Raw genomic sequence first — 1,153,433 nt, 5'->3', positions numbered from 1 at the left:
TCCCCCTCCTCTTTTTAAACTTCAAAAACTTGCTGCCAGGACTCAATGTTGTGTGATTGCAACATTGTTGCGGGCAGGGCCAGATTTGGATTTTTGGTGGAGTTGGAGTTTTAAATGTGAATAACTTGTAAAATATACCATCTATCTGAACGAAACAAAACACCACATGACAATGGTGAGTAAGGTGGTCCAAAAATTGTAGTGCTATCGTGTACCATTTTGGCAGAATTCAGGTCATGAATCGCACGCACGCACACACACAAGCTGAGAGTTTTAGTAAAATACTAGACTAAGTATGACCCGTTGGGTCCCATGTTCACACGGGAGGGCTGGTCCCCCGACGCAATATTCCACCTCTCCACCAATTCCAGTATTGGTGACCAGTGGGGGAGGGGGGGGAGGGGGGGGGGCTTTCTGGAGCGCTGGTATGGGTGTTGTTGGCTGCAGTGACTACTGGTCTCCAGAGGGCTAGTGTGAACATTGTGGGCCAAATGGATTCTTGGGGTGGCAGCTCAGTCCAAGCCTGATGTGCTGGCAGCTCACTCACAGCTGGTGGGCTGGCAGTTGACTCACAGCTATTCCTTGAAATTCCATTTCAAGCAGAGTGCTAGGCCACCAAATTCAAATCCATTTTCCTACCATTTCAAGCAGGGTGCAAGGCCACCAAACTCAAGTGCAGTTTCTTACCTCTTCGAGCAGGGTGCAAGGCCACAAAATTCAAGTGCAGTTTCATACCACTTCAAGCAGGGTGCGGCAGTGCCTTTTCACTTCAACCCAAATCCCCAAACAACCATTTGCAGGCAGTGCCTTTTCACTTCAACCCAAACCTCCCAAACAACCATTTGCAGGCAGTGCCTTTCTACTTCAACCCAAACCCCCCAAACAACCATTTGCAGGCAGTGCCTTTTAACTTCAAACCTACAATATTTTCATTTTCAAACCACATTAAGGGCACTCACAGTTGAGTAGACATGTGTTCAGTGTTATTCAGAGCTCAGAGAGATGGCTTCTTCCATCTTGCAGAGACTGAGTGAGGCACACCACTTCCTGTTTTTATAGTCCCTTCCCCTCCCTCCAGCAGGGGCAGCAGAGAGAATGGCAATTTAAAAAAAAACATTAATATCTCTCTGATTTTTCATCGATGGGAAAAATCCTCTGGTCCAGGAAGGCAGAGGGAGGCTCTGAGCGAGGTGGCAAAAATTATGGCCGTAGGTGGCGGCGTTCTCTCGGAAATCGCAGCACAGTGGGCCAAAAGCGGTCAAGATCAGACTTTTAGTAATATAGATATAGATGAGAAGCATAGAAAGGGTAGTCAGTCTTTTTCTCCAGAGGAGATTTACGGTGCAAATGTGTTTCTACGTATAGGGTTAGATGCCTGGAAAATGCTGCCAGAGGAAATGGAGGAAGCAAATATGATGGCAATATTTAACAGGAATTTAGACAAACAAATGAACAGATGGGGAACAAAAGGATGTAGACAATGTGCAGGTAGATGTGCCGTTTGAAATGGTATCATTGGGTTACCGTCGGCATCGTGGGCTGAAGGACCTGTTCCTATGCCCTGCTGTTCTGTAGTGAATGTTCCATGTGAATCAAGATGTGAAGGATCTGAAAGGGTTAACATTTCAGATGGGGGTCCATCAGCACCACCAGCTCCAAACTGTACAATGTTATCACTAATCCGTAGAACATGCCTTCCTGAAAATAACTTGCAGTTTTATGCAGGCAATCGATCATATAGGTATTTTAACATTTTTTAACTTGACATTTAAGATCACGCTAAACAACAATTTTATGTGCTGGTATGGAGCCACACCTATCTCTGTATTTATTGACGAGATTAGTCCTATTAAAGTAAATATCTATTGCCTTCTAAAAATGGGTTAGGGCAGGAACATAATTAATGACCGTCTACGTTTCAAGTGATTGTTTCACAACAAAGGAACTGCATAGAAGCACATAGTGAGGTAACGCCTCTGAACCTAAAGAACAAGTCCGATTAAAATGATCAAGCAGCAGAAATCTCCACAGGAAGCTAAATGTCTCAATGCACTGTAGCACTTCCTCTTGGTAGCAGAGATCGTTGCTCTTTCACCTTTGAGTAGAGATGAGGTAAATGCCAGATTCCATCTCTGTCTACCTACACAAATCCCAGGATTTACAATCTACAAGAAACAGTGGCAATTTGCAGCAGTCAGTAACTTGCCGTGGAGAAAACACGTTGCAAAGCTTCCGACTAAACTATAGTCCAACAAATAAGTTTCGTTTAGAGAAACTGCCCTTCGGCACACCCAGTCCACGCCAAACAGCGACCCCAGTATACTAACGCTATCCTAAACACTAGGGACAATTTACAATTTTACCAAAGGCAATTAACCTACAAACCTGTACGTCTTTGGAATGTGGGAGGACTTGGAGAAAATCCGCGCGGTCACAGGGAGAAAGTACAAACTCCGTACAGACAACACCCATAGTCAGGATCGAACCCGGGTCCCTGGCACGGTAAGGCAGCAACTCTACCTCTGCGCCACTGTGCCACCCAGGAATCCTGGCATTGTTAGACATGGGTAAAGTGTCAGAAGATTGGAGGGTGGCTAATGTGCCTATATTTAAGAAAAGCTGCAAAGGAAAACCTGAGAACTACAGGCCAGTAAGCCTGACATCTATGATAGTAAAGTTACTGGAGGGGATTCTGAGGGATAACATGTACATGCATTTGGAAAGACATGGGTTGATTAGGGATAGTTAGAATGGTTTTGTGCATGGGAGATCATGTCTCACAAATGTGATTAAATTTTTTGAAGTAACCAAGAAGGTTGATGAGAGCAGGGCAGTAGAGGCAGTTGATATGGATTTCAGCAAGGCCTTTGATAAGGTTTTGCATATTAGGATGCTCTAAAAAGTTAGATCGCATGGGATCCAGGAACAGTTAGCTAAATGGATAAATAATTGGCTTGAAGGTGATGGTGGGAAAGAGTGTTTTATGATGGTGTTTTATGATAGTGTTTAATGATGGTGGAAATTAGTTTTTCGGACTAGAGGTCCGTGACTCTCAGGGATTGTTATGGGCCCATGTTTATTTGTCATCTATATCAATGACTTAATGAGAATGTACATGTATGATTAGTAAATTTGCAGATAACTCCAAAACAGGCGGTATCATAAACAGTGAAGATTGTTATCAAGAATTAAAAGATGAACTTTATCAGCTGGGTAAGTCAGATGGGAAATGGCAAATGGAGCGTAATGCAGATACGTATGAGATGTTGCAATTTCGACAGTCAAATCAGGGTAGGGTTTTCACAGTGAACAGTAGGAATCTGGGGACGTATTGTAGAACAGTGACCAATGAATACATAATTTCCCTGAAAATTGGGTCACAGGCAGACAATGCGATGAAGAAAGCTTTTGGCAAGCTGGCCTTCACCAGGTCTTTGGGTAGAGAAGTCGGGATATTATGTTGCAGTCATATAAAACATTAGTTCGGCCCGAAACGTTGGCTTTTTCCTTCGTTCCATAGATGCTGTGGCACCCGCTAAGTTTCTCCAGCTTTTTTGTGTACCATACTTAAGTATTGTTTAGTTTAGTTTAAAGATGCAGTGCGGAAACAGGCCCACCGAGTGCGCGCCGACCAGCCATCCCCCGCATATTAGCACTATCCTACAAACACTAGGGTCAAGTTACTTTTTATACAAAGCCATTTAACCTACAAACCTGTACGTTTTTGGAGTGTGTGAATAAACCGAAGTTCTCAGAGAAAACCCGCGTGGTCACAGGGAGAAAGTTCAAACTCCGTACAGACAGCATCTGTAGTTGGGATCGAACCCGGGTCGCTGACACTGAATGTGTAGGAAAGAACTGCAGATGCTGGTTTAAATCGAAGGTGGACACAAAATGTTGGAGTAACTCAGCGGGACAGGCAGCATCTCCGGAGAGAAGGAATGCGTGATGTTTCGGTCTCGACCCGAAATGTCACCCATTCCTTCTCTCCAGAGATGCCGCCTGTTCCAGTGAGTTACTCCAACATAAGGCAGCAACTACCGCTGCGCCACTGTGCCACCCATATTGTGTGCTATGTTGTGTTCAGTTTTGATCACCCAGATGCAATTAAGCTGTAAAGACTGCAGAAAAAATTGATGAGTGTTGTCAGCACTCAACAGACTGAATAATGGGAAAGGTTGGGTAGGCTAGGACTTTGGTCCTTGGAGCAAAGGAGTTGAGGGGGTGTATAAAATCATGATGGGCATAGATGGAGTGAATGCACTGTCTTTTTCCCCAGGGTTGTGAGAAGGTAACCCCAGTCCATCACACAATCAACTTCACCCCACGACTCCATCCACACTTCACGCTGCCTTGGAAAAGGAGCTAACGTAATCAGTCACCCAGATCATTCCCTCTTCTCCCCTTTCGGGCAGAAGCTGCAAAACTTTGACAGCACACACCACCAGTTTTTTTTTGCACAACCCGTTCCATTTGTATATGATTTGATTCTACTTCTGTATGATAAGATCTGCCTGTCAAAATGCCAAACATTTGATTTCACTGTACCTCGGGTCACATAGCAAAAATGAATAATGAACTGATACTTTTGAAAAATATAAAAGTGGATATGTCTCCAGGTCTTGACAGTATATTCCCTAGGACATTGAGGGAAGTTAGTGTAGAAATAGCAGGGGCTATGACAGAAATATTTCAAATGTCATTAGAAACAGGAATGGTGCCGGAGGATTGGCGTACTGCGCATGTTGTTCCATTGTTTAAAAAGGGTTCTAAGAGTAAACCTGGCAATTATAGACCTGTTAGTTTGACGTCAGTGGTGTGCAAATTATACCAATACCAAACAACTGTAATCAGGCAAGACTTAGTTCCATTTATCTATCAACATTTCCAGGCAACACCCTTTCCCTTAACCTTTTCCAATGTCCTTGGGAAGTCCATGATAAACATGACCGGGGAAGTGTTGTAGAGCAGAGGGATCTAGGAGTGCAAGTACATAGTTCTTTGAAAATGGCCTCCCAGGTAAATAGGGTGGTCAAGAAGGCTTTCATCAGTCAGAATATTATATAGAAGTTGAGAGGTTATGTTACAGTTGTACAAGGTATTAGTGAGACCACTGTTGGAGTGTTGTGTTCAGTTTCGGACACCCTATTATAAGAAAGATGTTGTTAAGCTGGAAAGAGTGCAGTGAAGATTTACAAGGATGTTGCCAGGACTCGAGGGCCTCAGCTTTAGGGAGAGGTTGACCAGGCTAGGACTTCATTCCTTGGAGCATAGGACAATGATTTGATAGTGTAGAAGATCATGAGAGGAATAGATAAGGTAAACGCACAGTCTTTTACCCAGAGTAGGAGAATCAAGAACCATGGGCCATAGGTTTGTGAGGGGGGAAAAGATTTAATAGGGACCAGAGGGGCAAATATTTTCCACAAAGGGGGAACAAGCTGTCTGTGGAGGTAGTTGTGGCAGGTATCATCACAATGGTTAAAAAATACTTAGACAGGTACATGTATAGGATAAGTTTAGAAAGATATGGGCCCAATGCAGGGAGGTGCGACGTGTAGATGGGGCATGTTGGTTGGTGTGGGCAAGTTGGGCCAAAGGGCCTGTTTCCACACTGTATGACTCCATGACTAAATGGTTGAAACAGCACAATCTGTTGCTGCAAAATTGCCAACATGTAAAACAAGAACTTGCTTTTTTCTCATTCATTTTTCAAAATCTGGGTGTTACCAGTAAGTAAACCAGTAGGTGTATGTACTTGAACTTATCAAAGGCCTTTGATAATTTGTCTCATGAGAGACTATTGAACAAAATTAGAGCACACAGTATTTGGGTAATAGGCTGGCATGCTTTGATGATTGGCCAAAGGTCAGAAAATGGAGAACTGGAATAAACGGATAATTTTCAGCTTGTGAGTTAGATTAATGGGATGATACAGAGTTTAACATTGGGACCCCACCCTATTCATGGTTATATCAATGATTTGGACAAAGAGATCAAGCATAATGTATCCGTTTGTTAATGACACAAAGCTAGATTTTAGTAGCAAGGTAAGTAACACTTTGGTTTCGCAGTTCATATTTCGGAAGTGTGATTAACCTGTTGGTGAATGACCAACACCCTGCCCGGTAGGAAAGCACCCTGCCTTCTAGGATCTCACTGCCCTCCGTTTAAACGTTGCCCCTCTCACCTCAAAGTTATAGGTAGCACAATGGCACGGTAGAGTTGCTGCCTTACAGCACCAGAGACCCAGGTTCGATCCTGACTACAGGGATGCTGTCTGTATTGAGCTTGTACGATGTCCCTGTGACCAAGTGGGTTTTCTTCAGGTGCTCCAGTGTTCTGCATTTCCAATGTACAGGTTTCTAGGTTAATTGGCTTAGGTAAAAATTGTAAATTGTCCCTATTGTGTAGGATAGTGCTAGTGTACGGGAATCGCTGGTCGGTGTTTTCTCAGTTGACCGGAGGGCATGTTTTCACACTGCATCTCCAGGTCTAAAGTCTGAAGATTTAAACATTCGTTATTTCTTTCCTTCCAGATGTTTACCAGACTTCAGTATTTTTGACATTTTCTCTTTATATCTCCTGTTTAGTTTGTTTTGAACTTCTGCCTAATTGCTTGAATTTGGCTATCAGAATTATCATTTGAGCTGGCGAGGTGGTGTGATGAGCATCATGAGTAGTGTCCACCTAATGATTACGTAAATACATTGATTAGGACAGGTGAGAGAGGTAGTGGGGAGAAGGCAGGAGAATGGGGTTAGGAGGGAGAGATGAATCAGCCATGATTGATTGGTGGAGTACACTTGATGGGCTGAATGGCCTAATTCTACTCCTATCACTTATGACCTTATCATCAGGCTCTGCTAAATTGCTTGCCTTTGTCGTTACCTTGAATCATTGATTCATCTGTTCCATGGCAAATCACTGCATTGCCAGCAAAATTAATTCAATAGAAAGCCTTTTATTGAGAATCAGGGCATGGTTTTAATGGTAGTGCCCGCTTCTTATTTGTTTTCTGTGCATTCGTTCTCCTTCCCTGAGGATCCTTGTTTGATTGTTGATTAACCCGTGTTATTACAAAACACTAGATGCAAATTAAAACGTTTGAAATTTGGTTCATTGGCATGTTGTCTTGAAAACTATCATGAATGTTTATTCACGGACCTCTAGTCCGAAAAACTATTTTCCACCATCATTAAACACTATCATAAAACACCATCATAAAACACTATTTTCCACCATCACCTTCTGCTTCCCACCATCAAGCCAATTGTTTATCCATTTAGCTAACTCTTCCTGGATCTCATGCGATCTAACTTTTTAGAGCATCCTAGTATGCAAAACCTTATCAAAGACCTTGCTGAAATCCATATCAACTGCCTCTACTTCTTCAAAAAATTTAATCACATTCGTGAGACATGAGATTGTGCTGTTTCAACCAATTAGTCATGGAGTCATACAGTGTGGAATCAGACCCTTTGGCCCAACTTGCCCACACCAACCAACATGCCCCATCTACACATCGTACCTCCCTGCATTGGGCCCATATCTTTCTAAACTTATCCTATACATGTACCTGTCTAAATATTTTTTAACCATTGTGATGATACCTGCCACCACTACCTCCACAGGCAGCTTGTTCCCCCTTTGTGGAAAATATTTGCCCCTCTGGTTCCTATTAAATCTTTTCCCCCCTCACAAACCTATGGCCCATGGTTCTTGATTCTCCTACTCTGGGTAAAAAAATGTGCATTTACCTTATCTATTCCTCTCATGATCTTCTACACTATCAAATCATTGTCCTACGCTCCAAGGAATGAAGTCCTAGCCTGGTCAACCTCTCCCTACAGCTGAGGCCCTAGAGTCCTGGCAGCATCCTTGTAAATCTTCACTGCACTCTTTCCAGCTTAACAACATCTTTCTTATAATAGGGTGTCCGAAACTGAACATAACACTCCAACAGTGGTCTCACTAATACCTTGTACAACTGTAACATAACCTCTCAACTTCTATACAATATTCTGACTGATGAAAGCCTTCTTGACCACCCTATCTACCTGGGAGGCCACTTTCAAAGAACTATGTACTTGCACTCCTAGATCCCTCTGGTCTACAACACTTCCCCGGTCATTCACTGTATATGTCCAGCCCAGGTTAGACTTCCCAAAATGCAACAGCTCACACTTCTCTGTATTAAACTCCATCAAGCATTCCTCAGGCCACCTGGCCAACCGATCAAGATCCTGATGCAATTTTTGACAACCATCCTCGCTATCTACAAAACTACCCACTTTAGTGTCATCTGTAAATTTATTCATCATTACTAATATTATTATTTGCTGAATATTTAGTGAGGCTGGAAGGACACCAGGCTTTATATAATATTTGTATAACACTAAAGTTTCTCTAGGAGGGAGGAACCTCCTCAAAACAATTTGTTACTATTAATGCATCACAATATGTATGACTCACTGATCATCCTATATTAAAGTTAAATTTACACATGAAACACAAAATCCCTGTGCATCTGGCCTCACCCAAAAATATTTTTTATCAGACGTCAGCAGTGCCTGGAAAATTCCAGGATATTGATACCTTGATAGTTAACGATGAGTGATATAGTTCCAGGCCAGTTTTAATTTCACTTGAAGAAATTGGTACAGGAGTTGTTGTTTACAGGACATTGCAAAGCTTTTCTTGTGGGAGTAGAGTTTGCAAGATTGGAAGATATTGTAGATGAGGCCTTGATGATTTGTTGTAGTGCGTCTCACCGACACACTGTAATCATTGTGTGCTGGTGATAGCTGACATGAATAATTAGGGTGATGAGTAAGATGCCTATCAAGTGGGCTGCTGAGCCCTGGAAGATGTTGATCAGTATGAAGAAGCATTCTGACCCAAAAGGTCCCATCTATGTCCTCCAGAGGTGCTGCCTGACCCGCTGAGTTACTCCAGCACATTGTTTTTTTTTAAGCATAATTGAATGTGGATGCGCTTCTTGACACCAGTGAATCCAAAAACAATGTGCAGCATCATCTACTCACCAATGCATATGGATGCCAAACATTTACTGACTCTGCCTGTGTTTGCAAATAATTCAAATTAATACAGAATTACAGCTCACACCTCACATGTTACCATAGGTTGGACAATGAGTTACCCCGCCAACCAGTGCCACGCAGATTCATGGTGTATGCTATTGTCAATTTATTAAGATGAGGAAATTAAAGTCTGATTCCATGAAAAATCAATGCAGTCTCTACTACTTTAAGCTAACCAAACATAAGCCACTTTGTACCAGGCAGATGAAGTCATGGTGCCAATGTCACACTTACTTTTCAATCATCAGTGCAAAACATTAGCATTTCTCAAATACTAGATTTTGCGGTAGAGTTGCTGCCTTACAGCACCAGAGACCCAGGTTCGATCCTGACTACAGGGATGCTGTCTGTATTGAGCTTGTACGATGTCCCTGTGACCAAGTGGGTTTTCTTCAGGTGCTCCAGTGTTCTGCATTTCCAATGTACAGGTTTCTAGGTTAATTTGCTTAGGTAAAAATTGTAAATTGTCCCTATTGTGTAGGATAGTGCTAGTGTATGGGAATCGCTGGTCGGTGTTTTCTCAGTTGACCGGAGGGCCTGTTTTCACACTGCATCTCCAGGTCTAAAGTCTGAAGATTTAAACATTCGTTATTTCTTTCCTTCCAGATGTTTACCAGACTTCAGTATTTTTGACATTTTCTCTTTATATCTCCTGTTTAGTTTGTTTTGAACTTCTGCCTAATTGCTTGAATTTGGCTATCAGAATTATCATTTGAGCTGGCGAGGTGGTGTGATGAGCATCATGAGTAGTGTCCACCTAATGATTACGTAAATACATTGATTAGGACAGGTGAGAGAGGTTGTGGGGAGAAGGCAGGAGAATGGGGTTAGGAGGGAGAGATGAATCAGCCATGATTGATTGGTGGAGTACACTTGATGGGCCGAATGGCCTAATTCTACTCCTATCACTTATGACCTTATCATCAGGCTCTGCTGAATTGCTTGCCTTTGTTGTTACCTTGAATCATTGATTCATCTGTTCCATGGCAAATCACTGCATTGCCAGCAAAATTAATTCAATAGAAAGCCTTTTATTGAGAATCAGGGAATGGTTTTAATGGCAGTGCCCGCTTCTTATCTGTTTTCTGTGCATTCGTTCTCCTTCCCTGAGGATCCTTGTTTGATTGTTGATTAACCCGTGTTATTACAAAACACTAGATGCAAATTAAAACGTTTGAAATTTGGTTCATTGACATGTTGTCTTGAAAACTATCATGAATGTTTATTCACGGACCTCTAGTCCGAAAAACTATTTTCCACCATCATTAAACACTATCATAAAACACCATCATAAAACACTATTTTCCACCATCACCTTCTGCTTCCCACCATCAAGCCAATTGTTTATCCATTTAGCTAACTCTTCCTGGATCTCATGCGATCTAACACTTTTAGAGCATCCTAGTATGCAAAACCTTATCAAAGACCTTGCTGAAATCCATATCAACTGCCTCTACTGCCCTGCTCTCATCAACCTTCTTGGTTACCTCTTCAAAAAATTTAATCACATTCATGAGACATGAGATTGTGCTGTTTCAACCAATTAGTCATGGAGTCATACAGTGTGGAAACAGACCCTTTGGCCCAACTTGCCCACACCTACCAACATGCCCCATCTACACATCGTACCTCCCTGCATTGGGCCCATATCTTTCTAAACTTATCCTATACATGTACCTGTCTAAATATTTTTTAACCATTGTGATGATACCTGCCACAACTACCTCCACAGGCAGCTTGTTCCCCCTTTGTGGAAAATATTTGCCCCTCTGGTTCATATTAAATCTTTTCCCCCCTCACAAACCTATGGCCCATGGTTCTTGATTCTCCTACTCTGGGTAAAAAAATGTGCATTTACCTTATCTATTCCTCTCATGATCTTCTACACTATCAAATCATTGTCCTACGCTCCAAGGAATGAAGTCCTAGCCTGGTCAACCTCTCCATAAAGCTGAGGCCCTAGAGTCCTGGCAGCATCCTTGTAAATCTTCACTGCACTCTTTCCAGCTTAACAACATCTTTCTTATAATAGGGTGTCCGAAACTGAACATAACACTCCAACAGTGGTCTCGCTAATACCTTGTACAACTGTAACATAACCTCTCAACTTCTATACAATATTCTGACTGATGAAAGCCTTCTTGACCACCCTATCTACCTGGGAGGCCACTTTCAAAGAACTATGTACTTGCACTCCTAGATCCCTCTGGTCTACAACACTTCCCCGGTCATTCGCTGTATATGTCCAGCCCAGGTTAGACTTCCCAAAATGCAACAGCTCACACTTCTCTGTATTAAACTCCATCAAGCATTCCTCAGGCCACCTGGCCAACCGATCAAGATCCTGATGCAATTTTTGACAACCATCCTCGCTATCTACAAAACCACCCACTTTAGTGTCATCTGTAAATTTATTCATCATTACTAATATTATTATTTGCTGAATATTTAGTGAGGCTGGAAGGACACCAGGCTTTATATAATATTTGTATAACACTAAAGTTTCTCTAGGAGGGAGGAACCTCCTCAAAACAATTTGTTACTATTAATGCATCACAATATGTATGACTCACTGATCATCCTATATTAAAGTTAAATTTACACATGAAACACAAAATCCCTGTGCATCTGGCCTCACCCAAAATATTTTTTATCAGACGTCAGCAGTGCCTGGAAAATTCCAGGATATTGATACCTTGATAGTTAACGATGAGTGATATAGTTCCCGGCCAGTTTTAATTTCACTTGAAGAAATTGGTACAGGAGTTGTTGTTTACAGGACATTGCAAAGCTTTTTTTGTGGGAGTAGAGTTTGCAAGATTGGAAGATATTGTAGATGAGGCCTTGATGATTTGTTGTAGTGCGTCTCACCGACACACTGTAATCATTGTGTGCTGGTGATAGCTGACATGAATAATTAGGGTGATGAGTAAGATGCCTACCAAGTGGGCTGCTGAGTCCTGGAAGATGTTGATCAGTATGAAGAAGCATTCTGACCCAAAAGGTCCCATCTATGTCCTCCAGAGGTGCTGCCTGACCCGCTGAGTTACTCCAGCACATTGGGGTTTTTTAAGCATAATTGAATGTGGATACGCTTCTTGACACCAGTGAATCCAAAAACAATGTGCAGCATCACCTACTCACCAATGCATATGGATGCCAAACATTTACTGACTTTGCCTGTGTTTGCAAATAATTCAAATTAATACAGAATTACAGCTCACACCTCACATGTTGCCATAGGTTGGACAATGAGTTACCCCGCCAACCAGTGCCACGCAGATTCATGGTGTATGCTATTGTCAATTTATTAAGATGAGGAAATTAAAGTCTGATTCCATGAAAAATCAATGCAGTCTCTACTACTTTAAGCTAACCAAACATAAGCCACTTTGTACCAGGCAGATGAAGTCATGGTGCCAATGTCACACTTATTTTTCAATCATCAGTGCAAAACATTAGCATTTCTCCAATACTAGATTTATGACAAAGCCTGGCTGTGTTTGACAAGACACTTCAAATCAGGCCGTATGGATCGGTAGAAAAAGTGAGCAATTACTTTGCTGGGGCATGCTCCAAGCCTCGTGACAGTCAGCGTGAAATAGAGGAGCAGATAGCAGAGAGGCAAGAACAACAGTTATGGTGGCAGGACATTTCTACTGCCTAGATTTGAACTGGGATCATTTAAGCATGAAATACAAAGAGGAGTGGAGTGGATGAAGGAGCATTTTTGAAATAGTACATTAGGCAGCTCATCTGGTGCATCTCCTAATAGAAATATAAAGTGAGCCATAAGGTGCCATACACAAACCAAAACTATTCCCTCTGAGATCTTATTATAATCAATGCGAGAATGCGGGGTTGCACGGTGGCGCAGCTGCAGAGTTGTTGCCTTACAGCGCTTGCAGCGCTGGGGTTTCGGGTTCAATCCCGACTACGGTTGATGTCTGTACGGAGTTTGGATGTTCTCCCCGTGACCGCGTGAGTGTTCTCCGAGATCTTCAGTTTCCTCCCACCGTCCAAAGACGTACAGGTATGTAAGTTAATTGGCTTGGTGTATGTGTGAATTGTCCCCAGTGTGTGTAGGATAGTATTAATGTGCGAGGATCGTGGTCGGCGCGGACTCGGTGGGCCGAAGACCCTCTGTATCTCTAAAGTAAACTAAACAAAACATTGTTGAAAACAACAATCAAAACCAAGTAGTTCCTAATTAATAGTTATGTTCTACAGATTTTTCATATGAACAAAACATAGATCATTATGTCAAAAGCTTGTAATTTTAAAATTAAATATTAATACGTGATTTGTATGCTAAGCATCAAGGAGTTGGGAGCAGCTATCTAACAGACAACTGTAAACTCAAATAAATGTTGAATGTAATTGCCACACAGGGGAGTAAAGCAAACCTGAAAAAAACTGTAATCTATTCTCAAGGTACAGTAAGTTATAAACTGCTCATGTTTCAACTTATTTATTTCTACAGGTATTCAAATTACATAATTACACTTAATTCACTCTTAGATCAGTGTTAATGTTTCTGTGCATTCTTTATTCCAAAACAACAATGGTGGCACATTATAATGCTTAAGTTCTTTGGAACATAAGTTTATTATGAAAAAAATATTTACAATCAAAAATCATTCTATCTCACTTACCCATTTGATTGTTACATGGCTAGGGAAATGGTGGAAGCAGATGCAATAGTAATGTTCAAGAGGAATTTAGACACAGGAACACAGGAAAGATTTGAAAGGTACACAAAAAAGCTGGAGAAACTCAGCGGGTGCAGCAGCATCTATGGAGCGAAGGAAAAAGGCAACGTTTCGGGCCGAAACCCTTCTTCAGACTTAACAAAGATTTGAAAGGGATCTGCGGGGCAATGTTTTTCACACAGAAGAAGGTGTGTATGAGGAATGAGCTGCTAGATTAAGTCGTGGAGGGCCATTACAACTACAAGACATTTGGACAGGTACATGGGATAGGAACGTTTTAGAGGGAAAGAGAACAAATTCAGGCATATGGGTCTGGCTCAGGTAGTCGACATGGACAAGTTCAGTCAAAAGGTCTGTTTCCATCCTGTATAACTTAATGACGCTATATCAGGCAGGGAATATAGTAATATGGATCAGATGCTGGCAGATGGGATTTGTTTAATTTGGCAATGTGGTCGGCACAGTCCTGACCACAAGGGCCTGTTCTTGTTCTATGTTCTGTTTCTAATCTCATAATTACACACATGCCATTCCAAGAATTGGTCCCGTGAATCTTTCCTAAATTATTCATTAAACAAGGATCCCTATTTATGAACAGGAAATATATACAATAATTTAGGTATGCACTCACCTAGATCTGGTATAACTTTGGTAAGGCTAGTCAAATCAATTCAAGTGTATTGTCATATGCACAAGTACAGTGAGGTACATGTAAATGAAAAACGATGCAAAATAAAGACATTCGCACAAAAATACACAGGCGTGCAAGAGGTGTTTAGTTTAGTTTAGAGATACAATGCGGAAACAGGCCCCTCGGCCCACCGAGTCTGCGCCGACCAGCGCATATTAACACTATTCTACACACAAATTTTACATTTACCAAGCCAACTTACCTACAAACCTATACGTCCTTGGAACGTGGGGAGAAACCCGAAGTTCTCGGAGAAAACCCACGCGGAGAATGTACAAACTCCGTACAGACAGCACCCGTAGTCGGGATTGAACCTGGGTCGGACCTGGGTCTGCAGTGCTGCAAGGCAGCAACTCTACCGCTGCGCCACTGTGCCTCCCAGGTGGTCTGTAGTGTTCCATCACCGTAGGTAGTATCAAGATTTTTCATTTTGTTTCATTTACCTAATAATTGTAGGAAAATAGCTGTTCCTGAACCTGGTGGTAATTTTGCATTCAAGTCTTCCAACAATAAAGACAGCATACAATAAATAAGCTAACAAATAGATAATTGTTAGCTTGGGGAAGGTGACAATGAAGCATACAAAGACAACATTTTTGTGTGCTGTCTGAGTCTATAAACTTGGCTTCATGATAGCTCCTTCAATAACAATTCCAACTTGCAACAAGGGTGCACCTGGGAATGGTGAGGGATAGTCCACCTAATGCAGATAAGATTTGCCCCTGGTAGATAGGACTTTAGAACCTCTCCCTCAAAGTATGGTAGAAACAGACACTTTGAGTGTGTTTTTAAGGCAGAGGTAGATGGGTTCTTGATAAGGGAAGGGGGAATGATTCCCATCAAAAGATAGGAAAGCAGAGTTGAAGTTGTAATCCGTTCTGCCATGATCTGACTAAATGAGAGGGCAGGCTGGAGAGTCATGGCCCTTCACTCCGCCCTGGCCTGCTCTACTCTGCTCACCCCCTGCTCCCACTTTCCCTTGCCATCTTCTTGTCCTCCTCTGTCCCCTCTCCTCCTGCCTCTTCTCAAGACAGGTGCGGTGGGGCTGGGAGGATTGAGGGGAAAGTGTGGTTAAGGATGAAGAGGCAGTGGTCTGTGGAGGGGAGAAGGGGAGATGTTGTGTAGAAATGGGAGAGGATCAACAGAAGGTAGTAGGAGGAGAGAGGAAGCGAAGGGATGAATCAGCAGGAGGTGAGGGACAGAAGAGGGTGAGAACCTCTTCTGTCCCCCTCTCCCCTGCTGATTTACTCTTTCTTTTCCTCCTTCTATCCCAAACCTCTTTCCCCTCCACATCTGAACCCTCTATCCATCACCCCACTTCTCATTTATTCCTCACCCACTCCCCCCCCTCCCAACTCCTCTTTCTCCCTCTCCCTCCCTCTTCTTTGACCTGGTGTGTAACCCCTCAACTCCATCCCCTTTCACTTCCCCATTCCGAATACATTTCCCATCTCCCTCGTGTCTGTGACCGGTTTAGTCCCCCGGGGTGAAGTTTGGTATACACGCTAAGAGTTTGGCATCCCAACTATTTCCAAAGTGGCTCTGCGTCCTATTCATGAATGAATCGGTGACGGGACTCCGCCCTCTTCCACGTCACCCAGTTTTCTTTAAAGTCCCCCCGTGGTTCGCCGGTTCCCGGTGCAGTTGCCGTCCTGTCTGCAGGGGGGGAAAGGTGAGCGCCAGTCGCAGTCCTACAACTGTCCCCTCTCTGACTCGCCCAGATGTCGGTGGCCGCCAGTTCCAAGCTGAACAAGGCTCTGAGAGAGCATTACCTGAACCTGCCCCAGGGCAGCAATGTACAGGCGACCTATATCTGGATCGATGGCACGGGAGAACATCTTCGCTCGAAAACCAAGACCCTGGACTGTGAACCGCATGCTTTGAAAGGTGCAGTATAATCCGTACATCTCTCAGCGCCGCCGTTTCCAACCGAACTCAAATAACTTGTTTTGTCCTCGTCTTCAGACATCCCCGTGTGGAATTTCGATGGCTCCAGCACCGCCCAGGCGGAGGGCTCCAACAGCGATATGTTTCTGATTCCAGTCCGTATCTTCCGAGATCCCTTCGCACTGAATCCGAACAAACTTGTACTCTGCGAAGTTCTCAAGTACAATCAAAAGCCGGCAGGTAGACCAATCTCTCTGATTATGCACCGACCCCTATCTAAATCCCTCGTGGCGTTTTCAATTAAAACTTGTCCTTTTACTTCCACGTTATGTTTTGTACTAACACGTTATTTATTTAACCCCCCGCCTAACCATTGCTTTATCTGTGCAAATCCTGGAGTTTAATTTTGGACTATCTCTGCTGTGTTGTAGATTCCAACCTGAGGCATACATGTTTTCAGGCGATGGAACAGGCGAGAGACACTCACCCCTGGTTCGGCTTGGAACAGGAGTACTCACTCTTAGGAATCGATGGACATCCGTATAGTTGGCCGCAAAACGGATTTCCGGGACCGCAAGGTAAGGAAGACAAATAATTTTATTTAAAAAAAAGATAATATTCTTCTACTGTAAGTCCTCAACGCTTTGGTGACCCAACCTGAATGATTTGAAGTGCATGCTTAATCTTTGAGCGAGAAGGAACTGCAGATGCTGGTTTAAACTGCATGTTTAATGCTGTGGTGGATGTTTGTGTAAAATTTTTATTGTGGTTGTGTTCTTTATTACTGTACCGCTGCTGGCAACCCAAATTCCACCGACCTTGGTTGTGTGGCAATTAAATTATATATATATATATTTAAAAAAAACTAAAAAAAACGAAGATAGATTGACACAAAGCTGGAGTAACTCAGCGGGACAAGCAGCATCTCTGGAGAGAAGGAATGGGTGACGTTTCGGGACTTTGAAACAGGAAGTGAAATTGATGAAGACGCGGGATACTGCAGAATCCGGAATCAGAGGGGTGGAAAAAAAACAAAGTGCTGGAGGAACTGGGCGGATCGAGCAGCAGAACGGATGCAGTGTCCCGACCCGAAACCCTCCGTCTTCACAGGTGCTGCCTGATCCGCTGAGTTCATTCGGCAGTTTTTTTGGAAGTAGATTTTCACCCATGAGCGAATCTAACATTGAATCATTCGCGGTTGTGTTACTTAACTGAATTGCATTCGTACAATTAGATAATTGCAGGGCGATGGACGTGTTCTTTGGTAAACACGTTTGACAAAATCCTGCGTGACAGGCTGGTCCAGAAGGTTAAGGCATGTGGAATCCAAGTGTAAACTAGATCCAAAACTGGTAGAAACAAATAACTGCAGATGCTGGTTTATACCAAAGATAGATTCAAAGTACTGGAGTAACAGCGGGTCAGGCAGCATCTTTGGAGTACATGGAAAAGTGATGTTTAGGGTCAGGACCCTTCTTCAAACTGGTGGATCTGTTTTGACTGGACACTGTCACCAGTCGGGATTGGTTCTGGAACTTTTGTTTGTGATCTATATTAGACGCGTGAATGTTGATCTAGGAGATATTTTAGTGGTCTGAGAAACGACTACTGGAGTTTTCAAGATATTTATTTGAAAGTTCAAGTTGCAGCATACAGGCTTATCAGACACGTCTGCCCACAACGGTGGTCAGCGCTGAACTAACGCGTGCAAGGGGAAAACCGTGCGAAGACAGTCCCTCCCGAGTCACGTGACCGCGGCTTCCGAACGCAGGGTTCGATATCTGCGTGCGCTAGCAGGTGCCGCTACATGCCCCCCCCCCCCCCCCCCCCCCCCCCCCCCCAGAATCCGCCGTTCGGAAACGGACGGTACGACCGGAATGCATAGACCGAGGTCGCTGGGCGAGTGTAACATTTTGGACCGGTAAAACAGTACCGGAGGGACGCGAAAAACGCGAACGAGGGACGGGCGTAACAAAGGGGACCGGAAAAACTCGACCGGAGGTAACGGGTGCAGAGGGCGGCAAACAGCAGGTGGATGTCCTCTACGCCGTGGAGTAGCCACTGTCACTGGGCTATCCTCGTCAACGTGTGCAGGCCTAAGGCGGCTCACGGAGACGAACTTCCTTACCACCCATGTCCAACGTGAACGTCGAGACACCAGTACTGAGCACCCTGTACGGACCCTCGTACACCCGCTGTAACGGCGAGCGATTAGCGTCTCTACGGAGCACAATCATAACATCATCAAAAACATAAGCACAATCCCGTAACATAGTAGGCACATGTACCGAAGACGAACCATGCCGGGAAGTGGGAACCGGGACCAAAGCGCGCGCCCGCTCGCGAAGGTCCGCCAACAACTGTGAGGTGGAATCTGGTCCGGAGGGACAGGCAAGAAATCCCCGGGAACCTGCAAAACCGAGCCATAAACCAACTCGGCCGAGGTGGCTTTGAGGTCCTCCTTTGGCGTTGTTCTGATGCCCAGGAGGACCCAAGGTAACTGGTCGACCCAATCAGGGCCGGTGAGTCGGGCTTTTAACGTCGACTTTTTTTTTTTTTTTTTTTATTTCAAAATATACTTTATTCAATTGGTAAATATATACAATTTCTGAACCATTCAAAACAAATTTCATCCGACATTTTCGGAGACTATACAAACTTTTTCCAGTACAATTTTTTTTACATTTGTCAAATTTCACCAAACAGTCCCCCACCAGTGCCACTCTGTGGCCCCTGTTCAAGTAATAAATATATACAATGTGTACAAAGTGCGAAAATTTCCATCTGACATTTCAAGTTCCACAAAAAATGTCCCCCACCCGTGCCACTCATGTGGCCCTCTGGTGTGGGATACCTTCCCTTAATTTAATTTAATTTGAGGGGCGTCTCCACCATACTGTGCCCCCCATGTCCAGCAGCGGAAGGACCCTAGACTGTGGCCCTCCCCCACCGAGCCTTGGCGTTGGCTGCACCAAGCTTCAGCGAGTCCCTTAGCACGTACTCCTGCAGTCTGCAGTGGGCCAGTCGGCAACATTCCCTGACGGACATCTCGCTCTGCTGGGTGGTGAGCAACGCTCGGGCAGACCAAAGAGCGTCTTTCACCGAGTTGATGACCCTCCAGCAGCACTCGATGTCAGTCTCTGAATGTGTCCCTGGGAACAGTCCGTAAATCACAGAGTCCTCTGTGACGGAGCTGTTCGGGATAAATCGTTCCAGGGACCCTTTCATACCTCTCCAGACTCGTTTTGCAAATCCACACTCTGCAAAGAGGTGGGCAACCGTCTCCTCTCCATAGCAACCGTCCCGGGGGCAGCGTGCGCTGGTAGTGAGGTTCCGACGGTGCAGGAAGGATCTAACTGAGAGGGCTCCCCTCACCGCCAGCCAAGCCAGGTCTTGGTGCTTGTTGGTCAGTTCTGGCGATGAGGCATTTTGCCAGACAAGCTGGGCAGTCTGCTCTGGGAACCACGCCACCGGATCCATCGAGTCCTTTCCCTGCAGTGCCTGCAGGACATTACGTGCTGACCACTGCCCGATGGACTTGTGGTCAAAGGTGTTGGTCCGGAAGAACCTGTCAACAGACGTCAGATGGGGCGGCAATGTCCAGCTGACTGGTACATTGCGTGGCATCTGCGCCAGGCCCATCCTTCGCAACACCGGGGACAGGTAGAACCTCAGCAGGTAGTGGCACTTAGTGCCCACGTGCCTTGGCTCTACACTCCGCCTGATGCAGCCACACACAAAGGTGGCCATCAGGATGAGGGCGACGTTGGGCACGCTTTTGCCCCCGTTGTCTGCCGACTTGTACATGGTGACCCGTCGTACCCGGTCCATCCTCGACCCCCAGATGAACTGGAAGACGGCCCGGGTGATCCCCGTGGCGTAGGAGGGAGGGACAGGCCACACCTGTGCCAAGTACAGCAGACCCGAGAGCACCTCACACCTGATGACCAAATTTTTCCCGGTTATGGAGAGGGAGCGTTGCTTCCACAGCTCCAGCTTCCTCCCCACCCTGGCTATCCGCTCCAGCCAATTCTTGTTACTCGACTCAGCCCCCCCGAACCAGATTCCCAGCACCTTCAAGAAGTCAGGCTTGATGGTGAAGGGGATGGAAGATCGGTCGGGCCAGTTGCCAAAGAGCATGGCCTCGCTCTTCCTGCGGTTCACCCTGGCTCCCGTGGCCGACTCAAACTGGTCACAGATGCTGATCAATCTGCGGACCGACCTTGGATCCGAGCAGAAGACGGCGACATCGTCCATGTACAGGGAGGTCTTGACCTGAATGCCCCCACTGCCTGGCAATGTCACTCCTCTTATGCTCGCATCCTTCCTGATGGACTCGGCAAAAGGTTCAATACAGCAGACAAACAAGACAGGAGAGAGAGGGCAACCCTGCCTGACTCCAGACCTTACAGGGAAACTGTCTGATTCCCACCCATTGATTTGGACTGCACTACGGATGTCGGTGTAGAGCAGTTTGATCGTCGACTTGCGGTGCCAATGGAACCGCTCAACCAACCCGTTAGACTCCGGGTGATAAGCGGTAGTAGTCTGGTGCAGCTTCACGCCGTACAGCTGCGCCAAACCACACCACAATGAAAACGTGAACTGGGCCCCCCTATCGGTGGTAATATGTGAGGGGACCCTGAAACGAGCGATCCAATGGGATACCATGGCCCTCGCACATGCATCAGCAGAGGTATCCGCCAACGGGATTGCCTCCGCCCACCTGGTAAACCTGTCTACGATAGTCAGTAAGTGGGTAGCCCCACGCGAACAAGGCAAGGGACCTACCAGGTCTACATGGATGTGCAGGAACCTGCCGTCCGGGACGGCAAAATCCTGGACCGGCGGGTGTACATGTCTCTGCACTTTGGAGGTCTGGCATGGGATGTAGGATCGAGCCCATGCTGCGACTCTTTCCTTAAACCATGCCAGATGAACTCGACCAGCTTCAGTCCTGATTCAGCATTGCGATAAATCTCCATACCGGCGTCTGCCCATTGGGCGGCTGCTAGCTCCTGGTAATCAATGCCAAGGCTAAACGCTGAAACATTGGGCAGCGCAGGACGGGACAACGCGTTGGTCACAACATTCAGCTTCCCTGCTACATGCCGAATGTCAGACGTGAATTCGGAAATGTAGGCGAGGTGCCGTTGTTGTCGGGCAGACCAAGGGTCAAAGCGAATGTTAGTGGCTTGTGGTCGGTAAACGCGTTGAACGCGCTCCCTTCCAGGAAATAACGAAAATGGCGGATTGCTAGGTAAAGTGCAAGGAGCTCCCTGTCAAAAGCGCTGTATTTAACTTTGGGGGCTCACAGTTGCCTGCTGAAGAATGCCAGCGGTTCCCAGCGATTACCTACGTGCTGCTCGACGAAGGAGCGTCTGAAGCGTCCACGGTGAGGGCCATTTGGGCTGACGCCCTAGGGTGTTCCAGCATAGTGGCGTTGGCCAATGCGGCCTTTGCACCCTCGAACGCCTTCTGTGCCTCCTTGGACCAGACCACGTCCTTAGGCTTACCGGCCAGGCATTGAAACAACGGCCGCATAATGGCAGCTGCAAACGGGACGAATCGGTGGTACAAGTTAACCATCCCGATAAACTCTTGCAGACCCTTGACCAATAGAGGCTTGGGGAAGCGACGGTTAGCATCTACTTTCTCGGGCAGTGGCTGCGCTCCATGAGAGGTGATGCAATGACCCAAGAAAGAAATGGAGCGCAATCCGAACTGGCACTTCTCAGGGTTGATCACCAACCCGTGTTTGCGCAGCTGTTCGAAAAGTAGGCGGAGGTGCTTGACATGCTCCGCCTGCGAGTTGCTGGCTACCAGGATATCATCCAGGTAGATGAAGATAAACGGCAAACCCCGGCCAACCTGATCCATTAGCCTTTGGAACGCCTGAGCAGCGTTCCTCAAGCCAAAAGGCATTCTGAGCCATTCGAACAGGCCGTTTTAGGGACGTCGTCGGGGTGGACCGGGATTTGATTATACCCGCGGATAATGTCGACCTTCGAGAAGATAATCGCACCTTCCAGATGGGCCGAGAAATCCTGGATGTTCGGGGCTGGATACCGATCGGCTGTAGTTACTGCGTTCAAATGCCTGTAATCTCTGCAAGGTCTCCAGCCCCCGGCCGCTTTGGGCATCATGTGTAACGGGGAAGCCCAAGGGCTATCCGACCGCTGGACAATCCCCATGTCCTCCATAAGTTGGAACCCGTCTCATGCGATGCGCAGTTAATCGGGCGGGAGATGGCGCGCGCGGGCGTGTACCGGCGGTCCCTCCGTGGGAATGTGGTGGACCACGCCATGACGGGGCATGGCCCCGTCAAACCGGGGCATGAGCAACCCTGGAAAGTCGGCGAACAGGGCTGTGAAAGGTTGCTGGATCTCAGCTACCTCAACGAGTTGCTGTAGGGGCGTTGAATGGTTGTGCTGCTTGGCGGGGCATGGGTCCGACACAGTGACCATGCGACCACCTCGCACATCGACTAACGGGGAGAACACGCGCAAGAAATCGGCCCCCAGGATCGGTTGGGCGACGTCGGCAATGATAAACTTCCACCTGTACTGGTGGGAGTCGAAATTTAGATTTGCGTACCATAGGTGCGAATATCGCTCCTGTTAATGGCCGAGAGGACGGGTTCCACTTTACCAGCACGAACGTCTCGGGCGCTTGTAGGCAGGATACTAGCATGGGCACCGGAGTCCACCAGGAAACGGTGACCGGAAAGGCGATCGCGGACAAAGAGGCGTAAGTTGGGGCCGATCGCGTTCGCCTCTATGAACAATCGGCCGGGGCGTTTCCTGGAAACGAACAGGGGCTCCGACATCTTCAGGTCTGTATCGTTGGTGGTAGTAGCACCATCTACGTTGACTGTAGACCACTGGCCACGGTGATTCCTCTTCGACGCTGGGCTGGGTCTCTTCTTCCTCCCGATGTCGGTTCGGCTGCACCCGTTGTGTGACCAGGCGGCGGGCGACGGCGTAAACGTCCTGCCGTCTGTGCGCCCACAGTTCGTCGGCTCTTTCCGCGGGTCGCTGAAATCAGCTCCCGCTAGCATTAGCTGTACTTCGTCGGGCATCTGCTCTAAGAACGCCTGTTCAACAAGCAGGCAGGGGCGATGCCAATAAAGGAATCTAATCTAATGCCCATCCATCAGGGCCAACATCTTTGCCATGATCGTCCGATGGCCTTTGTTCGCCGATGCTGTCCATATGTAGCAGTCTTGCCGCCCTGTCTCTACGGATAAGACCGTAAGCGTGAAAAACAGGGTCTTCAACCCTTCGTACTTGCCGCAGGACAGAGGGTCTCTGATATAGGGCAACAGCCTCGAGGCACAGTCCTGTGGCAATGCTCCTACCACATGAAAATACGTGGTGCCGTCATGGTCGATGCGGTGTAGATGAAACTGTGCCTCCACATGGGCGAACCACACCTGAGGTTGATCAGGCCAAAAGGCTGGCAGTTTGAAGGCCGGTGCGTCCTGCCTCGTGCTGGCCGATTCTGCGGGAAGACCTTCTTCCTGCATAATTCTTCTTGTCTAACGACGGTTAGACAGGTCGGGGTCACCAATTTAGTGGTCTGAGAAACGACCAATGGAGTTTTCAATAGATCTTTATTCAAAAGTTCAAGTTGCAGCATACATGCTTATCAGACACGTCTGCCCACAACAGTGGTCAGCGCTGAACTAACGCGCGCAAGGGAAAAAACGCGCAAAAACAGCCCCTCCCGAGTCACGTGACCGCGGCTTCCGAACGCCGGGTTCGATAACTGCGTGCACTAGCAGGTGCCGCTACAATATCAATAAGCTTGTCGATGACTTAAAAGTTGCTAATGTTGGGGATAGCAAGGAATGGTGCTCAAGGCAGGATATAGGTTAGATGGACTGTTGACAAGTGGAATTTAATCCCGTGCCTGGTGAGGTTGAATAAGAGTCGAATAAGTCTGGTTCTCTAAACTTCAGGTTGCAGCACTGGATGAATCCTTCTCTGCCTCGGAAAATCCCGCCCATACCTTTGTCACCTCCATGCCCGACCATTCCACCACTCCTCTTGTCAAACTCTTGTTCAGTACAGTGTGAACTTGAAGCCATTTGAAATGTCACCCATGCGCCAACTCCAAAACCACACACTATCTTCCCCCTTCCAGCGATTGCAGGAAAAAGTGCTTGCAGGGCGGATGGGGAGGGATGTGCAAATCGAAGAATTGTAGGGAGAGTGGCCTCTGTGGTAAGGGGTGGGGTCAGGAAGATGTGACTAGTGGTGGGATCACATTTGAAGGTGGTAAAATGATGTGTTGGATGCCAAGACTGCTGAGGTGAATGATGAGGACCAGGGGTACTCTACCCTTGTTATGGCTGGGTGGGGGGAGAAAGAGGAGCTTCCCAGGCTGCAGGACTCGGGAGACACAGGTGAGGGATTCATCCACAACAGCAGGGAGGAAATTGCGTTTACTGACGGAGGACATCTCCGAAAATGGAAAGTCTACTGGGATGCAGCAGAGACGGCGAAATTGAGAGTAAGGGATGGTGTCTTTCCAATGAACAGAATGGGAGGCCCCGATAACTGTGATAGTCAGTGGGTTTGTGGTGGATATCAATAGATGGTCTGTCCCCTGTGATGAAGACAGATTAAGAAAGAGGAGTGAGGTGTCAGACATAGTCCAGGTAAATTTGAGAGCAGATTTGAAGTTAGTAGTAAAGTTGATGAAATCAATGAGTTCTGCATGGGTGCAGGAAGCAGCCCTGATGCAGTCATTGATGTAGAGGAGAGTTGAGGATTGGTCCCAGGGTATGTTTGGAACAAGGAATGTTCAGCATAACCAACAAATAGCTGGTCCTCTCCAATGCTGAATGGACTGTGCTCTGCAGAGTCTAAACTTTGTACCCTTGTGCTCACACCTCAAGAGTTTGGATCCTGCTATGATGTTGAGCTCCTCTGCCTCTAGCCCTCTGGCAAGGAATCCTTGCTCCCCGGTGACTCCACCATTCCTTCTCTGGACTCTCCCTGCTGTCCTCCCTCCTTCTCAAGATCTCAATTTCCAACTGCTGCTGTGGCATTGACCTCCACTTCCCTTTACCATCCCAATCTCTCTCCCTCTGAACATGCAGCCCTCTGCTCACAGTAACAACCCCAATATTGTCATCAAACTCACTGACTAGGGAGGTGCCATTGTAGTCTGGCAGGCTGACCTCAGCTGTGCTTAGACCAGGCATCAGCTCTTGGACACTCCTTGACCATGACCCCACAGGCTGTGTGGTGTTTGGGGAATTAAGGTTGTTGGCGGTGGAGGGGAGTTTTCCAGAAGTGAAGATTCATAACGGTCTCCCAAGACCATTACTGATCTTGCCATCTTTGGTGATCTCCATTCCATAGCCAATAACCTTAGTCCCCCAATCCTGCACTACCTATTTCTAGCTCCTTGCCAAAATCCAGTCAGGGCTATCCTAGCAGACCCACTGTATCCACTATACCTGCTTCTGTCCCACCGAACTACTTTCCAAATACCTTGATTCCATCTTGTCTCCTTGTCTTGTCTCTGCTGACCTACATTCAAGACGCCTTGCCTTCTCTTCAATACTTGAAGTCTGAAGGGTTCCAACCTAAAGATTCCAGCATCTGCAGTTTTGTGTGTATCCAAAGAAAATGGGTATGGCTGTCCACATGGGAGTGTCATGGCTGCACCTTTGACTTGAACAAAGTGAAAAGGAATCCAAGGAGAAGTTAAGGAGGACTAGTTCCACCTGGTGGAGGGGAGTGTTAGATGTGGGGAACTGGGTCTCCGTTCAAGGAAGAACCAGAGGGCCCAGAGGTCATTCCTGATGAGAAATGGAAGTGTAAAGCGCCAATATTTGTGCATATTCCAACCTTATTCCCTTTTCTTTCCATCTTTATAACATCTTATCCAAGGTTTTAGTCATTTACCCAAACACTTCTTTGTGTAACTCAATGCCAAGTTTTCCAAGATAATGAATGTACTTGTGACTTGCCTTGGGAGTTTTTTTTAACTATAATTAAAGATACTTGGAAAGTTTTTATTTAAATGTCCAAAAAAATGAACATTTGTAGTCAATGCCTACTATGTTCTGTTGTGCTGAAGCAAAGCAAGAATTTCATTGTCCTATCACGGACACATGACAATAAACTCTCTTGACTTGACTTGACTCTTGAAATGGGGAGAAACATTGTGCTCACATCTGTACATTTCATCTTTAGAATCACCCTGCTGCTGTTGAGCTATGATTTGCATTCCGCAAGAGGCAATATATTAAATTGCCAAATTACTCATTTGCATTTATATTCCTTTTGAAATAGACAGGTGAGGTTGCAAATTACATGGGAGCTTGCGTGCCAGAACAAATATCCTTTAGAGTCACGGTGACAGTGTGCAAACAAGCCCTTCGGCCCAACTTGCCCACACCGGCCAACATGCCCCAGCTACACTAGTCCCACCTGCCTGCGTTTGATTCATATCCCTCCAAACCTGTCCTATCCATGTAGGTTTTGTAGCCATTGGTTTGTAAAGTCACTTATTGAGGTTGAGGTGAAAGGGCAGGAAAGTGTATTGTATTTTTTAAATAACATAATTAGTATTGTCATAATTCCTATTGACTTGCATTGTCTTCAATTTTTTTTCTCCAAGGACCATACTATTGTGGTGTTGGAGCAGATAAGGTCTATGGTAGAGATATAGTAGAAGCTCACTATAAAGCCTGCTTCTACGCTGGAGTGAAGATTGCAGGCACCAATGCTGAAGTCATGCCATCGCAGGTACCAAGTTGTTCAGAGGTTACACAAACCCCATTTCCCTTTCTCTTTGAGAACCTGATTAAACCAGAACTTGTTTCTCCTTTCTTCCAGTGGGAATTTCAGGTGGGGCCATGTGAGGGGATTGAAATGGGAGATCACTTGTGGATGGCCAGATACATCCTTCATCGCATCTGTGAAGACTTTGGAGTTGTAGCCACACTTGATCCAAAGCCAATAACTGGAAACTGGAATGGAGCTGGATGCCATGCCAACTTCAGCACTGAGGACATGCGCAATCCAGGTGGACTCAAGTAAGCTGGTTTGAATTCTTTAACTTTGTGCACTCTCAGGCACTGTGCCAACCATGTTGGCAATTTTAATCTGTACATTTACCTGCACATATTTCATATCCCTCAATTCCCATTCTGTCCATGTGTCCATCTAACATTTTTAACCTTATACTATGCCCACTAGCCTTTGACATTTCCACCTATGATAAGTGTTTACCCATCTATGCCTTTATAAACTTATTTTATAAACTTCTATCGGGTCACCCCTCGGTCTCCAAAACTCCAGAGAAAACAATCCAAGTTTCTTCAACCTTTCCTTGAAACTAATGTTCTCTAATCCAGGCAGCACTCAGATAAACCTCTTCTGCACCCTCTCAAGCCCCCACATCCTTCAGAGTACAAACAAAATACTCCAAATGTGGCCTAACCAAAGTTTTAAAAGTTGCAACGTGACTTCATAACTTTTCTACTCTATACCGTAACTTGTTAGCAAGCATGCCAGAAGCTTTCTTTATCACCATATCTATTTTGTGTTGCTGTTTTCAGAGAGCTATGGACTTCCACCCCAAGCTTCTTCTGTACATCAATGTTCCTAAGGGTCTTGCCACTTCCTGCATGCTTTCCTCTTTATTTGACTTCCTATACTGCAACACTTCGCACTCATTTGGATTAAACTCCATCTGCCATGCCTCATTTCCAACTAATCTAAATCATGCTGAATCCTTTGACAACTTGCCACAACATCTTGAACAAACATCTGGAGGATCCTGACCCAAAATGTTTGTCATCTGAAAACTTGTAATGAGCCACTTCCATTTTTGTCTACAGCAGAGGTACCAGCAGATTCTTGCTGAACACAATTGGTGTTGAGTTAGACAAATCTCCAGTCAGATTGGAACCCCCCCCCCCCACCCCCCACCGCCACTGCTATACTCAATTTATTGGAGACATTAATTTACCCAATAACTTCCCAACCACTTGTGTGGAGTTACCTGCTGTATCTATTTTCTTGAATAAAAGGCAGCAAGCACTCCAGGCCCTGGCTCTGACTGGAAGCCTACCCATGGTCACAATTTCAGCTCTGGTCTTGCATCCAGCCCACAATCTAGACCCTTGACTTTGGCTGAACACCACTTGCTTGTGCTCCAAACTAATATTCAAGCCAGATGCTGAACCATCAGGATTTCTGAGGTTTTAAAAAAAAACTTGAGTTGGGATGAGAAAAGCAATGTCTTTAAATGGCAACCTTTTTATATTTGCTATACAAGGGTAATATTGAAGACAATTTGACTGAATCACTTGAAATAAAAGGGCAGGTGACTAGTTTTCAGAACATACCTGCTTCAATGGTCTTAAAGAAAGAAATGGAGGCAGGACGTTGGTGCACGGACTTCCAAAGCTTAGGGCCTCTGTATCTAAAGAAATGGTCAGCATCTTCATCATGAAATGCAGCAAGTCAGAATTTTGCTTCCAAATCTAATATGATACCAATGTTTCAAATGGCTCTGCTGCCGGGAAGAGGGATAAAATAAGTGTTTGGGGAATGCATGGGGCCAATTGGTCACAGTCCAGGGTCTGTTTCCTGTCAACTGGCTTTTCAAATTGGGAATGTTAAAGGCTTAGCATGATTGAGTATCAATTTCTGCTGCCCTTCATGGAAAGTCTCACCATAGAAGGGTCAGAGTGCATGTCTAATGCTTGCTCAGGTCAAGTTGAGTTTATTGTGTACAAGTAGGGGAGGTAGGGTCAAAGTGAATCTTGCTTGCAGCAGCATCACAAGCATGGACTCTGGTGAACACAGGCAGTCCAAAAGAGAGAAAGCCAGTCCAAAAACACACCAGAAAACCTGTCCATTCTGACTATTGGAAAATAAGTGGTCTCTGCCTCATTTTGTAGTAGATTGAAATAATGCAGAATGAAAGACTAAACATACTTGCATTTAACATGTTTGGTTTAGGTACATTGAAGAAGCAATTGAAAAGCTGAGCAAGAGGCACCAATATCACATCCGCAAATACGATCCAAGAGGAGGCAAGGATAATTGTCGGAGACTGACTGGCCAACACGAAACTTCAAATATCAATGACTTCTCGGCTGGAGTAGCAAACCGTGGTGCCAGCATTAGAATCCCACGCGAGGTTGGGCAAATTCAATGCGGATACTTTGAGGATAGAAGACCAGCTGCAAATTGTGACCCTTATGCAGTAACTGAAGCTCTGATCAGGACCTGTATCTTGAATGAAACTGGGAATTGAACTGAAAATTAGATAAAGAATAGAACTAAGTAATGGGCTTTGGAGCTAAGGGGATCTTGGGTACCCATGGGCTGAGCAATATTTTTGAACCTATCAATAAAGGTTTTCCTTGTCTTTTAAAAATAAATGGCACTATTTCTATGTAAATTGTTGTTTACTACTCTTTGGAGCAGTACATCCAAATAGGTTGTATTTAATCTTTCCACTTATCAATTTTGATAGGAATTAATTTGTAGGGTCCCTCTGCACTACTATAACAAGGAGTGACATCTGTCATATTTGCTGGAGGAAAATGTATATCTCTGGAATAGTGCTTGAGTTTGAAACTGCTCTTTTCAGTCTGTACAAAGTCTTGCCTTGAGTTTGTGCTTTGAGTTAGAACCTTCAAAGTAGTTCATTCTAATACGTAATTTAATGAAATAAAATACGTTGGACAGACATTTGTGTGTAATTTATTTTAAATAAAAGGAATTTTGCAACTTAGATTTTTTTTAAATATACTTCCTTAACAATGATTGTATTTTCACATGAATGAGGTACCAGAAGACAGGAGGATGGATAAGGGGATGGTGTCCCCATTTTCTAAAAGGGCAACCGGAATAAACCTGGACCCTAAAGGCTAGTGAGCCTTGTTTCTGTGGTTGGGAACTTAATGACTCTGGGTCAAGATTTGGAATGGCTGCAACATGAGTTTGTGACTCTTCTACTCAATGACCTGACCGATAAAAGCAAGCATACCATGTGCCTCCTTTACCACTCTATCTACCTGCATTGCCATTTTCTGACAGCTGTGGATATAGACCACGAGATCCCTCTATACATCAAGCACATGGAACTCAAACACAGCCAACGTCCAGGGTGACCAGGCCACTATACCTGGCTTTCCTATCACCTGATGTACCTCTCAGTTAGTCAATTGGCTCAGCTCCACACAAAAACCTTCCCCACTGCTGCTCAGCTCCACCTCATGGCTGCATACGTACTAGCTCAGCTATCTGATGGCTTTTAAAATCTTCTACTCTGCCTTGTCTCCTGCCTGCAAATTAGCCAGTTGGGTTGAAGAGCCTGTCTCTAAAGACCTCCTGTTCAGGTTAATCTCTTCTGCAAGTAAATTGCTGAAAGGTGTAAGAACAATAAGGTTAAAGTAGTAATTTTCACAACTTTCACAATGTTGATTGGGATTGCCTCAGTACATGGATTGTAATTTGATGAGTGCACCCAATAATTTTTTTGATAACAGTATGTAGAGAGTCCTATTGTTTTAAAAGGATTTTTTCTTTGGAAATGAGACTGGGCAGGTGGGGGAACATTTTGGGAACAGTGACCATAATTCTGTAAGTTTCAAGGTGTTCATACAAAACATTAAGGTTGATCCTCAAGTTAAGATCTTGTCTGGGAGGTAGGGGAAAGGTTAATTTCAATATTGCAAGAGAAAGCTGCAACAAATATAACATGGGAAGACTGGGAGCAATGGTTGCATTTGAAATTACATCTGACAAGTGGGAGTCGTTCAAAATAAATTTAGTAGTTCAAGTACAGCAGGTTATGACGAGTGAATGGAAAAGATGGCAAGATTAGGGAACCTGGATGACAAAGGTTGTTGAATGTTTGAGCATGAAAACAAATGAAACATATGGCAAGAAAAGGCAACTGGGATTGAGATACAACTCAGATACAATGGCTAAGTTTAAGGGGAATTTATATACTTAAATATAGACAAGGAAACAGCCCCTCACACTCACCCCCTACGACGTGTACGTGGCACTGAGTAGGACCAATGCACGTAAGGCTGCTGGCCCTGACGGCATCCCCGGGCGCGTCCTTAGGGCCTGTGCTGCGCAGCTGACAGACGTCTGGACTGACATCTTCAACCTGTCACTTGCCCAAGCAGTTGTGCCCACGTGCCTTAAAACCACCTCCATCGTGCCGGTGCCAAAACACTCCACTGCGGCGAGCCTCAACGACTTCCGCCCAGTTGCACTTACTCCCATCATCACCAAGTGCTTCGAGAGGCTGGTCCTGGCACACCTCAAAGGCTGCCTACCCCCCACATTGGATCCCTATCAGTTTGCCTACCGCAAGAACAGGAGTCCGGAGGATGCCATCTCAATGGCACTTCACTCCGCCCTCTCCCACCTCGACAACAGACACTTACGTAAGAATGCTGTTCATCGATTACAGCTCAGCATTCAACACCATCATACCCTCTAAACTGATCACCAAACTCGGTGACCTGGGCATCGACCCCTCCCTCTGCAACTGGATACTGGACTTTCTAACCAACAGACCCCAGCCTGTTAGGTTAGACAAGCACACCTCTTCAACCCTCACCCTGAACACTGGCGTTCCACAGGGCTGTGTGCTGAGCCCCCTCCTTTACTCCCTCTTCACCTACGACTGCACACCTGTACATGGTACTAACACCATGATCAAGTATGCAGATGATACAACGGTGATTGGCCTCATCAGCAACAACGATGAGTCGGCCTATAGGGAGGAGGTCCAGCTCCTAGCAGCATGGTGCGCTGACAACAAGGAGCTCATTGTAGACTTCAGGAAGTCTAGGGGCGGCACGCACACCCTCATCCACATTAACGGGACGGAGGTGGAACATGTTTCCAGCTTCAGGTTCCTGGGGGTCAACATCTCCGATGACCTCTCTTGGACCCACAATACCTCAACTCTGGTCAAGAAGGCTCACCAGCGTCTCTTCTTCCTGAGAAGACTAAAGAAGGTCCATCTGTCTCCTCAGATTCTGGTGAACATCTACCGCTGCACCATCGAGAGCATCCTTACCAACTGTATCACAGTATGGTATGGCAACTGCTCTGTCTCCGACCGGAAAGCACTGCAGAGGGTGGTGAAAATTGTCCAACGCATCACCGGTTCCTCGCCCCAACCACAGACTGTTTACCCTCCTACCATCCGAGAGGCGCTACAGGTCTCTCCGTTGCCGGAGCAGCAGGTCCAGGAACAGCTTCTTCCCTGAGGCTGTTACACTACTCAACACTGTACCTCGGTGATTGCCAATCACCCCCCCCCCCCCGGACACTCCTCCCACCAGGAAAAAAATACTATGACTGTATGCACGTAAATAGATTTATTTATTGCTCATATTTATGTCGCTCTTCTAGGGAGATGCTAACTGCATTTCGTTGTCTCTGTACTGTACACTGCACAATGACAATAAAGTTGAATCTGAATCTGAATCTGAATTAATTCATGCAAATGGGATTGGAGTAGGGCAAAATATTGTTATGGACTAGGTGGGCCGAAGGGCCCTTTTCAGTGCTGGATGACTTATTATTTGGATGTGAATGTAGGAAGTATGATTAGTAAGTTTGCAAAATTATGCAATAGTTGGTGGAGTTATGGATTGTGAGTAAGTTTGTAGATCAGATGGAAAGTTGGGAAGAGCTTTGCATAGTGGAATTTAATGTCAACAAGTGCAATGTGATGCATTTGGGGAAGTCTAATAGTGATAGGACAAATACAGTAAATTTTGAGGCACTAAGGAATGTTGATGAACAGAGATGACCTCGGGTTTGAGTCCATAGTTCGCGGAGTAGCAGATATGATAGGTGATAATGACTTACAGCATCCTTGCTTTCATATTTGGAGCATTGAACATAGGAATCGAGTTTTGTATTATATCTTAATAAAACACTGCTGAGAATACATTTGGAGTATTGTGCACGGTTCTGGTTATAATGCTGTGGAAAGAATGTTATTGCAATGGAGAGCGCAGAGGAAATTCACCAGGATGTTGTCTGGGGTGGAAGACTTTAGTTAAGGGGAGATGTTTGGATCGACTGGATCTGTTTTCCCTGGAGTGAAAATGGCATGATAGAGGTATGTAAAATTATGAGAGGCATACCTAGGGTAGATAACCAGAGTCTGTCTTCCTTCGTAGGAGTATTGAAAGCTAGAGGGCATATGTTTAACGTGAGAGAGAAGTGTAAAGGGGATCTGAGGGAATAATTTATTCACAACAGTAGTTGGTATCTGGAATTAGCTGTCAGAGGAGATGGTGGAGACAGGAATTATCAGGACATTTATGAGGCATCGGGATAGGTGTACTTGAACAAACAAGGTATAGAGGGATATGAAATTTATATAGGCAAGTGGGATTAGTATAGATGGGGATGATGGTTGGCAAAGATGCAGTGGACTACAGGGCCAGTTTTAATCTATTAATCTACTACAGGTACTCCATTTCTACTATCTTTATACGTTGAATGTAACGATAAAGCTGTGGCCACGCAACATGGACAAGATTAAATCAATCGCTTGTCAAACTGCTGACTACACTGTCGTGCACAGCTGCAATTGATTTCATGCACATAATTTGTGCTATCTTCCATTAATGGGAATTATTTTGTTTTTACTACAAAAAATTGCTTTAGTCTGTTATATAACTTTTAAAAATAGACTTTTCATCCTTGAGATCTATAATCCTCAATCCCCAAGATCTATAATCAAATGGAAATGAAACTCCTGTGATTGCAGGGCATTTTAATCAACAGTTGCCCATACTTAGCACAGGCAGGGCTTTCCTCTACTTTGAGCCAGAACTCATAGCCATGTAATTTTGGCACCGGGTAAGACTTTGTACATTTGATTGGTACCAATCATACCCACTGGTGTTCTTTATGTTTCATTTTCCTTGTCTAATTTGTACCAGCCCATCAAAGTAAAACTGGCCTCAGATTCCAAATCAACTAACCATGTTTATTTTCTGAAATTGAGCTGCTAAATGTGTTCATGATTCATAGATGTATACTGAGACCAAGAAAATGATCTAAAGTGTAAAATTATATTATAATATTGAATCCAATGAGTCCTTTTATTACCTCTTCCAAAATCACCCCTTTTGCCCTGCTCTTGCAAAGGAGTTGAAATTGGAATCAGGATATCTGACATTTATTTATTTTGTTTGATATTCATAGATGCATTCAAATTATTTAAGTTTTTCATTCACATACACTACAATCCTCTTCTGGCATACATACCAACAATGGAATAATTTTGTTCATTGTTTACAGATTTTTACTTGCATTTTGTTACATAACATAGCATAATTTGTGAAGTGCGCTATTTTCAGACTGGCTTCAACAAATGAGAGCTGAAACATTGTCTTATGTCCTTTGGGTTCTGCTGTACATATATTAGAATGTAGAGCAATGTACTGATGCAGTTCATAGCACTGCTGCTTTACAGCTCTTGTGATCAGGGTTCGTTCCTGAGTTTGGACCCGTCTGTGTGGACTTTGCATGCTCTCCCTCTGACTGCGTAGATAGGGTGGTAAAGGCAATTGACATGCTGGCCTTCATCAGTCAGAGAAATGAGTATAGAAGTTGGGACGTCATGTTACAGTTGTACAAGCCAGTGGTGAGGCCCCACGTGGGGTATTATGATCAGTTTAGGTCGTCCTGCAATAGGAATTGTGCCATTAAGCTGGAAAAAATGCAAAGACTTATGAGGATGTTGCTAGGTTATTCCTTGGAGTGAGAGAGGCTGACTGGTGATTTCAGGGATGTGTACAACATCATGAGGGGACTGGATAGGGTGAATGTACAGATACTTTTTCCTAGGGCAGGGGAATGAACTAGAGGACCTAGGTGTAAGATGAGGGGAAAGATTTAATAGGAACCCGAGCGGCAACCTTTTCACGCAAAGGGTGATGGGTATCCAACAGGAATGCCAGATGAAGAAGTTAAGGCGGATACAATAACAAGATTTAAAAGAGATGTGGGAAGGTGCTTGAAAATAAAGATTAGAGGGTTATAGGCCAGGCATACGGTTCTCACGGATGTTTTTATTGATCGACATGGACAAGTTGGGCTGAAGATCCCGTTTCTGTGCTGAATGACTTTGACTTCACCATTCTCATCTCTGTTGTCTTCATTATCTCTACCATCCTCTAAGGTAATAGAATTCCTCAATTTTGGCCATCCCTAATTTAATCACTGCACCACAGGGATACAGTGGGATTTCTGCCCAAACCACTCCGTCCCTCAAACACGTTTACCTCGAATGGACACTCCTTGAGTCTGGGCACTATGACTTAACCTTTGGCAAATATCTTCTCCCCTGAGTTGGTGTCAAACATCATTCACTACTATATTTGGTAAGTGCAATGGTATATTTTGCTGTATTGAAAGTCCTCTTTAAATAAAATTGTTCTTGTTGCTTCTGAAAATGTGTAAAGCACCTGTCTAGGTGCACATAAATTATTTCGAGCAGGTCTTTGTGTGGAAAATACACTCACTTCTAATACTGATGTTAAATATGCCAAAGAATACATCAACCTACTATTTTACTAACTTTCACAGAGACCTTTACCATAAATATGACCATTGGTAATGGCTTAATGGAAGGAAGTAGAGGGTGATGGTGGAAGGTTGCTTTCCAGACAGGAGGCCTGTGACTAATGGTATGCCTCAGGGTTCAGTGTTGGATCTTTTAATTTTGTGGTTTCTGAGGCAGCCAATGAGCCCAGTGTGGGAACCACAAACAAATCAGGTGGCGGGAGCTGAGGTAGGTTTGTGGATAGATTCTTAACTCAGCACCCATTAAGAATGAGAATAAAATTTCATTAAATTTAGAGATTAGTTCCGTTTTGTTTACTTTAGAGATACAGCGCAGAAACAGGCCCTTTGGTCGATCGAGTCACCATTGACCAGCGATCGCCCGTACACTAGCACTATGCTACACATGAGGGCCAACTTTACCGAAGCAAATTAATCTACAAACCTGTACTTCTTTGGAATGTGGGAGGAAACGGGAACACCCGGAGAAAACCCGCGCGGTCGCAGAGAGGAACATACAAACTCCTTATAGTTTACTCAACTAGAAATGTTGTTATTTCAGCAATGATACTCAAAAAGACTCAACCAATTAGTTTGCCTGCTTAACCATTCATCAGCTTATGTTTGAGCTACACCCGACAACCGATCATTTAGATGCTTTTAGTGAACAAACATGTAATAAAAATGTCAGCTCGTCATTTACCTTATTTTCCTATAAATTGTTGTACAAAGTATAATCTGAAATGACGTATCCAAAACCATAAATCATATATTTTATTCACATGACACATCGCAGATTACCTGATGCTTACATCAATATTCTGTCCACTCACAGCTTCCAATTGAAGCTGGGTTTTACATTGGCAACACAAAAATGTTTAGTAATTCGTCAAATTATAATAGCACATCAATTTTTCATCAATTTGATAGATAGCCAGATGGGGAGTGGGTGAAAGAAAATGGTGGCAGGGAACTGTGGTGCACCCGATGCACAACTGACGAACAGCTGCAGAGCCAACAAACTGTAAAGCGACCTGAATTTGATCAAGCACACAAAATAACATAGTGCAACTGCTTAACAACAGGGGGAAAATAGAAAGGCTCAGGATGGCTCACTGCATTTGAAAGCCAACAAAGTACTTTTGAAGTAGTCAACATTCTAAACAAAAAAAAGTCAACAACTAATTTATGCTTAGCAACGCCACACAAACAGCAATGCTGCAGCGACCAAACCAGATTGGCCGATCTTTTCGCTGAACACCTTGCTCAGCCTGCCTAGGCCTACGCGATCACCTGGTTGTCAACTGGGCCTCGTCAACTGTCAGAGTGAGGCCAAACTCAAATTGGAGGAACAGCACCTCATATTTCCCTTGGGCAGCTTACAATCCAGTAGTATGAATATTGATTTTTCTAACCCTCTCTCCGTCTCTCCCCCACCCTAGTCATCATAATAGTTTCACTATCGTTCTGCTGAGTTTCACTGTTTGCATCACTCGTTATCACCTTCCCCACAGCTAAACACTGGACCATTGTGGACTCTACTTTTCCTTGATTGTCATTGCTGACTTTGATTTGTTTTACATATCTAACATTCATTTGTTCTATGTACCTTTTCATATTTCTCTTTCCCACTCCCCTGACTCTGTCTGAAGAAAGGTCTCGATCCGAAATGTTACCTATTCCTTTTCTCCAGTTGTACTTCCGGTGGCGCTGGTGCCAGCTGCCTCCACCTTCAGCCTGGTATCTTTTTGTTTTTTCGTTTTTTTTGTTATGTTGAAGTGTGTTTTTTATTTTATTTTTATGTTTTGATGTGGGGGAAGAGGGTACGGTAAGGGGGATACCGTCCTTCAGTCGCTTCCTGGAGAGGACGCGACTATTATTCGAGTCGCGTCCTCGCTCTCGCCCCCCCCAGCGGCCTACCTACTGGATTGGCACGGCCTTTCCTGCCTGGACCGACCAGAGCTCCAGCAGCGGCAGGACAGCGCTGATACATCGCGGGGCTGGCGATGCCTTACCAGGGATCGCCGTCTGGAGCCCGGAGTGCTGGGCCTGCGGCACCGACATCCTGGAGCTGTGGTTCGCGGAGCTCCCAACGCAGGCGGCGCTGACAAACATCGTGGGGTCCTGCGACTCTGCCCGGCTTGGCCTGCAGACTCGGGAGCTGCGGACTCCGGTGGGAGGCGGCTGATCGGGAGGACCGGGCCGCTGAGGAGGATTTTCACCGTCGGGGTTCGGCGTCGGCGTTCCATCAGCCCGGCGAGAGGGCCTGAGCATCGGGCCGCCCGGGGTGGCGACTGCGGGTGCTCGGAAGGCCCCGACCACGGGTGAACATCTGGGAAGATCGGAGGAGGCTGGCTGGACTATGGTGCCTTCCTCACCTTGGTGCCATTGTGTTATGTTGTGTCATGGACTTTCTGTGCTTGTGCTTTTTTTTAAATTCTATTTTATTTTTAATATGTTTTATTATTTATTATTTATTTATTTTTATGATACTGACTGTAAAGGGAAATTAATTTTGTTGTCTCTAATTGAGACAATGACAATAAATTTGAATATAATACAATACAAGATGCTGCCTGACCTTCTGAGTTACTCCAGCTTATTGTGTCTGTTTAAATAACATTGATTGAGGGATGAATCTTGGCCAGAGGCAACTACAGCAGATGATGGAAATCTGAAATTAAACAGAAATATTCATTAGCTGAGGCAGTTTTGTTGTAAGATTAATTAATTTGATGCTTCAAAGTGATGACCTGCAAGACTAAACTATATCCAAATCTGTCATGGAGCAGAGTGATACAGTGCAAATAGGCCTTTCAGCCCACTTGCCCACACTAGCCAACATGGCCCAGCTGCACTAGTCCCACTTGCCCACATTTGGTCCATATCCCTCCAAACCTGTCCTATCCATGTAACTGTCTTAAATGTTGGGATAGTTCCTACCTCAACTATCTCCTCTGGCAGCTTGTTCCATACACCCACCACTCTTTGTGTGAAAAAGTTACCAAGATTCCTATTAAATCTTTTCCACTTCGCCTTAAACTTATGTCTTCAGGTCCTCGATTCACCTACTCTGGGCAAGAGACTCTTTGTATTATACCTGATGTATTCTTTCATGATTTTATACAGATCACCGTAAGATCACCCCTCAACCTCCTGCTCTCCAAGCAATAGAGTTTCCAGCCGACTCAACCTCTCCCTAAAGCTCAGACCCTCTAGTCCTGGCAACATCTTTGAAAATGTTCTCTAAACCCTTTCCAGCTTGACAACATAATTCCAATAACAAGGTGCCCACATCTGAACACAATACTCTAAATGCGGCCTCTCCAACATCTTATACAACCGCAACATGACCTCCCAACTTCTATACACAATACTGACTGATGGAAGCCTAATGTGCCGAAAGCCTTTTTGAACATTTACACGCAACTCCACCGTCAAGGAACCATGCACCTGCACTCCTAGATCCCTCTGTTCTACAACACTTCCCAGAGCCCTAACATTCACTGTGTAAGTCCTGCCCATGTTAAGCTTCACAAAATGTAACACCTCACATTTCTCTGTATTAAATTCCATCAACCATTCCTCAGCCCACTTGGCTAATCAATTAAGATCCTGCTGCAATTTTTCACAATGTCTGAGGGATCTGAAGAAGGGCAGTGGGCGGACAGGGTCTAAAAATATTGGTTGCCAGGAGACAAAGGTGGCCCACTTCATCAGGGGCCCACTTGATATAGGGGGCCCACTTCATCAGGGGCCCACTTGCCATCGGGCAAGCTGACACCCTGGCCAGTCCGCCAGTGAAGAAGGGTCTCAACCCGAGAGATCACCCATTGCCTCTATCAAGAGATGCTGCCTGTCCCGGAGTTACTCCAACATTTTGTGTCTAACCTGGCTGAGGTACCAGGTCACTGCTGGTCTGGCCCCCCACTAGGCCCAGGCTCCCTGTCACCTTCCTGGGGTCAAACTCCACTACAAACATGACCTGGTCTCGGTCACCACCCCCGGCCCGGGCTCCCCTAACGGACACAACCTGGTTTCAGTCACTGCCCTGGGGTCAGACTCCACTATCTGGTCTGAGGTACCCAGTCACCGCCCGGTGTCTGGACTCTACTAACGGAGTAATGGAGACTACCTGGTCTCAGTCATCGCCCCGGGTCAGACTCCGCGAACAGACACTACCTGTTCTGAGGCACCGGGACATCGCCACTAACGGAGGCTGCCTGGTCTCGGTGTGTAAGAAGGAACTGCAGATGCTGGTTTAAACCAAAGATAGATACAAAATGCTGGAGTATTCATTGCGATTCATTCAGCGGAACAGGCAGCATCTCTGGAAAGGAGGAATGGGTGACGAGTCGAGACCTTTCCACAGACTCGGTATTCATTCAGCGGAACAGGCAGCATCTCTGGAGAGAAGGAATGGGTGACGGGTCGAGACCGTTCCACAGACTCGGTCTCGGTCGCCACCCGGGGCCCAGACTCCACTAACAGACATTACCTGGTCTGGGTCACCATCACTAGCGGACACTACCAGGTCTGGGTCACCATCACTAATAGACACTACCTAGTCTAGATCACCTTAACTATGGACACTACCTGGTCTGGGTCACCATCACTAACAGACACTGCCTGGTCTGGATCACCATCACTAACGGACACAACCTGGTCTGGGTTACCAGATCACCGTCACTAATGGACACTACCTGGTTTGAGACGGCGGGTCACCGTCACTAACGGACACTACCTGGCCTGGGTCACCATCACTAATGGGCATTACCTGGTCTAAGGCAGTGGGTCACTGTCACTAACGGACATTGCCTGGTCTGGGTCACCAGATATAGGGAGCAGACAGGCACGCATTACTGATTGTGGATGATCAGCCATGATCACAATGAATGGCGGTGCTGGCTCGAAGGGCCAAATGGCCTCCTCCTGCACCTATGTTCTATGTTTCTATGTCTGGGTCACTGTCTTAACAGACACTACCTGGTCTGAGGCAGTGGGTCGCAGTCACCCATGGACACTACCTGGTCTGAGGCAGTGGGTCACCGTCACTAACACTGGATACTGACTGGTCTGGGTCACTGTCACTAATGGACACTACCTGGTCTGGGGCAGCGGGTCACTGTCACTAACGGACACTGCCTGGTCTGGATCACCGTCACTAACGGACACTACCTGATCTGGGGCAGCGGGTCACCGTCACTAACGGACACTACCTGGTCTGGATCACTGGGTCACCGTCACTAACGGACACTACCTGGTCTGGGGCAGCGGGTCACCATCACTAATGGACACTACCTGATCTGAGGCAGCGGGTCACCATCACTAATGGACACTACCTGATCTGAGGCAGCGGGTCACTGTCAATAACGGACACTGCCTGGTCTGGATCACTGTCACTAATGGACACTACCTGGTCTGGGGCAGCGGGTCACCGTCACTAATGGACACTACCTGGTCTGGGGCAGCGGGTCACCGTCACTAACGGACACTACCTGGTCTGGGGCAGCGGGTCACCGTTAGGCCGAGGCTCCGCCAACTGTCACTGGCGGAGCCTCGTGCGGGATTGTTGGCGCGCTGACGTCAGGCGGCGGGCGGAAGGACGGACGGACGGGCGCGCGCCGCGGGTGACGGCAGAGTCCGGCGGCGGGCGGGCGGCCATGGGGAAAGTTCAGGAGTTGCTGTTGACGCTGAGGAACAACAAAGTGGTGTATGGCCCCGGCGAGCTCATCTCCGGCGAAGTGAGGATCAAGCTGGCCGCGCATCTCAACTTCAAAGGTCAGTCAGTGAGCGGCAGCGTGCCCCACCGGTGGTGGTCGTGGTGTCCCCGCCGCCGGGATCAACTTGCGGCCGGGAGAGGGGACGGGGAACTGGGAAGGGGGTGTCCTGGCCTAGTGGGGTGTCCAGCCCCGGGGAGACGCGGGATCGCTGGCCATCAGAGGGAAGGACGGTAGCCCTCAGGACTGGGAGCTGCCTGGGCTGGGGCGAGTTGAGGGACGAGGGCTGACCAGAGCCTGGTGCAAAGAGCTCCTGGAGGGAGGGGGAGTGAGAGAGCCGGTGGATGCGGGGGTAGTGGGCGGGACAACGATAACCTGTTGAGGGGAGAAGGGCGGGGGAGTTTGCAGGTTTAATTCCGTCAACTTGTATTTAAAGCGGCGGATTGTGTTGCCTCTATCGTTTTGTTTATCGCACCGATTAAACAGTCATAAAAATCACAAACTCGTAATTGAGTAATCGCTATTTGTTTCACAAACTGAATGAACTATGTTCAGAAACATCACAAGTGCCTCACGAGTAGGTGTCGAGCAAATAGGCACCTGACCCGAGACCTAATTCCTTCACCTCGCCTAAAACCCACTCAGTGTAATCTCCACCTACTCTGTATTTGAGGCAGTGTTTAAAAATGAAAGTCAACTATACATTATGGTGAAGGCTATTATAAGAGGCGATAAAGGGTCACAAAAACCTATGGACCAGAGTCAGCTTCCAGAAGGACATAACACATTATAAGAACTTGAAGTTATTCACAAAAAGCTGGAGCAACTCAGTGGGACAGGCAGCATCTTTGGAGAGAGGTTCATTTCTTCAGACATGAACATGAAAGCCGGATAAGTACTTTTATTTTTCTGCATAGTCACTGTGACATCTCACTGAGTCAACAAGTATAATAATACAAAAAGCAAAGTGCTGGAGGAACTCAGCAGGTCATGCAACAACTAGCGAGGGAGACGGATAGACAATGTTTTGGGTTTAGACCTTCAATCTGAAAAGATCCTAACCCAATACATCTGTTCATCTCCCTACAGCTGCCTAGCCTGCTAGGTTTTTCCAGGCCTCTTGTTTTTTGGTTCTCCCACACTCCAAAGACGTACAGGTTTGTAGGTTAATTGGCTTGGTACAACTAAAAAATGTTCCTGGTGTGTGTAGGATAGTGTGCATTTGCAGTCTCTTCTGCCTCCAGTATAGTAATACAGATGTGTCTAAATGATAGATTAAACATTTTATATGGTAGAAATTTAAGTTATGCATATGAATTTATTAGCAACAGCATTTCAAACACATCTACTTCTATTTTTGCTTTCTTCAGAACAGAGGAATTTGAGGCCAGAACCTGCCAAACTTGTTTGGCAAGGGGATGTTAGTGGGGAATTCGGCAAGGGGATGTTAGTGGGGAATTGTTAGCATTTTGCTCTTTTTTTTCCCTTACCTATTTACAATACATTATATGGAGAATGAAGATTAATGTCTGAAAGTTGACCCTGTTAACATATTGCCTAGTATAGATATTTCCTTCACTCTAAATACCTCTCCCACTTTAGATTAATTTTATGTCTCTTTTTCCCAATTGCAATGAAGGATTCCAGATCTGAAATGTTAACTGTTTCTATTTCCCCAGTTTCTGCCAAACCTGTTGAGTGTTTCCAGCATTTTTATATTTATTCCGGAAAAATAAAACAAGAAGTGGGGAAGTTAGAAAAATAGTAACAAGATAAATGGAGACACAAGAAACTGTAGGTGCTGGAATCCTGAGCAAAACAAAATGTGCTGGAGGACTTCAGCAGGTCAGGCAGCACCTGGAGGGAATGGACAGACACTGTTTCGGGTTGGGACCCTCCTTCAGACTGAACAAAATAAGTAGCAGAAATAAAAGGAACCAGTAAATATGGTCTGGAAATACAAAAAAATGATGAAATTAAAAGTGTTTTATCTGACTCCTTGCAGCATTCACACCAATTTAGATGAATTAATGGAATTGATGAAATGGGTTTAGATGCATATGGTCTAATTACAATTATGGAGAAATAACCACATTGGGCTGAATAAGAGTATTCAGCAGTTGGTAAGCATAGGGAAAAATGAAAAGGAAGTTGGATAAAGGTATTAATAATGGATGAGATCACTACAGATGTGAGATACAATCTTGGGTCAGTAGATCATGACGTAGAATTGGAATTGCTCCAAAAGGTTGGAGCCCTTTGGAACCAAGTCAATTTGGGAAATAGTATCCAATTTGCCAAATTGCCTTAGATCAAAGTTGGCTTGCCAATAGGTGACAGGGATAGTGGATGTTTGCTATTGTGAGGATTGCCATTGGTTTATTATTGTCTAATATTTGAGATAGTGAAAATTGTTTTGTATGGAATCCAGCGTGTTATAAGTAGTGTGAAAGAGAAAACTAAACAGTGTGCATAATTTAGTGTTGCAGGTACAGTAAAAGTGCAACGAGTTAGGTTGCAAGATCCTGAAATTCATCCCTAGCATGTAAAGAGTTCAAGGGTCTGATAACAGTGTGGAAGAAGTTGTTGCAGAATTTGGTTACATGTTTTAAATCTTTTGTATCTTCAATCCAATGGGAAAGGAGGGAAGGGAAAATGACCGGGGTGTGAATGGTCCTTGATTATGTCGGCTGCCTTATTGAGGGAACGTAAAATATAAATGGTGTCGATAGCAGGGAGGCTGGTTTCTGTGATGGATTAGGCTGTGCTCACAACTCTTAATTTCTTGTGATTTTGGGCAGAGCAGTTGCCATACTGATCAGCAATGCATCTGGATAGGATGTTGTTGTGCTTGTACATTAAATAATTAAATATCAATGTATAATTTGCAGATTATGTGAAAATTGATGGTGGTGTTTATAGTGAAGTCTTAGCTACAAAATGATATTGATCAAATTGTATATTGGCCAGGGCAATGACTGGTAGAAGTTAATCTCTCGAAGTGTGAAGTGATGCATTTTGGGATGTAGGGCTCTATTGAAGTTGAAGCAAACTAAAAGCATCAACAGATATGTAAAAAAGAGAAAGGTTCGTGAGGGAAAATGCGTGTCCCTTCACATAAAAATAGGGCCAAAAGTAGACATTAGGTTCTCAAACATGCTCCCCGTTCCCTGTGATCATAACTAATTTCTGCTGGCCTCAACTCGTGTACCAGACAGCTATAACCCTTCATTCCTTACTTTCTACCTGTGCCTTGAATGTATCTAATGATCTGGCCTAGGCCAACCACAGAGGCAGAGAATACCAGAGAATCAATATCCTCTGACAGAAGACATTTCAAAGTGCCTCAATTTTAAATAACCAACCCCATATCTTTTAACTATATCTCCTGGTTAAAAGATCTCAACACTTACCCGTCAAGTCCGCTTAGGGTGTTGTATGTTTGAATAAAATCACTCTTCATTCTTGAAGCATTTTAAACTGAAACGTTTGTCCATTTCCTCCATGATGCATTTTGTCTTTTGCTCAAGATTCTACAGTCTTGTGTTCCCGCCCCTCTTCTCATTAACTTCAGGGAATACCGACCCATCCTGACTAACCTCTCATAATAGGAGAACCCTCTTGATCAAGGAGATAGCCTGGTGAATCTCCTTTAGCTGCCTCTAATGCTACATTTTTGGGCGAGGAGACCTAAACTGCATAGTATTCCAGGTGTGGCCTCATCAACACCCTATATAACGGAAAGAAAACATCCCTGTTCTTAAACTCCAACTCCTTCACAATAAAAGGCAATGTTCCAGACAAGAGAATTCATAATGGAAAATAAGGAAACAGCAAATTAATTAAACAACTGCTTTGTTCTCTGTCTGCATGCCAGAAATACCAGTGAGCTAAAAATCTAGCGAAAACAAGGAACTGAATGAAGGAAATAAATTGTTGTGGTGAAAAAAATACAAGATAAATTGATGAGATTATAAGGTTATTAGAAATGGGTTGGGAAATTTCTTCTTTCAGTACTGTAAGTCTTTGTGAAAATTTCCACCTTTTGATGTGGTTGCACAAGTTGTTGAATGTAATCAGGGCTGAGCTTGATAGATGTTTTGGATATTATGGAATTGTTAGTTTAAGGATCAGCAGGTACCGAGACATGGTAGGGGAATGCCTTTATGTTGTTGAATCTTGAAGAGTATGCTCTGAACGGCAAAGCTTCCTTTTGTGTTTTTCATACCCTTCTTTTAAACTCTATTGACCTTATTAAACTTCAAGCCTCAATAGCTTTCCGGAGCAATTGGTGCTAGAATTATCCAGGTTTTCTTGGAGTATTGCCTTGCTCCAAATGTCATGTGATTTCATCCTTTTTGTCGCCTTTCATGAAGGGAGGTATTTCCCTGTTTATCCCATCAAATTGTCTAATTATCTCGGACAGCCAGATTTGGGCAAACAGAAAATCAGCTGTCAGTGCTATCTGGCTTTGTGAGGCAAACTTGGATAACCCACCCTTTGCCTCTACTCCAGGCCATTGATATAACAGTGAGCTGTTGAGGGTTAGGAATTGAACCTGGGCCACTCCACGATTCACATATTACCAGCTTGAAAATGACCATTCATTCTGACTCTTTGTTTTCTATGTGATACTGGTCCTCAGTCCATGCTAATAAACTTTGCTTAAAGTACTTGAGTCTTGATGGTTCTGCAACACGAGGGTTGGAATTAAGATGCATTTGGATGGAGGAGCCATTCAAGATTGAATAACACTCCATTGTAAATAACTGAAATTGTGGCGATGTGATTGATCCCTGGCAAGAATGCAGAGACGGAGGTAGGGACAGATTTTGGCTGCTTGTTGATTATGTTTACCATGGTTTAGGTGGTATTTAACTTGATAAGTGAGTTCCTCCAAGATCTAGATGAAATGAGCAGTCTGCCAAGAGGGAAACAAATAATGAGACAAAAGTTGGAATCAGATAGGACTCAAAAGAATAACACTTGGGTATTGGACTATCTATGGCAGGGGTGTCAAACTCATTTTAGGTCACGGGCCGGATTGGGCAAAATGCGACTTCATGCGGGCCGAATAAGTTGTGCACGCGCGAACGTCAGTCAGCCAGCCCGAGGCTAAGGGGAGCTCAGCGCCGCCATCTTGTCTGTTTGACAGCGGTTGCCGAGGGCAACCATCCCCATGGCAACTGTGGGCCAATCACGGGGCGGAGGATGGGAGCGCCCCTGCCACGCAGCAGGTAGCACAGGCGAGTGGGAGAGAGAGTGGCGAGAGAGAGAGAGTGACGAGAGAGAGCAGCTGCCGTACAGATACATAATAAATGGGCGTGAATACACTTTTTTTCCCCCAAATCATCCCGCGGGGCGGATTGGACCCCTTCGGCCCACGGGCCGGTAATTTGACACCCCTGATCTATGGGATAGTCTATCGGTATTGGACTATCTGGTATAACATGCGAGAGGTAGGATCCACAGAGACTTTCAAGCTGAAACATCATCCTGTCTATGAGGTGTTAAATCAAAGCACAAACAAAATCATACCATTAGTCTTTTCCAGGACACTCAGATCACCGTGTGTAACACTATCCCTGGGAACCCTGTTTACTGGACCAAAAATCATTGAAGCTAGTTAATTAAGCAATTTCGTCGTCTGACTGATTGGTTACGCATTCAAGCAAAATGGAACGATTTGACTGCCAGCCAACTTTGTTTCAACAGGGTGCTCAATTAACTTCTCTAATTTACCTTCTACAAGGGTTATTAAATATTCTGTGTAGCCAATATGAATGGAAATTGGTCATGGGACATGATAGATTTTTAGTTGGTCTAATTTGTATTACACTCAGAATAACCAACGGCCAGTACATGCTAGCTTGAGTTGCAGTTTGGTATGTGTATATTGAATGTTTGTCGGTCTGCTACTTTACCTGATTTTTGTTCATCGAGTAGCATATGTGTATGTGGTTTTTATGCAAATCAGTACATTTTTTAAAAGTAGTTTCTACAAAAGGGTTGTTAGATCTGCCTCTGTTCTATTTGTGAAGTACACAGACACCACTCTGTTTTTCTTGACAAACTTAATTCAGGGCCCTCATCTTTGTCTGTGGATCTTCACAATAATCCCTTACTCTGACTGTACAATCTTCTTCAGCCTTCAATGCATTCCCTGATCTCTTGTGTCTTGCATCGTCCCAACATATAGCAATTTTCTAACAGCTATGATAATAGTTTTGTTTATTGAGCCAGAAAGTTGTGCTCAGAGACTTGAACACATGATCAAGCTGAACTCCAAATCTGAGTTACTGGCTTGGATGAGACATTAAAACAAGGCACCACCTATGTCCTTTGTTGGGTGTATAAGATGCAATACATTTTGTAAGAATTTGCTCCATATTCTGGCTAATTATTTATCATCCAAGAGTTAAACGCAGATAATCTGATCGATGATCTGATTGTTTGAGGTTCTTATTGCTACAAGAATGAAGCTTCAAGAATTGGTTCACATTGCAAATGCTGAATAGAATAGAATAGAATATAGAATAGAATAGTTTCTTTATTGTCATTGTAACATGAACCATGTACAACGAAATTATAAAATGTCAGCCAGTCAGTGCACCATTCAAACATTTCTAAAAGCTAACGATACATACAAGGTAAAATATTTTAAAAGATAAACAACTAAAATAAATATCATAAAAATAGCACTCATAAACACCCAGCCCTACATCCTTCTGTCGATTTCACAGTCTCTTCGTATGTATCGCCCCTGCGTTCCTTGGCGGCTACATTTAGTGCCTTTATAGCAGTGGGGTAAAAACTGTTTTTAAGTCTGTTTGTCCTTGTCCTTGTAGATCTGTACCGTCTGCCTGACGGTAACAGTTCAAACAGGGAGTGTCCGGGGTGGGAAATGTCCTTTATAATACTCTGGGATTTTTTGATGCAGCGGGAACTGTGTAAGTCCTCCAAGGTAAGGAGAGGGCATCCGACAATCCTCTGGGCGTTGTCAATGGCCCTCTGGAGCGCTTTCCTCTGAGCCGCTGTGCAGCTGGTGTACCATACGCATACACAGTATGTTAGGAGGCTCTCAATGGAGCACCGATAAAAGGACAGCAGCAGTCTCTGAGTGATGTTGTTCTTCCTGAGCACCCTCAGGAAGTGCAGTCTCTGCTGGACCTTTTTCAGCAGCGCAGAGGTGTTCACGCTCCACGTCAGGTCCTCCTCAATATGGATTCCCAGGAAGCGGAAATCCGCCACCCTCTCCACCCTCTCCATACAACAAATAAGTTACCCTCCAGCCTTTTCTCTGAGAACCTGCACAATGCTCAAGTTGTGGTTCCTTCAATCAGCTTCTAAATTGTCTTTGCTTTGATGTTTTGAATAAGTTTTATCTGATTATTGCCTGAGCCGTCTTTTTACAGGAAGACATCCATTACAATAGGCTTCAGAAGCCAATGGTTGCATAGAGTGCAACCTACCAGGAAATTGAATGAACATTTTCACAGTCATCAGTCACCTATACATTTTAGTTTATTGCCTAGTGTAGTCTTTATCCTAATTAATGGGAGGTAGAACTGCCTCTTTTTTTTGTTTTTTATTTTTTTTGTTTATTTTATTAGAAGTTAATACAATACAAAACAATACAGTGGCACCTAATTTTAGGTGCCAACTATGTCATACCGTAATCCATTCCATGTACAACCTCTGGTTTTATGTTATGAGAAGGAAGTAAGCAAGACAAGAAAAAGAAAACAATAGAAAGGGGAAAGAGTGGAAAAATAGATGGTAGAAAGTAGAAAAACGTGAAAAAATAAAAATAAAAAAATAAAATAAAAAAGAAAAGGTGGAAAGTAGAAATAGAAGAGAAGGCCCCTTAAAAGAGAATTTTTCAAATCTATATTCGGAGATGTAGATCTATCCACGTCATGAACTGAAATCAGCAATCCTTATGGTACCGCTGAATCACATGATTCCAAAAAGTCGATGAAAGGAGACCAACTCCTTAAGAATTGGTCATATTTATCTATTAGTCGGAGTCTCACTTCTTCAAGGCGTGCTATGTCCATCATATTCCTAATCCACATTTTAACAGTTGGTATAGCTGTATTTTTCCAAAATTTAAGTATCAATTTCTTTCCAATTATTAACCCATAATTAAAAAAAACATTTTGGTCTTTATTTAAATTGGTATCTTCTCCTATTATTCCAAATATAATCCATTCCATTTTGGGTTCTATTCTTGACTTGAAGAGCTTTGTAAATATATCAAATATATCACTCCAAAATTTATTCAACTTTGTACATCCTACAAATGAATGTGTTATATTAGCGTTTTGAAACAAACATTTATCGCATCTGGGAGAGACGTTTGGATAAAATTTATTCAACCTCGTTTTTGAATAATATAGTCTATGTAATAATTTGAATTGAATTAAATTATGTCTTGTATTAATAGAACAGTTATGTGTATTCATCAAATACTTTTCCCATCTATCCTTCGAGATCTTTATCATTAGCTCATGTTCCCAATCTTCCCTTAGTGCTTCTGTTGAGGGTGATTCTCTATATAATATATTATTATAAAAGTATGATATTAATTTTTGTGAATCAGCCTTAATATTCATTGCTTCTTCTAAAGGGTCTAAACATATAGTTTGAAATCTATGTGTATATTTCTTCATAAAGTCACATACCTGTATATATTTAAAATATTGATTATCCTTCAATTTAAATTTTAATTTTAATTGTTGAAATGATAACAGTTTACCCAATTCATACATATCCCCTACTTTCCTAATCCCCAGTCTATCCCATTGTTGATATGTGTTGTCGATGAGAGAAGGTTTGAATGCGGGGTTGTTCAATAGTGGGGTTAGTACTGATAAATTATTTAATTTCAAGGATACTTTTATTTGTTTCCAAATTCTTATTATATTGTGAATAATTGGGTTCTTCTTATATATTATACTATTCAATTTTATCGGTGAGAGCAGGATCGTTCCTATATCGTGCGGATAGCACTCCTCTTTCTCCATTCTTATCCACTCCAACTGCTGAGTGGAACTATCCAGCCAGTACATATGTTCTTAATATGCACTGCCCAGTAGTAATACATAAAGTTAGGTAATGATAAACCCCCAACTTCTTTAGATTTGCACAAATGCTTTCGTTGAATTCTATGTGTTCTGTAATCCCATATAAAATTAGTGATAGTGGAATCTAGTTTTTTGAAAAAATATTTTGGAATATATATTGGGATCGCTTGAAACAAATATATTAATTGTGGTAAGAAAGTCATTTTTATAGCGTTAATTCTACCTATCAATGAGAGCGGAAGTGTTTTCCAAAATTTAATCATATCATTCAGTTTATTTAATAGTGGTATAAAATTGGCACTAAATAATGATTTGTGTCTTCTCGTAATTTGAATACCCAGATACTTGAATTTTTCTGTTGCAATTTTGAAGGGGAATTTTAGTAAATGTCTCGAATCCTGTGGTTTTAAAGACATAATTTCGCTTTTATTCCAATTTATTCTATATCCTGAAAAAGAGCCGAATTCCTCAATTAGTGTTAATAAGGTGGGTATACTCGTTTGTGTATTAGTAATATATAAAAGAATATCATCAGCATATAGTGAAATTTTATTCTTTGAATCCTTAGTGTTATATCCGTGAATATTCGGGTGATTTCTAATCCTTTCGGCCAACGGTTCTATCATAAGGGCAAATAGCAATGGTGATAAGGCACACCCTTGCCTATTACCCCTTAGTGAAATAGCTCTATAAGAACCCGGTTCATCTAAATCTTTATCTTTTTTTGGTATAAGTGTTATTGTTGCTTCTGCTAGGGTTTCTGGTAGTTTATTTTCGGTATAAGCCTGCGTGTATAAATTGAATAATCTTGGTATAATTGACTCCTGAAATCTTTTATAAAATTCATTACTAAAACCGTCTGGTCCTGGGGTCTTCCCATTTTTCAGTGAGTTAATTATTTGTTTTATTTCTTCACTAGTAATCCGTGCTCCTAATTGCTCTTGTTCTAAACTATCCAATTTTGGGAGCTTGCAATTATCTAAAAAATTTGTAATTTTACTTACATCTGTATTTATTTTAGATGTATATAAATTGTGATAAAATTGGGCAAACCTCTTATTAATATCCTTAGGCAGTGTTAAAAACTCACCCTTATCCGATTTAATTTTAGTAATAGTTTTTTCCTTTACTCGTTGCCTCAGTTGCCTCGCAAGTAGTTTATGTGGCTTGTCCCCAAATTCGAAGTGTGCTTGTTTTGTAATTTGGAATAATCTTATTACTCTAGCCGATAGTATTCTATTAACTTTATATTTCAATAAAGTTATCTTATTATGTTTATTTATGGTTGGGTCAGTTGCATTGTCCAGTTCTAGTAGTTTTATTTTCTGTTCTATCCGCTGAAGTTCTCTTTTATTTTCCTTATTTTGAAAACTTTGGTAAGAAATTATGACGCCGCGAATATATGCCTTGAAGGTTTCCCATAATAGCGGTGCAGAAATACCCGGCGTGTCATTTATATCTAAAAAAAGTTTTATTTGTTCTTTTATATACTCATAACCCTGCGGGTTATTTAATATATGTACATTGAATCTCCAAAAAGGTTTTATACTCGGCATTCCCTCAATTTTAAGTATAAAAGTCAATGGTGAATGATCAGAAATAATACTATTATGATATGATGGTTTATTCGTATACGGGATTAATTTTGTGTCCAATAAAAAATAGTCAATTCGCGAATAAGTTTTGTGAACTGATGAATAAAATGAGTATTCCCTACCGCTTGGATTTGCTATTCTCCAAATATCAGCGATGTTATTATTTTTTATATAAGTATTTAAAAATTCACAGGTCTTAGTTTTAACAAGACGCTTCCCTAGCTTTATTGATTTATCTAAGTATGGATCTATAACACAGTTAAAATCTCCCCCCATTATTATATTTTGATAATTATGCTCTGCGATTAAATCTATTATTTTCCTAAAAAATTGTGGGTTATCAAAATTAGGCGCGTAAATATTTATCATAGTTAATGGTGTATTGTAAATTTCTCCCGTGACTATAACATATCTTCCCTCTTTATCAGATATAGATTTCTTTAATTTAAAAGGTATACCCTTCCGAATTATAATAGCCGTGCCTCTTGCTTTAGAGGTGAATGAGGAGTAATAGGTTTGACCTATCCAATTTGCCCTTAATCTGATCTGAGTTTGTTGTTTCAGATGTGTCTCTTGTAGGAAAGCAATATCCATATTTAATGATTTTAATTGTGCCAGAATTTTACCCCTCTTAATTGGCTCATTCGCACCTCTGATGTTCCAACTACAGAAGGTGAGACCTCCGATATTTATTCGACTATTATCTTGCATTGGCTATTATTACCAGACTGTATGATTCATGTGATGCAGCCAAGTACCTCGGAATCCCGAATCCAGAGTTGTCCTTCATAGTTTCTACAGTAGTTCTACATCTCCTGACACTGTTAAACATAATTAAGGGAAAGAGAAAAACATAAAATAAAGTGTACATAAAAATTGTTAAGTCGTACAACACATAATTGTGAATAAACAAAAAAAGTAAACAAAAAAGCCACCTAAGTTAGCTAGATTTGTTTTTAAATTGACCTCCGGCGATGAGATTATGCACTGGGCCTTATCCCCCTATTAGAGTTTGACCCAACGTTAGTCGGTTCCCTCTAATTGTTACCAAAATTATCATATCAGGTCAATTAATCGCTGAACAGTTTAAAATAGAATAAAATAAAAGGGAAGGTAGAAGATTTGGATTAAAATTAAAGAAATTATGGGTTAAAGTACCTCGTCAATAATGACACTTTTCATTTACCTGTATGTTAATTAATTCATAATTAGTATTTAGTATTTAAAATATATGTCTAACCTCCCCCATCCTTCCTGCTATATAGTTAGTCGTGTTAGTATAGTACATTGCGCCTTTAACGTTAGTTGAGTTTATTACGCGTAAGTTGTTAATTAGTTAGTTCATTATATATATAAATAATAGGTCGTATAGTGTGGAACAGATGCCTCATAATGGCCATTTCGAAAGGAGACGGTCTCATAGTTCTCCGTGCTGAGGGATTTGTTGACGAGCTTGCGACCTTGAGCTTCCATCTGTGCTTTCAGTTCAGAAGTTTAATTCGGCCTCTGTTATTAAACAACACATTCTTGCCAGATAAGCCTGTCTGGTAACCGTCTGAAGCGTTCCAGTGTCTTAATTGAAACAGAAAAAACAAAGTTCCACGGATAAAATGTCTATTATTCTGTTCCTCCTTGAATTTTGTTTAAAATCTCCTGGGCGTATTTGCAAGCAGAGTCCGGGTCCGTAAATGAGCGTTGCTTGTCCTTAAACGTAATTAGCATTTTCGCTGGATAGATCACGCCATAACGAACTTCAGAATGTCCATATAAAATACTGCTTGCCCTTTTAAACTCGCGTCTTTTTGCCAAAATTTCCCGAGGATAATCCCTGTAGAATCTTACGATATTATCAGCAAATGTAAGATTTTCTCCATAGGTTATCTTCTTTAATAGAGTTTCCAAAGTTGAAATATCCAGGAACTTTACAATGATTTGCCTTGGTTTAGCATTATCATGTTTTTGGAAGCGACCCACTCGATGAGCCAGATCTATCTTTGGTTTTTCTGGAAGTTTGAAAACATCTTTAAGTGGATTTGTAATAAAATCACGCATTTGAAGGCCGTGTTCAGCACCCTCTTTAACTCCTACTATTCTCAGATTTTGCCTCCTTGACCTGGCCTCTAAATCTTGACATTTCTCATTCAGTTTATTCGTTAGCTCCCAATTAGTATCGTGTTGTTTTTTCAGACCTTGTATTTCTTGGCTCATCTGTTCCATTTCACCATCCATCTCTACCATCAATTTTTCCGAGTCTGTTAATTGCTTCAGCAGGGTGTCATGTTTATTGTTATAATCTTTCTGGATACTTTCCAATTCCTTCGCCGTCCTGGACTCCAAATCTTTAAACTGCTGGTTCAGGGCTACATAAAGCTCTTTTACTTCGCCGCAGCTATTATCAATTTTCTTAGAAAGATTGCCCTCCATAGTGGAGAAGTTGTTCTGAATTGTAGAATTCATTTTGGCAAATTGCTTCTGAAGATCTTTAGTAATATCTTTAAGAATATTAGCTCTTACCGTTTCTTCCCAGCTTTTCATTTCTTTCTCCTTTGTATCACTTCTCGCAGCCATATCGCTTGTAGGTTGTTGAGGTTCCAGCTCCTCTTCCAAACTTTCAAAAGTGAGTTCCGGGGTGGTTTCAAGCTCATCCAGAGCTTTTTGGAGCTGGAAACTGATTGTAGTCTTCTTGGGTCCTCTCTGACCTCTTCTCTTTCTCATCCAGTTTTTACGATAAGATCGTTTTAAATCCCAAATCCACCGGTACCGTTTGATAGAGTCAGTACCCTCGACGTTCAGCAAACCTGATAAGATTTTTTAACTCGATCCTGGCATGGGATTCGACTTTAAACACGATTTGTTGGAGGAGAGCTCAGTGCAGCTGCCTTCACTGCTTCATAGCAGCCACCGGAAGTGAACTGCCTCTTTTTAAAGACAGGAAAACAAAATTAATTATTGCACTGTGCTCTGACCAACTCCTCAATTTTGACGTGGTATAGAGTTTTATTTCATAAAAATATTTGGATTTCTTTCGAGATGCTAATTGCTTATTTATTGAAAATGTCTGTTCAACAACAAACATTTATGATATTTTGTTTTCTATATTAGTTAACCTGTTGGCTGCCTTGAATATTGCTGCCATTTTACTCATTAATTATGCACTAAACTTTACATCTGGACCAGATTGTCCAAACTCATTTCATTTGAATCACAGGGAGGAAGGCAAAATACTTTGCATTGTGCCAATCAAAAAGGGACTTACAGCTAGATTTGAGAAGCAAAGGGATAGGGTAAAGCAATGTACTTCACCTTTTTGGAAATGAGTAAGATCTGAATGGTAGATATTTTTACTCCGTGTGCAGCTTACACCTTAAAAAGCTGTCCTGCCAAATGACAATTGGCGGCACGGTGGCGCAGCGGCAGAGTTGCAGCCTTACAGCTCTAGAGACCCGGGTTCGATCCCGACTACAGGTGCTGTCTGTACAGAGTTTGTACGTTCTCCCCGTGACCTGTGGGTTTTCTCCAAGATCTTCGGTTTCCTCCCACACTCCAAAGACGTACAGGTTTGTAGGTTAATTGACTTGGTTAAAGTGTAAATTGTCCCTAGTGTGTAGGTTAGTGTTGGGGATCGCTGGGCGGCGTGGACCCGGTGGGCCGAAGGGCCTGTTTCCGCGCTGTATCTCTAAACTAAACATTATACTCCCTTCAGGAATATGCTGTACAGAAATGGGAATAGTTTCTGTAGTTCATCTACAGTATTATCTACAAGACTTCCCAGGAACGGGTATGTTTAATGTTGCAGCATGTATTGAGCTCTGGCAAGCCTTTCAGGGGAGTAAAACTACTGTCATTGTCATACAGCAAGGAAACTGGCCCTTTAGGCCAACTTGTCCATGCCGACCAAGATGTCTATCTGAGCTAGACACATTTGCCTGTATTTAGCTTGTACTCCATTGATAAATTTCTATCCATGTTCTCTTCCAAATGTCTTTTAAATGTTGATATTGTCTCTACCTTTATGGCTTTTTCTGGCAGCTTATTCCATATACCCACCACCCTTGGTGTGAAAAGATTGCCCGTTGAATACCTTTTAAATGTCTGAAGAAGGGTCTCGACCCGAAACGTCACCCATTCCTTCTCTCCAGAGATGCTGCCTTTCGTGCTGAGTTACTCCAGCATTTTGTGTCTACCTCCGAATCTCCTGGAACCCCCAGGCAAACTTAGTCTGCCCAAAACCTGTTGCTCCAGTTCAAGGAGATGTTCTGAACAGAATATTGCAGACAGGTATTTCTCAGGTTGCAGGGTTATGTGCTGAGGAATGCACTGAAACTAGGTGCAGACTTAGCAAAAGCTGTATGGGCAGAGGCCACTCAGCGACTCGGCCCAGAGTTTAATTTGGAGATAGTGGGAGGAGCCAAATGGAGAAGTCGTTGAGGGTGAGGAAAAGTTCCACTAGGCGGAAGAGAGTGTTAGTAGCAAAGATCCTATAGGATATTTGGTTAGTAGAGGGAAATTGGTTGAGTCTTTGTTCGAGGAAAAATCGGTGAGTCTTACGGCCCTCCTGGTGGATGGAGGCGTAGAGGAACTGAACATCCTCGATAAAGATGAATGAACAGCGGCCTGGAAACTTATTAAAGAGTTAAATGTTTTGTGAGGTATCTTGGACGTAGGTGGAAAGGGATTGGACAGTGGGGGTGATAGGATAGAATCAGGAATGTGGAGATGCAACATTTATTTGGAGACGGGCCAACAGATGTTTCCACTTCCCAAAATATTCGGATGTATTCTCTAATATTCAAAAACCTCCAGGCAAATATTTTCATGAGGTGTGTGACTTGTTTGGATTTAGTATTATGAAAAGGTTCAGTTCCTCTTCTTTTCTTAAGCTGCGTATAACTTGATTCGAGATAAATGACTTGTTCCAGACTTCTAGAATATATTGGAAGCTTTGGAAAAGTATAGTAATAACCTTGAATTTTGTTTCCAATTGTTTCCCACTCTCCTGTAATTGAAGAGAAATTGACAATTCAATAAACACTTGTTTTAACAGACACCTTTATAGCGGATTTTGGTTATAGTGGACAGACCTGCCGAAGCCACCCTGGCTCACAAGGTGCGCCAGCGAAGCCCTTCACCCACCACACGGTCTGGTTGACATGGCTATTGTTGTGGCTCACGTTGTAGTCCATTGTTCTGGCACCATGGAATCAGACAATCGATCTCCCTCCCATATAACTCGTACTACATCCAACAACAATGGGTCTTCAGCATATTTAAAGATAGTGCTGGAATTGTGTCTGGCAGCACAGTCGTGGGTAGAGCAGGGGGCTGAGCACACAGGCTTGAGGTGACCCTGTGCTGATGGTTATCGAGGTATTACTATCAATTTGTACCGATTGTGCTCTATTGACGAGGAAGTTGAGGATCCAGTTGCAAAGGGATGCGGAGAGCCCGAAATCCCTGAGCTTGGTAACACGTTTGGAGGGGAAGATGGTGACGATCATTGAGCTGCAGTCTACGATCAACAGCCTGACTTTTTGTCTTTTTATGTCTTTTTTATTGTCCAAGTGGTCTAGTGCATTGTGGAGAACCAGTGAGATTGGATCCGCTGTTGATCTATTGTGACGGCAGGCAAATTATGCTGGATCCAGGTTCTTACTGAGATGTTGATATGTGCCATAATCAACCAAAAGAATTTCAGCACCACATGCCCTTTTAAATCAAGTGGGAACCTCAGTAACAAGAGGTTTAAGATGCCCACAAAATCTGCAGCCAGTTAGGTCAGTGCAGGGTTTGGGAATGCAATCAGGTATAACATCAGATCTGAGGGTTCACCCTCATGAAGGATCTTCTGACGTCGGCCTCGGTGACTGAGATGGGGGCTATAGGCTCAAGAAGGCACATCTGTGCTCTCCCTTTCGAAGTGTGTGTAGAACGCATTGAGCTCGTCCGAGAATGATGCCTCGCTGTCATTTGAGTTGCCACTTGATTTTGCCTTGTAGGAAGTGATGGTGTACTGCCCTGAAGTAGAGAATACTTTCTATCCATAAAGAAATGTATCTTTATTTAATTATTTATCCTGTTTTCTTAAGAATGTCCAGGAAACAACCTGTAACAATTACCCTGTAAAGTCTTCTCTGAATCTTGTATATCTTAATGAGGTCACCTTTCATTTATAAAAAATCTAAAGGGTTTAGCCCATTTGATATGAGAATAACTTCCCTATTCCATAAATGAATGTGGGAAATTTTTATGACTGTACTGTATCTCCAAGGCAAAAATGTACTTCCTTATGTAAGAAGGGCCATAATAATAATATATTTTATTGTCATTGTACATAAGTGCAACGAGATTTGGTATGCAGCTTCCATCCGATGTCATAACTTAAATAACTAATAAAATTTAGATTTAGATACCCCGAGAACATGGTTTGTAAAAAGAACATTACAACAGTAAAATAGTCAAAACAGTTCAAACAGACTAAAGTGCAGATGTGTCAGTGCGACGTGACCATCCGAGGGAGACAGTCCATGGGGGGTGGGGGGCACTCAGCAGGGCCGGTTCAGAGCCGCTATAGCTCTGGGAATGAAGCTGTTCCTGAGTCTGGAAGTTCGGGCGTAGAAGGCCTTGTAACGTCTGACAGGGAAGTAGTTCGAACACTCCATTACAAGGGTGTGAGGAGTCTTTATGGATGCTGATGGCCTTCCTGCGGCACCGTGTGCGGTAGAAGCCCTCCAAGGCTGGTAGCTGTGTCCCAATAATCTTCTGCGCTCTGTGGATGACGCGCTGAAGAACTCTCCTCTCCGCCTCCGTGCAGCTGAGATACCACACAGAGATGCCATACGTTAATATGCTCTCTGTTGTACACAATACTTCAGATGTGGGCTCATTTACAACACCGTATATTTGTAGCAAGACTTTTGTTCTTCCTGACCACACCGTTTCTTAAAGGAACAGATCATTGATGAAAGAAATTGCTTTTCCAATATGTAGCTTTCTACAGAATGCATATAAAATCTATGGACCAAAAATGAATATTTATAGTCGATGGTAATTTTAAGCCTCCAAGACAAGTAATGCTCCTTTGGGGAGGGAAGGGATGGAAGGGATGGAATTTAAACAAAACAAAACAACATTCTATTATCTTTGCCAAGCAGCACTGCGCTTTATTCAAGAAATGTGGATTTTGAGATTGAACTTTTTTCAGGGTCACCCAATAGTGAAGTAAATGAAACTTTAGGATAACAATACCATATAACTTTCATGAAATACTGAAGTTTCACTCTGAAGTTTGAAAAGTATTTGATAAAAACAAATTGAAGAGATTTACATTGCTTTATTTGGGAACAATTTATTACAAATAGGGCTCTACTTATTAGCTGAAAACATTAAATGAGAGGATGAATGGATGTTCAAAATATTTTCAGCATTTTGTTAACGATATTTAAACAATGATATCAAGCCATAGATGCTGCCTCACCTGCTGAGTTTCTCCAGCATTTTTGTCTATATCAAGGCAAAACTGTATATTCTTTCATAAAATACTAGTATTTTTGGGTGTTGATTCCATGTATATTGAAAGATATGAAAAAAAGATAAATGGAGTTCTTTCAGCATTCTTTAGTCAATATCTCAAAGATCATTTTGAAAATAGAATGAGGCCCATTTTCTGTTGTTTAAAAATATAGGTTTTTATTCAGTGTTAATTGGGGCAGCAGAAAGATTGAAGTTAATTTATGGTTAAGACCAGATTTGAATTAAATATATTACTACAAGTAATTATAGAGGAGAGGATAGAGAATTGGAAGATCTTTACATTGATTGTGCAAGAACATTTGGCATATGCATGTATATTTGCAAAGAAGGTGATGCAGGGGTTCTCTGGTGTTTATTGAATTCCACCTTGTCAATGTCAATATACACTAACATTTTTGGCCCAATCTTGCAACTTTACGGAACTTTGAACTTATGATGGAATTACCAATGATTTCTTTGTGTGAAGATTAATGTTCCTTTGAACTATTTTACCTCTGCTCATGTACTGCTTACTAAACCGTGCTTCAAACATTTATTTACTTATGTCCATTTTTCACTCTTTGACAGCTGTGAGAGTCAACTGCATTGGATCATGTGGGGTTGCCAACAAAGCAAATGACACAGCCTGGCAGGTGGAGGAACAGTACTTCAGCAGCACACTTGTTGTTGCGGAAAAGGGTAAGAGTTGCGTTTCTGGTTCATTCATTTAACGGACTCGAGACAGTTTATTTGACATTTACATTGATTTGCATGTTCATTATCTTGATTGTCTATGTGTCTTTTTACAATACTGGAGAGATTTTGAGGAACAAGATTATTATTCAGGTTTTTACACCATTACACTGCTCTTAACAAAAAATCTACCAATCATGTGAAACCTTACAAATAACAGATATAAATTAGATAACTTCAAGACCGAAAGTCTTTTGCATAACAGACAAATTTTCATAATTTTACCCCCATTTTGGACACCAAAAATGTGACACTAAGAACTCTGCCACATTTAGTCATGAATATTTAATTCACAAATAAACTTCATATGACCCCTCATATATATACGTTTTGATAATGATCTAGGGAAATATTTTCATCAATACCTGGAGAAAAATTACAGTAACATGTCTGGTATTCCACCTAGCAAAGATCCCGTAACGGTCGTTGTGCTTGGTGTCCATTGTCACAACGACCGTTATCGGGGTCGGTACCTCTCTGTAAGTTAAACCACGGAGGCTCCAAACCTCTAATGCTTTTCAAAAACCCAACGAGGTATCCTATGGTAGTAGCGATTTTTGGGTGAGTTAATTATTTTTTCTTATTTTCCAATTTAATATATCAAAAACATCGTGGTGTCAACTACGCAATGACCGTTTACGATATATTTTCCGACTTTTTTAAATCAATTTTTTTTTAAATGTGGACATAAATTGGTCATCAAAACTAAGAAACTGAGCCAATCTTCAATTTGGCAACACACTCTCTCTTGTTTACCTTTCGTACGGACCAAGTCGCTAACTTCATTCCTTCGTGTCAACTTCCGTAAGCTCCACAACTACCGTTACGGAGAAATTTTTCTTACTAAAATATCATCCCAAGTCAAACCTTCTGACGAATCATAGGCCATCGATATAGCTCAAATCCATAAGGTAATGTATCGTTTCGATCACATTGGTAAAAATGTTTGGTTTTCGCTACTAATGTAACGTTCGTTTTCTGGGACACCAAACCTTTGAGTGTCCACCGCAACATAGGTTTGTGTGTATGATGTGTAACGCGCATTGCGGTGTCCACTCAGATGGATGCAGTATTCTAATACATGATCAGGTGAATGAAGTGGAAACGGTGTTTGCGATTTTATTGTCCCATGTGGTATTCATAAACATAGAAAGGAATAAGAAATACGTGCACTTACTGTGCCAACCAGGTCACTGGTGGACATCCCGCGACAACCATTACACAAAATGTACGTGTATTCTGATGCAATTTTCGGAAACTTGCCATCAACATAGAAACATAGAAACATAGAAAGTAGGTGCGAGAGTAGACCACCAGGTCCGTCGAGCCCGCACCGCCATTCGCTCATGGCTGAACACTAAACAGACACACTTACCCACAAACAGTAGACACAAGACACAGAGCACAAGACACTACCCTCCCCTTCATACCGCTATCACCCCTCTCCACCCCAAGAACCGCGTGATCTCCTGGGGGAGGCAAAAAAACGGATAAAAACCCAGGTCCAATTCGGGAAAAAAAAAAACGGGAAATTCCTCTCCGACCCCAATCCAGGCGATCGACACTTGTCCAGGAGATCACTCAGGTCTTACTATACTAACCATACCTAGGTCCATATCCCTGCCCTCTCCCCGTAGCCCCTTATCCCCTCGGCAGCTAAAAAACCATCTATTCTAGACTTAAACATATTTAACGTTTCTGCTTCCACTGCTCCCTGGGGCAGTGAATTCCATAAATTAACCACCCTCTTGGTGAAGAAGTTCTTCCTCATCTCAGTTTTAAAAGAGCCCCCCCTTATTCTGCAACTATGTCCCCTAGTTCTAGTTTCCCCGATCATTGGGAACATCCTCGGTGCATCCACCCGATCAAGGCCCCTCACGATCTTATATGTTTCAATGAGATCGCCTCTCATTCTCCTAAACTCCAAAGAGTAGAGCTCCAGCTTACTTAACCTTTCCTCATATGTCAATCCCCTCATTGCAGGAATTAATCATGTAAACATGCTATCTTTTCTTATATTTTTTGTTGATACTATGTTAGTATTCTCTGGAGCGCAGAAGGTTAAGGGGGGACTTGATAGAGGTCTTTAAAATGATGAGAGGGATAGACAGAGTTGATGTGGACAAGCTTTTCCCTTTGAGAATAGGGAAGATTCAAACAAGAGGACATGACTTCAGAATTAAGGGACAGAAGTTTAGGGGTAACATGAGGGGGAACTTCTTTACTCAGAGAGTGGTAGCGGTGTGGAATGAGCTTCCAGTGGAAGTGGTGGAGGCAGGTTCGTTGGTATCATTTAAAAATAAATTGGATAGGCATATGGATGAGAAGGGAATGGAGGGTTATGGTATGAGTGCAGGCAGGTGGGACTAAGGGAAAAAAGTTGTTCGGCACGGACTTGTAGGGCCGAGATGGCCTGTTTCCGTGCTGTAATTGTTATATGGTTATATGTTATATGGTTATGTTAGTCACGAACCCAATAAACTGCTTGTTAACTTTTTTGAAGGAATTTGAAATTTGACCCCTTTGTTACATTATTGTGTGCAGTATTCTAAAAAGACACGCCTATACTTTAATTTCAGAGACTTTGTTAATAACTTCCTAATGCCATTGCATCCATGTGTTTTCATATCATTATTTAAACAGGATAAATGAAATCTTGTAATATTAAAATACTTTTTGGTTTGAGTATGTGATGCTGTGTATTTTACTTTTGAGCACATTGTTTAATATCTTTTATAAGGTGAAGACAAATGTGAAATAATTCTTAAAAGACAGTCATATTCTAATGGTTTTTACCAGATTTGCAATGAAGGAACCAAGTTGACTAAGAAATAATTTTGTTTTTCACATATAATTTCTTAATATGCAAAAGTAAAATACTCTGGATTCTGGAAATATAAAGAAAATACCAGGAGTTGTGACCACTTCTGCAACAATAAAGTTCAAGTTTGAGGTCTACTATCGCCATTCACAAGATTGTCAGTCCTATACATTAACTCTTTCTCTCCTTACGGATGTACCCTGATCAGAGTAATATTGGCATTTTTGATTTTTCTCCTATTGAGTGTGTTTTGGATAATAGTTTGAATTTGAATTGTCAGGTTGCGATGAGCATCATAACTGGGGCTCTATAGTTGACTCCATACGTGGTAAAACATATGTTTCATAAGATTCTGGTGAAATTCTGCTTTGAGAGTCATCAGTGATTCACCAGTTCCTTGATAAATCACTCACTGGATTACATGTGCGCAGTCTTTTGAGGAATGAGAAAATGGGTGGGTGTAAACTTTTTGCAATTAGTATTGTACTAATTCCTGCTACTGAGATAATAAGATTGTAAACCAACATGATAAAATTGATATCCTTCTGTAAATTGGACTTTCTAAAGTTATATTTTATTTGAAAATAGTAACCTCTAGCACATTTTCTTGGAGCATTGTAAGGCTAACTTTTTTGTTTTGGATATTTGTATGAGTAATGCCATGGTTTATAGAACAAACTCAGAATGTAGTAATATTGTGCCACAAAAATCATGGTCATTTCATCAACCAGCTCCCAAGGTCATTTCTTAGACTATTTTGGGCAGTCTAATCAAAGTCCCAATTTTCCTTTAACCGAGAAACTAGTGTTTCATTAAGATGATTACAGAAGCTTATTGGAATTGCATCTGCATGTAGACATAATTGTGGTTAGTCGTGATAAAGCAAGGGTTTGGTAACCTAAGCAGATATTGCTGGAGAAATGGCAAATGGAGTTTAATCCGAGCAAGTGTGAGGTATTGCACTTTGGGAGGTTGAATGTAAGAGGAGAGTATACAATTAATGGCAAGACCTTTAACAGCATTGATATGTAGAGGGATCTTGCTGTCCAAGTTCATAGCTCACTGATAAGATGGTAAAGGAGGCATATGTCTTTGAGTGGAGGTAGAACAAAGCACATACTTCCAAGCTCATCAGAGGAAGGAAGGTAAGGAGTGTGTGTGGGATTTGGTTGAACAATTAGATTGGAAGATTGGTAAATTGGACAATTAGGCAATTTAGCATCTGATATAAGCAAGACTTACTCAAGGGGTGCGGCCCTGTCGAGGGAAATACCCTGTGAGAAAAAGTGCGAGTCTTTGGCTGCGAGTCTACGGCGAGGAGGCTGAGGGAGGACGCCACACCAAACGCTGGAGATGGAGGGACGAAAGAAGGAAATATCAAGCAAACTGATTCAGTGTGATGCTTGCGGGATGTGGGAGGTCAAGGACACCATTGGTGCCTCTGGCTGCTACAAATGTGAGAAGTGCATCCAGGTACAGCCCCTGAAGGACCGTGTTGGGGAACTTGAGAAGCAAGTGGATGACCTCAGGTTCGTCCGAGAAACTGAGTCGTTCCTCGACAAGTCCTACAGTAAGATTGTTACACCGAAGGTACTGGAAGAGAGAAGGTGGGTGACGGTGAGAAAGGGAGGGAAACATGGAATGCAAAGGTCCCCGGGTGTTGTACCTCTTGAGAACAGGTTCACCCACTTAGAAGCTGTCAGGACAGAAGACGTTAACACACTGAGCGGCGGACTGGCTTGCGAAGCAAAAAGTGCCGTTGAGCCAAAACCAAAGAGGCCGACGTCAGGCAACACCGTGGTAGTTGGAGACTCCATTGTGATGGGTACGGACAGGGGATTCTTCGGCAACAGACGGGATTCGAGGATGGTGTGCTGCCAGGATCAAGGATGTAACGGACAGAGTGCAGAAAATCCTTAAGGGCGAAAATGAACAGTCGGAAGTGGTAGTGCATGTCGGAATAAACACTGTCGAAAAGAAGGGGATGAATATTCTGCAACGTGACTTTAGAGAGTTCGGAAAAATGCTGAAAAGCAGGACCTCCAGGATGGTTATCTCGGTTTGCTTCCAGTTTCTCGTCCTGGCGAGAGGAGGAACAGGGAGATACAGGACCTCAATGTGTGGCTGAGGAACTGGTGCAGGGGGCAGGGTTTTGGATTCTTAGACCACTGGGATCTGTTTTGGAGTAAGGGGGAACTGTACAAAAGGGACGGATTGCACCTTAACAGGTGGAGGACCAGCATTCTGGCAGGCAGATTTGCCACTGCTACATGGGTGGTTTTAAACTGAATAAGGGGGGTGGGGTGTCATATGGGATAGTCATGGACGGAGTTAAAGGGAAAGAGAGTAAAGGGATAGTTAATGATCCCAGAATTGACGGGAAAGAAAGCTCACAAAGGGATAGGAGAGTATGGCCAAGTGTAATAGGGATCGATGCGAAAGGTGAGACGCGTAAGGAATTAAAAGTATTGTATATGAATGTGCGAAGTATAAGAAATAAGGTAGCTTGAGGCTCAGTTAGAGGTTGGTAGATATGACATTGTGGGGATTACTGAGACGTGGCTGCAGCAGGATCGGGCCTTGGAACTTAATATTCAGCGTTATACATCCTATAGAAAGGACAGGCAGGTGGGCAGAGGAGGGGGTAGCTCTGCTGGTGAGGGATGGAATTCAGTCCCTTGCGAGGGAAGACATAGGGACTGACGAGGTAGAGTCACTGTGGATTAAGTTGAGGAATTGTAAAGGCAAGAAGACACTAATTGGTGTTATCTACAGACCCCCAAATAGTAGCCCGGATGCCGGGTGTAAGTTGCATCAGGAGTTGGTTTAAGACACACTTTGCCAATGTTAATTAAAGAATACAGTGCCCTCCATAATGTTTGGGACAAAGACCCATCATTTATTTATTTGCCGCTACTCCACGATTTGTAAAAGAAAAAAAATCGAATGTGGTTAAAGTGCACATTGTCAGATTTAATAAAGGCCATTTTTATACATTTTAGTTCCATCATATAGAAATTACAGCAGTGTTTACACATAGTCCCCCCATTTCAAAGCACCATAATGTTTGTGACACAGTAATGTCATGTAAATGAAAGTAGTCATGTTCAGTATTTTGTTGCATATCCTTTGCATGCAATGACTGCTTGAAGTCTGCAATTCATGGACATCACCAGTTGCTGAGTGTCTTCCCTGGTGATGCTCTGCCAGGCCTGTATTGCAGCCATCTTTAGCTTATGCTTGTTTTGGGGGCTAGTCCCCTTCAGTTTTCTCTTCAGCATATAAAAGGCATGCTCAATTGGGTTCAGATCGGGTGATTGACTTGGCCACTCAAGAATTCACGCTTTTTTAGTTTGAAAAACTCCTTTGTTGCTTTAGCAGTATGTTTGGGATCATTGTCTTGCTGTAGAATGTGCTTTGAGGCATTTGTTTGAACTTGAGCAGATAGGATGTGTCTATACACTTCAAAATTCATCATGCTACTACCATCAGCAGTTGTATCATCAATGAAGATGTGAGCCAGTTGCTTCAGCAGCCATACATGCCCAGGCCATAATATCCCCACCAACGTGTTTCACAGATGAGGTCGTATGCTTTGGATCTTGGGCAGTTCCTTCTCTCCTCCGTACATTGCTCTTGCCATCACTCTGATATAAGTTAATCTTCGTCTCATCTGTCCAAAAGACCTTTTTTCCAGAACTGTGGGTGCTCTTTTAAATACTTATTGGCAAACTGTAACCCAGCCATCCTATTTTTGCAGCAAACCAGTGGTTTGCATCTTGCAGTGTACCTCCGTATTTCTGTTCATAAAGTCTTCTGCGGACAGTGGTCATTGACAAATCCACTCCTGAAGAGTGTTTCTGATCTGTCGGACAGGTGTTTGGGGTTTTTGTTCTTTATTATAGAGAGAATTGTTCTGTTATCAGCTGTGTTGGTCTTCCTTGGCCTGCCAGTCCCTTTGTGATTAGTCAGCTCACCAGTGCTCCCTTTCTTCATAATGATGCTCCAAACAGTTGATTTTGGTAAGCCTAAGGTTTGGCTGATGTCTCTAACAGTTTTATTCTTGTTTCTCAGTCTCATAATGACTTCTTTAACTTTGGCACAACTTTGGTCCTCATGTTGATAAACAGCAATAAAAGTTTCCAAAGGTGATGGAAAGACTGGAGGAAAGACTAGGTGCTGTGAGCTCTCTTATACCTGCATTGAGGAGGCATTTAAACACACCTGAGCAATTACAAACACATGTGAAGCCTTGTGTCCCAAACATTATGGTGCTCTGAAATGGGGGGGGGGGGGGGGGGGGGGGGGGACTATGTATAAACACAGCTGTAATTTCTACATGGTGAAACCAAAATGTATTAAAATGGTTTTTAATAAAATCTATCAATGTGCACCACATGTGATTTTTTTTTTTCTATTACAAATCTCAAATTGTGGAGCACAGAGGCAAATAAATAAATGATGGGTCTTTGTCCCAAACATTATGGAGGGCACTGTATATGCAGGTTTCTGTGTTTCATCAGCTACGTAATTAATATGAGGTAGTAATTATGACAAATGCCGATACCTACAAATCTGCATCTGTAACTGTTTCAGAAAGTGATCCAGCAAGTAGTGTCCACTTTATTTGTTCCACTGCCCATTAATTCTTTCCATTATGTTTAATCCTTTTTGCAGCATTGCTTTAGTTTGGTTTCCTGAGGCTGCTGGAAAATGGCCTCCAGGTTGGTTGTTCCAGAGGTGCCTGAAAATAGTTTTTCCAGCAGTGTGGGTTTATTTTGCTTCAATTTCCAACATCTGCAGTCTCTTGCCTATTTCTTGTCACCCTTTTTCTAGAGTTTGTTCCCTTTAATCTTAGCATCTGGTTTTATGACGAGTTGTTATCACAAGAATGGGCTTTATTTGAATAGTGTCATAAGATAAGAATGCACAGTTTGTGCAACATCAGCTACAATGCACAGCGCGACATTGAAAAGAGTGCTCCACAAGTAGCTGCCTGTGAGCAGAGCGTGGGAGTCCAATATGCCCAAATAAAACTTTATCTCTTCTATCTTGGATAATAAACAATAGCTCCATTTAAGCTTCTTTGTGCGAATGGTCAAATAATAATGTTACTGCATTGTTAGTAATTTGTAGATTGTGATATTTTACATTTCCCTTTAAGTACCCTTTGGAAAGCTCTACTTCAAAACTCAAACAATAAATTTCTGTTTGATCATGTTTAAAATCTTGTAATAGCATGCAACTGCTGCCACTTGTGACATAAATAATTTCTTGCTTGTATATCAATTGATTTCTACCAATGGAATTAACCTTTCCTCCACTGATGGTAGATTTGGATGGTGTAGTGAGTAGTAAGCATTAGTAGAATTATTGGAAAATCTGCACGTTCAGTTGGGTGATCTTGTTCAATTTTTCTTTTATTACCCATTGTTCCCTCATGGATCATATCTTCATGATACTTTCTCTTGACAATTCTTCACATTTCAGGGAAATAAATGGCCAGACCCTTAGGAACATTGATGTACATTGAGATCTAGGGGGTGCGCCAGAACTCCCTGAAAGTGGCAACATAAGTATCTGGTGGGGCATTGAGTGTAAAGGTTGGGAAGTCATTTGCAGCTGTATAAAACTTTGGTTAGGCCACATTTGGACTATTGCGTGTAATTTTGGTCACCACACTATAGGGAGGTTGCACGACAGTCGGGTCACGTGACTCTGGGTGGGCGGAGGGGCCAGACTGTCCCCGACTCTGCTGCAGCTGATGGGGACATTACCGGGTGTTCATGGGGGGGGGCGGTCGGTAGGTAGGTAGTGGGGGGTGGCCGGTGGGGGGGGGGGGGTCAGTGACTGTGTGGGTGGAGGGACCAGACTGTCCCCAACTCTGCTGCAGCTGACGGGGACGTTGCCGGGTGGTCAGGGGTGGTCGTTGGGGGGTGGGGTCGGTATGGGGGGGGTAGTCGTGGGGGGGGGGGGGATCTGTGACTGGGTGGGTGGAGGGACCAGACTGTCCCCAACTCTGCTGCAGCTGACGGGGACGTTGCCATGTTTTCGTCCCCGTGTGTCCGCTGCCTGGAGCCACGGTCCCGCTCCACCCGGCCCCGTGCGTGGGCGCTGCCGACCCACAGCCCGTGACTGCGTCCCATAGGGGGAGGATGGGCAGAGGGTGGCCGTGGCTGGACAACGCTGACCCCGGGGGAAGAGTGGTGGTTGTCCCGAGGGATGCGCTCCTTCAGCCGCTTACACCTTGGTGCTCAGGTTTAGAGCAAAGATATTAGAGCATTTGGTTCCGAGCGCTCAGTCACCCTCCACAATTATTTACAGTGCAAACATTGACCATTTTGGTGGTTTTTAACAGGTAAGAAAGTAGGTGTTTCGTGTGTGAACAGTGTATGTCGGAGGCTGCCATGTCCTCCAGATGGATTGAGCTGCTCCGTGCGTCACGCCCTTTGACCCAATGACCTTACGTGCAACCCCCCCCCCCCTATAGAAAAGGTGTGAAAGATACGGAGAGGAAATAGAAGAAGTTTACCAAAATGTTGCCTGGTAGGAGTGTATAAGTTACAAGAAGAGATTGGGCAAACTTGGATTGTTTTCACGGCAGCGTCACAGGCCGAGGGGCGACGTGATTGAGATATATACTATTATGCAATGCATTAATCGGAGTGCAGAACTAACTTCCTCTCTAAAAGATGCTGTTTCACAATGCACTAAAGGCCACGTCCTGCTGGCAGAAATGGTTTAATTTTGGATGTGCTCAGCATGAGCTTGGAACCTGCAGAAAGCTTGAAATGTAAAATTGCATCTTTTAAAAGTTGCTATTATGGGCTCTACTTGTATTTGTCTATAAAGCTACAGATGTTAGTATTTGAGGAGCTGATTTGATCGTTAGCATGTTGCGTAATTGAATGAAAGCTTTTATTATTAAAATACAATGCACCACTGACTTAATTTTTATAGGAAATGTTACTGAAACTTCTACTGACAGTCTTGTTTTTTTTAATTGAAAATTCTTACATGAATGGAAGGGTTAAGATTGTGGAGATCATCTTACATGTAAGAAAGAATTTTAAACATGAAGTAGCTGGACAAAAAGTCGGTGTCAGTCATCCAGCTAAGATGAAGGGGACTTGATACATTTTATTTGGCAAAACACAAGTGCAGGAGTGATTCAGCGGGTCAGGCAACATCCGTGGAAGGAATGGATAGGTGATGTTTCGGGCCGTGACGCTTCTTCACGCTAATAGTAGTAAGGGGGGGGAGCAAGCTGGAAAAGAGGAGGGGGCAGGACAAGGCTTGACACATGATAGCTGGATACAGGTGAGAGTGGCTTGTTAGGCAAATGGGCGGACAAAGGCTTCTACAGCTTCTCTGCCAGGTCAATCCAGATACTGACGACTGAGTGGAAAAAGTTGCCACTTTTAAAATCTATGCGCACTCGTTTTAGAATCATTTATCCTCGGAGAAAAAAGACTGAGCATTCAGTCATACAGCATGGAAACAGGCCTTTTGGCCCAACTTGTCCATGTCGATGAAGATGGCCCATCCGCATTAGTCCCATCTGGACACGTTTGACCCATATTCCCCTAAACCTTTCTTATCCATGCACATGTCCAAATTACTTTAAAATATTGTTATAGTACCTGCTTCATCTACCTCCTCTGCCAGCTCATCCCATACACCCACCTTGTGTGAAAATGTTGCTAGTTCTGATTAAATCTTTCCCATTTCACCTTAAACCAAAGTCTTCTGGTTCTTGATTCCCCTATTCTGGGTAAAATAATCTGTACATCTACCCTATCTATTCTCCTCATGATCGTATACCCCTCTATAAGATCACCCCCTCATCCTCCTGTACTCCAAAGAATAAAGTCCTAGCCTTCCCAACCTTTCCTATGGTTCAGGCCCTCAAGTCCTGACAGCATCCTCATAAATCTTCTCTGCACTCTTTTCAGGTTAACAACATAAAACTGAACAAAATACTCCAAATGTGGCTTTACCAACATCCCAACTTCTATACTCAGTACCCTGAAGGACAATGTGCCAAATCACCCTATCTTGGTCACCCTATCTAGCTGTGACACCACAATCAAGGAACTATGCACCTCCACTCTTCAATCCCTCTGCTGCACAACACTCCCCAGACTCCTGCCATTCACTGTGAAGGTCCTGCCCTGGTTTGACTTCCCACAACCCAACATCTCGCACATATCTGCATTGAACTCCATTAACCATTCCTCTGCCCACTTGCCCAACTAATCAAGATACTGCTATAAATTTTTATAACCATCTTTGCTATCGATGATACCACCCACTTTAGTGTCATCTGCAGACTTTCTAAATATGCCTTGTACATCGTCATACGTTGGAAACAGGCCCTTCGACCCAACTTTCCCATGCCGACCAACACGCCCCATCTATACTAGTCCCACCTGCCTGTGTTCAGCCCATATCCTACTAAACTTATCCTATCCATGTACCTGTCCAAATCATTGACATAAACAACAAACAGCAGTGGGCCCGACACCGATACTTGAGGTACACCACTAGTCACCGGCCCCCTGTCTGAAAAACAACTTTCCACCATCATGCTTCCATCCATGAAGCCAATTTTCTATCCAATGGGCTAGCTTTCCCTGAATCCCTTTTCTATGTCCCTCATTTTCTTGTACAACTCAATAAGGTCACCCTCAGCATCTACTCTCCAAAGCAAAAAGGCCTGGCCTATCCAACCTCTCCCTATAATTCAAGCCCGTAGTTCAAGGATCTCTACAAGGAACTCCATAGTTTCCTCACCAGCTTCCCACAAGGTCCGAGGAAGTACTTGGTCCGGCCCCAGGGATATATCCATCATAATGCACTTTAAAATCACCAATACTTCCGCTTTGATAATCCATAAACAATCTAAGACATCATAACGACTATGCCTCAGTTCCTTGGCTTCCAGAATCTTTTTGGTGTAGTTGGATGAGAAGTATTTGTTTAATATGTCCCCCATCTCTTCTTTGCAGCCATGATTTGTAAGGGGTTCTTTCCCTGGCCATCCCTTTTACTATTAATATACCTGTACAATGTCTTGGGGTTTTACTTTATCTTGCCTGCCAGCTCCATTTCATGTCTTTTATTGCCTTTCTGGTTGCCTTCTTAAGAGTTCTCCTACACTTGTTATACTCCACGAAGGATTCTGCTGATCACTCTTGAACCTGCCCTACTATTTTTGCAAAGTGTTGTCTGTTAACACCCTTGTATAGCACGTTATAAAACTCTATTATTTAACTTTGTACACATACCACCAATAAAGATCTTGCAGTGTTGTACCATTCCCAATGAAGTTTCTAATAGATCCTATTACATTAAATATAAATAAAGTAAAACATATATTCATTTAATAAAATCCCTATCTCTACAGGAGCCCTGGCAGCTGGAGAATATACTTACCCATTCCAATTTCTTCTACCAGGTAAGCATATATTTGTGTATATTCCAAATAGTTTTAATATTGCTATTAGAGTAACTATTGCATGGTGTGAAATCTTTTATTACAGAAGACTCCAGTGAGATAAGCCTTTAGCCACATTCTATCTCTAATTAAAATACATTTGTGATAGAATAACACTTAAATCTTATTGCCCTATTCCTGCATCAGCCATTTTTTTCTTAACCTTGGGTGAGGTCAGGTGAGCTACTGTTGCTTCTGAGTGTTTCATACACTTTCTTACTACCTTCAAATTATGAAACACTAGTTTCATATTCTCTGGATCTTTTCAGGTCACCTATCTATCTCTGTCTGCGCTTCATCACATTCTGCAATTCTGGCATTGGAAAGGATTAAATATCACTGAAATTTGTTCCAAAAAAAATTATGTCTTTGAATAAACAAAGCTAACTGTCCCCTCTTCACAAAGCGATCTCAGTTACCTTGTTCGGCCTGGACTAATCCCAAACCATTGTCCATGAACAAGATCACTATCAAGTACTAACTCAACAGGTTTTGGTTATTCCTTCAAGAAAAGAGAGGGGAATGATCTATGCTTAGCAGTTCCAGAACATTTGCACAGAGCAAATAGGAGGAACTTAAGGAACTTCAGCTGACTATCATGTCAGTATCTCTGTCCCCCATGTGTCTGTCAAAATGCCTCTTAAACATTGCTATCATATCTGCTTCAACCACCTGGCCAGGCAGTGTGTTCTCGGCACCTACCACTCTGTATAAAAGAAAGAACAAAAAACCTGCCTCGCACATTTTTTAACATCTCACTTTCAGTTTAAATCAATGTCCCCTAGTATTTGATATTTGTACCTGGGGGAGAGCGATGTTGGCTACCTGCCTCTCAAAGTTTTATATACTTCTATCAGATCGTTCTTCCACTGCAACATGACTTCGCAAATTTTGTCCTTAATGCCCCAACTAATGAAGGCAAATATGCCATGGTTTTTTCTAACCACCGTATCCACTTGTTTTGCTGCTTTTAGGGAACTATGGTCCTGCACCCCAAGATCCCTCTGTACATCATTGCTCTTAAGACACCTACCATTTACTATGTACTATATCTCTTGCATTTAACTTCCCAAAATACAACATCTCACACCCTTTAAGCCAATTGATAAATGTTGATGTTGCATATGCAATTTTTTTTAATCTTCACTCTCAACTGACATTTGGAATGTTTGTCTATCAGTGGTGTCACCATCGACAAAGAACAAAGTGATATTACGTTTTTTTTCATTACGAAACAAGTGGTCAGGGTCTGGAAGACACTGCCAATTTAAGTAGTGGGGGCAGGTTCAATCATAGTATTGGAAGTGAAAGCGATAAAAGGGGGAAAATTTACAAAGCTATTGGCGGGTGAGGGGGAAAAGGGATTCAAGGACTACCTGGATTCCTTTTGCATAGAGCCAGCATTGGATCAATTGACTGAATGGTCTCCTTCTGTGCTGTAACCTTTGTGATTCTACAAAAACCTGCTGGAATGAGGTGCATTGTTATGCAAGTATTTAAATATATCGGCATGATTTACAGCGCCACAAGAGCAGATCAAATTCAAGCAGAGATCAACTAAGATCTCGGGCTGTGATATTAAATTGGGGTAGATTTAAGGGTTCTGTAACAGCATGCTTTGAAATGTTTAACTTGACATCCATGCTTTTGAATTTTTTTTCCAGTCCAATATTCACTTACATTTTTGCACAGTGAGCACCTGAGTTCCTGACCTTCAATGTTGTTTTTTGAAGATAATTACAGAATGGTTGCTGGTCAATAAATGCTCCAGATAGTCACTGTGACAAAATTGTGTGGAGGTGATTCACATGCACTGATTTAATGAGTCTCCCAAGTTCCTGCTTGGTCACCCAAAATTCATTCTAAGCCTTGTAGGGTGCAGCAGTTTGGAGGAAAGTATTTGCCGAAATTATTATTATTTTTTTGTTAGGCAAAATTTCTCCTCTTTATTTCCATCTGCCCACCTGCCTCCCTTATTTGGTTGCATGCATATCTTCCTTTCCTATCAGATTCCATTATCTGCAGCCCTCTTTTGCCTCCACCTATCTCCTCCCAGCCTCTGCTGATATCTCCACCTTTCCCTGCTTCACCTGACTCCATCTGCCAATGACATTCAGACCTGTATCCACCTATCACTTGCCAATTCTTCCTTCAACCCTCCCTCTCACCACTTTATACTTGCTATCTTCCCTCTACTCTTTCAATAAGGAGAGACCTGACCCAAAATGCCGACTGTTCATTTCCCTCCACAAATGCTGCCTGACCCATTTAGTTCCTCCAGTAGAATGTTTGTCACTTTAAAAACAATTTTCTAATTTCATATAACCTTGAATTATATTTTGAAAAAGGATTAATAATTATGTTCACTAAAAGGCTGAATTACGCCCATTTAATTTCTGTACCTTTTCTTCCAAAGCAACAATTCCTACTTCGTTTGAAGGTTTATTTGGGAAGATAAGTTACCGCATCAGGGCCACAATAGAAACTACACGATTCTCCAAAGATTATAAAACTGAGAAGGTGTTTTACATTCTTAACCTGCTCAATCTGAATGAGATCAATGATATTGAGGTAAATGGATTGTCAGCATGTTCGCAATTGTGTCAATTCCTCTTAATTTATATACTGATAAATGGAAATGTATTCCTGTAACCTTTATTGTTCCAGAGAGAGCAAGTTTTTTCATGCAAGTTGTCAGTAAACTATATCGATATGGCCATTGAGAACCATTGATTTTAAAGTAAACTGAAAAGATCCAAAGCCTATATGATAACTATACAAACTACAAAAAAAAGTATTATTTTCATGGGTTAATTTCAAACGTTATTGCACCTTCACTGTGTATTTTAGGTTGTTTAGGAGTTAATTGGATTAGAAATACAAATTTTGTAGGATTTAGTTGGATTAAAACTACAATTTCTCAAGTTTTATGACAGTTATCTGTGTTGTTATTGTCTCAGCACTACTTCCAAAAAAGTTTGAATGTTTTGTTGGTGTAATTTACACTTCACACATCCAAATAGTAGCACCATATAAAGCCATAAAACATATGAGCAGAATTAGGCCATTCGGCCCATCAGAATATAGAAATGATACCAAGATCTTATTGTTGCTTTCTCTGACCAGAAGAATTGGGGATTGGCACACATTGGGTTGTGTAGAGATCAAGCCCTATGTATATCTTAACATCTTCTGGACCACTGTTGCCTCTCCATTTCTTTGCCACTGTTATTATGACAGTTATGATGTGCCTGCAAAGAGTTTTAATCCCAGATCCTCATTTGGTGTGATGGTTCAAGCTTGAAAGGAAGGAATCTGGAGCTGACTATCTCTATCAGTAACCTGATTCAAAGCTTCATAGTTTGGCTTGATTCTCTGTGCAACCTATGAAAGTTATATCTGCTGGCAGGGGATATGGGGAGAAGGCAGGAATGGGGATGATCGGCCATGATCACATTGAATGGCGATGCTGGCTCGAAGGGCCGAATGGCCTACTCCTGCACCTATTGTTTATTGTCTATTGTCTATTAACTCATTACGTAAAAATACAAATTTGTTGAACATTTTTTTTCTTACCAGCAACCAAATATTGCAATGTTGACCAAGAAGTTTAGCTACTTGATTGTGAAAAGTGGGGTTATCATCTTAACAGTGAGCACTGATCTGAAAGGATACACCTCAGGACAGATCATTCAGCTTACTACAGCAATCCAAAACAAATCTGGGAAGGATATAAGTAATATTGTCGCCAGTCTCATCCAGGTAATCTCTACTGAATTCTAAGCTCCACAGACTGTCTTTACTGAAGTGACTATTCTGCCTCAAATATTAAAAATGTTAATAAATGCAATTTCCATTTACGGGAGCATTGTCAAACGAAAAATAAATGTCAAACCACGTAAGAAGCTACTTTGGGCAGATGGCCAAAGAGATGGAAGTATTTTGGAAGAGGATTCAAGTTCCTGGCCTTCAGGCTGAGGCATACCTGCCACCAACCCAGGGTTCTTCTGCATATCCGGGGAGTTTATCGGTCTGTGAGATGTAACAACTACAGGAAATAAGTGGGGCAATGAGTCTGGTGGGAATGCTCTAAAAACTGGCATAGACACAATAGTTTAAATTAACTTCTGTGTCATGAGAACATTTGAGAACTAGAACAATAAATAGGAATGGGGTAGATCGTACAACCCTTCATGCCTGATATGACATCCAAGTAGATCAGGTTGTTATGATCCTGGCTTTGGATCCACTTGTTTGTCTGTTCTCCATATAGCGAATTTGTTTATCTCCAATAATCTTTGACTCCAATACAGACCAAAGAGCTGCCTCTGTCAGCCTTCAATGAATTTGTGGAATCGCGGATAGAGAATTCCAAAGGCCCATGGTCTTGGGAGCAAAAAAAAAACATTCCTCGCCTTAAAGAGCTAATGACTTATTCAGAAGCTATGGCTCAAAGTTCCAGTTCTCCCCGCAAGTATCTATCCTGTTAAATCCCCTTTGGTAGCTTGTGTTTCACTCGAGCATATCTTCTGAAGACCCATCAGAAGTTACTTTGGTAAATGCCAGTACCAGCAGGCTTTTCTCCTCCAAATACATGCATACAGGTCAGTGTGCCGTTTGCCTGAATTCCAATGTAGCCGTATCCTCTTCAGCAGTAATGAGCTTTCTGTTGTCCATTACAAGGTGACAAGGCTTCCAGGCAAATAATGACACCAAATGGAGGGTCATTTTCTGAACGACTCCATTAATCCTTGCATATACTGATTACTTGACATGCATCATCACATTTAACTTAAATTACTCAACGGGAATATTATCTGCACATTTCTAAACTGGCCAGGTCTTCAATCCTTCTTTTATACAATTACTTTCAAAACTTTTGTGTTCTTCTATCCAGTCAAGTTATTGTGGTTCCTCTATAAGTACATTAATAGTCTTATTTTATCGATTGTTTCACCTTTCCACTGATGATGACTCTCATACACGAATCAATCAGGCAGACACCACATCTATTTCTTTACCTTGAGAGTTGCGGAGCAAGCTGACAGCATATTATCTTTACATAGCCTCTGATTGCTCAGCCACTTCTACAATCCAGATACAACAATTACATATCCTCTCCATTGTTCATGTCCTCGGCCCCAAGTCTTGGTCTTGGGGAAAGCTATCCCCAAACCAAGCTGTCAACAGTATACTTTTTAACGTATGGTGAAGTTTGAGTCTGGACACATGCCAAATTTCCTTTTCCTCAGTCTCCTCAGGAAATATAGGCGTTGGTCAGCCTTCTTGGCTGACACATCAGTGTAGTTGATCCATGACAGATTGTTGGTAACAGACAGTTGGGGAGATCTCTGCAGAACAGGACCTTGCGAGTCATCTGGGGGCTGCCAACCATTGTGAGGCATCTGCTACTCCCAATGACATGTAACCATATAACCATATAACAATTACAGCACGGAAACAGGCCATCTCGGCCCTACAAGTCCATGCCGAACACTTATTTTCCCCTAGTCCCATCTACCTCCACTCAGACCATAACCCTCCATTCCTTTCCCATCCATATACCTATCCAATTTATTTTTAAATGATAAAATCGAACCTGCCTCCACCACTTCCACTGGAAGCTCATTCCACACAGCTACCACTCTCTGAGTAAAGAAGTTCCCCCTCATGTTACCCCTAAACTTCTGTCCCTTAATTCTGAAGTCATGTCCTCTTGTTTGAATCTTCCCTACTCTCAATGGGAAAAGCTTATCCACGTCAACTCTGTCTATCCCTCTCATCATTTTAAAGACCTCTATCAAGTGTCCCCCCCTTAACCTTCTGTGCTCCAAAGAATAAAGACCTAACTTATTCAACCTTTCTCTGTAACTTAGTTGTTGAAACCCAGGCAACATTCTAGTAAATCTCCTCTGTACTCTCTCTATTTTGTTGACATCCTTCCTATAATTGGGCGACCAAAATTGTACACCATACTCCAGAATTGGTCTCACCAATGCCTTGTACAATTTTAACATTACATCCCAACTTCTATACTCAATGCTCTGATTTATTGAGTGACCAGTGATCTCTGGAAACTCACTCATTAAGATCGCCTCTCATTCCTCGTCGATCCAACTTAAATACTCTAACGCCTCTACTTCCTTGGAAGGCTTAGGAAGTTTGGCATGTCCCCTACAACTCTCACCAACGTCTACAGAAGCACCATAGAAATAATTTTATCAAGAGGCATCACAGTTTGGTTTGGGAACAGGTCCATCCAAGACTGCAAGAAATTGCAGCAAATTGTGGACGCAACCCAACCATCATTCAAACCAAACTCCCTTCTATTGACTCAATTTTTTCCTCACGCTGACTCAGCAAGACCAGCAACATAATTAAGGAAGAGATAATTAAGCCACTCCCTCTTCTCCCCCTCTCACATCACCAGATTTGGGGAGAGTTTCTTCCCAGCTGTTATCAGGCAACTGAATCATCCTGCCACAATCGGAGAGCAGTGCTGAACTGCTATCTACCTTTTTGGTGACCCTCGGACTACCCTTTACCTTGCACTAAACGTTATTCCCTTATGTATCTATACGCTGTAAATGGATCGATTGTAATCATGTCTTTCTGCTGATTAGATAGCACGTAACAAAAAAGCTTTTCACTGTACCTCGGTACACATGACAATAAACTAAACTGAACTGAAACTGGTCTTTGTGAGGCAATAACCTCATTGACAGTTTCCCTAAACAGCATCGGTTAATCCTGTTAAACCAAAACAGGAAATGGGGCTCCCATTAGTTGAGCAACATCTATATTACTTTCAAACTTCCTCGCCCTGCAATAAAAGGCCAACAATCTATTTTTTTCCCTCATTACTTAGTATAGTGACAAGCTAACTTTGTATTTGATTGTAATCGTAATCAGATAACTTGATTATTCTCTCTGTTTGCAGCCAATATTCAGGTTTTGGTCCTCATAATAGTGCACACTTTTATCCAGAATCTTGGACAGTGGTTAAGCAAGGTTAGTTAAAGGTATAGGGAGAGCAGAACCACAGAGGGCAATAATTTTAAAGTAATTTAATCTGGAGTAAGTGCAGACCAAAGATTCACCGTATGATAAAGGAACAAGCATTGCAGCAGAGTTTTGGATGACGTCTTGATTTCAGAGATCTGAATGAGGGAGGCCAACTAGGAATGAATTGGAATAATCAAGGGTGGAGGTAATAAAGCCAATAATAAGTCTTTCATTGCCAGAGGAGCTGAGGCTGGAGTCTGGTGTTATGACAAGTGCTCTTGAAAATGTATGAGGACCAAGGCAGGAGGGATCATATTGATGCTAAAGCATTGAACAGACAGGTTCAGTTTCATTCATTAGCTAGCTGGGGAGAAGAAAGGAGTCGTCAAGGGAACTGAGTTTTGATACCAAGAACAATTGTATCATTTTGTGCAATATTTACTTTGGGAAAGATTTTTGTTCATTCAGTGTAGAGTTTCAACCAAACAGTCTGACAATCTAATAACGAGATCATTAGATATGCTGAAAGCAAACTGAGACCTTGTAACCTCAGACTTTCCTTCAATGCTTAGTGTTTAAACATTTGCAAACATTCAGAAACCATTAAACAATAGAAACAATTAAAAGCTTTTTAATACTTAAACTTTATAAAATTGTGAAATAATAACTCAATGAAGTGATTTAAAAATTCTGCCGAATCGTCAAGCCTTTTAAAATAGGTTGATTGATAAAAGTAAGATGCATGGGATCCACAGTGACTCGTTCGTTTGGATTCAAACTGACTCAGCCATAGAATACAGACGGCAGAGGTGGAAGGGTGTTATTCTAACTAGAAATCCATGATCAGTGATCGCCGCAGGGATCTGTCCTTAGACCTCTTGTTTACGATGTATATAAATGATTGGGACGTAAATATAAATGTGTTATTTAGTAAGTTTGCAGACCATACCAAAATTGGTGGAGTTGCAGATAGTGAAGAAGGCTGTCAAATATACACCAGAATTTAGATTGGTTACAGATATGTGGAGAAACGGCAGATGGAGATTAATTCGACCAAGTATGAGGCATGCCCTTTGAAAGGACAACTATATGAGGAAAGTACACTGTTAATGGCAAGATTTGTAACAGCATTGATGTACAGTGGGATCTTGTGGTCCAAGTCCATTGCTCCTGAAATTTTGCAACACAAGTTTACAGAGTGTAAAGAAAGCATATGATATGCTTGAGTTAATCTGTTCCCATATATTCCCAATAATTAGTTTACACATTTGGCTTCATTTATGTGAACCTTTTGGGGTCATTGCCATTGCAGCCCAAATTAATAAATTACTGCATAAGCAGGTTCCTTTTCAGCATTTTACTGTAACAAACAAAAACATCATCTCATTTTTCTTTCATAGCTTTCGGAGTTATTCTATGATTTAACGTTATTGCTTGTGTGTTGTTGGAATTGTATTCTGTATCATAGGAACTCCAGTTTTTGAAGGAGTATATTGGAGTATATTGGAACATACTGTCTAATTAAATGTCTTGCCATTTTGTTTCAGAAAGTTACCTATAAATCAAAGCGAATAATCTATGACCTACGGACAATTGCAGAGGTTGAAGGATCAGGGGTAAAGTCTTGGAAACAAGCAGAATGGAAGGAGCAGATCATTGTGCCGCCATTACCTCAGTCGTCTCTGCATGGCTGTAATTTAATACAAGTAGATTATTTCATTCAGGTGAGGACAATGTTATTGTTTAATATCTAATATCCATATGGAACCACTTTTCATCTTGCCCTCTTCTATGAAACAAAAACAAATGAATACATATGAGATTGCCAACCGCAGCACTAGCTATATAAATACATGAAGCTTCAGCGTACAGCAAGAATGACTGGGAGTTACAGAGCATACTTAAAAAATAAAGCAGAAAACAGAGGCCAGCATAGCAGATATTAGGAGCAATGCTTGACTGCAGAAGTAGGTTTAAGTGTCTTAAAAGAGGACAAAGGTAGCAAGCTGAAGTGGATTGAGAAGGGAATTCCAAAGCTTAAGATCTCGATGGCTGAGGGGTATGCGTTGGTGAGGCCAGTGTTGGAGAGATGTAGAGGTTTTTATGGTGTGTGTGATGTGAGGAGGTGATGAGCAGGTCAGGCTGTGATTCAGAACACAGTTCTAGGGTCTTAATGTCTGGCTTTGTGGTGAACTGTATTTGGTGAATATAAAGATGCATGCACCAGATTTCGAGAGGAAGGCACTCGGAGAAGCAGCCAGCAGGCGTTTTAGATAGTGTTACAATGATCACACCTAAAATAATCAGCAGAATGGATGAATATCCCAGAACCCCATGTGAGGTAGAGGCAATAGGTTTCCACTTAGTTGGATAACAGAAACAACACATTGAAGGATGTTGGCAAGGTCAAATGTATGATGTAATGCAGGTCAAGAACGAGGTTGGTTAGAATTGGTTATTATCATTGACTGTTATCTGCAGTGCATTGTCCAAAATATCAGTCCTATGTATTCAATTAGATATGAATTGTAAAGTTATAAATAGCTTTAAAAATGTTGATTTAAAATAATGCAATTCTTTGTACTGTGATAGGATTTATAGTGAGGAAATCACTAAATATTGTCTTTGTTCAATGTGTAATTGCAAAGTTTCCAATATGAGTAGCCCAACCGTGCAAGCTGTTTTGAGTTACTTTGCCATTTTGATTACCTAATTTTTCCTTGGTTTAATAACGTTGTTAATTTTAACTCGCTTTTAATTTTGTTCAGTTTATTCTTAGTCAAGCCTTTCGTCTCTACATACGCTGCTGTATTTTGTAGAAATTGGAAAGATGAACAATCAGCAGTCATTGTATTTCATGAGTCGATGTAATGAATGACTTTTATTATGAAAAGCTCTACTTTTTGGATAAATTATTTCAAATTGCCACTCTTACTTCCAGCCTCCACTCTCCAAAACCTTGCTCTGATCACTTCCTACTATTATCAACCTATTGCCCGCCTCCCAATTACACCCACTAATGTTGCAGTCTGTACAATCTTACTGAGTCTAACATTCATTTTCCACACGACTTAGAACATGACAACAAACTTGCCTTGAATATCACTCAATTAGCTGCCTCCCTACTGGTGTTTCTGATCATGTACAAGTCAATTATCATCTACCTTGATCATTTATTTGACCATTCTCCTCAAAAACTGTAATATTTCTTCCCATCTGCTATACAAATTTTCATCGATAGCTTTACACCTGGTCCATTAGATATAATACTAAAGTCTACTGACTTTCATTTTTTTTTAAAGGTTGATCATAGAGGGCATAACTTTGCAATTTTCCCTGCCCAAGACAACTTTGCTAGTACCTGTATTAGGGAATTGAATTGAAACAGAGCTTCCAAACCCATGCTCCCAGCAGCTTTTTCTAACCACGAAAATCCAATCGGTACACAATTATACTAATATGCTTTGGTCGGTCACACCAGTATGTTGTTTCATAACTAAATGCCTAATGTCAATCGTACTTATAGGATTAGCCAATTGTAAGAGCCGGTTTATAACAATTTTGGAGATGACTGGTAATTACTAGCAGGATTGAACAATCCAGTGGTAGAGTGATTGGGCTGAGTACTGAAGGCACAGTAGCCAGAATGGGACCCTGTTCCCAACAGGCAGTCTCTCTGGCACTGTTCACTGCAGCAAAACTGTGACGCACTCGGCTTTGTTGCCGGGCTGGCAAATTTTCAAGATTATTGAATGTTATTCTTATTTGTACCGCATCACACATTGCTTTCACTTTTCCAATGTTGTGCTATTATAATATAAGGAAATTGGGATGAGGATAGGTGATTGTGAGTGGGATATTTGTTATACTGTTTGTATTGGGAAGGGTGATTATAGGGTGATGGGTTGTATATATGACTAAGATACTGTATAGTATATGAGGGTTTTTTTCTTTTCTTTTTTATTTTTTTCTCTCTTTTTTGTATGGCTTTGTAAATATTTGATTAGTGTATAAATGTAAATAATTTGGTGTACATATAGCTGCTAAATTTTTATAAGATAATTATAAGCAGTTGAACAAGGGTGGGAATTAATAAGCTTTGACTTCCTGTTCCTTTTCGGACACATCCGATTTCATTTACTTATAGATATTGTTTATGACACTTTATAAATATTCTTGTTTTGTTTTTTTGTATGCTGTTTCACACTTGCTTTTTATTCTTTTATTCTGTTCGAAATAAAGAATTAAATAAAAAATAAAATAAATAATAAATTATTATAATATTATATAATCTAGTGAATCCAGTGCGTTTAGGTTTATTATATTACATGTACAGAGGTATGGTGAAAAGCTTTCTTTTGTATGCTATCCAAACAGATCAGATATACCGTAAATAGATACAATCAAGTCAAACTGAAGTACAATAGATAGAGCAAAGGGGAAGTCTAAAAGGAATGTGGAAAATTTAAAAGCAGGGTAAACATCACCCGATGATGCTGAGCATTCTGGATTTCCAACTAGGCAGAGAGTGGATTTTTAAAAATCCTACTGTAGTTAATGAACAGGAGTGGAATTGCTTCCGTTTATGTCATTGTGTCCAGCCTCGGAATCTTGTCTGAATTCCTGACTGAATTTAGCCAGTTTAGCACAAACCAGGAATGAAGGCTTTTTCTTTCATTTCCACTGTAGAACTGGGGTGGGGGATTGCAACCCTCACGTGGTCCACCCTGTTTCTACTACTGCAATCAACCCGACGTGCACAAACAAGATCAAATAGAACTAGTTGACCTGCAACTTTAGGCTGTGCACGCCATATGCAAGAAGAAGACTGTAGAACTCTGCTTGAATATGATACTGCTTAAAGGAATGTGGTAAAACTGAAGTTAAAACAAGACCGTTTTTGGTGTTTTGCAGGTTTCTATCCGATCGCCAGAAGTTTTGGTCAGCCTGCCCATCTATATTGGCAATATTGCAGTCAACAGTCCACCGCTGACTCCATCAGGGCAACCACAGCCTACTGCAGGGACAGTGCTACCCACAGCTCCTCCAGCCGAGGATGTTGGGGCAACAGGTTACCGGCCCATGGATAGAGTCATTCTCCCAACCAAAAGCCACTCTCAGCAGCAGACTTTGTCGCCTCATGCGTTTAGCTACACGTCGGGCTTTGAAAGCGATGCCAGTGGACAGATTCCTGGTCCCAGGCTGTGTATTTCAACTGGTGCTACTGTCCCATACTATGCAGATGGACCTGTTGTTGCAGATCTCACCGAAAATCCTCTCATTTTACCTCCTGAGTACAGTATGTGGGCCCAGCCGTACGGTGAGTTGTCTGCCGCTTATTATTAATCCAAAGTATGTGCTGCTATCTATAGGTGTCTATTTTAAAATTTTGCTGAATAAATGGTGCCTTAATAAATATGGGCCGAGTTATAAATTTGTTACTTCAGATATTAGCATTTTGTGTTTTTTTCTGAATGTTTGAAAGCCTCAAATATTTGAATTTGCTGCTTTTCAAATCTGAAAGCAGCAGGCTACTTGCAGATTTGAAGGATATATAATTTGATTGTTATCTTTTTAACAGAGCCTCCCCCAACATATGAAGAGAGTTGCAGCAGTGCTAATTCCAGCATGAGTGCAGGAAACTAATTGGCAACAGACTTCATAGATGTACTACTGTTTGTGCACAGAAATGCCTTTTAGTGATGTTTTACTGAAAAGCACAGCCTGACTTTACTGAAGCACCACTGCAAATGCATTCTGAAGTTTGAAGAAGTTGATATTTTGTTATTACGATGTACTATCAACACTTGCAGATATTTCTCCAGCTTTGAATGCTATGTGCAATGTCTGCCTATTTACTGCTCATTTGCTGGGGGCAGGAACTATTGTTGCTGTTAACAATCTGTTCACTTTTCTTACGAGTATTTTTGGGATGAAGAGCATCGAAGGGTGAAAGTATAAATATAACAGGCCTCCCTCCAGTTTCATGTATATAAATATAGTTTTCTGTTGAATAGCTCCACCCTATTATAGACTGTTAATTATTCAGTCTAGTTGTATAGAGCTAGTTGAAAATATAAGACAACTCTGAGCCTTAAGAACCATGAAGTGATGATGCTTGCGCCTTGATTTTGCTTGTTCGGGTGAAGGGATAGCTGCGATTGTAGATGGTTTAAATGCAATAGAAATTCAATCCCAATTCTGTTCAAGTTTGAGCAGTTTATATTTAACTATGTAGTAGGTTATGTACATCGCAGGCTATTGTAACGAAGCTTATGTATGCTGGTCTTTGGAAGGACCAATACTAACCAAAATGCATTAAGGATCCTTTCACCTTGAAGTGTTATGTTGCACCTTTTCTATAGATTATTTCCTGAAAGAGAGAGATCCATATTTGCTGTATTTATGTTGTATGTTTGCTAAAGTTGTAGCATCATTTTTAAACTAGCACGTAAAAATGGCAAGTTCAAAATCCTGTATGAGTTACTTCATTTTATAACTTAGGCCTTATTGAAGTCAGAGGAAAGCCAAACCACTCACTGGAATGTTTACTTAATGCATCTTTTTTAACTACTGTATTTGTAACCTTCAGGATTTTTTAATGTGCACATGATGAAGTGCTATATAACATTTAACCTCAAGCACAGGTTTAGTACTGAAATATATTTTCATGGTTAAATCAAGAACGCTGCAGTCTGTTGCAAGTCACTTCTTGTCTGTAAATGTTTTCTCTGAGTTAATTTCCCTTTTTATTAATGTCTATAAAGTGAGACTGTGCATTTAGATACAGGAAACCTGCGAGCATGTCAACCTAATTTTTCATATGATGCATAGAGTTTGAATATACGTAATGTTGCTATTTTGAACACGTCCCTATGCAAGCTCTTGATTAGCTCGTGCTGCAATTCCACTATGAGTACTTTCCTGCTGGAGGGAAGAGTTTCCAGCAGTACTTTAGGGAACATTTGCAGAAGGACATAGATTTTGGAAAGGGATGGATTGGGAGGAAGCTCGACATTGGCACAACTGGCAGGAATTGCCCTTAAAGAGGATACGATGAATGGAACAGGGACATGGCTGAACCGGAAAACAATTATTTTTACTTGCCGAACACCACTTCGTCCTGTTATTGAACGTAGTTCAAGATACACTTATTGCTAAATTCTTATACAAAATATAATAATGTTGTGAAACTGGTGATAATAGTGGTCAAGCTCACTCTCACTTTTGCTGCTATTCATGTGTAACAGATCGATTCTGAATTTCTTCTCGTAACAATTTTGTTAAGACAGATGTGTTCACTGAAGAGTATTTTCCTTTCGAAGGCTGGAACTAATTTTAATCTTTGTATGTATTTTACAACTTAATTTGCTTACATTTTGTAAGAAAAAAATGAAGGGAACTATGACTTTTTATCAACTATTTGTTACTGTTGGCCCATGATTTCCAACTTTCATGACCTAGTTTCAGATATTTTACTCTATTGTATATATCTATTGTCCTGTCTATATATATAGGCACAAATTATAAATATTTTTAACTAATTCCAAAGTCATTTCAGTACATGCATCATGTGGAGATTTGTAGTTCATATTATTGAATTCCATGGATATTAACAGAAATATGTGAAACATTGTTCATGATTTTTTTTTCTACCCTTATCCCTCCACCTCTCGCAGGCATCGTATCTAATTATCATAATAAATAAGCAAAGCTTGCAAATGTTTACATTTTTCAATGTCGTAGAAATTGTCCAAGCTATGGGAAAGGGACAGTATTACATAAAATCCATCTTGCTGCCGAATTATTCCACCTATTTTGTCGATTGCACTAATGTGAGCACCACCCCCTGATTTAAAGATGTACTCTGGGAATTTGGGGGGAGGGAGGGGGAATGAAAAGGGCAGTCCTGTGCACTGTTCCAATGGAGTAACTGGATAGAAATTTGAGTTCTGCAGTAAAGCCGACCAACTTGTTGATTGGAATCAAGTCACCGATCTGAAGTCCACAAAGAAGGTAGGAGAATTGGTTAGTTGACGTACATAATGATGGAGTGTGCAGCAACATCCTGTACTCTTCAGCAGTGGGTAATCAAGCATCCTAGGCTGACATGTTAGTACACATCAAACCACTTGTACTTGACTACAGAAGGTGTACAGATAGAACAAACCAAGAGCAAAGAGATGGAGGAAACTATTTGGCACATCTTGCAGGCCTCTGTGTATTTTCAAAGTGTGCTCTGCAAAAGTGAAATAATCACTTAATAGCCATTCTAATTATCTATAATAACTGGAAAACATGGTTTATCATTTGAAGCAGATTTTATGAGGGAAAACTCAGGACATGCAGATCTCACAAGAAACTAGTAAAAATTGCAGAATCCCTCAGGTTTGCCCTTGATTGTCCAAAGGAGCCGACCTGCCATGTACTTGGTGTGAGCTGTGATATGCAAACTATTCCTGACATAAGCTTGAATATTGATTTAAAGGGTTGAAATTGAAGGTGGCCTGGTTAAACGGAGCTAACTTAGGAGAAGACTTCCTTATTTTGAATCGTAATAATGTGGTTCCTAATAAAGACCAAAAGTGTCCAATGTGCTCATTATTTTTTCTTGCATTTGACCACTTCTTTCTTCAGTATCTAGTCTTGGGAGATGTGAGCTAATCTATAGCTGTAGTCACAGTGTCACAGAGCTGTACAGCACAGAAATATGCCCTTTGTTTCAATACATCTATATAGATTTTTTTATTGTCTATCTTCACTGATCGCATGAATATGCATTAGACCGTATCCATCTATACCTCGCTTATTTGAAGTGCCTGTTTAAATGTATCTTGAGCATAGCGATTGTATCAGACGCCAGGTCCTCTGGTGGTATGTTCCAGATACCAGCTACTTTGTGTTTTTTTTTTTAAAAACCTCCCCTTAAATCTCCTTTTACAATTTCTTTCTCTCACTATAAATCTCTACCCTCTTGTTTATGATACCTCAACCATGGGAAAACTAACTATTTATGCCTCTTATTATTCTATATACCTCAAACAGGTCAGCCCTTCCTCATTTGCTCCAGAGAAAACAAGCCCAGCCTATCCATAACTCTCCATAGATAAAACCCCTCCAATCCAGGCAACTTCCTGGTGAATCTTCTCAGTGCTCTCGCCATTGCAATCATATCCTTTGGTAAGACAATTAGAACTACACACAGCACTCTGCCCATCATCATGCAGTATACAAACAGGAGCTTTGACCCATCATGTCTATGGCAATGATTGAGCACTCATCCATCGTAACCTTACCTGGCAAGACTTGGTAATTCAAGTGTCAGTTTAGATGCTTCTTAAATGTTAACAACACACGACAGGGCTTTCCACATTTTCAGTTCTCGATGCTTTTATCTTTACCAAACCTTTGATTATCCTTGCCATCCAGTGTTCCCTGGACTTGTGGTCCTTTTTACCCTTTAGCATGTCACATCAGTTTGAATTCCCTCTATTTTGCTTCTCAAAGACTGCCACTTCTCACATGTAGTTTTTCCTGTATGTAGCTTCTCCCAGTCTATATTTGCCCAGGTCCTGGTCGTTGCTGCTTGCCCCAGGAGGCCAACACTCCCAAAACTGCAATAGTATCCCATGCAGTATATCTGTTTGAGAGGGGAATGACCACAGGATACATTTGCACTAACTCCCTATGTCTATTGCGCTTCCTGATGGTCACCCATCAGTTTTCTGCCTCTGCAGCAATTTGTTCTCATTGAATGGCCTGTTCACACTGTACTACGTATTGTTGATGATCCACAGTGAGTCCACTTCCTGCACTCATCACTGGGGGCACACGATGTATCTGAATTCCTAGATAATGCAGGTTCAAGTTCTACCACCTCATCCTTTAGATTCAGCACTTGGTTATTTCCCCTTTCCTTTTAATTCCAAGTAATAATTCTGCTGGAGACCACCAGTTTTAAACAGCAGCTCTGCAATCTAAAAAATCCCTGAATGGAACTGCAGGTAGAAAATGTCCACCTGGTCAGCTGCCTTTGCTGCCTCAAGTATCTTTACTTTTACTTCAATGAATAAAAGTGTTTCTAAAATTGTAGAATTACCCACTGTTGCTCACCAGTCGCCTTCCTCCCCAAAGCCCCTTCACTCACCAAAGTGCGTAGACTACTGTGCAAATTAGGAAATAGTTTTCTGAAACCACCAATCTAAGGAAATGCATTCAATTACAGTTTAAAATGTTACTCAATATTTGGGTTACTTCAGAGTGGCAGAGAAGTTGCTTTTGAATCTTATCATTCGGTGTCAAACAAAAGAACTTGGTAAGATAGGGACACTGCCAAACAATTGACCAATAGCTTCTTATTAGTCCTGCAATAATTACATAAAAATCAGAAGTTTGTGGGAAATGTTGTGTTGCACCTTGCCAAGATAATGTGTGCTGCGCTGGAGGATCATCGATCCCTTCGCATCAAGTCATCTTGCAGAACAGTGTGTGCAATCAGGCCTCTTTAACTTTCCATTCATGTTTAACAATGAAAACGTTTACGTGGGTGAGGAAGGAGATGCAGTAGATCTCTGGATGACGCATTCCACAGTCAGAAGGATTGGCTGCTAAAGAATGGTTGAAATTTACACCAGTCATATTAAAAAGGAAATAACTCAGCCCTCTAACTGTTTTGCTGCACTCTTTAACATCTGTCATGGGGATTGTAGTTAAAAACGTAATCTGGTGGTGTGTGCCTTTATTCGCTCTTTGGGATGGCGATAGAAGCATTTGTTCTGCGTTTATGCTGCCTCAATAGGAGTGAAAACTCCAGTAATTTAGATCTTATCTAAACATGCACATTATTCTGTACTTTCTCTCAATCTCACAACTTGGGAAAGGTATTCTGTTCCTACTGTCTTCACGTTATGGGAATTTTAACCACATTTTATTGAGTCACTAATTTTTGTGTTACGCACTGGAGTAAATTATTGCCTTAGCAACATAATGTTATCAGATCCATCCACTAAATTAATAAAGTAGATTATGCAAGTATTTTTACTTCAAAAAACATTTAAAGGAGAGACGGCCGCGAAGCAAGCCAACCACATTTCAAACAAATGAATTTCACAGAATTATTGATTTGTGCTAAGTGTATGCGTTGGAAATAGAATATGATAAGTATCCTTGATTTTATCATCCTTTAATTGAAATTATTTCCATCATCGTTGATTTAATATTCTTGTCAATAATAACCATATTTTTAAATTCCTTTAGCATGCATTTCCTGAGGTTCTATTTAAGTTTGATGTGATTTTTTTTTTAAATTAAAAGTACCTTGATTTTGGTTGTGTCCAATTTTATAATGAAAAATTACTGTGATTATAATCTGTACTTTGCACAAGCAGTTTTCTGAGGGTAGCATGAATTGTGCCTGTTGCTTTCCAGGCACAGTGACATATTCCAATCCATAACACAACCAACTCCTGTGGATCAGTTTGTCCTAATAATTTCTTTATGGATAACTGTGTCCAAAAATCTTCAGTTCCTGCCAAGGTTTGCATGACAATTCCAGAAGGTTAAGTTTTCACGAAATCTAGTATTGAAATATCTTCAATATTCCCCGATGTTTTGTATTTTTTTTCCTAAAAATTGATCTGGGTTTTAACAGGATTCATTCCAATACAACAATGTTTTTATATGCTGTTCAAAAGGGAAATGGCTTTAAATAATGCTGAATCACACTTTCAGCTCATAGCTTTATTAACGTGTTTTTCATCTGGTGATTCTCATTTTTGAACTCTGCATTGATGTATATTTTCCCCTGCGATGTTTTTGTAATAAACTGGTATATTGATGCACTTTAGTGTTTTAGATTTTCATGTAATTGTTTGGAAATGTAAATTTAGCAATCAAACAACATACTAATAAAACAAATTTCAGTAATCATGCTGTGACTCTTGGTGAAATCTTATAGAAGATAGAAAGCGCTTTAATCCTAAAATTGCCCTCTTGGAGAATGATGTTTTGGAGTTAATGATGAGCCAACCTGCTAAAGATTGTTTGTTTTTTGTATCAATACCTAAACAAAAGCAGTCCCTCGCGATCGAGGATGACTTGTTTCCGCTTACGTTTTATGGTTCTGAGTAGGAAAATGAGGTCAATGTGCAACCCATCCAAAGATGGGGAATGTGGGTACTAGTTGTGAAATGGTACACTTCTTCCATGACTTATTCCAGGTTTCTATGTGCTCCTGACTTGCTGATACTTGTTTATTGTTGAGTGCAAAGTTCAATCCATGAAGACAGCACTCCTCCAGTTTAGAGGATGTATCTCACTGAGTGCAATGATATCAATGTCAAAAGCACTGGGTACCAAGAGATGACAGCGGAGTTGAGTTCGGATCTGTCATTGTCCATGAGGGTTCTGACTTCCAGGTCCTGGACTTCATGAGTGCAAGTTGCTGAGTAGAGGGAGCTATTGCACTATAAGCACTGCAGAGGGTGGTGAAAATTGCCCAACGCATCACCGGTACCTCACTCCCCTCCATTGAGTCTGTCCAAAGCAAGCGTTGTCTGTGAAGGGCGCTCAGCATCGCCAAGGACTGCTCTCACCACAACCATGGATTGTTTACCCTCCTACCATCCGGGAGGCGTTACAGGTCTCTCCGTTGCCGGACCAGCAGGTCCAGGAACAGCTTCTTCCCTGCGGCTGTCGCACTACTCAACAATGTACCTCAGTGACTGCCAATCACCCCTCCTCCCACAGGAAAAACACTGACTGTATGCATGTAAATAGATTTATTTATTGAAATCATATTCTATGTCGCTCTTCCAGGGAGATGCTAACTGCATTTCGTTGTCTCTGTACTGTACACTGACAATGACAATTAAAGTTGAATCTGAATATTGCACATCAGCCACCAAATGAGCTTCACACAGCATGGTCTTTATCCAGTGGCAAGGGGAACCAAGATGCCTGGAGAGCCAGGAACTGCTGAATGGGTATTAATGTGTACTCCTACAGATGGCACAATTGCCACCCAAAATGTCATCATTGTCCTTTCAAGAAAACCCTTTCATATTTCAGGATACACCTCCCATTAAAAGCAGACATCAGTGATGATGAAATTCACCACTTCCCTCATTGTGCCAGCACAGCCTTGGCTGCTTGAGGACGGGAGGATTTGAAGACCTGGCAAAAAAATGGAACTATGGTATGGTGGACAGCAGAGTTTACTGCTTTCCTACATGTTTCTGTGACTTGGACTTCCTACAGAGGGCATCACATAGCATTAAAGAACTACCACAAAGCTCAGAATTCATTTGAAAGATTTGTGAACCAATGTTAGTGCCCTCCATGGACATTGCCCCAAATAACGTTACTCTCTGTTGATCATGTAGGGCAGACTACGCCATTCCCATGTGCAACATCAGACTTCAAAACACCCCATTCTGACCTCTGCAGTGGCTGCTGATTACGGGGCAATGAGGGAAGCTTCCCACTGATTCCTGACCCATGACTGATGTTATAGGGAATCTCGAGTCTGCACCAAGGATGCACGTCCTTTGTGGATATTGCAGAAGGAGCGCAACGCTTCTCAAACTGGTGAAGAGTGAAATGTTAAGCCAGAGGGACGTTTATAGATGGAAAGATGTGTGGGGCTAGGAGTTTGGGATAGTGGGATAAATAAGTGCATGCCTGTTTGGAAGGGGTGAGATCGGTGGAGAGAGGTGAGGTGGGTGGGTGTTGCTATTCAAAATTGGAAAATTCAATGTTCAATGTTCATATCTCTGGCTTCACCTTTCACACCGCTTCTCTTCTTATTCGCACCCTTTTGTCTCCTTGCCTTTTTTTTATCCCCTTTCCATCTCTAGCATTTGCCCATTCATTTGTCAATCAAAAAGAAAACACACCCGTATCCACCTATCGCGTGCCAGGCATTGTCCTGCTTCCACCTCTTTTTGAGCTTCCCCCCCCATTACAATCAGTCTGATCTAGGGTGTAAGAAAGAACTGCAGATGTAACCGAGATGGACACAAAAAGCTGGAGTAACTCAGCTGGTCAGGCAGTTTCTCTGGAGAGAAAGTAGCCTATCCGTGTCCTCCAGTGATGCTTGACCTGCTGAGTTACTTCAGCACTTTGTGCTTTATATAGAACAGCGGGCTCTTCGGCTCACAATGTCTGTGTGAACAAAATGCCAAATTAAACTAATCTCCACTGCCCGCACATGATCCATATCCCTCCGTTCCCCGCATATCCATGTGTTTATCCAAAGGCCACTTAAACACCACTAACATATCTGCCTCCACCACCACCTCTGGCCGTGCATTCCAGGCATCCACCATCCTTTGTATAAAAACATACCCTGCACATCTCTTTAAACATTGCCCTCTCACCTTAAAGCTATGTCCTTTAGTCTTTGACCTTTCCATCCTGGGATGAAGATTCTGCTGTCTAACCTATAATTATATACACTTCTATCAGGTTCCCCTGAGCTTACCAAACACCTTTACTACTCTTTCCATTTTCACGGAGCTCTGAACTCATGATCCCTCTGTGCATCAATTCTGTCAGTGGACTTGCCTTTAATTTCTCAGCCACTTCAGATCTCATAAAACCAGTGTGAAAGCAAACCGTTCTCAACCCAGCACCTTAGACATCGATGCTTTGGTTTTGGTCACAATGCTACACTGGTTACTTTGAAAAGCATTATCTATCCAATGAGTGATTGAAACTTGATGTCCAACTATATCGAGAGTGACACATGTCTGATTCTGTGACCCACTTACTAGGAAATATTTAGAAGGATATGAGCGAATGTGGGCAAATGGGATGAGCTTAGATGGGAGATCTTCGTTGGCATGGAGGAGTTGGGCTGAAGGGGCTGTTTCAGTGCTATGTACATAGTGTGACACTGACTCTATTAGTTTTGAACCTTTATTACATTTCTGCCGTTCATGTTCTATGTTTTATACACCGCCCTGATCATACCAACTTGCAGTGAATGGGTGATTGATGGTCGACATGGAATTGGTGGGCAGATGGGCCTGTTTCCACACTGTAACTCTGAAAAAGGCTTTTCCAATGGCAGAGGTGTCTAAGACCCGAGGCCAGGTTCAAGGTGAGGAGTAAGAGGTTTCGACAGGATACAAGGAAGACTTATTCACCCACACGGTGGTTGGTGCACTGTCTGAGAGGGAGGAGGAGGCAGGGCCAAACTACCTAGACGAGCATGTAAATTACATGGGACTGCATGGACATGGTGGGCCGAAGGGCCTCTTTTTTTTTTTGCATTGTGTGACTCAATGAGAACTCATTCTGATGACTATGCCATTTAGTTCTTTCTATTGAGTAAAAACTAAATAGAATAATGGCTGGCATTGAGCAGTCTAAAGTACATTACAGCCAAATAGTCATCTTATATAAGCTCTCAGTTCAAATGTCTTAATAAATGGGAAGTTGTCATTTAATACCGGAGTTTGAGTTACAGCTTTGTACCACAGAATAAGTTCGACATTCCATCTGCACAATAGCAAATTATATCCAAGGCCACGGGAACAATGGCCACGCATATGACCTCCTGAACATTACACTAGTTTTCAGTTTGACTCGGAAAATCTGGAAAGGAACAGATTGCGGCCCTGAGATCTGGGAATTAAAGGTTGGGACTGTTGGATTCTATGATCCGCTGAATAATGCTCCAAGACAAAACCATATAAATAGCCCTGTCATTTTTTGGCAGCAGAGAGAATTCTTAAACCCATCAATTTGTACTGAATTTTAATGCTACCTTCAGATAATTAAATGGTAGTTTCTAACAACTTGTGATATTGAATTTGTCGTGTTAAATCTATGCCACAGTTAGATAATGTTTATTCAGATCCTTGCATTTTAGTTTACTTCTAACACTGTTAAAAATATTTTGTTGTGATGAATCCAAAGGAGCATGAAATTACTGAACTCGAATTTATATGCCACAGCTCATGAATTTGATTAACTTTTTTTTAACCAAATCTAATTTAATGCATAATTCTGGAAATGTGATAATGTTCAGTTTAGGGACAGGATTTTGGGCACATTTATCTTGCAGCATTATTTATACAACGCGGTGATCACCCTTTCAACCACCTCATTCATGCTGACTGTAGTATCCGTTTCATTTGGATACATTTGGCCACTATCCCTCTACACATTTCCCATCCACGTACCTCTTCAAATGCCTTTTAAATTGCACTACCTCCTTACGCATATAGTCATAGATAGAGTCATAGAGTGATACAATGTGGAAACAAGCCCTTCGGTTCAACTTGCCCACACCGGCTAACATGTCCCAGCCTCCCTAGTTCCCACCTCCCCGCATTTGGCCCATATCCCTACAAACATTGACAGGACATAGAAAATAGGTGCAGGAGTAGGCCATTCGGCCCTTCGAGCCAGCAATTCAATATGATCATGGCTGATCATCCAAAATCAGTACCCCGTTCCTGCTTTTTTCCCCATATCCCTTGATTCCATTAGCCCTAAGAGCTAAATCTAACTCTCTCTTGAAAACATCCAGTGAATTGGCCTCCACTGCCTACTGTGGCAGAGAATTCCACAGATTCACAACTGGGTGGAAAAGTTTTTCCTCATCTCAGTCCAAAATGGTGTGCCCCTTATTCCTAAACTGACCCCTGGATCTGGACTCGCCCATCATCGGGAACATTTTTTCTGCATCTAGCCTGTCCAATCCCTTCATTTTTTTATGTTTCTACAAGATTCCCTCTCATCCTTCTAAATTCCAGTGAATATAGGCCCAGTCGATCCATTCTTTCATCATATGTCAGTCCCGCCATCCTGGGAATTAACCTGGTGAACCTACGCTGCACTCCCTCAATAGCAAGAATGTCCTTCCTCAAATTAGGAGACCATAACTGCACACACTACTCCAGGTGTGGTCCCACCAGTAGGACCTCCTTGCTCCTAAACTCAAATCCTCTTGCTATGAAGGCCAGCATGGCATTTGCTTTCCTCACTGCCTGCTGTACCTGCATGCTTACTTTCAGCTGCCTGTTGTACCTGCATGCTTACTTTCACCTGTCCTATCCATGTACATGTCTAACCTGTTCTAACTACCTCCTCTGACAGCTCGTTCCATACACCCACCACCCTTTGTGTGTAAAGGTTACCCTTCAGATTCCTATTAAATCATTTCTCCTTCACAATAGATAATAGACAATAGGTGCAGGAGTAGGCCATTCGGCCCGTCGAGCCAGCACCGCCATTCAATGTGATCATGGCTGATCATCCCCAATCAGTACCCCGTTCCTGCCTTCTCCCCATATCCCCTGACTCCGCTATTTTTAAGAGCCCTATCTCGCTCTCTCTTGAAAGCATCCAGAGAGCCTGCCTCCACCGCCCTCTGAGGCAGAGAATTCCACAGACACCTTCACCTTAAACCTATGTCCTCTGGTCTTCGATTCCCCAACTATATCCTTCAATGTAACCACCATCCTTCTGTGAGGAAGACCTATTGCTCAGATCTTTAAATTTCTCCCCTTTAGTCTTAAACTGGTGCCCTCTAGTTATAGACCCTCCTGCCTTGGGAAGGGGGGATACTGTCCTATCTATGGCCCTCGTAATAACTTTATAAACCCCTCAGCCTCCTACATTCCAGTTGGAAGAAAACCGTTCAATCCATTCTCATCATATGACTGCAGCTCTCCCATTCCAGGCAACATCCTGGTGAATCTCCAGTGCATGCTCTCTTGTTACCACATCCTTCTGTAATGATATACATGCAGGATTCAAGGATTCGGATCAATGAATGGAGAAAGCACATCCTGAAGAGCACAAATAACTATTTATTGAAACAAAATACAAGTAAAATGCAGCAAAACTGTTAATAAAGTAGCAATGCAAAATGTGCGGGAAGGAACTGCAGATGCTGGTTTAAACCGAAGATAGACACAAAAAGCTGGAGTAACTCAGCGGGACAGGCCGCATCTCTGGAGAGAAGGAATAGGTGACGTTTGGGGTCGAGACCCTTCTTCAGACAGGCCCTTCTTCTTCGTCTGAAGAAGGGTCTCGACCCGAAACGTTACCCACTCCTGTCCAACAATGCAAAATAACAGGCCTTGCGCCCATCTGCGTATTTGAGTCTCCTGACTGCCCTAGCTGGCACCATCATTAACACACCACAGTCCAAGCTCTCTCTCTCCCCTCCCCTCTGGGTGAGGTTTTCTCTCCCCAAAGGTGAACCTCTCTCTCTCCCTCTCTCTCCGAAGGTGAAGCCTCCCTCTAACAGTGAAAGCATACACATATATCATAACTTTATCTCCAAGCACAACAAGTAACTACATGTCATAACAAGCTGTCCCTTGGTACCATAATGGCATGGGTTATGTGGTCTATCAGGCACCAAACTAGTATTCGATGACTCTAGGAAGTCAGCGCTTATCTCAATGACCTCGCTGGTGGCTTCATGAATTACTGGGCCCTTCAAGTTAGCCTAAGCATTCTTCGAAAACATCGACTTGTTTTCCTCAGCAGGCTGGTGCTACTAATTTAGCTGACAAAACAAAATTGTAGCTGACATCGTCTGTTTAACCCTTACATTTACACCCTCCTGTAGTGTGGTGAGCAGAACTGTTCACAATACTCTTGGGTCTAATCTAACCAATGCAGATTGATTTACAGATTTTTAAAATTTTAACAAAATACTACAAAGTCTGAAACAAAATTAAAAAAAAAAAATACCTGAAGCATAAAAATGCTTCAGGTATTTTTTTTTTTTAATTTTGTTTCAGACTTTGTAGTATTTTGTTAAAATTTTAAAAATCTGTAAATCAATCTGAGTTTACATAGGAAGCAGTGAATTAAAGAGCACAGTAGTGGCAATTTGTGCCAATTGAATCGAGCTTGACTTGGACGATACCTGACAGTGCAACTTCCAAGTCATTTCTGATTTTGATAGCTAAACATATTACTTTAAGTCTCCATTTTCAGAGCATTTTCCTTGAGCATGTTTTTTTATGTGGGGAGAATAATTCCCTTCACCCCATTAAAATGTAGAAAATAAAATAAAATTCAAAGGCAGGCAAATGGACAAAGTTGGCATGTTAGTCCACATGGACAAAATGGGACAAAGGGGGTTGTTTCCATGCAAAAGATGTAGGTAAGGAAAAAAAGGGGCAAAGGGGTCATTTGGAGAAGGTAAAGGTGGAGAGAGAGACCGAAGGGTGATAAGCGGGGGCACAAAGGCTGGAATCTGATAAGTTGCGAAGGTGAGAATTAGAATCGCTCACGAGAGAGATGGGTGCGGGAGGGGTTGCACTGGGTGGATAGAACTGGGATGGAGAGGGGCGAGATGGTGTGACAGAGGTTGGCTTCTGGGTTCCAGCCATTTATGTTCCCCATTACCACACCAATCCATCTATCCACGGCCTTCTCCACAGTACAAACCAGCGGACCATCATTTTGAATTCCCGTCTGGTATGAAGACTGAATTTTCCGATTTCAGGTAACCCCCACCTCCTGTGTTCTCACTCTCTCTCTCTCTCTCTCTCTCTCTCTCTTTTCTGTTAACTTTTCGATATCTCTCCAGCTGCCCATCATCCATTTCACTGTTTGCATCCTTGTATTCCTCTCATTAGCACATAAGTAGCTGAACCGGTTTCTCCTTGACCTGACTACCAAAGGTCCTATAGCGATAGGATCTTTGCTGACTACCTTCCGTGAGCTGACTACCTACTGTATCAGGTTTCAGGTTGCTGTATTGGGTCCATTGGTCTTTCTTCATACCTCACTGATTTTAGAGCAAGTCACCATTTAATGAACTGACTGCTTCAGGTTTGAAAATACCTATCTGGCTCTTGGCTAATAATATCGCAGTGCTGATGCAACTTGGGGATTTTAGAAGTTGCTTTTCAAAAACTACACTTCGTTGATTGGAACTATAACTCTTTGCCTGATGAATTTTTGGGACTCATTTCTTTATAAAGAACATACCTTTAGAAAGGAGATGAGGAGGAATGTCTTTAGCCAGAGGGTGGTGAATCTGTGGGATTCAATGCTACAGGCGCTGTGGAGCCCAAGATTGGGTATTTTTAAAGCGGAGATTGAAAGGTCCTCGATTAGTAAGGGTGTCAAAGGTTATGGGGAGAAGACAGGAGAATGGGGTTGAGGAAAAGATAGATCAGCCATGATGGAATGGTGGAGTAGACACAATGGGCCAAATGGCCTAATTTTGCTCTTATGACTGATGAACAACATCTCTGGAGAGCATGGATAGGTGACGGTAGACACAAAATGCTGGAGTAACTCAGCGGGACAGGCAGCATCTCTGGAGAGAAGGAATGGGCGACGTTTCGGGTTGAGACCCATCTTCAGACTGATCCACACATCGTATACATGGATAGGTAACGTTTCCGTTCAGGGCTCGGGAAGCAAAAACAGAAAACGTTGGAAACACTCAGCACGTCAGGCAGCATCTGTGGAAAGAGAAGCAGATTGAAAACTTTGTGTCAGCACAGTGGCAAAGCAGTAGAGTTACTACCTTACAGCGCCAGAGATCCCGGTTCAATCCTGACTGTGTGCACGGTATTTGTACGTTCTCCCTATGACCACGTGGGTTTTCTCCGGGTGCTCCGGTTTCCCCCCACGCCAGAAAGACATACAGGTTTGTAGGTTCATTGGCTTCAGTAAGTTGTAAAATTGTCCCTAGTGTCTTGGATACTGCTCACGTACGGGTTGATCACTGCTCGGCGCAGACCTGGTGGGCCGAAGGGCCTGTTTCTGCACTGTATCTCTAAATTATAAAGTAACGGGTCTCCAACATGAAACATAACTTTGTTTCCCCTCCACCTGCTGTCTGACCCACTGAGTTTTTGTTTCAGATCTGCATAATTTTTCAGGATGAATGGTACTTTATTGGTATTTTATTGTCACATGTTCCTAGGCACAGTGAAATTCTGTTTTTGCATACAAATCAGTAAAATCTTACTCTGCATAAGCACAATCCTACCTATGCACTAGTGTGTAAGAATAGTGGATGACACTGAGGCCATCCACAAGAGTTGCCATGCTTCCAGCGCCACTTGTGTCCTTCAAGTTCTTAATGTGTTGGAAAGAACTGCAGGTGCTGATTTAAACCGAAAATACAAACAAAAAGCTGGAGTAACTCAGCGGGTCAGGCACCATCTCTGGGGAAAAGGAATAGGTGACATTTCAGGTCGAGACCCTTCTTCAGACTGTCTCTGCCTCAGACTGCTTCAGTCTGAAGAATGAAATGTCACCTATTCTTGTTCGCCAGAGATACTGCCTGACCCGCTGAGTTACTCCAGCTTTTTGTATCTATCAATGAATCTTAACTTGACCTTAAAGACCCGTTGTCCTGACGGTGGCCCTGATATATATTTCAGGTCCTTTCATTCTGTGACCATTTCCACCCACTGCCCCACCCTCTCCTCCACTGTTGGTGAGTCTCCCTCATCAAGATACTTAATGAAAAACAACGCACAGTTCTTGGCAGTCGGGCCGACCTTGCCGTCAGCTGTTTCACCGAAGTGAAAAAGGACCCCGCATTTTGTTTTTAAATACCTTTATGGATTTCCTCTGATTTGTTTGCTACAGTGTCCTGGGGATTAGATTTCTATGGCCTTGCAAATGCTTATCCAGTTGGAGTAAATTCAATACTGGACATTCAGTAGTGTGGAACCGGAACAATTTTGAGACAAGGATAGAATTGAATTTGAATGCGGTAAAGATTCCTCAACTGGTTGAAGGAATGGCAGGAGATTAGGGAGACTGGGACTATATTCTCTGGAGTTTAGACTATAGAGATCTTCATGAAATTTACAAAAGGGGTTGACAGGCTGGATATACGGGGGGCTGTTCCCCCTAAATCTGGGATATGGCAGCATGGTGGCACAGCGGTAGAATGGCTGCCTTACAGCACCAGAGTTCGATCCTGAATATGGAGGCTGCCTGTATGGAGTTTGTATGATCTCTCCGTGACCATGTGGGTTTCCCCCAGGTGTTCCCGTTTCCTCCTACACTCCAAAGACGTAGAGGTTTTTGAGGTTAATTGGCTTTGGTAAAATAACATTGTAAATTGTCCCTAGTGTGTAGGATAGTGCTAGTGTGCGGGGATCGCTGGTTGGCGTGGACTCGGTGGTCCGAAGGGGCTGTTTCCATGCCGTATATCTAAACTAAAATAAACGAATAAACTAATTATGGGGCAGGCATTCGATATGGCGATGAGGAAAGGTTTATTTACTCAGAGGGCAGTGAACATCTGGGACACTCAACTCCAACATCCGGGGAGGCTTGGAAATTGAGTTAATTCAAAACGTGGATCAATAGATTTCTGACATTGAGCTGATGGTGCAGGTATATTGGCAGTGATCCTGATAAACAGTGAGCTTGCTCAACGAGTCGAATCCTCTCCACTGCCTTAAGCTCTTGAAACATGACCAGAAATATTGATATTGGCACGATCAATGATTGTACGAGACAGGCTGTGACTTGAGATGTTTGGGCAAGTTGGAGACATGTATGTGCTGGACTTCTCGAGGGTGTCGAATATCTACAGCAAAAAACTACCATGAAGTACAAGCTTACTGCAATTATGCAAATATGCAATTTCCATTAAATATTTTTGTTTTAAAAAAGGACACAAATTGTTGGAGTAACTCAACGGGTAAGGGAGCATCTCTGGAGAATATGGATAGGTGACGAGTCGGGACCATTCTTCAGATTCCCGTGTTCTTGTTCTGCAGAGATGCTGCCTGACCCGCTGAGTTACTGCAGAACTTTGTGTCCTTTTGTGTAAATGGGCAGGGTTTTTTTGTTCTTTAACATTTTAAACATTTTTTATTAGTTGCTCAACTGGAAAAACCAGCAAAATATTTAGTGGGAATACTATGTGGGTGTACTACGCCCAATATTCTGAAACCTCAAAAAGCAGAAAGGCTAAACTGTGATCTGTGAGATCTGATGGCAGATGTTGAAATGTCTTCTGAACATGGCAACAAAGTTACACGACAAGAGGGTGGTCATTTAAATCTTAGGTGCGTAGGATTATTTCTCTCAGAAGGTGGTGAAACTCCAGCAGTCTGCCCCTGAAGCTGGTGGTGATCATAACGAATAAATATATTATTACCGTAATAAATATATCTATCAGATGTATTTAAGATGGATAAAAATAAAAATGTGGAAGATTAGAGAATTGAGGGTGATGAGGAACTAGCACAGGAGAGGAGTTGAGGACAATATAGATCAGCCATGTTCTTATTGAACAGCAGGACAGGCATGAGGGGCCGAGTGGCCTATTCCTGCCGTATTTTCTCATGTTCTTTGGGACTCCAAGTTGGATTAAAGGAGTTGCAGAGACATTGTCTTGAGCTGCTGGGAAAAGGTAGCTCAGGCCTCAGAAGTGTATAAAAGTCAGGTTATAGATGCCCAGTAGATCATGAGTTTTGTGTCAGACCTGAGGTGTTGATCTTCTTTGACCCATTTCCTCATCCAAAGGACACCTCTCTGATTCATATACTGGCTGATTGGAAAAGTTGGATAAGCATCAGCTAACGAGATGTCCCCTCATCCTCTGGGGTTTAACGAGTGCATTTTGGAGCAGTGTGTATTAACATGGATTATTCGGCCCTTCGAGCGGTGCTGGCTCAAAGGGCCGAATGGCCTCCTTCTGCACGTATTTTCTATGTTTCTACATGGATAGGAGGGATATGGACCAAACACGGGCAGGTGGGACTAGAGTAGTTGGAACATGTTGGCCGGTGTGGGCGTTGGGCCAAAGGGCCTGTTTCCACACTGTATCACTCTATGACTCTATGATCTAACTGCAGTGGGTCAGTGTAGAGATCCTGGGCTAATGACGCCTGGAGAACCGTCCTGGTGAAGAACACGCACCAGCTGGATGCAGAAGCTGCCTGAGCCAAAATGACAACTACTATCCAAAAATAATCTTCAAGAGAGTCTGAGGTACCAGAATAATCCAACTAACTTCAAATCAGCTGGGCAGTTTCCCTGACTGGAGTGTTGCTACTTCAACTCTCTTGGTTTGGTGATGGAGGTTGGGGAAACCACCAGCCTGTCTGTCTACAGTCACTCTTTCATTCAGGCACTGTGGAACCTTGTTGCCAATGGTTCAGGAACCCATTGCACTTGCCTTGGTTGGCATTGAATTGGTTGTGGTGTCGTTGGAGTTAGCAGTGTTCACTGTTCATTGCCCTTTGATTAGGCCAGAGTTAGAGAGAGTGACCACTGTTCATAGCTGCCTCACCCTGCTGGAAGTGACCATTACTGGATAATGAGGAAGGGGTTACCATCGCTGCAGGGAGTTGATTTTTAGTTTAGTTTAGTTGAGAGATACAGCGTGAAAAGATGGCCTTTAACCAATTGAGCCCATGCCGACCAGCGATCCCTATACACCGATGTAGTGGCAGATTATTATATCCTTCAAGGAATATTTCCTCTTGCCACTATGATTGAAGACGGGGGTTAGGAGATTGTATTGATACACATCCACGAGCTCTCCAGAGACATTCAATGCCGTCGAAAAATAAATCTTTAAAACACAGTCTCTTGATTAATAGTTTCTTAATTGTCGTAGTAAAAACAGTAAGATATTCATCCAAATTTCTTCCTGTTTAAGTACATTTTGATCTTACTCGTGGTCAAACTCATGCATGGTCGAAAGCTGTGACCTCTCCCCCGTGCTTCTTCCTCAAACTAAAACTAAAAACTACTAGCGTCTGCGCGAGAATCCCAGCCGCAAACACGCCTCCGAATATGTAATCAATCCCACCCACATAATTACAGGCAGATGAAATTTAAAGGTAACTGGTTATACTTATATAATAATACTGAGTTAAGCTAAATGGCTACTGCATAAGGGACAATTTTACTGAAGCCAATTAGCCTACAAACCTGTATGTCTTTGGAGTGTGGGAGGAAACCGGAGAGAACCTATGGGGAGAATGTACAAACTCCGTACAGATGGATCAAACCCAGGTCTCAGGCACTGTAAGGCAGCAACTCTACCGCTGCGCCACTGTGCCACCCTAAATGATGCATCTGAAGCAGATGATTGAGTCTGAACCAAAACGTCACCTATCCATGTTCTCCATAGATGCTGCCGGACACGCTGAGTTACTCCAGCACTTTGTGTCTTTTCTAATGCAGCACATCCTGCTCAGCCCTCGGCTCATTGCCCTCGCTCCCCATCTACACCATACAGAACTGTGAACTTATGCCTCTGTCCCACTTAGGAAACCTGAACGGAAACCTCTGGAGACTTTGCGCCCCACCGTGCGGTTTCCGTGCGGTTTACCGGAGGTTTTTGTCAGTCTCCCTACCTGCTTCCACTACCTGCAACCTCCGGGAACCGCAGGGAAACCTTGGGTGGGGCGCAAAGTCTCCAGAGGTTTCCGTTCAGGTTTCCTAAGTGGGACAGGGGCATTACACACGCTGACAGCGTGCGTTAAGTTCAGTTCAAAGAAGCACAGCCAATGTTCTTTTCCCAGGGGTGAGCCCATTATTCACCAGGACAAAGGGAACTGCCTCATTGTTTTACCACTTTGTGCTTGTGGCTTTCAATCGGTGCCACAGTAAACCTTCCTAGAAACACCCCTTCCTTCTGTGGAGTCTTTCAAATACGTGCATCTCAATGGGCCGTGAAAGCACTTTGCAAGTTTCCAGGAAACTTGGCTCTGGCATTCACAATGAAACCCAGTCCCCAGTCGCTGCATGTTTATTCAGTGCTCTGCTGAAGTCGGTGTATGAAATCACCGTCTTGGCTCCTTATGACACTGCACTAGGCACTTGGCCCTTGATAAAAGCTCCAGCCTCACGGAAACAAAAGGCCGTAAGGAACCCGCCCATTCCCACCAACAAAACACGACGTAGGCTGCTGAGATAGCTCACTGTTGCTATGTAGTCGTTGGTTTGTTTTGACACAGAAAGGTATGATTGCAAATAAAAGTCAGACCGTGAAGAATTCCCAAAACCCCACCAAGCATTGTGTTCAAAGCAACTTCACTTTAGTAGCAGGTGACTGCTTATAGTTTAAACTGTGAGCAATGGTCTGTTGCTAAAATACAATTTACACCAGAAATTAGAAGTTTGTTTGGAGAAGGAATGCAGATCAGTTGCAACTCTTCAAATAGTCCATGCATTTTGTATCGTGCAACGAGGATCCTGTTTTATTGCCCTTTTCCTAAGGATAGAATCTCTGGAGGTGTGTGTATTGGTTTCTTAGATGAATATTGCAATCTATCGAACTCTGGGCTTGGAGTGAGGCCTGAATGTAACATTTTCTGACTCTCGGGAGCAAAACTTTCAAATAAGTTACGACACAATTGTAGTGATTGCCTTACTTGCATAGAGTCAAAGAGTTATCCTGACCTTGAGCTAGTCCCATTTGCCTGTGTTTTGCCTGCACCTCTCCAAACTTTTCCTCTCCACTTATCTGTCCAAATGTCTGTTAAAAAATTGCGTTTGAACTCACTTCTACCACTTCCTCTGATAGCTCCTTCCATCGTTAGTTAGAGACGTCACTGAGTAAATGGTCTGTTGCTTTGCGGACAGTGAGGAAGGCTGTCAAAGGATCTATCAGTCCTATCAATTAATCCTATCAAGTGTGAGGTATTCCACTTCAGGAGGCTGAATAGAAGAGAAAGACGTACATTTAGTGGCAAGACCCTCAAAAACATTGCTTTTAGAGAGAGAGAGTAAAGAAGTGGTAATACATAAAGTGCTAGAGGACCTCAACTGTTGGAAGGGTCCTGACCTGAAACATCATTGTTCATTGCCTCTACAGATGCTGCCTGATCCATCCAGCACTTTGTTTTTTACTCTTGTTTCCACCAGCATCTGCAATTCCTTGTGTCTCCTGAACTCAGTGCCCTGACTTTATAGTTTAGAGCAGTGATTCCCAACCTGTGGCCTTATGGGGCTATGGCAAATTTCAGGGGGGGCCACAGACATTTTTGGGGATTTAGGGGGCCACATGTTCAATGAAGGGGTCACTTTTTTCCGCTAATAATGTCAGGGGGTGCACAGAAAAATTAAAGATCCCAAGGGGGCCATGAACTAAAAAAGGTTGTGAACCACTGGTTTAGAGTAACAGTCCCTTCGGCCCACCGAGTCCACACCGACCAACAATCCCTGCACATTAACACGATCCAACACACGCAAGCGACAATTTACCATTTTCCCAAGCCAATTAGCCTACAAACATGTACGTCTTTGGAGTGTGGGAAGAAACCGGGGGCTCCCGGGGAAAGCCCACGCAGGTCACGGGGTGAAAGTACAAACTCCGTGCAGACTGCACCCGTAGTGAGGATCAAACCCGGGCCTCTGGTGCTGCAAGGCAGCAACTCTACTACTGCGCCAGTGCGCAGACTGGTGACGGCAAGCATGTCAAACATCATCTTCGCCACCTTATCAACTTGTTTTGCAACTTTCAGAAAACTATGTACCTATGGAAATAAGAATCAAGAAATATGATAGTCACTGATAAATCCAGTCGGGTTGGGAACGTGGAACCTGCAACTCCCAGGCTTGGCATCAGGTGCACGGATACATCAACAGGAAGTAAAATGAGAAAATCGTGGCATTTTAGCAACCACAACAGCACCATCTTGTGGAACCCTGCTCTCTTCACAGTGAGCTGATTTTATACTCTCCGATTCCATCATGGTGGATTTACTATTTAGTTTGATGCAGAATTAATTTTGAAGGACCATACCAACTCTCACTCATTGAGCGTGAGACTCACGCATTTCACGCAATTCGTCTTCAGTTGTCGCCGACAGGGTCGTAGCTTGTCGCATCTAGTCGCGGGTGGACGTAAATTGACTTTGATCGTCGTAGGTGTGGTAGGTGGACGTCCCAATTCACGAGGAATTGTGTCGCTGGTCGATGTAGCTTGTCGTAGCGACGTCGACTAGGTGGTAGCGTGCCGTAGACATTGTCGTAGGGTGGGTCCAGATTTCTTACTCTCAACTCAATGTTGGCAGCCCTGCCATGCACACTTTACGTTAACCTGGAGTACTCCCATCGCCCCTGTACTTTTTGACCTGCGCTTAAACCTGGTTAAGACGCACCTTGCTAGCAAGATTTTCACCCCAGTTTTCAGATACCTTTCGGGCTTTGCCCGTCCCTGCCCCTGTAATCTTCTTCAGCTTGGAAACCAGATCCAAGTTCTTGTCAAGCTGAACTCTTGATAATCACCAAGTTTAATGGGTCCTCCATTGGCAGCTGTGATTACAGTTGCCAAGTTCTGATGGTCTGGACTCCCTCCCTTAACATGGGGTAGTCTTTGAAACCTTTCTTTTTAACGAGGTTCTTGGTCATAATATCTCCTTATGTGGCTTGGTATCGAAGGATGTAGATGCATTGGAGAAGGCGGCGAGAGCTGCACAATTCTAACTCTCAACATACAAAGAATGACTTGGAGCCCTGGAGCTAATCAGCATGGAGACAGGCCCTTCGGCCCACCTTGCCCATGCCAACCATGCTCGAATTCTGCGTGAGTAATATTTTTCCCGCATTTGCCCGATATTGCTCTAAACCTTTCCTATCCATATATCTGTCCAAATGTTTAGCTTAGAGATACAGGAAGAGGGAAACAGGCCCTTTGGCCCAGCAAGTCCATGCCGACCAGGGGTCCCCATGCACGAGTTCTAATCCTACCGGGACAAATTACAGAAGCCAATTAACCAACAAACGCACGTCTTTGGAATGTGGGAGGAAACTGGAGCTCCCAGAGAAAACCCATGCGGTCACATGGAAAACGTGCAAACTCCATACAGACAGCACGCACAGTCAGGTCTCTGGTGCTGTAAAGCAGCAAATCTACTGCTGCGCCATCATGCCGCCCCTAATGTATTTTCTATTTTTAAACTTTATAATTTTATCAGCTTCTACAGTTACCGCTGGCAACTCTTTCCAGATACAATCGGCAGTGACATCTTGCAGTGATTATGGCAGAGCTGTCACCCACACCCCCACTCACGTCAGCTTCTCCACTCCCAGTCCTGCTGAACCAGAGAGACTCCACACTCTCCCGAACTCACAGCTGGGCCCAGGAAAAATCTAAAACTGCCAGTCAGGCAGATCTTGTGATGGGACCGGGGATGTGGCCTGAACTTTGATAGCAACAAGTAGGGTTTTGCCCAGTCATGGATGCCCCAGAATTCAGTCAACCGTTTGCAGCCTCCACCAAGGTATTGCAATGTTTTGCTCGTTTTCCAGCAAGGTATTGGGTTGAACAACTCATGTCACATTAGGTAGACAAAAATGCTGGAGAAACTCAGCGGGTGCAGCAGCATCTATGGAGCGAAGGAAATAGGCAACGTTTCGGGCCGAAACCCTTCTTCAGACCAGGCCAGGTGTGAAAACTGATTTCAACAAAGAAAGTAAGTTTTGGCTTTTAATATTTAATAGGGGGAGGAGGCAGGAGAATGGGGTTGAGAGGGAAAGATAGATCGGCCATGATTGAATGACGGAGTAGACTCGATGGGCCGAATGGCCTAAATCTGTTCCTATGACATCTGAACATGAAATTAATTAGTTAATTTCACATTTTTTACTTTTTTAAATGACTTGTGGTTTATAAAGATGCATAGAGACTGTATTTAAACAGAGCTTGCAGCATTCCCAGTGCACACTGAACATCGCTCACCCTCCCCACCTGATCATGCCACCATAATCCCATTCTTTTCTCCTCACACTCTGATCAACTCTCTCCAGATTCTGCCACATATCCACTTATCAGGGGCAATTATAGTGGGCGATTAACTTAAAAAACTGCACTGAGCTGGTCCGACAGGGTGTTGTGGCTCTGTATGCCAGTGTTTTTGTAAATGAGGTTGTTCTGTACTGTCCTGACCACTGGCGTCCCCCAAAGGCCACCCAATGGGAGAGGCTGTCAGTGAGCCGGCTCCAGCCACAACAGTCAGAGCCTAATTACTTTGCAACCACCTGTCGGGGAAGACGCAGGTAAATGGGATCTGTTAATAAGATTAGCGGGCCACCCAATATGGCTGCTCACCTAACCACGGGCTGACAGCTCTGGGCCATTTTCACATATAAGGCCCTCAAGGTGGAATTATATTATTTTATATTCCAGCTGGCAATCTATATTGTGATTCTCAACTTATGCAATTGATATTTTTTCATTTTCCAGGTGAGACCACACCTGGAGTATTGCATACAGTTTTGGTCTCCAAATCTGAGGAAATACATTCTTGCCATAGAGGCAGTACAGAGAAGGTTCACCAGACTGATTCCTGGGATGTCAGGACTTTCATATGAAGAAAGGCTGGATAGACTCGGCTTGTACTCGCTAGAATTTAGAAGATTGAGGGGGGATCTTATAGAAACTTACAAAATTCTTAAGGGGTTGGACAGGCTAGATGCAGGAAGATTGTTCCCGATGTTGGGGAAGTCCAGGTCAAGGGGTCACAGTTTAAGGATAAAGGGGAAATCTTTTAGGACAGTGTTCTATACTTTCGCCAAAAAAATCAAACTTATCGCCGGTTACTTCCATTCTTGAAGCCCTCTCCTCCAGAATGAGAATCAGCCCCCCTCTCTCTCACTGCCATACACAGATACCACCAAAGGCATGAGAACAATTTGTCATTTAGAGCAGTGGTTCCCAACCTTTTTTAGCTCATGGCCCCCTTGGGATCTTTTAATTTTTCTGTGGCCCCCCCTGACATTATTAGCGGAAAAAAAGTACTTCAATATTATAATACCTTCCATAAAAATATCAGTATCTATTAATTGCACATATATTCTCTTTTATTCTATTCCACAAACATCAAAAATATTTAAACTACATAGATTTAAATTTATTAGAACTGAAATTTTGGAGGCAACATGGTGGCAGCTCTGTGGTCCCCTTCTTTGAACCTGTGGCCCCCTAAATCTCAATTTTTTTCTGTGGCCCCCCTGCAATTTGCCATGGAAGGGGCCATATGGCCCCAGGTTGGGAATCACTGATTTAGGGAACGATACACATCTCAGAGGAACCATGAGTGTGAGATTTAGCCAATGCACCCATTTTCTGTTTTCAATTAGTACATTTATCCAGTTGGGGTTTAGTGGTCATGTCAAATATTAATGCCTCAGTTTTAAATCATGTCTGCAATCGACATCTTGGCTATTACAGGAAATATTAAATAACTGATATGAATATGAAAAGTACTCAGAGTTAGTATAACAATTAATCACATTTAGAGAATGGAACCCAACTAATATCTGTAACATTCTAATTAATTTAAAGTTGCTTTTTGCTTTAAAAAATGGACTACAGTTTTCTGAGAAAGACATTTTAATGTAACGGTAAAAGGCATTACTTCAAATAACTTCAAATGCCAAAGAATTTGAATGGAATTATTTTGAATGTAATTTAGAAAATATAGGCCCAGTACAGAACTTAGATGTGCAATGGCATTCAATATCATGATTGCATATTACAGCATTTTTAGATGAAGTTTATAGACATAATTATGTCAATTTCAGAATGGTTTGACAACATTAGAGTCATCGAGTGATACAGCGTGGAAACAGGCCCTTCGGCCCAACTTGCTAGCACGGCCAACGTGCCCCAGCTACACTGGTCCCACCTGCCTGCGTTTTGCCCATATCCCTCCAAACCTGTCATAGCCACATACCTTCATAACAGTTTCTTAACTGTTGGGATATTCCCTGCCACAACAGGCTCCTGCGGTCGGAGCTCCCAAAGTCGATCCACGGCAAAGGGACCGCCAGCTCCACAATGTTAGGCCGCAGGGATACGATACGGAAAAGTCACATCTCCGTCGAGGAAAGAGATAAAAAATAGTTTCCTCCACCCCCCCCCCCCCCCACCCCCACACATAATACAAAACTAAAGATGGACTAAAACACACATTTAACAACAAACTAAAAAACAACAAAAGAAGAAAAGAACGAGACAGACTATTAGTGAGGTTACCATCATATGGCGCCACCCGGTGGCGTTCCTTGGTCTTACTGATGTTGAGAGCAAGGTTGTTGTTCCAGCTGTGGAGTAGTCTATGGCCCACAGTTCCTGCTGGTTGATGAATTCAAATGTGCTACAGAGGTTGAGAAAGCCCACGGTCGGTACAGCTCCCTGAAATTCTCTTGAAGTCATCACGTGGTGAAGATGATCTCAACTGTGCTTCCACAGTATGGGGCAAGTCTATGGGAAGAGCCATCAAGGAGCACCTGGAGATGAAACTCCCAGTGGGGACAGTAAGGACATTGTCTGTGGTTACTGGTACAATGGTATCGGTACTCTGGTGCAATATCTACTTTCATTAAATTATTTTAGGGTGGTAAAGAAGGTGTATGATATGCTGTCGGCATTTCTAGGGCCATTGAATATAAGAGTCAGGAAATCATGATGCAGATCTATTGGTGTTTGGTTAAGCCACATTTGGAGTGCGGTTGTGGTCGTCCCATTACAAGAATGATGTGGATGTTTTGGCAAAGGTGCAGAAGAGGTTTACCAGAATGCGGGTCAGCATGGATGTGGTGAGCTGAAGGGCTGGTTCCTGTTCTGTACAATTCTGTGACTCCATAAATATGCAGTAGAATATCTCCATGAAAATGAATGTAAGACTTTTTAGCAAAAAGCATTTGCCATGGTTGTTGATTAATAGCATTTATGTTTTGCTTCCCCTGGTTAACACATTGATCTAAAATATTGCTAAATGATACTGCATTGTTGTTGCCCTGTTCATTTTAAACAGGTTAACAAATGGACCAACATGCTACACGAAGGGTTTTTATTTACTGTATTAGCCAGTGCACTGACAAAGAAAATTAAACTCATCTATCTTTCAGTACGTCTCGCTGAAGCGAATGTAAACAGATAAAAATGAAGATTGCACACAAGCTCATAGCAGTGTTGAATTAGGGAGTGAGATTCCACCCACTTATGCTGCACATACTCGGTGGGACAGCTCCGCCTTGTTTTGTTATCCATGAGTGATCCAATATTTTACTGTTTTTGAATTGAAATGGAAAAGATTCACGTTGTGACTAAAAGCATCCATCAACAAGAAGGACTGCATTGTAAAGTGACAATAATGCAGCCACGTTTTATACTGGCACAGAGCAGTCCTGCATTGTGAAGTGGCAACAAAACAGCCATCTTTTATACTGGCATGGAGAAGGGTCAATAAATCTTATATAAGATTTTTTTGTCAAGACTGGTTCTGAATCGATTCAAGAATTGAAACCTATGCTGTAGACTTATCAATATTCGTGTTAATTCAGGAATTTCTGGAAAAAAATCTAATCAATTAATTTAATATATGTCATTAATTAAACAGTTTTTCATTATAGAAACAAGGAACTGTAGATGCTGGCTTACACAAAGTGCTGGAGTAACTCAGCGGGACATGCAGCATCCCTGGAGAACATGGAGAGGTGACGTTTTGGGTTGGGATTCCTCTTCAGACTATCACTTGGTACGCGGGAAAATAATAAACCAAGCTAAACTAAATTAGTTGTAATGAAATTTAAATAGAACAATAATTCCTATGTATTTCGGGCCAAGAACACAGAAGTGCTACCGATAGTGATTGGGGCAAAAAAATTAACTGTAGTAATCTCAAGAAGAGATGAAAATTTAAGATTTGTGTCTCAGAACTACATAAAATGTGAACAAAACCATGTAAAGGTTTCAAGATTTAGATAAAATGACAGCATTTGATGCTTGAGGTGAAAATTATTGTGGCGCGTAATTCTCTGCAGAACTGTGTTTGCTATTTGGATGTGACAGTGTTTCCAATATTGAAAACAAATTAGTACAATTTAACAAATGGATGGTTTGAGTAATGGGGCTAAATGGGAGGGATCTGTGGTCAGTGGAATTGCACCACCAGACCTTTCCTGTTTCTGTGGCTTCCTTTCTTCTCTTATGTGTTTGGTGCGTGAGGCAAGTGTTGTATATAGATGCTTCTTTAAACCTTTTTTAATCTTTGTAACTCCTTTATAGTGTTACCTTACTTCCAATGCAAAATATTCACTTTCAAGCTGCTTTATTCAATATATCTCACAATTTCTAATTTCTATGAATTTTAGTTTTAGGCCTCCCCCTCTCTCTCTCTCTCTCTCTCTCTCTCTCTAAGATGTTCATTTTTCTTTTTTTCCTGAGCACCCCGTTTGATATTTTGCCCGACAATATCATCCACTGTGAAATAAAATTCACTCCACCTGAGTTTTTGAGCTCAATTGCAATTTTTTAATGTTCCTCTTCCTGCTCTTGTTGTCTCTTCCTTGGCAGGCTTTACTTTTTTAACTACAGTTCTCTTTGTTGATGTGGCGATGTTTGGAGGAGATGTGTAGTTACTGTCTTAGAAACATAGAAAATAGGTGCAGGAGTAGGCCATTCGGCCCTTCGAGCCTGCACCGCCATTCAATATGATCGTGGCTGATCATCCAACTCAGTATCCTGTACCTGCCTTCTCTCCATACCCCCTGATCCCTTTAGCCACAAGGGCCACATCTAACTCCCTCTTAAATATAGCCAATGAACTGGCCTCAACTACCTTCTGTGGCAGAGAATTCCAGAGATTCACCACTCTCTGTGTGAAAAATGTTTTTCTCATCTCGGTCCTAAAAGATTTCCCCCTTATCCTTAAACTGTGACCCCTTGTTCTGGACTTCCCCAACATCGGGAACAATCTTCCTGCATCTAGCCTGTCCAACCCCTTAAGAATTTTGTAAGTTTCTATAAGATCCCCCCTCAATCTTCTAAATTCTAGCGAGTACAAGCCGAGTCTATCCAGTCTTTCTTCATATGAAAGTCCTGCTATCCCAGGAATCAGTCTGGTGAACCTTCTCTGTACTCCCTCTATGGCAAGAATGTCTTTCCTCAGATTAGGAGATCAAAACTGTACGCAATATTCCAGGTGTGGTCTCACCAAGACCCTGTACAACTGCAGTAGAACCTCGCTGCTCCTATACTCAAATCCTTTTGCTATGAATGCTAACATACCATTAATGTACATTAATGTAAGTCCTGTCTTCATGTTATCAACTGTAAGTGTTAAATAAAATCACCCTAAATGTTATGCCTTCCAGACTGGAGGGATGTAACAATGGAGTGCACTGGAGAACCGTTCTTAGCCTTCGATAGGCACAAAATGCTGGAGTAACTCAGTGGGACAGGCAGTAACTCGCTGGCACGGCAAATACTCCAGCATTTTGTGTCTCTCTTCAGTTTGAACCAGCATCTGCTGTTCCTTCCTACACGTACTTGGCCCTCAGTTGCTTACTGTTTACATTAGTGACCGCAAAGAGGGAACAAGATGAAAGTTTTCCAAATTTGCCAATAATCCGGAAGTAGACGGAAGGGCACGTTCCAATGAGAACATTGTGATTGAGCATCGGGATGTAGGATGATTGAATAAATGGGTGAAGACATGGGAAATGGAGTTCAACTTGGGGAAGTGTGAGGTCGTGCACTTTGATGGAAGAATCAAAAGGTGAATTATTGTCTGAATGGAAACAGATGAATACATTTGGAAGGACCAGGGTGTTTTGGTGCATTGACCACAGTGAGATTGACCACAGGTTCAACAAATATTAAGATGAAAAACGGCATGTTGGCCTTTGTTGCAAAGGAATTGGAGCTGTAGAACAGCTATAGTTTGTTATAGTTATACAGAGTGTTGAGGATGTCACACCTGCAAAATTGTGCACGGTTTTGATCCCTTTTCCTTAAAATGGTATAATGACATTGGAAGCAGTCCAGACCAGATTCACCAGGCTAAATCCTGGGGTGAGAGGGTTGTCCAAGCAAGAGATGCTCAATAGTTGGGGTCTGTATTGCTTGGCGTTTGACAGTAGATGCTGAATGTGGGGCAGGCTTGAAGGGCCTGTTGACCAACTGCTGTTCATGTTTTCCCATGACCTTGTGTTCATTTTACTGCAACATTGGATGCAAGATTAATTTTGGCAGCATTTTTAAACAAATTGAAACATGGCAAAGTTATCACTATGGGATTTTATCATCAATGTTTATATCACTACACTAGCAAAGATTTAGGGGGAATAACGCACGAATATACACAGGCCTACATCATCAATTAGTGAACATTAGAAGATCAAAAATAGGAAAATTGCCATGCGTCACCCTCTCCAAGTTACTCCAACCTCGCAAAGTCAAGGTGTTGGCCTCAACATTTCCAGCAGTGAACTATTTAACTGCAACACACAAGGGAAGAGCTGAATGTTTAACGGAGACCAAAATATTTACTTATTATCACTTCCCCTGTGAATGGAGCTCGTCTTCAGAACTAATGGAAAGCTGGTGACACTCTAACCACACGCCTTAACCCAGACCCCTCAGACTTCAGCAATGACATTGGTGCCCTTAATGACATACACAATTTTAAAATAACTATTATTGTGGAAATCACTCCTAGAAGGTGTAGATATCACAGTGCCTGCACCTTATTCCAATCCAGCCTAATGAGTAAATTGGCAGCTGTGTTTCGTGTGGTGGCAGAGTTGCAGAGTTCAGAAGGTGGGTTTAGTAATTTCCATACAGGGAGAACATTGTGTTTGCTTTACAGCTGGTGTAACAGGCAAGATCCTGCCACTGGCAAGAATTAAGTTATGTCCAGGCACATATTACTGATTTAAGGTTATTGGCAAGTACTCTGTGAGTGTGCAGACTCTAGATCAATAGCAAGGAAACATATTATGATATCATCCAGAGCTATGTCCAGAGGGCAGAGGTTCAAGGTGAAGGGGAATGATTTAATAGGAATCTGAGGAGTATCTTTTTCACACAAAGGGTGGTGGGTGTATGGAACAAGCTGCCGGAGGAGGTAGTTGAGGCAGGGACTATCCCAACATTTAAGAAACAGTTAGACAGGTGCATGGAGGGATATGGACCAAATGTGGACAGGTGGGACTAGTGTAGCTGGGACATGTTGGCCAAGATGGGCCGAAGGGCCTGTTTCTACACTCTATGACTCTTGATAGATTTTTAAATATTTGCAAAAGTTTGTTTTGTTTTTGCAACATTTGAAAATTCATTGAAACTCCCACTGATTTGAAAATAGTTAATTGGAACAATGTCATTAAAGTGACATTGTTTTTTAAACTAATCGAAACGTAGCAAACTAATCAATATGGAATTTCTGTTGCACTTTGCCAGTGTTCATATAAATACTATAAAAAAACAGGAATAGGGGTTATTCGTTACACTCTCCAACGTTCTTCACCATCACTAAGTTTTGTTGTTGGCTTCAACTTTTCCAGCAAAGAAGTAGTTCACTGAAAAACAAAGGATGAGCTTAATGTTTATCAGAGACAGAAGATATTGACTGAACTTACAAACATGGGAAGGCTATTACTGACTCTGAACAGTCCAGTTGTTCCCCTGTGGCCTTGCAACCTATACCCTCCAGGAACAGAAGGGAGACATCTGGTTACTAAATCCTGCTGCATCCTTTAGTAAGGACGTAGTTAATGTCATCTATGCTCTCAATACCATTTTCCCTGCCCAACTTTCAACACTATTTTCCTGCCCATCTCTTCCAACCCTCGATTCCCCTTTGGCCCAAAGATCAACCTGTCTCCGCCTTGCTTATAATTGACGACTCAGCATCCACGGCACTCTACGGTCGAGAATTCCAAAGATTCACAACGATATGAGAGGTTGAAATTGCTCCCTAACTTAGTCAGAAGTTTCAGATCCCTTATCCTGAGAACATCCTACTCAGATCTAGACTTCCCCACCATCTTAAACATTGACCTTGTCGGATCCCCATTGGAATCTTGAAACTTTAATTGTTCTTAGGTCCATAGCCTAGATAGCGTGGATGTGGAAATGATGTTTCCAGTTGTAGGAGAATCTCGGCCCAGATGGCACAGCATCAGATTAAAAAGATGTACCTTTAGAATGAATGAATGAATGAATGAATGAATACGTTTATTGTCATTGCACAAACTGTGCAACGAAATTCCATTTCATCTCCTCCGCTTAAAAAAATACAAACACGACAACCATTAACACATATGTACACTTATTAGTAAAATAATAAATAAGTATTTTAAAAGAGTTTAAAAGAATTTGGTGGCATTTCTTGGAATTATATTTTGCTTCCCCAGTGTTCTCTGTTGGAATTTAGCTCTTTTATCGCTCATGGGTAGAAACTATGTTTTAGTCTATGTTTAGCCTTCAGAGACCTGAATCGCTTCCCAGAGGGTAGCAGAGTAAAAGGTGGTTGGCTGGGTGGGATGTGTCCTGCTTGATATTTGTGGCCCAGCGCAAGCATCGGGCCCTATATATATCATCCAAGGAGGGCAGTTGCAAAGGTGCTCCTCTATGATCTTTGGGCAGTTGGGTGTTTGTAATGCTCTGCGCAGTTTTTATAATTCCCTGCAGCACCCTCTCTCAGCCACAGTACAGCTAGCAAACCACACCAGGATTCCATAGGAGAGGATACTTTCCACGGCGCATCGGTAGAAGGACAGCAGCAGCGGCTGTGAGACGTTAGCTCTCCGCAGAGACCTCAGGAAATACAGCCGCTGATGTGACTTCTTCACGAGAGTGACGGTGTTCATTTGCCATTTGAGGTCCTGGGAGATGTTTATTCCCAGGAACTTAAAGCCGGTGACTCTCTCCACCATTTGATTTGATTTGATTCAATTTATTGTCATTGCACTTTTCAGTGCAACAAAATGGTTTAGCCTGCAGCCATAACATAGAATAAATAACAAACACTCAGCACAGTTTAAAGTCCCAAAGTCATTGTCTCTTCCCTCCTTGCTCTCCCTCTGCGCTGAGGTAATCCAAGCCTCCGATGTTGTGATCCCACCGGGTGATGGTAGGTAAGTCTCGCGGCTGAATCCGAGCTCCGCAAACAGGCCGGTACAAACTCCGCGGCCCGAGGCGGTCGAAGCTGCCGAAGCTGCCGTCCTCCAGTCCAGCGGACGCAGCTGTAGTTGCGGGAGCTCCGGAAAACAGAACTCGAGCTCCCGATGTTGTTGTCCACTGGCCCGCGGCCGAGCCTCCGAGGCTCCAAAGTCGGGTCGGAAGTTGGGTCGCACCGCAACCACAGCCCCGAAGTCGACCAGCCTCGCGTTGGTAAGTCCTGGCTCTGCCTTCGCAGCCTTGAGGTCGGTCGCAGTTGGAGGCCGCCAGCTCCGCGATAGGCCTCAGCGCAGACGGACATGGAGACGGGGATACCGCAGGAAAGGTCGCATCCCCCCCGAAGGAAGAGTCAAAAAACATGTTACACCCACCCCCCCCACACATACACAACTAAATAAACCGAAATAAATTGTAAAAACGGGACAAAAGAAAACAAAAAACAGAAAAGACAAACGGACTGCAGGAGAGCAGTCACTTCCGCCATGTCTCCTTTGATGTACAAGGGAGCAGGTTCCTCTCTCCTCTTCCTCCTGAAGTCAACGACCAGTTCTTTTGTCTTTGATGGGTTGAGTACCAGGTTGTTTTTGGTGCACCAGACAGTCAGTTTTTGGACTTCATCCCTGTAGGCAGACTCATCGTTGTTGTTTATCAGTCCCACTACAGTTGTGTCGTCCGCAAACTTGATGATCCTGTTTGTACTGTGTGTTGGTATACAGTCATAAGTGTATGGAGATGAGGAGGAATTTCTTCAGCCAGGCAGTGGTGAATCTGTGGAATTTATTGCCACAGACAGCTGTGGAGGCCATCATTAAGGTTTTTTTTTAAGGCAGAGATTGAAAGGTTCTTGATTAGTAAGGGGTTAAATGTTATGGGTTGAAAGCAGGAGAATGGGGTTGAGAGGGAAAATAGATCACCCATGATCAAATGGCGGTGCAGACTCGATAGGTCGAATGGCCTAACTCTGCTCCTATGTCATATGGTCAAAAGAGAGCCTATACTGCTCACTCTTTCTCATTTGATAACCCCCTCATTAGAAACATAGAAAATAGGTGCATGAGTAGGCCATTCGGCCCTTCGAGCCTGCACCGCCATTCAATATGATCATGGCTGATCATCCAACTCGGTATGCTGTACCTGCCTTCTCTCCATACCCCCTGATCCCTTTAGCCACAAGGGCCACATCTAACTCCCTCTTAAATATAGCCAACGAACTGGCCTCAACTACCTTCTGTGGCAGAGAATTCCAGAGATTCACCACTCTCTGTGTGAAAAATGCTTTCCTCATCTCGGTCCTAAAAGATTTCCCCCTTATCCTTAAACTGTGACCCCTTGTTCTGGACTTCCCCAACATCGGAAACAATCTTCCTGCATCTAGCCTGTCCAACCCCTTAAGAATGTTGTAAGTTTCTATAAGATCCCCCCTCAATCTTCTAAATTCTAGCGAGTACAAACCGAGTCTATCCAGTCTTTCTTCATATGAAAGTCCTGACATCCCAGGAATCAGTCTGGTGAACCTTCTCTGTACTCCCTCTATGGCAAGAATGTCTTTCCTCAGATTAGGAGACCAAAACTGTACGCAATACTCCAGGTGTGGTCTCACCAAGACCCTGTACAACTGCAGTAGAACCTCCCTGCTCCTATACTCATTATAGCTATCAATCCTGTAAATAATTGCGGCACCAAATCTGAGAGAAATTAATTGTTCCTCAAGTATGGAGACCAAAACTGCAAGGAATAATCAAGGTGAGATCTCACTAAAGTCCAGTATAATTGTCTCAAGGTTCTCATCTTTTACCTTAGAATGAAACCCAGAAATTCCATTTGCTTTCTTATTTACATATTATCCTGAATAATTTGTTTTTCTTCTATCAGGTCACAGAACATCTCTCAACACTCTGGCATAAATAATCTTCTGTTTAGGAAGGAACTGCAGAAGCTGGTTTAATACCAAAGATAGACACAAAAAGCTGGAGTAGCTCAGTGGGACATGTAGCATCTCTGGAGAGAAGGAATGGGTGACATTTCGGGTCGAGACCCTTCTTCAGACTAGTTAGGGATAAGGGAAGCTAGAGTTATGGACGATGTTGTAGAGAGATAAAGAACAACGAATGAGAGATATGCAAAAAAGTAGCTATGATAAAGGAAACAGGCCATTGTCAGCTGTTTGTTGGGTGCAAACGAGAAGCTGGTGTGACTTGGGGGAGGGATAGAGAGGGAATGCCAGGGTTTCTTGTAGTTAGAGAAATCAATATTCATACCACTGGGCTGGAAGCTGCCCAGGCGAAATATGAGATGCTGTTCCTCCAATATGCATTTAGCCTCACTCTGACAATGGAGGAGACCAAGAACAGAAAAGCGAAGGTTCTAGTCTCAATCAAAGTGGAAGGCTTGCACTTCCATGTGTTTACAGTAGATGGAGTTTAGAGATACAGCATGGAAACAGGCACTTCAGCCCACTGAGTCCATGCTGACCATCGATTACCCGCTCAGACTTTCCATCCACTCCCTACATAGTAGGGGCAATTTTACAGAGGCCAATTAACCTACGAATCATTACTTTATTTTTCCCTATAACTTAAACCAGCTACATTCCATTTCAGCATTCTCCCTACTCAACTTTCCCAGATCCTTAGTGTAACTTAAAAAATATCTCAAGTAGGCCTTTCTGTTCAGGTTCTACAACTTTGATGAAACACCTGAACCAACTTTAGACATGGAGAACATTCGGTTAAGTGTTTAAAGATATTGGGCGTTTGAGATTTAATATTTAGGTCCTATTTTGAACAGTTTGAGGTCCACACCTGTTTTAATGACAATCCTGGCAAGAAGCCAACTGGCTCCTTCCTCAAAGTGTCTGGCTTCTCAAAAGGAGTCGTACTTTTAGCAAAGGTCGTTTCAGGCGATGACTCTTTTATTTTCACCAGGTAGCAATTATGTATTGTGTCAAGATTGTGTAACAGACTGAAACTAAAATTAAGTGGAAAGATCATTTTGAATAGATATGGCAAAGTGACACTTGGTAGGTGACAAACATAGTGAGAAAAAAACTGTGGATACCCAGTTTGTCGGGCAGAGTTTGTGAAAAGATAAATGTTTCAGGTCAATGACTTTTCATTTAGAACACCAAGTCACCAATCTGAAATTTCTCTCTTCACAGATGCTGTCTGACTTGCTGAGTAATTTCCATTTTTTTTTCCAAATTTCCAGCATTTGCAGTTTTTGAAGAATTAGAATGGTCTTCATCAAAAATGCAGGGAATTTAGTTTGATATTCCTTCAATATTTTAGTTTTCCTTGGATAGTGCCATGAGATGGTGTCCATCCAAATAAACGGGCAACCTGGCAGGCTTAAGTATTTAACCGATCTGAATGATAGCAGTTCAAACTAAACAGAACACCCTCACTCGGGTATTTATAGAAACATAGAAAATAGGTGCAGGAGTAGGCCATTCAGCCCTTCGAGCCAGCACTGCCATTCAATACGATCATGGTTGATTGATCATCCAAAATCAGTACCATGTTCCTGCTTTCTCCCCATATCCCTTGATTCCGTTAGCCCTAAGAGCATTTAAGTGAGTGAGAGATGTTTGGAAGTCTTCTATCTTGAGACAAGAATGAGACAGTGAGAAAATAAAATAATTTGGTGACACAGGCGACTGCAAATGCTGGAATCTTGAATAGACAAACAAACTGCTGAAGGAACTCTGTGGGTCAGGCAGTGTCTGTGGAGGGAAATGGACAGTCTTTTTGTGTTGAAACACTTTATCGGGACTGAAAGAGTAGCAGCGAGATATGAAGAGGCGATGGAGAGGGGAGGAGGGTGGAGCAAGTGATAGGTGATATTATTAACTACAATAATAATCAACATCACGACTTTGCTAATGGTACAGACTTTAACCTCTTCACATTCCTTTCATTCGGTTACTGAGACACAGGATCTATTCCATTTTATTCTTTGAAGCATTTAGCTGACTATGTGCCTCTGCCATTACTACCAGTTCTTTTAGTCCTGCTGCCTTTATGAATGATATTGCACATGTGCCTTTGCATCACTTTGTATGAGAACATAAGAGATAGGGGCAGGAGGAGGCCATCTGGCCTTTGAAGCTGCTCCGACATTCATCCTGATCCTGGCTGATTTAATGCTTCAGCACCATTGTCCCTAACTATACCCTGATCCCGTTAATGGTTTTTTTCCCCCCCAGGAAGTGCACTACAATTTAATCCCTTTGCCGATCAATGGTTCAACTAATTAGTGCACATTTTAATATAACCTAATGGTTGCGGCTTAAACGCTTTATCTTTGATAACTTGGCCCATTTTATCATCGTGGTTTCATCTTTGTAAATCTATGACGGCCATGTCTGTTAATTCATAATCACTTAATGGAGTCAACTCTGATTTGCTTAAGTGACACTGGGATAATCATACGGCACACCTGATATAAATGCATGGCGAACACTACTTTTAAATCATTGTGCTTCCTGCACATGTGATTCCATTATTGTGGTCAGAAAGTCGATGATAAAATAAAAAAATGTTTTTTCTTCATTTTTGCCCTGCATTGAATTTCAATAAAGCACTTGACTGAGTCTTATTGGACTGAGTCTTGACAGCGTTTAATATGGCAGCCACATGAATGAGGACAGGATTGTGATTTGGTGTTTCGCTACATTTGCACCAACCTAAAAATAATGAGTCAGATGCAAAATAGAATTAGAAATACAATCAGAATTATTTGAATCGTATTTCATCTATGTCATTGAAATCTTGCAAATCTTGCATCTTCAAATAGCAATTAAAAATGAACATCGGAAAGCAATAAGTTTTACTTTACTCAGTCCAGCATTTTCACGATCTCTAATGTTTCCCTGCAAGTGGCACTGCCCAGAGAAACACCATGATGCCTCTCTCAAATATTACATACTGGGACAATAGAATATTTGGAAAGCAATCATTGTTGTACATGAAGCATTGGAAAGGATCAGCTTTAATTAATTTCCATAGTTGAATCTATGAAATAATTCCTTTCATCCTGCCCATGATTAAACAAGTGTGATGGAATGAGGCATTGAGATTGGAAAAGCAGCTGAAAGTACGTCGTCCATTTTGTTAGCAGTTAGATGGCCTGTGATTTGCTGCTCAACGGCACCAAGCTAGTCAGGCCCTGTAGTTCCAGCAGCTGAACAGGAAACCAATTTGTTATAACGACGTCTTGCTCAGAATAAGGATACGTTTGTGTTCAGAGAGAATGGAAGCATTACTGGGGGAGGCTGGAAAGTGCATCAAAATATTGGAAACACATTGAGCAATTCAGCTTGTATTTGAATTTATAAAAGGAGACTTTTATGCTGAAGTGGCTTCACGACTGCGCAGTCAGTATTAGTGTGCATAACTGGCCCTTGAGGTGGCAGTCATCAGTCTCTCTCCAGCTGTCAGGCAGGACGGCCCAGTACTTTGGTCAGTGGAACACACGGTGGTGAATTGATGCAACAAAACTCATTAAAGTTTGAAGTTTCAAGCAATGATATTTGAAATGTGAATTTTGATATATCCACAAATTGTCAAATAATTATCTAGATATTAATACAGAGGGTGGGGGGAAGCAGGGAGAGTGATAGAGAGTGTGTGTGTGTGTTTGTGTGTGAGAGGGAGAGAGAGTGTGTGTGTGTGTGTGTAAGAGGGAGAGAGAGTGTGTGAGTGTGTGTGTGTGAGAGAGAGAGAGAGAGAAGGAAAGCGAGAGCACCTGCAGGAATCACATGACTAGCCATCAGATGAGTCCCAATTTTTGACGGCTCAGGACATGCAAGCCGTCTTTATCAAGGGCGGAGAGAAGGGGGAAGGAATGAAGTGAATGTACAAGAGATATTCAGAGGCGTGTCCACTTTCAGAGTTGATCAAATATCAGAAAGATCAGGTTTCAGTTTTAAGATCTGTAAACGAACAAAGCCAGCCTGAAGAAGGGTCGCGACCCGAAACGTCATAGATGCCGCCTGTCCCGCTGAGTTACTCCAGCTTTTTGTGTCTATCTTCGGTTTAAACCGGCATCTGCAGTTCCTTTCGAAACAAAGCCAGATTTGGTGTCTGAGCCAAGTTACTGACAAGATAGAACATTGGGCACTACAATGCAGGAACATGCCCTTCAGCCCACAATGTCTGTGCCAAACATGATATCAAGTTAAATCAATCTCCTCTGCCAACATGTGATCCATATGTCTCCATTCCCTGCATATCCATGTGCCTATCTGAAAGTCTCTTAACTGCCAATATTGTACCTGCCTCCACCAACACCCCTGGCAATGCAGTCCCAGCACCCACCACCCTATGGTTAAAGAATAAATTGACCCACACATCTCCTTTAAAATTTGCGCCTTAATCTTCTGGCTCAGCCTACCATGAGGTACTTTGTCAAATGCTTTACTAAGAGCTATGTAGACAACATCCACTACCCTACTCTCATCGGTCACTTTTGCCACCTCCTCTAAAAAGTTGCCATCTCGTCAATAAAGTTTGATAGACATGACCTGCCCTGGACAAAGCTGTGCTGACCATTCACCTATTCTCCCCCAGTTGAGAGGAAATCCCATCCTTAAGAATCCTTTCCAATAGCTTTCCTGTCACTGACGTGAGGCTCACTGGCCTATAATTTCCAGGGTTAGAAGGCTTCCCTTCTTAAATATGGGAATAATGTTGACTACTCACCATTACCCTGGGTCCTTAACTATGGATGGGAAGGATACAATGATCTTCAACAGCCCCAGCAATTTCTCTTGTCTCTCAATCTCCTGGGATACTAAGCCCCATGACCTACCAATGCAAAGTACTTGTTTTGTACTTCATCTACATCCTCTAACTTCAAGCGCCAGTCCAGTCCTTTATCCTTAGGTGGTCACGCCCTCATGTTAGTTAACCTCTAGATTTTAATGCATGTATAATATGCATGTATAATAATTCCAACATGCCATTTCAATCTTCCTCTTCTCTCCTTATCTGACACCCTTTTGTCTCCTTTTCACCTCTAGCCTTTGTCACTTACTCCACCCCCTACACTTGCCAGGCTTTGTCCTGCCCTCACCTCTTTTCCAGCTTTCTTCCCCCTACTACAATGAATCTGAAGAAGTGTCCTGAACCGAAACTTCGCCGATCGATTCCCTCCACAGTTGCTGCCTGGCCCGCTGAGTAACTCCAGCACTGTGTATTCTGCCTAAGATTCCAGCATCTGTGTTTCCTTGTGTCTCCAATCAAGCTTTTAAAATTGTCTCTCTATCTTTAGAACCACGTGTGTAATGAATGAATTCACCAACAACATAACTTGAGGAAAGTATGCAATACCAGAAATTACAGGTAAATAACATGATTACCACATCATCCACTGAGGTTTAAAGCATTATTATGTGCAGAAAGATTTGGCGACTGACTTTCTCTGCACAAATTCTATTGTAACTGTACATACACAATGTGCAATTCTATTGTGCGTTTTTTTTCCATGTCAGTAGACTGTAAAATTATAACTCTCAAGAGTGAATTGAAGGCAGGTGCTCTGGTTGGGAATGAGGCAACAGTATGGCCATTCTGATCAAATATTTTAAGTGATGAAATATGAATGCAAATCTCAGTAAATACAAAAATAAAACATTTTGTACAAATATAATCTTGTATGTTATTAATCCAATGGAAATATGGAAAAAAAGATACAGTGAAAAACTGTGTGTGTGTGTGTGCGCTATCCAAGCAAATCATACATGAGTACATTCAAGCAATTCACAAGTACAGCAGACAGTGCAAAGAATAATGCCAAAATATGAATATAGTATTACAGTGTTACAGCACTAGAGTTACAGAGAAAGGGCTGAAAAAAAGAACATGTAGAGGCTGCAATTAGTTTTGGAGATCAGGACTGCACCCTTAGCTTTTGAGAGGACTACTCAGTAGTCTGATAATGGTGGGGAAGAAACTGTTCCTGAATCCAGTAGTACATGCTTGATTATATGCATTGGACCTTGATTCTGTTGGCTGTTTTCCCAACACTGCAGAGTGTGCGTGGAGTTGGTGGGGTGGGTATGGGGAGACTGGATTGTGCGATGGACTGGGTTACATATACAAATTCCTGTAATTTCATGTAATCTTGGGCAGAGCAGTTGGCAAAACAAGCTGTGATGCATCCTGATAGGATGCTCTCCACGATGAACATGCCAGACTCCCTTGGTCTTCTGAGGAAGGAAAGGCATTGGTGTGCATTTGCTGCTACAGCTTCAATATAGTTGGTTGAGAATAAATTGTTGATGATATTTTCGCCGAAGAAATTGAAGCTCTCAACATTCTCCACTTCGGCACCATCGATGCTCTTTGGGGTGTGCACTTCACCTCATCTCCTGGAGTCAATAACCAGCTCCTTCATCTTGCTGACATTGAGAGAGAGGTTGCCTGATGGGGGAGGGCGGAAGGGGGAATGATTGGAATGAGGTTTAGATGGAGTTGGTTTGGGGGAGGAGCGGGCAGGATGGTTTGCGGGATGGACGAGCGGGAAGGATGGTTTGTTTGTAGATACATCTACAACTTCCAGCAATGTCTTGCAGCCTTGGGCAGAGCAGTTGCCAAACCAAGCATCATGTTTTCTAGGGTGCATCAGTGGAAGTTGATAAATGTTGTTGTACACATGCCAAACCCCCTTAGTCTTCTGAGGAAGTAGAAGCATTGATGTGCTTTCTTGGCCACAGCGGCAATGTGGTTGGAAGAGACAAGTTGTAGGTGATATTTATGCCTAGGAGCTTGAAGCTCTCGACCATCTCCGTTTCAGCACCACTGATGCAAACTGGGGCACGTACTCCCCTCTGCACGTCTTTAATTTGATGACTATCTCTTTTGTTTTGCTGACATTGGGGAAGAGGTGCTTGTCTTGACACCGTGGTACTAAGCTCTTTGTGTCCTTCTTGTACACCGTCTCATTGTTGTTTGAGATCTGGTCCACGATGGTGATATCATTTTCCAACTTGCAAATGGAGTTGAAATGTTGTGCTGATGTTCTGTTGTGCTGCTGCAAGCACAAATTTAATTGTTCCATTTCGGGACACGTGACAATAAGACACTATTGATTCTTGACTCTTTTGAGCAGAATTTTGTTGCACAATCGTGAGTTTATAGGGAGTACAGTAAGGGGTTGAGAGTGCATCCTCGCAGGGCACAGGTGTTGAGTCCCTGAGCACGGGTGCTACGAGAGTTTGTACCTTCTCCCCGTGACCTGCGTAGGTTTTCTCCGAGAACTCCCACACTCCAAAGCCTTGCAGGTATGTAGGTTAATTGACTTGGTATAAATGTAAAATTATCCAGTGTGTGTGTAGGATAGTGTTAATGTGCGGAGTGCACTGGTCGGTGCGGACTCGGTGGGCTGAAGGGCCTGTTTCCCCGCTGTGTCTCTAAATTAAACGCAACAAAATGAGGTGTGTATATTGCTGGAAAAGTGCTTAAGCTCCAGTGTTAACTCTTCTCAATGCTAACGATGGGCAAAGGTTCACAAGTCTGAAGTCCCACATCACCAGCTTCAGAAACAGTTATTTTCCTCCAAACATGGGGGGGGGGCATGATGGCAGTGTGGAAAAGTTGCTGCCTTACAGCGCCAGAGACCCTGGTTCGATCCTGACTGCGGGTGCTGCCTGTATGGAGTTTGCACATTCTCCATGTGATCACGTGGGTTTTCCACGGGTGTTCTGGTTTCCTCACACACTCCAAAGACGTGCAGGCTTGTAGGATAACGGGCCTCGGTAAAGATAGTAAATTGTCCCGAGTGTGTAGTATAGCGTTTGTGTACAACAATCGCTGGTCAGTGCGGACTCGGTGGGCCGAAGAGCCTGTCAACACACTGCATCACTAAACTAAAAAAACGAAAACATTAGATTCTTGGACTAACCTGCACATTCCTAATCCCACCATGGCAACAGAACACTGCGGATCGCCTCTTGCAATACTGTGGACGTGTGTTTTCTGTGTTGTCTGTGACTATTTGCCAGTGATGCTACTGCAGCTGATCTTTTCATTTCGCCTGTACTTGTGTACCCAGTGCTTGTGCCTATGACAATAAACTCGACTTGACTCTGTTTTCCAACATGTCATAATCCATACCTAGACATTCAAGCACTGGACCAAGCTTCCAATAAAATAGATTGAATGCTGCGTACTTCAAATTCTGTTCTCACTCTACGCAGGCAACATTTTAACAAATGTAAATATGCATAGTAAATATGGAATAACTAATCAGGCTTACGTCATCAATAATTCATTGCAGATTACTTGGTTTTCTCAATTTTAGTCAATGTCTTATTCTGTTTCATTTCTCTGTAATAATTACACTGAATTTGTTTGAATATTTTCATCCCACAAGTGCAGTCCTTAACTTAGTTAATGCAACTAAATGCAAATTAAAATTATTTTATTTTGCATAGTAACCATAGCAAGATATCTTGGAAAGAGGTTGACAGTAGTTGAAATATCAAGGCTGCTGAATTGTATTTATTTATTTTGTCAGTACTATGCCCTTGTTGTACTGCAGTTCTTGCCAAGAATAAAGACCCTCGAGAAATTGGGCCAATTCACACATCTTGGAGGCCAGCTGACTATCTTTAAACGGACTTTTTTTTTTTTTTTTTTTTTTTTTTTTTAAATTTATTTATTAGAAGTAGACATATTATACAATGTAATTACATATTATAGTAGAAAAAAAAACTTTTCATATACATCAGTCATACATTATTAAAATTTTCCATTATCAATTACTTCTGCGGACTTTAATAGACTTTAAACGGATTTTATCTTGCACCAAATGTTATTCCCTTTATCATATATCTGTACGCTGTGGATGGCTCAAATGTAATTATTTATAATCTTTCTGCTGACTGGTTAGCAAGCAACAGAAAGCTTTCAACTGTACACCTGGTGAACTAAACTAAGGCAGCCATTATAGTAATCATCAGGCAGTCATCATTGCTTTCAGCTTACCAGCAAGACTTTTGATCAGTTGGAAGAAAAGGAGAACTCAGATCTGGCATACAGCTCACAATCTACTCCAGCAGTGTTCCCTGCCCTTCTGCATGCTTCTGAGGCCTGAACAATCCACAGCAAGCACCATAAGGTAATTGAAACACGCTACAAACACTGTCCTTGCAAAGTCTTCCAAATTCATTTAGATGGATAAGAAAAATAAAATCAATATCCTCACTCAGGCTAGCATCTCTCGTACTGAATCCTTAGTTACCAATTTTGCATCCAATTACATAATTCCACTTGGCAAGCTTTGTCATTTACAAGCTCCAATGCCAGACTCCAGAAATGGACACTCTATTCTCTTTCACAAGAAGACAATATTTCTATGACTCTATGAAAATATTAGCGAGATTGAAGAAAAGATGTATGTGTGCTCAAGTTCTCTCTGAAAAACAGCAACCTTTCTAACGCTGGCTCAAGGTGGAGAAGAAGCATTCAGGATGGTTCTGAGAATCTCGAGGTCACGTTCTGGAAGCACGTTGATGCCCTGCATAAACAGCAGAGACTGGCCACTAACAGAAAGAGAAGAGATCTCACAGACTATCCAACTGCTGGCCCATTGGACACTTCCTGCCCTGTCTTTGGAAGACACTGCATTGCTCCATTGCTCTCATCAGTCACCCCAGAACCCACAAACCAGAGGGTAAGTCATCCTCATTACAAGTATGAGGTGTTCACAAAATAACACAAATACTTTTGTTGTGAACTTACACATTCCAATTAAATATATATTCTATTACACCAACTTATATATATATATTTTTATTTTTTTATTTTATTAGAAGTAAGTACAGTCATATGGCACCAAAGTGCCTAATGTATATTTTCATAATACATTTTATGTACAACTTCTTTTTTTTTTTTTGTTACATTGAAAAAAGATTAGAATAAGAAAAAGAAGTTAGATAGTAAAGGATAGAAAGATGTGAAATATATAGTGTGTGAAGAAAGAAAACGAGTAAATGAAGAAAGTTGAGAGAGAAAATAGAGAAAATAAAATAAAATAAAAAAGAAAAGGAGATCATTATTTATAATCTTGACCAACCCTCGTCCAGTCCTGAAACAGTTCTTTTACAATTGTGTTGCACCATATGATTCCAAAAAAAGACGAATGGAGACCAACTCGTTATGAATTGGTCTGATTTATCCATTAGGAGGAATCGCATTTCCTCAAGATGAGCTGTGTCCAACATACTTGCAATCCACATTTTAAGCGTTGGTATTGATGTACCCTTCCAAAATTTAAGTATTAATTTCTTTGCTATTATTAAACCATAGTTAAGGAATAGATTTTGAGATGTGTTCAATTTATTCCCATCTTCCATTACACCAAATATAATCATTTCAGTATTAGGTTCCATTCTTGTCTTGAATAATTTTGTAAATATTTCAAAAATATCATTCCAAAATCTATAAAGTTTTATGCAGGAAACTAAGGAGTGTGTTATAGTTGGCTTTTGGGCTAGACATTTATCACAAGTGGCGGATATATTTGGATAAAATTTGTTCGATCTTGTTTTTGAATAATATAATCTATGTACAATTTTAAATTGAATTAGATTATGTCTTACATTAATTGAACATTTGTGAATATATATCAAGTATTTTTCCCATTTAACCTTCGTAATTTTTATCATTAGTTCCCGTTCCCACTCTTCTCTAAGTACCTCTGTCGATGGTAGGTCTATATTTAGAATACTATTATATAAATATGATATTAATTTTTGTGAGTCAGCTTCAATATTCATTGCTTCTTCCAATAAGTCAGGAGTTACTTTTTGATATCCTTGTATATATTTTTTCATGAAATCGCAGATCTGAAGATATTTAAAATATTGGTTGTTTTTCAATTTAAATTTTAATTGTAATTGTTGGAATGATAGTAGGTTTCCCATTTCGTACATATCCCCGATCCTTCTAATTCCGAGACTTTCCCATTGGTTATATGTCTTATCAATAAGAGATGGGTTAAATAAAGGGTTATTCGCTATTGGCATTAACAGTGATAGATTTCTTAATTTTAAAGATAATTTTATTTGTTTCCAAATTCTTATTGTACCATATATAATTGGGTTCTTCTTATATATTGTGTTATTCAGTTTTTTTGGGGAGAAGAGGATCGTTCCTATATTACAAGGATGGCAATCCTCCTCCATTTTTATGCATTCTGTCTGTTGGGTAGAACTATCCAACCAATAAATCATATTCTTAATATGCACTGCCCAGTAATCTATTAATATATAAAACTCTCGCCCAAAATTCCGAAACGGAACTCCGTCCGGCTGTCACATTTCTTCCATTGATTCCCTGCAACTCCGAAACTGGACGCAGAATCGCCGACATCTTTTCCATTTCGGTAGAGATTTCACTTTTCTTTCTAAGTATCCGCTCCTCATTACATTCCGTCGTGTTTAAGTACACGTTTTTAATCAAATCCTTCCCCCCCCCCCCCCCAATATTTCAAAACTAAACTGGCTTCACACCCACAGAACCTTCACCAGCCCCAGCCCCTGCTGAACGTTCCATCGTGTGATGTCACAATGCCCAATCTTCACATATGTCCAATCGGAATGGATCCATTTACATATGCCTATGCAGGAGCCCAAGCCAATGGTGAACGTTCCATCGTGTGATGTCACAATGCCCAATGCTCAAAGACATCGTTGCCATAGAGAGGAGTACAGAGAAGGTTCACCAGGCTGATTCCTGTTATGTCAGAACTTTCATATGAAGAAAGACTGGATAGACTCGCCTTGTAATCGCTAGATTTTAGAAGATTGAGGGGGTATCTTATAGAGACGTTTAAAATTCTTAAGGGGTTGGACAGGCTAGATGCAGGAAGATTGTTCCGGATGTTGGGGAAGACCAGAACAAGGGTCAAAGTTTAAGGATAAGGGGGAACGCTGAATCGCCGACATCTTTTCCATTTTGGTAGAGATTTCTCTTTTCTTTCTAAGTATCCGTTCCTCATTACATTTCGACGTGTTTAAGTGTACGTTTTTAATCAAATCCTAACCCCCCCCCCCCCCCAATATTTCAAAACTAAACTGGCTTCACACCCACAGAACCTTCACCAGCACCAGCCCCTGCTGAGCGTTCCATCGTGTGATGTCACAATGCCCAATCTTCACATATGTCCAATCGGAATGGATTCATTTACATATGCCTATGCAGGAGCCCCAGCCAATGGTGAACGTTCCATCGTGTGATGTCACAATGCCCAGTGCTCATAGACATCGTTGCCATAGTGACAGTACAGAGAGTCAGATGTGGGCCGAGGAGCCTTCAAGACAACATGAGATGTTCCCATATTGTGTGAAAATATTACGTCATTCACCCCTGAACCTCGATAAGAACACCACCTGCACATCTTAATTAAATTAGAGAAAAACGGAAAAGAGGTCGGGCATTTACACTTTTAAGGCTCTGTGTGTGTCGAAGCTTCGTGTGTGTGATGCCGCACCGCTAACCCCCCACCACCCCCCCCCACGCGTTGCCGAGACGGACCCGACTTCGACGACTTCAAGATACGATATTTTAAGACGGCAGGGACCCGACTTCGACGACCAAATCTCCCCTGGGGGCTACAGGTAGGGAACGGTCTTTATGCACTTTTCCAACTCTGTGTGTGGGGTGGTTAGTGTGTGTGAGGCGCCCGCCCCCCCCCCCCCCCCCAGTGGGGCTACGGGTAGGGAACGGCTGCGTTGGGGGATCAGGCCCAACGGGTTTGCCATTGGTCGTCGTGTTTAAGTGCACTTTTTTAATCAAATCCTAACCCACCCCCCCCCCCCAATATTTCACAACTAAACTGGCTTCTCACCCATAGAAGCAGCACCAGCCCCAGCCCCTGGTGAACGTTCCATCGTGTGATGTCACAATGCCCAATGTTCAAATACATCGTTGCCATAGAGGGAGTACAGAGAAGGTTCACCAGACTGATTCCTGGGATGTCAGGACTTTCATATGACGAAAGACTGGATAGACTCGGCTTGTACATGCTAGAATTTAAAAGATTGAGGGGGTATCTTATAGAAACTTACAAAATTCTTAAGGGTTGGACAGGCTAGATGCTGGAAGATTGTTCCAGATGTTGGGAAGTCCAGAACAAGGGGTCACAGTTTAAGGATAAGGGGTAAATCTTTTAGGACCGAGATGAGAAAAACATTTTTAACACAGAGAGTGGTGAATCTCTGGAATTCACTGGCACAGAAGGTAGTTGAGGCCTGTTCATTGGCTGTATTTAAGAGGGAGTTAGATGTGGTCCTTGTGGCTAAAGGGATCAGGGCATGGAGAGAAGGCAGGTACAGGATACTGGTTGGATGATCAGCCACGATCATATTGAATGGTGGTGCAGGCTCGAAGGGCCGAATGGCCTACTCCTGCACTTAATTTCAATGGTTCTATGTTTCCCTCTCCGAACCCCTCTCCACCCATCCCTCTCCTCCCACCCCCCTTCCCTCTCTACGCCACCCCCCCTGACTTTGTAATATATAAAAGTATATCGTCTGCATATAATGAGATTTTATTCTTTGAGTCCCTGGTATTATAGCCCTGAATATTCGGATGAATTCTTATATTTTCAGCCAGGGGTTCTATCATAAGGGCAAATAGCAGGGGTGATAGTGCACATCCCTGCCTATTACCCCTTGATAGTTGAAATTTTTGAGATAACATGTTATTAGTTAAAATTCTTGCCATCGGTTTACAAAATAATGGTCACAAAATAACACAAATACTTTTGTTGTGAACTTACACATTCCAATTAAATATATCTTCTATTACACCAACTTATATTTTAAATGAATTAATTAACATTGCATTACATTTATCATGGAGATTTAGTGTAAATTCATTCGTATTTAGGAAATTGAAAAGAATGTAAATAATTTTATTGACAGCTTACTGAAAATACTTCAGTGTTCCCAGGGATTGTCAAAATTGTTAGGTGTGAATTTCATGCGTCAAAACATGAATAACAGCACTGATTAAAAATACAGCTTCCGTCATCCTGGAAGAACATGGAGGCAATCTTAGCAAGAGTTACAATCAATGAATGTTACCTCTTGTTTTTAATCATGTGTATGTAGCTTCCAGAGCTAATCTTTGACACTATTCACACAAAGGGTGGTGGGCGTATGGAACAAGCTGCCAGAGGAGGTAGTTGAGGCTGGGACTATCCCAACGTTTAAGAGACAGTTAGGACAGGCTTGGAGGGATCTGGACCAAACGCGGGCTGGTGGGACTAGTGTAGCTGGTGAAATGTGTAGGAAGGAACTGCAGATGCTGGTTTAATCCGAAGATAGACACAAGAAGCTGGAGTAAATCAGCAGGACAGGCAGCATCTCTGGAGAGAAGGAATGGGTGAAGTTTGGTGAGCTGGGACATGTTGGCCGGTGTGGGCAAGTTGGGCCGAACGGCCTTTTTCCACACTGTATCACTCTGTGACTCCTAAAATCTATATTCCTTACCATTCTCAGCTATATCTGATTTGTGGATTGTACTTGTGTTTAAGAAGGAACTGCAGATGCTGGAATCTCCCAGGTACACAAAAATGCTGGAGAAACTCAGCAGGTGCTTACCGAAACATTGCCTATTTTCTTCGCTCCATAGATGCTGCTGCACCCTCTGAGTTTCTCCAGCATTTTTGTGTACTTGTGGATTGTACTTTTTGGCTTTCTCCTGAATTCCCTGCCATTACAGAAGTTCGTCTTCAGACAATTTGATTCAGTCTTCATGATATTGAGAAATGGCTGAGGCCTCTGGATACAATAAGAACAATGGAATCAGGCAAAAATCTGGTGATAGTGCTCCACTACTGTACATATTACTCATCAAGCTACAACTGAGAATCTACTATATTCTGTACTTTTTCTGGTGTTTTTCCTCTTCACACTACCTTTTGTTGTTGTTTGATTGTACGCATGTATAGTGTGGTTTGATTTGAATGGGTAACATGCAAGCAACAGCTTTTCACTGTATCATGACAATAATATACCCATACCAAAGTGATGGAAGGTGTCTTAAATTATATAGGGCCAGTTAAAACTTTTGTTCTGGACTTGTTTCTCTATCTGGGGTTGATCCACATGCATTGGAGGGAATGCAGCAAATGTTTCACCAGAATGCATCCCTGAATGGAAGAATTGCCCTCCTATTAATTATACTGGTCGATGCATCTGGGAGTTTAGAATGCAATGTAATCTCAATGAAACATACAAAATTCTGATGGGCCATGAAGCATTGATCCGAGGGCGATTTTTTCTGTGACTGAGGTGTCCAGAGCGAATAGTACCGTTCAGATATAGGAGGTTGATTAACCATTCAGGACTGAGCTCCAAAAAAATCTTCATCCCGAAGAGAGTGAATCTGTACTCAAGAGGGGTGTGGAAATTCAGCCACAGATGATGTTAAATTAATTTAGTAATGTACTGTTATTATCTTTGATCTTTAAAGTAACACTGACATTTTTAAATTACTTCAGATAATGCCCATTAATCAAGCAGCTTCAGTGCCTGCACTCAATTTATATTTGGATTCCTGACTGGTTTGTGATTGCAATTCGAGGTGAACAATTGGATTCATTATTTCAAACTGTTTTAACAATAGTAATCCAGAATTGTTAATTCACACAACTTTGAATGCAATAAATCTATCGTGGACAATTGCAATCCAGGATTAATGCACTGAAATGCTAACTACATGTATTATTGCAAATCTGACAGATGCACTTTATGAATATAGACATGGCGGTCCTGCTTTTTCATACAATGCACCTTTCCAAACACTGAAGAGGCGTGACTTTCCTTGATCGTTCCAAAAGCTAATCTGGTTACAGGTGAACATTTTGCAAAGCCTTGATCATTTTTCCAAGATTACACTTCTCAGTGTTGCAGGGCTGCATGCCGCTCCTACGGGGATGGGGAGGGGGAAGAGAGGGAGGAGATAGTGAGAAAGGATGGTGAGGGGGGAGTTAGTGTTACAAAGCTACATGTAGCTCCCACAGGAGAATGGGGAGAGGGAGGTGGGTAGAGGGGGTGGGGATGGTGGAGGGGAGTAATATGCTGTCCCTACAGAGGGAGAGGGGGGGGGGGGGGTTGGAGAGATGGGGAGAGGGGTGGACTGGGGGAGGGAGAGGGGGAGTGGGGGTTACACGGCTACACGCTGCCCCTACATGGGAGGAGGGGGGGACCAGGAGTGGGGTCATGGAGTGGGGGTTACACAACTACAATCCCCCCCCCTACAGGGGAGGGAGGGAGACTAGGAGTGAGGGCATGATAGAGTGAGTGAGGGGGGTGGAGTGGGGATTACACAGCTTCACGCCGCTCCTACAGGGAGGGAGGAAGGTACTAGGAGTTGGGGCATGGAATGAGGGGGGGAAGTGGAGTGGGGGTTACACAGCTACATTCCTCTCCCCCCACCCCCCCTACGGGGGAGGGAGGGAGACTAGGAGTGAGGGCATGATGGAGTGAGTGAGGGGGGGGGGGGGGGTGGCATGATGGAGTGAGTGAGGGGGGGGGGGGGGGGGTGGCGTGGCGTGGGGATTACACAGCAACACGCCACCCCTACAGGGGAGGGAGGGAGAATAGGAGTGAGGGCATGATGATGGAGTGAGTGAGGGGGGGATGGGGGGTATGATGGAGTGAGTGAGGGGGGTGGAGTGGGGATTACACAGCTACACGCCACCCCTACAGGGAGACTAGGAGTGAGGGTATGATGGAGTGAGTGAGGGGGGGGGGGGGGAATGGGGGGTATGATGGAGTGAGTGAGGGGGGGTGGAGTGGGGATTACACAGCTACACGCCGCCTCTACAGGGAGAGGGAGGGAGGGAGGGAGACTAGGAGTGTGGGCATGATGGAGTGAGTGGAGTGGGGATTACACAGCTACACGCCGCCCCTACAGGGAGAAGGAGGGAGGGAGGGAGAGAGGACCACCGTGCCTGTGACGTCAGGCGGCGGTCGCTGCGTCAGCCGCGCTGAGCTGAGCCATGGCTTCACCGGAGCCTGAGGTGAGGAGCAACTTTTCCCTCGCACCCTTCCCCCACCCCGCCCCCGAATCACCGCTGGCTATTTTCCCCTGGGCGGAGGCTCCGGCCTGTTTGAGCGCCGCCTACAGCTGGAAAATACCAGCCGGCGGGTTGTTGTTTTTTTAAATTAAAAGTTGGTGCTTTGTGCATGTGTGTATGTGTGTGTATGTGTGATCGAGAGAGAGAGCGAGTGTGCGCGTAAAAAAAAAACACGGCCGAGGGGGGGTGGGGGTGGCCTGCTGGCCAGCGTACCCGCCAGCTGGCGGCCCCGCACCCTGCATAACGTATACGCGGCTGGCGATGCGGATGGAAGCGCAGCTGTCAGGCGGCTTCCCGGGTGGCGGGGAACAGACGGGGAACGCAAGCCTCACTCCAGCGCCGAGGCGCCTGAGGAGATTTTTGTTTGGGAAGCGTGTGTGTGTGGATGTGTGGGTGTGTGGGTGTGTGGGTGTGTGTGTGGGAGGGGTGTGTGTGTTGGGGGGAAGAAAGCATTTGTTGGGTTGGTAAAAACAAACCCTTCAAGATCCCAGGAACACCTCACTTGTGAATGAGCATAGATAGCGTGGTCTCTCTCGCCGTTTACGTGCCAGTCTGCACCCGCGATAGTTGCCATCACAATCAAAAGAAAGGTGATTATTATTATTTTTTTTCCTGTGGGGCGGGTGGTTGGTGGCGAAGCGGAACATGGAGGATGGATGGACACCTCTCCCAATGGTCAACACGAAGTCTCTTCGAAACTGAACCATTTACAAGACAACGTCGTGGTCTTTCACACGGCTGTGCATTACTACACTTTTTTGCATGTTTGTAGTATATTTTGTTTACACTATGTCCATTGATATCTTATGTAGAAAATGTTTCTTCAGTTTTGAAAAGTCTGCTTCTTGTGATGTTTTTGTTGGGCTGTGCCATCCTGGAGTAGATTAGTCTTCTTTTGAGGTGTCTCAGTTTGGTTGTTCTAATCTAGTGGTACATTAAATTGGTTTAGGATATATTATGATCAGCACTGTTGAGTTCTCAAGTCTGCTTGAACAGTTAGTACTGGTCATTGTGCTGCTGTTGAATGTCAAATTTTACCTGCAGTTGAACATGACATGTTATCGGTGTTTGTGCATGCTTGATGGAAATGGATGATCATCAGTGCTGAATTTCCTCTGAGATGTCGATAATTTGACAATAGTTGCAAGAATGGACACAGGAAGGGCTTGAGCTATCTGATTCTAGGCATTTCGCATCCTTGCCTCTTAATCCTTTTATTCGCCAATTTATACTCTTGTCCATGTCAAAATGCAATTCACTTTCTTTTCATTAGTTAGCCTAAAATATAGGCCTTTTCAGTATTGCATTGTATTCTGGTCCTGAAAGAAATTCCAGTTTCGATGGTGGCCAATCTATTATTTTGTTAAAGCCATTCATGATTGTTTTTGTGAGAGTTTACTTTCCTTTTGACTGCTCTACCTAATGTGTTAAGGTTTGGGTTTTTAATATATGTCATGTATGCGAAAGTGTTACTTTTTATCCATTTTTTCCTGTTGTGAATCACTAGGAATATAAGTTGTAGCTGCTTGAAAAAAAAGTGTGTTTTACCGTTACAAAATATTATCTTTGATATTAACATAGGGTACAGATCATACCAAGGGAAATTTGCTGATGTACTGGTTTTGGACTGAGACCTACAACTGGCAAAATAGATTCACCAATATATCAATTATTTTTGTAACGATAATTGGGTTTGCTTATGAAAACTGGTCGTAGATGGCAGCATGTTAATATCAATCAGTTGACATAATTTGGACGTTAATTTATCTTTGCATTTTTATCTATCTATTGTTCCTCATTAAACAGAGTAATGCAATTTTCAGTACTGAAAAATAAGGATGTTTTGCTCCTGTGCATGTAACAATGTACTTCTGGTAAACAGTGTGCAATTCCTGAATATTGTCAATGATTTGGTAAATGTTATCTTAGTTAAGTATTCATAAGTAAATTGGAATTGGCTTTCCATCAGTCTATGGGACATATCAATGGCCATACATTGACACAGTGACATTTATAATTATTTTTGGGATTACTTGAGCCTAGAATTTAAGATCAGAGATCTGTTGAAGGCCAGAACTATGCCTTTTAACTTGGTAACTCAATCCAGTGGACAGAATTTAGCTGCTGATGAGAGATTTGAGATTGCTCTGTACCTATTGTACAGAATTACAATTGTTTTGAATGATTTAGTTGACATTTAAACATTTCAACTAGTTTCTTCAACCAAACAAAGAATGGTGTGACCATTATTTAAGGCAACTTTGTAATTATTTTCACTTGAATCTGTAGAGTAGACTATGCCAAAACATGTAGAGAACAAAGTATTTCTATTTCTCAGTATTGGACCCAACCCCCCCCCCCCCCCCCCTCCCCAAAATAGACAAATTATGCAATGTGGATGAATGCAAAATAGACATTGTGTTAATGCCCAGATCAACATTTCCTTAACAGTTTTTAGTTTTTTCCTAAAATATTATATTGAAGTAAACTTTGTGGTATTTATGTCTGGCTTGACCATCATGGTGAGGTTAATCTTTATCGACAGATGAAGTAAAATTGTGAAGGAATGCCTGGAAATGCTTCATTGTATTTACTTTGTTTTGTTTAAATGATATTTAATCTATTGCACCACGTCTGTTGACGGTGTCCAACTTGCAATCACACTGAATCCAGTTACTGTTCTGTCTTCAAACACTGAAGTAGGACATTTTATGTCAACATTTGGATCAGATGATTTTGACACGGATTGTTTATCTTGGTAGGACTAAAGATCAGTTAAGATGTTGGATTTTGTGTGTGAAGTGATGCAGTGAAAATATACAGAGTGGAATAAATTATGTTGTTCATTTACAAACTAGATTTTCAATGGTTGTTAAAGTAACTGAAATATTTTGAGGTTACAATATTGTATTAATTATTATAAAATCAATTGAAGAGGCTTGTTTTTAAGATTCAAAATAGTGCACTGCGTTAGTTTCCAAATGGCAGGCCTTCATGTCTGCCAGCAGCTTGGACCATGAAATGGCTGAATCTGCAGTGAATTTATATCCAATGAGCATGCTCAGAATGGTGTAACTGAACCAATAGGGGGGGTAGAAGAGTTGGCTTATATACTGTATTGAGGTATAGCTGATCAAATCACAACTATAAAAGTATTCTTTATTAGTTGAATAATTTGAACTTTATTTCTTTCTGATATCTTCACCTACAGTTGTTAAAATGTTCTAGTGAGTTTGAGGTGTCTTCTCCTAATGACTCAATGAATTGGTGTCGAGAGACCATATCAGCATTTAAGTCTACAGCATTCTTTTTAAGGCCAACATGGTACTTTGTTGTGCCATTTTATGTGTAAAACTGTTGAGAACTTTGTGAGAATTTGTTTGATGGCTGTTGCAATTTGTTAGATGGCTGTTGCAATTTCTCAGGCTTCCATTGCAGAGCTGATTGTAGCAAGGGAATAAAATTGGTGAAATAAACTTTCGATCAAGTTGCTGTTATTTAAGATGAAGTTCAAGTATCCATCCTTGCTGAAGCTCATTTGTCAAAGTTCTGAGATGGCATTGAAATGTAACCAAAAAAATAAATTGTACTTATTATTGGCAAAATGGACAAAGAAAGTGATCCAAAATGACACTTTGGCCAGTAGCTTGATAAACACTGTGCAATGAAGCAGTTCTTGTAAAAGTGTGTAAAATATGCCTTGAATGTGTTTTGGTCAAAGATTGGAGCCGTATTGGATGATAAGGAAACAACATGCAACTGTTTTAGCCATACGTTGAATAATAATTTGCTTTACTGAACGTAGATATATTAGCTATTTTAAATATTGGACCATGAATACAATTTTATCGATAAGTACAACAACTGCTGAAGGACAATGAAATTCAGCATTTTAAGATTATAAATTCACAAGATACACCAAAATTATCAGAATTATAGCTTTTTAAAAAACAATTTATTATTTAAATCTATCAACTTATACTAATATTCAGGATTCGTGTTATTATTGCTACATGCTACATTGCTATTGAAAAGCTGTGTTTTGCAGGCTAACCAAACAGATCAGGCAATCCATACATAAATACAATCAAGTCAAACTCAAGTACAATAGGTCATTGAGAGTCAGGAAGTCTTGATGCAGCTTTATAGGACTTTGGTTAGGCTACATTTGGGGTATTGTGCACAGCTCTAGTCTTCTCAGGAAAGATGTGGAGGCTTTGGATAGGGTGTTGACGAGGTTCACTAGAATGATTAGGGGGTATTTGCTGCAGGGAGAGGTTGGAAAGACCTGGATGGTTTTCTCTGGATTGCCGGAGGTTGTGGGGAGACCTGACAAAAGTATATAAAATTGTGAGATAGGGTAGGCAGTCAGAATCTTTTTTGTCAAGGTGGAAATATCAAATACAAGAGGGCATTGTTTTAAGGTAGGACGGGCAAAGTTTAAAGATGTGCAGGGCAAGTTTTGTTTTAAACAGAGCGGCTGGTGAGTGCATGTAATGCTCTGCCAAGGGTGGTGATGGAGGAAGATATGATAACGGCATTTAAAAGACTTGGATAGGCATTTGGATATGCAGCGAATGGAGATAGATGGATTATGTGCAGGTAGATAAGAGTTGATTTTGCCATCATGTTCGACGCAGACATTGTGGGCCGAACATGCTGCCAGGATCAATTCTTATCTGCCTGAGCATTTCTAGTATTTTAAATGGCAGATATGTTTAAATCCAAAAAAACATGTCGAATGCCTTTGAATAAGGAACCGTCTGTATTGTTAAAAGCTGTGCTTAAAATATTTACTTTGGTTTCAAATATTTTATTTGAATAGGGAATGTGCTTCAGGTGATTTGATAACAACGCAAAGCATTAGTGATACTCTTTACATTTAGTCATAGGATGATCGAGATATATAGTACGGAAACAGAATCTAAACTATCCATATAACACTCCAAATGTCTTTTGAAAGTCATAATTATGTCTTCTGCAATTTCCACTGGCAGCTCATTCCAGATACACTGTCCTCTGAGTGAACAAAGCCACTGAGGCCCTTTCACCTTAAGCCCATGCCCTTTAATTTTAGAATCTGCTGCACTGAATGTTCACCTTATCCATGCCCTCCTGATCATGTACGCCTCAATAAGGTCACTCTTCAACCTCTGACTCGCCAAAGAAAAATGTTGCAGCCTATCCAACCTCTCCCTATAACTCAAGCCCGAAGGTCCATGTAAAATCCTGACAAATCTCTTCTCCATCCTTTCCAAGTTAATTACATCCTTCCTAGTTGTACACATTACTCCAAGTATGGTCTCACCAACAACTTGATGTCCTATGTTTTGTACTCAATACCTTTCCCAAAAAAGGCACACTTGCACCTCCTCCAACCTCATCTACTGTATCCGCTGTTCCAGGTGTCAACTTCTCTACATGGGCGAGACCAAGCGCAGGCTCGGCAATCATTTCGCTGGACACCTCCGCTCGGTCCGTCTTAACCTTCCTGATCTCCTGGTGGCTCAGCACTTCAACTCCTCCTCCCATTCCCAATCTGGCCTTTCTGTCCTGGGCCTCCTCCATTGTCAGAGTGAGGCCCAGCGCAAATTGGAGGAACAGCACCTCATATTTTGCTTGGGTAGTTTACACCCCAGCGATATGAACATTGACTTCTCTAACTTCAGATAGCCCTTGCTTTCTCTCTCAATCCCCTTCCCAGTTCTCCCACTGGTCTCACTGTCTCCGCCTACATTCTATCTTTTTCCCGCCCCCTCAACTGACATCAGTCTGAAGAAGGGTCTCGACCCGAAACGTCGCCCATTCCTTCTCTCCAGAGATGCTGCCTCACCTGCTGAGTTACTCCAGCATTCTGTGTATGCCTTGTGTCTTCTTCATTGCCTTGTCGACCTGAAATGCCACTTTCAGGGAACCATGCACCTGTATTGCTAGATATCTCTGTTGTGCAACACTCCAGGGGTGTACCGTTAACTGTGTAAGTCATGCAATGGTTTAACATACAAAGTGCAAAACTTCACACTTGTCATAGAGTTAAATTCCATTTGCCATTCCTTGGCCCACCTTCCCAACTGATCTAGATCCTGTGGTAAACCTAGATATCCTTTCCCATTGTTTACCACACCACCAATTGTGTTGTCATTTGCAGATTTACTAACAATGTTAACTACATTATCATCCAATTCGTTCATGTAGATAATAAACATCAGTGAACCCAACAGTACTCCTACGACTCTCCACAGGTCACTGGTCTCCAATCAGAAAATTAACACTTCACAAGTACTCTTTAGCTCCTTCCTCCAAGTGAATATTGAGTCCAATTGGCTAATTCACTTTGCATTCCATGTGATCCAACCTTTCAGACTGTTCTAGCTGCCGTGTGGGACCTTGTCAAGGGCGTCCTTGAACTCCATACAGAGAACATCTGCTAGCTTGTTCTCATCAATCCTCTTGGTAATCTCTTTGAAAAGCTATCAGATTAATAAGAAACTATTTACCACGTACAAAACCATGCTGGCTATTCCTTTATCACTGTGCATATGCAAATGCTGGTAGATCTTGCGCCTAAGAATTCTCCCCTACAAAGTTCCCACCTTGGATATCGGGTTCATTGCCCTGAAGCTTCCTGGCTTATCTTAAATAATGATACGATATTAGCAGCACTCCAGTCTTTGGAACTCCACCTGTGGCTATAGACAGATGGAAATAACCCTGTAAGTGTCTCTGAAATGAATTGCCTAGCTTGTTACAAAGTCCAAGTATACACTTGGTCAGGCCCTAGGTATGTATTCACCTTGATGCACCTGAAAACAACTAATATCTTTACTTTGGTAAAAGCTTTCAGTTTTGTTTTCATTACCTATTTTGAATGTGGAAGATAGCTTGCCCGAAGAGTGTTTAAGACATTTAGGTTTAGATTTAGTGTGACAAATTTATATATTTTATTAGTAGGATAGATGGCTTAATTTATTCATTTAAAGATCAAGTCTGAAACGTATTCTGTGGTGCAGGGTTGAGTTGTGCAACAATTGGGAGGTTGCACGGCAATCGAGGTCACAACCCGTGACCCGTACTGTTGACACGCAACGCCGTCTGGAGTACACGCAGTGAATGTCAGTTGAGCATTTACTATGGCTGCCAGTACAGCTGGCCCTTCTTCTGTCCCAGCATCTGGACTCCACACTCTGGTTACACACTCGCGGACTCCGGGCCGTCTGTCCCCACGGTGGGGGGGGGGGGGGGGGTTTGAGGTCGGTTCGGGGGGGCGGTTCGGTGCATTTTACAATTAATTTCCTACTTATTGCTAGAAGTTAGCTGCAATTATTTCATATCTTGCATATAGTGCTTTTGGATGTAATAACACAGGAATGTTTGCAGCAGCTTTGACTACAAAATGGCAGTATCTACAATGAAATAATCTCCAACAGGTATGCTTGTAAACACCATCTGAACCTATAGAGGGAGTTACAGTGGAGCTGCATACTACATACACAAAGATCAAAAATGCCCTACTTAACAGAAATTCCATTTACATTTAGCTCTGAAATAATAAATCACATTGCAAGTTATTTTCTGAATTTAGTGTGGAATATTATCCTATGCAATTGCTTTAACCACAGTAGAAAGTAACCTTGCCCATTTATTCTGGAGAGACGACATTTAGGATTTTTAAGAAAAAGACAAAGTAATAGTGCAGGTTAACGAAATGATAATGACAGCCTGTGTCTTGTTGAGAGAGGATGGTGCATGCAAACATGTGTGGAATTGGATTTTGATCAATAAACATTTGAAAATGGACAACATTGAAGGCTGTTTGGTTGAATCCTTGCACTGTTTATATCAAGATGGGTGAATTTGCTGAAATAGAAGCAAATACCTAAAATCAAATGGTCGTTACAGTGATATGTTAACGTTGTGACAAAGGTTGGAAATTAATTATTTTAGGATATGAAAATATTCATAGGCAAAATTGAATATTGGTGGGGGTGGCCCAGTATTAAAGAATGCGATGAATGCAGTTGAGATGAGTGATGTTAATTTGGGGGAAAAAAAATCTAATTACTGATGGAACTAAATCACAGTAAAGGGCAGAGAACATTGGGAGTTGTGTATAGCTTGCCCCCAAATTTGTCACCTAAAGAATTCGTGTATGGTATACATCGGAAAATAGGAGGTATATGTAACAGGGTTAATACGATTATCATGAGAACTTTAGGGATCGATTGGTCCAACCAAATTGGCCAAAAAATTTTTATACCAGTATGTTGAAGAATGCAAGGAAAGACTACTTGAGATCAGTTGTGTGTAAGAAGTAATTGTTAATACAAGATCCAATTGTTAAGGAGATTTTAGGGAATAATGATTTATAGTAGAAGTTTAGATCGAATCTGAAAGCGATTTGGTTCAATCTGAAACCAGAGGTTATCATCTGAATAAAGTAAATTACGAAGGCATGACAAATAAATAAGCTATGGTAGGGCGGGAATCTTCATGAAATGAAAGAATTGAACAGGCATTCAAAGAATGAACATTTAAATTTATAATATATTTGTTTTTTTATGGAAACAACAAAACAATAATTCTATTGCCTTTGCTATTGGGAAAGTTAAAATAGTATTTCATCAAAATAAAAGTCTTACTATCCCAAAAAAAGTGAGCCTGAGAATCAGGAAAATTTCAACATTTATCCAAGGACCAACGATTAAGAGAACAGAACGTAAGCTACCAGTCTAGTTATAAAGTCGAATATGGAAGCCACTGTAGTATTGTCTGAACCAACTGATTAATTAAATTTGAGAGGGGGAATGGGACTTTGCTGGGAGATGATATGGATCTGAAGGACCGAATCATTCCTTCTGTGTAATTGTAAGTGTTCCTTATAGAGTGACAGGGGAAAAATTATATTGGCAAATGAAAAAATGGCAGGGAAGTGAAATGTTTTATGTTTGTATTCAACAAAGTTTCCTGGAAGTGGTGGAATGACCTTCTTTACTTCATGGAAGTAACAATGAAGTAATATTAACCTCAATTGAGTATTGACTTTTATGTATACATAATTTCCTCTTGGTGTAAGAGGGAGGCAAGAATAAGTTGAGATAAAATATGGAAAAGTAAAATGGAACGAAAGGCCCAGCCAAAGATTAATTTATGTTCTCAATGACTTAAATCGGTCATCCACATTTCTCAAAATTCTTTATAGTTGTTTTGAATATCATAAACTCAATTTTGAAGTTATCCAGGGAAATAATGAACGTTATTTATGGTCTTCATTCAGAGCGTTGTAGTTTACTTGGAACACTTTGCATTTTACAACATTGAATATGAATATACAGGTGCACAACCTTTTATCCGACAGCCTTGGGACCAGACACTTGTCGGATTTCGGAATTTTTCGGATTTCCGAATGGAAGATTTTTAGCGTAGATTAGGTGGGTAGCGCGGGCGGCTTGAAAAGTCTGGAGCGGCTGCCTCCTCCCCGGAGACCGGGGAATCATTGTAAATCATTGCTTAAATGTTAGTCAGGATTTTATGTGGGGAGGGGAGGTGAAGGGGGAAACTTTAATTCTTAGTCCCCTACGTGGTCGGAGAGGCGGGGAGCGGGCAATGTCTTACCGGGTCGCCGTGCAGTAAGCTCCGGAGCGCTGTGGCCGCCGACTCCCAACATCGCGGCGCTGGGGGCTGCAGGTGTCCAGCCACGGGTGGCGCCGGTTGGAGCTCCGACCCCGGCAACTCTACCCCTGGCTGCATGGCGCTCCAAATCCAGCGCCGCCCGTGGCCGGACGCCCGCAGCCCCAGCTCCGCGATGTTAGGAGTCGGCGGCGTTGCAGCGCTGGGATACCAGCGGGGAGCGGGCAATGCCTTACCGGGTCGCCTTGCGGTAAGCTCCGGAGCGCTGTGGCTGCCGACACACAACATGTTGGCGGCCACAGTGCTGCTGGGTCTGCGGGTGTCCGGCCGCGGGCCACGATGGATTTGGAGCGCCGCGCAGCCAGGGGTAAAGTTGCCGGGGTCGGAGCTACAACCGGCGACGCCCGCAGCCCCAGCTGGGAGTCGGCGGCCGCAGCGCTCCGGAGCTTACTGCACGGCGACCCGGTAAGGCATTGACCGCTCCCCGCCTCTCCGACCAGGTAGGGGACTAAGAATTAAAGTTTCCCCCTTCACCCCCCCTCTTCACATAAAAGCCCTCCAAACTAACTGACTAACATTTAAGCAATGATTTACAGATGTTTAAGTGTCTCCCCGGTCTCCGGGGAGGAGGCAGCCGCTACAGTAGTACAGACTTGGGTTGACCGTGGGTCGTTTCGGGTCAAGTTTGGCGCCAAACGCGAGCTTTGGTGTGCAGACGACATCCTGGAAAAAATGGCCGGTTTTCTGAGTTTTTCGGTTTCCGGAACTCCGGATAAAAGGTTGTGCACCTGTACAACCAAAAAACAAAATGGTTTAATAATAAAAAGTGCCAGAAACACTCAATAGGTCAGACAGCATTTGTGGAAAGAGGGTTTCACGTTAGAAGACCCTTCCACCATGCGCCCCATTTGCCTGCGTATCCCTCTAGACATGCTTTATCCATGTACCAGTCCAAATGTCTTTTACTAGTTGGAATCGTGTGGGGAATCAAAATAATGCAAGGATTTAGTTTAAAAAAAAAATTAGAGTGAAGGAAATAACCAAGGCAAATTGTGCTGAAGCAAGAGTAGAGAATTTAATGAAAAATGGGGCAACTGGAGAAAAGGAAATGTACAGAGATGGTGAGAAAGTGTAGCAAAGTGTATACTTTTACATACACACACTTCATCTGCTTAAAAAGATCACTCACATTGGACTAGAATGATAGTTTTTCTTTTTTTAATACCTGCCAAAAATTGTGTTATTAGTCATTTAAACAATGCAGACACAAAATGCTGGAGTAACTCAGCGGGACAGGCAGCATTTCTGGAGAGAAGGAATGGGTGACATTTTGGAACAAGAAGAAGTCTGAAGAAGGGTTTCGACCCGGACGTCATCAATTCCTTCTCTCCAGAGATGCTGCCTATCCCGCTGAGTTACTCCAGCATTTAGTGGTCAGGTTAGGGGGAGTTCCCCCCGCCACGGGTACTATGTAATCCCGTGCTACCTGCTCCATGGTCGGATAGTCTGCGACTAAACCGTGTCCCCCACCTGGTTTGCCAGGTGAGGAGGGGGCTATGGACCCCCAGCGGGATCAAAAACAAGACCTGTCAAAGGGCAGATGAGCTTCTAGCGAGCCAACGGCCATCCACACTTCAGTAGAAGTTGCGATCACTGTTGTACATAGCATTATAAGGAATGATGATAAAGCACACACACCAAAATCCTATACTTCCAGCGGCGGAAGTCCGCAGGAACTGGAAGACAGAGATGTGCGGTGCGTCCGTCACCGTTCCCGTTGGAAACCAGCATCACTGCGTCGCTAATGTTTTCAACGATGATGAATGAATGAATGAATTGTGATTTAAACTATCTGCAGTTCTTTCCTACACATTTAAACAATGCATCTGTTTTATAAAAACTTTATTTTAGTAATTAGAATATTGAAGATTCTGGTATATATTTTTCTGCGCTGAATTACGTATCGATTATTGTGAGAAAGCAAGAAAATAGGATAGGACAAACAGCTCCTCAAGTCTGCATTGAATAATCATGGCTAATCTGCTCCAGGCCTTATCTCCTTGTCTGTGCCAGTTACGTGTAGTCTTCCATTCCCCATTCTTTTGAACATTTATCTACTTTCTCTTTAAATATCCCCAATGATCTCGCCTCCACAATTCCGCCTCATTGACAATTCCAAAGGTTCATTAACCTCTGCGAATAGTTCTTCAATTCACCTGCGTTTTCAATAAATGCCCCCTTTAACGTAGTTATGTGAACTTATTCGAGGTGCGCTCAAGATGAAACATCTGGACATCTACCTTCCCATGCCCCAGTAAGAATCTTATGTTTCAATATGATCATCCCTCATTCTTCTAAATTTTAAAGAATGTAGATTTAATTTTTTTCGGCGCATGTGATGGATAAACCTCTGAATCCAGGAATTAGCTTCCTATGAACTGCCTCTTAGGCCAGTTTATTTTCTCTGACATAACTGTTCACAGCACTTGGGTATGGGTTCACCAGCACACGGTACAACTGTAATAGTAAATCTGTCTGAAGAAGGATCCCGACCTGAAATGTCACCAAGGATGCTGCCTAACCCGCTGAGCTACTCCAGCACTTTGTGTCTCTTATTTTTTTAGTTTTTCATTTGGTTTTCTAAACTACTTGCTGCACCTGCCTGCTAACCTTCTATTGACTTTGCCTTTTACATCCTCAAGTAACTTGAGCAAAATTTTCATGCATGAGCTACTGTTCATAAAGCTATTTTTGACCTGAGAATTGTAAAATATTACAGTTGAGAAAAAATATGTCACTAAATTAAAGTTACCAAGACCTCTAAAATGTACCCATCCATTAATCTTTAATGAGAAGATGAGTTATTGTTTGAAATTTCCTGAGTAACCAATTTCTGCTTTCCTATTTGGATTTTAGTCACTCAAGTAATTCCACTAAACATTGAAGGCATCTGGAAATTTTTAAAATTACTTTACTATTGCACAAATTTTATTTTTTAATGGAATATCGTGAACTATTTGGAAAACCATAATATTTTTGCCACCATGATCATACTTAAGCTGCTCCACTTTAATGTTATTCATTTAATTGACTGAAAAATCTATTAGCGATATCAAAACAAGATGGGGAAAAAACATTTGGACTTAGAAATGGGAAAGAGCAGAAGTGGGAAGGAAAAGGAAGTTTGCTGAAATCAGATGATCTATTCTCAGAATTTATTGTGATGACATTTGTATTCAAGGAATGGTGGCATTTTGTATAGTTGTTCGTGGAAATATAGTCGACAATGTTAAAGTGTGAAAGGGTTATTGTCATCTATATTTTTGCACTTTAATTCATTCTTCACTTACTATCAAAAACTGATTATCATATAAATATTCTACAGTTTAATTTCCCCCCCATTAATCAATGAAACATATATTAGAGTAATTTTCAAATAGTATGCAGTGGCCATTTTGGATTTGAGATTAAGATTCTCATTGTTATCTTAGAAAATGGCTGCCATAGCAGTGGGCAAAGGTAAGTGAAAAGTGTAGCTGTGAGAAATACGTCCTCGCAAACAGAATGTTTTCAAAGTTATTTTAAATCAAAAATTTATTACACAAAACATCTAATGCAGCATACAGAACTATATGGGAAGGTGTGTGATTAATTTGGTTTTTAAAGTTAAGTATGAAAGTTATCAATAGTCTGTTTTCTGTTGGTTTAGGAAATTTCTAGTTTGTAAACAATTTGAAACTAATTAGTTTATAGCAGTTATGGAGAACATAATCCAGCAGGATTCTTAAAGATTTTTTTCTGCAATATTTATGGATCCTTGGCCAGCTAGTTTCCCAGAATGTTTTATTCTTATTTTAACTACTCTTATTGAGTTATAAACTAAGTGTCGGTGGAATTCAGTGGGTCAAGCACCATCTATGGAGGGAATGGACAGATGAGATTTCTGGGGAGTGGGAAAGATCCCTTCTTCAGAAGGAAGTCTGAAGCAGACCTAATTGCTCCAAATTTAGTGGTTGTTCAAGATTCCAGCATCTGCAGTCTTTTGTGTTTCAGTCTTATTGAGTTAATGTTTATATTTGGAAATTGCATGGGAATGTATTTGTCAAATGAATTAAATCTTTAAGATTCTGCCATTAGAATTGTATAATACTACCAAACTAGATTGATTGACATTGGAGCTCAAGTCTTTTCTTATGTGAACAATTGCAGATGTTCTTTATTGGCCCTTGACTTAATCATGTTTTATGTACTAAAAGCAGAAGATGCTGGAAATAATCAGTAGGTCAGGCAGCGCCTGTGGAAAGAAAAAGTGTTAACGTTTCATGTAAAAGGCTTATCATCAGAACTGGGGAAAAACATACCAGAAAAACAATTGTTTTATCTTGAGTGAACATATTCTGAACACTTCTTTCTTCGAAAATGGATTTGGTCCACATTCCATTGGCCTTGTATATTTTCTCAGAACATTTCTTGGTGGTTAATCTTGGAGGAAATAAAAATCTGAAAACAATATTTCAATGAAAGTCCTCAAAAAATATGTTCACTTGCTAATTGGTATATTTCATGCAAGATATGATTATTTAAAAAATAAAATCCAAGCTTAGAAATTGTAAATTAACAATTTGATTTTCAGGAAAGGGACACGTGCTCGAAATCTTAAAGAAAAGATTTTTGAAATGCACACAAAGATAACAAGAGGAACTGTGATAGACATTTTGATATGGATTTTTCTCGGAAGCTCAATATATGGGGGGGGGGGGGAGTAGTGCATATTCAAAATAATTATTATCACTTGCACTATTATAGGACTTTTGTATATCCTAAATTATATGCTTTATCACTTGCTTAATGAAATGTCATGTTTTCAGAATAAAAGTGATATTTCTTAAAAGCTCTCACTGTTCAATTGTATAAATGGCAGAGCAATGTAAGAGGCAAGGACAAAATTAAATATCAACATTCATATCGCAGAAACAACTTTGCCTAAAAATGGAATACCAACATTCAATTAATGGATTTGGATGATCTGAGTTGGATGATCATATTGAATGGCGGTGCAGGCTCGAAGGGCCGAATGGTCTACTCCTGCACCTATTTTCTATGTTTCTATGGAGATAACCTTGCCTAAAAAATGATCCTTAACACTGAAGGAGCACAATGCTATGCAGCTGATAATAGGGTTAGCCTAAGGGAGAATACAAAATTCTACTTGTTGTCAGGCAGGCCTCTTAGCATCTGGTTCAAATTTCAATCTGAATTTCCTGGAGTATTTAAATAGCACAAAAATATGGTTCCAATGTAAAAATTATAGAATATGTATATCTATATAAAGATCTATAACAAAGGATGTAATTACACACCTTGAAAAGAGTAATAGGATTGAGCAGAGGAAGCATGAATTTATGAAAGGATTTTCTGCCTATTTTTAGTGTAATCTACAAACTTACTAATCATGCCTTATACATTCCCATTGAAATAGTTGATGTAGATGACAAACAGCAATGGGCCCAGTAGGAATGAGGAAACCATTAGCCTCAGACCTCCAGTCTGAAAGACAACCTTCGAACGCCATTCTCTGCTTCTGACCATTAAGCCAATCCAGTTAACTAGCTCTTCCTGGATCTCATGACATCTAATCATCTAGATCAGCAACCAACCTTGTTCACATAGACTACATCTAAAGGACTGTCCTCATCAACCTTCTTGGTTACTATTTCCAAAAAACTCATTAAAATTGATGAGATATGATCTCCCATGCACAAAACCATGCTGACTATCCTTAACCAACCCGTCTTTCCAAATGTACACTTATCTAATCCCTCATAATCCTCTCCAGTAACTTTCCCATCAGAATTACTGGTCTAAAATTCACTGTTTTTTTTTGCAGCACTTCTTAAATAGAGGCATAATATTGGCCTCACAGTCTTCTGGCACCTCACACCTGTCTAACGACAATTCAGATATCTCAGTCAAGACTCGCACACTTTTTTCTCTAGCTTCCCATAGTGTTCTTGGATATATCTGATCAGGCCCAGGAGATTTATACAAAAAGCTGGAGTAATTCAGCGGGTCAGACAGCATCTCTGGAGAAAAGGAATAGGTGACGTTTAGGTCGTGACCCTTCTTGAGAATGAGAATCGGGCCTGGTTGAACTGCAGGAAGAAGACTGAGATCTCCACGCCTCCTCCTTTGAAGACCAAGACTGAGCTGCTGGGACAACCCTCAGATCGCCGGTGCCATCGCACATGTGTGAGGGACAGCACTCCTCGACTTTCTTACCACTGAATAAAATATATCGCGTGCGTTTGCCCTACGAGTCCGCCCGCGAGTGACGGTGTAGTCACTGCCGAACCCGGTGTCATCCCCGGCGCCACAGTTGATATGATTCAGTTCAACTTACTTTAGAAATTTATATTAATTGAGCTTTGAATTGGAGCTATGTGACTTCAGTGCATTGTTTCAACTTGCCATTTTCTGTTACATTGGTTAGATTTTTGTTTTTTATAAATTGTAATTATAAATTATAAGTTTATAAATTGAAACAGATATTTAATGGTAATTGTCTATGATTTAAACTTTTCCATGTTCATAACTTTTTAAATGTTCAAAGTAAAACAAATAAACACAAGTGTTCACTTATTAATATTATTATACGGTTGTGAAACCCTGCAGTACAGTATTTTATTTAGCTTCCAAATAACAAGCCATTTTTGGTGTCCCAGTGCTTAAACATGAAATGGCTGACTATGCATGTATCTCAACTGAGCATGCTCACAGCAACACAACTGATCCTATGAAGAAGCAGATTTGAACAGGACTCAAACTAGGATTATGATGTAGAAGACTCTTAAAGTTTTAGCAAGACTGTTGATCTCTAGATTCAGGGTTTGTTTACTTCACAAATGGTAAATTTTGTTTCTGAAGGTTTGATGATGGTAAATATCCTCCTAGGTCGACACAAAATGCTGGAATAATTCAGCGGGACAGGAAGCATCCTCCTAACTGATTGGAACACTGGAACTTCAGAAATGCCAATGGAAAGTTTCAAACGTTTCTCAATTTTATCATATATTTGCTCAAGCTAAATATTTGATAAAGATTTCAAATATGTTACCTTCTGAGGGGCCAAATAATTCTGCAGTATTGCTATATGTGAAATCATCAATTTAGGCACTTTTTGAGATCTTTGAGGCCTAAGGTGTGAGCTGTAGCACAATAAAAATATTCATCGATATTTTACAGAATAGCAGAAATTGTGTGAAGATTTGTATGCCAGTTAAGGCTTGATTTAATGGAATTATGTTTTTTAAACTGATACATGATTGCATTTGAAAATGATATCATGATGCCTGGCCCTTGATGTCAATGGTGTATTTTGTTTGGGAGTATGATTTTGTAAATGTTCATATTTGAGTTAATCTACGGTGTTTGTGTTGTGATAAATTACAAGATAACTGGATGTAGAAACTATTCCAGCTATGTTTGTTATTCATTCCAGTATATTTGAAAGACTTTTTAAAACAAACATGTAACTTTAATTTCAGCAAATACTTTGAGAGCTTCTGATGTCATTGAGTGTTATTTTGGTTTCTATGTTCTGTAAAACAATGGTAAAGGACAAGGGAAAACTGAATTTTGCATGGTGTTTCAAAAGTGCCACACGTGATACTTTTATAGAATTATTCCAAGTCATATTTCTGAGTTTCTGTTGACCAGATTTTTAAACCAGTTTTAATCTAGTTTTGGAGCTTCCTTGTTGTTAATATTTTATTCTTCAGTTCCCATTTATTTTTGTATTAATCTTTATTTAGTAAATAAAGTGAATTGTGAATTGTGAATTTGAGCTGTTATATAGTCAGAAAAGCAAACATGAATTTTTGTTCGTGTCATGCAAGAGCAAGTCATTGAACAAATACTTGGAGGAACATTGCAGCTGTTCTCCAAGATTCTTCAAGATAATTTCTCCAATATAAGCGATGATGAACAAAGAGTAAGCAATCTGAATTTGATGGTACCTTCTTTAAGTAAAAGCACTTCAGAAAAAAATAAGGTAAACAGTTATGTAAAAGTCGAGGAATTTCTGTGTTCAGTTTTTTTGGCTTTATGTAATCTGGTCGAGGTTCGTTTTTTAATATGAATCTTGACAATAAGAGCATATCCAGATTAGCCATATAAGAACATATCCAGTATAGCCATATGTCACCAAATTTAGTTTAATCATATTTAGCTGCACTAAGATTTTTGCCACATACAAAACAGGCTGGTTATTCTATTTATCTCCTAACACCACAAACTGTTTCCATTTATTATGAGGAATGTTAAAATTTTAGTGGAATGCTTTTTGGTTTAATGGATGCAGTTATCACAACATTTAAATATCTTTACACCAACCAGGACTATACAATCTGTTCGATCCATGTACCAAATGCAGTCCAATCAGCACACTTCTGCAACTCGTGACATCATACAATACACAAATTTTAAATGGATACATGGCTTTCGTGGTTGCAGTTCACTTAACAATGTCAAATGATTTAAGAACCACTGGCATGAAAAATCACTCCCTCCACCACTAGTGCCACATGTCTATATATTGACCCATTTCCAAAATCTACTGCAGCAACATAGAGTTTGAGTGAAAGACCTGCTTCAATCGTTGACCTCCATACCAAGAAGGATGCCAGGCAAGTAGAATGAGAGCAGAAGGCTGAGACCAATTTGACTTGATTCCTTTGTTGTTGATGTGTCTGAATTCCCGAGCTCTCCGCGCAAAACCATTTTGGGAGTTCCTTTTCCTGACAGACTATAATAATTTAAAAAAAGTGGACAATAATTCCCTTCTCAAAGGTATTATGACTGGATATTTAATGCAGGTGAAATCCTGAAATTATGGCAAAACGGTATTTTTGGCCCACCTTAATATTGTCCTGGTGTGCGGTGTATCAAGTTTCGTTCAGATTGATAGTATATTTACAAGTTGTTCACATTTAAGACTTTACAAAACCCCAGTTTGACAAAAATCTTTCATCTGCACTGGCTGTTAGCAGCGTTTGACGTCACAATGGGATCTCATTTACATAAACTACCCGGCAGCAGTGTTCCACCCCACAATGACATCACAATGGGATCTCATTTACATAATAAAAGTCTGTTTTCAAAAACACAGAAGCATCCACCATGACATCACAATGGGATCTCATTGACATAAAAAAAAAAAAAACAGCAACTTCCACCTCACAATGATGTCAAGGGGGGTAGGGAGGGGAGAGGGGTTATGAAGGGAGGGAGTGACTGATGGTAGGGGAAAGGAGAGGAAGGGGTGAAGGAGGGAGTGGGGGAGGGGAGGAGGAGAGGGGAAAGAAGAGGGAAGGTAAAGAGGAGGGAGCGAGTGCTGGGGATGAGGGGAAATGAGCTGCGCCTGCAGAGTTGGGGGCTATAGGTGAGTGGTGGAATATTGCGTTGGGGGAACGGGTAGCGTTGGGGGCACATTTTAAACTTTACAAAATCCCACTTTGACAAATTCACTTGCATGCACTGACAGCTGCTTATGTCACAATGGGATCACGAATCTCAATTACATAAAAGATTGCTCTTTTGGGGGAGAGGACGAGGAGAGGATTGTTTAATGTTATTTAAACAGATAGAGGGAGGGGAGGGGTGAGCGGTTGTGGAGGGAGAGGGAGTGACAGAGTAGGGGAAAGAAGAGGGAGGGGGAGGTGAGGGAGGAAGTGGGGGAGGGGAGGAGGAGAGGGGAAAGAAGAGGGATGGTGAAGAGGAGGGGGAGGGAGTGCTGGGGGATGAGGGGAAACAGCAGCGCCTGTGCAGTTGGGGGCAGTTTTTGACAAAATCACTTGAACTTGCAGTGGCAGTTACCAGCATATGACTAAGTCACAATGGGATCTCATTTACATAAACTGCCCGTCAGCAGTGTACCACCCCACAAAGACAAACTCCTGTTAAGAAACACACCAGCATTCTACCATTACATCACAATGGAATCTCATTTAAGCAGCGTATGACTTCACAATGGGATCGCGAATCTCATTTATATAAAAGATTGCTCTTTTCAAAAAAATTCCATGACAATGTTAACATCGACAGGACTCTCAGTGCAATGAGAGATTTGTTACATTGTTGTAAGGAGAGGGACGAGGGGACGAGAAGAGGATTGTTTACTGTTATTTAAACAGATAGAGGGAAAGGAGGGGGGTAGGGAGGGGAGAGAGTGACTGAGGGTAATAATAATAATAATACATTTTATTTATGGGCGCCTTTCAAGAGTCTCAAGGACACCTTACAAAAATTTAGCAGGTAGAGGAAAAACATGTAAGGGGAATGAAATAAATAGTAGAGACATGACTAGTACACAAAGTAAAGACAGAATTCAATACAAAACACAATATGAGGCAATTAATGCACAGATGAAAAGGGAGGGGGACGTGGGGCTAAGGATAGGCAGAGGTGAAGAGATGGGTCTTGAGGCGGGACTGGAAGATGGTGAGGGACACGGAATTGCGGATCAGTTGGGGGAGGGAGTTCCAGAGCCTGGGAGCTGCCCTGGAGAAGGCTCTGTCCCCAAAACTGCGGAGGTTGGACTTGTGGATGGAGAGGAGACCGGCTGATGTGGATCTGAGGGACCGTGAGGGTTGGTAGGGGGAGAGGAGGTCAGTGAGATATGGGGGGGCCAGATGGTGGAGGGCTTTGTAAGTGAGGATCAGGATTTTGTAGTTGATCCGGTGGGAGATGGGAAGCCAGTGAAGTTGTTTGAGGACTGGAGTGATGTGATGCCAGGATTTGGTGTGGGTGATGAGTCGGGCGGCTGCGTTCTGGACCAGTTGGAGTCGGTTGATGTAGGTGGAGCTGATGCCAAGGAGAAGTGAGTTGCAGTAGTCCAGTCGGGAGGAGATGAAGGCATGGATGAGTCTTTCAGCAGCGGGAGGTGTGAGAGAGGGAGTGGGGGAGGAGGAGAGGGGAAAGAAGAGGATGGGTGAAGAGGAAGGGGAATGAGCCGTGCCTGCGCTGTTGGGGGCTATGGGTGAGTGGGGGAATGTTGTGTTGGGGAATGGGTGAGTGGTGGAATATTGCATTGGGGGAAAGGGGCCCAACAGGTCCCACTTGTTCTAGTGCTTTTAAAAATCTTTACTCTGTATCCCTACCATCCCAGGAGGGGAGAGGGTCGGGGGTGGGGACGGGGATGGGGGGGGGGGGGGGAATGGGGTTTGGGTAAAGTACGTGCGTTTGTGGGTTAAGCCTTAACTTAAGTGTGGTTAGTCTGGAAAATTGTTGAAGACAATTTCAGAACATTTCTGCATTAATTTCTCAAGCCTAGTTATTTCAGTGGTTTCATTAATGATGTTCTCTATCATGCGATTGATAATTATAGAATTCACAATATTTGCAACAATATCTGGAATTGTTTAGGCTTGGACTAATTTGTGGAGTAATATTCATGTCTAATGCCTGTCAGCAGCAGTCTCCAGCAAGAGATCTCAAATCAATTATCCCAGCGATTTAAAAGTCATTACCATTGCTAAATCAGCTAATATCAGCCTGCATATCGATGGAAAAATCGATACTTGGATTGGCTTGCCTTAGTCCTCACATCTCTCCTCAAAGGAGGCATTGGGAATGTAATAGAATATTGCCTACTTCCCTCAATGCAGTTGTGTCACTCATCAGGACATTTGAGACTCTGAAAGACAAAGAAGTCTTCTTTGATATTTTGTTTCAGTAAAGATGGCATTGTAGATACTAATTTCGGTCTTGATGTTGGGAAAATTGTATCATGCATTTGGAGATGTTACATAAATGGAACAAAATTTGTACTGCTGCAGTTCTGATAGATTTTGTAAAATAACATGTAGAGTAATATAAAATGGCACCTTATTTTTAAATTAGGATTATTTTTGGACCTAAAAAAAAGAGCTGTGACCAAGGCCAAAAATCAGCCATTTTTTACACAGTACATTTTAGAGCATATCTTATTGACATCTTATGTGGAAGATGGAAGATGGAACCGTATGATGCACAGAAGGACATTCATGGTGTGATATTCTTCGCCTTGGCCTGGCTATGCCATTACTGTGTGGCAGATGATCCCATATAGAGCCTGGTACATTGGAAACCATTCAATATTCTTTCGAAATTCTTTTAGCCAGTCTTAATAGTTTCTTAGAAACTCTCTTCCATGTTTAAAGTACTCAACAAGCTCCATTTCTGCATGCCTCCAAAATTCAACATATTCACCCCTAAAGTGCTGATGGTACTGGTAAGGTGTGTGCTGTTGCTATTCATAAATACATTTCTCGAAAGCCAAAAAAAAATATATATTGATCGTGTCACCCATTCACATGTATCTGGTAATTATTTTCTGATTGAATAACACATATTTAAGTTAATTCCATTTCTTTCTCAAGAACGAGAGCCTAGAAAAGTAATTTCCCATTACCCTTAAAATAATAACTGCCGAATTTCCACCATGTTTCCTGGATTAATTTCAGTAGTGAACATATAACGAGGAACATCAAACTGAAAGATAATTAACTATACATGTAACTGGTTGTAATTCTGTACTGTTTATGAATGTTTCTATAATCCTCCCAAGGTGTGAGATATATTTCTATAATCCTCCCAAGTGTTCGGGATGCCAAGAGATTGAAACCTCAAAATGTTTTCTGATTGTATGCTTGATTTTGTTTCCAGAGATTTTAACTCAATAAAAATTATTGGTAGCATTAGGTAGTGCAATATGCACAAATATATTTTTGTCTTTTTTCTTAATTTAATTTTACTGATCTAATTTGACTGATCCAATTTAAAAAAAAAAAAAAGGTTACATGGAATGGTGTAATATCATATTCTGATCCAGATTCTTATGTCATAACCGAATGATACAAAAATCATAGCAGTGTCATTAGGTGAGTGGAGTAGATTGCAATGTCATTTGGAATAAAATAGCATTCTGTACTAGAACATTCTGAATTGTTTTACTATGGCTGAACCATTGTTGTATCTGCAACTGTTGTATTAAATGACATAATTTGTCTCCTGACAGTTTGTATTCTAATAAGTTGTTTTTAAAACTATTTTCGTGCAAATCCATGTACACATTAAAATAATAATCTCCAGTTTAGAATTTGTATAAAGTAAAGAAGAATAATAGCAATTTTATGACACAGGAAGAAATCATTTGGTCCATTGTCAGTTGATTGAAATAGAGCTACTGCAGTTAATGTCACTGTACAGCCCTGCAGTTTTGTTTCTTTTTCATATTTTCACAAATAGAAATTCTACACATCCAGGTTAATGAGGTTCTTTAACAGACATTTGAAATGCATGCATTTGAAAAAAAAATGTTTCTGGTCTTTTCCTGTTTTTCATGTTTATGTAGTACATTTATTATTTTGCATGTCTCGTAATTCCAAAATGTCGTCTTGCTGCTGGTATGGAACAGGAATTGAGTATTATGCAAAGATATATTCATTAAACCAGTTTGAGTAATTTGAATAGATGATTACATTTAGAAATTCTTGCACACGATTATTTTACTGAGTCATATGTATAATTTTATTTATTGGGAGTAATTTTGTAGCAACTAATTTCTTGATTTATTTAAACTGCAACTTGTGTAAAATGAAGTGAATTCCTAGTTTATTGTCCCAACTGATTTGTTGGAAATGTATTGAGCATATGTCTGCATGCAAATAGTATCCATAAAGGTTCACATTTCAGAGTATTGAGCATTGAGTGCCATTTGAGCATGCTCACTACAGTGAATTAAACCCTAATATGATGCTGTAGCATTTGATCACAATTCTTTGAAAATGAGGTAAACATTGATGATTTTGTGAAAGGGAAGGACTTGAATATTAATATTGTAGTCATGTATTATTTTTATCATTCTTGATAATTATGCTGTTCAATAGCCCACTGGCATTCATGTCTTTCATCATGAAGGAAATTTTCTTTGTGTATGGATTTTTGTACAGGTCTACATAGACTGACATTTAAAGGAGTCCATTTTATGTAGATAATCACCATTGAGCATTTGACTGTTTAGATGCTGTATTTATGAAAGGCAGTGAATGATTATGAATGTTGTGGAGCAAATGAACAAAATTTCTTTTAACACATTTTTATGAATGAGGATTGATCACGTCTAAGGAATTTCATACATTGACATATTCGATAATTGGTTTATTACCACTGTAGTTCAGTGAGATGCTAACAAAATCTTGGCAGGTGGATTTTTTTAATCAAAGGCAAAGAATGTTAGATTTTAAAGTATTTCAATGTTTTTAATAAGTGATAATGAAATGGCTGTGATTGTGATGTAACTGCAATGTCTGGCCTGCAGAGCTTTCAACGTTGTACATTAGGGCGTGTTGGCATTTTAGAATGGAGAACATTTTCCTTTTGTTCATTTATTTGTCTTAATTTACAAATGCATGATAGTGCAGTATTTTAATATCCTATATATATGTGACCGTAAGATTAAATCAATTTTCATCATTTTATTATTTTGAATTGCTCTTGTGCATTCAAAATGATTTGAGGTGATATTTGTTTGATTTTTTTAATATATTTTTTCTTTGTGATCATTATTCATGACAACTTTTTGAAATTAAATGCTGTAGTAATGCTGATATGTTATAAGGTTTTTGAAATTTGGGAAAGCTGTAGGGAAACCACTTGGAAGACAAAGGGTTGAATTTTCTTTCATGAATTGAAAATTTGCTTGTTACACAAATGGAGAAAAACACTCAATTTTACTAATTTAAAGCAGTCTTTTCAAAGCAGAAGAATATGTGTTGTTCTTCAGTTTAAATAGGAGTAAGCTATTGCCCTCGTTCCAAGTATTGTAGTGGATTGGAAACTCTTGTTTCATACCTGGGATTTGGTTAAGCCAGAAATGTTTTTTGTATTTTTGATGTTTTCTTTATACATGCAATACATTTGTACTATCCTTTCAGAAATTGATAACTCACTAAAATAATGCAATTCCAATTTATTATTGGGCTAATGGCAGCGTATTTTGGGGAAAATTGAATGGAAGTGTTTTTAATTGTTTATAGGTTACCCATTAATAATGTGGTCCGTATGTTATGATTTAAATCCTTGTTAGCTTTTAGTGCTAGTCAAGCCATCTTTTCAAAAATCTTTAGCCACTCTAATTTAATAACATTTAAAAAAAATCTGTTTTCTTTAAAAGGCAGTGACTGTTGCTATTAACACCATTGCCTTTGCACATATTCTTGGACAGTGAGTGCTGAGTGTGTGAATGTCACAATTGACCTAGATTCTGTCTTATTGACATCCACATGAAAGCTAGGAACCTCGGGTGATTTGTCTTTCCTTCTTTCTTTCTTGCCCAAGGGTAGTGAAGCCATTTCTATCAATCAGCTATTGCCATTGGCTCCAAATAACAACTCAGGTGCTCTGTTAAAAAGTAATTGAGGATAATTGGCTTTTCTCATAATTGCATAAATTAATTGTATATTGAATGACTTTTGTCTAATTATTTTGTAGTAACATTTATGAGAAGATAGTGATATTCAGACTGCATTTACTAAGGGTTGCCCTACGAGACACAAAATGGCTGAAGATTCAGACTATTGTATTAAAATATATCATGTATAGCTTAAATGGGAAGTGGCCTCCAAGTTCATCTTTCATGAGTGGCTCTTTCATTGTCAAAGAAACCAGAAAGTATTACAAAACCTTGGTCATATTGTGCTGCTAACAACCTTTGTCAGGCGAAACACTCTTTTCAGGTAACAATGTATTCACTTTTTTCTTGCTTATAAACCATACTTTGTTTGAAAACAACAAATTTATTTTCAAATGAATCTTGCTCTTTGTGGAGATTATGGTTTTGCCTCAACGATTTATGTTTAATCTACTCTGTTGTGTTGGAAAAAGGTTGTAAAAAAGTCTGTCAACAGCTGAGATGCTGCCATTTTTTGTATTGTATATGAATGCTTTTAAAGAAAATGGTGCATTTTATTAATACGCTGCATTTGATTTGGGGAAAAGTATATATAAAATAATTCTATTAAAGTTTGGTAGTACAGTATCCAGCTAACATCTTAGAATTTAATGCATCTATATTTTGCTTTAAACTTCGTAAGCAGTGGTTTAAACATTTAGAAGTTGTGAATGGTGAAAGTCTTTCAGTTGGTTCATTTTATATGCAATTTCTATTTGGCTTAACTGAGGTGAAGCTTAATAAAATACCATTGTAGTTCCTTCATTTGAATTGTACTTTGGTCATTTAGCTTTATGAAATTATAATGAGTGGTGAACATTATTTCAATGTGTGAATTACTTTTTCCATTTTCAAATCACCCTTTTATTATATTAATTAAAACCTATAAATAAAGATGAATGAATCAAATAAGATTCCAGATAATAAGTGCATCTAAATGGTATTTCATCCAATCTTGACCAATTGACGTTTAGAGGCTGGGTGTATGTATTTATTTTCATACTGAATTATTTGAGATATTACCATCAATCTGGGATTAAGCATTCATCACACAAATGTCTTTGTTTCTCTCTACCTGGAGAAATTATCGTATGTCTTCTTTGAAATTTGGGATATTATGAAATGTTTAAACTTGCCAAGAGAAAATGTATTTTGTTTGTAGGATCCTGCTTTTGCAGTTCTGAAACATAAATCAAAATATGCATGTTGTTTACCTTAATTTGACCAGTTTCATGAAATTTCACGTGAAGATTGTGAAGAGCTGTAGCCCAGGGACTGTTGTGGTAGTCGGCTACAAAATGGCAGATAATTGTGTTGCAAGGGAACGTGTTATGAAATGGTTGAATCTGCAGTGAAGTGCCTCCGTTAAGCATGCTCAGGTTATTGAATTATAGCCTATAGGGGGAGATGAAGAGTTGAAACAGAAAACTGCCTTCAGCAACAACTAGGGTTTACAATTGCTTGAGATTCTTTGTCCAAAGCGAGGTATCAAAACGACCTGCAGAACTTCTATACAGGTAATTTACCATCTGCTGCTTGTTCTGTTTACGCCTCAACCTTTCAAATCTGACAATGATATGCACAAGTAGTTTGTCACCAAAAACCTGTATTTTATAACTCCTGAATTTAAAGATGAAAAATGATTTAGTAGTTTAGAGTACTTTGAACTCAGATTGGTCAAATAACTCAAATAACTGGTCAGTGAAGAAACTTTATACGTCTACCTTTTAATAATTAAACACATTTCTCCATATTAAATTGGGAAATATGTGGCATTGAAATTAGTTCTCTTTTAAGAAGTTGAGAATGGACTCCTTTTGTTTGAGACAACAGAAGATACTTATGATAGACATAAAATGCTGGAGTAACTCAGTGGGTCAGGTAGCATCTCTGGAGAAAATAGGTGACGTTTTGGGTTGGGATCCTTCTTCAGACTGATTGTGTGTGTGTGTGTGGGGGGGGGGGGGGGGGGGAATTGGATGCAAAATCAGGGCTGGCAACGGTTGACCTGAAAGGGAGGTTCTCTGAAAGACTGGTCGTTGGCTGAGGACAGTGATCATAAGAGGGACACAGTTGTGAAGTGTGGAACTGGTGAACCGGCCTTTAGTGGAGTGGGGGGAGGGGTGTTTGTAGAAGTTACCTAAAATTTAGAGAAGTCAACATTCATACGCTAGGTTGTAAACATCCCAAGCGAAATATAAGGTGCTGCTATTCCTTCAATTTGCGCGTGACCTCATTGAGTCGAAACTCGTGGTTTTCCAGGATAAACAATTCTGAAGCTATATGCAGAGCACTACAGGGGTATAGGAAGTCCCCTATTTAAAAAAAAAACCCCAGCAAATATGCTGCTATCGCCTGTTTTCCTAACTGGTGCAAAAGTTGCTATTTCAATAAATTTATCTAAATATGTATCTGATATAATATTTGTATCTTGATCTTGTATGTATCTTGATCTAGTGATAGGTATTTCCCAAATCCTGACGTAAACATTATTGATGTTAACTGGTCTGTGGTATTCTGCATCTTCGTGGTTGAAATTGCACGACTACAATATCTAGCTCATGATATATAATTTTATGTTGGCAATCCAGTGACATCACTGTTCAATTAAAAATTAAAAATTAATCTTATTACATTATTGAAGATTGTAGATGGGAGTGTGGATTTATGTTTTACGTCTTAAAAGACATATGCTGTGTGCAGTGTGGACCTAAAGTTTTTCTGTGGAATTTTCTTAGTTAAACCAGTCAAAATATGTAAACTTGCAAAATACGGGTCTTTTTTTTAAGGTGTATCAAGCACTTGTATTTATTTATGCTTCTAGATCTTTTCTATAAAACATATGGTATTGTCTTGTGAAAACTGCAGATAGATTTGGTGGAATGAGGAAAGTAATTGACATGGTTGTCAGCTGTCTACATCGGTGAGACCAAGCGTAGGCTTGGCGATCGCTTCACCGAACACCTCCGCTCGGTTCGCAATAACCAACCTGATCTCCCGGTGGCTCAGCACTTCAACTCCCTCGACCATTCCGGATCCGACCTTTCTGTCCTGGGCCTCCTCCATGGCCAGAGTGAGGACCACTGTAAATTGGAGGAGCAGCACCTCGTATTTCATGTGGGCAGTTTGCACCCCAGTGGTATGAACATTGACTTCTCTAATTTTAAGTAGTCCTCACTTTCTCCTTCCCTTCTCCGCTCTCCCTCAGCCCACTGGCTCCACCTCTTCCTTTCTTCTTCCCGCCCCCACCCCCCCTCACATCAGTCTGAAGAAAGGTTTTGGCCCAAAACGTTGCCTATTTCCTTCACTCCATAGATGCTGCCTCACCCGCTGACTTTCTCCAGCATTTTTGTCTACCTCTGGTAGTTATCATGTTGGGAACCCATTTTGGATGTCATGCTAAATTCACCATACGTTTCCCTTTTCTAACAGAAATGTCACGGGAGCATTTTTTCAGTAGTGTTCTATTGAGTGGATGTGAGCACATTTGATATCAGAAATTGAGTTTAAAAAAAACTAACATCCAAGGCACTTTATAATTAATTGTGTTCATTTCAAGTCACACAAAAAATAAGCCTGTTCAACCCTTATGTTTTCAAGATGCCACATTAACTTGTACATCAGGTTGTAAAGCTGTCTATGGGTTAATTTTGATGCTTGATTCTTAATTAAATGTTGGGCATAGAATAATCCGCTGTTCTTCATAAACAACGTTCCTTATGATTTCTATTCTGGAATATAGTGCAATGTAATGGGCACTTGGGCATACTTATTGGGTCAGTTACAAATATTTTGAGTGGTTTGGCAACTTGGCTGGAGTTACAGTATCCAGTTGACTTTAAGCATGTCAGTGTGGTAGCCATTATTACCTTCACCTAGTTTGATTGCAGTGTGCATTGTTGAGAACTACATATACCAGTTTTCTCTAGTGCTAACGATAGATTGTGACGTAACTGCAATGGTTTTATTGCATGATAGTCTGTATAGTGTGTATACCACAGCTTGAGGCACTCATAAAAGGCTGATGAAGGAAATGTTTTAAGATGAAATGCCGTCACATAACCGTCTCACGGTTTTATTTGACGAGCAGTCTAAGCAATGTGGTTTTTAAGGGTTCATTACTGGTCGGAAGGAAATAATTAGAAGTATGTGGAGCTAACACAGCCTGAAAGTACTTGAGGGATTCTTTCATGGTGTTAATCTTTGATTTGCTGCTTTGATATTCTAGGGATTGTACTTTGCTAATTAGGAAAGTTATCTTGGTTAAAATAGTTATTATTAGATTAAATAACTAGGTTAAAAATGTTTGTCACGTTGGATTCAAAGTTGAATTTGATTCATGTAACTGTTTTTGTACTGTCAGTTTATAGAATAATACTTGTGCATTGGATTTAATTACGTTGCTACATTTTTTATTGTGCTCAAGGATAAATAACTGGGTTTTCTTCCTTCATTGTGTGCATTGAAGAATGATCATTGACATTTTAATGGGAACAACTGTGAAGTGAGAAACCTTTGTCAAGAGTTTCTAGTCCCCATGCAATATGGACGGACCCTTCTTCAAAGATGCCATGCAAACATTTACCCACAATTTCTTTTGAGTTGCTCCTTAGAATATTACATTATGAAATGTATTTTTTTCACTGATGTAATGTTACAGATTCCTAGCTTAAAATTTTTAATATACATTTTTGGAGCAGGGCTGAAAATTGCTTACATTGAGCTGATTATTCAGTAATTCCCATAATGGATATGTTTAATATCTTTTAAAACATTTTGAATAACTGAAGCAGGGCATGAAAATTACAAAGGTTAATTCTTCCAAACCTGTTGAAATTTTAATTCGCATGATTCTGCTTTCTAAATTGAAGAAAAATAATTACTTAACGGAATTTAAAAAAAAAACTTGACTTGCTGTGATTAATACCAATTAGGTAATGTTTTGCAGTCATAATTAGTATGATTCTAACCTTTATATGTAGAGAATGTTTTCTCTGCCTGAGTAGAAATAGGATATTTAAGATGAAATGGGATGACATTGTTCACTTAGATGGTTTGGATCTTTGGAAAACTCTACTCTAATGGGCTCTTCTCAAAACAGAGATCAAAGGTTCCTGTGTATTGGAGGAATCCAGGGATGTGGATATGATTGGAAAATGATCTGTAAGATTGAAGAGAGCAGGATATACTCAATGAATGCTCTGAGAAACAAAGGATGAGATTGGTGAAGATAGACACAAAAAGCTGTGTAACTCAGTGGGTAAGACAGCATCTCTGGAGAAAGGAATGGGTGATGTTTCGGGTCGGGACCCTTTTGACCCACTGAATTACTCCAGCTTTTTGTGTCTATCTTTGGTTTGAACCAGCATCCGCCGTTGCTTCCTACACGATGAGATTGCTGATGAAGATTTTTGCATGGTAGCCAAAACAAAATCATGCTCATTCTTCCTAATCGGTCTCTGTCTTTTCAAATGAACATATATCTTCTCCCTTAGAATTTTCTCCAAAATTGGTCCAGCTATTAATGTAAGGCACACGAGCCTGCAATTACTTGGCTTATCCATGCTACCCTTAAGTAAAGGAACAGCATTGACTATCGTCTGGTGTTTTGGTGCCATGCCTGTTAATGAAGATGCAATAATCTTCATCTGGACATCAGCAATCTCATCCCTCATATCGCAGAGCATTCTGGCATAGATCTTGTCCTGGTGGAGTACTACCCTCATCTCTTGTAGGACGCTATATTTTGTCTCCAAAAACGTTGTTCAATGCACTTAACAAATCTAAGCCACTTGCACAAAGGCCATCCCAGTTTATATTCAGAAAGCTTAAACTCCTCACACTCATGCTCGGGTAATTTAACTACAAAGTCTGTTCCTCTAATTCCTGCATATTATTGCGAGGCCTATTGTATAACAGCAGCAAAATGATTGACCCTCTCATTCCTGAGTTTAATACATTTATAACCCCTCTGTCTGAGGGCGGTGAAGAGGGTGCTTGTGGCCTGATTGAAGTCCTCCTCCCTAGTACATATACGGCGGAAGCGGGTCAGTTGTGACTTAACGATACCCCTGAAGGTGTGTTTTGGGTGGTGGCTCGTGGTGTGTAGGAGGGTGTGAGTGTCTGTGGGTTTGAAAAATACTTTGGTAGGTATGCCCCTGTCCCACTTAGGAAACCTGAACGGAAACCTCTGGAGACTTTGCGCCCCACCCAAGGTTTCCGTGCGGTTCCCGGAGGTTGCAGGTGTTTGCCGGAGGTTGCAGATAGTGGAAGCAGGTAGGGAGACTGACAAAAACCTCCGGGAACCTCATGGAAACCTTGGGTGGGGCGCAAAGTCTCCAGAGGTTTCCGTTCAGGTTTCCTAAGTGGGACAGGGGCATTATAGCCTTCTTGGACAATCCCTTCATGATGTCCTCTCTATTTCTGTTGTGATGCTCTCCTGTGTAACCCATTCACCTAGCTAAAGTTTAGTGGAAAGTATTTGTAATTTGGGGAGGTGTAAACAGCAATGCAACTTCCCCTCTTTTGCATCCTCCTCAATCCTGAAGCTTCTACGGGTGATCGATGGTCGGCACTGGGCCAAAAGGGCCTGCTTCCATGCTGTATCAGTCAATCAATCAATCAATTATGCAGTTCAACAATGCTGATCTGCAGAAAATATGTATTTCATGGATATAGAGATATGTTCGTAACGCATCCATGTACTCCAGGTGTTATGATTTCCTGCCAATTTTTTTCCCTTATTTATGATTTAATTTGTTAAAGACACTCACCGAGACAAAGTATTTGAAGTCTGGGAAAGTGTAAACAGTAGATGGTATTTTCTTCTGTCTGCATGCCTGATAATTGAAAGAAATGATATCATAAGCAAGTTGAATAGCTGATACGAAACTCATTTGGCAAAACTTCAAGAAACGCACGTAGAAACAAGTCTGAAGTCTGAGGGAAGGTCTTGACCCGAAATATCACATATCCATGTTCTCCAGAGATGCTGGCTGACCTGCTGATTTACACCAGCACTTTGTGTCTTTTTTTGTTCAAGAAATACATGTTAGTTTCTACAAATTGGAAGTATGTACTTGATCTAAATATAATAATATTACATAGAATAAAAAATCTGTCACTTCAATCTATTTAAAAACTGAGTCTACAATCTGCAAGTAAATTTATACACTCTTCCATTTCCATTTGTATTTCAGTCTGTAGGCATGACTGGGGCAGACACAGCCATAGAAGACGGGAAACGGGAAGTAGCAAAGGAATCATCCACTACGGAAGACAAAGGTGAACAAAAGTGCAAGCTCAGCTGTGTGGCTTTGCTTATTTTTAAATGTTTTGTATGAGCACTCTGATAGTTAACAAATGTAATGCAGTTTAAAAAAAATGAAACAAGTTTTAGATTTCTAACTATAGATTTACATTTATAGAATCTACATATGTACTTTACATTTTTTGTGAATTTGACAGTCTTCAAAAGTTATTGTGTGATAACCTTTTTTCTCTTAATAGGGTTACATATTGTACATGGTGAATATATTAAAAATGTGGTTGTACAAATACTGTCTTGTTGCCAATCAGTGGGTTTTACTGTCTTGAGGGGTCTGTGAAATTATTTGTCACATATTATTGTAGAACACTCTTTGTACATTCCCAAACTCATTGTGACGTAATAAGCATAATAAATTACATAGGATATACGACAGAGAAAGCGACTATTCGGCCCAGTTAGTCTAAACTGGCACCTTCTTTCCTCTGGGTTCTCCCATCCTTTCTTTTCTCAATCTATTCGCAGAATGCTCTGTTCCCTCTTTCTCTCGTGCTTGTTTAGTGTAAAAAAAATCTTTGTTCAGGATAGAGTGGTTTTCATGCCAAAGTACAATTAATTTAATAATAGTCGAGTTTATTATTGTCATATGCATAAGTATGGTGAGATAAAGACACAATGAGAATCTTGTAGCATGCATACTCAGTCAACATACTTCAGATTTCCTTTATTTTTTGTTGATGATCATTTACTTTTATTATGTACTTGGGAAATATTGACGCTGTTGTGATGTTTTCTACAGGAAGTGACCTCACAGCTGCTAATTTGAGTGTCACAGAGACCCCACGGGAAACTTGTGAGATGTTTGCAGATGGTGAAACCAATGGTTCTTGTGGAGAGAGTGAAGAAGCATCTTCAACAATGAATCATCAAATGTCAATTAAAAACACTCAGGACATTGTGAAAACAGCATTGCAGGATTTAAACGAACTGAAACAGATAAATGAAAATGGAATACTAGGAGAAGACAATAAGACAGTTAAAGCAAGTAATCATATGAATTCAGATGATTTGACACGAACATCTGTGACCGGAAGTAATGGATTTGTTTTAAATAGTAAACCCTTATCGCAAGTACAGACTGGGCCTCCTCCCGTATTCAGTCATGCTGCCAAAACACTTCCTTCATCTCCCAGCAAAGCTAGAGGAATTAACATGGTAAAAAACATAAGTACAGCATTAGCTGCCGAAGTTCTGCAAAATCAAGCCATGAAATCGCTTACTCTGGCATCAGCCAAATCAGGAGAAGAAAACCTCGAAGAAAACACATCTCAGGCTAAAAAACTTTCACAGGGCCTCAATACTGAGGTCAAGGTTCATCGAGCAAGGAAGACTCTGCCTAAACTCAACCCGAATCAGGTAAGAAGCTTAATCTTCAAAAGGTATTTGTACTGGTTATAATTTTTTGCACAAATTATCTCATTTGAAATAGGCTGCTTGAATTACTCGGATAAGGATCGATGAGGAATGTAAGGAATTATTTATTTTTATAGAAAATAATTAACAATTGGTTTTGCAATGGAAGATGCATAATGTATTAAATATGCATTATGTATATACATTGTCAAAAGCCACAGAATCTTCAGTTAGATTCACCTTGATATAATTCTAATAATTTTTTAACTCCTGCTATGAGCCTTCATAAATTGGCTGCCCTTGTAATCTAAATCAAATGCTGACAGAGCTGGTGTGTGAAGAATGTTGATAGGTTATTTGGATTAGTACTGTTTGGGGTGGAAAAAAGTGAACATGTTTGAGATGCTTAGAGTCAAAATTGTTCTGCCCAGAAATGGGTCTTTTTGCCCAAAACATCCATACTAAACCTCCTGCAATTCATTCTAATCCTATGTACGTACATTAGATCTGTAACTTTCTATGCCAGTTTAAATATTTCCTAAACATAATGATTGTGTTTGACAACACCACTTCCTCTGACAGCAAGTTCCAGATAAGTGGGTAAAATAATAGTGTCTTGGATCCCCTTTATAGTCATAGCATCATACAGCGTGGACACAGGACCTTTGGTCCAACTTGCTCACACTGACCAACATGCCCCATCTACATTAGTCCCACCTTTTTGTTTTTGGCCCATATCCTTCTAAACCTCTCCAGTGCACGTACCTGAGAGTTCCAGGATTTTGGTGTTTCAGACAAGATAAAGAGGAAGGTAAAAGAGGTGGAGGAGTTGCTTTGTTAATCAGGAAAAATGTCACGGCGGCACTCAGAGGACTCACTCGAGGGTTTGTCCACTGAGCAATATGGGTAGAGTTAAAAAATACACAATGTGCAATCAGTCTAATGGGATTATACTATATCACTCTCATTAGCCAGTGGGAGAAATAGGAACAGATATGTAGATATTATGAAAAGATGCAAAAGCAAGAGAATTGTCGTTGTGGACGACTTCAGGTTATCCAATATTAATTGGTACTTGCTCAGCACAAAAGACTTGTATGTGGCAGAACTTGTTAGGTGTATTCAAGAGTGACCTGTGACCATTTGAAAATGGCGGGGCAGGCTGAGAAACTGGTTGAAAAAAACAGATCTTGTACTTCATAAATGGAGACCTAGAGTGCAAAAGTAAGGAAGTCACAATTAACCTTTATGGAAACATTAGTTTGGCCACAATTGGGGTTGTTTCCAATTTGGGGTACAACACTCCAGGAAAGAATTAAAAGCTTTAGAAAGTCTCAAATGGTGCCAGTGATGAAGGATTTTAATGAAACGTATAGACTGGAGAAGCTGGAGATTTCCTCCTTGGCACAGGGATGGTTGTTACGGCATCTGATAGAGGTACTATAGTTGTGGAGTTATCAATAAACAAAACTGTTCCATTGGCAGAATAGTCAGGAACTAGGGGACATGGAATGCAGGTAAAAGGCAAAAGAACCAGAACTGAAACAAGGAGAAATTTACATGATTGGATTAGGGTCTGGAATGCATTGCTGGAGGTATGATAAAGACAGTTTCAACTGCTGCATTCCAAAGTGAATAGGGTAAAGAATTTGCAGAGCTGTGCAGATAGAGCAGGTCAGTAGAAAGATTCTGACTGGATTGTTTGCATATTAATCTGGTCGGATTTACAAGAGGGTATGGCTTCCTTGCATGCTGTAACAATTCCATGAAATGAGATTTAAGACCTTTATTTGGACATTCCTGTTTTCTACTTTTTCCAGAAAAACGGCATGTTCCTCTTTTTGGTTATAATTATTCATTCTATAGTACTTTTATAAATTACTCTTCACATCCATTCTCTTATATCAATATCCTTTCTGTAATCTTCAAAAATACAAAAAGACCAACCCCCATTCTCAGCCAGAAATAAAATGAGATCTGCAATGAAGATCGGTTCATTGCTGATGGAAAGATAGTGCTGTTTCCTGACTTTATATTAATGTGAATGGCGTGGTGTGGAACGAATTTGCAACCCGGATTGCATTCACAAACAGAATGGAAGTGAATATCAAATAATCATTTAATCCTTTTTTGATTTTCCCATTGTGGTGAAGATTACACAGTAATTCAGGTTGGAGGACATGCAAATAAATTGCTGCCTTGCACGAGAGGGTTTAAATTCCCATATAACTTCACACACAAACTACTGAAATCACTGGTGAATCTGTGTGCAGTCCGCTATCTGAATGTGAGTTTGCAAATGTTTGGGAAGATGCTGATCAGCAGCTTGTGCTGAGAAAGAAAACAGCTTGATTGCAAATTCATGTAATTTCGATGTCAAACAAGACATTTTCCAGAGTTTGGTAAATATATGAGAACTGAATTCAAGTTGTATTCGGCCCTAAACTGGGGTTATGTGGAGAGATCTGTGAAAAAAATATTTATTTTAAATGTTTCCCATTAATTGGTGCACCAAGAATAGGTTGGTGGTAAACACTTCCAAGGTGTCTCTGTAAAAGGAGCAGGGGAGTTTATTTATCATGCAACAGCACCAAAATTTATCATTTGGGAATTTCTCACTCTCTGCAATGTTGCTTGCTCTGTTTCCAAACATTAAATACTTGATGTTTAAGAACGAACTGCAGATGCCGGAAAATCGAAGATAGACAAAAATGCTGCAGAAACTGGTTTGAAAAGAGGTCTACATTAAATACTTGATGTTTATCGTATTGCCTTTAAAGTGCTCAGGAACAACTTGAGGCAATGAGAGGTGCTGTATAATTTCAAATTGAACTAAGACTGGGAATTTTTAAATCATGCTGCTAATAATGATAGGAAGAACATGTGAAGTAAATTAAGTGAAAGAAAGCTTAAGGTAGGTTTTAATATAAATGAACACTGTCTCTATTGCACTACATTGAGCTCTGAATCACTTTGACAATAAGAACAGCTATGTCATTGACTACAGTTCAGCAGACAACACCTTGATAACAAATAAGCTCATCTTTAAATTCCTCAACCTTGGCCCTGGGCTTCCATCTGCAACTTCTTGAGTTCCTGACCAATGGACCTCAGTCGGTTAGAATTGATCATAACATTTCCTCCATCCTAAGCCTCATCACTGATGTTCCTCATGGTTGTTTGCTCCGTCCACTACTCTACTCCCTGTAGACCCATGTTGCTGTGGCCAAGAACTTGATGTTTACATTCAGCGTTAATACCATTGTTATCAGCCAGATCAACAGAAAAGATGAGGGGGAATACAGAAAAGTGATCAGTAACCTTATGTCAGTGTCAGAAAAACAGCCTAGCCCTTAATGCCAGAAAGACATAACAGTAGGTTATTGACTTAAGGAAGTAGAAGTTAGATCGCAGCTGTAGAGATGGTCAACATCTTCTCGGCATCTATATCACGAACAATCTAACCTGGTCTCCCCACATTGATGCGTAAATCAGCGTATTTACACTCTTAGGCATCTGAGAAGATTTGGCATATCCACAAGGATTCTAAAGACTCACTGTACGAGGTATTTTGATGAGATGGATCTTGGGACAGATAGCAACTGCTTTGCTCTAGACTGCCTGAACCTTCAGAGAGTGGCGAACACAACCCAATCCATCAAAGGCTCGTTATTTCCTTCCATCCAGTCCATTTTCATGATGTGTTGCTTCCCTGCCCATTTACAGGAGCTTGAAAACCGAAACGTCCAGACGAGAACAGCTCCTTTTCCCACTGCTATCAGATGCCTAAACCAATCACTTCTTTCACACCCGCTTCTCGAAGGTGCTGCCACAACTCTTCCTATTAACAACGTGCTTTGTATTTTTTGCACTATTTCAGATTGTACTACAATCTTTGTACCATCCTGTGGTTTTGCACTCATTGTATTTAGTTTTGTTTTTAATTATTACCATGCATTCTGTTTATTCTCTGGGCTTCATGCAAACAAAGAATGTTACATACTGCAGGTGCAATGAAAATTAATCTGAATCTGGTAAATCTTTCCCCCTGTATATTAAACCTTTGCCCTCTAGTTTTAGACTACCCTACTCTGGGGGAAAAGACTAAACGTGGGAATGCTCAGCATGCCAGGTAGTATTTAAAGAGAGAACCGGGTTAGCATTTCAATTGGTGACTCCTAAACATGGTGCAATGAATAGTAGATACTAATATAGTTGATTTAACTAACATTAAACCAAATTTTCCATTTTTATTGTCATTTTAAGTGGTCCTGTTGTAAAATGTGACTGGAATGAAAATATTTCCCACAATAATGCTTAAATAATTTATTTAATAAATATGGAAATAAGAATTTCTTTACAAAAGTAATAAGACAAAACATTTTCTTGTTGCTATGAATTTGTGTTGCCATTACTAGAACACTTTCTTGTGTTTTTCTATTGATGTTGATGTTTTCAGGGAAAATGTTAATACTACTTGGGCATGACTTCTGAGTCGACAATATAAACTTTTTAAATGTATATATGCACGCGCACACACACACACACACACACACACACACACACACGCACACGCACACACACGTGTGTTAAGGGTTTTGTATCTATTATTATTTCTTCCCAAACTAAACTGTGGCAGATGCTGGTTGGGATGTTTTATGTGGGATTTGTGTGATGTTCCAGTACTAATTTAGATCCTATCATCATACATTTGCCAAATGTAATTTACAAATGATTATCTATATTTGTGCATTAGTGGAAATTGTCTTTCAGGTGTATAGTATGTCTGTGTCTCGTATGTGTGAGTGAGATAGTATTTGTATTCATCAAGAAAAACAAAGAGAATGATCGATAATGAAATATTTTTGGTTTGGATGTCCTGTGTCAACAGCGGGGTATCTGAGATCAGCATGCAATGTAATTCAATCCAGGTACTAGTGAATCTTAAATCTAATGAATGTTCAAGTAGGGCCTTCAAATACATAAGACTTTTAGTTTATCCCTCTGGGCTGGATTTAAACCTAATTCATTTATGTGAGCAAAGAGTTTAGTTCACTGTCTTGCATTGTTGTAATTGTTTAACTAATGTGCTTTGTGTCGATAGTTTCATGATATCACAAAGGGCATTCATGTCTGTCACAAAATGTCAGTTTCTGCAATTTTACAAAAATCATTGTTGTATTAGCTTGTGCTAAAGATGAGTTGCAATGCATTTTGATATGAATGAAGGGGTCTCATTGGAGATATTTGAGCAAATAATTTAGTTTCCTGAAAGAAACAAGCTTGACCATTAAGTTGGAAATATATAAAATTGCAATTTGATCTAATAATTAGGCTGTCATTATCATAATCCTGTTCTAAATTGTAATAAAATTGCATTTGTCGAAAATGAGATTAAAAGTGGACCCTCTATGAATGGTGGAGACGTCAATTCAATAACATGCATTTGGATAATTTCCAGTCACTAAATCATTCTGTTAACTGAAAAATGCAACTACACAGGTAATTCTCTGGGAAAATACCTTTGTTGTCAGTGCCAACAAGTGGCATGGTGGCTGCTGCCAGTGATCTGGCCTCAATCCTGACCTCGGTTTCTGTCAGTATGGGAGTTCTGTCACTTTCTCCCTTGGACTCCATTATTTCCTCCTGGTGCTCTGATTTTCTTCCATATCCCAAAGACATGTGGGTCGTCTTCTTCTTGCGTATGGCGTGCACAGCCTAAAGTTGGAGGAAAACTTGTTCTATTTGATCTTATTTGATTGTGCACGCCGGGTTGATTGCATCCGTCAAAACAGTGAAGGTTACAATCTTCCACCCCGACATGTTGGTTGTTAAATTAATTGACCTCTGTAAATTGCCTCTATTGTGTAATTGAATGGTAGAATCTAGGGGCTTTGATGAGAATGTTGGAGAATAACATGGGATTAGTATAAGATTATTATAAATGGATGCTTGCTGTCTGGCACAGATTTGGCAGAAGACCCTGATTCTGTTGGAATAACTTTGACTTGTAAGATCAGCTGGTTCCATATCATTGAGCTCCAGTGCATTCATTGTGTGCTCTGTTACCAAACTTACTAAAAATCCAATTTGACATGACAGAATTGCTGCTTCTTGCTGGCCACAATACCATAGCCACATTGACAATTTCTCAGAATAAAATTGACCAACTGATTTAATTGATAACTGTTTTGAAACATTGTCTTGAAAGATTGTGTCTGCTTCACTGGAGTTTGATGCCTTTCCTATATTGATGCCTTTCCTATATTGCACAACTCTGTAGCTTGGAGACAAATGCACTTTGAAACAGCTCTGTGATTATAATTGAAATCACAAGTGCCTGTCTGATAATTGAAGTTATTAATTGATGGGGGATATCATGATGAAATCAAAATGATGTGGCATAGAGGAATCTTGCCCAATCTTCTTTAGTAGTCAGTACACCACCCTAAAGGATAAAGGAGGGAATTTGTGCTAGGTGCCAGAGTATGTAGGCAAGGCACTAAACAAGGACTTTGCGTCTGCATTCACCAATGAGAATGACATGGAGAACAGTGAGATAAGTGGAGAATACTATTATGCAAGGGCAGTTTGAGATTAAGAATGAGGTGGTGTTGTGGACATTTGAAGGGCCATAAGGTGAAAAAAATCACCAATGCCTGATGGGATCTATCTTGGGTTATTAAGAGAAGAGAGGTTTTGCCTTGATGAAGATCTTCATCTTCTCTAGCCACTGCCATGGTCCCAGAGGATTGGAGAGTCGCTAATGTTGTTCCTTTGTTTAAGAAGGAAAGTACAATCCAGGGAATGATAGGCTGGTGAGCCTCATGTCAGTGGTAGGGAAGCTTTTGGAGATGATTCTTCAGAATAGGATTTGGAAGAGAATGGACTAATTGGGAGAGTCATGGCTTTGTATGTGACAGGGCATATCTAACTAACGTGATCAAATTTTTTGAAGAGATGACGAAAGTGATCGATGAGGGTAGGGTGATGGATGTTGTCTACATGGATTTTAGTAAGGCATTTGATAAAGTCCCTCATGGTAGCCTGATCCAAAAGGTTAATATACACAGGATTAACAATGACTTAATTCTATTGATTCAAAAGTGGCATACTGATAAAAGACAGAGGGTTGTGGTGGAAGATTGGAGGTCCAGAAATATATAAATTACTTAGATGTAAATATAGGTGGGTTATTGCAGACAACACAGATTGCTAGAGTTTTGGACTGTGAGGAAGGCTGTCAAGGTATACAGCAGGATATCGATCAGCTACAGAAATGGCAGATGGACTTTAATCTGAGCAAGCGTGAGGTGTTGGGTGGGTGGGGCATGGAGTATAAGAATCATAAAGTCATGATGCAACTTTATAGGACCCTGGTTAGGCAAATTTGAGTATTGCATGCAATTCTGGTTGCCCGTTATAGGAATGGTGTGGAGGCTTTAGAGAGGGTGCAGAAGAGATTTGCCAGAATGACTGGATTAGAGGGTATTAGATATAAGGAGAGATTGGAAGGACTTGGATTGTTTTCTATGGAATGCTGAAGGTTGAGGGGAGATCTGATAGAAGTATATCAAATTATGAGTCATAGACTAAGTAGACAATCAGCATCAGCCAGGGTGAAAATATCAAACACTACTGGGCTTTGCTTTCAGGTGAGAGAGGCAAGTTTTAAGGAGATGTGCTGGGCAAGTTTATTTTTACACATAGGGTGATGAGTGCTTGGAGCGAGTTGCTGGGGGTGATGATGGAGGCAAATATTTTAGTGGCATTCAGATAGGCACATGGGTATGCAGGGAATTGAGGGATATGGATCATGTGCAGCAGATGAGATTAGTTTATTTTAGCATCATGTTCGGCATAGACATTGTGGGCCAAAGGGCTGTGCTGTACTGTACCTGCCCAAAAACTCCTCAGATTTTCCCTGGGGAATTGGAGGTCTGGAACTTGCTGGTGAAAAATGGAAACTTGCATTTAAAGGATTATCTGCATGAGCATGTGACATTCTGGGAGACCATATGCACCCACATAGACTGAATGTTGGAAAGTGTAATCAGTTTGAATAGCTCTTAGGTGGCCTGTGCTGCAGGTTTTAGATTTTGTGATTTCCTGCATAAGCTGTTTAATCAATTCATGTGACAAGTGATGGTTGTGGGTTGAAATAAACGATTGATTCCCTTTGGACGATCAACTTTAAAGAAAGTTAGATTGTTTTACTTGGAAATTGTCAGAAGGTAACAACCATTTCAATCCAATGTACCCATTTTGAATATACTGTTGACACTCGAAATTAGTAATAAAAATCGAAAATGGACTTAACATCAGAACTATCTCTCCCAGACGTTTCTCTCCACAGATTTTGTCTGATCTGCTCAACATTTACATATTTTTCCACTTCAGATTTCAGTTTCTACAGTGTTTTACTTTTGCTTTATTGTTTAATTTACATTGGTATCAGTGCTCTACACTACTTTTAGGATATACAGGTGCACAACATTTTATCCGAAAGCCTTGGGACCAGACACTTCTCGGATTTCGGAATTTTTCGGATTTCCGAATGGAAGATTTTTAGCGTAGATTAGGTAGGTAGCGCGGGCGGCTTGAAAAGTCTGGAGCGGCTGCCTCCCCCCCCGGAGACCGGGGAATCATTGTAAATCATTGCTTAAATGTTAGTCAGTTAGTTTGGAGGGATTTTATGTGGTGGGGGGGGGGTGAAGGGGGAAACTTTAATTCTTAGTCCCCTACCTGGTCGGAGAGGCGGGGAGCGTGCAATGCCTTACCGGGTCGCCGTGCAGTAAGCTCCGGAGCGCTGTGGCCGCCGACCCCCAACATTGCGGAGCTGGGGGCTGCGGGCGTCCGGCCGCGGGCGGCGCCGGTTGGAGCTCCGACCCCGGCAACTCTACCCCTGGCTGCGCGGCGCTCCAAATCCAGCGCCGCCCGCGGCCGGACGCCCGCAGCCCCAGCTCCGCGATGTTGGGAGTCGGCAGCGAAGCAGCACTCGGATACCAGCGGGGAGCGGGCAATGCCTTACCGGGTCGCCGTGCGGTAAGCTCCGGAGCGCTGTGGCCGCCGACACACAACATCGCGGAGCTAGGGCTGTGGGCGTCCGGCCGCGGGCCATGGGCCGCGCTGTTGGGAGTTGGGAGTCGGCGGCCACAGCGCTCCGGAGCTTACTGCACGGCGACCCGGTAAGGCATTGCCCCATCTCCAACCAGGTAGGGGACCCCCCCTTCACATAAAAGCCCTCCAAACTAACTGACTAACATTTAAGCAATGATTTACAGATGTTTAAGTGTCTCCCCGGTCTCCGGGGAGGAGGCAGCCGCTACAGTAGTACAGACCTGGGTTGACCGTGAGTCGTTTCGGGTCAAGTTTGGCGCCAAACGCGAGCTTTGGTGTGCAGACGACATCCTGGAAAAAATGTCCGGTTTTCGGAGCTTTTCAGTTTCCGGAACTCCGGATAAAAGGTTGTGCACCTGTACTAGACTAAGTGGGACCCGTTGGGTCCCAGCTTCACACGGGAGGGCTAGTCCCCCAACACAATATTCCACCTCTCCACCAATTCTGGTGGCCAGTGGGTGGGCGGGGGGGGGGGGGGGGGGGGGGGGGGGGCTTTCTGGAGCGCTAGTATGGGTGTTGTGGGCTGAAGGGACTGGTTTCCAGAGGGCTAGTATGGACATTGTGGGCCGAATGGATTCTTGGGCTGGCGGCTCAGTCACCCAAGCCTGGTGTGCTGGCAGCTCACTCACTCACGGCTGGTGGGCTGGCAGTTGACTCACGGCTATTCCTTGAAATTCCATTTTAAGCAGGGTGCAAGGCCGCCAAATTCAAGTGCAGTTTCATACCGCTTCAAGCAGGGTGCAAGTCCACCAAATTCAAGTGCAGTTTCCTGCCACTTCAAGCAGGGTGCAAGGCCACCAAATTAAAGTGCCGTTTCGTGCCACTTCAAGCAGGGTGCAAAGCCACCAAATTAAAGTGCAGTTTAGTGCCACTTCAAGCAGGGTGCAAGGCCACCAAATTCAAGTGCAGTTTCGTGCCACTTCAAGCAGGGTGCAAGGCCACCAAATTCAAGTGCAGTTTCATGCCACTTCAAGCAGGGTGCAATGCCACCGAATTCAAGTGCAGCTTCATGCTACTTCAAGCAGGGTGCAAGGCCACCAAATTCAAGTGCAGTTTCATGCCACTTCAAGCAGGGTGCAAGGCCACCAAATTTAAATGCAGTTTCATACCATTTCAAGCAGGGTGCAAGGCCACCAAAGACAGAGTCATGATCTCTCCCTCCCCCATCTTGCAGAGACTCAGCTACACCCACTCTTCCGGGTTTTAAAGTCCCCCCCCCCCCCTCAGCAGGCAGCAACCAACACTTTAGCATTTTCAACACAACCAACACTTTTGCATTTTCAAACTGCGTTTTCAAACTGCATTTTCAAACTACATTTTCAAACTACATTTTCAAAGTACATTTTCAAACTACATTTTCAAACTACATTATCAAACCACATTAAGGACACTCACAGTTTAGTAGACATGTGTTCAGTGTTATTCACAGCTCAGACTGAGAGACATGACCCTCTCGCTCCCCCATCTTGCAGAGACTGACTGAGGCACATCAACACTTCCGGGTTTTATAGTCCCCCCCCCCCTCACTGGAAGGGGCATGGCCTTCATGGCGTGATTGACAGGAGAGAGAATCTCAACATTTTTTATACATTAATAAGTCTTTTATTTTTCATTGATGGGAAAAATCCTCTTGTCCTGCACAGCAGATGAGATGGCCAAAAATCACAGCCATAAGTGGCAGCGTTTTTTTCTAAAATCAGTATGCAGTGCAAACAGGAAGTGGTCAAGATGAGACTTTTAGTAATATAGATTCAGGGTATTTTAGAATATTAGTATACTTTTAGTTTCAATAGACTTCACCCTTATCGGAAAACTACTGTTCAGACATAATATTGTTAATTTCAATACCAATAAATTGCTCATACTTACAATCTTTTCCATCATCGCAAGTCTATCACACCCTTAAGGGGCTGTCCCACTGTAGCGACCTAATCCGCGAGTTCAGAAGAGTGTCTTCGACCTTTAAGCTCGAGGGCACTCGCCTGAAAAACCTCGAGCTGGATCGACCGTCAGCGATGGTCGCACACACGCACACAAGCGCACACACCTGCAATGGCGGGGGCCAGGGAAAGCGGGGGAGCGCTGTATGAAATTCACACCTGCGATGAAGAGGAAGGTAAAAGACGGCTGCACAGTATACGGTACGTCCTTTGGGGAGCGCGGGGAAGAAGGAATGGAGACACTTTTAAGAAGTCAGACAGCGTTTAAAAAAGTTTAGCGGGCATTTAACCTCCCGGTCGGTTTTCCTTGGTCCTGAAAACTCCAATGAGCCAATTAAAATGCCCGGTCAGCGAAGGAGATTGCCTATGGTTGCCCTCGACTACCTGTAACTACATAGCGACCCCACTCCACTGCACTACGAGTTAAAAAGAACCATGCCGACCAATTTGTACTCGTGGAAAAAATTTCCACATGCTGAAAAATTTTCCACAGCCGCGATTATGCGGGAACTTCCCTCGAGCATGGAGTAGAGTTCCAGTGACCTCATAGGACTTCCTAGGACCGTGTCGACCATGCTGCGAGTTTGAGTCGAGGGCAAACTCTTCTAAACTCGCAGATTAGGTCGCCATAGTGGGACATCCCCTTAAGGTAGCTTTTTATTAGTGGGCTACCACAAACGAGGATATCATAATATTTTTGCATTACTTCAGTTTTAGCAGCTGAAACTTGTCCTATTTCAAAACCTTGTGAGTAAACTGTAGTGCAAGCTTTGAGAGAATCATTTTTGATCAAGCACTAATTTTAAATTTTCTTGATGGGAGTGAGTTTTGATTCAGTTTATATTTCATACAATGTGCAACAGATTGAGCTGAGGATCATTCTATTTATTATTGTATGTGGAATGGTACATTGCAAACCACAGTGTTAGAAGGCATTAATTTTGTACCTCTACCTTTTTAAAGCCACCAAACAAAGACCCAAAGGAAGAAGGTGTAAATAGTCTAGAATGTGGGAAAAAACCACCACCTCCTTCATCACCATCATCACCATCACCACAACCTACATCACCACAGAAACAGATACTACCTCAGAATCAGAACAATGCAGCCACTAGTAAACCACAGTCAGGTAATAAGAGAAACTGAACTGGAATACAGTAAGTTTTATTCAAATATGCATTCATTGTAGCATTCAAGTAATGCAGATATTATAATTTAACAAAATAATTAACAGTAAATATTTTAAAGCTGTAGTTTTGAGGTAGATATCCTGTAGAAATTTTTTTTAAATCCTGACAATACTACATTAAAATGTTATGCAATGGCAGAAATGTTTTAAATAGATATAGTATCTTATTTTAGCTTATATTTTGATTTAAAACCTAAATACTGAAAATTGATGTGTGTATTCAGAGAGTGCAGAGATTTCCAGTTTAAGTATATGTCTCAATGTATAATTATAATAGAGATAAATGGCACATAAACATGAATGGAAAGCCATACCCATGCAGAGCATACATTTCTTATTAAATATTCAAAATAATTAAAACTTTGACAGTGGCTAGGAAGAAGAAAAGAAAAATGGGAACATATAGCCTGGCTCCTAAGAAGAAGACCAAACTGCTAAAACAGCGCACCGTACTTGAAATGTTTCAGAACATGTCACAGTCTGCATCCGACATGCAGGTGGGTCGTGAAAAGTGTAAACCTTCCACACAGAATTTGTTTTCCATTTCCACTTCAGAAAAACATGTTACAGAGTAGTTAAGGATAGGGTTATATTTTCAAATTCTGTCTTTTGCTTTGTTTAGATTTTTTAAATTTGTTGTCCATTTTAGAACAAATTCCAATGTCCAATGAGTGTATTGGTAATGGTTGGGCAAAGTTCCACCAAGATCATCCTTTGTTCTTCTTAAAATGGTTGTGGGGTTCAATTTTGCTTGACAAAACTGCACTCTGCAACTTCACTTAAAACACAGCACCATTTATTTTTGTTAATGTTAATTTGTCTTAAATTGAGGAAGAAGTTGCTTTCAGTATAATGGAAGATCTTGTTAGATCTGAAGAGTTTATGTTGCAATAAAAAAAAAAACCATCTGATTGGTAGGTCTTTAAAAAACATGTTGGTTTTTACAATATACTGTTCGCAAATTCAGAGTAAATTTTTTTTCACCCATTCTTAATTATAAATGATTTATGGTATTAGTATTTTTCATATAATTTACTTATGGGGCAAATGCCTCATTTGATTCAAGATGTTCAGATTGTACCATTGAAGGTAAAACTTCAACTTAAGACACATGACCACATAGAAGAGATATTTCCTTAACTTAACCCATCTTTGTATCTTTGAAGCAAATTTGGAATTTCTCAAATTAAAAAAAAAGTAAATATTTGATGCAGTTGTCAGGTCATACCCGTCTGAAGGCAGAGGTAATTTTTAGTCCAATAAACACGTTATACAAGTTATGAGCAAACAGGCTTCAGGGGAAGTGATGTAATTGGATAAACTGTAGGAGAATTTTGATGGCAAAGGGGTGATACAGCAAAGTAGGTTTTCTGTCTTTCAGAAGCCTTCCCTTTTATCCTTTCCCTCACTATAGATGGAAAGCAATTGACAACAGTTACTTTTGCTTTTCTCTGCTGAAGCGACGATCATTTCCAATGACCTGTTTTTATTTGGCTTTACCAACATTTGCAGTATTTTTTGCTTTTTAAAAAATGTTTGGTTTTATTAAATCCCCAGCATAATTGATACTTTATTTCCCATTATTTAATTTGTTTTGAATTTTGCATTACGGAGCATGAGAGGCAGTTCGTAAAATTGTTGATTTACCCTTCCCGTTCCTCTCCCATCTCAATGAGTAAGGACCATTTTCCACAATCATTTCTTAAAATAAAAATATAACACCTATTCATCTCCCTCTTTTATGTAAAACCTGCAGATCTCTCTGAAAGAAGTAATCTAGAATGATGTAAACAAAAAAGAAAAGTATTTCTCCCCCCCCCCCCCCCCCAATGTTTGCTATAATAAGCCAGATTGAATCTGATCAATTTACTCCTGGCCTTCATTTTGATCATGAATGCCATAATATTGTTTTAATTGCAATCCCTGGCTTGGAATCACTTCTAGAATTTGGAATCTTTACAGGTAAAAAGTTATTCATTGATCAGACTTGAAATTCTTTCAAAGATTTGTAGTGAGGCATTCGCTGCACCAGAGGGTGCTGTGCTATGTTGGAAGGTTGCATATCAACGTGATTAATTGGATGCTTTTGAAATAAAATGAAAAGTATATGACAGCTGGAACAAAAATAATATAGTTTTCTTTGAAGCAGGTTATCTGAAGTGGAAAACAATGTCTAGAAATCACTGTTGCAATTTTTGGATGTAGTTTAAACTGGTCACTGAATGTATTACCAAAATATGATTTTTAAATGAAATGTGTAACAAGGTGCAAGCTAGTAATGATATTGACTGAAGGCTAAAGGTACAGGCCATGTTCATTCAAGAAAATGAGAAGCGAATGTGATGAATCGGAGTGCTTTAATTGGGTACTTGGGCTTTAAAAGGTTTACTATTCCAGATCAATGCAATGTGTTTGTCTGTTTTTATATATTTGAATTGGGGTTGTGATCCATCTTTTTCTTATGTATTAAAGGAACGAAATGACTCCTCCAATGGTGTCAATCAGAATGTAAATGGAGAAAATATTGATCCAACTCAAAGTGTGGAATCTGAGGAAGATGAAGAGGAGGAGGACGAGGAGGAGGAGGAGGAGGAGGAGGAAGAAAAGTACAATATTACAGATCAACCAGATTCAGAGTTATCCATGGACTTTGGAAGGCTTGATCACATTCGCAAGATGGAGCTTCCAAAGAAAGTGTGTACTTTGTGTGGTTTACCAGTTAATTTCCACATTTTTAGAGCCTGGTTAAGTCCTGGTTAAGTGAATACTTGACGATTTCTTTGTGCAATATCAAATTTAGAATGTTTGAATTGTGGAACATTTGCAGTTTAGGAATAAGAAATGCTGTTGATTTTTAACTTCTGGGTTTGATGTCCATAATTGAATAACTAACAACCAAAGGCCAGAATAGAAAACTACCTGTAGTAGGTGACACAGCAATCAGAATACTGCATAAAACAAAACAAAACAAAAACACCCTTTTAGTAGTTTTTGACATCAGTCTGAGGAAGGGTTTCGGCCCGAAACGTTGCCTATTTCCTTCGCTCCTTAGATGCTGCCTCACGCGCTGAGTTTCTCCAGCACTTTTGTCTACCTTTGATTTTCCAGCATCTGCAGTTCCTTCTTAAACACCCTTTTAGTAATTCCTGTTTTCTTATTTAGAAATCCATATGCTTATCGGAAGTCCCTTTTACAAATCTTAGTTCCACTAGCATGTTCTACCTTGTGCTAAAATTTGACAAATTAATTTGTGATTTGTGAATGTATCTGTCCTATTTGTCTGTTTGCTTTCCTTTAAAACCCAAAAATAATGTTATCATTGTTTATCTGGATTCTTTTTTTTTGGGGGTGGCTCAAGATACTTAAATTTACTGACATAAAATTAAAGGTTCCTGTAGAAATTGTATTTCTCTTTGCACAGGCTAACTTTCAGCAAGAAGAATATGATCCTGAAGAGGATCAAGATTCTGATGACCTGGAGGACGATGATGATGACTTTGAATCTGATGTGGTGAGTCATTTGTTCTGGAGGTGTATGCACAATAGATATATGACTTGGAGGATATTTTGTACCTGGGTGTCTTTATCTAGATATCATTTTGAATTATTTGTCACTACCAAGAGATCCTAAAATCTATTCCTATATTTTGTAATTCTCCTTGTCTCTCAGTCTTTTGGGTTTCCAGATGCCTGCGGGATACACATGGGCACCTGTTAGGTGGAACGTTCTCGGAAGTAAGCTTGCTGCATATTCCCAGTTGGGTCAGATAAGAGTATTGCATCATGAAGTGGGTAGGTTGAGTTAGCTTTAAAAATTTACATCTTATCTGACCACATCCCACTAATTTGTGGGAACTAAAATTAGTTGTGATTATGCATCCATTCTGTAAGAACAAATTGGGACATTTGCTGAGTGTGATTCTTGTTCTTAGATTCGAAATGTTCGATAGAATAAAGAATTCAGCGGCAAAAAAAGATTTTGTTACCTTTCAACCGATGTTTAATTAATAACCGTACTCATTTCAAGACCTTCTCAGAGTCTTGTATGTCTCAGTGTTACTGAGGAGTGGTAGTCTTTTTGATTGGCAAGACAATTAAGCTCAGTATGGTGGGCAAGGCCAGTGGTCAAGTGAATCTCGACCCGAAACATTCCTTCTCTCCAGAGATGATGCCTGTCCCGCTGAGTAACTCCATCATTTTGTGTCTACCTTTGAATCTATGCCTATTCCCTTAAGAAATGTGGAACAAAAAGATGTCTGGTTTGGTATATTTGTGTTTGATTTTGCAGGCAAACCAGGATTAGGTAGTGAGTGAACTGCTTTTAGTAGTGTGACTAGTTGGGGGAAATCTCTGGAGAGTATGTTTAGCTCCTTTGCAATGTAACAAACATAAGGTTGATAGTTCTTGTACAGAACTGAACGTCAGTATTTTTGTTCATGGGTGTTCATAGTCTGTACGTTCTCCCTATGACCTGCGTGGGTTTTCACAGAGGTCTTCAATTTCCTCACACACTCCAAAGGTGTACAGGTTTCTACGTTAATTGGCTTGATATAAATGTAACCTTGTCCCTAGTGCGTGTAAGGTAGTGTTAGTGTATGGGGATCGATGGTCGGTGCGGCACGGTGAGCCAAAGGGCCTGTTTCCGCGATGTGTCTCTGAACTACACTAAAAAACTAAACTAAATTGAAATGGCTGCACATAGAAGGGTGGATTAGAACTACTTAATTTGTTGCAGTAAATAATTTTAAACCGTATATGTTGACTATTCAGAGTTCAGAATCAAGTTTGAAAAGGAAGTGGAAGAAAACAGGAAAGAATGACAGCCCATGGATTACACCAACCAGGAAACGAAGACGGAAGAACCGACCAAAAACAAGCAATAAAAATGGTAATGATAATAAAAAACAAAACACCTTGCTGGAGGAATTCAGTGGGTCAGGCCTCTGTGGAGGTATTGGACAGATGACATTTCGGGTCGGGACTGATGGGAGTAAAGGGCCTGTCCCATTGTACGAGGTAATTCAAGAGTTCTCCCGAGTTCTCCCCTGATTCGAGCTAGTGTAATGTACGTAGCGGGTACGTAGGGGCTCGTACGGGTAAAAAGTAACAATTTTTTTCATCACGAGTATTTTTTACTTGTGGACATTTTTCACAGTGTTGAAAGAACGTCACGAATTTACTGGATTTCCTGAGTACCTACCGTTATTCATAAAAGCCGCTACGTGACATCCACGAGCTCCTACGTACCCGCTACGTACATTACACAAGCTCGAAACGGGGGAGAACTCTTGAATTACCTCGCACAGTAGGACAGGCCCTTAAGGGGGAGAAACCTGGAAAGAGAGATGGGGGTGTTACAGAGCCTGGCAATTGATAGATAGATAAAGGCGAAGTGGGAAGGGGTGGGTTTGATTGCCATATGGAAGAAGTAAATGACAAAGGCTAGAGGTGAAAAGGAGACACAAATGGAGCCCAGTCCATCACACAGTCCAGGCTTCCCACTATTGACTCCATCTACATTTCTTGCTGTGTCAGAAAAACATCCAACATAATTAAAGATTTATCTCATCCTGGTTATTCTCCTCCGTGCTCCTGTCGAGAAGAAGGTACAGAAGCTTGAAATTGCCAGATTCATGAACAGTAACTCAATTAAAAGGCTCTTGAATGGTCCTTCCATAAACTAGGGTACTGTTTGATCCACCTCTACCCCTTTGAGGATATTGGCCTTTGGCTGAGGACCAGGTGCGCTACAATGCTGAGAACCAAGTTCTGCACTGTTCATCTTCTTCAGTACTCTTCCTATTGTACTTGAGTTCATACTGATTGTATCAATGTATGGTATATCTGATCTTTTAGAATAGCATGCAAGATTAAGTTTTTCACTGTACCTTTGGTACATGTGACATTAATAAACCTAAACCTAACTCTTGAAATAATATCCTCTGAACATTTTATGAAATGGCTTAATATTTTTTGAAATTTTTGCTGGTTGCATGAGAATTCTGGATGCATTATAATTGGATAACACAGAACTGGACGATATAGAGTGCACAATATAGTTCTCAGCATCCAGGTGATCAAATATTTAGTGGCTTATAATTCTCACAAAGCAAGGATTCTGTCTGAATTAGCTGACATGTGTGAGCAATTGTTCGGTTACCTTGCTTCAATAATCTTTTCATTGTAGATTTAATTATTTACAGGTGCTGACACAGAGACCCTAACGTTGACAGATAATAATGAGTATACCGAGATCCCCTGTGACGCATTGGATCTGCCTGCAGGCAGTCTGTTTTCATCACAATTTACAGGTAAAGGTGTTAAGACACATGTAAGAATATTTGTGTACTAGAATTTATTTCTGAATATGCAGCTCAGATGTAAGAATTAATTTAGTGTTAGGTGAAAACATTTGGAACTTCTATTCACCCTGAACTTTGCAGGATCCGTCTGAGCACTTTTGCTAATGTCTTAGTTGAAGTTAAGTTTGCTTAACTAATGTGGCTATTTCACTATTTGTTTCTCAATGCAGGTATTTCCCAAAGCTCTGACTCAGTGGAACTAGATAAGCTCCAGGAGGTGCCTCTTTGTAGCTGTCGGATGGAAACATCAAAAGGCCGAGAAATGGTTAAGCTGGCTACCAATAAGTGTATGGCCACTGAGAATATAGATGAAGAGGTAAGGATCTTGGTAAAGTTTCGTTCGGCAGGTTCCTTGATTAGTGCAGGTGTCCGAGGTTATGAGGAGAAGGCAGGAGAATGGTGTTGGAGGGAGAGATAGATCAGCCATGATTGAATGGCGGAGTAGACTTGATGGGCCAAATGGCCTAATTCTACTTGTATTCCGAATGGCCTTAAGTGGTTTAAATTAGCAGATAGATTGTTATGAGTGTATTGCATGACTAATGATGGTAGATAAATTATCTTCAGTAAAATTACAATGAAAATGTCATTATTGACATGTGTGAGATAGTGCCATAGATTTAACATTAATATATCCATCTTCTAGAAATATGCAGTTCATGGGCACCCGGTGGCAACTTTAGTTCAGCTTAAAGAAATTCTGAATGATCTAGTGAGATATGTTACTTGAAAATAAATGTGTTTCTTCTGTAGACTTGCACACGTGGAAGACACAGTTCTATTGACATTTTTAAAACATCATTTAACTCTGCATAAAAACATAAGATGAATCTTTTGTATACACAAGGCCACAATTAACACCTATACTTAAAACCATTTTCATTTGAAAATGGCTTGCTAAATGTTCCCTGCATTGGGTACTACTTATAAATAATAAGGTGAACAATGCACAGAGCAAATGGAGACACTCAGAGTTTACCCGATTATATACCTGTATTTAGCTCACCCCAAAGACTCAATTTAAATGATTGGGATATGAAATAAATGTTGTGTCATTCTCTGTCCAGAGAGTTGATGACGAAAGATCTTTGGGGGCTTTTAAAGAAGATACATTTTTACTCCACCCTTTAATTTGAATTCACAAACACCTACCATAAAACTTAGAATTTGAGCTTATGAGCGTTACATTTTTGAGCTCATATACAAATTCCTCAAATGGTGTCATTGTGATGGTTAGCTGAGGTAAATATTGGCCAGGAGATTGTGGAGCTGGATGGTGATTAGGATGGCAGTGTGCTGCGGCTGGTAGAGCTGCTGTTACAGACAGCAGGGTTCAGTGCAGAGTAGAATTGACATGCTCTCCTTCTGACCATGGGAATTTCCTCTACGGGCTCTGGTTTCAACCCACATCCGAAATACTTGTTGGTTGGCTAATTGGCCGCTGTAAATTGTTCCTACTGTGAGTGGTCAAATGTGGGAATAGTTGATGGGAACATGGGAAAGATAAGAATGGGATTAGTATAAATGGGTGTATGAAGGTTGGCTCAGACTGGGGTGGGCCGAAGGGCCTGGATTCATGCTGTATCTTTGGGCAACGCTAAAGCTCTTATTCAGAATAATGCCTTGATCTTTTACTCCTGCCTAACAAGGCAGAAGGTGCCTTGGTCAAACGTTTCACCTGAAAGTTGGCACCTCTCGTAATACCCAATCTGTTTATTTGCATGTAATGCAATGCTGCAGGTTCATTGGTAATCAATTTAAAGTTCACTTTGCAAATCAACATCTGACTGAATAAATGTTTCTTCCAGTTAAATAGCTGCATTAATACAGTCATCAAGCAAGAAATGATGCGACCTTCCAACAAGGTGCAGTTAATGGTATTATGTGAAGACCATAGATCCCGAATGGTGAAACATCAGTGTTGCCCGGGATGTGGATATTTTTGCACAGCTGTGAGTATAAGAAGCCTCAAAGCAGATAGGTACAGATAGCATGACTAAAACACGTCTGATTTTGTTTTGTATATGGCTTTAAAACCAAAAAATATGTTTTTAATATTGGATTTGCAGAATTAACTTGTGGTGGGTGGAACAGCTTGTTTTTTTTTCAAGTGGTGAGCTAATTTTTTTTCAGTGGTGAGCTAATTTTAAAGCCATACAATAAATAACCTGAATGCTTGGAATCATTTGGCTGAAAGTATATGTTTTGTTTATTTTCAAATTACTGAAAGAGTTCTTTGGAAATATTGTGATGTTAAAATTTGCTCCTTGTTTCATTTCCTCAGGCCAGCACTATATATACATGTCAATTTAGTAGTAAGATGGGAGCTCGATTGTATGCAGTTGAGTGTTTGTAACCGGGGGATGACTTGCAACCTGGGTCCTGTTTCTTTGTGACATAGAGGAGTCAATAAGCAGCTTAGACACTTTATGCATGTGGGAAATTTGTATTGCCCACCAGATGGCATATGAGAGTTCAAACTAAATGGCTGCCTTGATCACTGTAGTAGTGAAAGAGATCCTTGGACTTAACTTGCTGTTTAGTTGACAGATCCTTTTACGCATTGCATTTATTCTGGGATGTTGTGCTCCATTTTTGGGAGGAATTTACTTTCTTCACAAATAGAGGAACACAATCTTTCAAACGTGAGGGTGTGCTACTTGGATGTACTAAAAGTAACTAGAGTTATTGTTGAAGAATGAGATCAAGTGGTCACAATTTTGATACATTTTGCTCATTATTTGCATTTTAACTGAAAATGGATTTGACATTAGGTTGCATTCTCAGCTGTAGTAAGAAGGCAATCCTGCATGTGTAATGGTCTGGTGAATTCCTTTATTGATACTCCTGTGATGGTTCACTTGTTTTTGCTACTCCTGTCTCTAATTTAAGGAGCACATGAATTATTTCAAATGGGGCAATTTGCTAGTAATTCAGCAGAATCGTAAAACTTACTTTAAATGGCACTGAATTACTTAAATTGGAATTGAATTGGAAAAAGAATTCCTGTCAATAATTTTCTGTTTCAATGAGGGTTAGTTAGGTACATATATATCTCTTCTGAATGAGAAACTATGAGTATTTGGAATAGATGGGTAGTACCATCATTAACTTTATTTATATACGAGCTTGGGAAGATGCTGGCAGCAGCCTCCCCACTGATTTATTACGATTGGAGATTAAAAATAACACTACATTTATGCTTAATTTCTTGGTCTTTTAGAAAAGGCACGTATTAAATTAACATGCTTTTTCCAGGGTACGTTCATGGAATGCCAGCCGGATAGTAGCATTTCGCACCGTTTTCACAAGAAATGTGCATCACATATGAATGGGCTATCTTACTGCCCACATTGTGGTGAGGATACTGCTCAAGCAAAAGAAGTTACAATCGCAAAAGCAGACACTACCTCTATGGTACCTCTTCCAACACAGGAAAACATTGTTGCTGTGAATGGAAAAGCAGACACTACATCAGCAAGGTGAGCCATCTTTAGTAGTTTGAGAACATTCTTGTTGAGAATAATTGTCAGCAATTGTTTATTTCCATGCATGGCCGATTATGAACATCATGTAGTTTAAAAAAATGTCAGTTTCAATCTAAACTTTAGAGTAGAATCTTGATTTAAAAGACTTGATAACATTCAAGATATGATTTTGGTCTTCACTTGGTTAAATTCAGCTCAGTATTTTTGTTACGAGAGAGAGACAGAGAGAGAGACAGAGACAGAGAGAGAAAAACTAATCAGGTGGAATATAAGGTGATCTTCTTTCTGAAATTTAAGAAAATTATGTCATTAAATGGATTGTGAACCTCTTGAATTGTTAGTAAAATCAGTCTGATTTAACTGTTATCCTTTCAGTAAGGAGACATGCCATTATTGCTTTGTCTTGCTGGCCTATGTAACCTCGTCCTTGGCCATGGGATTTCCTCAGATTTCCCTTTTGAAATTGCCTGGCAAGCCTTTCCAGAATATCAGCGGTGGGCCATAAATGCTGACCAAGCCAGTGATGTCCATATCTAATCAAAGAATAATTCAAATAAACTAAATATTTGAAGAAATAACTTGGAAATTATTATTCCGACCCAAAATGACTGCAAATGCTGGAGAAATAGAATAAAATAAAAGCAAACAATACACATATATAATGTTTCAGGTCAATGGTACCTTCCATTAGTTTTGATGGAAGGTTGAACCTGAAGTATTTCTTTTCAATGCATCCTGCTTCCAGTATTCCAGCTGTTCAGCCTTTATTGCAGGATTCTAGCATCTGCAGTATTTTGCCTTGAATAATAATTTCCAAGTGTACCACTGATTAAAAATCCTTTTCAATTAAAATTTACAAGTTAATCATAGATATAATGCTTAAATATATTACAATCATTTCAACTGCAGTCTGTTTATTTGCCAATAGATTTGATATGAATGGTATATTTTTATAGGAGTCTTTTATCTGAGAAACTGACTGTCTCTCAAGACCAGAAGCATTGAAATGCAGCAAGGATAAAACTACTGTTTTATTATCATTGTTTAATGATCTTTGGAGATAAATTATTTGGTATAATTTAATTTTAGCAATGAATTTTCGTTTTATGTGCTTTTATTTTGTTCCTGAGATGTTCTGAATGTGAATTTGCTATTATTTTGTCTTTGAATTCATACATTTCTCTCAGTAATTCGTTTTAATAATTTAAAACTTGCTGCAGCTTACTTGGATTGTTAATTGAAGTTTGAATGATGGCCTGCTGTTTCACTTCACATGTTGATTTTTCTGTAACCATGTTACTGTTTGGAAACAGAGGGGCTGAAATCAAAATGGTAAATGCGTAAAAATTCCAGAATTTTATTTGTAAATAATATTTTCCTAAATGTAATTAATTTTACATGTTAAGTTGATATCTACTTAATATGAAGTGCTTCAGAACTTATAGTCTGGTCATTTGTAAATGGTGGTTCCCATAAAGATTTTATTTGTAATTGCCAGTGTAGCCAGTTCTATCGTTAGTGTGGTACAGTATATAATATAAAATTTTATAAAATTAATATCAATTTTAACCTTTTGCAGCAATGCTCGGATGAGAATGTCAATGGAAAATAAGCCTGAAAACACTATGTCCAAGGTGGCTGATAGTTCGGATATCTATGGCCCCTCCACTACTTTGAATTCTGGAGCAAACATACCAGTTGCAAATCTGCAAGCTGGGCCAGGGAAAGAGACAATGGAAAGTATTCTTATTGCTCTCGATACTGAGAGGTAAGCATTTGAAAGGGATGGGTTATGCTACAACAGAAATTAAAAGCATGTCAATGTTAAAGAAACTAATTACTGACTTGTTATTAAAGAAATAGAGACTCTAAAATGTTTTAAGTGAAGTAAATATTCATTGACTTTTGAAGACTTGCTTTGAGATTATGCAGATAGAGCTGTGGCATTGACATTCTGTAACCCTGTGTCTGTAGGTGCACAGAGGTAACACTAGGCAGTTATTTTCCTCAATTCCTGAGCAATGTGAGGAACTGGGATGTCCATCATAAACCTCTGAATGCACTCTGGGAATTTGCAATTTGAGAATCAGAGAATTCCTTGCACAACTCAATTTATAGCATGCTGTGCCTTTCTTTTCTCAGCAAGATGGATTAACATTCAGGGTCAAAGATCTTTGTTTATTTTCCACAGATGGAGCCCTTTACACCAGCAAGTGGATAGGATAGTAAAGAGGGCACATTGCCAGGGGCATTGAGTGCAAGAGTCAAGAAGTCGTGATGCAGGTCTTTAGGACTTTGGTTAGGCCACATTTGGAATATATTGCATGCAGTCCTGGTCGACCCCATTACAGGAAAGATGTGGAAGGTTTGGAGAGGGTGCAGAGGCGGTTTACCAGAATGCTGCCTGAATTAGAGGGTTTCAGCACCAGAAAGAGGTTGGATAGACTTGGATTATTTTCTCCGGAATGTCGGAAGTTGAGGGGAGACTTGATATAAATGTAAGAATTTATGGGAGGCATAGATTGGGTAGATCAGAACCAATAAAGTGAGAGAGGGAAATTTTAATGGAGATATATGCGATGCAAGTGTTTTTAACCAGAGGGTGATGGGGGGGCCTGGAAAGCATTGCCGGGGGTGGTGTTGGAGCTAGATACAATAGTGGTGTTCAAGAAGCTTCTGGATAGGTACAAGGAAACGCAGAGAATAGAAAGATGTGGATCATGTACAGGCAGATGAAATCAGTTTAACGAGGCATCATGTTCGGCACAATCATTGTGGGCTGAAGGGCCCATTTCTGTGCTGTACTGTTCTATGTTCAAAGTTCAAATATGAGCAAATAGTAAAATATCAGTTTTTCTTTAACAAAGCATTCTTTCTTTAATCTGGAGAGCACTGTTTGAACTGGAACATGCTGCCTCTGAAGGTGGTGGAGGCTGGTATTCTTTCAATATTTAGCATCTTGCCAAGCACTTGAATTCCCAAGGCATCGCAGGCTAGGGATGAAGTCCTATTAAATAGGATCAGTATATATCGGGTTGGCAACCTACGGCCCCCGGGCCGAATGCGGCTCTTAACCCGAAATCATCCGGCCCGCAGGCGTAATTTTTTTCCCGTATTCATCCGGCCTGCAGACTTCCGTCATCTCCGGTACCTCCTGAGGCCCCGCGGAGCCCAGGAGCGGTGACGCAAGGAGGCCCGTGCTGTCAGCCGCAATGGCGGAGCGGCCGAGCCCTGAGCACGGCCGAGCGCTGGCTGTACCGTATCCTGCGCAAAGACGCCGGCACGGCCGCGTACCTTCTGTAAACACGTGATTTAATGCCTGACATCCGGGGGCGGGATCCATGTGTACACGTGATAGATGTGGCCCGCCATCTGCTCACAGACATGCGTCCTGGCCCCTATGCAGAACAAGGTTCCCGACCCCTGGTATAGATACTCGATGATTAGCATTAATAGAGCTTTTGAATTTGTATGGCTCAATGATTCTTAGATTCAAATTCTTTGGTTCAAACAGACCCAAGAAGTTACGGTTTCATCCAAAGCAGTTATATATCTCTGCAAAGCAGGGGGAGATGCAGAAAGTTCTTCTAATGCTGGGTAAGTTTTCCTATGCACCTAAATGTAGAATGTACAGCAAAACACCTATAACGGATGGGAGGATCTTGTACCAATGATGACATGATGGAGAGGGTTTGAGGAATAAATAACTAAAGCTGTTTTTCAATATAGTTGCCACACAATACTGTTTTAATCTGTTTTTGAATTGAAAAGTTTCAAAGATAAAACGCTGAGATGCAAATTTTGAAGGTGTAAATCAGAAAGAATGACTCCAATTCAAATTGGTGAATGCCCTTTTAAAATAATTTGGTTTGTTCATGCCACAAATAAAGAATGCTTTAATGGCAATGCAGACTTTGAGGAAGATGCAGAAAGCTTCCAAGAGATAGAGACATGCGAGGTGAATGGGCAAAGACATTGTGGATGGAATGTAAAGTGGAATGTAAAATGAGGCCATTCACTTTGGTATAAAATGTGGAAAGCTGGAGTATTTTTTACCAGTGAGGTTTAAAAGGTATTAGTGAGCCCTGCATGTTCTGGTCTGGTCTAACAAGTCAGCAAAAGTTAACATGCATTTTGCCTTTCGAGCTGTTTGCAGAAACTGTATATTTTTTTATTGTAAGTGGATTTGAGGACAAAAGCACAGACTTTGCTTGGTTGAGATGGTTAGAAACCAATCACTTTCTCAAAATAGAATTGGGGATTTCGGACCGAATTGCGGAAAAAAAAATAATCTGTGTACCGAGACAGTGTGAATCTTTGGGATTCACTGGCCCAGGTGTACTGTGAATGCTGAGTCACTAATACATTCAAGACAGCAGAATGTTCTTATATTAATGGAATGGTGTTGGTGCATGTGAGCAGTGCTGAGGTATAGATTAGCCATGATCTCATTGAATATATCAGGCATGAGTTACCAAATGGCCTATTCCTGTTCGTTATGTTTCGTTGAGATGCAAGCAACTCCAACGATCCTCAGTTGCTTGCAAGAAAAAAGATTGCATCTTAGTCCGAAAATAATACCTTCCTGTAGCTATCCCCCTTAAATTGTAGTTCCTATCCCAATGAAGGGAACCTCTTCCCAGTTCCTGTCAAGCCCTGAGATAATCTACCTGTTTAAAACTTATTTTTCCAAACTTTACAAAACTTGGCTCATCTTTCTCGAATCTCTCATCCAAGGTCAGCTGTGTGTGTCAGGTCAGCTCTCTTATCTTGGGAATCAATCTTGTGAACCTTATTGCATCAACACTGAATCAAGTATAACCTCGGAGACAGAGACCAAAACTGCACAACATGTCTCTCCTGAGATCTTGATGGAATAAATTGTATGAGAAGTTACTCTTATATTCCATTTGTCCTTCTAAGATCTTGCAGTATTTGCTTATTAACTTGCTCTGTATGACATTTAATAGTTCCCCATGTTATATACAGAGAAAGATTTTTCTTGTCTCTGTGTAGGTCATTTTTGAGGCCCTGTTTGGAACAGTTTAATATTGCACACCCTTTCTTAAGAACAGGATATTAAAACAGTGGCATGGTTTACAGAAGACAGTCGGAAGGATGATTTTGGACCTGAGTGTATATTTTTGTGTATAAATTGAGGGTCTCCTAAAATATGAAAAGCAAAAAGGTTAGTGTCATCGGAAAAAATTGTGAAGAATAGTGATTGCAGTGTTTGAAGTACAGAATCACATGGTTTGTGGATGTAAGCAAACCATCTAACAGGCACAGTGTAGAACAAGTAGGCATGTTAGATTGGGAGAATTGTGGCAAGCTCCACCACAAGACAACTTAAAACATCCCTTAATCGTGACTGGGATCCAAAATGTCTAGGATGAATGCGGCTTCAGGCACCTGATGGAATTGATATGTTTGCGGCTTTTGTGACAAGAAAAAGTCTTTTATGAAAACTAACATCAGGAATTTTAATCTTTCATCAGGAACAGGTATTTTAGGAGACAAGCAACAGCTGGCACTTGACCACAGTAAAATTTTCAAAGGCACATTACAGAAGTTCTGTATAAGGAAGGGACATTAGGGCTGAAAGTTTTTTAATTTTCTTCATCTTTCATGTTATGTACTATTATTTGATCTACTGGCATGTGTGCAGATAAAAATTAAAATATAAAACCTCAAATTTTCTCAAAACTTAATGTTTTTCAATCCTTTTTTCTCTAGTTGATGGGATTGATCCTAACTTTAGAGCTGAGCACCAGAATAAGCGGACACCTCTCCATGCAGCTGCTGAGATAGGCCATGTGGAAATTTGTCATATGCTCGTACAGGTTAAAATGCTTTTTTTGTTCATAACTTTTAAAGCTTTTAAATCTACTTTTATTCTATAATAAACAGGAGGGTCTGTGATATAATAGGTCACAATGTTTAACACTTTGAATCAGAATATCTTTAAATCTCAGGATATGTAATTAATTGAAATTACGATATTTGCTACTTTTGAGAAAAATAGTGACGGATCCTCATTTGAGTTTGCAGTCCGAAATATTGTAACAACTTTCATGTTTTCATTGTTTAATATAAATATTGTTGGTAAATTTTAATCTCATTTTTTGAATTAAATGGCTGTCCTTTTGATTAAGGGGAATTAGACTGTTACTTTTACCTAGACTTTCAGATAACTTGATGAAAAACAAAGTGCTGGAGGAACTCGACAGGCCAGGAGGCAGCTGAGGAGGGAAAAGGATTTTAATCACAGGAACGTTGTCTGTTCTTTTCCCACCATTGTACAGTCTGACTGGCCGAGTTCGTCCAGCACTTAGTTTTTTTTCAAGATTTCAGCATTTGCAGTTTCCTGTATCCAGATAACTGGGCGGCACGTTGGCGCAGCGGTAGTTGCTGCCTCGCAGCGCCTGTGATCCGGGTTTGATCCTGACTACGGGTGCTATCTGTACGGAGTTTGTACATTCTCCCCGTGCCCGCGTGGAATTTCTCCGAGATCTTCGGTTTCCTCCCACACTCCAAAGACAATGCAGGTTTGTAGGTTAATTGGCTTGGTATAAGTGTAAATTGTCCCCAGTGTATGTAGGACGATGTTGGTGTGCGGGGATCACTGGCCGGTGCAGAATCGGTGGGGCCGAAGGGCCCGTTTCCGAGCTGTATCTCTAAACTAAACTAAACGGAGCAGATTGTTTTGCTGAAAAAGTAATTGAATATTATGTATCATAAAGACTGCTGACCTCTTTTGCAGGCTGGTGCTAACCTAGATACCTGTGATGATGATCAGAGAACGCCACTGATGGAAGCAGCTGAGCACAACCAGCTTGACGCAGTAAAGTACCTCTTGAAGGCTGGTGCACTGGGAGATCATAAGGTTAGAGTGACATGTAGCAAGTCAACCGTTTGAAGCATCTATTCCCATGTAGATTATATTTTGTTTCTTTCCTCAAGGTGGGAATTTCATCATTGCACTTTTGCCCTGTACTGTAGGATGAAGTGTTAAAAGATAGGATGGAAATATTATATATATTATATATATTAATATAAAAATGCCTCATTTTAATTTAATCTTTAATTGCCTGGCAATATTTCTTTCAAGCAAAATGTACAAATCATAAAAATAAAGTATGTTTGATGTGCTAGTTGTGTGGAGTTTATAGCCTAGAGCTGGTCCTATCGTTCTGGCCATGGTTTTGTGTTGGAAAACATTTCTTAAATATGAACATTCTAATTTGATTTGAATTTCAGTAATAATTAACTGCTTCTATTGATGCTGCTGCACCCGCTGAGTTCCTCCAGCAATTTTGTGTACCTGCTTCTATTGATTATTGTGTAACATCTAATAAATATGTCAGATTTATATGGAACTCTGCAATTCAAAGTTTCACTCCAGAAAGATCTTGTTCTCTCCTGATCGTATATTAGATCAGAATTAGGACATTGAAACTCCAGTCCTATGTATTTTAGTGCATATCTTTGCTTAACATCAATAATATCGGTTACATTCCTTTTTTTCCCATAGGATGTTGAAGGTTCAATTTGCCTTCATCTGGCAGCTAAGAAGGGACATTATGATGTCGTTGCACACCTTCTGTCCACAGGATTAATAGATGTAAACTGTCAGGTGAGTCAAACATCTATCGAAGTTACAAAAGTAAATATCTTTGACTTAACTATCCACTCTTGAGTGTACCAGGGTTATTAATCTAATTGGGTGCACTTGTGGTTTTGCACATCACCAGTCACTTAAAAACATCATGCCTCTCTCCCACCATTGCTCCAACCTTCAGATGCGTTACCTTTCTGTGCCAAATGTAATAGGGGAACAGGATCTGTCATCTAATTTGATTTACCTAGACTGACAATTGAGGCTATTTTCCCTGCATCTTGAATGCTTAATTTAACAGTTCAGAGAAGTGGGATGAAACATTAAGAATTTGCCTTAACGTCTCTGATTTTGTGAGTCCATGACAAGTCTAATGAGTTTTCCCATGCAGCAAATTATGTTTTAATTTCTCGGCTGAAGGAGATAAAAATATTATGAATAAGTTATTGATTTCAATCCAGTGACCCCATCCAGGAAATACTGTTGATTAGTGAGTGAATGACAGGTGTAAAAGTCCAGGAAGTTTTTATTTTTGTAAAGTTTAGGTACTAATGTTTAATCTGTTACTGTGTTATTTTGGCTAAATGTGATGATAATTTTAGCTAAATTGTGTTAATATAACTGCCACGTGAAATAAAAACAGGAAATGCTGGATATACTCATCAGGTCATGGAATTCTTTCCTCATTCTTTTTCCTATGTTCTTGTTTCATTTGTGAGTTTTCTTATACCATTTGTATCCTTTGAACAGGATGATGGTGGTTGGACGTCCATGATTTGGGCCACAGAGTATAAGCATATAGATATTGTAAAGCTGCTACTGTCAAAAGGAGCTGATATTAACATTAGGGACAATGTAAGTTACTTAATATCTTAAGCATAAAGAAACTTATTGGTATGAATTTGGAAAATTACTGGTTTAACAATGGAAACTTATGAATGAAAGATTTTCTAATGTGTTGTTTTCTAGTTACATATTTGTCCTTATTTGCTAGTTAAAAGTTGCACAAGAGAAGAAAACGAAATTAAAATATATGATTGGCATCCTGATCTCTGCTCACAGTGATGACTTTTGCTGGGACCGAAAGCAGTTAACAGAGATCTTTAAACAAATAGACACGTATAGATTTGATTACCACAATAGATTTGTTACATTTTGGCACGGGTTGAGAGAATGTAGCCTGTCTTTCTTTTTTTTCGGTTGTAATGCATCCATTAGAATTGCCTATCAATGCAAAGTTTGTAGATGTGGATGATTACTATATATTGTTGCTAAATTGACACAAAAATAAATAAGGCTAGAGATTTTGGGTGCCTTAACTGTTGTTCTTGAGGCATATTGGATTAAATGAGGACAGATTTATTATGTATTGGTTCATTTTGTTTGGTCATATACTCCGCTGATGGGAATTGTATTGTTGTAGTAGGATCACTTTCCTTGTTGCTGGTTGTCAATATAAAGCAGTTTGCATGTAAATGATTTAGTCTAAGTAGCAATAACGTCATTTTGAACATTTTTCATCATTAGCATTTAGGCACAGAGGGTGAAACAAATCGCAATGGCTTTTAAAAATCTAGAGCTATACGAATTGAGGCTGAAATGCATCGTAATAGTTTTTTTTTCAAATGTTGGAATGTGATTCCTAATCAAATACTTCACACTCAAAATACTCGAGCCTGTAATGAATTATTTAATTTACATCAAGTTCAACTATGTTTGTAGCTATGAGTCTCCTTCATTTAGAAATCTATCGCCTGCAATTGTTGCTTAACGATAACTTCACTTGATTTATTTAACTTCAGAGATGGGTCTCATTACTTTGAATAAAACAAGCGTCTAATTGGCCTTTCACTCATGACCATGCTATTATGAACGTTGACATTGCAGTCCTTAATTACAATTTTCAATTTGGTAGCTGTAGGAACACTTCAGGACTTTTTGCCAAAAGTTGCAAAATAATTAAATCTGTGATGTTTCTGAAAAATTGACTGAAATTGGACAGAATTTAAAGTGTTTTCTTCCTATTTTCATTGCTCAGGAAGAGAATATTTGTTTGCATTGGGCAGCTTTCTCAGGGTGTGTGGATATTGCTGAGATATTCTTGAATGCAAGAAGTGATCTCACTGCAGTGAATATGCACGGCGACTCTCCTCTACATATCGCATCCAGGGAAAATCATTATGAATGTGTAGTGTAAGTACGGTGTTAAATGCTATTATATGTCACTGCTCGTTATGTTATGTCCTTGCAAAGTCCAAACTTGATCATTTTGACAAATTCTCAAACTAAATGACCATATTAGAAAAATGCTATGTTATGTTGCTTCCCACAGATAACAGGCCTATCTAGCAACACGCCCCTCCTGAGCAAGCGCTAAGCTGCTCACACTCATAACATATATAGCTGCAGTATTCTGAATGGGAGAGAACCCAACAGAGTTGTCACTGGTTGGCATGAACCTTTATGATAGACAAAAAATAATTTCCCATATTTTGTTAGTATTTTTCATTATCAATAGATCGGCCCTACAATAACATTATGCAGGTAGACACAAAATGCTGGAGTAACTCAGCGGGACAGGCAGCATCTCTGGAGAGAAGGAATGGGTGATGTTTCGGGTTGAGACCCTTTACGTCACCCATTCCTTCTCTCCACAGATGCTGCCTGTCCCGGTGAATTATTCCAACATTTTGTGTCTACCTTCGATTTAAACCAGCATCTGCAGTTTTTTCTTACAATAGTATTATGCATCATTACTTTGATTACAGTCAGATAAGCTGCAGGCTTCTGGCTAATAATATGTGATCACAATTGTTTTTTTGAAATGAAACCGATCTTTATACACAGCTAGTGGTATTTCATTTCCTTCATTAACTCTTGTCCAGATATGTTTAATTATTTACATTATTTTGGAGTTAATGTTTCTTTTTTAAATTTTCTTCATCTTGTAACTAATGCCTTTTGGAAAAAACAAAATCAATCAAATAATAACATGACTTCTACAAACTTAAGACCAGATTGATTTTCATCTTTAATCTACTATTTGTCAACAGTAATTTCATGTAGCCTTGATGGAGCCTCTATCGTGAGGCCTTTGTTGGAAAAATTCATTACAACTTCAAATTTTCTGCTTTTAGTTTAGAGATACAGAGCGAAAAACAGGCCCTTCGGCCCACCAGGTCCGCACCTACCAGTGATCCCCATACACTAGCACTATCCAACACACTAGGGACAATTTACAATCTGTACCGAAGCCAATTAACCTATAAACCTGTACGTCTTTGGAGTGTGGGAGGAAACCGGAGCAGCCAGGGAAAACCCACACGGTCACGTGGAGAACATACAAACTCCGTACAGACAGCACCCGTAGTCAGGGTCAAACCTGGGTCTCTGGTGCTGTAAGGCAGCAACTTTATCGCTGCGCCATCAAATTATTTGTTTTATTTTCCTTTTTCCTTCCAGCAGAAGTTTTTCTGGTATCTCTGCTATAATATCCCAATGGCTAGCTGATGTGCTTAATCCTCTGTGTGCGCTCACTCTTGTTGATTGTTGTCTGTTACACGGTGCAAGGTTATCTCTTTTCAATGGTCTTTTGAAAACATAAGCAGTTTTCTTAAAATAATCTCTGATGGCTGTAGGGAAAAATAGAAGTTGTTATGTAAGAATAACACCAAGCCCCGTTCATCACCCAAATGACTGTTTTAAACTTTTATGGTGCCTGGTGCAGACAAAACTCCAGTTTGCAAGCCTACTAAATATCATGGAGAGCTTTGTCAGTTTTACTAAACTGATAAAATGGCTCAATTTTGTTCAACACAACAGCTGATGTGGGTAACTAAATTCAGAGTTGTACCGTTTATAAACTGATTCATAGTCAGATTTTGTGGGAGCTCTTGCAGATCAACACAGATTATAAAAGAAATGGCCATGAAAATGAAAATATATGATAACAATTGCAATGGAAATGTATTTCAAGGGTATAGTGACACTGAATCTGCTTGTAATTGTACACATTTAGGCTTTTTCTTTCACGTGGTGCTGATGTTAACATTAAAAACAAGGAAGGTGAGACTCCACTTGAATGTTCAAGCTTGAATTCGCAAGTCTGGGTTGCACTGCAGATGAACAAAAAACTGAAACAAGCATCAGCTAACAAGATTGCCCAGGCTGAGAAGCTGGTTAGTAGGTATGGCATAAAACATTTCCCTTGCTTTCTGCTTTTCCTAAAATGTTTTAACTTAAATGTATTTGATTTTCCTATTTGAAACACCACCATTTTTACAAAGTACTGGAGTAACTCAACAGGTTAGACAGCATGTTGTTTAAGATGTGGTTGTAGAGTTGGAGGGAAGGGGGAATATGTGGTCGTAGAGTTGGGAAGGGGGAAGCATCTCTGGATGACATTCCAAGTCACATTTCAAGTCACACTTCTTCGGATTGATTGTTGTTGGGAGGGGGGGGGGGGGGAGTGATGTTTGGATGGGGCAAAACCAGTCAAGTGCAGTTGCTTAGCTGTGGGAAGGATTAAGTTGGAATTAAACTAGAAAGGGTGCAAAAAAGATTTGTGAGGATGTTACTAGAACTGGGGGATTTAAGTTGTAAGTAGATGCTGGATAAGTTGGGACATTTTTCACTGGAGCCTTAGAGAGGTATATAAAATCTTGAGAGGCGTAGATAAGGTAAAGTATCATAGTCTTTTATCCAGGATACGGGAATTTAAAACTAGAGGGCAGAGATTTGGGTGAGAGGAGCAATATTTAATAAGAATTTGAGGGACAACTTCATACAGATGGCAGTGGGTATAGGGAGCATGCTGCAGAATAAGCTAAAGAGTCAGGTACAAATACAACATTAAAAAAACATTTGAATGGGATCATGGATAGAAAAAGTTTAGAGGGATATTGACTTGCTTAGATAGACATTTTGATCAGCATGATCGAGGTGGGCTGGACAGCCTGTTTCCATGCTGCATAACTCTGACTAATTAAAATTATGGAAGAAAAACATTTTGTAGCAGAAAATTAAAATAGTGTAAAGCAAAAATTAAAACAAAATGGTGATAATGTTCAGCAGATCAGGCTGCATCTGTGGTAGGAAAAACAGCTAATATTTCAGGTCGTGGGCCTACCTTCAGGCATGTTTTGAAGCGCGCACTCATCTATTTTCCTCTCTTATAAATGTATTTAAAGCTTACATCATTTTCCCCGCATTTTCAGAGCACTGAAAATAACAATAGCTCTAGGAGTTGCTATTATAATTAGGTGCTGTTTAACGGCATGACTTTCTGTATTATTGAGTATTTCTAATTTATTGAGTATTTTAATGGCACACAAAGTAGATAGAGCTGCTCGTGTAGAGCTTTTAATGATTTTCTTAGTGTGAAGAAATTTCCACCATATTTACAAGATTCGTCTTCCTATCTGTGTACACCAAGTTCTCACATTCCAAAACTGCACTGTAGTACTTTTTATAATATTTGCACCTTTTTGTGGTTGTTTAATACTATCCCAGTTTGTGTTTTTTTCATCCTCCTGACAGAGATATAGGTAGAGGGTATGAACATGTACCAATTCCGTGTGTCAATGGAGTGGATGACGAACCTTGTCCAACTGACTATAAATATGTTTCCCAAAATTGTGTGACTTCTCCGATGAACATTGACCGGAACATCACACATCTGCAGGTATGTCCAAAGGATGATGAATTACTGCAATGTTGATTATAAATTCAATGTTGATTGTAATATTCCTGATTCATGGTAAACAATTGCGGGGATACATACGAGTCCAGATGAAGGATCCTGACCCAAAATGTTCGCCGTCCATTTCCTTCCACAGATGCTGCTCGACCCCCTGAGTTCCTCGAGCATATTATTTGTTGTTGGGTTATATAACCTCAGTAAAGTGGTCCTGGAATGCCAACCAAGAATTTGAATTCATGGCAAATTATGAAATTAAATTCAATAGAAATCTGGGTTAGCTGCAGAATATAACAATCTATCTAAGTTTAATTTCTCGATTGGGAAACTAATCTGTCATTTCCTTGACTGGTATACATGTGACCTCTGCCACAACATGCAGTTTGTGCAATGTCCGGAGGGTACCTGAAGATGGGCAATAGAATTTGACCATTGAATATTCCACACATCCAATATTTATTTGTTTTTTAAATACAAAATGAACATGAAAGGTCATAAATCAATCTTGGATTCTTGTAGCAAAATCCAAACTGCTAGAGTATCTCAGTATCTGTGCAAGCAAAGTGATAATCAATGTTTTGGGTCAAGAACCTGCATGAGGACTTGAGTAAAAGTTAATTTGCTTCAACAGATGCTGCCTAATCACTGGATTTCCTCAGCAATTTATTTGCTCCCCAATACAGCACCTGCAGTCTCTTGTGTCTCCTTGACTTATTGTAAGCTGACAGGAATAAATTTCTGCCCAGTTATTGAGCTTGATATAGGACTTCCTCAACTCCGTGTTGTAGTCCCAATGACCAGTTTCTATCATAAGGCTGGAAGTGAGAATATTTTCTGTCAATTGCACTCCATTCAGTTCCATTTGCATCTCCTCAGACAATGAAGCAGTCCCTGCGTCAAGAACTGGTTTTTCGCTGAAAAGTGAGAATGTAGGACACAATTTAATGTTCTGCACATAGTCTCAACAGATAAAATTTGACCACCTCCCAACATTGAAGAGCAGTACTGAATCTGCGCAGGAACTTGAAGCTGTGACTCTCCACTGCCGATGCAGACAGGCTCATGCTCTCCATTCCTCAAATCAATAATTGACTTCTTGACTTTGTTGACATTAAAAGCAAGATTGTTCTTTCTCTCACCATTCAATAAGATTATTGATCTCCCTCCTGTACTCTGACTCATCGTTACCGGTTATTCGTTCAACAAAGATGCTTCATCAGTGAAATAAATGGTGGCACTGGAGCTGTGTCTGACTACTCGGTCATGGGTACAGAGAGAGTATAGCAGGGGACTGAGCACGCAGTCTTGAGATAGTCAGTGAGGAGGCTGCGTTGTGGCCAATTCATATTGGTTGACATCTGCTGATGAGGAAGTTGAGGATCCAATGCACAGGGACAAGCAGCGACCCAGGTGCTTGCATTTGACAATAATGAAAGAGGGGTCTTTTCCAATGGTCTCCTCATAAGGGGGTAATCCTGATCTCCCAACCTACCTTATTGCAGCCCTTGCCCTTTTTAAAAAATTCAAAAGTTGTGTTCACATCCCTACCTACTTGGGTCCACAACCAACTCTTTCATTTTGCTTGTTTGTTCAGAAAACGACTAATATTACAACATGTTTACTGCTGTTATTATTTGCTAACGGAAATAATGGCAGAAATGAATCAAACGTCAGCATTTGATTTAGTGTACCTTCTTACTGGAGCTCGTTAGCTCAAATGGTGCCCTGGAGTTCCCAAAAAACAGTTAATATATCCATAACTAAAACTCTGATCTTATTATCTTCCGGTTTGTGCGGTCTTTCTATTTGCGCAAAAACGGTTCGCGATAGCACTACGATTTTTCGGCAGTTCACTCACCGTTCTCCTTTGCTGCGATTGCACCAAGTTTCATTCCGATCGGTTGAATATCATAAACGTTAGCGAGTTTAAAAAAAAAATCTTTAAAATCGCACGTGCGCAGATCGATCTCTTCTGCCGTTCAGCGATGCGTGGATTAGTCTCTTCCCCTGTCACTCACCGGGACGGTCCGCCCCTTCCTGCGCTATCGCGTCTTTACTGGAGCGGAGGATGGCCGACGGAGGTTTCCAACAATTTTCGGAGGGAACCGAAGCAGCCCAGCGTCGGAGACCCTGCCCAGCCCAGCGTGGGAGACTCAGTCCAGCCCAGAGTCTGAGACCCAGCCCAGCGTCGGAGACCCAGCCCAGAGTCGGAGATGTCGCCGATGTTGCCAAACGGAAAGCGGAGACTCTGATCCCGGCGGAGGAGAACGACCAGCGACCAGAGCCCGCTGTGAGTCCCCATCGCACCGCCAATTCCAGCCACTACCCCTCTGGTCCCCCTCGCTGGCTCCTCCCTCCCTCCACCGTGATACCCCCCTCTCTCCCATGGCTCTTCCCCGTCTTCTCCGAGCTCACTCCCCCTTGCCCACACACCCCTCTCCCCCCACAATTCCCACCCCCCGCCCACACACCCCTCTCCCCCCACAACTACCCCCCCCCCGTGCACACCCCATGCCCACACCCCCCCCGCCCCGCCCCCCCCCCCAGCGCCCGCCCACACACAATTCCCCCTGCCTACACATCCGACCCCACACATCCCTCCTCCCTCCCTTCCACACCCCTCTCACCCTCATATACACCTCCTCCTTCGCCACCACCCCCCCCCCACCACACACCCCCTCCCCCACACTCCTCCACCCCTCCCACCCCACGCCCCTCCCGCCACACTCCTCACTTCCCTCCTCCCCTCCCACACATGAGGAGGAGGGGGAGGGAGTGCTGGGGGAATATTGCGTTGGGGAACGGGTTGCATTGGGGGAATGGGTGAGTGGTGGAATATTGCGTTGGGGAACGGGTTGCGTTGGGGGACCAGGCCTTCCGTGTGACTGGGACCCAACGGATCCCACTTAGTTTAGTGGCAAGTAAAAGTATCTACTTTAATGGTCTAAGTTGAAGTTTCATGTCAGAATACTATCATAAACTTCCTGAAGCTGCTGCATGAAATGCAAATGTTAGGATGACTTTTTTAAGATCACATCATTAGGAGCACGATTGAAGGTCATTATTATATGTTGTACCAGCCACTTAACGTGATTAACCTTTGCAACATATTGAATTTTCTAAAGCTTATCAGATCAGTGATTTTTATTCCCCACAGTGATTTCAAAGGTGTCGAACTGTTCTGCCAGAATAAGAATAAAATAATTTCTCAATTCGTTATATTAAAGCAGAATTGGAGAATTGCACAGAACTGTCTCATTTAATCACAACGTTCTTGGCATTGAGCAATGACCATAGTTGGGTTGAAACTAAATCTTTAAATAATCTTTCATGCAATATAAGTAACTTGCTTTATTTGTTACTTCGCATCTGGAATGAGCTATTCGAAGTTAGAGAAGCAATTATGAGTTTTAAAATGCATTTGGACATATATATGAATAAGGAGGTTTTAGAGGGGTATGGACCGCTCTAAACAGGTAAATAGGACTAGCATAGAATTCTAACTTGGTTTGGCTGGACAAATGGGACTGAAGGTCCTGTCTCTATGCTATATAAATCTGATAATTTCTATGATAATGAGGTTTCAAGCTGAATTTTTCTTATTTATTGTCTCCATGGCAGACTAAATAAGGTTTAGTTCCATGCTTTTAAAACAATTTACTGACTATAGTTTGATTTGGATGTTAATAGATTTTTCATTCAAGATAGGTAGAATTTTGTACTAATTTGTTGTTCAGAGACATCACCAGCTTGCATTATTATGCCATTTCTTTGAAGATTGTTTAATTTTGTGATGATTTTGTTAACTAATGGGTCCAAAACAATACCACTGTTTAATTAAAAAGTGATGTCGAAGGTATGGATCAGGATCCTGGCCCTGATCAGATACATCCAAGGACAGTGTTGGAAGCTAGATAAATAAATGCAGGTACCCCAGCTGAGATATATAAATCATTAGACATGGGCGATGTACAGGAAGACTGGAGGGTGGCTAATGTTGCCTCTATTTAAGAAAGGCTGCAAGGAAAAGACTTGGAATGATTGACCAGTGGGTATAACATCTGTGTAGGAAAGCTAATGAAGAGGATTTTGAGGGACAAGATATAGAAGCATTTGGATAGATGGGCTGAATAGGAATAGTCAACATGGTTTTGAACATCAGAGACAGTTTCTTACGAATTTGTTTTTTGAAGAAGTAACCAAAAAGGTTGAGGGCAAAGCCATACATGTTGTCCGTATAGACTTCAGGAAGGCATTTGATAAAGGTTCCTCATGGTAGGCTGTTTTGGAAGGTTAGATTGCATGAGATCCAGGAGAGCCAGCTGACTTGATAGAGAATTGAATCTGAAGAAGGGTGTCACTCATTCCTTCTCTCGAGAGCTGCTGCCTGTCCCGCTGAGTTTTGTGTCTATCTGGAGAATTGACTTAATGGAAGGAAGCAGAAGGTGATGGTGGAATGTTGGTTTTTAGACGAGGCATACGAGTACGGTGTGCCTCGGGGATCAGTGCTGGACCCATTGCTGGCTTATGTCGGCCATTTGGATGAGAATGTGGATATGCATGGTTAGTTTGTTTGCAGATGACACTAAAGTGGTGGCATCATAGATAGCATAGATGGTTATCAAAAATTATAGCAGGATCTTGGTCAGTTGGGCAAGTGGGCTGAGGAATGGTTAATGACGTTTAATGCAGATATGTGCGTGGTGTTGCATTTTGGGAATTCAAACCTACACAGTGAATGGCAGGGCCCTGGGGAGTGTTGTTGTGCTGAGGGAACTAAGTGTGCAGGTACATCGTAACTCGACAGTGCCATCACAGGTAGATAGAAAGGTCAAGAGACATTTGGTACATTAGCCTTCATCAGTCAGGGTATTGAGTATAGAAGTTGGGATAGACACCCAATCTATCTTTGGTTTAAACCAGCATCTACACAGAAGTTGGGATGTTATATTACAGTTGTACAAGATATTCACAAGGTCGCATTTGGAGCATCTGTTCAATTTCTACACCATGCTGTAGGAAGGATATTGTTAAGCTGGGAAAAAATGCGGAGAAGGTTTACGAGGATGTTGCCAGACCCGAGCTAAAGGAGAGACTGGGTAGGCTAGGACTTTTAATCATCGGAGTGCAGGAGGCTGGGGGATAATCTTATAGAGGTGTATAAGGCATGAGGGGAACAGTTAGCGTGAATGGACTGACTCTTTTACCCAGGATGGGGGAAATCACGAACCAGGTGGTTAAGGTGAGAGGGGAAAGGCAAAATAGGAACCTGAGGGGCATGTTTTCCCACACAGAGGGTGGTGGGTATATGGAATGAGCATCAAGAGGAGGTAGTTGAGGCAGGTATTATAACAACATTTAAAAGACATTTAGTCAAGTACATGGATAGGAAAGGTTTAAAGGGATACTTGGGCCCCGAGACCAAACACGGGCAGGAGGGACTAGTGTAGATGGGGTATCTTGGTTGGCAGGGGTAAGTTAGACCGAAGGACCTTTTCTATGCTGTATGACTCAAACAATATCCAAGCAAGCTATTATGAAAATCGGTTGTTGGGTTTCCAGTCCATTGATTGATGTTACATTTAGTGGTGTTGTAGCCCTAGAAGTCTATAAAAACACCTTGATGATAAGGTGAACCTCTCACTTGTAACTTTATTGCACTAATATACGTTACAGGATGTACTTTTTTGCGTCGTGTAATGCTCTGCAGTTTGCTTAACGATTTTCCAAGACAAAATTGTACTATGTTATTTTCTTTTGGAAGTATTTTGCAAACAGACAGGATAGCGTAGTTTATGGTAAAATATATTTTGTGGCATGTATTGAGGTCTATGATATTTGAGCTCTAATGCAAAATCTTTGGATAGAGTAGGAATCAGAAATTGAGATTTAAAAATATTTTCAGAAGTAGGTCATAATAGTATCAAGAAAGTGAGTCTTATATTTTGGCTGCGGCCACCCAAGGAAAAGGTTCTCAAACAATGCAATGCTTTTGGAAATATAATTCAAAAGAAGTAAGATTACCATGAACAAGTTTAGTTATTTATAAAATGTATGGATATTTAAAGCTATTGCTGCACGTTCCCACCAATTTAGTCTTAAAGTATCCTGTTTATAGGTTGTGAGGAAGTAATTGTTTGTGCTGCTCATTTTTACAATTAAAGATTTAGGAATGCAATTAAATGAATTGGCTAAAGATTTGCTTCTGCAATGGCGTGGATCTCAGGAATTTAACGAATAGGTTTACAAAATTGTAAATATTCAAATCCAAAGTTCTTTCTTTTCCGATAGCTGATACCAATAGCATTTTACCGGATGCATGGTATCTTCTTAATGTATAATGAAATGCCATTGAGAAAAGTTTAAGTGAGTTTATTTTTCGATTTGAAAGACATTTTAATTCTATTTCAATCTCATTGAATAATTTCTTAAGTAAAGATTTTAATCTTTATTGGATTACTTTTCATTGTTATCTTAACAATGATGTCTCATTTAATTGTACAGTACTGTTTTTGTGATGATGACTGCTCTTCCAACGCCTGCATGTGTGGCCAACTAAGTATACGTTGCTGGTATAGCCAGGTAAGAAAGATAGCTCCAGCTTAGATTACTGATTTTCTCATGTCCCTTTATGAAGATTTGATTTCGCCTTTTATATTTCAATTAATTTTAATTTCTCTTTTTTCCCCCATTTTATATCGAACATTTGTGCTGTTTTTGTTTGTATTTGCAAAAATCCCTCCGAGCCTATTATGGTTTCTCAAACTAATAAATTAGAGATAGTATCATTCTCATTACTGCATGGCAAGTTAATTAACTTTAATTTTCATGATGCCGATGTTACTTTTGCTGAATGACTTGGCTTGGAGCATTCTATTAAGCATCCAAACATCTGAGAGTCATGTAGTTGGCTCATTTGCAGTAATGTTTGTATATATTTGCGTTAGAAAATTTGGACATCTATAAGATCTTGCATGCTCTTGGCAATTTTTGAAGTAAACATGAATTCTAATCATTTTGCAAAATAATCTGCTTATAATGGAGTTTGGTGATTAATTAGAATGACTGCAAGTTTAAATCAAAAACATGAGTTTTCAAGATGCTTTTGAAGGAAGTATTGGGAAGGAGATGGCAAGAGAATGCAAAGGGGAGCAAAGTAAGGTTTACAAAACTCAGTGTGATTGGCAAGGAGCTAGGCAGGGTGTTCAAAAGGAAGCAGTTTCTGCACGATCAGCCGTGTGTGAAGGCTGTCAAAATAGAGGTAGGCATAGTGGGATTGGACATTTTGAGAACAGCGTTTGAGGTGAAGTGCTGTGGTTTAGGTTGAATCACAGTCAGTGTCAAATACAAGACTAAGTAAGGTGGTTGTGTTTCATTTACATTAGTAGTTAGAAGGATTAACAGTGGAGTGACATGTTCCTCCTGTGCGATGTGGGAGATCAGGGAGATATCACATGATGTCACTGCTGACTGCAGAAAGATTGCTGACTGCAGAGAGAGCTGCAGCTCCTCACACAATGCAGAGATTGATTGGAGTTGCTGTTAACTTGCAGATAAGATCTTGGGAAGGTGCCACACAGCTCTTCAATCAGATAGATGGGTGATTTCCGGAAGGGCGGGCAGGCAGACAGTGCTGTTCTCATGGAGGATATCCTGGAGGGATTGGCTAATGAGGCTAAATGGGCACAATTTAGGAATAAGAAAGAAGAACTTTGGTGGGATTATACTATAAGCCGCCAATGTTCAGCGGGAATTACAGATATGTAGGCAGTTTTTAACTTTCCCAATATTGACTGGGAATCCCCTAGTGGGAGAAGCTTAGAGGTGGTAGAATTCATAATGTGCATCTAAGATGGGTTTTTGAAACTATACTTGTATTGGTTTTTGTCAAACCTTCCCCACTAGCTATTTGGTCTTATCATAGGGAACGATGTTTGGCAAGTGATGAAATGTCTGTGGAAGAATCCTTTGGGGGCAGTGAGCCTAGTTTGATAAGTTTCATAGAAGTCATGGAGAATATAAGATTGGTTTCTTGAGATCGAGCCCTAAACTTAGGGAAGGCAGTTTTCAATAATGTAAGACAGGACCAAGTAGAAGTAGATTAGGAGCAGCTGCAGGAGGGAAAAACAACATCCAGTAAAGTGTTTAAAATTAAAATAATATAAGTTTAGAGTCAGCAGGCCCCTGTAACCGTTAAAAGTTAAAATGGCAAGTTTCAGGGAACATTAATGAACAGAGGAAATTGAAAGTTCGATCAAGGAAAAGAAGGAAGCCTATATCAGGTATATTTATTGAGTGAATCGTTTCAGAGTTGCAAGGGAACTTAATAAATTAGGAGAGCACAGTGGGTGCCTTGAAATGACATGGGCAAGTAGGATTAAATCCTATTAAATAGTTTAGAAGTAAGAGGTAGGTAAGGAAAGATTAGACCTCGTCAGGGACCAAAGGGATAATTCATGAGTGGGGCCATGGGCTATGAACAAGGTCGTGAATGAATACTTCTCATTGGCAAATTCACCAGGAAACATAGAAACATAGAAATTAGCTGCAGGAGTAGGCCATTCGGCCCTTCGAGCCTGCACCGCCATTCAATATGATCATGGCTGATCATCCAACTCAGTATCCCGTACCTGCCTTCTCTCCATACCCTCTGATCCTCTTAGCCACAAGGGCCACATCTAACTCCCTCTTAAATATAGCCAATGAACTGGCCTCGACTACCCTCTGTGGCAGAGAGTTCCAGAGATTCACCACTCTCTGTGTGAAAAAAGTTCTTCTCATCTCGGTTTTAAAGGATTTCCCCCTTATCCTTAAGCTGTGACCCCTTGTCCTGGACTTCCCCAACATCGGGAGCAATCTTCCTGCATCTAGCCTGTCCATCCCCTTAAGAATTTTGTAAGTTTCTATAAGATCCCCTCTCAATCTCCTAAATTCTAGAGAGTATAAACCAAGTCTATCCAGTCTTTCTTCATAAGACAGTCCTGACATCCCAGGAATCAGTCTGGTGAACCTTCTCTGCACTCCCCCTATGGCAATAATGTCCTTCCCAGATTTGGAGACCAAAACTGTACGCAATACTCCAGGTGTGGTCTCACCAAGACCCTGTACAACTGCAGTAGAACCTCCCTGCTCCTATACTCAAATCCTTTTGCTATGAAAGCTAACATACCATTCGCTTTCTTCACTGCCTGCTGCACCTGCATGCCCACTTTCAATGACTGGTGTACCATGGCACCCAGGTCTCGCTGCATCTCCCCTTTTCCTAGTCGGCCACCATTTAGATAATAGTCTGCTTTCCTGTTTTTGCCACCAAAGAAGGTGGCAAAGGATGTGGAGGCTGGAGAGAGGGGCACGTAGATGTTTTTCCTCTATAAAAGGAATGGGAAGTACACAGTACGGTGGATCAACCCCCCAGTACCTGATTGGATCTATCCTCCAATGTTAAGGGAAGGGGGAGGAGATTGCTGGGAATTTGAGGGGCCAAGAGCAATGATGCAAACAATCTGAAGAAGTGTTTCGGCCCGAAACGTCGCCTATTTCCTTCACTCCATAGATGCTGCTGCACCCGCTGAGTTTCCCCAGCAATTGTGTGTACCATGCAAACAAACAGTTAGGTATCATCAGTGTACATGTTTAAGACTGCATTGATATTTATGAACCCAGCCACTTTTTATCAGGGTCATCTGCAGTAGGTCCAGACAAGTTAGATTCATTTTACAGTTGTTAGAGATGTTTACAAAAACAATTAATTTTTTTAGTGTTGATTTTAGCAGTGATCTGAACAATATGCAGCATTTTGAGAAACTATAAATGTGCAAGGTAGGAAAAGTAGATGGATAGTGGAAATGAAAAATTGAAAAGTTAGTGCATAGGTATATGGATAGGAAAGGTTGAGAAGGATATGGGCCAAACATAGGCAGGTGGCACTAGTGTGCATGGGACATCTTGGTTGGTGTGGGCAAGTTGGGCAGATTAGCATATTTCTATAAATGGCGTCTTTGCTCGAATGCCTTCACTTTTACTTTTAAAGAAATGCTTATTATTCCTTGTAAATCAAACTTAACAGGCACTCTAGAAATGCTGATAGGATTTCTCATCTAATATCTGAAACAAGATGCAGGATAGTTGACAAATCTAGAGAGACTGAAAATCAAGATGGGTTAATAATTGGTAACGTGAAAATAGTTATTTTATTATGTGTTATTTCCCAAAACTGTGTTCCAGTCTTTATTGCATAGAAAATGCTCTCAGCAGTTAATGCTCTGATCAGTCTTGCAGAGCTTAAGCTCAACAGAGTGAAACTAACAATTGTCATTTGGACTTTAAGGACGGGCGGCTTCTCCCAGAATTCAACATGCTGGAACCACCACTCATCTTCGAGTGTAACCATGCCTGTGGGTGTTGGCGGACGTGTAAAAATCGTGTGGTACAAAATGGAATCAGGTAAGGTGACATACACTCTTTTAATGTAAGGCCTGGTGCTGGACTTTAGCATATTGAATGGAATATTAAAAATTACAAATGCAGCCTAATATTTGGAACAAAATGCAGTTTTGGGATGCTTGTGAGTTCACAATGTAATTGGGTGCAAACATTATTTACCTTTATCTTGAATAACATTGCAGTCCAGTAGCTGAGCATTAGTTTTGAAGTTGTGAACTCAAGTTTGAATTCTGTTTAACTTATTTTTATTTTTATACCTTGTATCAAATTGATGGGTTTTATCATTTTCATCTTAACTTTCAGAGAAAGTAATGTTCTTTGAAGGCAATGTTTCCCATAATCATCAACACATATCAAACCATTCTTTTAATACTTGCTGTTCCAGACATGCAGTGTGAGGCAGTTGTTTATAGTTTAGTAGAATCTGCAAAGCAGCAAGAAACCATTTACGCATTCAAATCATTGGTCCAACTCTTCACTGCAGCTATTTTTCTAAAGGTGTTTTCCTACTTGTATCCCATTGCTCATATACTTGCTTTTTGTTCTGTTTTAATTTTTAGATTTCTTTTGAAATGTAAAAATTGGAAAATTGTTAAAGTTATGATTTTGGTGGGGTGGTGGGGGGTGCGGGGGGGGAAGGATGAGGTAAGGGAATTGTTTCAATTTATTTTTTCTAGCAAAGAGCTGACACAGTTATGAAAATTAAACGATTGGGAGAAACACTACACAAAGCTGAGCTTTCCCCAGATGTACATATTAGTTGGACTTAACCATTCACGATGTTCACAGGAGTTATGTAACTAACAACACTGAAAATAATATTTAAACACCCGTTCTTATGTCGTACCTTGTTGGCTAAATCAGCTGCTGACCTCAACCTGAAAACCGAAACCGAGAAATCAAGAGTGCATTTGGTTCGGTGGTATTCACCTTCAGGCATTGTGTGCTGGGGATGGTGAGATTGATGGATGCTAATCAATGAGCAGCTTTTTCTTGGATGGTTTTAGCTTCTTGAGAGTTATCGGCACTGTACTTGACCAAGTAACCGAAGAATATTCCATTTGACCCAGGAGAACTTTTGTAGATAGTGGAAAGGCTTTGGTTTGGTTGACACCACTGAGTAAGCTGGTCAATGGTGAGCCCCAGGATATTGATGATGGGGTGTCAGAAAAGATAATACCATTGAATGTCAAACCGAGGTGGTTAGATACTCTTTTGTTGAAGTTGGTCATTGTCGAGCATATTTCTGGTGTTAACGTTGTGTTCCACTCATCAGTCCATGCCTATATTGATTAGGTCATGCTACATGCAGGGCTGGGCTGCTTTATGTGCAGAAGATTTGGAATTGGTGCAATTAGTAGTGAACATGCCCACTTCTGACCACATTGATGAAGATGGTTGGGCCCAGAACGCTGGTCTGAGTAAAATTGTGCAGTGATGTCCTGTGACCGAAATGGTTGACCTCCACGTATCACAACCATCTTGCGTTGTGTGTGATGTGATTTCAACTACTGGAGCGTTTTCTTTCTGTTCATTGGGGTTCTTGTTAGGTTTTATTAGAAAACTAGACCAAGAGGAGGGAGGGGGGGGAAGAGGAGAGGGGGGGGGAAGAGGAGAGGGGGGGGGAAGAGGAGAGGGGGGGGGGAGAGGAGGGGGGGAGAGGAGGAGAGGAGGGGGGGAGAGGAGAGGAGGAGGGGGGAGAGGAGAGGAGGGGGGGAGAGGAGAGGAGGGGGGAGAGGAGAGGAGGGGGGGGGAGAGGAGAGGAGGGGGGGAGAGGAGAGGAGGGGGGGGAGAGGAGAGGAGGGGGGGAGAGGAGAGGAGGAGGGAGGGGAGAGGGAGGGGGGGAGAGGAGAGGGAGGGGGGGAGAGGAGAGGGAGGGGGGGAGAGGAGAGGGAGGGGGGGGAGAGGAGAGGGAGGAGGGGGGGGGAGAGAGATTGCCTTTTTACTTCAACCCAAACAACCATTTGCACGCAGTGCTTTTTTACCTCTAACCATATTTTCATTTTCAAACCAAATTAAGGGTACTCACAGTGCTGTAGACATTTGTCAGTGCATTCAGAGCTCTGATTGTGGCACACCACTTGCAGAGACTGATGGAGGCACACCACTTCCTGGTTTTATAGTCCATCCCCCCCTGCCACCAGCGGGGGCAGCAGAGAAAATGGGGAATTTTGTAAAATCATTAATATCTCTGTCATTTTTCATCGACTGGAAAAATCCTCGGCACACGTGCGGCGGAGGGGGGCTCTGAGCGAGGTGGCCAAAAATGACGGCTGTAGGTGGCGGCGTTCTCTCGGAAATCGCCGCACAGATTGCCAAAACCGGTCAAGAACAGACTTTTAGTAATATAGACAAGGATATCACATTCATTCATATGTTGCCTTGTAAACGAGAGCAGACACTCTTACCACATCTCTGGAATTCAACTCTTTTGTCCTTTAGAAGAAGGCTATGATGTGCCTGGTGCTCAATATTCCTGAATCCAAACTAAGCACATGCGAAGGTTATTGGAGAGCAGATGCTGAGTAATTGCTGTGTTAATGATCGCATACATCACTTTGCTGATGATTTGTTACAGACTTGGATCTAGAGCTGTTGCTTTTAATCTAATTAATAAATTATGTAACAATTTTGAAATGAATAACTTGTGCTTTATGGATTTGAATTCTCAATCAAATGCAGTTATTGCATGTCAATATTTGTTAAGTAGAATATTTTTTCATTTGTAGGTTAACAGCAATTAACCATTCAACAAAATCTTGTAATACAAAAAAAGAACTTCTGTTATGGCATAAAAAATTGATTCTCCTCTAATATTAACCCCATTAATAATATTTATAAACTAAGATAAGAAGATTTGCATATGTAACTCATTGTCTTCACATGTATTTAATTTCTTTGAAATGTACCACTCATGTCATGTGGGCAAATGTTCTGATTAATTTGCATGCAAATTAAAGTGAAGCTAATCACTGGCTTCAGTAAAAACCATGGTGTAGTTATAATTTTCTGGTTGTTTATTCTGTTTTGTAATTATTGCAGGGTTCGACTACAGGCATATCGTACACAAAAGATGGGCTGGGGCGTTCGGTCATTGCAGGACATTCCCAAGGGTAATTTTATCTGCGAGTAAGTGTTAGCCCTCCCGACAATGATGCTATATATATATATGGCTGGTTTAATTGATTTTACCATTGCTTTAGTCTCTCCTGTCCATAGATTGGTCTTCAATTATTACTTAGAGTTTTCTGTGGCGCTAACTGCCCAAAATAATTTACTTTATGCACTTGAAATACCTAAAATCCTCCCCCCATGCCACCAAACTAATGATGTTATGTTGTCGTTTGGTACATTGTGCATGGTGGAACTATTTCTTAATTCATTTACGTTTCCTAACCAAGCTTTGCTCCATACAGTGCTCTCCATAATGTTTGGGACAAAGACCATAATTTACAGTGCATTCAGAAAGTATTCAGACCCTTCACTTTTTCCACATTTTGTTACGTTACAGCCGTATTCTAAAATGGATTAAATTATTTTTTTTTAATCATCAATCTACCATAATGAAAAAGCGAAAACAGGTGTTTAGAAATTTTTGCAAAGTAATTAAAAAGAAATAATTGAAATATTACATTTACATAAGTCTATGTACGTATGATCTAAAGCCCAAACCACATCTTTGGATTCTGGGGTGTGCAGGATCTGCAAAGCAGGCCCCCCACATCCAACCTGTCAAGTGTGGGCAAAGACTGGTCTTGAGAAGTGGGGATTTGGCTGTCACAATTAGACCACTATTGTTGGCTCAGTTTGCATCAGTACTTTGACTTTCAAAGCGCAGGGATCAGTGTTGGATTGTTGATGTGTGCTAATTTATGTTAGAGTTTATCCTGTAATGTGAGCCTGTTCTTCACACAATCACCGTTGCCACATTATCTGCATCTTACTTGATTAGAATTAATGCTTACGGCTCATATTTTGAAAGAAAACCTTTTCCTACTGTGCTCATCACTGATCATCTTTTAAAATCTGTAGCTGACAAGACTGCTTTTGAGATTCCTGAGATAAAAGTCCAAATATTGTGACACATCATATTTGTTCCATCCGTCGACTAGCCTGACGAGTATTTTAGTAACACTAACATCAGTTTGAACAACCTTTGAAACAATTTTTTTTTCCTCATGCAAGGTATGTGGGGGAACTTATAACGGATGCAGAAGCAGATGTTCGAGAAGATGACTCTTATCTTTTTGACCTCGACAATAAGGTACCCATTATTTTGGTGTGTTGCCTTTTGCGTCATGTTAACTGTGTTTCCAGTGTTATTGTAAATTATGCTAGCTTTTAATCTGGGAGAAGTAAAAACAAGAAACTGCAGAGGCTGATTTGCAAAAGACGACACCAACTGTTGGAGGAAATCAGCGGGTCAGGCTGCATTTTTGGAGCACGTGGATTGGTAACGTTTTGACTCGGGACCCTTCTTTAAAATCGGGTAATGTTTCGGGTTGGAACCCTTCTTCAGAATGGGTTCTAATTACATTTTTGCAGTAATGTCTTGCTTTTTGTGTAATTTATTTATAATTTATGTATCATTTGTGCATTTATCTATGTGCCTATGATGCTGCTGAATGCAGATTTTTCATAATAATAATAATATCTTTTATTGTCATTGCACATAAGTGCAACGAGATTTGGTATGCATCTTCCATCCGATGTCATAACTTAAATAACTAATAAAATTTAGATTTAGATACCCCGAGAACATGGTTTGTAAAAAGAACATTAAAACAGTAAAACAGTCAAAACAGACTAAAGTGCAGATGTGTCTGTGTGACATGACTTCTCCCAGATTCATTGTACCTTTACTCATCCATAGTCAATGTAGAACTTGAACCTGCCTGCTTCCTCTTATCTGCTTATGGAAACTGGCAGTTAGAAACATTGCTACTGACTAATCTGATTATATACTTAAATAATAAGCCTTTCAACAACTTTGAGAATTGAATTAGCACGAGCAAAAGCTTTGTTGCTCGTGTTTTGCTTGTCACAGGTCACGGGGAGAACGTACAAACAAGCACATGTAGCCAGGATCAGACCCAGATCTCTGGTGCTGTAAGGCAGCAACTCTACCGTGCCGCCCTTTATAGCAGAGTATAACATTTGTACAGAATATCTTGAAAACATTTTGGATACAATAAGTGCCATAGTAAAAATCCTGAGGAATAACTGAGAAACTGGCCCAGTAACAAAGTATTTCAAGGAGCAAAAATGGAGTGTAAGATTAACATATTTTAAACTATCATTCTGTTCATTTTTATGTGAATTCATGTTAAATGTTGCACTGTGTAGAGTTATAGAATCAGACAGCACAGAAACAGGGTTTTGGTCCAGCTTGTTCATGTTGACCAAGTTGTCGACCGAACATAGTCCCATTCAGTTGCATTTAGCCCATACTCCTCAACCTGTCAAACCGTTGGTTTACAAAGTTGTAATTGTACCTGCCTGTAGCATTTCCACTGGCAGCTTGCTCCACATACATACCTACCTCCCTCTGGAAATATTTGCCCCCTCTCCCCTGGGTTCTCATTAAATTCTTTCCATCGCACTTGAAACTTTTGCTCTTTAGTGTTGGACTCCTGTACCTTGGGAAACAGATTATGACAATCCACCTGGTCCCACCCCGCGGCCTCCTTCAATTAATGGAAAACAGTCATTCTATCCTGTCGCTCCTCACAACTCTAGCCTTCAAGATCCGGCAACATTCTTGTGAATCTTTTTCTGCACCCTCTATCTTAATTACATCCATCCCTTAATTAGGCAACCAAATCTGCACACACTCCAGGTGCAATCTCACCAATGTATTGTACAGTTGTTATATTCCATCCAAACTCCTGTTCTCAATACCCTGACCATTGAGGGCAAGTGGCATACAACTCCTTCAACACACTGTCTACCTGTGTTGCTACTTTCAGGGAACTTGTTTGCTTCCCTTGGTCTCTCAGTTCACCATCAGTCTCCAGGGTGCTACCATGTACTGTGTGTGGGCTGCCCTGGTTCAACTTCCCAGAATGTCTCACTTCACACTTACTCTGGAAAGTCTGTTTTTATTGGAACTTATTAGCTTTAAATAACAAAGTTAACAAACACAATGTAGGATATAAGAAAGGCTACTAATATCACTGTCAAAATTGGTCAGAATCACTTCAGCTAACATTTTCTCATCAGCATAGTACAACCATCACCTGATGCATAATGTTGTTTCATTGAACCATGGTATACATAGATTGCTAGTGGTGTTATTGTTTCAGGTTTTTGTTTTAAGTGGCAAACATATAATAGGAAAGGGTGTGAATATTCTTGCTATTTACTTAAGAAAACAGTACACATTGTTTTATTGGTCATCTGGAACTCAGGAGTCCATTATTGATTTAAAAAATATATTAATTTTGAGACTAGAACCAAAGCTTTGAAATTATTTGTTTGAGCTGAAAACATTGAAAGAAGTCTAATGCATGCTGTTGACTAGCATACTTTTAAAACAAAGCAGATAAAAATTGTAAATTACAATTAAAACACAAAGTACTCATAATTGAGTAACTAGCCAGTGAGTTTTAAGAGTTAAGATTATTAATTGTTAGAGACAGACCAGCTATTTTGTTTAATACAGAAAATTTAATTTTTGCTGATGATTTGTTACATGTAAAATCTTCGCAAGTTTATTTGCACTTTAATAAAGATAGCAGTTGCAAGTTGTTCTCTTGAGACTCTGAAGTAAACGTCTTGGATTATTGCACCTATCCATCATGTTTAGTGTTATAAAATCTTCAATCCAGTGTTCGCCTTGGTAATTTACCCAAATAAATTAATCGAAGTTGATGTAGGTAAATTATCTGTTTTACTATATATTTCGCAAAATGTTAGTGGATAGTTGAACAATACCATCGGTTTATGGCTTTGGTTAACTGCTGCTTTAAAACTTTTACATACGTCAATAAAGCAAAGAAATATAGTGCAAATGTAAATTGATTACCTGGGGTACCTTAAAATGTCCATTCAGTACAAACATCTAAATGCCATTTTAATAGTATTCTCAACTATTTTTAACTGGGGAAAGACGTAATTAATTCCATATTTTGTTTCTAAATTCAGGAAGGGGAGGTATACTGTATCGATGCTCGCTACTATGGAAACATCAGTCGCTTTGTCAACCATCTGTGCGAACCAAACCTCATTCCTGTACGAGTGTTCATGTCACACCAGGATCTTCGTTTCCCAAGAATTGCATTCTTCAGCAGTAGAGATATCAAGTGTGGCGAAGAACTAGGGTAAGTGCCTAATATTTTTGGAATTTCCTTCAAACAATTACATTTTTAGAAATAGTATCTTATTAACCTTGAGGGGCTAAACCAGATGCCAGTGTAGAAATGGCCTAAACAGGGGCCTGCTTTCAAAAAGGTTACACAATATGACCATTGGCATATTTATCTATCTTCAATCCTCCGTGAAATGACAATTCATAAAGAACTTTGAATAACTATTCCAATAAATGACTCATAACTAAGTAAATATTAATCAACATTGAAGGCAATGTCTCTGCCTGACCAACTATCTTGATTTTTGTTTTCAATCCTGAGACATGAGGCAAACACAGGACATGAGAAAATGCACGAAGCTGAGTCCAACTTTCAGCGGTTTAAATTATAACAAGTGGCTTGGCTGTGAAAGAGAGATTTAATAGAGCACATGGGGCTATTTAAAATGAATAATCAATGTTCTGGGAAGAAAGTACATCAAGAAAACTTGAAATGCAGCATGGATTGCCCTTGTTGCACTGAAGCCATTTGATAAGTGAACAAACACACCTTAAGGGCAACAATAGAACCACTAAAAATGCCAGATTTTGGTTTGATTAGCATAGGTCATGCGTAACCTTATTTAAATCAGTCAGAGTCGTCTATGGACCGTACTTCCCATAAAACAAAAATTTTATTTGTTCAGCATTTGTGGTCTGTGCACACCCATGAAAATTTAAAAATCTTTTTAATTTTCTCTCCATGACAATGGATAATATTTGTATTACAAGACTGTAGATCAACTCACATTGAACCACAGGTACACAAAAATGCTGGAGAAACTCAGCGGGTGCAGCACCATCTATGGAACGAAGGAGATAGGCAACGTTTCGGGCCAAAACCCTTCTATCTCCTTCGCTCCATAGATGCTGCTGCACCCACTGAGTTTCTCCAGCATTTTTGTGTACCTTCGATTTTCCCGCATCTGCAGTTCCTTCTTAAACTCTTAATCACATTGAACCACTATGGGTGAACTGTGAGTTGAGACAATGCTCAGCAAATGAATCCCTTTTCAGACCAGCTCCTCGGTAATGACTTTGTGGCCCATCTTTTCCATCGTCTCCAGTATAGAAGCTGGGCAATTGACCAACGGAGAAACCAAAACTAGTAAATGACAAGACAATAGTCTAATTGCTCATTTTAATATTTCAACAAAGTCAGTACTTTGAATACTGCAGGTTGTCATTTTTATATTGACTTACTCCACAAGATAGAGGATCGGTTTTGTATTAATCCACTTAAAAAAAAGATAATCTCCATTGTAGGACAGGTGCTGTACACAGTTTTGAAGTTTGTGTCATCGGCTAAAGACCACCCTGGCATAGTTCAGGTTTTTTCCATCAATAATAATGAAAATCACACATCAAAGTTGCATTCAAAGTATGTGTTTTTAATTTATTTAAAAATAACCACTTTTAACATGTTGCTGTACTTGTTTCCCAGTTTTGACTATGGTGACAGGTTCTGGGACATCAAGAACAATTATTTTACTTGCCTGTGCGGTTCAGAGAAGTGCAAGCATTCAGCTGCTGCCATTGCGCAGCGACAAGCCACAGTATCTCAAATGGAAGCACAACAAAATGGACTTCCAGACACCAGTTCAAGCACATCTGCCAATGTTTCTTGACAAGCTCGTTACCTGGACCACATTGAGCGGTATTGAATGGAATGGCTCCACTTGTGTGAAAGACTTCTCGAAGCACCAGCTCAGCTGTACTGACAAATTCTTCCTACAATTGTCTGTCTAGATATTGATGATAGGACATTTAATAAATTGAACTTTTGTTATAGTGAGGGCCAACAGTTATGGTGCTGATTATTGTGTGATTTTACTGCAAAGTAAAAGTCACTTCAAGATTGTATAAAGGAACAACCTGTTTTTAACATGAATCCAAGTAAATCTTTTTTTACATGTAGTATTATCAGTAATAGTAAAAGTAGTAATAGTTTGTCTTTATGAATTTGCCATCTGCTGTTGACGCGTGATGGTTGGACGTTAAAAACGCCATTTTGCATAGATTTTTTAAAGGTTCCTTAGTGCAGGTCAGGTTTTTTTGTGCAAGTCCAAGAACTTTACAGAGACATCACTGTTAGCATTCATTATAATTTTCACCGGTTTTAAGGGCATTTATGCTTGATCCATTAGTGTTCTGAATTTGTATGCAAATCTTGCTGAAATGTTATAAATAAAAGCAGTTCGTAATAGATTTGTAAAGTGTGAAAATGCTTATTTTAAACTGATGTGAGCATGTGCTTCAGGAAATATATAAGCATGATAAACGCTATAATTCACAACTCAATGAGATTTCCCAGGGAGGATGCAGCAGACATATTGTTATGGGTGGCACAGCAGAGCAGCTAGTGGAGTTCCTGCCGCTCACTGCCAGGGGCCCGGGTTCAGTCCTTACCTCACTCACACGGCCAGGGGCCAGTCCTTACCTCAGCGGAGTGGGATGCTCGTCCTATGAGATCTAAATCAGGGAGTAGTCGTGACCTTGATTACTGTAGGAAGCGTGTCCAATTGTAGCGCCCCTCACATCACAGATTGGAGCTGCTGCTGACTCACAGGTACATACACATGGCAGAAATTGTCAGAGACCGGATCTTGGGAAGCTGCCACGTGACATGTTCAGTCAGATAGAAGGGTGACTGTTCGGAAGGGAAAGCAGGCAGTGCAGGACTTACCTCTGGCTTTCCTCTCTCTAATAGGTATACCGCTTTGAATATTAATTGGAGGAATGGCCTTTCAGAGGAAAACAGTAGCAGCCAAATCAGTGGCACCACAACTAGCCTAGTTATACAGCAAGGCCGAACAATATCTTGCCCAGCATTAAGAGGCTCGACAGTCGGGGGACTGATAGGCATTTCTCTGGCAGCCTGCGAGACTTCAGGATATAACCTCACTTGCCCCTGAGGTTGTCAGAGCCAGGGATGTATCTGAGTGATTACAGAACAATCCCAAAGGGGAGAGTAACCAACCAGAGCTTGTAGTCCATAATGGTACTTAATGATGTGGGGAAGAGAGCTGTGGTCCTGTATAGAGAATTTAGGGAGCTGCGAGAAAGTTGAAAAGCAAGATTACAAAGGTTGTAATCTCAGGGTTATGCAAAATGCCTCATGCTATCAGGTATGGAAATAGTGACAGGACGGATGATTGTACAATTAAAGAGAAGGGAGAGGATTCTAGGTTTTTGGATCATTGTAATCTGGAGCAGGCGTGACGTGTACTCGTAGGACTGGTTGTACCTCCACTGGAGGGAGGTTTGCTGGTGTTATTTGGGGGGATTTAAACAAGCAAAGGAGGGGGAGGGGGAAATGTGACAGTGCAACAGGTGGGGAGGCTGACTTAGGAAACAGAACAGGCAAGTCCAGGAAGGAGGACAGATGGAGACAGGAGAGGTTGAGAAGCACGAGAAGGTTGATAGGTTTAACTACATTTACTTTCCTTGAATTATGCTGCTGGCCTTAAGGGCCCACCTCATCTATATTGACTGGTGGCTGTTTATACTTATCACACTTTCCTTGCATTGTCCATAAACCTCTGCCTTTCATATCCAAGTACCCCTGATCAGTCTAAAGAAAGGTCCCGACTTGAAAAGTCACCTCCATATTCAAGGATGATGCCTGACCAGCTGAGTTACACCGGCACTTTGTGTCTTTTTTTGTAATCTAGCATCAGCAGTTCCTTGTTTCGACCTGATCAAATGCATTTTATAATTTGTAATTGTATCTGCTTCCACCTCACCTCAGGCAACTCATTCCAGACACACTTCACCCTACGAAAACCTCCCTTCTGGTTCCCTTTTAATGATATCCCCATTCATCTCAAACCTGTGCCCTCAAGTTCTGGACTTCCTTGTCCTGGGGAAAAAAATATTCTGACTATTCCAAATCTTTCAAACTCAATGTCTTTTCATTACCCTATCCGGCTTGATCACCACTTTCAGAGAGCTATGGACTTGCACCCCAGGGCCTCTGCCATTAACACGATATACTTCATTGCTAGGAGCTGCGCAGGTAAGACAGAAGAGCTGAGGGAATGGTATGGAAGAACAGAAACTGCAGCTCAATGTGGTGTAGAAGTTTCAGATGCGACAGAAGGAGATGCAAAAGGGTGTTGCACGGCTGCCTGTGGAGAGGATTACAACAATGCAGGGAGGATATTCTGCAGTAGTCAGCCACTGTGACTACATTGAACATAGGAATAGGAAGGGGGCAATCGCTTTGATGGGATTATACTTTATGCCTCCCAGCAGGAATTGGAAGAACAGATATATTGGTAGATCAATGGCAGCAAAAGCAATAGAGTATTAATGGGGAATTTTAACCATCCCAATATTGACTGGGATTGAATTAGTACAAGATGTTAAGATGGGGAGGAATTCCTAATGTCCATGCAAGAGTATTTCTTGAAGTAGTATGCCGAGAGTTCTAGGGATGGGCCGTGCTTGACCTTATTATGGGGAATGATGTTGGGCAAATGTTAGAAAAGTGGCCGTGGAGGATTCCTTTGATGACAATGACCATAGCTTGATAAGTTTCAGGGTGGTCATGGAAAAAGGGAAGATGGATCCTTGACATGGAGCCCTAAACTACAGGAAGGCTGATTTCAATGGTGTAAGACAGGACGTGGCGTAAGTAGATGGGACGCAGCTGCTGGGCAGGACAACAACATCCAGTGAAATATTAGAAGTTCAGAAGATAGACCCAAAATGCTGGAGTAACACAGCGGGTCAGGCAACATCTCTGGAGAACATGGATTGGTGACATTTCATAAGAGTGCAGGAGTAACACAGCGGGTCAGGTAGCATCTCTGGACCTAATCCGTTTCTCCAGAGATGCCTGATCCGCTGAGTAACTCCAAAATCTTTGGAGTAACTCAGCTTTGGTGTAAACCAGCAGCTGCAGTTCCTTCCTACACATAAGAGTTCAGAGCCATCAGGACCCTGTAAGCAGAAGAAGGAAAGATGGTACATTTTGGAGAATACTAACTAACAGAGCACTGACATTGAAGGTTTGAGCATGGAAAAGAAGGAGGTGTATATCAGATAGAGGAAACTTATCAAATGCCTCCTTTGAGAGTTATAAGGGGTGTAGACGAGATCTTACGAAATTTGGAGGGCACAAAGTTGCCATGAAATTACCTTGGGCAAGTAAGGTTGTGGAAAATCCTAAACAATTTTTCTGCATAATAGAAACAAGAGTGTATATTAGAAGCAATCGGTCTAATATACCCAGAGCGTGCCAACCAGGAAAGTTGCCTGTGCATTCCCTCCACTGATCCGCTGAGTTCCACCAACACTTTGTGTTTTGCCAGCAGACTTTCAACCTATTAAACCCAGCAAAGGTTTGGTGAAATAAATGATTTTTTGACAGTCACAACTTAATGCAGCCTTTGTAGCAGAGGAGGAGGGCACAGATGAAGCAAAGCAGTTCAGAAATCCAAATCTGGATACAAATAGAGGTAATATTTCAGTCATCTTTAATGGTAGAAATATTTGATAAAATAAAATGCAGTGTGCAGTCACAGGTTTGTAAGAAATATTTTCCTAACCATCCAACATAGAAGATAGAACAGTGAAACACACTGTAGTGTCATAGAGTCATACAGCATGGAAACAGACCCTTCGGCCCAACTTGTCCACGCCAACCAACATGTCCCATCTACACTAGTCCCACCTGCCTGCGTTTGGCCCATATCCCTCTAAACCTTTTCTATCCATGTACTTGTCTAAATGGTTCTTAAACATTGCGATGATACCTACCTCAACTACCTCCCCGGCAGTTCGTTCCATTAACACCCACCGTCGTTTGTGTACGGAAAATTACCCCTGAGATTCCTATGAAGTCTTTCCCCCTTAAAACTATGTTCACCGGTTCTCTCAGTGGTGAGGATGCCTCAGCGTTTCACGCTGTGCTCTGGTGTGCTTGCTAACCATGCACTGGCTTTCTTTGTGGTCCAAGATTACTTTCATTCCGTGGATCTCAAAAGCAGTCGTTAAACAGCTGATGGAAGTCAAAAGCTAGTGTGCGATGAGCTTAAGTTTAGAAAAGTGAGAGTGCTGACTGTATAACCAGATAACCATATATAACCATATAACAATTACAGCACGGAAACAGGCCATCTCGGCCCTACAAGACCGTGCCGAACAATTATTTTCCCCTAGTCCCATCTGCCTGCACTCAGACCATAACCCTCCATTCCTTTCCCATCCATATACCTATCCAATTTATTTTTAAATTATAAAATCGAACCTGCCTCCACCACTTCCACTGGGAGCTCATTCTACACAGCTACCACTCTATGAGTAAAGAAGTTCCCCCTCATGTTACCCCTAAACTTCTGTCCCTTAATTCTGAAGTCATGTCCTCTTGTTTGAATCTTCCCTACTCTCAATGGGAAAAGCTTGTCAACTCTGTCTATCCCTCTCATCATTTTAAAGACCTCTATCAAGTCCCCCCTTAACCTTCTGCGCTCCAGAGAATAAAGACCTAACATGGGCGCGATACAGTCTATGTAATGTAGAAAGGAACTGCAGATACCGGTTTACACCAAAGACAGACACAAAGTGCCGGAGTAACTCTGCAGGTCAGACAGCATCTCTGGAGAAAAGAAGAGTGGGTGGCGTTTTGTGTCGGAACCCTTCTTCTGACTTAAAAGTAGAGGAGAGGGTAGAGGGGCTGGAGGCCAGAACCAGAACCAGTTCAAGCACATCTGCCAATGTTTCTTGACAAGCTCGTTACCTGGACCACATTGAGCGGTATGGAATGGAAAGGCCAGAACAAATCTGGGCTGGCAACAGATGGCAAGGAAGGGTGAAGCCCATTACGGCCCATTGTTGGCTGGGGAAGAGGTGATAACAAATGATACGAACAGTGGGACTAGCAGGATAACCAGGGAGGGAGGGGAGAGAGGGAATGCAGGGGTTACTTGAACATGGAGAAATCAACGTTTATGCCACTGGATTGTAAGATACCCAAGCGCAATATGAGGAGCAGCAACTGATGACAGCGAGGTGTTGGGGTGAGACCGATAATGGAATCACATCTTGGTCAAAGATCTAAATCAATAAAAGTAGACACGAGGAACAGCTGATGCTGAAATTAGGAGCAAAAAAACCCCACAAGAGACAGTGCTGGAGGAACTCAGTGGGTCGGGACCCTTCTACAGAGAGCTCTCTCTAGTCCAGCTTTCTCCCCTTCAGTTTGAAGAAGGGACCTGACCCTTGTGGGCCACTCGGTGCTCTCCCCGGTAAGGCATTTGCTCCGGCCGGCGGTTTCCGGCCCCGCCTTCCCTCGGGGGCACAACTCCTCTCCGGCCACTTCACTCGGGCTGAATCCTCCAGCAGCGGCGCGGATGGCAGAGGGACGAGGTGGCGGCGACTGGGTGTCGTCCGCGGTTGAAGGTGAGCGGTGCCATCCCGGGACGGGGCAAAGTGTCTGGAGAAACGAGTCCAGTTTGCAAACTCCTTATTGAATCAATGGGCGAACAGGTTTACGTATTGTCCTGGTCGCTAGTTCTCGCTATGAGAACAGAACAGCATCAGTGGGAGGAGAAACTGGCAACGCTTTAACGCAAAGTGCTGAAGTAACTCCAGAGATGCTGCCTGACCCGCTAGGTTTTTAAGCACTTTTAAACACTCTGAGTCTGACCAGTTAAATACGTTGTGTTCTCCGACTCATACGTTGTGTTCTCCGCAATATTCCAACATCTTGTGTCTGAAATTGAGTGATTGGGTCACCCCTGCCCCGCGGTTTCCGTTTATAGTCCCAACATCTATATAGTGTTCACCTGTGCAATTTCTTACTTTCTACCCGCGGCTGTTACTATAAACGACAAAGGTTCCCTTTACTGTCCATCCGACTCGATGCTGAGTTATCCAATCTGTCCATACCTTGGTGTTGGCTTTATTGTGTTCAATGTTTCTTTCATTTCTCGCATCTGCTCTCCCTTCAACACACACACACATGTACGCCAAACCCCGCCTTGTATTCCTGGCATAACTGCGACAAGAGATTGTAACTTTTAATGAACGTGTCTTTGAGGATATCCACCCATTTCCTGTTTCTGTAATATCAGTGCTGAACAGACAGGACGTTGCTAATGGATGCCGACACAGGGCGGCTAGTGCATGCAGTAAGTTGTTGCTTTTAATTTGTTTTTGGAGTAAATCAACAGCAGAGATCTGAAGTAAGAACAAAACATGCTGGAGAAATGTTCCTCAGGTCGGGCAGCGTCTGTGTTGAAAGAAGCGGGTGGCACAGTGGTAGAGTTGCAGCCTTGTAGCGCCAGATACCCAGGTTCAGTCCTGACTATGGGTGTTGTCTGTGCGGAGTTTGTATGTTCTACCTGTGACCGTGTGGGTTTTCTCCTGGTGCTTCAGTTTCCCACCACATTCCAAAAATGCACAGGTTTGTAGGTTAATTGGTTTTGGTGAGGATTGTTAATTGTCTCTGGTATGTTGGATAGTGCAAGTGTACAGGGTGATCGCTGGATGGCGTGGACTTGGTGGGCCGCGCTGTATCTCTAAACTAAGCAGTTGGAGGCAACTCCAGAGACCGGACTGAGAGTCCTTTCAGGCTCTGATTCCACTTGACCCATGTCTTACCCCTCCACCCACTGTTGAGTGTGCTCATGAGGTTGGGCATGAGGAGAAGTGGTGGCCCAGAGTTGCACCACAGTCCCCCCAGGACTCAGAAATTGCTAGCGTTCCAAGATCGACATGAAAAACCAAGTCGGATCTTGCAGCATCTGGGCAGGTACCTGGAATGATCACTATGTCAGCACCGGATGGGGAGGACCAAGCTCACTTGGTGGTCTACATGCTGGAGATAGATACAAAAAGCTGGAGTTACTCAGAGGGTCAGACAGCATCTTTGGAGAAAAGGAATAGGTGACATTTTGTGTCGAGACACTTCTTCAGTCTGAAGGAGGGTCTTGACCCGAAATATCAACTATGTCATCTTCTCTCCAGCAGAGGGTGATGGTGGAAGGTTGGTTCTCAGACTGCAGGCCTGTGACTAGTGGTGTGCCTCGGGGTTTGGTGCTGGGCCCGTTACTGTTTGTCATCTACATCAAGGATTTGAATGAGAACATGCAGGGCAAGATTATCAAGTTTGCTGGTGATATAAAAGTGAGTAGTTTTACAGATAGTGAAGGTGGTTATGAAAGATTGCAGCAGGATCTGGATCGATTGGCCAGGTGGGCGGAGGAATAGTTGATGGAATTTAATACCGAGAAGTGTGAGGTGTTGCATTTTGGGATGTCGAACAAGAGCTGGACCTGCACAGTAAATGGTAGACTTCTGGGTAGTGTTGTAGAGCAGAGGGATCTAGGAGTACAGGTGCATGGTTCCTTGAAAGTCGAGTCTCAGGTAGATAAGGTGGTCAAAAAGGCTTTTGGCACTTTGGCCTTCATAAGTCAGAGTATTGAGTATAGAAGTTGGAAGGTCATGTTGCAGTTGTACAAGACGTTGGTGAGACCACATTTGGAATATTATGTTCAGTTCTGGGCACCATATTATAGGAAAGATATTGTCAAGCTTGAAAGGGTTCAAAAAAGATTTACGAGGGTGTTGCCAGGACTAGGGGGGTTGAGTAGGCTGGGTCTCTATTCCATGGAGCGCAGGAGGATGAGGGGGGGGGGGAGGGGGATCTTATAGAGGTGCACAAAATCATGAGAGGAATAGATCGGGTAGATGCACAGAGTCTCTTGTCCAGAGTAGGGGGATCGAGGACCAGAGGACATAGGAAGGGGAAATGATTTAATAGGAATCCGAGAGGTAATTTTTTCCACCCAAAGCGTGGTAGGTGTATGGAACAAGCTGCCAGAGGAGGTAGTTGAGGCTGGGACTATCCCATCAAAGTCCAATGATCTGTGACCAGCAACTTTATATATTCTGTTGTGTTCAAATGCCAGACCCATTTGGATATTATTTGATGTTTAATTTCAGAAGGATGGGCGGCCTATGTTTTAATAATAATAATAATAATGGATGGGATTTATATAGCGCCTTTCTAATACTCAAGGCGCTTTACATCGCATCGTTTTAAGACAGTCTTTGGGCTGCTTGTTCCTCACCCGTTGAGCCTTCCCCCCCCCCACACACACTGCCTTTCCTCTCATGTTTAGTGTCTTTCCCCTCCCTACACTGCCTTTTCTCGCCAGATAAGTGCCCCTCCTCTCCTCATGCTTCCTCTGTCTCCACATATTGCCATTCCCCACGCTACCTTTCCACTCCCATTTAATTGTTCATTGTGCAGCTTCCAGCAGGGGGAGATGTTTGTCTGCTGATTGAACAACAATGCAATTCTGATTTGAAATAGCCCACGACAAGAGCTGGGGTCCTATGTCCAACAGCACTGCTATCAGTTACTCCATGAGGTTGATTAATGCCAGCTATACAGAGCGTCAAAACACAAGTGCAAAATTATACAGTTGCTGGAAACCTGAATTAAAAACAGAAAATGCTGTAAAAGAAGCTATAAAAAAAAATACTGCAGGAATCGGGCTGAATCTGAGAAACGTAGTTAGCATTTCAGCTCAAAGGTCTTTCAACAATACTGGGAGTGGTGACATTTTAAGATGCTGAGAAAGGGAGAGGGGAGGAGGTAACAAAAGGGGCGAAGGTCTGTGGAATGTTGGCACAAGAGATAAAACAACACGAGATGAAAATGCAGCACAAAAGAAGGTAGTGATAGAGATTGAAAGATAATTCTGGGAAGTTTCAGTGATTAATCTGGTGAAACTAGCAGGGGAATGGAGAGAATGCTGAAAATCTGCACTAAAAACGCTGTAATGACAGTGACTAGGTCAGGGAGCATCTGTGGAAAGACCATCAGGATCAATGCAGGCTCTGTCAGAACTATTGTTGAATTCAGTATTGAGTCTGGTAAGGTAAATGACGAAGAAAGACACAAAGTACTGGAGTAACTCAGCGGGTCAAGCAGCATTTCTGGAGAAAAAGGACGAGCGATGTTTTGTGTCGGGCCAGAACCCTTCTCCAGTCCCTTGACTGAAGGTGAATTGTCAAATTGGATGTATTGTGTCTCAAGGTGACATTGGGTTTCAGTAGAACAGTCCAGGAAGTCGACAACAGAGATCAGGGTGAGAGGGGGATGAAGAATAAAAGTGACTGATTAAAGGTTTTATCCAAAGTGAGCGCTTTGAAACAGGAAGACCACATTGTGAGCCACGAATAGAGAAATATTTAGAAAGAAGCAGTTGCTGCTTCACATGGAGAAACATTTTAGGGTCCTGAATGGTGGGAATAGCAGCATCAAGTCAGATCTATACAGCAAGGAAACATGCCCCTAGACCACGTTTCCATGCTGACAAGTTGGCATTCAGACTAATTCCATTTGCCCACGTTTGGTCTCTAACCCTCTAAACCCTGCTTATCCATATGTCTATCCAAATAAACTACCCTCTGAGTGAAAAGGTTGTCCCAAAGGTCCCCCTTAAAACTCTCCTTCCACGTGTTGTTTAGATTCTTCAAGACTGAGAAAAAGGCCGTGTGCGTTCAGTTTATCTTCACCCCTAAATTATCTTGTGCAACTGAATAAGGTCATTCCTCAGCCACCTACGCTCCAAAAAAGAAGTTCCAGCCTCATACTGTGACTCGGGTCTGCAAGTCCACGTGACATACTGGTAAATCTCTTGTGCATCATTTCTAGCTTGATGACATCCTTTCTTTGGCTGGCTGGCCGGACCAGCGCACAGTTCTCCAAGTGTGGTCTCAAAAGCAACTTGTGCAGCTGCATCATAATGTCCCAATTGTTATATTTAATAGCTTTTCCAATGAAGGAAAGCATGCCAATTGCCTTCGTCCCCCCCCCCCCCCCCCCATTGTCCACCTGACTCGCAACTTTCAATGTGCCGTGCACCTGTACTCCCAGATCTCTGTTCTACAACACTCTGCAGGACTCAGCAATTTACCGTGCAAACCCTGCCCTGGTTTGACAAACCAAAGACCACACATGTCAGAGTAACATTTATCTCAGAGAGCCATCATTGGGTCCACCTTCCCTATTGATCTAGATTTTACAAACGAAGATATCCATCCTCGTATCCAGCTTTGTTAACAGCAGTACAACATTAGCCATCCTCCAATCTTCTGGAACTTCACCAGTAATTAAATATCTTTGCAAGTGCCTACATAAAGTCCAACAAGGTCCAAGGATGCACAAGGTCATGTGGGTGGAAAACAAACAGTCACAGAGAAAATATGCAAACTCCACACAGACAACCTCTCAAAGATTCCTCATAATGGACGTGTTAGTGCTTCAGTTTTCACCTGGTGGGTAGGTTATTGGAACAATTTGCAACACTTGGGTATCAGAAGAACTAAAATATAGACACATTTTTTTCATGCTAATTTGGGATATTTGCGAATATTCTTTAATTGTGATCAGTTAAGGTGAAAAAATGAAATGATCTTTTTGGTCAGAAAAGGTGGTGTCAATCATTCAGCAAAGGTCTTCTGCTGACCACTTTGTTCTGTGGCCCTCAGTGAGGTGTGACCCTTGCATCCCCCCTCTCATCATCCCTCCCCCACCCGTTGCATCAGCCTCAGTCGCCTTGTTGAGTCTCATTGTCTGTTATTCGTTTTCACCTTGCCCATAGGTAACAGTGGCCTGTTCCCTTTATCATCATTACTTGTATCTCTCTCGTTTTCCTTTCCCCGACTCTCAGTCTGAAGAAGGGTCTCGACCTGAAACGTCACCTATTCCAGTTCTCCAGAGAATCTGTCTGACACGCTGAGTTACTCCAGCCTTTTGCGCCCAGCTTCAGTGAGATGTGGCATGGCTTGTGGACACCAAAGATGCTCCGCTATAGGATCTTTGGTGCGAACCGCTGTCCCTGATCTCAGATGCAAGCCCTTGGCTCCTAACGTCCAATGAGAAGATGGATGGTTTACCTTGTGATTGCTATAGGGATTTAGGAATCTTTTTATACCTGAAGATTTTCTCAGATTGAAAGTTTTTTTTTAGGTTTAGGTTCATTATTGTCACATGCACTGATGTACAGTGAAAAGCTTGATCTTACATGCTATCCAAGCCCAAAAGTTAGCTATCACAGTGTGCTGCAACACTGAATTAATCAAACAGTCAACATCACAGCCATAGACTCCGAATGGCCTGGTGCCATTAGATTACCCTTTTGCAATCTCATGCAATTAATGTTAATAAAGATATTTATGATATTTGTATGTGTCCATATGTCCCTCACTGCCTTACCTGAGCCTCTCTTCCCCATCTTCCCCATGTGTATATGTGTGTGACACTCCTTTTCCTCACCCCTATCACTGGGTCGAATTAGTACTGAGGCACACTGATTACCACATGGTAAAAAGTAGCTGATAACAGAAAAAGGAACAAAGTGATGGAGTAACTCAGTGGGTCAGACAGCATCTCTAGAGAAGCTGATGCATCAATAGGCGATGTTTCAGGTCAAAATGTTGGCCTATCCTGCCTGAGTTTCCGAGTTACTCCAGCACCTTCAGGGCCGTAGTTGGCTATTTAGCTATTTGAACACATTGGGTATGGAGGCAAAATTTCACCGTGCCCTGTCACATGTGACAATAAAGTAAAGTATTCCATTCCGTTCCACTTTGTGTCTTTTTTTGTAAAGCAGCATCTGCAGTTCCTTGTGTCTCTCTATTCGACATCAGCCTCCGTGTGGTGTGGAGCAGTGTCACACTAGTGAACAAACTGTACGATGAAGTAGCTTAACAAATGCTTCTGTTGTCACTGTCTAGCTGTGCGCTACTTTGGGCTGAATAACTGGAACAAGCTGCAATGGGGCCGCGAGTCGGGGAGAGCCTGGTCTCGTCCTGCGTCCACTCGGCCCAAGAGACCAAAAGTCGACCTGGAAGTGACTTCTCCTCCGGATGGAAAGGACAGACGCACTCCTCCTGAGCCCACAACATATTACAATGCCATTTATGAGCTTCAGAAGAGGGTGGAGAATAAAGGTCCAAATCCATCATTGTATTCAGAAGACGACTGCAGCGTCAGATGCTGTGAGCCGGTTAGTAAAGATCAGCAGGACGTGGACGGGGCCCTGGGGAACGCACAATTGACTGAGCGGCAGGGCAGCATAATCAGAACCCATGAAATATACAAGCAGGAGCTGTGGTGGAAGAGTTCCCAACAACCTGCCCACCAGCCTGCGTCACCAGCAGCAACTCCACAGCACAAAACACACAACAACCACAAAACCAAGGCACAGGACCCAGCACTGGGGTAAGGAACAAAAGCAACGTTTATGTGTCAGTGGGTTTGATAACTGAATCTATTCTTGCCTGTTGGTCTCTTTCACCGGTGGCCTGGCTTTGTGCTTATAACCTGATATAGACTGTAGCGATCAAGTGACCATGCTGATTTGTTGCCACAGGCCCATTTTATCTGTGTAATATTAGCCATAGGATCATAGAATCTTTCTTTTTGCTGGGTCTGTGGGAAGCTTCAGAAAGCTTTAAGATATGGTCTTTTGAAATCCAGGTGAAGATTCAGTGCCCTCAAAACTGCATTTTGGGGATTTTGGATTGTAATATCCATTAATTGTGGGCATAGAATCATGGAATTAGATATATTATCAAATAACAATGGTCCACTTGTACAGACCGGTGGGCTGATGGCCATGTTTCCCCGCTGTATAGTTCTGATTTGTACATCACTTGTACAGACTTCCAGTCGATATATTTTCATCCACCTTTACCCTTTGCTCTCTATGACCAAGCCAATTTTGGATCCCATTCTTGCCTTGGATTATTTGTGGCTGAACCCTCTGGACAATCCCACCATTCTGAACCTTAGTCAAAGACTTACTAAAGTCCATGTAATCCAGACAACATCTACTGCTCTGCCTTCATTAATTTCCTAGTTACCACTTCAAAAATAAAACTCCATCAGATATGTTGTTTTCAAGGGCAGGACAGATGACAATTAAAAAAATATATTATTATCGTTGAAAACATTAGCGACGCAGTGGTGCTGGTTTCCGACTGGCACGGTGACGGACGCACCGCACATCTCTGTCCTCCATGCAGCTGGCAAGCTCCTCTTTTGTCTCCACACACGCGTCTTCCATCAACGTCTTCCGCCATCCCGGGTCACGTCTTCCATGGGTGGGTTCCCACAGCACAACCTTGTTTGCCCGCATTTTTGGGTGGTGGTGGCAGTGACCAGCATCCTTCTTGACCTCATCTTCTCGGTCAGAGGTGGATTCTCCCCATAGAGCTAGGCTTTGTTGACGTGGTCCCCCCAAACTGACATTTTGAACTTTTCTGAGCATTCAGGTGTGGGTACCATCAAGAGACTTGGACAGTGCTCGAGTGAGAGTCCATGCCTCACACCCGTAATAATAATAATGGATGGGATTTATATAGCGCCTTTCTAATACTCAAGGCGCTTTACATTGCATTATTCATTCACTCCTCAGTCACACTCGGTGATGGTAAGCTACTTCTGTAGTCACAGCTGCCCTGGGGCAGACTGACGGAAGCGTGGCTGCCAATCTGCGCCTATGGCCCCTCTGACCACCACCAATCACTCACACACATTCACACACAGGCAAAGGTGGGTGAAGCGTCTTGCCCAAGGACACAACGACAGTATGCACTCCAAGCGGGATTCGAACCGGCTACCTTCCGGTTACCAGCCGAACACTTAGCCCATTGTGCCATTATCTGTCGTCCCGTACAATAATATGGTCTCGACTGTTGCATGGAAGAATCTCAGCTTCAGACCCTTAGACATCCAAGACATCCACAAGTCAAACACAGATTGAAAGAACGCTATTATAGAATAGGGTTAAGTATAGGGAACCCTATTATAGAATAACCATATTAAAGAATGAACCTCATTAAGCCAGTCTGAACCAGGAAGCATAAATGAGTTAAATTGGAAAGAAGGATTGAGAGAGAGCGAGAGAAAGAAGAAATATCGTCTTTACTAAACATCCATGGAAGATTTGTAAAATTAAACTCTGTTAAGAATTCCCAAATTCCTTAGTGCACCTGGTCTAGCTTTTGGGAAAGTATTGTAGAGCACACCTTTACACAGCTTATGATGCTGAGACTCTGGATACAACGGTGTCACAGTGCACTAGGAGGGGTAGGAGGTAGCATCCTGCCTGTGGAAATTGCTGCCAGTTTGGTGTCAACTGTCAGCAATGCCAATCAACTTCATTGTTGGTATCAGCCCAGATTCTGGGCCCTTATTCTGATCTTAGTTGAAATACTTGAGGTCTAAAGACCCATCAAATGTTGATGTGATGATCCATTTTAACACCTGGTCCTGATTATTTTAGTTGAGCGGAAGAGAAAAGTGTTTGGCAGGAGCTATAGTTTGTCACATCATCTAAAAAACACAGTCAACTCATTCCATGCAGTGTGACCTTCCCAGGATCTATTTGCAGTCAGAGTAACTCATAAATATTTGAATTTCTCTTTCGTCCATTGCATTGGAGAAGGCTGTAACAGTTTAGGACATAGCACATGGCACATAGAACATAGCACAGAGTCTCTTGCCCAGAGTAGGGGGATCAAGGAGCAGAGGACATAGGTTCAAGATGAAGGGGAAAAGATTTAATAGGAATCTGAGGGGTAATGTTTTCACACAAAGGGTGGTGGGTGTATGGAACAAGTTGCCAGAGGAGGTAGTTGATGTTGGGACTATCCCAACGTTTAAGAAACAGTTAGACAGGTACGTGGATAAGACAGGTTTGGAGGGATATGGACCAAACACAAGCAGATGGGAGCAAGTGTTGGGACCTATTGGCCTGGGACCTGTTGGCCTGTGTGGGCAAGTTGGGCCAAAGGGCCTGTTTCCACGCTGTATCATTCTGTGACTCTTTGACATGACACATAGTACATAGCACATAGGTCAGAAAATGCTACAGCTCAGGAAAAGGCCATTCAGCCCACAATGCCCATGCTGAGCATGATGCCAAGTTAAACCAATCTCCTCTGCCTGCACATAATCAACATACCTCCATCCCTGCATATCCATGGGCATATCTAAAGTCTCTTAAATGGTATTATTATAATCTGCCTCCACTATCACCCCCAGCAGCATGTTCCAGGCACCCACCATTTCCACTGTTTACCTTGCATACCATTGACTGCATGAGAACATGAGAGTAGGAGTAGGCCATTCGATCCCTCTAGTCTGTGCTACCATTCAATATGATCATGACTGACCTGCCCCAGTCTTCACTTTCTCTTCTGTGCCAGCTCCATATCACCCCATCTTGTAAAACATATCCACCTCTTCTTTACACACCTGCAGTCATTTAGCCCCCACAATCCTTTCACCAAACACTTGCACGCTGTCTGCCAACGCCTGCTGGATCTCCTGGTTGCGAACCATTTTAACTCCCCTTCAATCGACTGTGGGAGAAAGGAGCAGGCGGTAATGGGGAATACTGCAAATCTCAGTGAATGAGATACGTTTGGATTAGTCAGGAAGCAGAACAATGGTGCTGGATATGAGACAGGAATTCCTTCTCATGACTGATATGTTTAGTTAAACCCTCCAATTAACGATAATCACCCTACCTGCTACTCAGAACTGAGAGCTTGCAGATATTCTGTGCTGAAATGATTGGATTCCTGGTCTATAGCAGAATTGCACAAGTTTAAACAAATATACTCCAGATATGGATGTTTTTAACAATGCTCATTGTGTACATTCTACAGAAGTATGATTATGGAATGAATATATTTATTTTTAGAATCAGTCAGTTTCCATAATAATAATAATAATGAAAAAGGGCCCCGATCCGAAACATTCCCTCCACAGATGCTGCCTGAGGAAGGTACTGAGGAAATACATTTAGAAAGGTACATGGAGGGAAAGGTTTAGAGGGATATGAGCCAAACATGGGTAGGTGAGACTAGTGCAGATGGGGCATCTTGGTCGGCATGGGTAAGTTGGGCCGAATGGCCTATTTCTGTGCTATATGAATCAATGATAGGTAACAAAATTAAATACCATCCGTGATGAAGAAGGGACTTTGGAGACGACATTTAATTTTTACTGAGAAGGTGATATCTGACACGGATGCTGCTGATGTTTGCTTTAACGTGCTGAGAGGCAAAGGAAAGATAAATCTGAGCTGGTTACTCATATTGGACTGTGAGCAGAAGTTGAACATGTTTATGCAAAATCAACAAGCCTCAGGCAAGATGGGAGATGAGAATTTTTTTTTTCACATCGCAGTGGCTCCATTTCAGAAACTTCTGAAATTTGGAAGCATCGTACGGAGAGTTGCATCCATGCCACAGCTGTGTCACTGTCGTACAGAGAACAAACTGCATTGTCGCCTTTGATCTGTGTTTTCACACCTTACCCTTCCAAATCTCTGTCTCCATCTCCCCAGACTCTCAGGCTGTCCCGAAACGTCACCTGTTCCTTCTATCCAGAGATGCTGCCTATCCTGCTGAGTTACTCCAGCATTTTGTGATTATCTTTGGTGTTAACCGGCATCTGCAGTTCCTTCCTACACATGAATATTCACTTCCTGGTTTTTCTCTCTGACTTCCTCAGCGTCAGCAAATGACACATTTTTGCTTGATGTCCTACAGATAGCACCAGACTTCAACCCACTTTAACACACAGAAAATCCATGCCAGCATCACATCTTTGTGGACAGATTTCTGCAATGAAAGGGCACCAATCTAAATTGCAATGATGTGCCCACCTCATCTTGACCATGGGGTGGGAGATTGCATCCTTCACGTGGTCCGCCCCTTTTTTGACAAATGCAATCAACCTGGCGTGCACCATCAAATAGAACAAGTTTTCCTACAACTTTAGGCTGTGCACGCCTTATGCAAGAAGAAGATCTTGACCATTCCTGAGCTGAGAGAGGTTTTATAACACAAAGTAGTCCTTGACCTGGAAGAACAAATATTAAAAACAATAATAATAAATAATAATAATAATAATAAAAATAATAAAAACAATTAGAAGAATACAATAAAGAAACAACTTTGTAAATCCAAATTATGATTTTTAACTAATGAATTAATAGAGAACTCAGAATTAAAATGTCATCATGTTTGATGACCTGAATGGAGCAGTTCAATGACGTTTTGATGCTTTTCATATGATCATATTGAATGGCGGTGCAGGCTCGAAGGGCCGAATGGCCTACTCCTGCACCTAGTTTCTATGTTTTTAAGTTCCAGCATTTACACTGTTTTATGTGACAAAGCGATTTCAGTTGCTATTTGCTCCCTGACTGAAGGGTCAATTAAGAGAAAATTAGATACATTGTAACATTTCTGAAAAAAGATTTTGATATAGAAATCTGATATCTTGGATTTAATTCAAACTGGTAATCTTGCACGTAAATATATATTTAATAGCCTTTACAGAAGTGATAATTCAACTATATTAGTGCACTGCTATATTGTTCCAAAGGTGCTAATGTGATCTCCTGAAAACTATTCAAGAAATCCAGACACCAATTCTAAAGCAGCAAAACACAAACAAACAATTGCTGCTGAAGTTTCTGCACAAAAGAACGACAATTCAACAAATAGATTGGATTCATATTTCATTAAAAGTTTAGCCTCAGGACAACTGGACTTAATAAAAATTGTTCTGCCGGTTTGAGGGTGGGGGAAAGCATCAATACCATTGACTAAGTTGAGAGGAAAAGCTGAAAAATACCAGCACCAAATCATAATCCTGCGACATTAATTTTAATGCACAAACATGAGGCCTGTCAATTCAGCGGCCCTTTTATAATTCGAGCACTTTCATAGTCATACAGAGTGGAAACAGACCCTTCGGCCCAACTTGCCCACAGAGACCAACATGTCCCATCTACAGTAGTCCCACCTGCCTGCATTTGGCCCATATCTCTCTCTCTCAACCTAGTGTTTAAGAAGGAACTACAGATGCTGGAAAATCGAAGGTACACAAAAAAGCTGGAGAAACTCAGCGGGTGCAGCAGCATCTATGGAGCGAAGGAAATAGGCAACGTTTCGGGCCGAAACGTTGCCTATTCCAAAGTGCTGCATGATCCCAAAATGTCCCAAAATGATCCCAAAATGTCTACAAAAATCAATGATGTGAACAGTCTGAGCATCACATTCACATAGACATGTGTCATTTGGAACTGATTTCCAGCAAGTAGACAAGGATTTGGGATCATTTGTTTCTTTCAAACTTTATAATGTTGCAGGATTAAACACCACGTTTTCCTGCCTGATCATTTACACCTATGTGTGTTTTCCATGCCGACTAGCTCACGATATTATTTAGTATTGATTCTGTTGTCACATGCTCCCAGAGTTACCATGGCCACCAATAATCATCCATTAGACTTTTCCAATCTTCTCAAAGCATGTTTTCAGCCTGTTATATTTTTTCTGCAGGACATAACGTTTGTTGTGGGTGAAGATCACCTTTCCGTGAGGATATGTTTTGTAATCCACAGCAAATACCACATAAACATTAAAAAATATAATAATTTTCAGTTCGGGCCCTGTTACAAACGTCCCCTTCTAAATCAGAAGGTTTTGGTAACAAGCCTCACTCCACAGACAAACACCTCAACTTAGGCTGGTGACACAGAAGACTTCAGATGCTGGAACCTATCAATACAAAATGCTGGAATAGCTCAGCAGGTCAGGCAGCATCTGTGGAGGGAATGGACAGATGATGTATTGAGTTGGGGCCCTTCTTCCAACTGACGGAGCAGAGGTGAAAGCTGGTTGAGAGAGGTGAGGGGAAGGGGTTGGGTATCATATGCCAACCACCTCTTCTTGCATCTACCTCTCACTTGGCAGTTCCTGTCCTACCCCTTTCCCTTGCCTCTTTCCATCAGCTTTCTCCTCTCTACTCCATCAGCATAAAGAAGAGTCCTGACCCAAAACATCTATTTGCCTCCATAGATGCTGCCTGACCCACTGAGTTCCTCCAGTACTTTGTTGTTGTGAATTTAGACTGGCAGTTCCGTACCGTCAGGGACAGTATTCTGGGGGTGAAGGATTGAGTCAAGTCCCTGTCTACTCTCTCAAACAGGCACAATGATCTCAAGGCTACAAATAGGTGGCTGGCGCTAAAGTGTAGCAGAAAGGAACACAGGAAACTGTTCACAATAATTATAAGTATAAATGGGACTCATTTCATTGATTGAAATAATGAGGAACATCATAACTGTCAGTTTTACTTCCTGCTACTTATTTTAAAAAAATGTAATCACTTTCAGCTGTTACAAGAGCTCCTTTCTCTAAATCAGAAGATTATGACTGTCTACGACTCTCTCCTCACGTCAACGTCTTCGAAGAGCAAAGTGTATCTTCACCAGGTTCACCAACAACCTCCAGCTCTTCTGCATCCTTCAAACATCCCCTTCAGTTTTAGAACACAAAGTGTTGGAGTAACTCAGCAGATCAGGTGGTATCTCTGGAGGTCATGGATAGATAACGTTTGGGTCTGGTCCCTCCTTTGACCCGAAACACTGCCAATCCAAGTCCCTCATAGATGCTGCCTAAACTGCTGAGTTTTATGCAAAATTCCAGTGACTGCAGTTCCTTGTGTCTCCACACCCCCAGTTCAGTCCCCTAGACCTATTCTTGCCAGGATCTCCTATTCTCTATCTAATTCATTACTGGGAGACGCTGGTTTTTCAAACTCGATTGGATTTATCACAAACAACTTGCTCATCGAACTTATCTGCTCCATTTTTCCCTGCATGAGTGGATGTTCACATCATGGATTTGGGGGACTTTGCTCAAATTCCTCAGTTCCCTCCCTCTTTACCTCTGCCTTTGAATTGCCAAAATGTTTAAGAAGGAACTGCAGGTGCTGGAAAATTGAAGGTAGACAAAAGTGCTGGAGAGACCCAGCGGGTGTGGCAGCATCTATGGAGCGAAGGAAATAGGCGACGTTTCGGGCCGAAACCCTTCTTCAGAATTGTCAAAATGCTTGTCTTCTTGACACCCTGTGATGGGATGGACAGAAATTTCCTGCACCTAAATATTGGGAAAACCATCAAGGGTATTCCTGGTGTCCACCTCAAACTCTGATTGCCGAACCTTTGACTCCATCCATTTCCCAGGCCACCATCTGTGAGACATGAAACCAAACCAAGTGCCACTTTGGTGACCCCGCTCCCCAGGAATGAGCCGGTAAATGTCACTGACTGATTACGGTCCCTCCAATAGCAGCGATCATCTCAGCCCTGCATTAACACTCCCACTGCTGAAACCTTCATCCAAGCCCATGATATCCCCTCATTGCTCCTGGTAGACTGATGCTTTCCACCCTCCATAAACCTGAGGCGATCTGACACCCTGCCGCACCAGCCCTCGCTCTCAACGTTAGGTCACCCATCACCATGATCACAGAGACCAACATTGGCCGCTGTTTACGCTAGACCTCAGTGTTAAAACTCTTATGATTTTTTTTTTTTTCAAATCTCTCCATGATCTTCCTCATCTCTAAATCTGTGGTGCCCTGTAGCCTTGAAACCAAGATTGCACTCCTCCAATTCTGAACTCGTAGTGTAATGGGAGAGTCCAGGAGCAGAAGGCATAGCCTCAGAATAATAGGATGTACCTTTTGAATGGAGGTGAGGAGGAATTTATTAGGTGCACCTGTGGAATTTATTGCCACAGACGGCAGTGGGGGTGAAGTCATTGGGTATTTATAAAGTGGAGATTGATAGGTGCTTGATTAGTAAGGGTGTCAAAGGTTGCAGGGAGATGACAGGATAATGGGGTTGAGAGGGGAAAAAGGGGTCAGCTATAATTGAATGGTGCAGTAGACTTGATGTGCTGAATGCCCTTATTCTGCTCCTGTATCTTATGGTCTTGTAAGACTCTCAGCTAGCATGCCTTCAGCTGCTGAGGATCTATCATCTGGAATTCACTGCCTCTCCACCGCTCTGCCTTCCCTTAGGATCTGTAACATTTCCCTCTTTGACCAAGCCATTTCTCATTTACTTTCTCAAATGTTGATTGAAAACTTTCATAGTGAGAGGATTTGAGTACAGGAGCAAGGAGGTCCTACTGCAGTTGTACAGGGGCCTGGTGAGACCGCACCTGGAGTATTGTGTGCAGTTTTGGTCCCCCAATTTGAGGAAGGACAATCTTGCTATTGAGGGAGTGCAGCGTAGGTTCACCAGGTTAATTCCCGGAATGGCGGGACTGACATATGATGAAAGAATGGGTCGACTGGGCTTGTATTCACTGGAATTTAGGATGAGAGGGAATCTTATAGAAACATATAAAATTCTTAAGGTATTGGACAGGCTAAATGCAGGAAAAATGTTCCTGATGTTGGGGGAGTCCAGAACCAGGGGTCACAGTTTAAGAATAAGCATAGGCCATTTAGGACTGAGATGAGGAAAAACTTTTTCACCCAGAGAGTTGTGAATCTGTGGAATTCTCTGCCACAGAAGGCACTGGAGGCCAATTCACTGGATGTTTTGAAGAGAGAGTTAGAGATTTAGCTCTTAGGGCTAACGGAATTAAGGGGTATGGGGGAAAAAGCAGGAACGGGGTACTTATTTTGGATGATCAGCCAATTTACTTATTTTGAATGGCGGTGCTGGTTCGAAGGGCCGAATGGCCTACCCCTGCACCTATTTTCTATGTTTCTAACTCTCGCCAAGTATTTCACCCTATCTAATACACAACATAAATCCAAGTTGTTGTTGCTGAGAGAGAGCTAAGCCGAGGATCACATTACTGTTGGGTAACAGGTTCTACCATTATGTGGAGTGTACCACAGGTGGTTCGTCTCTTGTTCCATGTTCATCAACTACCCACCATCTGTTTTGATCATAATAACAAGTTTACATTTGTGTGTGTTTTCAAATAATGTTTTTAACAACCTTTTCCCACGTGTTCCCAGCCTACGGATTTTGGCTGTGGTCCAAATATTGCACATTGTTCTTTTGCTGAGTTGCGGAGTTGACACCTTAGTGGCATTTTGCTGTCGTGTCTTGAGTTGTACGTGCTGTGGATATCATTCACCAGTGTTAGCACAGAATTCTTCAGTTTTATATAATTATCCTAATCCTCCAAACACTCATTACTGAGTGTAACGATTCTTAAGGCGGGTAATATTAACTATTTACATATACAATGTGTGTCTGTAGATGGAAAGAGCACAGAGATTTACAAGGATGTTGCCAGAACATGAGGGCCTGAGTTATAGGGAGAGGTTGGGCAGGCTCTGACTCTATTCCTTTGAGTGCAGGAGGATGAGCGGTGATCTTATGGAGTTGCATAAGATCATGAGGGGAATAGTTAGGGTATTCTTTTGCCCAGAGTTGGGGAATCATGAACCAGACGATGTAGGTTTAAGGTGAGAGGGGAAAGATTTTATAGGAACCTGAAGGGCAACATTTCCACACAGAGAGTGGTGGGTATATGGAACGATCTGCCAGAGGCTGTGGTTGTGTCACGTACTATAACAACAATTAAAAGACATTTGGACAGGTGCATGGATAAGAAAGGTTTAGAGCGATATGGACCAAACACGGGCAGGTGGAGTTAGTGTAAAGGGGAATCTTGGTCGGCATGTGTAAGTTGGGCCGAAGGGCCTGTTTCCACGCTATATGACTCTATGACTCAATATTACTTTTTGAACTTCATTTCTAAGAATGTATGGACAGAAAATCATAGAGCTCAACAGGTCAGACTGCATTTCTGGAGAACATGGATCGGGTCAGGACTACAAAGATACTGCCTGACTCGTTGAGTTCCTCCAGTACTTTGTATCATTTTTTAATTAACCAGCATCTGCAGTTTCTTGTGTCTCCATCTACTCTGTAAGGTCGGCTGAGGAAGAGACCTGCCCCTGCTGCGTGAGGCTGATCTTGCACTGCAGTGTGGGTGATCAATGGTGATTGATCGATGTTGTAGCACCAAGGATAATCCAACAGGTGCTTGTATTTCAGAGTGGGTGACGGATGAACAGGGAACAGAAATCCTGCTCTGCTCCATTCATTAATAACCTCAGGAGACATCAGAGACTGTAGATGCTGGAATCTTGAGCAAAAACAAACTGCTGGAGGAAAACGGAGCACTAGTCAGCAATAACCTCTGCTGGGAAAAGGTTGCCAGAGACACATCAAGCCCTGGACCACAACTGATCATCTGTGCTTCATTGATCAAGGCACCACCTTGGCAATACGTGTCCATGTCCTCCACAGATGCTTGCCGGCATGCTGAGTTACTCCAGCGCTTTAAAAAAAACCTCAGGATTCAAGCATCTGTCGTCCCTTGTGTCTCCATCATGAGAAATTGGTCATTTTCAGTTTGGCACAACTCAAGAAAAGCAAGCAAGAATAGAATTTTAAAACTTGGTTATTTTCTCTTGGGCTACATCTGTATAATTCAGATAAGTTTGCATTTCAATAAATATATAATAACATTACAACTATTCATCTCCGATCTTACTATTGTATCTTAGATCTATTACATATTGTATCGCAACCATTATTAATATTATCTTGCAGAATATTTAATGAAAATGCTGAGTTATGGAAAAATTATTTCAAGGTAACAGGTTTTAATATTGTGCACAAGATCCTCCACATTTGATTGTTTGAAGTAAATTGTCTTGATTGGGCATGCAACTCATTCAATGAACTTCAAATGAATCCAGTTGATCAGCACAACAGAGTTTGGGAGAATATCGGGAGAACTCTTTTTGTAGAACGTCTACAAAGAGAAGTAGCATTGATCCGAAACGTCATCTGTCCATTTCCCTCCACAGGTGCTGCCTGACCCGTTGAGTTCTTCCAGCACTTTGGTTTTTGTTAGGCCGTATTTTCGGAAATTTAGGTGATGCCAAACCCGTATAGCCGTATATTTAATGTGACTTGGCTTTGTCATAAATGCCGTGTAAAATTTTATTATTTTGTAAATTCCAGATTAAAATGTGTTGAAGGGTGACTGTAGGATTTATTAAGGATTTATTAAAGCCAGTGAGGAAGATCAAATCTGTTATCTAGACCATTTAATATATTTCTCAGCAGAAGTCAAGGAGTTCTAAACCTAGGAACTGCTTCATATTTTAATCATTGTAGTCACAATGTCATATATCTGAGCGAGACACAGTGTTCCCCACAACCAATAAACTGAGTTTAAATTAGACTGTGGGATATCTCTGAGTTTAGTGTTTTCTTGGATAAATTGTTCTGAGAAGCGGTAACCTAGACTCGGTGTTTTATTATTAGAACAATTTTATAAGGCAGGTAGAGGGAACTGGAATGGAAACTGTAGCTGGAGAGAGGAGGAGATCATTATCATGATAGCTGAACCACTCTGCAGGGATTGAGGAAGTACTTTCTTCACACGAAGGAAGGCATAAAACAGAGGTACACCCTCCCATTCTGACCCGCCACCTAATGTCTGAGACAACGGTGGATGTTAGGACAATGGGAAGGCCTTTTTGAGTTTTTTTGGCATGGCGCTAATATGCAACAAGGGTATTGAATATCCCAATTCCCTTTCTAGCCTTTAGCTCTGCGATGCAGGCCACTACCACTACTCACTCCACAGTTTTTCATTGGATCTTGCATTGAAAACCCTCAATCCAATCCTGATCTCTCGCTCCCAACAGACATGGCAGGGACAACTTTGCAATTTAAACCAAACGGCACAGTGGCGCAGCTGGTAGAGCTACTGCCTCTCAGCGCCAGAGACATGGGTTCAATCCTGACCTCGGGTGCTGTCTGTGTGGAGTTTGTAGACTGTCCCTGTGACTAGGTGGGCTTGCTCAGGGTGCTCTGGTTTCCTCACACAGAGGTTGTAGGTAAAGCTGCCCCTCCTGTGTAGCGAGTAGATGAGAAAGCGGGATAACATAGAGGCAGTGTGAATGGGTGATCAATGGTCGGCATGGACTCGGGGCTGAAGGGCCTGTTTCCGTGCTGTATCTCGAAACTAAACTAAGCAAAAATGATGGAGGAAATCAGCAGGCCAGACAGCACCTGTGTAGAGAAAAGGACAGTCGATATTTTGGGTTGGGACCCTTGTCTGGCATACAGCACAAAGTGCTGGAGTAACTCAAAGGTTTAGGCAGCATCTCTGGAAGACATGGATAGGTGATGTTTCATGTTGGAATCCTTTGGGGCATGTCTTTGCATGCACATGATTCCAAATTATTTTTGTATTGGTACTAATGTGTGATGAGCATTGACATATGATCCATATGCTGCCGTATGTTGGCACTGGGCCTGTACTCACTGAAGTTTGGAAGGATGAGTGGGTACCTCAGTGAAACTTGCTGAATAGTAGGGAAAGGCCTGGGTAGAGTGGATGTAGCGAAGATGTTTCCAATAGTGGGAGAGTCTAGGACCAGTGGCCATAGCCTCAGAATTAAAGGACGTATCTTTGAAAGGAGATGAGGAGGAATTTATTTTGTCAGATTGTGGTGAATCTGTGGAATTCACTGCCATAAACAGCTCTGGAGGCTGTCATTGGGTATTTTTAAATTGACAGATTGACAGATTAGTAAGGATGTTATAGGTTATGGGGAGAAGGCAGGTGAAAGGGGTTGAGAGGGAAAGATAGATCAGCTATGATTGAATGGCAGAGTAGACTTGTTGGCCAAATGGTCCAATTCTGCTCCTATGACTTTTAACTAGGTCTATTTTCAGGATGTTGCTTTGAGTAACTCAGAATTGAGTTTTCATTAGGAATTGTAGCATGTCATTGTGGTTATGTCAGTGACCTTTGGAATGACCAACCTGCATTTGGCTCATATCCTTCTAATTCATTCTTATCCATGAACTTGGTCAACTGTATTTTAAATGGGGTTTTTATTGCACCTGTCTCAACTATATCTCTGGCAGCTGTTTCCATATATCCATCACTCTCAGTGTGAAGAGCTTATTCGATGTGTTTTTTTAATTAAAAAAAGCAAATTTCAAATGTCTTCATGGAATCTAGTCAGCGGCACGGAGTGTTCCCGCTATCTGGCTCCGTTTCGTTGACTCGGGTGGAAATGTGTTGCTGTTGTTTTGACATATTGGTGCAACGCCCAACCTGTTCAAACAACGCGCGGAATAAAGTCGTTTCACTGGCCACCCTTGGATATAATCTGGACCCATCCTGTGAGAATACGGAGCATCTCCGCTCCTGGAGCGGGAGGTGTGGAGGGAAGGGAATGGAAGGGAAGGGAAGGCGAGCAAGTTGGGAGTTGCGGATCGTGCGAAAGTTTCATGTGACCACGTTGGTGCGCGTTCACGGCGAGGTGCGCCTGCTCTTCTCTGTCCGTGCACGGCGCGCGTTCACGCCGGACACGCCTGCCTTTGTTGGGAGCTCAATGTGTGTGTGTGTTTTCTGTTCCTCTTGTAAGTGGGAGCGGGGCTGCCGCGCCGGGGACGCGGCTCCGGGCTCTGGCCACGGCTCCATGGAGGAGATGTGCAAGCAACAGTGCACGATGCTTTGATTTCATCTTTCAGGAAGAGAGAGAGAGAGAGAGAGAAGGCACCCTCCTCCCAATCTAAACGATTTGGAGATAAAAGGGTGGAGTGTTCTTGCGATTGGTTTCCAGGAATCACATGGGTAGGTTTCTATAAGGAGCTGAGATTGGCAAATTGATTACTTTCAGCATTGGGAAAGTGGCAAGTGCCCGTGTGGGTGGCGGGCGGCTACTGCTGAAAGCGCAGGGCCAGGCAAAAGAAGGAAGCGGGCGTATGTACATATACAACTGCTCTGATCCTCCCAGCTGTGTTCCTCTGGATGTGTGCAGAGCCTGTCGGAAGTTATGGGAATAGGACGGAATATTTGCCTTGGCGCTGCTTAGGTTGCAAGAAGACATCGCCGCACGGCAGCCAGACAACCAGACTGAGAGAGAGCAAGCCCGATCATTCATTTCTCTCCTCTCCCCCCCCACCCCTTCTCTCCAGATGTCCACCCGCAACTGCAACAGAAGCTGCGTTTGTAATGCGTCTTCCACCCGTGTCTTCTGTGAGGTGGGATTTTAACGTGTGCGGTTTACTTTTCCAGAATGGCTCGTTTCGGCAGCGATGTGTCGGCGCGGTACGGAGGGAGTCCGGCGGGCGGGGGCAGAGGTGGTGCAAGCCGCCAGGGTGGTGGTCCCCAAGCCGGGCAACGAGGCATGTACGGCTCCAAGTCAATGGCTCAAAGAGCCCGGACCATGGCTCTTTACAACCCCATCCCCGTCCGCCAGAACTGCTGCACAGTCAACAGATCACTTTTTATATTCAGCGAAGACAATATCATCCGGAAATATGCCAAACGGATAACCGAGTGGCCATATCCTTTTCTATTGCACATTGTAAATGGGCTTTGCTCCTGACATTGGGCAGGGATTCAGCCAGCTGTTGCCTGTGTGTGTGTGTGTGTGTGTGTGTGTGTGTGTGTGGAAGGCGTGGACCGCTGAGAGAGCAGTGTGCGTCGTATCTCAAGGGAGACCTGTGTTTTTTTAAACATGTTCGATCACAGCCCCGATTGATTTTTAAAGCAGAGATAAATTATTGATTAGTATGGGTGTCAGGGGTTGGGTGGAGAAGGCAGGAGAATGGGGTTAAGGGGGGAGAGATAGATCAGCCATGATTGAATGGCGGAATAGACTTGATGGGCTAAATGGCCTCATTCTGCTCCTATCACTTATGACCTTATGATTATCTGTAAATGCAGTGGATGTCATCTACATGCACACGCCGTCTGATGAGCAACCGGCGATGTGATAGATAGACCTTTTCCTCCGTGTACTTTGTGGACCAAAAACTAGTGCAGGGCCGATCAGAACCTTTCCAGTATTTCATTATCAATAGACTAAGTATTGCAGTCGATATTCCCCTCTCTGCCTTGGATTTTAAGGAAGACACAACTGCGACCCTTACGGACCCCCGAGGGTTAGTGGCGCTGACATGTCCAAAAATATTTGCATTTCACTATCCTCCTTATGTCTAGTTTGTTGATTGAGGGAAAAACACATGTTTTTAAAGTACCTCCTGTGACCACAGCCCTGGGAAGATCACTATCCCCGAATACTTCCTTGTATTATTCCCCCGGATCGGCAAGACACTGGATCCTCACTTGCACTGCAGATGAGCACCGGCAGTGCGAGAGTAAGGGTTCTCTGTGGAGGGCGAGGCGCTGTCCAAGGTGCTGAAACCAGCACACGCCTTCAACGCGTCTGGAGCCCAGCGAAAGCTGGCAAAGTCCATGCCGTTGGCGGAGAAGTCTGGAGGGGGAAGCAAGTCAGACACTCTGAGAATGTGTAGGCCGGAGAGGCAGACTTAAAAAATAAAATTATGATTACATTATTATGGGCGGGTTTTGTCCCAGTCTCTATCTAATGTTTGCCCGTACTTAAACTAAAAGTTAAACATAACGTCAAGTAACATGAGATAGCGGTGTAGCACATTCACCCCTCAAAATGCGGTTAGAAATAGTGCGCCGTGAACATTCATCTCATTGACCTCCAAAGTTCCCCTCGACCACTTGTACTGGTGAAAAGGCAAAGACCCAGACAAACCTCGGGTTGCCACTTAGTACAATTCACACGACAACCGGCCATCTCCCTCAGGCACGAGTACACTTCAAGCGCTGACTGCCCCATGGTTATTGCCGAGATAAAGATACCGATTTTAAAGCTACCACCCTAGGTTTAGAAATTACTAGGAGGTATCGGGTAATAGTTTGGATCAAAATCTCTTTAATTTTTAATGCGAATTTAAAGCATAAAAGAAGTAAATGTATGGCTGTTGATTTGCCTTAACCTTGTTCACTCCATTTGAATACATGATATTAGCGACTATTATTGCAAACTGCATCGTGTTGGCCTTGGAGCAACATCTTCCAAATGGAGATAAGACACCCATGTCAGAGAGACTGGTAAGATTTTAATTACTTGGGATTGCTCGCATGGTTAACACATTGCTAAGCACATTTCCATTTATTCTAAAGCTGTTCTCTGGTATAAACTTTGTACTCTTTTAAAAATACAAACATCCCTGTGGAACTTCAGATAAAATTTACAACATGGATGTGGATCATTGGAGGGAAGCGTTGGTGATGATGCTTCACTGGTGTGCCACCCATCCCTGTTCGCCTGCCATCCTGGGGAACATATCTGAAATTTTATTTGTTTTCATTATTTCCTACACGTTCTAGTAAGACTATATCCATTTGTAGTTTAAAAAAGTACCTTTCTACAGTCATCCATCTACCCGTTTAAACAACATCAAGATTTTTGTCATGTTAAATTCATTCAGATTAGAATTGAAAGTCACATACTTTTTGAACAAGATGACAGTATATAAACATCACTCAAAACACATCTTGAATAAGCATTTAAAAGTGGAGTCATAATTCAACCAAAGTACAAAGATGGAGGAATGGGTCTCTGATGTATTGTCAGTAACAAGGGAATGGGGCACCGACTAAAGTTCACCCTGCTAGAGAATAATATTAAATGGATCCATTATAAATCAAATCCAAATGATGGAGAACTACAAAATAGTTTCCTTTAAAAGAAAAATTAAAGATTGGGTCTATGTGGAGAAAATCCAAAGGTTGTTTGAGGATAAATCAACAGAATGGAACATCCAGATGTTATGTTAGTATAAGCCCCGTGTTGTTTTACTGCTTGATCGCCAGCAATGTACTAAAAAAATAAATCCCACACAAGCATACAGCTTAAACCGTTCACTATCCACTCTGGTTACATTGTCTAGATAAACAATTAGGTGTTGGAGAATAAAAATAAGTAGACTTGTTTTTTATGCTTGTCACCCGCTAGTGTTCAGTGCAAAACTGATTGTAAAGGCAGGTGATGTTCAACTCAGTACATCATTATATAAATGATGGATCATGTAATTATTGCTGATATTTAACCTACATTGACAGAAGCTGGAGTCCTGTATGTTGGAACCATTTTTCCAAAGGTGTTGACTTTGTTGAGTCTATCTACATATTCTCATGCCCACAAATATGTTCATTGGTTCAATAAAACTCAGACAGCATTTAAACTATTTTTCCGCCTCCTTAATCAGTTCACAAATCAGCTATTGGTACTTGTGATACAAGAAGGACTAATCTTCCCAATAGCTCAAATTGAGAAAGTCTCTGTTTAATTCCCAATCTCTCCGACGTTGACTGAACTCATTAGTGCTGGTGGCACCACAATTAACTTTGCTGCTCTTAGATGTGGAATAGGGTTGGTGGCGAAAATCATCTGGAGTCCGACTCATAGTTTTTATTTTGCACCAAGTTCTCGAAAGAACATTTGTGATGACTTCAGGTGGGATGATGTTTGGAGTTGCTGGCTCCACAGAGTTTCCCTCCACACTGCTGTGGGCCATGGATGATAAACTTCTGGCATTGCCCCTACCTTCAGTGCAGTTCTGCAGTATAGGAATCGGTCCATAGGGGGAAGAGCAATGAGGGGATTCCTTTTGAAGCCAAGTTATTTTTGTAATTACACGACACTATTGATGCCAGTTCCAAAGGTGTTGGGAGATCTATTCAGTAGCTACCAAAAATTGGACATCAACCTGCCTTATGCAGTATGCAATCCAATTGGTTTATAAAATATTAAATGTTTGCTTAATTGGACTCTATCAACTAAATCTATGGTTTGTTGACAATTGTTGTACACGTGTGGATGGACTCGTTCTGTATCCTGTAGTTTAATCAAGGCACAGCAAATAGCTTATTGATTGGTTTTCACAGCAAAGATAAAATTATCCTGTGAGAGTTTAGATGGAATATCTAAACTGAATCTTGCATTGGAAATTAGAATATTGATTTTTTTATTTTTTTTTGTCCAGTCCAGCTTAAATTTTATTTTAGAGTTATTTTAAATTTGGAAGGAAGAGCTTCCGTAGACCAGAGCATGCAAAAAGTTAATTTTTTCATGTCCCCAGCAAGCAATTCATCTCAACAACTTGTGAGAAACTGTTTTTGCGTGGCACTATAAACACACGAGAATGAAAAATATGCAGATATTGAAAATCTGAAGGAAAAAAAAGTAAATGCTGGAAATGCTCCGCAGGTCAGTCAGCATCAGCGGAAAGAGAAACAATCACATTTTGGGTCAGCGACACTGCTTTGAAGTTTTCCCAGCATTTTATGTTTATTACATCATGTATTTTTATTTGTTTGAAGGAGGTGCCACACAAAAGCTCTGTATATATCATACATTCCTATTGTTTTAAGGATCACACAATGAACATCACTAGTGCAGTCGGAGTATCAGATCTTGTTTATGGATTTGGCCTCTACATTGGGCAGTTCACCTATTGAAGTAGTAAATCCTGACATGAAGGAATTTCTGATGTGAATTTGCAGCCTCGTTTGCGCATCTATGCAGAGAAAGACATGCCAGGGAACCTCAGAGTTGCAGTAATCATAAACATTGTCAGGAAAAGAGTCAAATCCCGTTGTGGTAACCAGATGAGGTCTCTTACTCAGCTCTCCACCGCAGAGAAAACCATCTCCACTGGTCTCAGTGGCCTTCTTCCTGTAGACAAAGGGCTACTGTCCAAATCGCTGGGTCAATTCCATCTATGAAGTATGAAAGGCATGATCTTCATTGCCTGACAAATCCAAGAGAAATACAGAGAACAGTTTGATTTTCATTTATGGTGGTGTGACCTTCTGGAAGCCTTCAACTCTGCTAACCAAGAAGAAATGCGGTTATTCCTTGTCAAACTTTATTGACCTCATGGGTTCATATCCATCTTATTTCCATCACATGATGACGTGCAAACTATGATCAATGGGTCCACCCCAAACCCAAACCCAGTGCAGACTAGGGTCAATCAAGGTCTTGTCATCATTTTAACGCTTTCTTCAATTATTCCCACATCTTCATCTCTGCCAACCGTCATACTGGGACTGAATGACTCTGCGGAAAGAAAGGGAACTGCTTGCGCTTCCTCACCTCCATTCTGAACCATAGTTCATAGCTTCAAACCCAGATGAAGCTTGTTTATTTGCTCCAGGAGACTGAGCTCTAAGTTATTGCCAACCTGAAACACTGAGGTACAGGGGAGGATGGGCCTTGCTCTGAACAGCTGTAATGCAGAAGCCCTCGTGACCTGACCCTGCTGCACATCTCTCTCTCTCCTCACAATAAAATTGCATGGCAATCACCTCTGTATCAGCGAAAGCAAACATTGATGCCAAAATCCATCTCCTGCTTCAGCGAACCATCTTAGCCTTTGACGTCCAAGGAAAAGAGTTCCATCGCCAAGACCTTAAACCAATCTCATGGTATACGAACAGTGAGCCCCATCTCCCATGCATTCTAAGGTCCTGCAGTGCCGACAACAGGTATGTCGTAGCATTTGGGAGATGCCACCAGTGCTGTCTTCTCAACGTCTCCAAATCTAGTGGTAGGTTAAAACAATAGGTGTCCTCCCAAGATAACAACGGCAACATCAGTGGCTCGGGGACAACGTAATTTGTATGTCTGACAGCAGACTGCTGAAGTAGTCCATTTGTTCCACAGGAGATTATCAAGAGGAGAGAAAAGCCTCTTTGAGATGGCGTGAAAAACGGTAACATCTTCATTGGTGTGGGTATTCATAGCCTGTTATCAATCAAAATGGATAAGGATTATTCAGGAGGATGCAGAGAAGCTCGAGTGTCCTCACGGGGAGAATGCAGCAAGTACAGTGGATGGAGCCTACACCTTTCATACAGTGCCCTGCCTTGTCCAGCACTACCCGGCTCACCCAGAGGCAGAGTCAGTCACTCCAGAACCCGCCAAACCCCTTTGGAAGCAAGTTGCACTTCTCCGAGGGACTACCTACCGTGAAGATGGATTTGGTATTGCTGGATGGTTTGAAGAGTGAAGAGCTATTTCCTTCAGCCAATATGAAGAGGCTTTACAGTCCCTGAGAAGTAACTTTGCCTCATATTTCTTTCAGCTTGGATCCGTGTAATTTCTTTATTTCTTCTATCACAATCACCTTATATGATTCGACAGCACGTTGCTCCAGGGTTGAAATTAGATGGGATGAATGGAGCCTTCATCCCATTTATTGCTGGCTGGAACATACCACCTGTGTCCCGCATGCAGACACTGACATAATGGTTTACTTCATGCTGGAAGACTTCATTACTTGAACGCTTATGAATGAATATCCGTCCTTATGAATTTTTGGTCTACTTTGCAACAAAAACTAAAAACTGCCGATGCTGGAAATCTGAAGGGAAGCCAGTGAAAGTTGCAAACACTCAGCAGGTCAGGCAGCATCTGTGGAAAGAGAAACTCTTAATGGCTCGGGTCAAAGATCCTTTGTCAGACAAAGATCTTGTGCAAGTTCTATCCTCTGAAACATTAACTCTTGATTCTCCTTCCACGGACGTTGCCCGATCTACTGAATGCGTCTAGAATTTGTGCTAACAGCACGTGACAAATAACGATTGATAATGACCTATTCTTTAAAAAAATATACAGTTTCCTGGGAACCACCGAAAATTATAAAACCAGGTTTCAATTAGTAAATCTGTGAAGGGTCGAGACAAAATATTTGCATTTCCTTTTTTTAAAACAAATGCTGCAAATAATACATGATATTGCATTCAGACCCAAAATAAGTTTGTAGTTGAAGCCTAATCCTCAGTAGGAACTGCAAGGCTGTCTGTGTGCTTCTTGTTGCCGTATGAAGCAAAATGCAATGGGTGCTGGCAGCATCTGGGAGAAGAAAACCGTCGATGTTTCTTCAGAGGTATTTGATGAAACAGCATTGTCCTGCAACACTTATCCTATTTCTCTCCAGAGATGCTGCCCACCCAAGTATCTCCAGCTTTTGTGCTTGTACTGAACAGGAATAATATCCGCTTGAAGCAGTAGTAATCCATAATTGTATCACATATTTCAGCTCCGAAGCTGAAACGCGACTGTAGTTGAACTGTGATCTCTTTCAGAAATGTGGTTTCAAACTGAAATATAATCCCAGCATGATCCAAACTCCAATATGTCTGTTGGTTTACCTGGAGTAAATAGTTCCTTCCCTGTTTCAATATATGAACCTAAGAATAAAAGGCAGATTTTAAATCAGGTTGTCACAGTAAGGATGTCTTCAATTATATAGTTAGCATGCGTCTGTTTTGGTATTACGCTGATATAAATCTGAGACTTGCCTCAGAGCTTGTACAGACCTGGCTTGAGAAATGGGCTGTATTCATCCAGTACTTGCAGCAGCTGGGAAGATGCTGTCATTGTAATGCATTAATTGCATAGCTCTACTAAATTGGAAAAACATTTTGGCCACAGTGGTTTTTAATTAGCTCCAGAAACTCTTGCTTATGATGTAATGATGCATAGAAGTGCTGGTAGGCATGTGGGCACCATAGGCATTTAAAGAATCAGAGGCCATTCAGCCCATCATATGCATACTAGCCAGTGCCCGACACTTCAGCACAAATTCTGTTTTTCTTTTTGAATGGGCTATCAATAAGGATGAAAGTGCAATCATGGCAGTAAAATGAGAGGACCCGAGTCATTCTTAGACACTATGCCCCGCATCATATATCAAGCTATACGTCGTTAAAGTGCTGGGATCAGACTGACTGGCCAAACTCTGCCAGGGAATGATGAGTGACAGAAGAAAAGAAAGTGGCATTAAAACCGAGGAGGGGAAATTGAAGAAATGGTGGTGGAAAGTGTTGTTGCTGGAGGAAATGAGAATCCACCTTTCAATGATGTTTATCAAAATATTGAACAGATTGAATTGTAATTTCCTTCATGTTTCTACTTTCAATTCAAAAATGCCCATCAACTCTTCGATACATGCAGGCATCTCCTTATGAACATTCTTATTGCATTCTTTCCTGCCTGTTAAAATCCTTTGGAGAATGAGGCCACCGAGGATACTGTGCTGAACGGTCATATTCATTACTGGGAGGAATGGACACCAAACGTTTGTCTAATTGTGTAGGAAGGAATAGCAGATGCTGGTTCACACCGAAGATAGACGCAAAATGCTGGAGTAGCTCAGCGGGTCAGGCAGCATCTCTGGAGAAAAGGGACAAGTGGCGTTTTGGGCTGAGACCATTATTGGCTCTTTCCTTGTTTGTGTCTCTGCAATTTTCAGCGGAAGCTGCCTTCCAGGTACATTGGTGTGGGTGCAATCCTGGACGCAATGTTGGATCATGAATTGGTGACAAGGCTGAGACTGATTTTTGCATTCAACCATTACATGTATTTTACAGCAAGTGCCACTGCATGTTATAATCAGTGGTTGCTTGTCCTCTCTGGCCGGCAAGATCTCAATGCATTAGTGACACTTGTACCATTGCCCAGAGCGAGTTCAGCTGGTTCAGTCTGTTGACGGGACTTGATAGAGTTAAATGCAGGGGCGCGAAGTAATGTTGAATCCGTGTGGAGAGCCAAATACCATTTAAGTGATCTTGTTAAAAATCAGATCTATTGGCTGCACAGTGCTGAACTGTCTTACACGATTGGGAATTTTGTTTTGTTCATGTGTGTAGGATTGGAGCCAGTGGCGGACTGGCCAGGGTGTCAGCTTGCCCGATGGCGAGTGGGCCCCTGATGAAGTTGGCCCCCTATATCAAGTGGGCCCCCTTTGTCTCCTGGCAACCAATATTTTTAGACCCAGTCCGCCACTGATTGGAGCTATTTAACAGCAATCATTCTGATGTTTAATCTGAGCTTTCAATCCACATAGTACACCTTTCAGAGCTGACAATTGAATAATAAAGCATTGTTGCATCATGCTTTTGACATTTTAGCTACATTTAGAACATGCTCTGGAAATGAATACATTTAGTTTGGGATATTCAACAAAAAAAGACATTGTTTAGTTCTTTGCTCCTCTTGTACAGGGCCTTTCTCATATTTGATTTTTGCACTTTCAGGATGATACTGAGCCTTATTTCATTGGGATATTTTGCTTTGAAGCTGGCATCAAAATCATTGCTCTCGGATTCGCTTTTCATAAAGGTTCCTACCTTCGAAATGGCTGGAATGTGATGGATTTTGTGGTCGTTCTCACCGGGTAAGTAACAAAAATCCGCCAGTCTTGTTTTCTCTTGGACTCCAAATACTTTGGAGCAGACGGTTGCAAATTGAGATATTTTGGAACTGCTGAGTTTAATATTATGCTTGAGGTTTATTGAAGTTAGTGGAATGAGACTGGCATTATCTGATCTCTGTTTCAATTATTGGAATGCTTCAGGATAAAACTTTTGTCTATGATATTATTTTTTTTGCACAGATACTTGTGCTTCTATTTAATCTCTGCATCTTGATGAATAAAATCAGCATCATTTAATTGGCAGCATTTTGTTTACTATTTTAGCTAACAGCTTGCTCCAGCAGCCTCTTTATTTAATGGTATTTGAGGTTCATCCATAGACTTGCCTGAGGTGGCCAATGCACCTTATCATCTGGTACAATCGCTAAAAGGAACTTTTGTGAAATTACTTTTGTCTGATGTTCTCAACCTGCACTTAAAATTACTTCAGAGGTATGAGGAGATATAAATCCCTGTACATTTTGACTAAAGTGCAGAGTAATTGAATATAAAATTACACTGTTATCTGGGGTTCAAATAGCAGTTGTCCACTTGTCTTTGCTTTTTACTGAAATGATAATGTTGCATAAAATCCTGGAACAATTACGCAGGAAAGATTTGTTGAACGAAAATGAAATTGCAGTTCCATTTTTAATTGCCGATGGGAAAAGCTTGGAGGTGATTTTTTGTTGTTGTTGCCCCTGTTGACTTGTGAGTGCTGTATAAATCGCTTCTCATGTTGGGGCCCCAACAGTAAAATATTAAATATTAAACAAAACCAAGAATGGAATAAATTTATTCTGTACGAGAGGGAATGTCCTGGGCTGTAACTTTCAAAATGTAGAAGAACAAATAAAAGGGAGTAGAATGTATAAAGCCACATTATTTTATATCAGTTGACTTGGATTTATTTAAAAATCTGTACCTATTATGTGTTTAATGATGCATTTTGTTTGCTTGTACCAAGTTCCCCAAGTTAAAGACCATTTGCAGTATATTATTTGTCTGAAGAGATCTACTTGGCTGTGTTTGAACATAATTCTTAAACTGTTGAGAAAAATAAGATCATTGTAAAATGTTGCATCAAGGATAAATATAAAGGGGAATGCATGATTTTGTAGGTCCTTATTGATGTTCAGAATTGTGTTCTGTGGTAATACCATAGATGTTTCGACCAAATGTTAATTAATATCATGAAAGGTAATTACAAAGTAATTAGTAATTAATTTAGTGAAGTTATTATTTCTGTGTCCTAAATAGGCTATATAAACCTGATGTTCTGTAATGGGAGTTGCTTGCTCTGTTCTCCACCCTATGGCTCAGTTGTAATGTTTTAGTCAATTTGTCAGGTTATCTTTCTCTATACTGAAATTAAATGTTCAAAGTTGTATGGTATTCAGCGGCATTTGAATGCTTTTTTTAAAGACATATATGCTCCTTAATGTTGAAAATAAAGAACGCACAGCTGAAACGCAGCAGCATGTTGTATTGACTGTGAAGTAGTGCCTGCTGTTTGAGATGGTCTGAATTTTGTTTCTCACCTTGAGTTTCGTTATTGACTCAAATCCGCTTTACTAACAGGGAGACGGTGTGAATGAGACTGTATGCATCCATTTGTAAATGTTGCTTCCGAGTCCAGCTGTTTACAAACTAGAGTGATCAGATTGCTGCTTTTGATCTTCATCTGTAAGCAGCTGTGACCGAGCACTTCAATGGTGTTTAGTTTGCATTTATTTTAATGAACCCCATTACAAATAAATGAACGTTGCTTAACATCTAGTTTGTTCGCTCTCCACGAGATACGGTGCCATATATTGTATTTCCTCACATTTTTCATTCCTTTCAACAAAAAAATATATATATAATTACCTTGGGCAATAATCGTGGATTTTAAGTGTGAACATTTTATGTTAAATAAGATAAATATGTTGTTGCTTTTGATGAGTATTAAAACTAAAGTTTGTGTGCACAGCCCTGTGGTGAATGTTAAAGGAGTTCTCGCCGCACTCTGTAAATATGACACAAATAGGCTGAGTGTGTGGGTGATAACTTGGCAAGCGGCGTTTAATGTGGGGAAAGTGTGAGGTTCTGCTCATAAGATGAATCTAAAGGCAGAATATTATCTAAATGGAGAAACATTGCAGGTGAGTGGAAGTACAGAGGGATCCTTTGCACAAATTACAAAAAGGCTAGCAAGCAGGTGCTGCAGTGGTTAGGAAGGCAAATGGGATATTGGCCTTATTGTTGATTGGAGAATAGAAATAAGGAAGTGTGATCACAGTTGTACAAGACACTGTGAGACCACACCTGGAGTACTGGGCATAGTTTGGGTCATCTTATTTAAGAGAGGATATGCTGGCATTGGAGGCAGTCCAGAAGAAACTCACTGGGCTAATATCTGGGACAAGAGGGTGTCCTGTCCTGAGGCGAGTGGCTAAAGACATTTCAGCTATGTTTTGTGTTTGGACTTCTGGAGAATGAGAGGCAATGTTATTAAAATAAGTTATTCAGGGGACTGGACAGAGTAGATGTTGAGATGTTTGAGATTCTCTCACTAGTGGGAACAAGGGGACCTAGGAGTTTGTGGTGATGGGTTAAAGAAGAGGTTCTTGCAAAGGGTGGTGGATCTCTGGAACTCTCTGCCCTGGAGCTTTATGGAGGCTGGATTATTGGGGGGGATTTAATGATGAAGTAGAAATGTTTTGAGAAAGATTAACGATGGGCAGCATGGTGGAGCAGTGGTAGAGTTGCTGCCTTACAGCGCCAGAGACCCGGGTTCGATCCCGATTATGGGTGCTGTCTGTACAAAGTTGGTATGTTCTCCCGTGACCTGCATGGTTTTCTCCGGGTGCTCCAGTTTCCTCCCACACTTCAAAGACGTACAGGTTTGAAGGTTAATTGGCTTTGTTAAAATTGTAAATTGTCCATTGTGTGTGTGTGTAGGTGTATGCGCGGAATGGTCTGTTTCTGCACTGTATCTTTAAACCAAACTAAAAACTAACTGAACTAAACTAAGCAATGCCATGGTGGCCCAGCTCAGATGAGTTGAGGCCTGGGGCAGATCCGTTGTGATCATGGTGAGTGGTAGGATAGGCTTGGGGTACCGAGTGGCCTCCACCTGCTCCTATTCTCTTGTATCCTTGCGTGCATCAGATGTGTGCTGCTCTGACGGTGTCCTCATTTACATCGGACTAATCTATTGAACCTTTCACTTCCTCCCATCTCCAAATCTGCGCTGACGGAGAGGGGTAATTCCGATCTGCTAGCGATCAATCTGATCTTTGTATCTTGGAGTTTAATGCTCTGCTGCTGGAAAAGAACAAAAAATGTTTATCTCGAAGCAGGTGTCCAATTAGTTGTGTGAAAAGCATTTATCCAATCTGACCCTGGCTGCTTTGACAGAGTCTTTCAGGAGTGTCTTTGTGTTTGTGGCTACAGGTTGCAGTTTATCTGAAGTGGCGGTGTGAATGTGTTAATTGGGAAGGTAAAGTTAGGATTTTAAACCCCCAATAAAGATCGATATCCCATTGAAGAATGTGGGAAATCTGATGGACCCGGACCCGTGCACTTGGTTTGTTCCTGAAGCAAATATTTATCCGCTCCGTATCCAGTTTTATGCACAGTGTTTTGGATTGTTTATTTTTATTCCATCTCGGCTGCAACAACAAAAATGTACGTTGTGAACTTGCCCACTTGTGATGAACTGAGAGCTGCTTGGTTTTGTTTGGTTCTGAATTATCATTCAACAATCATTTAGTCAGCTGCCTTCTCTGTAGAATCAGAAATAGTCGGCTGGATGTGGTGCATCATCGAACATTTAACATAGAACAGTGCAGCACAGGAATAAGCCCATCAGCCAACAAAGTCTCTGCAGAACATCATTAAAGTAACTTCAGTCTGAAGAAGGGTCTCGACCCGAAAGGTCAACGATTCCTTCTCTCCAGAGATGTCCCGCTGAGTTACTCCAGCATTTTGTGTCTATCTTCCATTTAAACCAGTATCTGCAGTTCTTTCGTACATCATTAAAGTAACCTGCCCTTTCCAAGTCATAGAGTCGGGCTCTCAACTCACATGTTAAAAAATCAATTGTTCACTTTACACGCCTCTAGAAATGCATTGGCCAGCTCTTGGCCATCGTCAGTATCCAAGTATTGTTCCTCTTGTTATTGGAAAGATGTTATTAAGCCGAAAGGGTACAGAGAAGATTTATGATGATGTTGCCAGCACTCGAGGGCCCGAGCTATAGGGAGAGGTTGAGCGGGCAAGGACAGTATCCTTTGAAGCGCAGGAGAAGTGATCTTATAGAGGTGTACAGGATCATGAGGGGAATAGATAGAGTAAATGCACAGAGCCTTCGACCAAGAGTAAGGGAATGGTTTTAAAGAGAGGGTGTGGGTGAAAGTTTCAATAGGAACCTGAGTGTGGTGGGTATATGGAGCGAGCTGCCAAAGGGGGTACGTACTATCAACACGTTTAAACTTTCAAAACTGTCCAAATGGACAGTTACATGGATAGGATAGATTTAGGATATGGGGCAAATGCAGGCAGATTGGGCTTGTTTGTCGGCGTGGGCAAGTACAAAGGATACATTTATTATCACATACACCAAATGGTGTAGTGAACTATGACTTGCCATTGCAGCACACGAATAAAGATACGACACAACATTAAAGAATTTAACAATAAACATAAAAACATCCCCCCCACACAATGGTTCCCACTGTGGAGGAAGGCAGAAAAGTCCAGTCCAGTCCCCTGTTTACCCATGGTCGGGCCTATTGTGGCCTCTGCAGTCGCCGCTACGGCAGTCTGCTAAAGGGCCTATTTCTACGCTGTATGACTATGACTGTATCAGTACTTACAAATAATATGTTACCAACTGTAATCTGTTAGTAGAAACAAGGAACTACAGATGCTGGTTTGCAAAATGGAGCAAGTGCTGGAGTAACTCAATATGTCAAGCAGCATCTCTGGAGAACATGGATACGTGAGATTTCATATCGGGACCTTCATCAGACTGTAGAAGGTCTCGACTCGAAACCTCATCTGTCCATGTTCTCCAGGGATGCTGCTTGACCTACTGAGTTTCTCCAGCACTGTGTAATCTGTTAATTCAGTACCTGGATCTTTAATGGCAAATTACCACCAGACGCACTCTAATTTTCGCACTGAAACCTTACTTTGCAACCTCCTCTGGCAGCTTGTTCCATACGCCCACCACCAATTGGAAGTGTATGGCATATTATAACATTTAAAAGCATTTATAGGGGATTACATGGGGTGAGTGGATTTCATTGCAACTGTGCCTAATTCATGATTTCCCTTCCCACAGCTTTTAGTTTAAAGGTGCCAACTTTGGTTAAACCAGTTACTGCCTCTATTATGCCTCCGTGGGATGTATTTACAGAGATGTGAAAAGATGGTTTAAAAAAAAAAAAAAGTTCTAAAAATAGGTGTTTGGATTTGTGCAGCTAAAGTGCTCCACTGAGTGAAGTGCTTTTGTTCCGTCCTCACCATTGTGTTGTGGGAAACACAGCAGCCAACTTGCATACAGCAAGCTTCAGCAGAGAACAATGTGATCATGACCCAGTAATCTGATTGAGGGATGAGATATTGGCTGGGAATCCCAGGGATAACTACAGAACAAAAACCTTTCTCTCGACATCAGTAAAAAGCAAGGAACTGGTGGTTGACTTTAGAAGAGGAAGGCTGAGGATCAACCAATCTGTTATCATCTATGGGTCAGTGGTGGAGAGAGTCAACAACTTCAAGTTCCTGGGCGTGCAGATCTCTGAAGATCTCTCCTGGACCTGGCACTTTGATGCAATCATAAAGAAAGCCCTTCAGTGCCTCTACTTCCTTAAATGATTGAGAAGATGTGGACCAATACTCTCTTGAACCTCTTCAGGTGTACGGTCGAGAGCATACGGACTGATTGCATCGTTCAGCAACTCGAACATCCAGGAACAAAAATTGCTGGAAAGAAAAGTGGCAAACACCTCCCGGCCCACCGTAGGTACTGACTACCCACCATCGAAGGGATGTATGTATTGGGCCTGTCTCAACAAGCAGCCAATATCATCATCACCACAATGACAAAGCTCTAATTTCACTTGTGCATTCAAGAAGAAGGTACAGGAGTCAGAAAACTGTAACATCCAAGTTCAAGAACAGATTCTTCCCAACCGCTAACAGGCTGAAGGTAGACACAAAGTGCTGGAGTAACTCAATGTGTCAGGCAGCATCTCTGGAGAAAAGGAATAGATCACTATCTGGATATTGAACACTACAAACTCCAACTAAACAATTAACTGCCTGGGCTGCACTGGGGACTTTGATGTTTGCTTTGTTTTTGCAGTATATTATAAGGTTGTAAGGAATAGGATTAGAATTAGGCCATTCGGCCTATCAAGTCTGCTCTGCCATTCAATCATGGCTGATCTATCTCTCCCTCCTAACTCCATTCTCCTGCCTTCTCCCCATCACCTCTGACACCTGTACTAATCAAGAATCTATATCTTCTTAAAAATATTCATTGACTTGGCCTCCACAGCCTCCTGTGGCAAAGAATTCCATAGACATTGGGTTATATTATTTCACAGTTATACAGTGTGGAAACAGGCCCTTCATCCCAACTTGCCCACACTGACCAAAATGCCCCATCCTATTTGCACCTGTCTGCATTTGGCCCATATCCTTCGGAACCTACCCTATCCATGTACCAGTCAAAATGTTTTTTAAACATTGTGATAGTACCTGCCTCAACTACCTCCACTGGCTGCTCTTTCCAAATACTTAACACCCTTAGTTTAAAAAAAAAACTAAGGATGCTTATTAGACTTTACTTTAAACTATTTAAATCTTTCCCCTCTCACCTTTAACCTAGGCCTTCTGGTTCCTGATTGCCCTACTCTTGGTTTTTCTATTTATTCATCCCATGATCTTATACACCTCAAAGATCAACCCTCATCCTCCTGTGCTCCAAGGAATAAAGACCTAGCCTGCACAACCTCTCCCTGTAGCTCAGGCCTTTGAGTCCAGGCAACATCCTCGTAAATCTTTATTGCACTGCTTTTTAAATTTGTTTATTATCTTATCAATTGAGTACTATGTTTACAAACCTGTTCTGCTGCTGCTGCTGCTGCTGCTGCAAGTAAGAATTTCATTGTTCTGTTTTGCGGCATATGAAAATACAACACTCTTGAGTCTTGAATCTAGAGCTCCTGTGCTCTTCCGTGAGATTGTGCAGGTACATCTCTAATATCCATCTAAGGTTGCAGCCCTAGGTTGAGTTTGAGATCTCCTATCCAAGATGCCACCTCTCCCAGCGAAGTGTAACCCAGGAGTGTGGACCTAGATTTTTGTACTATATCCTAGGTGTCTGAGGTTATGGGAAGAAAGCAAAGGGGTTAGGAGTGAGAGATAGATCAGCTTTGATTGAATGGTGGAGTGGACTTGATGGGCTAAATGGCCTAATTCTACTCCTATTCCTTATGACTGTATGACCTATGGAGGGACTCAAACCAATAAACCACTGCCAGCTGAGGTCCGAGTTACACCATGGACTGTGTCGCAAATAGGTTGTAATGGTCAAGGCTGATTCAGATTTCCCTGGCTCACTGATATAATGGCGAAAGAAGGAAGCAATATCAATATCACATGTAAGTGATAGTTGCAGAATTAGGCCATTTGGCCCGTCAAGTCTACTCTGCCTTTCCATCATGGCTGATCTATCTTTCCCTCTAGACCCCAATATCCTGCCTTCTCCCCATAACCCCTGACACCCTTACTAACCAAGAATCTTTCAGTCTGCACCTTAAAAATACACAATGACTTGGTCTGTCAATGAATTCCATAGGTTTACCATTCTTTACCAAGTCAAGAAATTCCTCCACATCTCCATTCTAAAGGTATGTCATTTTATTCTGTGGCTATGGCATTAACTCAGGGTCTCAGTTCGAATGTAGAAATTAAAATCTCCACATATTCAATGGATTCTATTTCACGCAAAGCATCCTTTTGCTTTTATTTATTCATTGACATGTTGCAGACATCTCTGGAAATGTTCCGTTTAGTTTACTGTCATATGTATCGAGCTACAGTGAAAAGCTTTTGTTGCGTGCTAACCAGTCAGCGGAGAGACATACATGAAAACAATTGAGCCGTCCACAGTGTACAGATACAGGATAAAGGGAATAACGTTTAGTCCGAGATCATGTCCAGTAAAGTCCGATTAAAGATGCTCCGAGGGTCTCCAATGAGGTCGACAGTTGCCCACGACTGCTCTCTAGATGTTGGTAGGATGGTTCAGTTGCCTGATAAATGCCAGCATTTGTTGCCTCTCCTTAATTATCCCAGGGTTGGAGACCAAAGATATAGATTGTCTTCCTTGAAGGACATTAGTGAACTGGGCAGGATTTTAGAATGATCTGGTAACTTCTTGACTACTATTCACTGAGACAGGCTTTAATTCCCGATTTATTGAGTGTCTCAATTCTCCGGCGACCTGAATGGGATTTGAATGATGTATTTGGGGCAACAGTGCAGGATGCTGGTCACTTGTACAGTAACTAACCCACAACACTTGCAGGCCCTTCCATTGGATGTGTTTGATCATGGCAAGTGACGGCTCTGGTGCAATAATGAAACTGCTTAATGGTGGGTGAAATCTGCGATTTTTCTGAAGGTGCTAAAATAAATAGAAATCAATGATTAGTAATCCAAAGAACATAAGGGTTGGTGCATGATCTTTTCCAGGGTTTAACGCTGAGTTTATCTTTGTACAAGCCCATTCGACTTGACTTTCCTGTTAGTAACTCAATCTGTTCTGTAAGGTAGAAATTACTGGGCAGCAGAGAAGTTATTTGTTTAGATAATCTGGCAAACAGTGTCTGGAATGAAAATTAATAAGTATTTTACACCTGCTCTCTGTTTACTGTGGACTGGTTCATATTCCTTGATCTAAGTTGACAAAATTATAATGTGGCTTATTAGACTTTAGACTTTAGAGATACATTGTGGAAACAGGCCATTTGGCCCACTGCGTCTGCGCCGACCTGTACACTAGCACTAGTACTATCACCCCCTACACTAGCACTATCCTACACACTAGGGACAATTATTTTACCGAAGCCAATTAACCCACAAACCTGCAAGTCTTTTGTGGGAGGAAACAGAAGCAACTGGAGAAAACCCACGTGGTCACAGTTAGAACGTGCAAACTCTGTACAGACAGCACCCATAGTCAGTATCGAACAAGGGTCTCTGGTGCTGTAAGGCAGCAACTCCACCGCTGCACCTCTGCTGCTTCTCGAATGAACGAATGTGTTTGCTGGACATCTCTGCTGATGTGCTGGTCTTTTTAGGTGGATTTGTGTGGCCACAACTCTCAAAACAGAAATAGGTTGTTTCGCTTCTTTTCGTCCCTTTGATCATCAGATTTGGAGATACGACATGGAAACTCCCTGTTCCCCCACCGAGTCCATTCACTTGATCACACGTTCACGCTAGTTCTATGTTATCCCACTTTCTCACCCACTCCCTCCACACTAGGCCCAATTAACTTCCAAACCTGAATGTCTTTGGGATTGGGAGGAAACTGGAGCACCCAGAGAAAACCCACATGATCCCAGGGCGAACGTGCAAACTCCACACAGACAGCACCTGAGGTCGGGATCGAACCTGGGTCCCTGGTGCTGTGAGACGGCGGCTCTACTTGCTATGCCTCTGTTCTGTCCTGAGGTTTGAACTTGTATTCTGTACTTTACCACAGAGGTAGTCTTTCTCCTTTGCGCGATCCTGTTAATTCCTTTCCTTTAAAACATGTTCATAAGTTATTGGAGCAAAATTAGGCCATTTGGCCCATCAAGTCTACTTCACCATACAATCATGGCTGATCTATCATTCTCTTTGAACCCCATTCTCCTGCCTTCTCCTCATAACCTCTGACACCCTTACTAATCAAGAATCTGTGAATCTCTGCCTTAAAAATATCCTTTGATTTGGCCTCCACAGCCGTCTGTGTGGCAATGAATTCCACAGATTCACCACCCTCTGACTAAAGAAATTCCTCCTCGTCTCCTGTCTAAAGGTACGTCCTTTTATTCTGAGGTTATGGCCTCTGCTCCTAGTCTCAGAGGTTTGGTCATGGCCTGGTCATATGTTGGACATAGCAGGTGAACCATTGTGTTATAACATATGACACAGTTGAATTTCACCTCCACAGCCAGATGTACCATGAGAGGGTAGTTACTGACCCTTTCCGATGTCTTTGCCAATTCTGCCCAGTGTCTCCCAAGAGTGGTAAATCAAGATTATTTTCTCCATGGCTAACATGTTCTCATCCGTTTGATGCTGGCAACTATTTATGTTGTTGAATATCTATAAATTCCACTGTATTACCGACAGTATTGTAAAGTATATAGAACACCCTGGCTTGGGCAATGATTGCCATTAGAATTGTGCAACAGCCAGTAACTCATTTTAAAACAACAAACTTGTTCAGTTGGAAAGTTAGGTGCCAAATCAAATAACAGATAAAGTTACAGAGCTGATCATAAACAGAGGTGCTGATTTTCATTATATTTGTTTTCCTCTGGGTTTCATATGAGCATCAGGTGAGTGATTTTCCTTTGAAGTAATTTGGAAGAGATTAGTTTGCACTGTTTATGCCGTATGGTTTAATTTGAAACGACAGTAAATTAGCAACTGGGAAACAAGCCTGAATTTACAGCTCTGGTGTAAATGAGGCTTCTAGAAGGCATGCTATACACTCGCATATTCATTAATAGTTGATTAAAATGCAAAACTGTTGGATGTGTCTGGGATATGAGAAACTCCCTGTTATGGTACAGCTGTATATCTCCAGAACCGTTTCCCCAGCATATCTCTTCAGGCCCAGTGCAGCATATGTCCTTCCTTCTAAATTGCTTGAGCTCACCTAGTTTGTTAAGTTTTTAAGAAGGAACTGCAGATGCTGGAAAATCGGAGGTACACAAAAATGTTGGAGAAACTCAGCGGGTGCAGCAGCATCTATCGAGCGAAGGAAATAGGCAACGTTTCGGGCCAAAACCCTTCTTCATAGGGTTTCAGGCCGAAACCCTTCTTAGTTTGTTAAGTTGTTGGGCCACTGCCTTCAATTAGACCATAATACATCGGAGCAGAATTAGGCCTTTCAGCCCATTGTGTTTGCTCTGTCATTTGATCATGGCTGACCTATTTTCCCCTCTCGATCCCATTCTCCTGCCTACTCCCCGTAACCTTTGACGTCCTTGCATCAAGAAGCCATCAATCTCTGCTTTAAAAATACTGTACCCAATGACTTGGCCTCCACAGCCTTCTGTGGCAATTAATTCCACAGATTCACCACTCTCTGGCTAAAGAAATCTCTCCTCATCTCCATACTAAAGCAATGTCATTTTATTCTGAAGCTGTGCGCTCTGGTCCCAGACTCTCCCACTACTGGACACATCCCGTGTGATTTAGTAATACACCAATTGATGTATTTTAGTAAATTCTTTTCTGGCACTTAAACACTCTATCCTTTCATTGCCAAAGTGACTGGACTGGTGTCTATATCTTGGACAGATGATGTAGAAGCATGTATTCAAATTCCACCAATGATAGTTGAAGCATTTAGTTCAGTTAATTAAATCATTCTGAAATTAAAAGCCAGTATTATAATAGTGATAATGAAACAATTAGATAACGTTTATAAAAAAAAAAAAAAAAAAAAATGGAGTCACCAGAGACTATAGATGATGGAATCTTGAGCAAAAACTAACTGTTGAAGGAACTCAGTGAGTCACACAATGTCCGTGGAGGGAAATGGATAAATAACAATTTAGATCAGGACCATTCCTCTGGAGATGAAGCATTGTCCATCCATTCCTTCCACAGATTGTCTGACTGCTGAGTTCCTCCAGCAGTTTGTTTTTTTGCGCAAGATGCCATCATCTATAGTCTTTTGTGTCTTAATTTTTATTAAAAACGTTATCTAATTGCTTAATTATCACTATTGTAATACTGTTTTTTTAATTCCAGAATTATTTATATTAAAGACTGAATCGCTCGCGCTCTATAATTATAAAGGACAACTGTTTAAAAAGTAATAATTTCCACGCTCTGGATATAGAATTGAACTGAATAGGTTGTTCTATCTCGAGCCAGCAAGGCCTTGATGGGCTGAATAGTTTCCTTCTCTGATGGTTTCATGTGGGATTTGCCAACCTTAATTGTCTCTGAGAACATGAAGTGAGCTGCCCCTTGTGGTGAAAGTGTGATGGTTGTGCTGTTGGGAGTACGTTCAGCTAGAGGGAGCCGAAACAAATCGGCTGAATTGGAGTCAGTACCAGTTTATTGCTTTTCTAATGTATTTGTCGAATTGGACCCTGAGATGAATTTTGAACCATGTCATCCATACATTCATAAGAACATATACAAGTATCAGAAGAAGGAGGGCAGGGCCCCATCCAACCTTTTAATTGATCAGATCTCTTTTTATACTAAAAGATGACATGGGTTATGGGCAGCACAGTGGTGCAACAGTAGAGTTGCTGCCCTACAGTTAGAGACCCAGGTTTGATCCTGACTGCAGGTGCTGTCTGTACGGAGTTTGTACATTCTCCATGTGCCCACGTGGGTTTTCTCCAGGTGCTCCGGTTTCCTCCCACATTCGAAAGACCTGCTGGTTTATAGGTTAATTGGCTTCTGTAAATTATCCCTAGTGTGTCGGATAGGACTAGTGTACGGGTGATTTGTGGCCAGCACGGATTTGGATTGAGGGGCCTGTTATCTCAAAATTGAACTAAAATGGCATCATGTTTGGCATGGACTTTGTTGGCCGAAAGGTCTGTTCCTGTGCTGCTCTGTTCCATGTTCTAAGATTTGCGCTATGGTTTCCTAATAAAGAAGGAGGATTCTCCTTCATCTCCTTCAAGACATATTTCAGGCTCTGCCCTTGCATCAGCTCCTTCTCATTCACAGAGTCATAGAGTGGTACAGTATGGAAACAGGCCCTTCAGCCCAACTTGCCCACACCGGCAAACATGTCCCGGCTACGCTAGTCCCACCTGCCTGCACTTGGTCTATATCCCTCCAAACCTGTCCTAGCCATGTACTTGTCTAACTGTTTCTTAAAGATTGCGATAATCCCAGCCTCAACTACCTCATCTGGCAGCTTGCTCCATACGCCCACTACCCTTTGTGTGGAAAAAGTTACCCCTCAGATTCTTATTAAATCTTTTCCCCTTCACCTTAAACCTATGTCCTCTGGTCCTCTGGTCCTACTATGGGCAAGAGACTCTGTGCTTCTACCCGACCTATTCCGCTCATGAGCTCTCCCCAACACCACTCTATCCGAAGCTGCAGCTTTTGCCTGACAGCTAATCCTAGATGAGCAATCGCCTCTTGCAAGTAAATGCTGAGAAGACTAAAATTATCGTTTTTGCTCCCGTTAATGCTATCGTTCCCTCTGGCTGTCCAATTCCAATGATCTGACATATGTCCCTTGTCCCTTATTCTACATATCCATGTATAATAGCAACAAAACATTATTCTCTGCTTCTGAAGTTTAGTTCCATTGGCTTCAGCTGAAGCTTGGAGGGTTTAGAGGAGGATACTTTTTAATATTGAGGCATTGGTTAACGGGAAGCCAATGTAAATTGTCTATGTAAAGTTTGAATGTTCTCCCTGTGACTCCATGAACTTCCTCTGGTTTTTCCATGAACATCCCAAAGATGTGAGTTTTGAGGTTAATTGGCCACTGTAAATTGCCACTAGTGTGTATGGTGTAGATGAGAAAATAGGATAACATAGAACTACTGTGAATGGTTGATCGATGATTGGCATGGACTCGGTGGGCCGAAGGGCCTGTTTCCATGCTGTACCTTTCAATGATTCAGTGAAATCAACCAACACGAGTCATTCAAGTTTGCACCATGCAGGAGTGCTGAATCAGCTCAACCGGAGAGGGGGATGTGCTTTGCCACTGGTTCATGAGCTCTTTTATTGCATATGAATTTCTGCTCTGACCATTATTCGTATTCTCGCCTGTGCTTATCTCGAAGTTTACTTTATCCATCATCAACACTGTGCCTTTGTTGGAACTTTCACCCCAAGTGTCTTGACTCGTCTACCTCTTCCCACCTTCCAAGATGTACCTTAAAGAATTCCCAGGCAGACACAAAAAGCTGGAGTAACTCAGTGGGACAGGCAGCATCTCTGGAGAGAAGGAATGGGTGACGTTTCGGGTCGAGACCCTTCTTCAGAATTCCCGCCCCTTTTGCCATCCCCAATCTCGTTCATGAGTGAGTGTTGCAGTTTGTTTAATATTGCTCCTGTTAAGAGCCTCTTGCTGTGCTTTTGCTGTGTTAACTGATTGGAAGTTGTTGCTCTACTTCCCCCAATGTGGATTGTGTCTGGGTGGCCGTGGATGAACGGGGTGAGATGGTCGGAGTTAGTTTCCATCCACTCCATAATATGTGGCCCCTTTGTTTCGGGATTATTATTGTTTATTGGTTTATTTTATGACTTATTGGAGAATATTTCTGAACAGTTGACTATTACATGTCATTGATTAGAGATTTTGAAATAACTCTTCAATTCTCACAAGCTATTTTCAGTTCCACTTGGGTCGGCCCCGTGCCTCCTTGCATTCGATTCCGCGGTGGAATCTGGAACTACTTATTCTTGCGTATGGCGTGCACAGCCTAAAGTTGTAGGACAACTTGTTCTGTTCGATTCTTACTTGATTGTGCACGCCAGGTTGATTGCATTCATCGAAACAGGGCGGACCACGTGTAGGTTGCAATCTCCCACCCCGATTCTAGGACTATGGGGCAAACTTTCAGAATAAGTGGCTGCACCAGCTCTTGTGTTGTTGTGTTGTTTCTACCATCTGTTTGTCTGATAGAACTGGTTGAAGAGTAATTGTAAATGGCCAAGTGCTTGTGCTTTTCTCTCCTCCCCTCCCCTTCACCTTCACACTTATTTATCGTCTCCTCACCTTGGGATGGTGCGAATAATAAATAGTATTTACCTGTCTCTTATCTTACCCCGTGCACACATCGAAACAGAGGCTGGTTTGAGTCACGCCCTTCAGTCCACGATGTCTATCTAAAAGTCATTGACGTATCTGCTTCAACCAGACACCCGCCACCCTATGTTTAAAAAAAAAACCCAAAAAAACCTTGCCCCGCACATCTCCTTTAAGAAGGATCTTGACCCGATATGTCACCCATCCCTTCTCTCCAGACATGCTCCCTGTCCCACTGAGTTACTCCAATTTTTGTGCTTATCTTCCTTTAAACTTTGCTCCTCCCACCTCACAGACTGAGCCACTGGATGGGCGGATACCCGAGACCAAACTAATTGTGGGTGTAAAGTATTCAAAAGCGTGTGTGTCGCACAAATAGGACTCTCTGGTCGTGTTTGAAGGTAAATAGAATGCGTATTTGCATGGCACTTTTATCCTTGTTTGCATTTGTGGGAAACAGCTGGCTTTGTACCAAACTCTGCAGCATGTACAGAGGCTGGAGTCAGGAGACCGGCACAAGTGCGGCAGTGTAATGGAGGTTCTGATCGGTGCACTGATCTGACCTGGCCCCATATTTGCTTCAAGTGGCTGCAAGTTAGTCACGTCCTCAAAAACCTCAACCAAATTAATGAGACGTGACTTCTCCTGTACAAAGCCATGCTGACTATTCCCGATCAGCCCCTTGTCTTTCAAGTCAACATAACTCTTGTCCTTTACAACTATTTCTATTATTCCCAATATTTTTCCTACCATTGAAATGAGGCTCACCCACCCAGTGGCTTATTTCTGCTGCCCTTAGAACATTGAAAAGTACCGCCCATCCCCTCAATGCCTGTGCCGGACGTGATGTCAAGATAAGGCGACCTCATCTGCCTGTGCGTGATCTATACCCATTCAATCCCTTCGTATCCATGTGCCCAACTAACAACCTCATAAATGCCTCTATGATATCTGCCTCCACCTCCACCCCAGACAGCATATTCCAGACATCCATAATCGTCTTAGTAAAAAGCTATGCCCGCTTGTCTTGGACATTTCCACTCTAGGGAAAAAGGCTAAGGTTGTCTACTCTCTCTCTATGCCTCTTATAATGTCATAAGTGATAGGAGTAGAATTAGGCCATTCGGCCCATCAAGTCTACTTCGCCATTCAATCATAGAAGCATAGAAAATAGGTGCAGGAGTAGGCCATTTGGCCCTTCGGCCCTTCGTGCCTGCAACGCCATTCAATATGATCATGGCTGATCATCCCTCCCTAACTCCCTCTTAAATATAGCTGATCATGGCTGATCTATATCACCCTCCAAAACCTATTCGATCTATATCTCCCTCCAAAACCCATTCTCCTGCCTTCTCAACCATAACCTCTGCCACCTGTACTAATCCAGATTGCATGCTTCTATGAAGAATCCCCTCTACCTCCATACACTAGCTCTATCCTACACATGAGGGACAATTTACAATTTTTACCAAAGCCAATCAAACTACAAACCTGTACCTCTTTGGAGTGTTGCTGGAAACCGGAGCACCCGAGGAAAACCCACACAGTCACGGGGAGAACGTACAAGTTGGTACAGGCTGCACTGAAGTCAAGGTTGAACCCTGGTCTCTGGCGCTGTAAGGCAGCAACTCTGTGGACTGAAAGGTGTTGGCACGCCTACAACAGTTCACGGGATGCTACTCCCTGCTGTGCATCAATTTAGTTCTTAGCTTTCTAGAGGTGCCGGCACACTGTGCTGGTGCGTTCCATTACAACACACACATTCACTCTCTGAAAGAAGCAATTCCTTAATTGGGCAAGTCCTTATTCTGAAACTACTATGCCACCTAGTTCCAGATTCCCCCTCAAAATATTGTGTTTAAGAAGGATCTGCAGATGCTGGAAAATCGAAGGTACACAAAAATGCTGGAGAAACTCAGCGGGTGCAGCAGCATCTATGGAGCGAAGGAAATAGGCAACGTTTCGGCCCGAAACGTTGCCTATTTCCTTCGCTCCATAGATGCTGCTGCACCCGCTGAGTTTCCTCAGCATTTTTGTGTACCCCCTCAGAATATAGTGTGTTTCGATAGATTGCCTCTCCTCTTCCTAAACTCCAGTGTATCGGCCCAATTCCCCCGTCTTTCACTCATCACACCTGCTTTTCATCCCTGGAATCCTTTCTCTGAACCACTAAAATGCAAATGTAACTCTCTCGTGTTTCATAGAACATAGAACATTACAGCGCAGGAACGGGGCCTTCCGCCCACAATGTTTGTGTCAAACATGATGCCTAGTTAAACTGATCTCATCTTCCTGTACATGATCCATGTCCCACTATTCCCTGCACTTCCACGTGCCTATTTAAAAGCATCTTGTACACAACAATCACACCTGGCTTTTTCATCACTTGCCGTTTTTTCCCCTCACCCTCCCTACTACAATCAGCCTGAAGAAAGGTCACGATCTGAAATGACACTTATCTATTTTATGCAGATACCTGGGCATCATCCCAGGATGGAGACTGGGCAACACACTGCTCGAAGACCAGATATCCTGAAACCCAGTCCCTCAGAAAGCTTACTTTGGTTTAGTTTGGTTTAGTTTGTTGGCACGTGTACCGAGGTACAGTGAAAAGATTTTATTGTTGCATGGTCTCCAATCAGCAGAAAGACTGCACAATAATTACAATCGATTCGTCCACAGTGGACAGATACAGGATAAAGGAAATAATGTTTAGTGCAAGGTAAAGTCCGATTAAAGATAGTCCGGGGGTCTCCAATGTGCTAAATGGTAGCTCAGGACTGCTTTCTAGTCGATGGTTCAGTTGCCTGGGAAGAAGCTGTCCCTGAATCTGGAGGTGTGAGTTTTCACACTTCTGTAGCTCTTGCCTAATGGGAGAGGGGAGAAGAGGGAGTGTCCGGGATGAGTGGTTCTTGATTAAGCTGGTCGTCTTGCCAGGCAGCGTGAAGTGTAGATGGAGTCAATGGAAGGGTAGTTGGTTTGTGTGATGGTCTGGGCTGTGTCCATAATTCTCTGCAATTCTCTTGCAGTCTTGGATGGAGCTGTTCCCTAACCATGCTGTGATGCATCCCATATAAAACGCTTTCTACGGTGCATCTTTAGAAGTTGGTGCGAGCTGGTGGGGACATGCCGAACTTCCTAATGCTTCTAAGGAAGAGAGGCGTTTGAAAGCCTTTGAAATGACATGTTTCTTCAAGACTGTCCCCCAGTCTTGGATTCAATGGCAAGCTAAGTGTTAGGGTGGAGATTGGGTTCACTGACACTTGAACTCCTTTCACATCTGGCTTCTGTATTTCCCAAGCATTGAAACCAGACAAGTTGAACAAGAATGAAACTTAATGACAGGGTGAAGGTAAATTCAAACCATCCCCTTGGTAATCCCCCAACTTTGTTTCTATTCTCTAGAAGTATTTGCAAATTGCAGGATGATAAATTGAATATATATTCGACGCCCACATGTGGTACAGAAAGCTCTCGGAGATTACCATGCAATTCATTCAAGACCATTTGATGTCAAGAGAAATGTCAGCAAAGACAAACTCATTCCATTGGGGAAAAAAAGATTTTAGTATCGAGTGGCTCTCCCAAATCATCTTGGCCCTGAAAATGAATGAAATACTCCAGCAATTTGTCACCAGCCAGTCTCTGAACAACGTCCATCCCAGTGCTTCTGTAATGACAGATGTAAGGTTTCCTGGCTGTCTTTTACTTCTTATCCAATATTCAAACCCAGGTACTTTAATCATTAACTGAAAATTTAAGTTCCACTCTGAATGGTACCTTGGTATGAATATAAAACAAAGGGGATCAGACCGTATTTAATTGTTAACCATGGAAGTAAGTAATTTAGATGATTACGAAAGCAGGGAACTGTCTGTCAAATGTAATTGGAAGGACTTTGCATCAAGAAAGAACGGTGAGGTAATGGATCTGAATTATGACACCACGTTTTTGATGAGGTTTAAGTGGAGATCCCGCTCAATGGTGCTGACCTTTCTGTCCTTGGCCTCCATTGCCAGAGTGAGGCCACACGCAAACTGGAATGACAGCCCCTCATATTCCCCTGGTATGAATACCCAATGGTATGAACATTGATTTGTTCAATGTTAAGTTACTAACCATCAAATATCACCCCACCACCCCCACACCCTCTCCCTTTTTCCCCTTCTCTTCCCTGTGCTCCACCTGGATGCATACTCACTTCTCCTTATCCCCATCCCCTCATCACCTTCCACCTATATCCATTCCTCTGACCTTCACTTTTTGCACATGTTTTATTCTTATCTCCTTATCACACACTTTTTTGGTCTTTTCATCTCCGGCCTTTGTCCAACCATCTGACAATCAAAACACCCAACACCTGTCTCCACCTATCACTTGTGCATAGGAAGGACTGTGGATGCTGGTTATTGCTGAAGATAGACACAACATGCTGGAGTAACTCAGCTTCTCTGGAGGAAAGGAATAGGTGGCGCTTGGGTTGGAACCCATCTTCAGACCTATCACTTGCCAGATGTTGTCCCGTCCCCACCTCTCTAACTGCTTTCTCCTCTCTACTACAATCACTGAAGAAGGGTCCCGACCCAAAATGTCACCTATCCATGTTCTCCTGTTGCCTGATTCGCTGAGTTACTCCAGCACTATGTTGTTTTTTTTTGGGAAAACCAGCATCTGCAATTCCTTGTGTCTACATTTTATTTACACCAAATATACTAATTATAACAGTCAGTTTCAAATAGATTGGAAGAAGTTATAAACATCCCATTCATGAGGAATGGTGCATTAGAAAACCATGTGTCTTGTCATTCCCACTCTGGTCTTTATCTTTGGCTTCCTTCACTGTTTCACTGTTCCAGTGAAGTCCAATGTAAGCTTGTGGAACACCACCTCATCGATTGGACTCGATGGGCCGAATGGCCCAATTCTACTCTTATGAATTCATTACCTCACCAATTTGACCTCAATATTAAATCCAAAAATGTTGGGTCAGCTAACTTCTGTTTGTGACAGAACTGACCATAGATGGTTTCAGCTCATCCAGTTATAGTATTAACTTAGTGTTTCTTTTTCCACTGATACCTGCTGATCTGCTGACCATTCTCTTGTACTTTATGTTTTACTTGCTACGTTCTGCATTTCACGGTTCCAGCATTTATTTTTCCCAGAAGATAGACACAAAAAACTGGAGTAACTCATCGGGACGGGCAGCATCTCTGGATTATTTATTTATTTAGCGAATGCAAAGTCCTTTAGCCAAGCAGTTGCCTCTTGATCTGCTGTATGAAGGGTGACAAGTCCTCCTTTGAGTCTTTGTTGAGGGCATGCTTCAATGATGTGTTGCATTGTTTGCTGCTCTCCACAAGCACACCATGGGGTTGGACTGCTGCCCCATTTGTGAAGGCTGGCCAAGCAGGGGCCATGTCCAGTCCTGAATCTATTCAGCGTCGTCCACTGCTTCCTTGGGAGATTGGTGCCAGGGACCGGTAGGGTGGGGTCTGACACCAGATGTTTATTTGGGACGTCCTTGGACTCCCATTCCCTTTTCCAAGCTGATTGGATGGTGAAATCAGCTGGTGGTGGGTTCTTCCAAATTGGTCGTCTAGATGGAAGTCGAGCAGTGGGTGGGTTGAAGATGTCCATGTGAATTGGCAGATGAGGGGAGTTTTTGGTCTTTTGGAGCATCCTTTGAGTGAGGACTACTCGCCGGATGTGTGGAGGGGCTATGTTGGATAGAATGGGTGTCGTTTCGAGTCGAGACCCTTCAGTATGAAGAAGGGTCTCAACCCGAAACATCACCCATTTCTTCTATCTGGTGATGTTGCCTGTCCCGCTGAGTTACTCCAGCATTTTGTGTCTATCTTCGGTTTAAACCAGCATCTACAGTTCCTTCCTACACATTTATTTGTCTCTCTTGAGCTGCCCTCCTTCACCTTTTACCATTTACTCCACGCACATCATTGCCGTACACAGCCCAGGAAGCACTTCAGCCACCTGTATGTCCTTCGTCTCCACCTTACACAGACATTCCCTCTCATCAGTCCTTCTCTCCCCCTCACTGCAGCTTAAAAAGTTGTTTGATATCTCACTTTTCCAATTCTAAGGAAGATTAATTGATTTGTTCTTTCCTCACAGATGCTGCCTGAACTGCTCAGTATCATCGGCATTTTCTGTTTTTCTTTCAGATTTCCAGCATCCATAGTTTTTACTTTTGTTTTGCAACAACCTTCAACTTGCTGGTAATTCATTTCATTGGGTCGGCAGGGTGGTGCAGCAGTAGAGTTGCTGCCTTACAGTGCCAGAGGTCCGGGTTTGATCCTGACTACGAGTGCCGTACGGAATTTGTAATTATTCTCCCTGTGACCGCGTGGGTTTTTCCCGTCTGCTCCGGTTTTCTCCCACATTCCAAAGTTTTGTAGGTTAATTGGCTTCAGTAAAAATTGTCCCCAGTGTGTAAATTGTCCCTAGTGTGTAGGATGGTGCTGGTGTACAGGGATCGCAGGTTGGCGTGGACTTGGACATGGGCTGATGGGCTGCTTCCATGCTGTATCTCTGACCTAAGCTGTGAGAGGAAGAGAAGACAGAACACCTTTGGCATTTTGAGCACTGAATCATTGCTGTAAAAAATCCATAGAGAATTTGATGAGCATGGCAATTAAATATCTATAAGCAGTAGCTGATGGGAGTGAAAGATTATATGGGTCCTATAAAAACAACAATAATATACATTGTGTACCAATAGGTTTTATTGAACATTTTTTTTCTTGAACCCATTGAAATATAAATTGGAATAATAAACCTGTGGTTTATTGAAATGTTGATCGATTGTTTTTCTGCTTTCAATTGTGAAGTGCTGTTATGTTTCTTATTGAAATCTTTAGTTAGTCTAAAGAAATATTAAACTGATGATAGACACAAAAGCCTGGAGTAACTCAGCGGGTCAGGCAGCATCTCTGGAGAAAAGGAACAGGTGACGTTTCAAGTCGAGACTATTAACCTGCACATAATGTTAAGCCCCTGTCCCACTTAGGAAACCTGAACGGAAACCTCTGGAGACTTTGCGCCCCACCCAAGGTTTCCGTGCGGTTCCCGGAGGTTTTTGTCGGTCTCCCTAATGGTCGAAAGTGGTTTCCGCTTCTTCTATGTTCCGGCGATTATTTCAAAATATTCAAAACCGGCCGCGACTAAAAATAGGTTGCCGTTTTAAAAATCGGTAATTTTTTAGTCGAAGCCGGTTGCGATGCTAGTTGAAGGTGGTTGCTGGAGGTTGCAGGTAGTGGAAGGTCTTACCTTCTGTTACCTGCAACCTCCGGGAACCGCACGGAAACCAAGGCAAAGTCTCCAGAGGTTTCTGTTCAGGTTTCCTAAGTGGGACAGGGGCATTAATCTTTTAAAATACCTTTGTCTCATTTCTATTTCTTATCTACTTGTTTTCTTTTGAACAGATGTGTACTAATTTCTTCTTTTGGGATTGCATATTTTTTGTTTTGCATCTGCTAATACATCTTTCACGGATCTAAGTGAAGATTATGTCAGTAACTGACTGAAGATGATGTCAAATAATCTGACTAAATATTTCAACATTAGGGAAACTGAAATTTCCCCAGACTTTAATAAGCCTGAGCAAAAATCTGTCTGTTGAGCATAATTATAAATTAATGAGAGACGTGCGATTTCACTATTCATGAGATTCAGTTCAATTAAGCCTTCTTTCTGGGGAGCCTTGCTTACATCTTGTCCTTTACTTCTTTACCCTTTGGTATCAATGCATTGTTATATTATCAGGTGTTTGGGTGTAAATACTGGGTGTATCTCTTTACGCATTGCGATAAAACTGTGCTCTAAGGTTGCTCAATAATTTAGTTCATCCTGCATTTTAAGAGATGGAGTCCTGTGGTGTTATGGAAAATAAAGAAAGCAACTTGACAGAGAATTATGACCATTTAACAGTTCCAGTTGAGATCATTGATCAGAATTAGTGACATTTTGGGGCTTTGTTTCCCCATTTATGATCCTGCCAAATGGGTTTTTGTTCTGTTTTCTAGCTTTTGGAGTTTCTTTAATCTCGGAACATTGGCGCAACATTGCTGCCTGATTTGCCTTGAGTTCTGTGGCCGGGTTGCCTGAGGTTTGCAGTGAATCTGATTGATCTTTTAAAGTAGATTCAGCAAAACACAGAATGAAGTTTGTTGGTTCCAACTGTGTTAATAAGTCAGTTTCCCCCAAAGAAATTATCCCTTCCACTGTTTATGAAGCAAATAAACAGATATGTATACTCAAGATATAGAGTGTAGGCAGGAACAGCAGGTGCTGGTTTAAACCGAAGATAGGCACAAAATGTTGGAGTAACTCAGCGGGTCAGGCAGCATCTCTGGAGCGAAGGAATGGGTGACGTTTTGGGTTGAGACCCTTCTTCAAGATCTTGGTTGCAATTTCAATTACTCAGCCAGACTTTACAAAATACCTCCATGTCAATAAATGTGCCAACCAAATTCTTTAAAAAATTTCAATAATTTTAATTTTATACAATTTCGTGAAATGATTGCTGAGATCTCTCGCTATTCCAGCATTTCACAGCCAATTGATTATTTTGAAGCCTACACACTTTACATGCAGGTAAATGCCGCATAGAGTCAGAGAATGCCGCATACAGCCCAGAAACAGACCCTACAGGCAGCCCACCATCACAGTGAATTGCTCTGAGTGTGTGTTATGGAGTAGAGTGAATTTGAAATACATTGCTCCCTGAAAATGGAGTTGCAGGTTGATAGGTTAGTGGAGAGTTTGCTAGTTGTTTTGTTTTTAAAAAAATATTTTAGAAGCAAACTTATTATGGTAAAGTATAGTTACATATTATAGTATACAAATCTTTTCATATACATCACTCATACATTATTCAAATTTTCAATTGTGGATTAATTCTGCTTCTAGTGTTTTTTTATATAGATAGAAAGAGAGAGAAAGAGAAAAAAAAGAATTACAAATATCAAAAAAGAAAAAAGGTGGAATGAATTACTTATAATACGTCATTGGAGATAAGTTCGTAAATTATAAAGTATAACTTTTCATCTAATCCTGAGTTCAAGCTTCAGTTGGGTTTTCGTGCCGGGCCAATCTATCTCTTCAAATAGTTAATGAATGGAGCCCATTTTTTAACAAAGTTTGCTAGTTTTAATCAGTCAGGAAATTGAGTACCGACGTTGGTGTTTTTAAAAAAGCACAGCTGGCTGGAGTAACTTGGTAGCATCTATGGAGGATATAAATAGGCAACATAAATAGGGAGCATCTATGGAGGACATAAATAGGCGACATTTCGGATTGGGACCCTTCTTCATTCTACGGAATGTTGCCATGCCATCCACAAATGCTGCCTGTCCCGCTGAGTTACCCTATGTGTTTCTATTTTTGGTAAACAGCAGTGTCTTGTGTCTCTATTGAAGTTGGGATGTTATATATATTTGTCCATGACATTAGATTTGAGGCCCTGAGCTATTGGGAGAGGTTGGGCAGACTGGGACTATTTTCCTTGGAACGCAGAAGTCTGAGGGGTGACCTTATAGAGGTGTTTATAATAATGATGGGAATGGGTATGGTGAATGCACATAGCTTTTTTTTTTTTAAGAGTAGGGGAATCAAGAAAATAGAGGAAAGATTTAATTGGAATCTAATGGGGAACCGTTTCACGTTGGTTAAATGGAACGAGCTGCCAGAGTAAGTAATTGAGGCAGGCACAATAACAGCATTTAAAAGTCACTTTGATAGGGACATGGAGAAGAAATATTTAGAGGGATATGGTCCAAAAGTGAGAAAATGGGACGTGATTCGATGAGGCATCTTGGTCTGCATGGATTAGTTTGACCAAATGAGCTAATATCACAGTTAGAACTGGAATATGTCTCATTGTCTGCATTATGTCTTGGTAATATGATAGATGGCATTGTAGCCAGTGTAGATAGTTATCAAAAGTTTTCAGCGGTATTTTGATCAGCTGGGCAACTTGGGCCAATGAATGGCAAATGGTGTTTCATTGAACCTGTGTCCAGTGTTGAATTTGGGAAGCCAAAGCAGGGAAGGACCTTCACATTGAATGGTGGGGACCTGGGGAGTGTTGTGGAGGAGAGGGATTTTGAAGTACAAAAATTCAGGTTGGGAATCTTGTCCAGCCAGCCAGAGCATGTTACTGTAACTCAGCGGGTCAGGCAGCATCCCTGAAGAGCATGGCTAGGTAACATTACGGGTCGGGACCCATCTTCAACAGTTTGAGCTCCTTGTGTCTCGCATGTTTGTCTGTAGAATAAGCAATGCCATTAAATGGAGGTTAACAACTCTCTCCATACACATACTTATCACCACTGGCCGGCATGGTGGCGCAGCGGTAGAGCTGCTGCCTTATGGTGCTAGAGACCCGGGTTCGATCCCGACCAAGGGTGCTGTCTGTATCCGGAGTTTGTACGTTCTCCCTGTGACCCGCGTGGGTTTCAGTTTCAGTACCTGTTCATCCTGGTGCTGTGGATTTACAACCACAATGCCCGATCCTCCCTGACTCTGTTTCAATTGGGCAGCTGAAATTGTTTTTGTCAATTTTATTTTCCATTACCAATTCATTTTGGGAAATATATTGCTGTTTTGATTAATTTATTCGTAAAGTCATGAGTTTTAAATATTACCTCCGCACAGCAATAAGCAGATTTTAGCAATTGCTTTAAAATATTTCAGCTGATTTTGGATGATAATTATTAAAGCCATTTTCAATGTATCTAACAGATACAAATTGTTACACAATATTTTTTAATTATTGGGCTATGCAACACGGAAAAATCATGTACTTCAGTAATAGGTTACTGTCAGTTGCAGCCCAATTCTCTGTGCTCCAGCACCTTAATACAGATCCACCTGACAGCCAGAATGATTCATAGGTATTTTGGATAATACAGCTCGGTGGATTTCACTAATTGGTATAGTTTAGTTTTGTTAATTATTGACGTGTGTTCCACCGAGGTACAGTGAAAAGCTTCTTTGTTGCGTGTCATTTAGACAGTGAGAAGACTATACATGATTACAATCAAGCTGCCCACCGTGTACAGGTAAAGGTTATATTATTTAGTGCCAGATAAAGTCCAATTATAGATAATTCAAAGATCTCCAATGAGGCTGGAACGTCACTCCAGCTGGTGCGAGGATGGGTCAGCTGCCTGATAGATGCTGAGAAGAGACTGGTATGGGTTTATTACTATCATGTGGACCTAGATACAGTAAAGAACGTTATTTGTGTGATATCCAGACAAACATCCTGCCTCTGTGGAACCAAGGAACTGCAGATGCTGGTTAATACACAAAAGGGCACAAAATGTTCGAGTAACTCGGCAGGTCAGGCAGCACCTCTGGAGAACATGGATTGGTGACATTTTGGGTCGAGGCCCTTCTTCAGACATGTCACCTATTCATGTTCTCCAGAGATGCTGCCTTTCCTGCTGACGTACTCCATCACTAATTATCCTGCCTTCTCTCCCGTACTGAAAGTCATCAGTTCTCATGGTCTGAGAGAGATTTCCTCCAGAACATCAATCTTCTGCAAAGTTTGTAATTTTGAGGCAGATTTTTAAAACAGTGCATGAACCATGACTTGAAGATTCTGTTTGAGTTGTTTGAGATATGCGTGTGAAGGGCTGCAAAGCAGTCTGTTTGGTGTTGAAGTTGCCCATTTTTATTATTGTAGTCAGTTCATGCAGTGCTTGCTGTCAAATGGGAGCCTTGAGTTAAATTATATCTTGTCTGACTGACAGCAATAGGAAAACTAAAAGTATGCTGATCAGCCGATGGTGGTGCGGAGTGAATATTATTCATCTAATCTGTGTGTTCAAAATTTCAAAAAAAATTAACATCGCAAGTTATCCTACATGTTCTGCATTTGATCTATTAAAGGTTCAATAGTTAATTAAATCAATGACTAACCCTTCCGAGACTACCGTGTGACTTTGAAGAGGTACCGAACATCGTAGGTGTTTAAACATAAAATTACAGTGATGTTGCTGGGCAGTTCTGCAAATGTGTGCACTAGAGGCGATTATTTGCAGAGGGTGCACTGCACCATTCAGTTAGTACTGAGCAAGGGTCTCGACCCGAAACGTCACCTACTCTTTTTCTCCAGAGATGCTGCCTGTCCTGCCGAGTTACTCCAGCATTTTGTGTCTATATCCTGTCGTGCTTTGCCTCCAGTGGATGATCTTCCCAAAACTCAAGTCACCAAGCCCTAGTTTGTTTGCTCATTAAGTCTTTCTGTAACCTTCATGCTGTAATCAAACGCTAGTTTGTTACTTACCATAATCAAGTCTTTCTTTAACCTCCATTCTGTTAGCAACACCTAGTTTACTATTTATCAAGATTCTTTGTCATCTTGTCAGCTAAGAATGTGAAAGTTGTACCAAAGTCGCGCTCAGGAGATCAGCTTTGACTGGTCTGGTGTGCACCAGTTTTAATAAATCGCCCTTTACTTTGAACACCAACATGGCCTTTCCATTTGCTCCGACACTCAGCATACCATAGAAAAAGGCTAAAGCAATTTCTCGGCAAGAGCCTCACAGATATTTCTGCTCCCAATGCGATGTTTCCAGTTGTTGAGGATTTCCTCTGGAGTGTGGGCAGGGTTCACTCTGCCTGTCCATCTAGAGTGATCTGAGAGAGCCAGTTTCCTACGTTTCACTGTAGATGTTTCAGGGTGGCCTTGTTTCTGCTCTACGCCCTGTTGATAGAAAATGATTTCTTCATGATCACAATTTGTAGTCCAGCGGCCACATTTAAACACTCAAGAAATGGTGCAAGTGTCCTTTGAAGGTTATTGACATATGACCTAAATTGTTGGGTATGTTTTTGATCATTATAAAACGGTTTTAAATGAAGATTGGTCTTGCAGCTTGCAAGTGGGGGTTGCCAATGTAATTGAGAGATTTGAACATTTGTTCTCTGGAGCTAAAGTGCCCTTTGGTTCATGTACCTCCCTTGCATTAGTTTCTGAATGGAGTGTTAAGTTAAAGTGGTTTTGTATTGCACTTAAGCAAACGGGCAAAGTGATGGGAATTCTTCGAGCTGTTGGGCGTTATTGCCTGGAAACTGAATGGCATCTGATCAGATGGGCTGGACTGTTGCGATGGGCTGGATTATTGATATGTGGCCAGTAAGTCTTTGTTTGTAGGCCTGCCCTTCTCACCATCAGTTAGTCATAAAGCCCCAGGCATTGCTGAATAGTCTTTGCCCCAGGAAAGCTCTTTGAACCGTTGCAGAGACTGGATGAAGCCAGGTAAGGAGAGAATCCAATGAAGGAGAGAATCCAATTAGAAGTGTCTTATTCTAAAACATCACCTATACATGTTCTCCAGAAATGCTGCCTGGCCCGCTGAGTAACTCCAGCACCTTGTGTCATTGAGGTCTAGTTATTGTTTGGGGAGGATGGTGATCAAGATAAAAGTGGATGGGTCAGTATTGGCAGAGGATGGAATGGGAGGATGGGGGGAGTTGAACCAGCTGGTTTGTAGAGGGGTCAGGCCAGGAGTTTGGAAGAGGATTTCCGAGAGATGGGCCTGTCCAGTAAGTCATTTAGGGCGAGATCAAGGTTAAAGGAGAAGTCTAGAAGGTTCCTCACTCAAATGGGATAGGTCCCCAGTGCTGGACCAGATGGCCGAGAACCTCCTCAAATAGGTCCCCATTTAGTGACACTTGCAATGTAAGCATGGTGAGAATGCTCTGTGTGGCACCCCATATGTGCTGTGTCACACAGTTGGGCTTTAACCTGGTGACTACGAGGGATGGTGTGTGATGTGGAGGACAAGTTTCAGCTTGTGGTCTTCCATTATTCTCCTAGCTTTAACACTCTATTTGTGTAATGTCTTGGTGTGGGTAAAGCTGGTATTTAATCTTTGTAAAGTTCCCCAGTTTATCTTGAGACCGGATACATTGGTGATGAGGGTAATGAATGTTCAAGGTGGAGAATGGGGTGCTAATCGTGCAAAGTTCTATACTCTGGTTGAAAATGAAAAGTATTTGAGGCATCAGCAGGTCAGGCAGCACAGGAGGTGGAGAACTAAAGGTATCAGGAAGGGGGAGGCATGGAGACAACAGAAATAATGTCTACGTTGGGGTGCAGACCCAAGTTGCCAAAGCCAGCAATACTTAAAACCATTGATTGGATCCAGGAAAGAAAATAAAGACAAATTAGAACAGAAAGATATAGACACATAGAGTCACCATAACAAGGGTCGCCTGAAATTGTTAATGTTCATATTCAGTCTCGAGATCTGTAATGCAAGAGGGGGTGGTGTTCCTCTGCTTAAGCTGGAGCAGCATTGGAGCAGCATTGGAGGCTCTCGACAGATGCCAGAGTGGGAATGGAGGGTGACTCTACGCTGAAGATTTGTGCGCAGGGTTAAGGGCCATGGAGGAGGAATTGTACAAGACGTTGGTGGAGTTACACTTGGAGTATTGTGTTCAGTTTTAGTCACCCTGCATAAGAAATGTCATGAAGCTGAAAAAGTGCAGAAAAGTTTCACAAGATGTTGCCAGGACGCGAGGGCCTGAGATAAAAGAAGTTGGGCAGATGGGGGCTTTATTCCTTAGAGGGGTGATCTTATATAAGTGTATAAAATAATGAGGGGAATAGATAGGGTGAATGCAGAGTCTTTTTCCCAGAGCAAGGGAGTCAAGAAATAGAGAGCATAATTTTAATTAAGAGGGGAAAAAATGAATAGGAACTTGAGGGGCAACCTTTCCACACAAGGTGGTAGGTATGTGGAACAATAGCAACTATTAAAGGACATTTGGACAGGTACATGGACAGGAAAGGTTCAGAGGGACATGGGCGAAGTGCGGAGAAATGGGTCTAGCTTATTGTCAGCATGGACAGGTTGGGCCGAAAGGCCTGTTTCCGTGGTCTCTGATTCTCTGACTATAATTCATTGTGTTGTGCTTGGAAGTCATTGAGACGGGGCATTAGAGAATGAAGGTGTGGCCTCTTCTGAGGGCTGATCATTAGAAATTGGAGAGGAGAAGATCAGGAAAGATTGAGGGCGTACTGTAAGATGTGAGGCTGAGGGAGGAGATGGAATCGGAGGAAAGTGAATGGGGAGAAGGGTACTTAAAATGGAGATTTTATTCGCCGCACTGCCAAGTAATGTGGTTGAACCTGGATTTGAGCCAGCTATCCGTCTCTATCTGTGTGTCTGCCAATATGTTAATACCTCTTTAGTTAGAAGCATGAACACTTCTGAAATGTCAACAGCTTAAAGTGGTCAACTTCAGAGTCCATGGATGAATAATCGGCCTGGATTTGTAATTGTTATTGACACCGGTGGATTACTGGAGATGGTGGGGTGGGGGTTGGGTGGGGTTGGATGGGGTGGGGTGGGGGTGGGGTGGGGTGGGTGGTGGGGTGGGGGTGGGGTGGGGGTGGGGTGGGGGTTGGATGGGGTGGGTGGTGGGGTGGGGGTTGGGTGGGGTGGGTGGTGGGGGTTGGGTGGGTGGTGGGGTGGGGGTTGGATGGGGTGGGTGGTGGGGTGGGGGTTGGGTGGGGTGGGTGGTGGGGTGGGGGTTGGGTGGGGTGGTCGTGAGGGTGGGGTGGGAGTGGGGTGGGGGTTGGGTGGGGTGGGTGGTGGGGTGGGGGTTGGGTGGTGGGAGGTCCTGGAATCCTAGTGCTTCATTGATTACCATTCTCGAGAGGAGCGGATTGGAATAGCTGATTTTTGCCTCCAGTTGTTGAAATTGTTTCAACTTGAGCATCCACAAGTGGTGGGTTGCTCCATTTCTATTCAGGTGATGTTTACATTCTTTTACATGGCAGAGTGCAAGAAGCAGTATTTCAACACGCAGACTACACAAACAATAACAAAAAGAACCAAACTGCTGGAGAAACTCAGCGGGTCAAGGGTCAGGCTGTTTTATTGTCATATGTACGGAACTAATTTTTGTTGCTGTTTTTGTACGTGTATGTATACGTGTGTATATACACGTGTATGTATGGGATATATATGTATGTGTGTCTCTAAAAAAACGTGTGTGTATGTATATGTATATCAACAGACAAATAGAGAATTATAGTGCAAAAATAATAGTCCTAATTCAATATAGTTCAGAGCCTATTTTGGAGGTTGTAATATTTCATAGCCTGATGGTGGTAGGGAAGAAGTTGCTCTTGAACCTGGATGTTTTCAGGCTCCTATACATTCTTCCCGATGGCAGGAGTGAAATGAGAGCGTGGCCAGGGTGGTGTGGGTCTCTGGTGGGTCAGGCAGCTTCTGTGGAGACAGAGGGCCAAGATCCTGTATCAGGACTGATGCAAGGCCATGATCAGAAATATCGACTTTCTCTTTGTCTCCACAGATGCTGCACGACCTGCTGAGTCTTTAGCATCTCTGACAGACTCAAACAAAAAATAAACTCCTGGAGGAACTCAGAGGGTCAGGCAGCATCTGTGGAGGGAATGCACAGATGACATTTCTGATCAGTCTGAAGAAAGATCTCGACCTGAAACATCGTCTGTCCATTCCTTCCACAGAGGCTGCCTGACCCTCGAGTTCCTCCAGGAGTTTGGTTTTTGCTCCACTTTATAGCAGTCTCTGTATCTACAACGCACAATGTCATTGACGTATTATTACTCATTCCTACTCCCTATGGCTATTGCTATTATAGCTATGGCTATTTCCTCCCTTCATGGTTTTAGTTTAGAGATACAGCGCGGAAAGAGGCCCTTCGGCCCACCGAGTTCGCACCGACCAGCGATCCCCGCACTTTTAACACTAGCCTACACCCACTATTTTTACATTTACCAAGCCAATTAACCTACAAACCTGTATGTCTTTGGAGTGTGGGAGGAAACCGAAGATCTAGGAGAAAACCCATGCAGATCACGGGGCGAACGTACAAACTCCGTACAGACAGCACCCGTAGTCAGGATCGAACCCGGGTCTCCGGCGCTGCATTCGCTGTAAGGCAGCAACTCTACCGCTGCTCCACCGTGACTGCCCTTTTCTGTGTTTCTGCTGCCCAATGTCTTCTGCCTCAAATTTGAGGTGCTCCTAATTTCTCATTTAGCTTGATCATTTTCTCCAGTTTTTCTTTCCCTCTGGCAACTTTACACCAGGTCCAGTAAAGAGGTGGGAGGGACACTTGGGTGAACAGTACAAATAGACCATTCATGGAAAACGTAATGGATTATTAACAATGTTACGTTCATCAAGATGCAGTGAAACATTTTGTTTGTAATCCAGTCAAATTATACCCCACGCGAGTACAATCAAGCCGTGCCCGACAAATAATGCCCATATGAAACCAACAGGAAACCAGACATAATGTTGCACGTAAAGAGAAAGTGCAGATTTAAAAAAAGTACACGGCCCACAATGGGGTAGGTTGAGAGATCAGCACTGTTTTGCATCTGTCATAAGGTCATAAGTGATGGGACAGAATTAGGCCATTACATTGTTTTCTCTGAAGCTTTGGAGGTTGTGGAGGTTTCTAATAGAAATTTCCAAACTGATCATCAGGTCATAAGTGATAGGAGCAGATTTAGGCCAATTCGGCCCATCAAGTCTACTCCACCATTCAATCATGGCTGATCTATCTCTCCCTCTTAACCCCATTCTCCTGCCTTCTCCCTGTAGCCCAGTGCTGATCAATTTGTCATGCTGAATTTACATCATCTTGGTTGGCATGGATGAGTTGGGTTGAAGGCCTGATACCGTGCTGTACGACACAATCACTCCATGACTTCCTGGTGCCGTCTTTATGGTTTTGGACAGGTTTACTAGTTGCTGACATATTCAAATCTGCTGCGGAGAGGTACAGCGTGCTGCCTGGTTTGGTTTCTTTGAAAATGTTCCTAGGAGTCCTCTCCCGTCTTGGTGATTTCTCATCAGATGAAGTTCAATGCTCAAACCACAGGCGGCAATATTAATAGAGGCAGTGATAAATACTGAGTCTGGGGGAAAAAAGTATTGGTCGTAACATTAGCGACTAAACATTTACTCTTGATTAACTTTTAAATAAAATGCTGTTACATATGTAGATTTTTTTGTTGCTAATATCTGCTATTAACTTAACCTCCCTTGTGAAAACATAATAGATTTGATGACCCACTCCAACATGTCACTGCTTGAGATGAATAATCAACATGACTGTACTCCCTCAGTTATTTACATTTCCATCCCATTGTGGATATATGTTCTCTTAATGAGATGGAGGTTGTTATGATAATGTTATCTCTTTCTCCAGTTCAGTTTCTTTTTGCTGAAGTGTTGATCCATGATGCAAACCAAGTTCTGCCAGCCATATATGGTTATACAGTTATATTTTCAACTGGTGCAATTGTTGGCTATTTCTTTCTTTAACATGGAGTATATCTCGGCTAAAAGTGATATTGTTTCAAAATCTTTACAGATGCAGAGTCAGAGTGTTACTTTAGTTTAGAGATACAGCATGGCAACAGGCCCTTCGGCCCACCATGTCTTTACCAGAATGCTGCTTAGATTAGAGGCTAATAGCTAGGTTGAACAGATTATTTTCTCTTGTACAGAGACTGATCGGAGATCTGATAGAGTTTAGAGATACAGTGCTGAAACAGGCCATTCGGCCCACCGAGTCTGTACCAACCAGCTATCCCCATACACTAGCATGATCCTACACACTAGGGACAATTTACAATTTTTATTACAGAAGCCAATTAACCTACAAAACCTGTACATCTTTGGAGAGTGGGAGGAATGCGGAGCACCCGTGGAAAACGTCACGGGGAGAACGTACAAACTCCGTGCAGCCAGCACCCGTGGTCAGGATTGATCTACTGTCTCTGGCACTGCAAGACAGCAACTCTGCTGGCACGCCACTGTGCCGACTTTGCAACATGGAAGCATATCCTTGCAACCCAGCTCATTTTCATCACCAAGATGCCCCATTTAAGCTACTCAGCATTTGACCCCTGGCCCTCTAAATCATTCCCATCCATGTACCTGTCCAAATGTCTTTTATCTGCAGTCAGTTTGTTTTATTGCATATTCATTATGAGTGAAATCCCTTCTGACCTCTGCTTTTTAAATCCCAATTGTCAAAGTCTCATGATGAACGCAACTGCTTTGACCTTGCACCCTTGCATTTCATTCATTGGGACGACAGATGGCACAATGGGCTAAGTGTTCGGCTGGCGACCGGAAGGTGGCCGGTTCGAATCCCGCTTGGAGTGCATACTGTCGTTGTGTCCTTGGGCAAGACACTTCACCCACCTTTGCCTGTGTGTGAATGTGTGTGAGTGATTGGTGGTGGTCGGAGGGGCCGTAGGCGCAGAATGGCAGCCACGCTTCCGTCAGTCTGCCCCAGGGCAGCTGTGGCCACAGAAGTAGCATACCACCACCGAGTGTGACTGAGGAGTGAATGAATAATGCGATGTAAAGCGCCTTGAGTATTAGAAAGGCGCTATATTAATCCCATCCATTATTATTATTATTATTATTATTCCTCAACGCTGACCCAACTTGGAACTTTGTCGGCCACTCCTTCCTGAGGTGGTGGACTTAAATAAGCTCAGGTGGGGAGTCCAACCGGCCTGGTGTGAAAGTAGTGTCATTGCAGAATCTGCTGCTGGCAGCCAGCTTTGCTGTGTAGGGCAATGACCAGGCGATGCATGGTCTATCTATATGGTCTTTCCACTCCATTGAGGATAAATGGGGATCCTGTGGATAGGGTGAACTGTTTTAAATATCTGGGAGTCCACATCTCCGAGGATATGACATGGGCATCACACGCCTCAGCACTCGTGAGTAAGGCAAGGCAGCGCCTTTACCACCTCAGGCAATTGAGGAAATTCAGAGTGTCTCCGAGGATCCTCCAGTGCTTCTACGGTGGAAAGTATCTTGTCCGGGAACATTACCATCTGGTTTTGGAATTGCTCTGCCAAGGACAAGAAGGCTCTGCAGAGAGTAGTGCGTTCGGCCGAACGCACTATGGGAACTTCACTTGCCCCCCTGCAGGAACTATACATCAGGAGGTGCAACTCCAGAGCCAACAATATCATGAGAGACCCCTTCCACCCCTGCAACGGACTGTTCCAGCTGCTACGGTCAGGCAAACGCCTCAGTTGTCATGCGGTGAGAACGGAGAGGTTGAGAAGGAGTTTCCTGCCATGAGAATTCACTAAAATAAATCTGTCACCTTTCTTTTGTGATGTGCATCATGGAAATGTTTTGTGTTCCACGGTATTTTTATGAGCAGCCTCTTGCTGAGACAAGAGTTGGGAATGACCATCCTTTGAGAAACATTCATTTTGCAAACGGTATTTTAGACAATAGCTGCAGGAGAAGGCCATTCGGCCCTTCGAGCCATTCACTGTGACCATGTCTGAGCATCCACAATCAGTACCCCGTTCCTGCCTGCTCCCCATATCCCTTGATTCTGCTATCTTAGATTTTGGCACAAACATTCAGGGACAGTTTCTTCCCAGCTGTTGGCAGGCAACTGAAGAGCAGTCCTGAACTACTATCTGCCTCACTGAAGACTCTCAGACTATCTTTGATCAGACTTTAGTGGCTTTATCTTTCATGAAACATTATTCATGTGATTCCCTTTATTATGTATCTGTACACGGGATGGCTCGATTGTCTTGTTTAGCTTGGTTTAGTTTAGATATACAGTAATGGAACAGTCCCTTCTGCACACCGAGCCCGCGTTAACCAGCGATCCCCGCACATTAACGCTACCCTACACACACATTAGGGACAATTTACACTTATACCAAGCCAATTAACCTACAAACCTGCACGTCTTTGGATAGTGGAAAGAAACCGAAGATCTCGGAGAAAACCCATGCGGTCATGGGGAGAGCGTACAAACTCCATACAGACAACACCCGCAGTCAGGATCAAACACGGGTCTCCGGCGCCGCAAGCGCCATAAGGCAGCAACTTTACCGCGGCGCCACCGTGCCGCCCCTTGTCTTTCTGCTGACGGGTTAGCTCACAACTAGAGCACCAAAAGCTTTTCACTGTACCTCGGTACACCTGACAATAACTAAACTAAACATTTGACTATTCTGAATGTGATGTTTCTCTGGAACGCTGGAGGTTGATGAGAGGCCGGATAGAAGTATATAGAAGGGTACGCGTAAATAGAGTATACATTCATAACCTTTTTCCCCGGGGTGGAAATTTCAAGTCAAAGGGTATTGCTTTTAGGTGAGAGGGGCAAAATTTAAAGGAGATGTGTGGGGCAGGTTTATTCATTACTGAGGGTAATGTTGTGAGAGGCGGTGGTGGATATTATAGTGACATTGAAGAGGCTTTTAGATAGCCACATAGATATGTAGGGCCAGAACTGGCAGAGGTATGTAATGTTGCCAATCATTCACTCCAAGTTCTCCAAGTATTCTGTATCACAACACCAATTCTCTACCTTTAGTTTAGAGATACAGCACGGAAACAGGCCCTTCGACCCACCGACTCCGCGCCGACCAGCGATCCCCACACATTAACACTATCCTAACCACACTAGGGACAATTTACAATTACACCAAGACAATTTATCTACGAACCTATACGTCTTTGGTGTGTGGAAGGAAACCGAAGATCTCGGAGAAAGCCCACGCAGGTCACGGTGAGAAAGTACAAACTCCGTACCAGACAGCACCTGTAGTCTGGATCGAATCTGAGTCTCTGTCCGGTGAGATAGCAACCCGTACCGTCCACAGTGCTTCTGACCAGTGTGGTTTTATGGGACTGAAATGTCCTTAAAAACTGTGCAAACCTATCTAAGGGTTAAAAGTGCAGTGGTCAATTTCCAAAATATATTTAACACCACCATTGCTAAGATTTTAAATTGGATCCAAATTATTCAGCTTTCGTTTTGAAGTTCCTCTAACACCTTCACTGGTGATCAGTTCCTGTGATGCACACACAGCCAGTTACATGGGCAGTGCCAACTTGTCCATTGTTTATGACATATTCCTGAAAACTTTCCTCTGCTCAGATTTGCTGAGGGCAATCTTTTGTGATGGTAATGCTGGAAAAATGCAATGCAAGATGAGTGGCAAATGTAATAGATTGTTCACAGTTTCTGCCACGAAATGCAATTTGACTTTCTATTCTTTCACTGCCACGTTTTATCATGAAAACCTGAACGTATCTCTTGTAATCACTTTGACATTTTTTTTCTCATCTTTCTCACTGCCTCAGTCAGTTTCTGCTTTAAAATAGAAAATTTCAATTGTAAGATTATCAAGGCATCTACGGCTATAAATATGCCCAGAGAGTGGATTGGAGATTGACAAAGGTGTCTCCTGTGTTATTCCTTCAGGGCCTGTCCCACTTGGGAGTCATCTGCGCGTCATTTACGCGACATCATTTACGCGTCACGGCGCGTGTGTCGTGACGAGCACGTGATGCGCGCATGGCGCGTGCTGAGGCATGGTGGCGTAGGCAACCTGCGTGACGCGCAAATGACAGCCAAGTGGGACAGGCCCTTTCAGGTGCTCAGTACCCTTCCTGTTTAAAACATGTCCAGGTTCCCAGTGGTGATATGTCTTGAAATTGTGTATTCAGTGGCGCTCTCAGTTCGAGATAACAGACAACTGGAGTCTAGACTGATAAGATCTAGTTTGCTTGCCCAGTTGCAGTTAGCAATCTCCATTGGGATTACCTGTTGTCATAATTGGACACCTTGGGTTCTTTTCCACAGATTGGCTCAGTCATACATTATGTAAACGGGGTAACCTCTTTGGGATAGATTTATCAAAAGGTTCAATGTGTAAACATTTTCACCACCTCCAATGTGATCCCACGACTGGCCACATCTTCCCATCTCCACCCCTTTCTGCTTTCCGCAGAGACCGTTCCCTCCGAAACTCCCTGGTCAACTCGCCCCTCCCCACCCAGACCACCCCCTCCCCGAGTACTTTCCCCTGCAACCGCAGGAGATGCAACACCTGTCCTTTTACCTCCCCTTTCGACTCCATCCAAGGACCCAAACAGTTTTTCCAGGTGAGGCAGAGGTTCACTTGCACATCCTCCAACCTCATCTACTGTATCCGCTGTTCCAGGTGTACTGCTCGATGGAAGGCGGAATTACAGATGTGTGAAAAAAGGGGGAAACAGAATGATTTGATCCTATTTTGCGATGATTTTTTGTGAATTAGTCAAAGGCTGGAGGCCATCGCTTTAAGGTCAGAGGGGGAAGGTTTAGAGGGGATGTGCGGGGCATGTGTTTAAGCTGCCTTGAAAGTGCTATCAGGTGTGGTGGCGGAAGCAGACACGATAGTGGCATATAAGAGACTTTCAGATAGGCACATGGACATGCAAGGAATGGAGGGGTATGGATCCCGTCTGAAGAAGGGTTTCGGCCCGAAACGTCGCCGATTTCCTTCGCTCCATAGATGCTGCTGTACCCGCTGAGTTTCCCCAGCAATTTTGTGTACCTGAGATTAGTTTATCTTGGATGTTGTGGGCCGAAGGGCCTGTTCCTGTGCTGTACTGTTCTATGCTCTGCATTCTAAATGCAATAACTCAGTCAGGGAGATGGCCAGTTCTGCTCTATGTTACTGACAAATGGATTCTGCTGGTTGGTAGCAATTTCCTCTCCAAGTCAAAAGGTCCAGAGTTCAAGTCCACTCCAGAGACTTGCCCCTGCAGTGCAGCTTTTATGAAGCGGTTTGTTGTTGTTGAAGCCACATTCCAGACAGCATGTTAAATTGATTCCCCCCTCGGCCCTATTGAATGAATATAAAACATTCTGCAGCACCAGTTTGTAAAATTATCCCCAAGAGCCCAATTCTTATCTCCAAGTCTATAGGTATCTGCTCTGCGTATGAGTTTGCTTTGCACAAATTGTTTGCATAGTTTCCTGTGTTAATTCACTGCACGACTTGCAAAGCAATTCTAAATTGAGTAGGCTCTGGAAGGAGCTGTACAAGTGGACATCATGTGAACTTGCTACCACCCTATCGACACGACCCGCCATACAAGAAAAAGGGTAGAGGGGTGGTGTCAGTGGGGCAGGGGTCAGAGGTCAGAGCCACTTGTGCAGAGAGGCCCAAAGGATCAAACTCATCGAGTTACACAGCACAGAAACAGGCCCTTCGGCCCAACTCGTCCATTCCGACCAGAGGCAGCTTTGGAATTTGCGAGGGCTTTAGCCCAATGCTGTGCTATTAAAAAAAAAAAAAAAAAACAGTTGGCCCAGCATTGCCCTAGATAGTTGCTCCCAGAACAACTTGCTCTTGTGTTGCCTACATTGCTTGGGAAATGGCGTCATCATCTCATGTGCGTGACTGGTGTGGAAAACACTTCAGATTCTTACAGATGAATCAATTCAGGAACAATCCAGTCAAATTTTCCCAGCGATCTGAAACAACCCTTACATGGCTGGGCCTTAGTCCAATGCTGTGCTATTAAAAAAAAAAAATTTGGCCCCAGCATTGCCCTAGATAGCTGCTCCCAGGACAACTCGCTCTTATGTTGCCCACATTGCTTGGGAAATGGTGTCATCATCTCATGTGCATGACTGATGCGGAAAACACTTCAGATAGTCACAGATGAAATAATCCAGTTGTGGCGGCTCCCAAAGGTCGGGCCATTCCCACTATCAAATGTTCCCAGCGATATGAAACAACCCTTACATGGCTAAATTATGGGACCACGCACTCTTAAAATGACAGTGATAACTTGTACATTGGAATCTACATTAACCTCTCTGGTAATACATGGTTTCATAGAGTGGCCTGATAGAATAATATGTCAGTGTCTATAGACTCACTGGTGAAGTATTATGCCCCTGTCCCACTTAGGAAACCTGAACGGAAACCTCTGCAGACTTTGTGCCCCACCCAAGGTTTCCGTGCAGTTCCCGGAGGTTGCAGGTGGTTGCCGGAGGTTGCAGGTAGTGGAAGCTGGTAGGGAGACTGACCAAAACCTCCAGGAACCCGGAGGTTTTTGTCAGTCTCCCTACCTGCTTCGACTACCTGCAACCTCCGGGAACAGCACGGAAACCTTGGGTGGGGCGCAAAGTCTCCACAGGTTTCCGTTCAGGTTTCCTAAGTGGGACAGGGACATTAGGCATGCACCTATTTGTGCTATGGTTTCATAATATGTAAATGTACTTTTTGACAACTTCATTAAAACAAAACGGTGTGTGGGGGAAGCTCTCCTCTGGAGAATAAGTATTATGACATAAAATAATCTCATAACTCCTCTGTGTATTCAGTTACTCCGATTCGGGCATATTTTGCATGCAGGGTTATTTCAAATGAGCTCATTAACTAAGATCAAGTGAAAATAGTTCCATTTTGGGTAATAGATCACAAAAAAATCAATCTGTGGGCTTTTTGCTTGGCTGGAGGAGGACAAATGATTTCACTGGAATGTAACTTGCAGTGGAAGCAAAAATAGTTGAGACATTTTTAGATGTGGTAACAGAAAATAGTAATATTAACATGATAAATGCAAGGGAAAGGCAAACCTTAAACAGCTATAATTATTTGACAACTACTAGTTCACTAACCCCAGTACATGGACATGGATAGTGTTAACGAGTTGCCTGCATGGATTATGAATTTATTAACAACTAGCTGCTATCATCGGCATTGCTCGGGTGATGGGCCGATCAATCATGATGTTTGCATTTATTTCCACGCAATTAGGTTTTACACTCTTTGTTAATGAAATAAAATTTAACTTCAATATGTAATTATTCCGCGTATAATGTAATTAGGGGGTTAATATCTCGTAGTTTAAATCACCAATAAAAACAAGCACACTGAAAATAAAGTGAAAAACAAAATGGCGGAAGAACTCGGCGGGTCAGGCGGCTTCTGTGGAGGGAATGGACAGGTGGCGTTTTGTGTTGGTGCCTTTTGAAAGACTGATGGAGTAGGGGGGAGAAAGTTGGACAAGACAGGTGGGGGTGGGGCAAAATCTGGCAGGTGATAAGTGGAAGGGGCTGGGGGGTGGGGGAAAGACACAAAGTGCTGGAGAGACTCAGTGGATCAGGCAGCATGTCTGGAAAGTATGGATTCCTACTAACTGTCCTACATCCTTGATAATTTTGTATCCCTCCATGGCGTCTCCTCTCAGCCTGCTTTGCTTATAAGAAAACAAGTCTCTCCTTGTAACTGGAGTATTTAACATCCTTTTGCTTGGTTTGAAAGTGTAATTTCTTCCACATGGGGTTTTGCAAATCCTGTAACGGGGAGCATGGAAGTAACCCTTATGCAACTTCTTCTGATCTGTCGAGATGAGTGCATCACCATGCTGTCGTACGTACCCTGTCAGGGGCCTTTGTGGAGGACGAGGAGTGTTTGCTTTCAGTGGTTTGAAATTGTATGAAATGCAGCTGAGTGGCAGGAAAGCTTAAAATAAGGAAGAAAGTGTTGGAAGTCCTCAGCCTGTCACAAGTTGACCTGTTATAGGAGTATAATTGGGCCATTCGGCCCATCGAGTCTACTCTGCCATTCAATCACGGCTGATCTCTGCAATGTCTGGCAACAACAGCGCAGGGAAATTGAGTTAACATTTCAGATCAATGGCCTTTCATGAGAACTTAATGTTCTCCTGTAGTTATTGTGCTCTCTCTGGAAAGAAATTATCTTTTTAAGGTAAGATTATTGCAGAATTGCTGATACTGACAATTTATCATGTTATTCTTTTAAAGTTTTTGTTTTCTTATGTTTGTTGAACCCTACTTTTCTCGATGCTGGGGATTAAATCTTGTGCTTCATGTGCAAGACATGATTGGATTTCCCCAGCAACTACTGTTGAATGGCAGAAATAAAATAATTATTAATCTGTAGCACTGCAGAAATTAACACCTCGTTGGAGGTCAAGTGCCAATTATAAGACCAACAGGGAAGAATTGCAGTCGAATGGATCACTGAGGTACTAGGGCTGTCTAAATCCGTTTCAGTGTTCTGTTTTATTGCAGGACATACTCTGTAAGCGCGTTTAGTCAGTGCTAGTTATTCTATGCAGCGTTCACTACTGGTTGTACCATATGGCAAGCGTTGAAGGGTGTAGAGCCGCTGCCTCTCAGTTGTATGTGTTGCCTCTGTGGCGTTTGCATGTTCTCTCTGTGAACTCTGGGGTTGGGAGAGAGAGATGGATCAGCCATGATTGAATGATGGAGTAGACTTGATGGGGCGAGTGGCCTAAAGGGCCTGTCCCACTAACGATACTTTTTAGCGACTGTCTTCGACCTTCAAGCTCGAGGGCACTCGCCTAAAAAACCTCGAGCTGGATCGACCGTCAGCGATGAAACCCCGAGCTGGGTCGACCGTCTGCGCACACACACACACACACATCGCAAAGACGGGGGCCAGGGAAAGCGGGGGAGCGCTTTCAGAAATTCACACCCGCGATGAACAGGTAGGTAAAAGACGGCTGGCACAGTTACGGCAAATCCAGACAACTTTTAACAAAGTTTAGTGGGCATTTAACATTACCGGCCGGTTTACTTACCTTTTTTTTTCTCAACGAGCTTTACCTTCGACTACCTTCGATTGCTTTTGATTACCTTTGACTACCTACGAATAGCATTACGACTTACTACGACCTACTTCGAGTAAAAAAAAATCTTTTTTTTTCCATGGCAACCTTATTTTACTTGCATTTTTCAGCATGTTTAAAAAAAACGCCACGACCTAGTTGAGGCCTCAAGTGCGCGGGGACCACTCTCGAGCATGAAGGAGAGTTACAAAGACCTCCTCGGACCTCGTGTCGACCATGCTGCGAGGATAAGTCGAGGGCACATTCTTCTAAACTCGCCAATTAGGTCACCGCAGTGGGACAGGCCCTTAATTCTACTATTCCTTATGACCTTATGACACACTGACAATGAGCAAACTGTGACTATATTTCCAAGTGTTGAGGTTGACTAACTTGGAGTTGAACTTGCTTCTGTTGTCCTTGAGGTTAAATGAGATTGAAGGCTTGGGACCAATGGCAGTAAGTTTTGTAGTTGGTGTATACTCCAACCACATGAAAATGGAAGGGGGGTGAAGATGCTACAAGGGGTGTCAATGAAAATACCTGGTATGTGCAGCATAAAGTTGACTCCTGATGGACCTGCATTCAACCAGGCCCATCACACAGTTGAAAGGTGCTTTGCAAAGTGTTGCAAAGTCTTTGCAGAGTCAGGAGATGAGTTCCACATCGCAGGTTATGCCATCTCTCTGAGTAGTTTTTGTAACCACAGATTTGTGCAGTTCGGCCATAGATGATAAATGCTCAACTTGCTGAGGCTGCCTCTCCCCTCCCAGGACCTAGATCTGTGCCCCATCTCTTGAGACCTCAGTAACCCATGACTGGACCTAATTCCCCCATCCGCTCCACACTGGACCTGGATCGATGCCCCCATCTCCGGGGCCTGGGAGACCACCACACTGAACTTGACACTACACCTTGACCTGACCTCATCCTGTTCAAATTCCTCCATCCCTGGAAGCTAGGTACCCCCCCCCCCCCAGACCTGACACCCACCCCCCCCCTCCCCATTCCTAGATTAATGCTCCCATCCCCGGGAACTGGGCAACTCCCCCAGCCCCCTCACTGGAGCTGTCCAACTCCTACTGGGATGTGGACCAGTGAACCCAACTCCTGGAACCAGCCCTTCACCCCTTATGGGACATCAGCTGCCCCTCTATCTTTGGAAGGAATAAAGTTGCAAGCAGACGCTGCCCTCCTGGTGAAGGGGCACTGGGCGACGGTGATCATGTTGAACGCCAGGCAGCAGTGTTGACACTTTATCTTGTGGCAGATGGTCCTTGCTTGGCGCATAGATTTCATGCCAGGTGTCAGCCCACGACTGCGCCATGTCCAGGTCTCCGTGCCCACAGGCTGCTCCACGGTCAGAGGAGTCGAGCAAGGAATTAAATACTGAAATCATGAGGAAACTCCCACATCCAAACTCATAACGGAAGGGTTGAAATTGAGGAAACAGCTGAAGAAAGGATAGCATGGCAGCACAGGACCGCATATTCCGCTTGGGTAACTTAAGGGCCTGTCTCACTTTCACGACCTAATTCACGACCTTTTTTACTCGTGGACATTTTTCATCATGTTGAAAAAACGCTCCGACCTACTTGATGCCACGAGTACCAACGACTCGCATCACGACCTGCTACGACTTACCTACGACCTCCTATGACCTCGTGACGACCATGTTGTGAGTATAAGTCAAGGGCAAACTTGGCAGGTGGGATAGGCCCTTAACAACCCAATGGTATGAACATTGATTTCTCCAATTTTAGGTGAATTCTACAAAATGCCCCTTTCTCCCCCATAAGCCTTTTTCTTCCCTACACATCTGCCCTCCCCAGACGCCTGCTCCCCTTGCACCCATTTCCCCTCTCCTCTCCCACCTACATTTCTCCCCCGAGCCACATGATTTTACACCATATCAGTCTTCCAGCTTCACAATTTGCAACTCCCCACCTTGTGTTCTGTCTCGCACCTTGTGTGTGTTCATCTCAGGTCCTTGCCCAACAATTGGCCTGTCGAACACCCCCCTCACCTGTGTCCACCTGTGACCTGCCATGCTTTGTCCTGACCCCACCACTCCTCCGGCTTTCTTTCACTCCACCACTGCAATAAGTCTACCATGTTCTCCAGAGATGCTGCCTGACCAGCTGAGTTACTCCAGTATTTTGTGTCTTTACGCAAGAAAGGATAACCTGGGAACTCGGTGAAATCCTGCAGTGATGTCATGGAGTTGAGATGATTGATACAAACAACCTCAACCATCAAATGTCATAAATGTAAATGCATCATAAGTGTGCGCAGTGTTTGTAATTATTATTTCTAGAACGGAAAAGAAACTCAATGTTGGATTTGCTTTTGAAATTTTTTGGGGGGGGTGCCTTTCGTACATCACTCATTGAAGTGCTACACCTTTCTGAAAACCTGCCGGTGTGTAACAATGATCAAACTCCTATAAATCTTGACCCACCATGACCCAAAGCACCAGTTCTCTAACATAACCTCTTCTTGAGATTATCAGGCCACGCTGAATGCTGTGCGAATATTTTACTCTCTTTCTGCTTGGCGACTAACATAAGCAGTGTCTCTGGTGCTGGTGCTGCCTTGCAGAACACCAGTGCTGTCAGGAGGAGCTAATTCAAAGTCATAACATAATAATGTGTTGAATCTAAAAGAGTAGACATCTAAAACAAACCTAAATATCATGCCAGGTTTAAATTCCTTTTCCTTTTCGACTCCGTCTGGTGATATTTTCATGGTACTTGGAGTGTTGCCACAGATGATATAAGATATGTGATATCAGAACCAATGTCTCTTATCTATTGAGTTTTATTCCTGTAATTGGGGTGGTGCAGTGGTAGACTTGCTGCCTTACAGCACCATGGATCTGGATTTGATCCTGACCATAGGTGCTGTCTGTATGGAGTTTGTACGTTCTACCTGTGACCACATCGGTTTTCCCTGGATCCTCCGGTTTCCCCCCCACTCTCCAAAAGACATACAGGTTAATTGGCTGTGGTAAAATTGTGAATTGCCCCAATTGTGCAGGATAGTGCTGGTGTACGGGATGACTGCTAGTCGGCTCGGACACGGTGGGACAAAGGGCCTGTTTCCGTTCTGTATCTCTGAAGTCAAGAGTAAATTGAACTCTGGCGTGGCAGTCCACTGGAATGTGGACCTTAAAGGCAAAAGATTCAGGGAAATTCTCCAGTGTTTAAAAAACCCAAAAAAACCCTCTCCAGTGGCCCCAAAGAAAGGTTAGGGCAGTATAAGTTCAAATGTGCTAGGATTTCTTCAAACTGTGTGCCTGATCATCAGTATGGGGCAGAAGAATTGGGACCACACTCACCAGTGATGTATGCTGACAGGCTGGCAGGTGCTGTAAAGTGAAACTGCACGATTAAGGGCCTGTACCACCAGCATGCTATCGCATGCGTTTAGCGCGACCAAGCGGAAGTGGAGTTCGCGCAAAGTTCGTGCGTGACGTAATTTACGTCAAACTCACCAATCAGCTGGGCCGACTGAATTTGGACGTCGCACGGTGTCGGGCGGTGACGTCATCACGCAACGGCACGCCGGGCGGTGATGTCATCGCGCAACGCCACGTGCTAGGCATACGCCGTCAAGACGCTGCGTACGTCCGTCGAGACGCTGTGTACGCCCTCAATGCGCCTGCGGGCTGACAGGCCGTTGGCGCGCGGAATTTTCGGACAGTGCAAGATTTTTGGAGCCCCGCGCGATGTCGGGACCAGACCCGCACAACTCCATACGCCTCCGCCGATCGAAGTGGGACTGGCCCCGCGCGGCCGTACGCCTCAAGCGACCACGTTTGGTGGCGCTAGACGCATGCAATCGCATGCTGGTGGGACAGACCCTTTAGATTTTATTCTGGGCACTTTAACTGTTGGCACAGTCGACTCTAAATATGTTCTATCCGTACAAATGCCTTTGCTCTTTTACCTGGATCATGCAACAGAGCAAGCTGGATAGACAGCCCACTGGAAATGTTCTCTGCAAGATCAACAAAGTGAAGGGCCTGTCCATGAAGTAATTGGCCTTCACAGGAATGCAGAGAAAGTGATTTTAGTGCAACAATACCCAGTTAAAATATAATAACAGGTCTGTAGAGTACCTTTTGTGGGGATGTGTTGCTTATTGATGCATCAAAGGGTATATTATTATGATTGGATAAATGAGCAGTGAGAAGGATTTTAATCTCGGGTTGGTCAAGACGTCATAGCTAAATATTTGTATGTTGATCGAGGAAATGTTTATCTATGGTGTCAGGATTCGAGGGCCTGAGCTCTTCGGAGATGATGGGCTGGCAAAGACTTTATTCCTTGCAGCGTAGGAGGCTGAGTGGTGATGGTAGAGAGGTGCATAAATTCATGAGTGGAATACATGGGGTGAACTAACAGCAACCCCACACCCAGAACCTGCAATGATCTTTAGAGAGATATCGTGTTGGACAAAGGCAATAGATGAACAGGGTGGCATGGTGGCATAGCGGTAGAGACCCGGGTTCGATCCTGACTGTGGGTGCTTGTCTGTATGCAGTTTGTACATTCTCCCCGTGACCTGCGTGGGTTTTCTCCGAGATCTTCAGCTTCCTCCCACATTCCAAAGATGTACAGGTTTGTATGTTAATTGGCATGGGAGACATGTAAAATTGTCCCTTGTGTGTGCAGGATATCGTTAGTGTGCGGGGATCGCTGATCGGTGCGGACTTGGTGAGCCAATGGGCCTGTTTCTGTGCTGTATCTCTAAACTAAACTAAATTAAACTAAAACTAAAATATGGGCAGGTGGGTGGGGGAGGTGGCACTAACGGGCCTGGTTTTGTGTGTCTCTGGCTCTACGACAATTGGTGAGCGGTCCTGAGCTGCTACAGTATCTATCTCATTGGAGACCGTCGGACTATATTTTATCAGACTTTACTGGACTTGTATCTTGAACTAATTGTTATTCCCTTTATCATGTATCTGCCACTGTGGATATCTGTAATCATATATAGTCTTTCTGCTGACTGGTTAGGACGCAACAAAAGCTTTTCGTTGCACCTCGGTACACGTGACAATAAACTAAACTAAACTATGACTCTATTCGAAAAACAATTTGAATGAATTGAAAGGCTGTAATTAAAAACTAATTACAACCTTGTTAAATAATTAATATGTTAAGCTGATTAAAACAACTCGGTGGGATTACTGACCCCATTCAGATGAGGGGATTGTTGTTTGATCTGCCGATTCTCTCAGGTGTGGAGCCCAAATGGCTGATGACTGGTGAATCTGGTCTGTCTCAGCACATCAGTGATGCGCTACTCGGCACAGTGGGAAGTCGATGTCCTGGACAGGGAAGGGCTGTCCTCTAGGGCTTCCCTATGGAATCTCTGGCCACAGTTAAAGAATAATTTTGGCTCCATATCCCTCACATATGGTTCCAGGAAAACAACCAAGGCACAGCGCGTAGGTGAGAGAACCATCTGTTGATGTTGGTATTTTATTGTCACGTGTACTGAGATACAGTGGAATTTTTTTTATTTTAGTGTGCTCTCGAGTCAAATCATACCATACATGTGTACAATCTAGCCGTACACATGTTGTGCAAAAGAGAAAGGAAATAGAGTGCAGAATATAATGTTGCAGCTACATTAAAACATGTTTGTGCTTTAGCAGTGGTGGACTTGGATGAGGCAAGATTAAATGTAATCTGATCTCTTACCAATATGCATTTTGTAATTTTGAATCTGGTTTGGTTGTTGCGATCCTCCAAGATGTGATATCAGTAATTATCTTCTTGTAGAGTGTGCTGATGATATTCGGAGCATCTTAAGAGGGGGCCTGACCCAAAACCACACCTATCCATGTTCTCCAGAGATGCTGCCTGACCCGCTGAGTTACTCCAGCACTTTATGTCTTTTTGTGTAAACCATCAACTACAGTTTCTTGTTTCTATGTACGGGTGAACTTGCTTGCTGGTGGAATCAAAAAGCTTTTGCCTGCAATAGGACAACTTCCTTGCTAAAGCATCAGGGAAAGTGCAGAATGTAATGTTGTCATTGTATTACTTGTTTGCTCTGTTTTAATAAGGCTGTTGATATAGAAACATAGAAAATAGGTGCAGGAGTAGGCCATTCGGCCCTTCGAGCCAGCACTGCCATTCAATATGATCATGGCTGATCATCCAAAATCAGTACCCCGTTCCTGCTTTCTCCCCATATCCCTTGATTCTGTTAGCCCTAAGAGCTATATCTAACCCGAATACATCCAGTGAATTGGCCTCCACTGCCTTATGTGGCAGAGAATTCCACAGATTCACAACTTTCTGGGTGAAAAAGATTTTCCTCATCTCAGTCTTAAATGGCATACCCCTTATTCTTAAACTGGGATTCCTGGTTCTGGACTCCCCCAACATCGGGATTTTTTTCCTGCATCTATCCTGCCCAATCCCTTAAGACTTTGATATGTTTCTATAAGATCCCTTCTTATCCTCTATGAATTGGCAATCCACAAATATTGATCTAAGTGAACGGAATATAAGGTTGTTATTAACCTGAGTCAGTGGCACACTGGTGACAAATATGAACTTAAGTCCTAGTGCAACTGGGAGTTCTTTAAATGCCTTTGTTAAATTTGTAAAAGTCAACAGAAAACGACCGTGGATGCTGACTGCATTAAATGTCTAAGTAGTCTAAGAGTGTCGCATCATTATGCAGAACCGATTGGATATGTTGGACGCTGAATACAAAAGCAGGGAAGTATTAAATCATCAAAAAAACACTGGTAAGGGCACAGCAGGAATATTGCACCAAATTCTGGTCATTAAAATTTTTGGGAAGGATGTGAAGTTTCCAGCGAGACTACAGAACAGATTGATTGGTATGGATCCATGAATGAGGGATTTTATATGGAGAAGCTGGGGGCTTAGCTTAGTTTTGAGATACAGAATGGAAACAGGCCCACCGGGTCCGCGCCGACCAGCAATCCCCGCATATTAACACTATCCTACACCCACTAGGGACAATTTTTACATTTACCAAGCCAATTAACCTACAAACCTGCACGTCTTTGGAGTGTGAGAGGAAACCGAAGATCTCAGAGAAAACACACTTGGGTCACGGGGAGAACGTACAAACTCCGCACAGACAGCACCCGCAGTCGGGATCGAACTCGAGTCTCCTGTCGCTGCATTCGCTGTAAGGCAGCAATTCTACCGCTGCGCCACCGTACCGCTGTTCTCTTGGAGCTGGAGTAGATTGAGGGGTAAAAGGTCATGGACCCAAGAAGGTAATTACTGATCTCTCCATGGATGGCATTTTCTGTTTTCATTCCAGTTTTCCAGCATCTGCAATTATTTTGCTTTTGCTACAAAATTAAGGGCAAAGGCACAGTTATACAGCACGGAAACAGGACACGTCCATGCTGACCTAAGGTGCCTACCTGAAGAAGTCCCATTGTCTGTTTGCTCCATATCTCTCTATACCGCACCTTTCCATGTAATAATAATAATAATAATAATAATGGATGGGATTTATATAGCGCCTTTCTAATACTCAAGGCGCTTTACATCGCATTATTCATTCACTCCTCAGTCACACTCGGTGGTGGTAAGCTACTTCTGTAGCCACAGCTGCCCTGGGGCAGACTGACGGAAGCGTGGCTGCCAATCTGCGCCTACGGCCCCTCCGACCACCACCAATCATTCACACACATTCACACACATTCACACACAGGCAAAGGTGGGTGAAGTGTCTTGCCCAAGGACACAACGACAGTATGCACTCCAAGCGGGATTCGAACCGGCTACCTTCCGGTTGCCAGCCGAACACTTAGCCCATTGTGCCATCTGTCGTCCCATGTACTTGAGAACTCGTCTTTTAAACATTGTAATTGTACCTGCCTTCATCACTAGCAGCTCGATCCACGTTCACCATTCTTTATGCTTCTTTATTATCATGTATGCGTGGCACAGTGAAATTCTTTTGCACAACCCACAAAGGTGCAGTCGCCATATTTTGATGCTGTTTACAAGAAAATGTCCAAAGTCCGATCCACAAGTTGGAAGTAATGAACCATAAAGAACAATTCTTAATGTGGAAAAAGTTGTCTCTCAGGTCCCCTTTCAATAGTTTCCTTCTCTTATTCAACCTGTGCCCTCTAGTTTTATACTCCCCTATCCTGGGAAACAGATGGGACTATCTGCCTTATCTATACCCATAAGGTCACCCCTCAACCTACTTTGCTCCGGGAAAGAAAATTCCCAGCCCATGAAATATCTCCTTATAGCTCAAGCTCTCCAGACACAGTAACATTCCTGTGAATCACTTCTGCACCTTTTCCAGCACAATGATACCCTTCCTGTAGCTGGCTAACCAGAACTACTCAAATATTCCAAAGTGTGTTATCACCAATTACTTTTACAGTTGTAACATACAGTTGTAATGTGCAGAGAGCTGTTTTCATGGGTAGATCGTTAGTTTGGTTTAGAGATACAACATAGTAATGGGCCCTTTGGCCCACTGTGCGCAATGCAGATCATGGGTCACCTGTTCACACTAGTTCTGTGTTAGCCCATTTTCTCATCCACTCCTTGCACACTAGGGGCAATTTTACAGAGGCCAATTAACCTGCAAACCCACACGTCCTCGGGTTGCAAGAGGGAACCGAAGCACCTGGAGGAAACTCACGTGGTCACAGGGAGAACGTGCAAACTCCACACGGACAGGATTGAACTCTGGTTTCTGGCAACTGTGCCAGATGGTTGAAGGACCAAAGAAGGCATAACCCCGGATTATGGGAAAGAAAAGGGGAATGAGTCCTTCTAACCTCTTGTGGCCTAACGTTATCCGAGGAGGCCTGAAACAATGCACAGCAAGGTATTATCATTAACTAGTACAGACCCAGTGGGCCAAATGGCTTTGTTCTGAGATCCTTGATTTGTTGCGATGTCCATTTGCTGTACTAACCAAAGCAGGAGGCATAATTCAATTTCTTGCCTGATCACTATTTTTTTTTGTCTCTTTGAGGTTTCAAAAAAAAAGTCAAGTAGATCCCGGTTGGTGAATATTTCCATCCAGATTGAATTTAATTTTGGATTTTATCTTTTTCTGCATCTCATGTATAATGATACAATTAAATGCTGTAATCAATGCTTAATGCCACTGTCACTGCCACTGCTTTGTCCTTTGTGTCAAAGTTAATAAAAGCTCCAACATTTGAGGTCCATTACAATACAATTTCCTTCGTGTTTACTGATATCATTTTTTTTAAATTCTTCCTTTTCAAATATTTAACCAATTCTCTTTGAAGTTGATGTCATCTATAATTTCAAGAATGTATGTCTTGCCAAACATCACTGGGCCCACATTGTACCATAATTATTCTGGATACTTGCCATTGGCATTTCATCAGTTGGGAGCCTGTTCTGATTTGGAGCAAGTGGTAATGATTTTAAGCAGGCACAAAAAATTGGAGAATGCTGGAATCTTGCATGGAACACAGTGTTGGAGTAACTCAGCAGGTCAGGCAGCATCTCTGGTGGACATGGATATCTGGAGGACATGGGTAGGTGAAGTATTTCGGATCGGGATCTTACTTTCGATTACTGTGCTTTCTACATGGGCACTGATATTGGATAGTTAGTTAACTGGCCATCCACTGTTGGTGCTTTCACTGGGTCTCAGGGACCATCTCCAGGGACCTTTGTTGAGATGTAAGAGGCCAGGCAAAGCTGGAACCATTTAATCTCTTGTTGGATGGACATTATCTGAGGTCAGGTGCGACACACAACAAGGGAAATGCGATTTGAATATTCCCTGCAAAGGGTGGCACAGCGGTAGAGCTGCTGCCTAACGCCCCTGTCCCACTTAGGAAACCTGAACGGAAACCTCTGGAGACTTTGCGCCCCACCCAAGGTTTCCGTGAAGTTCCCGGAGGTTTTTGTCAGTCTCCCTACCTGTTTCCACTACCTGCAACCTCCGGCAACCACCTGCAACCTCCGGGAACCGCACGGAAACCTTGGGTGGGGCGCAAAGTCTCCAGAGGTTTCTGTTCAGGTTTCCTAAGTGGGACAGGGGCATTACTGTGCCAGAGACCCTGATTCGATCTAGGGGTGCTGTTTAACGGAGTTTGTACATTCTTTTTGTGGCCACACGGGTTTTCTCTGGGTGCTCTGGTTTCCTCCCACACTCCAAGGACGTAAAGGTTTGTAGCTTAATTGGCTTTGGGGAAAATTGTAAATTGTCCCTAGTGTGTAATAGAGTGTTAATGTACAGGGTAAACACTGCCAGGCGTGGACTCAGTGGGCCAAACGCCCTGATTCTGCGCTGTAACTTTAAAGTCTAAAGTAAATCAGTTAAACAAATCCCATGGGGTCGGTTGAAAGAATACAATTAATTCTTCAAATTATTTATTTACAATAAAAGGTGAAGGCAAATCGAATAGAAGATAAAGGTCTGGAATGCGGAGTACAGCACTCCTGAGTGCGACACTGAAGCAGTGTTTGGTTTCCTGGTGATAGTGACCCAGGGTGACAGTCTCCCAGCTCTGTGTGTTTTATTATGGACCGTACACCACCCCGTGCCAACACCTATACTCTGTGCCTCTCTTCCTCTCCCCTAGATGCTGGGTCACATCCCGGAAAGAAAGCTTGTCTTTTCCCTTTTTTTTTTTCACTTTTAATTTAATTTTCATTTCAAGTTTTCGCACACCTTGTGTGTGTTATGAATGTTGGCAGGTCGGCCAATCTCCCCCGGGGGATGAATAAAGTTCTATCGTATCGAACGTAAGAATTCTTTGATGATTGTTGCTAATTTATGTATAACTTCTGCTCATCCAGATGATGGAATAGCAGATGATGATTTTATGTTGCGAGGGCAGAGCCTGGTGCTTTCTGATCTCAGCTGCGAGCATGTTAAGTGTCTGGAGCACCTTGTGTTTACACCACAGGGGATTGTTGTTCCTTGCCATGGACAGACGCCACGTACAGAAACTCTTGCTGGGGGAAAGCGCGCTAATGGTTGGTTGCAGCAGAAAATCAGCTTCAGATCCGACCTGGCTACTGCAATGAACTTTCTGAGGCAGAGGGTTTGAATGGTTTTAAGGACCATTTACACAGGTACATGGATAGGACAGGTTTAGATGATTATATATATGGGCCAAATGCAGGCAGGTGGGACCAGTGTAGATGGGACATGTTGACTGGTGTGGGCTACAGGGCCTGTTTCCATGTTGTAAGACGCTATGACTGTAGTCACCAGTTTTCATTCTTGTTCAGGGGTAGAGGGGGACCTGTACTAGAGAGGTGAAGGTGGTCTGGATCTGCACCTCATGGCCCCTGGGTTTCTGAGTTGGAGCAACTACAAAGACATTCTTGCCCTCTCTCTGCTGCACCAACCTGTCTTATTTGTCCGTTCTTCATATGAACGAGGAAGTCCAGGCTAACCCTTGCATTTTGACTATGTCACATTGAAACCCTCATGTTCTCAGCTTGTTGTCAGCAATCTGTGCTGGTAAAGTCATTTTGATGTATTGTTCTGGAGTAGCAAGTGTTGGAAGAATGGATGCCTCAAATTTATTTGATGAATTGTTTCAGTAACAACTGCAACTGGTCCAATGATATACATTTTGGGACTATCACCATGGGTCGGTACATATCCTTTGGATTTCTCCGTTACAGTTGTCTGAGTAAATAAATTGTCAAAGCAATGAATAGCTCCAAATGTTGACTAAACAACAGTGATTTAAGATTGCAGGCCCGTACGAAGCTTTTCAAAAAGGGGGTTGGCATGACAGGATTACAAAAAACTTAATGTGCAATAATGTGAAGTCCCTCGATGCCAGGGGTTTTAGATGCTCTCTGATACCTTCTGAGCCTTATTTTGGAGCATTTTTGCGCCAAATTTATGACCAATATTTCAGAAATTAACAGGAACCTTAGAGGTAGTTTTTCACACAAAGGGTGCTGGGTGTATGAAACGAGCTGCCAGGAGTTAGTTAAGGCTGGGACAATCCTACTGTTTAAGAGACATTTGGACACGTACATGGATAGGGCAGATTTAGATCGATATGGGCCAGACGTGTGTGAGTGGGACTAGTTTAGATGGGACATGTTGGTCGGTGTGGGCAAGTTGGGCTGAAGGGCCTGTTTCCACACTGCATCATTCTATGACTAAAAAGTGAAGAAGAAAAATGCATGTAGATAAGTAGAGCAGATTTGAAAGAGGAGTGAAATGTAAAGGCAGAGAGGTTTATGGGTGGAAAGGAACATAGGAAAGGAGGGGGGAGAGTGGGCTTGGGCAGATGGGTGAAGGGAAAATAGTCACAAAGTGCTGGAGTAACTCAGTGGGTCAGGCAGCATCTGCGGAGAATATGAATAGGCGACGTTTCACAGAGTGCTGGAGTAACTCAGCGAGTCAGGCAGCACCTGTGGAGAACATGGATAGGTGACATGTCACAGAGTGTTGGAGTAACTCAGTGGTTCAGGCAGCATATCTGGAGAAATGGTGTAGATTATATTTCGGGTCAAGACCGTTCTTCAGTAATATTCATGATGTGACATGCATAGACATTCCTGAATGTTACCCAAACCATCGTGAGCTACTTTGTTACGGTGCTTGCCCTCTCCTATAACGTCTCTGCTGCCTTGGGTGATGCAGGACAGGCCACAAGCTTTGGGACATGGTGTGAAGCTGTTGCCGTCTGTCCCAGCCTGGTAAAAACCTGGATGGAGTGGATTTGGAGAGGATGTTTCCACTAGTGGGAGAGTCTAGGACCAGTGGCCACAGCCTCAGAATTAAAAGACATTCCTTTAGGAAGGAGATGAGCAGGAATTTCTTGTTAGAGGGTGGTGAACTGTGGAATTCATTGCCACAGACAGCTGTGGAGGTCAAGTCAATGGACATTTTTCAGGAGGAGATTGATAGATTCTTGATTGATACGAGTGACAGAGGTAATGGGGAGAAGGCAGGAGAATGGGTTTGAGAGGGAAAGATAGTCATAGAGTGATACAGTGTGGAAACAGGCCCTTCGACCCAGCATGCCCCATCTGCACTAGTCCCACCTGCCCACGTTTGATCCATATCCCTCCGAACCTGTCCTATCCATATACCTGTCTAACTGGTTCTTAAATGTTGCGATAGTCCCTGCCTCAACTACCTCCTCTGGCAGCTTGTTCCATACACCCACCACCCTTTGTCTGAAAAACATACCCCACAGATTCCTATTAAATCTTTTGCCGTTCGCCTTAAACTTATGTCCTCTGCTCCTCGATTCACTTACTCTGGGCAAAAGACTCAACCATATCTATTCAAATCATGATTTTATACACCTCTATTAGATCATCCATCATCCTCCTGTGCGTCATGAAATAGTCCCAGCCTACTCAACCTCTCCCTATAGCTCTGGCTCTCTAGTCCTGGCAACATCCTCATAAATCTTCACTGTACCCTTTCCAGTTTGATGACATCTTTCCTATAACATGGTGCCCAGAACTGAACACAATACTCTGAATGTGGCCTCACCAACTTCTTATGCAACTGCAACATGACCTCCCAACTTCTATACTCAGCCTGGCCCGCTGAGTTACTCCAGCACTCTGTGAAACGTCACAGACCAGGACAAGATTAGCAAGTTTGCTGATGATACAGAAGTGAGTGGTTTTGCAGATAGTGAAGATGGTTGTGAAAGATTGCAGCAGGATCTGGATCAATTGGCCAGGTGGGCAGAGGAATGGTTGATGGTTGCATGGTTCCTTGAAGGTCGTGTCGCAGGTATATCAGGTGTTCAAAAAGTATTTTCGCACTTTGGCCTTCATCAGTCAGAGTATTGAGTATAGAAGTTGGGAGGTCATGTTGCAGTTGTATAAGACTTTGGTGAGACCGCATTTAGAATGCTCAGTTCTGGGCACCATGTTATAGGGAAGATGTCAAACTGAAAAGAGTACAGAGATCCCATCCTGGATCAGTCCAATCAGGGTTGTGTCATCCGCAAACTTGAGAAGCTTGACAGAGGTGTCTGTAGAGGTGCAGTCATTGGTGTGGCGAGAGTAGAGGAGATGGGAGAGTACGCATCTTGCAGTGCTCCTATGCTGAGCGTTTGCGGGTCCGAGATATGCTTTCCCGCCTCACATGCTGCTTCCTGTCTGTCAGAAACCTGGTGAACCACCGACAGAGGGGTTCAGGCACAGTCAACTCAGAACGTTTGGAGCATAGTAGCTCTGGCACAATGGTGTTGAATGCAGAGCTAAAATCAATAAAACAAAATCCTCCCTGGCGGTCTAGCTGCTGGAGGATGATGTGCAGGCCCAGATTGACTGCATCATCCACAGATCTATTGGCCCAATATGCAAAATGCAGAGGGTCCAGCAGAGGGATTGTGATATTTTTCAGCTTGGCCAGCACAAGCCTTTCAACGGTCTTCATGACTACAGAGGTCAGTGCGACAAGCCTGCAGTCATTCAGACCAGTAATCTTTACCTTTTTGGGTACAAGGACAATAGTGGAGACTTTGAAGCAGGCAGGGACTGGTTAAAAATTAGTAATTGGGTGTGAAGTCATGATTGGAGTGGGATGGGTGTAGAAGGCGATTCAACCCTATTTGCTGTGACCAATTCATTTTTCTCATCCTGTTGAAGCTGGCAGTAGTTAGATTTAAACCTTGAACTCCTCCTCCCGACTTGATATTCTCAGTCAGATTAAGATATTCTCAGTCGGAGAATCCGTTTGCCCAACCTCTCCTCTATTATATACCATAATCCAGGCATCAACCTCTCTGCACCCTTTCTAAAGCCTCCACATCATTCCTGTAATGGATAAGCACACCATACTCCCAAATGTTTTAGAAAGTTCCAACATGACTTCCTAAATCTAATATTCATTGTCTTGAATGGTGAAGGCCAGCATACCATCCCCTTTCTTTCCCACCCTATCTACATGTGTTACCACTTTCAGAGAGTAATGCCCCTGTCCCACTTAGGAAACCTGAACGGAAGCCTCTGGAGACTTTGCGCCCCACCCAAGGTTTCCGTGTGGTTCCCAGAGGTTACCGGAGGTTTTTGTCAGTCTCCCTACCTGCTTCCACTACCTGCAACCTCTGGCAATCACCTGCAACCTCTGGGAACCGCACGGAAACCTTGGGTGGGGCGCAAAGTCTCCAGAGGTTTCCGTTCAGGTTTCCTAAGTGGGACAGGGGCATTATGAACTTGGATCCCCAAAATCCCTCTGAGCAGTGGCTGTCCCTTATTTAGCTCATGTGGGATCTTTCGAGGGACATTTCCCAAATTGTATCTCTCATCAGGATTAAACAGTCCCCATGAGCTGGGTTGCTAGCTCGTGGAGTAAGTTGGTGCAGCAAAGATCCAATCAATTTTAGAATATTGCATGCTCCTAGCAACCAGCGGGCTCAGGTTCATGAAACATCTGTCCTCATTAACAGGTGCACCCTGTTGCTATGCCACCTCATACAGAACCAGAAGGAGAACAAAATAAGCCTTATTAAGATGAACAATGATTACACACTGGGACCTGAGGTAATAAATGACGGACATGCTGTGTAAATGTTAAGACTGTAGGCAGAGTTGGTTGCTATTATGTAGAAGGGATAATAAATGTTGATGCTTTCAGTAATGTCCTAAAACCCTTTGTTATTTAATATGTGCTGTTTGGTGCAGTTCCTTGAGGGTTTTGTTTGCAGAATTTATGATCACAAAATGAAGTCACTTGGGATGCAGTGACACTGGTGAGACGAGGCGGTGTTCATGTGGCCTGGTGGTATTTTGAAACTCGTTTGCTGGCCTGGTGGTATTTTGAAACTCATTTGAAATCTGTAGCCTCCCTTTGATCTGGTATTTTGTTGGTTCACATGCTTGGTCAATGGTGTTTTATCATTAATGTTTTATTATTATTAATGTTTAATGTTTTCCGAGTCATTCGTAACTGTCACTGTATGTCATGTTGTTACTTGAGGGCGGAGCACCAAGGCAAATTCCTTGTATGTGAATACTTGGCCAATAAACTAAAGGGCCTGTCCCACGGGCATGCGAATCCATGCAGCAAGCGCGACCTAAAGGGCCGGTCCCACCAGCATGCGCCTGCATGCGGCAAGCGTGACCTAACGTGGTCGCTTGAGCCGTACAGCCTCGCGGGGCCGGTCCCACTTCGATAGCCGGAGCCGTATGGAGTTGTGCAGAGCTGGTCCCGATATCGCGCGGGGCTCCGATAAAAACTGACTGCGTTCAAAAATTCTGCGCGGCAACGGTCCACCGGCCCGCAGCCGCCTCGACGCCGTACGTCACGCGCGAACCTCCCGTGAACTTTGCTCGCACTTCATGTCACTCACCCGACCTCCGCGCGGCCCCCGCTTCTGGTTTGGTCGCGCTTGCCGCATGCAGGCGCATGCTGGTGGGACCGGCCCTTTAGGTCACGCTTGCCGCATGGAGTCGCATGCCCGTGGGACAGGCCCTTTACTTACTTACTTATTGAGGGGCAGGAGACCTGGAGGAGGAGGTAGAGGCAGAGATGCAGGAATCGTTGCTTCTCTTGTCTGAAGGATACAATTATTCTGTTGATTACAACTGTATTTTATTTTAATTGAATGGCAAAGGATATCACAATGATTTCTGATAAAGTTGTTGGCAAGGAAAGATGAGATGTTATTTATTCTGAATTCTAATCCTGCCTTTGTTTAAATTCATGATGCATTGGCAAGATAAATATATTCTCCTCGCCCTTTCTGCTTTCTGCAAGGACCCTCCTCTGTGAATCCCCGGTACGCTCATCCCTCCCACTCATTCCTCCCCGTCCTCTGGCAATCTCCCCTGCAGCCGTAGGAGTTGTGACGCATGTCCCTGCACCACCTCCTTCATTACCATCCAAGAATCTGAACAGCTCTTCCGGTGAGGCAGCTCCTCCAACCTGGTCGTCTGCATCCAGTGCTCCCAATGTGAGCTCCTTTGTATCGGTGAGACGAAACCTAGGCAAGGCGACTATTTTGTAGAGCACCTGCACTCTGTCTGCCAACAGCCGTCTTGAGCTTCAGATTCACCTCCACCCCATTGTGGACACTGGACTGTATTCTGTACTCTGTATCTTCCCCTTTGCTCCATCTATTGTACTTGAGTTTGACTAGATTGTATTCATGTGTAGTGTTTACTGATCTGAAGGGATAGCAAGCAGAATAAAGCCTTTCACAGCTTGGTACATGTGACAAATATTAACCCAAATTTAAACCTCCCCTTCCCATTCCCACACCAACCTGTCTGGCCTTGGCCTTCACTGCTAGAGTGTGGTCAAACGCAAATGAGAAGAACAGCTCCCTATATTGCCCTTGGGTAGTATGCAGCCCAATAGTATGAACATGGAATTTTCCAATTTGAGGTAACCCCCCCCATATTCCTGTACCATTCATACTGGTCCACCCATTATCTCTGTCCTTTTGTTCACCTTTTCTATCCCTGCACCCCCCTTCGCTACTAAGACTAGTTACTCTCCCCACCGGGTTTAATCTGCCCAGAGACCAGAGTTCGATCCTGACCTCGGGTGCTGCTTGTGTGGACTTTGTACGTTCACTCTCTGAGGAGGAAGATTGGGCTTTATTGCCTTCCATCACAGTGAGGACGGGAGGAATCCGCTGGTTATGTTAACTTTTATGTAGTTGTGTGTCTTGTTGCTTTTTGTTTAGTATGGCTTTTTTTTTAGTAATTCCAGTTTCACTGTACCTTACTTGGTACATGTGACAATAAACTGTCCTTTGAACCATTGACTGTGTGGGTTTCTTCCGAGGGCTCTGGTTTGCTCCCACATCCCAAAGACGATGTGGTACGTCGGGTACGTCGATTAACCGACCTTTGTAAATTGCCCCTCGTGTGTTGGGTGCGGATACAAAAGGGGGATAACATAGGACCAGGTGATCGATGGTCAGCGTGTGCCAAACGGCCTGTTTCCATGCTCCTTCATCAATCTTTCAATCATTCAATCATCCCTATCCTCTCACCTATTACTTACCAACCTCTGACTCGCCCCTCTCCCACTCACCTCTTTACACTGGCCATCTTCCCTCTACATTGTCTTTTCTGATGCAGGGTTTACGACCCCAAACACAGAGGCTGCTTGACCCTCTGTGTCCTGTCAACACGTTGTTTGTGCTCCAGATATCAGCATCTGCAACCTCTATGTCTCAAAGATGAAAATATTAATCTCCAGCAGTAAGACTGTAAACTGACTCTTTCAATATTCCGATCAACATTGAGGTATTACATAATGCATGTAGTTAAAGATAATCTTGCTCCGACAAACATTTCATCTACTTGGTTGTGGTCACAACTTTCATCTTCCCAGTTAGGCTATGTTTTTGTTGCAACATGCTTTTTTTTGGTTGTAATTCTCAAAGCAGCAGTCCCCAACTTCTTTTAAAACCAATTCTCTCCAAACTTTTGATATTGACCAAAGGAGACCATTGGTTCAAGGGATTTTTCTGCAACAAATGTACAAACGATATATAAATGTAGTCAAGCAAAAACAAACTGTATATTTTAAAATAGAAGTTAAAGTAATGCCTAATTTGGAGATACAACATGGAAACAGGCCCTTCGCCCCGTCGACCATCAATAGTTCTTTGTGATCCCCACTCTCTCATCCACTCCCTACACACTTGGGGTAATTTACAGAGGACCAATTAACCTACAAACCCGCACATCATTGTGATGTGAGAGGAAACTGAAGCACCTGGAGGTGGTCGCATAGGGGTAACGTGCAAACTCCACACAGACGGCACCTGAGGTCAGGATTGAACCTGGGTCTCTGGTGCTGTGAGTCAGTGGACCTACCAGCTGTGCCACTGTACCACCCTTACACCAGCATGCTGCCATATATAATATGCCTAATATATTAATCTCTGGTTTCAGCGCCGTAGATGGCTGCTATTTGTGTACATTGGGTATGCAGCAAAGAATTTCTCTGTGCCTCATCACATGTGACAATAAAGTATTCCATTCTGTAAATCTTTATTTGCCAGTTTGCTATTCTTTTAGAATTTCAAAAAAGTAGAGACTGATCAGAGTTCAAGTCTGCTTTACTTATTGATAAGCATTTGTCCTTGATATGGAAGTTGATCATTATGAATAAAACATTTTTGCATGAGCTGCGCAACATTTTGTTGTAACCTATGAATGCTGATGGTGCAAGGTTATTTCCCACTCTTTCCAGTGCAGTCAGTATTCGGTAAATCATGCTGTGTAAATGAGGAGCGAGGAACTGCAGTCTTCAGTCTCAAGAAGGGTTTCGACCCGAAACGTCATCCATTCCTTCTCTCCAGAGATGCTGCCTGTCCCGCTGAGTTACTCCAGCTTTTTCGTGTCTATCTAGGGCTGTGTAAATGATGTGGCTTCACTCCAATCGCGACAGCACATGCTTCATCTCCAGTACATATTGGGTCTTTGTGAGTGCCTGCTGTTCAGCACCAAGTGGCAGGTTTCTCATCCTGCTGCAGTTTATTTTCCATCAAATCTAACCAAAATCACTTCACTCCAGGCCCAACAATCCATTGGCAACGTCTAGGCTGGGTTTGAACGCTGGCATCAGAAATGAAAACACATCCACATGACGTACTGCACAATATTTTCCCTCTTGTTAAAAGTTGCTGAGCCAGTTGTCATATTGATCTATAGCAGGGGTTCCCAACCTGGGGGTAAATTTACCCCCAGGGGTAAATGTCACCTACCCAGGGGGTAAATGTGTTGATTCTGGATTTGTACATATTTTTTCTCATTGACTGACTGTGTTTGGTTCTGGTATACCGGCATCCGTTCATCATTAGTTGTTCATAAATAAGTGAAATAACACTGAGAAAAGATGGGAAGCCCTGATCTATAGTATTTCTTCATTTCAGAAGAGAACGTTCTTTCATGCATCTTATTTTCACCAACAGAGGAGGAGTGCAGGGTAAAAGATTTAATAGGAATCTAAGGGGTAACTTTTTCACACAAAGGGTGGTGGGTGTATGGAACGATCAGCCAAAGGAGGTAGTTAAGGCTAGGTCTATCAGAACATTTAAGAAACAGTTAAACAGGTACTTAGGATAGGGATATGGGGCCAATGCAGGCAGGTGAGACTAGTGTAAATGGGACATGTTGGCCGGAGTGGGCAAGTTGGGCTGAAGGGCCTGTTTCCACATTGTTAGACTCCATCCCTCTATAACAGGCACATGACTGCCGGCACCCATGCTTTCACTCTTATTAAAAGTTGTGTAGCCAGTTGTAAAATTGATCTTTAGTATTTCTTCATTTCAAAAGAGAACGTTCTTTCATACATATTATTTTCACCTATATGCCCTATTTTATCTGTAGCATTAAGAAGTATTTTGTTTCTCTTATTTATTAAATGCAAAATTAACTACATGAAAATAATATCTCGAATTGATCAGTTCTTGTTCTAACTGAAACAAGACAGATTTGATCACTTCCAGAGTTACCTGAGAGTTCCCAACTCCACACTGTCCATTTTGATATCCTACCCAACATCCCCAAAGAGGATTGCCCTGGCAAGCATATTGTCTTTGCTCTTACCCTACCAAACCCATGTACCAATATATTGATTCTATCAGTTCCTTTCCGCGCTCCTCCACCACCTCCGATCCTCACCCCTCCTTTCCTACTCTGGGTCCCCCATTTTCCTTCCTTCCACCAACCTTCCCTATGGTTCTACTTCTCACTCCCCAACTTGATTTCTTAATAGATTCCACCATTTGCACGCTTTTGACTTCTCCATCTATCACCTCCAGCCTTGGTTACTTTCTCTACCCTTCTCTCCCCCACACTACTCATCTGCCAACCAGCTCCTCCTGACCTGGATCCACCGATGACTTCTGTCTGAAGTAGGGCCACGGCCCGAAACGTCACCCATTCAAATCTCTCCAGAGATGCTGCCTGTCCCGCTGAGTTACTCTAGCATTTTGTGTCTATCTTCAACCTATGACTTACCAACTCTTGCCTCACCCTTCCTCCTACCCCTTTCTCCCAGCTGTCTCCCCTCTACTCCAGTCTGAAGAAGGGTCCGCTGAGTTCCACCAGCTGTTTATTACTTTGCACAACTCCAGCAGCTACTATCTCTCTTTTGTCTGCCAAACTTAAAATCTGACAAACATTTGAAATGCAGTGAGCTGCCTGTGGTGAGTGTTTTCTGAAAGTACATTACAGTTGTAATGCTCAGAGGAACTGGAAACGTTTCTCCCAAAGACTATTGAAAGAACAATCATCTCTCACAAAGCAAAATAAACAAATCCTGGAAATCTGAAACATTGACAGAGAATGCTGCAGACAGGACAATAGGGCTGATGCATTTGCAGATATGTTACAATGGCCTGCAAAGGGCAGTGCAGTGGCGCAGTGGTAGAGTTGCTGCCTTACAGAGCCAGATACCCAGGTTCTATCCAGACTTAGATTAGATTAGATTACATTACATTTTATTTGTTGTCATTTGAACCCAGAGGTTCAAACGAAATTTAGTTTCTGCAGTCATACAAACAAGAAGAAGAACCAAGACACAACACAATTTACACAAACATCCATCACAATGAATTCCTCCTCACTGTGATGGAAGGCAAAGTCTTATCTCTCCCTGCACTCCCCATTCTCCTCCCGATGTCAAAGTCAAAGCCCTCGGCGGGCGATGGTAAATAAGTCCCGCGGCCACTAAAGCCGAGCCGGGCGATGCAAGGCCGCACTCCGGGTCTTGATGTTGGAGCCCCCGGCGGGCGCTAGCAACTTCCGCGGCAATTTGAAGCCGCGCTGGGTGATGTAAGGCCCCGCTCCAGGTAATTTTCAACCCGGCCGGGAGAAGTTGCCGTTGCCGTTGCCGTTGCGGAAGACTATGGGTGCTGTCTGTACGGAGTTTGTGCGTTCTACCTGAGACCACGTGGGTTTTCTCCAGAGGCTCCAGTATCCTCCCACACTCCAAAGACGTACAGATATGTAGGTTAATTGGCTTTGGTAAAAATTGTAAAATTGTCCTAGTGAGTGTGGGATAGTGTTGAGGTATGTGGTGATTACTGGTTGGGTTGGCGCAGACCTGGTGGGCTGAAGGGCCTGTTTCTACTCTGTATCTCTGAAGTCTAAAATAAACGCTAAAGTTGTACTTTTTGTTGAACAGCACCCCATAGCCCTGAAAATGTATTTCTACATGTTGTGAGTATTATTTGTGCAGATAATTAGATTTGGAAGTTAAAAAAAACACAATTTCCCCCCAATTTTACACTGATCTCTCAAGTAATCCATATGCATCTCATAATTATTATTGTGCTAAATATGTATCTTTTAAATATAATTCATACTTTCTTCTTCGGAGTGGGCAGTTCAAACACTGTGTGCCTCGGTGAGAACTCTCCAGTTTAATTGAAGAGTAGCAGTCTAGTGTGACTTGCTTACATTGATGTAGGTGATGCCTTGTTGGATTAAAAATCACATTAGAATATATACGTTTTTGAAAAATTTTCAATATGCTCATTTGCACTTTGCTGGTGGTGCATCTAGGAGAGCTGCTGCCTCACAGTACCAGAGACCTGGGTTCGATCCTGACCTCGGGTGCTGTCTACATGGAGTTAGCGAATTCTCTCTGTGACCGGGTGGCTTTCCTTTGGATGCTCCGGATTTTCTGGTTTCTTCCCTCATCACAAAGACATGCGGGTTTGTAGGTTAATTGGCCACTGTAAATTGCCCATCGATGTAAGGCGTGGATGGGAAAATGGGATAATATAACACCTATGGGAATAGGTGATCGAAGGTCAGTGTGGACTTGGTGGGCTGAAGGGCCTGTTTCCATGCTTTCTCCCAAAACTAAACAAAAGCTGTCGCCATTGTAAAATGCTCCCAAATATATGATGGATAGGAAAGGAAGGAACACAAAATACATAATATAGAGGAAATAAATGCATGGAGCAATGTTCTGATTGTGTGTGCAGTGGATCAAATATGGACTGCGTATGATAAGCAAGAGGAGATGAAATCATTGCTTATCTATTATTGAGTGTAGGAAGCATTGGAATCATTTTTGTTTGTTAATTGAGCTGCAGTCATCATGTGTTTGTACATGACGAAACTGGAAGTTTAGGAATGTGCTGCTCTTAAAATAGAGAAAATTTTGAATAATCATTAAATATTTCCAATTAGATATTGGAGGGCATCCAAGAATACTTGAGGCATTGGGAGAGCGGTGGCTGAAAGTGTTTCACAGCTCATTGGCTTCATGCTAAGCGAAGATTGGAAAAGAGCTAATATTATTGCAGTCTTGGTTAAAAAAAAACCTTAGACACACAACATTGGAAGGTATAGGAGGCCTATTAACTTGACAGCTGTAATCAGGTATAACATTTCTGCACTGTGAGCTATAGATAATCAGATGCTGAAGTTTCTGACATTGGGAAGTATGAAATTATAAATATCTCGCTTTGAATACATTTTTGAGATCGTTTGACACCTTCATCTGAGCAATTCTCCCTCCAGAACGTATTAGTCAATAACTATTCCAGTGTTGTACACATGAAGTTATATTACAATGGATGCCATTTTGAAATTGGTCAATTTTGTTTTGTGATGTCATATGCAGGGAAAAATTGAGCTGAGAAAAATCCAGTGTCAAAGTTTAGTGAAACATTTATTTATAGGCAGTTCTTAGCTTTATGCACAAAATTAGCGATTACAGCTAAGTAGCTGAAATGTTTTAATTTCACAGCCCTGTGTCGGTGTTGTTTTATCAGCAGTAATAAAAGGTTATTCTGTGCAATTGATATTTAAACTGTAGAGGGCAGCCCGGTGGCACAGCAGGCATGTGACATTTAGATTTAGATCAAGTGCAACAACCTGCATTTTTACGGCCATCTACTCTGGGCGAAGAATGAATTGGCGACCAGTACTCTAAAGATTTACATAAACATAGTTGAACATCTCGAATAGCACTGGAAAGCAATATCTACATAGTAGATGATGCACAGGCTGACTCAACATTGTGGAACCTGGTCTTCTCAGGAAAAGCTGGGACCAAATAACTGGAACCTTGAATGTCGGTGTGCTTGAAGAACAACAAGGCTCCATCCCAAACTCTGGCACTACACATTCCAGATTTCAATCAGACTTTGTGTAAAAAAAAAACTTGCCCTTCAGATCCTTTTTGAAACACCACACTCTCACATTAAACTTATGCCCTTCTTGTTTTTTATGTACCACCAGAATGGGTTAAAGATGAAGTCGTTGAGGCAGGTGCAATACTTTTTCACATTTAACATTCAACAGTTACATGGATATGAAAAAATAGAGGGCATGTATCAAATGTGGACAAATGGGGCCAGCTTAGATAGGGCATCTTTGTCAGTATGGACGAGATGGGCTGAAGGGCCGTTGACATGCTGTCTGTCTAATTCGGTGATTTTATGACTGAGCTGATACAGTATTTATTGTCAAGCTGTCAATTTACCTATGTATAGGAACGGTTTAGAGGGATTTGGGCCAAACGTGGCAGGCGGGACTAATGACGAACGGGCATCTTGCACATGCTGAGTTATTTGTTGGAAAAATGTTTAAAAGTTAATTTGGAATCTTTCTCTCTCACACACATTAGGTTACATTTTTCTGGTGCCATGAATGTAAACCACAATTTCATGGGCACTTATTAGGCATTGCTGCTGCTAATAACCAGTTTTCTTGAGCAAGAGCACAATGTCCGGTCCATAATGTTGCAATGTGTACTGAGGCAGCTCATTAGACCAATCTGGGCTCGAAAACTCCTATGAAAGATGTTGGGATTCTGTACAATCGCTGGTTCTTGATTCTTGAAATTCTCTTAACCCCTCTGCTTCCTCTATTCTTGCTTTCTCGTACGAACGAGCACCGCTATTTATGCAGGTACATCAAGCAGAGCGACCCAGTGGTGCGTCAATGTTGAAACTCTTCAGGGGTGTTTCAAGAGAGTCTTTGAATCTCTTTTTAAGTTTTCAGTTCAGTTTATTGTCACGTGTACCAAGGTACAGTGAAAAGCTTATGTTGTGTGCTAACCAGCCTGCAGAAGGACAATACACAATCACAATCGAGCCATTCACAGTGTACAGACACATGATAAGGGAGTAACGTTTTGTGCAAGGTAAATCCAATCAAAGATAATCTGAGGGTCCCCAATGAGATGGATAGTAGTTCAGTACTGCACTCTGGGTACGGTTGGATGGTTTAGTTTCTGGCCAGCATTTGATGCTTTGTAATCAGTCAGCTTGCCTGAGTTGAACAAACTGCTGGTTGCAATAAACCACAAGATATCCCGGCACTGTATGTTTTCAACAACTAATTGGCTGGCTCCATGACCTTTTCACGTTGCCTTATATCTCAGAAGCAGTAAAATGCCTGCAACTGAGTTAATAGCACAGATTTGGTGCAAGGCTTGCTGTGTTGGGGCTCATGACAAAGGAGCCCAAATGGGTCCTGATTTGGCAAATCATTTTCCCTGGCTTATTTCTGTTTATGGGAATGATATTATTCACGGTACTGCCCTGGGAGTTGGGGATGTTTTTACATTACAATTAAAGCACAAAGTATTTGTGCTGTAACACCAGGATGAGCGTTCAACCAAGAAAACCAAAGCCAAAGCCAAAGTACCATCTAACTGAATAAGCCAACTTATGCTGAGGACAATAACAAACTCCATATGCAATAAACAGCGGCCTACATGTTAGAATAGAATAGAATGCCTTTTATTGTCATTCAAACAGCTTGGTTTGAACGAAATTACATTTTCTACTGTCTTAACAGACCTACATGTTAACAAGCTCATTAAAAAAAAAAATGATTATGTGGATGCAAGTATATAATTTGGGTTACATCAAATGGGCAAATACTCCCTTCTAATGATAAGCATTTGGCATTGAAAGTCCCAAAGGTGCACTCCTGTTCAGAGTATCCTCAGTGCCAAACCCAGTTAATCATTTTTGCTTCAAATATGGCAACCTTATTGAAATTATCTTGTCAATAATATATAAAAGTAGGTTACTTATTTCAATGCTCTTAGAAGAGCTTATTGAATCATTTCTGATTATAATATTATTTTCCTACAATTCCAGATCTGTATCCTTTTACCTTCCAACTTTGGGATGGTATTATGGATCCCAGTAGTCAGTGGGAGTTGAAGGCGGAAATATGTATCGAGATCACAGGTGGCTGCAACAATATTTGGAATATTGCGTGCAGTTACGGTCACCACATTACAGGAAGGATGTGGTCTCTCTTGTTCACCAACAGCCTTGGTGCCCTCCAATTTACTGTATATGTCCTACACTATTTGACTTCCATGAATGCAACACCTTGCACCTGTCGGGATTAAATTCCATCTGCTGAGCCTCCGCCCAACTTTCATCCACCTCTTGTTGGTGCCTTCAACAATCTTCCTCCCCATCCACAGACCCATCCATTTTCCTGTCATCTGCAAACTTACAAATCATACGCCTGACGTTCACATCAAAGTTTGGCTCCAGTGAGCCAGCTTACCCTAACATCAGAACCTGCCTATCACACAAAATTAGTCAAGTGCCTTACCAAAGCCCATATAAATGAGCCTATAGATCAAGTCAGATAGTGTTAGTGTACGGGGATCATTGGTCAGTGCAGACTTGGTGGGTCAAAAAGACGGTTTATGTGCTGTATCTCGAAACGAAACGAAACTAACACCTATTCCTTTTCTCCAGAGATGCTGCTTGACCCACTGAGGTACTCCAGCATTTTGTGTCAAGTCAAGTGAGTTTATTGTCATGTGTCCCTGTATAGGACAATGAAATTCTTGCTTTGCTTCAGCACACAGAACATAGTAGGCATTTACTACAAAACAGATCAGTGTGTCCATATACCATAATATAAATATATACACACATGAATAAATAAACTGATATAAACTGATTATCCGAAAAACTGATGGGTGTCCATCTCCCATATAAACACCATCTGCCACCTGGCCTTCATTAGTCTCAGTATCGGCTTAAAGAGTCTAAATCACTCTTTTGCTGGAACATTCATCCAAGTATGCAAAAGGCTCTAAATTTCAGGTGACAATAAATCCCATTGACGGCTGTTTATTTTCTATTTTTCTCGACTATCTAATGTCATATTATTGAACCCTTTGTATATCCTCAGTATGGGTGATGTGGTATTTATGTGAACGTCATGTATGTAAGTGGAAACTAGGCCTGTTTGGTTTGTCACTCAGCATGAGGTGCAGTGCTCTGTCTCCTGGTTCAGTGATCCACTGTGACTGGTATCAAATGTGGCTTTGTTTTTGCTTCCTCTGATTCTTTTATCCTTCGGCACTCGCTCAACGGCTGCATGTTGATGTGTAATTTGTGCGATGGTGAATTGATTAAAGCAAAACAAATCAATGCTGTCATCTTCGCAAAACTAACACAGACCAATCCTCTAAAAGAGCAGGCAGAAATATGAATTCCTTGGCCGGCATTCTAACAGACATCCATTTGTAAACTTCTCATAGCTTTGGCTTTGTGACCTTCTCTACCGTCTCAATCATTTGAGGCCTCTTCCTGGTGTGGTGTGTAGCAGAGCTGAACAGGGATCATTTAAAGATGGTGCTTCTGGCTTAGAATTTATAGAAGCATGGGGCCCATACACAAATAAAAAAATTTCTTCCATCGAACGTGTCCAAAGACAGGCAGCTCGATTTGTTACTAACACCTATGAGAGAGAAGCGAGTGTCACCAAACTTCTGAATTCTCTGGGGTGGAACCCTCTCCAAGACAGACGTGAAGCTCACCGTTTGACCTGTTTTTACAAAATGTTAAATGGTCAGCTCGACATAGATTACAAGACCTACACCAAACCCAAACCAATTAGGAGCAGGCGAGGGTACTCGATTCAATTTGTGATCCCAGCTACAAAGACAGATGTGTACAGCAATTCGTTCTTCCCCCGCACAATTAAAGCATGGAATAATCTCCACCCTTCTATAGTTACCCAACCAGATGCAACTAAATTTAAAGTAGCTCTTTCTTCCCAATAACCCTTTCTGGCTTAAGCCCTCCCTTCACCACCTCCAGTTTAAATTCCATTTGGAATATTTTGGAGGACCAAGAAACCAAGAACCAAGAATCATACAGCAGAGAAACATGACCTCACAGCCCCGCTCGTCCATGCTGACCATGTTGTATATCTATGTTGATCTCATGTGCCTGCATTAGGCCTGTATCCCACCATGCCTTTCCTATGGAGGTACCTGCCCAAATGCCACCTGACTGTAATTGTAGTTGCCTCAATCACCTCCTCTGGTAACTTGTTTAATATAATCATCACCTGCTGAGTGAAACGCAGCCCTCGGTTCCACAGACCTCCCCTTTCATATTAAACCTGAGCCCATTGTTCAAGAATTAGGCCGGCATGGTGGAGCAGCAGTGGAGTTGCTGCCTTACAGCACCATAGATCCTGGTTCGATTCTGACTAAACATAGAAACATAGACATAGAAAATAGGTGCAGGAGGAGGCCAATCGGCCCTTCGAGCCAGCACCACCATTCATTGTGATCATGGCTGATCATCCCCAATCAATAACCCGTGCCTGCCTTCTCCCCATATCCCTTGATTCCACTAGCCCTTAGAACTCTGACTACTGGTGCTATCTGAACGGCATTTGTACGTTCTCCCCATGGGTTTTCCCCGGGTGCTTGGTTTCCTCCAACAAAGACGTACAGGATTGTGGGATAATTGGCTTCGGTAAAATAGTAAATTGTCCCTAGTGTGTCAGATAGTGTTAGTGTACGGGGTTCATTGGTCGGTGCAGACTTGGTGGGTCAAAGAGCCAGTTTCTGCGCTGTATCTCTAAACGAAACTAAGTTAAATCTCTCGCCCAGGGATAAAGACTCTACCTACCCTATCTATGCCCTCCATAATTTTATAAGCCACTATAACATCACAACTCCCGGGACGAAACCCAGCCTTTCCATTTCCTTTATGATGCAATTTGGAAAGTTCCACCAGGGCAGGACATGCACAGTGAATGACTGCCTTCTTCAATTTTCTTCATCACCTCCTCAAAAGGACTGAATCAGGCATGTGAGACACGATCTCCCCTGCACAAAACCATGCTGCATCCCAATCACTCCCTGCCTTTCCAAGTGTCCCTCAGAATCATCTCCTACAACCCTCTTACCATTTACTTGCTCTGCACGTATGTAAATGGAATCTATTCTTATTCTCTCCCTACTTTTCTATTTCCCTCAGTCTGCTTCTGACTTGCATTATTAACGATATTTGCCTGATGTTTCATTTTACTTTGGATTTTTTCACTATTAAGGTAAAGCTACATTTTCCCACTTCTGAATGTTACTAGCCTGCCCCCTCCCCCACCTCTCTGTTGCTCTGTTGCATTGTTTTGCCGACCAGTGTTCGATTCCAAATAACCCAGGCCAGACATCCCACCGACCAATGCTTCTGATCAGGTCACAGATTTAAGGATAGCTTTATCAGGCTTGGCTGATATTATGCAGCCTTGGCAATTTTCTATCTGTTTTTTTAAGCATTGCAATTACCAGGACCAGAATAGATGTCAAAATAGATTTGGGTTACAAATCTACAGGTCTCATTGTCAGCGTAGTCTTGCTATTGGGTGTAATTGGCTGGTTTAACATTTTTCTGTGGGGGAATGTGACAGTATTCCAGTACTTCTTGAGGTTCATTGACTTTTCCGAATTCTGATATTAGCAAGAGGCAGATTGAACGAATATTGTGTTTAAATGCTTGAATCATCGAGATGCTGCAGTTTAGAGGAATTTTCATTGAATGTTTGCCTGCATGCTGATTGTCAGTCAGTGTTCATTGCAAGCACGAGACAGTCTGCCCAGCAGCCCCTGAAGTCCTTTTATCACTGGGGCAATGGGTGCGGCTTCATCAGCAAACTGGAGTTCCCCAATAAGCATAATTCACACCTTCATCTTGGCTTTCAACCTTACTAGATTAAAAGCTTCCCATCGCTACTGGCATGAAAACACTCTCCTTCCATGTCTGTCGGGAAGGGAAAGGACAGAAGGGCAGATAGGATAGACTGTTTTTTAGTTTTATAGATACAGCGCGGAATCAGGCCCTTCGGCCCACCAAGTCCGTGCCGACCAACGATCTCCGTGCACTAGCACTATCGGACTCACTGGGGACAATTTACAATTTTTACCGAAGCCAATAAACCAACAAACCTGCCCGTCATTGGACTGCGGGAGGAAACCGACAGTCACGGGGAGAACGTACAAACTCCGTACAGTTAGGATCAAACCCGGGTGTCTGGAATTGTGAGGCAGCAACTCTACTGCTGTGCCATTGTGCCACCCTGCTGTTGTCATGGGTCAGGACACCCACTCCCCCTAGAAGTCGCCCGAAACACCACTCCGCTGGAAACTGTCAACAAGTTCACCTACCTAGGATCTATGGTGACTGATAGCCTCTCTTGTGACGACAGATGGCACAATGGGCTAAGTGTTCGGCTGGCAACCGGAAGGTAGCCGGTTCGAATCCCGCTTGAAGTGCATACTGTCGTTGTGTCCTTGGGCAAGACACTTCACCCACCTTTGCCTGTGTGTGAATGTGTGTGAATGTGTGTGAGTGATTGGTGGTGGTCGGAGGGGCCGTAGGCGCAGATTGGCAGCCACGCTTCCGTCAGTCTGCCCCAGGGCAGCTGTGGCTACAGAAGTAGCTTACCACCACCGAGTGTGACTGAGGAGTGAATGAATAATGCGATGTAAAGCGCCTTGAGCATTAGAAAGGCGCTATATAAATCCCATCCATTATTGTGATGAAGAAATCAATTCATATATGAGAATGGCAGCAATCACATTTGGTAGGCTGGACAAACAGGCATGGAACAGCAGGAAACCTGCAATCAAAACCAAGATAACTGTTCACCAAGAGTGCTTCTTGAGCACGTTACTATACTTGGACGACCAATCCACATCAAAAACGAAAATTGAATAATTCAAAATGTTGCCTTCGAGGCATCCCGGGAGTTTCTTGGCAGGGTAGAATCACCATTGAATCTGACCTCTCCCTGACCAACATGCCGAGCAATTCACAAACAGAAGTGTCTCCCCTGGCTTGGACATGTACGCAGGATGGAAAATGGATGCATCCCCAAGGATTGCAGCGAATTGTGGAAGCAGCCCAGGTCATTACACAAACCAACCTCCTTTCTATTGAAGGTAGACACAAAATGCTGGAGTAACTCAGTGGGACAGGCAGCATCTCTGGAGGGAAGGAATGGGTGACGTTTTGGGTCGAGACACTTCTTCAGACATCCTTCTATTGACTCCATTTATACCTGACGCCGCCTCGGCAAGGCCAACAGCATAATTAAGGATGAGTCGCACCGATGCCAATCAAGCCATCCTCTGCCCTTGTCTTTCTGGGTGATCGAAGATGGTGCATTAAAGGTCCCTCGGCGATTTGCAGCGGGGCAAGTGTGTGCACTGCGGCTATTGGTGTGGTGGGAGGGAGGAGATGAGTGTTTAAGTCAAAGAGTTATGTAGAGACATGGCACAGTAACAGACCCTTGCATCCACGCCAATCCTCAAGTACTCATTAACACTAATCCCATCCTATCCAATTTAAATCTCCCCCTCCATCCCATCAACTCCCCAGATACAACCTCTCACTTCCACACTGGAGTCACCGGAAAATGTGCAGACTCCACACAGATAGTATCGGAATCAACATTCATTTCTATTACAATTTCTATTAGATATGAGATCATGGATGACTAATTGTCAAACTGTTGATCAATAGGTTCCATGTAATGGCATCTGGGGAGAAAGTAAGAAGCTCCAGCCACTAAACGTTGTTTCAGCAGCTATCATGTTTCAGTAATGGATGTTCTGTGTGAATAGGAAGCATTTAAAATGCAACACTTTTGAAATCACTGAGGAGAGGGATGAGTGAGGAAAAGAGATGGTTAGCACAATGTTCAGAAGAGGAATTGAGTTTCTGGGACAAGTAGGAATAGCCCAATGGATAGTACTTGGCAAAAGTAACAAAGCTGAAGGGACAGTTGTTTATTTAACACAAATGGATTACATTTTATATGCTCTGAAAGTCAGGAAAGCCTTGTGTATGTTATGTTACCACAATAATTTTCTTCACCGCTCCTATCTGACCACTCTATCTTTAGCCTCCTTCACCGTTCTAACAAAACTCAACATAAACTCAAAGGACCGCATCTGATGTTCCCAATGACCACGTTACAGACCACAACGCTCAACACTGAATGTAACAATTGCAGATAACCAGCCTTTACTATCTATGCTAGGGCTGGCCGGCCTGGATGTCAGACCATCAATCTGCAACACTAACTCAGATTTCTTCTCACCAGAAACGATACCTGACGTGCAGGATATTTCCAGCATTCTGTTTTATTTTATATTGCCGGGAATGACAGCGATTTTTATATCACAGCTCCGTCCATTTTCCTGTCCTGATTCATCTCCCGCTATTCACAGCTCGCCCAGGCAGTTGAAGTGTGATCAATAAGTCTTCCCCCCGCCATCCCCCAGCCAGCACCACCATCTTGGTCTTTGTCTATCACAGGCATTCCCTTTGCTCTCTCCATCCCTCCCTCTTCTGAAATATCTTCTGCTACTTAGCAGTTTGTTTTTATTTTAGATTTCCAGCATCTATGACTAATTTTGCCTTTTGATTCTGCAACCAGTAACATTTCATCGATTACAGTAATCCCAAATCGCATCCTTTCATAAATTCATCGTATTTAATGTCTAGACTTTAGAGATACAGCGTGGAAACAGGTCCTTTGGCCCACCGAGTCTGCGTCGATCAGCGATCATCCCGTACACTAGCACTATCCTACTTGGTACAATTTACAATTTTTACCAAAGCCAATTAACCTACAAACCTGTATGCCTTTAGGAGTGTGGGAGGAAACCAGGGCACCGGAGAAAACCCATGCGGTCACAAGGAGAACGTACAAACTCAGCACAGATAGCAGCCATAGTCTGGGTTGAACCCGGGTCTCTGGCGCTGTTCCGCCCTTACTGTACTTCAAGTTACCATTTGTAGGCACTACCAATAAATCTTTGTTTCTGTGTCATGCACAGGACGCAAAACATATTTCTAGCTTTCTCTGTTGCTGTCAAAATTCAAATCCTGGTTTGCGCTGGTACTTTGCCAAATTATCTCAACACTCTGGGAATATTAATCGTGGTTATCAGGAAGAAATTTAGCACAATTTCCTGTAAATTAACATTTCAGAAATATTTGACCGGCGTTGCTCAGATGTCCATTTAATTACTGATGTGGGTAGTTGTGTCACCATCACTGCCTGGTGATGGAGGGACTGGCCAGAGCACTGTTAGTTTAGTTTAGATGATCAGGCATGATCATATTGAATGATGGTGCTGGCTCAAAGGGCCAAATGGCCTACTCCTGCACCTATTTTCTATGTTTCCTATATTTCGTTTTGAGATACAGACAGGCCCTTCGGCCCACCGAGTCTGCACCGACCAGCGATCCCACTGAGTTACTCCAGCACCTGGTGTCTATCATTGTAGCGCATTAGTTCCATAGGCAAATGTCTACAATGGGGTAGAGGTGAATCAGGCAGTGCCCTAACTTATGGAAGGAACGTCCAGAAGTTCTAAGAATATAAAGATCACAATTTTGAATATCACACAGCCAATAATTAAACACTTACATTAACAAATCCTAATTATAACCAAAGTTGATCAGTTTATTTCCATTGTTGTACAAAGCCAAATGCTGCATTGGTCTATTGTGGCAAACGAGTCGGAGTTTAGAAATTGAGTCAAGAATGTTTAATTGTGGGATATAGAAACATAGAAAATAGGAGCAGGAGGAGGCCATTCGGCCCTTCGAGTCAGCACCGGCATTCATTGTGATCATGGCTGATAGTCCCCAATCAATAACCCATGCCTGCCTCCTCCCCATATCCCTTGATTCCACTAGCCCCTATAGCTCTATCTAACTCTCTCTTAAATCCACCCAGTGATTTGACAACAGTACATTGAAATTCTAACTGGCAGCTGCTTAACGGGCTGCAGTCGAGGTATTGTTACAATTGCACAGGTTGTTGGCGAGGCCACATTTAGAGTACAGCGCAAGGTTTTGAACCTCTCACTTGAGTAGGATATACTTGCAACGCAGCCTAGAGATTTGCCAGGTTGATTCCTGGGATGCGAGGTTTGGCCCATTGACCACAGCTAAAGACTTTGGATCAATGTCCTTTGGAGTTTGGTGATCTTATTAAAAACATGGGATCCAAACAGGATGTGACTGGGGAGATGTTGAGATGTTTCCATGATTGCGAGTCGTGAATCAGGGAACATAGTTACAAGATGATTATTTATAATCAGTGCGTGAGAATTTGTTCTTGCAAGATCATTCATCTCTCAAATTCTCAACCCTGGAGGGATATGGAAGATAAATCATTGGGGATATTAAAAGATAAGAGGAGGTAGATGAATATTTGGGGAACTGGGGCCACGACGATACTGAATGGCAGGCAGTCGTGAGGGGCCGATTGGAACTTTTTTTTTCTTGTGCCAATTTATGGAACCCCTGAGCTAACTGCTTCAGTATAGAGCCCCAGTATAGGCATAAATATTTGGTTTCATTCACTTCCTCCGCACATTAAGGGATGGCACCTCTCACCCCCCCCCACCTCTGCGATTCTGGCTTTTTCTTACCTCCAGTTCCTTCCCCTCTACTTTCAGTCTGAAGAAGGGTCTCAACCCGAAACGTAACCCATTCCTTCTCTCCAGAGATGCTGCCTGGCCCGCTGAGTTATTCCAGCACATTATGTCGATCTTTGGTATAAAACCAGCATCTGCAGTTCCTTTCTGTGCACTTTAACAAGTTGTGTTTTGGCTGTGAACAATTCTGTATGTGAATACTCCTGGTCTTATTCAAATGCCATTATATACAACATATTTAGATGGTTGCTTAATCATTTGAATGCTGACGTGAAAATTAAAAAACTTGGATATAACTTGTCCAGGTATAAAGAAGGAGAAAAAAAACCGAATTTGCATGGCGCCTTGCAGGTCATCAATATGTCTATAATCAGATCACAGTCTACAGATTACTTTAAAAATTGAGTGGCTGTTTCTTGTAGGAAAATCATAAGCCAATTATGCAAGTCAATATTCCATAAGCAGCTAAAGATACATCGCAACTTGATTTGTTTTCATGGAGTTTGAATAACAACTTGTACATGTTTGCATTTTTCCCAACCAGGGAGATAGGATCTTTGTGAAGGAAGGAACTGCAGATGCTGGTTTAACAGGAGATAGACACAAAAAGCTGGAGTAACTCAGTGGGACAGGCAGCTTCTCTGAAGAGAAGGGATGGGTGAAGTTTCGGGTCGAGACCCTTCTACAGATAGGATCTTTGTTGAATGTCCTTCAGAAGAAAGCAACTCTGAAAATGTAAGGCAGGCTGACAGAAGCAAAGATCTGCTGAAATCGTGGATTGGGCTAGAAGTCGCATGTTGTTAATAACAGCCTTATCAATGACAGTTAAACCACACATCAGCACGAGAAGCTCGGCACGTATATTTATTAGAACATTGCACAGGCAGCACATTTTACCCGTAGGTTTTTCAGGAAGCACATCATTTATATCGATCAGATTAATGTAAAATTGTAGCTTAATTGAATAATTCTCCCCCCCCTCTCTCCCCCCCACCTTTGCGCTATTCATGATATCATTACATCAATGCCCATTTATTCGATCCATTTCTTTGTTGCTGCGAATGGACTATGGAATCTTTTCGAGCTAAGAGGTTAAAGTTGGCTCTGAAATGCTTTTGAAATTTTGTTTCCTGAGAGCACCTGAAGTAGATCCAATCCCAAACAATGGAAAAAAACTTGATAGGAAATGTGTTGAAAACCGTAGTGAAAGAGCAAGAATTAGGAACTAATTGGAGTCCTCGTTCCATGAATTAGGATGGCCATACTTTGTGGCGGGATTCTACAGTGGAGGCGTTATTTGGCTTGCTCTATCAATGTGTCCCAGATTCTACTGCTCACTCCAGGGGACTTACACTTGCCAATCAGCCCACCCAACCTCATGTCTTTGGGATGTGGGAGGAAACTGGAGCACCCAGAGGAAACCCACGCAGTCACAGGGAGAACATGCAAACTCCACATTGACAGCCTAGGAGGTCAGGACTCCACACAGAGAGCATTGGAGCTCAGGATCGAACCCAAGTCATTGGTGCTGTTTGAATTGCAGCTCTACCAGCTCCATCATTGTATCACACCAGCTGGTTTGATAGGTTTAATAAAACAAGTGAATTAAAAAAAAAGTATAATTAAAAATATAAACTAAAGGTGAAAATAAGAAAAGTGCAGATTACTAATAGATGATTTGAAAATGGTGATGTAATATTTGATCAATTTATTACTGTGTTATATTTTCACTGCGCAGTTCATGAGCTTGTATCAGCCCAAGAAGATAAGAAGGCCCTTCAATCCCAAGGCAAATCTTTTTCCTTTGAATTGATATAAATTCTGGTGTGGTCCTATGCTGGTTGTGATCGAAGACTTGGATTAGATCTATGGCTTTGGCAGAGGTCAGTCGAGCTGTCTTTCCTGGGCAGATTCTTTTGCTTTCAGACTCTTGCATTCCAGGGAAGATATGACTGCATGTTGTGGTCACTTCCACCTTAGCTGCAGCAGATTTGTTGGAAGGGGCTCACTGAAGTCTGAAGAACCAGTTTAGACTTAGACTTACAGTGTAGGAACAGGCCCTTTGGCCCACCGAGTCCATGCCGACCAGTGGTCACTCCCGTACACTATCCTACACATGAGGGACAATTTACAGAAGACAATTAACCTACAAACCTGTACATCTTTGGAATGTGGGTGGAAACCGGAGCACCCGGAGGAAAGGTCACAGGGAGAAGGTACAAACTCCTGGCAGACTGCATCCATAGTCTGGTGCTGTAAGGCAGCAACTCTTCCAGTACACCACCATGCTGCCACAGATGATGCAGAAAATGCCAGTCGTCTGAAGCTGATGGCTTAACAAGACTTCTGTAGGCAGCTGAAGCTCAATGATGGTGGGGTCTGGCCTCCCAGCCCTGGTACACATTCCCAACCCTTTTACTTGAGTAATGGTAAGTGCGTGTGGGACAGACAGATACTTTGCAGCCCATCATGTTAATGCTCTTGTGGGGTGTACTTCAACAAATGTGTACAGACACCCTGATGTAAATACAACATTTCTCATAAAACCATCAGATGGAACATTTTTGATTTATGGAAGTTGTGCACAAATATGCTTTACAATTGTCGGTGTTAAATGGATAACTCCTGCTTGGACGTAATGTAAAGAAGAATTATAACTGGAATAGGAGATATTTCATTTAAAGTATCTTTGTTTCTGACACCGAATGTGATATAAGCTCTCCCGAGTGTCCTGGTATCTTTCTTTGTTCCCGAGCTTGGCAACTGCCGCTGTGGAAGTGTGTGAGTTTTGTGGGTGAATGAAATGCATCTGTAACTACTGAAAGCAGATAAACAAAGAAGATTGTAAAAATCCTAGTAATGTACATGCTTGCGAGATTAATTGATCTCCAAATAAAACGTGTGTTTTACAAACCCCTAGATATCTCCAAATCTTTCACTATTTTTAAAGGATGATCAGTTCCAACCAACTAATAAAATTCAGATCAAATTAATATTTTTTTCATTGGAAATAAGCAATTAGTTATCTTCCTCGCTTAATAATCCACCAAAGGAACATATTAGTCTGGAGAGGGAAAATTCCATATTCTTGGCCAACCAGACAACTGATAACATAAATCAATGTTCAGTCTCCCATTTCTGGTCCAAGAACTCTTTCCCTCCATTTGTGTTTCTTTCTGTACTTGATTTGCCCATGAATTCATCCACTCTAGTTCACCCTAGACCTGTTTATGTCGCTATCCTCCAATCCTCTTCTGTGACGGAGGTCCACTTGGTTAGTTGATGCCCAGGAGTCCCGGCATCTTTTGTCAGCTCTCCCCCTGCCAACAGCTTTGTGGTCAAAAGATTACAAAACTACTGCGGTGACAAAGTTTATCTGGGGGTGTGATGAGATGAAGTGTTTGGCAATATGTGTCTTGGTATATCCATCAAATTCTCAGATATCCCTGAGGCCACATCAATGAAAGATGATTAAAGATGGTGCTGATTGTGGCCCAGCCACGATAAGTTGTAAAAGCAATCCTGAGGCAGGCAGTGCTGTTCAGATGACACATTGGCAGAAATAAACTTGTTTACTCTCAAGGAAAGAAACCAATGAGGCAGTGTGCTTCTGAAATAGTATCAGGATGCAAGCTAATGGAGGATGTCTGAATCGTTACCAGTGGTGTAACAAGCCGTGCCATGAGCAGATGGAGAAGCAGTCACTTCGAGCACTGTGCTAGTTGTATTGAAAGTCAACTTCACAGGGATGATTACAGTAGAGTTGAACATAAGATGATGAAATTAGGAAACCACTGCATTTGCAGATGCTGGGTTCTGAAATTTGGAAACAGGACAACAGCTATCAGTAATGATAACCACATTAAAAGCCCACCTCGTCGCTATTGCCTTTTTGGGGAGAACTTTTGCCATCCTCACCTGGTCTGCCTGTATTTGAGCCCACACTGACAGCCTCGTGACTAACTATTGGGCTACCGAGCCAGTGAGATGCAAACAACACTGACCTTGTCATTGCTGCCCAAGTCCTGAACAATGGGTGAAAGATCCCTTCTCCAGGGGCCACGCAAAGAGCAAACTTAATTACTTAAAAGCAATCGGGGTGGCACAGTTGGTAGAGTTGCTGCCTCACAGCATTGGAGCCCCGAGTTCGATCCTGACCTTGGGTGCTGTCTGTGTGGAGTTTGCATGTCCTCCTTGTTACCACGTGGGTTTCCACCAGGTGCTCCAGTTTCCTCCCATGTCCCAAAGACCTGCGGGTTTGTAGTTATTTGGCCTCTGTAAAATTGACCCTGGTGTGTAGGGAATGGATGAGAAAGTGAAATAACATGGAACTAGTGTGAACGGGTGATCGATGGTTGGTGTGGGCTTGTGGGTCGAAGGGCCTGTTTCCATGATGTATCGCGAAATTAAACTACAAACTAATCTAAACTACAAATTAATCTAAACTCTAAACACAAAACAATGATTGGGTCGTTGTATCAGTGCATTGAAAGGATGGGCTACTGCGCAGAAGTGTGAAGACTGAAGTACATAGTACACTGTCACCCATCTGGATATGAATACTCTTTGTTATCTCTTGTGTTTACGTTGAGTATTATGTTTACGGACCTATTGTGCTGCTACAAGTGAGAATTGCATTGTTCTGTTGTCGGTACATATGACAACAACACTCTCGACTCTCCCTAGAGTGAAATATTTGGAAGGTTACTCTTGGGCAACAGAAATTAATTTCTCTACTTTGCCGTCATCAATTTCTTATTTTGGTAGATGCTGCACGTAACATTCTGTATGACTCTACGAGGCTATGACTCCAATGTTGGATGACATTGCCATGTTATCATGGGCTTCTCAGGACTGGGAGTAGACCTGGGATTGGGGGCTCGGTTTGGTTCAATTCTATTGATTGAAGATGGATAGCATGTACCAAAGCTGAACCGAGAACAGTTTGTAGCATGGGTTCTGGAGACACACAGAGAGTGGTGAGTCTGTGGAATTCTCTGCCTCGGAGGTGGAGGTGGAGGCAGGTTCTCTGGATGCTTTCAAGAGAGAGCCAGATAGGGCACTTAAAAATAGCGGAGTCAGGGGATATGGGGAGAAGGCAGGAACGGGGTACTGATTGGGGATGATCAGCCATGATCACATTGAATGGCAGTGCTGGCTCGAAGGGCCGAATGGCCTACTCCTGCACCTATTATCTATTGTCTATTGTCTATTGACAATGCAGTTTCAATACAATTTCAGCTCGGAGACGCCAAGGACGTGATGGGTGAATTAAGCAAGTGGAAAGGATAATACAAAATCTTACAGGTTCCTGATTATTGATGTGCACACAGGTTTTTTTATGAACATTATTTCAAATGGAAATGTGGCAACAACAATGTTGAACATGATTTTTTTTCCTTCTTGAAGTGGCACCTGTCATTTAAACCAATAGGGAAAGAAATCCCAAGGAAGCTCAGGGAAGAAGGAAGGTGGTGGCACGTGCTGTTTCCACCGGGGATACTGGTTTCTCTCCGTTGCACTCTTGAGCATGTCGTAGAGTTAGTTGGCTCACTCTGCTGTTTAATACCATCCATCGCTCCTGGTGTGGAAGCATCTGGCTTGTGTTTTGCAGCTCCCCTGGCAGACTATTTAAAACGTGCAACACATTGTGCAGGGAGTTTGTCTCCCAGCACAACAGCAATACTCCGCAGCCCTACCCCACCTCCTTTTCAAATTAGCTTGTGCAAAGATTTGAAGACTTTAAGGTAAATGCTAACCTGAATTTTGTGCCTATTAAACTACTGGCTGATCAGACTGCTCAGCATAATATCTATCAGTGGGAACATTCTGAAAGAATTTGTTCCTTTATTTTTCTTGCACGCCAAATTCTTCCCTCAGATCTAAAGTGGCGTACAATCCAATCTGATGCTGAGACAGAGTCTGAAGAAGGGTCTCGACCTGAAACGTCACTCATTCCTTCTCTCCAGAGATTCTGCCTGTCCTGCTGAGTTACTCCAGCATTTTGTGTCTACCTTCAAAGTACTTTGAGTTTGTTTTGTGACAAGTGTTGCCCAGGGACTCCCGATGCTTTGAAATATTTGATTGAACTGGGAAACTTGGGGAATTCTAGTTTCCACAGACCGACTCTGTGAGCTTTGCAAGTTGTGCTGTCCTGTTATCAATCCTTTCAACTCAAGAATTAAATAACCTCTGCCTTTTGATGCATCATCTAAACTTTACGGGAGCCATTAAATAACTGTGGCTAGACAACAAAGCTGTCATTGGCTAGACGGCAGATTTTTGATAAATGTTTAATGAACACATTTTTATTGATTTGAGAAGTATATGCAGAAAGAGAAAGTACAAACTACATGGGAAGGACAGGCTGCTAGTTGTCATCGGTTTTTGAAAATAAGCGCATTTGCGTTCTGGCCATCTGCTATTCAGCAGATATAATTTTGGGTTCTAATGAAAGACTCGGCCCCAGTTTTTTTTGGTCAGTGGCCAAAGGTTCAATTCTTGCCCCTGACTTTGGGGAAAGCTGGCCACAAAATAATAGCTGGCTTTGTGGCGTGTGTTTCCCCCATGCTGTGAGATGTTGCAATTTGTCACCAACTCTGCAGGCTGCATGATTCAGTGCAAAGACATCGCATTGAATGAATCCAACAGTCGGCTAAGTAGGAAGCAAAAAGCATGAAAGAATGAAAAAAAAAATTTACTTTATGAGAGAAGATAACAGGATGAATAAAATGAACTGAATATTTCAATACAAGGTCAAGATGTAGGGATTTGGGGGCAGAAATCCAGAGGGCTGAGCAATACTTTGCTAAAAAAAATAATATTGGTTGAGTGGAAAAGAAACAATGAGCCACAGGCTGATGAACTTGTTGTTAATATAGGAAGGAACTGCAAATGCTGGTTTAAACCGAATATAGACACAAAAAGCTGGAGTCATTCAGCGGGACAGGCAGCATCTCCGGAGAGAAGGAATGGTTGACGTTTCGGGTCGAGACCCTTCTTCAGACTGGTTAGGGGTTAGGGAAATGAGAGATATAGACGGTGATGTGGGTAATGTGATGTAAAGGACAATGGAAGATATGCAAAAATGTAACAATGATAAAGCGACCAGGCCATTGTTAGCTGTTTGTTGAGTGAAAACGAGAAGTTAGTGCGACTTGGGTGGGGGAGGGATAGAGAGAGAGAGGGGAAGAATGCCGGGGATATCTGAAGTTAGAAAAATCAATATTCACAACACTGGCAGAGCAGATTTCTTAAGGAGCAAGTGTGAGACGGTTTTCTATCAGGATAAGGGCTGTGAATCAGTACACGGATGGAGGTATAGGTGATGCCTGATGGTGACCCAGGGAATAGGAAAGACCAATGCATCTGTTTAAGGATGCAACCGTTAAATATTTGATCAGTTGGGATTTGTAACTGGGGCCAGGTTGGCTGGAGGTTGAAGGGAGAAGATGTTTTGTGGGAAGGATGTTTGACACAATAAGCTCATGGATTGTGGATTCACTGATGAAGAGGAAAGCTGTCAGTGTGAATAAGCAGTGCTCCTGAAACGGCCACTTTAAGACTTAAATATTAATCACACTTGTGTATAAAAGTCTCATATTGTCACTGATGTCACATAATGTATCATGCATTTTACCCATCCTCCCTTCTCTTCCCTACTCACTTATCCCCTCACCACCCGCCAAACTCCCCGTCCCCCCCTCCATTCAACCACCCACCTGCACCTTCCATTTACCCTCCCCCCTCACCACACCATCACCCTTCCACCTGCTTTGAGATTTGAATCAGATTATGAAGCATCTTTGGAGAGAAGGAATGGGTGACGTTTCGGGTCGAGACTGAAGAAGGGACAATTGCTTTGTCCCCACTGGAATCATTAAACAAAATCAGCAAATGGTATTTAGCTATTTCATTCAACTCTCACTGCCGACATCTCCCCCCCCCGAGTAAGAACCTCCAACCAACAGACAGTCAAGTTTTTAGTTTCGTTTAGTTGGGAGATACTGCACGGAAACATGCCCTTTGGACCACCTCGTCCGTACTGAGCAGCGATCAGTGCACATTTGCAATATCCTACTCTAGGGACAATTTTTACATTTATACCAAGCCAATTAACCGACAAACCTGTACATCTTTGGACTGTACAGACAAGCACCAGTAGGCAGGATTGAACCCAGGACTCTAGCGCTGGTATGCAGTGTAAGGCAGCAACTCTACCGCTGCGCCACCTTGGCTCCCACCCTGTTTCTTCTACAATCATCCACATTAATTTCTTGCATTCATTCTTGAACAGGCAGTGGAAAATAAGACACAAAAAGCATTAGTTGGCTTCAATTTATCCTGTTCTGTGATCTTGGATATTTTTACATATTCCATGGTGTTGCTGCAAGTAAGAATTTCATTGATCTCTCTGGGGCATAAAACACTTTTGACTTGGATTCCAAGGACTTTGAGTAATGGAGTGAGTAAACCCTGTGTGAGCTGGAAACAAGGACAGACATATACATATCAACAGTAATCTTGAGTTTATAATCTTGAATTATTATCAGAGTTTATGGGATTTAAAATCGATTGCTTTCAGTTTGTTGCAGTAAAATGCAAACTCTGCAGAGCACGGAACATACTTTCTGTTGGTTTGCATTCCTAACTGATAATTATCTAGCCACAGCTGTAGATGGTTTCAGGAGCTGCTAATTAGTTCTTGCTCAGTAGATGCCCGCTCATCTAGATCACTTTTCAAGCCGTACATTGCAGAGTATCACTTCTATATTTTTTTTAAGTATGCGTTCAGCCGATGGTCTCTGTGATGCAGAACAATTAGTAGAGCCGTATTCTTGTCAAGGGAGCCATTACCAGCAGTGGTCTAAAATACCACCCACCAATGTCTTGTGGACTCGATGCATGATTTTGTGTTTTGGGGAAGAGCGAGAATGTCATTTACGTGTGATTCTTAGCTGTCCGCTATCCTCTCTTGTTCCACACTTTTTTTCCTGGTAAGACTGGTATAGTTTTATAAACCTTTGCCGGAAAACAGGTAATGTAAAAAATATTGTTTGGTGGGGAAATAAAAGAACAAATCATTTAGTAGATTTGTCGAATTGTCATAAGGCTGGACGTCTCCATTTGGGCTGACAATTTGTGCCTGGTCTTGGTAGAACAATTGTGTCAGACCTAATCCCATGCTCTTTCCCCTTAGTCTTGTGGGTTATTTTCTCTCAAATGCTTATCCAATTTCCCTGCTGTTTCTACTATCCTAGCAGGTAATGGGCTCCAGATCATCACCAGATTTTCCTGGCATCCCTTGTATCTGTAGATCAAATGTTAAATCTTGGAGGTAAATTGTGTTTGGGTTCAAACAAAAAAAATCCTTGTTAACAATAATCATAATAAACAAGTAGTTTAAGTAGGGTAAAGTATAGAAGTGAAATAGCATGCAAACCTGCACATCTTTAGAATGTAGGAGGAAACTCACTCAGTCACGGGGAGACTGTGCAAACTCCGCACAGCCAGCACCCGTAGCCGGGATCAAACTCGGGTCTCTGGTGCTGTGAGGCAGCAGCTCTATTGCTGCACCACTGAGCCGCCCTTAATTTAATTTAATAGTTTATGTTATGTTGCAAATTTCAGCATTTATAAAATGCTTAGCATAAAACATTGTCTGAAACAGTTTGGGACAATTGTGAACTTATTGCCACAGAGGGCTGTGGAGGCCAAGACAGTGGATGTTTTTAAGGCAAAGATAGACAAATTAGAGTGGGTGTCAAGAGTGATGGGTGGAAGGCAGGAAAATGGGATTGAGAGGCAGAGATCAGCCATGATTGAATAGATGGGCCGAATGGGCTAATTCTACTCCTATAACTCATGAACAATGTTTTACACTAAGCCCTGCTGCAACTGTGTGTGGAGACAAACCAAACAATTCCTTTACCAGTCGCTCACTCCGTGAGAGTTATGACCGCTTGACATCAGAAGATGGCATGGTGAATTCTACCATCGGATGCATCTGTGACAGGTAGGGTGGGGATTGCGAGGTCAAGTGGGCTCATCCTTCCTCTTGGGCTCTCTCACCATCTGCCACAAATCCAGTTTGGCAGCCATGTCCTGAAATGACTGATTGATGAAGCCATCCACAGAGGCGGTATAATGAGAGACACTAATGGGCTTTCACTTCGCACAATGCTTAATATTTTTATAAATCTATATTTTATATTTCAGCTGCATGACACAGCAGCGAGTAAACATCACAGTGATGCACAACAGTCTAGATATTTGTTGAACGCAAAACAATTTAGCAGAAAATTGTGAGTAATGTGAAGTGCTGTAGGATCCCAGTCACAGCGGCAGGCTGCATTCAGTCTAAACCTTCGCTTCAGTCCTCGGTTTAAACCAGCATCTGCAGTTCCTTCTTACACACTTCATCTGCATTCAGTCTGATGCGATCTGAATGTAGGTTCACAGTCTGTCCTGATGCTGCTCCCACACCAGATGGTATCAAATCCTCAGCTCTGCGTAACCAATGTAGCTTTGCTTCAGGCTGAAGCAGGTGTGAGACATCATCTATATTACACTGCTTCATTACATGTCAGTATTTTTTTTATCTGTGGAGCTCCACTTTACTATTCACACCAACATTGCACTTGAATGAGGCGCTGCCTCCAGCAGATGTGGAATACATGCACAAATATACATGATTTTTTAGTTTATTGATTTTTGTTGTTGTTTGTTTATCAGGTTATCTGTGCACACTGTGTTTACAAACTTGTTGTGCTGCTGCAAGTAAGAATTCATTTTTTCTGCTCTCGGTATATATGGCAATTCAATACTCTCGACTTGTTTCCTGACTCTAGATTAGGCATAGAGTCACACAGCGTGGAAATAGGCCCTTCGGCCCAACTTTCCCACAACGGCCAACATGTCCCAGCTACACTAGTGCACCCGCCCGCGCTTGGTCCATATCCCTCCAAACCTGTCCTATCATTGTACCTGTCTAACTGATTGCTTGAAAGTGGGAAGAACGGTGGAAGCAGAATTGGTTGTAACCATGAAAGGGAATTGCAGTAATACTTGAAAAGGCAAGGGTTTGCTGGACCTTGTGGGATGAGCAGAGTTCCGCCCAACCCGCACGCTCGGTCTACTGGAGCAGCGCTTGATCTAGGCGAGTCCCAGGCTGCCGCAGGGCCTCCTGACGCCGCCGGATCGGCCAACAAACTATCGTCCCTCTCCTCACCTCTCGGGGGCGCCTCCCGCAGCCGACCATCAGGGCGCGGAAGGTAAGACCCCAGCTGACTCCTTTGTCCTCCTCTCCACTTCTTCCGTCCTCGGGGATGAGCAGGAGCCGGGCTACAGACTGCAGCCCCCGTGTGACCCACTGGGCAGGCAATATTCCCATGGGTCATTCCCAATCTTCCCACAACATGAATAGGTAACTTCAAAGGACCCTCCTTTAGGAAGGAGGTGAAGAGGAATTCCTTTGGTCAGAGGGTGGTGAATCTGTGGAATTCATTGCCACAGAAGGCTGTGGGGGTCAAGTCAATGGATATTTTTAAGGCCGAGTTAGATAGATTCTTAATCAGTACAGGTGTCAGGGGTTATGGGGAGAAGGCAGGAGAATGGGGTTAGGAGGGAGAGATAGATCAGCCATGATTGAATGGCAGAGTAGACTTGATGGGCCGAATGGCCCAATTCTGCTCATGTCACTTATGAACAAAGGTTGCCCATTGATGACTCAGTCAGCCGCAGACGCACCTGGTCCTGCCTTTGCGCTCTCCTACCTGCCCAGGTGAGGTGCTACAGACAATAATGTCCATGTCCAAATATCAAGCAGGAGGCAGATCACCCCCCCCCCCCCCCTCCCCACCCTGCTCCTGCTGAGTTTCCCCCCTGCACTATTCTGCATTGCATCTTTCAAAGCAACTTCTGGGGAAAAGCTAATGTGGATGGTATGATGATACCTAGATTTCACACTGAGACGGTAGTTCGGACCACTGTTAATCACCATCCCACTCAATGGAAGATGGTGCGTTTGATAGTGGTACACTGGGTCCTCTGCAGTTGTCACATGTGTTAACAATCTGGATGAGAGTGTAGGCGGCATGATTAGTAAGTTTGCCAATGATACCAAAGGTGTTGGTGTAGTGGAAGTGGAAGAGGCGGGTGTAATCACAATTTTGAAAAGGCCTTTGGCTGGTTTATGAATATGAACGATTTACGGGGATTTGCATGCAAATGGGACTAGCTCGGTTAAGCCACTTGGTTGGAATGGATTAATTGAGCCGACGGGCCTTTGTTCATGCTGTATGCCCATGCTTTGTCCATAACTCAATACCTCTATGACTTGTAGTGTGTCATAGAGTCATACAACATGGAAACAGGCCCTTCGGCCCAACTTGCCCATGCTGACCAAGGTGCCACATCTACACTAGCCCTACCTGCCGGTGTTTAGCCCATATCCCTCTAAACCTTCCCTGTCCATGTACTTGTCCAAATATCTTAAAACAAGCTAAATGGCAGGGCCCTGGAAAGTGTGAACAGAACAGAGAGACTGGGGTTGTGCATGTACATTGTTCCTTGAAAGTAGTGAAATGGGTAGATAGGGTGGTGATGAAGGCACCTGGCAGGTTGGCCTTCATCAGTCAGGGTATTGAGTACAGGAATTGGGGCATTATGTTACAAACATATAAGCCATTGGTGAGACACGGAATATTTAATGTCTGTGCCAAAGGGAAACTATTGTGCTATGAATATCCTAGGTTTAAGGGGGAAATAATCTTCTTCTCCTTCTTGCGTACGGCGTGCACAGTCTAAAGTTGTAAGACAACTTGTCCTATTTGATCTTATTTGATATTGCACACCGGGTTGAGTGCATTCGTCGAAACAGGGCGGACCACGTGAAGGTTGCAATCTCCCACCCAGGGGAAAGAGTGGACCATTGACACTAAGGATAAATGCTGCCTCAGTAAAAGTTACCAAGCATGACTAGGACTTTATACAATGTGTAGGAAGGAACTGCAGATGCTGGTTTAAACCGAAGATAGACACAAAATGCTGGAGTAACTCAGCGGGACAGGCAGCATCTCTGGACAAAAAGGATGGTGACGTTTTGGGTCAAGACTTCACCCATTCCTTTTCTTCCCCAGAGATGCTGCCTGCCCCGCTGAGTTACTCCAGCATGTTGTGTCTATCTTAGGACTTCACACAGTTCATTTTCAATTTGAATTCCCCAAATAAAATGAAGGCATTTTATTGTCAGTAGCTTTTAACAGGTTGAATTAAAACAAAACCAACAATCTTTACATAGGATTTAATTTCAAAGAAAAACCAACCAGGTTTTATTTTGTTTATTTACTCAGATCAATATTCATCTGTCTACAACTTTAAGAAATATCCAAAGTTTTCACTCAAAGAATACATTAATCTTCTGAGTCCCATTGATGCCATTATATAACTAAAAATCAATGTACATTCCACAGCTGTTGTCCCCAGCACGAGTTGTGATCATTAGTTTGAATCTCATACTTTAAACAACAGAGGAATATAGTTATGTACAATCTCCCTTTATTTCTGTTCAGTAGCATCCCACTCAGGTTTTTTTCTTATTGGATCCTCCAGATTTGTCCTTGCTTGGCTTCCCTTATTATTAGTCTTTTTTTTAAAGTTTACTTTACACTCCATTGCTTCTTCCTCCCTTGCTAGCCACTTAACTTGACTTCTTATGTAAGAGGGAACTGCAGATGCTGGTTTACACTGAAGATGGGTCTCGACCCGAAAACGTCACCCATTCCTTCTATCCAGAGGTGCTGATTGGCCCGCTGAGTTACTCCAGCATTTTCTATCTAACTTGGCTTCTATCTCTATTTCCCTGGTTCTCGCTGACATTATCTTCCTGTCGTTGGAGGAGTCCAGAACCAGGGGCCGCAGTTTAAGAATTAGGGGTAGTCCATTTAGAACGGAGATGAGCAAAAACGTTTTCACCCAGAGAGTTGTGAATCTGTGGAATTCTCTGCCTCAGAAGGCAGCGGAGGTCACTGGATGCTTTCAAGAGAGAGTTATATAGAAGGCAGGAACGGGGTACTGATTATGGATGATCAGCCATGATCACAGTGAATGGTGGTGCTGGCTCGAAGGGCTGAATGGCCTACTCCTGCACCTATTGCCAATTGTCTATTATCCATGCTGAACCTGTCTGGATTTTATCTTTTCTTGCTACTCTTTCCAACTTCGATGTTTCCAGTAGTGGCAGAGTCCAGGACAAGCAGCCACAGCCTCAGAATAAAAGGACGTAGCTTTAAAATGGAGATGGGGAGGAATTTATTTTGCCAGAGGGTGGTGAATCTGTGGAATTCATTGACGCTGACGCCGGTAGAGCTATTTTTAAAGTAGAACTTGATAGATTCTTGATTCGTAAGGGTGTCAAAGGTTACGGTGAGAAGGCAGGAGAATGGGGTTGAGAGGAAAAAAAGATAAGCCATGAAAGAACGGCAGAGCAGTCTGGATGGGCTGAATAGCTTAATTCTGCTCCTGTATCTTTATGGTGTGATTGCTTAGTGACCTGATGGAGCATCTTGGTTTTCATGCAGCCCTGTCTGAAATACAACTGATGTAATAAGCAGAAATAATTTTTCACCCAGAGAGTTGTGAATTTGTGGAATTCCCTGCCATGGAGGGCAGTGGAGGCCAAATCACTGGATGGATTTAAGAGAGAGTTAGATAGAGCTCTAGGGGCTAGTGGAATCAAGGGATATGGGGAGAAGGCAGGCACGGGTTATTGATTGGGGACGATCAGCCATGATCACAATGAATGGTGGTGCTGGCTCGAAGGGCCGAATGGCCTCCTCATGCACCTATTTTCTATCTTTCTATGTTCTCTTTGTTCTGAGGAAGGGTCGCGACCTGAAGCATCACCTATCCATGTTCACTGGGGATGCTGCCTGACCCGCTGAGTTATTGCAGCGCTTTGTGCCTTAAACTCCTCGTTGGCCCACCTGTTGCCCTCCCCACCTCCCTACACTTAGACTAACTTGTTTTCTCTCCCTGTTGTGAGCCAAAGCACTGACCAGTTTTGCTCTCCACAGATGCCGCGTGACTGGTTGAATTCTTCCAGCATTTCCAGTTTTATTCTGCGCTAGACAGGAGGCACATCCATGTTTGTGCCGATGAAACTCACTCCCCGGACCACATGTTGAACAGTGCTCCAGCACCTTCCATTCCCACAAGAACCATCTTGTTATTTTCATTAAGCATCAGTTTTGTTGGAAATGAAAGATGGGCACTTTAGTCCTTTTTATGTGTCCCCATCACCTCGTAGAATTCTCCTGCTGAGAAAAGAGCAAGACAAACCCCTGTTTAATTTCTCCTGTCTTGAAGTAGGAGGATTGCCCTGTGGAAAAGGATTGCCTAGACTCCAGTGTTTCCACATCCATCCAATGCACATACAAACTAATCTTGTCAGCTCAACCACCACTGGCAACAGGAGCCCCATTCATTTCTCGAAATGAGCAGATGGTGTTGTAAAAGAATAATTACGTATTTTATTAACGTTGGCCCTCTATAATTTTCAGGGTAAGATGTGCAGCTATTAGTACAGGTTTCTCGACTAAAGATTGTGGAACTCTGCAGGGCAATAGTGGACAGGCCACAAGATGCCTTCATCAGACAATGTTCCTTTCCATCGAGCCGTTGTGGGCGAGAACTTGGGTATCAGCCAATTTATGCTATTGTCACAGTGAAAGAAGGTGAAGCCAGAGTAAGTTATTTGGGCCCTTGTGTATGCTGCACCATTCGATAAGGTAACGGCCCCAACTCAGAAAATACACTATGCTGGAGTAACTCAGCGGGTCAGACAGCATCTCTGGAGAAAATGGATAGGTGACGTTTTAGGTTGGGACCCTTCTTCAGACTAGTCGCAGGAGTGGGTGGAAAAACAAAGCATGGCAGGTCATTGGGAGAGTAGAGGGGGAGGTCATCCGTCAACAAAGGCAATGGGGGGTGGGGGGGTGGGGGGTGGGGGAGGAGGGTTGTGATATGCCAATGGTTGGACAAAGACCAGAGATGAACACACACAAGGTGTGACACAAAAGGATTAAAGAGTTGTAAATTGTGTAGCTTGAGGATCGACGGGGTGTGAATTGTTTAGTAATGTAGGTGGAAGGGGAGGGGAGAGGCCTGATCAGTCTGAAGAAGGGTCCAGACCCAAAAAGTAATCTATCCATGTTCTGCAGGCATGCGACCTGAACCTGATGAGTTATCCAGTACTTTGTGTCTTTCCTTTGTAAACCTGCATCTGCCGTTCCTTGTTCCACCCACTTAGGTCAGCACTATTTTTTATATACCAATGGCTAATGGAGTTTAATTCAGATAACTATGAGGCATTCTTGGAAGTCAAACCAGGGTAGGACCTTCATAGTGAAAAGTAGGATCCTGGGAAGTGTTGTAGAGCAGAGGGATCTAGGAGTACAAGTGCTCAGTGTCTTTTATCCAGAGTAGGGGAATCAAGAGCCAGGGGACATATGTTTAAGGTGAGAGGAGAAAGATTTAATAGGAATGTGAGAGGCAACATTTTGACACAATGGGTGCTCGGTATATGGAACGAAGTACTAGAAGAAGTAGTTGAGGCAGGTACAATAACGGCATTTAAAATACCCTTTGGATGGGAAAGGTTTCGAGGAATATGGACCAAATGTGGGCAAATGGGACATTAAGATGGGGGTATCTTCGTTGGCATGAATGAGATGGACCGACTGGCCTGTTAGCAAGCTTGACTATCAGTGTGGAAGATCAGCTTGTGGTGACAATTTTATTTAATGGAAGAAGTGAGAATTAGAAGTTTGAAGAAATTTTCTAAGTGTATTTTGTTTGTTTCAGTTTGTAGATGTTACCCATACATATTTTAAAATTTACATTGTCTATGTACATGCTGTGTTTTAGGTCATTCTACTGGGCATTGTGTACAGCTATATCACTAATTCCCCTTCAGGTTTACAACATCAATGGTCACAGTCTAACTTCAGCTTCTGGCTGAAGAAGGGTTTCGGCCCGAAACGTTGCCTATTTCCTTAGCTCCATAGATGCTGCTGCACCCGCTGAGTTTCTCCAGCATTTTTGTGTACCTTCTGTCTTTTCATCTCTGGCCTTTGTCCACCATCACCCGAAGCAGCATCGTCACTCACATGGTCACAGGTTGAATTCTGATTCTCTTTACTTGATTAGTACGGGTGTCGGGGATTATGGGGAGGAGGCAGGAGCACGGGGTTAGGAGGGTGAGATAGATCAGCCATGATTGAATGGCGGAGCAGACCTGATGGGCCGAATGGCCTAATTCTCCTCCTATCACTTATGAATCTATGAACTCACTTTGTTAACAAACCATCTGAGATCTTCCACCTCGTTTGTGCCCAGCTAAATTTTGCTCCGCGATCTGCTCGAGATGAATCGGGTGGGATTATACGACTGCTGACCTGACACCCATACAATGTTACAGGGTGAGTGACTTAACTGTTCTTGTCAAAGCTGAAACCATTAACCATCAAGTATGCCTTGGTAATCTTGGAAACTCAGCCAGCGGTATTTGAATAATTTGCAGAGGTAATTGGAAAAATAAGTGAAAGGTTAATCTCCATTAAGGTCACAAAAGTTCAGCATTAATTCTTTGCTAATTACAAATTTGCTGCTGAGCTCCGTGTCTGAGATTGATATAAATTGGAGGGATTAGACTCCTTAGGCCGTAAAACTATAGCATTGGACTCTAGTAATTTGAGAGTCACATCACTTAGTAATGTTATTGTGAAAATGTCTCTGTGCTGCAGTTTTAAGTACTCTTTTGGGAGTTGGATTTCAGACACATTGTTAGAATGCTATGAGACAAGAATTTTAGAGGCATTGTTAGAAGAGTGTAAAGGAAGATTTGAGCACATTATCTAAATGCGGTTTACCAACAAAATGATTCTTTACTTGCATGGGTAGGTACATACATTTTATTCGAAATAAAATTTAGATTTCTTACTGGAGATACATGAAATTTGGGATTCTTGTACATGGATTGTGGTGAGGAGGTAATGGGCACATGTAGTTATGGGCACATTAGAGACGGCACAGTGCTAGGTTTGTTCCTGACCTGGGTGTATGGAGTTTGTATGTTCTCCCTGTGACCTTTTCTCTGGGTGTTCTGGTTTCATCCCATATTCCAAAGACGTGCAGGTTTGTCGATTAATTGGCTTCTGTAAATTGTGAATTTACTAAAAGCCCATAGCTGACACAGCATTTGTTTAGGGTAGACAACAGTGCTGGAGAAACTCAGCGGGTGCAGCAGCACCTATGGATCGAAGGAAATAGGAAACCCTTCTTCAGCATTTGTTTAGAATGTTTTCCCACTTATCCATCATTTTGATGTTTGCTGATGATGCCAAAATAGGCCCTATCGTAGATAGCGAAGATGGTTATCAGGAATCACAATGGGAACTTGATCAGCTGGGCAAGTGGCCTGAGGAGTAGTAGCTAATGGTGTTTAATTCAGATAACTGAGTGGCACTTTAGGAAGACAAACCAGGGCAGGGCTTTCATAGTAAACAGTAGGGCCCAGCGGAGTAGATTTACAGTGCTAATGGATAATGCTGGTGGACGGAGTGATCACTGGTCGGCACAGACTGGGTGAGCCGAAGGACCTGTTTCCACGCTGTATCTCTCCTTCTTCTTGTGTATGGCATGCACAGCCTAAAGTTGTAGGTCAACTTGTTCTATTTGATCTATTTGTTTGTGCACGTCGGGTTGATTGCATTAGTCGACCACGTGAAGGTTGCAATCTCCCACCCCACTGTATCTTTAAAGTCTACAGTCTGAAGTCTAAATCCATTGCATGAAGGATTGAAGGCTCAACTCCACAACATTCACCAGTTCTTGTTCATTGGAAGGAGATATTTTATCATCAGTTCTGTGGCTGTTGTCATCTGCAGAAAATGCATTTGTGTTGTTCTGTCCGCTGTGTGTTCACCTTTTTGACAAAGTTCCTACCCTACTGATTCAGATCAAATTCAGATTAGTTTGTTGTCATGTACACCAGGGTGCAATGAAATTCCTTGTTGCATGAAGCTCATAGTGCTAACAGTATACATGGTCATAAAAAGCAAAACACAAAGTACAGGCGGAACTTAGTGGGTTGGGCAGCATCTGCGGAGAGGATGGATTGGTGATGTTTCCAGTTGCTGCCCTTCTTCAGACTGACCCTTCAGTAAGATAGACACAAAATACTGGAGTAACTCAGCAGGTCAGGCAGCATCTTTAAAGGAAAAGGATGGGTGACATTTCGGGTCAGGACCTTTCTTCAGACTATCTTCCATCTTTAGAATAAGCCAGCATCTGCAGTTCTTTGTTTCTACATTTTGACCCTTTAATAAGTCTGAAGAAGGGCCCCGACCCAAAATGTCACTTATCCACATTTTCTAGAGATACAGCCTGACCTGCATTTATAATGACTCCAGCATTTTTTGTCTTTCCTTTGTAAATCAGCATCTGCAGTTCTTTGTTTCGTAGTAACTGTTTGTCCTGGCTCTTTTATGAATGTATTGGTTTGAAATGTAAAATTAAGATGCCTCGAAGGATTATTTGCTGCCAGAGAGCCAGGCCTCTGATGATCTCAAGGTATCATCAATGTTCATGTGGATCCTTTCATCGTGTGCAGGCATCTCTAATCCTGTGCCTGTTTAATTCGTAGTCAGAGTGCTTACTACAGGGAACTAGCACCAAGATCTGGCTTTTGCAGTCTTATTGTGGAGCAGCACTCATCACTGCCACTTTCCATCCTACTTCTCCATATCTCCACCTGTCCTAGACGTTTCTCTTCTCCATCTATCCTTCTCTGCAGCTTATTTTCAACCATTTCCCTTTTCTGAAGAATGGCCATCGATCTGATTTTCTTCCCCCTCTGTCGATGCCGCCTGTCCTGCTGAATATTTCCGACAATTTGGTTTTGTTTTTATTTGACAAGTTTGGAGAGAAGACGCTATTTTCACGAGGCGTTTCAACAGAAGGGAACGGAGAAAAGGCCGTGATAAATTGAGAATAGAATTCAGACGGCTGCAGTAATTATCACAACACATGAGTGAAGTCACTTAGCAAGTCTGCTACATGCAGCGAGGTGGAGATGCCTTCGAGAAAGAAGTGCAGTTATTTCACCACATTGTAAAACAAGACATATGGTGACATTTGCACAGTTACAAATTATTGTTTTAGCTGCTGGAAATTTTGTTTACCCGACACTTGGTTGATATGATCACAAGAGCCTTGCCAGAAGCAGAATTCTAGTGGTCAAACAGATGGTTAATCAGCAGCATACAAGTGTGAGACAGCACCTTGGTGTACGCCACGGAGCCATCTGTGTTGGTGGAACTTATTATTGAAGGTGTACGGCCAGTTTCCCCACTGGGTTTCTGCAGGAAACATCCGAGGAATTGAATGGCGATCGTTTGGAGTCACAATGAGGTGAAGGGTTTGAAAATAAATCCTGCTAATTGATCACTGACGGACTAAGACTGGTGACACGCCAACATTGCTGACATAACTATTCGGTAAAGGAGTGGGAGTAGAAACTATCTCTGCGTTGATGTTTTTGTAGTGAATATATGTAAATGTAATAAAATTATTCTTAACTGTGTAACCTTTATTAAATGTTTAAGAAGGAACTGCAGATGCTGGAAAATTGAAGGTAGACAAAAATGCTGGAGAAACTCAGCGGGCGAGGCAGCATCTATGGAGCGAAGGAAATCTGAAGAAGGGTCTCGACCCGAAAAGTCGCCCATTTCCTTCGCTCCATAGATGCTGCCCTCACCCGCTGAGTTTCTCCAGCATTTTTGTCTACCTAACATTTATTAAATAATATGTCTTGATCATTCTGTGCAAAAGACAGTTTTGCAGTTCTAGTCACTACGCTAGAGGAAGGATGTGATTGTACTGGAGAGAGTGCAGAGCGGATTCACCAGGATGTTATAAAAATGAACAGCAGATGCTGGTTTACACTAAAGATAGACACAAAATGCTAGAGTAACTCAGTGGGTTGGGCAGCATCTCTGGAGAATATGGATAGGTGAGGATTTGGGTCGGGAAGCCTCTACTGACACGAAACAGACCTAATACAAACATCTGAAGAAGGGTCCTGACCCAAAATGTCACCTTACCATTTTCTCCACAGGTGCTGGCTGACCCGCTGAGTTACTCCAGCATTTAGTCTCTGTCGTACTGGTCTCTATCACCAGGAGGTTGCCTGCGATGGAAGGTTTAAATTATGTGGAGAGACTGGATAGGTGTGACTTGTTTTGCTTGCTGCAGAAGAGGGACCTGATAGAAACAGCCAAAAATGTAAGAAGCATAGTTACTGTTTTTCCAATGGTAGGTGTGTCTGAAGCTAGAGAGAATGCATTCAGGGTAACAGATGACAAGGACATTTTTTCACCCAGAGAGAAGTTGGAGTCTAGAACCAGCTTAAGGATAGGAAAGGTTTAGAAGTCTGAAGAAGGGTTTCGGCCCGAAACGTCGCCTATTTCCTTCGCTCCATAGATGCTGCTGCACCCGCTGAGTCTCTCCAGCATTTTTGTGTACCAAAGGTTTAGAGGGGTATGGGATTAACGCAGGCAAATGGAACTATCGTAGATGGGTGTCGTGCTGGGCAAGGATGAGTTGGGCTGAAGGGCCTGTTTTCATGCTGTAAGACTCCCTGTCTGCATTAACCATCAAACACCCATCAATAACAGTCCTAATTTTCCCCCTCTGGTATCTCCATCATCTTCCCCCACCAATTGCTCTGTCATCTGCTTACACAAGGAGCAAACTGTTGCAATATGAAGTAAGTGGTCGGTTCACATTGATGCCCAACTCTTTTAAAATGATGGATATAATCATTTTATCAAAATAATATCTGCATCAAAATAATGCAGATCTGGGCATCACGGCCAAGACCTGTATTAAATTACCCGAAGTGCAGGAATTCAGAAACCCACCTGATCGCAGAGAGACAGTATGAACTCGCACACACTGCATCGTGTCAAGATTGGACCCAGGTCATTAGAGCTGTGAGGCTGCAGACAGCACAAACTGTGGTGCCTTTAAGGAGCACATAAGTGTGAGTCATTTCACGAAGCATGCAGGGGTCAGCTTTTATAGAGTCAGAGAGTCTTACAGTGTGGATACTGTTCCTTCGGCCCAACTTGCTCACACTGGCCAACATGTTCCATATACACTAGTCCCACCTGCCTGCATTTGGCCCATATGCCTCTAACCCTGTCCTAAACATATACCTGCCTAAATGTTTCTTAAATGTTGCGAAAGTTGCGGTTTTCTCTGGCTGCTTTTTATTATTTGGTTAAAACCTCTCCCTTGCACTTAAAACATTGACAATCAGGTGAATGCGGTATAGGATCTATTAGATAATGCAGAGAGACCATCTGTGCTGAGATATCTTTACACAGAATGGCGATACGACACTCGAAAGAATTGTTCCCTGGTGGGCCCCACTGCCGCTTTGCTTTCATAGGAAGCTCATGGGGACTCGTCTTGAGTTATAATGCCAATTTTGCACCACCGCACGTCAGAACTGCGAATCTGCTTGGCATGAGAATAAGAGGTGAGCACCTTATTTTGCTCCATTCTGTTCGCCTGCCATGAAGAAAACGATGTGGAATAAACATGAACTAATTGTGATCGACAGAGAATGGAGCAAAAGAGGATAGTTTGAAGTAACTGCTGTCACACTGTATGGCAGTGTGTTTGTCTTGTTATGCATCGTGTGAATTCAGCTGTCAAAGGAAGTGGCATACCTCTTGTCTATAATTTTGTTAAAAATTTGTGTCCAGAAGCAAATTTGATTATTTCATAAATTTTCTCCAGTTGCTGCAATAGGAAGGGAGGCTCCAACGAGGTACATGGGTCTGCTCACCAACTAGAGAGCGGTCCTGAGCTCCCATCTATCACATTGGAGACATTCGAATTATCTTTAATTGGACTTTACTGGACTTCATCTTGCACTAAATGTTATTATCCTGTATCTGTAGACGGCCTGATTGTAATCACGTGTAGTCTTTTCGCTGACAGGATAGCTAGCGTTCAACAAAAATAGCTTCTCACCGTACCTCTGTACATGTGACAATAATAAACAAAACTAAACATTGCCATCAACTCTTTAAGTGATATGGTCTGGGCATCACAGCCAAAGGTCAACATTCATTCCTGACCCGTGACTGGCTTGAGAAGATGGCATCTTGCAGTGCATATGGTGAAGGCACTTTGGTTAAAGGTTTACATTATTTAGACGCAGTGACAACAAAGGATGTCCCAAGTTGGAACTTGGTGCAATTTGCAGATTAGTTTGGTTTAGAAATACAGTGCAGAAACAGGGCCCTTCGGTCCACTGAGTCTGCACCGACCAGCGATCCCCGCACATTAACACCACCCGACACACACCGAGGATAATCTTACATTTGTACATTTGTACCAAGCCAATTAACTGACAAACCTGTATGGCTTTGGAGTGTGGGAGGAAGATCTCAGAGAAAACCCATGCAGGTCACAGGGAGAACGTACAAACTCCGTACAGACAGCGCCCGTAGTCAGGATCGAACCCGGGTCTACTGTAATGCAGTAGCTCTACCACTGCACCACCCTGCAACCCTAATAATATTAATGATAATGTTTTTGAGTACATTCTGTCTTTATTCCAGGTGGTAGGTAACAGTTGTTTAAGAAGGAACTGCAGATGCTGGAAAATCGAAGGTAGACAAAAATGCTGGAGAAACTCAGCGGGTGAGGCAGCATCTATGGAGCGAAGGAAATAGGCAACGTTTCGGGTCTAAACCCTTCCCCAGACTAGGTAACAGTTGTTTGGGAGATCCAGGAACATTGCTCATGTGTTCATTGTCTATGTGGCGCATCCTATAGCAATGATGCGCAGGGGGGTGGAGATGGTGGATGTTCAGAGAGCTGGATTGGATAGCAATCAAGTGGCATGCTTAGTTCTGGATTATGTTGAGATTATTTCCAATGTTCTTGGAGTGAAGTGTATTCCATCACACTCCTAACTTAGGTCGGCGCAGTGGTGGACCTGCTGCCCCACAGTGTCAGAGATCCGGGTTTGATCCTGACTACGGGTGTTTGTACGTCTCCCTGTAACCACGTGGGTTTTCTCCGGGTGCTCTGGTTTCCTCCCATATTCCAAAGACGTACAGGTTTGTAGGTTAATTGAATTCTGTAAATTGTCCCTATTGTGTGGGATAGAACTAGTGTGTGGGAGATTGTTGGTTGGCACGGACTTGGTGGACCTGTTTCCATGCTGTGTCACTAGCCTAAACTAAATGCACTATGTACTTAGTGGCTAGTTCTTGGGAAGTCACGGAATCATACAGCGTTGAAACAGGCCCTTCGGCTCAACTCATCCATGCGGCTGTGAAAGTGTTTTTCAAAGGTCATGCAGATTTCTGGTTCCTGTTAGTTCTTGTGATTTCTGTAAGCTCCTTGGAGCCTTTCGCATTAGACATTGTACAGTTTGTGCTTGTTACTTTATTTCCTTTGTCCATTTCAAAATCACATTTCTTAAATGTGCATTTCAAGTCCCTGGCATGTACTAATCCTGCCTGCTCAGTGAGCTGTTCTGAATGGATTTCATACCATTTCAGTTGAAAATTCCTTGAGTACCAACCCCACAGTCAAATTGTTCAAGCTCTCTATAAAATTGCCTCCTCAGGAAAAAGGGATAAAAAATTCCAAGTTTGACATGAGATCATTGCAGTCCTTCAGAGAAACTCTAATCTGCTCTCGGTCAGTCAGTACCAGAGAAACAGTGTTAGCCACCCTCCTTATGATAATCTTCAGCTCACAGCAGCCCTGGTTCACCGCATGTACCCCCCCCCCCCCCCCCCCCCCTGAAATAGACAGGACAGGCAGCATCTCTGGATAGAAGGAATGGGTGACGTTTCGGGTCGTGACTGAAGAAGGTCTTGACCCAAAACATCACCCATTCCTTCTAACCAGAGATGCTGCCTGTCCCGCTAAGTTACACCAGCATTGTGTGTCTATCTTCGGTTCAAACCAGCATCTGCAGTTCTTTCCAACACACCTCCCCTGAAGTATGTTGTTTCTGTGCTGGGTGTATTCCACAGTTACTGAGCCTCTTCAGTAGTGCCATTCAGTATCCAATAAAGATGAGCAGTGGTAATACTTTTGCTTTGTACTGAGCAAGGGAGGAAATGTTCCTCCTCTGTTCCCGTCCAACACTAGACACAGAAACTGAGTGAGCACCACCAGCCTCAGGAACAGCTTTGTCCCCTCCCTTATCATGTTTCTGACTGGTCTTTCCATAAGCTAGAGGCGTGTTCGGGCAGCACGGTGGCACAGCGGTAGCGTTGCGGCTTTACTGCGCTTGTAGCTCCAGAGACCCGGGTTCTATCCCGACTATGGGTGCTGCCTGTACGGAGTTTGTACGTTCGCCACGTGACCGCGTGGGTTTTCTCCAAGATCTTCGGTTCTCCCACACTCCAAAGACGTACTAGTTTGTAGGTTAATTGGCTTGGGTTTGTATACTTGGTATAAGTGTAAAAATTATCCCGAGTGTGTGCAGGGTTGTGTTAATGTGCGGGGATTGCTGGTCGGTGCGGACTCGGAAGGCCGAAAGGCCTGTTTCCGCACTGTATCTCTAAACTAAAACTAAGGACCCGCTGGGGTCCTCCAGTACTTTGTGTTTTGCTCACGTTTCCAGCATCTGCAGTTTCTTATGTCACCTTGGAGACCTGAGTGTTCTTAGAAATTCTTTACAATCTCCATAAGAAATGATATAATGTCAGAAAATGCTGCAAATGATCAGCAGGTCAGACTGGATTGGTGGGAAAAGATATAGAGTTTAAGGTTCAGGATGGAGATTTTTTTGTCAGGTTTGACCTGAAACATTAGCTCTGCTTCTCTTCCCACAGACACAGCCTGACCTGCTGGGCCGTTCCAGCATTTGTTCATTTTATTTTGGATTTCCAGCATCTGCAGTCACTTTGATTCTCTATAATCACTATTGTGAAAATAGTTTGGAGGCTCAGAAATAAGTGTAGGCCTTCCATGTTTTCATGGAGTCATTCACGTGCAACAAAAGCCACCTGCTGGTGCTTAGGTTGCTGTGGGTGTTCAGAGCTCGGAGAGAGAATTTCAATACTCCAGCAACCAACTCAATCCTCAGCCACAATATAACAGCAAGTGCTGCCTGCCGTGTTACACAAAGATGCAGGGAACAGCGTTGCATTGTATGTCTGCGCTGGTCTTTGTGAGATTTGTTCAGGTACTCTATTGTTCTGCTGCAATAATAGGTGCTGGATACACTCTCCCAAGTGTGTTTCCTTTCACAGCTTTGCACAGGTCTTTGGCTCATCAATAAGAAAGCGATTTCTGTTTTCTTTTTGGTTTTGTTTAATTATAGTGAAGTAAATGCCAGTTACAGCCCAGGGGGAATGTTGTTAAAAATGCTGACAGTGAGTACTTCAAACGCAGAATTGAAGGTATGTGTTGTGAGGGTGCATAGGGTTTAGTTTAGAGATACAGTGTGGAAACAGGCCCTTCGGTCCATCGAGTCCACGCCGACCATCCATCACCCATACACTAGTTCTATCCTGCAAACTAGGGATAATTTACAGAAGCCAATGAACCCACAAACCTGCATGTATTTGAAATGTAGGAGGAAACCAGAGTACCCAGAGAAAATCCATGTGGTCACACACAGGGAGAATGTTAAAACTCCGTACAGGTTGCACCCGTAGTCAGGATTGAACCCGGGTCTCTGGCGTTGTAATGCCCCTGTCCCACTTAGGAAACCTGAACGGAAACCTCTGCAGACTTTGCGCCCCACCCAAGGTTTCCGTGCGGTTCCCGGAGGTTGCAGGCAGTTGCCGGAGGTTGCAGGCAGTGGAAGCAGGTAGGGAGACTGACAAAATCCTCCGGGAACCGCACGGAAACCTTGGGTGGGGCGCAAAGTGTCCAGAGGTTTCTGTTCAGGTCTCCTAAGTGGGACAAGGGGCATAGGCAGCAATTTTAGCGCTGTGCCACTGTGCGGTTGGTATACTGTCTCTCATCTCTTAACAAGCTTCCCCACAGAAACCGGCAAGGCAGCATTGGAAAACTAGAGTTTGGGTATGTAAGAGGCTCTGGTATGGCTGTCATTCTTTATTTTCTGATGCCTGCATCTCCTTGAAAAGGCACTTTACAAGTTATAGGAGCAAAATTCGGCCCATTGAGTCCACTCCGCCACTCAATCATGGCTGATCTCTGCCTCCTAATCCCATTTTCCTGCTTTCTCCCCATAACCCTTGACACCCGATGTAATCAAGAATTTGTCTATCTTTGCCTTAAAAATAACCACTGACTTGGCCTCCACAGCCGTCTGTGGCAATGAGTTCCACAGATTAACTACCCTCTGACTAAAGAAGTTCCTCCTCACCTCCTTTCTAAAAGAGTGCCCTTTAATTCTGAGGCTATGACCTCTGGTCTTAGACTCTCCCACCAGTGGAAACATCCTTTCCACATCCACTCTATCTATGCCTTTCATGATTCTGTAAGTTACAATGAGGTCCCTCCTCAACCTTCTAAACACCAGCGAGTAGAAGCCCAGTGTTTCAAGCGCTCATCATATGCTTAGGAAGCTTTAAATGCCGTCAGCAAATATGCATGATTAATCCTCCCTTATTCCCACTCCACCCTGAGCTCATGTCTTAATCTGATGAGTTGCCATTGAGGAGGTCAGGTACTACTGACATCCACCTGCTTTGTGACATTCATGAGCAGACAATTTAGAATATAAAACCGGGACCAGTACAGCACAGGAATAGGCGTTTTGTCCTACAACGTTTGTACCAAACATGATGCTGACAAACTCTTATCTGCTTGCACTTAATCCATATCCCTTGAATATCCATGTGCCTATCCAAAAGTATCTGCCTTCCACACCATCACCGACAGCACAAACCAGGGCACCCACCATCCTCTATGTAAATAAAACCTGCCTGCACATCTCCTGCAATGAGCTACCAAGCCACTAGGTGGCCACTTCATGGGCGACCTGGTGGCTCTTTGGTCAGGTGGATGATGTCGGCACTGGGCTCTATTCCCAGGCATATGCATCCAATGCCATTGGGTTTGGGTTAGCCAGGAATGTTCTAGAATGTGGGTCTCTGTTCAAGGAGTGAGTGTGTTCACGTGTGCGAAGGGCATGGATAAAGTGAGAGCTTACAGTTGTTTTTCCAGGTATAGTGGATTCTAAAACCAGAGGGCGTCTAAGATGAGAGGGGAGAGAATTAATAGAGAACTCAGGGACATTTTTTTTTTGCTGTGAGGATAGTCTATATCTGGAATGAGCTGCCAGAGGAAGCGATTGAAGTGGATACAACGCTGACTTGCGAAATACATTTGAACAGGTATAAGGATAGGAATGGTTTAGAGGACTATGGGCCAAATGCAGGCAAATGGGACTAGTCCAGAATCCCAACTGGTTGGCATGGACAAGGAAGGCCGGAGGGTCTGTGGCCATGATGTACAATTCGATGACTAAAGTTCAGTCAAGATTATTGGCTAAGGTCCTAAAATGGAACAATAAAATTCTTACCTGCAGCAGCAGCAGCAAAAACAGGGTGTAAGCACAGTCCCTCCCCACCCCATCCCCCACACCCAGATACGGTAACCCCCCTCCATCTAATCTTGAGTGCAGTGTAGGTTCACCTGGTTAATTCCCGGGATGGTGGGTCTGACATATGATGAAAGAATGGGTCGACTGGGCTTATATTGACTGGAATTTAGAAGGATGAGAGGGTATCTTATAGAAACATATACATTTCTTAAAGGATTGGACATGCTAGATGCAGGAAAAATGTTCCCGATGTTGGGGGGAGTCCAGAACCAGGGGTCACAGTTTAAGAATAGGGGGTAGGCCATTTAGGACTGAGATGAGGAAAAACTTTTTCACCCAGAGAGTTGTGAATCTGTGGAATTCTCTGCCACAGAAGACAGTCAAGATCGAGTTAGATTTAGCTCTTCGGGCTAAAGGAATCAAGGGATATGGGGAAAAAGCAGGAACGGGGTACTGATTTTAGATGATCAGCCATGATCATATTGAATGGCGGTGCTGGCTCGAAGGGCCGAATGGCCTACCCCTGCACCTATTTTCTATGTTTCTCTATCACTCAATAAATAATGCAATAAACAAACATTTAAAAAAAGGTCAAACAAATAAATAAGTAAACAAAAACACACGCACACGCACGGGCACACATGCACACACCAGGTTGATTGCATTCGTCGAAACCGGACGGACCCCGTGAAGGTTGCAATCTCCCACCCCAATAAATAAATAACATGACCTGGTACAAAGCAACACAAAATCCAAACTCCCTTTTGCAATCCTGACAGTTTGGATTCCCATGTAATGTCCTGGTGAGTCTTTCCTGCCCCCTCTCCAACACAAGCACATCTCTCCTACATAAAAGATGAGTATCGAAGTCACTTCACCAGCAAGAAAAACCCAAATGTTGGGCAAAGGTTGCTCTTTTCATTAGCTGGTGGAATATGAAGAAGTCATGAAAAGAATGAACAAAGAGATGTGTCTGGGGAGGGGTGGGAGAGGGATGACATCTGAGTGCTGTGGGCACTTTCAAAAGACAAGATGACATTTGACTGCGACTGTCATTGAAGGAACCTGGTCAGTGTGGTGACAACTGCGAGTCCAGTGGGCTAATTAGCATTAATATAAAACCAATGCCGTGGAGCCTGGGTTTTATCCTAGAACACAGACAATATTTGCTGGATTTAGATAATTAGGGATTGAAATATGGATTAATTGAGGGGGGAATACTGGGTGGAGGAAGCAGTGGTGATACTTTAGGTTAAAGATGCTACTGGGAAAAATCATTCTTGATTAAGCCTGTCAGGAGAAGGTATCTTGGTTCTGTCTGTTATCTTTCCAGGGAAATAGTCAATCTTGAAGCAAATTACCGTGTGCCCAAATTACATTTCAAGAAATCTCTGGCTGTAATCAGGAGGGATCTGCATCTGTTGTACAAATTATTTTCCTGCGCAGCGTAGCTTAGAAATTACTGCTGCGAATATTCACGGGCAAGCGTTAGTAGAATATTCTAGTGCTCTCTTCTAACGGGGCTGCTTAATGGCTTTTTGCACAGGTTGACACCTCCACTAAAACAGACGGAGAACAACAGTGTAAATATGCAGACGACAAACACAAAATACTGGCGTAACTCAGCGGGTCAGGCAGCGTTTCTGGAGAAAAAGAGTAGGCAACGTTTTGGGTGAGAACCGGTCTGAAGAAGGATTCCGTTCCAAAACGTTACCCATTTTTCTCCAAAGATGCTGCCTGACCTGCTGAGTTACTTCAACATTTTAGAAACATAGAAACATAGAAAATAGGTGCAGGAGGAGGCCATTCGGCCCTTCGAGCCAGCACCGCCATTCATTGTGATCATGGCTGATCGTCCACAACCAATAACCCGTGCCTGCCTTCTCCCCATATCCCTTGAGTTCACTAGCCCCAAGAGCTCTATCTAACTCTCTCTTAAATCCATCCAGTGATTTGGCCTCCACTGCCCACTGCGGCAGGGAATTCCACAAATTCACAACTCTCTGGGTGAAAACGTTTTTTCTCACCTCAGTCTTAAATGGCCTTCCCTTTATTCTAAGACTGTGGCCCCTGGTTCTGGACTTGCCCAACATTGGGAACATTTTTCCTGCATCTAGCTTGTCCAGTCCTTTTATAATTTTATATGTTTCTATGTAAGATCCCCCTCATCCTTCTAAACTCCAGTGAATACAAGCCTAGTCTTTTCAATCTTTCCTCATATGACAGTCCCGCCATCCCAGGGATCAATCCCGTGAACCAACACTGCACTGCCTCAATCACAAGGATGTCCTTCCTCAAATTAGGAAACCAAAACTGTCCACGATACTCCAGATGTGGTCTTACTTGTGTCTATCTTCTGCATAGGCCAGTGTCTGCAGTTCACACCTACACAATGTAAATGTATAGCACCTCTGCTAATAAAGGGGGCAAAACTCCTTGATTTAATACTGCATCATTAAATCTTTTTCAGTGTCTTTGTGGGTCTTTAAAATAAGTTGCACTGGCCTTACGTACATAAGGGATATTTTATTTGCACATAAATTACTGCGGATGTTGGTTTACGGAAAAAGACAAGTTGCAGGAGTAACTGAGTGTGAAAGGAACATCTCTGGAGAACATGGATAGGCAACGGTTTGTGTCGGGAACTTTCTTCAGACTTTTATTCTTTATCTCTGAAAGATAGATGTGGCATTTGGTTCGTACCCCTCTGAACATGTCCTGTCCAAATGTCTTTTGCAAGTTGTAATTGTGTCCACTCCAATGGCCGCCTCTGGCAGCTACATCCAGATACGGGCTACCTCTCATCTTTAATTTGATTCTTATTCACGAGTTGAAAACTCTGTCATCCAGTAAGTGCGCTGTCAAGTCGAACTTTCACTGGCAGAAGCTGAGCACAACCTTCAGTGTAAAACCCTCAGCACCTGCACAACTCAAAATGTCAGTGCAACTGGAATGAGGAGGTGGAGGTAGACACAAAACACTGGAGTAACTTCTTCAGATTGAATGTAGAGGTGGGGAGAGGGGGCAAAAACTGGAGGCAAAAAAAACTGGAAGCAAGGGAAATATCAGACCAGATCAAGGCCGGCAACAGATGACCTCTGGAAGGGTGGAGCCCATAATGGCCCATTGTTGGCTGGGGATGGTGTGATAGCTAGAGGGATACAAGGATGTGAACAGTGGAATGGGAAGGCCGACTAGAGTGGGGAAGGCGAGGGAATGCATGAGTTATTTGAAATTAGATAAATCAATCTGCACATTTGACAACAATAAGCTCAGAAATGATGCTGGGTTGCTCAGCTCGTAGTTATTCCTTTTTGAAAGAATTCGTGATTTAGAAATATGCAGGTTTAGTACACTGCTGTTAACCTCCTTAATCCATCGCTGAAAATAGCTGTGCACTTTATAAATCTTGTTTGTATGTGTGTTTTGACAGATATATTAATTCTGACACGCTCGTGACTGCTAAATATGGGGCCTTGACTTTGTGAGGCACAGAAGTGTTGCTTGTCATCATTAATTATATGAAAATAATTTCATTGTAACACAGACAAGGTACAAACCTTTTAAAGTAATGATAGAATGGATGAAATCTAGTTTGCTCAATTGCTTCATTTTCTCCTGAAGTTTAATAATGGTGATATAAAATGGTTGACATCTGAACTATATGTTAACCAAAAGAGAAAATTATAGATTGGCAGGTAAGCCAGATTGTGATCAATAATAATTGGGAATGATTTAGATCAAAGTTATATCTTTTAAAAATGTTTATGCATCTACCTGATTAATATTTCTATACATTATTGTACAAAAAAAATCTGATTTATCCAGTCTGAAGGTGGGTCTCTACCCAAAACATTACCCATCCCTTCTCTCCAGAGATGCTACCTGTCCCGCTGAGTTACCCCAGCTTTTTGTGTCTATCTTCAGATTTATCCAGCTTTGATCTTCTTGTTGCCTTTATTGCTAATACAGCAGATGCAAGTAATGAAAATGTACTTTACTATGAAATAATCCAAATGTTCCCTGAGGTTATGAAATTCAGTTGTTCGAGATTAACAGTCGGCTGTCGCTTTAGCATGCCTCATCTTGAATTCCCACTTTAATAACATTTTTCATATTTTTTCATTGCCTGTAAGTGGCAAAGGCTGGAGGACATGTATACTTATTTGTGTAAAGAAGAACTGCAGATGCTGGTTTAAATCGAAGGTAGACACAAAATGCTGGAGTAACTCAGCGGGGTCCGGGTTTCGGGTCGAGACCCTTCTTCAGACTATAATTATTCATGATCAGTGTGAAACTAACATTGTTGGAATCGGTCCCAGTGAATGGAAGTAGAGAGGTCTCCCACCCACCAGATGTGCTAGAGCAACATGCCATCATACTTAGACTTTGTGGCTACTGGTGAGATTTGTAGTGAGTAAGGTCTCGCCTCCAGCTCTTCACCCCCCACCCACTACTTCCAATTTGAAGAAGGGTCCCAATCCAAATCGTCGCCTATCCTTTTTCTCCAGAGATGCTGCCTGACCCGCTGAGTTACTCCAGCACTTTGTGCCTGTTCTTTTTCTCCCCGATGTTACTCCGGACTGAAGTCAATTGCCACATTTGCCAGAAACAAGGAACTGCAGATGCTGGTTAATACACAAAAGAACACAAAGTACTGGAGTAACTCTTTACACCTTAATTCAATCTGTCATGAAAATCAAAGGCACAAGCATTCAACACCACCGAACCCCCACCACCAGTCTTCCTCTGTCACTGATGCCACAGAAGGCTGAGGAGGCCAAATCAATGGATACTTTTAAGGCAGAGAGATAGATAGATTCTTGATTAGTATGGGTGTCAGGGTTTGGGAGAAGGCAGGGGTATGGGGTTAGGAGGGAGAGATAAATCAGCCATGATTGAATGGCGGAGCAGACTTGATGGGCCGAATGGCCTAATTCTTCTCCTATCACTTATGACCTTATGACCACCAGGGATCCATTCGCCTATATTTCCTGCCACTAAATCAGTTCAAGATTAATCTTTGTGGATTTCTGGAGCTTTTACTTTCCTGATTAGTCTGTGATGTAGGACTTTATCAAGCATGTTGTTAAAATCTACGCAGGCTGCAGCAAATTAAATTACGAAAGAGCTGAACTATTCCCTTCCAAATTAATGATTGGGCCACTCCTTGTCCAGTGTTCCGATATGGTTGAGCAGTCTGCTGTGGACGAGGGAATACAAGATATCAGGCCAGACATTCTGCTTTTTATACTGAATTACAGGGATTTATTTTCCACAACATTTTTGCTGCAGGTTGAAGGAAATTATATTCGTTACACATGTAATTGATAGCATTGCCAAAATAATTTAAATCTGAATCGAGACACAAGAGCTGCAGATGCTGGAGGAAAAACAAATGGGCTTTCAGTCTGAAGAAGGGACCCGACCCGAAACATCACCTATCTTTTTTTTATCCAGCGATGCTGCCTGATTCGCTGAGTTACTCCAGCGCTTTGTGCCCATCTTTGGTATATAAACTAATATCTGCAGTTCTTTGTTTCTACATTTGGGCTAACTCCACTGCAAAATCTCCGCCGCGGCATGCCTACTTTGAAGAAGTTCCCTTCCTCTCTCCGACAGGAGTTCTGCAAGACCCACTCTGACTGTTATAGCTCGTCACCCCCCCCCCCCCCCCCTCTATTCCTGACTTTTAGTCTGAAGATGGGTTCTAACTTGAAACATCATCCATCCTTTTCCTCCAGAGATGCTGCCTGACCCGCTGAGTTACTCCAGCACGTGTCTATAGCTGGAGAATCTCAGCGGGTTGAGCAGCATCTGTGAAAGGGAAAGCAACCGCCAACGTTTTTGGGTTGAGAAGCACAATTTGCATCCTTTGCCATTGCTGTGCAATGCAATGGGCCGAGCTGGCACATTCACTGGGCTAAAGACGTCACCTGATACATGTCGGCATAAAACTCTCAGCTGATGCTCCCTTACAGCACTGAGGCAACACTGCCGAGATGGCGGGGCAGTGTTCTCAATGAGGCATGAAAGCAAAACCTGCCAAAGCCTCGAAGTGATGTCAAAGATCTTTTAGCGCTATTTTAAAGGAGAATAAATATTCTGGACAATATGGATCCCCCATCAACAATTCTGTATAAAAAGCATAATATCTGGCTTTGATATTGAGAGGGACTTGCTGTGCTCAGTATTACAACTGTGAATAGACTACAAACGCACTTTGCCTGTAAAACTCCCGGAAAGTGACGTGGAAGGTATATGCTCAACCTTCTCTCGAAGAACTTTCATATGTTGTCAGAACATTGACTTTGGCAAACTTCGGCCATTTTCGGAGTTACATTTTGGCTTGAGTTTAAAAGCACTGATTTGGCAGAAACAGCCAGTTCCATTGATAAGTGAATTTTGCCTTGAAGATTTTGAAGGCTGCTGTTTTTGGCTCTCGAGGCCAAAATTGTTTCCATTTCAGCTAGAGCTCAATAAGTAAAGGAGATTACGTATCCATCCAAAAGAAAAATCAAAGTATATTTTAAATCGCCAATTGTGTATGATGTTTAATACAGTTCTATTTGGTGTTCAAGGTAACAATGCAGAAGGCCATGAACCCCAGTACAGCCTAATGTCACTTCCATTTCCTCTTGTTACTCTACATGGTCCATTGGTTGAAGTAGAAACATAGAGAGTAGGTGAAGGAGTAGGCCATTCAGCCCTTTGAGCCAGCACTGCCATTCAATATGCTCATGGATAATCATACAGAATCAGTACCCTGTTTCTGCTTTTTTGTCCCCATATCCCTTGATTCCATTAGCCCTAAGAGAAATATCTAACTCTCTTTGGAATATGTCCAGTGATTGGCCTCCACTGCCTTCCGTGGCAGAGATTTTTCCTCATCGCAGTCCGAAATGGCCTACCCCTTATTCTTAAACTGTACTATCAAAAGTATATGATATTGATGGGGAAAAGGCAGAGGTTTACGGTGAGATAGGGAAAGTTTAATGAAGACAGTTTAAATTGTTATGTTATAGTTTCCAACACACTGGTGTGGCCACATTTGGAGTATTATGTTCAATTTTGGTCATCTTGCTACAGGAAGGATGTCATTAAGCTGGAAATAGTGGACAGAAGATTCACAAAGATGTTGCCAGGACTCGAGGGCCTGAGTTACAGAGAGGTTGAGCAGGTTAGGACTCTATCCCTTGGAGCGCTGGAGGCTGAAGAGTGATTTCATAGAGGTGTATTGTGTCACGAAGGGAATAGACAGCATGAATGCACAGAGTCTTTTATCCAGGATAGAATCAAGAACCAGAGGGCATAAATTTAATGTGAGCGGGAAAAGACTGAATAAGAACTTGAAGGACAACTTTTTCACACAGAGGGTGGTGAGTACATGGAATGAGCTGCCAGAGGAGGAAGTTGAGGCAGGTACTATAAGATATTTGGACAGGTAGATGGATAGGAAAGGTTTAGAGGGATTTGAGTCAAAAGCAAGCAGGTGGGACCAGCATAGATGGGGCATCTTGGTGAGAGTGGACAAATTGGGCCAACGGTGCTGTTTTTGTGCTGCATGTCTCTGAGACTAACGATGCAAGTTAGTTGGAGAATGTCAGGTGCCCGGAACATTCCGCCAGGGCAAGTGTTGGAGGCGTGTAACCTAGTAATAGAAACATAGAAAATAGGTGCAGGAGTAGGCCATTCGGCCCTTCGAGCCTGCACCGCCATTCAATATGATCATGGCTGATCATCCAACTCAGTATCCTGTACCTGCCTTCTCTCCATACCTCCTGATCCCTTTAGCCACAAGGGCCACATCAAACTCCCTCTTAAATATAGCCAATGAACTGGCCTCAACTACATTCTGTGGCAGAGAATTCCAGAGATTCACCACTCTCTGTGTGAAAAATGTTTTCCTCATCTCGGTCCTAAAAGATTTCCCCCTTATTTAATTTATTTACGAGTTATTCAGTCAGACACATGAACAGACAGAGAATGAAGGGATAATAGAGCATATGCAGGCAGATGTGCACATTAAATTGGCAGCGCAATCAGCACAGTCATTGTGGGCCAAAGAGCTTGTTCCTGTACGGCACCATTCTATGTTCAAAGTTAACAGTGATATGGAATTAATGTAGGCAAATAGAAATAATGTAGATTGTCGCCATGGATGTGGTGGGCCAAAGGGCCTGTTTTTATGTTATACATCTCTGTGACTCTCAGACTTGTGACCCGATTTGTTGAGTTACTGAATCACAAACCCAATTCATCTCGCTTTACAGAATCCCGTCTATATACACCGTACACTTACAAATCAGGAAAATGTTACCTTCTTTCTAATGTTCCTAAATTTGACTATCTTAATATTATTTTGGTGTTTGTTCTTAGTCCAAACATTTGGTTCCCTGTTATGTGTTAGAGCCAGTGTTGTAAACATTTTCTAAAGAAATTAATATTTGTTATCCAATGTCACTGAAATCTGGAGAGTGATATAGTCAGCCAGTGGTTATCTAGTGGTGGGCTTCTGATGCTTCAGAAGTAACTTTGGGCGGCACAGTGGTGCAGCGGTAGAGTTGCTGCCTTTAGTTTAGAGATACAGCGTGGAAGCAGACCCACTGGGTCCACGTCGACCAGCAATCCCCGCACATTAACACTATCCTACACCTACTTTTTTAACATTTACCAAGCCAATTAACCTACAAACCTGTACCTCTTTGGAGTGTGGGAGGAAACCGAAGATCTCTGAGAAAACCCACGCAGGTCACGGGGAGAAAGTACAAACTCCGTACAGACAGCACCCGTAGACGGGATCGAACCCGGGTCTCCGGCGCTGCATTCGCTGTAAGGCAGCAACTCTACCGCTGCGCCACCGTGACCTTCCTTACAGCGCCAGAGACCGGGTTCAGTCCTGACTACGGGTGCTCTCTGTATGGAATTTGTACGTTCTCCCGGTGACCCCATGGGTTTCCTCTGGGTGCTCCGGTTTTCTCCCACACTCCAAAGACGTACGGGTTTGTAGGTCAATTAGCTTTGGTTAAAAAAATTGTAAACATTTTCCCTAGTGTGCAGGATGGCGTTAGTGTACGGGGCGATTGCTGGTCAGCGTGGACTCGGTGGGTTGAAGGGCCTGTTTCCACACTGTATCTTGAAAGTGTAAACATAGTGAGTACCTGAAGGCTTCACCTCTTGGAACTGCATGAATTCAAGAGTATGTGAAATCTCTAATATATATAAACACTTTCCTGTGGCTTAGAATGTATTAGCAACAAATTTGCCAAAGCCTTTGAACAAAATCAAAGCAGCTTCATCTGAAGGGGGAAAAAAAGAACCATATAAATAATAGACTGTAATGTGAATGCATAACATTTCACATCAGAGAAACCAACTCTTTAATCTTTTATTGACACTGAGAAATGACCTTTGAACATTCAAGGTAAATAAAAAATACAAGTACGTCAGCTAAAATTAGGTCAATGCTTACAGTAGTATTTTGATGTGGGGGTGTTTGGTCCTTTCTGTGTCAATTTAAAATGTAAATGAGTTAGCTCTGCGGCCTTTGTGAAACAGTGACTCAAAACAAGTTCCTTTTATTTCCGCTGCTCGGACTGGGATATCGACTGATGATGGGAGATGCAAACATAAAAAGTGCTGAGTAAAGTAATTTATGCCGTCTCGGCTTAGTTCCTGTGAGGTAGTTCCATATTCCGGGTAGGTATCTTTAAATCTGCAATTAAGTTGCCGCTTGTCAAAGCTGCCATGCAGTATAGATGACGCTGATTTCATTTACAAGCGAAGAGAGGATGGCAGATGAGGGAGGCCTTTGCCTCTTCTTGGTTTGTCCATTCTAGAAGTTCCTGGATTACAATATTCAGTACTACTTGCTGTCTTTGGCCGGCATCTCTGCAGAATTTGGTTTTCTGGAGACGCAAGGAACTGCAGATGCTGGTTTACAAATAAAGTGTTGGAGTAATGTGGCGGGTCAGGCAATATCTCTGGAGAGCATGGACAGGCAATATTTCAAGTCCGGACCCTTATCGGGATGTCAATGGAAGCACAACGTTCCCCAAGTCCAAATCATTGTATTGATCGTCATTCTTGTAATTTTCAAGGAGAACAAATCATGTTCGTTTCCACCTTGTTTCTGTTACATTTTTTAAATTGCTGTGTATCAATTTCATCCAGTATCCTCTGAGGGGGGGGGGGGGGGGGGGGGGGGGGGTGCGAGCCCAGGTTACTTTTTCCATATCATTAACCTTAAGCAAACTCACCTTCTCTACATCTGCTGTACCTTCTGTTTCTCTCCATAACTCACAACCTTGAGAATGGTGATCAGTTTATGCAGTATTTGACTTCAGTCCTGTGGAGTTTAAACATCTGTTTTGTGCCTTGATGCTCAAAACTGCATACAACGTTCACCATGTCGATGAACCAGAGCCCACTGCATCATTTCATCACACCTGTCTTTAACTTTTGGGAACACAAGAAAACAGGAGCACTCATCCTTGCCACTCTCAGCCCTGCCCTGGCAATTAATATGCATTAGATCACATAAGTCCATAAGTGATAGGAGCAGAATTAGGCCATTTGGCCCATTGAGCTTACTCCGCCATTCAATCATGGCTGACCTATCTTTCTCTCCTATCCCCATTCTCCTGCCTTCTCCCCATAACCCCTGACACCTGTACTGATCAAGAATCTATCTATCTCTGCCTTAAAAAATATCCATTGACTTATCCTCCACAACCTTCTGTGGGAAAGAATTCCACAGATTCACCATCCTCGGACTAAAGAAATTCCTCCTCATCTCCTTCCTAAAAGAACGTGCTTTAATTCTGAGGCTATGACCTCTGGTCCTAGACTCCCCCACTAGTGGAAACATCCTCTCCACAACCACTCTGTCTCCCTACATCCACGCGATCTCAACACTTCTTCTGTGCTGAGTCCCCATGGTTTTCGATTCTTCAATTTTTCCAAAAATGTTATCCTTGTATTTTTTAACTATCACCATAGACATAGCCTCCACAACCCTCTTGGGGAGAGAATTCCAGAGATTCACCACTCTCTGTGAGAAGAAGTCGCTATTCATCATAGTTTAAAATGACCACCCTTTATCTTGTAACTAACGAGTTGTGTCGGACACTGCATTTGATGCTGGATTGATTAGTGTGTGCAGATCACCGTGAACGGGTCAAGACCATAAGACATAGGAGCAGAATTAGACCATTCGGCCCATCAAGCTCGACCAATTGATTGTTCAGAGAACCTCAAGTCTCTTTCATTCCTACTAAGTGAACCATTGGAAGTATTTTCATTTCTCTCTATTGAATGACTTAAATAGACTTTAGACTACTTTAGAATTACAGCGTGGAAACAGGCCATTTGGCCTGCCGGGTCCGTGCCGACCAGTGATCACCCTGTACACAAGGACTATTCTACACACCAAGGGTACAATTTACAATTTTTTTTACCGAAGCCAATTAGCCGAAAAACCTGTACGTCTTTGGAGTGTGGTAGGAAACCGGAGCACCCGGAGAAAACCCACTCGGTCACGGGGAGAATGTACAAACTCCGTAGAGACAGCACCCGTGGTCAGGATTGAGTCCGTGTCTCTGATGCTGTGAGGCAGTAAAATTCTTTACATAGGAAATGAAAAATACATAGTACAATGTTTGTATCAGTGGTTGAAAAGATGTAATAAAAAGAAAGGAAATCTATTTTTCTAATGTGGAAGTTAATTATTTGGTCACTAACTAGAACAAGGGGACACTTATGGTGGCACAGTGGTAGAGGTGCTGCTTCTACAGAGTTTGTACGTTCTCCCAGTGACCGCGTGGGTTTGCCCCGGGTGCTCCAGTTTCCTCCCACGCACCAAAGATGCACAGATTTGTCGATTAATTGGCTTGGGCAAGTACACTAGTATGTAGTGTGTGCTGGTAATGGGGATCGTTGGTCGGCGGGGCCTCGATGGGCCGAAGGGCCTGTCTCCGCACTGCATCTCTAAACTAAACTAAAACTAAACAATGCTTGGTATCCAGAATGAGTTGGGGCTTGATTTATTGTTGGAAGTTGGAGCAAAGACAGTGAACCACTTGAGAAGTGACCCAGGATATTTGTTGATCGCTAAAAACTCAGCCAAAGCTCAGCAGGAAGGCCAATGTTCAGACAGTTAATCCAGTTAATCTGTGCGGTGAGCTCCAGGATATACCTCTCATCTTGGCCAATGGGACAACCATGTCCCCAGCCACCACGTCATCAGTCATCGATGGCAGTGGTTGCAAATGACTCAGCAGCTTGTGCTAATTGCCGAAGTTTCAGTGCCATTTGCCCATGAGAAATCTGGGTCGTTCAGACACTGTGCAGTGCCTGTGATTAGAATATAAAGCGTCTGTGATTTATTACAAGAGGTTACTGCTGAGGGGATTGCAATAATGTCACGAGATGGTTGCAGATTTGGATTTGCATTCAGTTAATTCGTTAGTAGAAACAAGACTGAAGAAGGATCCTGACCTGAAATGTCACCTATCCATGTTCTCCAGGGATGCTGCCTTCACCTGCTGAGTTATTCCAGCACTTTATGACCACCTCAGTTAATTTATTAATTTATTTTCTGTAATTATACCTTCTGTTCCCCTATCTCACCCATCTTTCCTCCTCGTATAGATGGACTTTTATTTTGAAATGAATATTATCAATTGGCTAAAACGTCTTTGATTGGACTGCTCTTGGTTTTGGGAGGATAAATGATTAATCAACTCAAACTGCACACATCACCTGGATTGGAAATTATCTTGCAACAGGGGATGAGCCTATGATTTCTCCTCTGTAAGGTAGGGTGGATAAAGCCATTTGCACCCTTTTCCCCTGTGTTTAAGTTGCCTAACTGTGCTGAAGAAAAACAAAACCCTCAATACAAAAACAAACCGCTGGAGGAACTCAGTGGGTCTGGCAGCATCTGTGGTGGCAGAGGATAGTCGACAATTCAGGTTGCATAGTCAAATCTGGTATGCTTCTGTTCTTCTCTACGTTGAACAGCTTCTTAACACCCTGACTGGCACTTTCATAATAGGCATCTCCCCTGAAATAGTATTAAGGGCCTGTCCCAGTTTCCCGAGCTTCTCCCGTGTTTTCCCCTTGATTCAAACTCGGAGAATGTCCGTAACGGGTCCGTAGGAGGCTGTAGGAGTCCATAGATATATCGTAGCGGCTCGTTATGTCAGCCATAGGTACTCGGGGCATTAAATGTTGCAATTTTTCTCCTCCCGACTACCTTTTTACTCGTGGACATTTTTTGTCATGCTGGAAAAAACGTCCCGACTGACCTGTTGCCTCGAGTAGCTACTGTTGACATAACGAGCCACTACGGGAAAAGGTACGAACTCCGCACAGACAGCACCTGTAGTCTGGATCAAAGCCAGATCTCTGGAGCTGTAAGGCAGCAACTCTACCGCTGTACCACCCTGCGGCCTCTGTTGCTGCAGAGAATTCCCTGAGTCAGGTAGATGGGACATCATAGTTGGCATGGGCAAGTTGGGCTGAAGGGCCTATTTCCATGGTGCTTCGTGCCCATGACTCTATATAAGGTTTAAGAAGGAACTGCAGATTCTGGAAAATCAAAGGTAGACAAAAATGCTAGAGAAACTCAGCGGGTGAGGCAGCAGCTATGGATAGATGCTGCCTCACCCGCTGAGTTTCTCCAGTATTTTTGTCTACACTCTATGTCAGGTAACTAGTTTGTACATTTCAGTGTCCCCTAAAGGAAAATTGTCAGATATCGGCTATAGTTAAGTGAGGTACATCAGGATACCAGCAGAATTTCCTTGATTCTCTTTCAAGAGACCCTGATAGGTGAGTCAGTTACTTGTGAAATCTTTCACCTGATGCGCGAAACTCATTTCCTCAGCACAGCACCAATAAGGGAGGAGGATACATGAGGTGTTCATATGTCTGCAGAAGGGCTTGCACCCACAGAATCCCGTACTGTGGTTGTAAAGCTGGATGTAATAATCGCTTCCCCGGGGTGCTGGTTTGTATTATCAAGCCTCACTTTAAAACTGCATATTAACTTCCAGAAATTCACTGTCAAAAACCAAATCACATTATGTAACTAAAGGCATATTGAGCTTTTACTAAAAGCATAGATTTATTGTCAATGTTATGCCAGTTGTATTGCATTAGTCTTTTAGCTGTGTATGCAATACTACTGTTAAGGGCAGTTAAGGGACAGCTTTGAATCGGTGGACTGGGGCATGTTCAAGATTCATCGGCGGACTGGAATGAATATCTCACATTCGTCACCATCTTCATAAAGAAACGCACAGACAAGCCTGTACCAACAAAACTATTCTGAATCTTCCCCAAACCATTCTGAATCTTCCCCAACCAGGAGCCCTGGATGAACCAGAAGGTTCATAATTTCATTTTTAGGGTAGGTGATTCTAGAGTCTTGAAGAAGTTCAGGTGAAGCCCTCCAGAAGGTCATCACACATGTGAAGAGACAATTCTGGAGGAAACTAGAGTCGCAGCTGGATAGACACCAAATGCTGGAGTAACTCAGCGGCACAGGCAGCATCTCTGGAGAGAAGGAATGTGTGATGTTTCGGGTCGAGACCCTTCTTCAGACTGATCACAGATGGATGCTCAACAGCTGTAGCAAGGCTTGCATGCTATCATGGCGAAACCAGTTAGAATAAGTGGCAATGAAGTATCTCTTACTGACGGGCCTCAATGGCTTTTATGCGCGCTTTGAAAGGGAGAATAATGACACACCTGCATGAGCTCCCACAACTAGTCACAACTCTGTGATCTGTGTTCAAGGACAATGTTGGAGTATCCTTCAAGAGGGTGAATCCATGCAAAGCTCCCATCCCAGGCAGTACACTTGGCCGAGTGCTGAAGACCTCTGCAGACATCTTCAATCTCTCGCTTCTGTGGTCTGAAGATCTCACCTGCTTCATAAAGGCATGTATTGTACCAGTGCCTATGGTGACCTGCCTCACTGACCACCGACAGGTAACACTTACATCTACTCGAATGAAGTGTGCTGAGAAGTTGGTTATGGTGCAAATCCTACCTCAGAATTGACCGAGACCACTTCAATTTAAGTATCTCCACAACAGGTCAACAGCAGATGCTATTTCACTGTTAAATCTCCCCACTCTGCTCTGGATCATATGGATAACAAAAATGCATACGTCAAATTCATAGATTCAAGAACCGCTTCCTCCCGGCTGTTATCAGATTCGTGAACAGACTTCTCAAATGCTAAGATCATAAGATTATGAAATATAGGAGCAGAATTAGGCCATTCAGCCCACCGAGTCTGCTCCATCATTCGATCATGGCTGATCTATTTTTCCCTCTCAACCACATTCTCCTCCCTTCTCCCCATAACCTTTGATACCCTTACTAACCAAGAACCTATCAATCTCCGCTTTACAATTACCCAATGATCTTGTGATGAGTTTAAAGAGAATGATTGTGATGAACAATGAAATTGGTGAAAGCTAAGGATTACGAATCTTCCAATCCACCTCATCATGCCCCTTTCACTTTTTCTACCTGCGCTTTCTCTGTGGCTTTAACATTATATTCTACACTCTGTTTATTTTTCTCTTTTGTTCTACCTGAAGTACAATATGATTTGACTGGAGGGCATGCAACACAAAGTTTTTTGCTGTATCTCATGAAAATATTAAACAACACCAATACCAGTACGTTAGTTTGCTGTTCATTGACTTAATTGTTCAACATAATCCTGCTCTTCAAACCCATCACCACGCTCCAAGACCTCCCCTTCTAAATGGATTCTTGACTTCCCCATCAACAGACCATAATCAGTGCAAATCGAGGTATAGAAGTGTGAAGAAGGGTCTCGATCCGAAACGTCGCCTATTCCTTCTCTCCATAGATGCTGCCTCACCCACTGACTTTCTCCTCCAAATTCAGAGACAGTTTCTTCCCAGCTGTTATCAGGCAAATGAACCATCCTATCACCAACTAGAGAGCGGTCCTGACCCACTATCTACCTCATTGAAGACCCTTAGAATATCTTTAATTGGACTTTACTGGACTTTATTTTACACTAAACGTTATTCCCTTAAGCGTGTACTGTGCAGTGTGGACGGCTTAAATATAATCATGTATAGTCTTTCTGCTGACTGGTTAGCACGTAATAAAATACTTTTCACTGTATCTCAGTACACGTGACAATAAACTAAACTTTAAAAAAGAAATCAGTAACAACATGATCCTGACTACGGATTCTGTTTGTACAGAGTTTGTACGTTCTCCCTGTGACCATGTGGGTTTTCTCCGGATTCTCCGGTGTCCTCCAACATTTCAAAGATGTGCAGGTTTGTAATTGTCCCTAATGTGTGGGGATCACTGGTCGGCATGGACTTGGTGGGCTGAAGGGCCTGTTTCTATGCAGTATCTCTAAACTAAACTAAACATCTCCAAAACGGTGGCGCAGCGGTAGAGTTGTTGCCTTGCAGCGCTTGTAGCGCCAGAGACCCCGATCGATCCTGACTACGGGTGCTGTCTGTACGGAGTTTGTACGTTCTCCCTGTGACCGCATGGGTTTTCTCCGCAATCTTTGGTTTCCTCCCACACTCCAAAGACGCACAGGTTTGTAGGTTAATTGGCTTTGGTATAGGTGGAAATTGTCCCTAGTGTGTGTGTAGGATAGTGTTAATGTGCGGGGATCGCTGGTCGACGCGGACTCGACGGGCCGAAGGGCCTATTTCCGTGCTGTATCTCTAAACTGAACTAAATCTCACTGACTATCAATGCAAGCAGACCCCAGGGCCGTGTTCTCGGCCCCCTTGCTCTGCTCTATTGTCAACCATGCCTGTGTGGCTAAGCACTACTCCAATGCCATCTACTAATATGCCAGCATCACCATTAATGAGTCAGCATCGAGCAGAGTAATAAAACACCTGCTTGACTGGTGCTGCAACAACAACCTCTCGCTCAACATCAACAAAACCAAACAACTCATTGTTGACTTCATGGAGACAAAGTCGGGAGACCATGTTGTACCAGTTTTCATTGGTGGCTTCAAATTCCTTGGCATTAATATCTTGGATGATCCAACACATAGATGTGATTACCTCTACCTCTACTTTTTCAGGCGATTCAGTAACACCCTAAATAATCTAACAAACCTCTACAGATGCGCTGTGGAGAGTATCCCGACTGCTTGCAGCGTGGTCTGGTTTGGTAATTCCAATTCATAGGAAGCTGCAGAGGGTGGTAGACTCAACAGGTGATAATAATAAGCCCAAAGCTAAAGCTAATTTTAATTTTGCACCAGCATCTTGTTTTGCTCCCACTTTTTCTTTTCAGTGGTGCAGAATTTATGTATTTGTGTGTTTGCATGTTGTCTGAGTCTTAATGACTCCAATGCTGCTGCAAGCAAGTTATTCATTGTACCTGTATCTCACCGCTCTTTTGCAGATGAAGATAAACTTGACTTGACTTGAAATGGAGGTAGAATTCTCATATAGTGTAACATTTTGTATACTTGCCAGTACTTGACGGTAAATGATTGGCTTGATAATTTCATTTGAAAGAAAGTGCATCATTTAATGTAATTCAATATACACTGAGAGACCACGAACCTCAGTTATCTACGATATAATAAGAACAGCAAAATTTTAACAGTCATGAGAAATTATTAGTATCCTATTGTGCTTGTTATCCAGAACATGGTATCAAAGAACTTGCACAATGGTTGATGTCATTTCAGCATAACTAATGTTGGATAATGAGGTCTGAAACACAATCTGGTTACCATTGCTGGCTGAGACTGCATTTGGAAGGAATGCTCGAGACGTTCCAACCATGAACTTTAGTCCGGCTGTCAAAGACAATTGGAAAGCAAATGGGTGACATGGTGGGGAAAGCGGTATAGTTGCTGCCTTATAGCGTCAGAGAGCCAGGTTCGATCCTGACTACGGGTGCTGTCGGTATAGAGTCTGTACGTTCTCCCTGTGACTGCTTGGGTCTTCCCTGCATGCTCTGGTTTCCTCCCACACTCCAAAGACATCCAGGTTAATTGGCTTCGGTAAAAATTGTAAATTGTCCCTAACATGCAGGATAGTGCTAGTGTACGTGGATTGCTGGTCGGCACCGACTCGGTGGGCCGAAGAGCCTGTTTCCGTGCTGTATCTCTAAACTAAACTTATCTATGACTCAGTGGACTTTTGTCCTCTGGAAACTACAACTGTACAGATGGCTTCCAGATGTACAGCGTGCTTCAGCATGCTATGTCTTCCCTTCCCTTCCTCTTGCATTGCCGAATGTGCCTGGAAGCTCTGCTCTCCGTGAATGTCTGCCAAAGACTTCCACTCCCTCCCTTACAACTGATGTATAGTTTCGAGGATGTCCTCAATTGTTCTCTAAGTGAGAGTTCAATGGCAGGTGAAGTTGATGTGTTTTTTGCACAAGAGAAGCGTAATGTTTGTGAATTGTGAATAGATTGGAAGTGACTAATTTTCTAAAATTTGATTTGCCACTCGTCCACAAATTGCTTCTAACCTTTTGTTGACTCTTCTGCTTTGTGACAAATTATTGTTGCGAATTATAAGAAAGTAATAACCTGTCATGCACCCAAAGGTCATTATTAACAAGAGCAATTATCCTTAACCATTTCTATATTAATGTGTCTGTTACAGCATGACTGAAATTATCATTAATTTTAAATGCCTGTGAATGACACCTCAGTGATTCATGTTGTGGGCCAGTACTATCTAAGGTACAATCTGAGATACACCATTGCATCTTGTACTTTAGTTGTCTTGTTGTAATGCTACTCTTTCACCGATGTGCTTTCTGTAAAGAATTCTTAATTTTGTGCCAGTCAGTATTTAAATGCCGTGCGTAGACACAAAATGCTGGAGTAACTCAGCGGAACAGGCAGCATCTCTGGAGAGAAGGAATGGGTGACGTTTCGAGTCGAGGCCCTTCGTGTGTTTCTTTAGTGTTCATATCCACCAACGTCACCTGTGCCCATCACAAGCTTGAGGGACATCACCTCATCTTGCACCTGGGCACGTTACAGCCTTCTGGACTCCATGTTGAATTCTATAACTAAGGTGACTTCAATAAGATCATAAGTCATAAGAGCAGACCTGTTGGCCTATCGAGTCTGCTCTGCCATTTGATCGTAGCTGATCTATCTTTCCCTCTCATACCCATTTTCCCGTCTTGTCCCTGTAATGTTTGATACCTTACTAATTAAGAACCTATCAACCTCTCCTTTAATTAAACCAAATGACTCGGCCTCCACCTCCGTCTGTGGTATTGAATTCCATAGATTCACCACCCTCTGGCTAAAGAAATTCCTCCTCTGCTCCATTCTAATGGTACATCCTTTTATTCTTAGGCTGCGCCCTCTGGTCCTAGACTCCCACTACTGGAAACATCCTCTCCACATCCACTCTATCTCGGCCCTTCATTTGATTTACGCTTCTGAGTGCATCTGTGATATTGACTCACCTTGTTAGCATTTCCTTGTTTTCCCCCTCTGTTTTTTTTGGCCCTTTTTTTTATTATACAAATACTTTTATTCAAAAAATAAAAATAAATCTAGAGTATTAACACAATCAAAGACTTCCTATGTTGACAGTTTATCGACAAATGATCATCAAATTAATATATCGGCAACTTTATCAACAAAACACTCGACCTCCCGCGGCCACCAGCGTTCACGGAAGGCCTCCAAAGTCCCCGTGGACACTGCGTTCCCTCTCCAGGGACACGCGGGCACGGACGTAAGCCCGGAGAAGGGGCAGGCAGTCAACCCCAGTGCGGCTGTCGACTACCCTCTGCCTGGGAATGAAGGACGTGCCCACTATGAAAGACCCACCATGACGTGCTGGGCAGGTCCTTCCGCTCCACAGTTCACAACACCCGACATTCTTTTGTCCATCTCTCACTCTATAACTGTTCCCACTCACGGAAAACCTTGTTTACAGCTGATCCTCATGGTCATCTGACATTGTCTCATCAGAGACATCGCTCTCTCCCACCATCTTTTATTTGCTTCTCAACTCTGGCAAAGGGTCTTTGATATGAAATGTTTGTTTCTCTTCCCACAGATGAAGCCTGAACCGCTGAGTAGTTCCAGCATTTTCCAGCTTTTTTAAAAAATAGAAAATTCTATAAAATTTAAAAAATAATAAATTTTAAACATATTCTTTCATCTAGCCATTGACAGCCTTGCCTTCAACCGTATACATATGTGATATGGAAATCTATCTCTTAAACCTTTTTACTCTTGCTTCCCTTTTCACTTTAGAAACCGATATCTCTCAACAAGCTTTTGGTATCTTCAATAGCCACACATTGCTGGAGTAACTCAGCAGGTCAGGCAGCATCCTCCCCAGTATCTCTTTGGCTCAAGATTCATCATTACATTAATTAATCATTTTTGCAATGGGTTTGGGCCACCTACAGCTGACTGTGGATGCCACTTGACTGACGTCGAATGGATTTAACATAGAAACATAGAAAATAGGTGCAGGAGGAGGCCATTTGGCCCTTCCATCCAGCACCGCCATTCATTGCGATCATGACTGATCGTCCCCAATCAATAACCCGTGCCTGCCTTCTCCCCATATCCCTTGATTCCACTAGTCCCTAGAGCTCAATCTAACTCTCTCTTAAATCCATCCAGTGATTTGGCCTCCACTGCCCTCTGTGGCAGGAAATTCTGCAAATTCACAACTCTCTGGGTGAAAAAGTTTTTTCTCACCTCAGTCTTAAATGGCCTCCCCTTTATTCTATGACTGTGGCCCCTGGTTCTGGACTCGCCCAACATTGGGTACATTTTTCCTGCATCTAGCTTGTCCAGTCCTTTTATAATTTTATATGTTTCTCTAAGATCCCACCTCATCCTTCTAAACTCCAGTGAATACAAGCCCAGTCTTTTCATTCTTTCCTCGTATGACAGTCCCGCCATCTCAGAGATCAATCTCGTGAACTGGATTTAAGACGTTTGCAAAGAAGAAATGGCTCTGTGCTGTCGCTAAACTTTGAGCTACGTGGTTCCAAGATCTGAGATGAAAACAAAAATTGCTGGAAACATTAATTTGAAACTGGAACTCCGCTTGTCTCTCCACAGATGCTGCCTGACTTGCTGAGTATTTCCAGTATTTTCTGTTACTCTTGTATATTTCCAGGATCTGGAAACACTAGAGCAGCAGATGCTGGGTCCTTGCACAAAAACACAAGTACTAGAGAAGCCAGGCAACTTCTGTGGAGGGAAAGGATAGATGCTGTTTCAGGCCGGGAACCCTCTTCAGACTGGCAGCCTCTGCAACATCTCGATTTGTAGATTCCAGCTACCAAATTAACAAGATGCAGTCTAACCAGACCCAAACGTCAATGGTTCTTTTATTGTGATGCGTAGCAAAGGTAGAGTGAAATATATATATTTGAGGGCTTTAGATGGTTGCTGGTGTTTTAGCTGCTTCGAGCAGCTCGTGTCATTGCCGGCTCGCTTGGAATCAACAAATATCAGCATCAACCATATATGGAGCCTGGATGAATCTTCACCTTTAAAGTGTTACCCCTGGTTACGAACTGCAGCCGCTTACTACCTCTTTAATGCACCTTCTATGCAGCTACCATTATGATTTGGCATAACAAAGGGAGAAACATAATGAAGTTATAATCCAGGCTGACATTTCAAAGTTATCCTGAGGGAACGCATGTTGTGGGAGATGGTGCCTTTTAGACGAGGCATTAACCAAAGCCCCGTCTGCATGGGCAGGTGCTCACAAAGCAGTTTCTGGCACCTTTCAAATTTCTCCTCCGAACCAGCTTCGCCAGAGACCCGGGTTTGATCCTGGCTCCGGGCGCTCTGGTATCCTCCCACATTCCAAAGACGTGCAGATTTGTAGGTTAATTGACCTCTGTAAAATTGTCCCTAGTGTGTAGAATAGAACGTATATAGGTGATAGTTGGTTGGTCTAAATACACCTCTATGAGTTCACAATTTGCTGGTATCTTGCTGACTCTATTTTGTATAAGAGGGAACTGCAGATACTGGTTTATACCAAAGATAGATAGGGCGACACGTAGGCACATCAGTAGAGTTGCTGCCTTACAGCGCTTGCAGCACTGGCGACTCGGGTTCAATCCCGACTGCAGGTGCTGTCTGTATGGAGTTTGCACGTTCTCCCCATGACTGCGTGGGTTTTCTCAGAGATCTTCGGTTTCCTCCCACACTCCAAAGACGTACATGTATGGAGGTAAATTGGCTTGGTAAATGTAAAAAGTTGTCCCTGGTGTGTGTCGGATGTAGGATAGTGTTAATATGTGGGGATCGCTGGTCGGCGCATACCCGATGGGCAGAAGGGCCTGTTTTACCGTGCTGTATCTCTAAACTAAACTAAACTAAGCAGATACAAATTGCTGGTGTAACTCAGTGGGTCAGGGCGCATCTATGGAGAAATGGAATAGGTGATGTTTCAGGTCGAGATCCTTAATCAGACTGAAAGTGCGTCTGAAGAAGGGTCTCGACCCGAAACGGCACCTATTCCTTTTCTCCAGAGATGCTGCCTGGCCCGCTGAGTTAATCCAGCATTTTGTGTCTATCTTCACTGACTGTATTTTATTAGCATGTTTGCTGGTAATTGCTTTGGAATATTTTGAGGATGTTGTGAGGCGTTTTCCAAATTCACATTTGTTCTTCTGTTCTGGGGTTGCTCAAGTCATGCTGCAGCTGAGTCCCTCCATCAGCTCCCGAAAAAAACCCCCGCTCCAGTTCCAGTCTCATGACAATAAATTGTCACTTGGCACCAGTACAACCGTGGACAAGTTCAGGTTTAATTAAAGTGTGAAATGGTAATTGGCAGCCATGAGCTGAAAAGGATGGAGAGGCTACAAGTGGGAAAGTGATTTGTCAGACCCATTCTCCTCACTGAGAAGGGAATGTGTCAGAGATGTCCAAGTGCACATTAGTGGTGAAGATAGGAGAAAGGGCACAGCACAAGGTTATTGGCTCTCCATATACAAGGAGGGATTGATGCCGAATCTTGTCACTTTGTGGCTAATGTCCCCGCAAGCTAAATCTGTTCCATTATTCAGTGCTGCACTAGAACAGCATCAGTGTCTTGAGTTTCAATGGATCACCAAGCATCACTCGAATGTGTCATCTGCTCCGATCCACCGCTCATCCTGTGCACTTGTTCAGTTTCTGGGCCAGTAATTCGGAGGCGTGGACTGATGGCCCATCGGGAGAAGGTCCGAAGTCACTGCGGGAACTAGAGAATTTAAGTTCAGTTAATTAAATAAATCTGACCAAGTTAGAGTAGGTCCTGGTGATCATCAGGGTACCGAGGGTCTGGTCCACTTGTGCCCTTGCAGGAAGAAAATGAGTCTCCATCGTCTAATCTGTGGCGGGGCGGCACGGTGGCGCAGCGGCAGAGTTGCTGCTTTACAGCGCCAGAGACCCGGGTTCGATCCTGACTACGGGTGCTCTCTGTACAGAGTTTGCACGTTCTCCCCATGACCCCGTGGGTTTTCTCCGGGTGCTCTGGTATCCTCCCACATTCCAAAGACGTGCAGATTTGAAGGTTAACTGACCTCTGGAAAATTGTCCCTAGTGTGTAGTATAGAACTTGTATATAGGTGGTAGTTGGTATGTGTGGATTCGGTGGGCTGAAGGGCTTGTTTCCATGCTTTGTTTCAAAACTAATCTCCCAGGTATCTGACCACAATTACACACAACGCAGAACAACACAGCACAGGAACAGAACCTTCAACTCACGATGTCTGTGCCGAACATGATGCCAAGTTCAGCTAATGTCCTCTGCTTGCATGTGATCCCTATCTCCCCATTCCCTGCATATCCAATGCCGAGGAAGCCACTATCGTATCTGTCTCCACCACCATCCCTGGCAGCGTATTCCAGGCAGCGACCACTCTCTGTAAAAAAGAAAAATGTGCCCTGCTCATCTCTTTTAAAATTCCCCCCCCCCCTCACCTTAAAGCTAAGCCCTCTAGTATTTGAACCTTGGAAAATGTTCTGACTGCCTCTCATAATTTTATAAACTTCTATCAGGACTCCCTTCAGCCTCAATGCTACAGAGAAAACAATCCAAGTTTGGCAAACCTCCTTATAGCAAATACCCTCTGGTCCAGGCAGCATTCTGGCAAACCTCTTCTGCACCCTCCCCTAAGTCTCTCAAGTCTCTGCACTCTTTATGTAAAGGGGGGAGGGGGAGGAGGGGGGGAAAGGAGTGGGGGGGGGGGAATGGGACATGGACTGCACACAATAAATGTACTGAATTTATTTTCAGTACACGTATTGAATTACTCAAATAATTTAAACGGGAGAAGTCATTTGGCACCAAGCCTGATCCTGGATAGGTGAAGGAAAAAACCCTCTAAGTAACCCTCTGTGTTTCTATACAGATATTTGAGTAAAATGGTGCATCTAACCCATACACTACTCAGTCACTCTGTTCCACTCTGATCCACTCTGGGAATGGTGCCCTGAAGCCCACATTGTCACAATGCTCCATCACCATTGGTGATGACAGTAACAGTAGGTAGCAGAAACATAGAAACATAGAAAATAGGTGCAGGAGGAGGCCATTCTGTAACATTAGTCTGTAACAACTGCAGTATTTTGGAGGGATGTTGGTCGGCATGAGTCCAAATTGTGCCGAAGGGCCAGTTTCCACGCCGTATGATTCTATGAATCTATGCAGAGCACGCATTAGAAATATAGTGAAGTACTCGAAAATTACTTGGATTAATTCAGCTTGTACGCTATTTTGAAAGCTTAATAGCAGTCTGGACAAAGAAGTTCAATTGCTTGGGAGCATCCTCTGTTTTAAAACCTGAGCACCTACATCATTGGCACACAGTGAACCGTTAATTAATTAATTGCACTTCAGCAACTCAACCAGGCTTCTCCCAACAGCACCTCACATCCCTGGTTTAAGGAATAAGGACAGGAGGGATCAGGAACATCACAACCTGCTCCTCCCCCATCAGAGGCGCACCACCCTCTCTCAAATAAATCATTGATGCTTTATTCTAACACTGGAACAGTCCACTCAACAACAATGTAGGAGTAAACGATAGACACACACAGTGACATCTCCCAGACCATTATTGATTTCATCATCTCTGGCGATCTCCCCTCCACAGCCTCCAACCTTGTAGTTCCCCAGCTCCATTCTGCCCACCTCCACCCCTTCCCCCAGAACTCAGGGTCTTTTTTCTTAGTGAACCAGCTTCTGCAGTTCCTTGTGCCAACCTGGTCAGCACAGAAGGACTACACTGCTTCAAAGAGCAGCAGCTTCTCAGTGGTAAATGGGGACGGGCCTTGTACACAAGTAACAAGTTTATAATAATAGGATTTTATTAGGGTATTCGGTCATCAGCCACTGAATTACTCCCTGAACAAATGCAGTAATAATCTAACATGGTAAACGTCTGATTGTAAGAAAAGCTTATTTTTATAATTTGTGCCGACTTTGAAAGAGGGTCAGCTACTTGATATCGAAATAATTTTCATTTATGTTGGACCTTTCTTTCCCTGGAACGGGAACAGAGTCATTTTGAAGTGTGGTTTATATGTGCGGTAGTGCAGTGTCACAGCGCTGTGCAAATCCACCAAAGGTGCCCAATACCTGAGTGAGCAGCGCACAGCTGGGAACAATGTCCGCTTTTATCATGGTGCAGCAAAAGCCTTGAGTCCTCATCGCTGAACGCAAACAGAACTCGTACTGCTGAAAGACAGTGACTGCAGCTGCGGTATTTTGGTGGGCTTCTCTCCCTTCCCCGCTGCCCTCCTTACCGCTTTAATAACGCTCAATCATCCCGCAGCGGCGTCTCGCATCTTTCTCGGACAGTGAGTGCTTTGATGATGATCCAGATGGGCCCCCAGCTGCACTCTAGTCTTCCTGCAAAGACTGTTTAATTGCCCACAGATGCCTTCAATCTCCCTCTATGCTGTGCCCATCGAAAGGTTGCTGCTGTTTGAAGTGGAATGTGACCAGACAATGTAGGGAACCGATATAATTGTGGTTGCTTCTTCAGTATTTGGCTGCTTAGTTGAATATTTCATCTGGTCAAATATTTGGCAGTGCCAGAATGACGTTGTCCTTAGAGTGGGTGAACCTATTACCACCCTGCATTATACATGAATCCATCTTGATTTTTTTGTAATCTCCTCTCTTATTTGGGATTTTAAATAAATTTCCTTCTCCTTCCAAAACGGAATTTGCCAATTGCACCAAAGTACTCAAGAGGAACATTGAGGAGATCATATGTGTAGGGACGAACTGCAGATGCTGGTTTAAACCAAAGATAGACACAAAAATCTAGAGTATCTCAGCAGGTCAGACAGCACCTCTGGAGAAAAGGAATGGTTGACGTCTCGTCCTGAAACGCCACCCATTCCTTTTCTCCAGAGATGCTGTCTGACCCGCTGAGCTACTCCAGCTTTTTGTGTCTACCTTGAGGGGATCATGCTATTTTCATGACTCGAAGATTCCTGGGGTTGAATGTTGATCGTGACGTGTTCATAGAGCCGAGAAAATAGAACAATGCAGCCAGGAACAGGCCCTTCGGCCCACAATGTTTGTGCTGAACACGATGCCAACTTAAACACATCTGCCTGTTCATGATCTATATCCCTCTATTCCCTGCACTTCCACATGCCTATCTGTGGTTCACCACCACAGTTGTAACATATTTAGTCCAATCCATGAATGCAAAGATAACCAAAAGAGTTTTTCAGGAAAATGTACCCACTTGACAGAAAGGACATATGCGTGAATGTTGATACAGTCATCATTCATTCATTCATTCATTCATTCATTCATTCATTCATTCATTCATTCATTCATCATCGTTGAAAACATTAGCGACGCAGTGGTGCTAGTTTCAGACGGGAACGGTAACAGACGAACCACACACCTCTGTCCTCCAGTTCATGCGGACTTCCACCGCTGGAAGTATAGGACTTTGGTTTGTGTTCTTATCACCATTCTTTACAATGCGATGTACGGCAGTGATCGCAACTTCTACTGAAGTGTGGATGGCCGTTGGCTCGCTAGAAGCTCATCCGCCCTTTGACAGGTCTTGTTTTTGGTCCTGCTGGGGGTCTACAGCCCCCTCCTCACCTGGCAAACCAGGTGGGGGAGACGGTTTAGTCGCCGACTATCCGACCATGGAGCAGGTAGCACGGGATTACATGGCACCCGTGGCGGGGGGAACTCCCCCCGACCTGACGTGCAGGACTTCAAAAGTCAGGACTTCAAAACACGCAGCAATTTAATGTCAGTAATAGGAGAGATTGTAGGATCCTCATGCTGGATTTGGAAGGCTTGAGATGATTAAAAACAAGCAAAGTTGTGATATAGACCAAAGACTCTTTCCTCTGGTTGTAAGATCATTTGGTGAAATATTGAAAAATACTCTTACTGAAAGTACCACAGATGGAACTGATGGAGTTTTAAACATGCCAGGATAAACACATCCAAGGCATGTTCCCTTCTCACAGCTGCTTCATACCAATTAAAATTTTGTTTTGGCAGTAGCGTACTCTTGCAGGAGAAAGATGAATAATTATGATGGACATTTAAATATTCTTCTTTCTGGTCTTTAATCAAGCAATATTTACTGATGGCCAGATGCTCCATGCTGTTGGGTAAAAAGTCAGGGAACATGGTTCTCAAGAAAAACTTCACTTGTCCTTTTTGATTGATTAACTTGTATCTTTCTTTACCTGTACCACTCATCCCAAGGATCCAAACCTTGTCTTTCAATGGATAAGGTTGTCCCTCAAGAAAGACCTGATTGTTTCAATATTTAGTGGAGAGTAGTTAGTAAACTAGCAAGGTGCTTACTTCTGCATGGGCAAGTTCCCGCTTCCGGCAAGTTCTGTATTAAGATCTGTAATAAGATTACATGGGATCCAAGCTGAATGGATAGAAAATTGGCTTCATGAAAGGAAGCAGAGGGTGATGGTGGAAGGTTGTTTCTTGGACTGGAGGCCTGTGACTAGTGGTGTGCCTTGGGGTTCGGTATTGGGCCCGTTGCTGTTTGTCATCTATGTCAATGATTTGGATGAAAGCGTACATGGCATGATTTGCAGAAGTTTGCAGATGGCACAAAAGTGGGTGTTATTGTAGATAGTGAAGATGGTTGTCAAACATTGCAGCAGGATCTTGATCGGTTGAGCAGGTGGGGTAGTTGATGGAATTTAACAGAGAGATGTGTTTTTTGAAGACTAATACAGGCAGGACCTATACAGTGAATGGTAGGGCTCTGGGGAGCATTGTAGAGCAGAGGACCCACAACATCCTGGCCACACATTCATCTCTCCACTGCCTTCTGGTCGAAGGTACAGGAGCCTGAAATCTGCAACATCCTGGTTCAGGAACAGCTACTTCCCCACAGCCATCATACTATTAAACTCAACTCAAACAAAAATCTGAACTTTAATAGCCTATTGCACTTTATCTGCTTATTTATTTATGTGTGTGTGTGTGTGTGTGTATATATATATATATATATATACATTCAATGGTATATTAGCACACTGATCTGTTCTGTATTTATTTATGCCTACAATATTCTGTTGTGCAGCAGCAGCAGCACCCCAATGGGCTGCACTGCCTCGGGGTGTGTGTGTGGTGCGGCCAGTCGTGGCGCTGCGACCCGACAGTCCCCTCGACCCGAGTAGTCGCAGTCAAATACGGGACAAGGGCGGTCCCGTCAGGGACAAAACAATTTAGCCCAAAAAACGAGATGTCCCGGCTAATACGGGACATTTGACAACCCTAACCACTCTCCCCGCACCCGAGTGTGTTCTGCACCCAGTGTGATGTTGAGTGCTTTCTCTACTGCCTCCACATCCAATTAGACAACTTGCTTGGCAGTAAAGTATCTTCAAGGAACCTTCAAAACACATGTCCAATTATTGCAAAAATAAAGGCCTCCTTCATCACCCTGCTCTGTTTCTGTACATTGATATCACAAAAGGATCATAACACACGTGCTTGATGGCTGAATTAGCATTTTAGCTCAATAATTAAACCAGGTCAGGATGTCCAAATATTGTTAATTAAGGAGTGGATTCTTTGCTGCAAACTGCTGGCGATATTTCTGCCAAGATCCTGTCAAGGGTCTGTTCCCTTTGGTGGAGCTGAACAGATCATTTTAGTTTAGTTTCGAGATACAGCATGGAAACAGGCCCTTTGGCCCATTGAGTCCGCATCGGCCAATCACCCGTACACTGGTTCTATCCTACACACTAGGGACAATTTACAGAAGCCAATTAACCTACAAACCTGCACGTCTTTGTAGTGTGGGAGGAAACCAGAGCACCCGGGAAAAACCCACATGGTCACAGGGAGAACGTACAAACTCCGAACGGGCAGCACCCGAACCCGGATCCCTGGCAATGTAAGGCAGCAACTCTACCGCTGCGCCACTGTGCCACTCCAAAGATGTCCTTAAGGTGGACAAAAATGCTGGAGAAACTCAGCGGGTGAGGCAGCATCTATGGAGTGAAGGAATAGGCGACATTTTGGGTCGAAACCCTTTATTCCTCCTTAAGGTAGACATTGGTTGACTATTCTGTATATATGAGGTGTGGTGGGATTGCAAGAAGGATGGGTCACCGAGAGTAGGTACAGTTCCGTCAGATAACTGGGCACGAGTTGAAATAAACAACATGTGAGGGTTGATAGAGGTGCCTGATTTGCTCACAGAAATACCGGGCCAGTATTTTGGGGCTTTTAATCGTACCGTGACATGAAAAATATTTCCAAATTAATAATGTGGTTTGTTTGAATGATTATAAGTTTCACTAGCCATTGGAAAGTGTTTTTAACAAAATGCAAATGGAAGCTTGTCATTGATTATGGTTCTGCCTCTGATGGTAGGAAAAGATAGATTTGAAAAGTTTGAGGTGAATTGAGTGAGGGCTGATATGATGCTGTGGGTGTGGATTATCCAGCAGATCAGTGGGTTTGAGACACACCATAGGAAGGTGGAGAAGTAAGTGCACAAAGATTTGTGGCAGGATTCCAGCGTGCTTGATACTTGATGCGTGCAGACACAGATTTTTAGAGTATTGTGTTCTGCTCTGGGCACCGTGCTATAGGAAAGATGTTATGAAGCTGGAAAGGGTACAGCGAAGATTCACGAAGATGGTGCCAGGACTAGGGGGCCTGTGCTTTTGTGAGAGGTTGAGGAGGCTGGGACTCTATTCCTTGCAGTGCAGGAGGATGAGGGGTGATCTTGTAAAGGCGTATAAAATCATGAGAGGAATAGAGCGGGTAGATGTCTCTTGCTCAGAGTAGGTGAATCGAGGACCAGAGGGCAAGGGTTTAAGGTGAAGTGGAAAAGACTTAATAGGAATTTAAGGGGTAACTTTTTCACACAAAGGGTGGTGGGTGTATGGAACGAGCTGCCAGAGGAGGCAGATGAGGCATTTCTCAACATTAAAGAAATAGTTGTACAGGTACATGCATAGGACAGGTTTAGAGGGCTATGGGCCATATGCAGGCAGGTGGGACTAGTGTAGCTGGGACATGTTGGCCGGTGTGGGCAAGTTGGGGTGAATAACCTGTTTCCACGCTGTATCACTCTATGACTCTATAACTCTATGAGATTTAAACAAACGAACAAACCAACATTTAAGCTGATGAATGAATCTCATTAACATTTGCAGAGAGTCAGATATATATTTCATGAAAGACTCTAGTCTGAGTTGTAGATGTAGCCCAGTCCATTATACAGACCAGATTCCCCACCATTGACTCCATTTATACTTCAAGCTGTCTCAGAAAAGCAGCCAAATAATCAAAGAATTGTCTCACCACGGTCATTCCACCCTCTCTCTGCTCCCGTATATCAGAAGGTACAAAAGCTCGAAAGCGTGCTTCATCAAACAGCTACTTCCCCTCTGTTATCAGGCTTCTGGATGGTCCTTCCATAAACTAGGGTACTATCCGATCCACCCCTAACCCATTGTGGCCTTTGTCTCTGGAACTGATGAACCACAATGTTGAGAACTATAATTCTGCACTCTGGATCTTCACCTTTGCTCCATATTTCATACTTGCCTTTGACATGATCGTTTTTATGTATGGTATATCTGATTGGATAGCATACAAAACAAAGCTTTTCACTGTATCTCTGTACATGTAACTATAATAAACCTAATCCTATGTGCGTGCACGGTTTTGTTATTCCCTCTGTACTAACAGTTGGAGAGTTAACATTTCTTCATCATGTTCCTCCTGCTCTCCCCACAGTTTCTGTTCAGCTGCTGGCCGCCTCCAGCATTTCTGTTTTTATTTTGGATTTCCAACCTCTAATGTGTTTTTGCTTCCATGTTGCAGGCCCATTGTTAAGCAGCCTGTTGCCCTATTACCTGTCTTTGCTATTTTAATCTATTAAATTACTTTATTAAAAATATATATAATGCAACCGATTGATATTAAAGCAGCATTTTAAAAATGCTAGGCAAGTAAAGAATTCAAACCTCATTCACCCCACATTAGATCTCTCATTTTCCTTTTACAATCTTGGTGCATTATTAACCATCTAAGAGGGATTAAGAAAAGTTAAAATGTATATGTTATTAATTTTGGCACTATTGTTTTTTGCACTATTTTGTTTGTGTTTATGTATGTGTGTATGTATATATATATTTATATATGTGTGTGTGTGTATGTTTATATCTGTGTGTGTGTGTGTATTTATATGTGTGTGTATATTTTATTTGTGTGTGTGTATATTTGTGTGTGCATATATATTTATTTATGTGTGTGCATATATAAATGTGTATATGTATATTATGTGTGCATGTGTATATATATTTGTGTGTGTATATATGTGTAGGAAAGAAATGCTGGTTTAAATGGAAGGTAGACACAAAATGTTGGTGTAACTCAGGACAGGCTGCATCTCTGGAGAGAAGGAATGGGTGACATTTCAGGTCCGAGACCCCTTCTTCAGACTTGTGTGTATATACATGTGTGTATATATATACACACATGTGTGTGTGTGTGTACATGTGTATGTAGGTATGCATATATGTGTGTGTATGTGTGTGTGTGTGTGTGTGTATATATATATATACAAACACTTTTTTCTCATTCATCATATTGTTTACAGTGTACTATGTATACATATTCTGTCGTGCTGCTGCAAGTAAGAATTTAATTGTTCTATCTGGGAAATATGACAATAAAACACTGTTGGCCCGCGTGGGCAAATCATCTGGCATTAAACAAAGCGAGGGACTTCTGCTGTCTTGGACGGGAAGGGGTTAATTTAATCTGCCCTGATATCAAAGGATGTGGGAATTGCAGACATTTGCTGCTAATCTGCTGAGGAACACCATGGTATCAGAGTTGACTTGTGGGCAAGTGACAGGGCAGGGCTGATGTGTGGGCATGTGAGTGGCTGTCTGTGACAGTGCTGCAGTTCACTTTTGTAGGAATTGAATGGGTAATTGGCTTCACACAGCAAGCTCTCACTACATTATTTATTCAATGGTTGACACTTGTAATTGGACAGGTAACAAAAAGATAACTGAGCAATGAAGGGTTTAAATCATCTGATTTCGTAATTCATTAGAAAAAACACAAAATATGTTTCTCAAACAAAATCTTTCTCAATGACTAACTGTGATCGAATCTCATCCTTTTCTGATGGCCTGAACAACAGGATATTAAAGGGCAGCGGAATGATATATTAATCTGGAGACAGGAGGCTGCAGTTGCTGGATTCTTGAGCAAAAACAAACTGCTGGATGAAATCAGCAGGGTTAAGCAGCATTTATTAATCTCCAGAGTTTGATTTTATTCATATTTTGGGATCTGGGTGTCACATGCAAGGCCAGCATTTATTTCAAGAGCATGCGGCGAGTCTCTTGCCTAGAGTTGGTGAATCGAGGACCAGAGGACATAGGTTTGTTAAGTCAAGTCAGTTTTATTCGTCACGTGCACATAAAGTGCAGTGAAATGAATTTGCCAGCAGCGGTACAATAAAAAAAGAACACACAATACACAATAACATTTTAACACAAACATCCACCACAGCATTCATCACTGTGGTGGAAGACACAAAGTTTGGCCAGTCCTCCTCCATTTTCCCCCGTGGTCGGGACCACAACCCTCCGCAGTCGCCGCTGCGGGCGTCCAGATGTGCAGACAAGGTAAGTCCAGATAAGTCCTGAATCGGTGCCTCCCTCACCGGAGACCGCGGTTTTAAGATGGTGTAGGCCGCAGGCCGGCGGTCGAAGATCTAAAGTCCCCACCCTGTCGCAGCCAGAAGCACCACAGACCGCAGGGCCGACAGTTAGAGCTCCGCTCCGGACGGTAAGTCCCCACCGTGCCCGTGGTTAGAAATTACCCGCGGGCCGGCGGTCGGAGCCTCCCAGGTCCCCAACAAGGGATCCCAGGCTCCGGCCGCCGCGCCAGCTGGAGCTCCATAGAACGCAATTTCAGGCTGCCGAGGGCCAGCGAACAGAGCGTTCCCATCCCCCCCCCCCCCCCCGGCAAGGGCTCGCACGCTCCGCGACGAAAGAGTCTGCTCTGCGCCTTTGGGCGCGTCTTTGGGAAGGGCCGCACCGATCCTCTATGTTAGGCCACGAGGAAGGCGACATGGAAAAAGTCACCTCTCCGTGGAGGAGGCGACCAAAGCAGTTTCCCCCTTTCCCCCCCCCACACCACCCCCCACACAAGACACACAGAGAAACATTAAAAACACACATTGAGACACACTAAAAAACAAAAAAAGTAGAAAAAACTAACACACTGCTGGCAGGGCAGCGGCTCACAGCGCCCCCACCGACGCTTAAGGTGAAGGGGAGCAAATTTAATAGGCATCTGAGGCCTATCTTTTTCACACAAAGGGTGGTGGGTGTAAGGAACAAGCTGCCAGAGGAGGTAGTTGAGGCAGGGACTGTCCCAACATTTAAGAAACATTTAGACAGGTACATGGATAGGACAGGTTTAGAGGGATATGGGCCAAATGCAGGCAGGTGGGACTAGTGTAGCTGGGACATGTTGGCCCGCGTCGGCAAGCTGGACCAAGGGGCCTGTTTCCACACTGTATCACTGTCACTATGAGAAAGGTGAGAAGTTAGAGGAAAGTAGAAGGTCAGTAGCATTTATGGAAGGAAATGTACAGCAGGGTTTCAGGTTGAGACCTAACTCTAGACTGAGAGAGTAGAGGGGAAGTAGCCAGTGTAAAGAGGTAGGGAAGGAGCAGGGCATGAGCTGGCATGGGACAGGTGAGGAGGAGATAATTGGCAGACAGCAGTCGGGTGTGAAAGGAAGGGTGGAGATAGCAACAGAGACTGCGAGGTGGTGTGGGCACAGCAAAAGCCTGCACGTCCTGAATCTAATAGGAAAGGAAGGTGAAGAATGGAACTGAATAAGGGATGGTGCAGATAGGACAACAGAGGGAGGCGAGGGGTGAGAAGAGGATCCAGTGGGAAGAGTGGGGAAAGAGAAACCGAATAACCTCATCCTTGTGCAGGAAGGAACTGCAGATGCTGGTTTAAACCGAAGATAGACACAAAGATCTGGAGTAACTCAGCGGGTCAGACATCATCTCTGGGGAAAAGGAATAGGTGACGTTTCGGGACGAGACCATTCTTCAGACTGAGAGTCAGGGCCTTTTCTGCCGGCCTGTTAAAGGAGATTGGAATGATATATTAATCTGTAGACACAGGAGACTGCTGTTGCCGGAATCTGTATGATGGAAGATAGAACACGAGAGAAAGGGACGGGGGTTGTGCGCGTGCGTGAAATTGGAGAATTCTATGTTCATGTGGTTGGGTTGTAGATGGCACAGGTGAAAAATGAGGTGCTGATCCTCTAATTTGCTTGTGGCCTCCCTCTGGCAGCGGAGGTGACCAAGGACGGACCGCTTGGCATGAGAATAGGGGAGGGAATGAAAATGTTTGGCAACTAGGATCTCCAGTTGACCGCACTGATGGCGTGCAGGTGCTCAGCAAAGTGATTGCCTCGTCTGCATTTGATCTCACCGATGTGGAGGAGGCCACATCAACAGCACTGAAAGCACTGGCTGAGGTTGAACGATGTGCTGGTGGGCACAGAGCAGAAGTGTGGAGTCACCCAAGCATTTAATGTCTATCTTCAGTGTAAACCAGCACCTGCACTTCCTTCCCACACAAATATTTCATTCAACCCCGACAAAAGCACAAGAGCCTGAGTGGAGACTATTCGGCCCTTTGAACCCATGCTGGCTCTCTACGTGCAGTTCTGACAGTCCCATTCTTTACCTGCGGCCCTACAATGTTTCCCCCCCCCCAAGTGTCTTTTTTTTGCGACCAATTCCAGTTTAGTTTACTTTAGTTTAGAGGTACAGCATGGAAACAGGGACTAGGACGGTGTAAACTTTTACCAAAGCCAATTGATCTGCACGCCTGCACATCTTTGGAGTGTGGGAGGAAACCGGAGCGCCCGGAGAAAACCCAAGCAGGTCGCGGGGAAAACGTACAAACTCAGTACAGACAGCACCCATAGTCAGGATAGAACCCTGGTGTCTGGCGCTGTGGCAGCAACTCTACCGCTGCACCACGTTGTCTTGTGCCTTCGGTATTTATTGCCCATTTTAACTGCCTTGGCTTGCGGGGACATTTCATAGAGCATTTAAGAGATGGTGACATTAGTAGGTCTATAATTTAAAAGGTTTAATATATTGGTTATTTCAGAAGCAATTTATTGCTGATGTAAATCTTGGGCGGCATAGCTGTTTTCATCAGTGATATCAGTACTAATATTGGCAGTGGCAGACAGACTGATAAAGATGTCAGGGTGATGCAGTAGTTACTGTGATTGGATTCCTGACCCAGCTATTCCAGCCCCATTTTATTACTTCTCCCTTCATCCATCTTAAATTATGTTGGGATACTACTTTGTCTTGGGAACAACTGAATATGGTTGCACAATATTAAAAAAATTAGATTTATGACCAATTGAACAGTTGACCAGCAAGCCTCTTTGGAAAGTGTGGTGTGGCCTGGGGAGAAAGCAGTCTGAAGAAGGGTCACCCATTTCCTTCTCTCCATAGATGCTGCCTGTCCCGCTGAGTTATTCCAGCATTTTGTGTCTGTCTTCGGTGTAAACCTAGCATCTGCAGTTCCTTCCGACACATATTATTCAACGCTGATAAAATCATGAGAGCTTGAGTGGCGACTATTCGTAGCTTTGGACCTATGCTGGCTCACTAGGTGTAGTTCAGTCAGTCCCATTCTTTACCTGGGGCCCTGCTATGTTTTCCCCCCTCAAGTGTCCATCCAATTTTCTTTAAGAGCAACGTTGCATCAGCCTCCACCGGACATTCAGGAAATCCATTCTAATTGTCCTGAAGGTGTGTTTCCCCAATTGCCTTAAGTCTGATTTCCCCCCTGTCCCCCGCGCATGCTATGTTTCGTTGACTTTAGTTTAATTTAGTTTAGATATACAGCGGGGAAACAGGCCCTTTGGCCCACCGAGTCCGCACTGACCAGCAATCCCCGCACACTTACACTATCCTACACACACTAGGGGCAATTTACATTTATACCAAGCTGATTAACCTACATGCATGTACTTCTTTGGAGTATAGGAGGAAACCCACATGGTGATGGGGAGAACGTACAAACTCAGTACGGACAGCACCCGTAGTCGGGATCGAACCCGGTTCTCTGGCGCTAATAGCGCTGTAAGGCAGCAACTATCGCTACACCACCATGCTATAAACTATCAGAACAAGATCACGGCTTCAGAATGTATATTAAAATCTATCAAATTCCTGCTCTGTTTGGAATTCACAATGGTTGTTCTTTGGATGTTAAGCTGTGGGTCTTCACTGGGCCCTGTACACTCTTACGTGGCCCTTCGTTGGATGTAAAAAATAATAATTCAGTGGATACGAGTGTTGGTGAAAGTCAGCATGAAATGCCAATCCCTTACTGCCCTGCAGTGGCTTGCTGTTTCATTTCAGCGGACAATGATGAATCAACCATTGTACCTGTCACATTAAGGTAAACGGGGAAAGGAGAGCAAATTTCTTACCTTGATTTATGTGAATGACACAAATTGTAGTTACTTGGTCAACATTACTGACGCTATATTTTGAAAGCACGTTATGGTGGATTTATTTATTTGTAGCCATCAGTAAGTTCGAGAGGTTTTAAACATGTGTTTCAAGGCATATGTTTTTATTGCATGCATGTAGCTTTCTAGTCCAGTAACCCTAAGCCAGTAATCACCCGACATAATGTTCCAGCATTCAGACTCCACATGCTCTGTTATTTAAATTTCAACCTTCTGGGCTGGTCCACTGAGGGTCTGATTCTGCACTGAGTCATAGACAACACGGAAACAGGCCCTTCGGCCCAACTTGTTCATGCTAACCAAGATGCCCCATGTAAACTGTGTAGGAAAGCTGGTTTAAATCGAAGGTGGACACAAAATGCTGGAGTGACTCAGCGGGACAGGCAGCATCTCTGGAGAGAAGGAATGGGTGATGTTTCGGGTCGAAACGTCACCTGAAGAAGGGCCTCGACCCAAAACGTCACCCATTCCTTCACTCCAGAGATGCTGCCTGTTCCACTGAGTTACTCCAGCATTTTGTGTCTGCTAGTCCGACTTGTCTACATTTGGCCCATGTCCCTCTAAACCTTTCCTATTCACGTTTCTGTCCAAGCGTCTTTTAAATGCTGTTATAGTACCTGACTCAACTACCTCCTGTGGCAGATTGTTCTATATATGCACCACCCTCCATATGAAAAAGTTGCTGTTGAGGTTCATATTAAATCTTGTCCCTCTGATCTTAAAGACATGTCCTCCGGCTCTTGATTCCTCTATTGTGGATAAGAAATTCTGTGCATTCATCTTATCTATTCCCCTCATGATTTTATACACCTCTATGAGATTATTCCTCAGCCTCCTATGCTCCATGGAATAAAGTCCTCGCCTGCACAACCCCTCAAGTCCTGGCTACATCCTTGTAAATCTTCTCCGCACTCTTTATAGATTAACGACAACCTTGCTACAGCAGGGTAACCAAAACTGAACAAAATACTCCAAATGTGGCATCACCAACGTCTTGTACAACTGCAACATAACCTCCCAATTATTATCCTCAGTACCTTGACTGATGAAGGCCAATGTACCAAAAGCCTTCTTGTCCATCCCACCTCCCTGTGACACCACAGTTCATTGACACGGACATATTGGGGCCCAGATATGAAGTTTCCAAACTGCGGAGACTCAGCTATGATGTAAGTGTGCTTCAAGGTAATTAACGTGGATGAATGTTTGAAAATACGAAAATGCAAATAAATTGCAATTCTTTGCATTCATGAGGAAATTCAGAACATAGAACAGTGCAGCATAGGAGCAGCCCCTTTGGCCCAATATCTGTGCCCACCATGATGTTGATCTCACTTATCACAGCTGCCTGCACATATTTCCATATCACCCTGTTTCCTGCCTGTTCATGTGACTGTCTAAATGCCTCTTAAACATTGGTGTTGTATCAGCTTCCAGCTCCACTCCAGCAATGCGTTCCAGGCACTTGCCCCCCCTGAGTAAAAAAAACCCGCCTCACAGACCTTTAACCTTTGCCCCTCATGTCTTAAACCTATAGTATTTGACATTTCACCCAGGGAAAAGGACTGCATATCTACCTTATCAGTGCCTTATTTAATTGTATAAACTTCTATCAGGTCTCCCCTCACCTCCCCACCGATCCTCCAGATAAATCAGTCCAATTCATTCAACAGACCAAATGCCTTCTCCTCTTTCATATCACCTTTCCCCATAATATCAACCTTCATCCATGCCCTTTCCTCGGTGAGCACTGATGCAAACAACTCATTTATGATGTTCAAAAGGGAACTGCAGATGCTGGAATATCGAAGGTACACAAAATTGCTGGGGAAACTCAGCGGGTGCAGCAGCATCTATGGAGCGAAGGAAAGGGTCTGAAGAAGGGTTTCGGCCCGAAACGTCGCCTATTTCCTTCGCTCCATAGATGCTGCTGCACCCGCTGAGTTTCCCCAGCAATTTTGTGTACCAACTCATTTATGATGTTGCCCACTTCCTCTGGCTCCAGGCACAGACTGCCTCTTTTGTCGAGTTAAACTAACCTTTACCTGGATGCTTCTCTTGTTTTTAATAGTCATTGAATACCTTCGGATTCTCCTTAATCCTACTTGCCCCAGGCACTTCACTGCCCCTTTCAGCCATTCTAATCTCTTGGTTAACTTATGTCTTGCTTGGTTTGTAAAGGAAACCTAGTCTGGGTCTTTCAAATGATGAGGGGTTTTGAAGGACCCCACTCGTGTTGCAGAACAGGGCTGGAGATAGTCACCAGGTATCCAGTAGAGGATTTGACAGATTTAACTGAGGAAGAATGGACGGAGGATTGAGTGGAGGATAGAATTTACTATGGGTCGAATGGCCTGTTTCCATGCCACAGATATCACATGTAATTCTAAGTGTGTAGTGGTTCTTTAATTACCGGGTTTAACGACACGTTTGAGCTGGTCATAATCAAGGACCACGTTACTAACTAATTATAATGTGGTCTTTCAGATGAATGAACACACTGGGCGATCTAATCTCACTTCCTTTTTGAAGTTGCTTCGCGGCAATAACTTTGCTGATTATGTGGCGAGGGTGAGGGGAGCAGACATTGCACTCATGTCTAGTGGGATTGGTAATACTGAGACAAACAAACATCTTTTGAAATGTGCGGGAAGAGTGCAATGATAACTGTCAGGGCTCCCAACATTGGGTGAGAGTTGAGAGTTAGAAATTACGAGGGAGCGTAGCGACTGAGGAGGGGCGGGAGCTTTTGCATTTTTCAGCTTTAAATTGTGCGATCTGGTGCATACTGTAGCGAGTCTTTTAACTTACACTTGAATGCAACATTTATGCTTCAAATTGGATTAGGTATGAATATGATTAGGCTAAATTACATTCCTAATTACATTCCACAGTAGAGCCAGGCTCTGATCAACAGGTGCAGCACATTAATGACCTTAGTATATTCATGTATGAAATCAGACTATAATTCATGCTGCTATGCATATATAGAGAAATAGAAACAAGGCAAGAGTAGTCAGACTTCCATAACTGTTCTGCACAAATAAATCAATCAACCTTACCCATTGACTATAGAAACAAGACAAAAATAATGCCACATATTCAACCGTATATGGTTCAATTAAATTAAGATATATATGTCAAACATATATATGGAAACAGGCCCTTCAGCCCACCAAGTCCACACCGACCAGCAATCTACCATACACCAGTTGTATCCTACACGTCAGGGACAATTTACAGAAGCCAATTAACCTACAAACCTGTACTTCTTTCGGTTTTGGGAGAAACCGGAATATCCAGAAAAAACCATGTGGTCATAAGGAGAACATACAAATACTGTACAGACAGCACCCATAGTCAGGATCAAATCTGGGTCTGTGGTGCTGCAAGGCAGCAACTCTACCGCTGCGCCACCGTGCCACACCATTAAATTATCTTTTCTGTTATATATTTATTATGGTGTCAGGTCAATAAAAATGAACACATGTTTCTGATTTCTGCCCTTAGTTGGATAACACACACCTCCAGTCATTGTGCTTAATGGCTGGTTTTCAACCTCTTCAGTCTGAAGGTCTCGACCCGAAACATCACCTGTTCTTTCTCTCCAGAGATGCTGCCTGTCCTGCTGAGTTATTCCAGCTTTTCGTGTCTATCTTCAGTTTAAACCACCATCTGCAGTTCCTTCCTACACTCTTTGTTAAGCGAAACAGGTCCTATTCTCATAATATTATTCACCTCAAATAGTATTTTCTTCACCTCCGTTGCTTTCTTCAGTGAAAAAAAAATTCCAGCCCTGCCAATATGTTCATAAATCGCCCCTGAATACGCTCCAGAGCAATTGCAGCCTTTCTACAGTGTGTCATAGTCTTACAGCATGGAACAGGCCCTTCATCCCAACTTGTCCATGCAGGCCCTTCATCCCAACTTGTCCCATGCAGGCCCTTCATCCCAACTTGTCCATGTCCAAGCTGATCCCTTGAGCGTGACTTTGGTACAGCTTTTATATTCTCAGCAAACAAGATGACATGGAAACTTGATTAACAGTAAAACTAGGTCTTGGTTACATAGAAACATAGAAACATAGAAAATAGGTGCAGGAGTAGGCCAGTCGGCCCTTCGAGCCTGCACTGCCATTCAATATGATCATGGCTGATCATCCAACTCAGTATCCTGTACCTGCCTTCTCTCCATACCCCCTGATCCCTTTAGCCACAAGGGCCACATCTAACTCACTCTTAAATATAGCCAAAGAACTGGCCTCAACTACATTCTGTGGCAGAGAATTCCAGAGATTCACCACTCTCTGCGTACAAAATGTTTTTAAATTTTTTTTTATTTACAGGATGGAAGTTACAGAAAGACACACTTAGGTAACACTTGGTCTTGATTACAGAGTAAAATGATTATCCACAAGTCTAACTTAGTTGACAGCAGATCCAATTTTCTGTTACGATGGGTGCACGCTATAACATTCAATGAATGAAGTTCCTGAAACTTGGGTATTGTCACTGCTGCCCTCTATGTCTCTACTTTTAGGCTTTGTCTGCGGTTCTCTGTCACCATATTAGCATAATCCACATCATTATTTACTAGCTATTAGCCCTCACAAATCTTTCCCCTACAACAGTAGGTATAGAGCAATGATGAGTACACAGTAAATGCAACGAACAAGTGCCAAACAGCAGAAGGGTGCCAGATTGTAATGCAAAATTTGACTAGTGCAAACAAATAAAGTGCAATCACAGAATAACCAAATGAGGTAGAGTACGTGGTAGCATCTCCGGAAAGGGAGTTAGGCTGTGGGCCGAGCATCAAAAATGTGTCTAGAAATCAGTTTTCGTGACCCAAGTCACCGAACTCCATGAAATTTTCCACAGATTTAGATGAAATATAATTGAGAAGGAAGTCATAACTCGTCATTGCCGAAAGTTGCACATTAATTAATTAAACTAATTAGAAAATGAGATCGGGAAAGTAAGCGCCATCTAGTGGCCAATGCCCATATTACACCATGGGTAGCCTATTTCCGTGTTGCAGTCCATTTAAACTATATATCATTATACCTATATATATTCCAGATAGTAATATAGGTATAATAATATTATATATTATTATACCTATATATATTCCAGATATTAATATGTATAATAATATTATATATCTATATATTCCAGATAGTAATATAGGTATAATAATATAATAATATAATATAATAATATAATATATTATTATACCTATATATATTCCAGATAGATATATTCCTCCGTTTTCCTGGAAACGGCCGCTACGGACGACACTATGTACACACCCCCCCCCCCCTCCCCCCCGCCCGCGGAGAAGATCCGCGGCTCCGTGTTCGCGAATCGGCCGCTTTTTAATTGAGACCGCGGCTTCACTATGTTAAATACATAGGCCCCGCGATCGGAGCCCCTTTTCCCAGTAAGTTATCGCAGGCAGCTCCGAGATTAGATGATTAAGACATATTACTCTACAACAAGCTGGCATTAGTGAAAATGTTTAATTTACCTTGTTATTGATACATATAGTTTAGGCGCTCAACTTCATGAATGAATGAATAAGTGAGTGAATGAATGAGTGAGTGAACGAGTGAGTGAACGAGTGAGTGAACGAGTGAGTGAACGAGTGAGTGAACGAATGAATGAACGAATGAATGAATGAATGAATGAATGAATGAATGAATGAAGGAATGAATGTACAGCCTCCAAATCTCATTTTTTCACATTATAAAGGGTGCAATTAAATTAATTAAAGTCCATACAGATTAATTTTCATAAATTCAGACTTTAGATCTTACTTTTCAGTTTGAGTTGATTCACAAAGTTTCACAACTTTGTGTTGGCAGCATCTCAGCTGGGACTTTGCTTTCAAGACTTTCTTCCACTTCTATCCACTTAGCTGCACATTTTTCAGACTTCTTAATGCTTTTCTCACTAAATTCAATTACCCTGCTGCAAGTTTCCACGACAAAGAACCTTCATCGGAATCTCCAGTAAAACAGGCATCAGTGAAGCCCTCTCAGCTATGATGTGTGCTAGCCTGAAACAAAGCGCGTGATTGGCCAACTGGCAGACAACTCAATGTTAAACATGCTTTGATTGGACTAAAAATACCCAAAACATTTCCGTTTTTTCTCTAATTTAATAAAAATGTGCAAGTCTTGTTCATGACGAGTTTCAGGGGTGATTTATATAATTCTTTTACACAATATGTGAAGATTTCATGTAGTTCTGTGACTTGGGTCACGAAACACTGGAATAAAGCTCCTCGGCCCACAGCCTAAGTGTAAAAATGTTAGTGAGTTCAGGAATCAGCTAGCAGTGGGGAAGAAGTTTTCCCTAAGTCTGGAGGTCCAGGGTATTAAGCTCTTGAATCTTGCTTTTTAATTGTTGAAATTAAGAGCGCAACGGACTATTCCGCTTCCTGCCTCCAATTCTGTTGAGAACTGTTTCCTAAATCTAACCCAGAACTGGCTTTGCTCAATCTAACAGTTGACTAATTTCATGCCTGGATTTGCAGCAGCACACGCAAACTGTGCTTATCTCGAAAGAGCAATTCTTTCCTCAAGTAGTTCCTGAGATTAGTGTGTAGAAGCTTGGTGAAAGCTGGCAGTAAATGTTGCCGAACACTTGTCGGTTACAGAGCAGCTAATGGCGTGGGTGCAGATCACCTTCTGTATGCTTCATCCCTCTATGGGGTCGGAGTAAAGATTGATAGAAAGATAAATCACGGAAAGCAGCCATTTGGCACACCAGGTCCACACTGACCACCATCGATCACCCACCCGTTCACACTAGTTCCATGTTCCTCGACCTTGCCACCCATTCTCTACACATTAGGGGCAATTTATAGAGGCCAATTAACCTGCCAACCCGCACATCTTTGCGAAGTAGAGGAAGCTGGAGCACCTGGAGGAAACCAACACAGTTACAGGGAGAATGTGCAAACTCCACTCACACAGCACAAGAAGTCAGGATTGAACTGTGGTCTCTGGCATTGTGAAACTGCTGCTCGACCGGCTGTGCCACTGTGGTGAGGGCAAACCAGGTGAGTTGAAGATGAACAAGAACTGTAATAAACAAGGGCATTTCCACTATTGTCAAGGATGCTGCATAAGCACTTCTGCAGGACATTAGTTTATATCAAACCAACAAAGTTAAAGTATTGCGGCTGGCTCTTTGCCACTAAGTGGTGAAAAAAATGACGGATCAGGGCCCTCTCGGCGAATAGGTATTACATGTTGAGTTTGCAATCACAGTTTGTTTACTGTGTCTTCTCAATCAGCTGTTTGCTCAGTGTGAACAGTTACACTGAGTAGCACCTACACCTGCCGCACCGACCCTCTGTTTGAGAACCACCTCCCATGCTTTCATCACGATGTACATCTCTGCTTCGAAAGGGAATCTGCTATTTGTCACACCATGAGTCTGGTTTCCCAGGGAAGTGGATAAGTGCTTCTGACTCTAATGAACTGTGGAGCATAGCTCCTTGCAGCCAGCTGCCTGATGCATCGTGGCTGAAGGTAAGTGTTCCATTAGTGTTGTATCAAACCATCTGTTTCCGATTGCAATCACCGGGAGCAACTACTGTTCCTGACAACTGTGGCACGGGCTTCACGTGGCACACGTTTCAGGAGCAGGAGCCATGTTGGGATAATGTAGCCCAGTTGATAGTCTGCATTCGACACAATATGCTGGAGTAACTCAGTGGGGAAGAAATGGGTGACGATTCGGGTCGAGACCTTTCTTCAGATCAAGTTCAAGTTCGAGTTCGAATTTCAAGATCTGTATTGTTCCTCAAAGACGGAAGTTCTTAATGGATTTGACAGTGATAAATCTCTGTTGATGTTTCTGAGCTGCAGGGTCTTGTGTTAGAAAAACAAATGCGTTTTTAAAAAATCTTTCTCAGTGCACTGGGTTGTACAAATGTATCTGCGGTTTATAACTGATGGCCTTGCTGTTACAATTGCAGTGTACTCAAGTTTTAGAGTTCTGTTAGTTTCCTCAGGCCAACATTACTGATGTTGGTGAACTTTTCTCTCAATCTTGTAAATTCCCAAGTGTGTTTTGGAATACATATTTAATGCTGCTGTGCATAGTGGCCGCCACAAATCTTTCCACTAAACCAGAGAGCAAGATTAGTGGTGGGGAGAGTTGACAATGGGCAGGATGTGCAGTGGGAGGGAGAGGGTGTGGGACAATGCACTCGTTTAAACTCTTCATCCAAAGGAAGGTACTCCCAAAATGGGAACTGTTGGAAACAGAACCAACTGCAGCAGTGCATCCGAGGTCAGGGTCGAACGCAGGTATGGTCCTGCAAGGCACTGTCTGTACTCACTGTGCCTCCCTGCTGCCCTAATGGTCAATGTAATGTTATATTTAGCCCTGAGCCTAAGTTGCTTCAAGGATAACCCATCTACATGTCATAATTGCACAGGGTTGTATTGCAGAGTGGGTAGGTTTGGGACTAACATGCAAAAGCATCTGGATAATTGATCCACAGAAATGAGTTTAAATCTCCCCATGACAACAGGGAAATTTAAATTCATGACATTTAAATACATCTGAAATAAATAGCTTCTGTCAGTCTTGGCAGCCAAGGTAATATTGAATTGTTGTAAACTCCATCGAGTTCCTTTAGCGAAGGAGGTCGGCTATACTTGCACGGCATATTCTGGCAAAGGGTCACAGACCTGAACTATGGGCCGATTCTTTCTCCGTGGGATATTTGTGGTTATTTTCCCGCTTATTTGTGGAATTCCCTGCCACAGAGGGCAGTGGAGGCCAAATCACTGGATGGATTTAAGAGAGAGTTAGATAGAGCTCTAGGGGCTAGTGGAATCAAGGGATATGGGGAGAAGGCAGCCACCGGTTATTGATTGGGGACGATCAGCCATGATCACAAAGAATGGCGGTGCTGGCTTGAAGGACCGAATGGCCTCCTCCTGCACCTATTTTCTATGTTTCTATGTTGCCTGACCTGCTGAATTTTTTGCAGCATTTTCTGGTTTTGTTTCAGTTTTCCAGCATCTGCAGTAATTTTGAGTTTCACTCAGTTTAGTTTCTTGTCGCCTGTACTGCGTTACAGCGAAATGCTTTTTTATTGCATGCTATCCAGTCAGTGGAAAGACTATACATGATTACAATCAAGCCGTCCACAGTGTACAGATGTAGGATAACGAGAATAACATTTAGTGCAAGATAAAGTCCAATTAAAGATAGTGCGAGCATCTCCAATGAGGTAGATAGTGGGCCAAGGCCACTCTCTGGGTGGTGATAGGACATTAAATGCTCACTTGGGCAATGTGATCAAACGAGGGAAATGTACATTTGCACTTTGCTATTTACACATCAGCAATCACAGTGAAACTCTTTCTGCTTGCATGAGTGGAGTTAAAGGAGATATCCAAGATGGCAAGTTGGCCAGTTCCACTATCAGTCTCAGCTGCCTCACGTTCGAGTTGTGTGCAAACGTTAGCAGCTGTTGTGAGGGAGAGTGTTTAAATATTGCAGCAGAGTAAATGTTGTTTAACTGTATCCACTGTGATGAAAGGAATATAATAAGGTGAGTGTAAAGCAAAGTGACATGAAAACTAGCCATGCAGCGACTGACAACAAGCTCTTTGAAGCACACACCTATTGAATCCTTCATTGTGATTTGGGAACACATCCACGATAAAGGCTTTGCATTAATGGTCAGATGTTGTGATGGGTCTAGCAGTTTGGGATTGTGCCAATTAAGTTGGAATCAATACTGTACAGCTACTTCGGAGGCTGTGTATATATGGAAAAGCATGTGATTCACTGGAAAATTGGGTGCTTATTGATTCCGGTAACCGCCTGTAGTCTGAGTGGACACTTCATCGAAGGATTCCTGATGCAGAAATTATTTTTCATCTCCAATGTTTGGTTTAAAAGAACCCATCCTGGATGAATTCCAAGGCTTTAGACAAGGTCCCGCACAATAGAGTGGTTCAGAAGGCGAGATCGCATGGAATCCAGGCCCTGCTAGCCCTTTGGATACAACTTTGGCTGGGTGGAAGGAATCAGAGTGTGATAGTGGAAGGTTGCTTTTTTTATTTTTCCGTTTGTAGGCTTGTAACCAGTGGTGTGCCACAGGGTTTAGTGCTGAGTCCATTGTTGTTTGTCATCTACAGGGTTTAGTGCTGAGTCCATTGTTGTTTGTCATCTACAGGGTTTAGTGCTGAGTCCATTGTTGTTTGTCATCTACAGCATCAATGGGGATGAGAACATTCAAGGCATGACATTAAAATAGTGGGTATATCAGACTGCGTTGAAGGTTGCTTAAGGTTGCAACAGGATCTGGATCAACTTAGAAAGTGGTTAAAGGAATGGCATATGGAATTTGGGTAATTGGGTAATATGGGTAATTGCAAAGTGATACACTTTGGGAGGATAAACCATGGTAGGGCCCAACTAGTGAGTGACAGGACCCTGGAAAGTGTTTAGGCTTATTGTCATGTGTACTGAGGTACTGTGAAAAGTGTTGATTTACATGCTATCTGAAAAGTTCAGATATGCTCTAGATAGTTAGATCTAGGGGTGCAAATACATGGTTCCCAGAGAGTGGCGACACAGGTAGACAGGGTGGTGAAGGTGGCATTTGGCATTCACCTGCCTTCATTGGGCATGGCATTGACAATAGTTAGGATGTAATGTTACAATGTAATGTAATAGGGTGGCGCAGCGGTAGAGTTGCTGCCTTAAGGCCCTGTCCCACTTTCCCGAGTTACACGAACTCTCCCGAGTTTTCCCCTTGATTCGAACTCGGGGTATGTCGGGTAATGTCGGTAGAGAGCTCATAGGAGTCCGTAGATGTTTCATAGCGGCTCGTAATGCCAGCCGTAGGAACTCGGGGCATCAAGTAAGTCGGGACGTTTTTTCAACATGTTGAAAAATGTCCACGAGTAAATAAAATAGCCCCGAGTACCTACGATTGGCTATTACCATAATTCTCCGAGTTCGAATCTAGGGGAAAACTCGGGAGTGTTCGAGAGTAATTCGGGAAAGTGGGACAGGGCCTTTACTGCGCTTACAGAGCCAGATGCCGGGTTTGATCCCGGCTACGGTTGCTGTCTGTACGGAGTTTGCAGGTTCTCCCCGTGACTGTCGGTGGTCGCTGCAGACTCGGTGGGCCGAAGGGCCTGTTTCCGTGCTGTATCACTAAATTAAAGATGTAAATGATGTTGGTGAGACTGCACCTGGAACATTGGGCGCAGTTTTGGTTGCCATACGGATGTGAGTAATAGCGCTTTCTCACGGGGCGACTTGACGCAAGAGTTAACCAGAGTTGAACATCGTGGGAACCCCGTGCGATAACCGTACGGCATTCGTGGACCACCGTGGACAACCGTGGCGCTAACGGCAGGTACTCGTGTAACTTGGTGACTCGGGAGAAAATTTCTCCAAGAGTGACTTGTACACTTGTGGTTGAAGATTGCAACATTATATGAACGTAGTGGCCAGTGCGATATCCGTATTAACTCTTGCGTTTACCGTGGGAACTCCTGCGAACGGTGAACCCGGAAGCTGGACAGAGGGGACAGAAGGTGAGTAATCTGGAATGAACATGCTGTTAGGCTGGGATCATTCTCTGCGAGATGATCTTAGTGCGGGAGACAAGTGTAGGAGAGGTGTACTGACTGTGTGGGCAGAACTTTGGAAGTGATTGCCCACCATTCTCAAAAGCCGCTGTGTCTCCCTGTCCCTCCAACTCCAGAGGAATCCGCGCCCCCTCATCCGCAACCCGGGTTACTCTGGAGTTGGAGCGGGGCTGGGCTAGAGTTGCTGCTGGCTGTGAGTCTCTGGGATCTCCGTGCTTGCAGTCGGTGTCCCGTTGGTTCTAACGTCTCCGGCCACCCCCCTGGACTGGAGCTGAGACTGTGAACTGTACCGCCCTTGCCCCCTCCCTCTGCAACTGCAAACAACCCCACAGTTCCCAGTCTAAGCTCTTGTACAGGGGGGTGGCCGGAGACGTCACAGCCCGAGCTGCGCCCCCTCATCCGCAACCCCAAGAACAAGACGTACCTTGCACACCATCAGCTTCTGTCCCTACGGGGAGCGTGTTCCTCTGGAGTTGGAACGGGGCTGCGCTGCTGCTGGCTGTGGGTCTCTGGGATCTCAGTGCTTGCAGTGGGCCTGGGGGTCGGTGTCCCGTTGGTCCTGACGTCTCCGGTGACTGACACTGACCTGCTGGCATCGCCGACGTGAAGACAGTGCAAAGCCCCCGCGCCGGTGCAATGGGCGGGGAGCTGAAGAGGGGAGGGAATGGGTCACACACATGGCCGGGAAGCAGAGTGGTGTAGGTGGGGTGAAACTGAAGGGAGCGACAATCTGCTGCTGCCTGCCCGCTGAGTTAAAAAGTTCCCACGCAAGACTCACGATACACTGTATATCGTGACCGTGGGAACTTTTTAACTCAGCGGGCAGGCAGCAGCAGATTGTCAATTATTAACCCTCCCGTGCAATTACCTTCTCTTTTATGAATGGGGATTCACAATGTTCATTCAAGATTTAACGGGAAAGCTCGGGAGACGGACAAGTCACTCGCACAAATAACAGAAATGCCGAGTACCCGTGGGAACTCTTCATCTACCCCCCGTTATATCGTGTGATATCGTGCTAGACCACGACCACTTCACTCTGGTTACATCTTGCGTCAAGTCGCCCCGTGAGAAAGCGCTTTTAGTGAGATAGGGTGCAGTAAAGATTCACAAGGATGATGCTGGGACTTTAGGACTAGATTATACAGGGAGATCGGACAGGCTCTGACAATTTCCCCGAGAGTGAAGCTCGTGGAGGTTTATAGAATCATGAAGCACATAGTTAAGGTGGATAGTCAGTCTTTTTCCCAAGGTAGAGAAGTTTAAAACACGAGGGCACAGATTTAAGGTGAGAGGAGAAAGATTTAAAGTGGATGTGAGGGGAAAGTATTTCACATAGAGGATGGCAGCGTATGTAGAAGGAGCTGCCAGAGGAAGTGGTTGAGGTGGGTACAATTACAACGCTTATCAGACATCTGAACAGGTTCTTAGATGGGAACGGTTTAGTGGGATGTGGGCCAAGTGCAGGGAGATGGGACTATCTCAGATAGACATCTTGGTCTGCAGGCATGAGTTGGGCCGAATGGCCTGTTTCAATGCAGTATGACTCTGAGACTTTGAAGGAGATGGGGATGGTCACTTTTCTGGACAGGAGAGTAACCCAGGGTAGTGACAGGGCATTTTGTGGGCCAGGCTCATGTCCAGATTTGCTTTGCTCATCACAAACACATCTCCCCGAGGAAGTAATGAGGGGCCTTCTGCCAGCTCCAGACGATGGGACAAAATACTGGGCACTGGCTATGTGGGTTTCCAAAGTCTGGAAACAGCTCATCCTACTGCTGAACGCTGACACCAGCATTCAGGTACAATACGTTGATGATTTTACTCTGCTTTTAATAAAAATCTGTTTAAAAAAAAAACCCCACAGCTTAACTGCAGATTCTGTATACATAAAGGAAGAAGGTTTTGCAGCTATTTTACCCACTTCCCTGTCACAAGGGATTTACATCAAATCATTACAATTGCCTTGAAATGTTTAGCAATGAGTGTGATGTTTTGAAGCAAATATTTAAACGCGAAAGGCAGCATTATTGATGGTAATGATTTTGAGGGGGGAGGGGGGGGGAGAAGAAAGGAAGAGGTGGAGCCAGTGGGCTGAGGGAGAGCTGAGAAGGGGAGGAGACAGTAAGGACTGCCTGAAATTAGAGAAGTCAATGTTCATACCGCTGGGGTGCAAACTGCCCAAGCAAAATATGAGGTGCAGCTCCTCCAATTTTTCAGGTGCTTGAGTTCTTTGAGGATGTAACTGGCAGAGTAGGTGGATGGTAACCCGAATGGATTTTTGGTGCCACGTGGAAGGCTGGTGCACTGGATGAAGTGCTCTGGCATGCTGGTGTCAGCGTTCAGCGGCAGGATGGCCAGGTTGGTGCAGTAGAAGCAAAGAACTGCTGAAATAGGGCATTTTTAGATTGGAAGGATATGACAGGTGGAGCATATTCACCACCACGAATGGAACATATTCAATTTTGCCAACAAAGTGCAAATAGATGGTAGGGTGTGTGGTTTACTTAAGAGTAACAGCATGGAAACTAACTCTTCAACACACCGAGTCCATGCTGACCATCGATCAGCCGTTCACACTAGTTCTATGTTATCCCACTTTCTCACTTCCTACACACTAGGGGCAATTTACAGATGCCAATTATAACCAACAAAGCCATGTGTCTTTGGGATGTGGGAGGAAACCGGAAGAAACCCACGTGGGAGCCGGGACGATCGTGCAAGCTCCACGCAGACAGCGCCCGAGGTCAGGATCGATCCCGGGTCTCTCTCTGCCGCTGTGAGGCAGCAGCTCTACCAGTTGCATAACTGTGCCGCCCCATGATGGTCATTGTGATTCTGCAATGGAATACCGATTGATTCAGTGATTGGGTGAAATCTTGGCAAATGGAGGTTCTTGCGGGGTAGTGTGAGAGGTGAGAGGAATAAAATAAGTGGCTTATCATCGAATTTGGGAGAGAAACTGCAAATGTGTAAAATTCGGACGAATCTCTGTGCTCTCGTGAAAGAATCTCAAAAAACTAGCAGGCAGTTGCAACAACTAGTTATGAAGGCAAGTGGCACATTGTCCTTTGTTACAAAGTGTGTGGAAATTAAGATTAAGTACAGTATTGAAGAAGGCCCTTCAACCCATTGCATCTGGTGTGACCATCATGCCTGCGTGTACTATCACACTTGTCTGTATTAATCCCATATTGCTCAATGCAGTGCCAGTCAAGATGCTTCTTAAATGGTGCTACTGTTCCTACCTCTTCCACGTCCTCCTATGGGTAAGATGTTGTCAATCTGGACAGGGTGCAGAGAAGCTTCAAGAGGATGTTTCCAGGACTCTAGGGCCTGAGCTACAGGGAATGGTTGTGCAGGCCAGGACTCTATTCCTTGGAGCGCAGAGGGATGAGGGGTGATCTTACAGAGGTGTAAAAAATCATGAGAATAATAGATCAGGTAGATGCACAGAGTCTCTTGCCCAGAGTAGTCGAATTGAGAACCACAGGTCATGGGTTTAAGGTGAGGAGGGAGGGAAAGATTGAATAGGAACCTGAGGAGCAACCTTTTCACACACAGGGTGGTAAGTGTATGGAACAAGCTGCTGGAGGAGGTAGTTAAGGCAGGTACTATTGCAACATTTAAGAAACATGTAGACACGTACATGGATATGATAGGTTTAGAAGGAAATGAGCCAAATGCAGGCAGGTGGGATGATTAGTGTAGATGGGCCATGTTGGCAAGTTGGGCCGAAGGGCCTATTTCCACATGGTAAGACTCTTTGACTTTTGAAGATATTTTGATTTTCAGTTTGTGTGTCTTTATTTTGCTGGAAACTTGTTATTTTTGTTTCCTTTCCAACTCTCCGCAACATCTCTTTCATTTTCTCCTGACCTTCAGTGATTACAGGAATCGATGGTCATCGCCCATTGGAAATTATACATTTTTAAGAGCCATGTACCGCTCTTTTAAAAATAGACCTTCAGGAAATGATCATTTGTTCCGGGCAATTTGTGACAGGGCATTTCTGAAAATTCCTGGAAGATTAGTAGGAAGGGAGATATACACTGAAAATAGACATAAAATGCTGGAGTAACTCAGTGGGACAGGCAGCATCTCTGGATAGAAGGAATGGATGATGTTTCGGGTCGAGACCCTTCTGCAAAATTATCTGAATTAAAATATCTAAGCAATTTCAATGTATTGTGAGGTTAGATTTGAGCAGTGGAATCTGGTGCATGTGAAGTATTAATGTCATTATTAGTATGAGAAGACATTTAAACAATTTCGGACCGAGGTGCATACGACTAGTTGCGGCTGACAAAATATTATAGGCAAAACAAAGACAGCAATGGTTGTACACAGCCTTGCAATTATTAACATGTTTCATAAATACTTGAAGTGCAAGTTGACAGGTTACGAGAACGAGAAATCTGATTTAAAATTTCTGACGGGATTGAAGCTTGAGCGATCTTTCAATGTTATTAAAACCTTGGCATTCAATCTGGCATCTTTTGACACATTGCATTGTGACATAAAGTGCACATTGGGATAAACATCTGTCCCGTGTTCTTTTTGCTAAATGATGGATGTACATTGAACTCTTGTGTCTGAAATTTGGCTGCATTGACTTCATTAGAGGCAAATTTCACAAATCGACTTTGAGGCACAAATGTTGCCAGGTTGTCTGCTAGTGCGCGGAACAGGGGACAAAAATGTACCCATGTATTTTTTAAGTTATTGCTGTCGCCTGCCACTTTATTATTGTGCTTATTTTTGTCCATGGGGTGAGCCTGTCTGAAGCTGATGAATAGGAGAGATATCAGACACAAAACCTGTGTCGATGTGTCTGGCACCAAAGTAGTAATGGATAGCAGAAGGTGTGGGAGAAAAGTTTCCCATTTAGATTGTGGCTCAGTGCAGATATTTTATAAGACAGGATTTCTAGGAGTCTATCTTCGATTTAAACCAGCATCTGCAGTTCTTTCCTACACATTTTTTCTAGGAGTCATAAGTCTTACAAAGTGGAAACAGGGCTTTCGGCCCAACTTGCCCACACATGTCCCGTCTACACTAGTCCCACCTACTTGTGTTTGGCCCATATCCCTCTAAGATGGCACAATGGGCTAAGTGTTCGGCTGGCAACCGGAAGGTAGCCGGTTCGAATCCCGCTTGGAGTGCATACTGTCGTTGTGTCCTTGGGCAAGACACTTCACCCACCTTTGCCTGTGTGTGAATGTGTGTGAATGTGTGTGAGTGATTGGTGGTGGTCGGAGGGGCCGTAGGCGCAGATTGGCAGCCACGCTTCCGTCAGTCTGCCCCAGGGCAGCTGTGGCTACAGAAGTAGCTTACCACCACCGAGTGTGACTGAGGAGTGAATGAATAATGCGATGTAAAGTGCCTTGAGTATTAGAAAGGCGCTATATAAATCCCATCCATTATTATTATTATTACCTGTCTAAATGTTTCTTAAACGTTGCGATAGTGGACGTTCAGACAGGAATCTGGATTAATGCCGGGGTTGGTGCTGAGAATTGTCAGCAGGGTGCTTTGCTTGCAGGACACGGAAAGGACAGGTTAACATTTCCAGAGGAGACCTCCTTGAGAAGACAGCAATGTGAACTCAGCACTCGAATGCCCTGGGATTACTGAATAACATTTGTTACCGTGGGGAGCCTACCTGACATTTCAGTGCTGTGTCATAGATGAACAACAGTATCCTGTGAGGTATTGGTTGCTATGGTGCAGTTAGTTGGAATTGTGTCTTCGTGGTTTAGTGAGTGCCATGGAGTCTGGGTCTCTAACCTGGGGCTTATTATTCCATTTTCCCTTTTGTACTAAACTGCCGCTGAAAGCGTTTAAAAAATAAAATTGAGATGGTGGCTTCAGTGTTTGTTTGTATCTAAAAATGTCAATTTATGCATGAAGGTATTTTTAGTGTCAATTGAAAAGAATCTTCACAGCTGTTTCTAGAGAAAGATGAAAAATTATCCTGTGTGAAAAATTCCTATGTTTGATGTTCATCATTGCACTCCAGTGGCTTAAAGAGGGCTTTGAAAGCCCACAGCACAGTATCTACTCATTTGTTTTTGATTACGGTGAAAACCAATATTCCATGAGTCTTTCAGAATATTCCTTTAATCTTTCTAGGTCAATTTAATAATCCATATACTCGCACATCTTTTGTTTCTTTGGTTTTCAATTACTCCCAGCTTATCAGCATGAGAAAATATTTTTGTTCTAATAAGGTTTATGTTGAAAATGCAGGCCCGTGAGAAGCTTTTCAAAAAGGGAGGTGGCATGACAGGATTACAAATATCTTATATGAAATAATGGGCGCACAGCGCACATCATGAGCGCGAAGCGCGAAGTACCTCGCAGCCAGGGTCCAGGGCCCACTTAAGGGTCCTGGAAGCTCCCGGGTTTTAGATGCTCTCAGGTGTATTCTGAGCCTTATTTTGGAGCATTTTTGCACCAAATGTATGACCAATATTTCGGAAATAATTTTGGTTGAGTCAAGAGTATAGAGTGGGTGGAATGGGATGATTGGGATCATTGTTTACATTTAAAAAAATCAAGATTTGTCCTTGTTTTAATAATCAAGTTGTACTGTTGTAAAATGTTATGTAAAATGTTATAAAGGCAATGTTATACATGCAAAAACTGCAAATAAAATACTGTAAGTTTTTGCAGTAAAGAAAACCTTTTTTTAGAAAATGTTTTGTGTGTTGATTTGATTGCCTGTTACTGTTAGACTGTGTTAGTGTGTGCAGTGCACCTTTAATTGTCCTCCTGTCCTAACAACTTCACATCGCATCAATTTCAACATGGAATAGTGATGTGAATACAACATTTAGTTCGACTTCAATTTCTATCATGAAAATTGAAGTCAAACTAAATGGTGCATTTACATTAATATGATCGCTTTCAAACTAACCTATTTTACTGTCATACTATTATAACAAATTCTAGTTCCATGATGACTCATAAACAAGATCACAAATCACATTTTGAATTCTCAAACACTATGTGATTGTGAATAATTACAGAGCTGGCAAGTTTCTCCGAGCATTTCCGTATTTTGATGGCTGAAAATCTGTATTTTGTTGGGGAAATCGGTATTTCTCACATAAATGCAATAGAACGTACCACACAGAAACCGGATTTTTGGAAATCAGTATTTTGCATGCAACCTCATGTACACAGATATCAGTATGGAATACTGAAAATCAGTACTACTGAATTGTGAAACCATTTTTGAAATGTGAATTTATAATTCTTGATTTTGATTCAATCTCTATAATTATAAAACTCTGATCTTGGGTGTGTGTGTGTGTGTGTGTTCTTGTCGAAAAAACGACGCGCTAACGGTCGCGCTCGCAGTCCTTTGGTCGCTGCCTGGCCGCTCGCCATCCCCCACGCCCGCTCAGTGACCTCCCTGCTCGCCGGGTTCAAGTCAGTCCTCCCCCTCTCTCTGCCCCTCCCCCTCTCTCTCCCCCCTAGTACCCCAGGCCCCCCCTCTCCCTCCACTCTCCCCCCCTCTCCCTCTCTGCCCCCCTCTCTCCCCCTCTCTCTCCCCTATCCCTCTCCCCCCCTCTCCCCCCCCTCTCCCCTTCTTCCCCCCTGCCTCTCTCCTCCCCCTCTCTCTCCCCCTCTCTCCTCTCCCCTCTCCCCCTCTCTCTCTCCCCCCTCTCTCTCCCCTCTCTCTTCCCCCTCTCTCTTCCCCCTCTCTCTCCCGCCATCTCTTTCTCCCCCCTCTCTCTCCCCCCCCTCTCTCCCCCACTCTCTCTCCCACTCTCTCTCCCACTCTCTCTCCCACTCTCTCTCCCTCCCCCCATCTCCACCCCTCTCCCACCTCTCTCTCTGTCGCTGCCCCCTCTCTCTCTGCCCCTCTCTCTCTGTCTCTGCCCCCTCTCTCTCTATCTTTGCCCCTCTCTCTCTGTCTCTGCCCCTCTCTCTCTGCCCTCTCTCTCTCTACCCTCCCTCCCTCTATAGACGTGCCTGCGAGTTGGGGGCTTTGCATCAGTGGAAAGGGCAGGGATGGGTAAAAGGAGCCAATGAATAATATTAATATAATATCAAGGGGGATGGTTAGTTTGAATGTGTGTGGGTGGGGGGGGTGGTTACTGTGTGTGTGTGTGTATAATCACATCGAAAAAACGATGCGCTAAGGGTAAAGTTTTTATATATTCCAGGAGAGATTTATCCAGCGGAGTCCGAAATCGCCTTATCTGAAAATGTTGTGCTTTATTTCTCGAGTTATCAATGAAAATGTTCACAAATCCGATAAAACTTTGATATAAAACGCCTGTCTTTCGCTGATGACGTCACAATGGATCACAATGTGTGCCTGCCGTTCTTGCTCGCACTGCGAGTGATGTCCCCCCCTCACCTCTCCCTCCTCCCCCCCCCTCCCGTTATTCAAAAGACGCAGCCCTCTCAACCCTCTGCGGCTGGGGCTCTGGAACTCCGGCCTGGCCGGAGCCGGCAGTTCCATTCCCATGGCCCACTTCCGAGGCTCACTTTGCGGGCCGGTTTCTCGGCTCCTTGGCTGCCTTAGTTCTGTACTGTTGGACTCTTCTCAGAGGCCATGACCTACCGGCAAAACTGATAATCCAGGAACACTCTGGAACCAAGGATGCCGGAAAATTGGTGGCAAACCTGTTTCGGGTAACTCAACGTGCCATCTCCACTTGCCCACCAGGGGACTTTCTTCACTGCACAAAATGTCCCCAATACAACAATTGCCGGCCTGAACCAAAATTACAGTCTGGGCAATACTGACAGTGGACGGCTTGAGCCGACTCCTGGGGCTCGGAGGCTCCAGCAACGCAGCCGCAGGTCCGGTGGACTGGGACATCGGGAGCTCGCGGGTCCGGGTGGAGAGACCGCTTCCCGGAGCTCCCGCAACGCGACTTCTCCAGCCCGTGTCGCGGGGTTGGAACGACCCGGAGCGGGGCCGTACATCGCCCGGCGCGGCTTCATGGCCGTGGGACATTACAGCGCCCGCCGGAGGCACCAACATTGTGACTTTTAGACCGGGAGCGGGGCCGTAAATCGCCCGGCACGGCCTAAAATGGCCGTGGGACTTATCATCGCCCGCCTGGGGCTTGGACATCGGGCGAGAAATGGAGAACAGGGGAGAGAAAAGACTTTGCCTTCCATCACAGTGGGTTCACTGTGATGGATGTTTGTGTGAATTAAATTGTGTGTATGTCTGTAGGAAATTGTCTTTGTTTGTATGGCTGTGGAAACGGAATTTCGTTTGAGCCTCACTGAGGCTCAAATGACAATAAATATTGTATTGTATTGTATTGATTGTATTCGTGAAGAGTCCTTTCTTTGACTTGACAGCACACAAACAAAATCCTTTCCCTGTACCTCAGTACACGTAACAATAATAATCTGAACAATACAATGTAGTTGTCACATAATAACTTTAGCAATAATATATTGTATGCTAATATTATAAACATAAACAAAAATAAATGCAATACAACAAACAAAGATTACAGTTCTGGTGTTTGTGCACTGATCTTATAGAAGTGTACAAAATGATGAGAGGAATGGATCGGGTAGGCACACAGTCTCTTGCCCAGAGTAGGTGAGTCAAGAACCGGAGGACATAGGTTTAAGGTGAGGGGTGAAAGACTTAATAGCACCCGAGGGGTAAGTGTTTCACTAAAGAGTGGTGGATGTATGGAACGAGCTGCCAGAGGAGATATTTGAGGCAGGTACTATCGCAATGTTTAAGAAACATTTAGACAGTTACATGGATAGGACGTGTTTAGTGGGATATGGGCCAAATGCAGGCAGGTAGGACCAGTGGAGATGGGACATGTTGGTCAGTGTGGGCAGGTTGGGGATTCGGGCCTGTTTCCACGCTGTAAGACTCTGTGACTCTACGAATACAGAAACACACAACATCCTGACAGCTGTGTAATAATGAAACAGTGCAACAGCAGAATGCAGCCTGAGAAATGTCTGTGCACAGCTGGGAGCCGAGTGAGGGAGCGCAAAGCTTTATCGCTTTGGCTGGGAAATCCACCGGGAAATAAACCTGCATCAGGTTAGACTGGAGAGGAACAGTTGTAAGAGACTAAAGTATCTCGGAAACAGCGCTCCATTTTGTTTTCTGTGCTGTTTGAAGCCCTAGTGACTAGGTATTGAATTGAGCGGTTTCATATAACCAGCCTTTCCTGCTTTTTGTTATAACTGACCAGTTGTGATAGCAGATGAGCCTCCTGTAATAATGCCGCAAGTTTTCTGACTGATCTGCTGAGTATCCCCAGCAATCGATTGTTGTTTCAGATTTCCAGAAGCCAATGTTTTTTTGCTTGTCTCAGTTACAGCATGATGTTCTTTTTCTTTTCTGCCCTCATTTGTCTTTCCCTGTTCACGCTCCTTCAGGCAGATCAGATGCAATTAGCCAGCATCCATTCCCCTCTCTTTACCAGAAGCTGTTGCATCACCTGAACAAGCCGGTTCCGCACCCTATCGTAGACATTCCCTCCGCTCTCTCCACTCATCCCCCTCTCTGCAAATTAAACAAGATTTTCTTCCTTTAACTTTGTTACTTTTTTGCATATCTTTCATTCATTTGTCCTATATCTCTCTATATCACCGTTTATATCTCTCGTTTCCCTTTACCCTGGCTCTCAGTCTGAAGAAGGCTCTCGACCTGAAACGTCACCTATTCCTTTTCTCCTGAGACGCTGCCTGTCCCGCTGAGTTCCTCCAGCTTTTTTGTGTCTATCTTCAGTTTAAACCAGCATCCGCAGTTCCTTCCGCCACATTGATTTCTTATTTGCCTGATCCTGGTGAATGTTTATTGTCCTGGAACATTCACTCCTTTTCTCTCTCCACAGATACTGCATATCTGTTACCACATTCTGTTTGCATTTCAGATTCCCCGTGCGTACAGTTTACTGCTTCTCATCAACTTTTGGTGAATTCACTTTGGTTTTAATTTTTAGTGAGGCTACTCATTGAAATCCTTTTTATGTTTCTTAAGAGAACTCAGGCGCTTAAGCTGTAAGGTAGACGCAAAATGCTGGCGTAACTCAACGAGTCAGGCAGCATCTCTGGAGAATAAGGCATAGGTGTCGTTTCGGGCCAGAGAGCAGGAGGAATCACAGAGGCGGTGCAGGGACTGGGACTGGGACCACCAACGCTGGGACCACCAACGCTGTCTCCGCTGACCTGTACCGTCACTCCAGCCCCTCGCGGGCTGCCAACGGGCTCCGCCGATTTCCCCCTCTCCACCACCCACCAGCAGACCAGAGCCATCACCTCACATGAGTTCACAAGTTATGGTGAAGGAATTAGGCCATTCGATCCATCGAGTCTACTCCGCCATTCAATCATGGCTGATCTCTGCCCCCTAATCCTATTTTCCTGCCTTCTCCCCATAACCCTTAACACCCTTTCCAGGCTCAGCTCCAGGCCCACAGCCTCAAAGCTACAAGGCCCAGTCCCTACACCCCACTCTCCAGCCCAAAACATCACCTATTATTTTGCTCCAGAGATGCTGCCTGACCCGCTGAGTTACTCCAGCATTTTGTGTCTATCTTCGGTGTAAACCAGCATCTACAGTTCCCTCCTCCATGCTTAGACTTTAATATTCTTTTTGAATATTTTTTTTAATCATTTCTAAAATTTAAATACTTTCATTTCAGAGATGAATGCATTAGTTTTTAACGACACCACTTCTTTCCAAAGCACATTCTCCTCTTAATTTTGATTTTGACTCAAAGCTTTCTTGTCAAATGTATTTGCCAAATTTATTTGCACAGCTGGTGTAAGCAAAAACTAATGATATCATCAAAATCAAATGTTGAAACTTGGCAATAAATACTAAATATTTTTTAAATAATATTGGAGACGGCAATTAAACCACGGTGGATGCAGCATCTGGTGAAAAGTGATATGGTCCAGAGTGCTGTGTTTTGATTCAGATGGCACACTATCATTACCAGGAAGAAGGTATAGGAGTCTGAAAACTAAATTCCAAATTCAGGGACAACTTCTTCCCAAATAACTATCAGGCTATTGAACACTATGAACTTCAAACTCCAAGCTATGGAATTTAGTTGAGAGATACCGAGTCCGCACCGACCAGCGCACCAACGCTATCCCTCCCAAACTAATGTACAATAATACCAAGCCAATTAACCTACAAATGAAATGCCCAGGTTGCACTGGCGACTTTGGACTTTGGGCTTTGTTTTGTTTTTGCACCATATTAGTGTTTTATTTATTTAATGGACATTTTTTCTGTTTGTTTATAACATTAACTTTTCAGTATTGTGTTTGCAAACCTTTGTGCTGTTGCAAGTAAGAATCTCATTGTTCCGTTTCGGGACGTGTGGGACTAAAACCCTCTTGTCTCTCTTGACCATTATTTATCCAATATAAAAATATGTTCCTGCAAAGTAAAACAAAAATGCTTTTTATTTTAGTCCACCATTGTCAGATGGCATGGAAACAGGCCCCTTTGGCCTAACTTGCCCATGCCAACCAAGATGCCTCATTTATGCTAGTCCCATGTGCCCGCGTTTGGCCCATATTCCTCTAATTCTTTCCTATCCATGTACCTGTTCAAATGGCCCATTATACCATTAGTCCATTATACTTCATTACTCCCAAACATAAGAATTAATTGCATTCATCTCATACTCCCTCACATCAAAATGTGATACACATAACGATTGATGAGAATTAGTCACATCATTAACAGCATCCTGCAAACATAAAGTACCGGCTTTAGTGCAGGGGTGTGCTTGCTGGCTTTATTACTGATGTGCCAGCTGAATATCTGGGCCATCAATCCAGAGGTGTGAGTTTGAATCGCACCAATGCAGTGTGTGAGACTAAATTTCAATGTTTAAATAATTCAGGTTTTTAAAAAAAATCTAGTTTCAGTGATGGTAATCTGGGAACCACTGGATTGACATGAAAACCCATTTGGATGCAAGTCCAGATGCAACATCATAGTGGGGCAGATAATGTTGGCAATGCAAGTGACATCTACCTCCAGCGACTGGATAAGCATTAAACGTGAGTGGGAAGATGCAATTGTTTCTATAATGTAGTTCCAACAATTTCTGGAGACTTGTGCGGAGGTTGGTAGTCGATAGTGATCTCTCAACCAAGGTCATTGTCAGGGCCTGAACAGTGTTTGCAGTTTGTGGAATAACTTCACCACAAATCATTGGTTTTTTTCTATTTACACCCATTGCAAATGTCATGAACTCTCCATTATTTCCGTGGCAATTTTCGGCCAATGTAGATCCAACATTTCATAAGCTTGTCTTATGGGGAAAGCTTCAAACTGGAAAGAATAGGGTCGGCACGGTGGCCCAGTGGTAGAGTTGCTGCCTTACAGTGCCAGAGACCCGGGTTTGATCCTGACTACAGGTGCTCTCTATACGGAGTTTGTACGTTCTCCCCATGTATGTGTGGGTTTTCTGCGGATGCTCCGGTTTCCTCCCACACTCCAAAGAGCTACAGGTCTGTAGGTTCATTGGCTTTGGTAAAGATTGTAAATTGTCCCGAGTGTGTAGGATAGTGCTAGTGTGCGGGGATCGCTGGTCGCCGCAGACACGGTGGGGCGAAGGGCCTGTTTCTATGCTGTATCTCTATACTAAACTAAACAGATCATAACATATGTACAGGCATTTGATTTTTAACATTAATGGAGAAGGTTTGACAGTGTATTTGGATCCACCCTGCCTTCAGCTAGCAGTTTTCAATTTCTTTAAACTTTAGACATTTAGACTTTAGAGATACAGCGCAGAAACAGGCCCTTCGGCCCACCAAGTCTATGCCGACCGGCGCTAGCACTAGCTCTATACGACACACTAGGGACAATTTTACAGAAGCCAATTAACCTACCAACCAGTACATCTAGGAGGAAACGGGAGCACCTGGAGAAAACCCACGTGGTCACAGGGAGAACATACAAACTTCGTACAGACAGCACCCATTGTCAGGATCGAACCCGGGTCTCTGGCGCTGTGTTGCAGCGACCACTGTGCCTCTGTGATGCCCAGAGTGGAAATGTTAAAGACTAGAGGGGCAGGTTTTAAGAGACGTGTGGGGCAAGACGGCTTTACACAGAATGTGGTGGGTGCCTGGAACTCGCTGCCAGGGATAGTGGTGGTGGCAAACACGATAGTGGCATTTGAGTGGCTTTTAGATAGGCACATGGATATACAGTGTATGGAGGTAGATGGATCATGTGTAGGCAGAGATCAGCATAACTTGGCATGATGTTCGGCATCATGGACATTGTGGACTTGTTCCTGTGCCACAAAGTTCTATAATCACCCTAACTGTAAAATTAAGGGCACACGTTGGCTCAGGATTTTACCAACTTCTATCCGCTACTTCTGCTGTGACTAGGTTTGGAGCTTGAGTGCATCATTATCCGAACTGATCTGTTCTGCACCGTAGCAAAAACTTGTTAAGTGTTAAGGCAAAATAAGCAAGTTTCTCAAATTAAGTGGCCAACACGATAGCATTGCCAGTGGTTTGGAGGAAGGTCAGTGTGTAGATTGCACGCTCTCCCATCGACCACTAGAGCTCCCCCGTTGGTTTAGTTTAGAGATACGGCGCGGACACAGGCCCTTCGAACCATTGAGTCCACGCCCCACCAGCGATCCCCGCACATTAACACTATCCTACACTCGGGACCATTTTTATATTTACACCAATCTAATTAACCTGCAAACCTGTACGTCAATGCAGGTCACGGGGAGAACACACAAACTCTGTACAGACAAGCATGGGTAGCCAGGATCGGACCCGTGATTCTGGCTCTGTAAGCACTGTAGGGCAGCAACTCTACTGCTGTGCCACCATGTTGCTCTGGGTTCCTTCCGCATCTCAAATACGGGCTGTTTAGTAGGATAAACGGTCACTGGGAATTTCTTGACATGGGTGAGTGACTGAATGAATCAGGGTGAGTTGCTGGAAGTGTGAGAGAGAATAGATGAGAATAGGAAAGTAAGTGGGGGAATGGGACTGATGAGATTGTTCCAAGAGTCAGCGTGGAGTTGATGGGCCGAATGTCTTCCTTCTATGCCTGAGAAAACAATAAGAAACCAGCAGTGTGACTAGAACTATTTTTAGTGGTGAAGACAGGAGCCTCTTGTCAGCCCCATTGATACCACTCATCCCTGGGTAACACAACTACCGACCAAAGCGCAGAAACAGTCCAAGATGAAGCCAATATGGAACATACAGATAATTTTAAGGCGGCGCTGGAAGATTCTTTATTAGTACGGTTGTCAGGGTTTATGGGGAGAAGGCAAAAGAATGGGGTTGAGAGGTAAAGATAGATTGGCCACGATTGAATGGCAGAGCAGACTTGACGGGCCGACTGGCCTCATTCTGCTCCTAGACCTTATGAACATGCTCGTCTCTTGGCGCTTTGTTAAGGAACCTGTTGCGTGGAGCGGACAGGATCCTGTTTTGGTCAGTGGGCCCCACCATTACAAGTTCTGCCCGTTTTATCTGTCGATGAAAGAATGGGTCGACTGGGCTTGTGTTCACTGGAATTTAGAAGGGTGAGAAGGGATCTTATAGAAACATATAACATTTTTAAGGGAATGGACAGGCTGTTTTCATTGGATGTTTTCAAGAGAGATTTAATTCTTTGGACTAACGGCATCAAGGGATATGGGGAGAACGCAGGAATGGGGTACTGATTTTGGATGATCAGCCATGATCATTTTGAATGGCGGTGCTGGCTCGAAAGGCTGAATGGCCTACTCCTGCGCCTATTTTCTATGTTTCTATGTCCCATCGGCTTGCAATAGTCGCCTCTAGCGGGCTTCTAGCGGGCTTCTGTAAATTCCCTCTGTGCCCCAGTGGACAGGTGTCCTCACGTTCTCTCGACTGAAGGAGGGGGAGGAGACACAGAAGCCTCCCTTGCTCACAATTGCTCTCTCTCTAAGGGTTTGCACAATCTGAACGGGGCATTGTCACTCAGAAAATAAAGATATTCAATAACGGCATGTCAGAAATCTCCCGCTGATGGACAGAGACATGCTATTTGTAACCAAATACTTCTGGAAAGTGGAATTGAGGCAAAGCAATTCGGGCTCATCTTTCAGTATTTAAAACATATTGATTTATGAATATGAGTGCTAGACATCAAATAGTGCTCTGACTTTCTTTTTTTGTTTTGTTTTGGGTACCTCCTGGTGTAAGTTAGTGTTACTCATGTTAATCAACCTCTTGCATTAGTTGGCAAAATTAATAATGAGTTATATGCTCATATTGCTCAATTATTTATTGAGTATGCGTGCATGTGTATATATACACACTGAACCTTTTTTCTCCGTTATGTACTATGTTTACATATTGTGTTGTGCTGCAGCAAGCAAGAATTTCATTGTACTATCTGGGACATATGACAATAAAACACTCTTGACTCTTGCTATGCGGTTTAGAAAATTCAATTTCAGTTGAAAACTGAAGATAGACAGATAGACATAAAATGCTTGAGTAACTCAGCGGGACAGGCAGCATCTCTGGATAGTATGAATCAGTGATGTTTCAGGTCGAGACCCTTCTTCAGACTGGTCAGGGGAGGGAGATACATCGATAAGGAAGTCTAAGGAGTGAAATCAGGACAAAGGAGATGAATGATCAAGGAGAATGTTGAATAGATCATTGTTAATCACAGAGGGGGAGCAACGAGAGGGGATGTTGCAGAACTGTCGTCGGAGAGGAGAGGAGGAGAACAACTTCAAACTTCTGTGGTGATAGAATAATCCGGCTCTCCCCAGTGTTACTCTCATCATAGGAGTCTAATTGCAGACTATTCCACTGCAGAGAAGTGTTTTAAAACAAATCTTGAACTGAGTGGTGTACATTGTGGAGGTGGGCACTGGAAATGGGCCATCAGCACTTGGTAACCTGGGTGCCTCCAATCTTGTGCTGCTCAGAGTTGCACACACATCTTCTATACAAGAGGCTGCAGTAGCTGGAGGATCGCAGCAGGTCAGGCAGCATCTGTGGAGGGCAGTGGACAAAAACATTACGGTTCGGGACCCTTCTTCAGACTGAGTTTTTCCAGCAGTTTTTTTAAAATCTTTTGGTATTAACAATGAGACTGTACTGCAAATATGGTTGTATACCTTGTGGTTACCAACGACATGGTCTTGTAGAGTATGAGAAAATTGGTTTATCAAAGCACCTGATGAATTTGCACCATGCCACAGTGATGCAGTTGCTGCTTTACAGCGCTAGAGACCCAGGTTCCATCCAGACGATGGGTGCTGTCTGTACACAGTTTGCATGTTCTCCCTGTCTCCAGGTGGGTTTTCGGCAGATGCTCCAGTTTCCTCCCATATTCGAAAGATTTGTAGTGTATGAAAGCCTCTGTTAGCCTCCGTGAATTGAGTTGGCCTCTGTAACGTTAGCCTCGGTAAATTGCCCCCAATGTGTAGGATGCAAAACTGGGATAACATGGAACTAGTGAACAGGTGATCATTGGTCATCGTGGAACTGGTGGGCTGAAGGGCCTGTTGCCATGCTGTCTCTCTAATCTCTAAGCTAAACTAGACAGGAACAAGCTCACTGCAGCCTTTAAGTGTGTTCTTTTGTTTTAAGATCCAGTTTACAAATTGTTTAGAAAACCACATGAACGCACAGGAAATGGAGGGGTCTGGGTCATGCACAGACAGGTGGGATTAGTTTGATTTGATTTGATTTAATTTGATTTGATTTCCTGTTCCTGTGCTATACTGTTCTGTCTTCGATGTTTTATGTTTCATTATAAAATTTGAAAAATTGCCTGTTGAAAGCAGATTCTGTTCGATAAAACAATATCTCAAATGTAACAGAGTCTGTGTCACCTATTCCCTTTCTCCAAAGATGCTGCCTGACCCACTGAGTTACTCCAGCATTTTGTGACTATCTGCAGTATAAGCCAGCTTCTGCAGTTCCTTCCGACACACTGTGTCACAGCAGCTGCTTTTCTAAAGGGCCTGTCCCAGCAGCATGCGACTGCATGCGGCAAGCGCGACCTAACGTGGTCGCTTGAGCTGTATGGCCTCGCGGGGCCGGTCCCACTTCGATCGCCGGAGCCGTATGGAGTTGTGCGGAGCTGGTCCCGACATCGCGCGGGGCTCTGAAAAACTGACACTGTCCAAAAATTCCGCGCGGCAACGGCCTGCCGGCCCGCAGCCACATTGAGGCCGTACGCAGCGCCTCGACGCGCGGCCCCCGCTTCCGCTTTGGTCCCGCTCGCCACATGCAGTCGCATGCTCGTGGGACAGGCCCTTGAGCAATAATGCAAATAGAACCTTCTGAAGTTGCCGTTACATTATGATTGGCTTGCCAAAGTCAAAGTCAAAGTAGCCTTTATTGTCATTCAGACCTTGCGGTCTGAACGAAATTTCGTTGCCTTGCAGTCCTACATATAGTAAAAAATGGCAAAAACACACAAAAAACACAAATTAACATCCACCACAGTGAGTTGAATACTCCTCACTGTGATGGAAGGCAAAAGTCTTAAGTCTTTGTCTCTTCCCTTCTTATTCTCCCTCTGCGGTGTGGTATTTGACTCAGCCGTCGTATTATTACCATTAACTAATGTAATATTAGGAGAGGCACAATGGCGCAACGATACAGCTACTGCCTTACAGCACCGGAGACCCGGGTTCAATCCTGGCTATGGATGCTTGCCTGTATCAAGTTTGTACATTCTCCCTGTGACCTGCGTGGGTTTTCTCGGAGATCTTCGGTTTTCTCCCACACTCCAAAGACGTACAGGTTTGTAGGTTAATTGGCTTGGTATAAATGTAAAATTGTCCCTAGTGTGTGCAGGGTAGTGTTAATGTGCGGGGATCGCTGGTCAGTGGGCTGAAAGGCCTGCTTCCACGCTGTGTCTCTCAAGCAAACTAAACTAAGCTTACGTGCTGCAGCAACTAAACAACACATCTCCAGGTGTCTTTGACTCTTCACAAAATCCAAGTCAAGGAGTAGATAGAGGGGATGAGATAACAAATGCTACCACATTAGTTAGTTCAGTTAAAAGTTTTATGCATTGTTGAAACTGATGGAGACAAGAAACTGCAGATGTTTGAATCTTGAGCAAAAAGCAAATGCTAGTGAAGTTGAGGCAGCTGCAACAACAACTTTTAAAAGGCACTTGAACAGGTACATGGATAGGAAAAGTTTAGATATGGGTCAAACATGGGTAAGTGAGGCGATCTTAAATAGGACATCTTGGTTGGTATGGACTGGTTGGGCCGAAGGGCCTGTTTCTGTCCTATTTGACTCTACAACTCGCTAGGTCAGGCAGTCAGAAAAAGGGCCCCGACCCATAATGTCACCATTCAAACTGTGCCTGATCCTCCAGCACTTTGTTTTCTGCAATGGACTTCTACTAATATATCGCGTTAGAACATTCCCCAATAAGGTCCATTCTTATTTTGGATGTCTGGTAAATGTTAGTTTATATTCCTTTTCAAACTTTGGTGAAAGGGAAGCAGTCAATTGAACAGGGTTACCAAGTCCCTTTAGCAAATACACCTTGATTTCATGGAGAGAGGGGAAAACCACACATCAAATTTGTTTCTCAACTGGACAAAATTATTCCATGCATTTTTGAGGTGAAGCATGGAAGCTCTCCATGAAAGAAAAAAAACACAGAATGTGTGGAATTACTCCACAGGTCAGGCTGCGTCTGTGAAGAGGTGACCAGAGTGAACATTTCACATCCATATCATTGCATCAGAATTTTAAAAAGTGAGAAAATAAATGTGTTTTAAGTTGCAGAGATAGATGGATCAAAGGGAAACAGACACAAAAAGCTTAAAGGGCCTGTCCCACGAGCATGCGACTCCATGCGGCAAGCGCGACCTAAGCAACTCCATGCGCCAAGTGCGACCTAACCAGAAGCGGGGGCCGCGCGGAGGTCGAATGAGTGACATGAAGTTCGAGTGAAGTCCGCGGGAAGTTCGCGCGTGACGTACGGCGTCGAGGCGGCTGCGGGCCGGCAGGCCGTTGCCGCGCGGAATTTGTGAACACGGTCAGTTTTCCGGAGCCCCGCGCGATGTCGGGACTAGATCCGCACAACTCCATACGGCTCCGGCGATCGAAGTGGGACCGGCCCCGCGAGGCCGTACGGCTCAAGCGACCACGTTAGGTCGCGCTTGCTGCATGGAGTCGCTTAGGTTGCGCTTGCCGCATGGAGTCGCATGCTCGTGGGACAGGCCCTTAAGTAACTCAGCGGGACAGGCAGCATTGCTTTCGTGTTGAGACCCTTCTTCAGACTCTGAAGAAGGGTCTCGACCCGAAACGTCACACTGCCCCGCTGAGTTACTCCGGCATTTTGTGTCTATCTTCGATTTAAACCAGCATCTGCAGTTCTTTCCTACGCACAGCTGTGCTTTGTCGAGTGTTACATTAGTTGTCGAATTGGAAAGATGGAATTCTTTCTTTCAGCATGACTCATTGTGCATTGTTTAATTCCTTCAGGTAAAAAAGAAACTCATTTCTGCTCACTGTTTACCTTTCATGATCGATGATGTCCCTCTCAGGTGGAGCACCAGAGTACAACACATTTGCCCATCTTTGTGAGGAGATATTTCAGGAGCAATTCTCATACAAACAACCCAGGAGATTTGTTTGCTTTTTTGAATTCCAAAAGGCAAAAATAGTCATTTATATCATAACATTGGGACTATAAAATGTGGGTAGAAATCCTGTTATGCAAAAAAAAATGATTGAAGCTGATAGTGCGGTTATTGATGCTTCTAAGAATTAGTAATGTACTGTAGTCAACTACATTAGGAATCACACCTACAATCATTCAAACTTTGATTGCCACTTTATGAAATGTGATGCCTTATGAGATGAAGGGAAAATTGAATCACAAAGCAAATATGTTTCCTGTGTTCACGTTGGAAGATTTCAGCACTGCTGGAGGTTTGAATGTAATTCATCTTTCTGCTGCTGTGGACAATGAAGGGGGGGGGGGGGCATTTATCCTTGGTCCCTGGTTCAAATTGAACCCTACAGTAGAGCTGCTGCTTCACAGCGCAAGACACCCGGGTTTGATCCTGGCCTTGGGTTCTGTTTGTGTGGAGTTTGCATTTTCTCTTTTGAATTGAATTGAATTGAATTCTTTATTTGTCATTCAGACCTTTCGGTCTGAACGAAATGCCGTTCTCTTTCTAACCTTATGGGAAAACATAGAAATAGTGTGAACAGGTAGGTGACTGATGTTTGACCTGGATTCAACAGGCCAAAGGACTTGTTTCCACCCTGTATCTCTAGACTAAATATGGTGTTGTCACATGTACCAATGTGCAGTGAATTTCATTGCTTTGCAGACAATCTGGTAAAATCATACTGTAGATAATTACAAAAGTGCAACGATTGTAGTGTAAGTATAGTAGACGTCACCGAGGCAGTACACAAAGAGTCCCCATGTTTTCAGACACCCAAGTTGTGTCCTTCAAGTTTCAAAGTTCTTAAGAGTGCAGATCCTTATCTTGGCCTTAAAGGCCCATTGTCCTGGCTAAACTAAACTAAACTGATCCTTCCACATGTCTTTGGTCCCAATGACCAAGGACAAGTTACTCCAATGGGTGGGAGGTTTGGGAACTGAATCATGTATCCATCCATACACTGCATTCATACAAGAAAATAACATTAACATTACTCCATCTACCGTTCACTCCATCTACACCTCACTTGTCCCACCCAGGTCATTGCTCCTTCCCCCTGGACCTGTCGGGCAGAAAGTACTGCCTTCCTTCATCAGTTTCCCTTCGCATTCAATCTCCTTGCTAGCATTCAGGTTTGATCTCCAATGTCTTCCTTCCTCATTTCTTCTGCTACTCGAACTGCTGAGCACTACCACTTTTTATGTTTCTCGATGTCTTTACATATCTACATACAAATTATTTATATATTAAATCTATATTTAAAAAAAATGTAAATCCTTTTTTCCTGGCACTCAGCACAATTCCTGCACATTCTTTCACCTTTCACTCGTTTGGTGGTCATTATCCCAATCTACAATGACATTTTCTGGAGGCGCAGTCGTCTGCAAGACCTGACAACTGACCCGTGTGCAATAGAGAAGTGAAAAGTTCCCGCTCTGAGTCAGCATCTGTGATGCTGTGAGCTCTGATTTTTTTTTTGTTTCCGCGACTTGATTCAGAAACTTCATATATTTGGCTGGAAATCCATCCCCCAATGTGAGGCAGTCCATCAGTGCTTTGTGCTCTGTCTCTGAAATGTATCCCCATGTTCCTTATCCACTTATCCTGCAGCTCGACCAGGCTGGACTGGGGGGGAGGATGCGTTATGTGCTTGTGTGTGAAAGAGTGAGAATAGAAGAAGGGTCACCTTCAATGCCAGGAAGGCAGGAATATGATGGGGTTAATATTTTATTTACGAACTCCTTTGTTTCAGGCGTCCAATGTAAGAGGATCTGTATCCGGTTTTGAGCAGCGCATGAGTCAAGGAGACTTTCTCATATCTTTTCTCTGCCCACTCCCTGAACAAATGCAGTTAGTGGTTGGAGGTGCTCATTTGTACGTGCAGTATTGTGTTGTCTAATTGCTTTTAGAAGGCATAAGGTAGAAGAGATGTTTGCACTCAGCGCTAATTAACTTTACTCATCACCGGTGTGCTGTGAGATTTTCAGGGGGATGAAGAGTAATTCCCCTTCACTCAGGGGATTAACGAATCAATCCTGGCCAAATGTTGTGGCAGCCATTTCCCTTTAACCTGTGTGTTAATGCACTTGTAGAACTACACTTAACAAGCATGGTGTGGCGAGGGATTCTCAATAATCTGTTTGCTCCTTTGCTGTCAAAAGAAATAGGAGCAGAGTGAGGGAATTATGAACAAAGAGCATCGCAATCCTCTGGCAGGGTGATTACAACATAGAACAGCAGAGCACAGGAATGGGCCCTTCGGCCCACAATGTTAGTGCCCATCATGATGTTGTGGAACTGATCTCATCTGCCTGCACAACCATATACCTCTATTCCCTGCACTTCCATGTGCCTATCTAAAAGCCTCATAAACACCACTATCGTCTATGCTTCCACCACAACTCTGCACAATGCGTTGCTGCGGCTACAAGGCAGCAGTGCTGCTAATTGTACCGCCTTTGTAAATCACGCCCAGCAATGGTCAGATCGATCAATAGAGCAGAAATGACAAGAAAAGCGAAGTTTAATAACTCTGTCCTGCAGATTTAGTGGAATCTTGGAATTAATGGCCACTAGGTTTGGTGGATTGTAAAAAAAAAACAATCCTCCCCGGGGTCCAGATCCGAATCCACCTGAGTTATGGAACAAGGGACGGCCTTCACCATGAGCACAGAATCATTTTGCAGCCAGTTTCTCACACAGAACTGGTAAAGTCATTGGGTATAAATTGAAATGTGAAGGAAGATGTGGGCCAAATCACAGTGTGTGTACATCACCATAGCTTGGTGGTAGGAGGCAGAGGATGACAGTGGAGAGTTACTTTACCGTTTGAAGACCTGCGACCAGCGGTGAGCCACAGGGATCGGTGCTGGGTCCACTATGGTTTGTCATCTATATTGATGATTTGGATGACATTGTTGTCAATTTGTGGATCACCACCAAAGTTGATGGTGCCGTGGACTGTGAAGAAGGTTATTTAAGATTATAACAGGAGCTAGAACAATTGGGAAATGGGGCCAGGAATGGTAGGTGGAATTTAACTCTGGGAAGTGCACACTGTTGCGTTTTTGGTCATTTATATCAGAGCAGTACTTCCATTGTAAATGGTCAAGTCCTGGAGAGTGTTGTAGAACAGAGAGACCTATGACAACAAGTACATAGTTCCCCGCAAGATGCGATGCAAGGAAATACGATGGTGAAGAAGGAAATAAAAAGGAACTGCAGATTCTGGTTTATACCAAAGATAGACACAAAATGCTGGAGTGGCTCAATGGGTTGGGCAGCATATCTGCAGAAAATGAATAGGTGATGTTTCAGGTCGGGACCCTTGTTCTGATGGTGAAGTAGGTGTTTGGCATTCTTGCCTTCATCGGTCAGTGTGTTAAATAAAGGAGTTGGGATGTCACTTGAGAAGTGTACAAAACGTTGGTGAGACCGCACTTCGAATATTGTGTGCAGTTTTGGGCGCAGAGTGAGAGGATGAATGTCACGAAGCTGGAAAGTGCGGAGAAAAATCTCACCGAAATGTAGCCGGGACTGGAGGGTTTGAGTTCTAAGGGGAAACTGGATAGGCTGTGACTCTTCTCCCTGGAGAGAAAGAGGATGAGGGGTGACCTTATGGAAGTATATTAAATGAAATGGGGTGTACATGAGGCCACCATTTTTTTAACTAAGCTGGGGAAGTCTTAACCTAGAGGGCATAGATTTATGGTGAGAGGGAAACTATTTAAAGTTTCTCCACACAACGGGTGGTAGGTATGTGGAATGAGCTGCTAGAGAATGGGGTAGGGCAAGTATTTGCTAAATTTATAAAACATTTATGCACATATATGGATAGGAAAGGTTTAATAATAATAATAATAAATTTTATTTATTGGCGCCTTTCAAGATTCTCAAGGCCACCTTACAAAAATTTAGCAGGTAGAGGAAAAACATGTAAGGGGAATGAAATAAATAGTAGAGACATGACTAGTACACAAAGTAAAGACAGAATTCAATTCAAAACACAATATGAGGCAATTAATGCACAGATGAAAAGGGAGGGGGACGTGGGGCTAAGGATAGGCAGAGGTGAAGAGATGAGTCTTGAGGCGGGACTGGAAGATGGTGAGGGACACGGAATTGCGGATCAGTTGGGGGAGGGAGTTCCAGAGCCTGGGAGCTGCCCTGGAGAAGGCTCTGTCCCCAAAACTGCGGAGGTTGGACTTGTGGATGGAGAGGAGACCGGCTGATGTGGATCTGAGGGACTGTGAGGGTTGGTAGGGTGAGAGGAGGTCAGTGAGATATGGGGGGGCCAGATGGTGGAGGGCTTTGTAGGTGAGGATCAGGATTTTGTAGGTGATCCGGTGGGAGATGGGAAGCCAGTGAAGTTGTTTGAGGACTGGAGTGATGTGATGCCAGGATTTGGTGTGGGTGATGAGTCGGGCGGCTGCGTTCTGGACCAGTTGGAGTCGGTTGATGTAGGTGGAGCTGATGCCAAGGAGAAGTGAGTTGCAATAGTCCAGTCGGGAGGAGATGAAGGCATGGATGAGTCTTTCAGCAGCGGGAGGTGTGAGAGAGGGTCTGAGTTTGGCGATGTTGCGGAGATGAAAGAAGGAGGTTTTAATGACATGGCGGATGTAAGGCTCAAGGGAGAGGGTGGAATCAAAGATCACGCCAAGGTTGCGGGCCTGGGGAGATGGGGAGACAGTGGTGCCGTCGATGGTAAGAGTGGGGTTTAGATGGATATCGGCCAAATGCAAGCAATTGTGAGTAGCTGTGGTAGGCATCTTGGTCGTGGGCCAATGGGCCTCTTTCTGTGCTGCACGACACTATAACAGTGCCGGCGATGACCAGCTTCATCCTCAGTATGATTTTATATTAGTTTTGTTAGCATTAGTTATGTAACCTCACATTTGAGTATAATAGCAGGGAGGTTCTACTGCAGTTGTACAGGGCCTTGGTGAGACCACACCTGGAGTATTATGTACAGTTTTGGTCTCCTAATCTGAAGAAAGACATTATTTCCATAGAGGGAGTACAGAGAAGGTTCACCAGATTGATTCCTGGGATGGCAGGACTTTCATATGAAGAAAGACTGGATAGACTCGGCTTGTACTCGCTAGAATTTAGAAGATTGAGGGGGGATCTTATAGAAACTTACAAAATTCTTAAGGGGTTGGACAGGCTAGATGCAGGAAGATTGGTCCCGATGTTGGGGAAGTCCAGAACAAGGGGTCACAGTTTAAGGATAAGGGGGACCGAGATGAGGAAAACATTTTTCACACAGAGAGTGGTGAATCTGTGGAATTCTCTGCCACGGAAGGTAGTTGAGATATTTAAGAGGGAGCTAGATGTGGCCCTTGTGGATAAAGGGATCAGGGCTTATGGAGAGAAGGCAGGTACATGATACTGAGTTGGATGATCAGCCATGATCATATTGAATGGCGGTGCAGGCTCGAAGGGCCGAATGGCCTACTCCTGCACCTATTTTCTATGTTTCGATGTTTCTATAAACTTGCCAGTTTGTTGAATAATGTTTGCACCAAAGAGACAGTATGCACCTGCCAGGTAGCCAACCATTGTGAACTGTGCCCTATCCTGTTCCAAGGCAGTTTCTGAGCTTCTCTCCTCCCCTATTGTCCTCTCCCTCTGTGTCCTATTAAGCATCTTGTATGAGAGAGTAATTCACATCTTTCTGTTATGCAGAGGATGAGAGCACTCATCTTGCTCAGAGCACAAGTCATCACCACTGCAATCCACTAGAGAACAGTGCTTGACCTGTAAATGTTATCTATTTCTTCTTAGGTATGAGGAAAATTTAGGACTTATTTTACCTCTAAGTTTAACAATCCTAAACACGGCTGGTGTGGTAATTGGCAAGTTCCACCGTCTGAAGCCAGTTTTATTTCTCATAACGAATCTAATGCTGTAATTATTTATTTCCCTGCAGGATTTTGGCCACTGTTGGGACGGACTTTGACCTGCGAACCTTGAGGGCTGTTCGAGTACTACGACCGCTGAAACTAGTGTCAGGAATTCCAAGTACGTCGAACAAATGCTTCACTGTTATCTTTCAAAGAATAACCATTACATATGACCTGTATATTCTCTTCATTTATCATACATCAAATACAGTTACAGAATATTACAGCACCATTCTATTATGGGTAATCTAAAATGGAGGAAAAATATGTAACGTACCATTTAAACCTCTTCATGATTCCCTCTTCAATATTTAATTTTGATGTTACTAATTAAGCAAAAAAACAACTCATTATAGACGCTGGAGTAACTCAGCGGGTCAGGCAGCTTCTCTGGAGAAAAGGAATAGGTGAGGTTTCGTGTCGAGACCCAAGGAATCAATTTTGTCTGTTTCACCGTACACATTTAAACAATTAGTTCATTTGCTTAAATCACCTGTTTGACATCAAAGAGTTTAAAAAAGAAAATATGTGAATAAATGTTTTGGTTTGCTGTTAAAATGGTGCCAGAAATCTTCTGTTTGACCAGCTATTATTTTCAGCACTTTGCATTGTTGCCGCATTCCTTTTAAAACTGATTGATTTCTTCTAAATCCTGGTAAATTAAAAAAACTTTGTTTTAACAAATTGAATCGGGCGTTACAGACTGAATTCCTTCTCGCTAATGGTATCTCCAAAGGATTACTACATTTCTCATCTCACCTTGCAAGTGACAAATGGCTGCAATGTTGTGGTAAATGGACAATGAAGTTTAATTTCCAACCACTTGTTACTCCATACTTTATCCAGTCAAGTCGGCAAGCCATGTCCTTATTATTTCGGATGTTGAAATTTCCTGCCATGTATTCACACCCAGGCTAAATTCAATCGCATATTGGCTTTTACCATTGTACAGAAAAATGCATTTTGGATTGTGATGTTCATTCAAGACAGAGTTTTACAGTTTGCTATTTGTTTTAATAGCTTCTTCATTTATTAGCAATCACGCCCAACTGTTTGGTTGCCTTGGGGTAATGTATTTTTCTCAGGATGAAAAGGGCCTGATGTTGTGAAAGGTTCTGATCTCAAGTATCTAATACCCAATCACCATCGATGTATCATAAACCATCAATGTATCAGTTAATCTATTTAAGAAGAAACTGCAGATGCTGGAAAATCGAAGGTACACAAAAAAGCTGGAGAAACTCAGCGGGTGCAGTAGCATCTATGGAGCGAAGGAAATAGGCAACGTTTCGGGCCGAAACCCTTGGGTTTCGGCCCGAAACGTTGCCTATTTCCTCTGCTCCATAGATGCTGCTGCACCCGCTGAGTTTCTCCAGCTTTTTTGTGTACTATCAGTTAATCTAGATGTGCTGATGAGAGATAGCCAGGTAAATACAGCCAATGTGCCAAGCTTCGATCAGCTAGTTCTAGTTAATAATTGGTTATCAATACAGAGACTAAGAAATCTCATCCTACTTGTATTTGATGTGTACTTAGGTCTACAGTGAAAAGCTAATAAATTAACCCCTGCTCAGTTCTGCTGGTGTGTCAGTTCACTGTTAGGAAACTAATGTTGAGAGTTAATGTACCAGACCCAATGTATTATATATTGTATTACCCATGCCTTCAAAATGTGGCTCCATTGACTGAAGTGGAAGACATAGAGTTAATGGAACTGAATTTTAGGAGCAATATGATGTTGAACCTTTAGTTCTGCCAACCAGGATGGAGTTGGGTGTGAGGCAATGTTCGGGGGGGGGGGGGGGGGGGGGGATTCAATTTCTTGATATAATGTCCTGCTCTTTTTAACTCTAAGCAGATCCATCCACATTTAAGTACTGCCATACTTTATTACAACCAGACAAATATTCTGACTGGGAGGTTTGCGCATGCTGTTGAATTAGGCAGGGGAATGTGTCATGGATTAGATGGTACAGTTGAGGAGGTTCAGTCAACTATAGAAGAAGAACTAGGGCAGCCCACTGGGTAAGACAGCACGGAAACAGGCCCTTCGGCCTGTCTTGTTTGTGATGACCAAGATACCCCATCCAAGCTAGACCCATTTGGCTCGTATCCCTCAAAACTTTCCCATTACAGGTCCATCATCATTTTTCCAGTACCCTTGGTTCCAGAGCTTTGCTGGGTTATCCATGTTGTCGGACCATCAGAGGTCACAACCTGGGGGGGGGGGGTGGGGGGCTGAGATACCAACCCAAAAAGTTAGCCTTGGAAGTTGACCCTGGGAACGGATCTGCCGGCTCCAGCTGGGCCGGCTTTCCAGCACCCAGGCCGCAGCGGGCTAAATTTGTAGGTTGTTTGGCTTCTGTAACTTGCCTCTAAGGTGTGGGGACTGGATGAGAGACAGGGATAACATGGAACTAATGTGAACGGGTGATGGATAGTCTCAGTGGGCCGAAGGGCCTGTATCTTTCAAAGACGACAGAATGGGAAGATGAGCCAGCGTTATAACTGACGGTGACAACTGGGACTCTGGAAAGGTGACAGAATGGGTGAGCGGGTGTGGAGGAGAAACACCCTTGTGGACAATGTGCAAGGCATACATCATGGCTCGCTCACAGCTGCCTGCGACCATTCATTCTCCGGGCTATCTGCCAACAGTGACGATCAGATAGCACTTAGAGCTGTCATCGCCACAAGGGATCATCTCCAACATTATTCAATTGATCAGGCTCTATAGAAACAGAGATCTCTCAACCACTTAGTGGAATTTAATCTTCATTTTCTAACCAGCTTGCTGAACCTGTCCAGGCAAAATGTTTCTCTGCAGGAGCTGTCAGCACCTCATATGCTTGATACCAGCCTCCCTGGCTCAAAGACATTGTTAATCCTAAATAATCAGTCGTAGTGCTTTGATTAATTAAACACTCTGCCACCAAATGTGATCAAAGCCAGTCGAGGTTGCATCAAATGTTACCAGATCAATCTCCTCCTTGCATGTTAGTTACAATGGAGAATGTTCAGCGTGTGTTATGAGCCATGGGATTATTTTTGAAACGTAAGAAAAAAGGAATACAAAAGTAAGACAGTGGCTCAGCTTTTAATGAGTGTGATCATTTAATTAGTTTGAAGGGTTTTTTGGTGTACTGAGAAATCTAATAAGACCAAATGCATCCATTCCTAATGGGCCTGTCCCACTTACTCGGCTTTTTCGGCGACTGCCGGCACCCGTCATAGGTAGTTACAGGTCGCCGAACATTCTCAACATGTTGAAAATCCAGCGGCGACCAGAACAAGGTACGACTCTTTGGGCGACTACTCACGACCATACGGGCTTCACCCCCGCGACATGTTGCCAGTATGGTCATGAGTAGTCTCCTCAGTCGCCCAAAGAGCCGTAGCGTCTTTCTGGTCGTCGCTGGATTTTCAACATGTTGAAAATTTTTGCCGACCTGTAACGACCTAAGGTGTCGCCGAAAAAATCACGTAAGTGGGACAGGCCCATTACCTACGCAACCAATCCTTGTCTACAATCTCAAACATGGAATGGATCTCCTGGTTGATGGGGCAGTGGGCAATGCGGTATCCAATTTATACATCAGAAATTTTGTGGGGTTAAAGAGCCATTTTACTTAAGCTGATGTTATATTGAGTGTTTGCATTTCAAGGAGAAGGTGAGAATGGGAGAGAGATTCATTGAGATGAAATCGCTCATTCTCATTTACAGAGAGATAAAAAAGACACGCACACCCACACATGTACGGACACACACACACACACACACACACACACACACACACACACACACACACACACACACACACACACACACACACACACACACACACACACACACACACACACACACACCCACACACACACACACACACACACACACACACACACACACACACACACACACAATGTGTCTGTCTCATCATTTACAATATCTACCTGCACATAATCCATATCACTAATGTATCAGCTACAATCACCACCTCCAGCTGTGTGTTCCAAAAACACCTAAAAAGACTTGCCCCGCACATCTCCTTTAAACATTGCTCCTCTCACCTTAAAACTATTCTCTCTAGTATTTGATTTTTCCATCCTGGGAAAAAGACTGTCTCTCCTATCTATTCCTCTCAGAATTGTATGTACTCCTTCGTAATACTATTTTGTAATGAATTCCATGTTAGTATGTAATCTGCTTCTCAAAGGTGAAAAACATTCAGAGGAACATTGAGTTTTAACAGTATGAGGTTGAGGAGGAGTTTTCACAGTCTAGTTTCTATTTCTCCTCTTCTTTAATAAAATCTACATAGTATGTAAAAAAAATCTACAGAAACCTGCACATAAAACAATTGAAGCAGAATTTGGACACTTTTTAACATTTCATATTTTTTATACATTTTTAAAAACACTATTTTTGCTTTTAATGACAAATTTGACATTCAAAGTTATTTTAAATGTTTTTTTTAAAGTGTGTAGCTTAAGTTCTATTTCAAATTGGCTTTATACTTTTTTTGCTTAAGTTATGGTCATTAAAATGTTCAAATATATTCTCTCTTGAAATTATTCTACATTTCATATATTTTTGCTTCAGGCTTAATTAAATTTAATTTGCTAAGATATTGGTACCTATGAAAGCTTTACATAGGTACCAATATTTCAATGTAATTGTGTCTGGTTAGTAAATTCTTACATGTAGTTTTGAATTGAAAAAATATTAAACAGGGTGAATGTCATTTGAATTGACAGAACAACTAATTTAAGGTAAAGGGAACAGGGATAGGCAATGATTGATTGATTGAATTGATTGAATGATACAGCATGGTAATAGATCCTTCGGCCCACCGGGTCTATGCCAGCCGCCAATCACTTGTTCACACTAGTTCTGTTATCCCACTTTTGCATCCACTTCTTACATATCGGGGCAGTTTACAGAGGCCAATTAACCTACACACCTGCACGTCTTTGGGATGTGGGAGGATACTGGAGCACCTGGAGGAAAACACACCCGGCCACAGGGAGAACGTGCAAACTCCACACAGACAGCACCCGAGGTCAGGATCGAAGTCGCAGTGGGCGCCACTGAGCTGTGTCACTAGGCCGTGCCTATCTGCTCTTTAATCTAGTCATGCTTGATCTATGTCTTAATCTTGACAATTGTAGATCCATAGCCCTTGAGCTAAAATCTTTCAATCTGTTTTCTTCCTCAATCAGGTTTGCAAGTTGTATTAAAGTCGATAATGAAGGCAATGGTGCCACTCCTTCAGATTGGGCTTCTCCTGTTCTTTGCCATCGTTATGTTTGCCATTATCGGTCTGGAGTTCTACATGGGAAAATTTCACAAAACCTGCTTCAGTGAAGAAACAAGTAAGTAAAATAACAACAAGAAATATGCCTAGCATGGTTCAAATTGACTGTTGGTGATGTGCTGAAGCAATTGAAACATAATGGGCCTGTCCCACTATACGAGTTTACCCAAGAGTTCTCCCAAGTTTAAAAAAAAATCTAACTCGTGGTAAGCACGTAGAATGTACGTAGCGGGTACGTCGGAGCTCGGGACGTCCCTTAGCGGCTCATAACGCTAACGGCAGGTCCTCGGGAAACGTGGTAAGCTCGTGGAGACTCGTGAAGATTTTTCAACATGTTGAAAAATGTCCACGAGAGCCCTGAGTACCTACGAGCGGCTATTACCGTAATTCTCCGAGTTCGAATCAGGGGAAACTCGGGAGAACTCTTGAATTAGCTCGTACAGTGGTTGAATTGAATTGAAATACAGTGACAGCCCCATTAGTTAGAGAAACTTCCCTTCATTTTTAGTTTTGTTCAAATGTCTTTCCAGTGGTGATGTGTGTGCATCTAGAGTTTAACATTGTTTATCTATCTATCTCTAAACTAAACTAAATTAAACTAAACTAAATGTGTCGGAAGGAACTGCAGATGCTGGTTTAAACTGAATATGGACACAAAAAGCTGGAGTAACTCAGAGGGATCGGCAGCATCTGTGGAGAGAAGTTTGGGTGGTGACGTTTCGTGTCTAAACCTGATTGTGCACTTTTATTAATTTTGTAAAAGCAAGGCATTCAGGAATTCTTTAAAGTGAGATATATATATTAAATAACATATATCATATTTGTAATATTATAATATGCTCAAGCAGAAATCCTCTACATTTGAGTTGTAAGGAAAGGAATTACAACTTAGTTTAGAGGTACAACATGGAAACAGACCCTTTGGCCGACCACTGATCACCCATTCATATTAGTTCTACGATCTCACCTTCTCAACGATTCCCGCACTCTCGGGACAATTTTACACATTGTCCAGAGCTCCTCATAGTCGCCTCAGAAGAACCTCCTTCCTCATCAGATTGATGATGTGAGCTCCTACAATGACTACGACCACTGGATCCCCTCCCCTCCCACTACAAGTTTGTCTTCAGACCAGAACTGATGTTCTCAGTGGGGCTTGTTTCTAAGCTGTATGACTTTATGACTTTTAAGGTGACAGTGATTGCTGCATATCTGATTTTTAATATTCCATCTGCAAAAAATAAACCTGCCTGGAATTAATCAGTACCTATTCTGTAATAGAGACGTATTATAATGCTGGATTTGTTTCACGTAGAAATGGTCCCCTTTGTGCTTTGATCTCTGCGGTAAAGCCGCTGTATAAATGGTTGCACTGTGGCAGATGGTGTACCTGGCCTATTGCAATCTGTTCACCACGTTAACTCATGGATTTGCAGACAGACTCTTGTACCCTCAGGGTTTACTTCCCAAAGACAGGCCAGTGCGGCTGATAAATTAATCTGCTAATTACTCATTCCATCATTGACACCAGGAGATTCTCCCAGGCTTGAACTTCCCCTTGTTCATGTTTTCTTTCTTTTTTTTTTTTTTTTTGTACGTTATAACATATAAAATATAACAATTACAGCACGGAAACAGGCCATCTCGGCCCTACAAGTCCGTGCCGAACAACTTTTTTCCCTTAGTCCCACCTGCCTGCACTCATACCATAACCCTCCGTTCCCTTCTCATCCATATGCCTATCCAATTTATTTTTAAATGATACCAACGAACCTGCCTCCACCACTTCCACTGGAAGCTCATTCCACACCGCTACCACTCTCTGAGTAAAGAAGATCCCCCTCATGTTACCTCTAAACTTCTGTCCCTTAATTCTGAAGTCATGTCCTCTTGTTTGAATCTTCCCTGTTCTCAAAGGGAAAAGCTGATCCACATCAACTCTGTCTCTCCCTCTCATCATTTTAAAGACCTCTATCAAGTCCCCCCTTAACCTTCTGCGCTCCAGAGAATAAAGACCTAACTTATTCCCTGTATTTATTTAAGATTAGCCTCTCCTACTGAAGTTGCCTTTTTTCTGGCAACTCTGCAAATGTTGGAAAATCTGCAAATTCAACGATCCTTGATCACTGATACTTTATTGTCGCATGTACCCAGGTACAGTGAAATGCTTTAGTCTACACACAACCAGGTAAAATCATATAGCAGACCTCACCTCGGCAGTACACAAGTGTTGCTGTGTGTTGGTGCTGATAAAGCACCAAAACTCCACATACTGCTGTTAGTGACAACTTGCTGGGCACTGCTTAAACAGGGCATGGCAAGTTTATTCCTCCTTGCCTTGAATGAAAAAGAAACTGCAGATGCAGTAAATTAAAAATAACAACAGAACTTACTAGTATTATTCAACAGGGCAGGCATCATCTGTGGAGAGAGAAACAGAGTTAAAGTTTCAGACTGAAGATGAAACTTGGTTCTAATGAAGCATTTTCAATGTGAACATTAACTCTGTTTCTCTTGTCACGGACGCTCTCCTTGCCTTAGTTAATTGATTATTTCTAATTGAAAGATACAGCATGGAAACAGGTCCATTGGCCCACTGAGTCCACACCGACCATTGATCACCCGTTCACACTAGACACAAAATGCTGGAGTAACTCAGCGGGACAGGCAGCATCTCTGGAGAGAAGGAATGGGTGACGTTTCAAGTCGAGACCCTTCTTCAGATTGATGTCAGGGGAGAGGGAGATACATAGATAAGGAAGTGTAAGGTGTGAAGATAGGACAAAGGGAATGTAGATCAAGGAAAATGTAGAGTAGATCATTTGCTATGCATTTCCTATCTCATGCACTGCTGCCACTGCTCTCGAGTATTGGAATGGAAGTCAGTGGACCTGACAACTGTGTGAATTCGGGATGGGTATATTCAAAACTAAACCATGAAAAGAATATATCAGTAACCTTGTGCTCGAACCTAGTGGAGTGTTCTCAGGGAAAGGAGTTGAGATGATGGTCGGATGGATTACTTCTGGAGGATCCCCTCTTGAAACTACAAATAACTTTTTTCACGCAAATGGTGGTGGATGTATAGAACAAGCTGCCTTAGGAGGTAGTTGAGGTAGGGACTATCCCAACATTTAAGATGGAGTTAGACAGGTACATGGATGGGACATGTTTGGAGGGATATGGAACAAATGCTGGCAGGTGGGACTAGTGTAGCTGGGACATGTTGGCCGGTGTGGGCAAGTTGGACCAACGTGTCTGTTTCCACACTGTATCACTATGACTCTAACTTGTGGTGGACATTTCATCTGCAGCCCATCTCTTTCACTTCACATGCATAATCTTGAGTGTTCTCCCTCTGTCTCTCTCCAGAACGCTGCCAGTCCTGCTGAGAATAGAGTTTTATTTCAGATTTTACTGCTGTTTTATGATTTTCAATAACTTATTTTCTGTGGTTTATCTGCTGAAGCTCAATAGGGTCAGAGAGTCATACAACGTGGTAACGGGCCCTTCGGCCCAACTTGCCGACACCAACCAACATGTCCCATCTACACTAGTCCCACCTCCCTGCATTTGGCCCATACCTCTCTAAACCTATCCCATCCATGTACCTGTCTAAATGTTTTTTAAACGTTGTGATAGCACCTGCATCTCAATCATCACCGTATGATTTTCTCTCAGCAAACTTCATTTCTGCGACTGATTATTTGCCTGGAAATCTAGCAGCTTGGTCCAGCACGCATTCCATTGTACGTTGTGGGATCACTCCGCTCACCTTTGGCAGTGTGATGGAGGTTTCCTCAACTGGGAGTTTCATGCCTGCCAACAGGATTCATGCTTGGAGACTAAATGTTATCCTCCGGCAGTACTGACATCATGTCTCAGTATCTCGCCCCAAGATATTTGGAGAGAGCAATTTAAAGCAACAAGTGCACGCACTTTAATTATAACAGAATATGCATTGCACAAAACCTCAGGAGTGTATTATTGTGATATGTCCCGAAACAGAACAATGACATTCTTACTGTGTAGGAAGGAACTGCAGATGCTGGTTTAAATCGAAGATAGACACAAAATGCTGGAGTACATCAGCGGGACAGGGAGCATCTCTGGAGAGAAGGAATGGGTGACGTTTCAGGTCGAGACTCTTCTTCAGACTGATGTCAGGGGAGTTTGAGTAAATTCCTACTTGCAGCAGCACAACAGATGTGTAAACGTATTACTCTGACAAATAAATAAAGTAAGAATTTCATTGTTCTGTTCTGGGACATAAGACAATAAAACACTCTTGGCAACTTCAGGTCTCACTGTGGCTTTGACTGCAGAGTGGGGCATATTTTGGTAGTTTATACAATGAGACGTTTGGAAAGCTTGCACTGATATATGGGGATTAGTTGGTTACGTGGTCACAGTCATAGAGTGTGTATCAGCCAATATTATCGGTGTAACATCTAGGAAATTGGTGAACCTTGAGTCTTTAGTTCTTGCAGCTACTCCAACAATTAAAATAAAACCTGTTTTTGTCCATTAACAGACAAATCATGACTGGTAACTGGATTCAGGCATGGATAATTTGTTTAATGAACAGAATTTGATAGTTGAGACTGATCAGCAATTCTACTGCTGTGTTGGGATTTTGGAGATGAGGCAAGGTGCAACCTGTTCTCTTTGAACAGCTGCTCTGCGCTTCTATACTGCTTGGTGGGAGTGTCAACAAAGCACTTCAATTGCTGATTTAGTCATTCCAAAGTCCCAGGCTAACAATCTGAAGCCACAAGTTCAAATATTGTCACAGTCAATCAGTAATTAAAATTCAATTAAGATACATTTGGACAGCTACGAGGAGAGAAGAGGTTGAGAGGGATATGGGCCAAAGGTGGGCCAAGTGCAGATGGGGGCATGTTAGAAACATAGAAACATAGGTGCAGGAGTAGGCCATTCGGCCCTTCGAGCCTGCATCGCCATTCAACATAATTTCGTTCAGACCGAAAGGTCTGAATGACAATAAAGGAATCTAATTCTAATTCTAATATGATCATGGCTGATCATCCAACTCAGTATCCCATACCTGCCTTCTCTCCATACCTCCTGATCCCTTTAGCCACAAGGGCCACATCTAACTCCCTCTTAAATATAGCCAATGAACTGGCCTCAACTACATTCTGTGGCAGAGAATTCCACAGATTCACCACTCTCTGTGTGAAAAATGATTTTCTCATCTCAGTCCTAAAAGTCTTCCCTCTTATCCTTAAACTGTGACCCCTTGTTCTGGACCTCCCCAACATCGGGACTAAACTTCCTGCATCTAGCCTGTCCAACCCCTTAAGAATTCTGTAAGTTTCTATAAGAAGCTGATATGGGCAAGATGAGCCAAGGGGGGCTGTTTCCATGTTGTATGTCTCTATGGCTCTAATTTTATTGTCTGGAATTCTATGTAAAGTTAGGGTCAGCAATGTTGATGGTGGTACTGCTGAATGTGAAGGAGACCTCCCCAGTTCATTCATCTTCCTCAGCTGTCAACACCTGGGTTAGAGTTCTGGGGTCTCCAGAAGTAGAGGAATGTGGTTCACGTATAACTGCTCCCTTGGAAGTGACCAACAGTTGTAACAGTTTTTTTGTTGTACTCAGGGAGTTGTGGGTGCCTGAAACGGCACAGCCGTGGGTGGTGGTGGAAGCAGATACAATCGTGGTGTTTAAGAGGCTTTTAGACAGACACAATGGGCAGGGAATGGAGGAAGATGGATCATGTGCAGGCAGAGGATTAGTATAACTTGGCGTCATGTTTGGCTGTGTTATTGTGGGCCTGTTCCTGTGCTGTACTGTTCTCTGTAACTAGAGGGAGAAGACTGATGAGCTTACCCCTTGCGACAACAGTAAAAACAAACCTTGTGTTCAATAATTTCGGGCTGTTCTGTTCATCTAAACGTGGCATTGATTTTTGTGACATAAACAATACAGAAGTCAAACGATAACAAGAATGACAAACAGGAAATTGAGTGCAACAGAAATAGATCCATGTGCTTGGCACGTTAGAATTGATTAAATTAATCAAAATGTGGGATGATCAAACATGAGTTATAAATTTCAATTCCTAGTTCTTTTTTCTTTCTCCCTCAAAGGCAGGTCAAGTCACTGTGCATTCTCTCAGCACTTTTATCACAGTTATTCCTCTGTAATTGCTGCCTAAAATATGTAAATGTTTTCTTGGATCACTTGGTTTAGCTGTGGGTGGCAAGGTGGCGTAGCGGTCGAACTTGCCGATCCCCTGCAGCTGCACACACAGATGACTGTTTGGTTCCTGAGGGGCACTCTTCTCCCTTTTCTCTCCCAGTTCCATTGATCTCCCAGTTTCTCCCTTTCCCTTAATGGACATAAATTATCTTTGGAATTTCCTTCACATTATCTGCCAGAGCTATGTCCTCCCTCCTTTTTACCCTTCTTATTTCCTAAGATCTTCGGTTTCCTCCCACACTCCAAAGATGTGTAGATTTGTAGGTTAATTGGCTTGGTAAATGTAAAAACAAAGTCCCTGGTGGGTATAGGATAGTATTAATGTGCGGGGATCGCTGGTCGGCGCGAACCCGGTGGGCCTAAAGGGCCTGTTTCCATGCCATATCTCTAAACTAAACTAAACTATTTTCCTCAATTCCTAAAACTCCTCCACGGAAAAGCATGATCCCACCTGCATATACCTGTCGCATTTTTTCCTGACCAGAGCCTCAATTTCTCTCATCATCCAAGCTTCCTTACTCCCACCTGCCTTGCCCTTTTACTCTATCTTAGACTTGGCCTGGCTGTTAATAGCCAGCGGTTGTTTCAGATCAACAAGGGACATAGTGGTTTCCTGAATTCATGAAACATCATATGGACACACTCTCTGTACATCCCTTCAACTTTAGACACAGAACAGACTGGTCACAGCTGAAGGGTCTTAAACTCTGACCAGAATAATGAATTAAGGACGATAGACACAAAATGCTGGAGTAACTCAGCGGGACAGGCAGCATCTCTGGAGAGAAGGAATGGGTGACGTTGCGGGTCGAGACTCTTCTTCAGTCTGAAGAAGGATCTCGACCTGAAACGGCACCCATTCCTTCTCTCCAGAGATGCTGCCTGTCCCGCTGAGTTACCCAAAGATGTTGAGTCTAATTTCTGTGTAAACCACCATCTGCAGTTCCTTCCTGCACATAATGAATTGAGGAATTCAGGTCTGAAGCGAATGAAGGAGCCTCATTTCAATATTAAAAGTGATGTTCTTGGTGATTAGTAAAAGGCTGCCATCAATTTAGCAGTCGCTATATTTTCTATACAAATCAAACGTTGCAGTCTGCTCCTGAAAACTATCTCTCAGTGATGCATTTGTTTAGGGCCCATAAATTGAGACACATCAGAGTGGTGAGAGTTGATTGGACTGAGTTACTGAGAATCCAACAAAAGTATAGAAAGCAGTGAAATACAGATGTCTCCTTTTCGTCAAGTTGTGAGATTAAAATTGCAACGGTAATGCTTGAGTTTCAGCGTGATTTATAGCTGGTTGGAAATACAATATGAAGTCCCATCAGATAAATCAGACAAGATTCAACTAGATTCAACCGATCTGCCACCATGAATCTTCACCTGTTACGTGGAACTTCCCTTTTAATTTACATTGTAGCATAGGTTATGTCACCGGAGCATTCATTTGAGCGTTCATTTGCCTTTGACAGGACTGCGGTGAATGGTCTGATGGGCCTTTATTCAGTTTTAAATAGGTGAGGATGAGGTGGGTGGCTGAATGTTGAGATTTCAACGCTGCCATCTCCAGCCTTCCCTTCACTGAAGGAGGTGAGGCATAAAATCAAGGCCACTGATGTTTGGTTTACGAAGGAACTGCAGATGCTGGAACATCGAAGGTAGACAAAAGTGCTGGAGAAACTCAGCAGGTGAGGCAGCATCTATGGAGCGAAGGAAATAGGCAACGTTTTGCGCCGAAACCCTTCTTCAGTCTGAAACGTTGACTATTTCCTTCGGTCCATTGATGTTGCTGCACCCGCTGAGTTTCTCCAGCACTTTTGTCTACCACTGATGTTTGGACGACTTCTTGTTGAGCTTTTGTTGATCCTGTCAATTCAATGATTCAATGGTACATTATTGTCACCTGTACCTAGGTAGAGTGAGATTCTTTGTTTTTGCACACACAGACTTCACCTGGGCAGCTCACAAAGAGTCGGCATGTTTCTGGTGCTGACAGTGTTTCGAAAGTTTCAAAAGAGTGAAGGGTCCTTTACCCTTACCCACGTGTCCAGCTGGGTTTCTGATCTCAAGAGATGCCACACTGCAATGAAACGTACTGACTGGCTAGGTTTTCACTGTGAGCTCCATGCATTGGCATTGTAAACACGTTAACAAATAACACGTAGTACCCAAAGGAAATCTTCCTTCAGATGAGACCAGGAGGTTCCTAGCAGCATGGTTATGCGGGAGACTCATTAGGGCCAGTGTTTGGCTTAATGTCAAGTCGGCACAAAAATGAGACAATGAGGTTTAATCTTTTCAAGGACGACACTGGTGTCAAAGATGTATGTTTATCTCATGATCTACTGCACCCCAGGTCTGTGGTTCAACTGGGGCAGAATGTTGGATCTGGTTGTCCTGCTTGTGAGATTCGAATAAGGTTGTCTGTAGAAAGATGACAAAATATATCGTTACAACAGGGACTAAGAGATGCAATATAAGGAACCATTTGGCCTTTTGCTAATGGATATTACTGTGCATCATGTTTATCTTTTAGTGATGCATCTGTTCACCATCAGATGATAATTGTTTTTGCATATTAAACAGACTGAACAAAGTAGTTATGTAGGATTGAGTGTATTACTGTACCCAAGCCGATTGCTTCTTTGGGTAATTCCAATAATGGCCAAGTTTAAAATACCTGAAAATCTATCATGAAGATAGACACAAAATGCTGGAATAACTCAGCGGGACAGGCAGACATTCTTCAGTCTGAAGAAGGGTCTTAACCCAAAACGTCACCCATTCCTTTTCTCCAGAGATGCTGCCTGTCCCGCCGAGTTACTCCAGCATTTTCGTTTTAAACCAGCATCTGCAGTTCCTTCCTGAAAATATATCATTATGGGTTAGATACACTAATGTTCAGATGCATTGGTCAGACTGCATAATGCAGAAAATAAATGTGGCAATGGAAACTTGGTTATTGCTGCAGGAATTCCTGTCACTTAACACACGCAAGGTCACCATTATTCAGGTCAAAATCATTTGAGATTGGCTCCAGCGTCAGCAACAGGAACATTGTGGTTAAGTTGAAGACAGACACTCACACGACAAAGCTGAGTGTCAGGTATGTTGTAATATATGTACAAATGAAAGTTGAGAATATCAGCTGGAAATTTGTGTAAACGTGTGCAATGTGATTCTATACATGACCCATGTACAAAATACACAGCAGCTCAATTTCTGGGCAATTGGGTTTCAACTCTCTGACCTTAGAACAGTTGCATTCCCCCTGCACTCACATTGCCTTGAGTGAAATCATATTCTGACCAAATTTCACCCACTAATTCATTGATGTTCTACCCAGTTCCCAAGATTTTATAAAGAAATGTGTCTAAAAAGAAAATCTAAGTTTGGATGAAATGCTTTGCAAATGCATTCATAACTCTCTATAGCTAGCCAAATAAATGTATACTGGCTGTAAAGATATACATTGAAAGAAAAATCTGTTTCAGCTCCCTGGTACAAACTAGCTTTTGATGTTGTCTGCATTTGGACCTTTTTTCAGTTTCGCTTCAAGGATAATAAATTTTGCTAGACCATTTCACTAAAATCTTTAACCCTATTGCTATGTGTACATAGAAATAGCAGCCTTTTAAAAGCCTGTAATATTGAGTTGGTCTTCAACATGTCATACTGCACTCTTCTGGATAACTGCCTGATGCTACCAGTTTCCCTCGGGCTGGGTTGCTTGGCTTGGCAGCTGCTCATGTTACCACAGCCAAATACAATTTGCGTTCCTTTGGTTTGTAAGGGAAGGATACTGCCAGGTGTGACATCTCTGCCTGGACTACCATTACACACCTCCTAGTGGACAAATGAAGAGCAATATTTTGATAAAGATTCAATAGGTTAGCTGGAACCTACCAACATGTATAGAGCAGTCCTGAGCTGCCATCTACCTCATTGGAGATCCTTGGACTATATTTGATTGGATTTTACTGAACTTTATCTTGCATTAAACATTATTCATGTTATTCGTCTTATCATGTATTTATACACTGTGGACGGCTCGATTGTAATCATGTATTGTCTTTCCGCATGCTGGTCAGCACACAACAAAAGCTTTTCGCTGCACCTCGGTCCACGTGACAATAAACTAAACTCAAACTCAAACAAGCATTGACAAAAAAACTAACTAGAGTTAATTTGTCTAATGTGACTTTGAGGTGATTAGTATTTACATTTTTTACAGTACTGCGAAATAATTTAACAATGAACTGAAATGTTGGACAATTGTTTCTGTCTAGATCAGCCAGTGGAAGAATTTCCATGTGGGATTGCTGCCCCTTCACGATTGTGTCCGAATGGAACCATTTGTAGTGGCTACTGGAATGGACCCAACTATGGGATTACAAATTTCGACAACATCCTATTTGCTGTTCTCACAGTCTTCCAGTGTATCACCATGGAAGGGTGGACTGACATTCTTTACAATGTGAGTACAGATCAAACACTGCACAGTTTTAGGAATGGCAGGTCGTTCTTGTGGTTGAGAGGGAAAAATAGATCAGCCATGATCGAATGATGGAGCAGACTCGGTGGGCTGAATGGCCTAATTCTGCTCCTATATTTCATAATCTTATGATCTTAGCATTTGAGAAGTTTGTTCAAGAATCTGATAACAGCCGGGAGGAAGCGGTTCTTGAATCTATGAATTTGACGTATGTATTTTTGTTATCCATATGATCCAGAGCAGAGTGGGGAGCCAGTGAAATAGCATCTGCTGTTGACTTGTTGTGGAGATAGTTAAATTAAAGTGGATCTCGGTCAATTCTGAGGTAGGATTTGCACCATAACCAACTTCTCAGCACACTTCATTCGAGTGTAATTCATGTAAGTGTTACCTGTCGGTGGTCAGTGAGGCAGGTCACCATAGGCACTGGTACAATACATGCCTTTATGAAGCAGGTGAGATCTTCAGACCACAGAAGCGAGAGACTGAAGACGTCTGCAGAGGTCTTCAGCACTCGGCCAAGTGTACTGCCTGGGACGGGAGCTTTGCATGGATTGAAGGATGCTCCGCCATTGTCCTCGGACACAGATCACAGAGTTATGACCAGTTGTGGGAGCTCATGCAGTTGTGTCATTATTCTCCCTTTCAGAACGCGCATAAAAGCCATTGAGGCCCATCAGTAAGAGATGCTTCATTGTCACTTATTCTAACTGGTTTTGCCATGATAGCATGCAAGCCTTGCTACAGCTGTTGAGCATCCATCTGTGATCAGTCTGATGAAGGGTCTCGACCAGAAACATCACGCGTTCCTAAAAATAAAATATTAATTGCCTATCGAAGCTTAGTCTCGATTGTGAGAAATACACTATGGAATTGGAAGGCTGTCTAGATCTCTGGATGTGGGAGGAGGTATAGACAGGGTAGACAGTCAGAACCTTTATTTCCCAGGGTGGTAATGTCGAAGACTGTAGGTAGAGGTTTAAGTTGAGAGAGGCAAAGTTTAAAGGAGAGTGCAGCATAAGTTATTTACAGTACATAAAGAGTGGTGAGTGCTTGGAACTTGCTGCCAGGGGTGGTGGTGGAAGCAGATATGATCATGACATTTAAGAGACTTTGGGATAGGCACATGGATAGGCAGGGAATGGGGGGGATATGAATCACGTGCAGACCTAACACAACTTGGCATCATGTTCAGTAAGAACTATGTGGGTTGAAGGGTCTGTTCCTGAGCTATACTGTTCTCTGTTCTATGTTAATGGAGACACAGGAAACTGCCGATATTGGATGTTTGTGCAAAATACAATGGTCAGAGGAACCCAGCCAGTCAGGCAGCATCTACGGAGGGGATGGACAGACCACGTTTTGAGTGAGGATCCTTCTTCAGACTGACGAAGGTTCCTCTCTCCATCCCTTCAACAGATGCTGCCTGAGCCGCTGAGTTCCTCCAGCCTTTGGTCAGCTGCTTCTCGTTATGTGGGGCTTGCCTATATAAGCTTTGGAGGAACTTGAATTGATGCATATGTCCTGAGCAAAATGAGGTCCAAGTGTATCTTTAAGAAATTAGGTAAATTAATGTAAGTTTTCTGAAGTAATTATTCAGTGACAGAATAACACAGTAGCCACTGCAGATTCTCATGAGGTAAGGCTGCACACCTCTGCATTCTTGGAAGGTGAGCTCAGTTTGATTGTTTAAGAAGGAACTGCAGACGCTGGAAAAATCGAAGGTAAAATGCTGGAGAATCTCAGAGGGTGAGGCAGTATCTATGGAGCAAAGGAAAAGGTGACGTTTCGGGTCGACAAGAAGGGTCTCGACCCGAAACGTCACCTTTTCCTTTGCTCCATAGATGCTGCCCCACCCGCTGAGTTTTTCCAGCATTTTTATCTACCTTCGCTTTGATTGTTTATCTGACTGTCCTGTTAATTGATGAAGAGAAATCATTCAGTATTCCTTTTGTCATTTTTTTTGGTTGATAAATTGCAGTGGAGCCTTTTTTATTCTGTATTGAAATATGTAATGAATGCTGTTACAATTCAGTGCCCCACCGGTGGTTCTGGCACAAATTGTATTTTGCTTTGTGTGTTGGCGTACCTTGAGCCTTGTTGAGTAAAAGTAGCTGGAAAAAGGATTTCATCAGCATGAACAAACAGACTAGCACTGCACTGATTTGTGCGGCTCAGTTACTTTGAACTTGGAGCAGACTAGATGGGCTGAATGACCTAATTCTGCTCCCATGTCTTATGGCCTTTTACCTTCTTGCATCAGTAGGAAACAATATATAGCAAAATAAAACACAAAGTGCTGGAGGAACTCAGGAGGTCAGGCAGCATCTGTGGAGGGAATGAACACACCACGTTTGGGTTGGGACTCTTTTTGGTCGGGGAAGTGTCTTGACTCAAGTCGCCTGTCCAGACGCTGCTTGACTGCCAGCACATTGTGTTTGCTCAAGATTTCAGCATCTGCAATCTCTTATGTCTCTATGTAACAAAGGAAAGTTTCTCAAATAATGCGTCTACAAATATCACAGGACAAAGCAGATTTGGATTATCCCACTACTGGTAACTAAGTGAAAATCAACTGTTCTCATCTTCAGTGAGGGCATTAGTCAATATTTGAGTAATTCATCATAATTTGATTGCCTGGACCTTGCTATGCTCAGAGAGCCAGGATTGGGAGCTGTTTTTTTAATTTTTTAATTTTCTTGGGACAGCGAGAGGTAATGAACAAATCAACCTCTTCATAGTTGCTGTTCGATTATTTTTCTTTGAGCGGGACTATTTTGAATGGTTGAAGATCCACCAAGTTAACCACTGTTAATGCACTTCACTTCCCTTGCCAAATGCGGGCAGGTGGGACTAATGACATCTAAGGTGGGACTAAGGTAGGAGCATCTTGGTCAGCATGGGCAAGTTGGGCTGAAGGGCCTGTTTCTATGCCGTATAACCCAGTGACTCCAAATGTGCCAAGATACTCCACAGATCCAAGGATTGTGCTTGAGCACGAATAGGGGGAAAAATAGGGGAAACAACCCCAAGGTAACAACCTATGGGCTTAAGAGGATGGTGGACCAGTTGTGGGAACTGTGTGCATGTGTGTACAAGATTACTTCAAAAGAGTATCAAATTTGTTGCCTTCTGAGAAAATATTAAACTAAGGCTTCACTCACTTGACTAAAAGATCCCATTTCAAAGATGACACGGTAGTTAATCCTAATGTCCCTGTTGATGTTGAACCCAAATCAACATTCCCTTAAGAAAAATGGTTCATTTGACCTTGTTCACATTGTCGTTGTGCAATTGGATTCAAAATTGGTTTGACAGCAGGAAATGGCATGAGTTAATGGGTTTTCTTGGAGAGATGGTAAGCCTAACAGGACTTTGTGCCAGAACGACTGATATTCACACTGTACTCCAATGATTTGGGTGCAGGACTAGCGAGAGCAGGTCCAAATGTAAAGTAATTAATTTTACAAAGTTGAACGGAATTGAAAGCGGATATTGATGATATTTACACAGAAAATTAAAATCAATATATTCTTGTTTATGATAAGAGTAATTATAGTATTTGTGCAGAACCACCAGCAAAATATTAAAAGTAACATATCAAGTGAAGAAATTGATTTAAAAAAATGAATGACACAGATATGCAATCTAAAAATTCAGAAGTACTGGTGATAAGATCACAGTAAGATTGTAGATGAGAAACTGAGACAGTTTTGATTCGGTTAACCAGAACTTTCAGTTGACCAGTAAATAAGGCAGATTTCCCAGCAAACTGCATGGACCAAAGCTGAAGCAAGATTGGAGGTTTTAATTAGGACAAAATAATGCAGGAGTGCTTTGGAGGCAGAGGATGATGTAGCACTGACAGAGCCTGTTGTACGAATATTAGCTCCTTGATCCAATTCATCCCAATCCATTGCTCTTTTCTCAAAGCCCTTGCTGTGTTTCACTTGAATATATTGTAAACTTGAAACTGTTCACTGTATATTCAGTTTCATTTGGAATTACTTCAGGCCATCAAGAAACAAAGCATAAAGAAATGTATCCTAGTGTTGTCCTTGTATAGGAACAAGGGGGCCATTATGGACTCCACTCTTCCTTACGTTCTCTATTGCCAGCCATGATTACTTCTGGCCTTTTCCCACCTCCAGATTACCCTCCACCCCACCTCTACTTTCAGTCTGAAGAACGGTTCTAACCTGATGCGTCACCCATTCTTTTTCTCCAGAAGTGCTGCTGAGTAACTCCAGCATTTTGTGTCTACCTCCAGTGTTGTCCTTGTTGATTTCCCACTTCGCCTTGCGTCAAAGTCTTCTGGTTACCAGCTCTTCAGCCACAGCTGACTGCTTTCTCCTCTGTTCCACTTGTCAAAAACCATCAGTGGTTTGAACATCTTAGTCCATTCCTTCCTTGATGTTTTTTTTTGGCTCAGATTTACATAGACCTCCAGTCTCAGCGACTAGTTTTCAGGCAGCTTTAGGTTCTGATGTCAGCTATAACACAGCTGATAGTCCTCACCTCTGACTCAGCAGCTTGTCGACTCGAGGCCCAATCCAGAGACCAACTCTGTGTGTTTTTCTTTTGACCTCGTATTTTCTTATGACAAATCAGGAGGTTACTCAACACAAGTATGCTGGCCCCCAGAGGGTTTCAAATGGGTCCCTAGTACCCACTTATTTTGCTGGAGCCTATTCCTTCTCCCATGCTCATCAACCCACTCGCCCCATGAGTCTACTGCCACCCACCAACGCGAGGATATGTTTACAGCCCATGAGAGGTATGTTCAAAGTTTCTTAAAGCTGGGAAGAAGCTGTTCTTGTATCTGGCAGTACGCGCATTCAAGCTTTAGTATATTCTGCCGGTCAAGGGAATGTAGAAGAGAAAATGACTGGGGTATGAGTGGCCCTTGATTATGTTGGCTGCTTTCCCGTGGCAGTGTGAGGTGCAGCTGGAATCGATGGTGGAGGGTGAGGGAGGCTTGTATACGTGACGTTAGAAGTTCTACTTTAATATTCTGCCGTCTACTTAATTGAATTCCTGTTGTGTATTATTATACCTTGCGCCGTCTGCACTCCTGACACCTGGCTCAGAGGCGTGAAGAGGGGATCAGCAATGTTTGATAGTCAGACGCCATGTGATTGAAATGTTCTTATATCTCGTTGCAGTGAACGCCTTTTGTGTAATTAGGTTGCAGTCCCACCGATGTAAAGGTTTCACACTTTCACAGAGTTTCTTTCAAGGCGACAGGAATCAACAGCTACAAATTGTGCCAAGACATAATAATATTCCATAAAAGGCTCCTATATTCCATAATAAAGGGCAGGCGTCTTATATTCTTCACCCCCTGCAAGTAGACTAATGGCATTGTAAATAATTTGCTAAAAGGAATCTGTCCAAACATTTGCTTTATCAAAACTCAGTATTGTTCAAGAATCAACCATGAATGTTTGAATATTGTATCTGAATCCAAACCGCCTGGTATCCTTAAAGAAGATAACAAACCAGGTTAATTTCTAGTTTGTCCTATTACATACACAGTGCATGCCAGCAATGCACTCTGTATTTTAAATTGTAACGCACATGAATTCTGTAGGGCAGTAATATGTGATTTTATCAATTTCCGAATTTAAAGGAGAAGCTTCACATTTATAACATGGCTGTTTTGCTGCCTCTACTAATTTCTAAAGGATCACACTTATCCACTGAAGCTTAAAATCCTCCGTGTTCAGCAAAATTCTTTGGAGCAGAGAAATCCATGTAACGTCCATAGTGGATGTGAAATTTTACAATAATTAACTGTAGGTTAACTGTCATTACCGCAGGTTTATTAAGGTCACAATTAATTATCTTGCACACACATCATTACAGTGAATGGAGCAGTGAGTGACTGCCATCTGCACTGATCATCAACATTGTAATAATAACCCTTGACATTAAATCAAACATTTTAAATCCAAATGAACCAAAGTGATCTTTAAGGGTTTATTGAAATATGTTTCTCATAGTTTCAAATCTATTAAGATAGTTTAGGATTTAACCCTAAATGGATTGTAGCAAAAACAAGCAAAGATTGCAAACAAAAACTGCAAACAATCTCTGGAGAGCAGAGGCTGGAATATCCTCGCAAGCAGAAGGAATTAAAATTGAACAGCCTTGGCTGTTATCATTATCTCGATCTAACACCTCAAACTCAGACAGGACAGGCAGGAGCATGGAAAGACAGTTGGATTAAATTGGATTTATTCCAATGCAAGATGCCTGACAGGCAAGGTGGATGAACTCAGAGGGTGTGGGAGTGAGATGTTGTAACCATTACAGAAAGATGGTTGAGGAAGGGACAGGACAGGCAGCTCCAATGTTACACGTATAAGAGGCCGTGGCAAAAGAGGAGGGGAGTTACTTCATTTGTCAAGGAGAACAAGGAGATTACATTTCTGAGGGGAATGTGTAGGAAGGAATTGCAGATGCTGGTTTAAACTGAAAATACACACAAAATATTGGAGTAACTCAGCGGGACAGGCTGAGAGAGAAGGAATGGGTGACATTTCAGGTCGAGACCCTTCTTCAGACGTGAGGCTGCATGAGTGGAGTTGAGAAATAAAGAGGGAATGATCATTTTGTTGGGATTATACTATGGGGCCCCAAATTGTCACCAAGATTCAGAGGGACAGCTGCAAGACTAACAAGGTTATAGACATAGAAACATAGAAACATAGAAATTAGGTGCAGGAGTAGGCCATTCGGCCCTTCGAGCCTGCACCGCCATTCAATATGATCATGGCTGATCATCCAACTCAGTATCCCGTACCTGCCTTCTCTCCATACCCTCTGATCCCCTTAGCCACAAGGGCCACATCTAATTCCCTCTTAAATATAGCCAATGAACTGGCCTCGACTACCCTCTGTGGTAGAGAGTTCCAGAGATTCACCACTCTCTGTGTGAAAAAAGTTCTTCTCATCTCGGTTTTAAAGGATTTCCCCCTTATCCTTAAGCTGTGACCCCTTGTCCTGGACTTCCCCAACATCGGGAGCAATCTTCCTGCATCTAGCCTGTCCAACCCCTTAAGAATTTTGTAAGTTTCTATAAGATCCAATGAGGCTATTTAACTTTCCCAATATAGACTGGGACTACCTTAGTGCAAAGTGAGGTGGACTTTGGCAAGTGCGCTCAGGCAATATGTGGAAGGCCCTACAAAGGAGAGGGGAATATTTGATCTACTCTCAGGAAATTAGGCAAGGCAAGTTCTAATAGATTTGTAGTTGCTGGTCACGGTGCGCATTACGCGCGCATGGTGCGCGATGACATAGGCAGTGACGCGCGGCTGCGTGCGACGTTGCAGGATTTTGTGATGTACAAAATCTTTGCGCGCTATCTGCGTGACGTGCAAATGACGTCCAAGTGGGACAGACCCTTAAGTGGGCATTTTCACAGCTTGACATGTAGAGGTCGGTGTAGAAGCTGTGCCTCGTGTTTGTTAAGCATAAGGCCTGTCTTCTTGAATGGGTCCGTGAACTAATCGTTGCAGGCCTCCAAATATGCAAAGATAGCAGAGTCATCCGCATAAGTCTACGATTCCACTACAATCGCTGCACTTTTGTACCTATCTACAATTGTGCTTTGTCTATAGTATGATTTTACTGGATTGTGTGCAAAACAAAGCATTTCACTGTACATGTGACAATACTGTATCATTGCCTATCATTGAGTATAAAACTGCTCCACCACTGAGGTGTGTGACCTTGGTTCTGGAGCGCAGCTACCAGACGTCGAATAGTTTCTCGTTAGTTCTGAGGATGAAGCTCCATTCTCACTGGTGGTTTGTTGGAAATGTTGTGCAGAGAGAGTGCAGGGGCTGTGATCCTCGTCTTCCTATGTCTTTCTGGTCGGCAGTGGAAAGATGCCAACAGCGCTGACATTACAAAATCCACCAAATTCACTGGAAACATAAACAAGTTTACTTTAATTTTACTTACTTTACACTATAACTTACACCTTAACTTACACTTTAATTCCCCTTCCCATTCCCACACTTACCGTTCTGTCCTGGGCCACATCCATTGTCAGAGTGAGGCCCAACGCGAATTGGAGAAACAACACCTTGTAGTGCGTGGGTCTCAAAAGGAGGCACGAAGTCCAGTGTTTTGAGAGGCACCTTTTATTATGTTCCTCCCGGTTGTAGGGAAGACCAAACGAGAGGAAGATGGCATCCAAACCCCTGCCTTTAAACCCTCTGGCTAAGGGCCGCCTCCGGACTGAACCACTCCTGTGCCGAGGGGTTCGACACTATGATGGCACGACCCTTGGGAGCCGCCACAGGACCCCACCCCAGAACCAGAGGCACGAAACGCACCGGCGGGTGCATGACCCGGCTGGCCCGCGTGCGGAAGTCAGCCGCTCGTGGGGCTTGCGGAGGCATAGGTGGAGGGACAGGTCGAGGGACCGGCGGGAGGACAGGTGGAGTGACAGGCGGAGGGAGCCGTGAAGGGGGGCGCCCTCGAGGCCGAGGTTGGGCAACCAGCACCGGCTGGTCAATGTCCAGGTGTGCCGGCTTCAAACGGTCAATCGACACGGCCTCCGGCCGGCCCCCCATGTCCAGGACAAAAGTCGACTGCCCGTGTTCCAGCACTCGGAACGGGCCCTCGTACGGCCTCTGGAGTGGCGTCCGGTGGGCATCACGGCGCAGGAAGACGCCGCAACCTCATATTTTGCTTGTGCTGCTTGCAACCCAACAGTTGGAATATTGAATACTCTAACTTCAAGTATCCCCTCTCTCCATCCCTCCCCCACCCGAGTCATTGTACTTGCTTTTAAGTCGTCTTGTTGAATCTCATTGTCTGTAACTCTTTTTCACCTAGACCCCAGCTAACAACGGCCTGCTTCCTGTATCATCATTGCTTTTATGCATATCTATCATTGATTTGTGCTATGTCTCTCTCTTTATCACCCTCAATATCTCTCGTTTCCCTTTCCCCTGACTCACTCAGATCGTCAGCTATTCCTTTTCTCCAGAGATGCTGTCTGATCTACCGACGACTCCAGCATTTTGTGTCTATCTTTGGTTTAAACCAGTTTCTCCAGTTCCTTGCTAAACAAGTTTGTGTCCTCTCTCAGGGCAGAAGCCCCAGCGACACAGCTGTAACCTTGGTTCCACTGAGCAGACCACATTGTTGGCATGTCTGAGACCAGGCTGGAAAGGCTGGGACTTTACTTCTTGGAGCATTGGGGGATGAGGGGTGACCTGTTCAAGGTTTATAATATGGTGAGGGGTGTAGATAAAGTGAATGGTCACAGTCTTTTCACCTAGGGTAGCAGAGTCTAAAGCTTGGGGGCATATGTTTAAGGTGAGATGGGAAAGATTTAAAAGGGGACTGAAGGGCAACTCTTTCCACTCAGAAGATGGTGGGTATATGGAACGAGTTCTCAGAGGAAGTTGCAGAGGTGAGGACAGTCACAATACTTAGATAGAACAGGTTTAGAGGGATTTGAGCCAAGTGCATCTAAATGGGACTTGCTCAGATAGACGTCCTGGTCAACCTGGTCACCATTTCCATGGTGTGTGATTCTGTTGCCAGACTCCCAAAACAGACACTTTTCTTTGAGCTCTGGCGTGGGAAGGGATTACAAGGCAGACAGAAGAAATGCTCCCCGGACGGGCGACACGGTGGCGCAGCGGAAGAGTTGCTGCCTTACGGGGCCGGAGACGCGGGTTAGATCCTGACTGCAGGTGCTGTCTGTACTGAGTATACGTAGGGCCAATTTACATTTTTGCCAAGCCAACGAACCTACAAACCTGTGCATTCTTGGACAGCACCCGTAGGCAGGATCGAACACGTGCCTCTGAATATGTAACCGCTGTAAGGCAGCAACTCGACCACTGCGCCACCATGCCACCCATAAATGTCAGAATGGGACACATCGCCTGGGAAACTAGCCACGTACCCATCCTGTCAGGCATCTCCTGCTCCATCTGTGGAAGAATCCAAGGATCCTACATTCAAGGCCTCATCAGCAAACTATGCAACTGGTGCGGATACAAGTCAACCTCATTCCCAAGGGACTGCTTAAGCAGCAACCAGAATGAACAGCTGCTCACCTGTGCAATCTGCTCCACCAGCTTGCATTTATATAGTGGCTGACCTGAGTAAATTATTTCAGGGAGTAAAAGACTTATGTTATGGGAGAGTTGAGGGAAAGAGAGCCTCTCGTCTTAAATCACAGGACGCTGACATAAACACTGATTCAGATTTAATTTTTTATGGATCTGTGACAAATTAAACCAATTATGAATTGGTTACAAATAGGCATGGTGTTATTTAGTACCAGCTGTTATGCCCAGCATCGCTTAGGTTATGGGGCTGGCAATCATCATGCTCTCATTTTATTCAATGCAATTGGGCTTTATAACAGTCCTTGTAAATTAAATAAAATCTTACTTAAATACATAATCATCCTGTGAATAATGTAATTAGCAGGTTAAATTTATATAGTTTAACTAAAGTTGTCAATAAAAAACAGATAAATATGTTTACAAAAATATATTTAATGTAGTTCTCTTGAAGTAGGTATGTGCCTATGCACAATGTGTAAATGTGATTGATTTTAAATTTGAAGTGCTTCAGAATATACTGTATTTATTTTGAATCTGGTGTTAAATTGTATCGGATATTTTTATCTTCAAATCAAATTAGCTAAGACCAAAGTTGGACCCTTGAAGACTGAAAAGGTGAATTTATCATGGGGAACAAGGAAATGGCAGATGTGTTGAACAGGTACTTTGGATCCGTCTTCACTGAGGAGGACACAAACAATCTTCCTGATGTACTAGTGGCCAGAGGATCTGGGGTGATAAAGGAACTGAAGAAAATCCACATTAGGCAGAAAATGGTGTTGGTGATGGGACTGAAGGCTGATAAATCCCCAGGGCCTGGTGGTCTGCATCCCAGGGTACTTAAGGAAGTTGCTCTAGAAATCGTGGATACATTGGTGATCATTTTCCAATGTTCTATAGATTCACGATCAGTTCCTGTGGATTGGAGGGTAGCTAATATTATCCCACTTTTTAAGAAAGGAGGGAGAGAGAAAACAGGGAATGATAGACCAGTTCCTGACATCGGTGGTGGGGAAGATGCTGGAGTCAATTATAAAAGATGAAATAGCGGTACATTTGGATAGCCAGTAATCGGATCGGTCTGAGTCAGCATGGATTTACGAAGGGGAAATCATCTGGAATCATAAGCTTCTGGAATTTTTTGAGGATGTAACTAGGAAAATGGTCAAGGGAGAGCCAGCGGATGTAGTGTACCTGGAGTTTCAGAAAGCATTTGATGAGGTCCCACATAGGAGATTAGTGGGCAAAATTAGGGCACATGGTATTGGGGGTAGAGTGCTGACATGGATAGAAAATTGGTTGGCAGACAGGAAACAAAGAGTAGGGATTAACGGGTTCCTTTCAGAATGGCAGACAGTGACTAGTGGGGTACCGCAAGGCTCGGTGCTGGGACTGCAGCTATTTACAATATACATCGATGATTTAGATGAAGAGATTCAGTAACATTAGCAAATTTGCAGATGACACAAAGCTGGGTGGCAGTGTGAACCATGAGGAAGATGCTATGAGAACGCAGGGTGACTTGGACAGGTTAGGTGAGTGGGCAGATGCATGGCAGATGCAGTTTAATGTGGATAAATGTGAGGTTATCCACTTTGGTAGCAAAAACAGGAAGGCAGATTACTATCTAAATGGTGGGAAAGTTGGGAAAAGGGGAAGTACATGGGATCTGGGGATTCTTGTTCATCAGTCATTGAAAGTAAGCATGCAGGTACAGCAGGCAGTGAAGAAAGCGAATGGCATGTTGGACTTTATAACAAGAAGAGTTGAGTATAGGAGCAAAGAGGTCCTTCTGCAGTTGTATAGGGCCCTAGTTAGACCACACCTGGAGTATTGTGTGCAGTTTTGGTCCCATAATTTGAGGAAGGACATTCTTGCTATTGAAGGAGTACAGCCTGGTTTACAAGGTTAATTCAAAGGATGGCGGGACTGTCATATGCTGAGAGAATGGAATTGCTGGGCTTGTATAATCTGGAGTTTAGAAGGATGAGAGGGTATCATTGAAACATATAAGATTATTAAGGGTTTGGACACGCTAGAGGTAGGAAACATGTTCCCAATGTTGGGGGAGTCCAGAACCAGGGGCCACAGTTTATGAATAAGGGTAAGCCATTTAGAACGGAGACGAGGAAACACTTTTTCTCACAGAGAGTTGTGAGTCTGTGGAATTCTCTGCCTCAGAGGGTGGTGGAGGCCGGTTCTCTGGATAGTTTCAAGAAAGAGCTAGATAGTGCTCTTAAAGATAGCGGAGTCAGCGGTTATGGGGAGAAGGCAGGAACGGGGTATTGATTTGGAATGATCAGCCATGATCACATTGAATGGCGGTGCTGGCTCGGAGGCCAAATGGCCTACTCTTGCACCTATTGTCTATTGTCTATTGGAGCAACCAACATATCGCCAAAGAGCTGACCATGGGGAAAAGCATTGAGCTTTGTGATGAAGGCCAACTCCTATTGATTATAGGCACAAAATGCTGGATTAACTCAGCGGTACAGGCAGCATCTCTGGAGAGAAGGAATGGGTCGGGTCGAGACCATTCTTCAGACTTCTATTGATTGTCCTTACACCTTATCAATGCTTATAGTTAATCCTAATTGAACAGGGAAGACACAAGAGACTGCAGTTGCTGGAACCTCGAGCAAAGCACAAAGTGCTGGATGAACACTGCCCACATGCAGCACCTGGGCATGAATGGACATATATTGTTTTGCTCGGGACCCTTCTTCAGACTATCAGTTCCTCCAGCTAAGTTCCTCTGTAAAAAGCAGTTAGTTGGGAAAATTGGTGTACAAGTAATGAAGACATAGTCCCAATAACAATGGCAGTCATTGTCGTAGTCTTGGTATTAATTGTGTGCCGTTGTATAGTATAGGTGCATTAGAGCTCCTTCCTTTAGATCAAGTATGTGACAGCACACCAGGTGGTGAGAGAGAGTTTTAAAATTCAACAGGAAAAATGTGCAGCCTCATCAATGCTGTCGCACTGTCAGCACAACATAGAACAGTACAGCACAGCTCAGGCTCACAATGTTTGTGCTGAAAATGATGCCAAGTTAACCTGATCTCATCTGCCTGTACATGATCCATATCCCTCTATTCACTGCACTTCCATAGCTCTTAAATGCCACTCCTGTATCTGCCTCCAAACCCAAATTCCACCGACCCTGGTTGTGTGGTAATAAATTCTATCTAATTCTATCTAATCTCCACCATCACCCTGGCTGACAATGCAATCCAGGCTCTCTCGAATCTCTGTGAAAAAAACTTGCTCTGGACATCTCCATTAAACATTCCCCCTCTCACCTTATAGCTAAGCCCTTTAGTGTTGGACATTTCCACCCTGGGGAAAAGGTTCTGACTTTCTTTCTATGCCTCTCATAATTTTATACACTATCATATCTCCCCTCGACCTCCGACGCTCCAGAGATAAAGATTTATATTGTACAGGTTGTCCAGAAAACTTTGATAGGTTTTTATTTATGACCTGCTCTGCATAATTTATTTCATACCAGAGTTGCTTCTTCACGCAACCGTTGGCAGGTCAAATAAAGTTGTCTGAAAGGAGTATGGGAAAGTAAATTAAGTGATGCAATAATTTGGCCCAGATTTTTCATGAATATGATTCCTGTTGAGTCTTTGTGTTAAATGTCCCCATTTTCCAATTTGAGTAAATTTGAAGCAAACGCTCTCGGAGATGGACTGCCTGTCAAATGTGCTTGCACATTGCTTTGCAAGGGTAATTATTCAGCATTTTTCTCAAATATATGATGTTTTAATGCAGGGTTTTTAATTCATTTGCTTTAGTGCCTCCTGGAAATACTGGCAGCATTTGCCGAAAGTCACCAGCGGATATAATGCCTCCCGTTAATTTATTATTGCGTCAAAGGGTTTGCACCATTCAATCTAATTATTCATTTTCAGATCATTTAATTTAGTTTAGAGACAGGCCCTTCAGCCCACTGAGTCCGCGCTGACCATCGACTCCTGCATATTAACACCACCCTACACACACTAGGGATAATTTTTTACATTTATGCCAAGCCGATTAATCTACACACCTGTATGTCTTTGGAGTGTGGGAGGAAACCAAAGATCTGGAGAAAACCCACGCAGGTCACAGGGAGAACGTACAAACTCTCTACAGACAAGCACCTGTAGTCAGGACCGAACCCGGGTTTCTGACGCTGGAAGGCAGTAGTGCTCCACTGTGCCGTCCGTTTTGATACTTTTCTAAAATTGTTAAGCATGAGGAACGCCGCTTATTAATAATGATACAAACGTGTGAGGAGGAGCTATAAGAAGAGGCACAAAATTGGCGCAATGTCAAAAACAGTGCCATTGGACGGGTATCCATTGGACAGCAATCAAACTATGTGTATCTTTTAAAGAAATATATCGAAATCTTAGGTTTTTGTCAAGCAACAGTAATTAAAAGTTGTTGAGAGTGTAGTCTCTTCAGCATTTTGGACACAATCAAGAGAATTTGTTTCGACGAAATATACTCTTTGACTCTATTTTGAATGCACACTACAGTGAACAGTAAAAAACAATGTTTATCATTTAAAGGGTGTACAAATCTTCTGTTATGTTTTAATAAACATGTGGCAATCTATGGTTATTTACATGTAAATAAGGAGCAACTCAATGCCCGTGGGAATATACAATAATGCCCCAACTCCATTGGAGTCCTTTACTTCATTTTCTTTACTCATTCAAGGGATGCTGGTCATAGAGTCAGAGTCACAGAGCAGGAAACCTTGCCCTTTGGCTCAACTCGTCCATGCTGACCCAGATATTCCATCTAAGCTAGTCCCGTTTGTCCGCTTTGGGTTCAAATTTCTCCAACCAAAGGTATTACTGGTTATTCCTAATGACCCGAGAGCTGGCTATTTGATAGAAAAACACACTGCTGTGCAGGCACTGCAGATTTTCCCAAGCATATTAGTGAACACAGTAATCTTTTTCAGTATTCCAGATCATGAGATAATAAGACTTGATAAGAGCAGATTTAGGCCATTTGGCCCATCAAGTCTACTCCGCCATTCAAACATAGCTGATCTATTTTTCCCTCTCAACCCCATTCTCCTACTTAATCCTACTTAACCTCTGACGCCCTTACTAACCATCGATCTGTGCTTTAAAAAAATGATGGCTTTCTGGGTACCACAACAGAGCTTTTCAATCCCAGATTGAGCAAGATTTCAAGAGGAAAGATTTGAACCCTCATCTCCTGACCATTCATCCAGATCTTGGGTTAGTCACATAACCAGCGAGTTCCCGTGGCTGCTGGAGTGAAGATTTCACTTTCAGCCCTTGAACTGAATCTCTCGTGAGCTTTACAAATTGGATGTCAGATCTCAAGCACTGTGACATGTACTGTGTGATTCTGTCTGGTCTACTGACAGAACTCATTTAATTTGTGACCCTTAGCAACCAGCCGTCAGGAAAGGTCATTACTTCTCTCCCAGATAATATTTTTCAGTCTCCATGGTGACGTTTGTGAAATATAAAACAATAGATCTGCCTTTGTTTTTCTTTCTGCTTGCTGTATACTTCTGTTTCTCTGCAGTGTGGTTATCAATTTGCATATTTTTTTTAAAACAATAATATCAATGCATGTGCAGCAGTGACAGGAAAAATCACCAATGCACTCCACGTCTGCTGCCCATCAACTCAAATATACATCCAACACTGTTGTCACCTTCGATTAATGGGCTGGTTTGTCTTGAAACCAAGTGGATCACTCCAAGCACTGGCATGTAAAGTATTAAGGCAACTTTATGTAATTTCTAATTTAGTTTTAGTTTTAGAGGTACAGCGTGGAAACAGGCTTTTCGGACCACTGGGCCCGCGCAGACCAGCGATCCCCGCACCTTAACACTATCCTACACATTGGGGACAATTTACAATTTTACCAAGCCAATTACCCTACAAACCTGCACATCGTTGTAGTGTGGGAGGAAACCGGAGCTCCCGGGGAAAACCCACGCAGGTTCCCAGGGAGAATGTACAAACTCCGTGCAGACCGCACCCATAGTCAGGATTGAACCCGGGTCTCTGGCGCTCTAAGGCAGCAACTCTCCCACTATGCAGCTGTGGGAGCAGTTAACTGGGAAGAGACTAGGAAACGGAGCCAAAATGCTGGGCTAACAGCAAGTCAGGCAGCATCTCTGGAGAACATTGGTTGGCAACGTTTCTGATCAGAACCCTTCTTCAGGGAGTGGAGGTTCGGAATTGCTGATGCCAGTAGTCTCATAGTTTTAGTTACACCGTAGCAATGCGTTAGTTCACCAGGGAAATGTTTATGCTTTTGAACAGAGCCGCTGTCATATGATATGACATGACATATCTCAACGTGGCATCATTGCCCAGTTTTCCACTCGGTGCATTTATTTTCTGGACACCTTTGTTAAATGTGTCCAAGTATAAGCATCAGATACAAAGAAAAACAAGGCTGTGCAAATAGTGCACATTTTAGACGACCATTTAATAATATCTTAACTGTAAAACTAAGAGTAATCACAATCTATCTTCATAAAAGAGTGCACACAGGAAGTTATATTTCCCAGTGTTCAGTGTGTGAAGGGAGGGTCTTTCACAGAGACTCTGAGCAGATTCGATCCCACCCCATGTCCTAGTGTGCCATGCCATTTTCAAATAGCCAAAACAGCCATTGTCTTGTGGCACAGCGACTATCTAGTGATTTCCCGATTCCAACCACCCTCTGGGAGTAAACTGCTTCCCCAGCAAATGCTTTACTCCTCACCTTACACCTGTGCCCTCTGGTCTTAGACACAGGGGACACGTGCTTACTATCTACACTTACCGCGCCTGTCCTAATATTGCACAGCTATCAGATCCCTACCTCAGCCTCTTCTGGTCCAAGTAATTAAAGATATGGGGAAAAAGCAGGAATTTGGATTATGATTTTGGATGATCGATCAGCCATGATCATATTGAATGCTGGTGCTGGTTCGAAGGGCCCAATAGCCTACTCCTACGCCTATTTTCAATGTTTCTATGAACACAAACCCAGACTATGCAGTCTCTCGTCTTAACTAAAACATTCCATCCTAACCGGCAGCATCCTGGTGAATGTCCTGCAGACACACATTCCTGCGCATTCATGTCCATCTACAGTGTGGCCGCCAGAACGGCACACAATATTCCTACAGTGGTTTCATTAATGTTTTATTAAAATGTACAACTCTGCTTTTATTTTCGATGCCCGAGCTAATGAAGGCAAGCATCTCCTATGCCACATTTACATAGAGCATAGAACAGTACAGCAATGTTTGGGCCGAACATGATGCCTAGCTGATAACTGATCTCATCCTGCCTGCACATGATCCATATCCCTCTATTCCCTGCATTTATTGCCTATCCACAAGCCTCTTAAACACCACTATTCCATCTGCCACCTGCACCATCCCAGCCAATGCATTCCGGGCTCCCACCACTCTCTGTGTAAAAAATAAACCCCCTGCAATTCTCCTTTAAACAACCCCCCCCTCCATCCCCTCTCACCCCAACCCCCACACCTTGTAGGTGAGCCCTCTAGTGTTGCATATTTTGCCTTGGGGGGAAGGGGGGGGAAATAGTTTTATCATCTTATCTGCTCTGTTATCACTCTTAAGGATCTTCGGACTTGAGCACCAAGGTCCCTCTGTACTCGATAGGGCACTTTGGTCATCCAAGGTTCCCTTACCTTGCCTGACTGAAGAGCTCAGAATGCGAACAATTATGCATGCAAATATTAACGTGCACTCATGCTGCCTGACCTACCCTTATTAGACACTCCTAGAATACATCACCTCCATCTATTCCTGCCCCGCTGCATTTACCAACTGGTCTCCTTGATATCACCTCAATCATTGCCTGTTTGTGTTGCTCTGCAGCACTTTTTGGAACGGTTTATCTAAATTCAAGGCACTGTAGGAATTCAGTATGCTGCTGTGGTACTACATTATTCCATCAACTTCCACCTTGCTGTGTCAGGAAGGTTAGGATAATAACCAACCTATTACATTTCACTCCAGTGAACTACACACTGGCCTGTGTTTTGAGTTATCCGTGTTGTGGAACAATTCTAAGGGGCTTGGGAGTAACAGTGAAAAATACTGTTTTAGTCTAGTTTAGTTTAGTTTAGAGATACAGCGCGGAAACAGGCCCTTTGTCCCACCGGGTCTGCGCCAACCAGCGATCCCCGCATATTAACACCATCCTACACCAATAGGGACAATTTTGTTCTTTACATTTACCGAGCCAATTAATCGACAAACCCGTAGTTCTTTGGAGTGTGGGAGGAAACCGACCACCCCGGAGAAAACCCACGCAGGTCTCGGGGAGAACGTACAAACTCGGCACAGACAGCACCCGTAGTCGGGATCGAACCCGGGTCTCCGGCGCTGCATTCGCTGCAAGGCAGCAGCTCTACCGCCGCGCCACCGTGACCGCCACTCGTTTTAGAAAAACTGCGTCTGAACGCAGCTCGGAGACTGGCAACAATCAACTTTCCTGGCACTAAATATCAAAGCAAACAGTGCACAAAGCTGAAATTTACCCATAATGCAAGAACCAAGCCAAAACCCGAGTGCTTAAAGGCCTGGAATTTCTCAATAGTTTTCTTGTCATCTTGTCAGTGGAAATGACTTGTTTCTTTCTACTGCTTCTGCAAAGTTTCACTAGATATTTAGGAGTTACTGCGCAGAAATGTTACCACATTTTATTTCACTTTAGCCAGAAGTGGCACATTTGCTACCATAACAACTAAGGTGAGGCATTATCACACAAGCAGCTTAATCCCCGTAGATAACTTCACGTCCATTAGATATCATTAATGGACAATGTTAATGCATATTAAGGTTTGCATGCATAATTGTTCCCATTTTGAGCTCTTCATCCTGGATAAGGGAACCTAGGATGACCAAAGATGTTGCAAATTTGGCGAAAAAGAAAAAAAGGAGGGTAGGGTGGTGAATGTTGGACGCCTACATGGATTTGAGTTAGGCATTTGATAAAGTCTCTCATTGTAGGTTGATCCAGAAGATCGAATGCATGGGATCCACATTGGTCATTTGGGTTACTCACAGAAGGCAGCGGGTTTGTGGTGGGAGGGTGGTATTCTGGCTGGAGGTCTGTGTCTAATGGAGTTCTGCAGGAGTCTGTTCTGGGACCTCTGATGTTTGCATTTAAATGTTCTTTTTAAACCAGCATCTGCAGTTCTTTCCCACACATACGTAAATGTACAGAGGTTGGTTAGTAAGTTTGCAGACTACAGCAAAATCGGTGGAGTCACGGACAGTGACAACGTCTGTCAAAGTATAAAGTGGGATATTGATCAGCTACTGAAATGGTGGAGAAACAACAGATGGAATTAAATTGAGCGAGTGTGAGATGTTGCACATTGAGAGGTCGAATGTAAGGAGAAAGTATCTAGTTCATGGCAAGGCTTTTAGCAGCTTGATGTACGGAGGAATATTGGGGTCCATAGCTTTCTGAAAGTGGCAACATAAATAGATAGAGTGGTGAGGAAGGTTAATGTTTATGTTTGCCTTCATCAGTCGTCGCATTACAGCTTTATAGGAAGTAGGTTCAGCTCTATTTGGAGTATTGTGTGCAGGTTTAGTCACCCCATTGGAGGAAATATGTGCAAACTTTAGAGAGGGTGCAGAAGAGATCTACCAGAATGCGACTGGATTAGAGGGTTTTAGTTGGAAGGAGAGGTGGATGAGCTTGGATTTTTTGTGGAGACAGATATGATAGTGGCTCGGCATGTGAACCTGACTGAAACTCGAATTGAGGATCAGATGAAAAGTTATACTTTTAATTTATAATTTATACTTTATAATTTACGAACTTATCTCCAAAGTTGTATTTTTTAGTAAATTATTCCATTCTTCTTTATTATACTTTTCCCTTTTTTATTTCTCTTTCTTATTTTCTATCTATATAAAAAAACCCACTAGAAGCAGAGTTAATATCAATTGATAATGTTAGTAATGTAGGAATGATATACATGAAATGTTTTTTAATATGATATGTACCTGCCTCTAATAAAAAGATTATTAAAAAAAAAAAAAGATATGATAGTGGCATTTAAGAGGCTTTTGGATAGGCATGTGGCTATGCAGGAATGGAGGGATATGGATCATGTGCAGGCTGAGGAGATTGGTTTAACTAAGCATCATGTTCAGTATGGACTTTGTGGGCGGAATGGCCAGTACCTGTGTTTCATGTTAATGAAGAAACAAGGAACTGCAGATGCTAGTTTACAAAAAACACAATATGTGCTGGAGTAACTCAGCGGGTCAGGCAACATCACTGAAGAACATCAATAGGTGACATTTCTCCACCCGAATTGTCACCTGTCCATGTTCTCCAGAGATACTGCCTAACCTGCTGAGTTCCTCCAATACTTTGCGCCTTTTCTTTCCTATGTTAATGAACCTTGTTTTATTTTTTGTCAATAAGCTTCAAATGTTTACACTGTTTCCGAAATATTTCTCCTCATGAGGAAAGCCCTGTGAAATTTCACGCTGCAGTCATGCACCTTGCGTAGGGGTATTTATTGTGTATTTATCACCATAATGAAAGCATTTAGCTAAGGATTTAAATTCTAAATTATGCAGCCCACTGCGAAAGTCTGCGTGTGGGAAGCAGAGAAATTAATGGGCATGATCCAGCCACTCACCCACACTCAGTCCCACGCCTTCCTTGCGTGATCAATCGTGTTTAGCTTAATGTGGCCATTTCTCCGTCTCCATAAGGCGCTGGAGTACTGTGAGCAAATTTGGGCCCCTAATCTGCGGAAGAATGTGCTGGCTCTGGAGAGGGTCCAGAGGAGGTTTACAAGAATGTTGACAAATGCCCGCCAGTAAAAAAACGTCACCATGGAAAAAATCGATACTTTTTTTACTCGTAGGTTTAGTCGTAGTAGGTCGTAGTAGGTCGGCATGTTAGTCGTAGGTAATCGAGGGTAGTCGAAGGTAGTCATAGATAGTCTTCATCATAGTCGAAGGGAGGTCGAAGGAGGTCGAAGGAGGTCATCTTCACTCTCCACTATTCGGTGTCCAATTTTCCTGAAGTTAGTCATAGCTAGCCTTCAACATAGTCAAAGGAGATCTTCAACATGACATTTTTTCAAACTCTCCTAAACTCTTCTAAACTCACCAATTAGGTCGCCCAAGTGGGACAGCCCCTTAAGTATAGTCTGGAATTCATTGTATGCAAGGCTGGTGGAAACACTCTAGAGCCAATTGTAGAGGCACTGGAGAAGGAGGTCATTCTTAGGCCCCGGGCAAACTCCTGCGATTTGCTGAGCTATGAGCTAGCATTGAGGCGATGGGCCACGGGGACGAACTATCTTGGAACCGGTCTACAAGTCTGTAATTATAATGTGAACAATGCGGGTTTAGTGGCATGCTAAGAAGCTTCCAATACAACGAGAAATGTTTGCAGATGGTCAGTGGGCAGAAGGCACAGAAATGTGTCGCCAATTAATTTGACGTGGAGCTCACTGCCTGTAATGTTGGCAGCAGCAAAAGCAGCAGAGACGTTCATAATGGCCCTGGGATAAATAATTGAAGAGGGAAGATTTGTGGGTCTGTAGGGGGGAAAGAACAGGAGAGTGGGGACTAATTGGATATTCTTTCCAAAAAAGTGCCACTGGCATGGCAGGACAAATTGTCGTGTGTGCCGAATGATTCTGTAAAATAATGATCTGGACTTCTCTTATATACTAAAACAACAACTGCATTTTAGTGTGAAGAAAGATAATGGGAATTTTTTATCATATAAAGCCAGACATCTTCTTAATAATAATCGCTTTGCAAATTATGTTGACATGCCGGGTCGGTTAGACATTGAAAACAAAGAGGTTGTGCGTGATATTTAAAAATCACAACCACAAAGTTTTTTGCCGCTTGTTGCAAACTGGTGTGCACTTGTTGTTCACAAATATTCACGCCCAATCTGAAAGCTGTCAGCTCAGATTCAATTGCAGTCTCAGTTGCCTGTGGGCAAGACCAATTTGTCATCGATCCTCCAAGGCGTACGTTTACATATGATAGAACACCTTAACCAATGCCAGCTAAAGTTGTGCCAGCCACACTGAGCTGAGCTGTTGCACAGACAATGGATTAGCTTGAGTGTCAAGAGTGTTTAACAGCAATATGCACCGACAATAGAACAATGAATTCTCACTTGTAGAAGCATAACAGGCCCGTGAAACCACAATGCACACAGATAATATATGATAAACAAGAAAAATTCAATAAATTGTCTATGTTAACACTCGTGCAAAAACCCCAAAAGTTTGGTCGAGACATCAAAGACGGTCCACAGAAGTTCATATTTGACGTTAGTGTTGTGTAGTCTTCAAGAGACTGATGGTTGTTGGGAAGAAGCGATTCATGAACCTGGCGATCATGCTTTCCAGACTCCTATAGTTTCTTCCTGATGGCAGGATTGAAATGAGAGCATGGCCAAGGTGATGTGGGTCTTTGATGATACTGGCTGCCTTCTTGAGGCAGTGTCACCTATAATTCCCTTTGATGGTGGGAAGATCAGTACTTGTAATGGACTGGGCAGTGTCAACCATTCTCTGTATTCTCCTTTGTTCTTGGGGATTCAAGTTGCCAAAGCATCCCATGATACAATCAGAGGGTAGGCTCTCAACTGTACACCTGACGATGTTTAAATGAGTATTCGTCAACATACCACATTACCTCAATCTTCTGTGAACGCAGAGTTGACGGGCTTACTTTGTGACTGCATCAATGTGTTGGGTGCAGGACAGATGTTCGGAGATGTGGACACCCAAGAACTTTAGAATATTGACTCTCTCCACCGCCATCCCGTCAATGAAGATAGGCTTGTGGATTTTCAGCTTTCCTCTTCCAAAATCGACAATCAGCTCCTTGGTCTTGCTGACATTGTGAGCAAAATTATTTTTCCAGTCTCTTCTGTTCTTCCAATTTACATTTGGCCTCATGCTGGTAATGGAGGAGGCTGAGGACAGAGAATTTGGTATGGGAATGGGAAGGGAGGTTAGCAACCAGGATCTCCAGCAGTCCTTGGCGGACAGAGGGCAAGTGTCCCGTAAAACAGTTGCCTTGTCAAGGCATGGTCTCACTGGAGTTGATGGAGCTCGAATTCATTTTTCGGCTTATTGTTAAGGAGTTCGCCAATGTTTGGAGACGGAGCTGTTCATAGTCTTGTGTGTAAAATACACTTAATAAGACACTTAGGTTGCAAGCTTTGATCATTGACTGCTGAAGCACTTGTGTTTGCTTCTGTATTGGCATTACATGAAATGGTTCAGTGGCCTGTTTCAGTGAGCTGTCACAGGAGCCTGCTAATGGTGTCCAAACAGGCTGATGAGGACAGGAGCCATTATTCCGCATTCCACTTCTACCATATTTTGGTATTTTGTTTTTGGTGGAGCTGTGCTGAATGAAGTGACATTGTTCAGGAAGGCAAAAGAAGCATTTGAAAATTCTTCTCAATTTCTATTCAATTAGGCAATGCTTGTTTTAGTTTTAGAAATACAGTGTGGATACAGGCCCTTCGGCCCACCGAGTCCACGCTGACCAACAATAGCCCGTACACTAGTTCTATCCTATGCACTGGGGACAATTTACAGAAGCCAATTAACCTGCAAACCAGTACGTCTTTGGAATGTGGGAGGAAACCTGAGTACCTGCAGAAGACCCACGTGGTCACTGGGAGAATGTACAAACTGCATACGGGCAGCACCCATAGTCAGGATCGACCCTGGGTCTCTGGTGCAGTAAGGCAGCAACTCTACAGCTGTGCCACCGTGTCGCCCCATTTGTGTCACGACCAAGGCGGGCATTTATTGACAATCCCCAGTTGTATTTCAGCTGCTGAGCTATCTCCTTGTGCTGCTGCAGTCCTTCTGATGACCATCATGTCTCAGGCACCGCATTTATGACAACGAAGAAATGGGGATATATATTGCCAAATGGCGTAGTGTGTGACGTGCAGGTGGCGGCATCTCCAGAACTAAATTTAAAGATTGAACCTGTGACTTTTGTTCAACACCTGACATCTGATAAAGCAGATTTACACTTCGTGAAGCATTGGCTCACTGGTGTGAAGTTGGTTATCAATTGACAAGATATGAAAAAGATTGCTGAAGGAGAAGTGTGAAAGATACAATTATACATCAAGGAATGGGTTATTGACACAGTCTCCGACTTGTACAGTTGTTAATGTGTTAACATGGGTTTCGCCTATGGTAATGATGGACAACACTCACTGTACGAAGGCTCTATTCCGAGCTAAATTTAAAATGATTATAACACAAGAAACACCAAATAAATGACATTCCAGTGTCAGAAATTTCCAACAAAGAGGAAAAGATTCAGGAACAGCTTCTTCCCTACAGCCATTCTACTATTAAACACTACAGTCTCAAATAAGCTTTGAACCACATAGATTATTATTGCACTATTATTGTTTGTCTTTGTGTGTGTGTGTGTGTGTGTGTGTGTGTGTGTGTGTGTGTGTGTGTGTGTGTGTGTGTGTGTGTGTGTGTGTGTGTGTGTGTGTGTGTGTGTATGCGTGTGTGTGTGTGTGCGTGCGTGTGTGTGCGTGTGTGTGCGTGTGTGTGCGTGTGTGTGTGCGTGCGTGCGTGTGTGCGTGTGTGCGTGTGTGCGTGTATGTGTGCGTGTGCGTGTGTGGGTGTGTGTGTGTGTGCGTGTGTGTGTGTGCGTGTATGTGTGTGTGGGCGTGTGTGTGTGTGTGTGTGTGTGTGTGTGCGTGTGTATGTGTGTGTGTGCGTGTGTGCGTGTATGTGTGTGTGTGTGCGTGTATGTGTGCGTGTGTGTGTGCGTATGTGTGCGTGTGTGTTATGATCTATATAAATGTGTATATGAATGAGAGTATGTGTATATAGACCTGATTTTTTTTCTCTCATTTATTATATTGTTTACAGTGTACTATGTTTACAAATTCTGTTGTGTTGCTGCAAGTAAGAATTTCATTGTTCTATCTGGGACATATAACAACACTCTTGACTCTAATATTTAATTATTTTTTTAAATTATTGGGAAAACTGATCCAAATACATATGACGTATGTTACCCAGCTCAGTGTATCTTTATGTTTAAGAAGGAACTGCAGATGTTGGAAAATCGAAGGTACACAAAAATGCTGGAGAAGCTCAGCGGGTGCAGCAGCATCTATGGAGCGAGTGTATCTTTATAATGGCTTCAGGCATTCTTACATAATATTTATATTATGGCAATGTATGTGGCGATATTTTGGAAAAAATTAGGGGTTTTGTTGAACCTCTGAATCATTTCTGATTATGTCCAACAGCCCCTATTTTAATGGTTTTCCATCTTCACGTCAGGAGCTTTCTTTCTCCCAGAAGCATGACCCTGTTTGGCACGACACTTTACAGTAGTCACGTATTTAAAATCACTGGTTTCTAATGAAAGAGGGCTGTCAATTTCTTGGAAATTAACTTTGTACAATTGTAGGGGACAGTCAAGATGTACATTAGTCATCTGCCCAAAGTGCTTTCAGCTCATTGTCGATTCTCCAGTGCCCAGGCTGTACTCTTTATGATGTTATAAATGTTCAGATTGTAACTGGTTCAAGTCATGTAGAAATTGAAGCGTGCATCCAAAGGAAAAAAGGGACAAATAGTCCAGTATGTGATATAACCCATATCAACATGATAGTGAAACTAACTGGTGCCGTGTGAATGGACAGAGCACCTGGGAACTGCCTGATAACATGAACTAAGTTCCCCTTCGCTAGCTGAGTGCCTTTGCAATCATTTATATTTCTCCCAGTATTTGGGTTCGCCAAAACTGATGTAGGAGTGATGTAAGGTAAACGACCTGAAACGTGTTGTCTTTTTCTCCCCACAGCTGCTGCCCGACCTGCTGGGTTTTTCCAGCACTATTATGTTTTAGGAAATTTTGATTGTTGTTCTCCTTGCGATCCACGTTGACGGCCCATATTTCCCGATCTGAAATCGGCTTGGTGGATAGGGGTAGTGCGGTGGTGTAGCAGGTAGTGCTGCTTCCTCACGGCTCCAGCAATCTGGGTGCGAGTCTGACTTCCGATGCTTGCAGCGTGGAGTTTGCATGATTCACTATGGAAACTGGGTGCTCCAGTTTCTCACAGAATGCTAGTAGGTCAATCAGCTGCTGTAAATTATTCTTTAGTGTAGGTTGATGGCAAAGAGAATCAGGTGAGGAGTTACTGGGGAAAAAATGAGATAGAGCCGGGCAGCACAGATGCACAAAAGTGGAGCTGCTGCCTTACGGTGCCAGAGACCCGGGTTCGATCCTGACTACAGGTGCTGTCTGTACGGAGTTTGTACGTTCTTTCTGTGACTGCGTGGGTTTTCTCCGGCTGCTCTGGTTTTCTCCCACACTCCATAGACATACAGGTTTGTCGATTAATTGGCTTTGATAAGTTGTAAACACATTGCTCCTCATGCGTGTAGGTTGGTGTGGGGGGATCGCAGGTCGTTGCAGCATCGGTGGGCCAAAGGGCGTGTTTCCGCGCTGTATCTCTAAAGTCTTAATAAGTTGCAGGAGAGCCAGGGAAATAAGGAGAGAGAGAGAATGGAACCACTGGGACTGTTCTCCTGAGAACAGGCTTGGACACAATGGTCTGAATGTCTTCTTTTTGTGTCATGGTAAGATATCAGGCAGCTGAGCTTATTCACTGCCCGTTCCAAAACCATTTTTGCTCTTCATAAAGTAGTTGTGAACAAAGTCTTAAGACACTGAACCTCTGGCTGTATGTTCATAAGATATCCGTTGTGATGACTACTGAGGATGTTTTGTACGCTGCCAGTTTTATTCCCCGTGTACTATACGGCCAACTGTGGTGCAATGGAAAGTTTCCGCATTGTGCAAATGGCTGATGTTCACTGTACAATCCAAGAAGGATTGACAATAGCCTGCAGCACACACAGTTACAATTCTCCAGTGATTATTTTTGCCCATTGCCTTTTCAGATATTGTATATCACTGAACAAATCCTTATAAACCTCACTGTGGTGTCCAGAGAGGGATTTCTTCTAGTAGATATAATTGATATTATTTCAACACAACATGGTATACAATGAAAATATTTAGTTTTCTGTCGCAAGAAAAAATTAAGTCAAGGTATATTTCTTGGGTCCAATAGCAATCTGCAATGGTTCCATCGACAAAGCGACAACTGAATGGGCTGGATCTTCTTGATCTGTCCCTCTGTTTTTGCCAACCCTAGCTGCCTGCTCTGTGTCCACACTAACCTTCTACAGGCCTGACTCTTCCTAGAAAGCCTGAGGCCTTGGTTTCCTGACCATCCCCTAATTAACCGCCACCTCGAGGGATCGCAGACTCAGCCCTGGCCTTCGACAACTCATGGTATTAAAGCTTCTCCTGCATTTAAATGTTGGCAGAGTAGCGCAGCGATAGAGTTGCTATCGCCAAAGACCCAGGTTCAATCCTGACTACAGGTGCTGTCTGTACAGAGTTTGCATGTTCTCCCTGTGACTGTGGGTTTCCTCCCACGGTCCAAGGAAGTGCAGGTTTGTAGGTTAATTGGCTCCTGTAAATTGCCTGCAGTGTGCAGGATAGTGCCAATGATCACTGGTCGGCATGGACTGAGTGGGCCGAAGGGCCTGTTTCCATGCTGTATCTCTTGTCTAAAGACGGATAATAAGATACGAGAAAAATGAAAACGATTTAAGTAATTCAAAATTTAAATAAAAATCAAAATACTATTTAAAATGCACAACCAGAGTTATTCAAAAATAAATATAAGGTGAAATAGACCAAAAAACACCTTTGTTTGATAATCATGATTAATTGCCAGTGCTTCGGTGCCTCTGATTCAGGCTGGGCTACAAATGAGGAGCCAGATAGGAAGTGCAGTGCAACTGTTCCATTAAACTTCTGAGGTAGTCTCCCAGGATTGAGTTGGACCTACTTCCACTCCTGTTTTCTGATATCAGGGGTTACCGCTGAGGCCCATGTCGGGAAGGACAGGCTCCTCCACAGATGGGTCCTGCTGCAGGGTCTCCCCCGTCTGACAAAGGGTTTTAACCCAAAATGTCACCTATTCCTTTTCTCCAAGGATGCTGCCTGAGGCTGCCTGTCTAAGGTGTAAACCAGCATCTGCAGTTCCATCCTACACCATAGTGTCAACAGTTCCTTTCCCCACACAGATGCTGTTTAACCTGCTGAGTTCTTTCAGCAGTTTGTCTTTTGCTCCAGATTCTCTTGTCTGGTCTCTTGTATCTCCTCCTACCACAGTGTTGCCCAGCCCATGTCTACCTCCTTACTTGCAGTGGATAATATTTCAGAATGTGACTTTTTGAGTGTTTTTAAATTGCAGCAAAGGTGGTTAATTTTGCTGTGCTTGTGAAACTCCAATGGAAACAGCCCTCCAGTCATTAAAGTTGTGTCAACTATGGTCCTTCAGTTTCTGCAGCCAAGATGGGTGCAGCTGGGTTTCAGCTTGCCACTTTCCCCTTGGTTGCCCTGGCAACTGGACTTGCCATATTGGTCTTGCTGGAATCCAGTTTTTTCATTATACATCACTTAGTAAAATGTTGGATAACCAATATAATGCATTGGTACAGCTGTCCAGCATGTTTGAATACTTTGGTAGTAAAATGCACTGGGTTATTCTGTGTTGTTCGACAATTGTACAGGCTTGCGAGTTAGTTCTCTTCACTTTCTAATGTTTCGTGTTTATCTGAATTTGGAATTTTGGCATGATTGCATGGAATACAGTACAGAAACAGGCTCTATTTCGATCCAATTTGGCCAGGCAACCATGTTGCTCTACCAAGCTATTCCCACTGCATCTCGTCCTTATCCCTCCAAATCCTTTCTATATGTGGACCTGTCCAAATGTATTTTAAATGTCATAAATGCACCCACACCCACATCTGGCAGCTTGTCCCATATACACACCACCACAAATGGAAACAGGAGTGGGCCGGACAAAATGTGTAGGAAAGAACTGCAGATGCTGGTTTAAATCGAAGGTAGACACAAAATGCTGGAGCAACTCAGCGGGACAGGCAGCATCTCTGGAGAGAAAGAATGGGTGACATTTCATGTCAAGACCATTCTTCAGACCATTTGGCCCCTGGCACCTGCTCTGTTCGTCTATAAGGTTATGGCTCTCAATGTAAAAGTCCGCTGTTGTCTAAATCCTTTCTTATCAGACATCCTGCACATTTAGAGATGAGCTTGTTCATCTTTGCTGAAGTTGATAATGACCTGCTGCAACATGGTGCATCACATCTATTGTTCAATGAACAAATCTCAGACCTCTCATATGGGGAATCAAGAACCAGAGGACATAGACGAAAGATTTTTAGAAACTTGAGGGGCACCTTTTTTCACACAGAGGATGGTGGGTATATGGAACCATGCTGCCAGAGAAGGCAGTTGAGCCAGGAACTATTTAATAGCCATTTGGACCGGTACATGAATAGGAATGGTTTAGAGGGATATGGGCCAAATGCAGGCAGGTGGGACTAGCAAAGATGGGGCATTTTGGCCAGCATGGTCAAGTTGAGCTGAAGAGCCCATTTCCATGCTGTATGACTCTCTAGTTTATGGATTGTTCAGCATTGGTATAAATGTTGGAGTTTCTCATTCCTCCCATAATTTTGTGATGTATACTGTGTTCCGTGCTGGGCACCATGTCACAGGAAATATGTTGTCAAGCAGGAAAGGGTACAGAGAAGACTAAAGGGACTGTCCCACTTTCACGACCTTGATGCTAGTCGTAGGTACTCATGGCATCAAGTAGGTTGGGGCGTTTTTTCTAGCTTGATGAAAAATGTCCATGAGTAAAAAAGGTTGTGAATTAGGTTGTGAAAGTGGGACAGGCCCTTTACGAGGATTTTGCCAGGACTGGAGGGTCTGAGCTACAGGGAGAGGTTGAGTAGGCTGGGACTCAATTCCCTGGAGCACAGGAGGATGAGGGGAGATCTTATAGAGGTGTATAAAATCATGAGAGGAATAGATCGGGTAGATGCACAGTGTCTCTTTCCCAGAGTAGGTGAATCGAGGACCAGAGGACATAGGTTTAAGGTGAAGGGGAAAGGATTTAATAGGAATGTGAAGGGTAACCTTTTTAAAGTAAAGAGTGGTGGGGCTATGGAACAAGCTGCCAGAGGAGGTAGTTGCGGCTGGGTCTATCTCAATGTTTAAGAAACAGTTAGACAGGTACATGGATAGGACAGGTTTGGAGGGATATGGATCCAAAGTAGGCAGGTGGGACTAGTGTCGCTGGGATATGTCAGCCGGTGTGGGCAAGTTGGGCCGAAGAGCAAGTTGGGCCGAAGGGCCTGTTTCCACCCTGTATCACTCTATGCCTCTATGCTTCTACTCAGGTGGTGCTTGTCACTGACAATACAATAGCCCATCCATCGCATGGGATTGAGATCAAATAAGAAGGCTTGGGCCCAGATTTTTGAGTTTGGATCTACCCAATGTATGATCGATATGATTATTAAGAAAGATGTGAGGGATGGGCGAATGTTGGAACTGGGCAGATCTTTGAGCACATTCACATGCAGTATGAATTCTGTTGCTGCTGCGGGTGAATGAGGTAGGAACTGATTATTTGCAGAATTACTTTATTTGTAATGAAACTTCACAACACAAAATCTACCACCTCACGTCATGCTATGTAGGAAATGTAGAAGGTGTGATTATTTTTAAGCTGAAGAACTATGTATGTCAAAATGCAATTGCTTAATATTCTTTCATGCAGAAACTGAAATCATTTCTGATGTTCATACTCAGTAATTATGAAACCTGTGAGTTTAAGGCCTTTTTTAATTCCATACCGTGTACAAATTATAGGGATCAAAAACTGAATGAATACAAGCTTGCTGACCCTTGTCTTCAATAGTTATTTCAGATAGGCACTATAACTATTTTTCTAAAGCAGAGATTGCAAAATAATTATGCAGAGTTACACTGTACAAGTTAATCATTTTGCTTTGATGAGTTATGCAAGCACTGTGAACATTCATTACACCGATCAGTTGCAAAAGATCTTATGCAATTACAACTGAAAATGTTAATATTAATCACATATTTTATTATCTTTAGTATTTCTGATAAAATGGTAACCGGATCTGTATAGATATGAGAAGCACGTCAGAGTCAAAAACTTCCTCAAAATTAGTTTATCTTCTGGGTAAAACTATACGAAGCAAAGTTGGAAAATCCTTTACAGATTCTCCAGGGGGTTTTTGACTATTTTCACAATGGATTGACTTGAGCACGATAGGCTTGGATTTTACTGTTGCTCACATTGTTCGTGCCAGGTTTAGTTTAGTTTAGAGATGCAGCACGGAAACAAGCCCTTCGGCCCACCGAGTCTGCACCCCACGTGTTTGTAGTTTCTCCCTGTGACCGCGTGGGTTTTCACCGGGTGCTCTGGTTTCCTTCCACTCTCCAAAGATGTGCATCTTTCTAGGTTAATTGGTCCTCTGCAAATTGTAAATTGTCCCTAGTGTGAAGGATGTTTTTAGAATATGAGGTGATCGGCGGTCGGCGCGGGACCAAGGGCCAGTTTCCGCACTGTATCTCTACAGTCTAAAGTAAAGTACCTTTCTTATCTCAGATAGACTATCATCACCACGCATCTCTGAAACAGATTTTTCAGAATTCCGTTCGCTTATGCATCAGGTTTCATGATGATGATTCCCCAAGCAATGTTTTCCTTTCACTTATTAACCACACTGCAGTCACAGTCGGGAAAGTAAATGACTGGAAGATATTTTTTTTATCCATCTACCATATGGGCAAATAGTTTTTTTTGCTGCTTTAAGTACAGGGAAAGCTAAACGTACTGGGCGATTTGCCATCAACAACGCCTTTCTTTCCCAAACTTGCATAAGGGCAGATCTGCTGAAAAGAAAATCTGACGTTAAAACATTTTTCAAATCCTATCAAAGGGAATATGAGATAATGCATCCTGAGGATTGACAGTTAACCATGTATAAATTCCCAGGCGTATGCAGTAATGCTTTCCAGTGACTTGGAAAAAATGAAGCTAAATGTTCATTGACCTGGAAGGGTTCTGCACTTTCTCAGTTGGTGGAGACGCAGGAATTTGGAAGCTGTGTATATTTTAACGTTTGCTCCATGCTTATTTTTTAATTATGAATACATTTTGCCTTCTATTGTGGTTGAGATTTCACAGGCACAGCTTGAAATTTGACGGAATGGGAACATCGTCAATACTGTAAATCATATGGAATTAAGATTTGTTTTATACATTTGCAATGTCAATCAAATCAGCCAAATATCTACAGGGAGGTCAAGAATATATTCTGTCAGGTCAAGTGAAGTAAAATGTCTGAAGAAGGGTTTCGGCCCGAAACGTCGCCTATTTCCTTCGCTCCATAGATGCTGCTGCACCCGCTGAGTTTCCCCAGCAATTTTGTGTACCTTAGGTCAAGTGTAATGTTTGCTTTCTTGAGTAATAATGATCTGTACATGATTACACATGCGGTTCACTCACCTTTGTGGTTGGATTTGTCGATGAGTTGTTTGTGGTAATGTCCTTGCTCCACAAAACATTAAGTAACCATCTATTGATGCAAGTGGTAGACTATTGATGAGCGGATTATCAATGGTCAGTGGACCATTGGTCTTGGATTGACTTTGTAGCTCCTCTGTTAATGGAGTTCATTGTACACAACATTAGTTTGAACACTGCATCAATTTCTGATCACCATTGCATTCATCCTAGCTATTCCCCTCATGATTTTATACACTTCTGGACGATCACTACTCAGCCACCTACGCGACAAGGAATAAAGCCCAACCCTGTCCAACCTCTGCCTATAACTCAGGCCCTCAAATCCTGGTAACGTCCTCGTTAATTTTCTCCGCATACTTTTCAGCTTAATGTCATCCTTCCTATATCTGGGTGACCATAACTGGACCAAATGTGATCCCACCAACATCATGTGGAACTGTAACATAATGTCCCAATTTCTATACTTTATATCCTGAACAGTAAATTCCAATGTGCCAAAAGCCATTTTTATCACCATATCTACCCATGACATAACTTACCGGGATCTATGTACCTGCATTATTTGATGCCTCAATTGCATCTGGAAACTTGTCCTACAGGCAGGCTTGCAAGTAAAGACTGACACACAAGGGACTATAACTCCCCCTCCCTACCATTCTACTAGCTTATGTGCAGTCACTAGAAAATAAAGTGGAGGACTTAACGGCCTGTCCCACTTTCACGATCTAATTCACGACTTTTTTACTCGTGGACGTTTTTCCATCAGGTTAGAAAAATGCCCCGACCTACTTGATGCCTACGACTAGTATCACGACATACATACGACCTACCTACGACCTCGTGACAACCATTCTGCGAGTATGAGTCAAAGGCAAACTTGGCAGAGGTCGTGAACTAGGTCGTGAAAGTGGGGCAGGCCCTTTCGGGGCAAGGCTGCTTTATCAAAGGGAGATGAGGGAATGCTGTGTGCTCTGTTTCATAGAGACATGGCTCGCCCCCAGCTCCCCAGTCTCAGCCATCCAGCCCAAAGGTTTATCCATCCATCGCATGGACTTGCCCAGTGAGGATCTTTGTATAATTGCTGGAGCCACATATTGTATGTATTTTAATTAATAATAAACAGGTAACTGTGTGCCGAAGGATAAAATAATTCTATGTTCGATGGTCTTTGAAGCTCCATTTGATGTTCTCGCAACCGAGTGCGAGTCCTGTACTGTTGTTCCCCAAGTTTCACCGCAGAGCTTTAAAATTTTAATTGTGCTGGCACCACGGTGATGCTCAGAAATATCTGTTGCAAATTAAAGTAATCTCCTGCAGTAATAAGGGAACGTTACATGAGGATGCATCCACAAAGGGGAAAACAGACTACAAATTACATGCTGCTGCTAATCTTTCCAGGGACCTTGCACATTGTGCAGTCTGGCTGACATGTATGAAGTTATGGAGCTTAGCTTTGATGTTTCCTTCCATGGTTGCAGCCCCTCGACTATCCAGCCCCAGAGCCAGCTGTTACTTTCTGTAGAATCATAGCTGTACAGCACAAACCCTTTGGGACAAAGTCCTTGCCAGACTTTTTGCCCATCTACAATAATCCCATTTGCCTGCATTGGATCATAAAACATAGGAGCAGAATTAGGCTGTTCAGTCTACTCTGCCACTCGATCATGGCTGATCTATTTGTTCTGAACCTTCTCATGCCTCTAGTTTTCCTCCACCCTGACTCTCAGTCTGATGAAGGGTCTCGACCCGAAACGTCACCTATTCCTTTTCTCCAGAGATGTTGCCTGACCCGCTGAGTTACTCCAGCATTTTGTGTCTTATCTTCGATGTGGACTGAAAGATGTGTGATGTATGACGTTTTTAATGGGCAATACCAGATGCCACCTTTCTACGCAGGAAACGGGGGATTTCTCTGGTTTCACGACCAATATTGGTCCCTCAATTAATATAATGACTTTCTGAAGAAGGGTTTCGGCCCGAAACGTTACCTATTTCCTTCGCTCCATAGATGCTGCTGCACCCTGCTGAGTTTCTCCAGCATTTTTGTGTACCTAATATAATGACTTGTTAGTCTATCTTAATTACCACATTAGACACTCGGCGGGTGAAACAGCATCTCTGGAGAAAAGGCATAGGTGACACTTCAGGTGGAGATTCTTCTTCAGACTGAATTTCCCCTGACTCTCAGTCTGAAGAAGGATCTTGACCCGAAACATCACGTATTCCTTTTCTCCAGAGATGCTGTCTGACCCGTTGAGTTACTCCAGCACTTTGTGTCCATTTGTGATTTAGGATGTGTCGGGTTGTGTCTACCTTCGGTTTCAACCAGCATCTGCAGTTCCTTCCTGCACGTTAATTACTACCATGTTGGATGTTTCTTTATGCAGATTGGATGATGCATTTCCTAGACGAGAGGTAATGCTTCATTGACTGTAAAACAGCAGGGAAGAATGGAGTAAAGCTATAAGCGCAGCTCTAATTTATATGTTTTTTTCTGGGAGAGGACGTGCCGAACAGGTTTCAGAGTCTGTGTTTTGTGTTGTCTAACATGCTCGTTGTATTGGTCAACATGCAGCATTGCACCGTGGGGATAGTCGGAGCATCTGTTTGTTCTTCTGGTGGGCCAGCTGAGGACAGACAAGCACATGGCCAGCACCGTCTCATTACCCACTCCGATCAGCCACATGAGTTCTGACTAACTGCACCGCTTGTGACGAATAGACTTCAAAATGTTTTGCCCCGCACTGCAATTTTTGTGACCTCCAAACATCAACAACTCAACATTTTAATGGGTTTAGAAGGTCATAAGTTATAGGAGTAGAATTAGGCCATTCGGCCCATCAAATCTACTGCGCCATTCAATCATGGCTGATCTATCTCCTCCTCCTAACCCCATTCTCCTGCCTTCTCCCCATAACCTCTCAACACCCGTACTTATCAAGAATCTATCTATCTCTGCCTTAAAAATATCCACTGACTTGGCCTCTACAGCCTTCTGTGGCAAATAATTTCACAGATTCACCACCCTCTGATTAAATAAATTTCTCCTCATCTCCTTCCTAAAAGAATGCCCTTTAATTCTAAGGCTATGACCTCTAGTCCTAGACTCTCCCACAAGTGGAAACATTCTCTCCACATCCACTCTATCCAAGCCTTATGTTTAATATTCTGCTTAGGTAGCTTACAACCCAGCAATATGAATATTGAATTTTAGTTTAGCTTAAAGACACAGCGCGGAAACAGGCCCTTCGGCCCACCGAGTCCGCACCGACCAGTGATGCCCGCACACTAACACTACCCTACACACACCAGGGACAATTTACAATTATTCCAAGCCAAATAACCTACAAACCTGTACGCCTTTGAAGTGTGGGAGGAAACTGGAGATGCTGGAGAAAACCCACGCAGATCATGGGGAGAATGTACAAATTCTGTGCAGGCAAGGACCCATAGTCAGGATCGAACCCGAGTCTCTGGCGCTGTAAGGCAGAACCTCTACCGCTGCGCCACCATGCCGCCCATTCTCCAATCTTAGGGAACTAAGGGGCCCTCCATCTCTCCTCCCCCCCACCCCCATCCCAGTGCCTCGCTTGGTCTCACACCCTCCGTCTTGTCCTCCCTTTGTCACCATCTGCCCATTGTCAACCTCCTCACCTGTCCCCCTCTCACTTGCTGGGCTTTGTCCTGCCCCTCCTCTCTTCCAGCTTTCCTCTCTCCCACAATCAGTCTGAGGAGAGGTGCTGACCAGAAACATCACCTCTCCATGTTATCCAGGGATGCTGCCTGGCTCACCGAGTTACTCCGGCACTTTGTTTTTATTTTAGTAAACCAGTATCTGCAGTTCCTTGTTCTAAAATTTAAAAAATCTATTATTTTAACATTCTAAAATGTTAACTCTTTGCTTTCAGATAAGCAAACCCTGAGATGTTGCAAAAGCAGTTTAGTACAACTAAAATGAGGGTCTGCTGGGACTTGACAGTCTGAGCTATAAGAAACTGTTGGGCAGGCTTAGACTTTATTCCTTGGAGTGCAGGAGCTTCAGGGGTGATTTTATAGAGATATAAAATCACGAGGGAAATAGATAGGGCGAATGCACAGAATCTTTTATCGAGGATCGGGGAAACAAAAACCAGAGGACACATCCTGACGGTAAGGGGGGAAAGATTTAATAAGAACCTAAGGGGAAACTTTTTCACACAGAGGATGGGGGTATATGGAACAAGCTGCCAGAGGAAGTAGTTGAGGCAGGTACTAAAACAGCATTTAAAAGACACAGGTACATGGATAGCAAAGGGATGGGGAAAAAGCGGACAAATAAGACTCGCATGGATGGGGCGTCTTTGTCTTCACGGATGTCGGGCCAAAGGGCCTGTTCCCATGCATGTGATCTTATTAATTTAACTGTTTAAGAAAGAACTGCAGATGCTGGAAAAATCGAAGGTTGACAAAAATGCTGGAGAAACTCAGCAGGTGAAGCAGCATCTATGGAGCAAAGGAATAGGTGACATTTCGGGTCGAGGCACTTCTTCAGACTGATATAGAGGTGGCTGGGTGGGGGGCAGAAGAAGAAAGGAAGAGGCGGAGATAGTAGGCTGTGGGAGAGCTGTGAAGGGGAGGGGAAGGAGGGAGAAAGCAAGGACTACCTGAAATTGGAGAAGTCAATGTTCATAGCGCTGGGGGGTAAACTAAATTATTAATTTAACTGGATCTTGTTAAACTCACAGGCTGCCTAGTAAATACCTTCCTGGTTGATCGAATGCCCCAGAGTTTCAGACTCACTTCTATGATGTGTATAAGATACTTGTTTGGAAAGATGAAGACTGGTGATATTTTTGGTGGAAGTACAGTAATACTCTTGCATCATCCAATTTCATTATTACAAGCCTGTTGTGCCGCTGCTGCTGCTGCTGCTGCTGCAAGCAAGAATTTCATTCTTTTATTATGGAACATATGACAAGGAAACACTCTTGACTCTTTTTTTATTTTTAGCGTTAACCGGAAGACCGATGTATATATATAAATTGGCTGCCCATTCTGTGCCTGAGCATTCATGGTGGATCAGATTTCAGATTATATCTTAATGGATTAACCAGGGACATCTGTTGCTTTGTAACCTTTTACTTTGGGCAATATGTGGGTGAGATTAGCTGAGTTTTGTCGCATTGGTCTTTACTTTCATTTAATGCCAATCATTTTATTGGAAGTATTCAAATGATTCATTTATTTGACCAGGCTGTTTCTTCACTTTCATTCAGAGCTTTACACAGTTTACGTCAGTGGTTGGCAACTGTATGGTTTTGCTCATTAGTTCAGTTTATTTTATTGTCACGTGTACCGAGGTACAGAGAAAAGCTTATGTTGCGTGCTAACCAGTCAGTTGAAAGACAATTCATGATTAAAATCCAGCTATTCACAGTGTACAGGTACATGATAAAGGAAATAAAGTGAATAGCGTTTGGTGTTAGATAAAGTCTGATCAAAGATAGTCCGAGGGTCTTCAATGAGGTAGATAGTAGTTTAGGACTGCTCTCTAGTTGTGGTAGGATGGTAAGTTGTCTGATAGCAGCTTTATGCCCCAGTCCCACTTAGGAAACCTGAACAGAAACCTCTGGAGACTTTGCGCCCCACCCAAGGTTTCCGTGCGGTTCCCGGAGGTTGCAGGTGGTTGCCGGAGGTTGCAGGTAGTGGAAGCAGGTAGGGAGACTGACAAAAACCTCCGGGGACCGCACGGAAACCTTGTGTGGGGCGCAAAGTCTCCAGAGGTTTCCATTCAGGTTTCCTAAGTGGGACAGGGGCATAAGGTTTAATATTACTTTAGGTTTGCAAGAATTAATACTCTTCCAGTTTAGTTTTCATGGTCTGTGGCTTTGCTGTTCGGTGCTTTGGAATGAATCACCGGCCTCATTATGTTACAAGCATTTTGAATGGCCCTGATTAAGTAACACCTTGTCCTTGGCGTTGGCGGTTCATTAGTTCTGCGCCTGGAAGTTGCCCGATGAAGGTAGATTAAGGGGGCTGGGCTTGTTCTCTGCACAGAGTTCAGCATCAAAAACTTTTCTAAGTGGACTGGTTAACAAGAGCAGTTCAGTTTCAGTTGGAGAAGCTGAAAGGAAGGGCAGAAGAACGGGACTTTGAAAAAGGCCACGCAGTTAACAAGATTATGTGTAGGAAGGGACTGGAGAAGCTGGTTTACATCGAAGATAGACACAAAAAGCTGGAGTAACTCAGCAGGTCAAGCAGCATCTCTGGAGAAAAGAAATAGGTAATGTTTCGGGACTGAAGAAGAGTCTCATCCCGAAACGTCACCTATTCCTTTTCTCCAGAGATGCTGCCTGACCCGCTGAGTTACTGCAACATTTTGTGTTCAACTTCAGTTGACAAGGTTATTTCAGTTGCAGTTGAAGAAGCTGAAAGCAGTTAACAGCTCAGAGTGACTGCTCCTAGCAGGGTGTATAAAAAGAAGGCAGACACTGATGGGATGTAACGCTGATGCTCTATAAGACGCTGCTGGTAAGGCCACATTTGGAATATTGTAAGCAATTTTGGGCACCATATCTGAGGAAGGATGTGCTGGCTCTGGAGAGGGTCCAGAGGAGGTTTACAAGAATTATCCCAGGAATTTGTAGGTTGACCTATGATGAGCGTTTGTCAGCACTGGGCCTGTACTTGCTGGGTGGACCTCATGGAAACATACAGAATAGAGGAAGGCTTGGATAAGTGGATGTGGAGAGGATGTCATAGCCTCTGAATAAAATTACCTTCTTTTAGGAAGGAGGTGAGGAGAAATGTATTTAGTCAGAGGGTGGTGAATCTGTGGAATTCTTTGCCGCACAAGGCTGCGGAGGCCAAGTCAGTGGATATTTTTAAGACAGAAATAGATAGATTCCTGATTAGTACAGGTGTCGGAGGTTATAGGGAGAAGGCAGGAGAATGGAGTTAGGAGGGAAAGATAGATCAGCCATGATTGAATGGCGGAGTAGACTTAATGGGCCGAATGGCCTATTTCCCTTATGACCTTATGACGGAGTGGCCTGTTGGGAGTGGCTATGAGGAGTTGAAGTGCTTTGCGGAGAGGAAGTGTGAGACTTTGGCTTGAGAGGCTTCAGGAAGAGGATCCGGTGAGGGTGGGATAAGGTGCAATCTGAGTTTTCTTTCTTGCATAAATCTTGCTGTGTCTGGAGTACAGATGGTTGCCCGGGCAGCGATGTGCACCTCTTGCAGGGTGCGGGAAGTCAGGGAGACTTAGTGCCCCCCCCCCCCCCCCCCCCCGAGCGCACCTGTAGAAGGTGTGTCTATTAGCTGTAGCTTCTTATAGACCCTGCTGGGACAATGGGAGCAGCAGCTGGATGATCATCCAGGACACTAAGGATGCCATAGACAGGAGTTACAGTAAGGTGGGTAACCTAGGGTGCAAGCAGAAAGTAGATGGGTAACCACCAGAAAGGGAAGAGGCCAACACCAACTTCTCAGCCAAGCATCCACCTGTACTACCTACCTGTTCTTACCCTCACTGGCACGTGGCACCAGGAACAATCTGCAGAATATTACACTTGCGGTCCTGCTTTTTAACCTTTAGCCTTTACTCCCTGTATTCCCTCTACAGGACCTCGTCCCTTTCCTGCCTTTATCATTTGTGCCAATGTGCACAATGACATCGGCTGCTCAGCCTCACCCTTGAGAATATTCTGCAGCCGTTCGGTGACATCCTGGACCCTGGCATCAAGGAGGCAACGCACTGTCCAGGAGTCTCCTTTGCTGACATAGAAACTCTTGTCTGGTCCCCTAACAATCGAGCCTCCTATCATTATAGCTCTGCCCACTGGGCCTCAGGGCCAGCACAGAGCTTAATGGCGCGATACCATACGATAGAACTTTATTGATCCCAGGAGGGAAATTCATCTGCCATAAAAAACACAAAATACATGAAACATAAAATTAAAGTGACGAGTGGAAAAGCTTGGGGGTTGACACTTAATGTTGCTGCTCTCCCCTGCCTGGTCACCCTCTGCCCAGTCACCCCCGACCAGTCATTACCCCCAACCCGCACATGCCCCCTCCCAGCTCCCTAACAGTATCCCAATGATAATACATTTTGTTGAGGGGATAGATGCAAAAAGCTGGAGTAACTCAGCGCGACAGGCAGCATCTCTGGAGAGAAGGAATGGGTGATGTTTCGAATCGAGACCCTTCTTCAGACTTGTTGTTGGGGGGAATGGGCACAGGGGATTGATTCCTGCATTTGTTGGCCTCTTCCCTTTCTGGTGGTTACCCGTCTACTTTCTGCTTGGATCATTGGAATCGTTTCGTAGGAACGAGGTGACCTGTGCGGTTACGGTGGCTTGCAGCGAATGCAGCACTGGAGACCCAGGTTTGATCCCGACTACGGGTGCTGTCTGTAACGGGTTTGTACATTCTCCCCGTGAACAGCGTGGGTTTTCTCCGAGATTTTCGGTTTCCTCCCACACTCCAAAGACGTACAGGTTTGTAGATTAATTGGCTTGGTAAATGTAAAAATTGTCCCTAGTGGGTGTAGGTTAATGTGCGGGGATCACTGGTCGACAGGGACCTGGTGGGCCGAAGGGCCTGTTTCCGCACTGTATCTCGAAACTAAACTAAACTAAAACAAGAGGGACGGGTTGCACCTGAACCATTATCTTAGAGGGCAGGTTTGCCGGTGCGACTGGAGGAGGGTGTAAACTAGATAGTCAGGGGGACGGGATCAAATGCAGGAGCAAGGCAGGTGAGAGGCTGGAAGTTGGTGTAGATGGCAATGAATGCAAGTTCAGAAGGATAAGCAGAAGCAACGCAGGGAGCAAGGCAGGACTGTTAAATTAAATAGCATTTGGTTTATTACGAGACTCCTGATGGGTAAGATGGATGAACTCAAGTTGTGGATAGGTACATGTGATTGGGACGTTGTAGCAGTTACAAAAACCAGGCCACGGGAAGGACAGAAATGGAAGTTAAATCTACCAGAGTACAGGTATTGCAGAGGACGTAGAGGAGTGGGTAAAAGAGGAGGGGATAATGATTTATTGATTAAGTAATATCATCACGGTAATAGTGATCGATTTATTGATTCCACTGGGCGTTCCAGTGTCCACCCACATCCCAAAGACGTGCAGGGTTGCAGGTTAACTAGCTTCTGTAAAATTGACCCTAGCGTGTAGGGCATGGATGAGAAAGTGGGTTAACATAGAAACATAGAAACATAAAAAACTAGGTGCAGGAGGAGGCCATTTGGCCCTTCGAGCCAGCACCGCAATTCATTGTGATCATGGCTGATCATAGAACTAGTGTTCAGTGGTCGGCGAGGGCCAACGGGCCTGTCTCCATGCTGCATCTCTAAACCAATATGTCATGAACTAGGGGATCTAATTTCTCCTGTACAACAGATTCCCAACAGGGAATGTCTACTGATTTTGGCTTCCCAGTGTACCTATCCTAGTGAGCTGACTGATGATGTATATCCTGAATCAGTCTCCAAAACGATGCTGACTCTCATCACTTTCATTGTCATAAGGTCATAAGTGTAGGAGCAGAATTAGGCCATTCGGCCCATCAGGCCAATTTGATCCATTCGGCCCATTCTCCTGCCTTCTCCCCATAACCTCTGACTCCCATACTAATTAAGAATCTATCTATGTCCTACAAATATCCATTAACTTGGCCTCCACAGCCTTCTGTGGCAAAGAGTTCCACAGATTTGCCATCCTCTGACTAAAGAATCTCCTTCCTAAAGGGACGTCCTTTAAGTCTGAGGCTATGACCTCTAGTCCTATACTCTCCCACTGCTGGAAACATCCTCTCCACATGCACTCTCAAGCCTTTCAATTGTGCTGTGCCTTACAATAGGTACAATGGTACCTTATTTGTCACATGTACCGAGGTGCAGTGAAATTCATGTTTGTATACAGTTCAGTTCAGGTACCACTACACATAAACACTTAGATACATCTTAGATAAGCATCACACATACAGTACTTGTATGGCAGTAGTACACTGAGACAGTATAGAGGGTCGCCAGTTCGTGGTACAATTTTCAAGTCCCAGTTGTTGTAAGCGCAGGGTTCTTGACCTGACAAGAGACAATAGACAATAGGTGCAGGAGGTGGCCATTCGGCCCTTCGAGTCAGCACCGCCATTCAATGTGATCGTGGCTTATCATCCCTAATCAGTACCCCGTTCCTGCCTTCTCCCCATATCCCCTGACTCCGCTATCTTTAAGAGCCCTATCTAGCTCTCTCTTGAAAGTATCCAGAGAACCGGCCTCCACCGCCCACTGAGTCAGAGAATTCCACAGACTCACAACTCTGTGACCATGAAGGCCCATTGTCCTGGCGGCATTGCATGGTCGGCCTGGCCAGGCGAGGTCTGTTCCTTGTTTCAAACCTGTAGATTGATTATGCATGTCAACCAATCACATATAAGTTAGCATCACTAACCCCACTCCACTATAACGTTTATATTAACACTTGCTTCCGGCACTGCTCAGTTCGAGCAGCAGTTGGGATGTTCTGACATCTAACCATCCTTTATGCAGTTAAAGTCTATGTGCTGATTAAAGATGACTTTGGATCACATAGCGTGTCTCCTGTCTGTCTACAAAACCGAGTAAATCTCCTGAAGATTTAATCAAAACTGAACAAAGACTTGCACATTGAGATTAACAAAGATTCACATAATCACTTTTAATGTTCCCAATAATGCAAGTTAATATTCTTCCGCAGAATGTTAATTTTTCAATTTAAGAAATTGCTATTTGCAATTGCAACAATCAGCACTATTGTATACCTGAGATATTTCCTTCTGAACACCTTTTATTATAAAAATGAAAATCATTATTCACGCTAGGCATATAATACCACATAATCGGAAATAGACACAATTCTGCAGATTTCCATTTAATGGCTCCTGTAAACAGTCGGGGAGATTACAACACTCAATTAACCTGCACCTGTTCCGTTGAATGCAGATCACTGGCCATTTTAGTGCTGTTGGATGATGATGATACAGCCAGCCAGCACCAGCTGCAGTGGTTACTGCTGGATGCTCCATGGGGGGGGCCAGCACAGGTTAAAGCCAACCTTCACCCCATAAAGGGAAGGGGGACGTTAGGTGCAGAAGATGATCTTGATCTGAGGTGATTGGGAAGTTTACTTTAGTTTAGTTTACAGATGCAGTGCTGAAACAGGCCCTTCGGCCCAATCGGGTCCGTGCCGACCAGCGATCCCGGCACGTTAACACTACCCTACACACACTAGGGACCATTTTTACATTTACCAAGCCAATTTACCTACAGACCTGCACATCTTTGGAGTGTGGGAGGAAACTGAATAACATGGAGAAAACCCAAGCAGGTCACGGGGAGAACGTACAAACTCCGTAGAGACAGCACCCGCCGTCAGGATCGAACCCGTGTCTCTGGCGCTGTAAGGATGCAACTCTACCGCTGTGCCATCGTGCCAAGTCCTCAGGGTGAGAGCAGATGGTACATCTAAACTAAAGGATATAGAACATTATAGAACAGTACAGCAGAGAAACAGGCCCTTCGGCCCACAAGAGCTTAGGGTGGCGCAATGGCGCAGCGGTAGAGGTGCTGCCTTACGGCACCAGAGACCCGCATTTGATCCTGTCTATGGGTGATGTCTGCACAGAGTTTGTACGTTTTCCCTGTGACCGTGTGGGTATTTTCCGGGTGCTCTGGTTTCCACCATATTCCAAAGACGTGCAGGTTTGTAGGTTAATTTGGTTCTATGAATTGTCCCTGGTGTGTAGGATAGAACTAGTGTAAAGCTGGCTGGCACAGACTCGGTGGGGCTAAGGGTCTGTTTCCACACTGTATCTATAAACTAAACTGCCCTGAACACAATGCCAAATTAAACTAATATAATCCTTATATAATATAATCTATAATATAATATTATAACATAAGGATTATATGCAGGCTTATATTATAGATTATATTATATAATATAATATAATATAATCTATAATATAAGCCTGCATATAATCCTTATGATTCTGATACCATGAGCCAGTCTATAATTTTCTTAAATGCCATGATCATATCTGCATCCATCAATACCCCTGGCAGTGTGTTCCACGCACCCACCACTCTCTATGTAAGCAAGACTTGCCCTGCACATCACCATTAAACTTTGCCCATCTCACCTTCAAGCTATGCCCACTAGTCTTTGACATTTCCACCCTGGGTATAAGGTTCTGACTTACCTATCTATGCCTCCCATAATGTTACATACTTCTATTAGGTCTCCTCTCAACTCTAATATTCGAGAGAAATAATCCAAGTTTGTCCAACCACTCTTGATGGCTAATTGCCTCTAGTTCACGCAGCATTCTGGTAAAACCTTTTCTGCACCCTCTCCAAAGCCTTCACGTTCTTCTTGTAATGGGGCCACCGGTATTGCACATAATACCCTTAACTGCAGCCCAGCCAAAGTCCTAGAGAGCTGCATCATGACCTCCTGACTTTTATCCTCACGTCCCAAGCAATGAAGGCAAGCATAGCATGAGGCTTTGCCACTTTATCTGTTTGTTTTGCCACTCTCAGGGAGATATGGCTTGGACCCAAGATCACCTCTTGACATCAATGGTGTTAAGAGTCTTGCCATGAACTGTTTATTTTCTCCCTACATTCGACCTCCCAAAGTGCAACACCTCGCACTTGCTCAGATTGAACTCCATCTGCCATTTCTCTGCCAGAGTTCAGGATGACTCACTAGAACTGCCGGAGAGGGCTCAGATGAAAAGGTTGCTAAGAGAGGAGGTTGACATGAACACGGCCATCTCAGTATGAAAGACCACTGCTGAGCCCGGGGACCTGTGGTGCAGGGCTGTGGACAGAGTAACGGATCGAATGTCTGTGTCTTGCATGGTGTGAGGGCAGAAAATACTCCATCTTTACCTAAGGCAGTTTACTCTACACCAATCAATGTTCAATCTGCAAAATGACTTTAGACTTTGGAGATGCAGCACGGAAACAGGCCCTTTGGCCCAACTTGTCTGCGCTGACCAGCGACAATCCCATACAATAACACTATCCTGGACACAAGGGACAATTTACAATTTTACCAAGGCCAATTAATCTACAAACCTACATGTCTCTGGAATGTGGGAGGAAACCAGAGCACCCGGAGAAAACCCACTTGGTCACAGGGAGAACATATCCGTACAGACAGCACCCTGTAGTCAGGATCGAACCCGGGTCTCTGGCGCTTTAAGATAGCAACTCTACCGCTGCACCACCGTGTCGCCCTCAGGTCGAGCAAGCCACTTGTTCAGGGGGCCGTTAGGGATGGAAGTCAATGCTTCCACTCTGGTTCTGTAGGTTGTGTGTTGTCTGACGAGGCCGATGTTGGATCTTCAATGATTCCATGATTCCATGATACGCTATTGTCACATGTACCCAGGTACAGTGAAATGCCTTATTTTGCATGCAAGCCGGTAAAATCGTACAGCAGACCTCACATAGGTTGTAAACAAGAGTTGCCACATTTCTGAGGGAGACAAGGTTCATCAAACAGACTAATCTTTTTGTCACGAAACAGGCCTGTCACTGAAACCTGACAGAATGCAAACCCCATTGTTCAATTCAAACCCCATTGTTTTGGACACTTTAGTGAGTGAGTGGACATTTTCTTGGAGCCCAGCCTCTGAACGGGCGCGCACTCACATGTTGTCTGTGTGTGCTGCTGTTCGATGAGCAAGCCTGGGGCGATCTTGATTCCAAAGTGGAAATGACAGAGGTTGAACAGTCTCCAGTTTGCCTGGAAGATGCCCTCACCCCAGCGAGGAGCTTGTTGTCAATAGATGCAACAAGAGAGATTGGGAAAAGTCTTACATTCAAAACGTTTTGGTCTCTCCCCATCGAATGTGTTGAATAGTTGTTGCAAGGCTTAATTACTTGCTCTTGAATGGACATTTTTTTAGCTATTCTGAATTTGGCTTTTAAATAATTTATCCGAATGACAAGCTCTTAAAACTAATACATTTGCAACTCTCCTGAGAGGGAAGACTCATAAATGAGTGAAGAAAGTAAATTAATTATTCAAGACAATATTTTAAAATGATTGAGGAGAGACAATGATTAGCGATATCTGTGTAGCTACATTATTAACGGGGCAGGACCAGTTCTGGTATTGCTTTCAAATGAGCAGTAGATCTGTTGGTTAATATATGTATTATTGTGTTTAATAAGTTGTGACTCACATGCAATTGATGGCTTAATTGAGACAGAAAAACCTGGCTTGGAATTGTGGAATCCTCTTGTGTGGGATGTTTCCCGTACATTAGAGTATTTCCTCGGTGGATTTGCCACTACTGAGTTATTCTACCATCAAAAAAAGATGTGATTCCAATCCACAGATGTTCTGTAATCTTGATGAAGTCTACAGACTGGTTATAAATGATTCAGTGTGGTACTGACTCAGAAATCCGAGACAGCATTTATGTGCAGTAATCTCAATATTTAAACAGACCTTTCAGAATGTTTCAGTTTTGGAGATACAGTGGGGAACCAGGCCCATCGGCCCACCGAGTCCGTGCCGACCAGCGATCACCCTGTACACTAGTACTATCCTACGCACTAGGGACAAGTTAAAATTTACAAAGCCAATCAACCCATAAACCTGTACGTCTTTGGAGTGTGGGAGGAAACCAAAACCCACGCAGGCCACGGTGAGAACGCACTAACTCCGTACGGACAGCCCCCGTAGTCAGGATTGAACACTGTTCTCTGGCGTTGTAAGGCAGCAACTCTGCTGCTGCACCACTGTGCCGCCCTGTGAATGTGTGTGTGTGAATGCACTCTAGCGGGGCTGATAGTGGCGAATCCTTTGTGTGCGAGCTTTACTTGTTTGAAGGCGACCTGCTAATCTTCAATGTGCTCTAATCTCAAGAGCTGCAGCGGCTGGAAGAGGTCTTCAAAGATTCAGGGAAGCTCGTTGCCATAGTGAAAATATGACTTGAAAATCTCTTGTCATCGGGAGGCCCATAATTCAGTTTTACTCTCAGACCTTCAACAATGTGAATTATAGTTTAGCAGCACCAGTTCAACAACAATGGGTTTAACAAATGCAGTTCTCAAAAATGAACTGCCAACTATATTGGGTCATTATCTCTTTCACAAGCTGCGGTGCTGAGACGAGGTCAGTGTTGGCTTGAGATCCTAACTGGAGTCTTCAAGTTAAAAGGACTTGGTATTTCTCCCACACCATATGTTGGTAACGCAACAGATGAAAGATGGTGTGAGATGGTGGAGAGATGTTGGGGACTGGGATTTTTTCCATATTGTTTGGCAGTGCTCAGTGTACATCTCAGTGCTCCTTCTGTAGCTATTGGGCATGTTTACATTGTGGATTGGAAGGTTCCCAAAAAAAGGCCTACTTCCTACTTTCAAACCAATGCTTATTCCCATAGCTACGATACGATACAATACGGCACCACTTTCTTTATCCCAGAGGGAAATTGGTCTGCCACCAGTCAAAAGATACAATTACAAGGCATTACGTATCATGTGCTTTATAATAATAATAATGACATTTAAGTGCCCAGTTATTGCACAGCACATATGCAATATTGCACAAACATGAAATTAAATTATTTAGTGGAAAAGTCCAGAATGAGGGATGTGCAAAGATGAGGGTGGGGTGGGGTGGGGGAGGAGAGCGGGGGAGTGAGTGGGGAAGTAAGTGGGGAGAGTTGGAGAGTGGAGGGAAGGGAGGAGGGAGGGTGAGAGAGGAAAGGGAGCTACAAGAACACACAACACCAAGACGGAATATTTACTGCAGGTTTATTGTGTTTGGACTGAAAGCATTTCCAAAAACAATACTTCCACTGGATGGATTGGTATGTAGATGCATGGAAAAAGTCGAATAACAAATGAATGAGAGTGGAATAGAGAGTTGCATGGAGTATCATGTGGGCTTGACCACTACTCTACTGGGGTTCCAGACCCTAGCTGGTGACTTCCATTGAAACAGGATAACTGGCCAAAAATGATCATTTTTACATTATTTTCTTACCTCATTGTTCTTCAAATGATTTTATGATACCAAACCTATACAACAAAGTAAACCATTTCTACCAACAATGGTTTTGGTAACCACCTACCCCATGCAGCTGCCAACTAATGCTGCTCCTCCACCTATTCCAGACACTGTGTATATGCGACAGAAGAGAAAGTGGGTCACACTCTCCTCTTTGCTGTTTCTGCAGTAAGGCAGCATATTTTGTGTGCTTATTGTGTATATGGAAAAAGAGTTCAATTGGCAGCCTGTTTTTGTGGCTGAATATGCAAGCAAACATGTAGGGATGGTACTAAATGTGGTGGAATTGAAGGCAGGAAAACGAGTTGAATCCCTTTATACCTTGGGAGAATTCATCATTTAACAGTCACCACACACTTATTTCACCACTGCCATCAGGAAGAAGGAAGAAGGTACAGGAGCCTGAAAACTGTAACGTCCAGGTTCAGGAACAGCTTCTTCCCTACAGCCATTAGTCTATTAAACACGACGACCTCAAATATACTTTGAATTACATATAATTATCGTTTTATTGCACTATGATTGTTTGAATTTTATGTGTACTTATGTAAGTATATATATATACACCAATTATTTTTTTCTAATTTATTATATTGTTTACAATGTACTATGTTTACATATTCTGCTGTGCTGCTGCAATAAGAAGTTCATTGTTCTATCTGGGACATATGACAATAAAACACTCTTGACTCTCATGACTCTCTTAGCATTTCAAGTGATAGCTCACAAAACAATACCCTTAGATTAACATTCTGTGCGGAGAAAAATGGACCAATATTCAACAGGCTGGAATAGTTATTGTCGTAATAAGATTGCTCCCATGTCTCTGGAACTGTGCCGGCGAGGTTGTGAATGAGGTTAGAGGTGGCATAACTTACAACACGAGAAATAGAACAGGAGCAGTTCATTTGGCCCCTTCTGCCTAACCTATCATTCAACAGTGCTGGGACCCCAGCTATTTACAATATATATTAATGATCTGGATGAGGGAATTGAAGGCAATATCTCCAAGTTTGCGGATGACACTAAGCTGGGGGGCAGTGTTAGCTGTGAGGAGGATGCTAGGAGACTGCAAGGTGACTTGGATAGGCTGGGTGAGTGGGCAAATGTTTGGCAGATGCAGTATAATGTGGATAAATGTGAGGTTCTCCATTTTGGTGGCAAAAACAGGAAAGCAGACTATTATCTAAATGGTGGCCGACTAGGAAAAGGGGAGATGCAGCGAGACCTGGGTGTCATGGTACACCAGTCATTGAAAGTGGGCATGCAGGTGCAGCAGGCAGTGAAGAAAGCGAATGGTATGTTAGCTTTCATAGCAAAAGGATTTGAGTATAGGAGCAGGGAGGTTCTACTGCAGTTGTACAGGGTCTTGGTGAGACCACACCTGGAGTATTGCGTACAGTTTTGGTCTCCAAATCTGAGGAAGGACATTATTGCCATAGAGGGAGTGCAGAGAAGGTTCACCAGACTGATTCCTGGGATGTCAGGACTGTCTTATGAAGAAAGACTGGATAGACTTGGTTTATACTCTCTAGAATTTAGGAGATTGAGAGGGGATCTTATAGAAACTTACAAAATTCTTAAGGGGTTGGACAGGCTAGATGCAGGAAGATTGCTCCCGATGTTGGGGAAGTCCAGGACAAGGGGTCACAGCTTAAGGATAAGGGGGAAATCCTTTAAAACCGAGATGAGAAGAACTTTTTTCACACAGAGAGTGGTGAATCTCTGGAACTCCCTGCCACAGAGGGTAGTCGAGGCCAGTTCATTGGCTATATTTAAGAGGGAGTTAGATGTGGCCCTTGTGGCTAAGGGGATCAGAGGGTATGGAGAGAAGGCAGGTACGGGATACTGAGTTGGATGATCAGCCATGATCATATTGAATGGCGGTGCAGGCTCGAAGGGCCGAATGGCCTACTCCTGCACCTAATTTCTATGTTTCAATAAGGTCACAGCTGTTTTGTTTTAACTTCAACAGCACTTTGCTCCACCAGCCAGATTGTTAAGGGCTTGGACACACTAGAGGCAGGAAACCTGTTCCCGATGTTAGGGGAGTCCAGAACCTGGGGCCACAGTTTAAGAATAAGGAGTAAACCATTTAGAACGGAGACAAGGAAACACCTTTTCTCACAGAGAGTGGTGAGTCTGTGGAATTCTCTGCCTCAGAGGGCGGTGGAGGCAGGTTCTCTGGATGCTTTCAAGAGAGAGCTAGATAGGGCTCTTAAAAATAGCGGAGTCAGGGGATATGGGGAGAAGGCAGGAACGGGGTACTGATTGGGGATGATCAGCCATGATCACATTAAATGGCGGTGCTGGCTCGAAGGGCCAAATGGCCTACTCCTGCACCTATTGTCTATTGTCTACAGCCCCATGTCTCTTGATTCCCGTAACGTTGAAGAGCCTCTCTTTTTAACCCGAATTGGAATTTCCTAGAGAGTGCACTAAAGTCAGAAAGGGTTCCAATTATACCAACATTTTGTTTTTGTTTTGTGATATTGTTTAAAGACTGAGTGGAGAACCTTGGCTCTGGTGGGCACACAGGAGGAAAGCAGAACTGTTGGGAACACATGGATGAATGATGGAGGCCTGCTGCTTTTTTGGATGGTTTTCGCTGTGTTCTGCTCATTTTTATTTTGCATTTTCATTTGGGAATCCGATCATTTCCCACTCGTTGCATTTCATGAACAGTGCACAGCTGCTTTCTTGAACTTTGGCCAAAGTAATATTTTATTTTATTTTATTGTCCTTTTATTCACCGATGAGCAATTCAGATATTTTTGATTGAATTACACTGATGCAAAGGCTAGAGACAGTTCCAAAAGATGGAGCACTGGAAAGTGAATTACTGTATGTTGAATTTCTGAATTAGAATAGATGTAATGCACCATAAAACTAACAGAAACGTGCCAAGTGAGATTTTTAATGCAGTGAATGGTTGTGGTCAGGAATGCGTGGCTGGAGTTACAGCAGTCTCACATTGAATTGAAGCATTTATAGAGTCATACTGCATGGAAACATGCCCTTCAGCCCAACTCGTCTATGCTGATCTGGTTGACCTCGTCTATAGCAGAGCTGCCAACTCTCACGCATTGAGCGTGAGAATCACGCATTTCGCCCAATTCTCACGCTCTCACGCTGATCACAGAATTTCTCACGCTCTGTCATGAGAAATTCTGTGATCAACAAGAATTTCAAAACTAACATCAACTGCATGGGACGTGGGTGTCGGAGAGCCGGGACTGAGGGAGGGATGGAAGCAGAAGCGGCGGCGGGGGCAGATGCGGACGGGGAGCTGGGACTGGCGAGTGTTTGCCGGCTGGCGAGCCGCTCGCTGCAGCTCCGGCCATGGAGCAGCCTCAGTGCAAGATTCCCGGGCCGTCGGAGGCATCGGAAGCGTTACGCCGCGGCAGTGAGAGTCTCTGTGCCGAATTCACCCTGGTGACCGGCATGGACCAGGCTGCGGCTCGGTTCATCCTGGAAGACAACCAGTGGCTGCTGGTACCAAGCACTGGGTAGAAGCGGTGGAAGATAGTGGCCTTCAAATGGGGGTGGTTGGAGAAAGCATCCTGCTTGCCTGCTAGATTCACTGCAAGAAAAATGTTCACGATGTTGGGGGAGTCCAGAACCAGGGGTCACAGATTAAGAATAAGGGGTAGGCCAGTTAGGACTGAGATGAGGACAAACTTTCTTCATCCAGAGAGTTGTGAATCTGTGGAATTCTCTGCCACAGAAGGCAGTGGAGGCCAATTCACTGGATGTTTTCAAGAGAGAGTTACATTTAGCTCTTGGGAATAGCGAAATCACCCTGGTTTTGGACCTGGTTTTGGTCCCTATCCCTCCAAACCTGTCCTATCCATGTATCAGTCTAACTGTTTCTTAGATGTTGGGATAGTCCCTGCCTCAACTACCTCCCCTGGCAGCTTGTTCCATACACCCACCATCCTTTGCGTTAAAAAAGTGACCCCTTAAAAAGTTACCTTAAAAATACTTCAAACATATGGTGCAACACAATTGTAAAAAATAACTGTTTCAGGACTGGACGAGGGTTGGTCAAGATTATAAACAATGATCTCCTTACTTTTTTTTTTTTTTTTTATGTTTTATTCTCTTTTTTCTATTTTCTTTTTCTCAACTTTCTTCACATTCGTCTTTTTTCTTTTTCTTCACACACTATATATCTCACGTCTTTCTAAATAAAAAATTAATTAAAAAAAAATAAATAAAATACTTCAAACAAAAAACATTGAAATCATACTGCTACAATGCACTCAAACATGATTTTAATACATCAAATTTCAAAAAGTCCCACACCCTCCCCCCACTCGGTTGCTCCACTGCCTCGCCAGGTACCCCCAAGGCCAATGATCAGTGATCGCTCAGCACCCCCACTTTCAAAAACGCCCGCGGCCCCTGGTTCAGACGGAGAGCGCTGCCAGATGTGAGTGGGGAACTGAGGCCAGTTGTCCGTGATGTCTGTATCCCAATGCTCAGCGCTGTGTGTTTCGGTGTTGGCTAATGTTATTGATTTGTAATTAGCCTGATTTGTAATTAGTTGACAAAACCTTAATTTATTAATCCGGAATATCCAGGGGGATGGGATAAGTGTAATATTAAAATGGCATACAAGGTGTCAGGCTGTCTGTCACAACATCCAGCCCCGATAACATATTATTTCCTTCAGTTAAATATTGGGAAGGTAGCACTATTGTCATTTGCCACTCAACTATTATATTTGTTTACCTCACTGACCCCACCCCCTCCAACTTCCTTTGACAGGTTGAATAGAAATATCCCCAATCTCGTTGTTTGATTAATTGAACACGTAGATGAACATCCTCACGGAGTGTAATCAGATGCGATGTTTAAGAGCTGTTTCAAAGAAGGGGCATATTTTAAATGACATAGATACTTGCAGGGGAATGTGTGAGGAGGTTATTATTTGTCTTTAGTTTTAGCTTGGACTGGGATATCTGAAGATTCAAAGTTTAATATAGTAATTGTGCTGATACTGATTCCAACCAACCACATAATGAATATCATCCATTCCGGAGGTTTTATTTTTCTGATGCCATTTAAACTTCACTTGGATTTCAATCACTTCAATGTAAAAGTAATTGGGAATGGGAGCATTGGAGGGGGGAGCGTTTTGCGCCTTGTGATCGCTCACAATGATGAGATTTTCCTGGCCCTTGGCAAATATAAGCAACATGATATATTAAAAAATAGATTTATAGCTCTTAATGTCTCAGCAGTTAGAAGCAAAAAAGAAACCAAGCTTGACTGTAGCATTTTTCAATGCTAGAATGAAGAACAGTAAGCTACTGGAGATGACAGGTGAAATAAGAGTAGAATAATCCTTTTTGTGTTTCACTTGCTTCTAATAGAATATTGTTCTCACGGTACAAAATAATACAATGCCTTCTCTTTAGGGCAGAGAAGGTTAGAAGAGGATTTCAGAATAATGAGATGTTTTGCAGAAGTGGATGGATCAGTAACGGGAGGATACAGATGAGGCAAAATATTCAAAAGGTGATGGAAATGGGAAGGAGTTTTCTGGGAACAAGGCAGGGGAGAGAATGACCGTTGCAAACACCCGGCACAGACACGGGGGAATAAATCTGCTCCTTCTGTCCTGCATATAGGAAGCCATAAAATAAATTATAATCCCTGTGTAGGAAGGAACTGCAGATGCTGGTTTAAACCGAAGACAGACACAAAAAGCTGGAGCAACTCAGCGGGACAGGCAGCATCTCTGGAGAGAAGGAATGGGTGAGGTTTTGGGTCGAGACCCTTCTTTGATGCACATCTTGAAGGTTGGTCTTGACCCGAAACGTCACCCATTATAATCCCTGTACCATATTGAGATAGTGTGCGTGCATTCGCTCGTTTCACGGGGCATGGCGCCCGCGATCCCAACATGGTACATTTTATACACGGTCTACCTGGGCTGTTATTTGCTCCGCGCATATGTAACAATCCCTGTCTATAAACTCAAGAAAATGTTTGATGTTGCAAGTACAGGTTCCTTGCCCCCACTCTAGAACACTTTGTAACCAGCTTAATGAAAAAGTGTGTGTGTGTGTGTGTGTGTGTGTGTGTGTGTGTGTGTGTGTGTGTGTGTGTGTGTGTGTGTGTGTGTGTGTGTGTGTGTGTGTGTGTGTGTGTGTGTGTGTGTGATGAGTGGGACATCCTTGACAACTGATTGGCATAATAACTGTAAAATCCTTTCTCTATCTGAAAGGCTCCACGATACATCTGAGACATGCTCCAACTTGACGATACAATCCTTATGGACAGAGAGAGTGACTTGTGAACCATTTAAAGTGTCAGCCTACGTCTCCAGAAAATTTATTGTAAAGCTTGCAAAGTTCAATGAAGCAACTAGTCCTCATGATTAGTGTAAGAAAAATTACAATGCCGATAGAATTACCAAGCTTCTTAACTGTGCAGTAAGACGTGTCAAGAATTTTGTTGGGAATAAGGACGTATTATTTCAGTCTGTAGAAGGGACCCGGCCTGAAACACTTGTCTATCAATTTTCCTCCACAGATTCTGTCTGACCCACTGAGTTCCTCCAGCAGTTTGTCTTTTTGCTCAAGATTCCTACATCTGCTGTCTGTTGTGTTATACGGTAGGAGCAGAATTAGGCATTTTGGCCCATCAAGTCTACTCCACCATTCAATCACGGCTGATCTATCTCTCCCTCTCAACCCCATTCTTCTCCTGCCCTTTTCTGGACTTGGCGACTGTTACAGTCCAGCAAACGCCCTTATGCAGGATTAATTTGGTTGCATCTTTAATTGTTCAAAGAACTTGCAGGTTGTTTGCCCTTGGACACCCCTCCATCTTTGAGCATTGACTTGCATGGATTGCCTTGAGAGTCAATGTGGCCCTGGAAAGCCTTCTGTCAGCTGACCGAAAAGTCCCTCAATTGCAATGGCTTTATTGGAATGTGTGTGGTTTACATGGACTGTCTTAAGAGTCCATGAGGCACTGTCCCAGTCCGGGTCTACTCCGTCAAAAAAGATGAAATAGCGGCACATTTAGATAGCAGTAACAGGATAGGTCCGAGTAAGCAAGGATTTATGAAGGGGAAATCATGCTTGACTAATCTTCTGGAATTGTTTGAGGAGTAACTAGGAAAATGGACAAGGGAGAGCCAGTGGATGTAGTGTACCTGGACTTTCAGAAAGCCTTTGATAAGGTCCCACATAGGAGATTAGTGGGCAAAATTGGAACACTTGGTATTGGGGACATTCTTGCTATTGAGGGAGTGCAGGGTAGGTTCATGAGGTTAATGCCCGGGATGGCTGGACTGCCATATGTTGAAAGAATGGAGTGACTGGGCTTGTATACACTGGAATTGAGAAGGATGAGAGGGAATCTTATTGAAACATATAAGAATATTAAGGGATTGAACTCAAAGCATCAGTCAAAATCTAAAGACCAAACGCTTATCTTTGCCACTGATATTAATTGATTTCTCAACATTATTTCAGGCTCTGCTGTGTATGTTGTGACAGGTGAACTCCCAGAGGGTAACTGGGCAGTGCTTGAAATGATGACAGCAAAAAAAAGAAGATTTTTAACATTTTAATTAAACTTATATAAGCACATATTATAGTTGGATTTTTCTACATTGCCTTTGGGAATTTTTTCTCTCTCATGAGAAGCAATTATATGCTACAGTATAACTTATTCAGGGACTCCCCAGGCTACGTAAGGCCCCTCTTCCTGAGAACTGTCCGTAAGTTGATTTCTCTGTAAGGTCTACTTGTGGGAAAGAGATGGGAAGGAATTTCTTTAGATAGAGGATGGTGAATCTGTAGAATTCATTGCCACAGATGGACAAGTCATTGTATATTTTCAAAGCAGAGATTGAAAGGTTCATGATTAGTATGGCCGTCAAAGGTTACAGGTAGCCGGTCGGAGAATGGGTCAGCCATGATCGAATGGTGGAATGGACTCGATGGGCCGAATGGCCTGATTTTGCTCCTCATTCAAATGGTTCAATTTTTGTGGTGACCCATATGTCATTCCACATAAACTTGTAAAATCCTTGATAATCACTTGAACACTACTGATGATTAAACCAAAAAACTGTATCCAGTTATTCATGAAATTATTGCCTGCTTATAAGCTTTTTAAAAGAAAAATGTGGAAGAATTTGTGTAGAGCTGGATTTCTATAAGTCAGGTCATCCATAATGAAAGGAGATTCTGCATTAGATTTACAATTGCAAAACATTCCAGTAGTTTTGATTTATGGGTATATTTCAAATCCAAGCTCACTCATTTAAAGTGTACGAGCCATGTTTTGTGTGGTAAATGCTCTGTAAGTCCCCGGTCGGTGGGTAGGAAGTGCTTATTTTTGAGCCAAGGGTAGTACATTGCCCACTGGAAAAGGGCAAAACATCTGCAGGCAGGTCAGGGCTTGCAGCTGTTCCACACCTTTAGACTTGAGAAATACAGGGCGGAAACAGGTCCTACGTCCCACCGAGTCAGTGCCAACCAGCGACTCGCACTATCCCATACATAAGGGACAATATCAATTTTTCACCGAAGCCAATTAACCTACAAACCAGTACGTCTTTGGGGTGTAGGAGGAAACCGGAGCACCCGGGAAAAACCCACGCAGTCACAGGGAGGACGTACAAACTCCATACAGACAGCACCAGTAGTCGGGATCAAACTTGAGATCTCTGGCGCTGTAAGGCAGCAACTCCACTGCTGCGCCACCGTAACGTTGTGCGGGGATGGAAGGCTCCGGGCTGGCACTGTGTGGAATTAGGAACGGCAAGTCTAAGTGTAGTCTGGCCAATGATGCTTAAAGGAGCCCATTATCAACAAGGTAGGATGTTGAATTGACATTGTTAGAGCTATTTATTTTTGCAGCTTGATAATAATGAGGCTGCGGGTCAAAGAACAGAGTCTCTAGGTCTCCATACTCTGTCATTCAGGCTGCTGTAATAATTGAGCTGGATGAAAATGTGAGCTAATGTGACCGGCAGTTTGGGCACTGAAAATGGATTCTGAAAGCCTTGCACTTCATGGTGAAAGATTTATGGAGGCGGTAGCTGTGTTAGATTAATGTGGGCTACAATGTGAAGGCAGTTTAACGCTCGTTTCTGTCCTCAGCATTAGAGTAATGACGTGCTAATGTTGGGCTGAGAGAACCAAAGCTCATTCTCAATCTGATACACAGCCAGTCAGTCATCAAGATGCATTGCTGCATTGAAGTATCCAGCACCTGTTCTGATTCTAAACTTGCTCCGTGTGTATCAGGGCATTTTACAAAGGCCTGTGAAAATAATCGTTAACTTCCTGCACAGTTTAAAGGTTGATTATTGATTGGATGTACAGGGTTACATAACAGCTCCGTTCCTGAACTGCTTGTTAGTTGATTTCTCTGTTGACTGGAAATGTCTGTGTTCTTTAATAACCAATATGATATCACTCTTTAAAAAAAACCCACAAAGTGCTGGAGTCAGGGGCGGAAAACCCGGGGGGGGGGGGGGAGGGGGGGGCCAGAGGGGACACGTCCCCCCCATGTTTTTGGGAGGTGGGGGACATCCCCGCCAGGTTAACCCTGCCTGGGCTTGCGGGAAATATGGCCAGCGTGGAGAAGCAGCGCTGGTATCCCATCAGTCCAGACAGCGCTGGATTAAGCCTCCGAAGCCTCGCGCGCGTGTGTGTGAGTGTGCGCAGGCACGCGCGGCCACCAAAAAATTGTGGCCCGCGTCCCCTCCATGTTTTGATAGTGAGTTGGCTGGAGTAACTCAGCAGGTCAGGCAGCATCTCTGGAGAAAAGGAATAGGTGATGTTTTGGGTTGAGATCCTTCATCATATAAGCTTTGTCCTGCTCCCCCCCTCTTTTCCAGCTTCTTCCCCAGTATAATCAGTCTGAAGAAAGTTCCTGGCCTGAATCATCACCTAGCCATGTTCTCCAGAGATGCTGCCTGACCCATTGAGTTACTCCGGCACATTGTGTCTTTTTTTTTGGTAAACCATCATCTCCAGTTCCTTGTGTCACATATCACTCCAGCTACACTCACACAGATGCTTTCTTTCCATTGAATAATCACCCTCAAATAATGGAATGTAGACTGTATTCCATTACTAATGAATGCCATGAACAATATTATCGTTACTTCCTTATAAAGAGCTTTAACAAATGTATGGGAGTTTTCGGGTCAAGTTGGATTTCTGTAAGTCAGGTGGTTTCTAACCTGGGGAGCCTCTGTGTACATAACTCTGAAACCTCAGATGTTTGATTTATCTTCTCGTAATCTCGTAATTATTCACCCACTTGGATTACAATACTCCGGAAAAAACTCCTCGCAGGATTTCACATGTCTGATGTGGTACAAGAATATAACTTCTTGACACTGCTGAATGAAATGCATCAAACTACTTAATCGTTTGGCCTTATAAAAAGCCTTCAGTTCATCGCTGAAACACAGCAGTGGCCTAGTTATTGAAGTGATATCTCACAAGTTCTTTGACATAAATTCTGTATACTTGCGTTAACTTGTAGAATAATTCAATATAAATTAACTTGTGCAGCTCGTAATAGAGCAATCCCATCAGTCCTCTTCTCCCTGTTATTATTTTTCTGGAGCCCGCAATGTATTTTCCCTTTAATGCTCATCAACTCCTCTGTAAATTGTTTGCTACTTATTTACTCTAAATGGTAATTCACTGTAAACAGTTAGAGTCATAGAGTCATGCAGCACAGAAAGAGACCCTTCGGCCCAACTCATCCATGTTGAACAAGATGCCCCATCTACGCAAGTCTCAATTTCCCTTGTTTAGCCCACATTTCCTATCCATATAACTGTCCAGCACATGTTTAAGATATGGGTGATATAAGGACCATTTGGAGAAACCCTCGTAGTCGCAGGAAGAAACGAGAGTAACCAAGAGTGAGATCCAGTCCAGGTCCCTGGGAGAGTGAGGCAGCAGCACTAACTGCTGCACCACTGTGCCACCCAAGTCAAGATAAGACTATAACCTTCCGCTCGATATGGGCAAGCGCTCAGACCCTCCATGTACCACTTTTCAACCTAGAAATAATGATTCCTTTGCCGTGGGCAAAGCGGTCACGTTTGCTGTGTTTGCAACCTTCAGTCGTGACCCAGTGAAGTGCAACTAGGTCGCTGCCTCCTGGTTTTGACACAGTTGTTTGGGGAACTTGGGAACTCCGTTTCAGTGACTCATCATGCGCAGCTTCTGCAAGGCAAATCAAGTTGATGGGTCATCCCATCTTCATCTCAGCCTTCAGGCTGAGTGGCCGCTAGTGTGGTGGGAGCATTCTCAAGGAAGGTCTGCCACAGAAGGCAGTGGAGGCCAATTCACTGGATGTTTGCAAGAGAGAGTTAGATTTTGCTCTTTGGGCTAACGGAATCAAGGGATATTGGGGAAAAAGCAGCAACGGGGTACTGATTTTAGATGATCAGCCATGATCATATTGAATGGCAGTGCTGGCTCGAAGGGCTGAATGGCCTACTCCTGCACCTATTTTTCTATGTTTCTCTGAAGGTAGAAGCAAAGGCAGGGTGTGGGAGGGGAGCTGTGTAGAGCTGGTGCACACATCCCAGCAGAACTCTGTGAACTGAGCGGGCTCACAGAGTTGTAGGGAGTAATGCCCCTGTCCCACTTAGGAAACCTGAACGGAAACCTCTGGAGACTTTGTGCCCCACCCAAGGTTTCCGTGCGGTTCCCGGAGGTTGCGGGTGGTTGCCGAAGGTTGTAGGCAGTGGAAGCAGGTAGGGAGACCGACAGAAACCTCTGGGAACCGCACGGAAACCTTGGGTGGGGCGCAAAGTCTCCAGAGGTTTCCGTTCAGGTTTCCCAAGTGGGGCAGGGGCATAAGAAAGCACCTTCTATTATCTTTGATTCGCTGCTGCCTCTCCAGGTGTGGTTGGCACGTCCTCCTTCAGTTGCTCTATGTTGGCTACCGCGAGTGATGCTGGTTCACCTGCAGGGGGGAGAGCATCGGGTCAGTGACTTGTGACATCTTTACAGCGTGGAAACAGGCCCTTCAGCCCGTCCACAGCGATCGCCTCATACGCTGACACTATCCATTGTACTCGGAACAATTTACAATTTCACCGAAGCCAATTAACACAGAAACCTGCACGTCTTCGGACAGTGGGAGGAAACCGGAGCACCCGGAGAAATCCCACACTGTCACAGGGAGAACGTACAAACCCTGTACAGACAGCACCTGGAGTCTGGATCGAACCCTGGTCTCTGGCGCTGTGAGGCAGCAACTCTGCTGCACTGCATGAGATTTCTGCAGGACGTACCTCCCTTGGCTGAATAGCAGGAGTAATGCCCAATGTGTGCGCATCTACCGGGGCAGGTTAATGTTATTTCAAAGGTGTGATGATGGGGACTGTTGTTAGGTGAACGGCAGGAGTGTGTTGCACGGAATGTAATGCCAGGCTTGTGGGGCATGTGTTGGAATATGGGATTTGACATCTTCACTACTTTGTCCATCCATTAAATATTTAGTGGCACTATATTTGTATCCTTAAAGTTTCACTCACAATATTGTGCACGATAAGTACAATTTCTTCCCTCCCCCTCCCCCACCCCAGCCCAACCACCCTGGACCTGGCGCACTTATCCTCTCCTCTAGACCTCATTGACTACACATGTCCAGCAGCACAGACACATATCCCATTGCCTGCTGTGTAAGAAAGAACTGCAGATGCTGGTTTGAATTGAAGGTGGATCCAAAATGCTGGAGCAACTCAGCGGGTGAGGCAGCATCTCTGGAGAGAAGGAACGGGAGACGTTTGGGTCCGAGACCCTTCTTCCTGACATTGCCTGCTGCTGCGTGCCACAGTTCCAAAGCCTCCCATCGCTGATGACTCCCAATGAGGTGACCCCTCCCTGGCTTTCACTCAGCCTCTGCCGGCTTGGACTGGTGCTCGTGGCCACAGACAGGCACACTGTGTGCATGCACCGATGCAGTCAGTAGCGAAGCTTGCTTCAGCTGGGGGATGAGATGGAAGCTCAGTCTATGTGTTTGTCCTGCACCGTGACCTCAGGGTCTTGTTCAGTCACACCTGGTGCTCACTTTCCAGGGCTATTTGATTTGCTCCCCAGTGTGTTTTAGCAGCATTTAAGACAACATGGAAAAGGGGACCCAATAAGGGGCCATTTTTCTCTTGCTGATCCAACTCAGATACAATGATTGTTACTAATCTAACAATCACAGTTTCAGTGGTCAACCCACATGCGCAGCCTCTCACTGAAGCAAATTGGAATGGAATAGAGGGATTGGGCCCAAAATACAAATAAAATGGGAACAGCGCAGATTGGCATTGCGATGGGTCTGATGGGCGTGTTCGCATACTGTATGACTCAGAGGGACCCAGGACCTGGTGATGAGGGCTGAAGGGTGGGATTGACGGATGAAATCAAAGGCTTGCTGCTTTTGTCCTACACATTGAAACTTTGTGGATACCATAGATACCAATAGATGTAGGAGTCGGCCATTTGGCCCTTCGAGCCAGCACCGCATCTCCCTGCAAATGATCAGCCATTTATGCAATGACTCAATAAATAATTGCATGTTGAAAGATCAATGGAAAAGTTTGGAGTTTTACAATGAAAATTCTCCGACGCACTTGAAGATTTTCTCCACCTTGCAATTGTTCATCGGACGCTGGACATTTTCCAGCAACTGAATCAGATCAGCAGCATGTTTAATCTCCAAATTTTTGTGATGGCTTCTGAACGTAACATTCAGCTGAACACTGCTGGTTCTTCAACAAATGAGCTCCGTGTTGGAATGAAATATATTTTAATATTAAAAATGGTTCCGTGCCAGAGACATTCACCGATAAAACTCGTCCACTGTCTGTGGTGGCTCATGATTTGTGTATTTTAATACAGGGTTTCATGAGCAGTAATGAAGTAGGATTCACAAATAAATCTTTATCTGAGGATGGAACTTTCTGTTGGGGAATGGTTCGTATAAAGTATGTTCCACAGTGTATATTTCATCATATATGGGGTTGCATAACTAGCTGCAGTGCTGACCTCCAGTGCCGTCTGTTTGCCGTTTACACATTCTCCCTGCGACCATGTTGGTTTCCCCCGGGGCTCAGGTTTCCTCCCAGATCCCAGAGAAACAATGCAATAACTATAAATTGCCTCTAATGTGTAGTTGAGTGTTGGAGTGGAGTTGATGGGAATGTGCGTAAAATAAAAATAGGTTTGGTTGATGATGGGTGGGTTTTACTGACTCCCTGACTCATAAGGTAAGTGGATGTACAGTTATATTTATGAATGATAGGTTATTCAATGACTGAGCCAAGAGGCTGAGTCCAACAGAGGAGGTGATCTACAGTGGCTGTACAGTCCCTTCACTAAGACAACTGCTGCCGTGAAGGGAGAGTGGACGCTGGCGCGCTTTGGCTGCCGCTGCTCTCTCTTCACACTGTGTTTTTGATTTTCTGGTTTTGGATTGAATTCTGTTTTTAATTTGTGTCTCTGTGATGTCTTTTTTACCTGTTCTATTCCGATTATATGTTTTTATTCCGATTACTATGTAAGGTGTCCTTGAGATGTCTGAAAGGCGCCCATTAAATAACATTTATTATTATTATTATTATATCAACTGTGCGGTTATTTGAAAATTGGCCAGAAATTAATTGGATCTACAAAGTGCGTTCGTAAGCCACTTGACAGCGGGCCAAATAAGAGTTTATTCAAGGGACTGCCATCGGGAAATTCAGTGCTCATAAGCATAAGAGCTCACACGTAAAACGCCTAGTGAATGGCTGTACTTGCTGGACTGCGACATTCTGGGTTTTGATCCGGTCCAATTCTAGGTCTGATCTGACTCTCAACCGGGCTTGGATCTGGGTCTAATCCAGGGCCAGGTCTTATGGTTTCGGGTCTGTGTTTGAGAAAAGTCCAGGTGCAATTCCTGATCTTCCAGGTTTGGATCTGGATCTGGCCTGGGTCTAGATCTGATCTTGGGTTTGGTTTGGATCTGGGTCTAGCCCTTCTGGATTTGGGTCTGAGTTCAAATTGCCGTCTGAATCCAGATCTGGGTCCAGATCTTCTGAGTTTGAATCCGGGTCTGTTATGAGCTGAGTTGATGTGGGGGGGGAGCAGAGACAGGAGTGCGATGGTCACAAAGTGGCTGGAGGCTGTGGATTCAGTGATCTATCTGCTGATCACTGCGTGTTAGAGGCTTGTCATTTCAGATGTAAGATTGGCCAGCATGGTAGGGGCCAGACATGCATCACAAGATGGTGGGTTGGGGCAGGATGATAGCAAACCAGGACATCCCCCGACTGCCTGAAATCAGTGCAGAGACACCACACAGTAGCCTGGTAGTGGTGACTGAGAGATGATGAACATGGCACAATAGGGAGACCCCTGAAAAGCTTGACCAGAGGCATTGCCCTTCACTGGACACCGTGCCATGTGGTCAGGGCCAGGAACATGGACAACCGAGAATGAAAATCACTGTCTTTGCAATTCTGAATTGTTTGAAGCCAAGGATTTTAACAACATTTTATATATATTTTTACATACAAGTATTGTATTGTATTGAGGCACTAAAAGATCTGTGTTTTTTATGATCCACATTGTAATCACTCTGCCCTGTTCTTGTCTCCTGCCAACATTCTTCAACAGGCATTGCCAAGTAGAGATTAGATGTAGAAAGCTTATCTGAGTAGTTTAGTTTAGAGATACAGCGTGGAAACGGGCCCTTTGGCCCACTGAGTCTGCAACGACCAGCGATCCCCACACATTAACACTATCCTTCACACACTAGGGACAATTTACATTTCCACCAAGCCAATTAATCTACAAACCTGTACTTCTTTGGAGTGTGGGAGGAAACCGGAGATCTCGAGGAAAACACACGCAGGTCACGGGGTGAACGTACAAACTCCGTACTGACGAGCACCCGTAGTCAGGATCGAACCCAGGTCTTTGGTGCTGTAAGGCAGCAACTCTACCGCTGCACTTCCGTGCCACCTTTCTTTAATTTGTTTTATTCACCATGAGGCCAATTCTAACACACACCTCTATGTACTACTGATTGTAGTTCAGATCAGTATGTGTGTGGTCCAATTCCACTTTAGTTGCTTCATGGAACAATTCAGTTATCAGGTTGGCTGTGGATCTTTAGAAAAAAATAGTAAGTTTGGAATATGAACCTTAAAGTCCTTTGTTTTAAGTTTGGTCAAGACTCGAGCACAAAATATAGTAAATTGATGTATGCGGCAGAAAATAAACGTTGGCCAACTAATTTCAGATTGGAACACAGGACTTGAAGAAATACTTTAACACAATAAATGTGCCTTGACATGATAGATTTCAACAGGCCCCTGGAGCTCATTAAATGAGACAATGCAATTACGTTTTAAGATATGGCAAGATTGCCTTGATGTGGATTTATGATAATGGACCAAACTAAGATTCCCTTAAGTAGAAAGGCATTCCCCAACTCTGTGGAGAAATTAAATGTCTGAAGACTACGGTTGCAATTATTCGGGAACATATAAATGATTCAGCAAAAATATGAGGTGTAAACAAGAGCCGTGGATATTTGTTAACTGTTGCACTAATAAGACTAAGGCTGATGAGACTGAAGGTGATCTGCATCCTTGTCTTTGAGTGGTGGCATAAGTGGTGGTGTCATCGAGTGTGGCAGCCTCGCCAGCAGCTGTCTATCCTTTCATCCTTTTTGTTATTTTTAGTCTGTCTAAAAGTTTGTTTTTGGAGGTCCTTTAGTCTTTTTTATGTTGAGGGGGGGGGGGGGGAGGAAGGGGGAAACTGTTCTTCTCAGTCGAGGATGCGTCTTTCCTCTGAGCCGCATCTTCGCCCCCTTCTCGCGGCCTACCATCTGGATTGGTGCGGCCTTTCCTGCCGGAGACCGGCCAGAGCTCCAGCGGTGGGGCAGCACTGAATTACCATCGCGGAGTGGGACGATGCTTTACCAGGGATCGCCGTGTTGGAGTTCCGGGGGCCTGCCGACTTTGACACCGTGGAGCTGTGGTCTGCGGTGCTTCCCGCCATGGGCGGCACTGACTCTAACATCGCGGAGCCCTGCGATCTTTCGCCGAGGTCGCCAGTGTTGGAGCTCCGCCCAGCTCGACCTGTGGACTTCTGGAACCGCGGCCTCCAGTAGGAAGCGGCCGATTCGGAAACGCCAAGTCGCGGAGAGTGTTCTTCCGTTCCGACGTCGGAGTTTCACCATCCCAGCGAGAGGGCCTGAAACATCGGGCTGCCGTTGTGGTGACTGCGGAGGCCTCAATAGGCCCCGACGACGGGTGAACAAGAGGAAGAGGACTGAACTTTGTTGCCTTCCCTCACAGTGGGAAACATTGAATCTGCTGTGTGGGATGTTTTATATTTTATTTTAAATTCTATAGTGTTGTGTTGATCTTAATTGTGTGCGGCATGGTAACTCAAATTTCACTGCACCTATTGGTGTATGTGACAATAAATGTCCTTTGTCCTTTTGAAAAGATGAGTCTGCAGGGAGAGTGGATTTCCAAAATTCACTGGGTTCTTGGAAGGTCCCGTGAGATTGGAAAACAGCAAATATAATACAGCTTTTCACTAGTGAGGGCAGGGGGAACTAGAGGTATTCCACTCTGTTTATCAGCATCAGGTATTGGAAAATGTTGGAATCCATTAAAATAGTCACTAGATACCTAAAATAAAATTTTAAAAAATGGTTTCACAGTATCATATATTAGATAGACGCAAAATGCTGGAGTAACTCAGTGGAGGAGGCGGCATCTCTGGATTGAAGGAATGGGTGACATTTCGTGTCGATATTGTGCTGGATAAATATGCTAGATTTCTTAGAGATGCAATCATCGGGATAAATTGGGAACAATTAGTAAGTGTAGCAGATTTGAGTTTCAAAAATCCATTCAATGAATAGGGACCTCATGGTGTTGAAGTTATTGAATTAGTATCAATAGAGCACCGGTTAACTGGCTGAAAGCAGAGTGTTGGGATATACAGATTATTTGCAGGTTGAAAAGCTTGACTAGCGGAATGCCTCAGCCATTTGCAACACATTAAACTTCGATTTAAGTGTATATATCCAAGATCGTGGATACCAGGAAAGGTGAGAAGCGAAATTGTGAGAAGGATTTAAAGAGAACTAGACTAAGTGGGAGCCGTTGGGTCCCAGTCACACGGGGGACCTAGTCACCCAACGCAACACATTCCCCAATGCAATATTCCACCACTCACCTGTTCCCCCAACGCAACGGTAGGAGTCTTCTGTAGCCAGGGGAGGTGGACGGCTTCAGGTGGGGCCTGTCGGGGGCTGCTGGGGGGGTGTGGGGAGGGGGGGGTGTGGGGGAGGTGGGTGTGGGGGAGGTGGGTGTGGGGGAGGGGGGTGTGGGGGAGGTGGGTGTGGGGGAGGTGGGTGTGGGGGAGGTGGGTGTGGGGGAGGTGGGTGTGGGGGTGTGTGTGTGTGGGGGAGGGGGTGTGTGTGTGGGGGAGGGGGTGTGTGTGGGGGAGGGGGTGTGTGTGTGGGGGAGGGTGTGTGTGTGGGAGGAGGATTATTTGATTATTTGAAGGAACTGCAGATGCTGGTTTAAACCGAAGATAGACACAAAAAGCTGGAGTAACCCAGCGGGACAGGCAGCATCTCTGGAGAGAAGGAATGGGTGACGTTTTGGGTTGAGACCCTTCTTTGATTATATTGACTGTTTTTCGAGGCAGTGTGAAGTATAGATGGAGTCAATTTGGATGAAGTTAGTTTGCATGATGGACTGGGCTGCATTCACAACACTCTACAATTTCTTATGGTCTTGGGCTTAGCAGTTGCTGTTCCAAGCTGTGATGCTTTCTATGTGCTTCTGTAGAAATGGGAAAGTGTCATTGGAGACATATCAAATTTCCTTCACCTGGTGAGGAACGGAGGAATTTGTTGGCATGCTTTCTTGGCCATAGCTTCAATGTGTCTGGACCAGTACAAATTGCTGGTGATATTTATACCTTGGTGCTTGGTATAAATAACACTAAGGCTCATTAAATAAAGGTAAAGGGAAGATTGACATTTGATGCGAGGGTGATTAAGTGTAAAATGAGGCGTCTGAAAGGGTCGATGAAAGGTCGATGGGTCGAGGCGTGAAATAGTGGGTCGACAGGGCTTGCATTCACTGGAATTTAGAAGGATGAGAAGGAATCTTATAGAAACATATAAAATTCTTAAGGGAATGGACAGGGCAGATGCATGAAACATGTTCCCGATGTTGGGGGGAGTCCAGAACCAAGGGTCACAGTTTAAGAATTAGGGGTAGACCATTTACGACTGAGTTGAGGAAAAAACTTTTTCACCCAGAGAATTGTGAATCTGTGGAATTCTCTGCCACTGAAGGCAATGGAGGCCAATTCACTGCATGTTTTCAAGAGAGAGTTAGATTTGGCTCTTTGGGCTAACAGAATCAAGGGATATGGGGAAAAAGCAGGAATGGGGTACTGACTTTGGATGATCAGCCATGATCATATTGAACGGCGGTGCTGGATCAAAGGGACGTATGTTTCTATATCTGTATAAGGTGAGTCCACACCTGAAGGAATACCTAAATCTTCCCAGAGATTCTGATCGGGCTTGACAGGATAGATTCCATGAGGATATTTCTGCTGGTTGGAACTTAAGGCACGGGCAGGAATAAAGAGTGTTCATTTAATAATGGCGAACGGAATCAGGAATGGGGTACTGATTTTGGATGATCAGCCATGATCACATTGAATGGTGGTGCTGGCTCGATGGGCCGAATGACCTACTCCTGCACCTATTTTGTATGTTTCGATGGTTACTACTGGGATGAGAAGGGATTTCTTCTCCTCGCACGCTGTGAATCTTTGTAACTCCCTACCCAGTAGCGTTGTGTTTGTAGACCCATGAGATGTGGATAATAGCCCTGTCCCACTGTACGAGTTCATTCAAGTGCTCTCCCGAATTTAAAAAAAAATCAAACTCGTGGTAAGCACGTAGAATAAACGTAGCGGGTACGTCGGAGCTCGGGGGCGTCTCTTAGCGGTTCGTAACGCTAACGGCAGGTACTCGGGAGACGCAGTAAGCTCGGGAAGACTTGTGAAGATTTTTCAACATGTAGAAAAATGTCCACGAGAGCCCCGAGTACTTACGAGCGGCCATTACCGTAAATCTCCGAGTTCGAATCGGGGCAAACTCGGGAGAACTCTTTGAATGAACTCGTACAGGGTCGGGGCTTTAGGCTGAGATCAGGAGAATCAAGGTTCATCAGGCAGGATCACCTTGAGGCCACCTAACAGCCCAGCTGTGATCATGTATGAAAAGCCTAATCCTAATGGGGGCCGGAGTTCCAGGTGCTCATGGCCTTCTACGCCTTGTGACATATCTCGATAAAGAGAAGGCATTGTTGAGTGTGTGGACATGGTTATGAACAATATCCTGCTGTTATCTGCCATGGTCTCACAAGTCTTCAAACCCGCTTTTAGGATAAGAACGTTTTGGGTTAGAGGAACTGAAGGATTTCAGTCACAACATTCATGGAATGAATGCCAATAATTTTGGATGTTGCAAAGAATTAATGGCTTGTTCAATACAAATTGTTCAGTCATAACAATGTCTAATGATGTTGGGTGTATAGTTTTAGCTGACAAATGGGGAATATTTTGTACATATTCATTTCTATGTGTTTAACTTATTTACTACTGCTTCAATTAATTGTGCAGCCAAAATAAGCAGTCTACACAGACGCGTTTGCCTGTTCTCCCATTTAATTCGTGTTGTCTCTCTGTTATTTATTTGGCAGGCTAATGATGCCTCGGGGAACACCTGGAACTGGCTCTATTTCATCCCTCTGATCGTCATTGGATCTTTCTTCATGCTCAATCTTGTTCTGGGTGTGTTGTCAGGGTGAGTGAACTGCAATTTATCAATCGCCAATTAGCATCATCATTAGAACCAGCGAACGCAGGAAGGTAACGGGGAAACACTCGATGACAGAAAGCCCACCCCTCAGAGCAGATCCAGCGGTGGTTGAGGCTCCGTCTGTCGGTGGCACCTTCACGCCAGCGAAGGAAGGTGTAAGAGCAGCAGACAAGGTCCTGTCATCGGGGCCACTGATGGGTTGTCACTCGGATGGATGCTCGCTTCTTCGTGTGTGCCACTGTCTTGATATGCTGTAGCGCGATGCTTGCATTAAACAGCACATTCTGTTTGCAGGGCGGCCTTCTTCTGTGTTTAGCACAGCTGGCAGCTGTAAAATTCAAATCCCAGTTCATAGAAACATCGAACCAAAGACAATAGGTAGGCCATTCAACCCTTTGAGCCAGCATCGCCATTCAATATGATCATGGCTGATCTTTCAAAATCAGTATTCCATTCCTGCTTTCTCCCCATATCCCTTGATTCTATTAGCCCTAAGAGCTATATCTAACTCTCTCTTGAATACATCCAGTGAATTGGCCTCCACTGATTTCTAAATATGGGAGTATTCTGCACTCAAACCTCCTCACTGTTTTGGTTATTTTTTTAATCGCGTGGATTGATTTTTCAGCTATAACTCAATCTCAGATATTGCCAAAGTCAAAATGACTGAACAATTAATCAGGATGCTGTCATTAGCTTATGCTACGCTCGTGTTTTAAAACCTTGAAGAACACGAGGAGAACTAGACTAAAGGAGGTAAGCAATTCCAGCTGTGATGGAAGTCCAAGGGTGGTGCTTCCTTGGACCCACTGAAACCGAACATTGCACTGGTTTGGAAGAAGGGATAACTAGTGGGATGTTGACCTGTGGGTGAGATGTCGTGACGATGATACCCAGATAGCTGAAAACATCGACACAAAATGCTGGTGACTCAAAGGGTCAGAAAGCATCTCTGGAAAAAAAAAAAAGAATTGGTGATGTTTCAGGTAAGACTGGCTGAAGAAGGGTTTGGACAAAAAGTTACCTATTCTTTTTCTCCCGAGGTGCTGTCCGACCTGCTAGAGTACACCAGCATTTTGTATCTATCTTCGGTATAAACCAGCATCTGCAGTTCCTTCCTACACAAGTTGAAAATATTATTATGTTGCGCCCTGATTTTCAAATCTTCATAAGTTCATAAGTCATAGGAGCGGAATTCGGCCATTCGGCCCATCGAGCCTGCTACACCATTCAATCATGGCTGATCCATCTTTCCCTCTCAACCCCATTCCCCTGCCTTCGCCCCGTAACCTTTGATACCCGGACTAATTAAAATATTGATTAAACCTAAGGCCAATTTTAGTTTTGCTCGCCGATTAAGAATGCAGTGAATCCAGTCACTGGAGTATGCTTCACCACATTTCTGTACTCTCATTACTCTAAGTCAAAAGGTTATGGATCCTAGTCCCAGTCCAGACATTGGAGCATAACCATCAGGCTGATTTTACTTCGGAGTCACGCGAGTGACTACGTGAAGAACCCGCTCAGTGCGCAGACGCGGCATTACGCCAGCAGTGCAACAGCGGCTGCCACGGGAGCTAGGCACTCTCGTTACAGCATGAACCGGACCGTCAGGTGAGTATCCTGAGGTCGGGTTTTCTTTTACAGGTGAGCCTTTTTCTGCTTGTGTTTTTACAGGCAGAGAAAAAGGCTCTGGAACAAAACTGTCCCCCGTTTTCCCGTCGGGGAGGGGGGCAGCAACGGCGGTAGGAGCGACCCGGTGTTCCGTAATTCCCCGACACCGTGCCGAGGCCAGCCCGCTAGTACCTGAAGCAGCGGGCTGGACGCATAGCCACTCGAGAGGCTTCTGGCAGGTGTTCCCGATGTCGGACGGGACGTCTCTCCTCCCGCACGGGGGGAGAGAGAGCCGCCTGAGCCGCTGGAGCGGCTCACGGAGCAGGAGCCTGCGAGACGCGCTGCTTGAGGGGCGCTCTCGCTACACAAGGCAAAAAGCTCCAGAAGAACCTGTCCCCCGCTCGACTCCAGCGGAGGAGCGTTCCATTGCAAGGGGGGCAGCAACAGGCGGTAGGAACAAATACCGGTCGCCCCGCTATCCCCATCACCGCGCCGAGCCCAGTCCCGCTAGTGCCTGAACTGCGGGCTGGATGTCTAGCCATCCGAACAGGCATCCGGCCGGTGGCGTCCGATTCGTCGGACGGGGACATGTCTCAACCTAAATGGAGGAGAGACAGCCGCCTGAGCTGCATCCAACAGCAATTGGAGCAGCTCCAGCGAGATGCGCAGAAAGAGCGCTCTCGCGGAGGGAGGTCAGGCACCCCCTCCACAGTGCCTCATGCACTGCCCTTTGCTCCCTCATTACTGGAGGCTAGCATTGGTGACCAGGGCTGGGCTGGTCTGGAACAGGGGCAGGCGGACGAATTCGGGAGTATGCCAGGGGTGCAGGAACATGAAGAGCTGTTGGGTGTGATGGACCGCTTGTAGCAACCCCACGGGCTGGAGCACCGCTGGAACCAAGAATGGTGGCCAGCATCAACCATTACTGGAAAAGGTGCTCGCTGAGGTGCTGAAACAACACAGCACCAGAAAACGGTGAGGCCCTCAAAGTAAAAAGTGTCAACAGCCAAATCTGGGGGTATGTGGGTCACACATCCAGACCCAAGAACTCAAGCTACAGCGGATCCTAAGGCTCCTGACGTCAGCCATCACAGCCTTTGCTCGTTCCGTGGAGACCACGGAGATGGATACCTGCCAGCAGGATGTGCTGGCATTAATGTGTACCACACAATTTGAGAAGGAGGGAAACATAAGACCTGCCCTCAATCCCAAATTTGCTGGCTTGTGTAAAGCCCCAGCTGCGGAGACGGACGCGCTGCCATTTGGGAAAGATTTCAATAACAACTGAAGGAGATGCAGGAAGCATCAAAAACCTTCGGCCTAATGAGGGCAGGCCCCGGGACGAGCAAACCAAGACCTCCGATACCCAAGTGGCAGCACCCCACGGCATCCACCAGTCGACGTCCGCAATATGGGACTGGTGAACGCTTGGGGTCCGCACATTATCCCCAAAGATCTTTCAGATCAGGGCCCGCAGCGGACCCTCTGGAAAATGCGCCTCCCCCCAACATCGCCAGCACGTCAGAACAAAATCTTCAGGAAAATGAAGAAACAGAATCGCCAATAACCATGGAGGTAGGTGGGTCTGGTCCCTACCAGCATATAGAGAATAAGGGTGCTTTATTAACAGGGGGGAGATTACACTTGTTTAAAGAAGCATGGGGTATGGTCACGAGTGACAAGTATATACTCAACAACATTACAGGATATAAAATACAATTCATGTCAGAAAAAACGCCGCCAGTTCAACAATGGCCCCAAAGGGTATTTCTCCCTCCGTCAAAGAGAAACGTGAGGGACAAGCTGAACTGGTGAGACTTATCACAAAGGGGGTCATCAAAAAGACCAAACATGAACCTTTGGAAATTGTATCGAATATATTCACTAAAACCAAAAAAGATGGTGTCTGTCGCATCATCATTGACTTAACATCACTAAACAAATTTGTTAAGTATATACATTTCAAAATGGAGACATATGTTACTGCCAAACAACTGAATTCCAAAGGACACTTCATGGCAAGCATTTATCTTAAAGATGCTTACTATCTAGTACCCATATACAAGGATCATCGCAGATACCTAAAATTTATCTGGATGGTACAAAGCATTGCTCTATGGGCGAACTTCAGCCCAAGATTATTCACTAAGAAAACAAAAACATATTGTCATGGCATATCTGGAGGATATTCTCATAGTAGGGAAAACGATGGAATTGGCTGTGGCAGCAGTATCAGCTACAAAACAGCTCCTCGAAACTCAGGTTCGTCCTACATCCAGATAAATCTAAGTTGAAGCCATCCACTATCATGGACTACCTGGGCTTCACAATTAACTCAGTCCATATGACTGTTACCTTGCCAAAGGCAAAAATGGTTGAATTAGCACAATCATGCAACAAATTAATGGTCAACGAGCGACCAACTATTCGACAAGTAGCAAGAGTAATTGGGGAAATGGTAGCAGCATTTCCGGCTACACAATTCGGACCTTTGCACTATCAAAAATTTTTACAGAGAGCAAAGGTACGGGCAATAAAACGACATACAGGTCACTATGATCGTGTCATGAACTTACCCACTGAAGCAATATCAGAGCTACAGTGGTGGGCAGAAAACGTTTGGCATAGTTTCAGCCCTATCTTTATCACTAACCCTACTTTAGTTATTCAAACAGATGCCAGTGCTCAAGGCTGGGGAGCGACTAACTCCATATCCAGCACAAATGGTAGATGGACTAAACTAGAGTCATCATTACTACTTACACTGGGCATTAACTATCTAGAGATGTTGGGCGCCTTTTATGGTTTAAAAGCATATGTATCTAATATGCAGCACTTGCATGTTCGGTTACAAATTGATAAATACTACGGTGATGGCTTATATTAACCATATGGGTGGCATAAAATCATTATCATGCGACAAATTGGTCAACATGATTTGGCAATGGTATGTCGAAAGACATATTTGGCTATCAGCTACTTACCTACCAGGTAAGCTAAACACCCATGCCATGAGAAAATTAAACGTCAGGGTTGCAAGTTTGAACAGATCTTACCTGGAACTGGGATTGTCCAAACAAACCATCACCACCATGTCGGCATCCCTTCGAACATCCACCAAGAGGCAGTACTTAACCAGCATCAAAAAAGGGAGAAGTACTGCCAGGAAACATGGACAACATACGCAACAGCTACAGCCACCAACATACTGGAGTTCCTGGCCATCTACACCACGATGTAGGGATCAGCTACAGTGCCATCAACACAGCGCAGAGTGCTCTTTCTGCTTATCTCAAACCAGCGGCAGGACAACAGGCGATGGGATCCCATCCACTGGTGGTAAAACTGATGAAGGGCATTTACAATATCAAGCCCTAAGCCCAGGTATACCCATATTTGTGATATCAGTGTGGTCCTGACATATCTCAGGGAATGGCCACCAGCCAGATCCCCCGGCCTCGAGCAAGCTACACTAAAGACGCTTAGGTTGATGGCACTTGTATCCGCTCAGAGGGTCCAGTCACTACACCTATTGCGACTGGACAACATGATCACAGCTCCAGACCAGATCTGTCGTTATCCAGCGACTGGTCAAACAGAGCAGACCAGGAACACCTAATCCAGTCGTGGCTTACCCACCAGAACCACGGTTATGTGCCATGACCTACCTACTATCCTACATAGACACAACCAGAATATTCGAGGGAGATGAAAAGCCTTGTGGGTCAGTCACAAAAACCTTATGGTGGGGTACGAGCCAAACCATTGCGAGATGGCTCAAGCAGGTGCTAGAAACTGCTGGGATAAACACTAACATGTACAAATTTTATTCCACCAGGGCAGCATCCATGTCGACGGCTAAAGAATGGACATGCCTATACACCACATCCTGGCTACAGCAGGATGGTGGGAAGGGAAAAGACCGTTCAGAAATTTTATAATAAGCCGTTGGCAAAACCTGGTTTATTTGCAGTAAAGATTTACGAACTGCAAATATTTAATTTAAGCCCAGGGGAGCAACTTAATTCTTTGTTGTTATTGTTTAAAAAATACCATTGTGTTTTTCTACAAATAGACTCATTGGTTCATTACGATAACACTTCCTCCCTCAAGAACTTCGGCAGTGAGTGAAATGAAACTGTTACACGGTTTGAAATCACAGAGCTTTGAAATCTTCACGTAGTCACTCACGTGACTCCGAAGTAAAATAGTAAGATTAAACGAGAACTTACCAGTTTGAAGTTTGATCTGTATTTTATGAGGAGTTACGATGAGGGATTACGTGCCCTCCGCTCCCACCCTCATTATATGGATCAAACTAATAAATTGATGTCTCCTTATCTTTACTATGTTTACTTCAAAATAACTGTCTATCTGTGATTCCACACCGCTGCTTGGAAGTATGCCGCGCCTGCGCACTGAGCGGGTTCTTCACGTAATCCCTCATCGTAACTCCTCATAAAATACAGATCAAACTTCAAACTGGTAAGTTCTCGTTTAATCTTACTATTATAATGCAGTAACAATCATAATCATACTTTATTAGCCAAGTATGTTTTGCAACATACGAGGAATTTCATTTGCCATACAGTCATACCATTAAAAAACAACAGAACACACAAGGGAGTAGTTGCATTGACCGAGATGGTGTCTTTTGGATAAGATGTTCCAAGGGGGATCTGCTTGCTCCTTCAGGAAGATTTAGAAGATCTCATGGTGGTGTTTCAAGGAAAAAAACACTGAACACTTTCCTGGTTAGTATTCGACACTTGCTCGAAACCACCAGAACAGATTATGTGTTTATACAATCTACTGGAGAAACACGGCGGGTCAGGCGGCGTCTGTGGAGGGAAATGGACAGTCAAAGTTACAGGGTCAGGACCCTTCATTCCCCTCCACAGACGCTGCTTGACCTGCTGAGTTCTTGCAGCAGTTTGCTTGTTGCTCCAGATTCCAGCATCTGCAGACTTTTGTGCCTCCATCCCATCTGCTTATGTTCTCCTTGCCATTACATCGTAGGAGCTCCTTGACTTGGTTGCCCTGTTTCCTATGTTATACCCTCAAAGTTCCTGGGCTATAAATTTATTTTGGACATACAAGAAAGGATGTGAAGAGCTTTCCATAATAGCAGTCCAACCTCGATGTAATGAGCATTGTTACATTTCCATCATAGTCCGGTCTTATCACGCATCCAGCGAGATGTGGAACGGAATGGAATACTTCATTGTCACATGTGACCAGGCACAGTGAGATTCTTTGCTGCATACTCAAGGTGTACAAATAGCAGCCACCTACAGTGCAGACAAAGTTACACAGCACGCCGGCTACTCTTTTGTTCTTCCCCCTCTCTCCCACCCCCCCCCCCATAGCGGTTCCCTTTAACCATCGTTCTGCCCCCTCCTTCCCCATTATCCATCGTTCTCCCCCTCCCTCTCGCGGCGGTCCCCCCACGCTCTCATCGACCATCGACCGCGGGTCCACCTGCAACGTTAGGTGAATGATGGTTCTACTTTTAAATTGGGTGTTTTATGATGGGTGCTCAAATTATCCACAGACACTTGCACTGTGAAGTCTTTCTTCTCATTGTATTAGGTGTGTTTGCACCAGGGAGGAAGGAAGTAAATCTACCAAAACAGTTGTTTGTCTTAACAGTTGTGTGAATGGGCTGTTACTTCCTCACAACAGGATGCTGTCAGGACTTTCCCTCACACCCCAATGGGGATCACGCAGAAATTCTTCCTCACTGGCCACTGTAACTGTTGTGTAAGTTATGTTGGGCAAACAAGATGTTAAACATTCCCACAACAGGCATGAAGCATTGGTTTTAATTTCCAAACAGCAAAACTAAAAAAGGACACTCGCTCTAATGCCTCCATTTTAGACATTTAAAAATGTCACCACTACGTGAAAATTACAGATCGGGAGCAGGCAATAATGACGTGAAATATATTACATCCCAGTGGCCTGAAGCCTTTATGCTTGAAAGTAAAACCTTTGTGAAATCAAATCTGGTTCAACAGCCATGAACCAATGAATAGTTAATCCAACCCTTCTACCCAATGTTGATTTTTCAAGCTGTCTGTAACTAAAGTTAATGTGTAATTATATTCGTTTTGCACTGTTTATTATTGCAGTAATACTGAGAAATATTCTCCTCAGGCGTAAGGATTACAGAACCACTATAAATGGTTAGCCTCTGTGAAAGTTCTCTCTGAAACCATTAGATGTATATTATTATTACATTTCAAAAACGTTACAGTCAAATACCTTTCCATTATTTCTAATCGGGAACTGTGGGTCATATGGCAACATTTTCTAGACTATTGCACAATGTGCATCAAATCAGATTATAATAAGACTGTTACCAAGTGACAAGAAGAAGTTCATTGCTGAAGAAATGTCCTGGTAAGAAAATCCACTTGCCTTTCATCAGGTCTCCGCGTACCATAACAAGGTGTCTACAGAAATTGGACCTCCCTATCTTCATGGTCTTGTACTGGGACTCTACTGGTGAATGGCTTTAAGCAAAATTGGTTAGACATCAAAATCTCTTGAACTGAATCATGGAGTGTTCTGATGCTCTAGACTCGCAGGCCTACATGTTGATGCCCACCAACCCACGAACAAAGTAGGCAACACAATTTTCACTGACCCGTATGTGGAATGCATAGTTTAGTAATTTTCTTAGGTGGAATTAAGGACGGAAGATTACATCTGGAAGTATCTTTTGAATTTGATTCACTCAGAATTTAATTTAATACGTAATTTCTAATGAAGGGTTTTTAATATTGCCATATTCATAATCTAACAGATGTGCATATATCTTTTCATATTAATGTGGGGGGATTTGTTATACATTGCCAATCTATAAAACAGATACCACAAGTTGAATTTATAGAAAAATTCACACATTGGATGAAATCCCTAAATATTTCACAGTTACAAAGGAAAGAAATGTATGATAACCTCAAAAGGAGATTGTATTCCAATACCTAATCATGGACTGTCTCTTGCAGTAATCAAATGTTGCTACCATTATCTAGTGTCAGAGGAGTCAAAACAACTTAATCCTTGTAATAGTGGCGGCAATGGTGCAGAGGAGATTTAGGATGGTGTTGCCAGGCTGTCGAATTATAATTGTGCAAAGAAAGTGTCTCGTTTGAAATTGTTATCCTTGGAACAAAGAGGGAAATTTGACTAAGGTCTGTAATATTGCCGGAGGCCTCAACAGGATAAATGGAATAACCTCTTTGCTTCAACAGCGAGGACAATAATGAGAGATTAAAGTGTTAATTCATCGGAAAGTGATTATCAAAGTATTGAAGAAAAATGTATGCATCCGGTGAATTAGTTTAGCTTGAAGATACAGCTTGGAAGCGGGCACTTTGGCCCTCCAAGTCCATGCTGTCTACCTGTTCACACTTGTTCCATGTTACTTTCAAAGGCATGGAAAGTATATATACACCTCCACACTGATGGGCAAAACCAATGCATGTTAATGTCATTCATCATCGTTGAAAACATTAGCGACGCAGTGGTGCTGGTTTCCAATGGGAACGGTGACGGACGCACCACGCACCTCTGTCTTCCAGTTCCTGCGGACTTCCGCCGCTGGAAGTATAGGATTTTGGTGTGTGTGCTTTCTCATCATTCCTATGTAGGACAGTGATCGCAACTTCTACTGAAGAATGTGGCCAGTGGTTAATAGAGCAATTCTGTGCAACTGAAGGACGTCGGCACCTTAAGTTAGGGTATTGCAAAGTGTTCCCACACAACCACCACCGTTCAGTAACAAACAGGTTTCTAACTCAGGAAAGAACTGCAGATGCCTTTTTTGGAAGGAAAGAACTGCAGATGCTGGTTTAAATTGAAGGTAGACACACAATCTTTAGCTCTGCAGGGACTCAATGATTTGTTTGACCATTTCCAAGGGTGGATTGAAAGTTATATACTGACTAAACCAGGTCAACGTTGCAGGTTTAGTTCCCGTAAACCAGATATTTTTTCCCCAGAGTCGGGTAGTTTTATGGTCAGCATCACTCACATCAGAGATTTATCCCAGAGTTATTTGATATCTTGAATTTAAATTTGTTAATCTCGGTGGTGGAGTTTGAGGCCCTATCTCTGGATCAAAGGTGTAGGAAGGAACTGCAGATGCTGGTTTACACCAAAGATACACACAAAATGCTGGAGTAACTCAGCGAGACAGGCAGCATCTCTGGAGAGAAGGAATGGGCGACATTTCGGGTCGAGACCCTTCTTCAGACTAACTCAGGAAGACTGACTCAGATAGGGGTCCCAAGACCTGCATGTCTCCAATGATGCTTACATACAGTATTTCTACAGATGTAGCATATAAGCATACTGTTGGGTTGCATCGCAGATTGGTTTGGGAACAGATCTGCCCAAGAGCGCAGGAAATTGCAGATAGTTGTGGATGTAGCCCAGTCCATCACACAGACCAGACTCTGCCCCATTGATTCCAGTTGCACTTGATGATGCCTCGGAAAAGCAGCTAACACAATCAAAGACTAGTCACAGCCCGGTCATTCCTCCTTCTCCCTGCTCCCATTGGACATATGATACATGAGCTTGAAAGCTTGCACCACCTGACTCGGGAACAGCCTCTTCCCATCTATTATCAAGCTTCTGAATGGTCCTTCGATAAGGTAGGGCATTGTCTGATTCAACTTTACCATGGACATTAGACATTTTCCATGGATTTGTTGCACCACAATGTTGAGTCTATGCTCAACACTTTGTGTCTTCCCCTTTGCTCTACCTATTGTACATAAGTTTGACTTGATTGTATCTATGCATAGTATACATGCAAAACAAAGCTTTTCACTGTATCTCAGTACATGTGACTATAATAAACATAAACAAAATCTTACTGACCAAACAAAGTATGGTAACAAATAGAAGCATATTGACGAGTACAGTGGTGCAACGGTAGAGTTGCTGCCTTACAGCACCACAGAACGGGGTTCAATTACATGTGCTGTCTGTACGGAGTTTGCACGTTCTCCCTGTGACTCCGTGGGTTTTCTCCGGGTGCTCCGGTTTCCTCCTACACTCCAAAGACGTACAGGTTTGAAGGTTAATTGGCTTCGGTAAAATTGTAAATTGTCCATAGTGTGTCGGATAGTGCTAGTTAGTGTATGGGGTGATCACTGGTCACCATGGATTCAGTGGGCCGAAGACCCTGTTTCTGTACGGCATCTCTAAAGTAAAGAGTGGATTGCCCTGACACTTGAACTATCTTTTCCCAAGAATCAAACCCAGACACAGGCCTCTCTGACCGTGACTGATTTCCCCCATGTAACATCGCATTGAATGGACGCTGCACCTTGCCCTCCTTGCTGCTGATGAGTTGTAAAACCATACATGCATCTGACTGGGAAAACCAGGGAAGCTCCCTGCACACTGAGCCAAAATCTGAATGGCAATATGTAGCCTTCAGCAAAACATTTTAAAAGTAGGGGAATCAGAAATAAACCTCAAATCCCTCAAGGTTCTTTCTGAATCAGAAACATTTAATCAGTTAATCTTCTATATTGAAACACATGATTCAATGTTAGTGCAGTCGAGAGGAAGTTGACGTCAATGTAAAAATCTACTTTAATCGCTTTCCTGAGATTTAACTGAGGTTTATCAAGCCACAGGTCTCCTGTGTCTGATGTTTGCAATGAATGTTACTGGGGAAAGGTCCACTGGGGGCTGAGAACATCCTGCGAAGCTCTCTGGCAGAGGTTTGCTACTGTGACACAATGGCGTCCAAGGTGACAATGAGATTCTGGCTTTTCATTAAGTGCCTCCTTCCGTTTACATATTGTCAACAGCTTAGTAACTTACCAATATTGTGGATTTCTCAGGCCACTTTAAGTAATGCTCCTCTGTTCTAATCCATTTGCTCCTTTTGCCAGCCGGGAATCAGAGCCGCTTACGGTCATTTTTGTTTGAATAGCTCTTTGTCGGGAATGTTCTTTCCCACTGAGAAAGTGAGATGAGGTTGGATCAGTCACGTCCTGAAATGTTTCAGCACTGTCAGTGCTCTGGTCTCGTGGCTGGAGATGTGCCCTGGTTTAAAATGCCAAGTGATCCATGAAGACTGAAGACTGGTGAACCCGAACTGCCAACGCTGGCAAAGGGGGCTGCGGGTGGTAGCAGCTGTGTAGGAAGGAACTGCATTGTCAAGTCACTCAAGTCAAGTCACTTTTATTTCTATAGCACTTTTAAAAAACAACTCTCGTTGACCAAAGAGCTTTACATTGGTGGAGGTACTAACGTTATACAACAGTGGTTCATAGATTAAGTACATACATAGATACATACATATAGCCCTCCCTCAGAGGACGTCACGAAAGGCTTGAGAGTAAAGATGAGTTTTAAGTAAGTAAGTAAGTAAGTAAGTAAACTTTATTTATATAGCGCATTTTAAGCCAATTTGCATTGACCCCAAAGCGCTTTACATTAATTAAATAATAATAAGTTCCATTGCAAACCATAGAAAAAGGTTTTTTTAAAAAAATGAATAAAAATGGACACAACATATTACAGAGTTCAACACAAACATCCCCCCACAGCAGAATCAAAACATTTCCACTGCGGGGGAAAGGCACCAGAAAGTTAAGTCCTCTTCCTCTGTGAAACATCCCGAGGTCAGGGCCCATCTGTGGCCGATGATTTTCAGGGCCCTCTTGCCGTAAAGATGAAACATCGGCGTCGGGTGAAACATTCCTCAGCGGCTTGGAAAAGTCTGGAGCGGCTGTCCCCTCCCCGGAGAGCGGAGACCGCGGCACTCGTAGTCCTCCGGCCGCGCCGGCTGGAGCTCCGACCCCGGCGAACTCGATCTCTGGCTCTGCGGCGCTCCAAATCCAAATCCAGCGCCGCCCGCGGCCGAACGCCCGCAGCCACAGCTCCGCGATGTTGGAAGTCGGCGACCAAAGCGCTCCGGAGCTTACCGCACGGCGACCCGGTAGGCATCGCCCGCTCCTTGTTGGTATCCCAGCGCTGCGCCACCGCCGCCGAAGCTGTAGTCCCAGCCGGTCCCGACAGGAAAACGCCGCTCCCCTTTCGGTGGTAGGCCGCGAGGACGGGGCGAAGAAACAGCACGGAGGGATGCTGCCTCTCCGACCAGGTAAGGGACTAAGAATAAAGTTTCCCCCTTCCCCACCCCCACCCCCCACATAGAAGACCTCCACTAACATAAAATAAAATAAAGAAAGGTGTAGAGGCGGACTGCGGGCAGGCTGCCATACACAGACGGCGCCCACTCCCGCACATCCGCCATCTTAATGTCTCGACTTAAAAGAGTCGATGGAGGGGGCAGTTCTGATGGGAAGAGGGATGCCGTTCCACAGTTTAGGAGCTGCAACCGCAAAGGCTCAGTCGCCCCTGAGCTTTTCAGTAACCCCAAGTTGGCCGATCTAAGGGACCTGGAGGAGGTGTGGTGGGTAAGCAGACTTTTGATGTAGGTGGGGGCAAGCCCGTTAAGGGATTTGTAGACATAAAGAAGGAAGACTTGTCCAGCAAGACTGTCACTGGAAGAAGGTGAGGAGGACTCTAGTGAGGACCTTCCCTATGGCAGTCAGTAGGTGAGACTCTGTGCTTACACCAATCACATTTGTCTCCTTTCTTTAAAATATTTTAAATTATGGTCACCTGAAATGTGGTTCTTTTTATCGGTGAATTTGTGATTTAATTTCCTCTACTCTGGGGGAAGCTGGGAGTGACTGTGGATGCCTTTAATAAATAAGCAAAGATTTTGTGCAAACTGACAAAAAGTCAATGTCTTAGCTGTGAATGTTGATTATTTGATACAGTTCCAATGTGTTCTATAAGCTCATCTGTACAAAACTGCTGAGGAGCTTTGCAGGGCTTGCTAATCGTTGCTCACGTGAGAAAAGCTGCCAACACATTATGAAAAATTCACAAGACTTCAAAATTACATTCCTAACGTGCAACGCAAAACAATTATTCCAGCATCTCCCCCGATGCACTGAGTCACATTGCATTTCACAGTAGACGGGTGAAGAGACACCCTTCAAAAATAGTCACGTTTGACCTGCAGAGTAACCAGCTTGTTGAACACCTTATTCCAGTTTCAGTTTGAAAACTATTTTCTTAATATGGACATGATTTATTTGATTGTTTTTGTGATTTGCCACAGGAGTTTGTGTGCATAGTATTTACATTTCATTTCAAAATATTGCCCACTTATTCTTTGCATGTCTAGGATTACAATCTGCAGGAATAGTTACGTCTGTGCCTGTGATGCTGAGAGCATTGGTGGTTCTGCACCCCAGGAAGTGACTGGAGACTTATAGGGGTAGAGAATTACTGGGACATTATCTTTGCTTCAAGGGTCATTTCATCATTCATAATGTGGAGGCATTGTTGGAAAAGCCAGCCTTTATTTCCCATCTCTAGCTCTGCAGGAATACAATGATATGTTTGACCCTTTCCAAGGGTGGATTGAAAGTTATGTACTGACTTAACCAGGTCAACGTTGCAGGTTTAGTTCCCGTAAACCAGATATTTTTTCCCCACAGTTGGGTAGTTTTATGGTCAGCATCACTCACATCAGAGATTTATCCCAGAGTTATTTGATATCTTGAATTTAAATTTGTTAATCTCGGTGGTGGAGTTTGAGGCCCTGTCTCTGGATCAAAGGTGTAGGAAGGAACTGCAGATGCTGGTTTACACCAAAGATACACACAAAATGCTGGAGTAACTCAGCGAGACAGGCAGCATCTCTGGACAGAAGAAATGGGTGATGTGTTGGGTCGAGACCCTTCTTCAGACTGAAGTGCCTCAACTCGAAACATCACCCATTCCTTCTATCCAGAGATGCTGCCTGAGCCACTGAGATACTCCAACATTTTGTGTCTATCTTCTGAATCAAAGGGATAGGTTTCTAATTTAATGGCTAATCTATTTCCCACGGATTACAAAGAGAGGTTCCACGTACCAGGAAACATAAGAAACTGCAGATGCAGGAATCTAGAGCAAAAAAGAAAGTGTTGGAGGAACTCAGTGGGTTTTGTTCCTTGGAGTCTTTCAGGCCATTGACTTAGTTTGTTACTTATTAAGGGGAACTGGGGAGAACTGGTTTAGAGACCTTAGGATTTGACAGCAGCATCTAAAACAGTGCCAGGCCTTTTAAGACCAATGATCATATGACCATAAGACGTGGGAGCAGAATTTGGCCATTGAGACTGCTCCTTTATGGCTGATCTACTTTTCCCACTCAACCCCATTCTCCTGCTTTCTCCTCGTAACCTTTGATGCCCTTACTAATCAAGAACCTATCAATCTCTGCTTCAAAAATACCAATGCCTTGGCCTCCACAGCCATCTGTGGCAATGAATTCCACAGATTCACCACCCTGGACTCTCCCGCTTCCCATAACATCCTCTTTACTCCAGGCCTTTCATTATTCTGTAGGTTTCAATGAGACTCCCCTCTCATCTTTCTAAACTCCAGCGAGTACAGGCCCAGAGCTATCAAATGCTCCTCGTGTGTTAACCCAGTCATCCCCAGGATCACTCCCGTAAACCGCGTATGGACTCTCTCCAATGCCAGCACTGTCTTCCTCAGATATGGGACCCAAAACAGCTCACAATATTCCAAATGGTTCTGAATATGCAACAATGATGCAACAGAGTGTGTAATTAGACCCTGTGACAGCCATCATGTCATTGAATGGAGAGGTTGGGTGGTTTTCGATGTTACAGTGTCTTAACCTGTAAGTGTAGTCAATGAATCTCAATGTACCAGGAGTTCTGCTCTGGACTCTAGTTGTTTGTCGTTTCAAGTGACAACTGCAGTGAGGGAGCACTCTGTGTGTAGCTTCCCATTGTGGTCAAATGGCCTGACATTGCTCTGTGTCAACTTTCCTCTTGAGCACGATGAGGAGGTTCAGCAGTTCCGTGAAGTCTGTCAGCTTATTTTTCTTTGGCCAACACAAACACATTTTTGATTGATCATGTCATTGAAGATTCCACCGTTGAGAAATCTCCACCATCTGGCAATGCAGATTGTAAAATCAGATGCTGCCAGTTTTAAATCACGAGTGTCATAATGATCGAGTCACAAACGTTATAAACCAATGGAAGCAGGTCCTTCGGCCCAACTCATACATGCCGACCAAGAGGCCTATCTGTGCTGGTGCCATCTGCCTGCACTTGGCTCACATCCCTCCAAACCTTTCCTATCTATGTGCATGTCCAAATATCTTTTAAACATTGTAATTGCACCCACACCTAAAGCTTCCTTGGCAGCTTGTTCCATATACCCTCCACCCTCTGTGTAGAAAAACGTTTCTCCTCAGGTCCCTTCTAAATTAGATTAGATTAGATTAGATTAGATTCGTTTATTGTCGGTCTGACCGAAATTTTGTTTCCCTGCAGTCATACATATAATTTAAAAAATGACAAAAACACACAATCAACACAAATGTAACATCCACCACAGTGAGTTCACCAAACACCTCCTCACTGTGGTGGAAGGCAAAATCTTAAAGTCTCTGTCTCTTCCCTCTTTGTTCTCCCTCTGCACCGAGGCGACGGTTCAAACTCCGCGGGTGGTCGCTGCCTCCGCCACAGCTTCGGGGCCGAGTCGGGTCTCCGCTGCCGCTGCTGCTGCCGCTGCCTCCGCCACAGCTCGAGGGCCGAGTCGGGTCTCTACTTTAATTTTTTAGTCTCTACTAAATCTTTACTCTCTCACTGTAAACCTCTATATTAGACTCCCTTACCCTAGGAAACAGACTGTGACCATCTCCTTATCTACACCCCGCATCATTTTAAACATCTCAACCACTTACGCTCCAGGGGGAAGAAAATTCCCACTGTATTCAGCCTCTTCTTATAGCTCAAGCTCTCCAGTCCTGGTCGTATCTTTGTGAATCTTTTCCGCACCCTTTCCAGCCTTATTGATATCCTTCCCGTAGCAAAGCGAGCAGAACTTCACAATATTCGCAAGTGTGGCGTCACCAATAATTTGTACAGTTGCAATCCGACATCCCCACTTCTGACTAATGAAGGCAAGTGTGCCAAATACCTTTTTCACCGACTTGTCCACCTGTATTGAAGATAGACACAAAAAGCTGGAGTAACTCAGCGGGACAGGCAACATCTCTGGGGAGAAGGAATGGGTGACGTTTCTTGAGGCTCAAGGCATGTCCGCCTGTATCACCACTTTCAGGGAACTGTGTAATTGTACCCTAAGGTCTCTGTTCTACCATAATCTCCTTTCAAAGACCGTTTAAGTCCTGCCCTGGTTTTTGATTATCGGAATCGATCCTTACTTGGGCGAGCGCATGATTTGAAAGTGTTTTGTTACATCCGCTGTTGCTGTCATGGGTTTACAGTGTCTTACTGAAGACACGTTGGTGGGTTCCTGCAGGTCATGCAGTGGAGAGCACTCACAGTGTAGAGTGCATGTTTAAGGTGGTGAATGGAATGGCCAATGGCTTTCTCCCTCTGGTAGTGAGCAACTACCTGCGTGTCATTAGCTGGGCAGACAGCACAGCGAGACACCTCATTATCCTTTTGATGGAGGGAAGAGTAATTGAGCAAGGTGCCAGCAAGAGGCTGCAGCTTGTCGAAGCCCAGCTAAATACATGCTGGGTTTGAACTGAGCACTTGGGCTTGACATAACCAGAAAATGAGCAGAATACTCAGTTTGAATTTCCCATCATGTCATGCCTGATCTAAAAAATTTCATAAAGCCTATCTAATAAAGAGTGCAGTGTTGATTCATGAAGCAGACAAATGATGCAGCTCGCTGGTGGGCTAATCCTTTAATCTCTTCACACTTGTTTAGCACCCATTTCTACAGCCATCTGTTTCACACTTCTGATGTTGTTACCATGCCAGCAGTAATAGTAGATCGGTGTGGGTTAGAATCTGCGGTGATGTTGCCTGCTCTTGTCACCGACATGAGACTGGGAAAGCTCCAAGTCCGAGAGTCATAGAGTTGTAGAGCACTGAAACAGGCCCTTTGGTTCATGCCGACATGTCACCCACCTACAGTACCCTCATCTAATACCATATCCTTCTACGCCTTGCTGATTAAATGCCTTTCTAAATGTCTGTGGTGATTGTATCGTACTCCACCACCTCCTTCACATTCCAGATATCAACCATTCACTGGGGGGAAAAGATATTACCCCTCAGATCCCCTTTAAAACTCCTTCCTTTCACCTCATACCCATACCTTTGCATGAGGAGTTTTGCTTACCGCAAGACAGAGTTTTTTCATGCTACAGGATTCAACAGAAGGCAGACATTGTGAAACATAGAAAATAGGTGCAGGAGTAGGCCATTCGGCCCTTCGAGCCTGTACCGCCATTCAATATGATCATGGCTGATCATCCAACTCAGTATCCTGTACCAGAATCACTCGCTCCTCTTATGGTGGGTCCAGGTCTCAGTACAATGTGCGTTGTTTAATATTTACACGCTCCTGGTATTGGTTGGGTTAACGATCATGCATTCCTGATGTTGAAACAATGAATGTGCAGAAAGGAACTGCAGATGCTGGTTTAAACTGAAGATGGACACTAAAAGCTGGAGTAACTCAGTGGGACAGGCAGCATCTCTGGAGCGAAGGAATGGGTGACATTTCGGTTCAAGACCCTTCTTCAGTCTGAAGCGAAACGTCACCCATTCCTTTGCTCTAGAGATGCTGCCTGTCCCGCTGAGTTGCTCCAGCATTTTGTGTCTAAATTCAATTGAAACAATTAATGCTGGCCCTCTCCGAGCTGGACAGGACATTGTTCACACACTCATAATGGAATTGATATACCCAATACCAGACTCTGGCAACAAATACTCCATTCTAGACTCTGCCTTGGTAGATTCCTGGGTAGACGGAGAAAGATACTTCAGGATGTTCTCAAAGCCTCCTTGAAGAAATGCTACATTCTCACTGACCCCTGGGACACTCTATCCCAAGATTGCTCAGGGTGGAGAAGGACCATTTGGGACAATATAGACAACTAGGAGATGGACAATATTCACTTTGTCATATTGCTCTTCTTAAGCCATCCCTTGGGATTGAAACGGACTTACAGGTAGTGAATCTGTGGAATTTTCTGCTGCAGAAGGCTGTGGAGGCAAAGTCAGTGGATATATTTAAGGCAGAGATAGATAAATTCTTGATTAATACGGGTGTCAGAGTCTAAGGGGGAAAGGCAGGATTGGGGTTAGGAGGGAGAGATAGATCAGCCATGATTGAATGTCAGAGTAGACTTGATGGGCCGAATGGTCTAATTCTACTTCTTAGGATCTTATGACATCAGGAGCACTCAGAAGTCTTGTGTAAGTTGCACAAAGATTGTGCCATCACGGAAGCTACTTAACCACCTGTCCTATCAGGCACTCCTACCCCATCTGTGGAAGCATCTATCTGTCAATGTCATATGACTGATGACATTGACCTCATCTGTCAACTCAGAATCCACTCAACTGGACTGGAACCAAGTCCCCCTTAATCCCAAGGGACTGTTTAAGAAAAGGAATTTGTACCAGTTAATATTGACCATCTCCTAGCCTTCAATGGGTTAATGTTCACACATTCATGGTGTTTAAGTTGATAGACACAAAATGCTGGTGTAACTCAGCAGGACAGGCAGCATCTCTGGAGAGAAGGAATGGGTGACGTTTCTGGTTGAGACCCTTCTTCAGACAAGTTGATGTTCTCTTTAGGTTCGCACCCTCCTGGAACATTAGTTTGAATGTCAACCCATCCAACAGGTGGAGAGGTTCAATATCAACTGGTGCAAAGCCTGATCATCAACCCAGCCAGACGTATGTAAACATTCAATGTCAGGGTTTATACACACCTATGTAACTAAAGAGGAACAAGTGATTTATAAATCTTGCCTTCTTTCAAAGCTTGCAGCATGAAATTACTCAAGCTCTTGGTAAGCAAGCAACATTCATGCATTAATTTCAGAACGGTTCCTTGGAGTTTTCACAGTCCTTTGTAACAATGGGCTACAGTCTTGGCATTGGACGGGTTGCATTGAATCACTCTTGTTGTTGGACAGTTGATCCATTCCTGTGTTGGACAGGTTCATGTTTACCCCGCAGGTGAGGCTGTATTTGTGGAGTCTGGGATCCCTCATCAGTTCTGTTGAAGAGTCTTCACCCTGAAGCTTCAACTGTTTCTCCTTCCGCACATGTTGCCTGACCTGCTGAATGTTTCCAGCATTTTCTGTCTTTATTTGAGTTTTCCAGATTTGCAGACGTTCTTATTTTCATTTAATGTTCACCCTATGTTGATTAATGGGTTAATATTGACCCACCCAGTTCTGCTAGTGGAAGAGTTAATATTGACCCTTGCCTGATGTAGAAGTGGTTAGCGTTGATTTGGTCCTGATGTTATAAGGGTTAGCATTGACTCTGTTGAACATGTTAATGTAAACTATCTCCTGATGTTGGACAGGATAATAGTGAGCTTGTCCGAATGGACAATGAATAGCTTCATTTTTGATCCTCTTGCTTTGCTGAATGGGTTAATGTTGACTTTCTCCTGTGGCTGGATGGGTTAATAGTGACCTCCCCTGGCATTAAATGGGTGAAGTGCAGGAATGAACTGCAGATGCTGGTTTAAACCAAAGATAGACACAAAAAACTGGGGTAACTCAGCAGGTCAGACAGCATCTCTGGAGAAAAGAAACAGGTGATGTTTCAGGTCTAGACCCTTCTTCAGACTGAGAGTCAGGGGAAAGGAAAACGAGAGGTCTAGATGGCGATGTAGAGAAATAGAACAAATGAATGAAAGATATGCAAAAAAGTTACGATGATAAACGAAATAGGCCATGTTAGCTGTGTGCTGGGTGAGAACGAGTACAATGAGACTCAACAAAACAAACTTGAAGCTTGTACGACTTGGGTGGGGAGGGGGGGGGGGGGTTGGAGAGAGAGAGGATGTAGGGGTGACTTGAAGTTAGAGAAATTAACACCCACACCACTGGGTTGTAAACCGCCCAAGCGAAATATAAGACGCTGTTCCTCCAGTTTGAATTTGGCCTCACTCTGGCAATGGAGGAGGGCTAGGACAGAAAGGTCAGTGTGGGAATGGGAAGGGGAATTAAAGTGTTTGGCAACAGGAAGATCAGGTAGGTCCAGGCGGATTGAGTGAAGGTGTTCTGCGAAACGATCGCCCAGTCTGCGTTTGGTTTCTCCGACGTTTAAGCGTCCACACACCTTGAATAACGGATACAGCAGATGAGGTTGGAGGAGGTGCAGGTGAACCGCTGCGTAACCTGGAAGGACTTTCAGGGTCCCTGGACAGAGTCGAGGGAGGAGGTATAGGGACAGGTGTTGCATCTCCTGCGGTTGCAGGGCAAGATATATGTTGGCTCCCTTCTGGTATCGGATGGGGAAAAATATGACTGTGTTCGACGACAGAATCTGGCTATTGTCCACACGAAAACAAATTGTACTGATTTCTTGTTCTATTTTCCTGAAAATGGCCCCTTTAACACAGCACACACTTCATGTCAACACTTGTTTGCAGCTGAGCAGCATGTTGCCGTAGTTCTGTCTAACGGTACAGTCCCCTCAGCTGCAGCGAGCCTTCATTCGTGTTAGAAGGCGCTGAATTGATCAGTTGATTCTTATCTTTCAACGTCTGTGGTACTAAACAGAGCCAGCAGTGATTTTTTTTTGTTTGCATTGCTTTGTCAAGAAAAATAAAATAAAATTAAGACTTAAATAGGAAAAATGTGAGGAAGATCAGCATTAACTAAAGAAAAGCAAATGGAGGAAATAAAGCAATCAGAATAATTTGAAGAACTGGTGGCATCATAAAATTCGATGATAAACTGATGTGCAGGAGGGCAGAGAACAATTTTCACGCAGATTGGCACATGAGTAGGACCGCATGGACAGCTCTTTCATTTCTACAACGGAATCAAAGTTAAAAAAATATTTTTGAAAGATTTAATCAAAGGAAGATTATGTAGGCAATGATTCTGTGGCTTTGTAGGCACCAGCTCCATTTTGCTTCAGATCAGCAAACATCTTTCTTTCAAAGGTAATCAAGAAAGCGTTGGTGTATGTATAGACAGCTGCATTGGGGGCTTGACAGACTTCCCCTGACAACTTCCCTACAAACTGTGCACTCGTGCATGGAATATCAATGTTTCGCATCTTGGAACTTATTCATCAAACTAAACCAAGATTATGACACATCCCTCTGCCAAACCAGACCACAGGCGAGTTTCTGCATTGACACGGGACTTAGCCCTAGGAGAGAAAAGTCATTACTGGCAAAGAGCCTGCCAAATTAGCTACAATTCACTTCTTCGACTTACAGAAGAAGATGATATGGATTTAAACCTCACAGAGTTCAAGTTAGACTGAAGAGATGTTACATTTTATTCTGCGGGTACCTCTGTGTTTCGGTTTATAAAGGAAATGATAATGCAAGAGGCAGGTGCAGATGACTATTACCAGGGTCAGAATTAAGACAATGGATTGGCTGCAGTGTTGAAACAATGAGTGGTTATTATTTATCTTATTAAAATTTCATAGCTGAGCACTCTGGTGTCTCATCCCCGTTGCCCCCTACGTATAAACATGAGTAAGAATCATGGATAAGCTTTGAGCCCTGTCTGCACTGAGGCATCTAAGTTTGGCCAGGAGTGGAGGAACCCCAATCATCCTCCTTAAAGGGACAGGAAGGACAGATTAGCAGCCTTCCTACTACTGAAGGCCAGATCCTGGCCCACCTCCAATAATGATGTGATCAGGTCTGAGTTGCACCCCCATGCTCAGTAGAATTCATGCCTCGTGTAGCTGGGACATGTTGGCCGGTGTGGGCAAGTTGGGCCTAAGGGCCAGTTTCCACATTGTATCACTCTATGACTCTAACTGCCAGAAAAGATGATCACATGGGTATTGTGGGCGATCGGTTTTGAGCAGCTGATCCCCAGATACTCCAACCAACCCCCCTCACCCCAACCCCCCAACCCCAACCCCCAAACACAATGCAGCTACTTCAGGGGAACGGCGATGAAATACATGGAAGTGCAGAATTGGTTAAGATGATAGAGTTATGGAGACAACCAGACAGGAAGGCTCCAGAGTGACGATAGAATCATATTTGCCAGGACAGGTGTGAATATCAGTTGACAGGCATAACTTAAGTAATCTTTGACAAGACAAATGATGTTTAACTATTTGATGAATATTTAAATCATTTAATGGATCCTCTAGCGTTAGACTTTCTGACTGGTTCGTCCCGACTGGATGATCTGAGTGTGTTTACTGTAAGTGATACAGATACAGGATGTACCTCTTGTAATAAAGGTTTGGCGTGGTTCCAGATTGACTTCTCTGTAAATGGGGGCAGACATATCAATAACTGTTACAGGCTACTGTTGAAGTAATAAGATACCAAAGTTATATCATTACAATTGTTCTCTGGGTTTAAAATTCTTGTTCGTTGATTGCAAATAAGATGTGAATGCAACAGGTAGATTGGGCCAGAACCAGGGGCCACAGTTTAAGAATAAGGGGTAAGGCATTTAGAACGGAGATGAGGAAACACTTTTTCCACACAGAGAGTTGTGAGTCTGTGGAATTCTCTGACTCGGAGGGCGGTGGAGGCCGGTTCTCAGGATACTTTCAAGAGAGAGCTTGATAGGGCTCTTATAGCGGAGTCAGGGGATATAGGGAGAAGGCAGGAACGGGGTACCGAGTGTGGATGATCACATTGAATGGCGGTGTTGGCTCGAAGGGCCGAATGGCCTACTCCTGCACCTATTGTCTATGTTTCTATGTTCAAGATTTGTTTTCCAGAAGTAGATAATTTAGAGGTACAAAATTTATCAAGCTCATCACGTACACCCTTTCTATTGTTAACTGACGGAACACAGTTTCTACTTATCCTGCAAGGCAGAGCAAGTATTATCTATTCAGTATTGGGGTGTAAAGCTAAGTCACGTAAACGACCTCTGAAATTTTTAACAATCTACCATAATCCACAATTAAGTACTTTTCCAAGATGTTCTGGCTCGTTTGGATAAATCTACTACTTCCATTTGGTATTAAAGCATGGCAGGTGCAAGACGGTACTTATATATATATCACATTAATATCGCCTTGAGGTTGCAAAACCCTTCAAACACTAGATAAGTGTTCTTGGGATCCAGAAACCACTGGATATGGTGACGATTCACACAATTCTTTTTTTTTTTTCTGAATCTGTCTTTTGAATCCATCAATCAAACCTGTGCATCTTTGAATAAATAACTCGGCATCTGTGCCATCCACAGAGTACACGTCAGAATCTTGGCGGAAAACTCTCCACTAGCCTGAATGAGCACATCTCCAACAACATCCAAGAGTCTTGGGACCAGCCAGAGCAGAGCATCTGGAGATAGACACAAAAAGCTGGAGTAACTCAGCAGGACAGGCAGCATCTCTGGAGAGAAGAAATGGGTGACGTTTTGGGCCGAGACCCTTCTTCAAACTGGCGGCATATGGAACCTGTACACCTCCGACCTTCTCCAGTACACCTGCCAGCACTTAATCATGTTGGCTCGAATTCATCCATGGCTCAAAGGCTTCAGGCACATGAGAGAACCTCCACCCACAGGTTCTCCTTCAAGTCTCATATCATTCTGATCTGGAAGTTTGTTGGTGTTTCTTCATTACTCACTGCCTCTGACGCAAGTGGGAGAACCTTTATTAGCTCACCATTAGCTTCTTAAAGACTGTATAGGATGGACAGTAAACACTGGCAATACCTGCATCTGAAATAATTAATTAATTGACCTTTTTTTACTTCTGAACCATGAAAACAAAGTTCAAATTAAAACAAAATGTGTTTCAAGTTACCAATGTATATCTCTGAGGCAGTGATGATAATCACATAACGAGAGCATTAACCTTCAGATTGGATGCAGAGAGCTGTGGATGCAGTCCAGACCATCACACAAGATGTCCTCTCCCCCAGTTGATTCCATTTATACTTCACGCTGGCTCGGGGAAACAGCCAACATATTGAAGGACCACTCACATTCTGGTCACTCCCTCCTCCCTTCCCCTGGTCATGCAATAGATTCCAAGCTTGAAAGCATGTGTCACTAGATTCAGTATCAGCTTCTTCCCTGCCTACTGAACGGACCTCTCCTACTGTATGCTAAAAATTTATTCCCAATCTCCCAATCTATCTTGTTGCACCTCTTACACTTTTTTTAATCAGCACTTTCTCTGCATCTGTGATATTATATTCTGCACTCTTTTTCACTACCTGATGTCCTCTAGCATGGTATTATTAACTAGCAAGTAAAGCAAATTTTTAATGGTATCTCGGTATCTCATAATGTGACAATCATAGCCCAATACCAAACTAGATAAAAATTAAACTTAGCATATCTAGAGAACATCGATGGATGACGTTTTCGTTCGGTACCCTTCTTCGGAGTCTGAAAAAGGTCCCAACCTGAAACTTTTTTTTAGTTTAGTTTAGTTTAGAGATACAGCGCGGCAACAGTCCCTTTGGCCCACTGGGTCCGCGCCGACCAGCACATTAACACTGTCCTACACCCACAAGGGACAATTGTTACATACACCAAGCCAATTAACCTACAAACCTGTACGTCTTTGGCGTGTGGGAGGAAACCGAAGATGTCGGAGAAAACCCACGCAGATCACGGGGAGAACGTACAAACTCCGTACAGACAGCACCCGTAGTCGGGATCGAACAGGGGTCTCTGGCGCTGCATTCACTCTAAGGCAGCAACTCTACCGCTGCGCCACTGTGACCACCCAACCTGCTGAGTTATTCCTGCACTGTGTCCTTTTATTTTGTAAACCAGTATCTGTAGTTCCTTTAGTTTAGTTTGGAAATAAAGCGTGGAAACAGGCCCTTCGGTAGGTATGTTGCAAAGCCTACCTGAAGCGCCGCTGAAATCTGTCGCTGCGGGTGTGCGCGATTTTGGCGCCGTTTAGAGGGGGGCGGGTTTAAAACGCGATTTTCTCTAGGCTGTTCAAAACGAAGATGTTCAGCCTAGTTAATTATTAACGAAAAATCGCTGAAAGACCCCGTCGCAAAAGCTATTATTAGTTTTAAAGGCCTCGTATAATAGTTATAGTAGTTTAAAAATCAATCTCTAAACCCGCGACCGCCAGCAACCGCAGGGCCTCATAAAGCAAATAATTGAAGGTATGCTGTATATTTTTACATTAAAAAGGGCTTCTAAAGATCCCTTTATACAAAGTTTAATATTGCGAGCAGCTCATTTTGGGCCCATTATATCCCGCAGTATTTTTCTCGGCATTTGGGGGCACAAATCTACCGCAATGTGAACGTTCTAAACCAGCGCGTTCCACAGGAACCCACTGGAAAGCTGATTTAAATGGGCATTTATTTACAGCAATTGAACACTAAATTCCTTCCATTTGGTCTATAAATTAATGTAAATGAGATTTAAAAATCATGTTTTATTGTGAATTATTTGTGAATATTATTTGGACATTTAGGCTATTTAAAAATGTTAATCATTTATTAAGAAATGGATAGATGTTTAGATTTAGTAATTGAAGTCTGAAATTAGCTACAATTAGGTAACTAACTAATTATATGCTTTAATTTCAGGTCATCCAAGTAAGATTATTTTATATTTGTTTCAGAATGCTTCAATCTATGATAACTGAAAATTTCATTCAGTTCTCTTAATTTTTAAGAACGTTATGGGCTTTTCACTGTTCACGATCACAACTTTTTTGTTATGTCCATAGAAAATCAATAGGGAACAAGATGCTCATTTCCCAGTATGAAAATGGCTATAACTTTTTAAATACTTGAGATATGAAAGTGAATTAGGTGTCAAATTAAACTTATTTTTATGCTTTATCTGATGGGATAAATTACAGACTTGATTTTTAAAATCTCAAATTTTTGTAACATTGCTACCTTCGGCCCAGCGAGTCTGCACCAACTGGCGATCCTCCGTACACCAGCATTATCCTAGTTCAAGTTCAAGTTCAAGTGAATTTATTGTCATGTGTCCCTGTATAGGACAATGAAATTCTTGCTTTGCTTAAGCACACAGAACATAGTAGGCATTTACTACAAATCAGGTAAGTGTGTCCATATACCATAATATAAATATATACACACATGAATAAATAAACTGATAAAGTGCAAATAACAGAAAATGGGTTATTAATAATCAGAGTTTTGTCCGAGCCAGGTTTAATAGCCTGATGGCTGTGGGGAAGTAGCTTTTCCTGAACCTGGTTGTTGCAGTCTTCAGGCTTCTGTACCTTCTACCTGAAGGTAGCAGGGAGATGAGTGTGTGGCCAGGATGGTGTGGGTCTTTGATGACACTGCCAGCCTTTTTGAGGCAGCGACTGCGATAAATCCCCTCGATGGAAGGAAGGTCAGAGCCGATGATGGACTGGGCAGTGTTTACTACTTTTTGTAGTCTTTTCCTCTCCAGGGCGCTCAAGTTGCCGAACCAAGCCACGATGCAACCGGTCAGCATGCTCTCTACTGTGCACCTGTAGAAGTTAGAGAGAGTCTTCCTTGACAAACCGACAATAGACTACACACACTAGGAACAATTTCCATTCATATGAAGCTAATTAATCGACAAACCTATACGTCTTTGGAGTGTGAGAGCATACCAAAGATCTTGGGGAAAAAAACATGCAGGTGACGGGGAGAACGTCCAATCTCTGTACAGACAAGCACCCGTAGTCAGAATCGAACAGAGGTCTCTGGCGCAATAAGGCAGTACCTCTACTGCTACGCCACTGTGCTGTCCTTTTTTCTAATCTTTCTGCTTGGTGAGAAAGTTTTTGATGACACTGCAAAAGATACTGATAACTCCCAGCTCGTGAGATGTGGTCATGTGACTATCGGCTAATGCCAACTATCGGCATCATTAACTGAGAAGCTAACGGAGCCTGACGTACATCGCCAGGTCTCGTTTGTCTCTAATTGTTTGAACAGTTCCACCTGATGTTTGGTGAATGGAATTGCTTACAGAGACTGTACAATACAGCAGACTGTTCCCCACAGGGCTTTTCCCCACAGCCATAAAACATACTTTACAATATACACTGGACTTGGTACCAATCCTGATTGTTCACTATCTCTTGCAGCAAAGTTAAAATCCTTTCCCCTTATTGTGTTGTAAATACCTGCTAGCTTCTTCCAACAAAGAAAACCTTCGGTCTCTGGATTCTGCAGTTTGCGGTGAAAACTGAGTCAGTGCAGTATTTACAAGGACAATAAAAGCTAAAATGCATTTGACAGCAATATACTAAAAGCTACTTGTTCAACTGCTGAGTAATGGGTCTTGATATTCACATTACAATGGAAGCATGTTAGACCAGGAGAGTCACGTGAATTCTCTTTCTCAGTGTAGGGTCAAAGAGAGACGTCCATAATGGCATTACATGCAATTTGAAAGAAGACTTGATGTAACATAAGTATTCACTATTAAATCTATTTCCAAGATATAAATACAGTTTATGTGCAATGAAAGATCCACCATACATCTCAAGAGAAAATCCAGTAACATTGTATAATGCATCTGGATAAACAAAAATCTCTGCTGAAATCAGAACAGCTTTTTTTTACTCTACTACCTATCTTGTAGTCAAACATTCAAAGATGCTTCACAGGTGTGCAAGCAGTCAAAGTTGTTCCTCAAAATTAAGAAGGGGTTTTAATATGTACATGTCAATAAAAGGTTGATCTGAGAACAATTAGGTCTTAAAGGTAAAAGAAAGCTAGTGGAGGAAAAGTGTCTGTGGATGGCAAGTCAGAGTCAAGTTGGAACAAAGGGCAGAAACAAGGAACTGCGGAAGCTGGTTTATTAAAAAAACCCGACACAAAGTGCTATAGTAACTCAGTGGGTCAGGCAGCATCTCTGGAGAACATGGATAGGTGAATCTGGTGAAGAAGGGTCCCGACCCGAAACATCACCTATCCATGTTCTCCAGAGATGCTGCCTGGATAGTATGTGGAGTCTTTGGAGATGATACCGAAGAGGTTTACCAGGATTAGAGCTACAAGGAGAGGTTGGATAAACATGGATTGTTTTTCTCTGGAGTACCCCTGGCTGAGGGCAAACTTGATAGAAGTAAATAAAATGATGAGAGACATAGATAGGATAGACAAACTGAATTTTTTTACCAGGGTGGAAATGCCAAAGACTAGAGGGCTTTAATTAATGAGTCAACAATTTGAAGGGAAGTACTGGTATTAACGTGGATGATTCGCTGTTCATCAAAGATGTCTGGTAATATTCTTGCCATCAAAACTAAAAGGAGGACTAATAGTGTGGATTGAAAATTGCCTCAGTCGTAGGAAGCAGAAAGTATGGTGAAGATTATTTTTCTGACAGGTGAGAAGAGTTTCCCAGGGGTCACTGCAAGGATAGTAGTATAATTTAAGTTTGGCATTGTGCATAGCAATATGCAAGGCACATTGACCATAGCTACAGATGCTACAGCATTTTGTAGTGCAATGACTATGCAATATTAACCATAGCTACAGACAGTGGCGGACTGGGTCTAAAAATATTAGTTGCCAGGAGACAAAGGGGGCCCACTTCATCAGGGGCCCACTTGATATAGGGGGCCCACTTCATCAGGGGCCCACTTGCCATCGGGCAAGCTGACACCCTGGCCAGTCCGCCACTAGCTACAGATGCTACAGAATTTTATAGTGCAATGACTATGAGAAGGTGATAGACTTCAAGGGTGGGGAATGGTTGGAAAGGAGGCCAACAGAATTTGATGCTGTGATTGGTACATTTTGGTAGATAGAATGGGAAGAGTGTAAATTACAGGACACAGTCCTCAAACGGTTATAGCAACTGAAGGAGATGGGGTAGATGGGCAAAACTCATTGGAAGTGGCGGGCAAGTTGCCAAAGGTAGACACAAAATGCCGGAGTAACTCAGCGGGTAAGGCAGCATCTCTGGAGGGAAGGAATGGGCGGCGTTTCGGGTTGAGACCCTTCTTCAGACTGATGTCAGGGGAGGGGGTGGGACAAAGATAGAATGTAGGTGGAGACAATAAGACTAGTGGGGAACTGGGAAGGGGATGGAGAGAGATAGCAAGGGCTATCTGAAGTTAGAAAAGTCAATGTTAAAGTCGCTCATAAACCATGGGATCCAAAAGCTTAAAAGGGGGCAGAGAAGACTGGGGCAAAGAAGTCATAATGGACCTTCTACAAGACATTGGTTCTGCCACCTTCTGAGTATTGTGCACAGTCCAGGGCCACACATATTACGATAGGCCTTAGAAAAGGTGCAGGAGAGGCTTTCCAAAGTGATTCCAGAGATGAGAGACTTTGGTTGGAGAGGAGAAGCTCAGGCTGATCTCATTGGACCACGTGTGATTGTGAGGTGATCTGATAGAACTATATAAAATTACGAGGGATATCGACAGAGTAGATGAAGTGGAATCTCAAGAGATTGCAGTTAAACAAAAGACAAACTGCTGGTAGAACTCAGGTGATCAGGCAGTATCCGTGCAGTATCCGTGCCCCAGAGGTACTGTCTGAAAGAGAGGATGTTGAAAGCAAGGGATTGGCAAAGGAACTGAAAGCAACACGAGGAGAAACTCTTTTAACTCAGCGAGTGGATACATTCCAGAGGCACTAGTTGAGATTGATAGAAAGATAGGATTCAAAATGAAGCTCACTAATTATCTGAAAGCATTTTCAAGGCAGTGAGGATGGGGCAGAGGAATTGGGTGGGCTGGATGGAGTGTGCATGTGTTTGCCAGGACAATTACAGGTGCTGTCTGTACGGAGTTTGTACGTTCTCTCTGTGACCGCGTGGGTTTTCTCCGGGTTTCCTCCCACACTCCAAAGATGTACAGGTTTGTAGGTTAATTGGATTCTGTTAATTGTTAAAATGTCCCTAGTGTGTTGGATAGTGGGGTTATCATTGATCGGCGCAGACGCGGTGGGCCGAAGGGCCTGTTTCCACAGTGTGTCTCTAAAGTAAACCAAAATGGCCTCTATCTATTGTGCAAACCTCCTGTGATACTGAGGTCAAAGAGGCAGGTTTTTGGGAGAATCCTGAAGGGAATATGGCAAAACTGCAGGGAAGGGAATGGATGGAGATGAATCACGTGCAGGCTGAGGAGATTACTTTAACTTCGCACCACGTTTGGCACAGACATTGTGGGCCGAATGGCCCGCTCGGTGTTGCAGGTTCCATGTTTCAGAGAGTGAACTGCAGAGCACAAAATGTTTGCAACCAAAGTCCTATCTGCAGTTGTGTGACCAAATAAATGAAGAATATCAAGTCACCAGAACTGGAGAAATGTCTCCGATTGTCACTTGGCTGAAGGTGGTCACCAGAGATAAAGTGCACACTGGGATTGGAAAACACGTGAGAATTTTAAAATCTAAGTGTGACGGTGATTTAAAGCAAAATTATTCATTTATGTAAATGTGTTTACTCTTTTTTTCTAGCAAATTACATGCTGAGGAAATATCCCACGAGTTGCATTGAAATAAACAAAATATATTTTAGTTTCAAAGGGGGATAGGACAGGAAAGTTGGAAAGAAGATACAGATGGAGGTGGAGTAAAGCAGCTGCTGAATCACTGAAGGTAGATACAAAATGCTGGAGCAACTCAGGCAGCATCTGTGGTGAGAAGGAATGGGTGACGTTTCGGGTCGGGACTGAAACCTGAAGAAGGGACTCAACCCGAAACATTACCCATTCCTTCTCTCCAGAGACACAAAAAGCTGGAGCAACTCAGCGGGTCAGGCAGCATCTGTGGAGAGAAAGAATAGGAAAGGGAACCTATCGTATTTCCCGGCAATGAAGACGCTATTTTTCACCCATAAATAAGGGACGAAAATCTACCTGCGTCTTGGAGTCTGAAGGTTAGGTTGTGAGCCAGGAAAGATAGACTTGGCTATCCCTCAGTACAGCAACATCAAGAACGATGTTGTGTACTGAGGGATAGCCAAGTCTATCCCTCATTGCTGGCAGCTGATAGGAAGTGGCTGTAAAAGGACAGCGCCGCTGGGGGGGGGAATTCCTTTCAGAGTGTGTGGGGGGTCTGGCCCGGGTCAGCATGGCCTGGGCTGCACAAATTGGCTGGGCCGCCAGGGGTAAAGTTGCGGGGAGGGCAGGAGCGTTGAGAAGGAGGCGGGCGGGCGGGGATCATGCCAGTAACTCACTCACTCACCGCTGCCACGGCGCTCCGGGCCCGGAGTCACCGCATTGTGGCCAGGGAGGGAAGTAGCTCAGGTGGCTGCGAGCGGCCGCCGAAACCGGACAGCTGAACCGGCCGCCACCTCAACGCCTTCTACTGGCCCGCCTGCCAGCCAGCCACGGTGTCCTTCGGCACAGGCGCAACCGGTGGAGGTGGTGGTTGGCGAGTAGCTACTGGGCGGAAGGCTGGCTGCTCCGTTCCGGGCTCGCTCTTTCTTTCTTTCTCTCTCTCTCTCTCTCTACTAGTGCTGGGGCAGGTGACCTGGGCACTACAGCCCGACCTGGGGCAAGCGAGCCGACCTGGGAACTGCAGCCATTCGCGGGGCACGCAGCTGACCTGGGTGCTACAGCTAGTCCCGGGGCTCGCAGGTGACCTGGGAACTGCAGCTAGGTCCCGGGTTGCGAGGGATCTGGGAACTTCAGCCAGTCCCGGGACACGCTGGAGATGTTGCCGACTGCTGGACTAAACCAAACCCTTGAATCTGTCCTGCCATCCTTTTTTCAAAATGTAGCAACTTAAATTGGGGGTCCCGTCGTCATGGCTGGGAAGTACGGTAATCCTTTTCTCCAGAGATGCTGCCTGTCCAGCTGAGTTACTCCAACTTTTTGTGTCTATCTTTGGTTTAAACCAGCATCTGCAGTTCCTTCCTACACAGTTTGTCTGCTGAATCACTGAAGTTTGTCCTGTGAAGTTATAGATCTGCATCTGTGGCAGACTACCGATGGGTCACCCCTTTGCTCGGCGGTCACTTTACACTGAGCAAAGCTCGGCAGCACATAAATCACTGCTCTGACTGCTGTCTGCTGCACTGTTAATCAGCCCGCTGACTGACAGATTGCCTCCTCCAGCAAACAAATGGTTTGCACCTGAAGGACGTGCTGCCAGTTGAAGAGCTCCCATCATTTGAGCACTCACGGGGTTTCTGGATCGAGAAGAAGAAACGTTTATAAAAAAAGCAGATGTCCTCAACCATGTCAGGTTGTCATTTCTATGCATATTAAGTTGAGTTTAGTTAACTGTCACCTCCACCGTGGTACAGTGAGAAGCTTTAGCTGCGTGCTAACCAGTCAGCAGAAAGGCAACACATGATCAATCGAGCCATCCACGATTAAATATCTGTGTAGATCGTATAAGATTGTGTTTTTATCCTGCATTATTGAAAAATATATGAAAAACTGTACTCCAAAGATGTACAGGTTTGTAGGTTAATTGGCTTCAGTAAAACATTGTAAATTGTTCCTCGTGTGTAGAATAGTGCTATTGTACGGGGGTCGCTGGTTGCCACTTTATCTCTAAAACTAAAACTTGAATAAAAACTAAAATAATGAAACCTTGAACTTGGTGAAATTCACTTAGTAATTGTACTGAGGTGATTCAACTACTGTTTAATTTGGCAGCTGCAGATTTTGACTTCAACCTAAAAATTGGATGCTTTTGCTTGATTTTCTTCCCCCCCCCCCCCCCTTTAATTTTCACTCTAGGATTTGGTAGCTTGAGAACAGTAGGGTATTGAGTTCTCCGCCCCAGCTTTGCCATTCATCTAGGTGACAGCTGACTTGCACCTTGAGCTGTGAGCTACTTTTGCTCAGCTTGACCTCTGGTCCACAGTCAAAGCAATCCCCACCGAGGGATTTTCCAGGAGGTACCGTATAAATTAGTTGACGTCAAGGACAGGTAGATCAATAGGTCCTTTCTTCTCCACCTTGACGTGGCTGATCTCATTCTTATCTCAAACAGGTACCTTTCAACTTCACTCACTCTCTCCAGATTCCACCTGCAGCGATGGGAACTCATATGGGGACTACACAATGTGTTTAAGAAGGAACTGCAGATGCGGGAAAATTGAAGGTACACAAAAAAAACTGGAGAAACTCAGCGGGTGCAGCAGCATCATAGATACTGCTGCACCCGCTGAGTTTCTCCAGCTTTTTTTTGTGTACCTGGGGACCACACAATGTGTGGCTTATTACGGAAATTCCTTGACCCCTTCCTCATACGCGGCCCATTCAAGTGTTAATGGTTTTGTTATTGTTGAATTTTCTTCCACCAGCCTATCAGTTGGTACATTGGCAATCACAATAGCTTACTGAATGTAATAGCTTCTCCCCAACTGGTTTTATAGCCATATGACTTACATCTGTGCACCTTCTAGTTGCCGGCTCTCTCACAGAATCATCCAGCCCAACTTGTCCATGCCAACCAAGATGCCCATCCACTCTAGTCTCATATCCCTCATGGCTCCATTCTTATTATTCACTCTATCAAGTCACCTCGTAATTTTGAACCACTATTAACTCTCTCAGTAACGTTGCCCGCCCTTGCAAGATACATTCCTGGGTGTTTTGGTTTGTGTACAAAGTTGGCGTCCCAACTTTTGGTCATCTTTAATTTTCAAACGTAAGCTCGGGAATTTTAAACTATTTTATGCAGTGGTTGGGAGCGAGAGTTGTGTTAGGGGCCATTGGAGGAGAGGTTTATGCAGCTTTCTCAACGCAGAGAGTTGTTCGTTTTACCGTGTTGACGCTTTACTGCATTGGTGGTAAGCTACTCTGCTCACAGTTTCCATGGCAACTCCTTGTGTAGTGATGGGTCCGGGTGGCTGCAGCTCACACTGAGGAGCCAAATGGGTCCTGGGAAATTAAGCCTGCCCGTGATGTTGGCCTGTGCACTGCAGCAGGATTGTGTGGTGAGGAGAGGGGGGGGGGAACGGGAGCACAACAAGCTGCCCACGCGCACAAAGCAAAGCAGAACGTCATATAGGCACAAAAAGCCGGAGTAACTCAGCGGGTCAGGCAGCATCTCTGGAGAAAAGGAATAGGAAAGAGGACCTGATCCTATTCTCCATATATACTGCCTGACCCGCTGTGTTACTCCATCTTTTTGTGTCTATCTTCAGTTTAAACCAGCATTTACAGTTCTACACATGGCTGAGAATGTCGTGTGGCCTGACTTAGTTAAAATACATTTCAAAAAGCAGTAAGTTCTTCCAAGATCATTTTATGAACACTATTTCAATTTGCTAAGGCATGGAAAAGACAGGGCTCTGGAAATTCTATTACTCACAGATAGATGGGCTGAATGGACACTCAATGCCGTTCCGACACACATTTTCTTAATAAACGTGCCAGAACGTTTAAAAAAAACCGAATAGGCATGGTATACAGGGAGATGGACCTAACGTGGGCAAACAGTACTAATGTTGATAGGAAAGGAGTTTGGCATGGATATGGCGGATCAAAGCGTCAACGTCTGTTCTGTACAACTCCATGATCAACCAACAGCAGAAATGGGGGAATCAATATGATTCATTGGTGATGCAGCCAGTGAGAGATTGCAAACGATCTTTTAAAATACCTTTCAAAAATTAGTTTCAATTGTTAAGATGTACATAAAACAAGTCTTTTAGTTTTGCTCAGCCCTTCTGATTTTTTTGAAAATGTGAAGTATTAGGAAAGTACAGTACTGATCGGGTGACTGAGTTTAACGAATGAACAAGATATTAAGGAAAGTGTTCAGTGTCCGCCTGCCCATTTTGCACAAGCTGACTGAGATTTTAACCTTACCCTAAGCTGGACCATGTAAACTCAGGGTAATATAACTGATCCAGGACATGCAGCTGAAACTAGTGCTCAGTTCCTTACGAATACAAATAGGGCACATTGTTGGTTATAAGACCCCCACCCCCAATGTAGAAGTCAGGAATGCATCACCATAGCTTGTGCCAGGGGCATTGAATTTATCTGAGGTTCCAGATGGTGTTGATGCTTTTCACTATCTGTCCCTAGTGAATCTGAATATTTTAACAGGCAGAAATGAATGTAAACATGTCATTAAGCATTCACTGTGTCTAACCTTAATTGTCACAGCAAACAAGAAATTTCTTAAAAATTATATTAGAAACACTGTGGGTGAAATTCTTATTTTGGTTTTTGGGGGGGAAAGGCATATCTGTAGAAACCGACTAATGAGTGACGTGTCAGTTCAGGTTTTATTAAAGAGCTGTTTTCAATGGAATGAAAAAACCTTTTGGGTTCAACTCGAGCCTAAACTTCCATTCGGAATACAGGTATGTGTTCAAGAGAGATGATAAAAACTGCAAGTGTTGCAAAATAGTCACCTGCAATGGTTAGCATCTGCATGGTGGCATTTGTTGTATGACAGTCATGATTCTTCAATCATCTCTTCACATAAATGAAGGAAATATTTGCATTTAAATCCAAATTGTATAAACCTATCTATACTGAAGCTAATCAATGTTTCTCAAAGATTGTTCACTGTCCTAAAGCACATCGGTCAACATGCCATCTACCTTGCACCCAGTGTTTCATTTAGTTTAGAGATACAGGGCAGAAACAGGCCCTTCGGCCCACCGAGTCTGCACCAACCAGCGATCTCCGCACATTAACACATTAACCACGCACTGTGGACAATTTACATTTATACCGAGCCAATTAACCTACAAACCTGTACATCTTGGAGTGCGGGAGGAAACCAAAGATCAGAGAAAACCCACGTGGTCACGGGGGGAACGTACAATCTCCATACAAACGGCACCCGTAGTCGGGATCGAACCCGCGTCTCTGATGCTGAAAGTGCTATAAGCCAACAACGCTACTGCAGCGCCACCATGCTGCCCTGTAGTCAGGATCAAACTCTGGTCTCTGGCATTGTAAAGGGAGAAACTCTACTCCAGCACCACTGTTCTGTTTGTATGAAACTGTACTCGAATGTAGCTGTATGTAAATGTTGCGGAAATCCCCCCAGAAATGTGAACACGGTCGTGCTGCTGCCCCCAATGCTCTCACAGTGATGTTTGCTATCAGCCTGGCTGTTCCTTTGGCACAGTCTCCCCAGTCAGTCCAGGGGCAACTTGATGCTGCGCCTCCATCATTCTGATGCTCTCTCACCACTGTCCCTCCTTCGACCTGGTTGTTTCACCCAGAGAGTTGTGAATCTGTAGAATTCTCTGCCACAGAAGGCAGTGGAGGCCAATTCACTGGATGTTTTCAAGAGAGAGTAAAGGGCCTGTCCCACTTAGGTGTCCTTGGCACGCAAATTACGTGACCTCGTGGTTGCGTTGAGGCGCACAGGCATCGTATGATCGCGCGGGGCCGGTCCCACTGAGAAACGCGGAGGGGTATGTGGTTGTGCGCGACATCGCGCGGGGCTCCAAAGTTTTTGTAGCGAACGAAATCTTCGCGTAACTGACGGCCTGTCGCGTAACTGACGGCCAAAGTGGGACAGGCCCCAGACCCTGGCGCAGCGCAACGTCTCATCTCTAACAGCAGCAGAAGCAGGCAAACGATCGCCGAACTCGGCCTGGGGCTCACGTCCGTTGCGGTCCGGATCCGCCCCCACTCCTACTCCCAGAGCGGGGCCAAGGAAATTGAAGATAGACACAAAATGCTGGAGTAACTCAGCGGGACCGGCAGCATCTCTGGAGAGAAGCAATGGGTGACGTTTCGGGTCAAGACCCTTCTTTCAGACTGAAGAAGGGTCTCAACACGAAACATCACCCATTCCTTCTCTTCTGGCTTAAAGGGCCGAATGGCCTACTCCTGCACCTATTTTTCTATGTTTCGATGTTTCTTTCTGTAATGTCAGTGGACAGAGTCTGTTCGTGTGTAAGGCTGGATAACTATTTTGTTACTGCATCAATAACTTGGGTGTAAATGTAGGGCACATGATGTAAATATTTTCCACATGTTTGCCAGCGAGATAGAAATGACTATTTAAGTCATTTAGATGTAAATGTAGATGGCCTAGTACGCTTGCAGATGATGCAGAAAATGGTGGCGTTATGAACAGCGGGAAGTGCTGTTGAAAGATACCGTGGGATTTAAATCGGTTACAGATGTGGGTGGAGAAATTGCAGATGGAGTTTAATCCTAGCGAATGTGAGGTGTTGTATTTTAGGAGGTCGAATGTAAGCAGAAAGTATACGGTTAATGGCCAGACACTCAAATGTACAAAAGGATATTGGGTTCCAAGTCCAAAGCTCCCTGAAATGTGGTTACACATTTATATAAGGTGGTAAAGAAGGTATATATTATGCTTGTCTTCATTGTTTGAGGAATGGAGTATAGGATTCAGGAAGTCATGTTGCATCTTTATAAAACCTTATGGGCCACATTTGGAGCATTGTGCGCAGTTCTTGTCGCCCCATTACAGGAAGGATGCAGAAAGGTTTACCAGAATGCTGCTTGAATTATAGGGTGTTAGCTGTAAGTAAAAGTTGGATACATTTTGATTGTTTGCTCTTTGGTGTCGGAGGTTGAGAGACCTCATAGACGTATATACTGTAAAATTATGAGAGGCATAGATAGTGCAGGCAGTGAGAACCTTTTCCTCAGAGTAGAAATGTCAAAGACTAGAGGGAATCGTTTTAAGGTCAGGGGTGGAAAGTTTAAAGGAGATGTACAGGACAATTTGTTTACACAGAGAGTGGTTGGTGTTTAGAACGTGTTGCCGGGGATACGGGTTTAAGCAGATACAATTGTTCTGTTTAAGAGGCTTTTAGATAATCAGATGGATATGCAAGGAATGGGAGGATATGGATCACGTACTGGCAGAGGAGATTACTTGCCAAAATGTTTCAGAAACAACTACAGATGCTGGAAAAATCGAAGGTAGACAAAAATGCTGGAGAAACTCAGCGGGTGAGGCAACATCTATGGAGTGAAGGAATAGGTGACGTTTAGGGTCGAGACCCTTATTCAGACTGATGTGGAGGTGGGGGGGATGGGGGGAGGGTAGAAAAAAGGAAGAGGCTGAGACAGTAGGCTGTGGGAGGGCTGGGAAGGGGAGGGGAAGGAGGGAGAAAGCAACGACTACCTGAAATTGGAGGTCAATGTTCATATCGCTGGGGTGTAAACTACCCTAGTGAAATGTGAGGTGCTACTCCTCCAATTTGCGGTGGGACTCATTCTGAAGAAGGGTCTCAAACCGTAACATCACCTATTCCTTCACTCCACAGATTACTTCGCCACAGAAGGGCCTGTTCTTGTGCTGCACTCTTCCATAGAGCACGAGAGATTAAAGCGAGGAAGACTGGCTATTCAGTTGAGCAGGAAAAATGACAAAAGTAATTTAATCCAGAGAAATGTGAGGTAAAGCGAATTCCGACAGAGCAAATGGTGGGAAACTGATTGAAGAGAAGGCACAAAGAGATTGTGCAGTTCATATGCAAATATCCTTGCAGGGAGTAAGGTGGGACAATACCTTGGTTGATAAGGCATACAGGGTAGTTTCTTTAATTGGCCGAGTCATAGGATATAAACGCAGGCACGTTATCAGGATGTGCTAGTTCTCTCACAGCTTGAGCAGTGGGTTAATTATAGAGAGATGTGATTGCACTGGCGTGGGTGCAGAGAAGGTAATTTACAAAGAAATAGTCAGGACTGGTAAAATTGTAGCTATGAATGAAGCTGGAATAGGCTCAGGATGTTTTCGTTACAAACAAAGGAGGCTGGGGAGAATGGAATGTATAACATTCTGTAGTGTCTTACACGGAGAAAATAGAAAGAATCTTTTTGAAGATTCAGGAGACATAGAGTCATACAGCATGGAAAACAGGCCCTTCGGCCCATCTTGACCAGGTTGACCAAGATGCGCATCTACACTACTCCCTGTCTGCGTTTGGCCCATATCCCTCGAAACCCTTCCTATCCATGTACCTGTGCAAATGTCTTTTAAATGTTGTGATAGTAACTGCCTCAACTATCTCCTCTGTCAGCTCGTTCCATATACCCACCTCCTTTTGTGTGAAAAACGTGGCTTTCAGATTCCAATTTCTCCCCTCACCTTAAACCTATGTCCTCTGGTTCTTGATTCCCATAATCTGGGCAAAAGATTCTGTGCATTTACCCAATCTATTCCCCTCATGATCTTATATACCTCTGTAAAATCACGCCTCGTCCTCCTGCGCTTCAAGGAATAATGTCCTAGCCTGCTCAGCCTCTCTCTATAGCTCAGGCCCTCGAGTCCTGGCAGCATCCTTCTAAATCTTCTTTGCTCCCCTTTCAGCTTAACAACATATTTTCTATAACAGGGTGACCAAAACTGAACATAATATGCCCAATGCGGCCTCACCAATATCTTGTACAACTGTAACATAACAGTTCAAATTCTATACTCAATATTCTGGCTGATGAAGGCCAATGTGCTGACAGCCTTGTTGACCATCCTGTGATGCCACTTTCAAGGAATATGTACCTGCACTCCTCGATCCCTCGGCTCCACAATATTAACCAGAAACCTGCCATTCACTATGAAGGTCCTGCCATGGTTTGACTTCTCAAAATGCAATACCTCGAACTTATCTGTATTAAACTCCATTTACCATTTCTCAGCCCACCTGCCCAACTCATCAAGATCCTACTGCAATTTTTGATAACCATCTTTGCTATCTACAATGCCACCAACTTTCCTGTTATCTGCAAGCTTACTAATCATATCTCGCACTTTCCCATCCAAATCGTTCATAATGACCACACACTGCAATGGGCCCAGCGCTGATTTATGAAGCACACTACTCGTCATTGGCCGCCGGTCCAAAAAACAAACTTCCACCATCACCCTCTGCTCTCTTTCATGAAGCCAATTCTTTATCCAGTTGGGCTAGCCATTTCTGGTTCCCAGGCCTTTCTTTGCAGCTCTTCGTAAATAGAGGCTCAACATTAGCTCCCTTCCAGTTCCTCACCCATGTCTAACCATTCATGTATCTCACGGTGCCTGCAATTTATTCTCCAGCTTGCCACAATGTCTTTGGATATATCTGATCAGGCCTGGCAGATCTGGGTGGCACCTTCTCTCCCCCCCTCTCTCTCTCCCTCACTCCTTCTCTCCTTCTCTCCTTCCCTCCTTCCCTCCTTCTTTCTCTCTCTCTCTCTCTCTCTCCCCTTCCTCCTCTCTCTCTCTCCCTCACTCCTTCTCTCCTTCTCTCCTTCCCTCCTCCCCTCCTTCTTTCTCTCTCTCTCTCCCCTTCCTCCTCTCTCTCTCCCCATTCCCCATTGTGAGATGGAGGGAGAGGGAGAGAGAAAGAGATTGGGATCCTTCTTCGGACTGATTTTTTTAATGTGTAGGAAGGAACTGCAAATGCTGGTTTAAACCGAAGACAGACACAAAAAGCTGGAGTTGGTAGAGTTGCTGCCTTACAGCACATGCAGGGCCGGAGACCCGGGTTCGGTACCGACTACGTGTGCTGTCTGTACGGAGTTTGGACATTCTCCCCGTGACCTGCATGGATTTTCTCTGAGATCTTTGGTTTCCTCCCACATTCCAAAAGACGTGCAGGTTTGTAGGTTAATTGGCTTGGTATAAGTGTAAATTGTCCCTAGTGTGTAGGATAGTGTTAATGTGCAGGGATCCTTTGACCGAATGGCCTGTTTCTACGCTGTACTCTAAAATAAACTAAACTAAAACTATAGACTTTGAGCTGATGTTTCAACCACTAGAATTCACTTCAAGACAGCCAAAGCAACTAAAAAAGGTTGATGCATGTTAAGCACAATTTACATTGAGCAAGTTCAGTTTATTTGAATCTTCCATGTTGGTCAGAAATAATTTCCCAACATCTGAACCAGATGGAAATTATTTGTGAGGTTTTACAGACTTTATTTGTTTGCAATTGTTTGAGGCGGCTCTTCAAGCCAAGCTTGCTGTATATAGGCGAGTAAAGGGCACGTTTTGAAAGCTTTTACACATTAATATTGCATTTAACAAAGATCTGAGCAGTGGACATGAATAATATAAATAATTCAATATAGATTTTAGAAACTATTTTAAATAATTAAACGGAAACATTTGTTTGTGCGCAAATTAGTTTGAGCAGAAACTCAACAAAATAAACTGACTTAAAAAAAAGCATTACAATTTCAAATACTACTTCAGCCCAGATTCTCAATTGCATCTGAACAAGTAATTCTGCATCAGTACCAACAGTTGGAGTATGTTGTAATGCGGTTTTGAATATAGTTCTTTCAATTGCGTTCAAACAGACACAGGTCAGCATATAATTTTTTAAATGCTCAAAAATTGTAATTGCTGGAATTTGGCTGGTTCTGAGGATTCATTTGGTAAAGTGCTTATTATAATTTACAAGATCATTTTTATTTCCATCTGTGGCTCTTCAGTTAGAGAATGCTACTGCTGAACCAACTTTGGACTTATCTACTACGTGCCAGCAAGGTAATTTGGAAAACAAGTTACTTTGTAATAGGAACTGCTGGAAACCTTTCTCTCCGGCATCTTTTAATTGAAAGGTTTTCTTGAAATAGCTCCCCATGGTTTCTTTGTTCCTCTACTCCACTCACTATCGTCCCATTTGCCTTTTTCTGTTGAAATGCCAATTTTACGAAATGTCAATTTTTATAGCCCGTTTGAAAGACCAATTTCTGTGGGTTAAACCCCTTAGACAAATAGAGCGTGAAATAATATTAACCTGGGAGTTGTTGGGATTGGTTTGATAATGAGTTGGATATCTACCACCGCCTTTCTTGTTGCACCTCAATTTTTTCTGGATTATGTCCCATTTTCCACTGGTCTGCCCAAGAGACCAAATCATCTATACATCTTGCTGGAGTCTGCGACTCTCCTCCTCGTGCACAGCCTCCTGCACCATCACTGATCATTATATATTTGGGCGGCAAGTGGTAGAGTTGCTGCCTTACAGCACTTACAGCAACAGAGACCCGGGTTCTATCCCGACTACGGGTGCTGTCTGCATGGAGTTTGTACGTTCTCCCCGTGACCGCTTGGGTTTTCTCCGAGATCTTCGGTTTCCCTCCCCCCGCACTCCAAAGACGTACAGTTTGTAGGTTAATTGGCTTGGTATCAAGGTAAAAACATTGTACCTAGTGTGTGTGAATTTGCTAGGCATGGCTTGAGAATGGAGGTTAGGTGGAAAGTTTAATGATGGCTCCAGAAGCTTCACAGGTGCTAATTGTTGCAGGTGTATCTGGACTAATATGGCAAAAAAACTCTGAGTTATATCGTTAGTCACAGAGAAATGGCGTGGTAGATAGGAAACGGAAGGCCCAGATGTTGAGGATCGTGGGATAACTTCTACAATTCCGGTGGGAACCTACCAGAGAAACCAATTTTTTCTAGAATGTTGATGCCCTGTACAATGACTGGGCCATCCACAATGAAAGTATTATTAAAGAGAGAATACAGATTGTGGAGATTTGTTCTGTTCACAGAACTAATCTCTGTTCAAAGTACAATGACCACGGGTGAACATTAAGAACAACAGAGGAAGAGGACCGACTTTGGTGCCTTCCCTCACAGTGGGAAACTTTGATTCTGCCGTGTGGGGATGTTTTATGTTGGACTCTATCGTGTGTTGTGTTCTTTATTTTAATTGTATGGGTGTATGGTGAACACACACTTCACTGTGCCAACTGGCACATGTGACAAATAAATGTATCTTGCCTTATCTTGTCTTGACATCCGCTCAGTTACTTGTCAATCCTTGGAATACTTTTGATTGTCTCTGACTATTTGAAGCATTAAAACATTTGGCGTTATTAATATGAAAAAACTAAAACACTTAAAAACAGTTAACTAAATGGACACATCTTTACAACTGAAGTAAACGAACACCTTCATCTCTCCTGGTTGTTGTCATCCATTGAATTGAATGGCAACCCTGTCCCTGCATCAGGTCCAATTGTTTGAGTAGAATCCTCAAGTTGTGGCTAATGACTCTGTATCCCCTTGCTGGTTTTAGCACCAGAGTGCAGTTGCTAAGCAGCATGGGAACAGGCCCTTTGGCCCATCTCGCCTGCTCCGACCAAGATGCCCCATCTAAGCTAGTCCTATTTGCCTGCGTTTGACTCATATCCCGCTAAACCCTTCCCATCTACGTACCTGTCCAAGTGTCTTTTAAATGCCGTTACAGTATCTGCCTCAACTGCCTCAGTTTCTGCCTCAACTGCCTTCTCTGGCAGCTCATTCCATACACCCACCACTCTCTGAGTGATAAAGTTGGCCCTCAGGTTCCTATTTCCCCTCTCAGCTTAAACATCCCCTTCTCTTGGTAACAGACTCTGTGCATTCACCCTATCCCCCCTTGATTATAAGTCCTGACCCTCTCTCACCAACAACACCATGTTCCCACATGCTGATTAATGCTCCTAGTTCATTCATCTTAGTTGCCAGGTCCCTAAACTAGATGCAGGTTTGCCTTCCAATTTTTCCATGTGCCGTATCATCACCATGTCTGCACTGCCTACTAGACTGACTTAGTTCCCTTCCATTGAGGCACAAGAAACTGCAAATGCTGGAATCTGGAGCCAAAAAAAACAAACCACTGAAGAAGCTCATAAGAAGCTCAAAAAGCCCAAAACGTCCATTTCCCTCCAGAGATTCTATCTAACCTGCTGAGTTCCTCCAGCACATTGGGTTTTTTTTGCCCTAGTTTCCCTTCCTCAATATATTGAATCTTGCCTTGAACTATAGATTTAGTCTATCCAATCCCCTTGGTTTAAAACCTTCTCAACAGCTCAAGCAAGGTTGAGGACTACATGCGCTGTCCACAATGTCCTAAGCTTCTAGGCTGCACCACAGCGAGTCCAATGCAATGGAATCAGTCAGGAGCTGCAGGTGGAAGCACATCCTGCTCTACGGGAAGTCTCCCTGATCTGCCAGATATTGTCGGAAGCGCATTCCACAGGTCCAGGTTTTCATGCCTTCAACTATACATTTACTCTATCACTGATCCCCCTGACAAATTGGTTTAAATTTCAGGAGGCGAACTCTTCTATTGCAAAATCACATAAAAAAAATAAATAAAAAAAATAATAATAATAATTTATTTGTCCTTCGAACATATAGATAGATAGATAGATAGATAGATAGATAGATAGATAGATAGATAAATACTTTATTAATCCCCTTATTCAGGGGAAATTCTGATGTCCATGCAGCACACTAATAAAAATACAACACAGTATTCATAAAGAAATTCAACACCAAAACATCCCCCCACAGTGATTCCCACTGTGGGGGAAGGCACAAAGTCCAGTCCAGATATAAGTATCCATTTGAACGAAATATTGTTCCTCACGGGGCTGAGGTGCAAGGTGCACAGTGTTTGATATAGATGTAAGGTGCCAGTGCAGCGCGTGTGTGTGTTTGAGGTGTGTGTTTGTGTGTGTGTGTGTGTGGGGGGGGGGCAGCAGGATGCTCATCATGTTGCACGTCCTGGTGGTGCTGGCCTTGATGCTCCGGTACCTCATGCCGGAGGGCAGAGGGACAAAGAGTCCATGGGAGGGGTGGCAGGAGTCATTTATAATGTTGGAGGCTTTTCGGAGGCATCCTTTGTTGAAAATGTCCAGAATGGATGGGAGAGGCTCCCGATGATATTCTCCGCTGTACTGACTAATCGCTGCAGGGTCTTCCTGCCTGATGCGGTGCTGCTCCTGTACCAGACGGCGATGCAGCTGGTCATGACGCTCTCTATGGTACCTCTGTAGAATATAGAGTGGATGGGTGGGGGAAGCCTCGCTCGTTTCAGACTCATTAGGAAGCACAGCCTCTGCTGAGCCCTCCCGGCCAGGTGTGTAGTGTTTAGAGACCAGGTGAGGTCATCAGCGAGGTGCACCCCTAGGAATTTGATGTTGCTCACCCTCTCCACGATGGAGCCATTGATGTGCCTACGAGGCGAGGGGGGGGGGGGGGCGGCTGCGTTCTCCTGAAGTCTACAATCATCTCTTTGGTCTTGGTGACGTTCAGAGACAGATTGTTCTCTTCTCATTTTACTCAGAAAAGTGAATCTGTTTAATGAGTGAAGGAAATAAAGGTTACGACCAAAACTAAAGTAACATCTCCCGATAAGAGCAGGGTGATTTAACTGAAAAAATGCAATGAAAATGAGCTCGGTCATTAGAATATGTGGTTTTAGGTGAAGGGGAAAAGATTGAATAGGATTTTGAGGGGTAACTTTTTCAGACAAAGGGTGTATGGAACAAGCTGCCAGAGGAGGTAGTTGAGGCTGGGACTATCTCAACATTTAAGAAACAGTTAGACAGGTACATAGATAGTACTGGTTTAGAGGGATATGGACCAAACATGGGCAGGTGGGACTAGTGTAGCTGGGACATGTTGGCCGGTGTGGACAAGTTGGGCCGATGGGCCTGTTTCCGCACTGTATCACTCTATGAGTCTATGACAGTGTGATTACCAGTCCCTGACTGTCAACAGAATTATCTCATCGTCACTACCCAGGCTGAGAATAACGTCAACCAGGATTCCGTTCACTGAACTCCAGTAAACTGACCTCGTGGTGTTGAAAAGTGATTCAACTTGATTCACTTTTCTAGATATCTTGACATCAGGAGATCTGTCTTTTTGCGAATATCTTCATTCTCCCTGACACATTTCTTTTGGCATAAAACTTCCCAAATGGCACTGACACTAATTCAAATTCATTTGCTGTCAAATTTTCAGCCTCACATGTCTGATAAATTATAGCTCTTATTTGCTTGCTGCGCATTTATGTTTTACAAACCCCTTTTCTTCCTCAATGGTGTTATTTAACCCTGAGGCTGCATTCCTGACCTCGCTGGGATTGGCGACTCACACAATCTCAAGGACTTGCTAAATAAGGTCAGGTCATATAATGTGTAGGAAAGAAATCTAGATGTTTAAGAAGGAACTGCAGAAGATGGAAAATGGAAGGTAGACAAAAATGCTGGAGAAACTCAGCGGGTGCAGCAGCATCTATGGAGCGAAGGAAATAGGCAACGTTTCGGGCCGAAACCCTTCTTCAGACTGCTATCTAGATGCTGGTTTATGCCAAAGAAAGACACACTATGCTGGAGTAACAGCAGGTCAGGCAGCATCTTTGAAGAAAAAGAATAGGTGATGATTCGGGTCGGGTCTGAAGAAGGGGTCCGACCCAAACTGTCACCTATTCTTTTTCTCCAGAGATGCTGCCTTACCTGCTGTTACTCCAGCACTTTGTGTCTATCCAGATCAGCTCATGGTAATTCTCAGTACCTTAGGATCTTCACTGGTAAAGTAAAATTAGTTTTCTCTCTTTCCCAGTTCTGATGAGGGGCCTTCAGCTAAAAACATTAACTGTGTTTCCATTTCCACAGATGCTGCCTAACCTTCTGAGTGTTCCCGGCATTTCCTGTCTGCCTATTATTTTGAAACTGGAACCCAACGTTAAGATTAACTCTGTTTTGTTCAAATCATTTCTGTCTACAAATTGTGAAAACAATCCTGAAGTGAAGATTATCTCTCACGCTCTGTTTGACAAATTTGCTTGCTTTTAGCATAAACCCCCAAAAAAAATGTGTTTTTATCTTGCAGCGAGTTTGCAAAGGAAAGGGAAAGGGTGGAGAACAGACGGGCATTCCTAAAACTAAGAAGACAACAGCAGGTAGAGCAAGAGTTCAACAGGTATCTGCGTTGGATCCATATAGCTGGTGAGAATGTAGCTGATGTTTGATTCTGTGCAAAAGTTCATAACCTCACATTTGTATAACCACCATATGTCGTGTGCAAGATCCTTGTGGCACACTTCTACTGGTTTCTTTGTGCTGATCACCCATGGAAACATAAAAACATAGAATAATAGGTGCAGGAGTAGGCCATTCAGCCCTTCTAGCAAGCACAGCCATTCAATATGATCATGCCTGATCATCTATAATTAGTACCCCATCCTGCTTTTCCCCCATATCCCTTGATTCCTTTTGCCCTAAGAGCGAAGATTTCACTTCAAGTGTCATTTTACGGATTTCTGCAATGTAACTTTTTGGGGGAGATGATGAAGATAGAAGTGAATAAAACAAAGGATCAACTGATTCCACTCCTTTGTCAATTGTTGTTCACTTCCAGGCAGGAGGAACATCCAGAAGAGGACACACTAATAACCCCATGGGTTTCCTCAGTTTTTACTGATAAAAGCTGATCTCAAAGACCTACTTGAAAATGTATAGCTGGGACATGTTGACCTACACCGGCTAACGTGTCCCAGCATATACTATTCCCACCTGCCCGCGTGTGGTCCATATCCCTCCAAACCTGTCCTATCCATGTACCTATCTAACTGTTTCTTAAACGTTGGAACAGTCCCTGCCTCAACTACCTCCTCTGGCAGCTTGTTCCATGACCCGCCACCCTATGTGTGAAAAAATTACCCCCTCCGATTCCTATTAAATCTCTTCCCCTTCACCTTATACCTTTGTCCTCTAAACTCGCACTAAATGTTATTCCCTTTTCATGTTTCTATACACGGTAAATGGCTCGATTGTAACATGTATTGTCTTTCCGCTGACTGGATAGCACGCAACAAAAAGCTTCGCTGTTCCTCGGTACACGTGGCAATAAACTAAACCGAACTGAACTGATAATTTATTTGTAAAAGAGAGACATAAATGCTGGAGAAACTCAGCGGGTGAGGCAGCATCTATGGAGCAAAGGATCTGAGGAAGGGTCTCGACCCGAAACGTCACCTATTCCTTCGCTCCATAGGTGCTGCCTCACCTGCTGAGTTTCTCCAGCATTTTTGTCTACCTTCGAGTTTTCCAGCATCTGCAGTTCTTTCTTAAACATTTATTTGGAATATGTAATTCAATGTACTGATTCAGCATTACTATCAAAGGTTACAACACTGCACTCTGCCTCTTCACTCTGTAAATTACTTTGAGAAATGTTTTGACATGCAGTTTGACAAAAGGCAATTCGACGAGAAGTGAAATCCATGTAAATATTAAAATGCCAGATGCTGATGAGTGCAAATCAAAACATGTCCCCTTGATAAGCGGAGCAGATCTTTATTAATAAACACAGAGGATGCTAGGAATGCTCAGCAGGTCAGACAGCAACTGCGGAGAGAGAAACTGAGTTTCAGGTCAAAGACATTTTAGTGGGACTGGGAAGAAATCACATCAAAATAGCATCAGGTTGCAGAGAGTGTGCTGGAGTGATGGATAGGACAAAGGCAATAACTTTGATACAGTTAGGCCAGAATGGCACCAGAGATGATTGTAAAGGAAGTCACTTGGTTGATGGGTAAATTAAGGAGAGAACATTGACCATTGTTTATAAAAGCCATTAATCCTACTCTAATTTTCTTTGATGGTTTTACACTGTTTAAATGGACGTTAGAATTACCATTTTCTTACTTTGTATCTTTTTCCTTGTCTCGTTTAGAGGAGGTCATGCTGGCAGAAGAGGACAAACATGCAGAAGACAAGTGTGCCTTGGATGGTATGTACACATTGTTACTTGTAGCCGTAAAGGATAGAGAACTCTCAGTTCTTTGGCTAATACCCAATAGCCCTTTGAAAGATTTTATGTCCCGTTCTGTTACGTAATGGAGAACACCTTTTTCAAAGTTTCTGGAGAAAATGAATGGGTGATATTTCGTGTCGGAACTCTTCTTCAGACTGAAAGTGGTTGGGGTTGGGGGGGGGGGGGGGGGAGTTGGGTGGGGGGGGGGGGGTGGTTGGGGGGGGGGGGGGGTGATGTGCCAGAGTAAACTGGAGGCGAGAAAAGGTCAGAACTAATCAGAGTTGGCAACCGATGGCCTCAGGAAAGGTGGACCTCAGGAAAGGCCATTGTTGGCTGGGGAAGGTGTGGTAACGAGAGGGATACAAGGATGCGAATGGTGGAACTGGTCGGACGCCTAGGGTGGGGGATGGGGGGGGGGGGGTGGAGACGGGAGGGGGAGGGGATGCAGGAGATACTTGAAATTAGAGAAAGTAACCTTCATGCCACTGGGTTGTAAGCTGCCCAAGCGAAATATGAGGTGTGTATAGGTTTGTGGTTGGATCTGTAGGGAGTTGGATGTGGGTGGAATAACATGGGGTGAGATGTGAGGTTAGTGCAATTGGGTGTTCAATAGTTGTCTCAGACTCTGCGGGCCGGAGAGCCTGCTTCTGTGCTGTACGATCGTATGACTCTAAGACTCCAGGAGCTGCAGTGACATCTGGCCAGTGTTTGACGGTCAGGATTCACAACAGGTGGCATGGTAGCCGAACCAGATCCTCTCGATACTCAGTCCATGTATTTTCCAGGTCAGTGGCTGCTTAGCAAACACAGTTGTTAATACTGTCTGACAATTTCCACCCAAGGCAACGGCACTTTGCCAGTCACTTCCTATCACATGAACTAACATCAACAAAGAGTGCCCACTGAGCCTGCGATTTTCAGGACCATACTGGGTAACACTACTGACAGGCTCCCAAGAAACTCCTGATATGAGCGTTAAAAAAAATTGAATGTTAATATAATTGGGAGTAACTTTGAAAATTAAATCACTTCTTAAACCTCTTACAGTGTTTGTCTGTGTTGACAAGAATCATAGTGTCATAGGGTGATACAGTGTGGAAACAGACCCTTCAGCCCAACTTGCCTACACCGGCCAGCATATCCCAGCTACGCTAGTCCCGCCTGCCCGCGTTTGGTCCAAATCCCTCCAAACCTGTCCTATCCATGTACCTGTCTAACTGTTTCCTAAATGTTGGGATAGTCCCTGCCTCAACTACCTCCTCTGGCGGCTTGTTCCACCCACCCACCACCCTGTGTGTGAAAAAGTTACCCCTCAGATTCCTATTCAATCTTTTCCCCTTCACCTTAAATCTATGTCCCCTGGTCCTCGATTCACCTACTCTGGGCAAGAGACATCTGTGCATCTACCTGTGAATCCCTGAATGAATGTCAGACAAAAAGATGTAGCTGATATTTGTGTTCTTAAACAGATCGACTGGTGCTAATTCATGTTGAAGTGCCTCCTGTTGCTCACAGCTGCCCACTTTTGAGAGATATAATTGCATGCCAATCATATTAGCCGCCACTCTATCTCTTTCAAGAGCAGAGCCCATTATAGTGGCTTGTGTGTTTCCTCTTCAGAAGCACAATTCAGCCGTTGAATGAAGGGAACGGTTAGGTGTCAAGGATAGAATGTGCCACTTTTGCGATTGATGAATTCAAAAGACAGATTCAGGAGAGAAAAAAGAATTGTGTGAATCGTCACCATATCTAGTGGTTTCTGGATTCCAAGAACACTTATCTAGTGTTCAAAGGGTTGTGCAATCTCAAGGCGATATTAATGTGATGCATATAAGTACCATCTTGCACCTGCCATGCTTTAATACCAATTGGAAGTAGTAGATTTATCCAAACACTAAATGAGCCAGAACTTCTTGGAAAAGTACTTAATTACGGATTATGGTAGATAGTTAAACATTTCAGAAAAGTCTATCACGTGAGTGACTTAGCTTTACACCCCAATACTGAATAGATAATACTTGCTCTGCCTTGCAGGATAAGTAGAAACTGTGTTCCGTCAGTTGACAATAGAATGTGATGAGCTTGATAAATTTTGTACCTCTGAATTGGACGCTCCATATCCTACTACTGGAAAACAAATCTTGAGCATAGAAACATAGACAATAGAAACATAGAATAGTAGGCCATTCGGCCCTTCAAGCCAGCACCGCCATTCAATATGATCATAGCTGATCACCCACAATCAGTATCCGTTCCTGCTTTCTCCCCATATCCCTTGATTCCGTTAGCCCTAAGAGCTACATCTATCTCTCTCTTGAATACATCCAGAGAATTGGACTCCACTGCTTTCTGTGGCAGAGAATTCCACAGATTCTCAACTCTCTGGTTGAAAATGTTTTTCCTCATCTCAGTCCTACATGGCTGACCCCTTATTCTTAAACTGTGACCCTTGATTCTGGACATCCCCCAACATCGGGAACATTTTTCCTGCATCTAGCCTGTCCGATCCCTTAAGAATTGTATATGTTTCTATAAGAAACCCTCTCATCCTTCTAAATTCCAGTGAATATAAGCCCAGTCGATCCATTCTTAACTCTGATCTCATCAACCACCGATTCATTGGATGGATCAAGCGCTCAGCATGCGATATGAAGGTTGTGCTTGGCTCTTGATGTTACAATGATTCTTGATTGTTCACACAGTTTTGAAGAGAGCAACGACAAAAAAGAGTAAGAATGACCTGATAAATGCTGAGGAGGGAGAAGATCACTTCACAGACATTTCCTCAGTGGGTGAGTGCGAACTCTTCCAGCTCTTCTTATTTAATTTCGTTTGGCTACGAGTCAGCCTTGTATTTACAGTAAAAAACATTTTACAGACAGAGAGTTGGAGCTAGACAAGTCTCCGAGAACCCGTCTTCAGCCAGATGTGCTAAACATGGCTCCTTCTGCTCTGCCTCCCGATTCAGTCTCAGTTGCAGAATGCCAAACTCAGCTACTCGAATATTTCATGTTTAGTGGTTCTAGCAAAATATTTATTTCTAGCTAGTAGCGTTTCTTGTATTTAGTAATGAGATCAACTGTCTGCCTCGATGTTGTTAAACTGGAAAGGATGCAGAGAGGCTTCACACGGATGTTGCCAGGATCCGAGGGCCTGAGCTATAGGGAGAGGTTGACCAGTCTCGGACTCTATTCTTTAGAGCGCAGGAGGATGAGGGGTGATCTTATCATAATCATAATCGTAATTTATTAGCGTGTTTTGCAACATATACGAGGAATTTGGTTTGCCGTACAGTCATAACAAAAAAGCAACACGACTCACAACTACATAAAAATTGACATAAACATCCACCACAGCGACTCCTCCACATTCCCCACTGTGATGGAAGGCAATTAAGTAAATCTTCTTTCCTCCTTTCCTCCCGGTTGGGGGAATAGAACCATTCGCAGCCGGCTTTCGAGGTCCCGCGTCGCGGGAGGTCTAAGCTCCCGCATTGGGATGGTTGAAAACTCCTGCGGCTTGGAGTCCCCGAAATCGGTCCCTAACCAGGGACAGTGTGCTCCATGGTGTTAAAGTCCACAGCTCCCGCAGGTTGGAGCACCAACGGCCAAAGGGATCGCCCGTTAAACTCCCGCAGGCTCCACGGTTTTGGAGCTCTAGAAGCCCCAGAGAAGAGGCCGCCAACCCCACGATGTTAGGCCGCAGTGCGGACGGAGATACAACACGGAAAACGCATCTCCGTCAAGTTAAGAGATAAAAAAACTTTCCCCAACCCCCCCACATGATACAAAACTAAAGATAAACTAAAACATACATTTTACAACAAACTAAAAACATAAAGAAGGAAAAGCGGAAGACAGACCGTTGGCGAGGCAGCCATCGTGCGGCGCCCCCTGGTGGTGTATAGTGGTGTATAAGATACTGAGAGGAATAGATACGGTAAATTCATAGTCTTTTACCCAGAGTAAGAGAATCAAGAAACACTGGACATAGGTTTAAAGTCAGAGGGGAAGGATTTAATAGGAGCCTAAGGGGCAACTTTTTTTACACAAAGGGTGATAGGCATATGGAATGAGCTGCCAGAGCAGGTAGTTGACACAGGTACTATCAAAATGTCTATAAAGCATTTGGACAGGTACATAGACAGGATAGGTTTAGAAGGATATGGGCCAAATGCAGGCAGGTGGGAGTAGTGCAGATGGAGCATGTTGTTCAGCGTGGGCAGGTTGGGCAGAAGGGCCTGTTTCCAAGTAGTTTGATCCAAAGACTCTGTGGCCAGCTTTCATTGCCATTAGTCAATAAATCCATTGGAATGGGACGAACAAGGCAGGAGGGAAGGTGTTTAGTTTAGTGGTCCAGGTTTTACTTGGGAAATCTGAAAAGATTACAAGAAGCGATTGACTACTGATCCATCCCATGTGGTTTCATCGATTGCTAAGAACAGCCAATCTTTAAACTAATCTTCTATTTATCTTTTTGGGTCTGAAATGCTTCCTCCAGTCATCTCTATTTAACTGCCTTCCTGTTTCAATAACTGTCTCCCACTGTCTATTTTTTACCTTAATTTCTATCTTTTTACCTGTATTTCTAGCTCGCCTCATGCTCATTTCCCGTTCTCACTGTTTTTTTCCCTTTACCTTTTGTTTTAGCTTTTCCGCCTTCCTCAAGGTTTTGCTCCTTTTAATTCTCTGACTGCATTCAACTTTAAGTCATCTTTCTTTATTCTCCTTCTTAATTTCACCTTCCCTGTTTAATTTCCTGGACTTGTCTCCCTAGCTGAATTCTGTTTAGTTTAGTTTAGTTTATTATCACATGTACTACAGACAATAGACAATAGGTGCAGGAGTAGGCCATTCAGCCCTTCAAGCCAGCACCACCATTCAATGTGATCATGGCTGATCATCCACAATCAGTCGCCCGTTCCTCCCTTCTCCCCATATCGCCTGACTCCACTGTCTTCAAGAGCCCTATCTGGCTCTCTTTTGAAAGTATCCAGAGAACCGGCCTCCTCCGCCCTCTTAGGCGAAGAATTCTATAGATGCACAACTCACTGTGTGAGGTGCAGTGAAAAGCATTTGTTCCGTGCTATCCAGTCAGTGGAAAGCCAATACATGATTACAATCGAGCCACTTACAGTGTACAGTTGCATGATAAGGGAATAACGTTTGGTGCAAGGTAAAGCCAGCAAAGTCTGACCAAGGCTAGTCCGAGGGTCGCCAATGAGGTAGATAGTAGTTCAGGACTGCTCTCTCAGTGTGGTCGGATGATTCAGTTGCCTGATAACAGCTGAGAAGAAACTCCCTGAATCTGGAGGTGTGTATTTACACACTTTTATATCTTTTGCCCGATGGGAGAGGGGAGAAGAGGGAGAGGCCAGGGTGCGACTGGTCCTTGATTATACTGCTAGCCTTGTCAATGGAAGGGAGGTTGGTTTGTGCGATGGTCTGGGCTGTGTCGACAATGCGCTGCAATTTCCTGAGATGATTGGGATAGTTGATCATGCTTTGGTGAAACTAGCTTGACGAAGAGTTTGAGTGGATTGTGATGGAGACCAGGCGAGATCAGGTTAATTAGATCCCAACATGTGGACAAGTTGCAACCTTCCGTCATTCTGAAAGAATAAACAAAGGCATTGGAGGATGGGGTTTGTCCTTGTTCACTGGCAATGACTGCATGGACATCAGTAGTCAGTTATAAGTCACCTTTGAACATTTGATTTCACTGAACTGAAGAAATGGATATGGATAGAATTGGCAGCTGAAATGGGAATGCAAGTAACCAAAGATAAATTTCATCTTTAATCTCCCAGCAACATCAGGGTGGGTCTCAACCAGAAACGTCGTCTATCCATGTTCTCCAGAGATGCTGCCTGATTCCCCGAATTACTCCAGCACCTTGTGTTCTAAACATAATATCCATATTGTACACCATAACATAAATAGTTGTTCTAACATTTATTAATATTGCGAATGCGAAAAATACTGCAAATTAATTTCTGTAATTATTTTTAAATAATGTGGTCCAGAGCATTCTCCCTAATCTTCCACAGAAAATGTTCCTGCCTCATAACCATAATTGTTACAAGTGCTACCTACTGCTACTGTAAATTAGTTGGACCCATTACATTAACCCTGAAATTGGGGGATTTTTCTTTTCAGACAGAATATCTATATAAAGAAAGTGACATCACTCCATGTAATAGTATCTGTAACAGCACATTACACAAGTCATATATTTTAATGATACAATCTATTGCAACAAAGGGTATATAAGTAAAGAGATTTCCTGCCATTTGTAGCGGCCAGTGTGAACAGGTTCTCGTTACGACGTATGAAATGTTGTGATCTTTAAGTGACAGAGCAACAGAACTGTACAGAACCTGTATGCTATTCAAGAGTCAAGAGGAGTGAGAGTGTTTCCTGGTCATAGCACCAGGAACAGAATAATTACATTCACTCGCCTGTGGTCAGTCCACCTTGGCCCACGCAATCTTCTGGTTGCCAAACATTTTTTTCTTTCCATTCCCAAGCTGACCTTTCTGTCCTGGGCCTCCTCCACTGTCAGGGTGAGACCACATGCAAATTGGAGGAACAGCACCTCATATTTTGCTTGGGCAGCTTATAACCCAGTGGCATGAATATATTGATCTCGAACTTCAATTGACCCTTGCATTCCCTCTCTCTCCATCCCTCCCCCAACCCAGACCTCTTGCTAATTTCACCGTTTGTGTTCCTTCGTTATCACCTCGTCCTCAACCAACAATGGACCGTTGTGGGCTCCACCTTTCCCGAGTCATCAAAACAGGCCCTGCTCTGTTCTGTACCTTCCCATACCTCCAGTGTCTCCCTTCCTGACCCTCAGTCTGATGAAGGGTCTTGTGCCGAAATGTTACCTATTCCTTTTCTCCAGAGACGCTGTCTCACCCATTGAGTTGCTCCAGCATTTGTAGTTACTTCTTACATATAATTAAATGCCTCTTGCTGCAGCTTTACAGGCATATAAACACAGCCATGGAACAAATAAAAAATACTATAAACCATAAAACTATAAATTATCAGTTACACTAGATAATAAGTCTTATTTGTTTGAAAATAAATATTCTCCAACTTGCCATTAGCCAGCTGTGACAGCCTACTCACTCGGTTTACAGATAGAAGCACTAGCAGGAGTAGTTACATAGTGTGATTTCATCTCCCTCACTGGCAGAGCAGTTAACATGTTCACACAGAAGTGCTGGGTGTATTATTTTAACAGTGTCGTCAACCTGTCCATTCAAGTGGGTAATATCTGTGGCATACAAGGGATCATGTGTGAAACCGCGAGTGCTGACAAAGGAAGTGGCATTGGTGCGACATTACAATGCTGAACAGATTTTACTTTAATGCCCATGGATGTAAATATTTAGACCTAGCCAGACACTTAGTGGGAATTCCCAAAAGATATTCCAGCCTAGACACAAAATGCTGGAGTAACTCAGTGGGACAGGCAGCATCTCTGGAGAGAAGGAATGGGTGACGTTTCGGGTCGAGACCCTTCTTCAGACTGATGTCAGGAGAGGGGGCGGGCCAAAAATAGAATGTAGTCGGAGACAGTAAGAATAGTGGGAGAACTGGGAAGGGGGAGGAGATGGAGAGAGAGGGAAAGTTAGAGAAGTCAATGTTCATACCTCTGGGGTGTAAACTACCCAAGCGAAATATGAGGTGCTGTTCCTCCAATTTGCGCTGGGCCTCACTCTGACAATGGAGGAGGCCCAGGACTGAAAAGTGAGATTGGGAATGGGAGGGGGAGTTGAAGTGCTGAGCAACCGGGAGATCAGCTTGGTCAAGATGGACTGAGCGGAGATGTTCAGCACCGAGCCTGCGCTTGGTCACGCCGATGTAGAAAAGTTGACACCTGGAACAGCGGATACAGTAGATGAGGTTGGAGGAGGTGCAAGTGAACCTCTGCCTCACCCTGAAAGACTGTTTGGGTCCTTGGATGGAGTCGAGGGGGAAGGTAAAGGGACAGGCGTTGCATCTCCTGCAGTTGCAGAGGAAAATACCCGGGGAGGAGGTGGTTTGGATGGGAAGGGACGAGTTGACCAGGGAATTTCGGAGGGAACGGTTTTTGCAGAATGCAGAAAGGGATGGAGATGGGAAGATGTGGCCAGTAGTGGGATTCCGTTGGAGGTGCCGAAAGTGTCGGAGGATTATATGCTGCACATAATCCTCCAGCATTTTTGCCACTTTCAACCTTCGATTTAAACCAGCATCTGCAGTTCTTTCCTACACAGATATTCCAGCCTTATCTTTGCCGATGATTCCATTGTAGATATCAATGTCACCCACTAACGACTTAGTGCGCTTTGCTTTGTTCCACGAGGCAAGAACTATTGATCTGTTGGAGTGTGGTCCATTTTTCACCAAAATAGATAGAGACTGCCAGTGTAGTGAGGAACTGCTTCTCTCCAGAGATTCTGCCTGTCCCGCTGAGTTACTCCAGCATTTTGTGTCTATCCTCGGTAGAGACTACCAGTTAGGCTACGCTACACAAGAGGAATGCATACCCAGTCTCCCTACCTGCTTCCACTACCTGCATTTAATACAGTTTAATCCGGTGACCAGATCCAATTTTCAAATGTTACCGCTCGTAGATATTTACAGCAAGGTTTCCCCACCTCCCACCTCCCACCTCCTCCATAACCCACAGCTGGACAAGTGGGCTGAAGATTGGTTAATGGAGTTTAGTGCGGATTAGTGTGAGGTGTTGCACAGGGCCTACACTGTGAATGGTAAGGCCCCATGGAGTGTTGTAGACCAGAGGGATCTAGGAGTGCAGGTACATAGTCCCCTGAGAGTGGTGTCTTAGGTAGATAGGATGGTCAAGAATGTTTTCAGTACGTTGGGCTTCACCAGTCAGGGTAATGAGTTTTAAAGTTGGGATGTTATGTTACAGTTATACAAGACACTGGTGAGGCCACATTTGGAGTATTGTGTTCAGGTTTGGTCACCTTGCTGTAGGAAGGATGCTGTTAAGCTGGAAAAAGTGCACGGAAGATTTAAGAGGATGTTGCCAGGAATTGAGGGGATGAGCCACAGGCAAGGACGTTAATCCTTGGAGTGCTGGAGACTGTGGGGTGATCTTATAGAGGTGTATAAAATCATGGGGAATACATAGGGTAAACACACAGTCTTTTACTGAGATTAGAAGAATCAAGGATCTGAAGACATAGGTTTAAGGTGTGAGGAGGAAGATTTAATCTCCTCTCAATCTCCGACCCTCCAGAGAAAACAATCCAAGATTATCCAACTTATCCTTACAGCTAATATCCCATAATCCTGGCAGCATCCTGGTAAGCCCGCACCCTCTCCGAAACCTCCACATCCTTCCTGTAAGAGAGTGACCAGAACTCCACACAATACTCCAAATGCAACCAAAACAAAGTTTTATTAAGCTGTAACATGACGTTCAGACCCAATGCCCCGACCTATGAAGGCAAGCATACCAGATGCCTTCTTTTACATTTACTGGTGTTGTCGCTTTCTGGGAGCTATCTCGTTACGCCCAAGAACCTTCTGTATATCAATGTTGTTAAGGGTCATGCCATTAATTTGGGTTGATTGAAGACCGAATATAAAGACATCAAAATGGGATGGTTGACTGTGGTTTGTACCTCACTCCGTTCTTGTTACCAACCCTGGGTCAGGGTCAGGAGAAGAACAATACACATTCTTTGATACCAATATCACTCGCACCAGACTTACTCACACTGGTTTAGTGAATAGTTGTCTTGTAGTCAGTTGCCCTTTCTCTTCGATAGATCCCCATCTGGCACGTAATAGGGCAACTTGCATAAACTCACACTTACGTCGGCAATTCTTTAAGCCCACTGTTTTATTTCCACATTGCGGGCCTCAATAGCCTCGGCAGCAGCGTGCTACTGCGCATGTGGCTATTTCTTCAAGTCAGTCAGCTGATCTCGTGGATGCTCCCACTCATTCCACGCGTCTGAGCTCCCAGCTGGTCTCTGCGTCGAATAGTAAATTTACGCCTGGACTGTAGTACTTCTCTGTAATCTTTAATGACCAGCTGAAGGATCAAATGGAGTTGTGTTTAATGTCATCCACATCTTCAACTGCACAATACTCTGCTGGTCCTGGCCTCTCAAGCCCTCCTAATGCCCCTGTCCCACTTAGGAAACCCGAACGGAAACCTCTGGAGACTTTGCGCCCCACCCAAGGTTCCTGTGCGGTTCCCGGAGGTTTTTGTCAGTCTCCCTACCTGCTTCCACTACCTGCAACCTCCGGCAACCACCTGCAACCTCCGGGAACCGCACGGAAACCTTGGGTGGGGTGCAAAGTCTCCAGAGGTTTCCGTTCAGGTTTCCTAAGTGGGACAAGGGCATTAGGTGTTTGCTTTGTTGTAGTTGTTTAGATTCCCGCACAACATGGGCGGCACAATGGTGCAGCAGTAGAGTCGCTGCCTTCCACCGCCAGGTTCGATCCTGACTCTGGCCGTTGTCTGTACGGAGTTTGTACATTCTCCCTGTGACCACTTAGGTTTTCTCTGGGTGCTCCAGTTTCCTCCCACACTCCAAAGACTTGCGGATTAATTGGCTTATGTAAATTGTCCCTAGTGTGTGTAGTATAGAACTAATATACGAGGTGATCGCTAGTCGGCATGATCTCAATGGGCCGAAGGGCCCGTTACCATGTTATATCACTGAACTAAACTAAACTAAACTAAACATTTACAATGTGTGAAATGAGAAGAGATTCTCTGGTAAATTCCACCTATAGTGATCTGTACAATGCTCTCCCGATGATCTTTTACAATGTATAAATTAGATTAAGCCTTGTGAAAAAAGCGTGAAGTGGTGTGAGTTTAGGAGAAGCATGGATGAAATCTGAGCAGCATTGAGATGGGAAAAGGCAAATTTACAAATATGGATGAAACTCTCATTTGATTCTGAGTGACTTTCTAAAAATAGGCCAGTGCTGATTTAAGCTGGTAAGTTATTTTCCTGACAGTGTGCTTTCTATAATACTTAGCTGCGTTCCTTTGTCAGTTTAATTTGAGCCTGACAGCTATTGAAGACACAGTGGGTTGCCTTAACCTACTTGATAAAGCTGTGTTACCATGTTCATTAAAAACAGAATATTGGTGATATCAGAAAGATGATTAAGCACCAACCGAGAATTATTTTTTGACAGTTCTGATTTGACCTTAAGCTCCCTATTGAAACTGCATTTATGTTAGAAGCTGTTATTAAAAGAGTAACCATGTCTTTGGGCAGCATTGGCACATAAGCTGTAGGAGGTATTTTTCACATGATACTTGACATGAATGCATGATAAGAACAGCAGGAATACCTGATATCCAGCTGTGCCAACGAACAATTCACAGGTCCAGTCTCCAATTGTGCCAAGTTACCAGATCTCAAGCTCAGTAGTAGCTGGAGAAACCACGATAGACATCCCTGATTTAAGGAAGAGGACAGAGCATAAGATAGGCAGAGATTTAAGCTAATGTTTTAACAGTTATTCCCGCGTTGAAGGAATCATATCCATTGACGTGGACATCAGCGTTGATGCCGGTCTTGGTATCTCTCTCCAAGGAACTGCAAAGTAGTCATTGATTGGAAAAGAAGAATGGAAAAGAAGGGTGGATTAGTTAAACAAGGAAAGCTTTTAGATGGGGAATCAATGCCTGCTGCGGCTTACCTCTATGTACATGGGCTGGTTCCACCAAATCCTACTGACAAAAATGTGATTACATTCCCCAATCATTAATAAGAATCATGCTGCACAGAAGCAGGCTCCATGGCACATCATGTACATGCCATACATTGAGTACTAGTCTGAAGAAGAGTCTCGAACCAAAACATCACTTGTGGTGAATCTCTGGAACTCCCTGCCACAGAGGGTAGTCGAAGCCAGTTCATTGGCTATATTTAAGAGGGAGTTAGATGTGGCCCTTGTGGCTAAGGGGATCAGAGGGTATGGAGAGAAGGCAGGTACGGGATACTGAGTTGGATGATCAGCCATGATCATATTGAATGGCGGTGCAGGCTCGAAGGGCCGAATGGCCTACTCCTGCACCTAATTTCTATGTTTCTATGTTTCTATCACCCATTCCTTTTCTCCTTTTCTCTTCCTGTCCCGCTGAGTTACTCCAGCATTTTGTCACTATCTACATTAATCACATTTTCCAGGATTTGGCCCAACTGCTTTTTTATTTGCAATTCAAATGTCAAAGGTCCCATTCCTGTGCTTTATTCCTGCGCTGTGCTGTCATCTCGATATATCTTGTGAGAGTTATGAGTGTGTCTGCCTCCTCCACTCACTCAGGCAGTGTGTTCCAGATTCCAACCACCCTCAAATCCACTTTAAGCCTTCTACCTCGTAAACCCATGGCCGTTCATTTTATAAACGTCTGGAATGGGGAAAGGTTTTTCCTTGTTCATCCTGTCTACTTGCCCCTTCCAAGTTTGGATACCCCAGCCAAGTCCCCACTTTGTCACCTCTGCCCCAAAGAAAAACCCAGCCTCTCCTCGTAACCCCAACAGTCCATCTCAGGAAACATCTCGGTGAATGTTGTATGTTGTGGCAACCAGCGTGCATGGTTCCAAATGTGGTCTAATCAGTGTTTCAGAAATTTTCACCATTCAAGTCAAGTCAAGTTTATTCGTCACATACACATACGAGATGTGCAGTGAAATGAAAAGTGGCAATGCTCGCGGACTTTGTGCAAAAAGACAAATAAACAAACAAACAACCAAACAGACTACAAACAGAATGGAACAGAATCACATATTCTTTTACATATTAAATATTGTGTGCGGAAGGAAAAAGGGAAAAAAACAGCAATTTAAAAAAAAGCAGTAGAGTGGTCCAGTAAAGTTAGTCCCTGGTGAGATAGAAGTTTACAGTCCTAATGGCCTCTGGGAAGAAACTCCTTCTCGACATCTCCGTTCTCACCGCATGGCAACGGAGGCGTTTGCCTGAACGTAGCAGCTGGAACAGTCCGTTGCAGGGGTGGAAGGGGTCTCCCATGATCTAATTGGCTCTGGAGTTGCACCTCCTGATGTATAGTTCCTGCAGAGGACCTCCCTCCCTCTTCTATTCCGTGCCCTACTCAATGAAGACCAATATCTCACAAGCTCACTCACAAGGATCCTTCAACTTGCACACTGTTCCTTCCCTTGCCTTATTTATTCTCCTGCTTTTCTGTAGTTTTAAGATGCTTAGGGGCTGTTCCCCTGTGATACACAGACATTTCTCTCTCAGGTAACCACTGCAGCATCTAAGCCACCATTTTCTGCTGCCTTTTCTCTCATGCTTTTGTTCGCCATCCAACATTTCCACCTGTCTCTGGATAGATCTGCTCGATTGCTGGTATGGATGGACTTGTCTCTTGGGCTGGACACCCATACGTAATCCCTTCTCCATAGGCGAGTCCTTCAAAGCTGTAATTATATTTTTATGTTTTAGCTCTATTAAGAAAGTATTAAAGGATTTTCCCTGGTCCCCGTTGTGAGGGAGAAACTCTTTGATATCTCAATGCACCTTTAATGCACCTAATGCATTCTGCAGTCTTATTCGAGGTCTTCATGATCAGATGCAATTCCCTTCCCCATGACCAATAAAAGACAATATCGTCTTTTATCTTTTCTACTATGTAAGACAAAACCACTTGATCACAGACCGCAAACTCCACGTTCCATTGTCTCTGCTGTTTCAACAAGTTTCCTATCTGGAAACCCAGAGGCCCGAATGGCTTTATTCACTGCGCTGTGTATTTTCTCGAAGGAAACATCAGCCCGCTGTCTCTTGGCACATGTCCAAATGTTATCTCAATGGGGCAAACATCTTACTGGTGGACAATATTCAGAATCGAGCAGCGTGTTCAATATTATCATTTCATTGACAAGTCAAATCACTATTTCTAAGATAGAGCTGCAGATTCAAGCTGACCACATAGTACTGTAGTTAGGAGCTTTCAACGGAGAACCACACCCCTTGTGTGGCTTACGTACACTGAGAATAACCACTTCGAACAAGTTCTATGCTCTAGACATTACACTTTCGAGATACAGCGCAGTAACAGGCCCTTCAGCCCACCGAGTCCACGCCGACCAACGATCATCCCATTCACTAACACTATCCTGCACAATTTGTTTACAACTTACCGAAGCCAATTTACATACAAACCTGTACGTCTTTGGAGTGTGGGAGGAAACCGGAGCACCCGGAGAAAACCCACGTGGTCACAGGGAGAACGTACAAACTCTGTATGATAGCACCCGTAGTCAGGATTGAACCCCGGTCTCTGGTGCTGCAAGGCAGCAACTCTACCGCTGCACCACTGTGCCGCCCCAATGCAACATGAAACAGTTGGTCTCCTGTAATATTGGTTGGGCACCACTTTAAGAACTTTAAGATAAGTTGTAATATCCATGATCTTGAGAGACTTGTACGCCAACTGCAGCCACTTCCCGTAGCGGGGCTTTCCCTGTTGGTGAACATTGGTGAATGTTGTATCTGGCCAAAAGTGAGCAGGCTGAAGGGCAGGACTCAGAAAAGAGCAGCTGAAGCCATTTGTCTATGAGTTGTAAATAGGCCAGAAACATAAGAAGCCAGAGAGATGTTGGCACAAAAGCATTAAGGCCATCAATGCCGGGCACAACATTGCCTTGGGTTAAAAGGTCACGTGTGGCCCCAGGGGACCGCTCAAGTCACAGGTAGTGAAGGACATGGTGGGGTTTGAGAGTGGATGGAGTGAAACATATTGGGCGGGATTTGCATGCAGCATGCTCAGCTGATTTCCACCTCTATAAGACTGCACATTTTGTGAAGAATGTTTTTTTTTCCTTTTTTAAAAAAAAGAGCTGCACTCTTTCTTTTTTTTAAAGGACCTGGAGCGGACCCGAAGCCTGCAGCAGTTTCTGTAGATGACGCCAGCAGCAGTTAGTGTTACTTTAATTATTTCTGCATCTTGTCACCAACATTTCATGTTCAGCTTTTTTTGGAGGCGGGGGCACGCGTGACTTGTTGACGGGATAAGAACTAACCAATATTCAAATCATTTGACCACAACACAGTAGCGGCACTTTATCAGCCTAAGTTCCTAAGTTCCCTCCTGTGATCATAGCTCAGAAAGTTCCCCTGCCTGAAAGACAGCATGGCCCTTCAGCCCACCAAGCCCTTCAGCCCACCATGGCCCTTCAGCCCACCATGGCCCTTCAGCCCACCAAGCCCTTCAGCCCAGCCATTGATCATCCACTGACACTGGTTCTGTCAACCCACTTCCGCCTTCACTCCCTGCACATCAGGGGCAATTTACAGCGGGCCAATGAACCTGCAAACCCGCACGTCTTTGGGATGTGGGAGGAGACCGGAGCACCCGGAGAAAACTCACACGGTCACAGGGAGAACGCAAAAACTCCATACAGACAACACCCGAGGTCAGGATCGAACCTATGTCTCTGGCGCTGTGAGGCAGCGGATCTACTAGCTGCGCCACTGTTCTGCCTGTACACTGGAATCCTCCTGATTGCCTTTCAATGATTTGATCATTTTCAAAGTGCTCGAGTCTTCCAAGAGCACTTTGTCTTCAGAGGCCAGTGACGTGTTCAATGGGAATCTGAGGACTGTGTGTATCATTTGCCCCCCCCCCCCCCCCCACAACCTCTCCTCCAATCTTATCAATCAACCTGCAATACAGCAACTTAATTTTAGAATTCCTCTGTGCAACAGTTTCACTTACCACTGAAACACAGGTCAGAGTGAGCACCATTAAACATCAGGCATCTAACTAATTACTGAAGTCAAACGTAATGGCCTATTTCTTCCCCTTCTTTAAATTTGGAGCAGCGTGAACATTGTCACCGAGCTGAGAGAACAGACCTTAGCTCTGGCAAGTTTTTACAGATGTAGGGAATACATTCACAGTATAGTTCTCCCATCAGTTTAGGGACTGAAGTGGGTTAATGTCATCTGGGTGGTTCTGTTCTGACATTCTCTGTTGAGATGATGTATTTCTTTAACATTGTTGGGAGTGATCTGTTTTAACATGCTTCTCACAGATTACCTGAAAGTAGGCAATTAACATGAAGTTAATAGCTTAATTTTCCACCTGCTTGTACGTCATTGTATTGTGTCCTCATTTACAATGAAAGTGGCAAATGATCCATACTGTATTCGTCATTTCCATGTTCTGGTTATTGATAGAGGATGGCAAGTTTGAAGCTAAGTCCCGGTATCCATGGAGTTATAAGGTCATAAGTGATAGGAGCAGAAGTCCATCAAGTCTACTCCACCATTCAATCATGGCTGATCTATCTCTCCCTCCTAACCGCATTCTCCTGTCCATAACCGCTGACACCCATTGTTGTGATGTAGCAATTTATAATTGAATTGTAACAAATATCGGCATGTGTCACTGCCCCAGCTAATTTAACTTTGCCCACTCTAACCTACATGTATCTGAAAACAACCCCTCATCTTTATTCCCTGTCTACATCATGCATTCATTTGCTGTGTTTGTTGCAACTCTGCGTGTGCAGTTGCACATACTGTTTGTTTACATTGTAGTTTAAATATTATAGGTTTAGGAAAAAGATCTCAGCAAATTTGATAATCATTAGGGTTCTTTGCTGTACATTCTGCTGTTAATTTTGATAATTCAAGCAAAGCAACTGGAACAAAATGGAACGATTAAATCTGCCTTCCCATCTAATTGTTCTCAACAACTGAGAATTAACAGAGTCTGACGAAGGGTCTCGACCCGAAACATCACCCATTCCTTCTATCCAGAGACGCTGTCTGTCCCGCTGAGTTACTCCAGCATTTTGTGTCTATCTTCAAAGTGTGTTGAAGATGGATGTACAAGGAATTGCCCATTCATCTGACCAAGCTATAATAAATAGTGAGGCAGCACAGATTACTTCCTCTGCAGTTTAAGCGATAGGAACTGGAAAATAGGAACTGAAAAACAATAGGAACTAAAAATATTCAAAGAGAAATCACATTTTAATTGGAGGCAAATGTCAAAATTGTCATTGCGTGGCCTTGCTTTTTATTTTACTTTGCTACTTCCCTCCTTTGCTTTTCTTCACTCTTCTTTTGATGTTGAATTTCTTGGCTGCCTCAAAGAATGCAGTTGAAAAATGTTCAACCAGGTTATATCAAAATGCATTTTCTACACTTTGTGATGTGTGAACCGTGACACTTGATAGTTACAATTGGGGATTGTTTTCATGTAAATTTGTTACATCAATGTAGTGATGTAATGGTAACATGCACAGGATGTTTGACATTTATTGCCTTTCTCTGCTTGCCCTTGAGTTGAAAGGCTTGTCAGGCCTTTTCAGAGGACAACCAAAAGCTGTCCAGTCCTGAAGGGCAGTGGTGAACTGGTTGTTTTTTAATGGCAATCTGGCTGTTAGTGTCCGAACTTCCTACTCCCAATTTTATTTGGTATTTTATTCATGTTTTACAGCACAAAAACGAACCCTTCGGCCCACCATGTCCATGCCGATCTTTTTGTCCATCTATACTAATCTTATTTCTGCGCATTGAGATTGTATCCTTCTTTGTCTTGCCCATTTAAATGTCTGTCGAAATGCATGTTAAATGTCTGTCGAAATGCATGTTAAATGTAGTGATTGCATCTGACTCCATCACAAATTCGGGCACGGGCTTCCAGATATCAATGTCTCTTTCCTTTCACCATAATCCTGTGCCCTCTTGATTTTGATACTCCTGCCATGGGAAACGTTTCTGACAGTGGACCTGATCTATCTGTTTCACAATCTTATATAGTTATATATAGGTCAAACCCCACTCAGTGTCCTTCATTCCAGGAAAAATGAGGCCCATTTCTCCTCACGAATGAGTGTTCCACTCTATCCTGGTAAATCTCCCACACACTCTTTCCATCTGGATCATATTCTTCCTACAGTGGGGCAACCAGAACAGCACACAACACTCCAAATGCAGACTAAAGTTTTATAAAGCTGCAACATAACGTCCCAACTCTTAAGGGTAGACACAAGATGCTGGAGTAACTCAGCAGAAAAGGGCAACATCACTACCTAGAAAGAATGGGTGACGTTTGTCGGAAGAAGGGTCTTGACCCGAAACCTCATCCAATCCTTCTATCCAGAGATGCTGCCTGGCCCGCTGAGTTACTCCAGCATTTTGTGTCCATCCAGTGTAAACCAGCATCTGCAGTTCCTTACACGTCCCAACTCTTATATTCTATGTCCCAATATGTAGCAATGTTACAAAATTTTGAGATTTAAAAAATCAAGTCTGCAATTTATCCCATCAGATAAAGCATAAAAAGAAGTTTAATTTGACACCTAATTCACTTTCATATCTCAAGTATTTAAAGAGTTATGGCCATTTTCATACTCGGAAATTAGCATCTTGTTCCCTATTGATTTTCTATGGACATAACAAAAAAGCTGTGATCGTGGATAGTCAAAAGCCCATAACTTTCTTAAAAATTATTAAAATACAAAATCAATTAAAAAGAACAGAATGAAATTTTCAGTTATCATAGATTGAAGCATTCTGAAATAAATATAAAAGAATCTTACTTGGATGACCTGAAATGAAAGCATATAATTAGTTAGTTACCCAATTGTAGCTAATTTCAGACTTCAATTACTAGATCTAAACATCTATCCATTTCTTAATAAATGATTAACATTTTTAAATAGCCTAAGTGTCCAAATAATATTCACAAATAATTCACAATAAAACATGATTTTTAAATCTCATTTACATTAATTTATAGGCCAAATAGAAGGAATTTAGTGTTCAATTGCTGTAAATTAAAGTCCATTTAAATCAGCTTTCTAGGGATCCTGTGAACGCGCTGGTTTAGAACGTTCACATTGCGGTAGATTTGTGCCCTCAAATGCCCAGAAAAATACTGCGAGATATAATGGGGCCCAAATTAGCTACTCGCAATATTAAACTTTGTATAAAGGGATCTTAAGAAGCCCTTTTTAATGTAAAAATAAACAGCCTACCTTCCGTTTTCCCCTGTATGAGATCCGACCCGTTGTCAGCGGTCTCGGGTTTAGAGGTTAATATTTAACCTACTATAACAAGTAAAGAAAGCCCTTAAAACTAAAAATAGCTCCAGCTACAGAATCTTCCAGCGATTTTTCGTTAATAATTAACTAGGCTGAAAAACCTCGATTTGAACAGCCTAGGGAAAATGGCGTTTTAAACCCGCCCCCCTCTAAACGGCGCCAAAATCGCGCACACGGGCTGGGACAGATTTTCAGCGATCTTCAGGTAGGCTTTGCAACATACCTACAATATGAGATGAAGTTGTGCATGCCATTTGCCTTCTTCACCACCCTACCTACCTATGTTGCCATATTCGTGAATCCCAAGATCCCTCTGTTCATTATCATTCATTAGCACCCTACTCTATATGTCCCACTCCTATATCACTTCCTAAAATGCCTCATCTCCCACTTGTTGGGATTACATTTTGTCTGCCTACACCCCACCCAACTGTCCATTGATCGGATTGCATTTTAATTCCCATGTGGTTGTCAATGAATACATAGTCCTGCCCTCTTATCGCTTATCCAATAATATAACCAGATTCCTATCAGATTCCCATTTCATGCTTTATTTGTAGTTTACTATATTAAATGACACATCCCCAAATGGCCAATGTGGGAACTGTAGCACCAGACGAGTCCTCTGTCTCAACAACTTCCTTAAGCAACAACATGAGATAGACATATGCAAATATTATCACGTCATCTCATTAACGTAGTAACAGTGTTAACCAGTTTATTTTCTTTGTGAATTCCACCAGAGTTTCTTCAGAAATTAATGTATGAAAAACAGAGCATGTGATTCCACCACTAATTCTGGCAGCGAGTTAAATTGTGAACGAATTAGATTTTCAAAGTGCTACGTTCTCAGAGCAAGCAATTTCAAAATGCTAAGAGAATGATTAGTTTTGACAGATAACACAAGGAATTAAATAGTCAAAGTGAAAGTTGACCTGGATGTTGTTTGCCAGGGGCTTGTGAACCCTTTGAAATGGTTACTGTTCTAGTGAAGCTCTGTGTGTAAATGTGACACCCATTATAGAAAATGTGCAAGGCAAAGTTAAACACCATGCAGATTGGATTGGAGCATCAGGCAACTGGTGAAATAACATACACATGCAGAGTGAAGTCCTGGATTCATCTGCACACTAAGCCCATCGATCTCATCTGCACTTTGTGTCTTGTGGAACCAGTCTTCCCGAGGGGTGGGAAGGGGATCGGAGAAATTAGAAACAAAATCTTTTGTGATTGTGAATGTTCCACGCCAATCTACTGCTCTGGCCACTTCTCCCATCAGAGACCTTGGTACTTGTCTAGAAATGATTTACAATACTGGTGAAAGGCTGAGGCCATCTTAAGTTTATGTTTAGGTTTATTATTGTCACAAGTACCGAGGTACAGTGAAAAGCTTTGGTTTGCAAGCTATCCAAACGGATTAGATATACTATACATTAATGCAATCAAGTCAAACTCCAGCAGAGTAGATAAAGCAAAGGGGGAAGTTACAGAGTGCAGAATATGGGTCTGTAGCATATTGTAGCACAACAATGCTGTAGACAAAGTCCAATGTCCTCAATGGGGTAGAGGTGAATCAGACAGTGCCCTAGCTTATGGAAGGACAAGTTTAGAAGCCTGATAACAGAGGGAAATAAGCTGGTCCTGAGTCAAGAGAGGAAAGAGATGGCGTTTTATGAACTTAGTGCTGCTTCGACTTTTGGATAATCTTGTCTTAGTGTGGAGTGTTTTGAAACTTGGCATCATCAAGCATTTCAAGTTTAATTGTAACTCAACATTAGAAGCAGGAACAAGCATGGGAATAGTGATGGGCTGTTCAGCTCTTCATGCCAATTCAACAGGAACACTGATTACTGATGGCAATTTGCCCAGAGGAACTGTTGAGGCTGGTGATGAATTAACAGCTTCTGAACTGAGGCAGGTAGATCTTTCCTGTAATAAAAATGAACTGCGGATGCTGTTTATACCAAAGATAGACACAAACTGCTGGAGTAACTCAACAGGTCAGACAGCACCTCTGAAGAAAATGGAGAAAAGACTGAAGAAGGGTCCCGACCTGTAACGTCGCCTATCCATTTTCTCCGGAGGTGCTGCCTTGCCCGTTGCGTTACTCCAGCATTTTGGGCAGATTGTTTCTGTTACCAGGGAAGGTGTTAATAGTTGTGAAAATAGATGTAATTAGAGTATGGCACAGATCTATTGGAAAGGTGAAAGTCTGGAGGATCTGAATGGCCTGGTCTTCACTCTGTGGCTGCTTGTCTCGGCAGTGGAAGACCTATTGCCTGTTTCTGTTATGTGCAAGGAACTTGGATGAGGCTGGGAATTGGGTACTAATCGATCCCAGGTTTTGAGCTGCATTACGTTGTTTATTTATGCTCACTCTGAACTTTCCGGCTAATTCTTCCAAAGCTTATTTCACCTGAGATCCTAAGAAACACACGGGGTTTTCCATTCACCTGACACATGGGCCAGATTCAGCTTCTGCTCCCGTAATCAAGCAGAATGCAGCTTATTTTTCCTGCCCCTCAGCCCTGACCAAGTCCCTCCACAATTAACTCCCCTCCTCCCAGTAACCCTGTGGAAAATCACAGTGGGTCTGATTGTTGTCCGTCGGGCCTACAATTCCACCCCCAGCCCGTTAATTATCGAGATGTTTGTGAAAATTGGTGCTGTCATGAACAATTATCTGACAGCAGTTTGTTCAAAAGACTCCAAATGCATAATTATGCTTATTTGGAAAACACAAAAAGAGTTATGAAATCAGTAGTCACAAATTATCTTACTGGGTGTCAAACAAAACGAGAGTTCATGAGTAAAACATTCTCACTGTACAATATTCCTGTAAGTCTTAATGGCATATTTAACTTTAAAGTAACGTTTTGCCCATGGGCTTCACTTGATTTTGGAGCTTTGATTTGAAGTACATACACACCTTGCAGACGTGCTGAAATGTATTTCATTTTCTCTTGCTTCCCCCCCAGGGTTTACTCGGCCCAGCCTGAAAAGCGGCAAAAACGATAGATCTTCCTATTTTCGAAGGAAGGAGAAGAGGTTTCGATTCTTCATTCGGCGCATGGTGAAATCGCAAAGCTTTTATTGGATTGTCCTCTGTGTGGTGGGGCTAAACACTCTCTGTGTGGCAATTGTACACCATGACCAGCCATTGTGGCTCACTGAGGCACTATGTAAGTGTGTGAGAGGTTATCAGGTTAACCTTACCTTCATGTATATTGTCATTTTGGTTTAATAAGAATTTTTAAAATATTAGTTTAGTTTAGAGATGCAGCGTGGAAACAGGCCCTTCGGCCCACCGGGTCTGTGCCGACCAGCGATCCCCGCATACTAACACTGTCCTACACCTTCTAGGGATAATTTTTACATTTAACAAGCCAATTTACCTACATATCTGTACGTCTTTGGAGTGTGGGAGGAAAGCGAAGATCTCGGAGACAACGCAGGTTACGCGGAGAACGTACAAACTCCGTAAAGACAGCACCCGTAGTCGGGATCGAACCCGGGTCTCTGGTGCTGCAAGTGCTGTAAGGCAGCAACTCTACCTGCTGCACCTCCATGCCGCCCTGACATTGCATCAACCTTGTTGAAAAACTGATCATAAGCTATTATGTTTGCACTTAAAGAAGACTTTGATTTTGCCTGGGTAAAGGATAATATATTCATAGTAACTTATACAGTTAGTTAGACAGATACAAAGTGCTGGAGTAATTAAGCAGGTCAGGCAGCATCCCTGGAGAAGGTGGATAGGTAACAATCTGAGGAATTGTTCAGTCCCGAAACGTCACCCATTCTTTTTCTCCAGAGATGCTGCCTGACCTGCTGAGTTACTCCAGCATTTTTCATCCAGGATTATTTTTAACATTTTGATCATGGTGAGGTTAAACACAAATGTAAAAATGTAAACATAAACTACTCATGCTGCAGGTTTCTCATGTCTCTCAAAGCATGCACAAAGTAAAACGTCTTCTTGTTGTGCATGGCATGCACAGCCTAAAGTTGTAGGACAACTTGTTCTATTTGATCTTATTTGATTGTGCACGCCAGGTTGATTGCATTCGTCGAAACAGGGCGGACCACGTGAAGGTTGCAATCTCCCACCCCCCCCCCCCAAAGTAGAACTGAACCATCATGAACAGGATCTTATGTTCAAGACTAAGATCTTTGACATCTGTGGATGCGATTAGATTCAATAAACGCGCAGGAGTGACCTTGCGTTTGCGATTGCTTCTCAGTTTAATTCACCATCCCGCTCTCACTAGAAGCGGCCTGTGGCCTCCTGCACTGTCACTGTTAGACCCATACCAAGCTTGCGGAGAACCACATGATAATCCTTCCAGCCACTTTGCAGCATTCCAGATTCAATATCGGATTCTCCAACTTCAACGACTTGCTATCCCTGCTTATGAAAGAACTGGACACACTAAGGTGCAAAAACACAAAGTGCCGGAATAGCTCAGTGGGTCAGCAGCATCTCTGGGACACTTAGATAGGTGATACTTTGGATCAGGAACGTTCTTCAGACCTATTGTAGTTGTGAGGGGTGGGGGGAGAAAAAAAGTAAAGATAAGTGGGGGCAGAACATAGCCTGGCAAGTGATAGGTGAATACAGGTGAGGGGTATTTGACTGGCAGATGGGTTGAACTGGGCACCTCTGCTGTAAGTCATCATCTTTGATGTTGACTCCGTTTATCATTTTCAACTTATTTAAATGTTTCCATGAGTTCTCCATTAGCACACCTTGACCTGCTATGTGCAACACATCACACTCTTTGTCACTCGAGGTACCCCATTAACAACTCATTCCCATAGCAACCTAGACTTCAACATATCACAGATATATCCTTTGTCCTCTCCATGCCAAAACCAACCTCTCTACAACTTAAAACTCTCCTCCTTTTCACTCCATTTCTACATTTTTCCGTACCCTCCGGCACCATGTTTCTTTCCACTGAGTTCTGAAATATCTATTTCATATCAATTTCTTTCTAACCATTATCTCAAAAATGACTTACATTTTGACATGAAATATACTTATTGAATCTCTGCTCAAATAATCTGCCAGAATTACACCCTTCATTTCTTCATTCTCAAGTCCTATGTTCTTCCTTTGAATTATTTACATACTTTATCTGTCCTTGTAGGTGCCTTTACACTCATTTTTACACTCATCAGTCTTTTTGCCATCCCTCCACTGTTCCATACACTTAATGTTTTTCCTTTGATATATTATTTTGTTATTCGTCCAAGTTAATGAATAGGTCACAAAAACATAGAAAAACATAGAAAATGGGTGCAGGAGTAGGCCAATCGGCCCTTCAAGCCAGCACCGCCATTCAATATGATCATGGCTGAGCATCCAAAATCAGGACCCCAATCCTGCTGTCTCCCGATATCCCTTGTTTCCGTTAGCCCAAAGAGCTGTATCTAACTTTCTCTTGAATACATCAAGAGTTCAAAACTTATTTGAATCGGAATCAGAATCACACTTTATTAGCCAAGTATGTTTTGCAACATACGAGGAATTTCATTGGCCAGGTCAGTCATACAATTAGAAGCAACAAATCACTCAAAAACACATTTTAACATGAACATCCACCACAGTGACTTCTACACATTCCTCACTGTGGTGAAAGGCGAAATAAAGTTCAAGTCCTTCCTTTTGTTCTTCCTCGGTCGGGGGCCTCGAGCCCTCCGTTGACAGGACGATCTTGACTCCCGTAGCCGGCGGCGTTTAGGCCCTCCGCAGCGAGGTGTTCAGCTCCTACATCAGTGGAACATCAGCTTCCCTGCGTCGGGCGATCGAACCTCGCGTCGGGGCTGGTCGAGCCTTCCGCGGCATTGGAGCTCCCGACTAGCCTCTCCCGAGACTGCGAGGCCTTGATGGTAGGTCCACGGTGATCGCGGTGGGAGCGATCCCAGGCAAGGGATCCGCTCCGATGTTAAGTCCGCGCCCCGAGGAGGCCTCCAGCTCCAACGATGGTAGGCCGCAGAGCCTGGAGAATGTGATTCGAAAATTGGTCCCATCTCCGGGAAGGTAGGAACTTGAAAAAAGGTTTCCCCCGATCCCCTCCCCCCACATAAAACATACCGAAGAACATTAAAACAATCTTTTAACACACTAACAAATAACAAAAATAAAGGACAAAACGAACAGACTGCCGGCAGGGCTGCCATCTCCCCAGCACCCCGGGTGATCTAATAACGGTAAGAGATGGATTAGGACAGCCTTATTGATATGTTATAATAATCGGACATTAAACTGATTATGTGATCAGATATCAGTCGTAACTGATCTGATATGGTGTGATATTTCAAGTAGAATCTGTTGCATCTGTTCAGGACAGGACAGATAAACAGTTGAAGCACTGGAGAAGCTGGGTAATGTGGCAAGAGAGAGAATGGATTAGCTGAGATTACTGTGGCAGGAAGTAGGCACAAACGCAGTGGGTGGGTGGAATGGCCACATTTGATGGTGCAGGTTTGTGTCACTCCATAATGTTGAAATCCTGTGCCCATTAACCAGGTCCCCCTTTGATATTGTTTCACTCACAAGTTTGATAACTTGCACATTTTGCAACTGATCTGCTATTTTCCCCATGAGGATCTTCACACGTTGTTTTTGTTTCAGATTTTGCTGAGTTTGTTTTCCTTGGGCTTTTTCTGACTGAGATGTCCTTGAAGATGTATGGTCTGGGCCCAAGAAATTACTTCCATTCTTCGTTCAACTGTTTTGATTTTGGGGTAAGATTGAGCTTTGGTGAACGCAAGCAGACCAAAAAATAAGATTGACGTTGGTATCTCCCTAATTGAAGATGCGGTGTCTTTTTTCAGGTAATAGTCGGCAGTATATTTGAAGTCATCTGGGCGGCTGTCAAACCAGGTACCTCGTTTGGTATAAGTGTTCTCAGAGCACTTCGATTACTCAGAATCTTCAAAGTAACCAAGTAAGGAGAATTTCAAATTGTTATCGATGTTCCTTTACAATATTTTTAATTTTAGTTTGCAATAATGGAGAAATACTGTCCAGTCTGTGACAGACTATGCTATTAACTCCCAGTTAAGGCTGCGACCATACATATTCTAAATCACAGATAGACACAAAGTGATGGAGCAACTCAATGGGTCAGGCAGCATCCCTGGAGAAAAGGGGTAAGAGCTATTTTGGGTCGGGACCCCTCTTCAGACTCATATTGTGTAATTTGCAGATGATGGTACCAGGCCCGTAAATAGAAACATAGAAAATAGGTGCAGGAGTCGAGGCCATTCGGCCCTTCGAGCCTGCACCACCATTCAATATGATCATGGCTGATCATCTAACTCAGTATCCTGTACCTGCTTTCTCTCCATACCCCCTGATCCCTTTAGCCACAAGGGCCACATCTAACTCTCTCTCAAATATAACCAATGAACTGGCCTCAACTACCTTCTGTGGCAGAGAATTCCAGAGATTCACCACTCTCTGTGTGAAAAATGTTTTTCTCATCTCGATCCTTAAACTGTGACCCCTTGCTCTGGACTTCCCCAACATCGGGAACAATCTTCCTGCATCTAGCCTTGGCTCTAAACATTACAGCTCTCTTCCCTGGTGGGTTTGGACCTACTTAAGTATTAGCTAAAGCCCAGTCTTACTGGTTTTGCTGCTGGAAATCAATGTGTGCATACTCAGGGATCTTTTTGTTCCCTACTTAACAGAAGGCGAAACTGTTTTTAATATAATAATAATAATAATAATAATATCTTTTATTGTCATTGCACGTCAGTGCAACGAGATTTAGTATGCAGCTCCACCGATGTACAAGAAAAGTAAATTAAATAAATAAGCAAGCTGAGTGACGTGACCATCCGAGGGAGACTGTCCAGGGGGGTGGGTGGGGGGGCACTCAGCAGGGCCGGTTCAGAGCCACTATAGCTCTTGGAATAAAGCTGTTTCTGAGTCTGGAGGTTCGGGCGTAGAAGGCCTTGTAACGTCTGCCGGAGGGAAGTAGTTCAAACAGTCCGTTACAAGGGTGTGATGAGTCTTTATGGATGCTGACGGCCTTCCTGAGGCACCGTGTGTGGTAGATGCCCTCCAAGAAATCCCGATGATCCGCTGCGCTCTGTTGACGACGCGCTGAAGAGCTTTCCTCTCCGCCTCCGTGCAGCTGAGATACCACACAGAGATGCCATACGTTAATATGCTCTCTGTGGTGCAGCGGTGGAACGTTGTCAGCAGCTGTTGGGGCAGACCAGTCTTTTTTAATGTCCTCAGGAAGAACAGTCGTTGCTGTGCCTTCTTGACCAGTGCAGCGGTGTTTGTGGGCCATGTGAGGTCCTCTGAAATGTGAGTGCCCAGAAACTTAAAGCTGGACACTCTCTCCACACTTTCCCCGTAAATGGAGATTGGGGCGTATTCTCCATTATGGGACCTCCTGAAGTCAATAATCAGCTCCTTGGTCTTGGAGGTGTTTAGTGCCAAGTTGTTATTGGCGCACCAGTCCGCCAGGTTCTGCACCTCCGCTTTGTAGTTTGTTTCATCACCGTTGGTGATCAGCCCAATCACTGTTGTGTCGTCTGCAAACTTCACGATGGTGTTGGTGTCGAATGCAGGGACTCAGTCGTGAGTGAAGAGGGAGTAGAGCATGGGGCTTAGTACACAGCCCTGTGGTGTGCCGGTGCTCAGGGTGATAGTGGAGGACAGGTGCGGGCCCAGTCTCACTGCCTGCGGTCGCTCCGTCAGAAAGTTCAGGATCCAATCGCATATCGGCGAGCTGAGGCCTAGCTGGTGGAGTTTGGTGATGAGCTTGGTGGGGATGACCGTATTGAATGCAGAGCTATAGTCAATGAAGAGCATCCTCAGATACGTGCCCTGTCTGTCCAGGTGAGTCAGGACAGTGTGTAGAGCCAGAGAGATGGCATCCTCTGTTGATCTATTTGCCCTGTATGCAAATTGATGGGAGTCCAGTGAGGCAGGGATGCTGGATTTGATATGGGAGAGGACCTCAGTGTACCTCAGTATAAATGACAATAAACTAAACTGAACTGAATGTTAAGATTTTGTGGAAAAGGAGATGATTACAAAAGTAGAATGTTTACTTTTTTGTTACAACACAGAAACGGGCCTTCCACCATCCTTGTCCATGCCAACCAAGTTGGCATACTGGGCTACTCTCACCTTAATCCTATGCCCTCCGGTTTTACAACTCTCTAACCTGGGAAAAAGGCTGACTGTTCACTTTCACTGTTCACCACGCCACATATTCTTGTTCAGCTCAATAAGGTCACCCCTCAGCTTCCTCTACTGCTAAGAAAAACGTTCCAGCCTTTGCAACCCCCCCCCCCCCCCCCGCACTTAAGACAAGCCACAAGCCCAGGTAATGTTATTGGGAATCTTTTCTGCATCCTTTCTGATTTTGTGGCATCCATCCTATATCTGGGTGACCAGAACTCTACACACTACTCCAAATGTGGTCTCACCAATGACTTGGATAGCAGCATCATGATCATCATGGAATCTTTGTACTCAATACCTTTCCCAATGCAGGCAAGTGTGTTGCAATACACAATACTCCAGCATCTGGAGTGTACTGTGTTTGTTGACTGACTTAAGACTGTTAATACATTGGAAGCAGTGGAGGGAAGGTTTATTGGACAGATTTTTGTAAAGGAGAAACCAGGCTTAAATCTGCTTGAGTGTAGAAGAGTGAGTACAAACTTAATTGAGGGCTCTTGCCAGGGAATGTTTCTTCTTGTGAGCCATTCACGAACTCGAGCCACCATTAACAATGTGGAGCTTTCCTCTTGAATAGTCTTAGTAAATCTTTTCCTCAATGTGCGGTGAAAGCAAAGAATTACAAATATGTTGAAGGTAGAACTAGTAAATTCTTGCTAATCAAAGCATGGAAGGTTACCAGATGCAGGTGGAAATGTGGAGTTAAATTTACAGGCAGAGCAGCCTTGATCTTATTGAACGTGGGCTAGTCTCGAGAGGCCGAGTGGCCCACAATTGTTCTTTAGGCGTATGTTTGTATATGGGATGATAGAGTTAATGGACATTAGAGCTGTCATATCTCATAGCATTAAAGGAAGTCAATCCGCCTGTGTGAATTATTTGAACAGGTCGTCCAATTAGTGCACAACTTGGCAACTTTCCTTGTGTATTCCCTCTACGTTCATTATTATGACATGTTGAAACTGAGTTTATTTTATAACTGCTAGCAGTTCTATTATCCGGTTACTTCTGCACCAAAATGAGAAATATTTTTCATGTAATTAGAATTTAAACCTGTCCACTGGCCTACTGTAATTGTTTATTCCCAGAACCTTCCAGTTATGAACCCATGAGCCACACTTACATGCTTGGAACACCTTTTTGAAAGAAATTGTAAAGTCAACCTTATTTGTGTTATAATCTTCGTTATTAATTTCTCACAAATAAAATGGTCAAACACTTGTTATTTCATCGAGTAATTTGTGCATATCAATCCATATACAGCATCTTAGTTCGTTCTAAGATGTCGATCCTGCTAATAAACACTCAACATTCAAATATGTCTACTGTTCACCCACTAGTTCATTTTAAATCAATTTCAATTTTCTTCAGCTATTTCCACCATCTCCAACATGCTTCCATCACTGGACACATATTCCCTTCCCTCCCCATTCATCATTTTATAAGCAAACATTGGAGACAGGTAGGTGAGGACGAGAAGTGCGGACCAGGGGGTTGTGTGGCATTGTTCTACATTCTATGTTCTATGTAATTCCTTTTTAGTGCTTATTTGGCTAAACAGATCGGTCTATGTCTTTAAAGGTACTGGAACTCATTGCGTAATCTGGTGGTGTCTCTGCTGAACTCCATGAAGTCCATTATCAGCCTGCTCTTCCTGCTTTTCCTGTTCATTGTGGTCTTTGCCTTACTTGGAATGCAACTCTTTGGAGGACAGTGAGTTACACTCTGAATGTAAAAGATTTTGTTTGTATGTTATTGCTGAACTAAATTAAAGCTAAAGGTTTGGAAGAAAAAAGAAAGAAAAGTTTCCCAAAATATTAAAACAAAAAATCTGAGTTGAATGGATTTTTAAATGGAACCACAATTTGGGAAATGATTGGTGATTTTCAAATAATTACGCTGATTGGAGAAGGTTTAATGGTTGAGTAATTTCAGGTGGTGGACTCCTTTGACTAAGTTTGGTGCAAAGCTCACATTGATGCCTCTTGTTTGCAGGTACATTTACTCTACACAGTATCACAGCCAGGTACACAGCTCCATCCATTCAAGGTTCCCAGCTTCCTTACATGGTTTGTTTTCCCATGACCACAGGACACACCGTGAAACACGTTACACATTTTGTCCGAGAATCTTAGTACTGAGCCATGTTTTTCCATGTCGGTACCTTTTATATCGCTGCCCTGCTCTTGGCACTTGGAGTTATCTGTGGTACATCAGTGACAGTAGTAGCTGAGTCACATGTGGTTTGTTTGTCTCCAGGTTTAATTTTGAAGATGGGACCCCTCCAACAAATTTTGACACATTTCCTGCTGCGATTCTGACGGTGTTCCAGGTAAATAAATAATATAAAGAATTTAATAGCTGAATTAAGTTATTTTTAAAATTATTTTCGCCTTTTGATCACGCTTTCTTTCTTGCATTTGAGAGCAGTGTGCACTGAGCGTGTATCGACATTAGCACTGGGCAACGTTGTCTCCAGTGACCACATAGCATTGGGTACTTCATTCAAGTTCTGGGTCCTCCGCACTCAATAGTGCATCATGGACATGAAAGTGAATGCATGCAGCAGCTGGATGTGCATTCATTCAAAAGATCAACCATGGGGCAAATCATTCAATGAAACGTTGCCTGATTCTAATGTTGGCTTCTGTGATGGTGGGACTTCAGAAGGAGGTTGAGATGGTTCATCCACGCAGCATGGACATGCTGCTAGCTCTCTGTCAGACCCAGATTGTGGTCAGCTCTCTGCATTCGACCAGCTACATGCTGTAATCTCGGCCCGAGACAGTTGGCTTGGTGCATTAAAGCAGCACACCAGATCAGTGCGGGTGAGGTCCATGCCATGAGCCTGCACCAGCAACAGGGATATCCATCTTGTCTCCAGCAGCCTTGTGCTGTTGAAAGTAGCTCTGCTCCTCTCTCTGAGGTCTCGGACACAGCGGTCCGTGAAACTACTGTGTCAGTCCATGTCCTGCTGCTTTGCCCCTTGCAAGCGACCATTATTAAACTAGCTGACCAGCAGTACATCTAAATCCAATACATATCTAGGCATTGACGATGTATATGAATGTTAAAACTCTGCCTTTTCAAGCAGTCCCAACTTAGTTTACAGCACGACTGCATCCTGTCTGATCCCTCACAGATAGATGAGTATGAACTCAAGTCTGCATCCTTTCTTGTTTCCAACAACACAGAATACTTAAGTTAAAGTTAAAACTTCAATATTAAATAAAAGTGAAGATCTTAGTTTTTAAATGTGCTTGTGGGGTGTTTGTGCTCAATCTTGATTTAGATGTGTTTTAACTATAATATATTTCTATGTAATTGAATCTTTCGAATCATTTGAATGTTGGGTGCTGAATGCAGATAAATTGATGGAATTCGTTTGTCCTCTGTTAATTCCACAGGTCCTGACAGGAGAAGATTGGAACGCGGTTATGTATTTTGGAATTGAATCACAAGGAGGAGTAAAGAGGGGGATGTTTTCTTCCATTTATTTTATTATCTTGACACTGTTTGGTAATTGTATCCTTTAAATCATGGTCAGCACTTTTGAAGTAGCAATCAAAGTGGTCTCGGGTTTATACTGATCCAACATACTATGATAATTCACCCTATATTGGGTGGGGGTCCTATCCCCATGTCTCTTGATTCCTTCAGATTTCAAAAAACAAGTGGATCGCAGCTTTATCTTTACGTGCCTGCCGACTTCAAACCACTGTGGACAAATACCAGTCCTCAGTTCACTGAATGGCATAAATCTAATGGGAAGCTGCCACGGAGGGTGGAGCAGTGGATATTATCTACATGGAAACATTTGACAAATCAGGTTCTGACAAAAAAACCCTCATGGTACACTGGTCCAGAAGATGAAGTCACTTGAGATCGACCATGAGTTGGTAAATTAGATCCAAGGTTTGCCTGATCTTAGAAAACAGAAGGAAGTGATGGAATCTGTTTCTCTAACTGGAGGTCTATGACCAGTGGTGTTCCACAAGGGTTGGTGCTGGGATTATATATATATATTAATAATGTGGATTAAAATGGTCTGATAAGTAAGTTTACTGATGACATGGAAATTGGTGGATCTGTGAATAGTGAGGCAGGACGTGAAAGGATGCAGATCAGTTGGAAATTTGGGCAGAAAATATGGACACGTGTGATGTGATGGAGGTTGAGAGGTCAAATGTGGAAGGAAAGTATGCAGTGAATGACAGGGACTCAAGGAGCATTGATGTTCAGAGATATCTTGGGGTGCAAGTCCTTAGCTCGCTGAAAGTGGCAATGCAGGGGTGCTTCCCTTCAGCAGTTAGGGCATTGAGTACAAAAGTTGGCAAGTACTGTTGCAGCTGTTTAACAGTTTGGTAGGCCACATTTGGAGTATTGTGTGCTGTACTGGTTACAGGAAGGAGAGGGAGGATTGGGATAAGGCGCAGAAGAGGTTCATTTGGATGTCGACTGGATTAGAGAGTATTAGATGAAAGGAGAGATTGCACTTTGGATTGTTTTCACTGTAGCATCAGAGACTGATGGACGCCTTGATAGAAGTATATACAGTCATGAGAGGCTTAGACAGAGTAGACAGTCAGAGGGTGGAAATGTCAAATATCAGAAGAAATCGCTTTAAGGTGAGAGCGGTCATAAGAATAGGAGCAGAATTAGGCCATTCGGCCCATCAAGTTTACTCCGGCATTCAATCATGGCTGATTTATCTCTCCCTCCAAACCCCATTCTTCTGCCTTCTCTCCATAATCTCTGACATCTGTACTAATCAAGAAAGGGCAAAGCTCAAAAGGAAATTTGCAAGACAAGTTTATTTTACACAGAGTGCAGGTGCCTGGAACGTGCTGTGCTGCCAGAGAGGTGATTGGGAAACAAATGAGAGCAACTATTTAGAAGCAGTTTTCAGGCACATGAACAGGCATGGAATGAGCAGGCATGTCGGGTTAAATCAGATAGGCATAATGGTCAACACAGGCATTGTTGGCTGAAGGGCCTGTTCCGATGCTGTACCGCTCTGTATTCTATGAGGATATTGAAATCAAATAATCCATGTTGACTGAGGTATGAAGGATTGTCAGCTCTATGAATCCTAGATACCTTTGTTACCCTGCCCACTCTCCCGCTCTCGAAACAGGTATATGAGTTAACAAATGGGCAAAATAAATAATCATAAATGGATGGATAATGTGCTGTGGACCACTTTTGCTATTCTGTGTCCTTTTCCTTAGTGTTGTCATGAACAGATACCCTTCTCAATGTCTTCTTGGCCATTGCTGTTGACAACCTGGCAAATGCACAGGAGCTAACAAAGGTTTGCACACCACGTCATTCTCTTCTTTGTAAATCTAGCAATAAACGTTCAAATTTGCAGCGCAAACACTTTGCCGTGGTTCTCAGTTTATATTGGAAGGCAAGACAGTATTTTATCACATTAAGCTCATTACTCTAAATAAAGAACAATATGCTTTTTACATGAAAAAAGCTTTTATATGTAAAAGTTAACGAATCATACATAATTGATTATTCGTATTGAAGCTTTCTTGACATAATTGAGTTGTACATTCATAAGTTCGAGGAGCAGAATTAGGCCATTCAGCCCATCAAGCCTACTCTGCCATTCAATTGTGGCTGATCTATCTTTCCCTCTCAACCCCACTCTCCTGCCTTCGCCCGTAACCCCTGAATTCCTTATTAATCAAGACAGTAGGGTCTGTACAGTCATTTGTAGGGTGATTGTCATTAAATCGAAATTTTTATGGCGTATATTTTGGATGATGAGAATTTGAAAGATGCTGGAGTTCAGATGTACAGTACCTGGGTGTCTTTGACACTAACTGTGGCAAGTTAGCTGTAGGCATGGGTAGCGATTCGGAAGGCAAATTGTGCACTGGCTTTTACTGCATGACATATTGAATATTAGTGTAAATACATTTTACTGCAATCATGTAGGGCCCTGGAGAAAGCACACCAGGAATCTTAAGTTCAGGTGGACCTCTACAGGAGAGAAAAGATCGTTATAACAGTGTTAGGCTAACAAAGATGCAGCAGATTTATTTCTGGGATGGTGCAATCATCGGAGAGAGATTGAGCACCTGGGACATTCTTTAGAAGAATGGAAAAAAAATCTAATTGAAAGATAATTTAGCCATGATGGGATGGATTGAAGGGATGGAAGGGTGGATGATGTTTTCTTTGGCTGGGATGTCTAGTGCCAGAGTTTACAAGTCTTAAAATAGGGCTCAGTCGATAGTGCAGAGAAGGGAAGAAATATTTTCACCCAGGGGGGCCGTGGAGCCCTCGGTCTCTGAGTATATTGAGGAAACGCAAGAAAATGATGTATAGATTTTGGATATTAAGTAAGGATCTCGGTGTAGTGCAGGGGAATGGTGCTGAGGCAGAAGATCTGTTGTGATCTTATTGAACGGATGTGAGATGGACCAAGAGGCTCACTCCTGTTCATATCTCTCCTGTTCTCATGTTCTCACAGTTAAAGTTAAAACATCATTTAAATTCATCATTTCCACCACTACAGAGAGCAGAAGATGCGGGGAATAATGTAGCAAGGAACTGCAGATGCTGGTTTACACCACAGATGGACACAAAATGTTGGAGTAACTCAGCGGGACAGGCAGCATCTCTGGAGAGAAGGAATGGCTGACGTTTTTGGTCTGAAGTCTGAAGAAGGGTCTTGACCCGAAACGTCACCCATTCCTTCCCTCTAGAGATGCTGCCTGTCCCGCATAGTTACTCCAGCATTTTGTGTCTCTTTTTGCGAGGAATTATGTTCTGCAGGATAATTTCTTCACAGACATGTTTTAAGAAGGGTGATAGGCATCCTTAGTGAGGTACCAGTACTTTCCAGGTAGACAGGGTTGGAAATGGACAAGAGCAGATTTCAATACCAGTTGAAACTGAGTCATTCATGTATTAAACTCTCTCCTCTCTGGCTGGTTCCAACCGACACTTGCTCCTCACACACGAAGTGCAACAACGTGTGCTTTATCCTCCTTGCACAAGCTTCAGGAAAGGAAAGGGAATTAAAGCTCAGGTGATGGATAACATGAATTGAATCATTAAACAGGGTACCAATGTTATTAAACATTTCTAAAGTTAGGTAGTATTTAGGGAAGTACATATATTGCAAAATTTGATTGAAATCTATTCCACTGTATAACATGTCTGATTTTGAGCACAGTTTCAATGAATTTGTTCCAAAAATGGTCCCTGCGTCAACTTTGAATATCTCCACATATAAATCCGTAAGTTCGTGTCTTTAAGCTTATCTATTGGAATCAAGGGATATGGGGGAAAAGGCAGGCACGGGTTATTGATTGGGGACGATCAGCCATTATCACAATGAATGGCGGTGCTGGCCCGAACGGGCCGAATGGCCTCCCCCTGCACCAATTTTCCATGTTTCTATGTATCACAGCAAAGTATAAAGCTTTTCACTGCACCTCAGTACACGTGACAATAAACTAAACTAGGAGCAGAATTAGGCCATTCGGCCCATCAAGTCTACTCCACCATTCAATTGTGGCTGATCTATCTTTTTCTCTCAACCCCATTCTCCTGGCTTCTCCCCATATCCCCTGACACCTTTACTTTGGAAGCTTGCCTGCAATGTATGAAATGTCATGCTGGTGATATCCCACTCTAAAGTAATTGCCTTTTCCTCAATAAATCAGAGATGAGGAGTAACATGTGGCAGAATGGCTATTGCAATAAATAGACAATCTATACAATTATTGCGATATGAACTTTGCTGCCAACACAAACAATAATTGGCCGCTCTTAATTGCTTTTGAGATGGAGATGGCGGCTGCTTTCATGAACTGCTGTGGTCCTGGTGATGAAGGTTTTCCCACACTGTTGTTGGGGAAGGAATGAGTGGCAAGACGGTCTGTCAATAGATTTCCAAGTCAGGGCGATGAGTGATTTGGTGGGGAGCTGCTAGTGTTTGTGTTAGTGTTAGTGTTTGCTGTTAGTGTTAGTGTTTGCTGTTAGTGTTTTACTGTTAGTGTTTGCACCTGCCTGGAGCCCTTGTCCTTTGTCAGCGATAGAGGTAGTGGTTTAGGAGCTGCTGTCAGCGTAGTCTAGCCAAGAAGGAATGAATGTTCACTCTGATGGATGTAGTACCAATCAAGTATGCTGCTTTGGCCTGGACGTTCTCGAGGTGATTGAAGGTTGCAGGAATTGCACTCAGCCAGCATGTGAAGAGTGTTGCAACAAGCTCCCGACATGTGCCTTGAATAGTGGGAGAAGTTCTGAGTTGTCAAGAGGTCGGTCGGTCGGTTGGTCACTTACCACAGGACATCCGGCCTCTGGTCCATATCATTCAGTTGAGTTGCTGGTGTGTGGTGACCTCACGATGTTGATAGTGGGGACTGAGTGATGGTAATAACATTGAATGTGAAAGTTGGTCAGTTAGACATTCCCTTGTCAGAAATGGCCATGTGGAACATATGTTCCTTTCCACTTATCAGCCCATGTGTGGACATTGTCTCGCTGCGTGCGGGCTTGGGGTGCTTCAGTTGCTGAGGAATGTGATCGGATGACCCCGCCAGGTTCTGCAAGCACTCATCCCATCTGTCTTCATCCCATTACTGTCAGTGCTGCTCATGGAGGACCTGTGTTTCGTTTGACATGATAGAGGATAAGAACCATTGGCATTGTATGTGTGCCAGGTGAACATAATGTATTGCTACCTGGAGACAGGATTTGCCTACTTTAATGGATATAGACCACAGCAGGAGGTAACTAGTAGCATCACCTTTATAAGTAGAAACTAACAACTGGAGATATGGGTCTACCAAGGAAACAAAATGCTGGTGTAACTCAACAGGTCAGGCAACATCCCTGGAGAAGATGGAGAGGTGACATTTCAGATTGGGTCCTTTTCAGACAGTCTGAAGAAGGGTCCTAAACCGAAACGTCACCTCTCCATGCAGAGATGCTGCCTGACCTGCTGAATTACTCTAGCATTTTGTGTCTTCCCAGCATCATGTGTATCCAATGGACTGTGTAATTAGGCCCAGTCCCCCTCTCCCTCCTTTTGTCTTAACTCTGCAATTTTCTTCCTTATTAAGTCCACATCCAATTTCCATTCGGATACGTCTTTTAAACCATCCCTATGCACAAATATGCCAAGTATTTAAACTGTCTTTTCATTAAAGTCCTTCTTGCTAATGGAGACAGTTTTATCTGCTCTATAACAGACGTTATAGATAGATAGATAGATAGATAGATAGATAGATAGATAGATAGATAGATAGATAGATAGATAGATAGATAGATAGATAGATAGATAGATAGATAGCCTTTATTGTCATTCAGACCGAAGTCTGAACAAAATTGCAGCAGTCATACATATAATACAATAAAAACAACAATAAACACATATTAACATCCACCACAGTGAGTCCACCCCACATCTCCTCACTGTGATGGAGGCAAAAGTCTTAGGTCTTAAGTCTTATCACGTTTGGTAACACATTTCACAAATAGCCATGGAAAGAAGGAAAGTATCTTTTTAGTGTTTGTGCTTTGAAAGCTCAGCCAAATGGATCTGAGCGAGGCAGTACGTATTTTAGTCTTCTATTATTTCCCTCTTCAGGATGAAGAAGAGATGGAAGAAGCCAATATCCAGAAAAATACCATTCAAAAGGCAATGGAGGTTGCGGATGTCAGCCCAATATCTGCGACAAATTTATCGATAGCAGCGTAAGTTCAGTCTCCATGCAAGACCACCATGCTCGAAAGCTGCCCGTATGTGTCATTACACTTCACACATTGTTCCTAGCAAAGATATCAAGCCTATTTTACTATCTGTGTTCATTTTTCATTATTTAAGTTCAAATATTTTAGTTCTGCCAGCAATACCAAACACTGTGGGGCCATAGGACCTGTGGTGACAGTGAGTTATTAATGACTTCCCCTAGATTAGTCTCAGGAGAGTGAAGGGCACTGGGATTGGAATCCGCATCTCTGAACGAGAAAAAAATGTAGAAACACCTGTGTGCTTAATAACTCTTGAAGTAAGGCTGCACCTTGGCTGTAGGCAAGATCAAGCTGAGAGTACACAAAAATGCTGGAGAAACTCAGCGGGCGCAGCAGCATCTATGGAGCGAAGCGTTGCCTATTTCCTTCGCTCCATAGATGCTGCTGCACCCGCTGAGTTTCTCCAGCATTTTTGTGTACCTTCGATTTTCCAGCATCTGCAGTTCCTTCTTAAACATCAAGCTGAGAGTGTTGTCTTCCAGATTTTTATTGCGCCAATTCACATCTGAAGATTGTTGTCCTGGGAATCCTTCCAGTAGACTGTCAGTGACTCTGGAATCACATTGGGGCGAGTATTGATTCCAGGCAATCCGACCAGGAGTTTAGTAGGAAAAGCTAAATTAGAATAATTAGGCGATGAGAACATCTTCCAACAGGAGTTGACTCCTCAGACTTGCCAAAGGGCATTGGAAATAATATTTTCAGTGCTTTCCATAGAGTGGTCTTCCATTGCTTTGTAATCCTTCCAGGAGACTGTTCCATGAAGACAGATGGATCAATAGTATGTAAGTGTGGAAGGGACCCAGTGGTCTTGCTTCAGCCTAGTCTTAGGTTTGTCCACAGTTCCAAAGCAATTACCAACTTCAGAAAGCAGAAATTAGGTGTGGGTGCAGGGAGATGGAACTGGGATCAATGAACAAAGGCAAGATCAAGCTGAGATCATCTGAGGTCTGATTTTTCTTTATATACATTTATTTTTGTTTTAATTTACAAAAAATTCAGTTAGTAAGGATAGGAAGGATTTATAGGGCTGTGGGTCAAATATAGGCCAATGGGACTAGCCCAGTATTACAACTTGGTTAGCCAAGATAAGGTGGGCCGAAGGGCCTGTTTCCAAGCTGTGTAGCTCTTTGACCCCAACAATAATGAGCAATGGACAGAGACACTGTCGTTCAGTCATATATGCGACTTGGAGCGAATAAGTATCAATTACTGCAGCACATATTTAGAATCCATCCACATGGGTTTAAACACATTTTCTGTTTGTTTCACCTACTTCTCCGCATTAATTTGAATGGAAAACTGTTTCATTTGATTGTGTTTCTTTCCGTTCAGCTTTTCATTGCTTTAATTTGTACAGAGGTGAGTTGATCAAACCAGCCCCAGAGCCCACCCCTCCCGTTTCCTCCAAGCAGCTGTATTTTGATTCAAACCTCTTGTGTTCCTAGGCTGCTTTATTTTGATCTGCAGCGAAACGCAGCAGTGAAAGCAAGAAGTGGAGATAAGTTGCACAGTTTGCGGAGCGGATAATCGAACTCGATAATTGCTGTGTTTTTCCCCCCACTGATTTGTGAGAAGGTTTAGCAAAGGTCGGGAGATTCAGCAAATATGATACAGCATTGATTTGACGTATCTACATTTTCAGCCCGGTTCACTGTTCCTCAGAATAATGGACCCATTATTTTTTCCCGAACATTAATCAGCACAAGCATCACCTTTTGCTTGTATGGGACAAATATTTCTGAGCCTGTCGGCAGCTATACCCACCTCGTGTGGCCTTGTTTTCAGCATCTCAGATTTCCAATCCAGCCCAGCAGCTTATCGGCAATTGGCTGGAAAACAGTTACCATGTAATTGCCAACCAAGTACCACTTGGGCCTTTAGGCATTTAATTCTCGATTGTAATCATGTACCGTCTTTCTGCTGACTGGTTAGCACGCAACAAAAGCTTTTAACTGCACCTCCGTACACGAGACAATAAACTAAACTGAACTGAGTTCACCCATAGCATTTCTTCCCAAGCGAAATGGTAGAATTTAGAAAACTGACATTTTAAAGCATCTAAATTATTTTGGTGGGCTAAACGTCACACATATGTTGAACTTTGCTCACTTCCCCACTGACAGGAACTTTACAAGCCTCAATCCTGACTTTTCCCCATCCACCCCCTCCCCTCTAAAACTGAGTCCCAGTTGACCTGGCACTTTGTTTATTAAGCGTTCCCGCTTCTTGCTTTTACTTTGTGGTGAATTACAAAGCAGCTTGGTTCAGCTCCCTTTTGTTTCTCCCACCTTGTGTCGTAAAAGTGGTAAGTAGTTATTGCAAACGAATGAGGCCTTTGCTCTTTCCCACCAACTGTGTGATGGAGCCCACTCATTCTCGGGCTGCATGTTTTGATTTTTAATTTTGTCAGTAATCTCCTTAACTCTATTTCAGATTGTGACTTCCAGAATGGTATTCACAAAAGCTCAATTTCTTTCCTCTGTTGAAGGCGCCGCACTGTGTGGCTGTGGTAGTGCTGTAAAAGCCAAGCAGGATGGAGTCTGAAGGGTGAAACATTGATTGTCATGTTTGTTGGTTGCATTGTAATCCAGTAGCAGTTTTCGTCAGAATAACTGTTCTGATTAAGTCTGTGGAGGTGGAGTGGCAGACAAATGCAACCTAGCTGTGAATCTGATGGAGCCTGTTGATCTTTTCCCAATGTATTTTTTGTCTCATCTTTTTTTGCATGTGCAGTTTTGTAAAGCAAAATCGAGGTGCTCTATCTCGCAGCTCATCAGTCTCCAGCGTTAATTCACCGTGAGTCTGCTCTCTGTTACAATATTATATGGTAACCCCTTCGGAAAGCCTCATTCACCATTTTAACGCTCAGTGTGAAGAGCAGGTGTTGTACGCATAATGGTTGTTGCTCTTCTACTGTTTGGGCAGTACCTTTTTGTCAACTTCATTCACTCTCATTGCTGGCTTCTGTGCATTTCAACCCGTTTGCGGCTTCCCTCGATCTTTCCAGATTGAATTGGGTAACTCGAACAAAGTCTAAATTTCACATTGCCTTCCCAACACGGATTATAACAATCAAATTGCCTGGTTGAGGTCACAAAATCACTTGCAACGAATGAAAATAAATCTCAGTTACCATCAAAAATAAATAACTTGCCCCAAATTCTTTCATTCAAAAGTAAATCTTTAATACTAGTTTAGAATGTCATTGTCAGGTGCCTTTTCTAATGTCCATTTGCCTTTCAAAGCATCATTGTTAAATTTTGAATGAACTTGAATATACTACATGATTTTATTTTCCTAATGATATCCTCTTTTATACATGGGAGTTAAGAGCTTTGGCCCATTTAAATTACCATTGTGTCTTTTATTCGGTGAAACTTTCTATTTCGTAACCCTGTAAAATAATAATGTGACATTTATACAACTTGAGCAATGTAACAATTGGGTATGACAACTAAGGACTCTAGCAGCTGTAGGCTATACATATCAAGAGTGCCCAATCACAAAAAAAGAAATGAATCCTCGAATAAATCCTTGGAACACTTATCTGCGATTAATTTGATTATTGTCAGAGTTTTATGCAGTTTGTAAAAAGGAGAGAGCAAGTGCTTCTGCAGGATGTGCTTTAAAAATAATTGGCTGGCTTACTGAACTTGAAGGGGCTAACGCCTCGATTAACATAGTGGGAAAGGAATTTATATGAAGTGCTTTATCTGTAGAAATAATATCACAAGGTGTACTTTCAAGACCTGCTAATTTTTGTTCAAACTTTCGAGTAAAAGTCCTAATATTTAGTTTTATAATGTATCAGCGATGTGTTGGTGATCAGAATCTTGCTCATCAAAGTTAAGCTTGTGATCCCTCTCTACAGTTTTTTAAATTAATTTTTTAAAATATATTTCCTATAGTTTTGTATATATTTCTTATATATATATGGCTTGCAATAATTTTGAAATTATAGTAAGTTTAGTAAGTAGGATAAAGATGCTAAAATATAGTGAGCGAAGATCTTCAACTAAGGTTGTGATGAAACAATTGTGCCATTTATTCCAAGTTATTTTTATACCTTAAGTGAGATTCTAATATGACAATTCATTGGTCTACAAATACTTCAGAGAAAGCAGAAATCATCCAGTCATTTTGAAGAATTATTCCAAGTTATAGGTTCAATGCTACACTTTGCAAAAGTGTATTGTGTGGGTCATCGTGAGCATTATGTTTCAGGTGTTGAAAGTATAACTTTTCAGCTGAAACTCCCTGTGTGTGTTGTGCCGTGAGGAGTGCTATATGTCCCACAGGCTCATTTCACTGGCTCATCTCAGTGCTGCTGTCCGTCCGTGTGTTTCTCTGTGTCATTTGCAATATCACGGTGTGTGCGTGCGTGTGTATGTTTCCCTTCACCATCGCAGTATAAGTGCTTCAGTGTTTCTGAGTGCTAACGTGTGGCACGACTTGCTGCTGACAGGATTTGCATTTTGGTTTACATGAGGAAATGTGTTTGTTTTTGATTATTGTGTGCTGTTGTTGATTATTGTCCGATTTTGACTTTGACTTTCCTCCTTCTACCGAGCGAGAGAGAGAGGGCTATTTTTTAATGCAAGTATGGAATGAGAAATTTGTCGCGAATTACCAGAGAGCCACTCTGCCACTTGATGACAGGACCCATTGATTTAGATGTTGTGGCGTCTCCGAATGGAGGGCCTTGCCTTGTTCTCATCCTTATATTTGGCAAGGGCAGTCGGATTAGGGATGCTGGAAGATGCACACTAATACCAATTTGCAAACCAACGTCTGGGGCAAATTCCAGCTAGCCTCGGTTAAATATCTCAATGTTCCGTCTGCGCTGTGAAAGTACCAACGTCTGACCAAAGCACCAATCTGCTGTCTTTGCCCGTTTGCTTTAAGTAATCTGTGGAGATTTAAGATGAATGAAATTCCTCATGGATTTTGTGAAAGTACAACATGTTGCTCTTCTTTTCTGTCATTTGCAGCAAAGATCAACAGAAGTCGTTCAAGTCCATGTCCGTTTGGGAACAGAGGACTTCCCAACTGAGGCGTCAGCACCTCCTAACCAGTCAGGAGGCCCTCTTCAATGAGCTGGATGATGAGCAGCGCAGAATGTATGTCTCTTCCCATCAGATCCGCCCGGATATGAAGACCCACCTGGATCGACCTTTGGTGGTGGAACCCAGGAACAATGTAAGGAAGGGCAGCGATAAGATGCGCCCCATTGACTGCCAGGACAGTGAGCAAGAGAGGCTGGTGCAGCCCGAGGACTGTGAGGTGCCAAAGCGGCCCCATCGGCACCGAGACAAGCCGGGGGAGCAGGACAAGGACAAGGGAGACGGTGCCCCGGAGCCGGCAGAGACCGTGGCCCACAGCAAGGATGAGCAACGGCGTTCCCACAGGAGCCGGAACAAGGAGACGGAGAAAGAGCAGGAAGAGACGGCCAAGGAGGGGAAGGGCGAGCGCAGCAGGAGCCGGGAAGGAGGGCGGAGGCACCACCACCACCCGCAGGGCACGGCGGGCGAGGCCCCCGAGAGGGAGCACAAGCGACACCGGTCCCACCGGCACGGCGGCGAGCAGCAGCACCGGGAGGGCAACGGCACGGCCAACGGCACCAAGGCCGAGAGGCGCAGCCGGGCCAAGGACGGCTCGCGCTCCAGCACGCGGGAGAGCGACGCACCCGCCAAAGGCCAGAATGCGGAGGGAGCAGAGAGGCGGCGTAGGCACAGGCAGAAAGCTCTCTCCACCTACGAGTCAGAGGAGAAGAGAGACAATGGCGAGAAGGAGGGGGAGACTGTTCTACGAGAACGGTGGAACCACAAAGTGAAGTAAGTCTCTACCAGCTCATCACTAAAGCTTTGATGTGCAGTCTAGGGGTTTCAGATAGGGAGGCAACACTCTCCTTAATGGAGACTCCCCCACCCCCCCTCTCTTTGTCAACCCACATCCATTGTTTCAGAAAGGTACATTACACTATGATCCTGTCACCACAAGCATTAGTGGACATGCACTGCACAGGGCATGCCCAGTCTAAAGAAGGGTCTCAACCCAAAACGTCTCCTATTCCTTTTCTACAGAGATACTGCCTAGCCCGCTGTCTATCTTCTGTGTAAACCAGCATCAACAGTTCCTCCCTACACCAGCTCTGTACAGTAATTTGGGAGGCACATCATTAACCTGGTCTATGAATCCCAGTCTGCTGGGGTAATGCTGGCCACTCATCAGAGAGTTCCCCCCACACTCCTGCTCCTGAGCTTTTCCAATGGATCCTACCAACAGTTCTTGTATTAGAACATAAAACACAGAAACATTACAGCACAGGAAAAGGCCCTTCGGCCCATAATGTCTGTGCCAAACATGATACCAAATTAAACAACTCACCTCTGCCTGCATTTGATCCATAATCCCTCCATTCCCTGGATATCTATGTGCCTATCTAAAAATCTCTTTAACGTTCCTATCATATTGGGACAGAGTTGTGCTGTGCCCAGGGACTGGACACTTTATCTTCTGTCCACATTAACTGGAATCGGATATCCATGTGAAATTCTTCAGACACCTTCTTCCAGCTGATCATCTCTCCTGTGTTGCAAGTGCCATGTTTTCTCCCCCCCCTGGCCACTTCTTTCCCAACGTTTCCTTCGTCTGGAGGATGGTGACTGAAGGTTTTCACTATGGATATCCGATTGTCTGTAACCTACTCTCCTAACGTATGCTGTAGGAAGGAACTGCAGATGCTGGTTTTGACCAAAGATAGACACAAACTTGCTGGAGTAACTCAGCGGGACAGGCAGCATCCCTTGATAGAAACATAGAAATTAGGTGCAGGAGTAGGCCATTCGGCCCTTCGAGCCTGCACCGCCATTCAATAAGATCATGGCTGATCATCCAACTCAGTATCCCGTACCTGCCTTCTCTCCATACCCTCTGATCCCCTTAGCCACAAGGGCCACATCTAACTCCCTCTTAAATATAGCCAATGAACTGGCCTCAACTACCCTCTGTGGCAGAGAGTTCCAGAGATTCACCACTCTCTGTGTGAAAAAAGTTCTTCTCATCTCGGTTTTAAAGGATGAGAAAAACTTTTTTCACACAGAGAGTGGAGAATCTCTGGAACTCTCTGCCACAGAGGGTAGTTGAGGCCAGTTCATTGGCTATATTTAAGAGGGAGTTAGATGGAACTTGATATAAGGAATGGGTGACGTTTCGGGTCGAGTCCCTTCTTCTGACTTCTTCTTGTGAAGGGTCTCGAACCCGACATGTCACCCATTCCTTCTATCCATAGATGCTGCCTGTCCCGCTGAGTTACTCCAGCAAGTTTGTGTCCATCTGCTAATGTATGGCCTAATGCCAGACAGCTGCTTACCCCACAGGCAGCCATGGTCTGAATCCAGCCCGGTATCACAGGCATTGCTACCCCAAAGCCAGCCCCTCCCCAGTGTGGCCTGGTATCACAAACCTAGTTGTCCAACAGATCGTCACTTTCCACCACCGCCACTGACCTTGCCCCCCAATGTAGCCAAGAACTACCGGCCCAGTCACCAAATAGCCAGCCTCTGCCTCATTCACCGCCTGGATTCAGATCATTATTAGGCCGCCATTCACTCAATGTGGTTGATGTCCCAGGGCATCATTGATGCCAAGGGTTCAGACACAGGACATCCTCTCAAAACAAGCTTTTGTCACAGGTAGACAAAAATGCTGGAGAAACTCAGCGGGTGGGGCAGCATCAATGGAGTGAAGAAAATAGGCAACGTTTCAGGCCGAAACTCTTCTTCAGACAGTTCGATCTACTCATTAGTCAGCCACCTTCTTTAAACAACCCTATGTCACGGACATTCACTCAAAAGACAGACAGACAGACATTTGAAGTGACCTGTTGGTGTCACAGATTAGACAGTGTTATCTAGCTGCATCCTCATTCTTCTAGGCTGATGTTATTGCGGTCCTGCCATTAAATACAGCAAAGAACTCAGACTCTCAGGTGCCCCTGCTTCCAAAGTCATGATCGGTTATGCTGACCTTGGGTCCTTAAATTGGAGCATTGTTCTATTTCCCAACGTCAACTTCTCTCACCTCAACATGAACATTGGTGATTACATTTTAGTCAGAAAAAATTAACCGGGCATGGAATCTGGAAGAAGATAAACTGAATGCTTGTGTGCAATATAAGCATTGCATGCATCGGTTCACTGGCCAATGCTCACCACGTGTATTTTCTGAAGTTTTATTCTTTTCATCCAAGGCCTTATCTTCAAATATACCCATGGATGTTAGCATCCTCTATTTGAAATGTGTGAACTCCACTCTTCCACCAGCCTTCAGTGGATGGGCTAATTCTCTGCTCTGATTTCAGGGTCATCCACACATTAGGTTATGTGCAAGGAATGGAGATTAATTTCAGCAGGTGTGATGCGTTGCACTTTGGGAGGTTAATACACTTAATGGCAAGACCCTTAACAGCATTGATGTGCAGAGGGATCTTGGAATCCATATTCATAGCTCGCTGAAGGTGGCAGCACTGATGGTAAACGAGCCAATGGTATGCTAGCCTTCATTGCTAGAGGCATTGAAAATAAGAGCCAGGAAGTCATGGTACAGTTCTATAAGACTTTGGTTAGGCCAATGGGTTAGGTATCATTTCGGGTCGAGACCAGAAACGTCACCTATCCATGTTTTCCAGAGATGCTGCCTGACCTGATGAGTTATTCCTGCTGCACCCGCTGAGTTTCTCCAGCATTTTTGTGTACCTTCGATCTTCCAGCATCTGCAGTTCCTTCTTGAACACAGTTATTCCAGCACATTGTGTCTTTTGTGTATATATATCTTATCCCTCGAAATACTCTCCAGTAACATGCCTATCACAGATGTTAAGCTCACTGGTCTATAGTTTGCAGGCTTTTCCTTGCAGCCCTTATAAATAGATGTACAACATTAGCCACGCTCCAGTCTTCCGGCACCTCACCCATGTCTAATGACCATTCGTATATCTGCTGACCCGGGTTTCAGGGATGTTTTGTGGCCAGGGTTTCCTCACTGCCTAGGTGCCTGGTCAATCACTGGTTGAACGTCACTGTGGGAGGATGTGGGCTAGCGAGTCTGGCCGCTGGCCCTCTGCACCTAGACCGGGTAGGTGTGGAATTCATAAGGAATAGGAGTAGAATTAGACCATTCGGCCCAAAGTCTACTCTGCCATTCAATCATGGCTGATCTACCTCTATCTCCTAAACGCCAATCTCCTGCCTTCTCCCCATAACCTCTGACACCAATCAAGAATCCATCTATCTCTGCTTTAAAAAAAATATCCACTGACTTGGCCTCCACAGCCTTCTGTGCAAAGAATTCCACAGATTCACCACCCTCTGACTAAATAAAATTCTCCTCATCTCCTTCCTAAAGGAACGTTCTTTAATTCTGAGGCAATGACATCTAGTCCCAGACTCTTCCACAAATTGAAATATCCTCTACACATCCACTCTATCCAGGCTTGTCAGTATCCTGTATGTTTCAATGAGGTCCCCCCCCCCCCCTCCTCATTCTTGTAAACTCCAGAGGTAGGAGACTGCAGGTGGAAGGGAGGGAAGGGGAAGACAGGATCTGGCCAAGAAGGGCTCAGCTTTGAGAATGTGATCGTCTGTTCACAGGGAGGTCCAGCCACCACCAGACAGCATCGTGCTGGGCACAACCTCGCTGCCACCCATGAAGCACCTGCCCCAGCAACCAGAGGATGCCGACAACCAGAAGAACATCAAGCTGGTGACGCTGCCCACGAGAGATGCCGAGCACCCCGTCACCATCAACATCCCGGTTACCATCACGGCACCACCTGGAGAGACGACACTGTTCCCAAGTGAGTGAGGCAGGGCCGGAGTCAGCATGGCCTTGACATTCAGGGAAAGAGCAGTCCCGGCATGAGTGCATGCTTGAAGGGCCTCCAAAGATGGTCACAATGAAGGCCGCCTGGGTAATACAAGCCAGTGTTCGCCAGGGAAGAGCAGTTGGATTATGGTGTCTATAGAGAATCTCTGGGAGTGGGCTCTTTACTGATGGGAATTCCCTTGCCTACTGACATGAAGTCCTTGACCAGCCACCGTCATAGCTGCACAGAAAGGGGTGAGGTGTAGCTAGCAGTGTCACAAGGGAGGATCCAAGGAATGAGTATCTCAGCAGCTCATTGCTGAAAGGAACACTCCCTCAGTTGTTGGCCCTTGTGCAAACCTGAATCAGTCATTGACGTAAGAGTGCAATTCTGACAGCTTGTGTGGAATGTAGTGAGCACACACTGCGGACTCCACACAGTAAACCAATCCCGTTTTTTTGTGGGCAGTCATTCAAGGAGGAATTTCTTATCTCCACAGGTTTGGGAAAGAAGGCTCTTGGTCTTGGCTTGAGGCAGCATTGCCTATGAAGTAGAGAGGACATTGACTTAGAGTCAGTGAGCCCTAGAGCATGGCATTGCCATTCAGCCCAACTCATCTAGGCTGACCCAGATGCCCCATCTAAGCTAGTCCCATTGGCCCGAGTTTGGCGCATATCCCTTTGTAGCTGTCCAATAGCATTTTATACTGTTATAAGACCTGCCCCAACTACCTCCTCTAGCTCCTCATTCCATATGCCCACAGCCTTCTGAGTGAAAAGGTTTCCTGTCTGGTTTGTATTATATCTTGCCCCCCTCACCTTAAACTTATATCCTCTGGTTTTTGATTCCCTTACCCTGAGTAAAAGGCTTTGTGCATTCACCCTCTCTAAAGCTTTGCTAGGTAATATATTTTCTGTATAGATAGAATGCTGACATTTGTGGCACGTCAGGTTGATTGATGAGCCAACGGAAGGCCCTCATGTTCCAGACGCTCCCACTGGGTGGCAATAACCTGTGTACTTCGTCATTGTACATATGGTTCGCAGAGGTTCACCTCGAAAAGCTCTCAAATATAGCTAAGAATAAACTCCGCTATTTGAGTTTAAGAGCTCGGCAATCTCATGTTGTGACAGCAATCATTGCCTAGAAATGTTTTGTTAATGCAGCTACACCTTGTGAATTGTAAATTTGTATGCCTGCACCATTACACACACACACACACACACGCACTAAACTCTTCAGTGTTCACTTGTTGTTCAGCGCATCTAAAAGTCTTCACAATTGCTTCTGTATTTTTCTGTAGTCAACAACGTCAGCGTTGATTTGGAAAGTATGAGTAAAGCGGAGGAGAAGAAGGCGGGGGACGCCGATGATTTGATGAGGGACGGGCGGCGGCAGATACCGCCCTTCAGTTCCATGTTCATCTTCAGCCCAACCAACCCGTGAGTAATGGCGCTGGAGAGGGCAGACCATCGCGGGGGGAGGTGGGGGAGGGGAACCACCTCACAACGCATCCGTCTTCCTCCTCTTCTACACATTCTCTTGCTCATTAAATCACTACATTTTCTCAAGACAATCTGAAAATACTAGAAATACTCAGCGGTTAGGCAGCACCTGCAGGGAGAAAAGCAAGGTTACGGTTTCAGGTCGATGTGCATTCATTAGAGCTCAGAATTCTGATGAACGGTCATCGACCTGAGCCAGGGGTCACCGTCTTAGAATAAAGGGGAGGCCATTTAAGACTCAGGTGAGAAAAAACTTTTTCACCCAGAGAGTTGTGAATTTGTGGAATTCCCTGCCACAGAGGGCAGTGGAGGCCAAATCACTGGATGGATTAAAGAGAGAGTTGGATAGAGCTTTAGAGGCTAGTGGAATCAAGGGATATGGGGAGAAGGCAGGCACGGGTTATTGATTGGGGACGATCAAATGAAACGTTTCCTATTTCCTTCGCTCCATAGATGCTGCTGCACCCGCTGAGTTTCTCCAGCACTTTTGTTTACCTTCGATTTTCCAGCATCTGCAGTTCCTTCTTAAACACAATAGACAATAGGTGCAGGAGTAGGCCATTTGGCCCTTCGAGCCAGCACCGCCATTCAATGTGATCATGGTTGATCATCCCCAATCAGTACCCCGTTCCTGCCTTCTCCCCATATCCCCTGACTCTGCTATTTTTTAGAGCCCTATCTAGCTCTCTTGTGAAAGCATCCAGCAAACCTGCCTCTGAGGCAGAGATATGCAGAGTAAGATTTTTGTGGAACACGCTGGTGGGGTTGGTGGTGGAGGCAGATATGATAGTGACGTTTAAGGTGCTTTTAGATAGGCACATGGGTATGCAAGGAGTAGAGGGAGATGGATCAAGAGGAATTAATTTAATTTGGCATGATGTTCAGCACCGAGGTTGTGGGCCGAATGGCCTATTCCGGTGCTGTACTTTTAAATGGTTCAATAGTTTAATGCTGCATTTATTGTCACCTGCAAATGCACTGTGAAATTATTTTCTTACAAACAGTCCTTTGGAGTATTGCTATAACTAAGCACATCCCCGATTAGCAAATTGTACCGAAATAGTGTACTGATCCCGAATCCTACTGAAAATCCTACAGGTTTTCTATGTTCTCAGTTGCGTTTAGTGTCGTTTATTGCCACGTGTACTCAGGTACAGTTAAAAGTTTTTGTTGCGTGCTATCTAGTCAGCAGAAAGACAATACATCGTTGCAATCGAGCCATCTACCGTGTATAGATACACGATAAGGGAATAACGTTTAGTGCAAGGTAAAGCCAGCAGAGTCTGATCAAGGGTAGTCCGAGGGTCACCAAAGAGGTAGATAGTAGTTCAGCACTGCTCTGGTTGTGGTAGGATGATTCAGTTGCCTGATAACAGCTCTAAAGTGAAAAGGGATATTTAAGAACATTACGCAGTTCCACAAAGGTTCCGAATAATTGCTTATGGTTGTACCCTTTGACATTGCTCTTTCTTGCCAGAGTTGATTTTGATGTGAAGGTACATTGACCTGTATTTTTAGTGTTCGCAGAGCATGCCACTACGTTGTAAATCTGCGCTACTTTGAGATGTGCATCCTGCTGGTGATAACAATGAGCAGCATCGCATTGGCAGCGGAGGACCCTGTACAGGCCGACTCACCCAGTAACAATGTAAGTTGCTGCTACACCTCACCAACAACTGGCATCGCAGTGTGCCCACAAAACCAGCTCAGCTGCAAATGCTCTCTTTAAAGCTTACCGTAACCAAAAGGAATGTTACCATTAAATCCACGGGGTAAACCAGAATGAGTCAATAAGTGGTCAAAGTTTCAAAAATCACCATTTGGTTGCATCGATTTTCCTGGGTAATTTTGATTAAACTGTGCAAGTTACTGGGGCACGTGGATTTGAATTAGTGAACGCAGGAAATAGTTAAATCAGTTAAACCAATAACATGGAGTGATTTCTCACAAAGCACAAGTGTCACACTGTTTGGTCGGATAGAGAGGCGTTGCTTCATCTGCTTTGGTAATATTGTTATACGTGTTTCGTCAAAGGAAGGTGTAAATTGCCAGAAATCAGCTAACCTGCTAAACGATTGTGGCATTTGTAGCACAAGTAACATAACTTTGTTAGAAGGGATCCCTACCCACACAATAGGCATCAGTAGGAATAAACATGACAAGTTTCTGCTATGTCCTATTTCTTGCCAAGGCTCTTCAAAGTAATCCAGTTTTTAATGACTTTTAACAGTTTTGAACTATGGGACTGGCTGATGGGTATCAGTCTTTTAAATATTTTTCAGTGATTGAAAGCTTGCTTCACTTACACATGGTGGACTGTGTGCTTCTTTCAAAGCTATATATTTTCTAGTGATAAATCAATTTTCTGCTGCATTAAAAATGGAGTAAATATATATATATATATGTATATAGTATATATTAATTTGTTCAAAGCACAGGAACGAATAAGCAATTGAATTTAATTATGGCCTCAAATACACATCTTTTGGAAGGTTCACACAAAGTAGGCAAGCTTCATAAGAAGCCAAAATATTAAGCTGATATCAGAAAGGCCAGCACAATTCCGTCTGATTGCAGCCAAAGTGGAAATAGAATGCAAAGTTTGGAACAACTCAGTGGGTCAGGCAGCATCCGCGGAATGAATGGATAGGCAACATTTTGGGTCGGGGTACCTCTTCAGACCCAAACCGCAATGTTGCCCATCTACTTCTTCCACAGATGCTGCCTGACCTTTCTGAGTTTCTCCAGTACTTTGTGTTTTACATAAGATTCCAACATCTGCAGTTCCTTTGTGCCTCCTGTTGCTTGCAGTTTTAGTTCATATTTTACCGTTGTAGCCAATGCATCCTTGAAAATTCAAAAATGTCATAATGGGTAATGAGACAACTTTGAGGGGAAAAAAACCTCAGCTATGTACAATGGAAATTGATCCACATTTTCCTGCAACACGTCCCATGGTTAAACAATCATATCACACGGACAAATTAAAATCGGAGAATTCTAATAGAATTTAGTATACGGCAGTCTGAGGCAGAGATTTTTGTTTTCTCTGAGTAATAAATGTGTGGAATTAATTTAGTTGAGAAGGGCAGTGTTGTGATAATTAACTGCTTTAATAAAAGCCATCTGAATAGTTGATTAAGAAAGTGACGGAACATTCCGGAGGTGAAAATGGGCATTTGGTTATCAAATGCCGTGTGAAACATGAAGCTTCAAATCCTGGTGGGGAAGAGAAATGGCACTTACAGACTGGCGACTGAGTGATTTAAATAACTTTAATTGTTACTAGACCAAGTGCAGACCCGTTGGGTCTGCTCCCCCAACGCAGCCGTTCTTTGAGGCGAGATGCGGGCGCCAGCAGCCGTTATGGTCGCTGGCCAGCAGAAGGCAACAAAATGAGTGAGTGGGGGGGGGGAGAAGGATTTTATTAAAAATGTGTACATAAACACGACGGAAATTAATGAGGAGTGGATACTTGGAATGAAAAGTGAAATCTCTACCGAAATGGAAAAAACTCGGCGTTTCTCGGTCTGACGTTGGCGTAGCAACGAATCAAAGGTTGGCAGCCACAAGTCAGGCAGAAACACACATACACACACACACACAGCCAGCCAGCAGCCACACAGTTTTAATATTATATAGAAGATAGATATAGATAATGCTGTAATTAGCTGGGTATTTTGCTTGATTGCAGCTGAGGTTCGGAATGCTCTGTCAACTGCGTGACATTTTGTGACTGTGAACCTCCAGCGGAAGGTTAAATAAGAGAGAAAGCAGCATGAGTGTAGGGGGTGGTTCTCGTACATGGTCAACATCTGTGATGGGATTGTCCATCCCTTTTCATTCCCGAATGTATTCTATTTTAATGCTTTGAATGACGTTAAAATCCGACAGTCACAAATGGGCATTTCATATCATAACGCCTTCCTGTCAGACTCCCTCAAGCAGATCAAATCAGCAGGGCTGTCCAATGGTGCAGCCTTGATGGCAAGCTACATCTGACATATTTTAAAGGTAGTTTGAACTGAAACAAAATATTGCCTTCATAACGTAACAAATGATGTTGTCTGTGATTAGGGTAACCAGGCAACAGTCACAGGTGTTTGTTCAATAGATATGGTGTGGTAGCGGCACGGTGGCGCAGCGGTAGAGTTGCTGCATTTTAGCGCCAGGGACCCGGGTTCCATCCTGCTTGTCTGTACGGAGTTTCTACGTTCTCCTCGTGACATGCGTGGGTTTTCTCCGGGATCTCCGGTTTCCTCCCGCATTCCAAAGACATACAGGTTTGTAGGTTAATTGGCTTGGTATAATTGTAAATTGTCCCTAGTGTGTGTGTAGGGTAGTGTTAGTGTATGGAGATCGCTAGTCAGCGCGGATGCAGAGGGCCAAAGGGCCTGTTATCACGCTGTATCTCTAAACTAAAAAAAACCTAAACTTAAGGTACATTTCCCTGTCCGTTTGCCGTTACTTGAAGCCCCCTCCTCCATGTTTTATTCCCTTTTCTGAAGAGACCCCCCAATGGAATGAGGTAATTCACAGTCTCACTGTTCAGCTGTTGATATTTCTCCCATTTCATCCCGATTGTCCCAGCATTATTCTGTAATCCACCGCGTATTATTCGCGACTTCCACGAACGCACCATTTCAATCACTAACGCAGAGCTGTAAGTAATTAAATGAAGCACAGAGCGATTGGGACTTCGAAAGCAGCTGTCCAACGCATACTCAGACTGAAATTAAAACATTATTTTCTGTTTAGGTTCTGAAGTACCTGGACTATGTGTTCACTGGGGTCTTTACCTTCGAAATGGTGATTAAGGTAAACATTCCCATAAGTTCTTCATAAATTCACTGCACGATTCTTATATAAAAGAGATAGAAAGCCTGTATTTAATCATACTTTGGCTCAATTACTGAAATAAACATTTTGCAATCAATATATCCCGTGATTAATAAGGGCATCTGCCAGTCAGATTGAGCTTGGAGCTCTGGAGTTTTGTGTCCAATGAGCCCTATATCCCAGTTGGCTTGTGCGATAAAACTGTAAATGAGTTTATTATTTGTGAAAATAGAATGAATTTCAAAAGTTGATGATTCCTAAGCATGTGCTGTTAATTCATATGTACAAACCATATGTACTCATTCTTCAACTTGATAAACGGTCCTTCAAAAATTCCTTTTGCGTCCTTCAGTTTCCAATCATTTGGGGATTTTAAAGTGCTGAAGAAGCTGAAGGATGTTCTAAGGATCCTGTTGAACCTCCCTAAGAATCACCTTCATCTCTTGGGGATGAAGCCTCGCAGATCTTCTGTGATAATTTTCTAGAAGTGTAGAACTAAACCATTGGCCCACAGATTCAGGTGTCACTGGTAATGGTGTTGGTTTATTGTTACATGCACCATGGCACAGTGGCAAACTTTGTTTTACATGTTAGCTGGGTTCAAAGAAAGTATCCATACATAATGGCAATCAAAAACCGCACATGAGTACAACAGCTTTAGGGTGGCACAATGGTAGAGTTGCTGCCTTACAGCACTTGCAGCACCGCAGACCCGAGTTCGATCCCGACTACGGGCGCTGTCTGTACGGAGTTCTCCCCGTGACCGTGTGGATTTTCTCCGAGATCTTCGGTTTCCTCCCACACCCCAAAGACACACAGGTATGTAGGTAAATTGGCTTGGTTAATGTAAAAATTGTCCCAAGTGTGTGTAGGATGATGTTAATATGCGGAGATCGCTGGTCGGCGCAGACTCGATGGACCAATGGGCCTGTTCCCACACTGTATCTCTAAACTAAACAGCTCGTGCATAGAGAAAGGAAACAGAGTGCAGGACATAAACATAGACCTAGAATAGACATTTAAAAGAGAGGAACAATTGCAATGGAATTCATAGATCCTCATTGAAGATTACATAGTAATGAAGACACTGGATGTCCCCCACTCTAAATATTTAATTCCAACTTGGGAACTCCCCCCAGTGCCTACAAAGTACACCTCCCCTTCACACATTTGGCACCCCTTTGAGTATTATTAAAGATGTCTCATTCCAAACCCGCCCCACCCCCAACTCTCTGCAAGGGCTCAAGCTATCTGTGTCCCTGATATCACAGGGGCCAGTGCGTTGATCAATACCTGACATGTGTAGTTTTTATCCCAAAGTCTTTAATACTGAGTTACTCCAGCTTTTTATTTCTGTCTTCAAGTTTAAAGCACCATCTGCAGTTCCTCCCTACACTCTTTGATACCAACAGCAGCTTTGTGCGGGAGTCCATAAAAATAATTTGCTATGTTTTTCCCACTTGCAAAATTATTTTTTCTTTACCTCACTCCCTTCCACAAGATGATTAATTTAGGTCTGATACTTCATCCTGGCTCTTACTTTCGTGATCTTTGGAACATTCTGGACTTCATTGTTGTCAGCGGAGCTCTCGTGGCCTTTGCCTTCACGTGAGTAACATCAGCTCTTTGCAGTATTCAGCTATCTGTGTTGCACCCCCCTCCCCCCCCCCATGGACAGTAAATGTACCTGTGAATGATGAATGAATGAATGAATGAATGAATGAATGAATGAATGAATGAATGAATGATTGAATGAATGAATGAATGAATGAATGAATGAATGAATGAATACTTTATTGTCACATGTGACAAGTCGCAGTGAAATGATTTGCTTGCATGCCCATTGTATGCAATAGTCACCACATAAAGAGCACTTAAATAAAGTTACAAGTATACCACGCCAGGTCTACCATTGTTCAGGTCTATCTTGATGTAATCAAGAGAGAGTTAGACAGACATAGCTCTTAGGGCTAAGGGAATCAAGGGATATGATCGAGAAAGCAGGAAGGGGGTACTGAATTTGGATGATCAGCCATGATCATATTGAATGGCGGTGCTGGATCAAAGGGCCGAATGGCCTACTCCTGCACCTTTAGTCTATGTTTCTATGTTCTTCCCCCCTCCACTTTCCCCTCCCTCACGGAGGGCCCCCCATGCCGGGTCCTCGTTTACATTTACCTCTGTTGTATTCCTTGTGAGCTCTAGGCTCATTATTAATAGTGCCTCCTGCATCATACAGATTCAACTGAATTATCCAAGTCTAATCAGTTCATGCCAGGCTGCAAAATATTTTTGTGAAGTTTGGGTGCAGATTATGCCCCGGTGAATTCAGGCGTCTTGAACAAATTGTTCAAGATACCTGACTCATCGACTCCACAGTTTAGCTCAAACTTAGCACACAAGGTCAGATTTGTAAACCAAATGGCCACCTTAAAATTATTACTTTAACTTGTGCTTCCTTGAACCTGCAAGAGGAGATGCATATTTTATTCAAATCTTCAGCATTTCGTTAGCCTTAAAATACTTATGCAACCCCCCCCCCCCCCCCCCCCCCCCCCCCCCAATCGTGCATGTGCACCTGACTTCTTCAAAAGCTTCTTCTATGTTGACGGTGAACCTGGGAATTTTTCTGGCAATGTGTCAAGACTTAGTTCCCACTGAGGTTGATCTGAGGTACAGTAGAAAACGGAGTAAAAATAAATAAGCCCTGCAACTATTTCTGCCTGGCCTAGTGCAGCTGGTTACCCATCTTCCCGGACTTCCTCCCTACAGCTGTTCCAGCTATTGCCTTCATTTGACATATTGTGAAACACAGACACTGGGTATTTGGAACCTGGAACACACTGCCTGAGTGAATGGTGGAGGCAGGTACCCTAACAACCTTTAAGAAATATCTAAGCCAGCACTTGAATCACCAAGACAAAGAAGGCTCTAATCCAAGTGTTGGTAATTGGGACTAGTGCAGTTCAGCATAGACTCGATGGGCCAAAGGGCGTGTTTCTGTGCTGTATGACTCTATCATTTGCCAAGCCATCATCCGTCAACAGGTCAGAGTGACACAAGCCCCGTGTAGAAATTAGCACCATGCTCAGTGCCATCAGCAAAGATTGGTAAAAATCTTCACGCAGACATATATAATAGCTAACCAATTGCAGCCATTGTTTGGGCTTGCGATAAATAAAGAAATGCTGAAGATTTGAATAAAATTTGCATCTCCTTCTGCAGGGTCGAGGAAGCACAAGTCAAAGTAATCATTTTAAGATGGTCATTTGGTTTGCAAATCTGATCTTGTGTGCTAAGTTTGAGCTAAACTGTGGAGTCGATGAGGAACCATTCCGAGGCTCCATTGCTGCCAGTTTTACACAGCTGGAGGCAAGAGGCAGCTTCTGGGTAAACAGCGATACAGTGTTATGAGATTGTTTAATATAAAAATTCAATTCCTCAGTTATGCAAGTATATTCACACACAATTTATGTGTGCCTCCAGAGGCTCTTTGCAAATATCCCGGCACCATCACATGCATCTCATAAATAAATTGCTCTGTTTAGATGAGCAGCTTGGCAATATTGTTATGAATTTCTTCATTATAAGCAACTCGCAGTTTATAGTGAAACAGTTTTATTGTGTTGGGCTTTAATGATTCGAACATACGATTCCTCCAGCTTTGTCCAAATTATTGTATTCTGCCCGTGCAGCTAAGAGCTGTTGTTTAGAGGGATTGGGTTGACATTGTTCAAGCTAAGTGAACTGTGTTTAGTGAAGTCACTCTGTCATTTTGTTCATCTTTATCCTGAGTTTTGAATAATTTGGAATGTGTGTCCAAAGACACGACTTCCTAGTTGTTCTGCTAAGCGACCATTCTTAGAAACATAGAAAATAGGTGCAGGAGTAGGCCATTCGGCCCTTCGAGCCTGCACCGCCATTCAATATGATCATGGCTGATCATCCAAATCAATATCCCATACCTGCCTTCTCTCCATACCCCATGATCCCTTTAGCCACAAGGGCCACATCTAACTCCCTCTTAAATCTAGCCAATGAACTGGCCTCAAATACCTTCTGTGGCAGAGAATTCCACAGATTCACCACTCTCTGTGTAAAAAATGATTTTCTCATCTCGGTCCTAAAAGACTTCCCTCTTATCCTTAAACTGTGACCCCTTGTTCTGGACTTCCCCAACATCGGGAATAATCTTCCTGCATCTAGCCTGTTCAACCCCTTAAGAATTTTAGTTTCTATAAGATCCCCCCTCAATCTTCTAAATTCTAGCGTGTACAAGCCGAGTCTATCCAGTCTTTCTTCATATGAAAGTCCTGCCATCCCAGGAATCAGTCTGGTGAACCTACTCTGTACTCCCTCTATGGCAAGAATGTCTTTCCTCAGATTAAGAGAATGTCTTTCCTCAGATTAGTGATGGGGAGAAATCAGGGGCTACATAATGCTAAAGAGCATGACAATCAGTTTCCATCCTGCTCTCGTCCTGGCGAGAAATTGGATTTGGGGGAAATCCATTTGCCCTCAGTTTTCATGCGTGAGCAACATACGACGTGTGATTGGGGGCATGTGTTCAGTATTTGAGGATGCAAGAGAGCCGAGAGTGTTTTATTAACATATATCCTGAAATGGAACAATGAAATTCTTAAGGGCCTGTCCCACTGTACGAGGTAATTCAAGCGTTCTCCCGAGTTTTCCCCTGATTCGAACTCAGAGAATGTCCGTAGCGGGTCCGTAGGAGTTTGTGGATGTCTCGTAGCGTCTCGTACGAGTAACGGTCACCGGTAAACCCGTGACGTTTTTTCAACACTGTGAAAAATGTCCACGAGTAAATAAATACTCATGATGAAAAAAATGGTTACTTTTTACTCGTACGAGCCGCTACGAGACATCCACAAACTCCTAAGGACCCGCTATGGACATTCTCCAAGTTCGAATCAGGGTAAAACTTGGGAGAACTGTTGAATTACCTCGTACAGTGGGACAGGCCCTTTTCCTGCAACAGCAGCAGCAGCCGCACAACAGGTTTGTAAATGCGGTACTCAATAGTTAATATAATAAACAAACAGAAAAAAATGTTTCAATAAGTAAAAAACCCAATATAGGTTACCCAAACATATTCTCCAGAGATGCTGCCTCGCCCACTGAGTTACTCCAGCACTTTTTTATCCTTTGGTGTAAACCAGCATCTGCAGTTCCTAGTTTCTACCCTGTAAATATTTAACTTCCAAGGAATATCATCTCTTTTCATGCTGCAAGTAGTTTAGATGTTGCTTTGCAATCAAAACCTACCAAGGAATAAAAACATCTTACTCAGTCAAGTTTGGATCTTGTGTTCACTAGTAGTATCAACTATTGCCTTCAATAGAGAATTTTGGAAGATACTCGAGAGAATGGTCTGTAGGGTGAAGAGGATAGAACCAGAGAATGGCACTGACGAGATTGTTCCTGCATTTACTCAATGTGCAGAATGGCCTCCATCTGTGCAAAACTGATTCAACAATCCTTTGAAATATTAAAAAACAGAAATATTGCGATCAATCAAATGAAAGGTTTGAACGCTCTTTGTCTTTGAGAAAAATCCCTCAAATGATCAAACAGAGGATTGGGCAGTGTGGCTGTGGTGTGAACTGTTCTGGTGCTGAGGCTCAGGCAGCTGAAGGAAGGTTGTGAGTTTGTGCTGCCTCATTGTCACAGCCAGCCGACCTTGGGTCTTTCTGGGAATTGCTTACGAACACGTGCTGAATTTTGAGTAGATCTCATGCATATTCTGTGAGGTCAACCCTCCACAACCCCAGTGAATCTCGGGTGAAGGACACAAAGTTGTTTTCCCCATCATCTTGGGTTGTGTTCAAACTCAAATGAAAAGCACAGTGTTCCCAGCCAAATTATCGCCCAGTCCCAAAAGTAATTAACTCCCTCACTAACAATTAAAGAAATGAATGTTTAATCGTTTTTTTATCTATTCCTGTCTGACTTGTAACTGATTGTTTCTTTTTTCCTTTCGTTCCTCAATGCCGGTGGTGCGAGAACAGGAGTTTTCTCGGGTAAGGATATCTTTTAAGTCTATGTTAATGTTAACATAGGTGTGACCACTGTGAGTGAATGAGTAAACAATTGCACACATATGTTTAATGCTTAATAAAATCATGTTTCCACACTCTGCAGTTCTACAGCACAAAGTCTACATATGCACGCAAGTTCATTAGTCAATGTGAGATGAGATCTGGTGTACACGGTGCTGTTCGGAATGTGTGAGCTCTTTGGGAATTTAAAAGACCATAATTAAATAGGTCATCAGTCATCTGATCTCTTATTTATTTTTATTATTCTATTACTATATTTATTATTATTACATGAAATTATGTATATAGAATAATACATAGATACATAGACAATAGGTGCAGGAGTAGGCCCTTCGAGCCAGCACCTCCATTCAATGTGATTATGGCTGATCATCCACAATCAGTACCCCGTTCCTGCCTTCTCCACGAATCCATTGATTCCGTTAGCTCTATCTACAGTAACTCTCTTTTGAATGCATCCAGTGAATTGGCCTCCACTGCCTGCTGAAGCACAGAATTCCACAAATTCACAACTGTGTGTGAAAACGTTTTCCTTATCTCAGTTCTAAATGGCCTACCTCTTATTCTTAAACTGTGGCCCCTGGTTCTGGACTCCCCCAACATATGGAACATGTTTCCTGCATCTAGCGTGTCCAATCTGTTAATAATTTTATATGTTTCGATAAGAATCCCTCTCATCCTTCTAAAATCCAGAGTATACAAGCACAGTCGCTCCATTCTTTCATTATATGACAGTCCTGCCATCCCGGGAATTAACCTCGTGAACCTACGTTGCACTCCCTCAATAGCAAGAATGTCCTTCCTCAAATAATGTCAATAAACACCAAAATATAGGTTTTGGAAACATTTTGGCAGTTTTAATATTGATTTCTCGACACCAGTACAGTAGAACTAATGGAAAATCAATTTAAAGCACTTCACATTTGCATTATTTTCTTTTAAAAAAAATCAGTTTCAAATAAAATCATTGTATATTATACTTGTTAATTTTTAAACTTTCTTCATTTCATGATGGCCAAAGCAGGAGGAATGATAGATTGTATGTTGGAGCCATTTCAATGTATATTGTATAATGCACTTTGAAGATGGAATATATTATCCAATGCAAGGAATTTGTTGTGCGGTGTTTTTCATAGAATCTGAATCTGTGGCTGGTAAAGCTGCTGCTTTACAAGTCCAGTAAACCCGGGTTCAATCCTGTCTGTGTGGAGTCTGCACATTCTCCCTATGACCTCGTGGGTTTATGCTGGGCACTCCAGTGTCCTCCTGAATTTGAAAATATGTGCATTGCTTGGTCAATTGGCAAATATGATTTGCTCCCTGTGTGTGTGTGTGTGTGTGTGGGGGGGGGGGGGGGGGGGGGGGGGAGGGAGGGTAGAATCTGTGAGCAGTTGATGGAAATGTGGAGAGAGTAAAAATAAGATTAGCGTATCCCGGGTGCTTTGTAATTGGTGTGGACTCAGTGAGCTGAAGAACCCATTCCCATGCTTTATGGCGAAATGAACGAGAAGCCCTGTTCTATTAGAGTATGTGAGAGGTGATATTGTTGGTTATGATTCAAACCAAAAGATGAAGGAGTAACTTACTTAGATTACATAGTGACTGATGGTGGCTACCGGAAATTATCCTGGTAATCAGTTATCCAGCAGTTTGGTCCTCCACATCATAGAGGACAAAGATATGGAAATGTGAAACAAACATCTGAAGAAGTGTCTCAACCCAAAACGTCACCCATTCCTTCTCTCCAGAGATACTGCCTGTCCCGCTGAGTTACTCCAGCATTTTGTGTCAAGAAATTTTACGTTATTGTACGTTAGGGGTAGTAAAAGCACTAGAAAGGAAATGGTGGTGGTGGTAAGGTCCTTCAGTAGATCTGTGCTGAAAACACTCAGTCTAAAAGGTGCATATCTTTTCAAATGCTGTCTGAGCTACAAAATACTCCTCCAATTATGATACAAAGGAAGGCATCCAATCTATACAGTCCACACTGTATATAAATTGTTTCCTCATCTCAGTCCTCAATGGCCCACCCCTTATTCTTAAACTGACCCCTGGTTCTGGACTCCCCCAACATCGGGAACATTTTTCCTGCATCTAGTCGGACCCATTAATTCCTACTCTTTGCTTCTTATTTGCCAACCAGTTCTCGATCCATTTCAATAACATACCCCCAATTCCATGTGCTCTAATTTTGCACACTAATCTCTTGTGTGGGACCTTGTCAAAGGCATTTTGTAAATAGCTGCGGTACCAGCACCGAGCCTTGCGACACGCCACTAGTCACTGCCTGTCATTCTGAAAGCGACCCGTTAATCCCTACTCTTTGTTTCCTGTCTGCCAACCAATTTTCTATCCATGTCAATACCCTACCCCCAATACCATGTGCTCTAATTTTGCCCACTAATCTCCTGTGTGGGACCTTATCAAAGGCTTTCTGAAAGTCCAGTTACACCACATCCACTGGTTCTCCCTTGTCCATTTTCAAAGTTACATCCTCAAAAAATCCCAGAAGATTTGTCAAGCATGATTTCCCCTTCATAAATCCATGCTGACTTGGACCGATCCTGTTACTGCTATCCAAATGCGCAGCTATTACATCTTTGTCCATCGACTCCAGCATCTTCCCCTCCACGATTGTCAGGCTAACTGGTCTACAACTCCCTGCTTTCTCTCTCCCTCCTTTCTTGAAAAGTGGAATAACATTAGCTACCCTCCAATCCACAGGAACTGATCCAGAATCTATAGCTTTGGAAAATGATCACCAATGCGTCCACAATTTCTAGTGCCACCTCCTTCAGTATTCTGGGATGTAGTCCATCGGGCCCTGGGGATTTATCAACCTTCAGTCCCATCAATCTACTCAACACCATTTCCTGACTAATGCGAATTTCCTTCAGTTCCTGCATCACCCTCAGTTCCCCTGCACCTAGTACATCCGGAAGATTGTTTGTGTCTTGCTTAGTGAAGACAGAACCAAAGTACCCTTACAACCCGTCTGCCATTTCCTTGTTTCCCCATAATAAATTCACCTGTTTCTGTCTTCAAGGGAATTTGTCTTAACTATTTTTTTCATTGTCACATACCTAAAGAAGCTTTTACTATCCTCCTTTATATTCTTGGCTATCTTACCTTCGTACTTCATCCTTTCTCCCCATATTGCAGTTCTCTCTCTCTTTCTCTCTTTCTTTCTCTCTCTCTTTCTCTTTCTCTCTCTCTCTTTCTCTCTCTCCCTCTCTCTCCCTCTCTCTCCCTCTCTCTCTCTCTCTCTCTCTCTCACTTTCTCTTTCTCTCATTCTCCCACTTACTTTCTCTCTCCCCCTCTCTTTAAGAATAATCTGAGATCTGTTATCTCACTTGGATTTAAATTTCAAAATTAATTCTTCTCCACTGCACAGTTTCTAGTCAATGTGACCTTTCAAAGGTGAGGTCTACGTTACTGTATCATTATCTATGTTTCTTCACCAATGTATTTACTGGCTAATACACAATTCTATTGTCGGTCTGGTTAAGGCAATCTATTGCTACCTATTAAACTTTGCTTTTGTTTATATTTGCCCGAATATTGCAGCAGAATTAACAGTGCTCAGCACTATTTGTGCACAAATCAGCATCAGCTCAAGGCAAAGAGATACAGTGTATCTCCTGAATTATAGATCATTAAATTGCTGACCAAATTCAGGAGGGTAGCATCTTGTTTAAATTACTCAACTGCATATGCCTGGAGGATGGCTACAGGCACTTGCATTTGAATCCCACCATGACAGCTGTGGGACATGAATTCAAGTTCCTAAATAAATCTGGAATTACATTGCTTGCATCAGCCATGGTTGCTTTCCCTCTCTCCCCATCCCCTCTGCATTCCCAGTTCTCCCACCAGTCTTACTGTCTCCAACTACATTCTATCTCTGTCCCGCCCACTCCTCTGACATCAGTCTGATGAAGGGTCTCGACCCGAAACGTCACCCATTCTTTCTCTCCAGAGATGCCGCCTGTCCCGCTGAGTTACTCCAGCTTCTTGTGATTACCATGCAACAATTGGATTGTTGCAAATCCCCATACGGTCCCCACTGATGTCCTTCTCGATGGGTATTAGCTATCCTTACCCAGTCTGGAGAGTGACACACAATGCTGGAGTCAATGAACTCAGCGGGTTGGGCAACATCTCTGGAGAAAAGGAATAGGTGATGTTTCAGGTCGGAACCGGAGGCGAGAAAAGGCCACAACAAATATTTTAACTCCCATTCCCATACTGATCGTTCTGTCCTGGGCCTCCTCCACTGTCAGAGTGAGGCCACATGCAAATTGGAGGAACAGCACCTCATATTTCTCTTGGGCAGCTTACAACCCAGCGATATGAACGTTGATTTCTCTAATTTCAAGTAACTCCTGCATTCAATCCCCTCCCCTCTCCTTCCCTTCCCTCCCCAACTCTGGTCATCCTATCAGTTCCACTGTTCGCATCCTTCTATCCCTCTCGTTAGCACATCTTCCACCCACTCCATACAGACAAGCGCCTGTAATCAAGATTGAACCCTGATCGCTGGCGCTGTACCACCACGCCACTGTGCTGCCTCTAAACTGTTCTGATTGTACATCCTATCTGTGTCTCTCCTAATTATATATACTTCAATCAGGTCTCCCCACAACCTCTGGTGTTCCAGAGGAAAGCAATCCAGATCTGTCCAACCACCCCCTGTAGCTAATGCTCCCTAATCCAAACATCATTCCTAGGCACCCTTTCCAAAGCCTCCACATCGTTCCTGTAATGGGGCGACCAGAACTGCGCACAATACTCCATATGCGGCCTCATCATGACCTCCTTGCTCTGATACTCAATGCCCCAACCTAGGAACGCAAGCATTCCTAACATATGCCTTCTTTACCAAACATGCTGAATATAAACTTAGTGATTGCTTATGAAACACACCAAACAAAATAGTAAGATTAAACGAGAACTTACCAGTTTGAAGTTTGATCTGTATTTTATGAGGAGTTACGATGAGGGATTACGTGAAGAGCCCGCTCAGCACGCATGCGCGACATACTTCAAAGCAGCGGTGTGGAATCACAGATAGACACAGTTATTGAAGTAAACATAGTAAAGAAAAGGAGACATCAGTTTATCATTTTGACCCATATTATTGAGGGTGGGAGCGGAGGGCACGTAATCACTCATCGTAACTCCTCATAAAATACAGATCAAACTTCAAACTGGTAAGTTCTCGTTTAATCTTACTATTTTACTTCGGAGTCACATGAGTGACTACTGAAGACTTCAAAGCTCTGTGATTTCAAACAGTGTAACAGGTATTACTTCACGCACTGCCGAAGTCCTTGAGGGAGGAAGTGTGTTATAGTAATCAACCAATGAATCTGTTTGTAGAAAAACACAATGGTATTTTTTAACAATAACAACAAAGAAATTAAATTGCTCCCCTGGGCTTAAATTAAATATTTGCAGTGTGTAAAAAAAATTTCTGCAAATAAAGCAGGTTTTGTCAACGGCTTATTATAAAATTTCTGAACGGTCTTTCCCCCGACCATCCTGCTGTAGTCAGGATGTGGTCTATAGGCACGTCCATTCTTTTGGCCGTCGACGTGGATGCTGCCCTGGTGGAGTGAGATTTGTACATGTTAGTGTTTATCCCAGCAGCTTTTAGCACCTGCTTGAGCCATCTCGAAATGGTTTGGCTCGTCACCCGACCATAAGGTTTTTTATGACTGACCCACAAGGCTTTTCATCTCCCTCGAATATTTTTGGTTGTGTCTATGTAGGATAGTAGGTGGGTCATGGCACATAACCGTGGTTCTGGCGGGTAAGCCCGGAATTCCACGACTGGATTAGGTGTTCCTGGTCTGCTCTGTTTGATCATTCCCTGGATAACGACAGAGATCTGGTCTGGAGCTGTGAGCATGCTGTCCAGTCGCAATAGGTGTAGTGACTGGACCCTCTGTCCAGATACAAGTGCCATCAACATGAGTGTTTTGAGCATAGATTGCTCCAGGTTGAGGGATCTGGCTGGTGGCCATCCCCTGAGGTATATCAGGACCACACTGACATCCCATGTATGGGTGTACCTTGGTCTAGGGGGTTAGAGTTGTAAACACCCTTCATTAGTTTGACCACCAGCGGGTGGGACCCCATGGCCTGTTGTCCTGGAGCTGGTTTTAAATAAACAGACAGGGCACTTCTAGCTGTGTTGATGGCTCTGTAGCTGAGTCCTTCATCGTGGTGACGGTTCACCAGGAATTCCAGTACGTTGGTAACTGTAACGGTTGATTGGGTGGTCCCTGTATCCAAGCAGTACTTCCCCCATTTTTTGATGCTGGACAAGTGCTGTTTTTTAGTGGATGTTCGGAGGGATGCTGACATGGTGTCGACGGTTTGTTATGATAATCCCAGTCCCAGAAGTGGTTTGTGCAGAATCTGCAACCCAGGAGTTTGATTTTTTTTAAATTTTAATTTTCATGGCACGGGTGGCTTGTGCCCGACACTGGGTGTTAATAACTCTGGGTCACTGGGGAATACCATCGGAGTTTCAACAACCATGTCATGGAGTATTGGGAACCATGGCTGCGTAGGCCAGTCGGGTACTATCAAAATACCTGAAGCAGAGTCCATTTGTATTGTGCGTAGTCCCCGACTGATGAGGCAGAAGGGAGGAAATGCATAGAAGAAGAATTTCCCCAATCCAGCGCGAACGCATCTACCGCTGCTGCCTCAGGGTCTGGTTCCCAAGTGACATACATAGGTACCTGGTGATTTAGCCTTGATGCAAATAAATCGATATCTGGCGTGCCATATTGCTTGATAACTTTTGCAAAAATTTTTGGGGTTTTAACATCCATTCGATGTTGTCATTAAATTTACGTGACCTGGTGTCTGCCACTGTATTTAGCTTACTTGGCAGGTAAGTTGCTGATAGCCAAATATGTCTTTCAACACACCATTGCCAAATTGTGTTGCCAACTTGTCACATGATACCGATTTTATGCCGCCCATATGGTTAATGTAGGCCACCATTAGTGATGATAATAGGGCTGAAAACGATGCCAAACGTTTTTTGCCCACCACTGTAGTTCTGATATTGCTTCAGTGGGTAACTTCATGACACGATCATAATGACCTGTATGTCGTTTTTGGTGCCTGTACCTTTGCTCTTTGTAAGTTTTGACAGTGCAAAGGTCCGAATTATGTAGCCGGAAATGCTGCTACCATTTTCCCAATTACTCTGTTACTTGTCAAATAGTTGGTAGTTCGTTGACCATTAAATTGTTGCATGATTGTGCCAATTCAACTATTTTGTCTCTTGGCAATGTTACAGTCACGTAGACTGAATTAATTGTGAAGCCCAAGTAGTCCATGATAGTGGATGGCTTCAACTTAGACTTATCTGGATGTAAGACAATCCCAGGGTTTCGAATAACTGTTTGGTAGCTGATACAGCTAACATAGTCAATTCCATGGTCTTGCCTACCATTTAAGATATCATCAAGATATGCCATGACAATATGTTTTTGTCTTTTGAATATTGCCAGAGCTGGTTTTAATATCTTGGTGAACAATCTTGGGCTGATGTGAACCCATTGGGTAACGCTTTAAACTACTATAGCTGCCCCATCCAGGTAAATTTCAGGTATCTGCGATGATCCTTGTGAATGGTACTAAATAGTAAACATCTTTAAGATCAATGCTTGCCATGAAGTGTCCTTTGGAAATTAGTTGTTTGGCAGTAACAACCGTTTCCATTTTGAAATGTATATACTTAGCAAACATATTTAGTGAAGTTAAGTCAATGATGATGCGACATCCACCATCTTTTTTGGGTTTAGTGAACATATTTGATACGAATTCCAAGGGTTCATCTTTGTAATTCACCAGGTCACCAGTTCAGCTTGTCCCTCTCGTTTCTTTAACGGAGAGGGGAAAATACCCTCTGGGGTGAATGTTGAACTGGTGGCAATTTTTCTAGTATGAATTGTATTTGTATCCACTAATGCCATTGAGTATATACTGATCACTCGTGATAGACTCCCGTGCTTCTATAAACAGGTGTAATCTCCCCCCTGTTAGTATTACTCTATACGCTGGTAGGAACCAGACCCACCTACCTCCATGGTTATGGGTATTCTTCTGTTTCCCGCCGGTCCAACAAGTGTTGCACGTTGTCTGACGTGGCGGTGACGTTGGGGGGTGGCGCATTTTCCATGGGGTCCGCTCTGGGCCCTGGTCTAAAGAAGACTTCCGGGGATAGAATGCGGACCCCGAGCTTTCACCAGTCCCATATGTTAGACATCGACTGATGGACGCGATGGGGTGCTGCTGCTTAGGAATTATTGTTTTTGGTTTGCTCTTCCTGTTCCTGCACCCCTTTCATACTCCCGAGATCTTCAGCCATCGTCCCCTCTTCTTGACCAGCCCAGTCCTGGTCACCAAAGCTACCCTCGGGTAAGGAGGAAGCAATGGACAGTGCACAAGGCACTGTGGAGGGAGTGCCTGAACTCCCCCTGCGAGAGCGCCCCTCACGAAGCGCGTCCCGCTAGAGCTCCTGCTCCAGGAGCCGCTCCATGCGGCTCAGGCGGCTGTCTCTCCCCCGTGCGGGTGGAGAGACGTCCCCGTCCGATAAGTCGGAAGCCACCGGCCGGACGCTTCTTCGGTAGCTTTACTTCCAGCCCGCTGCTCAGGCGCTAGCGGGCTGGGCTCGGCGCGGTGTCGGGGAATAGCGGAGCACCCGGTAAGCGGTCCTACCGCCTTGTTGCTGCCCCCCCTCCCCCAGATGGAACGCTCCTCCGTGGAGTCGAGCGGGGGACAGGTTTGTCCAAGAGCCTTTCTTCTCTGCCTGAAGGCAGAAGGCTCCCTGTGAAAGAAAACCCGACCTCAGAGCTTACCTGACGGTCCGTTCTTTCACCTGTAGCGGGAGCGCCTGACTCCCGATGCGGCCGCTGTTGCACTGCTGAACGTAATGCCGCGCATGCGTGCTGAGCGGGCTCTTCAGGTAGTCACTCACGTGACTCCGAAGTAAAATTATATCTGGTGATTAACAGTGTGTGTTACTTTTTAGCCTAATATTAATTGTCAATAAATGCTGATCAACCAGATTTGCCCAGGAAATGGCCAATTAAACTTGTTCATTTCATGCTTTTGTGTGAATTGTTGTTTCATGATTGGGAAAAAAAAAGCATTTTATTACTCGGAATCACTGCCCACAAGAAGAATGAAATTGTAACAGTCAGTGTAATTGAGTCAATCAGAATCCAGCAGCAGGGTCATTAAATTAGCTTTACTGAGTTAGCTCTAAAGGCTTGGATTATGGATTTAGTGACCTTAATTCCAATCTCACCCTGGAAGCAGGGAATATAATTTCAGGTATTTATGCATGTTCTAGGATTAATAAGCAGTATTAATATTGGTGACTGAAACCACTGCATTAACATGAAAATCCAACTGATTTGAAAGGTTAGTAAAACATGGATGAGTAAAGCCCAGGAACACGCCTTCGGCATATTATCGGGTTTTTGAGATAATAACTAAGAAAGTTGATGTAGATGATATCTGCATGGGCTTCAGCAAGGCTTTGGACATGGTCCCACACTGTAGGCTGGTCCATATAGTTAGGGAACATCAGATCCAAGGAAAAGACACAAAGTGTTGGAGTAACTCAGCGGGTCAGGCAGCGTCTCTGGAGAACATGGATAGGTGACGTTTCAGATTGGGACTAAGAGTCCTATCCATGTTCACCTATTCATCCACGTTACCTAACCATGTTCTCCAGAGATGCTGTCCAACCCACTAAGTTACTCCAGCACTTTGTGTCTTTATTTCTGTAAACCAGTCTCTGCAGTTCCTTGTTTCTACAAAGGATATAATGAGGCGACTTCTTCAGATGCACTTCGAGGCCTGAGAAAGGAAATGTATCCAAAATTGGCCTGGGGATGGGAAGGCAGAGGGCAGTGGTGAAGGTTGTTGTTTTGACTGGATACCTGTACTGTGTGGTGTACTGCAGGGATCAGTACTTGCAAAGCTCTGAGCTCGAAACGTGATAGAATTATCATGCGGGCATTTCTATTCCAGTTTTAATTATTAGACTTACTAATGCTTTGGTACCTATGTTTGAAATCCTTCAAAAATCAAGTGTGTGTCGAAGAGCAGTGGGTGAATTTTAAGTGTGAGGCTATAAAATGAATAGTTTATTATCAGAATATGCATTCTAAAATGATGGCTGCCCTTCTAGCTGAAAGCTGGATGATCATGAGTTCACCTTACGAGTAGGCGCTCAGCGCTTCAGTACTTAAATCACTGAGTATGTGTTATTGATCTTAATGGCTGCTTCAGTATGTTTACAACTGATGTACAAGGTTACATATTTACTGGAGTCCTTCGACTTTTCAACACTTCTCAATCCTAACATAACACAGGCTAAAAATCTATTCTTTGGCATTCTCTCCCTGATCCTTTCCACCTTAAAGAAAATAAGACACAAAGTACTGGGCTAGTCAGGCAGCACCCCTGGAGAACATGGACAGGTGACGTTTTAGATTGGGAACCTTTTTATGTGGTGGGTCTATCCATGTTCTCCAGGATGCTGCTTGACCCGTTGAATAGCTCCAGCACTCTGTGTCTGGTTTTTTTCTAAGTCATTTTGTAAGGATCTCGCTTTAGTTACATTTAGAGGGGATATAAAGAAAAATTATTGTCAGCAGGTAAGAATGGAAATCTGGAATGAGAGGATGGTGGAGGCAGAAACTCTCACAGTGTTTTAAGAAATGTCTAAATAAGCCCCATGTATCACCAAGGCATAAAAGGCTATGGATCAAGTGTTTGCTGAGGAGTAACTCCAATCTCTTGTGTCTCCAGGTTTCTGAGTAATGTGTATTTAAGGAGCGAGAAAGAGAGAGAGAGAGAGATGAAGGGCCCAGGCCAGAGAATATATATACGAGCTAATGCACTGGCTCCGTGAACTTGAGCTGCCTGACCTTTGTTCCTGGTGTTTTATTGTGGGTGACCAGAAAGAGTATCATTCTTTTCCCTCTGAGTATTTTAGCTGTATTTTAGTCTAAACTTCAGATATCCATGAGCAATTGCTGTGTGAAACTATTAGATTTTTTTGTTTAAGAAGGAACTGCAGACAAAAATGCTGGAGAAACTCAGAGGGGGGGGGGGGGGGGGGGGGGGGGCAGCATCTATGGAGCGAAGGAAATAGGCAACGTTTCGGGCCGAAACCCTTCTTCAGACTCCGAAGGAAATAGGCAATTCCTTCGCTCCATAGATGCTGCCTCACCCGCTGAGTTTCTCCAGTATTTTTGTCTATTAGGTTTTTTTGTTAACCAGCTTTTTGTTAAACCAGAAGGCTGTGGAGGCCAAGTCAATGGATAATTTTAAGGCAGAGTTAGATAGATTCTTGATTAGTACAGGTGTCCGGGGTTATGGGGCGAAGGCATGAGAATGGGGTTAAGGCAGGAAAGGATAGATTAGCCATGATTGAATGGCGGAGTAGACGTGATGTCACATATGAATTGAGGTTCTATCTCTGCGTGGAAAGCATCCCCACACCCAAACCCCCCACGTCCCTGTAGACCACTCGGCACCAGACGTTGGAACAGAACACAGCGGTATGTCTGGGTGGTAAATAAGGATCAGGATGTACCAGAATAGTGGCTGCGAGAGCCTGCTCCATGTGAGGTGGAATGAGGCAGAGATGTAGCACCAGGTGTGAATGATTTAGGATTCATTGAGATTGAGTGATTATTTAGCATTAGGGATGATTTCAGGGCCTGACTGTAGTGAGTTTGGACCCGAGTGGCCATGGCTGTTGCTGTGGGGTCAGGAACTTTTCGACGCCGCCGGTTTGGCACCGCCTTTTCGGCGCCGCTGTTTCAGCTCCTCCGTTTATAATATCTGTACTCATCAGAACCCTAACCCTAACCTAACCCTAACTCTGACCCTGACCATAACCCTAACACCCCAAAACCCTAACCCTAACACCCAGAAACCCTAACTCTAACACACCAAAACCCTTACCCTAACACCCCGAAACCCCAACCCTAACACCCCGAAAAGGCGAAACGGCGGTGCCTAAACAGCGGCGGCGAATGGTACCATTCCGGTTGCTGTGTATTATCTTTGGTATCTCACACGCATGGTGACATACTTGGAGCACAAAGTGACTGGTATAAACTAAATGTTCACAAGTGATTGGAGCAGAATTAGGCCATTCGGCCCATCAACTGTACTCCGCCTTTCAATCATGGCTGATCTATCTTTCCCTCCTAACCCCATTCTTCTGCCTTCTCCCCATAACCCATGATACCCTCGGTATCATCCACCTGCCTCCGCTGACATTGATTTCCTGCATTTGTGTTTGTACAATTTATATGCAACAGCCCTCCACTCACTAAAATATTTAATGGAAAAAAGCAGTATGTGTTTGTGAGGCGATGTTGCTGTTGTTTTTGCCATCAGTTCTGTTGCCTTCAGAAGGCGGGCATATCTCACAGCTCCGTCTCACGCACCAAGGCTTGCGGAAGCAAGGGATCTTGGTGCCTGAGATCGACACAAAGTGCTGGAGTAATCCAGCGTGTCAGGCGGCATCTCTGGAGATGAAGGATGGATGACGTTTCAGATCGGGGCCCTTGTTCAGACTGTAGTGATACAACAAGGGGAGCCTGCTCTTCCCTTGTTCTATCACTACCCCCCTCTATAGACTCAATTTCTTCACTGGTGGGTTCTACGTGTGATTATCCTCTAGTTTATTCCTGTTACAGAGGTTTGAATTCTAATCCATGTAAAACCTTTGCAATACCATCTCCACTTGACGTTGAGTTCCCGGGGAGCCGGTGCATTGAAACAGGCCTGGCGATGCAGCACAAGTGTGCTCAGTTACTTTGCATTCAATGACGGTTAACTCCGACCCTTTATTTGTTAGCGGAACCAAAGGGAAGGACCTCAACACCATCAAGTCGCTGCGGGTACTCCGAGTCCTACGGCCACTGAAGACCATCAAACGTCTGCCCAAGTTAAAGGTACTGACATACAATTATTGTGCTTTTGCAGAGAACTCCTCCTGGAAAACCTGCTGGTAAAATCACAATAAAGCGCGAATACTTCCTTCCTACAGTAGTTACCACAGTCTGGAAAGCCACCTACATGTTTTTGGTCACCTTGTTTTAATTCCACAAATATATGAAGCTGAAGATAGACGCTGGAGTAACTCAGCGGGACAGGAAGCATCTCTGGAGAAAAGGAATGGGTGATGTTTCGGGTTGAGACAACTTCTCTCGACCCGAAACGTCACCCATTCCTTCTCTCCAGAGATGCTGCCTGCCCGCTGAGTTGCTCCAGCTTTTTGCGTCTATCTTCAGTTGAAAGCAGCATCTGCAGTTCCTTCCAACACGATATAAGAAGCTGGGTTTTTTTTTTCAAATTCAGGCTGCATTTCTATTTCATTGGGCACCTCCTTCGCAGCCTATGGATGGCAGGGAATAGTACCTATTCTGTTAGTAGCTGAGCTAAATAATTCACACTCCGCAAAAACAAGATATCAATCCACCTTTTTCAAAATATCTGTAACCCACTCTCCAGAATGATCTTTGAATGAGACTGCCTGCTTTGCATGTTGCTGCTCGGGGCCACAATTGTCGAAAAATAAAGTGTTGTTAAGTTCTTGATAGCCAGAACAATTTAGGCATTCAAGGTAAAACGAGAGTGAGTAAAGACCCAATGATGTTCCCTAACATTCCTTCAGAATGTTCCCTAACATAGAGATGGAACTATCTATTGCCCATTCCTCAGAGAGCACTGTCTATAAAACGATAATCACAACCGATATCGACTTTCCTTAATAAAAACGGCAATTAATTTAGTCTTGTTTACAATTGTTTTCGTTAGCATCTGACTCAATGCGTGTTTCCTTCAGGCTGTCTTTGACTGTGTGGTTAACTCCCTGAAGAATGTCCTGAACATCCTCATCGTTTATATGCTCTTCATGTTCATCTTTGCTGTCATTGCCGTGCAGCTCTTCAAGGGTAAATTCTTCTACTGCACTGACGAGTCCAAGGATTTGGAAAAGGATTGCAGGTGAGACGTGACAAACTGGAATGAGAGTGAAGATCGGGAGGCAATTTTTGCACAATATTCTCCCTCGGATAGTTCAATGATTCAATGGTTCTTTGTTTAAGAAAGAACTGCAGATGCTGGAAAAACTCAGCGGGTGAGGCAGCATCTATGGAGCGAAGAAATAGGTGACATTTCGGGTCGGGACCCTTCTTCAGACTGAAGAAGGGTCTTGACCCCAAACGCCTCCTATTTCTTAGCTCCATAGATGCTGCCTCACCCGCTGAGTTTCTCCAGCATTTTTGTATACCAATGGTTCTTTGTTGTCACTTACGCACTGCACAGTGAAATTCTTATTGCATAGCTCACGCATGCCCGAGTTGCCACATTTTAGCACCATATATAGGATTAATAAAACTGAATGAAAGTCACTTTGTGAATTATTGGATACACATGAGGTTGATACCAGGCCAGATTATGGTTAATGACAGTAGCATTTATGTCACCTCAATACTATTTAGCGAGTAGCACAAGGCACACCAAAGCACAACGATGTAACAGCATTGTGTGTGTAAATCCAGTGGATATTACAGCGTTGATGAACGGTACGAAACATCCTCTCGGTCCACTATATCCATATGGACTATGATGCCTCAGCTCACTTGCCTGTATTAATATGATATCACTTTCTGCCTTGCTCATGTACCTGTCCAGATGCTTCTTAAATGTTGCTATTGTTCCTGCTTCCACCACCGCCTCTGGCTGCTCATTTCAGATTCACTCTTTGTGTGAAAACATTATCTGTCACAGCCGCTTCAAACCTCCTCTCTCTCATCTTAAACCTGTGCCCTCTACTTTTAGCCTTATCATGGACAACCGACTCAGGCTGTCGAGCCCATCTGCGTCTCCCATAATTTTACAAACCTCCTCTTAGAGTCATAGAGTTATACGGCATGGAAACCAGCCCTTTGGGCCACCTCATCAAAGCTGACCATGTTGGCTACCTATGTTTGTCCCAGTTCCCTGCCTTTGCCCTACATCTCCCCAAACCCTTCTATTTAAAATGCCTATTAATCGTATCCACCTCCACCACTTCTTCTGGCAACTCATTCCACATTCCCCCGCTCTCTATGTGAAAAACCAGTCCCTCTGTCCCTTTTAAATCTTTCTCCTCCCTCCTGAAAACTATGCCATCTAGTTTTAGACTCCACTACTCTGTGAAAAAGACTGTGGCCATTCACCTTATCTATACCTTTCATGATTTTATATGCCTCTATAAAGTCAGTCTTCAGCCTCCTAAGCTGCAGGAAAATATGTCCTAACCCATCTGTCTCGCCTAAAGCCCCCTTATCTCAGTGACATCCTCGTAAATCTTTTTTGTGCCCTTTCCAGCTTAAGTGATAGGAGCAGAATGAGGCCATTTGGCCCATCATGTCTACTCTGCCATTCAAACATGGCTGATCTATCTCTCCCTCCTAACCTCATTATCCTACCTTCACCCCATAACCTCTGACACCCGTACAAATCAAGAATGTATCTATCTCTGCTATTAAAATATCAATTGACAGCCTCCACAGCCTTCTGTGGCAAAGAATTCCACAGATTCACCACCCTCTGACTGAAGAAATTCCTCTTCATCTCCTTCCAAAAGGAACGTCCTTTAATTCTGAGGGTATGGCCTCTAGTCCTAGACTCTTAGACTTAGTGACACGCTTCTATAAGTTGGGTGATCTGAACTGCACACAATACCCCAAATGTAGCCTGATCAGTGATTCGTACAGTTGTAACATGATGTCCCACCTCCTGTACTCAATGAGTGAAGAAGGCAAGTATTTCCAACGCCTTCCCCACCCTGATAACCCTAAAGTTGCGTCACACTTTCAGGAAACTACATTACATCCAGGTCACTCTATTCAACAACATTCTACAGGCGCGTCCATTTGCTGTGCGAGTTCTTTTCTATTTTAACTTACCAAAGTGCTTCTCCAGTTCTATCTGTTATTCCTTGACACCCTTCCCAGCTCTCCAGCAATTTCCTCTTGTCACAAAGAATTATAAAGTGGAAGCATTCACATTCTGCCGTTACTTTGCAGGGGTCAATATCTCGTTTATGACAACGATGATATTGAGGCAGAACCTCGAGAATGGAAGAAATATGATTTCCACTACGATAATGTGCTGTGGGCCCTGCTAACACTATTCACAGTGTCGACTGGCGAAGGGTGGCCAACGTGAGTATCCAGCATTAGATCTTAGTGCAATGGTCATTGGAGATCATTGAGGGCAAAATACAGTACACTGGCATCAGCCACATCATTGTCTGGTTGTGTTCCTCTGGTTGTAAATGGAGCCTAATGCACAAGAACAAGGATAACTGGTGACCTGAGCTGAATTTCATACCACGAGTGCCTCAGAAAGGTTACTTCTGTGGTGTGTTAAAATATACAAGGGTGGAAGTCTTTTTTTTTTTTCAATGTTTTATTTAACACAACAAAACAAAAAAGAGAAAGAAAAGAAAGAAACAAAAGGCAACAGGAAAAAGCCGGCAGACATAACAGTATTGGTGCAATCCACATGGTGCTACACAGTCAGGTATTGCAAGAGCATATGAGCACAGGACTACATCACTACAGATAATATGAAATTATTGGTCTTTGAGGTGGTTGATAAATGGTCCCTAAACACTGAAAACGTTGTTGGGTATCTTGGAGTTGTAGAAGCATATCCTTTCCATCTGTATGACTATTATCATTTCATTGAGCCATTTTTCGAAGCAGGGGGATGTGGATGATTTCCAGTCTGTTTGGATCATTTTCTTGGCTGCCATCATACCAAGCATCAGTGCTTGTTGTTCTTCAGACGTGAAGTACAAAGCAGTCTCTGAGCATCCAAAAAGTGCCAGTTCTGGATCAGGGGGAATATCTTTTCCATAGACCCCAGAGAACCACTTAAATATTTCAGACCAGTATCTTTGTATATGAGGACAGAGCCAAAAAATGTGTTAAAGACCCATCTGCACCTTTGCATCTGTCACATAGTGGAGAAATAGCTGGGTAGATTCAATGTCATTTGGTCATTGAGTAATGGAGTCTATGGATGACTTTAAACTGAATCAGTTTATACCTGACATTGATCGAACAAGTTTGGATTCTGGTCAAACCTTCATTCCAAATGTCGTCAGACACCTCAAAATTCAGCTCAGTAGACCAGGCTTCTTTCAGATGGGTGGGTGGACGTGTTTTAATGAGAGACTGCAGACGATTAATTGATGGAATGGATTGGAATGGAATACTTTATTGTCACATGTGACAAGTCACAGTGAAATACTTTGCTTGCATGCCCAAGGTATGTAAATAGTCGCCACATAAACGGCATGGACTAAGTTACAAAGTACCCGCACCGGCTCCTCCTCTGTTCATACCCCCACCCACACACCCTGCTTCACGCTAGTTCCCCCACACCCTGGCTTTCCATTGTTCTTCCCTCCCGCCCCCACTCCTTCACGGCGGCCCCCCCCACGATGATAAACGAGGCAGAAGGATTAGATTAACAATTTGTGCCAAGGACTTTTTTATGTCTACCAAATATTCTGACATAATGAACACTTGGCACCCACTGCCTTTGTGTTGGCGACATAATTGTCAGAAAATGTCCCAAGAAAGTGCAGTCACGGTGGCGCAGCGGTAGAGTTGCTGCCTTACAGCGAATGCAGCGACAGAGACCCGGGCTCGATCCCGACTACGGGTGCTGTCTGTACAGAGTTTGTACTTCTCCCCGTGACCTGTGTGGGTTTTCTCCAAGATCTTCGGTTTCCTCCCACACTCCAAAGACGTACAGGTTTGTAGGTTAATTGGCTTGGTAGATGTAAAAATTGTCCCTAGTGGGTGTTGGATAGTGTTAATGTGCGGGGATCGCTGGTCGGCGCGGATCCGTTGGGCCGAAGGACCTGTTTCTGCACTTTATCTCTAAACTAAACTAAACTAAACTAAACTAAAGGAGAAGAGGAGATGTACACATCCAGTGCCCAAATCACAAAAGGTTAGCAGGCAGGGCCCAGTAGTTGAGAAGCCAAAGGACATTTTGGTCTTTATTGCAAAGGGTTGGAGTTTAGAAAAAGGAATGTTTTGTTTCAATTGAATAGGGTGTTGGTGAGATTACACCTCATGTAACACACGTAGTTTGGGTCTTTTTGACGAAGGAACGATTAGATGCAGCCCAGAGGAGATTCAGCAGACTAATCCCTGAGATGCGAGGAATGCCATGTCAGGAGAGGCTGAACTGGTTGGGTTTGTATTTCATGCAGTTGAGAAGAATGAGGGATGACCTCATTGAAACATACAACGTATTGAGTATCAGAGTCAGGAAGTCATGTTGCAGCTTCATAAAACTTTGCTTAGGCTGCATATGGAGTATTGTGTGCAGTTCTGGTGGCTCCATTATAGGAAGGACGTGGAGGCTGTGGAGAAGGTGCAGAAGAGGTTTACCTGAATGATGCCTGGATCAGATGCCTGGATTAGTTATCAGGAGAGGTTGGACAAACTTGTACCGTTTTCTTTGGAACTTTGGAGGTGGAGGGAAGACCTGATAGAAGTATATAAAATGATGAGAGGCATGGATAGGGTAAACAGTCATAACCTCTTTCCCAGCAAGGGAAAAACCAGAGGGCACAGCTTTAAGGTGAGAAGGAGTATGTTCAGAGGAGATGCGTAAGGCAAATTAATTTTTACACAAAAATGCTGGGTGCCAGGAATGTGCTGCCAAGAGATGATGGAAGTAGATACGATAGTGGCGTTTAAGAGTAGTTTAGATAGGCATATGGATATGTGAAGAATAGAAGGATATAGTCAAGTCAAGTCAAGTCACATTTATTTATATGGCACATTTAAAAAACAACTCTTGTTGGCCAAAGTGCTTTACATTTGTTATAAGAATAGTATAAACAAACAAACTACATACATATATACATATAGCCCTCAGTGGATGTCAGGAAAGGCTTGGGAGTATAGATAATTTTTTAGTCTTGACTTAAAGGAGTCGATGGAGGGGGCAGTTCTGATGGGAAGGGGGGTGCTGTTCCACAGTCTAGGAGCTGCAACCGCAAAGGCGCAGTCGCCCCTAAGCTTATGCCTAGATCGCGGGATATTCAGCAGCCCCAAGTCGGCCGATCTGAGAGACAAGTTTAACTTTTAGTTTAGTTTATTATCACGTGTATTGAGGAACAGTAAAAAGCTTTTGTAGCATGCTGAACATTCAGCGGAAAGGCAATACAAGATTACAACTGAGTCACTCACAGTGTCCCGATACATGATAAAGGGAATAAAGTGAACAACATTCAGTGTGAGATAAAGCCAGTAAAGTCTGATCAAAGATAGTCTGAGGGTCTCAAATGAGATTGATAGCATCTCAGGACTGCTCTCGAGTTGTAGTCGGCATAGGCATCACACTCAGCACGGATGTCAGTTTAGGGTTTGCTGGATGTTGGTGGCTGGAGGTGATATTCACTTCCTGTTTATTAATTTGTGGGCCGAAGAGCCAGTGCTGTATTGTTCTATGTTCTAAGCAGGCAGGTCGAGAAGTCTATGCTGGTATGAGAATCACAAGTGAGCAGACATGGTTACTAGATACGGTTCCAGTCATTTAAAGCCAAGCTGCGTAGAAATGTATTCTCCTGCGGGTGGTGAATCGCTAGAGTCTTCCACCCCAGAGAATTGTGAAGGCTGAATCATTGGAAGTATTTAAAGTGGAGGTAAATACATTTATCAACGATTGTTGTATTATGGTCTCAGATCTGATGCATCGTAGAAAGGATCAAACATGATCATATTGGATGGACGAGCAGGCTTGAAGGGCCTCGTTGCCGACTCTTGTTCATATTTACCTGTGTTCGATAAATGCTCATATGTTTTCAACGGTCTTCTTGCTAAATGGAACGTACAGCCAATGTCTTCTGTCGTATCTGTAAGGAGCTGACACTATCTAGGAGAAAGCTTTATCTATTTTGAAGCAAATCTCATTGTTTTTTGGCTGAATTTCTTGATGGTTTCTCCAGGGCGGTTTGAAACCCTCTCAGCTGGTGAATTATAAATGTGACTGCAGGAAATAGTGAGCACAGGGTGGATGGAAGAAGCCCCAGGCATCGGATAGAAAGCAAGAAATATATTTGTTTAAAAATTAGCAGCATTTCTTATGTTTTCTCAGAATGTTTATTTTTAAAGATTTGACCCTACTCTCTTCCACTAAGTCAAAAATAGGACTAGTTTTGCTGCTGTACTCGCTCATTCATGAGGAGAAGGGTGGGATGGGAATGTAGTGGAGGGGTTTGTGATATTACAGAGGAGCCTTGGATGTTCTTGTTGCTCGGGGGCTCAAAGTCATCATTTGTGTCAAGCTATGGAGCTGGAAACCCAGCTTGGAATGAATTAATGATCCCAAACGCAAGCGCTACACCTCTGCAGCTGACAGGAAGCATGGGGGAGTAAACAGAGTTGGAACATTCCCAGGGAGAGAATGGTGTTGCAACGGATCTTGGGTTCAAGGGAGTGCCATTGTAGAGCTGGAGGACCCGTTGGGTAAAGGAGGAAAATGCAGAGGGGCATCGGGTTTTGGGGTTGTAATGAATAATAAGATAGCAGGCCGAATGGAGTGAGAGAGAGAGAAAGGTTGTGAGCTGTTAGAAGTGTCACATAGGCATCATTATCTCAGGTACAGCATCATACAGAGGGACAAGTTCATGAGCTGGAGAGATGCAGATAATTCATGGTTTAATAATGATCCCAGTACACAGCAAGTTAGAGTGCTGCCTGCACAGGGATCTCTGCTGTATGTTCTCTAGAAATCCTGGATAAGCAGTTTCCGTATTGTTTTTGAAGTTAGTGTAGGAACTTGAGGGAAAGTTTGGAAGATTTATTCCCTTGTGCTTATTTATTTACTTACAGCTATCTAGAGAAAGTTTTTCAAGGCAATATATACAACTTACACGGTGCACAGAATATATTGCTCATATAGACAGATTCCCAGAAAAGCAGCCACTTATTTTGATGTTCTCACTTGTGATATGGGATTTCAAGGATATTTCAAAACTATTAAAACTGTTACACCACAGTTCAGGGCATGGAGGATTCATATTTCTTTGTGCACAATTTTAGTAACTCAACCCATGCATTTTCTGGAGTGAATTCCATGAATACTTGTTTCCTACTTAGCAAATGACGTTGAGTTACCGTTACTTAACCTCACAAGGTTTTTGTTCTCTCTTCCGCAGGATTTTAAAGCACTCTGTGGATGCTACGGATGAAGACCAGGGACCCAGCCCCAGCTATCGCATGGAAATGTCCATATTTTATGTTGTGTACTTTGTTGTGTTTCCATTTTTCTTTGTGAATATTTTTGTTGCTCTGATTATCATTACATTCCAGGAACAGGGTGATAAGGTGATGTCTGAGTGCAGCCTGGAGAAAAATGAGGTAGGCTTCAAGGATTCACCCGCTTTTGTCTGACCTGTCCACGATTTAGTGTCTGAATTTCTAACTAGCTACCTCTCCGAGTCATAGAGTGATACAGTGTGGAAACAGGCCCTTTGGCCCAACTTGCCCACATCGGCCAACATGTCCCACCTACCTGCGCTTTGTCCATATCCCTCCAAACTTGTCCTATCCATGTACCTGTCTAACTGTTCCTTAAACATTGGTATAGTCCCAGCCTCAACTACCTCCTTTGGCAGCTTGTTCCATACACCCACCACCCTTTGTGTGAAAAAGTTACCCCTCAGATTCCTATTAAATCTTTTCCCCTTCACCTTAAACATTTCTGTCCTCTGGTCTTCGATTCCCCTACTCTGGGCCAGAGATTCTGTGTATTTACCCAATCTATCCCTCTCATGATTTTGTACACTATATATTCTTGCTTCAGGACCCCGATTACCAGAGACTCATTGCTATTTGTGAACTGCATTCATTCATCAACACTTACATCAACTGAATAAAAATAATTTCAGTTTGTTACCCGTCGCTTTTAATGGAAATTTTCCAGTCAATTGTTTTGACAAGTTATATTATAATTCTGCACTTTAATAGCTCATGAAAGGAAAATCACCAAAGGGCTGACTCATTTAACAAGCATGTGTGGGATGGGTTGTACACAGAGAGAAAGAAGCCCAGACCATTTAATAATATGCATCAATAGTCGGGAAAGGAGTGGAAAACGGGGTGATCGCTGGTCGGCGCGGAGTCGGTGGGCCGAAGGGCCTGTTTCTGCGCTGTATCTCTGAAGTCTAAAAGAGAGTGTAGAGGGGAGCGCATGGCTTCTCATGTTTTGCACTCCTAGAAGCTGAAGAGGTAAAGGAGAGTATTTGAGTGTAATCTCACTTTACTGTTCTCAGTCCGCAATCTTGAACTTTACAGCATGTTATGTGTTCAAGTGCATACTTCAATGTGATGGGTTTCCTGACCCCATCACACTCTCAGGCAGTGAGTTCCAGGTGCCCATCTTTTTTCAGATGCAAAGGTGTTTCCTCAACTTCCTTTGAATGCTTCCACCAATTATCCTCAATCTAATCCTAACTCCCCAGATGTTGGCTTCTCCGCGAAGGAAATCGGTCTGTCACAGTGTCCCATGATTTTAAATGCCTCAATGAAATCTCCCCTCTTTCAAAGCGACAAGAAAGCATAAGTGTAGGGCCGTGTGTGTGCAGTGTGTCGGGAGTGAACACAGGGCAAAGGGACAAGATGACTGTTGGACAGAGAGGCAACAATAAACAGGGGCAGACTGTATCCAAAACACACTGGTTACATGGAACTGAATAGCGAACATTATAAAGAGCACTGCGATTAACAAACGAGTATGAAGTGGAGAGTTTGATAGAGTGATGGAGTTGTACAGCACAGAAATTGTCCCTTCGCCCGCCATACACATGCTGACCGTTTTGTCCATCTACACTAATCCCATTTGCAACATTAGGATTGTATCCTTCCATGCCTTGCGTAATTAAGTGTGCATCTAAATGTCTGTCACATGTTCTCATTGCATCTGATTCCACCACGACTGATGGTAGTGTGCTCCAGATATCAACAATTCTATTACCCACTCAGATCCCCTTTAGAACTCCTTCCTCTCACTTTAAACCAATGCCCTCTTCATTGTTGATACCATGGGAATTTTTTTTTGACTTTCTATCCTACTGTATAATTTTACATACCACCGCCAGGTCAGCCCTCAGTCTCCATCGCTCCAGTTAAAATTAACCCAGCCTATCCCATAAATCACATATATTTATATCTCCACAACTAATGTCCTTCAATCGAGGCAGCATCCTGGTGAATCTCCTCTGTGCAGCATCCTTCCTCTGGTGTGATGAAGAAGGCGTTTGGCCTTATTGAAGATGGGTGTAGGGTACATAGAACGACCTGCCAGAAGAAGTATCTGAGGCAGGTACAATAACAACATTTAAAAGTCATTTGGACGGGTACATGGATAGGAAATGTTTAGGACCAACCGTGGGCAAATGGGACGCGCTTGGATGAGGCATCTTGGTCGGCACGGTGGCGCAGCAGGAGAGTTGCTGCCTTACAACTTGGGACGACAGATGGCACAATGGGCTAAGTGTTCGGCTGGCAACCGGAAGGTAGCCGGTTCGAATCCCGCTTGGAGTGCATACTGTCGTTGTGTCCTTGGGCAAGACACTTCACCCACCTTTGCCTGTGTGTGAATGTGTGTGAATGTGTGTGAGTGATTGGTGGTGGTCGGAGGGGCCGTAGGCGCAGATTGGCAGCCACGCTTCCGTCAGTCTGCCCCAGGGCAGCTGTGGCTACAGAAGTAGCTTACCACCACCGAGTGTGACTGAGGAGTGAATGAATAATGCGATATAAAGCGCCTTGAGTAGTAGAAAGGCGCTATATAAATCCCATCCATTATTATTATCATTACAGCGACAGAGACCCGGGTTCGATCCTGACAATGGGTGCTTCCTGTACAGAGTTTGCACGTTCTCCCTGTGACCACTGGAGTTTTCCCCGGATGCTCCGGTTTCCTCCCAAATTCCAAAGACTTATAGGTTTTTAGGTTAATTGGCTTCGGTAAAAAGATTGCAAATAGTCCCTAGTGTGTAGGATAGTGCTTGTGTACAGGAATTGCTGGACGGCACGGACCCGGTGGGCTGAAGGGCCTCTTTCCGTTCAAGGCGACTGTGACTCTGAGGGGTTGCACAAGTTCCATAGCTTCATGTAATGCAATCTTTATGCTCCTCTGCAAATGTTGCATGTCTTTATTCCAACTCAATGGGTTTTTGTCTAATTCCGACCTATTGCTGATTTCATTCCAGAGGGCGTGCATTGATTTTGCTATAAGTGCCAGGCCGCTAACTCGGTACATGCCACAGAACAAGCAAACTTTTCAGTACAAGATGTGGAAATTTGTGGTCTCTCCGCCTTTTGAATATTTCATCATGGCCATGATTGCGCTCAATACCATCGTGCTGATGATGAAGGTGAGACGTGCCAGCCAACAAACACTCCACACTCCTGGGACAGCTCTCCTTCGCATTGGTCATCACATCTGAACACTGAGGTTTCACTTCTGCAATATTCAATGACAAAACCAGACCGTTCTGTTTAAAGAAAAGTTGATTATATGTGACATTTTATAACTCAAATTTCTCTGCACCTTATATTCGTACATGTGGCAATTAAATTGAATCTTGAATCTTGAATCTAGTGGAAACATCCTCTCCACATCCACTCTATCCAAGCCTTTCACTATTCTGTATGTTTCAATGAGGTCTCCCCCCCTCATTCTTCTAAACTCCAACGAGTACAGGCCCAGTGCCGACAAACACTCATCATAGGTTAACCTACTCATTCCTGGGATCATTCTTGTAAACCTTCACATAAAACCAGTAAAAATCACCTATTAGATTTTCCTCAAATTTTCCATCGATTTCAACAGCAAAATAAATTAGGAGGAAAGTGCCAAAGGCAGCTGAATCAATACAACCGTTTTAATTCCATCAGTCAGTCAGAATCAGATTTTTCTTGCAATCCTGTGAACTGATCATCAGTGAAGGTGCTTCACACAACTGGAAATTACCTCTTTGTTTGAGCTGAGAATTTATCATGCACCCGCTTGTTAGGTCTGTCATTAACATGCTACAGTTGAAATTTCAGAACCATCGTGCTGTAATAAGATTTCAGATTGCAAATCAGTAATCTGATTCAGGGGTTGTCATCAAGTGTGTGAAAGAAGCTATTTTTAACTGTCATTCGGACCTCAAATCAAAGTGAAATAATCTTGTTATATTTCATAACTTGTCTGTTTAAATTGGTTGAGAGTTTTATTTAATTTCAAGCCATTTTGTCAACTGCACATCAACCGATGATAGATAACTTCATCTCACTGATGCATGTTCAAGATCACATCAAAGCACTAATAATTTGTTGACTTTCATCAGTCTGTTCGTTGAGAGGAAATGTGTGGTTTATTAACAGTGCATTGTATGGGCAGATTAATAAACGTTCCTATTACTGTACACCAGACTACCTTGAAGAAACTAAAATTAAAAGAATAAATCAACAATACAATATTCTCACAATGCGCTCAGTGCAACAGTTAGTTATTTAAGAATAGATTTGAGATACCTGCTAAAGATCTAACTGATTGCCGTCAATCGTAAAATAATGAATTGTGAGCTATTAAATAAATAAAACATTTATACCCCTATCAATAATATTAAGCAATAAAAAATAGATTTGAATATCATTATGACCCAATAATTATTTAAAAACTTGCATTGTATTATGAGCTATCTACAAATGTCATCTACTTCTGCATAAGCCACATCCCATCGCACAAGTTTGGCACAAGTGCATTGAGGGTGAAAAAGATAAATGATTAATTGCAGAAGGATAATGACGCAAAAAGAGGCTATTCGTCTTTTCGTACCTGGTTGAAATAAAGCTTCCCAGCCCAGTGCTGTACAGCACGAAAGCAGTTCTTCTGCACCCCGTCCACATTAACCAAGTTGGCATATCGGGCCAGTCCTATTATCCTGTATTTGGCCCATAGACCTCTCAAACCTCCCTACCCATGTATCTGTCCAAGTGTCTGCAACCTCACCATTTAGCACTTATTTCAGATTCTGGGAATCGTGGGCCTTCAAATGTGATGTACTGCCTTTTTAGTCAATTATTTTTTTCTTGCAACGTTATTCCAGTCCTTGCACAATTCCCATAAAATCTCCTTTGCAACCTCTCCAGTGCAGCTTCTCAAGCAGGGCTTGCCAGTTTTTGTTATTTCTGGTCAGCCGACTGCTTTATAAAGTCACCGGTAGTGACCTCACGTGGACCATTATGAACAATGGTGTGTAAGAACGAAGGACGCATTTGTGCCATCCATGAAACAAGAGAGCTGAGCAAAGTTGAACATCAGAAAATGAACCCACTTAATAGGTTGTTTTGTGCAGAAGGGTATACTTAGTATTGAAACCCAAAGCTAGGGAAAGCAGCAGTTGGCATTTTGTGTGCATTTGTGGATGAATTAAACATCAGCGAATAATGCATTGATTGCAACAGTCAACTTGTTGCATGGGATAACTTAATCGAGTCCACAGGAATAGTGTGTCAATGACAAACACACAAATTCTGTTCTGGGTTATTGTTCTTGAGTTATTTCATTTCTAACCTTACTGATTCTATTGTTCAAATTCTCCAACTGATTGAGACTAATTCCTGTTTATTTTTACTTTTAATATATAGTTCTATAATGCTCCTGAACCATATGACAGAATGCTGCTATACCTGAACATACTATTCACATTTCTGTTCTCCTTGGAGTGTGTGTTGAAGCTTATTGCCTTTGGTATTCTGGTACGTTACTTTGTACAGTACAGTTCTCACTTAACAATAAGGAAAGTTTTGCAACCATATTGATCCAAATAAGGAATGTTTTTTTTACATAGGGTTATAGAGTCGTAGAGTCATGCAGTGTGAAAACAGGCCCTTTGGCCAACTTGACCAGGCCAACCAACATGCCCCATCTACACTAGTCCCACCTGCCTGCATTTGGCCTATATCCTTCTAAACCTACCCTATCCATGTACCTGTCCAACTGTTTTTTGAATGTTGTGATATTACCTGCCTCAAGTACCTCCTCTGGCAACTCGTTCCATATACCTACCATCACAAAAAAAGTTCTCCCTCAGGTTCCTATTAAAACTTTCCCCCTCACTGTAAACCTACGTCCTTGGGTTCTTGATTCCCCCACTGTGGGTAAAAGACTGTGGATTTACTGTCATGGTATTCCTCTCATGGTCTTATCCACCTCTAAAAGATCACCTCTCATCATTCCTGAGCTCCAGGGAATAAAGTCCTAGACTGCTCAACTTCTCCCTCTAGCTCAACCCCTCGAGTCCTGGCAACATCCTTGTAAATATTCACTGCAACCTTTCCAGCTTGACAACATCTTTCTTATAACAGAGTGACCAAAACTGGACACGATACTCCAAATGTGGCCTTGCTAATATCTTGTACAACTGGAACATAACCTCTCAACTTCCATACTTAATACTCTGACTGATGAAGGCTAATGTGCCAAAAGCCTTCTTGGCCACCCTATCTACATATCCAGTTAGGAACTCCATTTTCTTAAAGATGTGCGTAGATTTGATTTGGTCAGTACCTGAATGTACGCAGAGAGGTCAACTCACTGCTGTGTGGGTGCACGCTGACAAATTAATGCCTGAGCCAAAGCCTCGATGGATGTGAAAAGTCAGGAGGACCCATTGCTTAATGCAATTGAAGGAAGGCAGGCCCTGGCCCACTAATCTCTGCACATCTCCACTATCATGCAGCATGGAAGCTGCCTATTTGGCCCAAGTCAAACCATAAAGCACACTGTTATAGACCCTCTGTATTACAGACACTGACCCAAGTAAAGCTGAACAACAGCAGCAGAGCCTGAGGGAGCCTATTGCTGTAGGGTTGTCCCAACATCAGTGGGTACTTGAGGCTATTTAACATCACGCCGCCATTATCAATGGAAGCGAAACCAACACGGTTTCATAAGTGGGGTAGCGTCTACACAAACTGTCGGGTAGCTCTGTGTGATGCTAACAATGATGGAAGTTTGTTCACTGACAATTCAATGCTGATTTCCTCCATATCTTTCCCATAGAATTACTTCCGTGATGCATGGAATGTGTTTGACTTTATAACTGTACTGGGAAGTATAACTGATATTTTAGTCACTGAACTGGTGGTGAGTAATTTCTACAATTTTACATTGTTTTGCAATCTTCTCTGCCTCGCATCCATCTCCATGTCCCACCCATTCCCATTCCCATTACTGAATCCATAAGCACCGAATGCGCCTGGACAAATGGATTGTTGCAAAGGCTGCATTCCTGTTTCCTCAAATCGCTATAGGCAACAGATTGGGAACCATCCTAGTGGGTAGAACGACAAAAGCTTTCCCTTTGGCGAGCAGAGATTGCCATTTAATTTCTTCGCCAAGAGTTAGGATCTCAAATCCGTTTCAATGCTGGATTTGCGCCACAAAAGCACCAAGAATTAGGCTTCGGGTGGAGTTATTATCCACTTTGCTCAAAGGGAATCTGAAAAGACCTCCTCCTCGGGATCTGGCCCATGGCTTGTTCAAGAGAGCTTGCCACTGTTTCAGATTGATACACGGAACACATCAGAAAAGGCTCCAGATGGTTTGATGCTGTCGAGGTCCTCACCCACAACAAAGCCCTGGGGCTCACCACGATTAAGTGGAATGCACCAAGCGCTGTAAACAAAATGCTGCAAATTGTTGTTGCTGGTATTAGTGAACGAACATTAATATGCTTTTTGCAAGACTCCTCACTTGATGATGCAGAAGAATTCGATCGAATTTTTGTCAATCAACATTTTCAATTGTAATTTCCAGCTTCAGTTTGTTGGTTGATGTTGCCCTTATTTGAAGGGGAAGGTTGTTTTCTTGCGGTTTGTTTTATCCCAGGTTAAGTTTGATCTCAGTGGGTGTTGGCCTCTGGTCCACAGAGCTTGGATTTTGATCATTTTGAATCAATGGTGCACAGCCATGGCTTAGTTCGAACTACAATACATTTTGAAAATCATTGACACAATAGTTCTTGTCCTCATGCCAATCTGAAAACAATAGTTTAAAGCTGAAGGCAATTGATAACGAACCATTTCCTGGACTTGGACTCGCCAGGGAGCTGCTTAACTGGTAACACCGCAGTGTTTTGTCAGCATGTTTCCACAAAACAGATCGATATTTGTTGGTATAATTTGCTTCCGGCCTGACTGCCAGTTGGGAGCTGTCCAGATGCTCCAGCCAATTCCCAGTCTGTACTTGGTGAGTACTGAATGCCCGAGTCTCTGCAGAAGAGGCCTCAGTGTGGAGCAGCAGCGCTGGAAACCGATTATATGGAAGGGTAAAGAGCAAGCATTTTCCACCCTGGTTGTGCACCTAGGTACCTGCATCACAAAGGATGTGCTGACCTGCCTGTAGCAAGTCGCCTCCACATTATCGGTGAACACTGCATCTTTTTTCATTGACAAAAAGTTGTCATATCATTCCTTACTATTTTTTTGTTTATAATTTTTTTACACGATCACAATTACAAAGCACTGCCTAAATATTAACTGCTTGCGCCCTTAGCAGTCCCTTGCTGTTGGTGTCTATGGTGGGTCATCATCTTGTTTAGCTGTTTAGCGCCTTAGGGCCCACCTAATTTAATTAATACCCTCGATTGCTTTAACTTCAGTCATCTTTTTATAATCTTAAATATTCTAAAAATGTACAATTATAATTGTTAACTTTTTAGAGATACCGTCACAAAAACAATAACAGCATCAGTGATAATAATCACGTCATTTAATTACAGAGCCAGGGATACATCCCCACACTATAAATCTTTTTAACATCAGCGGGCAAAGCGTGGTCACTGTAAATGAACGATTTTGTCAAGTCAAGTCAAGTCACATTTATTTATATGGCACATTTAAAAAACAACTCTCGTTGGCCAAAGTGCTAAAGAATAAGAATAGTATAAACAAACAAAACTACATACATATATACATATAGCCCTCTCTCAGATTTTGCTCACACTGAGTCTTTATACATTAGGCAAACTAGGTCAAACTGTGAAGAAGGTGAAAGCTCTCAGATAAGACTGGAGGGAGCTCCATGAAACCGCCACAGGAACGTGAATGTTTCTCCTGCGGAACGCAGGCTGGGACGGGAGGTTACTCCTCCCCCAGGTCCTACCCAGAGATGAGGCCACAGAGCCATCAGATGTCAGTCAGCAATCACATGGAGGCGTCATGGGTACCTGTTCTTCCTCTGGGGTGTCACACGTGGTGTGGGCAGAATGGACAAAAAGGAAGAAAAAAAACAAACGAAACTAACACCTTGCCAAGTAATAAAAATAAATAAGGAAAGGGCAACACAGAGGCTACCATACAGCTTCAGCAACCTGAGTTCAGTCCTGACCTCGGGTGCTGTCTATGCTGAGTTTAATGTTCTCCCTGTGTCAGTGTGTGTTTCCGCTGGATGCTCTGGTTTCCTCCCACGTTGCAAAGGTGTTTGGGTTGTGAGGTTCATTGACTGCTGCAAACTTCCCCGAATACATTAGGTGAGTAGTAAACTATCACCTTCTTCACAGTCGGGGTTGTTGATGGGAGAATAGGCAAGAAGGAAAAATTACTTGGGGATGGGATTTCTTTGTGAGACAGAACAGACTCAATGGGTCAAAATGGATTCCTACCTGGGATGGAAAAGCCAAAACTGTTGAAAAAAGCAATCGGCAACTAAGAGAGAGGTGCTTTTGTTTGACACCCCTCGTCTTCACGTTTTGGCATCTTTTTGTTCTTGATTTGTATTGCAACTTGTCTTTCTTGCAGTTTAACAGGTAAAATTGCTGACGTTAATCTAAAGGCATCTTTATTTTAAGCGAGGTCAAATCAACATATGCCAGATCACTTGAACATTATTTTTTGCACGTTCTGATAAATGGGCAACAAAATAGGCTGTCCATCAGATGACCCAGCTCCCTGTTATATGTAGACAAAAGTGCTGGAGAAACTCAGTGGGTGCAACAGCATCTATGGAGCAAAGGAAAAGATATTATGTTATATGTGTTGCTTCAATCATTAATGTTTGATATGGTTCACTAACATGACTTGAAGTTAAAGTATTTCCTGATTTTTGTTTTTTGCATCAAACCTACAGTACATGGAATCTGTATTGTTTATTAATCAGAAGTAAATGATAAACAATACATTTATATTCATGAAATCAAAACCACATTTATTCTAATGTTTGTTGGTACATTTCTTTTGGTGCCACAATTCTCCATTCAATTACGTTGAATAATCATTTATGACTGACAATTAGTTGGAAACAGATTGAAATTAGATTATTTTATTTCGTCGTCCCTTTCATTAAGAGCTACTTTGTATGAGGGTTACATTTATTTTTTAATTAAAACAATTCCCGTCCTTTTTTGGAGGCACTTCCAAGAGATGGCATGCAGTTTATTAGTGTGGGGAGGGCAGGCAAGACCACCTCCGACTTGGCCATAGATCATGAGCAACAGTGATCTTTGACTCTGGTAGCATCACAGTCAACGCTAACTTAATATCAATGCCCCGAGGACTGGACTTTGGTCATTGTAAGTAAAACACAAGGTGCTGGAGTAAATCAGCGGGTCAGGCAGCATCTCTGGAGCATAGGGATAGGTAACGTTTTGGGCTGTGACCCTTCTTCACACTGATTGTAGTAGGGAGGGGAAAGCTGCAAAAAGAGGTGGGGCTGGGACAAAGCCTGACAAGTGAAAGGTGGATACAGGTGAGGGGGGAAGAGGGGGAGGGGGTTGGTTGGCAGATGGATGACCAAAGGCGAGAGAAGAAAAGGAGTGTCAGATAAGGAGAGGAGGGGTGAAACGTAAAGCCAGGTGGAGGGATGTAGGTAGAAGGGGATGGGGTAGAGGCTGGAAGAAGGGTGGACGGAAATGCGGGTGAGATAGTGGGAAAAGTGGGTGTGACTGGGATGGATGGGTGGGGGGAACAGGAAAGAGAGGGGAAGTGGGGTGGAATTGTAGAGCTCAATGTTTATACCGTTGAGCTTGTCAAGGGTTTCCACCTCCCCATTCTCTTTTTGGAATTCATCTTAACGCAATTCTGCTGAGTGAGCAGGCTATGTTTTGAGGGGCTCGCTCCAGGGACAGAGCTTCACTGGGAGAAAGGCAGATTGACAAATGGAGTCAGAGAGCTTTCTTGTTTTCCACTAACTTAGACATCGTCAAAACTGTTGACCTTTCTGCCCTGTTCCTGAGCAGTCAAGCCAAGCCAAGCCCAGCCCAGCCCAGCCCAGCCCAGCTCAGCCCAGCCCAGCCCAGCCGCTGAATGATATTTTCCGTCCATAACAGTGTACTGCCAAATAAATGTAGACTTCAATACATGTAATGTAAAATAGATTACTCCAACATTGCCCCGGTTGTAATAAGGGTTAGTGATTTAATGTGCCCTCAGTGCAGTAATATAATTACTTGGATAAAAAGTGCAATGAGGAGTCTTGTACCTCAATAAAAAAATAAATCTTTTTATTGATGTGCTTGAAATACTATAAATTGTTAAAAAAAAAACCCGATATGATTTTCGGACCTGCGAGCTTTATGCATTGTGTCTATTCAACTATAAAATTGCCATTCATCATCGTATGTTGCCATGGTTGAATAAAAATTGTCGCTCCTTAATTTGCTATTGATTTCATCCTGGTAACTCTCACATATGTCCACCTTCTGATTGTTTACGAGGTTGTGTGTTTAGCATGGCATTAAAGGTCGTGAGCTCTAACACTGACGTGCTGGACGGTGATCTGACTCGGGTGGCATTGTGCTTTGTTTCACCAGGTTTGGTTTTGCTCATCTGATTTCTCACCTCCTCTTGTTTTTTGTTCTTATTTTCTCCAACGGTCTGCCGAATCACGCCATCCAATCAACACACAAAACGAAAACCATGTATCCGTCTGTATGTGTCCTGCACCTGCTGCTCACATTCCACACAAATCAACAATCTTTCTTTGCATATTGCCAACATCAATCACCCATGATCAACATCAACATGTAGAAACTGGTTGGTTTCATCGATTTATGAAATCTTTTGATTGCAATTGCTTTGCTTTTTAATTTGCCATTCTTTTTGACTTGGTGCTAACAAAAAGAAGTGAAGGTTGTTCGTTTTGTTGCCATGTTCTGAGGTGCAAGAGTGCGTGTGGCATCCATTTTAGCAGTTCCAACTTTGCAAGCATATTGGCCCGTTTCAGAGCATTTGGTTAGTGGAGACTTTGAGCTGTTCCCTGAAACCTCCTACTTTAATTTCAATAAAAATGTCATTAAAAATGGGAGTAAAAAAACAAAGACAAAGAGTGTCAGAAAGAGAAATGGACAAATGTATTTGCCTTACAGGAGACCTCCCTAATTGTAGCAAATCATTCACTTTCAAGTGATCAGATTAGTGATTTGAATTAACCTTTTTTATTTTGTATTAACTTTAGATAATTTTTAACTAGGTAATTGGGTTGATTTTATTTCAGAAAAGGTTGGATTGCAGGAGGTACAGAGTGTGTTGCAGATGTAGAGGTTGCTCATACATTAACTTTTGTAGTTTAACTGACTGCCCTGCCTGAACTGCTCACTTCAATTCCGCTCAATCATATCCATCTCCCTGAATAGTTCTCCTGTTGGTTTTTATTCATACCAGCTCCTGAGAGACAATTACTCCAGAGAAACACTGGGAAAATTCAAATGAGATGAGGTGCTTCAGATTTGACATGATCATCCCTTACAACGGAAAGAAGAATTCGGAGATGTTGCATCTTTTTATCAACTTAATTCAAAGCAGATAAACTCACAACTCTTGTCAGAAATACCGATCAATTAAAATAGTGGCACAGTGGTAGAGCTGCTGTCTTACAGAGCCAGAGATACAGGTTCGATCCTTTCTAAAGTTGCTGTCTGTGCGGAGTTTGTACGTTCTCCCTGTTACTACATTTATTTTCTCCAGCTGCTCCAGTTTCCTCTCACATTCCAAAGATGTGCGAGTTTGTAGGTTAATTGGCTTCTGTAAATTGCCCCGAGTGTGCGGGATATAGAACTAGTCATAGAGTGACATATTGTGGAAACAGGCCCTTTGACCCAACTTGCCCACACCGGCCAACATGTCCCAGCTACACTCGTCCCACCTGCCTGCTTTTGGTCCATATCCCTCCAAACATGTCCTATCCATGGACTTGTCTGTTTCTTAAACGTTGGGATAGTCCCAGCCTCAGCGACCTCCTCTGGTTGCTTGTTCCACAAAAGTTACCCCTCAGATTTCTATTAAATATTTCCCCTTCACCTTGAACCTATGTCCTCTGGTCCTCGATTCCCCTTCACTGGACAAGAGATTCTGTTCATCTAGCCGATCTATTCCTCTCATGATTTTATACACCTTTTTAAGATCACCCCTCATTCTCCTGCGCTCCAAGGAATAGAGACCCAGCCTGCTCAACCTCTCCCTATAGCTCAGACCCTCTAGTCCTGGCAATTTCCTCGTAAATCATTTCTGAACCCTTTCAAGCTTGACATTATCTTTCCTATAACATGGTGCCCAGAACTGAACACAATACTCTAAATGCGGTCTCACCAACGTCTTATACAACTGCAACATGACCTCCCAACTTCTATACTCAATACTCTGACTGATGAAGGCCAATGTGCCAAAAGACATTTTCACCACCTTATCTACCTGCGACTCGACCTTCAAGGAACCATGCACCTGCGCTCCGAATGTACGGGTAGAGTACGGGTAAACGATAGGTAGTTTATGGGCCATTGTGCATGGGTAATCGATGGTTAGCATGGTCTTGGTGGGTCGAAGGGTATGTTTCCATGCTGTATCTCAAAACTAAAGAACAAGTCTCAGCCCGAGCGGCAGAGCCCTGGTGTCGTGTTTAAATATCAAACAGAACTAAAATAGATGCCGAGTTTAAAGGAGGCCAGTGAAGAAGCAGCCTCTGGACCTCTCATGTAACTGAGGGTTTACTAATGCACAGATGCTTGCCTGGAGACAAGCAATATCCTCAAATAATGTTTCCTAAATCATGTTTCTGTCAAATGTCATGGTGTTATACAGCATGGAATCGGGCCCTTCAGCCCATCTAACCCATACAGCCCATCAGCCATCAAGTCCTTAGGACATTCATCCTTGAGAGGCAAAAATTAGGTCCAAGCCTTGAATGCGAGATCAAGTGTAATGTGTTCTCCAGTGGTTCCATCTCCCAGCCACTCAACCACTGGCCCAGGGTGTATGAGGGCAACATGGCAGTGCCACTGGCAGAGCCCCAGAGGCCCTGGTTTAATCCCGACACCCAGTGCTGTCTGTGTGGCGTTTGAAAGTCCTCCCCGTGACTGCGTGGATTTCCTCCGGATACTCCGGATTCCTCATACAACCCAATGACGTGCGATTCGGAAAGTTAATTGGCCATTGGAAATTGCCCCCAGTGTAAATGGCTGGCAGCGACTGGTAGGGAGTTGATGGGGATATGGGGGGAATGAAATGCAATTATTATAGGATTAATGTAGTTAGATGGCTGATGGGCTGGGTGGGCTGAAGGGCCTGTTTCTCTGCTGCATAACTCCATGACATGGGATCTAAAATGCAATGGATGGCTGCAAGTGAAGAGCAGGACTGGATAGTTGGACTAACATTAAGATCAGAAAGTTCTTGGATAATTTTTCATTCCTCACCCTCACAACATGATCTATCTCATGAGGTAGTTTTAGCCTCTACTATGAGAGGCAGGAATGAGGCCCAGGCCTTGAATGAGAGAGAGAGAGAGAGAGAGAGAGAGAGAGAGACACACAAAATTCTGAGTAACTTAGTGGGTCAGGCAGCATCTCTGGAGAAAAGTAATAGGTGACGTATCGGGTTTGAACCCTCCCTCAGATTGAGAACCTTTCTTGAATGAGAGATCAGACGTGATGTGTTCTCCAGTGGCTCCATCTCACAGCCACTCAACCAATGGCCCAGGAGCAGCACAGTGGTGCAACTAGCAGAGCTGCTGCCCCATGGCTCCAGAGCCATTGGTTCAATCCTCAGGAGGCAGTTTTAGCCTGAACTTTCACTGGCCATTAACATATCCAATTAGGCAAAATAAAAAAGAATGAGCTGACTTTTCCGAAATTCTGCAGGCATTTCCGAGGGTAATAAAGGATGTAAAATCTGTCTCAGTCCATTAACGAGCTTAGCATTTCCCCAAAGGGGCTGGGGGCTCTGTGTGGGGATGGACTATAATTACATGGATCCAATTGCCTGCGGTGGAGCAAGTGATGATTAGGGAACTCCTGTCCCAAGCCGACAGACAATTGTCCCCAAGCTCTGACATGGTCTACCTCAATCAGACATGCCTTCTGGATCTCTCATCTGAAAACATTATTTAATTCTGGGATTGACACAGTTTTCTTGTCACCAACCTTTGTTGGTGACAAGATTTAACATTTGACATTTACTGAAATTAGCATTGATTTAGCTGCTGCCGTTAGATGCCCTTTTAATTCCGGTCACAGATTTCAGCTGAAAGTATAATTATATTTCAAATTCCCTAATGTAAATGGAGAGAGATATATTCCCACTCGAACTCACAACATCAAATTGTATTTTTCCACGATCTTCCATTTCCCCCTTGCCGAAAAATGAACTGAAAGGTTCCAATCTCCCATTCGGGAGTTGACAATGAAACGCCATCATGGGCACTTTGTGCAACCTCCTTTCCCCGAATCTCTGCAAATCCTTTCCAACAATTCCCCCCCGTCCATCCATGGCAGGATCCAACCCAAACCAGCCAACTGTTGCGAATCTCTCCTTCATTACAAAGAGAGGGGTGCGGGTAGAGAATACTGGATCCATTCTGAAGTCAGATTCCTTTCTCTGCATTCCATTCACACCCCAAATATTAAAATAAGCAAAAACTCAGATCTGCGAAAAACAGGAGAGAATGCCCTAAATCTAAACCTGTTTTCGAAGGAGTGCTGGTAACCACAAGTGTGATTCAACTGTGCCTTCTAGAATCTAGTGCTGCCGATGGGAACTTTATTCAAGAAGAAAGTAAAACTGTTAAAAAGCACGAGAAGCTGGAAGTCTGCTTGACATAGGCAGCAATTCTATTTAGTTAAAACTAAATAATTTATTTGGATCTTTGCAATATCTGGTGAATTGACCATAGAGTTCTAGACTAGCAAAGCTCAGTCTAAAAGTTGACTTAAGCTGGTCAAACAAACTTTAAATATAAATAAAGAATTTTGAGGGTTCAAAAATTCCTGTCAGAACACAGGCAATGTGTGCTTGATGTCCCAGGTAGAAGAACTGCATAATTATTTGCATTGGATATGTTCAGGATTTAGTTTATATGGGAGAAAGCAGAGTCTAAGTTATGAAGGAACAAAGTGTCATCCTCGGTTTTTTGGTATTGAATTACTCCAGTCACTCTGGGATATGGGTAATAATCAGGTAGGTAGCAGGTAACTCAACATGCAGTCTCCACGTGTCTTGGTTTAGAGATGTGTCCTCCAGGAGACTTTTTGCGCGACACAAAATAAGTCCCCAATGCAATATTTGTCAATAGGAACCAAAATTAAAGTGGGACGAGCCCAACTAACCAAAATCCCACACAATACAATACAATACAATTAGTAGTCATATAACAATAACTATAGCAACAATAACAATATTTACTGCACAATAAACAACAAAAATGCAATGCAATAAACTAAGATTATAATAACTATCATTGAGCCTTTATGAAGTGTGCATGGTTGTCACATTTTTGTTTTGTGGTTCATTTAACTTTGCCAGTCCAGTCCTCTTCCCATTTTTCTTGCAGTTCAGGCAGATGTAATCACCCCAGTGTTGCTGCCGCTTCATTCCTTCGAACAAAATAGTTGCTCATATTTTGACGAAGTAGTTCCTGTTTTGCTGTAAAATGTGACAAAGACCATTTTCACCCACGCAACAGGTCTTTAAATGCTGATCTGGAAGTTTAACGTCTGTCAAACTCTGCTTTAAGTGCATTGACATGATTCTCTGAGACTTTGGTTGACATGAAAGAGCTCAAAGCAGCCTATGGTGTTTCGTCCTATAATTCAATGATGTTTTTATACCAGCAATTCTATAATGCCAAACTAATCGCAACTAGTTCTTTGATACTACCTACGTTGGCATAATCTGTAAATACATTTAATTATTCCCTGATTACAAATTGGTTTCTGCATCAATTGGATTTAGAATTTTTTTTGCCAAGTTAGTCCATCCCCTTCCTGCAGGCATAGGCAACCTTGGGTTGGTGTATGTGATGTATACTGCTGCCACAGTGGCACAGCGGTAGAGTTGCTGCCTTACAGCACATGTAGTGCCGGAGACCCGTGTTTGATCCCAACTACGGGTGCTGTCTATATGGAGCTTATACGTTCTCTCGTGGGGTTTTTCCGAGATCTTCGGTTTCCTCCCATGCTCCAAAGAGGAGTTGATTGATGGTGATTTATAGGTTAATTAGCTTGGTGTAAGTGTAAATTGTCCCTAGTGTGTAGGATAGTGTTAATGTGCGGGGATCACGGGTCGATGATGACTCGGTGGGCCGAATGGCCTGTTTCCGTGCTGTATCTCTAAACTAAACTAGAACAGGCACTTGAGTTTCACCAAATGCTCTGTCACCGGTAGCATGCTGGCTGCCAAGGGAACATAGTCACTCACTTCTACCATCTGAAATTCAACTTTTCCAGACAATTTCATGCCTTTGTCTTCAAAATCCATCTCATTTCATGGACCAACGATACGATTGTGAGCTAAACTAGTATTTCTGTCAGTTCACCTACACAAGAGGTCTGTAATTTACTTACTGCTTTCAAACGTTAAACTGGGGCTAAATTTGCCAGAAATATTATCTCCATTCTCCAGGATTGCAAGGGAGTGTCTTCAGAGACCTCAGTAAGGAGATGCCTATTCGCACTTGCACCATTCGTGAACTGCAACGATGCAATGTTATGAATTGTTCTGTACTCCAGTTTGCGACAATGTGTTAATTTCCCATTGGTGTAATGGCCAGATGACGAGCAGTCTAGCATTCATCATCAGAAATCAAAATTTAACGTCTGGATAAAAGTGGAGGGTAAAAGTGAGGTCTAATGTTTGTAGGATTATTAATAACATTTAGGGGAAAAAATCCTGCTTTTAGCATCACTGCGTAAACTGTTAATATCGTCCATAATTATGTGAATATGCCATTAACACTTAATCTACATATGTAAATTGCAAAAATTACTCTTGACTTAGAATAGGCATTGGAATATGCCTAAGGCATGTGCTAATGTTTCTTCCTGTTTTAACACTGACACTAATGCATTCTGTAAATTTTCGAATTGCCCTTAACGTGGTCTTGTGACATCAATTGAAAAGGAAACTTTTGTCCAAATTACAGCCATTTAGGAGAGTGTTGAAAAGGAAATTTTAAAAAATTGGTTGGTCATCTGCATTTAACCTCTGGAAATTAACCAATTCAGATAACATTTTCATTTAATGAGTAGATACTGCAAATAGAACATCACGTTGTGTGTTCCTTTAAAGGATATTAGATTATGACCAGTGTAACGTCACGGTTCTGAGTGTTGTTGGATATTATATCTCATGCATTTTCCTTTTGCCAGCATAACTTTATCAATCTCAGCTTTCTACGGTTATTCAGAGCAGCACGACTCATCAAGCTCCTCCGCCAGGGATACACCATCCGTATTCTGCTCTGGACATTTGTGCAATCTTTTAAGGTGCGTCTCAGAATATTGGGGGCAACCAGAAACTAATCAGCAGTGCACCTCTCCTTGAGGGATAGCATTTAGAATAACATGCATGGAGACGCGCGTAAACCTAGCAATGGGTTGCAGTGAAGGAATGGGGTGGGGTCAAGGGGTCCAAATGACAATAAATTGAATTGTATTGTATTGTATTGTATTGTAATTGTTTCATTTCTCACTATTGCCCCATTATTGTCTTACCGCTGACTGGTAAGCACGCAACAAAAGCTTTTCACTGTACCTCTATACACGTGACAATCAACTTAATTTGTTCCATTTCTCAATACCTTTATTAGTTCCGGTTCTCTGTAACTTTATATTTTAAAGTTAATCATTTGGTGTTTAACCACACTCAATACTGTTTTGCCCTGAAGTGCCTCTTATTGTGTGATTGCACCACCTATTGGTTAGTAGCTGCAGTTTGGGCCAGTACGAGGAGAATTAACGAGTATCCATGGTGGCTTTTTAAGTGACTTGAACTTTTTGCCAAAACTTCCAATTGTTTGATATTATTTGACAGGAGGCGAATGGATATTTCAAACCCTTTCATTTAATGAGTGTAAAATAGCAGGTTGTCATGTAAATATCACAACTTGAGCAATCAGATCTTTAAGAAATTGACTGTGTCATTCCACATAGGGAATCTCAGTGAGGCATGGTCACCATTACCAACCTCTTGTTCAGAACAAAAGGAAAACATAATGAACCAAGGGGGATGCTAATCCTTGTCAGTTGCACCTCGCGATTCATGCTTTCCAAAGCAATTCTCAGCAGCAGATCTAGTCATGTAGTCATAGACCTATACAGCACAGGAACTGGTTCTTTGGCCCATCCTGTCCATGCTGACCAAATTGGCTAGAAACATTTACCTGCAATGATAGCAACAAAATGCTGGAGTAACTCAGAGGGTCATGCAGTATGCCTGAAGAAAATAGATAGGTGACATTTCAGGTGAGGACCCTTCTTCAGACTGACTGTAGTGGTGGCAGGGGGAGGAGAAGTGCAGCAGAACAACTGCAAGCGAGCAAAACACTAGGACAAATTTGGGTTGGCAAGTGAGGACCTCGGGCAAGGAGGTTCCCTGATAGGCTTACTGTTGGCCAGAGATGGTGTGATCCCAAGAGAGATACATCTTTGCGATCTGTGGAACTGGTTAATTGACTTAGTGGGGGATGGGAGAGGGAGTCTACCATGGTCTACTAGAACTCCTGGTTGCTAACCACTTTAACTTCCCTTCCCATTCCCACGATGGCCTTTATGTCCTGGACCAGCTCCACTGTCAAAGAAATTGGAGGAACAGCATCTCATATCTTGCTTGGGCAGCTTACAACCTAGCAATATTAACATTGAATTCTCTAATTGTAACTAACTTCTACATACACCTCCCTCCGCTTCTACTCCCACACCCCCTCCTCCCCCCACCCCTCCTTTCCCCCTTCCCCCACCCCCTTTTCTTCACTAAACATCAGTTAACTAGTCACAATGATGTATCCTTCTTGAGATCTCACTGTCTCCAGCCAATAATTGGCCAATCAGGGAACCCCTACCACTACAATGAGTCTGAAGAATGATCCCGACCCGAAACGGCCCCTATCCATTTTTCTCCAGAGATGTTGCCTGACTGGCTCAATTACTCAAGCATTTTGTGTCTAACTTTGGTATAAACCAACATAGAAAACATAGAAGATAGGTGCAGGAGAAGGCCATTCGGCCCTTCGAGCCAGCACCGCCATCTGCAGATCCTTTTTATTACATTATACCATTTATCTGCATTTGGTTCCTTCCTATCCATATATATCTGTCCAAATGTCTTTTAAAAGTCATAATTGATTCTGCTTCTGTAGTTTTCTCGGGCATCTCATTCCAAATACAGTGTACCCTCTTAGTGAAAAAGTTGCCCCTAAGTTGCCCCCCCCCCCCTCACTTTAAGCGTCACGCCTTCTAATTTTAGAATGTTTTACCCTGGGAAAAAGACTGTGAGCGTTCACTTTATCCGTACATGATCTTTTACACCTCAGTAAGCTCACACCACAGCCTCCTCCACTCCAAAGAAAAAGGTCCCAGATTATCCATCCTCTCCCTATCATTCAGGCCCACAAGCCAGGTAACATCCTGCTGAAATGTGTGGGAAGGAACTGCAGATGTCGGCTTACACCGAAGATAGACACAGAATGCTGGAGTAACTCAGTAGGTCAGTATTTTGGAGGAAAAGAATAGGTGACATTTCTTCAGATTCCAAAGTCTGAAGAAGGGTTCCAACCTGAAACGTCACCTATTCATTTTCTCCAGAGATGCTGCCTGACCTGCTGAGTTGCTCCAGCATTTGGTGTCTATCTAACATCCTGTTAAATCTCTTCTGCACCCTTTCCAACTTAGACATTTGGCAGTATTGAATTTCTCTGTAATTACGATGGATAATTCTAACTAAAGTTCACAAAATGAACAAATAATCGGACTGTGGGTATAGCCCATTCCCAGTGGAGACTTGGATTTAAAATCCACTTCAGCTGATGCTTATTTTCTCAAATGAAATCAAACAAAATGTCAAGTTCCTTCTTCACGTTGATATTAGTTGCGATACAAGAAAGAAATACTGCTATTAAATATCCCTGATACTTTTCCATGTTTGCTTTTATTCTCGCAAGAGTGAATCGGATTTTGGCATTATTGGTGTTTTGCCCAGATAAGTATTGAAAAAAATGTAAAAATCCTCGGACTGAGGTGGGCAGAATGATGTAAAGAAACATTCTTGCATTAGATCAAACCGAATCTAATGTTGGTTTATGGCTTTATGTAAAATCCTGACTGCGTTAACTTGGCATGCATGAATATCCGAGTATAAATGTCAGAGAATATAAACACAAGTGGTGGTTTAAATGGATTGTTCAGTGCAATCTTTAAGCAAGAGTGTAAGTGCTTCTTATCTTGTGGATGTTTCAGCTGCTGAAGTACACTTGCTGGAATTATTGTTCAGTTGCATTCAGCACCATTCCAGAAAAGCACACTGGAGATGTGGAGATGTTTACACACAGGGGGAGAGGCATGAACATAGCTAGAAAATAAAAAGACGGCCATTGAAACTGAGGCGCAAAGAAATGTCTTCTCTCAGAGGGGAGGGAGTCTCCGCATTCGCTGCCATCAAGGGTGGTGGAAACCAGATTGTTAGATATATTTAGGGTGAAGATAGGCAAGTATTTGAAAGACTCATGAATTGAGGGCCATGGGGAACTAGCACTGAAAAGGAGTAGACTGGCGCTCATCATATTGAACAGTGGGGCAGGCGTGATGGGCTAGGAGCCTTGTGGTACTCTTGTTCTCTTATGCAGTCAACGCAGCAGGAAAATAAGAAAGAGCTGGCAATGAATTTAAACTTGGTGTTAATTGGGAACTCACTAATTTTCTGTAGATTTAGATTGATTACAATGTTCTGCAATAGTTCACCAACAACTTGTTTGGTGGTCAGAGGAATTGGCGTTAGCATTAATGTCCTGGGCAGAGCACATTGGGTTTGTTGAGAATTGGGAGCGGGAGTCCGGCCAAATTGGTTCTTGCGCTTTGGCCGGAGACTGGGGTTCGATCCTGACCACGGGAACTGTCTGTATGGAGTTTGTTCGTTCTCCCCGTGACTGCATGAGTTTTCCCGGGTGCTCCTATATCCTCCCACACTCCGAAGAAGTCAAGGTTTGTAGGTTTATTTGGCTTCTGTAATTTGTAAATTGTCCATGGTGTTTAGGATCGTGTTAATGTACGGGGATCGGTGGTTGGCGCAGGCTCGACGGGATGAAGGACCTGTTTGTGCTAATCTAAGATATTAGTGTATGATACCCATTGATCGCAGCCTTGGGCATATATGCTGAGTTTCTCAATCAACACATTTCTAAATGGTTAACAGCTCATCCTGAGATTAGTCACACCCCCACTCTTTCTCTCCCCCCCCAACCCCACACCAGTTCTGACTTCTCCAGTTTAAGAAAACAGCCTGTCAACATACACCCTGACAATCCATCCCAAGGTTGTGAACGAAGAGAAACACACAAAAAGCTGGAGTAACTCAGCGGGACAGGCAGCATCTCTGGAGAGAACGAACGGGTGACATTTCGGGTCGAGACCCTTATTCAGACTAAAGGTCACGGGCAAGGGAAACGAGAGATATAGACGATGATGTAGAGAATAAAGAACAATAAATGAAAGATATGCAAAAATGTTACAATGATAAAGGAAACATTGTTAGCTGTTTGTTGGGGAAAAACGAGAAGCTGGTGCGACTTGGGTGGGGGAGGGATAGAGAGAGGAAAAGTTGTGCATGTCTGACTGAGATCACCTGGCACTCTAAATCTGAGTTGGTTAAAGGCCAATCTTGATTAATTTCTGCTTGGAAAAACTCCTCATCACCGAAGCACAATGTAATAATGCAGATGTTCACCGGGATCCTGTTTTTCACTGTGGCTTATTTTACATTTCTTTTGCAGGCATTACCGTATGTTTGTCTACTGATTGCAATGCTGTTTTTCATCTATGCTATTATTGGAATGCAGGTCAGTGCAGTTACTATCGTTAAAAGCTCTACTCAGGTTTATTGCAAAGAGAAGGATGATGATTGCAGTCAAATCTACAAAAATCTGAAGCAATATTCATTTCACCTGCCGCCATATTTCATATAAATTAACTGGCACAACTGCAAAGCGAAATATTTAATGACCATTTCTCGTTAAGTAACATTACAAACGACAAAACTATTTCGCTTTTTCGAATAAAACCATATAAACGCAAATTAATGCAATTAAATCAAAGGCATCGCTTTCATGAAAATATTTGTTTTGTCTTTTCAAGGTATTTGGCAACATTGCGCTGGATGATGATAGTGCAATTAATCGTCACAACAATTTTAGGACCTTCCTACAAGCAGTAATGCTTTTATTCAGGTAAAATAATCGAAAATAAGATATGTTGCTTTGTAAGATAGTTCCCAAATACCAGGGCAGTTGCGACCAGTGTTAACTCCAGCTTATGTTAAATTGTTCCAAAAACATGATCTTTCTGATCAGTCCCAACATATGAATTGCAGCACCTGAGAATTGTCAACAGTGTTGATGTGAATGTACTAATTATTACTAAGATTTCCTGGTGGTTTTTTTTATTGAGAGTCTGAGGTAAAAGGAATGGAGATCAACATGGTTGATGAGACAAAAAAAAGACCAGGCAAATGGTGGCACAAGAAACAGCAGGATGCTGGAATCCTGATCAATACACAAAGTGCTGGAGGAACTCAATGAGTCAGGCAGCATTGTTGGAGGGAATGGACAGATGAGGGGCCCTCTTCAGACAGGTGGATCCAATCCAGGGGCAATTAGGAATCAACCGTGAATGCCAGTGGTATTCACAAGCTGAGAGCGAACAGTGTGTGCAGGGGTAAGGCAAGCAGTGGCTGATGTTCCCATCTATATTTAGCACCAGGGAGCAAAAATGATTGCTGCCACATTAACGTTTCATTTAACCAGCAGTGAAGTAGGATCAGACAACAATTCTGACTTATTAAGTTATGGATTCCCAAGTCTAAGCTTGTTGTGATGTCCAGCATCATGGGAATCCATAATTCAATAGGTCAGATTTGGAGGATCAGCCACTGGTTATTGTACAGGAAGAGAAGCAGAAAATAGTGGGACCATGCTACATATCAGGCAGAAATTGTGGATAGAGAACCAAATAATAATACATGGTGGAAAATCGAAGGTACACAAAAATACTGGAGAAACTCAGCGGGAAACTCAGCGAAACCTCGGCCCCAAACGTTGCCTATTTCCTTCGCTCCATAGATGCTGCTGCACCCGCTGAGTTTCTCCAGCATTTGTGTCTACCTCAGATAATAGTATAGGTCAGCAATCAATCAATTAGAGGATAGACACAAAAAACTGGAGTAACTCAGCGGGACAGGCAGCATCTCTGGAGAGAAGGAATGGGAGACCCTTCTGTGATCATGCAGCAGATTGTGTGTTACTTCAGATTCCAGTCTCCAATAATTTAAATCAGAGGCCTTTCGTCAGAAAACAAAAAAAGAACATTGAACTGAAACATAGATCCTGTTTCACTCTCCTTAGATGCTGTTTAACTGCTGGGTATTTCTAACATGAATTTGATTTTAGATTTTTGGCTTCAGTAGTTTGTACAATTGTTGCACAGAATGATGATTTCAGAGGCATTTAAATTGTGTACAGAGAACTCTGATGAGCTGAGTGATTTAACAGCCTGCCAAAATTTTCCATAGTTAATTCTCTGCAATATTCTGGAGCAGAGCTCCAGGTGCAGATGGGAAATATGAAGGAACAATCATGTTGGAAACTCTTGCTATGGCAGGTCAACTAGACCCAACCATTTGAAGTGATGGATCTTTTGAGAGTAAAGCCCCTGTCCCACTTTCACGACCTAATTGGCGACCTCTGTCAAGTTTGCCCTTGGCTCATACTCGCAGCATGGTCGCCACGAGGTCGTAGGAGGTCTTCGTAACCCTTCCTCATGCTTGTGAGTGGTCTCCGCGTACTCGTGGCCTCAAGTAGGTCGCGGCGTTTTTTCCAGCCTGATAAAAAATGGAAAGTCTGGCATGGAAAAAATTGATACTTTTTACTCGTGATAGTAGTCGTAGGTCGGTAACTGGCCCGAGAAAAAAAATGCAAACATGACATCATTTTATCATGTGATCATTTTCCACTCGTAGCTAGTCATAGTTGGTATTAGGTGTGGAAGACTGAGGTCGAGGTGGGTCGTAGGAGGTCGTAAATATAGTCATAGGAGGTCGTGGGAGGTTTTTTACTTTGGCGAGTCAACACGACCTTGACATTTTTTTCAACTCATCTAGGGTCTTCTAAACTCGTGGATTAGGCCGTCCAAGTGGGACAGGCCCTTTAGTAATATCTACAATTAGTTTTTAAAGTGCTATCTGAATTTATGCTTCTCCAAAGCATATGACGTAGTTTCATTTTATTCTGCCAGGCCTTTAACAAGTCTAAAATAGCTGAAGCTCTGCTCGCATGCAAAGTTATTGCATTATCAAAACACAAACTGCTTGCACATCTCAATATCAAAAGAAATTGAAGTTGCCAATTTTCTAATTGTTTTTCATGGGATTCATTAATACACTTGACAGGTTCTTGAAAATAGAAGGGAGAATTCACACCAGGTTTCAAATTCCACTTCTTGTACATCGCCTCCAATCCTACATTTGCAATTGGATATATTCCCAACAAAGTTTAAAGTGAGAACATCCAACTTCTTGAGTCATAGAGTCATAGAGTGATACAGTGGGGAAACAGGCCCTTCGGCGAGAGGCCTCCAGTCCAAGGCCTTTATAGCGGTCCACACCGGCCAACATGTCCCAGCTACAGTAGCCCCACCTGCCTGCGCTTAGTCCATATCCCTCCAAACCTGTCCTATCCACGTACCCGTCTAACTGTTTCTTAAATGCTGGGATAATCCCAGCCTGAACTACCTCCTCTGGCAGCTTGTTCCATACACCCACCACCCTTTGTGTTTCTTGCTTTCAATTGGTTCATTTTCTGGACACGCAGGGAAACTATGCCCCTCAGCAGAAGATCCAAAATGCATGGAATAAGGACAAGTTGACAAAAAGAGCCAAAAGTGATCGGAGAAAGTGGTTGAGGTGTGGGTTGTATTTCTGGGGGTAGCTGAGGGTGGATGGGGCAGTAAGCTAGGTCCAGTTGTAGTCTGCAAAGGACAACTGGATGAGTATTTGAAGGAAGAAAATGCAATGAAGTAGGACTAGACAAATCACTCTTGAAAACAGAAGTACATACTCTGTGAGTTGTAGGGGATAACTCCAGGTTAGAATGTGGGTGACTGAATTGTCAGTGTGGTTCCCTTGTTGTTGAGCCAGCCAACACCAGGCAGCTCCCTTGTTGGTAAGATGAGTCCCTCAGCTCAAATCTCCCGGCCCTTTTACTAGTGCTGGCACTCACCACTCTGTGACTGTCAGCTCCTCTAAGATTGTTTGTTGAGTGGCGAGAGGCCTCCAGCCCCCGAGTCCAAGGCCTTTATAGCGGCCTCAGGCAGTCAACTGGCAGGGTGACAGGGGGTTATGGGGAGAAGGCAGGAGAATGGGGTTAGGAAGGAGAGATAGATCAGTCATGATTGAATGGTGGAGAAGACTCAATGGGCCGAATGGCCCAATTCTGCTCCTATCACTTATGACCTTATGGCAGAGGGTAAGGTGATGCACTAGAACTACTGTAGGGGTGATCACTGATCGGCGCATACACAGTGGGCTGAAGGGCCTGTTTTCACGCTGTATCTCTAAACTAAACTGAACTAACTCAGCAATTTGATTCACCTTAATCCCACGAATTAGTTCTGCTCAAGTACATCTTCAGGTGCCTTTTGAACGATCCTGTGAAATCTGCTTCCACTGTCTATTCAAGTTCCGCATTCCAGATTTAATTTGCCTTGTCTATGTGGGTCTGGGAGTCGGGGCCAACACTGTCTTCATTTCCTTCCTGCTCCTTTTATTTTGACTCTCTGACTTCTGGCTACAGACCAGAAAAGGAAGCAGACTCCATCCACTGCCCTTTCAAAGCCCTCCATAGTTTGGAATATCTCTGTTGGGTCCCCCTTATACTTCAAATAGATTAGTCTTGGAATCTCCAGCCCTTCCTTGTAACTGGAGTTGCTCATCCTTGGTAAAAACATCTCGCTCCCTGCCCCTAGACTTTGACATCCTTCCTTACGTGCGGCAGGACATTAATGGTTGGATTAATTTGATATTATAAAGCTGGATGAAAATTAATTGCTGCCACATTGTTCACATGAAGCAGTGGAAAAAGCTAAGCTTTGGTACTTCCAGATAAATAATACTGAGGGGGAAAAAAATGCAGCTATATATTAACAATATTTCAAATGTATCTTTTATCTGCAGGAGTGCCACTGGTGAAGGCTGGCAAGAAATAATGCTGGCATGTTTGAGTAAAAGCCCATGTGATCCTCGTTCGGGCATAGACAGAGACGAGTGTGGAAGCGATTTTGCCTATTTCTACTTCGTGTCCTTCATTTTCCTTTGTTCTTTCCTGGTAGGTAAATTTTCGTAACACCAAATTAATCACTTGAGCATAAATAGCTCTTGACTTGATTGCAAGCTTACGCCCTATTCAACGCAATGTTTTGTCCTTCAAGAGAGGTAGTACAATCACTCTCTTCAACTTAAGGTAGACACAAAATCACAATCACAATACTTTATTAGCCAAGTATTTTCATGCGTTGATGGGCCTGTTTCCATGCTCAATAAATTCATGACAGTTCAGTGGTCAGGCAGCATCGCTGGAAAGATGGAATGGGTGACGTTTCGGGTCGAGACCCTTCAACCTTCGGTTTAAACCAGCATCTGCAGTTCCTTCCTACGCATACTCTCTTCAACCTGCTCGCTAATGTATGGGCACCTCGTCAACGACTGCACCACACTTCTGCAGGGAAGTTTAAATGAAAATGAGGATTTTCACTGGGGAACTGCATTGTGTAGAAAGGCGGAACTTAAAACGTTTTCATAAGTTCAAGCCCTGATGTAGTTCTTTCATCCTCTTTTTCAACACAGATGACTCTCCTCGTCTAGACACTTGCAGTTAAAAGTGACTGCAAATCTAAACATAATTGCTCATTTAGAGAGCCTGCGCTTCTCCCTTTGCTCTTTGCAGTTAGAAGTGTGGCTACCTTTGGTGTGAGCATTATGACAGATTGTCCGTGTAATATAACAAGAAGGATGAGGGTACTCAGAAACCAATATTAGTGACTTGTGAGGAATTGGTGAATGGTTTGAATTGATTTATTATTAACACTGATTTATTAAAAACACTGGGACTTCCAAGGGTAAAATAACCAACCTGCAAAATAGCGTTAAAACCTTTTTTTATGTGCATTAACATTTGTAAAGACTAACAAAAACTGCCAGGACTATTGTGGTCATCTTCATAACAGCATAGATAGAAGAGTTGCAAATTAAATTGGAAACCTTCAGCCAGTAGATCCAATATCATTGGATGTACTGTAACTAATGAATCACTCACTCATTCAAGCATTCTTTAAAATGCTGGAATGTGCAATCTGACCAAACTGGTCAAACTATGTATAAGGTAGACAAAAATGCTGGAGAAACTCAGCGAGTGAGGCAGCATATGTGGAGGGAAGGAAATAGGTAACGTTTCGGGTTGAAACCCTTCTTCAGACTGATGTGAGGGTGGGGGGCGGGAAGAAGAAAGGAAGAGGAGGAGCCAGTGGGCTGAGGGAGAGCTGAGAAGGGGAGGAGAAAGTAGGGACTATCTGAAATTAGAGAAATTCTCTAATTTCCTTACTTTCCCCTCCCCTTCTCAGCCCACTGGCTCCTTCTCTTCCTTTCTCCTTCCCACCCCCACCCTCACATCAGTCTGAAGAAGGGTTTCGACCCAAAACTTTGCCTATTTTCTTGGCTCCACAGATGCTGCCTCACCCGCTGAGTTTCTCCAGCATCTTTGCCTACCTTCGATTTTCCAGCATCTGCAGTTCCATATTAAACAAACTATGTACAAGTTTACTTCTTTCAAGCTAAACTGGGGCACAAACTTTTTTATAGTTCACAGATGTGATGCGTCATACTTAATATTAAATAAGGAAATATGATAATCCGGTAGTTCCTATTGTGTTAGCAGCAACAAGCAAGCAGGGAATGGTCATTCTACAAACTAATTATTGAATTTGGTGCCCCCTAGAACCATGTGTTTAAACATGAGCTGTCAGTGTCATTTTTATCGGGATGGCATTGGAGTTGTCCTTTTCTATTAAATAATAATAATGGATGGGATTTATATAGCGCCTTTCTAATACTCAAGGCGCTTTACATCGCATTATTCATTCACTCCTCAGTCACACTCGGTGGTGGTAAGCTACTTCTGTAGCCACAGCTGCCCTGGGGCAGACTGACGGAAGCGTGGCTGCCAATCTGCGCCTACGGCCCCTCCGACCACCACCAATCACTCACACACATTCACACACAGGCAAAGGTGGGTGAAGTGTCTTGAGTCCCAGCACAGCCAATGGAGAGCAAAGTAAAAGGGGGAAAGTGCTACGTACATTTTCAGTAACTTCACTAAAAATCAGGACGAAGGTCTAACTGGTGCCTGAGGCAGCAGCAATCAGTTTTACTCAATTAGACAAAATCAAAATGACCCCGAATAGGTTGGGAACATCAAGGCCAGGATGGTTTCATTCATCGTTCACCCATCATATGGAGACAGGGAAGAGGTAAGACCAAAGCCTCCAAAAAAATATCAAACAGAGAGCAGAGTGGAGACACAAGGAACTGCAGATGCTGGTTTATGAAAAAGACTCAAAGTGCTGGAGTACTCAAAGTGCTCAACGGGTCAAGCAGCATCACTGGAGAACGTGGATAGGTGACGTTTCAGGTTGGGAACCTTCTTCAGACAGATTGGTCCCAACCCGAAACGTCACCGATCCATGTTCTCCAGAGATGTTGCTTGACCCTCTGAGTTACTCCAGAACTCTGTGTCCTTTGATTTCAGGGTAGAACTGTGATGTCCAGACCTGGTGATCCAATCCCTCTGTGTGCCATGTGTGCACTGTGCAAGTGAAAAGAGCAGCAAATTTATAGAAAACAGAGATCCTCTAACCTAATGGAAGAAGATCGAGTCTTAGAAGCAAAGAGTTGACATTAATATATTTAATGTGGAGCATAATTTAATGAAAATCTCAGCCAGCTGTGTCCAATTTTTTGAAGTAAGCATTTTACCCGCTACATTGATGAAAGACAGAATGTTAAGAATTAGACTTAAAAGCTCTGGGCATCACGTTTATTACTTTTGTTAGTGAATCTGAAATAGATTTAAAACAGCTTTAAAAACACAATTTATGTTAGACCATTAGCTACAAGCATCCCTGGTTTAAGAGGAAAAAGCACAGCAGATAGTTTTTAGGAGGATATAATTTTTTTTTCAACAAGGAATGTTCTTATTGTTCCGTGATGTATGATCAGGTAAATGTTACTATGCTGACCTAATGAATTTGCAGAAACCTGTTTAAAAAGGCTACATGAGCTGCTCCAGGGACCTCTGCAGTTAGGTATGCTCGTTCCAGGGACCTCTGCCGTTAGGCATGCTCCACCAGCGATCCTTGCACATTAACACTACCCTACACACACTAGTGGCAATTTACACTTATACCAAGCCAATTTACCTCCAAACCTGCACGTCTTTGGAGTGTGGGAGGAAACCGAAGATCTCGGAGGAAACCCACGCGGTCACGGGGAGAACGTACAAACTCTGTACAGCCAGCACCCGTAGTTGGGATCGAACCCGGGTCTTTGGCGCTGCAAGTGCTGTAAGGCAGCAACTCTACTGCTGTGCCACCCTGCAAATAGTCGTGGACTAGAAATGATCACATCAGCAAATGAACGTAGAACAAAACCACACCAAGAACAGGCCCTTCAGCCCACATTAAACTATGCCAACCATGGAATCAAATGGAATACTTTACTGTCACATGTGACAAGGCCCAGTGAAATCCTTTGCTTGCATACCCCAGGTGGACAACTAGCGGCCATCTACGCTGCTGACAAAGTCTCATAGTACGCCGGCTTCTTCTTTGTTCTTCAAAGGCGATTATGCTAACTTTGTACCATGCCTCATGAAGCCCAATTGTTCCTATCAAATCACTGACCAGCAAACTTGCACAGCAAACCTCTGTAGGCCAATCACCCAGGGATTGCCCCAATTAACCCACGCCATATCTAGATAGTCAATGCTGAGTGCAAGACCTCCATCATTAGGTTGGAAAAACATCGTTATCGCACGTCAGCTGTTATACAGAGGTGCGACTAATTCTTGGGAATAAAGCAGAAGTTAAAGTTATCCAATCTGTTACAGCATCAAAGACCTTTTGTTCGTTCCGTGACCCTGGCACCAGCTAAAGCTCTTCAGCCCAGGTGCATTTGCTTCTCATTGCAATGACCTTTATCATGCATGTAAACACTTTGATGTGGTGCAGATGTATCTTCAGGAGGAACAGATGTAAGCTTATCCATTTGGAGGCCCATTCCGCAGGACTGACTTTGTAGTAAATCAAAATAAGTCCTTGCAAAACATCTTATTTAGTCACACACAGTGAAGTTGCGTTGCTTTCGGGATATGAAAATAGCATCTTATTTTGATTCATCAACGTTATCTTGCGGCCGTCCCTGCGAAATCCAAGATCAAGAATGGACTTTTCACCCATTATATTTATGACGCATGAATGCAAATGGGTTCAGAGAGGGAGGAAGAAACTCTACTTTCCTCAGCATTAAAAGATGTACGTGCGTTCCCTCAGTAAAATCTATATGCTTTGTTTATTAAACAATTATTAGAATAAGTAGACATTTTAAAAAAAAGGATGAATGTTGGCACCAAATAGTCATGAATCATTTTACACAGATCGACATTCTTCATAGATTCTTACCCCTTGATAAATGGCATTACATAGCTTACCACCAATAAATCCAAACTATTGTATTTAATAATGAGTTCCTCCTTAATCAAGACAGAGAGATATGGCCCTGTCGCACGGTACGAGTTCATTCCAAGAGCTCTCCCGAAGTAAAAAAAAATCAAACTCGTGGTAAGCACGGAGAATGAACGTAGCGGGTACGTCGGAGCTCTGGGACGTCTCTTTGCGGCTCGTATCGCTATCGGCAGGTACTCGGGAAGACTCGCTAACGGCAGGTAAGCTCGGGAAGACTCGTGAAGATTTTTCAACATGTTGAAAAATGTCCATGAGAGCCTCGAGTACCGACGAGCGGCCATTACCGTAAATCTCCGAGTTCGAATCAGGGCAAACTCGGGAGAGCTCTTGGAATGAACTCGTACCGTGGGATAGGGCTCTTAATGTTTCACTTCTAGGTGTAATGAATGGATACATTGCAAAAATTCACCAAGACTGTGGCAGATGTGTGTTTTATCCACTGACTGGTGATCTCACAGTTTGCAGGACTTTATTGTTCATTTCTGTTACAGGGCTTGAACATATTAATTGGCTTAGCTTGAAATTCGTGGCTTCCAAAATAAAATAGAGTCCAAAACAAAATGCTGGAGTAACTCAGCGGGTCAGGCAGCATCTCTGGAAAAAATGGATAGATGACGTTTTGAATGGAGGACCTTCTTCAGACTATCCATTTTCTCAGACTGACTCACTGAGTTACTCCAGCATTTTGGGTCTATCTTTAGTATAAATTAGCATCTGCAGTGCCTTTTTATTACATCGAGTCTAAAACAGCATTTCATTGTGATTGAAGTTGATGATAACTGGCAAACCAATGGTTGTTTCTGGACCCTGCCATGAGCAGCAATTTCAAAGGAAGTGCTCTCGGTGAGTGAGATATGGTCAGGCCAGTGCCTTCCACAGCAATGGGTTAACTGCTTTGTGTATTCCTCTGTCAATGCTGATCACCAGCTGGTCACTGCACAGTGTGCTGACAGGATCTCCTAATCAAGTCATTGAAACAGAATACTCATATCAAGTGCTTTTTTCCCCTCAAGCTCCGGTTTCCCATTTTAATAAATTTGCAATTGTTTATGTTAAAAAGCATCTACAGAGGCACCAGGGAATGTTAATGAATTTCTTCTGATACTGCCTTATTATACAGTTATGTTTCATGTTGTTTAATTCATCTAGTGGACACTATGTTTGTCCTTCTTCCAGATGCTGAATCTTTTTGTAGCTGTCATTATGGACAATTTTGAATATTTAACCAGAGACTCTTCTATCTTGGGACCTCATCACTTGGATGAGTTCATCCGAGTCTGGGCTGAATATGATCCAGGAGCCTGGTGAGTAAAACTGAACTTATTTCCAAAATTACCTGCCCGATATTTAACTGGTTAGAGTTTTCTGAATGCCAAACATGTGCGATGTCAAAAATGGACACTTAGTGCTGGACTAACTCAGCGGGTCAGGCAGCATCTCTGGAGAAAAAGGACGAGTGATGTTTCGGGTAGGAACCTTTTCTCAGACTGAAAATAGGAGGGGGGGGGGGGTGTTAAAGAGGTGGAGGAGAGATAAGGCCAGCCATAAATAACCCCAGGCAAAGCGTTGCCTGGGAGGTCCATTGTTGGCTTGGGAAGTTGTGACCTCAAGAGAAACAATGTGGGGAACGGTGGAACTGGTAAAATGACTCAGGAGGAGGAAGGGAGCAACGGGGGAGGGTCACAAGGAAAACGTACAAACTCCGTACAGACAGCACCCCATAGCCAGGATCAAACCCGGGTCTCTGGCGCTGTGAGGCAGCAATTCTACTGCTGCGCCACCATGCCACCCTTGCCTGAAGGTTCACACTCTGACAATTTAAATAGCTAGGAATGGTTGAGAAGAATATGGGTCAATTACATGTAAATAGTTGGCATGAACAAGTTGTGCTGGAGAGTCCATTTCCTTGCTGTATGACTTGAAGGAGCCCAGACTGAGGACAAAATAGCATTTTACTTCCTTATCGTCCTTAACCTACAAGAACCTATTCGTAAACTTGTGCTAAGATCTAGTTCGTGAATCACTACATTCTGAGTTTTACCTTTCCACCTGTCAGGGCTGAAGAGATCAACATATTTATACATAAACACCTGACAAAAAACCTTCAGGCAAGTGCAGTCAGAGATTTCCAAAGAAATTCATAAAGTCAAACTATTGAAGTAACTAACTACATAAAACAAGCATCATTCATTCGGGATAAAAGGCAAACAGCTATGTGATAGAAAGTTAATATGATTGATTCACAGAATGAATTTGGGTTCGTCTGCGTGGTGGTTATTTGGAGATGGATAATTTGATGTTTCCCTTTGTTTTAGTTTGCTTGCAAAGAGCATTTTGCATTTGTTTAGGTTTAGGTTTTATTACTATCATGTACAGTGTAAACCTTTGTTTTGTTCTGCATGCTATCAGATCAGACAATATATATAAATAAATAAATACAATCATGTCAAACTCATGTACAATTGTTAGAGCAAAGGGGAATCTACAGAGTGCAGAATATAGTTCTCAGCATTGTAGCGCACCAGTTCCATAGGCAAAGTCCAATGTCCACAATGGGGTAGATGTGGATCGGACAGCCCCTTAGCTAATGGAAGGACCGTTCATTGATGTGACAGCTGATGTGACTGACCGTGAACTTTGCGGAAAATTGTCATTAATCTCTGTGCCATCTGTGGTCTAAGCCAGTGACCTTAACAGGTGAATCAAAATACAGTGAGGCAAGAGGTTCCGATCCGAAACGTCACCCATCCTTTTTCTCCAGTGATGCTGCCTGACCCACTGACTTACATCTGCAGTTCCTTTCCACGCATATAGATAACCTATCCCTTAACATCATTAACATTAAGTTGCCCTCTCTACGAGGCAAGAGCAGCAGAGACAGTTTATATGTGTTGCTCGAAGCCAAGGCAGGGTTCTGCAACACAAATCAGTTAGATTTTAGAATGATTATATTGTGGTCATTTCAATAGTGAGATATTTTGCAGTGTAAACATTTGGGACACACAAGGATGCCCTTTTTAAACTGAGTTCTCCAAAACACTGTCACAGGATAATTAGCTGTGAATTTAAACTCTACTTTCTACTTTTTACAACTCTACTTTCGGAAGGAGGTGAGGAGGAATTTCTTAAATCAGAGGGTGGTGTATTTGTGGAATTCACTGCCACAGAAGACTGTGGAGGCCGTCAATGGATATTTATTGAGGCAAAGATAGATTCTTGATTAGTACAGGTGTCAGGAGTTATGGGGAGAAGGCAGGAGAATGGGGTTAGGAGGGAGAGATAGATCAGCCATGATTGAATGGCAGAGTAGACTTATGGGCCAAATTGGCATAATTGTGCTCCTATCTCTTATGAACATATGAACTTCATATCCAACTGTAAGGCCAAACCTTAGAGAACAGGGAACCACATTAGTTTGTTCAAAATAACAATATAATAACAACCGATAAATGAACGATGCGTATAGAGGTTGTGTAGCCTTTTGATAACAAGCTTAGACTGTGCCCTGCTGGTTTTATCTTAGAACCTGCATTTTCATCAACTCAACTGAAGCCTGAGGGTGTAGTAGCAAAACCCCAGGTTAGAATAGATCTCCATTGTGGCTGTTTAATTGGAATCTGAATGGATGAGATTGGTCTACAATATCTGTCTGTTTGTACATCTGGTTCACCAGTATCTGCTGTATATCTCGGGTGCAGAGAAATCTATCCCCAATTGAATCAGTGCATCGCATTCTGACTGGCCATTTCATTCCATTAAAATCAATAGCACAGGGATAACTAGATCTTTAAAACAGTACCACAAAGAACAAGTGAAAATCTTATCAATTGTACACAAGGAATAAAAATGAAAAGTCCTGAAAGAACAAACATTATAAAGGAAGCAAAGAGCACTCTGCCATTCACTAACTAGTTCCTTCCCACACATTCCTTCTGTGAGGGACATGTACAAAGGCAGATAAATGTCAGGGAACTTCTGTCAATGCTACCCATATTTGATATATTTTTTAAATAACTCAGACAGTAATATATGTGAAGAACAGGTTCCATTAACTGAAAATTGAATGCAGCCCGGAGTATCCTATCAAAAGCGACAGGCATCAAACAAGATGAATGGATTCTACTTTAAATATGTCAGTTTTATTGCATTATTCCCATTCATTATAATTCAATTCCTGGTAACTCTGGCACAATATTTACGATGATGCTCAATTGTAATCATTGTGTAGATTTTCAGGTTTTGGTATTGAACATGTTTACCATTTAAATCAAAGCTGTTTAGTTTGCTGTATTTGTGTTTCCGTTGTGAGCGTGTTATTAGTGACAGTCACTCCTCTCATTATACCCTCAAAAGACCAAATGTAAGTATTGTTTTCCTCATGAACTGTCTGGGGTTTTCAATCAATAATTAGCTTAAAAACTATTAGCGTGAAAATCAGTGCCCATAATAATGACTTAATTTCCAATTGTTTTAATACCCAAGCCAAACACATTGAAATCGCAAAGCAAGCACTTTAAAGGGGCTGTGCCCATTACAATCCAATGCAGAAATATTTATAACTCCCATGTATTAGATGATACAACCCATCCAGTAAAACAAAACTTTTGTTTTTAAAAGTTATGAGTGGAACTTGCACTGCAGATTTTTCCGTACAGAGGAATTGAAAATCAATGGGAGAAGTTTAAATCACATTTAAAACACAAAGTACCAGAATAAGGTGACTTTTGACCAATGAAGGGCAATATGTTTGCCGCTACAAGAGTGGCTGGCTGAGGATATGTATTATTTTTTATAGCATTTGAATTTATTCCAGTTCTGTCCCAATTCAATGTATTTTTCTCTCTATTCTTTCATTCTGCCTGTTTTGTTTTCCTGCATTCCCCTTTTGCTTTGTGTCAGTCACAGTCAGTTTTCTGATATGAAGCCTTGTTTCATAAATTCATTTTTGTAGGTCTCATTTTCTAACGTGTGAAATTCTTCTTCCAGTTACCGGATTCATTATAAGGATATGTACAATTTGTTGCGCATTATCTCACCACCTGTTGGCTTAGGAAAGAACTGCCCACATGGGTTGGCGTATAAGGTTTGGAAATCAGCTGATACGCAGAGTATCCCAATCGCCCTGACTGTCTGCATCTGAACAGGAATGATTGACCTGATCATCATGTATCATTCACTCCGATGTTGAGCTTTTATGAGTTTGCTGGAGATATCTTGGCATGCTGCCCTGAAAGGAGCCATCATTAATACTCCCATTCTACCATCTACTAAACCGTCAATCATTCCTAATTGAAACAGGGATTACCAAACCTAGATTTCATGGGAAAAAGACACCTTCCCGTGCTTTGGAAAATCTTTCACCAATGTTTTGGAATATGATTAACCTGGATATCTGTTCTTTTTTTCCCTTGTTTGTTATTGTTCCCCTTTTGTGTTCCTTTTCTGCCTCATTTATTTTCCCAAGTGGCCGCATCACTTACAATGACATGTATGAGATGCTGAGACACATGTGTCCACCCTTAGGTCTGGGAAAGAAATGTCCTGCCAGAGTCGCCTACAAGGTAGAGAATGAACCAAGTGTACACGAACCCAGCCTTGTGTGTCGAATCCAGACCTGTGCTTTATTACGCGTGCTGTTATATTTAGTGTCACTGTTATTCTCATTGTTCCATTCCTCATTCCAAGTAAGTAAGTAAGTAAGCTTATTGGCCAAGTATTCACATACAAGGAATTTGCCTTGGTGCTCTGCCCACAAGTAACAACATGGCATACAGTGACAGTTACAAATGACTCAGAAAACACTAAACATTAATAATAATAATAATAATAATAATAGTAATTCCACGGTCACATTGTCAATAGTATTGAAGCTTATTTGCGTTTTTCCAAATTGGCAAGTTTGGAGGGATATTACCCAAAAGTGTTCAATTTCTTTCTTTACATAAATCCATTAAAAAAAAAAATATTTATCCAAATCTTAATGCACAAATGCTCAACTAGAAATGCTCAGTAACACTGGTTTTTATTTCAAATAGTTTTAATGTTCCCATCATGGATAATCCAATTATATTCCCCCCCCCCCCCATCCCTCACATCCCTCCCCTCTCCCTTCACTCCCCTCCTCCTCCTCCGCCCCCCCCGCCCGATGCCCCCCGCCCCCTCGTCTCCTCCCTCTGCCCACCCTCCTCCCCCCCGCACTCCTCCCCCCCCTCTCCCCCCTCTCCTTCCCCCCTGGCCCACCACTCGCCCCCCCCCTGTCCCACACTCTCCCCCCCACCTCTCTCCCACCTCTCCCTCCCCCCCCTCCTACCCCTCGCCACACGCCCTCTCCCCCCTCCCCCCCTCTTCCCTCCACTCACTCTCCCATTCCCTCCCCCATCATCCTAACCCCCTCCCCCCTCCCTTTCCCTCTCTCCCCTCTCTATCTCTCTCTCTCCATCCCCTCTCTCCCTCCTCTCCTCTCCCTCCTGCATAGATTTTGATATGGTGCAGGATTTTTCCCCCCAGGATTTTTGAATATGAAAGAAGCTGTAATTATTGAGATGTTGACCTGGTAACAGAACATATTTTCATTGTCCTGGTTAAAAATTAAACAAACAGTTGCAGGATACTGATGAATTGTATGTTTGATAGTCACAGTTTCAATTCCCCACCATCCTCATTGTTGCATTAATCACCCGCTAGTAGCACTATCCTGCACACTAGGAACAACTGAAAATTTTGGTACTAAAATTTTTTTTAACCTGCAGACCTGTGTGTCTTTGAAACCGGAGCACCCAGAGAAACCCCAGGGTGAACGTGCAAACCTCACACAGACAGCATCTGTAGTCAGGATCAAACCCAGGTCTCTGAGTAAGACAGCAACTCTACTGCTGCGCCATTGTTCCAATGTGCAGATGCTTGAAACTTGAACGAAACACAAAGTGCTGGTGGAACTCAGCGGTCAGGCAGCATCTATGGAGGGATAGGACAGGCAGGCTTAAAATAAATTGTGATAGGTTTAGAGGCTGGGAAACATTTGGACAGCAATTTAAGTATTTTCCACGAGCAAAGCTTTGAGGGATCAGAATGTTTTGGATAGATCAACATTTTTCTGATGAATGCAATACATATCCACTCATTTTCATAATTGAGTTGTCTGTGAATAAATGTAACTGTATTTGCAGTTATCACAGTGACTAAATATAACAGCACCTTTTAGTTGAGAACTTGTAGATGTTCAGTGGAGCATTGTAATTGTATTTTGTTTCTATTCTCTTTGAAGTAAATTTATTTTAAATTCAATGGACCATTTGTGTGAACCTTATGTTGTTGCACTTTTCTTTATTTCATTTCTCTATTCACTTAATGTTCGCAAGAAGATCTCGCTTTAAATCTTCCTGAAAATCTGCTTTCTATTTAAAAAGGACTCTAAGGTTGTCTTTTTTTTCCTCTCTCTCTCTCTCTTTGTTCTGTAATTATACCTTGGCCTCTCAGATCTTCCACAGCCCTCACTTCAGAATAGCAGGACAGGATCCCTGTACGGTTCATGTGCCATTGCATTCCAGCATGTGCCCCATCGCTAGTCCTATGAATTAGATGCAAGTCTCTGCCTGCTTTTGCTCTGCTGGAGAACATTCCATCTGCCTGCTCTTCCATCTGTGTTTCTCTATCTCCTCCTCTCCCTCTTGCTCTTGAATGCATTTGCCGTTTGAACAAGTTATCGGTTGCGTTGCACTGTTTTTTCAGATTAATGAATGCTGACTCGTGTTAACCTTTGGTCTACTGACTGCAACCCTCAGTGCCCTAACACTGCATATGTTTGTCACCTTGGCCAAATTTTGGACCGGAGCCTCTAAAGTTGCTTCCCAACTTTCTGAAGCATTGTCAATTAGATATTTTTGTCTCAGAAAAATAAACTGCTTGTTACTTGAAGTGTTTTCATATTCCTGTCAGAAAGATTAGATGCTGGAATTACAGCAAGAGGAATGATTGCCAGCAATCACACTGAAGCTATTACGAGCCTCAAAATCAGGTGTATCTGTGCTTGAAATGCCGATGAGTAAAAATATTCTCCAGAATGTCGAATCTGGCAGCAGCTCATGGAGACTCAATGTCCCAGAAATGTTCCAAATTAAACCAGAACTTCATTTCAAGCTTGTTTTCTCTGCTTCTCTAGCGGAAAGCAGGAAACATTTCCCTCTTTCTCTGCAGTCTGCACGTCTTAGAAAAGGGACTGGAAGCCGCTTCGGTCAGCAAATGAATGGTTAACACAGTTGAAAGTGTAGATTGCCACATTCCTAGTGCTTAACTGTAGTCAGTGCAAAAATCCCCACTAACTATCCCCATCGCAATTCACTTTCAGCGGCTTGTGAGAATGAACATGCCGATAGCGGAAGATGGCTCCGTGCATTTCACATCGACCCTGATGGCATTGATTAGAACAGCCCTGGACGTCAAAATTGCTGCAGGTGAGTGGTAAACATTGCTTCTGCATTCGCTATAGGGTAGGATTTAGTGCATTATGTTTGGAGAGGAAGGTCTACCTCATACAGACACAAAATTCTGGAGCAACTCAGCGGGACAGGCAGCATCTCTGGAGAGACGGAATGGGCGATGTTTCGGGTAGAGACCCTTCTTCAGACTTCGGTTTAAACCAGCATCTGCAGTTCCATCCTACACACACTGTCTACCTCAGTGATTCCCAACCTGGGGCCACAGAACATTTCAGGGGGGCCACAGAAAAAAATTGGGATTTAGGGGGCCACAGGTTCAATGAAGGGGGCCACAGAGCTACCACCCTGTTGCCTCCTAAATTCCAGTTCTAATAAATTTAAATCTATGTAGTTGAAATATTTTTGATGTTTGTGGAATAGAATAAAAGAGAATATATGTGCAATTAATAGACACTGATATTTTTATGGAAGGTATTATAATATTGAAGTACCTTTTTTTCTGCTAATAATGTCAGGGGGGGGGGGGGGGGCACAGAAAAATTAAAAGATTCCAAGGGGGCCATGAGCTAAAAAAGGTTGGGAACCACTGATCTACCTCATAACGTCTAATGAGGTCCAATTGCTTTCTTCTGAAGCGACTGAAGGCAGCTCACCTTCACTTTCTCAGGCCAGGTACAAATGGGTAAAGGTTGACCTTGCAAGTAATGCCCAGTGTTGGGTTTAGTGTCATTGGATTCCAAACTATGTATTCCATCACTCATGCTCTTTATTGAACATTATCCTTGTACATTTGAAGTGCGGACTGTGAATGGTAACTATGCCTTCTACTCCATATTAAGTCCAAGAATTAAATCTGTGACTGGGTTATCTTAACCTTAAATCTTTAAATGGGATTCTCCGTCACTGTCACAGAAAGTACATGTTCATTGTGTGATAATGAGATCTGAAGAATTATTGCGAAAGATATCTTCTTTCCAGAAAAGCAAGATGTTTGTATGTACGAGTGCATTGGTCTGTGGAGTGCATCGAGAGTTATCTATTATATTTTATAGTTCTGCTGAGTACAATATGCCACATCATAGATCATAAGAAATGGAAGCAAGAGTAGGTCATTCAGACCCTCAAGCCCACTCTGGTATTCAGGAAGATCAAATCTGAAATTCTACATAAACTTCACTTCAATGCATTTATATAATTTTACTTCATTGTCTTCATTGACCTAAATCTATTCATTCTTGCCTTGAAGCTACTCAGAAATGGGACTTCCACAAGCTTCTGTGGTAGAGAAATACGACATTTCACCAACTTCTAAATCACTGTCTTATATCAAGAGCCAAATTTCTCTATTCTTTAACGAGGGGACCAGCCTTCTAAGAATTATGATTCTTTCAATGAGGTCATTCGCTCTCTTGTAAACTCCAGATTTTGAAGGCTCCGTCCTACCTCTCACGACATCCAATTTGTGGTTGTTTTACACCACCACAAAGGCAAGTACAACCTAAACACGGAGAAAGACTTACACATAGTTCTGGAGACCGCAGACACGTACCCTGATGTGGTTTTTACAATCCCCTATGATTGCAGCAAGGGATACAGTTGTCTGGAGAGATACACTAACCTTGCAGTGTGTCTTTCCTTGCATCCCTCACTGCGTCCCACGTAATATAATGGGGCATCACATATTTAATGAGCTCGAAGATCTTACCTCTGGTTGTGCTGCAGTGACAGAGTGAGGGGAGAAAGACGGGTGAGGCACTGGCCCAGCTTATGGGTTGCAGAGGAGGATGCTCGGGTTTAGTCTCCGCACAATGGAACGATTGAAACTTAGATATAATGATATAATGTGTGGGCCGAGAGCTATGATCAACTATTGCAGCTGTAGTTGTGATGGACTAGGAAATGAAATCATATCCAAAAACAGTCAGACTGCTGAATGGGGTGGGGCTAGAACTGGGATATGGAGACTCCAGGAGACCGAATCTGAAAGTCAATGTTTTTCCCATAAAGATCTCCTAGCCAAAGCCACTGGTAAAACCCACGAGGTCACAGGGAGACCGTACAAACTCCATACAGACAGCAGCTCGATAGTCAGGATCGAACCTGGGTCTGTGATGCAGTGAGGCAGCCCCACTGTGGCGTCTCAAGTATGTCAGAGTAACTAGGAAACTGAGTAATTTAGCAGGTCAGGCAGACATGAAACGTCACCTATCAACGTTCTCCAGAGATACTGTCTGACCCACTGAGTTACTGCAGCACTCTGTGTTTTTGTTGTCATCTGCACTTTACAAATTTCACACTAATTCAATCCTATTTTTGAATAATGATGACATGGAATCAACAGAAGTGCTCTGCATGGTTCCTGGCGTGAACTTTAACCCTGGGGGCGGGTGGAGGGGTAACTGGGAATCCCACATTGACCCCACTGACTTCGGACTCTAACCTGGCAGCTGGGGCTATGCCGTGATCAGCTGACCCCACGTTCTTCCACTGTCAAATGGCAAAGGCATGTCGGTGATTTAAAATGACACAAACACTTAAAGCAGGTGTTTAACAGCAGCTTTGAAATTTAACTGGTGTATTTTTATGTTTCCCCACAAACCCCTGGTGAGAACAAGGTTAGGTGTTCGGGGAGCAGCTGGGGTCACCTCACACTGTGTGGTGCAGCTCCACATCGGCCCTCTTCCTTCAGCAGGGATCGGGCATATGCTTGGCACAAAGAGCTGGAGTAACTCAGCGGGACAGGCAGCATCTCTGGAGAGAAGGAATGGGTGACGTTTCTTCAGACTGATATTAGACCAGCATCTGCAATTCCTTCCTACACAATCCATATGTTTGGACCTGCTGGTACACAAAATTGTTGGGGAAACTCAGCGGGTGCAGCAGCATCTATGGAGCGAAGGAAATAGGCGACGTTTCGGGGCGAAACCCTTCTTCAGACTGACCTGCTTATTGTTCATGCAACAATGCCGTGGGGGGACAAGTAGAGGACCACGTTGGCCAGTCACAAGACTGAAGGCTCCCCGACTCAAAACATCACCTATCCATGTTCTCCAGGAATGCTGCCTGACCCGCTGAGTTACTCCAACACTTTGTGTCCTTTACAGGACCACTGGGGGGAGGGGGGGGGGGGGATGTTTCACCTCCTGCTGGTCTCCCTCCAGTGATGGGACAGACAGGGGCTCACAACAAATGATCAGCCTGCAGGAGCCTGCTCTCTGCACACACACAGCCAGTCCACATAATGTGCTGTTACAGCATTACAGTGTTACAGCCACAGAGAAAGCTGAGGAAAGAAAAGTGCAAGGGTAGCAATGTGGTAGGTTCGGAGATCAGGACTACGCCTTTAGCTTATGAGAGGACTGTTCAGTAGTCTGATAACAGGGAGGGGGAAAAGCTGTTTTTGAATCTGTTGAGACTTGCTTTCGATTTTTGTGTCTTCCGCCTGATGGGAGAAGAAGGAATTTTAAGATGAGGGAAAGGGAAGGGGAGGAAAGGAGGGGATGTCTGTGACCAGGTGGATGCAGAAAGGAGTTGAATGGTGTGAAGGGTTTGCGAGGCAACAGGGCCTTCTTAAAACATTTTCACCCTCACTTTTTCAGTTTTGATGAAAGGTTCTAGACCGCAAAAGATAACTCCATATCACCCTCCACAGATGCTGCCAGACCTGCTGAGCAGATGCAGATTATTCTGCCTTTCATAAAAAATCCAAAACGTGCTGCAGCTTCACTTGAAAGAAAATAAACGATCTTTATGCCCAGATTTATACAAATAAACCGCATTACAATGAGAAAGTGAAGTGAAAACTGTGGTAATTCAAATCCTAAAATGAATCCATTTAATATTGATGAGCTGTTCTAGTCCCAGACTGTCTACCGCTCTTGAAGTGCTGAAGATGAAAAGCAACTAACGGATCTTCACTTCAATGTCTGCTGGAAGCTAATTAATGCATGATCCATGCATTTCAAACATCAGGGGCACAGAACATAAAAAAACACGAGTGCAAGCACCTGTTTGAGGAGAAACACTCTTGGCAGACAGAGCCTTCCTTGGTCGTGTTGTTCACAAAGACATTTGCGATTTGACATTACAGAAAATGCTTTAAAAGTATTCAGCTGGGTGCATTAGTTGGTAATAAGTCAGTCAGAATTGATATGACAATGAGCAAATGTCAGTTATTTGATGATAGGAGGTATTGAAATATTATGTTACCATTTCTGTGATATCTATACCAATTTATTACGAGAAACAAAGAACTGCAAATGCTTGTTTTCCAAAAAGCATCTCTTGTCTGAACTATTGAGTTTCTCCAGCACTTTGTGTTTAATTTATTAGGATTTTTCTACATTTATAAGGTTCATTGTCCTCAATGTTACTGAGAAATCGATGGCTCTGTTGTCTTCATGGAAATCAAAATAGTATTTTGCAAGCAAACACGGTGAGATGGGTACAAGCAAACACCCATCTCCTCCCCTTTCTGCTTTCCGCCGAGACCGTCTCCTCCGCAACTCCCTGGTCAATTCGTCCCTTCCCACCCAAACCATCCCTTCCCCAGGTACTTTCCCCTGCAACCGCAGGAGATGAGATACCTGTCACTTTACCTTCCCCCTCAACTCCATCCAAAGACCTAATCGGTCTTTCCAGGTGAGGCAGAGGTTCACCCGCTGAGTTTCCCCAGCAATTTTGTGTACCTTCATCCACTGCATCCACTGTTCCAGGTGTCAACTTCTCTATATCGGCGAGACCAAGCGCAGGCTCGGGGATCGTTTCGCTGAACACCTCCGCTCAGTCCATCTTAACGAACCTGATCTCCCGGTGTCCCAGTACTTCATCTCCCCCTCCCATTCGCAATCTTACCTTTCTATCCTGGGCCTCCTCCATTGTCAGGGTGAGGCCCTGCGTAAAGTGGAGGAACAGCACCTCATTTTTCGCTTGGGTAGTTTACACCCCAGCGATATGAACATTGACTTCTCTCTCTCCATCCCCTTCCTCTTCTCAATTCTCCCACAGTCCTATTGTTTCCTCCTACTTCCTTTCTTCCCCCCCTCCCCGACATCAGTCTGAAGAAGGATCTCAACCCGAAACGTCGCCTATTCCTTCTCTCCATAGATGCTGCCTCACCTGCTGAGTTTCTCCAGCATTTTTTGTCTACTTTCAATTTTTCCAGCAGTTTCCGGCAGTTCCTTCTTAAACAGGAATTGTATTCCCCGACCTGCTCTCTCCCTTAAATGCCCAGGGAACATTTTCATGTGTAGCATTGTCAGAAACCAAAAGCGTAATGTTATCTTCAATATAATATTCTGAGAATTGTTTGTCAGCGAGAGAGAAGCTGCCTGGAGCACATTTCAAAGTCTTATTACAGAGATCAGATGGAGGGGCAGTGTGGGCATTCTGGATTCTAATCTAGGACAGGAGAGAGCCTCACCTTTCATCTGGCGACGGAGCAGACTGCTGCAGGGAAGAATGCAAAACCGCTTACTGCTCCCAGAGACTCTGCCTATACGGGCAGGTCACATTACAACATATGGATGATAAAATCAGACCTGTGAGGGAGCCTCAAAAGCTTGCTGTTTAACTGGAAGTTGAATAAACATAAATGAGAAAACTCTGTAACCAGTTCCAACAGAAACAGGTTGGCCAATTCAAAGGAGGAGAACAGGCAGCGTTTATTATTACATGTGGCATTTTAAAGCTTCAAAAGATAGTTCTAAATATTCTTATGTTTAAGAAAGAACTGCAGATGCGGGAAAAATCGAAGGTAGACAAAAGTGCTGGAGAAACTCAGCGGATGAGGCAGCATCTATGGAGTGAAGGAATAGGTGATGTTTCGGGTCGAGACCCTTCTTCAGTCTAAATATTCTTAAATCACTTATGTAATATTTTTCTTGATACTGGATTTTCCCTCTCTCTAAAAATTTCCCAGTGGAATTGTTTTAATAATAGGCCGAGCATGACCTTTTTTCATCAGCATTGCTGCAATCGAACTGCACCTCCTAACCTGAAGGGTTTTTACGCGAGGCTTTGATGAAGACACAGATAGGTGTCAGCAAATGCAGACGACATTAGCACGACAAGGATTGTCAAAGGAAGGCTTCATTCGAGTTTCTTTATTTGAAACACAAAGTGCAGGAGGAATTCAGCGTGTCAGGCAGCATCCGTGGAGGGAATGGATGGGTAATGTTTTGGGTCGGTGAAGTTTCGGGTCTCAACATGAAACGTCACCTATCCATTCCTTCCAGAGTTGCTGCCTGACCTGCTGAGTTTCTCCAGCACTTTGGCATTTTGCTCAAGATGCCAGCATCTGCAGTTCCTGGTGTCTCCACTTTCTCCACTTTCAGAAACTAAAGCAATTTCACCCAATAAAAGCAAGCAGGTGCTGCAAGTCCAAGTGAATGTTTCTCCACACACTTGATTACAAGAATGAACTGAGTGGAAGGAAATTATGCATCTAAAGTAAATCTCAGTCTCTTGTCGAATAATCAAACAAAACTGTGGATATTGCAAGTCTGGAATAAAGAGAAAATGCTGGTGTTACTCAGTAGGTCAGGCAGCATCTATGGTGAAATAGTTAAACGACCTGTAATCATAACATATTAAAACAAGTGTACTTAAATTCAATATAGATGGAGAGAATAAAGAGAATATCTATGATGGTTTGGAGGCAGAGACCATCATTCAATAAGGTTCTGTACTTTGTCCACATTCCTATCAATTCCCATATCCTGATATTGTTTAAAACAATGTGTAGGAAGAAACTGCAGATGCTGCTTTAATCTGAAGATAGACACAAAAGGCTGAAGTAACTCAGCGGGTCACACAGTATCTCTGGAGAAAATGAATAGGTGACGTTTCTGGTCGAGTCTGCAGAAGGGACTCAATCTGAAATGTCATTTCTTCCTTTTCTCCAGAGATGCTATCTGACCTGTTGATTTATTCCAGCTTTTTGTGTCTGTCTTTCGTTTAAAACAATATTAGTCTCAGTCTGGAATATATTCAGCATCAGTGTATACATAGTCTTGAGATTGTAGATTGCACAGATTCATGTGTCTTTGCTTGATAATATTTCCCCTCAATTGTTCGGTGTATTAAATACATTTTGCGTCTATGATGTAGTGAGTATAGAGATAGTTGATGTGTAAGGTCAACAAAGCAACTGTGAAATAACTGACCGAATAATCTGTTACATTTTTTTGCTATTGGTTGAGGGCTAAATATTGTCCAAGGGAACTCCAGGCCACTTCTCCGAAACATGCCATGCAGTCCTGTTCATTCACCCAAGATGGCAGACAGGGACTCAGATTAACATCTCATCTAAAACGTGGCGTCTCTCCAGAAACAGCAGTCTCCCTGTACTCCAGTGAAGTGCCATCTTAAATATGCACTCAATTGGCATTTGAAAAATGCTACTTGAATCAATACTTTAATATTTCATAACAAATCACTTCCGATGAAAAATTAATGTGAACATAATTGTTTTTTTTATGATTAATGACATTTCTTACTGGAATTTGTGATATAAAATTTAAAAATTAACCTTTCCATCTACCTGATGAGAGAGTAATGTTATTCACATAATTGGTTTGCATTGCAATTCCACAGCCTTATGGTCTTAAGTGACTAAGAATATTATATTTCTCTGGCAGCTCATTATATAAACATCTGCATTTCCCTTTTTTTTTATCTGCCCTTGCTTTCCATGTGATGCCGATGAATGCATTGATCTCTTTAAGTGTTTTTGGAGAATTTCTGGCCAATGCTTGGTTTTCATGCTGCCTCATATGTTTTAAGGGCAGTATTAGGCCATTCGGTCCATCAGGTTGGATCGGATGGGATCCAAGGAGAGATAGAATGGATAGCAAATTGGCCTCATGGAAGGAAGCAGAGTTTGATGATGGAAGGTTGCCTCTCGGACTGGAGGCCTGTGACTAGTGGTGTGACTCAGGGTTCGGTGCTGGGCCCGTTACTGTTTGTCATCTACTTTAATGATTTGGATGAGAACATACAGGGCAAGATTAGCAAATTTGCTGATGATATAAAAGTGGGTGGTTTTGCAGATAGTGAAGATGGTTGTGATAGATTGCAGCAGGATCTGGATCGATTGGCCAGGTGGGCTGCGGAATGGTTGATGGAATTTAATACAGAGAAATGTGCATTTTGAGACGTCTAACAAGGGCAGGACCTACACAGTAAATGGTAGGCCTCTGGGTAGCGTTGCAGAGCAGAGGGATCTAGGAATACAGGTGCATGGTTCCTTGAAGGTTAAGTCGCAGATCAAAAAGGATTTTGTCAACAGGCCACCACGTGCTCGGATGAAGATCGGAGGAGGTACAGAGCAATGATTTCTATGCATCTGACCATGTTGTCCTCTCCCACAGGAGGAGCATTCCAGCACCAATGTGATGCGGAGCTGAGGAAAGAAATAATTGTTGTCTGGCCAAACCTATCCCAGAAGGTTCTGGACATCCTGGTGCCTCCCCATCGACGTGAGTACCCTTCCTAAAGCCAGAAATGTTTGTCTGACAGCTCACAACATGAGTGATTGTGTTGTCAGTGCACTGTCAGAAGATAAAACAGTACGGAAGAGATCAGTTAATCCACTTCAGTGTGCCCACTCCATTCCTTATTCCCAATCCACTGGTTCATTGCTGGATATTGACTCTTCTACCCGAACCAAAAGCCAATTGTGTCTGATGGTCATCTTTTCAGAATCTCCCAACTACAGCTCAATAGGTGAGGCCACCACTTGCCCTCTTTGATAAGAGGGTTAATATTGAATTACATACATGTCATACAGCATGGAAACAGGCCCTTTGGCCCAAATTGCCCATGCTGACCAACACGTGCCATCTACACTAGTCCCACCTGCCTGCTCTTGGGAAAATAAATGAGGCAGAAAAGGAACACAAAAGGGGAACAATAACAAACATGGAAAAAAAACAACAGATATCCAGGTTAATCATATTCCAAAACATCGGTGAAAGATTTTCTAAAACGTGCCCAATCTAAAGTTGTATATGGTTGCAACATGACTTCATGACATTTATACTCAGTGCCTCCTCCAAACAAGCCATATGCTTTTTTACCACACTATTTGCTTGTGTTACAACGGACCTGCATCCTACAAACTCTTTGTACATCAATGCTCCCAAGGATCCTGCTATTTACTGAATACTTTCCTCATCCATTTCACATGTCAAAATGCACCACTTTACTCTTGTCTGCATCAAATTCCATCATCCACTTCTCTGCCCAAAACTCCAACAAACCCATATCCGGCTGTCTCCTTTGACAAACTTTTTTAAGGCGAGAGGGGGAAAGTTTAAAGGCATGTGCGAGTCATGGCACCTACACAGACAATTGTAGGTGCCGAGAAACACTGCCAAGTAGTGGTGGAAGCACATATTATAGAAACAATTAAGAAGCTTCTAGACAAGCACATGACAATGTAGGGACCAGGGGATATGGATCATGCGCAGGCAGATGTGATTAATTTAATTTTGCATCATGGACAGCACAGATATGATGGGCCAAAGGGTCTATTCCTGTGCTGTACTCTTTTATAATCTATGTTCCTCACTATTCACAACTCCACCAATTTTCATATAATCTGCAGGTTTACTAACCAGATCACCTTCATTTTTATCCACCTCCTCCACTTTCATTGCACCTCCTCCAACCTCATCTATTGCATCCGCTGTTCTAGGTGTCATCTACTCTACATCGGTGAGACCAAGCGTAGGCTTGGCGATCGCTTCGCCCAACACCTCCGCTCAGTTTGCATTAACCAACCTGATCTCCCGGTAGCTCAGCCCTTCAACTGCCCCTCCCATTCCAAATCCGACCTTTCTGTCCTGGAACTCCTCCTTGGTCAGAGTGAGTCCCACCGCAAATTGGAGGAGCAGCACCTCATATTTCGCTTGGGCAGTTTACACCCCAGCGGTATGAACATTGACTTCTCCAATTTCAGGTAGTCCTTGCTTTCTCCCTCCTTCCCCTCCCCTTCCCAGCTCTCCCACAGCCTACTGTCTTCACCTCTTCCTTTCTTCTTCCCGCCCCCCACCCCCACATCAGTCTGAAGAAGGGTCTCGACACGAAACATCACCCATTCCTTCGCTCCATAGATGCTGCCTCACCCGCTGAGTTTCTCCAGCTTTTTGTCTACCTTTCATTTTCATCCAGATAATTTATGCAATTCACAAACAACAATGGTCACAGCTCTGATTCTTACTGATCACAGATCCTGTCTCAGACCTCCACTCCTAAAAATACCCATCCACCACGACCCTCTGCCATCTCCGACCAAGACATTGTGTATCCAACTTACCAGCACAGCATTGATCCCATGTGACTTATGGACCTGCATATAATGTCAAATGTTCTGCTAAAACCGACATAGATAACATGCCCTACCCCCCTTCAATCATCCTTGTCACCTCCTTAAAAAACTCAATGGAATTTAACCTTCCAACTATATCCAGAGATAGACACAAAATGCTGGAGTAACTCAGCGGGATAGGCAGCATCTTTGGAGAGAAGGAATCCATTCCTTCTGTTTGGAGATGCTGCCTGTCCCGCTGAGTTATTCCAGCATTTTGTGTCTATCTTCGGTTTCAACCAGCATCTGCAGCATATCCAAATATGGATATAACCTTCCAAAGCAGCAAACCATGCAGAACCTTAGCAAAGGCCTTACTGAAGTCCATATAGTCAACATCCACGCCTTTGCCCATATCAACCTTTTTGGTTACTTGTTCAAGAAACTCGTCTCACAAGTACAAAACCATGCTCACTCTCGCTAATCAGCCCCTGTCCATCCAAATGCACATATATCTTATTCCTCAGAATCTTCTCCAATCAATAACCTCCCACATGTCTATTTAGTATGGTTTAATTTAGTTTAGTTTAGTTATGTTGAGTGATACAAAAAAGAAATAGGCCCTTCGGCCCACCGGGTCCACCCTGACCAGCGATCTCCGCACACTAACACTATCTTACACAATAGAGACGATTTACAATTTTTACTGAAGCCAATAAGCCTTCAAAACTGTACGTCTTTGGAGTGTGGGAGGAAACCGGAGCTCCTGGAGAAAACCCACGCAGTCACAGGTAGAACGTACAAACTCCATACAGACAGCACCTGTAGTCAGGATCGAACCCAGGTCTCTGGCACTTTGAGGCTGCAAATCTACCGCTGTGCCACACTGCCACCCCTAGTGTTCCCAGGTTTATTCCTGCAGCCCTTCTTAAATAGAGGCACAACATTCCAGTCTTCGGCACTTCATCCATGTCCAATAAAGAATCACATATCTTAGCCAGGGCTCCTACAATGTCTTCTCTAGCTGCCCATAGTGTCCTCGGATATATCTGATCATATCCAGGAGATTTATCTACCTTTATATACCTGAGGACGTCTTGCACCTTCTGAATTGTAATATGGACTGTCCTCAAGACATCTGCCTGAAATGTCCTAAAGTTCTCGGCATTGAAGGCTCTGCACTCAGCTGGCTCCGTTCCTACCTTTCCAACAGATCCCACTTCATCTCTCTCCACAACCACACCTCTGCTACAGCCACAGTCACTCAAGGCGTTCCCCAAGGCTCCGTACTCGGCCCCCTCCTCTTCATCATCTACATCCTCCCCCTTGGGCAGATACTCCGCCACTTCAACCTGGACTTCCACTGTTACGCTGATGACACCCAGATCTACCTCGGCACCAAATCCCCCCACAACCCCCCCCCCCCTCTCCCATATCAACTCCTGTTTGTCAGCTATAAAAACCTGGATGCAACATAATTTCCTCAAACTCAACAGCGATAAGACAGAATTCCTCCTCATAGGCTCCAAAGCCACACTCAGCAAAATCAATAACCCCACTCTCACCATCGACGGCACCACTGTCTCCCCATCTCCCCAGGCCCGCAACCTTGGCGTGATCTTTGATTCCACCCTCTCCCTTGAGCTTCACATCCGCCATGTCATTAAAACCTTCTTCTTTCATCTCCGCAACATCGCCAAACTCAGACCCTCTCTCACACCTCCCGCTGCTGAAAGACTCATCCACGCCTTCATCTCCTCCCGACTGGACTACTGCAACTCACTTCTCCTTGGCATCAGCTCCACCTACATCAACCGACTCCAACTGGTCCAGAACGCAGCCGCCCGACTCATCACCCACACCAAATCCTGGCATCACATCACTCCAGTCCTCAAACAACTTCACTGGCTTCCCATCTCCCACCGGATCAACTACAAAATCCTGATCCTCACCTACAAAGCCCTCCACCATCTGGCCCCCCCATATCTCACTGACCTCCTCTCCCCCTACCAACCCTCACAGTCCCTCAGATCCACATCAGCCGGTCTCCTCTCCATCCACAAGTCCAACCTCCGCAGGTTTGGGGACAGAGCCTTCTCCAGGGCAGCTCCCAGGCTCTGGAACTCCCTCCCCCCAACTGATCCGCAATTCCGTGTCCCTCACCATCTTCCAGTCCCGCCTCAAGACCCATCTCTTCACCTCTGCCTATCCTAAGCCCCACGTCCCCCTCCCTTTTCATCTGTGCATTAATTGCCTCATATTGTGTTTTGAATTGAATTCTGTCTTTACTTTGTGTACTAGTCATGTATCTACTATTTATTTCATTCCCCTTACATGTTTTTCCTCTACCTGCTAAATTTTTGTAAGGTGTCCTTGAGACTCTTGAAAGGCGCCCATAAATAAAATGTATTATTATTATTATTAATCTTCATGTCTTTCTCCATGGTAAAAGCAGAGGACGTGTACTCACTGAGGATCTTGCCTATCTCCTGCGGCTCCACACAGAGAGGGCCGCTTTGGTTTCTGAAGGGCCCTGTCCTCTCTGCAGTCATGCTCTTTCCCTTGATGTACTTATTAAATCTCTTGTGATTCTCCTTAATCTTATCTGCCAGAGCTATCTCATGTCTCCTTTTTTACCCTTCTGGTTTCTGCCTTAAACATGTTCCTCAGTCCCTGAAACTCCTCCAAGGAAACACTTGATCCCAGCTGCCTACACCTGGCACTTGTCTCCTGTTATTTCTGTGATGTTTGGTGGACTATGTGGGGTGCTCCTGCTGTGCAGCAGGTGGCGCTGCACAGAACAAAGGGAGATGTCTTGTATATAGTTTATCCTGTGTGTGTGTGTGAGTGTGTGGTCAGATTCTGTGTGTGCAGCCATTTTGAGTTGTCTTGCTGCCAGCATTGAAGTAATATAATAAAGGCTTCTGTTGTACCTTGAAGACTCAAGTACTTGTGCAGACCTAGAAGACAAATACGAAAGTTTCATGACCGGAGCCTCATTTTTTCTCATCATCCAAGCTTCTTTACTCCACCCCCACCTGCCTTCCTTTCGCTCTGAGGCGGAATGAATCTATTTGAACTGTAAGTGCAAGGCTGCAAGAGGAGCGCTCACTCTCCTGATTTTATTTCTTCCTACAGCTACAGAGTTGACAGTGGGGAAAGTCTATGCAGCGCTGATGATTTTTGATTACTACAAACAGAACAAAAGTAAAAGAATGCAGCAACAGCAGTCTGGCGGCTTGTCACAGGTAACTGGAAGGATTCGGTGGTGAACCGACCGATGCATGTTGATCGACCCAATTTGGAATACTTATGTGAATACCTTTTAAAAAACTTACATGTACCATTTCCCATCATTCAAAACCCCTGCTCCTGTTTACTGAGATCATGCAGATCTCAGCCTCCTGCAGGTGAAACTGTGAACATTTAGTTCATTCTACCTGCTTCAGTAATGTCCATCATTATGTTTACTTGATTGGCTACCATGCTATTTCAAAAAAGGTTCAGCTTTTGGGTCACACTATGTTTTTAATGACATCTTAACTGTGAGATCTGTAAAGTATTTTGACTGTTTTGTACTGATTAATGCACCATCTGGACTTTGTATATATGTGTGTGTATGTGCGGAATCATTTCCATCTCTGCTCTTTGGCCTCTGACTTGCCTGAATGTATAGTCCATTGTAAAATTCACCGGAATTTCACGCCAGTGTAACCGAGAAAAATTGGTCCAGGTGTACCCTGGACAGATAGCCAGGTTTATGGCTCATCCCACCTGGTCTCTGAGATGAGGGGATCAGCACCAAACAGGTCTGTGGGAAGCCCGAGCTCCAAGTATTCGAGAGAATGGATGGAATGCATTCATTCAGCCAAATGTACCCACCCAGAGTTTTACTCCCCATGGTTATACACCCCAAAGTACTTTTGAGATAATCCTAAAGAAAGCAGTGTGGAAATCTTGAATCTCCTCCATTTTCAGAAGTACACATAATATTTTTGTGATATTGTGTTGTCAGTTTTCCATGGTGCATTTCCTCTGCTCATCTGCACCTACTGAGTGCAGTTTCAAGGACCCCCTTAAACTCGGAGGTCAAGCAAAGACCGGCATCAGAAATCGTTTCCTATCATTACCCTTTTTGGTGCGTTGGAGGCAAGGGTCGGTTTGATCCCGGAAGCCTGGATGTAATATTACCAAGCCCGAAGAATAGTTGGTGTAGCAGGAAAATTCCCCTTGAGCTGTTAGATCACCAGGAGGAACTGGCAACACCTATGTGCCGCTGCCACAGACTTGACGTTTTCCACCAGAAATGGCTAAGGATGGCACAGTGGCACAGTGGTAGACCTCCTGCCTCACAGTGCCAGAGTCCCGGGTTCGATCCTGATCTCGGGCGCTTCTGTGTGGATTTTGTACGTTCTCCCTGTGAACCCGTGGGTTTCCAACGTGTGTTCTGGTTTAATTCCCACATCCCAAAGATGTGCAGGCTTACAGGTTAATCGGCTTCTGTAAATCGCCCCTAGTGTGTAGGATGCGGAAATGGCATAACAGAACTAATGACTGGAAACTAATGACATAGAACTAATAATAATTCTAGCTAATGACTGCCATTTTAATTTGCTGTCATATTGCATTAATATGCGAGTAAATGTTAACATTCTTTTTTGTTTAATGGAAACGAACAAATGTGTACTCTGAATTTAATTTAGTTTTAGTTCAGGGATACAGCCTGGAAACAGTCAGTTTCAGTTCAGTCATTAGCTCAGAAAAATCTGCAGTTCTTTTTATTGGCTGCTCTCCTGGGTCCACTGGGTGAAAGTCTGGTTTTATCCATGGCATGGAGGTGTTGCTGGACCATGGGTCCATTGGTGAAGAAAGTTGATGCATGCTCGCGAATGAGTGTCAGGCCACAACCAACCATTCCCCTGCATTGGTGTAACTGGCCTTTGCCCACGAATCGCTACAGCATAATGATCCCACTGTGATGTGGGACGGTGTTACAGTTGTTTCTCCATTCGAGTTGCTGTTGTCTTGCCAACAATGTCCGAGTGCTTCAGTGCCAGCATGCGTCTCCTATTGTGTTTACTGCCTCATTCCTTCACATTGCTGTTCATTTCTATTTTGTTAAACGCTACGCACAGTCCCTGGCCTTGCCCGAACCCACCCTCCCATTCCTCTGCACCCTTCCGCATTCCTCGAGCCTGTAGTAACAAGATGGAACTGAGTTTGTGTGGTGTACGGGTGCTACACTGATCATCACACCACGGCACTGTGATGATGATCTGGAATCAAAGTTCGATTTTTGTCTGATCTCGCAAAAAAGAAAGGTCTATTTGATGATATAAAGACTCAGCAAGAAAATAAATTGGAATCTATTGGTTTCCTTGCAAATAATCCTCTTAGCTGACCGGATAATCGCACTCAAATAGTCTTAACTGATTGAGTGGTGCAGTTTTTCAGCAAGTTACTGATTTGCCACCTTTCCTTCAGTGCATGGGATCAACAGGCTGGAAGTAAGAATGTTTCTGCATGGGAATTACAATTCACCATTGGCTGTATAATTTCCACCTCAATGCCATTCCCTTGTGGATTGGACCTTTTGTCTATGATTTTGCCTGAACATTTTTTGTTTGGCTTGCATCCATAAGTCCCTTTCATTCCAGAATCGCGCTGTATTGTATTTCACACAGACTCGATCATCGTTCTTTCAGCGTGTAGTGGGAGCCCTGACACCAACGCAAGAAGAACCCCCCACCTACAATGACACGTCGCGACAAAAGAACTCGCACAACAATGGCGGCAATGCGTAAGTGCTTGAGATTTCTACTTGAAGAGTTTCACAGATCAGAGGCAGAATATGCGATTCTGTTTGTAGTTTATTTGTCTTTTTGCACAATTCGCGAGCATTGCCACTTTTCATTTCACTGCACATCTCGTATGTGTATGTGATGAATAAACTTGACTTGACTTGACGGGCCAATTGACAAATGAAATATTCAAGGGAGCTTACTCAATCCCATCAATTTGATGGGATTGAGAAAGAAAGTGAGATGTTGGGAGGGAGATCAGCCAAAATAATTCACATTTTGGGTCAAAGGATTCTGAATGGTTCAGGTAAACAGCAAGAAACTACCTGCATATAACTTCTTGCTGTATTGGTTAGAGCAAGCGTGTTGCTCTACTGGGGCTACTGGTAATTACTGTGTAGAGTGAAAAACTGACAGTGTTGATGATATTTAATAGATATGAGGAGAGAGAAAGTGAGTTAGTGTTCCAGGTTAACAAACATTCACTGATCTAAATGTTAACTCTGCTTCTCTCTCTGGAGATGCTGCCTGACCACAGGGTGTCTCCCACATCACTACCCACATGTCTAGTTATCCCAGGCTTACCAGGGCAAAGTCTGTTTACGATGATCATAAGACACCGGAGCAGAATTAGGCCGTTCGGCCATCGAATCTGCTCTGACATTCAATCATGCGTGATCTATTTTTTCCCTCAACCCCATTCTCCTGCCTTCTCCCCATAACCTTTGACGTCCTTACTAATCAAGAACCTATCGATCTCCACTTTAAAAATACCCAAATGTCTAGGCCTCCACAGCCACCTGTTTCAATTAATTCCATAGACACACCACCCTCATTTGTTTCATTGTGATTTTCAATAGTTGTACATGATGATAGGTTGATCTCCAGCTGTTCTTTGATCTCCAGCTGTTTTTTGATATATTTCATATATATTTCATGCTCAGTTGGGGGAATGGCATTGCTCTGAGTGCTGACATAGTCTCAATGGGCTGAATGGTCTTCCTCTACATCAGAGAGAGATGGGGAGTGGATGTGAAAGTGGGATAATGTAGAAATGGTGTGAGCATGTGACTGGTGGCCGGCGTGGACTCTGTGGGCTGAAGGCCGTGTTTCCGTATTGTATCTCTGAACTATGATACGAGTATGAGCTTTGTATTCAATCCTAACTATCGTAAATGTTTGAGAAGTGTGTTTTCCTTTTGTGTTTCACAAAGAAGCAATGAGCTCCCATTTGGTGGTCAGTTACGTTGGGTGTGCTGCCCTGTACTAACAACCTCCTCTCTCGTACAGTCTATACCAAGGCAGTGGACGAAAAGAATCCTCGTCCTGGAGGATCCGAGAGGCTTACGTTGAGGGTAAAATGCAAATGTCTGAGAGTGGTCAGGTTGAAGGGACTCCAGTCACCCAGACCAGCCCTCAGGTATGGATTTCATTCACAACATGTAAGGTAGTTGTGCCGTTATTAGGTCCTCTTGACAAATGTGGACAAAAACAGTTGACATCAAAAGTGGGCAGCGCAGTGGCACAGCAGGTAGAGCTGCTACTGCGTGGAGTAACGTTGCCTGTTACTCCAGCATTTTGTGTCTATCTTCGGTTTAAACCAGCATCTGCAGTTCCTTCCTACACATTACGTTCCAGTTACCTGACATAACTGATCATTTATTGTATTATTGATCATTGTGTGTTCATTAGTTGTGTTAATGTGCCAGTAAAGCTGCAGCAAGGTAATAATTCCATTGTTCCATTCTTGGTGCACATGATGCCAACTAAACACCTTGACTCCTGCACAGGCCGTGGAGATGAGGGAGATGGGCTATGATGTGAATCAGGTGGATCAGCCCAGCCTGGATAGTCTCGGCCGCGCGGCATCCATGCCTCGACTCACGGCGGAGACCCCGGTAAGTGATCACCGCACAAGGAAGCCCCCGGCACGGTTCCCCTGCACCTACAGGTATTAGCTCCTGAATCCCTGAGTGGTAGAATTGATTAAAATAAGCACGCTCATCGCAAAATATGAGCAGGGTGCATGGGCAAACAGGAAGAGGATTATCAGTGCCAAATTTCTAAAAGCATTGGGACTAGCCAAACAAAGTGCAAACTTCTGATACCTTCACCTCAGAAGTCTTTTGTAGATTATGTTGGCAATTTACAAGATTGAGCCTGGGGCAGTGAGTGATGGTAATTAATGAACACATGCAGGCAGAAGGGAGCAGATTAATTTTATATGATGTTCTTTACAGACATCATGAGCCAATGGGCTTGTTCCTGTGCTGGACCGTTCTATGATCTTAACTTTAGGGCTTATACTTTAGCCTCAATAGGCCTGACTATGGGGTGAACTTGGGATAGGGACTGGACATTGTGCCTTCCCCCATAGTGGTGTCCATTGTGGGGGGATGATTTTTTGTCTGTAAGGTAATCCTGTTAGTCTTTGTCCAAGATGGCTGCCATGAAGAGAGAGTGGACGCTGGCGCGCTTTAGCTGCCGCTGCTCTCTTCACATTGTGTTTTTGACTTTTGTTTTTGGACTGAATTCTGTTTTTAATTTGTGTTTCTGTGATGTCTTTATTATTTGTTTTATTCTGATTATATGTTTATATTTCCTGTTAACCTATGTAAGGTGTCCTTGAGATGTCTGAAAGGCGCCCAATAAATAAAATTTATTATTATTATTATTATTACCAGTGCAATATTTTATTATTGCCAATTAATCTTTGTTGGCCACAAAAATCAGGAAAAAGTTTGGATAACTTTCCTGTTACTTTTGCATCCTGTTTATTATTGTGCATTGCACCAAAATCTTCCTGGAGAGGTTTGCCGTACAAGAAGACATTTACAGTCAGCTCAACGCAGAACCCGTATTCAGTCAATCCTGAGTAAATAGCAAACAGCTGGAGAAACTCAGCAGGTCAGGCAGCATCTGAAGTGGGAAATGGACAGATAACGTTTCGGGTCAGGACTAAAGAAGGTCTCGATGCGAAACGTTGTCTGCATTCCCTCCACAGATGCTGCCTGACCTGCTGCGTTCCTCCAGCACTTTGTGTTTTGCTCAAGTTTGCAGTATCTAGTCAACCCTAACTAATATACCTAAAGCCCGCTCAATAGTTAAAGCTGATTGTTTACATATTAACATCAAACTAAACGTAGAGGCAATGAGACAGTCAAAAATTATCTTTTGGAAAATAAAGTTCACATATCTCCATCAAGACTCTGCACGCCAATATCTATGCTCCCTACAACGGACCAAAACAACTCATTAATTCCTCGATTTGTGGTGAAACTCATTCTCCGGAGGTGATGTTTGAAGCTTGTTTCGCTATTTTTTTACCTTTGTTTTTCAATATCTAACCATAGTGTGGAGATTTTGAACCAATTTACATTCCTATCTGAATAACGCCATTGCTTAATAATGCCCTGAACACCATCCATTTGATTAGAGTGTTGTGTTTTACTTTGCGATGTCTGGTTTTAATCATGTCATCTGTTGTTTCATGCACCATCTAGCTTGGTAAAGAGTCATTTCATGTAACAAATAAAAAACTTGCTTGATATGTTGAGCTCAATTGGACTAACGATGAATGTTTTTTGTGTCTGTCTTTCCCATCCTACTTCCGCTCGGACTCTCAATCCCAACAACCATTCATCCTATTTTGTCAAAATGTTTTTTCACTGATTTATTTTGTTCCGCTTTAATTTCACCTTTTTAATTTATTTATTTTTTTGCGGCAACAAACATTCTGGTTGATTTATTCTGTCTTTTAAAATATGCTTGATGTTTCATTTTACTTTGGTTAATTCTGTCCCTACCACCTCCCATTCCACCCCCTCCTCTCCTTTCCCATTGTGTCTTGTTGTCTGTAAAAACCATGTGCTTCACTTATCTGCTTCACTTATCTGTGTCATCTAACTCGATCTTATGCTGAAGAAAATATCACGATCATCTGGGAGTGTCCTTGCCGTATGTAACTCATATTATGTCTCCATGATATGTTCTTCACTCTTTTGTTCTTGCATTTATTTATGTGTTATTTCAAATGTGCATTTTCTTATGTTCCTTCAAAATGAAGGCCAAATAAGCGAGTTGAGTATGCCAGAAGCCATTCAATGTGCCATACTTTCCAATCGGCTAAGTACATTTGAGCATTAGTCGAGGCTTATCGTCTGCCAAAAGGTTGCATTTGGGAAAATCATGATAGTTTTAGACCAGCACCACACTAACTCTCCCTCTATGAGGTTTGAGTGGGTTGAGTAAAATTCTTGGGCATGTCTACCTGTAAAATATAACTAATTTGTAATTCAGAATACACGGCATTTGAAATTCCAAATTCTACCCAGAATGAATGCATGGTGGAAAAACCCACCATTATAACTTGTAGAGCCTTTCATTTTAGAATGGATACCTGCGTCATCTGGAACTACCAGCTATTTTACATGGGATGGGAACTAGAAGAACATTGTACCATGCTGAATATTCTGCTGCAGAATAACTCCAATAATATAACTAACCCCAACTTAAACCAAGAAACAAAGCACTGGAGGAACTCAGCAGGCCAGGCAGCATCTGGGGAGGTAAACGGTCATGGAAAATGTTGGATTGTAACCCGTCTTCAGTTTGAAGGTTGAAGAAGGGTCCCAAACTGAAACATCGTCTCTCCACACATGCTGCCTGATTCGTTGAAATCCTCCTGTTTCTTTCTCAAGATCCAAGCAACAGTAATCTCTCGTGTCTCCAACTTAAACAAGCAATATGGTTGATTGGAGTTTCTAAGATGCATTTGTGACAGATGTTTAGTAAAATTAGCAATCGGAATTTTAGAAAATAGATGGATAAAGCCATTAAAAATGTCAGGAAATATCATGGTTGTATAAATTGACAACATTTTAAAAAAACTACAAGATTCTCATTATCTGCAGAAATCGTAGCCAATTTACAATGGGTAGAGTTAGATTGAGTCCCAGTTAAAGACTATTTCTGCCAGTTAATCAGGGGATTGATTTATTCCAATACAACAATACATGTGAACTAAATAAAAAGACCAATAGGTCCTTGGACAGAACGTGTGATTCTTGTGACCAGTAATAAGATAAAGAAATACATCACAAGAATAGTGCAAGTTGTTTACAAATATATTGACCAGTGTAAATGTCCAGCCTATATTCAATGGAATAATACAGATCACTCTGCTCAAATGTGATAATTATATTCCAAAGAAACCTTGCCATTGAAACTATTGAAAATTGCCATTATAAATACAATTGTGTCAATGTGGGAAAGGGAGTTAGCAGCAAGAGAGTTTCACACCTGTATTTACAAAGTTATTCTCCCTGTCCTGTAGGATTTTCAAAACTAAAAGTTTTTAATAACTATAAGTTTACTTTTGTTACAGCAAGCTAAAAATGCTAAAAGCTATGTTCCACATTGTCTAATGGAATATCATTGCACGGGTTGTCATTAGAAGTGACTGCTTGGTAATTTCAATGGCCACTGACAAACAGTTCTTAACTGACAATGATATCTGATTACTGCATGGGGGTTACATGAAAACAGTTTTTTTTCCACAAGGCTGTTTTTTCCACATAAATTCACAAATTCCATCCTAACTTATTAGTGTATAGAACTATGCTTCATAATGTGCCTTGCGACTTTACTTGAGAGATACAGCGTGGAAACAGGCCCTTCACCCACTGAGCCCGTGCCAACCAGCGATCAACCCGTACACTAGCACCATCTTACACACAAGAGGCAATTTACAATTACAGAAGCCAAATAACCTACAAGCCTGTACATCTTTGGAGCGTGGGAGGAAACCCGTGTGGTCACAGCGGGAACATCAAAAACTCTGTACAGACAGCACCCCTATAGTCAGGGTGGAACTCGGGTCTCTGGCGATGTTAGACAGCAACCCTACCGCTGAGTCATTGTGCCGTCCTTTAAGCAGGAAATGATATAGTGCAGCGGTAGGCAGTCACAATTGTAATAATAGTGCCCGTCCACAATAGTCAGGCTTCTGAGTCTCTTGGGTGCTTTCTCTTCACTGTGCAGCCGATCCCAGACACAAGCCCCATGAAGCGCTCCGTATCTACGCTGACCCCACAGCGCTCTCGTGGGATGCATCTGCCCGATTACTCCCTGGAGCGGGTTGTGCCAGTGCGAATGCCACATCACCACCACCACCACCATCGCTGCCATCGCAGGAGAGAGAAAAAGCAGCGATCGCTCGAAAGATCTCCCAGCAGAGAAGTTGACGGAGAAACAGGTAACATAGTGAGAGTCAGACTGGGGATGAGGAGATACCTGATATTTGGATAAGCAATGATTTTTTGATTTTTTATTCTGATTCTGTAATCAAAGGACTTTTATGATGAGGATGAGGTGATCTTATAGAGGCGTACAAAATCATGAGAGAAATTGATCAGGTAAATGCACAGAGTCTTTTGCCCAGAGTAGGGGAATCGAGAACAAGAGGACATAGGTTTAAGGTGAGGGGAGTAAGATTTAATAGAAACCTGAGGGGTTTCTTTTTTGCACAAAGGGTGGTGAGTATATTGAACGAGCTGCCAGAGGAGGTAGTTGAGGCAGGTCTATTGCAACGTTTCAGAAACATTTTGTAAAGGAGTTAAGTCTGACACACTGTAACTTTACTGAGTCTTTAATAAAGGCACATGTCAAACACGTCCCAGTACTGACTGCATCTAGTCTTCAGGCGTACTGGAACCAAGGGAGGAGCAAGGGGAAGATATCACAGTTATACTGAGATGACTGGGCGTAGTTAGTGGTATTGAGGCAGCTACATTATAGGTTGCATGCATAAACCATCTACACATTTAGACTGGTACATGGATAGGATAGGTTTACAGGGATACAGGCAAAACACAGGCTGGTGAAACATGTTGGTCGGCGTGGGCAAGTTGTTTCCACACTGTATGACTATGACACATATATATATATATATTTATTATTCCCAGACCAGGCGTAAGACTATCTTTTGGCCTTTCCGTCCTTTCTCTGAAGAATGTACGTCAATCCAAATAGCAAAAATGCCTTTCCCATTAAACCAAGACTGATTATTTTCTAGTTGCAATTCATGAAGAGTATTGTTACAGAAAGGATTCCTGGTAATAGAAGCAAAATGGAAACTGCAGGTGCTGAATGTCTAAAATATAATTTGAAAACCTGCAAACCTTCAGCAGGTCAAGTAGCATCAGTGGAAAGAGAGACCTAGATAATGTTTCAGGCCTAAAACCCTTTAAATGGGAAAAGAGAGAAAACAAGTTTAAGCCCCTGTCCCACTGTACGAGGTAATTCAAGAGTTCTCCCGAGTTTTCCCCTGATTCGAACTCGGAGAATGTCTGTAGTGGGTCCGTAGGAGTTCGTGGATGTCTCGTAGCGGCTCGTAATGCTAACGGTAGGTACTCGGAACATCCGGTGACGTTTTTTCATCCCTGCAAAAAATGTCCACGAGTAAAAAAATACTCGTGATGAAAGGAATAGTTACTTTTTATACCTACCGTTAGCATTACGAGCCACTACGAGTCATCCACGAACTCCTACGGACCCGCTACAGACATTCTCTGAGTTCGAATCAGGGGAAAACTCGGGAGAACTCTTGAATTACCTTGTATAGTGGGACAGGGGCTTTAGTTTTAAGTTGCACAGAAGTTGGTCGTTTCTGTACTGATTGGACAGATGTCTACAGTTAGACTTTCCACATTGCTGGTGTGCTAGGTGGCTAATACAAGCAGTATTGATGCCAAATCAGAAGTCACAAACCAAACCAAATCAATATTAGAGAATCGTTGCTTTGAGAGATAATTATAATCGGCTCTCCTTTCTGAATGTCAAAAGCGGGCAGTTTACAGACTGTGCCCTCTGCACAGCACTTGCCATGCCCTCTGCATTTTGACCCTTGTGTAATGTGCGATGCTCCATAATGCCACAGGATTGATACGTGTCTATATAATGACAATGTCCTCGTGCAATAAATCAATCTTCTGCAGGAACTCAGTGGGTCGAGCAGCATCCATGGGGAGTGGGGTGTCATAGAGTCATAGAGTGATACAGTGTGGAAACAAGCCCTTCAGCCCAACATTCACAATGAATGGCGGTGCTGGCTCGAAGGGCCGAATGGCCTCCTCCTGCACCTATTTTCTATGTTTCTAACTTGCCCACAACGGCCAACATGTCTCAGCTACACTAGTCCCACCTGCCCATATCCTTCAAGACCCGTCCTATCCATGTATCTGTTTAACTGTTTCTTAAACGTTGGGATAGTCCCAGCTTCAACTACCTCGTCTGGCAGCTTGTCCCATACAGCCACCACTATTTGTGTGAAAAAGCTACCCCTCAGATTCATATTCAATCTTTTCCCCTTCACCTTAAACCTATGTCCTCTGGTCCTCGATTCACCTACTCTGGGCACGAGACTCCTGATGCCTGGTGGGAAATGAATGGGCAACATTCTCGGTCAAAGACCTGCATCAGGATAGGGTTTTGACTGAGAATTGACCATTCCTTTCCATCCACAGATGCTGTACAACCTGTTGAGTTCCACTAGCAATTTTTTGTTCCATGTTCCAGCTTGCACAGTCTCTTGTGTCAACGGATTCTATGTTGATTTTAATAAGGACACTTTCTGCAATTTGAAAGAAAGTTTAAAAATATCAAGATGAGCACTGGAACAAATTCCGTATTTGCAGCAGAGGTGGATCAGGTGTGTGCTGTGTGTGACAAAGATATCTGAGTTAGAACCATGTGGGGAATCCATTGTGAGAACTGTGCGTGGGTCATTATTGCTGACATCACTGCAGTTAATTAAATGTTAATTGTGTTAAAGTACATGGTGCCACGATAACTTTAGACCAGGTGCAATGGAGTGAGTTCAAAGATTCAGAATCTGAAATCAGCACCAATTTTGTAGGCTGGCTTCTGAAGAAATGTTCAAATAACCTTGTTCAATTTCACTGATGAAACGCAGATTTAAGGGAAAGAAACGAAAAATGTAAAGGGTGGAAGATCTCAGCTGGTCAAACAGCATCTGCGGAAAGAGAAACAAGTCAACCTGTAGGGTTAACAGCACTTCCCGGAGGGGAATGGAGATTTTGCAGTTTAAAACAGAATTGGACATTAGGAAAAAGACAAAAAAAATATTTAGAGAGACGTCAAAACATATCAGGTGATAATGTGCATGAGTATTGGCATTTATCAATAAACAGGACACTTAAGGGGCAGAAAAATGATAATGGGAAACATGGAGGGAGCAATTTACCTGAAGTCAGGGAATTCAGTGCTGCAAAGTTGTAAAGCGTCGAGATGAAAGATAAGATGCTGTTCTGGTTCGCGTTGGGCCACTCGCTGGCATTGGAAGAGGCTGCAGCCAGACAGGTCGGAATAGGAATGGAAATAAGAATTGAAGTGACATGCTACAGAGAGCTCAGAATCACCACTGCAGCCTAAACCGTGCTCTGCAAAGCAGTCACCCAGTCTGAGTTTGTTTCTCCACTGCAGAGAGTGGGAATACCAACTGGAGTACACTAGACTGGAAGATATGCAGACTGGACTATAGATAGGAAAAGTTTGGAGGGATATGGGCCAAGCATGGGCAGGTGGGACTGGTGTAGCTGAGGCATCTTGGTTGGCATGGGCAAGTTGGCCAAAAGGGCCTGTTGCAGAAGGGTTCCGACCCGAAACATCACCCATCTTTTTTCTCCAGAGATGCTGCCTGACCCGCTGAGTTACTCCAGCGCTTTGTGTCTACTTTTGGCACATACCAGCATCTTCAGTTCCGTTCTATGCTGTTTCCATGCCTTCTGACTACGTGCAAGTGGATCACTGCTTCGCCTGGAATGATTGCATGAGTCCCACAACAGTGAGAAGGGAAGAAGAGAATGGACATTTGTCACACCTCCGTGGGAAGATGCCAGGGGTTGGGGAATAGTGAGTGGGGACACAGGAGGGGATCAAGGAGTCACTAAGTGAGTGGTCCATGTGAAATGCAGAAGGCCGGGAGGGGGGAGGGAAAGAGGTGGAGTGACTGGTGGTAAGATCGTATAGCGGTTTGCAGAAATTATAAGGGATAACATGCTAAATCTGAAGGCTGATGAGGAGGAAGGTGATCACCAGTGGAGCTCTATCTTTGTTCTGTCCCGACGGAGATAGACTGAGAGCAGACATGTGGGAAATGCAATTGAGAGCATCATTCAGTATGGCAGAGGGGAAGCCATGTTTCTGAAGGAAGGAGGACGTTTCAGGGGCACCAGAGTGGAAGGCCCCGTCATGGGAACGGATGTGAGTGATGAAGAAACAAAGCACAAGGAATGAAGCCTTGAAGCAGACGGAGTGAGAAGATATTTAAGAAGGTGGCTGTGGGAGTCTATGGGCCAGTAAAATGTGTTTCTGGCTTGTTTCATGATTATAAGACAAAGGAGCAGAATAACGCCATTCGCCCCATCGAGTCTGTTTCATCATTCGATCTATTTTTTCCCTCTTAAACCCTTTCTTCTGCCTTCTACCCGTAACCTTTGATGCTCTTAGTAATCAAGAACCCAAAAATCTCCGCTTTAAAAATGCCCAATGTCTTAGCCTCCACAGCTGTCTGTGGCAATGAATTCCACAGATTCACCACAGATGTGCGGGGATCGCTGGTCGGCGCGGACTCGGTGGGTCGATGCGCCTGTTTCCGTGCAGTACCCGTAAACTAAAAAAAACAAACCACCCTCTCAGTAAAGAAATTCCTTCTCGTCTCCATTCTGAAGTTACATTATTTTATTCCGAGGCGGTGCCCTCTGGTCCTTGACTCTCCCACCACTGGAAATGTCCTCTCCGCATTTGCCCTATCTGGGCCTTTCTCCTGAGTTAGAGACAGAATGATCCACAAGGAAAAGGAAGTGTCAGAGATGGACCTTGTGAATGCGAGAGCAGGATACAAATTGGCAGCAAAAGTGATGGAATATTTAGATGTATGGATGCAGGATACAATGTGAATGCATCACTGCAAGAGCTGGGGGTGTGGTGGTACCAGTTAAATCTGGAATGAGGATTGTTCCACCTATCTACCTGAAAGACAAGTACAGCTAGGGCCCCAACCAAATTTGTTTGAAGAAGGGTCTTGACACAAAACATCACCTATCCATGTTCTCCAGAGTTGCTGCCTGACCTGCTGAGTTACTGAAGAGAAGTCACAGATTGATAGGAACATTCCTTACCACCACCTCAGTCTCCTCATTAACCTCAGGACGCAAGGAAAAGTCTTCATGAATGGACGGTGTATTTGAGGAAATCGATAATTTATGATGCATTCTGCTCGTCTTGTGTTATCTTTGAGATTTCCTGCATCTATGTTACTTTTTTTAAATCTTCACTTAATCTGTGTCTCAGCAAGATTAAAATACAATACTTTTGCCCCAAGCCCCTCAAACCCACTTTGTGACGAGTAAGATTATGGCTGACTTTTGGCTTAACTTGTTTATCCAAAATCTGTTTACGTAGACCTTAAGATTATTCAAAGACTCTGCTTCCATTTGCCTTAAAGGATGAAAGTTTTAAAGAGCTAGCCTATCATGCAGAACCTTATCAAAGGCCCTACAGAGAACATCTACGGCTTTGCCCTCATTAACCTTTTTGGTTACTTTGGTGACTGCATTTTATTTGGTATGGTATATTTTGCAGGTGGCATCTTAATCAGCAGTAAAGCCTGAAAACCCTGTTTATTGAAGAAAGTGATGGCCAGAATAACTGAAGATTGTGTTCTGCTTACCCCTGATGTGTTTGCTTGCAGGCCAACTGGATGAGCTCAGTTCTGCAGCTCAGCCAAGGGACCATTCGTCAAAGGAGCGCGAGCGGGGTAGGTCACAGGAGCGTAAACCTCCGTCCTCCACCGAGAAGCAGCGCTACTACTCCTGCGATCGGTACGGCAGTCGGGAGCCCCCGCAGCCCACCTCTGCTGACCACAGCCGGTCGACATCGCCGAGCGATGGCCCAGAGCACAGGCTCCACAGACAGGTGAGGGGAAACTAGCATGCTCGCACATCTCACTGGCCCCGCCGTACTGCCCACGTGGCAATTAACTGACAATAAGGAGGATGTTGGAACAAGAAATAGTGGGGCACAGCTAACAGTGGAGATATGCACTGGGCCTGCACCACTGCTTCCATGGGTTGCAGGATGTGCATTTATTTAGGAAATAACTGGCTGTATTCGCTGGAGTTCCAGAAGGATGATACCTACTGAATAATGAAAGGCCTAGATAGAGTGGATGTGGAGAGGATGTTTCCAGTTGTGGGAGAGTCTTATGACCAGAGAGTGCAGCCTCAGAATAAAGAGAGATATGAGAGAGAGGAATTGCTTAACCCAGAGGGTGGTGAATCTGTGGAATTCATTGCCAAGGCGGGCTGTGGAGGACAAGACATTGGGTATTATTTAAGTGGAGATTGATAGGTTCATGATTAGTAAGGGTGTCAAAGGTTATTTGGAGAAAGCAGAAGAATAGAGTTGAGATGGAAAAATGGATCATCCATGATCAAATGGTGGAGCAGGCTCGATGGGCTGAATGGCCTAATTCTGCTCCTATGTCTTATTATCTTGTGGCGAAATGCAAGGCATGCCTGTTGCAGGCCTCGGGGCTCTCAGCAAGGTTGCACGCAGTAATTCTGGAATTTTCAGAATCTCAGACTAAGCACAAACTTACCTGCAGGCCTCCTATTCTTGGAGGCAGTCTATGAGTCAGACTAAATCCGTTGAGGTAAAGGTGTAGTTGGTATTTCATGTGGAGACCCTGCATAAGGCAGGTTGCACTTGACTCCACAGCAGGAGCAATTGAAAGATGCAGCAGAAGACAAGAATTCTCAGACACTCCAGTGATAGCGTTCAGCTTAAGTTCTCTGGATACTTTCAAGAGAGAGCTTGATAAGGCTCTTAAAGATAGCAGAGTCAGGGGATATGGGGAGAAGGCAGGAACGGGATACTGATTGTGGATGATCAGCCATGATCACATTGAATGGCGGTGCTGGCTCCAAGGGCCGAATGGCCGACTCCTGCACCTATTGTCCATTAACACCTCAAGCATGAAGGCCTAGTTTGCAAAATATGCATGCATATTTTCATACTCAGATTTTCTAGTGGCATAGGAGGAGATCATTTGGCCCAGAGCTGACTCAGAGCAATCCCAACAATCCCATTTCCCCACCAAGTTTCTCGTCACCTGTTCTCTCTCAGAAGTTAGTAACTTTGTTGGTAAATTGTTAACAATTTGTGATTTGTTAATAAATTCGTACATGATACCAAAATTGACTGTATAGGTAGACATAAGAATATCAAAGTTTACAGCAGAATTTAGATCATTTGGGAAGGTGACCAAGGAATAGACGAATGGAATTTAACTCCAAGTGTGAGGTGTTGCACTTTAGTATGACAAATCTGGGCAGGGTTTACACAGTAAATGGTAAAGCCCTAGTGAGTGTTGTAGAACACAGAGATCTGGGAGTCTAGATGCATGGCTCCCGGAAAGTGGCGAGAACAGAATATGGAATTTGGAATGTTATGTTGCAATTTTACAAAACATTAGTTAGACTACACGGAGAATTGCATGCATTTCTGGTCACCACTCTATAGGAAGGAAACTGTAAAGGTTTCGGATGAGGTAAGGCTTTGTTGTGACTAGCACAAAGAAGACACATCCACCACCGAGTAAGAGTCAAGAGCCTGTTTATTCTGCAAGCACTGCTTTTTATAATTGAAGGTCACTTGACCTCAGTCACCAGGCTCAGGCACGAGTTTCCATTTTAGATTACACAATGTATTTAGATTACACAGTATATATGTTACATATATTACATTACAAAGACATCGCATCTCCCTCTTCACTTTACAGACATCACAGGCACTGGCATTTACATTATATACATATTACATATATTACATATCGTACATTACAAGACATCACAGAAACGTTTCTGCTGGAGAAAGTGTAGGATTAGTATAAATCGGTGTTATAGGATTGTACAACGATGAAATGGGTCCTTCAGCCCACCATGTCCATGCTGACCCTTTGCTTATTCACACTTATCCCATTTGCCCTTGTTAGAAACATAGAAACATAGAAATTAGGTGCAGGAGTAGGCCATTCGGCCCTTCGAGCCTGCACCGCCATTCAATATGATCATGGCTGATCATCCAACTCAGTATCCCGTACCTGCCTTCTCTCCATACCCTCTGATCCCCTTAGCCACAAGAGCCACATCTAACTCCCTCTTAAATATAGCCAATGAACTGGCCTCGACTACCCTCTGTGGCAGAGAGTTCCAGAGATTCACCACTCTCTGTGTGAATAAAGTTCTTCTCATCTCGGTTTTAAAGGGTTTCCCCCTTATCCTTAAGCTGTGACCCCTTGTCCTGGACTTCCCCAACATCGGGAGCAATCTTCCTGCATCTAGCCTGTCCAACCCCTTAAGAATTTTATAAGTTTCTATAAGATCCCCTCTCAATCTCCTAAATTCTAGAGAGTATAAACCAAGTCTATCCAGTCTTTCTTCATAAGACAGTCCTGACATCACAGGAATCAGTCTGGTTAACCTTCTCTGCACTCCCTCTATGGCAATAATGTTCTTCCTCAGATTTGGAGACCAAAACTGTACGCAATACTCCAGGTGTGGTCTCACCAAGACCCTGTACAACTGCAGTAGAACCTCCCTGCTCCTATACTCAAATCCTTTTGCTATGAAAGCTAACATACCATTCGCTTTCTTCACTGCCTGCTGCACCTGCATGCCTACTTTCAATGACTGGTGTACCATGACACCCAGGTCTCGCTGCATCTCCCCTTTTCCTAGTCGGCCACCATTTAGATAATAGTCTGCTTTCCTGTTTTTGCCACCAAAATGGATAACCTCACATTTATCCACATTATACTGCATCTGCCAAACATTTGCCCACTCACCCAGCCTATCCAAGTCACCTTTCAGTCTCCTAGCATCCTCCTCACAGCTAACACTGCCCCCCAGCTTAGTGTCATCCGCAAACTTGGAGATATTGCCTTCAATTCCCTCATCCAGATCATTAATATATATTGTAAATAGCTGGGGTCCCAGCACTGAGCCTTGCGGTACCCCACTAGTCACTGCCTGCCATTGTGAAAAGGACCCGTTTACTCCTACTCTTTGCTTCCTGTTTGCCAGCCAGTTCTCTATCCACATCAATACTGAACCCCCAATGCCGTGTGCTTTAAGTTTGTATACTAATCTCTTATGTGGGACCTTGTCGAAAGCTTTCTGGAAGTCCAGATACACCACATCTACTGGTTCTCCCCTATCCACGCTACTAGTTACATCCTCGAAAAATTCTATAAGATTCGTCAGACATGATTTACCTTTTGTAAATCCATGCTGACTTTGTCCAATGATTTCACCACTTTCCAAATGTGCTGCTATCCCATCTTTAATAACTGACTCTAGCAGTTTCCCCGATGTTAGACTAACTGGTCTGTAATTCCCCGTTTTCTCTCTCCCTCCCTTCTTAAAAAGTGGGGTTACGTTTGCTACCCGCCAATCCTCAGGAACTACTCCAGAATCTAAAGAGTTTTGAAAGATTATTACTAATGCATCCACTATTTCTGGAGCTACTTCCTTAAGTACTCTGGGATGCAGCCTATCTGGCCCTGGGGATTTATCGGCCTTTAATCCATTCAATTTACCCAACACCACTTCCCGGCTAACCTGGATTTCACTCAATTCCTCCAACTCCTTTGACCCGCGGTCCCCTGCTATTTCCGGCAGATTATTTATGTCTTCCTTAGTGAAGACGGAACCAAAATAGTTATTCAATTGGTCCGCCATATCCTTGTTCCCCATGATCAACTCACCTGTTTCTGACTGCAACGGACCTACATTTGTTTTAACTAATCTCTTTCTTTTCACATATCTATAAAAACTTTTGCAGTCAGTTTTTATGTTCCCTGCCAGTTTTCTTTCATAATCTATTTTTCCTTTCCTAATTAAGCCCTTTGTCCTCCTCTGCTGGTCTCTGAATTTCTCCCAGAGACCAGCAGCTTTTTCTGGCTAATTTGTACGCATCATCCTTCGCTTTGATACTATCCCTGATTTCCCTTGTTATCCACGGATGTACTACCTTCCCTGATTTATTCTTTTGCCAAACTGGGATGAACAATTTTTGTAGTTCATCCATGCAGTCTTTAAATGTCTTCCATTGCATATCCACCGTCAACCCTTTTAGAATTAATTGCCAGTCAATCTTGGCCAATTCACGTCTCATACCCTCAAAGTTACCTTTCTTTAAGTTCAGAACCATTGTTTCTGAATTAACAATGTCACTCTCCATCCTAATGAAGAACTCAACCATATTATGGTCACTCTTGCTTAAGGGGGCACGTACAACAAGACTGCTAACTAACCCTTCCTCATTACTCAATACCCAGTCTAAAATAGCCTGCTCTCTCGTTGGTTCCTCTACATGTTGATTTAGATAACTATCCCGCATACATTCCAAGAAATCCTCTTCCTCAGCACCCCTGCCAATTTGATTCACCCAATCTATATGTAGATTGAAGTCACCCATTATAACGGTTTTGCCTTTGTCGCACGCATTTCTAATTTCCTGTTTGATACCATCTCCAACTTCACTACTACTGTTAGGTGGCCTGTACACAACACCCACCAGCGTTTTCTGCCCCTTAGTGTTTCGCAGCTCTACCCATACCGATTCCACATCCTCCAAACTAATGTCCTTCCTTTCCATTGCGTTAATCTCCTCTCTAATCAGCAACGCTACCCCACCTCCTTTTCCTTTCTCTCTATCCCTCCTGAATATTGAATATCCCTGGATGTTCAGCTCCCAGCCTTGATCACCCTGGAGCCATGTCTCCGTGATCCCAACTATATCATAGTCATTAATAGCTATCTGCACATTCAACTCATCCACCTTATTATGAATGCTCCTTGCATTGAGACACAAAGCCTTCAGGCTTGTTTTTACAACACTCTTACCCCTTATACAATTATGTTGAAAAGTGGCCCTTTTTGATTTTTGCCCTGGTTTTGTCGGCCTGCCACTTTTACTTTTCACCTTGCTACCTATTGCTTCTACCCTCATTTTACACCCCTCTGTCTCTACGCTCACACATTTAAGAAACCCTTTCCCTTTAACTCCATCCTCCACTATCCCATTCGACACCCCACCCCCCTTATTCAGTTTAAAACCACCCGTGTAGCAGTGGCAAACCTGCCTGCCAGAATGCTGGTCCCACACCTGTTAAGATGCAATCCGTCCCTTTTGTACAGTTCCCCCTTACCCCAAAACAGATCCCAGTGATCTAAGAATCTAAATCCCTGCCCCGTGCACCAGTTCCTCAGCCACACGTTCAGGTCCCGTATCTCCCTGTTCCTGCTCTCGCCAGCACGAGGAACTGGAAGCAAACCGGAGATAACAACCCTGGAGGTCCTGCTTTTCAGCATTTTTCCGAGCTCTCTAAAGTCACGCTGCAGAATATTCATCCCCTTCTTTCCGACATCGTTTGTGCCGACATGCACTACCACTTCCGGATGTTCATCTTCGCCCTTGAGGATTTTCTGCACTCTGTCCGTGACATCCTGGATCCTGGCACCAGGAAGGCAGCACACCATCATCGCATCCCGTCTGTTGCCGCAGAAACCCCTGTCCGTACCTCTCACAATGGAGTCTCCCAGTACAATGGCGTTAGGACCTTATCCTTGTATATTTTGCCTGTTCAATTGTCTGTCTTTTTGTCTTGTAAACATAATGATGATACCTGACTCCACCACCTCCTCTGCAGCGTTTTGTGAGGTTTTGTAACATAAGATCCCATCTATTATATTCTATGCTCCAATCCATGAAGCATGCTATGTGCCTTCTTCACCACCCTAGCTACCAGCATTACCAAGTGTTTGGTGATTAATGTGGACATGGTGGGCCGAAGGGCTTGTTTCTGTATGATATTACTTTTATGAACCTATAACATTTATACAACCTTATCGACAAGTTAGAATCTGATTTTTTCTCCTTAACATATGACCTGAAAATCAATAACAACATGATGACATTCATCCTTTCTCAGTTTTATTTTTTAATCAATCTTTTTCACCGATTCATTATTGAAATATAAATGATTAAAACACTAGCATTATGATGAAGGTAGACACAAAAAGCTGCAGTAACTCAGCGGGCAGGCAGCATCTCTGGAGAGAAGGAATGGCTGACGTTTCAGGTCGAGGCGTCTGAAGAAGGGTCTCGACCTGAAACGTCACCCATTCCTTCTCTCCAGAGATGCTGCCTGCCCGCTGAGTTACTCCAGCATTTTGTGTCTATCTTCAGTTTAAACCAGCATCTGCAGTTCCTTCCTACGCACTAGCATCATGATGCTTTTTTTATTAACACCCACTTCAAGTATTTCCTGCTTTCCTGATCCAGGAAAATCTTTCGTGATTCTCAACGCAGAGGCTCCAAGATAAAAACAAGATTTTTGGAATCATTGCCATAAATTTGTAACCCAATGATTTACAATGTTTCCCAATTGATTCGGTGTTAAAGATATCATTAGCAAAGAGCTAAACTGTGAGGTTTTTAGTTTACAATAAATATCACCTTAAGATCATTTATCTCCAGCAGACAGCATATTTTAGGACGTTTTTGCCCTGGTCAATGACAAAGAGGTGAATCCCGCAGACAAGGAGTAATGCCCCTGTCCCACCTAGGAAACCTGAACGGAAAACTCTGGAGACTTTGCGCCCCACCCAAGGTTTCCGTGCGGTTCCCGGAGGTTGCAGGTGGTTGCCGGAGGTTGCAGGTAGTGGAAGCAGGTAGGGAGACTGACAAAAACCTCCGGGAACTGCACGGAAACCTTGGGTGGGGAGCAAAGTCTCCAGAGGTTTCCGTTCAGGTTTCCTAAGTGGGACAGGGGCATAAGGATAGTGGATGGGGAGCAATAAAACAGTAGGAATGCGAAAGTAAACCCTATGTCTTTTAAAACCCAATTTGGACAAGCACATGATGAAAACGGTTTACATGGACATGCTCCAGGTGTGGCAAATGGGACTAGCTTGATGGGACATCATGGTTGGCATGGACATGTTGGGCTGAAGGGCCTGTTTCCATGCTTTATGACTGTCCACTAAATATTACCAATACCCTTTGAAAATGGACCTTACATTCTCCTGTAGAAACAAGGAAATGCAAATGCTGGTTCAGAAAAGAAAGCACAAAGTGCTGGAGTAACTCATTGGGTCAGGCAGCATCTTTGGAGAACATAGGTAGGGGACGTTTCCGGTCGGGTCTGAAGAAGGGTTCCAACCTGAAACATCAATTATCCATGTTCAGCCTGAGGAAGGGTCCCGACCCAAAACGTCACCTATCCATGTTCTCCAGTGATGCTACCAGACCCGCTGAGTTACTCCAGCACTTCGTGTCTTCTTCGGTTCTCCTGTTTGGCAGTTGAACACAAACTCTTCCAAAGAGTTAAAATCTCAAACTTACCCTCCTATTGCATATGATACAAACATTATTGCTTCTTTTATTATCTCTTAACTAGTCAATCTTCATGCCATTCCCAGGAATAAATTTCCCCATTAATTCTGGATTAACCTGTGTGAACATCTCAAGAGTAATATATCTATTTCTCTGGTAGGGAATAGAAATAATGTACAGTATTATTGAAACACCACTTCTTGAAAATAATGGCTTTATACATAAATGTATGTGGATAACATTGTTTTAAATGTTTTGAATGAATATTTCATGGATAATGTTTTAATGAATCTACTTTCTGATGCATGGACTAACTACATCTGCACTCTTTATTAATTATTCTAGTAGAAGTGTATGTTTAATATCCTTGTACGTACTATCCTTGAATGTTTAATATCTAATGCTGTTAAGTTTTACCTACTTTTCCAATTGGTTTTGCCACTCATGGTAACAATTTCCCCCAATTCTCTCTGCATCTCTGTATCTCCCCTCATTTTTTGACTTTGCCCGTTTTGGTGCTTGTCTGAACTTTTGGCCATTTTTTTTTCTCTGCTGTGGCTCTGTGTTCTTTTCTTTCGTGTTATCTTTCTGTTTTCCTTGTGTACGTTCTTTTGTCTTTTGAATTGCTTTGTTCCAATTTTCATGTAGGGCAGTGGTTCGGTTAACGGCAGCCTCCTGCAGCTGGTGTCTGGCACCAGTACTCCGTGCCGCGGGCGCCGGCAGCTTCCCGCAACACCACTCACGCCGCGCCCCAACGTTACCTACAAGACTGCCAACTCATCCCCGGCTCACTTCAACGCCTCGCCGCCCAGCCCCCCGGGCAGACTGAGCCGCGGGCGGTCGGAACACAACAACCTGCTGTGCGGTGAGTCGCTGGGCCACTGCCTCGCTGGCGGCGAGTGCAGGCAGCCGACGGTGACCCGCATCAGCTCCGACCCTTCCCTGGGCCACCGCACCAGCAGCGAGGAGCAGCAACTTTTGGAGGAGACTCTGACCTTCGAGGTCGCCCTGGCCACTACCGCCGGCAGGTCCCCCAGGACATCCTGCGTCTCGTCCTTCATCCCTCAACCTCAGCAGAGCCGCCGGGTCCCGAACGGTTATCATTGCAACCTGGGAACGGGTGCCGGCGCGGCCGAGCGGAGATTCTACCGTGAGACAGATGAGGAGGACTGGTGCTAGTGTGCGGGCAGTTCAAGACTCTTACAGATTATGCATTAACGTGATGAGTTTTATCATCTGCAGGGTGTTCTGTCAGAGCTCAGAGAGAGAGAGAAGAGAGTGTGTGTGTGTAAGTGAGCGCGTTCATATGCAGTGTTTGTGGGGATTTAGACACTGGAAAATGGTTCCAGGGGAAATCTGAGTTTTTTTTTCTAAAGTTGCTTCAACTTGTTTTTTGCACTGAATTTGCAAGTGAAAACCGGTTTCACTTGAAGCGAAGAAAACACACACACACTCACACAAAACGGTTTCATTCTAGAAAACGTGTTATTTGTTTTTCTATCTCTCCCTACATTGGCTATTTCAGAAAAAAAAACAACAGATGCCAAATTTATTATATAAATATGTAAATAAAAGCTGGGGTGAGGGGAGAAGAAGACCTGATGAAATAGGATAGCCTGAGCTCGGGAACCTCTGTACAAGCGGTGAAGGAGATGGTGGCTTCGTAGTAGAAGTTGTGAGAAGGGTTCTGTTTTACCCCATTGACTTTGAATGCCAGAGGGAGGTTGTGGGAGAAAGAGAGAGAGAGGACGCCGTATTTAAAATGCATTATCGAGAGACTAAACAATGACAGCAAAAGATTTTACACGTTGGACTTGTTGTCATTAACAGGGAATAAAACGTCTTGAACGGAGCCGGTAAACAAATGTCTGCTCTCGAACTGCACTAAGCCGCCACATCTCTGCAGTGTTCTCATCCGCACCAGGACCTTTCCTGACCTGGTCAGATCCAGGCTGTGCAAGTGTCGGCACCACTTTTTTCAGGTCCGGAGTCCTTTCTGCGTGCCGCTTTTCATACTTCCTTTAAAAACAACTCTCGTCAGTTTTCTTCACCTTTATATCTACCTTCTGGTCTTTTTTTGTTTCCACTCACCGTAGATTCAACGTGACTCGTGATCCTAGTTGCACAACTTTTTATCTTGTCGAATCTCCTGTGAGTCGCCTCATATAATTGATTGCAGGGGCTTCTCGCCGTTCACCTCTAAAGCGCGTAAGAAGTTGGGCATGTGTATGGACTTAGCCTGCCTTTGTTCTGTCATTGCATCCCACACTTTGTATTTATCACTCCAACTGTTGAATTCCAAGTGCCTAATGTTTTAAATAACTCATGAGAGAAGATTCCGCCACTTGCTACTACTGTGCATCTCGGAGTACAGGAGACCCCAGGGGATGTACCTCTTGAAAACAGATTCGCCCTCATGGAAGCTGTCGGGACAGAAGACGCTGCCAGTCTGAGCGACCGACAGGTCTGTGAGTCAAAACATGGCACTGAAGCAAAGCCGAAGAGACAGACGTCTATTGGGTACATGTTGCAGCAGGAGTTAAAATTGGCTTGTAACAGAGGTGATGCCACTGTGGTTATCTGAGATTTCAATATGCAGGTAGATTGGGAAAATCAGGTTGGTTCTGGACCTCAAGAAAGGGAGTTTGTGAAGTGTCTCCGAGATGGATTCTCAGAGCAGTTTGTACTGGAGCTTACCAGAGAGAAGGCAATTCTGGATTTAGTATTGTCTAATGAACCAGATTTAATAAGTTGAACTCAAGGTAAAGGAACCGCTAGGAGGTAGTGACCATAATATGATAAGTTTTAATCTGTTATTTGAGAGGGAGAAGGTTAAATCGGAAGTGTCAGTATTGCAGTTGAACAAAGGGGACTATGAAGGCATGAGAGAGGAGCTGGCCAAGATCGACTGGAAAAGGATCCTAACAGGAATGACGGTGGAACAGCAATGGCAGGAATTTCTGGGCATAATCCAGAAGATGCAGGATCATTTCATTCCAACGAGGAAGAAAGATTCTAAGGGTAGTAGGAGGTAACTGTGGCTGACAAGGGAAGTTAGGGATGGAATAAAACTAAAAGAAAAGGTGTATAACATAGCAAAAAGTAGCGGGAAGCCAGAGGATTGGGAAATTTTCAAAGGACAACAGAAGGTAACAAAAAGGGCAATAGGGGGTGAAAAGATGAAGTATGAGGGTAAGCTGGCCAAGAATATAAAGAAGGATAGTAAAAGCTTCTTTTGGTATGTTTAGAGAAAAAGATTAGTAAAGACAAATGATCACAATGAATGGCGGTGTTGGCTCGAAAGGCCAAATGGCCTCCTCCTGCACCTATTTTCTATGTTTCTATATTTCTAACATGCAAGTGGGACCCAGGGGAGGTATGACTGAAAAACAGAGGTGACCAGTTAACGGCGGCTTCACGGCAAAATACCTGCAAATAGTACTTTGATAAACAGACTTGAATGACGTTGCAAAAATGAAATTTGAAACACAAAGCCAAAATACTTTATTTAGTGTTGGTGAGCAGATCTGGGCTTTAATCTCTTCTGAAGTTAAAACAGGAAGATTATACTAAAAGAATGCAAGCCAGCACGGCATCATGTCTGCTGTCTATAACTTTCACAGTGCATGTCCCGTCTTTTTTAACTTGGTCGTGGAGGTTCTGAGCACATGTTTTATGGTATACAGTTTCTATGTTGTAAGGATACATGAGAAAACATTGTGTGTTGCCTTTGTAATGTAAGTCTTTAAAAAAAAAAAAAAAAAAAAAAAAAAAAAAATTGGTGGAAATAGATTACAAAATGTGCACTTTGATGAGTCAAATATTTGGAGTGAGGAGGTTGGATCACAGAGGGGAGTCGGGGTGTTTGTCAAGAGGGCCAAGCAACAACAGGATATTTTGTCAGGCAAAAAAACAACCATTCATTCTGTTGCTTTAACTGTTGGATTCTCCATTGACAGACTTCCGCATGACAGTGACCAAATGTTTTATACATTTCCTTATAACAAAGGCACAACAAAATTTTGAAGCAAACCGATTATTGACTGTGGAGGGGTGGGAGGGGGGATATACTATTAATTATACAATTGTTCCTGGAACGTTTCACAGGACTTTTTAAGTCAAACTTACATCTTGAATAATGCATGCACCATTGTACTCATTAATTATAGGACTACTTCTGTGCAGAAGGGTTGGAATTTTTCTTCCCAAAGAGTCTCCCGTTCTTTTTGCAAGTGACAATTTGTGATGTGACATCTGAGTCCATTTTGTGACCGAGGGAAATGTTGTCTAGGTTGAACAACAGTAGACAGAAGTGTCAGCACCTTTATTTGAAACCGCACTCTCCCAAGTCAGTATTGTGGGGCTGCTATGGGGCAAGCGTTGAACGACTGAACCAAATGGCAAACATTAGTTTGTTCAGCGTCAAACAGTTCCCTGTGGCCTCCGACTTTTCTGTGTGGAACAGAAAACGACAGTTAATCAAACTGCACTCTTTCCTTCCATCCATTACAGCAGGTTGCCAAATGCAAGATCCACCCAACTATTTTCACATCTAGGGTCCAGTTTACTTATGGTTGTACTTTGATGAAATAATGTGAGCATGTGATAGAGGTATGTGCATGAAATATTGTTTATCCTGGTGCCAGGATTTTGATACAATGTATTCATCAGCTGTTCATTTTTAACAAAGGGAAGAAGAAAAAAACATTTGATATAAATTTGGGAGTTTGATGCGACAACTTTATATATATAAAACAATGTTGGGAAAGATAACAAGTTCCAACCCTGCAACATTGCTGGAGCCTATCAGATCCTGTGATGACCAGTTTGCTGCCTGAATCAGCCAAACTTTGAACTTCTGCAGTTTCTACAGTTACATTTTGTATGATGCAGAATCCTTGAATTAAATAAACCTTAGGAGGAAAATTTCACATGCTTCATGTGTTTCTAATTTGCACAATTTTTAAACAGAACCTCTGCAAATCTTTTTTAAAAGAAAGATGATATTGTTAATTGGCTTTATTGCATTAACTACTATGTTGAGAATGTATGAATGTTTTGAAATTATATAAAGATGCATTTGCCGAGCGGTTCTTATGTCTTTTATTGATGGTTTACACTTGAACCAAAAAGAACACAACCCTAATTGTAATTGGGAGAAAATACTGTTACACATTACAGTTTTTTGTTTTATGCAACTGAGAGGAACTGCATGTCATGCCCTTAGCCTGAATATTGTATTAGCCTCTTGCCCTGCTGTGTCTTTTTATATCACTTCCTGTCTACACAAAAAAACTTCCATGTGGGAAGTGGTTTAACCAAAAAGAAAACATGGATTTTTTTGGAATGTTTAAGATTCTTTTTATTTCATTCACGCATGACTGTTTAAATAAAGCTTATTGGGGATGAAAAAAAAATCTCTATTGTAAATTGGTTGCAAAGTAAAAGAGCTGTCCATCACAGCGAACAATGAATTTCTTGGACAGAACAGCATCATTATTTCTCAGAGGAAATAAGATGGGTATTTGCACTGGCATGAAGTGATTTTGGGTTCCTGCAGCCTGGGCCGTGCTCTGATGGATGCCAAGTGGCCTTTCTAGCGTTCCGAAAAATAGTTGGGGTTGAGTTGTCATTTTAAAGGGGCTGTGTCATCTTAAGGGCAGGCCTTAGCTGACGGTTACCATAGCAACATATTTCTTTCTGACAGCGCACGGCATACGTCAACCATTGGGCTTTTTGGAAATTCAGAATTTTTATTTTGAAGATGCAGAATGACTTTTTTGACTGTTCCTGGAATTTGACCAGTGCCTGAAAGTCAGGTTCCTCACTCTGCCAGTCCTACAGATCAGATGGTAGCGACTGCTCGCTTGGCCGCCTGTCCTTTATAACCCGGCCTGTTCTCCCATTAAAATTACTGAGCAGAGAAAATGTTTTTTTTTTATGGCTCTTGAATCTTTTGAAACAGTCAAGAAACTCTCCACGTTTGAAAGAGGTCCTGATATGGCCTCTGTGTCCATGCCCAGGGCAGCATCAGTGTGTGGAAAGCCACTGATCCCCACACCACCTCTATCACAAAGTGCAGCTCACGAGCCACTAAAAAGAATCCTGATGACATAGGCCTTTTAAGAAGTCAGTAATATTGTAAAACAATTACATGTATCTTCATTCTGTACGTCCAGTTGAACCCTGTTAAGATCAAGTCAGTGTTGTTGAAGATGAGTTGCTCGGACTTGAGCTTCGTCTTATCTAACGTGTTTTGATGGTAGATTTTACGCGTTTTAAAAATTGTAACAGCTTGTCAGGGAACAAACTGGAATGGTGTCTACTGTATGTAAACTGGTTTCCAATGAGAGTAACCCTCAGTGGGCTATGATGCCTGATGTCTAACTGAGGGTGATCTATCACACTGGAGGTCACTCTCTCACTGTTGGTGGCAGTACAGTATTACAGTATATACAGAATACTATATCCCCTGTGTTTCTCAAAAATAAACCTTATACTTTGCACATTCTGGCATCAGAACGTGCGTGTTATTTTTCATCCACATTTGCACTGCACGCATTGCGATTTTTGTTTCCTGCTGTTGAAGAATACTGTAAAGGCAAATTACCTTTCCAGCAAGTCTGAAGAATAGTTAAGGTTGAGTTTTCACATGGCACAGCACAACAACAGCACCTTCGGCCTACAATGTCTGTTGCGACCATGATGCCAAGATCATCCTGTATCTACCTGTGCATAGTCCATGTACCTCTATTCCTCGCATATCCATGTGCTTCTTTTATGCCACTATTGTATCTGCCTCAACCAACAGATCCGGCAGTGCGTCCAAGGAGGCTCTCACCACACTCTCTGTCAAAGAAAGGTGCCCCTTTAATCTTTGCCCCTCTCACATTAAAGCTATGCCCTCCAGTATTTTGTTTCCATTCTGGGAACCAACAAGGTTCTCACTGTCTAATCCAATCGACTTGGTGCTGCCAACTTGCCCCGTGAAAGAGTTGCCCATTTCATTGTTTTTATGATGTAAATATTAATGAGATTACAACTCCAGACATTTTCTTTCTTGCACATTCCCAATCGTGTGGGAGTAATGAACAATTCTTGTGTGAAAGGTTGGCATGCAAGCTGGTGGTGAGTTCTCACAAACCTTCATTCACTCTCCTGTCTCACTGGTTAAGAATATAGTGAAGACAATTCGGTCATTTAAAAAAAAAAATCAGCAAGATATAGTCTGACAAAGTTCACTACATCTTTAGTTGAGCATATTTAGATATAAAACAGAGCAGGACAGGAACAGGCCCTTCGGCCCATCATGTCTACATCGACCATGCAGCCAACCTAATCTGCCTGTTCATGGTCTGTTCCCCATATTCCCTGACTGTTCATGTAACTGTCTAAATGTCTATTAACCATTGCTATTGTTTCTAGTTCCTCCAACTCTTTTGGCAGAGCTTTCTAGGCACCTACCACTCTGTAAAAAAAAAAAAATCCCTGCACATTTCTTAAATTTTCTCACTTTAAAACTATGCCCTCTCATATTTGACATTTCCACCCTCGGGGGAAAAGACTCATGACTATCTATGCCTCTCATAATGTTATATACGTCTGTCAGATCTTCCCTCAGCTTCTGACCCTCCAAAAAAAAAAAATGCAGGTTTGTCCATCTCCTTCTATCTAATTCTTTCTAATTCAAGCAGTATCCTGGTGAATCTCTTCTCCAACCTCTCCAAAGCCTTCACACCCTTCCTGCAACATGGTGATCAAAACTGCACACCATGCTCCAACTGAGGCCTGACCAAAGTTTACACAGTTGCAACATGGCTTGCCAACTTTTATACCCAATGTCCTGACCGATTAAGGCAAGCATGTCATATGCCTTCCTTACCACCTATCTGTGTTGCCACTTTCAGGGAGCACTGGACTTGCACCACGAGATCCCTCTGTACATCAATACTACTCAGAGTCCTTCCACTTACTGTATATTTTCTTCTTGTGTTTGACCTCCCAAAATCCATCATCTTACAGATGCCTGGATTAAACTCCATCTGACAATTCTCCACCCAAACTTCGAACTGATCAAACCCTGTTGTACCCTTTGATAACCTTCCTCACTATCCAAACTCTGCCAATATTTGTGTCATCTGCAAACTTACTAATCAGACTACCTATATTTTCATACAAATTATTTTTAAATAATGCCAACAACAGAGATCCAAAGGAGAGGATACGTCTAGCCAAGGAGAAAGGAGGGAATCTCTGCCTAGAACCAGAGGAAGTAGATCATGTCCTTGGGGAAGATCACTTTACAAACCTCCAGTCAAAGTAAGACACACCTCCATCATTCCCCCCATCAGTTTATTAAACTCCACTGCCCTACCCTCATCAATCATCAATTCCTCAAATAAATTCCCCAAATTTGTGAGATTGTTCCACTCCCACACAAATCCATGCTGACTTTCCAAATGCGAGTAAATCCTATCAATAAGAATCTTCTCCAATAATTTCCTAGTCAACGATGCGAGGCTAACTGCTCTCTTAGTCTCTAGATTTTCTGTTAATTTTCTTAAACAAAGAAGCAACATTGGCTATTTTCCAGTCCTCTGGCATCTCACCCCGAAGGCTAAATAGATGTCTATCAATGTCACAGTGATCTTCTCCCCTGCTTTGCTCAATGTCCTGGGATAGATCCCATCAGGTCTTTTGGTCTTTATCCACCTTAATGTTCTCAAAAAGATGCAACACCTCCTCTACCTTCATACTAAAATGCTCTAGAATACCAACACAACCCCCTCCTTGATCTCACCGTCATCCATGTTCTTTTCCTTGGTGAATACTGATGTGAAGTACTCATTTTGCCCATATCCTCTGGCTCAAGCATACATTCCCTCATTTGATTTTGAACCTATTCTCCCTCTTGTTCCTAAAATGTGTTGGGATTCTGCTTAATCCTACGTGCCAAAGACATTTTACTGCCCCTTTTAGCCCTCCCGATTCCCCATTTAAATTCATTCTTGCATCCTTTATATTCCACAAGGGCCCTGCCAGATTTCTGAACCTTACATATGCTTCTTTTTTCTTTCTGTCAAAATGTATGCAGGTTTTGATGGAAGAGCATCACTCTCTCACTGCCCACAGGCAACAGTGGAGAATACACTCAACCCAGGACAGCTCTAGCAGGGACATGTTACAATCCACATCTTCTTTCCCAGATTAAATGGAAACATCTACACATGGGAATTTATGAGTTATTTATTCATTAACAGTGATAATAAACAGGCAAGAGCCCAGTTCATATGTTTCAGAGGAGAGCTATGGTGATATACTCCGAATTTGATTGTTTTCCTCCAAGTGATTCTTCAGCTTAATGGGCATCTCATCAACTGCTGTGTGTCAGTCTAACAGAAATACACAATCAGATCAGAAAGTTGTCAGAAAACATTAGATTTATGGTAATAACCAATTATGTCATTCTTCTTTGTCCGCATTAAGTTATGTTGAAAGTAATGCATTTTGATTGGGGAACAACTGACAAAGTAACTGAAGATGATAGAAGTTGCTGCCAATTTCAAATTGGCCCCTCTCACAGATCCCAGGAAAGACAAAGCAGTCACGCCTGGCCGATTTCGAGATTTTATAACTGGGTTTATTCACAGCAGGAAGCTGCAGCATTAAATGAAGATGGAGATTTCATGGTGAACTGTAGAAAGTTTTGACTATGAGTTCTGACTGTGAATGTGCAGTGGAAACAAGTAACCAGCTTTGCAATTCCTGTTGAACACGTCAGGGTTGGCAAGACCACATGACTGAAACTTCAGGGCACACATCTCTTGTTTCCCAGCTTATTAGCTGACATTGATTTAAGGGCACAATCTTTCTCATTGCTGGTTCCATGATTAGATTTGACCTAGTAATATCTAGCCACTTGTACCACCAGAGTTAGTGTGTTTTCCTCAGAAGCTTGAGTTGAGTGGATGTGGCTGAATCTTTGACCTGATGGTGGACTTTAGACCATGTGCTTTCTTCATGACCAGGTTGTTCCATTGACCATGGACACACTCTGCAGGCACTAGTCAATGTCGGCCAGCACTTGGGAGAAACATCTAATGAACTGACTGCCAATCCAGCTGCAATAAAGTCAACAGGCTTGGTAGGATAGTAATGCTAAGGTTTTCACAGCTACCTGGCCTTAAATACTTGAGGTCCAACATTGCTCTAATTTCCAAGTATCGGTGCAGTGAGGAAGTTGTAACCATGAATGGTGGAGCTTTGGAGCTAGAACTGGTGGGATGGGGAGATGAGTGGTGCGGGAATGATGAGAGGTGGGGTGAGTGAGATAAGATCCAGCATCTTGGGGTTTAGGAGTTGTGAAGAGAGCAACACAACAGTGGCTCAACGGTAGAGTTGCTGCCTAACTCTTACAGCGCCAGAACCCCGGATTCAATCCAGAGTACTGGTGCTGTCTGTATGGAGTTTGTACGTTCTCTCCAGGTGCTCCGGTTTCCTTCCACTCTCCCAAAACCTGCAGATTTGTAGGGTAATTGGTTTCTGTGATAGAAAAAAAATTCCTTCTGTAAAAAATGCAAATTGTGCCCAGTGTGTAGCATAGTGCTAATGTACAGGGTGATCGCAGGTCGGCACGGATTCTGTGGGCCGGTTTCCGCGCTATATATCAAAAGTAAAATCAAAAGAATGTAAATTGAGAGATTGGGAATATGGGAGAAGGGGACTGGAGGATGGGCTGGAAATGGTGGGAGACTGGAGGGCAAGTCCCACATCAAACTTGCAACAATTTTGTATGGATGCACATGATGTTATGGGCCTGTCCCACTTAGGTGATTTTTCAGCTGACTGCCGGTGACTGTCAGAGTGCAACACACACACACACAAACACATCACAAAGGCGGGGGCCAGGGAAAGTAGGGGGGAGCGCTGTCTGAAATTGACACGGTACAAAGCCAAGGTGATACAGACACACACCACGATGAACAAGAAGGTTAAGACGGCTACCACAGTGTATGCTAAGTCCTAAGTCCTGCTTTGAGAGGTGGGGGACAAACCGCCCCCATGTTTTGTAATCCGGACTTTATCAGACGCTTTCTAAGGGCTGAATCGCGGGTCCTTTCAGCGCCCAGCGTGGTTTAAACTGCTGCATCGAGGCGATCGAGGCTCCCGATGTTGAAGCCCCCGCCGGCCGATGAAAGACCCCACTAACGGGCCGATACATGCCCCACGATTCGGGGCGGACGAAGCTGCTGTTGCTGGAGTTCGGAGTCAGTCACCAACCAGGTCAGCTACCGATGTTACCGTCCACATGGTCCATGGCTGAAGCCTCGCGTGTGTGTGCATGTACACGTGTGGCCGCCAAGAATTGTGTCCCCCACATGTTTTGATAGTGATTTCCGTGCCTGCCCCAATGAGCCAATGAAAATGACCGGTCAGCAAAGGCGATTAACTAAAACTACCTACGACTACCTCGACTACCTACAACTACATGGCGACCCCACTACAACTGCACCTACAACTACAGGATTATCGATTTTCTCCATGGCGACCAATTTTTGGTCACAGAAAAATCTTCAACGTTGAAAAATTTGCGACAACCATATTGAGGCCGCGACTAGTTCCTCGAATGCGGGAACTCCTTGCAACCATGAAGTAGACTCACCAGAGATCACCAGCGACCATGTGGCGAGCGTAGTCTCCTGCACTCGCCTAAAAAGTCACCTAAGTGGGAAAGGCCCTTGAGAATCTGCAGCTAAAGAGCAGTCAGTGCTAGAGTTACTCAACAGGTCGAGGAGTTGTGCAGAGAGAAACATTGTCGTCCCAGGTGGAGACCATGTGTCAGGACTGAGTTTTGTACATTTCAAATTAGATCACTTCTCATCCTTGTGAGCACAGGAGAGCAAAGGCCCGGTGCTGCCTCTGTTTGTGCGGTGAAATCTTTCTCCCAGACCTTAGGGAGATGGACTTCCATGTTCCCTAAAGAACATCTCTCCTTGAGTAAAGAGAGCAGACGCGTACACGATATTTCCGCTACCATTTAACCCAGGGGCCCACCAAACTTTCAGCATGAGGGCCACATTATATATTTGGCACAAATTCTCAGTCGCCGGACTTTAGGACCTGGAGGAGCCCGGAGCTCAGAGCTTGCTGCGGGCCAGATAAAATATCGTGGCGGGCCGGATGTGGCCCGCGAGCCACAGTTTGCAGACGCCTGATTTAACCAATCTCATATTACTTTACGAGAGGGAATATGACTATTTCAGCCCATTGTGTCATTCCCCATTAATTGTCCCTGCAGTTATTCATCCCACGTTCCCATTAGCCCCCCTAGATTATCCCATTCATCCATATACCAAAGGCAATTTACGAATCAACTGCCAACTCACACGTCTCACTCCAACCAGGAGGAAACCCACGCGATCACAGGGAGAACGTACAAACTCCACGCGGAAGGCAGCCGAGGTCTCTGGGCCCTGTGAGGTCGTAACTGTATGCCCCCGGACAGTGTTACCCAACCAGCTGCTTCTGAGTCTGAGGAAGGATCTCGCCCCGAAACGTCACCCATTCCTTCTCTCCAGAGCTGCTGCCTGTCCCACTGAGTTACTCCAGCATGTTGGTGTCTGCTTCCCCTCATATCCGTCAGCCTGTCAACGACCCAACTTTCATAATAATGAAGATAAGGTGCGTTTATTAATAATGAATACCGCGAACAAAATAACGACACCGCGGGAGTTGGAAATATGAAATAAAACGGAAAAGTGTTTGACGGAGAAAAAAAAACCTCAGCAACTCGGGACCTCTCTGAAGAGAGGAAAGAACATAATTAAATTATCAAATGAAATGTTAACTCCGTCCCGCTCTGCAATAAAACTTGCAGTCGGGTGCAGAACAGAAGACAGGTGTTTAGGGAAGGTGGACCAGTCTCTGGATGATAAACAGTAATTCTGCATTAAATACACTGTGCATAATAGATTTTGCAAACTTTCTGGTTGGGTCGGCGGGTCGCATCGGTGATTTCTCGACGCCTCCCGCGGTCGTTGACGCACGGAGTTTGTGCTGGCAGTGTCCCGTGTTACTCCAATGCCCGAGCCACCCCAGTTGTAACGTCGTTGCATCTGCTGAAGCTGCCCTGTCGATTCAGCCGCGGAGCTGAGACCAGCTGGGAGGTGATTCCCCCGGGTTAGACACGGGCAGGCGGGGAGTTTGGTTCGGCACGAGTGCTGGTTGGTTGCGGATAGCCCCCCCCCCCCCCCAATGCGCTAGTGCTGGCGGCGGCTGCGGGAACCTTCCCTGGGGTTAACAGGGGGACCCTTACAACATCTTGCCAGTCTGTCTGCACAACCTGGTAGCTCTCAGCAGCATGGAGCCCGTCACCCGCAGCAGCTGCCCATGACTTTGTCGTTTAGAAGTGTTCGTTTAACGTAATTGTCCGACCGAACCAAGTCACAGCAACCATGGGCCGGACGATGCTATCGTTGACCATCACTTGGTCAGCCTGTCTCTGCATGTCCTTGTGCGGGGTTGCCCGCGGAGATGATGAGGAGCTGGGCTCCGGGGCGTCCTACACGGGTAAGTCGCTGCCTTTCTCTTTCACAACCCCAAAGGGTCATTTCAGATAATCCCCATTGCAATTTAGTTCAAAGTTGCGTTGTATGATGTAGGATAGTTTAAAAAAAGTTAGACTGGGGGGAAAACAACCCCCCATCTTGAAACGAACACTGAAGGTTGCAATTTTATTTGTATTAGATTCTCGTGTTGTTTAAATTTCCTCTTTAAAGTAGGTATATGTGCGTTGTATTTAGTGTGGGATCAATTAAAGGATGACTCGATTGTATTCGGTGGCCGGTGTATTGTGCGGAGGCCGCCAGGGAGCGCTGTGAGCACACAGTGGGTTACACCTCTGTATGGGTCACTCCCGGCTATTCCACTTCATTGATGCACATGTTCGTTCTGTTGTTATGTGTGTTTTGTACTTCTGCCACGGTCCAAAGCGTTCTGAACTCTGCAACTGCACCAGAATAATAATAATAATAATAAACTTTATTTATAAAGCGCTTTAAACAACCGCAGTTGCCACAAAGTGCTGTACACGAGAACTCATGGACAAAAAGTTATTACAAACCATTAAAAACCGTAAAACGAAGGACTAAAAACAGTAAAAATTAAAAGACATTAAAAGTACTAAGAACAGGAGCAATGTCTCAGCCAGTGTCGAAAGCCAGAGAATAAAAATGAGTTTTTAGGGAGGATTTGAAGATGGACAGTGAGGGGGCCTGTCTGATGTGCAGCGGCAAGGTGTTCCAGAGTGCCGGAGCAGCAACAGAAAAGGCTCTATCCCCACTGAGCTTCCGCTTAGACCGTGGTACCTCAAGGAGCAACTGATCAGCTGACCTGAGGCACCGGGCAGGAGCATATAGGTGGAGCAGCTCAGAGAGGTAAGGCGGGGCGAGCCCATTCAACGATTTGAAAACAAATAAAAGAATTTTAAAATGAACTTGAAAGTGCACTGGGAGCCAGTGAAGGGAGGCCAAAATTGGCGTAATGTGCTCCCTCTTTCGAGTTCCGGTCATCTCATATTACTGGAACCGTTCAATTGTTGATAACACTGGTCACAATCAAATGTGTAAATTGGCTAATTCTGCAACTGACAACATGAATGGAGGTTTTTATACTTTTTTTCCATTTTAATAAAATCACAGGTTCGGACACTTCAGGTAAGAAACTGAGGCTAGGGCAAGAATTGGAGTGTGTAACGTGCGTTCCCATAACCCTAATTGGATATAACGCCCGTGATAAATTAAGAAAGACTAGTATTATATGGGAGAATAGTTACAACACGATATTGGCAGAGAACTGGAGAACAACTTAAAAGTTACTTTGGAAATTGAGAAGCAGAAAAAAAGCTGGGGCTGGGGGTGGGGGCGAGTTGTGGGGCACATGACTGTTTGCATGTAACCTCCCTGCAGTAATCAGACACCATTATCTGTTAAGATCATAGCTGGTACTTTCACTGCAGGTGGCCATTAAAAGTGACGAGCAAAAGATACACAAAAAGTTGGAGTAACTCAGAGGGTCAGGGAGCATCTCTGGAGAAAAGGAATAGGCGACGTTTCGGGTCAAGACTTCTTCAGACTGACCCGAAACGTCGCCTATTCCTTTTCTCCAGAGAGTTATTTCAGCTCTTCGGTTGAAACCAGCATCTGCAGTTCCTCCCTACACAAAAGTGACAAGCAATCGCTTCAATTGATACTTGTGCCAAGATACTCTTTTCAACAATGTAGCATGCAGCCTCTGCAGATGCTGGTCGAAGACGACTTCTGAAGAAGGGTTTTGACCCAAAACGTTGCCTATTTCCTTCGCTTCATAGATGCTGCCTCACCCACTGAGTTTCCCCAGCATTTCTGTCTACCTTGGCTTCACCAATGTACTGGCCATCAACCAGGATGTACGGATGAGCTTACTCTCATTTCCTGTGACCTGTTTGAGGATGTTTTCCTTTGAATAGCTCTTGGTGAATCTATAACCTTGGGTTTACAAGCATTCCCTGTACATGGTGGAACCTGCCTTTCATGCATATATATTTTTACAATGCATGCAATGTTATTGGGAAAACTTCTACTGAAGTTGATTTTAGTCAGTAACCTGAGGACAAAACGCGTAAAAAGAAAGCTGCATAATCACACGGAGCGTTGCGTGACTTAGTGAACACATTAATCCAGATGTGTACACACCGTAACTCTTGTGTTGCAAGCGTCTCCCCAACAATATTTCTGATGCTCATCCTTTAAATTATGTATCTGTTCTTTCACATAGTTAATCACAATGTGTGAGACTTCATTGAATGTGAAATTGTTGGTGGGATAATAATAATAACTTTATTTATAAAGCACTTTAAACAACTGCAGTTGCCACAAAGTGCTGTACATGAGAACTCATGGACAAAAAGCTATTACAAACAATTAAAAACCATTAAAAACCGTAAAACGAAGGACTAAAAAACACACTAAAAATTAAAAGACATTAAAAGCACTAAAAACAGGAGCAATGCCTCAGCCAGTGTCGAAAGCCAAAGAATAAAAATGTGTTTTTAGGGAGGATTTGAAGATGGACAGTGAGGGGGCCTGTCTGATGTGCAGCGGCAAGGTGTTCCAGAGTGCCGGAGTAGCAACAGAAAAGGCTCTAACCTTGGTACCTCAAGGAGCAGCTCTAACCTAAGCTTCCGCTTAGACCTTGGTACCTCAAGGAGCAGCTGATAGTTTCTAAACGGGAAATTATTTTCTTTATAAAACATTGGTTCGGCCACATTTAGCGTATTGTGTGCAGTTCTGATCGCTCCCTCACAGGAAGGATTTGGAGGCTTTGGAGAAGATGCAGAAGAGGTACAGTGGTGCACAGGTAGAGTTGTGGCCTTATAGCACCAAAGACCCGGGTTTGATCCTGACTGCAGATGTTGTCTGTAAGGAGTTTGTATGTTCTCCCTGTGACCGCGTGGGTTTTCTCCGGGTGCTCCGGTTTCCTCCCACACTCCAAAGAAGTACAGGTTTGTAGGTTAACGGGCTTGTTGTATGTGTAAGTTGTCTCAAGTATGTGTAGGATAGTGTTAATGTGCGGGGTTCGGTGTGGACTCGGTGGGCCGAAGGGCTTGTTTCTGCACTGTATCTGTAAACTAAACTAAAATCTGCTACCTCTTGTGTCTCCAGAGGCTACATTAGGTTAATGCCACAAAAATAAATAAAGCAAAGGATTTGGGCCGTGTACAACACAGTTGATGTTTCTGGACAATCTAATGAGATGGCACGATGTTTCGTGAGATAACGCATTTTAAAAGGAGAACAATAGTTATTAATGGAGAATGGCATGGTTGAAGAAAGAGATCAGTCCATAAATAGCTGGCAGGCACAATTGATGAAAGTTGTAAACAAGTACAGTTTTGGCTTCTATATTTAGGGCATCGAGTACAGCTTTTGTTTTGTGTCGCCTGATTTCAGCTTGTAATATGAGGAGTTTGGTTCTTCCATTGACATCCTAATTGCTGGGCCAGCGGACAGATGACTTGCATGATGGCCAGAAGTGAGAAGTAAAGTGACGGCACTTCAGCCAGTTTTCCCTGAAGAATAATGAGTTGTTGCGTCAAACTGAGGAATTGAAGGTCAGTTTCTGGCTCATCAGTTACAGCTCAGAGTTGTTGGGTTTAATTAAACCTGCAGTTTGTTGAAGAATATTACAGGGCACTTTGTGGAGGTATGACATTTTCAATTCCATGACACTCCTGTGGGTTTGTTCAGCTGCCTTGGGAATGGGCATTTGGGCTGCTGGAAGTTGGAAGGACAAGGACAGATTAGGTATACCAGTCATTCCTCCAAAGGTCTTGGCTGCCCCAAGTAACGCTGCACAAAGTGCAAGCTGAATGCTCGCATTGCCAAACCTCTAGAGAGGATTTATTATTTGGAAAAAAGATAAGATTAGTTTAGTTTAAAGATACAGCGCGGAAACAGGCCCTTCGGCCCACCGGTGACCGGCGATCCCCGCATACTTGCACAATCCTACACACGAGGGACAATTTATAGTTTTACCGAAGCCAATTAACCTACAAACCTGTAGGTCTTTGGAGTGTGGGAGGGAACTGGAGCATCCAGGGAAAACCCATGCAGATCACGGGGAGAACGTGCAAACTCCGTACAGACAAACACCTGTCGTCAGGATTGCACACGGCTCTCTGGCGCTGTGAGGAAGCAACTCTACCGCTGCTCCACTAGTTATTTAAATTTTGTATATAATTTCAGGCACCGTGACACAAAGGCTCGTCTTGCTATTGCAATAGAGTGAAAGGCCATTTTGTTTCTTATCATCCGCTGAACCAGCTTGCAACTAAGAGAGTCTTGGTGTGGGATGCTGGTTATGGAGCTGATAGGTAAAGAGTAAAGAGTTTTTGCGTTAGGTATCCTCTTATTATTATTATTATGGCTAGCCTACTTTCATATCTCATCTTTTCTCTCCTTATTGCTTTTATAGTGCATTTTAAAAAGAAGCTTTTATTCAATCGTTCATCATCTCTGCAGCACTCTCGTCCCCACAGGCGGAGAATGCCTGTTGTGAGAGGATCTTGCATTCTCCGATTGCAGGATGTATCAGAAGTGTTGTTCCTCCAGCCTGGGTTATTAGATTCCAGTGTTATGCAGTTTAGTGCTGACTTTTGGAGGACTACATCAATTTCTGGATTACTTTGCGGCCCTAAGCTTTCAAAAGATGTCGTGTTCTAACAATGAAATCAAATAAACTACTGTAGTTATAACGAAGAGCGCACGACCTGAATTTATAAAATGCCTGTCAAGAGTTTTGGGCTTTGGAAAATATTCTTCAACAAACTGCTCCGATGTCTTATGGTCTTATTACGGAATGTATGAGCCTGAGGGGTGATTTTATAGAGGTTTATAAAATTATGAGCAGAATGGGTAGGACCACCATAGTCTCCAAAGAGATAGTATTAGGCCACTCAGCCCTTCCAATCTTTCATACCATTCAGTATGATCACAGCTGATGTACCCCAGGTCTCATCCTCTTCACTGCCAGTTCCCTGTAGCCCTCAAGTTCCTGATCTTCATAGTGCACGGTCTGCTTCTACTCAATGTGGGCATTGATCCAGCCTCCACCACTATCCAGGATATAGGATTCACTACCCTCGACGAGGTGAGCTGTTGCAATGCAAGAAGATCAAAAGTCAGTTTATACCCAAAGGGCTTGTCATCACTGAGACCAGAGATGGGTCTAATATTCCTTGTCAAGGTGGTGGTAAAGCAAATATCACTGGATGGCGCGTACAATGCCTTGAGCCAGGACCAGTTATATGGTTGAAGTCAAATATGCAAAACCTACCATCTGGCTTCTGACTTGGAAGGCCGAGCTTTTGATTTCTCCATTGAAATTCGACCCTCCACTGAATGCTCAGCCAAAATGCCCCTCCTAATGATTCAACAAGTGAAAATCAAATGAAAGCTACTAAAATGTTGAATTTTTATTTTCCAGCGTCAGATTGTCACTGGAGATTCCTCTTTTTAAACTGGTTTTGCATTTTGGAGGTGCAAGTGGCTGCAGATGATGGAATCTTGAGCAAAAAAAAACAAAGTACTGGGGGAAACCCAGCCAGTCAGGCAGCATCTGTGGAGAAAAATTGAAGGGCAACATTTCTGGTCTAAACTCTACCTCCATCTGAAGAAGGGTCTCTACTGAAACACCGCCTGCCCTTTTCCCTCCACCGATGCTGCCTGACCCGCTGAGTACCTTGGGCGTTTTAGTTTTTGGTTCTGTCTTTAGCTGTCGCTGAATTTGCTGGCTGAGGGAAATGGTAGACAGTTGGTTTTGATGAATGATCAATGCGCTGAAACATTAATTACGCCTTCTTATGCCATGGTCGACTTGCCTTGATGGCCATCATTTTCTCTTTTTGTTTGAGAATTTTGATACCTGCAGAATTTTTGTTATTGTGTTTGAGATGAACTGGGGAGAGGAGGGGGATGGAGGGGAGCAGGTGATATGTTATAGCACAGTCCTCCCCCCCCCCCCCCCCCAGTCCTCCCCCGCCCTCTCCCCCCCCACCCCACCTAGTCCTCCCATCCCTTCCCCCCCCTCCCCGACAAGCTGCAATGCTCCCAGGAGTGAGGTCTTTGGAAACTGAGATTCTGAGAGTGTGCATGTAGATGGTTATTTATTAGAGATTTGGATGTGGTCAGTAGTGTAAATATAAAAAATACCAGAGTACCTAGTTCAATATTTGTGTTATAGTGTTACATTTATAGAGGAAAAGTCCAAGGTCTGCATTGTGGTAGGTTGGAAGATCGGGAGTTTATGAGAGGGTCATTCAGTAATCTAACAGCAGAGAAGATGCTGTTCCTGAATCTGATGATATGTGCTTTCAAATTTTTTGTACATTCTGCCTGGTGGGAGAGGGGAGAAGAGAGAACAACCGCGGTGAAGATGGTCCCTGGTTATGTTGGCTGAATTCCTGAGGCGGCGTGAAGTACAGATGGAGTCGATAGTGGGGAAGCTGGTTTGTGTGATGGACATCCACAACACTCTGCAATCTCATGCGGTCTTGGGAATTCATTGATAAAGATGCTCTCTGTACGTTCTGACACTGTCCTTGGTGGTGGAGCGGCTTGCGTGTATATCCCTCTCCACCCAAACAAGTCACTGATAATCAGCCCTTATCCCTGATAAGACCTTTGTCCTCTCTCTCCACCACAGGTCCGGGTTGCTTGAGATTAAGGTTGCCCGTTGGAATGGGCAATCAAAACAGACCGGATTTGTTTTTGTCGTAACAAAAGCTAAACTGCTGGTCTTGGGAATGCAACCCTCTGAAGTATTCTGTTTTGTACTGTGAACAAGCAAACAATCCGAGCTGTTTCATCTACCAAGTGGACAGGCTAACCTTGATGGCATTCCTGGGTGCAGGTGAAGAATGTTGATTCCCTTTCAGATAACCTAAACCTAAAATGAGAGAGGGTAATCTTGTCCGGCTAAACCAGATGTCTGGGTTGAAGAGTGAGTGGCCCCGATCCCACATGCTGCTCCTTTATCTATTCACTTGGCAATGTCTAATGGAAGAGATGAGGCTAAGGAATGCTCTCTGTGTATGTTTACTTCTGTCCAGCGTATCTATTTTTTTTTTAAAGTTGTCTTTCTATCTTCCTTCCTTGGCCTTTTGACTCTTGTGACCTGAGCCTCTCTCCAGAAGATGGCGGTGTCATTAACTTCCCTCATGGCCAGAGCCACACAAGATTCTCCTTTAAATGTCCCACGGGCTTGTATCTCAGTGTCTAACCACTTCCCCCTTTCAAAACGCCATCAATGTATTTTTTGAGCAGCACTGGTAGTGCATTATTAGATTACATTGCATTAGTTTGTTATCATATACACTGGGGTGCAATGAAATTCTTGTACACGTAAAGGTCATGGCAAATACATCCAGTTGGACAGCATAGTGGTGCCGTGGTATAGTTGCTGCCGTACAGCACCAGAAACCCTGGTTCCATCCTGACTGCAGGCGCTCTCTGTGCGGAGTTTGTGCGTTCTCCCTGTGACAGCACGGGTTTTCTCTGGGTGCTCCCGTGTCCTCCCATGTTCCAAGGTCAAGCATGTTTGTAGGTTAATTAATTTCTGCGAACTGCCCCTGGTGTGTAGGGTGCGAAAATGGGAAAGCATAAAGCTAGTAAGTGTGTTGGCATGGACACGGTGGGCCAAAGGGCCTGTTTCCACCCTGTATCACTAAACTAAACATATCTCTAAAACTAATATCATTTACATGTGCAATGAAAGTGCAAAGCACCAGAGTGGTGCAAAATTGTAGTGCAAAATCTGAGTGCGGAGAGCAGTACATGACAGGGACGGACATGTAAACCCACAGTGTCTGTGCAGAACGTGATGCCAACTTCAACTCATTTCTTCTGTCTCAACATGATCCATATCCCTCCATTGTATGTACACCCATGTGCCTAATTTAATAGCTGCTTAAATTACATTACTGTATCTGCTTCCACCATCACCGCTGGCAGCAGGTTTGTGGCTCCCACTTCTCTGTGCAAGTAAATAAAACTTGACCCTGACATCTCCTTTGTTGCCTTGCTGACATTAAGGCCTCAGTTGCTGCCCTGACACCATGCGACAACGCGGTGGCACAGCGGTAGAGTTGCTGCCTTACAGCGCTTGCAACGCCGGAGACCCGGGTTCGATCCCGACTACGGGCGCTGTCTGTACGGAGAGGTTTTTACGTTCTCCCCGTGAGCGCGCGGGATTTCTCCGAGTTCGTCTGTTTCCTCCCACATTCCAAAGGCAAAGGTAATTCACATAGGCTTGGTAAATGTAAGAATTGTCTTTGGTGTGTGTTGGATGGTGTTAGTGTGCGGGGATCGCTGGTCGGCGCGGACCCGGTGGGCCGGAGGGCCTGTTTCCACGCTGTATCTCTAAACTAAACTAGATTCTCAATCGCTTTCCAGTGTTTCGCTGACAAAAATGGTACCAGTGGCCAATCTGAAAATCATGTTGGCAATGTTCTTGGCCACACGATCATGGATGTTCAGGAGCAGAGCAAGAAACTGGACACACAACTGGAAGAGCACCATTGCTGAGGGTTAGGATCTTGTTGGCATCTCATGAGATATTTCACCCAAACTCAGCCACTGCATCACTGAAAGGGCAGAGGGGCTACCTATTTGACTTTCTGCCTGTTTTTTTAATTTCTGGAGAGACTAATATTGGTCTGTAACACAGTGGATCAATTCGTTAAAATTGCAAACTTTCGATTTGTAACATATTTATTGTGACTGAGATGATCAGCTTCCATAGAATCATGAAAAGCATGAAAAAATGCAACGCAGAAGTGGGTCTTTTCCCTCCTAGTTTGTCCACACCTACTGTGATACCTATCTGCACTAATCCCAGTTGCCTGCATGTGGAATGCATCCCTCTGTATCCTGCCCAAATGCCTTTTAAACATTGTAACTGTATCTGCCTCATCCACCCCTTCTGGCAGCTCATTTCAGACATTCAATGCCCTTAGTGTGAATACTTCTCATATCTTTCACTTAACTCTCCCTTCAAACTAAAGCTCTGCCTCTTAGTTCTCGATTCCACTGCTGGGTGGGGGGTGGAGGGGGTTGGGTTCGACCATGTTGATCCTATCTATTCTGCTCATAATTTTATAAAGCTCTATAAAGTCACCCCTCAGGCTTGTGCATTCCATAATAAGATCATAAGACAGCGGAGCAGAATTGTGCGGAGCGAGAGTTGCGAGAGAGTAGTGGGAGCCGGGAATGTGTTGCCGGGGTGGGTGGTGGATACGATAGAGGCATTTAGGAGGGTTTGGATAAGTACATGGATGTGTGAGGATTAGAGGGATGTGGATCATGTACAGGAGGTTCGGTTTAATTAGACATCATGTTCGATGCAAACATTGTGTGATGACGGGCCTGTTTCTGTGCTGTGCTGTTCTATGTTATGTCATTACTGACCCTCATAACATGTTGATCTTTGTCAGCTTTTAAGACTAAAATCTGGAATGTAAAGTAGCTTTTTTATTTTCTTCTGGCCCCTGGTTTACCTACCTCCTACCTTGCTTCATGTCACATTTCCAGCATCTCTCTTTACCTATTTTGGAACCGACAGATGATAAGATAGCAGATCTTTCTATTGAATTTGTAATGTAAAACTACTTTACAGCAATCTTCCTTGGAAAAAGCTTCAAAATAATGTGAACTCTGAGTCTGGTAAACCTACTTTGTGTGGGAATCACAGTAAGTGACTACAAATGATATGTGAAATTCACTTTTGATTTGTTTCAATGTGAAACGTTTTAAAAATCATTGCTACTGAGATTGGGAATTGTAGCAAAATCTAGACAGGGAAAATAATTCCAGCAAGGGCACGAGATTAAACGTCACTTAAATCTGAAATCTTAGTCTCTTCTGTAGCATGTGAAGATTAGATCTCTCTGGACAGAAATCTGGAGAGAGAATTAAATGGCAAAGTCTGACACAAATGTCTGACCCACAGAATGAAAATAATGAGACTTTTAACTTCCTTCGTTACTGTGGCTGTTATTCTGACCAAAAATAACACTTGGTGTGAGCCAGAATAATGCCTGGGTCAATTTGGAAACTCCAACGTGACAAGTTAAATGGAATGTGACTGCCTTTGGCCTGTTGCCCCTGTGAAACACCAGTGCGAACAAGTAACATAACTTGCCATCGCAAAGCCAGCGACTTATTACAGAAATTGAACAAATGCAACAAAGGCATCACCCATGTTTTGGTTTACAATCACAATCAGCATTAACTAGTGAATGCTTTCAATCATGTATGGTTTTAATGAAAGCCACCCAGGGACTAATAGCTTGATGATAGACGTTTAGCAGAGTTGCTTAAGTTCATAAGTTATAGGAGCAGAATTAGGCCATTCGGCCCATCAATCACGGCTGATCTATCTCACCCTCCTAACTCCATTCTCCTGACTTAACCCCACAACCCCTGACACCCAAACTAATCAATATTTTGTGTGTGTTATTTTCTAATGTAGGAGATCAGAAACTGAACAAAATAATGATTTCATTAATTTACGAGAGTGCAAACTCATTTTTAGTTAGAAAGACCACAGTGGAGCAGCAGTATTAGGGCAGCCACGGTGGTGCAGTGGTAAAGTTGCTACCTTACAGAGTTTGCAGCACCAGAGACCCGGGTTCGATCCCGACTACGGGTGCTGTCTGTTCGGAGTTTGTTCGTTCTCCCCGTGACCACGTGGATTTCTCAGAGATCATCGGTTTCCTCCCACAATATTTAGATGTACAGGTATGCAGGTTAATTGGCTTGGTGTATGTGTAAATTATCCCTAGTGTGTGTAGGATAGTATTAATGTGTGTGGATCGCTGGTCAGTGCCGTCTCAGTGGGCCGAAGGGCTTGTTTCTGCGCTGTATCTCTAAACTAAACTAAACTAAACCAGGCAGCAAATCAGTAAAGCATCAGTTAGACATTGGGTCAGGACACATTGAGCTTGGTGCGATCAGAACAAAGGCCAATCCTCCTCTCAAGTTTCAGATGATTTTGGATGGCAGTAGATTAATTAAAGCAGGACAGTCTCACCCCGGTCACTCCCTCTTCTCCCCATCCCCCCAATCCGCACCCCCCCCCCCTCCCCGCCATCAGGCAAGAGGTTCAGAAGTTTCCTCCAGGAGTTTACGTTTTGCTCTTATTTCAGCATCTGAAGTTTCTCGTGTCTCAGAAATTCATTTGTTGCTTATGCACAGATACTTCAGTATCTTTGTCTTGTGCGTTCACTGCTGTTTGGATTTCTTTTAACCAAATTGAACTAGACCAAAAGTCCTCGATCAAAGGTGAGATTTGTCCACAATATTTTGCTCATCAGAGTGGTCCAGTGTGGTGTAGCTGTAGCATTCAACTTCAACAAGTGGCGAGAAGAAAAAGGGTGGTGGTGGTGGTTAGTTGAATAAGAATGTGGAATTGCTGCCCCTTTAAAGCCACATCCCTGTTGCCTTCATCAGCTCAACCCAATCTTCACACAAACTCTCATTTGCGAAGGTGGGACTACGTAAGCCGTGCAGAATGGGGCCACCATCATTTGAATCAGTCCCTCAGCAGATTTTATTCAAAATTTTCACATTGCTCCACAAACCATTCCATTGCTTCATCCATGTGGACAAGTTATCAGCTTGGTGAGCATCTTATGAAATGGGAGACCGTTGGAGGTGGCCAGCTGTGTCTTGGTGAATAGTAGCTCTCTTTGGAAGGGTGTGAATTTCAGATCTACATGCCACAAGTGGAAGTGACGAGGTTATCTGAGCTGCTCCTACAGGTTATGCAAGTCAATGAGGTACTTCCCTTGCCCAATGTGCAATCATCTTTGAAGAAAGCAATGAACATCAACAGTCCCTGTGTGGGTGGCTCACCACAAAGCAGGCAGTGCTGCTGTTTACTCGCCAGGTATTGTTACCAACCTAGATACAAAGAACTGCAGATGCTGGCTAATACACAAAAGGAATAACTCAGCAGGTCAGGCAGCATCTCCAGAGAACATGGATAGGTGATGGTACAGGTCAAGACCCTTCTTTAAGCTTCTCTGCCTTTTGTTCCAGTTTTCCGCCTATAAAAACCCACTCTTGCCTGTGTCTACCTATCACCTTCCATGCTTTGCCCTGCCTCCCTCCTCTTCCAGCTTTCTCCACCCCCCCCTTCCCCCACTATAATCAGTCTAAAGGTCCTGACCTGAAACGTCATCTATCCATGTCCTCTAGAGATGCTGCCTGATCTGCTGAGCAGCTCCAGCACTTTGTGTTCTTGTATTGCTGCAAACATCTCTCGTGTATACTTTCACCAACACACATGTGGGCTGCAGGCCTGTGGCCAGGACACTTGGTAGGGGGGCACGTTCAAGCTCGTTTACTGTCTGGATGAGCACACTTGTGTTTTGTGTACTTGCGGGGAAAAAAAGCTGCCTTGTCTGGGATGATTCCAGGAATGAGGGATTTCCCACATTGTTATTTTGATTGTAATGTTGAGAATTATGACCATACCTCCCCCAGCTTCCTGGACAATGTCCAATAAATTAGCTTTTACAGAGACTAAAGCACACTTTCATTCTAATTAGGAACTCCTTCAAATTCTGGGAATCTGAATAAAAGCAGACAGGCACAAGTTTGTCAGTGACTGTGGGGAGAGCAGACTGGCTGTGGACTATTCCCCGAGGTTGAACAGAAGAATTGTGCTATTTTATTTAGATTCTGCGATCAGGTACGCGAATAGGAAAATGTTTCGAGGGATATGGGGCAAACGTAGGCAGGTGGGACTAGTTTAGATGGGGCATGTGATTAGCATGGACAAGTTGGGGCCCTCACTCTATGACTGTTTGACTATGGCTCTCTCTGACTCTTTCCAACATCATAATTTACCCTGGCTACATTCCAGGTAATGCCTTCACATGGAACATGTTTGATATAAGCAAGTGTAGTTGGGAATGCTGAGAGCTTCACAAGAGAGGTTTATATGATTAGTTATCCTATAATTGCAAGTGACTTTATAAAGTTATACAGCGTGGAAACAGACCCTTCAGCCCAACTCCATGCCCACCAAAAGCCCCATCTATGCTAGTCCCATCTGCCCGCAGGCCCATATCCTTCAACCTTTCATATCCATGTACCTGTCTAACTGTCTCTTAAAATTAATTGCAGCTGCCTCTACTGCTTCCTCCGGCAACTCATTCCATATACCCACCACCTTCTGTGGAAAGATATGTTCCTTGGGGTTCCATTAAATATTTCCCCTTTCATCTTAAACTATGCCCTCTAGTTCTTGATTCCCCAACTCTGGGTAAAAGACTCTGTACATTATCCATTTCCATCATGATTTTATAGCCTCTGTAATATCATCCCTCAGCCACCTGCGCTTCAAGGAATAAACTCCTGGCCTAGTCAATCTCTCCCAATAAAGCCCTGGCAACATCCTCATAAATCTTTTCAGCACTCTTTCTAGTTTAGTATTCAGTTTAGTTTATTGTTATCACGTGTACCGAGGTACAGTGAAAAGCTTTTTTTATTGTGTGCTATCCAATCAGTAAAAAGACTATATATGATTACGATCAAGCTGTCCACGGGTGTACAGGTATAGGATGAAGGGTATAATGTTTAGTGCAAGATAAAGTCCGATTAAAGATAGTTTGAAGATCTCCAATGAGATAGATGGGAGGTCAGGACCACATTCTAGCTGGTGGGAGGATGGTTCAGTTGCCTGATAACAGCTGGGATGAAACTGTCCCTGATTCTGCATTTTCAAACTTCTGTACCTCTTGCCTGATGGGAGAGAGGAGAAGAGGGAGTGACAGGGGTGAGATTGATCTTTGATTATGTTGGTGGCTTTGCCGACACAGCATGAAGTGTAGATCGAGTCGATGGAAGGGAGGTTGGTTTGCATGGTCTGGGCTACGTCCAGAACTCTGCAATTTCTTTCGGTTTTAGACAGAGCTGTTCCCAAACCATTTTATTCACTTTTATCTTTGGCTCCGACACTCCAGTCAAAACAGTCCAAGTTTGTCCAACTTCTGATAGCTAATACCTCCAATCCAAGCAATAACCTAGTGAACTTCTTATGCACCCTCTACAAAATGTCTACACCCTTCCCATAATAGGGTGACCAGAACTATGCACTGAACTCCAACTGTGACAAACCAAAGTTGAATAAAGTTGCAACATAATTTGCCAACTTTTCCCAATCAATGAAGTAAGTAAGTAAGTAAGTTTTATTTATATAGCACGTTTTAAGTCAACTCGCATTGACACCAAAGTGCTTTACATAAATTAAATAATAAGTTCCATTACAAACCATAGAAAAAGGTTAAAAAAAAATGAATAAAATGGACACAGCACATTATAGAGTTCAACACAAACGTCCCCCCAGAGCAGAATCAAAACATTTCCACTGTGGGGAAAGGCACCAGAAAGTTAAGTCCTCTTCCTCTGTGAAACACCCGAGGTCGGGGCCCATTTGTGCCCGTGCAGCCAGTCCGATGGTTTTCAGGGCCCTCTTGCCGTGAAGATGGAACTTCGGCGTCGGGTGAGACATTCCTCAGCGGCTTGGAAAAGTCTGGAGCGGCTGCCTCCTCCCTGGAGACAGGGGCACTTGTAGTCCTCAGGCCGCGCCGGTTGGAGCTCCGACCCTGGTGAACTCGATCCCTGGCTCTGCGGCGCTCCAAATCCAGCGCCGCCCGCGGCCGGACGCCCGCAGCCCCAGCTCCGCGATGTTGGGATCGACGGCCACAACGCTCCGGAGCTTACCGCACGGCGACCCAGTAAGGCATCGCCCGCTCCGTGTTGGTATCCCAGCGCTGCGCCACCGCCGCCGAAGCTGTAGTCCCAGCCGGTCCCGACAGGAAACGCCGCTCCATTCTCGATGGTAGGCCGCGAGGACGGGGCGAAGAAGCAGCTTGGAGGGATGCTGCCTCTCCGACCAGGTAGGTGACTAAGAAATAAAGTTTCCCCCTCCCCCCACATAGAAGACCTCCACTAACATTTTTTAACAGGACTTAGAATAAAATAAAATAAAAAAAGGTGTAGAGACGGACTGCGGGCAGGCTGCCATACACAGACGGCACCCACTCCCGCACATCAAGTCCCTGAAATGAAGGTTAAAGGGCCTGTCCCACTTGGCCGTCATTTGCACCTCATTTACGCATCATATGTAAAATACGTCGACGCGTCGTGATGCGCGACATCGTGCGTAAATCACGCATCAGCACAGCCGTCTGGTGCGCTGGATGTCATTAGAATACCCTGCGGCGCGCAGCGACGGATAGTTACGGACGTCGACGCACGGTGATGTAACCATGCGTCACCACGCGATACATGCGAAACATCGGGACGCCAGCGTGCGACGCCAATACGCCAGTGTGCGTACGTGATACATCGCTCAGGTGGCACGAGAGGATTTTGTTACACTACGAAATCCTGGAGCGCCTCGTGATTCCACGCCTCACAATGCGCAATTCGTGCGTCACTCACGCACAGCCCACGCATAAATGAGGCGCAAATGACGGCCAAGTAGGACAGGCCCTTAACATGTAATTTGCTTTCTTTACCACTCTCTACACTTGTGTTGCAACTTTCAGGTAGTTCTGGACCATAAAATCTCTGGGTACATCAATGTTCTTGCCATTTACTGTATACTTTCCTCTTGACTTTGACCGCCCAAAGTAGATTACATCGTATTTGTCCAGATTAAATTCCACCTGCCATCTCTGCTACCTATATAAACGCTCTGTTTCTCACCGTATCCTTTGACAACTGTCTTCACAGTCCACTCACTCCAACAATTTTCAAGTCATCTGCAAACCTAATCAGGCCATCATTATCTAATGATTAATAGATATTATTAATGACGGGGGTCTCTTCACTGATCCTCATGGGGCATCACTGGTGACAGACCTCCAGTTGCAAAATCACCCCTCCACCATAATCCTTGTCTTCTCTGATCAAGCCAATTTTGGATTCAATTTACTAACTCAGCTGTGCTCCTTAATCTTCTGCACCAGCCTTCTGCGAAGCCCCATGGCAAATACTTTACTAAAGTCCATGTAGACAACATTCACCTCCCCACCCTCGCTTGGATCTTTGTCCATATTCACTTACAACGTAGATGGAAGCGAATTTGGCCCTTGAGATTGACGCCGTTTTACTGAGCAATCCCATTCCACTGTTAATTTTCCCTGTAACCTATTCTCTCCTCATTCCTGTCAACTCCTGCCAGATTCTACCACTTACACTGGCCAATAAACTTGCCAACCTGCAAGTCTCTGCGATGTAGAAAGAAACCAAAGCATTCAGTGGAAACCCAAGTCATTCACGAGGAAAACGTGCAAACTCCACACAGGCAACATCCAAGGTCAGGATAGAACCCGATTCACTTGCTATTTACGACAGACTCTTGTGATTTTTGTTTTTTCCTCGCATTTGATTAAAAACAATTGCAATTTTCATAAGACAGTCATAGCAGAATTAGGCCATTCGGCCCATCGAGTCTATATAACCATATAACAATTACAGCACGGAAACAGGCCACCTCGACCCTTCTAGTCCATGCCGAACAGGTATTCTCCCCTAGTCCCATATACCTGCGCTCAGACCATAACCCTCCATTCCTTTCCCGTCCATATAACTATCCATTTTATTTTTAAATGATAAAAACGAACCTGCCTCCACCACCTTCACTGGAAGCTCATTCCACACAGCCACCACTCTCTGAGTAAAGAAGTTCCCCCTCATGTTACCCCTAAACTTCTGTCCCTTAATTCTCAAGTCATGTCCCCTTGTTTGAATCTTCCCTACTCTCAGTGGGAAAAGCTTATCCACGTCAACTCTGTCTATCCCTCTCATCATTTTAAAGACCTCTATCAAGTCCCCCCCTTAACCTTCTGCGCTCCAAAGAATAAAGCCCTAACTTGTTCAACCTTTCTCTGTAACTTAGTTGCTGAAACCCAGGCAACATTCTAGTAAATCTCCTCTGTACTCTCTCTATTTTGTTGACATCCTTCCTATAATTAGGCGACCAAAATTGTACACCATACTCCAGATTTGGCCTCACCAATGCCTTGTACAATTTTCTACTCCGCTATTCAATCATGGCTGATCTTTCTTTCCTCTTAACCCCATACTCCTGCCTTCTCCCCATAACCCTTGACTCCCTCACTAACCAAGAATCTGCCAATCATAACTTAAAAATAAGTTTTGTTATTGTTGGCTCGGGTTCCCAAAAATAAAATATTCCCTCCTTCTTCCTTCCGCTCCCCATTCTCCACCGCACATTGATTTCACGTTGAGTCATGGAAACAGGTCCTTCCATGTGGTGTGGGATATGCTTTGTGCCATGTTGATGTCAACAGTCCCACTATTTATTGGAGGATTCGGCAGAAAGAATCTTGAAGTTTTCAATGCACATTGGACTTCAACTGTTGGCACTTCAAATAGCAGATGGTTTGAAATATTTTCATTTGAAAAGCACTGGTGAGCAGGTTTGGTGGTGCGGGATTTGCAGTAATGAGCACCCACTGTGCTGTAGAAATGGTCACAAAAAATAATATTGCAGATGGCTCAAACAATGTGGGGAAAACTCAACCTCCATTCCACGTCTTGGAAAGTGCCTTCACAAGTCCTAACTATTCACAGCCAATTCAGTTTGTGTCGTTATTTAGTGTTCACAGTTGCTTTGTGTAGACTGACCTATGATACAGGTCTATGTAGGATGGGCTGCAGAGTTCCTCCAGCACTTTGCTTTGACCACAGAATAGTGTATAGTGTGATCCTATAACATGTCAGAAGAATAAACAATGAGGCTTGATACGGTTTAGGAGCTAAACGTTGATCAGGATAGCGGAGAACATTCCCGTGCTTTGCCTGAAGCTGGGTGATTCACCGTGCCACCTGCACAGGAGGCGAGGACTGGAGAAGCCTCGAAATGTCTGCACTGATCTCCCAGGGAGATCTTCTGACTTCCTCTCTGCACGGAGTAACACGTTTCACTAAACCGTATCGATGGGAGAATGTAAACATGGCGTGGCGTCGTGGTGCAACATCTGCTGTGAACTAAACTAGACTCTGTCAAAGAGCTCGAGCAGGCCTAATGAGCCAGTGAGCTTCCATGCAGTGTAGGATTCAATAATACCACAGCCAAGCATTCCTAAAGGTGCCCCAGGAGAGAGAGTAGGAGATCAGTCGTGCTGAGCACCAGAGCCCATATGTTGCAGCTGTCTTTCACCATCTGACTCGGTTTCTGTTCCTTTTATGTAGATTTTGTGAGGAAAATAATCACCTTCGGAGGATTAGAGCTCAATGTGCCTGGAGTATTGGCTGCTCGTCTTTCTTGCCCATCACAGTGCGAACCAAGGCCATAAGGTATAGGAGTAGAATTAGACCATTCGGCCTATCACATGTCTACTCCGCCATTCAATCATGGCAGATCTATCTCTCCCTCCAAACCCCATTCTCATGCCTCCTCCCCATAACCTCCGACACCTGTACTAATCAAGAATCAATCGATCTATCTCTGCCTTTAAAAATATCCACTGACTTGGCCTCCACAGCCTTCTGTGGCAAAGAATTCCACAGATTCACCACTTTCTGACTAAATAAATTTCTCTTCATCTCCTTCCTAAAAGAAGGTCATTTCATTCTGAGGCGATGACCTCTAGTCCTAGTCTCTCCCATGAGTGGGAAAAATCTTTTCCACATCCACTCTGTCCAAGCCTTTCACTCTACCGCTGCACCACAGAGAGCATACTAACGTATGGCATCTCTGTGTGGTATCTCAGCTGCACGGAGGCGGAGAGGAGAGCTCTTCAGCGCGTCGTCAACAGAGCGCAGAGGCTCATCGGGACAGAGCTACCAGACTTGGAGGGCATCTACCACACGCGGTGCCTCAGGAAGGCCCTCAGCATCCATAAGGACTCATCACACCCCTGCCACGGTCTGTTTCAACTACTTCCCTCCGGCAGACGTTACAAGGCCTTCTACGCCCGAACCTCCAGACTCAGGAACAGTTTTATCCCAAGAGCTATAGCGGCTCTGAACCGGCCCTAATGAGTGCCCCCCCACCCACCCCCTTTGGACAGTCTCCCTCAGATGGTCACGTCAATCAATTCAGCTTGTTTATTTATGCATTGTATTTATTTACCTTTCTTGTACATCAGTGGAGCTGCACACTAAATCTCGTTGCACTGACGTGCAATGACAATAAAAGATTTATTATTATTATTATTATTATTATTATTATTATTATGTTTCAATGAAGTCCCCCCCCCCCTCATTCTTCTAAACTCCAGCGAGTACATGCCCAGTGCTGACAAACGTTCATCATAGGTTAACCTACTCATTCCTGGGATAATTCTTGTAAACTCTATTGACCAGACAGACCATCCCCGAGGAACAGAAATGTTTGGTGAGGAGGTTCTACGATGGAAAGACTGCAGAATTACCATTCTGGATTGTGGTATATAAATAGGTTAAATTGAGCTGGCCAATGTAAATTCTTACCATAATAGCATGTTGTAGAATGAGCGTGGGACACAATATTCATGAAAAGCTGATGGACTTGGAGATAGGGGGCTATATAGGGTGGTGATGCCTTGTGTTAACCGAGCCTAATGCCTATAGACAGAAATGCTTTGGTATCAAGCCACACTATGCCTACAAACCATCCAAACTGTCAGAATTAAACATTTGTGATGTTTCTTGGCATTTATAAAGCCCCTATGAATTAAAAAAAAATAAAAAATACCGCCTTTAATCAAATACTATCTAAAGTACTTGAACACCAGAAACTACATTTTTTTAAATTTTCTGTCTAAATCATTTAAATTAAATAATGCAAATTTATCTTAAATTTCTCTGCCTTCATGGGAGAGGAGGCTGATTCCCCGACACCCGTGCTGAGAAATGGCATGCAGTTGCCTCTTGCCCCGAGCGAATCCTGCATTGGAGCTCAGTGGGATTTCACTAACAAGGAACTGCTGGAAAGTTCAGGACTTGGGCATGCACTTTTGTGGGGATCCTGAATTCCCTGATATTTCCAGCTAGAAATGCTGAGCTACACCACGACAAACTGCTGCCATTGCTTGGGATAATCCGGATAATTAAATGGGAATGATTGAGGTGGACTTTGCACAGCGATCGTAGATCCGTTTGTTTAGGGTTCAGGTAAAACGTTGATGGATCAGCATGAGATGGATGCAGTTGGTTGCAGTTGCAAAGATGCCTGATATCATCTTCTGTTCTTGTCCAGCACTTCAAGATGTTTGGAATATTTCAAGTTGATGCATAGCAGCTTCAATTCACTGAAGGGCCTGAGATGTAACGTCATCTGTCCGTCCCCTCCCCAGATGCTGCCTGACCCGCTGAGTTCCTCCAGCACTTTGTGTTTTGTTCAGGATTCCAGAGTCTGTAGTTTGTGGTGTTTCTCTGCCGTTCCAAATTGCAATGGACAGACAGCTGTTCACAACTTGTCTTGGGTCAAAGTTAATCCTCTGCCATCATGGTGGCACAGTGGTGCAGCCAGTTGACCTCGACTTCGGGAGAGGAATGGAGAGCAGGGGAGAGACAAGTTTTGCCTTCCATCACAGTGAGGAGGACTCACTGTGATGGATGTTTATGTGAATTAAATTGTGTTGGTGTGTGTCTTGGTTCTTTTTTTGTATGGCTGCAGAAACCAAATTTCGTTTGAACCTCATGTGAGGTTCAAATGACAAATAAAAGGTGTGTTGTGTTGTGTTGTGTTGTAGTAGAGCGCCAGAGGCCCAGGTTCGATCCTGACTTCGGGTGCTGTCTATCTGGAGTTTGCAAGTTCGCCCTGTGACGACATGGGTTTCCTCTAGGTGCTCCAGTTTCCTGCCACATCCCAAAGAAGTGTTGGTTAATTGGCCTCTGTAAATTGTCCCTAGTGTATAGGGAGCAGATGGGGAAATGGGTTAACACAGGACTAATGTGAAGAAGTGATCGATAGTCAGTGTGGACTCGCAGGGGCAAAGGGCTGTTTCCATTCTGTATCTCTTTAAACTCTAAACTCATTTTGTGGACCCTGAAGCAACCAAAGTGGACCAAGGATTTAACACAGCAATGAACCTAGTTCCATTGGGCAACTGCAGACTTGAGAAGAACCAGTCCACAAACAATTGGCTTACATGTTATTCACATTTGCAGAATTCTATTTGATGTCTTGTAACAACTATCATTCTATGGTGATCACTGGAAATGCTCGACTTTCCAGGTTGGTTGGTTTCCATTTCTGAAGTTGCACAGCTAAAATTAAGTTGCTGCTGGAGTAATATATTGATTTTTATTCCTGTGAAGTTATAATGAGAAACAGACCATTAATTTTAGAATCTTCCAAAGGAAGTGGTGACGCTTGAAAATGCCAGAACCATTAGAGAGCTCGCTTGTGCAACAATTTTCCGCAACTGGTTTCGGGTCATTTGTCGCTTTCTTAAATTGGTTTACATGAGCACAAACATTTCCACGGAGCCTATAATGGCTGATTCGGCAAAGCCACTTGTTTAATTGCAACATCAGCAGACAATTTCAAACTTTATAAAATAATATTTTTTGTAGTCATCATAGGTGGGTATGCAATATGCCAGCCTACAAGATTCTGTCCCAATTGTTTGTTGGGAATAAACTTCCAAGGAATAATCCATGTGGAGCTACCAGGTGGATTGTGACGACTTGTCTTTTAAGTAATGAGCACAAAGCGAGCCCCTCCCCCTTCCATGCACTTTCTGCATGTGGATGCATGGACATGCAGAGTGCCCAAACCCATGCAGTGAACTCTGTGTGCAAGGCATGCTCCAGCACCTGTCACACCTGCATGTGAACTGTTCTTGAGGTTGCCGTTTGGTGACCTAGGACCAACCTGAGCAGGCCATGGTCCAGCATTGGGAGTCCTTTGTCAGTTAAGGGGCTGTCCCACTTGCGCGATCTAATTGGCGAGTTTAGAAGAGTTTGAAGACCTCCTTCGACTATGTAGAAGACCCGCTTCAACTTCCTTCGACTATGTTGAAGACCAGCTTTGATTAGCTAGACTAGCTACAACTAGCTACGACCTTCCACTTTCCTGCATTATCCCCCGATCCCTTGGATCATTGTTTTGAATTAATTCCATGATTCAGAACTCCACGGGCCATCCACGACAGGAATCCATAGCTTCAACATTTCTCAGTCTCAAATGGTTGACTCCTCCTTCTGAGATGAATATTAGTTGCCCCATCATGCTATGTCCATTTAACACGTGTTTCCAGGCACCAACATTTAATTCCCATAGTCTAAAACTTCAATGCTTTGCTTAGAGTAATCATTTTGGATTCTCGCTGTTTCCTGATATACCCCCATCTTAATAATGGAAAACATTTAAGATGTTGATTCTGAACCCAGCAGTGAAGTGAGAACATTGAACCTCAGGATTTTACATCTATTGGGCTCAACACAATAAATCATAATTCACCCGCTCGCGGAGTTCAGGCTTGATCAAGCTTGGCTGTAAAATAAAAATGATGAGCTTGCAGTAATAAACATAAGAAAGGGGAACAGCTGCTGCTATTTATTACACCCACTCATGCAGTTGTCCCATGGTAACTGTAACTATAACCAGTGAAATAAATTAACAGGTAGGCATAATTCAGATTCAGATTCAGATTCAGATTCAACTTTAATTGTCATTGTCCGTGTACAGTACAGAGACAACGAAAAGCGAAGTCAATAACGCAGGGACAGACACTGAAGTCATGTTTTAAAAAAAACTGAAACACTTTGAAAACCGTTGCAGGGCTATTGGGGAGGAGTAAATGGTTGTCCAAGCATTCCTGAAGAGAGACATCCTCTCTCATGTCTCGTTCTAAACACCTTCGTTCTCAATAAATCTGTCTTAAACATCCTCAGTCTGTGCTTGCTCCTGTCAGCTAACTCTCTAGTGGAAAGATAATGTTTAGGCATGTGCCTGGACATTTTAATTACATAAAGCTACTTCCCCTTCTATTTTCTGGTTGTTTTGTGAAAGGTTGATCACATAATGTCTTTGGATGGAGACATGGCACAATGTATAATGGTTTATTTGTAAAGGAGCACTACTAAACTGTTCATATCGAAGATAGACACAAAATGCTGGAGTAACTCAGCGGGACAGGCAGCATCTCTGGAGAGAAGGAATGGGTGACGTTTCAGGTCGAGGCCCTTCAGGCATCATGTTCAGCACAGGCCGCAGATCCTGGTTCTGTGCTGTACTGTTCAATGTTCTATGTTTGTCAGACTTTCTGGGTTTGGTCCTTCACTTCCTGCACCATCTGCACTGGTTCCAACACATATAACTTCATACAAGAGTGGGTCACCTCCACACTTGGTTCATTCCCAGCAGACATCGTTCGGTTGCACAATGTAATGTTGAGGCTCTATAAGGTGCTGGTAAGGCCACATTTGGATAATGGTGAGCAATTTCGGGCACCATATCTGAGGGAGGATGTGCTAGCTCTGGAGAGGGTCCAGAGGAGGTTTACAAGACTGATCCCAGGAATGAGTAGGTTAACCTATGATGAGTGTTTGTCGGCACTGGGCCTGTACTCGCTGGAGTTTAAAAGAATGAGGGGGGACCTCATTGAAACATACAGAATAGCGAAAGGCTTGGATAGAGTGGATGTGGTGAGGATGTTTCCACTAGTGGGAGAGTCTAGGACTAGAAGTTACAGCCTCAGAATTAAAGGACGTTCTTTTAGGAAGTATATGAGGAGAAATCTCTTCAGTCTGTGGTGGTGAATCTGTGGAATTCTTTGCCACAGAAGGCTGTGGAGACCAAGTCAGTGGATATTTTTAAGGCAGAGATAGATAGATTCATGATTAGTACAGGCGACAGAGGTTATGGGGAAAATGAGGCTCGGGGGGAGAGAATGGCGGAGTAAACTTGATGCGCTGAATGGCCGAAAACAACTCCTCCCACTTATGACTTTATGAACACCAGATTAAGTCGGCAGTTTGAAAAAGTACCACTTGGTCTGCAAACCACTCCCACAGTTCCTGTCTTCCATTTACATTTATGTCGACTCGCCAGTTATGCTTATATCACGGACACGTTGCTTTGGCTTGAAGTGGCATTCCTTCTTATTGTTGCCACGGTGGCCTACCTGCTTCTGTCCATCTTTCGAAGCCAAGCCTGGTTGAACATGCTCAAGCATATTCTCACTCTCCTAATGCCCCTGTCCCACTTAGGAAACCTGAACGGAAACATCTGGAGCCTTTGCGCCCCACCCAAGGCTTCCGTGCGGTTTCTGGAGGTTTTTGTCAGTCTCCCTACCTGCTTCCACTACCTGCAACCTCCGGCAACCACCCGCAACCTCCGGGAACCGCACGGAAACCTTGGGTGGGGCGCAAAGTCTCCAGAGGTTTCCGTTCAGGTTTCCTAAGTGGGACAGGGGCATTGCTGTGAAGAGTTGGACAAGTGTACACCCTGTGGCTACTTGCTGAGTTTTGTACTTCAGCAAGGAATTGCCGAGTGACTGAATTTTGAACATCCCAAAAATAATACTTGGCTCCCATGAGCTTCTTTAATCTGACTGACCTCTCCTTATTTTTGTAGTTCAGGGTCAAAGAACACAGGTATGTTCAATATGTTTTCATTTCATAAACTTTGGGAACTGAGTAGATTGAAGTCACAGGCCATTTCCAGAAGCAAGTTCTACAAGTTAACCATGACGTGTACACATAGACCTCGGCTCATATACATCAACCTCAATAGTGGGTCAGGAGACAATGTTTGGCTGTAGTCCATTCTGAGCGGCTGCCAATTGACATAAGGAAATTATTCTTCTCTCAAAAATCTGCCCGTAGTGCCTGCACAGATGGAGTAAACCTTAATCAAGATTGCAGAAGATTGTTTTGGTGGTTTGTTCTTGCAACTTTGGTAAATGTTGTACCTGATTACCGGTGACTTACTTAATTGGGCAGACCTACTGCCATAGCAGCATTAACAGCTTTGATTGCTCTGCATGGCTATTTTCCTTAACGCGAAGCATGTATCAAGAAACACGAATGGAAAAGTAATACATTTTGTGTTTATTCACGTTTTTTCCCCCCACAAGTTCTGGGGGAGCCAGTTTTATGCCGTATCTCATAATTTTGGGTGGTCATTGGTAAACTGTGGAAAGGCGAGTTTCCATTACCCAAACAGACGGATCACCTGCGATATAATAATGAAGAAGCACAATGCATGTGGACGTGTAATACTCGGTTACGAAAATAAATTCAATTAAGAGTTGAGTCTTCAGAAGTTTCCAGTCATCCTTTTTTATACGCTAATGAATTGTATATTTGAAGCATTCAAATTGGAACGTGAATATATTGCAAGTTTGAAAACATTCTTGTTGTATGCTCTATGGTTAATGAGAACTGCAAGGAAGACAATGCAGACTTGCCCCGACTTTGTTGATGAAAAGTGTAGGGAGGAACTTCAGATGTTGGTGAAGATAGACACAAAATGCTGGAGTAACTCGACGGGTCAGGCAGTATCTCTGGAGAAAAAGAATAGGTGACGTTTCAAGTGCCTGAGAGTCAGGGGAGAGGGGATTTATTTGTTCTTTGTCCCTTTTCATACCTCTAGTTCCCCTCTCCCCTGACTCTCAGTCTGAAGAAGGGTCTCGACCCGAAACGTCACCTATTACTTTTCTCCCCAGATGTCCTGCTGAGTTACTCCAGCACTTTGTGTTTGTTGATGAAGAGCTGGTTGGTGGGCAATAGGTTTAATGATTAGACTATAGAGTGAATTTTCTTCCTCCCCAGCTGGCTCATCCCTGTAAAATGTTGCCAGTTGTACATCTTTTTTCAGTTATCGCTGTTAAACAGTGACAGCATGTGTTACTTTATAGTGAAACCAAGCTCCTGGGGTGACTCGTTAAATATTTTAGTAATCCCCGGGGTCCCAGTGTGAAATCTTCACCAGTAATGCTTGTAGTGGGAGGGGTTAGTCATGGGTATCAAATTGGGCGAGATGTCTTTTGGTTACGGAGACCAGAAGGATAAGGTGCATTTTAATCTCTGTCACATACTTGTGCTTTATTGTTAAATAAGAATTTCTAACTAACCCAGATGCTGACATATTTACCGTTGATTGGGTTTGTGTCCACTTACAAGTGGCACTGTAGAAAATCATAAATGAAGCAATCATTGTCCCTGGAGTACCACCGACATCGTGTTCGGCACGGACATTATGGGCCAAAGGGCCTCTGCTGTACTGTTTTCTGTGTATTCCTACTTGTTAGCCAGGTTATTGGTTATGCTTCAGTTTTTTAGTAGGATACGTTCAATAAAGGTTGATGGGGGATTTATTTTGCTGCTTTATGAACCAATTTACTGTCTCGCCAGGAAATTATGAGGAACCAAATGGAGCAGCTCGAACCTTCCTGAGAAATATTGGCAGTTCCATTCATATTTTATTCTGTGGCGTTTAGGAAGCCGGGGACTCCCTTCCAATTTGCTCAAGCACGGAACATGAACTTAATCCTTGCTGAATTTTTGTTTCAGGGCAGCATTTAGGTTTCACATCTCTGCAGTCTTTGTCTAAAACACTGAACAGTGGAGATTGCTGTAGTTTAGGTGGTGAAAAGTAAGCAAAAGGCACATGATCTTCCAAATTATGAATTCTGATCAAAATAGGCCTATCACGTCATAGAAACATAGAAACATAGAAAATAGGCACAGGAGGAGGCCATTCGGCCCTTCATTGTAATCATGGCTGATCGTCCCCAATCAATAACCCGTGCCTGCCTTCTCCCCATATCTCTTGATTCCATTAGCCCCTAGAGCTCTATCTAACTCTCTCTTAAATCCAACCAGTGATTTGCCCTCCACTGCCCTCTGTGGTAGGGAATTCCACAAATTCACAACTCTCTGGGTGAAAACGTTTTTTCTCACCTCAGACTGAAATGGCCTCCCCTTTATTCTAAGATCGGGTAGACCTTTAATCAAAATGTTGGTCCTTGTTTCTCTGAGACACAAATTCCATTACAAACCTGATGCAGCAACTAAGCTGGGACTCCAGGGGTTTAGTTTAGAGATACAGCATGGAAACGGGCCCATCGGCCCACCAAGTCTACGCCGACCAGTGATCACCAGTTCACACTTGTTCTATCCTACACACTAGAACAATTTACAGAAGCCAATTAACCTACAAACATGTATGTCTTTGAAATGTTTGAGGAAACCGGAGCATCTGGTGAAAACCTACGATGCAACGGAGAAGGTACATACTTCGTGCAGACAGCGCCCATAGACAGGATCGAACCCGGGTCTCCGGTGCTGTAAGGCAGCAACTCGACCACTGTGCCGCCCGAGGATTTGATGCATTAATAAAATTATGTAATTTGCAAAGCTTCCCTTTGGCATTTACTCTTGTACACAAAGGCCAGTAGGCAGTCGCTGTATGTGATAGGAATGGATCCCTGGATTTACTAATTCCTACAATGCTGCCATTTCATTCCCAGGTGGATCATGTGTCATCTGCTTTAATTTATCAGTTTTATTGCCTGCAGACCTGCGTGGCAACCTGACTCTGTAAAACTACACTGCGTGCAGTGTAATAGTGCGGCTATGGATCAGGGAATTTCCTGGGATTATAGGATTATGAATTTCTTTGCCGTATTACTAAACATTGTGTTTATTATTCCCAGTGTAATTAACCAGCTGTGGTCCCAGAGAACTAGAGCAGGTTTATCTGGGCAACTCTCCAAGTTGTGGTCTGGAGACTTATTAATGTGGATTAAAGTCCACAGGTTCCCAGAGGCCGGCCGGCATTTATTGCGATCAGTCCAGTCGCTGAGCTTAAAATAGGAGTTGGGAAAAATTCTGTGGCGGATGCAGCAAAAACGTATGTTCTTTGTCGTGAGTGTGATGACTCCTCACGTTAAATTGAATCTGATGTCCAAGCTATCCTTGATTGTTATATCAAGTCCTATGAATTGTTAGGAAGGAACTGCAGATGCTGGTTTAAACCGAAGATAGACACAAAAAGCTGGAGTAACTCAGCGGGACAGGCAACATCTCTGGAGAGAAGGAATGGGTGACGTTTTGTGTCGAGTCCCTTCTTCAGACTGGTTAGTGATAAGGGAAACGAGAGATATGGATGATGATGTGGAGAGATAAAGAACAATGAATAATAGATATGCAAAAAAGTAACGATGATACCTCTATCCCTCCCCCACCCAAGTCACACTAGCTTCTCATTTTCACCCAACAAGCAGCTAACAATGGCCTGTTTCCTTTTATCATTGTTACTATATTGCATATCTTTTATCATGTTGTTTTGAACAATGGCCGGGAACATTATTTTTGCCTAATGGTTGAAATAATGACCTGGAGGTAATAATGAGGAAATTGGTGTAGTTACAAAGTGCTGGAGTAACACAGTAGGTCATGCAGCACCTCTGGAGAATGTGGATAGTAGACGTTTCCGTTCAGGACCCTTCTTCAGTGTGAAGAAGGCTCAAGCACTGAAACATTACCAATCCATGTTCTCCAGAGATTCTGCCAGACCTGCCACGTTACTCCAGCACTTTCTTTGATAAACCGGCATCTGCAGTTCATTGTCATTACATTAAACGACTAAGTTACCATTGGTTACTCTTATAATGGAAGAAAGTCCAACGTGGTATGTGGAGGGGGCGCAAGTGTAAGTCATATTGCTTCCCATATAATATATATATTGTTTAACATTAATGCTATCAAACTAAAGGGTGCCCTATGCAATCAAACATTTTATGAAAAATAAAATGAGTCAAAGTTGGGAATTTACTGCAGTAATTCTCGTTTCTCTGTTGGACACGGGAACTTTGATCTGTGGTTCTGAGGCTTCAGCATTGGATCAAAATGATTTGCAATGCCTGACATTTCCCCTTCATAGTTTGAGGGCAGCGTATGGTCTTGTAATAAAAAAAATATCCACTTTGTCTCTGAAATAATGAACATTGGTTGTCAATGACATCAATCATATGGGATAAATTCATTAAACACACCCGGTGAATACACAGTGGCGCAGCGGTAGAGTTGCTGCCATAATAGCGCTTACAGCATCAGACACCCGGTTCGATCCTAACTACAGGCGTTTGACTGTACGGTGTTTGTACGTTCTCCGCCTGAATTGCGTGGGTTTTCTCCAAGATCTATGTTTTTCTCCCGCACTCCAAAGACGTGCAGGTTTGTAGGTTGTGTGGGAAAGAACTGCAGATGCTGGTTTACATCGAAGATAGACACAAAATGCTGAAGTAACTCAGCGGGACAGGCAGCATCTCTGGAGAGAAGGAATGGGTGACGTTTTGGGTCGAAACCCTTTCTCAGTCTTGGCTTGAATTGGCTTGGTATAAATGTAAATTATCACTAGTGTATTAGCGTGCCAGGATCGCTGGTTGGTGCACTCTGCTGTCCTCAGAGCATTGTGAAGACACATCTGGTTAACTGATGTCCTTCAGGAAAATAATCCACCATCCTTACTTTGGAGCTTAAGTGCCGCATGACCATGTGCTATCACCACACTCATCTCCAGGGCATTTAGCGATGGTGGCCAGGCCAGGGACATCCAGCTCCAGGAATATAAACAAAACTCTGCACATTTCCGTGATACTCCTGAACCAAAAACCACTCTTCCTGTATGTCACTATGTGGGTGGAGCAGCGTGTTTACAGCGCCAGAGGCCCGGGTTCGATCCTCACTGCGGGTGTTCTCTGTACGGAGTTTGCAGGTTCTCCCTGTGGCTGTGTGGGTTTTCTCTGGGTGCTGTGCTTTCCTCCAGCACTCCAAACAGGTGCAGGGTCGTACGTACTTGCCTTCTGTAAATTGTACCTAGTGTGTAGGATAGAACTATTTCCTGATAGGCCTGTTTCCACGCTGTATCTCTAAACTAAACTGCGTTTTACTTTTTCGTAATTTTAAATGCCTCCACTCAATCCCCTCTTATAATTAATTCAGCTCGTGCGTTACAAGGTTTTCTTATTTGCTTGTTTTCATGTCAGATAGTAAATCCACCATCTATGGAGACCAGATTGTGCAGCCAACATCCAACCATGCCAACTCCTCCGTTGATTTACAATGACTTACCTACATTAATACTCGTGCTGTTGCAAAGAAGCCCAGTCATTTCAGTTTAATAACCTATCCATTCGAGGTGTTTCATATCCTGCATACCTGAGCTACAGAAACAATTAGCTTTCAAAATGTATAGTTCTGGAGACCTCAAATTTAAGAGGGAGTGTGATTGAAAAAAAAATTAAAAGCAAGAACTCAAATTTAAAACTTGTTCTGAAGCATTATTCTGAAGGAGGGGATCAATATGGGGCCAGGGAAGGAAAGCAAGGACTTAGTTCAGGATAGATTAAAAGTAGCCATGTTTGCAGAGGATGATCCCAGCCTACAGTGTGATAGATTAATCGACCCTTGCCACAGTGTAGGAGATGGGGGAGGTTGGGAAATGAAGGTCTATGAGTCCTGGCCCAAGGTTCTTGCTATTTTCCTGCACTGCTGCCTCTACTGAATTTGAAAAATATTTTATGCAAGAAGGAACTGCAGATGCTGGTTTACACGGAAAACAAAACACGATCTGCTGGAGTAATTCAGCAGGTCAGGCAGTATCTCTGGAGAAAAAGAACAGGTGACGTTTTGTGTGATGAAGGGCCTCGACCTGAAACGCCACCTGTTCCTTTTCTCCAGAGATGCTGCCTTTGAAAAATAGTTTAGTTCAATTGGGGGGAGAGGGAAAGGCCCAAAGTAACAAAGCGGATCAAACTGCATCCCTGGAGAACGTGAATAGGTGACATTTTGGGTTGGGACCCTTCTTCAGGTTGCTTTGTTGAATTGGAAATTGAGTGAATCGGATGAGCGAACCAGTCTTGGCTTAAATTTGAGATGATCATGAGGACCCACTAACAGCAAGGTTTTTAGCAACAGCTAGGAACACCAGCTTCAGTTCATTGTGCCGTGTCAGATAGAAGATACTTGAAACAATCCATAGCAGGTCAAACAATCGGCTTCAACATAAATTCCTGCACGCACGTAAAACGGCACAGGTGTGGGTTTTTATGAAGGGAATTGTTTTCATCAGATTTCTGGTGTGAAAAGTATAAATGGGGTTGATTGGTCTTATGAGATTCATCCAATCTTTCAAACATCTGTGGAAGAGTGGTAAATGGATAACAGATGTTGACCTTGTTTCATATTGGAGTGTTGCCTTGGCTACGGCCTGGGTTCTGTGTTGAGGTGCTGGATGCACCTGCAAAGGAACATGAATGCCATGAGAGGTGAGCTCACAACGTCAAACAGATAAGTAAACTGGTTCCTATTAGAAGCATGTCATGTTTCTACAAACCTCAACCTCTGAACAGTTTCAGCAATTGCCAAACGTCTTTTGTCGGTTGGAATGAGATGCAGTGGAGCAAACCTTAAGCTTTTGAACTACAATGGAAAATTACTCATAGGTTCATAGGTTACAGAAGTCTACTTCGCAATTCAATCATGGTTGATCGATCTTTCCCTCTCAACCCCATCATCCTGACTTCTCTCCATAACCCCTGACACCGGTACTGTTCAAGAAGGAACTGCTGATGCTGGATAATCGAAGGTACACAAAAATGCTGGAGAAACTCAGCGGGTGCAGCAGCATCTATGGAGCTTCATAGATGCTGCTGCACCCGCTGAGTTTCTCCAGCATTTTTGTGTGTCTGTACTGTTCAATTGTTTTGAACAGTCTGTTTTACCTCTTCATTGTAAAATCAAGGTACCTGATAATTGAAAGTAATGCATATATAATGGATACATATGTCCTGCAAGTTCGAACAAATATTAACAAAATAAAGCCGACAATTTTCTAACAAATCATTGGCATTTAATTGTAAAGTTAGAGTACAATGCCATCTAGTGTGCTTATAACTGCCTCTGTGAATCAGTGACAAAAACAAATAATTGATTTGATTAAATGATTCAGGAGTGGGTAGAGAAATGTGTGCTAGATCAGTCACATTTGTTCATTGAATGAACTAATGTGCCTACTGGCATTTTTCCATGCATTTCTACTGGAATCAGCTCTGTTTGAATGGAGTGTTATACTTTTTATTATGGCATCTAACTCAGTTCATCCCTGATGATGCGTTTGAATGAACGATACTCTTGTAGTTGAGTTCTGTCTTAGAAATGATACACTGGCATTGAAATGTGTAGGAAGGAACTGCAGATGCTGGTTTAAACCAAAGATAGACACAAAAAGCTGGAGTAACTCAGCGGGGCAGGCAGCATCATTGGAGAGAAGGAATGGGTGTCGTTTCAGGTCGAGACCCTTCTTCGGTCTGAAAAACCCATTCACCTATTCCTTTTCTCGAGAGATGCTGCCAATCCCGCTGAGTTCCTCCGGCTTTTTGTGTCTATCACTGACATTGAAATGATGGGCTGAATATGTTTCTTTTGTGCGGCATGTTTTTATGATTTATGGATTATCTAATATACTGTGTGATAAAATCTGTATATAGGCCTACAACACAGGAAAAGGCCCTTCGATCCAAGATGCCAATGATGACTAACAAGTATTAACTATACCAATTACACTTACCAAATGTTAGCAGGTGGCCTACGGTGCATGCCTTTGGAACGTGAAATGAAACTGGAGCGCCTGGAGAAAACCCACGCAGTCACAGGGAGTTGGACAAACTCCTCTCAGACAGCATCCATAGTCGGGGTTGAACTCTGGTCTTTTGTGCTGTAAGGCAATAATTCTACTGCTGTGTTGCTGTGTCACTGCACAGTAGTAGGTGATCCCAAAGGTTTACAAAAACTCTGAGGGAGAGATTTACCCTCTGCCTTAAATTGGTCAACTGCATACTCTGAAACCAAACTCCAAATTCCAAATTTCCCATGAGTGAAAACATCGTCATTCATCAGTGATAGGAGCAGAATTAGGCCATTCGGCCCATCAAGTCTACTCTGCCTTTCATTCAAGGCTGATCTATCTTTCCCCTTTAACCCCATTCTCCTGACTTCTCCCCATAACCCCTGACACCCGTACTAATCAAGAATCTATCTATCTCTGCCTTAAAAGTATCATTGACTTGGCTTCCTCAGCCTTCAATGGTAATGAATTCCACAGATTCATTGTCTCAACATCCACCCTGTCGGGCAGCTTCAGAATCGTATGTTTCAATGAAATCATCTCAACTCCAATGATGTAGACTCAATGTGCTGTATCATTCTTCATTACACTGCCCCTTCATTCCAGTAATCGATTGGTGAACCTTTCCTGATCAGGCCAACACAAGGATAGCCCTCCTTTAGAATGTTTAACAGTCTTATGCACTGAGATTAGAACAATGAAATTCTTACTTACTGCAGCTTAAACGGTCTGTCCCACTTGGGCGACCTAATCCACGAGTTCTGGCGAGTTTGCCCTCGAGTCATACTCGCAGCATGGTCGACACAAGGTCGTAAGAGGTCTTTGTAACTCTCCTTCATGCTCGAGAGTGGTCTCCGCGTACTTGAGGCCTCAGCTAGGCCGCGGCGTCTTTTCAATATGTTAAAAAATGCCCGCGAGTAAAAAATAAGGTCGCCGTGGAAAAAATCGAATCTTTTTTTACTCGTAGGTTTAGTCGTAGTAGGTCGGCATGTTAGTCGTAGGTAATCGAGGGTAGTCGAAGGTAGTCGTAGATAGTCTTCATCATAGTCGAAGGTAGGTTGAAGGAGATCAAAGGGAGGTCGTCTTCACTCTCCACTATTCGATGTCCAATTTTCCCGAAGTTAGTTGTAGCTAGTCGAAGCTGGTCTTCAACATAGTCGAAGGAGGTCTTCAACATGTCATTTTTTCAAACTCTTCTAAACTCGCTAATTAGGTTGCCCAAGTGGGACAGCCCCTTTACAGGCACATTAAGGCAGCAACGCAATAAGTAAACAGTAAACAATAATGAAATAAATTGTGAGTTATGCGACGTAACCAGACTCTAAATATAATTACGTGAGATTAGATTCACATCAGTTTAGTTTAGAGATGTGACTTGGAAGGAGGCCCTTTGGCCCATCGACTCAGCACCGACCAACATAGTATATCATCCGATCACATTATACTATGTTGTCCCACTTTTGCATCCTCACTCTAAGGGCGATTTAAAGAGGTTAATTAACGTTTAGACTGGCATGTCTTTGAAATGTGGTGGAAATGTGGTGGGGTGGTGCCGTACATGGCAGCCTCGCCAACAGCCTGTCTCGTCCCTTTCTCCTTTTGTTGTTTTAGTCTGTGTTTACTTGTATGTTTTAGTGTATCTTTAGGTTTTGTTTTATGTGGGGGTGGTGGGGTGGCGTGGTTGGGGGAGACTTTTCTATCTCATAACTTGACGGAGATGAGAGAGTTTCTGTATCTTCTCTCTATCCGCACTGCGGCCTTAACATTGTGGAGTTGGCGATCCCTTTGTTAGGGTTCGACTTCGGGAGCTCCAACCGCAGGAGCGGGGAGCTTCGATCGCCCCGGCTGCGGATGTTTCGATCGCCCCGACCGCGAGAGAAAATGGGGAAAGAAAGTGCAAGTTATTTGCCTTCCATCGCAGTTGGGAACGCTGGAAAACAAGATGTGCATGCTGGCACCTGCACTGGTGAGGACTCTGACTGAGTATCGTGAGTGCAGTGATCTCAGTGTTTGTGGGGACATGGCTCCTTGAGGACATCCCGGAGTCTAGTGCGAGTGTGGACGGCTTTATGACTGTTCGGGCGGACAGGGACTGCAGAGAGAGAGACAGCGGTCGGTACAACTCTGGTCACATCGCGGTGAAGGAGCGCGTGTGTGGCCCGGACATTGAACTGATGGCTGTGAGTCTCCGCTTATGCTGTGTGCCCTGGGGATTCTCACGCGCCGCTGTGGTGGCTGTTTAAGTCTATGTTTAATCTTTATGTCGTCATGTGTCTTGTTGCTTTTTCTAATGTATGACTGCAAGGCAAATCAAATTTCGCTGTACCTCGGTACAAGCCACAATAAAGGACCATTGAACCTGAGCACCCGGAGAAAATTCACGCAGTCAAAGGGAGAACATGCAAACTCCGTACAGACAGCACCCACAGTCAGGATCAAACCCTGGTCTCTGATGTTGTAAGGCTGCAACTCTACCACTGCGCCACTTTGCTGCCCTAGTTGGTTGAGTTTAGGTTGCTGGTACAACTGGGTATCATGTAAATAATGCCACACTAAAGGCCTCTGGCAGAACGACAGCATGTATGAGAATGTAAATTTGCATGTATTTGAAGGTGCCACATCTACAAAATGTTAATTGTCATCACCACTTCAACTTTAAATGTTTATTGGGGGCATCTCCATGCTCCAGTTTATGCTCTCCCACAACCTTGGGCAAGAAAGTAGAGCTAATGTCAAAGATCAGATCAGTTATGACCTGACTCATAGGGAGGGCAGGGTCAAGGGGTTGTATAGCCTGTTCCTGCTCCTAATTCTCTGCTATTTTCTTGTAATAGGAACCTTTAAAGTTTAATAGCCAGAAGGCTGCAGAAAATCTGCCAAATGACTGCAGCTTGCGGTAGTCTACAATACTGCTGGAGTAATCACTCCTGAACTTGGTGCTAGGAGTATCCATACAATATGTCCACAGATTAAAATAGTATTGTGATCATTAGTTAGTTTATGTACAACATATTGTCTGTTTCTGAACAAGTCCAAAAAGTTGAATGTGGTGATTCTTCCCCCAAATATTTGACACATTTACAATGGTAAATTGAGCAGATATCTGGATGAAAATCGGTACCAGTTTGCACCGAATCATATTTAACCACCACAGTACTGCAGACCAGATATTTAGTTTGGGAAGGAACTGCAGATGCTTGTTTACACCAAAGATAGATACTGGAGGATGCTGTAGTAACTCAGCAGGTCAAGCAGCATCTCTGGAGAAGGTCTCGGCCCGAAATGTCACCTATTCCTTTTCTCCAGAGATGCTGCCTGACCCGCAGATTTACGCCAATGTTTTGTGTCTACCTTCAGTTTTTTTATTGTCACATGTACCGAGATATTGTGAAAAGCTTTTGTTGCTGTTCTCTGTTTTGGTTCTGTTCTCTGTCGATAGTAATTGCTTATAATATGGGCTGAATCTTATGCATTCTTTGCCTGAAATGCATACAAGTCGCATGATAACCACCCGATTTGATCAACTCATGGGACCTTAAGTCTGCTAAACATCTTGTCTTTCACCACCTTTGCTATCATTTGCCTGCTGTGTCCTGCCTCTCAACCAGTTCCTACCATTTTTGCAGTACTTGCTTTTATTTTTTTTCTTCACTTGCACTTTTTGGGAGTGCTATGTTTTCATCTTGATTAAGCCCAGGCCCAATATACCTGACACTTTCAGAAACCCCCTTACTGATGGCCTTTTGTTAGTGTGGGGTGTGCATAAGTTATAGTTCACCCCATCAACCCTTTGCATGATAAAAAGATAATAGCATCAAAAAACAGGGTGAAAATGTCAAGTATTCGAGGTCATTCATTTGAGGTGAGAGGGGAAAGTATAAACGAGATTTGCGAGGCATGTTTTATTATACAGATAATGATGGGTGCCTGAAAGATGCTGTCAGGAGAGATGGTGAAAACAAATATGAGAGAATCTTAGACAGGCACATGAACAGGCAAGGCATTGAGGGATAAGGACCATGTGCAGTCAGACGGGGATTAGTTAGATCAGCTTTCATAGTTGGCACAAACATGGTTAGACGAAGGGCCCTGCACTATACTTTATTATCTTAATTTTTGATTTTAACTTACCTTGTCACAGAAGTAGGCCATTCTGCCCACTCTGTTCATGCCAGCCCACAGAAGAGCAATCCTTAAATCCCACTCTCCTCCCGCCCTCGCCTGCATCTATTTGTTCTCCAATGTCAATTAACTCCCCTGTGATGATATTTCTTCTCTGCTGTTCACTGTCACTGGGTACATTTGCAGCAGCCACTGAGGATGTGAGAGTTAGCTGGACTGTGCACATGGTCTTGCACAGGGGGGCATAAACTAACTTCACAGATTGTATCCGAGCCAGGAGCAAGCAGCAAGTCAGGTTATATGCACAAGTGTGGTGAGGTACAGGCTCATTGAGTGCCGTGCTCACAGCAGCATCACAGGCACAACTGTCCCTTATTGATTTATTTCAGCGCCTAACCATGTGATCCATAATTGCCTGGTTTCTTTGTTTATTTTCATCTTAATTAAGATTTACAGGTAGAAAAGAAACTGATTCCAGGAGCCTTGAGAATAATTATTAAACACTCAATCGTCCACTCCATGCCAAATCCCCAAGGGAATCTTGGCCCGACAACCTTGCAGACAGCGTCATTAGGCAAACGATCCATTATTTTAAACCCATATTCTGTAGTGCATTGATTTGTTGAAAGCGGAGGACAGCTCAACAAATCGACCTATTGCTCCAGCCTGCTTTTAATTGCAATGTTTTAGCAAACTAAGCAGCTCTTAACATTATGACAGGACCAACATGAACAGAATATTTTTGTCTCATTTAGAGATACAGTGCGGAAAAAGGCCCTTCGGCCCACTAAGTCTGTGCAGACCAGCAAGACCCTGTACAAGAACATTATTCTACACATGAGAGGCAATTTTTTCAATTCTTACTGAAGCCAATTAACCTACAAACTTGTACGTCTTTAGAGTGTTGGAGGAAACTCGTGGTCACGGGAAGAACGTACAAACTCTGTACAAACAGCACCCATAGTCAGGGGCGAACCCGGGTCTCTGGCGCTGTGAGGCAGCAACTCTAACACCGCACCACTGTTCCGTCCCAGAGTATTTATTGAGACCAGATCTGTACCCCTCTCCACGTTATTTACACTGTAAAATGGGGTACATTTGGTGGCTGATGAGGTGAACTTATATAATATTCTTTGCTCTATTCCAATGCCAGCAAAGGTTTTTGTGCCTTTATAATTTGAGACAACACATTATGTACATGAAGTAAGTTAAACAAACAATACACGTCGGTGAATCCTTTGACATCCAGGTGATTAAAGTTTAACGTGCACTTTACCTTGATTGAAGATAGAACTCAGGAAAAGACCTAGGAGGTTTGAAATCAATATTGCCTGCTGCTGCCAGTGAAATATGAACAGTCCTGATGCATTGCATTGGTGAAACAACAAAGAAAAGTTCCTGCCAATTTTCGGCAATCAGCACATCCATCTCACTGAAAGGTCCACCTTCCCAGTCGCAGTCTCCTGCTCGGACAAATGCACTGGAATGCAACTGGAGTTCCCAACTTATCAGTCTGAGTCTCTTTGACTCCCGTGGCCTGAACCCATGCAACCCTGGTCTGGAATTCCCTAGTCCGCTGCTTCAGCTAAGTCATTAAAACCAGTTCATTTCATGTAGGTTGACACTTTGTCTCCAATAAGAGGGACTTCATTGAAACGCACGGGCCAAATAATGCATTGCAATTGCAACTGATTTGTGCTAAATTTGGAAGTAATACATTATTAACAGCATCTCAAAGGTTATTTCTCAATTTTCTTGTGTAGTGATATAAGTTTAATGGGGTCATGAAGTCATACACCGTGGAAACAGGCCTTCAGCACAACTTGCCCATGCCGACCAACACACTTGTCCCACCAGTCTGCTTTTGGCCCATATCCTTCTAAACATGTCCTATCCATGTACCTGCTCAAATGTCTTTTAAGCGTTATCATAGTACCTGCCTCAACTACCTCCTCTGCCAGCTCATATGCCTACCAACCTTTGTGTAAAAAACAAAGTTGCCCCTCAGTTTCCTATTAAATATTTCCCCCCTCCCCACTCCTCGTCTTAATCCTATATCCCAATACTTGGAGAGCAGCAAAAAAAACACATGAAACTGTTTTGAGAGGGTAATCAATTCTTGAACACTTTAGTTTGGGTTACGCTAGCATATTTAAGCAGCTGTGTTAATTTCCTGTTGCTCCTGACTTTCTATATGGTGAACTATGCTGGAGTTTGCACAACTAGTCCATATATGTTGGGAGAATTCATATGCACTGTATTTTTTACTTAAGGTATTTTTTTTTAACCTAAAATATTATGAGGCTGTTCTTAAAATTAAAAATTTAAGACCCAGGCATCAACCAGTTCCCTTCTCTCCACTACTAAAAATTGACCTGCAGTCCAACTTCCATAATGCAACGATTATCCCCGCACATCGGCATTTTTATCCATGCATTTCTCCACATGATTTCTTAACATCAGTCAAGACCGTGTCTTGGATTCTGCAACACATTCTTTCCTTCATATACTTGGAAACACTTTTTTTTTTGCTGTGTTCTTCTTCTGTCTATTTCTAAAAAGGAAAATGAAAGTTGGGTCTAATAAGGATCCTTACTTGAGGATATTCTAAGTGAAGCTAATGCAATATTATACACAGCATCCCCGGCCCAAAACAACTCGGAACTAAATTGGAAATTTAATTTTATGATTGCAGCATTTGCAGTTGACCTGATCAACCCCTATTTTGCCATTGACACATGGATTTCATTAAAAAAGACTTTTGCTTTAGAAGTATCGTATCTCCATTTCAGTAGCGTACCTGTCACTTATAGATCAAGGGTCAAGTAATGTTTCTTTCAGAAAGAGGTTACTTGCCCTTGGATAATTGCCTTAGTTTCATTTTAAAGCCAAAATCCTTTTCGGAAATAGGAATTCCAGCCCTTTTCTTTCCCATGGAAAACTAATTACATGAAGCGATGATTGTACGAACAAAACGATCAGTGGAAACGTCAACAAGAAATGGCGAGCAAAGTGCTCCCCATATTAATGTAAGTGATGAGTTTGAGCTACAGTGTGTGGTGGTGGGTTAGAATCAGATGTTTCCCATGTGTACTGATTGAATTTGATGCAGATCAAAGATAGACCTGGGGTGAGAGGATGGGGCAGGATGAGCTGAGCCACTTGCATGCATCCATGAATCCGATGTATCAATGCACTGGCACAGAAGTTGAGCCAGCTGGATATGAAACCAGCTAGGGTTAGTTAGGGTTAGTTTAGAGAAACAGCGTGAAAATGGGCCCTTTGGCCTGACGTGTCCATGCTAACCATTGAGCACCCATTCACATTAGTTTAATGTTATCCCACTTTCTTATCCATTCCCGATACATGAGGGGTAATTTTACAGAGGCCACTTAATCTACACTCCCGCACATCTTTGGGATGTAGGTGGAAACTGGGGCAAACAGAGGAAACCTATGCAGACACAGGGAGAACATATAAACTCCACACAGACAGCACCTGAGTTCAGTATCGAACACGGGTCTCTGGTGTTGTGAGCTAACATCTCTATCAGCGGTGCCACGCTAATTTTTTAATCCTAAATATTAACGCCCAAACTAACCATATATCCCAGCATTACAGATTATTTTTGAAATCACACTTTTGGTTACTGTAAAAAATTGTGTGACCTATTGAACCAATAATTCGGTCCCCTCAAAAGAATCTTGCCCTCTCCCTTCTACACCCAATAAAGGCAGGCAAAGGGCACAGTGTTGTGAACACTAACCCACTCTGTTTGAACTCACTATTTTTGAATTAACCCAGCAATGAACTTATTCAAAACTGATGGCAGTATCGCATCTACAACATATTGTCACAGATTCAAGAGGATAAAGGGGAAGGAAAACTATCCTCTGCTTGTAAGCAGACACTCCAGTGCAGTTGCAGGAGAGTGTTGTGCAATCAGATGTGCCATTGTTCAAGTGAGATTGAAATCCTGCACACTCGGGTACTATTTTGAAAATGCAGAGAGTTTAGTTTAGAGATACAGCGTGGAAGCAGGCCCATCGAGTCAGCATCGCCCATTAACACCACCCTACACAGACTCGGGACAATTTTACATTTTTACAAAGACCTGGACGTCTTCGGAGTGTGGGAGGAAACCGAAGATCTCTGAGAAAACCCACGCAGGTCACGGGGAGAAGGTACAAACTCCAAACAGACAAGCACCCATAGTCAGGATTGAACCCGGGTCTCTGGCACTGTAAGGCAGTAACTCTACCGCTACACCACCATGCCACAAGTAATTGCATCCAGGTCAGTAATTGCTTGTTATCACTAATGGCTTTGTCAATGTTCCAAATGTGATCATTAGCACTTTGCTGTTTGTGGGAACTTGCTGATGAAATATTGGTGCCAGATTTCCAACCTCACAAATCACTTTGAAAATCAGTTTCATATGCACTCTTGGATTGGTTTTGAACAGGATATGAAGGGCAGGATATAAACACAGTCTTTGTTTATTTGGGGCTTTAATCCAAAGGGTATGAAGTGTCGTTAGACATACAACCTTGTGCCTCTTCCACCGACAAGACTGAGTGAGTGGTTCTCACTGCAACTTGCAAGAGCCCAAAGCAGGAAATGAAAATGAGATTTAAAGCATGTTCAGAAATCAAAAATAATGAAGGGATTGGAAACTGGGAATCGAAGAGAAAAAGAGAAAAGATGGAGAAATAATTTCAAAAAGCATGAAGTTGTGCAGACGTGATATGCCAACAGTCTAAAGTTAAATTCACAATGCCAGAGATTGACAACTTTGATACGTCGCACAAATGAAAAATCATCTATACCTGACCGTACAAGCCTTAAATTTGTGTTCGATTATGCTTAAGTGTACTGTAAATTAACAACTCAAATTGTGATGCCTGTAAAGGTCGGTGTGCTGGCTCCTGAGACAAGCAGGTTATTAGTAATCAGGAAGGCAATGAGTATGTATGCAAGCTGTTATTGAAAGGGATTTGGGGTAGAAAAATAAGGAAGTCTCACTGAGTTTGTACAGGGCTTTGGAGATGGCTCATTTAGAAAATACCCTTGCAGTTTTCCTGGTCAAATGTAACAAGAAACAGTGGAAAAACCTTGCATGCTACCCAGTCAAATCATGCCATACAAGACTACTATCAAGCCAACACTAGTACAGCAGGTAATGCAAAGAGAAGATTGCCAAAGTGTAGAATAGTATTATAATAATAATAATAATAATAAATTTTATTTAATGGGCGCCTTTCAGACATCTCAAGGACACCTTACATAGTAATCGGAATAAAAACATATAATCGGAATATAACAAGTAATAAAGATATCACAGAGACACAAATTAAAAACAGAATTCAATCCAAAAACAGAAAATCAAAAACACAGCATCACAGTTGCAGAGAAAAAGTGCAAGGTTCGCAATGAGGTACGTTGGAAGATAATAACTTATGGGAGGACAATCCAGCAGTCTGATACCTGCAGGGAAGAAATTATTCCTGAATCTGGTGGCATGTACTTTCAAGCTTTTGTATCCCCTTGCCCAGCGGGAGAGGGGAGAAGAAGGAATGACCAGGGTGAAAATGGTCTTTGATTATGTTGCAACTATGCCAAGGCATTGTGAAGTATAGATGCTTTCCATTAGCCTGAATGAATGCAGCTCCAATAACTCTCAAGAAGCTCCACAGTGAAGCATACCCACTTGATTTCTACCTTGTATATCAACTCACCCATCTATCTCCTTCTCTGTGCATGCACAGTAGGCCAAGTATGTGTCATCTGCAAAGCACATTGCAGTAACCCACTGAGACCACTCTGCCGGCACCTTTCAAACCAGCAATCCTTTCCCACCACAAAGGGTTCAAGGCATGTGAACACCACCACCTGCATCTTCTTCCAACTTGGACATGTGTTGCTTTTCTTTCAACATCATCAGCTCTAACTTTCAGAACTCCCAACTTGGGAGAAACCTTTACCAAAAGGACTGCAGCAGCTCAGGAAAGTGTTCCACTTCCACCTAAAGGTCAATGAGAGAGAGATAATAAGTAGGAAGGAACTGCAGTTGCTGGTTTAAACCGAAGATAGACACAAAAAGCTGGGGTAACTCATCGGGACAGGCAGCATCTCTGGAGAGAAGGAATGGGTGATGTTTTGGGTCAAGACCCTTCTTCAGTCTGAAGAAGGATCTCAACCCGAAATGTCACCCATTCCTTCTCTCCAGAGATGCTGTCTGTCCCGCTGAGTTACTCCAGCTTCTTGTGTCTATCATCAAGAGATAATAAGTGCTGTCCTTAGCAGTGTAGATGTGGTGGGAGATTGCAACCTTCACGTGGTCTGCCCTGTTTCGACGAATGCAATCAACCTGGCGTGCACAATCAAATAAGATCAAATAGAACAAGTTGTCCTACAACTTTAGGCTGTAGATCGATTAATGCATTGTTGAAATAGTGAAGTAGGGTACTTCATATAAATATGCTACGTGTTCCTGCTGCAGTGTCGCAGAGGGACATGGGCTCCACTATTTAATTTGGCTCAGGAACAAAACTAAAGTGCAAATTTACGGAGAGCAGAGATTAAAAAGGATGTGAAGAAATGAATATCAAATTATAAAAATAAATAATTTGTTCTCTATTTATCTAACCATTATGTTCTAAAAACCGCAGAAAGTGATCTTTGACAAATTTCCAAGGTTTAACAGACATGTCATATAACTTTCTTACAAAATTTGCCCGCATCAATTAGAATTGAGTCAAGTCTTGCGAATGTATGAAATAGGCCAAGCTTTCTTTTGCCTTTTCTTAGGAGGGGGAGGAGGGAGGGGTGTGTGTGTGTGTGTGTCCCCTAAATGGAGGAAGGACATCCTTTTCATTGAGGCAGTGCAGCGTTCGTTGACTAGATTGATCCCTGGGATGGCGGCACTGTCATATCAGGAAACATTTAAAATACTAGGCTTGTATTCACTGGAGTTTAGAAGAATGAGGGGGAATCTTATAGAACCATATAAAATGATAAAAAGGACTGGACAAGCTAGATGCAGGAAATATGTTCCCAATGTTGGGCAAGTCCAGAACCAGGGGCCACAGTAAAGGGGAGGCCATTTATGACTGAGGTGAGAAAAAAACGTTTTCACCCAGAGAGTTGTGAATTTGAGGAATTCCCTGCCACAGAGGGCAGTGGAGGCCAAATCACTGGATGGATTTAAGAGAGAGTTAGATAGAGTTCTAGGGGCTAGTAGAATCATGGGATATGGGGAGAAGGCAGGCACAGGTTATTGATTGGGGACGATCAGCCATGATCACAATGAATGGCGGTGCTGGCTCGAAGGGCTGAATGGCCTCCTCCTGCACCTATTTTCTATGTTTCTATGTCTTTGCTGAGGGGTGAGATCGATGTGCCCTTATGGGCACTTCCTCCATGTGTGACACTCATAAACACACCTCTAGTGTTTATTGCACATTTGACATAATCTGACATGCTGTGTTGCCATTTATGTGCAGAAGTGTTACACAGGAAGTCAACAGCTGTGTGATAATTTCAATAAAACATTCGCAGCACAGTTTATGAAGGAACCAAAAACTTTAATTAAATCAGATGACCAATTTGCGTGCAAAGGCAAGCACAGAATGTTCTGCTTGGGTGAGTCTTGGGTTGTCAGACACAGTTACTTAGGTAATTTATCATGTTTTTTTTGCCACAGTGAACAAGGTGAACAGTGGGAATTGTTTTCCAATAATTAATAACCGTATGTTTTTGGAACTGTTTTTCCACATCACTCCCTGTGAAAAGTTAGATATCTTTTAGAACTAATATTTGCTTACCCCAAGGAAGTGATTCATAAACTTGGTGAGATGTCAATGATGTTGAGGTTTGAAAATATTTTTCTAAGTTTCCCTGGAGAAGAGAAGAATAACTTGGTCTTATTTGTTTAGCTGCTACAATGAATTTCAGCCATAATGCAATAATCCAGTCAGAAAGCAAGACAGGTGCCAGCAACAGGCATTGTTTCCCCAACACTAATGAATTTGATTGCGATTCAGCAGGATCTGTGAGTATAACAGGTCACCTCACCCACTGCATGGTGAGTTTAGGAAATTGCCTTCATTAGCTTCAAATAAATTCCTAGCATTTTTATAGGAAGCAAAACATGATGCAGAATAATTGTCTGTCCCAGTTTGAGTAGAGTCAATTCAAATCAAATTATAATAAAATGGACAAAAAGTTAAACCAAGATCAGTTCAGTTTAGTTTGTCACATGTACCAAGATACAGTGTAAAGCTTTTGCTGCGTGCTAACCAGTCAGCGGAAAGACAATAAATGATTACAATTGAGCCATTTACAGAGTATAGAATCAATGAATCCTGATTATTCCTCCTTTCAGGTAAAGGATGAGAACTCTTGTGTATATGGTGCCTCATACTAATATCTTGTACTTTATAATGCTAAAGAACTCTGAATGATCATGTTGGAGGTGACCGAAATATAGCTTGAAATAGATTTTGTAGGTTACTTTTAAACGATAATTAGATGAATGTCAATGTGTCCTGACACTTAAACTCTGATGTGTGGAGAGAAAGCAAATGTTTGTATTCATATGATAATAATGGTACAATGGCGTATAGATAGAGTTGCTACCTTACATCGCCAGAGACTCGGGTTTGATCCAGGCTCCATCAGAATATGTACAAGATTCAAATTCAACTTAAACTGCAATCTTCATTGTCCAGCCCATGCAGTCTTGGAATGTTTTCCACATCTTAACAGTGGTTAACTTATGTCCTACTCTTTCTGCAATATTCTGTTGCAAATCAAATCCATTGAAATATTTTGTTTGAATTTTGTAGATGATCACACAAATCAATTTGTTTATCAAACCTGGCACGACAAATCTCACAGTTAAAGTTTTTCCCTTAACGTTTGGTTTATGAATATTCAGATGGTGCTGCAAATCTTTTTCACTTTTGCAACCATTCCTTCACCTCATGACCAACACTGAAGCTATAGACCTGATGATCAAAGTGTTGTTGGTTTAGCTTGGTGACTATTGATGGCAGAATTGACAGTCAGGAAGTTTGCCAAGATGCTTATTGCAAGCAGTGAGATGCCTCAAACTTGAATGATATCAATGGATGATTGTTTGAAGGCTAATAAAATTGCACCAGAAGCTAGGACATCTGCTGGCCTTGTTAGCAGAGCTTGTTAGTAAACTACTGTGAAAAGGTGCCAATTAACTTTGCATGCAAGCTAAATTCTCTTTCAAAAGAGGGATTGGGACGGTCAAAACGATTCAGTGACATGAAACCATTCTTAAAATATCCTTTACCTTGAAGATGATTTGATGTGGGGTGAGATTTGCTCGGACTAGTAACATGAATTCAGAACTAAAAGGTGGATTCAGATCATTCATACAGAATGAAGCATAGCATCTCTTGAATAAAACTGTGTCTGTATTAAGTAAAAGCCTATTTGCCACTTTTTGTTTCTATATTCGTCCTCAATTTACAATGGATGGTCTCTGGGTTAAAGATGTTAGATACCAAAAAGAAACAATTAAAGAGCTCTATTTAGCACTTAATATTACCACTCAGAGCCTATATGGAACAAACGAGTGTAACGTCAGTCTGAAGAAAGGTCCTGAACTGAAGCGACAGCTCTCCATGTTCTCCAGAGATGTTTCCTGACCCGCTGAGTTACACCAGCACTCTGCGTCTTTGTTTTTTGTTAATGGCCAGTTGTGGCAAATTGAGACAATGGGCACGGGTGGAAGGATATGGTTAAGAGAAGAAAGAATATTACTCAGCTTGGATGGGAAAACTAGTTTGAAGCACAGGATTCCAATACCTGGAATTCTGTACTTCAGAAATCCCTTATCATCAATCATGGTTACAGATGAACAGTCTGAAAGCCTGATTGAATACTCAATGAATTGAGAGCACACTGTGGGAGTAATATTCAATTTTCAAGTAAAAATGTAGCAGTTCTGATGGTCTAGTAATGTTCCCGTGCAATATCGCATTACTGCTGGGAATTGGGTTGAGATTCACAATCTCTTTTTGCATTAGGCTTTCGTAGAGAAATGTCACGTGATTTCCCACATCGGTGGCTGGAATTTAGACCTTTTGAATAAAAGGACCGTGCCAAACCAACGAAGTCATCTTTTTTGTTTATTTTCTCTGAATTGTATACGGTATGCATCTGAATGACATGTACATTGAGCTTGTGACTGAATTTCAATGACTGAATATTTCTTCACCTTCCAGATGAAGTAGACCTAGTGGATAAGCTTGTTTCCTCATCTTCTGATCTCACCAACGTGTCGATCTCCACTGATGAAGAGAACTGTACAGTCTATGAAATTGGGCAATATTCCACGCTCAGCGCACCCACCAGAAAAGTGTTTGGGAGCAGGTATGACCCATTGCTTTATTCTAAGGCATGTTTCTAGATTCAGTGAGATGTAAAAAGATTCATCGTTTCGAGTGTTACGCACAACATTTTCAAATGCTGTGAGATGATTTTTCTTTGTATAGTACACAGTAAAATTCTTCTCCTGGTCTAGGCTTCCCAAAGTATAAAAGCTATCTAGTCCATTATTAAATGCTTAAGTAAATCGGACTTGGTTTGACGAGCTGCTGAAACAATCCTCCAAGATCAGAGGAAGCAGAAACCGTGACTCCTCCATTATTGAGAACGACTCGTTCCAACTACACTCACCAAGACTGTTGGTTACCGTAGCATAGTTCAATGCTATCATTGCACACAGAAATCTTCTGTGACCCAATGAGGAGTTTAAAAACAGTTGGTGAGAGGGACTTGGGTCTGCTCACATCACAATATCCACCAGTAATTCTACACCAGGTTGCTGGTGGAAGTTCACTTACCATGATGGAGCAGGTAGCACTAGCATTGGCAACAGGGAGAACTGTTCTCGAAGGCCAACTAACAGTTTCCCCACTTATAATTAGTCATCTCAGAGGTGGGCATTGGTGGTTCTCATTGGCCTTCTCACTGATGAAAAGGTTCAGTTCAGGACTCAATTTTCCTTGGATCTACAGGTGAGTGCTTTGATCTGGGCACTTAAATCGGGTGGAATTTGCTTGATTCCGCTTTAAAAATACCCAATGTCTTAGCCTCCACAGCAATCTGTGGCGATGAATTCCACAGATTCACCACCCTCTGACTAAAGAAGTTCCTGCTCATCTCCTTTCTAAAGGTATGTCCTTTTATTCTGAGGCTGTGCCCACTGATCCCAGACTCTCCCACCAGTGGAAACATCCTGCCCACATCCACCCTATCCAGGCCTTATATATGTTCGATTGGACCTCGTGGGCTTCACAGGCACCACTGCCAACTTCATACCATTCTCAAGCTGCCTAAAATCTATTCCTTCCAAATATTCAGACCTCAACAGGTTCCTTCAGCTCAGAAGTATTTAAATTATGCTGTGTTTCAGAGATTGGTAGGTGGTCCAGACAAGTTGCAAACATTCTGGGATTAACACGTCAGTTCACATAACTTGGGAAGTATAAAAGTAAAGTACAATGTTTGAATTACTTTTCGCTATTGGCAATGAATTCAATACCACCATGTCATTCAATGTCACATTTCAAACTGCTATTTATATCGTGCAATCTTGTGCAAGTTTTTTTTTGCTTTTTTCATTATTTAAAGGAACACTTCTCTACACGCTGGGAAACCTGAAGAAGCATCTTCAGCAAAGACAGCAGACTTTGCAACTCCTTCCAAAGTCCACAAAAATTGCTGAATCTAAGAGTGAATGTTTCTTTTAGCACTGAGCTCCCGCGAGACTCATTCCTTGGAGCCTCACTCGTGACACTGTGTGTGTGTGTGTGTGTGTATATATATACATTTCTATATGCAGTATACCAGCTTGTCACAGGCATTGTCAGAATACTTTCCCACCAACATTGGGGTAGGAGGCAAGAAGTATATTTTTCTTGTCGCAATCGTGAAAATATGTCTTGTAAGTTTTTCACAGCGGATGTCAGTTTGAGTTTCTGCATTCCCATTCCTTATGCTTAATCGCTTGACTTCCTGCCAATTAGAGAAAACCGTGGGATCACGAGCAACAGAGTGATGTGGGTACGATAACCTTTCCCAAAGGAGACATCTACTGCTGGCCCCTCAATCACTAGCAGATATCAGATGTGTTCAGATGGAATACAACAGCGTTTTCCCAGGGTGGAAATGCCCAACACTAGAGGGCATAATATTAAGATGCGAGGGCGGAAAGTTTAACGGAGATATGCGGGGCAGGTTTTTTTTTTACACAGAGAGCGGTGGGGGCCTGGAGCACATTGCCAAGGATGGTGCTGAAGGCAGGTCAGTACAACAATGATAATTGTATGAGAGACGTGCTTGTAGGGGGGCTGCGCTGCACCCGGTCCAATGAACCGATATATGCGCACATCTCATCACAGGATCGATAGTCATCAAAGGCACATGCAGAACGGTATAGCACTCAATATTACACACAGGCTTTTCTATATTTTTTCCCAGAAGTATTTTCTGCGCAGAATAGTCCTGGTTGTGGGAATATTGTGGGTGATATATTGATGATTGGATTTGGTTGTTCAGACTGCTTTTTTATTGTAGAACTAATTTGGTATGTGGGGCGATCATCAGGAGGAGTCAATAAATGCAGCCTAACCTCTCTGGCTTCATGTTTCTATAGCTCAGCACCCGAGTCCTTATTAAAACAATCTTGTACATGTTGTTTCTTACGTTCTGATAGATTTTTGTCTCGGAGCCAAAAATATTGCAATGTCTGTGTGCGACCTGAACAATAATACAAATATTGCAACATTATAGCTTAGAATTGGGAATCCAAGCGGAAAACATTCCTATTCGACTGACAACCGCTAAAGTTTTTGGCGAATGCACAAACATAGACATTGGAGCCCACGGCAACTTGTTACATGTTGCACAATCCGATGTCAACTTTGTTTAGTTTAAATAGTGCTGGATGTTGTTTTCAGGTGAGATCATGTAATCATGTTATCTGTGATCTTGGCCCAGACACTTCTGTACATATATCAATCAGCACACACCAAATAATCTAACTCCCATTTCTGCTCTTATATAATTTGTAGCTCAAAATTCCACTCTTCGATGGTTGTTGAAGGGCAATTTTTTTTGCAAGGTTTTGCTTTTTTTCACTGTTTAAAGGAATACTCTTCTACACACTGGGAAATCTGAAGAGCTATCTTCAACAATGACAGCGGGCTGCTCATCTCCCTGTAATGTCCACAGAAAGTGTTGAATCTAAGAGGGAGAGGTTCTCTCAGCAATGAGCTGCTGGGATACTAATTCCTTGGATCCTCACTTATGACACCGCGAGCTACACCCCATCACTTTCTGTGCAGCTATGACGATGGCTGGTCACGGACTTCATGCCAGGAGGCAAGGGAATGGCCATCAGTGAAGAGCCCACATCCAGAGAGTCTTCGTAGACACCATAATCCAACTGCACTTGCTGTGCTTCCCAGGCAACCTTCATCGTGACATTCTCTGGAGGCCCTTCAAGCACTCGAGCTGCGACTGCTCCTTCCATGGAGGTCAAGGCCATGTCGACTCTCATCTTCCTCAACACAATTATTCCAAGCATTTGATGAACCTGGGCCTTTTAATGAAATGAAAAATGTTCCACACACTGGGTGTGCCAATGGAACCACACGAGACTCCATCACACGCGGTGTTGGATGTTTCTGGTGGTCAATTCTACCAAGCAGGGTGGGTCCTGGGGAGCACATCTATGGTGGTATTGGGTCAAAAGATTCTGTCACCTGCAACAGTTGTGTGGGGAGTGGGGGGGGGGGGGGGAGGTGGGTGGTTACTAAGTTAGAGTGACCAAGTTGGGGTGACCAAGTGGTTGCTGAGAGGGAGTCCATCATCATTCAGTACCTGCTGTACATCGAGCTAACAGCCTATGCCAGAGGAGCTAGGAGGAGACCTGGAGCCTGAGGTCTATCAGGTGAGGCCAGAGTAGAAGCAGGGGAAAGAAGGCAAGAACCAGAACAATGTTGGCCTGGTCTCTTAGCTGAGTGGAGGGTTTGGCCACTGGCTTTGCAGGATATAAGAGACTCCCCAGCAGAAACTGCATCCCCAAGGAACCTGCAAAATAACATTCTCCAAAGCAAACCAAGTGACCATCTCCACAGTAAAGTCCTCAACAGTGGCGCAGTTCTCCGATAAATGGATGAGGCCACCTGCAGATCAGGAAATATGTGGATTTTATGCCCTGACTTTAACATATCAATGAATATGAATATGACAAGCTGCCGGAGGAGGTAGTTGAGGCAGGGATTATTGCCTGTCATAAGGTGATGGGAAAAGATGTAATAGGGATCTCAGGGGTAACTTTTTCACATAAAGGGTAGTGGGCATGTGGAACGAGCTGCCAGAGGAGGTAGTTGAGGCAGCGACTATCCCAACGTTTAACAAACAGTTACACAGGTACATGGATTAGGTATGTTGCAAAGCCTACCTGAAACGTCGCTGAAAATCTGCCGCTGCGGTGTGCGCGATTTTGGCGCCGTTTAGAGGGGGCGGGTTTAAAACGCGATTTTCTCTAGGCTGTTCAAATCGAGGATGTTCAGCCTAGTTAATTATTAACGAAAAATCGCTGAAAGACCCCGTCGCAAAAGCTATTATTAGTTTTAAAGGCCTCGTAAAATAGTTATAGTAGTTTAAAAATCAATCTCTAAACCCGCGAACACCAGCAACCGCAGAGTCTCATAAAGCAGTCAACTGAAGGTATGCTGTATATTTTTACATTAAAAAGGGCTTCTAAAGATCCCTTTATACAAAGTTTAATATTGCGAGTAGCTCATTTTGGGCCCACTATATCCCGCAGTATTTTTCTGGGCATTTGAGGGCACAAATCTACCGCAATGTGAACGTTCTAAACCAGCGCGTTCACAGGATCCCACTAGAAAGCTGATTTAAATGGGCATTTATTTACAGCAATTAAACACTAAATTCCTTCCATTTGGTCTATAAATTAATGTAAATTAGATTTAAAAATCATGTTTTATTGTGAATTATTTGTGAATATTATTTGGACATTTAGGCTATTTAAAAATGTTAATCATTTATTAAGAAATGGATAGATGTTTAGATCTAGTAATTGAAGTCTGAAATTAGCTACAATTGGGTAACTAACTAATTATATGCTTTAATTTCAGGTCATCCAAGTAAGATTATTTTATATTTGTTTCAGAATGCTTCAATCTATGATAACTGAAAATTTCATTCAGTTCTCTTAATTTTTAAGAAAGTTATGGGCTTTTGACTGTTCACGATCACAGCTTTTTTGTTATGTCCATAGAAAATCAATAGGGAACAAGATGCTCATTTCCCAGTATGAAAATGGCCATAACTTTTTAAATACTTGAGATATGAAAGTGAATTAGGTGTCAAATTAAACTTATGTTTATGCTTTATCTGATGGGATAAATTGCAGACTTGATTTTTAAAATCTCAAAATTTTGTAACATTGCTACATGGATACGAGCGGTTTGGAGGGATATGGGCCAAACACAGGCAGGTGGGACTAGTGTAGATGGGACATGTTGGCCGGCGTGGGCAAGTTGGGCTGAAGGGCCTGTTTCCACACTGTCTCACTCGATGACTCTATCTGTGACTCTACTCACTTACTGACTTGTTAGTTTTGCAGATGAGTTCAGCCTACTGATCAAACTCCGCTACAGCATGAGGGAGGAAACCACCCTATTCACAATCCTGGGCTCGCAGAGCCACATCTTGCTGCAAGTCCGGCTCAGTCCCTACGCCTTTAGCTTTGTGACCACCAGGCGGCGCCACTATGAGTAAGTTGGGAACACGAGTAAATGCTCACAAACCTTTGCAGCGAAATGTTGAGTTGTACCAACTAAGCTATGTCTGTTCATCTCCCTACACGGATGCTGCCTGACCTGCTGAGATAATGCAACAGTTTATATTCTGTGCAGCAATTCAGCATCTGCAGTCTACTGAGTCTACAATGTAATCTGTGTTCTTTATTCACTTAACCTTGACAATTAATAACAATGTACAGAGAAAAATCCCTCTGTTTTGTTAAGTGGATTCATAAACGAAAAGCAATCTGTGTGTGTGCGTGTACCTTAGGCTATGCACCTGCTGTTGCAAGACGTGACTCATTTTGCAAGTGTTCACTTTATTCAGGGCTATATGAGTGAAGGCAGGGATAATGCTGTGTCTGAAAGAATCCTTAAAAAACCCAGTTTAGGATGAGACAACTGGTCTGTTGATGTTATTTCTGGATCTTTAGATCACTGCACCCTCTCTATAAATGCACAATTGAATAAGATACTTGTATGTAGATAGACACAAAGTGCTGGAGTTACTGAGCGAGTCACGGCAGCATCTCTGGAGAAAAGGAATAGGTGACATTTCGGGTCGAGACGCTTCTTCACAACCAGCATACTCCGGCGGCTCAGGGTCTGAAGAAGGGTCTTGACCTGAAACGTCATCTATTACTTTTCTCCAGAGATGCTGCCTGATCCACTGAGTTACTCCAGCATTTTGTGTCTCTCTCTGGAGAAAAGGAATAGGTGATGTTTCGGCATGAGAACCTTCTTCAGGGTCTTAAGAAGGGCCTCGACCTGAAATGTCACGTATTCCTTTTCTCCGGAGATGTTGCCTGACCCGCTGAGTTACTCCAGCATTTTGTGTCTATTTCTGGTGTCCCTTCCTACACAAGATACTTGAATGTATTTATTTGCTGTGTGGTTATCCAGAGCTCTGGACCATTGGGCCGGACACATACATTCCTCCATTGGTAGAAGTTGAATAAATATGAAACAAAAAAACGAGTATTAATAATGCAAGCCAAGAACCGGAGGCAGGTACAATAACAAGATTTAAAAGACGGTTTGGAGGATATGAGACAAACACGGCCAAATGGGACTAGCTTCGATGGGCACGTTGGTGAGCACAGATGATTTGGGCTGAAGGGCCTGTTCCCGTGCTGTGTGATTCCTTGCTTATTTCTTGTCTCACAATGCCTCAGAAACATCTCTGCCTGAGGCAGACACCTTTGCTGTTTTAAGTCTGAGCTGAGTTCTCAAAATAGGATTAATTTTCCCCAAGCAAAAATGATCAAGTCTGGGGGCAGGAGGTGGGTTCCCATGAACTGCTGTCTGGTTATTCTTGTTTAAAAACCTTGAACATTTCAACCCTTGGGAGATCCCTTTGCGCCAATTTTAAATTGGAATCTACTCAGGTCCTTGAACCGAAATGCCGTTTAAATCAATTCACTTTCTCCGAGTGTGTAAATGGCCTAGCTTGTCAAACAGCATTTCTGCTAAACAAGTCGATCATTGTCTGCTTGTCCTTGACATTTTTTAAATCTTTTTCATGCATCTTGTTCGAGTGCACTGTCTCAACTTGCTCTCAATCCGTTAGACTGTCAGAAGTTCCCGGAAGTTCCCAGAGGTTTTTGTCAGTCTCCGTACCTGCTTCCACTACCTGCAACCTCCGGCAACCACCTGCAACCTCCGGGAACCGCACGGAAACCTTGGGTGGGGCGCAAAGTCTCCAGAGGTTTCCGTTCAGCTTTCCTAAGTGGGACAGGGGCATTAATGTTTTACAAGACTTTCACTGTGAACATGCATTGAATTTTGTTGTTCATTAAATAAGGGAGTGACCTTTTCAAATGGGCAGTGATGGGCCAGAGTGGTGAGGTTGCCCAAACTTTCAGAGGATTCCTGTGTTCCACCTGTGATGCTGCTGGCTGCAGCTGCCGGAGCTGCGGTCACAGCTGCAGGCTGGAGCGTGAGACTCGGCTGCTCGCAAGTGATCCTGCAGAACTCTCGAAACGTACAGAGAATACCGAACATGGCTAACGACGGATATTAGAGAGGCGGGCAGCAGGCGGATTGCAGTGGGCTGGTCGGATGAGCGAAAGCAAAGAGACACGCAGTTAAGCTCAGAGACTGATTTGACGCATTGGGAGAATGCCAGCAAGATGAGGGGTTACAGGATAAATGGTTAGGTGCAGAAACGAGGAACTGCAAATGCTGATTTATCAAGGAAAGAGGCAAAGTGCTGGAGTAACTCCACAGGTCAGGCAGCGTCCCTGGAGAACATGGATAGGTGACGTTTCAGGTCAGGACCCTTCATCCCGAGTAGGATCAGCCTAATTTGCCCCTTTTTGACTGGCCAAATGTCTGAGTCCAGTTGCAAAAATCTCAGCTTCTATAAGTTGCGTCTGAAAGTGTATTCAACTCTTCAGACGTTGGTTGATTGATTGAAGAATCCAGCATGACAACAGACCCTTCGGCTCACCGAGTCCATGGCAACTATAAATTACTCCTTGACACACTAGTTCTATGTTATTGCACTTTCACATCCGGTCCCCGCACACTAGGGACAATTTACAGAGGGCCAATCAACAAACAAACCCGCAGGTCTCTGGGATGTGGGAGAAAACCGGAACACCCGGAAGAAACCCACGCAGTCACAGGGAGAATGTGCATACTGCACACAGACAGCACCTGAGATCAGGATCACAACCGGGTCTTTGGCGCTGTGAGGCAGTGACTCTACCAGCTACACCACTGTGCCACCCTTAAGTTATCCCGGGGCTTTAGTCCTTCAGGGAGTTAGATGTGGCCCTTGTGGCTAAAGGGATCGGGGGGTATGGAGAGAAGGCAGGTACAGGATACTGAGTTGGATGATCAGCCATGATCATATTGAATGGCGGTGCAGGCTCGAAGGGCCGAATGGCCTACTCCTGCACCTATTTTCAATGTTTCTATGTTTCATTAGTCTTCATTCTGGTACAGTTTCGAAGCGTTCAGGTTTCTTCCCACATCACCTTTTCAATCCTTGACCATCTCCCCTCACTATCTTGAATGTTTTTGAAATGGCATAAAAGGGAAACAAAATTATATTTGTGACTTCTGCACCATTGTGTGCTGCCCTCACAGTAATACATACATTGTGTATATGCATCTAATGGGGAAACAGCAGATGTGTAGCTGGTTAATTGTCTGTACGGTCCCAGCACCAAGACTATTATCGTGGCTTCAGCTGTAACATGTGCAACAACTTTACATCTGTGAATCTTGGCATTCAGACTCGGCTTCCTCGGGCCAGAGTTTAGTTTCTTTCATTCTTTAATTTTCCTTAATCTTTCGTTTGCATCTGAGCTGCATCTGTGCAGTTGATTGCTGGCTGCTGGCCAGACTTCCTCACCTCGACACCTGAAGCACCTCCCCCCGTCTCCATTACAAAGACTTGGTACCTGTCAAATAATGCAATGGAGACAGATGATCACGTTTAAGCTGGGTCGCGTGTCTGCCGGTTTGCGGGATAGAGAGATCTAACCGATTGATGTGCAAGCATGCCTCAACCTCAAAGCTTTGTGGCGGACCTTTGTGAAACCAATTCACACTGTAGGCCATATATTACGTCATGTGTTGTTTGTACAACTGCTTTCATTTTAGCCTGTCATCTTCAAGATCAGCTCTACTATTGAAAAGTTCCAGTTCTATTTCTCATGCCACGTCTTTGCCAGTTTTGTTCCCAGATGTTGTTTCTGTAGGATAACCGACAGAAGATCTGCAATCTTTGCAGAGAGAATGGATTATTATGAGGATGTAGCACCTGTGGTAATGGTGTGATTGGTGCTTCTTTTGGGATCTAAAATGTGCCGTTGCACATAACATTTCATGAGACGCCCTTGGTCACTGTCCATCAATCTGGTTTGCAGAGGTGCCAGTACGCCCGTATTATCACAAAAAACGCACTGGGTATGATGTAGTGCTTCCCCCATTCACCCCGAAATACCCAGACAAGATGCACATTTTGAAACAGGTTCAGAAGCTCCCAGAGTTTGTGCATCAAGCAAGGACCCCTCTCTGAGCTCAGCCATTGTAGCTGCCTCAAATTTTGGGTTTGGGGGTCATTCATATTAACCTGCCTGACAGACCACTGGTTGTGGCGCCCTCGTTTTGATGCTGTTGTGGGGAACAGGAGTAAAATTTGAGCAGCATCAATAGTTAATCACTGACCAGGCTTTCTATTGTCAGAGCAACACAGAAGCATCATGGAATTTGAACATCCCAGATTTGTGGCCTTGAGCGAAACAGCTGAATTGAGGACAGTTTCACTTTATCTGTTGATAGCTTTCTTGAAGGCCAGCACATTGTGTCTGTTCATAAAAGGTCATACAAGTATATAGTAAGTAGCCCATTTGTTTTTGTATGAGAATAATTAATGACATCAGTAGAAGTGCCGCTATTATCAAATATTGAGTGTAGAGGACTGGGCTCTGTTTACGTCTAAAATATAATCAGCCATGATCATATTGAATGGCGGTGTAGGCTCGAAGGGCCGAATGGCCTACTCCTGCACCAATTTTCTATGTTTCTATGTCTATATCGTGCACATTTCCAGAGTGCTTTCTGCATCTGATAAGGAAGTGGCTTAGCTGCAGAATTTAATTGAGAAAAACAAAAGGTTCTGGAGTAACTCAGCAGGTCAAGCAGCATTTATAGAGGTAATGGATAGGTGATGTTTTGGGTTGAGACCCATCTTCCGACACATGTGGCTCCCATGTGTAATTGTTTGGCCATCCTGGTATCACAAGAAGATATAACTGCACTCGTTATCACTGGAACATTGTGGGTTTGAAAGCCAACCAGCGTTTTTTTCCTGTGAAACCAATTTGTTTTCCAGTCCTTCAGCAAAAGTTACCATTGTTCCAAAGAATGTTTAAGAAGGAACTGCAGATGCTGCAAAATCGAAAGTAAACAAAGATGCTGGAGAAACTCAGCGGGTGAGGCAGCATCTGTGGAGCAAAGGAAATGGGCAACGTTTCGGGTCGAGGTCCTTCTTCTGACGACCCGAAACGTTGCCTATTTCCTTCGCTCCATAGATGCTGCCTCACCCGCTGAGTTTCTCCAGCACTTTTGTCTACCATTGTTCCAAAGAAGGTACGCTTGTTGTTTTGGCTTCCCACGGGTCATTCTTTTATTCATCATCAAAATGTGGATAATACAAGTGATTTACCACTGAGATATGAAAAGTGATTGAAATGCATTTAGAATTATTTTTCCATTGTGACAATCTGTAGCACCTCACAACAAATTCATGGACCAATCAACCCTCTTTGTGAGATTGTCAGAGCAACAGATGTAAAAATAAGATTGTGTTTCAAAGTGCAGTTGGATCTTTCTGTTAACATCGAAGCTTGGTTTCAGTACATAACCCTACCCCTGTACTTAAGCCTTTTGTGACATCTTAAATACCTCCGGCCAAAGCTCTTCACTGCTCAAATGAGATTCAGTTGCAGGATATCTGTGTCGATTTGGGCTCCCTTGAATTGCAGTCTTTGTTTGATGAAGCAGAGTTATTCCAACAAATCGGACCTGAGAATAAACTTCATGCAGATTTTTGGAAGGATGAATGATATTGCTTGTACCCAACTGTTAACAAGTTCAAAAAACTTCTGGACATGAACTTTACACATGTTGTTCAATATGTAATATGTAAGAAGGAATTGCAGATTCTGGTTTAAACCGGAGCTAGACACAAAAAGCTGGAGCAACTCAGCGGGTCAGACATCTCTGAAGAAAAGGAATAGAAGAAGGGTCTCGACCCGAAATGTCACCTATTCCTTTTCTCCAGAGATGCTGTCTGACCCGCTGAGTTACACCAGCGTTTTGTGTCTATCTTCTTGTTCAATATTAGTCTGTGCTGTAAGGCGGAGTGTCTCAACTTCTGTTAATGTTGTCAGTAATGCAAGGTGTTTGCACAACTTATTGCAAACTATATTTTCATCAATTACACTAAAACAGTGCACTCTGCCTTTTGACAGGTTAGACTGGTTATCCAGTAATTCCTCTTTAGTTTTCTGTACCAGGCCGAGTTACGACCTGACTGTTTCCCGCCCTTTGACACACAAGGTCCTGTGAATTCCCGTGGTGAATAAATGTGCACGTTCCTCTGCCTTTTCTCAGTGGATCATTGAAGGTGTTCTCTTCTTCTCACAGGTTTCCCATTCCCTTCCTCTCGGATGGCAGGTGGCATAAAGTTGCAGTTAGTGTTTCGTGGGATAAAATTGAACTGTACGCTGACTGCAGGTTTGTCGAAAGTGTCACGTGGAGGAACTACTTTGGAATGGAAGTGACTACGGAAGGCCTGATCATGATAGGAGGGCTAATCGAGGCCTTTGAGACACCTTTTGAGGTAAAGATTAAAATCTTGGGAATTGTACCATCACTTCCATTAACATGAATGAAAACGGAAGTCCCATTGAACGATGGGCTTTGTGGCAATGTGTGTTTTGCAGCCGCATTTTGTTTTTGTGTTATTTATTTTCCGCTTTGTGAACTGCACTGGGTGAGAACGAGAGCATTACATATGGTTATAGGGAGAACGTGCAAACTCCAGACAGACAGTCCCTGAGGTCAAGATCGAATTCAGGCCCCTGGCTCGAGAGGCACCAGCTCCACCAGCTGCACCACTGTGCTGCCCATGGATTTGTAAAGTCATGGAAAGATATAGCATGGAAAAATACCCTTTAGCCCACTGTGTTTGTGCTGGCCATCAAACACCACCTCACAGCACTCCTACCCAAACCCATTTCATATTCCCCATTTTTGGCCTTCAGAGCAACCAACAGTGTGGTTTTTATCCAAGATCTTTATCGAAGATCTTGCTGGTCCATATAGACTACGTTTACAGACCAGCCCTCATAGAAACATAGAAAATAGGTGCTGGAGTAGGCCATTCGGCCCTTTGAGCCTGCACCGCCATTCAATATGATCATGGCTGATCATCCAACTCAGTATCCTGTACCTGCCTTCTCTCCATACCCCCTGATCCCTTTAGTCACAAGGGCCACATCTAACTCCCTCTTAAATATAGCCAATGAGCTGGCCTCAACTACATTCTGTGGCAGAGAATTCCAGAGATTCACCACTCTCTGTGTAAAAAATGTTTCTCTCACCTCAGTCCTAAAAGATTTCCCCTTTATCCTTAGACTGTGACCCCTTGTTCTGGACTTCCCCAACATCGGGAACAATCTTCCTACATCTAGCCTGTCCAACCCCTTAAGAATTTTGTAAGTTCCTTGGTTGATGAGTTCAAAAAACCCAACCAAATTTGTGAGGTTCCATCTCCCAAGCACAAAACCATGCTCCATCGCAGGGGTTCCCAACCTTTTTCATCCCGTTTACCCCAGGCAACTTTAATAGCACATAACAATGTTATTTCACTTATTTATGAACAACTAATGATGAACAGATACCGGTATACCAGAACCAAACTCAGTCAGTCAATGAGAAAAATTGTGTACAAATCCAGAATCAACAAATGTACCCCCTGGGTAGGCGAAATGTACCCCCTGGGGGTAAATTTACCCCAGGTTGGGAACCCTTGCTCTATAGGCTCATTGGTCTGATGTTCCCAGGTTTTTCCTTGCAGCCCTTCTTAAATAGAGGCACAACATTAACCACCCTCCAGTTTTCCGGCACTTCTCCCGTGTCTAACAATGGTTCATATATCTCAGCCAGGGCTCTTGAATTTATTTCTAGCTTCCCACAGTGTCCTCAGATATATCTGATCAGGCCCAGAAGATGCATCTAATTCCATACATCTGAGAACATCCAGCACATCAACAATTGTATTACGGACTGTCCTCAAGACATTTCCATTAACTTTCCCTGATCTCCATTAACCTTCGCTGGATGGAGGTCTTGACCAAACTACTGCTGAATTAGTATTTGCCCAATAAGTGGAAAGCTCACGGCAGCTGAATTTAAAGAGCTCTTTGTACACAAATTTCTGAATCTCAAATTCCCCAAGCAGACAGGTTTTATTATCATTAAATTTCCATCCAATCCCACTTCCTTTGTGGTAAAGCAAGTAACATCAATAATTAAAAAGTATATATTTGCCTTCGGAACCCAGACAGAATGTGAAGACCTATTTGTGTTTCTTTGTATTTAGCCCGTCAGGAGAAATGGACAATCCAGGCTGCTTTAGTCATTTGTATATATTGTGTTCATTTGTTCCATCGTGATTTCAATCATTATTGCACCGACATACAACTGTTATTAAGAAATGCATTCAAATTAATTATTTGGCTTGTTTATTTACAATAATTTGAGGTAATTAGTACATTTCATTTGATATATAATTACGAGAGCTGTTGAAATGCATGAATCATCAGAATGTAAAGCCAGGGTTTTTCTTTAAACAAACCTTATAATTACTGAGACCTCAGAAGGAGTTAGTGAAATGGTGTTACATTTGGTGTGGTTGTGGAACTACTTAACTCACCTTTAATGCTTCCATACTTTAGGTTATTTGAAAAGGCAACTGCTACCTTGAAGGAAGGTTTATTCATCAGTGTAACAACAAAATGTGTGACGTACATTGTCAATTGGATGTAAAGCTACAACCTGAACTGGCAAACTAATGCGTCCAGCTTGATCCACTTTGGGTTGCCAAGATTTTTTTTTCCTCGCCCTTTTCGAGGAGAGGGCACAGATAGTCATAGAGCTGTACGGCATGGAATGCCAACTTCTCCATGCCGACCAAGCTGGCATTCTGGGCAAGTCCCATTTGCCTTCATTTGTCCTATATCCATTAAACATCCATCCAGCTGCTACAATAACATTTGGACAGGTTCATGAGGAGGAACGGTTCAGAGGAATATAGCCAAATGCAGGCAGGTAGGACTAGTATGGATGAGACATCTTGGTCGGCATGGGCAAGTTGGACTGAAGGGCTTGTTTCTGTGCTGCATAACTCTATGATTCTCTATGATTCATCTTTGGAAAATGGATTAATTGTACCCGCTTCTATAACTACCTCCGATTGTTTTCTTCCACATATGGACCACTGAGTTCTGAGATCCCTCTTAAATCTCTCCCCTCTTCACCTGAAGTCTATGCCTCGAGTTTTTTGAATCCTCAACTCACTCCCAGGAAATTATTGAGTGTTCACATCCATGCCACTTGATTTAGTATTTTAACAAAGGACTCCGCTCAGCCTCCTATGCGCCAATGCAAAAAGCCTTTCCTGCCACACACTATAGTTCAAGTCCACAAGTTGGTTTGCTAGTCCTTTCAAAAAAGCATTGTGAATTCTTGAGGTGGAAAACATTTCCAGTGTAGTGGGATTTGCATTATTAATAAAGGATATTCAAATAAAATATTTAAGAAAGAACTGCAGATGCTGGAAAAATTGAAGGTAGATAAAAATGCTGGAGAAACTCAGCGGTTGAGGCAGCGTTTCTGGTTGAGACCCGAAATGTCGCCTATTCCTTCTCTCCATAGATGCTGCCTCAGCCACTGAGTTTCAAATAAAATATTGTATTTACAGGGGCAGGGAATAGATGACGTTCTGGGATGGGATATCTCTTCAGTCTGAAGAAGGGTCCCGACCTGAAACGTTATCCATCCTTTTTCTCCAGAGATGCTGCCTGACCCACTGAGTTACTCCAACAGTTGTGTCTATCTTTGGTATAAACCAGCATCTGCAGTTCTTTGTTTCCAGATATATTGATGTTTTGGGACTTGCCGTGGGCAAGCATGAAGGAGACAGGATTTAACATGTAAAGAAAATACATTAACGTTCCATTAGTATTCAAGCTGGGGTTGGCATTTGTAACTTTTCATTTCTTATTTAGTGCATTTATTGTGGCTGCTTTATCAAATTGATCTATGTGAATACTGTTGCAGAATTGCATTTGCAGGGTAGCAGGGATGTCAGGGAGAATCAACGTGCACAAGTCACTCTAGAGGAAAGCACACCTGTGGGACTGCACCACTGTACTTTCAATATGTTTCTGGCGTTGGGAAGCAAGCAAGCAAAGATTAGCACTTGGCCTAAAATGAGATTGAAAGCATGATCATAGAAATGTAGAAACAGAATCTTGATAGAAGTATAACATGATAACATTATCTACACACTGTAAATGGAGCGATTGTAATCATGTGTTGTCTTTCTGCAGACTGGTTAGCAAGCAACAAAAAAGCTTTTCACTGTACCTCAGTACACGTGACAATAAACTAAACTGAACTGAAGTATAGAACATGATAGAAGTATTTAAAATTACGAGAGACAGAGATAGGGTAGACAGTCAGAACCATTTTCCCAGGGTGGAAATGTACAACTCTAGAGGGCACAGCTATAAGGTGAGAGGGGGAAAATTTAAAGGAGACATGCGGGGCAAGTTTTTTTGTTTTTTTTACAGAGGGTGGTGTGTGCCTGGAACGTGTTGCTAGGGGTGGTGGTTGAGGCAGATAAACAAATGGCATTTAAGAGGCTTTTAGGCTTCATGTGCAAGGAATAGAGGGATATGGATCATGTGCAGGCAGATGAGATTAGTTTAACTTGGCATCATGTTCAGCACAAACATTGTGGGCCGAAGGGTCCATTCCTGTGCTGTACTTTTCTATGTTCCAGAACAGTACAGTACAAGAACAGGTCCTTCAGCCCACTATGTCTGTGTTGAACATGGTGCCCAAATAAACTAATGTCATCAGCTAGAACCATATCACTACATTCCACGCATATTCACGCGCCTATTTAAAAAGCCTCTTAAATGTTGTTCTCTTATCTGCCTCAACCACCATCCCCAGCAGCAGGTTCCAGGCACACACCACCATCCACAAACAAATAAAGTTACTTTCCTTGCACATCTCCTTTGAACTTTGCCCATCTCACCTTAAAGCCACGCAGCCAAGTCTTTCCCATTTCCCTCCTGAGTAAAATGTTCTGACTGTCAACCATATCTATGCCTCGCATAAATTTATATACTTCAATCAGACCTCCTCTCAACCGATGACACGTAAGGGTAAAAAAAAATCCAAGTCTGTCCAACCTAATTTGTGGAATTCTCTGCCACAGAAGGCAGTGGAGGCCAAGTCACTGGATGGATTTAAGAGAGAGTTAGATAGAGCTCTAGGGGCTAGTGGAATCAAGGGATATGGGGAGAAGGCAGGCACGGGTTATTGATTGGGGACGATCAGCCATGATCATATTGAATGGCGGTGCAGGCTCGAAGGGCCGAATGGCCTACTCCTGCACCTAATTTCTATGTTTCTATGTTTCTATGACCTCCTCCTGCACCTATTTTCTATGTTTCAATGTTAATATGTCCTAATCCAGGTAGCATTTGGGTAAACCTCTTCTGCACCCTCTCCAAAGCCTCCACACCCTTCCTGTAATGGGACAACGAGAACTGCATGCAATAATTAATCATATATAGAATTCTGTCATGTCACCCCCCCAGCCTCCATCACTTCAGGGTAAACGAGCCCTGATATCACAATTTCTCCCCATAATTATAGTCCTCTGTGCTCTCTCCAGCACAACCACTTATGTCCTATTGTGTGACATCCAGAACCATATACTGTACCCCTGGTGAGATAAATGTGACGTTTTGCAAAGTTGCAACAAAATGTAACTTTACAAAAGTATTTGCATAATACTTTATGCACAGACCTACGATGACAAGCATGTCAGGTGACTTCTTTACCACCCTACCATTTTCAGACGTTGGTAAATGGGGTCAGTGAAGCTGGCACCTTCATGTTGGGCATGGGATTGCGGAATGAAGGGTGCTAGGTGCTAGGACTCTAATTTCTTCTCCATGAGGAATGTGCTGTTTGTTTGATACTTTAATGTTTGGCAGCACACTGGCGCGGTTGTAGAGTTGCCACCTCACAGTGCCAGAGACCCGGGTTTGAACCTGACTACGAGTGCTGTCTGTATGGAGTTTGTACGTTCTCACTGTGTCTGCGTGGGATTTTCTCCGGGTGCTCCAGTTTCCTCCCAGACTCCAAAGACGCACAGTTTTGTAGGTTAATTGGCTTCTGTAAATTGTCCCCAGTCTGTAGGATTGTGCTTGTGTACGGGGTGATCGCTGGTCGGTGCTGACTAGGTGGACTGAAGGACCTGGTGAAAATCCAGCGGTGACCAGAACAAGGTACGACTCTTTGGGCGACTACTCACGACCATACAGGCTTCACCCCGCGACATGTTGCCAGGGTGTCGACTGTATGGTCGTGAGTAGTCTCCTCAGTCACCCAAAAAGTCGTAGCGTCTTTCTGGTCGCCGCTGAATTTTCAACATGTTGCTGGCAGTCGCCGAAAAAGTCGAGTAAGTGGGACAGGCCCATTTGGATGAGATTTCTTCTCTTCATCCTATTCGTGTCTTCAGTTTCACATCACAAGTCAATGGGAGCATTAACATTTTTTTTTAATTGCACTCATGATGAGAAGTGCAGCTTCGACACATAAATATTACACTGGCCATAATGTGCAAAAAATTATTTCCCTTTAGGGACAAATTCAACAACTGCTATTTGTTATGGGAAAGCCAACTGAAGCCAAGGAGCATTGCACAAGGTACAATCAAACTTGCAAGGTGACTTCTGAAGATGAGCCTGCCTTCCCTGGCCCTGACTTCCGTGAAGCCAACAATGTTATCTCGGCACAATCAGAGGTAAAGGCTTAAAATCAGTGAAAATATTGTGTTATTGTTTCCAAAATCCAAAATGTGCATTCCATCTGGGTACTCTTGGCATCAGTGTCATTGATCTATATTTTGTTCTCAGCAGTTTATTTATTAATGGAGCATTTATTGTAACAGATAACTTCTTAATTCAAGTCTTGGCTGTTCATCTGTAGCACAAGCCTCATCCAACATAAATGGGCAGTGCATTTGTTTTCACAATGCCTCCTACTTTAACAGCTGTGGGAAGATGTTTGTGTGGAACTGGACAGTTTGAGAGTGTTGTGCACCACACACATGGGCAACTCTGTGGTTCCTGTTCGTAAAATCCCAATGGACATTTCCCCTCGTGCATGAATGTCACAGATTATGATGGACATAAAGCGCTGGGGTAACTCAGCGGGTCAGACAGCAACTCTTGAGATAAAGGATGGGTGAGATTTTGGGTTGGAATCCTTCTTCAGACTTAATGATTAAGGATTATGAAAATGGTAACGTCCAGGTTCAGGAAAAGCTTCTTTCCTACAGCTATTAGGCCATTAAACACTACAACCTCAAATAAGCTGTGAATTACAATAGACTATTATTGTTATTATTGCACTATTATTGTTTGTTTTTGTGTGTGCTTGTGTGTGCGTGTGTGTGTATATATATATATGAATAATTTTATTGGCCAAGTATTCACATACAAGGAATTTGAATGTCAAATATATGTGTGTACTTGTGAGTATGTGTGTGTGTATATATACACACACTGAATTTTTTTTCTCTCTCGTTTATTATATTGTTTACAGTGTACTATGCTTACATATTCTATTGTGCTGCAGCAAGTAAGAATTTCATTGTTCTATCTGGGATATCTGACAATAAAATACTCTTGACTCATGCTTGCGTGTGATCCGTGATCCATATCCCTCCATTCCCTGCATATCCATGTGCCTATCTATACATCGCTTAAGTGACATTATCGTATCTTCCTCCACCAACAGTCCTAGTAGTACGTTACAGGCACCCACCAACATCTATACAAAAAAACTTGCCTCACACATCTCCGTTAAATACAACCCCCCCCTCCCCACCTTAAACCCATGTGACTTTGACATTTCCACATTACCACCCTGGGATAAAGATTCTGATGGTGTACTCTAACCATGCCTCTTGTAATTTTATATGCTTCTATCTAGTTTCCCCTCGACTTCCAATGTTCACCAAGAAACATTATATGTGCATTCTTTCTTTTTTTATTGTTATTTTACAAATGTCCAGTATCACGTGCAATAGTTACAATCTTGGGAATCAAATAACCAGCCCGCACTTCAAAGCAAAAATGGTAAATCATATCAATAATATAAATCCCATGAGCATTTGACTTCTGCTTTGAATTACTGAGATGAAATGCTTTATTTTCTGTGAATTTTCTTGGATATTATTGGATATTTAGTTATCGGTGGTTAACTATGTAAAATGTTTTCTGATATAATAAATATTCGCTTCAGGAGAACAATGTTACCCGTTCTTTGCGAACATGGATAGATCTAAAGCAATGAAATTTTACTGATTTACAGAAGGCTGTGGGGGCCAAGTCAATGAATATTTTTAAGGCGGAGATAGATAGATTTTTGATTAGTACAAGTGTCAGAGATTATGGGGAGAAGGCATGAGAATGGGGTTGAGAGGGAGAGATAGATCAGCCGTGATTGAATGGCGGAGTAGACTTGATGGGTCAGATGGCCTAATTCTGCTCCTATCACTTATGTCTTTATGACCTGAAGTGATCCAGTATATGACTTGTATCTGGGAAACACAAGAGGCATATTGTATTAGTTGACAATGTTGGTGAATCGGAATGGTGAGCTCGTGACTCTGCTGGTAGATAGATCTTCTCATGTGGTATATTGCTGGACCGACCAGGAAGTAGCCTGGTCTCGTGTGTGATGCGTTCAGTCCCATTCTCTATTTATAACCAGGGTAAGAGGAGCAGTAATTCAAAGATCTTAACAGTGGTGAACCGTGAAAGATCATGAGACCTTCCAAGTCTACCAGAGGCCCACTTGAGACTTGAGCCTTTGGTGCACAAAGGCCCAGTTGTTTGTCCGTCCTCATCCAAAGAAGCTTGATGTGCCTGAGTTCTCACAAATAGTCTTTGGCCTGAAACATCATCTCCATTTTCCACAGATGCTGCCTGACCTTCTGAGTGTTTCCAGCATTTTCTGTTTTTATTCTTCAAACGCCACAGTATCTCCTGGAGGAGATGGTATTCCAGACCATATTTACTTGGAGAAATATTGCAATTTTTGGTGTTATTAGGCCAATAATCTTGAATTCCTGTTTACTACCAATGGGTGAGTACTAGAATAAGTCATGGGCAAGTAGGAATAGGCAGCATTTTGGCTTTTCTCTTTCACGTGCATCTCATGAACTTGTTTAGGTTAGGTTGTGTTAGCTTAGTGATACAGCATAGAAACAGGTCCTTCGGCCCACCGAATCCACACGACCAGCGCTCCCCGAACACTAGTTCTATCCTTCACATTGGGGACAATTTACAGCAGCCAATTAACCTACAAACCTGCAGGTCTTTGGAGTGTGGGAGGAAATCGGAGCACCTTGAGAAAACCCCATGGTCACGGGAAGAATTCACAAACACCATACAGGCGGCACCCATAGTCAGGATCGAATCTGGGTCTTTGGTGCTGTAATGTCCCTGTCCCACTTAGGAAACCTGAACGGAAACCTCTGGAGACGTTGTGCCCCACCCACGGTTTCCGTGCAGTTCCCGGAGGTTGCAGGTGGTTGCCGGAGGTTGCAGGTAGTGGAAGCAGGTAGGGAGACTGACAAAAACTTCTGGGAACCTCCGGGAACCGCACGGAAACCTTGGGTGGGGCTCAAAGTCTCCAGAGGTTTCCGTTCAGGTTTCCTAAGTGGGACAGGGGCATTAGGCAGCAAGTCTACCACCAAAGTCTACCATCAGGATATTAGCAGCCTTCGTGAGACAGGCTGTGTTTCCTGAAGATGCCTTTGATGGTGTGGTGGTCATTACTTCTTTTCGACCAGGCAATGTCCACCATTTTCTGCACCATCTTCGTTCCTGGACATTCCATTATAGATGTCCTGATATGTGGGCGCCCAAGATGGATGTTGGAGGCCTGGCCAAGCTGGCCATCCACGAGTCACGGTGCCAGGCGGAAGAGGGCTTTACCCGAGCCAGATGCTTGCCCCTTTACCGGGGCTACATCCATGCCCGGGTGGTGTTAGAGAGGACATAGTTGTATCGTAGTTATTTAGTACATTTGTAAGGATTGTAACATAGTTATTTGGAAATTTAGTGTCTGAATAACCTGGTGATTTTGTACTATGGTGGTGGGTGTGGCACCACGGTTTGGTCTTGTATCTTGATAGTAATTAAATAAATTATTTTTGATACGAAAAAAGATGGATGTTGGCAGCATGCACGTGGTAATTGGCACTGGGCAATTTGCAGATGGGAACTAAGAGGGAGATAAGGATGGATACAGAGGAGATTTTATACCAACAAATATATGGGAGATTGCAGGTGAAATTGTTTAATTTAGTTTAGAGATACAGTGCAGAATAAGGCCCTTCGGCCCACCGAGACGCGCAGACCAGCGGTCCCTGCACACTAACACTATTCCACACTAGAGACAATTTACATTTATACCAAGCCCCCAATGAACTTACAAACATGTACGTGTCTGGAGTGTGGGAGGAAACCGAAGATCTCGGAGAAAACCCACGCACGTCACGGGGAGAACGTAGAAGCTCCGTTCAGACAAATGTCCGTAGTCAGGTTCGAACCCGGGTCTCTGGCGCTATAAGGCAGCAACTCCACCTCTGTGCTGCCTTAAGTGAGACAATGCTTCCTGTCTCATTGTGTGGAAGAAGCAACAGTAAGTTAAAGTTCAAGTTCACATTTATTGTCACATGCACCAATTAAGGTACAGTGATATGTGAGTTACCATACAGCCATACAAGTAAAAAAGAACACAATACACAATAAATTTAACATAAACATCCCCACAGTGGACTCAACATTCCTCACTGTGGTGGAAGGTGATAAAGGTGATCACTTGCCCATGACTGACTCAGTTAGGATCGAAGAAGTGAATAAAATCCTGCCCAACTGAGTACTATTGGACAGCTATTGAAGGTAGATGATGAGGTTCACTGCTTCAAAGGCTCCAGACAGGTTGTGACCGGTGAAAAGTGGTTGATCTCCCAAATTCCTTAACGACAACGGATGTCATCAGTGATAAAGCCCAAAATATATGGCTTCAGTAACAGGAAGTTGAGTTTGGTGATGCCAATGTCTATGTTCAGGATTAACAACATGGAAACATTCATAAGTGGGAACATATGTATAACTTGTAAACGTAGGTACATAACAAGGTTCTTCTGTGCTTAAGGATGTATCACCAAATCTGGAAGCAATTACACATCCCAGAATGAACAAATGTTTTCAAGGAAATACACTTATGATTTCCAAAATGCAATGAATTTTTTTGCAAAGAGATTACCAAAGTCCATCTATGTCAAATATTACAGAGTAACGATTATTCCAGATGATACATCATCATTTTGTTAGTAGCTGCTTCTACAGACAATAATAAAATGAAATATTTAAAACTGAGTCAGGTCAGCTATGTTTTCATCTCCTTAATTGAAGTCAGCATTACACTGACAATATGTAGAGGGTGCACTTGGTTGATTTTAGGCCAGGGCTCAACATCTTGTGCAAAGCACAGTGTCACAGTCATACAGCGTGAAAATAGGCCCTTCGACCCCACTTGCTCTTGCCAACCAACATGCCCCATCTACACTAGTCCCGCCTGCCTGCATTTGACCCATATCCATCTAAATCTACCCTATCCATGTACCTGTCCAAATGTTTCTTCAATGTTGTGATAGTATCTGCCTCAACTACCTCCTCCGGCAGCTCGTACCATACACACATTGTGTAAAAAAAAGTTGCCCCTCAGGTTCTTATTAAACCTCTCCCCACCCCCCCCCCCCCCCCCCCCCCCCCCCCCCTTCCCCCCGCCCCTGGGTAATATGTCCATCATACTGTAGCTGCCACAGAGAGAATTTACACTTCTTTGCGTGGCATCAAGCGACTGTGTTGAAAATGATTCCTTTACTTGAGAAGTTCACTTCCCCATAAATGCTTTTATTAGCCATTTAAATCAAACAGAGATCGACAGTTGGTTTTACTGGATCGCAAAAGTCTGAAGTACAGGAACTGGAGTTTCTGCTGCCTTAAAATTGCATCTTTGGAAAAAGTCACTGATATTTGGTTTCGGGCAAGTTTTGTTGCGACTGCCACCTATCCTTCAAATGCAGGGACATTAACGCTCATGATAAGGATTTTACCTTTGGTCATTGAGAAACCTGGGCAGACTCTTGGGGTCGGCTTTTAAGATGACAAAATAAGTGACATCCCAGTTGATGTATTCCAGAGAGAGTTAGATTTAGCTCTTAGGGCTAAAGGAATCAAGGGATGTGGGGAGAAAGCAGGAACGGGGTACTGATTTTGGATGATCGGCCATGATCATATTGAATGGTGGTGCTGGCTCGAAGGGCCAAATGGCCGACTCCTGCATTTATTTTCTGTGTTTCTATGTTTAATCTTTGCGATACAGTGAAGGGAATTGGCCCCAAATTTAACTCTCCATGCACGGATTATGAAATATGTTCAGGAACATTTTAAAATAGCTTTTATTTGAAACTTTCCAAATTGTTTTTAACCAGTCAGAAAACACACTGCTGGAACTTCATTAATGGATTTCATTCATTGGAACATTACCTCAAGAACATTGTAAAGTGCGGGCTTGAAAGTGACCTTCACTTAAAGCGCCATTCAGTTGCGTCATTCTGTATGTTTCAGCTTACAGCTTTGATGTGCTGATTCAGTCTCGCAGCACCATGGTGAAGCTTCCCTTTATAATCTGTTTCTTCAGAATTTTGGCAAGGAAGCTGCCAATGCAAACTTAAATAAGATAAAGAAAAACAAAGCCATTTTTAGTTTCTACTTTCATCAGGTATCTAAAAGTTACCACAAAGTAAAATGGGATTGTCTCTTAAGATAAAGTTATCCAGCTTTGCAGTGTCCTGCAAATGAGAGTAAGAACTTGACACTTGGATTTAGTTGAAAACTGATGTTGAGTCTTATTTGCTGAAATATGATGAATTCCTGCAAGTATTAAATATTTAAATTTTAAATGTGAATAACGAAAGCAATCTGTTTTTCATCACCAAAATCATTTGATCTCATTGATTCATCCCTAGTGCAGGACTTCTTGAAGTTAATCAACCAGCAAATGAATACATATAACATTATGATATTGGTTAGTTGCTTTAGGTTGAGCAGTCATTCAATGATTAGCAGTCAAATTATTTGCTGTGAAGTGGAATGGATGGATCCTCCACAGATGTTGCCTGATCTGCCGAGCTCCTCCAGTGCTTTTTTTGTTTAGGCTTATGGTAAAAGCATGCATAATTTCACATTTAACAGGATTCCAAAAAATGCTGGTCTTCACTCTGTGATAGCAGTTACATTCTGGGCATTGATAATTCCAAACTGAACTTTTGTGATTTGTGGAAGTGGTTTCTCATGGACTGGCTTTGATTTCCTACAGGGGTCTGCGGACATAACCAGTGGAATGGATACAAGACCAACTTTGACTGAGATCAAAGGAGCGGCAGGTCAACCTCGAACGAACACAGTGCATGGAGACTCTTGGTCAAGGCGCCCCCTTCAATCCGATCATTTTGGAAGCAATGAACTGCTGAATCTCCCCTACAATGAACTCACAGATACAGGAGCAGGCAGGCCTGGCACAATCCTCAGCGACACCTCCCTCCCACACAGTCCTACGGGGGTTTCAAATGCTTTTGCCCAGACTCCTGATGTTAAACGCAATGAAATTAATGAAGAGAATGACGCTAGGTCTGATATAAGGACTTCCAGTGCACTTAATGAATTAATTGATGAGGAGTTCTACTTAGCAGTTGAAGATCGAAGAGATTTTACACTCCACCAGCCAAAACTGGACAGTAGGTTGGTTGCTTCCGATAATCCCACAGTGATGTCACCCACTCCAATAATTGACATAGACTTTACACCTAACCCATCCCATGTTCACACGCCTGGAGGCAACCTGTTGGTGCAGAAGGACACTGACCCACAGCAGGGTAACGACATATTGCCAATCGATCTTGTCAGTGGAAGTGCTGCAGATTCCAAGGGACTGAATGAAGTGGTTATTGATCTAAACAGTGATCATTATCCGGCTGAGAAGGCCAAAGGAGAAATTGCTTCCGTCAAAGAGATCTACGAGATGGAGACCACAGACGAGACTGCACAGTGGGAAAGTGACAAACTTCAGGGAACCTCACGGAGCAGTTCGTCCCAAGCAGGGATCCATCAACGTCACAAAGAGCAAGTACGTGAAAGGGTCGGAGCGCCTGGGCCAACCGGATCACCAGGGCCACTTGGCCTAAGGGTAAGTGAGTTGCCAGCAGACCATGACAAGAGGGACTGCAAGGTCGCTTTGATAGTCCGCCAAGGACTTCCCAATCTATGCAAGATGGTTGTCGGTGCAAATGGTTTAATGGCCATAGTGAGCCGATGTCTGCCCACATGGCACATCCTTGCTTTATTACTCCATTTGCTGGTCGGAGATGCACTTCAGAATCATAAGTGATAGGAGTAGAATGAGGGCATTCGGCCCATCAAGTCTACTCCGTCGTTCAATCACGGCTGATCTATCTCTCCCTCTCAACCCCACTCTCTTGCCTTCGCCCCATAAACCCTGACACCCGTACTAATCAAGAATCTATCAATCTCCGCCTTAAAAATATCCATTGACTTGGCCTCCACAGCCTTCTGTGGCAATGAATTCCACTTCACTGATGAGCAAATGCGAGTTTACACTTCACCATGCCGAGACAATGAATGAGTGTTGTACAGTCACAGCTCCAACATGTAGTGTTTAAGCTAGATTCCACAATACATGTATACTGCAAGTCCAGATATTGACCAAAGAAAGATTCCTTGAACATCCAAGGGTGTAGCTCACACAGAGGAATGCCTGTGTTAGAGTGGGAGGGGCATTCAGGGGGAGTGCCAGTTCAAGCACCAGTCAACAAAAAAGCAACCTGAGCAATAAAAACAACATTGGAGGTGAAATAATTGCAAACATTCCAATGATTCGAACGTGGATATTTTTGTAGCTGTAAGTGAGTGCCATGTGATTCAAACGCAGTGTAATGCAAGACTCGGGATAGTGCTCCTTTGAACTATTTCTCCTTTTAGCCTTTCTTTCTGAATGCTACCTATTATTTTCAGTTAAATAACAAAAATGGGATTATCAACAAAATGAGACAGGAAATTGATAATGTTCAAATGATATAGCAGAAAAAGCAATTCCATAAAGAAAATGGCTCCACACTTCATAAAGCTAATTTATATTTGAGTTCAATGTATCTTTTGATTATTCCAAATGTCGTAGCAGTTATTGCATCGTGTGTTTTATGAAGTCCGAGATTATCATATGGCTGCAACTACTTTAGGATTTGAAACTTCTTTTCAAAATCTCATTTCATCAAATAACCTCATTGAAAAGTTTAAAATTCAAAGTACCTCGGTCCCTGATTTATGTCTGCAGCATTTTATGATGTGATCAGGTCAAAATCAATGGTGAGAGCACCAGTCCTTAATATTAACTCATAAAGAGAGGAAATCATTCATCCTGACAACGTTTGTGCAGGGTTCAAGATGAAGTGACTGCGATAGACAAGTCCTTAATGCCATAGAAATGTGGCAAACAGGCTTTTACTCGCAAGGAGAAATAATGGGATAAAACTGATTTTCATTATCTTAATGGTTTACAGATCAAAATGCATAACTTTAGCGTTACAGATCAAACTCGTTTTATGTCATTCCAATGTGATGGTGCAATGAATGTTCTATTTATTAGCTAAACTGGTTTAAGCCACTTTAACGTAACCTACATACACTCTACACAGCAAATTCTGCAATGTAAATGAGCTGTTTCCTCACTAGTAACATATTACACTAGATCTGGGTTTTAACAATTTATTTGAGAACAAGAAAGAGCAAAATGAAGGTGTTCTATTCTATACTATGACATAATAATAATAATAATAATAATAATAATAATAATAATAATAATAATAATAATAATAATAATAATAATAATAGATAATCTTTATTGTCATTGTACAAGACAATGACATTTTGTTGGAGCAGTCCTCCAGCTGCACAGGAATATGAGTATAAAAATACGTTTAAAAAAGAACTATAAAAAAATTAGACTATAAACATATAGGAGTATGGGCGGGTGTGTGTGAGAGAGGGGGGGGGAATCAGTGTGGGAGGGGGATAGAGTTCAGTAGTGTCACAGCTCTATGGTAGAAGCTGTTTTTTAGTCTTGTCGTGCGGGCGCTCAGTGTCCTGTATCGTCTTCCTGAGGGCAGGGGGGTGAAGAGGCAGTGTGCAGGGTGTGTGCTGTCTGTAATGATGCCCTTGACCCTCCGGATGCAGCGGGTCCGGTAGATGTCCTCCAGTCTGGGGAGCTGGGTGCCAGTGATCCTCTCAGCAGTCTTAATGACGCGTTCTATGACATTGACTCAGATGAAAATTCGTTCTCTTGAATTTGAGATCTAAGTCTTTCAAAGTTGCTCCTTAAGTGTTACGTTATGACATGGAACTGGATGGGTTTGTGAAGAGGATGCAAATAGCCCTCCGGGTAATTTAAACGTTGAGAGGTAAAATGTATGGAAGTTACAGGATGAGGCAGATAAATGTAATGGGCAGATTAGTGTTCAGATGGTGTTAGTTGGGGATATGTTAATTACAAAAGGACCTAGGTGTTCTTGCACAAAAGCAAGCTTGCAAGTCCAGCAAAGAGTGAAGGAAGCTTTTTATTGCAAGAGCTTTTGGATTCACAAGGAAGGATATTTACTACAGTTATACATGACCTTTGTGAGACCACCTTGGGAATTGTGCAGTTATCATCTCCTCACCTGAGGAAAGATGTACTTACCATCAGATGAGTACATCTTGGGTTCATCAGACTGTCTATTGGGATGATGAAATTTTTTATATGAGGAGAGATCAGATCAATGGTATTAAAAGGCGTTTGGAAGAATTAGAGGCTGGGTATAGCGAGTGGGTTAGGAGAGGGAAGAAGTTCTGGATGCAGGATCACAGCATCAGGGTTCAGGATGAGATGCTAGGAGGAAGTTGAGTGCTGGTGGGCCTGTGGAAATCTACTTCAGAAGGCTGTGGAGCATATTTAGGAAGATAGATTTCTCAACACAAAATGCATCTGAGGTTTGGTGAAGGAGTGGAAATAAGGTCTAGAGATCAAGGATGAGCTGTGCTTGCAGAGGGTTGAATGGCCTACTCCTCTCCCTATTTTTCCATGAATGGTGAACAAATGAAGGCACAACAGAGTAGCCGCGATGAAGCCGCCTGTTACATGCCTTCCAGTTATTCAGCTATGCGCAGAGTCAACAACTCGAATCCAAACCCACATTTTCAGTGAGCAGTACTCCTTAAACATTGTTTTCCCCAGAAATCAAGATGCACGATTCTAATTGTGTTGGCATAACTACTGAATTAAGAGAAAAGTTTGCTCAGTGAAGTTTCCCTGAAGATGTTTTTACTGCACATGGTTGAAGTTGTGGTTGCATTTATTTATTTTTTGTTACTCAAACTGTTCCAGCTTATGTCCATGCCCATCTTCCATGCCAACTCTCTTTTGATTTGACATTTACTGTTATTATCTCAAAGAGAAAGGTTCGGAGGTGTTTTACACACTTGCTGCGCAACGCTATGAATAGATTCATCAGCATCTTTATTTGAAATTCTTTATCTGCATTTTAACTGAGTCAGCAAATTGCTGGCTTCATTAAAGGTGGCTGGTGGAATATGACAAGGTCTAAACTTGCAGCTTTACTCGTTATAGCAGACAGGCATTGAAGTTTACTACTTGTTTTGATAGAATAAATTACATGTTCAGGGCAAACATCTATTTTCATAGAGTCAAACAGCACATAAACAAGCCCTTCAGCCCCATTTACCCACACCGACCAAGATGTCCCATCTACCGGGCTGGTCCCACATGCCTGCGTCTATCCCATAATCCCTCTAAACCTTTGCCATCCATGTACCTGTCAAAATGTCTTTAAAATGTTAAAAACAAAGAACTGCAGATGGTGGTTTATACCAAAGGTAGACACAAAGTGCTGGTAACTCAACGGGTCAGGTAACATTTCTGGAGAATAAGCATGGGTGACATTTTGGGTCGTGTCTGAAGAAAGGTCCCGATCTGAAAACATCACCCATCCCTTTTCTCCAGAGAGGCTGCCTGACCCACTGTGTTACCCCAGCACTTTGTGTCGTTCTTTTAAATGTTGTTATAGTAATGTTATTAAATGAAATAAAATAGTAAGATTAAACGAGAACTTACCAGTTTGAAGTTTGATCTGTATTTTATGAGGAGGAACGTTGAGGGAATACGTGAAGAACCCGCTTACGACGCATGCGTGTCATCCTTCAAAGCAGCGGTGTGAGGTCACAGAAACACTATAATGACCTAAGATAGTAAGATTATCAAAGAGATACCAGTTTAAGATATGACTAATCGAGGGTGGGAGCGGAGGGCACGTATTCCCTCAAAGTTCCTCCTCATAAAATACAGATCAAACTTCAAACTGGTAAGTTCTCGTTTAATCTTACTATTTTACTTCGGAGTCACGTGAGTGACTACGTGAAGACTTCAAAGCTCTGTGACCTCATGCCGTGGAACGAGTCCATGCTTCACAACTGCCTTGGTTGTGGGGAGAATGATGTTAACATCATTAAACATAATACGATATTGAAACCCAACTGTAAAATATTAATTCCAATTATTGCCCCTATTTATGCGGTGAATTATATGCAGAACTTAAAATTGTTTCTGCAATTCTTCCAGGTTTAATAACTGGTTTGTTATAAAGTCGTTGGATAGTTTCCTCCATTGACCATGCTACTGTCTTGAGGGTTTTGTCCATTGGTACGTCCAGCTTCATAGCTGCCAATGTAGCTGCAGCCCTGATGGAGTAAGATTTAATTTCTCCTTAGAGTCCACTCCAGCCTTTGTCAGGACTAGCTTAGCCATTTAGAGATGATCTGGACTGTCACTGTTTTGAGTGGCTATTAGTAGCTGATAAACGTGACATTTCTTCCCTCTGATGATCTAGCATACTTCATGTATGATAGTAAATGAGTTATAATACAGCAACGACCATCTGTCGTATAGGCTCTGTACTTTGTTTTTAGGCCTGCTGACCCCTGTCTGTTCGGTTTGACCCTTTGATTGATGTGACAGGTTTAATTCCCTGTTGAAATCATCATGTTGTCCAGCCTTAGTTTCTGTAGTGACTGGACTCTTTGCGCCGTGACCAAGGCCATCAGCATGACTGTTTACATAATCAGTTTCTGTAATGACAGAGCTGTAGCTGGAGACCAGTTTCTTAACTTGGTCAGTACAAAACTCACATCCGATATAGGAATGTACCTAGTTCTTGGGGATTAATTTTAACATGCCCTTAATGAGTTTTGTTACCAGTGTGTGTGTCCCCACAGAATGTCGCTCTGTACCTTCGACAGGTATGTAGACAGAGCACTCCTGGCGCAATTGTGGTACTATGACTAAGCCTCTCATCGTAATGGAGGCTTGCCAGGAATTCCAGAACAGGTGGCTGTTTATAGATCTGTGGGTGATAATAGTTATGAACGTACTTCCTATTTCTAGAGAATACCAAGTACTGTTGAATGAATGGACTGTCTGCGACCCGCTGAAAGGATTCCGCCTATGGTCCGTCAGTCCTAGGTGTACAAGAGGTGCTTTCAATTGTACAATAAATAAATAGGTTAATATAGATAGTAACATGGGTAACTCTCCATGTTGCTAGAAAGAACCAGTAAGTTAGGTCTATGATGGATGGTGATGAATGGTTCTGCCTTCTACCACCGTTGTTTATAATATGTTGTTTATTCTTATATTGCTGCAGGCAATATCATTTCGTTCAGACCTAAATGTCTGAATAAAATAAGAATTCAATTCAATTTACAAATAGAGTTGGCCAGATAGTCACGTGGTGTCGGTAAGTTTCTACCCAGATTATGATAAGGATATTTAGTACACAAATTTCTGTGATTCTTATTGGATGTCTCCATAACATCTATAATGTGTGTACGTAGTTTAATAATGCTCCAATTTGTTGCTTCCTTGTCTGAATGACGTTCAGTTCAGTACATGCTGAACTAAGGAGCAAGTAATGAATACCTTGTGGCGTGTGTCTTGGGCAGTTTAACGGAGACCGCGTCCAGAGACAGGGCCAGGCCGGCCTGTGAGGAGGTAGGGCTTTCTCTGTTCTCCATCATGACGCCAATGGAGCGTCGGGGTCACCAATGTGGCGTGTGTCTTGGAATAAAGCACGGAGTCGTGTTTAGAGAGAGACACTTTTTATTCTGATCCTCCCGGTTGTAGGGAAGACCAAACGAGAGAAAGATGGCACCCAAACCCCAGCCTTTAAAGCCTCCGGCTAAGGGCCGCCTCCGGACTGAACCACTCCTGTGCCGAGGGGTTCGACACTAAGGTGGCACGACCCTTGGGAGCCGCCACAACCTCCACATTCTATGTCAGTGGTTTGGGAGGTTCCAGGTTTGCATATAAGGCCAGTGCATCCTGGTGAACTAGTGTCATGTTTATTTCTAATAGTGCGGCCGTTAATGTCCCGCTGATAGGACTTTAGAACTTTCTTTCGGTTCAATATCTTGTCCTGTTATGTTTTTGGTTACTGCTAAGACTAAAGGATCCAGCAGTCCAATACAATTCCTGATAGATAGCATTCCCATCTCAGGATTACACAGTAATGTCTGTTCCAGTAATGTCTGTTTCAGGGGAACAAAAGCACTCCTGTGAGTAAGGCTAACTGGTCAAAGCCAGAATCCTGACTAACGTGTCTCCAAATACTTCAGTTAACACTGGCCACATTCAGAGCCCCACAATTTCCCGGAGGTAAATGTCTTGCCAACACCTCAGCAAAGGTATTGGCTTGCAGGTGATGTGTAGACATGTACTTTTATCCAACCGCTCCTGCCGACCTTCGTGCTCTCGGGCACTAGTCGCACGCGGTTTTTGCCGAAGCCGGTCCCCATGCCTACGGGCACTGGTCGCTCCCGGCCGCCCCATATAATTGTGCCGTTGCTCGCAGTCCCGGTACTCCGCGGCACCTGTCGCTGACGGCCGAACATGCTGCAGCCACTCGTACCGGTTTCCCAGCTCCGCAAAAGTGGCCGCTGCTGGCTGCGCTATATCCTGCAGCTGCTCATCCTTACTTCGGTATCGGTAAGTATTATCCGGAGGCTGTTTCTCCACATCACTTTCGCAGTGATGTACTTTGCGCTTTGCCTTCTAGCCCGGTCTAGGATTTGATTTTCCCCGGCGCGGGGTTTAAATCCAGCACAGCTGATGTCTCCATACAAGTTGCCTGTGCCAGCGGCTGCTGCTGCAGGTCCCCGGCACCTTCGCCACTGACGTCCTGCAGCTTCTTTACAGCCTTTCTACGCGTTGCTCTGTCCATTTCCTACACAGAGTGAAATGCAGAGTCCACTTTCTCCCCTCCTTCAGGGTTATGTAAACCTGTGCCTTGGTCAGGGTCTGACCAAATTTGGTCCTGCCCACTCTCCTCCGAGGAGTAAGAGATATCTTGCGGCCCCACACGGGGCACCGCTGTGGGACTTACCTTTTGCCCACTGTGGCTAGCCTCCATATTTCTGGGACTGCCACCATGGAGGAGCTCCTCCAGCCGTTTTGGTGTGATTTGCACTCGCTCCCTTTCGGGAGATGGTGGTGCTGATTCTTTCTTTCTTCCACCCGTTTTGGTGTGATTTGCACTCGCTCCCTTATTGGGAGACTGTGCCTCTCGCTCCCTGCTGCTCTGTCCGCTCGTGGCCAACCCCTCCAACCGACCCCCAGTGCGCATGGGCACTGGTCGCTCGCGGCTATTCAGAGTCGGACTCCTCGAAGTCAACGACTCTGATTATGCCTACCTCTCCCGACCAGCCGGGGCCGGCGCAGGAGCGAAGTTGGGAGCAAAAATCGGGAGGGAAAGTCGGGAGCAAAAGTCGGGCGCGAAAAAAAAACGGGAGCAAAAGTCGGGGGGGGGGAGGGTAAGTCTGGCACAGGTATTCCCATTACGGGAGTTCAGCCTGTTGCTGCTGTCTGTTCCCCCCCCCCCCCCGCGGTGCTCCAGCGGGTCCAACGTGTACTCAGTGCTCTCGGGCACTGACCGCTCGCCGCTATTTTTAGACCTGCGGAACCCCTGCTCCAGCGACCGTTGTCCTGGCGCTAAAGTCGGCTCCGTTCCTGTTTAAAAGAAATTAACGGGCCTCGGCCGCTGCTGGCTGCCTGCAAATCTGCAGACTCTCCCCAGCCAGCTTCATCAGCCTTCTAGATAAAAAAAAGGGTAAGTAAAGAAAACGAAGTTCCCTTACGTTCCTGTTGCAGTTTCAACCCCTGCCGATTTGGAGGAACGTCCTTCCTCCAGCGATGACGAGTTCGAATGCGTGTAGCGATATGACACGCATGCGTCGTAAGCGGGGTTCTTCACGTAGTCACTCACGTGACTTCAAAGTAAAATACAAATTGCACCTGTAATTATGAAGTTATCACTCATTCATTGCTAAAATGAATATTGGCTTCCCTTTCATGCAAGCGACAAGATGTATTTTTTAGAATTTTACCTCACAGAAGGAGGGATTTCATGCATGGACAAACTGTTTCTGTGACGTGTACCTTTCACAGCCTCTGGTTGCTCCATATCCCTTATTACACGTTACAATCTGTGAAGTATTTCGAAGTTGCAGATACTGCTATAAATTAAATTTACTTGCCTTTCCATCCATGTTACATTACCTTTAACTTCTGAATAATCCCCTCTCAGTATTCTATCGAAAGCCATATGAAAATTCATACATGCAAGCATATCAAGAGGGGACTTGATCAGAGCATTTAAAGTTATGAGAGGCATTGATAAGGTAGACAGTCACAACCTTTATTCCTGGGGTGGAAACGTCCAACACTAGAGGTCAGAGCTAGAGTGGCAGGATGTTTAATGGAGATGTCTTCATTTTACACAGAGAATGGTGGGGGCTTGAAACACGTTGCCATGGGTGGTGGTGGAGGCTGTTACGATATTGGCGTTTAAGAGGCTTTGATATAGGCACATGGAAGTGCAGGGAATAGAGGGATATGGATCATGGATAGGCAGCTGAGAGATTAACTGGGCATCATGTTCAGCCAAAGGGCCCATTTTTATGCTATACTGTTCTATATCAATGACTTTATGAATACAATAATAATTTTTTTACTGAAGTACGGGCCTTCTCAGATGATGTTAGTGTCATCTTGTACTCTAGCCTCATTGCTTCATTGTGACTATTAGAATGAGTATTTTACTGTGCAACATCATTAACATTAATATCTATCTGTGATAAATTAGTATATGTTTAAACTGCTGTATGTACATATTGTTTATTGTTGCTCATGGTGAATCTAGATGAAAGCATCCAGGATCGTAAACGGTTATTGTTGAATTGCTGCTTCATGATTTTAAAGTTTCTAAGGCATGCAACGGTTTAAAATCCTTGAGCACAGCCTTGCAGGTGATGCAGATGATTATAGGATCATCGACCTGTTGAAAGTTTCATGCTCCTGCCACATTCAGAAATTCATCAATGAGTCGTACTTTAAATATCTAAGCTGCTGCAAGGTGATACAAATTGATAATAATACAGAATCCAGTCATTTCTGTTCTGAAGTCTGGAACTAATAGCATCTTGGTAGCAGGTCAGCATGAATGTCATCTGGAGGCTGTGGTTCACATTCATTGCGGCTGCTTGCACAAATGTCAACCACCACATTACAAGGACCACAGACTGTGAAAATTGTGCCTTCAAGAAAATAATGTGCTCGAGTTGGCTTCAAACTTCATTCCGATGTTTTAATATCAAATGAAAATTCGGAGTTCATTGAAGGAGTTTGCGTTTATTGGGTTTCACATTGCTTTTCTTTTTCTTCCCAAAATCAGGGTGACCCTGGACAACCAGGACCTAAAGGAGATAAAGTGAGTTGTAACCTTAAGGAAAACAAATCATAAAGGGCGTTTATAACACTGATTATGTTTTACATGAAATCACTTGTGGGATCTGAATTAAGCATTTGAAATGTCCACAATGGATACAGGCATGTGGAGCAGTTTGGCTGTAATTCATCCTGTCCACCTCATGTTACGTCTTTCCTGCCTTTTGAAGCAAAGTGTCCCTTCCTAGAGGTATCTTTGTTGAAATTATAATATATAAAAGAAACTAAAACCTTTTATTGATGCCTGTTTGGCTGCAGAGCCTCTCATCAACACAGCAGTGGCCAGGTGGGTGTATGGAACGAGCTGCTGGAGGAGGTAGTTGAGGCAGGGACTATCGCCATGTTTAAGAAGCAATTAGACAGGTACATGGATAGGACAGGTTTCGAGGGATGTGGGCCAAATGTGGGCAAGTGGGACTAGTGTAGATGGTACACATTGGTCGGTGTGGGCAAGTTGGGCCAAAGGGCCTGTTTCTATGCTGTGTGGCATTATGACAGAAGGGCCTGTTTCTATGCTGCATCTCGAAGCTAAAATGCGGATATGGATCATGTGCGGGCAGCAATGATTAGTTTAATCTGGTATCATGTTGGATCAGATATTGCGGGTTGGTGCTCTGCTACCTGCACTGTACCGACCCATGTTCTGTTCATGGAATGTAATGGATTGCATCTTACCAAAGGTAATGGATTCTATCTTACCTTTGTCCCCTGCAGCTGCTCCTCCCCTCTCTCTCCATATACCTGTCATTGGTTGTTTCCTGGGGGTCTTCCACGTTTATACATCCCTTGGACGATCCTCCAACCTGCTGGCACCTTCACAGGGAACTGAAGGCATTCCCATGCAGAACATCTACCATAGAGTCATACAGCATGGAAACAGGCCCTACCTTCCAACTTGTCCATGCCAACCAAGATGCCCCCTCTAAGCTAATCCCATTCTCCTGCATTTGACCCACATCCCTCTAAACCTTTTCTATGCATGTACATGTCCAAGCAGATACATGTATCATTTCTCTGACATTTTAGGCCTTCATTTTCTCCTCCAGTTCCCCTGCCTCCTCCTTCCCTGCCCCCACTAACACTTGCCCTATTTAATCCACAAATGATTCAATGGGTCCTGCATTGTCAGAGTGAGGCTAAACGCAAATTGGAGGAACAGCATCTCATATTTTGCCAGGGCAGCTTACGATTATCGATTTCTCTCAATTCAGGTAGCCCGGCATTCCCTCTCTCTCTATCCCTCCCCCACCCAAGTCGCACTTGCTTGTCATTTTCACCCTACAAGCAGATTAAAATGGCCTGTTTCCTCTATCATCGTTATTTTTTTGCATACATTTCATTCATTGTTCTTTACCTCTCCACATCATCATCCATATGTATCGTTTCCCTTATCCCTAACCACTGAAGAAGGGTCTCAACCCGAAACTTCACCCATTCCTTCTCTCCAGGGATGCTGCCTGTCCCGCTGAGTTACTCCAGCTTCTTGTGTCGATCTTCAACTGAATAGACCTAACAGTAGATAATCCTCTGCACTGAAATTCATCTTAAGTGGTGTTTCCCCCATTGCTGATACTCAGGGTATGAAAGAATAGTCTTTGCAAAGGAAGCAACAACAAAATCTTTAATTTAATCTTTATTTTAACATGTACTTTGGATCTGTCTTCACTAAGGAAGACACAGACAATCTCTCAGATGTACTAGTGGCCAGAGGACCTAGGGTGACGGAGGAACTGAAGGAAATTCACATTGTGCAGGAAATGATGATAGGTAGACTGATGGGACTGAAGGCTGATAAATCCCCAGGGCCTGATGGTCTGCATCCCAGGGTACTGAAGGAGGTGGCTCTAGAAATCGTGGACGCATTGGTGATCATTTTCCAATGTTCTATAGATTCAGAATCAGTTCCTGTGGATTGGAGGGTAGCTAATGCTATCCCACTTTTTCAGAAAGGAGGGAGAGAGAAAACAGGGAATTATAGACCAGTTAGCCTGACATCGATGGTAGGGAAGATGCTGGAGTCAATTATAAAAGATGAAATAGCGGCACATTTGTATAGCAGTGACAGGATCGGTCCAAGTCAGCATAGATTTACAAAGGGGAAATCATGCTTGACTAATCTGGAATTTTTTGAGGATGTAACTAGGGAAATGGACAAGGGAGAGCCAGTGGATGTAGTGAACCTGGACTTTCAGACAGCCTTTGATAAGGTCCCACATAGGAGATTAATGGGCAAAATTAGACCACATGGTATTGGGGGTTGGCAGATAGGAAACAAAGAGTAGGGATTAACGAGTCCCTTTTGGAATGGCAGGCAGTAACTAGTGGGGTGCCACAAGGCTTGGTGCTGGGAGCGCTGCTATTTACAATATACATTGATGATTTAGATGAAGGGATTAAAAGTAACATTAGCAAATTTGCAGATGACAAAGCTGGGTGGCAGTGTGAACTATGAGGAGGATGCTATGAGGATGCAGGATGACTTGGACAGGGTGGGTGAGTGTGCAGATGCAGTTTAAATGTGGATAAATGTGGGGTTATCCACTTTGGTGCAAGAACAGAAAAGCAGATTATTATCTGAATGGTGTCAAATTAGGAAAAGGGGAAGTACAACGGGATCTGGGAGTCCTTGTTCATCAGTCACTGAAAGAAAGCATGCAGGTACAGCAGGCAGTGATGAAAGCATGTTGGCCTTCATAACGAGAGGAGTTGAGTATAGGAGCAAAGAGGTCCTTCTGCAGTTGTACAGGGCCCTGGTGAGACCACACCTGGAGCATTGTGTGCAGTTTTGGTTTCCAAATTTGAGGAAGGACATTCTTGCTATTGAGGGAGTGCAGCTTAGGTTCATAAGGTTAATTCCCGGGATGGTGGGACTGTCATATGTCTGAAAGAATGGAGCGACTGGGCTTGTATACACTAGAATTTAGAAAGATGAGAGGGGATCTTATTGAAACATATAAGATTATTAAGGGATTTGACATATTAGAGGCAGGAAACATGTTCCCGATGTTGGGGGAGTCCAGAACCAGGGGCAATAGTTTAAGAATAAGAGGTAGGCCATTTAGAACGGAGATGAGGAAAAACTTTTTCACCCAGAGAGTTGTGAATCTGTGGAATTCTCTGCCTCAGAAGGCAGTGGGGGCCGATTCTCTGGATGATTTCAAGAGAGAGTTATATAGAGCTCTTAAAGATCGCTATCCGGGGATATGGTGAGAAGGCAGGAACGAGGTACTGATTGCGGATGATCAGCCATGAATGCAGTGAATGGCGATGCTGGCTCGAAGGGCCGAATGGCCTACTCCTGCACCTACTGTCTATTGACTATTAATTCTGAAGTTGCTAATCAGCTGAAAATGCACTTCATTTATTTTAAGCCCAATTATTTATTGCCTTCCAGTTGATTTAAAGTGGCTTATTGAATATATTAAACTGCTGCCAAAATGTGATGCTTTTCATCTGAAATCCAATCATATTTATTGCCTACTTTCGGGAGAGGTCAACCCCACATTCTATATCCGGTGAACATTGATGTCAAAGTGTGTTGCTGTGTTTATTTCAGGGTGATCCGGGGGTCAGGGGCCGTGAGGGGCAGACAGGTGCCCCTGGACTTCCTGGTCCTGCTGGCCTGCCGACCATTTACCTGTGGAGAAATACAAATGAAGACTGGTCGGCCTTCTCCGTAAGTCTCTTCTAAATACAATGTCGTAACCGTACAACTCCTCCACCTTTTGGCGTGGGGTAGACCAAAGATACTGGGTAGACTGTCTCCCCGCCCCCCCCCCCCCCCCCTCCCTCCCAAATCCATCCACATCCCCAATCCTGGACTTTATACTCATCAATTTAATTTCATGTTTCATGTGCCTTGTTTAGTGCTTCCTGACTGTTGGCAGACCAATTTCCCTCCTGGGATAAATAATGGTCTATCGTATCGTATTGTGTTTCATCCTAAAACTACCTACGGAAAAAGAAACAGAGAGATTTGCATTTATTTGGTACTTTCAGTTAATATCTGGACAGTGTTTGACAACTGACAATGTGTAGTTGCTGCTGCAAAGTAGGAATAGATTCTGTTCTCCAAGTTTTCTTCATTCAGAAATGATGCAGCCAAGATCACATTTGGCTTCCAGTTCAACCCTGCAATCTACAAGGAAATATGCAGCTTATTAAGGATTAAAAACTTTGGGAAACTGTTTCCAGACTCCCCAGAAAAATCCAGCAAGCTCACAATGTGGTCACTCTCCCCCTCTCTCTCTGACTCCTCTCTCTTTGCTCCCCTCTCTCTTTGCTCCACTCTCTCTGTCTCCCTCTCTTTCTGCCTCCCTCTCTCTGTCCCCCCCTCTCTCTCTGTCTCTCTCTCTGTCCCCCCCCCGCTATCTCTGCCCCCCCTCTCTCTCTGTGTCCCCCTCTCTCTGTGTCCCCCTCACTGTCCCCCTCTCTCTCTGTCCCCCTCTCTCTCTGTCCCCCTCTCTCCCTGCCCCCCTCTCTCTCTGCCCCCCTCTCTCTCTGCCCCCCTCTCTCTCTGCCCCCCTCTCTCTCTGCCCCCTCTCTCTCTGCCCCCTCTCTCCCTGCCCCCCTCTCTCCCTGCCCCCCTCTCTCCCTCCCCCCCTCTCTCCCTGCCCCCCTCTCTCCCTGCCCCCCTCTCTCCCTGCCCCCTCTCTCCCTGCCCCCTCTCTCCCTGCCCCCTCTCTCTCTCTCCCTGCCCCCTCTCTCCCTGCCCCCCCTCTCTCTCCCCCTCTCTCTCTGCCCCCCTCTCTCTCTGCCCCCTCTCTCTCTGCCCCACTCTCTCTGTTCCCCACTCTCTGTCCCCTTCTCTCTCTGTGCTCCCCTCTCTCTGTTCCCCGCTCTCACTGTCTCCCCCTCTCTCTCTCTCTCTCTCCTCCTTTCTCTCTCTCCCCTTCCTCCTTTCCCTCTCCTTTTGCCCCTATTTCCTCCCCTTTTCCTTCTCCTCACTCTCATTCCACTTCCTTTTCCCTATCCCTCCCTCTCTTCTCTCCCTAGGCTTCTCTCTCCTTTTCTCACCTCCCTCTTTCACTCTCACCATTTTCTCTCTCTCTCTCTTTATCTTTATCTTGTGCTCTTTCTCAAACTTGTTTTATTTCTTTCTCTTCCCTCCGTACAGATTTAAACTTTATTTGTTTATTTTGTCACAATTCAAAGGGATTTAAAGTGGAAACTAATTTCCTATTTTTCTCCCTGTAAATGTGCTCTGCATACGCCCTCAAATGTCACGGGTAATTTGTTCCTGATAAATATGCAGCAGTGTGTTTTCACACAGCAATCAGCAATGGGCGATACTTACTGGAACCATTGACCCAGATATAAATAAAGGCCCTGAACCAAAGAACAAGCAATTTGCTTAAGAGTCTTTGCTAACATGCTTGTGTCATAGTAATTCCTTCCATTCATGAGAGGTTTTCTTTAGATTCTGTTTGTGCCTGCCTATTTTACCACCTTCATTTATCGTGTAAAATATAAACTGATTAACAGCCGGATATCGCTCAATTGAGTGGCCACAGTAATTGTCAGTGTTCATTCAGTTGGGAGCCAGAGAAATTGGCTTGTACGTGATAGCTTCCATCTACTGATTACTGACCAGTATTATTCCATCAACAATGTTATACATTGACTCCAAGAGTAATGCTCACAATCAGGGATGAATTTGTATGCAAACTTAAGGGGCTGTCCCACTGTCTGAGCTAATTCAAGACCTCACCTGAAAAAAAAAATCAAACTCGTGGTAAGCACATAGAATGTACGGAGCGGGTTCATCGGTGCTCGGGACGTCTCTTAGCGGCTCGTAACTCTAACGGCAGGTACTCGGGAAACGCGGTAAGCTCGGCAAGACTCGTGAAGCTTTTTCAACGTTGAAAAATGTCCACGAGTACCTACGAGCGGCTATTACCGTAATTCTCCGAGTTCGAATTGGGGGAAACTCGGGAGAACTCGTGAATTAGCTCCTACAGTGGGACAGCCCCATTAGATGAACTATTTGTACTGGCTGCTGAATTGATACCTGAATTGATAGAGAGATTAGGAGTCATAGAACTCAGAGTTGTACAGTACTTCAGCCCACTGAATCCATGCTGATCTATTTGCTCATCTACACTAATACCATCCACATGCATTAGGTCGCTCATCTTCTACGTCTTGCCTTTTGAATGTCCGTCCAAATGCTTCTTAAATGTACTGATTGTCTGATTCTACCAACTTCTCTGGCAGCGCATTCCAGATATCAACCACTCTCTGCTTAAACTACCTTTACATTCCCTTCTTCCTGTTTCATTGGGAAGGCAAAGAAATCCCAAAAAGAGGCAAGTGAAGAGTTTGGATATCCAGCGAAATTTGGAAACTTTGTTGGCAATTTCCTTGTGTAATTTCCAGTAATGTAACGTCACCAGTAAATGTGGCCATTGCCCTCTGTGTCAAGAGTCCCAGAAACCAGCCCTTCAGCTTGACTCGCCCATGCCAACCACAATGTCCCATCTTAGTTAGTCCCATTTGCCCATGTTTGGCTCATATCCCTTTAAACCTTTCCTATTCATGAACTTGTCCAAACGCCTTTTTAATGCTGTTATTGTGTCTGCCTCAACTACTTTGTCTGGCAGTTCGTTCCATGTACTCATCACGCTTTTATCTAAATTTAAGTGAATTTTACCCAACTACAATGAAAACATTTGCCTTGTTGCCAATTTTAGGAATGCATGATTACCCTGGAATTTCAAATATTCTTTTCTCTCTCGTGCAACAAAGAGTCAATTGCAGAGGGAAAAGGGACGCATGCCGTTTTTGATTAAAAATACATACATTTATCTCACAACAGCAAATGTGGCACCTTAGTTCAAGAAATGCTGCAGGGAAAAAACTGGTAATTATTGGGTAAAATACACACAAAGTGTTGGAGATACTCAGTGTGTCTGGCTGCTTGTCTGCAGAACATGCATATGTGCCGTTTCAGGTGTGGCCCTTTATTTGCGTCCTCCAGAGATGCTGCCTGACCTGCTGAATTACTCCAGCACTTTGTGTCTTTTTTTGTAAACCAATATCTGCAGTTCCTTGTGTCCAGTTACAGGTTAGATCGTCTAATATCAATGGCAGGGCAACCTTTGCTCAAAACTTTGAGGCAAGGGTTGATCAGTATGGATTTGTTGATGGGAGATCCTGTCGGACTAGTTTAAGTGGTGGAGTCAGGTACTCTCACATCGACCACTTGACCCACCAATGCAATGGCAGCCAAAGACCAACTGCTGGTAAATGGGATAATGGTCAGCATAGACACTGTGGGCCAAAGGGCCTGTTTTTGTGCTGTGTGGCTCATTGACACCCTCAAGAATCTTACTGAGAGTGATGTAGAAGCTTGAGGCCTTTTCTCCAAAAAGGAAAAGCAAATTCCATTGGTATTGTGAAGGGATTGGTATTGTGAAGGGATTGCTAGTGCACTATTGCGATGCTAGTTGCAGGTGGTTGCCGGAGGTTGCAAGTAGTGGAAGGTCTTACTGAAATAGTTTAGGTCTTACCTTCCACTACCTGCAACCTCCGGCAACCACCTGCAACTAGCATCGCAACCGGCTTCGACTATAAAATCACCGATTTTTAAACCGGCAACCTATTTTTAGTCGCGGCCGGTTTTGAATTTTTTGAAATAATCGCCGGAACATAGAAGAAGCGGAAACCACTTTCGACCATTAGGGAGACCGATAAAAACCTCCGGGAACGTCCGGGAGCCAGACGGAAACCTTGGGCGGGGCGCAAAGTCTCCAGAGATTTCCATTCAGGTTTCCTAAGTGGGACAGGGGCATTACTCCAGCATTTTGTGTCTACCATAGTTGGATTGCACAGTGCCATTGCACTGATGGAAAAAAAATATTTTAGCTCTGTGCAGAACAACTTTAAATTCGCAAAACACAATTTACGCTTTAATCTACTAATTTTCTTTTATGTTTTCCAACAGCAAACACAAACCTATCAAATGTTGTTGGCAGGCTGGCCGGTAAGTGCGAAACATCGCTCATGCCAAGTATAAGTTAGTGTTAAACTTTAATGTTTCATAAATATTTTATGGAGAAATTGCATGTCTTGCTGCCAGTACCCAAAGGCAGAATTATCTGCAGCACAACTGGAATTCCAAAGAGGACTGGGAAATAACTGCGGATGCTGGTTTAAATCGAAGATGGAAACAAAATGCTGGAGTAACTCAGCGGGTCAGGCAGCATCTCTGGAGAGAAGGAATGGGTGACGCTTCGAGTCGAGACCCATCTTAGTCTGAAGAAGGGTCTCGACCAGAAACGTCACCCATTTCTTCTCTCCAGAGATGCTGCCTGACCCGCTGAGTTACTCCAGTATTTTGTGTCTATCCCAAAGAGGTAACTGTTGATAAGTTGGTAAAATTTATATTCTCATAACATTTGAGGCCATTTGACACCGCACATCATCCCATGGCTGTTAGGGAGGGCAGTTAACCTGCTCCCTGCCCCAAACTTGGTGAGAAGCTCTTGGCACCATTGACCTGCGATGACTTTTCTCCAATTTTTCTTTCGTTGCCTGAGGAGAAACACCTGGGTTTCCTGTTTGCGCCTCTCTGCAGACAATACTGTCTGGGTCAAGAATTTACCAATACAAGGAACGACCGCTGCAGGATGCTAACTGTCTGTCTTGGTTCCACGCATTGAAGCGTTACTTTATTCTGCCAGGGCTCAATTCCAGATATCCAAATGTTCAAATGCTGCTTAAAAAAGGGCAGCACAGTGGCGCAGCGGTAGAGTTGCAGCCTTAGAGCACCAGAGACCTGGGTTCGATCCTGCGCACGGGTGCTGTCCGTACGGAGTTTGTACGTTCTCCCCATGACCGCGTGGGTTTTCTCCGGGTGCTCCGGTTTCCTCCCACACGCCAAAGACGTTCAGATTTGTAGGTTCATTTTCTTCAGTAAAAAATTGTAAAATTGTCCCTAGTGTGTAGGATAGTGCTAGTGCACTGGGTGTATTGTGTGTTGGATAGTGCTAGTGTACTGGGTGTATTGTGTGTTGGATAGTGCTAGTGTACTGGGTGTGTTGGATAGTGCTAGTGTACTGGGTGTGTTGGATAGTGCTAGTGTACTGGGTGTATTGTGTGTAGGATAGTGCTAGTGTACTGGGTGTATTGTGTGTTGGATAGTGCTAGTGTACTGGGTGTATTGTGTGTTGGATAGTGCTAGTGTACTGGGTGTATTGTGTGTAGGATAGTGCTAGTGTACTGGGTGTATTGTGTGTTGGATAGTGCTAGTGCACTGGGTGTATTGTGTGTTGGATAGTGCTAGTGTACTGGGTGTATTGTGTGTAGGATAGTGCTAGTGTACTGGGTGTATTGTGTGTTGGATAGTGCTAGTGCATTGGGTGTATTGTGTGTTGGATAGTGCTAGTGTACTGGGTGTATTGTGTGTTGGATAGTGCTAGTGTACTGGGTGATCGGTGGGCCGAACGGCCTTTTTCCGCGCTGTATCTTTAAAGTTGCAAAATGAAACAACGGCATGACACCATTGAACAGCACATGAACAGGCCCTTCGGCCCACACTGTTCGTGCCGAACATTTTGCCAAGATCAACTCTTAACTGCCTTCGTGTTATCCAGATCCCTCCATTTCTTGCAGATTCATGTGCCTATCCAAAAGTCTCTCAAATAAACTTACCAGAACTTCTGTTGGAAGAAGCTTAACATTATAGCTTATGGAAGTATAACATTATAGTTTATTGAAGAAGCATTAAAGTGAATGAAAAGCATATAATATCAGTTGTTATTCCACAGGTATCTCTTCGGCAGGAATATAAGAATGATTACGTTGCATTTTAAACTCTCTGACGTGCTGTTTTAGATGTGCTGATGTTGTCTCCGTTCTGTGCCACTTTTAGACCCAGCGTGGAGTTTCGGGACCTTCTGGACCCCCGGGAAAACCAGGCCCTCCTGTAAGTCAAAACCAAAATAGATGCAACAGAAAGCAAAAATAGTTTAAATGACCTCTCAGAATAAAGGTGCAGCTGCCAGGTCAGTTGAGCAATAATGTAATGTGTTAAAGTTGTAATAATCGGCACCAGAACGGAAGATTCGAGGTATTTGAGAAGCTGCTGTGATCTTGAGCAGGAAACATTCAATACTGACACTCGTAAACTGAAGCACAGATGTCGTTATACCTCCAGTTGCATTCAAAAAATACCTGCTCCACAATGGCCCGTACACAATTGTGCCTCTTGTTCTGACTGTAAACTTGCCACTGCCACACAGACCATGTCTTTAGTTTAGTTTAGAGCAGAAACAGGCCATTCGGCCCACCGAATCCGGGCTGAACATCGATCCCCGCACACCAACTTTACCCTACACACACGAGGGACAATTTACAATTATACCAGGCCAATTAACCTACAAACCTGCACACCTTTGGAGTATGGGAGGAAACCGGAGCATCCAGAGAAAACCCACGCAGTGTAAACTCCATACAAGCAGCACCCGTAGTTGGGATCGATCCCAGGACTCTTGGCAGTGTAAGGCAGCAACACTACCACTGCGCCACTGTGCCGTCCAAAGTTAAGATGAGAGCAGCAGGAATGATGCATACCTATTGAACCACCTTCAATCTGGTACAAAGGTTGGAACCAGATCCGAGGATGAAGAACCCAAAGACCTCACTATTCCCTTGCAGTGAAGCCATAAAAGCAGGAGGCCGCCATCTTGATTAACTGTATAATAATAATAATAATAATAATAATAATAATAATAATAAACTTTATTTCAGACACAAAGTCCAGACAAGGGACAACATTACATAAAAATACATTGCATATAAAAACACCATAAAATACATATAAAATCTTAGTATATCACTTATAAAAGCCTCATTTCCACACCACATTGCTGTCTTTCATCGCCAGAGACCCGGGTTTGATCTTGACTACGGGTGCTGCTTGTACGAAGTTTGTACAATCCCCCTGTGACTGCGTGGGTTTTCTCCGGGTGCTCCGGTTCCCTCCAACACTCCAAAGTCATGCAGCTTTGTAGGTTAATTGGCTGTGGTAACTTGTAAAATTGTCCCTAGTTTTTTTAGGTTAATGTATGGGGTGACCACTGGTCGGCACGGTCCAGGTGGGCCGAAGGGCCTGTTTCCACGCTGTATCTCGATAGTCTAAAGTCGGCGTCTCAGTTTTAATTGGTGGGATTAGGATGAGTTTTTGGTGTGGAACTCACTAGCTTTACAGTAGAAAAACTGCAGGAAAGTTTTATCTATTGATACATTTTCCTCAGATTCCTCACAGCTGAGTCCTGGTCCTGAAATTCTTTAGCCTCCTTTCCTCCTTCCGCCCAGTCTGAACCCCGCCACAACCCTCCCAACAGCCAACCATTCCCATTCCCATTCCGCCCTCACATTTATCTCACTCAGGACTGTTCCCTTTAATCTTCAGCGATATTTACTGGAACTCACCCCATTTCCGACCAATGTTTTAAAAGGAAACGGACGGTCACTTTTAGATAGGCCTGAGGTGTTAAAATGGGCCAAGACTTGATTCTTAATTAGTAGGGGTGTCTGAGATTATGGGGAGAAGGGGTTTAGGAGGGAGAGATAGATCAGCCATGATTGTATGGTGCAGTAGACTTGATGGGCCGAATGGCCTAATTCCCCTCCGATCACATGATCTTATGACTTGCCAGTTAGAATGAGTTTGTGACGATGGTAATACAAGCAGTAAAATCATTCTCAGTTAACGTTTCCGGTCCTTTGAACCCTTTAATGAAAAGAAAACTTGAATCTGCTTTCAAAAAAAATGTTGCTATTGCTCTTTGCTTCATTAAACTGTGATTGACGATTGATGGTGAATTTTTGTAGGGTCCCCCTGGCGTTCCAGGATACCCAGGTCCACTGGGCAAGCAGGGCGATGAGGTGAGTGTTATCTCAAGAACTCGGAAAACTAACTAACCCAACAAAAACAATCCATTGCTTTCTCTCATATTTGGAATGCAAATTAATTTTGTTCTTTGTGTTGTGAAAAGTTATGTCGCAAAATGCTTTAAGGTTTTGATCAGTGAATAGCTGGGTAGAGATGTGATGTGTGATTCTGGGCTGGCATTCTTATCTCGGGACTGAAGAAGGGCAGCACGCTGGCGTAGCGGTGGAATTTCTGCCTTTTAGCGGCAGAGACCCGGGGTTCCATCCAGACTACGGGTGCTGCCTGTACGGAGTTTGTACGTTCTCCCCGTGACCTGCGTGGGTTTTCCTCCAGTTTTCTTCCCACACTCCAAAGACGTACAGGTTTGTAGGTTAATTTGCTTGGTATAATTGTAAATTGTCCCTAGTGCGTGTACGATAGTATTCGTGTGCGGAGATCGCTGGTCGCCGCGGACTCAGTGAGTCGAAGTAGGTATGTTGCAAAGCCTACCTGAAGCGTCGTTGAAAATCTTCCGCAGCCCGTGTGCGCGATTTTGGCGCCGTTTAGAGGGGGCGGGTTTAAAACGCGATTTTCTCTAGGCTGTTCAAATCGAAGATGTTCAGCCTAGTTAATTATTAACGAAAAATCGCTGAAAGACCCCGTCGCAAAAGCTATTATTAGGTTTAACGGCCTCGTATAATAGTTATAGTAGTTTAAAAATCAGTCTCTAAACCCGCGACCGGCAGCAACCGCAGGGTCTCATAAAGCAAACCACAGGAGGTATGCTGTATATTTTTACATTAAAAAGGGCTTCTAAAGATCCCTTTATACAAAGTTTAATATTGCGAGTAGCTCATTTTGGGCCCATTATATCCCGCAGTATTTTTCTGGGCATTTGGGGCACAAATCTACCGCAATGTGAACGTTCTAAACCAGCGCGTTACACAGGGACCCACTGGAAAGCTGATTTAAAATGGACTTTAATTTACAGCAATTGAACACTAAATTCCTTCCATTTGGCCTATAAATTAATGTAAATGAGATTTTAAAATCATGTTTTATTGTGAATTATTTGTGAATATTATTTGGACATTTAGGCTATTTAAAAATGTTAATCATTTATTAAGAAATGGATAGATGTTTAGATCTAGTAATTGAAGTCTGAAATTAGCTACAATTAGGTAACTAACTAATTATATGCTTTAATTTCAGGTCATCCAAGTAAGATTATTTTATATTTGTTTCAGAATGCTTCAATCTATGATAACTGAAAATTTCATTCAGTTCTCTTAATTTTTAAGAAAGTTATGGGCTTTTGACTGTTCACGATCACAGCTTTTTTGTTATGTCCATAGAAAATCAATAGGGAACAAGATGCTCATTTCCCAGTATGAAAATGGCCATAACTTTTTAAATACTTGAGATATGAAAGTGAATTAGGTGTCAAATTAAACTTATTTTTATGCTTTATCTGATGGGATAAATTACAGACTTGATTTTTAAAATCTCAAAATTTTGTAACATTGCTAGTCGAAGGGCCTGTTTCTGCACTGTGTCTCTAAACTGTATTACCTTGGGTATGCAAGCAAAGAATTTCACTGTGACGTCACATGTGACAATAAAGTATTCCATTCAAACAAAACTAAAAAGGAGAAAATGGCAAGAATTCTGGAAATGATTGTTTCTCAGCACTTCTTGCTACAAGAGTGTACCGTTGTGGAAGTTGTTTCTGGAAGGACGTACTCACTTGCTAGGCTCCATGTCAAATATTTTTTCTTGCCGCCGTACGTTTGTGGGCTCCCGTTGACATTGTGGTGAAGTGCTATGGGATGCCACTTCCACATAAATGTCCCAAGTCCACCAGTGATGCAGTTTTGGCTTTCCATCCCACTCTATCCAAACCACCTGGCCTTCACCGTCAGAAATAACAGCTTGAAAGCCCTGTCCCACGGTACGAGTTCATTCCAAGAGCTCTCCCGAGTTTAAAAAAAATCAAACTCGTGGCAAGCACGGAGAAGGAACGTAGCGGGTACGTCGGAGCTCGGGGACGTCTCTTAACGCTAACGGTAGGTACTCGGGAAGACTCGCTAAAGGCAGGTAAGCACGGGAAGACTCATGAAGATTGTTCAACATGATGAAAAATGTCCACGAGAGCCCCGAGTACCGATGAGTGGCCATTACCGTAAATCTCCGAGTTCGAATCAGGGCAAACTCGGGAGAGCTCTTGGAATGAACTTCGACTGTGGAACAGGGCTTTGAGGATGATGGCAGCAGAAGATCATGTTGGAAGATGCATGCTGAGTGGGATTCTTTTGTCAAACATTACCTGTTCAATGGTATCTGAGGGAAGTGATGAGCATGTGGACCAGTGTTTGAGGAGTGAGGGATGTTATTCATTGTATCCGAGCCCAATCGTTCATTGATAATAACTAATATCATGGTTACTGCATGTTAAAGATTCAATTAAAAATAACTCTCCTTACTGAACAAAACAATTAGAAGTACAGTAAACCCTCGTTATAATGGACCGTAGCAGGAGGAATTGTGTCTGTTATTGTCCGCTCTAACCGAGTAAGGGATTATCATTGTATAAGTCATGCAAACAAACAACTGCAGTAGCTGGTTAATACACAGGACGCACAGTGCTGGAGGGTCTCAGTGGGTCAGGCAGTATCTTTGGAGAACAAGAATAGGTGACTTTTTGGGTGGAGACCCTTCTTCAGATTCTCCGTCCAAAACTGACCTGGAATCCAGGTGAGATGACGGCCCCCGGCTTTCAGGGGCCTGATTCAGCGTCTGTGCAGAGGTCTGATTCATTCTCTCCGTGAGATAGTGAACCAGTGGAGGGGCCTTTCACTCTGGACGCTGGCAGCTAGCAGGCGGAAGAGCTAACGTCCAGGCCTGCTGACTAACCGCAGAGTTTAGGTGCATTCTCTGAATCTTAGCCAGCGTTTGCTAAGCAGATGGATGTGCACAATTTATCAGGGAATTTATACGGTCTAGCCAATATTTAAAAATCATGGACAGTGCATGCTTTGTGAGATTCACTCCTTCGTGAGATATCTATTCCCTGGTGCTGCATTGCCACCAAATGGTAAATACCTGGAACTACTTACTGCATTGACAGTATGAAGTGGTGTCCACTGTATTTATGGGCATTGACACACCGTTTATAGTAGTATAGTATAGTATATCTTTATTGTAATTTTCCTGAGTACTCACATACCCAGAGGAAACAAAAAAACGTTGCTCAACCAGTGTCCATTCAGTGTGCAGTAAAAAATAAATAGAAATAAAAATACATATATCATGAACAAATTAAACACTCTAGTCTCTACTAAACATCAACAGGCGTTCCGATCGGCAGCGGCACGACAGTGGCTCTGCTGCAGTGTGTCCAGGTTGGTGGTTGGTGCGCGATACTTTGGCAGGGGGCAAAGTCCGTTTATCAGTCTTATAGCCTGCGGGAAGAAGCTGAGGAGCATCCTGCTGGTTTTGCAGCTAATGCTCCTGTACCTCTTCCCAGATGGCAGGATGGAGAATATGTGATGCGATGGGTGGTAGGGGTCTTTGATGATGGAGATGGCTCTGCTGATAGATCTCTTCCTGTATATGTCCAGCAGGAAAGGGAGTGGAGCACCAATAATCCTGCTGGCAGTCTTCACAATCCTGTCAAGTTGGTGCCGTTCGTACGCTTTGCAGCTCCCGAACCAGGAAGTGATGCCGTAGGTTAATGTGCTCTCGATTGTCCCCTACAAAAAGTTCGTAGGTGTGTAGTGGGGAGACCTGCTTTACGTAGTCTTTGGAGAGGGTGTAGTCGCTGCTGGGCTCTCTTGACCAGTGCTGTGGTGTTGGTCGTGGACGTCAGGTCATCTGACAGGTGAAGTCCTAGGAACTTCACGCTGCTGACCCTTTCCACATCAGCTCCATCGATGTGCAGAGGTGTATGGTGTTGTTTTCCCGCCCTCCTGAAGTCAACCACCATCTCCTTAGTTTTTCCCACGTTGAGAATGAGGTTGTGGGATTTGCACCATCCTGTGAGCAGCTCCACCTCCATCCTGTACGCCGACTCATCATTGTCACTGATGAGACCCACCACTGTCCTGTTACTTGGCCATTCCTCTCTCATGACTTGCCCTAAATTTGTTACATTTTGATCGTGAAATGCATACAAATCTTTGCAATTTGTGCAATACGTAGCTGAGGCAGGGACTATCCCAACATTTAAGAAGCAGTTCGACAGGTACATGGATGGGACAGTTTTGGGGGGATATGGACCAAATGCTGGCAAGTGGGACTAGTGTAACTGGGACATGGCAGCCGGTGTGGGCTAGTTGGGCCGAAGGGCCTGTTTCCACACTGTATCACTCTATGACTCAATGATTCTAATTCTGTTAGCGGTGCTTTGAGATACAATGGACAGGCTGAAAAAATCATTTACAAAAGCTCGAAGCTGCTTTTGTTCTGGTTCAAACACCTGTTAAATGGCAGTGAGTCCTACGTGACGGATTACACTGTGTCCAGTAAACGGCTCTGCATGTTATGCTGTGTTTTATTATTCCCAGATTATTACAGAGTTTTTGGCTTTCCTCTCCTTGGCACTTGCTCCCCTGCATTGCTGGATGGAGTTCCTGAACATTAGTCAACATGCCATACTCATTCAAGAGACCTTGCTTCACTCTGCAGCATGACAACCCATAACAGCTGCACATTGAACATTTGGAAATTAACTTAATCAATCCCAGTCTGCACACATCTGCCAGATAGATTCTGCTTCTATTGTTATAAGCTGTAACCAGTGAAGGGCCTGTCCCACCAGCATGCGACTGCATGTGGCAAGCGCGACCTAACGTGGTCGCTTGAGCCATAAGTGGCCGGTCCCACTTCGAACGCCGGAGCCGTATGGAGCTGTGCGGGGCTGGTCCCGACATCGCGCGGGGCTCCGAGAAACTGACACGGTCCAGAAATTCCGCGCGGCAACGGCCTGTCGGCCTGCAGCCGCATTGACGCCATACACAGCGCCTCGACACCGTACACAGCGTCTTGACGGCGTCGCCTAGCGCGTGGCGTTGCTCGATGACATCATCGCCCGGCGTGCCGTTGCGTGATGACGTAACCGCCCGACGCCGTGCGACGTCCAAATTCAGTCGGCCCGCCTCCTGCCCAGCTGATTGGTGAGTATGATGTCGGGACCAGCCCCGCACAACTCCGGACGGCTCCGTGGTTGGAAGTGGGACCGGCCCCGCGAGGCCGTACGCCTCAAGCCACCACATTTGGTCGCGCCAGACGCATGCAATCGCATGCTGGTGAAACAGGCCCTTGAGGAATCCAAGGTACACAAAATTGCTGGGGAAACTCAGCGGGTGCAGCAGCATCTATGGAGCGAAGGAAATAGGCGACGTTTCGGGCCGAAACCCTTCTTCAGACTGAATTCAGACACAAATTGAACACCTTGAGGAATCCATCCTCTTCTGTCTTTGGAATTATTCTGGGACAAGTGTTGGTAGTGATGAATATTGGTGAAAATTTCCAGTCTGGAAGAATCTCGACCTAAAACGTCATCTGTCCATTCCCTCCACAGATGCTGCTTTGTCTACTGAGTTCCTCCAGCAGTTTGCTTTTTGCCCAAGATTCCAGTGTCTGGGGACTTTTTTTGTCTCCTAAGTAACCATTTGCTGACTGCCCTGTTCCATGATAGTATCTCATAAAGGAATTCCTGCATATGTTAAAAACCACAATAAAAACCCGTGCCTTCTCCTTCTTCAATGCTTAATTAGTGCATTCAGTAGTCAATGAGCTTGCTGAAAGTAGTTATCTAATGAGGATCAGACTGGCTGGTTGGCAGAGGTTTTTATGAAGCAGCTGTTAGCCTCGGAATGGGCCAGTAATCAGTACAAGTTCCCCTCATTAACTGCACTGCACTGGCAAAGACCTTCAGTACACCATCTCTGACAATGTTCTCGTTCATTGGTGGCAGAGATGGCAGCAGTCGCCATCCACTAATGGGCATTTGCGCAGAATGGCAGTACGGAGCATGAAGTAATTCTGTTTTTAAATATCATCCCATCTCTCCTCGCTGAATTCAAATGCCAGAAAACATGCAAAGCACGAAACAGCTCTGAAGAAGCATCCCGACCCAAAACGTCATCTGTCCCTTCCCTCCACAGATGTTGCCTGACCTGCTGAGCTCCTCCAGCAGTTTTAATTTTGCTCAAGATTCCAGCATCTGCAGTCTTCTTGAATCTCTACCTTACTGTGAAATCTCTTCAAAATATGACTACTTTTAAAAAAGTTCTCCGAGTCTGAAGAAGTGTCCCGACCTGAAACGTCATGTGTCCATTCCGCCCACAGATGCTGCCTGACCCGCTGAGTTCCTCCAGCTGTTTGTTTTTTGCTCAAGGTTCCAGCACCTGCAGTTCCTTGTGTCTCTGTTTCAGTCACTATTTATTTTCATTCCTTTCAGGGGCAACAAGGACCGAGAGGTTTCCCAGGCCCGCCAGGTGAGAGAGGGTCGAGTGGCATCGCTGGTGAAGCAGGTCCTCGCGGCCCACCTGGTGTTCATGGCGAACAGGTAATGGACAAGAGGATGCAGTGTTGGAATATCTCAACGGAGCAAGCAGTATCTGCAGAAAATGGATAGATGATGTTTCGGGTCGGGACTCTTCTTCAGACTGGATCGCAACCTGAAACGTCACCTTTCCATGTTCTCCCAATGATGCTACCTGACCCGCTGAGTTACTCCAGCACTTTGTGTCTATTTGTATCAACCGGCCTCTGCAGTTCCTTGTTTCCAGGTAATGAACTAGGTTGGCCCATTCCCAGCTGTAAAACTCATTGAAATGATCCTTCAACAGGCAGCTGCTCACCAGGCCTTTTCATCTCATTTCCCACAATCTTTGTGCATCTACATTCAATTGAATGGTTCAACAGGAAACCAGAGCATTTCACAGTAATGTGCTGCAGTGATTGTAATAAAGCTGTTTTCATTATTAGTGAAACATATCAGTGAGGGTGTTGACAGGATTTACACCTTAATAATGTAGTGTAGTTTGCATTCACACAATAAAAGCTGTCAGTGTGCATTGAATCATTTTGGCTGTGGAAATTTAAGGTGTTTAGATGTTCCCTGGAAACCAGTGAGTGTTTTGCACCAATTCTAATCTGATGGCACATAAAAGGCCTGTCCCACTTGAACGTCATTTGCACGTCACGCAGGTGGCGAGCGAAGATTTTGTGAATCCCAAAATCCTGGGTCGCCGCGCACGACCGCGCGTCACTGCCTGCGCCACCACATCTCACCACGCGCCATGCGTGCATAATGCACACCATGCATCAGAAGGAAGGTTTTCGGCCCGAAACGTTTCCTATCTCCTTCGCTCCATAGATGCTGCTGCACCCGCTGAGTTTCTCCAGCATTTTTGTGTACCTTCGATTTTCCAGCATCTGCAGTTCCTTCTTGAACACTTAATAATAATAATAATGGATGGGATTTATATAGCGCCTTTCTAATACTCAAGGCGCTTAGTGCTGTCATTGTCTTGCTGTCAGTGAGGAGAATCAAGTTTGAATGGTGAAAATATCTACTTTGTGCGATGGTCTTGAGCAAAATGTGTGTAATATTGGGGATTAGTGGAGGGGGTGGACTGATTGTCTGAGCTGCATTATCATGCATTGAATCATCTCAGTGGTGAGCATGTAATGATTCAGTCGCCTGCTGTGCGGAGCTAATGAGCGCTTTTGCTGGAGCCCTGTGCGGTTGCAGTAAAATCTGAACGATAAGAGTTGAGAAGGCTGGAGGCTCCTTCTGGCTCAGCAGGTTACTGCAATGTTTTAAATCTGTCTGTAAATCTCCAGCTATCTGGGGGTGAGACCCGACAGCGTGGTTATCCAATTATTAAATCTTGGCAGAATAATATGTGAGGTGAAGTGGAGAGGTGGGTGGGTAGGAAAGCAAGATCTTGCGCTTCAAGCATCCACCACCCAGTCCAGGTGCACCAAGGTTATTCATCGTTGCAGCCCCTGTTCCAATACCTAAAGGGGCTGCCCCTTACCTTCTGGGTACATTTCACACCCACCATCCTCATCTTTGGACACCCTGTGCGTAGGGGAGAGGGTAGGGCTGAAGATGTCCGGGTTGGGTTGCTCCTAGGCCTGGCCAAGCTGGCCATCCGTGAGTCAAGGCACCAGGCGGAAGAGGGCTCTGCCCGAGCCAGCTGTCTGCTCCTTGTCAGGGGTTATGTTCGTGCCCAGGTGGTATTAGAGAGGGATTACACGCTGTCCATGGGCGCCCTGGGGGGTTTCCAGGACCGCTGGTCACCGCGGGGGACGGAATGAATCCTTAATAGCAATGGGAAAATAGTTGTTTAAAGAACATTTGTTTTACTTGCTTTGTTGTTGTCATGTATTTGGATGCTTGGAACAGACTTAAATAAGGCTCGAACACGGGAGTAACCTTACAAGCTACTTTATTGCAGGACGCCACCTTGAGTCTCCCTGTGCACATGCGTACTTGCACAAGACATCACAAGACACTAATTGCATATGCTAATTATCACATACCTGACACTCCTCCCCCTTTAACTTCGAGGCAGGTAACACTATTTCTATTACATACATAACAGTTGTGGTGGTGGTTTGTTTTGAATAATTTTGTATTGTAAATAGCATTGTAAATACTTAAATACATCTATATTTGGTTAAAGATAAAGGTTAGTCATCGCCAATGAACTCCAGTTTGAGGTGTAGTCAGTGTGACAATATAGGAGGGGCAGTGACCTGGTAACTTCCCTGTTCTCACGTTCCCTTCTGTTTAACAGGGACCTCAGGGGGACCTGGGAGAGAAGGGAATTTGCGGAGAGAAAGGGGAACAGGTGAGTATTGATCTAATCAACAATAGATTGTTTGTTCTCATTAGTTCAATGGTCAATATTTGTCAAATATGCAACTGCACAGTGAAATGCATCTGTTATACATGCGGGCGCCGCCATTATTCATAGTCCGAAGTCCGGTCGGCTCATGCGCACAATGTACTGGAGCAGTTCCCGCGAACCTTCGTCCCTCTCCTCTCCTCGCCCGTCCATCTTTGTGTCCCGGGGCGGGGGGGGGGGGGGGGCGCCTCCTATAAAACATGATGGGCTGCACATTGAATCCAGTCTGCTTTAACATTTGGGAAAACATTTCTGCTTATTCTTCACCTCAGCCAAAGGTTCCTCATTTTCTGCTCTCTGCCATGGTCCTTGTGTCTTCCCTATGAAGCCCAAAGTCACCCTCTACACGGAAGGAACCATTTCCCATGAACGATGTTCGAGTTCTTGTATTTAGTTTTGTGAAGTTTAACGGTAGTTAACTAGGTTGGATGGAACCAATGGTTGGTTAGAAACGAGAGTTCCTTCCACTCGCCAGCAGAACCAACTCTTCATCTGAGGAAGAATTGTCTCAAAATGGAAAGCAATGGCATGTTAGCTTCCTCTTTTCTTTCTACATGTTCTTTCCATGGATATCCACAGGCGAGCTGTGGCCCGTGAATGTCAGTGGACTATCCCACTGGATGGTCTCATCAGGCCCAATTGTCAGAGTTACCTTCTGTAAACCGTGTCACAGAGTTGCCTGCAACTGGTGCCAACCCAGACAAACCTTCCCTCATGGGTCCGTGAACAGCTCTGAAACTGACTTTTAGTTTGTGACCTGAGCTCCACTAACTCAGGGTGGCGGTAGACTTGGTGCCTTACAGCGCCAGAGACCCGGGTTCGATCCTGACTACGGGTGCTGTCTGCACGGAGTTTGTACATTCTCCCTGTGACCACTTGGGTTTTTTCCGGGTGCTCTGGTTTCCTCCCACACTCCAAAGACCTACAGGTTTGCAGGTAAATTGGCTTTGGTAATATTGTAAATTGTCCCCAGTGTGTAGGATAGTGCTAGTGTACAGGGTGATCGTTGGTCGGCATGGACTCGGTGGGCCGATGGTCCTGTTTCCACTCTGTAGCTCTAAAGCCTAAACTCATTGTATACTTGTAGTTTAAAGTTGGCATCTACCTGCCCTCTGTACATATTAGTGCCTGCCCTTATTTATTTGTTGAACTCATTGGAGCCTATTGCTGTGTCAAAACTGCGCATTTTCATTGTTGGGGTCAACTTTCTGTCTGTTTATGCAAACACCTGCAAATGTGATTTATTTTAGGGCTTCAGGGGATGGCCAGGATCACCTGGCGACAAGGGAGAGAAAGGAGCCAAGGTATCGTATGGCCTTTTGTAAAATTCAGCATTTTACTGTCTCGTCCAAAGCATAATTTTACGTCCGTAGAAGGATAAGCATTGGAATGGCAGAAGTATGTTTCCAAATTAACATTAACTGTGATCATCTAGAGTTGCTTCCTCACAGCTCCAAGACCCGGGTTTAATCCTGACTACTGGTGCTCTTTGTGTGGAGTTTGCACGTGCTCCCTGTGAGTGCGTGGGTTTCCTCCAGCTGCTTTGGTTTCCTCCAACATCCCAAAAACTTGCGGCTTTGTAGATTCATTGGCCTCTGTAAATTGCCCCTAATGTGCAGGGAAAGGATGGGAAAGTGGGATGGATAAACAGAACTAGTGTGATAGGGGCTTGCGGGATACATTCTCAGAGGGCTTCAGAGGTATCCATGTAAACTAGGAGATGAATGAATAAATACAGAGTGTGAAAGATGTTTGTATTCAGAGAGACTGAGTGTCCTTGCGCAAGAATCCCTGGCAGCTCACACGCAGGGATAGCAAGCAATTCAGCAGGTAGACCTTTGAAAACGTTCTGGGCAGCAAGATGACACAGCTAGTAGAGGCAATGCCTCACAGCTAAAGTGACCCAGGTGACAACCTGATCTGTCTGTGAAGAGTTTATACATTCCGCCACATGAGTTTCCTCTGAATGCTCCGGTTTCTCCCACATCCCAAGGACATGCGGGTTGGTTTCCCAGTGTGTGGGTGAGTGCTAGATGGGTATGTGGGGAGAATCGGATGGAATTAATGTATATGGGTGGTTGAAGGTTCCCTCAGGCTCAGTGGTCAGAATGACCTTGTCTAAACGCGCTGATTTAAAAAATAATTAAATGTTCGAGGCATTAAGTGAGATCATCAGACTGACAACATTCCTTTCTACGCACAGCATGACTGAAGCGGACTTGTTTGCTTTTGTCTCCTTCCCTTTGTTGGAGTCTTCCCTGTGCTCAGCTGCTCACTCTGGCTTTGGTGATGGGATGGGATTTCCATTGATGATCCTCAGTAAGTGAGCCAAAATCGTTTAGTCTAATGTGTAGGAAGGAACTGCAGATGCTGGTTTAAACCGAAGATAGACACAAACAGGTGGAGTAATTCAGTGGGACACTAGTTCAGCTGCATCTCTGGAGAGAAGGAATGGGTGACGTTCTTCTTCAGACTAGTTAGGGAGTCTAACCAGTCTGAAGAAGGGTCTCGACCCGAAACGTCACCTCTTCAGAGATGGGTTACTCTAGCTTTTTGGGTCTATCTTTAGTTTAGTTTTATTTTATTTAGTTTATTGTCACATGTACCGAGGTAACATGAAAAACTTTTGTTGCTCGTTAACCAGTCTGCGGAAAGACCGTACATCATTCCATTCGAGCCATGCACAGTGCACAGATACTTGATACAAGGAATCATGTTTAATGCAAGATAATGTCCAGTAAACTTTGATTAAAGATAGTCTGAGGTTCTCCAGTGGGGTAGATAGAAGCCCACAACCGCTCTCTAGTTGTTGATAGGATGATCCAGTAGAATAGAATCGGTCAGTGTCTAATTGAAATCCAAAGCCATCCTGTAGACACTGTTACAACCGATTCATAAACGTAAAGAAGAGACAGTTTGAGTTCAGCCTCTGTAATGGAGACTCCAACCTCAAAGTGGCTTAAGGCTAGGACTAGATCACAGAAACATGCACCATATTACACAGCAATCTAGTGTGTGTGTCAGAGATAACAACATGCCTCTGCTAAATTGCTAAATTCTACTGGGTGATTTGTGTCTTAATATGTGATTAACCTATTGTGGCCACGGCCATTTAATGGCTGCATTATCCATGAACTCTGCCTGGTGCTTAAGGCACTCCACTGCTCTGCTACTTTTATGTGGTGGGTCACCCTATTTCATCTTGATTTACTCTCCTTATCTTGGTCCTGCCTGCTTCAGGCATTGACACCAATGGCAATTTGAGCTTTCAGCTGCTCACAAGGAGCTGTATTACACTTGCTGCTAAAGCACCTGATGTAGATTTTTTAAATTGGAAGTTTAAGCTCCAATGTCAATATCTTCCTTTGTGTTCACACCAACAGACGGTTAAATAGATTGTCCACATATTAACAAAAGAAACTCACTGATGAAAAATTTAAAGTTTTAAACATTTGAGGCAAATCCTGTTGGAATTAAGTTTTTTAAACTTAGTTTTGTGGAAATAAAAACAAATCTTTAATTATAGAAGGTGATACATGATTTTCTTTACCAACTGCTTTCTGACACTTTTGACTGTGATTTAGACGCAGTGTGGAAACAGACCCTTCGGCCCACCGACTCCGCGGCAACCAGCGATCACCCGTGCACTAGTTCTTTCCGACACACTCGGAACAATTTACGGCAGTCAATTAACCATCTTTGGGATGTGGGAGGAAACTGGAGCGCCCAGAGAAAACACACACTATCACAGAGAGACGGTACAAACTCCACACAGACAGCACCAGTAGACAGGATTGAACCCGGGTCTCTGGCGCTGTGAGGCAGCAACTCTACCGCTGTGCCATTGTGCCGCCAACATCACGTACGACTGTGATCTTATGGTCTGTTGCATTAAATGTTACTTTTAGTAGTTGTGGGCCACAATGAAACCAAATGTGAAATCTCACCTCCCGATGTATTCTGTGAAAAGAGAACAATCTGTGCATTAGTACCTCCTGGATCACTCTGACATGACTGTCATTGGGTACATGGATTATTCATTTTAATTTCTGTGATAGGGTAACCGAGGTGAGACTGGGTTTCCTGGACCGATCGGCGTTCCTGTAAGTATTGTGATCCACTTGTTTCTGTCAGCGTGCAGCGGTAGAGATGTTGTCACATGTTGCACTAGGAAACTAATGAATACTCTTTATCCTTTAACCTTTCTCCCTATCTGCTCGTAATTCATGCCCTTTTTATGTTTAATTCACCACAAAAAGCACTCCCGATACTTATTTCAATGTCTGTCTCGACTTTCAAATGGAGACCTACAGGGTTTAAGCTTTTCGTGATTGGCATGAGATTGGCCCATCGGGGGCACAAAGGGTTAGGTAATGCAGCACAGTGGAATTTCATCAAATGCCCTAGTCATCTGCAGCTCCAGTAGTGGTGGAGCAGGGACCTCTGTGCATGCTTAGTTGTGCAAGGCTGGTTCTATTGTTGCTCGTTAACCAGTCTGCAGAAAGACCGTACATGATTCCATTCGAGCCATGCACAGTGCACAGATACTTGATAAAAGGAATCATGTTTAATGCAAGATAATGTCCAGTAAACTTTGATTAAAGATAGTCTGAGGTTCTCCAGTGGGGTAGATAGGGGTAAATCCCATCCCATCACCAAAGCCAGAGTGAGCAGCTGAGCACAGGGAAGACTCCAACAAAGGGAAGGAGACAAAAGCAAACAAGTCCGCTTCAGTCATGCTGTGCGTAGAAAGGAATTTTGTCAGTCTGATGATCTCACTTAATGCCTCGAACGTTTAATTATTTTTTAAATCAGCGCATTTAGACAAGGTCATTCTGACCACTGAGCCTGAGGGAACCTTCAACCACCCATATACATTAATTCCGTCCGATTCTCCCCACATACCCATCTAGCACTCACCCACACACTGGGAAACCAACCCGCATGTCCTTGGGATGTGGGAGAAACCGGAGCATTCAGAGGAAACTCATGTGGCGGAATGTATAAACTCTTCACAGACAGATCAGGTTCTCACCTGGGTCACTTTAGCTGTGAGGCGCCGCTTCATACTGCAAGTCCCCAAACTCCACCTGTCTCCATGTATGATACTTATAATTAATAGGTGCTAAAGTGGTGCAGCAGGTAGAGCTGCTACCTGACAGTGCCAGAGACCGGGGTTTTATCCTGACCTGGGCTGCTGTCTGTCCCATCACACATCCCAAAGACATGCGGGTTTGTTGGTCAACTGGCTTCTTAAAAATTTCCCCTCTAGTATGTAGAGGAGTGGAGGGGAAAGTGGGATAACATAGAACTAGGTGATCGATGGTCGGCATGGATGTGTTGGGCCAAAGGGCCTGTTTCTATGCCGTATCTCTGAACTAAATTAATCTAAACTAATTCATTTTCATTTTGGCATTGCTAAATTAATTGAATTCTTTCTGTTCCGGCCTATTCAAAACCACTTAATCTTATTGAGTGCTGTGTTGTCAGGAACATTGGTCATCTAGAATTAATAACCCTTCCCAGTAACACTCTGTACACTTATTAATGCAGATAAAACTGAAGAGATTCATTATAAATAAAGTTCACTTTGATTTATGTGACACATTCCTTGCTTGACACCTCCTGGTATAATTCATGCTAATGATTCCTGAACATTAGAGCGAGCGGAAAGGAATATTAATATGTCCTTTATTGTTTTTAAATGGTTAAATCGTGAGTACTATGTGCAGATCAAACCTACCTTTTAGCCAGATATTAATACATGTATAATTAATGAATTACAGTCTTGGGAAACTATTTTTTAAAAGCAAATGTTTAAAGAATATTACAATTATTATCAATGGAAATACACCAAAAATAACACAGCCGTCTATGTAATTTGAACTCAAGTAAAATTAAGAAAGTTATAATTGATGTGTAGGAAGGAACTGCAAATGCTGGTTTACAACAAAGATAGACATAAAGTGCTGGAGTAACTCAGCGGGACAGGCAGCATCTCTGGAAAGAAAGAATAGGTGATGTTTTAGGTCAAGACCATTCTTCAGAAATTGAAGATGTCTGAAGAAGGGTCTCAACCCCAAACGTCACCCATTCCTTCTATCCCGAGATGCTGCTGATCCCGCTGAGTTGCTCCAGCACTTGGTGTGTCTAACTTTACATTATAATTGATGCTTTGCATATGTAACTCAGATGAAGGTGGAGTCTCATGCCTTGAAGGTGGAGTCGCAGGTAGGTAGGGTGGTCAAAAATGCACTTGGCACTTTGGCCTTCATCGGTCCGAGTATTGAGTGTAAATGTTGGGAGGTCATGGTGCAGTTGTATAAGACGTTGGTGAGGCCGCATTTAGAGTATTGTATTCTGTTCTGGGCACCATGTTTTGGAAAAATGGTGTCAAGCTGGAAAGGGTCCAGAGAAGATAGACTGGGACTCTATTCCTTGGAGCGCAGGAGGATGAGGGGTGATCTTATAGTGGTGTATAAAATCATGAGAGGAATAGATCGGGTAGATGCACAAAGTCTCTTGCCCAGAGTAGGGGAACCGTGGACAAGAGGACACAGGTTTAAGGTGAAGGGGAAAAGATATAATAGGAATCTGAGGGGTACCTTTTTCACACAAAGGGTGGTGGGAGTATGGAACAAGCTGCCAGATGAGGTAGTTGAGGCAGGGACTATCCCAACATTTAAGAAACAGTTAGACAGGTACATGGATAGGACACGTTTGGAGGGATACAGCCCAAATACAGGCAGATGGGACCAGTGTTGCTGGGATATGTCGCCCGGTGTGGGCAAGTTGGGCCTAAGGGGCCTGTTTCCACGCTGTTTCACTCTATGACTCTATGACTATCCATGTACATTTCCCTTCTTGTATTTTCTGTTGCATTCCCCTCTAGAAGAGCCATCCTTTTCTGAGTGTGGGCGCTCAGACTTTGCCCTATAAGAACTGAATTGAAACCAGCTACATTTGTGGTCTATTCAGTGTGTGACAGATGACAGAGAGAAGGAAGCTCCATCATTAGTGAGGAGAATACCAGACATTAGATGTCAGCTTAATCCATTGCCACCTCATTCATTATTTATTCACTGTTATACACAGGGGAAAGTGACGGAAATTAACTGAAGACGGGCCTAGAAATTAAATTAATCTATCAGAGAGGCTACGTGAATGCCTCCTGCTAGGCCACAAATATACTAACCGTCCATCCATCCATAAAGCACAATTAACGTTAAATGATGTAGAGCTTCAAATTTCTTGGCACTCACATAAGCAATAACCTCAAATGGAAAATCAATTCAAATCACATCTACAAAAAAGCCAACCAAAGAATCTTCTTCCTCCGCCAGCTCAAGAAGTTTAGAGTAAGGAAACACCTCCTAATCCGATTCTACACAGCCATCATCCAAAGCATGCTCACTTCATCAATTACAGTCTGGTTCAGCAGTTTAGACACTCACTCCCGTAATAAATTACAGCGCATAGTTAACAAAGCATCCAAAATCATCAGCACTCCCCTTCCATCAATAGAATCACTCCATCACAAACGGTCCGTGTCAAGGGTGAAGAAAATCATCTCTGATCCCTCCCACCCAGCTCACCACATCTTCCACCTGCTGCCATCAGGAAGGCGCTGCAGCTCACTGCCCGCCAAGACATCTCGATTTAAAAACAGTTCTTACCCACACGCAATCCGAATTCTGAACACACTATGACAACAGCACATATCCTCCCCATGCATGTACTGTATATTGTATGATGTTGTGTTTTATGTTATGTTTGATGGGAATCAGCCTACCTTGTAACATCCTGTACTGAACCTGAATTCCACCAGCTTGACTGTGTGGTCATTAAATAATCTAATCTAATCTAATCTAATCTAAGCTCAAAATTCAATTCATTGCAGAGATTTTTTTAATATTTGCTTTTTGCATAAGCATCATATTGGTTATGGTACACTATGCCACTTTTTTTAGGGAGACACCTCAGTCAAAATTGATGAATTAGCAAATGGATCACAATGTCCATGATTTGCCATCTGGGTCCTCTATACAGGGCAATGAGAGAGAGAATGGAGCCCCTCAGAAACACAGTGGTCAACTACGTATGGAGCTGCAGGAGATGGGCAAGATCCTCAATAAATATTTCCCTTCTGTTTTTACTGCGGAGAAAAATATGTAAGCTAGAGAACTTGGAAATGTCGTTGGCTTTGTCTTGAGGACAGTTCATATTATAGTCGGGGAGGTGCTGGATGTCGTAAAACAAATATGATTGTGATTAAATCACCCGGACCTGATCAGTTATATCCAAGAACACTGCGGAAAGCTAGAGAAGCAGGAGCCCTGGCTGAGATAAATGGGACTGGCTCGGATGGGCATCTTGGTTGGTATGGACGAGTTGGGCTGAAAGGCCAGTTTCCTTGCTCTGTAACCAGTGAAGTTTAGCAATGGCTGTCCTTCTGAAAACATATATATAGGCTGGCACATTGTTAACACATCCTATAGGTTCTATACATTATTGAGGTAAGATGCTAAAATTTGCAGAACACCAAGTTGAGGGACATCACTGTTTATGTCCTCTGAGGCATTCCTCATAGTACGGCAAGCTGTTAACTGGCTTGAAAAGTGGGAGCCTAAAGTGATAATGAGAGTTGTGAAAAATGTTGCTTTAATAGGAGGCACAGAATGCTCTTATTTCTTATTTGGCAATCCCCTCTCGATGATCTTTTTTTAGAATATTTGGAGTACGGTTTCTCAATTAAACATTTAAAGCAGCAACCCCAATTGAATAGAAGCAAACCATAAAAATGATAAATTAACAGAGCAATAGAAAGAGAAGCAAAACCAAACGTAAAGCTGGCTCCATGATACTGAGTCCAGCAAGTGTACCGTGTATAAAATAGAGGTCAAAGCAGTGGATTAAGGTGCAGCAGAGATTCACTGTATGGTCCCAGTATGTTTAAGAAAGAGCTGCAGATGCTGGAAAAATCGAAGGTAGACAAAAATGCTGGAGAAACTCAGCGGGTGAGGCGGCATCTATGGAGCGAAGGAATAGGTGACGTTTCGGGTTGAGACCCTTCTTCTCTGTCTCCGCCTCTTCCTTTCTTCTTCCCGCCCCCCCCCCCCCCCCCCCCCCCCCCCCCCCCCCCCCGCTCCACCCCGCTCCACCCCCACATCAGTCTGAAGAAGGGTCTTCTCGACCCGAAACGTCACCTATTCCTTCGCTCCATAGATGGCCCCAGTATTGACGGGTTGTAAAGATGGGAACCTTTTATTCTGCTTAAAACTTAGAATAAGGGTGATAGACGGAATTAAAAATTATGATGTTATGGAGAAACTCCTTTCATATCTATGTATAAAACTATACCAGGGAGGCATGAATCTAAAATAAAGGGCAAGAAATGTTCAGCAGGGACTTCCGGTTGGCGCCACGATGTGAGTGGAATCGCGCCATTACAGCTCCGAAAAAAACTGAATTTAAAACGGGGGTAAAAGGGTCAAACAAACGCACTTACCACAGGAGATCGATTGTGAACGGCTCCGGCAGCGTTTAAAAGGTGCGTGACGTCATCAGGCGCGCGATTTTAAGAAGAAATTATGACCCAGCGCTCCCCCACCCCCACCGCTGGAAAAAAAGCTACGAGAAGGGAAACTGGCCTCAGCTCGGGTGCAACTGCTGCTTCTCAAGAAGATGTCTCACAGAGGAAAGCTGAAATGGAGGAACTTAAGACTACCATTCTAGGTGAGATAAAGAAGCAGAGGAAGGAGTATATGGAGGAGATAAAGAAGCAGAGGAAGGAGTATATGGAGGAGATAAAAAGTTTAAAAGCGGATATGCTGGTGTCTCACGAGAAAAATAAAGAAGATAAAGAAGACTTAATAAAACAAGTTATAACGACGGTAAAAAGTATGATGGATGAGTGGAAGGAAAAGGCTAATGCCGAGTTACAAACTCAAATTGAGGATGTAAAGGAAATAGCTGCTGGGATGGAAAGAAAGCTGGATGACAAGATAGATCCTACTATAATTTCGCTAGACCAACAAGGCGAAGCAATTAAAGAGCTAACTAAAATTGCTGAAGTGAATACTAAGGAGACCGAAAAACTCCGTGCCGAGAACAAACGCCTCTTAGAATTATTACATAAAACAAACGAGAAATGTATCGATCTGGAGGGACGCCAACGCCGTAAAAATTTGCGTATAGTTGGTCTGAGCGAAGGTCGTGAGGGGAGTCAAGATCCTCGAAAATTTGTTGCAAAACTTTTAATGGATATTTTGAATTTGGATCATGAACCCCTGTTGAGCCGTGCACATAGGGCTCTAAGACGGGCCCCTGGGATAGGTTCATCGCCCAGACAAATGATTGTAAAAGTGGCCTTTGACCATGTCTTCGAAGAAATGATGAAGATAATAATAAAAAAGAGAAACCTGAAATACGAGGGAGACAACATCAGTATTTTTAGAGACTTCCCAGCAGAAGTGGCCAAGAAAAGAGCTCTATTTAAAGAAACAAAAGGTATCCTGAGGAATGTACAGAATACTAAGAATCTGAGATATGGCTTGATGTACCCAGCAATACTGAGAGTAACTTATGATGACAAGGAATATCGTTTCGTTAAGCATACTGAAGCATTGAAATTCGCCCGAGGCATACAGCAGAAGCCAGAAGATGAAGAGAGAGAAGATGCGGAGGAAGAACCCGAGGGAGAAGGAGAGGACTGAACTTTTATCATCGACCTGTGGTTATGAAATACTCACTTAGAAGGAAGTGGAATAATGGGCATTTAGTAGTAGTTCTGTATTAATTATTAGAAAATATTTAATTATTCCATGATAATAGTATTACATATTATAGTATTAAATACAATTGATATTAGTAATTAGCAAATAGTAATATGAATAATAGAAATAATTACTAAGTACTAAGTATATAAAGTTAGTACCCCACCCCAATATATATAGCATTTGAGATAGGAGCTGGTATAATCAACATCTTTTTTTTATTAAAAAAACGGAAGTCTTTAGATTAATGGCCACGTTAGTGTGGCTTTCACCTTCACATACTACACACTATACAAGTGTAGTTTCTTTTTTTTCTGAGCACCCTATTAACACCCTTTACTTTTTTTTTATTATTGATATTTCTTATTGTTTTTGTTTTTTATTGATCTTATATTATATATTATTTGAATGTAGATGTGAAGGATATTGTGTATTTAGTTTAAGAAGACATAGATGTGGATTAAGGTGGAAAGAAATTCTCATTGGATTGATGTCCGGGTGCAACGGGGAGCTGGGTGAGTCAAGAAGGCTACTCCAAAAAAAGCCGCCCTAATAGTAAAATGCATGATATAAAGGTGAAGACTGGGGGTGATGGAGTAACCTTCTGCAGTTGGAATGTAAAAGGAATTAATGAACCAATTAAAAGGGGAAAGGTATTAGCTCAGTTGAACAGATTGAAGACAGATGTCATTTTCCTTCAAGAGACTCATCTTAAAAAAGATGCTCAACATAGATTAACAGCTAAATGGATTTCTAAGGTGTATCATTCTACATTTATTCATAAATCTAGAGGAGTTGCAATAATTATTCGCAAAGGTATACCTTTCATACAAAGTTCTATTATAGAGGATAAAGAAGGCAGATATGTAATAATTACAGGGGAATTATATTCAAAAAAGGTAATTTTAATGAATATATATGCCCCTAATTTTGATAATCCATTATTTTTTAAGAAAATATTTAATAATATTCCTATATCCACTCAACACAATTTAATAATTGGAGGTGATTTAAATTGTACTTTAGATAATTATCTAGATAGATCATCCGCAAAAAGGAAAGCTGCCTCGAAATCAAGTAAATTCATAAATGCTTTTATCAATACATCTAATATTAAAGACATCTGGAGGTTAGATAACCCATCCGGACGAGAATATTCTTTTTTCTCGCCCGTACATGGAACCTATTCGAGGATAGATTATTTTTTAATAGATTCTAAATTACTTCCTTTTACGTATGATGCAAAATATCATAATATTATCATCTCGGATCATGCGCCATTAACATTTAAGATAAAATTAAAAGATATATCTAATAAAACTACTACCTGGAGATTTAACCATCAGATATTAAAGGACAATGACTGTTGTAAATATGTGATGGATCAGATTAAATTATTTTTTGAAACTAATGATAATCCTGAAACTTCTCCATCACTATTTTGGGACACATTTAAGGCATTCATGCGTGGCGCAATAATATCCGCACAAGCACATCTCAATAAAGAAAATCGAAAAATAGAACAAAATTTAGAAAATGAGATAAAACGTCTAGATAATGAAAATATAAAACAGCCTTCCAAAGAGTTAAGTAATAAAATTGCATCAGTAAAATATAGATTAAATAAAATATATTCTAATCAAGTGATTAAACTTTTTCAACAAACTAAGCAAGTGTATTTTGAATTTGGAGATAAGCCACAAAAATTACTAGCACGACAGCTTAGAAAATTAGAAGATGAGAAGATGATACACGGAATTAGATCTGAGTATGGAAATATATTAATTACTCCAAAAGATATTAATGATAGATTTTTACAATATTATAAAAATCTTTATTCGTCAAAACTAACAGGACAAACAGATAGTATGGAAATATTTTTACAAGAATGTCAAATCAATAGCTTAGATCAGGAAGGTAGAGAATTGTTAAATGCTGAAATAACAGTAAAAGATATTATAGAATCAATTAGTTCGCTTAAGAACGGAAAAGCAGCGGGCCCAGATGGCCTGAGTGCAGAATTTTATAAAAAATTTCAAGATCTGATTTCCCCAAGATTACAAATAATGTATAGATATGCATATGACCAAGGAAAATTACCAGAATCTTTAAATGAATCCACAATTACACTCATCCCTAAAGTAGATAAGGATTTGGAAGATCCTGGATCATATAGAGCGATTGCCCTTTTAAATACAGACCAAAAAATATTAACTAAGGTCTTATCTAGGAGATTAAGTTTAGTGATCTCTAAATTAATACATTATGATCAAACAGGTTTTATCCCAAAACGTTACTCATCCCATAATCTCAGACGTTTGTTTAATATTATATATTCAAAAAGAATACGAGATACGGAACTAGCGGTTATATCACTAGATGCAGAAAAAGCGTTTGATCAGGTGGAATGGATGTATTTATTTAATATAATGGAAAAGTTTCAATTGGGGGATAGATTTTGTAAATGGGTAAGAATTTTATACTCGAATCCTATGGCAAGAATTTTGACTAACCAAATTTTATCAGCCAAATTCAAACTCTCTAGGGGATGCAGACAGGGATGTCCGTTATCACCCTTATTGTTCGCATTGGTGATAGAACCATTGGCGGAAAAAATTAGATCTGAACCTGAAATATATGGCTATAATACTGATACAACAATTAATAAAATTTCTTTATATGCAGATGATGTTTTGATTTATATTACAAAACCGGAAATTAGTATTCCCAACCTGCTAAACATTATAACTAAGTTTGGTGCATTTTCTGGGTATAGGATTAATTGGGATAAAAGCGAGATTATGCCAATAACAGGAATAAATCTTAATACATTACAACAATACCCATTAAAAGTAGTTACAGACAAACTTAAATATTTAGGGATTAACGTAACTAAAACTCATAACTCATTAATAAAATCCAACTATCCTCAACTATTAGATAAACTTAGAAAAAATATTTTATATTGGAAAACACTGCCTATATCCATGATTGGTAGAATAAGTGCCATAAAGATGGTATTTCTACCGCAGTTGTTATATTTGTTTCAGGCTATTCCTTTTTTTCTTCCGAAAACTTTTTTTAAAAAAATTGATAATATTGTCAATAGCTTTATTTGGGATTATAAAAATCACAGAATAAATAAAAAACATCTATGCAAAGCTAAGATAAATGGAGGATTAGCACTTCCAAACTTTTTATATTATTTTTGGGCTGTTCAGATTAAGAATATGAATTTCTGGTGGGTAAATATGGATCATGAACCGACATGGTTAAATATAGAAAAGGAGGACTGTCTACCTTTCAATGTAGGTTCGATAATTTTTGCACCAACGGAAGTACAAAAAAAATATTATAAAGACAACCTAATAATATATAATAATAGACGTATTTGGAAACAAATAGTTAAGACTCTACACTTGGATAATCTCTCATTTAGATTACCAATTATGAATAATCCATCGTTTAAACCTGCTATATTAGATGGGGGGTTTAAACAATGGGATGATTTAGGAATTACAAGGATAGAACATCTGTATAGAAAAGGAAAATTTCTTTTATTCCAGGAGTTACAAGATATTTATGGATTGTCTCCACAACATTTGTTTAGGTATTTACAAATTAGAGATTATATTAAATCCAATACACAAGATTATAAAAATAAAGAAGCAGGATTGTTAGATGAACTGTTTAATTTATATCCAAATACAGAAAAATTAATAGCCTATATATATAACATCATTTTGGATAAGGAGAATCCAATAACGGAAGTATATCGTCAAGCATGGGAAAATGAAATGGGATTGGCTATAACAAAAGAAAACTGGGAAGAAAGTCTACAACGAATACACCGGTGTTCATTAAACGCCAGACATATACTGATACAATTTAAAGTATTATATAGGTTACATTATTCGAAAACTAAATTAAATAGTATTTTTCCGAATCTCTCCGCTATTTGTGATAAGTGCAAGAAAGCAGAGGCAAATTTAATACATAGTTTCGTTACATGTCCTAAATTGAATTATTACTGGACAGAAATCTTTAAAGTTATTTCTGAAGTCATCAAAGTTAAATTGGACCCTAACCCAAAGCTAATAATATTTGGAATTCCGGATTTACATCTATCACTTACAGTAAATCAAAGAAATTTCTTTGATTACTGTTTAATAATTGGAAAAAAAATCATATTGAAATTTTGGAAGGGAACATTATCCCCCACAACCAAAATGTGGGCAACAGAGATGATGGAGACGTTACATCTGGAAAGAATTAGATTTGTCCTATTGGACAAGTATAATTCTTTTGAACAGATATGGTCTCCATATATACAGTATTTAGAGAAGTAGCTGTTCTTGGCAACACAGCTCGACGTGCACCCTGCGGGATTTGGTGAGAATAATTCATTTTTATATTGGAATTACATATATATCTTTATTGATACTATCACTTGTAGTAGTGTTATTAATAATACATATTGTGGTTACTAAAAATGTTTTTTTTTTTTTTTTTTTTTTTCGTTTCTCTTTTCTTTCTTATATATCATCAAATTATTATTTAATCACTCTCTTAATGATTTATTCTTTCTCTATTCTTTCTCTATCATTATTTCTAAAAAAACAGTAGATAAGTATTACTAGTGTTTTACTTAATGCAAATTGAATTAATTTGATATAAAGTTGTTTGAAGCATTGTAATTGATTACCTTTAATAAAAAAATATATTAAAAAAAAAAAAGAAATGTTCAGCAGGTCGGGCAGCATCTGATAGAAAAGGGAAACAGTAAATGCTAACTGTTAGAGCTGCCAACTTTATTCATCTTTTAGTTGCTGGAATATATTTATAGCTGAAAAAATAACAACAAATGACAGATGCTGGATATTTGAAATAAAAACAAACATTTGAAAGAAAAAAAGTATAAATATTCAGCAGGTCAGGCAGCATCTGTGGAAAGATATGTTCCATCCATCTGCCTATCAATCCCCCCCTCCCCCCCACCCTCCTCACCTGTGTCAACCTTTTACCTGCCACGCTTTGTCCGGCCCCTCCCCTTTCCAACTTTGTTTTCTCCCCCTACAATCAGTCTGGAGAAGGGTCTCGATCTGAAACATCACCTTTGCATGTTATCCAGACCTGCTGAGTTACTCCAGCACTTTGTGCCCTGTTTATGCCTCGCTACAGTGGATTCAGTGTCGATCTCTGCTGCCTTGACATTACAATGACTGTACAATGTTTATCCACATAGATCAGCACTGCTAGATCTTCCTCCTTGTAGCTACCATCCCAGTACCGATTGAGTATCTGTGGCCCACCCATCACAATCACTCTTCAGTGCATTAACATTAATGAATACTGCTGCTTATCACACGTGAAATAATGGCCTGGGCTGTAACACTTGAAGTGTGCTTTGTGTATTGTGTGTGAATGAATAGATGCTGACGTTTCGGGTCGAGACCCTTCTTCGTCTGAAGAAGACCTGGCAGCATGGGTCTTGATTGTAGTTGGCTACATTAGCCCCGTGAGCTTTATCTGTTCTGAACATTGACCACATTGCATATTGTGTTGGTTTCAGGGTCTAAAGGGTTTAAAAGGACGTCGCGGTGTGCAGGGACCCACAGGTTCTGCAGTGAGTATGATGCATATTTTGGGCTTGTGTAGTCCTCTTTAATAAGCTCCAAGTAAAGACATTGTCATGGTAATAACATTTTATTTCAGGTACTTCAACATGTTTCAGGTTATTATGGGACTTCGTTACACAATGGCCTTTCCTCAGTGGGAGGAATATTTTACAGATTCAAATGTACATTTGAAGCTTGGTTTCGTCTTAACTCTGAATCGCTTTGTTGTTGATCAAAGCTTCCCTCCAGAGATTTGAGCACAAAACCTTATCAGTGTCGTTGTGCAGAAGCTGCTGCCGTTTGGAGAAATGTTAAAGCACAATCGTATTGTATTGTATTGGATTATTTTATTGTCATTCAGACTTTTCAGTCTGAACAAAATGTTATTTGCCTTGCAGTCATAACATAGAATAAAATAACAAAACACACAATAAACACAGATTTAACATCCACCACAGTGAGTCTACCAGGCACCTCCTCACTGTGATGGAAGGCAAAAGTCTTAAGTCCTTGTCTCTTCCCTCCTTGTTCTCCCTCTGCGCCGAGGCGATCCAGGCTTCCGATGTTGTGACCCCGCCGGGTGATGGTAAGTAAATCCCGCGGCTGAATCCGAGCTCCGCGAACGGGCCGATTCAAACTCCGCGGCCCGGGGCGGTCGAAGCTGCCACCCTCCAGTCCTGTGGCGTTATTAAAGATGTGCAGGCCAGCCTTGGATACAGCTTATCCTTCCAACGCAATCAGTGAGAGGGTTCTCTCGTGCATCATCTGGCTGCCGTTGACCGCGGGTCAGTTTCTCCAACCCGTGTGTAGGCCGTTCTGCTGTCACACCCGCCCTTGCCGTCACTGTTGGTATGAAGGTCAGTAGATCCGAACACTGGAGGCCTTCACCATTGCTGAGCCACCGATCTTCTGACAACCTGCAGCACGTGCCTCGACTCACCACTGCGACCCGGATCTTCCGGCCCCTATATCAGCACCTTCTCCATCACCTCCAGGTCCGCTGGGAATGGTTTGTCACGGGCGGGTGACAGAATGGTGAGAGGCCTGGGGCCCTGGAAAACAATGGAACCTTTGGCCAGGCCAGGGACATGCAGTGGGCAATAGTGCAGGGTCCAAAGCAAATGATTGTGTTGCAGTCGAGATGCAAGGAACTGCAGATGCTGGAAACTGCTGGAGCAACTGAGTGGGTCAGACAGCATATCTGGAGGACATGGATAGATGACGTTTATGGGTGGGGAACTGCAGTATGGGGGAGAAAGCTGGGAAAGAGGTGGGGGCGGGATATAAACAGCAGAAATCATAGCGGGGTGGTAGTGAGAGAGGATCTCACTCACAGCAATCCTGTTGGAGAGAGGAGGAAAACTTCTTCATGGTAGACATACTTTGAGAGGATTTAGCAGTAAATGGAGAAGCAAGGAACTGCATGCTGGAGTAACTACTGGTTTGTAGGTTAATTACCTCAGTAAAATTGCCCCTCTTGTGGGGAGTGGATCAGAAACTTGGATAACATGGAACTACTGTGAATGACTGATCAATGATCAGTGCATCTTGGGTGGGCAGAAGGGTCTGTCTCCATGCTGCATCTATAAATCTAAAACTATAACTCAGCGGCTCAGGCACCATCTCTGGAGGATATAGATAGGCAACATTTCGGGAGAGGTTGGAATCACAGACACTTCAATAGTCATGACACCCTGAAATCTACAGTGCTTATTTTATTTAAACTATCGTGCCCTTAAATGTTAACACCAATCAAAAGGAGTAATTTGAAATTAAAGCAGTCAGGGACAGTGAAAGCCTGAAGGTTTTTTGCTATCCTCAGTGGTAAAGTATTTATTTGCATTAGTTAAATGCATGCATGCACATGAATGATGTCCAGAATGAAAGCCAAGTGATCTTGTTCCATTTTACATCCCATGACCAAACGGTGAAATATTATACCGACTCTGGAATTTGCTATGAATGCTTAAAATATGAAAGCGGGAGGTTGCTGCATGGATCGGAGTGACAATGGATTAGATTTGAAAAGGTCTTGCTGTGTGGCTTTGACAACAGTGCTAGTTTGTGGAATGGGCTGTCATAAGATATCCTAATCTTTAGGTTAAAGTTTGATACTTTTATGTTTATCACACTCTTCAGTTCCATAATAAAATGTGCAAATTCTATTTGTTATGATTTTGTAAAGCTCAATCTTCAGAATGCATTTACTCCAATATAAATAGATTCCGATCTCTGAATCTGTCAGCAACTGTTTTAATGTTGGATTCAAGCTCTCAGAAGTCACTTGTCACTCCTAGAAACCCCTCCAATTTGTTGAAAGCATAAATTTGATTTTTGCTTTAAAATGTGAACATTTCTGCACACTTTTCTGTCTCTGCACCAACTTTGGCCCAAAGTTCAAGCCCCATGCTGCCAGTTGGAGATTGTGTCAGCCAAGATAGTCCCATCATTTCAGCTAAGCAAAATTGACCAGTACACTAGCATGATGTTCGTGCGCATGAGGGAGTCGAGGACAGAACATTAAAGGGAAGGATAACTTCGCAAAAGGTCACCAGAGCCCTGTTTGAACCCAACCCCACCTTTTCACTGATAAATCATTACTGCAGACTTACAGTTCTTGCAGGAAACTTTTTCAGAGGGAGTTGGTCTCGGGAAACCACATAAACCCGGGGAACATTGAGAATGCTGTGTACATGTATGTTTGACACCAGTAGCTACATCACCAAATGATATTTGTACAGAAAGGCCGAATCACCTCAGATAACCCTGAGTCCTCTATTGCTCCTCCAGACTCCTCTACTCTCTAGCTCCTTGTACACACCAAGTTATAAATTGGCCTTTCCGCACATACATCATTTGGCTCTTGCGGGTGGGGCAGCATCTATGGAGAGAAGGAATAGGCGATGTTTTGAGTCGAGACCCTTCTTCAGACTGCGAAGGGTCTTGACCAGGAACGTCGCTTATTCCCTCTCTCCTTTGGCTCCTGGTGTCTCTCTCCAACATGCCCACAGAGACACGATAACTCAAAATAACCTCCATTTAATTTGATCACAGAATCCATTTGTTCCTGAGGATATCATTCATTTTGGTTTGGAGTCAGAGAGGTATATAGAAGTATATAAAATGATAATATAAAAAGTATATCGATAATTTCTTATACTTCCTGAATGTGTGTAAAGGTATGAGCCTTTGTCACGCTTTCTTTCTCATCTCTCTTTCTCATTCTCTCTATGTTTCTTACATGTTCTCTTTCTCACAGTTTCTCATTCTTTTTTTCTAATGCTCTTTTTCTTTCTCATTTTATCTCTTTCCAATGTTTTCTTTAACTTCAAGCTTCCTTTCCTCTTTGCGTTTCTCGCCTCTGTGGCCTAACATTGGGGGGGAAGCAAATGCTCAGCCAGAAATTATCTCACATTAACACCAACACTAGATCAGAGTGGACAGACGGTCTTCAACCTGAGGCATTAACACTGCTTCCCTCTCCATAGACATTTCTGTCTACACAGACCTGCCGAGTGCTTATAGCATTTTAAGCCTAAGTTTCAGATTTCCAACATCTGCAGCTTTTTGTTATTAGCCCGCAGTACGATGGACTGGTGAATAGATACTCGAAGATCTTGTCCATGCACTCCCCACATTCTGGGAACTTAAAAAACCTTCTTTCCCCTGGGGGTTATTTGATCTATATTTGTTAACGGGCAGTACAGATTTCTTTAATATTTGACACTCTCAGAAAAACCCTCTAATCGGACTGGCTTTTCCCCCATAAACTCCTCCGTACATTTGACAATTCAAGATGGATTTCTTTATTAGGAGTGTGATTCTGATGAAGGGGAAACATAATTATAAAAAACTATTGACCAGTTAGTTGCCTTGGATATTTCTGTGGTAATAACTCCTCATGAAGTGTATTTGATTTTCATTTGTTTTGCAGGGAGAATTTGGCTTAATTGGAGCACCAGGACTGCCGGGGCTTATGGTGTGTAACATTTATACGCAGAAGGAGATTAAATAGTGCAGAGTATTAAGTGTTGGATCAGTACTTCAGATATATATTTGGTGTGGGTTTTATAACCTTATACCAATGGACTTGTTAATTTGGTTTCACAAAGCTGTAATTCATACAACCACATATGGACATATGGCATTCCAGCTTAAACTGTCGTCTCTTTGTGCTTGTACTTTGCAGGGTGGGGAAGGAGCTTCGGGACCCAAGGGTGCGGCGGGTGTGAATGGCCCTGAGGTGAGCAAGAGCTTCAGTGATGTCCGAATGCACTGATGAAGCTGAATTGAAAAAGGGTTTGAATAAGGTCACTGTCCCACCAAAGTAATCATAATAATCATATTCATAAAAGTACTTTATTAGCCAAGTGAGCCTTGCAACATACGAGGAATTTGATTCGCCATACAGTCTTACCAATAAAGAGCAACAAGACACTCAAATGAATGTTTAACATGAACATCCACCACAGTGACTCCCCCACATTCCTCACCGTGATGGAAGGCAATAAAAGTTCAACCTTCTTCCCTTCTTTGTTCTCCCACGGTCGGGGCACTCGAACCTTCCGTTGTTGGGGCTATCTTGAATCCCGTAGCCGGCGGTCGGGCCTTCCGCATTGGGGCGATCAAGCTCCCACATCGGGGGGGGATCTCAGCCGGGCGATCGGACCCCCGGTCAGGACTAGTCAAACCTTCTGTGACTTGGAGCTTCCCGACATCAGTCTCTACCCGAGACAGCGAGCTCCTCGATGTTGGAATCCGCAGGCCGCGATTGGAGGGTCGATCCCAGGCAAGGATCGCGGGCTCCGATGGTAAGTTCACGACCCCGCGGTGGGACTTAAAATCAGTCTCGAGCAAGGCCTGCAGCTCCACGATGTTAGTCCGCAGAGCGACCGGAGATACGATCCGGAAAACAATCGCATCTCCAGCAAGGTAAGAGATTGGAAGAAAAAGTTTCCCCACCCCCCACATATAACAAACCAGAGAACATTAACACGTACTTTTAAAACACACTAAAAATAACAAATAAGACAAAAAGACAGACTGTTGGCAAGGCTGCCATCGCTGACAGCGCCACCCAGTGGCCAAAGTAGTTGTCCATGATGTGTTCATCGCATAGAACCAAGAAAGTCCCATATTGACCATGCTTAACACAATGCCAAGTTAAACTAATCTCCCTTGCCCTTATCCGTAGCCATCCATTCCCTGTATATCCATGTGCCTACCTAAACGCCTCTTAAAAGCTACTATTGTTTCATCATTCCACCACCACCCCTGGCAGTGCGTTCCAGGCACCCAGCACTCTCTCTGCATAAAACATGCCGCCCTTCTACCTCTGATGCTCTAGAGAAAACAACCCAAGTTTGTCCAACCCCTCCTTGTAGCTCATACCCTCTAGACCTGGCAACATTCTGGTAAATTGATATTCATATTGAAACTAGTTAAATGTGGCATTAAATGAATTTACTTTAAATTTGTTAATATATATGTAACTACTTGTAAAACCCCGTATACATTTAAAATTAAAATTAAATTTTTTGAGGTTTATTGAAGACTAGAGGACATAGCGTTAAGGTGAAAGGAATAAAATTTAAAAGAGATGTGTGGGGCAACTATTTTTACCGAGAGTGGTGGGTATCTGGAATGGGCTGCCTGGGATAGTGGAGGAGACGGATACGATAGTGGTGCTTAAGGGGCATTTAGATAGACCCATGGATATGCAGGGAACGGAGAGGGATGTAGATCACATGCAGGCAAGTGAGATTGGTTTATCTAAGCATCATGTGTAACACAGACATTGTGGATTGAAGGGCCTGTTCCAGTGCTGTACTGTTCAATATTCTGTGTTCTATGTATCTTGCAGCCAATCCTTTCACCCTCTTACGACACTCCACCATCTCCACCTGTCTCCTGCATTCTGCCATCTCATTTCTCGTGTGTCTCTACCCCCACTCTTATTCTTGCACACTGCCCTCAACACCTCTACCACGTCCCATCCCGCCTTCTCCACCGTTCCCTCTCATCCCCACCCATTTTTTTTTTGTTGCATTCCCCTCGGACAATTTCCACCTCCACCTCGCCCTTCTTCATCCTTCTTTGGCAGCACAGAATGCAACAGGAGATCCTTTTTCCTTGTGGCTATCAAACTGTACATTTCCTCCCCCTTCTGTAGTGGGGTAGACTGACCCCCCTCCCCCCTCCCCCCTCCCCAATCTTTGCACATCCCAAATCCTGGACTTTCCCCACATCACTTTCATTTCATGTGTCACAAATCTTGTTGCTTTGTGACTGTTGGCAGACCAGTTTCCCTCCTGGGATGAATAAAATTCTATCTTATTGTATCGTATGCCTCTCGCACTCTACCCTGGCTCCATCCCCATCCCGCCCCACCCCACCTACACCATGTCACACTCCACTTTCCCCATTGCCTTCTTACACTGAATGCCACTGCTTCACCACACTCTCCCACCACTCCTCACCTCCACATCCCTTTGGCAACCTATTCCACAAACTCCACCTCGCCTCTCCTTCCCAGATTCCCTCTCGCTCCCTCCACTGTGCTGCCGTGGTACCTCATCCCCATCTCACCACAGTCCGTTTTCTTCCTGGTGTCTTCACTATGGACGCTTAAGCACCCGTCCCACGTAGGAGACCTAAACAGCAACCTCTGGTGACCTTGCCCGCCACCCAAAAAAAAATCAAGGTCGAGGTGACCTGCAACCTCCCACCATCTCCCACGCATATGTTGAAAACTTTCCTCCACTATGAAGAAAACCGGCTTTGACTAGACCTGCGACTAAACAATTATTGATTTTTAAAACGGCAATCTATTTTTAGTCGAGGCTGTTTTTAATCATGATGAAAAAATAGCAGCAACCTAGATGAAGCCTCGACCACGCGGAAACCACTTTAGACCATTAGGGAGAGTGACCAAAACCTCCGGTGACCTCATGGAAACCTTGGGTGGCAGGCAAGGTCACCAGAGGTTGTTGTTTAGGTCTCCTAAGTGGGGCAGGGGCTTTATAGCCTGAAACATATAAAAACGGTGTAAACCTAGCCAGACCTGCAAAGATTAGTCTGCCTTTACTTAATGATTAATGATTAATAATCTCATGTGTCTCAATCATTCTGTAGATCACAGAATGCTGCTGAACCCAAACAGATTGCACTTTGAGGAACCATTTATTCTATTTCCTTCCATTTTCCACAGGGCGGGATTGGGTTACCAGGGTTACCGGGTCCTCGAGGCACTCAGGTACAGTAACCATCAACTATTAATTTGCTTCCAAAAATATATCAGAATAACTAAACCCTGACATTTTCAGAAATTTCTCACCAGCTGAATTTTAGTACAGAATGCTATGTTTGTTTATTTTTTTAATGGGTTAATTAAATCTATTCAGTATGATTTTGTTACAGGGACCTCATGGTATGGATGGAAGGAAGGGATTTAAAGGAAAGAGAGGTCACCAGGTATTGATTTGCTGATGATAAATAAAGTGCAAAGCGTTTCTTGAGTTTAATCTTAAATGTGGTCATACTTCTGTTTTAAGTGACTGTCCCCACAGTTTGTATAATCCCACGTTTGAGGTACTCCTTCTTCGGGAAACATTTCAACATCCATTCTGTAGTGTCTTCTTATTTCTACAAAATCACATCTCATTCTTCTAATTTTAAAGTACAGAGATTGAATTTTGGTTGCTGTTTGCGCCAGGATAAATCCCTCACCCCACAAATCAGCCTAGTGCACCTCTGTTTGTTGTCTGCAGAGCTACAGAATGGTGACACACAGTCTTTGGGATGACACAAGCCAGAATAGCATATAATCACCTCTAACGTAACACGTATGCTTTATTAATTGTGTTTAGCTCAAGCATAACGTAAGTGAATGATTTGGACTATTTATTAGAGTTCAGTTTTTAGATTGCAAGTTAAAGGGTCCCAAATGCTGGGTACGTCACTGGAAAAAGATTATTCATAAACATTGCTTAATTTTTAATTGATATGTAAACTGGCACTTCTTCGTCTCCAAAATAGCACTGGTGACACAGAGCAAAAAGCAGGAGAAAACATCGATGGGAAGAAAGGAACAAGCAAGCTGGGGAAAGGATAAGGAATCAGTGAGGAGGCAGGGGGAATCTTTGTAAATTCTTCCACAGCAAACTGATCTGATACTGATTACTGATACTGGGTGGATAGAAGTCTGAAATGTGGACCGTTGATCCAAAGACTTGAGTTACAATTGGTAGCTGAAGACTTGAAAATTCAAGACATGTCTGGAGTTAAAAGTAAAATCTAGTCCCAGTAACAATCACCATTGAACTTCCACAGACGACTGTGGAGACCAATTCAATGGATATTTTTAAGGCATAGAATGACAGATTCTTAATTAGTAAGGGTGTCGGGGTTATGGGGAGAAGGCAGGAGACTGGGGTTGAGAGGGAAAGGTAGGTCAGCTGTGATTGAATGGTGGAGTAGACTCGATGGGCCGAATGGCCTAACTTCTCCTAGAATTTATGAACTGTTGTAGAAGCCCAGGCACAAGAGGTAGCAGTCTCCAGAGTATGAAGCAACAATCTGCTGGGGGATCTCAGCATCTGTGGGGTGGAGGGCAGAAGGAATTCCTGTTCTCGGGCGTGGATCCGAAATATCTACAATTCCATCTGTCCCACAGATGCTGCTCGATCCGCTGGGTTCCTCCAACAGACTGTTATAAAAACCCAATGAATTCAGTAATGTCATGAGGGAAGGAAATCTGCTGTTGTCTACAATAAAAAGCTCCGCTCAAAGAAAATCTGCTCTTGTCTGTACATCACTCCTGACCCCCTGATGTGGTTGACTTTGATTGGACTTTTCAGATCAGCGATATTGGGAATGTACGATAAATATCAGCATAGTTCACAACATAAACATCCTATGATCAAATAGTGATGAAACAAAGGAACAGGGAGTATGAGGTTTCCCGATGTCTAGATGCCCAGATGCCAATTTCCTGGGATTCCGGGTATAATTTCTTGCTTTGCTCTGCCCATTGTTGCATATGAGACCTCACCTAAACATTTTCTGTTCGCTCCCCAGGGCCGGCCTGGATTAGACGGACTTCCTGGTCCAAGGGGAATGGCTGTAAGTAAAACTGCCCAACAAAAAAATCTATTATTCTGCATGAACAAAGTGTATCTACTTTTATAAAGGCACTGGACACAATAAATAGGTGCTGGTGAAGGTGTGTTTCTGTGCAGGAAGAGGTCTATTACCATGCTGTAACTCTCTAATTGACGTTTTTTGGCTCCTATTTGCCTTCCTAATTTCTTTCTGGAGTTGTTTCCAACTCCCTTTCATTCCTCAAGGGTTTCATTTGATCCCAGTTTTTATATCTGCCATGTGCCTCCTTTTTTGAGACAAATGGGATTCCTTGGAAATAGAGTTAGTAAGAATGCAGGTCCAGGGAGCTGCGATAAGAGTGAAAGACAAGGATGACATGATTAAGAGACCTTGGATGACAAGAGATATTAAATGATTAATCAAGATAAACGATACGATAGAACTTTATTTATCAATTTCCCTCCTGGGATAAATAAAGATCTATTGTATCATATGCTCGCGATTTAGTTTCACCAGGTCCTCCGTTACACGATCGAAATCTGTCTTCTCCCAATACAAGACCTTTACTTGAGGACCATCCCCATCCCTTTCCATAACTACCTTGAAGCAACCAAATCCTAAAGTGTTCGTCACCAGCTCCAATCCTGTTCCATTCCCTCAGATAAGGTCAAGTATAGCCTCAGGTCATGAACGTCAGGATGGAATAAAAAATGGGGTGATGTGGATGGGATAAATTGAGGTACAAATTTGTTTTGGGCTTTTTGCAAAATGGCCTAATTGGTATCAATCGTCTGTTATACTGATGTATTGTTATACGTCGGATCTCCCCATCCTGTCCTGATCCCACTGTTCTTTAGTATCATTCATTTCATCCCCACTGGATATCACTGACATATCAGGCATGGTGGTGCAGTGGTAGAGTTTCTGCCTTACAGCACCAGAGACCTGAGTTTGATCCTGACTGCAGGTGCTGTCTGTGCAGAGTTTGCACGTTCTACCCGTGACCGCTTGGGTTTTCTCCGGGAGCTTAGGTTTCCTCCCACACTCCAAACATGTACAGGTTTGTAGGTTAATTGGCTTTGGTAAAAGATTATAAATTGTCCTTGATGTGTAGGTCAGTACTAGTGTATGGAACTATCGGTGGGCCGGACTGAAGGGCTTGTTTCTGCACTCTCTTTCTAAACTAAACTGATCACGAACTGGATGTTTTCCACTGCGGCTGCATTTTGAGGGTACGACAAGTTCTGATTAACATTAGAGCACCAAAATAGTAAAGGGCCTGTCCCACCAGCATGCGATTGCATGCGACTAGCGCGACCAAATTGGTGGCTTGAGGCGTACGGCCTCGCAGGGCCGGTCCCACTTCCAACCGCGGAGCCGTCTGGAGTTGTGCGGGGCCGGTCCCGACATCATACTCACCAATCAGCTGGGCAGGAGGCGGGCCGACTGAATTTGGACGCTGCACGGCGTCGGGCGGTTACGTCATCACGCAACGGCACACTGGGCGGTGACGTCATTGCGCAACACCAAGCGCTAGGCGTGCGCCATCAAGACGCTGCGTACGGCGTCGAGCCGCTGCGTACGGCCTCAATGCGGCTGTGGGCCGACAGGCCGTTGCAGTGCGGAATTTTTGCACAATGTCAGTTTTTCGGAGCCCCGTGTGATGTCGGGACCAGCCCCGCACAACTCCATACGGCTCCGCCGATCGAAGTGGGACCGTCACCGCGAGGCTGTACGGCTCAAGCGACCATGTTGGGTCACGCTAGACGCATGCAGTCGTATGCTGGTTGGACCGGCCCTTAAGAAGCAACATAATTTCAGCACCCCCTAAAACTTATTTTAATATTTCCGGTTCATCATTGACTTACATGTGACAATCAACTACATTTTGCATTTTTTCTTACAGTCGGATTCATGCCTGGGTTTTTTACTGCTCTGGATACATTCTCTTTTCATGGGTCTTGCTTCATTCTTTATCCAAAATTGTGGTTTTTATGGCTTTCAACTTTGGCTGCATGATCGAGAATTTGAAAATTAACCATCATAAAAATCATTAAAAATCTATTTTGAAGTTGTAAGAGGGTTTGAGATATGTGATTGTAATTAATGAATGTATTCTCTAGGGTGAAGATGGGCCACTCGGGCCAAGAGGGAAGCCCGGGCAAGAAGGACCAAGGGTAAAGCTACAAAATGACCTCCAGAGTGTGAAACCATTTCTGTGTCTGAAGAGATTGCAATTGCTGGATGTAAATTTAGTTTTAGAGATACAGAGATACAGCACGGAAACAGGGCCTTCGACCCACCGAGTCTGCACCGACCAGCGATCCCCGCACATTAACTCTATCCGACACCCACTAGGGACAATTTACACATACACCAACAGTGTGGGAGGAAACTGAAGAACTCGGAGAAAACCCACGCGGTCACATAGGAACTTGTAGGAACTCAGTACAGACAGCACCCGCAGTTGGGACCGAACCCGGAACTCCGGCGCTGCAAGTGCTGTAAGGCAGCAACTCGACCGCTGAGCCACCATGCCGCCCTGACAAATATATTTGTTAACATATTTTTTTAAAAGCAAGAGGTTGAATCATAGATTCCCGGAGTGTGGAAACAGGCCCTTCGGCCCATCGAGTCCATGCCAAACATCAACCGCCCATTTACACTGACACTGACATTTCCCACCAATGGCCCTCAGGCTCTCCCACTCACCAACATACCTGGGGCAAAATGCAACTGTCTTTGGAATGTGGGAGGAAACTGGAGTATCTGAGGGAACCCCACATGGTCACAGACGGAACATGCAGATTCCACACCTGAGGTCAGGGTTAAGCCCAAGACACTGGCAGTGTGAGGCCACCGTTCTACTCACCATCAGCTATCACTCATTATTTATTATGAAAATACATTATTAATCTAGCACCTCCTCGACCTTGGACCTGTCCTGCCAGGGAGGAATGTGCAGAGGAATCTTGAGGTCCAAGTACATAACTTCCTGAAAGTGGCAACACAAGTAGATGGAGTGGTAAAGAGTTGCCTTCATTGAGTACGAGTTAAGAAGTCATGTTGCAAGCTTATAAAACGTTGGTGAGGATGCATTTGGACTATTGCATGCAGTTCTGGTCTTCCCGTTATAGGAAAGATGTTAAGGCTTTTGGAGACTCACTACAAGGAGAGTTTGGACTAACTTGGATTGTTTTTCCAGGAGCATCAAAGGCTGAGGACGGACTTGATAATAATTTATAAAATGGTGAAAGGCACAGACAGGGTAGATAATCAGAGATTTTCTTCCAGGAGTAGAAATGTCAAATACCAGAGGCGTAGGTTTAAGGTCAGAGGGGGAAATTTTAAAGGAGATTTGCAAGGCAAGTGGTTTACACAGAGAGTAACGAGTGCCAGGAACATGCTGCCAAGGGGTGGTGGTGGAAGCAGATATGATAGTGACGTATAAAAGGTATTTTAATATGCACCTGAACAGGCAGAGAATAGAGATTTATGAATCAGGAGGATGGGATGTTTGAATTAGCATTATAGTCAGTCAGACACGATGGGCTGAAAGGCCTTTTCCTGTCCTACACTGACTGAAGAAGGATCTCGACCCGAAACGTCACCCATTCCTTCAATCCAGAGATGCTGCCTGTCCCACTGAGTTACTCCAGCATTTTGTGTCTATCTACACTGTTCCATCTTCTATATTCACAGGATAAGGAGAGCAAGCACATAGCAATGCCACCACCTACAGATTCCCCTCAATGATAGATACCCTCCCAACTTGGAATTATATCACTATTCCTTCGTTAAATCTTAGAACTCCATCGCCAACAGCACTGTGGGGATTTCTTTAGCAGTTCAAGAAGACTGCTCACCACCACGTTCGCAAGGACTATAGGAGGCAATAAAGTAGGTCATAGCAGCAATGCTCAAATCTTGGCTGCTGAATTTTGAAAATTTGTAATATTAGCTTGCCTCTGCTATCTTACTTTTCTCACTGGATCCCCAGACCTGTTGCAGTTCCTGAGTTCGGAACAGCATCATGTTTCAGCCTCAAGCAATTTACTTACAAATTCAAAATATCACTTTAATACTGAGCTCTTCCAGTGAGAGGTGAGAGCGGGACAAATCCAGGCCAAGGATAGGTGGATACAGGTGAGGGAGGGTTCATTGGCAGACAGGTGGACAGAGGCCAGAGATGAAAAGGAGACAAAAGAGAGATAAGAAGAGAGGCGTGAATTGTGAGCCCAGAAGAAGGGATGTATTGGAAAAAGAATTAGAATAACGTTTATTGTCATTTGAACCTAAGTTCAAACGAAATTACGTTTCTGCAGTCATACAAACAAGAAAAAAAGGAAGTAAGTAAAAAAAAAACAAGACTCACAATTAACACAATTTACATAAACATCCATCACAGTGAATCTCCAAACACCTCCTCATTGTGATGGAAGGCAAAGTCTTGTCTCTCCCCTGTTCTTTTATTCTTCTCCTGATGTTAAAGCCCCCGGCGGGCGATGGTAAGTCCCGCGGCCGTTAAGGTGGAAGGCGATGGGTTGAAGGAGAAAGGAAGGCAGGATGGTGGAAGAAATGGATGCACATCCAAGTAAGGCAGGGAAGGGAGGAGGGGGGGGGGGGGGTTGCTGGTTGGTTAGCTATCCAAAATTGGAGCATTCAATGGAGAACAAGCAACATATACACAGGTTACAGTGGGAGGATTGGCATGGCATGGGTGAATTGCTGTTCTGTGACCATCAACCCTTGAGCAATAACTGCAATGAACTATAAAGAGCTAGCTGCAAGGTGGCTGCTGGCCAATAGAAGACCAGTGGCTCCAGAATGAGTTGGAAATGGACTGTTTTGAAAATGAATAACATAATTTATAACTGGGTTAAAAGTGGGGTTAAGTTGACCCCTTGCCCCGCAAAGCCTCTTAGTCGCTAACTGACAGCATCAAAGCTTTTAAACATCAGCGTCATTAATTATAAGGAACTGGCAAGTTTAGAGTTCTTGCGATCAGCTGTGCCTGACCAGGATTTCTGTTGTTTTCAGGGATTGCCTGGAGTTCGGGGGATCCGAGGTCCAGCGGGTGATCCTGTAAGAGACCCACATTTTATTACATATTCCATGTTTAACTATGATTGCGATCCACAATTACTGGATGTCTTCACCTGGTTCCCACATAGTAAATCTTTCAGAATGTGGAGGTGTACAAAAGGTTCCAACTTCATCTATATTCCTCTAAAAATAACATGCTCATATTATTAACAATCAGCCTCCCCAAAGTTGGCGACAGGCTTATATCCTCGTGACCCCATCATCTTTGGCTAAAATCGAAACTATTTCTGACAGTGCAAGAACATAACAAGTTATTTTATTACTGAAGCAAGAGCGGTAATGGGCCCTTGCTCAATGTCTTCAGTAGTTAAAGAGCTCTCTGACTGACAGCTGAAAAAGAAGCCTAGGGCTTGGAAAACAGACAAACAAAAATATTACAGAGACAAAAATCAATAACCGCCCCACCCCCCCAAGTTATGTAATTTGGAGCATATTTGGAGGCTGTAGTGTTTAATAGCCTGATGGTTGTTGGGAAGAAGCTGCTCCTGAACCTGGACGTTATAATTTTCAGGCTCCTATGCCACCTTCCCGATGGCAGGAGATGAGAGTGTGATCAGGGTGTAGTTGATGAAGCTGTTGTCTTTTGAGGCAGCGAGTCACTAGAATCATCCAGCATTGGAATAGGCTCTTGGCTCAACCTGTCTCTGCCAACCAAAGATGCCCCATCCAAGCTAGTCCCATTTGCTTGCCTTTTTCTTGTATTCCACTGAACCTTTCCTATCCTTGACCCTGTCCGAATGTCTTCTAAATGTTGTTGTAGCTGCCTCAACCACTTCCTCTGGCAGCTCATTTCATAAATCTGTGAAAAGTTGCTCCTCAAGTTCCTATTAAATCTTTCCCCTCGTACCTTAAAGTGTCACAGACAAGGCCAGCAGGAAGTTTCCCAAATGTCTTTCACCTCAGTTCTGGCTTACAGAATGTAAAAACCCAAAGAAGGAAAAAGTAATGTAGGAGAAATAGTTTAGCGGATTAAAAGTGACTGAGTCTACCAGTTAGTAATATGGGAGTATTATTGCACAAAAGCTTCACGAGAGCATTATTGCACAAAAAATATTGGAAGTGCTGCCTGACCAGCCTGTCACAGGTGAAGGCATAAACCCTTTGAATATTGTTTCAGGTCATTCAGAGAAATGGCCACCTCGCTGAATCAAGTATAATGTTTTAGTGTTTCATGAAAGGGGGAAATCACTTGTCCCATCTGAAAATAAAACGTTGACAAGAATGTGTTGCTTGAATGGGATTTGTTCCTGATTACGAATGACTGGTTTGTACCACTTTGACAGGGTACAAGAGCTGCCGATGGAGAACAGGGAGACCATGGGGAGAAAGGAGACTGTGTAAGTATTACCGGTTTAATCCCTCACCTGAGAAACTGCACACACTGTGTTATTTGGACTCAAACAGGTGATTAACATTTTTATTTCAAATGGCTAACATTGTATCAAAAATTACCTGGCACCATACTACGGCTGCTGTGGGAGATATAATAAATAATGTTGATGCAGTGGGGATTTTATTTCATTCATTCATTTATTAGGTTTGGACATTGTTAGCAGAGGGATCATTCATTAATGGGATAGAAACAAGTGTGGGACTTGGTGGAGTTCCAGTAGGGTGCAGAAGCTAATGCAAGTCATACTGCACAGAACTTGGTCCTCTGGCCCAGCAGGTCCGCACCAACCATCATCCACCCATGTAAATTCATCCCATTTTATTCTCACCCTGTTCCCATTGATTCCGCCGCTCAGCCACACACTGTAGGTATGTTGCAAAGCCTACCTGAAGCGTCTTTGAAAATCTGCCGTTGCGGGTGTGCGCGATTTTGGCGCCGTTTAGAGGGGGCGGGTTTAAAACGCGATTTTCTCTAGGCTGTTCAAATTGAAAATGTTCAGCCTAGTTAATTATTAACGAAAAATCGCTGGAAGACCCCGTCGCAAAAGCTATTATTAGGTTTAAAGGCCTTGAATAATAGTTATAGTAGTTTAAAAATCAATCTTTAAACCCGCGACTGCCAGCAACCGCAGGGTCTCATAAAGCAAACAACTGAAGTTAGGTTGTATATTTTTACATTAAAAAGGGCTTCTAAAGATCCCTTTATACAAAGTTTAATATTGCGAGTAGCTCAATTTGGGCCCATTATTACCCGCAGTATTTTTCTGGGCATTTGGGGCACAAATCTACCGCAATGTGAACGTTCTAAACCAGCGCGTTCCACAGGGACCCACTGGAAAGCTGATTTAAAATGGACTTTAATTTACAGCAATTGAACACTAAATTCCTTCCATTTGGTCTATAAATTAATGTAAATGAGATATAAAAATCATGTTTTATTGTGAATTATTTGTGAATATTATTTGGACATTTAGGCTGTTTAAAAATGTTAATCATTTATTAAGAAATGGATAGATGTTTAGATCTAGTAATTGAAGTCTGAAATTAGCTACAATTAGGTAACTAACTAATTATATGCTTTAATTTCAGGTCATCCAAGTAAGATTATTTTATATTTGTTTCAGAATGCTTCAATCTATGATAACTGAAAATTTCATTCAGTTCTCTTAATTTTTAAGAAAGTTATGGGCTTTTGACTTCACGATCACAACTTTTCTGTTATGTCCATAGAAAATCAATAGGGAACAAGATGCTCATTTCCGAGTATGAAAATGGCCATAACTTTTTAAATACTTGAGATATGAAAGTGAATTAGGTGTCAAATTAAACTTATTTTTATGCTTTATCTGATGGGATAAATTACAGACTTGATTTTTAAAATCTCAAAATTTTGTAACATTGCTACACACTGGGGCAATTTACAGTGGCCAAATAACCTACCAGCCCCACCACGCATTTGGAGTGTGGGAGGAAACCGGAGCACCTGGGGAAGCCCATAGGGAGAGCCTGCAGCATCAACACAAACAACACTGGTGGTAGGGATTGTACTTGGATTGCTGGAGCTATGAGGCAGAATTGTCCAGGAGTGCAGCCATTGTAGTGCATCCCTGAGACAATATGGTCTGAGTTCACCGACAGAGCTTCAAAAGGAGCATTGCATAGGGGATGTAAATGACAAGGACGTTTGGATCATTGATGTCCAGAGGGATCTTGGGGTGCAAGTCCATAGCTTCCAGAAAGTGGCAACACAAGTGGATAATGTGGTAAAGAAGATGTACCTTCATCGGTCAGGGCGTGGAGTATAAAAGTTGGGAAGTTATATTGCAGCTGTACAAAGCTATAATTGGCACAACATGCTGGAGTAACTCAGTGGATCAAGCAGCATCTCTGGAGAACGTGGATGGGTGATGTGTTGGGTCGGGATCCTTCCATACATGGATTATTGTGTGCAATTCCAGTCGCCTCATTGCAGGATGTCACCGCTTTGGCAAGGGTGCAGAAGAAGTTCACCAAGATGTCAGCTGGACCGGAGAGTATTAGCTGCAGGGAGAGTGTGGGGAAACTTGGACTGTTCCCTCCGGAGTATCGGAGGCTGAAGTGCAACCTGATAGAAGTTTATAAAACTACGAGAGAAATAGCAAAGATGGACAAAGATAATTCCAAGGCTGGAAATGTCAAATGCATAGATTTAAAGTACGAGGGGGAATGTTTAAAGAACTTGCGTGAGGCAAGATTACGTCATGTGTTGGCAAGTGTCCAGAGGGCAGTGACAGGGAGGTGGTGGAAGCAGATACAACAGTAATTTTTAAGAGGTGGTTGGATGGTCACAGGAACAGGCCAGGAATTGAGGGAGATGGGTCATTGGCAGGCAAATGGTTTCAGTTTAGATTGGCATTATGGTCATGCAGACGTGGCGGGCTGAAGGGCCGCTTCCTATGCTATACGATGGTCTATATTCCACTGGGAGAGGTCAGGTCATATTTACAGAGTGCCACAACCTCAGCCAGAAATGGCCAGCATTGCATTTCGCTCAGAAAAATCATATTCGAAAACATGGCATGAAATAAAAAAGCACTCCGAACCTCAGCCCAATATTCAATGTGTTTGTTGAAGAGGAGAAACACAGTGAATTTATCGAATTAATGGGCAATGTGCCTCTTGCATTTTTTTAGGGTGTTCCTGGACCGATCAGAAAAAGAGGACTTCCAGGACCAAGGGGGACAGCAGGGATCCCTGGAATATCCGGACACAGAGGTCGGCTTGGAGCAGCGGGACCTGAAGTGAGTATGTCTCGAATTAAAACGCATTTGTTTTAGACTAATTTGCAGACTTGATCATCCAGATGACATTTATTTATATATTTTAAATATTTTAAAGGATATTATTACTTGTGATCTAATATTATTACTCTATTGAACTCAGGGTTACCAAAACTTGCTACTTTGGTTCATTACATCCTCAAAGCTATGGAATTGCTTATATCATCAAATATTCCTTTGTTCCTTGTTTAACTCGCATATACAATCCAAATTTCTTGGGTTGCATATTTTGTTAATGTTTCTTTTAAGTGTTTTAACGTGTTTTGCCATTTTCTTTCAAACTTTAAATAGTTTCAATATTTTAGGAGTTTTTAACCTCTCTCTCAAGTCTATTTTTTTGTTATCTGCTTCATTTATATAATGTGCAGGAAAAGTGTTCCCGATGTTGGGGGAGTCCAGAGCCAGGGGTCACAGTTTAAGAATAAGGAGTAGGTCATTTAGGACTGAGATGAGGAAAGACTTTTTCACCCAGAAAGATGTGAATCCATGGAATTCTCTGCCACAGAAGGCAGTGGAGGCCAATTCACTGGATGTATACTAGTGAGAGTTAGATTTAGCTCTTAGGGTTAACGGAATGGGGCGAAAGGGAAAATGGGGTGAAAGCAGGAATGGGGTACTGATTTTGGATGATCAGTCATGATCAGATTGAATGGCGATGCTGGCTCAAAGGGCCGAATGTCCTACTCTTGCACTTATTTTCGATGTTTCTATGTGCTGCTAAATGTCATAGACTATTGAGAAATCCTCATGTTTTATATTCTGTCAGGTAGGGTATGGAGCATCTGTAAGAAGTTCCATGAGTTTGAGGACTTACTGAATCAAAGTAGCAAATTTTGGTAACCCTGAGTTCAATACAATGATAATGTCAGGATCATCAATAAATAATACCCTTTAAAACATTTAAAATATATAAATAAAAGTTATCTAGATTATTAAGTCTGCAAAATAGTATGACACAGGAACTGGCCTATGATATCAAATTAAACTAATCCCATCTGCCTATACATGATCTATATCCCACCATCCCCATGTTCACATGTATGTCAAAAAGCCTATTTAATGGTGCTTTTATATGTGCTTCCAACACTTTCCTTGGCAATGCATCTCAGGTACCCACCACTCTCTGTGTAATAAAAAAAATTGTCCCACACATCTCCTTTAATTTTTCTCCCTCCCACCTTAAACCCATGCCATCTAATATCTGACATTTCTACCCTGGGGAGAAAAGGTTCTGACTATATATCCTATCTGTGGCTCACAATTTGATATACTTCTATCAGGTCTCCCCTCAGCCTCCGATGCTCCAGAGGAAACAATCCAAGTTTGTCCAACCTCTCACTGTAGCTAATACTCTCTCCAATCCAGCCGATATCTTGGTGAACCTCTTGTGCATTTTTTACAAAGTCTCCATATCCTTCCCTTAATGGGGCAACCAGAACTACACACAATTTTCCAAATGTGGCCAAACTGAAGTTTTATACAGCTACTGTATACTATCTTATACTCAATACCTGCAGATAGTCAACACCTTCCCCCGTTGCAGAGGAAAACTCAACTTCCATCTTCCCTTTGATAGTCACCACTTGTTTGCTTTCTTTCAGGGTGACGATGGAGTCATGGGGCTTCAGGGACCACAGGGACTGACGGGATCCAAGGTTAGTTTTGGAGAGCTCCAAAACTGAAATTTGATCACAATGATTATGTTTCAGTAGAATATAAATCTAACTATCAACTGAAAGATAATTATTGTAAATGATTATGAACAGGAAGTGATCTGTGATTTCACTGAAGGCTTTGGCCTTCAGAGTGCTTTCAGCCTCAGTGTTCGCTGGATAACGTAATCGGAATGGATTCCTGTGTGGTCTCTCCCTCCTATTCTGAAGAGGTGACCAGCAAGCATGCTGTCCCACCGGAGTTTAGACGAATAATAGACTGGGTTTGTTTTCCTTGGAACAGAGGAGACTGGGGGGAAGTTTAACATTATAAGGGCTTATTTCCCTCAGGCACATCTAAATTCATAGGGCATTAAAATAACTGGTGGGTGGAGGGATAAGATGGAGGGTCTGGGGGGGGGGGGGGGGGGGGGGGGGGAGGGTAGATAAAACATTTTTACTCTGATGAAATTCGGAGGCTGGAACCTGCTCCCTGACAAGATAGAGTTCTCCACCCATTACATTCAGACAGTACTTGGATGCGCACTTGAATAGCCCTGACCTGCAAGGCTACGGGCCCAGTGCTGGGAGATGGGGTTAGGCTGGAGAACACTTATTTGAGCACCTGACATTTTTCCTGCATGGTAAATTCTTCATGATACTCCACTGTAAGTTAGGTCGCATCTTCCCACCGAGCTTCACCTTGAGCTCTCTCACAACTCATGGAGACAGATTGCCAACTCGCCAATAGACAAGCTGCATGATGATGCATTTGAATGAACATGTCCGTAAGATTTCTGACGAGTATTGTGATGCAAGAGATTGTCAATTACACTTAAACATTTTGTCTTCATTATTTGCTTTGTTTCCCCTTGTTTTACAATGTGGCAGGGTAACAGGGGAGCCGATGGACACAAGGGAATCCGTGGAACCAGAGGACACAAGGTTAGTATTTGTTGGGAAACTGCAACTGCAAGGGAGGTTCTGGAAGGGACAGGAACCACCTCAGTTAACGTGTGGAAAAGACATGCTTATTTATGCTCATTTGCTCAGCATTAATTTCTGACTTTCCATTCTACTTTGTTGCACCCCTGCATCTTTTTTCAATCTGCATTTTCCCTGTAGCACTATATTCTGTGCTCATTGCTAAGGATAAAGTCCCGATCCTCCAATCTACCTTGATGCAGCCCTGACATTTTTTTTAAATCTGCATTTTAATAGACAGTAGACAATAGCTGTAGGAGTAAGCCATTCGACTCTTCGAGCCAGTACCGCCATTCAATGCGATCATGGCTGATCATCCACAATCAGTACCCCATTCCTGCCTTCTCCCCATATCCCTTGACTCTGCTAACTCTCTCTTGAAAGCATCCAGAGAACCGGCCTCCACCGCCCTCTGAGGCAGAGAATTCCACAGGCTCACAACTCTCGGTGTGAAAAAGTATTTCCTCATCTCTGTTCTAAATGGCTTACCCCTTATTCTTAAACTGTGGTCCCTGGTTCTGGACTTCCCAACATCGGGAACATGTTTCCTGCCTCTAGCATGTTCAAACCCTTAATAATCTTATATGTTTCAATAAGATTCCCTCTCATCCTTCTAAATTTTCTCCATGGCACTATATTCTGTACTGTTTAATTTGCTCTTTTATTCTACTTGTTGAACTTGTGTATGGTATGATTTGCCCTGGATTGTACACAAAAACATTGTTTTTCACTGTATCTGGTTACACATCTGGTCACTGTATCTGGCCACTGTATCTGGTTAGGGCGGTACGATGGCGCAGCGGTAGAGTTGCTGCCTTACATGAATAAGCACCAGAGACCCGGGTTCAATCCCGGCGACGGGTGCTGTCTGTACGGAGTTTGTACATTCTCCCCGTGACCGTGTGGATTTTCTCCAAGATCTCCGGTATCCTCTCACATTCCAAGGGCCTACAGGTTTGTAGGTTAATTGGCTTGGTATAAGTAGTGCGTGTAGGATGGTGCAAGTGCAGGGATCACTGGTCGGTGCAGACCCAGTGGGCCGAAGGGCCTGTTTCCATGCTGTATCTGTAAACTAAAAGCATGACAATAATTCAATCAAATTAGTTTGAATTATTTGGAGCAAATGTAATAAGCTTTTAGCAACTGCTAGAAGCCTTACCAGCTTGCCCAGAGGATGTGAAGCCAGACACTCAGTTGACCGAGACCTAGATGCAACAGGGTTAGCCAGACATTAGCTATGTGTGGGCTTTGTGGACTCTCTGCACCTGACCCGGGTAAGTGTGAACAGGCAAAGGGCACGGGCAGTGGGTCCAGGCAGTAGGCCCCATCTAGTCCACTTTGGCCCAATGACTCTCGAAGGAAGCCAATGTATTGGAATGAATGGAAGATAATGGATGGTGTTACAGTGGCTTGGCAGTACCTTTAGAAAGGAGACGAGAAGGAATTTATTCAGTCAGAGGGTGGTGAATCTGTGAAATTCATCGCCACAGGGAGGCCGTCAGCGGATATTCTTAAGGCAGAGATTGACAGATTTTTGTTTAGTAAGGGTGTCAGGGGTTATGGGGCAAAGGCAGGAGAATGGGGTTGAGTGGGAAAGATAGATCAGCCATGGTTGAATGGCGGAGTAGATTTGATGGGTTTGATGGGGCCGAATGGCCTTATTCTGCTCCTGGAACTTATGAACTTATGACAGTCTCTGTAGCGTCAACATTGACCTGATTTAATGTGGTTTAATGGCTGCATCTTCATGTCACATTTGTGTGAGAGATAGGAAAAACAAGTCAACCTTGAGAGGGACTCACAAGCCCGATGGTTCAGAGTTCTGACAGTCTTGTAGGCCAAAGGAATTGGAAGCTTGGTTAGTGATGAACCCACTCCCCCCTGCTCCACATACTGAAGACCTACACGATACTTTGCTTTACTGAGTTGTTCCCATTGGATTAATTAATGTACATATCACAGATTTTCTACATTTCTCATTCATTACAATTACAATAAAAATCCAGGACAAAATGTAATCCTTTGTTTAAGAAAATGATTTGTTTGCTAAAGAGCAGCAGCATAAAATGCTGGATTCAGTGAGGCATACTTTCCCGTTGTCAAATAATTCCATTCGTAAAAATAATCTTTATTGCACTGCCACCTTCTTCCTTCACTCGGTAACCTTGGTTACCTGCATCCCCTGGTATTTTGACAGGAGTAACACAATTGAGAATATGGTGCTAAGTGAATCAGTTTTACCATGTGCACCAGTCAGCAAAAACCCTTTTGATCAATTGTGTAAAATGTCCTCTTGCATTTTGTTTTGAACAGGGACATGTTGGTCAGCGTGGTTTGGTGGGATTACCTGGATCAGCAGTAAGTGTATTTGCGGGGATTGACTTGTTTGATTGTGTGTGGGACATGTACAGTGTATCCAGAGCAGGGCTCATGTTGCACAACCTGAGACCTAGTTGCGGCTTTCCTGGGCGGCAGCAGCAGTGAGATCTGGACTTCAACTTAAACAAAGTGGGTCACAAAAATACGAGAGACGAGCACAATCCAGCCAACTATGTCAAGTTTGGCGGTAGACAAAACATTTAAAAAAAAAAAAATTTTAATTATTTTTATTAGAAGCAATTGTACAAGAATAAAACATTCGGCATATAAAATTATACCATTATTGTACAGCTTCAATTTTAATCTTTTAACCTGAAAATAAGGGAAAAGGAAAGAGAAATAACAAGAAAGAGAAAAAGTGAAAGGTGAAAAGATAGGACCCCTAGCCTGCCAAAGTAGTGTGGCCAGAGTAGTGTGGCCAAAGTAGTGTGGCCAGAGTAGTGTGGCCAGAGTAGTGCCTGCCAGAGTAGTGTCGCCAGAGTAGTGTGGCCAAAGTAGTGTGGCCAGAGTAGTGTGGCCAAAGTAGTGTGGCCAGAGTAGTGTGGCCAGAGTAGTGTGGCCAAAGTAGTGCCTGCCAGAGTAGTGTGGCCAGAGTAGTGTGGCCAGAGTAGTGTGGCCAGAGTAGTGTGGCCAGAGTAGTGTGGCCAGAGTAGTGTGGCCAGAGTAGTGCCTGCCAGAGTAGTGTGGCCAAAGTAGTGTGGCCAGAGTAGTGTGGCCAAAGTAGTGCCTGCCAGAGTAGTGTGGCCAGAGTAGTGTGGCCAGAGTAGTGTGGCCAGAGTAGTGTGGCCAGAGTAGTGTGGCCAGAGTAGTGTGGCCAGAGTAGTGTGGCCAGAGTAGTGTGGCCAGAGTAGTGTGGCCAGAGTAGTGTGGCCAGAGTAGTGTGGCCAGAGTAGTGTGGCCAAAGTAGTGTGGCCAGAGTAGTGTGGCCAGAGTAGTGTGGCCAAAGAGTGAATAAAGATGTAAGAGAGGAAAAGGGAAAAAAAGAAAGAAAAAAAAGAAAAAAGTGGAGATATACCAAGGGTCTCGGCCTGAAACGTTGCCTATTTCCTTCGCTCCATAGATGCTGCTGCACCCGCTGAGTTTCTCCAGCATTTTTGTCTACCTTCGATTTTCCAGCATCTGCAGTTCCTTCTTAAACATTTAAAGTTTGGCCATTAACCCAGTGATTTATTCCTATCTTTCATAGTTCCCCTGAAACATATTCCCCCCCCCCCCCCTCACCATTTACATTACTCCTGCTGCATCCTGACAGGAACACTTGGAGCAAACATGGCACATGCACACGAGGTACATACTCTCCATACTCTTGTCTGTTCATGTGCCTGACTAAATCCCTTTTAAACATTCAAGCTCTCGTATCAGCTTCCACCACCTATCCCAGCAGCATGTTTCAGGCACCCACCACTCTCTGTGTCAACAACTTACCATGAACCTTCTTTAAGATTTTCCCCTCTCACCTTAAAGCCAACTTTCCTTCAACACCCCCCATCAGTCTGAAGAAGGGTTTCGGCCCGAAACGTCGCCTATTTCCTTCGCTCCATAGATGCTGCTGCACCCGCTGAGTTTCCCCAGCAATTTTGTGTACCTTTCCTTCAACAGACCCTCTTGGTTCCCTCTTTTCGATGCCGTTTGTTCCCATGCAGCCACTGCATCTTGATCTCCTCTCCAATCCTTAAGTAAAACACAAATTGCTGGAGTAACTCAGCAGGTCAGGCGACGTTTTGGGTCCATAACCCTGGCTCCAGACGGCTGGCACGGTTCAATGACAAGGTACAGATTACCAATGCAGGATGCTGAAAATAATTACCTAATAAGATTTTCTTGCAACCTGTGGAGAGAAAATATGGTAGCCAATCGGACTCTATTTTTGAGTTAGGTTATTTATATCTTTTTTACTACCTCGATAAAACACTCCACTGACTTGCATCCGAGACCAGTAACTGCAGTTTTCACCATTTGCAAATGAGCCGTGGGGTATTGTGAAACCGTTTGGGTTTTACTTTAAGCAATTCTCTGGGTTTGTGCATTTTATAACACACAGGGGTTCATTGTTGCTTCAACTTGTTTTTCAACCCAAATGTGTTTCATTTTATACTTTATTGGGGCTCTCATATTACATTAATGGCTTTTAAGTTATTTTCCAGCTGTTCTTATAAGTTTGTCTCGAATGTTATTGTTTTGCAGACAGTTTGATTCAAAATGTGTTTCAATCTCCACAGGGATTAAAAGGCCAGCAAGGAATACAGGGTGCTGAAGGAAAGTCTGGTACACAGGTTCCCATTCTGTACTTTTAATACAGATTACAACCATTTCATGTCCTATGTAAACTGTTTGCTTTCATGTCTATCACAGGAGAACAAAGATTTTTGTTTAATTTTTTTAGTTTAGAGATTCAGCGCAGAAACAAGCCCTTCAGCCTAACGAGTCCCGCACCGACCAGCGATCCCCGCACATTAACACTATCCTACACACTAGGGACAATTTGCACTTATTCCAAGCCAATTAACCTACAAACCTACTTGTCTTTGGAGTGTGGGAGGAAACCGAAGACCTCGGAGAAAACTCACGCGGAGAACGTATTAACTCCGTACAGACAGCACCCATAGTCGGGATCAAACCCGGGTCTCTGGCGTTGCAAGCGTTGTGAGGCAGCAACTCCACTGCTGCGCAACCATGCCTTGTGTTAAGGAGCCTTGGGGAGTTCTTAGTCCACTTCCTACAGGGCTTACAAGATCCAACTTGCATAACATGGATTTTTAATCAAAGTAAGGGTGCATCATATGTAATCTTTTTTTGCTGATAGATGAGCGTTAGATGATGATACCCCGTCTATTGCATTAAATAATTATTGGAAGGAGCTGTGTCAGGAGTCAGTGGGCTCTTGTGTTGCTCCCAGCCTATGTCCTTCCCTCGCTGGGACTAATGCAGCATCACAATTCTGCACCCACGCAGCTCCCAGCACACTGCCAGAGGTACCACTAGATCACTGTTACACTATGGCATGGTTAGTGTTTGAGGCAGCGAGGGCAGTCGGCGGGATGTTGGGGCATCCTCATCTCTGGCTTATGGCCAATCCTTTCTTTTGGTATTTCCTATATATTATGCATAGTTGATCTCACGTTGGAGCGGATGAACATTTCATCTACACAGTGTATAATTATGACCCTGCTCATGTTATAGTGACCAGAAACATTATAGAATCATTACATCACAGGAGAAGGCCAAATGCTTCTTTGGTTATGCCATCTCTTCATGCAGCACACCCATTCATTCCATTTTTTTGTAGACCTGTAAGGTTTTGAAATCTTTCTGAAAGGTATTTTTAAAACAATGTTCAAGTTGATGTTCTTCAATCTTTGAGCTCTTGCCAGCAAGGTCAAAAGCCCCGTTCACATTGTGATTACGAACTGAACTGATCATCTTGAAAAATGAAAAACAATATATCTGAACCTGCTCCTCCTGTTCAAAATCCATTGAGATTCACATTGATTTATTTTTCACATTGCTGAATTTTAATGTTGGTATAACCTGTTCACTGCCAAAAAAGTTTTTGTATACTTGTATATTCTGACCTGTGTAAACCTGGGGTGGGGGTGTGGTTGGGTGAGGGGGGGGGGGGGTGGCACTTAATCAGTTCTCGGTATTTGAGTCTTCGGCTCGTACTTAAGATGACCTCTTAATGTCAGGGAAAAGGTTGTTGCGTGGTGGTGGGAGACTCATAACTACAGCATCGCATCAAAGCAAATGAATATAAATGTTCCCTTCTTGTATTGTTTTTCTCACAGGGAGAGTCTGGCACTCCAGGTGAACCAGGGAGTCGAGGGCCTCGGGTGAGTGTTTTATTCATGCAACCATTTTGGGCACCATATCGGAGGAAGGATGGGCTGGCTCTGGAGAGGGTCCAGATGAGGTTTACAAGAATGATCCTAGGAATTAGTAGGTTAACCCATGATGAGCATTTGATGGCACTTGGGCCTGTCCTCACCGAAGCTTAAAAGAATGAAAGGGGACCTCATTGAAATAGTGAAAGGCTTGGATAGAGTGGATGTGGGGAGGATGTTTCCACTAGAGGGAGAGTCTAGGATGACAGGTCATAGCCTCAGAATTAAAGGACGTTGTTTTAGGAAGGAGATGGGGAGAAAGTTCTTTAGTCAGATGGTGGTGAATTCTTTGCCACAGAAGGCTGTGGAGGCCAAGACAGTATATATTTTTAAGGCAAAGATAGATAGATTGTTGATGTGTACAGGTGTCCGAGGTTTTGGGGAGAAGGCAGGAGAATGGGGTTAGGAGGGAGAGAGAGTTCAGCCATGATTGAATGGTGGAGTAGACTTGATGGGCCAAACGGCCTAATTCTACTCCTATTCCTGATGACCAATCATTCCAATTGTGAAATTCCCAAGGTTAAGAATGTCTGCACCATTTTCCCTCCCTGGTATCGCAGCCTACTGCAATTCTGGTCAGATGGGTGGGCTACCTGATGCCAAACGCCAGACAATGCTCTTGAGACAGAGTGAGAGGAGTCAATTCAAGTCGTCAACCTTTAGTTTTCGTTTAGCTTTGCGTTTAAAGATGCAACGCGGAAACAGGCCCTTCAGCCCACCGAGTCCGCACCGACCAGCGATCCCCGCACATTAACGCTATCCTACACACACTAGGGACAATTTACAATGATACCAAGCCAATTAATCTACAAACCTGTATGCCTTTGGAGTGTGGGAGGAAACCGAAGATCTCGGAGAAAACCCACGCAGTCACGGGGAGAACGTACAAACTCCACACAGACAGCACCTGTAGTCGGGATCGAACGTGAGTCTCATGTACTGCAAGCCATGTAAGGCAGCAACTCTACCACTATGTCACCATGCTGCCCTGGCAGTTGCATCCCACCAGTCTATGGATTCACACAGCAACATAATTTCAAATCCCATCACTGCTGTGAGGATCTTGAAATTGATTCTGCTTATTATCAAAGAAAACCCACAGAGAATAAGCAACCAGATATGTGCTTGAGCAGGGGAATGAATAGTCACAAAGGTGAAGTTATTTCTGCCTACAAATTTAATCACATATCACCCGCGGGCTTTTTCCAGATTTGTGCAATTTGAAGGTCTGATTTTTCTGAAGTAGAATCCAATTATAAACCACTTCCGAGTCATTTCACATCACACTGAAAGTTAACCAGGCACTTCCAGACGTGAGCTAACCTAATGGTGAGCTTGCCTTGGTTAGTTTGCTGTAAATATTCGGCGTGTGTGCATCCATGAAGCTAGTTGTGTCCCAAGGTGATGAATGTTGTGTCCCAAGGTTCAGCACTGAGAGATGCTGCCTAACTAGGGGCCATTGTGTGATCAGTTGGTCTTGGATTTCCCACCATTGTTGAACCCTTTTGAGGAAGGTCACGGCCAAAATATGGGTTTGCATCCACCCATTGTAATGTTCTGCTGTTAACACAACAGGATTTCTAAACTTAAAGAACGATTACTGAGCTTTTAAATGCATGTTTTGTTTTTCATTAATTGCAAGCGATATAATAAGTATTTCACCTCATTCAAATGTCTTTGTATTTTCAGGGTTTTGGAGGAATGAGAGGTGATCAAGGAGCAGATGGAGCGACAGGACTGTCTGTAAGGAAATCTACCACACACTATGAAGAAATTGCTTAGAACTTGTTATTTAACCGTGCGTTATTGTCCTCCATTTGACCAAAGCGTCACTAATCCACCACATTCAGCACTTTGTTGATGATATGAAGAATTGCAGATGCTAGAATCTTGAGAAAAACACAAAGTGCTGGAGTAACTCAAGGGGTCAGGCAGCATCTGTGGAGGGAATGGACAGGCAACACTGTGGGTTGGGGGGACTTTGATGATGTGGGACTGGCAGATTCTGGATCATTGCATGCAGTTCCTCGTAATACTCCAATACACTATTAATTTGCTTTTTTTTAAATGAAAAACACCGTAGTAGAATAAATTTTCCTATGAACCAGGTGAGTTTGAAGGAATTGCAGGAATCAGGCCTCTGTGAATTTAAAGGGAGTATGGAAAACAGGTCCTGGACAAGTTTAAATGGAGCACAGGAAACACCATCCAGTGAGACAGGTAGTGACCCATCAAGGTTTCCAAATAATTTGTCAGCAGATTATCCGAATTTTACTGACGATTGAGTGACAAAGTAGTTTAAAATGTTGAGCTTATAAACTGAGTGCCAATCACACTAGTGCTGGCAGATGGTGTTCAGGTGATACTGTACCTCTGGGATTCCTCATTCGGAGCGGCTCCTTTTAACAATAATTCGGTTACCTCTCCCAAAGGCACTCATTGTGGAGCGATCAGTCATTGTGGGTAACTCATTGTGAATCAGTCATGGTCTAGTTGAAAAATGAAGCTGAAGTTACTTTGCTTCACAGGAACAGGTCCTTTGTCCCACCACGCCCATGCCAACTGTTCTGCCCATCTGCACTGGTTCCACTTGCCTCTATTGTGCCATTTTCCTTCCATGCACTTCAAGTGTATGTCTAACTATCTCTTAAATGCAGCAATTCTATCTGATTCCATGCCCGAAATATTCATTTTATACTGGAAATAGCCCAAAACGTCACCTATCCGTGTTCTCCAGAATTGCTGCCTGATCTGCTGAGTTACTCCAGCACTTTGTGTTTTTTTTTGTAAACCAGCATCTGCAGTTCCAAGTATCTCGATTTTGTAGGTCCATTGTCTTCCTCAGATTCCCCACTGTGCCATATTTTTATTGATCGTTACTTTATCAATGATCTGCCCTCAGTGCCTGCTCAAGACTGCCAATAAAAATATCTGACAAGACCGTCAATTGTGTGGTTTGGAGGACTTTAGTTATAGGGAGAAAATGGATAGGCTGTGCTTGCCCTCCCTGTATTGAGCTAGAGATACTTATTCTCCATTATAACTTCTCCCATCACGTTATAGTATTGCACATGGCAAGCTCTCAGTGACTGCAGTGGTGTTTATGGAAGTATTTTTCATGCTGTTTACAGGGCTCTGCAGGATGTCCCAGTGCTGACGGAATACCTGGCTGGACAGGAGAACGAGTAAGGAAACAAAGTGTTGCACACACATTTCATCAGACCACGAGGAATGCAGAGATAAGAATACTGGGACTATTTTGCTTTGAGCCCGAATAAGAAACAAGAGCCCCTCGAGCCTGCCCCAAAATGCAAGTTAATCAAGGTCGACCATCCACCTCAGCACCATTTTCCAGCACAGTTCCCACTTCCCTTGATCCCTCATATCCATTGATATCTGTATTGAATGCGATCAATGATGGGACCGCCACAGAACTCCAGGTTGAGAATCCCAAAGATTGACCACATTTTGAGCGAGGAGGTTTCAGCCGCGCCTGATCTACCGCTTATTATCAGGTTATGAGTAGCCCTGCTCCAGGAATTCGTATACAGGCGGAAACTTCCTCTCTGCACCTATCCTGCCATGATCATCGGGTATTTTATCTGTCTTATTTCACCATTCATTCTTCTAAACTGTAGTGAGTAGAAAGCGTAGTCTAAATCTATCCCCAATGCAGAATGGCCATGTGAAAGAGGTGTTCAAAGTCATGAATGTTTGTGGGAAATTACTAGCCATGCTCTGTGAAGAGAAGTGGTTGGATCTCCCAGAGAGCCAGCACACATGTGGTGAGATGAAATGCCTCCCATGTGACCCTTTGTCACCTGCTCGTGTTCTTTGGGCAATAGTAATAGAGTTGGGGAAATGCACTGATCAGATGTGGAATGTTTCAAGACCATTGAATCAGGGGAGCAATGTTAAAATCCAGTGCTTGCATTATTGATCATTTAAACATATTTTCATCTTTGCTTCAAAAAAGGGTTTATGACTGTACAGCACAACTTGCATTTAAAAGTATATTAATAGAATAAAACTTTGTGCAATGCCAAGTAAATTTGGTAGCTCAGGCATCCAAAAGCTTGGTCAAGACTTTAATAAAGTGGTAAATCGGGCAATATTATATGCTTGTTGAAAAATAAAGAATGACAATGTCGGCAAAAGCATTGAGAATACCACCAGCTGGAAGTTGACGTTCAAACCACACAGCACTGTGACTTGGAAATGTATCATCTTTCCTTCATTGTCACAGGGTCAAAATCCAGGAACTCCCTCCGTAATGGGATTGTGGGTGTGCCCACACCTTCAAGTTCTGCAGTGGTTTAAGAACGCTGCTCACCTCCACCATCTCAAGGGCAATTAGGGATGGACAATTCAATGCTGCCTCAGCCTGGGATTTATTTTCCTCTGGAGCATAGAAAACTTAGGGATGACCATATGGAGGCTCAGATAAGGTGAAAGGGCACAATCCTTTCAGCAAGGTAGGGGAGACTAAAATTATGGGCATAGGTTTAAGACGGGATGGGAAGGGTTTAAAAGGAACCCGGTTAGCAACATTACACATTAGGGCAGTGGGTATATGGAATGATTTGCCAGAGGAATCTGTTGAAACAGGAACAATTACAATGTTAGAAAGACATTTAGATAGCTGCATGGATAGAAAAGGTTTCAGGAATATAGGCCAATCGAGTCTAGCAAGTCATCTTGACCAAGTTGTGCCAAAGGAATACACATACAATGACTTCGACATGTTGGCCTGGCCAGTAATTTTGCCTGAAGTTCGATCTCTCAAACAATCTTCTTCGTATCGAGTCCACATACAAGATTAGAAGTTGTTCAGCCAGAGCTGAACACACTTCTCGACATCTGCATACAATGGTGTCTGTCGCTTCTTGTGCCTCTTGTGCGTGGTGGGGGACAGATTGGTGGAAACGGGGCCACAACATGAACACTCTTTCCTTGACCCTTCTCAAACAGTTATGGGCAGATCTGCCAATGTTTTTGGCAGGAATAGCGTACCACAAAACAGATGCTTTCCTGTGATGTGAATAATGCAAGGGACTCCAGAGTGGATAACAGTATTCCATATCACTGCACGCTTCATTTATGATCTGAAGACCACTGTTATAAACTTAATTTCTCGTTCTCAACCAAGTGTTGTGTAAAATTCCAGAGTGCATCCTGTTGATAATAGAATGTCAGCAGGAATTATTGGTTGTAGTTGAAAGCTTGTCATGCTTCAGTTCCGGGACTTGGGATTTAATTTAAAAAAAAGAAGAATTTAAACCGGGGAAAAAAAGAATGAAAATAATGATTGGAAGATTTATTGCTTCTTAACTTTATGCCTGCTCTGTAATTTCAGGGACCCATTGGTAAATCAGGACTGCCAGGAGCACAGGGACCCGTAGGCATGTATGTAAGTGTGAAGCACAACTGTTACTCGTTGGTACATGTTGCGTAAATTAAAATATTTATCGCACCATTAAGTTTGGACTTCCAAAGTGCTTTGCAAATTATAGATATTTGGTGCTTTGTAATACTGATTTATCCACCATTAGAATATCAGGCAAGTATTTGCAGAACAAGTTTATTTTTTTTTAGTTTAGAGATACAGCGCGGAAACATGCCCTTCAGCCCACCGACCAACCAGTGATCCCCGCATATTAACACTATACTACACGCACTAGGGATAATTTACACTTATACCAGGCCAATTAACCTACAAACCTGTGCGTCTTTGGAGTGTGGGAGGAAACTGAAGATCTTGGAGAAACCCCACACGGTCACGGGGAGAAGGTACAAACTCTGTACAGACAGCACCCATAGTCGGGAATTAACTTGAATCTCTGGCGCTGCAAGGCAGCAACTCTACTGCTGCGCCACCATGCTGCCCATAGTATACGGGGATTGCTGGTCGCCGTAGACTCGTTGGGCCGAAGGGCCTGTATCCACGCTGTCTCTCGAAAACTAAAACTAACATTTATGAGCGTGCGTATGCTGCATGCTTAATGTTTCCAGTTGGAATTTGCAGCCAGTCAAGCAAGTAGTTTAGAGATACAGCAAGGAAACAGGCCCTTCCACCGCACTGACCCCCGTACACTGGCGCTATCCTCCGCTGATCCAGCAACAGTATCCTACACCCTAGGGACAATTTACAATTCGCAGAAGCCAATTAATCTACAAACCTGCACGTCTTTGGAGTGTGGGAGGAAACCGGAGCACATGGAGAAAACCCACGGGGTCTCAGGGAGCATGTACAAACTCCATACAGACAGCACCTGTAGTCAGTTTCAAACCCGGGTCTCTGGCGCTGTAAGGCAGCAACTCTTCTGTTGGGCCCATTAATCAAAGTTATTGCAGCCCTCTCACATTAATTCAAAACTATTGAGATATGTTCCATGGTAATGCGCGTAATTACTGTCAGGCACAGAATCTGTTACTTTTCCACTTGACTTGTTTCCCTATTTCCGTTTCAATCAGAGCGAAGTAAATAAATCAGAGCCATATTGTTAAATGCATCAGGTGACACCACCAGCTTGTAGGAGTTTCCTCCTGTACATCCATCCTAGGTGTGAGAGAATATAAGCAAATCACCATCTTATCAATGAAAACTGCCAACTCAGAGTGGGGTGTGCTGGATTTATTCTGAGAGCTGGCACTAACTCAATGAACTGAAATGGCCCTCCCTCTTAAGCTGCAAGGAAATATGGAAATAAGTAATTTTATTTCATGTTCTGATTGAACATAATTACCATGTGGGCTGTTGGTGGAGAATTTGATACTTGGGCAGATGTAGCTACAGGTTGGATTTTACTGTTCTGCTGTTACATTTTCTGTCTGTTGAAGGCAGCTGCCATTTTAACTGCTCAGCCTCTTTGATTCACTTCCCATTGGAAATGAATAGGAGCAGGGTTACAGTGTAGTAGCTGTAGATGGGACAGAGATCGGACACTACTTGGGCCAACAGATTTACTCCCAGGCAAGTGAGAGAGAGGGAATTTCACAATTCATTTTGCAGAGTTTGCAGATCCCTTTCACCTGCCACATCATACAGTAATGGTGTTGGAAACAGAGATACATTTTACTGCTTGGAAACAGGCCCTTTGGATCAGAGTACGCGCTGGTCACCGATCACCCCGTACACTAGCACTATCCTACACACTAGGGACAATCATTTTAACCAAAGACAATTAACCGAAAATTAACTTCTGTTATATACAATGTAGTGTTTTCATGAACAGCTATAAGCCATTGCCACAAAATCCATTTCAGAGATAAATGTGACTTATCTTACCATTTCAGGATGTTCTCTTCATAAACCAATTTGTCCATTATTTTCTGTAATTAGGATTTTACTGTAATTTTACGGGATAATCTTGGCCTCTACTTATAATAGTAACTTTGATTTTGTTGCTGGGTAAATCTTTGTTGATTGTCATGAAATGTTATTACTCCTTCCCGATGCCCAATTACGTTGGAAATTTGGTGGGATTGACGTTGTTGTGTGCTATCTACAGGGGTTTCCAGGACCTTTGGGAGAACGAGGAAGTCCAGGATCAAGAGGTGCCAAGGTATTCGGAGCCCTTCTGATAATGTGGGAGGATGTCACTGATCGTTTTCAATGGTGATGTGCTCACAAATCTAAGCTGTTCCACCTGTTCCACTTTTCGTTTTGAAATGTGACGGTGAATGTCTTCAAGAGTCTTTTAGTCGTTTGTGGTGCCTACCTTTGACTACTGTGTTATTTCTTTCATTCCCTTACAGTTTTCCCTCGTTGTCGTTCTCCACCCTGCTCTACATTCCAACCTCGTAGGTCTGAGACACATGGCCACATTGGCAATCTAATATTCCTTCAGATTGACCAAGGGCATCTGGGGGAAGATGCACAATATCTACAAGTGAATAATCCCAGCACCCCGTCCACAGATGGCTGGGAAGTTACATTAGCTGCACCACATAGGCCTATGCATATTTTCATATTTAAAACTTATTTTCACAACATTTCTCATTTCATTACCTCTCCCCTCATTCTATAAGAGCCAGGAATCTTATTTTATTTCTGAATTACTTGTTTTAACTATGGTGACAATGCATTTTAAACACAAAGTTTTTGACCTTTAAGAAACTGTGACAGTGAAGTGTAATGGTCTTGTCCCACTTAGGCAACTTTTTAGCCGACTGCAGGAGACTATGCAGTCGCCACATAGTCGCCACATGTTCGCGGGTGGTTGCCGGGGAGTCGCCTTCATGGTCGTGAGGAGTTCCCGCATTCTGGGAACTAGTCGCGGCCTCATTATGGTCGCTGCGAATTTTTCAACATGGAGGGTAGCGAGATTTCCCATGCCGTAGGTGGGTTGCCATGAGGTCCTAGTGGGTTGCCAGGAGGTCGAAGGTTCTTGTAGGTTGTAGCCGGTGCTGACCGGTGAATTTCATTGGCTCATTGGGAAAAAAGCAGCGATCAGAACCAAGGATAACGGACCGGTAATGTTAAATGTTCGCCAAGCTTCACAGCCGTGTATCTCTGGCTTCTTAAAAGTTGTCTTCCCCCTTCTCCCTCCCCTCTCCCCCACTACTCTCCCCCCCCCCCCCTTTTAAAGGACTTACCGTTCACTGTGTTTTAGCCGTCTTAATTACAGCGCCAACCTTCCTGTTCATCGCGGTGTGTGTCTGTATCACATTGGATTTGCACCGTGTGAATTTCACTCAGACAGCGCTCCCCCTGCTTGCCCTGTCCCCCACCTGCATAACGGGCTGGTGAAGGACAGTCGCCAGCAGTCGCCGGTGGGACAGGCCCATAAGAGTCTCAACCAAAAACACAACTCCACATTCCCCTTCACAGATACTGCCTGACCCGCTGGGTTCCTTCAGTAGTTTGTTTTTTGCTCAAAGTGAGGCGTAATATGTTTGGCATTAGTGCTTGCACAGAGTTTGCGTTTTATGCGACTGATAAAAATGGTTGCCAGTTATTGCTAAATTAAAATAATATAAGGGCGGCCACGGTGGTGCAGCGGTAGAGTTGCTGCCTTACAGCGCTTGCAGCGCGGGAGTCACAGGTTAGATCCCGACTACGGGTGCTTGTCTGTACGGAGTTTGTCCGTACGTTCTTTCCGTGACCGCGTGGGTTTTCTCCGAGATCTTCGGTTTCCTCCCACACTCTAAAGACTTACAGATATGTAGATTAATTGGCTTGGTAAATTGTCTCTTGTGTGTGTAGGATAGTGTTATTGTGTGGGGATCGCTGGTTGGTGCGGACTCGGTGGGCCGAAGGGCTTGTTTCTGCGCTCTATCTACAAACTAAACTAAACTTAAAAACTCAGAATAATTTTGCAAGTCGCAAGATTTTTACCTGAACTTTTTGATCAAAACAATATACTCCTCTCGAGCATCAACATCCTTTGAAATCAAGTGTCATTTACGATGTACGGTGGAGACTCGAGAGTCTGCAGATGCTGGAATCTTGAGCAACAAGTAAACTGCTGGAGTAACTCAGCAGGTCAGGCAGCATGTGCGGAGAGAAATGGACGGGCAACGTTTGGATTGGGACCCTTCTCCAGACACGTGCTGTGTACTATGCTGTGTTTGCATGAGTTTCTTGAGTAAAATGGAAGAACAAATATATTTTTGTTAAACAATAATTCAATATGTTTGTTTTTGCTTGTTCTCCTTTTTGGCAATGGAAAAGGAAGTTAAATTTCAGCTGAACTGTGCTGGTGGTTTAATGGAAAACTCCCTCCCCACAGATGCTGCCCGACCTGCTGTGCGTTTCCAGTGCTTTCTGTTTGCATAATGGCAATGTGTTGTGACAAGCTGAGAATGATGGCACCCAGATTCTTTGTGCTTGTGGAGTAAAAGACAGCTCGGTGTCCGACATTGTTTAGTGCTTGCAATCGACATTGTTCAACAACGCATCGTAATATTTGTGTTCATGTTCATTCATTTTTAGGGAGAACCAGGAAACAAGGGGCTATCGGGACAGGCTGGGAAACTAGGTGTGAAGGTAAGTCTGGCATTTGTGCAGAAGCGTTACTGTCAGAAAAAAACTATCGGTGAACTTATTATCTAAACAAAAGTCAGTCTGTTCTTTCACTTCACCCTCCGTCACATACGCTAATCATGCACAAACAAAAGCTGAAGTTGCTACCATAAATGATGTAAGACTTTCTCGGGCATTTTCTGTGGTGTTCGGTTCATGGAGCAATGCGCTGTCACATCTCTTGCACAGAAGCACAACCTTGGCCAGTGGCACAGAGAGAGGTCACAGGTTCAGTGTAACCAAGGACCCAACAAAGGTGGGCCTGGCGGGGCAGAGGGGGGAGAACAAAGGAGGGCCCAGCGTGGGGAACAGCCATGGGGGGGGGGCGAACAAGGATGGACCTGGCGCGAGATACTTTGTAACTTTATGTCAGTGCTCTTTATGTGGCGACTATTGCATACCTTGATAGACACAAAATGCTGGAATAACTCAGCAGGACAGGCTGCATCTCTGGAGAGAAGGAATGGGTGACATTTCGGGTTGAGACCCTTCTTCAGACTGACCTTGGGTATGCAAGCAAATAATTTAATTGTGACTTGGCACATGTGACAATCAAAGTATTCAATTCGATTCAATTCTTGCTATCCTTGCCTCTGTTGCTGAGGAAGCCGGCAAAGGCTCAAAGTCAGCCAAGGCTCGGTGACCCCCGGTGAGGGAAGGAGAGAAAGGTCAAACTGGGAGGATCAGGCTCTCTGAGGGTGAACCAAAAGCAGTCGAGTGTGAAGAGGGTTGCCACCGCCCATCCTTCCTGCCACATGCACGGCCTGAGGAAGCGAAAGGAAAGTTTAGGAATATTTTTCCAAGCAAGATATAAATGGCTTGAAACTAATTCTCCAAGTGCAACTTTTGCAGGGTCCAGGGGGCAAGCCCGGTGAGAGGGGAACTCCTGGACAAGCGGTGAGTACATGCTCATCCGAAACAATGGTGACCATTGATCTTTATGATGTGAAATGGATTTGTTTTCATTTTGTTTTACGGAAATGCAATACGCTCTCCTGTTATCATTGAATACATTCCACATGTTTCTAATATATCTTTCCGTGTTACCCTGGGAATTTAACTGTCCGTTTGCTGGGGAAGTGATTTTTCCGATGAAGTCCCTGGTCCTGCTGCTCTCAGCCTCGTGACTTCACTATTGTTATGTTGCTCCTATTGTTACGAAGTGTTTGAAAGGATGCACCCTTTTATGCTTAAGCTAGATGCTGTTTCATCTTGGAAGATGCAAAGTGCTGGAGTAACTCAGCGGGTCAGGCAGCTTCTCTGGAGAACGTGGATAGATTACATTTTGGATCGGGACCCTTCTTCAGACAGTATTCCACTTTAATGAGTCGCAGTGATTGTTATTGAGGCCCTGACAAACACAAACAACCACCCATTGCACAAATAATCTTTTGCATTGCTACAGCCGATGTATTATCTGGTCCAACCACCAAAACACTGAACTCATAGAATCATCGATAAGTACAGCACAGGAACAGGCCTGGTTGACCCATCTCGTCCATGTGACGACTGTCTACGTTATCTCCATTAGCCCACATTAAACCCCCATCACTTTACACCTTTCAAATTATATTTATATTATAGCTGTCATCTCACCATCTGCACAAGAAGACAAGAAGCAAAGGCTGTTTCTCACCAGTGGAAAATACGTGGGAGTAGATTTTGACCATAGATTACTTTCCCACACCCATGCGATGTTTATTTAATTTACATTACGGAAAAGCATATTCAAGGTTAATTTGATTTGGGTTATTGGTTTCCTGTTTCGATAATGGAAGCGTTTTGCTTTAAAGCTTCACACGTTACATTTCCAGGGCAGAAGAGGGAATCCAGGCACCAAGGGATTAAGTGGCCTTCCTGTAAGTATTTTCTGATGTAAAAGCACAAAGAATATGATGTTTTTTAAATACTGTGCTGTTTGCCGTTTTGTGGGACATGTGTTGTTTAAAAGGGAGTTTTGTACCATCAGCAGTCTTCAGCTGTCTGCAGTGACATTCTGCAAAACATCATCAGCTGAGGGAGGTAGTTCTCCGTTAAATGTGCAGACAGTGGCGTTAAAGCCCCAACATGGCAAGTTGATACATTCAGGTCTGCAAGCATCCGGAGTTACACTGGTACAAGTAAAGTTATAAAGCAGTTACATTGCCATGGAAACCTAGTGACCAGATCCAGTTTGGCTTATGTGATTCTAGTCCTGCATCAGCATAGTTAACTATCGGCAGGGCAACAAGGAAGGTGCAGTAAACGCTCGCATCCACAATCCACAATCCACAATTCACAATTCCAGTTACATCCACAATCTGAGAGTGTGTTGAAGGGTGACCCCCAATGGCTTAGCTGACTTTCTCTTTGGTTTGTGAGCTGTCTTGACAAATGCCCAGTCCATATTGTACACAATCAGTGATGTGTCTTATCCTCAGGGCCCACCTGGAAACGCCGGCATTGATGGGGTTGTTGGCAAGACGGGACCCCCAGGGGATCAAGGACCATTTGGAGCAGCAGGGATCAGTGGACCCCCTGGATATAAAGTATGTGTTAACAGAAATTGCTGGTTCTTCCAATCATCAGGAAAATACTGATATAAATAGTAAATGTTTGAAATTCATTTTATTCCAGCTCGACCTCATTTAAGAATCATTTGTTAATGTTTTGGCTATTATAGCCTAGACTTGACATAAATGTGCTAATCAATGACTATATTTTATGTTTTCCAGTAAATTTACGTATCATTTTTAACAGCCTTAAATTACAATTGAAGAGTTCCATAATTAAAAGTTATGGAAGAGCAAGTGTTGCGTTCATTGGAGGGTAATCTCCGTTAACTGTGCATTGGGATCTTTTGCAGGGGCGGGAAGGAGCAGCTGGACCTGATGGACCCTCCGGACAGACGGGGGAAAAGGTAAAGCGCAGACTATGGCGGGGAGATTGTGTCTGGAATGATGTTGTCATATGACAGCAGTGCCTTGTTTGGGTTCTGCAGACTTAAGAGTTACGATGCGGAAACAGGCCCTTCGGCTCACTGAGTCCGTGCTGATCAGCGATCACCCCGTACACTAGCACCATCCTACACACACTAGGGACAATATACAAATTTTTTCACAGGAGCCAGTTAACCTACAAACCTATACGGCTTTGGAGGAGGAAACCAGAACACCCGGAGAAAACCCACGTGGTCACAGGGAGAGCGTACAAACTCTGTACAGACAGCATCACTGATCAGGTTCAAACCTGGGTCTCTGGCGCTGTAAGGCAGCCAATCTACCCCTGCGCCACCAAGCCACCCACTATGACGTGCATCATTTTTGCATGTTTCAGTGAGAACATCTCTAAAGAATGATCAGTTTGCAAACTGATTGCGGCAGCTCGGTGGCACTGCGGTGGAGTTGCTGCCTTACAGCACTTGCAGCGCCGGAGACCCGGGTCCAATCCCGACTACGGAAGCTGTCTGTGTGTAGTTTGTACCTTCGCCCCGTGACCGCGTGGGTTTTCTCCCAGATCTTCGGTTTCCTCCCACACTCCAAAGACGTACAGGTTTGAAGGTTAATTGGCTTGGTGTATGTGTAAATTATCCCTTTTGTGTGTAGGATGATGTTAATATGCGGGAATCGCTGGTCGGTGCGGACTCGATGGGCCGAAGGACTTGTTTCTGCACTGTATCTCTAAACTAAACTAAATGCTTTTCGTCTCTGACAGGGTGAAGTGGGTCCATTGGGCGGTGTTGGTGTCACTGGGCTGGATGGCGAGCAGGTAATTACAACGTTCAATTTGATTGTTTTCCTCTGGAGGTGGAACCTGAATTGGATTTCATGAATGAGTAATTACACTGGCACCTTGCTGGGTGCCCAGAGTGTATTCCCAGCATAAAATGGGTGATTGCAGCATTATGTACAGGCAGGCGTGTTACGTTGCTGCTGTGTCTGGAACCTGGGCTGAACCCCTGTCCTCCTCTCCCTCTGTAGTTGCAACCTCAGCGGTGGCTGCTGGCTCCTGAGCTTGTAACGATAGCTGGCGACAGTCTAGTTTTGTTTAGCGAAACAGCACAGAAACAGTTCCTTTGGCCCACCGGGTCCACGGCGACCAGCGATCCCTGCACACTAGCTCTATCCTACACACACTGGGGGCAATTTACAATCTTTAACAAAGTAAACTAGCCTATAAACCTACACGTCTTTGGAGCATTGGAGGAAACCGGAGGACACAGGTAAAACTTACAGGGAGAACGTACTAACTCCGTACAGACAGCACCTGTAGTCAGGATTGAACCTGGGTCTCTGGCGCTGTGAGGCAGCAACTCTACCCCAGCGCCACTGTAACACCCCTCCCTGGGAGATTTCTGGCCCATGATCATGTTGAAGAAATTATAATTCTTACCATCCTTGCACTGAGCAACAAGATCTCTTACTCTTACAATATTGTCACATGTTATGCTGGTATTGGTCACTGTATCAAGCCACAATGTCTATCATGCAGGATATGAAATGTGACTAATCTATACATTTGACAGTTTAAAGTGTTTTTCCATGTTTGTACCAATTGACTGAAAGTTATTATTGTCCTAAGGCCAAATAATTTCAGATGCTGGAAAAATGAAGTAGACAGAAAATGCTGGAAATACTCAGCAGGTCAGGCAGCTTCAGTGGGGATAGAAGAACAGTTATGCTTTCAGGTAACAGATCAGAACTCAGTTTTTTGCCTTTCCTATTAAATCTGTTGCTTTTCGTGCAATTGCAATTCAGTATTTAGAGGTTGCCAGTTTCTGGCAATAAAACAGCAATGTGAACCTGCCACCAAGTCAGCCTTAGGAAGCATTGCCTTGACTGAGTTGCCTCTCATCATCCACCTCGGTGGGACTGAAGGATGGGCTTTCATAACATGCCCACATTTAGTTAGCTCAATAATAATGTAGAAGATATTTTACCCTGCTCTAGATCTAGCCCGGGTCTGAAGAAAGGTCTCGACCCGAAACGTCACCCATTTCTTCTATCCAGAGATGCTGTCTGTCCCGCTGAGTTACTCCAGCATTTTGTGTCTATCTTCAATGTAAACCAGTATCTGCAGTTCCTTCCGACACAGTAAATGCACGTGGCTGTGTGACGTTATGCAGTGTCACCGGGCAATCAACAGTATTGAAGGAGCTAAAACATTTCTCGTTGCGCATTCAAACATCTGCAGACACTGTGCCAAGTTCATCACATATAACTTGCATTACCAGAGGATTTTTTTTATAGTTGCTGTCACAGTTTCTCTTCTGACAGGGTGAACCTGGAGGTGTGGGTGAAGAAGGACATGTTGGATTAAAGGGGGCCCAGGTCAGTACTTCTTGCGGGTAACAGTGGGCTTGAGCTCCCTCTACTGCTGACACCTGTGATGATTGTTGGTTGTATGTTCTATTGCTTCCCATGCATAGTGATGGAGTGTGTAGTGGGGATTCATAGGATGGCTGCTGGTCTGCAAGACCATGTTATGAACGTTCCTTCCATAGCTGTAATCCTTATTACGATGGGGGTGAGGAACCTTTCATGGCAAAGAGTGTTAATGTTCCCACAACCCACCCAATGACCCCCACCCACAACTTGCACTCTCTCCGGCTGGATGTCAGTGGCACTCAGAGCTAGAGTGCTAGGTCCTACTTACCAACATGGACTGGAGTAAACTTTAACTGCCCTACATCAGAGGCAGGGAGACTCCTCCTCCTTCGATGCCGAATATGATTATCTTTGCAAATTACATCATGTTTGCTTTGACTAATTTGAGTTAAACGGTGGGTTTTTGACCCTTTTGAACAAAATATTTTTCCAAAATTTGAAATTTGAAATTCCAAGTAATTGCAGGAAACTTTTAATTTCTTGTGAGTTTTATATTCATGTTGTGACTTCACACTTGTGCCTGAATGGGAACCAATATTTTGTGTCAGACAAAGGCACCAAAGACATGCATAGCATCAGACATTCACTCAGCTAACCTTTCATTGCCTCCCACTCTAGCATCTGCAGTCTCTTTTGTCTTCATCCACTGTTATGCTTCATCAAGACAGTCTGGTGACAAAAGTTTCACCAAAACCCTGAGCCCAACTGAACTCTGCTCCCTTTCCCCTCAAAATTACAAAATGCAAAGGTCACCTAGTATGTTCTTTTCAACTCATTAATAAGTGCATTCAGCTTCTAATTCCTCGTAACATCACTTTAGAAATCTGAATTGAACAACGATTTGTTTTCAAAGGGTGATCGTGGAGACCTGGGAATTCCTGGTCCTGAAGGAATTAAAGGAGAACAAGGAGATGAAGGATTACCAGGACCTCCAAGAGAGAGGGGCGAGCCAGGAATACAGGTAATGCGGGGGGGGGGGGATATTTGGCACAAATGCCATCATGAGAATACCAGTGGAGGAAAAACCCATCAGATTACTTTCATGCTCAATTATCTCTTATAAGGCAGATACAATTGAGATGGTTAATACATGTTAACTGGATCCTGAATGTGTTGAGAATTCTAAATGCCAAATCAAACTGTGAAAATGACATGTGAAAATTGGTTTAGACAGTACAGGAAAGCCAGCAGGTCAAATTAAGTCAAGCCAATGTGAGAATTGGTTCTGGTTTTACCCGCAAGTCAGCAGGTCAAATTAAGTCAAGTTGAGTTTATTGTCGCATGCACAAGTACAGTAAGGTACAGGTACAATGAGAATCCTGCTTGCAGCCGCATCGCTGACGCATAGACTCAGGCAACACACAACATACATTATACATAAATTACACACAAATTTCACAAGACAGTGTAAAGATAAAAGACTGTGCAACAGAAGTGAGTCGTGCTGAAATACACATCGTTTTTTGTGTGTTTCTGTTTGACAGGGAGAAGTTGGGACCAAAGGTGATGAAGGAGATCTTGGGCTAACAGGACAAAAGGTAAAATTTTCATTGCTACATGCACTGTGGTAATCAAATAAACCTTATAATAGTTCAGACATGAACCCTCTTTATTTCCATTGTCACAATCTTAAAGTTGTAGTTCCCTGAAAATGGGAACACAAATAGAAAGTGTGGTGAAGGAGGCAAACGGCAGCTGGACTTCACCGGCCAGCACATTGAGCACAAAGTCACACCGTCAGATTGTAACTGTACAAGAGTTCAAAAGGGAACTGCAGATGCTGGAATATCGAAGGTACACAAAATTGCTGGGGAAACTCAGCGGGTGCAGCAGCATCTATGGAGCGAAGGAAATAGGCGACGTTTCGGGCCGAAACCCTTCTTCAGACTGATGGTACAAGTGAAACGTCGCCTATTTCCTTCGCTCCATAGATGCTGCTGCACCCGCTGAGTTTCCCCAGCAATTTTGTGTACCTTTGTAACTGTACAAGATGTTGGTTTTAAGCACCTCCCACTCTCTGTATTAAAAAAACTTGCTTTGTAAATCTAGTTTAACCTTTCCCCATCCCACGTTAGTGGGATGGGGAAAGGTTAAACTAGATTTACGAAGCAAGTTTTTTATGCTATATTTGCTATAAGATATTCCCTCTGGTATTTGCCATTTCCACCCTGGGGAATAAGACTCTCTCCATGCTCTCTCTATCTCTCATAATTGTATGCACTTTTATCTGGTCTCCACTCAGTCTCCAAAGCTCCAGAGAAAACAATCCAAGTGTCCAGCCCCTCCTTCTAGCCAAAACTCTCTCATCCCTGATGAACTTCTGCATCCTCCATAAAGCTTCCACATCCTTCCTGCAATGGGGTTGCAGAGGTGGGGGTTAATATGGGCATTTTGTAAAATGTATTGAGCAGAACAAACTGTGTTGGGGACAATGGAATCAGCAAAAAATAGTAACTCACATTGGCCTTACGCATGTTGCTGTTAGTTTACGTTCAAATATCATTGACCTAAAATATATCCATTTAAAATTGAAAATAGATACAAAATGCTGGAGTAACTCAATGGGTCTCTGAAGGCAGCATCTCTGAATAACAAGGATAGGTGATATTTCGAGTCAGAACTCCTTTTCATTTAAAATTGGCCTGCTCTGGTGTATTAATTTCTAATGATTCCATTTCGACAATGAAGCTGTTCAAAATATGATGATTAACATGGAATCCTTCGGTGTTTGTACTTGGTTGTTGGCAGTGTATAATATTTGAAACGAGAAGTATTGAAAATGAATTAAATTCTGCAAATCTGCCTTGAGGAAGATGGTGTGTATCACTGACATTTTCTATCTTTCAGGGAGTCATTGGGTCAGTTGGCCCACCCGCTACTTTCGGGTCCATTGGGGCTACAGGAGAGGCAGGCAGACCAGGGCCGAAGGGACAAAAGGGAGAGCCTAATCTGATGGTGAGAACCCTTCTGCTGCTACCACCTCATAGACATTGTCGGACTTGGTCTGCCCAGAGCTTCTTACCCACAATTAGTTTAGTGATTGTCACTTGTACCGAGGTACAGCGAAAATCTTTTTTGTTGCATGCTATCCAGTCAGCAGAAAGAGTGAAATGATCAGAATCAAGCCATCCACAGTGTACAGATACAGGATAAAGGGAATAATATTTTGTACAAAGTAAAGTCAGATTAAAGAACAGTCAATACCTAACCGATAACCAAGTCTTTTAGCAGACAGCTTAATTCTTCTTCTTGCATATGGCGTGCACAGCCTAAAGTTGTAGGACAACTTGTTCTATTTGATCTTATTTGATTGTGCACACCAGGTTGATTGCATTCGTCGAAACAGGGCGGACCACGTGAAGGTTGCAATCTCCCACCCCACAGCTTAATCTGATCCTCTTACACCTACTTTAACTTCAATTTCTTTTTTAATCTAAAAATTAAAAGTTAGTCATCCTTTATCCTGGTTCGGCTGTTTCAGAATTGAAATCCTTTCTGTGTATCTCATTAACATTTACAGAAAGTCAGGGTAATGTGAAATACAATAGACCAAAGTTCACAACACGGATCCCACAACTCCCATTTGCTCACTGCTGAAGCCTGACCCAGTCACTTGATTCATTGACAATGTTCACTGATGTGTTCTTGTTCAACAGGGGGCTGTCGGTTTAATTGGCATTCCAGGTCTAATCGGAGAGCGTGGGCAAACTGTAAGTACCGGGCAGCCTTTTATCTTGTAGCATCCTACAGCAGTCCATCATGCAGCACAGAAGCAGCCCCTTCAGCCCACTCAGTCTTAGTTTTGCCATGCAGCACGGAAACAGGGCTTTCGGCCCATCATGTCCACACCGACCAACGATCTCCGCACATTAACACAATCCTACACACACTAGGGACAATTTTTACAATTTTACCAAGCAAATTAACCTACAAACCTGTACGTCTTTGGAGTGTGGGAGGAAACCGGAGCTCCTGGGGAAAACCCACGCAGGTCACAGGGAGGACGTACAAACTCTGTACAGACCGCATCCGTAGTTAGGATTGAACCCATGTCTCTGGTGATCTGAGGCAACAACTCTACCGCTGAGCCATCGTGCAGTCCATGCCTTGTTTCACATATTCAAGCTTGGATGGAAGATATTCACATGTATTGCAAATATTATGGCTGGATGATGTTTCACACATATCACTGGGTTGCACTGTGGGCCCAGCAGTTAGTGCCACTGCCTCACCACTCCAGGGACCTGGTTGAAGCCAGACCCCCGGTCCTGTCTGTGTGGAGTTTGCATGTTCTCCCCATGACGGTGTGTGTTTCCTTTGAGGACTCCAGATTCTTCCCACATACCAGAAATGTGCTGATAACCATCCACTAAGGAACGTTTCAGTGTAGGGAAGTAGCAGAAGAATTAACCAGACATATGCAAGGTAACAACTTGAGGGAAAGATGGAGGGGGGGGGGGGGGGGGGTTGGGTTATTCGACTGGGAGTCAGCTTGCACCCAGTGAACCAAAGGGCCTCTCTTATTGCCATAATAAGCACAAAGGCTTTCAGTGTACATCCATTTTACAGGGTGATATGGGGAGGCCTGGAACACCTGGAGAAGATGGCCCTCGAGGAGAAAAGGTAATCCTACAATAATGTTTCTTGGCAAATGATAATGAAACCGTTCTAATTCCTTACTACTTAATGGCCAATGCTGTAAATACAGGCAGTGTATTATACAAAAACAGAATGCTGCAGGTACTGGAAGCGTGATTGATTGCAGCAAGCGCTGGAAATGCTCAACAGATCAGAGAACATCTGTGGAGAGACAATAGAATTGGTGTTTCAGTTGTCATTTCAGCGCAGTTGGCCAGTTCAGATAGAAAACTGATCAACCAACATGGATAACTTTTTCAGATGCTGCCTTACGATTCCAAATATTCTGTTATATTTTGTATTTCAGCCTCTGTAATGTTTTGCTTCTCCGCTGTATTCTCCCAGCTCAGCAGTGGAACACTGTGGATCACTTCATGCACTGACATATCATTGTTTTCTACATGTGTTTCGACCAATATCTTGTCTTGTGCATAGTCTTTTTCCTTTACAATTTGTGTAATTTATGTAGTTTATGTATAATTTATGATGTTGCGTGCTGACTGAGCCCAAGTGCCTGTGATGCTGCTGCAAGCAAGGTTTTCTATTGTGTCTCTATCTCACCGTACTTGTGCAGATGACAATTAACTCAATGTTGATGAAGGAACTGCAGATGCTGGTTTATACCAAAGGTAGACACAAAATGCTAGAGTAACTCAGCGGGCCAGGCAGCACCTAGTTTTCTCCATTAATGCTGCCTGACCTGACCTACTGAATTACTCCAGCATTTTGTGACAATAAACCAACTTGACTTTACTTGACATGACTTAGGTCAAGTTGCATTAGGTTTAATAACGATGTTTGACGACCATAAACATTTCTTAATGAAGCATTAACCTCACTTACTGATTTTAACATGGCATGGATACTTCCACCAAGTTGATGTACTTTTTCTTCACTTGGTTCTTTTGTCAGGGTGAATTTGGACCTGTTGGAATTCCTGGACCAAGTGGTGGCACGGGACCAGAGGTGGGGAGGAACTTCTATTAAACAAAAATTACCGCGTCTTTGTGAAATCCAGTGATACTTAATGTGGTTGACAGGAGCACCTTAAATCAGGATATGATGGAATGAGTCTAACTTTCAGTGGTGAGATGGAAAGTAAGAGGAATATGCTGAGATTTGAGGTTTGAGGTGCCATCTCCAAAGCATTTGTCATTTTGCAGGGCTCCTGTGACACTGGAGTATTCTGTGCTGGTTTAAATAGGGCTTGATGCACTTGAGGCTGAGGCAGTCTCAGGGTTGTCTCCTGTCTTCTCCTCTTCCTCGGCAGTCCCTCTGGATCAAGGATGACCCACTCGGGTTCAGTAGGTTCTGAGGAGGCCAGTGTGGGGACCACAGACTCTGCATCAGAGGGAGCAGGAGGTGGCTGATGAGAGTGGTGAGGGGTTTGTGAGGTGGGGCATTGCTTCCTCTAGTTACACGGTTCCCATGTGCTCACCATGATTGGCCGTGAGGTTCTCAAAACCATCCTATGAGCTCCTTCTTCATTTAAAAAAAAAATTAAAAATATTTTTATTAGAAGCAAACATATTATGGTAAAATATAATTACATATTATAGTAAAAACTTTACATGTATGTCAATCATACATTATTAAAATTTTCAATTGTGGATTGATTCTGCTTCTAGTTTTTTTTTATATAGATAGTAAATAAGAGAGAAAGAGAGAAAAAAAAAGAATTACAAATGTCAAAAAAGAAAAAAGAGTGGAATGAATTACTAATAATACGTCATTGGAGATAGGTTCGTAAATTATAAAGTACAACTTTTCATCTAATCCTGAGTTCAAGCTTCAGTTATGTTTCCGTGCCGAGCCAATCTATCCCTTCAAATAGTTAATGAATGGAGACCATATTTTAACAAAAAGTCTCCTTCTTCATTTTGAACGATCATGGGCCAGAAATATCCCTGTGAGGGGTGACACAGTGGCCAGCAGTAGAGATGTTGCCTTACGACACCAAGAACCCAGATTCAATCCGGTGCTGTCTGTATGGAGTTTGTACGTTCTCCCTGTGACCACGTAGGTTTTCTCCAGATGACCTGGTTTGCTCCCACACTCCAAAGACCACCCATAGGTTTGTAGGTTAATTGGCTTCGGTAAAATTGTAAAATTATCCCTAGTGTGTAGGATTAGTGTTAGTGTATGTGTGACTGCTGATTGGCACGGACTGTTGGCCAAATGGACCGTTTACGCGCTGTTTCTCTAAAGCCTAAACTTGCTTTTTTGTTTAATGCAAAACTGGCGGGTAGCTATCATTTTGCCACCAGCTTAAAGGTTTTCTTCTAAATAACTAGGGGTTACCTGGTGAAAAAGGAGGTGCGGGAGACGCTGGCAACCCCGGATCCATTGTAAGTATGTCCCATCATTGAGAGTGAAAAGGATTTTAAGTTTCAACAATCACCAAAGCAGTTAACTTCCATTGATTTTATGTGTATCTTTAGAGGGCACCTTTTTGAAAGGAGGGTGAGAGCGGTTGTTTTTTTACACACTCTCTCTCTCTCTCTCTCTTTCTCCCTCCTCCCTCCTCCCTCCTCCCTCTCCCTCTCCCTCTCCGACTCCCCCTCTCCATCTCCGTCACCCCCCCCCCTCCGTCTCCGTCTCCGTCTCTCACTCACTCACTCACAAACTCTCAGGGAGCTACAGTAGCCAGGATGTTTGGGCATCTTGCCATCTCTGTAAATGATTGTGGTTTCACTGCTGTGGTCAGTTAATGGTCAGGGGGGAGGACAGGCAGATGGTGAATGTAGTTTGAGGTTTCTAGCAACAGTCAGAAGACATCTAGAGTCAAAATGTGTTTGAAGACCGAGACAGAACGGTCTAATTACGCCAAGGATAAATTGGCTCAGACTTCTGGAAAATGACACATCCTAAGTTCCATTTGGTTGATCTTTTCGACATGAATAATTGCAGATGATGGTGTATAAAAAAAAATACAAAAAAATACAAAAATGCTGGAGTAACTCAGCAGGTCAGGCAGCCTCTCTGCAGAACATGGACAGATGGAAGTCTGAAGAAAGGCCCTGACCTGAAACGTTGCCTATCCATGATCTCCAGATTGAGGTAGTGCAAGATAGATACATAAGTAGAGTACAGAATATACTGTGTAGGAAGGAACTGCAGATGCTGGTTTAAATCAAAAATAGACACAAAAAGCTGGAGTAACTCAGCGAGACAGGCAGCATTTCTGAAGAGAAGGAATGGGTGGCGTTTCGAGTCAAGACCCTTCTTCAGACTTACAGAATATACCGTCACAGCTACAGAGAAAGTGCAATAAAAAAGTGCATGGGCTGCAAGGAGGTGGATCAGGAATCCATCCTTAACATGAGAGTTCCATTGATAACAGTGGAGAAGAGTCTGTTCTGGAGTCTGGACATTGCACACATTAAACATGCAACATATGATTCAATTGCTCCTCTTATACAACTCTCGTATTATCAACGATGCGATTACTTGTGGAGTCAATCGGTAGATTTTTCACCTGCTTATTGTATGCACCAGTATTTATTTCTGGAATAACATTGTAAAAGAGGTGTATTCCATTACTTTTCAGTTGCAAGTTGAACATTGTAGCCTTGCATTGAGATTCCCAGTCGACCCTCTGGGTTATTTGGAGGTGTGCGTGGTTGTGGGTGTGGGGCGAAGGGTGGGTGTGTGGCCTGGACTGTTTCTAGTGAGGGAGGGTAGGAATCAGATACAGGAGGAAAGCAGGGTCAGCAACAAAGAGGGAAACCCTTGGGGTTACAATGAGAGATGAGGCCAAGGGATTCGCAGTAGATAAGGATATTACTTGCTTCCTGCAGGTTCACCTCCCCCAGTTTGCCACTGAGGGAGGAGGCCCTACTTGCCCTGGCTACTCCTCCATTATAATGCATCCCAAGTTCCCTCACAAAGCTCCAAAATAGCTTTGGGTATGGAATCAAGGCATGCCATGTGTCACACACACAATTGGTGTTAGGGTCACATTGGCAACTCACAACACGATGTACACAGTTTAATTTTTTGAGTAATACTTATCGATCTGGAAGCGGTTGCATTTGTACTTTGCTGTAAAAAACCCCATTAATTTTCAACTCCAGGACAATGGGATTATGCAAATCCATTAATGGGCAAATACGAGAACAATACTGTACCGATATATCATTACAAATAAGTGCGTCGCCTGCATTTTCTTACACATCTGTTGTTTAAAATCAAACGATGCAGGGCCCATCTGGTCCGGTGAGATCGAGAGGTTCACCAGGCCCTAAAGGTGAAATCGGACTGCAGGGAATGACGGGGGAGCGTGGTCTCGAGGGCAATGCAGGACCTCTGGTGAGTTCCCTGCCTTTCCAATTCCCTAGTGCACCTACACATGGGAAAATCTGCTAACTTGGTGAAGATTATTGTGATTAGATTTTTTATTTCAAGCCTTAACTTCACATTGATCAGCTTGGATGAAAGGACCTGTTACTTCAGTACGCTTAAAACATATATTTGTGTTTGAATTGCATTCAGTGGATTTGTTTGATGTTTAAATTGACTGCCAATAAAGGCATGGGGAATAAACAGAGTCCCTGGATTGAAGTTTTTCTGAGTTTACACGGGTCATAACGTTGAAACCGAACTCGATATTTTTACAACATTAAACCTGTTCAACTGTTTTATTACAGTAACTAAATCTCAATGGCCAAGTGGAGAAACCAAACCAGCCACGATACAATGGTTTAACAGGACGACAAATAAAACGACAGATGCTGGAATCTAAGCAGAAATGTTAGAAGAACTCAGCCAGTCAAGATGAAAGTCTTTGACCCAAAATATAAACTAGATTCTCTCTCCACAGAGGCTGCTTGACTAGCTGAGTTCTTCCAGCATTTCTGAATTTGGTATCGATTGGCAAAGCAGGCTGAGGGGCTGGATACTCAACAACGTACCTCGGTGACTGCCAATCACCCCCCCCCCCCCCCCCCCCCCCCCGGACACTTATTATTATTTATTCAAATCATTTGTTATGTCGCTCTTCCAGGGAGATGCTAAATGCATTTCGTTGTCTCTGTACTGTACACTGACATTGTACACTGACAATTAAAATTGAATCTGAATCTGAATCTGAATCTGAACCTCTGATCCTAATTTCTTTGTAAATGTGGGTAAATGCCTTGCCTTCACTTCATATTCCAATATTTCCCCTTATTCTTATTGCCTTATTTTCCCCAGTGGCCACTCTCTCTCCCCTTCATTGTTATTATGACAAGTTTAGCTTAATTCCGTCTCGGAGTCCTGGACACGTTTTCCATTCTGGTGAATTTTCCATTCTGCTAAAAACCCAGTGTTCACCCCAGAGATCACGGCTTCATTCAGTAGCAGCCTGAGAACCTGAATGTTGGGGAAATATTAAGCTGCATCATTCAGCGGCTCCTTCAACTTTCAATTCGACAATCCATCTATTGCCGATAATGACGGAAAGACATTTTTGCTGACCCTTGGAATTAGCTTTTTACAACTTTTTTTTTTCCACCACTTTTCATAATGCCAAAGACACTTATTCCTTCTCCTCGCTAAATTTCCACTCTCTAACAAATGGACGTCATTTTTTTTTAAGCCTCGTCCTTCTCCAGATGAAATTACTGACTTCTGTCCTTTCTGTAAGATCTAGACTTAAAGTGTCAGTGATTATTTTGAAAATAAAGACATTGTACTCAATAATTTCCAGCTATTTTAGTGAAAAAACAAGATTGACTACAAATCTTGATTTCAGTTTATACAATTCATCTACTCGGATTAATAATCAATTAACTGTGAATCCGTTTTCAAAATGGAAGAGCATAGAAATTAGAATGCAAGGCAGGAGGTTTATCTAGGTTGTGCATTGTAATTCCTTCAGAAGAGCTGTCCAGGACTTACCACATGCTCCACAAAGTCCTCAGTCTGCCATCTTTATCCCTCATTTACTGGCCATAGAGCCCACTGGCCTTCTGTTCAGGACCACTCTATCAGTTTCTGCCATCATTAAGCTCTATACAAGCCTTCTTCTAACCCATTGTCACATCCTTTCATTCCTTTCTCCATCGCACGATTATTTAACTTGCACTTGGGTTGTGGGAACATTGTGGAAACAGTCTTGCTTCAGCAAGGTCATTCAATAAGGTTATTCTGCTTTCCTGCTCCAACCCTTGAGTCCTGTAACTCTAAAAAGCTATCAATCTCCATCCCAAATAGTCTCAGCAATTGAACCCCAGAGCTCTGTCAATTCAGTAGTGAATTCCAAGTATTCACTCCAGGGTGAGGTATTTTCCTCTTATCTCAGTCTTGATCGATTCTTTTAAAGCTGTGACCCCTGGTTCTGAAGACTACACATCATCCCTGCATCAACCATATGAATCCCCATCAGAAACATATGACACTCCACGAGGTCACCTTTCATTCCCTAGAATGAGTCCAGGTGGCTTAATTTCCCCTCATAGGTCAACATCACCATGTCAGGAGTTAACACGGTGAACATTTCTTGCACTCTCACCCTTACAAGTGTATTCTTCTTCAGATGGGAGACCCAGAACTGTGCTTAATGTTCCAGGGCCCTATGTTTCTATTTAGTATAACTTAGTTTCACTAGTTCGAGCCAACATTTTGAATGATTAACTAATGAAATGCACATTTTCAGGGGCCAGATGGAACGCCTGGAGATAGAGGAGCAGCAGGTGATCCAGGGATGGAGGTTGGTGGTGACATTGAAATCCTTGCTTCAGCAAAGAAGTGTAAATGCCAACTGTATTTTACAATATTGCTCCCCCCCCTTTATTATATATTCACCATTGGAAACTTATTGCTTCAATGTTAGGGTTCCATGGGTGAGCAAGGACCGCAGGGCAAAGCTGGACTTCCAGGCAAAACAGTAAGGAATACTTATTTGTTAAATTGAAACATCAATAGCCATTTCCCTGCCGCATTTAAAAAATGTGGTTTGTTTCCACCTTCAGGGTCCGGGAGGTCAACAAGGTTTTGAAGGCAGGACGGGGGTCAAAGGAGAAAAGGTGAACTAATTGCAGAGAATGAGCAAACTACTAAGAGGACGCAAAGTGTTGGAGTAACTCAGCAGGTCAAGCATCTCTGCAGAACGTGGATAGGACCTATAGGATGGCTCCATCCATGTTCTCCAGAGATGCCGCCAGACCTGCTGAGTTACTCCAGCACTTTGTGTCCTTTTGTGTAAACCAGCAACTGCAGTTCCTTGTAGTACTGAGTACAATGGACTGAGAGTGCCAACTCAATTTACAAATTTGCAGAAGACACCACCATTGTGGGCCGGATATCAAATATTGATGAGTCGGAGTACAGGAAGGAGATTGAGAACCTCATGTCCTGATGTCGAGACAACAAACCTTTCCCTCATTCTCTCAAGGCCAGCAGCATGATCAAGGATGAATTACATCCTGGCCACTCCCTCTTCTCCCCTCTCCCATCAGGCAAAAGGTATAGAAGTGTGAAAACGCACGCCTCCAGATTCAGGGACAGTTTCTGCCCAGCTGTTATCAGGCAACTGAGCCATCCTACCGCAACCAGCGAGCATTGCTGAACTACTGTCGGACAATCTTTGATCGGACTTTACTGGCTTTACATTGCACTAGATGTTATTCCCTTATCATGTATCTGTACACTGTGAATGGCTCGATTGTAATCATGCTTTCTGCTGGCTGGTTAGCATACAACAAAAGCTTTTCACTGTACCTCGGTACACATGACAATAAACAAAACTGAAACTGAACCTGAGCACAAACACATTTCATTAACGCAATGCCCGAGAGGTTACTGTTCCACATCTCCCACTGACCAGTGAGCAACTCTGGAACTGTGCTGCTTCTACCCACATGGTGCCAGCTCACACTGGGCCATTCGCACCACCCTGGCTCCTTGCCTGAATGAGCTTGACATCCAGTGACACTTTGCCCACCATCTGACTGGTACATTGGTATTGATATAGATTTATTATTGTCCATGTACTGGGATACAGTGAAAAACTTTGTTTTGCATGCTGCCCAGGCAAATCCTACCATGCATGAGCACATCCGGTAATGCAAAAGAGAAAATAAGGGTGCAGAATAGAGAAAATGCAGATTTAAAAAATGTGCCAGGGCTGCAAAGAGATAGATTGGAATATCGAGGTTTATCAGAGGACTGTTGTAGAAACTGATAACAGCAGGGAAGAAGCTGAAGATAAACTCAAAAATCTGGAGTAACTCAGTGGGTCAGACAGCATCTCTGGCGAAAAGGAATAGGTGACGTTTCAGGTTGAGACCCTTCTTCAGATCACTGAATCTGGCTTTTAAGTTATCGCATATTCTGCCCCATGGGAGTGGGGAGAGGATGACTGGGATGTTAATGGGTCTTTCTGATCCAGCTGTACCATGTGATTGCCAGGAGCTGGCACAGGATCAATGGGCCGAACCTCCTCTTTGTTGCTGCAACTGTTCTAGGCATCTGTGAACTGCGGTTAATATTATTTATATTTATATTTCAGGGGGACAGTGGGGTTGATGGAGTTGCAGGAGACCCAGGGAATCCCGGAAGAGCGGTAGGTATCAACACATGACCTATAAATTCCTCACACTTTGAAACGACTCGCATTTCCCTGGTGCGAAATGTCGTACCCTGTTAATAATTAGTATTCTGGGGACATTCTCTTCCATCTTCCAGGGGAGAAGAGGAAAGGCTGGACCAAGAGGACTACGGGGGAAAAAGGGCTTAAAGGTAAGCACTGTGTTTTGTTTACTAGAAAGTCTTCAAGATTCAAGTGAAACTTTCTGCTGAGAAAGAATGGCCACAGTTAAGAACTTGATCAGAAATGTCCTCATGCCATCCTGATGCCCAGTGATGTGTACCTGGATATTCAGAGTGAAGCCTCTGAGAAGGCATCGGGATATAATTTTCAGAGTAATTGGTGTACTGGAGGAACTACGACAAAACATAGAGCAAGACATACTGCAAAGATCCAAAACCAAGGACAAAAACTGAACAAATTTGATCCTTAGTATACACAGTATAAATGCCCAGCAGGAGAAACTGGTAAAGGAACATTTACTGATGTTCCTTTTCTTATAGTTCTTTATGTATTGAAGTGAGCATTGGATCCACTGGTTCGTTCCACACCTGAAGTCCATTGCAACCATATTTCATCAATGCAGTTCAATGCATTTTTACTGTTTGCAATAGAGAACGAATTTCCGCCTTTTTCTGTTCCAGATTTTAAGTATGACTATTTAGTCTTTAAAATTGCAGGGATTACATGGATGGGCTGATGCATTTCAGTAATGTGGCGTTTTTGTTCTTTGTATCTACACTTGCGTGAATCATTGTTCCAGCGGTTGGCGCTCCTGACCTTGGGCTTGTGAGCAACGTATAATCCCCAATGTTACACTAATGAACCTTCGCTGTCTTTGCTAATGCAGGAAAACACTGACTGACCATTTCTGCATTGCAGGGCCCAAGAGGTGACAGAGGACCAGCGGGCTTTCCTGGATCAGTCGGATCTTCTGTAAGTCACAGCTCACCAACACAATGGTGGATTAGTTTTTTCACGGGGGCTCAATGACAGGGTCCAATTCCCCTGCATTGCTTCTGAAGAAATGTTTCACAGGAATTAAATCGTGTGGGGGGATTGATTACAAGATTGATCAATTACAAGATTGGTTGATTACAAGATTGACTGGGACCTGCTCAGTCGAATTTTCCATTTGCTGTTATTCAAACTGGAGTGGTGGAAACTGCAGTTTGTTCCAACTTAAAAGTAATTTTCAATCAACTGGCCAGCGTCTGTGACCCAGTTTCTTGACAAAACTATTTCTGAACAAATTTCTAAACTTCAAATTGGCAGGTTGCTATTTTACCTGATTTCAGGTTCTGCTATAAACCGCTGTGCTACCACATAACATTATAGTGTAGTATATCAGGTTCTGTGCATCACCTCAACTGTTCTTGGTTAGTACTGGTGTCAGAGGTTATGGGAAGAAGGCAGGATAATGGGGTTAGGAGGGAGAGATAGATCCACTATGATTGAATGACAGGGTGGACAATGGGCGAATGGCCTAATTCTACTCCTATCACTTATGAACATGATAGGAAAGATATAGAGGGATATGGGCTAAACACAAGAAAATGGAATAGCATAGGAAGGCACCTTGGTTGGTATGGATAGATTGGGCCCAAGGCCTGTTTTCCTGCTGTAAAACTCTATGATGCCATCTGAACACCCACAGAGGAATACTTTTATTGTATTATATTAAAAATAACAATGAAGTCTGCAATTGTAAGCCTGATAATCACAGTAAATGATGCTGTCTTATAGGGAATTTCAGGAGTAAATGGTAAAAAAGGAAGGCCAAGGCTGAAGGGACAGAAGGTAAATTGTTGCAACTTTGTGGAACAACGTTCTGACTGAACCGTCAGGAATTTTCACTTAACATCACCACTGCTCACTTTTCTCTGTGTCACAGGGATCCGGAGGAGATGCAGGAACATCAGGACCTCATGGAGACCCAGGCAAAAAGGTATGTGGAGTTTTCCATGCTGTTCATAAGGCCATACGTGTTAGGAGCAGAATTAGCCCATTCGGCCCATCAAGTCTACTCCACCATTCAATCATGGCTGATCTATCTATTCTCCTGCCTTCTCCCCATAACCCCTGACACCCGTACTAATCAAATCAAATCAAATCTATTCATATCTATTCTGTTCATATCTAAAATATTCTATGTATAGATCAGCAAAACATCTGAATTAAACACAAAAGTAAAACTGATAAGGTAGTAGATTGCAAACCAAAGACATACAGGTTGGTAGGTTAATTGGCCAACTGTAAATATCCCTTTGCATGTGGGTGAGTGGCAGAATCTGGGGGGAATTGATAGCAATATGGAGTGAATAAAGTTGGATTAGATTAGTGTTGGATAAGTGTAAATGGGTGGTTTATGGTCAGTGTAGATTTGGGCCTGTCTCCCTGCTATATCTTCTATATTACTAAAAGTCTGATCTTGACCGCTTTTGGCCCACTGTGCTGCGATTTCCGAGAGAACGCCGTCACCTACGGCCATCATTTTTGGCCACCTCGCTCAGAGCCCCCCTCCGCCTTCCGGAACCGGAGGATTTTTCCCATCGATGAAAAATCAGAGCCATATTAATGTTTTATTTTAATTCCCCATTCTCTCTGCTGCCCCTGCTGGCGGCGGGGGACGACGACTATAAAACCAGGAAGTGCAGTCCCTCACTCAGTCTCTGCCAGACACAGGAAGCAAGAGGGGCACTGCTCTCTGAGCTGCGAATAACACTGAATGCACGTCTACTCCACGGTGAGGCCCCTCGATGCAGCTGTAAGGTGGCTGCTGCCCAATTGTTTGCCTCGCCTTTTTAACAAGTTTGTGTTCACAAAATGAATTTTGGTTGTCGGGTGGCTGCTGCCCAATTGTTTGCCATAGGCTTGGCTTTTAAAATCGTTGCAACAGTTGGCTGCCAGCCCAAGAATCCATTCGGCCCACAATGTCTATACTAGCCCTCTGGAAACCAGTACCTTCGGCCCACAACACCCATACTAGCGCAACAGAAAGCCCCCCCCCCCCCCCCCCCACCCACACTGGCGAACAATATTGGAATTGGTGGAGAGGTGGAATATTGCGTTGGTGACCAGCCCTCCCGTGTGATGCTGGGACCCAACGGGTCCCACTTAGTCTAGTTCTCTATATATGTCTCTAGAACGATGAGACATTGTTTAAGTGCTACTGAGCTCAGTTGCCTTGATGGCTGAGCTGGAAATAACCCACACAAACTGGACCAAGGTTGAACACTCTCTGAGGCTGCAGCTACCCTCAGTTGGCAATTAATGGGTAATAAGGGTGTCAGGGGTTGTGGGAAGAAGGCAGGAGAATGCGATTGATAGGGAAAGATAGATCAGCCGTGATTGAATGGCAGAGTAGTGGATGGGTCAAATGGCCCAATTCTGCTCCTAGAACATCTGAACTATTAACCACACAAGTCAGCACTGCTTCTCATTGTTTCTGTGGTTCCCCCGGATGTGTGTTAATGAAGAGTGGAGGAACAAGGTCTCTTTAGTGACCATGTACCATGGACAACAGCCAGTCTAGGGTAGCCAGGTGAAGTGGCTGAGTTATCATCTCCCACCAGGCTGAATCTGATGAGAAGGGTTTTCCTTTGGCAATATCCAATGGCTTATTTCAGATTTAGTTGGGACCGTTTTATTATCAGTGGGTCCAGTGAAGAAATTGGATTGTTGACAGAATGCACGCAGCAAATTTTAAGATTGCTGTATTCTTTGGCTAACTTCAAATGTTATTCCAGTTCTCAGGCACTGCCTGTGATTAATCAGAATGATTTATTTCCTCTTATTATCCAGGATAACATCTCAGCAGATTAATTTGGAAATGCAGCATTTTCTTTGTGTTTTGATCTTCAAAGTGAAATTAAAGCATGATGTGAAAAGGGTTGTTTTCTGAATGTGGTTTTGTGTCTCTTTGTTTCAGGGGAAACCGGGAACTGAAGGTTTACCAGGATTAATGGGCCGTAAGGGAGAGCAGGTAAATAGCACTACCCCAAATGCAAATAGAAGATGGTGCACTCGGCAATCATTTGGGACGCCTTTAGATAGGCACATGGATGTGCAGGGAATGAAGGGATATGGATCACATGCAGGCAGAGGAGATTAGTTTAAATTGGCATCATGTTCGGCATGAATGGCATGTTCCTTTACTGCACTGTTCTATGAAGTTAGAAATCATTTGTGGGATAGAAAATTCTCTCTGTCTCAGTCTGTCTCATGAGAGCGATAGATTGGGTAGATGCACAGAGTTTCTTGCCTAGAGTAGAATAATCGAGGATCAGAGGTCATGGGTTTAAGGTGAAGGGGAAAAGATTTAATAGGAATCTTACGGATAATGTTTTCACACAAAGGGTGGTGGATGTATGGAAGAAGCTGCCAGAGGAGGTAGTTGAGGCAGGGACTATCCCAACATTTAAAAAACAGTTAGACAGCTATATGAATAGGACAGGTTTGGAGGGATATGGACCAAATGCGGGCAGGCGGAACTAGTGTAGCTAGTATGTCTAGTGCTTTTGCTTTTAATTTCAGATTTCCAGCATTTGTAGTTTTTTAAAACTTTAATTTACTTGTGTTGAGCAGTAATTTAGTCACTCCAACATTTGAAGCTGACTTTCAGCTTGTGGTTTTATCTATTGTTACTCGTTAACTAGGAGAGGAGTGCTGAGAAGCTTTGTTCCAGGGGGTGGCAGAGTTTAAACAGTAACTCCATTACCCAGCCAGGAGAGGACAGCCTTGAGCCACATGATGCACAGAGGCTGGATGCAGCCGATCACTTCAATAGGAAATGCAACCCCAACCTGCAGTCCTGCAGAGAGACACTAAATGCTGGAGTAACTCAGCGGGTCAAGCAGCATCTTTGGAGAAAAAAAAAAGATTACGTTTCTTGTCTGAATCCTTCAAACTGAAAGTAGAGGGTGGGTGGGGGGACTAGAGGTGAGAAAAAGGCAGAACAAATCAGGGCCGGCACCAAATGACCTGAGGGTGGAGCCCATAATGGCCCATTGTTGGCGGAGGGAAGGTGTGATAACAAGAGGGATACAAGGATGCAAACAGTAGAATATATATATTAATATATTTTAGTTGATCAGTCTGAAGGGACGAGGAACAATTTCCAAATAATCCCAACACTTTCCTTGCCAGCTTAATTCCTGTTTAGTCAGTCTTCCTCGGCATTTAATGGTACTTTCACAGAAACATAAAGACAATGGAATCTGAGACTTACCAGCAGGAAATCCTTGTATTTGATAAATTGGAGAACTGAGATGAATATTATTTGATTCAACAGTAAAAATCCAAAGGTGCGCTTTGATGTTTTTCATATATATGGAGTATTATAATCTCAAAGTGATATCATTTGTAATGGCAGGGGCATCGTGGTCACCCTGGTGATATAGGAAGGCAAGGGTTCCCGGGATTACTGGTAGGTGTGCTCATGTTGATTAATATTATTGCTGTATTTCTGCTGTATTTCATGCGTTTTAATCATTGCCCAAACTGTTTGTCCAAAGTCCAGATCTCATATAAAACATAGTTAACTTGGTGCATGCACTGCCCAGAGCTTCAAAGCATGCTTGGTACCTGAACAGGGCCGGGGTGGTGGGAGGAGATGCACCTGTCATCTTTGCTGCACCTCCATCAGAGGTGAAATACTCGTGGTAGCTCATCCCAGGAGGTGAGACAGTGGTGCAGCTAGTAGAGCCAGTTCCTCACAGTTCCAATGATCTGGGCTCAATTTTCCCCTCTGGTCCTGTCTGCGTGGAGTTTTCACGTTCTCTCTTTGGCTGTGTGGGTTTTCCCTGGTCCTCCGATTTCTGCCCACATCCCAAAGACATGAGAGTTAATGAGATCAATTGGTCATTATAGATTACTTGATGGGCCAAAGGTCCTCTGTCCATGCTGTGTGATTCTCGGACTGTGTCGGCAGTTTCAGCGAAGGAGAAAATTCAGTAGGTGTTGAAACTGTGATAAGGGAACACAATTAATGGAAGGGTTGGTAATGAATTTGCTTCCTTTTACAGCAGTTATTTTTGGGAGAAAGGCGTAAATGATATTGGTTCATGTCACGCTATTTTATTTTATGAAAGTCACATTACTGCTGTTTTGCACTTTTTTACAGGGTCAAATTGGACTAAAAGTAAGTGGTTTTCCAGCTGTTCAGTGAGTATAATAGTGCAGCTACAGTGCTACATCGATGACATTTGCTTTCAGTGACTAGTTGTGTGCGGAGTGAAAACACTTTCATAGAGCTTGTGTAATGCCACCGATCGAAATACTGATTTTCCTCCCACTATATACTCGCTAGAATTTAGAAGATTGAGGGGGGATCTTATAGAAACGTACAAAATTCTTAAGGGGTTGGACAGGCTAGATGCAGGAAGATTGTTCCCGATGTTGGGGAAGTCCAGAACAAGGGGTCACAGTTTAAGGATAAGGGGGAAATCTTTTAGGACCGAGATGAGAAAAACATTTTTCACACAGAGAGTGGTGAATCTCTGGAATTCTCTGCCACAGAAGGTAGTTGAGGCCAGTTCATTGGCTATATTTAAGAGGGAGTTAGATGTGGCCCTTGTGGCTAAAGGGATCAGGAGGTATGGAGAGAAGGCAGGTACAGGATACTGAGTTGGATGATCAGCCATGATCATATTGAATGGCGGTGCAGGCTCGAAGGGCCGAATGGCCTACTCCTGCACCTATTTTCTATGTTTCTATATGAATTAGAATGAACAGTGTGCGAAATGGACTCCAAGGTGATGTCAAGATCATGTAGCTACTACATTCAGACTGCAGAAAGGAAATAACAGAGGACATAGAACGGTACAGCACAGGAACAGGCCCCTCTGACCATGATGTTTGTGCCAAACATGCCCAGCTCAACTGATCTCATCTACCTGCAAGTGATCCACATCACTCCATTCCCTGCAAATCCACGTGCCCATCTGAAAGTGACTAATTTTATATACTTATTTCAAGTCTCTGACGTTCCAGAGAAAATGATCCAAGTCTATCCAGCCTCTCCCTGCAGCTGAAGCCCTCGAATCCAGGCAGCATTCTGGTACACCTTCTCTGCACCCTCTCCAAAGCTTCCAAATCTTTCCTGTAATGGGGGTGATCAGAACTGCAAGCAAAAGTCCAAATGCAGCCTAACCAAAGTCCTACAGAACTGCATCAAGACTTCTGGATTCTTATGTTCAACGCGCCTAGTAATGAAGGCATGCATACCATATGCCACCTGTACCACCCTATCTAGTGATGCCACCTCCATTGAGCTATGAACGTGTACTCCAAGGTCCCACAGCACATCAATGCTGTCAAGGGTCTTGCCATTAACTACACACTCTCTTCTTGCATTCAACTTCCCAAAGTGTAACATCTTGGACCAGCTGGGGTTAAAATCCATCTGCCATTTCGCCGCCCATTACTGCAGCTAATCTATATCCCACTGTGATTATCTGGCAGCCTTCCTCTCTCTCTCTGCAACTCCTCCAATTTTAGTGTCACCAGCAAACGTACTCACCACATTTATATAAATCACAAACAGCAGAGGTCCCGGCACAGATCCCTGCAAAATTCCACTGGTCACAGACCTCCAGCCAGAATATCCACCTTCCACCACAACCCTCTGAATAAGCCAGTTCCGAATCCATCCGACCAAGTCATCGTAAATCCCATATATCTTAATCTTCTGGATCAGCTTACCATGAGTGGCCTTATCAAAAGCCTTACAAAAATGTCTACCGCCTTACCCTCATCAATCTCCTTTGTCACAAAATGTTATGTTGTATATCGAACCGTGGTTAGATCTCCATGGGGTTAAATGTCCCCCACCTATCATGTTTATTCACCTGATCTTTAGATTCAGGCTCTCACTGGCTGCTCCCTTGTACAGGTGTTACAGTAATACATACAGTTATGGATAATCAGTCGAACATTTGACAGGATAATTATAATTTAATAGGGTTTCCATTGGTTTGCAGGGACTTGAAGGATATTCAGGAAGCCCAGGGGTAAAAGGCACTCAGGGACCTCCGGTAAGTATTGGGGCTTGTTTCATTTATATTATGTATCACATATATCAATCGTACGAGGCACGCTGGAATTCAAGCGACAGAATCTGCCCCAACTACCTCCTCTGGTAGCTCGTTCCATACGCCCGCCAATCTTTGTGTAAAGAAAAGTTACCCTGCAGGTTCCTATTATATTTCCCCCCTCACCTTAAACTCATGTCCTCTGGTTCTCGATTCCCCTATCCTGGGCAAAAGACTGTGCATTTACCCATTCCATTCCTCTCATGATTTTGTACACCTCTATATGATCACTCCTCATCCTCCGACGCTCTAAGGAATAAAGTCCTCGGCTGCTCAACCCCCTATAACCCAGGCCCTCGAAGCAGCATCCTCGTAAATTTTCTCTGCACCCTTTCCCAGCTTGAAAGTGAAGGCCTTCTGTGTCACTGCTTGTCCCCTCTGCAGTTGAATCCTCCAAGAGCAGGTCTGTGACTGGCGCAGGGTCTAGAATAAAGAGAATCGCATTGTTTAAATCCCTGATTTTGCAGGTGAGGAGACAGCAGAAAACACACAAGATGATTTGTGTGAGAAAGAACTGCAGATGCTGGATAAAATCGAAGGTAGACAAAAAATGCTGGTGTAACTCAGCAGGTGAGGCAGCATCTATGGAGAGAAGGAATGGGTGACGTTTCGGGTCGGGTCTCGACCCGAAACATCACCCATTCCTTCTCTCCATAGATGCGGCCTCACCTGCTGAGTTACTCCAGCATTTTGTGTCTTTACAAGATGATTTGGTTGTTTGACGAGAATATTTCCCTTTCATTCAGGGTCCCCCTGGTCCTCCTGGTCCACCTGGGCCTTCACTAAAGATTTCTGAAGAAGAATTCCAGGTATGGAGCCTATGTTTCCTCCCATATGTTCTCACTTGCAGGGCGACAGATCCACGGCAGCCAGTCACATCTCCTTGGTGTATGAGCTGGTATAGTCTCTATCAGAGCACTGTGTAACCATGTGAATATCATGTGTAGGAAGGAACTGCAGATACTGGTTTACACCGTGGACACAAAAAGCTGGAGTAACTCGGGCATCTCTGGAGAAAAGGAATAGGTGATATTTTGGGTCGATACCCTTCTTGATGATAATGTTAGGTAGACAAAAATGCTGGAGACACTCAGCGGTTGAGGCAGCATCTATGAAACGAAGGAATAGGTGACGTTTTGGGTCAAGACCCTTCTTCAGACTGATGTGGGTGTGGGAGTGGGGGGGGGGGGGACGCGAAGAAGAAAGGAAGAAGGGAAGAGATAATGATGATACTTGCACAAGTCACAGTGATATTCTTTGTTTTGCATACTCATGGGACGCAGAGTTGTGACATGAAGGTACCAGGCAAAGTTATAAAGTATCCCACGCCAGATCCTTTGTTATTTTGTTCGCCCCCCACACGCGATTCTCCCACGCCAGGTCCTCCTTTCTTCAGACAGTTGCTGATTTAACATCTCGACGTATCCACAACTCTAATTCTCCAGACTCCTCTTGTTTCCAAGTTCAGATAGAGGACACCATGACTGATTATTTTCCTTCTCTTCAAAACTGGAGCATTCACTTCCAGAGCATCAGCGACTGGTCTTGCTGAGGTGCAGACTCGTGTAGTTTATGTTCAAGCTTTGCTGAGCAGGATACTTTATAACTTTGACAGGCACCTTCGTGTGACAACTCTGCATACCATGGGTATGCAAAACAAAGAATATCACTGTGACTTGTGAAAGTATCATCATTTTCTCTTCCCTTCTTCCTTTCTTCTTTTACCTCTGGCAACTGATCCATATGGGATAACACACAAATTACAAACATTATGCAAGATTCTGCAAATCTTCCAATCATCCCACTTCAGTCGGATGTCACAACTTAAATAACACAATGACCAAAGATTTGGGAAGCAGTCTGTGAAATCTTCTCCACTGGAGAAAGCAGGGGTCAGCCAATATACAGGCCTACCACAAGGATCCATCAAGATAACCGTTTTACTGTAGAAGCAAGCACCTTATAGGTGTCTTTTATGGGGAGAAGGCAGGAGAATGAGGTTAAGAGGGAGAGATAGATCAACCGTGATTGAATGTTGTAGTAAACTTAATGGGTTGAATGGCCTAATTCTAGCCCTATCACTGATGACAATAAACTGCAGAAGGTACACAAAATTGCTGGAGGAACTCAGCGGGTGCAGCAGCATCTATGGAGCGAAGGAAATAGGCGACGTTTCGGGCCGAAACCCTTCTTCAGACTGATAGGGGGTGGGGAAAGAAAGAAGGACAAAGGGAGGAGGAGGAGGAGCCCGAGGGCGGGCGGATGGGAGGAGACAGCTAGAGGGTGAAGGAAGGGGAGGGGGGGAGGGGGGACAGCACGGGCTAGCCAAAACTGCAGATGCTGGTTAACAAAAAAAGAGACACAAAGTTCTGGAGTAACTCAGTGGGTCAGGCAGTATCCCTGGAGAACATGGACAGGTGACGTTTCGGATAAGAACCCTTCTTCAGACTGAATGAAACCATTTTAATGATCGAACTACTTCCAGTTCACTTTTGTCACAAACGTTGAAAGTTAGTAAGTATCAGACTCAATGTCTAATGCTAAATATACTGAGTCCATTATCGATATACCTCAAAAGCAGCTAACTCTCTTCAACTAATGTTACATTAAAATCTGAACAACTTGTTCATGCGAAGAGCATATTTACTAAATTCAAAGGTTTCAAAGGTCTTTTATTGTCACGTGTACCAATTAAGGTACAGTGATATGCAAATTACCAAATTGTTGCTCAAGCCAAATTACTTTAAAAATCTGAACATGAATTTTACAATGCACCCACTTAGTTGGATAAATCATTCTCTTAGTCTAACTGATATGGCCAAGGCTGATTTGTTTTCCCCATGCTCAGATAACTTTGAAATTGCGTAATAAAACAGTGAATGCTTGAAATAGGGCATCAGGTAGATTCCGTGAAGAGAGAAACAAGCTAAGGCCTTGGTACCTCATCACAAAAGATTACGTTTGTTTCTCTTGCCGCAGAAGCTGCCTGGCCTGCTGAATCATTCAAGCACTCTGTTTTTATTTCACATTCCCAGCATCCAAACTATAGAAGATTTCTGTATGTTTGAGCCTAGCATCTCTGAGTCATTCTCAGCAACCCCCAGTCTTGAGTAATTGCCTCTGGTGTAAAAAAATCCAAATAAAGTTACATTAATTAATTTACATTTCAGCACCCTGCCATCTGGAAAATGTCTTAATTCTTTCGCTATAAAGGGGAGGTTATATGACTGTCCATCGGTGTGTAGAATAACCGCTGCAAACACCCGGTGATCATTTCCTGTGATCTTCTTGTGGTTTACATTTTAAAATGCTGCATCAGTAGTTTAAAATTGCAATATAAACACTGATGAAAGCAGATTAGCATTTTGTTGAAGCTTTAAATAGTTTGCTCTGTTTTAATTCTCCATCTTTCCCATTTAATTTAAGATTAAGTGCTGTGACAAACTCAATCCAGATGGGTCTAGTGATGACGTGCCAGGAGCAACTTCTTTGCTTCCATTTATGCTTGTAGCTTGCTAAACAATCCTCTCTTCCAGCTTGCTCCTCTCCCCCCCTCCCCACCACCAATTCCTGTCCACAGTCAGTAAGAGTAAAAGAAGGGTACATGGTTAGGAAAAGTTTGGAGGGACATGGGATAAACTTGGTCAGCATGGCCCGAAGGGTCTGTTTCTGTGTTGTGAGACTCTTTAAGGGTGCCGGCCTGAAATGTCGTCTGTCAACGTTCTCCAGAGATGCTGCCTGACCCACTGATTTCCTCTAGCAGTTTGTGTTATTTTGTAAACCAGATACTGCAGTTCCTTGTGTCTCACTCCACAGCATGGGCTCTGGTTATAGAGATAGATTCTTGATTAGTACATGTGTCAGGGTGAAGGCAGGAGAATGGGGTTAGGAGGGAGAGATAGATCAGCCATGATTGAATGACGGAGTAGATTTGATGGGCCGAATAGCCTAATTCTGCTCCTATCACTTATGACACAGTCAGCCTCTGGAGCTCAGCGCAGAGACCTGATTAAACAGCCAGTTCTTGTGTGATTGTGTTTGTGAGTAGCATCCATTTTGTTCACAACTCACATCCCTGGCTACTGGAGCAGCAACATATCAGAAACATATTAATCTGGATTAAGATTGCTTGGACCACTATAGTGGTTAACAACATTTGTAATTACCAAAAACCAGGTAAACACTATGAATTTGTTCATTTGATGAAGACAACACAAGTTGCCAGGTGGACCCTCCAACTTTAGAAATCTCTGGATTGTGAACATAATGCCACACTTAGCAATGCCTCACAGATGCAAGAAGCACAGTCCATGGCTCAGGCACGGTGTTGACTGCAGGCTCGACAAGGTGTTGGGAATAATGTAATAAAAATGAGCTGCTGATGCTGGTTAATACCAGAGATAGACACAAAATGCTGCTATAACTCAGGCAGCATCTCTGGAGAAAATGGACAAGTAGCGTTTCGGGTTGGGACCTTTTAAGAATAAAAAAACCAAAAGTGTTGGGAATTAATGTCTTCCCACAGCTTGTGGCTACCAACTGCACAGCTGGGGTCCTGACAGCCTCTGTCTTCATGAGAGTTTCCTTTTGATAAAACACACTCCAAACTAGTAGTGAAGTGCGCTCCAAGTTATAGTTCTTGTAATGCTCCTGAGATAAAGCAAACCAAAATTATTTTTTTTCACTTTGTGATTTTGTTTACGCTGACAGCTGCTTTTGAATAAAACGCGCAGTTTGGATTCTAGAAGTATATGGAAGGCTATGGAAACTCTGAACATGGAGCTTCGGCATATTGTGGCCCCACCCACGGGGAGCAAGGACAACCCTGCCACAACGTGCAAGGAACTGCAGCTGTGCCAGCCACAGCTCCGTGACGGTAAAGACCCGGGTGGATGTTGTTGCCATGGGGCTGGGATTCAGAACACTTGACACTGTGCATCCCTCATGTTTATAGTTCAAGCTGAACCATATGACACATTGTGGTCCCACAGCAGCATAATCAAGGACGAGTTACGCCCTTGCCACTCCCTCTTCTCCCCTCTCCCATCAGGCAAAAGGTAAAGAAGTGTGACAACGCACACCTCCAGATTCAGGGACAGTTTCTTCCCACCTGTTATCAGGCAACTGAATCATCCTACCACAACCAGAGAGCAGTCCTGAACTACTATCTACCTCATTGGTGACCCTCAAACTACCCTTGTTCAGACTTTACTGACTTTACCTTGCACTAAACATCATTCCCTTATCATGTATCTATCTATACACTGCAAATGGCTCAATTATAATCTTGTATTGTCTTTCCGCTGACTGGATAGCACACAACGAAAGCTTTTCAATGTACCTCGGTACACGTGACAATAAACTAAACTGAACTGATTCATGAGCCACTGAAAAGTTGTACAAATCCGCAGAATTCACGCCTATAGCACGACCTTGACACTGCATAAATCATTCCCAGCCTGGTGATATTGTATGTAGTGGCATGGGTTGATATAAGGCATGCTGTAATCAGAGAGAACCTTCTGCAGGTACAGTAAGGATGTGGGCATGACTCCCCATATGTTGTGATGGTTCTCATGTGTCTTCTTTGTACTGAAGCACTTTAGTTGCTTCAATCAGGCAAGCCCTTGGATTTGCATGGGGAAGTTTGGAATTCTCAAGGTAATGGTAGAGAACTTCCATTCCCTTAAATTGCTGACTCCTGTCTCTGGGCTGAAATCTTTATTCCTGAGTGGTTCCTGTAAGAGCCCCACTGTGTACAGAGTAGTCCTCCACAGTTTGAGCAGCTGACTGCATTCACCGCTGGTGGGGCCCACCCTCCACAGATGTCTGGCATCAGTGCAATTTTAATAACTGAATGTTAAGTGATACGGGATTGTTTTCATTAAAAATATTATTTTAATAAACACATTAGGTCAGCCGTGATCTTATTGGATGTTGGGACAAGTTGAGAGGCATGTGGTCGACCACGGTTTCTGAAATAATTTTTGTAGCTTCTTTCAAAAGATGTGACTGCAATCCTTTGTTTTTATGCCATTTAAGTGCTCTGAATGTTAAGTGCAAGAGTTCAGAATATCACCAATTTTTATGCAGGAGAATGCCCGTAATACGTGGTGTCAGTTCACTGGCTCACAGATACATTGTACGTTTTTACAGCAGTTCCAGGTTAAAATGGATTATTGGCATTGTTGTCCATTGGTCTCTATTTGCTGCCAGCCTTCATGGTTTGTGCCAATTGTTTGTTCTCCATTGGTAAACACAGCCAGGTGACCAAAAGGGCCCGCGGCCAACTTCTACCGCAGGCCCGGCGTGAACCTACCATCACCCCTGGAGCGGAGCTTCGACCGCCGGCCCAGAAGTCTGCTTCTGACTGCGGCGCGAATTTTAAATCTTCGACTGCCGGCCTGCGGCCTACACAAGCCTGAAGCCGCGGTCTCCGGTGGGGAAGAGCCGATCCTGGACGTACCTTGACTTTTACCTTGTCCTTTATCATCTGGACGCCCTCAGCGACGGCTGCGGAGGGTTGAGGTCCCGACCACGGGGGAAAATGGAGGAGCACTGGCCAACAGTGATGAATGCTGTGGTGGATGTTTGTGTAAAATGTTTATTGTGTTTGTGTGTTCTTTATTATTGTACCGCTGCTGACAAATTCATTTCACTTGCTCTTTATGTGCAATGTGACGAATAAAACTGATTGATTGATTGATTGAAACTGAATGATATTCCTGTTTTTTTGTTTTTGGATAGGTTTCTATTACATTGATCCCAATCAGGGATGTCCTTATGATGCACTGCTGGTCTTCTGCAATTTCACAGCCAATGGAGCCACATGTCTGCCTAAGAAGGAAAATGAGGTACTACTGCTGAGAAACATGTAGAAAAGTTGGATGATAAATCCTGATGTAGTTCAATCACAGGACGGGGCCTCTTGTCATTGGCATATTTGCCCATTTGTATTTAGAGATACAGCGTGGAAACAGACATTCGAGTCACCGAGTCCACGCCCGCTATCAACCACTCGTTCACACTAATTCTATGTTATCTCACTTTTGCATCCACTCCATACCCTCAGGCAAGTTACAATAGCTAGTTAACCTACAAACTCACATGCTTTTGGGATGCGGAAGAAAACCAGAGCATCCAGAGGAAACCCACGTGGTTACAGAGAGAAAGTGCAAACTCCACACAGACAACACCCAAGTGCTGTTTGTACAGAGTTTGCACGTTCTCCGTGACCCCGTGGGTTTTCTCCGGGTGCTCGTTTCCTCCCACACTCCAAAGACGTGCAGGTTTTGTAGGGTTAATTGGCATGGGTAAAATTGTAAAATGTCCCTAGTGTGTACGGGTGATCACTGGTCAGCATGGACTCGGTGGGCGAAAGGGTCCTTTTCCACGCTGTATCTCTAAAGTCTAAAGTCTCCGTTGTGGTGGGCATAATAAACCTGATAGACTTCCATTCCCAGACTGATTTACAAAGCTTGAGTCAAACATATAAAAAGAGAAGAAAGCAATGTGGTCAAGAGCAGTAAAATGACAAGTTACAGACAATTATTCACTCAGCCATACTGAGAGGAGAGGAGCTGGGGTTTTGGAGAAGATTGAGGAGCGTGTGAAAGATCCTCAAAGTTGCAGGGGTTTTGCTGAGCTGCCCCAACCCCCTGGCATTAGGATTCTGAATAAGACACAGGTTTAAGATGAGTGGCAAAGCATTGTGTGAGGTGCAAATAAATACTTCTGTTCAATCTATTGTTAGGGCATTGGATCCATTGCCTGAAAGAGTGGTGGAAGCAGATTCAATGGCTGCTTTCCATGGGAAAATGGGTATACACTTCAGAAGGAAAGTTGTGCAGGGCTAAGTGAGTAGTGAGGAGCTGGATGTTTCATAGAACTGGCAAAATTCCAGTTAGTAATGTCTATTCTCTAAGTAGAAATTAATTTGTTTCGCCTTGTCTTTCACTTGTTTAATGCATCACTCAAGTAGAAACAAATCCATGTGAGAGGGCCAGGAGCATGTGAGTTGGTGACAAACTGTTCTATGAATCTGACTTTTTTTAAAGAAGAAAAACTTTAAATTAATTCTGACACTTTTAACATATTATCCAGGTACCTACAAAAGGATGGTTCAAAGAATATTCAAAGGAAAATACATACCAGTGGTTCAGCTCTACAGAGGGGGGATTTTTGGTGAGATAAGTTTGCAATACAAGATTTAAAATATATTTTAAAAAATCCAAAAATGTCTATGTATCTGTAATCTGGGCCTTACTTTCTAAAATTAAATCATCCACACCTTGCTTTGAATTTGTTTTCAGTTTGACTATCCTGGAGTCAGTATCGTACAGCTTCGCTTTTTAAAACTTCACAGTACATATGCCAGCCAAAAATTAACCTACAAATGTAATCCGGGCCTTAATTCATTCAGGATGAACATAAGTGATCATAGAACTATTCAATTCATGGGTGACAATCAAAAGAAAATATTCAATGGACACAAAGGATTCTCAATCAATTCTGATGGATGCTTGGTAAGTTTTTGGTATATCTCTTTATTATCTTTATTGAACGTTATTAACTTTATTATTTTTATTACATTTTTGTGGCTAAAAATGAAATAAGTCGTGGTAAATTCAGTTTTTAGGTATATCTTTATTAATTATCATTTTTGCTTGTCAAACTTTAGCAACATCCAGAATTATTTTGTGCACATGTAATAAATTGTGGCAAAAAATTAAAATTTCTAAGTAGAAACGGATTTGTTTCTCCTTATCTTTCACTTATTAACTGCACTACGCCAGAAGAATCAAACAATAAAAGTGGAACATGCGAAAAGGAGCTTATTGTGTCCAGAGGGCATCTCAAAATACTTGCTGTTGAACTTATTCCCTGTTGTGGCAGTCGAGGTGTTCACAGTGTCTCAACCAGCAGCAGAATGAGCAGACAATCTGCTAATGGTGATGGTGATTGATAGGGCTACCAGTGATCAGGACTCTGCGACACTTAAAGGACAGTTTTGTTGACATTACCCAACTGACATGGTCTTGGGTCACTTAATAACAAGTTCAATTATGACTGTGAAAATCTCTCACTCCAACATTTCCAGTAGGCTTATCAGGTGAGATGCACTTGTTCACTCTGTGACAGGACCATCCTCTGCCCCACAATAAGAGTCCCGCAGGTCAATCCAAGAGCTACTGAAAATCCCCGGCAATGAAGTACAGTGGTTTGTTTACCAGACAAAAGGCAAGGAAGTCACATCAGTTGAATGATTGAAGTGCCTGTCCCACTTTCACGACCTCTGCCAAGTTTGCCCTTGACTCATACTCGCAGGCAGCATGGTCGTCACAAGGTCGTAGGTAGGTCGTGATGCTAGTCGTAGGTACTCATGGCATCAAGTAGGTCGGGGCGTTTTTTTCTAGCATGATGAAAAATGTCACGAGTAAAAAAGGTCGTGAATTAGGTCGTGAAAGTGGGACAGGCCCTTAAGATTGTTGAGTTTATTATTATTAAGAACAGTTTTCTGTTGCATGCTACCAAGTCAGCGAAAAGTTTATACATGATTACAATCAAGCCCTCCAAATTGTACAGGTACAGGGAATAACGTTTACTGCAAGTTAAAATCCAGTAATGTCTGATTAAAGATAGTTCAAAGGTCTCCAATGAGGTAGGTGGGAGGTCAGGACCGCACTCTAGTTGGTTAGAGGACGGTATTGTTACCAATTAATTGACATTTTAGGCATTTTTTATCTTAGATTAAAAAAGCCTCTTAAACGCCAATATCATATCGGCTTCCACCACCCCGTCAGCATGTTCTGAGCACCTCCACCCTCTGTGGGGAAAAAAAAAGCTAGCCACACACCGCCTTTAAACTTTACCCTTCTCACCTTAAACAAATACCCTGCAATCTTTGATATTAATCCCTCATTTTTTAATATCTCTTGTGGCACCTCATCAAAGGCCTTCTGAAAGTTTAAATGCACCACATCCACAGGTTCATATCTATTCTGCTTATTAAAATCTTGAAAATTTCATACAGATTTGTCACACAGGATTTCTCTTTCATGATCCCATGTTGACTCTTCCCTATCCCCACTAACACTTCAAAAATAGATCCCAGTTTATTTCTGCTTCTGATGTCAGACCTACTGTCAAATAGTTCCATTTTCTCAATCCCTCTCTTCTTAAATAATTATGGGGGGAGACGAAAATGTAGGGAGAATAAAAATAATGGGATTAATGTGGGACTGGTGTTTATGGTGGTTGATGGTCGAAATGGAATTGGTGAGCCGTAGGGTTGTTTCCTTATGGTGTGACTCGATAACACTAGTGGAATTACCTTTGTTATCTTCTGATCTGTGGGGACCATTCTGCAATCGATGGAAATGACAACCACTATGTCCACTTTCCCCATAATACCCTTCCCTAAAACATTAGGATGTTGGTTAATGGGAGACTTGACACTTTTCAATCTGGTTAAGTTCTCCAATATTAGTTTCTTCACTGATGATAATTATTTTACTCCTCACTTGCTCCAGATCTGTGGTCCTCCTCAATTTACAGGATATTTGCAATGTTTTCCATGAAGACAGTTGCAAAATACTTCTCTGCCATTTCTTTATATCCCAATATATTTTTCTTCTGACTGTCATTAAATGATGCACATGAACTTTAGCTAATTGTAAGTCCATATAAAAATTTCATCTCTCTTTGTATGTTTCTAAGGTATTCTTGTTCTCTATTTCTTATTTACCAATCTCTTGGTTATCTTTTTGCTGACTTGTAAAAGATTTCAAGTCCTAGTGCTTACTGCATTCCTTGGCAATGTCATAAACCTTTCATTTTCATCTAATCCTATCCACAGCTCATCTTGATCACCACAGCCAGACCACTTTCCCTGGTGAGGTTTCCCGAGAGTCATGATGTCCTGCTGTCAAAACCCTCCACACTCCTTTTCAACATCCCCGATCAGAGTCATTTAAAAACAATTCAAAACATCGTAAATATTTTTTGTCAAATTTAAAAATAATATTATTGGGGGTAGGGGGGGGGGGGAAATCATATGTTTATTAGATGATAGAAATCAATTAAAATATTAGATTGATAAAATAAGTACAAACAAGCAACTTACCTTATTGAATCTAGGAAGGCACTCCCATTCAAATGATAGTGTTTGTGTTAGACACATCAGCCATGCTGCTGTTCTGTTGTGGGCCCAGATGTTGATCTGGTCTCCAGCTGCTTCCCAACTCCTGTGCTGTAATGTGCAGAAGCAAAAGTCAGGAACAAGCTGACCCACCTACCATGGTTGGTCATAGAGTCCATCAGTTGACAGTGATGAAGCAGATATGATTCAAGGCTGGATCTACGATATCCAACCTAATGAGTGGGGAACGGGTTTCAAAAACATGAGCCGGAGATCCTGAATCCTATTGTTTTACATTTGCAAAAACTTTGTTACAAACAACTGCCACATGGAAGATGTACAGTCTTACTGAAATACGTTGTCATTTTAGCATAACAAATCCATAATCAATAGAAAAGGAAATTGAGTATTTTAATACTCTGTAAAAATAAAAATTAATGTAAATGTTTTAACTTATTTCAGCTTGGTTGTCTTGAGATATTTTTCTTGTCTGTATATGATTGCTAAAAGTCCTGATATTTTCAGTTAACATTATTGATCATATGTTCTTAATTATGTTTTATATCATCTATTATCCACAAGAAGCACCATCTTGTTCTGTTTCAGTTGAATGACTCTGGGCCTCACAAAATCGAGTTTGAAGTCACCACTAATGAAGTCGACCTCCTACCACTGAGGGATTTGGCGGTGTTTAACAATGGCGATGATACTCATGAGTTTGGCTTTTCTGTTGGCCAAGTATGTTTTTATTAATTATTCAGCAGAAACCTCGGGGGAAGCCAATGCATCTCAAAATCCCTGGACTACACCAGCCAAATCAGCCAATCTGTGGATTTACAGGTGAACTTGGCATTGCAAGAAAAGCACTTTTTCAAAATAGTAATCGTAATTTTGTAAAGATCACGTTTTCCTTTCAGAGGCCACCATTAACCTTTTGGACTATTATCCTACTGAACAGTCAAATGTTGTTTACATTAATGGTGCAACTTGAAAACATCTGGTGCCAACTTCTGAAGCCTTTGCCACCACTTTACATGTGTTGAACGGTGCTGATTAATGTTCAAAGCTGGATTGCAGTGTGTTTCTGTATTCAATTCTGCACCTAAAATTAATCTTTCAAAATCAGTTCACGGTGCATTAATCTGACAGTTTACAAAATAGTTTTCAGAATTGTTTGTATAAAGGACCTATTCTAATATGTTCACAGCTGTGTAGAAGCATTTCTCTTGCCAATTAGTACTTTACTATTTATACAGGACCCAAACTTTATTATTTCAAATATTAACTATAACTGGAAAAAAGAAACAACGTGCTGGAATAACTCAGCAGGTCTTTACTTTAGAGATACTGTGTGGAAACAGGCCCTTTGGCCCACAGTATCCATGCTGACCAACGATTACCCAGTACACTAACACTATCATACACATTGGGGACAATTTACAGACCCAATTAACCTACAAACCTGCACGTCTTTGGAATGTGGGAGGAAACCGGAGCACCCAGAGGAAACCCACGAAGTCGGTATAGGGAGAATGTACAAACTCCGTACAGCCAGCACCTGCAGTCAGGATCAAACCAGAGTCTCTGCCACTGTAAGGTATCAACCCTAATGCTGCACCACTGTGCCGCCCTTTATAAAAAAAAAAATAAAAAAATAATTCCAGGAAAAGAAATGCTTATTTTTAACCCCAAATGTTCTCCAGAGATGCTGCCTGACCTGCTGAGTTACTCCAGCAGTTTGCGTCTTATTTTTGCAAACCAGCATCTGCAGTTCTTTGTGTTCTTTAAATTTAACTGGTTCTTGACAAAAGTCAGTCATTTCCATGCGTGATCCTGAGCCATCAAACCCATGTCTTTATGAATTGGTTGCAAAACCACACAGACTTCGATATTAGTTTGTGGGTTTGAAGCAATTTTCCAAGTTTGAAGATAAATTACCAAACCTATTCCTGTGATATTGTCACTAATATCAAATGCTTTGATCTTTTCGTTACACATTTTGAGATAATTCATATTTGAACTTAAAAATATGTTTTAATGAAAGAATATTTCATTTCTGCAGCAGATTTTACAGTTGACCTGTAGTGTGAATGAATAATCTGTCAGAAGAGAATGATTTTGTTATTTTTGCCATGGAAAAAAGCTGACTTGCCCCTGTTTTAAAAATCATCCGTATAATCAGTAAAATATTATAAAAACAAACCACATTTGTCATTGTATATCAAAACAGATGGATTACTCATACCTGTACTCAGATGTCTCTGTGGAAGAAAGACAACACTGTGCACAAAGCCTTTTTTGGCTTTACATTTCGTGCACATTGGCAAATTTGTCTTAATTAAAAAGGTTTTATTTTAATCGGTTGTGGTTTAGATACCTACAAATGTTATACTTTGGATCATTTAGTTGTACAGTAAGAACATTTAGAGCTCCCTCTGTAATATTGATTATGTACAGTGTACAGAAGGATTGCTACAGTTAAGATCAGATAGGCCATACCTGGAATTTTACCTGGCAATGAACACCTTTGTATTTTTCAACAATGGTAGAGTGGCTCTTAATTTCTCATTTATTTTGTGTAATGATCCTTGTAATTATACCATGATTCTAAATGAAAGTGATATGCTGGTCATTTTTGCTAATAAAAGTTTGTTTTATGAATAAATGTCCTTTTAAATTTATTTGCTATATGATATAATTGTATTTCTCTAACATGGATGTACAAAGTAATTCTGCTGTGGGTGACTTTAATGGAACCAAATTCCATTAAAGATATTTAATTTTCAATTTGGAAAACTTAAATAATTTCTGGTAAAGCTCAGATTTTACATTGAAATACCTCTTCTATATAAAGAAGAAATTTATATTAACAGTACTGAAGAATTGAACAGGAAAAGCTTGAGTATTCGTTTATGTTTGGAGGAATACTGGAGATATGAGTGGAAACCACCTTTTGACTTTGGGGGGTGGGGGGGGAAGCTTGGGTGGAATTGGAATGCGTTAGAATCTGGTCTACATTGTCTGATGGGGTGGATGAGATAGTCCTAATATTTAAGTGACTCTTACATAGGCACATGGGTATTCAGGGAACAGAGTGATATGGATCACGTTCAGGCAGAGATTAACTTGACATATTCAGCACAGACTTTGTGGGGCGAAGGACCTGCTTCTGTGCTGCTGCACTATTCCATTTTTGTGGGTATTTAGATGAGCACTTAAATTGCTACTTTCAGTCTGAAGAAGGATCCCAACTCAAAACGTTACCCATCCTTTTTTCTCCAGAGATGCCGCCTGACACACTGAGGTACTCCAGCACCTTGAGTCTATATTTTGTCAAAGCACAGCTACAGTTCCTTGGATCTACAGGTAGAACACCTGGTTGAGTGGTGCCGCAACAACAACCTCTTGCAGAGCATCCTCAACCAATAAACTAAGGGGAAGTGGGGAGTTCCCCATGTGCCAGGTTAAATTGGTGGATTGGTGCTGAAGAGAGTTATGAGCTTCAAATTCCTGGGTTTAACCTGTCCTGAGCCCAGCACTTAGGTGTAATCAGAGGTACAGTAAATCCTGGTTATAATGGGGGAGGGAGGTTGTTGGAATAATGTCCGTTATTGCTGATAGTCAAATATAACTCAGTAAGTGGGTAAATATTAACTAGTTTACCCAAGCCTGGGTGGGAGGAAACGCAGCACTGGGGGATTAAACTCGGGGGGGGGGGGGACTCACAGGCCGGATAGGCGCAGAGCCCTCTGCCCCACACCAGTAACGGGCTTAGTACTCCACCGCTCAGCAGATCAAGCTGGATGAAGGCAGAGGGCGACCCTGAGTTTCTCTCCGAAATGGCAACTGCTCCATTGCAGAGTTCTTGTTTGTTTTAACTCTAGATTCTCGTATATGTGGTCTCATGTGTCCCCATATCAAATTTGAAAGTTGTCCATTCAACCCGAGCAGTGTTCTCATGACTGTCTCCCCCTGTGCGGCTGCACTGTTACAGGCTGTGGGTTGGTAGTGCACACACACGAGGCCGGGTGGAGTGGGGCAGCAGACACATGGGGCCAAAAACCCGGCAACGTCCCCACAGGGGCGGAGGGCGGCCATGGCCGGACAACGCTGACCCCGGGGGGAGAGTGGGGACTGTCCCAAGGGATGCGCTCCTTCGGCCGCTTACACCTTGATGCTCGGGTTCAGAGAGTCCAATCACCCTCCAGCCCCGGGCATTCGTGGGCCGGGACTTGCCCTCAATCCGCCGGCACGCTGCTCTTTCGCAAGTCAGTGAGCAGCAGTGATTTTGGCGGTTTTCTCTCACGATTACTCCTATGTCCACAATTGTTTACAGCGCAAAAATTGACAATTTTGCCGTTTTTTTAAAACAGGGAAGAACGTACATGTTTCGTGTGTTACTAGTGTATGCCGGAAGCTGCCTTGTACTGCAGAAGGATTGAGCTACTCCGTGTGTCACGCCCTTTGACCTGATGACCTTACGTGCAATCCCCCCCTATAGGGGGTGTTATGTATTTGTGCTGGAATCGGACTCAAAATAAAACTTGGAACACACAAGTATTTAACGTGCTTGTTGTCATGTTATCGCCATCTTGAGTTCCCCCGCACATGCGCACAATCGCGCAAGTCATTCAAATAAACTAATCATATTCTCATACACAACACTCCTCCCCCTTTAACTTGGAGGCAGGTAACACCATTTCATCTTCACTGTATATGATCTTTTACACAAAATCCATACTGTAACACCAAAATTAATAAAATTTATTTTCCTCAACCTGGCTTTTTCAAGTGACTTCTTATCGCCTACTAAATTAACTAACTTCAGTTTACAACTTTGGTGAGAATATTTCTCTTCTCTTATGTATAAATGTAATATAACTCACAATGTGTGATCTTCAGTCCCATGTGTAATATTTAAGAACCACAATTTGTATATAATTGAATAATATACACTGTTCTCCAAGTCGTATTATGAAAGTCATCTTACAATTAGATCATCATGGCACCATATATCAAAACCTATAATATTACCAATGGATCTTCTTTAGATCAACACGTACCCATGTCTAAAGTCACATAATATAAAACAATAGACCTTCCTCAAAAATAAAATGTGTGGTAGAATTTACCAATACCTTTCGGTGTGTATTAAATTATTCCATCAAAAGTTTCAACCTCCAAATATTTAACTACCCTTTACTTCAAAGTTATTTCAACAACACTTCTAACATTTCCTCGGAAGTGGTCATAACATCCCATTAGGACATTTACGCACGTTCAATTAACACGTTTCATCAACACCCTAAATGCATACAGAACTCTATATACACTATACATGTCCTTGATTATGCAAAGAAGACCTGATGTTTAAATCATCATACCCACTATACTTTACCAGGCAGCAATAAGCATGCATAAAGTATGAGCCTGAGTTGCTGCTGCTGCTGCAGCCACCTGTCCCTCCTTCTTCTTGCGTATGGCGTGCACAGCCTAAAGTTGTAGGACAACTTGTTCTATTTGATTGTGAAGGTTGCAATCTCCCACCCCGCTTCCGGGGGAGGGAGAGGGGTGGGGTAAGTGGGAGAGGGGTGGGGTAAGTGGGAGAGGGGTGGGGTAAGTGGGAGAGAAGTGGGGAGGGAGGGGTAGGGGGAAGGGAGCGGAGGGAGAGAGGGAAGGGGGTGGGGTAGAGAGGGAAGTGGGGTGGGGGAGGAGAGGGAGAGGGGTGAGGAGAGGGAGATGGAGAGGGAGGAGAGAGGGGTGGGGGAGGGGAGAGGGGAGAGAGGTGTGGGGGAGAGAGATGTGGGGGAGAGAGATGTGGGGGAGATGGGGAGATGGGGTACCACCTCCAGTTTAAATTCCATTTGGAATATTTTGGAGGACCAAGAACCCGCCACTTGTCCCAATGCCGGGGCACCACACTGACTGGGAGCGCTGTGCATCTTTGGTGCTGTGTGAGTCCACGAGAACGGGATGCAGGTCGCGGGCCCCCGCCCCGTTGCCCGGGTTACCCGCGCGTCCACGCGTCGCGCTGGCCGGGAGCGCGCACCGGACGTCGCGCGGCGCCCCCGATTGGCCCCGCCCACCCCGGACGTGACGCAAAAGGGCAGGGGCCGAGAACCGGAGCCTGGGTTGGCATCTTTGGTTGGCAGCCGCGGGGCGACGGGCTGAGGTACCGGGCAGGGCCGGGAGAGTGGGGCTGAGGTACCGGGCAGGGAGAGTGGGGCTGAGGTACCGGGCAGGGCCGGGCCGGGATAGTGGGGCTGAGGTACTGGTACCGGGTAGGGCCGAGCCGGGCAGGGAGAGTGGGGCTGAGGTACTGGTACCGGGCAGGGCCGGGAGAGTGGGGGGGCTGAGGTACTGGTACCGGGCAGGGCCGGGAGAGAGGGGGGGCTGAGGTACTGGTACCGGGCAGGGCCGAGCCGGGAGAGTGGGGCTGAGGTACTGGTACCGGGCAGGGCAGGGAGAGTGGGGCTGAGGTACTGGTGCAGGGCCGAGCCGGGCCGGGAGAGGGGCTGAGGTACTGGTACCGGGCGAGGGACGACGGGCTGAGGTTCAGACCGCTAGCGCTGGTGTCCGGCGAGCCCGGGGCATGGGCGACCCGGGGGCAGTGGGGTGGGTGATGTACAAACACTGCGGCAGGGGTGGTGTCCTGGGGGGCGGGGGCAACAGGTACTGGGGGGTCTCTGGGTCCCTGGCGCCTGATGTTGGGTAGGGGGGTGCTTGGCCGGGGGCGTGGGCGTCCTGGAGGGAGTGGGGTGCGTTGTCTTGTCGGTGGTGTACAAGGGCAGGGGAGAGAGAGCTCCGTGTCCCTGGCCCCTGATGTTGAATGAGGAAGTCCTGGTGTTGTTCCGGGGGCGTGTCTTGGGTTGGGGAAGTACCCGAGCCGGGGGATGTCTGAGGCTCGGGGGAGTGTCCTGGGGTGGGAGGTCCGGAGAGGGGAGGGGGTTCAGGTGTGGGGAGGAGGAGGAGTTCCTGGTGTTGGGGTGTCAAGGGGTGGAGGGAGTGTGCTGGATATAGGGTTGGATAGGGCTGGGAGTGGGGAAACACCAGAGTGCACCGCCCTATGTTTCTATCAGACTGACAGCCTCTGATTCCAGACCCATTTAATTATTGTCAATGTTAAAAATGCTTTGAATAGTTAAAGTTATGTTATAGTTACAAAATAAATACACATTCATGCTAGTTTCAATGAAATCCCCCATTTTATTTTTAATATATCTATTGTGGTGTACTCTGATCTGAACTTTCCAGTTATTGATAGTTGTGAGAACCAACTTTTAAAGGTGACAATTAACGTTGTACCCAAGCATTGTAGGATGCAGTTTTGAATATATCTGTAATCTTAACTTTATAGTTTAAAAGATATTGGAACCAAGATCAGAACTACAGTAAAATATTATTTATATTTTATTTTTTAGTGTCCTGACTATCTTGATCATTAGTATTACTTTTGTTCAATTTTGCTGGCTCAAAGTGAAATTTATTAATGCAGTGAAATACACCAGAGAAAGATCACTATACATTCATTGTTGGGGGCACAACAAGTTATGATCAGGTGACTGCACTAAAGAGGCTGTTGGGTCACATGGGGGACCAAGTTCATAGATCCGTGAATGTGCAACACAGAAATATACAGTGCCCTCCATAATGTTTGGGACAAAGACCCATCATTTATTTATTTGCATCTGTGCTCCACAATTTGAGATTTGTAATAGAAAAAAATCACATGTGGTTAAAGTGCACATTGTCAAGATCAAGAGAGTTTATTGTCATGTGTCCCTGACAATGAAATTCTTGTTTTGCTTTAGCACACCAGAACATAGTAGGCACAAATCCAGAACAGATCAGCGTTACACACATGAATAAATAAACTGATAAAGTGCAAATAAACAGATTATGGGGTATTAATGTTCAGAGTTTTGTCCAAGCCGAGTTTAATAGCCTGATGGCTGTGGGGAAGTAGCTATTCCTGAACCCGGTCGTTGCAGTCTTCAGGCTCCTGTACCTTCTACCTGAAGGTAGTGGGAAGATGAGTATGGCCCGGATGGTGTGGGTCCTTGATGATGCTGCCAGCCTTTTTGAGGCAGCGACTGTGATAGATCCCCTTGATGGACGGGAGATCAGAGCCGATGATGGACTGGGCAGTGTTTACTACTTTTTGTAGTCTTTTCTGCTCCAGGGCGCTCAAGTTTCCGAACCAAGCCACGATGCAACCAGTCAGCATGCTCTCTACTGTGCACTTGTAGAAGTTAGAGAGAGTCCTCCTTGACAAACTGACTCTCCGTAATCTTCTCAGGAAGTAGAGGCGGTGATGTGCTTTCTTTATGATTGCAAGTCAAGTCAAGTTTATTCGTCACATACACATTATAGATGTGCAGTGAAATGAAAAGTGGCAATGCTTGCGAATTGTGCAAAAAAAAAACCCCAAACAAACTGCAAATAGAATGGAACAGAATCACATATTCACATATTACATATTTGTGGGATGGAAGGAAAAGGAAGGATCAGTGTTCTCGGACCAGGAAAGAACTTCAGAGATATGCACGTCCAGGAATTTGAAGCTCTTGACCCTCTCCACCATCAACCCGATGATATAAACGGGACTGTGGGTCCCCATCCTCCCCCTTCCAAAGTCCACAATCAGTGCCTTGGTTTTGCTGGTGTTGAGGGCCAGGTTTATTGTGCTGGCACCATTTGGTCAGTCGGTCGATCTCACTTCTGTACTCTGACTCGTCTCCATCAGTGATACGTCCCACAACAGTGGTATCGTCGGCGAACTTGATGATGGAGTTCGCACTATGACCGGCTACGCAGTCATGAGTATAGAGTGAGTACAGCAGGGGGCTAAGCACGCAGCCTTGAGGTGCTCCCGTGCTGATTGTTATCAAGGCTGACACATTTCCACCAATACGAACTGAATGGTCTGTGAATGGGGAAGTCGAGGATCCAATTGCAGAGGAATGTGCAGAGACCCAGTTCTGCGAGTTTGGTAACCTGCTTGGAGGGGATGATTGTATTAAATGCTGAGCTGTAATCAATGAATAACAGCCTGACATATGAGTTTTTGTTGTCCAAGTGGTCCAGGGCGGTGTAGAGAGCCAGCGAGATCGCATCCACCGTTGATTTGTTGTGGCGGTAAGCGAACTGCAGAGGGTCCAGGTTTTTGTTGAGGTAGGAGTTGATTTGCGCCATGATCAACCTCTCAAAGCACTTCATCACCACAGACGTTAGTGCCACAGGCCGATAGTCATTGAGGCACGTCACCTTGCTCTTCTTGGGCACCTGTATAATTGATGCCCTTTTAAAGCGGGTGGGAAACTCAGACCTCAGAAGTGAGAGGTTGAAAATGTCCGTAAAATCTCCAGCCAGTTGGTCCGCACAGGTTTTTAGAACACAACCGGGTATACCATCAGGGCCAGTTGCTTTTCGAGGGTTCACCCCTCTGAAGGATTTTCTGACGTCGGCCTCTGTGACTGATTGAAATACCATCACAGCGAATGGGGGCTCGAGAAGGCACATCAGTGTTCTCCCTATCAAAGTGTGTGTAAAACGCATTGAGCTCATCAGGGAGTGATGTTTCGCCGACATTCGAGCTGCCTCCTGATCTCGCCTTGTAGGAGGTGTTTGCATTCAAGCCCCGCCACAGCTGCATTGTCAGATTTTATTAAAGGGTGTTTTTATATACTTTGGTTTCACCATGTAGAAATTACAGCTGTGTTTATACATAGTCCCCCCATTTCAGGGCACAATAATGTTTGGGACAAAGCAATGTCATGTACATTGAAGTAGCCATGTTTAGCATTTTGTTGCATATCGTTTGCATACAATGACTGCTTGAAGTCTGAGATTCATGGACATCACCAGTTACTGCGTGTCTTCTCTGGTGATGCTCTGCCAGGCCTGTTTTGCAGCCATCTTTAGCACGCTTGTTTTGGGGGCTAGTTCCCTTCATTTTTCTCTTCAGCATATAAAAGGCATGCTCAATTGGGTTCAGATCAGGTGATTGACTTGACCACTCAAGAATTTACCATTGTTTAAGCTTTGAAAAACTCCGTTGATGCTTTAGCAGTATGTTTGGGATCATTGTCTTGCCGTAGAATGAACTGCCCGCCAATGAGTTTTGAGGCATTTGGTTGAACTTGAGCAGACAGTAAGTGTTTATACACTTCAGAATTAATTATGCTACTACCATCATCATGTTGTATCATCAATGAAGATAAGTGAGCCAGTACCTTCAGCAGCCATACATGCCCAGGCCATAACACCCCCACCACTGTGTTTCACAGATGAGGTGATATGCTTTGGATCTTTGGCAGTTCCTTCTCTCCTCCATACTTTGCTCTTGCCATCACTCTGATATGTTAATCTTTGTCTCATCTGCCCACAAGACCTTTTTCCAGAACTGTGGTTGCTCTTTTCAGTACTTCTTGGCAAACTGTAACCTGGACATCCTATTTTTGCGACTAACCAGTGGTTTGCATCTTGCAGTGTAGCCTCTATGTCTTTTGCGGACAGTGGTCATTGACCTGACTCCTGAAGAGTGTTTCTGATCTGTTGGACATGTGTTTGGGGATTTTCTTTATTATAGAGAGAATTCTTCTGTCATCCGCTGTGGTCTTCCTTGTCCTGCCAGTCCCTTTGCGATTAGTAAGCTCACCTGTGCTCTCTTTCTTCTTAATTATGTTCCAAACAGTTACTTTTGGCAAGCCTAAGATATGGCTGATGTCTCTAACAGTTTTATTCTTGTTTCTCAGTCTCATAATGGCTTCTAATCTATCATAGGCACAACTTTGGTCCTCATGTTGATAAACAGCAATAAAAGTTTCCAAAGGTGATGGAAAGACTGGAGGAAAGTCTAGGTGCTGAGAGCTCTCTTATACCTGCATTAAGGAGGCAATTAAACACACCTGAGCAATTACAAACACCTGTGAAGCCATATGTCCCAAACATTATAGTGCCCTGAAATGGGGGGATTATGTATAAATCACCTGTAATTTCTACATGGTGAAACCAAAATGTATTAAAATGGCCTTTAATAAAATCTGATAATGTGCACTTTAACCACATGTGATTTTTTTTCTATTACAAATCTCAAATTGTGGAGTACAGAGGCAAATAAATAAATGATGGGTCTTTGTCCCAAACATTATGGAGGGCACTGTATGAAAGGATATGATATACATGACTTCATAAGTCCGTGCACGGAACATAGTTGTGATGTTGTGTTGTAACTTTATATAACACTGGTGAGCAGTGGTGAGAATTGTGAGCAGTTCGCCATATTAAAGCTGTTCGCAATATTATAGGTAGGATGTGATTGTGCTGCAGAGAGTATGTGAGGTTTCACCAGGATGTTTCCTGTATTGGAGAAATTTAGTTATGTGGAAAAATTGGATTGTTTTCCCTGGAAAGAAAGAGGCCTGATGGAAACAATCAGATTATGAGAGGCGTAGAGTAGATAGTTAAAATCTTGAGGCAGGTTCTCAAAAAAAAAGGTATTGTTTAAAGTAGGTAATAGGGAATTTTAAGGGGATCTTAGGATTTATTTACAGTGATAACTGCAACTTACTGCCTGAGAAACAGGTTGAATGGGATATAATTACTGGGTGACATTTAGACAGACACTTAAGTATGCAAGGCACAGACGATATCAAAGGTTTCAAAGGTTTGTTATTGTCTCATGTACCAATTAAGGTACAGTGATATGCAAATTACCATACAGCCATACGGAAAAAAAGCAAAAAGACACAACTACATAAAAGTTAACATAAACATCCATCACAGTGGATTCCCCACATTCCTCACTGTGATGAAAGGCAAAAAAGTCCAATCTTCTTCCTCTGTATTCTCCCACAGTCGGGGCAGTCAAACCATCCATCGGGGCGATCGAAGCTCCCACAGCCGGCGGTCAAAGCCCCCGCGTCGGGGCGATCGTAGCTCCTGCGGTTTGGATTTATCGAAATCGGTCTATGACCAGAGACCACGGGCTCTGTGATGTTAAGTCCGCAAACACCCACGGCTGGAGCTCGAGGTTGATCCCTGGCAAAGGGATCGCGGGCTCTGCGATGGTGTCCCATAGGCTCCCTGTGGTGGAGCTCCCAATGGTCGGTCTCCAGCAAAGGCCGGCAACTTCCTCGATGTTAGGCCGCAGTGCGGACAGAGATACGATACGGAAAAAATTTGCATCTCCGTTGAGGTTAAAGATTAGAAAATGTTTCCCCCCAGCCTCCAACATAAAATAAGCTAAAGAACACTAAAATCATACATTTAACACATACTATTAAAACACAAAGAAGGAAGGGACAGACTGCCATTGCTGGCGATATGAACCTAATGCAAGCAAATGTGACTCATGCAGTTGTGCAAAATGGCTGTCATGGATATGGTGGGCTGAAGGGCCTTAATTCCGTGCTGTAAACCTCTATAACTTTCTGTCATTAGCTTATTTTCAATTAAAAAAAAATGCTGCACAGTTCTCTATTTACCAGATAAACTTTCTAGCTAATTTAAATTTCCCTTATCACTAATGTGCTCTCGTAGGTTTTATTAACTTCCTCTGTTCTACTTGTGAGGTAGTATTTAGGAAACCTTTTCTAACCATTACACTGGCTTTGCAGTGAAAATATGTCTTCCATGGACTGAGTGCTCTTTCCCCATTTTAAGTCCAACTTTTATGAGACAAGTTGTGTGTGCATATTGTTGCTCTCACTGGTGGCGTATCAATCTACACATGTTACGTATTTACACTCGGCAATGAGTCACAATAACTATCTTAAATATATGATGAATAGTTTTGTCAATGTGCCTAATGGACAGGATTCCCAACATGAGTTTTGTCAAAACGCATTTATAGGTAAATTTGCACTGATGCATGTATGACTGTTTTTCTGTGCCGTGTTCTTTCTGATGGATGGGTGGATGGATGGAATCAAGCCAAGCTTTTGATGGAAAAATAGTGTAACGGAGATGGTTGGGCTCTGCTTCCATTACAAATCGATCCCTAAACCCATTTTCTTTATCATGCATTGTACAAAGCTTTTGTTACTGGGAACAGATGCTAGCATTAAAGCTAATTTATTTTGCTCTGTGTTGGGCAGGAGCTCTTGTGCCCTGTTTGTAAGACAAGTCTCACATTACTGCTTTACTCGTGCATTGATTGCAGCATACTGGAGAGTCATTCTCCCAGGATTGTGAAGAATGTATTCACCGCAACGGAGGGACTTTATATCAGTGACCCTGGGTAGCCAGGCAGGAAGGAACTATGACAACAGTAAAACCTGGCGAAGACAGTCATTTTGGAGGGTAAGTTCAGTTGCGTCAGGAATATTCCTCGGTGCTTTATCATAACATTAGGTTCAGTGTGACCTTATTGTTTGCCTGGTTACTATCTAAAATGAGATACGTCGCAGAGACTAAGTATGTCTCTCGCTTGGTTATGTTAATATGATTCAATAGTAAGGGAAGTTTGTGCAATAGGTGCATTACATTTTAAACTGGATTTTTGAAAAATCTCCATTACGGTTGCATTTTTGTAAAATTTACGTTTTACCATTTGGAAAGAATATAATTCCATGTCACTGCTACTTGGCATCAATTACTGAAGCTGATGGGTTCATCCTTGGGTAAGATTTATGCTCCCAGTGAGGCAATGGTATTAAAATAGTATAGCAACTTCTATACATGTACTTTGATTTTAAATTGGAGAAATCAGCAAGCAGAAAATATGGTATAGTTAGGTCTCCTTGTCTGGCTTTCAAGCCCTATACTCAATGGTTAAATTGTGTTGACTGTTTCGTGTAAAGCCACGTATGGTGAACAGATTTAATTATTTATCTCAGTAAAAGATCAGAAGTCAAAATCGTTGAGTTGGCTCGAAGTTCTTTTCGTAATGTGAAACTGTTAAGAGATAACATCGAAATGCAAGTCCTTCATCTCACAATAATAAGTGGAGCATTACCTAATGGGTAATGGGACGACAGATGGCACAATGGGCTAAGTGTTCGGCTGGCAACCGGAAGGTAGCCGGTTCGAATCCCGCTTGGAGTGCATACTGTCGTTGTGTCCTTGGGCAAGACACTTCACCCACCTTTGCCTGTGTGTGAATGTGTGTGAGTGATTGGTGGTGGTCGGAGGGGCCGTAGGCGCAGATTGGCAGCCACGCTTCCGTCAGTCTGCCCCAGGGCAGCTGTGGCTACAGAAGTAGCTTACCACCACCGAGTGTGACTGAGGAGTGAATGAATAATGCGATGTAAAGCGCCTTGTGTATTAGAAAGGCGCTATATAAATCCCATCCATTATTATTATTATTAATGCACATGTATAATGCAAGGAAAGCATAATTCTTGTTTTTTTTTTAAATTGCACGTTTAGTTTAGAGATACAATGCTGAAACAGGCTCTTTGGCCCACTGGGTCCACATCGACCCAGTGATCCCCGTACACTAGCAATATCCTACACACTAGGGCCAATTTACCAAAGCCAATTACCATCCAAACCTGTACGTCTTTGGAGTTTGGGAGGAAACGGAGCATCAGGAGAAAACCCACACGGTCACGGGGAGAACGTACAAACTCCGTACAGACAGCACTCATAGTCGGAGTCGAGCCCGGGTCTCTGGCGCTATAAGACAACAACTCTACCGCTGTGCCACCGTGCCGCCCCTGAACCCACCTGCTTCTAAACATGACTTAAGGAAAGTCTCATCCAAAATCAGTACGTCAACCAGTTTTGTATTCGTTGATCAATCTTCATTTGCAAATGCAGTAACTATACTGTTGCAATAGCCATTTCCTGAGGCAGTCCCTCGAGATCATGGGTGACTTCCACTTCCATTTTGTAGATTCTGAGCTGGTGAATGAGGCCAATATGAAAGCTGCAGACCCTTCAATGGCTGGGGCAGGTTGTGGCCAAGGGGTAAGTAGGCAAGTAGTCGATGCGGTGGTCCGCTTCAGCTGCCTACTCAGTGGCTCTGCTCTAGGTGCATGGCATATATAGATGTCCATACTCACCTTTCAGAGGATCTATTTTCTCCCTAGTTACCCCAATGCCTATACCCGACGTTTGCCTTATTCATTTTACTAACCAGAGCCTCCATATCCTTTGATAGACACAAAATGCTGGTGTAACTCAGTGGGACAGGCAGCATCTCTGGAGAGAAGGAATAGGTGACGTTTCGGGTCGAGACCTTCAGACAGAATGAAGACTGAATTGACCCGAAACATAATAATAATAATAATGGATGGGATTTATATAGCGCCTTTCTAATACTCAAGGCGCTTTACATCGCATTATTCATTCACTCCTCAGTCACACTCGGTGATGATAAGCTACTTCTGTAGCCACAGCTGCCCTGGGGCAGACTGACGGAAGCGTGGCTGCCAATCTGCGCCTACGGCCGCTCCGACCACCACCAATCACTCACACACATTCACACGCAGACAAAGGTGGGTGAAGTGTCTTGCCCAAGGACACAACGACAGTATGCACTCCAAGCGGGATTCGAACCGGCTACCTTCCGGTTGCCAGCCGAACACTTAGCCCATTGTGCCATCTGTCGTCCCACATAGATCAAATTGAAGAAGGGTCTTGACATGGATAGGAAAGGTTTTGAGGGATATGGACCCAAAAGCAAGTAAATGGTATTAACTCTGGAAAGTAGCATGGTTGACATGGATGGGTGATGGTGAACTTGAAATACAACACCGTGGTAAAAAAAAATTGAGAAAAATATTGTGACATTGCCGTATCTTGTTTGGCACCATTCTTTACTAAGAGTAGTTCTTTTCCGGATGCCTTGGTTAATGGCAAATTCAAATGGCCATGTGTTGTGACTTGTGCTACTCCCAGCTCTTATTATTGCTTAGTGAAGATCCTGTCCACTGTGCCTGCCTCTTCCTCGGAGACTTGGAGAGGGCAGTTGAGGAGTTCTCTGGCAGTGACATTCCCTGTGGGTAATTATCACATTTGCTCTCTTTTCTTGAGCTGGGCACCATTTCTTGAATCTCTTGGAATTTCTTTCTCATCCCAGACTGGCGAAGAGGCTATAGAGTAGTGACTGAACTGGATCATTTTAGGATTTTTCCAGTGATACTGCCTGCTCCCGCGTTATTGAGCCAAGGACTAAAGCAGTACCGTAGAGCCTCCTGTTAGGAGATCTACTTCATGGCTCCCCTTCCTGATCAGGACCAGGTCTGATGTGGAATGAGAGGTGGTGAGTCACTGTTACTTAGCTGGGGCTTGGCCACCTTGACTTGTTAGTCAGGAGTAGTGGCAAGGTTGGTCCAGATGGACGTGTGAATGGAGGCCAAGGCACTCTTGTTAAGGACAGAGTCACGGTTGAGGAGGTCTTTCTTTTCCTTCCAGCAGGTATTAACTACTTTGTCCCATTCTTGGTGAGGTGTGATCTTAGTTGCTTGGCTATAGCAGGCTTTTACATTGCTGAACAGCATGACCGAGGCTGCCAGTGTTGCTGCTTTTCCTGCAGTCCCTCCAGCCATCATCCAAGCTTCAGAGCCTGAGTTTTCTTCTGGACCTCTATTTTGGGTGCATGTAGAACTGATTTGGGGGGATAGGTGGAGCATCTAATCCAGGATCTCTGCATTTGTGATGAATTAGCTTTTCAACCTCTGGTTTATTAAAGCAGCCTGGACGGTTCTTGTTGGAGAAGTCGCAGAGTCTTTTCATGAATGCCAATTTTGTTAAACCACAGGGTAACCCTTTATTTGCAGCCCATGTCTGGTGGGAGTTGTCAGGTATTTGAGTCGCTACCTGAGAAAGGCTAGCATTGTGGGATGCTTGTAGTTGACCTTATGGCAGTAGTTCAGAAGAAATGGTTATTTTGTGGGCAGGTTAATGAAGACTGTGGTCAGTCCAGTGGTTGCTGGTGTCTCACGATGAAAGCAATGTCCATGTGAAAACACCTGAGTTTTACCAAGCACATGTCATTGTTGGGATTGTCCAGGTGAGTCCTGATATTCCAAGTGCTGAACACGATACGGCAGAGAGGAAGTTGCCTCTGTTAACCATGGGAGTCATTGTTACATGGCAGCTATTACATGGGCTGCACAAGCAGCATCTTGACCAACCTGCCAGAGCTCAGAGGTAGCAGATCAGGGAAAGCAGCCTTGCGCCCAGATCAAGAGAGTGCTGTCAGGCAGGGAGAGACAATGGGTGACATCTGGACAGGGTGCAGTTCAGATAAGTTTCTGCCTTTTCCTGTTAATTTGCTCAGCTGTGCACTTGTTAGGAAAAGAGCAGATGTCTTTCCACCAGTATGAAAGTTAAGCACGAATCTTGAACATCTCCAGATGGTTCTGGTTTAAAAAACTCTGTCTCATCTCTAGTTTATTCCAGCTTCTGAGGAAGCGGTATGGTTAACCATTTGAGGAGGGGGCGGGAGGGAGAGGCAAAAAGAAAGATGAAATCACACCATTTGCAATTGAAACAAATAGACCGTGATGCATTTTGGGGCGAGGTTTTATAGAACACAATTACATTTTTCCCCAATTTTTCTGTATTTTTCAACTAGAAATGGAAACAGCTCTCAAGATTGCAGCGAAGCTTAATTGTCTTCATGTTTATCTTCATGATGTTCTGTGGTATTGCAACATATCTTAACCTGTCTGAACACTGGCAAGGTAGGCAGCATTGCTGGCTTTTGCACTTGAAGATTGTCTAAATTGTCAATTTGAATACATTCTGTGTTTCCACAGTAAGAAAGCTGTTGTCATAGCTGTTTGAAGTTACCATATACAAGCAATAGTTATCTTTTTTTATGTACATGTGTTGAAAGTCAAAATAGATAATAGAAATAAAAGCAGAACATGCAGCCTATGATAGAGCACCTGTTGCAAGGAAAGTGGTTAGCATTTGTAACGTTCAGCAGATGTGAGATATCGATGAGATCATTAACTCTATTTAATCCAGACTAGCCTGTGGTTAGGCCTTGCCCCAGGGCCACAGCTGAACTAACCTATAACAGACGCTTAGCTGCCGACAGCTTCAATGTCAGTGTGCTGAACTTGTGTACCAGACCATGAGTGGTCACCAAATCTCATCAAGGCCCTGCTTCTGGCTGAACAGGCTGTGTGAAGATTTTAAATGTCTCTGATAGTCAGAGATGTTTGAATGCTGTTAAAATTATTTAAATAATTCAGAAAATTCATTTTAGAAATACAAAACTTCAAACACGTTAAACTGTTTTAAATTAATAATAAATATACCAATTAATAATATCTCGGATAATAAAACGGGATTAGTGAAGGATTAATGTAAAAGGGTGTTTGAACGCTGATGGACATTCGGTGGGCCACTGTGCTGCACGGTTCAATATCAGTCCAGTGATTCAACCACAGCATTACAGCTTTGAGTTTTTGCAGCTGGAGCATTCATCGCCAGTTTACAATATTGTGGCATTTTTTCCTAACCCGACTGAATGCAGTTCATTGTGGATATATAAAGTAGCAAGCTCTGTTGTGGCAGTTGACTGAAACATGTTGGTTGTTTGATTCTAACTCGATTCACATCACACACCCATCACAAATAAGAGCTTTCCTGGGTTGCAGGAAGACAATGAATGGGGGGGAAGAAAGTAAGGAGTGTGAACCTATGGGCACACAGACGTGGTGATGGAAAATGGATTGTCGGAGATACAAGAGACTGTGGGTGCTACAATCTTGAGCAAAAATAAATTGCTGGAGGAACTTGGTAGATCAGGCAGCAGTTGTGGAAGGAAATAAATATCGGCCTTGTATTTCCTTTTATAAGTGTTGCCTAATCTACTAGGTTCCACCAGCAGTTTTGTTTGTAGTGGATTAGGTTGAGTAACATCGTTTTGACTGAGAAAAAATATGTTCAGTGGAATGGCCACATGCCAGAAATATTCTATAAAATAGAGGTCTAAGAGCAGCCTATATAAGCTATCTCTATATGCTTTGAATACAATAGTTCATTGTTGCAGCAGGAGGATCTGGGGCACGCAATGCTGTCTCGAGGTGGTGGGTCTGGAGCACATGGGGCCGTGGTCTGTGATGCATGTGTGGCTCCTGAAACTAAGCTCTGTCTCCTGCACTTCACCGGGCCTTGGTGTCCTCCTTCCTTTATGTTCGGAAAAACCATTGGTCTGGCATCACCACATTCTCAAGTGTGCTGCATTTTTGGTGTTTTACTGAACGATGCAGGAGGCCACTAAAGTCAAGGGTCAAGAGAGTTTTATTGTCATGTGTCCCATGCACAACAGAATATGTAAACATAATACAGAACAGGAGATAAAAGTTCATTGTCTATACACCATAGACCGTATATATATATATACACAATAAATAAACAGATAAAGTGCAATAGGCTGTTATTGTTCAGAGTTTGTTTGATGTCGTGTTTAATAGCCTGATGGCTGTGGGGAAGAAGGCCCTCAGTCCATGCTTGCTCTCCACAGAGCAATCCCATCCATGCTTTTTATTGCCCTGCAGCTTATTCTCTTCCTTGTATTCATTGACTCCACTTTTTTTCTGGTGCTACTAGTTGACACTAAGGGGTAATTCATGATGGGCAAATCAACTGCCAGCATGTACTGAGGTTCTGGGAGGAAGCTGGAACTGCCAGCAAAAACTAAGGTGTTTGTGTAACCACCACACAGTCAATACTCTAGGTCAGGTCGAACCCAGGTGGTAGGAGCTGTGGAGGAGTTTTACTAGTATATAAATAGTGGTAACCAACTGAGCAATTTGGCGTTAATCTGACACCCACCTCATCTGGGCCACAGATTAGTTTCACATTACACCCTCATTAGGAATGAGAATTACGCATCAGCTGCTTTTGGGGCCGGGGATATTTGATTCTGGTCCCTTTCTGCTAAAACAAAATAGAGTTGTTTCCCTTCAGCTAACCTGTACTGATTTAGTTATTTCACAAAACATGTTCCATATTTCAATTTGGCTTGTTGAGGTGGGCAAATGTAACAAATGTACTGTGTGGCATTATTACAGGTACTCCGTAATTGGTAACACGAGATGCCAAAAGATTCTGAAGGTAGCTTGCCAGTCTGGTTAAAACTAAAAGCAAGTTTTTTTAAGCCTTTATTACTATAGTGTAGAATATAACCTAGATCAGTTTGCATGGAATTATACTTGAGGGAATTAGAAAATAACTGGCTGTCACACAACTGAAATTGGGTTAATTATATAGGAATATTTTGGTTTCCTTCACCTGTTTGTTGGAGCAGTTCAGTTTTCTCTCCAGCATATAAAAGGTATGTTCAATTGGATTCAGATTGGGCGATTGACTTGGCCACTCAAGAATTGACCATTTTTTAGCTATGAAAATCTCCTGTGTTGCTTTAGCAGTATGTTTGGGATCATTGTCTTGTCATTGACCCGCCAGCCAATGAGTTTTGAGGCATTTGTTTGAACTTGAGCAGATAGGATGTGTCTATACATTTCAGAATTCATTATGCTACTACCATCAGCAGTTGTATCATGAATAAGTGAGCTACCTTCAACAGCCATACATGCCCAGGCCATAACACCCCCACCACCGTGTTTCACAGATGAGGTGGCATACTTTAGATCTTGGGCAGTTTCTTCTCTCCTCCATACTTTGCTCTTGCCATCACTCTGATATGTTAATCTTCGTCTCATCTGTCCACAAGACCTTTTTCCAGAACTGTGGTTGCTCTTTTAAGTGCTTCTTGGCAAGCTGCAAACCGGCTATTCTATTTTTGCAGCAAACCAGTGGTTTGCAGATTAGCCTCTGTATTTCTGTTCATTAAGTCTTCTGCAGACAGTGGTCCTAGACAAATCCACGCATGACTCTTGAAGAGTGTTTCTGATCTGTCGGACAGGTGTTTGTTTTTTTTTCTTTATTATAGAGAGAGTTCTTCTGTCATCAGCTGTGGAGGTCTTCCTTGGCCTGCCAGTCCCTTTGCGATTAGTAAGCTCACCAGTGCCCCCTTCTTAATGATGTTCCAAACAGTTGATTTTGGTAAGCCTAAGGTTTGGCTGACGTCTCTAACAGTTTTATTCTTGTTTCTCAGTCTCACGATGGCTTCTTTGACTTTCATTGGCACAACTTTGCTCATATTGATAAACAGCAATAAAAGTTTCCAAAGGTGATGGGAAGACTGCAGGAAAGACTAGGTGCTGAGAGCTCTCTTATACCTGCATTAAAGAGGCAATTAAACTTGAGCAATTACAAATGCCTCTGAAGCCATGTGTCCCAAACATTATGTTGCCCTGAAATGGGGGGACTGTAATTTCTACATGGTGAAACCAAAATATGTAAAAATGGCCTTTATTAAAATCTGACAATGTGCACTTTAACCACATGTGATTTTTTTTCTATTACAAATCTCAAATTGTAGAGTACAGAGGCAAATAAATAAATGATGGGTCTTTGTCCCAAACATTATGAAGGGCACTGTGAATCCATATTTTACTGCTTCCAATTTGCAAAGTAATTGAAAAGAAATAACTGAAATATCACATTTACATAAGTATTCAGACCCTTTGCTATGACACTCAAAATTGAGCTTAGGTTCATCCTGTTTCCATTGATTATCCTTGAGAAGTTTCTACAACTTGATTGGAGTCCACCAGTGGTAAATTAAATTGACTGGACATGATTTGGAAAGGCACGCACCTGTCTATATAAGGTCCCACAGTTGACAGTGCATGTCAGAGCAAAAACCAAGCCATGAAGACGAAGGAATTGTTCGTAGACCTCCGAGACAGGATTGTAGCGAGACACCGATCTGGGGAAGGGTATAAAACAATTTCTCAGCATTGCAGGTCCCTAAGAACACAGTGGCCTCCGTCATTCTTAAATGGAAGAACTTTGGAACCACCAGGACTCTTCATGGAGCTGGCCGCCCGGCCAAACTGAGCAATCGAGGGAGAAGAGCCTTAGTCAGGGAATTGACCAAGAACCCGATGGTCACTCTAACAGAGCTCCAGAGTTCCTCTGTGGAGATGGGAGAACCTTCCATCTGCGGCACTCCTCCAATCAGGCCTTTATGGTAGAGTGGCCAGACGGAAGCTACTCTATAAAAGGCACATGACAGCCTGCTTGGAGTTTGCCAAAAGGGTTGTTTTCTCTGGTGTTCTGGTCTGATGAAACCGAGATTGAACTCTTTGGCCTGAATGCCAAGCGTCACATCTGGAGGAATCCAGGCACCGCTCATCACCTGGCCTATACCATGCCTAAGGTGAAGCATGGTGGTGGGAAGCATCATGCTGTGGGGATGTTTTTCAGCGGCAGGAACTGCGAGACTAGTCAGGATCGAGGGAAAGAATGAACGGAGCAAAGTACAGAGAGATCCTTGATGAAACCCTGCTCCAGAGCGTTCTGGACCTCAGACTGGGGTGGGGGTTCACCTTCCAACAGGACAACGACCCTAAGCACACAGCCAGGACAACGCAGGAGTGGCTTCATGACAAGTTTGTGAATGTCCTTGAGTGGCCTAGCCAGAGCCTGGTCTTGAACCCGATCAATCATCTCTGGAGGGACCTGAAATTAGTTGTGCATCGACACTCCCCATCCAACCTGACAGAGTTTGAGAGGATCTGTAATGGGAGAAATTTCCCAAATACAGGTGTGCCAAGCTTGTAGCGTCATACCCAAGAAGACTTGAGGCTGTAATCGCTGCTAAAGGTGCCTCAACAAAGTACTGAGTAAAGGGTCTGGATAATTACGTAAATGTGATATTTCAGTTATTTCTTTTTAATTACTTTGCAAAATTTTCTAAACACCTTTTATTCTTTTTCATTATGAGGTATTGTGTGTAGATTGATGATAAGAAATTTGAATTTAATCCATTTTAGAATAAGGCTGTAACGTAACAAAATGTGGAAAAAATGAAGGGGTCTGAATACTTTCTGAATGCACTGTATTATAGTCTACATTTGGATTATGTTTTACGCCATTGCTAACAGCTAATTGCAGCCTGTTCTGCCTATCCATTCCAGTTGTGTGAATGTGCTTTGAGATTCAGGGAGATCTGCGCTATTTGGGGGAAAGGTGAAGGTTAGATATGGAGGAGTTATAATTCCCTGGACACTATCTTGACTGAGAGTTATCCAAAATCCTTCCAGCTATAAGGGTGTGCCTTCATTAAAATTTGATACTGTTATTTTCTTCCCTGTCGCTTTAAATCCGGGTTAGCTTTCTCCCCAGCTTTGTTCAAGATTTATTCCACAATGTGATTTCAAGATTAAATGATATAGTCTTGTGTTGACCACTTTGAGCACGTGAGCATTGCAAACAGCTTGTGTATAAATAAATTCTTCAGTATTACCTGAATATACCTGTTGAAAGCGAGGTCCTGCCACAGTTTTGCAGTGGTCACGCAAAACAGTTTGTACCAATTATTTTGTTGTTGAAATGGTTAAGTGCCTTTCTTTGCATTTAGTCATTGAAGGTCGTGACCAAGAACTGAAGCAAGTTAAGCCAGTGGTCGTACCTGCACTAGATGTGCTTTTATCAAAGGCAACGTTTATCTCTCAACAACCAGTAAGTAAATCAGATACAACTGACCTGAACTACATCTGATGCTATTCATTAATTGTGGTTGTGTTTCACTCCGGTGATTCGTGGTGTGCCTCAGGGTCCGGTGCTGGGCCCGTTACTGTTTGTCATCTACATAAATGATTTGGATGAGAACATACATGGCAAGATTAGCAAGTCTGCTGATGAAACAAAAGTGGGTGGTTTTGCAGATAGTGAAGTTGGATGTGAAAAATTGCAGCAGGATCTTGATCGATTGGCCAGGGGGGCTGAGGAATGGTTGATGGAATTTAATACAGAGACATGTGAGGTGTTGCATTTTGGGAAGTCTAACATGGGCAGGACCTACACAGTGAATGGTAGGGCTCTGGGGTGTTGTAGAGCAGAGGGATCTAGGAGTGTAGGTGCATGGTTCCTTGAAGATGGAATCGCAGGTAGATAGGGTAGTCAAAAAAGCTTTAGGCACATTGGCCTTCATCAGTTAGAATATTGAGTACGGAGGTTGGGAGATCATGTTGCAGTTGTATAAGATGTAGGTGAGGCTGCATTTAGAGTATTGCATTCAGTCCTGGGCACCTTGTTATATGAAAGATGTTAACAAGCTGGAAAGGGTACAGAGAAGATTTACGAGGATGTTGCCAAGACTAGAGCTATAGGGAGAGGTTAAGTAGGATGGGACTCTATTGCTTGGAGCGCAGGAGGCTGAGGGATAATCTTTTAGAGGTGTATAAAATCACGAGAGGAATAGATCGGGTAGATGCACAGTCTCTTGTCTGGAGAAAGTGAATCGAGGATCAGAGGACATAGGATTAAGGTGAAGGGGAATAGATTTAATAGGAATCTGAGGGGTGACTTTTTCACTCAAAGGGTGGTGGGTGTATGGAACAAGCTGCCAGATGAGGAAGTTGAGGCTGGGACTATCCCGACATTTAATAAACAGTTAGACAGGTACATGGATAAGACAGGTTTGGAGGGATAGGGACCAAACACGGGCAGGTGAGACTTGTGTAGCTGGGTCATGTTGGTCAGTGTAGGCAAGTTGGGCTGAAGGGTCTGCTTCCACACTGTATCACTCTAGGACTCTTAACAGCTTCAATGAATCAATGATTCAGTAATTTTAAAGAATTGTAACTGATAACTACTATAATGGCATATAGATAGTTTGAAAAGGAAAGACACAAAGTGCTGGAGTATCTCAACGGGTCGGGCAGAATCCCTGGAGAACATGAATAGGTAATGTTTTGGGTAGGAACCCAATCTGAAGAAGGGTCCCGATCTGAAACATCACCTATCCATGTTCTCGGTGGTTGTTGCACGACCTGCTGAGTTATTCCAACATTTTGTATCTTTACTTGGTAAACCAACAGCTGCAGTTCCTTGTTTCTAGCTAGTTTGAAAAATATTATTAGTGTAAATCTACAAAAACCTATATATAATAATAATAATAATAATAAATTTTATTTATGGGCGCCTTTCAAAAGTCTCAAGGACACCTTACAAAATTTAACAAGAGTAAAAAACATATAATCGGAGTAAAATAAATAATAAAGACATCACCAATACACAAATTAAAGACAGAATTCGATCCAAAGACAAAAAAAATCAAAAACACAATGTGAGGAGAGAGCAGCGGCAGCTAAAGCGCGCCAGCGTCCACTCTCCCTTCCCTTCCGACAGCCATCTTGGACACAAACTAAAATAATCACTTACACACAAAAATCATCCCCCCACAATGGTATATATATATATTATATGAAACATCTAGACCATGTCTCTTTGTGGCACCTGTATCCCATTTGTCAAATAAATTATTTCAGATTTGTAAATCAAAAACTTATGCTTTGAAGAGTTATTTTTTGTTGATTTTTATTGCCATAAATATTTGAGGTTTAATTTTAATTCTGCGCGGTATTATTTAACTTTCCAATTAGCACAGATTGTATTGTATTGTATTCAAATTTATTGTCATTGTCTCAGTTAGAGACAACGAAATGAATTTCCCTTACAGGCAGTATCATAAAAATAAATAAATAATAATAAATAATAAAACATATTAAAAATAAAATAGAATTTAAAAAAAAGCACAAACACTGAAAGTCCACGACACAACATAACACAGTGGCACCAAGGTGAGGAAGGCACCATAGTCCAGCCAGCCTCCCCTCCGTTCTTCCCAGATGTTCACTCGTGGTCGAGGCCTTCCTAGCACCCGCAGTCGCCGCCCCGGGTGGCCCGATGTTCAGGCCCTCACGCCGTGTCAGTCTGGAGATTTTAATTTTAGTAGAAGCCTATGTAATTGTATTCTTGTATAATTGTCAAAATAAGTCATTTCAATTACCATCGGCTAACAAAATGTACCTGGCTTGTTGCATTGGTGGAGGGTGGGAGAAGATGCTTTTATTTGCTTAGAGGTGTTTCCGCACATATTGTGACCATTAACTGGTCATTTATTCAAACGGATCACTGCGAATGTTCCACAATTTGGACACTACTTTCTCATGCATCACATTGCAAATACGGCCCAACATTATTGACACCAAGGGATGCACTTGCTCTGTGTTTATTCCTTTGCACAAGTGTATAATTTTACGGTTATGATTTACTTGAAACAATGCGCCTGTCATCATATATTTTGAAGATTTGGACAAAGAAAAGTTGTTACAAAACAATTCTTTGAATAAAGCAATATGTCAGCTGTCAATACTGTAATTAATCAAAGCTTTTCGTCGTTCTTCAGTGACATGACAATCCCAATCACAAATTTTATTTTTGTCGTTTTACAAGTTAAAGATGTGTTACGTACTAAACAGGATTTGTCAGATCCGAGAAGCAGAGTACTGTACTTTAAAAAAAAAAAAAGAAGAAGAAAGTTGTAGAATTATTTTGCTCTATCTTCAACCAACTCCTAGGTTTGTTTTAATCCAGAAACTTAAAAGACCAAATCTGAACAAGCGTGGGCCACCATTTTTACAAAATCGTTTGTCGAAGAACGAAAAAGAGGAACCAAAAATCAGGAAGAATAATGAAGCTGGAGCTGATGACAAAGATAAAGAAAAAAATAACATTGTCAGGTACTTGATAGGTGAAAAAGCAAACATTTTAATATTTTGCAAAACAATTTACATATTTAAAAACTTTGATCAACAGTAGATTTTTCTTTTGAAGCCTCTGTTTGAATTTCATAATGGAACATCCATCCTTCTGTGATGTATGTTAAAGATATATATATTACATCAATATTACTAAAAGTCTGTTCTTGATCGTTTTTGGCCATCTGTGCTGCGATTTCCGAGAGAACGCCGCCACCTACGGCCGTCATTTTTGGCCACCTTGCTCAGAGCCCCCCTCCGCCGTATGTGTGCCGAGGATTTTTCCCGTCGATGAAAAATGATAGAGATATTAATTATTTTACAAAATTCCCATTCTCTCTGCTGCCCCTGCTGGCGGCAGGGGGGAGGGACTATAAAACCAGGAAGTGGTGTGCCTCAATCAGTGTCTGCAAGCTGGAGGAAGGCAGAGGGTCACGTTTCTCTGAGCTGTGAATAACACTGAACACATGTCTACTTAAATGTAAGTGTCCTTAGTGGTTCTAAAACGCTTGCAGAATGTGTCTATTCTATGTTCTAAAATGTTTGCAAAACGTGTTTATTGGTTCTAAAATGTTTGCAAAAGGTGTCTCTTGGTTCTACAATGCTTGCAGAATGTGACTTTTTTGGTTCCAAAATGTTTTTAGGTTCTCCTCTCCCCCCCCCCCCCACTCTCCTCTCCCCCCCCCCCCCACTCTCCTCTCCCCCCCCCCACTCTCCTCTCCCCCCTCTCCCTCCCCCCTCTCCTCTCCCCCCTCTCCTCTCCCCCCTCTCCTCTCCCCCTCTCCTCTCCCCCCTCTCCTCTCCCCCCTCTCCTCTCCCCCCCTCTCCTCTCCCCCCCTCTCCTCTCCCCCCTCTCCTCTCCCCCCCTCTCCTCTCCCCCCCTCTCCTCTCCCCCCCTCTCCTCTCCCCCCTCTCCTCTCTCCCCTCCTTCCCCTCTCCTCCCCCCCCCCCTCCCCCCCCCCCCCCCCCCCCCCCTCCCCTCCCCCCCTCCCCCCCCCTCTCCTCCCCCCCCCCCCTCCCCCCCTCTTCCTCCCCCCCTCTCCTCCCCCCCTCTCCTCCTCCCCCCCTCTCCTCCCCTCTCCTCCCCTCCCCTCTCCTCTTCCCCCCTCCTCCCCCCTCTCCTCTCCCCCCTCACCTCTCCCCCCTCTCCTCTGTCCTCCTCCCCCCCTCTCCTCTCCCCCCTTTCCTCTCCTCTCCCCCTCCCCCCTCTCCCCATCACTCCCCTTCTCCTCTCCCCCCCTCTCCTCTCCCCCCTCTCTCTTCCCCCCTCCTCCCCCCTCTCCTCTCCCCCCCATCTCCTCCCCCCTCTCCTCCCCCCCTCTCCTCCCCCCTCTCCGTCCCCCCCCTCGTCCTCCCCCCTCTCCTCTCCCCCCCTCTCCTCCCCCCTCTCCTCTCCCCCTTCTCCTCTCCCCTCCCCCCCCTCTCCTCTCCCCCCTCCCCCCTCTCCTCTCCCCCCCTCTCCTCCCCCCCTCTCCTCCCCCCCTCTCCTCCTCCCCCCCTCTCCTCCCCTCTCTCCTCCCCTCCCCTCTCCTCTCCCCCCCTCTCCTCTCCCCTCTCCTCTCCCCCTCTCCTCTCCCTCCCCTCCTCTCCTCTTCCCCCTCTCCTCCTCCCCCCTCTCCTCTCTCCCCCCTCTCCCTCTCCCCCTCTCCTCTCCGCCCCCTCCTCTCCTCTCCCTCTCCCCCCCCCCTCTCCTCTTCCCCCCCCCTCCTCTTCGCCTCCTCTCCTCTCTCTCCCCTTCCCCCCCCTCTCCTCTCCCCCTCTCCTCTCTCCTCCCCCTCTCCTCTCCCTTCCCCCCCTCTCCTCTTTCCCCCCCTCTCCTCCTCCTCCCTCGCCTCCTCTCTCCCTCTTCCCCCCCTCTCCTCTCCCCCTCCCCGTCCCCCTCCCCCCCTCTCCTCTTCCCTCCTCCCCCCCCCTCTCCTCTTCCCCCCCTCTCCCTCTCCCCCCCTCTCCTCCCCCCCGTCTCCCTTCTCTCCCCCTCTCCTCTCCCCCCCTCTCCTCTCCCCCCTCCGCTCCTCTCCCCCCCTCTCCTCTTCCCCCCCGTCCTCTTCCCCCCCTCTCCTCTTCCCCCTCTTCCTCCTTCCCCCCTCTCCTCTTCCCCCCCCTCCTCTCCTCCTTCCCCCCTCTCCTCTCCCCCCCTCTCCTCTTCCCCCCCCTCTCCTCTTCCCCCCCTCTCTCTCTCCTTTCCCCCCGCCCCTCTCCTCTCCCCCCCCTCTCCTCTTCCCCCCCCTCTCCTCTTCCCCCCCTCTCCTCTTCCCCCCTCTCCTCTCCCCCTCCTCGTCCCTCCCTCTCCCCCCTCGTCCTCTCCCCCCTCTCCTTCTCCCCCCCCTCCTCTCCCCCCTCTCTCCTCCTCCCCCCCTCTCCTCTCCCCCCCTCCTCCTCTCCCCCCCTCTCCTCTCCCCCCCCTCTCCTCTCCTCCCCCCCTCTCCCTCCCCCCCCCCCCCCCCTCTCCTCTCCCCCCTCTCCTCTCCCCCCCCTCTCCTCTCCCCCTCTCCTCTCCCCCCCTCCTCCTCTCTCCCCCTCCCTCTCCCCCTCTCCTCTTCCCCCTCTCCTCTCCTCCCCCTCTCCTCTCCTCTCCCCCCTCTCCTCTCCCCCCCTCTCCTCTCCCCCCTCTCCCTCTCCTCCCCCCCTCTCCTCTCCCTCGCTCCTCCCCCCTCCTCTCCCCCTCGTCCTCTCCCCCCCTCTCCTCTCCCCCCTCTCCTCTCTCCCCCCCCTCTCCTCTCCCCCCCCTCTCCTCTCCCCCCCCTCCTCTCCTCCCCCCTCCCCTCTTCCCCCTCTCCCCTCCCCCCCCCTCCTCTCCTCCCCCCTCCCCCCCCCCTCTCCTCTCCTCCTCCCTCCTCCTCCCCCCCTCTCCTGCCCCCCTCCCACTCCTCCCCCTTCTCCTCTCCCCCCTCCCCTCCCTCTCACCCCCCTCCATCTCCTCTCCTCCCCCTCCCCTCTCCTCTCCTCTCCTCTCCTCTCCTCCCCTCTCCTCTCCCCCCCCTCCCTCCTCTCCCCCCCCTCTCCTCTGCCCCCCCTCCTCCTCTTCCCCCCTCGCCTCTCCCCCCCTCTCCTCTCCCCCCCTCTCCTCATCTACCCCCCCTCTCCTCAGCCCCCCTCTCCTCCCCTCCCCTCTCCTCCCCCCCTCCTCTCCTCTCCACCCTCTCCTCCTCCCCCCTCCCCTCCCATGACACGGCTTGGAACAGAATCCCTTTTGGCAGTTGGAGGTCTGGAATTGAGTATATGAATGCACAACCCGCCTAATGTAGTGCCTCAATACTCTAGGCCTGGGAGAATACACTGACATTCCAAGGCCACCAGCATAATCAAGGACGAGTCTCACCCCGGTCACTCCCTCTTCTCCCCACTCCCAACAGACAAGAGGTACAGAAGTGTGAAAACACACACCTCCAGGTTCAGGGACAGTTTCTTCCCAGCTGTTATCAGGCAACTGACCCATCCGAGCGTGGCCATGACCTACCATCTACCTCATTGGAGACCTTCAGACTATCTTGAATTGGACTCTATGGACTTTACCTTGAACTAAGCGTTATTCTCTTTAACCTGTACCTGTACACTGTGGACGGCTTGATTGTAGTCATGTGTAGTCTTTTCACTGACTGGATAGCACGCAACAAAACAGCTTTTCACTCTACATGTGACAATAATAAACTATACTAAGCATTGGTTTGCTTATCCTTCCAATGAAGTTGGAGGATTTTGTGGAGACAAAATTGATAATTTTCCAATGAGGTGTCTGCTGTAGGTGATCCAGGGCTCAGTGGCTTCCGCTGGGGGAGGAGATATTTCCTCCAGTACCTGCATCGGTCTCATTTGCTGGCCATCTTCCAGCCTTGTGTATTCTCTGTAGTTTAGTTTGGATATATAGTGCAAAAACAGGTCCTTTAGCCCACCGAATCCTGGCCTGCCAGCGATCCCTGGACACTAGCACTATCCTACACACTGGGAACAATTTACAATCTTTACTGAAGCCAATAACCTCCCATCTTTTATATTCAATGCTTTGAGACCTGAAGACAAGATGTGTCTTCTCGACCTGTGTGGTTCTTTTTGGAGATTGCGGACTTTTCTCCAGAACATCAATTCTCAGGTTTTCACCAGTAACTCTGGAGCTTCAGCCTCTGTAACTAATGCCATGTCCTATACCCACAGGGCCAGTTTTGAAGGCACGTGGCAAGGCAATGCTGCACACTTCAAGAAAGCCACTCACAACCATTGTTCGTGTCTGCCTTTAGTCAATGCCTCCAGATCTCTGCTCTCTCACAGCAGTGTGTAAACAAGCATGGGGAGTATTTGTTAACACTTAGAGCAGCACCGATTAGAACAGGCTCAATACATTAGGGAACAAGTTAAAACAGCAATAACATTTTTTAAAACGAAAATGTATAATTTAGGAAGTGCACAGCTTTTAAATAATCGAGGGGCTTATAGTTTAGTTTTGTCAGGGCCAGCAAGATTGATGAACAGAAATTCTGGGATAATAAGTCATTGAATCTTATTTGCACAACAGATGATGTAACGTATAGGAAGGAACTGCAGATGCTGGTTTATATCGAAGATAGACACGAAATGCTGGAGTAACTCAACGGGACAGGCAGCATTACCGGAGAGAAGGCGATGTTTTGTGTGTGAAGAAGCCCTTAACGTCACTCATTCCTTCTCTCCAGTGATACTGCCTGTCCCTCTGAGTTACTCCAGCATTTTGTGTCTATCTTCGATAATGAAATGTATAATTTTTGGTGATTTTTCTTTTTCTATCTGTTTGCATCAAGAATGGCTTTTGAGAGTTTACTTTTCTGAAGATGCCAATGATGATGCTGGCAGAACAGTACATCCTGAGGAGGATGTCAAGTTTGACTGTGCAGGGTGACCGACAGAAGCTCCTGTATTTGTCATGGTTGAATAAATATGATTACTGATGGTTTTGCTGTTCTAAAATCGACACCAATATTAACCAGGGGACACTCGAGTGTCCTCAAGTTCCCACACTGAACAGGATCTGCCGGAGTAGCATCCGCATTGTCTGGTTATGGTACAGTAGTAAATCCACTGATGTTCCAGTCATTGAATCTTGATGACATAACTACAAGGACTTTATTCCTTGGAGCGCAGGAGGGTGAGGGGTGACCTTTACAAGATCATGAGGTGTATAACATCATGTGGGGAATAGATAGAGTAAACGCCCTGACTCTCTTACCCAGAGTAGGGGAATCGAGAACTAGAGGACATAGGTTTAAGGTGAGAGGGGCAACATTTTCACACAGAGTATATGGAACAAGTTGCCAGTGGAGGTAGTTGCGGTAGGTACCATGACAACATTTTAAAATACATTTGGACAGTGACATGGATAGGAAAGCTTGGCAGAATATGGGCCAATTGCAGGCAGCTGGGACGAGTGTAGTTGGGGCATCTTGGGCAGCATGGGCATGTTGGATCAAAGGGCATGATGGATCAAAAAGCCTGTTTCCATGCTGTATGACTCTATAACAGTGGCCAGTTTTGCATTACATCCATTTACTGCATCAATCTGACAAGTTAGTTAAATTAAATAGAAAAACATGACTTGATTTCTACCATTCTACAACATAATCACAATTATGAAACAAATGTGCAACAGCGTTTTAAAAGATGTTTGAATGGAATACACTGGGATTTAACCTGCTTTACTCTGTCCCGTGTCAGTTTTATCCCTGGCTGGCATTCTCTTGCATAAAAGGAACAGCAATAAATGTGATGTTTGCACTTGCAGTTGGCGTGGAATGGAGATCGCACCTGAATGGGTTACTGCAGCTCCACCCGATTCAAAGCAAGAGGAGAAGCCAGTGTTGCATGAAAAAGTAAACACCAAAGAAACAGGTAGCATGGCCATGTAAGGGGTACTCGTGTTAGTCCATTTTTTTTCACCCTTCAATGGCTGCACCCTGCAGTTTGAGGTATAGCAGGTAACTAGGAAATTGAAGCCAGGCAGGTCGCAGCAGTAGAACTGCTGCCTCACAGCGCCAGAAACCCGGGTTCGATCCTGACTATCGTTGCTAGCTGTGTGGAGTTTGTATGTTCTCCTGGAATCAATTATAAAAGATGTAATAGCCGCACATTTGGAAAGCAGTAACGGGATCGGTCTGAGTCATCATGGATTTATGAAGGGGAAATCATGCTTGACTAATCTTCTGGAATTTTTTGAGGATGTAACTAGGAAAATGTACAAGGGAGAGACAGTGGATGTAGTGTACCTGGACTTTCCGAAAGCATTTGATAAGGTCCCACATAGGAGATTAGTGGGCAAAATTAGGGCACGTGGTATTGGGGGTAGTGCTGACGTGGATAGAAAATTGGTTGGCAGACAGGAAACAAAGAGTAGGGATTAACGGGTCCCTTTCAGAATGGCAGGCAGTGACTAGTGGGGTACCGCAAGGCTCGGTGCTGGAACCGCAGCTATTTACAATATACATCAATGATTTGGATGAAGGGATTCAAAGTAACATTAGCAAATTTGCAGATGACATATCCACTTTGGTATCAAAATCAGGTATGCAGATTACTATCTAAATGGCGTCAAGTTGGGAAAAGGGGAAGTACAACGGGATCTGGGGGTCCTTGTTCATCAGTCTATGAAAGTAAGCATGCAGGTACAGCAGGCAGTGAAGAAAGCGAATGGCATGTTGGCCTTTATAACAAGAGAAGCCCTATTGAATCGCACCTATGTTGAGAAGAGCTGAGTTAAATCAGGCAATAAATGACAAGGAAATGGCCACTGTAGACAGTTTTATTCTATTGTGTAGACTATTCTATCCTCCAGCCCCCCCCCCCCCACCCACGCCCTCCATCAGATGAGAACAATCTTCCAAAATACAGACCTCTAAGGGAACCGGGTGTAGCACCTACTTGCTTAAGCGGGTGTTGTGTTCTGAGCCAAGACCGCACCTTGTTTAACACTGATGTTTGCATTGTTTGGACATGATGAGTATTTCAATCCATCAAAAGCTATCGGGTGCCTTGGTTATTTGAATTGAGGGACCACATACGTCACATCATTTTTCTTCCCAGAGTGTTGTACCCTAGATATTTGTAAAGGCCTTCTGTGACCCTTTAAATATTCAGTACCACTTCCTGTTCCATACTATTTTCTCAGTTTTCTAAAAGAAAGTTTATTTTTATTGCCAGTTCAATTCTGCTTTTATATCCCAGCTGTGACGTGTAAACATTTCATAAATGCATATCCTCATCTTAGTCTGATGCTTGTGCAGATTTAAAATGTAACCAGGATCAAGGAGAATGACAGTAAATTAATTTTGCCTTCTGATGACTGTTGGAGGACTTTTGCCAAGAAGTATGTGAATGTGGTCACCTGGAGAACATGATTGAGCTTGATGAACTTGAAGCTGAGGTAATGGAAAATCACCAGCGAAAGTAGAACCCATGAATTAGGAGATGACGGTGGCCTGGATAGACAGCAAGTTTGGGGAAAATAACGTGCCCACTTTGAACCTCTGCCTTTGTAGTCATTTTAATTTGGTATATTAATAATAAATGTTGCTGCAGCCTCATTTGGTTCTGTTCACTTGCAGCCACTGTAAACAAGCAGCAGATGGCAGTGATAGAAGCATTCCAGCATGCGTGGAAAGGATACAAACTGTACGCCTGGGGTCATGACGAACTGAAGCCGATTTCTAAGACCTACAGTGAATGGTTCGGCTTAGGACTGACGCTGATTGATGCCCTGGACACCATGTGGATTTTAGGCCAAAAACAAGGTGACTTTGATGAATTGCTTAACATTGATGCTGTTGTCCTTTGCTGTAAGATGGAAATGTCGTGCATATGATCTTTCACAGGGGAGTATACTTGTGCTTTCTCCATCTCAAAAATTAGGTTGTTGCCAATTAAAATCAAATGACATTTCAAGACTCGCGTGTGGTTGAGGTGGGAGAATGCTTTTGGAATTCTATAAAAGCATGGTAGATTGAGCATTCTCATGGTTACCCTGTACCAGATTTCAAATCTTACTACGTTTGCTGCTTATCATAACTTTATTGTTCTTTCCTCGGAATCAGATTTAGACGTAATTATTTTCTGATTTTTAGAATTTGAAGAAGCCAAGAAATGGGTGATTGATGAATTGAATCTTGGTAAAAGCGTGGATGTGAATTTGTTTGAGACGACAATTCGTATTCTTGGTGGATTACTCAGCGTGTACAATCTAACTGGAGATCAAGTCTTCCTGGATAAAGCAGTAAGGAGATTTACCTCTGTAATTTAGCTCATTATGAAGCCATTTATATACTTGTGTTTGACATTAAAAGAACTAACAATAGCCATGGTCTGCGTTTGTGCAGTTCCTAATAATAAGTGAAAATGTGTAAAAGTAGCGGATTCACGACACCACTCTGTGTCACAGGGTAGGCACCTATTCTGTACGGTGCCTGTGTCACAGGAGGAGCATCTCTGCCTGGCTCTACTTGTGCTAGGTACCTGCACAATCTGGGTACGACCTGCCCCCATCATAGTCATAGAGTAATAAAATGTGGAAACGGGCCCAACTCACCCACACCGGCCAACAATGTTCCAGCTACCCTAGTCCCACTTGCCTGCGCTTGGTCCATAACCCTCCAAATCTGTCCTATCCATGAACATGTCCAACTGTTTTTTAAATGCTGGGATAGTCCCAGCCTCAACTACCTCCTCTGGCAGCTTGTTCCATACACCCACCACTTTCAGTGTGGAAAAGGTTACACCTCGGATTCCTATTAAATCTTTTCTCCTTCACCTTGAACCTATGTCCTCTGGTCCTCGATTCCCCATCTCTGACACTTTGTGGTTTCTGCCTTGTCCGATATGAGATGCAATTATCTTTGGGTGGGAGGGAAACATACAGTATTTCTCTGTGTTGTGCTGGGTCATAGAGTTGTCCAGCACAGAAGCGGGCCCTTCTGCCTGCCTCATGCATTCTCTTTGTGCCTATCCCATTCACCTGCATTAATTCCGTATCCCATTGCTCCTTTCCCGTTCATGTATCAGTCCAGATGCTTTTTAAACATTGTAATTGTATCTCTCTATCGCCCTCTCTGGCAGCGTATTCTGGATATTCATCACCCTTTTTTTTTTTTTTAACGTCCTTCAGATTGAATTCAACTCGGGCAAATGTGAACTGATGATTTTAGGACATTGGGGCAGGACATACACAGTGAATGACAGGGTCCTGGGAGTGATGTAGACCAGAGAGATCGAGGGATGCAAGTACATAGTTCCCTGTAGGTGGTGACTAGGTGGTGAAGGTGGCATTTGGCCTGCTTACCTTCATTGAATGGAGCATTGAGCACAAGAGTTGGAACATCATGTTACAGCTATACAAGATGTTGGCGAGACTGCATCTGGAATATTATGTATGGTTCAGCTTGCCATACTATAGGAAGGATATGATTAAGCTATAATGGGTGCAGAACAGATTCATATGGATGTTACTGGGGACTGGAGAGCTTGAGTTTTGAGGAGAGAATGGATGGGCTAGTTTTTTTTTTCTGGAGCAAAATAAGCTGAGGGGTGACCCTGTCGAGGTTTATAAAATCATGATGGGTATTAAAAAGGTGGATGGCTAATCTTTTACCCAGGGTAGGGGAGCCTAAAACTGGAGGGCATAGATTTAAGATGAGAACGGAAAGATTTCAAGGGGACCTGAGGAATAGCCTTTACCACTGAGGGTGGAATGAGGATATATGGCATAAGTTAGCAGAGGAAGTGGTTGAGATAGGTTAAATTACTATGTTTACAAGATGTTGGAACAGGTTCATGGATAGGGCAAGATGAGAGGGATAACGGCCAAACATTAGCAAATGGGGTTAGCTCAGTGATCCAGCAATGAAACAGGCCATTCGGCCCAAGTCACCCATTGCAACCAAGATGCTCCATCTGAGCTAATCCCATTTGTCCATGTTTGGCCCCTATCCCTCCAAATCATTTCACTCCAATTACCAGCCCAAATGACTTTTACATGTTGTTAGTGCCTCAACTACTTCCTCTGGCAACTCGTTACATATAGCTATCACTCCCTGAGTGAAAAAGCTGCCTCATGAGTTCCTATTCAAGCCATCTGTTTACTCTTCATATACCCTGTAGAATCTTTGTGGATTTTCCTTTTACCTTGCCTGCCAGCACCATTTCATGTCACCTTTTGCCATCCTGATTGCTGACTTCAGTGCCCTCCTATAGTACTTGTACTTGAGGAGGCATTTGTTTGAAAAGTACCAAGCAGCGTGGATTCGACTTCCTGTTTAGCACCCTGTTTTTCTCTGGAGCAGGGGTGGCAGAGGGGAGACCTGATATGTTTGCAATTTTATGCAGGTAATAAATGAGGGCCAATCTCTCTCCCTGGATTGAAATATCAAAGACTAGAGGTAATAGCTTTTGGGTCAGAAAGTGATAGTGTGAAGATATTCATGGCAAGTTTTTGTAGACATTGGTAGGGATCTGGAACACGGTGCCAGTGGTGGAAGTAGATACGACAATGGTGTTTAAGAGGCTTTTGGATCGGCACATGGATATGCAGGGGATGGAGGGATATGGATCATGTGCAGGCAGAGGAATTAGTTTAATTTGGCATCATGTTCAGCATAAGATAACATGGGCTGAAGAACCTATTCCTGTGCTGTACATTCCTTAAAACTCTGGAAACAATACATCAAAAATTAAATGAATATTTTCTTGATTTAAAAGTTTAAGAATCGTGACATCTTCTGTAAATGTGCTTGACACTTTGTAAATGTTTTGCTCTGCATAATGTACACTTTATGTTGTTGCTATCTGTGTGAATAGAGTGAGCTGGGGGATCGTCTGATGCCAGCCTTCAATACTCCGTCCAAGATTCCGTATTCTGACGTGAACATTGGCCTTGGAACTGCTCATGCTCCCCGCTGGACCTCTGACAGTACTGTGGCAGAGGTGACCAGCATTCAGCTCGAGTTTCGGGAGCTGAGCCGCCTCACCAAAAAAGATAAGTACCAGGTACGGTAAATTGCTTGTTTCCATTAGTTTACTTAAATTGATTTTAAAGTCTGAATATGCTCAAATTATGAAAGTTGTTCTGTTTCTTGACCTTCGATCCTTTTGCTTGATACTTGGGGTTTTGGGGTTTTGTCTGTTCTGACATTAATGCATTTCAAAATATTGTGTTATTGCATCTTCAGTTTTGACTAATGTTTGTTGTACAATTGCAAATTTTTAATTGTCAAAATTTTGTTGAGTCTTCACTTAAATTAGTTTGTAATCTAGTAATTCTTGAACATGGGAGCAGGCCACTTGGCCCCTCGTATCAGTAGCACTATCCCACACACTAGGATCAATGTACAATTCTTACCAAAGCCAATTAACCTACAAACCTGTACATCTTTGGAGTGTGGGAGGAAATTAGAGCACGCGGAGAAAATCCACATGGTCACAGCGAGAACATACAAACTCACCAGGCAGCGGTCGTAGTTAGGCTTGAACCCGGGTCTCTAGCTCTGTGAGGCAGCAACTCTACCATACTTGTTGTAGTGCAAGTCCCAAATTTTTTTTCTTTTCATTGACCGGGGTTTACAAATCAATGCGCTAATTAGAATTGTGGATCTGAATCAGGAAATCTTGTTTTCCATTTTTAACTTTTGATTTATTTCACAATGTTGTTTGCCTTTCACTTATTCCTTAATTCATTTACACACAACTCCACATTTCCAGAGCTCTCACTGTGACAGAACATGGGGACTCAGCTGTTTTCATTCTGTTCCAAGCCATCGCAGAGTCCCCTGACTTACCATGTGTTTGTATTAAGTGGCTCTGGAGCTATTTGGACTTTTGTGGACTTGAACTTGTAAAAAATAAGTTCCAACAGAATGTGCTCTTTTATCTTAACAGCTCATCAGTTCCCTAATAACTTTTTGTTCTTCCCCCCCTCCCCCCACCCTAAACAGGCAGCGGTAGATGATGTAATGAAACACATTCACAGACTGGAGGGGAAGAAGGATGGATTGGTGCCAATGTTCATAAACACCAACTCAGGACAATTTAGCCACCTTGGTGTCTATACGCTTGGTGCCAGGGCTGACAGCTACTATGAGTATCTCCTTAAACAGTGGATCCAAGGAGGAAGGAAAGAGGCAGAGTAAGTAATGCTGAATTTAAATTGAGCAACTTGTAATAGTAATATGCAAAGTTGATTTGTTCTTTATTGAAATCACAGAAATAAATTAATCAGAAAAGATTGAACCTAATTTTTCTAGTTTAGTTTAGAGATACAGCGTGGAAACAGTCCCTTCAGCCCACCGAGTCTACGCCGACCAGCGTCCCCCACGCATTAACACTATCCCACACACACACACACTAGGGACAATTTACAATTATTCCATGCCAATTAACCTCCAAATGTGTACGTCTTTGGAGTGTGGGAGGAAACCGAAGATCCCAGAGAAAACCCACGCAGGTCTCAGGGAGAACGTACAAACTCCGTACAGACAAGCAACGAACCCGGATCTCTGGTGCTGTAAGCCAGCAACTCTACCACTGCGTCACCATGCCACCCTAAAGTCCACTAAACTGTAGAAAAACTCTGCTCATCCACTGTCTATTCAGAAGTCCTGGTGGTTTGGCATCTGGTTCATCAGGTAATATTTGCTGCACTCCCCTTTTTATTATTTGAGACCTCGGCTCACACGCTCCTTTTCTACTCTTCTGGTTACTGAAAAATATATGGTCAAAGCATAATGCATCTAAGTGAATTAAGAGTGTTGAGCTATTAATGGAAGTACACTCTAATAGTTCAGGATATCTGCCAGTCTGTTTTCTTCAGTTAGATTGTCTGAGCTTTTACCGCAGTTGGAACGGCAGCTGGTTCCGATCCAGTAAAGCTCTTCCTTCAAGGTGTTCATGGGTGTTGGTGGAATTTAGTCTGGCAAAGACATCATAGTTTGCACTAACCAACTCTGAAATGAATTTAATCAAATGCAAATAGCAGTACATAGCTGGTCAAAGCAGTTTCATCGATTTTCTTCTTAATTTTTAGCAACACTCTTAAACTTTCCTGTCTAATTAGCGAAACAACATTTGGACTAGTTTGCACAAGTTCCAACCTCATGCGAAATTTTCAAAATTTTTATGAGTATTCAAAATCGGTCTCTGGCATCTCTCCATCTTCCTCCCTCTCGAGTGCTTCTTATTGACATACAATGTGCTGCATCTTACCTGCTGCAGTACTGCGCCCTTGGTACTTTTCCTTCCTGGACCATTGGATGTACTCCAAATTATAACCAAAGATATTAATTTTAAGTTTTATTTTGCATATACAATAGTGCAGTAAGTTCTCCATTGAACCCAGTGAGATTAATGGGAGTGGGGGTAGCCCAACACGTTGGACCCAGGCTCTGACCACATTCCTCACCTTCAGTGTTCTGGGCCCCAAGCCCTTGTTGTAGCAGCAGATCTGGCCTGTACTCTGAACCTCCGCTCTGGGCAAACGCGTGATCTTATCGCAGGACTATGGCGATCTTCAATCAAATATTGGATTATCAGCATTTTACTTTACAAGGAAGATTATTTTTGGGGATATCGTTTCTAGTTACATTAGTATTTATTTTGCCTGTATCTGTGTCATTAACCCATTTGCAATAACATCTTAAATGATGCATGGTGAGCAGAAACATTTTTAACAAGCTATTAACGATGTACATTTTTGTGTTTAATTGCCAGCTTGCTGGAAGACTATCTACAGGCTATAGAGGGGGTCACGACAAACTTAATTCGAAAATCAGAACCAAACAAACTGACCTTTGTAGGTGAATTGTCCCATAATCAATTCAGTCCAAAGATGGTAAGTAGCTTTTCTTAAATGAAAGTGAATTAGGGATAGAATTATGCTTGTTGTTTGAGGATCAAATGATTATGGAGTTGTCAGAAGGAGTGAATTGCAAGACTGCTTGGTATATGTCACCAAAGGACTGCTTTAATTATTACATGTACATGAGCATAATGCAGTCAAACTCCGACAATGTGCAATCTGACTATTCGGAAATCACAAATTCGGTATCTATTCCACCAGGAAATAGTTGCCACAACCCTTTTCACCTTTCCTAGTTTACTGGGAAGTTTATTATACTAGGATAATTAGAGACACTGAGCATGGCTTTGAATGTGGCAGATCAGGGCTCACTAACCTGATTGCATTTTTTTGAGGAGGTGACGCAGATTAAGGGTTGAGCAGCGGATGTTGCGCTGGGATCTGTGTGTTTGTGATGTACAGTGCCCTCCGCAATGTTTGGGACAAAGACCCATCATTTATTTATTTGCCTATGTACTGTACAATTTGAGATTTATAATAGAAACAAAATCACATGTGGTTAAAGAGCACATTGTCAGTTTTAATAAAGGCCATTTTTATACATTTTTGTTTCACCATGTAGAAATTACAGCAGTGCTTATACATAGTCCCCCCATTTCAGGGCACCATAATGTTTGGGACACAACAGTGTCATGTAAATGAAAGTAGTCATGTGTAGTATTTTGTTCCATATTCTTTGCACGCAATGACTGCTTGAAGTCTGCGATTCATGGACATCACGGTTACTGGGTGTCTTCTCTGGTGATGCTCTGCCAGGCCTGTATTGCAGCCGTCTTTAGCTTATGCTTGTTTTGAGGGCTAGTCCCCTTCAGCTTTCACTCCAGCATTTAAAAAATATGCTCAATTGGGTTCAGATCATGCGATTGACTTGGTCAATCAAGAATTCGCCGTTTTTTAGCTTTGGAAAACTCCTTTAGCAGTATGTTTGGGATCATTGTCTTGCTGTTGAATGAACTGCTGGCCAATGAGTTTTGAGGCATTTGTTTGAACTTGAGCAGTTACGAGGTGTCCATACACTTCAGAATTAATTATGCTACTACCATCAGCAGTTGTATCATCAATGAAGATAAGTGAGCCAGTACCTTCAGCAGCCGTACATGCCCAGGCCATAACACCCCCACCACCGTGTTTCACAGATGAGGTGGTATGCTTTGGATCTTGGGCAGTTCCTTCTCTCCTCCATACTTTGGTCTTGCCATCACTCTGATATAAATTAATATTCGTCTCATCTGTCCACAAGACCTTTTTCCAGTACTTCTTGGCAAACTATAACCTAGCCATCTATTTTGTGGCTAACCAGTGGTTTGCATCTTGCAGTGTAGCCTCTGTATTTCTGTTCATGAAGTCTTCTGCAGTCAGTGGTCATTGACAAATCCACACCTGACTCCCGAAGAGTATTTCTGATCTGTTGGACAGGTGTTTGGGGATTTTTCTTTATTATAGAGAAAATTCTTCTGTCATTAGCTGTGGAGGTCTTCCTTGGCCTGCGAGTCCCTTTGCGATTAGTAAGCTCACCAGTGCTCTATTTATTCTTAATGATGTATCAAACAGTTGATTTTCTAAGCCTAAGGTTTGGCCCTAACAGTCACAAACAGTTTTAATCTTGTTTCTCGTCTGATTTATTTGACTTTCATTGGCACAACTTTGGTCATGTTGATAAACAGCAATAGAAGTTTCTGAAGGTGTAGGAAAGACTGGAGGAAAGTCTAGGTGCTGTGAGCTCTCTTATACCCACATTAAGGACGCAATTAAACACACCTGAGAAATTACAAACTCCTGTGAAGCCATGTGTCCCAAACATTATGGTGCCCTGAAATGGGGGGACTATGTATAAACACAGCTGTAATTTCTACATGGTGAAACAAAAATGTATAAAAAATACCCTTTAATAAAATCTGACAATGTGCAATTTAACCACATGTGATTTTTTTTCTTTTACAAATCTCAAATTGTGGAGTACAGAGGCAAATAAATAAATGATTGGTCTTTGGCCCAAACATAATGGAAGGCACTGTATATAAATGACTTGGACATAATTGACAGTGGACATAAATGGAAATGGGTTGGTTAGTAAGTTTACAGTTGACCCCAAAATCAATAGAGTTGCAAGGAAAATTGTCAAATGATACAGTGGGATTTAGTTCTATTGCAGATACATGTGGGGAAATGGCAGATGCAGTTTAGACAATTGCAGGTGTAGGCCATTCGGCCCTTCGAGCCAGCACCGCCATTCAATGTGACCATGGTTGATCATCCCCAATCAGTATCCCGTTCCTGCCTTCTCCCCATATCCCCTGACTCTGCTATCTTTAAGAGCCCTATCTAGCTCTCTAGCTTTAATCAGGGGAAGTGTGAGATTTGTACTTTGGGAGATTACTTTGGGTCTAAGTTAATTACTCCCTGAAAGTGGCAACACAAGTGGATAGAGTAGTAAAGAAGGTGTATGTTATGCTTGCCTTCATTGATGGAGGCATTGAGTATAAAAGTCAAGGAGTTATGTTGCAGCTTTATAAAATGTAGGCTTGGTCACCTTTGGAGCATTTTATGCAATTCTGGTTGCAGAAAAGCATGTGGAGGTTTAGAGAGGATGCAGAAGGGGTTTAACAGAGTATTTCCTGGATTAGACAGTATTATCAAATAAAGAGAGGTTGGACAAAGTTGATATTTTCTCCGGGACATCAGAGGTGGAGGGGAGACTTGATAGAAGTATGTAAAATGATGAGAGACATAAATAGGGTAGACAGTCATAACCTTTTCTCTGGGGTGGAAAAAGACTAGAGGGGAGCATCATGTTCAGCTCAGATATTGTGAGCCTGTGCGGTACTGTTCCAATGTGGAACATACAAGAGGAGTATGTTAAAAATATGTTGAACGAGTAACACCCAATAGTCTAGAATATTAGCTGCTCAGGCATCAAAGTCTTGAGTGTGCTGGATTAATGGAGCTTCACTGCACAATGGTTGTAGGATCATTTGCAAGTTGTATGTATTTATTTGGTTGTAACTGTTCACTGATGGGATAACTTTAACATTAGGGTGTCACGGTGACGCGGCGGTAAAGTTGCTGCCTTACAACGAATGCATCACCGACAACCGGGTTCGATCCCGACTACGGGTTCTGTCTGTACGTTCTCCCCGTGACCTGCGTGGGTTTTCTCCGAGATCTTCGGTTTCCTCCCACACTCCAAAGACATACAGGTTTGTAGGTTAATTGGCTTGGTGAATGTTAAAATTGTCCCTAGTGGGTGTAGGATGGTGTTAATGTGCGGGGATCGCTGGTCGGCACGGACCCGGTGGGCCGAAGGGCCTGTTTCCGCACTGTGTCTCTAAACTAAACTAAACATCGGCAGGCAAACATGCTGAGAAATGGTGGGGTTCCATGCTGACTCCCCTCCCTAACTGGATTCAGGTTTGGGACTTCCAAGGAATGCCAAGTCCCTGAATTGGTGGCTGTGATCTGCCTTTGGGCTGATGGTGGAGTCCAGTGGCAGGGTGCAAGCTTTTTGCCGATAACAGGAGTAAACAGAGGTTTGCCCAATAAAACTCCACAAGCTGAGGCACAGGAAGAGAAGAATCCTTTCATTGATGTGGGGAAGATCAGCTGTGAGCGACAGGGCTATGTTGGTCATTTAAATTCAGTCAAAAATCGCTGATGAAATCTGAAATAAAAATGTATTGGGAATCTCAGCAGGCAGGCAGTGGAGAAAACAGTTAATGTTTCAGGTCAGTGAAGGATCATTGAACTGAAGGGTTAACTACCAGCAAGCTAGCAATCACATGGAAAAATACAACATTAAAAGTTTTTCAGTTTTCCTGTTTCCGTGCTGTAATTGTTATATGGTTATATGGTTATAAAGGGATTTCTGTTCACCATGCACCATTTTAAGATGTTCATTGCAAATTAGTTAATGACACAAAGTGACAGATGTTGGTAAAATATATACCAAAGTAATGAGAACTTATTTTCTCATAAATCTTCCTTGTACAGTAAAATTGCGATAATCCTCTCTCCATGCCTATTTTAGCACTCGAAACATTTTTAAGATGGATTGTTTTGTATTGCATTGTTTCTGATTGTTGAGGGCAACCAGTAAACAGGCAGCAAGTCCTGGCCCAGTAGTTACGTCTCTTTGTTTTAACTCCTGGGACAGGTTGAATGAAACATGTTTTGTATCTAAGCCAAATTGATAAGTAGAACCTCCAGCTCAAGAGATCTAGTTTGTTTTATTTGTTGCTCAAGTCTTTCATATGGTTTGCTTGCTCCGTAATCAGCTTGATGTAATTCTACCTTACTGATTCTGAGAATTGTATCCATTTGTTTTAAATATGTTTCTTTGTTGCTTTTTAAAGGAGTTTGCATTGTTAAATGCTTGTAGCATTTTTTTCAGAACAAGCCGTGCTTTGTGGATTTAGATCACCAAGGTGACAGGATAAGAGTCGAGTTTTACTTCAATAAAAATTGATTGGCTTGCAGTCTGCTAACAAAACATTGCAACCATGGTTTTAGAGTACTTGTGCACCTGAGATTGCAGAATATTGATTTAAGTTTGGAAAGTTTGAAAAATGATCTACAATGTTTTATTTACCATGCGTATCTGGATTTCAGTTCATGTTCCAACTTGTTGATGTTGCTGAGTAGCTTTTGTAGGTAGACTTGTGTAAGTAACTCCCATGGAAAATAATGTATTTTGTACCTTTATCTATGCAGATGAGAATATTCCCAGATTTCTGATATACAATTGAAGCATTTACAACTAATGCTTGACTTGTCCTGCTGGAATAGAAATTTGGCGTGCACAAATTACATTTGTGGTCGACTCAGCCACTTGGTAAATTGAATCCAAAATTTGACTTGATGGTTGGAGGCAGAGGGTGATAGTGAAGGGTTGTTTTGTGAATAGAAGCCTGTGACCAGTGTTGTACCATTGGGATCCTAACTGTTGGTATACATTGGTGATAGATGTGGATGTAGGAGCTATGATTAGTAAGTTTGCAGACAACTCAAATATTGGTGATGTTGATAGTGAGGAGGGCAGGAACATGGGTTACACATGATATGTCAGCATGTTGAGCAGAGCAATGCAGATGGAATTTAATCCTGATAAGTGCAAAGTGATGCATGTCAAGTCAAATAAGGGTAGCATATTCCATGAATGGCAAGGCCCGAGGGAATATTAAGGAACAAAGCATGGTAGATGTTACAAGTTCAGACCTTGAAGGTGGCAGAGCAGGTAGGTAGGGTGGTTGTGAAAAAAAAAAGCATATGTGATGTTGGACGTTATTAGAGGGGAAGATATTGAGCATTTTATAAAACATTGGTAAGGCCACATCCAGGATATTCTATGCAGTTTTGGTCTCCTCGATATGGAAAGAAGGTGAAGAAGAGTTTCACCAGGTTATTGCCTGGGATGGAGCGTTTGAATTATGACGAGACTGGATATCCTGGGTTTGCTTGCCTTGGAGCAGTGGAGGTTGGAAGGGAACCTAATGGAGGTGTACAAAATTGAGAAAGTGGCAGGGAGAAGTCAAAAACGTGTCCACATTCCTATAATCAATGTGCGTAGATATAAGGTAAATGATAAGAGGGTCAGTGGGGATTTTTTTTTTAACCCAGAACATGGTTGAAATTTGTTATTCCCTACCTGAGCAACCGGTGGAAGCAGAGATGGTCACTACATTTAAGATAACTCTAGACAAGTACTTGAATCTCCAAGTCATATAAAGCTATAAACTAATTGCTGATAAATGGGATTAGTATAGAAGGACTTGACGGTCAGCTGGGACAGTGGGAGAAAGAGCCTGACTCCATTGGAGTAGCCTGACTTGGGCATGTCTCAAAACCTTGTTGCTAACACTTAAGTCCTAAACACTTAACACTAAGCATAATTCCCATTAGTCTTATTTACCCTTTTGACCTTGTCTCATCGTTTAACCCTCTGTCCTATCCATTCCCTCCAGCCACTTTTTCTGCAATTTAAAATTGTTTATTATTTCTTCCCAGTTGGTGGAGTCTCAGTCCTGTACTATTGACTGCTTCTCCTTCTACATCTGCCGCTTGACCTGCGGAATCTTTCCAGAAATGTACCTTTTTACTTTTGTCTGTTCATCTCCAAGCTGGCCAGTACTAGTGGAAGGTTATCCACTTGTAACATTACCTGTCTTTCTCTCCCTCCAATCTACAACCTCAAAGTATAGCCTCCTACAGATGGAACGTAAATGAGGTATTCAATTACGAGGGATTGCTTCACCAGAGAACACTAATGGAGGTCGAGAATGAGAGGTTGGGTAGAGGAAGGGGTAGTTTTGGTCTATGTGGCTGAAAGTACAGTTTCCCAGGATTGCAACATTACTAATTTGCAGTGCAGGCTCGGTGGAACTTGCGGAGAAATACTCAGAGCACTCTTACAGAACTTCTTGCATTCCAAAGCCACGTAATTTGTATTTTTATTTAGTGAACAATCATGGCTTTTTTTTAAAACGTGCTATAACAAACTTATTACAGTGAACTGACGTGCATATCTTGAACTGCGCTGCAAGTTCTCTACCTTGTTGACAAAACCGAAGAGAAATCTCCAACTGAATTGTGACCCCAGGGAAATAATCACTGTTCTATCATATTCCAACTTAAGAAATGCTGTAAAGTTATACATTTTGAAATTGTAGTTGATATGGTTCTCAGCAGCATTTGTTGAAGGCAGCTGACACATTTGCCTGGTAGTTACCATTCATTGACAGGATGACAAAATGTCACAGCATATTCTTGCTCTAGTTTGCAAATAAGAGCCATATTTGTCTGTCTGAATCACTGATGCAGTTGCAGAGAATGTTTGCCAATGGGGTTTTGATTTACACGTGATCTATCCATGTTTATCACTAGAACTGCATTTTCATCAATGAGCTTCTATCACAGTTGCAAAAAGTTAAAGTATATTGCAGGATGAAAAGTGGGTGGTGAAGAACAAAAAGATCTGTGGGCTAAATGACAGGGCGAAATGGAGTAAGGAAGAGCGGGATGTTAGGAAACAGATGGAACGTAAATGAGGCATTCAATTACGAGTAAAGATTTGGTTTCTATTTTTTACTTTTAGCCCCACATTTACTGTTGACCTCCATAAATGCTCATTGACACAAATATTTCCAGTATTTCCTGTTTGTTTCAGATATGCAGTGTCTGTTGTGTTTTGAAGTTAGCTATGGGTCATCCCAGTAAGATTTATGTGTGTGTTGCAAGCATTATTTAATTGTCCTAAATTTTTCTTTTCCTTTTTTTTTAAAAGGATCATTTGGTTTGTTTCCTTCCTGGGACTCTAGCTTTAGGAGTTCATCATGGGCTTAGTGCCAATCACATGAAACTGGCCAAGGAACTGATAGAAACCTGCTATCAAATGTATGCACAGATTGAAACTGGATTAAGCCCAGAGATTGTGTATTTCAATCAGAATCCACACAATGCCAAGGATGTTGAAGTTAAGGTAGGTACAATGAAAAGCTGATATACAATTTGGAAACAGCCCTTTTGGCCCACTGAGCCCATGCTGACCATCAAGTATCCGTTTACACCAATCTTACTCTTCCATTTTATTCTCCCCACATTCCAACAGCTCGCCTCTTGATTATACCACTTGCCTATACATTAGGGGACATTTACAGTTGCAAATAACCTACTAGTTTGTAAGTCTTTAGGATGTCGGAAGAAACCAATATGGCCGGAGAGATCCTGTAAACCAGACTGCTGATGGAACCTGGATAGCTGGAACTATGGGGCAGTGGCTCTGCTAGCCGCAGCACATTAATTTTATTGTGTTTTAAACTTTAATATTTATGATCCTTCAAAAGTGTGTACATTTTGAAAGATGAAGCTACGCTATATTCAAATCCTTTGGTACTGCTGGGATTGAGTGTCTCATTGATCAGAATGTGTGAATTTATAAATTATGCATTATTTTATTTATTTTTAAAAGTCATATATTAACACAGTGACCATAAGATAGATTTGAATATAAAACAACATTTTACAGAGAACTAAGTGAGAATGCTAAAGTTAATTTACCAGGAGATATTTTACAGTGGTGACCAGTGCCAGTGACGAGCAACCCAGGTTGGGTTGACAAATATAAGCGGTGTTAATTAACTACTGGTTTATTTGATGGCTCACCCATTCCAGAAATGCTCAACGTGGCCCAGTTACTCATTATGAAAATTTGAACTTCAGCTTTGGAATATTAGTATCTTGTTTCTCTAGCCTAAATATCAATCTAAATTATTGGTTGCAAGACCTGGTATTCAAAATTGTGTACCTTGATGTAATGTGCATGAGATTTTAATACGCTTTGAATGTGCTGTTTTCAGATTCTCAGATTAATTCTCATCTTTCCAACAGCCTGCAGACAGACACAACCTTTTAAGGCCTGAGACAGTAGAAAGCCTTTTCTACATGTATAGATTTACAAGGGATAAGAAATACCAGGAATGGGGCTGGGAGATTTTTCAAAACTTCAACAAATATACTCGGGTAAGTAATATGTGCTTTGGTTTTAAGACATAAAATATCAAACAGAACAAGTTGTCTTACAACTTTAGGCTGTGCAGGCCATGCGCAAGAAGAAGAGGAAGATATAAAATTGTTCTTGGAATATTAGGGATTTAAGAAAAGTGAATCAGTCAGCTATGTCTTTTTTTCTGTCGCATTTGGCATAAGCCAAACCATATTGGTTGTATAAAATCTCAATCAGGAATGCAAGTTATTCTTGTCAGTAGACACAAAATGCTAGAGTAACTCAGCGGGACAGGCAGCATCTCTAGAGAGAAGGAATGGGTGACGTTTCGGGTTGAGACCTTTCTTCATATTTGTCAGTTCTACCTACCTTCTTGCTTTCTGGTCCAGCAATAGAAATCTATACGAATAAAAAAAAATCTTGCTCACATAACCCTGCAAACCAAGATAATTAAATTCCTAGAATGAGCTGCAATGTAAAGTGGGATGTGTAATGAGGGGGAGGGAGGGGGGGGGGGGGGGGTGTGCTAGGCGTGGCGGGAAAATTATGCTTCTTTGGGACAAACACCAATTATTTAATTGTATTATTTAATGAAGGATTTAAGGTTGTACAAGTTTAAGCTATTCCTCGGCCCCTAAAATGACTGACCTGTAAATTACCATAATGAATAAATACTATTTTTCTGCATTTCTCCACAGCATGGGTGCAATTTCCTAAAATTCTTCCTGCAAGTTAGCTAACTATAAACTGAATTTCAGCTTGTTGCTTGAGCCAACATGTTAATTGACTCAGATCTCTTCATAACAGGACCGTAGGCTGATTATCCTATGTCTTGAGCGATTTTAAGAGCAACCCAGCGTGATTCGATCTTCCAGCTCTGAGTTCATAGTTCTGCAGGTTACAGCTCTCTCTATGAACACATCCAAATACTTTACACGTGCACTAAGAACACAATAGGAACATGAGCAGGCAATCTAACTCTCCCATTCAAGATCCTGGATCAATGTAAGTTCACAGCACCAGTCCCATTATCTGTTTCCTTGAATGCTTTGATTGACCAGTGATGGAGCCTCTGCAGTTCTGCAGGGTAGCCTATTCCAAAAGCTCAACACCCTTTGAATGAAGAAACCTTTCTAATCTCAATTTGCCAACCGTATATTTTGAAACACCTACATGTGGTCCTAGACTTCTCATCCAGGGGAAACATCTTCCCTGCATCCCATTTATCAAACCCTTTAAGATCCAATCCCCTGTCCTGCCACCCCTTCAAAGGTCTGGAAAATATGGTCCTACTTAACTCACTTCCTTGTACGGCTAACCTTCATTGCAGTCTCTCTACGACAGGTACATACTTTCTAATACAATCAACCACGCATTTTAATGGTGAATTATCCAGTGTTTGTAATACATGGCTCATTTGACTATTGTTTCACTCTATCGATAGCTATCTGCAACCACTAGTGCATTTCATACCTTTCTATTGGGCTTCACACAGCTGTACGGTGTAATTTCAAAACTGATCACTGGTTTTCAGTATTCAAAAAATCAATGGAAATGGCCTGAAGGTTGGGACTGGATTTCAGTGGTTCCATGTTAACTAGTCTAGGGCTCACCTAGATTTGTGGACAGCACATCAACAGATGTCAAAGACAGAATGTGTTCAGTCTCTTGGCAGCCACCTCAGTTCCAAAAATGTTCCAGCCTCTTCAATCTTTCCTCCTAGCTAATTTTGTTTCAGTAGTGAGAACATAAGCCTAAAGGTTTGCTCTTGCCTTAATACATTTTAATGCATTTCTGTGGTTGTTTGCATTGCTAATGTAAAGGCTCAAATTTTTGTGCAGCCTTTTGCCTCTCCGCTGTTTGGATGCATGGTATTTTCTTAGCTTAAGGAGCTGACTTGCATTTATGTAGTCATAAGCGCCTGTCCCACTTGGCCGTCATTTACGCGCCTTTTACGCGACCTGGCAGCGTGTGGGTAGCGCGGAACAGGCCCATGGAGTGGCGTGGAGGAGTGTGGAGTTGCGCGCGGTATCTTGTGGCGCTCCAGGATTTCTTTCTGCACGAAATCTTTGCGCGCCACTGGCCTGTCGCGTAAATGACGGTCAAGTGGGACACCCTGGTGCGGTGCAACGTCTCACTTCCAACAGCAACAGAAGCAGGCAAGCGATCGCCTAGCTCAGCCTGGGGCTCACGGCCGTTGCGGATCCAAATCCGCCCCCACTCCTACTCCCAGAGCGGGGCCAAGACGATTGGAAATAGACACAAAATGCAGGAGTAACTCAGCGGGACCAGCAGCATCTCTGGAGCGAAGTAATGGGAGACGTTTCGGGTCGAGACCCTTCTTCAGACTGAAGAAGAGTCTCGACCCGAAACATCATCCATTCCTTCTCTCCAGAGATGCTGCCGGTCCCGCTGAGTTACTCCTGCATTTTGTGTCTATCTTCAAATGACGTCACCCGCTCCAGACGGCTGTGCGGACGCATGATGAAGTGCGCGACCGTCAGTCACTACCGGCCTGTCGCGTAAATGACGGCCAAGTGGGACAGGCCCTATAGAATTTAAAATTGGAAAACAGTAAATCTGCTAACATTTGCCAAGATTCCAGCCTGAAATGGCAGCATGTTTTGAAGGTCACATAGGCATGGTTAAACATGAAATCCAGACATTCCATTAGTGATGCCCTATCATTGTGCACAGGTTTCTCTGAGCTGAGTGTTTACTCCGATCATATTGCTGTTTACAGCAACAAATGGGCTATTTTTGCTGCTTTCTATTTAAGATAAACTGAGGCACACCTCTCTCTTCAGCGGGACATTAAATATCCATGACATTGATTAAAGTGTGATAGGGGAGACATGTTTATCCAATAAACCAAAATTACAGAAGATTGTTCTACATTTTTTATGTTAAATAAGTGACTATAATTTACAAAGTAGTTTGTTTTAAGACATTTTAAAGGTTGATAATTGTTAGTTAATTTATTGAGCTAGTGTAAAAACATTTTAAAGATACCTTCAATAGCATTGCTTTACTTTATCTTAGGTCGATACTGGAGGTTATACTTCCATTAATAATGTGCAGAGTTCTGAGAACCCTGAACCTCGGGATAAAATGGAGAGCTTCTTCCTTGGAGAAACATTGAAATATTTCTTCCTCCTTTTTTCTGATGAATTTAACTTAATCAGTCTGGACAAATATATATTTAACACTGAAGCACATATTCTTCCAATATGGACAACCTGATAAATGTAGGAATGATTTGAGTTTCGTCTTGATACATGGTACATCTTAGTTGTGGGATCTGTGGTGTCAGTTGGAGATGATCACTGTGGAAGATTTGCATTAATCACTGTGAAAGTTCAGAGCTACACAGGGGCGTGTCAAAGAAGTGGCCATGGCTGCACCGATGCGTTGAGAAAAAAATGGAACATAAATATTCTAAACCAGGGAACAATTATACGAGTTGCACTTGAATTGACTTGTTTTGTATATTACAAAAGATGCTTACCAGATGTTGCCTCCTGTTCATTCATTCATTCCTGCCAAATTCAGTCCAATAGAGAAATATTTTATGTATTTTTAAATTAAATGTCCTGAATCCAGAAATGGGGCAGATTTTATGGATATAAAGACTGAATTGACGGGTAAATTCCTATAAATATTGGTGAATGGGAAAGTTAATTATATAGTTGGTTAAATATAGATTATTCAAAATTGATTTATTCATGTGTTACCATTACAGTCCAAAATATTGATGTTTATGTAAATATGTTGTGAAATTATATTTGCATTACATACATGTGACATATCTTTTAGGATAAATGCGGGTCCCAACTATATGTACATATAAATGCTGCTGGTTTATTTTGAAGAGTGGTAAATATGATCTATTAGACTACATTTCTCAGAAAAGATTTTGTTCAATGATTAAATATCCTTATCCTCATATCTCAACATCATGTAGATTAGGTTTTTTTTCTGTAAATAAAATGTTTAGCATTTCTCTCTCTGCTTCAGGCTGCAGCAACAAATCAAACAGCTTGATTGAATCTAAAATAAGGTCTGAAGGATACCGATCCAAAACACCGCCTGTCCATTCCTTCCACAGATGCTGCCTGGCCTGACCCCCTGGGTTCCTCCAGCACTTAGTGCTTCGCATCTTAAATACATCTACCAACATTATAAATTTATTTTTTGCATCCTTGATGTCAAGGTGGTCCTTTGGAACAAACCTAAAAGGATCATTTTTTTAGCTGTTGAATGAGCGTTTTGGCAATGCTTTCCTCATATTGCAATATGAGAAATGAATAGGAGGATTCAGGCACCTTTTATTAATTTGTTACTGATTAAATAGATTAAATAATGAGATGCAATGAGTTTTTTTAAATGAGTAAAACAAGGAAATGAGCCATAATTTTCCAATTATTTCATTCAGAATTGTCCAATTTATATATTGGACTGTAGTTTAAAACAACAGCCTTTAAACCTGGAGTTAGAAGCATTTCAGGAGTGCACCAATATTTGTTAAATTCCTAGATATTGTAACCGGCACCAAATGTTGCTGCTCACAATCTTTGTCACTTTTGAATTATTTGTAATACTTTTTGTAAAGTGTTGTATTTCTCACACAGTAGGTCATGGGTGCAATGCCCCACCACTTATAATTTTTGTGCCATGTGAAAGTAAGCTGTTTTAGGTGGATTTTTCTGGCTAACGTCCAAATTTGCAGTAGATCCAGTGTCTTGAGAGTGTCTCACAGCATTAATTGCAGCAGGACAATGAAAGTGCCATATATAAAAGAAAAATGAAATTCGCTCAGTGACTCGGCATGTGCTATTTGAACAGCATCTAAATTCGTAGACAATTGGGTAAATTGAACATTATTCACATTAAATGCAATGGCTCCTAAAATATTTAAGTACAAAACGTTTGCCTGCATGTATTGTATTGAGAATAACTTGCAGGCAAATATTGATGAATCAGTCAAATTCAGATTCCTACACCAGCACTACGAGAATTGAGATTTCTGTCTGTCGCCATCTGAAAAATATTTTTCAATGTACTTTCTTTGCCTTGTTCCTGAAATTTCAGTACTCTAAAATGGTTTTAACTTCAGCAGATTTGATTTTTTATCATTCCTGAATACTGTTACTTTACAACTGTTAAGTACTGTTTGTCATTTTCAATAATTAAGTGACTTTGTTTGATTTTTTTTCCCTTCCAGAAAAATTGTAAATGTTAATTCTATATATTTTCAAATTTATTGTATAAAATTTTCTTCAATACCAATGCAAATACAAAATTATGTCTCTCCAACATTATTCGTTTGTTTAATACATTTCCAAGTCTCATAATTTTTTTTTTCAAACAGCAGGTAACAAATGTCCTATTCTTGTACATGTGGATTTTGGTTTAATGTTGTCATTTCTCATATCCAACTTGTCAAACAGAAGGACGCTTATAGTTTTTCACCCATTCCTTGATGATACTTGATTCTCTTTTACGAATTGTAGTAACTGACTGTGGATCAGCTGGATTAGATCCTCTGAAAGAAAACAATTACATATATGAATCACTCATAGTAATCAAGCAATGTTATTATGACCATTTTAAATTTAGTGAGGATCAACACTGGCCAGTTTCTTGCCAATTACTGTTACCCAACAGCTGCATGCATCATTAAGCATTGGAGCTGATGACTTGAAAGAATGGTTGTAAGCGTATTTCATCACTTACCGCAGGTCGAGATGATGTGCTCCTCCCTCTATAATATAAGCAACCACAGTGGGAGTCACGTTTCTGAGAATCTGTTTTGAGGAGAAAAGAGTTAGTTTTCCACCATCTTTGTTTTGTGCTGCATTGAGTGTAGTCAGATACTTACACCACCATTTGCCCATGGATCCAATTCACCATTAGAAAATATTATATTACTTGCTGCTTTGAAATCTGCAATAATAATAAACATAGTTAGATATAACTCCTTCCACTCAAAATAATGAGGCTGATAAAAATATTATTACCATCTCCCCAGTATTGGATCTTTAACCATTGTGGATTGGGGTAGACACCCCATTTATTGTGACAATAATTTCTCCTCATGTCTTCAGTAAAGCGAAGTACTGGGAACATATCGGTCTCGTTGTTGGTTTCATACAGCAGGTTTATCTCTGTGCAAACCTTAAAAAAAAAATGAATCAACCATAACTGTCCACAGTAAATCTAATCAGCAGTGTTATAAAATTAAAGATCAAAATAGGTAGGCATATTAATCTTAAATTTTTGTTTGAGGATAACCGATTGCTCGGGTAAAATTTTTTAAGAAAGCTGCAGATGCTGGAAAAATCAAAGGTAGACTAAAATGCTGGTGAGGGTGAGTCTGAAAAATGGTCTCGACCCGAAACGTCACCTATTCCTTTGCTCCATAGATGCTGCCTCACTCGTTGAGTTTCTCCAGCATTTTTGTCTACACTTTGGTAAAAATGATTAGATAAAACCAAAACTCTGACTATATTTTACAGTCTACTTTCTTTACATTATGGACACAATATTCAGTTGTTCCTTTTATGAGAATCGTAAGCTGTCCAAGCTCAGAGCAATAAGTAGCATTAGGGTCATTCAGCATGGAAATAGGCCCTTGGGTCCAATCATCCATAATGACCAAGATGCCCCATCCAAGCCATTCTACTTCCTCTGGCAGTTCATTCCATACACCTAACACCGTTTGTGGAAAAGGTTGCCCCTCAGGTTCTTGATTCGCCAACCTTGGGGGAGAAATACTTTGTATTCACCTGATGTATTCCCCACATGATTCTATACACCTCTATAAGCTGAACCCATGGCCTCCTTTGCTCCAAAGAATAAAGTCCTAGGCTGCCCCAACCTCTCTCTGTAGCTTGGACCCTCGGATCCTGTATTATTCCAGCTTAATTGCATCTTTCCTGTAGTTGGGTGACCAGACAGACTATACTCCAAATGCAGCCTCACCAACATCTTGTACAACTGTAACATAACATTCCAACTTCCAGATGAAAGCCAATGTGCCAAAAGCTGTCTTAACCACCCCATATATATCTGACGATACTTTCAGGGAACTATGTACTTGTATTTCTAGATCCATCTGCTCTACAACGTTTCCCAGGACCCTGTCCTCGTTGGACATCTGAAAATGCAAGTTATCTGAATTCATTTGTCATTTCTTGGCCCTCTTACCCAGTTGATAAAGATCATGTAATTCTTGTTGGCAGATAAAAATGCTGGAGAAACTCAGCGGGTGAGGCAGCATCTAAGGAGCGAAGGAATAGGTGTTGTTTCGGGTCGAGACCCTTCTTCAATTCTTCTTGATCACCTTCACGGTCTACAATACCACCTATTTTAGTGTCATCCGTAAACTTACAAATGGCTTAAAAATTTTCATTCTAATCATTGATATTGATGACAATTAGCAATGAGCTGAACACCGATCCCTGAGATGTTCTTGTCACAGGCCTCCAGTCTGAAAACCAACTTTTCATCACCACCCTCTGCTTCCTACCATGAAGCCAATTCTGTATCCAGTTAGCTAGCTATTCCTGGATCCTATGTGATCTAACCTTGCAGTGCAGAATCTTATCAAAGGTCTTAATCAAGCCCATATAGACTATGTCAATGGTTGCCCTCGTTAACCATCGTGGTTACTTTAAAAAAAATTGGATTTATATGCCAATCTCCCATATACAAAAACGTACGATTGATCCTATCCAGTAACTTTTCTACTGTAGATATTGGGCTTACTGGTCAATAGTTCCCAGTTTCTTTGCACCCCTTCTTAAGCAGAGGCATAACAATCAGTCTTTTCTCACCTCGCCAGTGTCTAAAGATGATTAACATCTCAGCCAGGACTCATGCAACTTCTTCTGTAGCTTCCCTGTGTCCTTGGATATATCTGATCCGGCCCGGTAGATTAATCTATCATCATACGTATTCAGGTGTCCAGCATCTCCTTGACTGCAATATGGACCATTCCCTAGACATCTTTATTAACTGTCCCAATTTCCCTCCTTCGTGTTTCTCCATGGTAAATATTCTCCTGATGAGAAATATTAATTGAGCCCGTTTCCACATGTCGTTGATCATTTTGTTTCTGAGACGCCCTCTTTTTTTCTCTTTCCCTCGCTTCTCTCCCTCTCCCTCTCTCCCCCCCCCCCCCCCTTCCATGACTTAATCCTCTTTATCTATCTATTAAACACATTTTAATCCAGCCATCTTTCCTTGTTTCCTGTTGTGTTTCTGCCTATCCTATCTACTCAACTAGCTGTCATTGCCTTCTGTACTAACTCTCAGCCTCCCAGCTATCTCACTTCTGCAATGAATCTGCTCCCATTGCCAATTTAGTTAAAACCATCCCGAGTCGCCCCAGCAAACTTGCCGCCAGGATATTGGTTCCCCTCCAGTTCAGATGCAACCTGTCTGTCTTGTACAGGTCTCCTCTGCCATGGAAGAAAGTCCCATTGGTCCAACAATCTGAATCACTGACCCCACACAAACTTCTCAGTCACACAGTCACTTGTCCAATCTTCCTATTGCCACCCTCGCTAGCAAGTGGCACTGGGAGTAATCCTAGGACCACTAACTTTAAGGTCTTGCCATTCGCCTAACTCCCTATATTCACTCTACTGGACATCACCTTTATTCACTATATTCATTCTACTGGACATCCCTTTTCCTATTCATGTCATTTGTGCTACTCCCCCTCCCCCTTGGGAATGTTCAGCAGCCGCTCAAAGACATTTGGGTGATTAAATTATCTGATTAATATAATCGGCGAACAGCCCCATCTCAGGAATTAATATTCAGTCTCCCCTCAATCTGTATAAATCAAGTACTGAAATAATCAATCCATAAACCCCCTTCCAGGATTTGACTCTGAAATACAGGGGGCATGTTTTGTTTTAATAATTAATTCATGCAAAATTTTGTAAAATATAAAACATAAAAATAAAGACTGATACGCTGCAATATTAGTACATATGTTGTATACAAACCTCTTGTACAGGAATCTTTCACTGTTCTCTGCCCAACGAAACTTGATCCCATTCAAAAATTCAAATAAACTGCATTGATTGTGCTTGTTTTTAGTAACGTTCAAGAGGGTAAATGTTAGTCAAATTAGGCTAGGGACAATTCCCATGGTCACCTCTGAAGTAGGGTCAGGGGGTCTTTTAATACTCGGGGAGAGACTCACCGATTTAATTGACTCGTCACAAAGACGGTTCTTCTGGCAATGCAGCACTCCACCAGTAAGTACTGCATTGTTGTCACAACCTCAGGCTTTGTGACCAAGTCTATGGAGTGCGAACACACAACCTTTTGACTTAGAGGCGACAGGTTTAGGGGCTGCATGCACAATGTCTATTCAAACATTTTAACTATAGCCCATCAGATCAAGGAATTTGTGAGCTTCATGCTGTTATATTCTGCTATAAAGTGTGTTTCCGTCATAATAAATGTATAATGCGGTTAATAAAGTAGGTAACTCTGTTACGTGGACCAAATTGGTTATAGAGTGATTACAATTGGGAACTAAAATACCATTTAAAAGGAACTTTGGAAATAACAATGAGGAAAAGGCAGTAGTGTTTGGGGAAAAAAAGTCTAGGGGGAATAAAACTGTTTTCATTTAACCTCCGCGCAGTAATCCAACACTTGCCGATTAAGAACTTGAGTGCTACTTTCATTGCATGTGGCCATTGAAATAAAGAAGCAATCACTTCTATTGACACTTGTGCAATGATCTCCATTAAACAATGCAGTCTTTAATAATTTTACAAAATTACAAACATAACTATTAAAAAGTTTTTAAAATCCTGCAAGGAAAATAACATTTATTGGAAGCCTGAACCTCTAGCCCCTAACCCCCTTTTTCCATTGACACAATTGTTTTTATAACGTAAATTTCTATCATGCAGGGTTTCTTTGTAACGCAACAATTGCATTATAGATAACTACTGTTATTAATTTAGTAAATAATTGTACGTTTCTTACACTCATTAGACTGCTGCTCCCTATTATTTCTGATCTATAATTTCTATCAATTACTTTGAAGACAGATTATTATTTATCATGTTAGCCTTTTCCTTATTCCGCAATCCACAAGCTGATGCCACATCATTTTGGCAAACGAGATCACTACCCTCGAGGGAAAGGACATGTCATGATGGCCATCTACCTAAATGTTAATAACTGCTCCAGAGATCACTCATTGTATTGTGCACACTTAACTCATGCAATCTCATCTGCCAATATCACTAATATTTGAGTTTGTTTCACTCTCAGCTGCTATATCAGATTGGGAAGAACTTCAGACTAGTTAACAAGCTATATGGTAGATTTCATGCGTGCATAGAACAGTTCTGTACCTGGAAATCCCATGCTTGACTTGCAGTGCCCAAGCCACAACCTGTCGGATCAGCACAGTGTTGAAACTCAGAATAGATATCAAAGCATTTTTTTGACCCCGTGGAATTATAAAAAATACCTGTTGGAGTATATTGAAACAAAAATTAACTGCTGGTTATACGAGCCAATATTGCAAACAAAAAATTTGAGAGCATTGTGAATTATGAAGAGTACATCGTAAACTATAGTGAAAACAGATAAATCGCTCGGATGGTTGAACAAATGACAGAATAAGTTTAACAGAAGAAGTTGTCATATTTTGGAAGGTTGAATAAAGTGAGGCAATATTAACTAAAGGTCTCAAGCAGTGAAAGATTTGGGGTATGCATTCATTATAGAAAGTGGCAAGGCAAGTTAGGGAAATAGGTAAATGCAGCGAATGGGATCCTGAGATAACGGTTTGCTCTCAACTGAAGCATTGTGTCCAGTTCTGGGCACCACATTTCAGTAAATCTCTACATCCTCCTTAAGTCCCTTACATCTTTCCAATAGTGATTCCAGGAATGAGAAATGTGTTTGTAGGCAGGAAAAGGTTGGGGTTGCTCTCCTTGGAACAGAGGAAGTAGAGAGTAATTGTCATGAGCTTGAGATTTAATAACCAACGATACTGAATGATGATGTTTTGGAAAAGAAGCACATTTCATTTGTATAAAACAAAATGGCAGAAATAGTTTGGAGGCAGGGGAAAACTTTAAAAGCTACCTCTGGAAAAATTAGAACTCAGTGTTTTCTATTGCAAACCCCATGATAATGAAGAGAAAATTGCTGGGCTAACAACAGGCGCTACAAACCAAAAGCTGGAGAAACTCAACAGATGGAACAGCATTTGCGGGATGGGGAATTGTATTATTACAGTTCAAAACCCTGGATCAGGAGTGAGAGTGGAGAGGGGGGTTAGCCTGTACAAAAGGGAGCTGGGAAGTGACAAAGCGTGAATCGGTGGGTGACTGGTGGACTGAGGAGTGGTGAAGGATGATGGGCAAATCGAGGCAGGTGGGAGAGGGGAAGGGTAGCGTTGGGAGATGGATGATAGGTGGAGGTACAGTGCATTCAGAAAGTATTCAGACCCCTTCACTTTTTCCACATTTTGTTACGTTACAGCCTTATTTTAAAATGGGTTAAATTCTTTTTTTTTCACAGCAATCTACACACAATACCCCAAAATGAAGAAGCAAAAACAGGTGTTTAGAAACTTTTGCAAAGTAATTAAAAATAAATAACTGAAATATCACATTTACATAAGTATTCAGACCCTTTACTATGACATTCAAAATTGAGCTTAGGTTCATCCTGTTTCCATTGATTATCCTTGAGATATTTCTACAACTTGATTGGAGTCTACCAGTGGTAAATTAAATTGATTGGACATGATTTGGAAAGGCACACACCTGTCTATATAAGATCCCACAGTTGACTGTACATGTCAGAGCAAAATCCAAGCCATGAAGATGAAGGAATTGTCTAGACCTCCAAGACAGGATTGTGTCAAGACAGATCTGGGGAAGGATATTAAACAATTACTGTAGCATTGCAGGCCCCAAAGAGCACAGTGGCCTCCGTCATTCTTAAATGGAAGAACTTTGGAACCACCAGGACTCTTCATAGAGCTAGCCGCCCGGCTAAACAGAACAATCGGAGAAGAAGGGCCTTGGTCAGGGAGGTGACCAAGAACCCAATGGTCACTCTGACAGAGGTCCATAGTTCCTCTGTGGAGATGGGAGAACCTTCCAGAAGGACAACTATATCTGCAGCACTCCACCAATCAGGTCTTTATGGTAGAGTGGCCAGACGGAAGCCACTTCTCAGTAAAAGGCACATGACAGCCTGCTTGGAATTTGCCAAAATGCATGGGAAACAAGATTCTCTGGTCTGATGAAACCAAGGTTGAACTCTTTGGCCTGAATGCCAAGCGTCACATCTGGAGGAATCCAGGCACCGCTGATCACCTGGCCAATACCATGCCTAAGGTGAAGCATGGTGGTGGGAAGCATCATGCTGTGGGGATGTTTTTCAGCGGCAGGAACTGGGAGACTAACCAGGATCGAGGGGAAGATGAACGGAGCAAAGTACAGAGAGATCCTTGATGAAAACCTGCTCCAGAGCGTTCTGGACCTCAGACTGGGGCGGAGGTTCACCTTCCAACAGGACAACGACCCTAAGCACACAGCCAGGACAACACAGGAGTGGCATCATGACAAGTTTGTGAATGTCCTTGAGTGGCCCAGCCAGAGCCTGGACTTGAACCTGATCAATCATCTCTGGAGGGACCTGAAATTAGTTGTGCACCCCATCCAACCTGACAAAGCTTGAGAGGATCAGCAGAGAAGAATGGGAGAAATTACCCAAATACAGGTGTGCCAAGCTTGTAGCGTCATACCCAAGAGGACTTGAGGCTGTAATTGCTGCTTAAGGTGCCTCAACAAAGTACTGAGTAAAGGGTCTGAATACTTATGTAAATGTGATATTTCAGTCATTTCGTTTTAATTACTTTGCAAACATTTCTGAACACCTCTTTTTGCTTTTTTATTATGGGATATTATGTGTAGATTGATGATCAAAAAAAAAGAATTTAATCCATTTTAGAATAAGGCTGTAACGTAAAGAAATGTGGAAAAAGTGAAGGGGTCTGAATACTTTCTGAATGCACTGTACACAAAAAAAGAAAAACAGATTGAGCCATGTGGTGGGAGGGGGGAGGGGATGGTGGAAGCGATGTTCCTGATTATGACTCCAGATCTGAAGGGGTGACGGTGGAAACATTGTTGCCTTCTCTCCACGACAACAGGCACTATCTGATTTCCACCGCCAATATTGATGTTAATAGCATTCTTTAAATAATAAAAATGAAATAGGCTAAATCCAAATTTATTCAAGCAAAGTACTGGCAGGAATCCAAATTGAACTGTAACTTTGGGCAATTTTGTATTCAACCTGACAATATTTCAATCACCAAGCTCGATTTAAGAAACTGTAAGGATTATTTTAATATGATCCAAATTTGTTCCTTTAAAAAAAGAAACTAAAATATTTGCGGCACTTATAAAATGACCTTTGGATTGTTGAATAATAAATTGATTTGGTTACACTGTGACATTGTGCATCTGAACACTAATTGCATTTTGTCTGCAGACAAGTCCAGGCAAGTACTAACATTTTAAATACTTGACTAAGATAAAACACTAAGAGGAACTACGCCACAAAAAAAAACATTGTGATCACCACACTAAAAGATTCAGTTTGACTAAATGTAGTAGGGACAAACCAAGAGCATTTAATGTTAATAAGCTGAACATCTGGGTGCTGATCACTGGACTCAAAAAGAACTTAGTATTTGAATAATACTGCGCCTTTGCTAGTCAATCATTTCCAAAACAGCAGATTAATGAAGCAGAAAACAATATACAGTAAGCATCATAGAATACCTTCTAATGATTGCAGAGCTTCAAGAGCCAGCAGCAGGATAATTGTAAGTTGAGCATGTGCATTAATAAAATGATTTAACATATAAATGTAACAGATAAACTGAAAATACATTTATTCCTTGCAGTATCTCAGAACTATCTGATATCTAATGAATTTGTAACTGGCAGTCTCATCTCTTTATCAAGAAATCTTCACAAACGTATGCGAGTCTGACAGACCTTCAGTGTGACTGAAGCAAGTGGTTACTACAGTTGTCTCAATTTTAAGACAATGGCACCTTTAAATGGATTAGCAGACCATGGCAGGTTGATATAGAGTTTTTCTATCCAGCACGTGCTACCAAAGAAAACAACTCTACAGCCAAGATTGTTTCTACCTTAAAAAAATGTCTAACAGTATGCAAATCAATGTGGACCGCCAGTCACGTGTTTCAGACACCTATCCCTGCAGGTTACTCGAGGGGCTCTCCAATTTGAGAATGAAGAACATTTTGTGCGACATTGCTCTGGAGGCTGAAGGAGTTACCTTTCCTGTACACAAAGTAATTCTAGCATCTGTCAGTAGTTATTGTAAATTATTATTAGAAAGTCAACCCGACAATGCTATCAAGTTAAATAATGTCAGTGCAAGAGGGTTAAAACACGTGTTGGATTTTATTTACTCAAACAAACTAGATCTTACTTTAGATACGATTGAAGATATATTAAAGGCAGCAGAGAGTTTGTTGATCCAGGATGCAATTAATCTATGTTTTATATTCCTTGAAGAACATCTCTCTCAGGGAAATTGTTTTGATATTTTTAAAATAACTCAAAAATCTGGATCCGAAGAGTTAAAACAAAAGGCATTTTTATATCTTGGACATTACTTCAAATATATATTAGAAAATCATCAGTACCTTGTCGAGCTGGATAAAACAGCACTGTGCAAAGTTCTAGAGAATGATGAAATACAAGGGTACAGTGAACTGGAACTATTCAATTGTGCAACTATGTGGCTACATCATGGTAGGAATAGGATGAAGGATGCTGCATATATTATGAAAAAAATTAGATTCTGCCTTATTTCAGCCATCGATTTACAGAAATATGTTCAAAAAATCTCAGTGATGAAAACTGATTCCCAATGCTACAAATACCTTCAAGAAGCACTTAGTTACCATTCTCAATTATATACTCAGCCTATGCTAGCATCTGAACATTCACGGATTCGGTCAAACACTGAAAATGTGTTGATCCTCGGAGGCCGCACAACAAACAACAGTACTTGCAATGATATATGGATTGCAGATGAGAATGGCAGCTGTTGGAGAAAACTGGGAGAAATGCATACTCCTTTGTACAATCATGGTGTAGTGGTTGTGAATGATTTTGTATTTGTAGTAGGAGGACAAAACAACTTTGATGCAACTGGAAATCAGCCATTAAATGAGGTAAGTCCTTACAATTTGCAGTGAAGTTTAATTTTTATTGTGCACAACATTTTAAAAGACTACCATCTGCAATTCACGTCCATACTCTGAAGCTGGGGCCAGTCACCAAGGGGAAAGCGATTTAGAAGGGGCTTCTATTCATGGTGGGTTTTATCAGTGCGGTAACTAAGTATGTCACAACTATGCGAGAACAGTACTCGAGGAAGAGATGCAATGCTTTCTATGATTAGTGAGAATGCCTGATGCTAACTGCATAATGAAAAATTATTCAATTTTCCATTTTTTAAAATATATAATTTGAGCTTTTTAAAAAGTGAAACCTCACATATGTACTGGAAGCATCAATGTTGTGCTCACTCATATTTCCATTCTGTAAATTTTATGTAATGTATTAGTGATTTATTAGTGACATCGTTTCTGCTTGAACAACCTTTCAAACTGTGGGCTCCTCAAACTCTGCACTCTTAGATAGAAAGGTTTTTCTCAACTCAACTCCAATCGTAATACTATAACCTTCTGTTCACCTGCCCTACACATCTGATGATTTTGCACACCTGGATTATACCTCGTCAACCTCTTCCGTTCCAAGAAAAACAATCTGCTTACCCACTCTCTCCTCAATCAGAATTCCACAGACCCAATAATATTCTTATAAATTCCCCTTTTGTTCACCAGTGCAATCACATTATTGAACTAATCGCCACCAGTCTGCACACCTTATCCTAACTGCGGCCTAACTAATGTCTTGTACAGTTCTAATATTACCTCCTTGCTCTTATGTTCTACGTCTCTGCCAATAAGTAGTCCAAATGCACCTTATCTATCCATCTTTCAACCTTCAGGTATCTGTGGACATGCAACAGAAACAGGATCTCAGATACACTATATTTTCTGAGTATTCTACCATTCACTGCATATTCTGCTGTCTTCTTTGGCATCCCCAAATGCATTACTTCACAATTTTATGAGATTGCACATTTTTGTTCATCTGACCAGTTGTTACTTCCTGCTGCCTTTAACTTTTTTCTTCAACACTATCCAATGTATTTGTCATACGCAAGCTTTTTCAAATTAATATCTTCAAGTTCAATTCATTCATTTACACAGGATGAGCAATGCACTGTGCCAGTGAGATTTCAGAACTTCAATTACAACTGGTTAAAAGACCACCACTGGGTCCATTTTTGGATCCAACATCACTTTTGTTTGGATCTCATACGTTTGCACGCTGATCAGTCTACCAAGTGAATCTCACCAATTACTTTTTATTTGCAAAAATTAACAGGTAATTGTAAATAGGCTACGTTTCAGATATCCAAAGTGAGTGTTATCACATTCCCGGTTAATTAAATCAATATTTGGTAAATCAGTTCAGCCAATGTTTTAGTCACATTTAGGTCTTTTATTTATACAGGTTTTTCGGTTTGATCCACGGAATAACTCATGGCTTCAGGTTGCTGGAATGCTGGAAAGGCGCACACGGTTTCATGTGAATGCAATTTTAGACCGGATTATATCTGTGGCAGGGGGCACACTGCTAGGGAACTTAACTTATACAGTGGAAGAATACAAATTTGAAAAGAACAAGTGGGAGTTTGTAACACCCTTCCCTGTGGCAGTGGCAGACCATACTGGGGCTGTTCACAAAGGTATTCTCTACATTTCAGGTAAGGATAAAGAATGGGGAAAAAAAGTTACACAAATATTTTAGAAGAATAGCAGTTCAAGATTACGCAGATTTGCACTTAAGAAAATATTCTGTCATCCTATGTTCCACAAAATAAAATAGGCTGCAATGTGGTAAGTTTATTTAGATGTTCTAGAGACAGGAGCATTTTTATACATTTCCTATAGGCTGTGGATTGAGGAGCTTTTCGTGCAAGTTCCTGACCCAACTTATGGAACTACCTGAATTTTTAACATACTGTGTAAACATATTATATAAATCATACCTGAAACTCGTCAAGACCAAAGCCTGCACATTTTTAAAAAAAATATGAGGAAAACTTCCAATTTTCTGAGTAGTAATTGTCCATCAATGCACGTTTGACATTGAGGTCGGACGCTAATTGACCAATCCCGCGCTTTGTTTTATGATCGCTTGGCAGCGAGGATCATGGCTGCCTCCTCATTACATCAAAACAATAGCAATTTTTCCAAGGAATAAAGATAATGCTAACCTTGTTGATAATTTTATTTTTCAATTGATTTATCTTTATAAAGTTATGATGTGAACTGTTAAATAAAAATGATAAATAACAAATGTAGAGCTAGGATTATTATTAGGGTTAGGGTCAGTCGGTTGGTCGGTCAGTCTGTTGGTCGGGCTTGTCGGTTGGCTGATGGATGCTGTGGAGGATTGGTCAGGCTGTCGGTGGGTGGTGAGAGTGGCCGGGCCGCCGGTGGGTTGTGAGAGTGGTCTGCCGGGCTGGGCCGCCGGTGGGTGGTGAGAGTGGTTGGTCCGCCGGTGGGTCATGAGAGTGGCTGGGCCGCCGGTGGATGGTGAGAGTGGTCAGTTCGCCGGTGGGTGCTGCGAGTGGTCAGTTCGCCGGTGGGTGCTGCGATGGTTAAGTCAGGCTGTCGGTAATAATAATAATAATACATTTTATTTATGGGCGCCTTTCAAGAGTCTCAAGGACACCTTACAAAAATTTAGCAGGTAGAGGAAAAACATGTAAGGGGAATGAATTAAATAGTAGAGACATGACTAGTACACAAAGTAAAGACAGAATTCAATACAAAACACAATATGAGGCAATTAATGCACAGATGAAAAGGGAGGGGGACGTGGGGCTAAGGATAGGCAGAGGTGAAGAGATGGGTCTTGAGGCGGGACTGGAAGATGGTGAGGGACACGGAATTGCCGATCAGTTGGGGGAGGGAGTTCCAGAGCCTGGGAGCTGCCCTGGAGAAGGCTCTGTCCCCAAAACTGCGGAGGTTGGACTTGTGGATGGAGAGGAGACCGGCTGATGTGGATCTAAGGGACCGTGAGGGTTGGTAGGGGGAGAGGAGGTCAGTGAGATATGGGGGGGGCCAGATGGTGGAGGGCTTTGTAGGTGAGGATCGGGATTTTGTAGTTGATCCGGTGGGAGATGGGAAGCCAGTGAAGTTGCTTGAGGACTGGAGTGATGTGATGCCAGGATTTGGTGTGGGTGATGAGTCGGGCGGCTGCGTTCTGGACCAGTTGGAGTCGGTTGATGTAGGTGGAGCTGATGCCAAGGAGAAGTGAGTTGCAGTAGTCCAGTCGGGAGGAGATGAAGGCATGGATGAGTCTTTCAGCAGCGGGAGGTGTGAGAGAAGGTCTGAGTTTGGCGATGTTGCGGAGATGAAAGAAGGAGGTTTTAATGGCATGGCGGATGTGAGGCTCAAGGGAGAGGGTGGAATCAAAGATCACGCCAAGGTTGCGGGCCTGGGGAGATGGGGAGACAGTGGTGCCGTCGATGGTGAGAGTGAGGTTATTGATTTTGTTGAGTGGCTTTGGAGCCTATGAGGAGGAATTCTGTCTTATCGCTGTTGAGTTTGAGGAAATTATGTTGCATCCAGGTTTTTATAGCTGACAAACAGGAGTTGATATGGGAGAGGGGGGGATTGTGGGGGGATTTGATGCCGAGGTAGATCTGGGTGTCAACAGCGTAACAGTGGAAATCCAGGTTGAAGTGGCGGAGTATCTGACCAAGGGGGAGGATGTAGATGATGAAGAGGAGGGGGCCGAGTACGGAGCCTTGGGGAACGCCTTGAGTGACTGTGGCTGTAGCAGAGGTGTGGTTGTGGAGAGAGATGAAGTGGGATCTGTTGGAAAGGTAGGAATGGAGCCAGCTGAGTGCAGAGCCTTCAATACCGAGTCTGGTGAGCAGGATGTTATGGTTCACTGTATCGAAGGCTGCCCTCAGGTCGAGGAGGATGAGGATGTTGAGGGAACCAGTGTCAGCAGAGGTGAGGAGGTCGTTGAGGACTTTGAGGAGAGCAGTTTCTGTGCTATGGAGGGGGCGAAAGCCAGATTGGAGGGGTTCAAGTAGGTTATACGCAAGGAGGTGGGAATGAAGTTGCGACGCAACGATACGCTCCAGGGTTTTTGAAAGAAAGGGGAGGTTTGAGATTGGGCGGTAGTTAATGAGAGAGGAGGGATCAAGACCAGGTTTCTTTAAGATTGTTGTAACAGCAGCAGTTTTGAAAGCGGAGGGTAGGCCGGTGTTGCAGCGAGCGAGCAGGCGGTCTGACAGAGTCGGCATTATGGTGGTGCTGAAGGCGGCCCGGGCGGCGAGCAGGACAGTGTTGCTCCCCACTATCATCACCACGATGATCGAGAAGGGCATGCTGGCCAAGGTGGACGCACTGCGGGGCCACACGTACAGAGCCTGCAGCCGGTCCCAAAGCGGCTCCAGCTCCAGCCGTGGGCAGCTCTGGAAGGGGGGCAAGTTAAGGTTAAGGCTAGGCATTTTCCTGTCAGTGGAAGATGCCTTAACCTTCCCCCAGCCTGGCACTGCCCCAGTCCCACTGTAGCCATGACCCCCCACTTTGCACACTGGTAGTCAGTAGGGTTCAGTAAACGGGGGAACCCGCAGGAACTGCCCTCACCCATTAATTAGGCTGGTTCAGGAGCCAGACATTTGCGGCAGTCTCATTCAAAAAACACACTCACAATTATATTATTTTTATATAATTATACATAATTATATATTAGTCATACTCACGTCATGTATGTATATATATATATATATATATATATATATATAGATATACATATATACATACATATATATATATATATATATACATACATACATATATATATATATATATATATATATATATATATATATATATATATATATATAGACACACACACACACATATATGGTATAATAATATATGGTTTAAATAGACTGCAACACGGAAATAGGCTCCCCATGGTGTAATATGGGCATTGAACACTAGATGGCGCTTACTTTTTCGATCTAATTTTCTAAATGGTTTAATTAATTAATGTGCAACTTTTAGCACTGACGAGTTATGACTTCCTTCTCAATTATATTTTATCTAAATCTGTGCAAAATTTCATGTTCCGAGACATGGGTCACAAAAGTTGATTTCTAGACACATTTATGATGCTCAGCCCACAGCCTACCAGCATGATTGGCACATGAAGGTGCTGCGAGAGTGGCCTATCAAAGTAGGGTTAACTGTCTGAGGCATTTTGAGAAGGTAAAATATAACGATAAAAGATAATCCAAATGACTCAACTTCAGATAGTACTGTCACTAAGAAATAACTGCTAAATGGCAAAAATATAATCGATGGTACCAACCTAAAAAGAAAACTTATTTTTGTGGCAAGCCAGCTTCATTCATTGGAATGTAATGTTATAGAACCTTCAAACTTCAACACCAGCAACTTCACTGCAGTCAATCAATCTGACGAACATTTGGGAATAATGATCAGAAATGGATAATATTAAGGAAGCACACAATATTTTTACCTGTTCCTGTTCCAGCAATATCTGAAGTTTAAAATTCTTAGCTTGTGTTCAGTTTCCTTCCGCAACCACTATTTTTAAGAACTCTTATGTGTCTCATGATCTCATGCATTTTTTATTTTCTTGCTCCTTGCCTGCAGCTTCACCAGCTAAAGTTCAGCTTTGGAATCTCTTCCCGAGACTTCCCTGCCTCTCTAACTTTAAAATTTTCACTATTCATGTTCTAATATTTTATCACTGGCTAGGTGCAAAATTGTTTGATGCTGCTGTGAAGCACATTGAGGCATGTGAAATGGTGAAAATGTTTTACAGATGTCTCTTTTGATATTGCACGTGCTTGAAAATATAGCCTTGCTGTCATTATGTCATCACTTCCCTTTGTATCAACCTTATTTCAGCCGCTATTGCTTTCCACCTAATCTTGCGTTTTAGTACTGCTAATCAGTTAATTCCTAAAACCCACACGCAAAACCCATCTGTGTATATGTGCACAAGTATGGGGTGGAAGATCGCAAATTTCACATGGTCCGCCCTGTTTCGACGAATGCAATCAACCCGGCATGCACAATCAAATAAGATCAAATAGAACAAGTTGTCCTGCAACTTTAGGCTGTGCACGCCATACGCAAGAAGAAGAAGCACAAGTATTAGGTTAATCCTGATTGATGTTGGTGGATGGTAAGATTTATCCAGGCAGCAGAGCCTCCAGTGGAAAAATATGATTTGAATCAATGCTGACGTTACCCACTCTGTAACCAAATCTGCACCATAGAGAAAGATAAGAGTGTAACCTAAGTTCCAGTAACATTATCTATTAGGCATCCTAAAACTCTTTTTATTCTTGTAAGGAATCTGGGCACCACCTGAAAGACCAATACTTATTACCAATGCCTATTTTTCCTGCCTGCTGTCTTATTTAATAGCTGTGGCTCTTCCCCCCCAGTGCCAGAATTTAGAACTGAACACCCCAGCGGTATGAATATTGACCTCCAATTTCAGGTAGTCCTTGTTTTCTCCCTCCTTCCCCTCCCCTTCCCAGCTCTCCCATAGCCTACTGTCTCCGCTTCTTCCTTTCTTCTTCCCGCCCCCGCCCTCTCCCCCACCCCCACATCAGTCTGAAGAAGGGTCTCGACCTGAAACTTCACCCATTCCTTTGCTCCTAACATTTTACAATTCTTTACTTGGATTTCGCACACCTCACCCATTCCATCTCATTTATTTTTATTACTGGACTGAACCTACTATCGATCATCTCAAGTCTCCGCTGAGTTCGTATGAGTTGAAATGTTTGACATTCTTTTTCTATTTCATCTTTTTGAATTTGGCCTTCGAATCTTAAACACTGAATACTCAGCTATTTTGTTCTGTCCATCAGGTGGATTTTCAGCAGGAAAAGCTCTTAATGATCTATACAGTTATATCCCAAGACTACGACGATGGACCATTAACCAATCCATGAAATTTGCCCGGTGTGACCACGGAATGGCTACCATTGGAGACAAAATATTTTGCGTAGGGGGAAGAGCTTTAAACTCAGTAAGATACATTTTGAATGTTCATGTTGTCACTTAAAGTACATTTCTTAATTTATAAATCAACTGGTCAGTGAAAATATATTAATGTAATTCTAACTCCTTCAATATTGTCATACCTTTAAGAACATTTATCAACATATCAAGGTCAACTAGGTGTGAAGGATGGCCAAGGAAATAACCATTATTACTTGCATTTTGAGACTGCTTTAAAAAGATAAAATAGGAAATGTGTAAACAAGTTGAGTGGGAATCTGATTGCATCCTGGAGTCTGTTTATATTAATTACTAGATCAAGTGGGACTAGTAGGAACCCGTTCCAACGCAATATTCCACCACTCACCCGTTCCCCCAACGCAACCCATTTCCACCACTCACCCATTCCAACGTAACCCGTTTCCCAACGCAATATTCCACCACTCCCCCACATCCACAATACTCCGTCCCCCTCCTCTTCACCCTCCCTCTTCTTTCCCCTACCCTCAGTCATTCCCTCCCTCCATAACCCCTCTCCCCTCCCTACCCCCCTTGACGTCATTGTGAGGTGGAAGCTGCTGTGATTTTGAAAACTGAGTTTTTTTCAATGTAAATGAGATCCATTGTGATGTAAGTGTGTGGTGGAACACTGCTGATGGGCATTTAAAAAAAATAAAAACTGATTTTTTCTAATTGTAAATGAGATCCCATTGTGATGTCATTGTGGGGTGGAACACTGCTGACGGGCAGTTTATGTAAATGTGATCCCATTGTGATGTCATACCCTGCTAACTGCCAGTGCAAGTTCAAGTGATTTTTCTCAAACTGGATTTTGTAAAGTTTAAAATGTGAATAACTTGTAAAGTATACCAACAATCTGAACGAAACTTGATGCACCACACACACAGACAATGGTGAGTAAGGTGGGCCAAAAAATATAGCGCTATCGTGTACCGTTTTGGCGTAGTTCCGGGAGCACTGCCCGGACAGACAGATATAGAAACAGACAGACATATGAGTTTTAGTAATAGACTAGATCAACTGCAGACCCGTTGTGTCTGCTCCACAAAACCACCCGTTCCCTACCCGTATCCCCACTCAACTTAAGCCGTTCCCAAACGTAAGATTCCAGCACTCCCTTTGCCTTCCTCAGCGGTGATCTTAAAAAAAAATTCCAATTGCACTTGCCCTGTGTGTTGCAATAGCAATTCGCCCTCCCCCTGATAGTCGAGCCATTGTGACTTCAAAAAATTCCAATTGCACTTGCCCTGCGTGTTGCAATAGCAATTCACCCTCCCCCTTCTAGTCGAGCCATTGTGTCATCATCATTTGAAGCTGGTCGGTTTGAAATTCACGGTAATTAATCAGTAATTTCGAGAAATAAAGCATAACATGTTCAGAGAAAGTGATCTATGCCTCGATGGGGGAAATGTGAATCATAATATGTAAAAATCTTGTGAAAGTTGTCATTTTTAAAGGTTTAATCGCAAATAACGTCAGATATAGGTTGAAATCTTCATTGAGGCTTGATTATTTTCGACTTTAATCGGTAATGTCGAGAAATAAAGCGTGAATTTTCAGTGAAAGTGATCTCGGCCTCGAGTGGAAAATTGTGAATCAGAATATGTAAAAATCGTGCTAAAGTTGGCATGTTGAAAGCTTTAATTGCGAATAACGTGTCAAATATAGGAAGAAATCACGGTCTCTGCTAGCTGAGTCATTGTGATGTCATCATTTGAAGCTGGTGCTTTTAATTTCAAAGTCTTTTGATGTTTTTAACCGGAATATGTTAAAATATTATTGTTACCGAGTAGTTATTTCGCGAAGATGTAAAGACAACCACATGTACACACACATATACTAGGTATGTTGCAAAGCCTACCTGAAGCGTCGCTGAAAATCTGTCGCTGCGGGTGTGCGCGATTTTGGCGCCGTTTAGAGAGGGGCGGGTTTAAAACTCGATTTTCTCTAGGCTGTTCAAATCGCAGATGTTCAGCCTAGTTAATTATTAACGAAAAATCGCTGGAAGACCCCGTCGCAAAAGCTATTATTAGTTTTAAAGGCCTCGTATAATAGTTATAGTAGTTTAAAAATCAATCTCTAAACCCGCGACCACCAGCAACCGCAGGGTCTCATAAAGCAGTCAACTGAAGGTATGCTGTATATTTTTACATTAAAAAGGGCTTCTAAAGATCCCTTTATACAAAGTTTAATATTGCGAGTAGATCATTTTGGCCCCATTATATCCCGCAGTATTTTTCTGGGCATTTGAGGGCACAAATCTACCGCAATGTGAACGTTCTAAACCAGCGCGTTCACAGGATCCCACTAGAAAGCTGATTTAAATGGGCATTTATTTACAGCAATTAAACACTGAATTCCTTCCATTTGGCCTATAAATTAATGTAAATGAGATTTAAAAATCATGTTTTATTGTGAATTATTTGTGAATATTATTTGGACATTTAGGCTATTTAAAAATGTTAATCATTTATTAAGAAATGGATAGATGTTTAGATCTAGTAATTGAAGTCTGAAATTAACTACAATTAGGTAACTAACTAATTATATGCTTTAATTTCAGGTCATCCAAGTAAGATTATTTTATATTTGTTTCAGAATGCTTCAATCTATGATAACTGAAAATTTCATTCAGTTCTCTTAATTTTTAAGAAAGTTATGGGCTTTTGACTGTTCACGATCACAGCTTTTTTGTTATGTCCATAGAAAATCAATAGGGAACAAGATGCTCATTTCCGAGTATGAAAATGGCCATAACATTTTAAATACTTGAGATATGAAAGTGAATTAGGTGTCAAATTAAACTTATTTTTATGCTTTATCTGATGGGATAAATTGCAGACTTGATTTTTAAAATCTCAAAATTTTGTAACATTGCTACATATACACACTAACAAGATCAGATTTTTAATAAGTAAACTAGACCGAGTGGGACCCGCTGGGGGGGGGGGGGTGCAGCCTGCGGTGTCACACACACACTACCACCCCCCTCCCTTGATAGGGGGGGGGAGAGAGAGAGAAGGGAGAGAGGGGTGGGAGGGGGAGAAAGAGAGGGGGAGAGATGGGGCAGAAGAGAGGGGGGCGGGAAGAGGGGGGAGAGAGAAGGGAAAGAGAGGGGTGGGAGGGGGAGAAAGAGAGAGGGGGTGGGAAGAGGGGGGAGAGAGAGAGAGGGGGGGGAGGGAGAGAGAGGTGGGAGATAAATTTTCGGACTCCAGGAGAAAAATCTCTACTGGAATATGTAAAAATGTTACCGTTAGCAAGTCGTTTTTTCGAGAAGATGTGATTATACACAAACAAATACACACACAAACAAACACACACACATCCAAGATCAGACTTTGAATAGGAACTAGACCAAGTGGGACTCGTCGGGTCCCATCCCTTCAACTTGCGGTTGCGGGGGAGGGGGCGGCCTGCGGCATCACACAAACACTATCCACCCCCCACACACACTAACCACCCCCCCACACACTCTAACCACCCCCCCCCCCCACACACACGCACGACACACTAACCATCCCCCCTTGATATTATATTAATTTTATTAAATCACTCCTTTTACCCCATCCCCACCCTCACCCTATCCACTCACGCATAGCCCACAACTCGCAGGCGCGTCTAGATAGGGAGAGGAAGGGTGGGTAGAGAGAGAGGGAGCAGAGACAGAGAGAGAGAGAGGGGCAGAGAAAGAGGGGGGAGGGAGAGATAGGGGGGGAGGGAAAGATAGGGGAGAGAGGGTGGTGGAGAGGGGGAGGGGGGAGAGGGGAGAGGGGGGAGCGAGAAAGGGGGAGGAGAGAGGGGGAGAGAGAGGGGGGAAGAGAGATGGGGAGAGAGGAGGGGGAGAGAGGATGGGGAGAGAGGAGGGGGAGAGAGGGGGGGGCTGTCCCGGGCTGAGCCGAGGACCGGACCTGAGCCGAGCCGCGAGCGTGTGAGCGTCGACCAAAGGACCGCGAATTGGGCCGCTGCAGTCTTCAGCTATGATCTTTGGTCAATGGACAATAGACAATAGACAATAGGTGCAGGAGTAGGCCATTTGGCCCTTCGAGCAAGCACCGCCATTCAATGTGATCATGGCTGATCATCCCCAATCAGTACCCCGTTCCTGCCTTCTCCCCATATCCCGACTCCGCTATTTTTAAGAGCCCTATCTAGCTCTCTCTTGAAAGCATCCAAAGAACCTGCCTCCACTGCCCTCAACGGGATCTGGGGCTCCTTGTACATCAGTCTATGAAAGTAAGCATGCAGGCAGTGAAGAAAGCAGACAGTGAAGAAAGCGAATGGCATGTTGGCCTTTATAACAAGAGGAATCGAATATAGGAGCAAAGAGGTCCTTCTGCAGTTGTACAGAGCCCTAGTGAGATCACACCTGGAGTATTGTGTGTAGTTTTGGTCCCCTAATTTGAGGAAGGACATTCTTGCGAATCAGCATGCATTAATAAAAAAAATTAAAAAAGAACTGATTGCCCTGCTTTATGCTGCAAAAGAGTTGGGGAATATTGTGCTGATTACAATAAAACAATGTAGTGATGTTATCTTTTTTCTTTGTTTAAATATGACATTGATTTATTTCAGTCAACTGAATGGCTTCATGTAAATGAAACAGAGTATTACACCCCTACAACTGACCAGTGGACAACACTTAAGGTCTCACCCTTTGACTGCTGTCAATTTAGCACATCTGTGCACAATTCCAAGCTCTACATCACTGGTGGTGGTTCTCTATGTCAAATGGCCAAAAAGGACAGTATTTTCATCTATGATCCAGAAGCCAGAAAGTGGGAGAGGGCAGGTGCATTACCTCTGCCATTGATGGATCATGCTGCGTGCACAGTTAAACTCTCTGGAGAGATTTTATACAAATTAAAATGTGAGAAGAGCATCCATCCACTTCTTGGTACAAGGAAGATTTCTACTCTCAATCTATTTATAACTGATTAGTATGTTATATTTAGTATATTTGTAAAAATCAAAATCAAAAATGAAGTGGAACTGTTGAGGATTATAACCGTGCTATATTACAAACAGCTTGAATTTAGCTAATTGAACATTTGTGGGAAATCTGAATATGTATTCAATTTACCTAGTTCAGTTCCTAAAAATCATGCTGTAATCAAATCACTTCCTTGTAAAAAATATTATTCTGATGAGATGTCAACTGTCCAGCTGATCATTTTGCACCATGCAACAACAGAAGACACAGACTATACTAATTACAGTAACTAATAATCTTTGGGAAAAGAATCACAACCACATATGCTGTTTCATAGCAAAATCATCAGCTGGCAATTTACATTTTTGTAATAAAGACAGTACTTTTGTATAAAAAAGTAAATCTAAAAGATGACAAATAAGTACATTGTAAAATTTGACACCTGAAATATTACTTATGTTGTATCAGTACATCATTAAATCCAATTGCTCAATGTTCTAAATGTTTATTTTCTATTGTTACAATCAATCAGGTAACACGTATAGATGATTCAACAAGTTCATTTGAGGAATAAAATATTTTAATCTTTATCTATTCTGGCTGGGCAAATATGAAAAATTGAATAAATGGAGAGACTTTTGTTACTTGGCTTCACAAATGTCAAATGCCAATGATAAAACATTCTCCCTAAATAAAATAAAATCAGAGAGCATAGAAGCCAATATGCCTGTGCCAGCTATATAAAAGAGCTGTCTAACTTAGGCAAAGACAGCAGCCTTTTCCCGTGATCATACAAATTAATATTCTTCCAGTATCTTACTCTCTTTTAAAACTTACAATCAAATTGATTCCATCACTTCAAGTCATGAGTTTTAAATTAAAACTAGACCAAGTGCAGACCCGTTTGGTCTGTTCCCCCAAAGAGTGGTTGCGGGGGAGGGAGGGGGGGCGGCATGCGGTGTCACGCACACTAACTACCCCCCCCCCCCGCACACACGCTAACTACCCCGCTTGATATTATATTAATATTATTAATTTTCTCCTTTTACCCCATAACCGCCCTATCCACTGACGCATAGCCCCCAACTCGCTGGCGCGTCTAGGGAGGGAGGGGGGGGGGGGGTAGAGAGTGAGGGCAGAGAGAGAATGGGGAGAGACAGAGAGAAAATGGCAGAGACAGAAGGGCAAGAGACAGCGGGTGAGGGGGGTGGAGGAGAGGGAGGGTGGGGGAGGAGGGGTGAGAGAGATGGGAGGACAGAGAGAGGGGAGGAGAGAGAGGGAGAGGGGGGCTGAGAGGGGGGAGGGAATGGGAGAGAGGGAGGGTGGGGAGGAGATGGGGTGGAGGGAAGGGGTTAGGGGAGGGGTGGAGGGGAGGGAAGGGGAGGGGGGAAGGGGGTTTTGGGGAGGGAGGGTGGGGGAGGGCAGGGGGAAGGGGGTTTAGGGGAGAGAGGGTGGGGGAGGGCAGGGGGGTGGGTGTGAGGAAAGGAGGAGAGAGAGAGGGGGAGAGGGAAAGAGGGGAAGAGAGAGAGAAAGCAAAATGCAACCGTGCGTCACGTGTTCAGAATGTTCTGGAAATGAAGCGTGTGCGTCTCATGCACGAAAGCTGTTGGCAGCTCTATGGAATTCAGGGGAGCAGCCTGCACACACTAACCACCCCCCCCCCCCCCCCTCTGCAATGTGCAAAGGCATTGTGAGGTCAGCGGGCGGGGCCACCAGGCATGCTGGAGGGGGGCAGGGCCGTGCGGTGTGTATATAATATATATATACCCCCACACACACACACTGAAGATAGACACAAAAAGCTGGAGTAACTCAACAGGTCAGACAGAATCTCTGGACAAAAGGAAAATATTTTGTTTTGGGTTAAGTCTGAAAAAGGTTCCTGCACACCTTTGGAATGTGGAAGGAAACAAGAGCACCCGGAGAAAACCCATGCGATCAAAGGGAAAAGAGCAAACTCCATCCAGACAGCACGCATATTCAGGATCAATTCCGGGTCTCTGGCACTTTTAGGCAGCAACTTTATGGCCAATGTACTGTCCCATAGTCTTGACCTGAATTAAAACATACAGTAGTTGTAAAGGGGGACATAGCGTCACTTAGAGATTCAAGACTGAAAATGGATAAATTCCTTTTTTTTTAGTAACCAAAGTTATCAACGTATAATTTTGTGTGTGTTGGAAAACAAAATATAGTGGCACAGCTGGTGGACTTGCTGCCTCACACGCCAGAGATCTGTGTTCGATCCAGTCCTCGGGCACTGTGTTGAATTTGCACATTCTCCCTGCAAGCGTGTGGCTTTCCTCCCACATCCCAAAGACGCATTGGCTTTGTAGGTTAACTTGTCTTTGTAAAATTGCCCCTAATGTGTAGGGAGCGGGTGAGGAAAGTGGGTTAAAAGAACGTGTGAATGGGTAGACAAAAATGCTGGAGAAACTCAGCGGATGAGGCAGCATCTATGGAGCGAAGGAAATAGGCGACATTTCGGGTCGAGACCCTTCTTCAGACTGATGTGAGGGTGGGTGGGGGGGGGGGGGCGAGGAGAAGAAAGGAAGAGGCGGAGACAGTGGGCTGAGGGAGAGCTGGGAAGGGGAGGAAAAACCAGGGACTACCTGAAATTAAAGAAGTTAATGTTCGTACCGCTGCCCAAGCGAAATATGAGTTGCTGCTCCTCCAATTTACGGTGGGCCTCGCTCTGGCCATGGAGGAGGCCCAGGACAGAAAGGTCAGATTCGGAATGGGAGGGGGAGGTGAAGTGCTGAGCCAACGGGAGATCAGGTTGGTTATTGTGAACCGAGCGGAGGTGTTGGGCGAAGCGATCGCCAAGCCTACGCTTGGTCTCACCGATGTTGAGCAGCTGACACCTAGAACAGCGGATGCAATAGATGAGGTTGGAGAAGGTGCAGGTGAACCTCGGCCGCACCTGGAAAGACTGCTTGGGTCCTTGAATGGAGTCAAGGGGGGAGGTAAAGCGACAAGTGTAGCATTTCCTGCGGTTGCAAGGGAAAGTGCCAGGAAAGGGGGTGGTTTGTATGGGAAGGGACGAATTGACCAGGGAGTTACGGAGTGAGCAGTCTCTGCGAAAAGCCGACAGGGAAGGAGATGGGAAGATGTGGCCAGTGGTGGGATCCCGTTGGTGGCCAAAAAAGTTGGAGAAAATCCGCGGGTGAGGCAGCATCTATGGAGCGAAGGAATAGGCGATGTTTTGGGTCGAGACCCTTCTTCAGACTGATGTCGGGGTGGGGGGAGGACGAGAAAAAGAAAAGAAGAGGCTGAGATAGTAGGCTGTGGGAGAGCTGGGAATGGGAGGGGAAGGAGGGAGAAAGCAAGGACTACATGAAATTGGCGAACGCAATGTTCATACCGCTGGGGTGTAAACTACCCAAGTGAAATATGAGCTGCTGTTCCTCCAATTTGCAGTGGGCCTCACTTTGGCCATGGAGGAGGCCCAGAACAGAAAGGTCGGATTTGGAATAGGAGGGGGAGTTGAAGTGCTGAGCCACCAGGAGATCAGGTTGGTTATTGCGAACTGAGTGGTGTTGTGCGAAGCGATCGCCAAGCCTGCGCTTGGTCTCAACCGAGGTTGATCATACGCTGAATAATCTAACCACATTTTTGTGTGGAAGTGGAAAGAAATAATAGAAATTGCATTCATTGCAACGTGTAAAAAGAGTTGAGATACTGCATATACTGTATTATAAATTTGCTGCATGTCATTGTGGTATATATCATGTCGATTGGTGAATATGTTTAGTTTGTGACTTTATTTGAAGCAGAAATAATATGTGATTGCTTCACTGAGCATAATTCCGACTGCTAACTACGCACTTCAAAAAACTAGATGCAGGTAAGAGATATCGATAAGGGAATGTCTGCAAGTGATTGGATATGGAAATGTACTGGGGGTGGGACATAGAGTTAAACATGCCATAAAAAGAAACAGCTCTTTGTCTGGGGTGAACTCTCAAGTGATTTACTCTTTGAGTGTTCCAAATAATCGATTTGCAAATAAAGGTTTGAACTTCATGAAGAATTCTCCGCGTCGCCTGAGTTAATTTTGAGTATCAGTAACCATGACAATCACAGCAAAAGTAGGATTTATTTTTCAAAGTACTATAAATCACAGTTCAATACCATTCAGAGAAAACTATTGTTTTCATTGTCAACCAATCACTCACCACGTGGAAACCTCTAAAAAACGTTTTATATCAATTAATTAACAGGTCTTTGACACCCTACTTGCATAATAGAAATTGCATTCATTGCAACGTGTAAAAAGAGTTGAGATACTGCATATACTGTATTATAAATTTGCTGCATGTCATTGTGGTATATATCATGTCGATTGGTGAATATGTTTAGTTTGTGACTTTATTTTACCAATTAACAATGAAGGTTGCTACTCATTATTGTAAATATGACAATCTAGATACGTTGACTTTTTTTCGTTTGAAAAGGATAAATAATATTATAAACCAGCAATGTATGTTAACAAACTCTTACAAATGAGTCAATGAGGATATCAATCTTTGCTACTCCCACTTAATTCCCGGTACAGATAATTATTAATGCATATTTTAGTGGATACTTACCTAATATAGATAGTAGGCCTTCCACATAATCATTCTTCTTCAGAATATAGTGGCACGCAACCTATGAAAATTAATAGTAACATTAATCTGAGTATATCTACATATTTTCAAAAACATAAATATATATATTTTTACATACAGAATTTTAATTACACAAAATAACCCAAGGGAGGTGTGCAGTTAAAGCTTATCATAGTGCTGATTAGTTTAAAAAAAAAATACAGTTAACATCGATAACATATTGAGGAAGGACAAATACACAAGCCATTCTGAAATTACTTTAGCAAAACTCATAGTGCTGAACAACCCAGTGGGCAAGCAGCCCGTGGAGACAGCAGAAAAATGGCGTTTCGGGTCAGGACCTGTCTTCGGTCTGATTGTATTTGGGGGGGGGAAGAAAGCTTGAAAAGTACAAAGTCTGGCAAGTGTAAGGTGGGTACAAGTGAGGGGGGTTTGGTTGGCAGAAGGGTGGAGTAAGTGACAAGAGCGAGAGCCAGAGGGATTAATATAGCTGGAGAGAGATCAGGGGTGTGAGGGCGGGGGAAGAGGCAGTTAGAGGGACAAGATATTGGGAGAGATGGGTGCGAACAGGATCACAGGAATATTTATGTTATTCAAAAAGCTCATTGTCCAGGAAAACTAGGATACTTACATCCACTGGGTTTGCTGGGAAATGTAATCCCAATTCAGTTTTGTATGGATAGTTGAACATTGCTAAATATGTAAAAGCATTTCGAGCCCATCTATATAGTTGATCAAGTTCTTTTTTGGATTTCAATGGCTTACACAGAGATAGTTTATTGGCCATTTTGGTCCATGCTATAAAACAAGTATTTAGAAGACAAAAAATTCAACACATGATTTCCTCATGGCACAACTTATAACCGGTAATTTCTTTATTACTCATCGTAATGCTAGAAAATGTAAACATCAGACTAGCGTATGACTCAAGTTTGCAAATTGGAGATAGACTGCAACTATACTCATGCAAAATACTAATGCATATCAATGAGGTAAAAAATAGGGTCAGTAATAATACTTATGTAAAAACATTATTTAGTGGGGGGGGGGGGGGGGGGGGGGGTCTAGTTAATTACAGAACATTCCCAATTTTGCTGAAAAGTGTGTTTGGTTATTGCAGTTTTGGTGAAAAATTAAGTAAATTACTTTCAAAATTAGAATTTTCTGCTAAAGCAATAGTTTGTTTTAAATTAATAAATGCAAATTAAGAACAATGAAATCCTTCCTTTCAAGACTGGAATCATTTGGCACCAGATCACACAAGTGCCTTTAGCAACCGACGATGTTATAGGATATAGGAAACCTACTCGAGGATTTTTCCTAAATAGCACGTAGCTACAAAATGCTTGTTAGCTCCTGCATATATCTTTATATTTCCTGTGATGTTCAGAATTGAAAGTTGACCAAATATCTGGAATGACACAAAAATGGGTAAGATTGCAGATAGTGAAGATGGTTGTCATAAATTGCAGCAGGACTTTGATCAGGTGGGCTGAGGAATGTTTGATGGAATTTAATACATAGAAATGTGAGGTGTTGCATTTTGGAAAGTCTAACAGGGGCAGGACCTACACAGTGAATGGTAGGGTTCACGGAACTGTTGTAGAGCAGAGGGAACTATGAGTGCAAGTGCATAATTCCTTAAAAATGGTGTCAGAGGTAGATAGGGTGGTCAAAAAAGTTTTTGGCACATTGGCCTTTATCCGTCAGAGTATTGAGTATAGAAGTTGGGAGGTCATGTGCAGTTGTATAAAATGTTGGTGAGGCAGCATTTGTTGTGTTCAGTTCTGGGCACCATTTTATAGGAAAGATGTTAAGTTGGAAAGGGTGCAGAGAAAATTTGCAAGGATATGATCTTATGATATTGGCAGGACTCGAGCGTCTGAGCTATAGAGAGATATTGAGCAGGCTGGGACTATTTCCTGGAGTGCAGGAGGATGAGGGTGATCTTATAGAGGTGTATAAAACGATGAGGATTTGATCGGGTGAGTCTTTTACCCTGAGTGGGGGCATTGAGAACCAGAGGGCATAGGTTTAAGGTGAAAGGGAAAAGATTTTATAGGAATCTGAGCAGTGGCTTTTTACGCAAAGGGTGGTGGGTGGGTGTACGGAACGAGCTGCCACCAGAGGTAGTTGAGACAAGGACTATTGCAATGTTTAAGGAGCAATTAGACAGGTACATGGATAGGACAGGTTTAGAGGCATATAGTCCAAAGGCCGGCAAGTGGGACTGGTGTAGATGGGACATGTTGGTCGGTGTGTGCAAGTCGGGCTGAAAGGTCTGTTTCCTAACTGTATGACTATGATATATCTTGTGTTTCAGGCACATTTGAAATTTATTTTAACAAGTTGTTCCCATACCTTGTTGCTGTGCATACTTTTCTAGCTCCTGGAAAGCTTGTCGGATTTTTGAAACACAATCAGGTGAATTACGCTCAAAATCCTGATCAAAAGATAATTTAAATCATCTAATGCATACTACCGAGTTATAGCAAATTCAAAACTCGAGTTATAAATTAAAAATAAAAAGGAACACAATTTTTAAGCCCTTCCCAAAATACGACTACAAACAATTTTAAAGACAGTCATTCGTATTTAGTGTCTAAATGCACTGGACAATATGAACAGGGAGATCCTACAACCCTGAATTGTACAACTGGTCAGCTGATGCCAATGGTTGAAAGATACATGTAGAAACACGTAGTCATGAAGAGTTATGAAACATGTGAAGACTGACCAAAGATCTCGACCCGGAACATCACCTATCCATGTTCTCCATAGATGCTGCTTGGCCTGCTGATTTACTCCAGCTCTTTGTTTCCTTATCATTGAAAGATACATGTTATTTTAACTCTCCAGAAAAATATCCTGCTTGGCTATTAATGCCAAGGGATATTTTATAAGGCAATTAAGATATCACTTTTTGATCTTGCACCCAAAGAGACAATCTGGGTCATGTGCTGCATTTCTAGAGTGAAGATCAAACTTGCTGATTTCTTACCCAAAGGCAGAGACAATGTGTGCAAATGAGCAAAACACATCATATTAAAAATATCTGGTAGAATGTTTCCAATTATAGCGATTCTTAGAAAAAAAGGAAGGGTTTCCTGAATTCTTAAAGAAAAACCTTATGAATTTCAGGCTTCAAGTTTCAATAATTCTCCAGCACTTCTGCTGGACAAATGCGGCATCAGGTCTTGGCCAATTTATTAATAATTTGTGCTTAATTATGTATATATTTGTTCTTAAGTATTTAAGAGCTCTATTTACCATATATATTAATGATTTGGAAGAGGGAATTAGGACCAACACTAGCAAGTTTGCGGGTGACACAAAGCTGGGTTTCAGTGTGAACTGTGAAGAGGATGTTAGGAGGTTGCAGGATGACCTGGACAGGTTAAGTGAGTAGGCAGATGCGTGGCAGATGCAGTATAATATAAATGTGAGCTTATCCACTTTGGTGGCAAAAACAAGGGGGCAGATTATTATCTCAATGGGGTTAGGTTAGGTAAGGGGGGGGGGGGGGGGGTGTACAGCTAGACCTGGGTGTCCTTGTACACCGGTCACTGAAAGTTGGCGTGCAGGTACAGCAGGCAGTGAAGAAAGCTAATGGAATGTTGGCCTTCATAACAAGAGGATTTCAGTATAGTAGAGAGGTTCTTCTGCAGTTGTATAGGGCTCTGGTAAGACCACATCTGGAGTATTGCGTAGAGTTTTGGTCTCCTAATTTGAGGAAGGACATCCTTGTGATTGAGGCAGTGCAGCGTAGGTTCACGAGATTAATCTTTGGGATGGCGGGACTGTCATATGAGGAAAGATTGAAAAGACTAGGCTTGTATTCACTGGAGTTTAGAAGGATGAGGGGGTGATCTTATAGAAACATATAAAATTACTAGACTAAGTGGGACCCGTTGGGTCCCAGCATCACAAGGGAGAGCTGGTCACCAACGCAATATTCCACCTCTCCACCAATTCCAATATTGCTCGCCAGTGATGTCTGTTGCGCTAGTATGTGTGTTGCGGGCCGAAGGTACTGGTTTCCAGAGGGCTAGTATAGACATTGTGGGTCGAATGGATTCTTGTGCTGGCATCCAACTGTTGCAATGATTTTAAAAGCCAAGCCAAGGCAAACAATTGGGCTGCAGCCACCTGACAACCAAAATTCATTTTGTGAACACAAACTTTTTTAAAAGGCGAGGCAAACAATTGGGCTGCAGCCACCCGACAACCAAAATTAATTTTGTGAACACAAACTTCTTAAAAAGGCGAGGCAAACAATTGGGCTGCAGCCACCCGACAACCAAAATTCATTTTGTGAACACAAACTTGTTAAAAAGACGAGGCAAACAATTGGGGTGCAGCCACCCGACAACCAAAATTCATTTTGTGAACACAAACTTGTTTAAAAAGGCGAGGCAAACTATTGGGCTGCAGCCACCGGACAACCAAAATTCATTTTGTGAACACAAACTTTTTAAAAAGGCGAGGCAAACAATTGGGCTGCAGCCACCTGACAACCAAAATTCATTTTGTGAACACAAACTTGTTAAAAAAAAAGGCGAGGCAAACAATTGGGCTGCAGCCACCTGACAACCAAAATTCATTTTGTGAACACAAACTTTTTAAAAAGACGAGGCTAACAATTGGGCAGCAGCCACCTGACAGCCAAAATTCATTTTGTGAACACATACTTGTTAAAAAGGCGAGGCAAACAATTGGGCTGCAGCCACCCGACAACCAAAATTCATTTTGTGAACACAAACATTTAAAAAAGGCGAGGCAAACAATTGGGCTGCAGCCACCCGACAACCAAAATTCATTTTGTGAAGACAAACTTGTTAAAAAGGCGAGGCTAACAATTGGGCTGCAGCCACCCGACAACCAAAATTCATTTTGTGAACACAAACGTTTTAAAAAGGCGAGGCAAACAATTGGGCAGAACCCACCTGACAGCTAAAATTCATTTTGTGAACACATACTTGTTAAAAAGGCGAGGCAAACAATTGGGCTGCAGCCACCCGACAACCAAAATTCATTTTGTGAACACAAACTTGTTAAAAAGGCGAGGCAAACAATTAGGCTGCAGCCACCTGACAACCAAAATTCATTTTGTGAACACAAACTTGTTAAAAAGGCGAGGCAAACAATTGGGCTGCAGAAATATCCTCTGGTCCCGGAAGGTGGCTCTGAGGGAGGTGGCTAAAAATGACGGCCGTAAGCGGCGGCGTTCTCTCGGAAATCGCGCCACAGTGGGCCAAAAGCGGTCAAGATCAGACTTTTAGTGATATAGATAAAAGGACTGGACAAGCTAGATGCAGGGAAAATGTTCCCAATGTTGGGCGAGTCCAGAACCAGGGGCCACAGTCTTAGAATAGAGAGGAGGCCATTTAAGACTGAGGTGAGAAGAAACATTTTCACCCAGAGAGTTGTGAATTTGTGGAATTTCCTGCCACAGAGGGCAGTGGAGGCCAAATCACTGGATGGATTTAAGAGAGAGTTAGATAGAGCTCTAGGGGCTAGTGGAATCAAGGGATATGGGGAGAAGGCAGGCACGGGTTATTGATTGGGGACGATCAGCCATGATCACAATGAATGGCTGGCTCGAAGGGCCGAATGGCCTCCTCCTGCATCTATTTTCTATATTTCTAAAGTTGATTTACCTTTTAGAATAGTAATCATTCTCAACTATTTTCCCTTGATCGAGGGCATTCAGAAAAACATTCAATAGCTTCTGACCTAAGAAGTTGAATTATCCATGTGTCAAATGCTGTTTCATAGGTTTGTTATGTCTCACCCCACCCCTACACCACAGTATTTGTGAACAAAGTCTTGCTCCCATGCAGGGCCCCACCGTTGAAGGTTGGGTTGGCACTTCTCAGCATCAATAAAAAGCCAAAAAAGTACGCTTGGACTTTGTCCTCCACGATAGTGCTGAGCATGGGTAGCTGGAAGAAAACATCTGGAAATAATAATAATACTCATAATAAACCAATAGAATAAAAATCCTCAGGATTCAATGGAATTAAAATAAGGAAAATTAATGTGAAATCAAGCAAATCCCAGGAATCCATGGAAGAAAATAAAGAAAATTCCTCTAATATCACCTATATTCATCAACAATTCTTTTCATATATTATAGTGGATGCTTTCTAAGATAATTTGTTTGCATTCTAACCAAAACTGATGATGTAATAATCCGGCAGAAAGCTGGTGTCGATTTTTTAAAGCCAAAACCGGCTTAAATTCTCAATCACAAGATATGATATTTTGTTAATTTAGTGGAATATGAAATTAAAATGAATAAACATTTAAATATATGAATAAATGAAAAGTTCAAATTCTAAATGATTTGTTTTGTTTTCCAAATTCTCTTGATCATTCTGGTTTGATTCTATTAATTCTTTTGCGTCCACATGTTAAGTTGTCAATAGTATTTCTAAGCGATTTCTTCAGAAATTTAAGAACTACGTTAAGTTTAAATTCCTTTTCCAGGATACAGGTGCAAACAGTGATTTTTTTTATTGGTTACTTTAATGTTTTTGATTTGATTTGCAAGTATTTCTGGGTTTTTTCACTTTTTATTTAATAATGATTAAAAAAACAATTTTTCTAAATCTCTGAATATCATAAATAATTTGTAGCTGTGACAAGACTTTGAAACCAAAACGATTCTGCCCTATCTTTCTCTGCAAGATTTCCAAATATTGCATTACATGACTAAATCATATTTTATGAAATTTAACTTAGCTGCACAGAACATAATATAAAGTTTGCGGATATAAAAACTGATCACTGAGGAAAAATGTTTGTGGTTTCAGTAAGACAGAAAAGTAGAATTCAATCTGGAGAATTGCAATGTAAAGCGTGAAATAACTGCAACTGCAACAGAAAAGTCCAATGAGCACAATAAATCAGCTGATGTCGAGGGGTGTGGAGGAATAGATGGAACTTGAGGTATATGTTCACGGACCCTAAAATGAGGGAAGGCATTGTAACACAGCGAATAAAAAGGCACAAAAAATGGGTTTCCTTTATTAGTAACTAGACTAAGTGGGACCCGTTAGGTCCCTGTCACACGGGAGGCCTGGTCCCCCAATGCAACCCGTTCCCCAACGTAATATTCCACCACTCACCCGTTCCCCCAACGCAACCCATTCCAACGCAATATTCCACCACTCACCCATAGCCCCAAACTGCGAAGGCACGGCTCATTTCCCCTCATCTCCCAGCACTTCTTCCCTCCTCTTCACCCTCCCTCTTCTTTCCCTTCCTCCTCCCCTCCCCCAATCCCACCCTCACCTCTCCCTCCATAACTCTTCTCCCCTCCATATCCCCTTGTTATCTCTATCCCCACCACCCCCACTCCTCACCTCCCCCAATGGTCTCCTCTCCCTCTATTTCCCCCTCCTCCCCCACTCTCCCTCCTCTCCTTGCTCCCGCACTTCCCCCCTCTCCCTCCCTACCCCCATCTCTCCCTCAATCACCCCACTTTCCCTCCTCGCGTCCCCAGGATCTCGAGGGTACCGCTCCTTTCCCTCCTTGCATGCCCGAAGGAGCAGCAGCCGTCGGACTCTGAGACAGGCTCAGCGCCCAGGCCTCGGATCCTCAGCGCGGATTCAACCCGCCCCTCATAGTGTCACTCGCAACGTGAGCAAGAAGTGGGGTTTTTTTTCAAAGTCCTTACAGATTTTTGAACATTTTCATTAATAACTGGAGAAATAAAGCATACATTTTTCAGATAAGGCGATTTTGGGATAAGGGGGAATATCTCTATCGGAATATGTAATAATTTTACCATCAGCGCGTTGTTTTTTCGAGAAGATGTGATTATACACACACAAACACATACAAGATCAGAGTTTTAATAGTTACTAGACCAAGTAGGACCCGTTGGGTCCCATCCCCTCAACGCGCGGTTGCGGGGAGAGGGGGCGGCCTGCGGCGCCACACACACACACTAACCACCCCCCACACACACACTAACCACCTCCCACCCACACACACTAACCACCCCCCTTGCTATATTAATATTATTCGTTCGCTCCTTTTCATCCCCGCCCTATCCACACGCATAGCTCCCCAACTCACAGGCGGGGGGAGAGGGAGGGGGGGAGAGAGAGGGGGGGAGAGAGAGGGTGGGGGTAGAGAGAGGGGGGAGAGGAGGGGAGGCCTGGGGCGAGCCGAGGGGGGGGGGGGGGGAGGGGAGCAGAGAGAGGGGGGGGACGAGAGAGAGAGGGGGGAGAGAGAGGAGGGGGGGGAGAGAGGAGAGGGGGGAGAGAGAGGAGAGGGGGAGAGAGAGAGGGGTAGATGAAGGGGGGAGAGAGGGGAGGGGTGAGAGGAGAGGGAGGGGGTAGAGAGAGAGAGGGGGGGAGGGGGGGAGAGAGAGAGGGGGAGGCCTGGGGCGAGCCGAGGGGGGGGGAGGGAGGGGAGGAGAGAGAGGGGGGAGGGAGGAGAGAGAGGGGGGAGGGAGGGGAGGAGAGAGAGGGGGGGAGAGAGAGAGGAGAGAGGGGAGAGAGGGGGTAGGAAGAGAGAATGGGGGAGAGAGAGGGGGAGGCCCGGGCCGAGCCGAGGGGGGGGAGGGAGGGGAGGAGAGAGAGAGGGAGGGGGATAGAGGGGAGGGGGAGAGACCCGAGCCGAGGCGCGAGCAGGCGAGCGAGTGCCGGTTGGGCCGACGCAGTCTTCAGCTATGATCTTTGGTCTTCAGTCGACACGGCAACTTTTGAACAATGGGGGGAGGAGGGAGGGGTTGGAGGTGACGTCAGTCACAGCACGAGCAGACAGCAGGCAGGCAGATCCATTGTCACGTCATCAGCGGAAAAGGTGTTTTGATCAGATTTGTGAACATTTTTATTAATCTCAAGAAATAAAGCACAAAATGTTCAGGTTAGCCGATTTCAGACTACCAGAATATGTAAAAACTTTCCCATTTGCATGTCGTTTTTTCGAATAGATGTGAAAACACACAAACGAATAAATAAATACACATACACACATCCAAGATCAGAGTTTTATCGTTATTAGGATATGATAATATATATATAGATAAATTAGGAAGATTCTATTTCCCTTAGCAGAGGCATCAACTGCCAAGGAGAACAAGTTTAAAATGATTAGTAGATGAGGCAAGTGATGTGAAATATTTTTTTCCAGAGGGTGGTTGGAATTCATTATTTTATCAGGTAGTTCAGGCTAAAACTCTGTACCTATAATTTGTGGTGATAGTGGCTTTGTATTGGGACTGATATCTAGCATGGGCACAATGGACAGATTGACCTCATTCTGTGTCGGAAATCCTCCACAATTCTATAAGTTTTCTCACTTTCTAACTATCCTCCCATCCCTGCCAGAATTATATGACTGTGCCCAGCAGCAAGCTCCCACTAGATTGCTACTTCATCCACAATGCAATAAAGTACCAGAATCTCACCACTCTGGTAGGACTCAAGACATTCACAGGTTATATCAATATCCTGATATTGCAGGCATTGGCTGCATTGCCTGTGAAATGTATAAACAAAAATAGGCTGCCACTCGTTGGCCCCTTGCTCACATTGTATAGATCTGTTTCCTAATGCATTAAATAACTCTCTCCAGATTTACACATTTGGACTTTATTTTCTGTTTTCAATGTATGGCAAGGCCAAGAAATATCTCCTATGCATTGTTTTTAATAAGCAAAAAGTGGACTAGGTAGCTTTGGCAGACAAAGTAAAGGAGAAATCTAAGAGATTCTGTCAATACATTCAAAGCAAATGGGTATCTTGGTAGAGAATAGGTTTCCTCAAGGATCAATGTAGTCACCTGGAGATGGCGTTGTCTTAAATGAATATTTCTCTTCAGTATTTACTGTGGAGAAGTCGCAGGAGCTAGGGAATTCAGGAAAGTGAATAGCATTATTTCAACATTGCAAAAGATTTCACAAAGTGAGGGCAAGGGATGGAGCGATAAGCTTCGCTGATGGTCGTATAACAGCCGTCAAATGTGTTTAATCTTCTGGTGCTGCAGAAAATGTGTTGGTGGTAGTTAGGGAGTGATTTCTTCATGCTGGCTTTGTTGAAGTCCCCGGCTATGTTCGTAAAGGCTTCGGGGTACGCCGACTGGTGTTTGTTGACCACGGCGTGCAGCTCCTCCAGTTCTAGATGGACATCTGCCTGGGGTGGGATGTAGACCGTGGTCAGGATGACAGAGGTGAATTATGAGAAGCATAGATAGGGTAGGCAGTCAGAGCTTTTTTTCCCCAGGGTGGGAATGTCGAAGACTAGAGGGTGAAGGTCAGAAGGGGGAACTGTAAAGATATGAACAGCTAGTTTTGTTTGTACTTGGAGTAGTGGATGCCTATAATGCACTGCCAGGGATAATAATGGAAGTAGATACCCTGAACAACTGTAACATTTAAGAGGCTTTTAGATGGGCGCATGAATATGCAGGGAATACAAACAACATGCAGGGAGAGTAGATTGGCATCATGTTTGGCACGAACATAATGGACAGGAGGGCCTGTTCCTCTGTTGTCCTGTTCTGTGTTCTATGTTCTGCAACAAGTAGGCTTTTCAAAAAAAAACTCAACACTTGTCTCAGAACAATGGGAAAGGCACACAAACTTATTTGCACATACTCACTTTAGTCACATCATGAAAAAACTGCCGGTTATCTCCTATGTTAGCAGCAGACACCACAGGTGCACTTGATGCCAGAGCACCTTGCACAATATTAGGATATTTAATTCTTATGTACGCACTTAACATTCCTCCATAGCTGAAAGAAAATTAAAAAAACACATGAGAAAAGTATTCTTAAATGTATTTTTCATTAACAGTATATCTTTCACCTGAAGCAGCAAACCATAAAACCTTTAGCATTTTGTGTAAAACAGATAAGTGATACCCCAAGTTGGGTTTGCCATAGAGCAGATGCTTAATCTCAAACTTTTCTGTAAAATGTTTACCTTTCTGGGCAGACGAGTTCAATAGGTACTTTGGATCTGTCTTCACTCAGGAAGATACAAACAATCTCTCAGATGTACTAGTGACCAGAGGACCTGGGGTGAAAGAGGAACTGAAGGAAATTCACATTAGGCAGGAAATGGTGTTGGGTAGACTGATGGGACTGAAGGCTGATAAATCCCAAGGGCCTGATGGTGTGCATCCCAGAGTACTTAAGGATGTGGCTATAGAAATCGTGGATGCATTGGTGATCATTTTCCAATGTTCTATAGATTCAGGATCAGTTCCTGTGGATTGGAGGGTAGCTAATGTTATCCCACCTTTTAAAGAAAGGCGGGAGAGAGAAAATAGGGAATTATAGATCAGTTAGCCTGACATTCGTGGTGGGGAAGATGCTGGAGTCAATTATAAAAGATGAAATAGCGGCACATTTGGAAAGCAGTAACGGGATCAGTCTGAGTCAGCATGGATTTACGAAGGGGAATTCATGCTTGAGTAATCTTCTGGAATTTTTTTGAGGATGTAACTAGGAAAATGGACAAGGGAGAGCCAGTGGATGTAGTGTAACTGGACTTTCAGAAACCTTTGATAAGGTCCCACATAGGAGATTAGTGGGCAAAATTAGGGCACGTGGTATTGGGGGTAGTGCTGACCAAGAACGGAACTCACTATCAAAACATGGAGGGGACGGGGTACACAATTTCTTGGCGGCCACGCGCGCATGCGCACACTCACACACACGCGCGAGGCTTCGGAGGCTCAATCCAGCGCTAAAAACGGCAATTTTAAAATCGGGATCACAAAAACTTGGGGGGGATGTCCCTCACCTCTCAAAACATGGGGGGGGGGGACGTGTCCCCTCTGTCCCCCCCGGGTTTTCCCTGGTGCTGACATGGATAGAAATTTGGTTGGCAGACAGGAAACAAAGAGTAGGGATTAACGGGTCTCTTTCAGAATGGCAGGCAGTGACTGGTGGGGTACGGCAAGACTCGGTAATGGGACCGCAGCTATTTACAATATATATTAATGATTTAGATGAAGGGATTAAAAGTAACATAAGCAAATTTGCAGATGACACAAAGCTGGGTGGCAGTGTGATCTGTGAGGATGCTATGAAGATGCAGGGTAACTTAGACAGGTTGGGTGAGTGGGCAGATGCATGGCAGATGCAGTTTAATGTGGATAAATGTGAGGTTACCCACTTTGGTGGCAAGAACAGGAAGGCAGATTATTATCTGAATTGTGTCGAGTTAGGAAAAGGGGAAGTACAACAAGATCTGGGGTTCCTTGTTCATCAGTCACTGAAAGTAAGCATCCAGGTACAGCAGGCAGCGAAGAAAGCTAGTGGCATGTTGGCCTTCATAACAAGAGGAGTTGAGTATAGGAGCAAAGAGGTCCTTCTGAAGTTGTACAGGGCCCTAATGAAACCACACCTGGAGTATTGTGTGCAGTTTTGGTCTCCAAATTTGAGGAAGGACATTCTTGCTATTGAGGGAGTGCAGCGTAGGTTCACGAGGTTAATTCCCGGGATAGCGGGACTGTCATATGTTGATAGAATGGAGCGACTGGGCTTGTATACACTGGAATTTAGAAGGATGAGAGGGAATCTTATTGAAACATGTAAGATTATTAAGGGATTGGACACGCTAGAAGCAGGAAACATGGTATTAGGGGAGTCCAGAACCAGGGCCCACCGTTTAAGAATAAGGGGTAGGCCATTTAGAACGGAAATGAGGAAAACTCAAATGAAATTCTCTGTCTCAGTGGAGGCCATTTCTCTGGATGCTTTCAAGAGAGTGTTAGATAGAGCTCTTAAAGAAAGCTGTGTCAAGAGATATGGGGAGAAGGCAGGAACGGGGTACTGATGTGGATGATCAGCCATAATCACAGTGAATGGCGGTGCTGGCTAGAAGGGCCGAATGGCCCACTCCTGCACCTATTGTCTATTGTCTCTTATCTGCTGTTTGCCTTACCTACTTGGCGAGGGTGATACCAAAGATTCATTCTTAAAATAATGGATTCTTGGAGATTTCACAACAGAACAGTAGTTAAGCAACATTATCTGGCTTCCCTGTACAATTCCAGCTGCTAATCTGGAAGAAACCAAATCGGCTACTTCCCATTATGCAGCATCACATGTCTGTTGTACTTCTCAGCTAAGAAGGATGGTAATTACTGGCCAGGGATCTATTGTTGCCAAGTTTAGTTGTGTGGTACTGCCATCAATAACAATTCTGTCAATTTAGAATCAAATCACATTAGATAGCCAGAGGTAGTATTATACCATAATGTAATACTGCCATCTATCTATCAGCAAAGTAGTTAAATGATCTACCGTATATCTTGTGATTTTTATTTGATCTTTAAACTTCAGTTCAGAGGTTGCATTATAAACATTTACTAGTTTTTTCCCCACCAAGAAACCTCTAATACAGATAACTGCTTTATTTAAAAATATTTATAACTTTTATATTTATACCTGAGAAATCCAAGTATGATGAACAGCCACAATCAACTCAGTCTGTCCATATAGAATAAGACCTTGATAGGATGGTATAAACACACAACTGAAAATATTGTGTTGTGCTTCCTTTAGTTAAGTTACCAGCAAGCACATGCTATAAAAAAAGTAAAATAACAAACAGAAGCCTCAGATAGAATTGAAAAGCTGGAGTAACTCAGCAGGTCAGACAGCATCTCTGGAGAAAAGGAATGTGACATTTCGGGTGGAGAGCCTTCTTCAGACCAAGAGTCAGGGGAAAGGGAAACGAGCGATATAGACGGTGATATAGAACAAACAAGCCATTGGTAGCTTGGGACAAGCTGAAAACGAGTTACAAACAACGGGACTCCACAAGATGATTTTGAAGCTAGTACAACTTGGGTGGGGGAGGGATGGAGAGGGGGAATGCAAAGGTTACTTGAAGTTAGAGAAATCAATATTCATACCTGGGTTGGAAGCTACCCAAGTGAAATATGAGGTGTTGTTTCTCCAATTTGTGTTTGGCCTCTGACAATGGAGGACAGGACGGAAAGATCAGTGTAGGAATGGGAAGGGGAATTAAAGTGTTTGGCAACTGGGAGATCATAAACAGAAGCCTTACAGAGAAATGTCACAATGATCAACTTTAGTATATTGTCATAACGGTTTGAATAACCCAATCCTGACCTATACAGTTTGAGCACCCATTTTCTAGCATCCTCGATTCCAGCGCCTTTCTGGATTATCCGTTTTTATGGACCAAAAGGTCACGTAATAATGAAACAATAATACGCCCCTGGCCCGCTAACGACACCCCTTCTGTGTCTCTAAAGCGCCACGACGTGCTAAAAACAAATAAAACAAATATAAAATGTAAACTAAATGTGAATGGAATGACCTGCTGACCCATCTCTGGCTTGCATCATCTCTCCGCCCATTTAACGCCACTCCCTCAAAAGCCCTCTTCACCCACCGAAAGGACACAAACCGCTGGAGTAATGTGGTTAGGTCAGGATCGCTGGAGAACACGGATAAGTGACATCGGGACCCCTCCTCAGACTGATTTGGTCGGCTGCATTACTCCAGCACTTGGTGTCTACAGAATGCCCTCAGTCACCATCGGTTCCATCTCACCTGGTGTCATTTCCAAGGTGGAGTATGTCGGCGACTCCGGGGGTGGAGGGAGAAGAGGGCGGGGCAGGAGGTGACTGGGGTGGGGGTGGTGTGGAGGCGACTGTTGGGGAAGAGGGGGCAGCGACCCAAAGGTCAGTAGACTCAAAGTGCTAGAGTAAGTCAGCCGACTGAATCAGACTGTGCAAGGGACCCAATGTCGCCTGTGTACTTCAGAGATCCTGATCGTTGAATTACTCTGGCACTTTGTATCCTTTTGGTGTGAAGAAGGGTTCTCTGTTGCACCTTGCGAGTCGGGGGTGGTGGTGTAACAGGGGTTTTAAACGGCCGAGGAGATGGTGGGAGCCAGGGATGGGTCAGCAGGTCCGTCTGCTATATCCGACATCTGTTATAAGGAAGTTGTTAATACGAGGGGTTTGCTGTCTTTGCAAAACAGGAAAGAAGAATGAGAGCATAATTGATTCTTTCACAACGGAGGGACTCCACGATCGCTCGTCGCTCGCAATGCCATCTGTGGCTGCTCATGGAATTTCTACTGAGCTCTCATAGTTTTGTCCAGATTATTGGGGTGGGCAGACCATCAGTTGCCAGAAAATCAGTGCTTAGCCTATACATACTTGACAATACAATCAGTATAAGGTCATAAGTAAAAGGAGTAGAATTAGGCAATTTGGCCCATCAAGTCTACTCCGCCATTCAATCATGGCTGATCTATCTCTCCCTTTTAACCCCCAATTCTGCCTTCTCTCCATCACCTCTGACATCTGTACTAATCACAAATCTATCTCTACCTTAAAAATATCCACTGACATGGCCTCTACAACCTTCTGTCACAAAGAATTCCACAGATTCACCATCCAGAGATTTCTCCTTTTCTCTTTCCTACAAGAACATCCTTTAATTCTGAGGCTATGACCTCTAGTCCTAGACTCTCCCAATAGCGGAAACATCCTCTCCATATCCACTCTTTCCAAGCCTTTCACTATTCTGTATGTTTCAATGAGGTACTCCTTGTTCTTCTAAACTCCAGCGAGTACAGGCCCAGTGCCGACAAATGTTCATCGTAAGTTAACCTACTCATTCCTGAGATCATTCTTGTAAACCTCCTCTCAACCCTCTCCAGAGCTAGCACATCTTTCCTCAGATATGGTGCCCAAAATTACTCACAATATTCCAATTGTGGCCTTGCCAACCAATACCACTACTGCTTTGGGCTATCTGCTTACTGCCATTAGCAGACAGCAGAGCGCCCATCCTGACGAGGTCCTAATAATAGCAGGGGATTTCAACCAAGCGAGACTAATGACTGTCCTTCCAAAATTCTATCAACATGTGCAATGCCCCACAAGAGGTAAAAACATATTGGACCATGTTTATAGCAACATCAAACATGGATACAAAGCATCGCCTCTCCCCCATCTGGGCCAATCTGACCACATTCCCCTATTTTTAACTCCAGCATATAGACCACTCATCAATATGGTCAAACCAGCTGCTAGGGATATTCAAGTGTGGGCCTGAGGAAGCTTCTGGGCAAATACAGGACTGCTTTAACCGAACCGACTGGGACTTGTCTGAGGACGAGGACATTGACACCTACACCTCCACTATACTTTTTAAAATAAAAAGCTGAGTAGACAATGTCACTAACACTAAACGCATCCGTATCCCTCCCAACAATAAACTATGGATGACCAAAGGCGTCCACCTCCTTTTAAAAGCCCGCTATATGGCTTTTCGGCCCGGCAACAGAGCTGTATAGTGCGGCCAGGTCCGACCAAAACAGGGGCATCAGGAACGCCAAAGCAGCCTATAAGCGAAGGATCGAGAGTCACTTCAACAACTCAGAATCCCGCGCGTATGGCAAGGTATACGGCACATCACAAACTATAAAAACAATACCAACTCATCCACCAGCAATAGTGCCTCTCTGGCAGAACAGCTCAACAACTTATTTGGCCGCCATGAGAGGAGAGAGACGGTCATGCCCACTACTCCAGCTCCAACAGCAAACAGCCAGAAACTCATCATACAGACTGCTGATGTCACACACACACACTCCAGAATGTTAACATACGGAAGGCAGCCAGTCCGGACGGAGTCCCAGGACGGGTTCTCAGAGACTGTGCTGTTGAGTTAACTGACATATTGACAGAAATCTTCAATCAATCCCTGGCACAATGCATGGTCCCCACATGCCTAAAAACATCGGAAATAGTGCCAGTTCCGAAGCAGACAGCCATAACCTGCCTCAACGACTACAGGCCGGTTGCACTTACACCAATAATTATGAAGTGCCTGGACAGATTGGTCCTTAAGCACATCAAGGCAACTCTCCCATCAACCCTGGATCCACACCAATATGCGTACAGAGCAAACAGATCAACAGACGACGCCATTGCCACTGCCCTCCATACTGTACTGCTCTACTTAGAACAACGGGGAGCATATGCACGACTGCTATTTGTGCATTACAACTCTGCATTCAACACAATCGTACCCACCAGACTGGTCTCCAAGCTGTCCGACCTAGGCTTCGAACACAACATCTGCCTATGGATTAAGGACTTCCTTACGGACCGGCCGCAGTTAGACAGGATGGGACCCCACTACTCCCCCACTCTGACACTCAGCACAGGAGCTACACAAGGCTGTGTGTTGAGCCCCCTCCTCTACTCCCTCTATGCCTATGATTGCATACCAACCCACAGCACAAACACCATCATAAAATTTACAGACGACATGACAGTGGCGAGGCTGATCACTGAGGCGATAAGTCATCTTACAGGGAGGAAGTGCAGAGGTTAATAGGCTGGTGCTCCGAGAACAACTTAGCACTCAATACAAATAAAATAAAATAGCCCATCATTGACCAGGAAGAAGCAGGGTGACCATCCCCCACTGCACATAAACAGAGAAAGAGTGGACAGTCTCCAGTTTCAGGTTTCTGGGCACCCACATCTCAGCTAATCTCAGGTGGTCAACTAACACGCACCCCCTGGAAAGAAGGCACAACAACAACTTTACTTCCTAAGATCACTCAGGAAAGTCAATTTGCCACAACAGCTGCTAGTGTCATTCTACCGTTGCTCCATAGAGAGTGTCCTGACACATGGCATCCTGGTATGGGATGGCAACAGTTCTGCGGCTGACAAGAAGGCTCTGCAGAGAGTCATCAATACAGCCCAGAAGATCACCAACACATACCTGCCTGCCCTGGAAGAGATCTATAGCTCTCGTTGCCTGCGGAAGGCATCAATTCAATTCAATTCAATTCAATTCAAAGCACTTTATTCATCCACAAGGGGCAATTTAAAAGGGCGCATTACAGTAGCTTTTTAAAAAAAAGAAAGGGACACAAACAACGTAACGAAGAGACAAGCATTCAAAGCTACTCTCTGCACCGACCGGTCGACCGCACGAGCAGTGACCCGGCAAGGATTGGGTTGTCAGCAGCGATACAATAATAAGAACACACAAAATGTAACACAAACATCCACCACAGCACTGTGGTGGAAGGCACAAAAATTTGGCCAGTCCTCCTTCATTTCCCCCCCGTGGACAGGACCAGAGTCCAGAGTCAGTCCAGGATCGGGTCTTCCTCACCGGAGACCGCGGCTTTAGATTGTTGTAGGCCGCAGGCCAGCGGTCAAGATTTAAAGTCCCCGCCGCAGCCAGAAGCACCGTAGACTGCAGGGCCGGCGGTCGAAGCTCCCCTCCAGGGGTGATGGTAAGTCCATGCCGGCCCCGCGGTAGAAGTTGGCCGCGGGCCGGCAGTGATGGCTTCTTCTTCCACCGGGTCCACCACGGGGGATCCCGGGCTGTAGACGCCGCACCAGCTGGAGCGCTGCAGACCGCGGCTTCAGGCTGCGACTTCAGGCTGCCGGCTGCCCCGGGCCAGCGAAACGGAGCGCTCCCCTCCAGCGAGCCCCAGCGAGGGTTCACCCGCTCCACGCCAAGAGTCCACGCTGCGCCCGCCGCTGAAGCCCCGGGCACGTCTCTGGGAAGGCCGCTCCGATCCTTGATGTTAGGCCACGGGGAGGCGACCTGGAAAAAGTCGCCTCTCCATGGAGGAGGCGACCGAAGCGGTTTCCCCCTTACCCCCCCACACAAGACACACAAGAAAACATTAAATACACACTTTAAAACATACTAAAAAATAAAAAAAAGTTGAAAAAACTGACGCATTGCTGACATGGCTGCTGCCAGAACAGCGCCCCCGGAGTTGCAGCACACTAAAGGACTCATCTTATCCCGCACTTCACTTGTTTGCCCTTCTGCCTTCACGAAAGCGTTACAGGTCCATCAAATCACACACCACTAGATTAACGAACAGTTTCTACCCCAAGGCCATCACCACTCTGAACTCTGCACTAAACACACAGCCCCCATAGCCAATATTTTGTACTGCCACAACACTATACTGTGAAATATTGTACATTCTGACATTCTGACGTTTTTCATGCCGTTTTTGTTGTTTCCATTGTCGTTATTATTTTTCTGTTACGTTGGAGTTCCGCTCGGGCAGTGCGCCTGAAATTTCGTTGTATGTATTTACAATGACAATAAAGTGTATTATTATTATTATTATTATTATTATTATTATTATTAGGATTCAGCCTAAAAAAATCAAAATGACAATTTCAAATATCTGATATACTGCAAGGGAATATTTTACATATGGGTGTTTCCGTAAATACAGCAGTCAGTAGTGAAACTGAAGGTCTCCAAAACTTCAGGTTATTTTTTTTAAATGTTCCATATCCTGTATTTTAAGTAGTATAGATCATGGTGTATAGCCAAAATAATGTGATGAAGCAAAAATAAATACAAAGATAAATATCAGATGCATCCCTATGTTTTCTTGCCTTTGTGACATTTTTAAAGCAGAATTTAATTAAATGATTAGGCTAATTTATACCAGAAAGATTACATTCATTTTTGCAATTAAATAACTCTAAGCCAAATTCTGATTATACATGATTTTTATGATTTATCACCCGACGAAATGGTGTTCTGATGCCCCAAGTTTTTGCAGCAGTGTCCCTTTGGTCACGTGTAAAATGTGTTAGTTAAAAGCAGAGTAGCCATTTTTATATTTATTGTTTCTTTTTATTATTTATATTTTTTGTTTAAGCTTTCCATTGAAATACTTATTACTGAATAGAACTTAAAATCATGAAATAAAAATCTAGTTTTCTCACCTATTTTATCGATGTCTCATTTTGTAGTCCCTCGCGTTGTCTGACGTCGTCAATGCTATAATGTTCTTTGTGCACTCGTTGCGATTTAAAAAAAAATTGTACAGACCCTGACATGAACTATGGGCCTCGTGCTGACATTTTTTAAGGGAGCTTAGAAATCAGTATAAGAGACAGTGTCTTATATTTCTTATACATTTTTTAAAAAAGCACATTTTGAAAGTATTACATTTTGGTTGATTTTGATCACAAATTAGCTCAAAAGAATCACAGGTAGGTCCATTTTTAATGCTGTGATATTTTATTATGATTTAATAACTTTCAAATTTGGCCACCCTTATCACATGTTGGTACCCTTATTTACGGAAACACCCATATATATAATTCAAAAAGGCCCTTTTATTTATTGTAAGATAAAAAAAATATGTGTGGTTTCCACACAGATATAGTATCTACAAGCAAAAGATAGATATAGTATCTACAAGCAAAAGATGAAGTCAAAAGGACTAGTAAAAATATTAGGCATTATGAAGGCTAGATTTAAAACAGAGTACTATCAGGAACTCATTAACAGCACCTGCAAGAACTGATATACGTTTTACAATCAATACCTAACCGACAATAAAGTATTTTAGGAGATAGTAAAATATAAAACATTTTGATGCCTTATGAATCAGTTTATATATAATATAATATAATAGAATATAGATCAACCTAATAAGAAATGTTGTAAATGCGTCTAAAATAACCTAACATTTGCTTCTCTAAGATCAACCAAATGTGTAACTTAAAAATTCAAACTATACCTGCCACCAAATGCAATTACAGGGCAATTTTCAGCATCAAGATCCACTTTCAGTTTTGTAACAAGTACGACAAAGTCTGCCACAGCTTGTTCCACTGTCAAAAATTCAATGTTTGCTCTCTCGTATGATTTCTTGCCAAAAGGAAGAGATCTGCCATAATATCGCTGTAGAATAAGGATAGAAAATGTTGTTCGAGTTCTTAGAAATGCATTTTATTTAACCCAACCATAGATGAAAAGCAAGCACTGAATCATCACTTTATTGTTCCTTATTGAAAATTTCAATGCACCAGTACAGAAAATAACAAAAGTTTAAAAACATAGAATAACTGATCATTATTAATTAAGTGAAATGTAAGTAACAATTGTTTCTTACATGAGTTTATATAACCTTAAATAGTAAGCATGAGGTTCAGGATAAATTAACTTATGTCAATTGAAGAATGACACAAACAGCTGGAATAACTCAGCGGGTCAGGCAGCATCTCTGGAGAAAAGGAATAGATGATGTTTCTGGTCGATACCCTTTTTTATTCAATTGAGTTGAGTCAATTCAGCTTTCCTCCTCCAAATCTTTAGCTCATACATATAATTAAGCTCAATAGTATAACTCAAATATGAATTAATAAAAAAATGTCTAGGTTGCAATTTTAATCTACAAACGCCCATGTTTTGGGGACGTGGGAAGAACCTGGAGCACCAGGATGAAATGCACACGGTCACAGGATAAATGTGCCAATTCCTCATGGACAGAACCCGACGTCAGGATTACACCCTGGTCTCTGGTGCAGTGAGGCAGTGACTCTACCGACTGCACCACTGTGCTGCAGTTTCATTTCTCGGTATTGTTGCCATTGACAAGACCAACATTGCACATGATGAATTTTCCTAATATAGCTGGAGGTAAACCACCTTCCTTATTTTTGTTAGATTACAAGGTCATCACAATGTGCCTCTGATTTAATAGATTCAGAAGAACTGGAGTATATTCGACTGGATACCAATGTTCAAGTTCGAAACAGGATTCAACAAAAGATAGCACATGGTTATATTTGCCAAAACCTTGAAGAAGTTAAGTGTGATATTCACAGTTCCCAAAATAACAAATAATTTAGCAAAAAAATAAATTTATATTCATGTGCAAAAAGAGTAAACTCATTTATCTGGTAGGTAGGAACTGCAAATGCTGGTTTACACCGAATATAGACACCAAATGCTCGAGTAACTCAGTGGGACAGACAGCATCTCTGGAGAGAAGGAATGGGTGACGTTTTGACCCTTCTTCAGACTGAGAGTCAGGGGAGAGGGAGTTTAGAGATATGATGTGGGTAATGTGTGAAAATGACAGATTAAAGCAGAGGATGCTAAGGAAATGTAGAATGGTTCATTGTCATTAATCAGAAGGACAGTGAAACTAGTCGGAGAACTGATGATCAAGCTTGAAGATCTTGATTGTGCATTATATGACAGGTATTTTTAAAGAGGTCATAAGTGATCTAAACGAGAAAGCTAGTAAGCCTAAATGTCCTCAGCTTGACTTAAGACTCACAGAAGTTCTGTAACACCTGTTAAAATGCCATTAGACCATCCAAAAGAAGCAAATAAATTGAAAGAAATAATAGTCCTGGATGAACTCAGCACATCAGGCAGCACCTGTTGAGTGAAATGGGTGGACAACATTTTAGGTCAGAATTCTAATGACGTTTTGAATTACATGATTTTAGGTTAACCGATAGCTTGGCCCAGGCTTGGAAGTCTATGCATAAGACCAAGTTTATTTTTATTAAAAATAACATGCTTTATTTCACCTGCAAAATAGCTGAAAAGATTATTAGTTTATTATATTTAAAAGGACAGTGCAGCTCTTGGCTAATTCGTAACAACATCCTCTGAGGATTTGGCACTTCATGTGTGGATACAGTCATATTTTGCTTTATTTTTACCTTACTGCTGCCTCGGCTTAAAATGTACAATTGCAAATAAAATAGTTATTTAAAAAGGTAAAGAAATAGCTTGACATTTATTTGAAGATTTTGCAGACAATACTAGTGTGTAATGTAGAGTATTGTTATAAGCAATTTGCATACAATAGGCACATTCATGCCAACAGTTATCCTGCATTTCACACAGGTGCCAAATGAGAGTATACAGTATCAAAGTAACAGAAACTATTCCCAATTGGACCTACTTAAAAATCCATGATGAGCTGAATCCATCCAATAATCACTAGATACAGCTAGATATAGCTAATTCACGTATGATTATAACATGGATTTGAATTCAAATAAAGCAAACTAATAAATAAGACTATTGAGATCTTAGAATTCTGGCATTCACAGATAAATGGTTTCCTGATCTTTTGGCATTGTTGAACATTCAGCTCTATTGGGTTTTATTATAAGCAAAATGTGAAACACCAACCTGAAACAGATTGAAAATTCTTATTCATCATACAAGGTAACTGTATTTTCCTGATCTGTTCAAATGTTTGTTCAAACAATGAAATGACATGAAACGATCCAAAATACATATATTTCACCAAATCATCCATAGTTATTGATGTGCTATTAGAATATTCAACACTATTTCACAGAAACAAGCCCTATGATCCACAATGTCCATGTCGAACATGATGTCAAGTCAAACTCTCTTCTGCCAGTATGTGATCCAAATCCATCTATTGCCTTGTCTATATAATAAAAACTCAAATCTTGACCATTTCCTCTTTGCACTGCATATTGATTTTAGAAAAAACGCTACCACTTACGGCTGTGATTTTTGGCCTCTTAGAGGCTGCGCAGGACAAGAGGATTTTTTCCATCGATTAAAAATAACACATTAATGTTTTTAAAAATGTTGAGATTCTCTCTCCTGTCAATCATGCCATGAAGGCCACTCCCCTTCCGGGGGGAGGAAGGACTATAAAACCCGGAAGTGTGGGCGTGCCTCAGTCGCTGCAAGATGGGGGGGGGAGAGGTCACGACTCAGCCTGAGCTGTGAATAACACTGAACACCTGTCTACTAAACTGTGTGTGGTTTTACTGAACTGTGAGTGCCCTTAATGTGGTTTGAAAATGAAGTTTGAAAATGAAAATGTGTTTGGTTTGAAAATGAAAGTGTGGTTGGTTTGAAACTGAAACTGTGGTTGGTTTGAAACTGAAACGGTGGTTGGTTTGAAACTGAAACAGTGGTTGGTTTGAAACTGAAACGGTGGTTGGTTTGAAACTGAAAAAGGTGGTTGGTTTGCAAATGAAAGAGGTGGTTGGTTTGAAAATGAAAAAGGTGGTTGGTTTGAAAATGAAAAAGGTGCTTGGTTTGAAAATGAAAAAGGTGGTTGAACTGTGCTTATTGAAAAGTGGTGTGCCTTATTGAAAAGTGGTGTGCCTTATTGAAAAGTGGTGTGCCTTATTGAGAAGTGGTGTGTCTTATCTATATAATTAAAAGTCTAAACTTGACCACTGTTTGCACTGCATATTGATTTTAGACAAAAAGGCTACCACTTACGGCTGTGATTTATGGCCATCTTATTCAGAGTCCCCCTCCAGCTGTCATGGCAAGAGGATTTTTCCCATCGATGAAAAATAAAAGAATTAATGTTTAAAAAATGTTGAGATTCTCTCTCCTGTCAATCACACCATGAAGACCACGCCCCTTCCGGTGGGAGGGGGAGTGACTATAAAACACAGAAGTATGGACGTGCCTCAGTCACCTCAAGATGGGGGAGCACGAGGTCACAGCTCTCTGTCTGATCTGTGAATCAACTGAACACATGTCTCTTAACTGTGAGTGTGGTTTTACTGACCTTTGAGTGCGCATAATGTGGTTTGAAAATGAAGTTTGAAAAGCAAGTTTGGTTTGGTTTGAAAAAGCAAGTGTGGCGCTAATTGAAACGTGTGCCTTTGGACTGTGGCGCTAATTGAAAAGTGTGCCTTTGGACTGTGGCGCTAATTGAAAAGTGTGCCTTTGGACTGTGGCGCTAATTGAAAAGCGTGCCTTTGGACTGTGGCGCTAATTGAAAAGTGTGCCTTTGGACTGTGCCGCTAATTGAAAAATGTTCCTTGTGACGGTGCGGCTAATTGAAAAGTGTGCCTTTTGACGGTGCGGCTAATTGAAAAGTGTGCCTTTTGACGGTGCCGCTAATTGAAAAGTATGCTCTTTGTTCCTCTCACCTTAAAACTATGCCACCTAGTTTTTGAGATTTCCTCTGTGGGAAAAAGGTTCTGGCTATCTACTCTATCTGTGCCTTTCATAATTTTATATACTTTTCTCAGGTCTTCACTCAACTTCGTCAATGTAGAGAAAACAATGCAAAGCTTCTCCAACTCTCCTATAGATAATACCCTCCAATACATGCAGCGTACTGGTAAACCTCTTCATCATCGTCGGCAACCCTTCATATCCCTCCTGTAATGAGACAACCAGAACTGCACAATATATTCCAAATTTTGCCTTGTGTAGATGAAAGTGTTGAACAGAGGTTCAGAGGCAGCCAAATCATGTTCATCAGTTATTGAAGCAGAATTATGCCATTCGGCCCATCAAGCCTACTCCGCCATTCAATCCTGGCCAATCTATCTCTCCCTCCTAACCCCATTATCCAGCCTTCTCCCCATAGACCCTGACAACCATGCAACATTAAGTACCATTAACTTTGCAACTAAGTTAAATCGGCCTGGCCCTGTAGGAAACAATTTACCTACTTGTGTGACTTGCTATTCTTGTCAATCGTATCAAATGAAAACATAAAAATACTATTAAATTACTTTTAATGAACTAGGCTTGGATAAAACTTACATGTTCAGCAAAAATGACGAGAGCTTGCTGCTCTGTGGCTAGTTCAGTGATGAACTTGGAGCTATTAGCAAAGTCCCATACATCACCTTCATTTCCAGTGTACAGGAATATTGGCCCAATGCCTTTGTGCCAGAATTGATCTGAAAAATTAAAAAGAATTGCTGTACAAACATCTTTCTCAGTACAGATCTTCTAAAACCCCTGTCCCACGGTGCGAGTCCACCCACGAGTTATCCGGAGTTAAAAACAAATCAAACTCGCGGTAATCACATAGAATGAACGTAGCGGGAACGTTCTTAATGGACGTAACTTAGCGACTTGTAATGCCAACGGCAGGTACTCGGGAAACATGTTAACTCGTGAAAAATTTTCAACACGTTGAAAGATTTCCACGAGTCAAATATACTTGAAGGAAAATTTTGAAACTTTTAAACTCGTTGTAATACCGTAGTGACTCGTGAGTTTACCGTGGGTACTCTTACAGCTGGACAGAGGAAAAAAAAGGTGAGTAAAAAAAGGTTGGCCAAGTCTGCCTGTCAGGAATGATCCCCTGATGCTGGAGACACCTGTGGGAATCTCACCTTGGCCTTTGGAATAGAGCGGGTAATCGCATTAAATTCAAAGCATTTACAGCGCAGACTATTGATACAATCATAATATTTGTCAAATGGGCCCTCTGATATTAATATAAAGCATCTGATAATAACCTTTAATGTTGGATCAAATAGAATATCCCCTCTAGAAGTTCCTGATACTCCCCTTCTGCCCCAGTACAAAGTGACTATATCCTAGACATGTCTCGTCCATTGAGTGACTACTCGCAAATCTTGCTTTTGCCATGCAGAAAAAAAAGGTACTCTTTTTCTTTCGTTGTGACAGGTCATATTCCGCCCCCTTTGTTGTGGGTTTGTTTAAGTAATCCCGCCCCTCCTTAATCTAACACCATTCTTAAGACCATTTTTATGTCTCTGGGTTTTCCAGATGAACGAATTTGTAGGGGCCCACAGAGCGAACATGGTGACAAGAGGCACTGCAAACTAGTGCGGACTGTGCGGGTAACAACTAATATAGCGTTCATCTCACCTGTACGTGAAACGTGGTCATTCACTATCAATGCATAAGATTAAACATCCATTTGTTAGTTTAATAAAAAAGATTCAGGTGATGATTCTAATCTAGAATATTAGTTTCCCAGCATCTCTGGAGAAAAGGAATAGGTGACGTTTTGGGCCCCAAACCCTTTTTCAGACTGAAGAGTTCCTACCTGAAAATTCAACCATTCCTTCTCTCCAGAGATGCTGCCTGGCCTGCTGAGTGACTCCAACATTTTGTGTTTATCTTTGGCATAATCCTGCCTCTGCAGTTCCTTCCTACACAGTAGTTTCCCAATTTGACGAGGAAGCCGAAGAGCCGAAACCCTGACTATTCCTCTTTCCCCATACGCTGCCTGACCTACTGAATTCACCCCGTATGTCCTATTTCGTAATACAATTATTAATACTTGTTTTACAATTCCACTAAAACGGGAGGAAGGCCGTATGAAACAATGAGTTTGGGTCCGAAGTGGGAACTTATTTGAATTAAGGTTTGGTGCGTGCGACTGAAAAAAACCATAGTGTCTAACTTCATGTAACCCTTGCATCTCCTCTCACTCTCTCCATCCCTCCCCCACCCAAGTCGTACCAGCTTCAGAGTCGTCTTGTTGAGTCTCATTATCTGTAACTCGTTCTCACCTAACACACAGCTACCTGTTTCCTGTTTCCTTTATAATCGTTACTTTTTTGCATATCTTTCATTCACATATCACCGTCTATATCTCGTTTCCCTTTCCCCTGACTCTGTCTGAAGAAGGGTCTCGACCCGAAACGTCACCTATTCCTTTTCTCCAGAAATGCTGCCTGACCCACTGAGTTACTCCAGACTTTTGCGTCTATCTTCCGTTTAAACAGCATCTGGTGTTCCTACGCAAAGGAAAGTCATCTTCGTTTGGGGATGAAAATGGGAATCAACCAAGGTGTCAGGAAGCAAAGACAACGGATTTCATGACAAAGTACTCCTGGGCATTTCTACAACAAGCAATAACAACTGTGCCCCAATGCAACAATGGTTCAGAACTGGTAATTAAACAACCGTTGTTTGAACCCATGACTCGATGAGAAATTAGTGGCAAAAACACCTGAAGGATTGTGAGATAATGATCATGGATGACTTTTAATGGAAAGTCCACACATACAGATAGACAGCCAAGAAGAACTTAATATCTACACTCAGATGGACTGGCAGATAGAGGAGATAGGAGTTGGGGAAAGAGAGGAAAAGCCCAAGATAAATACAGGGAAAGGGATATTGGAAGACAGATGCTGGAATCCTGAAACGCATGTCAAAACATTTAAAAGGTATAAACACATAGCAAATAGGTGCAGGAGTAGGCCATTCGGCTCTTCGAGCCAGCATTGCCATTCAATATGATCATGGCTGATCATCCAAAATCAGTACCCCATTTCTGCTTTCTCCACATATCTCTTGATTCCGTAACCTTAAGAAATTTAACATGGGAGGCTTTTTATAGTGAAAAAAAAACTGCATGACATCATTTTTATCACGTGATGATTTTTCCACATGTCGGTAGTCGTTGCTGGCTCAAGAGTAACTCGGGAGAGGAACTTGGTAACTCGGGAGAGGAACTTGGTACATCGCAGAAATGAGAAGTAAACGGCAAACTTAGACATAAACGTGGGGACTCGTTTAAACTCGTGAACATAAACTTGGAATCTCGTAGAAAACCACGAGTTTGATTTTTTCTTTAACTAGGGATAACTCGTGGGTGGACTCGCACCGTGGGACAGGGCTATTGATATAAATATGCTAATTACAGAATAAACCTTAGATTTTAGTTTTTTTGTTTCAAATATTCAACATCCGCAGTTTTAGCTCAGACTTCTTTTGAATGAGGGAAAACGTTGTTGATTTCCAATCCAACGCAGGAGCCTGTCCCTCAGCTGTACTTTTGTATGTTCTATGACCAGAATAGACATGGTGAGCCAAAGGGACGGTTTCTGGGCTGTGTAACACTGAGTATAGGTCCAGACTGCTTCATCCATCATCAAAAGAACCCCCCCCCCCCCCCCCCCCCCCCAACCTCACAATCTGGTTGCATTGCCTCTATTGCAAGAATATTATTTTAGTGAGACCAGTATCAAACATAATACCAGATGAGGTCTTACCAGGAACTAATTTAACTGCATTCATATCTCTTCAGTCTCAAACTCTATCCTCTCCTGTAAACAGCAACATACAGTTTGCCTTGTTAAATGCATAATATATGTGCATGTTAATGTTCAGTGGACCTGTACTCAGTGTCACACAGCACAGAAACATTGCGGTAAAGCTCTCCTGCACTCTCTCCAAAGCCTCCACATCCTTCCTGTGACCAGAACTATATGTTTAACTCCAAATGCAGCCTAACCAAAGTAAGGTGCTGTCTGTAAGGAGTTTGTGCGTTCCACCGTGACCTGAGTGAGTTTTCTCCGAGATCTTCGGTTTCCTCCCACACTCCAAAGACGAACAGGTTTGTAGATTAATTGGCTGGGTAAATGTAAATATTGTCCTTAGTGTATGTAGGATGGTGTTAATGCGCAGGGATTACTGGTCGGCGCGGACCCGGTGGGCCAAAGGGCCTGTTTATGCACTGTATCTCTAAACTAAACTAAACTATAAAGCTGCATCATGACCTAATGATTATTATACTTAATGCCCAAACCCATAAAGCCAATCGCCTTATTTGCCATTCGTATATCCACTGGCGTTGGCAATTTCAGGGAGCTATGAACCCCAAAATCCCTCTGTTCATTTATGCTGTAAAGGGTCCTTCCATTAACTGTATACGTTCCCCTTATATTAGACTTCCCAAAGTGCAGCAACCCATACTTGCTCAGATTAAACTACATCGTCCATTTCACCATCCATTTTTATAGCTGATATATATCCATGATTAGATTAGATTAGATTAGATTCGTTTTATTGTCATTCAGACCTTTCGGTCTGAACGAAATTTTGTTTCCCTGCAGTCATACATATAATTTTTAAAAATGGCAAAAACACACAATCAACACAAATTTAACATCCACCACAGTGAGTTCACCAAACACCTCCTCACTGTGGTGGAAGGCAAAATCTTAAAGTCTCTGTCTCTTCCCCCTTTGTTCTCCCTCTGCGCCGAGGCGACGGTTCAAACTCCGCGGGTGGTTGCTGCCTCCGCCGCAACTCCAGGGCCGAGTCGGGTCTCCGCCGCTGCTGCTGCTGCTGCCGCCACCGCAGCTTCTGTGCCGAGCCGGGTCTCCGCTGCTGCTGCTGCCGCCGCTAGAGCTTCGGGGCCGAGTCAGGTCTCCGCTGCTGCTGCTGCCGCTGCCGCAGCTTCTGTGCTGAGCCGGGTCTCCGCTGCTGCTGCTGCCGCCGCCACAGCCTCGGGGCCGAGTCAGGTCTCCGCTGCCGCTGCTGTTGCTGCTACAGCTCCAGGGCCGAGCCGGGTCTCCGCTGCCGCTGCTGTTGCTGCTACAGCTCCAGGGCCGAGCCGGGTCTCCGCTGCCGCTGCTGTTGCTGCTACAGCTCCAGGGCCGAGCCGGGTCTCCGCTGCTGCTGCTGCCGCCGCCACAGCCTCGGGGCCGAGTCAGGTCTCCGCTGCCGCTGCTGTTGCTGCTACAGCCCCAGGGCCGAGCCGGGTCTCCGCTGCCGCTGCTGCCGCCGCCACAGTTTCGGGGCCGAGTCAGGTCTCCGCTGCCGCTGCTGCCGCTGCTACAGCTTCGGTGCCGAGTCCGGTCTCCGCTGCTGCCTCCGCCGCTGCCACAGTTTCGGGGCCGAGTCAGGTCTCCGCTGCTGCCTCCGCCGCTGCCACAGTTTCGGGGCCGAGTCAGGTCTCCGCTGCTGCCGCCGCCACAGTTTCGGTGCCGAGTCCGGTCTCCGCTGCTGCCTCCGCCGCTGCCACAGTTTCGGGGCCGAGTCAGGTCTCCGCTGCTGCCGCCGCCGCCGCCACAGTTTCGGGGCCGAGTCAGGTCTCCGCTGCCGCCGCTGCTGCTGCTACAGCTCCGATGTCGCCAGCTCCGCCATTAGGCCTCGGCGCAGACGGAGACGGGGAATACGACCGAAGAAAAAGTCGCATCCCCCGAAGGAAGAGACCAAAACATGTTTCTCCCACCCCACCCACACACATACACAACTTAATAAAACAAAATTAACTAAAACATGACAATGAACAAAACGAAAGAAAAAAACAGACGGACTGCAGGTGGGCCGCAGCTGTTAAGCCAGCGCCGCCATCTTGGAACCTTCCAGCATCAACCTTCCAGACCTCCCCCTCCCCACTCCCCCACTCCCACCTCCCCTCACTCCAGACCTCCCCCTACCCACTCCCCAACATCAGCCTCCACTCACATGATAGCCTTCCCCAGTGTTCACAATTCCAGCAATCCTGGTGTCATTTGCAAACTTATTAACTCTAAGTCTGAAGAAGGGTCTCGACCCAAAACATCACCCATTCCTTCTCTCCAGAGATGCTGCCTGTCCTGTTGACTTACTCCAGTATTTGTGTCTACTTTCGATTTAAACCAGCATGTGCAGTGCTTTCCCACAGCATTCAGATAATAATCTGCCTTCTTGTTCTTGCCACCAAAGTGGATAACCTCACATTTATCCACATTATACTGCATCTGCCATGCATCTGCCCACTAAGCGAACCTATCCTAATCATCCTGCAGCCTCATAGCATCCTCCTCGCAACCAACACTGTTACCCAGCTTTGTATCAACCGCAAACTTGGAGATGTTGCATTTAATTCCTTTGTCTAAATTGTTAATATATGTTGTAAATACGTAACTGGGGCCCAGGCACTGAGCCTTGTGGCACCCCACTAGTCACTGCCTGCCATTCTGAAAAGGATCCGTTAATTCCTGCTCTTTGCTTCCTGTCTGCCAACCAGTTCTCTACCATGTCAATACTCCACCCCCAATACCATGTGCTCTAGTTTTGCACACTAATCTCGTGTGGGACCTTGTCAAAGGCTTTTTGAAAGTCCAGATACACCACATCCACTGGCTCTGCATTATTCATTCTACTTGTTACATCCTCAAAAAATTCCAGATTAGTCAAGCGTGATTTCCCTGTCATAAATCCATGCTGCCTTTGACCAATCCTGTCACTGCTTTCCAAATGCACTGCTATTACATCTTTAATAATTGACTCAAGCATCTTCCCCAATACTGATATAAGGCCGTTTTCACTCTCCCTCCTTTCTTAAAAAGTGGGGTTACATTTGCTACCCTCCAGTCCACACAAACTGATCCAGTCTATAGAACATTGGAAAGTGATCACCAATGCATCCACGATTTCGAGGGTCACCTCCTTGAGTACTCGAGGGATGCAGACCATCAGGCCCTGGGGATTAATCTGCCTTGAGTCCCAACAGTTTGCTTAACACCATTTCCTGAATAATGTTGATTTCCTTCAGTTCCTCCCTCCCATTGGATCCTCGGTCCCCTAGTATTTCTGGGAGATTGTTTGAGGCTTCCTTAGTGAAGACAGAACCAAAGTACTTGTTTAACCGGTCTACCATTTCCTTGTTTCCCATAATTCACCTGTTTCTGACTGTAAGGGACCTACATTTGTCTTCACTAATCTTTTCATCTTCACATATCTATAGATCCTCTTCACATACATGTATGTCCAAGTCATTTATATATAATCACAGAAGTCACATCACAGATCCATGCAGGACCCGACTGGTCACAAGACATCCAGCCTGAATAATTGCCTTCCACCACAACTTTGACAGGTTGGGTGAGTCGGCAGATGCATGGCAGACGCATGGCAGATGCAGTTTAATGTGGATAAATGTGAGGTTATCGATTTTGGTGGCGATAACAGGAAGGCAGATTATCTGAATTGTGTCAAGTTTGGAAAAGGGAAAGTACGAGATCTGGGGTTCCTTGTTCATCAGTCGCTGAAAGTAAGTATGCAGGTGCAGCAGACAGTGAAGAAAGCTTATGGTATGTTGGCCTTCATAACAAGAAGGGTTGAGTATAGGAGCAAAGAGGACCTTCTGCAGTTGTACAGGGCCCTAGTGAGACCACACCTGGAGTATTATGTGCAGTTTTGGTCTCCAAATTTGAGGAAGGACATTCTTGCTATGGAGGGAGTGCACCGTAGGTTCACTAGGTTAATTCCCGGGATGTCAGGACTGTCATATGTTGATAGAATGGAGCGGCTGGGCTTGTATACTCCAGAAGGATGAGAGGGAACCTTAATGAAACATATAAGATTATTAAGGAATTGGACACATTAGAGGCAGGAAACATGTTCCCGATGTTGGGGGAGTATAGAACCAGGGCCACAGTTTAAGAATAAGTGGTAGGCCATTTAGAACATAGATGAGGAAAAAACATTTCACCCAGAGAGTTGAGAATCTGTGGAATTCTCTGCCTCAGAAGGCAGTCGAAACCAATTCTCTGGATGCTTTCAAGAGAGAGTTAGATAGAGCTCTTAAAGATAGCGGAGTCAGGGGATATGGTGAGAACGCAGGAACGAGGTGCTGAATGTGGATGATCAGCCATGATCACAGTGAATGGTGAGCGGGCTCGAAGGGCCGAGTGGCCTAATTCTGCACCTATTGTCTATTATCACTCTAAACCTATCCCATCTATGTACCTGGCTAAATGTTTCTTAAATGTTGCGATAACACCTGCCTCAACTACCTCCTCCGGCAGCTCGTTCCATACACCCACCACCCTTTATGTAAAAAAGTTACCCCTCAGCCTCCTCTTAAATCTTTCCCCCCTCACCTTAAACCTAAGTCCTCTCATTATCGATTCCCCAACTCTGGGCAAAAGATTATGTGCACTTACCCGATCTATTCCTCTCATGATTTTGTACACCTTTATAAAAGTCCTAGCCTGCTCAACCTCCCCCGATAGCTCAGGCCCTCAAGTCGTGGCAATATCCTTGTAAAACTTCTCTGCAACCTTTCCAACTTGACATCTTTCCTATAACACGATGCCCAAAATTGCTCAATGCTCCAAATGTGGCCTCATCGATGTCTTATATAACTGCTACATGTCCTCCCAACTTCTATACTCAATGCTCTGACTGATGACAGTCAATTTGACCAAAACCCTTTGTCTATTACCTGTGACGCCACTTTCAAGGAACTATGTACTCGCACTCCAAGATCCCTCTGTTCTACACTCCCCAGAGCCCCACCATTCTCTACGTAGGTCCTACCCATGTTAGACTTCCCAAATGCAACACGTCACATTTCTCTGCATTCAATTCCATCAACCCACCTGCCCAACCGATCAAGATCATGTTGCAATTTTTGACAATCAACTGCACTATCTATACCACTCACTTTTGAGTCATCTGCAAACTTGCTAATCATGCCATGTACATTATAATCCAAATCATTGATATCGATGAGAAACAGCAATGGTGCACAGCATCGAGCCCTGAAGCACATCACTAGTCACAAGCCACCAGTCTGAACAGCAAACTTCCACCATCACCCTTGTTTCCTTCCATGAAGACAGTTTTCTATACATTCAGCTATCTCTCCTTGGATCCCATTAACTCTTACCTTCCAGAGCTGCCTACCATGTGGAACCTTGCTCTAATGCTTTGCATACAACCAAGTCACTGTGAATCCCATGCACCTTAATTTTCTGGATTAAATTAATGTGCTGGATATTATTAAACACATTACTAAAATGCACATAAACACTATCCACCACTGTCCTGCCCTCATCAATCACCTTTATCACCTCCTCGATCAAGTTAGTAACACATGACCAGCCCTGTACAAAGCCATGCCTGACTCTTCCTAATTAGTCCATTCTCTTCCAAATGTAAGTAAATGCTATCCCAAGAATCCTCTCCAATTGCTTCCCTACCACTGATGTGAGGCTCACCGGCCACCGAACTAAAAAAGATCAGTAGTGCAAAAAGGGGCCAAGAGATAGCTCTGGCGGGTGGCATAAAAGACAATCCCAAAAGATTTTATGAATACATAAGGGTGAAACGGGTAACTGGTGAGGGAGTGGGACCTTTCAGGAATAAAAAGTCACCTCTGTGTGGAGCCACAACAGATGGGCATGGTCCTCAATGAGTATTTCTCCTCTGTATTTATCGAGGAGAAAGACAGTAGGACAGAGGAAATTGGAGCAGTCACTGGAAGTGACATGAGAGCAGTCAGGGTTACCGTCGAGGAACCACTGAAGGTACTGTCGTGTTTGAAGGTAGACAAATCTCCGGGACCTGATCAGATACATCCAAGGACATTGCGGGAAACTAGAGAGGAAATTGTGGGAGCTCTGGTTGAAATTTAGGAGTGGTCCTTAAATACAGGAGAGGTGCCAGAGGATTAGAGGGTGGCAATTGTTGTGCCTTTTTTCAAGAAGGGCGGCAGGGAAAATGCTGGGAACTATAGGCCGGTGAGCTTAACATTGGTAATTGGTAAGTATTCTGAGGTATAGGATATACAGGCATTTGGATGGGCAAGTGCTGATTAGGGACAGTCAGCATGGTTTTGTACGTGGGAGGTCGTGTCTCACAAATCTGATTGATTTTTTTGAAGACCTGACCAAAAAGGTTGATGAAGGCAGAGCTGTAGATGTTGTGTACATGGACTTTAGTAAGGCGTTCGACAAGGTGCCGCATGGTAGGCTGCTCTAGGTTGGATCTCATGGGATCCAAGAAGAGATAGCTGAATGGATAGGAAATTGGCTCCATGGAAGGAAGCAGAGGGTGATGGTGGAAGGTTGCTTCTCGGAATGGAGGCCTGTGACTAGTGGTGTGCCAGTGTTCAGTGCTGGGCCCGTTACTGTTTGACATCTACATCAATGACTTGGATGAGAACATACAGGGCAAGATTAGCAAATTTGCTGATGATACAAAAGTTAGTGGTTTTGCAGATAGTGAAGATGGTTGTGCACGATTGCAGCAGGATCTGGATCGATTGGCCAGGTGGGCTGAGGAATGGTTGATGGAATTTAATACAGGGAAGTGTGAGGTGTTGCATTTTGGGATGTCGAAGGGCAGGACCTACACAGTAAATGGTAGGTCTCTGGGTAATGTTGTGGAGCAGAGGGATCTAGAAGTACAAGTGCATGGTTCCTTGAAGGTCGAGTCACAAGTAGATAAGGTAGTCAAAAAGGCTTTTGGCGTTGGGAGGTCATGTTGCAGTTGTATAAGACTTTGGTGAGGCCACATTTAGAATATTGTGTTCAGTTCTGGGCACCATGTTATAGGAAAGATATTGTCAAGCTTGAAAGGGTTCAGAAAAGATTTATGAGGATGTTGCCAGATCTCGAGGGTGTGAGCTATAGGGAGAGGTTGAATAGGCTGGGTCTCTATTTCATGGAGCATAGAAGGATGGCGAGATCTTATAAAGGTATACAAAATCATGAGTAGATCGGGTAGATGCACAGAGTCTTTTATCTAAAGCAGGGGAATCGAGGACCAGAGAACATAGGTTCAAGGTGAAGGGGAAAAGATTTAATCGGAATCCGAGAGATAACTTTTTCCCTCAGAGGGTGGTGGATGTATGGAACAAGCTGACAGAGGAGGTAGTTGAGGCTGGGACTATCCCATTGTTTAAAAAAGTTGGACTGATACATGGATGGATAGGACAGGTTTGGAGGGTTATGGACCAAGCGTAGGCAAGTGGGGCTAGGGTAGCTGGGACATTGTTGGCTGGTGTGGGGGAGTTGGGCCGAAGGGCCGCTTTCCACACTGTATCACTCTATAATTCCCTGGATTCTCTCGACCTGGAGATGAAGGACAATACCAGCACCACACTCGTTCAGGATGGCAAAATGTTAAATAGCAGAATAAAAGAGACCTTTCACACCTGTAATAAGGTAGCGCTGACGATAAGTTTTTTGATGGTTATTAAAACGAAAATGATCGATAAGTTGGTCAAAGTACGCTTCCTTGAATTCTGGTTCTTGATTTGTCTTTTTCTCATTTTTCTCATCTTTTTCAGCCTTGTCAGGTTTTTCGTGGATGCTTATGACTTTGTCGTCGATGTCAATGATTGTTTCAATTTCTCCAGGCTCTATAGAACTGACGGTGGTGCCCGTGGTTTGGGTGCTCGTACTTTGAGTACTTGTGTTTTGGGTACTTGTGTTTTGGGTACTTGTGTTTTGGGTACTCATGCTTTGTGTGCTCGTGCTTTGGATGTTTGTGGTTTGGTTGCCCGTAGTCTGGTTGCCCGTAGTCTGGTTGCCCATGGTCTGGTTGCCCATGGTCTGGTTACCCGTGGTTTGGGTGTCAGTGGTTTGGGCCTCCATGGTTGTATCAGCGGTAATAATATGAATCGCCACAGGAACCTCCGTCTCCATCTGGGATACGTGTGGGTTCAGATCAACTTCTTTAATCAGAAGGTAAACCTGTGGGGTCTCGGTATGGTTAGCAGGAACTTCGGTAGAGGGAAGTGGCAACAAAGTGCTTTGTTCCTGATCCTCCCCTTCATCGTCCACTTTCACCTCCTGGTCGATCAGGGCCTCCTTCTTGGCCTTCTTGTACACGCTGTTATTCTTGGGCTTCTTGGGAGCGGTTTCTGGTTTGGGTTTCTCGGGCTCTGCTCCTTCCACTTCTTTGGGCTGCTCTTTCTTCTGCTTTTTCGGCGGGCTGCCAACTTGCTGTTCGCTGCGGCCCAACTTCATTTCGTGATGGACCGGCTCCATTTCGTGATGGACCGGCTCCATTTCAAGATGGACCGGCTCCGGGGTGTCCGCCAACTCGACGACGATATGGGGCTCCTTCCGCTCGGTCGTTTGGCTGGTGCTGCTCTTTTGGGTGGTGTTGTTGATGGTGGCCCCGCCGTGCGCCGTCAGCGTCTTCACTATCACCAGCGGCGGAGAGACGGCGACGGGGGAGACGGTGGTGGTGGTGGTGGTAGTGGTGGAGGTGGTGGTGGTGTTGGTGTTGGTGGTGATGTTGACCGTCGTGGTGCTATTGCCGAGACTCACCGCAATCTGCCCCGTACTCGGCGTCACCTCCACTATCACATCCTCCTCCGCGACGGCGAGCTGTGGCGACGGCGACTCGGTCTCCGGCGGCTCGGTCTCGGGCGGCTCGGTCTCGGGCGGCTCGGTCTCCGGCGACGCGGTCTCCGGCGGCAAGGTGGTGTCGGCCGCGCCGCTGTCGCTGATCTTGATGCGGTAGGGGTGCCAATCGTGATCGGGCGCCTGCCCGGCCTGTTCGGCCGCCGCGCTGTCGTTACCCGCCACGTCTTCCATCTCGATCTCGATCTTAACCGGGTGCGGGGCCGGGGTGTTATCGTCGGTGTCGGTGTCAGTGTCGGTGTCGATGTCGGTGCCTATGTCGGATTCGGTGCCGGCCGCCGCCCCAGCCGCCGCATCCACCTCCGCCTGGGTGGCGACGGTCGTGGCGCTGGTTGTGTCCCCCACGTCCACGTCGATCACCAGCGGCGGCGTGGTGCTGCCGGATCCGCCCGCGTTGGTCTTATTGATGCTGATAGCTATGGCGGTGTCGGCGCCCTCGTCGGAAGACTGCGCCGGCTTCTCCCCGCCGATCATCGGAGCCATCCCGGGCAGAATGAAGAGTTGTGCCGACGGCACGCTGAGCGCCATGGCAAGGAGCAGCCCGAAGGGCCCTCCGCACTTCATGGCTCGAGCTGGAGCCCCCTCGTGTGACCCGGCCCGCCCGCACGTGACCAACTGTCAAACCATTGTTGTCACGCGCTGCGTGCAGGCGCGCTCCCTAACCGTCACCCCTCCCCCCCCCCCCCCGCGCCCCCATCACCGAGCCCAGCATCACCTCGCGGCGTGGGCATCGCGGCCCGCGCGGCTGCCGAAGCACCGCCAACCGTAGGGCGGGAAAGCCCCGCGAACCCGGGCCAACGAGCTGCAGTCGATGCTAAGCCGGGTAGGGTGGACGGCTCCTCTCAGGTGCTCCGGTGGATGTGTAGCAAATAACTAACTGCAGATGCTGGTTTAAATCGAAGATAGACCCAAAAAAAACCCACTGGAGTAACTCAGCGGGACAGACAGCGGCACCTCTGGAGGAAAGGAATGGGTGACGTTTCGGGTTGAGACGCTTCCGTGGATGGTTCCTCTCAGGGAGTTGGTGGATAGTTCCTCTCAGGAGGTCGCCGGTGGATGGTTCCTCTCAGCAGCACCCTGGGTTGCTTCGCTCTGGAATAAATATAATTCACTGACATGATGTGCTAATACACAGGGCGGCATGGTGGCACAGCTGGTAGAGCTGCCGCCTCAGAGCGCCAGAGACTCTGATTCGATGCTGACTTTGGGTGCTGTCTATGTGGAGTTTGCACGTTCTCCCAGTAACCGCATGGGTTCCCTGTTGGTGCTCTGGCTTCCTCCCACATCTAAAAGACATGCTGGTTTGTAGGTTAAGATGTTAGGCTGCAGTGCCGACGAAGGCACGATACGGAAAAAAAATGCATCTTCATCGAGGTAAGAGTTTAGAAATGGTTTCCCCCAACCCCCCCCCCCCCCCCCACATAAAACAAGCTAAAGAACACTAAAAACATACACATACCAATAAAACAACGAAGAAGAAAGGGACAGGCAGACTGTTGGCGAGGCTGCCATTGCTGGAGCCACCAGACGATCCCAGGCTGCTCTTGGCTCAATTACCCACCCCAGGTCAGCTCCTGATTAACATTGCCAAATCACTGGTTCTCCTGCCAGTTAGCAGAGAAAAGCACTACACCATGTTGACTGATCAGCCACGTGCACAGCATGTGGAGGGAGGAAGTCCTGTGCTAAAACCTCCAAGAAGGCACCCAGTCAGAATTATCATTTTAATTCCTTCCCGGGATGTCAACAACTTTGTAGTACACTGTTCAATTGACTACATTTTCCTCGGACTGAGAGGCGTGTCAGGTCATTTGAGAGACCAGGTAAAATCGAGGACCAATGGATGTGGATCTGGAGTTACAGATAGCCCAAGCTGGGGTATGATCAACACTTCTCCTTCTCTAAAGGATTTTGGTAAATTAGGTGGAACTTTATAACAACATTGATATTTTTCATATTTATTCAATGAAGGTAATGTAAATGCATGACTACATTGATTGAATTTGAACTAACACTGGACTAATATAATCGACAACCACTTTTCTACCATTTCTATTAAATTTGGCATGGGTTGTGCTGTATTTACAGCAGAGAGTGGATTTAGCTGATGTATGGTTTAATCCAGATGCATCGGAAGCCAACATTGGATGTACATGTGTGTGCCGTGACAGCGGGTAAGCATTCAACTGAAGATTCAATGTTTATCTGTGGTAAATGGCAAACAGACTAGCAAGCAGAGGAGGTCAAGATCAAATAGAGCAATTTTGTACTTTCCCAGTTAAAAGAAAGTGCAGAAATAAGTGCTATAACTGACTAAATCATGGGCGAGGGAAATCCCCAGCCTTGCAGAGGATCATATTTTCAGTGAGTACTGTACCTGGAACTACCCTGGAGCCTCTATTGCGCCCAGAAACATGGTCGGGAGGGGGAGGGTTGCAAATGAAATTGAAGTGCACCAGACTATGACCCTCACCCCCATTCTGTATTTACTTCTAGCCAATGTACATTCCCTAGAAAATAAGGTTGAGACTTTAGAGCAAAGTTGCTTTATCAAAGTGAAATGGGGGAATGTTGTGTGGTCTGTTTCACAGAGTCATGGATCACCCCCTGCTCCACAGACTCAACCATCTAACCTGAACATTCTCTATTTATCATATGGACTGGACAGTGGCATCAGAGGGGAAAAAGAGAAGCAACGTCATTTGCCTCCTGGTAAACTCTTAGTGGTGTTCAGAAATAGCAGTCCTGTCTTACTCTCTGCACCTGGAATATCTAGCAGCCAAGTGTCATCCCTTCTACCTTCCAAGAGAGATAGAATTATTTACATTCACTCACGGTGCCCTCCATAATGTTTGGGACAAAGACCCATCATTTATTTATTTGCCTCTGTACTCCACAATTTGAGATTTGTTATAGAAAAAAATCACATGTGGTTAAAGTGCACATTGTCTGATTTTTATAAAGGCCATTTTTATTCACTGGTTTCACCATGTAGAAATTACAGCAGTGTTTATACAGTGTTTATAGTCCCCCCATTTCAGGGCACCATAATGTTTGGGACACAGCAATGTCATGTAACTGAAAGTAGTCATGTTTAGTATTTTGTTGCATATCCGTTGCATGCAATGAATGCTTGAAGCCTGCGATTCATGGACATCACCAGTTGCTGGGTGTCTTCTCTGGTAATGCTCTGCCAGGCCTGTATTGCAGCCATCTTTAGCTTATGCTTGTTTTGATGGCTAGTCCCCTTCAGTTTTCTCTTCAGCATGTAAAAGGCATACTCAATTGGGTTCAGATTGGTTGATTGACTTGGCCAATCAAGAATTGACTATTTTTTAGCTATGAAAGACTCATTTGTTGCTTTAGCAGTATGTTTGGGATCATTGTCTTGCTGTGGAATGAACCCCAGGCCAATGTGTTTTGAGGTATTTGTTTGAACTTGAGCAGATAGGATGTGTCTATACACTTCAGAATTCATTATGCTACTACCATCAGCAGTTGTATCATTAATGAAAATAAATGAGCCAGTACCTTCAGCAGCCATACATGCCCAGGCCATATCGCCTCCACCACCGTGTTTCACAGATGAGGTATTTTTGGATCTTGGGCAGTTCCTTCTCTCTTGCATACTTTGCTCTTGCCATCACTCTAATATAACTTAATCTTCATCTCATCTGTCCACAAGACCTTTTTCCAGAACTGTGGTTGCTCATTTAAGTACTTGGCAAACTGTAACCTGGCCATCCTATTTTTCCGGCTGAAAGTAGTTTGCATCTTGCAGTGTAGCCTCTGTGTTTCTGTTCATGAAGTCTTCTGCGAACAGTGGTAATTGACAAATCCACACCTGACTCCTGAAGAGCGTTTCTGAACATTGAATTCTCTAATTTTAAGTAACCATCTCATACTCCCTCTTTAGCCCCTTCATCCTCCCTCGTGGTTTTACCAGTTATCCACATTATTTCTCTGGAGATCAGAACTTCCCTAACCAACAATGAATCTACCTTGCAATGCCCTACCAGAGGTCATTTGTAGCTGGCCCTGATTGGTCCTGGTCTTTTCTCACCAGCTGCTCACTTCCCCTCACCACTCCCTTTCTAGTCTGAAGAAGACTTCCGACCTGAAATGTCAACCATCCTTTAGAGATCCCCAGAGATGCTGCCTGACCCACTGAGTTACTCAAGCTTTGTACCTATCTTTGGTATAAACCAGCATCTGCAGTTCTTTGTTTCGACACTGTCTGCAGTGGAGAAAGCTGAAAACAGAGTGTCTCATTCCACCCATCACCTTCCAGTCTCATTCTCCCCCCAACCCCCACCACCTCCCACATTTTTACGTACTGGTTACATAGGAGCCTGAAAGCTGTAACGTCCAAGTTCAGGAACAGCTTCTTCCCTACAATTATACATTTAGGCTATTAAAGACTACAACCTCAAATAAGCTCTGAACTACATAGTCTATTATTATTATTATTATTATTATTATTATTTTTGTTTGTTTGTATGTGTGTGTTATGATCTATATATATGTGTATTTGTGGGTATGTGTGTATATATATATATATACTCACAAATACACATATATATAGATCATAACACACACATACAAACAAACAATAATAATAATAGACTATGTATATATATATATATATATATATACACACATTGAGCTTTTTTTTCTCGTTTATTATATTATTTACATATTCTGTGGGCTGCTGCAAGTAAGAATTTAATTGTTCAATCTGGGACATATGACAATAAAACACTCTTGACTCATGACTCAATCTTGCCAATACATTCACAGTCCTGATGCGGGGTCTCGACTGGAATTATTATTTTATCACATTAGGTGCTGCTTATCCTGCTGAGTTCTTCCAACAGTTTGTTTTCCATATTTCAGCCTCTGCAGTCTCATGTGTCTCCTAAACAGTGGGAAACTTTTCCCTATAGCATAGGCATTTAGTTAGGGTAACGGGTAGACATTTAGACAAGTTTCGAGGAAGAGCTTTTTCAGCCAGGATGGGTGCAATCTGAAGAAGGGTTTCGGCCCGAAACGTTGCCTATTTCCTTCGCTCCATAGATGCTGCTGCACCCGCTGAGTTTCTCCAGCTTTATTGTGTACCTTCGATTTTCCAGCATCTGCAGTTCCTTCTTAAACACATGGGTGCAATCTGTCTGAGTGGATTATGAAGGGCGCTCTAATAATATTTGAGAAATATCTAGATGAGCACTTGAATCACCAAGGAATAGATGGACAAAATGTTGGTAGGTGATATTAATATAGATAGGTCCTTGGTGGATTGCATGAACACGGTGGGCCGAAGGAGCTTGTTTCAGTGTTCTCTGACTGTCGATGGTTGTGGCATCAACAAATAAGCATCCTGTGTGTTGCTGGATTCCCCGTAGAATTGGTGTGAAAATCCAGCACCATTCTCTGTGACATGCGCTGAATACACCGATCAGGTGATCCAACCCTGCTCTTGTTAACGGCCGCAGCACGGTCCGAGTTTCTAGGACAACCTCCGAGAACAGCCTGGGAAATGCAACGCTCGCGTTACAACGAGCATATTCCGGCAACAGTGCAAGGGAACGAGTTAACGGTGCGGGCAGATCGTAGGTGGATTCGATTTGTCTGCCGCAATGCAGCGAGCACAAAACAACGTTTGGAAAGTAGAATTTGAAGCGGGAGGTGGTCAGAAAGGGGAATTTCCTCAAAGATATTTGAAACGTGCCTGAGTTTAACTTGGAGGAGAGGACAGGAGCGAATCCTTCTAGTCTGTCTGCAGTGAGTGGATCTTTTCGTGTCTTGCAATTGATCATCCACTGGGTAGGTTCCGAATCTTGCAACTTTACCCCCTAATTTATTCCCAAACTTTAGGTGGCTTCTACTATGATTTCCATGGTCTCACCCCTTAGTTACTAATCTTGTTTATAAACGACTCATGTTTCTATAGTTGGGTGTGCCGATGATAAAGTTTCCCATCATCAGATCTGTACGCAACATATGGATGAAGTTTTACGCAGAATTCTTACCGTTAAACGTCGAGGGTTGGTGAAGCGATATCAAGCAGAACGAAATTCATTGGGGGTCAGGTCTCACAACGAAAAAGGCGCTATTTAAACGCAGTTAGTTAAATTGCCGCTGGGCATAAATCGATTCTGCTCCCAATTCACCTGATCTGTACTGTCGATAAACTGGACAGTGATTTAACTAGAACACAGTTGCGAATTCGGTACAGAAGGATTTCACAGCAAGGAAGGAGAAAGGATTTAGGGGCATTATTGTAGCCAGGCATTGTCCATAGGATGAAAGTGGCACTTCTGTTGAGTAATGTTTAGCTTTTCTAGTCATGTCTACCTACCGAGGTACAGTGGAAAGTGTTTTGTTGCGTGCTATCCAGTCAAAGAAAAGACTACATGATTACAGATATACAGATGTCCCCTGTCTGCACAAATTATTTGTCAGATCTCTGATAGGATATTGGTTTTTCAGGAGATTCAATATCTCCCTTGACACAGCTCATTGATATTTTTGTGTGTTTATTATCTCCATGCTTGATTATTCTATCTCGTTCCTGGCTGGCCTCCATTCATCCCCCTTTCACAAACAACTCATCCAAAACTTTGCTGCAATTTTATACTCCTGTTCACCCATTAACCACTGCTTTTCTGACTCCTTGTTGAACATCACCATGGTTTTATCTAGAGAATGCAGAAGCTGGAATCTAGAGCAAAAACGAACTACAGAAAGAATTTAGCCAGTCAGGCATAACCTGTGGAGAGAAATTGACTGACAATAGTTAGGGTTCTTCTGAAGGATCCTGACCTAAAAATGGTTTGTTCATTTCCTTCTCTAGATGCTGCCTGAGCTGTTGAGTTACTACAGCAATTATTTATTTTCACCAGGGTTTTAAAGTTATTTCCCTTGTTTTTATATATCTTTGCGTCCTCATACTCATGTCCTTGCAACTGCCACCATCTGGGATAGATCTCTGTTCCGCCAGTTCTGATCTTGGTCACTGATTTTAATTAGTCAATTACTGCTGGAGTGGCTTCTGCCACTGAAATATTCTCCATGAACATCGCTTTCCTCTTGTTGGCTTTCCTCCTTAAGATAATTTTTAAAACCATGCTTTTAGTCATCTCTTAAATCTCCCTATGTAGTTCAAAAATATATTTTGTTTACTTTTGCTCTTGTAAATCCTCTTGGAATATCCTAAGATGTGAAAGGGGCCATGTTGGTAGCTGGTTGCTAAGGGAGAACAAAACCACAGACAAAGTCATTTTGCAAGTATAAAGTATAGGCAATTTATGTATACTTCACAGTCTAGAAATATCTCAACACTTGGTTTCTGTACTAGATTGAGGGTAGCAGATGATTTTATGTTGTTTGTTACTGTATTCTGAAAATAAGTCCTTTGATCATTCCAACTTCATGAATAGTATTAATCAGATGAGAGCTGATAAAGCAGAAATATAGACTATTCCTTACTTTATCCTTTCAACCTCTCGCACTACATTTAAAAACAAGGCTTCTGCTGGTTCATTTCTGTCTTACACATATGGGTCTAGTGATTTATTGGTAAATGTCGCTGCAGTGTTGATTACTATAAAATCCACATCTTTTTCCTTTTTGCCTTTCCCTCTGCTAATTGAATTTGATTAAATTTGGGTCTTTAATAGTTGTCAAGTGGAAAACAAATCCCTGAAAATCCAGGTAATAATTCAAATGCACATCACCAAGTTGAAATCAAAGCCATCCAGTCCAGCCTGTTAATGATGACAGAATGTGAATTATTTAGATTCATATTACATGAACTGCTTCAAATTTATTGTTCTCTTATTGAATTAGAAGTACTATGTTTCAAAGCTCAGTGGCAATGTAAAATTGAGTTGTAATTGTAATCCTGATCTTTCTCATCACTGACTTTTCCTCCGTAAGGTTGTAAATGAAATTGAAACTGTGGTCCTGCGTGGGTAAAATTAGTATTCAGCCCAAACATGATTGTGTAAATGTATAAGAAATGTAAATGTTGTATAAATCAACCAGCAATGTCAGCAACCATTTAGGTAGGCACCCAAAGCAACCCGTTATAGGCAGGAACAAACTGCTTGTATCAATCATTGGAACAAATAATAATCTGATTGGTACAAATAATAATACAAATACCAATACATCATTTACGTATATTACAGCACTACTGCCAAAGTCAGTGCCATGTCTTGTAACATGACTATTGCAACATAGTTTTATATTGACATTTATAAGGCAAGGATGTATCATTACAGCTGATTAAAACCAAGTTGCTTGATCTTTATGAATTTTGATATAACAATTTGATATAACGATACTTCGATATTTTTGAATTATAGTCCATTTTAAGCACCAGTATTTATTTTCTTTGCAAAAAAAGTATTATATTTTCATAGAAAAAAACTTTAATTATCCGAGCCAAGAAACAAAAATGGTAGTTGTGATGCGACTGTAAATATAAAATTATCGGGACCAAATGTTATCCAAGATACATAAATGCCACAGTACTGCTTGAAATATTGCCATGTTTTATCTGAAGTAGAGCTGTAGGTGGTGCTGAAATTACTTTTTGATGCACAGATATGACCATTATGTTGTAGTTAGACTTGCCAAAGTGGAATGAGATACCAGGAAGCAGAGTGGTAATTAAAGTAATTTGTTAATTCGGAGATATTTAAAATAACATGAAACGAGGGGTGCCATCAAAAACCAAGCAAGTTCTATGCTTGAAACGTCAGATAATAAACTTAAATCCCTAAATGGTAGATATGAAGATTTATTTTTTATGAATCACTTTATACAGGACTATTTCAGAACTGGCAACAATATGAAGCCATTCGTTCTTGTCAGTTAATAGTTATGAGAGAAAGATGATAGTGAATGGAAATACACACTCAGATATTGTAGGCAGACTAGAATTTTAACTGCAGTACAAAGACAACATTGTTTTGAATTACAGACTCTGCATTCAGCAATAGCAAACAAAAGAGATGTAAAAGCAAAAGGGGGGTATAGAAAATGTTACAGATGATCTCACTGGTGATATCTATGAACAGTTTCTACACAGGAACTTCCAACTGATATAAGACTACGATTAAATCAAAATTTAAATCTCATCGAATGTTGAAGCAAATGTTCTGCAGAGAGAACCGGAAGTCAATTAATGACTTTTCCCAAGAATAGCACTTTAATTCACTTGTTTTTCCATTACGTCATAATACCTATGGGTTCATTCATTTTAATTTTTAATAGATTAATTAGGATAAGATTTCTTAACGATTTTTGAAGTCAGATGGACTGCTGGAAGAAACTACCATGCTGGTCATTTCTAGTGTGAATTTCATTAATAACTCATTTAGAGTTTACAGTCAGACCAAGGGGATTACATTAGCAGTAATGGAAAGTAAAGAAGCCAAACCCACATTGAATATATTACATGGCCAACCAACTGGAGGTAAATGTTCATATGTTTCAATAAGTGAGCAGCCTGCAGAATATTACTGAACCATAAAAATTTGGAATAGTCTGCTGAGTTACCTAATCTCTAAGAGAGAGCAGTAGAAAGACTAAAAGGGTCATGCTGCACAGGCAAGAAAAAAAAATAGCCAGGGGTCCATCTCTACTGGAATGAGAGAGTAACAAAACAGAGTAACAAAACAAAAAAGGCACACCATTTCTCGGTATCACAGTCTATAATTCCACTTGATGCAACACTGCTCACACGATAACTTATTGCAATGGTTGTGGTTCTGATCACATGAATATTTTGATTGTCCTTTTAATATTTGCTCTTGGATAGGTTTTAGCACTGGGTTCAAGGATTTGTCAGCTGTTTCAGATATAATCACTGAAAAGCCTGCATCAATCATATTTAGCGGAGATATCCCTTTTTATTTTCAATATGAGCTATATGAATAAGATAACCTCAACAAAGCCTCGACATTGTTTTTTTGCTGAGACATCCAACTATATAGTTATACGGTAAAAAAAAGGGCTGCCCATATTTGCCATTGGTGCACTAGAGCTTAATATTACAAATTGTGGCTTCTGATCAGTTAATAGTCCAAAGGATCTGCTTATTAATCAAGTTCTTCACTCTCTAATTATGCTGCTTGTGATGGTGCGAGAATGATTGTGAGGAGCATCTTCTGCATTCAACCAACATGTGGCTTATTACTGCACTCACCCCGTTAATTGGCATTGGTGCATGGCAATTGAAATACTGTGCCACCTAACTAGAATCAAAGTTTTTGTTTAATAATGTTGATGTTCTTCCATGTAAAATCCAGTTCATTATTGATTCGTGAAAGCAATAATATTTGAAATTGGACGAGCCGTGACACGCTTTTATTATTAGACAGGACCACTGCATCTCTTTACCATGGAAAGTGAATAAGGTTCAGTCAGGAAAAGTGGGAACAATAAAGAGAAGTAGAGAAACATTGGAATATGAGACAAATAATTAAGCCTGAATGCAAAAATAGATTTTTGTTAAGCAAAAATAAAATAAATCTCTGACATCAATTTCCATACCGAATTCAGTACAACCTCTGCTATAACATGCGTTTCCACACACCAATTGGGTGAATACTTGCTTGATGAACTATGGATCACAGTGGGTCCTAATTGGTTATAATACTATTTTGATCGTTTACTAGAAAACAAGCTAAAAGTCACTGTGGAAATGACAAGCAGAAATAAATACTGCCCTTGGAAAGAAAGTCTAGGAGGAAAAAAAAATGCCCATGTCACCTCCCCAAAGTAATCAGGCACTATTGTCTTTTAGAGTTACTGTAAGTCTGTCAGTTTCACTGCAGATGACCAGTAAAATTGACAAGCAGTCGCTTCTATTGATACGTGCAATATGAATCTATTGAACAATGTAATATAAAGCCTTTACTATTTTTAGATTTTAGTAACAAAAATAAACTTATAGCTATTAAAGAGGCCGTTATTTTTGCAAATCCTGTTGAGAACAAAAAAATTATTTGTTCTTGCAAGTCTCTAACACTAGCCCCTAACACACTTTCATCAGTGGCGCATGTGTTTTTATCATGCAATTTTCAATAGGAACTATGCAGGAACTTCCACATCACAGGAACCCTTTCCTGCTATCCCTGTCCTATCTTGGTTAGTAAATCTAAGATGAACAAGTACCAGCAATATTTCCTTACTCCGGGCTAATACAGGGAATAAATCAGCTGCTACCATTGGTGACTGCTGCTAGAAAATTTAAATGATAAAGAATCGATCAATCACGGCAGCATTATTCCTATGTAAAAAGCACATTGAGTAATGGATAGATGAAATGTGAGAATGTGACTGAACCATACTGAGCAGTGCCTAGAACAGAAGAGAGAAAATTGGGTGAGGGATGAAAAGAAATCCGATTAATTATTTCTGTAGCACAAAATATAGATTTATGCATTGTATTTCTCTTTCATTTACATCCAAATTTATATTGTTGCATCTGATTTCTCAATGGCCATGCACAACTCTTTAGTATGTGAGGTGGCAGGAAAAAAAGGCAATTGTTATACACAGCTCCTCTTCACCATTACCATGGAGACAACTGAAATGTTACTTTAATTTGAGATAGCAAAAGTTAGCAGCCGAGAAGTTCAGGTGCAATTAAATCTAATAATGTCATTTTTAACAACTCTGAATCATCAAAATAAAGATTACCGCAAGTAATCTGCTAGTGACTCATCTGCAAAATATGCTGTTCAAATTTGGAAGAATTTTGCAGTTAAAACACATTTTTGACAATTTGTGTTGACTCTTATAAGGATAATGAGATTCCAACTGAAGAAAGTTTTTTGTTTGTTCAGAAAGCTTATGAATCTTTGATTAAAAAATTCTGAACATAAGATGGAACAAGATATATCTTGTCTGTGCAAATAAAACACAGCTTCACATAAAGTCTGAGAATGTCATTCATTCCTTCTTTCCAGAGATGCTGCCTGCCCCGCTGAGTTACTCCAGCATTTTGTGTCTTATCTTCAGTTTAACCAGCATCTGCAGTTCCTTCTTTCACATAAAACCTGATGAATTGAAAATTGGCTCAACTGTCAAAGCCCTGCATTGATAGCAGCTGCCACATTGAATCAGTGCAGACAAAATGAATGATAATAGACGCTCTTTGAACTCTTTTCATTAAAGGCACTACTTCCAATAGGAGAAAAAGCTTTGGGGTGGACTAACAATCTAGTGTACAAAAGGCTCAAGGATACGGTTACAAGACATCTTTGCACTAGTGCTTGTATGCTTACAGAATCTTAATAAAGTGTGAATGTGTAAATTTCCAGCAATAATAATTTTCTGAAGCTGCCTTACTATGGTTGTAAAATTATTCCGTGAGTCAAGCCACTTGGACTGAGTCAGGCCTGGAATTAACAGGAAAATTGGCAATAATACCCTGCTGTGCAAGAAGGGAGCAAAGCAGAGGAGTGGGAACCATAGACCAGTTAGTCTGATTTCAGTGGTTGGTAAGATTTTAGAGTCCATTATAAAGGATGAGGTCATGGAGTGCTTAGAAGTTCATGATAAAATAGGCCGAAGTCAGCAGAGTTTTGTGAAAGGGCGAACTTGCCTGACGAATCTGCTAGAATTCTTTGAAGAAGTAAATAGTAGGACAGACAAAGGAGAATCAAGGGAGGTTGTTTTCCTAGATTTTCAAAAAGCCTTTGATAAGGTGCCACATGTGAGGCTGCTTAGGAAGATGAAAGCCCATGGTATCAAAGGGCAAATACTAGTATGGATTCGAGTGGTGGCGCCATAGAGTGTGGCAGCCTTGCCTGCAGCTGTTCGTTTTTCACCCTTTTTTTATTTTTAGTTTGTCAAAAAGTTTTGTTCTGGAGGCCTTTTAGTCTTTTTATGGATGGGGGGGGAAGGGGGAAACCGTTTTCTCCAGTCCCTACCTGGGCGAGGATGCGTCCTTCCTCAGAGCCGCATCTTTGCTCCCCTCCTCGCGGCCTACCACCTGGATTGGCGCGACCTTTCCTGTCGGAGGCTGGATAGAGCTTCGAGCTGCAGCTTAGCACTGAGGTACCATCGCGGAGCGGGGCGATGCCTTACCCGGGTCGCCGTGTTGGAGCTCCGGCGTGCTGGGCCTGCCGACTTGGCCTGCAGACATCGTGGAGCTGTGGTCTGCGGAGTTCCAGCCACAGCGGTGCTGACTTTATCAACGCGGAGCCTGGGATCTCTCGCTGAGGACGCCAGTATTGGAACTCCGCCCAGCGCGGCCTGTGGACTTCGGGAGCCGCGGTCTCCGGGAGGAAGCGGCCGTTTCGGAACTCCAAGCCACTGAGAGTGGTCTTCTGTTCCGAAGCTGGAGTTCAATCATCTGGCGAGAGGGCCTGAAACATCTGGCTGCCGTAGAGGCAACTGCAGAGGCCTCAAATAGGCCCCAACCACGGGTGAACATAGAGGAAGAGGACTGAACTTTGCTGCTTTCCCTCACAGTGAGAAACATTTATCCCGTTGTGGGGAGATGTTTTTTTATGTTTAATGTTAAATTCTATAATGTTGTGTTTATTTTATTTGTGTGCTGCAATGGCAACTCAAATTTCACTGCATCAATTGCTGTATGGGACAATAAATGGCCTTTGTCCTTTGGATAGCAGGTAGGCTGGACGGCAGAAGGCAAAGCAGCAATAAAGGGGTATTTTTCTTGTTTGCTGCCAGTGATTAGTGGAGTTCCGCAGGGGTCGGTGCTGGGGAAGCTATTCTTCACGTTATATATTAATGATTTGGATGAGGGGATTGAAGGCTTTTTGGCTAAGTTTGCGGATGTTACGAAAATAGGTGGAGGGGCAGGTAGTGCATTTAGAGTATTGTGTTCAGTTATGGGCACTATGTTATAGGAAAGATGTCAAGCTGGAATGGATACAGAGAATATTTATGAGGATGTTGCCAGGTCTAGAGGGTCTGAGCTATAGGGAGAAGTTTAGGCTGGGACTCTATTCCCTGGTGCGCAGGAGGACGAGGGGTGATCTTATAGAGGTGTATAAAATATTGAGAGGAATAGATCGGGTAGATGCACATAGTCCCTGCCCAGAGTAGATGAATCGAGGACCAGAGGACATAGGTTTAAGGTGAAGAGGAAAAGATTTAATAAGAATCTGAGGGATAACTTTTTCACACAAAAGGTGGTGGGTGTATGGAACAAGCTGCCCAGAAGAGGTAGTTGAGGCTGGGACTATCCCAACGTTTAAAAAACAGGTACATGGATAGGACAGTTTTGGAGGGATATGGACCAAACACAGGCAGATGGGACTAGTGTAGCTGGAACATGTTGGCCAGTGTGGGCAAGTTGGGTCGAAGGGCCTGTTTCCACACTGTATGACTATGACTCTATCTTATTTCTGACCAACCTCTCCCCATCCCACGTCTGTCTCTGAAGGTTTAAACGTCACATTCCTTTCGTATGTAATAAAATGAAAATAGTTTGGTTGACTGGTGCAGCATAGAAGCATCGTATGGGCCAGACCTGTGTCATGACAGTAAGACCTAGAGAAGCTTGCATACTTGATGAGCATGTTATTTCCTGCAATTAAAAGAGACAGTCCCACCCACATTCCTTATTTCCCCCTGCATATGAATTACCTTCTGTTTTTGGTGTGCACCTCAGCTACACAATGGAATATTCTCAGCACCTTCAGGGAATTTGACGTAGCAAAGGGAACTAAGGATCTGTGAGACCTGTAATGAAGGATCAAAGTAAAGATAGTTGGAAGAACTCAGCGGGTCTGGCAGCATCTGTGGAGGGAAATGAACAGTCGACGTTTCGGTTCAGACCCTTCCTCAGGACTGAAAGAGTGAAGGGGAGAGAGCCAGTATAAAGAGGTGCAGAGTGGGGTAAGAGCTGATACATGATAGGTGGATTCACCCTCCTCGCCTATCTCCCATTCTTTCGGTCCAGATGAAGGATCTTGACTTAGTTTCCCACCACCGATGCTGCCTGACCTGCTGAGCACTTCCAGCAGTCTCTTATTTTCTCCAACTGCACATCCTTGTTCTTTTTTGTGTCTCCTGTTATGAATGAGCATGTCCTTGCTTTTATGCTATTGGATACTGAACCCAAAGCCAGTTCAAAAGCTCATCGTTCTGTGAGTGGCAGTGGTCTGAGCAGAAGACAGTGACATGCACAGCAAGACTCTCAGTTGGAGTCAGTCTATTTCAGTGTTGGAGCGGCAGCAGGAGATTTCAAAAGGCAGCCATTGTTTTGGTTGAGTGATCAAAACAGAGCAGCAAATAAAAAGAAGACAAGGTGAGGTGGAGCAGCCGGTTTAGAGCAGCTGTGTTGGGAGACATGCTGCGTTGAGGGGAAGTGCAGTGTGGACGGTAAATGTGAAGCTTTGGCTCAAGAAGCTTAAGTGTCATGTGAGGGTTTGACTCAAGAGGCTTCGATGAGGAGGCTGTGCAAAAGCTGCGCAGAGGGGAACGAGGTAAGGATACCATTGGCGGTTTCTTGCATGTGTTGTGCTTTTTTAAATTTTGGTTTTAGTGCAGTAATAATAATAATAATGGATGGGATTTATATAGAGCCTTTCTAATACTCAAGGCGCTTTACATCGCATTATTCATTCACTCCTCAGTCACACTCGGTGGTGATAAGCTACTTCTGTAGCCACAGCTGCCCTGGGGCAGACTGACAGAAGCGTGGCTGCCAATCTGCGCCTACGGCCCCTCCGACCACCACCAATCACTCACACACATTCACACACAGGCAAAGGTGGGTGAAGTGTCTTGCCCAAGGACACAACGACAGTATGCACTCCAAGCGGGATTCGAACCGGCTACCTTCCGGTTGCCAGCCGAACACTTAGCCCATTGTGCCATCTGTCGTCCCAAACGTCAGTAGTGATGGCAGGTAGAAATGTACAATGTTCCTCCTGCAGGATGTGGGACTGAATAGAGAATTGGCTACATGGAAATTGGCTTAATAGACGGAAGCAAAGGGTGATGGTGGAAGTTTGTTTTTCAGATTGGAAGCATGTGACTAATGGTGTACCTCAGGGATCAATACCGGGCTCAATGCTGTGTGTGGTTTATATCAATGATTTGGATAAAAATGTAAAAGGCATAGAAACATAGAAACATAGAAATTAGGTGCAGGAGTAGGCCATTCGGCCCTTCGAGCCTGCACCGCCATTCAATATGATCATGGCTGATCATCCAACTCAGTATCCCGTACCTGCCTTCTCTCCATACCCTCTGATCCCCTTAGCCACAAGGGCCACATCTAACTCCCTCTTAAATATAGCCAATGAACTGGCCTCTACTACCCTCTGTGGCAGGGAGTTCCAGAGATTCACCACTCTCTGTGTGAAAAAAGTTCTTCTCATCTCGGTTTTAAAGGATTTCCCCCTTATCCTTAAGCTGTGACCCCTTGTCCTGGACTTCCCCAACATCGGGAGCAATCTTCCTGCATCTAGCCTGTCCAACCCCTTAAGAATTTTGTAAGTTTCTATAAGATCCCCTCTCAATCTCCTAAATTCTAGAGAGTATAAACCAAGTCTATCCAGTCTTTCTTCATAAGACAGTCCTGACATCCCAGGAATCAGTCTGGTGAACCTTCTCTGCACTCCCTCTATGGCAATAATGTCCTTCCTCAGATTTGGAAACCAAAACTGTACGCAATGCTCCAGGTGTGGTCTCACCAAGACCCTGTACAACTGCAGTAGAACCTCCCTGCTCCTATACTCAAATCCTTTTGCTATGAAAGCTAACATACCATTCGCTTTCTTCACTGCCTGCTGCACCTGCATGCCCACTTTCAATGACTGGTGTACCATGACACCCAGGTCTCGCTGCATCTCCCCTTTTCCTAGTCGGCCACCATTTAGATAATATGCCAAATGGCATAATTAGTAAGTTTGCAGATTACAGTAAAGTGGGTGGTATAGATAGCGAAGATGGTTGTCAAAAATGTTCTGCAATAATGCAAATGGCGGAGAGAAAATAATTTAAAGCTGTAACCCAGATGGAATACTTCTGGAATGATATGCATGCAATTATTTTAAAGGCTTTCTCTAGATTTCTTATCAATAGACAATAGACAATAGGTGCAGGAGCAGGCCATTTGGCCCTTTGAGCCAGCACCGCCATTCAATGTGATCATGGCTGATCATCCCCAATCAGTACCCCGTTCCTGCCTTCTCCCCATATCCCCCATTTTTAAGAGCCCCATCTAGCTCTCTCTTGAAAGCCTCCACAAAACCTGCCTCCACCGCCCTCTGAGGCAGAGAATTCCACAGACTCACCACTCTCAGTGAGAAAAAGTGTTTCCTCGTCTCTGTTCTAAATGGCTTACTCCTTATTCTTAAACTGTGGCCCCTGGTTCTGGACTCCCCCAACATCGGGAACATGTTTCCTGCCTCTAGTGTGTCCAAGCCCTTAACAATCTTATATGTTTCAATGAGATCCCCTCTCATCCTTCTAAACTGCAGAGTGTACAAGCCCAGCTGCTCCATTCTCTCAGCATATGACAGTCCCGCCATCCCGGGAATTAACCTTGTAAACCTACGCTGCACTCCCTCAATAGCAAGAATCCTTCTTGTAGTACATGTGTTACCTAGTGTAGAGAATGACAACTTTTCAGCAGCTCTTAGTTGTTGCAGCTTCTGAAATGCACGTGGGATGGAGCGCATTTGGGATGGGGAAATATATTTTCTTCCATTCACTGGCAAGCAGATTGGATCACTCACTTTGTAAACAAGTTTGCATTTTAATTACAATTATTGAATGGAAGCCAGTGTTCTCTTTAAAATGCACTGATTGGTTACAGGATACATTACACAGGAATGCGAGAAGCTGCCAACTTAGTTTTACAGTTTATCTTCGTAAATATAATTATCGTACCCGTTCCCAACTAAATTACATCGCATCCATTGCTTCTATGTCCACTGATTGATCCTGAATATATACACATTGATAATGAACTGAACCAAGTTGACTGCCCGTATCCCTTCGTTATCACCCCCAAAGAGGGCACCGGACGTGGCGGCGCTGGGAACGGCTGCGGCTCGCCTGCAGTCCGTTTGTCTTTACTTTTTTGTGTTGTTTTTTTTTCGTTTTGTCTAGTTACGTTTTTGGTTTTTAGGTCGTGTTTATGTGGGGTGGGGGGTGAAACGGGGCTTGCTGTCTCTCCCTTCGGGGGAATACGACCTTTTTGTCGTATCCCCCTTCTCTGCCTCCGTCTACGCTGAGGCCTAATGGCGGAGCTGGCGACCTCGGGACTCTGGAGGCAGCTGACAGGACTCGCCCTGAGCTCCCGTGAGGGTGGCCCAGCCCGTGGCTGGAACTGCGCTCTCGTGAGAGCAGCCTGGCGAGGGGCTGAGAGACTCTCCCGTGAGGGGCCGTGGCCTGTCAGAGTGGCCCAGCCCGAGGGAGAACGGCACTCCCGTCGGAGTGGCCCAGCCCGAGGGAGGAACGGCACTCCCGTCGGAGTGGCCCAGCCCGAGGGAGGAACGGCACTCCCGTTGGAGTGGCCCAGCCCGAGGGAGGAACGGCACTCCCGTCGGAGTGGCCCAGCCCGAGGGAGGAACGGCACTCCCGTCGGAGTGGCCCAGCCCGAGGGAGGAACGGCACTCCCGTCGGAGTGGCCCAGCCCGAGGGTGGAACGGCGCTCCCGTCGGAGTAGCCCAGCCCGAGGGAGAAACGGCACTCCCGTCGGAGTGGCCCAGCCCGAGGGAGGAACGGCACTCCCGTCGGAGTGGCCCAGCCCGAGGAAGGAACGGCACTCCCGTCGGAGTGGCCCAGCCCGAGGGAGGAACGGCACTCCCGTCAGAGTGGCCCAGCCCGAGGGAGAACGGCACTCCCTTCGGAGTGGCCCAGCCCGAGGGAGGAACGGCACTCCCGTCGGAGTGGCCCAGCTCGAGGGAGGAACGGCACTCACGTGTGGGCGATCCGGCTCGGGGCTGGAACGGTGCTCCGGTGGCTGGGACGGCGTTCTGGCGGCGGTGACCTGAGTCCTGGGTGCAGCCGCGGGCCAGCGGCTGCGTGTGCTGGACTGGAGGGCGGCAGCTTCGACCACCCCCGTGTTTGAACCGGCCCGTTTGCGGGGTTCGGTGAGCCGCGGGACTGTTGTGCCATCGCCCGGTGGGGAATCGCCTCGGCGCAGAGGGAGAAGAGGAGGGAAGAGACAGTAACCCTAAGATTTTTGCCTCCACCACAGTGAGGAGGTGCTTGGAGGATACACTGTAGTAGTGTTAATTTGTGTTTATTGTTGTTTATTATTGTATGATTGTATGTATGACTGCAGGCACGAAATTTCATTCAGACCATTAGGTCTGAATGACAATAAAGGTATTCAATTCAATTCAATTCAATTCCACAGCCAACAATGGCCCATTGTGGGCTCCACCTTTCCTTGGCCATTATTATCCCCTGCCTCTCAGTCTGAAGAAGGGTCTCGACCCAAAACATCACCTATTCCTTTTCTCCAGAGATGCTGCCTGTCCCGTGGAATTACTCCAGCATTTTGAGACTTTGATGTAAATCAGCATTTGCAGTTCCTTCCTACAAGTAGAGATATTGTCTAATGTACTAATTTGTTTCTATGATTGTTGCCAGGCTGTTCCCAGAACTTTTGTTTCAGAGAGCAAAAAATATTAATTTCCAGAAGCAAACTAGAATTGTTCAAGTGAATTATTTACATGTTTTATTGAAGGTTGGCATCCAGCAAAATTTGTGAAATGTATTACATTGGATTTTATTTAGATTAGAGAAAAAGTACGGACATTGAGTACAATTCATGATTATTAGATATATTCTTTTAATTTTGTCTATAAATTCAAGTCTGTGTTTGGCATGAAACATTGTAATGGAGAAAAGAACAGTATATTCTGCATCGAGGACTGATTAAGTAATTGCTGACAAAAACATTGCATCAAGAAAACTCGTAGAACTGTGAGATTTTTATATTTATGAATAAAACCACAGAAATGACAACATTTTATTTTACCATTTAGCATAAGAGTTGGCAGTTTACTTGAAACTCTGCATTCTTCAAATTTATGGACTTATTATTGTAGTTCTTTCAGCTGTTTAGTCACCATAGTATTTACTTTGTCAGTCAGTGATGGTAGAAAACTTGACAAAAAAGCAAACAATTCCTTGTTATAGTTTGTAAATAATGGGTTTTTTTTAATATCACGCCAGTGAAGTTCCTTTAGGAAAGCAATCAATTAGTAAGGATTATTATAGTTTAATCCTTGGGAATAAGTTAAGGACCTGCCATGAATATCAGTTTGTTATATTTTGCTGTTGTAGTTAACAGAATAGTTAAATAATGTTGTTCTACAAGTATTGTTGTTTGCTTTAAAGAGATTCACCACCTTTATGAATCTTAATATTGTAGATTAACAACAATGACTGCACTCCAAAATTGACTCACTGCCTTTTTGCTTCAGGATATCATGAGGTCATACAGGACTGCAAGTCTTCTTTTAATGAGCAAGAAGAATTTAACTGGGAATAGGTGGAGTTCAGTGCGTAATACTGTTCTGATTGCCAACGATGCTAAGAGACAAAATGCATTATAGTAAATAAATGTCACAGCAAAAGCTACATAAAATTTAACCTTCCTGCACTGTACATATCTTCATTGAGGGCCAACAAAATGAATGTTGTACATCTTTCTTATTCTAAATATATTTTTCTGCATCTTATATAATGTCATAATTGTAAACATACTGCAGAAAATTAACAAATTTGTTTTTTGCAAATTTTTTGCAACGCACAATCTGGTTAGTTAATCTGTTTAGTTAATCTATTGTATTAACAGTTGCATCAAATAGAGGTCCAGGTTATTTTTCTGAAACTTGAAGCAGAACAGTGCTATATCCTGTTATGAGCATACGGACATGAATTAAGAGCAGGAGTGGACCTTGCAATCTCTCGACTCTGCTCTACCATTCAACAACTTAATGGCTGGTCTGATTATAACCCTAGTTTTGCATTCTCATCATCCCAGGTGAATTTGCAACCTCTTGCTTATCAACAATCTTTATAATTCAGTCCAATAAATTATTGGCTATCCTTTGAGAAAGACATTTCACCTTATCTATGTATTAAATGGATGACCCTTTATTTTTGAACAATGACCCCTGCTGACCCTGCATGTTCTACAATCACCATCAAAGGAAAGCACGCACTCATCAGCCTCAGGATCGGTAAATATCATACATAAGCTGCAGTATGTACTCTTGACACGTTGCTGTTTTCCCCCTTAAAATGGCGTAGATATGTGGCATTTATCCTTTACAATCTGGTGTTTACATAATGCACGAATAAAATCCCTAAAAGATTAATTAAAAAAACTAGCCCAAATCTAATCGTGAAATTAGATCATACTCACATTTTCTGGACATTGGGTAATGAGTAACTTTTCAAAAATGTTAAACATTAAGTTCTATTCAGCTTTATCTGCTGGTGATTATAGAAACTGTAGATTCTATACAAATGATAAAAGCGAAATAATTTGCTGTTTTAACTGATGATCAGAATGTAACAATTAAATGTAGTCTAGTTTAGAGATGCAGCGTGGAAACTGGTTTACACAAATGATTTAGGTGCAACCTCTAAAGCATCAAAATCACTAATTATTTTGAAGAAACTAACAAACCATTGCCTTATTACTTCATGAAGTTTGTTTTTGTTTTAATAACTACACAGCTTCAAAAGTCACTTAAGAGAGTGTCAGAAATCAAACACAGAATGGGACTGAAGTGGCAAGTGAATCTAAATTCCTCACTTGCAGGATGTTAATAAAGATCTTTGCTCTAACAGTTTATAGTTTCCAGGTCATTATTTGTTTCTCAGCTCAGCCAAATTTCATTTAAAACTTAAATTTCACAGCTTGAGATGCAAAACATATTGAGCCAAAAAATCTGATTTCATTATTGCACAACACCCCACCCTTTACCCTGCCCACAGCCCCTAACCATCTCTGTCCCTGACTCCTCAGTTGCAGACTCTTCCAAAACTAATTGCTAATCCCCCAGTCCAGCACCCACACTGCTAAACTCCCATTTCACAATTCCTCTGAATTCCCCAATGCTGACACACAAATCTGGAATTGCCTCCTTTAAAACTACGTATCACCAAGCACCTGAACACCCAGGGAAGGTGCCCATCACTCGTCAGCTACACCCATCCCCTTTCCTCAGGCTCTGATCCTACACATTGGTTGAACAGCACCAAGCCCTGACCACGGCTTGAAAGCCCATTGGTTTACCAGTCCCCATCTCCTACTACCCGGTTCCTCTTTCTCCGCAGTACCATCCAGGTCCTAGTTGGAACTCTGTTTGGTTTCTGTTCACCCTTCCAATCCTGAATTCAGCTTTGTCCCCAGATGGTCCATTTTCTTTTGTGTGAAAGAAACTGGCAGTACAGTTGTTAAAGGGTGATTAGGGCTTGTGTACCATTAAATCGTCACTTGAACCCCAGCCAACACAGTATCGTGCTTCGGGGCTTTTTTTTTTTACAGAAAGTGTAGTTCAGAAATACCAGCACTGCTTTACAGTTTACTGATTTCTGCAGATTATATTGATCAAAAAACGTTTCAAACACCACTCTCTTCATGAAACAAGTAATTGGTTTCAGCAGCCATAGATTTATGTTTAGTTTAGAGATACCGCGTGAAAACTGTCCCTTTGGCCTATTGAGTCCATTCTGAAGATTGATCACCTGTACACTAGTTCTATGTTATCCCACTTTTGTATCCTACACACTGGGGGGCAATTTACAGAAATGCCAATTAACCTAAAACCTGCACGGCTTTGGGATGGAGGAGGAAACCGGAGCACCGGAGAAAACCCACGTGGTCACAGGGAGAAAAGTGCAAGCTCCACACAGACAGCACCCATAATCAGGATCAAACCTAGGTTCTGGCACTGCACCATTGTGCCACTTACGTGCTTAACTGTAAAGATGTGTACTCAAGAATTTGTTCTCTGATTATCTCGGTTATAATGGTGACTGGTAATGGCTTTGCTGATATTTGTCGCCCCAAATTCAGTGTATAATTTCAGTGTCAACAAACTTAACCAAATAGAATGAGATTAAGTGATTATAGTATACCTTTTCCAGGTGACATTATGAATGATTGGATGATAACGATTAAGCTACAATGTAATCAGTTATCATAAATGACATTGTGGACAAATGTTCAATTATCGCATAGGTTTGCAACATGTATTTTAAATGACGCATAAATATTATTCTTCAAGGCAGAAGTTTATTTTTTGCCTTTAATATCAAGATCTCTTTATGTATGTACATATGGATTCAGAACAGGATACATCCTTGTTTCTGAAACAAACAGAAAACGCTGGAGACACTTAGCACATCAGGTATTAGCTGTGGAAAGAGAAACAGAGCTAGTCAAGAGTTGTTAATTGTCATGTCCAACAACAGAACAATGAAACTACGTAGTTGTGTAGGACTGTAAACACAATATACATGGATAATATGTAATAAACTAAAATTCAATAAATTAATAACCTCAATACTACTTAATGCCTCAGGTCAAAGATGCTGCTTGACGCTGCGAATTTCCAGCAATTTTCTGTTTCAAATTTCCAAAATCTGCAGCATTTAAAAAAAAATCTCATCCCTGTTGATTCCTCTCCCACTGGGTGTATAAAGCTTAACTTAAACCTAATACTTTTCACGAATGTAACACTGAAAGGCGACAAATTAAATGGAATGGTGCCCATTGGAAGCTGAGAATGAACTGTCCAACTGAAGTCCGAACCTGACAGATGGGACGATTTCAGCCTGAACCTTTGGCCCTGTATTACTTTGTCCAAGGGACATTTCAAATTAATTGCCCCTTCACATGGACTGTCTTGGAACCCGTTGTAAACAGACAAATTGTGTAAGTTAGGGTCTTATTGTGCATAGGACCCCACTTACATTGGGATTAGTTTGTCATGAATAAATCTTGTCATGAATAAATCTTGCCCGCTGGACATGTGCAAGGTAGATACATGAAAGTGCATAGAGTTGTACAATACGTAAAAAAATGTCCAAACCAATGCTGGAATCTTGAGCAAAAAAAAGTGCTGGAGGAACACAGCAGCTCCCGCAAATTCTTTGATGGGAATGGACAGATAACATTGCAAGCCAGATTGTTAGTCTGATGAAGGTTCTGGACCTGAAATGTTGTCTGTCCATTCCCTCTGCAGATGCTGCCTGACACTTTGAGTTCCACCAGCACTTTATTTTTTGGACATGTGCAAAGGATGGCTTCAACAGGGGAATTTCAAATGACCACTAATGGCCACTCCAAAAAACTTTACTTGGATGATGTTTGAAAACCAATGCATTAATTAGCCCCTCAAAGGTCTCTCCACTCATTGTTGATCTATCTCCACATCTTTGCTTCCTCACAATGAACTACCTCCTCCATCTACATTCCTCATCCTTCAACCCTTATCGATTTTGATTAGGCTGCACTGGTGATGAAGCTGTTGAAATTTCCAGGTGCAATCTCCTTGGATTACCTGGTTGTTTGGCCATGCTTCAAATGAAAACTCATGGGTCACCTTAATGAACTCTACCTTCTTATCAATATCATCGGCCACACACTTTTACCTTTACAATGTTCAAAGTACAAATCTTTTTCTTGTTAATTTGTACTGGAAAAAAAAGGCAATCGGTGTTGTTTGAACTATGTGACGTTTGAGTGAGGAGTGATGGAGTCTAAGGTAAAGCTGTCAGCTAAAACAAGATCTCGCAACTTGAATGAGAAACAATGAAAAGGGAGCAAAAAGGGAAAGAGAAGAGAAAACACATTCAGATGGAATTAATAGGCGAACAAGAACCAAGCAAAGAGAAAATGAAGAACTGGGAATGAAAAAAGCAAGAAGCATCTGAAACATAAAACCAAGAGAGATGAGGGAAGAGGGGAAATTACAAAAATAAACAGCAAAAGAAGTGAAGAAAGTTTCTAAATGATTCTATAAAAAAGAATGTTATATCACTATTAAAAAAAAATGTGCATTTGATCTTACATTTACATTTAAAAAAAATGTATGTGCATTTAGCTATATGGATTGTATCAAGATTTGTAGAAACAAATTGGGACAATGTAATTTGCCAACATGCAATAGCAGCTTTGACGGCTGGTAACCCTGAGATCAAGGTCTGGCTGACAAAACCGTACTGCCAAGGTTGATGCCTATCTGCCTCCCCGAATTGCCCAGGACCCTGCCAATGTGCCATACCAGTGAAAGACTGCATTGCATTGAGCTCAGAGAAACGGTGCAGACGTCTGGTGATCTCTCAAGACCCAACCCATTGACTCTGCTTTTCAATTTGTCTCTCTAGAAATGAACCTCTGTGTTTTTGTTTTACTTTTTCGGTTCTCTTCTCAATCTGTGTTATTACCATGATTTTTTAGTTTTATCATACCTCCAGCATCTGGAGTTTTTTGATTTTCATTTACAGGTCATTAAAGCTACAGTTCACCATCACTCTTTGTTTTGAGCCACTATGTCAATTTGTGACCTAACCTGTCGCTTAAATTCAAAACCAATAGATTTTTATTTTTCTAGCTAGTTCCCATTTTGTTTCTACAAATCTTGATAAAATCCTTGTAGATAACATCAAATGCACATATGTTGTTTTTTTACAGAGACATAACTTCAAAATTACCTAGGACATGCAAACAAAAAATAAAGATAACCTTAAAAAGCTTAATATGAAATGAAAGTTTAAGGACTAAAAAAACATACATTTAAAAATAATTAAAGGCACTTCAATTAATTAAATCAGACAAGATGAAAAGCTTTACTTACCTTTCCCTTGGCGATTTCTCCCGTTTATTTCAGTGGGTCTGCTGCACTTGTGACAGGTTAACACTGGCATACGTTCAGGATGGGTTTCCCAAACAGAGCAGCAAAACCTGCTGGAATGCAGATCTGGATTTCATGAGGACTTCATTGACACAGCACGTGTGTCCCGCAATCAGCACTTTGCAGAGTAGGTTTTGCTTAGAGGACATCAACTCATCCTCTGGCCAGGACGACACCTGCAACGCCAACTCTGTGCCACTGCAAAGACCACAGGGCTTTATGGCCAAGTTAAAACTCTCAATAGTTTTTTAATATTTCAGATTGGAAGGGTACAAGATGGCATTTGAAGCACGACATCTCTTGTGTACTGACTTGGTGTGGTCTACTATCTTACACTCTTGGTCTTAGTATGAGTGTGTCTAACGTACAGTAGGATTGTCACTGAATTTCACTGTACTTACACATGACAATAAAGTGCCATTGAACCATTGATAGGTGATTATGTCACAGCCTTTACTTGGAAAATTCCAGTTACAGGCAAATCCGCCAGCTGGTGCATTGAGATCTCAGTGGAAATAAATGTTATGGTTAGCCATGGTTAACTTACATTAGGAGCAATGGATAGAATTCTTGCCTTAGTAGCAAGGTGGCTTAAGAAACAAAAGGGAATGTTAAAAAAAAGACCTACAAACTTGAAGAGAAATTGTAGCTATCATAAAAATAATAACATGATAGGACATTTTTCTCTCGCTGAAGATCCATACATTTAAGAGGGGATTGATGGGATGGATGCAATGAAGTTGCTTCAAATTATGAAGGTGTTCAAAACTAAGATTCAAAAAATATATATATATATATATATATATATATATATATATGTATAATCCAGTGAGAAGATGAAGCTGGTAAAAATTAATCAGTCAAGGGTTAAAATAGAAATAAGAAGAAATATTGTAGTAAGTGTGATCTGAGTCAGGCACAATGTGTGACAGGAGATACAAGGCACGTAGATAGCCTGGTTTTCAAGAAGTCATGTAAGGTGCACACAGAATCAATGAAGTTATCTGATATGTAACATAAACTAGACTTGAACCTCATGGATCTTTGTCGACAATATCTTCATTTCCCAGTGATTGACCTTCAGAAGGTTAGCTACTCCTGACGTGGTTCGGAGCAATGAGATTCTAATCTATTTTCTGAACATATTTGCTTAGCTAATAAAGTTTGACTCTGAGCTGTGGCTGCCTAGGTTACAGCTCCAATTGTACAGCTTATGAAAGGGTTCACAACACATGGAGCAAGAGCAAGTTGTGAAATGTATCACAGTGTTTTCAATCACAGCAATGTAAGAATCGTTTGTCTCTCAAAGGTCAGCATCTGTGTGAAACTTAACACTTTGTTTTTCTGGCAGTTCCCACACATTCAGGGGGATTGTTGTCGAATTCAAAGTAAAATCTACAAATCTGAACTAAAACCAGAAAATTCAGCAAACATTCAGCACATCATCTAGCATCTGCATGAGAAGAGAAATATCATCAGTTCCAGGTCGAAGACCCTTCATCAGAATTGGGAAGGAGACAAAAGAAGCTTGTTAAACAGTAGGGAGAGTAGGGCTGGCCATGTCTCTGAAAGGGTAATACCACGGTGACCATGGGGATAAGTTGTTAACAAGGTTAACTGGTCAATGAATGAATGGGAGCTGTTGAAGAGTGAGAACATAAACAGAATGTAGGAGCTGTGAAAGGGAGATCAGGAAGGCATGCCTGGCAGAGGGTTGTTGAACCCACAGCAACAGGAGAGTTGATGGATTAAGTGTACATGGTAGACATGTCTCCTTTGTCAGCAGGTGAGATAACAGTGATTCCTCTTGATTTCAAGGCAGTATTCAACTGTGTTTTGGCATCAAGTAGCTCTGGTAAAGGCGAAGTAATTGGAATCACAATTAGTAGTACACTACTTGTAGTGTAGTGGTGGGAGTAGTCATTTACATAAAATAATATAGTTGGGTTACCAGTGTTCAACTATACTAGCCCCAGGACAACACTGCAGGAATTCCTCAGGACAGTCCTTGGCCCAAACATCTTTAGCTCATTTATCAAAGACTGTCCTTTCATCATAAGGCCAGGTGGGATATTCACTGCTGATTGTAGCATGTTCATTTCCCATTCATCACTCTGCAAGTAAAGAACTCTGTGCCTGCATTCAGCAAGATGTGGACAATATCCAGTCATGAACTGAGAAGTGGAAAATAACATTATTGTATGTGGATATTGGATGAATAACTATTGTCATGTGGGTCTCTATTGACCAGAAACTCAACTATAATATACAAGATATATAAATTAATATATAAATGCCATGGGTATGAGTATTTCTGCTCAGTACCAAACAACACTCCACGCTCTGTCTACCATCAACAAGGCACAAGTCAAACTTGTGATGGAATATACTCCACTCGCCTCGATGAGTGCAGTACCAACAACTCTCAAGAAATACAACACCATCCAGGTCTTGATTGGCAACCCTTTCCATCCAGTGTCAAAAGAGCCTCCCAAGCCTAGGTCTTGTACCACTAAGAAGGACAAGGTTAACAGGCACATGGAACATAAGCAGTTTCTCCTCCATGTCACACAACACCATGACTTGGAAATATATTGCAGATCGCAGGGTCTAAATCCAGGACATATGCCTAACAGTACTTTTAGACAACCTCCACCAGTAGGATTGCAATAGTTTAAGAGGAAAGCCTTCCAACACTGTCTCAAAAGAAGTTTGTGATGAACAATAACTATAGGCTTTGCCAACAATACCAAATCGGGAAAATTGAATTTTAGAAAAGCTATTGTCTATTCTCCATATTCTTTGCTTCAATTTGATATTTCAAATTACATTTGCTGAGATCTCTTGATGACCATCTTTGATTCATCCTTGTACCTGACATGGAACGTAGACACTTTCAGTTTCGCAATTTACATATAGGTTTGAGTAAGCTATCTGGTGACGACAAAGGAAAATTTTAGGGCTGCATGACTATGAACTCTTTCACATCCTCTTCCTGAAGGTGTTGCCATATAATCTCTCATTTGATTATTCAATTTTTATATTTTGGTTTTTTTCCTACACTACTTCAGATTGCAGTACAATCTTTGTACCATTCTGCCACTGAACATCTGTCATATTTATTGTAACTTCCATCACCATGTATACACTTTACAAGCTTCATGCGGCATGAATGTCATTGCGTCCTGGTGTAAAGGACAATAAACTAATACGAATCAGCTTCTTACTAGTCTCAAGCTGAAAAAAGAGATGAAGACGCTCATCAGGAAAAAAATCAGGAAGGCTTCTGACAATTATCCTTCACTTTTAAAATTAATGAATTTATGATTCTGCTGATAGTATACATAAAATATAAAGTTTGTTAGAATATGATACTATTTGCAGATTGTTTCAAACTGGAAGTAAATGAGAATCGTTGCCCGAGATTACTTTCAGAACAATTTTACCAGTTATGCTGTTCATTTTATATCAAAACAAAAATAACACTTCTTAACAGTGCAACTAGGGACTTTCACCTAGCCCCCTTCTTTGTCTGATTTTTAGATAAGCTCAACAACATCAAACTAACAATTCTCAGACTCTGAAGGTAACTCATTTTCATTAACAGTCACGTAATCTATCTGAGTGTATTTGCAAATCCTTTAATTCATTCACTGCATGACATGACAGATCAATAGTCCCTCAATTAGAATATTTATGTCGTAAACAAACTTTCAGAAAAATGTTGATCCCTTAGAATATGAACATATGCACTTGACTGAAGTCTGATATGATGCTGGTCTCAAAAACCGTAAGATGTAGAAACAGAATTAGACCTATTCTAACCGATGAAAACAAGCATGTCAAACACCTACTTCACCACCTGTCAGTGTTGCCACTTTCATGGTTATATATCTCTGTTCTACAATATTGTTCAGATCCCTAACATTAACTGTAAATCCACCCCTGGTTTGTTCTAGCCAAATATAAACTTCATATCTGAATTAAACTCAGTCTGCCATTCCTCATATCATTGACCCAATTGATCAAGATCCCATTGTAATCTTAGATGACCTTCATTGTCCACTATACCATCAATTTCCACAAACGTACTAATCATGACACTGGCATTCATATCTAAATCATTAATATAAATACCTGACAACAGTGGTCCAAGCAACAATACTTGAGGCAAATCACTTCAGGCCTCCATCTGCAAAACAGCACCCTAACACCACCCTCTGTCTCCCACTACAGTGTTTTACTTGTGATACTCTCTGTCCTTTACCTGTACACTGGATGGCTTGATTGTAATCATGTATAGACTTTTCTTTGACTGTATAACATGCAACAAAAAGTTTTTTTGCTGCACTACGGTACACGTGACCATAATGAACTATACTCAATGAGAATGTTGAGAATAAACATTCAGGAGCAAAGAAGATGCACAAGTGATTGAAAGGGATCAGGAGTTCATTTTCCAGTGATTCTGCAGATGCTTACAAGATTTCCTGTGTGGGTCAAAAGGAGCACCTCCAAGTCAGAAGGTTGTGGAATGAAATCCTGCACCCTAGAGCTGAACAGATAATCTAGGTCAACCGTTAGAGTGCTGCGTTGCCACTGGTGTGGTATTTCATGTATTATTTCAAGCTGTAGCTTTCCTGCTATTTCAGGTGAATGTAAAATATCTTGTGGCGTAGCTCGAGTGGAGTACACCCAGTGGAGTTCATCACTTTGACCAACAACTCTTCACTTGTTTCATTGCCGCTTCTGGGAGTTTGCTGTGCACACATTAGAAGCCAAGCTGACTACAAGTGTTTACTTTTCAGAGAGCCAGTGGCCCAGAAACTGCTGACAGTTCTGTGCATCAATGTTAACATTTATCTTCGTAAGAACCAGCGAGATTGGCACTCCCATGCCGGTCCTGCCATGGCCCTGCAAAACAAGATCCTACTGGAATTGCCCCAAATTTCCACCGGGGGAATCTATTCTGAGATGAGGTTTCACTTGGCACAGCATTTCTCGCTTATTTCCTGAGAGATTGTACAGCTAAGAGGAAGAATGCTCCAGGGGATTTTTTTTTTCCAATGAAAGTAAACGTTACTTATTTTTTTTAAATGTTTCTAAATGTCAGAGATACTCCGAAGCATGAGAATTCTCTGACTGGACTCGGAGCAGAGGGCGTGCCCTGTCGTCAGTCAACATTTCCAGGGTAGCTCCTACCCGGCCCACCCACCCACCTGTGTCAGTCACGCTGCTGGAATACCTGAGGTCACGGAGACTGTCGCCGCTTGGCTGTTGGATAAGCAGAGCTAGAGAGATTACCTATCCGAGTGCGGACAGAGCAAGCGCGCTGTTCGGTATCGACATTACTCGGAGCAAGTGTGGCCGGGGCCGGCAGAACTCAGACACACCTGACTTTCGTAGATACGTGGGGGTCTCCTGAAGTCATGATGATAGGTGCTAACATTACACGTTTTGCCTTTTTTTTAAAAAATGGTACTTCAATGCCCTTTGGTGTACGCGTTAAATGTTTTGTTGTTTCCCCCCCTCCCCATTCTAGACCTTACCGTCATGTGTGATACAGAAATAATATCCAATGAACCCACCAGTCCAACGTCGCCTTACTACGGGGAGACGTCCGACTCTTACTACCGCGTAGATCGCTGGCAGAAACTGCGGACTGCTGTCAGAAAGCTGGAGTTCTGGGAAAACTTCAGCTACGAATTGGCAGGCAGTGGCTTCTTTTCCAAAGTGTACAAGGTAAGAGAATCTCTGCCCCCCCCCCCGGAACACCCTTCGTAAGTACGCACTTTATATTGTGTTTGCTGATCTCTTTTGTAAATCGGTTTAATGGTGTGGAAATGAACAGCGTGAAGGCGTAACCAGGGAGCAGTTTGAAAATCATTACAGGTGCACGACCATTGAGTGTGATAATGAGCCTTACACCATAGAAAATGCCAATTAAATTTGTTCCTTGTACCTAAATAGAAATACGTCTTATAGAAACGTATAAAATTATAAAAGGACTGGACAAGCTAGATGCACGAAAAATGTTCCTAATGACGGAGGAGTCCTGAAATAGGGGGACTATGTATAAACACTGCTGTAATTTTTACATGGTGAAACCAAAATGTATAAAAATGGCCTTTATTAAACCACATGTGATTTTTTTTTTCTATTACAAATCTCAAATTGTGGTATACAGCGGCAAATAAACAAATGATGGCTCTTTGTCCCAAACATTATGGAGGGCACTGTAGCTTCATGGCATGTTTGGCTCGTCTTTCCACAATATCTTTCATTCCCAGCAATCCATCAGAAATTTACAGTTGACCAAATATTGTTGTGGAAGAGTGTTGCAGACCTCATGTTTTGTTTAGTTTAGTTTAGAAATACATCATGGAAAGAGGCTCTTCAGCCCACTGAGTCCACGCTGACCATCGGTCACTCGTTCACAGTAGGTGTTGGTTAAGTCACTTACTTATCCACTCCCTACACTGTAGGGGTAATTTACAGAGTCCAATTAACCTACAAACCTGCACGTCTTTGTTATGTGAGAGGATGTGTTCGACAAGTTCACATTCATGCCTGTTGCAAGGTTTTGACCCAAAATGTCAACATACACCTTTTGCCTCCACATATGCTGCTTGTCCTACTGAGCTCTTCCAGCATTCTATATTTTCTTCTCTATTTTCTAGATTTGATACCTGGACCAATTTAAAATAATTTTCCTCTTTGTGCCTTAATCGTTTCATGTATTTTGTTTTTATGACTGTTGTCAGATCAATTTCCCTCCTGGGATAAATAAAGTTCTATTGTATTGTTAATGTATTGATATATTCAGGTTGGGTATAGAAGCTGAGGTTATATTATGGTTGTACAATACATGGGTGAGGTTGCACTTGGAATATTCTATGTGGTTTTGGTCACCCTGCTGTACGAAAACTATCATGAAGCTGGAAAGAGTGCAGAATGATGACGTAGGTTGTAGCCAGGTGACGTAAGTTGTCGCCAGTGCTGACTTCGGTGAATTCCATTGGCGACTACCTACGGCAACCGGCGGCTGAATTGTCTTAAGTTGTCTTCAGTTGTCGCCGACATGGTCGTAGCTTGTCGCGGGTGGACATAGGTTGTCGTAGGTGTGGTCGTAGGTGGACGTCCTAATGGGTTGCCGATTGTCGGTAGCTTGACGTCGACTAGCTGGTAGGTTGTTGTAGACATTGTCGTAGGGGGGGGGGGTCCAATCGCTGGTTTTTCGGCGACCTGCTTTGACTATGACAGTCGCCGGCAGTCGCATCGGAAAAAATCACCTAAGTGGGACAGGCCCATAACAATGCCAGAGACACGGTTCCTCACTTTGGGTGCTGTATACACAGAGTTTGTACCTTCTTCCTGTAACCATGCAGTTTTTCTCTTTGTGCTGGTTTCCTCCCACATTCCAAAGACGTCCAGGTTTGTAAATTAATAGGCTTCTGTAAATTGTCCTTTGTGTGTAGGATAGAACTAGTGTATGGGTGATCTCTGGGCGGCACAGACTCAGTGGGCCAAAGGGCCTGCTTCCATGCTGTATCTCTAATCTAAACTAATCAAAGTGTTGGAGAAAGTTGGCGTATCAGACGGCATCTGTGGAAAGAATAGACAGATGACGTTCCAGGTCTGAACCCTTCTTCAGACTGATGGAGTAGAAATGGTCGCCTAGTGTACACTTGATCTCATTGATGTAAAGGAGGCCAATGCAGTAAACCAGATTGAACGCGGTGCATGTAAATATCTGTCTCACCTGAAAGGGCTGCAGGGGTCCCTGGATGGATGTTGGGACATGTGGTGCATTTCCTGTGGTTGCAGGGGAAAGTACTTGGGGATGAGATTAATTAATTACTTAGTCACTGTACATTGCTTCTTGCATAGGTGGGTGGCAGGAGAATTAGGGGGAGTTAAGGGGCATGGGAGAAAGCATTAGATTATGAGGAAATATGCAGGGGAGTGAAAAGGTGGTTTGCTTCTGAGACCTGGCATGATCTTGATGGGCCAAATGGCTTTTTCATTCGAAAATATGAAAATTAAAAATTCATTAGGAGCTTGCTCACTGTTCTGAATGGTCAGATCTCTCCATGATTCTGTGCCCTATATGATGAGAAGCAGCATGGTTGAATTCATTTTAATTTGTGCAGAGGTTTATTTGTCTTGGCGGGATTGTTATGAGAAACCATGAGTGTAATATTCTTTGGCAGACTGCTTGTCCCAACAAGATTTTTGGCAGGAGACCTACAGCTTGAAATTTGAGGTTTAAATTGAAGTATGAGTATTGAAAATAGAATAAAAATGACACCAAAAAACCTCATATAATCGAAGGACACCCAGATTGTAAAAAGCGCTGGAGGATGGCAGTCGGTCAGGGAGAATCTGGGGAGGGAATGGACTAAATGCATTTTGGGTTAAGGCTGAGTCTGAAGGAAGGTTCTGAATCCGAAATATCATCTAACCATTCCCTCCACAGATGCTGCCTGACCCACTGGTTCCTCCAGCAGTTTGTGTTTTGCAAACCATCTTGGTGCTTTATACAGCACGCCTGTTGACAGTTCGACTCCTGTTTAATCCAGTGTTAATCACCTTACTGGCTGCCACACAGCGTGGCTATATCAGGAACTATGGAGAGGAGATGGATCACTAATCGCATGCAATAGACAAATGAACCTCAGCCCAAAGTTTCTTGTTGATTGAAATATTGGCTGCAGTCATATTTGCAGATTCTCAAGGGATTTATTCTGGGAGGCTATGGGCATGAGCTGAGAAACATGAAATTGGGTACCAAGCAAGAGAGGTTTATTTTTAGATAATTCCACAGAATACACCCTTGAGGCAGGAAAGCATTTGCAAGGGTCTCGACCCAAAATGTCACCCATTCCTTTCTCCAGAGACACTGCCTGACCCGCTGAGTTACTCCAGCATTTTGCATCTACCGAAGCATTTGCAAGAGTTATATATTGCCTTCATGGGCTATGAGTATTTCTGTGACAGCTCAGGCTAGAAGCCATTTCAAAATTTCTTTGAACCGAGTGGCTTGCAGGATCATTTAGAAATGTAGTTAACAGTTAACTAACTGAGTCTAGAATCACTTTGGCAGCCATTTTTTCTTCAATTAAGCTGATAGATTTTTACTTACAAATAATTTATCAATTTAACCAAATTTTAAGTTCCCAAACTGGCATTTAAATTTCTCTTAAATAGCCCAGGCTTCCGGACTATTATGCTTGCAACTAAATTAGTTTAACCATATCCATAACATAGCTGATTGAAAATAATTTGTGGGCAAGTAAGCTTGACGAATTGAGTAATGTGACTTGGTCTGCAGTTCATTATGTTCTTATTAAAAGCTACTGAACCCAGTGTATTGCTGCTACTGAACCCACTGTATCGCTGCAACACTATATTCTGTCCTCTGGTGTTTTTCTCTTTGCACTACCTGGTGTACTTGTGTCTAACTTGATTGTACTCGCGTATAATATGATTTGACTCGATATCACGCAAATGCAAATTTTCAGTGCATCTCGGTACATGTGACAATAAATATACCAACACTAAAAGCAACGTACTGCAGATAACTCTGGAATAAAACCAATATTCCGAACAGGCCAGCATCACAGATACTACCTGACCTGGTGAGTGCAAACTTTGTTTTGAATACCACCTTATTCCTTCTAGTTAAAGCACTGGGGTATGGGAAACAACCACCTATATACAGTAACTTTAGAGATACAGTGCGGAAATAGGACCTTCGGCCCACTGAGTCCACACCGACCAGCAATCCCCGTACATTAGCACTATCTTACACACTAGGTACAATTTTACCAAAGCCAATTAACCTACAAACCTGTACGTCTTTAGAGTGAGGGAGGGGACCAGAGCTCCTAAGGAAAACTCATGCGGTTGCAGGGAGTACATGCAAACTCTGTACAGACAGCACCTGTAGCCAAGATCAAACCTGGGTCTCTGGCACTGTAAGGCAGCAACTCTATTGCTGCGCCACTGTGCTACTCTGTAATCCCCTATCTGGTCCTCACAAAAATAAATCTGGTTCCACATGTACATTGAGGACTAACTGCTTGCACAGTCACCTTATTCAACCCCTCTATTGTGCTTGATATTGTAGACAGCTTGTTCCTGGATAAGTGGATACATCTTCCAGTTAATCCTATTTGACACCTCCTGTCTCCTACTGTTGCTTCACGTCGTCATCATCTTCTGAAACCGTAACCACAGTTATGTACTCTCAATTATTACCAAGATATCCTGGCGGATATTTTATTGCTCCAAGCTCTCTTGGAGTTAAGACCAGCAGAGATATGTCCAAATGGTTTGCTGACCTTCATTGGTTCCTGATCCACCATTACTTCAGTTTAAAATTATTATCCTTGTTTGGAATCAAACTAACCTTGAATGCTCTCAATGTCACTAATACGTTCCATGCATATAGCCATTGCCCCAAGCAGTTGGGTGTACAGATCTCAGTAAAAATCCCTTGAGATTTGCAAATATGGCTGCATCCAATGTTGCAATCAACAAGAAACTTTGGGCTGAGGTTCATTGGTCTATTGCAGTAGTTCTTAACCTTTTTGGCACCAGTACGTGCATACGCGAACAAAATACTGTATGTGGTGTGTACTTTTGTTAGGTTCCTAAACATGGGCTCAACAAATTGATATGTTATTTGTGTCCCCTTCATGACCCCGGAAAAGCCCCAAATGACCCCCAGGTTAAGAACCACTGGTCTATTGCATGTGATTAGTGATCCATATCCACGCCATAGTTCCTTACATACTTAAACTGTATCCCTTTTCCCCATGCTTTTGCTCAATGACCCTTCATCCCTCTGTGACAAATAAACTTGACTTGATTTGACATCATAATTGTTAAGTGTGATCTGGTATTGGTACACAGCCATTCGTTAATAATCTATATGCTATACAAGAGCCTTGAAAAGCGGAAGCTTCTTTTCAAGGAAATGAAATAATAGCTGTCTAATCGCTAATAGTTTTCTAGACCAAAGAAAATGTATCCTTTTATTACCAATATTTCCTATTCAGATTCAAAGATGAGATGTAACAGTACACCCTCTAAAATTTTTTTTTGTAAATGTGAAGTTTTTTTAGGAGATTCAATCTGCACTACTCCCCTGGAGAGTGAATTTACTGCTACGTACAGATATACTTGCATATTGTATTCCTGTAGACAGGCTAATATTTCACAATGGAATCGGAAATTAAAATAAGCAAAAACACTGTGTGCTCGTAAGTTTAGCTTTTTGTTGATTGCTAACAATATCCATGGTGTTTTCCTATCCTGGACAACAGATTGTATACTCATTGAAAGCTGACCATTATAATGCTGATTAAAAAAAGATTCATAAACAAAAGAGGGACTTTTCAGTCCATCCTCTTAACTGCCATTGAATTGAAAATACAATTATGTAGCTTATATTTTGAAAGCTGGAAAAAACTATTGATTTCCATTTCTGTCCTTGTGTTGATGGATTGTTCAAACCGTCATTGGATACATTTTGTTTTTGAAATTTATTGCAAAAATTATCAATGAGGACAAATTTGCTCTTTGGCTGCAGATTATAAAATTAGTATCAGTGGAATTTAAACATTTGCTACCTTAGGCTTAACAGATAGTTGTTTCAGTTGCAAGTATAGTTTGGACATGTGCAACATAAAATATTATAGAAAACGGCAGCAGGAATGGAGCATTTGGCCTTTTGTGCCGGTTTCATGTTTTGGCCCAATCACAGCTGACAGTCCACGTCAGTTCCCTGTTCCTGCCTTTCCCCGTATCCTGTGATCCCCTCATTATTAAGCTGTCCATCTCCTGTGGATGAAGAAATGTGCCCAAAGCATGGTCCCTAATTAGACAGTCTGCATCCCAGAACTCTGACCCCCTGGTTCTGAACTCTCCAGTGACCGTGAGCATCCTCCTTGTATCAATTCTATCTGGTCTTGTTAAAACATAGTTGGTTTCTATGAAATAGTTTCTTCTTTTGATTTCCCATAAACTTAGACTTAACCGACCCAATCTCTCCTTGTATGTCATCTGCAAACCCAGAGATATGGCATTTAATTCTCATATCCAAGTCATTGTTAATACCGAACAGCCACAGCTCAAGTACCTAACCATGCAGCACCATTCTAGTCATGGTTGCCACCTGAAAAATGATCCATTTATTCACACTCTGTTTCCTATCTTGTCAACCAGTTATTGGTAGTCAGTATATTCCCCGAATCACACATGTTCTAATTTCACGCAGTTAATCTTTTTGAACGTAGAATGCCCCCTCTCTCTACCACTGCCTGTCAAGTGATGTTTTGACCTGAAACATGAACTCTGTTTATCTTTCCATTGGATGCTGCCTGATTATTCGACTTTATCTTACACTAAATAATATACCCGTTATCCTTTATTTGTACACGGTTGACAGCTTGATTGTAATCACGTATAGTCTTCTCATTGACTGGATAGCACGCAATATAAAAGCTTTCTACTCTTCCATGGTCCACGTGACAATAATAAACATGCTGAGTTTGTTCAGCACTGTTTATTCTTATTCCAGATGTCCTCCATTTGCAGTTATTTTTTTATATGATGCTACTGAGCCTTTAAACTCTTGGTTTTTGTAAGCAGAAACCTATTCTCGGTGCTCATCTGGCTTCTATGTTTCAGCAATTATTCCCTTTGATTCTTCAGTCTGATGTCTAAGGATTCACTGCTCTTTTTAGAAAATTGTTGCCACTTTGATCTACTTTGTGTTGATCTCCTCATCTGCATTTCCCTTCATTGAGCTCTATGTCTGCTAGTGCCTGAAACCTGTGTTTTATCTGCAGAACAAAGGTTTTCAGTATTTCGGGGAATGTTTGAGTGTCAATTCTGTACCCTTTCATTTCCTTTTTGATGGATCCCAAATCCCAACCATGGACCTAGGAGTTAGCATCCCGCTTTGAAATTGGACCTTCGGCGTCCTGACCCATGGACCACAATAATAAGTGATAAAACATTCACCACGATAATTCTCAACACTGGTGCACCTCAAGGATGTTTTCCCAGCCCATTATTTACTATACGCTCACAATTGTGCGGCCAAATTCTGCTCTAATGCACCATGAAAAGCACCTTATTGGCAATTGTTCAACCCAAGAATCCAAATGCAGAGAGTTGTGGATGTAGCCCAGGCCATTAAACCAGCCTCTCCCCACCCCCACCCATTGACTCCATCTCCACCTCACACTGCCTCAGGAAAACGGCTAACATAATAAAGGATCACTTTAACTGAGTCACTCCCACTTCTCTCTCCCATTAGGCAGGTGATACAAAAGTTTGAAAGCACATACAGCCAGATTCCAAAATGGCTTCTTCCCCACTGTTATCAGACTACTGAAGGGAACTCTCCTAAGCAAAGAGATTAGTCCCGATCTCCCAATATACCTCATTGTGGACCTTACATTTGTTTTCTTTTTTTATCTGCACTTTCTCTAGAATTGTAACACTGTAGCACATTACAGCAATCTGCACTCGGGTTATTTCTTCTCTTTGCACTCCTGTAATATGTGCAAATGGTTGTACTCGTGTTTTTTTTTACTATATATCACAATATACATTCATGATTCAAATGAAGACATCAAATGTAATATCTTAATATTTGCAGACGTCACAATGGTGGTTGGGAGTTTGAGCTGTGAGGAGAGTTCCGAGTGATTTAACCAGGCTGTATGAGTGGGTAAATGGTAGATGTAGTATAATGTAGATAAATGCGAGCTTTACCCAGGCAGATTATTTAACATCCGAATATTGTGAGATGGGGAAAGGGTAAATGAAATTAAGCATGCAAGTGCAACAAACAGATAAGAAGGAAAATTGTACGCTGACTCTCGTAGTGCGAGGAATTGCTTTCAGGAGTAGGAATCTCTTACAGCTCGTCAGTGAATCTAGTCCTTGAGTCTAGAATCTAGACCATATGTTTTTATATGTCTGAAAGCATTCCAGGGGAATGTGTTTAAACAAAATCTTTTCAAACAAGCAGTATAGAAAGAAGAGAGGCACAGAGATTGAGTTTTCTTTTAACCAAAAATAGATTTATTCAAGTATTTACAATACTATGTACAATACTAAATAATTCAAAACAAATCCCATCACCATAGTACAAGTAAAACAAATATTATTAAATTACTGTTTCCCCATCCTTATTAAGGATGCATTAGAATAAAGGGGAGGTCATTTAAGACTGAGGTGAGAAAAAACTTTTCCACCTAGAGAGTTGTGAATTTATGGAATTCCCTGCCACAGAGGGCAGTGGAGGCCAAGTCGCTGGATGGATTTAAGAGAGAGTTAGATAGAGCTCTAGGGGCTAGTGGAGTCAAGGGATATGAGGAGAAGGCAGGCACGGGTTATTGATAGGGGACGATCAGCCATGATCACAATGAATGGCGGTGCTGGCTCGAAAGGCCGAATGACCTCCTCCTGCACCTATTTTATATGTTTTTATGTTTCTATTCCACTCCCCACGGTGCCCAGTGGTCCCGGTAATCCCCCAGGGTGCCCGTAGACAGCGCGTAGTACCACCGGGGCGCAGGCGTAACCCCGGAAAAGGGGCAGGCGGTCTTGGTAGTTGAAGCCACGGCCATACCATGCTGGAGTGATTACATTTAGGAATAGTCAAGGCCAGAATTGGACGAGAGCAAATGCAAACAAGTTGAAAGGCTGGAGATGATTACTGGGGTATGAGATTATGAACCTATAATGGGTTTTGAAAATATCGTTTAAACTTTTAAAACTGAGGTGTTGTTGAGCTAAAAGCCAATATTGGTAAATAGATGGGACATGAAGGGAGTTAGTGGCAGTGAGATTTCAAATGACCTCCATTTAACTGAGAGCAGACAGAGAAGGAAGTAGTTGTTGGGGGGGGGGGAAGGGGAACATGTTTGCAAAGCCTCCAAAAGTGGCCTTACCATTTTTGTGAGATGGGAAGATCAAACAAATGATTGTGAAGATGATGTGGAAATTCTGTATGGAAGTAGAAGTTAACGGAGAATGGAAGGAGGACTGGCTGACTTGAAATTCATGAAGTTATGTCACAATCTTTGAACAAATGTAAGTATCCTCTTAATAGAAATGAACTCAACATGTGAACAGAATGGGGAATTTGAAGGCATATTAATTTAGGGTCCCATCCATCCGGTTGATGGAGCAGAGAGTCTCCTCTCACCACTGTCTTTAATTCCTTAAATAAATTATGACAATTTAATGATGTTATTAAGAGAAACCACAGGATTGCTGGAGCAGCTGGTAGAAGCATTTGTGATTAATTTAGAATGGGGCCTCTTCTGTGCATATGTCAATAGTTTCTTATTGAGGCTGTTAAAATGCTCTTTATTTCAAACTGTGAGTGCTTGTTGCTAATGAAAATAAAAGTTGAATAGCTTTCAATCTGGAAGCACCATTAACCCCTAACATAATAAATATTTAAAAAATCCCTACTGTATCTTGATCATCAATTCCAATAAAATGTTATTGACCTGAAATGTTAACTCTTTCTCTACCTCAGAAGCTTGATCTGTATTTTTGCAGCATGTTCTTTTTTTACAGCCATTCCAATATTTGATGATAAGAACAAAACAACTAGGCCACTAATTATATTTATTTACACTCAACATTTCAAAATGACAGCATATTTGGACTTCTTAATTTGACTGGTTACCTATAAAATAATCTTTTAAAATTAAAATATCTAAATATTGTTTTCACATTTTCCCTCCTCTCCTTTCAGATCCAAAGTACTACCTTCGTTTCCCCTCACTTACAGAACATTATTCAGTAATGAGTGAAGCATTTAAACTTGCTCTTCTTCATTCACACTTTGCATACTAGAACAAGGATTTTTCAGTCTGACAGGTTCAAGAGTTGCAAGTTTGTTTCCCATATTCTTGCAGGTGTAGATTCCCTGCAGGGGATGCTGGCTTTTAACCAAAACCATCTTTCACCACAACTGTGTTGCTGAGTAACAAGGTTAAAACAAATACAGAAGAATGTTCATGTCCAGTGAACATGCCAATGAGTGTCTGTCCCTGGCATCGAAAAACATGGGTATAAAGTACTTTGTCAATCAACTCTTATTTCTTTAATGGGACCTATCTTATAAGTTTTATCTCATTGTACAACAGGTGACTCACAACACAACTCAAAAAATAATGGTGGTAAAAATTTACAAGAAGGACGTTGACCAAGATGTCATTGTACGCGAGATTAGTCTTCTCCAGAAACTCTCTCATCCTAACATTGTCAGGTAAAAGTGTGTTAATTTTTTTGCAACTATCCTGATGATTTATTACAAAGTTTAGTAATGGAGATTGAATTTTATAATTGCCATTTTTTTAATGCAATCAAATCTGCTTGTCTCAGAAGTTGCTAAACAAACATAATTGGATTTCATTTGTTTTTAAGTTGTTATATTATTGATGATGTTGAAAATTGCTCATGTTCAGTTGCTGTAGCAGATATTTACATACAACCTGTAAGCTTGTGGGACCAATTGAATGGATTTTAAGGAGTCGGTATTTAAGATTCAGGGACAATTATTTCCCAGCTGTTATCAGGCTTCCCTTCTCACCAGCTAGAGTGCGGTCCCGCCCTCCAATCTACCTCATTAGACCTTCGAACTATCTTTAATCAGACATTATTGGACTTTATCTTGCTCTAAACGTTATACTGTCCTGTGTCTGCGCACTATGGACGGTTTGAGTGTATTCATGCATAGGCTTTTCTTTGACTAGATAGCACACAACAAAAAGCCTTTCACTATACTTCGGTACACATGACAATAATAAATACAATACAATACAATTCAATTTATTGTCATTATAAAAGTAAACTAAACTAAACTAATTTAAACTGGAAATTATTGACAGGTTCCTTTTCCTGAAGAACATTAGTTATTTGTTGCACCTAATTTCACAATATGCTGATTAATTTACAGAGTAACATTATTACCATCTTCTTAATATCTCGGAGTCTTATAAAGCAGAAAATGTTAGAAACCTTCAGCAGGTCAGGCAATGCCGTGGAGCAAGGAAAACAAAGCTGGTGTTTCAAGTCAGCGACCTTTAATCAGATTGATTATTTTTAGAAATTTCTGCTTTTGTTTCAGACTTTTTTTCCGGCAACTGCAGTTTTCTCCTTTATAATTATCTTTTCAATTTCTACATGCCTTCAATCAGTACAGATGTACATCTCTTGTGCTTATTACATAATTCCAAAGTAACAAAGGCGGAATGATTACTTCACATTGGTGTTTTCTGATCCTGATTGTAAAAGCCACCTCCCTTGGCAGATGCATGCTCATTTATAAAAAATTCCTACTGTCGTTGACATGCAATTGGATTTTAATAGAATGTACCTGAAATTTGTCATTTATATACTGCACGAATTATAACCTAAAGTGTGCAGATATACATATTTCTTTCCAGAAGTGAAGAGATTAAGATTTTTTTTTAAGGGGATTGGGAACTTTGAAGAATAAAATATGATGTATTCAACTTCTTGTTATTAGGTGCTTGCAAATTCTGCTTATCAAACCTTTTAAGTTATTGTAAATGGTTTGTAGTTTAAGAAGGGGGTGGGTTTTTTTTGCCGGTGTACAGGGTCTTCTTGAGGCCATGTAGTCATAATGTTATACAGCAAGAAAACAGGCCCTTCTGCCCAACTTGACCATGCCAACCAACGTGCCTACCTGAACTAATCCCATTTGCCTGCATTTGACCCATTTTTCTCGAAATATTTCCTGTCCATACATCTGTCCAAATATTGTTTAAAACATTGTAATTGTTCCCACCTCTAACATTTCCATGGCAGCTTGTTCCCCGTGCCCTCAAACCTTGTTTGCCCCTTGGGTCCCCTTTTAATCTTTCCCTTCTTACCTTAAGCTCTAGTTTTAGACTCCCCTAACCTTAGAAACAAATTACACTTATCGTCCCTTCCTATGCTAATAATTTTATAAAGATCAATAACATTGTCCTTCAGCTTCCTTTACTCCAGGGAAAACAGTCAGATCATTTTCCAATCTCTCCTTGTAACTTAAGCCCTCCTGTCATGGCTACCATTATTGTAAATCTCTTTTGCATCCTCTCTTAACCACATCCTTCCTTTAGCAGTGTCCAGGACTGCGCATAATACTCCGAGTGTCAGCAAAATCTCCTACAGCTGTAACATGACATTCCACTTTTTGTACTCTATATCCCACCAATAAAGGCAGGTTTACCACACACTGCCACCACCTCTCTAATTACCGTGTGTTGCCACTTTCAAGGAACCATGAACCTGTACCACTTGGTCTCTCTTTTCTACCATACTCCCAGGGCCCTCCCATTCGTTATCATATCCAGTGCTGGTTTAACTTAAAAATAGTCTGAGTTGAATTCCATCTGTCATTTCTTTGCCTGCTTTCACAGTTAGTCTAGAGCACGTTGTAACTTAAGACAACCTTCACTGTCCATCATACTACCAATGCTGGTGTTGATCGCAAACTTACTAATCATGCCACTTACTATATATACGTGTGTGTGTGTGTGTGTATGAAAACAACAGGAGACCCAAAACCAATCCCTGTGGCACACCACTTGTCACAGGCCTCCAATCTGCAAAACAACCTCCACTACCACCATCTGACTCTTACCATCAAGTCAATTGTGTGTCCAATTAACTCGCTCAAACTGGACCCAATGTGGTCTAACCAAAACCAGCCTACCATGCGGCACTCTGTCAAAGGTTTTGCTAAAGTCTATGTACACAATATCTACTGCCCTGACCTAATCAGTTATTTAGGTTACCAAGCTTTGAGATCTGGGTCTCTGCGCATCCCTCTGCAATTGGATCCTCGACTTCCTCATCCACAGACCACAGTCTGTCTGTATTGGTGGAAATGTGTCATCCTCGATAGCAATCAGCACGGGAGCACCTCAAGGCTGCGTGCTCACTCTGTACTCATGACTGCGTAGCTGGACATAGTACGAACTCCATCATCAAGTTCACCATTGTTGTGGTACGAATCACTGATGGGGACGAGTCAGAGTATAGAAGTGAGATCGACCGATTGACCAAATGGTGCCAGCACAATAACCTGGCTCTCAACACCAGCAAAACCAAGGAACTGATTGTGGACTTTGGAAGGGGTAGGATAAGGACCCACAATCCTGTTTATATCAGGAATATCAGGTGGAAAGGGTCAAGAACTTCAAATTCCTGGGCATGCATATTTCCAAAGATCTTTCCTGGTTCCAGCACAATGATGCAATTATAAAGAAAGTACATCAGCGCCTCTACTTCCTGAGAAGATTACGGAGAGTCGGTATGTCAAAGAGGACTCTCTCAAACTTCTACAGGTGCACAGTAGAGAGCATGCTGACTGGTTGCATCGTGGCTTGGTTGAGCGTCCAGGAGCGGAAAAGAATGCAGAAAGTTGTGACCACTGCCCAGTCCATCATCGGCTCTGACCTTCCCACCATCGAAGGGATCTATCGCAGTCGCTGCCTCAAAAAGGCTACCAGCCTCATCAAGGACCCACACCATCCTGGCCACAAACTAATCTCTCCGCTGCCATCAGGTAGAAGGTACAGGAGCCTGAAATCTGTTACATCCAGGTTCATGAACAGCTTCTTCCCCACAGCCATCAGGCTATTAAACTCGCCATCACTTTTGCACTTTATCTGGTTATTTATGTGTATATATATGGTCTATGCTATATAGACACACTGAACTGTTCTGTATTTATGCTTACTATATTCTGTTGTGCTGCAGCAAGCAATAATTTCATTGTCCTATCTGGGACACATGACAATAAACTCTCTTGACTTGACTAATACTTCAAAAAGCTCAAACAAATTTGTGAGACACGATTTTATTTATTTGTTATCCCACGCACAAACCCGTACTGGCTCTCCCTAATCAGTCTTTGCCTTTCCAGATGCAGATCGATTGAGTTTCTCAGATTCCCCTCCAGTAACTTTCCCACCACTAATGTTGAGAATCTAACTCTCCAGCCATTATGGTTGGTTCAGACAGGCTTCAGTTTTACCTTCCATCATATCTGAGTTGAATAACAAATGAAAATCCCTTGTCCCAACAGTAAGAAGATAACTTTTGTTTAGAAATCCTATTAAAATGATATATGGTTAAAAAGCTGAATGTGAGTTTTAAAGGCTGGCAGTTGCTATTGTCCCTGTTCAATGAAAAAAACGATTTTTCTTGTGAAGCCATAGCAAGCTGACACATAGATGGAAAACTTGACACTTTATAAACTTAGTGATAGATGTGTATATCATCACACACATAATAACATTGTAGAAAATAGCATTGATGTAAAATACATCATACTCCATGAAGTGGCAATTCTGATGGGTCTGATAATTTTACAGCCCTTTTGCAAAATAACTTAAAAGTAATGCAATGCCAGTACTTATTCACGACTTTCCAAACAGGCAGCTGAGCATATGAGATGTCAATTTTCATGTTAATCCTTTGACCTAAAATTTATCGTGTTTGGAACTGTGCCCAGAGTGAAATATCAGTGGATTAATAGAATTGTGATTTGAAACTGCAGAGACTAAGAATGTTGTATTAGTAACAAATGGGTATTCAATTGCAAATGACTAGTCTTTTAAAACCAATCTCTCTAACCAAATCATTTTCTCTGATTGAATATTGCACTTTTAAAATCATTACAAATTCCTTTATGTGACATTATGGTACCAAAGTAACCAGGACACCCACAACATGGTGAAAGCTCATTAAGTTGCTTAGGAAAGAACATAAACACCTCTAAGCAAGACCATTTAAATATTTCACCTCCAGGAGATTGATCAATAGGGAACAGGATGCTTGCCTGATTCACTGTAACTGCAAAAAGAAAGACTACGTGACTGTGAAATGGAGGGTTGAGGCTTGCAGGTGACTTGAGTGATCCCCTTTGTAACTAGGATTCCCCATTTGGCAATGGAATTGCTAACCTTCTTGCAAAGCTTTTAACGCAAACTATCACATCAAAATGATATTCAGACGTTTAAAAGCAACATTTTAAAACTTGTATGCTTTGAATTTGCTCTTTATTTGTTGAATGATTCTCTGTTCCTGATTCGAATAAACAAATCTAATAACTTTGTTTTCTTTGCCTTGGAAAAATCACCCTGACTGGCATTGCCAAGGAACCAATCAAGTATAGGGCCTAAGTGAACAGTCTGAATTTCCATCTAAGATTTCATAGTTGAGCTAGATACTGGTGTGCAGCCACTAAATAACATGCACAAACATTGGAAAGTTGCAGCTGTATCAGGAACCTAGATGACGAGTGCACCATAGAGCACCAAGGAATGATGATAAAGGGAGAGCTGGGGATCGAAATGCATAGTTCCCTGATAGTGGAATAGCGTGGTGAGGAAGGCATTTGGGTATGCTTACCTTCAAAGGTTATGGCATAGAGTACAAAAGTTGGGACATTAAGGTGTAACTTGTCACAAGTATGTGAAGGAATCTACTGTATAAAATACATTTTCTGTTGACTTTTTCAGATATCTCGGGGTGTGTGTTAAAGAAGATAAACTCTATCCTATGCTTGAGGTAAATATTTATTTATTTCAAAACTCCAATGCAGAGACGAGACACAAATTGGTTCATTTATATTTGTAAATGTTTGCAAATGCCCTGATTCACAGTACATTAATGGTGGATGCCTGGAAGAACTGCTGGCCAATAAAGAAGTTAACCTGACCTGGAAGGATAAAGTGGACCTTGCATCAGACATTACACGAGGAATGGTGTACCTCCACTCAAAGAATATCTATCATAGAGACTTAAACTCCAAGGTAAGATGCAGATTGAAACATAGAAAAATAGGTGCAGGAGTAGGCCATTCGGTCTGTCGAGCCAATCGATCATGGCTGATCATTCAAAATCAGTACCCCATTCCTACTTTTTCCCCATATCCTTTGATTCCTTTAGCCTTAAGAGCTAAGTCTAACTCTCTCTTGAATTGGCCTCCACTGCCTTCTGTGGCAGAGAATTCCACAGATTCACAACTCTCTGGGTGAAAAAGTGGAAGTGGATATTCAACTTTGTATAATATAATATGTTGAACACTCAGCAGCTTAGTACCCTCATTGCAATTCATTTCCATCAGTTTCAATGTTACACTCAGTTCACATATGTGACAGGCTGAACTTTAATAGGAGTAAAAATATATTCCCAGAAATATTTCAAAATGTAAAACAAAACCGCAGAGGACACTGAAGCAATTTTAGATTACCTTAGCATACCTTTCTCCATCATAGCCATTCCCTTCCATGGAATGGCTGGAATTGCTGAACCTGCACCAGGTCCAACCTTGTGCTGTTTCAATAGGCAGCTTTGCCTGTGTAACTTAAGGGCCTGTCCCACTTGGGCGTCATTTGCGCATCACGCAGGTGGCGCGCGAGGATTTTGAGAATCCAAAAACTACCTACACCGCCACGTCTCATCACGCACCATGCGCGCGTAATGCATGCCCAAGTGGGACAGGCCCTTTAAGTGCTGGGAAAATGCAGTGTTGATTATGCTCAGGTTGGCACAGTACTCAGCTGCTTGGAAGGTTGTAGATTGCCTGGGCATCTTGAGAATAAGAGCCAGGAAGACACGATGCAGCTTTTTAGGGCTGGTTTGGCTGCATTTGGAGTATTGCAGGCATTTCTGGTTGTCCAATTATAGAAGGGATGTGGAGGCTTTAAAAAGGTTTCAGAGGAGATTTACCAGAATAATGCATGGATTAGGGAGTATTAGCTACAGTGAGAGGTTGGAAAGACTAGGATTGTTTTCTCTGGAATGCCGGAGCTTGCGGGGAAACCTGATAGAAGTATATAAAATTATGAGAGGCATAGATAGGGTAGATAGTCGGAACCTTTCTTCCAAGGTAGAAAAATCAAATATTAAAAGGCATAACTTTAAGGTTAGAGAGGCAACTTTTTAAAGACATATGCAGGGTATGTTTTTTACATGGAGGGTGGTGAGTGCCAGGACCATGCTGCTTGGGTGGTGGTTAAGGCAGGTAAGATTGTGGCATTTAAGAAACTTATGGAAAGGCATATGGATATGCAGGGAATAGAAGGTTATGGATTGCATGCAGGCATATAATCCTCCAACAATTTAGCCACATCCAACGAGATCCCACTTCTGGCCACATCTTCGCATCTCCACCCCTTTCTGCTTTCCGCCGAGACCGTTCCCTCCGAAATTCCCTGGTCAACTCATCACTTCCCACCCAAACCACCCTCTCCCCAGGTACTTTCTCCTGCAACTGCAGGAGATGCAACACCTGTCCCTATACCTCCCCCCTCGACTCCATCCAAGGACCTAAACAGTCTTTCCAGGTGAGGCAGAGGTTCACTTGCAACTCCTCCTCCAACTTCATCTACTGTATCCGCCGTTCCAGGGGTCAACTTCTCGACATCGGCGAGACCAAGTGCAGGCTCACCGATCGTTGACACCTCCGCTCAGTCCGTCTTAAACTACCTAATCTCCCGGTGGCTCAGCACTTCAACTCCCCCTCCCATTCCCAATGTGACTTTTCTGTCCTGGGCCCCCTCCATTGTCAGAGTGAGGCCCAGCGCAAATTGGAGGAACAGCACCTCATATTTCACTTGGGTAGTTTACACCCCAACGGTATGAACATTGACTTCTCAAACTTCAAATAGCCCTTGCTTTCTCTCTCCATTACCTTTCTTTCCCAGTTCTCCCACTAGTCTTACTGTTTCTGTCTACATTCTATCTTTGTCCCGCCCCCTCCCCTGACATCAGTCTGAAGAAGGGTCTCGACCCAAATCATCACCCATTCCTTCTCTCCAGAGATGATGCCTCAACTGCTGAGTTACTCCAGCATTTTGTGTCTACCTTCGATTTAAACCAGCACCTGCAGTTCTTTCTTACATATGTAAGAGTTGCACTTGACATCCTGTTTGCTACAGACATTGCGAGTCATGGCCTGTTCTTGTGCTGTACCATGTTCTATGTCTCAAACCTTTGCGCAGTTACACAGGTAAAAGCAGGCAGCTGTGTGCACAATTTCTGGTTATTTCGCAGAAATTTGGAGCCAAGGTTGTTTTCCATCATTGTTTTGAAGGTTATTAATTATCAGAAAAATAATTGAGAACTTTTTTTTAAAGTAAAGTTCCTATTTCACAGTTGCTTTAAAAGAATGATTTGGCAGCATGGTTCATTTTATTGTTATTTCATTTCAGGGACTGAGGTTTGAATCTAGGCAACAATATTGTCTTTTGGATGTATTAGTCCAAAGTGATTGGATGGTCTCAAAGCAGTTTGTAGTTTAGGCAATGTTCATTCTTCAAAGTTCAGAGTCAAATATTTGACTTGGACCTCAGATGCTGCTGAGGGAATGGAAACATCATTATTAAATCAGCATGTGAGAGTTTTTAATAAAATTATATTTAATATTGCAAATAAAAAACAGGCATTGAGATTGTTTATTGTCATATTCTGGGATTAAATGCATTTGTCTCAAAATTACTTTGCTATTTTGTGTATGAAGGCATAAAAATGAATTTACAGTAACAACGCAAGTACAATAATAAAACTTATTGAATATAGTCACAAAAAGCTGGACAAGCAGCCTCTCTGGAGAGAAGGAATGGGTGACGTTTCGGGTCGATACCCTTCTTCCGTCTTGATCCGAAAAGTCACCCATTCCTGGTCTCCAGAGATGCTGCTTGGCCTGCTGAACTACTCCAGCTTTTTGTGTTTATCTTCGGTCAAAACCAGCATCCGCAGTTCCCTCCTACGCAATTGGATGGAATTAACTGGACTTGCTGGAAATCTGATAAAAAATGGAAATTGTCAAGGCATTATGCCTTCTTTCAAATGTAGAATGAATTAAAAGTTTAATATGAGTGCAATTTCTGAATGGAAACATTGTGGGATGTTGAACAGACATTTTGTTCAAAGCGATAGTTGCCCAAATATAACTAATCATCACTAAAAAGTGAACATATTTAAATATTAATAAGCTTCCTGTAAAATATTTATAAACATTCTGTTCAATTTTCATTTAGCTATAAATGAATAATGTGCTCCATTGAGTCTGATAAAGACTATTTCCTTTATATTATGTATTGTGTGGGCGGCATGTGAAAGGATTCACATTTCAGTTTTCCACAATTGAGCCGCTTTTATTCATTCTCCATCTCTGTTTTATTTGAAAGGTATTATTTGAATGGCTTTGTGCTCTGAGGATTGATAGCTTCTGATATCGCAAACGCCCACTTGTCTTCATGTGATGTTATAAAAGATTGTTAAATCATTCTCCAAGAAAACAATACCCTCTTCCAAATTATACAGTGCTCTTACACGCTTTAGACTTTACTTTAGATTTTAGAGATACAGCGCAGAAACAGGCTCTTCGGCCCACTGAATCTGCGTCAACCAGCAGTCACCTCGTACACTAGCACCATCTTGCACAAGAGGGACAATTTACAATTTTAACCAAAGCTAATTAACCTACAAACATGCACGTCTTTAGAGTGGTGGGAGGAAACCGGAGCACCCGTTGAAAACCCACGTGTCACAGGGAAAATGTATAAACTCTGTACCGAGACACCCTTAGGCAGGATTGAACCTGGGACTCTGGTGCTGCAAGGCAGCAACTCTACCGCTATGCCGCCAAAACCTAAATGGTTTACTACCCTCGTCATGAAAAAATGTTATATTTATCTCCATTCTAAAGCGGCCTTTTCACGGGGCGACTTGACGCAAGAGTTAACCGGAGTTTAACATCGTGGGAACCTCGTGCGATAACAGTGCGGCATTCGTGGACCACCGTGGACCACCGTAGCGCTAACGGCAGGTCATCGTGTAACTTGGTCACTCGGGAGAAAATTCAAGAAAGTTTGAATTTCTCCAAGATTGACTTGTACACTTGTGGTTGAGTATTGCAACATTGTATGAACATAGTGGCCAGTGCGATATCCGTGCGATATCCGTAATAACTCTTGCGGGTACCGTGGGAACTCCTGCGAACGGTGAACCCGGAAGCTGGACAGAGGGAACAGAAGGTGAGTAAAAATTATCTTATGTGGGATTGAATTTAAAAAATAAATAAAAATAAAGATTTGCATCCGCATATGGACATCAACTTATTCATGTTATGTTAATGAGATTCAAGAAAATAACTATAATCTTTAAAAGGGACTTTAAAAGGGACTTTACTGAAAGGTTACGCATTTTTATGGTCCGTGAGAATTTTTCACATGTACTTCTTTGAGAGATACAGGTCGGAGTCCTCGGGTCCAGGGGTCCGGAACGCTACCAATCAATGTTGTACAGAGACCCGTGTAAGGAGTGAACTGTACATGCTGGTTTAAACCGAAGACAGACACAAAAAGCTGGAGTAACTCAGCGAGTCAAGCAGCATCTCTGGAGAAAAAAAGCTGATGTTTCGGGACGAGACACATCTTCAGACTCAATTCCGATTAGGCTGTCTGAAGAAGGGTTCCGGTGTTGGGGGAGTCCAGAACCAGGGTCCCAGTTTTACAGTCTACCGTGGGAACTATTTAACTCAGTAAAGTAAAGTAGCCTTTATTGTCATATCAGCGCACAGGCAGCAGTTGACTGTTGCTCTATTCAGTTTCCCAGGGGGTCGGGACGGGACTGGAGTTGGGAGAGAAAGGTGGGGGAGTCGAGGGAGAGGAGGGGGAGACAGATGGGGGTGTCTTCATTTACTGACGGCGGGTGTCTGTCACTGAAACAGGCAGGTGAGATTTCACATCCACCTTGTGTGTGCCTCTCTCTCTCTCTCCCTCCCTCTTACACAGGCTGAGAGACTCTGCCTCTGAGTGTACGTCTCTTTCTCCCCCTCTCCCACACACAGTAAGACCGAGGTACTGTGCTCAGTCCATCTGTGTCTCCCACATACACAGTAAAATATGTCTCCAAATGAGCCAATTCAACCAAGGGAGGATATATATAGTGTGTGAAAAAAAAAGTTACATCATTTGTGTTACGTGTAGTTCACGATGTTCATTCAAGATTTAACGGGAAAGCTCGGGAAACGGACAAGTCACTCGCACAAATAGCAGAAATGCCGAGTACCGTGGGAACTCTTTATCTACCCCCGTTATATCGTGCGAGACTCGTGCTGGACCACGACCTCTTCACTCTGGTGACATCTTGCGTCAACTCGCCCCGTGAAAAGGCCGCTTAAGTGGCCTACCCCTTGTTCTCAATGAATACAACCTGGTTACTGACTGTAGGCCCATTGCTGTAGTATTCACCACCTGCAAATTGCACTGCAGTCAATCTCTAGGCCAATCAAGCAGCACCTCCCAACCCATGCCTTCAAGAAGGATAAGGGCAGCAGATGGGAGGGAATGCCACTGCCTGCTGTGTACCTGCAAGTCAGAAGCCATCCTGGCGTAGAAAAGTATTATAACTCCTTCATTGATGATAGGTCTAATTCCTGAAATGCCTTGCTCAAAACAAGGTGGGAGCATCTTAACAAGATGGATTTCCACGGTTTAGAAAGTAATGTGCTGCCATCTTAAAAGCAAATCATGATGTGTAGTAAATGCGAACCTTGCCAGCTATGTGCACAATCTGAAAAATGAATAAAGTGCAGCCCACTATTACCAACAATAGATACAGGAGAGGGTGCAGAGGGAAGGAACATGGTTTTACCCCAATATAATGGGGATAAATTGGTAGGAATTTTGAGTAACTCAAGCCCCATAATAGATTCAAGTTGTTGGCGGGAGTGATTAAAATGGTAATGTGATAAACAAAAACAATCACTTATGTATAATTTATTATTGTCATGTGTACCGTGGTACAATGAAATGCTTCTGTTTGCATGCTATCCAGTCACTTCAACATATCAAAGAAATATAAATTGGGAAGACCATTTTGAATTCATGATAAAATTCATTTGATATTTTATGAACGACTGTCAACGGAAAAAGTAAAAAAAAAACGAGAAGTGGCAAAAATATCCATAGTGTATGATTACCTTTATAATGAGAGAGTTAGTATGTTAGGCAATGAGCTTTAATGAGACAGGACTTCTTAACGTTTCTTGAACTTCCTTAGATCACTGCACAAGAACATTAAGTCACCGAGCTGACAAGAGGTGCAAATACCAAGCTAATTAAAAAAATAATTTAATTGGATCTCATCTTTAATTCTTAAAAGAAAATCAGTAAATTCCACATTTAAACTTTAGGTGTTGTTTATTCTTCTACATGATATAAAATCTATTTATTAATCTGATTTAATTTTGCATTTGGCATTATGCATCTGGTTATGCGTTCATTTTTCAGAATCTGGATGTCACTGGCAAGGCCATTTATTGCCCATTCCTAATTGCCCTTAAGAAGTTGGTGATAAGCTGCCTCATTGAACCACTACAGTCCTTCCAGTGAAGATTTTCGCACAGTTATTGTGCACCACGGCAGTGTTCACAATGAATGATCGGGATATCTTTCCAAATCAAGAACGTGTTGTCCTTTGAATTTGGAGCTTGCAGTTGGTCTTCCCTGCTTGTGGTGTTGGGGTGTCAGCTAAGTTTTCTTGTTTGGTCTGGATGGTGTTGAGTTCTTTGAGAATTGTCAGAGCTGCACTCATCGAGGCGAATGGAGAGTATTCCATCTCACTCCACTTGTGCCTTGTAAATTATGGAAAGACATTGGACTGTCACGGGATTTCCGGCCTCCGTCCTGCTCTTGTAGGCACAGTATTTATGTGGCTGGCCTGGTCAAGGTTTATGGCCATTGGTGATCCCCAGGATATTGATGGTAGGAAACTCTTCCACTTGTCCAAATGGAATTTTGAACATTGCGCAATCATCAATGAACATCACTTTTTCCAACCTTATGAGGGAAGGAAGCACATTGATAAAGCAATTGAAAATGGTTCCTCAGTGATGATCTATGGCTGAAATGATTGAACTCCCAAAAAACTCCAATCTTTTTTCCTTGTGCCTGGAATGACTCTGCCACTGGAGTGTTTTCCCTTTGCTCTCCATTAGTTTTGCCAGGGCATCTTGATGCCTCATTGCTTTGTTGTCGAGGGCAATAGCCCTCACTTTACTTCTGGAATTCATCTCTTGGGTTTAAGGCTGTGATTCGAATTGGAGCCAAGTGACCTTGGTGAAACTTGGATTGGGCATCAGTGACTAGGTTATTAATGAGGAGGTGCTCCTTGAAAGCACAGTTGATGACCATTTCCATCACGTTGCTGATGATCAAGAGTAGGCTGACCAGTGATGATAAGCTGTATTGGGTTTGTCCTGTTTTTTTTTGTGAACAGAATATGCCATGGTACATTTTTATACATTGTCAGGATCGATGAGAGTGTTAACAATATAGTGGAACATGTCTGGTTCTGGAACACAGAAACACAAATAGGATGCTCTATTAAAGGCCCCATAGCCTTTGCACTATTCATTACTCTCAGTCGGTTTTTTAAGATCACTAGCAGGAAACTGAATTAGCCAAAGATTGGTTCTGTGGGAATCTCATTGTAAAGCTGAGATTCTGTGTGAACATGGTTGGGACTCCTCCAGCCTTGTGTTTCACACCGTCAGGCTGGACCCCACCAACATAGGCTCGCCCTGTTATTCAGGCGTTTGTTGTTTCTGCAAACAATCTACCACTACCAAACTGGTAGAATCTCTCTTTTCTGGTGCATCTGAGATCACTTGACACTGGTCCTTGCATGCCACGTTTGCTACTTAGCAAACATGAGGTCTATGGTGCAGCTTTATTGTACTTTAGTTAGGCCTCTTTTGGAGTATTGCATGCAGTTCTGGTCACCCCATTATAAGAAGGATGCTGAGAAGGTTTACCAGAATGATGCCTGAATTAGAGGATATTAGCTACAGGGAGAGGTTGGAGAAACTTGGATTGTTTTCTCTGGAATGTTGGAGGTTGTGGGGAGACCCGATAGAAGTAAATAAAATGATGAGAGGCATAGATAGGATAGACAGTCAAAACCTTTTTGCCAGGATGGAAGAATCAAATACTATAGGGAATAGATGTAAGGTGAGAGAGGAGCAAAGTTTAAAGGAGATGTTTGGGTAAGTGTTTTTACATCGAGGGTGATGGGTGCCTGGAACGCACTGCCATCAATTGTTCTTTCTTTAATAATTTAAGTTTGCAAATACCTTTTCTTTAAATAACAAATAGTATGTGATTGTGTTTCAATTTACGTGAAGCCTTGAACTAGATGTTGTCTTCCTGGAATTTGTGTTTATTTAACGTTAAACATAGTGTAGAAAATTTGCCCATTTGGCATCACCAATCAATGTGTTATACTTTGATCAATGTTTTACACTTTGTTCTGAAATTCATTCCACTGCCTTCAATGGAACACATCTCAAAGAAGAATAGTACATATTGACTACCATATGATGTATTCCGTGCTATCAACTGGGCTAACTTTCTTAGCCCTCGTCTCTGATGAAACGTCGTGAGCAATAATTATAGTGCGGCAGGATCTGCAGTGAGCTGCCTATGCTTGCTTTTCATATTTGAATAAAGTACAAACAGATGGAGTGATTCAAAGTATTAGAGGTTGCAATGAAGAATCAGCTTGATGCCCTGCGATGAGGCCCAAGTGTCCAAATACATTTTGGTGCACAATGTTTTGAGGGGGCGAGTGAGTGTTGCCAGAATAAGCCTCGCAACAAAGAAGGTGACAAACACCTTGATGTCACCTGGCTCACTTGGACTATCAAACACTCAAAAAATTTAAGTTACTTCACTGTTGATTTGCTTCACTTTAATTTTCAAATATAATTTTCAACTTGATTGAACGAGTTTTATCTGCATACTTTCATTCAAAAGTTTAGAAATGCAGCATGAAATTGGGCCCTTCGACACACACAATCCATGACCACCATCGCTCACTCATTCACACTAGTTCTACGTTATCCCACTTTCACATTCATTCCCTGCACATTTCGGGACAATTTACAGAAGCCAATTAACCTACAAATTTGTATGACTTTGTCATGTTGGAGGAAACCGGAGCATCCGGAGGAAACCCACGTGGTCACATGGGAGAATGTGCAAACTCCACACAGTCAGCACTTGAAGTCAGGATTGAACCTGGGTCTCTGACGTTGTGAAGCAGTAGCTCTACCTGCTCTGACATCCACTGTGGCGGCATTTCTGTTCTCATTTTATAAATTTATCTCACAGAATTATTTTTTGCCAACATTTTATAGTTATTCCTTAATTCATGATCCCAATGAATGGCATGAAGAGATTTGTGGGACGAAGTTTTCCTCCTCGGGGCCTTGTGATCCTATAATTATTTCAATTAATTTACATTTTATTTTTCATCAGAATTGTTTGATTCGGGTAACGTCACGTGGGAGAGAAGCCTTGGTTACTGACTTTGGACTGGCACGAGAAGTGGTCGAGCTGCCCACAAAGGGCTTTGACCGCAAGTTGTCTTTGGTGGGATCTGCTTTCTGGATGGCTCCGGAAATGTTGCGAGGTGAACCGTATGACAGGAAGGTAATTGCTGCTCTCCCTCTAGGCAAGGGTCAAGTACCTGTGGTTCACATTGTGCTTGCAATAAGATGGTACAGTCTTTTGATGCGTAGCTTGAGGAAAAGGTACAAAAAAACGTAAAACATATAGTTTAGTTTAGTTTAGTTTAGAGATACAGCACGGAAACAGGAAACTTTGGCCCACCAAGTCTGCACCGACCAGCGATCTGCACACATTAGCACAATCCCACACATACTAGGGACAATTTACATTTATACCAAGCCAATGAACCTATAAAACCTGTATGTCTTTGGAGTGTGGGAGGAAACCGAAAATCTTGGAGAAAACCCATGCAGATCATGGGGAGAAAGTACAAACTCCAAACAGACAAGCACCCATAGTCAGGATCCTTAATTTCTCCCATACGAGCCAGTTAAGAACACACAAGAACATAAACCAGGACCAGGAGTAGGCTATCAGACCCCTCAAGGGGTCAGCTTCGTTCTGTATGACTGATCAATGCTGGCTTCAACTCCTCGTCTGCGCCACTTCCCCATTACTCACAATTCTTCAATCTTCCAAATATCCATCAACTTGCATCAAAACATATTTCTAAAGATCCAGCCTCCTCCACATTCCAGAGATTCACTACTGTCTGAGAGAAGAGATTTCTATACACTTCAGCTTTAAATAGCCCGGCCCTTAATTTGTAGCTGTGTCCCCTTGTTCGTGACTCTTCCATTAGTGCATGCATCTCAACATTTACCTTGGCGTATCCCCATCTTGTATGTTTGAAATAAGTCTCTCCCATTCTTCTAAGCTACAAGACAGACCCAAGCTGTCTGGCTTCTCTTGTTAGCACAATCCTTGTATCCCAGGAATTAGTCCAGTGAATCTGGTTTGGAGTGCCTTCTATGATTCTGTATTCTTTCAGATAATGGGACTGATATGTGTGTAGTTACTGTGAACCCAATGGTATGAACATTGAAATTTTCAGTTGAAAGTAACCCTACCATCTATTGTGTTCTCTTTTGCTCTCCTTCCTATCCTCCCATTTTTGTTCTTTTTCCCTGGTCATGTTCCAAATAAGCCTGAGGGGTTTTGATACAATTGATTGATTTTATGTATTATGCTTCAGTCCCATCCACAAGTGAATTTGATCTCTCGTTGTAGATTACAAAGTGGTTTAATAAGTTCTTAAATGTTGGGAGTGTTTACCATAAACTTTCTACATTTTGGCAAGTTCTTCCAGATCTAGGCAAAGATTTGACACGCACTTTCAATACAAACTAAACCCGCTTCACATCCCCTTTTGAAAACCTGTTGGACATTTTCAATCTATATTGCTTTCAAATTATATAATCCTCACCGGGAACAGGAGAATGTACCATCTTAATAACATAACCAGAGCTCTGAGGAGGTTCCATTTCAGTAATAAGTTTAGGAATACATAACTTGGAATTGGGAATACACATGTTCAGAATGATTTATTTTTTTAGCAGCAGTTGAATAAATATTGCCTTTGCCCAGGTTTTTATGTTCAATAAATCTAGTGGTGAATGTTCTGTGGCACAAAGTTACATTGCTGATTGCTATAAATGCCATTATCTGATTTATCTACAAGCTTGACTGTTTGCAAAGGTATGTTAATACCTGGCATCAAATGAAGCATTGTGCTGACAGTTGTTCTTAACCATTGTATATCTTCCAGGTTGATGTTTTCTCCTTTGGAATAGTATTATGTGAAATACTTGGCAGAGTTCCAGCTGATCCTGAAATTTTGCCCAGAACGCAGGTAGCTATAACGGAGTGATTAACACCAGCACCATGGCGTTTTCAAGCAGTAGTTGCAGGCATTTTCAGAGGAATGGAATTGCTGGCAGAATATTTGGTTGTAAATTTGGGATTGGCATCATTGAAACAGTACAATGATTCCACTGTTTTTGCCTGATAAGATCATTTCTCTGAAACTGGATTGTGAAAGCAGGGCTCAAAAGATTTTTAATCTTATTTTGTTGGATATCCTTCCTGAGTTTGACATTGTACTGTACACGCTGTCACAGGCAGCTTTATACTACTGTCGCTCCATCCACGCCCCATACATGCAAAATGTATTTAGATGTCTTCCTCTAGGTCTGCAAGTGAATCCAGACAGCATAAGGGAGATCAAATATTGATAGACCTGAGATTGGGATGTTGCATGAGAACTATAATGAAGTAACTCCTTACTTTCCCTTCTCAGCAATCAGCCTTTGCAAAATTAAATTCCCTACCCTATACGATTCTAACAGCCTGAGATATTATTTGTTTGTGTTAAGGTGGCTTGCTTTAGTTCATTTTGATATAAGATAGTGAACCGAGGCGGGGGAAATGTAGGCTAAGTGCACTTGTTCTAAATTTTAGGCTGATTTTGATCAGAATCTTGCTACTGATTAGATTCAAATAACTGAGGTTGCTTAAGCTCAATGTGGGAAATTGTACAAATAAGGAAATGTTGATAAACAGAGGGACTTTGTAGTTCATCCATAATTCCCTGAGAATGGCGCTAGGTCGATAGGATGGTGGAGGCAGCGTGCAACATGCTTGCTTTCATTGGTCAGGGCATAGAATATAGAAGTTGGGACATTATATTGCAACTTTAGAATACACTGGTTAGACAACACTTGGAAACCTATGTGTAGTTCTGTTCGCTACACTGGGGGAAGGATATGGTTGTGCTGTAGAGAGTGCAGAGGATACTCACCAGTCATGTTGCCAGGATTGGAGGAAGTGGTTATGGGGAGAGATTGGATCGGCTGTGTTTGTTTTCCCTGGAGCAAAGGAGCTGAGGTGAGCTATGTCCTGATGGAGGTAGATGCATACATAGGATAGATAGTCAGAATCCTTTTGTCCATGGTCGGAATATCAAAAACAAGAAGGCATAGCTTTAAGGTCTGACGGCAAATGATTTGTGTACACAATTCTTAATGTCTGGAAATCACTCCCAGGGGTGATATTAACTGCAGTTGCTATGTTTAAGAGACATTTAGACAGAAATTTGAAGAAGGAAACTGAAACAGGTAAATGGGATCAGTCCAGATGAGCAAAAAGGTTGCCATGGATGTGGTGGGCCGAATGGCCCATTTTTGTGCTGTGCAACTTGGGGGATGCTGAGAGGAGTGGTGATAGAGGATCAGGAGTGAATGCCAAACAGTTTTCAGAATTATAAGTGCTATAAATGACACTGTAATTATTGCATAATCAAATATATATATAAATAACATTGATTTAGTGCAATTAACAGTATTGAAAAACGCATTTAATAACGGTATGGCAAAGGCAAATTCATAATCAGTGAAGCAATTAAAAATCATTGCATAAACAGTAAAATATTGACACCACATATTTATAAATGGCTTAGTGATGTTTAGTTAACCCGTACGTCAATCTTTAATTGTTTTATTTGTAATTTTGTTGTCTAGGATTATGGGCTCAATGCTGAAGCATTCCAGGAGATGGTGAACGGCTGTCCAAAGCGGGTGCTGGAATTAACTGTTAATTGCTGCAGGGTGTGTGTCATTTATCATTTGTCAGCATTTTGCTCCACTTCTGAACATCACTTGCGTTGATCTCAAACATGCAGCCACTACTGAGGAGTAGTTTTTCTCTGTCTCACTGATGATGCATTTATCATTGTCAAGAGTTGTGTTTCACAGGGAAAGTTTAAAACGTACTGTTCAATATTCTTGACAGTGCCATATCCTCAATGAACATGCACAGGTGAAAGGAAGATGAATGGTACAGATGGATATTTTATCCTGCAGTCTGTAATAAGTGGTTTAGACCATTTATAATAGTAAGATTAAACGAGAACTTACCAGTTTGAAGTTTGATCTGTATTTTATGAGGAGTTACGATGAGGGATTACGTGAAGAGCCCGCTCAGCACGCATGCGCGACATACTTCAAAGCAGCAGTGTGGAATCACAGATAGACACAGTTATTGAAATAAACATAGTAAAGAAAAGGAGACCTCAGTTATCAGTTTGACCCATATTATTGAGGGTGGGAGCGGAGGGCACGTAATCCCTCATCGTAACTCCTCATAAAATACAGATCAAACTTCAAACTGGTAAGTTCTCGTTTAATCTTACTATTTTACTTCGGAGTCACGTGAGTGACTATGTGAAGATTTTAAAACTCTGTGATTTCAAACCGTGTAACAGTTCTTACTTCACTCACTGCCGAAGTCCTTGAGGGAGGAAGTGTGTTATCGTAATCAACCAATGAATCTGTTTGTAAAAACAACAACGGTATTTATTAACAATAACAACAAAGAAATTAAATTGCTCCCCTGGGCTTAAATTAAATATTTGCAGACTGTAAAATTTTCTCTGCAAATAAAGCAGGTTTTGCCAATGGCTTATTATAGAAAGTTCGGAACGTTCTTTCCCCCGACCACCCTGCTGTAGCCAGGATGTGGTCTATAGGCACGTCCATTCTTTTGGCCGTCGACGTGGATGCTGCCCTGGTGGAGTGAGATTTGTACATGTTAGTGTTTATACCAGCAGCTTTTAGCACCTGCTTGAGCCATCTCGAAATGGTTTGGCTCGTCACCCGACCATAAGGTTTTTTGTGACTGACCCATAAGGCTTTTTCACTCCCTCGAATTATTTTGGTTGTGTCTATGTAGGACAGTAGGTGGGTCATGGCACATAACCGTGGTTCTGGCGGGTAAGCCCGGAATTCCACGACTGGGTTGGGTGTTCCTGGTCTGCTCTGTTTGATCAGTACCTGGATAATGAAAGAGACCTGGTCTGGAGCTATGATCATGTTGTCCAGTCGCAAAAGGTGTAGTGACTGGACCCTCTGTGCAGATACAAGTGCCATCCGCATGATAGTCATGAGCGTAGATTGTTCCAGGGTGAGGGACCTGGCTGGTGGCCATCCCCTGAGGTATGTCAGGACCACACTGACATCCCATATATGGGTGTACCTAGGTCTGGGGGGGTTAGAGTTGTAAATTCCCTTCATTAGTTTAACCACCAGCGGGTGGGACCCCATGGCCTGATGTCCTGGTGCCTTAGTTAAATAGGCAGACAGAGCACTTCTAGCTGTGTTGATGGCACTGTAGCTGAGTCCTTCATCGTGGTGAAGGGCTGCCAGGAACTCCAGTACGTTGGTAACTGTTGCGGTTGAGTAGGTGGTCCCTGTATCCAAGCAGTACTTCTCCCACTTTTTGATGCTGGACAAGTACTGTTTTCTTGTGGATGTTCGGTGGGATGCTGACATGGTGTTGACGGTTTTTTCTGACAATCCCAGTCCTAGTAATGGTCTTTTCAAAATCTGCAACCCAGGAGTTTGATTTTATCATGGCATGGGTGGCTTATGCCAGATACTGGGTGGGTTAATAATTCTGGGTTACTGGGAAATATCATCGGGGTTTCAACAACCATGTCGTGGAGTAATGGGAACCATGGCTGTGTAGGCCAGTCGGGTACTATCAAAATACCTGAAGCAGAGTCCATTTATATTTTGCGTAGTACCCGGCTGATGAGGCAGAAGGGAGGAAATGCATAGAAGAAGAAATTTCCCCAATCCAGCGCAAACGCATCTACCGCTGCTGCCTCAGGGTCTGGTTCCCAAGCGACATACATAGGTACCTGGTGATTTAGCCTTGACGCAAGTAGGTCGATATCTGGCGTGCCATATTGCTTGATAATTTTGGCAAACACTTTGGGGTTTAACATCCATTCGGTGTTGTCATTAAATTTGCGTGACCTGGTGTCTGCCACTGTATTTAGCTTACCTGGCAGGTAAGTTGCTGATAGCCAAATATGTCTTTCGACACACCATTGCCAGATTGTGTTGACCAATTTGTCGCATGATATCGATTTTATGCCGCCCATGTGGTTAATATAGGCCACCACCGTAGTATTGTCTATTTGTAACCGTACATGCAAGTGATGCATATTTGATGCATATGCTTTTAAACCGTAAAAGGCACCCAACATCTCTAGATAGTTAATGCCCAGTGTAAGTAGTAACGATGACTCTGGGTTAGTCCATCTACCACCTGTGCTGGATATGGAGTTAGTTGCTCCCCAGCCTTGAGCACTGGCATCTGTTTGGATAACTAAAGTAGGGTTAACGATGATGATAGGGCTGGAACTATGCCAAACGTTTTCTGCCCACCACTGTAGCTCTGATATTGCTTCAGTGGGTAATTTCATGATACGATCATAATGACCTGCATGTCGTTTTAGTGCCTGTACCTTTGCTCTTTGTAAGTTTTGAATTGAATTGAATTGAATTGAATTTCCTTTATTGTCATTCAGACCTTTCAGTCTGAACGAAATTTCGTGCCTGCAGTCATACATACAATAATACAATAATAGACAACAGAACAGACAGTAAACACAAATTAACATCCACCACAGTGAGTCCACCAAGCACCTCCTCACTGTGATGGAGGCAAAAATCTTAGGGCTGCAGTCTCTTCCCTCCTCTTCTCCCTCTGCGCTGAGGCGATACCCCACCGGGCGATGGTAAATCAGTCCCGCAGCTCACCGAGCTCCGCTAACGGGCCGGTTCAAACACCGCGGCCCGGGGTGGTCGAAGCTGCCGCCCTCCAGTCCAGCGGACGCAAGCCGTCTCAGCCACTGGAGCACCGTTCCAGCCCCGAGCCGGGTCGCCCTCACGTGAGCGTCTCAGCCACGCGCCAGGCCGCCCTCACGGGAGCGCCGTTACCCTCGAGCTGGGCCGCGCTGACGGGAGCGCCGTTCCACCCTCGAGCTGGGCCGCCCCGACGGGAGCGCTGTTCCACCCTCGAGCTGGGCCACCCCGACGGGAGCGCCGTTCCACCCTCGAGCAGGGCCACCCCGACGGGAGCGCCGTTACCCTCGGGCTGGGCCACCCCGACGGGATCGCCGTTACCCTCGGGCTGGGCCACCCTCACGGGAGCGCCGTTCCACCCTCGAGCTGGGCCGCCCCGATGGGAGCGCCGTTCCACCCTCGAGCTGGGCCGCCCCCCACGGGAGCGCCGTTTCACTCGGGCTGGGCCGCCCCGATGGGAGCGCCGTTTCCCTCGGGCTGGGCCGCCCTCACGGGAGCGCCGTTTCCCTCGGGCTGGGCCGCCCCGACGGGAGCACCGTTACCCTCGGGCTGGGCCGCCCTCACGGGAGCGTCTCAGCCCCTCGCCAGGCCGCCCTCACGGGAGCGTCACAACCCCTCACGGGAGCGCCGTTCCAGCCCCGAGCTGGGCCGCCCTCACGGGAGCGAGCCCAGGGCGAGTCCTGACAGGCTGCCTCCGGAGCCTCGAGGTCGCCAGCTCCGCCATTAGGCCTCAGCGCAGACGGAGGCAGAGAAGGGGGATACGACAAAAAAGTCGCATTCCCCCGAAGGGAGAGACAGCAAGCCCTGTTTCCACCCCCCCACATAAACACAACCTAAAAAAACAAAAACTTAGCTAGACAAAACGAAAAAAACAACACAAAAAAGTAAAAACAAACGGACTGCAGGCGAGCCGCAGCCGTTCACCAGCGCCGCCACTTCCGGATTGATAGTGCAAAGGTCCAAATTGTGTAGCCAGAAATGCTGCTACCATTTTCCCAATTACTCTTGCCACTTGTCGAATAGTTGGTCGCTCGTTGACCATTAAATTGTTACATGATTGTGCCAATTCAGTTGTTTTGTCTTTTGGCAAAGTTACAGACATGTGGACTGAGTTAACAGTGAAGCCCAAGTAGTCCATGGTTGTGGATGGCTTCAACTTAGATTTATCTGGATGTAAGACAAATCCCAAGGTTTCAAACAATTGTTTGGTAGCTGACACAGCTGATATAGCCAATTCCATGGTTTTGCCTACTATTAAGAGCATGGAAACAGGCCCTTCGCCTCACCGAGTTCACGCCAGCTCTCGATCACCTGTTCCCACTAGTTCCATGTTATCCCACTTTCCCATCCACTCCTTACCCACTGGGGGCAATTTACAAACCCGGGAGGCTTTGGGATGTGGGAGGAAACCGGAACTACTGGAGGAAACCCACGTGGTTACAAAGAGAAAGTGCAAATTCCACACATTTAGCACCCAAGGTCAGGATCAAACCCAGGTCGCTGGCGCAGTGAGGCAGCAGGTCTACCAGCTGCGCCACTTTGTAGCCCCTTTCCACTCGTTCAGAAATGGGGTGGAGGGGAGTCATCCTGGACCCCAAGGGAGTGCTTGAGCACCGGATGTATCAGGATAGTGTTTGTAAAGGAAATGTAAATATGTGTCCAATAAAGAAAAGATAATTCAGACCATGCCCTCTGCTCTCATCCCCTGCAGATCGATGCCTTTAAGAGGCCGTCCTTCACCGAGTTACTGGACCAACTTGATGATGTAGCCGAAAGTTTGGAAGCAAACAAAGACGTTGAGATCCCTGTGTGAATCTGTCCATGCTTAACTCGGCCACAAGGCCTTATGTGAGTGATAGCAGTCACTGTTATCATATTAACTAGAGGAAAAATGGATCTGTGTTCTACAGGAATTGGAGAAGTATTTGAAAGGGCTGACGTTTGGATAATAATGAAAGCGCACAACATCAGTCTGTGAGCCATCATGGGGGAGAAATCCAGACTCCAGGAATTATGTTGCTGACTTAGCTGTCCTTGGGCATCTCTTCCTCACTGGAAACTAAATTGAAAGGAGATGTATAATGTGCAACCACTTTGCTATTGTGTGATTTACACTGTTACCTAAAATCCATATCATCATAATTTCATGTAAGTACATTTGTAACATAATTCGGACAATAGCAGTCATTTAAAGAAAAATGCCAATGTAAATTTTCATTCTGGGTTACTGGGCAGGTAAGTGTTTTCATTCATTGCAACGCACCTGTCGGGCCGATATGTGCATCGTTTATACTGTTCTCATACCGAAGACAACTTTTGAGAATTGACTAATCTTTAGTGTTGGTGAATTTACTGTGCAAATATCTTAGTATGGACTCTAATCAAATCACCTGCAATAGTTTTTCATTAGAGCTGCTTATTTTGAATAATTTCAACCTCGAATCAGAACATGTAGCAAGATCAGACGTTACACAGGCAACATGTCCTGAAAATCTGTTTTGTTCAAAACAGAATCTCTACCAAGGTGTAGCAATAGAGTTGTATTTTTGTCCATCTTAGCACATTAAACTCAAATCCGGTTCTTGTCTAAGAAAGTGCTTCACCCATAAGGAACATTTCAGTGGGTTTGAATTTCCACATGGGTCTATCAGTCAGGTGCCTGGAGATATGGTCTGAACCCCATTCAAGCCAACTTTGGGAACATCACCCTGGAATGGCTGAATGCCAGTGGATTCAACTTTTGAATCCAATACTGTTTACCCGTGTTGCCTTAACAAGCTATGCCTTGTCCTTCCTGGTGGATGTGAGCTGAAGTAGGTAACATTGTGCCCTACAGATGAATGAGTAGAAGAAAATATTCCCGTCAAAATTTACAATGTGCTTCAAAGAGAGTAGTCATTGTGATGAAATGTGTCTGGTTTTCAATGAAAGGACAGTTCATTAGTGTATCAAACTGACAGCCCACTGTTACGCATATATTTTGGAAACTAATTATGTGAAAATATGGCATTGGCCTACCATATTAATTGGCTGATCACTCGTATTGATAAATTATGACAAGTGATTAATATTGACTTCAATTGATCCATCAATTTCTCGCAGTCCAAATGTAATCTTGTGGTTCAGTTGAATATGGCAGCGATATGCTGAAGTCAAGGGGAGAATCTTCTGCCATGCTTGGTTATTTAAAAACTAGCAACTCTGTGACTGCAGAAAGCCCCAAAGCCCTTAAGTATAGTTTGAAATGTAGACTCTCCATGGAAAAATGAGTTATCTCCTTTGCACACAAGAAAGCTATGCAGGTATAATAGCTAGATAATTGTTTTAGAAGATAAATGTTATTTGAGGGAGAAGTAGTGGCAAGAAAATGGACTGAAGGGTATTGCCATTTGAAATCTCTAGGCCTGGGCCATATTAGTTAATATAGTTTAAATTGATGGTGTTAATAGCTTTGGCAACTTTGAACTAGGAAGGGAGCAAAACAACAAGCTTCCCACCTGAGGTTATAGAGGCCAGGCTACTTGAAGTGCACGAGTGAACTGGGCAAGGGCAGCACTGGGTTTGAACAAGGTGCTGTGAACAATCTATGTCAGAATGACACAAATGGTAACACTCAATGGAGATATGCAGAGCAGCCAGCAGTTGTGTGCACGGAACAGGCATATTTCAGCTTCTCGAGAGGACAAGGTAGGGGTGATGATGAGCACTGCTAATATTTTAAGATCACCATCAGTTGGAGATCAGTTACCATCAAGCAACCACCGAGTGAACAACTGAGTTAATGACCTTCATGGGGACTGTCACAAGCTATGTCACAAGATGCCTCAGCTAAGTGGTGGCCATTTTGTGCAGAATGCAGATGGACGTCGAATGGCCTGGTGCCACTTTGATGGCCCAATTTTCTGGATTCAACTGACAGCATTTCAAATGGTGCAAAACCTTTGCCACTGTTGGATTGTGCCTGTGTCCCTATTGTGATCACTGGATGGATAACACATTGTTTTTCATGACTGACACTGTACAAATCTAAGAACAGGAATAGTTATTCTCCAGTTCCAGAAGCACCTCTCATTTAACACTTTTGACGATTGATTTTTTTTCCCCTCTTATGCTATTCATCACAGCACATATGCAAATTAAATGTTCTTGGATATTTCTAATGTTGATTGGAAAAGTAAATTTGTAGTATTCAAATACATAGTGCAGGACTTGGTTCTTATGAAGTATTTGAAAAATGGAGAGAAACAACATATTTCTTAATTGCAGTATTTTCTGCATGTCGTTTCACTTTGAAGCCGAACAATTCAGAGTTACTCAGATATAATTTCATGTGCAACAGAACCATTTTCATGTGTGTCAGACTGATTAGGGGAAACCTTGCAGAGCACATTTTTTAAAAGAACTCACAGCTGATTTGTTTAAAATATCAGCAGAGGCATTACCTCATGGATAACCAGTGCTGGTGGGCATTGGACTTTGTGTGTTCTGCATTGCCCCATGACAATGTTTGTTTCCTAGGTTAGATTGAATAGTTGAAGCAACTTGCTTCATAGAACCTGGGCCCTTTATACCCAAGATGGTGGGGAAATTCAAAAAAACATCCAGGAAAGGCTCTTTGAGTTGACCTTGTGCCCTTTTATCGGCTGGCTCAGCACCAACAGAGACAGAAATGTTTTGTATCTGCTGCCTCAGTGAGAAAATTAATACCAGTAGGGACCATTTTTTTTACGCTTTAATGGATACTAACTGCAAATCTAAAATTAACATAGGGAGCTTCTTTTTAACATGGAATCTGTCTGAGCCTTAAAAACCGTCATTGGATGGTTTTAAAGTCCAGCCATAAAGAACCTAAATATATGAGAAAATGGCAACATTTCTATGCATAAGATGCCTTAAGACCTATCAGAAATTAGTTTAGGAAGAACCGCAAAACTGGTTGAAGGAGTAGGAGTGTGGAGCATTAAAGTGCTACATTCTTTGCGCTTTACAGATTTCATTTCAAGAGTATTTAACTCCATTGTTCTTTCTGTATGCCAAGTAGTCAGTATGTGCTTTTGTTACTTATTTTAAAGAGTTTAATCACACATTTAATTTTATTCTCGTTTTCATGTTACGTTTATTTATAGTTATGAGGTTATTTTTGGTACCTTTTTCAATGAGTGAATGCTGCATGTTTCTACACAATGTACATGGCAGTTGACAGATGGTGTATATAGATAATATGAATGCTTTCTGATTAAAGCATGTGGTTTGATCAATATCTGCTGGTTTTTAGATGGTGCTAAAATATTGGAAACTGTTATAGAGATCTGAACTTGTTCAAGCAACTGCTTTTTAGCTTACGTTTGTCTTGCGCAGTTAAAACCTTGAGCTTCTTGATGCACGTTATGAAAAATGCTTAATCATGTATATTTTGTTAAGATAAATATTAGTTTGCAGCCTTAGTTTAAAAAAAAATTCAAGTAGAGGCAGTAGGCAAGGACTGCGATGGGCTATTCACTCCTTCGATACGTATAATAGCTTTAAAACAATAAAGTTTAACTGAAAAGTATGTTGCATTTTTACATTTTGTTTATTTACTGCAAAGGTGAAGCCGTTCATGGTAACTAGTGAGTATCAAGAATCCAATTTATCTCTGGAGAATAAATAAATGGGATTAATATTGGAAACTTCTTCCTGCGTATGGCGTGCATAGCTTAAAGTTGTAAGACAACTTGTTCTGTTTGATCTTCCGTTTGTGCATGCCAGGTTGATTGCATTCGTCGAAACAGGGTGGACCATGTGAAGGTTGCAATCTCCCACCACAATATTGGAATAGTACAAAGGGATAAAGGTTGATGGTCAGTGCCGACTTGAAGGGCCAAAGGGCCTGTTCCCATGCTGCATATCTTTGACTCTATGACTCTTTAAAATTATCAATGGAAATATAGCCATTGTAAATTTCAGGTCTGTCATAGAAATGTTTCTGGCAGCAATCGCCATCCAAAATCCATTTCTCACTCATGAATGCAGGAGGACCCTTGACCTAGCTCTGCCATTCAATAAGATAATCACTGAACTGATTGCAACCTCATCTCCTGCCTTCCCCAGTAACCTGTCCCCACTCCCTTATCTATGTCTGTCCAAAATAATTCTGATTCTCCTTCCACTGCGCTTGGACGAGGAGAGTGCAAAGACTCGTGACCTTCTAAGGAAAATGAAGAGCCTTCTCACTGACATATATGATATTACTCCAAAAGGAAATGAGAACCCTCCATGCGGCATTATAGACTTCCTTTCTATTGGGAAGTTCAGTTTCCTGACCTTCTCATAGACCTCATGCACTTCTTTCATTTTCAATGTGACACTTTATGAATCATCAAACAACCTTCTTTTGGAAATGGTGAAGATGTGTAGGATAACTGCAAAAATCAAGGCTTTCCTCCACAATATTAAAAGTATCTTAAGACAAATTATTAACTTGAAGAACTGAATACAAAGTAGGGAAGTTATGCTTCAGTGGAACAGAGCATTGGTGAGACCACAACTGGAGTTCTCTGTACAGTCGGGACAAGAGATTGCAGGTGCTGGAATCTTGAGCAAAAAAGTGCTGGAGGAACTTGGCATGTCAGGCAGCATCTATAGAGTGGAGTGGGCAGACATCATTTCAGGTGAGGATCCTTCTTCAAACTGGTGGATCCCAACCTGAAATGTTATCTGTTTATTTCCCTCTACAGATGCTGCCTGACCCTTTGAGTTCCTCCAGTACTTTGTGTTTTTCCTCAAATTTCCAGTATAAGGTTAACCCGAGTGTGAAAAGGGCTACTGCCTTACCTGATTTGCATGCTTCTGTCATGGTGCAGTTGTGAATGGGCAAACCTTAATCACTGAAGTTTTAAAGAAACCGGCTCTGTGCCCGCCATTTTTTTAAACTGCCTTTGTCTCAGCAACTGCTCCAGCCGTTCTTGGATGTGTTACTTTCCTTCCTTATCTCTTTTGACCACAGAAGGTCTGGGGTTGAAGGGGAAGCGGCTGCTTATAGAGTGGAAGATTTCTCTAATACATTTATGAAAATGATAACCTGGAATCTGTGACCGTTGTCTACTTGGAGAAGAAAATAATGGTTGTTTTTAAATTGACAGTTTAGGAAAAGCAAGGTGGTATTTATGATCTCTGTTCTTAAGTGGAAGTGTGCTACTGTGAATTATTTTAAATTTGTATTTTGCATATTTATCACAAGTTCAGATTAAATTAACAATGTTTACTTTTATTGTGTAGATACTAAGCATTCTGGGAGGAACATATTCCAATGTCTAATTACAGCTATTGTTCAAAAAATGATTAATATGTATTTTATCGGCTACATTGGGAATGGAGGGCATTAGTTTAAACACTTTCCAGCAAATTTAGTGAACCATTGGAATCCTTGGCAGAGACAAAGCATTGTACTGAATTCATGGACACCTTTAATAAGAAAGTTCTATTGAGGATGACACACTGGTCTTTAATAAACATGGTAATAGATGTCGCCTTTGATTCTGCAGCGATGACAACCTTGAGAGCCCAACATAAAACAACATTCTGAGGGTGAAAAAACAATTTGGCAGAGGGGGTAAAATACTATTCCATAAAACAAAGATAAAAGATGCTGGAAATATCGGAAATGCACTGGGTCAGAGAGAGGAATAGTGATTCAGGTTGGTGACCTTCAGAAATGCTTTGAGGTATTAACCCTTTCTTTCTCAACATACTTTACTGGGCCTGCTAAGTGTTTCCAGCTCTTTTTTTTAATTTCCAAATCTTCACATATATCAAATAAGCTTTTGTTTGCAACCTAAGTGCCAATTATCATGTTGACCATTCTACATTATCAGGCAGACAGGAAACATAACTCCCATAGTTCACTAAGTTATGAAAGTAGAGTAATTGCAGTCATTTTCCAAAGTCCGAGGCTTTCAGTTCTATCACTGCTCCCTGCTGTCTGAATTGCTGCCTGAATTTGCATGACCTGCATACCATTCAATGGGTTTCTGGAAACTACATCAGAGTTCATTGTAAGCAGCTCGAGAAAGGCAACTGACTTCACTGACTAGATGAGCAAATATTAAATTGATAAAGGAAACACAACACCATTTTTGTAACCATGGTTTTGTTGAGTAAGTTAAAAGCAAAACTTGGTATGACACCAACCAGGGAGTTGGATGGGGTCCAAAACAATTGACCCAGAATGCGCAGGTTCACTAAATGGTTTATGCTGGATCAAAAAATGTGGATTGTTTCTATGCAACCTAACACTTGGTTAGGGTTTGAGCAAAATCACATATGTTCATCAGTGTGTGTATTTTAAATAAAGAACGCTTGTGTTTCATCATTCCCAACTGGTCCGATTCTAGCAGTGCCAATAAAACCCTAATGTGCAATTTTGTAAAGATTAATGGAGCTAAGAAGAGAAAACATAAGTGAGCATGTTTCTTTGGGCCATGAACCATCTTAGATACCCTTTAGTTCCCATTAAGGTTTAGTTGTATGGGAAGGCGATTCCATTGAGAGTCTTTAGAAGAAGTAATGGTCTTCAGAAGAGGTGATCTGGGCCACTTTTCAGCTCGTTAATGGTTTCCATTGCAAAGGCAATTAAACATTTAGATTTTGTATTTAAATCTGAAAGCAATATCTGGAAGGAAGTAAATACACTGAGAAACTGCTGATAATCAGGACAGCCAAAACAGAAATATACACTACTGAGTTAGCATCTCCAAAATCTGTGGTCTCTCCTACCACGAAAGATAGAAACATAGGGACCTCGATAACATCACCATTATTCCCTTTCCGGTTTCATCCCCATCTTCATTTAGAGTTAGATTACTGTTCTTATGGCAGGACTAACATTTGGGAACCCCCTGTCCAACAGCACTGTGGGACTCTTCTTCAGAAGGAATGCAGTGGTCCAAGAAGTTCCCTCATCACCATCTTCCAAAGATGTTTAGGGATGGGCAATAAATGCTGGCTTGTTAGTGGTGCCTGCATCCTGGCAATGAATAAACGGCATAACAATGCATAAACATCATAAATAAAAAGCAATAAGATGGGTGTGTATTGTCCGACAGTGTTCAAAACTAAATAGTGGCATTCCAACAATTGAAAGATAATTTGTCTTCTTGCGTATGGCGTGCACAGCCTTAAGTTGGAGGACAACATGTTCTATTTGATCTTATTAAATTGTGCACACAAGGTTGATTGCATTCGTCGAAACAGGGCGGACCACGTGAAGGTTGCAATCTCCCACCCCAGATAATTTATGCGTCTGCATATATGGGCGGAGTAAAAATCTGATGCTTATGCCACTGTGAGCAAGATTTTTAAATCATCTGCAGCATTAGGGTGACCATCTCTCTCCACTCATCTTGCTGTCATAGCTAGATTAAAGCTGATGGATGAAATTCCAGAAGAAATAGAAAATGCCTGAGACAATCTCAGAACAATGGGAAAAAGAATGATGCATCTTAGCAAGGGTACCTTTCCACCAGAGAGGGGAGCAGGAAGAATTTAGCTGAGACCACCTCTGTCAGATCTGGATATGTTTACAGTTCTAAAACTCCTCTTCAATTTACTTGGCTGCCTGGACAGCACAAAGCCATTGCAGAAACATTTAAAATCCAATGAGCAACTCTTAATACCTTTCAGAACTACAAGGGGCCCCTTTGAAATGAATTAGCCATAATATAATTCAACCTTCTGAAACTGGCACTGATTGTCTCATTGTCAAGTAGTTGCCTAGAGCAACCATGTATCATAAGCATTGAAAAAATGATGGCCACGATTCAAACTACTGGTCCTCAAAGCTCATTACAAAGGTTAAATGAACCTGCAGTTTCTTATTATACCAAAGTCATTGAGAATGATTCATGTGTATTATTAATCGTTGTTGTAATGATACACCAACAGTACGTATATGTAAAGCATTATCGGACTCGCCAGACTTCCATTAACATTCCTTACAAATAAACTAATTTCTCTACGAATTCTAATTATTCCCTACCCTGACAAAAGAAAGCAGGTTCTGATGGAAGTTGAAGTTGCACTGGTCGGGGTACTGTCCATTTAGGACACACTTCATTAACACAATTACATTAAAAGATTTAAAAATGGATGTGCATGATCCACCATAAAAGGCTTACTAGTGTGCCAGTTCTCTCTCTTGCGGGCTTCCTGTGGGCATTGGTGAAGATGAGTGAGGAGGGGAGGGGTGTGGAACAGTGGTTGAAGCCCTGATCAGGGCCTAGGTGAGTTTACCTGGAGTGGGTGTCTTGGATAGAATTATCGACTGGCTGAAGATCTGCATTTTGTGGAGGTCTGGTTGGCATCATGGCAGTGAGTGGGAAATTGGTAACCTGAAAAGCTACGTGGAGCTTGAAGGACAGGGGATCAGGAATGAGACTTGACATAAAGACACAAAAAGCAGGAGTAATTCAGCGAGCATTTCTGGTGAAAGTGGATCTGCAACATTTTGGGTCAGGACCTTAATGTCCCAACCCGAAACATCGCCTATCCATGTTCTGCAGAGATGCTGCCTGGCCCACTGGGTTCCTCCAGCACTTTGTGCTTTTTGTTCAAGATTCCAGTATCTGCAGTCCCTTGTGTCTTCGTTAGACTTACTGTGATTGTTCCTCCTTCAGTCTGAAGAAGGGTCTTGACCCGAATCATCACCTATTCCTTTTCTTCAGGTTTGCTGCCTGACCCGCTGACTTACTCCTGCATTTTGTGTCAGTCATCAGTTCCTCAGAATTACCTGGTTTAATATCTCCTGCCACACTAGAGTCTTGCTCAGTGAATTATATAATTTGGTATTCAGCCCATGTGAAAAATCATATCAGCCGCAAGTTTAGTTTAGTTTCGTTTCGTTTAGAAATACAGCACCGAGTCCACGCAGACCCGCACATTAACACTATCCTACACGCACTAGAGACAATTTTACATTGATACCAAGCCAATTAACCTACAACCCTGTACGTCTATGGAGTGTGGAGGGAAACCGAAGATCTCAGAGAAAACCCACGCAGGTCACGGGGAGAACGTAAAAACTCTGCACAGACAGCACCCGTAATCAGGATCAAACCCGGGTGTCTGACACTGTAAGGCAGCAACTCTACCGCTGCACCACCGTGCTGTGCCGCTCCAAATAACATTGAAGTTTCTTATTTTTTCCTAGTTAAGTGAGCCTGTGTGGTGTGCACCAACTATTAGGTACATAATCCTGACTCCGACATTCTTGTCTGAAGTTCTTTGCTGCTGCAGTTTTAACTAATTTTGGGATAATAATTGTATTAAAATATTGGTCTGGATTTTGTCACCAGTTCCACACAGTCACCCTGGCAAATTTCAGGGCAGGTACTGATGAGATCCGGGGTCTCTGAGAGGATGCAGAAGGCCTGAACAAGCAGGCAGAACACTGCCTACAATTTCCCTGCTGCTCTTTCCCTGAATCCGTCATACTGTGATTCCCAGCATTGATGCTGGAACCTGCATTTGGCTCCTGTACCAGATCTTGCCATGAATGGGGTGTGTATGGCTGTGGGGGAGATTAAGGCTTGTGAACTCTTTCAACTACATTTTTTTAATTGGGGAATGACCAATGTGCTGAACAAAAGACTGAGTACAACTTAATCTTTATTAGCACTCGATTATTGAAGCATGCATGCAAACCACTGACCTACTAACTTCTCATTTGATTTACTGTTCCAGCTTATCGCTTCTTACACCAACTCACAAGACTCATGGCATGGACTCAAATACTACCCAAGTGAACAAATTGACCCAATTCAGTCTGCTGTTAGCTTGGCAGTCTCTGAGCTTCAAACTAAGGGCCCTCCTTTCATGCGAAGGTTGCACGCAAGTTGTTGCGTCCAATGTCTCTTCTTTTGTGTAATTCTCCTCATCTAAGGACTGAATAAACAAAGCATCTTCTTGCCAATATCAAGCTAGAGAGCTCTTAATTGTAATTTTGTTTGTTCATATTTTCCTACTCATCATGTAGTCCCTTTGCAAAATTGCCATTCCCGACACCTTATCTTTTCTGCGCCGTTTCCACAAGGTCACATCACATAGCCATGAAGTTATCTTCACCTATGCTTTCACCAGATATCAATACTTACTTGTTTAAGAAGGAACTGCAGATGCTGGAAAATCGAAGGTACACAAAAATGCTGGAGAAACTCAGCGGGTGCAGCAGCATCTATAGAGCGAAGGAAATAGGCAACGTTTCGGGCCGAAACCCTTCTTCAGACTGGGTTTTCTTTTTACTTACTGCCTATTATGCCTAAATTTTTACTTACTGCCTATTATGCCTCCTGGCATGTAGGGCAGCAACGAAGGTTCTCCACTCAGTAGTGTTGATTCCTTCAGTTGCAGTTTCCGTAACATATTTGTTTTATGAGACAGGGTTGTTGGCCCTGTGCTCAACCTCCAACCTGGAGGACCAGTGGATCGCTCTTCGTCTAGCCTCTACCCTTCGACCTGTCCAGCATGGGAGACCCTAACAGGAGACGAATCTCCCACTGGCATAACTCTAGGGGTCACTGAGACACACAAGCTCCCCGACACGACAAGGTAGCAATCCAACGGGGAGAGATATCAATAATGTGACCTTTTTCTCTATGCTTCTTTGTTTTTGCCATCCCAGCCTTTCGCTCTGTTCCACTCGCACTCTTTTCTTGCTTTCTCTGTCTTTGTATCTCCTGCTCTCTGTCTCATGCTCTCTGTCTCGCACTCTCTGTCTCTGCCGCTCTCTGTGCTTCCTGCTCTCTCTCTCCCGCTCTCTGTTTCTCCCGCTCTCTGTCTCTCCCGCTCTCTGTTTCTCCCGCTCTCTGTCTCACGCTGTCTGTCTCTCGCACTCTCTCTCTGTCTCTCCCAGTTGTCTGACACAGAAAGGGTTGCATATAAAACGTGGAAATGAGTTTGGTCACCATGTTGATTTGTTCAAGTTCATTTGGCTAATCCTCCTCCTGGAAGTAACTGTCAAGTTTTATATCACATCATTCTGCGCTCCAGTGACAAGGCCTTGAATGTGCTGGGGCCTGATCTCCAGTGTTGAAACCTGGTCTCCCTGCTGGGGCTGGTGATCAGTACCAGGGCTGGGACGCAGTCTCCTTGCTAGGACTAGATCTCTGATACTGGGTCCTGGTCTCCGGTCTCTGTGCTGGGACCTGGTCTCTGTGCTGGGGCATATTCTCAATTCTGGGACCTGGTCTTCGTGCTGGGACCCACGCTCTGTGGTGGGACCTTGTCTCTGGTCTCTATGCTGGGGCCCAGTCATATCTGGATCAATTGAACATCAGAAAATCTGCTCCTGTCAGATGTGGAGCACTATCCCAACTTTCCTCCTGGCCAAGATTAGTCAACTCATATGAGACCATTCCACTGAGCCATTGGGAGATGTTGCTTTAATTATTTTCAGATTGAATACAAATTGTGTGGCCCATGTCTCTGCCCAGTCCCGTGTCCCTACACCTATTGCTGCCCAATCCCCTGCTCCTGCCCCTGGCAATGTTCCTGCCGACTCCACTCCAAAGCCCCTAACCCCACTTGTCCTAGTCACAAGCTTCTAGCTGCAGGCAGCAAGGAGCGTGGAATGTGTAATATAGGAGGAGTTAACACGTGTACATTCATGGCCAGCATCTACACAAAGGCTGCTGCAAGACACATCCAATGCACTTCACACATTTATCCCTCGTAATTTTCCTGACCACCCTTACACTATTAAAATTACTAGAATCGGGTCAATGAATTAACTGCAGACAGCAGAAAGAAATGTATTTGAGTACAACTTTTCCATTTCGTCATCTTAACTTATTGTATACACACTTATGAATTGTCAAGCCACTTGCCAAGACATTGTACATTGTGTTGTCAGTCACAGACTCCGTGACTTGTCCATCAATATCAATTAATGGCTGCCTCTGAATCAACCTGCACCAAAGAGCTTCACTTGAATTATCAGATAAAATTTCAAATTGAGTCGTATGAGGAGGGAGTAAAATTGAAAGTTCCCATGGAACAAAAGTAACGGGGAATTGGCCAATAGGTTAATTGGATGCTGGGAATTATCCCCTAAGTGTTAAAAATAATCATAGGAAAGTTGAAGAGCAAGTGGAAAAGAGAACAGGTTGCAGGAGTGCAGGGAAGAAAGGAGACGGAAATGGGACTGATGTGATTGTTCCTCTGGAGCTAGTATTCACCTAATGGGGCGAAGGGCCAACTTCAGTGCCATACATTTTTATGAGTAAACCCTCACGGTTGCACATTATGTACATGTACACACGGGTGTACATGGGAATGTAGCAGAATTGGGGGTGAATTAGCAACTGTATAGGCTTGTCTTGGCAGAAAAACCAGATCAATGTTTCAAGACATGGACACCCTTTACCGAATTCTTACAAGGATAGTATGGCGCAACACAAATTTGGATTTAAATCCTATTATGGGTTGGGTGAGGTGGGCGGGGGGGGGGGGGGGGGGGGGGGGACGAGGGACGAGGGGCAGGTATATCTCCACTTTATTGATCTTTCTTTTTTTTTTCTTTTTCCTCTCTTATATCTTTATTCACTCTCTGGCCACACTACTTTGGTAGTCTAGGGGTCCTATCTTTTCACCTTTTCCCTCTCTTGTTCTTTCTCTCTTCTTTTCCCTCATTTTAGTTTAAAAAAATAATAAGAATTAGTAACTACTGGATGATTAAAATGGAATTAATTTTAGCAGCAAGAAGGATGCATATGGAGGTAGGATCTTGAGAAGTGAAAATGGACCTGGGCACATCCGGATTAGTGGCTCATTCAGATAGACTCTCTGCAGCTTCACAGATGTTTTGTAATTTTACAGAGCAGAATTTATTTCCTATCAGTTTCATTTAAAGAAGTGTTTTGTAAAGCCAGTGGATGTGCAGATCTGTGTTGGAACAGAAGGGCATTATTGTGCAGGGAAACATCTTGCAAAACTGGTTCTAATATTAAACAGAGGATACTGACAACAATTCCTTCTACATATCACCGAATATGCTGAATTCTACATATTTCTCAGCTTCATTAAACTTGCAGGTTTATATTTCAGCACAGAGTACACTTTGGCCCTGCCAAAGTTTCAGTGGAATCTTTAGACTCAGCTAAATGGGATGATCCAGGAATTTCGTCCGAACAAAAAAAAAATCGAGAACAAAGCATCCTTTTCATAATAGACTGCGAGACTGGTTGAAATGACGCAGAAATAATCCATTCATTGGATTCACTCTGCCTAGAACAAGACTATTCATTCGCAGTGCCTGTCGCAACTCTCTCTGCACGGTACTGCTAAATATTGCAACCCAAACACTAAAGCATTCTCTCTGGAAGCCTACTATTGAATCTGCTTCCACTGCATTTTCAGGCAGCGCATTCCAGATCATAACAGTTCTTAAATGGCAAAGGAAATTTTCTTTTGCACATCACCTTAGATGTGCAAAGACTAATGTGTGCCCACTGCTTAACAGTATACTATACACTACATCACCCAATCTATTCCCCTCGTGATTTTATGCAACTCTATAAGATCATTCATCAGCCTCCTGCATAAAGCCTGCCTCATCTATTTCCACTGGCATTTTGTTCCATGTACCCACAACCCTCTGTGTGACAAAGTTGCCCCTCAGGTGCCTATTAAATGTGATTTTATTGATTCTGTGTCACATTTGTGCATGTGGTATCACATTATATTCTCTGCTTATCCTCTGCACTGTTTTCTGCTTCCTCCATGTTCTGGTAGCTTTTCTAATTAACAGACTTTCTCATGCATTGCGATCTGCCGTTACCTCTTTTGCCACAGAACTTATTCTGTGTTTCCAAAACATAAAATATAATCATGCTGCGTCATTATTTGTGGAAGCCTACATTGACCTCAAAGAGGAATTGGATAGGCGATGTATTAGGTTGGGACTATCAGTCAGCAGACTATCTATTCCCTCCACAGATACTGCCTGACCCGCAGGGTTCCTTCAGCACTCTGTGTAGGAAGGAACCGAAGATAAACACAAAATGCTGGAGTAACTTAGCGGGATAGGCAGCATCTCTGGGGAGAATGCTGCCTGAACGGTGTTTTGCTCAAGATTTCATCATCTGCAGTTCCTATATATTCTTCAACCAGGAACCCTGTAATTTGAGGTGATGAAAGCTGCAAATTCAACACTTCACCCAATCACTTGACTTTCTTAAAGCGGGAAAAGTCCAACCATTTTGATACACATATATCATGAACGTAGACCTACAGTGTAACACATTGGTTGGTAACACTTTACGAGTTATAACATTGATCAACTGCTCTCTGAGTGTGCATAGTTTTAATGTGAAAATTACTAGAAGCTGAATCATTGGGCTGAACACAACATAGAGAAATGCCACTGTCTATTTGTAAGGCCTTCTATTTTACAAAGCACCTTTGTGGTTTAATAACCAGCTACTCCCCAGTATATTAGAGAGTACGATCCCGTTAAATGGATTCTGCTCAGAAAAGCTAGTTTTTATTCCCAGTGTCCATGTTGGATAAGGGATAAGAGTTGAACCATAAGGCTCTATGCTTCAGATGGTCCTCCAGGAACTATCCCTGGGGAACGCAGTACCTGTTCATGGGTAAAGAGAGGACTGCTTTGAACGAGAGAACAACTTTAAGTTACATATTACATATTATAATTTGTTGCATTTGCTTCATTAAGCGAGAATTCCATTATTGCACTGCCAGCACATATGACAATTAAAAACTCTTGACATTTTTTTTGTGATCTATTTTTAAATTGATAAATTGTTTCAATTGATTTTTGTCACTTTCAAATGTTTCTGAATGTCAAATGTATTCAGAGATATTCTGAGCCTCCGACAGCAGATAAAGCTCTGGTGTAACCTGGCTCCCTATCGAGGTTTTCCCAGCTGTACTATTCAGGTGCAGCTTCTACCATTTGTTCTACCTTTAGGTGAAATTGTGTTTCTCAGGAAGAGTAGTTGGGGAAGATTTGTATGGAATATAACTGGGCCACTTGGGCCAAAAGGTCCACTTTGTTGTTCTGCTTTCTGTGACTGTAAACAATATTACTTCAGAAGTAAGGTCTGTGAGAGGCAGGGAAGGTGAATCCAAAGATAGATACAAAGTGCTGGAGTAACGCAGCATCTCTGGAGATAAAAGATGGGTGACGTTTCGGGACTGGACCCTTCTCGAGTCTGAAGAAGGGTCCTCACCCGAAACGTCACCGTTCTTTTTTCTCCAGAGATACTGCCTGACCCGTGGAGTTACTCCAGCACTTTGTGTCTATCTAGGCTGAATCCTGAGGCAGTCATTAACAACAGCAACACAGAGGCAGCTGGGCAAATGGGCACAGCTGCAACAGGAGAGATGGTGTGCTGTGGTTCAGATGGGGGTGAGGTGAGACCGGGTGTGGAGTGTGTTAGAGACAGCTGGAGATGTAGAGACCCACAGGGTGGCCATCGTAGTCCTGCCTGTGACCACGTCACTTCCCTCTAGATCCCAGCATCTGAGAACCTGAGTTGTGAAGTGACCATCAACGCCTACAGACGCACAACCTCGACTACACAGAAAAACAAATTGTTCCTGATCTCATTACCAACTCAATCTTCTTTCGGGTTTTTTCCGTCCACGTCACATGCAGTTTTATCACAGTTCATTAACATTCATGGAAAAAAGATCAAAGATTCACTGTCTCAGTACTTCCAGAATTTATAATGAATGAATAGACTACAAAAACTGAAAGAGGAAAGTAATAGGGTTTAAAAGATGTCTATCAAAGAATAAATTATTTTAATCACGGCCTAATTTATTTATGGCATACACGTAAGCTTTGTTAAACATAGCAATCGGTAAAGATCAAAGGTTCTCTGATGGACTCCATCGTTTCAATGATTATGAACATAAAACTAATTGATGGTGCCGCTGACTTGGTGCTGAACCATATTGCCTCTACTGTGTAGCCCTCCAGAGTCTAGTCATAAAGTCATAGGGTCATACAAAATGGAATCAGGTCCATTGGTCCACGCTTACAAAGGTGCACCACCTACACTAGTTCCACCTAACAATGTTTGGACCATATCCCTCTAAACCTGTCCAAATGTCTTTTAAATGTTATATCGGCCACTAGGGGCGCCGCATGAAGGCTGCCTCTGCCGACAGTCTGTCCGTTTTTTCCATCTTTTTTTATTTTTTATTTTGTTTAAAAGCATGTTGAGGAGGTTTCTTTAGTCTTTCTATGTGGGGGAGGGGGGTAGGGTAGGAGGGATACCTTCTCCCAGTCCCCTCCTGGCGAGGATGCGACTATTCTCTGAGTCGTGTCCTCACCCCCCTCCTCGCGGCCTACCAACTAGCTTGGCGCGGCCTTTCCTGCCGGGGACCGGACCAGAGCTCAAGCAGCGGCGGCGCAGCGCTGGTTCCGTCGCGGAGCGGGCGATGCCTCACCTGGGATCGCCGTTTGAAGCTCCGGAGTGCTGTGCCTGCTGCAACAACATCGCGGGGCTGTGGTTTGAAGAGCTTCCAGTGTGGGCGGCGCTGTCTTCAACATCGCGGGGCCCTTTGCCGAGGGACGCCAGCATGGGTCTCCACTCGGCGCGGCCTGTGGACTTCGGGAGCCGCAGGCTCCGGCAGGAAGTGGCCGATTCGGAGGTCCAAGCCGCTGAGGTTGTTCTCCCGTTCGGACGTCGGAGTTCCATCATCCCGGCGAGAGGGCCTGAGTATCGGGCCACCCGTAGCGGCGACTGCGGAGGGCTCGGGAGGCTCCGACCACGGGTGAACATCAAAGAACATCAAAGAGGAGGATGACTGGGCCTTCCCTCACAGTAGGAAACTTTAATTCCGCTGTGCAGGGGATGTTTATGTTAAAATACTATCATGTTTTGTTCTTTTTTTTATTCGTATGGCTGTATGGTGACCCCAAATTTCACTGTACCAGTTGGTGCATGTCTCTTGAATCTTGAATCTTGATAGCACCTGCCTCAACTACTTCCTCTGGCAGCACGTTCCATATACCCAACACCCTTTGTGTGAAAAAGTTGCTCCTTGGGTTCCTTTTAAATCTTTTACCCCCTCACCTTGAACCTATGTCCGCTGGCTCTTGATTCCCCTAGTCTGGCTAAAAGACTCTGTGTATTTACCCTATCTATTTATTTCATAATCTTACACGCCTCTATAAGATCACTCCTTATCCTCCTGTGCTCCATGGATGCAGTGGTACAGCTGGTAGAGCTGTTGCCACACAGTTCCAGGGACCTTGGTTCAATCCTGGCCTCGAGTGCTGACTGTGTGGAGTTTACATGTTCTCCATGTGACCTCGTGGGTTTCTCCCTGGGCACTTGGGTTTCCTCCCACAATCCAAAGACATGCACGTGGGTAGATTAAATAGGCTGCTGTAAATAGTCCATTTTGATTGGGTTAGGGGTAGGAATTGGTGGGAGGATAGGAGAGAATAATGTGTGTGAGGGCAGAATTAGCGTAAAAATAAGTGGTTGCTGATTTGCTAGTAGGCTGAAGGGCCTGATTCCACATTGAATCTCTCTCTGACTTATCATGACTATCATCTTTCTATTGCTGAAAGAAAGTGAGCAGAAAATGTTGGAATTTCTCAGCAGGTCAGGCAGCGTCCACGCAGACAGAAACAGATTTACTGTTTCAGGTCGATGATCCGACAGCGCCAGAGACCCGGGTTTGATCCTGACTACGGGTGCTGCCTGCTTGGAGTCTGTAATTTCTCCCTGTGATCGTGTGGGTTTTCTCCAGGTGCTCCGGTTTCCTTCCACATTTCAAAACATGCAGGTTTGTAGGTTACTTGGCTTCTGTGAATTGCCCCAGGTTTGCACTGCATGGAGCTAGTGTATGGTCTGCATGGACCCGGTGGGCCTAAAGGCCTGTTTGCACACTGTATCTGTAAACTAAACTAAACTAATAAGATGGGCTGGAGTCACAACGGATTCTAATCAGTTTGCTGTCATACACACCAGGGTGCAGTGAAATTTCTTGTTTGCACGAAGTTCATGAAGTAAACAGTACATACGATGGTACTACTTACAATAATAATCATTTACAAAGTGTAACATTCAAACAGTCCCCCTTGATTAAGGAACGTACAACCAGGTTCTGCAATATCAGCATGTTTGTTGTCTCCTGTAATGCACAATGTGTTTTTTTGTATTCCTATCTAATTGAAAGGGATCTATTTGTACCTATTGTTTCATGGAATTGCATTCTGTTCTCTCTGATGAGGTCTTCCTTACATTGGTCATGGTACAACATTGGCCACATTTATCTGCATCATCCAGAGATCCTGATATCAGCATGCAAATTCTTGGCAAACGCGACAGGACTTTAGTACAATGAAGGACTTATGTGGCTAAACAAAATGAAAGATCCTAATCAGTCAGAGCCGCAACACAGCTTCAGAATGTTTCCCACACTCATTCCATGCTCCAACATGAAGCGTATCTCAACAGCAAATCTCACTTTGTTTTCATGACTCAACGTTAACATTGCAAGTAAAGTGTAACAAATATTAGATGTAGTGACCCTTTGGGCAGGAAGGTTGATGTTTCCAAAGCAAGTTCCATTCCAGGTGGTCGGGGAGACTGCACGGGAGTTTACATCCTTCAGGAGAGAGACTGGATTTATCGAGACCTGATCTACGTGTTTACGTAGCTTTCAAGGTGCTAAATGAAGACATTGGTCAAAATTATTTACATATAAATGGGAAGTTAATCTGCCATTTCCTCTCCAAGTTGATTGGGCCAGTCTGATTGTTGTCTTTAATAATTGGATAACGTGTGGAGCCCAAGGAACAGTCCAGGGCTTCCATTAGTCCACTGCGTTGATCCTAATCCATCATGCAAAGATTTTGATGAGGTCAAATCCTTGGTCGGCACGGTGACACTGCAGTAGAGTTGCTGCCTTACGGTGCTTACAGCACCAGAGACCTGGGTTAGTCCCGACTATGGGTGCTGGCTGTACGGAATTTGTACATTCTCCCTGTGACCTGCATGGGTTTTCTCCGAGATCTTCAGTTTCCTCTCACACTCCAAAGATGTATAATTTGTAGGTTAATTGGCTTGTTATAAATGTAAAAATTGTCCCTAGAGTTTGTAAGATAGTGTTAAGTGTCAAGTGGCATCTGTGAGGGAACTGGACAATCGATGTTTCAGGTTAAGACCCTCGATCACGACAGATTCCAGCATCTGCAATCTTTTGTGTCTAAATTACCCAGCTTCTCTCTCTACAAATGCTGCCCGACCTGTCAAATGCTCCAGCATTTTCAGCTTTTTATTGCAGATTTCCAGCATCTGCAATTTCTTGCTTTTCCGCCCCAAACCACAGGTTGTTCCAGCAGTTTCCAGCAACTTTAATGCTTATGAAGTAGGCAATGACAAGACAGAGTTGTCTGTGTGTAGTTTGTACGTTCTCCCTGTGACAACGGGGACTCCTCCAGGTGCACTGATTTCAGAGATGTGTAGGCTGGTCGATTAACTAACAGCTGAAAATGTCCCCCTAGTGTGTGGATGGGTGGTTGTTCAAAACTGTGGGCATGCTTTAAATCTAAGCAGGAAAATGAATGAAAACGGGTTGATTTTAATTCTGTATCTACAATGTGGCCTGGTGCTTATGCTGAGAAATGGAAACTGGACTCAAAAACCTATTTCAAGGACAGAATATTTTTTCAAGCAAAAGCATTGAACTCAGTTTCTGCAGAACATCCTCAGTCACTTTGAGTGATCCGACACAATATGACTGGTATTTTCTGCTGCAGCTTGTGTTATTAATTTTTTCCTCTTTTTGCCCCTTGACTGATATTTGATATGAGCTATAAATATAGACAAGCGGGGATGAAGGAATGGAATAAGGAGATCTCAATAACACCAACAGTACCAAAAGTGATATAAGCCTGTCATTCAAACGAGCAATATGCTAAGTTACAGAGCGCCTTAGTTAACTCTTTCTAAAAAAGGAATTCTTCACAAACTTACAAAGCCCAACATTTACTGGCTAAATCTGATCGATCATATTACCTTTCCTGTACTTTACATATAAATTTAGGCCACATCATGAATTGATATTGACCTTGGTTTTACAATAGACAATAGACAATAGGTGCAGGAGGAGGCCATTCGGCCCTTCGATATTGACCTTGGTTTTACAATAGACAATAGACAATAGGTGCAGGAGGAGGCCATTCGGCCCTTCGATATTGACCTTGGTTTTCCCAAATATGAAGTTTTGCTACAATTCCCAGGCATCAAGGGTCACAGTTAAAGGTATCATTACACCAAAACTAACGAGTTCAGCGCACTGGATTAATATATTTTGCTTTTATGATCGATTGCTGGTGTAAATCAGATATCATCTCACATATATTAGCCGAGATATATTGATTCGTGGAGGATCTGCCATTTAATCTTCCTTTACATTTCCAACCTCCAGTGTATGGCGGGAAGGCACTTTCTATCTTCTCTTTCTGGGTTTCTGGAGCACATCAAGTGGGACTGGAAGAATATCCAAAGAATTCTTCCTGCTCTGCACCTCTTTCAGAAGCTGCAAACTCTGCTGAAAGAGACTGGGGATTTCGTTATCGGCCAACAAAGGTCAAAGATATAGGCATGCAGAGGAAATGGATCACTTAAGAGATAATAACTGCTCAGGAGTTTCCAGTCAGAGAAGAAACGGTCCTTCCTCTACCTCCTGGTCCAGCGCAAGCTCTTGGCTTTGTTCTTGGGATGGCTGGAAGCCGGTCTGTTCTTCCAGCTGATCAGGAATCCCCATCAATGAGCGTTGACGATCCTGATTATTATAATGGTCCTCTCCCATTGATTCTGCCAAAGCCATGGGCTACATCTCTCTCCATCACCATTCTCCAAACTGCAGTGGTTCTAGCTGAGTTCCTAACTGATGGCGGGAGCCAATGTAGGCTCACAAAACGCAAGTCATGCACGTACCACAACTAATAGCGAGCATTTGATTATGCTGCTGGCCTTGCTGAGGCAGCGTAAGGTATAAATGGAGTCAATAGAAAGTGCTTTATAGTTTATCGAATCACGAGATTTGGCGAATAGCCACAGTTTCACGATAATCCCACTAATCCTACTAAATCTGGGTAAAAGACTTTGTGCATTCACCCTATCAATTCCCCTCAGGAGGTTGCACACCTTTATAAGATCACCCCTCAGCCTCCTGCGCTCCAAGAAATAATGTCTTGGGTGTTTCATTTAAAGGTGGGAGCAAACACTACCGAGCGTGACATTATTGAATGTATCGAGAATGTACGTAGATTATAGAATGTATGGAGATTGTTTTAGATATTTTAAAAATACTAAATAAAGTTTATTTTTGAAATTAAAAAAAATAATTTCAATGAGGTAGAGTTTAGTAGCTCGATATCATCATCAAACGATGCCATCTCTCCACCTCAAAATATAGCAAATCACACGATTTTACCTTGTAATCTCACCTTTAGGTCAGAGTTTGAATATTGTGTGTAGTCTTGGGCAATCTATTCTATGGAGGATCTCAAGGTCAGCTAGGGGAAACAGATTCAGTTACAGGAGCTGAGAAACGGTAGTTATCAGCAAACCCCGGTGGAATTGAAATGATTTATGTTACGGAAGACTAAAGTACAGAGGGCATCAGATAGATGCATCCAAAGTTACAATCTGCTTTGAAAAAAAAGAGAGAGAGAAATCTCTTTGCATTTGTCAAAGAACCGGTAATTGTCAGTCGTACATGTGAAACCATTATCTAAGGTTCAAAGATAGAAGTGAGGGGATTATTTATTGATTTATGCAACTGGAAGTGTGCTTGAGCTGGAAATGTTCATTGGAACTGACGCAAGTAGCGAGGACCAGAGAGTTTGTAATTGAGACGGGTGGATTGAACAGCTGGGCTGGATTAGCACGGATGATGGGACAACACTGAGAGGGAGCGAATGAACAAACTGCTGAAGGAAATCAGCAGGGCAGGCAGCATCCCTAGAGGGGAATGGACAGGCAAGGTATCGATTTGGGATGTTTCTTCATGACCCGAAACGTCACCGGTCCATTCCCTCCACAGATGCTGCCTGACCTGCTGAGTTCCTCCAGCACTTTGTTTTTTAACTCCAAACCCCACATTTGTATCTCTCGTGTCTTCATTTTGAGAGAGAGCTTTCTCTTTTTGCTGAATACATTGTGTTAAATACTAAACACTATTCCATTTGCTGTGCCCAGAAAGATCTGACAAGAATGACGGGGGCTTTTCTGCTTCATAAGAGAGGATGTTGTGAAAGTAATTCAAAGAAACCCAGAGGTGTAACGGCGACACAGCAGTAGAGTTGCTGCCTCACAGCGCCAGAGACCTCAGTTCAAATCTGACTACGGGTGTTGCCGGTACAGAGTTTTCACTTTTCCCTGTGGCCGTGTGGGTTTTCTCCGGGTGTTCTGGATTCCTCCCACGTCCCACAGATGTGCGGGTTTGTTAGGGGCTATTACCGTCTGTAAATTGTTCCTAGTGTTTAGGATAGAACAAGTTTACGGAGTGATTGTTGGTTAGCATGAGCTCAGTGAGCCACTGTATCTCTGAACTGAACTGAGCTGAATTAAAGAAGCATTGTAGGGGTGAGGTGAATGTGCAGCAGTTACTGCTTCTTCTGTGATTGTCCAGGAAACTGATTGAACATTGCCTGGTGCTGACATCTGTGCAGAGTTTGCACATTCTCACAGTGGACATGCATGGAATAAATTGCAGGGAAACAGGAGGGGACATGGGATTCGGAGAAATGTTATATTGGAGCCAGCATGGACCTGAAGGGTCTCCACTGCTGTGATAAGATCGGAATTTGTCCTCTTGTGGCTTATAAATGAGATCACCTTGTTTTTCTCGGAGGAGGAGGAGGAGGAGGACTGGACTTTTTGGTGCCTTCCCTCACAGTGGAAAGTGTCGATTCTGCTATGGGGGGAAAGTTTATGTTGAAATCTATAGTGTATTGTGTCTTATTCTTTTTTATTTTTTATTTTTATATTTTTATATGGATGTATGGTAATCTAATTTCTTCTCTGCAATGCACTTTGGCTTCAACGTGATTTGATTTAAAAGTGCTATATAAATAAAAATTACTAATTACTTACTCCTGTAGAAACCAAGGTGAAAAAATGTCAACACAATTAAATGAAATAGTAGAGATAGCATATGCTATGCTTGCTTTCATCAGTCAGGGTATTGTCTATAAGAGTCAGGGATCCATGTAGCAACTTTATGGGACTTTGGTTTGGCTACATTTGGAGTCAATTGTGCAGTTCTGGTCACATTACTGGAAGGATGTGTGGGTTTTAAAGAGGGTGTAGAATAGATTTATCAGAATGTTGCCTGGATTAGAGGTGTTAACTATAAGGAGAGGTTGGGCAAACTTAGATTGTTTTCTCAGGAATATCAGAGACTGAGGGGAGATCAGATAGAAGTTTATAAAATGATGAGAGGCATAGATAGGCTAGACTTTTTTTCCCAGGATGGAAATGTCAAAGACCAGTGAGCATAGCTTTAAGGTGAGAGAAGCAAAGCTTTAAGGAGATGTGCATGTTAAGGAGTTTTTCACACAGAGAGTGGTGGGTGCCTGGAATGCGTGGTGGTGGCAGATACGATAGAGGCACTAAGAGGCTTTTACAGAAAATAGTCACATGGATTTTCAGGGAATTGAGGGATATGAATCATGTGCAGGAAAAGGAGATGAATTTAACGGCCTCATGTTTGGTACAGACATTGTGGGCCAGATGACCTGTTCCTGTGCAGGTATAGTGTTGTTCTTTATTCAAGAATTAAAAACTATACCAAAA

At 43.1% G+C, this 1,153,433-nt stretch overlaps 8 protein-coding genes, 2 long non-coding RNA genes and 1 other non-coding gene across 31 annotated transcripts; 8 read left to right on the top strand and 3 right to left on the bottom strand.

The window, feature by feature from the left end:
* The first annotated feature begins 16,093 nt into the window (after nucleotides 1-16,093).
* On the top strand, nucleotides 16,094-30,127 carry LOC116990733 (glutamine synthetase-like). Its single transcript, XM_033048662.1, has 6 exons — nucleotides 16,094-16,394; nucleotides 16,473-16,634; nucleotides 16,826-16,972; nucleotides 27,036-27,163; nucleotides 27,254-27,453; nucleotides 29,390-30,127. The coding sequence occupies exons 1-6, from the start codon at nucleotides 16,229-16,231 to the stop codon at nucleotides 29,685-29,687; spliced, it is 1,101 nt and encodes a 366-aa protein (XP_032904553.1). The 5' UTR covers nucleotides 16,094-16,228; the 3' UTR covers nucleotides 29,688-30,127.
* Nucleotides 30,128-40,450: 10,323 nt separating this feature from the next.
* LOC116990922 lies at nucleotides 40,451-41,596 on the bottom strand. 3 transcript variants are annotated; one of them, XR_004416656.1, is made up of 4 exons: nucleotides 41,412-41,596; nucleotides 41,256-41,340; nucleotides 41,174-41,217; nucleotides 40,451-40,742 (listed from the first exon to the last, which is right to left on the bottom strand). It is a non-coding gene; the product is annotated as an uncharacterized LOC116990922 (long non-coding RNA). The 3 variants fall into 3 exon arrangements; XR_004416655.1 differs by lacking the exon at nucleotides 40,451-40,742 and having other exon boundaries at nucleotides 41,076-41,217; XR_004416657.1 differs by lacking the exon at nucleotides 40,451-40,742 and having other exon boundaries at nucleotides 41,076-41,217; nucleotides 41,256-41,299.
* Nucleotides 41,597-41,610: 14 nt separating this feature from the next.
* arrdc1 (arrestin domain containing 1) lies at nucleotides 41,611-91,914 on the top strand. The gene is made up of 8 exons (XM_033049075.1): nucleotides 41,611-41,779; nucleotides 60,500-60,610; nucleotides 72,895-72,945; nucleotides 75,401-75,555; nucleotides 76,564-76,746; nucleotides 81,537-81,713; nucleotides 84,904-85,309; nucleotides 85,571-91,914. The coding sequence occupies exons 1-8, from the start codon at nucleotides 41,662-41,664 to the stop codon at nucleotides 85,633-85,635; spliced, it is 1,266 nt and encodes a 421-aa protein (XP_032904966.1). The 5' UTR covers nucleotides 41,611-41,661; the 3' UTR covers nucleotides 85,636-91,914.
* Nucleotides 91,915-137,828: 45,914 nt separating this feature from the next.
* Nucleotides 137,829-231,772, top strand: ehmt1 (euchromatic histone lysine methyltransferase 1). 7 transcript variants are annotated; one of them, XM_033049246.1, is made up of 28 exons: nucleotides 138,617-138,744; nucleotides 170,294-170,378; nucleotides 171,161-171,777; nucleotides 183,798-183,963; nucleotides 184,393-184,520; nucleotides 186,496-186,717; nucleotides 187,445-187,534; nucleotides 188,794-188,911; nucleotides 190,227-190,334; nucleotides 190,556-190,701; nucleotides 192,194-192,337; nucleotides 193,644-193,867; nucleotides 195,453-195,641; nucleotides 197,388-197,470; nucleotides 199,610-199,716; nucleotides 200,637-200,759; nucleotides 201,408-201,509; nucleotides 202,242-202,346; nucleotides 203,530-203,684; nucleotides 205,510-205,677; nucleotides 207,030-207,174; nucleotides 213,694-213,771; nucleotides 217,517-217,632; nucleotides 220,675-220,761; nucleotides 221,818-221,896; nucleotides 224,779-224,954; nucleotides 226,425-226,580; nucleotides 231,686-231,772. In XM_033049246.1, exons 1-28 carry the CDS (start codon nucleotides 138,637-138,639, stop codon nucleotides 231,711-231,713), a joined length of 4,053 nt encoding a protein of 1,350 aa, XP_032905137.1. In that variant the 5' UTR covers nucleotides 138,617-138,636; the 3' UTR covers nucleotides 231,714-231,772. The 7 variants fall into 7 exon arrangements, with proteins under 7 accessions (XP_032905138.1, XP_032905142.1, XP_032905140.1 ...); XM_033049247.1 differs by lacking the exons at nucleotides 138,617-138,744; nucleotides 231,686-231,772 and adding an exon at nucleotides 137,829-137,923 and having other exon boundaries at nucleotides 226,425-227,187; XM_033049251.1 differs by lacking the exons at nucleotides 138,617-138,744; nucleotides 231,686-231,772 and adding an exon at nucleotides 137,954-138,051 and having other exon boundaries at nucleotides 226,425-227,187.
* A 7,373-nt stretch (nucleotides 231,773-239,145) lies between these two features.
* cacna1b (calcium voltage-gated channel subunit alpha1 B) lies at nucleotides 239,146-738,425 on the top strand. Its single transcript, XM_033049244.1, has 52 exons — nucleotides 239,146-239,228; nucleotides 253,976-254,245; nucleotides 255,727-255,832; nucleotides 262,832-262,971; nucleotides 444,224-444,315; nucleotides 449,418-449,570; nucleotides 460,036-460,223; nucleotides 529,798-529,901; nucleotides 577,083-577,198; nucleotides 578,928-578,984; nucleotides 581,711-581,800; nucleotides 593,902-593,955; nucleotides 601,077-601,280; nucleotides 604,739-604,851; nucleotides 604,942-605,054; nucleotides 608,900-609,031; nucleotides 609,578-609,650; nucleotides 610,726-610,843; nucleotides 612,565-612,632; nucleotides 616,938-617,044; nucleotides 619,838-619,900; nucleotides 622,096-622,938; nucleotides 626,755-626,960; nucleotides 628,273-628,411; nucleotides 629,993-630,122; nucleotides 633,233-633,292; nucleotides 634,815-634,921; nucleotides 639,343-639,354; nucleotides 652,317-652,413; nucleotides 653,307-653,467; nucleotides 655,537-655,674; nucleotides 660,705-660,906; nucleotides 663,759-663,923; nucleotides 666,187-666,297; nucleotides 667,604-667,687; nucleotides 672,568-672,573; nucleotides 679,176-679,292; nucleotides 683,789-683,854; nucleotides 684,150-684,241; nucleotides 688,240-688,390; nucleotides 694,035-694,162; nucleotides 698,323-698,419; nucleotides 701,203-701,308; nucleotides 709,666-709,773; nucleotides 714,744-714,853; nucleotides 717,290-717,405; nucleotides 718,697-718,826; nucleotides 719,197-719,304; nucleotides 721,331-721,363; nucleotides 723,449-723,662; nucleotides 729,180-729,403; nucleotides 737,540-738,425. The coding sequence occupies exons 2-52, from the start codon at nucleotides 253,977-253,979 to the stop codon at nucleotides 738,068-738,070; spliced, it is 7,152 nt and encodes a 2,383-aa protein (XP_032905135.1). The 5' UTR covers nucleotides 239,146-239,228; nucleotide 253,976; the 3' UTR covers nucleotides 738,071-738,425.
* LOC116990999 lies at nucleotides 668,818-681,415 on the bottom strand. Its single transcript, XR_004416680.1, has 3 exons — nucleotides 681,319-681,415; nucleotides 680,742-680,746; nucleotides 668,818-668,827 (listed from the first exon to the last, which is right to left on the bottom strand). It is a non-coding gene; the product is annotated as an uncharacterized LOC116990999 (long non-coding RNA).
* Nucleotides 723,684-723,750, top strand: LOC116991108. Its single transcript, XR_004416695.1, has one exon. It is a non-coding gene; the product is annotated as a small nucleolar RNA U54 (small nucleolar RNA).
* Nucleotides 738,426-749,961: 11,536 nt separating the features above from the next.
* LOC116991000 (collagen alpha-1(I) chain-like) lies at nucleotides 749,962-946,687 on the top strand. Of its 2 annotated transcripts, XM_033049253.1 has the most exons (67): nucleotides 749,962-750,460; nucleotides 797,488-797,635; nucleotides 802,918-803,076; nucleotides 809,269-809,464; nucleotides 815,576-815,737; nucleotides 822,397-823,263; nucleotides 832,928-832,963; nucleotides 836,537-836,656; nucleotides 840,926-840,964; nucleotides 842,855-842,908; nucleotides 844,819-844,872; nucleotides 851,322-851,429; nucleotides 853,675-853,728; nucleotides 855,036-855,089; nucleotides 857,844-857,888; nucleotides 870,133-870,186; nucleotides 874,113-874,157; nucleotides 874,368-874,421; nucleotides 877,389-877,433; nucleotides 877,598-877,651; nucleotides 879,257-879,301; nucleotides 881,404-881,457; nucleotides 884,321-884,365; nucleotides 885,670-885,723; nucleotides 888,451-888,558; nucleotides 890,199-890,252; nucleotides 891,141-891,194; nucleotides 893,547-893,591; nucleotides 895,832-895,885; nucleotides 897,398-897,442; nucleotides 899,183-899,236; nucleotides 900,625-900,678; nucleotides 902,850-902,903; nucleotides 905,005-905,058; nucleotides 907,431-907,484; nucleotides 908,373-908,417; nucleotides 909,335-909,379; nucleotides 909,941-910,048; nucleotides 910,366-910,419; nucleotides 911,214-911,267; nucleotides 912,776-912,829; nucleotides 913,740-913,847; nucleotides 914,371-914,424; nucleotides 915,734-915,841; nucleotides 916,543-916,596; nucleotides 917,456-917,509; nucleotides 918,437-918,490; nucleotides 919,819-919,872; nucleotides 921,728-921,835; nucleotides 924,165-924,218; nucleotides 924,342-924,395; nucleotides 924,481-924,534; nucleotides 926,019-926,072; nucleotides 926,195-926,248; nucleotides 926,979-927,032; nucleotides 927,843-927,896; nucleotides 927,991-928,044; nucleotides 930,028-930,081; nucleotides 931,471-931,524; nucleotides 932,221-932,238; nucleotides 934,079-934,132; nucleotides 934,936-934,998; nucleotides 938,900-939,065; nucleotides 940,937-941,043; nucleotides 942,293-942,373; nucleotides 942,502-942,714; nucleotides 945,936-946,687. In XM_033049253.1, exons 1-67 carry the CDS (start codon nucleotides 750,346-750,348, stop codon nucleotides 946,080-946,082), a joined length of 5,634 nt encoding a protein of 1,877 aa, XP_032905144.1. In that variant the 5' UTR covers nucleotides 749,962-750,345; the 3' UTR covers nucleotides 946,083-946,687. The 2 variants fall into 2 exon arrangements, with proteins under 2 accessions (XP_032905144.1, XP_032905145.1); XM_033049254.1 differs by lacking the exon at nucleotides 815,576-815,737.
* Nucleotides 946,688-951,416: 4,729 nt separating this feature from the next.
* On the top strand, nucleotides 951,417-998,275 carry man1b1 (mannosidase alpha class 1B member 1). 9 transcript variants are annotated; one of them, XM_033049180.1, is made up of 14 exons: nucleotides 951,417-951,501; nucleotides 958,495-958,634; nucleotides 962,860-962,968; nucleotides 968,737-968,834; nucleotides 971,754-971,899; nucleotides 977,664-977,770; nucleotides 979,480-979,665; nucleotides 979,996-980,144; nucleotides 982,721-982,909; nucleotides 983,854-984,044; nucleotides 985,625-985,745; nucleotides 993,049-993,243; nucleotides 994,152-994,283; nucleotides 997,309-998,275. In XM_033049180.1, the coding sequence occupies exons 2-14, from the start codon at nucleotides 958,530-958,532 to the stop codon at nucleotides 997,507-997,509; spliced, it is 1,929 nt and encodes a 642-aa protein (XP_032905071.1). In that variant the 5' UTR covers nucleotides 951,417-951,501; nucleotides 958,495-958,529; the 3' UTR covers nucleotides 997,510-998,275. The 9 variants fall into 9 exon arrangements, with proteins under 9 accessions (XP_032905071.1, XP_032905068.1, XP_032905072.1 ...); XM_033049177.1 differs by having other exon boundaries at nucleotides 968,734-968,834; XM_033049181.1 differs by lacking the exon at nucleotides 997,309-998,275 and adding an exon at nucleotides 995,074-996,193 and having other exon boundaries at nucleotides 968,734-968,834.
* Nucleotides 998,276-999,466: 1,191 nt separating this feature from the next.
* On the bottom strand, nucleotides 999,467-1,063,185 carry dpp7 (dipeptidyl peptidase 7). The gene is made up of 12 exons (XM_033049425.1): nucleotides 1,062,348-1,063,185; nucleotides 1,051,457-1,051,596; nucleotides 1,046,664-1,046,827; nucleotides 1,036,720-1,036,855; nucleotides 1,028,462-1,028,543; nucleotides 1,026,732-1,026,898; nucleotides 1,026,080-1,026,140; nucleotides 1,004,661-1,004,779; nucleotides 1,000,287-1,000,443; nucleotides 1,000,148-1,000,212; nucleotides 1,000,003-1,000,073; nucleotides 999,467-999,811 (listed from the first exon to the last, which is right to left on the bottom strand). Exons 1-12 carry the CDS (start codon nucleotides 1,063,183-1,063,185, stop codon nucleotides 999,709-999,711), a joined length of 2,103 nt encoding a protein of 700 aa, XP_032905316.1. The 3' UTR covers nucleotides 999,467-999,708.
* Nucleotides 1,063,186-1,069,034: 5,849 nt separating this feature from the next.
* Nucleotides 1,069,035-1,133,155, top strand: LOC116991104 (dual specificity testis-specific protein kinase 2-like). Of its 4 annotated transcripts, none has more exons than XM_033049462.1 (9): nucleotides 1,069,035-1,069,347; nucleotides 1,095,007-1,095,206; nucleotides 1,105,655-1,105,776; nucleotides 1,111,049-1,111,097; nucleotides 1,111,193-1,111,342; nucleotides 1,120,862-1,121,035; nucleotides 1,122,723-1,122,806; nucleotides 1,124,473-1,124,559; nucleotides 1,129,316-1,133,155. In XM_033049462.1, exons 2-9 carry the CDS (start codon nucleotides 1,095,018-1,095,020, stop codon nucleotides 1,129,415-1,129,417), a joined length of 957 nt encoding a protein of 318 aa, XP_032905353.1. In that variant the 5' UTR covers nucleotides 1,069,035-1,069,347; nucleotides 1,095,007-1,095,017; the 3' UTR covers nucleotides 1,129,418-1,133,155. The 4 variants fall into 4 exon arrangements, with proteins under 4 accessions (XP_032905353.1, XP_032905352.1, XP_032905351.1 ...); XM_033049461.1 differs by having other exon boundaries at nucleotides 1,069,035-1,069,389; XM_033049460.1 differs by lacking the exon at nucleotides 1,069,035-1,069,347 and adding an exon at nucleotides 1,094,524-1,094,897 and having other exon boundaries at nucleotides 1,095,004-1,095,206.
* The last annotated feature ends 20,278 nt before the right edge of the window (nucleotides 1,133,156-1,153,433 follow it).

Source organism: Amblyraja radiata, chromosome 32 (assembly GCF_010909765.2).
Source record: "Amblyraja radiata isolate CabotCenter1 chromosome 32, sAmbRad1.1.pri, whole genome shotgun sequence".
Taxonomy (NCBI): Eukaryota; Metazoa; Chordata; class Chondrichthyes; order Rajiformes; family Rajidae; genus Amblyraja; species Amblyraja radiata.
This window is presented reverse-complemented; position numbering and strand designations above follow the sequence as displayed.

What these genes read in the sequence shown, in the direction of transcription:
- LOC116990733 (XM_033048662.1), top strand. Translation starts at nt 16,229, where the DNA reads ATGTCGGTGGCCGCCAGTTCCAAGCTGAACAAGGCTCTGAGAGAGCAT. An exon ending in CGGATTTCCGGGACCGCAAG is followed by an intron (nt 16,973 to 27,035) that starts GTAAGGAAGACA and finishes TTTTTCTCCAAG; the next exon opens with GACCATACTATTGTGGTGTT. An exon ending in CTGAAGTCATGCCATCGCAG is followed by an intron (nt 27,164 to 27,253) that starts GTACCAAGTTGT and finishes CCTTTCTTCCAG; the next exon opens with TGGGAATTTCAGGTGGGGCC.
- arrdc1 (XM_033049075.1), top strand. Translation starts at nt 41,662, where the DNA reads ATGGGGAAAGTTCAGGAGTTGCTGTTGACGCTGAGGAACAACAAAGTG. An exon ending in ATTCCAATTTCTTCTACCAG is followed by an intron (nt 72,946 to 75,400) that starts GTAAGCATATAT and finishes TTTCTTCCAAAG; the next exon opens with CAACAATTCCTACTTCGTTT. An exon ending in ATGAGATCAATGATATTGAG is followed by an intron (nt 75,556 to 76,563) that starts GTAAATGGATTG and finishes TTTTCTTACCAG; the next exon opens with CAACCAAATATTGCAATGTT.
- ehmt1 (XM_033049246.1), top strand. Translation starts at nt 138,637, where the DNA reads ATGGACACCTCTCCCAATGGTCAACACGAAGTCTCTTCGAAACTGAAC. An exon ending in CTGAGAATATAGATGAAGAG is followed by an intron (nt 190,702 to 192,193) that starts GTAAGGATCTTG and finishes TGTTTCTTCCAG; the next exon opens with TTAAATAGCTGCATTAATAC. An exon ending in GTGGTACAAAATGGAATCAG is followed by an intron (nt 217,633 to 220,674) that starts GTAAGGTGACAT and finishes TAATTATTGCAG; the next exon opens with GGTTCGACTACAGGCATATC.
- cacna1b (XM_033049244.1), top strand. Translation starts at nt 253,977, where the DNA reads ATGGCTCGTTTCGGCAGCGATGTGTCGGCGCGGTACGGAGGGAGTCCG. An exon ending in CTTGACACTGTTTGGTAATT is followed by an intron (nt 610,844 to 612,564) that starts GTATCCTTTAAA and finishes TGTCATGAACAG; the next exon opens with ATACCCTTCTCAATGTCTTC. An exon ending in CCGACTCACCCAGTAACAAT is followed by an intron (nt 630,123 to 633,232) that starts GTAAGTTGCTGC and finishes TTTTCTGTTTAG; the next exon opens with GTTCTGAAGTACCTGGACTA.
- LOC116991000 (XM_033049253.1), top strand. Translation starts at nt 750,346, where the DNA reads ATGGGCCGGACGATGCTATCGTTGACCATCACTTGGTCAGCCTGTCTC. An exon ending in GAGGTCCAGCGGGTGATCCT is followed by an intron (nt 884,366 to 885,669) that starts GTAAGAGACCCA and finishes CCACTTTGACAG; the next exon opens with GGTACAAGAGCTGCCGATGG. An exon ending in TCGGAGAGCGTGGGCAAACT is followed by an intron (nt 916,597 to 917,455) that starts GTAAGTACCGGG and finishes TCCATTTTACAG; the next exon opens with GGTGATATGGGGAGGCCTGG.
- man1b1 (XM_033049177.1), top strand. Translation starts at nt 958,530, where the DNA reads ATGTATTCACCGCAACGGAGGGACTTTATATCAGTGACCCTGGGTAGC. An exon ending in AGTAAACACCAAAGAAACAG is followed by an intron (nt 977,771 to 979,479) that starts GTAGCATGGCCA and finishes GTTCACTTGCAG; the next exon opens with CCACTGTAAACAAGCAGCAG. An exon ending in ACTTCAACAAATATACTCGG is followed by an intron (nt 994,284 to 997,308) that starts GTAAGTAATATG and finishes ACTTTATCTTAG; the next exon opens with GTCGATACTGGAGGTTATAC.
- dpp7 (XM_033049425.1), bottom strand. Translation starts at nt 1,063,185, where the DNA reads ATGGAGCCGGTCCATCACGAAATGAAGTTGGGCCGCAGCGAACAGCAA. An exon ending in TCCCAGCAAACCCAGTGGAT is followed by an intron (nt 1,026,141 to 1,026,731) that starts GTAAGTATCCTA and finishes TAATTTTCATAG; the next exon opens with GTTGCGTGCCACTATATTCT. An exon ending in GTCAAGCATGGGATTTCCAG is followed by an intron (nt 1,000,444 to 1,004,660) that starts GTACAGAACTGT and finishes TTTTTTTTTAAG; the next exon opens with GTTTGCACAGAGATAAACCT.
- LOC116991104 (XM_033049458.1), top strand. An exon ending in TCTTTTCCAAAGTGTACAAG is followed by an intron (nt 1,095,207 to 1,105,654) that starts GTAAGAGAATCT and finishes ATTGTACAACAG; the next exon opens with GTGACTCACAACACAACTCA. An exon ending in AAATTTTGCCCAGAACGCAG is followed by an intron (nt 1,122,807 to 1,124,472) that starts GTAGCTATAACG and finishes TTTGTTGTCTAG; the next exon opens with GATTATGGGCTCAATGCTGA.